Genomic DNA, 1,153,433 nt, shown 5'->3' with positions numbered 1-1,153,433 from the left:
AAGTAGCACAGGATCTACAATGGTGGGCTTGCAGACATCATATCCTCAGAGGAGAATCTCTTTGGCAGCCATGGCCGGAGATAACAGTAGTGACGGATGCCTCACTCACGGGGTGGGGAGGCCATATCAACGATCTGACAATCAGTGGATGTTGGTCTCCATCGGAGTCCAAACTACACATCAATCTTTTGGAGTTGAGGGCAATCAGACTAGCGCTGAAGGCCTTCCTGCCCTCTGTACGGGGGAAAGAATGTTCTGATAATGACGGACAACACAATGGCCATGTACTACCTCAGCAAGAGAGGAGGAGTGGGGTCACTGCCGCTGTGCAGAGAGGCGATGCAACTCTGGTTCTGGGCAATACAAGAAGGGATCTCTCTATCGGCAATTCATCTAGCCGGAGAGCAAAACACAACAGCGGACGCTCTGAGCAGGCAGAGCACAGTCTCTCATGAGTGGGAGATAGCTCAGGAAGTCATTCAAGAGATCTTTGCCCTTTGGGGGAACCCCTCAAGTGGATCTGTTCGCAACCGGGGCCAACCGGAAGTGCGAACTGTACTGCTCAAGGGAATTTCCCCCAAGAGATGCTCTAGGAAACGCGTTCGTGGTGGAATGGGAGTTTCCACTTCTGTATGCGTTTTCTCCAATCTCTGTGATCCCTCAAGTAATCGGGAGGTTGAGAAAGTTCGGGAAAACCATGATCCTAATTGCCCCGGATTGGGCCAGGAGAACGTGGTACCCGGACCTTCTGGACATGTCCATCTGCCCCCAATTACGTCTTCCAAGAAGAGAGGATCTTCTCTCGCGACAGGAAGGTCATGTTCTCCATCCGGAGGTCAACACACTCAACCTTCACGCATGGCTTCTGAAAGGCTGAGATACAAGGATTGGGATCTTCCGGATGTCGTGATGGAGATTTTGCTTTCGGCCAGAAGGACAGCAACCAAATCTCTGTATCGGTGTTGTTGGAACAAGTTCAGTAACTGGTGCAGAGAAAAGAATGTGGACCCATTTCAGTGTAATATCCCCACAATTTTATCTTTTCTGTTACATTTAGCCAATCTGAGGCTCCAGGTTGGGACGATAAAGGGATACTTAGCAGCGCTATCCATCTTTAAACGCTCTTCTGAAGAAGAATCTTACTTCAAAATACTCTTGACAGTTAAATTCCTAAAAGGTTTAAATAATGTTTTTCCTCAATACCTTTCCAGGTTCCAGTGTGGGATCTGAATTTGGTTCTAAAATTTCTCACATGTATTCCGTTTGAGCCTTTACATTCTTGTCCACTAAGGCTCCTTACTCTGAAAACAATACTCCTTGTAGCATTGACATCAGCCTGCAGGGTAAGTGAGTTGCAGGCGCTTTCGAGCGGTCCTCCTCACACCATCTTTTATAAGGATAGGGTTAAACCTTCTTTTTTGCCAAAAATTGTTTCGGATTTTCATCTGTCACAGAAAATAACTTTACCTACTTTTTACCTTCCTTGTGCAAGCAAGGAAGAGGAGCGGCTTCATAGACTAGATCCCAGGATAGCTCTTAGTTTGCCAATCTCTAAATTGGCAAAAATTCGTCAGTGTGATCAAATTTTCGTGGGATACACTGGGCGCAAACTGGTACTTCCGGTAACTAAACAAACATTATCCAGATGGATAATTTTAGCCATAACAGAATGTTACAGATTGGCTGGGAAAGAACCACCTGATGGACTGAGAGCTCATTCAACCAGGGGCATGGCAACTTCAACAGCACTAAAAAGGGGTGTCCCTGTACAAGATATTTGTTCAGCAGCCACATGGTCATCCATGCACACCTTTATAAAACATTATGCACTGGATTCGACTTCTTCTCAAGGAAGTCTGTTTGCTAAATCTGTACTCCATTCCCTACACAATTAAAAAAGATACTGTACTCCCACCTCCAATACAAAACTGCTTTGGGAGTCTATCTAAGATGAGGAATACGTGGGAGGACACAATCCATTCGAAAAACAAGTTACTTACCAACTGTAATGTTCTTTCGATTGAATGTTCCTCCCACATATTCCTCATCGACCCTCCCAACCAACCCCACAGTACAATTTACGTGAATTACACTCTAAACTCTTTTAAGGCATGGGTCAAAAAAGGCACGCCATTAACTAATTAAAATACATGGACTATAATATACGAAAAAAAAGAACTGAAGCCAACGGGCGCGCTCAAGGCTCTTATACAGTGGATGACGTTGGTGCTCGACGGATGCCGCCGAGGGACATCGATGTCACGGCCTCAAGTGGAGCTCCCTTTGCTGGAGAGAGAAAAAGTTTTCCAAGGCGAAACCTAAAGGTAAGGATATATCTAAAATGAGGAATACATGGGAGGAACATCCAATCGTAAGAACGTTACAGTTGGTAAGTAACTTGTTCTTCTCTGTAGTTAGCCAATGTGGTTCCAATGCACTCTCAGATGTAAAGTAATGGGCTGCCTTTTTTTAATAGAAATCTTCTGTGATACTTAACGAGATCCAGGTAGCCAAAACTACCCTCGCGAACACCATGCATCAGAATGCATCTTGGTGTTTTTCGGCTTTTTCTTTTCACCCCACAAGAAGATCTGAAAAATCTTGTCAATTTTCTTCAACAGCTTTTTCGAGAATTTCCTGCGAAGCGATTGAATGACATGAAGATCTTTAGGTAAAAGGGACATTTCAATGGCATTTATCTTTGCCCAAATCCCCAATGGATTCCCCGCGGCCCAGGTAAAATGGAAAGAAACGGGCAACTGTGAAAAAATAAATGCGCCCCTTTATTTATTTTTGTTTTTTGTTTGTTTGTGCTGTGGACTGGGCAGCCATGGTGGGGTACCGGCCCGAAAGGAGCGTCGGGCTGGAGACCCCTTTTGGAGCATTCCCAGGCTTTGCCAAGCTCGCCCACCTCTACGCTGTAGGTGAGTAAGCTCTACCTTAACAGTTCCAGATCTGTTTGTTTTTCTTCCTGCAGTGAGATGTCCTAGAAATCAATTCCCCTCGCATCACAGCTTTGCAATGATCACAAACCATCAAGATATTGGTTGTGCCCACAGTTTCTTTAAAGTAAACTTCAATGAATGTTCTTAAACCCAAAAACTACCCCAGTAGCTTGTAAACTGCCTGACCTTAGATGCCACTTAACAAAGTTGGACTCCCTACAGACCATTCCAACTGTAAGCCCATCAGTGCATGATCTAAGATCCCGCGTCCCCTAATATCCACACAAAGAACCTTGTCAATAAGCTTGTCTGATACCAACATATAAACAATCCTTGAATACGAGTCATGTACAGGGGAGTAGAATGTCAATTCCTTCCTTGCAAGGTCCGATTCACTCTGCAGGGCACACCCTGGATGCTCTGCTCTCCTCAGACCTCCCCCTCTCTAACCCTCTCACCACTCCTCTCTTGGGGTGACCACGTTCTCCTTTCCTCCCACCTCTCTCTCTACCCCTCAGGTCAAGCCGACCCCAGCACTAAGACCTACCTTCTTGGTCATCCGGCCCATGAAGTGTGCCGGTTGAGGCTTTCACTGCTTCTTTCTCTCCTCCTACGCCTTTGGCTGACACAGCCCTCTCTAACCTTCATCTCTCTATCTCTAACACTCTTGACGTCATTTCCCCTGTCATGAGGATCCCTTTGAAGCCCACATCCAAGTACATGCAACTCTTGGTACAATTCCGACCTCGCCGCACTTAAACACATGTGTAGGGTGGCTAAGAGGAAGTGGAGGGCATCAGGCGCACCCTCTGAGAAACTGGCCTGTCGCCTACTCCAAAGTACAGGCGCTCTGTCCTCTAAGAGACCCTACATTCAAGCCAGTTTCTCTGCAGCATCTAACAACTTGGCTGAACTTTTCAAAATCTGCAAGGAGATGGCCAATCCTGTTGCAGTCTATACCTCTCCTTTTCCCTCCCATACCCTCTGGACGGCCCTGGCTTCTCATTTCACCATTAAAACTCAGGACATCATGTCCGCTCTCTTCCTCTAGCTCCTCTTCCTTGTCCTCTAAAGAGAGTAGGAAAGTTGTGAAGGGTATATGTATTGATAATTTGCAGATGCATATTGCCCGAACTGTTGAACTTTGGTTGAAGGACATGGGACGTGAAAAGTGCTGTGATTTGCGCATTTGTCGTCGGCATGGAAACGGGCCATGAACAAAGCAAGGGCGGGCTCCTGCTCGCACGATAATTGGTTGAAGGAAGTGGGACGTGAGAATGTCATGACGGCTGTGCTCTGCGCCGCTATGGTAACAAGGACCATGAACAAGGTGGGCCTTCCACTCTCATTACGTTTTGGAGTTGAGGTTGCGGGGATCACTGCAGATTGTGCCACTGGGCTACTTGGAATGTGACTGGCTCATAAGGAATAGTAAATAATGTGGTGATGTTTGTTATAGTACATATGGACAGGCTCTAAGCATGAGAATGCTAAGGGCTAAAACTGTGTGGGGAACTTGATTGTTGACGTTTGGCAGACAGCATGTATATTAAGGATGGGCCATGGGTTTAGCAATGTGCTGCCATTATGTGGACTAAGTTCTGGAAAGTGGTTATAGACACGAGCGGTAATGTTGGTTCCCTTTATTTACTTTTTTAGATATTGGAGAGAAATTTCATGATGATGAGAGCACATAAGTGCATGAAAACACAAGGGAAATGTGCAATCGGCTGGAACAAATAAGGTAAAGGTGTGATTAGTAGTGCTGTTGTGGAAATGGGGTTCTCTGTAAGTTAGTGTAGTTAGAATATGGTAACTTGTTTTGTGTTTTTCCCATATAACATATAACACATATTAGAGAGTGAATGCAGATAGATCAAGAAATAGTAATGAACAGTTAGACTACAAAGTGCCAAGGAGTGGGTTGGGCACTTGTGTAGGCTTTTCGACAATGGGTGTAAGGCACAATACGTATTACATTGATGCGGACATGCACACGTTGCTTGGTTTTGGTGAACATATGGTATTGGTGACAGGTAAAGGGTTCTGGAGCCATATTGTGGACACATTTGTATAATAAAGCAAAGGCGTTAGGTGAAGGGTCTAGAAAGTGTAGGGGGACATACATTTATAACAGTGTATTATATGTCTCTTCTTCCTTTTTATAACCCGTGCTGAAATACGATAATGTATTGTTGTGGTGGAATCTGTATGCAAATTCGTTTGGTAATGTATGAATTTGATTTCTTTTGGTTACTGTAACTATAGTTAATATGTATTGGTATTGTATCCCTGAAGAAGACCTCATGGGAAGGCCGAAACACGTTTGGGCACACTACCGGCTTACTACCATTAAAATGCCCAATTGAACTTCTATCTGTTCTGTTAAAACTTGTATTAATAATTGTGGTGTACGTGCAAATTGTCTAAGACGCATACATGTTTTTCCTCCTCTATCAGCCCTGGGCTGTTGTAGGTGCCTTTCATCGTCTTACTACGTGTGAGAGAAAAAATAAAATGGCAGACACAACCCCTTGTTAGGGAAAGAGGCACTGAGACCCGGCTGCAAGAGTTCAAAGGATGGTTTTTTTCTCCAGCTAGGAAATAACCCAGAAAACTCTACCCCTCTCATTACATCATGCTCATATTTATATTAGTTAAAATAACTCTTAACAAAAAATGCTAAATGGACCCGATTGGCCAGACGGTGTGGTGGTGTGGGTAGCATCTCTTCCTCCTGGTTGGCTGAGTAGCTGACAGACGTCAAACATCTTGTGCTCCATGCAGGTCAGGGTCCGGTCACTGTGGTCACTACCTAAGCTGATATGTTACACACTAAATAACAAATTATTTAAAACATTTTATGCTACGTGTCACATTTCTACATAAGTCACACACAATGATTGTCAGTACAATTGGGTCATTCGTGGCTTTATTTGGAGGCCTTGACCTTATTGTGCATGTAGAAGAATCAGGCTGTGTTTCGCATATCTGCTGGGTTTCAAACTCATTAGTACAAGTAAAAACATATATAGTAGTAAAAATGCTTTAGGTTAGTATTGGGTGTGTTGGGTGGGTTTTGCAGCACAGGCGAGGGTCTGGCACTTGAAAAATACCTTAGAGGGGGGGTGCAGGGTCAGGATGGCAATAAATTGTTCTAATGGGGGTGGGTGGCTTGCACATTTATGAGGACGAATCGAGCAGAAAGTGCTTAGCTCATTCTGGTTCACATGCCGGTTCTCAGGCGAACAGTGATCTCAGAGGAAGAAAACTGTAGCATATTGATTGTTGCAACTTTCTCCGGCTTCAGCGTGAGAATGGAAGCGCAGAGCTTTCCTTCGCAGGGGGAGTGCAAGGGTGGGTCCAGCCTGCTGCCTGCGCGCCTTATGTGTGTGTCTGTCCTTGGCTGCTGTTGTGGAAGGGGAGCTGAGCATTGCTGTACTATCGCAGTGAGGCCTGTTTACCCAAGATGGAGTCGAAAGGGGGTACAAAAGATGGATGCCCCGTGCCCTGCTCAGTAGTCCCATCTATGTAGCAGTCAACCATGGTTAACTTCACATAAGGGCAAGGGGCAATCCCACTACTGGAGGCACGTGGTCCAAGCCTTGAAATGAGGAGCGTGCAACGCGAGGGGGCCTAAGGTAAGGACCCCTCGCTCCCATACATTCCCCCCTTTCGTTACATCTAAAGTAACAAACTACTTTATCTCGTTCTTTCCGTTCTCCCTTCGGTAGTGCTCAGCTTCAGCGACAGCCTCATCCCAAGCAGGTGTACCCTTTATTGGCATCCATGCTTTGCACACACTTCTTAAGCTGTTACCTCTTCTTGCGTATTCTTCTGGGGTGACCATTAAGTATATCCCACCATCCCCATCTAAATCTATCCATACCTCGTTATACCACAGCAAGTGTTTTGGTTCTCTAATGGTAGTGTAATGTGGATTATCAACCACATCCCCATACTGTCTATAGATGGCAGTCATCCTATACTGTGGTGTGGTGTATTCTCCGGTTTGTACTTGGGCATCTATCATGGTAGCCACAGTTGTCTGTCGGCCCACTGTTACCATCATTGCTGAATTAGCCATATTATTTTCACAGCATCTTAGTCCCAGTTGGCACACACAGAATATTAGGAGAAGAAAGACTATGATGGGAATGAGTATCTTTGCTGCGATGTTCACCCATGATGGTATCCAGCTGAACAGATCGTCGAACCACGTGTTGTCTACTCCACCTTCTGCTCTCATTCTTTCTCCTAAATTATGCACTGCTGTTATCACATGTGACAGTGTCCCGTTATCAGCATAGGAAGTTGGTACGAACGTGCAACACGCCCCCCCAATTTTTTTGCAAACACCACCGTCCATCGCCGTGATAAGATCTAAGACAGATCTGTTTTGCATCGTCATCAGGCGCAATGCTCAGAGCTCTATTTTTATGATGTTGAATCCTTCTTCAGTGTCGTTGGCCAGCTGGATGAGCTCCCAGCGTGTTATCTGCAGCCATTTCGCGTTTGCCCTTGCTTGAAAGCCTGGTGCTAGAAATGATGCAAAAAATGTTTCTGCAGATGAGAAAAGCTTGTACTGCTGCGGGATTTCAGCAAGGAGTTCTGACAATTTGGACGAAATATAATTGGATCTTTTGCTGCGTGACAACTTGGTTTTCAAAGTTTCTTCTGACAATAGTTCGTATGCTGGGGGCTCTGTGATTGTCGGGCGCTGTCGATGGTTCAGCCGATTGCCCTGCTGCCGATGTGTCAGTCGATTGGCCTGCTGTCGATGTTTCAGCCGAAGACCTTGCAGTAAACTGGACGTGGCTCTCTGTTATCACCATTAGTGCTGAGTGAAGTGTGGCTAGGGCACAAGTGCCCCTCCAGGATGCTGGGAGATGCAGGTAAGCTCGTTTGCCACAGATCCAGTATATGTCCATTAATGCAGCAGTGCCTTTCTTCATAACTGGCATTATTAAAGTCTTATTACACTGCCACACGGTTCCCATGTTCACCTTCCCTTCTCCATGGAAGCAAAGTTTGTGCGGTATTTCCTTTTGAATCTTTATGGGTCTCTCCAGGGGTGTGACCCATGTCAGCTTGGTGATATGCTGTGACCAGATGGGGATGCACGTTTCTTTTGCTCATTCGTATGTTTCATCTGGCAGCCCTCGAAGCCCCTCAGCTTTGCATTCAATCGTTTCATCATGCCACTTGTCATCTGCATATCTTGTCCCTTTTATAATGAAAAATGGCTCCTGGAGGCAGATTACTCCTTGTCGTCTGCTAGTGCAAGTTTGTTCGTTTTCCATAGTGACTGTGTGTGCTTGAAATGTCTTTTTTATTCTACACAGCATCAGATGAATCAAACATTGGGCCTCAGACAAGGGTACTTCCTGTGGGATTAACATTTTTGGGGTTCCAGTTGCGTGAGGAATAAGTGAGCACACGTAACAACTTTCATTACTTGCTTGCTTTGCTGCGGTGCTCATATCTGAATACCATTTGTTTGATTGGTCAGGGTGTTGGGGGTCCTCTATTTCATCTAACCCCAGGTTATGATAAATATTGTATCTGTTTTTTCCCACCCCCTTTTTCTCCTCCTTCTGTTTTTTAATTGGGTACCAACTCGTGGATATTGCAGCGGGAATATTCATGGTGACGTGTGTGTTCAGTAGTGGTTTCTGGTGCAGTGTGTGTACTCATGCTTGTATTTCTGGGATTAGTTAACCAATAGTAATCATCATTTACATTCCATCCAAGCTCTATTTCCTTAGCTCCAGTATTATTCAATAATGGAATAGCAGTTTTGTTTACGTGCAATTGTACAAGGGGCAACGTTCTATTTGTACTATTCAATTCAATGTTATAAGTGTCCTTCAAAATAGCCGTTGCTTCAGTCCATCTTAGTTTAGACCCTGGTTTTGTCATATCAGTTCTGCTCCCCCTTTGTTCATTTCATTTGCCACATATAACAACATTATACCAAATAAGATAAAACATCATTATTGCAAATAGTATGGCAGCATATTTTATAACGCATTCCAAATTATTTAATCTACTGGCCCTAGTGGCATCCCTATTTCTCCAGCATGGGGTCTGGCATGGATTCACATGCTCATGAATATTCCCCGTCGTCAGGCTGGGAATCCTCGGTAAAGAAAAAACCAGTATCAGTTTCGTTTCTGATCTGTCTTTCGTAGTAATAACCAATCACTGGTCTCTGCGTCATACTGACCACAGCCAATGACTGCCCTCTACCTAAGCACCGCCTCTGGCAGCCATCTTCAGATTTTTACCGCACGTTCATGTGTTGGGATCCTCGTGCTATTGCTCTCGAGCGTTAGTGCTTTTTTTCGCGCTTTTTCACAAAAAACTTCGATTCTTTCGGTCAAAAGAGCCTCAAGCTCCACCGATCCTACATCCGATCAACGGGGACCCGTGTCGGATTCATCTGTGCCCCTCAAGGGTGAAGATTTCGTCGAGCTACGCTTCGGAGGACTCCAGAAGCTTCTCAGGCCCGGTCTCGGAGATGGCCCAGGAGAAGGGAAGCTCGACGCCCGGAAAGCTGTTCAGGGCCTGCCCTGGATGCCAGCTGCAGAACGTCTTCAAGGAGGACGAACACTCTTTCTGCCTTTACTGCCTTCATGGGGACAAGACGCACGTGGAGAAGGACTGTGCGTTTTGCGGCAACATGTCGGAACGGACCATGAAGGACCGCCATCAACGTCTCGCCAGCTGGCTGGAGGGTAAGAGCCCGTCTGGCGAGAAGAAGAAGAAATCTGAGCGGTCTTCTAAGACCTTTGAGGGCGCCCCGGCGACGGGGGCCCAACATAAGGCCAAGCACCGCGAGTCCGCTGGCACCGGGAGCGCCGAACGGTCGGGCTCTACGGGCACCAGGCAGGGCGCACCCTCCCCGGCACCATCAACCACGAGCCAACGCTCTGGGTCGGGTAAGAGGAAGGCCGAGCACCCGGCGAAGCTCCTGGAGAGACCCCGGTCGAGCTCTAAGGCAGAGGAGGAGCGTGGCAGTGCCCCCTCCCTCAAGGATAAGGCGGTGAGCGCACCTAAGGTGGTGAAGGCCTTGATCCATTCGACCAAGCCCTCTATCGAAACGGTCGCGGCGGCCCTGGCCCAGCCTGTGGAGGCTGCACCAGTGGTGGCGGCCTCGGGGCCCAGAATCTCCCTGCCTCCTCGGAGGGAGTCTTCTTTCGTGCCCATCGATAGGACCCCCGTGAAACCCTCCGTGGGGAAGAAGGGGGGGCAGGGCGTCGTCGTAGATTCGGCCTCAACCTCAGAAGAGGAACTGATCGAGGTCTTAAGCCACGGCCTAGGCGTGGAACAAGACCAGCCCGTCGGAATGGGCCCCGACGCAGGTGACGACGACGACATCGTCGAGGATACCGACGGGGCCCCTGCTCGCCCGTCGGATTCCCCTCTGCCAGCGCCGCAAGACAACTCAGCGGCCATTTTGTTGGCTATACAGTCCTTATGCTCCGAGATAAGGACGAGACTTCCCCTACCGACGGAGGAACCTCTCCCGTCGGGGGATCCAGAACCGGGACCTTCTGGTGTTCCCCCTACCAAGAAAAGAAGGATCCATCCACCGCCTCCTTTTCAACCGTCGCGCCCCGTCCAGCCCTCCTCCCCGTCCACCCGAGGGGATGATACGGGGACTGACACGGCAGCGACGGGTACGGACGACGAGGCATACGACGAGGATTTTCCGTCGTCGCCTCCCACCAGGGCTTCTCCACCCGACGAGATTGGATCGTTCCACTCAATGATCGCCAGGGCATCCGAGCTTTTCCAACTCTGCCCTGAGGAGAAGAAAAAGGAAGGCTTCCTTTACCAACGGCGCGAGGCCAAGAGGAAGACGGTCCTCGCAGTGCCTCTGTTGGACGACATTTGGGATGAGGGCCTTTCCCTCCTCAAGAACCCTTCCACGACGCCAGCGAAAAGAGACCGGTACGAGAAAAAGTACCGGGTCCCGGACTCGGCCCCCCTATGCCTCCGGGCGCAGCCTACCCCGGACTCCGTCGTCTCCGCGGCAGCCAGGAAGAAAGCGGGGGGGGGTGCGGCCTCCACGTCGACTTCCCCGCCGGACGGCGAGGGAAAGAAATTGGATGCCATGGGACGCAGAGTCATCTCGTCGGCGGCGACGACGATTAAAGCGGCCAACGCCTTGGCTATCGTGGCCCGCTACGACAGGGAACTCTGGTACAAGATAGCTCCCCTGCTGGATTTTCTGCCGGACGACAAGAGGGCGGAGGCCCTTGAGATCCTGCAGGAAGGTGAGGTGGCCTCGGACCACGCCATCACCGTGGCGACGGACATCGCCGACACTGGGTTCCGCCAGATGGGCAACGGCGTTTGCCTTCGACGTCGCGGATGGCTCAAGGCTACGGACTTTCGGCAGGACGTCCAGACCAGGGTCCTGGACATGCCCTTCGACGGGAACAACCTGTTTGGGAAGACAGTGGACGATTCCCTTCAGGCCATCAAGGCGGATACTGAGACGGCCCGGGCCCTTGGAGTACTGCAGCAACGGCGGACGCCCTTTCGGAGCGGCGGAGGCAAGGGCGCCTCCAAAGGTTCCGGCGGCGGTTTCGCTTCCTACCGTCAAGCGGCCCGCTCGTCGTCGCAAGGGGCCTACAGAGGACGAGGCAAGTCTGGCGGACCCCGCCGTCGTCGCCAAGGAGGCCAAGGCGGCAAGGCCGCGTCCAAGCAGGATTGAACCGGCCGTGGGGTCGGGCCCCCACCGAAGCACCCCGGTGGGAGGCCGGCTGGCGGGCTTCGTCAGCGTGTGGGAGTCCATCTCCACCGACCGTTGGGTGCTGGACGCCCTGGCCCGGGGCCACGCGCTCGAGTTTCAAAGAAGGTGCCCGCGCGTCCCCCCCGTGGCCAGGAAAGAACTTCACGTCCCTCAACTTCTCCTGGAGGTAAAGGCGATGCTCAGAAAGGGCGCCATCGAACTCGTCCCAAAGAGGCTTCGGGGCTCCGGAGTCTACTCGCGTTACTTCCTCGTGAAGAAGAAGACGGGAGGATGGCGCCCCATCCTGGACCTGCGACGCCTGAACAAGTTCATCAAGGCGCAGAAGTTCCGGATGGTCACCCTCCAGCACGTCCTGGGTCAGCTGGAGGAAGGAGACTTCCTATCGTCGTTGGATTTGGAGGATGCCTACTTCCACATTCCCATCCTAAAGGGGCACCGAAAATTCCTCAGATTCGTGGTCCAAGGGCGTCATTACCAGTTCAAAGCCCTTCCCTTCGGACTACGGTCGGCACCCAGGGTTTTCACCAAGTGCCTCGCACCGGTGGCGGCGCAGCTGCGCCGCGAGGGGATTCACGTCTACCCCTACCTGGACGACTGGCTCATCCGCGCCAAGACGAGGGAGCTCGCCGTGGTCCACACGGCAAGGACCGTCCAACTCCTCACGGACCTGGGATTCTCCGTGAACTACGCCAAATCCCACCTGGTGCCCGCGCAAGTCGCACTGTTTCTGGGAGCGAGGCTCGACACAGTGTCCCTTCTGGCCTCCCCGTCGGAGGAGAGGACCAGGACCATCTTGGGCAAGGTGCAACGGATGTTGGTGGCCGACGCGGCCAAGGTGAGGTCCATCAAGTCCCTCCTCGGGATGATGTCTTCCTGCATCTACCTCATTCCCATGTGCAGGCTCCGGATGCGCCCGTTGCAAGAGTTCCTGGATGCGCGCTGGATCCAGACGACGGGCAGCTTCGAGGAAAGGATCAAGCTCGACGAGAGTTTCCGACGAGCGATACGGTGGTGGGGCACCCGCGCGCATCTGACGGCGGGCATGGACTTCCAGACCCCAGCCCACCAGGTGACTGTGACCACGGATGCCTCCCTAGAAGGGTGGGGAGCGCACACCGAAAATCTGCACGCAAGGGGACTCTGGCTCCCGACGGAGAAGTCCCTGCATATCAACGTCCTGGAGCTCCGTGCAGTGTTTTGGGCCCTCAGGTCCTTCCTTCCGTCCCTCAAGGGCAAGGTGGTGAGGATCTTCACCGACAACACCACCACTATGTTTTACATCAGGAAACAGGGCGGAACCAGGTCCCCAGCGCTGTCCAAGGAGGCGCAGGACCTGTGGCATTGGGCCGTCGCCCAAGGGATTCTTCTGGTGCCGTTTCATCTGGCAGGGATAAAAAACACCATCGCCGACTCACTCAGCAGGGAGCTGCGCTCGTGCCACGAGTGGGAACTACGGCAGGATCTGGTGGATCGCCTCTTCCGACGGTGGGGCACACCCCAGATCGACCTGTTCGCGACGGCGACGAACACCAAGTGCCGGAGGTTCGCCAGCAGGTTTCCCCAGACGAGGAGCATGGGCGATGCTTTCTCGTTCCCCTGGGAGGGCCTGTTCCTCTACGCGTTCCCTCCCTTGCCTCTGCTGATCCGGCTCGTCAACCAGCTCAAGAGGTCACGGTGCAGGATGATCCTCGTCGCACCTGCGTGGCCGAGGCAGATATGGTTCCCGGACCTTCTGGACTTGTCGGCGTCCCCGCCAATCAAGCTGCCGGCGGACGCGGATCTACTCTCCAGGGAAGGAGGCGCCATCCTCCACCACGACCCGAAGTCGCTGAACTTGCAGGCCTGGCTCCTGCAGCGCTAGAGTTTGGAGGATACGACATACCGGCCGATTGCAGAGAGGTTCTTGCAAAGGCCAGGGCGTCCTCGACTCTTAAATGCTACGGACACAAATGGAAGAGGTTCTCTGTCTGGTGCCACGCACAGAAGATTAACCCTCTACGGATTACGGCTCCCCAAGTACTGCCGTACCTGCTGACGCTGGCCAAAGCTGGTCTGGCACACGCGTCCATCAAGATTCATCTTGCTGCGATCTCCCGATACACCAGAACCACGGGGCGGACGTCCTTGTGGTCTCATCGTCTGGTGAAAGAGTTCATGAAGGGACTGTTCAGATCGTTCCCGCCGGTGAAGGCTCCGGCCCCGGCGTGGGAGCTCAACGTGGTGCTGACCAAGCTCATGGGACCTCCGTTCGAGCCTCTGCACTCGGCCCCGTTGAAGTTTCTATCGTGGAAAACAGCTTTTCTTGTGGCCATCACCTCCGCACGACGAGTGGGAGAGATCCAGGCCCTTTCCTGCAAGGCCCCGTACTTGACTTTCCACGACACGAGGGTAGTGCTCAGGACGCACCCCTCCTTCATGCCCAAGGTACCGTCGGACTTCCATCTCAACGAACCCTTGGTGTTACCTGTGTTCTTCCCGTCGCCTTCGTCGCCGGCTGAGAGGACTTTGCACTCGCTGGATGTAGCTAGAGCGCTGAAGTTCTACGTGGACCGCACGAAGGGTTTTCGGAAGACGTCACAACTCTTTGTGAACTTTGGACCTGTCAATCAGGGGAAGGCTCTCTCGAAGGCTTCCATCTCCAGATGGCTCTCCGGCTGTATCATGTGCTGTCACCGGTTGGCAAACCGACCGCTGCCTGGCCGTCCGAGAGCCCATTCCACCAGAGCGATCGCAGCTACCACGGCGTTCCTATCTGGTGTGCCCCTGCTGGACATATGCAGGGCTGCTACGTGGAGGTCGACGCACACCTTCACGAAATTCTACTGCGTCGACCGGGATTCCAGGGAGGAGTCCAGGGTCGGCCAAGCAGTGCTGCGCAACCTGTTCGCCTGAGGTGAGCCTGGTGAGGAGGTAAGATGCTTAATGTTGAGTTGATGTGATGCTTAATGTTGAGCCTTTGCCACCTCCCGTGGTTGTGCATGTGTGTACTGCTATGTATTCTTTATTCATGAGCATGTGAATCCATGCCAGACCCCATGCTGGAGAAGGAACAAGTTACTTACCTGTAACTGTTGTTCTCCAGCATGGGTCTGGCATGGATTCACATGCGAACCCTCCCGCCTACCCCTCTGCGGCTCTTCACTTGGTCATACTGCCACTTCACGTGCTTCCAAATCTGAAGATGGCTGCCAGAGGCGGTGCTTAGGTAGAGGGCAGTCATTGGCTGTGGTCAGTATGACGCAGAGACCAGTGATTGGTTATTACTACGAAAGACAGATCAGAAACGAAACTGATACTGGTTTTTTCTTTACCGAGGATTCCCAGCCTGACGACGGGGAATATTCATGAGCATGTGAATCCATGCCAGACCCATGCTGGAGAACAACAGTTACAGGTAAGTAACTTGTTCCTTCTATCTAATATTTCAGCTTGCTCAGCCATTTCGTCGCATTGGCTCATGTTGAACCTATGTGGGCGAGACAAATTCGTTAAGTCATATGAAAAGAAACATAATTGCAATTGTTCATTCTTTTTCATTTCTTTACTCGGGCATTTAACAATTTCTTTTCATTTCATCATGGAAATAATGAGGAAAAAATAGAAAAAAACAACACGATTTATATGAGAAGAAAAGAAAAAGAGAGAGAGAGAGGCAAAATATGTAAAACCTTTGCTTTTCCCCTATACTTTCCCTGTCTAAGTTGTAATTTTCATCATGTCAACCTGTGCCAGTGATGGCATCCACACAGTCGGTTTCATTTTGGGGAGGTGTAACACTGTGTGCCCTTCTCACATCTGAGAGGTGCACCCAGTAATTTAACCCTGTAACTTTACTGCAGTTGGGGTGCTGTACACCACTGTGTATGGACCATGAAATCTTGGTGAATTCCACCTTCTTACAAAATTTCTAACAAGAATCTGCTCCCCTGGCATTAAAGGCCCCTCCGGGCTGTCTGCTGTCGGCATGGAGGTGTCTGTTGCTACATCTTCAGTAAATGGTGAAACAATTTGTTTTGCTATGCTGCGTACTGCACGCGTTAGCTGTGTTAGGTATTCCTTAAACTCTGCTCCCAGCACTGTGGCAGCTCTGTGCGCATCAGACGCCCTCCTAACTGGGGAGAGCGGTGTGTGCATTTTCCTTCCCGTTACGATTTCGCGCGGGCTTAAATGATGATCCTTGCATGGTTGGTTTCTGAGTTGGAACAGTGCTAGGGGCAGACAATTTACCCAACGTGCTGCATAATTTCGATAAATTGCTTTTGAGCAGCCCATTGATCCTCTCCACAACTCCGTTGGCCATTGGATGATAAATCGAACATAGTTTGTGTTTCACCCCCAGAAGGGAGGTTACTTCTTTGAAGAGGTCATTCACAAAGTGCGTGCCGTTGTCTGAACGGATCACGTCACATATTCCCCACCGCGAGAATACTTCTCGCACAAGGAACTTGGCAGCACATTTTGCATCAGGATGGGGACAGGGGCCCGCTTCTACCCACCGTGAAAAAGGGCATAGCACCACAATCAAGTATCTTGCTCCATTACATCTTTCTCCCATATCGGCGTAATCGATATGTAGTTCTCTAAATGGACCTGTAGGGCGTGGCAAAGTGCCACGCAGGGTTCGTAATGTCATTCCTGAATTGTAAGTTTGGCATGTAGTACATTCAATCACAAATTTAGACAAATATTCGTGTAGATTAGGAACAAACCAATTCTCTTGAATATCTGAGGCAATGTGTTGTTTTGCAACGTGAGCTGGGAAATGCAGTTGTTGGAATGCTACTTCTAATAATTCTACGGGCATCACTACCTTGCCTGTCGTCTCCTGTCTCCAAATGAGATCTGTGGCTGATTGCTTACACCCTCGTTTGCCCCACAACTCCTGCTCTTCCGGTGGGGCCCTTCTCTGGAGTTCTATCAACTGTGCTATGGGCGTGTTATTGTATGCTCCTGCTGGTTGCTCTGCTGTGGTTGTTTTTACAATGTACTCTGATGTTGGTGTCTTATTGAAGTACGAGGCCTCCTTCGTTGCTGCGTCGGCTGCCGCATTCCCCAATGAGACGGCGTCTGTGTTATGGGTATGGGCTTGCCATTTAACCTTCGCTACTACCGATGGTTCTGCTAAAGCTTCTATTAGTTCATTTAGCAACGTGGCATGTTGTACAGGGGACCCATCTGCTCTTCTGAACCCTCTCCTTCGCCAACGTGATAGTCCTGAGTGAACTGTGGTGGTGACATAAGCTGAGTCTGAATATATTGTCACGGCACAATCTTTGGCTGTGTGTAACGCACTGATTAGTGCAGTCAGTTCGGCTGCTTGTGCAGAGTAGTGTGAGGGGAGGTGTTTTTGAACAATCACTTCGTATGTGTCTTCTTCCATGCGCACTACCGCCATCCCCACATGTTTCTCTCCTGTCTCTGAATTTATGGATGCTGACCCGTCTCTGAAATAAATTTCTCCTTCTGTAAGGGCGTTTTCGCTTGCTTTGGGAATGTCATCACCCTCTCCCTCATATGTGCTACAATCGTGTTCCTTTAAATCCTCAGTTGTGCATGGCTCTGTAATGAAGGTGGCTGGGTTCACTGTCTTGCATCTGACCACATGTACATCTGGACTTGATATTATTATTATTTCATAAGCAGAGGCTCTCTGTGTTGTGAGGGTAGATTTGGAACTTTCCAAGATAGCAAATAACGAGTGTTCCGCATATAGCGTCACTGAACATCCCATTACGATCGTGGCACTTTTCTCAATGGCGAAGGCTGCTGCAGCGAGGGCCTGTTCGCAAGCGAAATGTCCCTGCATTACTGGGTCTAATATTCCACTGTAGTATGCCAATGGTTTGTGGCCTAGTGATGTCTTACTGCTGTCATTAATGTTCCATTGCTGTGTGAAAACAGGAACAATTCCCTTTCATAAGCTGGATTTGCAATGACTGGGGCGTCTGAAATAAGGTCTTTTAATCGAGAGAATTGGGCAATTGTCTCCTGTGTCCATTTTATTGGGGCTCTGTTCTTTTGTGCTTCTTTCAGTGCTTGTAGCATTGGCCGTGTGTATGCTGCGTAATCGAGGATCCACGCTCGGCAATAGTTACATATGCAAAGAAATGTCTGCATGTCCTTCACTGTTTTTGGTATGATAATGTGTCGAATGGCTGCAGCTCTGTCTGGTAGTAATCTTTTTCCATCTTTAGATATTTGCTGGCCAAGGTACACAACGTCAGCAAGGCAGTATTGTAACATTCCTTTGTCCTCCTTGTATCCTTTGGCAGCCAATGTGTTAAGCAGTGTTGTTGAGTCTTCTCTACACTCTTCTTCTGTTTTGCTGCAGATGAGTAAATCGTCTACGTACTGTATAATGGTGCTCCCTACATCTATGTTGCCAATGTCTTCTCGTAGTACTCTGTTAAAAATGCTTGGGCTCTCGCAATACCCCTGTGGGAGTCTGCGATGTTCATATCTGTTGTTTCCTAATGTAAAAGCTGTAAGGTACTGCGACTCTGGTGCAAGTGGCACAGAGAAAAAGGCATTTTTCAGATCAATGACAGTGAAGCAAGTTGCCTCTTTTGGTATACTGCACAATATTGATGACGGGTTAGGCACTAAAGGGAACTCTTTTTGGATGACGTCATTGAGTGGGCGGAGGTCCTGGACCATTCTCCATGCCCCTCCTTTTGCTTTCTTAAAGGGATGGTCTACTAAAAATTTGTATTTAAAAAATAGATAGGCAACATAAAAAAGAAAATACTAGCATTCTCTGTTTTAAAACTTCCTATGTTGAATCTCGGTAAATGCTATTTATTTTTTTTTTTTAAAATAAGCACTAGCTGCGTTTTTTTTTTCTAAGTTTTCCGGGCTGGAGGAGCCCGGAAAACTTAGAAATAAAACCGCAGCTTTAAAAACGTATTTATGTTTGCGGTCGCTTTTGAAGCGACCGCAAACATAAATACGTTATTGTGTTGGAAAATGCTGCGGTTTTTCTTTCCAAGTTTCTCAGGCTCCTCCGGCTCGGAGGAGCCTGAGAAACTTGGAAAGAAAAACCGCAGCGTTTTCCAACACAACAGCGTGTGTTTCTGCCTGCTGTGGCTATTACTTTGGGTCTCCGGTGCTCCCAGGGGAAAATAAACATTTTTACTAGACCATCCCTTTAATTGGAAAAATCGCTGTGTTGCATGGGGAAGTTGATGGCACTAAGGTACCTTGGCTTAGGAGTGCATTCACTGTTTCTCTAATACCTTCCTCTGCTTCTTTGAATATGGGGTATTGTTTCACTCTTGGTGGGAGGGCACCTGGTTTCAGTTTTATTTTTATGGGAGTTACCTCGTGTAACAATCCTACATCGTGTGGTCCTGTAGTCCAAATTTCAGGTGTTACCCTGGCCATGTCTTCTTCAAATATTGTCAGTGGGGCCTTTATGTTAGCCGTGAGTGGGTTGTGTATTTCTCTGTATTGAATCATAATGTCACATGCTATGCTTATTTCCATTATTATTTCTCCATCCCCTTCGTAATCAGTAAACCATTCTTAATCAGTAATATCTTTTAGCATTATGTTTGGCTCTATACATAGCACACTTCTCCACTCGCGTCCTTGCGTGTCCAGGCCTATGACCACAATGCGTTTGTTGGAAACTTGAACTGCCTCAATGTCTATAGACATAATTGTGCCTGGTATTACATCTGTTGGTGTGATTGGGCGGAATATAAAGTCGGATGGTATTCTCCACTCTTTTTGTGTTATTTCAGGCACTACTCGGGCTAATACTTGTATTCCATAGACGAACATGTCAATGGGAATCCCTCTTACTGCAACTTCCTTTGTAATCGTGCTTATTATTAAGAGTGCCCCTACGGGGCATACCCCTGGCGTCGAGCACACTATTCCTCTTTCAGTAAAGGCTATGGTCATGTATAACTGAGCAAGTCTCGTCCCATCAAATTGATTGGCGCGTCTTTGTAATACAATAAGGGTGCACGCACTGTTTTTCCCCTCACTCTTACAACAAGATCTTTTGTATAAGGAACTTTTAAAATAGCCCCAGAGAACCCCTGTGTCTCCAAATTTCTTCCCGAGAGCTGAAACCGCCCTCATTTGCACTTTGTGTGGTGGATAGGACTGGACACGCAAGTGCTCCCTGTGGGCTGTCCTAGTCTTGGTATCTTTGCTGACCTGGCATTGACAAAAACGTTATCACCCACGACCGTTACGCTGCGAAATGGTGCAGGGGCACCGTTTGCAGCCGCTGCAAAAGGGTTATTGTTTATGTTCCCAACTGGGTTTTGTCTCACCATGGGCTGTAGTGCGTTTTGCTGTTGTAGCTGCTGCTGCTGTTGTGGGGCTGGCTGTCTCTGTTGCATTTGGGGGTCATAGCAGTATTGATCCTGTTGTCCTCTCCCTCCCCATTGGAGCTCCACAAGGGCTACCTGGGTGTGGGCAGCCCCACCCCTGTTCATTGTTCATGGGCTGCTGTTGTTGCTGTTGAAAATACCCTGATGGTCGCATTCTACAATCTCGTGAATAATGTCCCCATCTTCCACAATTCCAACATGACCCCTGTTGTCCTCCCCTTGGTCCTTGCCCACCATACCCTCTGTTTCCCATTCCTCCGTATCCTCCCCTTTGTCCGCGGTACCCACCTCTTCCTTGGGCCGGCCTGTTCTGCCACTGCGATCCTTGGCATGGCTGTTCCTCTCCGTTCCACTGTCCTTGGTCCTCTCCAACCCACTGCGCTGCTATCCCAACGGGCCTTCCTTCCGCGTTTTCCTCTCCTTCGTTTCCTCTGTCTGCTGTTGCACTGGCAGTAATGGCGGCGACCTTCACTAATTTCGTCTGTACTAATTTTGCTTCGTCAGCCAGCCTCTTTTGCGTGACCTCCTTTTCCTTCTCTTTCATCCTCCTCCAGTGGTGTACAATTATGCTCTGAATTTCAGGCCACCCTTTGGCTTCGATCCCAGCTATTTTGTCCAAGGCCTTCTGCACCTCTTTTGGCAACCCCTTTTTAATGATAAAATAGAATAAAGCTGTTGATTGATTCCATGCCGTACCAGTTTCGCTTCTCCATAAATCTTGCACTCGCAAAATGAATTGCGCAGGATCCTCGTTCTCCTCCATCGTGCACTGCATCACTGCATGTAAATCTGGAACATCTGGAAATGCATGCTGCAATGCATCCCACACTAGTGCTCGAACATTGTTAAATGGTGATCCATCGTGTCGGTCACAGCTCATCGTTACTCCCGGGAACCCTGCCATTTCCCAGATTGTGTCTGCTTGGTCCCCGATTGCTGAAACTAATAGACGTTTTACATCACCTATAGCTAACGGCACACCTGCCGTGTTCTTCTCAAATACATGTATCCACTTACCTGCCCCTCCCGTCAGCGGGGGAAGGAGTTTTAACAAGTTGGTTTTGTCCATTTGGGCCCACGGAATATAGTTTGGCCTACCTGCTCCTTTATGTATCAGTGGCATTTGGAGTTTGTTTCTTTCCCGTTCTGCTTGTCTTCCCTTTTTACGTTTTACTTACCAGTATGTTTCCTATCCTCCCTGTTAGTTGTCTTAATCTACCTTGCCATAATGGTGGCGATAGTGTGTCTGGGTAACAGCGGTTTGGTAGTGGGGACCCCTCTGCGGCAGCTGCCTCTTCGTATTCATCTAAATCTTCCCATATTTCTTCTATTTCTGACTCTAGCTCGTTATTATCCTCCCAATTTACCTTGGGTTCACTTCCTTGTCTTTCACCCTGATCTCCACTTTGTTGACTCTCCGGTGTATCTGATCGTATAATCCTCACTGGCTTGTTATTCAATTGGAACAGGAACTGTCCTGACTGCCACTCTTGTTCTCGTCTCTGCTGCGATGACGTCCCTTGCGATGCTATAGATTGTCCTGATACCGAGGCTACTGGGGTTGCATTGCTTGCTGTCCCTATCTGGGTGTGAGATCTGCCAGTGACAGCGGGGTACCTCCCCTCCCCCTGGCAGCATTTGCCCTTTGTCACATAAAGCTCTTAACCGTGTTATTTCCATTTGTGCGAGTGCTAGCTGACGGTTCAAATCACCTGTTAAACGTGCTATATCCACAGGAGGCGCGCTCGTGGGGCCATACAGGCCTCCTTTGTCATATGGTGGAGGTTCGGGAGCTGTTGCCCCGCCTTGGGCAGTGGGGCTGTGTGGTATATACAGGGGTTCACTAAACCCTACCGCTGGCCTAGTCATTAAGGGATAGATTTTTGTTACTTCGTTTTCGGTTGTAGTTGTTGAGCACTCCCCTTTTGGTGTCCTGCCTACTTCTTTGGGGTTTTTCTGATTTTCTATCATTCGGCTGGTACCTACCTCTGCTGTGGGGGCAACTTCCTCAAACATTCGCCATAAATGTAACACTTCTCTCTGATTCTGTAACTGTTTCCCTTTATATCGCGCTAACAAATGTGTTGATACTAGGTCCAACACTCTTTTGTCAAATGATCCTCCTTCTTGCCAAATTGGTGTGACCCCGTCTCCCTTTATCTCAGTGATCCACTGATCGTGATACTTCTGTATCCTGTCGCTATAAAGTGGAAGGTGCTGGCAAATATGTGCTAGTGGTGTTACTCCCCCCATGGCAATGTTTCTTTTCCTTTCTTGTGTATTCTAGTACCCTTGAATCTCTTCCCACCTGTAACTTAGTATGTCAGTTACAATATGTGGAAATAATACGTTCTTTATCAATGCTCACAATTACCATATGCCACATTAGCTTTCTGAGAGGTGTTACCTGGTCACCCCTCACAGTTTTTCTTCTGCTTTACCTTATATCAATCACAAATTACTTGTATTAAAATACTTTAGCGTATTCAACAAGACATATACATAAAAGCAGACCAACAAACATATAATCATGCAACATACACATGCACTTCCTGCGCGCGTTTGTTCTTTCCCTATTCCCGTTACTGTCCCTGTTTTTTCTTCTTCCCTATACTACCTACTATTTCGCATTCACTCCCCACCTCTTTCACCTTTATTATGTCTCAAGATTTCTTACTTCCACGGAAAAAGAATATTCTAAAAACTACTCCGAGCCTACACGAGACCCCTACTATTTTTCTCTTTATCTCTATTCTGCACCCGGTCGGGACAAATGCTACGCAGCGCCGCCTTCTACCCCCTACGGGCTAGGATACCACTTCTCTTCTTCTCACTTCTTACAACACCTAATGGCCATATAAAAGATAGATCAGAAAAGCCTCACCGTCGCTCACGCAGACCCTATTCTTAGCTACCTTCCCTTTGTTGCTAATTCCCTTCTTCCCGTATTTCCCCTTACCTTCCTTTGGGGTCTTTGCAACCGGAACTCCATGTGTTCAGTCAGGTACTCCGAGGGTCGCCGCTCACGGCCGGACCTCGCTCAGGTCCGTCCCCCAACCAAGCCGTGGCCTGCCTTGGCGAGCAGCTTTTTCGATCAGGTATTCGTCAACCGGGAACCCTTGACCCTTTCTTCTTGGTGTGCACAGTCTGGTCAACCGCAGAGGCGATGGTTCTGCTGGGGGGCGCCCTGGATCTCGCTGCCGGGCGGCGCAGGCCTCAAGGCACCTCTCTAAATCACGTTGCGGGGGTCACCAAAATGTAGGTGCCTTTCCCCGTCTTACTACGTGTGAGAGAAAAAATAAAATAGCAGACACAACCCCTTGTCGGGGAAAGAGGCACTGAGCCCCGGCTGCAAGAGTTCAAAGCATGGTTTATTTCTACAGCTAGGAAATAACCCAAAAACTCTAACCCTCTCATTACATCATGCTCATATTTATATTAGTTAAAATAACTAACAAAAAATGCTAAATGGACCCGATTGGCCAGACGGTGTGGTGCTGTAGGTGTGGGTAGCATCTCTTCCTCCTGGTTGGCTGAGTAGCTAACAGATGTCAAATATCTTGTGCTCCATGCAGGTCAGGGTCCGGTCACTGTGGTCACTACCTAAGCTAATATGTTACACACTAAATAACAAATTATTTAAAACATTTTATGCTACTTGTCACATTTCTACCTAAGTCACACACAATGATTATTGTCAGTACAATTGGGTCATTCATGGCTTTATTTGGAGGCCTTGACCTTATTGTGCATGTAGAAGAATCAGGCTGTATTTCGCATATCTGTTGGGTTTCAAACTCATTAGTACAAGTAAAAACATATATAGTAGTAAAAATGCTTAAGGTTAGTAGTGGGTGTGTTGGGTGGGTTTCGCAGCACAGGCGAGGGTCTGGCACTTGAAAAATACCTTACAGGGGGTGCAGGGTCAGGATGGCAATAAATTGTTCTAATGGGGGTGGGTGGCTTGCACATTTATGAGGACGAATCGAGCAGAAAGTGCTTAGCTCATTCTGGTTCACATGCCGGTTCTCAGGCGAACAGTGATCTCAGAGGAAGAAAACTGTAGCATATTGATTGTTGCAACTTTCTCTGGCTTCAGCGTGAGAATGGAAGCGCAGAGCTTTCCTTCGCAGGGGGAGTGCAAGGGTGGGGGCCAGCCAGCTGGCTGCGCGCCTTATGTGTGTGTCTCTGTCCTTGGCTGCTGTTGTGGAAGGGGAGCTGAGCATTGCTGTACTATCGCAGTGAGGCCTGTTTACCCAAGATGGAGTCGAAAGGGGGCACAAAATATGGATGCCCCATGTCCTGCTCAGTAGTCCCATCTATGTAGCAGTCAACCGTGGTTAACTTCACATAAGGGTAAGGGGCAATCCCGCTACTGGAGGCACGTGGTCCAAGCCTTGTACTGAGGAGCGTACGACGCGAGGGGGCCTTTGGACCCCTCGCTCCCATACACTGTCTTCGGCTGCTTTTCCTCCTCCTTTCCCCTGTTCACCCCAGACTATGTTTATAAACCAGTCGATCTATAAAAGTCTTGTCAAAGCAGGTTCTCCCCTGCTCATCCAGAACCATCAAGGACCACAATGACACCCTTGCTCCAGCCTTGGCTGATTTCTGTAATCACTCCTTTGCCACTGGAACCTTCCCCTCGCTCCTTAAGCACTTCCTTGTGCACCCCCTGCTAAAGAAGCCCTCTGCCAATCCTTCCTCTCCGGCTAATTATCGCCTGATCTCCATCACACCTTTCCTGGGCAAACTCCTGGAAAAGCTGGCCATCTCCCACCTTAATCTGCATACTGAATCTGTTGGTTATCTCCATGACCACCAGTCTGACCTCAGAGCTGCCAGAAGCACAGAAACTATCTGTTCACTTTTTTATATAGCGCTTTACACCCATGGGCCTCTAAGCGCTCACTGGACAAAAAGCATTAAAGTCAAGGCAGGCAAGTCATACAGAAAGGGCCAGGATAGAACTAATCTGGACCCGAGTCAAACAGATGTCCCAATTGTTTTTTTAATTGAACGGTTGACTCATTGCTTTTAAGGGCTAATGGCAGCTGGTTCCAGAGGAGGGGGCCCCAGGCATTAAAACGTGTATTGCCCAGTTTTTTCATCAGGACACAAGGTTGTTGTAAAATGTCTTTATTTGATCGAAGGGTACACCGAAAAGGTATTTTGGAGATTCTGGTTCAGGTAGTGGGGAGCTTTTCCTGTTAAGCAATGGTGAGTAATCATGATGCCTTTAAATCTTATTCTTTGCCTGACTGAGAGCCAATGCAATTTCCTACGGCGCTGGTAACATGGGTATGTCGGCTAATGCCACAAACGGCCCGAACTGCTCCATTCTAAATCACTTGGAGGCTTCTTATGTTTGCCTGAGATGAGCCAAACAGTAGCTTAGTGTTAATAATCGCAGCTGCGATCATGGCCCTGTTTGCCTATGAGAGATAAGGACGGAGTTGCCAAAGCAGGTGGGTATAATAAGAACATGAAGATTTAAGATGGAGCATGTGTTTTTCAAATGAAAGATGGGGGTCAAAATAGATCCCCATAGTTTTCACGTGTTCGGAGACCTTAATCAGGTTAAGTTCAAGCCTTTTGAGTTTGATTTGTGTGTTCAGAATGAGTAGCTCGGTTTTCTTATTGTTCAAAGCTAGGGAATTTCTAGCCATCCAAGATAGTATGCTGTTGAAGATCATGTTTATCATTCCAAGGTCTTTGCTGTAGTGGCCTGAAATTTCAATCACAATCTGGGTGTCGTCTGCATAGTTAGCAAAACGTACACCCGCAGAGGAGAGAAGGTCACACAGGGGTTTTATATAAACATTGAACAATAGCGGTGAGAGGCAGGATACTTGTGGGACCCCTGAAGTCAATGTTGCTTTGGAGGAATGTGTATTGTCCTTGGTTACATAGACATTACGGGGACCAAGGAAGGATCTAAGCCAATTGGCTGCAAGAGTTGAGCATCTGCCCACTTGTTTTAGTCTGTCGGCCAAGATGGTGTGATCTACAAGATCAAAAGTGTCCGACAGATTGAAGAGGAGCAGCAGAGCGTGCCCGCCTCTGTCAGTGATGTTTGACTTATGGTCTAAGAGGGCAGTTTTGGTTCCGTGACAGGCACGGAAACCAGACTGGGCAGTTGCGCAAATTTTGTTTTCCTGCACATAGCTTTGTTACTGGTTCGTTGCCAACTTGCCCAAGAAAAGGAACATTAGTTATTGGACAAATGTTACACTGGGTCGTTGACATCGAGAGTCTCTTTTTTTTTTTTTAAATAAGGGTGAGATCCAGGCTTCCTTAATGCTGTCGGGAAAATGGCCTTTAGAAAAGGAGCGATTGACACATAGTAATCCATGGCAGGAGTGCTCTCCTGAATACCTGTGAAGACTTGCTCTCTAATCTTGACTCTAACCTGCTTCTGTCCTCATTCTCCTCGATCTGTCTTCTACTTTTGACACAATCAACCATGCCATCCCGCACAATCGCCTCCGTGACAACCTGGGTATCACTGGTCAGGCCCTGGCCTGGTTGACCTCCTTTCTCACTGGCCGGCCCTCCCAGGTATAACTGGGATATTCCCTCTCTCTATCTCTCTACTCGTGGTGTTCCCCAGGGGTCTAACCACTCTCCCTGGCTCTTTAACCACTACCTGGCACCTCTTTCCCACCACTTCGCTAATTTCTGCTCCAATTTTCAATGTTATGCGGATGGCACTCGGCTCTCTTTCAGGCTCCCTTCAGCCACCTCTGCTTCTTCTCCCATATCAGACTGTCTGGCCGCAATTCAGGAATGGTGTGTCGCCAATGATCTCTGCCTTAATGCCAGTACAGCTCCGTTCCTCCTCATCCTTTCCTCTCTCTGACCTCCCACCCTGGGCCCTCTTCTTGCTCCTTCCTTTGAGGCTAAGAACCTTGGGGTCATCTTCGACACCACCCTCTCCTTCTCTCCTCACATCTCTGCTGTTTCTAAGAAGTCACACTATCAGCTGCACCTCCTGAGAGGTATTCTGCCTTTTCTCACTTCCCCCAGAAGCTGTCTCCCGAGCCCTGGTCCTCTCTAGGCCGGACTATTGCAACAGCCTCTTTCTAAATCTGCCTGTCTCTACGCTTCAAACTTTGCAAAGTATCCAGAACAGGACTGCAAGACTTGTCCTTGTCCTCAAGCCCACGATTCGTGTCTCTCCAGCTCTGAAATCTCTTCACTGGCTCCCTGTGGCTGCAAGGATCAAGTTCAAGACCCTTTGCATCGTCCGCAAGGCTTTCTGAGACCTGGGACTATGCTACCTCCAATTTTCTCTTCCTAAACATCTTCCTTCAAAAGCTCTCAGCTCATCCGCCTCCAACTCTGAGTGTTAAACGCTTCTCCAAGCAGAGAGTGAGGGGCAGATCTCTTTCCGTGACTGGGGCCTCTGAGAAACCGTAAGGTGTCTCCCTGGGGATCTGTCATCCAGGTGGCTGGGACACGGCCAGCGCTATTGGATACAGTTCCTGGGGGGTGGACCAGTGAGGGAGGATCACCTGGATGGGCGATCCTTGGGGGATCCTCTGGGAGTGGGAGTGGGACACAGACGGGTGAGACGCAGTATCCCCCTTCCTTCAATAACTCTACCCCATCCTACCACGTAGGACATTCGAAAACTGCCCCCACTTTCCTAACATGAACACCAGAGCTTTATACCTAACATACAAAAGTCAGGCAATTGACAAGAATCACGCACACCTGAAAGCCCTTTCCCTTCCCTACAGGGATAAAAGGTGGAGCAAGTGAGCACAGTAGGAGCAAGCAGACCGCACAATGAGACCGCTATCCAGACCCGGCAGTTCAAGAGGAGGAGAAAGGCGGCAAATATTGAGAGGCTGACGAGGAGAGACACGACTTGCCCTTTTCGACAAAACCCCACGAACCTTCCGCTGAAAGAAATGTAAGACCGAGGACAATAGCCCAAGTGTGCCGCAGCAGATGTCACGGTACACGGAGCGTATCGACGCCAATAAGCCAGAGCGAGGGAGACTCCTGCGTCTGTGGTACCGGCCTTGACTCCAATAAAGAGGACCACCGAGCAGTTCATCACAGCCAGTGAGTCGAGGGGAGAGCCAATAAGAAACAGGCTGTGGTGAATGAAAGTCACAAAGTGAGAGACGTTTAATGGAACTGTAACATTGTAAAGGGGAGACCAGCTGTAAAAGGGAACCGGTACCACGTCGGTGGTGTTCCGAAAAACCCTGGTCAATCCCCATCTGAGTGAAACTACAGATACCAGAAGGCCGTAGGAAAGCCGCCAATATAGGTCACAGTGGTCAAGCAAAATCCCTGTACAGTCGAAAGCCTTTGACCCAAGAACTATAATGAAAGTAAGGGAAGTGAATCCCATGAACATTGAAAGTATAAGTGAATGTGAACTTGGCAAGAGTGAACCCGGCCGAGGGATGTCCACTGGAACTGTGTAAAAAGATATTGATATTTGTGAAGGAAGGAAAAGCCATAGTAAACCCGGTGCAGGGAAGCTGAAAGCAGAGAGGTCTGCGCCCGGAAGAGGGGGAGCCAGGGGTTAATCCATCACATGAGAAATACATAAGACAGAACTTTGTTGGTTAGTTCTTTTCTTGGTAAACCTATAAGGCCCTCTGGGCCAGGAAACCACAACCACCGAAGGCTTCCATATTGAAAGGAACTGTTTTAGAATCCAAGCCCGGAAGAGGTAGATCCAAGGGGTGAAGAACCATCACTCTTGGTAAAACCAGCAAACTAACTTTCATTTTTGTTGAAGGAACTTTTGTTTTGCAATTTGAATAAGTCAGGCCCTCGAAGGCAAGAGACTTTCAAGGCAAACTAGACTTGGCCATCGAGGCTCCTGATGAATTGGAACAGAACTGTTGACTCGTGCTGAGGAAGCTCTGGTGTGTGCTGCGCTCCATAATTCCACCCTAGCCTGTGCTCCAAACGTGGGGGAGGCGTCCTGACTTATTTATTTTATTTATTTTACATTTTTAAAGCACTCACACAGCCCGCAGGCATTGAGGCGCTGTTACAGGAATAGTTTTTTTTTTTTTGTTCGTATTTATAACGTGCTTAAACACTCACAGGTTTCTAAGCGCGGACCTGGGAATCGAACCTGTGTTTCGTGTCGTCGTGCTTCCAAGTCACGCACGTTGCCGCTGAGCTATCCTCCTGGGATGATAATATTTGTGAACACTTTTTCTTGAGAACTATCCCACACCCTTTTGTATTAGTTGTAAGGTTTGGCAATAGGTTTCTTAGTATAGGCCCTTCTTATTTGACACAACATCACTAGGACTGTCTTATTTTCATTTGATGGTTGACGCTTGCTCTCATCTTAGATTTAGTTTAGTTTAGGCGTTTTTCCACTCTGCAATCTTTGTTTAATTAACACCCTTGAACTGCCACCATGACTTCCTTACACCTCCCTGCCGCTCTCAAACTTGAGCAGAACCACCTCTGATACCGGAAGCAACTCGCTTCCTTTTCGCTTCCACTTTCTCTCTTCCTCTCCCCTGCTGATGTCCCTGACTGCTCTGCGCACTGGTCACCTGGCCACCCACTGAACTCTGGCCCATGCTCCTGCATGTCCAGTTGCCCTCGCACTGCCTCCGGGCTTCCCTGCACTTAAGGGCCTGTATCTACAACCCTACAGTCTCTTCTCTGTACTTATGTGCCACCCTCCGGCAACACTTATTGAGCTACCTGCACTTCTCCCCTCCCTCTTCCCCGCACCTATGCAATCTGAATGACACATGGCCTAGTAAGATGGTTGGTTTGTCCTCCTTCTGTCCCCCTTCCTTGTCTTGTCGTGCCTAGAAACACTTGAGTACAGGTGTGTCATAATTGACTTGTATCATGAACGCTCCATATGTCCACCAGATAAAATCTCTGCAGGAAAAGACTAAACTCCTTGCTCACTCCCATATTTGTAAACCTGCACGCAGTGGAGTGATCTATTTATGATCAATCATGCAATTAAAATCCCCACCTGAATATCTCCCCACCCAGACCACATAATAAACATGTGACCACATCAAAGAAGGGTTTCCCTGGTGAACAAGGACCATATATACAACCTAATGTGAATATTCTACCGCCATGAAGCACATTGCAAAAATCATCTGTCCTTCTCCATCCATGGCCACTCTTTCAATCACTAAACGCATACCGTTCCTAAATAAAATAGACTCCCCTGGATTTTGAGGAATGTCAGACAATTTTTTCAAGTATCTTGAATTGGTTACTAAGCGTTTAGATTCGAGTAAGTGTGTTTCTTGTAGGAAAATGATATCAGCCCTTGCTCTCCATACTCTCGCTAGTACTTTTTTCCTTGATCTTGGACAATTCAGCCCTTTCACATTGCAAGTCACGAAAGACAATTCCCCTATCTCACAGTTAAATCAATATATGCATTTGTTTTACATTGACTAATAAAAAACATTGGTAGATATTTTAAAGGATCATCCTTTAAACCATCGGAAAACAAACATGAGAACTATAGGAACATATCGGGCCGTAATTCTAGAACTTGTGTCTTCGAGAACACACAGCACACACAATGGCACCCATGTAGAACAGGTAAGAGGACAAAACAAAAAATTATAAAGAGAACAAAGAACAAAAAGGAGACATGACAAGCTTTGTCCAAAAAAAAACACTGGCAAAGGCCAGACTGAATATGAATAGATAAATGTACAAAGCATACATCAATCCGAACCATAACCTGCCATTGACCAGTGCCCATTCATTCAACCATCATCACACAGTACTTTCCTCCCCACAAGTATTATAGTAACTTCTCATGACCAATACCTCCCATCACCCACCCAAATATAATAACAATCTCAATATCAGTCAACATTTCCCGGTATAAACAGTCACAATAATAGCATGCAAAAGCAAAAATGACATACTATGATTGCAAAATAAATTGCATGTCAAACAGTCCATGAAAAGTTCCAACCCAGACTAAAATATGACTGTTCCCACGAATAATAACAGCACTGAAAATGGGCTGTTATTGATAAAGTCTGTAAACATAGACCCAAGTTCCATTATTGGATCACAAGATATTCTTATGGACCCAACCATAGGTCAATGACATCAGTAGTATTCCCATCATCCGAGCACAGTTGTACCCAAAATACAAGAACACCACTCCAGATGAAACCACAATCAATATAAAAGGTATTGGGAACCCTCAATCCTATTGCTGACATGTAAAGCATCACATCCCCAAACGTCTATTACAATTCCCCCTTACCATCTGTTATTCATATAATCTACCAGACAGTAGATCTAACTTCCTAAAATATCTAGAACAGCTTTTGCATCCTTAAATTCATGTGTTTGTATATATAATAATGCATATAAGAACATTCCATTTAACTTGACCAAGCCCACTAGATATTTCTCTATACTGCATCAAGTATTCATAATAATTTATCTCTTCCTAAGTGCATGTTAACAAGAGCCTTCAAGAACTTTGAATAATGTATTGTACTTCTATGTCATTACATTTTATGCATTAATAACTAGAGCACACCTTTGTGCTTCAGGGTACTCGGTACTCCAGGTGTATAGTGTAGGCAGTTAAAGTAGGGTGCTAATTCTGCATTCATATTTCCTTCAGTGGTGACTTAAATCACATAAATGCAGCAAGTATGCACACAATGGGTTAACATGAACATCGCTGCATTTACAATTTTCATTCATGTCTGCAAGCTGTTTTCGTCGCACTATAATTATCTGCCTATATTCCATATTTAAAAATGCATTAGAATTAGATTTTCTATGGTTAACTGACGCTGTTGAGCAGTTAGATTGGCTGCACCTCAGTAGAAAGACGAAGGCACCGAAACGGTCAAATATTCGGTTCACGCAACCAGCAGTGTTATTGCAAGCCACCCGATCGTTACCTTTTAAATCTCTGTTCAGGCCTTCTTAAGCTCAATTTTCACCAGTTTAAACTGCTCACTGTCAGAGGGACTTACTTCCCGCTGTAACGCCGCTTTGATGCGGTCATTGATGCCATGACAGCTGATCCACCCACCGATGTGGACAATCAACCCTTACCGGGTCTTCTGCAACGTGCGCAAATCAGAACGTTGGAAGGTCCATTACTCTAATTGTGCTTTCTTCTTCGCTCATGCCGCAGCATGAAAATAAACTACTAAGGAGCTGTATTTAACGGTAACAATCACAGCAACATGAATAAAAGTCATATAACATATGAAGTAACCACAATGATGATGTATATGCATATTGAAGTGAAAAACCATGGTAAAACATAATTGTAAAACATCCTTTAGATCCAAAGAGAACAAGAGGAATCGTCTTTTTCTTTTTTCCAGTTGTGGTATTTCTCTGTGTTCTTCACTCCTCAATGGGATCTTGGTCTAGGTCAGTTAGAAAAGCTTCTACCCCACGATAATCATTAAATGAGTGGGCTTGGCCATCCAGATTTACTCTTAAAAATTGCTTGGTACACCTGTAGTATTTCAGGTTTTTGCTTCTTGCTTTGTCTTTGGCCAGAGCAAAGGCTCTTCTCTTCTCCAGGACATCTCTACTTAAGTCCCCAAAAATCATTGTTTTATTACCTCCGCAGGCAAGGTCCCCCAACTTGCGTGCCCTTTTAAAAATCATTTCCTTCACAGGAAATCTCAAACATTTCACCACAATGTGTTTTAGTCCTTGCCCCAGAGCTGGTTTAGGACCCAAGGATCTATGTGCTTTCTCCATTTCCAGGGGCACTTTTGGATCCAAGTTATTTATGTTGGACAAACCTTTCTCCCAAAAATCCATTGGACAACCCTTCTCAATTTCAGGAAATCCAGCGATGCAAACATTATTCCTGCTGAGCATTGTATTCATGCTCGGTCATCCTCCGGGTATCTTCATCCATTGAGCTAGTGATCCTCCACAGAGCTAATTTTAGTGGACAGTTCAACATATTTGTCTTCTGAAGCAAACAGCTTTGTCTTGATCTCTGCAATGTCAGAAGTCACCTTGGTCAGGAGTTCCAACAGCTTGTCTTCTCCCCTTTCATTGTCTTTCTTATCTTCATCACCCCCTTTCTGCCTCTTCGCTGGCCGGGTTGTTTCAGAAGGGCTGGAGTCAGACATTGTGTAAGGAGATGAGTATAGAGGGTACAGGAGCACAGCCTTCAGGCTGCCATCCCTGGAGCTGCTGGGTCTAGAATCCCCGTCCCTTCATCTTCTAAGGCCTGGAGAATTCTTCTACTGCCAAATGTTTTTCTAAATCAGGGTGCACCTGCTCTCGGGTTTAATAGAACCTCTGCTCTTAACTAAAAATCCGTTCAAGAATCCATTGTTGCATGCCCCTTCACCAAGATAGCCAAAATATTCCAAGGGGTTAATAACTTCATCCGATTTGAATGTGTCACTTTTGTACTTGTCCAGAGTATTTTTTATTTGCAGTAATTGCCAAACCAAAATGTTACCTAACATCTGTAGATTGTTGAATTGTTAGTGGCGATGACTTGCAGTCTGGATATTAGTACTGGGTCATCCATAAACAATAGGGTGCCTAATGGTTTGCCATCCAGTTGGGTTGTATTATCTTAACCATTCCATCGATCTTCAGAGAGGCAGCAGTGCAGCTTAGCACACGCACTTGTCGAACCCCAAACTCTGAAATTATTCAGTTGTTTCTCCATTTTTACCATACCTCACTTTTTACAGAATTTCCTTATTACAAGCTCTTATTTGCTTTCAATAGATAGCATGGGATTGGGAAATGGACAGGTGAAGTCTAGGGAAGTACTTATAAAGGCCTAGCCTAGGGTGTGAATGTACCATGCTCCACTGCCAAAATAAATGTAAGGACAATGTTCTTTATGCTGGTAAAACGTTTTGCTGGACCTGGCCCTGTTCGATGAGCTATCTGTAAAGAATGCAGAGGAGTAGGAACTATGGGTTAGGAGTATAAAAGTCTACATTGAGAATACATTTTCTTTCTGATCCCAGAACTGCCCTTTTGTTCTCCACGTGCAAACAATCTGATTCTCAAACACTAATTCTCATTTGCTTAGCTGGGGAATTAACAGCTGATTTGAAACTAAACTTAAACTCTAGTTTTTATTCTTCTGACCAAGTGTATGTGGGTTGGCTGAACTAACCGTGATTATGTTAGAGCACTTGTGGTTAATGATCTGGTGCCTGGTCACTTTCTTTCTGACCTGGCGCCGCAGTCCTTACTTTGCTCCCCTGATTCAGGTTCTCCTCCCTGCGCAAGTCGCAGAGTTACTCAGATTTGATAATGTCCTGAACAACTTTTCTTGGCGCCATCTTTTTGGATGATGCAGGGGTCAACAAGGTCACTTTTGGGCTTCTTGTACTGTTTGCAGCACAATCTGGTTTCCTTAGGTTGGCAGATGGACCTCTTTGAACAGTTTTTAAGTTCTACTCTCTGGTTTGGTCTCAAATTCTCAAAGCTAAACATAGGGCAGGGAGCATAGATCTCCCCCACTAAACACTTAATCTCCAGTATATCTCAGACCCCTCCAACAGCTTAGCATGCTACCGATCAAGATCATGAAAGAGCTATACACCTCTCTTCTATATTCCCAATGCTTGTTCCTCCTCGCTTTTCCTTCTGGTCTTTTCCTCACTCCACCACCAGCTGTATACGCGCAACCTTCTTCCTGGCCCGCCCTTTCTCCACTTGTTCCTAACCCTTTCCTCTTTCATGTTGCTCAAGCTCCTTTTTGTTTTTGGTTATCCTCCTCCCCTTCCTCAAATTCTAGATGTTCTTCTTATCTCCTTGCCTTCCTCTATCGCAATTGGTACCTTCTTGCTTTCCTCCCTCTGGATATTCGCCCTTCTACTATTTTTCATAGATGCCTCTCCGAACGCCCAAACTTCTTTTAGATGTTTCACCTCGTCCTTCCTTAGATGTTTGACCTTCTCCTCTCCTTCCTTTGTACACAAATATTTCACCTCTTCCTGTGTAAGGTGTAGCATGCTCCAATAGTTCCCTTGAAATATGGCTCACTGTCCACAAGGACCTGTTGTGCTCAGAGTCCCAGTGACCCTCCCTCAAGGAGAATCAATTCCACTGAACATAGTTCCTCTCCCTTCCTATTGGGCTTTGCATTTCCCTCTGTCTGCTTCAATAGCCAGTAAATGAAAACAGAGTACCCACTCTCCTCTCAACTTGGCCTTCTTGTTCTCTATATAATAGCTCCAGCTTGGGGAGTGTGGTTCCCTTACTTCAGGCTTGTCAATGGGCCATATTCTCATGTTCGTAATGGTGGCCACAGTATTCCACCACCCTTCCCACAGTCCCTGTTCGTAAGTTGTCTTTAGCCCTCCCCACCTTCAAGATCCAGGAAGATCTTCCACCTAGGATCTGGTCAGCAGACTGGAGAAGAGAGAACTTATCAGAATATTTCTCACCCTTGCATTTGTGGTGGGTAAGGCCGCATTGGCACCCAGAGGAAATGGAGCCCTGAAGTTTCTCTCTTGTCCCACCTCTTGTGACTTCATCACAACTTGCTAAAAAGTATATTGTAATTCTTTTTCTCCAGCATGGGGTCTGGCATGGATTCACATGCTCATGAATATTCCCCGTCGTCAGGCTGGGAATCCTCGGTAAAGAAAAAACCAGTATCAGTTTCGTTTCTGATCTGTCTTTCGTAGTAACAACCAATCACTGGTCTCTGCGTCATACTGACCACAGCCAATGACTGCCCTCTACCTAAGCACCGCCTTTGGCAGCCATCTTCAGATTTTTACCGCACGTTCATGTGTTGGGATCCTCGTGCTATTGCTCTCGAGCGTTAGTGCTATTTTTTCACGTTTTTTCTCAAAAACTTCGTTTTTTCGGTCAAAAGAGCCTCAAGCTCCACCGACTCACTATCCGATCAACGGGGACCCGTGTCGGATTCGTCTGCGCCCCTCAAGGGTGAAGATTCGTCGAGCTACGCTTTTGGAGGACTCCAGAAGTTTCTCAGGCCCGGTCATGGCCCAGGAGAAGGGAAGCTCGACGCCCGGAAAGCTGTTCAGGGTCTGCCCAGGATGCCAGCTGCAGAACGTCTTCAAGGAGGACGAACACTCCTTTTGTCTCTACTGCCTACATGAGGACAAGACGCACGTGGAGAAGGACTGTGCGTTTTGCGGCAACATGTCGGAGCGGACCATGAAGGACCGCCATCAACGTCTCGCCAACTGGCTAGAAGGGAAGAGCCCGTCCGGCGAGAAGAAGAAGAAGAAGAAATCTGAGCGGTCTTCTAAGTCCTTTGAGGACGCCCCGGCGACGGGGGTCCAACATAAGGCCAAGCACTGCGAGTCCGCTGGCACCGGGAGCGCCGAACGGTCTGGCTCTACGGGCGCCAGGCAGGGCGCACCCTCCCCAGCACCATCAACCACGAGCCAACGCTCTGGGTCGGGTAAGAGGAAGGCCGAGCACCCGGCGAAGCTCCTGGAGAGGCCCCGGTCGAGCTCGAAGGCCCCATCGGAGGGGGAGCGAGGCGGTGTCCCCCCCCTCAAGGATAAGGCGGTGAGCGCACCTAAGGTGGTGAAGGCCTTAATCCATCCGGCCAAGCCCTCTATCGAAACTGTCGCGGCGGCCCTGGCTCAGCCTGTGCAGGCTACACCAGTGGTGGCGACCTCGGGGCTCAGAGTCTCCCTGCCACCTCGGAGGGAGTCATCTTTTGTGCCCATCGATAGGACCCCCGTGAAATCCCCCGTGGGGAAGAAAAAGGGGGGGGCAGGGCGTCGTCGTAGATTCGGCCTCAACCTCGGAGGAGGAGCTGGTCGAAGTCTTAAGCCACGGCCACGGCGTGGAAGAAGACCGACCCGTCGGGATGGATCCCGACGCAGGTGACGACGACATCGTCGAGGGTACCGACGGGGCCCCTGATCGCCCGTCGGATTCCCCTCTGCCAGCGCCGCGAGACAACTCGGCGGCCATTTTGTTGGCTATACAGTCCTTATGCTCAGAGATCAGGACGAGACTACCGTTGCCGACGGAACCTCTCCCGTCGGGGGACCCAGAACCGGGACCTTCTGGTGTTCCCCCTACCAAGAAAAGAAGGATCCACCCTCCGCCTCTTTTTCAGCCGTCGCGCCCCTTCCAGCCCTCCTCCCCGTCCACCCGAGGGGATGATACGGGGACTGACACGGCAGCGACGGGTACGGACGACGAGGTATACGACGAGGATGTACCGTCGTCGCCTCCCACCAGGGCTTCTCCGCCCGACGAGATTGGATCGTTCCACTCCATGATCTCCAGGGCATCCGAGCTTTTTCAACTCTGCCCTGAGGAGAAGAAGGAAGGTTTCCTTTATCAGCGGCGCGAGGCCAAGAGGAAGATGGTCCTCTCAGTGCCTCTATTGGACGACATTTGGGATGAGGGCCTCACCCTCCTCAAGAACCCTTCCACGACGCCAGCTAGAAGAGACCGGTACGAGAAGAAGTACCGGGTCCCGGACACGGCCCCCCTGTGCCTCCGGGCGCAGCCTACCCCGGACTCCGTCGTCTCTGCGGCGGCCAGGAAGAAAGCGGGGGGGGGTGCGGCTCCACATCGACTTCCCCACCGGATGGTGAGGGAAAGAAATTGGACGCTATGGGACGCACAGTCATCTCGTCGGCAGCGACGACGATTAAAGCGGCCAACGCCTTGGCTATCGTGGCCCGCTACGACAGGGAGCTCTGGTACAAACTGGCTCCCCTGCTGGACTTCCTGCCGGACGACAAGAGGACAGAGGCCCTGGAGATCCTGCAGGAAGGTGAGGTGGCTTCGGACCACGCCATTACCGTTGCGACGGACATCGCCGACACTGGGTTCCGCCAGTTGGGCAACGGCGTTTGCCTTAGGCAGCGTGGATGGCTCAAGGCTACGGACTTCCGTCAAGACGTTCAGACCAGAGTCCTGGACATGCCCTTCGATGGGAACAACCTGTTTGGCAAAACAGTGGACGATTCCCTTCAGGCCATTAAAGCGGACACTGAGACGGCCCGGGCCCTGGGAGTTCTGCAGCAACGACGGACGCCCTTTCGGAGCAGCGGAGGCAAGGGCGCCTCCAAAGGTTCCGGTGGCGGTTTCTCCACCTACCGTCAAGCGGCCCGCTCGTCGTCTCAGGAGGCCTACAGAGGACGAGGCAAGTCTGGCGGACTCCACCGTCGTCGCCAAGGAGGTCAAGGCGGCAAAGCCTCGTCCAAGCAGGATTGAACCGACCGTGGGGTCGGGCCCCCACCGAAGCACCCCGGTGGGAGGCCGGCTGGCGAGCTTCGTCAGCGTGTGGGAGTCCATCTCCACCGACCGTTGGGTGCTGGACGCCTTGGCCCGGGGCCACGCGCTCGAGTTTCAAAGAAGGTGTCCACGCGTCCCCCCCGTGGCCAGGAAAGAACTTCACGTCCCTCAACTTCTCCTGGAGGTAAAGGCGATGCTCAGGAAGGGCGCCATCGAACTCGTCCCAAAGAGGCTTCGGGGCTCCGGAGTGTACTCGAGATACTTCCTCGTGAAGAAGAAGACGGGGGGATGGCGCCCCATCCTGGACCTGCGACGTCTGAACAAGTTCATCAAGGCGCAAAAGTTCCGGATGGTCACCCTCCAGCACGTCCTGGGTCAGCTGGAGGAAGGAGACTTCCTGTCGTCGTTGGATTTGGAGGATGCCTACTTCCATATTCCCATCCTAAAGGGGCACCGAAAATTCCTCAGGTTTGTGGTCCAAGGGCGTCATTACCAGTTCAAAGCCCTCCCCTTCGGTCTACGGTCGGCACCCAGGGTGTTCACCAAGTGCCTCGCACCGGTGGCGGCGCAGCTGCGCCGCGAGGGGATCCACGTCTACCCCTATCTGGACGACTGGCTCATCCGAGCCAAGACGAGGGAGCTCGCCGTGGTTCACACGGCAAGGACCGTCCAACTTCTCACGGACCTGGGATTCTCCGTGAACTACGCCAAATCCCACCTGGTACCCGCGCAAGACGCTCTGTTTCTGGGAGCGAGGCTCAACACAGTGTCCCTTCTGGCCTCCCCGTCGGAGGAGAGGACCAGGACCATCCTGGGCAAGGTGCAACGGATGTTGGTGGCCGACGCGGCCAAGGTGAGGTCCATCAAGTCCCTCCTCGGAATGATGTCTTCCTGCATCTACCTCATTCCCATGTGCAGGCTCCGGATGCGCCCGTTGCAGAAGTTCCTGGACGCGCGCTGGATCCAAACGACGGGCAACTTCGAGGAAAGGATCACACTCGACGAGAGTTTCCGACGAGCGATCCGGTGGTGGGGCACCCGCGCGCATCTGACGGCGGGCATGGACTTCCAGACCCCAGCACACCAGGAGACAGTGACCACGGATGCCTCCCTGGAAGGGTGGGGAGCGCACACCGAAAATCTGCACGCAAGGGGCCTTTGGCTCCCGACGGAGAAATCCTTACATATCAACGTCCTGGAGCTCCGTGCAGTGTTTTGGGCCCTCAGGTCCTTCCTTCCGTCCCTCAAGGGCAAGGTGGTGAGGATCTTCACCGACAACACCACCACCATGTTTTACATCAGAAAACAGGGCGGAACCAGGTCCCCAGCACTGTCCAAGGAGGCGCAGGACCTGTGGCATTGGGCAGTCGCCCAAGGGATGTTTCTGGTGCCGTTTCATCTGGCAGGGATAAAAAACACCATCACCGACTCACTCGGCAGGGAGCTGCGCTCGTGCCACGAGTGGGAACTATGGCAGGATCTAGTGGATCGCCTCTTCCGACGGTGGGGCACACCCCAGATCGACCTGTTCGCGACGGCGACGAACTCCAAGTGCCGGAGGTTCGCCAGCAGGTTTCCCCAGGCGAGGAGCATGGGCGATGCTTTCTCGTTCCCCTGGGAGGGCCTGTTCCTCTACGCGTTCCTTCCTTTGCCACTGCTAATCCGGCTCGTCAACCAGCTCAAGAGGTCACGGTGCAGGATGATCCTTGTCGCACCTGCGTGGCCGAGGCAGATATGGTTCCCGGACCTTCTGGACTTGTCAGCGTCCCCGCCAATCAAGCTGCCGGTGGACGCGGATCTGCTCTCCAGGGAAGGAGGCGCCATCCTCCACCACGACCCGAAATCGCTGAACTTGCAGGCCTGGCTCCTGCAGCGCTAGAGTTTGGAGGATACGACATACCGGCCGACTGCAGAGAGGTTCTTGCAAAGGCCAGGGCGTCCTCGACTCTTAAATGCTACGGACACAAATGGAAGAGGTTCTCTGTCTGGTGCCACGCACAGAAGATTAACCCTCTACGGATTACGGCTCCCCAAGTTCTGCCGTACCTGCTGACGCTGGCCAAAGCTGGACTGGCACACGCGTCCATCAAGATTCATCTGGCTGCGATCTCCCGATACACCAGGACCACGGGACGGACGTCCTTGTGGTCTCATCGTCTGGTGAAAGAGTTCATGAAGGGACTGTTCAGATCGTTCCCGCCGGTGAAGGCTCCGGCCCCGGCGTGGGAGCTCAACGTGGTGCTGACCAAGCTCATGGGACCTCCGTTCGAGCCTCTGCACTCGGCCCCGTTGAAGTTTCTGTCGTGGAAGACAGCGTTTCTTGTGGCCATCACCTCCGCACGACGGGTGGGAGAGATCCAGGCCCTTTCCTGCAAGGCCCCGTACTTGACTTTTCACGACACGAGGGTGGTGCTCAGGACGCACCCCTCCTTCATGCCCAAGGTACCGTCGGACTTCCATCTCAACGAACCCTTGGTGTTGCCTGTATTCTTCCCGTCGCCTTCGTCGCCGGCTGAGAGGACTTTGCACTCGCTGGATGTGGCTAGAGCGCTGAAGTTCTACGTGGACCGCACAAAGTGTTTTCGGAAGACGTCACAACTCTTTGTGAACTTTGGACCTGTCAATCAGGGGAAGGCTCTCTCGAAGGCTTCCATTTCCAGATGGCTCTCCGGCTGTATCATGTACTGTCATCGGTTGGCAAACCGACCGCTGCCCGGCCGTCCGAGAGCCCATTCCACCAGAGCGATCGCAGCTACCACGGCGTTCCTTTCTGGTGTGCCCCTGCTGGACATATGCAGGGCTGCTACGTGGAGGTCGACGCACACCTTCACGAAGTTCTACTGCGTCGATCGGGATTCCAGGGAGGAGTCCAGGGTCGGCCAAGCAGTGCTGCGCAACCTGTTCGCCTGAGGTGAGCCTGGTGAGGAGGTAAGATGCTTAATGTTGAGTTTGATGCAATGCTTAATGTTGAGCCTTTGCCACCTCCCGTGGTTGTGCATGTGTGTACTGCTATGTATTCTTTATTCATGAGCATATGAATCCATGCCAGACCCCATGCTGGAGAAGGAACAAGTTACTTACCTGTAACTGTTGTTCTCCAGCATGGGTCTGGCATGGATTCACATGCGAACCCTCCCGCCTACCCCTCTGCGGCTCTTCACTTGGTCATACTGCCACTTCACGTGCTTCCAAATCTGAAGATGGCTGCCAGAGGCGGTGCTTAGGTAGAGGGCAGTCATTGGCTGTGGTCAGTATGACGCAGAGACCAGTGATTGGTTGTTACTACGAAAGACAGATCAGAAACTAAACTGATACTGGTTTTTTCTTTACCGAGGATTCCCAGCCTGACGACGGGGAATATTCATGAGCATGTGAATCCATGCCAGACCCATGCTGGAGAACAACAGTTACAGGTAAGTAACTTGTTCCTCGTCTGCATGGTCCTTCGACTACGTTCTTCCTTGCTTGCTCAAACTTCTTTGTGGCCCTGGAAACAGGATAAGAAAAGTTATCTAGTGGCAATTAATTAACTAACTATGCTGGAGTTGAAAATCTGTACTTTATTGAAATGTCATAACGGGGACCCCAAAAATACACCTAGAAAATGATAGAGTTCAATGGCTAAATGAAAGTTAATGAAGATGGGGTATATGTAAAAAAATCAAAACCTTTTAGTTTGTTAGGTATCCGGTCATTGCATCTAAAACAAAGCATCGACAAACCATTCCATGGAAAAAGAAGCATTGGGAAAAAAACATTGACTGCATTTTTTTTCAATGGTGAAGGGTTTAGTAAAAATGTGTTTTAAACCATTAAAAAAGGTGGGTTGGAGGGAACCCCTACATCTCACATTACATTTTATTTTTTAAATGCATTCAACGATTTTTTTTTTTTTTTTTGTCTCTGCTTTGACCTGTCGATGCAATCACTAGGAACCGTTTGTTACATGTGTAGATTAAGGCACAAAAATAAATGTAAATGTTCCAATGAGAGTTGGAGTTACCCAAAACATCAAAAATCAAAATCATATGAACAGGGTTAACGAAAGACTTGACACTCAATTGTTTTGCAAACTGCATAACAATATGTAGTAGGCTTATTTACAGATAGATTCATAGAAAGAAACGGTTTTATTTTCATTATTTTAACTAATGACAATATTTTTAAGTCAAATTGATTAAAAATTATCCATGTATTTGTCTGGAATTGCCAACCCAGACAGACACCCTGTGCAAGTCTAATGCAAAACATTGACCAAACTGGATCTTCGTTTTAACACAATTGCAGAAAATCAGTCTGAGGTCGTAAGCCCCGAGAGGTATTGTAAGAACCTGAACGTATGGAGTGATGAAACGCCTGTATAAATGTCTCTGCTGGAAGGAAAAAAACGTGTAATACCCTGGGCCAACCAGTACATGTTGAAAAACGTGAATCTAAACTGATAAAAGGAGCAGAACGACTACTCCTAGGTGAGTAATATTTTTCATGCATATGGCATTGTTGTTCCCCCATGCCTTTCCCTTTCCTCCTTCCAATGCACTTGCGCGTTCTGAATGACACCTGGCCTATTAATATCGTTGTCTGTCTTCCTTTTATTCCCCCTCCCTTGCCTCGTCGTGCCTTGAAACACTTGTGTATAGGCGCGTTATAAATGCCATATCATATATTAATACTCCCATCTTATATAGGTGTAAAAATGTTGTGCATTTGTTGAATTTGGCTTAGTTTTGCTGCTTGCTAGTAGGTCTGACTGGACCAGTAGCTGTGATGGCAAGCATCAACAGAGACTTGACCGTCTGTTTTTTTTCCTTATTCTAGTCACATAAACCACGGGGCTAAAAAAGGCCTTGGGGAACTTTTGGAGTACACTGGAACACAACATAACTAAAAGCAACAGCACCAAGGTGTCGGTGTACAAAACAAAAGTACCAAGATAATTACATATCCTTAACTAAGTAGCACTTTATCTACCAAGTGAAGGTTTCCCTATTCTAGTAAAGTACAAGGCCATAGCTGTATCCCGCCTGAAGGTTTCCTCACATGGTCACTCAGGCACAGGTATTTATCGAAGGAATTACTGCAAAGCCCAAAATACTGAATCTTTTTTTCTTTTGCCCGATTGCACTGCACCTAGTAACCTCAAAAGCTCTACGCAAGTTACTACTACTTGGGGACCTCAACTTGGGATTCAATGACCCTTCGGATCAGTCTGCCTTAGCAACGGCAAACATCCTATCAGAATATGGCCTTACCCAAAGAAGCAAAACCCCCACCCACAACAAAGGGAGAATACTAGATTGTACTTCACCGCCAGCCTGGACTGATCACTACCTACTCTCATTTACGCTCTCCACCAACAACCGCCCCCCCTGCCCCTCCAATACATGCCCCTAGGGCTTCACCCACCTTAATTAGAAATAAAAAGAGCATTACAGTGGATAGACTCATCCCTTCTTTTCTCCCCACCCTTAACTCACTTCCTAACAGTTTTGACCCAGAAAGCATGGTCAATGAGTATAACAAAATGATGGCTTCCTCCTTAGATCAGATTGCCCCTCTCAAACTGAGACCAATCAATCAAAAAACCTAAACAAATGGTTTACACTATTCCTAAAAAATGTAAGGCAACAAAAAAACTGCGAGGCTGCATGTGAACTACTACCATTGGAAGCCAACAAACTAAAGCTTCCAAAACTCTCATCACTCTACAAAAAAGAAATCTGCCTTGCTAAACTGGAATCATAAGACACCTGTATCTCCCAAGCTAATTCCAATATGAAAGAATGATTTACTATTCTTAAAGAGCTATAGTCTCCCATTGCAATACCAGACACTTGCACCAAAGATAAAAAATGGTGCTCAGATATCCAACACGCACTAGCCAATACATTATCTGCATTACAAAATAAAATATCCCAAAAAAAAGCATCTTTGAATGTTCCACCCACACCTAAATTATCCGTGAACACAACTGAAAACCATCCCATCCGATTTAACTTCTCTAAAGTATCGATCATCGAGGTGGAAATAATGATTTTGTCTCTCAAACCAACCAATTGCCAGGGTGATCTCTGCCCGGAACAACTCATCAAGGATGCGGCTCGAGACATGTCACCTTTCATATCCAAGCTCATCAACGCGTCCTTTGCCACCTGCACCATCCCTACTAACCTCAAAGAATCGTAGGTACTCCCACTTTTAAAAAAGCCTACTCCAGAGCCCTTAAATCCCACCAACTATAGGCCAATCACAACAGTCCCTTTCCTTCTAAAAATAATAGATAAAGTGGCCTACATGCAAATTCAAAAATACTTGGAATTACACCACCTGTTAGGAGCCAGACAGTCAGGCTTCCGTCCACAACATGGAACGGAGACCGCCCTCATAAATCTCAAAACCCAAGTCGACGAGCTTAGAAACAATGGCAAATCAACTTTGCTGCTACTCCTGGACCACTCAGCTGCTTTTGATTTGGTGGATCATACGATCCTATGCAACCATCTCGACACAGAAGCACACTTCTCCAAAGATGCCATAACTTGGATTAGATCTTTCCTAAGCGGCAGAACAATGAGTCTTCTCACCCTCAGCAGTAGACCCCATACCTATCACCTGCGGGGTGCCACAGGGGTCCTGCGACTTGCCCACACTGTACAATATCTTAACTAAGCCCCTTTTCAATGATATGGACCATCTTGGTATCACCTACACTAAATATGCAGATGATACTCCGATCCTCCTCCCACTTACAGGGGATTACGACAAGGATTTGGCCTTGGTAAATAGAGTGTACGTCATCATCCAGGCATGGATGGCCATGCACGGTCTATGCCTGAATGATGATAAAACAGGACAACATCTTGGGTACCCTTACCAACCTAAAAAAATGAAGACCAGACTACGCCTCCTTCATAATTGACGGCAACCTCATTAAGGTAGCCCAGAAGGTAAAAACATTAGGTTTTTACCTCAACTCTACCTTATCCTTCTCTAAACAGGTCAACATGCTAGTGTCCTCCATGGCGTACACGTGCAAACTCATTAGAACCGGTAAGCCATTTCTCTTGAACAATAGCTGTACATCCTGGCCTGCGCCCTCATCTTGTCCCGTCTGGACTATTGTAACACCCTATACATAGGCTCTAACAAATCCATCATTACTAGACTCCAAACCCTACAAAACAATGCCCTTAGAGCGGCCTTAGGTATCTCCATAAGAGAGCACATCTCTCCACCCCTCTACCTCTCTGAGAGATTCCACAAACGGACATTCCCAAGACCAACTAGATCAGCAAACCTGGACTGCTTGGCCATCCCCAGATCCAAACGATCCACGATTGGTGGCAACAGCTTCCCTGTTAAAGCGGCCAACCTATGGAACTCCCTGCCTCCTTTCCTAAGAGTAGACCAGTCCTACCAGAATTTCAGATCCAATACTATCTCGTGGTTAAAATCCACTGACCACTAATCTGCACGACTGTATAGCCGAAATGCAACTCGTAATACCTACCTGCTAACCCCATGGTGGTAACTTCATTTCTATGTACAATACCTGTAATATCTGTATATCCTGCTTTGTAGATTAATGTATTGCATTGTATGACTCACTGTAACTAAGCTTTGCATATTCTTGTATCTGTTGTGCCCTGATACCTTTGGGTCTGGTGCGCATTACAAGTAATAAAACAAACAAACCTATATATGCAGGGGGAGCCCCCTGGAGCCCTCTATACCCCTCCATGTTTTGTATTAACGTTACCCATCCCCCCACGTATATATGCAGTGAAATGGGACTTCAAAAATATGTTCTTTTGGGCTTTGCAGTGATGGTCTGCGATATTTAACCGTGATACCAGTATTTTAAGTGCGGACGAAAACCTCTTGAAGATTGGTCTTGTATGGCCTGCCTGGTCTTTTGTGCCGCCTACTGGTTCCTGGGCTTAAGAACGATAAGTGGCGTTTTTCCTCTCTTCTCCCTCCCACTTAGCAGTCATTTGCTACCACAGGAGTAGTCTGTTAAAGGCACTCAATCCCCATGGATTAATCATCTCACTTGTGGGGCTGTGATTCTTGTCTCAGTAGATATGCCTCTTTCGAAGGGATTTTGTCTTCCGACGTATTCCTTATCTTGATAATAGATCACTTCCAGCTTGCTGGCCTCGGAAATTTTTTTCAGTAGAGGGCGCTGCGCGTCGACGTCCCTCGAATTGGTGTCCCTTGACAGCCTCCGTATCGGCGCCGATGTCATTGTGCGTATAAATAGACTTGCGCAGCGCCCGTTGCTCAGTTCCGTTTTTCCGCGCCTCGTGGGCCTCGGAATCGTGTTGCTCAGTTCTTTCTTCAAGTATTTCTTATTATTCCTCGAAGATATCTTCTTCATTCGATGGCTTCCTCTTCCGAACCGTGGACCCCACAGTCCGGCTTCAAAAAGTGTTGAGATTGTGGGAAGAAAATGTCGTTGACGGATCCTCACAGGATCTGTTTGTGGTGCCTGGGATCGGAGCATCACTGTTCGGAATACGAGGACTGTATGTCCTTGACGGCGAAAGCCTTGAAGGAGCATAAGGGGAAGCTAGAAAGAGGTAAGACTCTTAAAACTTCTACTTCTCCGAAAGTTTCCTCGGCAGAGTCGAGACATTTGTCTCCTCACCGTCACAAGAAACATTCTCGCTTAAGGTCTCGAAGCGGTTCCCATCAGTCTTCGAGATCTAAACATTCGAAAAAGAGGCATCTTAGATCTCCCTCTTCTTCGTATTCTTCTACTTCTCTGGAAAGGGTCACCTGCCCCACGAAACGCAGCTCTCCAGCTAAGAGGGAGGAATTCCGTAAAAAAATGCTTAGCGTCTTCGAGAAAGCAGCCTCGACCCCCTCGGAGACTGCTAGAGGTGATACCCTGGGTGAAAGACCCGAATAATCGAAACGCTGCGAGTCGTTGCACCCGGCGGAAGAAACTGCCCGAGAGCGTCATCAACCCTCGAGCAAAGGCAGTAAGACTGCGTCATCGACGCCGTCGTCGAAGGTTCCTTCGACTCATAAATCTGCGTCGACGCCTTTATCGAAGGGCCGGTCGACACACAAATCGGTCGAATCGACGCCGTCTTCGACGCCGATGTCGACACCGAGAAAGGACAGACCTACTGCTGTTACTACATCTCAGTCAGTAGACGTACCGAGGGCTTCCACCATTACCTCGAGGATGTCGTCGATAACCTCTACGACTCTGAGTAGGATTCCGATCCTCTCGAGTTCTTCGAGGCCTCTTCATACTTTTTGATGCCTTTTTCGATTTCATCGAAGCCTTTGACTTCCGCGTCGACAACTTTGACATTTTCTCAACCGGTGACTACAAGCTTGGCCCCTTCTGCTTTAGACATGGGTTTTAAACCATACCCAAGGTCAGATTATTTCAGAGCTTTGTCCTCTATATATGAGGAAGGGGAGGATTCTGACCATGAAAGACCCTTTGGGTTATAGAGGACCACTACACCTATACCAGAGGAATTTATCTCTGAAGAGAATAGATTGAAGGACCTTCAAGACTCTTTGCATGAGGCAAGTGGTTTAGATACTTCTCCAGAAGTAGAATTCGCTAAACCAGACCCAGGGGAACGTGCTGAGACCCCTTATGGGGTCTTAATGGCCAGAATAATAGAGTTCATGGGGTGGTCTACACCTTCACCTTCTTTTCAACAGGATGATCTTACGGACATTTTACTTAAAGGCCCACAGGAAGATCCTGTGGTTCCCTTTCATACTGCATTGCAGAGAAACATATCTGTCAACTAGGAAACCCCTGAGGTTATCCCGGCAGTTACGCTATATTTGGCAGATAGTTTTTTGTTAACTGCTTCTGACCCTGAATATTTGAGCAAACATCCAACCCCAGAGAGTTTGGTTGTACAAGCAGCAACTTCATCGAACAGTAGATCTGCATATCCTACTATTCCACAAAACGGGGATGATAAAAGGTTTGACGCTATGTCACAAAAGGTCTTCTCGGCATGTAGCATGGCACTTAAATCCATTAATGCTACTTGCACGCTCGCAAGATTCAGCCATACACTTTGGGAGTGTGCTTCATCTGCGGCTGACTGTCTCCTGGAAGGAGAGGAAAGGGAAGCATTGCTGAACATCATTAAAGATGGTAAAGACGCAATGTGTGAGTCCCTTCAAACTGGCATTGATTCTGCTGACAGTATCAGCAGGGGCATGGCGGCAAATACTACAATCCGCAGATTTGCGTGGTTGCGAAAGTCTGGTTTTGCTCCAGATGTACAGGCCAGACTTTTGAATATGCCCTTTACGGGTCTTTTCTTGGGTGGTAAGAATCCTTGAGAAGTTACAAACATCCAAGGCAGCAGCGAAATCTCTTGGAGCTGCAATCCGTCAAACTCTGTATCGCCCCTCAGGAACATCTTGGAGGGGTAGGTCCTTTCTCTTTTATTCCGCATTCGGAAAAGGCAGACGACAGCCAGCTCAAAGGGGCCAAAAACGATTCACCTGCGGTGGACGGGTTAAAAGTACAAAAGCTGCATCAGCAGCAGGTGCCTCCTTGCCCTCTGCATCTGCGTCAGCCGCCTCTAGACTTCTGAGGTCTCCCCTCACAAGACACCAGTAGGGGGCAGGTTAAATCAACATCTGACAGAATGGCAGGCTATTATGTCAGATGCTTGGGCATTGGAGACAGTTGCCCAAGGTTTATGCCTGCCTTTTCTACGCACCCCCTCAGAGTCATCCACCGGGGAACAACTCTTTGAAGTTTCCAGATCCGCTCCTTTCGCAGGAGATTCTAGACCTGCTAGAGAAAGGTGCCATAGAACCGGTACCTGTAGCGGAGAGGAAAAGGGTTGGTATTCCCCCTATTTTCCAGCAGAAGGCTGAGAAGGACGGAGGACTGAGACCCATTTTGGACTTACGAGAATTGAACAAATTCCTCAGGAAGGACAAGTTCAAGATGGTGACACTCTCTCAGATCCTTCAGGCCCTCCAGCTTCAGGACTGTCTGGTATCTCTAGACCCTCAGGATGTTTATTTCCATGTGCCAATCCATCTCAAACACAGGAAATACCTGAGGTTCGCAATTGGCGGCTCTCGTTATCAATTTCGAGTTCTGCCATTTGGGCTGACCTCCGCCCCCAGGGTCTTCACCAAGCTAATGTTGGTAGTGGCTGCATGTCTAAGGAGGGAAGGGATCCACGTCTACCCCTACCTAGACGATTGGTTGATCAGAGCAGTATCTTCGGAACAAGCTCAGATCCAACTAGATTATGTCTGCCACTTCCTTCACAAACTGGGCTTCTCCCTCAATTTAAAGAAGTCACAGATGATACCATCACAGAGACTCCAGTTTATCGGACCGGTCCTGGACACTTCCCTGGGGAAAGCCTCGCCACCAGAGGTGAGGGCTCAAGATATTCTGCAGATGGTCGCCAAGTTTCAAAATGCCCAACGTCTCCCAGCCTTTGACTTTTTGAGGTTGCTAGGCCTCATGGCATCCTGCATCTTCCTTGTGCCAGAGGCTCGCCTGAGAATGAGATCTCTGCAGTGGGCACTAAGAACTGTGGTCGCAAATCTCAGGAAGAATGACAGATCTCCTTCAGGTCCCGGACAAAGTGGCTTGAGACCTTCAGTGGTGGGCCTGTCGGGAGAACATTTTGAAAACTGCAACCATCGCCGGAGATAACAGTAGTCACTGATGCCTCACTGTGGGGAGCCCATGCCAACGACTTCACCATCAGCGGTCGTCGTTGGTCTCCATCGGAGTCCAGACTACATATCAATCTGTTGGAGCTGAGAGCTATCAGATTAGCGCTGAAGGCTTTTCTGCCATCTGTACAAGGGAAAAATGTCCTAATAATGACGGATAACACAGTGGCCATGCACTACCTCAACAAAAGAGGAGGCCTAGGATCACTGCCACTGTGCAGAGAGGCGATGCAGCTCTGGGTTTGGGCAATTCAAGAAGGAATCTCTCTATCAGCAGTTCACTTAGCCGGAGAGAAGAACTTGACAGCGGACGCTCTGAGCAGGCAGAGCAGTCTCCCATGAGTCGGAGATAACTCAGGAAGTCCTTCAAGAGATCTTCAACCTTTGGGGAACCCCTCAAGTGGATCTGTTTGCCACCAGAATCAACAGGAAGTGCGATCAGTTTTGTTCAAGGGAATTTTCCCCGAGAGGAGCTCTAGGGGACGCGTTTGTAATGGACTGGGAGTTTCCACTTCTGTATGCTTTTCCTCCAATCCCTGTCATTCCTCAGATGATCAGGAGGTTGAGAAGATTCCGGAAGACTATGATCTAATTGCCCCAGACTGGGCCAGGAAAACGTGGTACCCGGACTTTCTGGACATGTCCATCTGCCCTCCGATTCGTCTTCCACACAGGGAGGATCTTCTCTCGCAGAAGGGAGGTCAGGTTCTCCATCCAGACATCAGAACTCTCAACCTTCACGCTTGGTTTCTGAAAGGTTGAGATAAAAGGATTGAGACCTCCCAGATGACGTCATGGAGGTGTTGCTTTCGGCTAGAAGGCCAGCAACAAAGACTTTATACCGCTGCCGTTGGAACAAGTTTTGCAGCTGGTGTAGAGAAAAGAATATCGAACCATTTTCATGCGGTACACCAATGGTGTTATCTTTTTTGCTCTATTTAGCGAATTCAGGTCTTCAAGTTCGTACGATTAAGGGCTACCTCGCAGCGCTGTCGATCTTCAAGTGCACTGCGGAGGAGCCATCATATTTCAAATTACCCCTAGTAATCCAATTTCTGAAGGGGTTGACTAATGTCTATCCCCCAAAGCCTTTCCAAGTTCCCTTGTGGGACTTAAATCTAGTCTTAAATTTCCTGATGGTTACTCCCTTTGAACCACTCCATTCTTGTTCATTAAGATTTCTCACCCTTAAAACAGTCTTACTAGTGGCTTTGACATCTGCCAGAAGAGTGAGCGAATTACAAGCTCTATCTTGCAAACCTCATACCATTTTTCACAAAGACAAAGTTGTCCTACAAGTGAAGCCTAATTTCCTCCCAAAGGTAGTCTCTGAATTCCACATCACTCAGAAGATAACCTTACCTTCATTCTATCCTCCTCCCCATCCTGGGAAAGAGGAAGAGAGGCTACATAGGCTGGATCCAAGGCGAGCCTTGAGCTTTTATAATCAGCAGACTTGCTAGGATTAGGCAAGCAGACCAACTGTTTATAGGTTATGCAGGACACAAATTAGGATTGCCAATCACAAAACCAACCATTTCCAGATGGATTATTTTAGCCATTCTAGAATGCTCTAGCCTCTTCGGCCCTCCAAAGAGGGGTACCGATTCAAGACATATGTGCGGCTGCCACATTGTGGTCAGCACATACCTTTACAAAATTCTACAATCTGGATTCCTCCTCTAGCCAGGAGATAAGATTTGGCAAAGCTGTGTTACACTCTGTTTATTCTTACAGGGAAATATTCCAATTTTACTCCCACCTCCGTTTATACACCACAGCTATGGGAGTCTATCAAGATAAGGAATACGTCGGAGGACACAATCCCTTCGAAGAACAAGTTACTTCTTACCTTGTAATGTTCTTTCGATGGGATGTTCCTCCGACGTATTCCTCATCACCCCTCCCATCCATCCCTTCAGTAAAACTTCCCTTGTAGTTGCAGCTTACGCTCTTTCAAGGTCAATAACCAATTCATGCACAGCTACTCTTAAGCTTCAAAAAAGAACTGAGCAACGGACGCTGCGCGAGTCTATTTATATGCACGATGACGTCGGTGCTGATACGGAGGCTGTCGAGGGACACCAACTCGAGGGACGTTGACGCGCAGCGCCCTCTACTGAAAATTCTTTCCGAGGCCAGCAAGCTGGAAGTGATCTATTATCAAGATAAGGAATACGTCGGAGGAACATCTCATCGAAAGAACATTACAAGGTAACAAGTAACTTGTTCTTCTCCTTCATCTTGACTTCGGCTTAGACCACGGTTTGGGCTAATGCCCCAACAAGCTCTGGGCAAGATCTTAACCTTGCAGTACCCATGATGGATCAACTTCGATTAACTGGGTGGGTCTCTCGATTGCTTTCTCTCAATTCTCTCCCCTGTTCCCTTCTCCACTCTGTTTTTTGCTCTATGATACTGCTCCCTTTGGCGCGGTCCCACAGTATGGACTGGGGACCAGTTACCTGTGCCACCAGAAATAGACTGACAACTAAAAATGTGTTGAGGTTTTATATATAATTATGTTTAACTAAACCATAAAGTGTCGGGATATCTGTGGCCAAGCTAAATATATTTTGATGTCCAGGGTGTAAGATGCCTCCGAAGTGAAGGGTTAAAGAACGCTTCACCAGTCAGTCCCTGAAATTAGACTTTGGGGGATGGGGGGGAGGGCGTCTTTCTCAAGCAAAATAACCAAAAGTGTAGGAATTTCCCTCTTTACGCCAAAGGTTTGCTTCATAGCTTTTGTGCTGTTACAGTAGTCCAACAAATATTCAAAACTGGCTACCAAAATCCTAAAGTTGACCAAAAGACACGCCAGTGTCTGAATTTTTTTTTAAATGTTTTTTTTAAATTTTTTATAAAAGTATCTTGCATCAGGACTCTTAAGAAGTATGACTTTTCTCCTGCTGTTGCTGCTCCCTTAGGGAGTGTGGCCCTCTTGGTTTGTGTTTGGAAGGTCCACCCTTTTTCTTCTAGGGCTTTTGCTCTGCCTTGGTCAGGGTCTTGCACACAATCTGGTGTCATTGACCGTGGTGGTTATTGATGCATCCCTCTGGTACCTATCGCTACTCCAATATGGTACCCTTCCCTCTCTCTTCAAAATCTGTATCTTCCCTTTTCTTTTTTTTTATTGTTTGGCTGATGAATCAACCTTTCAATATACACAAAACAATAATATATAATACAATCAAAATACAAAAATAGAATTTGATCATATTAATAAAATAACCATTTAGATTATAAAAAAAGCACTAAAAAATCACACAAAATGAATCAAATTCACACCAGATAAGATTACATTTCGATTTCTGAGTTGTCCGACCCTAATTTATTTATTTATTTTTATTTTTTTTACATTTATATAGCGCACAGACAGGCCAGGGGCATTATGGCTCTGTTACTTGCAGCAAACTTAGTTACATATGCATAAGTTACAACATTGGAGCGCAGAGATGTAGTACATGTTATACATAAAAACGAGCATGGCTAGCAAATCCATCATGGCAGGGGTGTGGTGATCAGGCGAACAAGGTATTGAACTCGACCAACCTATACTTTGTAGGTATTGAATAGTGGCGATTCTAAGGGTTTATTGTGTAGCACCCATTATTTGCCAGAATTCTTCTGTTGTTGATAGTCTATTGTTGAACAGATGTCTAAAATATTTTATACGGATTTAGGCCAGAGCCGTAAAATTAGCAATATGATCTGTTAAGGTATCTGCCTGGTCAGGCAAATTACAAAACCTACATACATTTTCATGTTTTAGTAAAACTCCACGTCTGCATAAAATGTCTCTGGTTTGTCAGAGGTTGAGTCTAAATCTCATAAATAGATTCCTAAATTTTGCAGAAGTGTATTTAATTAAATATGACTCCATAGTTCTGAATTATTTAGAACCAAAGAAAGTTAAATGATTGCCCTTTTAGCACTGACATTGATTGAGAGTGTCAATCCAGTCCCACTGGTATAATTTCAGTTGTGCTCGTCTAGGATCATTGATCAACAATTCGATTGTAATATCAGCATTGACCAGTACATATAATGTAAAAATTCTCCATTTTAATATGAAACGGGTGTCATGCTTGCAATAAATGCAATGCTAAAATGTGAGATAAATCTTGGTGCTTGACTGATAAGAGACATTTCCTTAAAGAACACAATTTCCATGCATACATGTTAAATAGAGAAAGAGCTCCCTATTCAAAACGAATCAGAGACAGGTAATAAGCTGGGCAAGTTGAGCACAGAGCGCCAACATTTCCTCTCCAAGCGATCCCAGAATATTCGACCTCTTGGAGATCTAGTCTAAGAGCCATAAGTGATAATAGGGGTCACTTTTAAGGTGTAGAATGTCATTACGGATGAGAGAGTAAATTTACCATATTTGTACAATATAACTTTTCCTTGTGAAATCAAAGCACATAACTTGCTTTTGATGTTGATGATATACAAAGACTCATTTGGAGAGTCATTAATCACAACTCCCAAATACTTATATTCCGAAGTTGTTAGGATGAGCACCTTTTGAAACGTCCACACAAAATATTTGCACGGACAGCATTTTGCATTGCAACATTCCATGATCTGCGTTTTTTCTAGATTAATCAACATATGGTTCTCTATTGTATATACTGAAAGACTTTCAATGAGTCTTTGCAGACCTCCTTGCGTTTTGGATAGTAAAATGAGGTTGTCTGCATACAGTAACCATGCAATTTGTTGTAATCCTAGCTTAGGTGGATCAGAGTTGATGTTAGTAAATTTATTGCCCATGTCTAGAATAAATAGATTAAAAATTGTAGTTGCAAGTATGCAACCTTGCTTGAGGCCACGATGGGTTTTAAACTGAGATGTCATCTGACCATCAAAGGTGAGTCTGACTTGCATGGAAGTGTCAGAATGCAATAACGCAAGCACCTTGATTAAAGATATAGGACATCCTAATCTTATAAGTTTATTCAATATTAAAGCTCGGTCAAGGGAATCAGATGCCTCTCTAAAATCTACAAATTCTAAAAAATAGTGGCTGTTTTTGATATTGACATAGGGACTTAATAGCATTGAGCGAGGAGGGATTAATCATTGTTCCTTTTCCTGCCACAAAGCCAGTCTGAAATCTATCTTGCAATTTGTTTGACGACTCAATCCATTCTTGCAGATCTCTCAATATCAATCTCGCAAAGATTTTACCTGGAGAATCAAGAAGGGCGATCCGTCTTTAAGTAGACGGAATTTGTCTGTCGCCCTTCTTGAAAATTGGCACAATGATGGAATGGCGCCACAAGATTAGAATTTTTTGAGTATTAATGGTTTGCAAGAATAGGTGAGAAAGAATTGAGGCCCATAGTTCTGGCAATTGCTTCAACATTAAGTTCGAGAGACCGTCAGGTCGAGGTGCTCGCGAACGGCTAGATTTATTTATATAATATATCTTCAACAGAGAATTTAAAAAAACAGGCTTCAAGAGCTTGTAAATTAAACTGTATGAACGTGTCTGGTTTGGCGTATGATTTCGAAAAGTGCGCTATCCATTGGCTTTTTTAAACATCATTTATTTGCATTGAAATTTGGGAGTGTTAATTTCTTACTATATTTGTGAAGTATTTTTGGAGCCCATCGCCTTTAACATAGGCTCTCCATCTTTCTGATAGAGAGCTACTCGATGCGCTCTCTGCCAATTCCTATGTCTACTTTTAATGAATTTTAAGGTTACCCATCTGGACTCTGGGTAAAAGCAGGGCAGATCTTTTCTCGGATCTAAACCTAGATTTCTGTTTTTGTACAGCGAAATCAAATACGTGAGTGGGAGCATGCCTTTTCTTTTTTTATATTTGGTGGTGAATAGTTGTAACAGACTGCTGTTTTCAAAATCATCTTTGTAGCCGGAATTCTGGCATTTACTAATAGTATCTTTTAGAACAATTCTGACTTCTACAAGGTTATCTTCGGTCCAACGTAATCTGTTTTGACCATTACTAACCACCACATCTCTTTTGTATTTGGCATTGACATTTCCGTAGTGATTTCCCTGCACACTCCACTTTAGATGCAGTATCTCATGATCACTCTGGTCGGTCGAGTTCACCTTGAAGTGTGATTTTGATGAAAAATATTCATGATTTACATATATAAATCATGAATGTTGATTTATAGATACCATTATTAGATTCCTAGCCTTTACAAAACTGTTCCATCGTGTCAGGCGCAAATTATCACGACTACTGCAATCGCCAATACAATATAAATTTAAATCACCAGCCAGTATGATGTTAGCGTAGATGCGTGCTTTGATGATCTTCTGCCATAACGCCTCCAGTTCTTCAAAGAAGCTATCAGAGGAAATCGCGACTGGGTTCCAATAAATATTAATAATGGTGTATTTAATTTCATTTACAATGATTTGGATAAATTGCATATAAGAGTTGGGGAAAGGATTGATATTCAAGGATTATCTTGGTGCTATTTTTCAAGGCAATTATTAAACCTGACATAGGATGACCTTTTGTTGAACGTATTGCTGGGTTTAGAAGAATAAAAAGGTTATCCCAAGATGGTCTTTCTGATAGCCATGTCTCCTGTAATAGAATATCTTGTACTTCCAGATCATTAGAAATGGTTTTTAACAGGTGTTTATAACCTCTGGTGTTCCAGCTAACCAGTGACAGTGAACAGCTGGTTGAGCTGGAAGATAGTTATGTCTGTGAGCAGGAACATTTGCAAGGGAGGTGAGGTTGTAACATATTTTTTGGAGGAAAGTGAGGCCTCGCCACCAGCTCATGACTTATAGATGTTTTGGGAGGGTTCAATTTATTGGATCTTATATCATCAATTAGGAGTACAAAGCCTAAGTTTGCGCCAACCAAATGGTGTTTAAGATAACTCTAGAACATAACCAAATTCTGGTGATAAACAGATTGTCATCATAAATGAATTCAATCTGTTCAATATCTGTGGTTTCGATTATCTTCAAGGGATGGTATGTCTGCTAGAATGGCCAGGATACAACTTCTATTAAGATTGTATTTTGCATACAGAGACTACCTACATTTAATAATTAATGAATGCAGGTGGTGCCTTCGTGATGCCAATTTTGTTGCCAGTGGAAGAATATTAGTATGTTGAGAATTTGGCTTATGTAGAGGCTGGCAGCTAATGTCTTTTGTGTCTCTTATCGGTATTGTGTGAAATTTAGAAGCTGATCTTGCTTGAACAGGTACTTGTTGAACCTTAGGCTCATCAACATCAGTTTTATAAGTTTGCAATATCGCTTGCTGGTTGTTCATATATTGTTCCACTGCTTGTCTAATACAATGTTTAATCGGGAGTTGCATGGTTACTTGTTCAGCATGGTTTAGTACCTGCTTATTCAGAATGGGATTAAGCATAGTTTTATCGTTCTGCAACTCAGGCTGTATAGGATGTATTTCAACATCATGTGGAGCAGAGTTTGTTTTTTGGAAAATCGCTTTTGTCTTTAGTGCAGTGTTTGGATTAAGTGTTGAATCAAAGATAGCATCAATATGGGACACAGGAGGTTGCGTTCTTTGAGAACTCATGTAATTATCAACTTCGTTGCAGATTTCTGCCCATATAGCGGCCAAGCTGGCAGTTTCATCATTATATTAAACTGCCGAACTTTTCACATTTTCAGCAGCCTCAATCAATTCATCTAGAGGAGCATAGGGTTTTGGAGGATTATTTATAGCAGGTGTATATTTTTTCTGAACAGCTTCAGCTGCCAAGATAATTTGTTTTTTCAGCAGCGATAGCGCTTTAAAAAAAAATCTAGATACGGATTGAACTTTGTTTTGAGCAAGTTTACATTGTTTAGTCTTTTTTTTTTCCTGAGCCATACATTTATTAGTGACACGATTATTTTGAGATTTCTTAGAAAAAATAGTATAAGCTTGTTTTTGCTTGATGTCTAAATCGGCTGGAATCGTGTGATTAGAGGGCATTGGTGCCTGGGGTGTTACAGCATCATCTGTTTCTTTATTCAAAACACTAGCCTCTGCAGAGATGATTTGAGCAAAGAAAGGTGAAGTATTGGCTCTTTCATCAGTAATAATATCAGCTATATATGCGTCTTCTTAGTCTAAGGTTTATCATCACTCACCATATCATTGGCATATTTAAATTGTGTTCTGCATGAAGGGCAGACCTTTATTTGCCATTTATTTAATTTGTCAATCTGTTTATTTTGCAACTTGAGTTTCAGTTCTACACTTTAAAATAATGAACAGGGAAGAAATTGCAAGATTCATTGCATGTAAAGTAGTTTCAATTAGCACAGATGACGATCTTTAGTGGCATGTCTCGGGCACACGAGGCATTTGATATAGGTTGCCTCCGGGTCAAGCCACATAAAGAGGCCCCACCGGATACATTTTCTGAATGAATAATCGACACCTCAGGCGAGTGTAGAGTGGACTTCCTCATCACTTTAATCACACAAGGAAGAGTTGGAGTCCAATTCTCTAATTACCTGGGACTGCAATGTAATCTGTTTATTTGGCCCTGGAGTATCAGAGATGGGTACCTCTGAAGAACTAGCATGGACCGGGGTAAATCCAAATTTAAATTTGTTGCTCCTGCTTTTAGGCCTACAGCCAACAATTCGGATTTAAAAGCCTCCAACATGCTATCTCTAACTCCATTTTTATAACAGCTTTTCTGGTTTGCAAAGTAAGGGAGTTAACAATTTCTTATCAGTATTGTCTGAGACAGCGGCTGGATTTAAATGATTCTCTGCTCAGACTTCAAAGCATGCACCCGACACCTCGGACATAGGCTCAAAACGGAAAGGTTTGTCGTCTTTGTTATTTTTAAACCAAAATGGTTGAATATTTCCAGGACGTATCATATGTTTCACCGATTGATCTGTTCTGTGTTGGGTACGTCCTACAGAACGCCTTCGCGGCATGCTCCCCATCTGTTTACGTTTAGGGCAAGAGGACGCGGGAATTGTATATAAAATGGATTGCATACGTTACAGTATTCGAATGTTCAAATGTTTTATGCTTGTATAGGTTGTTAAAAGCTAACTCGTTCCAGCAACCGTGTGTACTAAGAAAATGAGCAGAGCAACTCGGACGTAAGATTAAGACTGGAAATGTAAAAACACTTGCATATAAATGCAATCTTCTACATAGACATTTCTATAACAGAAACTAATAAAACAATTTCAGAAGGCAAAAGGTGGCTGGGCTGTGGCTGCACCTTAAAAGCAGCTTATGAAGCGAGCTGTTCAAGAGCGTAAACCAAGGATTTGTAGATCAGCCCACACTGGGGGCGGGCTCGCAGCACCAAACGTCAACGCCCTCTGGCAAGGAAAAACGAAACGAACGTTAACTAATGCTAACACCGGTAAAACATAACAAAGTCCACAGACAATGAATGTAGTGTCAAACCACAAAGTTCACAATAGCTGCATGCAGCGTTTATTGTCCGGTATGGATGCCGGAGTCACTCGTACACGCGGTGAAGAACCAACCTTTTTAACAGCACCTTTTTAAAAGCAGCTTATGAAGCGAGCTGCAGAAGCGTGTAAACCAAGGATTTGTAGATCAGCCCACACTGGGGGCAGGCTCTCGGCACCAAACATCAACGCCCACAAAGTTCACAATAGCTACATGCGGCGTTTGTTGTCTGGTACGGATGCTGGAGTCACTCGTGCACGAGGAAACGAACCCGCCAGCTAACAGCACCTTTTAAAAGCCGCTCTACTGTTTTCACAGTAAACCTCAGGCTCAATTTTCCGCTCAAAACTCCTTTCTCCTTCATCAATAATATTTCTTTATTCTCCTTCTAAATTGGTGGTATTCTCACTCTGCTACCAGGTTATCTCTCCGCTGCTCTCTGTTGTTCCATTCTCTCCACTTCTTGAATGATACCCCTTGTTTCTCTCACCAAGCTAGACCTTTCTGTTTCACATTACGTTTACTTCACAGATGGTGAACCTTGTTTCCCCTCAGCAAGCTGGTACGCTTTCCTTCTAGGGAATTTCTCTATACAAACTGATTCGGCTAGAGTCGGACCTTTCTCCAATCTTGCCTTACACCAGTGCATCCTCTCTAGTGCTTGCTGTTGCACTTTCTAGGGAACCTTCTATAGTCCAGGTTTCCCGGCGACTGTTGCGTTCCAATATCCAGCTCTCCTACAGCTCGCTGGTGCTTGGTAAGGATAGCCTCCCTAATTACCTAAGTGCGTGCTGTGTCCTCAAGCGCCTCCGCAGTTAATCTCCCGGTGGGTTACGCCACTACCCCACCCCAGAGTAAATAATCACACTTGCAGGAGCATGATCGAGACGGTTCAGTCCAAGTAGTCTACTTCCCAAACTATCATAATCTTGTGAAAATAAAATCAATCCTTGTATATGAAACATAGAGCGAAATCCCTGCTTCAGCTGATTTTAGCCTTGCATGACGCCGCAAGCTTGCATTTCTGTACTATTCCCACAAAAGCTGTAATGTCGCGTTCAACGGTCTGGCTCTCCCTTCCTAACCTCCATCAAGTGAACAATAAGAATCTTCTCCCCAGATCAAAGAAAAGCGAGTATACACGCTGACTAGAAAATATTCCTTGCCCCAAAACTGACATGACAAGAGTTACATAGCTGCCTGACCAGTTGATTCTAGAATGGCTGCAGGTACACATGGGTTTATCAAAATTATAGGAATTATTTTAACATGGTGCAGCATTCATTGGCTCAACGCCTGCATTTCCCAGCAAAGATGAATGAAAAGCTGTTTTGAGTGCAAACTCTTTCTGTTGTCCTACTTAAAAAGCTGCAGTGTTCAGCATGATCAAATTGTTCTGACTACCTATTTGAAATGCTTATGCCTGATCTGTTTTTGAATCCCTGTTAAAATGTCCCAGCACATATGTAGTTAAAGTACCATGTTTCTACCAATCATGCACCTTGGTTTACATTGTTGACACTTGATGTCTTGCTGTTTGAGTTGTTGCAATGACAACTTTTTTAATGTATATCTTTTTTTCTTTGTAGGTGTGTACAGTATGTTGAAGGATCTCGCTGAAATCGTGTACTTTCTTCAGTGTTTTATTTACAAGTTTTATTTCCTCAGCATCAGAACCATCCTATTCATCAAAATTACATTGGCATTCTTACTACGATAAACCACTTCAATATGAAAGTAAATTAATTGCACTTTTTATAGATGTGAACGTGAACTTTAATGCGCTCATTCATGGCTGTGAACATTGTTAATTATAGGCCGATTACTCATTTGGTGATATTCAAGTTATTGACCTACATTGAGAGAATATCATAATTACCTTATTCCAGAAGACTAGAACATCGTGTCTTCCCTTGGAAACTGGTTTCACATGGTGGCTTAGATTTTACCATCTTTGTATCTAGCACCATTTGAAATCAGTGTTCTAGGAGCAAGAATGTCAGCATCCGCCCTGGTCCAGAAGATTCATGGAAAGCTGGCAGACAAAGGAAAAAGTGGTTGCTTAAGTAAATAACATTGTGAAACTGGTTGAAGTCGATGACTGATATGGAACATTTTCGTTTCAAATGTTTATTCTGTGTGTGAAGAACTCCCCTGGCAACCAAAGCAGCTTCGAAGTTATTGAGTATATTTGGAAAGTGCATAGATGCATTGACTTGCATTATCGCGTTAGCTAGAGGTAATGTTGTCATTTACTTCTGTTCTGTGTACCTAAAGCTGAGGAGAATTGATTCTGTTTCAGTTTAGTCTGCTGTGATTTCTTCAAATAAAACGGCAAAATGAATGCTTGTTGCCATTCTCCGGGCTGCTTAGTGGGCTAGGTGCTACAATGCTGTGTTACCAAAATATCAGATCTGCTGCTAGTTAGTTAAAATATGCACTCTTGTTTTGAAACTGTCTTGGCATGCTAAAGTTGCGGCTCAAAACGTACAAATAGTTTAACTACCAGTACCGAGTTTCAGAATTAAAAGAATGTAAGAATGTAAGGTGCTCTGCTGTAATGGTGACATGACTTTGAACTCTGTATAGATGTTCTTTAATCCTGATATTCCACAAGTTCAAGTGATGGGCAGTATGCCAAATGAAAATTAACCTCAGATTTGTATATCCTTGCATGGCAGACAGTGAGGGGTTACTTAAGAGACGGTCAAAATCTGGAGTTTTTACCACGGTAACATTTGGGGCCTGAAATGATTGCAGGGTGTTTTCTGTGCTTTAATTTTATACCACTTTTCTGGTTGTCGAATGCATACTTTCGTGAGTGAGGCTGTTGGAAAAAATAAATCCTAGCATTTACTATTAGCCAGTTAAGTCCTTTGGCAACTCTGGTGTCGCTCCCTTACACTATTGAAGGCCTTCACATCAGCATTGTTGGTCACTTTAGTTGTGTAGTTCGAAGGGATTGTGTCCTCCGACGTATTCCTTTTCTATGATATTTGTATCTCCAGCTTGCTGGCCTCGGAAATTTTTTTTCCCAGTAGAGGGCGCTGTGCGTCAACGTCCGTCGAGTAGGTGCTCCTCGACGACCACGGTATCGACGCCGAGGTCATCATGCCTATAAATGGCCACGCGCAGCGTCCGTTGCTCAGTTCCGTTTTTCCGCGCTTCGTGTGCCTCGGAATACCGTTGCTCAGTTCATCAGTCGATATATATTCATATTTCCTCGAGAAAACCGACTCGTACTCGATGGCTTCCTCCTCCGACCTGACGACTCCTCGGTCCGGTTTCAAAAAATGCCGAGACTGTGGGAAGAAAATGTCGTTGACGGATCCTCACAGGATCTGTTTGTGGTGTCGGGGAATCGAACACCAGTGTTCGGAGTGTGAGGAATGCCTATCCATGACGGCGAAAGCCTTGAAGGAGCGTAAGGGGAAGCTCGAGAGAGGTAAGTCAATTTTAACTTCCTCGAAAGTTTCCGTGGTAGAGTCGAGACATTCGTCTCCTCACCGTCGAAAGCATTCTCGGTCTAGGTCTCGAAGTGGCTCCCACCACTCGTCGAGGTCTAGACACTTGAAAAAAAGACGAAGAAGATCCCCTTTATCGTCGTCTTCTAGTTCCCCTGAAAGAGTAAATTGCCCAACAAAACACAGCTCTCAAGCTGAGTGGGAGGAATTCAGAAAAAAGATGCTAAGCGTCTTCGAGAAAGCGGCCTCGTCCCCCTCGAAGTCAGCTGAGGGTGATACCCCGGGTGAAAAGCCCAAAAAATCTAAACGCTGCGAGTCGAAGCACCCGGCGAAAGAGTCGACCCGAAAGCGCCATGAGCCATCGTGAAGTAAAGCATCTTCAACGCCATCGTCAAAAGCCCCTTCGAAACATTGATCGGCGCCATCGACGCCATTATCGAAGGGTTCTTTGACGCATCCGTCGATCGTGTCGACGCCGACATCGACGCCGATAAAAGAAAGACCCACGGCTACTCCACAGCCAACGGTTACACCGAGAGCCTCCGACACGACGTCGAGAACGTCGTCGACTTCCTCGAGCAGGATTCCAATCCTCTCGAGTTCTTCGAGGCCTCTTACAGTTTTCTCGGCGCCTTCGAGGATTTTTACGTTGGCGTCGACGACATCGACCTTTTCAAGGCCACTGATGATGGCTCCCTCTGCCTTAGAGATGGGTTTTATACCATTTCATAGACCAGAGCATCCCCCCTTAACTTCAATTTTTGAAGAAAGGGAAGATTCTGATCAAGAAAGGCCTTTTGGGCTGCAGAGGACCACATTACCTGAACCAGAGACTTTTGCCTCTGAGGAAAGAAGGTTAAAAGACCTTCAGGATGCATTACAGGAAGCAAGTGGCCTAGACACTTCCCCCAGAAGTGGAATTTGTCAAACCAGACCCAGGGGAACATGCTGATGCCCCTTATAGAACCCTAATGTCAAGAATTATGGAGTTCATGGGTTGGTCTGCGCCTTCACCTGTATTTCAACAGGATGACCTCACAGTTATTCTGGATAAAGGTCCACAGGAGGATCCTGTGGTTCCCTTTCATTCTGCTTTACAAAGAAAGATTTTAACTAACTGGGAAACTCCTGAAGTTGTCCCTGCGGTTAACAAGAAGTTGTCAGCGAAATATAGGGTATCTGCTGCTGACCCTGAATACCTATCTAAGCACCCTACTCCAGAGAGTCTTGTGGTCCAGGCTGCAACTTCATCAGGCAGTACTTCTGCTTACCCCACTGCTCCTCAGGATAGGGATGATAAAAAATATGATGCCATGGCTAAGAAAGTCTTCTCAGCCTGTAGCATGGCTTTAAAATCTATTAATGCAACTTGTACGCTCGCTAGGTTCAGCCACACTCTTTGGGAGTGTACTTCATCGGCGGCTGACTGCATACCGGAAGGAGAAGAAAGGGACGCATTTTTAAATATCATCAGAGATAGGAAAGATGCAATGTGTGAGTCCCTTCAAACTGGCATTGATTCTGCTGACAGTATCAGCAGGGCCATGGCGGCAAGTACCACAATCCGCAGGCATGCGTGATTGAGAAAGTCCGGCTTTGCTTCTGACGTGCAGGCCAGACTTTTAACTATGCCCTTTGACGGTTCTTCCCCATTTGGTAAAAAGGCGGATGACAGTTTGGAAAAACTACAAACATTTAAAGCAGCAGCTAAGTCACTAGGAGCTGCAATCCGACAAACTAATTTTCGTCCCTCAGGATCCTCTTGGAGAGGAAGGTCCTTTCGCTATTATTCCTCATATGGAAGAGGCAGAGGACGGACGACTCAAAGAGGCCAAGGAAAATGTACCCGTGGTGGACGGGGTAAAGGAAAGAAAGCCGCATCAGCATGAGCCGCTTTACCTTCGGCAACTGCATCAGCCGCTCCCAAACCACTCTGAGGTCTCCCATCACAAGACACCTGTAGGGGGCAGGTTAACTCACCATCTGATGGAATGGCAGGCTATTACGTCAGATGCTTGGGCATTGGAGACAGTTGCCCAAGGTTACTGCCTGCCTTTTCTACGCATCCCTCAGAGACATCCACCAGGGAACAGCTCTCTGAAAGTGCCGGATCTGCTCCTCTTGCAGGAAGTTGTAGACCTGCTAGAGAAAGGTGCCATAGAACCGGTACCTGTAGCGGACAGGAACAAGGGCTGGTACTCCCCCTACTTTCTCATACCAAAGAAAGACGGAGGACTGAGACCCATCCTGGACTTACGAGAATTGAACAAGTTCCTCAGGAAGGACAAGTTCAAGATGGTAACTCTCTCTCAGATCCTTCAGGCCCTCCAGCTTCAGGACTGGTTGGTATCTCTGGACCTTCGGGATGCTTATTTCCATGTGCCTATCCATCTCAAGCACAGGAGGTACCTGAGGTTCGCAATTGGCAACTCTCTATCAATTTCGAGTTCTGCCATTTGGGCTGACCTCCGCCCCGAGGGTCTTCACCAAGCTAATGTCGGTTGTGGCTGCAAGTCTAAGGAGGGAAGGGATTCACGTCTACCCCTACCTGGACGATTGGTTGATCAGAGCAGTTTCTTCGGAACAAGCTCGGATCCAACTAGATTATGTCTGCCACTCCCTTCACAGGCTGGGTGTCAGGAACCAGGAGTGGAAATGCTGGAGTCGATGGAAGTTCCGAAACCGAGGATCTTTCTAGTCCTCATCCAACATGGCGCTTTGCCTTGGGAGTTCCGATACCGAGGATCTTTCTAGTCCTCATCCAACATGGCGCAATGCCTTTAAAAGCAGGCTCCGCCCCCCTGCTCGGCGCGTTGTATCTGTTGCTGTTTCTTTCAACGCTCCGAGTGCTGTTTATTTGTATCGTCCTTCCGTGATTCAACTCCTTCTACAGCCCTCCCGTAGCGAGCCTGAACTACGCTCGTTTCCTTTCCTCTCTTACCTATCCATTCCGCCAGCAGTGTTGGTTCTACTTCCAACCTTTTGGACACAGTGCCTCTCCTTCGCACCGTGTTCTCTATTCCTTTTCGACTGCCTTTCGTCCACTACCATCTCGGCAGCTCCTTTCTTACTTGATTCTGTACCCCAGTCCTATGCTGTGTTTTGCTCGCCTCCGCGAGGTTTATCCATTTTACCATTGGATTGTAATTTCACCTATCTGGATCCACAACAAGAGCAGCTGTGCCATCTCTTCGAATCATCATCCAGATCATCTATGAACTAGGGTTTTTTCTGCCTCGTGCTTTTTCCCTAGATTGGAGGCTGGCCCCCTGGGGTTCCCCTAGGACAGGTCTTTGCCTCTGTCAAGGTGGCCTCCGGAGGGGCTAGACCTTACCTGCACGAAAAGAAGATTCGAGCACCCAAAGGTGCAAGGATAAAAGAAAGGAGACTCCAGAAGACTGAACCTGGCCGTCAAGAATCCACCTCAGGAGAGTCAGGTGAGGAGAAGGGGGAGGTAGACTTAGAACTTGACAGAATACAACGCCCGTGTAAAACCATGGCCTCCTTGGAACAATACCAAGAACTAGTGGCAGCTATGCAGAATCTAACTGCAGAAGTCCAAGCACTGAGAACTGAGAATATCGCCCTCCGACAACAGGTGGTCTTACACCGTGACGACCGCGGGGATCTACCCGCTATGCCCCTTTCTTTTGGCAAGTATGATGGTCACCCAGGGGGATTAAAGGACTTCCTCGACGCCTGCAATGTTTATTTTGCCTTTCGCACCCATACCTATGAATCCGCCAAGTCCAGAGTCGGATTTATTATTGCCAACCTCATTGGCAACGCACTGGCTTGGGCCACTCCCCTGGTAGCCAGAAATGATCCTTCCCTGAATGACTATGACCGTTTTGTGGAAACCTTTAGGGAAAGGTTCGACAGACCAGAAGTAGTCTACTCTTCCCTGGAAGCTATATTAGATGTCACACAAGGGAACACAGACGTCCAGACCTACATATCCCGCTTCCAGAGATTGGCGGCTAAGGCGGATTGGCCGGACTCTGCTCAACAAACAATATTCCGAAGAGGGCTACACGATGAAATCAAGGATGAGTTAGCTCGTGTAGCTCGACCCTTGTCCTGCCAAGGACTGATGACTCTATCTCTACAGATCGAATTCCGTCTATCAGAACGGAGACAAGAAAGAAGACGAATCAGAGGCACCCCTCAGACTATCGGTCTACCAGCTCCTTCTCCCACATCCAGGTCAAACCTCACTCCTGAAGAACCTATGCAAATAGGAGCCACCCGAGGACCTCTCACCCCTGAGGAACGCAAACGAAGAAGAGAAGCCGGATTGTGTATGTACTGCGGTTCCTCTAAACATTTACTAAGAAACTGTCCGGAAGTTCCTCCTAGGCGGAAGGAAAACTACAACCCTCGAGCTGTCGCAAGGGAAGTCTCGGGGGAATTGCTAAGTACCCTTGCAACTGCTCAAGACCCATGAATAACCCCGAGGAAAACAGTCTGATGGTGTTCCGTGTCAAGTTGTGGCTATCTGACTCGAGTCCCACTGAAGTTCTTGCCATGTTAGATTGTGGAGCAGCCGGAAACTTTATGGACTCCAATTGGGCTAAGGAACATCAGGTTTCCTCAAGACCAAAGACAACTCCCATACCTGTAGAAGGTGTGGATGGGAGGCCTTTATCTTCCGGACCTATTACTAAAGAGACTATACCTTTGAGGATGGAATTGAGCCACCATTCCGAATATTTGGTGTTCGATCAGATCCGAGCTGCGCACTTTCCAGTGGTCATTGGTATCCCTTGGTTAAGACGACACAATCCTCAGATCAACTGGAAGACCAATAGAGTGAGCTTTAATTCGCACTTTTGTAGGTCCACTTGTATGAACCAGTCAATCAGCTTAACTCACCAGGGCGGAAGGGCAGGTCCTGCTCTAAGTCCGGCTATCATCGCTTTGGTTCCAACACATTACCAAGAGTATTCGGAGGTGTTTTTAGACATCCAACCACGTGAGTTACCTCCTCACAGGGCAGAGGACTGTGGTATCGACCTACTTCCGGATGCCACAGTTCCGTTTGGACGGATGTATCCCTTGTCTCTCCCTGAAAGAAAGGCTCTACGGTATTACCTAGACTCCAATCTTCAGAACGGGCTTATTCAGGAGTCTAGATCCGCTTGTGGTGCCTCCTTATTCTTTATTCCAAAAAAGGATAGTGCAGAATTACGTCCCTGTATTGACTATAGAGGTTTGAATAAGGTGACAATTCGGGACAGGTATCCCATGCCTTTGATCAGAGATATTCTGGAGGCAGTACAGGGGGCTATTTACTTCACCAAACTGGATCTAAGGGGCGCTTACCACCTCCTAAGGATAAGAAGAGGGGACGAATGGAAGACGGCGTTCCGCACCCCATTTGGACTCTTCGAGTATCGGGTGATGCCATTCGGACTTGTCAATGCCCCAGCCATTTTTCAAAGATACATGGACAAGGTATTCACGGATATGTTGTTCGTATCTGTTGTAGTGTACTTGGACGACATCCTGGTATTCTCCCGGACATTAACCGAGCATAGGGTACTGGTTAAGAGAGTACTACAACGTCTTCGAGAACACAAGCTATTAGCTAAACCGGAGAAGTGCCAATTCGAAACCACCTCTGTATCCTACCTAGGATTCCTTTTGTCAGAAAGAGGCATAGAGATGGATCCAGGTAAGGTTAAAGCCATCAGGGAATGGAGAGAACCCAATACCGTCAAGGAGCTACAAAGCTTCTTAGGGTTAGCAAATTTTTACAGAAGGTTCATTCCCAACTTCTCCAACCTAGTGCTTCCTCTGACCTCCCTGCTAAAGAAGGGTGTCAAGTTTGTCTTCGGAGAGGAACAACAGAAGGCTATGCTAACCCTTAAGGAGTGTTTTTCTTCTGCTCCTGTTCTGGTACAACCAGACCAAACCAAACCTTTCATCTTAGAGACTGATGCGTCGATAGGAGCGATAGGTGCTATCCTATTGCAGAAGGCCGCGGATGAGTGTGAACATCCAGTGGCATACTATTCTAAGACCCTCACCAGCAGCGAACGCAATTACTCTGTTCTGGAAAGAGAGCTATTGGCCATCAAATTAGCCTGTCAAGAATGGCGTCATCTCCTACAGGGCGCTGCCCATTGTTTTGTCATCAGAACGGACCATCGTAACCTTCGGGTACTCCAACAAATGGAGTGTACCAATGCCCGACATGCCCGGTGGGCTTATTTTTTTTTGCAATTTGATTTTGTGATAACCTACATACCCGGCTCTGAAAACAAGAAGGCGGATGCATTGTCACGAAGCATAGGGGACAGCTCAGGGAATTACGAAGGGCATGACCGTATTTTCCCCGATCTTAAGGTTTTAGCAACTACTGTCTCCTTCCTCCAAGACCTGATACCTCAATATCAGGCTTGCACAGAACTCCCTTCTTCGGTCCGCTTACGTAGTGATGGGTTGTACTACCATGAAGACGCACTTTTCATTCCCACTAAAGAACTGCAGAAACTCATTCTTTCCTGGTGTCATGATTCTCCTTTGACAGGACATCCCGGAATCCGAAAGACCTATGAATTGCTGCAACGAGGTTTCTGGTGGCCAAGGGTAAGAAAGGATGTGCACCAGTATGTCACTTCATGCTCTATATGTGCTTCTAATAAATACCGCACTGGCAAACCACTCGGTCTCTTGCAGCAGCATTCCTTACCATCACGACCATGGGAACACGTGTCTACAGACTTCATTGTCGAACTCCCTCCTTCTAACAACATGACAGTAATAATGGTCACAATAGATTCCTTCAGCAAGCTGGCCCACTTTTCTGCATTCAGGCAGATACCATCCGCTTCTGAGACCGCTGAGGTCTTTCTTCGAGACATTGTCCGACTGCATGGATTACCCCGGACTATTGTATCGGACAGGGGATCTCAGTTTACGTCCAAATTTTGGACTTCTCTTTGTCAGACTTTAGGAATCCACCGCGCTCTTTCCTCGGGGTACCACCCTCAGAGTAACGGGCAGACAGAAAGGCTGAATGCCAGCCTAGAACAATACTTGCGGTGTTTCTGCAGTCCACAGCAGGAGAGGTGGTACCATTTCCTCTCGCAAGCAGAGTTTGCATACAATAACACTCTGCATACCTCTATCCAAATGAGCCCTTTTTTGTGCACGTATGGGTATCATCCTCAACATCTACCGGGTCTTAGTTCTCCAGCCACAAGGATCCCTGCCTTGGATGGTATCTTACAGGAAATACAGGAAATTCATGGTCTTGCCAAGAAGGCACACCAGGCCAGTCTACAGACTCAAAAGAGATGGGCAGATAAGAACCGGGGATCTAATCCCAACTGGGGTGTGGGTCAACTGGTTTGGTTGTCAACCAAATTCCTACCTAGATGGGTTCATGCTGGGAAGTTTTCCCCTAGATATCTTGGGCCATTTTCTATCCTTCAACAAATCAATCCGGTAGCCTACAGGCTCAGACTTCCGGACTACCTCAAGAGAGTTCATCCGGTTTTTCACATATCCTTACTTAAGGAGTATAAGGAAGATCCGTTCCTTAGACCCATCCACAAGGGTCGCGCCCAGGTACGAAGTATCCCGGAAGAATACGAAGTGGCTTACCTGGTGGATTCCAGATACCGCAAGGGCAGACTCCAATACCTGGTACACTGGAAGGGCTATCCAGTGGAAGAAAGGACCTGGGAACCAGTTAGCCACATCCACGCACCCAGACTTCTCAGGAAGTTCCATTATCTCCACCCGGGCAAGCCGGGGGGCTCCCCGAGAGGAAGGAGGTATACTGTCAGGAACCAGGAGTGGAAATGCTGGAGTCGATGGAAGTTCCGAAACCGAGGATCTTTCTAGTCCTCATCCAACATGGCGCTTTGCCTTGGGAGTTCCGATACCGAGGATCTTTCTAGTCCTCATCCAACATGGCGCAATGCCTTTAAAAGCAGGCTCCGCCCCCCTGCTCGGCGCGTTGTATCTGTTGCTGTTTCTTTCAACGCTCCGAGTGCTGTTTATTTGTATCGTCCTTCCGTGATTCAACTCCTTCTACAGCCCTCCCGTAGCGAGCCTGAACTACGCTCGTTTCCTTTCCTCTCTTACCTATCCATTCCGCCAGCAGTGTTGGTTCTACTTCCAACCTTTTGGACACAGTGCCTCTCCTTCGCACCGTGTTCTCTATTCCTTTTCGACTGCCTTTCGTCCACTACCATCTCGGCAGCTCCTTTCTTACTTGATTCTGTACCCCAGTCCTATGCTGTGTTTTGCTCGCCTCCGCGAGGTTTATCCATTTTACCATTGGATTGTAATTTCACCTATCTGGATCCACAACAAGAGCAGCTGTGCCATCTCTTCGAATCATCATCCAGATCATCTATGAACTAGGGTTTTTTCTGCCTCGTGCTTTTTCCCTAGATTGGAGGCTGGCCCCCTGGGGTTCCCCTAGGACAGGTCTTTGCCTCTGTCAAGGTGGCCTCCGGAGGGGCTAGACCTTACCTGCACGAAAAGAAGATTCGAGCACCCAAAGGTGCAAGGATAAAAGAAAGGAGACTCCAGAAGACTGAACCTGGCCGTCAAGAATCCACCTCAGGAGAGTCAGGTGAGGAGAAGGGGGAGGTAGACTTAGAACTTGACACTGGGCTTCTCCCTCAATTTAAAGAAGTCACAGATGATACCATCACAGAGACTCCAGTTCATTGGAGCAGTCCTGGACACGTCCCTGGGGAAAAGCCTCGCCACCGGAGGTGAGGGCTCAAGATATTCTGCAGATGGTCACCAGGTTTCAAAATGCCCAACGTCTCCCAGCCTATGACTTTTTGAGGTTGCTAGGCCTCATGGCATCCTGCATATTCCTTGTGCCAGAGGCTCGCCTGAGAATGAGATCCCTTCAGTGGGCACTGAGGACTCAGTGGTCACAATTCTCAGGGAGGATGACAGATCTCCTCTGGATTCCGGACAAGGTAGCCCACGACCTTCAATGGTGGGCCTCTCCAGAGAACATCTTGAAAGGAGAACTGTTTTGGCAACCATGGCCGGAGATAACGGTAGTCACAGACGCCTCACTCACGGGGTGGGGAGCCCATGCCAACGACTTGACCATCAGCGGTCGTTGGTCTCCATCGGAGTCCAGACTACACATCAACCTGTTGGAGCTGAGAGCCATCAGACTGGCACTGAAGGCTTTTCTGCCGTCTGTACGGGGGAGAAACGTCCTGATAATGACGGACAATACAGTGGCCATGCACTACCTCAACAAAAGAGGAAGCGTAGGGTCACTGCCACTGTGCAGAGAGGCGATACAGCTCTGGTTTTGAGCAATTCAGGAAGGAATCTCTCTATCGTCAATTCACCTAGCCGGAGAGAAGAACTTGACAGCGGACACTCTGAGCAGGCAGAACACAGTCTCCCACGAATGGGAGATAGCTCAGGAAGTCCTTCAAGAGATCTTCGCCCTTTGGGGAACCCCTCAAGTGGATCTGTTCACCACCAGTATCAACAGGAAGTGCAACAGATTTTGCTCAAGGGAATTTCCCCCGAGTGGAGCTCTAGGAGACGCGTTCGTAGTGGACTGGGAGTTCCCACTTCTGTACGCGTTTCCTCCGGTCCCTGTCATTCCTCAAATGATCAGGAGGTTGAGAAGGTTTCGGAAGACCATGATCCTAATTGCCCCGGATTGGGCCAGGAGAACGTGGTACCCGGACCTTCTGGACATGTCCATCTGTCCTCCAATTCGTCTACCGTACAGAGAGGATCTTCTCTCGCAGAAGGGAGGTCAGGTTCTCCATCCAGCCATCAAGACCCTCAACCTTCACGCTTGGTATCTGAAAGGTCGAGGTACAAGGATTGGGACCTTCCAGATGACGTCATGGAGGTGTTGCTTTCGGCCAGAAGACCAGCAACTAAGACTCTATACCGCTGCCGTTGGAATAAATTTTGCAGCTGGTGCAGAGAAAAGAATATCAAACCCTTTTCATGTGGTACACCTGCAGTGTTATCCTTCTTACTTTATTTGGCAAATTCGGGCCTTCAAATTGGCACTATTAAGGGCTATCTCGCAGCGCTATCTATCTTTAAGCGCACTGCAGAGGAGCCATCGTATTTCAAAATTCCATTGATAATACAATACCTGAAAGGTCTAACTAATGTTTACCCTCCAAGACCATTCCAAGTTCCCTTATGGGACTTAAATCTAGTTTTAAACTTCCTAAAGGGTGATCCTTTTGAACCACTCCACTCTTGTTCATTGAAGTTTCTCACCTTCAAAACTGTTTTATTGGTAGCATTAACATCTGCTAGAAGGGTTAGCGAGATACAAGCCCTGTCTTGTAAACCTTCTCATACAACTTTTCACAAGGACAAAGTAGTGCTACAGGTGAAGCCTAACTTCCTCCCAAAGGTAGTTTCGGAATTTCACATTACTCAGAAGATTACCTTCATTCTATCCTCCTCCCCATCCAGGGAAAGAGGAAGAGAGACTACACAGGCTGGACCCTAAGCGAGCCTTGAGTTTTTATATCAGTAGACTTGCTAAAATTAGACAAGCAGACCAACTCTTTGTAGGTTACGCAGGACATAAGTTAGGATTACCAATAACCAAACAAACCATCTCCAGATGGATTATTTTAGCCATTCTGGAATGCTACAAACTGGCAGGGAAAGAGCCCCCTCAAAATCTAAGGGCTCATTCGACCAGGGGTATCGCAGCATCCTCAGCTCTTCAAAGAGGGGTACCAATTAGAGACATATGTGCGGCTGCCACATGGTCGTCCGCACATACCTTTACCAAATTTTATAGCCTGGATTCCTCCTCTAGTCAAGAGACTAGATTTGGCAAAGCTGTGTTACACTCTGTTCATTCTTAAAGGGTAATATGGCATCTCTTACTCCCGCCTCCAATCACATACCACTGCTATGGGAGTCTATCATAGATAAGGAATACGTCGGAGGACACAATCCCTTCGAAGAACAAGTTACTTCTTACCTTGTAACGTTCTTTCGATGCGATGTTCCTCCGACGTATTCCTTATCGCCCCTCCCATCCATCCCCGCAGTAACATTTCCCTTGTGGTTGCAGCTTACGCTCCTTCAAGGGTAGTAACCATTCATACAATAACTACTTTACTCTACAAAACGGAACTGAGCAACGGACGCTGCACGTGGCCATTTATAGGCATGATGACTTCGGCGTCGATACGGTGGCCGTCGAGGAGCACCTACTCGACGGAAGTCGACGCACAGCGCCCTCTACTGGGAAAAAAAATTTCCGAGGCCAGCAAGCTGGAGATACAAATATCATAGATAAGGAATACGTCGGAGGAACATCCCATCGAAAGAACGTTACAAGGTAAGAAGTAACTTGTTCTTTGCTAGTTAAGACAAGGCAGTACATAACAGGAACTTGCCTTAGCACATTTTAAATTGAAAACCTGTTATGAATGTTTAAACTACAGTAGTTTAAAAGGGAGCCATTTGAAAAAAGGTGTTCCCACAAAACAGTGGGTGCAACGAGACCCGGTTTTGTCCCTCCTGCAATAACCACCACTCACTGCACCCGAGAACACTACTTTAGCGCTGCGTTAAATCACTTTTCTTTTGTACTGAGCATGGGGTGGTGCCTTATTAATGATTACGACCATACAAAGCTTATCTTTAGAAACAAAGGAAAGCAAATGGATATAGAAATATGCAGGTTGCACTGAATATTTATCCTTTCTTTGAATTTCTCCAATTCACTGGAAGTTCCTTTCTGCTCCCCATGCCCTGCTTTTGTCTGTATATTGATTCCTGTCTAGAAATCAGTAATAATTTCATAAATAGATATTCAAATACAATTTGAAATTTCACAAATCAAAAGCGGGCATATACACTGAACTGGTTATTTTGTACGATATACTTAAGCTATTTAATGTCAGTATAATGTTTGTATTTCTCCTTAAAAGAAAGCAAGTAACGTGTATCTGAAGGAGCCGTCTACCTTGTGATGTGAAGCACATGATCCATGTGGCTGAGAATAACGTATGACCTTAAAGGATCAACCACTTTCCCTTGCACATGCTTACCGATCTCTTTTGGTGTTCAGAGTCTCAAATGTTGTCTAGCACCATTTGAAATCGGTTATGATGTAAAGAAAAAGCAACTGAATTGGGCATCACTCGAACTTCCCATCCATCCCTCTGTTAGCTATTTGGATGATCATCAAGATGCAGTGTGTGAAGTACAATTGCAGCATTTGTAAGATCCAGGATTTGTTACGCTACGTACTGAAGTATAGTAAGAAAAAAAACATGTCATTCAGACCTACAATTTAAAACCGAGGCATATGACTCTCAAACCAGAATGTAAGTTTTATTGCTATGTATCGGAGGCATGTCAATCTATTTAAATGTGCATGCTTGACATAGGCTGCATCAAGTGTTTGCTCCCGAGTAGTACAAGTTGTTTACTTCCAAAGTAAATGGGTGTCGACTGGGGTGTTACCGTCACGCTAGCGCAACCCTATGTTTAAATTTACCCAAGATCCTGCATGCTTCAGTTCCTTGACTTTGCACATCATTTGATACTTACAGTCTACACCAATTGTCTACAGACTTCATCAGCCATGCAATACCATGCTGGACAGCGAATTCCAGTCACAAAAGCTGTCTGGCATAACAGTAGGGAGAGAAGGATGGGAGCCGAAATCTTTCCTAATACTGAAAATGCAGCCACACCCCACGCTCCTACATTTAAAAGCTGCTTTTGTTCCGTGTTTTCAAATAGAGAAAACTCCATTTTAATTGTACCCAGCCTGCAACTTAGTTTCTTAGAAGTACCTACGTAGGGTTTGTAATCCTTGCCTTTCAGGGGGCCACACAGATGACAAGTGTTCAATGTGTAAAAATTGTAAACTAAAGACGCTCAAGCAGCATCAAATAAAATGCTGGACAGACAACGCTTTGGAGGCAGCGACTGAACACTGACCTCTGCCTCTGAGAAGTTTACGCGGTTGAGGAACTGAAAACAAATGGACTGAGCTGACCCGTAGGAGCCTGGAAAGAAGGGGTTTCTATAGAGACGCTATCACTGTCGTCCCTATCTTCCAAGGGCCTGCTTATCGCTGGGTGATACTTACTCTAGTGATCATGTGACTTTTATACATGCCAAGCACAAGTGTTAGTAGAAGACCAAAGTGACGACCCACACACAAAGTGCTGAAACCTCAAACAATCGGACGCTGATGGGTGAATCTAATCCAAACCTGGTTCAAAATGTCTAAAGGCTCTTAAAAGCAATACAGGGCGCCTGGCTTAAATTCCTCCATAGAAACTCAGCCTTCCTTAAAACGCTCTTTCCTGTGGTACTCAAAAGAGAAAGATTGCTGCACGCTTTAAAGCCTGTGTACCCTGGGCAAAACACATACAAACTCAGTCACTTTGATTCTGAAAAAAACAGCCTGAGGGTACAAGCCAAACGTCATACTTTGCACTGAAAAGGAGCGCCTAGAATTTTCGTCCTCCAAGGATGAACAAGAAGAGCAGATCATTTTCTCACATGAAGAGGATACATTTATCCCTGCAGAGACACCTTCTATGCCTCTTAAATTGGTTTGGGGGAATTCAGCTTTTGTCTGTACAATGACATACATTGCAGATGTCTCGCAATTTAGCAAGGACTGATTCCTCAAGCACGCCTTCCTGCTCCAGGGCCTAGTGTCACCCTAGTGGAAGCCCTGGGGGGTGGTTTTCATCTATCCAGCTGACTTGAAAGAGAAGTGGAGGAAGGTGGAACACCCAGGGTTTGAAATTGCTGGGAGCTATTTAGTTCCTGGTCATAGCATAAGGGAGCCTGGTTGACCTGATGTTAACCGCTACCAGGAGCTACATTGGACTACCTATGCATCATTAAATGTGTCTTTGGCAATGTGTATAAATGAGCATTTGGACACATATAGAAGACATTTAAAGCATAACTATTCATAATTAGTTATAGTATTTGTCTTTTATCTGAGTTACTTTTGCAAAACACTGTATTGCAGCTCTTGGTTACCAAGAGGTAGATCCTGCATTCTGGGTGATGCCGAACACCAAGTTGCTGTTCTCAGCTCCTGCTAGTCAAATCCTTATTTCGATCCCTGGAACACCCCTAGCTGGTGATCCATCAGAATACCCCATGGACCCTCCAGACGATGTACAGTTGTACTTCCACTGATCAGCCTCACCCAAACTAATTCTTCAACAGGGCCAATGGGGTTATGCAGCCCTGCTTAGGCAACAGCCAGTCTTGGCCTGGAATCTGGTGAACACCAGCAACATCGAAGACCCCCTAGAACAAGGGTGCACAACATGCGGCCCTTCACATCATGGTTTATGGCCCTCTAGGCCAGAGGAGTTCAAGAATGAGGTGCAGCCCTTTTCTGGTCCTTTCCTCTCTAAAGGTCAGAGTAAAAACAAATAAAAGGCCAACACCTTCATCCTCATTAACATATATATCTATATATAGCAGAAACTTCTCTCGGCCTTCCGCAAAAAACTAAAAACCACATTGTTTAACACTGTCATCCCTCTAGTTGTCTACTCTCTTTTCCTCCTCTTCTGCAACTGCATTTCACCTCTTGTAACTAAGTAATGACTTCACTGTATGTACAATAAGTCATTTGCTACTTCTGTAACAAGCGCCACGATGCCCTCCGGGCTGCCTGTGCGCTAAACAAATGTGAATATATATATTTCTGATGTTTGTTAATCTGCTTAGAATCACATGCTGTGCATAGTCCGACATCCAGTGGTCACTGCAGAGTATTGCATTTTGTTTTTCGTAGTCGAAAAGGGACGTCGACAAGGCGTGTCTGAAACACTATCCCTATAGTGACGTGCGTTGTACCCACAATCCCTCACGCGTCGAGGTCCCTCAGATTGTTTTTTTCCGCCCAGCTACTGGTCGCCTTTACGCGGAGCTCCTCGAGAGACATTGCAGATTTCATCTCCTCGACCTTTGGTCGTTTTTCCTATTTAATATAGAACATATCAATCCCTCCCTCGACGCTGTTGTGAAGCTGTCTCCGCCGAGCAAGATCTTCGACGGAGGGGACGAGCGGAGGAGATCCTTCGGCATTGCCGAACACGTGGCCTGGCCTCGCAGGCCATATACAGTAGGGAGAGTGGGGGTCGTGGGACATCTCTGGTTCTTTTCTGAGAATGCCTTTCCTTTTCCCCTTCCTTTCCCTTGGGGTGGTTATCACGATTTATTACCTCGGCTATGGAGAGGACACCCTTTAGGTTTTGCCCGCTTTGCAAGGGCAAGTTTACTTGGAAGGACAAGCATTCACGGTGTAACCGCTGCTTGCCCCTCGATCACAAAGAGGAAGGTTGCACGGCTTGTCGGCTTCTTAAGCCAAAGACTCTAAAAGACCGTAGGGTCAAGAGGTGGGCGGCCTACGCTATGTCGAAGGCCGATGCTTCACCCACCGTTGCTACCACCGACAGTGACGAGGAACGTGATAACACGACCTCCGCTACGGAAGTCGAAAACCCCCCTAAAGAGCGCTCACGCGCTTCGTCTGTCCCCGGCCCCGACGGGCTCGGCTCACGTCCTGCTTATAGGGATGAACACCCCGGCGACATTGACGCACACAAGACCACACATAAGCACACAACCCATGGCTCTTCTTCGTCGAAGGCGAAGAGAGCATCAGCGCCCAAGGAGACGCAGGTTCCACCGGCGGCCTCCTCGCGACCAGCGACTGGGTTTTCGGCAAATAAGGGCGCCGCCCCCAAATCATCGGCCGGCGCGCATCAGCAGAAAGCGCATGCTGCCGTAGAGCGATCGACACCCGTAACGTCGAAACCACAGCCCTCCGCTGACAAACGAGTCGCTGAGAGCTTGGCGAGGATCGTGGTAGCCGACGCCCACAAGCGTACGCCGAAAGACACGTCGAGCGCTACGCAGAGGTCGAAAGACACGCCGAAAAAGCCCGAAGAAAGGCAGGGACTACCCCCTTCAGTCGAGGGGACCCCCAACACACCTGAAGGCTTTTCGGAGGGCGACGGGACACTTTCCTCGACGTTGTGGGAGAGGTCGAGCCGTTTTCAGATACAGGACACTAATTTTCCCCCGCTAGACCGCTCAGGGGTACCCCATGAAACCATAGAAAGGCTCCATCTCTGCATGGAAAGAATGGAGAGGTTTATGAATACCCAGAACCCTCCCACTCCCAAGAGAACAAGAGAAGGGCCTCAGGAGGACCCCAGGGCCAAAATTCCGAGACTAGTCAATCCCCACCAGGACACAGCCTCAGACTTCCATAGTGTGTATGACCTCACTGGGGAGGAACATTACTTTGAGGAGGAGGATGATTTTGTGGACGATGAAGAGGGACGGAACCAGGAGGAAGGTCTGGAAGACAGCCCAAACTTGGTAGGAGAAGGCTTCGGAGAAAATCCAGAAGAAGGACCTTCTCACCCCTGGCAATCCCCATTGGTATATTCCGACACTGATGTCCTGAACCTAAATCCTCCTGACAATTCACCTGTTAGAAACACGTCTCCCATTGACGATCAGCCCACATTCAATGCCCTGTTGTGCAGAGCAGCAGCACATTTCGAACTGGACACTGGGTAGCTCTCTCCTGAATTAGACTTTGTGGAAAGAGTAATTAAGGAGAAACCCCCGGTCAGTCAGACCATTCCCCTCCTCGCTTCGGTGAACAGAAGAATCATCCCTTCGCTGTCCACACCCGCACTAATCAGAGGGGTTAATCCTAGAATTAAAAAACTTTTCACTCCTTCACCCTCAAACCCGCTGTACATCAGGGGACATTCCATTCCGGATTCCCTGGTAGTAACCAATACAAGAAAGAGGGCAGGGGTACCACTTTCCACCAGTGAGGCACCACCTGACAAGGAGGGCAAGAGGTTATATGCCCTTGCAAAAAGAGTTACATCCTCGGCTGCCTTTTCGGCAAGAATTGCGAACAATAATTCTTTGCTCGCTAGCTATGCGGACGCGCAGTGGGCCAAACTGCGAAAAGACGCCGAAGAAGCGCCGGAACCACTACGTACACGCCTGCTAACAACTATTGGCGAAGGAACCCAGGTCAACCAGAGTATTGTAAAGAACTCTCTGGATGCTGCAGAAACAGCGGGACGTTCCCTGGTTCAGGGAATACTCCTAAAACGCCACGTATGGCTGCGCAACTCAGGGTTCAAACCGGAGACACAGGCGTCTTTAATAAATAATCCTGTTGGACTCAAACCTCTTCGGGAAAGCGGTGGATGAGGCTCTGGAGATGGCTAAAAAAGAGTTCGATACTATCAAAACTCTTGACCTAATCTCTAAGCCCTCTACCAGACGCGGCTATGGCAACAAACGCTTTTTTCGTGGCCAACGCCAACAACAAAACCAGCAGAACAGTACCCTGCCACCAATTTCCAGACCAATAGTGGGCAGTACAGCCAAAGAGGCCAGCGCCGGGGCAAAGGAAGAGGTCGGGGGTCCACCCCCAAAGGCTCTCAAGCCCCCAACAACACCAAGTGACGCGAAGATTCGCGTCCCCTCCCATGCAACACCGGTCGGGGGCCGGATAACATCCTTTCTTCCAGCATGGGAGGGTATAACGTCAGACCGCTGGGTACTTTCCACCGTAGCCCACGGATACTGCATCGAATTCAACAGTTCCCCAACATTCAAACCCCCGAGGGGACGACGCATGACACCGGAACATCGTGCCATCCTTCTCCAAGAAGTACAACAACTGCTGGAAAAAGAAGCCATAGAGGTCGTGCCTCTATCTCAGGTAACGGAAGGTATTTATTCAGTGTACTTCCTTGTACCCAAAAAGGATCTAACCATGCGCCCTGTATTAGATCTGCGCCCAGCGAACAATTTATCAAACCCCAAAAGTTTCGTATGGTGACCTTACAGGAAGTGATCCCACTGCTATCACAGGGAGATTACATGACAACATTGGACATGAAAGATGCATACTTTCATATTTTAATGTTGCCAGCGCACAGAAAATACCTCAGATTCATGATAGAGGGCAAACACTACCAGTTCAGAGTGCTACCCTTCGGCATAGCATCAGCACCAAGGGTATTCACGAAGGTGCTGGCAGTGGCAGCGGCCCACCTGCGCAGGTTGTCCATCCCAGTTTACCCTTACCTCGACGACTGGCTCATAACAGGGGATTCTTACGAAACATGCTTCTCCAATACCCAAAAGACTGTAGACCTTTTGTTCCAGTTGGGCTTCTCCATCAACGAAAAGAAGTCCAGCCTAGACCCCAGCCAAATCAAACAATTCCTAGGGGCTCTAATTCAAACAAAGGACGGCCTCGTCTTCCCCTCCAAAGAGAGGGTCCAAAACATGCTGTTTCAGATCCCTCAATATGTGACCGGTCGAGAGGTGACGGTACGCAAAGCAATGCGCTTGCTAGGCATGATGGCGTCGTGTATTTATTTGGTACCTCACGCGCGCCTGCGCATGCGCCCAATGCAAGAGTGGCTCAACAGCCAGTGGTGTCAGGCCAGCGGACTATGGGACGATCTTGTGGTGGTCCCGCAGGCCTTGGTTCTCTCGCTACGGTGGTGGACAAAGGAAAACCTGGGAAAAGGGAAACCCTTTGCCACACCCGTGGCGGAAGCCACTCTAACCACAGACGCATCCCTCACAGGATGGGGGGCTCACCTATCCCATCAGACTGCTCACGGAGTGTGGACTCCGAACGTAGCATCCAAACACATCAATCTTCTGGAGCTACTAGCGGTGTTCAAGGCGCTAAAAGCCTTCCAGGAACACCTACAAGGCAGGACAGTGATGGTCCTTACAGACAGCACCACAGCCATGTATTACATCAACAAGCAGGGGGGAACCCACTCTCCGGGACTGTCCAAACTGGCCCAAAATATATGGAAGTGGGCTCTCAAACAAGACATGTTCCTACTGTCACAACATGTACCAGGGGAACTCAATCTGCTGGCAGACAAACTCAGCAGAGATTTCCCCCTGCCCGAAGAGTACGAATGGCGACTGCACGAAGACATCGTCTTCTGGGTCTTCACACAATGGGGATTCCCAGAAATAGACCTGTTCGCAACCCTGGAGAACTCACAATGCCTAAGTTACGCCTCCAGGTACCCCCAGAACCAATCCAAGGGGAACGGTCTGTCGATACAATGGTCAGGGAAATTTATTTACGCTTTTCCCCCGACTCCCCTTCTCAACAAGGTGGTGCACAAGATGCACCAGGAACAAGTAACCATGATACTGGTGGCCCCAATGTGGGCCCGACAGCCATGGTTCGCTCACTTGATGGAGATGTCTCTATCTCCCCCAGTGAAACTCCCCTGCCCATACAACATGCTGTCACAAGACAATGGCAGGACCCTGCATCCATGCCCCCAGAACATGAACTTAGCAGCTTGGCTCCTGAGATCATAGAATTCGGACATCTACAGCTCCCACAGAGATGCATGGACATCCTCAAAGAAGCCAGAAAACCTAACACTCGCCACTGCTATTCTAGCAAATGGAAGAGGTTTGTCATCTGGTGCAGGGGTAAGAGCATCAACCCGATTGACTGCTCTCCCACACATATTGTTCTATACCTGACCCACCTATTGGATTCAGGTCTAGTGTTCAATTCCATTTAAGTCCACCTAGCGGCACTTTCTGCATACACCACTTCCCAACTCAAGGTGTTGTGGTGGAAGATCCCTGTTATAAAGGCCTTCATGGAGGGAGTAAAGAGAATACACCCCCCGATAGCTGACCCAGCTCCCGGATGGGACCTTAAATTGGTACTTACCAGACTCATGGGCTCACCATTCGAACCCATGCACAAAGCATCTCTTAAACACCTCACTATTAAGACTGCTTTTTTAATAGCTATCACCTCCATCAGGAGAGTAAGTGAACTTCAGGCTCTTTCTGTTCTAGACCCCTTCGTTACAGTTCACAGAGATAAGGTGGTTCTACGCACTCACCCAAGGTTTGCTCCAAAATTCATCTCAAAATTCCACGTTAACCAGTCTATAGAACTACCAGTGTTCTTTCAAAATCCTTTCAACTTGGGAGAAAGGACTCTGCACACACTAGATGTGCGCAGAGCGGTCATGTTCTACATGGAAAGAACCAGACCACTGAGGAAGACTAATCAGTTCTTCGTCTCGGTGGCAGCAGGAAGAGAAGGGGATGCAGTTTCTAAGTCCACTATTTCTAGATGGATTGTTCAATGCATCACTCTCTGCTATACTCTTGCTAAGAGAGAACTGCCCTTTAGGCCAAGAGCACATTCTACTCGAGGCACGGGGGCGTCCATAGCATTCATTGCAAATGTTCCCCTTGAGTCCATCTGCAAAGCGGCTACCTGGAGTTCTGTGCACACCTTTACAAAACACTACTGTCTTGATGCACACTCTAGATCTGACTCCCAGGTGGGACAGGCAGTATTAAGACATCTTTTCTCTACTGTTCCTTCTCATAACCCACCGCCAACTCCGGGTACTGCTCGCTAGTCTATGCACAGCATGTGATTCTAAGCAGATTAACAAACATCAGAAGACAATGCATTACTCACCGTAAAAGCATTTCTGATGGTTGTATCTGCTTAGATTCACATGCGCCCACCCTTCCTCCCCGCTCGGATGGAAGGAACATAGACTTCCTTTTATATCTCTCTTTTCTGTACTCACTCACGTCTAGAAGGCTCCCTCAGGGCAGAAAAATACAAACAGGGGGACCTTGACGCGTGAGGGATTGTGGGTACAACGCACGTCACTATAGGGATAGTGTTTCAGACACGCCTTGTCGACGTCCCTTTTCGACTACGAAAAACAAAATGCAATACTCCGCAGTGACCACTGGATGTCGGACTATGCACAGCATGTGAATCTAAGCAGATACAACCATCAGAAATACTTTTACGGTAAGTAATGCATTGTCATATATATATATATATACATATATATCTTCGTCACAAGAACAAAATCACCATACCAAGTGAAAAAAAATAAGTAGGCAAAAAGTAGTGAATGGCAAAAGGTTGCAAGCTTGACTGATGTAAATGTCTAACATCTTAAGTTGCAGTGACTTTTAAAAAAAAAAATGGGTCTAAAATCTTCTAAAGCACACAATACAATAGGGTTGAGCATTTGAAACTGTTTTTTTCTTTAGATTATTTATTTTATGATATTGTAGTTATAAAAGCATGACAGAGTTGACATGGAACATGGTATTGGATAAGTGGATCTGCAATGTAATGTATTTCTTTAAAAAGCCTACCAAAATAAAACCCAATCCAGTTGGACAAAAAGTACACCTCTCAGGCTTGGAGTTATTTTGTCAGCATACTTGTTTTGCTAACTACGGGCCTCAAGTCCTTTCCTCTAACAAAGATGTTTTCATTACGTTCCAATTCAACATTACAGGATTTTCTCAGAAAAATTAATTAAACAATAAAGTCGATAAGTACATTTAAGAATGCGCCCTTTCGAATGGATTGTGTCCTCCCACGTATTTCTCATCTTATGATAAATCGTTATCTCCAGCTTCGCTGCTTCGGAAAAAAAAATTCTCGGCAGAGGGCGCTGTGCTCGAGGTCGTGGTGTCGATTGTCCCTCGACGGACTCTGTATTCTGTCAACGTCACCGATGGTATAAATGGCTCGAGCCGCGCCGTTGCTTCAGTTCTGTTTTTCCGATCGCTTCGCTATCGAGAACGGCGCGCTTCAGATCTTCTGTGAAGAAAATGTCGTCTTCTTCGACTCCTTCGACACCCAAGACTGGGTTCAAGAAGTGTTTAGATTGTGGATTCAAAATGTCGATCACGGATCCCCACCAGGTTTGTCTCTGGTGTCTCGGTTCCAGTCACCGGTCTGACGACTGTGGTTCCTGCCAATCCGAGAAAGCGCTTTGTGAGAGAGGTAAACTGTTGGTGGGGAGGGAAGCCTCTAAGAAGGCTTCGTCCAAAAAACATAAAGCGACTGATTTGAAGGAATCGGATCGCCATAGGCATTCAAAGAGATCTCGATCTAGGAGTAGATCGAGATACTCTTCTTCCTCGTCCAAAAAAATGAAGAGGAGACCTAGATCTCACTCATCATCATCTTCCGAGTCGACTGAAGAAATTCGATGTCCGACAAAATCGGATTCTCCCAGAAAATGAGAAGAATTTCGTAAAAAGATGGAGGTATTCGCGAATGTGGCCCCGACCCCCTCGAATGAACCTCGGAAGAGCCATACCCCTAAGGTCGCTCCATTGGACGACAAAGGGAAGTCTAAGACTAACTTGGTAAAAAACGGTAGTGTCAAGGATACTCGAAAAAAACTCGAGTCGACGACAAGTCGTCGAGGACTCTTCGAGAGTCGAGCACCTCTCCGGTGCCATATAAAAAACATACGTCGATGAAGGTTTCGACGACTTCATCGGTGTCGACCGTTTCGCCATCGAAACCAAAAATAACCTCGACGCCTGTATCGAAGTCATCTTCGAAGTCATCGTAGATTCCTTCGACAACTTCGAAGGATTTTTCTATTCCTTTGACGCGTATAGTAGAGGAAGAAAGAAGATTTACTCCGTTGCCCAGGTCAGACTTTAAGTCCATGTCCTCAATTTATGAGGAATCTGGCTCGGAGGAAGAGGAAGTTACTCCCTTTGGAGTTTGATATGGCACGAAACAAGTTCCTTAGGAACTCATTGATCAAAAGTCCAAAATGAGAGACCTGAGTGACATTCTGCCAGTGGAATTGAAACCTCCCCAGAATTAGTTTGCCAGACCTGATCCTGCAGACTCAGGGTACAGGAGTCTTATGACCAGAGTAATTGAGTATATGGGTTGGGGTAACACTTCACCCGTTTTTGAACAAGATGACATGACGGATATAATTGTCAGAGGTCCTCAAAAAGATCCAGTTCTCCCCTTTCACAGGGCTCTTCAGAGGAGGGTGGAGAAAAATTGGGAAAAGCCTGACAGCATTGCTCCTGCAGATAGTAATTTCCCCAAGAAATACAGACCAGCTGATACAGATCCTCAATACTTAAACAGGCATCCGACTCCAGAAAGTCTAGTTATTCAGGCAGCATCCACATCAAAGCAAACTGCATATCCCACTATCCCTCCAGATAGAAAGGATAAAAAAGTTGATGCCTGGGCACGTAAAGTTTTCACTTCAGGCAGTATGGCCCTTAAATCGACAAATGTCACCTGTACCCAGGCCAGGTTTACCCTTACCCTGCGGGACTGTATTCGGCGGCGGCTGAGCATATTCTGGAAGGCGAGGAAAGGGAAGGCTTCCTGAATATAGTCAAAGACTGGAAGGAGGCAATGTGGGAATGTCTCCAGTCTGGACTGGATATTGCTGATAGTATCAGCAGATCCATGGCTGCAAGCATTGTGCTACGCAGATTTGCGTGGTTGAGGAAGTCTGGGTTTGCACCAGACGTGCAAGCCAGACTCCTCAACATGCCCTTTGATGGCACAAGGCTGTTTGGCAGTACGGCTGATGAAAGCCTAGAAAAACTTCAGACCTCGAAAGCGGCAGCTAAATCGCTTAGTGCCTCCATGGGCCAGCCTCTAAAACCCTATTCCGGCTCATCTTCCTGGAGGGGTCGTTCTTTTCGTTACTACTCCTCATTTGGTAGAGGAAGAGGACAGGCTTCTGAAAGGGGCAAAAGAAACTTCCCTCGTGGAGCACGAGTAAGAGGTGCAAAATCAGCCTCAGGAGCGGCATCTGTACCCTCAGCCACTCCCGCAGCCGCGTCCAAATCCCTCTGAGACCTTGTTGTACAAAACACCAGTGGGAGGCAGGATCTCTCAGCATATGAAGGAATGGCTAGGCATTACCTCAGATGCTTGGGCACTGGAAACAGTAGCTCAAGGTTATTGTCTCCCCTTCCAAAAAAGGCCTCAGAATCATCCAGCGGGAGCCAACTCCGTAAAAACTCCAGACCCGCTCCTGTTGCAGGAAATTTTAACCCTGCTAGAGAAAGGTGCCATAGAACAGGGACCTGTAGCGGAGAGGAACAGTGGTTGGTACTCGCCTTATTTTCTCATCCCAAAAAAGGACAGAGGACTGAGACCCATCTTGGACTTAAGAAACTTGAACAAGTTCCTCAGGAAGGACAAGTTCAAGATGGTGACTCTTTCTCAGACCCTTCAGGCTCTCCAACTCCAAGATTGGTTGGTATCATTGGACCTTCAGGATGCTTACTTTCATGTGCCAATCCATCCAAAGCACAGAAAGTACCTGAGGTTCGCGATTGGCAACTCTCATTATCAGTTTCTGCCATTCGGGTTGACCTCCGCCCCGAGGGTTTTCACCAAACTGTTGGCAGTTGTGGCAGCGAGTCTCAGGAGAGGGGGTATTCACATCAACCCCTACCTGGACGACTGGTTGATCAGAGCAAGTTCTCCAAAACAAGCTCAGGAACATCTTTCGATCACTTGCCACTTCCTTCACAAATTGGGCTTCTCACTCAATTTCAAGAAGTCTCATGATACCATCCCAAAAGCTCCAGTTTATAGGAGCAGTCTTGGATACTTCCTCGGGAAAAGCCTCGCCTCTCCACATCCAGCAGATGGTAATGACGTTCCAGAATGCCCAATGTCTACCGGCCTTCAATTTTCTCAGGTTGCTCGGCCTCATGGCATCCTGCATTTTCCTAGTACCAGAGGCCAGGTTGAGAATGAGATCCCTTCAATGGGCACTCAGAACTCAGTGGTCCCAGTTCTCAGGGAATATGTCGGATCTTCTGCAAGTCCCGAGCGCAGTTGCTCAGGATCTTCTATGGTGGGCTTGCAACGACAACATTCTCAAGGGAGAATCTTTTTGGCAACCATGGCCGGAGATGACAGTAGTGACGGACGCCTCACTCACTGGGTGGGGAGCACACACCAACGATCTGACAATCCGCGGACGTTGGTCTCCATCGGAGTCCAAACTACACATCAACCTTTTGGAGCTGAGGGTAATCAGACCAGCGCTGAAGGCCTTTCTGCCTTCTGTACAGGGAAAGAATGTCCTGATAATGACGGACAACACGGTGGCCATGTACTACCTCAACAAAAGAGGAGGAGTAGGGTCACTACCACTGTGCAGAGAGGCAATGCAGCTATGGTTCTGGGCAATACGAGAAGGAATCTCTCTATCAGCAATTCACCTAGCCGGAGAGAAGAACACTGCGGCAGACGCTCTGAGCAGGCAGAGCACGGTCTCTCATGAGTGGGAGCTGGCTCAGGAAGTCCTTCTGGATATCTTTGCCCTTTGGGGAACCCCTCAGGTGGATCTGTTCGCCACCGCGATCAACCGGAAGTGCGATCAGTATTGCTCAAGGGAATTTCCTCAAAGAGGAGCTCTGGGAGACGCATTCGTAGTGGAGTGGAAGTTTCCACTGCTGTACGCGTTTCCCCCAGTCCCCGTGATTCCTCAAGTAATCAGGAGGTTGAGAAAATTCAGGAAAACCATGATCCTAATTGCCCCGGATTGGGCCAGGAGGACATGGTACCCGGACCTTCTAGACATGTCCATCTGCCCTCCAATATGTCTTCCACAAAGAGGATCTTCTCTCGCAAGAGGAAGGTCGGGTTCTCCATCCAGAGGTCAAGACACTCAACCTTCACGCATGGTTTCTGAGAGGTTGAGATACAAGGATTGGGATCTTCCGGATGACGTAATGGAAGTCTTGCTTTCGGGCCAGTAGACCAGCAACAAAATCTCTGTACAGATGTCGCTGGAACAGGTTTAGTAACCGGTGCAAAGATAAGGATGTGGACCCTTTTCAATGTGGCACTCCAATGGTGCTCTCTTTTCTCTTACATCTAGCCAATCTGGGGCTACAGATAGGAACAATAAAAGGATACCTTGCTGCGCTGTCCATTTTCAAGCGCACCTCAGAAGAGGTTTCATATTTCAAAATACCATTAATCATTCAATTCTTAAAAGGGCTTACTAACGTTTACCCTCCAGTACCTTTTCATGTCCCAACTTGGGATTTAAATTTAGTACTAAAATATTTGACTTGCATACCTTTTGAGCCTCTGCACTCCTGTGCATTGAGGCTACTAACACTGAAGACTGTCCTTATTGTGGCCCTATCATCAGCCCGCAGAGTTAGTGAACTTCAGGCTCTCTCATGCAAACCACCATATACTGTTTTTTTATAAGGATAAGGTAGTCCTTAAGGTTAAACCTTCTTTTTTACCAAAGGTAGTTTCAGACTTCCATTTGTCACAAAAAATAATACTACCAACATTTTATCCTCCTCCTCATTTGGGCAAGGAAGAGGAGAGACTGCATAGACTAGATCCCAAGAGGGCTCTTAATTTTTACATCTCGAGGATGTCTAAATTACGACAAGATGACCAACTGTTTGTGGGTTATACTGGTCATAAACTGGGTTTATCAGTAACAAAACAGACCATATGCCGCTGGATCATTTTGGCCATAATTGAATGCTACATATTGGCGGGAAAAGATCCACCAGATGGGCTTCGAGCCCATTCTACAAGGGGAATGGCTACTTCTGCGGCTCTAAAGAGGGGACTTCCGGCAGCAGATAATTGTTCAGCTGCAACTTGGAAAACAATGCATACTTTTATCAAGCATTACTGCTTGGATACTGCCTCCTCCAATGAGGGGTTATTTGCCAAGGCAGTTCTGCATTCTGTCCATGAAAACTGTAATTAGTACTCCCAACTCCAAAATTGCCACTGCTATGGGAGTCTATCATAAGATGAGGAATACGTGGGAGGACACAATCCATTCGAAGAACAAGTTACTTACCAACTGTAACGTTCTTTTGACTGGATGTTCCTCCCACGTATTCCTCATCGACCCTCCCATCCTACCCTGCAGTACAGTTTACGTATTCTTACACTTTCCTCTCATGAAGAATGTATCTGTCATGGGGCATGCCTGGGTGTTCCTATATTTTCATCGAAAAAACAGAACTGAAGAAACGGGCGCGGCTCGAGCTATTTATACCATCGGTGATGTCGACAGAGTACGGAGTCTGTCGAGGGACAATCGACGCCACGACCTCGAGCACAGCGCCGTCTGCCGAGAATTTCTTTTCAGAAGCAGCGAAGCTAGAGATAATTATTTATCATAAGATGAGGAATACGTGGGAGGAACATCCAGTCGAAAGAAAGTTACAGTTGGTAAGTAACTTGTTCTTCTCTCACTTCATTTTGACATTTTTCTAGTGCAAAAAGTCTGCAGTACCCCTTAGACAGTTTGGCCCACCACAGAAGGCTTGCAAATTACATCTGGCCCTCCAACAGCGACAGTTGTGCATCCCTGCCCTAGAAGAACACAACATTGTGGCTTTTTGCGTTCCTTTACTAAACGGCCTAAATGACCAAATTGCCACTCCAGTTTCTTTTGAAAGCAGCCTACAAGAAAGCACTGAATGTGAGCATTGAGAAAATGTATTTGCCTGTGTCTGCAGATCACGGATACATCCAGGGCAAACGCACACTACTCTCGTGTCATAACAATGGCCGGAAAGAGGGGCGTAACATCACTCTCTTCTTCTAAACCCACCACCCGGGAGAGAGCAAAATGATGTATGCCTTATAACACAAGATGACAACTTCAACTTTCATCTATACGATATCGGGGGCAGATGCCACATCAATTGCTGACGGTAGGACAGGCGGGCACAGCGATCGATTGATGTCCTAATAAAAGAATTGCTAAATGTAGTCGAAACTGCAGGTCATCAGGATGCAGGAGCAGGTAAGATTCATGCATGGCTAAGGGGCACTGGGTTTTCAACTAGAAACACAAGCTTCTCTGAAAGACAAGCCTCTAGAAGATTCTTTACTATTAGAAAAACTGGATGATGCGCTCGAAAAAGCCAAGAAAGAACCCAATATCCTGAAGACGCAAGGCCAGATCTCTGGCAAGACTTATCCATTTGTGTCTGTTAACATTGGCTTTGCTAATGGGCACTGGTTTTCGTCCAGAAACACAGGCTGCTATAATAGACAAGCCTCTAGAGGACTCTTTCCTATTCATAAAGGCTGTGGATTGTGCGCTTGATAAAGCGCAGAAAGAATACCATATCCTAAAGAGGTCAGTTCAGATCTCCTTTCAGAAGATGTAATTTTCATAGTCAGGGTTTCACCTTCCGCTCCACAATCTTCCAGCAAACTGACTCTCCAATCTCGACCTCTCCCATAGTACGAAAAATAACAATTCGCGCATGCATCAAAGGAGATCACAACAGAGAAGTGGATACTAAGCGCAGTCCAAGTGAATAGAACTGATATCCATATAGTGCAGTCTACCACCTCGCTACAAAAAATGTGAAAATCATCACCCAGGACTTTTACAAGCAGAAATGAAGACTCTTGCAGAAATGAGCTTTTAAATGGTTTTTGTTTATTGCCCGTTTGCTTGTATCTCATGCTACATTATGTTATGATCTTATGACTGAGTACTCAACTGGTCTGTGTGACTGAAACATGGCTATGTGATTCATCGGCCCCCTCAGTTGTGCAAGCCTCGCCAGCTGTGCTTCTTCACAAGTTTTATATAGGATTACTCTTCTCCAGGCCTTTACTAGTACACCTGATCTCCTTGCTCCCCTCAAATCTTCCAAGCTTCATTCTCGTACCTCTGGGCCCTGGTTGAATGCCCATCTTGCTGAGCTACGGCTCTGTCAAAGACGGACTGAAAGGAAATGGCGGGTGGCCTGTCTGCTAAGGTTCTTTTGCGACAGGCTACTGTTACCTAACATAAGGCCATTTTTGAGACCGAAATGTGCTTTTTTACAAATCGTGTTCAAATTGCTTTAAATTAATCCAAGGAGCTATTTACTCGTGTGCGTTCACTCTCTTCTATTTCGACTCCTTCTCTGATGATTTCCACTTCACAGGTGCTTTGTGATTCACTGAAGACTTATTTTTTTAAAACATTTTTATAATTTGTGAGAATAGTTTATCCTCTGGTTCGAGGTCTGTTGATTCTCAGTCTAGCCCTTTGGCAACCACACTCACGGTCTACATTTCATCTTTTTGCTCCAGCTGATATTGTTGCTGAAACAAATAGAATTAAATCAGCTTCTCCTTTGAACCCTATCCCTCTTGTTGTTTTCAAGGAAATCATGCCTACACTTGCCTCTTTGGTTGCCCAGGTGGTTAACCATTCTTTTGCATCTGGTTTTATTCTTCCTTCCTTGAACCGTGCAGTGATGGTTCAACTTTTAATGAAACCTTCCTTGGATCCAGCACTCTCCATACATTTTCAACCCATTTCCCTCCTTCCTTTCCTAATTGAGCTTTCTGAATCTTTGGTCACTCCCCTGCTTAGGGTCTTTCTTGAAGAGTAGCCTTTTTTCACTCCTTTTCAATCAGGCTTTCGCCCAAGTTGTAGCACAAAACGTGTGCTAGTTTCAGTAGTGGATTATCTTGATCGGCTCTATGATCGGGATAGTGTCGGGGCACTGATTTCACTTGATCTATCGGCTGCGTTTGACACCATTGATCGTACTGCCTTGCTTGATCGTCTGGCTTTAGCAGGCCTGCTGGATTTTGCGCGGTCCTGGGTGAAATCTTTTTTGATCTGGCTCAATCTGTCTCTCCCTTTTTACCTTTTGCTCTTCTTCAGTCCCCCTTTACTTGTGGGGTCCCTCAAGGCTCAGCCCTGTCTCCTATCCTGTTCAATGTTTATATTCAGCCTTTGGCAAAGCTCATCCATTCCCACAGCTTCCTGTGTTATGCTGAAGGCACACACATTGTTGTTTGCTTAGAACTTTTACAACCTGACACTGCCTCTGGGTTGAGGCTCTGTTTGGAATCTGTGGCGAAATGGATGAGTGACAATTGGCTGAAGCTGAACGGTGATAAGACTTGAGGTACTGGTGGTTGGTCCACCTCCGGCTGCCTTTTTGGTCCCCTGAGCTGTTCCCTTTTCTGGCTGCCACTTTGTCTGCTGAAGCTCAAGTCAGTGTAGTTTTGTCATTCTGGCCGCTATAAACTGAAGATTCGTTGAAAAGTTCTTCCTTTTTTACCACCTCATTGCAGCACCTCTGCGCCACAATGCCATTCCTGTTTATCCTCTTCGAATGAATTGTGTCCTCCAACTTATTCCTCATTTTTGACATGTAATATCCAGCTTCAGATGCTTTGGAAAACGTTTTCGGGAGATGGTGCCATGCGTCGAGTCGATGTCCCTCGAAGGCCTCCATCGAGGAGGACGTCATCAGAGGTTATATGCAGCACGCACGATGCCCGTTGGCCTGAGTTCTTTTTTCCGCTACAGCGTTTGCTTCGTTAACGAAATTCAGCGCGCTGAATAGTTACTATATAACTTTGTGATAGTTATTCTTCGAATGTCTTCATCGCCAACTCCCAACAACAGTGAAGTCGGGCTTCAAAAAATGCCGGGACTGTGGGTCTAAGATGTCTCTTACTGACCTGCACTGTATCTGCTTGTGGTGCCTTGGGGAGGACCACGATACGTCGAGTTGTTCCAAGTGTCAGTCCATGACAGGAAAGGCCTCAAGGGAACAGAAGGGGAAACTCCAGGTAGGAAAAAGACCCAAAGCCCTGATCCCCTAAGCCTTCGACGGATAAGTCGAGAGGTGACTCTCCTCGGAGGTAGAATGCCAAGCGCTGTAGGTTTAGGAGTGGCTCGCACCAATCATCGTCGTCATCGAAAAAGTCGAAGAGGATGCACCGCAGGTCGCCTTAGTCGACTTCTTCGTCCAACGCCTCCCCCCGAAAGGGTAGCTTGCCATACACAAAAAACGACCCCAGCTGAATGGGAAGCATTCCGATCGGAAATGCTCAAAATATTAGAAAAACAAGTTTGTGCTCCATCCGTGCCTTTGAAGGAAGCCGGTAAAGATAAGTCTCGCCCAAAATTCCGACGTGCCCTCGAGCCCGGGAAACAGCCTGACAAACATTGGGAGCCCTCAAGGTCCAGTGATAAGCACAAGGAAAGATCAAGGTCTTCGGCACCAAAGAAACCTATAATGCCGGCGGTGCCATCGACGCCCTCGGTGCCAAGCCCTCAACGCCAATGTTGACATTGACGCCAGCTGCGTCACATACGCCGGCTGTCGCATCAAAGCCAAGCAACCCTCTTATTTCGGCGCCAACAAAGGCCTTGTCGTCATTGAGGCCTTTTTCTTCCAAACCTGACAAAATGTATGCTCCTCTGCCCAAGAAGGACTTTTTCAAGTCACTTGCTTCAATCTATGAGGATGAAGAACGCTCTGATGAGGAGGATGCTCCTTTTGGGTTGCAATATGGGACACCCAACGTGCCAGAGTGCTTTATATCAGAGGAGTCCAGAATGAAGGACTTGTATGACAATTTACAGTCTGCAAGTGGAGTTGATACTTCACCCAAACTGGAGTTTGGAAGACCTGAGAATGGCGAGCATGCTGACGCTTCGTACAGGTAACTCATGTCCATAGTTGTAGAGTACATGGGATGGAGTAAGCCACAACTCCCTTATGAACAAGATGATCTAACCGATATTTTGGTTAAGGGTCCTGAGACTCACCCTGTGTTGCCCTTCCATATGGCATTACAAAAAAAGGTGGCTAGAAACTGGGAAACTCCGAAGACCAATCCGGCACTAGAATCTGACAAAGAAATACTGCCCCTCCAGTAGTGACCCTGACTACTTGTCGAAACACCCCACTCCAGAGAGTCTAGTGGTAGGCGGCTACAGCTACTTCAAAACAGGCAGCGTACCCTACCATCCCTCCTGATAGGGATGACAAGCGTGTAGATGGATGGGCAAGAAAGGTATTTTCTGCAGGGAGCATGGCACTGAAATCTGCCAACTCCATTTGTGCCCTAGCAAAATGTTTGTATAATCTGTGGGATTGCATATCCATGGCGGCAGAGCACATTCCTGAAGGGGAAGAAAAGGGTGGCTTTCTAGCTATTAAGGACGGCATGGAAGCTAATTGTGAATCCCTGCAATCAGGACTGCATAATGCGGATGGCATCAGCAGATCCATGGCTACCAGCACTGTCATTCGCAGATTTGCGTGGTTGAGGAAGTCTGGTTGTGCACCGAATGTGCAGTCTAGACTTCTCAATATATCTTTTGACGGGTGTCATCTTTTTGGCAACAAGGCTGACGAGAGACTTGAGAAGTTGCAGACCTCGAAGGTGGCGGTAGCCAAATCTTTAGGCGCCGCTGTTGGGCAACCTCAGCCTTTTTGTCCCAGTGGATATCCTTGGAGGGGTAGATCTTTTTGCTGCTACTACTCAGTTGGAAGGGTGAGAGTAATGGCCGGTCAGATGCCAGAGAAGATTCCCTCATGGTGGATGAGGTATAGGTGCTAAGCCAGCTCAAGCATTAGCCTCCTTACCATCGGCCTCTGCAGCCACCGCCACAACACCACCCTGAGGTCTTGAATCACGGTTCACCAGTGGGGGGCAGACTGTCTCTGCATCTGGAAGAATGGCGAGACATTACTTGGGATGCATGGGCTTTGGAAACAGTAGCCCACGGTTACTGCCTTCGTTATGAAAAGACCTCAGAGCAATCCACCGGGGAACCACTCTTTGGTTCCGGGTCTGCTCCTTGTGCAGGAAGTGTTAACCCTGCTAGAGAAAAGTGCTATAGAACCGGTACCTGTATCGGAGAGAAACAAGGGATGGTACTCCCCATATTTTTTTATTCCCAAAAAAGGATGGAGGACTGAGACCCATCTTGGACTTGAGATACTTGAACAAGTTCCTGAGGAAGGACAAGTTCAAGATGGTCACACTTTCTCAGATCCTTCAGGCCCTCCAACTTCAGGATTGGTCGGTGTCATTGGACCTTCAGGATGCTTATTTTCATGTGCCAATTCATCTCAAGCACAGAAAATACCTGAGGTACGCAGTTGGCGGTTCTCATTATTATTTTCACCAAACTTAACGGTGGAGGTGGCAGCAAGTCAGGAGGGGGGGGATTCACACTTACCCTTACCTGGACGATTGGCTGATGGGGGCGCGTTCTCCCGAACAAGTCTTGGATCATCTCAGTTACCTACCCCTCTTCACAAATTGGGCTTCTGCCTCAATTACAAGAAGTCCCATAAAATACTGCAACAGCTCCAATACATCAGAGCTGTACTAGACACATCCTTGGGAAAGAGTTCACCACCCAAGGTGAGGGCTCAAGACATTCTTCAGATGGTTACCAGAGTCTTCCGACCTTAGATTTTTTGAGGTTGCTCGGCCCCATGGCATCCTTCATTTGTCTGGTACCAGAGGCCCGCCTGAGAATTAGATCCCTTCAGTGGGCTCTAAGAACACAATGGTCCCAGTTATCAGGAAAGACGGACCTACTTCAGATTCCAACTAGGGTCTCACAGGATCTTCTGTGGTGGGCCTGCGAGGAAAATATTCTGAAGGGAGAACCCTTTTGGCAACCATGGCCAGAGATAACTCTAGTGACAGACGCCTCCCTTACGGGGCGGGGAGTCCATGCCAACGACCTGACAAGTCAGTGGTCGCTGGTCTCCATTGGAGTCCAAACTACACATCAACCTTTTGGAGCTAAGGGTAATCAGACTAGCGCTGAAAGCCTTTCTGCCCTGTGTACAGGAAAATAATGTTCTGATAATGACTGACAACACCGTGGCCATGTACTACCTCAACAAGAGAGGAGGTGTCGGGTCACTACCACTGTGCAAAGAAGCAATGCAACTCTGGTACTGGGCAATTCAAGAAAGAATCTCTCCATCAGCAGTTTAGAGGAGAATGCGGCGGTGGATTCTCTGAGCACTAGGAGACGCATTTGTGGTGGACTGGGAGTTTCCACTCCTTTACGCGTTTCCTCCAGTCCCCGTCATTCCTCAAGTGATAAGAACGTTGAGAAAGTTCAAGAAACACATGATCCTAATGGGCCTGGATTGGGCCAGGAGAACGTGGTACCGGGACCTTCTGGACATGTCCATCTATCCTCCAGAAAGAGAGGACCTTTTCTCGCGAGGGGAGGGTCAGGTTCTCGATCCAGAGGTCAACACACTCAACCTTCACGCTTGGTTTCTGAAAGACTGAGCTATAAGGATTGGGACATCCCGGATGATGTTATGGAGGTTTTGCTTTCGCCAGAAAACTAGCAACAAAATCTTTGTACCGTTGCCATTGGAACAAGTTTTGCAATTGGTGCAAGGAAAATAATGTAGCTCCTTTTCTGTGTAAAACACCAGATGTTTTATTTTTTCTTCTATCCTTAGCCAATCTGGGGCTCCAGATTGGTACCATCAAAGGTTATTTGGTGGCGCTGTCCATTTTTAAGCTCTCGTCAGAGGAATGTTCTTATTTCTAAATCCCACTGGTGACTCAATTTCTGAAAGGGCTCAGTACCCTCCTTCTCCTTTCCAGGTTCTGGTTTGGGACCTAAATCTGGTTTCAAAGTTCCCAATGTGGGCCCTTTTTGAACCCTTACACACATGTCCTCTAAGGTTGTTAACCTTTAAAACCATCTTATTGATTGCTCTCACATAAGCCCGCCGAGTGAGCGAGTGCAGGCACTGTCAATAAAGCCACCCTTTACAGTCTTCCACAAGGACAATGTTGTCTTGAAGGTCAAAACTTCATTTTTGCTGAAAATCGTTTCAGATTTTCATTTGAGCCAAAACATTGTACTACCTTCCTTCTATCCTCCACCTCACCATGGTAAGGAGGAGGAAAGACTTCATAGGCTAGATCCTAGAAGAGCACTAAGCTTTTACATCTCGAATATCCAAAATACGGTTTGATGATCAACTATTCATAGGGTATACAGGACACAAACTAGGTCTGGGTGTTACCAAACAGACCTTATCTAGGTGGATAATTTTGGCAATTTCTGAGTGCTACAGACTAGCAGGGAAAGACCCTCCTGAAGTTTTGCAAGCTCATTCCACCAGGGGCATGGCCACTTCGATGGCCCTTCAAAGGGGGTGGGGGTGCCTATTAAGAACAGCTGTGATGCTGAAACGTGATCATCAATACACACGTTTATAAAGCATTATTCTCTTGATGCCTCCCATTCTCAAGAGGTTATGTTTGGCAAGGCAATTCTTTGCTCTGTCCTTGAGAGTCCTTAATACATATATATTTCTACACCCTCCTCCAATCATGGATACTGCTTTGGTTTGGGAGTCTGTCAAAGATGAGGAATACTTTGGAGTACATAATCCATTCAAAGAACAAGTTACTTACCCCATGGTAACGTTCTTTCGGCTGGATGTTCCTCAAACGTATTCCTCATCGCCCTCCCACATGCTATTGCAGCTTCCATTCCACCAAGGCTGAGTACTGTAATGCCCGTATCTATGGGCATCTTGGCTACACGAGGAGGGGGAAAAACAGAACGGAGGCCAACGGGTGCTGCGCGTGCTACATATAACCTCTGATGACATCACCCTCAACGGAGGCCTTTGAAGGACATTGAGCCGACACCATAGACGCATGGCATGCTCTGCCTAAAAAGTTTTCAGAAGCAGCTAAAGCTGGACTTTACATGTCAAAGCTGAGGAATACGTTGGAGGAACCTCCAGTTGAAAGAACGTTACCTGGGGTAAGTAACTTGTTTATCTAGTTCACTGGCTGATAATGGGAAAGTGTCTATAAAATACACAAGAACCAGTCAATATAAACCACAATCTAGGGTTCTCAATCAATAGAAAGTTTCCAGGAACAGTACTGGACACTCAAAGGGAAATGGCTTATCCATCTCCAGAAAGAGTGCAAGCAGAAATATCTTGTTACTCAGCAGGTCATTTGATATCTGTGAGAAAGGTCAAGAAAATTGTAGGAATTATGGCATTGTGCATGTTTATCATTCTACATGCTCGTCTCAAAATGCATCCAATACATCAGTGGCTGGTAGAAAATGGTCTCAAAAAGCAGGTGAGTGGGATGAACTAGTGGTAGCCTCACAAGAGGTGGTAAAAAGCCAACAATGGTGGTCAAAGAACCATATGTTGCAAGGAAGATATTTTGTAACTCCACCAGCACGGGTAACAATGGAACTGCAATGCCAACACCTCACTGTCCAGGGACAGTGGACAAGCAAAACACCACATACCTTAGTTTGGACTACTCGCAATCAAAATGTCTCTTTACAAAAACATCTTAACAGGAAAGTGCATCCTCATCAACACAAACTACAGCCATGTTTTGCATCAACAAAAAAGGCAGAGCCCACTCAAAAAAACATCTAGTCATTGGGGCAGCCAAAGAAACTTTACATTCAAGCATAGCATTTTCCAGGGAACACAATTGTTTGGGGGAAAGCTTGAGCAGAGTTCTGATATTAGAACACGAAAACTCAACACCAGTTTAATGTTTGCCTTTGATCATGCATGATTATTGTGACATTGATTTCTATGTTGTTCGAATTAATCTTTCCCTCGATCTGTTTTGGCTGGCTTTTAACTGATCAACAATTGTATTTGTAGAGCAGAAAAAGCACTTAAGTCTTGAAGAAGAGCCTAGCTAAAATTAGCAATGCTTGAAACACATGTTGGCTTAATTCTCTGTCTCAATTTGATTTGAAAAGAAAAAGACTTGCTACTTTGATTTTCAATTTGAATTAAAAAGAAAAAAGGGGGGCAAAAGACTAAAAGAAGGATAAACAAGGTGAGGTGTTTTTGTGGACCAAAGTTTGTCATTGTATTTTTTTTCAACACCAGTATACTTGGGGCCACCCACTAGAGGACCTTTTCACAATAACAGAAAACAAAAAATGCCCAAGCTTTGCATCCAGGTACGTACAACACGGGTCCTTGGGCAATGCAGTATGGATGAATCGGGCAGGGATATTTGCTTAAGCTTTTCCCACCCACACCACTGTTACAGAAAAGAGTCCCCAATCCACACCAAGAGCACCGATGCACCCACCTTATAAACATGGCTATATGTCCAGCAATCAAACTCCGGTCCCGCAATCTGTGCACTCAACCACCACAGAATATAAAGCCTTTGAATCCACAAACCACCAGTTTGCCTGTCTCCTGAGGCCATAGAATTCAGCCATTTACAGTTTTATTTTTTGCATTGATTTCAGTGTGCAAAACCCAGAGCATCTAGGCGCTATCTTACAAAAATTGCATGGTACATTTGGTGAAGTGCTAGAAAACGCATATCTGGTACAGAAAGAGTTGGTGTGGGGGCTACCTCAGCTGTGTAGAAAAAGCTTATGCTGAAACAGGTTGTTACAGACAAGGTAGGCTTCAGGTGCAGCGCACAGGCTACCATGCCAAAATAGGTAGTTGCATACAAGATAGGGCTCAGGTGCCATGTCAAAATAGTTAATTGCAGACACAATAGGGTTCAGGTGCAGTGCACAGTGTGCCAGGTCAAAAAGGTAGCTGCAGCCAAGAAATGGTCCACGTGCAGTGCACAGGCTGCCTGGTCGGGTCCGGTAGTAGACTGGATCTATAGTTTATCAAGATCCAAATCCATAATTGATGAAAAGCAGGCATGACAAATGGAGTACAAGTAGGCAAAATGTAAAGCACTTTGAAGAGCACATGAGAGATCATAAAAGTACACGCAGGTAAAGCCATGCCTCATGAAACAAGGGGCTACTTTGTTGTGCATGTGCAAGTGGACAGAGAATGTGCAAAGAAGTAAGCGAAAGGTGATGTGAAAACACTCAGACTTGGGTTGATGAACAGTGCAAGGCTCTGCTTGCAAGTGTCGCCTCCAAGCACGATTGGTGTGCAAGATGAAGTGGGCAGGCGGGGGAACAATCGACCGTAGGTATGGCAGTGACAATGAAAGTGGCCAGAGTGCTCCAATAAGGCTGGATATGTCTGTAAGTGGAAACGCACCAGGTGTACATAGGTGCTACTGCAGATCAGCATGCGCATTGTGGGGAGACGTGGATGGGAATAATATAGCTTTATAGACCTCGCCTGAGGACCGTAATGGGCGTTATGTTCTCTGGAGACCGAGTTGCGCTCTGGCCTTTAAAGAGGTATGCGAGCCCATAACGACGGTGTGGCCCGAGGGCAAGGTCAATAAAGCTATTGGAACCCATGGGCAAAGCGAAAGAAGTTAATTTAAAAATGTAATTTTTTTTATTGTTACATTGATTTTTGGGGAAATATTTAAGTTTAAAAAAAAACCATGAAAAATAGCATGATAAAAATATGTCATGCTTATTTTTAGTAAGCTATTCTTTTCACTAGCAAAACTATTAAACGAAAAAGGAAAGTGTTTGTAGGAAAATATAATTTTGACTTTGGCCACTAGATGGTGGTGAATCACTGTTGATGCACAACTTTCTGAGCTGAAGAAAGCAAAGGGCAAATTTGCGGGCCATAATGAAACTGCGAGCTATACCGGTTCTTATAGCCCGCAAATAGACCAATGGGAAAGGGATATTCACCGGCCAGGGTTCTAATATGCGGTAAACAATACAGCATTTACAGTGGTGATTCATCAATGAGGCACGATGAGCGGCACACGCCAGTGTTAGGCGGAAACCTGTGCAGTTCCCTCTGGGACTACTGCAAAAGATTTAGGACTACAGGTGTTTGGCAGTAAACCCACTTGGTAGCAGTCTGTACCACACAGATTCACTTGGTAGCTGTGGCTGAGCAGTCAGACTTCCCTCAAGAAGTTAGGCAGTATGTGGAGTATACAATATAGGGCAATTCTACACAGTAAGACAAGCAAACACGCAACAAGGCTTCGGTGTAAAGATATAAAGGTATTTATTTATAACGACACATCTATAGAAAACACTCTGGCACTATCACGGCAAACACTTCAATTACAATTACTCTACGAAGGAAACAGTTCAATCCCCCTAATAATAGTTCGACAAGTCTAGGTTCTACCAGCATCACTTATTTGCAGACAGAGGTGTATGCTTCAACCTAGATGACACTCTAGTATTCGTTAGGACGGGAGAGAAAAATAAGCAGGTTATGAAATCAACACAGTTCAATACTTCACGGGAAAATGCAAGGCAAGAAGACAAGAACCACGATAGATCATAAAGTTCAGAGGCCAGGCCCACTCGGAGAGAGGCAAGGCGATATGTCCCAAAAAGTCTCTTTGTGGAAATGCGGTTGAGTCTTTGTAGCAATTTGTTATCGGAAGATTGGACCAGTTCAGAACAACACGCCAAAGAAAGCTTGGAGGCAACCCAAAGGAAAGGTGAGGATTAAGACACCTCACTCGATCTGGCAGAAAGGGAAGCCAGGTGGACACGGTACCTTGTTTGTGGAGAGACAGCGCCGGCGGGGGCAGTAGTTCCTGGTGGTGGATGCACGTCGGGTCTTTGCCAAGAGTAGATGATCTCGTTGTCGAAGAAAAGTGAAGTCCGGTGCACCACCAGGGAAGAGACCAGCCGCGGAGTGCTCCGTCACAAGGCACCACCTTTTGATCGCGGTACAGGGGTAGTGGCTATCCGGTTGCCGAGGTGCTCTGCACGGGCAATTCGACCACTGCGCCCTGGGCGAAGAAAAAGCAAGGGGGACTGGTTGTTCCCACCAGTCAGGGGAAGAGACTCTCTGGCAGGGAGATCTCCTCTGTCGTCGGGAAGTGGTGAGTCGGTTCAGCAGGGCTCCGCCGGAGGTGTTGTCGTTGCAGGTCGGCTCAGCTTTACCCTCGTCGGATTCTTAGGTCCTGTGGCGACTTCTGAAGATCCAGTCCCAAAAGCCCTGCTTTTATGCAGAAAACCCCCATTCATTCAGCCTAGCTGTCAATCAACACACGCTAACCCCCTCCTACACCACTGTGGTAACCCAGACAGAATGGCACCATTTTGGAGGGTCTCTGTATAGAAGCCCGCCAAAAGTGGAACAGTGGAACAAAGGGCTCAACCTTTGGTTTAGGAGTCACAGAGACGAACACAGACGCCATTTTAAAAACCGAGTTCTGGCAGAAAATACCATCCGGTAAACTTATTTAAGATAAGTAAACTGATGGTATGTTAGAGATTAACGAGGAAAAGTATCAATCTCCAACAATGGGAAGAATCCCATAGGGTTATGTTCGGGGACGAACATAACAAGTAGTTTCCACTGCCACCAGCCAAAACTCGACGAGGGGGGGACGGGACAGTGCCCCCTCGAATAACAGACCTAGGAGTAATCGAATTACCTCTACTAGTACGTCCACAATAGGATGGTTTGTACTAGTTCTGTTAGTAAATGTAGGTCTAGTAAAGCCAATGGTGACTTTACATGCCCGGGGAGACAGTAGTCAGTCCCCGGGTATGGAGTCTATGGTGGGGATCCTCTAGGACGCCCCAGTGTTACGGCACGGAGGGTGCGGTGTAACACACATAGCAAAACATATGAGACCCTATGGAGTAAAAGACCCCATAGCCCATGGAACGCATTGACATTCAAAGGAATTACACACATTCATGTCCAAGAGTGGGAGAAAAAGAGTCTGAAACTCCAGAAATCCAGCAAAGCTGCTGGGGGACTCACTAGGTTAGGAAATTCAGCCTAAACAGAATTCTCCCTAACAGCCAGGAGGCCAAAATTGGGTAGGTTGCCAACAGATCAATATCGCAAACGTATTTCAAGCCCTATGCTGACTGGCAAAGCCTCATCTCGTGGCGGCAGTGAATTAGAGAGGTGACAAGTTGCAGGAGTGAAGGCGGTGCCGTGTTCGGATGGGAAACGTAGGCACAAATGCACAGACTGTGCAGGCGCAAAAAATCTGATGTAATTAAACTTCTTACCTTATGCAGTAACAGTTTGGATGGGGAAAAGACACAACTGAGGATGAAGCAGTCATAAGAGGGCAGGTAGGGTGTAACATCAAGGCGCCCTGGGTCTTTCACCTTTTTTGTTGGCCTTCGATGCTGGCTCTGCCATCTGGCTCGTTTCTGCTTCCCGCTATGAATCCTTCTGTGGCCAATAGCATGGAAAGGCAGGGAGAGGCAGGTATACCAGCGGAATGGGTGGAAGGGCAATGGCCGTGTTGGTGTGGAGATCCTGCTCACACACGCCCATGGAAGCGAATGCGGGCAGTGCATTGAAGGTGGTGAAGGCCCGCACTGCTTGCTCTGTAATTGGTGTTGGTGATACCTACACGATGCATGGACATCTTGTGTGAAGCATGAAAACCAACACCAGCTGGTATTTTTATAAATGGAAAAGGTTTGAAATCTGATGTAACCAGAAGCAAATAAGCCATATTAAATGTTCACCTCAAGATGTCACCTACCTATCTTCTTTATTCAGGTGTGGTATACAACTAACTCGGAGTACATCTGGGGCTATTAGCAGCATACACAATATAGGTCTGGCAGTGGAAAGCCCCACCAGTGAAAGCATTTAAGAAGGGACTCGAACACACACAAATATACCAGTGGTGCATCCTCCGTTAGCTTGGGTTCTTAATACAGTACTATTTAGATTAATGGGTCCTCGTTTTGAGTTTAGGAATAAAGCCCCCTTAATTGAACTTTCATGTGAGGTTGCTTTTGTCATTGCTGTCACCTACTGCAAAAGAATAAGTGATTTACAGGCATAGCCAGTTTCAGAACTTTTCGTCTCTATACACAAACCCAACGTAGTGAAATGGACACATCCAAGGTTCTTGCGGAAATACATATCCAAATTGCATATCAATCCATTGAATTGCCAGCTTTCTCCAGCATGGGGTCTGCCAATGATTCACATGCTCATGAATTTTCTCAGTCAGGCCAGGATTCTTCAGTTAAAAAGAAAGCAGTCTTGCTTTAAAAGCTTGAAAACTGCCTTTCTCCCATTAACCAATCACTGGAGGCTGGGTCATACTGCACAATCCAATGACAACTGTCTCCCTAAGCCCCACCCCCGATGGCCATCTTCAGATTTTTACTGCACGCTTCAGTGCAGGGAGTCCTCTCGAGTTGCTCTTTGAGCAATTTTCTTTCCTCTTTGAGAATTTATCTACGGATAAATTCAATTTTTGTCCAAACCTCTCTTGTTCGCTGACTGTTGGTCAGTTCTGGGAGTGGAGATCTGTTGCCGGTGAAGATCGACCGCTACGGCGTCGGATCTTCATTTTTCCAGTTCGGAAGGCCAAGTTGAGGACTATTTAGTGCCTCACCATGTTGGAAGAAGGCAAGAGTAGTCTGTTCAGGCACTGCTCCAGATGTGGCTTGAGGAACATCTACGTGGAAGACAGGCACACGAGGTGCCCTTATTGTCTCATCATAACGAGGACTGATGTGACATCTGCTGAGATTTCCCCGCCAAGACTAAGCAGCACCATTACCGCAGGTTGGTGGTGAGGCTGAAGGAAGAAAGGGCTCCAAGTGCCGGCCTCTGGTTGCGCACAGGCCTCCTCCAGCTCCGGATGACCTTCAGAGCATTTTCCCTTGGGGAGGAGGTTTTGATCCGCCGTGGATGTTCCTATACAGGATATCCAAAAGGCTAAGCGCCACGCTGCAAATCCGACACGGCCCTCGCTGCTTCGGGTCCCAGTTCGGAGCACACACTCTCCCATCCACAGGAAGCCTGCCGGTTGGTGGTGTGTCTTCAGAGAGACCGTCCCTGTCTTCCGAGCGTAGCCCTTTGTTGGATAGACCACAGAAGCATTCTCGTAACAATTGCACTCTAAGGTCTGCATCAACACCTACGTCTAGGACTTGGCCAGCGGCGAACCCGTTGGTGCCTCACAAGCAGAGGCCCCCGTCGGTGAGATCGCCGTCTACCACGGCGACCAGGACCCCGTCGACCGTTGCTGAAGCCCTATCGACGACCACGGCACAGTCCACAGCAAAATCATCATCTAGGGTTACACTGCTTCTTTGGCTCCCGACTACGGCCGCTCCAGCCACGACTGCATCGACCACAACTACCCAGTCTGTGAAGGCTCCAGTCATTTCCTCTTTCCCGAAGGAAGCAGGAAGACCAAGAGAACTGTTATCTTCGACCTAATTTCTCCCCAGACCTATGGTTGGTCTGAGGGAGGTGGCAAGGGATCTGGTCATGGCGATCTACATAAGCTTGGACAAGGAGTTAACGAACTCAAATGTAAAGGCAAATGGGAATCTGAACTAAACACGCACTTTGGAGACACGGAGTGGGAAACCATAACACAATACCATAAAAGAGTTTCCAGGAATGCCCGATTCCAGCTCATTCAATTCTATATCATCCACAGAGCCTACCTTACCCCAGCTGGCATCTCAAGATTCAGCGGCACCGGTGTAGTGACGTGCCCCAAATGCCAAGAACCCGCAGCCTCACTGACCCACATGTTCTGGGCCTGCCCGGCCATACAGGCCTTCTGGTCCCAAATTCAAGCTAGGGTAGCAGAAGAGGACATAACACTGGACGTGCAGTCCCCCAGGGCCTGCTTATTGGGCTCATACCCGCGAGGCAAAAAGAACAAGCCCCTCAACAGACTCAAGGATTTAATGTACATCCTGGCAAAAAGGCGTATCGCCATGGCCTGGAAGCGCCCCAGCGCCCCCAGACTCATAACATGGTGGGAGGACCTCCGTAGATGGACCGTGGCCTGGGAGCTGGCGCACCGACAACAAAAAATTGGCGACTCTGAGAACCTTTTACAATGGATAGCCCTTACAGCAGCTCTGTTCCGCCCTAAAGAGGACAGCTCCTCAGGCGAGGACCTGGACAGCCCAGGCTCACCTTAGCGCAAACAGTAGACCACCCAACGTCCCGGTCTGGGTTTGCATTGTGGGGGAAGGAAAGGGGGGGGAGTTACTATTGACACATAACCGATTACTATGTTGATGATGCTGGTTGTACTATATTTTGAAAAAACAATAAATATATTTAAAAAAAAAAAAAAAAAAGCTTGGACAAGGAGTTCTTGCAGGAAGGCTTCTGCTCAGACCGGGGAGGGGACAGCCGATCGGTGAGGAGGCCCACCATGTGTAACAGGACCAGCCATCGATCCCGGCAAGGCATGCAAGCCCTCCATCAGTGCCATCAAGGTACACTAGCCCTCTATCAATACCAGCACTGGTGGTCCCTCAACAGGGCCCAAGAGACATGTCCTTGGATATTCTGACTACGCTACACACTCTAGTTTCAGAAATACAGCAGCGGCTCCTGCCCTTGGTGGGGGGCACTCCCAAGCACAGCCCTCCAAAGCCACAGCACAGACACAACACTGTGGGTCTAAAGTGCCCTCCAACACAGAGGGGGCCAATACCGCCCCCTACTCCAGCTGTACCAGTGGTGGATCCACTCGTACAGACACTGGAACGGACACGGATACAGGCACCACGTAAACAGATGAGTTTGTGCCACCGGATGGTGGATCACTGGGTGCTGATGATCCTCCCAGGGCATCATCTCCTGATGAAGTGGGTTCCTTCCACTCTTTGCTTTCAAGGGGCATCCACCCTCTTCAACTTGGTGCCTGATGAAAAGGAGGAGTTTCTTTACCGGAGGTGCGCATTAGCCAGGGAGACCATGACGTCCATTCCTCTGCTGGACGAGGTTTGGGATGAAGGCGTGGCTCTCATAAAGACCCCAAGCTCTATACCAGCAAACCGGGACAGGCTTGAGAAGAAATACAGAGTGCCTGACACTACCCCTAAATGCCTCAGATCGCAGCCGGCTCCCAGACGTGGTCAGCATACATGTCCTCCAAATCCATGATTCCCCCTGACCAGGAGGGGTAAAAAGCTGGATGCAATGGGCAAGCGTATTGGCTATTCCGCTGCCTCAATGGTGGTGGCCGCCAATGCCGTGGCCTTCTTGGTTCATTTTAACAAGAAGTTGTGGTTCAAGCTCGGCCCAATCCTGGATTTCCTGCCTCATGACAAAAAGACCAAGGCCTTGGCTCTTTTTCAGGAAGGTGAGGTGGTCTCAGACCACGCCATCATGGTGGCTATGGAGGTTGCGGAGTCAAGTTTTTGCCATATGGGGAGCAAAGAGGCACTCGGACACCAGAGTTGGCTTAAAGCCACTTATTTTAGACCACACGTCCAAGCCAAGGTGGTGGATATGCCCTTTGATGGGGGTAATCTCTTCGGAGGGTGGCGGACAAAACGCTGCAGGCTATAAAGACGGACACTGAAGCAGCAAGATCACTGGGGACCTTGCAACAGCAATGGTCTTCATCCTTTCGGTCCTGTAGAGGGAAGTTCAACAGATCCCCTAAGGGCTATGCTTCCACCTCTTACCGTCAACCCTCCCGCTCCATGTCCCAAGAGACATAAGGGCTGGTCGCAGGCCTTCGGGGAGGGGTGCAGTGGCGATGGCATCGGCAAAGCAGGATGCAACCACCCAAGCAAGCCTTACCCAGTCCAGGGCCCACACCCTCACATCCTTGTGGGGGGTGGGGGTGTCTTAATGCGCTTCATCGGCGTGTGGAAGAACATCACCACAGACGAGTGGGTGCTGGACATACTTCGTCAGGGGCATATCCTGGAATTCAAGAACACGTGCCCTTGCATTCCCCCATGTGGCAAGAAAGGAGCTGCTCATGGCCTAGCTGCTTAGAGAAGTGCAGGCCATGTTAAGAAAAGGGGCAATATAGCCTGTCCTGGGGTGTACTTCAGATACTTTCTGGTCCGGAAGAAGTTAGGGGCGTGGCGACCCATCCTGGACTTGCGACGCTTCAACAAACACCTTAAGTTCCAAAAATTCAGGGTGGTCACATTGCAACAAGTGCTCGGCGAGCTGGAGGAAAGGATTTCCTTCAGACCTTGGACCTGGAGGATGCCTACTTCCATGTCCCCATACACCCAAAGCATCGAAACGTCTTGTGCTTTGTGGTTCTGGGACGTCACTGTAAGTACAAGTCTCTATCCTTTGGCTTCAAATTGATGCTAAGAGTGTTCACAAAGTTCCGAAAGGAAAAGGGGGTGCATCCCACCCGAACCCACAAGCAACCAAACAAGACTCAAGCATTCTGCACATGTGGGCATCGGATACCCCGATGAATACGAGGGGAAGGACACAGGAAGACACCACAACAGATATCCCTCCCAACACAAGTAATCAACCCCCGTCAAAAGACGACATGCATTCCTGGTTCGTGGAACTGCAGGACAAATTCATGTCGACCGTACATGACCAATTTGCCACACTGAGGAACGACATGAAGCAGGCGGTCCAAAAAATAGAAATAGACATAGCCAAATTGGAAGAGAGGACAGACACTTTGGAAAAAATTGTACAAAATGTGGAAGACGAAGCACTACAGACAAGCGAAACTCAAGAACAATTAGTACGATTAACCCACAACCTTGAAATCCAATGTGAAGACCTGGAAAATACGTCCTGCAGGTCTAATATCTGCATTAAAAATATGCCCGAGACAGTGTTGGACAGAGATCTCAAGAGTGCAGTACAGGAAGTGTTTAGAGACATAATTGACGCACAAGAAGCAGACGACATAGGAATAGACCGAGTGCATATAGTGGGTCCGAAACGCACATGAGCTCCTGGGGAGAGACCCCGAGATGTGCTAGTAGCCCTCTCCTCATACCCACAGAAAGAGAACATCTTAAGGAGAGCGAGGCAGCTAGACCAAATAAGGATGAACGGGGTGAACATCCAATTGTACCAAGACCTGGCAGCAGTGACACTTCTAAAGAGGAGAGAAATGGCCCCACTGATCAGGGAATTGGTCACAAAAGAGATCAGATACAAATGGACCTTCCTATTCGGCCTGCTATTCGAATGGGAGGGTAAGCAAAGGAGGGTGACAACCTTTGAAGAGGGACTCCACATAATGGACATACAACCAGAGGAAGCAGAAGGCAGGAGCACGAAGGCAAAGGGAGAAATACCAAAAAGATTGAGGGTGTGGGAGGAAGTTCGGCAGAGAAAGAGGCGAATTGGTAAAGGGGGCACCAAGCCGGCAACAGTGGAATAGAGGAAGCACCAAAGCATGGCGACGACAGGGAACAGCCACCACCCACTGATCCGGGAGAGATAATCTTGGAATACATGGAATGGGATCGGAGACGACTTCTCTCCGGCCCGGCTGGGGATCTGGAACGAACACTAAGGACGATGCGGGGTTTAGGACTCCCCGCAAAGCTCGACCCGAGTTCCCAGAGGGGAGGGAGCGATAGGCGCAACGCTGTAGCTACCATAGGGACCCAGGCCCTCCTCGGGATCAAAGTTGGGTTATGGTTGAAAGTTGGGGGGGAGGTAGGGAGTTTAGGGGAAGGGGCGGGAGGGTATTTCGGAAGAGGGAAGGGATCACAGCAATCGGGCTCAAAGGGTATTCAATCTGGGCTGGTAGACATGGGTAAGATTAGAATTCTAACATTAAATGTAAGGGGCCTGAACTCTCCCGTGAAGAGGAAAAAAATAGAGAACTTAATTAGAAGGGAGAAAGTGGACATCCTGCTGCTCCAGGAAACACACATTAAAGCTCCAGATAGGGGGAGGATATATCTTAGAGGGTTCAAGGTACTGGCACAATCAAATGCAGAGAGAAAAAGAGCAGGGGCAATGATAGCAATAAAGGGGGGAGTGGATGTAGCACTCTTAGACAAGCTGGCAGACAAGGAAGGGAGATTCGCATTTGTCAATATTAAGCTAGACAGCGCCAAGCTAACCCTAGCATCAATATATGTACCGAACACGTGCCAAGATGGTTTCCTGCGGGATACATTGGGGAGGCTGGAGGGGTTCGCAAAGGGAGAGATAATTCTGGGAGGCGATCTTAACATGGCATGACATCCGCAGTTGGACAGGAGTGCGGGGGGGGGCCTCACAACCAGGGTGCTCCTTCCAGCCACCTCAAACAAATAATGGATCAAATGGCACTCTGCGACGCATGGAGGGAGCTGAAGGGACAAAACAACAGCTTCACATACTACTCGCACGTACATAATACGATGTCGAGACTAGACTACTTCTGGGTGTCGGTAGGATTAATAGGCAAGGTCCAGGGTGTAGAACTAGGCCTCATTTCACTGTCGGATCACGCCCCGCTCTGGCTGGACATAATGACCCCAAGGAAAGCGGGTGGGCTTTGGCGCTGGAAGCTCCCACAAATTCTTCTTATGGACCCTGTGATGGGAGAGGCAATAAAGGACAAAATAACTGAATACTTTGAGCAAACGACACAGGGGATGTCCCAATGGGAACAGTATGAGAGGCATTCAAGGCGGTAATCGGGGGTCATATGATTGCCTTAAAGGCCTCCAAGGATAAACAGAGGTATAGTTGGGAAAGAGAACTTGAAAGGAAACTCACAGATATTTGTGAGGAATTTATGACACACCAGGAAACTCAAGAAGGCGCTTCAACACACGCAAGGACAACTAGAGCTCTTCCGGAACCAAAAGGCAGAGAAATCCCTCCTTTACCTCAAGCAAAGATACTACATAAAAGCCAACAAGGCGGACAAACTTCTAGCAAGGCAGCTATCAGCAAAACAAAAATCTATGACCATTCTAAACATCAAAAACACACAGGGAGAGACCCTTACATGCTCAAAGGATATCGGGGAGGCATTCAAAGTATTCTATCAAAAATTATATGCAACAGAGCACCCAAACGAGGATGATCAAGATGGTTTCTAGCAATCTCTCCCCATCCCAAAAATATCTGAGGAAGCCAAACTCACACTGGATAGCCAGATTACTGAGGAAGAAGTGAAGAAGGCAATAGCAGATCTCCCAAATAATAAAGCACTCTGCCCAGATGGCTTCACGGCCCAATTCTATAAAAAATATGTGGACATCCTCACCCCAATTCTGACTAGACTGCTAAACACCTTCAAAGAAAGCGGAAACGTAACCCCATCCATGAATGAAGCAAAAGTCCTGGTGTTCCATAAACCAGGTAAGGATCCCTCCCTCCCCGGCTCGTAAAGACCCATAGCATTGATAAACCTGGACTCTAAGATATACATGAGAATCCTGGCAGCTAGGCTCTCCCCACTGCTCCCCTCTCTAATTAACCCCGATCAATCAGGCTTTATCCCGGGCAGGCAAACCCACGATAATTTAAGAAGGCTAATCCATCTAATAGAAAAAACGGGCATCACGCACACGCCGGCAATATTACTGTCACTGGATGCCGAAAAGGCTTTTGACCGGGTGGAATGGTCTATACTATTTAAAACCCTGGAACATATGGGATTCGGGAACCACTACATAAACATGGTCAGGGCCAACTATAACTCCCCTTCGATAAGAATTGCAGTAAATGGGGAAATCACAGAAAAGGTATTGATCACTAGGGGAGCAAAACAAGGCTTCCCGCTATCCCCCCTTCTATAAGCTATCTTTCTGGAACCACTACTAATCAAAATAAGGGAAGATATCCATATCAAGGGGATTGAAATGGCAGGCAGACAGCACAAAGTAATCGCCTATGCCGATGACATGCTATTGGCACTCGTGGACCCGGGGAAGACCCTGCCATACACACTACAGGTGCTAGAGGCATTAGGGGAAATCTCAGGCCTAAAAATAAATAGGAACAAATCAGAGATCCTATATTTAGAAGGGGACAGACAGGCCCTGGAGAGGGAGGCGGGTCGGTTGGGCCTGAAAATAGCGGACGAAGGAATCAAATATTTGGGGATAACTCTTACATGCAGGGTGAGATATCTATACAAAGGGAACTACCGCCCCACTACTCGCCAGAGTAAAAAAAGACTTGGAAAGATGGTGCCCGCTAAAGATATCGTGGTGGGGAAGAATTCAATCTGTGAAAATGAACACTCTCCCCAAGCTGCTGTACTACTAAGACGCTCTCCCAATACTGGTCCCTAACTCGTTTTTTAAGGCTCTAAGACAATCTCAACATTTATCTGGAACAGGAAGCCCCCTAGTGTAGCAAGAACAGTCCTCACGACACATGTCAAGGAGGGGGGACTGTCGCTTCCTCACTTCAAAAATTACTACCAAGCGGCGCAATTGTGGGTGCTGAAAGAATGGCTGGGGGATGACCAACGTACGATCTGGGTAGCCCAAGACAGGGCGGTAGCGCGAACCCCACTAGAGGAGGTGTTATGGAAACTCAAACAACACAGACACCCAAATCTCCGCATTAGTGAAATCATGAAAGCCACCCTGAACGCCTGGGACGAGCACACTAGAAAAGGCACCATAACCACGGCGACCGCACCATTTACACCTATCTGCAGAAAACCCCAATTCCCACCTGGACAAGAGGAAGGAACCTTTGAGAAATGGGAAAACGCAGGGTGCAGGAAAATAGGGGAAATGTTTCATGACAAGGAAGTAAGAACATTCACAGAGTGCAAATTGAGGTGGAACCTCACAACAGCGGATAGATACAGATATGAACAACTAAGACACTGGTTATCAACACCAGAAATAGCTCAGGCGGCCACATGGGAACTGACCACCTTCGAAAACTACCTCCTAACTAATTCCAGTGACAAGAAGCTAGTCTTCTCTCTATACAACTTTATCAACACACAAGATGAGAGAATAAATTGGGCCTACATGAAACGATGGGAAAGAACACTGGGGGAAGAAATACCAAGACAACAGTGGCAGGCACTGTGGGCGGATATCCCTAAATCGGCACGAGCAGTGCAGACCAGGGAAATGTGGATTAAAGTAGTCACCCAATGGCATTACACACCAGAGAGGCTCAACAGCATGTATCCGCGCTCGACAGACCCCTGATGGAGGGGCTGCCCAGAAGCGGGCACCTGGAGGCATATATGGTGGGACTGTCAAGGGTCAAAGGATTCTGGAAAGAATTGATTTCGGAAATGAAAAAGATGTTTCCAGAGGCGGACCAAATGGGAGAGAAAGTGTGGTTGTGCGGATGGAAAGAACTAGCCAAGAGAAATAGCAAGGCGCAATGGCGCAGCTTCATGGGCCTGGTCATCGCGGCATGGGCAACAATCGCACAGAACTGGAAGAAGTACGACCCTCCACTAATATACACTTGGCTACAGAAGGTTTGGTCGCAAATGACCATGGAAAAGATCACGCACCACCTACAAGGCTCGAGCGGATCCTTCACGAAGGAATGGGGGGGAGGTCTTAAAATATCTCCAATCAGACTATATGGAACAATGGTGTCGGCACAATATTAGACTTACAGACATATTCTCCACATGATTAGTCCCGAGAACATATGGAACAATGAGTACTCTTCCGGAAGGGGGACGGGCAGAGGAGGGGGAGGGGGGACCGTTGGGGGTTGTTATGAAATTGCTTCATGTTTATACTGTAAATCAATAAAAACAAGTTAAAAAAAAAAGAAAGAGGATGCTTGAGAGATCATGGGTACCCATACACGTAGGACAGGGATAGTGTGATAGGTATGCTACTGTTGATGCCCCATTTTTTTAATTAAAAAAACAAGATGTAATACTCAGCACCAACCAATAGATGGTGCTCTATGCAAAGCATGTGATTCTTTAAGCAGGTACATGCCATAGAAATACTTACTGTGTGAGCATAGTTTGCCTATATAATCATCCTGTGACCTTTTTGTGCATACAGTGTTAAAATACAGAATTGATGTATAATATACATTGTTTAATGAACTAATCTTCACATACAATGAAAACTAGTCTAGATTTAATAAACTTTGTGACGCTGACCTGAATCCAGTTATGCTGGGTTTTTGTTTGATATGTGTTTCTCTACATTTTGCCGTGTTAGTTTTATTCTGCATCAGGCTAGCACTACATTTAAGTGTGCATTCAACTTTTTTTCAATTGAACAGATTTTGTATTTTGATGTTTGAATTCAAATTCAGAACAAAAAAGTAATGAGCTTTTAGAACCAATGTAGTTTGAAAAGTTAAGGTATACTTGTTAACCTAATATACCTCGCATGAATCATGCATATTTCATGACAACTTTGTTTCATTGACGATTCTCAGATGTTTTGCAATTGCTTTCTACTTCCTATTCTGAAGAAGGTTTGGTGCCCTCACCATGTAGTTGAACAGTTTATATCTTCGTTCTTTCTCCATGAATTCAAGATGAGTGCTGTAAATGTCCCAGCTGACATTTTTCCCCTTACAGCAAGTAGGTCAAGCTGGGCACGTGCAGACTTGTGCAAATATCAACAGTGTGACATTCGATAACATGAATGTGACAGTTTTCCTACACTATGAGATTTTTTAAATTTCTTTCTGTATTGGAACTCTTATTAAAATCTCTGCAGTGCCCTCCGGTAAGTCACAACGTGTACCACCTTTTACATTCAAAGATACAAACACTGTTGTTTAGCGCTCCAAAAAAAGGTTTTATTCTTTCTTATGCCTCCAAAGTGTGTTGTGCATCATTTTTCTTAAATTCAAACATTACTGAGAGCACCCGACATGTGTTTTCCCATGTTTTATCAATGGTTCCTCAGGAGGGTTAAACAATATGAACGTTTAATATTCTGCAAAATAAACAAAAACTCTCCATTAGTATGCTTATTCCTCTATTTCAAAGTGCAAAAAACTATAAACAAAATATCATTTACAAAATGTTTTTATTATCAAAGTTAGAAATCCGCTTGTTCTATTGCTGTATTGTTAGTAGATTTGCTGGAAACAATTACTTACTTTTCTTTAGTTTGTGACCATGATAATTTGGATTGTCTTTATACCAATTTACGTTTTGGTTATAACCATTATTCTTAATGTTAGAGATGAATCACCAATTTCATCTTTGGTTGTCTTTTTGGTACACAGTTCCTAGAGTAATTTAACAAAAATTAGCTCTTATGTCATGATCTTAGTCGATATATAGCTATGGGATTCCTATTCTCCCTATTTTCGTTTCCCTTACCTGGATTTCTCCATTCCTGCGTTCTAATTTCTTCTGATTACGTGTTTGGTTGCTCCCGCGGTTTGGAACTGCATAGCTTTGTTCCAAAATGGCCGACTTTTAGTTTGACATTGCAACGTGATGGCACGTGATCTCCACGTATGCGTCAGCACGTCGCAACCTCCATGTTGAATCCGGTTAAACCTCAAGATTCATTCCTACTGCAATTCAGAACAGAGGATTTGTTACTTTTACAGAAATTCATCAGCACCCTGTTTGTCACTTCACAAATTTTTATTTTTAAATTGTTATTTTTAAACTTACTTTATGAAAAAAACAATGTGTGATCCCAAATATTTTGCGATCTTAAAATGAAATTAATTATCCCTTACAAGAGAAATTAATATATGAAAAAGGAGACAAGTATTCATGCATAATTAATTACAAATGCTTAAGATTAGAACAAAAGCTTAGATGAAGTGACCTAGTTCATGAATTGAATTTAAATCTGATATACAACTGTCCATGAAATAAATCTAAGTGGCCTCTTTTTGCAGTAAAACATTTTCTCTATTGCCTCCTCTTTTTGGGTTTGTCACATGTTCTAAACAAATGGTGTGCTCTGAAAGGAATTGTTTGCTTAAGGGATAACGTTCATCTTTCTGTCGTATTGTTCTGATATGTTCTGCAATCCTGATTTTCAAGGGTTGGATGGTGCTTCCTATGTATATCTTGGAACATACACATTGAATTGCATAAATAACAAATTTGGTGTTAAAATTAATGAAGTCTTCAATAATATATTTTGTCGCATTAGGTTTAGTGAATTGTTTTAGACCATTTTTTGAATAAGGACACATGCTGCCGTTTCCACATCTATAATATCCTTTAAGCTTTTCTGTTTGCCAGAGTTGTTCCATGCCTCTGTTTGTTCTAGATTTTGAAAAATGAGAAGGGCAAAAAATATTTTTGAGGTTAGGTGCTCTCCGATAGGTGATGCATGGAGTGTTGGTGAGAAAAGGCATTACATCTTGATCCATTATTAATAAATTCCAATGCTTGTTTAGAATTGATCTTAAAGTGTTAGCTTCCGTGTTGTATGTTGTGATGAATCTGATTTTCGATAAAGTATCTTTCTCTTCTTCTTTCTTTTTCAAAGGTTTGTTTTGCAAAAGGTCTTCTCTAGTCCATTCTTTACTTTTGTTTTTTGCTTGATTAAGATGTTGATATTTGTACCCTCTCACTAAGAATTTTTCTTTGGCAAAGTTGAGATGTTTGTTCATCTCGTCCTCTTGGGTGCAGTTTCTTTTAATCCTTAAATACTCCCTGTATGGGATATTGTGTCTAATGTGCAGTGGATGGTAACTTGCTGCATGTAGGATGCTGTTTCCTGCAGTCGGTTTAATGTAAAGCGTTGAATGAATTTGATTATTGTAAATGTACAGTTCAAGATCTAAAAAGTGAATCCTCTCTACTTTCCTCTATGGTGAGTTTTAAATTGTATTGGTTGTTTTTTTAAAATATTGGTGATATTCTGTTAGAGATTTTCTGCTGCTTTTCCATATTATTAAAATATCATCAATAAACCTACTCCAGTAGATGATTTGGTTTTCTTCAGAAAAAGCTGGATGATACAACTTTGCGTACATGGCGGCAAATTTTGCCCCCATTGCAGTACCTTGTTTTTGCTGGTACAAGTTTTCATTAAAAAGAAAGATGTTATTATTTAAAGTGAAATTCAACATTTCGATGATCATTTCGTTTTGTTTTTGATACGAAATGGATTTAGTCCTTAGAAATACTTGAGTTGTTAACAAATCTGTACCACCTTTTACTCTATAATAAATACACTTTCCAAAAGAGGTCATTTTAGTTGCACTATTTTTGTGCCACATATGCAGAGGGGTACACTCCTGACTGCATTCTGGACCCCATGCTAGGAAGTAATGATTGGGACTTGGTTTAGCTTGCATCTTTATAGACCCTGTAGGTCACCTTCTTGCGTTCTACGCTTAGTGTCACGCCTTGCCCTGACACCCTTCAAGTTTAGGTACCTTTGTGAGATGTATCATAATCGATTAGGCCATTTGAATTCTTTTCAGTTTAAATGATAACATGATGTGCTTTGTGTGACCATATGATCCCACATTTACGTTCTCTGATCAACACCCAATTACGATGATGGGGCTATATCTCTCTTCCTGGGATTGGTCCTGGGATTGGTGCAGTTGCAAGGTGTCTCACTTACTGGTCTCCATGGATCTGTCATCCAGGTGGCCAGGACACAGCCATCACTATTGGATCCAGTTCCTGGCGGTGGACCAGTGTGGGAGGATCACCTGGATGAGGGGTCTTCGGGGAGTAAAGGTGGGACACCGAAGTTTGAGGCACGTTATTCACTTATGACATCTTTTCCCCATCCTGTTCAGTAGGATATTTAGAAACCATACCCCCCTTTCCAACACGAACACTTTCTCACACCATGATCCACCACTGGACTAATACCAGAGCCGTTTATCTGCCTTGTCCCAACACAAGGGTCAGGCAGACTCAGGCAATTGCCGATAACTACACACAGCTGACTGCCCTTTCCCACTGGGATAAAAGACGGAGCACAAGAGCACACTTTGAGCAAGACCAAACGCACGAGGAAGCAGCCATTCCAGGACAGCAGTTTAAACGGAAGAGAAAGACGGTGAGATCTGAAAGGACGTCAAGGAGGGAGTTGCCTTGGCCCTTTTCAACTCATACCCGCAAAGCCTCCAACAGAAACATAAGGCTGAGAATAACCGCTGGCGAATGGTGTGATAGATATCAGCGGTAAATGGAACCCTCCTGTACTGATAGCCAGGGAAGGGATACGTGGTTAACTTCACGGTTCCGTCCTGGACTTCAGCGGCAAAAGAAACACTGAGTTCAGCACAGCTGGTGAGTCAGAAGAACCTGATAGTGGGCTGGACTGTGTTAGACACAAGGTTGCAGTGGCAGCATTAAGAAGATTAAGATACAGACGGTTTTTGTGAACAGACTTGGTACCAGAGATAGAATGGTCCGGTGCCACGTAGCGCTCGTTCGGAGGTCTCTGGCTGGTAGCCCTCTCCTGAACAAAGAGACTGTGCTGAACTAAAAGTGTAAAGAAACTACAAGTACCAAGAGGCTATAGGTAAGGCCAGCGTGAGCGGTCATGGTGGTCATACAATTGTCAAGCCAAACCCCCTGTACAATCGAAAGTCCTTGACACATTGCAGAGGATTTTGACGAGTGTGAAATTTTGAAACAGGCGTTTGCGCCCAGCGAATGGGAACGCTGTGCAAACCGTGATTTTGCACTTGCTATAGGTTAACAGAGTGACCCAGCGAGATGTGATCGCCCTTCGGAAGTTTTTGTTTAAAACTGGCACGTGCTGTGGAAGGTCGGAGCCCAGATGAGGGGGACCTAACTAAAAGGTTGTTGTTTAAAAAGACATTGGGCCTCATTACTAGTCACCCGGTCCGGAAATAACAGTGGCGGTAAACCCGCCGCCACCGTTGTTTCCGGACTGGGTGATCTCGAGTTCTGCAGGTGGGAGGTGTCATTCCCGCCAGGTCTGACCTGGCGGGTTTAACACCACCCGCCTGCAGGCGGACTTGGAAACACCGGCACCATCTTAACACCGGCACCATCACAAGATGGTGCCGGTGTTTCCACTTCCCCATTCCCATGAAGTCCCATGGGACATCCACCTGAATGGGGATTTACCGAATTCCGCCTCCGGAATTCCCGGGGTTGTAATGCCCTGGTAATTCCAGGAATCACGGAGTCGGAATGGTAATACGAGTCCGGCGGTAACCTGCCGTTTTTTCCCGGCTCGGTTACTGACAGACTCGTAATGAGGCCCATTGAGACTTATAAATATTACAAGTAAAGAGATTGTGATTGAAAAGGCGATAGTGAACCCGACTGAGGGACGTCAAGAGAAAACTTGTGAAGAAACTACGTAAACAACAATGTGATGACAAGTATGAACCCGACTGAGGGATGTCCACAGTGAATTGTTGGTCTGAGCCCGATTGAGGGAGGCTAACGAGTGAGAGAAGGATCGGAGCCTGGCTGAGGGGGATAAAAGGGTAAAGGGTAATCCCCGGATGTGAAGGTTAACGGAAGGAACTTTTGTTTTGTTGTTTGTTTTTGCATATCAGGCACTCTGAAGCAAGAGACTTCGGGTGAGGAGAGACTTGGGTACAGAAGGCCCTGATTTAAAGAAAAGGAACTGTAAGCGTGTGCCACAGAAGCCCAGGAGTGTGCTGTGCTCAAGCGTCCTGCCTTTTCACGTGCTAAAAACGTGAGGAAGGGAGATCCCAGCCATAACATCCTGACTCATAATTTTGTGAACACTTCTCTCTTTTCTTGGGAACATTATGCCACACTATTTTGTAGCATAATGATAAGAATTGGCAATAGTTTTTATTTTTTTATTTTTTTAGCATGGGCCCTTTTTATTTGACTAGACTCCACTAGGACTGTATTATTATTATTATCTGATGGTCGTAGCTTGCTCCCATCTTAGATTTAGGCTTATCACACCAATTTTACAGTTTAATAAACACCCATGAACTGTGATCATTTGTGTCTGTATTCCTTTGATTTCATGCCGTTCTTTCATATAGCGTCAGAGATGGGATTTGATTCAACTGATAACAATTGAAACCCATGCTGATAATTGTTTTACCACCAGAAGGGAAAAATAGAATCGTTGAACTTCTTGACTCTGACCGTGTATTCACCCTTAAAGAGGTGTTGTTCTCCCAACTTCGGTTCCCGGTTGGTCAACAACATCAGTTCTTTAAGACTCAGTATTATAGGACACCTTCCATTCTCACATTGTAATATACAACAGTGGGATTGAATAATACTGAAAGTTCAACCGTCTTTACTTTTATTAGACCTATTGCTCTGAACCCCCCCCCCCCCAAACCTCCTTCGCAAAAAAATGTTTGGGTACCCAATTGTCATCCATTACTGGGTAGAGATTAACTTACCAAAGCCCATTCCTTCGGCAGACTCAGAATCTGAGGACTTCGAGACCTTATCCGGGGGAGTTGAGAGTTGTTTCTTTTCTGATTCAGTACCCTCCACTGAGGGAACCCATACACCCCGGAAGAAATGGCCCGACCTAGCCAATATCATCGCCCAGTTAGCGGCCCATCAGATGCAGGCCGAAGCTAGACTCCAAGAACGTTTAACAAAACCACAAGGGGTACTCCAGCCATATCTTGAAGGTGAAGATTTAGGACATTTTGTCTTGACCTTCGAACGCCTAGCTAACCAACTAGGATGGGAAGAGAACCTCAAAAGATGCTATTTGGGCCCTTTGTTGAACTACAAACCTCCTATCAACTACTTAATCTTGCACAGGGCACCACCTTTCTAAAGAGTGGCTGTTAAAAAGAGTGGGGCAAAACCTGCAATTTGTATCAGCAAAAGTTGAGAGCCATTAAATCCAGGAGGACCCCTCCCCCCCTTAGATATGGGTGCACGTGTCACAAACACTGTGGCCCTGTTGATCAATTACAAATCCTTAGAAGAACTGACAGAGATGTTAACCCTAGAACAATTCACTAATTCCTTACCCCCTTTTTGTTGTTGTTGCAGAAAGCCATTCTACAGTTAAATCGACTTACCTTAGATACAGTAATTGAGACTGCACAAAACCATTCAGATGCAGTTAAACAATTCCACTCAGCCGTTGTTGGGAGGAACAAAAGGATCATACACCTATGCACCAACCTCAACCTCAGGGATTAGATAAACAAGGGGCGCCGTATAGAACTAAAGAAGGGATGCCACAAGACAAAGTAGAAATCAGAAGAACTGATCCTAAAACCAAAGATGAAAGCAAATGGGAGGAAATAAAGGGAGCAGACTGCTTCCTCCTGTCTGTTTTTCTTGTAGAGAAACAAGACATGTAGCTAGGGACTGTACAAAGAATCTAAGGGACGAACCTATGGAAATAAGCTGTTTAATGGGCAGAACCTGAAGAAGAGTTGGAGACCTTTAGTATCTGTTAAGCTTCTACTGACTTTACATACGAAAAGGCCTGGGATGCAAGTAAGGGCCCTAATTGAATCAGGAAGTAAGCAAACTGCTAAATGGGCTGGTTTAGTTACAACAAAGGACCTGGAAAATACAGCCATAGTTAGGGTTGCATGTATATACGGGGACAATGAAGTGTACCCCAAAATACCGGTACACATTAATATCCGGGCTGAATCCTGTGAAATCTGGTCAGCCATAATTCCTGGACTCCCTAAAGAAGATATTCTGGGGCGGGATTTCCCTACCTTCTCTACTCTCTTAGAGGAAACTCCACCTCCATTTGGAGATTTTCAACCCCAGAGTTGTTGACAAACAGACTACTACTCCCAAAAGTCTCCAATATGAGACTGGGAAAACTCTGAGCCTAGGAGATCTGAAACAGCCGTTAAAAACCAATTCATAAGGAGGCCACCAGGGGACGCAGGCAAAATGGTTGCCTGAACGTCGTGCTTTGTTCCTGCACCTAGAGTTTTGGGGAGTTTGAGCAAAGAGTGAACCCCGAGACCTGTGGAAAAGGGGTCGCAGGGCCCAGGATTGAGGGGGGAATCACGCGCTCCATTTGCACGAGCTGGCACCCCTGGGAAGACAGGGAACGGAAAGGCAGAAGTGTGTGCTCCTGCACCAGAGGTCTCAACTGCGGTGGGATGAGTTAACGGCCACCGTGGCGAGACCCTGGTGTGCAGGAGCAGAGTGAAGCTGGCACCCCCCGCAACTACCAGGAGCGGAGCCGAGACATGAGACGTGAGAAGGAGAGGACGACTTGGGACAGTCGTCCCCAACAAATGCAGGGAGCCGGGGGACCAGCGAAGCCTCGAGGAGGAGCCGACCGATTAAGCCCCTAGAAGAGGAGAGTGCAGGGGGAAAGGAGCAAACTAGACCACAAGCCACCCCAACCCTCCCGAGGGGTTGCAGGAGCTCACTGACTGTGTGCAGGCAGCCCTCCCCTGGCCACAAAGGGAAGGGCGCTGCACCCAGCTTAGAACCCAAGGGTGAATGCGCATAACTGGGACGCCTTGAGAGACCTGGTTGGGCTGAGTGGAGTGCTGCAGACAGGCCAACCTGACAGGGGTAGCGCTCAGGAACACTACAGTGGAAAAGAGCTGAGGAGAGGGAGAAAAAATAAAACCCCACCCGAACTGCCCTTAAGGGGGCCACGGCAGGAGGAGACGAGGAGCTGGGTGCCTGCCGGGACTCATGCCCAAGGGCCTCTGCGGAGCACAATCCTCCCAGTGAGGGGGGTGAGGGGAGTGAAAGGAACCCTGAGACAGGAAGGGGGACCCGCGGAGGGTCTACAGAGACAAAGGCTGGTGACAAGGCCAAAAAGGAAGGTTGTGAGCACAACAAGTGACAGACGATAGAGTGCACTAGGAGGAGGAATCCCGCCAAGTGGTAAAGGGTTATGGGGCAGAGCACACCTGCGGAAGAGTGAGGAGTGGGACCCCAGGTGGGTGTCAGGACACAAAGGGGTGTGGGGCCAATGACCTGGAGAGAGAAGCTCTCCCAATATTAATATCACAGCCTTGTCAAAGTAGAAATGGAAAGTGCAAAGGAAGCTACGGGACCCCACCCCAGCTCTGCGAAGATGGGGCCCATAACGGGTGACATCTGGATGATCCTGGAAGAGATCCAGGGGATGAGAACAGAAATTCGAGCCAAGGTGGCTGGCTTTTCAGCAAAAGTGGACATGATGGAAGAAAGGCTCGAAGGGGTGGAGGCTAATCAGGGTTCCACAGGCATTCTCAAGGAGCAGATTCAGGTCAGATTTCGAGACATTGAGTGGCGGGAAATGGAGTTGGGCCTCAAAATGGATGACATTGAAAATAGGGAGGGAGAATCCCTGGCAGGACTCAAGAAGAAAATCCAGGAAATCATTGGGATGTTCTAAGGGTCAAAAGAAGGAACCCATGTGACCCTGGATAGAGTGCACCACGCAGGAGGAGGTAGTAGGGGGCCATGCTCGGTCCTGGTGAGGTTGCACTAATAGCGGGAGAGAGCAGACATCCTGGAGAAAGCCTAACAAATGGGAATCATTGACTATGAGGGCTCCAGAGTGGCCATATTCCAGGATCTCTCGGTGCAGACCATCTTGAGGTGAAAAAAGTGTGCCCCGCTCACAAAGTAGTTACAGGAGAAAGGAGTCCGGTACCGCTGGGGATACCCTGTTGTACTAATATTCGAATGGGAAGGCAAAAGATGTCACCTGGTGTCGGAAGAAGAAATCAAGAGAGCCACAGAGACTCTGGTGGGACCCCAGGGATGGGAGGCCACTCGGGAAGGAGAGGAAGGGATGTCGGAGAGGCGAGAGATCCATGGCCCGCACATGGAGCAAAGCTGTTGAAGAATGCAAGGGGCCAGGAAGATTCGGAAACTGAAAAATTCCTCTCCCAGAAGGGAAGTGAAATGAGGGACAAGGACCACCTGGCACATGGTTAAAGGGCTCTGAGGGGGCGAAGGGGCTTGATATTGAGTCCCCATGCACCCCGTACATAATCCCCCCGGGAGGGAAGTTTTACCCGGAGGGGGGAGGTTTGTGGAGCGAATTGGTTTTGGTTAACAAGGTTGGGGACACCCAGTGTTCGGGGATAGATTGGATAGGCTTATGGGCTTAAGTGGGGAGGGAGTAGATACGAAAGGGGTAAGTGGGTAGAAGCAGGGGGTACTATTTCTCTCACTGTTATGGTTTAAACAGGGGAGAGTTGGGTTGTAGAGCGATGGGGGGCACCAGGGGAGGGTAAGGTACAGGAAGAGATCAGGCTTAGAGGTGAGGAGAAATATGACAAACATTGGGATGAGGGCAGGGGACGGCATTCCCGGTGGTTCGGCAGGTGTGACCAAAATGTCTGGAACGCACGGTCGGACACCTCAATGTGGGGTTAAAGGGGGGGTGAGAGGGAGGGATGTTTCATGCAGCAGGTCTGGGGGGGGAGGATGTTGGGGTACCTCTTGAGTGACGTTCAAGGTGACAGGAGAAGGCTAAAGAAAGGTGATGGCTGAGATTTGCGTAGCCATGCTGAATATTAGAGGGCTAAATTCCCAAAACAAGAGATCCCTCACAAGCAATATGTTTTGCAAACAGCGTCTGGCGATCCTCTTCCGCCAAGAGACTCATTATAAAAAGGACCGGAATTAGCTTTACGGGGAAGGAAATTAATAAAAGCTTCTGGGCCTCACATGGACATCTCAAAAAGGAGGGAGTGGGTATTATATTGGGAACAGCCTTCAAGATGATGGAGATACAGGTTAAAAGGGGATTTGGGGCTGATTTCTGGGGAAAAAGGGGTTTCAGTGGGAAACGCAAATCACTCTGGCCACTTTATATGCCCCTAATGTGGGACAAATAGGTTTCCTGCGCCTGGTCATCATGTTCCTGGAGGGCTGGACAGAGGGAGCCATTGTACTGAGAGGGGACTTTAACCTGGTGGTGGATCCGACACTAGATTGGTGCTCGGCTAAGGACAAAGGCCCGAGAACGGTAAACTCAGAGAACACTGCTTTCCAACACCTCCTGGAGGACCACGATTGGGCTGACGTATGGCAGGGACACTTTCCGGGGTCTGGGGGGCTACATATTTTTTCCACCCCCGACCAGACGTATACAACGATAGACCTGCTCATGATCCCGCTGGATAGGAAGGCCGATATGAGGGTTCCTAGGGTTGAGGCTATAGTTGGTGGTAGTGGAGTGGAGGAGAGGATAAAGAGCCCTAAGTGGCAATTCTGCTGGCGATGCAACAGCACCTTACTGAGCAACAGGATCTTGCAGGGCTTTCTGGGGAAAGAGGTACAGGCATACATTGAGGCTAATAATAATAGGGAGACAAGTATGCCAATGGTCTGGGAAGCGGCCAAAGCTACATTTCATGGCCTCCTCATAGCTGAAGGAACACAGAAGAAGAGGGAGAGGGGACTGATTGAAGCTAGGATAAGGGGGAACTGAAAGTGCTGCGATCACAACTCTTAAGTGCAGGGGCCGATAAAGAAGTGCTCCTCGGAGAGATGAGAGACAAGAGGCAGGAGCTACACACGGCATTGATAGGGGAAGTGGTAAAGAAGTTGAGGTTCATGGAAATAAACTGTACTATGTAAGGGGTGCAGGGTGGAAAGGAGTGTAGCCGCAATACAGGGGGAAAATGGGAGCAGGGGGACCACAGGGGATGAGATTCCTTCCCGGTTCGCTGAATATTACCAAAAACCTACTCCAGAACAGTGGCGCCCCCGGGGAAAAACTGAGGGGGTTCTTAGCAGACCGTCGGCTCCCCAAGTTAACAGGGGTCGAGAGGGACGCCCTGGACGGGGAGCAGACACAGGAAGAGGTATTGTAGGCAATCCGCAGACAAAGATGGAGAATGCCCCAAGGGAAGACTGGTTCACAGCAGACGTATATAAGCAAGATCACTCCTACTCACTACACCGTTGGTGAAGTGGTTTAATTCAATAGTGGGGGAAGCCACGATCCCACTGACATTTCATTCTCCGGCTCTGTTTACGGTCATCCCGAAGCCAAAAATAGACCCGACCAGTTGTGCCTCCTATAGACTGATTTCACTGCTCAATGCTGATGGAAAAATCTTCGCCAGGATCTTCGCATCACCTTTGGAATCCTACCTCCCGCGACTCATTCACCCAGATCAGGCAGGCTTTGTGATGCACAGGCAGGGAGCCGACAACCTCCGCAAAACACTCCATGTTCTTAATGCCAGGGCGGTGAAGGAGGGGGGGTGCCTGTTTCTGGGCCTAGTTGCCGGAAGGCCTTTGATCAGGTGAGTTTGTCATTCATGGGGGAGGTCCTAGCAACCAGGGGAGTGGGCCAGAGGTGGATGGGATGGATGGCGGCCCTATACCTTGGCCGACAGTGAGGGTAGTGGTTAATGGAAGTATATTGCAGGCTTTCCCACTACAGCGATGCACACAGCAGGGATACCCCTTGTCCCTGCTATTATACGCACTGGTCATGGAGCCATGGGCAGAGGCGGTCCGGTAAGATAGCAGAATAAAGGGTGTCCAGATGGAGGATATGGAATGCAAGATCAGTCCCTGCAGATGATGCCCTGCTTTATATTACAGATCCGGAGCAATCGGTGCCCCCCATTTTGGAGAGTCTGGCACAATACGGGGAGCTCGCTGTCTTCAAAGTCAATCTGGAAAAGTCAGTAGCCTTTAAGGTGGGGAGGCTGTCAGAAGCGGAGGTGGACTACATTGGGAACCTACTGTTTTGGGCCAAGGAGGACTCATTTAGGTATTTGGGAATCCAGGTGACCAGGAATTGCACAGATCTCTTGCTTAGGAAATTCCTCCTGCTGTGGGCAACAGTAAGGAATGACATGGAAAGGTTGGCTAGACTGGGGCTCTCATTGATGGCGTGCCTGAATGCTATTAAAATGGTGGTTCTACCTAAATTCCTGTTTTTATTCCAGATGCTACCGGTCATGATCCTAAAATTTCTATGGGCGGGAGCGAAGCAGCGGGTGGCCGAAAGGTCATCAACCCTACCAAGGGAAGTGGGGGTTCCCAGACCTAGAAACTTAAAACAAAGCAGCCCAGCTCCAGGTTATGGTAGACCACCTGAACCTGCTTTCTGAAAAACAGTGGGTATCAATGGATAATGCGATACAGTTTCATTGGGAGAATGTATGTGGGTGCCCCCAAAGCCTGTATCCCGCGAAGAGTGTTGAATCACCCGGTGTTGGAAGTCCTGTGGGCCATGTGGAGGGAAGAGGGAGGGAGAACCAGGTGGCTTGCCTCCTGGCCTAACCCATTGAATTGCATATGCCCCCCCCTCTGAGGGACGAGATAGGGGAACCATTAGCGTTCCAACTCTAGTATGAGGGTGGACTCTCTAGAGGTGGACAAATGTGGGACAGGGGCACCTTTCTCCCATTGAATAGGTTGGAAGAGGCTCTGAATGAGGGGAAACAGTCACCCTTTCGATACCTGCAGTCCTAAAATACCTCTGGTGGGGGGAGAACTTGAAAAGAGAGTTGACAGACTTTGAACAGCTCCTGCTAACTGGGAGGGGTACCAAGGGACATATTGCGGGACTGTACAAGACAATTGTGTTGGCGCAACCAAAGAATCCACTCAAAGCTAGGGTCAAGTGGGGAGTGGACCAGGGGAAAGATATTGAGGATACATTGTGGACCCAGATCTGTAGAGGGGTGGTACGGTCAACAATCTCCCTGTAATTCAGGCACCAAGCAATAAAATTGATACACAGGTGGCACTACCCTCCGACCAGAATAGCACATATGCGCAATGGATATGACCCACGCTGCTCGAAGTGTGAACAGGGGAAGGTTGACTACATACACAAGTGGTGGGGTTGCCCCCGAGGACAGACATACTGGAGGGAGGTCCTCTCATGGATTAGGGGGTAGACTGAATCCACAGGGAACTTCCCAGTGGCTCCTTCTTTTTGGAGTATGGGTGGAGAGGGAGGAGGAAGTGGAAAGAGGACATATGTTGCAAATCATGTTGTTCTCTGCCAGATGTTGTCTTGCACAACTATGAAAGAATCCACACATGCCAAATTAAAAGGAATGGGTAGCAAAGATAAGAGCGATTTATGATATGGAATACCTTACTCATGTGCTGGATGAGTCCAGGTCGAACCTTGATGGCTTATGGCTTCACTTCTTTGAGAAATACGGGCACTAGGAGAGGGCACGATGGGGATTATACCAAGTCTGGCATGATCCTGGTAAGGTTAGGGGTGGGAGGGAATACATGAAACCCAATCTGGGGCCCTGAAACATTCTAGCGAAGCATCCATGCAGTCACATGGATGCTTCACTAGAATGTTTCAGGGCCCCAGTTCTATTAGACTGTGGAGTGCAGAATTAACAGGGGTCTGGTGGCCTGGGAACACTTCTTCTACGGAAAAGGGGGTTACCCCAAGACTTAACTCTGTGGAATCATTGACGACCTGCTACATGGAGGGAGAAGGAGGGGGTGGGAAATGGGGATGGGGTTAGGAAAGGTGGATGGGGGTTTGAATTCCAATTGTTGTTTGGATTGGAGGAGGAGGAGGTGTACTGACGTTTTGTAACAGTTATGTGAAAATTTGGAAGGAAAGGAACAAGTTACTTACCTGTAACTGTTGTTCTCCAGCATGGGTCTGGCATGGATTCACATGCTCATGAATTCCCCGTCGTCAGGCCGGGAATCCTCGGTATAGAAAAAAATCAGTATCAGTTTAGTTTCTGATCTGTGTTTCTTAGTAGTAACCAATCACTGGTCTCTGGGTCATACTGCCCCCAGCCAATGACTGCCCTCTCCCTAAGCCCCGCCTCTGGCAGCCATCCTCAGATTTGGTAGCACGTAAAGTGGAAGTATGACCAAGTGAAGAGCCGCAGAGGGGTAGGCGGGAGGGTTCGCATGTGAATCCATGCCAGACCCATGCTGGAGAACAACAGTTACAGGTAAGTAACTTGTTCCTTCTCCAGCATGGGGTCTGGCATGGATTCACATGCTCATGAATAAAGAATACATAGCAGTACACACATGCACAACCACAGGAGGTGGCAACAGGCTCAACATTAAGCAATACAACAACTCAACATTAAGCAACTCTTACCTCCTCACCAGGCTCACCTTAGGCGAACAGGTTGCGCAGCACTGCTTGGCCGACCCTGCACTCCTCCCTGGAGTCCCGATCGACGCAGTAGAATCTTGTGAAGGTGTGCGTCGACCTCCACGTCGCAGCCCTGCAGATGTCTAGCAGGGGCACACCAGACAGGAACGCCGTGGTAGCAGCGTTCGCTCTGGTCGAATGGGCTCTCGGACGGCCGGGCAGCGGTCGGTTTGCCAACCGGTGAACGTGCATGATGCAACCGGAGAGCCATCTGGAAATGGAAGTCTTTGAGAGAGCCTTCCCTTGATTCACAGTCCCAAAGTTCACAAACAACTGTGACGTCTTCCGAAAACTCTTTGTGCGGTCCACGTAGAACTTCAGCGCTCTAGCTACATCCAGCGAGTGCAAAGTCCTCTCGGCCGGCGACGAAGGCGACGGGAAGAAAACTGGCAACACCAAGGGCTCGTTGAGGTGGAAGTCCGACGGCACCTTGGGCATAAAGGAAGTGTGCGTCCTCAGCACCACCCTCGTGTCATGAAAAGTCAAGTATGGAGGCTTGCAAGATGGGGCCTGGATCTCTCCCACTCGTCGTGCGGAGGTGATGGCCACGAGGAAAGCTGTCTTCCATGACAGGAACTTCAGAGGCGCCGAATGCATAGGCTCGAATGGGGCCCCCATGAGCCTGGTCAGCACCACATTAAGCTCCCACGCTGGGGCAGGAGCCTTCACCGGCGGAAATGATCGGAATAGTCCCTTCATGAATTCTTTCACCAGACGATGAGATCACAAGGACGCCCGTCCCGCAGTCCTGGTATATCGGGAGATTGCAGCCAGATGTATTTTGATGGAGGCGTGAGCCATTCCAGCTTTGGCCAGCGACAGTAGGTACGGCAGTACTTGAGGGGCCGTAATCCGTAGAGGGTTAATCTTCTGTGCACGGCACCAGACAGAGAACCTCTTCCATTTATGTCCGTAGCACTTGCGAGTTGAGGACGCCCTGGCCTTTGCAAGAACCTCTCTGCAGTCGGCCGGGATGTCGTACCCTCCAAACTCTAGTGCTGCAGGAGCCAGGCCTGCAAGTTCAGCGACTCTGGGTTGTGGTGAAGAATGGCGCCTCCTTCTCTGGAGAGAAGGTCTGCGTCCGTCGGCAGCTTGACTGGTGTGGACGTTGACAAGTCCAGAAGGTCCGGGAACCAGATCTGTCTCGGCCACGCTGGTGCGACGAGGATCATCCTGCACCGGTACCTCTTGAGCCGGAGCAGCAACAGCAGCGGAGGGAATGCATAAAGAAATAGGCCGTCCCTGGGGAACGAGAAAGCATCGCCCATGCTCCTCGGCTGGGGAAACCTGCTGGCTAACCTCTGGCACTTGGAATTCGTCGCCATTGCGAAGAGATCGATTTGGGGTTCGCCCCATCGTCGGAAGAGTCGATCCACTTGATCCTGGCGTAGCTCCCACTCGTGGCAAGAGCGCAGCTCCATGCTGAGTGAGTCAGCGATTATGTTTTTTATCGCTGCCAGATGAAGAGGAGCCAGAAACATTCGTTGGGCAACGGCCCAATGCCACAGATCCTGGGCTTCCTTGGATAGGGCCGGGGACCTGGTCCCGCCCTGCTTCCGGATGTAGAACATCGTGGTGGTGTTGTCGGTGAAGATCCTCACCACATTGCCCTTGAGGGACGGAAGAAAAGACCTGAGGGCCCAGAACACTGCGCGGAGCTCCAAAATGTTGATGTGGAGTGACTTCTCCTCCGGGAGCCAAAGGCCTCTTGCGTGAAGATCTCCGGAGTGCGCTCCCCAACCTTCCAGGGAGGCGTCCGTCGTCACTGTCACCTGGTGAGCTGGGATCTGAAAGTCCGTGCCCGCCGCCAGATGGGAGCGGGTACCCCACCACCGGATCGCCTGACGGAACGTCTCGTTGAGAGGGATACTGTCCTCGAAACTGCCCGTTGACTGGACCCAGCGGGCGTCGAGGAACTCTTGTAAGGGGCGCATCCGAAAGCCTGCAAAGGCGCACCAGATAAATGCAGGAGGACATCATCCCGACGAGGGACTTGAAAGATCTTACCCTGGCCATGTCCGTGGCCAGCAGACGCTGCACCTTGCCCAGAATGGTCCTGGTCCCTTCCTCCGACGGCAAGGCCAGCCGCGCCACTGTGTCGAGCTTGGCTCCCAGAAACAAGGCGACTTGCGACGGAATCAGGTGGGAATTTGGAAAGTTGATGGAGAATCCAAGGTCCGTGAGCAGCTGGACGGTCTTCGCAGTGTGCTCCACGGCGAGTTCCCTCGTCCTTGCCCGGATGAGCCAGTCGTCCAGGTAGGGGTAGACGTGGATCCCCTGTAGGCGCAGCCGCGCCGCCACCGGTGCGAGGCACTTGGTTAACACCCTGGGTGCCGACTTCAATCCAAACGGGAGGGCCTTGAACTGGTAGTGCCGCCCTTGGACCACGAACCTGAGGAACTTTCGGTGTCTTTTTAGATTGGGGATGTGGAAGTACGCATCCTCCAAGTCCAACGACGACAGGAAATCGCCCTCCTCCGGCTGTCCCAGCACGTGCTGGAGGGTGACCATACGGAACTTCTGCGCCTTGTACTTGTTCAGTCGTCGTAGGTCCAGGATGGGGCGCCATCCTCCTGTCTTCTTTTTTACGAGGAAGTACCTTGAGTAAACTCCGGAGCCCCGAAGCTTCTTTGGGACGAGCTCGATGGCACCCTTCTTGAGCATCGCCCTTACTTCCAACAGTAGTTGAGGGACGTGATTTTCCTTCCTGGCCACGGGTGGAACCCGAGGGCACTTCTTCTGAAACTTGACGGTGTGCCCTTGGGCCAGGACGTCCAGCACCCAGCGGTCGCTGGAGATGGACTCCCACACGCTGACGAACCTCGCCAGCCGGCCTCCCTCCGGGGTGCTTCGGCGGGGGGTCGACCCCACGGTCGGTTCAATATTGTTTGGAGGCCGCCTTGCCTACTTGACCTCCCTATCGACGACGACGGGCACCACCTGACTTGCCGCGTCCCCTGTAGGCTTCCTGGGACGAAGATCTTGCCGCTTGGCGGTAAGTGGAGGAGCCACTGCCGGATCCCTTGGAGGCACCTTGTCTGCCTCCGGAGCTCCGAAAGGACGGCCGTCGTTGTTGGAGCACTCCCAGTGCCCGGGCAGTCTATGTGTCCATCTTGATGGCCTGAAGGGACTCATCAACCGCCTTCCCAAAAAGGTTGCTCCCGTCGAAGGGCATGTCCAAAACCTTGGTTTGTACGTCCTGGCGGAAATCTGTGGCCTTGAGCCATCCTCGTCGTCTCAAGCAAACGCTGTTGCCCAACTGACGGAAACCGGTGTCAGCGATGTCCGTTGCCACCGTGAAGGCGTGGTCCGAAGCAATCTCCCCCTCCTGTAGGATTTCAAGGGCCTCAGCCCTTTTGGCATCCGGAAGGAAGTCTAACAGAGGGGCGATTTTGAACCACAACTCCCTGTCGTAGCGGACTACGATAGCCAGGGCGTTGGCCGCCTTGATAGTCGTCGCTGCGGATGAGATGATCCGTCGTCCCATCGTGTCCAACTTCCTGCCCTCGCCGTCCGGCGGGGAAGTTGATGTCGAGGTCGATGCCCCCCCAAGCTTTCTTCTTTGCCGCCGCCGAGACGACCGAATCCGGGGTAGGTTGTGCCCGAAGGCACAAGGGGGCAGCGTCGGGGACCCGGTACTTCTTCTCGTACCGGTCCCTCTTTGCCGGCGCCGTGGCAGGGTTCTTGAGGATGGCGAGCCCCTCATCCCAGATGTCATCAAGAAACGGTACGGCGAGGACCGTCTTCCTTTTAGCCTCGCGCTGTTGGTAAAGGAACCCTTCTTTCTTCTTTTCTTCTGGGCAGAGCTGGAAGAGCTCGGATGCCCTGGAAATCATGGCATGAAAGGATCCGATCTCGTCGGGCAGGGACGCCAGAGCAGGGGGCGACGGGGGACACGTCCCGTCGTCGCCTCCGTCGTCATCTGTACCTGTTGTAGCCGTGTCCGTGCCTTTATCATACCCGTGGGTAGTAGACCGGGGGGAAAACAGAGCAGGCCGCAGAGGTGGGAGAGGTGACGTAGGATGCGTCCTCCTCCTCTTATGCAGTGGACTCTCCGAAGGTCCTGGCTCCGGTTCCCCCGTCGGGGGAAGGGGCAACCTTGTCCTTCTCTCCGAGCATAAGGACTGAATCGCTGACAAAATGGCCGCCGAAGTGTCCTGCGGCGCCGAAAACGACGGGCGCGAGGGCTCTTGAGGAGCCTTGTCGGCGACACCGTCGCTCTCGTCGTCGCCCTTGTCGGGATCCCTCCCGATGGGCTGGGCCTCTTCCACGACTTCGATGAGCTCTTCTTCAGAGGTCGTGTCCGTATCCACGATGGCCACCAGCCCCTCCCCCACCTTTTCCAACGAGGACTTCGTGGGGGTCTTCTTAATGGGCCTGAAAGACGACTCCCTCCACGGTGGCAGGGAGACTCTGGCTCCTGAGGGCGCCTCCACTGGTGTAGCCTCCACAGGCTGAGCCAGGGCCGCGGCGACATCCTCAATCGAGGTCTTAGCAGGGTGAATTAAGGCCATCGCCACCTTCTGGACGCCTGGGGCCTTCACCTTGGGGGGAGGGTCCCAGCCTCGCTCCCCCTCTGCCGGAATCTTTGAGATCGACCGGGGCCTCTCCAGAAGCTTCGCCGGGTTCTCGGACTTCCTCTTACCCGAGCCAGAGCGTTGGCTCATGGTTGATGGCGGCGGGGAGGGTGCGCCCTGCCTGGCAGCCAAGGAGCCCGACCGTTCGGCGCTCCCGGTGCCCCCGGACTCGCGGTGCTTAGACTTTTGTTGGGCCCCCGTCGCCGGGGTGCCCTCACAGGACTTAGAAGACCGCTCTGACTTCTTTTTCTTCTTCTCGCCTGACGGGCTCTTCCCTTCCAGCCAGTTGGCGAGACGGAGGTGGCGATCCTTCATGGTCCGCTCCGACATGTTCCCACAAAACACACAGTCCTTCTCTGTGTGCGTCTTGTCCTCATGGAGACAGTAGAGGCATAACAAATGCTCGTCCTCCTTGAAAACATTCTGAAGCTGGCATCCAGGGCAGGTCCTGAACAGCTTCCCGGGTGTCGAGCTTCCTTTCTCCTGTCTGGGGTAGGCCTTGGAACTTCTGGAATCCTCCAAAAGCGTAACTCAACGAAAACTTCACCCTTGAGGGGCGTAGAAAACCCCGAAACGGATCCCCGTTGATCGGATGTAGAAACGGTGGAGCTTGAGGCTCTATTTAACCGAAAAATGAGAAAAATCTCCTGAAAAAGCGCGAAAACGCAGCAAAAGCTCGAGAGCTACAGCACGAGGACTCCCAACACTTGAACGTGCGCTAAAAATCTGAGGATGGCTGCCAGAGGCGGGGCTTAGGGAGAGGGCAGTCATTGGCTGGGGGCAGTATGACCCAGAGACCAGTGATTGGTTACTACTATGAAAGACAGATCAGAAACGAAACTGATACTGATTTTTTCTATACCGAGGATTCCCGGCCTGACGATGGGGAATTCATGAGCATGTGAATCCATGCCAGACCCCATGCTGGAGAAAAAAACAATTCATAGGCTACTTTAGAGAGACCTGTAAAATCACTACACCTCTACCAACACCGGTCACGACAAATCAATGGTATATGCAAGAGTACTTGGACATCTCTCGTCCCTGTTCTCTTCCCGGGCCTAACAAAGTAGAACCTGGACAAAGAACAGGCCTATCCACCTCGGGTAGGGGAAGGGTATGTGAGAAACCTGAAGGTGTCTCACTTTCTGGTCACCCGGGATCTGTCATTCAGGTGGCCAGGACACGGCCATCGCTATTGGATCCCGTTCGTGGGGTTGGACCAGTGCGGGAGGATCACCTGGATGAGGGTTCTTTGGGGAGTGGAATTGGGACACCAAAGGTTGAGGCACGGTATCCCCTTCCTTATGACACATTTTCCCCATCCTGGCCAGTAGGATATTTAGAAACTCTAACCCACCCCCTTTTCCAACACAAACACTTTCTCACACCGTGAGCAACAACGGACTAATATCAGAGCCGTTTACCTGACATGTCCCAACACAAGGGTCAGGCAATTGCTGATAACTACACATACCTGACTGCCCTTTCCCTTCCCCACTAGGATAAAAGGCAGAGCACAAGAGCACACTTTAAGCAAGGCCAAACTCATGAGAAAGCAGCCATTCCAGGACGGCAGTTCAAATGGAGGAGAAAGGCGTTGACATCTGAAAGGACGTCCAGGAGGGAGTTTCCCTGGCCCTTTTCAACCCAGACCCGCGAAGACTTTGACAGAAATATAAGACCGGGAATCACAGATGGCGAATGGTGTGACGGATGTCAGCAGTACATGGAACCCTCCTGCACTGATAGCCATGGCAGGGAGACGCGTTGTAAAACCAGATATTATGGAGAAGCATTGTAGTGTTATCTTTAGAAATCCTTTACTAATCAAGTTACTCATTGTAGTGAATCATTAGTATTTCATGACCCATTAGGGATCCAGTTATCTATCATCATTCTGATTAGTAGTGATATTAGTTATCCATTATCCACATACATGTAGCCATTTGCATTTGCTAGAGAAAGAGGCCTGTTATATTCGAAGTGCCTTGTAGAGACATGTAGAGATATGTTATGTATTATGTATGCATTTAGAGACACGCATGAGTGTGCACTTAGAGTATGCATTGAGTCTGCATTATAGATAGCGCTTGGAATGAGTGAATGTGTTAGGCACTACATTCGAGAATACAAAGCATTATGCCTATGGATTTCTGAAGCCATTCCATTGAGACAGAAGAGAAGCGCCACTTGGTTCTGTGGGAAGTTGTTATGGTACACTGTGAAAGATTGGAATGCGTAAACAGTTTGGTTGTTCAGACACAGATAACGTGACTCTTGTCCGAGTAGAGACACGGAGAAGGAGGCTTTATCAGCCCTGGGCTGGTGCGCAGACAGAGAAGGTGGGGGCAGGGAGAATGAGTGAGGAGCCTTGCACACAGACACAGAGACGGAAAGAGGGATTTCATGAAGCTAAAAGTGGAGTGAATAGAGGAATAGGATGGTGTTTTGTAACGCAGACAGGAGAAGGCCATGGTATAGATATGATGTACAAATGTCACGATGACAGAACAAGCAGTAAGGAACAAGTTACTTACCTGTAACTGTTGTTCTCCAGCATGGGTCTGGCATGGATTCACATGCTCATGAATATTCCCCGTCGTCAGGCTGGGAATCCTCGGTAAAGAAAAAATCAGTATCAGTTTCGTTTCTGATCTGTCTTTCGTAGTAGTAACCAATCACTGATCTCTGCGTCATACTGACCACAGCCAATGACTGCCCTCTACCTAAGCCCCGCCTCTGGCAGCCATCTTCAGATTTAGTACCACGTGAAGTGGCAGTATGACCAAGTGAAGAGCCGCAGAGGGGTAGGCAGGAGGGTTCGCATGTGAATCCATGTCAGACCCATGCTGGAGAACAACAGTTACAGGTAAGTAACTTGTTCCTTCTCCAGCATGGGGTCTGGCATGGATTCACATGCTCATGAATAAAGAATACATAGCAGTACACACATGCACAACCATGGGAGGTGGCAAAGGCTCAACATTAAGCATTACATCAAACTCAACATTAAGCAATTCTTACCTCCTCACCAGGCTCACCTTAGGTGAACAGATTGCGCAGCACTGCTTGGCCGACCCTGGACTCCTCCCTGGAATCCCAATCGACGCAGTAGAATTTCGTGAAGTGTGCGTCGACCTCCACGTAGCAGCCCTGCAGATGTCCAGCAAGGGCACACCAGATAGGAACGCCGTGGTAGCTGCGATCTCTCTGGTGGAATGGGCTCTCGGACGGCCAGGCAGCGGTCGGTTTGCCAACCGATGACACTACATGATACAGCCGGAGAGCCATCTGGAAATGGAAGCCTTCGAGAGAGCCTTCCCCTGATTGACAGGTCCAAAGTTCACAAAGAGTTGTGACGTCTTCCGAAAACACTTTGTGCGGTCCACGTAGAACTTAAGCGCTCTAGCCACATCCAGCGAGTGCAAAGTCCTTTCAGCCGGCGACGAAGGCGATGGGAAGAAAACAGGCAACACCAAGGGTTCGTTGAGGTGGAAGTCCGATGGCACCTTGGGCATGAAGGAGGGGTGCGTCCTGAGCACTACCCTCGTGTCGTGAAAAGTCAAGTACGGGGCCTTGCAGGACAGGGCCTGGATCTCTCCCACCCGTCGTGCGGAGGTAATGGCCACAAGAAACGCTGTTTTCCACGACAAGAACTTCAACGGAGCCGAGTGCAGAGGCTCGAACGGAGGTCCCATGAGCTTGGTCAGCACCACGTTGAGCTCCCACGCTGGGGCCGGAGCCTTCACCGGCGGGAACGATCTGAACAGTCCCTTCATGAACTCTTTCACCAGACGATGAGACCACAAAGACGTCCGGCCCGTGGTTCTGGTGTATCGGGAGATCGCAGCAAGATGAATCTTGATGGACGCGTGCGCCAGTCCAGCCTTGGCCAGCGTCAGTAGGTACGGCAGTGCTTGGGGAGCCGTAATCCGTAGAGGGTTAATCTTCTGTGCGTGGCACCAGACAGAGAACCTCTTCCATTTGTGTCCGTAGCATTTAAGAGTTGAGGACGCCCTGGCCTTTGCAAGAACCTCTCTGCAGTCGGCCGGTATGTCGTATCCTCCAAACTCTAACGCTGCAGGAGCCAGGCCTGCAAGCTCAGCGACTTCGGGTCGTGATGGAGGATGGCGCCTCCTTCCCTGGAGAGAAGATCCGCGTCCACTGGCAGCTTGATTGACGGGGACGCTGACAAGTCCAGAAGGTCCGGGAACCATATCTGCCTCGGCCACGCAGGTGCGACGAGGATCATCCTGCACCATGACCTCTTGAGCTGGTTGATGAGCCGGATCAGCAATGGCAATGGAGGGAACGCGTATATAAACAGGCCCTCCCCTCGGCTGGGGAAACCTGCTGGCGAACCTCTGGCACTTGGAGTTCGTCGCCGTCGCGAACAGATCGATCGGGGGTGTGCCCCATCGTCGGAAGAGGCGGTCCACTAGATCCTGTCGTAGTTCCCACTCGTAGCACGAGCGTAGCTCTCTGCTGAGCGAGTCGGCGATGGTGTTTTTTATCCCTGCCAGATGAAACAACACCAGACACATCCCTTGGGCGACAGCCCAATGCCACAGATCCTGCGCCTCCTTGGATAGGGCTGGGGACCTGGTTCCGCCCTGTTTCCTGATGTAGAACATGGTGGTGGTGTTGTGGTGAAGATCCTCACCACCTTGCCCTTGAGGGACGGAAGAAAGGACCTGAGAGCCCAAAACACTGCACGGAGCTCCAGGACGTTGATATGGAGGGACTTCTCCGTCGGAAGCCAAAGGCCTCTCGCGTGCAGATTTTCGGTGTGCGCTCCCCACCCTTCCAGGGAGGCATCCGTGGTCACTGTCTCCTGGTGGCCGGGGTCTGGAAGTCCATGCCCGCCGTCAGATGCGCGCGGGTGCCCCACCACCGGATCGCTCGTCGGAAACTCTCGTCGAGTGTGATCCTCTCCTCGAAGCTGCCCGTCGTCTCGATCCAGCGCGCGTCCAGGAACTCCTGCAACGGGCGCATCCGGAGCCTGCACAGGCGGATGAGGTAAATGCAAGAAGACATCATTCCGAGGAGGGACTTGATGGACCTCACTCTGGCCGCGTCCGCCACCAGCATCCGCTGCACCTTGCCCAAGATGGCCCTTGTCCTTTCCTCCGTCTTGCGCGGGCACCAGGTGGGACTTGGCGTAGTTTATAGAGAATCCCAGGTCCGTGAGTAGTTGGACGGTCCTTGCCGTGTGCTCCACGGCGAGCTCCTTCGTCTTCGCTCGGATGAGCCAGTCGTCCAGGTAGGGGTAGACGTGGATCCCCTCTCGGCGCAGCTGCGCCGCCACCGGTGCGAGGCACTTGGTGAACACCCTGGGTGCCGACCTCAATCCGAAGGGAAGGGCTCTGAACTGGTAGTGACGCCCTTGGACCACGAACCTGAGAAACTTTCGGTGTCCCTTTAGGATGGGAATATGGAAGTAGGCATCCTCCAAATCCTCCAAATCCAAGGACGACAGGAAATCGCCCTCCAACAGCTGACCCAGGACGTGTTGGAGGGTGACCATCCGGAACTTCTGTGCCTTGATGAATTTGTTCAGTCGTCGTAGGTCCAGGATGGGACGCCGTCTTCTTCTTCACGAGGAAGTATCTTGAGTAAACTCCGCCGAAGCCTCTTTGGGACGAGCTCGATGGCGCCCTTCTTGAGCATCGCCTTTCCCTCCAAGAGAAGTTGAGGGACGTGATGTTCTTTCCTGGCCACAGGGGTGACGCGCGGGCACCTCTTTAGAAACTCGAGCGCGTGACCCTGAGCTAGAGCGTCCAGCACCCAACAGTCGGTGGAGATGGACTCCCACACGCTGACAAAGCTCGCCAGCCGGCCTCCCACCGGGGTGCTTTGGTGGGGGCCCGACCCCAGGGCCGGTTCAGTCCTGTTTAGACGAGGCTTTGCCGCCTTGTCCTCCTTGGCGACGACGGCGGGGTCTGCCTGACCTGCCTCGTCCCCTGTAAGCTTCCTGTGACGACGAACGGGCCGCTTGACGGTAGGTGGAAAATCTGCCGCTGGAACCTTTGGAGGCAGCCTGTTTGCCTCTGCCGTTCCGAAAGGGCGGCCGCCGTTGCTGGAGAACCCCAAGAGCCCGGGCCGTCTCCGTGTCCGCCTTGATGGCTTGAAGGGAATCGTCCACTGTTTTCCCAAACAGGTTGTTTCCGTCGAACGGCATGTCCAAGACTCTGGTCTGCAAGTCCTGACGGAAGTCAGTAGCCTTGAGCCATCCACGCCGCTTAAGGCACACGCCGTTGCCCAACTGGCGAAATCCAGTGTCAGCGATGTCCGTCGCAATCGTAATGGCGTGGTCCGACGCCACCTCCCCTTCCTGCAAGATCTCTAGGGCTTCCGCCCTCTTGTCGTCCGGTAGGAAGTCCAGCAGGGGGGCTAGTTTGTACCACAACTCCCTGTCGTAGCGTGATACGATAGCCAAGGCGTTGGCCGCCTTAATTGTCGTCGCTGCAGACGAGATGACTCTGCGTCCCATCATATCTAATTTCTTTCCCTCGCCGTCCGGCGGGGAGGTCGATGTAGAGGCCGTGCCCCCCCCGCTTTCTTCCTGGCCGCCGTGGAGACGACCGAGTCCGGGGTCGGCTGTGCCCGAAGGCACAAGGGGGCTGCGTCCGGGACCCGGTACTTCTTCTCGTACCGATCCCTTCTAGCCGGCGTCGTGGATGGGTTCTTGAGGAGGGCGAGGCCCTCATCCAAAATATCGTCCAGTAGAGGTACAGAGAGGACCGTCTTCCTCTTGGCCTCGCGCCATTGATAAAGGAAACCTTCCTTCTTCTTCTCTTCCGGGCAGAGCTGGAAAAGCTCGGATGCCCTGGCGATCATGGAGTGAAACGATCCAATCTCGTCGGGCGGAGAAGCCCGGGTGGGAGGTGACGACGGCAGATCCTGATCGTAAACCTCGTTGTCTGTACCCGTTGCGGCCGTGTCAGTCCCCGTATCATCCCCACGTGTCGTGGACGGGGAGGAGGGCTGAACAGGGCGCGATGGCTGAAAAGGAGGTGGAGGATGAATCCTTCTTCTCTTAGGGGGAGGGCTCCCAGAAGGGCCTGGCTCTGGGTCCCCCGTCGGGAGCTGTTCCTCCGCTGGTGGTAACGGCAGTCTCGTCCTTATCTCCGAGCATAAGGACTGTATAGCCAACAAAATGGCCGCCGAGTTGTCTTGCGGCACTGGTTGAGGGGAGTCCGACGGGCGGTCAGGAGCCCCGTCGGCACCCTCAACGTTATCGTTGTCTCCTACGTCGGGGTCCCTCCCGACTGGCTGGTCTTCTTCCACGCCACCACTGTGGCTTAAGACTTCGATCAGCTCTTCCTCAGAGGTTGAGGCCAAATCCACGACGACCTCCTGCCCCCCCTTTTTCTTCTCCGCCGGAGGTTTCACGGGGGTCCTGTCGATGGGCATAAAAGAGGACTCCCTCCGCGGTGGCAGGGAGACTCTGAGCCCCGAGGTCGCCACCACTGGTGTAGCCTCCACAGGCTGAGCCAGGGCCACCGCGACTGTCTCGATAGAGGCCTTGGCCGGATGGATTAAGGCTTTCACCACCTTAGGTGCGCTCACCGCCTTCTCCTTGGGGGGAGGGTCACTGCCTCGCTCCCCCTCCGATGGGGCCTTCGAGCTCGACCAGGGTCTCTCCAGGAGCTTCGCCGGGTGCTCGGCCTTCCTCTTACCCGAGCCAGAGCGTTGGCTCGTGGTTGATCGCGCCGGGGAGGATGCGCCCTGCCTGGCGCCCATAGAGCCCGACTGTTCGGCGCTCCCGGTGCCAGCGGACTCGCGGTGCTTGGCCTTCTGGTGGACCCCCGTCGCCGGGGCGCCCTCAAAGGTCTTAGAAGACCGCTCAGACTTCTTCTTCTTCTCGCCTGACGGGCTCTTCCCTACCAGCCAGTTGGCGAGACGTTGATGGCGGTCCTTCATGGTCCGCTCCGATATATTGCCGCAAAACACACAGTCTTTCTCCACGTGCGTCTTATCCTCATGTAGGCAGTAAAGACAAAGGGAGTGTTCGTCCTCCTTAAAGACATTCTGAAGCTGGCATCCAGGGCAGGCCCTGAACAGCTTTCCGGGCGTCGAGCTTCCCTTCTCCTGGGCCATGTCCGAGATGGGCCTGAGAAACTTCTAGAGTCCTCCAAAAGCGTGGCTCGACGAAATCTTCACCCTTGAGGGGCGTAGACGAATCCGACACGGGTCCCCGTTGATCGGATGAAGAAACGGTGGAGCTTGAGGCTCTTTTGACCGAAAAAAGAGAAATTTTTGGAGAAAAAATGTGAAAAATAGCACTAACGCTCGAGAGCAATAGCACGAGGATCCCAACACTTGAACGTGCGGTAAAAATCTGAAGATGGCTGCCAGAGGCGGGGCTTAGGTAGAGGGCAGTCATTGGCTGTGGTCAGTATGAGGCAGAGGTCAGTGATTGGTTACTACTACGAAAGACAGATCAGAAACGAAACTGATACTGATTTTTTCTTTACCGAGGATTCCCAGCCTGACGACGGGGAATATTCATGAGCATGTGAATCCATGCCAGACCCCATGCTGGAGAACTGGACATGCATCACAGACTTTCAGGCACTGTTCAGATGTAGAAATGCTGACAGAGGTATGAGTGAATGCTTAATGTAACTATAGAAAGTATGTACATCATTTGACACTATAAACTGAGCAGTAGGAGTGTATGCTGTCTCTGGGAGATCAAGAGACGTTTGGATGAATCTGAGATGGATGGAGCTGCTCTCCGAGAGATCGGGAGACGTTTGGTTGGCATGAGATCAAGGGAGATGGAGATGACTCAGAGGGAGACTGGCAGAGAGAGTTGGCAGGAAGACCAGACCACTGAGAGGCCATGGAGAGGCCCTGACTGACTGGCTGGTTGCATCGTTGGCTGGAGAAGAGAGACATTGCAAGAGGGGAGTATTGCTGATATGAGGCCTCTGAATAAGACACGTGCATGGGGAATTAGGCAGACACTCACACAGAGCTTTTGGGTTTGGACAAGGGGAAGACAGGGATTGTCTTAGATTGAGAATGCAAAGTGTGGTGTGAATTGGAGAGGAATGTTGAATGCTGACGCTTGCATTAGGCTACATTAGCATTATAGATCCAGCTAATTAGAGGCTTGCATTAGAAGCCTGTAAGGCTTACAGTTATTGCATTGCATTGTAGATGTGCACCAAGAGCATAAAAGGTGCAAATTCGAGATTTGTATTATAGTAGTGTTTGCATCATGCCTTACTGTTCATGAATAAATGTATTCTATTGTTATAATTGAAACTGTCATGAGCACTGCTCCAGAGAAGCCAAGTCAAGCCCAGCATCCCCGGAAGCAGGCTCACGACCCTCGTCCCCGGCTCCAGCAAACCCCTATTGGGGCCCTTTGGACCATGTCCTGGCGCCTCTGGTGCCAGGCTCATAAGGAACCTCAGTCGGGGCGCCGGGCTCATAATTCTTGCAAAGGTGCTTGGGTGGACCTACCTGTAGCAGACCATGCTGCATACTCACCTTTGCAAATGCTGGCAGGATGAAGTCCCCAGCCTTCTGCTGGGAGGAACTATTCCCTGAACTGGGACTACTTTCTGACCTGGGTGGGGCTGGTGCCACTCCTTAGCTCTGGAACACAGGAACTCTTTTACCTGGGCGAGGCTGAGGAACAAGACACCCAATCACTCCAACACAATTTAAACCACACCCGATTGGGAAAACGTGCTTCGCGTTATTCTGCATCTGCAGCAAGACGCTCACCGAGTCAGCTCCAGCATTCCAGTGACATCTCCAGCTTCAGCTCAGCAACCTGTGGAAGAAAGACACGAGAACTATACTTACCATCCAGGAATCCAGACACCGGCAGAACCTGCAAGCAAAAGAAACATAAGGTTAGCAAGTTGCAACACGTTCGCAGCCGCGCTCGCTTACCTGATCCATCTGTGCTTTGACGGATTCTTCGCGGCCTTCTCTTCAGCAGCCTAACGGCACCTGTAAAGACAAAGAACATTGTTAAGTAGGAATCGGGTGAAGGCGGCCGCATTTACTTTTCTTACCTGCTTTTGTGCGCGTATTACGATCTCTTCAACCGCAGCAGCCCGGCACCTGAAAACAAGAAAAGACATTATTTAAGTGCCATTAAAGACTGCAAGAAAACCTAAAACTTACGTGTTTCCCCACGTGCATCCGCGACTGGGAAAACGCCCGCAAGGTCTCGAAACCTGCAAATAAGAAAAGAACATTGTTAGAGGTGCTATAATAAGGTCACAGATCATAATACTCACGTGCTTCGCACGTGCAACGGCAACGGACGAACAACGCCCGCAACATCTCAAGACCTGAAAACAGAAAACAAGGGACATTATTGAGGTATCATTGAAATTCCCATACCTACGTACTACTGCACGTGTCACGCTCTCAGTGACCACGCCCTCAGCATCCAGGCACCTGAAAAAGACAATGCAAAGACTTCATTAAAGGTGCCCATCTCTTCAAGACTATAAACTCTTTATACCTACTGGCATCCACTCGTGCAGTAACGGCGGCATCACCTTTTGGCATCTCAGCACCTGTGCCACTTCTAAGGCCACAAAAGACTTTGAGGACCTCCAGTGACGTAACTGGAACCCACGCACCCCTGCATAAGTCGCAGGATGGAGAGCCCAGCATTTATACGCCTAAGGTGAGAGCTCACCAGGACATTGGACTTTCGGAGAGTTGGCGATTAGTGAGGAGGAAGTCCAGCCAAATGGTCATTAACCCTTTTTTCTTCCGCCTGCAGAAACCTTACCCTCCAAGCCAGACGGTCAATAAGAGGAAGCCCAGTCCAGAGAGTCATCCGAGCTCTACGCTTCTCAATTGAAGAGACTATAACAGTTCAGCCGGGACCAGCGCCTCCGTGGGAATCAGGTGAGCGTTACAGAACGCGAAGCCCTCCAATAACCTCCTATCCAGGCGCTATGGAAACTTCCGACAGTGATCAACTGGCCCAGTTACTAGGGGAATTAAGAGCTGAAGTACATGCTGCCCGCCAGGAAACGAATGCCCTGAGGAGGGAATTGATTATGTCCAAAGAACGAACTGATGACCTCGCCAGACAGTTATTACAAATACAAGCGGGGCAAACCCCTCTACCTAATTCAGGAGGGACCTATACCCCGGCGGCTTCAGCCAATCCTGTTCAAATCAATCTGCCCGGAAATGTGCCTTTGGCTCCGCCCGAACGCTTCTCTGGTGACCCTAAGAGGTTTGCGGTGTTCATAAATCAGTGCCGATTGCACTTTCTTTGTAGACCAGCTGCTTTTCCGACTGAGCAGACTAAAGTAGCCTTTGTGCTTTCGTATCTTAGCGGCAGCGCCGCTGATTGGCCGATCCCTCTGGTTACACAGGATGACCCGATTCTTCGCAATTTCCAGGCCTTCCAGGCCAATATGGAAAGACTTTTCGCAAGACATTCCCAGGGGCAGGCCCTGGACAACGAACTCCTTTCCCTACGGCAGGGCAATCAGGATCTTCTGGCTTATATTGCATCATTTAACAGACTAATCGTAGAAACCAGATGGCCTGAGGACAAGAGGATCACGCTTTTCCACAGGGGTTTGCGTGGTGAACTCAAAGACGTCCTAGCCCAGGTCGTGAATCCCCCTCAAGATTGTTCAGGGTACATTGATTTAGTGGTCCAATTGGATCACAGACTACAAAACAGAAAGGCAGACCGTTCCAGGTTCGAAACTCGAGTATTCTCTAAGCCACTAACTCACACCAAAGGAGTTGAAGCCATAGAACCTATGCAAATAGGGGTCGTAAAGGGTCCCCTAACCCAGAATGAACGCGACAGGAGACAACAATTGCAGCTATGTCTCTATTGTGGAAATTCAGGACATTTCCTCTGAGATTGCCCGGTGAAACCTCCGAAGAAGACAGTGGGAGCTTCTGATAAGAATTCCGAAAAGCCCGAGCCGGGAAACGACCTCGCCCGACAAGTGTAGAGGTCCGCTTGCCGAGCGTAAAAACCAGTTCTTTGACCTCGCACTTCATAATGTCAATGGTCCTCATAAATCCAGAACGACCGGATCGTTTGCATGCCATTAAAGCACACATTGATAGCGGAGCGATTGGAAATTATGTAGACCGCGAGATGGCTTCCAGGATGAACCTACCCCTTTGTCCTAAGGTAATTAAAGACGTCATTACCACAGTGGATGGTACGGAAATAGCCTCCGGACCGGTAACCCATACCACCACAGAAGTGACGTTATTAGGCCAAGATGGACATCAGGAGGTAATCGTGTTCGATGTGATCAAGGCCCCTCAGTTCCAAATAATTCTGGGGATCCCTTGGTTGGAGAAACACAATCCTCAAATTGATTGGCGAGCAAAGACGATACAGTTCCCAGAGTGTGCACCTACTTGTTATCCTCGACCCAGTATTGGCCTAGCGGTAGCAACATCCGAAGGACCGCAATTGCCTCCAGAGTATCAAGAATTCCAAGATGTCTTTCAGAAGGAACAGGCTAATACCCTGCCTCCCCACAGATCTTACGACTGTCAAATAGACCTGATACCCGGAGCCACTCCCCCTTGTAGTAGAATTTACGCCCTTACCGAGCCTGAAAATCTTCATTTGCGACAGTATCTGGACCAGTACCTGGCCAATGGATTTATCCGCCCATCAAAGTCTCCTGCATCCTCGGCTCTGTTCTTCGTACCTAAAAAAGAAGGTGACCTTAGAACCTGTATTGATTATCGTGCCCTGAACCAGATAACGGTAAAGAACAGATACCCCCTACCTCTGATTCCGGAACTCCTTGACCAAGTTAAGAACTCCTGCATTTATACAAAGCTAGATCTCCGGGGAGCCTACCACTTGGTACAGATTAAAGAAGGCGACGAATGGAAGAAGGCCTTTCGCACCAAGTATGGACTATTTGAATACCAAGTGATGCCCTTCGGACTATGCAATGCACCAGCCGCTTTTCAGTATTTTATGAATGATGTCCTCAGAGAACTCATAGATGTTTGTGTAGTCGTCTACATAGATGACATCCTTGTGTACTCATCTTCAGAAGCAGATCATCGGAAACATGTTAGAGCCGTCCTTGAAAAACTCTGCCAACATAAGCTTTTTGCTAAACTCGAAAAATGTGTTTTTCACGTCACGGAGGTCGAATTTCTAGGCTTTATTCTGACACCCAAAGGAGTCCACATGGACTCGAGAAAGGTGGACGCTATCATCAAGTGGCCATCACCTACTTCCGTGAAAGGTGTCCAAAGCATGTTAGGTTTCGCCAACTTTTACCGCAGATTTATTCCAGAGTTTTCACGAGTGGTGCAGCCCATCACCGCCCTCTTAAGAAAAAACAAACGTTTCGAGTGGTCAACAGAAGCAGAACAGGCCTTTCAAGAGCTAAAAGCCAAGTTCACCTCAGCACCCATACTGAAACACCCACGCCCAGACCTCCCTTACATCGTTGAGACCGACGCCTCCAGCTTAGCAATGGGGGCGGTTCTATCACAGAGAGATCCGGAAACTAACCAATTGCACCCCGTGGCATTCTGATCTCGCAAGTTCTCGGCGCCTGAAATTAACTACACCATCACATATAAAGAGCTTTTAGCAATTAAGTCCGCTTTCAAGGCCTGGCGGCACTATCTCCTTGGAGCCAAACACACTGTCACGGTAATCACCGATCATCGAAACCTACAATACCTGAAAACCGCCAAAGCTCAGTCCTCCAGACAGCTTCGCTGGGCACTTTTCTTTGCCGAATTTGACTTTGTTATTACTTATCGCCCCGGCAACAAAAATGGCAAAGCGGATGCCCTTTACCGGATTGGGATGGGAGATAATATTGTCAATCCTGAACCTGTGCCAATAATTCCAGAACAGAGAATCCTGGGCCTGATTTCTTCACAATCCATCGAAGATATCGAAGCAAAAGTTAAACAACTTGTGACCCCTTCGGACTTACAAAACTGGCAACTGAAGGGAAAGGACTTCATCATAAAAAAAGACCTGCCTTATTTTCAGGGACGACTATTCCTACCACATGCCGATTTACATAAACAGGTAATCTCTTGCTACCATGATTCCTTGATGGAGGGCCACCCAGGCATTGCCAAAACCTCGGAAAAAGTCAAGCAACACTTCTGGTGGCCGTCATGGAGAAAAGACATAAAGGAGTTTGTGATGTCCTGTGGTGTGTGTGCCCAAAACAAAGGTCAGAAGGAAAGACCAGCTGGTCTCCTGCATCCGCTAGACATCCCGCCACATCCCTGGCATACCCTCTCCATGGACTTCATCACCGATTTACCCTCCTGTTCCGGATACAACACTATTCTAGTAATTGTAGATTTGTTTTCTAAAATGGCCCACTTCGTTCCACTAAAGGGCTTACCTTCAGCTTCAGTTCTAGCACAGGAATTCCTTGAAAATATTGTAAGATTGCACGGCTTCCCTTCGGTTTTGATCTCAGATAGGGGGAGCCAGTTTATCTCTCACTTTTGGTGAAGTTGCTGTCATTTAGCTCAAATCGATGTGAGACTTTCAACCAGCCATCATCCCCAGACCGACGGACAAACTGAGAGGACAAACCAAACTCTGGAACAATATTTACGTTGTATGCTACAGCAGTCGGAAAGTAATTGGAAAGATATCCTTTGGATAGCCGAATATGCTTACAACAACTCGATCCATTCAGGAACCGGAAAAAAGTCCCTTTTACATTTTATATGGGATTCATCCTCGAACCTCCAATCTCGACCCGCCCCAAGATCTTGGAACGCCTGCCGTGGATCAACTTCACAATGCTATCACTCAAGCTTTCAAAGAAGCGACAATCCACCTACAACAGGCTAAAGGTACAAAAGGGGAGCAGACCAACACCGAAGAGACGCCCCTCAATACCAGGTTTGAGATCAAGTTTGGTTATCCACCAAACATTTATCACTTAAAGGACCTCACACCTTCAACCCAAAATATCTGGGACCATATCCAATTACAGCCATAATAAACCCAGTGGCTGTCAAATTGGGTTTGCCATCCCACATGAAAATACATCCGGTGTTTCACGTATCTCTACTAAAACCTATGCAACCTGGAACCAGACTGAATAAACCTCCAGCGCCTATTCAAGTAAATGGAGAACCTGAATTTGAGGTTAAAAACATCCTGGACTCCAAGATCATCAAGTCAAAATTATACTATCTGATCGACTGGAAGGGTTACGGACCTCAAGAACGATCATGGGAACCCTCTGACCACGTCCATGCTCCTCGTCTAGTCAGAAAATTCCACCGAACTTTTCCCAATAGGCCAAAACCTCCGGGGAAGACAAGTTTAGGAGGGGCCTTGAGGGGGGGTGCTGTCATGAGCACTGCTCCCGAGAAGCCAAGTCAAGCCCAGCATCCCCGGAAGCAGGCTCACGACCCTCGTCCCCGGCTCCAGCAAACCCCTATTGGGGCCCTTTGGACCATGTCCTGGCGCCTCTGGCGCCAGGCTCATAAGGAACCTCAGTCCCGGGGCCAGGGGCGCCGGGCTCATAATTCTTGCAAAGGTGCTTGGGTGGACCTACCTGTAGCAGACCATGCTGCATACTCACCTTTGCAAATGCTGGCAGGATGAAGTCCCCAGCCTTCTGCTGGGAGGAACTATTCCCTGAACTGGGACTACTTTCTTACCTGGGTGGGGCTGGTGCCACTCCTTAGCTCTGGAACACAGGAACTCTTTTACCTGGGCGAGGCTGAGGAAGAAGACACCCAATCACTCCAACACTATTTAAACCACACCCGATTGGGAAAACATGCTTCGCGTTATTCTGCATCTGCAGCAGGACGCTCACCAAGTCAGCTCCAGCATTCCAGTGACATCTCCAGCTTCAGCTCAGCAACCTGTGGAAGAAAGACACGAGAACTATACTTACCATCCAGGAATCCAGACACCGGCAGAACCTGCAAGCAAAAGAAACATAAGGTTAGCAAGTTACAACACGTTCGCAGCCGCGCTCGCTTACCTGATCCATCTATGCTTTCACGGATTCTTCGCGGCCTTCTCTTCAGCAGCCTAACGGCACCTGTAAAGACAAAGAACATTGTTAAGTAGGAATCGGGTGAAGGCGGCCGCATTTACTTTTCTTACCTGCTTTTGTGCGCGTATTACGATCTCTTCAAACGCAGCAGCCCGGCACCTGAAAACAAGAAAAGACATTATTTAAGTGTCATTAAAGGCTCCAAGAAAGCCTAACACTTATGTGTTTCCCCACGTGCATCCGCGACTGGGAAAACGCCCGCAAGGTCCCGACACCTGCAAATAAGAAAAGAACATTGTTAGAGGTGCTATAATAAGGTCACAGATCATAATACTCACGTGCTTCGCACGTACAACGGCAACGGACGAACAACGCCCGCAACATCTCAAGACCTGAAAACCGAAAACAAGGGACATTATTGAGGTGTCATTGAAATTGCCATACCTACGTACTACCGCACGTGTCGCGCTCTCAGTGACCACGCCCTCAGCATCCAGGCACCTGAAAAAGACAATGCAAAGACTTCATTAAAGGTGCCCATCTCTTCAAGACTATAAACTCTTCATACCTACTGGCATCCGCTCGTGCAGTAACGGCGGCATCACCTTTTGGCATCTCAGCACCTGTGCCACTTCTAAGGCCACAAAAGACTTTGCGGACCTCCAGTGACGTAACTGGAACCCACGCACCCCTGCATAAGTCGCAGGATGGAGAGCCCAGCATTTATACGCCTAAGGTGAGAGCTCACCAGGACATTGGACTTTCGGAGAGTTGGCAATTAGTGAGGAGGAAGTCCAGCCAAACGGTCATTAACCCTTTTTTCTTCCGCCTGCAGAAACCTTACCCTGCAAGCCAGACGGTCAATACGAGGAAGCCCAGTCCAGAGAATCATCCGAGCTCTACGCTTCTCAATTGAAGAGACTATAACAGTTCAGCCGGGACCAGCGCCTCCGTGGGAATCAGGTGAGCGTTACAGAAACTGACTTGTGTGTTTTCATTTTGTGTCCATTGTGTATTTTATCTTGTTTTGTGTCTATTCTTATGGTAAGAGCTTATGTTTGTGTGTCCATAGCATAGTAACTTAGCAGTAACACAGTGCACAAAAAGCCCTGAGATACAAGAGCAGAGGGGTGCATAGTGGTGCAAACCCCCGAAGTAGATTTGGAGACTAGCAAGTGGTAGCCCATAAGGGGCTAGGCCAAAGGTAATGTTGTTTTTCAGTATGACAGCGGTTACCATCGTGGTACCGTCCTTGACTCCAGCGGCAAAAGAAACACCAACGAGTTAAGCACAGCCAGTGAGTCAGAAGAACCTGATAGTGGGCCGGACTGTGTTAGACTCAAGTTTGCAGTGGCAACATTATGAATATTAAGATAGAGGGTTTTTGTGCTTGGTGCTTGTGCTGACCCGGTCCGACTCCCCTGCTTCCATGACACCCACTACACTGCATGGCACTTCCCCACAGGGGTGCCTGAAAGATCTGTGGCAGACGGTGCAGGGGAACCATCCTGGCGGATCTCCCTTGGCGGTGCTCCCGGGGCCCCAGCTGAGCCAACAGCATTTGGAACCCCAGGTGAGGCAGCCCTCGGCACGGCCACCCAGATGTAGAGGCCTGGTGCAGGAACTCCCCCCATCCCATTAACAACTCCCCCAACATCCTGGGAGGGCCCAGCCACACCAGAAAGGACACACGACCCAAAGACTTCTGGGGTCCCAAAAACATCAGCAACAACAGATACCTGCAAGGACTCAGATATCAACGACCAGGGAGGCGGCAACAGCAGAGGAGATAGATGTACAACTGACCCTAGCAGTGTTCAATCTTACAACCACAGAACTAACCCACAATGAAATATTACTCCTCAGTAAGGGTATGTCCTTCGTCCCCACCAGAAATACAGATTTTTACCAATTGGAACTAGAAATGCACAGGTTCTTCAGAAGCCTTAGATTAAAAATATTTTTCCGGGAGCAACAAGATGAAGAACCCATTGAAGATAACGGTCTCAGTTCCAAATCCACTTTTACACCAGAAACCCCAATGTCCAGTTTACCATGTCCTGGAGCCATGAAAAAATATATTTCCCGGACATGACCACATGGACTAATCACAATACCCTGCAGTGTAGAGTCTTTACGAAAAACACTGACCGCAACACACTACTGCACTACTTGAGCCATCACACAACCACCCTGAGAAACAACTTACCCTACGGCCAATATACACGAACATGACTGCTTTGACATAGTGGATTATCAAGAACATGCACTGAAACTGGATGAGAGGCTAAAAGCAAAAGGATACCCCAAACACGTCATCAGGAACGCACATAAGAGAGCCTGATGTACTACAAGAGAGGTTCTTTTCATAGCCAAAACCAGAAAACGTGCAGAGGAAAGACTTGTGTGTGCTCATACCAACAACCACCAAACCACCATGATTAGGCTACGATCAGGACATTTTGGCCCATGGTCCAGACAATACTTCCCAATGAACTGGTTTCTCTGATGGCATTAAAAGTAAAAAAATATCGCAGGGTATTTGAACAATTCATGTTTCCGTAGCCCAAATAGCAGAAATAACCTGTGGAACATGAGACCCACAATAATACATTTTCCGTGTGGCACATGTAGCGTTTGCAGATCATGATATGATATGGCATTTATAACGCGCCTATACACAAATGTTTCAAGGCGTGACGAGGCAAGGGTAGAGGAACAGAGGAAAGACAGAGACGACGATACTACTAGGCCAGGTGACATTGAGATTGTGCAAGTGCAGGGGAGCGTGACGAGGCAAGGGTAGGGGAACAGAGGAAAGACAGAGACGACGATCCTACTAGGCCAGGTGACATTGAGATTGTGCAAGTGCAGGGGAGGGGGAAGGGGAAAAGTGCAGGGGGAAAGGAGGAGGGGCAGTGCAGTACATAGGTTAACAGCTAAAATAAATAAAACAATAAATAAAATGTTCTGCCAAGCGTAAAGCTAAGTGCAGACATCAGGTGTCAAGTGCTGGTAGGGAGCAGTAGGGATACAGAAACAGCCCCTGAGTGCAAGGGTTGCCAGGGGGGCAGTGCAGGTGTGCAACTGGCGGGGAAGGGGACCTGGGCCCGAGATCAGATGGTAGCCAGGTAACCAGTGCAGATTCAATTTCAAACCAGGCGATCAGCAGAGGAGAGGAGGAGAGAAAACAGAAGCAAAGAGGTAGGTCTTGAGGTGCTTCCGGAGATGGTTCTCCTCAAGTTTCAGAGAGGCCGGTGGGCTGTTCCAGAGGGACGCCTCAGCCAAACAAAAGAGATCTAACACCAACTTGTTGCTTGGAGATGCAGCTGATCCTGAGGGAGTTGGAGGCGGATGAGGGAAGAGCTTGAGAAGGAAGATATTTAGGAAGAGAGAGTTGAGGGTATTGAGGCCCCAGGCGCCAGGTGTGGATAATGCAGAAGGTTTTGAACTTAATCCACGCAGCCACTGGGAGCCAGTGCAGAGATGTCAGTCCTGGAGAGATAAGACCCCTGGGCTTGAGGCCAAGGACCAGTCTCGCAGTCCTGTTCTGGATGAGATGCAGAGGGTGGAGAGTAGAAGCAGGCATATTTAGAAAGAGACTGTTGCAGTAGTCCATCCTATATAGATGCAGATCTCTAGAGACAGTGAGCTTTGGGGGGGAAGGACAGGAAAGGAAGAATACCTCTGAGGAGGTGCAGCTGGTAGTGTGACTTCTTCGAGACATCAAAGATGTGAGGAGAGAAGGAGAGTGTGGAGTCGAGGATGACCCCAAGGTTTTTTTTATTGATTTTTATTAATTTGTTTAGTTGAAAATACAACTTTTCAAATTATTTTATACATAAACTAAAATTTCCAAATTAATTGACATACTGACAAACATGTAGAAGTGAAAAGATAAAAAAAGGTAAATTCTCCATCTTTTTTTTTTTACATAAAAAGAAGAAGTATTCCACACTTCAGAGCATAAAAGACAACATGTTACAATCATATTACTAAGCTTCCATACACCATCTTAAAGCCCTTGAGCAACAGTTATCTCATTTAACATAAATTGGCAATTCCCTAAGCAATTCGCAGGTTTACCATTCGCATCTCAAATTTGGTAACACCATATCAAGTTATTGTACAATCGCTATTTGTACCGTTACTCTCTGATTTGAGAACAGTAGATACCATATTTGCTCTCGGTTTAAATGATTCTCGACAATAATTTTTTTTCCAAAACATTTTCTTTGTATATTGTTCAGGGCAATGCAATCAACTATAAGATGTTGCAGAGTTTCTCTTTGATTTACATTCAAGCAATAACGGCAATAGTTTTGGTTCGGGGAAATTAATTTCCTTCTGCACAATGGGGGTCATTACGACCAAGGCGTTAATAGCGCCATGGTTTATGCCGGAATCTGCCATAGTGAATGGCGGAATTACCGCCCCATTTCAAGGTTGGCGGGCGGTAATTCCCCATTCACCATTGGCCCTTCCCCATTCCCATTTTTGCCCCATATTGCTCAATGGGAATGGGGAAGGCAGTAATTACGGTACCGCAAATTGCGGTACCGTAATTACCTCCAAGGTCCCTTTGGTACCTTACCGGTACCGGTAATCCCTTACCGCCCGGGTCGTAATGAGGCCCAATATATCCCTAGTAGTCCACAAATTTTATCTGAACCTCAAGTATTTTCTGCAAAAGTCCTGCGACCGGCATTTTGTAAGATAGTCGGCCATTACCGCATATTTTTTGGTGCCAAACAAAAGTATATTAAAGTCCTTATGTGTAGCGCACTGCATTGCATTTCCCGACCAGTCATACTGAAACATTTTTGTCTTTGCTCGATCTGTGTTGGTTATGAGCAGATCAATAGTTACGGCTGCGTCTGCCAATGCATTTAAAACATGATTTCGCCACCTGTTCGGAAATGTATTCTTAGACATAAGTAAATTATGCGCTATGATTTTCAAAATGGACGTTTTTTTGTAACCCACCCAGTGTCTTACAAAGGAAAGCGCATTGCTACCTTGTCACTTGTGAGTATTAAGACAATAAGCCTAATTCATGTCGCAGTAAGGCTATAGGGGTACCATAAGGCAACTGTAAGGCCGATTTCCAATACTTGGACTCTATGATATCCCAAAACTTGCGCTCTTTAGGGAGTGTAGCTTCCACTCCATACAAAAGAATGGGTGTTACTTTCATTTTATAGAAAGCCACAATGTGTTTCAGAGAAAACTTTCCAAATCTTTTGATAAGTATCTTGGTTTGAGATGTTAATGATTGTAATTTATTTTTAGTTTCACAAGTAAACTGAATCACAGTTTTCTTGTGCCAAATTGTCACACCTAGACACTTACTGAGGAGTGATAAACGTTGGCAAGTTCGCACTGTTGTAAATACCATTTATGATTGTATTTTCTGGACTTCTGATTGTTATTACACACCACAATTTGCATTTTTGTCATATTAATGGCTAAGTTATTGTCCAATGCATATGAGCCTAATTATTCCAGCATGTTTTGGAGACCCCTAGGAGTTTGTGAGAGCAACACCAAATCGTCTGCGTATAATAAATACAGGATTTTTTGGGAGCCTATCCGCAGGGGTCAACAAGACAATTTGTTATTGTGTCACCTATGTCCAATATAAAAACAAATAAACAAAAGGGATGCTAAGGCACAGCCTTGCTTCAAACCTCTTTGAGTAATTATTAATGGAGACAGTTTACCATCAAGATTGATTCTCACTCGCATGGATGTGTTAGTATGGAGTAACACAATCAATGATAATAATGTATGGGGGAAGTTATGTTTTTGCAGCTTTGCAAACAATAGAGTCCTATTTATTGAATCAAAGGCAGCTTTGAAATCGATAGAACCCAAATATAGAGATTGTCCACACACCACTTGTTGCGATTGTATCATACTGAGGGCAAGTATGTTGTGAATTGTGCCCAGTCCTTTCACAAAACCGGATTGAAAAGGATCTTTCAATTGTCTTTCATCAGCCCACGCATTAAGTTCTCTAAGGATTATTAGACAAACATTTTTACATGGTGCGTCCAATAGAGAAATTGGCCGATAACTTACAGGGGATTGTCGGTCACCCTTTTTATAAATAGGGACTTTGATTGCTTGAGTCCGTGTTTTCGGCAATTTCTATTCCCGATTTATAGCAGAAAATATGTTGAACAATATGGAGGCCCGGAGCTCAGGATGTATTTTCATGGCATAACTTGAAAGGCCATCTGGGCCTACCGCTCTCGAGTTGCTAGCTGTTTTAATGAGTTGCAAGATCTCATTTTGATCCGGGTTAAGATAAAACCCAGCTGATATGTTCGGAGCATCTGAAATCATAGAGCCCGTAGGGGGTGAATATAGATGTTCAAAATATGAAATTCACTGATGTGTGTCAACTGAGGTGGTTAGCATGACTAATTGGTGAGCACCATTAGCTTGATTCAAGACAGCCCACATTTTGGAGATGTTTTTCACCGCCAATATCCTCAACATATTGGCTCCATCTCTCTGATAGAGCATTGATCTATGTCCTTTCATCCAATTTTTGGGAGTCCTTCGAGCTTTTTGAGTAAGAACCGCTCTGAGAGGAGGAGGAAGCCTTAAGAGCTTTCGCAGCTCGGCACGATATAACAATTTTCTTATATGTACCATGTTATCAAATGTATGCAGATGACTCTTATAGTTACCAGCTGATGTTTTAGACTGACTGAATGCTTGGATCATATCACTATAAATAATTCCCACATTTTCACATTGATGGTCATCTGTCCTGCTCGATTGGGTCATTAACTGCTTGAAATGAATTAAGGCATCCTCCGACCATCAGAGACGGTTTCTACCTGTATTTACTACCAAACAACTCTGCACGAGTAAACTCTTTGTGAAGTTTCTTTCCGATTGAACTTGCCATTCTGCACACAACATATTATGATCACTCACAGCAGTGGGGATGACATAAAATGTTTGCATCGCAGACCACAACGCAGAGTTTACATAAACATAATCGATTATTGATGAAGTGTTGCCTTTATGCCAAGTCGAGGCTGGGGGAATATCTGAGGCAAAGGCAACATTCAAAACATGTACATTTTTATGTTTCACTAAACAATTCCACCGCATGAGCCTCTCATTATAACGCTTACACATTTTCTCAAGACAATTTAAATTCAAATCACCAGCTAAAACAAAGTGCGTGATGCCCTGATCTTCAATCACCATGTCCAGCAGACTGTTCACGCCCTTAAAGAAACAGTCATCCGAGATTCCTGACATGTTCCAATATATGTTAAGAATTGCATACATATCACTCTGGAACATAACTTTGACCAGCAGCATAAAGTTATTTGGAGCGGCCCAAAACCTGGAAGACAATCCAGACCCTGTTCTTACGGCAATGAGGAGGCCCGAAGTTGTTCTTCCCATTGCAGATTTCGATGCCGGGTTCAGATGTACCTAGTGGTTGACCCAAATCGGGGGAAGCGTTAACCATGTCTCTTGTATGAGATCTAAATCGAATTTACTTATGTTACTTCAGTCATTATTTAAGAATTTAAGAGGTGTTTAAAACCTCTTGTGTTCCAACTCAAAAGAGTGATTGCACACTGGACAGTATGTAGAGCTAGTTAATTCTGCTTTTTTTTGGGCTTACAAGAGCACGTTTCAACCACTTGTCGTGAATTCATAACATCTCTGCTATCTAAGGATTTAATTTTTAATGTGTCTACTTGATCCATCTCCGAGTGTGGTACAACGCTTCCCCCAGCTTCGGTACTTAGCATGAATCCCAATTTATATAATGGACCCTTTGCTTGCCAAATCTGATTTTGGACTACTCTAGATTGCATCCATATTCTTACAGCATTTAGATTTTGCTTGTCTATAAATTCTACTAGAGCTAAATCAGCAGAAACAATGCCCTCTAACATCTGAATGTCCGAAAATATTGCCATCACCGCTCTTTGATTCAAATCGTTTTGGGTAGATGGAGAAGGTCTACACCTTAAAGTTAGAGAGCATAAGGCGGAGTGTTTACCCAGGCTCAAACTCTCCTTCTTCACCTGGTTATTTTTGGGAATTTCAGTCATGTCCCTCGTATCCTTGTGAGATCCAAAGGACTTTAGATTACCCAGGGCATATTCAATTAAGCGCAATACTGATTCTGAAAGGTCTGGCGGGGATGCAATGGAGTTGAGTCACCCCAGCTCGGCATGGGGGGCAGATCTAACGTTGGGGGAAGGCAATGGCTCAGGAGCTGAACTCTCTTTACATCCATCGTCACTTGCTCAAGCATAAGGGACCTGTTGTTTTACTGGTAGTGTTCCCAATTTGCAGGGACAAGAGATGGGCTCCTTACACTCAGGGAAGCTTCTATCCTGAGACTTAAAGGCTATATTTCCAACAGGTTCGGGATTGGCTAGTTTCTCACGTGCTCCTAAATGAGGAGGTACGTGGCCAGCCATATAAGCATCAACCGCCTTTCGAATTTCCGCTCTATGATTCACCTCATCAGTCACATACTCCCCCCCCCCAATGCTTTATCTGGACATGTTCCCTTATTACAAGGGACCGGGGCACTATTTGCCAAGGCAGTTTTAGCTGTCTTCGAATGCAAGATTTCTTTCACTAGATCGTCTGAAGGAGGGTAATTCAAAGTCTGGGCTGGCTAAAATCCTGCGAGACCATTTTTTCATCTTTGCTTGGGTCTGCAACATATATTTTTTCTTAATGGCGTGTGAAGCCATGACATTGTTTTTATTAGAAATTGTGATGGTTTTAAGAAAATGCTTTGTCGTTGCATTCCCGATGCGCTTGGCCGTGGGTTGATTTTTAGGAAGTTTTATTTCTTTTTTACCTACAGTCTTACCGGTTTGTTGATTTTTGAAAATCAATGAACCCTCCATATTCTTGTGCGTAACCTTGTCAGTTGAAGTAAATATTGTGTAAGTTCTTTTTTCCTGATTCAGCAAGTTAACTGGCTCAGCACACTGCAAGCTCGCATTCAGCACCACGGGTATGCTGGTGGGCTCTACTGTGCAATCATAAATGATTGAATTAATGCAAGGTAGAAACCCCACCATCACACTATTCTCAGTTGCCTGTGTGGGAGCACGAGAAAGTAAGCGCTGCGCGATCTCTGAATTTGTTTGACATGCTGTGGAGATCATAGAGACTTTGAGGGGAAGAGGTTGCTTGTTAGGCATAGAATGTTGCCTGTCCACCTTGGCCCCCAATTTTTGCAAAGCAAGATTTTTTTTAATGCCTCCCCCTGTGAAAGGAACCTTTGATCCAGTGAATGGTATATTTTACCCAATGTTTGAATAGCCAAATTCATGGCTTGTAATGTAACATCCAGCTGAGAATCAGGATTGCGAGTATGTAAGGAGGTGTTGGTGCTATGTGTGTTAGTACGTAAACTGCATGCCATAGAATGCATAGACATGGAGACAGACTCAATAGAGCTATGAGAGACCTCAGAAAACATTACAGGGGAACATGACAAGTTTTCTGATAGTCGCTTGTCCGAAAACACAGAGTCATTAGCATCTAAATCTATTACAGCAGCACCGCTTACAGGCTTCGAGGGACAGGGAACAGTCTGTAATTTTTTCAATGTAGCCGCCAAGCTATCTAATATGGCTGTATCTTTTATAGACAGATTGTTTTGGTGAGATTCGGGAGACCGCATTGGCACAATGCTATCCGCCATATTTAGAGCAACTGACAACTGTTGTGGGGAGTCACATGGAGGAATAGAACTCAGTGGCTTACCGCTGCCGACATCTTTTACATTTTGTGCTGGATCCGCCTCGATCGCTTCTTTTGCCCTGTGAGCTGAAAGAGTACCGTTACAAAACATGCGGATGTCCGCATTGGGAAGCACCCCCCTGTTACCTTTCCCTCTGACAGGCGTGGAGCATGCATAGCCAGATGAGCGTAAGTGACGAGCCATGCTCTCGCTCGATGTGAAAGGGGAGATTCTGGGAGGCATACCCATTTTCAGGGTTTGGACAACCATTACGCTGTGACTTCTTTACCCGCTTAATCGAGCTGAAGCAACCCGGAAGACCTTCTTCTTCTTCATAATTAACGAACGCGTGGGCGGACCCACGCAGGCGCTTCCCCATCCTAAAGGATGATGTGCACCACCTACACCAATCAACACACAGGCCACACCTCCACACAAACCATCCGCAACCCCACCGCAAACAACCACACCCCACCAATCCAACACCAGCCACCCGCAATCCCACCGCAAACAACCACACCCCACCAAACCACACCAACAGACACTACATCCCAAACTCACACCACCCAGGGAGCCCGGAGACCGACGCGCAGACCCGCGAGACCCCAGCCCGTACGCCTACACATGCGCTTCAGGCGAGGCACCGCACGCTGCCGCCAACCCACCGCGACTAACCCAAGCGACACCCACACACGAACCTCCAGCCACAAACAACTACTACCCCAAAACAACACCTGCCACCTGCAACCCTACCGCAAACCACCACACCCCACCAATCCAACACCAGCCACCCGCAATCCCACCGCAAACAACCACACCCCACCAATCCACACCAACAGACACTACACCCCAAACTCACACCACCCAGGAAGCCCGGAGACCGGTGCGCAGACCCGCGAGACCCCAGCCCGTACGCCTACACATGCGCTTCAGGCGAGGCACCGCGCGCTGCCGCCAACCCACCGCGACCAACCCGAGCGACACCCACATTACCACACGCACCACCAGCCACCCTACCACAAACCACACCCAGCCAATCCACACCAACAGCCACCCCACCACAAACAAACGCCCCCCACCAACTCACTCCCCGACCCCAGCTCCGCTACTCCTGCCACCACTAAACGCATCCGCCACCCGCGCAACACCCCTCAACAGCCCGACCACCGACCCGAAACACGCCGACCGCACTCCAACGTTCAAACCCCAAACCCCCGGGGGCCCGCACTCCGTCTGCCGCCTCCGAAACTCAAGGCCTCGAAGCGCCACGAACTGCGTGCGCCCCGCCCCCTCACTCAACTACTAGCACCCGTCCCGGCCGCAGTGTGCTGTCCGTTCAGTTAAAGCCCCCGGAAGACCTCGATGCCTCGCGCTGCGCCAACCTAGTGGGCGTGGCTTTGATGATGAAAACAAAGTGGAGCCAATATTTAGCTTGTAAGGCTTCACAAGGGCTCTAAATAAAATTAAATAAAAAGCAGTCAGTATAATTCTCCAACTGCTACAATAAATCAGTCAATTACAGTGAACAAGTCCATTTACCGTGAGTAATTCACAGCTTAACACAGAGAAGTCCCACAATGAAGAAGCAGCGTCTGAGGCAAAGGGGTACTTCTGGGTACTTCCGCTTGGTGCGCCCAAGGTTTTTAGCCTCACGAGTGGGAGCAGGAAGAGGGCCAAGAGAGGCCGGCCAGAGAGTGACAGGAAAGGAGGGGGCAGGTGTGCCGATGAGGAGAATCTCAGTGTTACTGGCATTAAGGCAGAGATCATTGGCGGCACAGCACTCCTGGATAGCAGACAGACAGTCAGAGATGAGAGAGGAGAAGAGGTGGTGGAAGGGAGCCTGAAAACGAGTTGAGTGTCATCCGCATAGCACTGGAAGTTGGGGCAGAGAGAGGCAATGCAGTGGGCAAGATGTGCCAGATATTGGTTGAACAGCCAGGGACAGAGGTTAGAGCCCTGGGGAACACCACAGGTAGAGATAGAGATAGAGGAGCGGAAGGACCTCAGTTGGTCCTCAGAGGGTCGATCAGAGAGGAAAGAGGTCAGCCAAGCCAGGGCCTGATCGGTGATACCCAGGTGATCACGGAGACAGTTGAGCAGGATGGCATGGTTGACCGTGTCAAAGCCAGAAGAAGGATCAAGTAAGATGAGGACACAGGGGGTGTTGGAATCGAGGGTGAAGAGCATGTCTTCACGGATTTTCAGGAGAGCAGTTTCCATGCTTCTGGCAGCTCAAAACCAGACTGATTGTCATGGAGACAACCAACAGATTCAGTGTGATGATTAAGCTGGGAGATGGCCAGATTTTCCAGGAGTTTGCCCAGGAAAGGAGTGATGGAGATTGGGCGATAGTTGGCCGGGCAGGACCGGTCGGCTGATGGTTTCTTAAGAAGAAGCTGCACAAGGTAGTGCTTCAGGGGGGAAGGGAAGACTCCAGTGGTGAAGGAGTGGTTGTAGAAGTCAGCCAGAGCAGGAGCAAGGGTGTCAATGTGGTCCTTGATGGTTTTGGAGGAACATGTGTGAAACTGTTTTGACAAAACTTTCATAGATTGGACTTGTCTAGAAACCTTGTCTGGGGAGAACAGGGGGAAAAGCAGAGAAGGAGGGAGGAGAGGCAGCCGAGGAAGAGCAGGGAGTAGAGGGAGGAGGGGGAGATGAAGAGAGAGAGGACAGGATGTCCTGGGTTTTAGAGATGAAATGAGAAGCCAGGGCCGTGTAGAGGGCCTGGGAGGGGACAAGAGAGGTAGTGACTGCAGCAGGATTGGCCAGCTCCATGCAGATTTTAAATAGTTTGGCCGAGCTGTCAGATGCCGGAGAGAAGCAGGCTTGGATGTGGGCTCTCTTCTTAGTGCGGACAGAGAGCTGGTATTGCCTTTGGAGCATGCGGCAGGCCAGTTTATCAGAAGATGTACTGGTAAGATGCAAAGCTTTGACATAAAAGGGAAAATGTGAAAGTTCAAACACTTTTCGAACTGCAAAACGGCCAATGTCATCTACTGTGTCCAATGCCCGTGCGGAATGCGATATATTGGTTAGACAGGCAGACCTCTCCACAAAAGGATTGTGGAGCACTCGTCCAAGATTAGGTGTAAAACATTTAGAGCGCCAATAGTCACCCACTTTATCAGGCACCAACACTCACATGAGGACATTCAGTGGTGGGTATTAGAAGCGATCACCAATACACCCAATATACAAGCCTCATTGGACCGTAAAGAAAGCTGGTGGATCCACACCATGAACACACAAAATGAGGGCCTTAATGAGGCACACATAATACTGTAACCACTAGACTGCCCTACAGCCAGGCTGCGCCCCGCCACACCACCAGGCACAGTGGCACTAGCAGGGCCTTGACATGCCCATATGTACAATATGGGGCAGGCACTTACAAAAACTCAATGTAGCAGCTTTATCCATATAAGAGCAACATTGATTACTCCGCGGAGGCTTGTCCTCCTTTCTATCACTCATTTTTCCCAACTCCACCTGTTATTCACTTCCGCCACCCTTCGAGTCACACATCCTCATGCATATGCACGGCTACACCCGCTCATAGGAGATTCCATTTATATGGACCACACTCTGCCCACATAGAGTATATATAGTCTGGGCGCAGGGTTACACCTTCGCGTGCCGGCGGCCAACCCCCCTCAGAGTTCCAAAGGTTCCACATTCTGCGAGGCGGATACAACCCCGGCTACTCTCATCTTGTACATTGTAATGCCAATCCCCACTTTTCCATCCAGCCTGGATCCATGCATCAGGTCATGTATTAACGCACCAAGCTCCATCCCTCCAGACCCGCTCTATTCTTTTTCCACATTGAGCAAGTTTAGATGGTCTTCTGAGTTGCCTAGCAAAATCTGCAGGTTCTACACTTTGCAGCCATAACTTCTGCATTCACAACAACATCACGTCAGGACGCTGTCCATACGCCCAACCAATCACAACAGCTCTTTCCCCACAGGCCCCCGTTACCAGGCCAACCGCCAATACACAAGATCCTTCTGCGCAAGCAGAGGCGCCCAACAGCTCCCCCACAGTCAGTGTCCTCTCAAGCCACGAGACACAGACCTAGACACAGCTTGCACCTTCAGTTAGGCGCGAACGGTAAGACTGCCTTTCATCATTCAGTCAGCCTCTGTCTGCCTCCGTTCTGGCACACTTTTAAGCGATGTCACGGTTTATTACATGGCACAAGCAAGTCCGGGATCTCCTTCCCCTACAATGAATGTGGCGCACAATAAAAATGCTTTCATTTTGTATTTATACTATGGATCCTTTTGAGAAGGCCTCCAACCTGTCTCGCACACACCTTTCACAAACACCTAGCAGGTGGTGTTTTTCTATGTGTTCTTGGGTTAATTTGTGTACGTAGGTTTCAAGTAGTTTTGCTGGGTAGGGAATGTTTGAAAAAAAGCCTGTAGTTGGAGAGGTCTTCTACGTCGCCACTTGGGTTTATTAAAAGTGGTTTGATATATGCTGATTTGAAGGTTCTTGGTACAGTTCCTGTTGCTAGTGAGAGATTTAGGTTTCGGTAGTATTCTGATGGCATTCCTTGCGTGAGGATTGATTTGTAGATGTCTGGGGCACGGGGGGGGCAGGGATCCATGGGTGATCCTGCTTTCATGCTGTGGTTTTCCAGCAAGATGAATGCCTCTGCTGATATTTCAGGAAAGTTTTGGCGTTTGTGCTGTGGCTCTGTGTTGGGTCTGGTTGGTTGAATGTTATGGTTGGTCTGTTTTGTATGTGTTGTCGGATGTTGATTTTTGTTCTTGAAGTGGTCTGCGTCGTTGCAAAGTTTCCCTAAGGAGTTTGGGGTGTTGTCGCAGCCTGGTGGGTTTCTCATTTCTTTAATGATGTTGAACATTTCTTTGTGTTGGTGGCATTGGTAATTCTGTCATGACTGAACTGGAAAGGACACTGACAGCCCCAGAACCGACAGGGAAGCTCCCGCAGTACCGGGACGGGTGACACCGTATAGACTGTCCCATGGAGACGGAGTCAACTACCCCAGCCAATCCCACCAACATCTTCACCGCCCCTTAGTTGCTACCACGCACCAAAGTATCAACTCATTGTCGAGACACTGGCAATCACCACACTAGCTTGGTGGTGGACATTGGCAAGTGCACTGGCCACAATAGTAGGAAGGGAGGACAGGTGGAGTTGTGATGGAGGCTGGCTGAGGTGGGGGCCAGATATGAAAGGGACCTTAATGCAAGATTGACCCAGATCAGGACAGAGGCACATCAGGAGAGACTACGCAAGCCCAGCGCCTCAACTCTGGACAGAGATGCCAACTGGCCAATTCCACTGGCAGTTTCCCCCTCTGCACGCACCTCTCGAGCTCCGAGCCGAACGCAACCGCGGGCCTACAGCACAACGGACCGCACAAACTTCACTATATTGCAACAATATAACAAAAAAACACACTTAGACTTCCACAGCAGCACACAACGACTACTGGACGCAGGCACCCCAGGCCCGGCCAGCGGACCTGCCGGCTGTGGCCGCCAGCGGCGCATCGCTGCTCTCTTGCACTTTTCTTGCTTCCTCCCACTAGCTCACCCTCCCTTCCTCTTTCAGAGCCGCCAGTGCACCAGGGGACCACTCTGTTGGTGATAGTGCGCGGTACAAATGTCCTTTAACATTAACATTACCCTGTGTCACAATGGACTAAGAACCAGGTTGGTGTGTATCAGTAAGATATTTATTAATTTATCATTTAATGTCAAACGAGAATCAACAAATTACAACAGCCACCAATGTGTGGCAACTCAAAATGCAAAGACTACTATAAAGAGACCAGGTTATGATATTCAGTTACCAATACTTCTTTTTTTAAAATGACAAATCAGCAGAAGAACAATTCAACACACAATGATAGCCCAAGAGTTAAGCACTCCCCCTGCGACACGCACCACCAAACTTCAATTGGATTTTATTCCTTTGAATGAAAGGCAGTGGCAGGGAGTAGGAATACAGGGGAAAAATCTGTTTTGGGGTGATGCCCAAAGAAACAATATGGTGAACCAGCAAAGAAGGGGAAAATTCGTTTGGCACAGCACAATGGAAGAAATGGGCTTTTAATTATTTCTCACAACTTCTATGGTAAAGAAATTGAAACACAGAGAACTGGCTTACTTATACTTAAAAAGACAGGCAGGGCTTTTAGAGAATACTTATCAACATGCAAGGAGAAAATCGGTTTTAGGATATGCAACACATGGACAATGGGAAAGAAATGCAAATGGAATTTGTTTTTATTGAGGCTGAAAATGACAGGTAGGCTCTGGGAAAGGGGGTAGCACACAAAAAGAAAATCGTTTTTTGGTAAGGATGAGCTCAATTTCAATAGGAAAGAAGATGCAAATAGAATTAGTTTTCACTGATGCTTAAAATGACAGGCAAGCTCTGGGAAATGCGGTAGCTCACAAAACCAAAATCGGTTTTGGGTTAGGGGACAGATGCAATGGGCAAATACAGTTGCAGATGGAAATTTGTTTAGCAGGACACAATTTAAACACAGGGACAAATTCATTTCTCAGATCACAATGGGTTTAATTCTTTTGGCCAGCACTTTATAACTATAACAATTCACAAGACACTGGGACGAGATGGTTGCTTTTGAATTCCAACCATGCAAATCCCGTGAAACAAATGGAGAAATTAATTGACTTACTTCGAAAAATATACTAAGGAATTACACAGACAAATTAGGGTTTTTCCAATGGGGATTTGCTAACATACATAGGCAAACAGGGGAGTTCTTCAATGGGGAGATGACTAAAATGCACAGGCAATTTGGGTTTTTCAATGGGGAATTTTCAATGGGGAATTTTCAATGGGGGTCAATATTGGATGCAATGCTACAAGAGTATAGGGCTTATGCAATCTATGGCTTGGGGTATATTTACTTACAGGAGAGGTCTGGACTGGATATCAGGTAGCGTCACAACACTGCAGTCAAGGATTCCCTCTTTCCTTCAAGGGGTCCCAAGGCATCTACTACACCTCCTGGCTCCACTGCAAGTTAGGCCTCACTCTGCTGGTATGGTTCTCCAGATGCGATGGCAGCCCACCTCAGGGGTTAGTTGGAAAAGTCCTGATTTGAGGCAGGGTGACTTAGTTATAGGGTAAATGACATCACGCAGAATGAATTGGTCAATGCTCCGGTACCCACTCCCACTTGTGGGCTGATAGGTCCAGAAAATGTAGAAGTGTTTTGGGACACCAGGGGAGGAGAAGACCAATCTATCATTTTCCTTCAACAGGGGGCTTGGTCTGGTTCAGGGACATAGAAACCTCACTGCATGACAAGTGCCCGCAATCTTCATATTTTGACACATGTGAAGACATTTTTTTTTAAACATGTTTTTATTGTTTTCTGGTACAAAAATAAACATCAACACAAATATTTCTCCCAACTCCCCCCCTCCCCCTCCCCCTCCCTGGAAGAGTTTGGGTCCTCATCGGTTTTTCACTTCTGGAAGTATTACGTGCTGTATATGTCTGATATTTTAATGTTGTGTGGGCACCATTGTTCCATTTAGTCTGATTTCAAATATTCCAGCACTAGTCCCCATTCCTTCATGAAGGAGTTGTTTTGGTCCTGGAGATGGTGCGTGATCTTTTCCATGGTCATTTGGGACCACACCTTTTGTAGCCAGGTGTATACCAGAGGCGGGTCTCGTTTCTTCCAGCTTTGAGCTATCGTTGCCCAATGCCGCGATAACTAGGCCCATGAAGCTCCTCCATTGTGCTTTGTGGAGTCTCTTGGCTTGTGGGTCTTTAAATCCGCACAACCACACTCTGTCCCCCATTTGGTCTGCCTCTGGGAATATTTTCATGATTTCCAATCGCACTTCCTTCCAGAAGCCCTTTACTCCCTGGCAGTCCCACCAGATATGCCTCCAGGTTCCTGCGTCCGGGCACCCCCTCCAGCAGCGATCCGACGTTGCCGGGTACACTGATTTGAGCCTCTCTGGGGTGTAGTGCCATTGGGTGATTATTTTCAGCCACATTTCTCTGGTTTGGACTGCCCGGGTGAGTTTTGGGGTGCCTGCCCAAAGTTCTTCCCATTGTTGCCTGGTTATTTCTTCCCCCAGCGTGGCTTCCCATCTCCTCATGTATGTCCATTTCATTTCTTCTCCTTGTGTGTTAATGAAGGTATAAAGGGTTTTTTGTCTCCTGGGTTAGATTTTATGTACTTTTCAAATGGTGTAAGGTCCCTTGTGGCCGCCAGGAAGACCTCTGGTGTACTTAGCCAGTGTTTTATTTGCTCGTATCTATAACGATTGGCTTCTGTTAGTTTCCACATAATTTTACATACCGCGAAAGTTTGTATTTCATTGTCCTGGATCATTTCACCAATTTTCCTGCATCCTGCTGTTTCCTATTTTTCAAAGCCGCCGAATTCCTGTCCCGGTGGGAACTGGGGGTTTAGGCAGATTGGCGTGAAGGGGGCCAGTGGGGTGGTCATGATAACCTTCCTGGTTTGGTCATCCCATGCGCTGAGGGTGGTTCTCATGACCTCACTAACTCGAAGGTTTAGGTGTTTGTGTTGTTTGTGTTCCCACAGTAGGTCCTCCAGGGGGGTCCTGGCGACCGCCCTGTCTTGTGTTACCCAGATCGTCTGTTGGTCCTCCCCCATCCATTCCTTGAGGATCCAGAGTTGGGCTGCCTGATAATATTTTTTAAAGTGTGGGAGGGACATTCCGCCTGCCTTGATTGGTGCTGTGAGAATGGCTCTGGAGACCCTCGGGGGTTTCCTGTTCCACACAAATTGCGATATGGCTTTGGAGAGTGCTTTGAAGAAGGAGTTAGGGACTGTTAGTCGGAGGGCATGAAATGGTAGAGCATCCTGGGGAGTATGTTCATTTTTACTGATTGAATTCTACCCCACCATGAGATCCTAAGCGGGCACCATCTTTCTAGATCCTGCCTGACACAAGCCAGGAGGTGTGTGTAGTTGTTCTTATAGATCTTGTCTACTCTGTGTGTGAGCGTCACCCCCAGGTATTTCATACCCTCCTCCACTGTTTTTAGACTTAGCCGGCCTGCCACTGTTTCTAATGTCTCCTTGTCTCCCGCAAGGAGCATGATCTCTGATTTATTCTTGTTAATCTTCAGGCCTGAGATCGCCCCAAATTCCTCCAGTATTTCTATGGTTCTTGTCAGAGAGTTCCCAGGGTCTTCCAGGGCCATAAACATGTCGTCTGCATATGCGATAACTTTATGTTGCCTGCCCGCCATCTCGATCCCCCTTACCCCCTCCGAATCCCTTATCTTGATTAGGAGAGGCTCCAAAAATATAGCATATAGCAGAGGTGATAGGGGGCATCCCTGTATGGTACCCCTTGAAATTTCCACCCTATCCGTGACTTCTCCGTTTACTGTTATTCTTATCGATGGGGAGTTGTAGTTGGCTTTAACCATATTTATGAATTGATCTCCGAACCCCATGTGCTTCAGCGTTTTAAAGAGGATGGACCATTCTACCTGATCAAAGGCCTTTTCTGCGTCTAGTGAGAGTAAGATTGCTGGTGTGTGGGTAATGCCTATTTTTTCTATAAGGTGAATGACTCTTCTTAAATTGTCGTGTGTTTGCCTACCTGGGATGAAGCCCGATTGGTCTGTTTTTATTAGGGTCGGGAGGAGGGGTGATATTCTGGCGGCCAGTAGCCTAGTATATATTTTGGCATCTAGGTTTATTAGGGCTATCGGGCGATATGAGCCCGGGAGAGTGGGGTCTTTACCTGTTTTGTGGAACACCAGGACTTTTGCTTCATTCAAGGATGAAGTTACGTTTCCACTGTCCTTGAATGTGTTTAGCAACCTTGTCAGGAATGGAACTAAAGTGTCCGCATATTTTTTGTAAAACTGGGCCGTGAAGCCATCCGGGCCTGGTGCTTTTGAGATTGGGAGGCCCGCTATTGCCCTGTGGACCTCTTCTTCTGTGATCCTCGATTCGAGAGCCTGTTTGTCCTCTTCTGCTATTGTCGGTATGGGAATAGATTGTAGGAACTTGTCTTGTTTCTCTTCGTCCGGGTGCTCCATTGCATATAGATCTTAGTAGAAAGCCTTAAAGGCCGCCCCTATGTCCTTTGTATTTGTATGAGGCTTTCCATGTGCATCTTTGACGTTCAGTATCGTCATTGCTTTCTGTTTTTCTCTAAGTTGTCTTGCTAGGTATTTGTCCGCTTTGTTGGCCTTGATATAGTATTGCTGTTTTAGATATAGTAGGGATCTCTCTGCTTTTTTTGTTGCGGAGCATCTCTAGTTGTCCATGCACATGTTTCATTGCTTTCTTGAGGGTTCTTGTGGGATGGACTGTTAGCTCCTCCTGTATGTCTGTTAGTTTCTTCTCGAGCGTTCTTTCCCATTCTTGATGCTGTTTGTCTTTGGCTGCCTTTAGTGCTATGACATGTCCCCGAGTTACAGCCTTAAAGGCTTCCCAAACTGATCCCAGTGGAACTTCTCCATTGTCATTTAGTTCAAAGTATTCCTTGATTTTGTCCCTTAGTTCCTCACCCAGCACCCGGTCCATTAGAATGTCAGACGGCAATCTCCATTTCCAGAGGCCTCTTCCCCTTCCGGGGGTCTGTACATCGAGCCATAGCGGGGCATGATCTGACAACGCTAACGCTCCCTTTTCGATATCCTGGATCCTCCCCACCAGTCCCACTGACACCCAGAAGTAGTCAATCCTCGACATCGTGTTATGCACGTGCAAGTAGTAGGTGAATCCAGCATCTTGGCCCTTTATTTCCCTCCAGGCATCTCGTAATGCCATGTGTTCCATCCTTAGCTTTAATTGTTTGGATGGAGTCCCATGTGCCTGCGTTCCCCGCGCACTCCTGTCTAGATGAGGTTGCCAGGCTAAGTCCAAGTCTCCTCCCAGCATTACCTCTCCCTTCGCAAATTCCTCTAGTTTCTAGTGTGTCCTGGAGAAATCCATCCTGCCCAGAGTTCGGCGAGTATATTGCCGCTAGGGTGAGCCTGTAGCCCTCTATAGAAATATTAACAAATGCAAACCTCCCTTCCCTGTCTACCCGAGTGTCTATGAGGTTTGCCACCAAACCCCCTTTCACTGCAATCATCACTCCTGCTTTTTTTCCCCTGCATTCGCCTGCGCCCAGATCGCATATCCCCTGAGGTGTACTTTCTTTCTATCCTGGGCCTTAATGTGTGTCTCCTGGAGGAGCAGAATGTCCGCCTTTTCCCTTCTTACCAGGGTCTCCCTTTTTTTCCTTTTCACCGGTGAATTCAGCTTCCTTACATTTTGTGAAAATATTCTGAGCTTCCCCATCCCTTCTACTCTGATGGTTCAGTTATCGTTCCCGTATACTGTGATCCCTTCCCTCTTCCGGATTGTCCCCCACCCTGCTTCCCCCCTCAACTTCCCAACCCCTCCCCCAACTATTAACATGAATTCAACTTCGATCCCGAGGAGGGCCCAGGCACCTATGGTTGCTAGGGCGTTGCGCCCATCGCTCCCTGCCCTCTCATAGCTTGGGATTAACTGTGCGGGGGGGGTCCGAAACCCTGCGTCATCCTCAGATCTAGGTTGCGTCCCTCCCGGCCCCCCGCCGGGCTTCATTCTACTTGGTAATCCGAAGTTCTTCTGGTTAATCTTCTTCCGCCCTCTCCCTTCAGGGAGGATGAGCTGACTGTCCTGGTTGATTATCTCTTATGGTCCCCTGTTGGCTTCCCTGCGTTCCCCCATCCACTTGGTTTCTTCTTTTGTCTCACTATTTCCCATCCTCTCAGACTTTTGTGAGTCTCACCTTTCGTCCTGACATCTCTTGCGTCCGTCTCCTCCATCTGCTTGTCCATTATATGGAAGCCTTCCTCGCAGGTGGTCACTCTTCTCTGCTTGCCCTCCCACTCGAATAGTAGGCCGAATGGGAACGTCCATTTGTATCTGATTTCTTTCGCCACCAATTCCCTCACCAGTGGGGCCATCTCCCTTCTTTTTAAGAGTGTTGCTGAGGCCATGTCTTGGTACAATTGTATTTCCACTCCATTCATCCTAATGTGATCTAGCTGCCTCGCTTTCCTTAGGATCAGTTCCTTCTGTGGGTAGGACGTGAGTGCTGCTAATACGTCCCTCTGTCTCTCCCCTGGTGCGCCAGTTCTTCTCGGACCCACCCTAATGGACTCTGTCTATCCCAATGTTCTCTGATTCTTGTGCTTCGATTATATCGCTGAACACCTCTTGTATCGCAGTCTTGAGGTCTTTGTCCGTCATCGATTCGGGCACATACTTAATGCGGTAGTTGGATCTGCGGGAACGGTTCTCCAGATCTTCGCATTGAATTTCCAGGTTATGAGTGAGCTGAATCAGGTGTTCTTGTGTTTCACTGTTCTGTTTCGCTTCCTCTTCTATGTTTTGTACTATCCTCTCTACGGTGTCCGTCCTTTCCTCCAGCTTGGCCACATCTATTTTAAAGTCTTGTATCGCCTGCTTCATCTCGTTCCTCATTGAGGCGAATTGGTCCTGGACTGTGGACATAAACTTGTCCTGGAGCTCCGTGAACCAGGCCCTCATATCGTCCTTTGTCGGGGGAAGAGCACTCTGGTTTGGGAGGTTCGTGTCGATAGAGGGTTCTTCTCCTGGCCTGTCTTTTGGGACTGGTGGAACGTCCGAGGACCACAATTGTAGCAAACTTGTGTCCTGTTTGTGGGATTGCGGTGTGGGTTGAGAGGGGCCCTCTTTCACCTTTGCTCATGACATCATCCTTGTTTGTGAGGGTGGCTGGTGGCAGTGGTGGAAGGGCTATGTTTGGTCCCCCACGAGTCTGCTGGACCTGTCCCTTTTTATCGTGCTCCTGCTACCGGGGGCTCTGTGGCCTTATACTGTGCGTGGGTCTTTTTGTATCAAGGGGAGTGTTGTTGCCACTCCTATGTCCTCCTTGGGTGTGGGGGTGCCCTGAGTTATACTGGGGTCTTATTCCCCCTCCTGTAGGTCCCCCATCTGCTTTATGTGCTTTATATTATTAGGCGGAGATGGGGGGGGCACTCCTCCGTTCTTGGGCCAGCGCCTTGCTTGATTACCCCCGCCTGTTCGTGGCCTTATGTGCCGGGGAGAATAAAAAGGGGGGGTGCTTCTGCGGGTGCGCTCACCTCTGTTTCCTGATCTCCTCTTCTGCGCCAGCGATGCCTGCCGTGCCATGTCCGCGAGTGCATGTATGGTGCCTCCTCCTCCTCTCGTCCTTCGCCCCCGAAGTGCCGGGCCCTGTTTGCCTTGCAGCTGCCGGCCCTCCTGCTTGTGGTGGTATCCACTTGTCGTGGGTCCGCTGCCCGTCTCCCCCTGTCTGCGCTGTGCCTCCCGCCTCTGGTGGTGTTCAGGTGCTCCTACGGCCGTTCTGCTACCAGCGCTGTACCTCCGTGTTGGTGCGCAATTTCTTCTTGGTGCCGAACCGGCTCCTGTTTCTCTTCTCCACTGAGTCGGCTGTAGGCGGTTCTCCCCCCGGGACCCCGCTCGGTCGAGGCTCTGCCACTGTGCGGTCTCCTCTGCTCGGCTGCCAAGGTCTCCCTCAGTGGGGGAGGGGCGGTCGCTTCAGCGCGGGGGTGTTGCCGGGGGAATCTCAGATCGCCACCTTGTCCCCTGTCTCTGGGGTGTTGCTGCGATGGGTCCTGTACATGATCCGTCGGAAATGCACGTTTGATGTGCTTTTTTGTTTAGGCCCGGCGGGAGCGCGATCTAAACGTGACTTCCACTGCCGGCGGCCATCTTGGACTCCCCCCGTGAAGACATTTGTTTACATAATATTTTACTGTAAGTCAACTGAACTTACTCAGGAATTTGTGTGTCATTCCTGTGCAGAGCTATGATTTTTCCTCATTTACTCCAGGATTATATCAGTAAAAAAGATGGCGCTCGGTGGGTGGAATATGAATCATATTCTGCATGCTTTATCAAATTTTCGCATCCCTGGTAAACACCATAAGGCCCCTATCTCATTTTCCTGAATAACTTCAGTGGTGTTTATCTTACAAAAATCTTTTTGGTATGCTCAGAAGAGTCTTGTTGACAGAAATCTCAAAACGACTATTGTGGGAAGAATATTGTGGATATTACACGATGAAAACCATAACTCCCATTTTATACAATGGACAGTTAAAACCACTCCTTTCCTGGCCCCACCCTTGCCATGTGCCTGTTCCTAGCTGTGACGTCAAGAGGGGTCATGTGTTGAGACTAGATTACACATTCCAAGAGCTAATGGGCAGCTAAGGCAAAGTTTATTGCGGCCTAAGTGACTTGGGTCATAAAAGCTGGGGAACATAGCTGCTTTTATCTTGCCCACCACGCAAATTTGATCTCTACAAGCATTTAAGTTTGTATTTTTAAAAGAAGCCCCCTTGTTTGAAGTTTGCAGGCTCCTCTTGCTTTCCAGGCCAACCAAGGGAGAGAATTCAGTTTCACATTGGAAGAACTAACAAGCCCCCACTTAGCCAGAATTATCTTTAACTCACATTTCACTTTACAATTAACTTTTTGGAAAGGCACACAATTTTTAACATGTAGGAGTGTCCGGCAAAGTTGTTCCATGTTTGCAGTGGTTACAGAAAACATCATAATTACATTTTTAAAGGCTTTGGTGCACATCTGTCTTTTCTGACTGTTACTATGGAGGCAAAATCGAAATGACATTGGGCCTCATTACGACCCAGGCGGTAAGTTACCGCCTGGGTCGTACCTTTACCACCATGGCGTAAACTATGTTTACGCCATGGTGGTTGGCGGACTTACCGCCCCATTCCGAGGTTGTCGGGGCGGTAAGTCCCCAATCCCCATTTACCCTTCCCCATTCCCATTTTTGCCCCATAGGGCATAATGGGAGTGGGGAAGGCGTTAATTACGCCACCGTAAATTACGGTGGCGTAATTAACAACATGGTCCCTTAGCGCCATGGATTTTAACACCTGCTAAAAGCAGGTGTTAAATCCGCCATGGCGCTAGGGGACCTCGGAATCAGGCGGTAAGGGTCGGCGCTGTTTACGCCGCCGTAAACCCCTCACCGCCTGGGTCCTAATGAGGCCCATTGTGTTGCTTTCAGCAGTGAAAAAGGCTTTCATTTTACTGCAGCAGTTCAACCCAGTTCAGCCTCCCATTATCCATTCTGTGCATGGTGGTTTCTTCTCTGAGGGGCTCATTATGGACACAAATCAAGTTCACATTTTAAAAGTCTTGCAGGCACTTTGATGAGCATTATTTTAATTTAGAGGGGAAAACAAATATTCATGCATTTGTTTCTTTCACAGTCAAATGCTTCCTTTTGCTGCGAAGGCTTGCACACAATCTTGGCATTTTCATTTAATATTCTGGGCACTGCTGTTTCTAAGAATGTGACTTCAGCTCTCCAAAGATTTGCCAGATCTTGCCATGTGTCTTTCCCTTATGCCAGGCAGTTAGCATCTTTAAATATCTTTACATCTTGAGGCCCAATTTCACTCCTTTTCGCTTTGATTTCATAGGCCTTAGGTTTCACATTAGTTCAGGGCAGGCCTTTCCTATTTTTGGGGAGCCCATCATAACTGTTTCCGGCCCTTAATTATGGCATCTAGGGTGATTTCAACCCACAGCGCGCGCTGCTCAAGTAAGAGATTCAATGTATATATTTTATTCCTCGTGTATCCCGCCTCCCCCCAGATTCCACGTGTGCATCCTCCATTATATGGTTCGCTGACTTATAGCGCAACCTACTTTCCATCAGCATCCAGTGCTCTTCACTTGAGGATGAGCTTTGAACACCCCACCTATCTGGTTAACTTCCTACAGCACCAGCCCACAGCCTGGCTAGAACACAAAGGAAGAGACCGCCATCTTGCGACAAACAAGCAATAGATCATCAATATCTCCACTTACCCAGAACGGGTAAGCATGTATTCCATCCTTTACACACTATCTTTCTGCATACAGGATGCCTGGCTTTTAGGGCATGGAGATAGCATTATAAACACGCCTGTCTGATAGATTCACGCCACAACCTTCCCCCCGCCCTTTGCCTTTCTCTTTTCTGTATATATACAGGACCTGTTGTAGTACTGTGCACCACCCACTGTACACAGATACCACTTGAGGCCCATTCAACCGCCTCTTCTGAAACTAATGTAGAGGTTAGTACAGTTTTTATCGTGACTGATGCCCCATGCCCTCTCCCCTCCCCCTTCTCCCCTTTTGGCTTTTCATTGCATTCCCCATACCTCAGCAAACATACTCATTTTAGTGTATGTTTGCCTGCAGGGTCCCCCTCAAAGAAATTGACTTGGGTCCAGAAGAAGGCCAGTCAAGCAAGAAACCATTGTTGAAACATCAAACCGGACAGACGGACTTGCAGACTGCCACCGTCGCATGGTGCCAGTGGCGGACATTAAACACTACCGTGCCACAAATAATGGAACTTCTTTCATTTTCTTTTTTTCTTGACGTAGATCTGCAATATGATTTAATCTGCTGTTGGGCTAGACAGACAGTGGTCCAAAGAACCACTTCCTGCATAGTCTCAACTATTTGAAAGATCCCACTAGTACCTAATATACAGTGTCCCTATTATAATGCTTTTTGATTTGTTCATCCATCTCTTTGTTCCACACTATATTTGTCGTTGCTATCAGCAACAACGTACACAGGAGGGAATGCCATTTACTGACACTTCTCCCCAACGACCATAGGTTCTCCACATATATGTGTTCTTGTCTTTTTTCTGTCTACATATTTTACTAGTTTGGAATATGTTAACAAATGCTGGTAGCCCACCTTTGTAAACCCTCTCATTAACTTCCTTCCTTCTCCTGCCTCTCCCCCTACTTCCCTCCCTTCTGCAACACCTCTGACTAAAGTGCCACACCCTTGTACTCTACCTCAGAAAACCTTCAAAGGCAGAGATCGTCTCCACCTGGCGACCCTCAACACCCACTCAGCCAACAAACAATCTGCTGACTTCTGCCTCCTTCTTGAAGACACTGACCTTGACATTCTCACACTTATTGTGACTTGGTTCAAAGCCAGCTCAGTCACTGCTTTTGACTCTCTATTAACTGATGGCTTTAAGATCATTTCTAAGCCTCGACCCCACTGTGCTGGCGTTGGAGTTGCCTTAATCTTCCCTGAGTGGGTTCCTTCTTTCATCTCCCGGGTCCAACTTGGGTCCTTCCTCTCCTCTATTTCTATCTCCACCTGTGGTGTTCCCCAGTGGTCTAACTTCTCTCCCTGGCTGTTCAACCAATACCTGGCACTTCTTGCCCACCGCATTGCCGCTCTCTGCCCCAACTTCCAGTGCTATGCAGCTGACACTCATTTTCAGGCTCCCTTCAGACACCTCTTCTCCCGCTCTCATCTCTGACTGTCTGTCCGCCATACAGGAATGGTGTGCCGGCAAAGATCTCTGCCTTAATGCCAGTAAGACTGAGATTCTCTTCATCGGCACACCTGCTCCCTCCTTTCCTGTCACTCTCTGGCCCGCCTCTCTTGTCCCTCTTCCTGTTCCCACCTGTGAGGCTAAAAACCTCAGTGTCATCTTCGACTCCACACTTTGCTTCTCTCCTCACATCTCTGACGTCTCTAAGAAGTCACACTACCAGTTGCACCTCCTCAGAGTTATTCTTCCTTTCTTCTCCTTCCCCAGAAGCTCACTGTCTCCAGAGCTCTGATTCTCTCTAGGCTGGGCTACTGTAACAGCCTCTTTCTAAATCTACCTGCCTCTACTCTCCGCCCTCTGCAACTCATCCAAAACAGGACTGCAAGACTTGTCCTTGGCCTCAAGCCCAGGGACCGTATCTCTCCAGGACTGAAATGTCTGCACTGGCTCCCAGTGGCAGCGAGGATTAAGTTAAAAACCCTCTACATTGTCCACAAGACCTTCTGGGTCCTGAGACCTCAATACCTTCAACTCTCTCTTCCTAAATACCTTCCCTCTTGAGCTCTATGCTCAACCGCCTCCAACTCCCTCAGGGTTAGCCGCTTCTCCAAGCAGCGAGTTGGTGGTAGATCTCTTTCTTCTGCTGGGGCCTCCCTCTGGAACAGCCTCCCTGCCTCTCTGAAACTTGAGGAAAACCATCTCTGGTTCCGTAAGCACCTCAAGACCTACTTGTTTGCTTCTGCTTTCTCTCCTCCTCTCCTCTGCTGCTCTCCTGGCTGAATTTGAAACTGCATTAGTTACCTGCCTACCCTCTGATCTCGGGCCCAGGTCCCCCTTCCCCCGCCAGTTGCACACCTGCACTGCCCCGATGGCAACCCTGCACTAGGGGACTGTTTGTGTATCCCAACAGGCCCTACAAGCAATTGACACCTGATGTCTGCACTTACCCTTGCACTTTCCACCAGCTGGCTGCACTTCTATTTATTGTCTTATTTATTTTACTGCTATCCTATGTACCCCACTGCCCCTCCCCTTCCCCCTGCACTTTTCCCCTTCCCTCCTCACCTGCACTTGCGCAATATCAATATCACCTGGCCTAGTAGGATCGTTGCTCTGTCTTCCCTCTGTTTCCCCTCCCTTGCCTCGTCGCGCCTTGAAACACTTGTGTATAGGCACGTTATAAATGCCTTATCATATCATATCATATCACCTTACCCACTCAGCTCTATCCGTCCTTTGAGAGCCTTGTATGCAAATTGGTTATCTCTCCCTCCTCCACCCTCACTAATGCTACCATTCACCGGCCTCCTGGTGTTACCTCTGTGTTTCTGGGCTGATTTCCGTTCCTCCTTACTCTGAACGACTTCCAACCTGCTACTCCAGGGTGACTTTAACATCCAATTGGACTCCAATGGCACAGCATCTACTCTCTTCATTGACCTCGGCACTTCTCTATCCCTCTCCATTCTCCCTTCTCGTCCAACCTACTCTGCCGGACACACTTTGGACGACCTCATCCGCACCGACCTTCCTCTCGCATCTCCTCTGGTCACCCCTCTCTCTTGGTCTAACCACTCTCTTCTCTCCTCCCACCTGGGTCTCTATGGCCTTGTGGCAACTCCTTCAAAAGCCCTGCCAACCTCGTACACGAACATCGGTCCAATGAAACGAGTGTCAGCTGCTGTCTTCACTTCCACCATTATCCCCCTTGCCCGCCCAACTCAGACTCTACCAATGACTCTGCTCTCAGCAACCTCCATCTGTCCATCACCAACACCCTTGACATTCTTGCCCCAGTCATGAGGATCCACCTGAAACCTACCTCTAAGCGTAACACTTGGTAAGACTCTGAACTTGCAGACCTGAAACGTAAGTGCAGAGCTGCAGAACGGAAGTGGCAAACCTCAGGTTCACCCTCTGACAAACTGGCCTGCCGCCTGCTCCAAAGGAATTACAGATTCTCTATCCGTGCTAAGAAAAGGGCCCACATTCAGGCACGGGTATCCGGCGCTTCTAACAACACGGCTGAACTTTTCAAAATCAGCAGGGAACTTGCCAACCCTTTCACAGTATCCTCCTAACCTATTCCTTCTCAGGCCCTCTACAATGCACTTGCCACCCACTTCACCACCAAAACTCAGGACATCCCGAACAGCCTTGTCATGCACGCTCTCAACCCATCCCTTACCCCCTTGCCTCCCTTGGCCACTCACCCTCCTCCTTTGCCCTTGTCTCACCGGAAGAAGTCACCAAAGTTGTCGACTCCATGAAGGTCTCTTCCAAACAGGTTGGCCCTTGCTCATCCAGAACCACCAAGGACAACATTTGCTCTCTCGCCCCTGCACTTGCTGATCTCTGTAATCACTCCTTTGCTGCTGGTTCTTTTCCATCTGCCCTCAAGCACTCCCTTGTGTGCCTTTGGATCCTGTGCAGCCTTTCCAAGGTCCACTAAATAGTTCACCTCACCCAGTGGCTCCACTATTAAGGGCCTGACAATTTCTCCCGTAAAGCTCTAGGCCTTATAGGGTTCATGATCAGGACTTTTTGGCCTGGGGTAAAGTTGATAAGTGAAGCCTTTTGGTCATACCAATATTTCACCAGAGCCTGACCAGCCTTCAACTTATCACTGGCCTGAGCCATCAGGAGGATCATTCTCTTCCTTAGTTCCAGCACACAGTCCACTACACTGGTAGTGATAGGGGGAGTAGGCATCTCCCACCCCTCCTTGACTTTAGCCAAGGGTCCCTTAACAGGGTGACTAAAAGAGGCTCAAAGGGGCTCAAGCCAACCCCTTCTTGAGGTACCTCTATGTAGGCAAAAAGTAAGCATGGCAGAAGGAGATCCCATTTCCTCCTTTGGGGTTCTTCCAGGGCCCCAATCATACTCTTGAGGGTTCTATTGAACCTAACTAAGCCATTGGTTTGTGGATGATAAGCTGAAGAAAACCTATAAGTGACCCCACACTCCTTCAACTTGGCTTGCATGTACTTGAACATAAGGTAGCTGCCCCTATCAGACTGTCACGCCCCTGCAGTATCACACAACTCCTTCCTAGCCATGGAAGCCAAATGCAGTTGACCCCTCCCACCTTGGTTGGCACGGGGGTCTTGATCCTGATATACACAGGTACCACGAGGCAGCCAAAGGGGGGAAGAGGGTTAAGAAGAGGTTGTGGATAGGTAGGGGGTGCTACGGTCACCGGGAAAAGGGTTAGGAATATTGCATGAGGATAAGTAAAGGGAACATAGGGAAAAAGGCATAGCATGTACATATACCTGAACCAACCTGTGCCTCTCAGAACTAAACCTCCTGAAGATCCTTCTTAATTAGGATTTCACCTGACTCCTGTTATGCCTAATACCACTTGAATTCAGCAACACACATAAGCACATGGAACATTATTGATGGCCATTAATAACGTATAGCAACAACACAAGATGTAATATGATGCAAAGCAGCCACAAACAATTTAGCAAGTCCCTGCGTTGCCTAACAATGTCTCTTTGCATTCACAGTTACGGAGCGCTCTCGCTCTGTGAGTTGTGACATGCCGTGCGCGTTTTTTATTAATCCCTGATCCAGAACAGACACATGTGTCTCTCCGCGAGCTGACTTTGGAACGTGAGAGAGCGTTTCATGCCCAAACGAAGAAACAGTGCATCCGCACCCAAACAATAATTGTATGCCCATTTGAAACTTGTAAAAACATAGGTACACTTAACTGATGCCTGGGGGGGGGGCTTACCAGCACCTCGCCAGGCAATTTAGTATCCAGCGTTGATGGCCTCACCAAGGCATGCGCGCTGTGACCTGAAAGGGTCTTCACCCCCCAGCACGGTCCGTCTGCACAGAAGCGTAAGCCGCTACAATCCCTCACGCGAGGGATAGAGCGCTGCTAAGTCACCGCCGGCCCAGTTCTGCAATTCTTCAACACCTTCATGAAAGCCTTCCTCCTCCGACCCGTGCCTGCATACCGCAATCACCAACAAGCAGCACGGGCCGGGGAGAGGCTTAAGAATCCTCATAATTGACACACCTGCTCCAATTGCCACAGGCTTCATGGGAAATGTAGTATTTTGCTGATTTTCCTTGTAGCAGCTCTCCTACGCTGCTTCCCTACGTGCACAGACCCTTTTTTCCTCACACAGACACAACTTCTTTAGGGAAGTCAACCCTAGTAAATATGCCAAGCAAAGCTTTAGCAACTGACTTGACAGTTACTGACTTTAATGGGATGGCCTCAGGATATCTGGTGGCTTGGTCGACCAGCACCAAGATAAACCTATTGCCTGAGGATGCCTGAGGGTCAAGGGGACCAACAATGTCAATCTCTACCCTCTCAAATGGTACCTCCACAACTAGGAGTGGTACTAATGGAGCCTGGATTGCTGTGCCACTTTTCCCAGATAACTGGCATGTGGCATAACTCATGCAGTGACTTTCTACCTGGACCCCTATCTTGGGCCAGTAGAAGTGCATGGCTATCCTTTGCTTGGTTCTCTTGATGCCAAGGTGACCTGCAAGGGGGGCTTCACGCACCAACTGGAAGAGGAAGGGTCTTATATGAAGGGGAACCACCAACCTCCTATGGTCTCCTTCTGTAGACTCCGTGGGCTCACTCTACAGAAGCCCACCTTCCCAACAGATCCTATGCTTCCCAAGAGGTTCACCCTCAAACCTGGAGCAGGCCTGTCTCCTTAGGCCTTCCAATGATGGGCACTCACGTTGGCCATTACTAAACTCAGTCCTATCAAGACCACCTTCAACCAATACACTTTGGAGTTCAGGATGGTCATGTGGGTTGAGAATTTTAGGCAACACCTCTTCCTTGTCAGGTTCTGGTGTTTGGCCAACTACCTCCACCTCAGTGGTAGGTGAGTTAGGGGGAATATTTTCTTTCCCTCTCCTATCTTTTTTGACTGCTTTAACCTTGGGTTTCCCCTTTGGCTTGGGCTGGGCCTTGTCCAAGGAAGCCCTGGTTTGTGACCTTGTGCATGGTCTCACTGCTGTGTCACCCACAAGATCTAAGTCTCTGAGATCATTCCCCAGCAGGACCTTTCCTGGGACTTGCCTCTGTATATTCACATGAATCCTGCCCATTGTACCATTGATCGATAGATTTCTCTCTTAGGTGAGTGCCATGATGCCTTCGGGTGAACATGCGCTTTATACATTTTAATAACATGACATACAGGCATTACTGGGAACTTGAGAAGGGACCATCAGCTAACTTGGTGGGCCTCAGGGGGGAGGCCTGGCAAGCTCTTCCTGGTTTACCAAAGTGGAATCCACCACAGTTCTGCTGGCCCCACTATACCTGAGGGCAGGAGTATCTACTACATTGATTAGCACACTGTCCTTAAAGTAGTGCTTGGTGTTATCCGGAATGCTAGCATAAGCCTCTGAGACTTTTGCCTCCCAGGAACCCAGGGAAACTAGGACTACCTCAGATTCTATCCCACCGAGGAAAGGGTCTTAGGAGAAGGATGCCCTTGTGATTTCTTCCTCCTCATAGGAGGGGAAGGGCAGACTCACAAGTTGACCCCAAGGTTTTGACCTTATATCTGGGGTCTCCCTTCACATGGTCACTCACTCCACAAGCCACACAAGATCCATTGGGTCTTGGGACATAGGGAGGCTTACTGTAACCAGAGTTCTGTCTGGGAGGATGACTCCGACTACCCTGAACATTCTCTTGGGACTTACCCTTGTTATTCATTTTGTGGCTCTTTTGGGAGGAAGTTTTATCAGATCTCCACCCTCTTTATCTTTGTGATTTTTCCCCTTCTCCTGCTCAGCAGGAGTAGTCTTGTCGTTATGGGACACACTGTGTGACACCCACAAATTGGCTGCACTTGCTAGCTTCTTAGGATCTATCCCCTTAGAATCAGCCAAGTTCTGTTTAATCTCAGGGGAACAAGATGCAAAAATATGTTCAAGTATGGCCAAACATATTATACCCTCAAAGGTGGTGACCTTATACCTTCAACCCAGCCAGTCGTTTTTTTCGAGTAATCAGTAACATAAGACCCCCACGTGTTACCTTCTTTCTTTTTGTACAACTTAAATCTCTTCAGGTATTGGGCATGTGTCTTGCCAAACTTTAAGATGAGAGTTTGCTTCAATCTTACAAAGTATTTTCTGTCAGCCTTTGACATTTCCATAATGGCACTGCAGCCAGAATGGGGTAGTCAACTGAGCAACCATGCAATGTTGTCAGCATCCACAACTTCTTATACTTCACAAGCATACTCAAATGCAGTTAACCAGTCCATGATGTCATTCTTTTCATCATACATAGTGAGCAGATCTTTAGGAAACCGTGGATGAGAGGAGGACCCAGACCCATTTCCAGATCCCTTGGAGGAGCCAGTTGTAGCCTGAATCCTGGCCGATTCCAACTGGCGATCCCTGTCCTTTTGTTTTTCTGCTTTCTCAATTCTCATCATTGCCACGTTGAACTCAAGGCTCTTGATTCTTGAATTCAAGCATGGATTCACTATCAGAGCCAACGGACAAAACGTGCAACACTTCATTATCCGTGTCTTCATATACTTCATGCATGATGGCAGCAACAGCCCTTCTAGAACTGTCAGTGAGAGCAGCCCCACCCCATTCTGCACTATCATCTGAAGTTATGGCATTGAGTTGATCCTTTTGCCAATCCATGATCCTTTGGATCATTTCAACCTTGGTACCTTCAGCTGATAAGCCTCTTTGGGTACACAACATTCTGAGTGTCTCTGATTTGGAAGCATTCAAGGTTATGTTAGTTATTGCTTCCAAATAGGATAGGTCGTTAGCTTTGCAGTTAAGTTCTTACTAAGGTCACTATGTGTCCTGGGTAAGTGTAACTCGGGTACCTTTACCAGTGTGCAACAATGGGTGCCTTCGATCCTATCCCACCGCTTCAACCAATTTGTTAAGATGGATTTCTAAACTCTGACCTGGTGGGAGGAGGTTCAAAAGTTCAGCCTAGTTTCCTGGAACAGGATAACCTTCTGGACAAGCCAGACCATTCAAGGTAGCATTGGTGGCAGTCAAGACTTGGTTTCGGGAGGGGTGAGGGTGATCGAAAGTCCACAATGAGCAAACAAACAGTAAACAGTGTTTTGTACTGTTTACAAACAGTAAACAACACCACAAATGACTCTGTCAGGTGCATATATCAAAAATACATATACATTTATGAAAGGCCTTTTAAGTCAAACACAAGATGAAAACACAGTAATATTAACGATTCTAACATAAACTTATACTAGGGAACATATATACAGTAACTGTTGTCCTAAAGCAATATTTAAACAAGTATGGATCCGCAACCTGTAACAGAAGAGGGTCAGACAGTGCAAATATACTTTAGACAATTCTTCAGCAACCCAAACCCCAGTTTAGGCAGTCCAATCCATAAAAGGTTTGGAGCCTTGTGCTCAAAATTACGTTTAGCGCAAAAGTGCTCGATTGTGCATTAAAGTACAAAACGGGTCTCTTTTAGGGGCTGTAGTGTCTCAGGAAGGGGTTGAGGTGATAAAGAATAGAGTTTCCCTATTCGAGGAGGGTCTCTATAAAAGGGCAGCGTGATTTCCAGGAATCAGGAATAGGATGGTAGCGCAAGCTACCCTTACAAAGGGGAGTGGCCCTTACGTGACACTCGTGTGTAGAATTCTATGGATGCGCCAGGGGCCACCGGTAAGTGTTGCAAGTACTCAACGTCCCTTGACGCAGCCGGGCCAAACTTTGCCTGTCAAGTCCAGTTTGCTCGCAGGTTCAAGTCCTGCAGTCGTGCGTCTCTCTGGCTTTCAGGGGCTGTGTTCCGGGCCTCAGTCTGTGGCGGGACAGTGGCCTTCTCTCCTCTTCTGGAGAAGAGATCGGGCCAATTTCACTGCAGGTCATCTTAGGGCACAGCAGCAAGGCACCCATGAAGCTCGTCACTACAGCGGGGCGACATGAGTACCGCGTAGGCTCGTGTTCAGGCGGACTCTCCTCATTCCTGACTTAGAAATGCTAGGTGTACAAAAGTCGGCGGGAGAGTGCCTTCTACCAACAGTTTACGGTTCCCAAAGTCTCAAGTCAAAACTCGAGATGGCGCTGGTTCCAAAGCAAAGGTTCCGTACGAGCTGGTCAGTTCACTGGGTGTCCAGGAACACTTCCGAAGGGGCTCGTTTGCAGGCTAAGCAGAAGGTGCTGAGAGTAGTTAGTCCCACTACTCCAACGGGTCGAAGCGCCCTTGCAGGCCTTTATTGATCGATGAGAAACAGGGTCTCCGATGGGACAACAGCAGGTTCTGGGTGCCAAACCCTCCAGAGGTTCCACGGATCTGTTTCTTTGGTTCAGGATACTTGGATCCTTTACTAAGTTTGGTGAGAACTCAGAGGATCGACCTGGAGTTCCTGGAGTGTAGAGTACCTTCTCTTATCCAAAGGCTGCTTCACACCAAAACGAAGGGCATCCAATGGGAGATCTGCTCACATTCAACCATCCCAGACGTGGACCAATCATGGACCACGGTGGTCCTAGTCATCCCAGCCCACCAGACATCCTGGCACCCAGGATGTGTATTGGAAGTAGACAGCCCCAGCCCACATCCTGGGCGCACACACAGAAGGCACACAAAAGCCTGCGAAAACCTCGGATTGCGCGGGAGCCTGCATGACCAAATAAGGAATTTCCTGGGTCTGGGGATGGCAAAGGGACAAAATGGCCAAAGGACAGAACAAAGGACTTTGTGGCATGGTCATTTTAGGCGCTAGCCACTGTCCTCAGCCAAATGCGGTAAACACGGTTTGGGCCATTGAAAAGAGTCAAAAATGCTTTAAAAGTAACAGCTGCCACCATCTCTGTCCTGGGCACACTTGTACATTCAACAAAAATCCTTTGAGGGTATCTAGGGCCTAAAAAATGAAAAAGACTCCCCAGCGCATTGTACTGGAAGGTACATTGTGCACTGATAAAAAGTTACCAAGAAATGGTAACACAGTGAAAGACTAAGGAAAACAAAGTCTCCTAGTACCTATAGTCTAAAGGGCATGTCAGTTTCCCGTTAACGAAATGAGCAAAAGCCCAGCTGAGTACAGCAGAAGGCTGGGCTCCACTGGTAAAAGTCAGTCTACGATGGTCAGATAAAAGCAAATATTTGGGGTGTTCAAAACAGGAGGGAAAATTACACATAAATGGAAATCTTTCCTAACACTCCCCCTCCTTAAAAAAACGTCAGCAGACCCTTCCTGTCCAGCCATTTATCTCCCCATTTCCATTACCTTCTTCCTGGGGAAACTGCTTGAGAAGTTGACCTTAACCCAACTTAACTTTCACAGTGAACTGTGGGTGGTCTCCACAACTATCAATCTGGATTCCGAGCATCCAGAGGCTGCTCTTCTGAACACCCATGAAGAACTGTTTGCAACCCTTGATTCCAACTCTCCTGCTGTCCCCATTGTTCTTGAGCCCTCCTCTGCATTTGACACGGTCAACCACTCCATCATCATAAAAAGGTTCCATAACACCCTTGGTATATCGGAGCAGGCACTGGACTGGCCAACCTCCTTCCTAACTGACTGCTCAACCCAAGTCACCCTGGGCGCCTTCTCCTCGCCTACTTGCTTCTCCACCTGTGGTGTCCCCCAGGGCTCTATTCTCTTGTCTTGGCTCTTTAACATCTACCTTGCTCTGCTGGCACGCCTCATCTCCTTCTCCCCCAACTTCCAGTGCTATGCTGATGACACACAACTCTTCTTCAAACTTCCTGCGGACGCCCTTGCACCTTCCATCATCCCGATTGCCTCTCTGCCATCCAGGCCTGGCGCACTTCCAATGATCTCAGCCTCAATGCTAGCAAAACGGAGATCCTTCCAATTGGGGCCCCTGCACCCTAACTCTTCCCTTCACTCTGGCCTTCTTCCATGGGCTCTCCCCCAGCTCCCTCTTCTGAAGCCACACATCTCAGTCATCTTCGACTACTCTCTCTCCTTCCTCCCTCACACTTTGGAAATTGCCAAGAAGTCCCACTTTCAGCTCTTCCTTCTCAAAGGAATTCTACCTTTTCTCACCTTCCCCCAGAGGCTCAGTGTTACATGGCTCTGGTTCTCTCTAGGCTTGACTATTGCAATAGCCTCCACTTGAATCTAGCCTCATCCCCTCTGCCACCCTTGCAGCTAATCCAGAATAGGGCAGCAAGACGTATCCTAGGTCTCAAGCTCAGGGACTGCATCTCTCCTGCCCTTGTGGGATATATTGACCCTCTTAACAGTATTTCCCCACATCACCAAGCTGCATGTGCGCAGAAACAGCAAAATGGCTGCTCTGGCTCCTGTGAGTGCTATGGCCTCAAAACTGCATTTTTGCAGCAACAAAAAGATGGCTGCACCTTCTTGCCAAGCACACAGGAGCAGGATGGAACAAGGAGACACAGTAAGGGAGCGTGCCAGTGTGTTCTTACCTGTACAAAAGAAATAGAGTGAAAAGGCTTCACTGCTTTGCTGAAAGCCCAAGATCTCTATTATAAAGGAAACTTTTCACCTTTAAAATAATGCCGCTGGCGCTATTTCCATCTGTTCTTCCTTAAATCAGTGTGATTAATAAGGCCCTGCCATGCCTAATATCTCATTGTGCCTCAGCAAAACCAGGCATGATTTCTGAATGACAGGCCCTGTCAAACCAACTCTGAGAGAAATCAAAAAGGAACTTCACTTTTACTCGCACAGGAAAACGCATTAATTTCTTTACAAATGTATCAAAGCTCAGTAGTTCAAAAGAGACTCTAGCTATCTGAGCCATGTCAGTTTCAATGCATCTGTGTTTCAAATAAACTACTGCCTAGAAGAAAATAACTATGGCTGCGAGGCAATATTGGGAAGTCAGATGGCAAAATCGAATTTGAAAGGAAATGCTAGCAGTTTTCAAAACATGTGCAAAAATGGGCTTTTGCAAAACTAAAGGAGAAAAATGCCGGTTTAAAAAGTTAACTGTTGAAGGAAAGCCTGCCATTACCTAGCAAGGGGTTTGTGGCTGGTGAAAATACAAACATGGGCTATTTTATTTGACAGGTTTGTTTTAATTCAGGACCAAATATCAGAAAATAAAGGTTTAAACCGCCTTTGCTGGATTTGCAAGCTGTAAAAAACAGGTAATTCCGGTTGGCAGAGTTAAAGCTTCCCCCTAGGAAGGGAGCCACACCATAAACTTCTAGGACAAGAAAGTGATAATTGCTAGCTTGAAAACTTTGAATGGACCAAGACAAAGAAAGTTCACATGCTCGTCAGACATTTGTCTCTGTTCCAGGCTGGGACAATAGAAGTCCTGGGACACTAATCTGTGAAATGGAGTGGGCCATAAAACCTTCAATCAAACTGGGAACCCCCACCCCACACAGGGCTGAAGTGACAGTTGGTGGCAGCTGAAGAAAAGAAAAAATGGGCCAGTGACAGACAAAGCACTGCCATTTGCTTTCAAAGACTATTTTAGAAATAAACTTTAAAGACTTTTTATCTCTGCAGCAAGAATTAGTAAAAATGTGAACATATTATAGTTTAATAAATATGATTTTATGGGCTTTCATTAAAGACATGGTAGAATTCACTGACACTTTGGGGACAGAAATGGCAAAGTATTGCGGATTACAAGAAAAGCATTAATGGGGGCGTGGCTTGGAGCGCCATCGATGTGGCTGCTCCCCTGAGGCCCGCCGTGCGAAGCCCGCCGCTTCTGGGCCCCTAATGCGGCTCCACACCTCGGTACCGGAGCCCAGCTGATCCCAAGGACGTCGGAGGACCTGGGGCCCATGCAGGCTGAGGCTGGGCCCGTGACGCCCGACGGGGACGAAGATATCCGCTCCGGCCCCCCGGGCCTTCCTTAGCGACGACTTCCCAAGATGGCGGCCGTGCTCGTCTCTCGGCCCGGGAGGGCGGGGAGTGCTTCCTGAGGCCGCATCCAGACGCGGCTCAGCTCTTTGAGCGCCCGGGCGGAGCGACACCAGACCCCCGGACTTCTCCTTCGGTGGTCTCCCCGGGGCAACCCTGGCGCCGCTGCGCCGCCCGCGGGGGGCCCCCGCTTCCCGCACTGCCGATCTGGACCTGCACGCGACCGCCTGACGAGGGACGGCGCGGACGGTGCCCATCAGGTAGGGGCTGCTGGGGGTGAGGACCCGGGCCACACGGGAGAAGCCCTCCGGACCTGCCGCGGCGCCTGGGGTGGGGGCCGCGCCATCACTACCCCCCCTCCTTCGCCCTCCGGCGGGCTCCTGCCTCCGCCCCTCGCTGCCCAGGACTCGGAGCTCCGGACACCATACGCCGCACTCCTGGGGCGCCCCGGCCCATATCATCATCTGGGGCCACCGCTCAGGCCCGTGACCTGGAGGTCCCCTCCCATTACCATCCCCACCAGGGAATCCAAGCCTTGGTTCAGGGAGGAGGAGCGGTCCAGGCCGGGCCACGGTGAGTGACCCACAGCTACGAGCTCGGAGAAGAGCCTGATCAGCGCTGCCCGCATTTCCATCCCGGGCTACCCCTGGCCCCCTTTGGCCTCAGAAGCGACCCGACGGCGTGTCTCCTGGGGCGCCCCGGCCCATTGCATCACCCGCTCTGCTCTCTCTGGTCTAGTCCTTAAGTGGGCGCACATCAGTCCACCTGCCCACTGGGACCTACGCCCCACACATATGCCTACCACCAAGATTTGAAGAGCTCACCCCTTTATCTGAAGCCACTGTGCACCGGCCTAGCTTGGAATCAGCATTCCCTTTCCTCAGTCAGAAGCCTTGACGCTCATCCACAGGGTGGGCCTTCCAATCCATCTCCCCACCACGATTCGCCAACATGTCGAGACAGTCGAAAGCTATTAAAAACGTGGACATTGCTACCATGCTCACCGCTCCTGACAGGGGAAAAAAACCGGACTCAGTTACTCCCACCCCAATGATCTCCCAGGAAGGGGGTGACACCCCAGCTACCAGAGGTGATCTACTGGCGTTTATGGCAGACATTAAAGCCGAGTTTCGGTCCTGCATGTCGGAACTCACCTCCAAATTGGAACAAACGGACCACAGGGTGACCGAGGTGGAGCAAAGACTGAGTGAGATCGAGGACCGCTCCCAAGACCAAACAGCTGCCATGGGAGATATTCAGCAAACAGTGAGAGCCCTCCAAGACAGGTGCGAGATCCTCGAATACAAACAAGAGGACCTGGAAAACAGAGCTCGTCGGAATAACCTCCGAATCCGGGGAGTTCCGTCCTCAGTCCCCGACCAAAATCTTGCAGGCTACATAGGAGACCTCTTCCAAATCCTCCTCCCACAACTAGATAAATCCCAACTGCTGTTGGATCGGACTCACAGACTGCGTCCGCGTCGGGGAGTAGATTCCGACCAGCCCCCGGATGTCATAACAAGAGTTCACTATTTCTCCACAAAAGAAGCTATCTCTGCTATCAGTCGGTCCGGAGATGATCTCTCCTTTCAAGGTCACCCTCTTCAAATTTATCAGGATCTCTCCCTCTCAACCCTTCAGAAGAGAAGGGCTCTCCGACCTTTAACCCTCTTCCTCCAAGAGCGGAAAGTCAAATACAGATGGCTCTTCCCCACAGCGCTGCAATTTTCTTATAATGGCTCCCTCCGGAGAATATCCCATTTGGATGATGCCGCTAAAATCATGCAGACATCCTCCGCCCCGGAGGGAACTATCGCCCCAGACTTGGAAGCCTCGGGGAGCCCTACGTCGGCCCTCCCTCCCCAACCCGGGCGTCCTCCATGGTCCAAGGCCTCCCGAAACAGGAGAAGATAACCCGAGCGGCCATAGATGTCCTCCGCTCCTCCGGCGTCCCGGACGCCCAACGCTCTTTCAGCTAAATTCAGAAACATTAACTCCGGCCCAACACAGTCCTACGTTCGCCCGGCGCGGCGGGCTTCCTTCACGGCCTATGCCCCCCTCCAAGGTCCGTTTCATTTTAGAGTCCTTGGATGCAAATGTTACTTTGCCAGTCACAATTGGCCCTGTTGGCCTGGGGTGGGGTTACATCCACAATGTTTCCCACCCCTCTAGTTAAAAAGTTGGCCTCCCGTTGGGGGCCCCTGTTAAAATTGCAAGTGCGGTACAGATCACTTCTACACCCTCTTCACGATGGCAGCTAATGGACAACCTGGAGTCCCCCCTCCATACCCCAAGCAAGGGATCTCTGGCTCCCCGATCCCGGAACACCAGACGCTGAGATGCCTTTCCTGGAATGTTAACGGACTCAACTCTCCCCCCAAGCGCAAATCGATTCTCCAGAAGCTACAAGATGAGGAGGCCGGTGTGGTGTTCCTTCAAGAGACTCATCTCCTCCCGGCAGACTTTGGCCGGCTCCGTTCTAGCATGTATCCACGCCAGTTCTTCGCCTCAGGGAACTCCAAAAGGGGGGGCACAGCAATTTTGTTTCGGAAGGACCTGCGCCCCCAGATTTTGGACTCCATGATGTGCCCGGAGGGCCGCTTCGTGGCCATCAAGTGCCTCCTGCTGGGGGACCTCTATACCTTGGTATCGGCATATGCACCCAACTCGGGACAGGCAACTTTCTATGATTCCCTGGGCTCCTCCCTCTTAAGTTTTGCGGAAGGCCAGACAATAATCGGAGGGGACTTCAATGGGGTTCCAGACCCCACTAAGGACAAATCCAACCCCCCTGCCCTTGGCGAGTTCGGTCAGGCCCTCAGTCTGCTGCGGCTCTTCAGAACCCTGGAGGTGGTGGACACATGGCGGGTGCTTCACCCCACCGAGAAAGACTACTCTTTCTTCTCGGGCGTTCACAGAACTTATTCCAGAATCGACCTCCTTCTATCTTCCCCCCAAACTCTCGCCCTCGCTAATGAGGTGTCGATAGGCCAGCGAATTTTATCGGACCATGCTCCGATAATAATGGAACTAAGCATTCAGAACACCCACGCCAAGGCGGCACGCAGATGGGCGCTCTATGACCCAATCCTCAATGATATGTCAATCAGAGACAATATAACCACCACCATCAAGAACTTCTTTGAGGAGAACCCAGCCGCAGACACCTCCCTAGCCAATAACTGGGATACAATGAAAGCTGTAGTTAGGGGATCCTTGATAGCTCAAGGCGTAGCTTACCATCGAAACCGGAAACAAGTCCGGCTATCCCTGGAAGAGGACTTGCGAGCAGCTGAGGAAGCCCAGAAAAAGAGGGGCTGGTCTCCTAAGATACAGAGAGCGCTTCGCTCGGCCAGGAAGAAACTGGAGGCCCACTATGCAGAACACACTGCGCAACTTTTGGCGAAGACCAAACAATTCTACTATGCTAAAAGTAACAAGGCCAACAAATTGCTGGTGGCCAAGCTGGCTAAAACAAGACGGACCAACACGATCATAGGGCTCCGGGACCCACAGGGGGTGATACATCACTCCGAACAGACGAAACTACAACTAGCCTCGGACCACTTAACCCAGGTCATGACAGCACCCCCCCGAGATCGGTCGAAGCAGGAGGCATACCTGCGGAACGCAGCCCTAACGCGTCTCCCGGACTCCACACGAGAGCAGTTGGAAGCCCCAATAACAGATGAAGAAGTTGACGGAGCCATCAAGGCCCTCAAATCGCGGGCCCCGGGCCCAGACGGATTCTCCCCGAGGTTCTATAAGATATTTAAGCTCCAGCTTATACCCCACATGGTGGCCCTTTTCAACTCCTTCCAGGTCTCGGGATCTGTAACCCCCACAATGCAAGAGTCGGTGACGGTCCTCCTTCCTAAGCCGGGGAAAGACCCGAGAGATCCGGCGTCATACAGACCCATCGCCTTATTGAACATCGACGCCAACTTGTAATCGAAGATTTTGGCTAACCGCCTGGCACTTATCCTCCCGGAAATAATCCACCCTGACCAAACAGGCTTCATCCTTCACCGAGCAGCAGGGGACAACATCCGGCGGACCCTGAACCTAGTGAACATCGCCCACTGCGACTCCCAGGGCCTTGCCTTAATGGCCCTGGACGCAACCAAAGCTTTTGACAGAGTCGATTGGTCCTACTTGGAATGCACCCTGGAAGCATTTGGGTTTGGCCCCACAGCCCGAGCCATGATCCTGGCGAACTACAAGCAGCCTAAAACTATCCTCAGGATCAATGGCGCCCACTCAGCCCCGATACCTCTGTCTTGTGGGACAAGGCAGGGCTGCCCGCTGTCACCCCTACTCTTCGCCCTCACAATGGAGCCCTTCGCCCAGAAGATCAGGCGGAATGAATCCATTAAGGGACTTCAGGTGGGCCCGTCCCACCACAAAATCGCTCTTTACGCGGACGATGTACTATTGACACTCACGGAAGCCAGTACCTCAGCGAAACACGCCCTGGCCGAAATAAAGGAATTGGGGGAGGTCACCGGCTTTACTGTCAACTTCGCCAAATCAGTGGCCCTAGGAATCGGCCTCCGCCCAGAGGAAAAGGAGGCGTTAACGGGTCTGTGCCCGATTGAATGGCGGGACCACTCGATCCCCTATCTAGGAGTTTTCATCCCAGCAAACCCAAAGGAGACCTATCAAGCGAACTTTCCCAAACTGATCAAGGAGCTGGAGGGAGACCTGAAGCGTTGGACCACGCAGGAGATCTCACTAATGGGCCGGATCACAGCTGTCAAAATGAACTTGCTCCCTAGGTTTCTCTATGCCTGCTCATCCCTATCGGTGCCCTTCCCGACCCAGACCCTCCACGACCTACAGAGGAAGATATCGAAATTCATATGGAAAGGCAAAAAGGCCAGGATCCCCCACAAGACCCTGATTGGTAACGCCAGGCTGGGAGGCCTGGGGGTCCCGGACCTGCAGGCCTATAGGGCAGCGGCGCAACTGTCACACCTACACGCCTGGCAGTCGAGCACAGCCCGCCCCAGATGGGTGGAACTGGAGCAAGCCCAGCTCCCGCTCCCCCTCCGGTTCCTCCCTCACATCCAACCCCCTCTCAGGGCGCGCTGGAAGGACATCCTACTGACAACAAAGCAGACCCTAAGCTCCTGGGACTGGGCTCTAAAGCAGAAAGGAATCCCGAGGGGCCGAGGCCCCCTTTCACCGATCTTTCACAATCCCGACTTCTCCCCGGGATCCCTCCCCCGCAACTTCCAGAATTGGATAGACGGGGGCCTTGAAACCCTGGGGCAGATGTACTCCGAAAACGGACCCCGGACCTTCGAACAGTGCAAGGAAACTTTTCGGCTTCAAGAGAGGGACAGGTTCACATACTGCCAGCTCCGCCACTGGTGTTCACACCCCCAGACCCTCCAGGCGGCAACCCGCCCCCCGACTCCACTGGAGCTAACCCTCGCGGATCTGCCGGCTAGAGGAAGAACTTCAGCCATATATAGATGCTTCTCGGGGGACTTTCTGGCGGCAAAAACTCGATCTATGGCTCAATGGGAGGCGGACCTAGGCCATCCGTTCGATGACCAAACCTGGGTAGACATATGGTCCCGCACCCACTCCTCCTCCACCTGCGTCACCAACAAAGAATGTGCATATAAACTTACCTTGCGCTGGTATTACCCCCCTCTCAGACTCCACCACATGAATCCGCAAATGGACCCCGCCTGCTGGAGAGGCTGCAGTCAACCAGGCTCTTACTTCCACATGTGGTGGACATGCCCCAAGATCCAGCAATTCTGGACCAGGTGTCTCTCAGTCATCGAGCAAGTCACCGGCTCCGCCCTCCCACTGGACCCTGAGACAGTCCTACTGGGGATCCCGGTCCCCGGAATCTACCCCCGCTCCGGCAACAGGGCTAAGCTCCTCACACAATGCCTCTTGGCGGGCAAGACAGTTCTGGCCCGTTTCTGGAAGTCGCAAGACGGCCCTTGCCTGGCCCACTGGTGGGGAAAATTGTGGGACATTTTAATAGCGGAAAAGGTCACCGCTGCGAGAGCGGGGACTCTGCACCGCTTCCAGAATGTATGGGCTCCAGTGCTGGACTATGATCAGCGATTTCCTGCAATGACGTTCAAGCCAATCAACGCCCGTTGGGCCCTGGGGGACCTGGAGAGTACACACCTGGCGGGGGTGATAGACTGAATCTCTGGCCCGGGAAAACCGGAATGATGGGGGAAAGGGACACAAAGCCAGAATCTTTTCTTTGCAATGTTATACTGCCACCCGATACTGTTTGTAACCTATACTGCCTTGCTATAAATAAACACATTTAAAAAAAAAAAAAGAAAAGCATTAATGTTGCAAATACAAATGTTTGTACATACATCCCTTATGATCATCCACATTCATGTATAAACATGGAATTTTAGGCTGAATATTTCACACTGAAAATGACCAAAAAAGTATAAAAGGACAAAACAATGTCTCACAGATTGCAGGATTGGAGGGCTGTGCGCTACATAAAATATGTAACCTGATTATGTTATTTATTAAGGTGCCACAACTGTACAAATGTATACATTCTAGTATGACAGATTGTTGGCAAAAAGGTCTGTGGGAAGTCTTTTTACATCATAAAATGCAACCTCCTGAACTGAGTCACATCCCAGGGGTGGCAACCAACATTGATTGTCCAATCCAGTTGTTTAAAGGCGGGCTTAGCTAAACCGGCCCAGCAATATAGTCTATGATGTCACTATGCAATATAAATAAGAGTCCCTGACAAGACTCTCGATATGCACTCTTTCTGACGTTCCGGCGCTGAGTTCCTGTTCCATCCATCCATATTCCAGATCCCAACTAAAAGTCCAAAGCATTGCTGAACCTACTCCAGGGCCCACTGCAAAACCTAAGCAGTGCTGATCCTATTCCCAGCAAGGCCTCAAATCTGAAAATCCTCTAATCTCCCATTAAAAAGGGGAAAGCTGTGGTGTTTTTGGGTAGCATCCTGATACCACTAACTGCATGCCAACCTGCCATCCAGCTGACCTTTAGTATCCACTGACCAGAATTTCCATTGAAGTCCAGTGCCATCCGGTGACCAGAACTGCCCAGCTATTTGCCAGGCGCGCTGCCGTGTAGTGACCAGAACCGTTGACGGTCCAAAAATCCCAAAACCAAAAAGTGGACTGTGAGTTTAATCTCCACCCCATAGAAACCCATAGCATATCTGGTCTTTGTCCTTATCCCACTCTCTAAGCCAACATATCCTTATCCTGGTAACTTGTGAAACTGTCAGAATTATCTGGGCAACCCTGCCCTTGATTTCTAGTGCTAGCGCCATCTCTTTAGTAATTTTGTCTTGTGTAATCCTAAACCATTAGTCCTATTTCGAGTGATTGGACTGGTTTCCACCAGGGTTGGGCGCTGGGGTGGCGGGGTTGAAGTCGCAAATCAACCCTGGCTCTTACTGTGTCCATCTTTGGTGGTCTAGCCTGAATACTCTAGTGTAAAGTAAAACTGTTCTTGGCATAACCGATTTCCTTTCCTATTTCACAGCTCCATTTTACACAAAGGGCACCTTTTTATATCTTGCCTAACTCATCCAGTTTACCAGATAGAGACTTAATTTCACTTCCATATTGTTCCTGTGAAATACCTCTATCCCCCAACCAAAAAACACCAAATCAGTGTATTTCACCCGTTTTTATTAATAACCGTTTGGGTAATTTCAGGCGGGAATAAGAGAAATCTGTTATAAACTTTCCACTCATTTTCAAACTGTATGCTTTTGGTAATCCATTCTTTGTGATTGTTAGTGTCTTTGCATTGTTGCTTTACTGGGGAATTATATTTGCTTGAAGGTTTTTAACACACATTCATTATTTATTTGTCCATTTCCGAGTGTAATTTCATAACATTGCAAGGACGTTGTCCGTTCCCCCTTTGTTCCCCTCCCTTGCCTTGTACGCCTTGAAACACTTGTGTATAGGCGCGTTATAAATGCCATATCATATCGTATCAAGACGTTTAAAATCCTTTTCTCCATCTTATTTGGGGAGGGAAGATTTGGATTCCGTTTCCTGTTTCTTATTCCTGATTACCTGCTGCTTCTGTTTATCCCCTGAGAATTGATCATTTGTGGGTTGAGGGAACATTGCAGGGGGAAATCCTAACTTGGTTGCCATCTTTCCTAAATCAAAAAGGGCTCCTTTTCCGCTGTGCTGTGTATATGTTCCACTAGAAGGTTAAACCCAGTGCATTGCTCACATTCTCATTGTAATTATCAACACATGGGTGATTGCTGCCCCATATTAAAAGGTGTATGATTTCTTTTGAATTTTAAAATAAATAAATATTGTATTTTACCAACCAGGCTGGTTCATGGTCCATTGTGACCCAGGTTTTTGAAAAGGGGATGGGATATGAGTGGTGTACCATCTCAATATCGAATCTACATATATAAAGAGATAAGCATTTTGGTTGTGCGCTGCATACTAGGCCGAGACCAAGGTGTGTGTCGCCTGATTGAAATCCTTAACACCTTACAAAGTCTGCACTGGCTCCCGGATGCTGCATGGATTACATTCAAATCCCTCTGTATCATCCACAAGGCTCTCTGGGGCCAGGTCCACACTATCTGCAACTCTTACTAAATATTCCCCCTCTAGACCTCTGCGCTCTTCTGGCACCAATTCCTTGTGTGTACAGCGGTTCGCTAAACAGAGGGCAGGGGCAGGTGGTCGATCGCTTTCCTCAGACGGCTCCCTTCTTTGGAACAGCCTCCCACTCGTCTTGAGCAGAACCTTCTTAAATTCGGGAAGAGCCTGAAGACCTTCCTCCTTACCTCTTCCTTCCCTCCCTCTCTTCTCTGCTAATCGCACAGTAGCTTGATTGGTGTGCGGGGCCCTTATCTATCCTCGGGGCACTGACCTCCCACATCGTATCATCCCAGCTGCTGTCTATCCTCAGCACTTGCCTCAGCTCACCCTCCACCCTTGGAGGCATGCACTTACCTTTCATTGCACTTCACCTGCACCACAGCACCTATCCCATTCCCTCTCCCTTCTATACTTGCACGTTCTGAACACTCACAAGGCATAGAAGGTTCATCTTGACCTCCCCATTGTTTTTTCTTATTTTTCTTATTTGTATGTATTATAATTTTACTTGTCTATCATCCCCTGTCCCCTCCTTGTTGCCCTGTGGGCACTTTGAAACAGTATTTGCTTCCTGTATAAGCACCTAACAAGCAAACAATAAATAAATTAAATAAGCCCTGCCACTATCTACTTTGCCTCCTGCAAAATTGTTTGCTCTGTAGGCCCCTGCAGCACTGGCTTTCTCGGAAAGCCAGCCAAGCTGTGTGACCTGCAACATCTTCAATTATCTGTAAAAGAGACTGGTCCCATACTGGGCGGGCCCTCTGGTACTCCTCTGCCTGTGTACACTTCCATTGCAGACACTGCCTTACTAGCTGATGCTTCCTCCCAAGACAGACAGAGACTCCTGGGCCCAATGAACAGAGGAGGACTTGCAGTCAACAGTGAGAACTTTTCACAATGTGTAGCAAATTATTTGGGCATCTCTGATGGAGAGGATCCACTTACAGAAACTGGGGTCCCTTCAGGCATAGGAAAAAGAATGCAGTACAGTAGTAAGACAGTGGTTAGTCAGGCCCTTGAGTAGTTCTTGTTCGCAAGCCAGGACTTGGTCTTGGCTCTAAAGGTGCAGAAGGATGATTCTGATCTGAGGTTCACAGGTATAGCATTCCATTGTTTGGCTGCTAGGACAGGGAAGCTGGAACCACCTGCTTTTATTTGGATGAAATTGAGGATGGATAGGCAGTGAGAGTACATCGTTCTGGTTCGTCTGGCTGATATGCGTTTGTTAAATTTATCTGCCAAGTACTTGGGGGCGTCATTCGAGAGGCATTTGTGAATGATGACAAGTGATCTGAGGGTGATTCTGTCTCGTACTGGGAGCCAGTGGGCATTTTGTCTGAAGCCGGAGATGTGGGAATGCCGCGGGATACTCAGAGCCGCTCTGAGGGCATTATTCTGCAGCACCTGAAGTTTGTTCAGGTTGTGCTCCGAAGTGCCAAGGAAGAGGGTGTTGCAGTAGTCGATTTATGAGAACACTAGCGCCCTGGCTAGGGTAATGCAGCTGATGGGCGAGACAAATGCCTTGCAGGCATTGATGAGCTTATTTGTGTAGGCCATGGAGGAGGCTATGGCGTTGACTTGTTTTTTGAGAGCGAGTGTGGAATCCAGGTAAACCCCAAGGGTTTTGATATCTTTGGCCACTGTGATTAAGTTACCATCTATGTTGATAGAGGCGTAACGGGGGTCAAGTTTGTTTAGACATGGTTGGGAGCCGACGAGCAGAAGCTCAGTTTTCTCGTCATTGAGGCATAGACCGTGTTCAGCCATCCACACTAGGATCTCCAGGTAGAGGTTGTTAATCCGTTTACAGTCCACTTCATAGCATCCTGATAGAGTGATGACAACCTGGGTATCGTCCGCATTGTTTGTGTATGTGACACAAGGTTATCAAGGCGGTCAAACAACAGCTTTATGAAGATATTGCATAAGGTTGGTGATACGCACAAACCTTGGGGGATGCCACAGTGGATAGGGATAGGGTGGGAGAAGCCCCCGGTGAGAAGACCCTGGTAGTTCGGTTGGCTAGAAAGGATTGGACCCATGCGGTTGCCTCTCGAGAGAATGCAGCTGATGCCGCCAGATGTTCCGTGAGGATCTGGTGGTCAACGAGGTCGAAGGCTGCCGAGAGGTCGAGCATCAGGAGCATGGCCAGTTTGCCCTTGTCCTTTGCCTCGTCCATCTGAATTTTTAAGTCCAGAAGGGCGGTGCCTTGGCCTAAAGCCAGATTGTCTGAGGCCCAGAAGGTTGTTTTCTTCCAGATGCTTCTGGATTTGCAAATAAGCCACTCTGTCTAAGATCTTTAGGATGTAGGGAACAGTAGTGATTGCCCTATAATTAGTGGGGTTATTAGGGTCTAGGTTAATTTTTTAGGAGGGGCATGACCCAAACCTCCTTGAGGCAGTTGGGAACTGAGCTGGTATTGAAGGAAGAGTTTATTAAAGTTGTTATGAAGGGGGCCAGGTCGTTGGCACCTTCCTGAATGATGGTAGCTGGGCAGAGAGCTCCTTGGCATCTGGAAGGCTTCAGGCCTTTGAGGATGCTTTCTACTTCTTTGGCAGAAACAGGGGTGAAGGAGAGGGGGGCAGGTAGGAGTATTATGAGTGGGGGTGGAGGAGAGTTTGCGTTTATGGCTAGACCAATCTTTTTCTGTTTGATTTTCGATTGGAGCATGGCAATTTTGTCTGCCAGAGCTTTTTGTATTCTCTCACACCAGTCTGCATCTTTTACACAGGTTTCTGTAGGTGTAGACGGAGATTCCAGTTCCGTGAGGATGCTGAAGAGCTCTTTTGTTCTCAATTTGGCATTGGAAATTCTATTGTCATAGGTCTCTTTTTTGGCCATGAGCATAGCTGTCTTGTAGGTGGAGGCAGCTGGAGTGAATAGGGCTTTGTTGGATGGGTTAGGCGTTTTTCTCCAGGCGGATTCCGCTGCCCGTTTGGCATTCCAAAGGATTTTGAGTTCAGCGGTGAACCATCTGTTAAGGTGGGCTGCCGGTTTAGCTTTGGTAAGTTTGATGGGCGCAATGTTTTCTACTGCTGTTTCAAAGGTTTTGTTATAGAGGTCGGCAAGTTTATCCGTATCAAGGTTGGAGTAGTTTGCTGGAGCGAGGATGTCGTGGATTAGTGGGCGCAGGCTTTGCAGTGTTATGTTACGGTTATTCCTGGAAAAGGTTTGCAGGATGGTGGCCGGTATGGTTTTGGGCTGCACATTCCCTTGGATAGAGAAGGAGATGACATGGTGGTTCAACCACGCAATAGGTTCATTTTTAAGGATGGAGGTGGCGCAGTTGTGGTCTGCCAGCCAATCCAGGGTTCTACCTTTATTATGTGCTGGGGCTGTAACCCTATGTTTGAAGCCAAGATGGGAGATGGTATTTTCCAGAGACATAGCATTGGTGTCGTTGGGATCACCGAGACCTAGGTTTAGATCCCCAAGTAGGATGATTTGTGATCCTATTTTGTTGTTGTTAGTGAGGTCAGATATATCTTCCTCAAATGTGGAAATGTGGCCTGGTGGTCTGTAGATGAGCTGCATAAGGATAGTTTGGGCTGCGGAGAGTTGGAGCTTAACTGACAGAAGTTCTGCGGACCGGATGCTACTCGATGGGGTTACTCTGAGACCTAGGGATGTTTTGGCAATGAAGGCTACTCCGCCTCCTTTGCCCCGATTCCCTATCGTTCCTTATTATTGAATAGCCATCTGGGATGGCAGGGGAGAGAGCTGGGCCTGCTGCCTGGTGCAGCCACGTTTCAGTTATAGCCAAGAAGTGAAGGTTGTTAGAGGAGATAAGGTCTGCAATGTCGAGCGCACGGGCGACCAGCGACCGAGCGTTGATGAGAGCGCCTGTAATCATGGGGCGTTCAGCCATGCTGATAGCGACCGAGCGTTGATGAGAGCGCCTGTAATCATGGGGCGTTCAGCCATGCTGATAGGAATTTTTGGGGTAATGTCTGAGTTGGGCGTAGGGTTAGCTAGTGGCTGGTTAGGAGAATAGTGAGGTGGGTATTTTTTGTTGGGTGTCCTATGAGGCGGGAACGGGGAGCTGAGTCTCAGGTTTCTGTTCTTCACTGGGCAAGTGCTACAGGGTGTAGGTGGTGCGGCAAATCCATTCTGAGGGGTTGAGCGGCTGGTTGTGCACATAGACCTGTTTAGGGTCTTCATGGCCCATCGTCGTGGTGAGGGTGATAGAAGGTTGTGATAGCGGTGGGACTTTGGGAAGAAAGTGGGAAGATGAGCTGGTATTAAGTAGAGGTAGTATAGTTGCCAGAGTTAGTGTGGATCTGTAGAAGGCTGCCATGAACGCACTGCATGTTTTTTGGAGATGATAGTGCACTCACGTACAGTGGACTAGTTAGCTCGGGTGTGGGCAGAGTCACTAGGGGTACTGTGGCGAGACCAATTTAGCACAATTCAAAATCAGTGGGCATATTCAGTAAAGGTGCATTAGGCTAGTCCCATTCAGTACATTACAGAGCAATTCAGTATGATATAGCGCAATGGGCAGATTCACTAGGGGTGCGTTGAGCTAGACCAGAATAGTGCAATCAGAATCAGTGGGCACATTCACTAAGAGGCGCAGTAGGCTAGTCAGAGAGGGACCAATATACTTTGAGATCGGTACAGGCGATCTCGTTCGTTTGAACTGACACATTAGGCTGGATTGGGACCCTAGTACAAATCTCAACAAAGATATGCGATATCTGACTTACAAGACTGTATAGTGAACAAAGGTCAGATGGTTGCCGACGAACTCTGTGATCAGCGCAGGATCTGGGAATGGACACTCTTCAGGTGCCGAAACTGCAAAGGGTTGAGTGGCCAACAAGTCGGGCATCAGTCAGTTAGGCAGCGCGTTGCGCCTTGCTGCTGCAACGCTGCAAGACAGGCAAAGGCAGGCGCCTGGTCCTTAGTGATGGTCCTTTGTGGGTGGGACCCGGCTCTCGCCTTCCAGTGCTACTGTGGCCCGGAAATAGGCGACGGGGCTCCAATCAGCTGCTGTAGCACTCGTTGCTAGGCAGCATGTACACAGATGTACGGCCGATAGAGCATCGCCATTTTGGGCTGCCTCGTGTCGAATCATAGCCCGTTATAGAGCTTAGGCCGAAATAATAATTGCTCGGATGGACAAACAGTCAAAACAAGAGCACAGCTCTTGTGCAATGGAGACTCTGTGCGCTGGGCAGCTTACCCCAACACGTTTGATGGTGCGGGAAGACGTAGCTGCTCATCTCTGTCATTGAAGCAGCGTGGGCTCCAGCCCTCTGTGGCTGCTGCGGCAGGCAGGACAGGCTGATGGTGAGTAGCTGACATATGTTGACTCTGGGGGGAAGAAGTTCATACAAGATGTGGTTGAAGATCCTGGATCTCTCTTTTGTAGGTTCTGAGCTCTTTCATACCAGCACACATGAAGTGCCATTAAAGAAAAAGATGTCAGCTCAGACTGTGAAGTCAACTGACAATTCTTGCAACGGCTTTCTGGAAGAGAAGCCGGGGACACTGGGTAGCTTCCCTGGGTTCCTGGACTGATACCCCAGCATCCCAGAGAAAAAACAGAGGACCCGTGTCAAGGTGTGTTTTTTGTTTTTGGCAAGACTCACTCATCTGCAATTGAAGACGAGTCTCAATGATAAGTGCAAACATGAGCCAACCGTAGCTTCTCTGTATCAGGGCCTAGCTCTGGGGAACCAAGAATTGTTACAGGCAAATCTAATTACCAGATATGATGCAAACCTTAACATTTTGTCCCTTCTACATGATCCACTGTGCTTTAAATGCCCGCTGGATGTGACCTTTAGTCTCCTTCATACACATTCCCAAACATTACAGAGCTAATGTCACATAGGTTGGTTTGCATGGCAAAAGTTGAACTCCAGATTCAAAAGTAGTTCCTGGTAGCTTTGAGAAGTTCAAATATAACTTTAGGGCCAGTCATATAGGTCGAGTGGATGGTACAAACAGCCAGAATCAGAATGTATGGTTCAAGTACTTTTATGCATACAAATGAGAACAAAGAGAAACAATAGTCTATTTATATGGTCTGCAGAAGAGGTTTCATACTGATAACGCCTCTCCTCCCAGTAGCTTTGCAGGCATCTCAGGAGCTCAAACACTCAGTGTCTCAATAGGTCCCACAAAAATTATGTGGGGGTTCCTAAACCTGACACCTTTACCCAGTCTGTTGTAGGTAATACTGTCCGTGTCCAACAGCAGCTGATTGGCCATTCCACCCTACTCTTATCTTCCTGTTAAGTCTATCTCTTCATCCGATGTCCTTCTCTTTAGACCTGAACTCTCCTCTTCATCACCATCTTGCCGTGTTGCTGTCATTATCCCAGTATTAACAGCACTTTGGTTTTGTGCTGTACTACGTTCTCATGCTTAGTACCACTGCCTTTTCCTTTACTCATACAGCACCTGCTGTTACTACTTCCTCCCCCCAGGACCTCTTATCACCCATTGCCATCTCATTCTTTATACGGCCTTCAACATCTCCTCTCCCTCCAGTAACCCCTTTGCCCTCCTGATTTCACCCTCAAACTTCTCTCAACTACATACTCCACACAAAAAAAACACACTAGCCGAGGAGACAGTTTTTTTTCCCTCCAAGCTCTGAGTTTGGTCCAACATTGGAGTGGGCAAAGAGGCTAGGAGTGCCTCATGCAAAAGGGTGCTGGACCTGAAAGAGTTATATGGGGGATCCACCAGGAACACCCTCAGGGTTCCCGCACTAAAGTAGGAGGCAGTCACAGGAGGACACCCACCAACACCAATCACCCCCACAGAGAAAGGGGGGTCACATCAGAACCACTTGAATACCTATCTTCCAAGTATTTTCACTTATGCAATGCACTTCAAACTCCTTAGCTGGAGCAAACACACCGCATAGACATTAGTGCCTTTCCATGTAAGGGAACAAAGCCGCAGCATCATGAATTCTCCTTCTAGTGTGGCAATGACATTCTTCCGCACTGAGACCAAAGTAAACATTTGAGCTTCTTAGTCACACTAATGCAGACTGCAGGAATCCTGAGGATACTAAGTTGCACTCAGCATGCGAGCAGCATGCATAAAATGTGTGTTGGTTGTGCAATGAACAAAATAAACAAACATTCTCCCACTACCAGCACAGAGATTAGAATGTTATGCCAAGTAATCTTCGCAAGGAAAGCTTTGCTTGCTTGCTTGCTTACTAAAAGGTGTTCTGACTTTAAATATGCATGCTGGGGAACCGAGGGACACAGTTCCAAGCAATTTCAGCAGGACTCTCAAGAGGAGGGAGGGAGACCTCTCGTAGGTCCAGGGCAGGTTTAAAATCCAGGATCATGCAAGCCTTGAAGAATGCTGAGGCCCACTCCCTTTTCAGCCCACCGGACCATAGACACATGGCCAATCACAGCCCGTTACACAGGTTCAGGTCATGCCACCAAGTACTATCCAAAGGTAGGAGATAGCCGATAGTAAAGCCAGCTTGCTCAGACCAAAAGTATGGTGTGCTTGAGAAGTCGCTGAAAGGAGGGTGTTTGGTTGGGATTGGCGGGGTGAGCTAGAGGTTTATTGAAGAGGATGTGAATGGAACCATGGAGGGTGGAAGTTACCATGGAGATTGTAAACATGTGGGGAAAGTTGGTGAGGAGGTTGGAGAGAAACTATTAGGGAGGGAAGGAGAGTTGTTAACATCTGCAGAGAGATGCTGAAGTGGTTAGAGGAACAGTTTTAAGATGCATTACCACCTGAAGAGAGTTTTGGAATGGAGGGGGGGTTATCTAGAAAGGGGGCCATGTAAGTTGGATGAGAGAGCTAATATCATTTTGGGAGGAGAATGAAGAAAAGATAGAGGGAACGCTAGATTTGCAAGGAACAAAGAGCTGGGATGAGAGCAAACATCCCTAATGGCCAAAGAGAGCAGGGAGATTCCAGCACGCCAAGTCAGACCTCAGAAGTGGGAGGAGGTATGAGATGTTGACATTCCGCAGAGAACTAGGAAGGCCTAGGTAGTGGTAGGAAGGAGAGAAGTGCCCTTTGGGCCAAGACAATAGAATAGTGAGTTGGTCAATGGACAGTCAACTCCCCAACCCTCTGAGGTCATTGGTCAATGGACATTCAAATCCTCAACCCTCTGAGGACAGATCATTGTTAAGAAACATATGCCTTGGCTGAAGTATCTGGCAAAGAACCCAAGTCTCTGCCAAGCCTTGGTGAGAGAGTGTGACCTGCCCATCCCACAGACCTTCTAGAAGTGTATTTGGGATCCCTGAAAAACCCTCAACCCTAGGAAAAAGACCAGGATGTTGCATTGGAGTGGGGCCTACTCGACACACTGTGGAAAGTAGTGTAGTTTGTGAGACACTTAGGGGCCGATTCATGGAACAAACGTGCGCCGAAAATCTACGCGCAAGTAGGCGCAAGCAGGCGCAAGCAGGCGCAAGCGGAAAAAAACAGGCGCACGCGCACGCGCGCGATTCATGGAAGTCCCTGCGCGTGTTCACCGCGCGATGTGCGCCAAACCCGTGCATGGCGCACAAGTCACTGCAACATCGCGAAAGGCGTGCGCGACGGTGCGCGACGCGCACAGTGAAAGCGCACAACCTCAGCGCACACAGCAGAAAGTGGGCGGGACATGGGGCGTAACGCGCGGAATGGGGAACAACACGCGAAAATAAGGGCGTAACTGGGGATGCACTGCACGGAAGCAGAGGTAACGCCCACACGCACACGAACCACACGTATTCATGGAATGGAATAGGGCAAACCCACGCACAGCCAAAGCCGCGCACAAGCTGAAACACGTCCGCCACACGAAGGCAGGCGGTAGAGTCCCAGCGCATCAAAAAAGTGGCGCCGCGGGAAGTAAAATACGCGATTGAGCGGGGTACGTGTATTCCGGGGGTGCGCGGGAAGTTACACACGCGAATGAGCGGGCTACGTGTATTCCGGGGGTGCGCGGGAAGTGACACACGCGATTGAGCGGGGTACGTGTATTTCGGGGGTGTGCGGGAAGTTCCACACGCGATTTGGCCGGGTACGTGGATATCAGGGGTGCGCGGGAAGTTCCACACGCGATTTGGCCGGGTACGTGGATTTCGGGGGTGCGCGGGAAGTTCCACACGCGATTTGGCCGGGTACGTGTATTTCGGGGGTGCGCGGGAAGTTCCACACGCGATTTGGCCGGGTACGTGGATATCAGGGGTGCGCGGGAAGTTCCACACGCGATTTGGCCGGGTACGTGGATTTCATGGGTGCGCAGGAAGTTCCACACGCGATTGAGCGGGGTACGTGTATTTCGGGGGTGCGCGGGAAGTTCCACACGCGATTTGGCCGGGTACGTGGATTTCAGGGGTGCGCGGGAAGTTCCACACGCGATTTGGCCGGGTACGTGGATATCAGGGGTGCGCGGGAAGTTCCACACGCGATTTGGCCGGGTACGTGGATTTCAGGGGTGCGCGGGAAGTTCCACACGCGATTGAGCGGGGTACGTGTATTTCGGGGGTGCGCGGGAAGTTCCACACGCGATTTGGCCGGGTACGTGGATATCAGGGGTGCGCGGGAAGTTCCACACGCGATTGAGCGGGGTACGTGTATTTCGGGGGTGCGCGGGAAGTTCCACACGCGATTTGGCCGGGTACGTGGATATCAGGGTGCGCGGGAAGTTCCACACGCGATTTGGCCGGGTACGTGGATTTCAGGGGTGCGCGGGAAGTTCCACACGCGATTGAGCGGGGTACGTGTATTTCGGGGGTGCGCGGGAAGTTCCACACGCGATTTGGCCGGGTACGTGGATTTCAGGGGTGCGCGGGAAGTTCCACACGCGATTGAGCGGGGTACGTGTATTTCGGGGGTGCGCGGGAAGTGACACACGCGATTTGGCCGGGTACGTGGATTTCAGGGGTGCGCGGGAAGTTCCACACGCGATTGAGCGGGGTACGTGTATTTCGGGGGTGCGCGGGAAGTTCCACACGCGATTTGGCCGGGTACGTGGATTTCAGTGGTGCGCGGGAAGTTCCACACGCGATTGAGCGGGGTACGTGTATTTCGGGGGTGCGCGGGAAGTGACACACGCGATTTGGCCGGGTACGTGGATTTCAGGGGTGCGCGGGAAGTTCCACACGCGATTGAGCGGGGTACGTGTATTTCGGGGGTGCGCGGGAAGTTCCACACGCGATTCGGCCTGGTACGTGGATATCAGGGGTGCGCGGGAAGTTCCACACGCGATTTGGCCGGGTACGTGGATATCAGGGGTGCGCGGGAAGTTCCACACGCGATTGAGCGGGGTATGTGTATTTCGGGGGTGCGCGGGAAGTTCCACACGCGATTTGGCCGGGTACGTGGATATCAGGGTGCGCGGGAAGTTCCACACGCGATTTGGCCGGGTACGTGGATTTCAGGGGTGCGCGGGAAGTTCCACACGCGATTGAGCGGGGTACGTGTATTTCGGGGGTGCGCGGGAAGTTCCACACGCGATTTGGCCGGGTACGTGGATTTCAGGGGTGCGCGGGAAGTTCCACACGCGATTGAGCGGGGTACGTGTATTTCGGGGGTGCGCGGGAAGTGACACACGCGATTTGGCCGGGTACGTGGATTTCAGGGGTGCGCGGGAAGTTCCACACGCGATTGAGCGGGGTACGTGTATTTCGGGGGTGCGCGGGAAGTTCCACACGCGATTTGGCCGGGTACGTGGATTTCAGGGGTGCGCGGGAAGTTCCACACGCGATTGAGCGGGGTACGTGTATTTCGGGGGTGCGCGGGAAGTGACACACGCGATTTGGCCGGGTACGTGGATTTCAGGGGTGCGCGGGAAGTTCCACACGCGATTGAGCGGGGTACGTGTATTTCGGGGGTGCGCGGGAAGTTCCACACGCGATTCGGCCTGGTACGTGGATATCAGGGGTGCGCGGGAAGTTCCACACGCGATTTGGCCGGGTACGTGGATTTCAGGGGTGCGCGGGAAGTTCCACACGCGATTTGGCCTGGTACGTGGATATCAGGGGTGCGCGGGAAGTTCCACACGCGATTTGGCCGGGTACGTGGATTTCAGGGGTGCGCGGGAAGTTCCACACGCGATTTGGCCGGGTACGTGGATTTCAGGGGTGCGCGGGAAGTTCCACACGCGATTGAGCGGGGTACGTGTATTTCGGGGGTGCGCGGGAAGTGACACACGCGATTTGGCCGGGTACGTGGATATCAGGGGTGCGCGGGAAGTTCCACACGCGATTGAGCGGGGTACGTGTATTTCGGGGGTGCGCGGGGAGCAGCACACCCTCTACAGTGTACCCTCTACACCCTCCACGGCCCCTGCAGGTGGCTCACACCACAGGGGCCTACCCAGCACATGTCCTGCAGGCACCCCATCCACCATGGCCATGCCCACCAGCCAACCCACATATCAACTAGCACTACTGCCCACCAACGCATGTCCCCCTGCACCCCCAGCCACCAGGGGCAGCCTCCAGCAGGCCCCCACCCATGTCTCCCCCCACCCCCCACCCCCCAGCAGTGCAGGGGCAGCCTCAAACAGGCCCCCACTCATGTCCCCCTGCACCCCCACCCCCTAGCATCCAGGGGCACCCTCCACCAGGCCCCCACTCATGTCTCCCCCCACCCCCACCCCCCAGCAGTGCAGGGGCAGCCTCAAACAGGCCCCCACTCATGTCTCCCACCACCCCCACCCCCCCAGCATCCAGGGGCACCCTCCACCAGGCCCCCACACATGTCTCCCACCACCCCCACCCCCCAGCCACCAGGGGCACCCTCCACCAGGCCCCCACTCATGTCTCCCCCCACCCCCACCCCCCAGCAGTGCAGGGGCAGCCTCAAACAGGCCCCCACTCATGTCCCCCTGCACCCCCACCCCCTAGCATCCAGGGGCACCCTCCACCAGGCCCCCACTCATGTCTCCCACCCCCCAGCACTGTGGGGCACCTGCCAGCAGGCCCCCACCCATGTCTCCCACCACCCCCACCCCCCCAGCATCCAGGGGCACCCTCCACCTGGCACCCACTCATGTCTCCCATCACCCCCACTCCCCAGCAGTGCAGGGCACCCTCCACCAGGCCCCCACTCATGTCTCCCACCACCCCCACCCCCCCAGCATCCAGGGGCACCCTCCACCAGGCCCCCACTCATGTCTCCCCCCACCCCCACCCCCCAGCAGTGCAGGGGCAGCCTCAAACAGGCCCCCACTCATGTCCCCCTGCACCCCCACCCCCTAGCATCCAGGGGCACCCTCCACCAGGCCCCCACTCATGTCTCCCACCCCCCAGCACTGTGGGGCACCTGCCAGCAGGCCCCCACCCATGTCCAACTCATGTTCCCCACCCAACATGTCATCACAGTCCAGATCCCTGGTCTCTATGGTCAGCCCCCAAATGCAAAACACCCACCCGAGTATTGCATCCACCCACTCATATTCTGCAATTACATCACAGAACACCAATTGCAAGTTCCAAAACAAACACATGTCCCTCACATACACCCAATGGGTGTCAGTGAATCTCAAAACACATAACATGAAATGCATGAAAACAATGAGACACCACACATTGAAGTGCAACAAATAAATAATGTATTAAAGGAAAGATGAATAGAAACAAAAATGAAGAAACTGAAATGTGAATGGAAAAAAATGAAAAGAAGCATGTCCGTCCAAAAAAAAGAAAAAATCAAAGAATATAGAAATCCAAAGTAATGTACTACAAAGTCAATGTCCACCAAACAAAATCCAATGTGAAAAAAAAACATAAGCCATTGATCCATGGATAATTCAAAAAAAAAAATATGTCCAAGTCCACAACTATGTACAAAGCAAGAAGCCAGGGTCCATCATCCCAACAAAATAAAGGAAACCTAACTAACTACACTAACTAATAAAAAAAACTATATACAAAAATGTGGCCAATGTCCAAAAGGTCCAAATGAAATAAAAACAAAAATGAAACTTAACACTACCTACATAACTATGTACAAGGGCAGCGGGCTAGTTCCACGGCTCACTTCTGGATGTGCCGGGCCAGGGCATCATCGAACTCCTCCTCTATGTCCCGGAGGCGGTCCACCTCCATGGCCCCGAGGGTCCGCAGGGCCGTCGACGTGTCCACCTCCAAAGCCCTGCGGATTGCCTCGAGGCACTCGACCCGCCTCAGGGCCCTCTGCATGGAGTTCTCCGCCCTGACCATTGAGAGCCGTGCCTCTTCCGCCCGCTGCCGCTCCGCATCTATGGCGTGGCCCAACCGCTGCCACACGGAAGACACTTTTTGTCCTGGGTCCTCCTGCCCTCCGGCCGATGCCTGCCCCTCCGATGTCGAAGGCCCCGAGCCTTCATGGCTCCCACCATGGAGCTGCTGCTGCTGTGCCTCTGCCCCTGCACTGCCTCCTGCTGCCTGCACATCCTCCGCCGGCTGGGGTGCAGTCGTTGACGTGGCCACCCCTGCTGGACGTCCGACTCCCGACTGTGGCAGGGATGCCTCCTCCACCAGCCTGGCCGCACCGTCAGAGGCAGCTCCACAGGGCACCCAGGTGACTGATGGGTGGGAAGATGGCACAGAGGACGACTGGCGCGTAGGGGGTCCAGCTGAGGAGGGGGTCGTGGCAAGCCCCATCAGACGGAGGAATCCGGCCTGGGTGACCTGTCCCAGCAGGCTGACGTGGTCAACGAGCCATTCGAGATGACCTGCAGTCTCTTCATGAAAAGACTGCAGGTCGCCTCGCATGGCCCGTTGACGCAACGCCACTCCAGCCAGGACAGGCTCAACCCGGGCCTGGATAGCCACGTCCGCAGGCAGGGGAAGGCCAGTTGACGTCAGCTCATCCCCTGCCTGAAAACTGGTCTGGACATGGGCATCCCTGCTGGTGCAAGATGATGCAGGGACAGGATCAGAGACAGGATTGCACACAGGCACCTCCGCGGCGGCCTGTGCTGCCTCCTGTCCCTGGTCCTGCACTGCACCACTAGCACCAGTGGGATCCCCACCCCCAGACCCCGTCTCCGGTGCTTGCACGGCCTCCTCCTCCACCAAACCCCCCACCAACCTGGATGACTCTGTGCCATCTTCCCCCGTTGGGCCCTGTGGGGTCCCAGCTGCCCCTTCTGCTGCCGAGGAGTCCAACTGCAACCTCCGCCTCTTGGACCTCCCCCCGGCAGCTGCGGCCTGGGACGCGGCACCGGACTCCTCACTCCCCGACGAGATGACAACCTGGGAGGGGAGCCGGGCCTTGCGTCTCCGGCTGGCGGTCGGATCCCCGCCGCTGTGCTCCACAGCACCTTCTCCGCCCTCTTCATCAGTTGACGCTGCAGACAGGGAGAAACAAAACACAGGCATCAGGGCACTGTACAATGTACACATACACACATGACAGTTGTACATGAGTGGCATTGGCAAACCTCTGACATGTCATCACAATCCCCAACACACATGTCATTACAACTTGCACACACGAGCCATACCACAGCCATGTTGCAACTGCCAACACCATCCATACACATACAACAGCATCAGCAGGCAAAGGTGAGCCAGACATCACATGCAACACAGGAAGTGCACCACACATGTACACACACCACCACACTTGCATGCATGTGTACACCTCTGCTAAGTGTCGCAGTGTTCAGACGGGCATCCATGTCACATCTGCCAATCAGGCTTCCACATACCGCTGTCACATGCATCCATGTTGCATCACTGTTGCACCCTTGTCAAATACACACACATGCACATGTACACAGCGCTGATACAATCAGCTGAAAACAACATACATGCGTGACATCACGGACATGTCTACTCACATACACATTCATACAGACTTGTGTGCCCACACAACTGCATTTGGCATGCAAGCCCACACACACAGGCACCATCCATGTCTCACACATTACAGCCCTCGCATGTGTCAGCCCCACGGCCCTGTACACCCGCACCCATATTCGACCCCATACAAACAGATGTGCAACCTGCACACTACTGAACAATCACCACACGCACTGCTCACAATCAGGATGCATGTACACTCACCGCTCGACTCCAGACGGGTCTGCCTCTCAAGGACCTGGACGTGGAGCGCTGGGGATATGTGTTCCAGGACCCTCATCTGTTCTTCCGACAAGTGGCCCCGGCGCCCCTTGGCATCCGCTGCCTTCAAGAGGCGCCGGGCCTTGGTCAGGGTCCTGGACCTGAAGTCCTCCCAGCGCTTCTTGACATGTTGGAAGTCGCGGACTGCCACCCCCTCCGCGTTGATGGCAGTCACGATGTCAGTCCAGATCCGAGTCCGTCCTTCCTTGTCGGCGCGGCAACTTCCGAAGAGGGCATCATACTGGCCCAGGACTTGCTCCACCAGGACACCAACTTCGGTGGCACTGAAGCTGGTGCCCCTCTGCCTCTCTGGCCGGGGGTTGTCAGTGGTCACAGATGGAGTTGGCCCCGACATGACAACCCCAGAGGCAGGAGTGGGTGGGCAACTGGGTCCTGGGGCTGGGCTGTGGAGCGATGGAATCCCAGTCGGGAGTCTTTGGTTCCAGCAGGGGTGGTCACACCAACAGCACCCCTGGCTGATGTGCAGGCAGCAAATGGCAGGGCACGTGGGCAGCAGGCAGTCAGGCAGCAGCAGATGGCAGGTGGGAGCGTGCTCGGGGCTCTGGGGGGCAGTAGTTCGGCCTTCTGGGCAGGAGCGTGGTCTTCCGTGTGCTTACGCGTGGCCAGCTTGATACGGAGTGATTAGGCACGTGAAAATTCTGCACGTCAGCGTGTAATTCGAGGAAAGGCCCTTAGCGCGTAAGCGCGTCTGCACGCATACGCATTTTCATTGGACCAAAGGCCCTCAGCGCGTGAGCGCGTCTGTGACGTGACGTGCGAGGGAGTATCCCTCATTGCACGTGATGACAGTACACACGTGGATCCCAACCAATCGCGTGTGAAAGTTCACGGGACCCCGAAACACACGTACCCCGGCCAATCGCGTGTGGAACTTCCCGCGCACCCCGAAACACGTACCCCGGCCAATCGCGTGTGGAACTTCCCGCGCACCCCGAAACACGTACCCCGGCCAATCGCGTGTGGAACTTCCCGCGCACCCCGAAACACGTACCCAGGCCAATCGCGTGTGGAAATACCCGCGCACCCCGAAACACACGTACCCAGGCCAATCGCGTGTGGAACTTCCCGCGCACCCCGAAACACACGTACCTAGGCCAATCGCGTGTGGAACTACCCGCGCACCCCGAAACACACGTACCCAGGCCAATCGCGTGTACGCCCGCTCCCCTCCGATCACACGCGATGACACCAGAATACGGGAAACCAACGATTCCGCCCACACGGAGGCGTCCCGCGCACAGCATAAAAGTGCGCGCAAACAACAAACGCGTAAATACAGCGACGATGAATGCCCCATTTGTTGCTGCAGTGATTGTGGGACACCGCAGGAGGAGGAGAATAGCCAGGCCACGCATTTTTGCACCACGGACAGGCCTTTTTGGGATGCCTGACGACCAGGTCTACGGCAGGTATAGGTTTCCACCCCATATCATCCTAGACCTGGTCAGGGAGTGGGAAGATGACCTCACATCCCCCACCCTTTGCTCCCAAGCATTGAGCCCCTTGGAGAAGCTGCTCAATGTCTTGCATTTCTTGGCCACTGGGTCGTTTCAGCGGACCACTGCCATAGTGGGGGGGGTCTCACAGGCCACGCAGTCACGCTGCCTACACCAGGTACTGGCAATCATGACAGCGCGCCCCTCAGTCCGCAGGCACATATACATGCCCAGAACACCCGCAGAAAGGCAGGCCGTTGTCCTGGATTTTTTCAGGGTGGCACACTTCCCCAAAGTGCTCGGTGCCATAGATTGCACCCATGTGGCCCTACGTCCACCTAGGGCCACTGAGCACATATACCGAAACCGCAAGCACTGGCATTCCATCAATGTACAGGTGGTATGCGATGCAAAGGGAATCATCACCTCTGTGTATGCAAACTACCCTGGCTCCACCCATGACAGTTTCATATACAGAATGTCCGCCCTGAGCCGGGCCCTGGAAGCTGGGCAGCATGGCGACACATGGCTCCTAGGTGAGTACAAATGCCCTTGCACATGCATGCAAGTCACACACAGACAAATATACCAACCCCAATAATCTGAACAATTATCACCTCCCCAGGGGACAGTGCCTACCCTCTGAGCAACCACATGATGACGCCAATCCGGAACCCCACCACACCACCCCAGGTAAGATACAACGCTGCCCATATTGCAACCAGGGGCATAGTGGAGCGCACATTCGGAGTGCTCAAGTCACGTTTCCGCTCCCTTGACCGCTCTGGTGGGCAACTACTCTATGCACCAGCAGTTGTGTGCAGGATCATTGTGGCAGCATGTGTCCTGCACAATGTTGCAACACGGCAGGGCGTCCCGGTGGACATGGTGGTGCCCCCACATCCCCAACCACAGGCACAGGCGCTGGCCATGGGAGGGGACAGGGCACGTGGCGAGGTAGCCCGGACCCAGCTTGTGGCCACATTTTTCACCTAAACTCCCACCCCTGCGGAGTGCACACAGGCCTGGCACATACCAGGTGACAATCGATGATGACAAAGTGACAGTCAACTGTCACAACCCTACCACCCTGAGATAGTTGCCATGGAAGTGCCACATCGTCTGCATCCCTAGCTACTTAAACACAAGCTATCCTGTGCAACCAAAATGCACACATATGACATGTGACATGACATGAGCCATACACAAGTATTACAAGGCACAATGAGGCAGGGGGGGGGGGGAACAAGGGAACACAGAGAATGGTACTACTAGGCCAGGTGTCATTGTGATTGTGCAAGTGCAGGGGTAGGGGGAAGGGAAAAGTGCAAGGGTGGGGGGGAGTCCAGTACAGGGGAAGTAGGCCAAACAATTATACATAGGTCGCCTGGTGGCAACTGCTAAGGTAAGTGCAGACGAGTGCTGGGAAGGGAGGGCTGTAGGGATAGAGAGACAGTACTGCAGTGCAGGGGTTGCCAGGGTGGCAGTGCAAGTGGACAGTGGCTGGCCCAGGGACCGAGGTTGGTGAGAGTGGCCCAGTTGCAGCTCATGTGCAGTTCCAGTGAATAATTCTGCAAGGGAGAGGCAGAGAGTAAGCAGAAGCAAAGAGGAAGGTCTTGAGGTGCTTCCTGAACTGGAGATGGTTCCCCTCAAGTTCAAGTCAGGAAGTCTGTTTGAGGGGGAGGGCCCTGCTGCGGAGAGAAACCTACCCCCAGCTAGTTGCTCTGAGAAGCGGATGACCTGGACATGCAAGGTGTGCATCACACACACCTGCAAAACAGGCCATGGCCATCACTGTCATGACAGTCAAACCCTCCCAAACATCAACATGACATGGCAAGCAATACCCATACACCCACCCAGTAACGATAAGGTACACATTTCCATGTCCTAAATGTACAGTGGCATCGGACAATGATGCCTGACCCGGAATCCGATGAAATGACAGACCAACAAAATGTCCCACCAAAAATTAGTCGATTCCAAATGCATTACAACAGTCGTAGACGTAACATCACAATGAATGCCTGGCTATATGCACATGATGCATTGCAAAATGAACACCGCAGCTCATGTGTGCAATGTCCTACTCCTGCATCACACTGCTCAGCGCACAGCACAGTGAACAGCCATTGTGTGTGATGCACACCCTGAGCATCACATCTAAGTGACAGACTACATCAAACATCAAATTAGGCATGTACTCGAACCATAATCGGTCACAGAACATGTGCTGGCGGGACACAGTGGCCACCAGAAGGCAAACAGTGTACACGTGGATATGCAAGGGTGGGAGTACATGGAGTGCATCCGAGTGCAAGTGTGTGGTTCTGCAAGGACATGCACTCCACATATGCATGTGCACTCAAGTGACCATCAGTGTTCCCTACACATCACATGTGAACATCCACCATGTGTACACCCCAGCATGTCAAACCACTACTATCCCCTCGCACCTGAAAGGAAAACACAACACATGAACAGGCATTGATCAGCAGAACACAACATGTACATAGGACAACAACATTACAATGTCAGAGTTCCCATCACACTGCAGGGCAACGCAACTATCAACAACAACCCCCCCCCCCTCGCAAATGACCATGACCCACTGAACAACTGCACCTGGGTCATGGAGCCTCCAACCCTCATTCCCACCTGGCCACAGGATCACCTTTACCCTTCGTGTCCATCTCCCACCTTGTGTGTAAAGAGATGCCTGAACCCTCAGAATCCACACTCATTTCCAAATTCACATAATCCAAGGCATGAAAAGGAACCCAAACACCCTCCAGTAGATGACTTGACATAGCAGTACGTCTCAAAGGCCAAGTACTACCACAATGATGCAACAACCAAGGTAGCACAGCAAAACAATGTCACGACTGGATGTGAGACATGTGTGGTACATGACATAGGATGATGCACCATGAATGGATGTGTACTGTCACAGATCCCCTGTACAGGCGCTGGAGTCTCATGAAACAACCACCCACACCATGTCCCGGGTGCCTGCAAGGTCAAACTCACACAGGCCCCTGAGATCCTGGTGGGGAAAGAGGTTCAGGGATATGCAGTCTGGACAGGTGTAGACACACTGGATGACTGGAATGCGTGGCAGGTGAGGGGAGCAGGAATGACACATGAAACCAGGGAATGCACGAAAATGTACAACCTGCATGAACACATGCACAATACAAACAAACTTGGACATCATTGTCATGGCCTTCTGTAGTCCAGGCTCAGGAGTGGTACGAACCAACCACCCCCTCTAGGGTTTTGGCGCCTGCAAGTTCGGGGCTTACACAGGCATCCGCAACCCCAGTGGGGAAAGAGGGTCAGGGAACATTGCTTGGATAGGCATAGGAAGCAGGAACACCGGGTAGAGGGTACAGGTTTCGAAATTGCATAGGATCAAGGGTGATTAGGGTAAAAAACATACCAAATAGGACCACACATACATCCATGCATCAGTACACTCCCCAGCAAGCCTATGCAGGGCAGTTTGTAAGAAAATACAACAAGACACTTAGCTCTGGTTTTGAGTGCTGGCCTCCTGCCTGCGCACTCTCAGGTCCAGTTACAGGAGCACTGCAATGCTGCAAAGAGAGACACAGTCAGCAACCAGTACATGCCAATTGCACAAAAACACAACACAAAACATGCCCCATAACAACATACACCTCTACAAACAGAAAATCTGTGCTCCATGCTTCGTACCCATATATAATATCAACCCTGTGACGGGTCATTCACAGTCAATGCAGTAAGTCAGCCGCTGGTGGGTGCGTGGCAAATGGAACACCAATGTGTCACAATGCACACAACATGCAATGTTCCCTGGGTAAGCAGACAGACCCATATGGCAAGCCATGACTACAGATCAAGTTGCGTACCACCATGACCAAAAGAAAGTTGCCAGTGCATTTATCATGAAGTACGTGGAATAGACATGCACTGCACCCGAGTATGTCCCTTGCTGTATGTCCCTGTGAGCTGCCCCTTTCCATGTCTTGGAAGGCTACATGGTTGATACAAGTGCCTCAATGAACCCTGGTGTACTGCAGGGTATGTGCCACTGCCCCCGCATGTGTCCCAGACAACCCTACTATCAACAGCCATCAGTCCACAAACACATCTGAGCTGCATTCTGTGCTTCAACACCAATATTTGTCTAAGCTCACCCTCAGTGCTGTGACTAAGCCTGCACGTGCAACTCGCCTGGTGCAAGCTTTGCTGTCTCGTGGCCCCCCTGTGATGCTCACCTTGCCTGGAGTTGCTTGGAACATGTCAGCAGTTCTAGGATGTGGGTCTGCAATCACTGTGGCTCTGCTTGTGCACACATGTGCATGTGGGCACCAACAAACGGGTCAGGAATTAGGTCGTCCAATGGGCCATGTCTGCTGGCAAAGGTGCTCTGATGCCTCATCCCCCTGCAGAAAGTGCATGAAACACATGATTAATGCATCAAAGTGATCTGTGTGTGTCTCATCAGGCATCTCATTACTTGACCATGTCAGAGAGTCACATCACAAATCACACCATCAGTCCGTCTTTCACCTCCAAAGTGTGGAACACTAACTACAGCATGATTTGCAACAAGCACGTGTACAGGAAAGATATGAAACATAATACACAATGCATAGCAATCAATGTCCACATTAATCATGACACGCCCCATCTAGCAAAAGCTGAACAGTGGACAATTACACCTAAATCATCCCCACTAGGGGTGTCAACACAAGTCAAAAAGCACCAGACATGCCACAGATATGACAGTCCAAAGCCCTTGTGTAAAATTCTGTTACACCGAACCATCCTTGCGAGCCCATGGATAAGGGAGGCAGGAGTGGCATATGTGAGTCAAGGAACCCAAGCAGCAAACACATACACAAGACAACCATGAAGGGCCCAGCTGGAACAGACAGTGGATGCCTTCAAAAACCACAAGGCACCGCACTGTCACATGTAAGCACAATAGACTACAAATTTTAAACTAACTCAACTATTAACTAATTACACTAACTAAGGAAAACCTACATTACCTATTTAAACTAACTATCAAACAGAAACTTAACTAACTAAACTAAATGAAAAATCAAAAATGGCCACATACGACCCGGGGGGGAGGGGAGGCACCCAGGAGGGGGGAGGTACAGGGTGCTGCTCAACATCCACATGCGATGATGCTGAGCCAAAAAAAAATACCTCCATGGGCTCAACGCCTTCACAGCACGACCTATGTGGGAGATAGATGGTCGTCCGAGTCTGGCTCATCCTGGAAAGGAGGACATGGCACAGTAGCCTGGCCACGCCTAGCCGCAGCTTGCCCCTCGTCGGCAGCAAGTCTGCCGGACAGGTGAGCCTGGTTCTGTGTGGCGATGTTACATAGGTCTGCATGCAGGACCTCACGTGATACACGTGCTTCCTCTTGCAAGGTAGCACGTGTAACACGGAGTTCCTCCTGCAAGGCCTGGCTGGACAACCGCTGCACCTCCCGGCAAGCCTGTAGCTCAGCCGAGATGGTGCGCTCAAGCTGTGCAAACCTCTCCTCTGCCCGCTGCCTCTGGGACATCATAAGGACACCCAGAGTGGATCTGAGGGAGGCATACTCCTCCCTCAGGGCATCCATGTGCGCCTCTGCGTGAGCAGCAATTGCTTGACGCAGAGACGACATTTCAGCCTGGCGTGCCCTGTCTGAGGCCGCCATGCCCAGCCTGAGCGAGCGGGCCGTGGACCGTGCCGCCTGCTGCTGGAGTAGCACCTGCCGAGCAGGGGGGAGCACAGATCGGGCCACACGCTCCATGCTGTCAGCGATGTTCTCCATTGCTGCCCCCTGACGTTCTGAATTGGCAGTCATGTCTTGCTCCCACTCAGTATACAGCGGTTGCGCGCGGCGACCGCGTTGCCGGGCTTGACCCCTGCGGGACCCAAGGACCGGGGGTCCTCGCTGTGTTGGCACCGCCTGCGGCTGCACGACTACATGCCCCCGTCGACGTGATGTCCCAGGCACATCAGTGACTGGTGTGGAGGGTGACCCTGCGTCCCGATCCACCACGGGCGGAGGAACCAAGACTGTCTGATCCCTCAGTGCAGGGGTCGCAGACAGAGGAGTGTCCACATCAGAATCACTCACCCCTGACACATGGACTTGATGGTCATCCAACTCAACATGGACGTCAGAGTCGTCATCAAGGCTGGACTCATAGACAGCCAGAGACAGGATGGACTGCAGCACTTGGGGGTTTTCGTGGCCTACCACCCCACGACCCCCACTAGTGCCGGGTTGATGTGGTCTTACCAACCCTGTGTCTGGCATGACAACACCATCCTCTGCATCCATTGCGTCATCACCTGAAAAATAGAGAGGAAAGGGTCAGTACACATGTCAGAAGCACACAACACACACACACACACCGACAGCAAAGGCATCTGGCAGACATGTGACACACAACATATGACCATGCATGCATGCTGGGTCTACTTAGAATAGCTTCTGTGATCAGACCTGTTGAAAGGTGGCAGTTTGCATGGAAGTGGGTCTATGCAGTGCAGAAAATGTGTACGCCACTCACTACCTACATGTACAAGCACTCCATGGTGTGTGCCAGGAAATGTGAAGGCAGTGCAATGTCAAAATCAGACATCACGTGCATTGTGTATTCAATGTGTACCATGTCTAGAAGGCAAGCACCCCTCCACCCCAGTACCAAAGCAGGGATGCCTAGCATGGTATCAAAAGGCTGAGCATACACCTGTGTATTGACAAGCAGTGTTGACTGGCATCAACAGCTTAATGTGATTTCAATTACAACACTGCAAATGATGCTGGGACAGTGGGCAGGACACATGATGGAAGATCCGGAGGCCGGCCACGTGTGTAGAAGACACGACAGGAGTTGGACAGAGTCATTGGCCATTGAACAGGCTGAGGCCTGTGAGCCACACAGATTGTCAGAGCCTAAACATGTGTGCAACGCAGGACTGAGCCACAGTTGACATGGGGAGGCCGATAATATGGCAGGCAATGTATGTAACCAAGGACTCATATTACAGTGATCATCCAGTCAAGGACACATAGGGGCATGTGTGCAATGCACATGGAGCATTAATGGGCACTCATGTCCCTGCGGGACATCTGAGCCATGCACAGTACAAGTGGGATGCCCTGCATCGAGTACTAAGGCTGTACCACACGGCATATGTCTGGCAGTTTCTAAGCTGGAAGTTAGCATCTACACAGGACACATGAACATGAAACTACACATTGGCAAGAATGTAGCAGACCAGTGCAAAGGTGGAACTGGGGTGCAGAGTGGCGGTGGAGGGGCAAGGGGGCATGGCCACATGGAGTCCCGCATGCAGGCAGAGGAGACATGCATGACGGTGGCATTGCATTACTTACACATCAGAACCATGTACAGGTCACATGTAGCAGCAATCATGCACAACACATCCCACATGTGAAACACACACGTCCTCAACAACTACGCATCAACACTCACTGGACTGGGCATCAAAGTCCAGCATCTCTCCCACACCTTCGACCAATTCTGGTGGTATGAACTCCGCAACGAGAGCCTCATGCGGAGTGAGTTCTTCCTCCTCTGGTGCAGGCCCACCGCCAGTCACCAGAGTCAAGTTGTAATTTGAGGCACGCTTGGCCTTAGTGCTGCGCTTGATGTCATTCCAGCGCTTTTTGCACTCCTGCGCCGTGCGCACCTCATGGCCGAATGAACTGACATGTTCCGCCACATGCTTCCAGTGGGTGTCACGTTGGGCAGCCGTAGTCTGACTATTGGCACCCACTAGCATGTCACGGCTGTGTCCCCGCACGTAGTCCACGAGAAAGTCCAGTTCCTGCTTACAGAAAGGCTTCTTCCTCGACGTGCAGGAGGTCGTGGCTGTGTGTGGGGTCCCAGCCTGTGCTGCAGATGCAACCTTCCTCCTCTTGGACTGTGGCGCAGACCCTGGCTGGCTAATGCCGCCCTGACCAGTATGGCCAGTGGGTTGGGTGGATTGAGCCGAGGGAGTGGCAGGTGGAGGGATGACCAAAGGCCTGACTTGTGTCAGTGGCAGCTGGGTGCCCACTAATGGACCCTGCGCAGCAACATCAGCTGTGGCAGGGTCATTGACCGCAACGGTCCTGGTTGGCAGACTCACAACCGGGGTGCTGTTGGGTGCATCTGCCCCTGCACTTGCCAACACCCGGCTGTTCGGGGCAGCAGATGACATGACTGCCCCAGGGACACGTGTCTTGGTCTGAGCAGCCCGGCCTGCCCCAATGGTTTCCCCCCTGGCCTGTTGGAGATCTACCAAGGGCTCTTCAAGTGCCAACGCAGCCTGCGCTGGCAGACCCTGAGCCTGGGTGGCGGTGTCCACAACTGCACCTGCAGCTACCGCTACCCTTGGGCCCGTGGCAGTCGATGTAACGGACTGCCGGGTCATACGGGTGCCAGTGCCAGATGCAGGAGCTGCATCCCCCTGAACCACAGGGGGTGGTGGCATGGCTGCACCGACACATGGCACAACATTGTGCTCAAGTGGCGCACCCCTGCCTCTTCCCCCTCTGTGGCTGCCCTGGACACCCTGGAGTCCCCCTACTCCCTGGTCACCACGGCCACGTCCCCGACCACGCCCGCCACGAGGAGGACGCCCAGCTGAGGCGCCCCTCACCTTTGGTAGCCTCCCTACCATGGCACAGATGTTATAGTGCTGGCACAGATGGAGTGGTGCCAATGGGAGGTGTACAGCACAATTGACCTGGGCAATTGGGGTGAAGGGGGTGGGAAGCAAGATGTTAACAGCCCCCCTGCACCTGCAAGGCTGTATGTGACCCCGGTGATGTGTTGACGGGTCACGCAACGCTCAGGCACCCCAAAACTGCAGTAAAACCGTGCACGCAACCCTGCAGCCTACGTGCGTGGATTAAACCTCCCGCAGTACGCGGTGGCACCCAGTAACACGTATAACGCGTACGCGTGGGACACGCAGGCTACGATGACATCGAAAATGGGTGCGATACACAGGGGCACCCGCAGTGGGAAAAGGAGCGTTTGCGACTCACCGTCTGACTAGCGCGATGCAGAAAAACACGCGTAGCCAATACCCCCGCCAAAAGAAGAGATACGTCCTTGAGAGCTGTGAAGTAGATGGCGCGCGAAACAACTGGAAGCAGCAACACACGTCGGTCTCCACGATAGGCACGTACAGCGAACTGCTGGGCCCGCTCACCTTTAACCCGTGCTGAGGGAAAACGCACGCGCGCGTCAAGTCACATGCGGACGTGCACTTTTTCACGTTTGATTACGCGCATTACACGCGGACGTGCAGTTTTTCACGCGCGCACGCTTATGCATGGGCCCTTTCCTCCTATTACACGCGGACGTGCAGTTTTTCACGCGCGCTTACGCGCATTACACGCAGCGTGCAGATTTTTCACGTGCCTACTCACTCCGTATGAAGCTGGCCACGCGAAAACGCACGGAAGACCACGCTCCTGCCCAGAAGGACACTTCACTGGCCCCCAGTGCCCCAAGCAGCCTCCCACATGCCATCTGCTGCTGCCTGCCTGCCTGCCTGCCTGCTGCCACCGTGCCCTGCCATTTGGTGCCTGCACATCAGCCATCTGCAGGGGTCCAGTTGCTGTGTCCACCCCTGCTGGTACAGAAGAGTCCCGACTCAAATGACATCGCTCCACAGCCCAGCCCCAGGACCCAGTTGGTCACCCACTCCTGCCCCTGGGGTTGCCATGTGGAGCACAACCACATCTGACACCAGTTGCAACCCCCGGCCAGAGGGGCAGAGGGGCACCAGCTTCACTGCCACCGAAGTTGGTGTCCTGGTGGAGCAAGTCCTGGGGCAGTATGATGCCCTCTTCGGATCGTCCCGCGCCAAGAGGGAAGGACGGGAGAGGACGCGGAGGGGGTGGCAACCCGCACCATCCAGAAGGTCAAGAAGCGCTGGGAGGACTTGAGGTCAAGGACCCTCATGAAGGCCCGGCGCCTTGTGGAGGGGGGCCGGGGCCGCATGAGTTCCATCCAGTTGAGGGTCCTGGAACGCATACACCCAGCGCTCCACGCCCAGGTCCTTGAGAGGGAGACCCGTCTGGAGTTGAGCGGTAAGTGGCCAAGCATTGCTGTGTGAGACAGGGCATGTTGCAGTGTGCTGGTTGTCTGATACCTGCCTGTATGTGTGACATAGGCCATGTACGCATGTATGTGTGCAGGGACATCATGGTAATGCATGTGCGACCTGTAATGTGTGAACCGCATGGTTGTTGCATGTGTTTGGATGTGACATGGGGAGCCCTGTGCAGATTGCACACATGACAGCATGGAAGTCTCTGTTCCTGGACATGGGTGGGGGCCTGGTGGAGGCTGCCCCTGGTGGCTGGGGGGTGGGGGTGCTGGGAGACATGGGTGGGGGCCTGGTGGAGGCTGCCCCTGGTGGCTGGGGGGGTGGGGGTGCTGGGAGACATGAGTCGGACATGGGTGGGGGCCTGGTGGAGGCTGCCCCTGGTGGCTGGGGGGTGGTGGTGCTGGGAGACATGGGTGGGGGCCTGGTGGAGGCTGCCCCTGGTGGCTGGGGGGTGGGGGTGCTGGGAGACATGGGTGGGGGCCTGGTGGAGGCTGCCCCTGGTGGCTGGGGGGTGGGTGTGCTGGGAGACATGGGTGGGGGCCTGGTGGAGGCTGCCCCTGGTGGCTGGGGGGTGGGTGTGCTGGGAGACATGGGTGGGGGCCTGGTGGAGGCTGCCCCTGGTGGCTGGGGGGTGGGGGTGCTGGGAGACATGGGTGGGGGCCTGGTGGAGGCTGCCCCTGGTGGCTGGGGGGTGGGGTGCTGGGAGACATGGGTGGGGGCCTGGTGGAGGCTGCCCCTGGTGGCTGGGGGGTGGTGGTGCTGGGAGACATGGGTGGGGGCCTGGTGGAGGATGCCCCTGGTGGCTGGGGGGGGGTGGTGCTGGGAGACATGGGTGGGGGCCTGGTGGAGGGTGCCCCTGGTGGCTGGGGGGTGGGGGTGCTGGGAGACATGGGTGGGGGCCTGGTGGAGGATGCCCCTGGTGGCTGGGGGGTGGGGGTGCTGGGAGACATGGGTGGGGGCCTGGTGGAGGCTGCCCCTGGTGGCTGGGGGGTGGGGGTGCTGGGAGACATGGGTGGGGGCCTGGTGGAGGCTGCCCCTGGTGGCTGGGGGGGTGGGGGTGCTGGGAGACATGAGTCGGACATGGGTGGGGGCCTGGTGGAGGCTGCCCCTGGTGGCTGGGGGGTGGGTGTGCTGGGAGACATGGGTGGGGGCCTGGTGGAGGCTGCCCCTGGTGGCTGGGGGGTGGGGGTGCTGGGAGACATGGGTGGGTGCCAGGTGGAGGGTGCCCCTGGTGGCTGGGGGGGTGGGGGTGCTGGGAGACATGAGTCGGACATGGGTGGGGGCCTGGTGGAGGCTGCCCCTGGTGGCTGGGGGGTGGTGGTGCTGGGAGACATGGGTGGGGGCCTGGTGGAGGCTGCCCCTGGTGGCTGGGGGGTGGGGGTGCTGGGAGACATGGGTGGGGGCCTGGTGGAGGCTGCCCCTGGTGGCTGGGGGGTGGGGGTGCTGGGAGACATGGGTGGGGGCCTGGTGGAGGCTGCCCCTGGTGGCTGGGGGGTGGGTGTGCTGGGAGACATGGGTGGGGGCCTGGTGGAGGCTGCCCCTGGTGGCTGGGGGGTGGGGGTGCTGGGAGACATGGGTGGGGGCCTGGTGGAGGCTGCCCCTGGTGGCTGGGGGGTGGGGGTGCTGGGAGACATGGGTGGGGGCCTGGTGGAGGCTGCCCCTGGTGGCTGGGGGGTGGTGGTGCTGGGAGACATGGGTGGGGGCCTGGTGGAGGATGCCCCTGGTGGCTGGGGGGGGGTGGTGCTGGGAGACATGGGTGGGGGCCTGGTGGAGGGTGCCCCTGGTGGCTGGGGGGTGGGGGTGCTGGGAGACATGGGTGGGGGCCTGGTGGAGGATGCCCCTGGTGGCTGGGGGGTGGGGGTGCTGGGAGACATGGGTGGGGGCCTGGTGGAGGCTGCCCCTGGTGGCTGGGGGGTGGGGGTGCTGGGAGACATGGGTGGGGGCCTGGTGGAGGCTGCCCCTGGTGGCTGGGGGGGTGGGGGTGCTGGGAGACATGAGTCGGACATGGGTGGGGGCCTGGTGGAGGCTGCCCCTGGTGGCTGGGGGGTGGGTGTGCTGGGAGACATGGGTGGGGGCCTGGTGGAGGCTGCCCCTGGTGGCTGGGGGGTGGGGGTGCTGGGAGACATGGGTGGGTGCCAGGTGGAGGGTGCCCCTGGTGGCTGGGGGGGTGGGGGTGCTGGGAGACATGAGTCGGACATGGGTGGGGGCCTGGTGGAGGCTGCCCCTGGTGGCTGGGGGGTGGTGGTGCTGGGAGACATGGGTGGGGGCCTGGTGGAGGCTGCCCCTGGTGGCTGGGGGGTGGGGGTGCTGGGAGACATGAGTCGGACATGGGTGGGGGCCTGGTGGAGGCTGCCCCTGGTGGCTGGGGGGTGGGTGTGCTGGGAGACATGGGTGGGGGCCTGGTGGAGGGTGCCCCTGGTGGCTGGGGGGGTGGGGGTGGTGGGAGACATGAGTCGGACATGGGTGGGGGCCTGGTGGAGGCTGCCCCTGGTGGCTGGGGGGTGGGTGTGCTGGGAGACATGGGTGGGGGCCTGGTGGAGGGTGCCCCTGGATGCTAGGGGGTGGGGGTGCAGGGGGACATGGGTGGGGGCCTGGTGGAGGCTGCCCCTGGTGGCTGGGGGGTGGGGGTGCTGGGAGACATGGGTGGGGGCCTGGTGGAGGCTGCCCCTGGTGGCTGGGGGGTGGGGGTGCTGGGAGACATGGGTGGGTGCCAGGTGGAGGGTGCCCCTGGATGCTAGGGGGTGGGGGTGCAGGGGGACATATGTGTGGGGGCCTGGTGGAGGCTGCCCCTGGTGGCTGGGGGGTGGGGGTGGTGGGAGACATGTGTGGGGGCCTGGTGGAGGCTGCCCCTGGTGGCTGGGGGGTGGTGGTGCTGGGAGACATGGGTGGGGGCCTGGTGGAGGATGCCCCTGGTGGCTGGGGGGTGGTGGTGCTGGGAGACATGGGTGGGGGCCTGGTGGAGGCTGCCCCTGGTGGCTGGGGGGTGGGGGTGCTGGGAGACATGGGTGGGGGCCTGGTGGAGGATGCCCCTGGTGGCTGGGGGGTGGTGGTGCTGGGAGACATGGGTGGGGGCCTGGTGGAGGCTGCCCCTGGTGGCTGGGGGGTGGGGGTGCTGGGAGACATGGGTGGGGGCCTGGTGGAGGCTGCCCCTGGTGGCTGGGGGGTGGTGGTGCTGGGAGACATGGGTGGGGGCCTGGTGGAGGATGCCCCTGGTGGCTGGGGGGGGGTGGTGCTGGGAGACATGGGTGGGGGCCTGGTGGAGGCTGCCCCTGGTGGCTGGGGGGTGGGGGTGCTGGGAGACATGGGTGGGGGCCTGGTGGAGGATGCCCCTGGTGGCTGGGGGGTGGGGGTGGTGGGAGACATGTGTGGGGGCCTGGTGGAGGCTGCCCCTGGTGGCTGGGGGGGGGTGGTGCTGGGAGACATGGGTGGGGGCCTGGTGGAGGATGCCCCTGGTGGCTGGGGGGTGGTGGTGCTGGGAGACATGGGTGGGGGCCTGGTGGAGGCTGCCCCTGGTGGCTGGGGGGTGGGGGTGCTGGGAGACATGGGTGGGGGCCTGGTGGAGGATGCCCCTGGTGGCTGGGGGGTGGTGGTGCTGGGAGACATGGGTGGGGGCCTGGTGGAGGCTGCCCCTGGTGGCTGGGGGGTGGGGGTGCTGGGAGACATGGGTGGGGGCCTGGTGGAGGCTGCCCCTGGTGGCTGGGGGGTGGTGGTGCTGGGAGACATGGGTGGGGGCCTGGTGGAGGATGCCCCTGGTGGCTGGGGGGGGGTGGTGCTGGGAGACATGGGTGGGGGCCTGGTGGAGGCTGCCCCTGGTGGCTGGGGGGTGGGGGTGCTGGGAGACATGGGTGGGGGCCTGGTGGAGGATGCCCCTGGTGGCTGGGGGGTGGTGGTGCTGGGAGACATGGGTGGGGGCCTGGTGGAGGCTGCCCCTGGTGGCTGGGGGGTGGGGGTGCTGGGAGACATGGGTGGGGGCCTGGTGGAGGCTGCCCCTGGTGGCTGGGGGGGTGGGGGTGCTGGGAGACATGAGTCGGACATGGGTGGGGGCCTGGTGGAGGCTGCCCCTGGTGGCTGGGTGTGCTGGGAGACATGGGTGGGGGCCTGGTGGAGGCTGCCCCTGGTGGCTGGGGGGTGGGGGTGCTGGGAGACATGGGTGGGTGCCAGGTGGAGGGTGCCCCTGGTGGCTGGGGGGGTGGGGGTGCTGGGAGACATGAGTCGGACATGGGTGGGGGCCTGGTGGAGGCTGCCCCTGGTGGCTGGGGGGTGGGTGTGCTGGGAGACATGGGTGGGGGCCTGGTGGAGGGTGCCCCTGGTGGCTGGGGGGGTGGGGGTGGTGGGAGACATGAGTCAGACATGGGTGGGGGCCTGGTGGAGGCTGCCCCTGGTGGCTGGGGGGTGGTGGTGCTGTGAGATGTGTGGGGGCCTGGTGGAGGCTGGCCCTGGTGGCTGGGGGGTGGGGGTGCTGGGAGACATGAGTCGGACATGGGTGGGGGCCTGGTGGAGGCTGCCCCTGGTGGCTGGGGGGTGGGGGTGCTGGGAGACATGAGTCGGACATGGGTGGGGGCCTGGTGGAGGCTGCCCCTGGTGGCTGGTGACTGGGGGTGGTGGGAGACATGGGTGGGGGCCTGGTGGAGGCTGCCCCTGCACTGCTGGGGGGTGGGGGTGCAGGGGGACATGAGTGGGGGCCTGCTGGGGGGTGGGGGTGCAAGGGGACATGTGGCTTGGCTGGGGGGCATGCCCATGGTGGATGGGCTGCCTGCGGGACATGACCAGGGGTGCAGGGTAGTCCCCTGTGGTGTGGGCTGCCTGCAGAGGTCGTGGAGGGGGTAGAGGGGAGACCTGGGAGGACCCACACTGGCAATTCACCTCTTCGACTTCCCGCACACCTACGTAATACACTGCCCCACTCGCACAGGCCCAATCGCGTGTAGAATTTCTCGCGCACCCCTGAAATCCACGTACCCAGGCCAATCGCGTGTAGATTTTCTCGCGCACCCCTGTAATACACGTACCCAGGCTAATCGCGTGTAGAATTTCTCGCGCACCCCTGAAATCCACGTACCCAGGCCAATCGCGTGTAGATTTTCTCGCGCACCCCTGTGATACACGTACCCAGGCTAATCGCGTGTAGAATTTCTCGCGCACCCCTGTGATACACGTACCCAGGCTAATCGCGTGTAGAATTTCTCGCGCACCCCTGAAATCCACGTACCCAGGCCAATCGCGTGTAGATTTTCTCGCGCACCCCTGAAATCCACGTACCCAGGCCAATCGCGTGTAGATTTTCTCGCGCACCCCTGTAATACACGTACCCAGGCTAATCGCGTGTAGAATTTCTCGCGCACTCCTGTAATACACGTACCAAGGCCAATCGCGTGTAGAATTTCTCGCGCACCCCTGAAATCCACGTACCCAGGCCAATCGCGTGTAGATTTTCTCGCGCACCCCTGTAATACACGTACCCAGGCTAATCGCGTGTAGAATTTCTAGCGCACCCCTGAAATCCACGTACCCAGGCCAATCGCGTGTAGATTTTCTCGCGCACCCCTGTAATACACGTACCCAGGCTAATCGCGTGTAGAATTTCTCGCGCACCCCTGAAATCCACGTACCCAGGCCAATCGCGTGTAGAATTTCTCGCGCACCCCTGAAATCCACGTACCCAGGCCAATCGCGTGTAGATTTTCTCGCGCACCCCTGAAATCCACGTACCCAGGCCAATCGCGTGTAGATTTTCTCGCGCACCCCTGTAATACACGTACCCAGGCTAATCGCGTGTAGAATTTCTCGCGCACCCCTGAAATCCACGTACCCAGGCCAATCGCGTGTAGATTTTCTCGCGCACCCCTGTAATACACGTACCCAGGCCTATCGCGTGTGGGGACTCCCGCACACCCCTGAAATACACGCTCCCCGCACTGCGTTTGCTGCTGCCCTTTGCGCTGGATTGGGGATTTTGATGGCTTTTTCCTGCGCAAGGGGCGTTCTTGGGGGCGTAACTGACGCTGCTGCAGGGTCGCTGCGCCACTCTGCGCCACGGCTGGTTGTGGATGTTGGAATCCATGAATACGCTGTGCGCCTGAATGTGTTTCGGCGCACGCGGCTGGCGCAGCCTACCGCACGCGCACACTGTGCGCCAGCCGCGTGCGCCACTTGTGCGCCGAATTCTATGAATTGGCCCCTTAGTGGCTACCTCTGTAACAAGGTCCATTCTCCAGAACAGACAAAATTAGGTAAGGACCCTAATCTCATCAACCTGGACACAGACCATAAAGCAAGTGATAGGTGTGGAAGGTAGGGGAACCGATTCGGACATGCAGGACGTAGAAGGCTTGGGTTCCAGCAGCAACATCAACCTACAGCATTTAGGCCTGATCAAACAGAAGAGGTTCTGCCGAGTACAATGTGGTAAACCAAAAGAGCTGACCCTTTGTCAGCTAAAAACTGGAGGAACCACCCCCAGAAACATGTTCTGCCTTTGATGATTCCCATTTTGAGTGTGAAGGAGTCCCCAGAATACAGATAAATCCAGTGTTGCAACCCGTATCCTGGGCTATGTACCTTAAATGCGATACTTTGATAGGTTGGTCTACAAACATAAGTCTCTTGATCAAACACAAGGATGAATTCTCGGACCACCAATGTCCCTACTACAGCAGTATGGCGAGGGAGAAGATCCTTGCAATTTGGATCACATGACTACACTATATTGTGCCGCTGCTGAGAAACTCCAGGAAGCCTATGAGATCTGAAATGCAGAAGTGTCGAAGAGTTCTACCAACAAAACCTATGAGAAGTGAAGCTAAAACAGGAAGAGGCACGTTGAGAGGTACCATACCGAATCAAGTTTCTAAAAGAGAAATTGTTAGACCAAAAATCTGTTGTAGATAAGAGGCTTTTGTTCAAAGAAACTACAAAGCGTGCTTTCACCCTAAGGTGCAACACCCTGTTCAACAACTAAACAAGGCAAATTTCGAAATTGCCATTCGCACAACCCGTGAAACAAAGAGGGCCCAGCAATGGAGAGTAATCACTGTGGGAGGACTGATCCAACGGATTCCAACTCCAACCGTCCAGAGAGAATTGAGTAAGGTTTCGATACTCTTGAAAAGAGCACCAGCCAAACTCTCCTCCTTGCTACCATTGTCATAGGCTTCCTATTCCACAGTGATATTGCACCATTTCACACTTCCTCCCAACTTTGAAGTCTGCCCTGGGCCCACCTGGCCTGCTGGAACTTCCGTAGTCTCTAGCGATTATGCGTGTCTTCTCTCCTCCCACCTTGTTATGATTTGCAACTCTCTCTTTTTCTAGTAGATTCTCTCAGTCCTCCCTCAGAGATGATATTGGCTCTTCTCCATCCTCCTTGACATCATCTTTACAGATAACTTGTCCTACAACCTCCCCAAAACCTCTCCCCAGATGGTAATACTTCTCCTCGATACCCTCCCAAAGGTGGCGAAACCCAGAAAACTCTGAAGACCCACCACAGCCCCTCAATCTGCTACAGCCATGCACAGAGCCACATCCATCAATTCAAGCTGCAAAAAACATGGCCTGGCAGACCAGGACAATCTAGCATTTGTTGCTATGCTTGCAGAAAATTGAGACACTGAACCTGTTCCTATCATACCCCTTCTAGATTCCATGAATATGAGTTATTGTTTCTCCGAGGAGACAGAGATTGATGAGCCAGAGGGGGAGATATGTTACAAAGTCCACTGCCTAGCCTTGGGAACAGTGGGGTTGTCGAAGGGGCCATAGAATGCCCTAAACTAGTAGATGCTGGGCCAGGAGGAGATATACAGGTGATCCTCTGACCACCCCGATTGAGTCCCTGCACTAAGGAGGCAGTCACAGGAGCACACCCACCAACAACAATAACCACTTGTGGAAAAAGGTTAAAGTCAGAACGCTTTGAGGATAACTATATTCCTAGTATTTGTATGTCCAATTCTCTAGCCAGACCCATACATCAAGTGTAGAAATAATGCCTTTCCTCTTAAGGGAACAAAGTTGCAACATTCTGAATAAACTGGTTGAGTGTGAAAATACATTTCAGTCTTCAGCCCTGCTACCGAAGGAAACATTTGAGAGCATGAGTCACTAGCGTAGACTGTGGAAAATCTGCAAATGTAAAGTTGATGCGACACTCAATCAGAATACAAGAAACTTTCCATGTAAGGGACAGCACAAACATATCCTATTCTCACACTGTTTACGGTGATGGTGAGGCTTTATTACCGTCTGGATACAGTGACCTGCAACATTTTTGAACTAATCCTATGGCCTCAAAGATACGTCATTAGATTGCAAACTCAAATTGATACTAATTCAAGGAATTGTAAGGTGTCGCCCTCCAGAGCAACTTATACTAAAGCCACCCTTTTCAGATATCCTATTCTCATGCTGACAGCACAAAGATTACAAAGTTACAATTTCCTTGCAACGAAAACACACTATATTCACACCAAACCTCTCTTGCTTACAGAAGGTGTTTCTGCCTTTTAGTTTATACAGTGTAGAAACCAAGGGACACAGTTCAATACAAGCAATGGCAACACAAATCCAAAGAGGATGGAAAAAGATCTGACATGTATCCACTGCATGTAAAAAAAAATCCAACATGGCAGCAGACCTTGACCCCGAAGCATCACCCAAACTGAGGAGAGACCCAACGATAAACACGAGCTTACTCAGTCCAAAAGTGTGGAGTGTTTGAGGAGGAGTATGGAGGAAGCTATTTGAAGGAGATTGGCAAGCTAGGGGCTTATAGTGAGAGCTGGCAGGCGAGTGCTGAATTTTAGAGGGGGTATGATACACTGAAAGAGAATAATTACCACATGGAGAGAAAGTTATTGAGGTTGGAGAGAGAATATTGAGGGTGCTGGAAGGAGAATTGTTCCATTCTGGAGAGTGTTGCTGAGGTGATTGGAGAGAGAGTATTGAGAAGTATTACCATCTGTGGAGAGTTATTGGGGAGGTTGGAGGGTGAGAGTTATCTGTAAAGGTGAGGTCAAGGAAGATGGACAAGAGCCAATATCATCTCTGGAGGAGGGCGGACGAAGCTGCTAGAGAAGGAGATAGTTACAAATTTTAAAAAGGCGTGGGGGGGGGTCAAACATCTCTAATAGCTACAGAGTAGGGAGGTTCCAGCGGGCCAGGGCATTCTTCAGAGATGAAAGGATGCGTGAGAATGAGGGATAGAGAGGCTACGAACGTGGTAGCAAGGAGTACAGTGTCCCTATAACCGGGAACTTAGACCGAGGTGGGCAGGAGACCTTTTGAGAGCAAACCTGTGTTAAGAAAGGGTTGTTTTGTCCTTGGTGGGCCCTTTCCATTAACTCCCTATTCATGGGTTGGGGATCACATTACACCTGCTACCCAAAGATCAAGGTTTTCCATTGAACACTGGAGAGGAGCTAGGACGAGACCAAATACAGGAATCAAAATAAGATTCGATGAGCAGGAGCTCAAAGCAGCGCTTGGATGTTGAGCATCACCCTGTAGGTAGGAGCTACCACAGGGGAACCTGGAGCTACCACAAGATGCTACTTTAACTGTTTGCTGAGTATGTATGATCCATTGTGTTTAAAAATGTATTAGATGTGTTCAAATTCTTCTTTATTAACATTTTCAAATGTCACATATGGATTATGTAAGGCACCAGTGGCCAGAGGAGCCAAACGTAGCTCCAGGTAGGTGTTGGTTTCAAGCTAACAAGGCTCGCCTAGGGTAGAGCAGGAGCTAAATAGCCCTGTAACTTTATGAGAGACCCTTTTTCTCATGATTCCTTACTTTAGAGATCATATTCTGTTTGCGTCTTTGGGACTATTTGGAGACACCTTTACTTTGCTGTACCTTTTGTGCCTCATTCTTTCACAATTGTCATGTTTTCACTCTCCAGGTGTGAGGTCATGAACACCTCACAAAACATGGACTCTGCTGAACTTAGCCTACCTTTAGGTAACTATTCCTAATGAGTTATCCTCTTCACTATCCCATCCCTGAACCTCATTACTTCATTTAATAAAACAATGGAGTTCACTCAAACAACTTGTCTTGTGTCCATACTCTGTGTACTACACGCAGCATTGATACATTTCTCCTTTGACTGAGAAATTGACTTTTTTAATGCTGGAAGATTCATAAGCACTCACTGCGAACATATAAAAACCTTAATCCTGAGTGGTTTTCTACTGTCAGCTGTCTAATATCTGCTGCAGCAAGAGTTTGAAATCCAACACAGGTGTACGGTTGTTGTCTGGGGTGGAAATCTGCAGGCTCCTTTTGACACAAATTCCCATTGGATTTTCCTTGCATCCTGTAGTCCTGCCATTGAGTGGATTAATCCTCATCAGGAGCTACAAATTAAACATGGTATGTTCAACATTGGCGTAATCTGCGACTGGGTATGTTTCAAGACTTCCATGCAGAAGCCATGACATACACAGACAATTTGAAATTTAAATTCATGCCAAATATTTAGAAAGGAGGTGCTGGTTATAATTTCAAAAGCCTTCATTAATTTTAAACCCTGGCTAAATAATTTCCACATTAACCTTCTAGGTAACTGAATCAAATATATTCCTAAGTACCGCTCCTTATGGCCATACCTTTGGAACAGTATCCGTAACGGAATGGGACGATACCATGTTTTTGGAGCACATACAAATCTGATCCTTTGGTTTTTATGCAAGGGCCGGGGGAATGGTGGCCTTCCTATGCCCCTGGCCTAGCCCGTGTCCTTTTCTCCACGTAGTTGAGATTGGCCAAGCATAGCATCTGCAGGATGTATTCCCATTTTTTTGTTTTTTTTTGCTCCATCCCCTGTTTCTGCAGTTTTATCCCACTACCCATTCCAGTTAAAAATATGATTTGCAGCGTGATCTTTTGTGTTGGTGTCATTGCAAGGCTTCAGATCCTCACACTCTTTTCCTTGAGTGTTTAGGGCCAGATAATAGTTTGAGCATGTGCTCCTAATGCGACACACTCTAAGCGTGCAAGTGACAACTGCATCATTGGGAAGACGCGTTTCTGCGTTCTCATAGGTGACAGAGGCAGACATTTCTCCCAGTTATTTGTCTGCACCCTTGGCAGAAGCAGGGCCATAATCTACTCCCATTGCTTCTCTGGGCAGGAATCTGTTTGCACAGACGACTGATTTGCTCAGACGAGAATGTCTTTGACGCAACTCTTCCTTTACCCCAACCTCCTCCCCCTCCATATTATGTTGATCCCTTGACGAGGGTGACAGTCATGGACATCAACTTTGGTGGGTTCCTGGGCTAGACTGGTGCAAGCTGTAAAACCAATCTCTCATCTGCAGTCTTGACAGTTATCCAGAGATTCCCTTTATGTTGAATTTCAGACACTAATGCATTTTGGCCCAGTGAAGGCATATTTGATGTATCTTTTAAGGCAGTTGCTCTCTCTGCCCAAAGATCCTGCTACACAGTCTGCTGCACCTCAGGCTCCAACTTAAGGGTCTGGCTAGCCGCAACCGGTTCCAACAGATCCTACACCTCAGACACCAGATCTAATGGACCCCTCTGGCAAACTCTAAAATGTGGACAACAACGATGCTCAGGAAGGAGACAAGGAAGCCAGTGATTGGCGCAAGCTTTCTACGATAGAACTATGAACGTAATGTGGATTCTACTAATCCTGCATTCAGAAATGCCATTAAGCGGAGACTGGCGTGTTAGCAGATGCTCTCTGTCGCTAATGGCCTATGAAAAGTAAGGAGTTCGTATTCAGAAATATGTTCTAGCAAAAGACAGAAAGCTTTGGGGAATGTCTGATTCTATGAGGCCCCTGAACAGGAAGATATAGGTAGGCTATAGATATCTCTTTTCAGAGGAAGTCCCCTTTAACACTTGCCCTCAGCGGTGGCGACGCTCTATTAAAAATCTTTGCCATCATCTTCTACAGCTTTGCAGATACTTTGCAAAGAAGACAGAGCCTCAGAGGTCATAGGAAAGAAGTTTTGGAAACTATGGAAATAATTGTCTGAATTCAAGCAGTTCATTCCATCTGACCAACTCGAAATGTTTAAGGGCGCTCTCACAGATGCGAGAGTTATAGCACACAACCTATTGAAGAGGGAAACACATGTACACACTCGCCGAGAGGCATCGCAATAGGTGCCAATGTATTTTGCCAGGCATGGCTCCACGCCACAAAACTCACCAAGGAGTTAGAAGACAAAGTACTCAACCTTGTGTATGATGTCACATACCCCTTTCATCATTCTACCATCAAAGAACTCTACAATTGAAAGATTATCACTTTTTTGGCTTAGTACTTGTTGTTGTTGGTAAAACCAAACACTTGCACAATCGGTAACAGCTCATAGAAAGGTCTTTCAATCGTGTTCCTTTGCAGGATTTGGCGTCTTCCAGTAAGGAAGTACATCAAGGCAGGGAGACCCCCCAACACCCATCCTTCACCTCAGCTGATAAATCCTTCAAGCAATGGTCGGGAGACTGCTGTCCCACCATGTTGAGGTTTGGAGGGTCATCACTGCAGACTCGTGCATTCTGACAGTCGAGAGCAAAGATTTTTACCTTTCTCTTCCCGGTTGCCCCTCCCAGCCTCATCTACAGCAGATGAGCCCCCTTCTTTTTTTGTAGGAAGACATTGGGAAATTAAAGCTATTTAGAGTTCCCAAGGCCAGGAGCAGCAAAGGTTTCTACACTTGCCTTTTTACAGTGCCGTAAGCAAACCAGGTTGACCTGTGCACTATTTTGTACCTTTCAGACTTCGATCTTTATTTAACCGTACAGATATTCAAGATCACATTGGCGTATATCTGATCAACCCTTCAGCAGGGAGACTAGATCTGTGAAATAGGTCCGAAGGATGCCAACCTCACAGCCTAATCTGGCCACCACATTGGAAGTTTCTGCAATTCTTTGTCGGGTACTCATTTGCAGTATCAACTTTTGCCTCTTTACCTGAATTCAGCCCCAAGGGTGTTCACAAAGATGGTGGCTGTTGCCGTTTTCCTCTGGCTACCTGAATGACTGGCTTGTGAGATCTCATTGCTCGCATCTGGCAGAATATCCGGTGCAGACCCTCCTATATTTGCCACATTATTTAGGCCTGTCTGGAAACTGGACAAAGACTTCTTTGACAGTCTCTCACGACCTGGACTTCATTGGCGTGCACTGCAATATTTCAGGCCAGAGTATTCCTCATCACTGAGAGATAAATTGGCATATTAGAGACATGTTCCCTATTCCTCAAGGCAAAGCTACTGAGTGCCTGATGCCTGCAGAGGTTGCTAGGCCTTGCGGCTTCATCTGTTCTCACGGGTGTATACGAATTGTTAGAGTCACAATTGTGCGAATAACAATTGACCTCTGCACAATTGACTGAATTTTGAAGGTCAATTGTGACATATATGCGGGGGGAAACCCCCCGCAACCCCCCACCCAATACAAAACCCCGATAACCCCACACCTAAACCGCTTGTGTATATATATATGTATAACCAACCCAATATGGTCAATTGTGCAAAGGTCAATTCGGACCCTTGTAATTCGGTCAATTGTGCATTCGAACAATTGTGTTTGAACAATTTGGGTAATACCGTTCTCACCGTACCCCTTCAAAGGCTGCAAATACAGAAGCCTCAGTTAGCACTGAGACATTCCTGGACCAGCAGACTCAACTAGTGGCTGTCACAAAGGTCATGCATTACGATCTTTTATGGTGGTCTGATCTCAATTCCTTTTGTGGGAACACCCTTCTCAGAACCACTTCTCCAAGCTACCATAACGACAGACTCTTCTCTCCTGGAGTGGGCCCATGGGACACCTTCAAGTTTTAATTCTATTTTCTTCACTATAAAGGAAGGCACACATCAAAATCTCGGAGCAAAATGCCACTTTCCAAGCCCTTAACACTTTTCAACCTGGTATTCTGAACAAAACAGTGCAGCTCTCCACAAACAATGCATTGTCACTGTTCTACATGAACAGACAGGGTGGCAAAAAACCATGGCACTCACTTTACTGGCGGGGGATATTTGGGAATGGCCCATCCTCAGAGTAATTTGACTTCTGGCAATCCATCTTGCGGGGAGTGATAACTCGCTAGCAGCAGATTCCCTGTCGGTTGATGAGGGACAACCAGGAATGGGAACTGAACATGTAGGTACCTCTTCTACAATTGGGAGGGTTCCCCCAAGTTGATCTATTTGCAACAGACAGAACAACAAATGTCCTCTCTACACCTCGAGGTAATGTCAGTTTAGGGGACACTTACAGATATCAGGGGACAGGATGAAGTCCTAGCGCTCTCTCCCCTCCCTCTGATCTGCCGGGCACTTCCGGAGTTTCAAAGATTGTCCGACTGCACCCTAATTTTTATAGCACCTTGGTAGCCAAAGAGGTTCTGGTTCTCCAATCTCATGAGCCGCCCTCCATTCGAATTCCTGGGCGGTTGTTTCAGGAGGAGAGTCAGACCCTACATCCCTAACCACGATCATGGAGCTTGGATGCGTAGTACCAGAGATCAGACCCCAAGGGTTTCTGGGCCTCTCAGATGAAAACATGCACATTATTCAGGCAGCCAGGAAGCCCGATATGTTTACATGAGTAAGTGACTGAGCTTCTGACACTGTAGCCTACACAGGATGAAGAAACCCTGCCATTGTCTCATGTTGATCCTCTAATTTATTTATCCTTTAGTGGCCTCAGGCATGCAAATATATCTCTACAGAACATGCCTGGTGGTACAGGGTGCATACTTGATTTCAGACAACCAATCCTTCTCCATTGCTTGTCCAGTGGTATATACCCTCCAATTAAAAGCTCCTCCGACCGAACCTAAATGAGTCTTGACAGCCAAATGTCATAAGCCAATAGGTATGGTTGATATTAAGTTAGTTTCCTGTCTGTGGGGGGGCTGTTCACGGTCTTTCACTTCGACAAGGTATTTCTACTTACCCATCCAACAGTTATGTGAAGATATCTGAATTTCACACTAACCAGGAGATATCCGTACCAGATTTTTTCCCTACCTCATCGCCGGCATCAAAGGCGGCTGTATCACCAAAACTGCCTGCTGCAGAGCCTCTCCATCCACCACAAGGCGTCAGGAGCAGCAGGACCATTGACTGCAATCAATGCTCTAGGTAAGCCCATTGGTACGACATCCATTCATTTTTTCGCGTCATTTTTTGCTGCAGATTTTGTACTGCAAAACAACCCATCGAAAAATATGGGGGTGGGTAGAGGGATATAAGGTTCTGGGTGTTTCGGGACTAGATTTCAAATCAGTGGGAAAGAATGGGCGGCAAAAAAATGGCACAAAAAAAACATGTGATGGAATGACATGGAACCAGCCCATTTGGGGCAGGTGCAGAACAGGGAGGTGCTTTCTACCCAAAATAAGCACTAAATGCTTTTTCGAGCAGATCCCATAATTTGTTTGCTTTAAGCAACTTGAGTGCTCTCAGGTACTTGGTTAGCCCACTTGGGCCATACTTCTTTTCAGGATGTTCCACCATTCCAAAATGGCTGACCCACACACGAGCACTGGAGTGCTTTGTGTTTCCAGAATGATGTTACTGTGATTGGCTGAAGCCCCATACATCAAAGCCAATCAGGGAGCCAGCATGCGAACGCTGGCCCCCGCCAAATGCCCACTCATAAGGCCTCTGTCCGGCACCCCTCCATGCTGCCGCAAATCCAATCCTCCCATCCAGCACTGCTCAAAGAATAAACAAACTGCCTTTCCTGCATTCAACACCTTGAACAATGTGCTAGCAGCCTGCCCCGGTAAGCACACCGAATCACCTGCCTTTGGCAAACACGCTCCACCGGCCTGCCTACCGACTGCCTCCCTGGCTCATAGCCTTACTACTAACTGTGCCCTCCTCCAACTTGCAATGGTTACTCACTGTACTACTCATTTCTAACCCGTTTCTGCTGCCTACCTGTGTCTAACATTTTTAATGCTGCTCTAGGGCTCTTGGCAAAGTCAAATCTAGGTGTGCTTTAAAATTGCTGCATCCTCCATTTCGTGCTATCGTAGTGCTTTCTGGCAAAGTCAAATCTAGGTGCGATTTTAAATTGTTGCATCCTCCATTGTGTGCTATTGTAGTGCTTTCTGGCATGGTCGAATCTAGATGTGCTTTTAAATTGCTGCATCGTCCATGTTGTGCTATTTTAGTGCTTTTTGGAAAAGTCAAATCTAGATGTGCTCTCTAAAATTACCAACTACCCGCCGGCTGGTAGGCTGCCTGGTGATTTTGTCTCGTGCCTTTGCAGTACCTACTCCTGTTCCTCCCCCCTCTCGACCCTCCTCTATGGCTCTCTCCCATCTACTGTAACTGCTATACTATCATCTATCCTCCGTCTCTCATTAAGCCTGGAAGGAAAAGGTTAAAAAAAAGATCTCCTCTCTTTTAATCCTGGATTAACTATCGGAGACACACGTTTCTCCGCTCTCCTGGCTTCCACCTCTAAACTCCTCCTTCTGGATGACTTCGACATCCACCTGGATTCTTCAATTACGGCCTCCACTCTCTTCCATGACCTCTGCACCTCTCAGAACCTCTATTCTACCCTCTGGTGCTCCCCACTTGGCTGGACACACTCTTGATGCCTTTGTCCATACTGATCACTTGCCCTTTACCGCGCTCACCTAGTATGACCACACACTTCTCTCCTCCCACCTGGGACCTCTCAGCCCTCTGACTGAACCTCCCCCAGCCTTGTTTGCGGTCATACGTCCTGATGAAATGAGTGTCAGTTGCTGGATTCGCTGCCACCTTCAACCCCCTCCAACTACTGATGCGACTATAGATTCTGCTCTCAACAATCGAGCTCTCACTATCACTAACACTCTTGATATTCTTGCCCCTGTCATGAGGATCTGACTGGAACCTGCCACCAAACATAACACTTGGTACAACTCTGATCTAGCAGCCCTGAAACGCAAGTGCAGAGCTGCTGAACGGAAGTGGCAGACCTTGAGCTCATCCTCTGATAAACTGGCCTGTTGCCTTCTCCAAAGGCAATATCGTCTCTCTAATCGCTCCAAGAAAAGGGCTTACATCCAGGCCCACCTCTCTGCAGCTTCTAACAACACGGCTGAACTCTTTAAAATCTGCAAGGAACTAGCCAATCCATCTGCAGCCTCTACCTCGCCTCTTTCCTCCCAGGCCCTCTGTACTGCACTGGCCACACACTTCACTGCTACAACTCAGGACATCGTGAATTCGCACTCTTCCCTCCGCTCCACCTACCCTCCCCAGTCACGTCAGACGAGGTCACTAGAGTTGTTTGCTCTATGAAGGTCTCTTCCAAACAGGTCTCCTCGTTCTTCCAGAACTATTAAGGACAATATTGGCTCCCTTGCCCCTGCACTCGCTGCCTTTTGCAACCACTCTTTTACCACTCGGTCTTTCCCCTCTTCCCTCAAGCACTCCCTTGTGCACCCCCTCCTGAAAAAGCCTTCTGCCAACCCTTCATGTCCGGGAGAAACTACCGCTCTCTCGCTCCCGTCCTTGGGAAACCCCTGGAGAAGTTGGTCTTCCCACCCAACTAACCCAGCATACTGAGCTTGTTGGTTGCCTGCATGACCATCAATATGGATTGCAAGCATGCATAGGCACGGAATCTGCTCTCCTGAACCACCGTGAAGAATTGCTCGCATCTCGATTCCAACTCACCTGCTGTTCTCATTCTACTGGATCTCTCCTCTGCTTTTGAAAGAGATAACCACTCCATCCTCATAAAACGGCTCCATGATACCCTCAGTATCTTGGACCGGGCACTGGACTGGCTGACGACCTTCCTCACAAACCATTCCTCCCAGGTTATCCTGGGCTCTTTCTCCTCACCCCCTCTACCTCCACTTGTGGCTCTATCCTTTCTCCTTGGCTCTTTAACATCTATCTCGACCCTCTTGCTCACCTTATCTTCACCTTCTCCCTGCACTTCCAGTTTTATGCAGATGGCACCCAACTCTTCTTCAGACTACCCTCTGCATATCTTCTCACCTCCTCTGTCATTCCAGACTGCCTGTCCGCCATCCAGTCTTGGTGTACCTCCAATGATCTCTGCCTCAATGCCAGCCAGAAAAACTGAGAGTCCTCCTATCGGGACTCCTGTTCCCTCTTTTCTCTCTTCCCTCTGGCCACTTTCGATGGGCTCTCCACCTCTACTTCCTCTGTAACCAGAAACCTGGGACTTATCTTCGACTCCTCGCTCTCTTTCCTTCCTCACATCTTGGACCTTCCCAAGAAGGCCCATTTCCAGCTCTATCTCCTCAGGGCCATCCTCCCTTTCCTTTTTCCAGAAGCTTAATGTCTCCAGTGCTCTGGTAGTCTCCAGGCTGGACTAGTGTAACTGGCTCTTCCTCAATCTACCTTATTTTCTTTCCACCTCCTCCAGCGAATCCAGAATAGGGCTGCAAGACTTTTCCTTGGCCTTAAGCCCAGGGACCGTATCCCTCCAGCCCTAAATTCTCTCCACTGGCTCCCGATTTCTGCAAGGATCAAATTTAAATCCCTCTGTATCATCCCTAAGGCTGTCTGGGGCCGGGGACCACGCTACCTGCTTCTTGCTCTCGCCAAACACTCCAGATCCCTCTGATCCTCTGGCTCCAACTCTCGTCAAATGTTTCTCTAAGCAGAGAGCGGGTGGCCGTTCCCTTTCCTAGGCTGGCTCCCTCCTCTGGAACAGCCTCTCCTTTCTCTCCGTTTTAAGCCAGATCTCCTCAAGTTCCGCAACCACCTCAAGAACTTCCTCTTCTCCTCCTCCTTCCCTCTCTCTCCTCCCTTGCTAAACCCCACAGTCTCTGTGATTGGTGGCCTGGGCCCTTCTTGGTCCTAGCCTTCTGTGTGATCATCCACCCTCCCATGCCCTTGCCTTTGGGCACCACTTGGCCTGTTGTCTCACAGGCCTGTACTTATTGTATTTGTAATTATTTTGTTTATATAGCGCTTTACTCCAAAACGCTGAACATTTTAACAACTTGATACATATAACAATATAACGGTAGAAGCAAATTACAATTATGAATCAGTCCAACAAAACAGTAAGAAGAGCAATTAAACTGAAGGGAACAGGGAGACTAGTGCAGTAGGACTGTGAGGGAGAGGGGGGGGCGAGGAGGAGAAGGAGGGAAAACAGAAGGGGAAAGGGTGAGAGTGGGGTGGTGGTGGAGGGGGGAAGATGATCAAGGGGAACATTATAAAGGAAGGAGGGGAAGGAAGAAGGGGGGAGGGGTTTCAAGGCGGGGAATGGAGAAGGAGAGATTTAAGGGAAGATTGGAATGAGGAGAAGATAGGAGTAGAGCGGATTGAGAGAGGTAAGGAGTTCCAGTGCAGGGGGGGCTAGGAACTGGAAGGAGCAGAAACGGGAGGGGCACAAGGGGACGGAGGAACAGTGAGAAGGAAGTGGTCAGCAGAACGAAGGGACCGGAGGGAGTGTAGAAAGAGAGGAGGGAGGAGAGGTAACGGGGATCAAGACCATGGAGCGATTTAAAGAGTAGGCAGAGAAAGTGAAATTTAAGTTGGGGGTGAAATAGACACGAGCCAAGGGAGGAAAGGGCAGCAGAGATGGAGTCACGGGAGATAAGGAGACAGAGGGTACAGACGGCAGAATGGTAGATAGATTTGAGGGGGGCGAGATGAGAAGTAGGTAGTCCAAAGAGTAAGGAGGAGCAGTAGAATAGGCGAGAGAAGATAAGGGAGGAGATTAAAAGTTTAGTAAGATGGAAAGTGAGAGAGGGGCGGACTTTGCGAATATTGAAGAGGTGGTAGCGACAGGCACGAGAAGTGAGAGAGATATGGTGGGAGAAAGAGAGAGAGGAGTCAAAGTGAATGCCTAGGCTGCGAGCACGGGCAGAGATAGGGAGATTAGTAGGAGGAAAGTGGAGGAAAGTGAATGAAAGGTGGAGGAGAGGGGGGAAGAGAGTTGGAGGGGAAGAATACGACTTCAGTCTTGTCAGTGTTGAGGGAGAGAAAGTGGGAAGACATCCAGTTCTTTATGGCAGTAAGACAGGAATAGAGTTTCAGGTGGAGGTCGGTAGAGAAGGAAAGGAAGAGCTGAGTATCGTCAGCATAGAAATGGTGGGAAATGCTGAACGAGGAGATAACAGAGGCAAGGAGGGAGGTGTAGAGTGAGAAAAGGTATGCCGTACTCCAGAGGCTGGGTTGGAGAGGACCGGCCTCCCCAGGAAACAGTAAAAGAGCAGGAGGAGAGGTAAGAGGATAGCAAGTTAAGAACAGAACCTTTGAATCCAAAGGAGGAAAGAGTGTTGAGAAGAAGGGGGTGATCAACAGTGTCGAAGGCAACAGATAGGTCAAGATGAATAATGACAGAGGATTGCTTAGAGTGTCGAGCGGAGAAGAGGGAGTTAAGGATGTAGGTAAGGGCAGTTTCAAGAGAGTGTTTAGGATGGAAGCCAGATTGAGAGGGGGGGTAGGAGAGAGAGACTGGTGACAAAGGATGAGAGCTGAGAGTAGGCGAGGCGCTCGAGAAGCTTAGAGAGGAATGGGAGAAGAGAGATAGGACGGAAGTTAGAGGTGAGAAGTGGATCAGCAGAAGGTTTCTTCAAAATCGGGATGATAGTGGCGTGCTTGAAAGCAGAGGGGAAGGTAGCCGAGGAAAGGCAGGTGTTGAAGAAGGAAGTTAAGTAGGGAATAAGAAGAGGGTAGATGTTACGGATAAGAAGGGAAAGGAGAGGGTCGGTTGGAGCAGACGTGGGGTGGGCTTTTGAGAGGAGGGTGGAGACGGCAGAAGGGGAGGCAGGATGAGGAGGAGGGGGGAGAACGAGAAGAGGGGAAATAAGAGGAGCAGTTGATTTTTTGCCGAAGGGCAAGAATCTTGGAGGAGACTTTAGCAAAGTCTGAGGGAGAAAGGGTAGAAGAGATAGAGGGATCAGGAGTAGGAGGGGAGAGAAGTCGAGAGAGAGTTTGGAAGATGCAGCGAGGGTGGGAGGCTTGGAAGTGGAGAAGGTTAGAGTAGTAGGAGCTTTTAGCCGAGGCAAGACAAGAGTCGTATAGAGAGTGGTAAGAGAAATAAGAGGTTTGGTTGGAAAGCGAAGGAGATTTGAGCCAGAGACTCTCAAGACGTCGGAGGAGACGCCGCATAGAGAGAAGTTGAGTAGAGAGCCACGGTTGAGAGGGTTTCCGGGTTGGACGGAAGGAGGAAAGGGGGTAAAGTAGATTGAGGGAGGAAGCGATAGAAGAGGAAAGAGTGGACAGTGTATCATTGGCTGACAGCAAAGAGAAATCTTGGAGAGGGGGGAGAGAAGAAAAGCATGTGTCGAGGAAGAGGGAGGGATCAAAGTTGCAAGGTCACGCTGTGAAAAGATGGAAGGAGAGGGCATAGTAGAGGGAGGATGTGGAATAGGAGTAAGGGAGAAGGAGAGTAAAGCATGATCGGAGAGATAGATAGGAAGAGTAGAGACAGGGGAAGAGGGGTAGGAAGAGTTGAAGATGAGGCCTAGAGTGGAGCTAGAAGAATGAGTAGGAGAAGAAGGAAGAGGGGAAAGGAGGTAGGAGTCAAGGATGGAGAAAAGGGGTGAGGAATGAGGGGGAGAAGGGAGGTGAAGATTAAAGTTGCTGAGTACAGTTAGAGGAGATGGGGAGGGAGAGATGAGTGAAAGGCGGTGATCGAGGTCTTCATAGAAGGAGGTAAGAGGGCCAGGGGGTCGATAGATGATTAGAAAGGAGATGGGGTGAGGAGAGGAGAAAGATTTGTAAAGAAATTCGAAGGAAGGAAAAGAAGAAAGAGATGGTGAGGAGGTAGAGGAGAGGTATTTAGGGTGGAAGAGGAGGCCAATACCTCCGCCACGGCCAGTAGCACGAGAGATATGGGAGAAGGAGGACGAGGAGGTGGTTAGAGAAGCGGGGACAGTAGTGTTGTGGCGGGGATCCAGGTTTCCGTTAGACATAGGAAATGAAGGTTGAGACGAAAGAACATGTCTAAAACAGCTGCGGTCTTGTTGCAGATGGATCTGGCGTTCCAGAGAGCAATGTTCATGAGGCTCGAGGGATGAGCAGTGGGGGGGGGTAAAGCAGAATAGGACGGTGAGAGAGGGTAGGTGTAGGACATGAAGTGTGGGGGAGGGGATTGAAGAGGGAACTGGGCATGAGGAGGAGGGAAAAGGAGAGTAGGAGAAAAAGGGGAAGTTGGGGTGAGGGAAAGAGGGGGCAAGGGAAGTGAGGGTGGTGATAAAGAGTTTTGACAGAGTGCATAACAGAGGGATCAGGAGAGACAAGGAGCTGAGATGATCCACCGCTGTTGAGTCTTATGTTGGTGAGAACAGGGACCAAAGTAGCAGATCCTAGCTGAGCCGCGCTGGTGTATGAGTGGGAGGAGGCTCAGCCGCAGAGGCAGTTTGGTAGGTAGTAGGCAGAGAGTCAGGGTGTGCAAGATCACGAGCAGGCAGCGAGAATTGGTTGAGCCCAAGCTGGGAAGGAGGTGGGAAGAGGCTCAGCTGCAGAGACTGTATGGCAGGTGGCAGGCAAGGAAGGGTAGGGCAAGAGCTGGAGTAGTTGCGCGTGCCAGGTTGAACCCGGTAGGATCGGGTAGAGGTCCGGCAGCAGGGTCTGTGTGCAAGGGGAAGGCAGGAGCTAGGCAGGGCAGGATTTGGGGCTGTGAATGTGGTTTTGAATGATCACGCTTTGATGAGGAAGCGGGAGGAGGCCCAGCAGCAGGGACTGTGCGGCAAGTGGATGGCAAGTGTTTGGCAAGTCGGCAGGTTGCCAACTGGTTGTAAGTGCCCAATGGTTGGCAAGGTTGGAAGGTGGTTGGCAAGGTCCTCATCAACGCGGCTGAACCCGCACCGATGAGGAAGTGGGAGGAGGCCCAGCAGCAGTATCAGTACGGCAGGTGGCAGGCACGGAGCCGGGCAGGGCCCGAACAGGAGCCCTTGGCCGAACCCACGCCAATGAGGAAGCGGGAGGAGGTCCAGCAGCTGTCCCAACTCAGGACCATAGTGGTGGAGAGGGTCGATGGGAGTCTTAGTCCGTGGAGGAGGGCAGGAAGCTTTACCGCAGACCCGCGCCGATGAGGAAGTGGGAGGAGGCCCAGCAGCAGTATCAGTACGGCGGGTGGCAGGCACGGAGTTGGGCAGGGCCCGAACAGGAGCCCTGGGCCGAACCCACGCCGATGAGGAAGCGGGAGGAGGTCCAGCAGCTGGCCCAACCCAGGACCAGGGTGGTGGAGAGGGTCGATGGGCGTCTCATTCTGTGGAGGAGGGCAGGAAGCTTTACCGCAGTCCAAAGCGCCGCCGGCATGGCTGTGGGCAGCGGCCCAGCCGAGGAGTCAAGACAGGAGTGGGGCACAAGAAGCAGCGGCTCCTGCCATTGCAAGTTGGAGGCCCTGCGCCGCAGAGGAGGGCCGGAAGACCCAGCCGTCAGGAGAGCATAAGCAGGCAGCTGAGCGGGAGGAGGCCGCACCGGGGGGCCAAGCTGGGAATAGCCGACGTGGGACCTGCAATGGCGCTGACGTGGGCAGAGGCTCTGTCGCAAGGCAGCCGAAGAGTAAAGACTGGACCGGGGTGTAGGATGCAGCAGCACCTGCCTTTGCCAGATGGAAGCTCCGAGCAATCAAGCCTGGACCGGGGTGAGGGAAGCAGTGGCTCCCGCCACAGAGAGATGGAAGCCCTGAGCAGCATTTTATGGGCTGGTGACCCCCTCTTCCATCTAGTGGTCACTACCTGGCACTTTCTGCTGCCTTTACAACTGGCTCTGGGCACTTCAACCCTCCTTGGAACCTCTTGCACTTACACCTTTCTCTGTCCCTCTCTGCACTTGCATGATCCAAATGTTCACAAGGCCTAGTAGGAACGCTATTATATTTGTATTTTACTCAGCACTGTTATCACATTCCATTGTCTTCATGCTCACTTGCTTCTTTCCCTTTGACCTGTGGGGGCTTTGAAATAAAATGTCTTGATGTATAACCACCTTACAAATGCCCAATAAAATAAAACATAAATAAACCCATCTTAAAAGCAGAATGAGTTCAACATTGCTTAAACGACAGGAGAGCTCTAAAATTCTACTTGGACAGATAACAGAGTTCAGTAACATCTCTTGCCTTTTTGTACTTTGTTTTTCATGGATGAAAAAAAGACTGAAGGGCAAAGCCTGTTGTGGGGCAAGGGATGGTGGGGCCAGAGCCCCCTTTGAGCTCGCCCTCGCCTAAAAATCAAAGAATTACTAGATTTTTGGTGCTACAAAAGAATGCTCCAGTCGCATCCCACAGGCCGAAATGTGTCAAAAGTATGGAGGAAAGCAAACTTTGGATGAGGAGTACAGTGGTCACTAGGGTGAGAAACATGACACACCAGTGTTTTGCATCTGTATCGACCAGTTTCAAAGGGCATGTTATCTTATTACACTACTTCACACATCACATTGATATTTGGCAAACGTTTAAGAAACAGATCTTGATTTAAGTTTAAAATATTTATTAAAACACATTCTAATTTTCTAAATCATGGGATGTTATTCACAGATCATAAGTTGTAATAGACTTTAGAACCTCCTCCCAGTCAACACCAGACTCGCCTGCTCACTTCATGAAGGGGCTCAAGACCCTCCTCTTTAAGGAATGGCTCCTCTATAACACTTAGGACACATCCCCTCCACTCCCCACCTTAATTGAGACTTGTACAATTTCTTGGCCGTTTCCTCCCCTTCACGATTATTACTCCCTCGCTATCAAATGGCCACCCTGCTCCCATTTGTTAGTTCTCTTCTCCGCTGTATTGATCTCTTGCTATCTGCTACCCTTGCCTTCTACTTACACTAGGACTTGTAAAATGCTCAGTTACTTCCTGAATTTAGGTCTGTGCTCAATAAATACCCTTATAAAAATAATTACTTGTGATGGTCTTTGGATATCCAATATGTTATGTTGTTCCTAGGTTCAAGAAACTATACTATTCAATGTGGGTTTAGAAATGGTCATCAATAGACTTTCATTTTCCTGATATTTTGTCAAAGATTTTTTTGTTTACTTTTTACTTGTGTTTTGGATACAAGCCAGCTGTTTCCTGACAATGCCGTAGTCATGTAATAAGTACTTTAATCATAATTCTACACATTATGTCGCAAATTCTCAGCTTCCCAACAGACTTTTGCTGTAACACAAATTGGGTTATTTATTTAAAAAAATATTTTATTCTTATTGCACATTTTACCAAAGGAGATGCTTTGCTTCCACATCAGAGGACATTTCCGTATTGATATCTGGTGACCAATGTATTAGAGTACAAACAAATCTTGACATTAATAGCTACTTGAATGATTTTTCCATATTCATGCAGGCTGCACCCAACTTAATCTCCAAAAGGACTCTATAGACCATTATGAACATCGCTCGAACCATCTTGGACTGTGGCCACATCAAAATTGTCTCTGCCTTAGAGTCAGAGACAAAAACCTGCTCATGGAACAGGAGGTGCACAACCATCTCCCCTGTAATGTGGAGACTATATGAAAACCCCCACCCTCGCCTTCCACAGTGTCATACTCTTCCCTGTACAGTTAAAGCGCCACAATAAAATATATTCTTTTACTTGTGCCAATGACATGGGATGAACCAATTACTGCAGATTACCCTTTAAATGAACAAGTTACTTACCTTATCTGGTAACGTTCTTTCGATGGGATGTTCCTCCGACGTATTCCACATCTATGACAGGTAATGACCATAGCTGTGCTGCTTCGGAATTTTTTTCGGCTTAGGCGTCCTGCATCGATGACGTCAATACGTTGTCCCTCGAGGTCCTCTGTCGAGGGTCGACGTCACCGGATGTTATATCTAGGACGCACGGCACCCGTAGCCTCAGTTGTAGTTTTTTCCCAGAACGTGTGGCACCAATCTCCTGCCAGTATGACTGCAGAAAGCCTTGTGGAAACGTAAGCTGCAATCGCATAAGACATTCTGTAGAGGGGCAGGCTGGAACGTTCGATGTGGAATACATCGGAGGAACATCCCATTGAAAGAACGTTACCAGATAAGGTAAGTAACTTGTTCTTCGAGGGGATTGTGTCCTCCAACGTATTCCACATCTATGACAGACTCCCAAAGCAGTACCAACGTATGGAGGTGGGAAAAAGAATTTCCAATTTCATCAATTTAGAATGCCCAATCAAATTGCTGAATAGAGGACTGCCTTACCAAAGGCCAAATCCTGCCCATGGATAGAGTCCAAGGAATAATGTCTCACAAACGTATGGACAAAGGCCCATGTGGCTGCTTCACAAATATTGCGAATCGGAACACCCCTCTGAAGGGCAGTGGAGGCAGCCATACCCCTAGTAGAGTGAGCCCATAAGCCTACTGGAGGGTCCTTTCCCGCCAAACGGTAACACTCAGAGATCGTCAAAATGATCCATGTGGACAAAGTCTGCTTGGAAACAGCCTGACCTAAACGTCTTCCAGCATAACGAACAAAGAGCTGATCGTCCACTCTGACCCGGGACATCTGTGAGCGATAGAAACTCAAAGCTCTCCTAGGATCTAACCTGTGGAGCCTCTCCTCTTCCTTATCAGGATGTGGAGGAGGATAAAACACCGAAAGAATTACCTTCTGGTTCAAATAGAATTCCGACACAACCTTCGGAAGAAAAGAAGGCTGCACCCTAAGGACAGCCCTGTCTTTATGGAACACAGTGAATGGTGGTTTGGCGGGAAGTGCCTGCAACTCACACTCACTCACTCTGCGTGCAGAAGTAACCACAACTAAAAATACAGTTTTAAAGGACAACAGTCGCAATGGACAAGAATGCAATGGCTCAAACGGAGCTCCCATTAGAAACTTTAAAAACAAATTCAAATTCCATCCCGGCACCTGGAAAGGCGACCGTGGAAACACATTAGTTAGCCCTTTTAGAAACTGAGAAATCAAGGGATCTTAAAATAAGAACATTCCTCAGACGAGCGCTTAAATATGGACATCGCCGCCAGGTAACCCTTAATGGTACCCACTTGCAGGCCCTTGTGCGCTAAAGAAAGCAAAAAAGACAAGACCAAAGGAATGGAACATTGGAAAGGATCCAAATTCTGTACCCTGCACCAGTCGCAGAACTTTCTCCAATGGCAACGGTACAGGGATTCCGTTGCGGGCCGCCTGGCCAAAAGCAACACCTCTATCACATCTTCAGGGAGGTCCCAATCCTTATAACGCAACCTTTCAGATACCAAGCATGAAGGCTGAGGGACTTGACCTCTGGATGGAGAACCCGAACCCCCACCCATGAGAGCAGATCATCTCGGTAGGGAAGACGGCGTGGAGGGCAGATGGACATGTCAAGAAGGTCCGGGTACCGCGCTCTCCTGGCCCATGCCGGAGCAATGAGGGTCATCTGGGAACCGAACCTCTGTAACCTCCGCAACACCTGCGGAATGCGGGGACAGGAGGAAACGCGTACAGCAGTGGGAAGGACCACTCCACTACGAACGCGTCCCCTAAGGCTCCTCTTGGAGGAAATTCCTGCAAGCAGAATCTTTCGCACTTCCGGTTAACACTGGTGGCGAAGAGATCCACCTGTGGGGTGCCCCAAAGGGCAAAGATCTCCAAAAGACCTTCCTGAGCCAGCTCCCACTCGTGTGAGACCGTGCTCTACCTGCTCAGAGCATCCGCCGCCACGTTTTCGTCTCTGGCCAGATGAACTGCCGCAATTGAAATTTCCTGCTGAATTGCCCAGAACCTGAGCTGCATCGCCTCCCTGCACAACGGGAGTGACCCTGCCCCCCCCCTTTTTTTTTGAGGTAGTGCATGGCCACTGTATTGTCTGTCATAATCATGACATTCTTCCCCCGCACAGATGGCAGAAAAGCCTTCAGGGCTAGCCTGACGGCCCTCAGCTCTAACAAATTGATGTGGAGTCTGGACTCTGACGGAGACCAATGGCTGCTGGCTGTCAACTCGTTGGCATGAGCTCCCCAACCCGTGAGGGATGCATCCATCCCGATCGCCACCTCCACCACAGAAGATCCTAGGCGACCGAGGGTGGAATCTGAACAGGATCCGACATCCTGCCGGAGAACTGCGACCACTGCATCTTGAGAGCCCACTGCAGAGATCTCATCCGCAGCCTAGCCTCTGGCACCAGGAAAATGCCGGATGCCATGAGGCCGAGCAATCGCAAGAACTCAAACGCCGGGAGACTCTGGGCATGTTGAAATTTGTCCACCATCTGCAGAATGTTATGAGCCATCACCTGGGGAGGAGAACACAACCCCAGGGAAGTTTCGAACACTGCTCCAATGTACTGGAACCGCTGGCTAGGTGTCAAATGGGACTTCTTTAAATTGAGGGAGAAGCCCAGCCTGTGAAGGGAGTGGAAGGTGATGGACAGGTGATCCAGGGCTTGCTCAGGAGAATGTGCCCTGAACAACCAATCGTCAGGGTAGGGGTAGACGTGAATCCCCCCTTTCCTGAGATACACTGCCAACACCACCATCAGCTTGGTGAAGACCCTCGGGGCGGAGGTCAATCCGAATGGCAGGACCCGAAACTGAAAATGCGAGTCGCCAACCGCGAACCTCAGGTACTTCCTGTGCTTTGGTTGAATCGGCACATTAAAGTAAGCCTCCTTGAGGTAGAGAGACACCAACCAATCCTGAAGTTGAAGGGCCTGGAGGACTTGAGAAAAAGTTACCATCTTGAACTTATCCTTCCTGAGGAGCTTGTTCAGCCAACGCAAGTCCATGATGGGTCTCAATCCCCCGTCATTTTTCGGGATAAAAAAATAAGGGGAATACCATCCCTTGTTCCTCTCTGCTACAAGCGCCAGTTCTATGGCGCCTTTCTCCAGCAGGGATAGGATTTCCTGCGCAAGAAGCGGATCTGGACTCTTCAAAGAGAGCTTCCCCGGTGGATTGTCGTGAGGCTTCTGCCGAAAGGGGAGACAGTAGCCGTGGGTTATGATCTCCAGAACCCACACATCTGAAGTAATGGCACGCCATTCTCCAAGATGCTGTGCAAGGCTGCCCCAAACCGGCGAACCATGGGACAAGGCCTCATGACTGAGCGGACGCGGCTGCGGCAGTGCCTGAGGGCAAAGAGGCAAATGCCCGAGCGGATTTGGCACCTCAAGTACCTTGCTTTCCACCTCTGGTACTCCTACGGTGGCCCCTTTGACTGGCAGCTCCTCTCGATCTACCAAAGGAAGAGAAGTACCGAAAGGAACCTCCCCTCCATTGCTGTCCCCTAGGACAGAAAGGCAGAGGTTGACGTACTGCAGCGCCCAAAGACTTTGCTGCAGCTTTGGAGGTCTGCAACCTCTCAAGGCTCTCGTCAGCCTTGCTGCCAAACAGATGGACACCATCAAAGGGCATGTTGAGAAACCGGGATTGCACATCAGGAGCAAACATCGACTTTCGCAACCACGCAAATCTGTATATCCCGGTGCTCACAGCCATGGACCGACTGACACAGTCTGCCGTGTCCAAACCCGACTGAACGGCTTCACACATGGCATCCTTGCCGTCCTGCACGAGGGCTATAAAACCATCCCGTTCCTCCCCTTCGGGAATATGCTCAGCAGCCAAGATGCACAATTCCACAGAGTGCGAGTGAATCTTGCCAAGGCACAAACGGAGATGGCTGCTTTCAAAGCCATACCCCCAGATGAAAATACCTTCTTCGCCCAACCATCAAAGCGCTTATGGTCCCTATCAGGAGGGATGGTAGGGTACGCAGCCTGCTTTGCGGGGGCCGTAGCCACCTGCACCACCAAACTCTCCGGAGTAGGGTGCGTTGACAAGTAGCAGGGGTCACCACTGGCTGAACAGTAGTTTTTCGGAAGCGACTTATTCACTGCCGGGAGACTCTCCGGAGCAGTCCAAGCAGCCCCCACCCTTCTTTGCAAAGCCATATGAAATGGAAACACCGGGTCAGTGGGTGGACCTTGGTCCAGGATACCTGTCAGATCATCCTGAAGAAAATCATCAGGTGGAGCAGACCACCCTAAGTATTCCGTCACCCTCGACATGAGGCTCCTATATGAGGATTCGGCATGCGTACCAGGCTCAGGCCCTCCAAAGTCCACCTCCGGAGAGGTATCAAGACCACTGGTGTCACATCAGACCCTTCTTCCACCTCCGCAATATCATCCAAAGGTTGGAATAAATCCAATCTGGGTGGAGGAACAGAGAAGGGCTCAAAAACAGGACTCACGGACTTACTGAGAGCCTTCCTCAGAGTTTCCACAGCCCTCCAGGGCACCTCTGGCAAATCCTCCACAAACGGCGTCGAGGGCGCTGATGCAATCGGCTTCGATGTTGACCAAGGCGCCGATGACTTCCACAACTTCTTTGAGGCTGAAGCCCTGAGAGTGTCCTTCGACGGCCTTGGCGCTGATGCCTTCTTGGAAGGCTTCACAGGTTCCGACGGCGTCGAGGACCGGGACCTGGATCTGGCACGGCTATGGCGATCAACCTTGTCCGATCGGGACCTCGATGGCTCCCGATGATCGCGCTGACTGCCCGAGCCCCAATGCGTGCGAGTAGTGGCCCTAGCCCGTTCCTTGCTGGCTTCCCTCGAAGGCACGGACAGAACATTGCCTTGCGATTCGAAAATCGCCATCATCTGCTGGCGGAATGCCTCCCATTCGGCCGGCGACGAATACTTGGTAGGACAAGTCAACAGCCTTCTGGCGGAGTCCTCCGACGATGACGGGGAAGGCGACCGATGCCGGCGCTTCCGCAAATGCCTAGAAGAGGCAGAGGAATGGCAGGAACCACTCAGAGAGCGAAACCCCCTGGACTTACGCCGACGCGGAGAGTCGCCCCTCGAGTCGTCGGTCGAAAGCCCAGCGGATTTCGACTTATGGGGCTTAGACACCCTACCTACCGTTAATTTCTTCTTACGTTCCCGCAAGGCTTTTGATGTCAAGGACTGGCATTCATCGCAGTCCCTGGCATGGCTTTCACCGAGGCACCAGAGGCAGACGTCGTGCAGGTCGATGATGGACATCTTCGAACTGCAGTCCCGACATTTTTTAAAGCCCGACTTCGGGGTAGAAGACGACGAAGACATCGCCTTCGAAGTAGAAGACTTTCGAAATATGAAAACCGAGCGCGCTGAAATTCCGAGCAAACATGTTTGCAGAAAAAACTGAACTGAGGCTACGGGCGCCGTGCGTTCTATATATAACATCCAGTGACATCGACACTCGACCGAGGCCCCCGAGGGCCAACGTATCGACATCATCGACGCAGGACGCCTACGGTGAAAACATTTCCAAAGCAGCACAGCTGTGGTCATTACCTGTCATAGATGTGGAATATGTCAGAGGACACAATCCCTTCGAAAGCTCTTATCTAGACAGTCTTATCCTCATAACTATACTGCTGCAATGCCCTTTATCCAGGGGAGAAAAATTACCTATCAACCTCCAAAAAACCCAACACTAAAAAGCAAGTCTCATCTCCGGTCTCTCTGCACTGATGGTGCTCTGCTGGCTACCTGTAAGGAGAAGGCCTCCATTTTAGAAACTGTGCATGACCCAAATTATATAGCAAGGTTCATCTTTGGTCTACATCCCCTCAACCGTATCACCTCGCACCAAAGGCCCCCCCGCTAGATACCTATAATGGGAATATCTCCATTTCAGCCCGTGTGCATAGCCCACAAGGTTTTGCCTGGCCACAGAACCTCTCCAAGATCTTCTAGCACAATATTGCAACAACACGTAATATTAGCTTAGAACAACATGCTTAACAATTACAAGGCTTCCAACACTAGTTTTGGATGCAGAAACCTCCAAACTCTGGAACCCCCCTACCTCCACCCTCAAGATTTGAGAAAGACAAACCTTGTTTATACTGTGTATGACCTAGAATGAGCAACAGCGTACTACTGGAGCCACATCTCAGTCATCAACCCTGAACCAAGTCAACCATGGAACTATGAATGGCCTCACCACCATGTCAAATGGTGGTCCTCCAGAAGACCTTTCAGTCAAATCATCACCATATATGAACTTTCCTGAAGACCCACATGCACCCCGGTCTCGTCATCAGAGCTGGCTGATGAAGCCCATCACTGAAGCCTTTTTATATTTGTTGACCTTTGACAATAAAAATAGGGATAAACATCACCCAGACCATGCCCACCAGATGCATTGTGGTGCTAATTATATCTACATGCATGACAGATGGTTGCTAACCATTACAGGCCTAGGATTTGAGTAAACATGTTCATTTAAAATATGTGTCTATAAATGTGGATTGCAGCTTTGTAAGAGGAACTGGCAGTAATAACCTTAAATTTCTATTGTGAGGCTGTTTGAGGTAGGACATGCTAGAATTATTTTTAACCAAATCACAGCAAAGCCAAGACACTAAGAGGTCACATCCTTTGTGAAGAGTAATCACCTCTAGCAATGGCTCTGGTATGGCGATGTTGCCATAACGCTGATGCTTAGAACAATTTTCTAGCTTTAATATAAAGACATTGTCCCAAAAAAATATTCCCACAGGGATGGAAGCTTCTGCCCTAAAAGCCTTATTGCTTTGTAAGTGACCACAGTCCTTGCATAAAACTAATAAATATTGTGTTTCATTCCCACCATTAAATGTAGTCGAGAATGTAACCCAAGTTAAATACACAAAAATGAGTAAAGACCATATTTGTCTTTAGCAAAATCAAAATGAATGACTAAATCATGCATATTTTAGGAGGAAAGCAGAGTGGTGTAATCCTTAATAAATCATCAGTGCTGGAAAGCTCACTTCTTGGCAGTCATATTCCATCGTCATGTGTTCATGTAGAGGCTGTAAGGTAGACTTTGTATTCATAAGCATATTCTAAAGTAAACACAGAATGTCTGGTACTCTCGGGTAGTCCCCTTTTATTCTTGTGCAATGCCAATGAAAGAATGACTCTTAGATATATGTTTTAATTTTGATGTAAATATGTTGTCATCACACAAACACTTCTTTACACATGTAGGCTTCAGTGCAAGAGACTACAGGGAAATTCTGACTGCAGGAGGTAACGGTAGCTAACAGGAACATATATTTGTACATACAACTGGTTAAACTGCAGAGAGGACCAGCTGTAAAGAAACAGTAGGTTCTCAGCGGAGATATAAGAAGGCTACCAAACACACCTTGAAGGACAGGCCAACATCCCAGCTAGACAATAGGGGTACTTTTCTTGTTATCATCCTTGTGAGCTGGATGACAAACGTTGGTCTGATGATATTGGCTGGATGCGTGCCAGAGGTCTTCATTCCGCTGGTCACCAATAAATCTTTTATGGTTGTGGACCTTATATGTAAGTGTACTTTACAGTTGTAGTGCTTCAATGTTGACCCTTCCTCTAGTGGGCACTAAACTTCCTTTTTTCTTTTAATGTTGCTCTCGTGGTACATGCATTAAAATTGACCAATTGGTCAGATAACAAACTAAGTGTACTGCCCAACGCCTTTGAAAGGTGCAGAGTGCAGTTGGTAGGACTTTCAAGTGCATCAATGAAAACGCCTACTCCACCCTCTTTTAGAGTTTGTGTATTTTTTGTGGAATACAGCCCTGAGGCTCTCATTCTCACAAAATGGGTGTATATATGGTGTGACGAAGCACACCAACTAGTTGACCTTTGGCATATGACAGGCTAGACACTTCATATTTCATCTCTTGGGAATCAGACATTTATCAACTTTGCACATGCTACAGGTTCCACCATTACATGTTCTTCATTTACAGGGCAACTGAGACATGGAGGCTGGATTTCTGACAATCCCACAGCATAGGATGTGACGGAAAGAAAAAAGAAAGTTTTCGCTTAAGGCACTGGATTTGAACACTTAGCCACACAAACTGCTCAAGTATGGAGAATTGAGTGCAGGCAAGAGAGCATGCAGTCCCTTTAACTAATATTGCTATGTGTGCCGCTGGCATTGATCAGTCAATTGTCCTTATTCTCGGGCACTTCATTTTCTTATCAATTGCTTGTCAATTGAAGGTACTCGCAACAAAGCAAGTGTTGGACATCTTATTTTCGTGCTGTGTCTTACTTTGTCTTCCTTGCAAGGTCAACATTTCCATGCTTTGCAGTGAGGCTCTTCAGAAGCATTTTATTTACAGTTAAATAACTTGAAGGATCACCACAGTGGTTCTTCGCAGGACGGTCAGCAAGTCTTTGAAAATGCATTCATTTTCATAATTGAAAATTTCTTAAATCCATTGGTGTCTTCAGTTTTCATCTACCGAAAAAAGTAGGGAGAACTGCTGCACGTTTTATTTTTTTTACTTTGGATCATTCTGTTACTTCCTGGAAGAAGAAAATACATGTTACAACTCTTTTGCTCACTTTTAGACAAAAGAAACTAAGGCAATTGAAAAATGGTGACTGCATATATAATTAGATTCACCTTAAACATTGCTCTGTGGAATCTGGACATAGTTGTTTAATAAAATTAAGATATCCGGGAGCCATAAACAGTACATTTCACAGCCCTAATAGGTAACAACTAATGAAAGAAGGGACTAGAACAATGTCCAAATATGAGTGGCTACAAATAGGGTACAGGTCAATACAGGAGGGTGAAAGAGACCGCCCCCAGGTTGCAAGTCATGGATGAAGGGCTGAATTCAAATTATATTTAAATCTCTGAATTGGCGGAAACATATTGAGCTGTGTCTTGAAGAGATTTCTGCACCACCTTAAATCACTTTGTTTGCGGATAGAATTGATTTGAGCCAGTTAAAACTACCTATTTGTTCGAATCAGGTTGACTAAATTTGAATCGAATTAAAGACCTAATCGCAGAATAAAATCAAGTAAAATAAAAATAAAATACAAAAATAAAAGTGAGTAAATTAAGTGAAAACATCAAAAGCTTGCTGGAACAAATCTATAGGCGTTCTTATCTATTTAAGCCCCTTGCTTTATCAGTTTTTCAATAATTTCACATTGTCTTCATACCATTTTGTGTTTCAGCTGCAAAGGGTTGGAGTCATTTTAGGCGATTGGCTGTGGCACTCCCAATGGATGTTAATGAGATTGCTCGGTAAGCAGGCTAACCCCCATGGCACAAGCAACCGCTCCAAGCAATCTCACAGCTGCTTGTGCCTGCCTAGCCATCGTCCCACCCTCTCCCTGCTTCCCACCCAACTTACAAGTAGGTGTTGTGGCACTTCAACCCTCTCCTTTCATGGGCAACCGGCTATCAAGAAAATGGAAGACCGGCTCTGCGCGGAGTCTCGCTTCCATTTGCATGGTAGCTATGTTGCATGAATGTTTCTTTGAAACAATGGATTGCATATGCTTGCCATGTCCTGTTTTGTCAAAGAAATGTATTGCTATTAGCATCTCGAGATATTGCCCATGGGTACTAATAGCCATAATCATGTGTTTCAAGGGGTAAAGGCCCTCCCGACCCGTATAGATTTAAACTGGATTCAAGCAAGATCCCTCATCCATAGAGTAAAGGGTAGGGCACAAGAAAGGGGAGTCCACCTGCGCACCGCAGTTTGTAATTCAAGAGATAATATGAAAGACATGCAACGAGTTGCATGGACAAGGGTGACACCACCCAGAGTGACTCTGAAATCGTAGCACACAGGTAGCCAATGCTAACTTGTGCTGGTCATAAAATAGTACAATGGATCAAAGTAAAAATTGGATAGAACATATAGTGCTGATGTGGATTTATTGTGTGTTCAGCAACATGTGTTTTGACCCTCACAGGGTCCTTATCAAGGCGAATAATAATAATATCCAAGGGGATGAGTTGTAGGGAAACAATGTATCTGGACTGTTGTCAGTGGGTGAATGCCGGAGAATGCAGAGACCTGATGGGTGCCAGCAGTGCAAGTAAGAGTAATCTGTCTGACCAAATGATCAATTGCAATAACAAAGCTGTTAGTCAGAGTGTGTAGTTGGGACCCTCAATGGGCTGGTGGGTCCAATATTTCAAGTCGGGTGACTCTGGGATATGCAGATAATTGCGGTGGTGTTCCGCGGACAACGGCGGGCAGAGTTATGCATCCACTTGCCTTTCTGCGACGTAAATCCACAAGTAGTCCTAGGACACTAGTTCTCCAGATCTTCAAATTGGTGCTAGATGTAGCGTAGGCTTTTTCAATCTAAAAGCTTTGAAAACGGTAATTCCTTTTTTACCCCTAAGACTTGGAGTCCCCTGGACAAATCCCGTTATGTTAATGTTAAAGGACATTTGTTGTGAATACTCGACTACTGCAATGCTACTCTTTTAGCTGAGCCCAAATATCACCTCAGGAGACTCCAAAATCTGCAAAACTCAGAAGCTCGGTTAGTTGCCGGCCTGCCTAAATATGCTCACATTTCCCTGGTATTGAACCAATTTCATTGGCTACTGATCGAGAGTGGGGTTAAGTTCAAGGCTTTGTGCCTTGTCCATCGAGCTGTATATGAGGGTGGGGCTTACAATCTCTGCAAGAAGATTGTTCCCTACAATCTGGCTAGAGATCTTCGTTCATCTAACCAACAGCTTTATGGTTCCATGGATTAAGAAGGCCACGGTTGGTGGAAGGGCCTTTTCTGTGGCGGGACCCTCCCTTTGGAATTCTCTCTCTGTGGCGATTAGACTACTGGATGACCATTTCCAATTTCAAAAAGCCCTCAAAACATTTCTCTACCCTAAATAGTTGGTACTGATTTCTTGATGTTGTTTTTCACCTACACTTGCCTTTCTGCCTCTTGAGGTCTTCCTCTCTCAGAGCCAAGATACCTTCTGGTGGTAGCGCACTATACAAAACAAGGAGGAATCGTGCAAAAATAGTCTCAACTTGTCCAGTCACCTTTGGCTACCTTTTTGTTTAGCGCAAAAGCAGTGTCCAAGACAGGTGATCAGTGTTCCTTGTTGTGACCAATTCCTTTTCCAGCTGTGCCTGTTCCTCATCGATTAGACTTGGTAATGCTAGGATGTTGTGGTTTTGATCTCAGTCTGCTGAGGAAAACCATGCTCAATAATCCAGCACATGAAAATCCCATCAGGATATTTCGCCGGCTATTGTTGCTGAAGACATTACCCATTTATCCTCCTCCGCAAGAAATAAAAGCTTGAAAACATTGTGGCTAAAAAGAGTATTCTGTACTGTGACAAAGCCTGCCTGGCTCTTAGCACAGAGGACAGGGTGTGTTGCCAAATGTTAGGTAATGCAGGGCCTGGGGCAGTGTGAAGATGATCCCAGGTCCAACCCAACCACCCAGGCAACATGGCATGGATTTGTCAACTAAGCTGGTACTGTCCCTTTAAGGAGACAACATACACTGAATGTATCAAGAGAGCATGACAAATTGTTGGCCAACCGCCCACCATCTTCAAAGTAAGACTGACGTAATGGTAAGATAAAGTGAAATCTTAATGCTATCCATGGAATTTTTTGGTTAAGCTTTGCTGCACCGAACACAGAGAGCAAGTGCTAACAAGCATGTTCATGCACTGGCTTTGCCTGACTTATTACAAAGCCACAATGTGCAGCACTTGGCTCATACGTGGCTGTCCATCCTTGTGCGCGGAACTTGGCAATGGTTTGAAATACAGAGTAAAGCAGGGGAAGAGCTCCCAGAGAAGTGGAAAATCTGCACACTGCTAAAGTGTCAAAGTGCAAAAAGGCGCACACCTGAACAAGGGCACTGCACAGTGGAGGGGCCAGGCTATTATAAAAGGAGAATCAATTGCTAGAATGGTGTAGGAGTTTGGGGAGAATAGAGGAGCAATGCAGGAGCATTTTGGAGATAGAATGATCTGAAGAAGATAGAGAGGCTGTAACGAGAAAGGCGGAGAATGGAGGAGCCCAGGTGAGAGGAGGGAGAAAAGACATGAGAAAGGACGGTGGAACGGAGGAGGATGAAAGTTGGGAGATGATGGTGGTGACTGCAGAGAAACTAACAACTGAGAAGGAGGATGAAACATAGGAGAACAATGAGAAGGTTACGAAAGAGCGGAAAGACCAAAGTGGAGGACAAGGTTGAGAGAAGGAAGCCGAGAAGTGAGGAATAAAAAGGATAGGAGGTAGAATGAAACCTCAAGAGAAACTAGGTGACTAGGGTGAGGGGTCAGAAATGTGAGGCGGACAACTTTGTGAAGGTTTTTCAAAAGATGCTATTTTATTAGCTCAAAAGGTCGGATAAACGCCTCACTATTCTTACCAGGATGAGGATTTCCCTGCCTAAAATAAACCACAGGAAACACTCTAACAAAGGATCTCTGTCCCTTAAACGTATACATCCAGGAACCCAATAAGGTAATACATGGCAGTTTATAGACAACAACAAAAAATAACAGTTACGTTCATAACATGACAACAGTCTGTCCTTATAATCTAGGTGAATTCTCCTTCCCCAGATTGAAGCAGGACTCTGTTCCAAGATTCTAAAAAGAAATTAGGAAATCCTGGTTTGTAACAAAGTTCTAACACAGTTCTTTGTGACCTCAACTTAACAACCAAATGTTCCAACACTCCAGTGGATCAACAAAGTTTCTTTCTCTTCCTCTTCTAATAGTAAGAGTCAAAGCAATGTTCTTCACATAAACAAAGAATATTTCCTTAGTTCATCGGTATTAACAAACTGTCTTTGTCGGGATGCTTTTTGCAACAACCTATTATTTCTGAAGATATATAACACTTCAGCAGCAGTTTTATACAGTTCTTGCTTCAGCAAGGAAGGTTTGTCAGGACAATGTGTTACAACACTTCATCAACTTCTACCTGGTTTACTTCCATGCCAGGCCTACTTCAATCACACCTTGGTTACTACTACACCAGCCCTACTACTTCAAAGTTAGCTGTTCGGGTATACTCCCCTGCCTGAACAGTAATTTACATACAACAAGTGCCTCTGTGGTTAAGATCAGCTTACAAAAGCTTTGCAGTGTTTGTTACTATACAAAAAAGCTTTAAGCAATTCTTCAGGGAAGGCAAAATTCACATTGGTGCTTTTTAGTACTATTTTGTACTTTCCAAAACCTCTACAATGTATGCTTCTCTCCTTCTGAACAACATTTTCCAGAAGGGTAGGCTTCTTGCCACTCTTGTTTCCCCACTGCTTTATTTACCAAACATAGACAAGGATATGGTTTTATTCTGCTTCTGACTTGGTTTTGGCAATGTGGGTTTATACCAGCTTTTGTCATGCACTTCTTAAAATATAGGCAATAAGCTGTACAACTTCTGGAACTTTCATTTGTCTCCTACTGACTTTGGCAATATCTGCTAGTTTTAAATTGCCTTGATTTTACTTTCTTTTTGGCTTAGGTAATGGTTGTCTGCATTAGGTTCTGGGGAGTATCGTGTTGCTGGTTTCTAAATAAAGTCACAAGCTTAAATACACTGGGCCTCATTAAGACCCTGGCGCTAAGGGGTTAACGGCGCTGTAAAAAGGCTGGAGTGCCGTTAACCCCTTAGCGCCTAATTACGAGGTCCCTTTGCGGCTCCCGATCTTAACAGCTGGTCTGGACCAGCCGTTAAAGTAGGGACCCACAAAGGGACCTTGAAGGTAATTACGGTACCGCAATGTGCGGTACCGTAATTACCGCCTTCCCCATTCCCATTGAGCCCTATGGGGCAAAAATGGGAATGGGGAAGGGCCAATGGTGCACGGGGAATTACCGCCCCACCAACCTTGGAATGGGGTGGTAATTCCCCATTGCACCATGGTGCTAATAGCGCCATTGGTTACCGCCGGTGTTGTAATGAGGGCCACAGTGTGATAAACCGGATGGTATTCTCCCACCGACTCCCTCAGGATCTTCCATTCAGGTGGCCAGGCAAGGGCCATCACTTTTGGATCACGACCCTGTGGGTGGACAAGCGAGGAAGGATCACCTGAGGGTCACGAGGGATTGGGAGTAGGCTACCTGAGGGTGAGACATGGTATTCCCCCAGTCCAAAAACCACCATACCTACTCTCCCTCATCCTTTATGGGGTGTTAGGGAGAATTCTCTGTTTAGGCTGAATTTCCCAACCTAGTGAGTCCCCCAGCAGCTTTGCTGGATTTCTGGAGTTTGTTTTTTCTCATCCTGCCAAGAGTGAGACTTTTTTCCTCCCACTCTTGGACATGATTTGTGGTATTTCTTTGAATGTTAATGTGTTCTATGGGCTGTGGGGTCTTTTACTCCATAGGGTCTCATGTGTTTTGCTATGTGTGTTACACAGCAACCTCTGTGCCGTAACACTGGGTTGTCCTAGGTGACCCCCACCATAGACTCCATACCCTGGGACTGACTACTGTCTCCAAGGGCATGTAAAGTCACCATTGGCCTTACTAGACCTAAATTTACTAACAGAACCAGTACAAACCATCCTATTGTGGACGTACTGGTAGGGTTAATTCGATTACCCCTGGGTCTGTTGTTCGAGGGGGCACTGTCCTGTCCCCCCTCGTCGAGTTTTGGCTTGTGGCAGTGGATACTACTTTTTATATTCGTCCGCGAGTATATTCCTAAGGGATTTTCCCATTGTTCGAGGCGAATACTTTTTCACGTTAGTCTCTAACATACCGCCGGTTTATTTGTCTTAAATAAATCCACCGGTTGGTATTTTCTGCCAGAACTCGGTTTTTTAAAATGTCGTATGTGTTCGCCTCTGTAACTCCGAACCAAAGGTTGAGCCCTTTGTTCCACTTTTGGCGGGCTTCTGCACAGAAGCCCTCCAGAGTGGTGCCATTCTGTCTGGGTACCACAGGGTGTGTGGGAGGGGATTTAGGCACCCTGGACTGAGTTGCCTTGCCAACTCAAGTTGCACTCTGGTGTGATTGGCCCAAGTGGTGAGCCGCCCCGCTCACCACTTAGCATGTTTGATTGACAGCTAGGCTGAATGAATGGGGGTTTTCTGCATAAAAGCAGGGCTTTTGGGACTGGAACTTCAGAAGTCGCCACAGGACCTAAGAATCCGACGAGGGTAAAGCTGAGCCGACCTACAACGACGACACCTCCGGTGGAGCCCTGCTGAACCGACTCACCACTTCCCAACAACAGAGGAGATCTCCCTGCTGGAGAGTCTTCTTCCCATGACTGGTGGGAACAACCAGTCCCTTGCTTTTTCTTCACTTCCAGGACGTCTAGTGGTCGAATTGCCCGTGCTGAGCACCCCGGCAACCGGATAGCCACTAACCACTGTACCGTGACCAAAAGGTGGTGCCTTGTGACGGAGCAGTCCGCGGCTGGTCTCTTTCCTGGTGGTGCAACGATCTTCAACTTTTCCTCGACGACGAGATCCTCTCATCTTCTGGCAAAGCCCCGACTTGCATCCACCACCAGGAACAACTGCCCCCGCCGGAGCTGTCTCTCCACTTTTAAGGTAGTGTCCGCCTGGCTTCCTTTGAAACGGTTAGCGTGAGGTGTCTAAATCCGTACCTTTCCCTTCGGTCGCCTCCAAACCTTCTTAACTTTTGTTCTAAAACTGGGCCGACCTTTCTGTGACATTTTGCTACAAAGACTTGAAGTGCATTTCCACTGTGGTATCTTTTGGAACATATCGCCTTGCCTCTCTCTCCGAGTGGGCCTGGCCTCTGAACTTTAACCTACAGCAGATCCTGCCTTACTTGCCTTGCATTTGTTTCGTAAAAGAGTTGGTACTGAGTTGGTTTCATACCCTGCCTTTTTCTCTCCCGTTCTTATGAATATTAGAGTGCCATCTAGGTGAAAGCACTCACCTCTGTCTGCAAATAAGTGGTGCCATTGAACCTAGACTTGTCGAAATATTGTAGGGGATTGATATATACTTATAGTAACTGTGATTGAAGTTGTTTGCCATATTAGTGCCAGTGTGTTTTTTTCGTAGATGTGTTTTTAAATAAATAATGATATATCTTTACACCCAAGCTCTGATCAGCGTCTGCTTGTTCTACTGTGTAAATTGCCCTATCTTGTATACTCCAAATACTGCCTAACTCGTCTTGAGAGAAGACTGACTGCTCAGCCACAGCTGCCAGGTAAATCTGGGTGGTGCAGACTGCTACCAATTGGGTTTACTGCTAACTCCTGTAGACTTAAACTTTTTGCAGTGGTCCCAGAGGGAACTGCACAGGTTTCTACCTAACATGGGGTATCTCCAGTCTCACCTCATCTCCCCCTCCCCAGTTCCACCAAACACTAAGATGAGGAAATAGTAAGGATTGCCCATAGGAATAACATGGGGAAAGTATGGGAAACCTAGCATAGAAAGAACTCAAGTTGTCCCACTAATAGAGCCAGGCAGGGTCAGGCATTCAACAGTTACCATTCACACCTGACTCCACTTGACTGGTCTTTTCACAATATAAGGTGTGGCCGGACACAGGTGTATGAGTGAGTAGGAGAGCCAGCAGGAAAAAGAGTTGGGAGGAGAGTGAAGCCGCTAGTATTATCCAGGACCAGAGACCGGGATGCCCTAGACGCTGAGGAACTGCCATGCAAAAGGGCAAATGCGTGGTGAGGGAGCCATGTCTCCAAGGAGCACAGAAGGGTCTGTACATGAGAGTCGAGAGACGTTCTGGTGCCCCACAGGACCGGTTTATGTGAATGCTCTTTCCACTGGGCAGTTGAGTCAGCCCAGGAGTGTCCAAGGGGCAGGTGGAGAGACCCTGACCTCAAAACAGAGCCGGAGTGAAACAGCGGTGCAGAAGTCAGCCTGGTGAGTCGGAAAGCTTTACTGAGCCGGGTTGTGAAGAGCGCGTTACAAGATAACGCCATAGAACGCATAAGGAAGTGGATCGCGTTTGAATGGCCGTTCATTGAAGCTGATGGGAAAATCTCAGACAAAGATACAAGTAACAGTGTAACTGATTAAGCGCGAGACTCCCGCGTGAGTGCTGGTCTATGAAACAAGAGGAATGAAAGGGGGCCAGAATCCCGTGGAGAAGGTGAAAGTGGCACAAAGGAAAGGGCAGTATAAAAGAATGTACAAATGACCAGAAGGGGGCCGGAAGGCTGTGCAAAAAGGTGCAAGAGGCACGAAAAGGAAAGGCCAATATAACAAGGGTGCAAGAGACCCAAAAAGAAAGAAACACGCATAACAGTGTGCAAAAGCATAAAAGAAGCATGCAAGGGGCACAAGCAAGCTAAGGAAGAAAGGTCAGTGCAAGTGTGCACGGAAAAGGTGAATAAACATAGGAAATTGGTGCAGGAAGCACCTGAAGTTATGAAGTGCATAAGGAAGTTAAAGTAACAAAGCAATAGTGGAAAACGGTCAAAGTGGTCATGCTGAGGAAAAGTAAAAAAGCCAAGCGTTTTTGAAAGCCTCTGATTCTACACAAGAGGATGATATGCAGGAAAAGATGGTACATGTAAAAAGGCACAACCTGACTAGATGCTTTGTGTTGTGAAAGCTGGAAGAGGCCTGAACTTGGGGAAGGACCCCTGTGGGGCCTATTGAAGAAACGGACTGTGTTTTGCATTTAAAGCTGAAAGTGAACCAGTTGAAGCTTGGGGAAGGGAATCCCAAGGAACTCAAAGACATTAGAAGTGTATGAATTCACCATAAGGGTCCTGTGGAGAAGGTCGTACGAACAGCCCTGGCGAGTGATCCCCTCTTTGTGACATTGACCAAATTGCACCTGGTGAGAAGACCACCTGAAACCACTATTTTTGTTGAACTACTATTTTCCTTTTCAAGAACCTCACTATCACATTTTTGTAGAGCCTGAGGGCAATCATAGGTTTAAACACAGGCAGACTTTTAACATCCGTCAAGGGAACCATCGTTTTAGAGTTAGTGCCAGCCAGGTATTACACCACCCCAGTAATCGCAGTAAATAAAGGTTTTTAAATGAATACTTTTGAGTCTGTGGGCCTCATTACGAGTCTGCCGGTCCAGGAACTACTGTACCGGTAAGCTTGCTGGTACCGTAGTTCGTGGACCGGCGGACTACGAGTTGTGCTTGCGGGTGCCTTTCTGCGCACACAGGCACCTGCAAGCACAACACGTCGGATGCACCGGCACCATTCACGAATAGTGCGGCTGCATCCGGCTTCCCCATTCCCATTGAGCCTTTTGGCTCGTTAGCAGCACGTAAGCAAAACAAAACCCGGGTGCCTAGTACAATATCAGACTACTATCCATTTTCCCCAATTAGTGTACCATCTCTCATCAGCCAAGCCTTCAACCAAGGCTTCTCCTTTGTACTTGCATATTGTTCTCTTCTCCGGAACGTTAAGAGAAGTTAAGGTACATCGTTATCTTCGCCTGAGGCTTATGAATAAGCCTTGTTTTCTGGTCTTGCATCACATGTCAGGAGACCACGATTTTGTCCATATTTAGCACTATTGGATTCAATTTTTCCTGGCTGTCATTATCCACTTCGGCCTCTGGAGACTCGGTTGCTCCATCTGTTATGCTTTTCGGGCATCTTTACTCGTCAACACTTGGCATCCACAAATGTTCTCTCATTTAATTAATCTAAGAGAAATATGTCCTGCGTATATCGCTTACCCTAGTTGACTTCCCTTGTGCCCTGCACTAGCTTCTCGCTGTGGCATCCTTGATCTCTACCCAACAGCTATTCTTTGTTTGTGCACAATTCTGTACTTCCAGCCTCTGTCAGGTCTAAAGCTCTGGCCTTTCTCCTTCAAGTGTTTTACTTACTATTATTGAAGCCAACATCCATCTTTTCAATATGGGTGCTTTACCTGTGGTATGTTTTCTACTGCAGCAAGCTTCTATGTGACTCGTCTACCTTGCGCTTCTGCGTATATACATTCACTTCTCATCTGGTTACTTATCTTCTTTACATATATACATGGTTTCTTCTCACTCGTACATAGGTTTACTTTGTTTGTTCAGTTACATCTTCTTTCTTTGTATTTTCTTATCTTTTCAATCCGTCATTGTCTCTTCTCCTTATGACATCACTTTGCTCTTGTCAGGTTTTCTTTGCAGCTCTTTGACATTCAGTGGTACCTGAAAATCTTGTGCTACCACTTCAGTGTGTGGGTACATTCGGTAAGGTTGTCCAAGTGCATATCGTCTCTCATACACTCGATGCAGTATTGGGATAAATGGTGTTATGCACAGTGCCTTTGGGTTCTTTATCCAGTATGACGGAGGTGAGGGGGCGGGTTCTTCTAGTGACGTATATGTCTGCTTCTCTACATTGCCCCCTCTGGGCGAGTCTTCAAATAGCTCTCTTCCGCAATTTTCTTCATCTTTCTACAGAAAGACATCTTTGGGATCCATATCTTAGTCAGCCCCCCCTCAGGTCACCTGCATTCGTGATGTGTTCATCCATACTCCAAGTCATATGGCAGCACTCCCCAGTCGGTTGACAGAATACCCAAGGCCTTACATAGTTCTAATGATCCTTTGGGTAGTAAAACTTTGTTCCTGGGGGTGCCAGAGGACCGTCTTTCAGGTGCTCACGGGTGGTATTTCGGTCTGTGTGTGTTCATCTGCCAAATCATTTACATCTATCATTATCTTCATTCCAATTGCTTTCTTGGCTGTCTTCTTGCACTGTCCTATGAATGTTCTTATAAGTCAGAATCCCAGCAAAACAAACGCTAGTATTGCTCGCAATAGTTTGAAGGCATTTGCCATCCAGGTTGGAACCCATGAAAACCGGGACGAATACCAATCATCTTCTTTGACCTTGTCTACTTCATCTACCATCTTCATATGTAAGGTTGACAGCATCTTTATGGCTTCTGTCAGGGTTCCATTTTCTTCAACCCCGGGCAGGTACCAATGTACACCAAGAAGGCCACATTCAAATGGATGGTGTCCTCCAACGTATTCCACATCTTTGACATGTAATGTCCACAGCAGTGCTGCTTTGGAAATTTGTCAGCAGAGGGCGCCCTGCGTCGATGGTGTTGGGTCGATGTCCTTCATAGGCCTCCGTCGAGGGTGATGTCATCGGAAGTTATAAGTAGGACGCACGGCACCCGTAGCCTCAGTTCCGTTTTTTCCACAAACGTGTTTGCTTCCAGAACTCGGGCTTTAAGAAGTGCAGGGACTGTAAGTCCAAGATGTCCATCATGGACCTGCACCGTATCTGCTTATGGTGTCTGGGCGAGAGCCACGACACCATAGACTGCTTGAAATGCCAGTCGCTGACTGCCAAGGCCTTGCGGCAGCGTAAGGGGAAGTTGCAAGTAGGTAAATCTACTGGTCTGTCCACCGAAGACTCGAGGGGTGACTCTCCCCGTCGGAGGGAGTCCAGGGGATCTCAGTGCCGGAGTGGTTTGTGCCACTCCTCCGCATTGAGGACTCTCCCAAAAGCGGCGTCACCGGTCGCCTTCCATGTCCTCGTCAGATGATGGCTCCGCAAGGAAAGTGGCTTGCCCCACTAAATCCTCGACCTCCGTAGGAGTGGGAGGCATTCAGGGAGAAAATGCCCCACCTGTGCCTTCGGTTGAAGCTGGCGGGGATCGGTCTCGGTCTGACGCTTGCGTGCCTTCGGGCCCGGGTGGTCGGCGAAATAAACATCGGGAACCGTCGAGGTCCCGTTCGCACAAGGCTCCGGGTGATCATCTGTGACGTGCCAGGTCCAGGTTGCGGTCTTTGTCCATGGCGAAATCTGGTAAGGTGTTGAGGAAGGCGTCGACGCAGTCAGCGACGGGCCCATCGAGTGCAGCTGTCGGGCCTTGCCCTCGATCAGGCCCTCTAAGATCTCGGCGCCATTGTCGACGTCGAAGCCGTTGGCGCCCTCGATGCCATAGGGGCCTACAGGTCTGAATCTGCCTGTGGAGGGCCCTAGAGCTGTGGATCCTCTGAGAAGGCTCTGTCCAAGTCTGAGGCCTGCTCTTGATTCCAGGTCCATTCCTGTTCCAAGGAAGGAGTTCTATCATTCTCTGCAAAATATCGATGAGGATGAAGACGGGTCTGATGTTGAGTTTGAGCCTTTTGACGCTCCGGGGGACACTCCTAAAGCTCCGGACATGGTCTTTTCGGAGGACAGTCAGTTGGAAGATCTGCGTCAGTCCTTACATGATGCCAGTGGCCTGGACACGTCTCCCGAGAATGAAGTTTGACAGGCCAGAGCCTTGGGCTCATGCTGAATCTCCTATAGGAGGTTGATGTCCAGGGTTACGGAGTACCTGGGGTGGTCTGGGCCTCCAGTTGAATTCGATCTGGATGACCCGACAGACATTTTAGATCAGGGTCCATCCACTGACCCAGTGCTGCCTTTTCACATGGCATTACAGAAGTGGGTGGCTACGGCTTAGACTGCCCCGGAGTCTCTTCCGACGGTCAACAAGTCATTGACTAAGAAATACCACCCATCTAGTAGCAACCTCAGCTACCTATTCACTCATCCCACTCCTGAGACTTTTGTGGTTTGGCGGCCACAGCCACCTCAAGGCAGGCGGCGTACCCTACCATCCCTCCAGATAGGGACGACAAGCGCTCCGATGGATGGGCACGCAAGGTATTCTCGGCTGGGAGTATGGCCCTTAAATCGGCCAACTCCACCTGTGCCTTGGGCAAGTTTTCGCATCCTCTGTGGAATTGCGTCTCTTTAGCGGCTGAGCATATTCCAGAGGGGGAAGAAAGGGATGGGTTCCTTGCTATTGTGCAGGATGGCAAGGATGCCATATGTAAATCCCTTCAGTCCGGGTTGGACACGGCAGATAGTGTTAGCCGGTCCATGTCTGCGAGCACAGTGATACGCAGGTTTGCGTGGTTGTGGAAGTCGGGGTTTGCACCGGACGAGCAGAACTGTCCTCTTAACATGCCCTTTGACAGCTCTCATTTGTTTGGCAGCAAGGCTGACAAGAGCCTTGAGAGATTGCAGACCTCCAAAGCAGCTGCTAAATCTTTGGGCGTAGCTGTGCGTCAACCTCTGCCTTTTCGTCCTAGTGGAGGGGTTAATTTCATTACTACTCCTCCTTTGTTAGAGCAAGGGGGGCAGCCGGTCAGAGGGGCTTCCGTAAGTGTCCACGCGGTGGACAGGGATGTGGTGCCAAAGCCGCTCAAGCAGCTGCCTCTTTGCCTTCAGGCGCTGCCGCAGCCGCTCCGAAACAGCTTTGAGGCCCGGACTCATTGTTCTCCTGTTGGGGGCAGACTGTCTCAGCATCTAGAAGAATGGCAAGCCATTACTTCAGATGCGTTGGTTATGGAAACGATTGCCCACGGCTACTTCCTAACTTTCCTAAATCTGCCTCAAGACAATCCACCGGGGAAACTCTCTTTGAAGATTCCGGATCCACTCCTTGTGCAGGAAATCTTGACCCTGCTGGAGAAAGGCGCTATAGAATTGGTGCCTGTGGCAGAGAGGAACAAGGGCTGGTATTCCCCATATTTTTGGATTCTCAAGAAAGAGGACTGAGACCCATCTTGGATTTGCGTCGCTTGAACAAGTTCCTCAGGAAGGACAAGTTCAAGATGGTCACTCTTTCTCAGTTCCTTCAGGCCCTTTGACTTCAGGATTGGTTGGTGTCATTGGACCTACAGGATGCTTATTTTCAAGTGCGGATCAATCCAAAGCACAGAAAATACCCGAGGGTTGCTGTTGGCAACTCGCACTTTCAGTTTCGGGTCCTGCCATTCGGGTTGACTTCCGCCCTTAGGGTCTTCACCAAGCTCATGGTGGTGGCGGCGTATCTCAGGAGACGGGGGGATTCACGTCTACCACTACCTGGAGGATTGGCTAATCAGGGCACGTTCTCCTGACCAGGCCTTGGATCATCTCTGCCTCACCTGCCACTCCCTTCACAAGCTGGGCTTCTCCTTCAATTTCAAGAAGTCGCACATGACACCTTCTCAACAGCTGCAGTACATCGGGGCTTTGTTGGACACGTCCTTGGGGAAGTGCTCGCCACTCAAGGTGACGGCTCATCACATTGTCTAGATGGTCAACAAATTTCAACATGCCCAGAGTCTCCCGGCTTTCGAATTCTTAAGGTTGCTAAGGCCTCATAGCATCCTGCATCTTTCTGGTGCCGGAGGCCAGACTGCGGATGAGATATCTTCAGTGGGCTCTCAGAACGCAGTGGTCTCAATTCTCAGGCAAGATGTCGGCTATCCTTCGGATCCTGCTCAAGGTCTCACAGGGCCTTCTGTGGTGGACTAGCGAAGGGAATCTGATGAAGGGAGAGCCGTTTTGGCAACCATGGCCGTAGGTGACGGTAGTGATGGATGCCTTCCTCACAGGATCGGGAGCTCACGCCAATGGGCTGACCGCCAGTGGCCATTCGTCTCCGTTGGAATCCAGACTTCACATACGTTTTTTTGGAGCGGAGGGCCATCAGGCTAGCCCTGAAGGCTTTTCTGCCGTCTGTGCGCAGGAAAAGTGTCCTGATCATGACGGACAACATGGTGGCCATGCATTACCTCAACAAGAAGGGGGGTGTAGGGTAGCTCCCTCTGTGCAGAGAGGCGATGCAGCTCTGGTTCTCGGCAATACAGCAGGGAATCTCGCTCTCTGCGGTTCATCTGGCCGTAGAGGAGAATTCAGTGGCAAACGCTCTGAGCAGGCAGAGCGCAGTCTCCCACGAGTGGGAGTTGGCTCAGGAAGTACTTCAGGAGATCTTCACCCTTTGGGGAACCTCTCAAGTGGATCTGTTCACGACCGGTGCCAACCGGAAGTGAGAGAGGTATTGCTCAAGGGAATTTCCCCCGAGAGGAGCTTTAAGGGACACATTTGTCATGGATTGGTTATTCCCACTTCTGTATGCATTTTCTCCAATCCCCGTCATTCCTCAGGTTCTAAGGAGGTTGCGGAAGTTCGGGTCATAGATGATCCTAATTGCTCCAGATTGGGCCAGGAGAGTGTGGTACCTGGACCTTCTAGAAATGCCCATGTGTCTTCCACGCCGTCTTCCCCGCAGAGAGGATCGCCTCTCGCGAGAGGGGGATCGGGTTCTCCATCCAGAGGTCAAGACTCTCAACCTTCACGCTTGGTTTTTGAAAGGTTGAGATATAAGGATTGGGACCTCCCGGATGACATGATGGAGGTGTTGCTTTCGGCCTGGCGTTGAGCAAAATCCCTGTACCTTTGCCGTAGGTTTTGTGACTGGTGCAGAGGACACAATGTCGATCCTCTTCAGTGTTCCATTCCGATGGTTCTTTCTTTCTTGCTTTCTTTGTCCCACAACGGTTTTCAAGTGGGTACCATTAAGAGTTACCTGGCCGCGCAGTCTTTTTTCAAGCGCTCGTCTGAAGAATGTTCTTATTTTAAGATTCCTTTGATTACCCAGTTCCTAAAAGAGCTCACAAATGTGTTCCCGCCGTCCCCTTTTCAGGTGCCAGTTTGGGATCTGAATCTAGTCTTGAAATTCTTGATGGGTGCTCCGTTTGAACCTTGGCACTCTTGTCCTTTGAGACTGTTGACCTTTAAGACTGTTTTCTTGATTGCGGTTACATCTGCTCGCGGAGTGAGCGAATTACAGGCCTTTTCGTCTAAGCCACCCTTTACTGTGTTCCATAGGGACAGGGTTGTACTGATAGTACGTCCTTCCTTCCTACCTAAGGTAGTGTCTGAGTTTCATTTGAGCCAGAAGGTGGTACGTCCTGCTTTCTATCCTCCTCCTCACCCTGGTAAGGCTCCATAGGTTAGACCCTAGGAGAGCTTTGAGCTTTTACATTTCTAGGATGTCCTGGGTCAGGGTGGACGACCAACTTTTTGTGGGATACACTGGACACTGATTGGGCCAGGCTGTTACCAAACAGACCTTGTCCAGGTGGATTATCCTCACCATTTCTGAATGTTACAGATTGGCTAGCAAGGACCCTGCGGAGGGTTTGCAAGCTCACACCACCAGGGGCGTAGCTACATCCACGGCCCTGCAACAGGGAGTTCCTGTTAAAAACATTTGTGATGCAGTGACGTGGTCTTCCATCCACACCTTTGTCAAGAATTACTACCTGGATACTTTCCATGGTCAAGATATGGCCTTTGGTAAAGCAGTGCTCTATTCTGCCATCTGATTGGGCATATCCAAATTATTCTCCCCCCTCCAATCACTAATACTGCTTTGAGATTCTGTCAAAGAAGTGGAATACGTTGGAGGACACAATCCATTCGAAGAACAAGTTACTTACCAGCTGGTAACCTTCTTTCGACTGGATGTTCCTCCAACGGATTCCACATTGCCCTCCCAGCCTACCCTGCTCAAGAATTTCCTATGCTGTTGCAGCTTACGTTCCCACAAGGCTATGTGCAGTCAAGGAGGCTTGGCGTGCGGTTATGGCACACGTTGTGAGGGGGAAAAAACATCAACAAAGGCTACAGGCGCCGTGCGACCTACTTATAAAATCCAATGACATCACCCTCGACGGAGGCCTTCGAGGGACATCGACGCAATGCCATCGACTAAGGGTGCCAAAACATTTCCAAAGCAGCACAGCTGTGGACATTACATGTTAAAGATGTGGAATACGCTGGAGGAACATCCAGTCGAAAGAATGTTACCAGTTGGTAAGTAACTTGTTCTTTGTGCAAACACGCCTCCTTCCATTGCTGTAATTAAGTCCAGGACATATCTGTTCTGGTGGCCGATTAACCTGATTGCCTTCAGTTCTTCTCTAATCGCATTGAACCCCTTTATTCTTGTGTTAATCATTTGTAACAGCTCCCTACGAGTAATCTGCAACCACTTGTCATTTACTGCAGTCGTAATTCCTGGCATGAATATAGCTGTGAATATCACTGCCATTCTGCTGAACAGTTTATGCTCATCTGGAATGCCATGATAGGCTTCTACTGATTTCGCCAAAATGTAATTCTCCCTCTTTCGTCAGATGAGGTTAAGCAATCTTCTCTTCCTGAGGCGTGCATCAATTTTCAGGAAATCTATGATCTATAAGTCGCTTTATGGCACCACGGGGCTGGTATACTTATCAGTACCAATGAACAAACTCCTCCCCATTCTGGTGGCAACTTCATATATGCTATTGATCCACAAGCCGAGTAGTGATCCATCAGAACCTCTGTTCCTCCATTCATGCTGGTATGTCAAAATCAGGACCACACACATTTTTCCACAACTTTTATCGTGTCATTATTTCTAAAGCATAGGGACGCATTCTTCAGGGGTATTATCCGCAATGGTCCACCTCATCGTCGAGCCAGGTTAACAACCTTGTGATCTTGGGCCATTGGTCCTTGCATTCTTTTTCTGCATTTATCACAACTGCTTCCCATTGTCCTACCAATGCCATTGCTTTATACACGACCGGCCCATCCCTCAGGAGTAAGGACTGTTAGTTTAATTCGTTGTTGACCTCTTCCTCAGCATTCCTTATCTTTGCATTGTAACATTTGGTTTTCCTCGACTCTGATTTCATTTATTCTAGGCTGCTTGTATTTTATTATTTGGTTCACTGTCTCTCTTTTTGCTCTTGACTTCTTATCTTGCACATAACTGTCTTAGCTCTGGGATGTCGCTTTATTCATACACACTATGGATGCTGTCTTTCCTTGGAATTGTCCTCTTGTTAGGCAAAGTGCAAGATGTGTCACACAGTGTGCCTTTTTTAATGGTACTGCTGTTGCTATGAATTTGGATGCTCCCAGAGGTATAAGGTATAAGGGAACATACATAGCATTTTTTGCCTGATGTTTTTCTCCCCACTTTCTTAATGTGCAGATACCATATGTTATTCTTTAAATGCACCAAATTATCAAGATATCAATTTATACCTTTGTAATCTTCCCCAACATCTCTTTTGGATCGGGCAATTTGTTTGGAAATATCAGGAAAAATAACACTTGTGCCCTTATCAGAAATGGAAAGAGGTCTCATTATCAGGCATTTAATTTGACTTGTAAAACAGAATGTCACGAAATGTATAAATCATAAGAAAGTAAAGACAATTTATAAGGCAAAATGAAGCTGTGAGAAGCAATGCCATAGTATCCAAATGCCACATGATCTCTCTTGGAGTAGATGGTGTTTTTTGTTAGTGTGCGTTTTATATAATGGAAAATTCCCATTTTTCTATTTTAATATTTTCACCTTTCAATTACTTTTGAAATTTGCAATTTTATTATAACAGGAATTGAATAATGATAGCTATAATAGCTCTGAGGAAAATGGGACTGTTTTAGGATTTCCAAAAAAGGCAATTACGTCCACCTTCCTTCGTACTAGAGCTTGTTATGTTCGAAGAATGTACACGAAAACAGCATACAGAAATGCGTGCAACATTTCAGGAAGCATAAAGTGTACTTGTGTAATTTCAGTCACTTAATCTATTTGTGGTTCAATTGAAAAAGCCTCCTTTTAGTTCAACTCAAAGAGCTCTGGAACTGCTGCAAGTCCATTCACTCCCTATTAGAGTTAAGAAGTGTCAATGTGGTCCAGACTGTTTTCTAATCCATTAATTCTTTGTCCTTTCCCTTGGCGTCCGATCTTGTCAGCATACACAGAACTTCCTCTCTTGCTTCACTGTCAGCGGGTGCTGAAGGAGGAAAGGCCTCTCCTTTGTAGAGCTTCATGTCACTCTTCTCCCTTGGATTTTAACAGTGTTGGGGGCAAACACCTCTACTAGTACGTTCCCTTAAACAGGGGTTTGTTCCAGGTTCTAACAAAGCTCTTTACAAGCACCTGGTTCCCTGGATACAAAGTAGGCTGTTTGAGTGTCTCAATAAAATCAGTTGGTTGGGTGTCTTCCTCAATCTTCTTCAGCCCTGCCGAACTGTTGAGAAATAAAAGGAACACTAGCGGTCATATTTGTTAAATAGCCATGCATGTCATCACCTAATGGCTTTGCTACACTGTTAGCATCAGTTTTTACTCTAGTGGGAGGAGCAAGGGGTACTCTCGTGCGACGTTCAGTCACCAACTCATGAGGAGTTAGGTGGTAATCTGAACCAGGGTGATTTCTCAGGGCAAACAAAGCACCCCTTCTTCAAAGTCATCCTTTTTTTCAAAAGTCTGCTTAATCTCTCACAGACACCATTGGTCTGTGGGTGATACACAGATAAAAAACCAGTGCTTTATGCCTAATAAAAGAACTATTTGTTCAACCAACTCATTTACAAAATGCGGGCCATTATCAGACCGCAGGACTTTGCACACACCCAAACACCTCACGCACAAGGAACTGGGCAGCGCATGTGGCATCAGGGTGCATGCATGGACCTGCCTCGATCAATCTGGAAAAGGGCGATACCACTACCAGCATGTACCTATATCCATTGCATACTTACAACATATCCACATAATCTATATGTAGATGCTGAAATGGGCCATTGGGTCTAGAGATTGCTCCACTCACTGTTCGCAAGGTGTGCCCTTATGTACATTTGTGGCCCAGAATGCAATTTACAATAAACTGTGCCACATGTTCTAATACACTTGGTGTGAACCAGTCTTCTGCAATTGTTGCAGCAAGACTATCTCTGTTGCAGCAAGACTATCTCTTCTGATATGCGTGCGGTAGTGAAGCTGCTCCAGTGCCACCTTCAATAATAATAGAGGCATAACTGGCTTTCCAGTGATGTCTTGTCTCCATAAAGCCTCAGTGAGGAATAAAGGACACCCATGTTTCCCCCATACTTCTTGCTCTTCCTGTGGAGCTCGACCTTACATCTCAATTAAATGTACAATGGATAACATATTAAAACCTTCCTGCATCAAAATGCATCGCTCTGATGCTTGCTTAACATCTTGTAATTCTAAATCAGACATTTTTGGGAACTAGGCTGCTCTTTTGGCCTCTATATCTGTGGCTTTGTTACCGCAAGAAATTAAATCTTCCCTTCTAGTATGGGCTGAGCATTTCACCACGGCGATAGCCAACGGAAGCTTCAGTACATTAATAAGCGTGTCCAACAGAGACGCACGTTGCACTGGGGTGTCGCCTGCTTGGAGGAAGCTCCTCATTTTCCAATGTGACAACTCTGCGTGCACGGTTGAATACACCGTGACTGCCTCATCTTCAAATCTCTGAAGCGCGGTGATGAGGGCCACCAATTCTGCAGCCTGCGCTGACCAATGTGAAGGCAGCCTCGCACTTGTCACTACTTCAAATTCACTATTCTTTTTTAATGTCACTACTGCTGTCTCAATATGCCTTTCACCGGCCGATTTATCCATTTTTGAAGAACCATCAATAAAGAGAACCCCCCCCACTCACCTTCAAGAGCATTTTCTCTAACGTAGGGAATGTCATCATAAAATGTACGTTCTGCAGTCATTTACATAGTCATCCTGTCCTAATTGTTCTGCAATAACTGTCGTCGGATTCACTATTCTACATCCAATAACTTTGATTGCTGGGTTTGAAATAATCAGTTTGCATCCATATTCTCTTTGTGTAGTCAATGTGCTTTGGGGTTTTTCTAAAATGGCAAATAGGGAGTGCCCAACAAATAATGTTATTAAACATCCCATTGTAATAGTGGTAGCTTTCTCAATCGTGAAAGCGGCACATGCTAGCACCTGTTCGCAAGGGTAATGTCCTTTGTTTAAAAAAAAAAATAATGATTAAGCATATTTTTAGTTTACAATTTCTTTTGAAAATCAGATTTGATTGAATATCGTATGTTATAACATCACAGAGCATACTAAAAGACGGAATAACAGAAAACCAATTATAACACGTCCCCCCTGACCCTCCCCCCTATCCCTCTCCCATCCCACCTCCAGTTCAAGTTCTCGTTTGCTGCTTGCATGACGGGTTCTTAAAGAGCATAGCAGTATTGTCTTGATGTGTCACTTAGCACGCCAAAGTCATAAGCCAAGTTTTGGAAAGTTCACAATGAAGTTAATGGGCAGCAGGCTATCGCCCTCGAGAGAAGAGCCCCCGGCCTGGGTGCCTCGCGTCAGGCGGGGCGTCCGTATTTATCAAAGAAGGGCAGCCATGTCTCTTCGACATCTGTCTTAGCCTCGTCAAGTAGATGTGTAAGGAATTCCATATCGTAAATGGCCGCACTTTAGTGACCCATGCTTTTCCCCCCGGCATTCCGGGGTTCTTCCATTTCTGTGCCAGACAGCACCTGGCCGCCACCAACATGACCTGTAACATATGGTCCTGGGTATCTTCCTGGCCATCTCCAGAGTCGATTCCGAAAAGGAGAAGCCAGGGGCAGGAAGATCGTTCAACCCCGTCAACCCCTTTGATCCAGGCTAATACCTCTCCCCAATACTTTTGGAGCACTGGGCACCCCCACCACATGTGAATATAATCCCCCCTCACTGTGCTGCACTTCCAGCAGTGTGGGTCGTATCCTGGCCTCATTCTAGCAATCCTCTGTGGGGGGTAGTGCCATCGATGCAAAACCTTGAGGGCCTGGTGGCGATATTGGAGTGAGGCCGTGTATCGGTTGGCCCGCCTGCACATTGCTGCCCATCTTTCATCGTCGATTTCCTCTCACAGGTCCCTTTCCCATTGCGTGCGTGCTGGGGGTGGGTCTCTTGTGGCTGAAAACATGAAGAGCTTGTAAAGGCGAGATATTATCCCCTTAGAGCCCCTGGCAGAGAGGAGGAGTTTCTCAAAATCCTTAAGGTCCCTCCTGAGGGTGTCCCCCCCACAATGGCTCAGTGAGAATTCCCTTGAGTTGGAGACAGCGGAAGGGGGACAGGGTACCTATTCCCAGGGCCGCCTCCAAATCTCTCAAGAGTAAGAACGTGCCCCCCACCCAGAGTTGGCCGGTCCTGTTTAGGCCGGCTTCAAACCACTTTTGGTATGCCGCTGGCTAGGCTATTTTAGCTAAGAAGGGGGTCCCAGATGCAGCTCAGTGGAGAGGGCCAGGTCGTGAGCCAACAATAGTAACCTCCCTCCCTCCACAGGTACCATAGTACTTTTAGGACTGGGTGGTTCAGGACACTTCTAGGGATGTTTTTCCTGGGGACCCAGAGCCATTCCTCTACTGTGACAGGTGCGAGAACCCTATTATCCATGGCCACCCATTGTTCTTCTGTACCTGGGGTGAAGTGGTCAATCAGGACCCTCAGCTGGGAGGCTCTGTGATATGTTTCCACGTCTGGGTATCCCACCCCGCCATCTTCCTTCGGCCTGGTCAATACCTCATAAGAGATCCTGTGTTTTTTTCACGACCAGAGGAAGTTGAGAAGGACTCGCTTTGTTTCCGTGACAAATGTTTTGGGGATCAGTACCGGAAGCATTTGGAAAAGGAATAGGAACTTGGGGAGAATAACCATTTTTATAAGATTAAGGCATGCCATCCAAGAGAGACCCGACCCTGCCCATCTTTCCGTGTCTTTTCTGATTGCAGACCAAAGGGGGGCGGGAGTTGGCCGAGTATAGGCCCTCGGGGTCACGTGTGACATGGACCCCCAGATACCGGAATCCCTCCTCCCGTAGAATAAAGGGGAGCCCACTCACATAGGTTACCTCTGGGTCCGGTAAGTTTCCCCCTATGAATGCCACCGATTTCTCGAGGTTGAGCTTGTACCCCGACAGTTCCCCGTAGCATCCTGGGGACTGCCTGGGACGCTTTGTAATGTAGAGCAGTTCGTCATCTGCGAAGAGGCAGATTTTACAATGTGTATCTCCTATCTGTACCCCCCAGCTGACCCTGTCGAAGGCTTTCTCTGCGCCAAGGGCCAGTAGGAGTGCACCCTCATCGCGAACCACCTTAAAGGTGAGCAGGTGGAGAGTCTTCCGCATGTTATCAGAGCCCTGTCTATTTAGGACGAATCCCGCTTGATCGGGGTGTATCAGGCGAGGGAGGCAGCGTTCCAATCTGGAGGCCAGGATTCTCGCAAAGATCTTGGCTACTAGGTTTAGGAGCAAGATAGGTCTATAGGATCCACATTCCATCTGATCTTTACCGGGTTTGGGTATCACAGTGATGATGGCCTGTAAGAAAGTTGGTGGGATTGAGTCTCGGTTTCTGATTTGATTATATAATTTGGCCAGTGGCTTTAGCAGGAAAGATTGGGTCTGCTTAAAGAAGTCGGCTGTATAGTGTTTCCCCCTGGGGCCTTTCAGGCTTTCAATCTCTTGATGGCGCCCTCCACCACCTCCTCCGATATCTCCCTCTCCAGGGCATCTAGCTCTGCTTCAGACAGCCAAGGCAGAGGGTGTTCTGCAAGGTAGGTACGGATGTCATCTAGTGATTCACCTGCCTGTCTGGAATAGAGTTTGCTATAGTAGTCGCAAAACATTCCGCTATTTCCTCCCTGCCTCCGTAGATCCCTCGCTCCCCGTCCTTGAGACGAGCAACTCCACTCTCAACCCTACAACCTCGGGCTCTTTGTGCTAGGAGGGTCCCAACCCTGTCTCCTCGTTCGTAGTACCTTTGCTTGGTGTATCGCATTTTCTTAATAACTTCCGCTATGAGGACCGTGTGAAGTTCTTGTCTTTTGCCCTGCATCTCCTCCAGGAGAGCCTCATGGTCTACCCCTGGTAGGCCGAGCCTGGCGCGCAGCCCGCCCAATTGCCCGCGGATCCTATTTTCAATTAGGCCCCTTTCTCGTGTGCGCCTTGAACCCTCTGCGATAAGGAGACCCCTGAAGGTGGCTTTTGCCTCCCACACCACGGACATATCAGTCTCGCCGTTGTCGTTTACCTCAAAGTAGGCCAACATTTCTTTCCTCATGAAATGCCAAAATACAGGGTCCCTGAGGAGTGTGTCATTGCATCGCCATCGGGAAGATCTTGGAGAGACGGGCAGAGACCAGTTGGCTATGAGTAGTTCATGGTCGGACCATGTTATGGCTTCTACCTTCGGTTGTTCCACCACCCCATTCCCCTCTTCGGAAATCAATAAGAGATCAATTCTGGTGTAGGTGCAGTGCGGGGGTGAGAAAAAGGTGTACCCGCCCTGGCCTGGATGTGTTTTGTGTCAAACGTCGACCCAATAGTGTTCCCTCAGAAGGGTTTGCATGGCCAGATTATCATTGGAAGTCCCCTTGGGTGCCCCCCCCTTTGCGGACCCCCGGTCTAGACGGGGATCCAATATCAGGTTAAAGTCCCCGCCCAGTATCATGGCCCCTTCTGCCCATTGGTAAGGAAACGCATTTGTCCCGAATTGGGTGCATATAAAGTGGCTAGGGTGATGAGTTCCCCCTCGTAGGTTCCCTTAATACCTAGGAATCAACCGCCAAAGCCCCTTTTGGTTTCTACTCCCGTGAGATTAAACGTCCTGCCCAGGAGAATGCCCACCGCTTCCTTTTTAGAGCTCCTGTGTGAGGCCCAGTAGTTACTACCGATCTCTTTCCCCTTTATTTTTGACTGCTTTCCTTGCCTGTAGTGTGTTTCCTGTAGGAAAAGGACTGTTAGGTATTGTTTGCGAAGCATATTACTCGTAAGGGACCTTTTGTTCTGGGAGTTGATGCCCTTGACGTTCAGCGTGCCTATCTTCCCCTCAATCATTGTCATCTTTCATATTGTGCTCTGTAGACGCTTTGAATGTCCGCTATTTAGAACCTGTTGCAAAACCAGTGTCCATGACTTGAGCTGGATTCTCCCTTCCCCCTTGACCCCTTCAGAAACTCTGGCCCCCCTCCCTCTCCCTTAGCCGTTTTGTAGGGCGTTCGCCGCCTGCTCCCCCGAGGGGGAGGGGGTTGAAGCGAGCAACGAACTGCCAGGGTCACTACCCCAGGCCCGGTAAACAGAATTTTTAGAATGACACCTTACATCATGCCTTTCTCCACTAAGTATCAGCCCTCCAGCGCTGGTGGTGGGGATCCTGCGGTGGTGCCCCCTCTCCCTTTTACCCTCCAACCTTGGCGTACGGTCGACCTCCCTCGTCCCTATTGGTGCATGTCACAACACGGGGTCACAGGCCGCCACCACCTCTCTAAGGAGAAACACCAAGTGTCACTCTATGGAACCAAAAAACAGCCTCAAAGTGGGCAACATTTCAACTCTGACCTAGGTCATTAGAACAAAGAACTTCCCGCACACTGTAGAAGAAACATGGTGTGCCCAGCGAGGGCCTCGGACCTACGAGGACTGCAAAAGGACATAGATCAAGCCATGGCATGGTGATTAAGCCTTGATTGCTGCGTGTGTGATCATGTAGGGGCCCCCCGATCCGTTGAGGGGGGTCTGGTTTTCCGGAATTTGCGTGAGCCTTTGACTTTTAGCTGGGCCCCGAGGGACACGACCGTGGTCCCTGTCAGTTCCATTTTGATCTCCAGATGATCCCGCGAGGTCACCCGTAAGGTCATCCGTAGCCCTTTGAATGTCTATTTCTGTGACTAGCTGGTATCTCTGGCCCTGCCATTCGAACGCCAGGTAGAATGGATGACCCCAGCGATATCGTACCCCCTTCTCTTGTAGCCATCTGGTGATAGTGCTGCATTTTTGGAGTGTGAGGGCAGAGAGGTCTTGATATAGTGTCACCCTGGAATTCCCGTGCTGAATGTCACGCAAAGGTTCTCGCCCTCTCCAACACCCTAGCTTTGTCTCTATAATAATGAAATCTTGCTAGGACCGAGCGTGGGCCCCTGCCACCGCCGCCGGCCCGGTGGACCCTGTCGAGCAGGAGAGTTTCGCCCGAGTCTGACCCCAGGACAATTCTGATGTCTTGGATTTTACTTTCCAGTCCCACCGGAGTCTCTCCTTCTGTCTCCTCAAGGCCGAAAATTCTCAAGTTGTTCCTCCTCCCCCAGTTTTCCATATCATCCACCTTGAGCCGGAGATCTTCTTCGCGGCGCTGCAGTTCTTTGAATCTGGTTTCCATTTGCGTTTCAAGGAGGTCCGTTGATGCCCGATTGCTCTCGACCCCTTCCATTCGGTCCTCTAGCGTAGACACCTTGGCTGTGAGGTCAGCCAGTTTGGCCCCCATGTCCGGCCTCATGCCCCTGATCTCCTCAAGGATTGTTTGAATTTTACATTGCACAGCGTTCATATCTGGGGGCTGTGCGGTGGTGGGGCCGGTCTCCATTTTGAGGTGTCCTGGGGTGAACTGATATTTCGCAAGAGTTTCTCTCCAGCTCATGGGGTGTCGATCGCCTTGAGTTACAGGGACCTCCTGGGGTATCTTCTAGGAGGGTCCTAGGGCCCTGTATCTCTAGCCCCGTTGTGCAGGCCAAGAGCTTGGGGTTGTTTTCAGGTGGTGGGGCTGTTTGCCAGTGTCTGGGTTCCGGTTTGTGAGGCACGCCTTTAATTTCACCAGGAATGCAATCTCTCTTGGCCTTGCCCTGGGTTGCTGGGGTTCCCTGGCTCACTCTGGCGGTCCTCCCGGAGGGGCCGGAGAGGCCTCGGTTGGCGGTTCCACATCCAGGGGCGGGCCCGGCCTGATGTGATGCCCTATGTCCCTTTGATATGGCGAGCCCCCAGTGTCAGTGTATTGGTTACAGGGAGGTGTTGATGGGGGTGAGGGTCTCAAGGGGGGTGGTGCTGTGTCTCACCCCTTTTCTCACCTGGGGCGGCCACTGGACGACAGTTGGGTGGGGCAGCGCCTACGGCGTGGAACAGGGTGTAGCTGGTGAGCAAGAGGCCCAATATGGCTCTGCAGCTCTGTATGGGTCTGAAGCCGCGGAGCCCAGCCAGGAAACTCCTTCACGTGGGACCCGCTCTGGCAACTGGGCAGGCTGAGAGGTGGGGGGGCCCAGGCGCGCTCCCGCGATGGCCCGAGCCTGCCCCAGTGTTTTCGCGGGTTCTTCTGCTCGCTGTTACTCCCCCCAGGGGTGTTATGCAGGGCGGGCCCCTGCTGTTCCTATGGTGACGTTGCACTACGAAGGTGCAGGTCACAGAAGTAGGGCCAAGGCACGCTCCCGCGTCGGCCCGGGCCAGATCTTGGCCGTGGTAGTGAAGTCGGTAGGGAGGCAGGGCTCCCCGAGTGCCATGAGTTGTGCTCTGCGCGGCGCTTCTCATCTCGGTACCCCTTATGATGGCGGCCGTGCGCCGCTCGTCTCCTGCGGTGTGGGGGTGGGTTGCTGGCCACCGGCAGGGATCTTCCAGAGGCCCGCCCGGCTCCGCGATGGTATGTCGGGCGTCGCTCGTTGTGCGATTGAGCGCGGGCAGGGAGCCCAGCTCCTCCTCCCTCAGCGCGGTTGAAAAGCTCACAGGTCCCGGCGCGGGGCTTCCACGAGGGTGCTTGGGGGAGGGGGAGGGCCGTGGTCCCCGAGTCGCTAGCGGGAGAACGGGGGCACCTCCAGAGTCCGGACAAACTTCCTCACGTTCCTCGACGGTTCCCCTTCTTAGATTCTGCTGGCAATTGGGGCTTATGGATATTTAAAGCATGTTTTTAGGCTTGTTTCCCGGGGCCATGCAGGGAGCTTGAAGTTCAGGCAGCCATCTTGCCTGCGCCCCCTGGTGGCCTCCAATTTACAATTTAAACTTTTTTATGCTGAACTGACATTCATTACAAATCCTCCTAATGTTAAAAATTCATTAAAAAAAAAAAAATGAAAGATAAAGTTTAATCAAGAAATAAAAGGACCCAATACCGGGGAAAGACGGCTGTCCAGGCTTAGTCATTGGGCCTCATTACACGGTAGGCGGGAAGGGTTTACCGGTACCGGTAAACCCTTACCGCCTTACTATGGGGATCCCTTTGCGGGACCCGACCTTAACGGCTGGTTCTACCAGCCGTTAAGGAACAGACCCGCAAAGGGACCTTGGTGCTAATTAAGGTACCGCAATTTGCGGTACCGTAATTAGCTCCTTCCCCATTCCCATTGAGCCCTATGGGGGCAAAAATGGGAATGGGGAAGTGCCTTGGTGAATGGGGAATAACCGCCCCCGCTCACCTTGGAGTAGGGCGGTAATTCCGCCATCCACCAAGGCGGACACAGTAAAATACCAGCGGCAACCATGGCGCTAATAGCGCCATAGTTACCGCCTACCGTGTAATGAGGCCCATTGTCTTTTTGTTCACTGACAAGGTGACTCTTTCCTTTATCTGTAGACTTTTCAAAACATTTCCTTTAGAAAAGCTAGCAATGCTAGTATCACAGTTATTCTCTTCCCTTGAATCAAGAGATCCCACTCTTCTTTGAGTGTCATCACAGGAAGTGCATCAAAAAAATGCCCCAAGTATTTCGATCTTAATTCATCCAAAGCCAGGCATTGTATCGTGAGGTGAAATAAGGTTTCAAATGGCTCAGAACAGAATCTACAAGTATAGTTGCTGTCGCTTGCAGGTTTATGTCTTTCAGATACTTCCTTTGTAAGACACAGGTTAAAGCGGAATCTCATTAGCTCATGTCTCAAAACTGGTGATGGAAATTTATTTAAGTAACTGGGAGTCACAACTCATCTTCTGACCTTTTGTCCCTCCAGTTTTTATATAGAGGGTCCGTTCCTCTGTAGTTATCCAATCTAAGTCAAATAGTATTTTTTTTAACATATCCTGGATTCACCAATAACATTTCTTCAGTGAGTGCGAGATTTTGCAGAATTTCAGCACATGTGCTTCTCAACTCAAAGTCACTATTTACCTTCAGAGCCTTTTTCAGCACCTCAAAGCCGCCGTCCCCGGGAGGACTTGAGCATTTCCGTAGGAGGGATAGTGTTTTCCACACCATAACTGCGTACAATAATGTTAAGCCCGACTCTCTCTGTATCACATCAACAGGGAGTGAGTTGGGCATGTTAAGTACTCGCTGCCAGAAGATATCCTCAACTTGTTGCCAGACTGACCCTGCAAGCAAGTGTTGCGTTTCAGCACAGTAATGTCCTTCCATTAACGGTCTAAAATCCCACTATAGTAGGCTAATGGTTTGTGTCCACGTCCTAATGTCCTTTTTTGTTTCAGTACTGCTGCCATCACTTCTCCATTGGAATGCGAGAATAAGTACAACTCTTCATTGTAATCTGGTATTCCTAGCACAGGGGCTGTGCAAATTGCCGTTTTTAATTCTCTAAACGCTCCAGTGATGTCATCTGTCCAAGTTATTTCACTTTTACCTGTCTGTGCTTCCTTGAGTCCTTTTAAAAGTGGTTGAATGTACATACTGTAATCATAAACCCAGGCCCAACAATAATTACATAAGCATAAGAACTGTTGCATTTCTCTTACTTTCTTGGGTTTTGTAGTTCTCATGATTGCCTTTGCTCTCTCAGGTGTTACATTTCTCACATCTTGAGAGATGAGCTGTCCCATGTACAGGACATATTCCTGACAATATTGTAGCTTTTCTTTCTACTTTGTATCCTTTTACAGCAAATATTGTCATTAGTTGAACTGAGTATTCCCTGCACCTTTCCTCTCTTTCACTGCAAACTAGTATGTCATCCACGTACTGAATTATCATGCTCTCAAGCTGTACATAGCCCAAGTCATCTGAAGGACTCTATTAATGATCGATGGGGACTCGCAGTACCCCGAGGCAATCGCAAGTGTTTTAGCTGCTAATTTCTATATGAAAAGAAGTCAAATCCTGGGAGTCTTCATGAAGGGTAATTGAAAAGATGGCATTTCTCAAATCTATGACTATAAAACAATTTCTTTAGCTGAGATGTTACATAATATTTTAACAGGGTTCGGAACCAGAGGAAACTGCTTCAGCAATATTGTTTAGGGGCCAAAGATGCTGAATAAATCTCCACCACCCTCCTGTTGATTTCTTCACGGGATACACAGCGGTGTTACATGGGGACTCAGATGGCACCAATATTCCCTGCTTTATTAAAGTGGAAATGGTCTCAAATATTCCTTCATCTGCTTCTCGGGACATAGGGTACTGTTTTGCACGTGGCAAGATTGCTCCCGCTTTAAGCTTGATCTTAACTGTTCCTACACCACTCAATAGACCCACATAATATGGACTATTTGTCCATAAGATGCTTGGCACAATGTCTAAATCTTCCTGGGGAAATTATTTCTTTTTTACCAATGCCATTCTCTGTGGTGGTTCTCTGTCCCAATTCTCATCCAATAAGTGAGACTTATAAAAAAAGTAGTAACTCATCGTCTGAATATTCATCTTTGAACAAGTCTTCATTTGTCAAATCTGTCAGTCTATTTCCTTCTTTAAGGGTTACTACTGTTCTCCATGCCCTTCCCTCATCTGTCCCATGAACAACCACCCTTTCTCGATTTACTGCTCCTGCCTCTAGCTCTATAGGAATTACCTGTCCTCCATCATTCATAGGTATCGCTGGTCTAAACAAAAATTCATCAAGTATTCTCAATATTTGCCCTGTCAGTCCAGGAAGCCATATCAACAAAATATTGACTCCATACAAACATATTTCTGGTTCTAAAGGGACCCCTCGTAATGCCTTCTGGCCTGTAAAAGCTAGTATACATTCTCTCACAGTCATATAATGGATCCCTGAGTCAAACACACTATCCCATTATCAGTAAAAGATATCGTCATGTTTAATTTTGTCATCAAGTCACGTCCTAATATGTTAACAGGTGCCTGCCGAGAATATAACAGTGGCATTGACATGTCATGGTCACCTGTAGAAAGTGGTAATTCGTCAGTAAAGGGAACCATACTTGTGGCCCCAGAAAATCCCTCTGCATTCATGGCGGACACAGGAACTCAGGAATGAGTTGCCCCCGGGTCCATGAGGAACTAAAATGTCTTGCCTCCTATCGTTACCCTGACCCTTGGTTCCTCTTGTGGGTCTGGTGTCACAGATGGTACTGAACACATCAAGTCGCTCTGTGGGCTGTCCTATTGTGGATATACATTAATCCCTGTACCCATGAAAGGATTCCCTCCCACTACTGTCACACTCCCTATCCTGGGTGTGGATGTCTGCGGGCTCCTGCATTAGCCTTCCATTGTGGTACCATTGCCTATTGCATCGGTGCATACTGTGGTTGCTGTGTCTGTACTTGTATCTGTATAGGTGCTTGCTGTGGTTGCCCTTGTGGCAACTATTTGCTGTGGGATCTGCAGCGTTTGCTGTGGTTGTGGCACACCTGTCTGATACTGTGTGTGATATTGGGCATAATATTCCTGTGGTTCTGTGTTGTACTGCATAGAATAGTCTACCCCCTTTCCCCCCTCTTGGAGCTTGCCAGTTCTGTTGCATGCCTCCTCCTTTGCTTCTACATCTTCGGGCTATATGACCTGCCCTCCCACAATTCCAGCATTCATGTGGATGTCCTCCATTAATTCTACCTCATCCTCAAAGTACCTTTCTCTGCCTCGTGGCCAAAATTGTACCCACTCTGGTCCATAGGATGCACTACATTGCTTTTCTGTACTGACTGTATATCTTGCGTAGCCACACCTTCACCACTTGTCAATACTGCTCCTTCTATAGCAAATGTTGGCAATTTCTTCTGAACTAACTTTGCTTCCTCCTGTTTTCTATTCTCAGCTTTCTTCTTGTTTTTCTATTGTAACAATCAACAATGGTATACAATAGTGAACTGAAACTCTGGCTATGGCTTTGCTTCCATCACCCTCCTGTTTTTTCATCTGTTATTGCACTGGCTCAGGCAGTCCTTGACAAAATATGATCCAATAATGCCACTGTTTTATCCCACGTTCTCGTCTCGGAACGCCAACGTTCCTGAATCTCCTGAATAAAAGCAACAGGACCTTCATACTCTCCTGTTTTCCTAGTTATAATGGAACCCATGTCGGATGTGTCTGAATACTGTATTCTAAGCGCTCTCCATATGTCTGCCCTGCAGTTATTAAATGGTGTTCCATCATGTGTTGCGTTTTGTGCCGTTACACTCGCATATACTGCTCATCTCAAATGTTATCAGCTCTCTCCCCTAGAATAGCTGTTATTAGGCCTTTTAGGTCACCGACTGCAAACGTCATTCCTGCTGCCATCCACTTTCCCGCACCCGCAGTTAAACTAGGTAATTTACATTTGAAATTGTTCTCATCCATTTGTGCCCATGAAATATATTTTTGTTGCCATGGAATTTATTTGTGGTCGTCTTCCCCCTTTCTCTAATAACAGGAATTGTGTAAATCCAGGTTCAAAATCATATCCACCTACACATTGCGTCTTCCATTTGGGGCTTGTTTCGCCCGTTCGTCTCTTTCCTGGCAGTAACCTTAGTCTGCTTACATAAGGCGGGACATAGCCCCTGCATGGCGCGACCGTGCTGGCCGTCGTCCAGAATATGGTGTCGGTTCTGGTGTTCTTTCTTTCAGGTGTGAGAAATCAGAGAGTGTCTCACCTGCAGTCCTCTGGGATCTCTCTTTCAGGTTGCCAGGGCACGGCCATCACCTTGGGATCCAGAACCTGGGGGTGGACCAGTGCGGGAGGATCACCTGGGTGAGGAGTCTTCGGGGAGTGGGGGTGAGGCAACCGATGGTGAGACACAGTATTCCCCCATTTTTTGTACATCCAACTTCTCCTATTTTGTAGGATACAATGTCCCAACCCCCCCTTTCTCGACAAACACAAGGCTGAGGAAGGTGGCGACTGAGAGTAACAAGACTAACTCTTATACATCGCACTGGACATGTCGCGCTAATCGGGTAAGGCAAAGTCAGGTACTTGACTTCAAGTGCATACACCTGATTACAATTAGCTCTCCTCACACGGAAAAAGCAGACCCTAGAGACACACTCTGAGTAAGGTGGAACATAAGGACAAGCAGAACTTCCGGGGCGCAGGCAAACCTATTGGAGCAGAGCGACGAACAGTAGGCCGGAAACCCCAAGAGTTCCCTATAGGAGGTTGTTGCCTCCACAAGGTCATGAAAGATACGTGGAGAAGGCCAGATCCCAATATCGACGACTGCATTGTGCTTTAACGACATCAGCGACCCTCCCGGGTGAACGGCAGAGTTGGGGAGGTGAGGCCAAGCGTGTGGTACTAACCTTGACTCAATTGGAAATCAGAAAAGCAAGTGAGAACCTCACACAGCCAGTGAGCTGGCAAGCGAACTGAGAGACTGGTGTGTGCTAAGAAAGATTGAAGTTTGCAACAATATATTGCAAGTGAAGGCTGCACGTGTGTGGATGAGACGTGAGGAAAGGCAGACCTGCGAATGAACTTTAAGTCCAGAACAGCTGTGGAATCAGCAATACTGAGTAACTGAGTGGTCTGGCGAAAGGGAGTAGCCCACTCGAAAGTCTTAGTGAAAGATGCATTGTTTGAGGCGATAAAAATAAATGAACTATAAAAGCGAAAGTGAACGAAGTTAACCCTGAGAAAGGGGGAGCGGAAAAATGGATCATTGAATTCTGAGTCAAACTGGTCCTGCATTGGTCTGAAAATGAAGCTCTGCACATTCCAAAGTCTTCGACATCCGAAAAGCGGTCTGTGCCCGATTGAGGGAGACCCCGAAGTGTAAAAAGCTTGTGGAAGGGAGCCCCGGCAAGTGTTGTTGAACAGCGAAAGGTCTGAGGCCGTCAGAGGGGGACCAACCTTGAACTGTGCAAGGTCTGTGCCCGGCAGAGGGGGACCGGTGTGAACTTTTTGTTTCTTATTTGGGAAAGACTGGAACAAGACCCTTTAACGTGGAAGGCCTGGCGGGCATCGAACTACGTTCCGAACTGTTTCAGTGTTAAAGCCCGAGACACAGTGCGTCCTCCTGCCTATAGAGACTGCCTTATTCCACGCTGTCTAAATGTGGGGAGGAGAGCGGATTCAGCCACATTTATTCTTTGTCGAACATCGAGTTTCTTTTTATATGTATACCTCAGTTACACATTTTTATGTACAAGAAATAGGGCAGGCATTAGGTTTTGTTAGCATAAGCCATTTTGATTTGACAGACACAACCAAGACTATTTTCTTTATTATTTGATGGTTGAGATGACTCACATAGTAGTTATAGGGCAAAGTAGGAGTTTTTCCAAACCCCACAAAGTTAATCAAGGTTTTTTACAAATTGTATCTTTGCGTCAGTGCCATACTTGTGATACCATGCCTCCCCTACACAGGTCTTCCAAATCAGACCATTTTACCCCTCACTCTATGTTCGGGTCTATCACAAAGCCGCATGCAACTTCCTTTCGCGCTTTATCATTCACTCCCTCTCTTTGTCTGACATCATTATACCTCAACTGATATGGCTGTTATCCCTTTCCTCATCGACAAGATCTAATCATCTTAGGGACAGCGTTCTATGTTCATCCCTTGATGTATTATCCAATCTATCTGCTGTTTCCTTTAGTGGAGACCCTGCGATGCTCCTGGTAGCTTTGTAACCACCCTTCACTCATTTTGTCTATATAGATCCCACATCCTTTTCCCTATGCCTTCTACCTCATGCTCATCGACCAATGTCTGTTATAGGCATCCATTGCAGCTCCCTGTGGGTCTGTTGGGTAATCTCTCTCTTTTTACAATTGCTCTCGTGCTTCAATGGGTGCCATACATCTGTTAACAATATGATCTATTTTGTCATCTTTTTGTCTCCTACTGCTTCTCATTTTCTCTTCCCTTCTCCTTATGTCTCTATTTTCTTCTTCCTCTCGCCTTCTTTGCAACCTACGGTCTTTCAATCTTTGGGCTTCTATTTCTTCATGTTTCGTCTCTTCTATTAGCTCTTATTCTTTCTTCTGTTCTTCATACCTTCTACGTTCTTCCTTTCTCTTCCTTGTATGCCCTTTCTCGTTCCTTTTCTCTTTCCTCTCTCTCTCTTCTGTCTCTAACATCCTCAATACCTTTCTCATCTAACTTCAATATTATCTGTCCTCCCATCCACCTTTTTTTTTACTATTGTCATTCCACTTGCTTTGTCTTTCTCTCTTTTTTGTCTTCTAGCTTCCTCTTCTATTTCTGTTGGTCCTTTCTCTCATCATGCGCTTTATGTTCGCTGCATGTGGACATATATTTACATTCTTTATTATTACTTTCTTCCATGCTGTCTTCGCTATTATAATCGGGAGGTGTGTATGTTGGATTGTTTGTCTGTCGGGCTATCATTTTTCAGAGGAGAAAGAGGAGCTGAGGGCATTATGTACCCCTCTTTATGCTGATTGAGCATCCAATCCTTGTCTGGCGGATCTTCTCTCTCACTCTGGTACATCTTCCATAGCTTTAAAAAAGCTAACATTTTCCTTAACTTCTTCCCTGTGTATGTAGCATGCAAGTATGTTGTCATGTTCGCAGTTCTTTTTTGATAGCAAACCTTCTTAGAGCCACGGCATGAGTGTTTTATTAGTTGTGCCCTGTGACAATGAGACCGACAGACAGTGGGCCTCATTACGAGGTTGGAGGTAGCCATGGTGCTAATAGCACCATGGCTACCCCCTTACCGCATTCCGGGTTCTCGAAATAGGGACTTACCGGGTCAGTCCAACCTTGGAGGACCCAGTAAGTCCCCATTCCGAGAACCATTCCCCATTTGAGCCCCCATAGGGCTCAATGGGAATGGGGATGGAGTTAATAACGGGCCCGCTAATAACGGGCCCATTCCCCATTCCCATTCGAGCCCCCATAGGGCTCAATGGGAAAGAGGATGGAGCTAATAACTGGCCCGTTAATAGCGGGCCCGTTATTAGCTCCCTGGTCCTTTAGCGGCTTCCGCTAAGGGTGCCTGGTAAAACCAGGTGCCCATTGCGGGACCCACTAAGGGACCTCGGAATATGGAGGTAAGGGATTACCGGCACCGGTAATCCCTTACCTCCAACCTCATAATGAGGCCCAGTGTCTTGAAGAAAGATATGCTGGGCCTCATTACACGGTAGGAGGTAATCATTGCGCTATTAGTGGCATGGCTACTCCCTTACCGCATACCGGGTCCGGGTAGGCGGTATGGGGACTTACCGGGTCATTTCGACCCTGGAGGACCCGGTAAGTCCCCATTCCAAATACCATTTCCCATTCCCACTTGAGACCCCATAGGGCTTAATGGGGATGGGGAAGGAGCTAATAATGGTACCGCAATTTGCGGTAGCGTTATTAGCTCTGAAGTCCCTCAGCGGGTCCCGTCCTGGACGGACTAGGCGTTAAGGACGGGACCCGCTGAGGGACCTCATAGTAGGGCGCTAAGGGATTACCGGCACAGTGACCTTACCAGTGCCAGTAATCCCTTAGCGCCTACCGTGTAATGAGGCCTGCTGTCTTTATTCGACTTATAAGTAATATAAAACAATATATAAAAATTGTTCACAGGAAGATTTTTCCTCTTCTTTTGTTTTTTATGCAGTGTTCTTTTCCTGGTGACCACCCAACTCCTTCATACATGTGGGTTTATATACACAGAGCTTAATTGGCCAATCAGAACACACTTCCTTCCCCAGGTTATAAAAACTCCTCCAAGCCCCGCCCCCTTCCTCTTGGGAGAATGGCGTCCTGTGTTGTTCCCCAGTTCCTGCCGCCACCATGGCCCTGGTTGGGACCCCGTTATACAGGTAAGTGAGATTGTGAGTATGCGGTTTTGTTTCTTTATGATTGCCGGCTTCGTGTTTTATTGTTCGGGAACGTTCCACGATGCTCCCGCTCCCAGGGATGTAATTACTGCCGAACGCCAGCGGGGCTGCCATCTCGCAGCAACTTGGCGCCTTGGCCATCCAGTCTCCTTGACGTAGGACAGTACACCCGCCTGAGGCCCCGGCCAGCCGCCGGCCTTCTCCACTGGTTCCTGCACTCAGGACACTCTTGGCCGCACTGCCAACCGACTCCTCCCTGTATGCCTGCACAGTTCGTTCACTTGATTTTTCCATGCATGTCAGTATATTGGGTTACGTTTCTCTTTTCGCGTCGCTGTCCCACCAGATGCCGAATTTGTGAAACTCTGTTTGCATTGGGTCATTTCTTGCTGTCTCTGTGCTGTTTGGGGTTGGGTTCTCTCGGGCCATTCCGTTCTGGCCCGAGAGTGGTACTTGGCTTTTTATGTTTTCCTCTGGACCGTTACATACACCTCCTGAAGCAAAGCATCGAGCCGTTCGGGCCAATCCAGACTCCTGGATAGATAATCTGGAATTATCTGAAATGCAGCAGGTTTGTGAATGGTTTGAAAACAGAACTCCTGTAATGTGAGGAACCACCTCAAAACTTGTTGGTTGGAATCCTTGTGTGTAGCCAACCACTGAAGAGGTGCGTGATCTGTGAACACTGTAAACCTTCGTCCAGCCAAGTAATATCTGAGGGTCTCAATTGCCCATTTGATTGCCACACTCTCTTTTTCAATGGTAGAGTATCCTACCTCATGGGGCAACAGTTTACGACTGATAAACGCCACAGGATGTAACTCTGTCTCACTACCTTGTGAGATTACAGCTCCCAAACCTAACCCTGATGCATCCGTTTGTAGAAAAAACTGTTCTTGAAAGTTCGGACATCCTGCAACCGGATGCGCCGATACGATGTTTTTAAGTTCAAGAAAGGCTCTCAATGCTTTTTCATCTTTTAGTAGGTCTCCCGTATAGGATGATTTGAGAGCTTCCGTTAAAGGACTGGCACTTGAAGAAAAGAGAGGTGTAAACCTGCGGTAGTAGCCGAAGAACCGCAAAAAGGCTCTCACTTGTATCTTGTTGCTGGGCATTGGTAGTTTCTCAATCGCCTCTATTTTGTCCAACTGGGGTTTAATAACCCCATTCCCGACTAAACAGCCTAGGTATCTGGTCTGATTGGCCGCCACTAGAGTTTTCTTGGGGTTTATTTTTAACCCTACTGATTGTAGGGTAGTGATTACTGCTGTGAGATGTTCCAGGTGCTCTTTCCAGGTTGTGCTTTATACAATTATGTCATCCAGGTAGGCAGAACTGTATTGATTGTGTGGTGCTAGTATTCGATTCATCAATGATTGAAATGTTGCAGGCGCCCCATGCAATCTGAACGTTAGCAGCGTAAATTGGTATAGTCCCGAAGGTGTCGCGAAAGCAGTTTTTATCTTATCCTCCGGTCTTAGGGGAATCTGACAGTACCCTTTCGTCAGGTCAATGGTGCTAATGACTCGTGCAGAACCCAATTGTTCAATGATTCATCTATGCGGGGCATGGGGTACGCTTGGTATGTTGAGATGGAATTCAACTTCCTGTAATCCATACAAAACCTTATACTGCCATCTGGTTTTGGGACCAGAACAATAGGAGAGAACCAGTGACCGCAGGAGGGTTCTATCACTCCTAGCCGCAGCATTTCCTCTCCTTCTGCCTGCACGGCCGTCCTTTTGGACTCAGGAAGGCGGTAGGGACGGATCCTTACTGTTTGTCCTGGTTCAGTCTCTATTTATGCTCTACCAAGTCAGTTCTTCCTGGATAGAAAGAGAATACATTCTTCAGATGACTGAGATGTTTTTCCATTTCTTTCCTCTCCTCTGTGGTGAGTTGTGAACCCCACTGAACAGTATTGAAAGCGGGTTCTTGTTTTCTATTGTGGCTACCTGGATAGCCTCTGTATCCCTGTGGGTTGTCTTCCACTCCTTGAGTAGATTTATATGGTAATTCTGGTGTTTCTATCTCCGATCCGGCTGTTCCACCATGTACTTCATCGGTCATAATACTGCAGTTATTTTATAGGGTCCTCTCCATTGAGCCAATCATTTTTTTTGGCTAGTGGGTAGCAATACCAGTACTTGATCCCCTATTTTGAAGTTTCATACTCTGGATTTCCTATTTCCTATTGTAGTATTTTTCTTGCGCCAACTGAGATCTTCCTAGATTTACTCTGGCCAACTCTCCGACAAGACAGACTAGTCTTTAGTTCTATCACATAATTTTTGAGGGTTGTGGTTTCCTCTTGCTCTTCCCATTAATTCTTGGCAATGTCTAAGACTGTTTTGGCCGGTGTCCAAACAATAACTCAAAAGGTGAGGACCCTGTTGAGGATTCCGGGGTATCCCTTAGTACCATGATTACCCATGGTACAGCTCTGCCCCAGTTTTTGCCCGTAGGGGCCGTTACTTTCTTGAGCATTAATTTGACGGTCTTGTTGTAGTGCTCTACCAGCCCATCTGTTTGGGGATGATAAATGGAAGTGCGTATCTGTTTGATTTGTAACTGCTGGCACACCCTGCGCATTACACCCAATACAAAATTCCGGCCTTGATCCGTTACTATCTCTGTCGGTATTCCAACCCTTGCAAAGAACGGCACCAGCTGGTTACATACTTGCATCGTAGTGATACCTCCCATGGCAAAGGCTTCCGGATACTTCGTGGCATAGTCTACTACCACTTGCAGATACTGGTGTCTGTGACTACTGGGCTCCAGAGGTCCCACCATATCCATTCCAATCCAAAAAAACGGCTCCTTTATTAATGGCATGGGTCTTAAAGGTGCGCAAAGTGGTTTAGTTGGGTTAGACTTCTGGCACGTTGAGCATTCATCACAATATTATGCCACTTCCCGGTATACCCCTGGCCAATAAAACCTCTTCAGAATTTTATCTAGGGTTTTTTCTCTGGCCATATGTCCTCCTGTCCGGTTATCATGGGCCAATTCAATTATGGATGATCTGAAACTGGTAGGTACTAGGAGTTGTTCTATCTCCTGTTCGTTCTGATTCTTGGTAACTCTGTACAGAAGGCCTCTCAGTGCTTTGAACCTAGGGTAGTTCGTTTGATTTTCGGTTTCCTTCATTGCTTGTTCCCTGACATTCCTTAAAGTTGGGTCTGTTAGGGTTTCGCTTCTAAAGGAGACCCTTTTTTCTTCTGGGATCCAGTCCACAAGACCACGGAATTTTTCCACCCACTTCTTTTTCTCATCCTGTACTTCGCTCCTAGTTTTCTTAAGTGACCTCCCACTATTCTCTATAATATCAGCGTGTGAAAAAGGAGCCATTTTTAACCACTCTCTCTCTAACACAGTATTTAAAGGTAGGTAGATCTGTTCCTATTAACACAGGGGCGGGTATATAAGGCATGATGGCTACCTCCATAGGTGTACTAACTCCGTTTACTTCTATAGTTACTTGTTCGGAAGGGTATGTTTTGGTATCCCCATGCACACATTTTACCAGAATTACTTGACCCCCCCTTTTCCCAGAAACACTTACTTCTGGTCTGATGGCTGTTTGTTCGCTTCCACTGTCGAGTAGACCTTGTCTGGGTACCCCATCGACTGGGACCTCCACCATGTAAGGCTGCCGTCTTCTTCGGAATTCACGATTTTGGAGGCAACCGATTTCCATCAGCTCGGCTCTTGTTTTTCTTGGGCAAAACCAGGCAATGTGGCCCCATTTCCCGCAATCAAAACATTGAGGCTGTCTGTTGGTGGTGGGCCATGTAACTCCTTTGGGTTCCATTCGGGGTGGTTTGGAGTCTACAGATCCGGTTGGTTTAGAAGGTAGGTTCTTGTTAATTTCCAGCGGAATTGTCCGTGTTACTCCTGCCTTTTGGAAAGCGGTAGCAATGTCTATTGCTTTGTTGAGGGTAGGTCTATGATGTTACCGGACCCATCTTTGCATTGCGCTTGGGAGTGCTTCTATGAACTGTTCTAGCTTCACCTTATCCAATATGTCCGGAATATTACAGTTGGCGGGCTTTAACAATTTTTCTGTTAAATCATGCACCCGGTAATATAGTTGCCTTGGGGTCCCTCCAAGTCGGGTTTTTCTGAGTTTCTGTCGATACACCTCCGCATCCACGCCCATCCTTTCCAGAATGGTTCTTTTTATGTCAGCATAGGTTGTTTCTCCATTGGGGTTTGCCGCCTGGTATGCCCCCTGCATAGAACCAGTCAATAATGGCGCTATAAAGTGGCCCCATTTTTCTTCTGGCCACTGTGAATTCCTGGCAACTCTTTCGAAGTTCGTAAAGAAATATCCTCGATCTCCACCCTGTTGGAATTTTAGCAGTCCATTTGAAGGGACAGGTGTTGTTCACCTATATGCAACCACTGCTTCTGTGACTTACTTTAGGGTGTCCTGGGTGGCAGCTTGCAGCTGTAGAGCTTGTTGTAGTGCTTGCCGATCTGCTTGGTCTTGGTGCTATGAACCTGCACCAATTGCTGAAGCTGCTGCTGTCCGTCTGCCAACGCCTTAATGATTGCCTCCATGACGTGTTTTAGATCCCACCACTGCCACCAAAATTCTGTGACAATGAGACAGACGATGTCTTGAAGAAAGAAATGCTGTCTTTATTCGACTTACAAGTAATATTAAAAAAAAAAAATCTTCACAGGAAGATTTTTCCTCTTCTTCTGTTTTTCATGCAGTGTTATTTTCATGGTTCTTTACAGGGGATGCAGTAAGGACCTCTGGATAATCTTCTCCATTTAGTCTTCATACGGCCATAAGCCTCCCGCAGCTCCTGTCTCCAAGTCTGCTCGGCTCTGCAACAAAACCGAGAGTGAACACCCAACTCCTTCATACCTGTGGGCTTATGTACACAGAGCTTAATTGGCCAATCAGAACCCACTTTCTTCCCCAGGTTATAAAAACTCCTCCAAGCCCCGCCCCCTTCCGCTTGGGAGAATGGCATCCTGTGTTGTTCCCCAGTTCCTGCCGGCACCATGGCCCTGGTTGGGTAAGTGTGATTGTGAGTATGCGGTGTTGTTTCTTTATGATTGCTCATAAACATACTTTGTGTTTTATTGTTCGGGAACATTCCACAAGGCCCCTACTCCCAGGGATGTAATTACTGCCGAACGCCAGCGCGGCTGCCGTCTCGCAGCAATGCGGCGCCTCGGCCATCCAGTCTCCTTGACCTAGGACCGTACACCCGCCAGAGGCCCCGTCCGGTCGCCAGCCTTCTCCACTGGTTCCTGCACTCAGGACGCTCTTGGCCGCACTGCCATCCGACTCCTCCCCGTATGCCCGCACAGTTCGTTCACTTGATTTTTCCATGCATGTCAGCATATTGGGTTCTGTTTCCCTTTTCGCGTCGCGGCCCCACCACAAGCCGAGTTTGTGAAACTCTGTTTGCTCTGGGTAATTTCTTGCTGTCTCTGTGTTGTTTGGGGTTGGGTTCTCTCGGGCCATTCCGTTCTGGCCTGAGAGTGGTACATGGCTTTTTATGTTTTCCTCTGGACCGTTACATGCCCATTCAGCGTGGTACTGTCTTTTTTTTGGGTGTGTACCTTGGTCTTAAATAGATGTAACTGAGAAGTGTCCCACATAATGACAAGTTGTTTTTGACTCGATCCTTACCGGGTTTTTAATTTATTTAACTAATCACACTTCAACAATCACTTTGGGCCAGCACCATCAATCGCTGCCTGTATATCAAAAATCTATTTTTTTCAAACAATTTCCAAATGTATACAACATCCATGTTATCTCCTTATTTATCACTATCTATGAATTTGTACTATCCTGTTATTGTTCTTAATAGTTTTAAGTTTCTTATTTTGTCCTATTTGTTTCTCAAATGCTACTCTCCTAGGTTTGGTTAGATTCCGCTTTCTTTAAACAATCCCCTAAGTTTGATTGATGCCAGTCGCTTGCTCTTTTGGTGGGGGTCTAATAATTTATCAGATTTTATTGCTATCTTTCTTATATTTTTTAAGCCTTCAACTTATTTTACCACCATTAATACAAAACTCGTCAATATTATTTGACGATACAATACATTGATATTTTTTCAATAAACCCCAATACTTGTGCACAGTTTTTCTACGATCGTCTTGTCTTATTCGCCTGATAAACGCATCTCTTCTCTATTTTACACTCCATTTTGGCGTGTCACGCACCCTTCCTTGGCTGTAGCCGCAGGAACCCCTTAAATAATACTCTTCTCCGGAGTTTGGTGCGGTCCCTTTTATTCTCTCCGAGGATAGGTATCGAGGTATCTCCCCTTCCCTAATAAATCCCATTACGTTCCCATTTCTGAGGAGGTGGGATGTGAGAAGGGCCATGAGCAAATAAATGTCTTAGAACCGCTTGTCCCACCTGAGTATCTGTCTTGGAATGGGTGTCAATGCAGTAGTGCCGAGTAAAGGTGTGAATAGCGCTCCAAGTAGCTGCTTTGCAAACGGTGTCAAGGGGTACATTTGCAATGAAAGCCAGGGTGGCCCCAACGCCTCTTGTAGAGTGGGCACTTGGCGTGAAAGGCAGAGTTTTTTTCAGAAAGGGAGTAACACAGCTGGATACAGTTAACAATCCACTAAGAGATGGCACCTTTAGAGACGCGATCTCCCTCTCTGCCTGTAGCTACGGAGACAGTTGGTCTGTTTTGCTTAGCGGTCTAGTTTTGTTTACATAGTATAGGACCGCCCTACGCACATCTAAGGTGCGTAGTTTCACTTCAGCCGAGCATTATGGGTCTTGGAAGAAAGCCGGAAGCTCGATGGACTGGGTCACGTGGAATTTAGAAATAAACTTGGGTGAGAACCTAGGGTGTGTACGTAAAACCAGTTTATCTTTATGAACCGTAAAGAAAGGGTCCTGAACTGACATAGCCTGAATTTCACTGACCCTTCTTATAGATGTAATAGCTACTAAGAAGGCCGTCTTATAACTCAGGTGTTTGAGACTGCTTTTATGCATGGGCTCGAATGGGGGGCCCATGAGTTTAGCTAGCACCACATTAAGGTCCCATCCTGGTGGTGGGTTTGAAACTGGAGGGTGAAGTCTCTTTACTCCTTCCATGAATGCTTTAACTACTGGTACTTTCCACCACAACACCTTGTTATGGGAGGTGGTGTATGCTGACAGAGCCGCCAGGTGTACCTTCAGTGAATTAAAAACCAACTCTGCGTCCAGCAGGTGGAGCATGTATGTGACAATTGTGGAAGGAGTGCAATCAACTGGGTTGATTTGCTTACTCTGGCACCAGATTACAAATCTTTTCCATTTGTCAAAGTAGCAGTGCCTCGTGTTTGGTTTCCTAGATTCTTTTAGGATGTCCATACATCTCTGCGGTAAATTGAGATGTCCAAATTCTATGACCCAGGAGCCATGCTGCCAGGTTCATTGAGTTGGGTTGAGGATGCACTTTCTGAGCTTGGTGCTGGGACAGTAGGTTGTACCAGCCCGGGAGTTTGATGGGTTTGCACACCGCTAGTCTGCGTAAGTGTGGGAACCACGGTTGTCTTGCCCACATGGGAGCAACTAGGACGAGCGTCATCGATTCTCTGTTCATCTTGTTGACCACCTTCCTGATGAGAGGAGTTGGTGGAAAAGTGTACGCAAACATCCCCGAGCAGTTCATCCACAGGGCGTTCCCCTGGGAGTCTGGTTGGGGGAACCTGGATGCAAATTCTGGGCACTGTCTGTTTTCGCTTGTGGCGAATAGGTCTATAGTGGGGAAACCCTACTGAGAGGAGATATCTTCTAAGACTTCTCTGTGTAGACACCATTTGTGTTCCTCTGGGAGGGGGTCTCTGCTGAAGGCGTCCGCCAGAGAATTGAGATCCCCTGGAACATGTTGAGATGACAGGAAGATGTTCCGTCTGAGTGCCCATATCCACATTTTCTGTGCAAGGCTGGACAGATTTGGCGAACGAGTCCCTCCCTGCTTTTTCAGGTAAAACATGGCTGTAGTGCTGTCCATCCGGATCTGCACTGACAGGTTCAACAGGTAGGGCTCGAACGCTTGAAGCGCTCTGAATACTGCCAGAAGCTCTAGCATGTTTATATGATTCTTGGCCACTGAGTGAGACCAGAGACCCTGAGCTGTGTGGTGGAGTTGGTGATCTCCCCACCCTGACAGGCATGCATCTGTAGTGACTACTGCGTGTATGTAGGGATTGTAAAAGGGTTTCCCTTTGGACAGATTCTCTCTTGTCCACCAGTGAAGGCTTTGTACTAGTGTTGGCGAAACGACCACTAGATCGTCCCACTGACCACTTGCCTGAGACCACTGTTTCGCCAACCATTCCTGCATGGGACGCATGCGCAGGCGCGCGTGGGGGACCAGGTAAATACATGACGCCATCATGCCCAGCAAACACATTGCTTTGCGTACCGTTATCTGGCGACCGGACTGATAATGCGGAATTTGCAGTAGTATATTCCGAATTCTTTCCTCTGAAGGAAAGGTCAACACCTCTTGAGTATCTAAGATTGCTCCTAGGAACTGTTTGGAGGTGCTTGGCACCAGGCTTGACTTTTTCTCGTTGATTGAGAAGCCTAACTCGTGGAGGAGGTCGATAGTCCTTTGAATGTTTGTCCTGCAAATTACTGGGGTTTCCCCCGTTATGAGCCAGTCGTCCAGATAAGGGTACACCGGGATTGCCTCCCTGCGTAGGTGTGCAGCTGCCACCGCCAGTACCTTGGTGAATACCCTTGGTGCTGAAGCTATCCCGAAGGGCAGTACCTTGAATTGGTAGTGTCGACTGTCCACCTTGAAGCGCAAGTACCTTCTGTGTGCTGGGAACATGGAAATATGAAAATAAGCATCTTTCATATCCAAGGTTGCCATGTAATCCCCCTTTTTTAAGAGGGGGATTACCTCTTGTAGCGTAGTCATACAAAACTTTTGGGGCTTGACATACTTGTTGGCAGACCGTAAGTCCAATACTGCGCGCATTGTCAAATCTTTCTTTGGCACAAGGAAGTAAGTTGAATAAATACCCTTGTTTACCTGGTGTCCCGGGACGAGTTCTATTGCGTCCTTTTCTAGCAGAATGGCGATCTTCTCGAGGAGAATCTTCTGATGTTCTAAAGAGTGTACTCTTTGTCGTGGAGGATGGTTCCGGGGACGCTGCAGTAGTTCTATACAGTACCCTGTGGATACTGTTGACAGCACCCATCTGTCTGATGTGATCCCTTCCCAAGCCTGGGTGAAGTTGGAAATGCGTCCCTCTACTGGGGTTGCGTGAGAAGGCACCCTGAACTGAGCGTCACTGCTTTGGTCGAGGCGTGCCGCCTCCCTTGCTGGGGCTGCCTCTGCCTTTACCACGACCTCTCCTATTACCCCTGCCGTAACCCTGGGTAGACTGTTGTCTGTTGTTGCACTGTGTACCCTGCCCCTGGGAATAGTTAGATCCTCTCTGGGAATTTTGGCCGCGTGGGCGACGAAAATTACTATTCCCTCTCTGGTTAGGGGTTTATTGGTTAACTGGCCAAGGGACTTGAGTGTCTCGTATTCATCCTTGGCATTCTTCAGTGCGTCTTCGACCGCCTTACCAAACAACAGATCGGCTTCCACCGGTTTGTCCAACAATGATGCCTGGGTTTCTGCCTTAAAACCAGACTGCCGTAACCACGCATGTCTCTTGATAACAGTGCCCTCTGCTATCAATCTGCCTGCGTTGTCCGCGGCGTCAAAGGTTGCTTTCAAAATGCAACCAGACACGGCTCTACCCTCTGTGGAAATCCGAGCTAACTGGCCCTTTAAAGGTTCAGGAGCAGAGACTATGAGTGCCGCGACTTCTTCCCACTGATGGCATTTGTAGCTGGCAAACAGGGTGGTGGAGTTTGCAATCCTTGCTTGATAGGCGGACGTTGAGGCTACTTTCCTGCCAAAACCATATAGTTTTTTGCTCTCCTTGTCGGGAGGAGCTTCGGACGATGACAAGGGTGTTCCAGCCCTCTTACGAGTGTTAATGACAACTAGGGAATCTGGCTTCAGATGTCCTCATATGTAGAGAGGGTCAGACTGGGGTGCCCTGAAAAGTTTTTCAACCCTGGGATTTGCTGCTCTGGTGAGGTTCGGGTTCACCAGGGACGGGTCTATTCTTCGCTGAATGGATTTAAGGATCGGGATGGTCTGGGCAACAGGCCTCCTTTCTCCCACTAACTCCTCTGCGAAGTCCCTCTCCTCCTGGACACCATGGGTGTCAATATGGAAATGTTCTGCTGCACGTGTGAGAACCTCGTTTAGGAGGGGTTGGTTATCGACAGGGGAGTCGGTAACCGGGGCTTTGTTTTCTACCGGGGAATCTACTCTGTAGGTTTCAGGGTCTTCCTCTTCCTCTTCTTGGTCCTCATCATCCCCATAGTATCCCATCCCGGTTTGCTCTTCTACCATGCCAAATTCTTGGTCCTCACCAAAGGAAGCCTCTCCTTGATACAGTGAGTATGGTCTTGAGTATGGTTGTACCTCGAAGGGGTCTGTAGACCTCATCAGTGTTTCAAACCGGGGCTTTTTACTCGGGGGGATAGGATCATTAGAGCCTGAGGGTATCGCCCCTTGTGGATCATACGAAAGGAAATGGTCTGGATTTTTATCGTAAAAATCAGCCAAAGAAGACATCCTTGACATGACCCTATCTATGGACCATTTTTTGGAACTGGGAATGACTCTCTCAGCAAGTCTCGGGGATTTATCTTGAGTAGATTTGCTGGTTTTAGACATATCAGCAGACCTGGTCTTGTCTGTCTGTTTAGGGGGAGTGGTGTGTTTCACAGGTGTGGAAGAGTGCAAAGGCTGCTTCTTCTGCTGTTTTCCCCCCTCCTCCTGAGTGGAAAAATGTTTTCCCTGTCCTTTTGGGGCTCCGGAGGTTTTCGACGCCTGGCGTCGAGGATCGGGGGTAGGGTCCCTGTCCTTCGAGCGTGGGGCCTCGCTGATTTTGTCTGCGGGCTCCGACTCCTGGAGCGCGGCCTGAGGGTGGAAGTCGTCTTCGTCCTCCGACGATCGAACTTCTGTTAGCCTAGGGAGCGAGGCACTCTTGGCAAGAGGAGTCATGCGGCGATCTCGATCGAAAACGGCCAGAGGACACTGAATCGGACCGTTCTGTTTGTGCCTCTTTCCGAGAACTCGACGTCGTCGAGTCTCGGTTGGACTTTGTGTGTTTAGTGTGTGTGGTGTGTGAAGCGCTTGTGTCGCCGGGGGTCTTCCCCATAGCTGCCCTGCCGGACGACCTTCCGAGGTCGGGGGCTTGCGCTCGGCTGTCTTTCGACGCCGTAATGCCCTCGCCGGCCGAAAGTACGGCGTTGCTGCCGTCGCTGAAGGCGCCCTCTGCTGCCATGGCCGCTTGCCTGGCATGGTGGGCCCAACGCTTCGTCGAACGGTCCTTAAGTGTCTTAGGTTTAAACCTACTATACGCTCTGCAGTTCGCTTCGGGGTGGTCCCTCGGCAAGCAGAGATTGCACGTGGCGTGCCTGTCGACCCAAGGGTATTTGCGATTGCACTTGGTGTAGAATTGAAAAGGGGTACCCTCCATACGCACTTTGAGGCAGCGGGCTGTTAAGTGTAGGAAATGTTTAAGGTGTACCTATACACCAAGAGTGTAGAGTATGTACAACCTCGCACTCTCCCTACTTGCAGGGCCGAGGCCAGAGGCCATCCAAGGCCCAGCCCGAGGCCAGAGGCCTTCCGAGGCCCAAATCCGTCGTGCAGCAGCCGACGGTCGATTTCTTCTCCAGCCGGCGTCGAGTGTCGAAGTTCGACGTTGGGATGGGGAAGGATGTAAATAAATTAATATTTTAGCAAAAGTATGGCTAAGGCCAGGGGACTCCGCAAAATGCTTCCGACCAGTATGGCGTAAAAAACAATCTGAGGATCCTAGACGCTTGAGGGATCTTGGGTACAGTGGACGTCACACTAGGGATAGTATTACTGGCACGCCCTGTGTTGACGCCCATTTTCGAGTTTCGAAAAACAAACTGTAATACTCCGCAGCTTCCACTAGATGTTGGCCTATGCACAGCATGTGATCTAAGCAGATTCCACAAGCCTCCAAAAATATATATATATATATATATATATATATATATATATATATATATATCCAAAAGAATCCCCGTACCGAGGTACAAGCAAAATGGATGGCACTCCAGGAAGAAGTTTGGATTTAAGCAGTCCTTTCCAAACACAGAGTCAGGAAACCAGGATGTTACAGGCACGAAATAAACTTTAATAATTATGATGTCCAGGACAGAGAAAGAGACACGAAAACAACAACGCGTTTCGCGGCAACAAACCGCTTATATATAGTCTCTCCCCCTTTTATTTGCCACTTTCGATGCTTCTTGTTAGAACCGTCACTCAGCTCGAGTACCTCAGCATCGACTCTTCCCCAATCGACCAGTTTCACTTATGTCTGCGGGTGGCACCTGTGAGGACCGGACAGGAATTTCTTCAAAGGGGCACCTGCCAACCGATTCTTTATGCACGTGTTAGGTTCTCTACTCTCCGCAGGAAGCTCCGCGATCTTCTGGCTAATGGTGAAAGTGAGTGCCTATATCTGTGCTCAGGTGACTGGATCTTGAACCATCCGCACAGCTACCAAATTGTGCAGTAGCACCAGGAGAGTTTAGGTTGTCCAGTTTGGGAGGTCTACTAGGGTTATATCGGCAGATTCTGTGAGTGTGGAAAAAAGTTCCCAATCACTGATGTATTAAGGACAAATATATCACTATTAAAGCAAAAGTTCTGGGGTTGACTCAGGTCATGAAGATTTACCAGTTCTGAGAAAATCTTACCTAACAAAGTTGATATGGCTTTGGGCTGTAGCATGTGTCCAATGGCCGTGGGCTGCATGGTGAAGGAAGTGAGCCTCCATCCAGCGAGTGCAGCGTCTGTCGTTCAGATCGCTTGTGCAACGCGGAAGGGTTTTCCTCTTAGCAGGTTGTCCCTGCACCACCAGCGAAAAACCTGTACCAGCGTTAGCAAAACGGTATGACGCCCTTTCATCGCAGGATGAAATTTCAATGTTTTTTTTTGCCGTGGTTATTTTAATGAAAAAACGCATTGAAATGTTTAGATGGGTGGTTAGAAAAGTATATTTATAGGGTGTGGGTGTTCGGGAATAGATTAAAAAAAAATTCTATGAGTTATTTCGTTAAAATATCAGTGGAAATAAAACAAGCGAAATTTCATCCTGCGATGAAATGACATAGAACCAGCGAAACAACCACTAGATCATCCCACTGACCGCTTGCCTGAGACCATTGTTTCGCTAACAATTCCTGCATTTTCAAAAAAGGTAGCAGGTGCCCATCTCCAGGAAGAACATGGCATGATAAGCTGTTCTGTGGTTTTTATGCACTTTGAGAGTTTGCAGCCATTACTTTTTGCTCACTGTACCTTTCACAGATGGGAAATATCCATTTGCCTACCATTCTTTGCCCCGCCCACATGGGCAGTCCAGCACCGAAATGCTATGGCAAGTCCCTTCAAAACAAGAGTACCAACAGCAACTCCATACACGTGTTTCAGCCTTGTTGGGCCACATCAGTGAGGTAGAGCAGTGCCTCTCTGAGCACAGTGAGCAGGGAGTCCACGTCTGGGTTCCCCCCAGGTAACTCAGGTTGACCAACCTCCTGCATTGGGCTCACGCGCAGGCGCGCGTGTGGAACTAAGTGAAGGCCATTATCCTCAGCAAGTGCACTGTTTTGCAGACAGTTATCTGGAGACAGTTTTTGCAGTGAGGTACTTGCAACAGCAGGTTTTGTACTCTCTCGTTTGATGGGAAAGCTAGCTCCTCTTGTCTTTTGAATAGCCTCTAAAAATAGATTGAAAAGAAGGTCTATTGTCTTTTGTTTATTTTGTTTGCAAATTTGAGGAGATTCCCCGATAATTAGCCAGTTGTCCAGATAAGAGTATACTGGGACTGACTTTCTGCGCAGGTGTGCTGACACTACTCAAGCACCTTTGTGAATACTCTTGGTGCTGAGGTGATGCTGAAGTGGAGTACTTTGAACTGGTAGTGAACTCTCGTATCTTGAAACACAGATATTTTCTGTGCGCAGGGAGCACTGAAATATAAAAGTATTAATCTTTCATATCCAATGTTGCCAGGTAGTCCCCCTGTTTGAGGAGGGGGTTTACTTCTTGGAGCGTGGTCAGGCAAAACTTTTGGGGTTTGACATATTTGTTTGCAGGGCACAGATCTAGTACTGGGCGCATGAAAATGTCTTTCTTTGGCACAAGGAAGTACGTTGAATAAATACTATGGTTTGCTGGGACGATCTTTAAGGTGTCCTTTTCCAGCAGTGCCTTTACTTCTTCCAATAGTATGCACTTTTCCTTTGGTGTAATTTTCCTCTGTCTTGGTGGGCATTTTTCTTGTAAAAGTTTGATACCATACTCGCCTGCCACAGTGGACAACACCCACTTGTCTGATGTTAAATCCTCCCATGCGTGGGTGAAGTTTGAAATTTGGCCTCCTACTGGAGTGGCATAGGTGGAGACCTGTAGTGGTGCGTCATTGTTTGGGAGGTGTGGAGCCTCCTCCAGGTGAGGTTCTGCCTCTTCATCTGGCCCTTTTATTTCCTCTTTGAAAACCGGAAGAGGAAGTTTGTCCTTGCGATGGGCCCCAAGATGAAGACTGCCCGCCCTGAGTATAGCCGCAAGAGTGTTGAGCACCCTGACCCCGAAACCTACTCAAGTTTGAGGTGCCCCGCTGTCCGTAGGGCTTGTTTGTCAACTGACCAAGGGATTTAAGAGTGTCATATTCCTCCTTAGCACACATGAGGGTGTCTTTGACAGTTTTACAGTACAGTACATTTGGCTCCACCGGCATGTTAAGGAGGGTGGCCTGAGTCTCTAACTTAAAACCAGACTGTCTGAGCCAGGTGTGGCGCTTAATGAGGGTGCCTTCTGCAATGATGCGTCCTGCATTATCTGCTGCATCAAGACTATTTTTGAGGATGCAGTTTGATACCTGCTTGCCCTCGAACAACTGCGACTTTAGGGGTTCTGGGACAGCTTCAATTTGACGTTCCAGGTCATCCCATTTGTGGCAGCCGTAACTAGCTAGAAGCATAGTGTTGTTCGCAATTCTGGCTTGGTAAGCTGCTGAGGAGGCTACTTTCCTCCCGAAAGTATAGCCTTTCTTGCTTTCCTTGTCTGGCGAGGTCTCATCCGATGCCAGGAGAGTACCTGCCCTCTTTCTGGTAGTGGTGACCACTAGTCAATAAGGTTTTAGCTGACCTCTAATATACATCGGGTCAGTGGTCGCTGGCCTGAATAGTTCCTCTATTCTGGGTTTAAATGCCCTTGTGAGACTAGGCGGAAGTAGGGAGGCTGTAAGTCTTTGAACAGACTGTAGAAGTGGAATAAACTGAGCGGCAGACTTTCTGTCTCCCAGAATGTCCTCCACAAAGTCCCTGTCGACTTGTGCCTCTTGAGTGTCAATGTTAAAATGTTGTGCAGCCTTCAGTAGCAGCGCATTATATTGTAGTTGGTTATCAACGAGAGAATCTGCTACCGGCTGGTCTTGGAAATCTGGCGACTGGATGATGTAGATATCTTCATAGTATGAACACTGACTATAAAGGTCCCCTTGATAGCCAGGATCTTGGGACACTGAGATCCTCATTGTACACGTGCTGACAGGAGTCTTGGTAGGTCGAGGCCTCGGGGCCTAGAGCAGAGGTGCTAGGCTGTGGCTCAAGACAAGGTTTATTGGCAGGGGGTTGTTGTGTTGAGGCTCTAGGCTGTGAGGCATCTGTAAGGGACACTAGTTCTTCTGGATGCCTGTCCATAAAGTTAACAAAACATGACATCCTTTTTAAAATGTTATTAAATTGTTCAGGAGTATAGTCACATGAAGATGGGAAGCCTGGCATGGTAGGGGTGGCTTGGGAGGGAGTTTGGTTCTTGTGGTACATAGCTCCTGAGAGTATATCTACAGGGGAGGAAAAAAGTATAGCCCGAGTGCTTTTGGAGGATAAAGGCGCAGAGGATTTTGACTTTTTGGTGACTTTGCCTTTAACAGTCTAGCACCTAGTTGGTTTTTGATTAATTCCTGCATTTTCAGCATTTGTTTGGAAGACGCTGATATGCCTTTTGCTGCCTGATGTTCGGCACGCAAAAGGTGGGCCTTTTTGTGCACGGTGCCCCAAATCAACCTTGGGGTCTGCTTTCGGAGGCCTGTGGTGAGGCGAAAGTGTACACAATGGCTCAGAGGACAGGGAAGAACCGGAGGCTTTTTCTGCTGGCACCGCGTGGGCCTCGATGCTCTGCGATTTTGTCGAAAGTCAGCCGAGGGGTATGTGCTTTGTGTTCTTGGACTTGTGTGTGCTATGGCCGCCGGGTGTCGTCTCAGTCACAGAGCCGACGGCCTGCTTATTGGAATCAGGGGCCCGCACATGGGGTTCCGACGAACCCCACTCGCCTTCGGCATCACTAAGGACCCCGTTACTGCCCTCGCTGTTGTCTTCCGTCACGTCGATGGAGGCCTTGGCCTGTATGGCGTGAGCGGCCCATCGTTTGGTGCGTCATGATCTTTTAGAGTCTTAGGTTGAAAAGGTTTGCAGGACTTGTAAAGTTTTTCGGGGTGATCCCTAGTGAGACAGTAATTGCACCCTCTGTGCGTGTCCTTTCATGGAAATTTTCAATGGCAAGTAGGGCAAAATTTATTGAAAGGGCAGTTTGGCGAGAAAAAGGGAAAGGGGATTGCAGAATATGTATTCTCTAAAGAGGTCAGTATGAAGAACCTCCCCCTTCTCTCACTACTGTAAAGGGCCAAAGCCCGAAGAGGCCCTTGAAGGCTGCATCTGGTCATCTATTTGTCCGTCGAAGGCTGCTGAGCAAAAGTGGACAATAAGGCAAGAAATAAAGGTCTACTAATAAACTTTCAACTAATCAGAGGCATAAGCCTGGAAAAGAATTCAGCAACTTGCGACAGGCCACTATGGCGGAAAGAAACAATCTGAGGGACCGACGCATGAAGGACCATGGGTACAGTACACGTCACATTAGGGATAGTATTACTAACACGCCTTGTCGACGTCCGTTTTCGTGTTTCGAAAACAAATCTTGTAATACTCTGCGACCACCACTAGATGTCGGACCATGCAGAGCATGTGATCTAAGCAGACCCACAAGCTCCAGAAATATGGTTTCTTCCCCCTCGTATATCTGTTTACTTTGTTTCATCAGTTACAGCTCCATTCTTTAATTATTTTCATATTGTTTAAATGTGTCATCGTCTCTTCTCCTTATGACATCACTTTGTTCTTGTCAGGTTTTCTTTACAGCTCGATATTCAGTGGTACCTCCAAGTCTCCTGCTACCACTTCAGTTCGTGGGTACATTCGGTAGGGTTGTCTGAGTGCATATCGTCTCTCATACACTCGATGCGGTATTGGGATACCTGGTGTCATGCACAGTGTCTTTGGGTTTGTCATCTAATATGACGGAGGTGAGGGGGCGGTTTCTTCTAGTGACGTGTACGTCTGCTTCTCTACAAGGGCATGCTTCCCTCTTTCACGCGTACTGCTGTGCGACCTCTGCAATGAACGCTTCTGGAGGCAAAGACCCTCTCAGGAATGGCTACTGCTAAACAATGGTCCCAGCGTCTTCTGCCTCCTCCAATCTCTGCTTCTTCTGCTCACACTACTCACTCTGCTCTCTAATAGCCTGCACCCAAGGGGGTCTTTTAAGCGTCCAAGTCTCTCTTAGGTGTGGGTCTTTTCCACTAAAAAGTGGACCAGTTCTACAGTTTTGTTCCTCTTTAGCCCTCTTCTTCGACCCAGTACTTCTGGAATTATGGGACTTGAAGTCCCTAATGAAAAAGTTTGTTTTTCCAACTTGATTTTTGGTCTCAAACTCATGTCTGTTCTCCATAATATTCTTTAAAGGAATATCATATGGATAAATCACAAACCTTGATTGCATAGAGGAATAAAGTTCTTTAAGGTTTGAATTGTTATTATTCACAGAAGACTTCCTTTCACTGTACCTATGGGAGTTAGGGGAGCTTTGAGCTTTATTTTAAGTCTCCTGGGTTTTAGAAGGGTTTTTATTTCTCTCAATGCCTAAGGATTTCTGATTGTTTTACCCACATTAAGATGTTCAACTTGTAGAACAAGAAGACTGACAAGCCATTACATACTTTGGTATTGAGGATATGTCATCCCTAGAGGTAGACAAATACTGCGTCTCTCCCCACAGAGTCCTCTCATTCCCCTTGGCCCTTTCTCCTCCCAGGTGATCCTCCCACAGAACACCAGCCCTAAGGTCAGGATCAGAAAGCATCTACCTTTCCCTGGCCACCTGGGAGGAGACTTTAGGTGGGGTCTTTGTCTCTGCAGGAATCATCACAAGAGATATACAGAGGGGGCTAGAGAAACATCGAAGGGCAGAGTGAAAAAGCTAAACGTCAGTCTAGGAAGGCTCAGGAAAAAGAGGGATGTGTCTGAAGGGACGTTACACTTGGCTGACTAGAGAAAGGGACGACGAAAAAGCACACAGGAGAGCTCAGGAGAAGAGAAAGAGGAGGGGGATCCAAGTGCTGGGTGGAGGTTAGGGGAAGTGAGGGATTCCACAGATATACAACTATAACTAATCGTAAAGAAGAAAGATATTAGGACCAGCTTGACTTGACATACGTAAAGACCTTAAGCTGGTGTCTATCTGTGTTGTTCCCACTTGGCTTTGTGACAGCACACCATAACACACTGCACAAAATGGTAATGCATAAGACAATACATGTATGTGGAGCTTGCACCTCTTCCAAAGGCTGAAAATATCTAATCTATTTCCTGGATTACTCAGTTTCATGAAATCATAGCTTCTAGCAAGTACTGCGTGGCTTTTGAAAACAGGTCCCTGTCTCCTATTTCAAAAAGTCTAGATGCTGAGTAAGATTCCATGCAAAAACCCACACATGCACCAGTCTTTCTCGTCCAGCCAGGACTGCAATGGGAAAGAGTACAGCATCATCGGATACACCCTGCTCTGAGCTAGACAAGCAGACTGAGTCTTGGGAAACAGATGATGAAAAATGTTCCACTGTGGTGGTTTAGCTTTCTGACAATTCATGTCCTCCTCACTGATGTCATGCTTTAGTTTCCACATTTGGCATGAGATGTAAAAAACATGCTGGAGTTCTGAAGGTGCAGAGAAGTAACATTTGGAAGGAAAGCTGCCCATCAACAGCTAAATATCAAAATGAAGATTCCCGATGAGGTGGCTCAAGAAATCAATGAAACAGGGATTTGGCTTGAAATATTAAGCATGGTCGAAAGCCACATCTCTGTATATGGTTCAGGACAGAGTGAATGACTGCCCATTTGCCAGACTTGCATTTTTCCAATACAACTGTTCAACTACCGTAGCAATGCAAGGTATGAGGAGCCACAGAGAAATCTCCAAGTCTTATTTTGAACACCTTCACAGAGCCATCATTTTAAGACCCCTTACATTTGGCACCCTTCTAAGTGATAACCTTCCATCCAGAAAAAATCCCAGTGTCTCCTTCTTCTAGGTTTATCGTTCCTGGGACAAAGGATGATTTCTATTTCTTCCGTTACTCTGGAGGTTCGCCAATCTGCTATAGCAAGAGACATAGTTTTGTTTTACCTGCCTATTAAGTTTTTGCTAGCAAAGGTATGTTTAATGCCTATCCCCGTCAGAACAGTTCACCAAGGAAAAAGTGAAAAATGTAAACACTTTCATTTCCTCCTTTTGTGCACTGCATTCACTCTGTTGAAAAATGAAGACGGTGGATACAAAACATACTATACCGCCTGTTAATCCAGTTGATTATTGAAAAACGAGTTGAAATTGTTTGCTTAATCCAGCAAATAACATTAAGTGGCAACACACTTTCAAAACAACTCCATTGGATACAGTTGAGTTTATTTCTCAGTAACCTTAATTCTTTTTACAGGGGAACAGTCTGGGAACAGTCTGCTTTTATTTCCCAAATAACTTTTATACAGACCTCATTTTCAGCAAAAACAAAAAGCTCACCGTACTGTAGCTACATTTGGAGTCTGTATGCTGGCCTGAATATACAAATTCATGAACATTTGTTTTTTCTAGCCCTGCTTTCTTTTCCTTTCGTTACGGAAGCCCTTCAGGAACAAGAGCATATTTGGGCTCCTGAGGTTCATTTCTTTTTGCAGTACTTCCTTCTCTGACCGCATCTTTACGTTTTATATTAGCAGGCCTGCTAAACTTATATGGAGGAGGGGGAGAGGAAAGAGACATTGATGACAGTCTTGCGACTGATGGGGAGTGAGGGCATAGGAATTTGGCCAAGAGATGAAGTTCAGACCGATTGGTGGCAGTATTGGGGGTGGGATATGGTTGGCAAGTAGGGTCTCTGTTTTGTAGCTGTGTAGCTTAGCCAGTTATCACACATCCAATAATTGATGATGGACAATTGGTTGAGTTGAATTCAAGGTCTTTGCTTCTTCTGAGCAAGGAAAGGGGGAAGAGTAAGGATTGACCTATGAGCCATTCTATTGTGTAGTCCCTCCACCTCACTTTGGTCCTTTATGGCCCCAACCAATGAGATGGCAGGGCTTAAGCTCTGCTCCCAGCAGCCATCTTCAGATTCTTCACCGCAGTCTAACTGACGTAGGGAATCCTCAAGCTCTCTGAGCTTTTCAATTCTTTTTCTACCTTTGTGTGGAATATATTTTCCAAATATATTCTACTTTGTTCCCCTGATCAGGGGCTTTGTTCACATATATTTTTGGGACAGATAACTTTTGTTTTTTGACCCAAAATCGTAGTGTAAACCTTCTCTTCAGTATGTCTGCATCTCAGTCTGTCAAGAAGCCTTACCTGTTCAGGGACTGCACGAGGTGGAAGAAGAAGTTAGTTTACATGAAAGACCCTTATGAACACTGCATTTACTGCTTGTATAGGCATGACATTCAGAAATGTGATATCTGCAAGTCTTTTTCCAATAAGACTCTTCAGGACAGGCACAGAAGACTTCTCTTACATCTGGAAGCCAGGGATCAGTCTTCGGACGAAGAGTCTGTCAGAACAGCTCCTGTCCACTCCAGCATTCCATCTGAGAGGCAAACTTCACAGAGAAGGGCCTCTTCGGTGGAAAGGAGTTCCTCTCCCATCGCTAAAAGTAAGAGGAAGCTGGAGGTAATACCTCCACTGGACTCCATGAGCCAGAAGAAGACACATTTGGCAGTAAAATCTACATCCAAAGGTAAGGAGGAATTTGCAAAAAACTGCGGGGGACCTTCGTCGACGGAGAAACCGTCCACGAGCGATGGGAAGGATAAAGGTCTGTCGTCAGCCAGACTGTCGACGAAAAACCTATCGACGACGAATATACATAAGACATCATCTACGACAAAGTCCTCGTCATCAGATTTATCGTCCACAAAACAGTCTTCGACAAAGGAAACACACCCTTTGTCCACGAGGCACTCGTCCACGAAACTCTCGTCCATGGAGCACTTGTCGACGGGACCCAAACCACATTCGTCGACGAAGATACCGTCTACAGGAAGCTCGTTGACAAAGATACCATCTACGGGAAGCTTGTCGACGAAGGTACCATCGACCAGAACACCGTCAAGGACACCGCAAGTTCCTGTATTTACAGGGCGACACCAGTCTCTGATGACAGTTTCCTTGAAGCTGCAGAGGCTGCTGAACCATTGATAGCGCAAGTATCTCCTTTGGGATACATGGCAGAGCTTCCTGATGTGACTCTCCAGGAGTTTTCAGATGCAGAAGTGGTGGGACAGCGACCTCGTCCTTCTCCTAAGCAACACAGTCCTCCTTGGCAGCCTTCTGCAGAGGAGGCCGCCTACCCTCATGATCCGATACTGATGTTGTCCATACAGAAGATCATGGATGAGTTCTACAAGCGCCAAAGGGAGCAGAGCAAGCTGTCTGCTTCGAAAGAGCCAGAAACCCATCAGAGAGATACTTGTCCGATTCCAAGTACTTCAAGAAGTTCACCTCACAGGAGTAGACCTCAAAAGAGAGCATGATCACCTGAGCCTGCTCGAAGATCTAGGAGCAGGACTCTCAGTGATTCACCTACAAGAGTCCCATCACCAACAACGTTGCATAGACCTCGATCTCCAGATAGGGATCCAACAATGGTGCCGTCCTCCATTTCAGTCTTGGACTGGTAGGAAGATCCTTTTAGAGAATTGTCCGGTCCAGAAGAAGGTGAGATTACACAGGAGCCTGACGCACCCAGTGAGTGGGATGAATACGTCAGCGAGAAGCCCAGAAAGAAAGATTCCCCAGGTGATGCTTCACTTCCAGACGATCCGGTTTCTTTCCACACCATAATAGGCGAGGCTGCAGAATTGTTCAAGATTCAGGTTACATCAGAAGAAAACAAATCAGTGCTTTATGAGCACAGGGACAAGCGCAGGAGAACTGTCACCACCATCGCTCTCCCCGACACCATCTGGGAGTCTGGATCCAAGATCTTATCTACACTCTTGTCTACCCCGGCTCTGGTGTCCAGACCAGAGAAGAAATATAAAGCGCCCGAGTTTGCGCCGCTTTGCTTGAGAGGTCATAAAAAAACAGACTCTCTTATCACAGTTGCGGCTAGAAAGAAGCTTGCCAATCCCACTTCGCCGCTGTCAGCACCACTGGACAAGGAGGGGAGTAAGATAGAAGCCATGGGCAGGAAGGTATCAGCTTCGGCGCCACTTACCATCAGAGCGGGTAATGCGATGGCCATGACTGCTAGATATGATCGCAAGCTTTGGCTACGCATGTCCAAATTGGCTAAGCAGTTACCACCAGAGCTTCAGGAAGAGGCTAGATCAACTCAGTGGTTGATGTGGCCGAATCAGGCTTCAGACAGATGGCCCATGGCACAGTACTCAGAAGGCAGGCCTGGATGAAGGCTACTAATTTCAGGCCTGAAGTCCAAGCGCAGATATTAGACATGCCCTTTGATGGACAAGAGCTCTTCGGGAAGAAAATAGACGACCACCTAAAGGGAATCAAATCAGACACGGACACGGCCCGAGCTATCAGTTCTTTAAAGGACAAGGATAAGGACCGTCTGTCTTTTCGCCCCTTTAGGGGTCCAGCTTCTAAATACAGAGGGTGCGGCTGCTCCTCTTATGGTCAGAAGGCGCAAGGTAGCACGTACCAAGAGAACAAGTATCAATCCTCCAACAGATACTCCCATAGAGGCAGGCGTGGCTCTGCCCAGGCGAAGTCACAAGGCAAACAAAACTGACTATCCGATTCTGCCCCCTCAACGTCTGTTAGGCGATCCTCTGCACACCAGAACACTGCTAACATCTCCACAACACCTTCCTCGGGTTCCCACACGACTCCCTCCAGGGTTCGAGACTCATGTGATTTGGTTTACCCAAAGGACCGAAAGTTCTGTACCAGATACAATTTACGGGCTCGGTTGCAGCCCTTCCTGCATTGGCAGTTGCCATGGAGAACCTACAGCAGAAGGGGCGGCGGAACACCTCCGCGTCGATCATTCATTTGCTCACGTGATTCAGAGCGGTGTTCCCCACGTGACCTTGGTGGACGTCACATGACCCCGAAGCGCACAGTATATAAAGCCTGATGCACGGAGCACTCATCGCTTCTCAGCTGTCTTCAGACCCTGTTTGGCGCTACGTTTGATAACACTACTGGTTTACCTTGATCTTGGAACTCTCACTTGGACTCACTTGGACTCCCTTGGATTATCCTTTTGTACCTTTGCTTGGAACTGCTTACCTATTGCTGAATCTCGACACGACCCCCACCCGTCTTCGGATCTTCCCTTGGTACTTTGTTGAACTTCTACGCCATTGCCCTTTTGGGAATTCAAGTTACGCCTTCAGCTCTACAGGTGGTTTATCCTGTACCCACGCTTGTCTGCGTTCCCTCTTGTTCTGGGGACCGCCTCTCATCTGAGTCTCGAACCTCCCTACTAGGTTTCCCGGGTTTTCCAAACACTGGATAGGTAAGACTATTCAGATCCTTTGGTTCTTGTGATATATATATATTGTATTTGCCTGGTACTTAACCTCGTTCTTTTTGCAGCAGCATCAGTGTTCCAGAGGTTCCGTGGATCCGGCAAGTAAGATCTCCCACCTGTGGCCCCAAAGGTCGCACAGCGGGTTTCTTTTGGTTCCCCTGTGCGTCACTTGGGGACGGAGGTCTCAACGGTCTACACGACACTCAAGTCAGAACAGACTGAGAAGCCTTATAGTCGTGTCAGATAATGTAGGGGTCCACGGAAGAACCCATAGCTGCTTTAGTTCAGGCAATTAGAGTATTAAGGGCAGATATGGCCGCCGCTAACACAGTGATTCACCAAAGGCTAGATTCCATACAGAGTGTCCAGCATTCCCTTCCTGCAGACTCTGAATTCGGGGATGCTGCCACTTCAACCACACCTCCTCCGTTGGCAAGTACCCCAGCTCCAACTCCGGTGGTCCTCCCAACCCCTTCTCCTTTGGCCGCTCCTGAACGTTATCAAGGCGACCCCAAGACGTTCAGGACCTTTACCAATCAGTGCAAGTTACACTTCCTGTGTAGACCTCTGGCAATTCCTAATTCCACTGCTAAAGCGGCCTTTGCCCTTTCCCACCTGGCCGGAACAGCTGCCGCTTGGGCTAATCCTTTACTGGAGAACAATAGCCCGGTTCTCTATGATTTTGATTTGTTCGTTTTAGAGATGTCTCGAGTCTTCGACACCCGACACAAGGCACAGTCTAGAGATCTGGAGTTGTTAGAGCTAACCCAGGGTAGAGGGACCTTGATAGATTACATCACCCGTCACCGAGACATCATGGCCAGAAAGCAAGCGGGCGGTCATATTCTATAGGGGGTTGAATAACTCAATGAAAGATGCCTTAGCAGTGATTCCTTCCGTGCCCACCCAGTATCAGGAACTAGTGGATCTTGCCCTGCAGGTAGATGCACAGCGATCAGAGCGCAGAGCTGAGTTGGGTCTTTCTCATCCTACAGTGGTCAGTAACCCTGCTTCCAGCACTGAGGAACCTATGCAACTGGGAGGTTTACGTAGCCCTATCACGACATCCGAGAGAGAACGTAGGAGGGTGGATAATGCATGCTTTTATTGTGGCACCACGGGACATTATGTTAAGGAATGTCCTCAACGTCCCAAGAAGTCCCAGGATTTTCGGACAGCTCGACCTTAGATCCGGAGACCAGGTCGAGTTTCCAGTCCTCATCTCCGGGTACCACTCTTGCTTTTGCTCGTGTCCAGCCCATCTTTGTACAGGCCACTCTTTGTCCCTCTACGGGTATCTCTCAAGCAGTCACGATCATCATTGACTCTGGTGCCACTGGGAACTACATAGACATAGCTTTAGCCCATTCTCTCAATCTACCTTTAGTGGTAAAAACCCGACCTGAACCGATTCAGGCCGTAGATGGCACTGCACTAGTCTCTGGTCCCGTTAGACACCAAACTGCTCCTCTATTATTGACCATACAAGACATTCACACAGAGACGCTAAGTTTTGACTTGATCACCACACCTCAATTTGGTATCATATTAGGAATACTATGGTTGCGTGAACACAATCCTCTGATTAATTGGCAAACAGGCACGGTGCTTTTTGAGTCGGATATCTGTCAGAACTATTGTCTCCCAACCCATCAAGAAACAGATACTCCTTCACGGGCCATGGGAGCTCTTGCTCAACTCACATTGAATGATGGTGGATCAGAGGTTGTGAATTCCCACACCGTCGGAGGGGTAGTTACCGGGATTCCTTCTGAGTACAAAGCATTTGAATCAGTTTTTGATCGCGGTTCTTCCGAGGTGCTTCCTCCACACAGACCATATGACTGCCCGATTGAACTAATCCCGGATTCTACCATTCCTTCGGGCAGGATTTATTCTCTGTCCCCCTCGGAAGAACAAGCTTTGAAACAGTATGTACAGAATGCCCTACGACTAGGACACATCCGCCCCTCTACTTCACCAGCTGCAAGTCCCATTTTGTTTGTACCTAAGAAAGAGGGGGACTTACGTCCGTGTGGATTACCAGCGTCTTAACGCCATCACGAAAAAGGATAGGTATCCAATTCCTTTGATCACCCCTCTTCTGGACCACTTATCCCATGCCTCTGTTTTCACCAAGCTGGATTTTCGCGGCGCATACAATCTAGTGCGCGTTCGCGAGGGCGATGAGTGGAAAACTGCCTTTTGCACCCGTTACGGCTTGTATGAATATCTAGTCATGCCCTTCGGTCTATGCAACGCCCCGGCAACATTCCAGCGTTTTATGAATGACATATTCAGGGACATTCTGGACCTATACATGGTTGTTTATTTGGACGACATCTTGATCTTTTCACGGAATCTTGATAACCATGTAAAGCATGTTCGGGAGGTCTTATCCCGTCTGAGGGAACATTCCCTATTTGCCAAACCCGAGAAATGTCAATTCCATAAAACGTCTGTTGAGTTTCTGGGCTTCCACATTACCCCTGGGGCTCTATCCATGAACGAATCCAAGGTTAAGGCAGTCCTAGATTGGCCAGTTCCTCAGACACTCAAGGCCGTGCAGGCCTTTTTGGGCTTCGCCAATTTTTACAGGTGCTTTATTTCGTCCTTTTCCACAATTGTCGCCCCACTTACGGCTCTGACCAGCCCTCAAGTACCCTATCGGTGGCAAAAGGAACATCAGGAATCTTTTGAGGATTTGAAAACCGCTTTCACCACCGCACCGATTCTCCAGCACCCCAATCCCGATCTTCCATTCATAGTCGAGGCGGATGCCTCTTCTTTTGCCCTCGGTGCGGTGTTGTCTCAGACGTGTCCTACGACAGGCAAGTTGCACCCGGTGGCATACCACTCCCGCAAGTTTTCAAATACTGAGACCCATTATACTGTAACGGAGAAGGAACTTCTGGCTGTCATGGACGTCTTTCGTGTCTGGCGCCATCACCTCCTGGGGGCTAAGCAGCCAATCACTGTCTACTCCGATCATCGGAATCTACAGGATCTGGCCTCCTTAAAGTGCATCAATAGCAGACAGGTCCGGTGGCATCTCTTCTTTTCCGCCTTTGATTTTCACATTACGCATTGTCCTGGAATCACTCGTGGAAAAGCGGACGCCTTACCACGCTCTCCGGGTGGAGTTGAGTTGCCAACCTTCCCCCGATACTGTTCTTGGTAAGATTCATGTGATTTGTCTCTGCACCCCCTCTCTGTCACTGTTAGATTCTGTGCGAGCATGGACCAGCAATCATTCCGACCAACTGCGGGATTGGGATCCCGTATATTGTGATGGTTTGCCTTTCGTGCACGATCGCCTGTTCCTTCCCACGCCTGACACCCGCAACCTGGCTCTTGAATGGTCCCATGATGCCCCCTTTAATGCCCATCCCGGCCAGGAGCGTACTATGGATCTCCTAAAGCGCTGGTGCTGGTGGCCCTCTATGAAGCGCGACGTGGAATGCTATGTCAACTCTTGCTCTGTTTGCGCTCAGGCCAAACATCGAAGAGGTCGTCCAATTGGCCTGCTGCCTCCGCTTCCGGTACCCCCAAGACCTTGGCATACACTGACGATGGATTTCGTGACCGATCTCCCCAAGGTACGGGGTTTTGACACCATCTGGGTGGTGGTGGACACATTCACAAAAATGGCTCGCTTTGTTCCTTGTAAGGGGATCCCTTCAGCCCCGGTCCTGGCTGAGTTGTTTTTTGAATCTGTGTTCATGTTGTTTGGGCTTCCTTCTGTCATTGTTTCCGATCGTGGGTCGCAGTTCACCTCTCGTTTTTGGAGATCCTTGACTAAACTACTTGGCATCGATACCAGGTATTCTTCGGCCTATCACCCTGAGACTGATGGGCAGACTGAAAGGACGAATCAATCTATGGAGCAGTATCTTCGGTGTCTTATCCTGCAGCAGCAGTCCTCCTGGTTGAGTGCTTTACGGCTTGCCGATTTCGCATACAATAACGCGGCTCACTCTGCTACAGGTTTTTCTCCTTTCTACGCCCTCTATGGCCAACACCCCAAGGTCTTGCCTGTCCCTGACGCCTCTGTCTCTTTGAATCCTGCGGCCACGGCCTGTCTTAGGGATCTGTCTGCTGTTCATGCTAGTACTTTGGTCCATCTTACGGAAGCAAAGGCCTCTATGAAGTCCCGTGTTGACAGCAAGCGCTTGGCTGCTCCTCCCCTTGCGGTGGGTTCCAGGGTGTGGTTGTCGTCCCGTCACCTTCGCCTGGTGGGTTGTCGGAAACTTCTGCCACGCTTTGTTGGCCCGTATGTGATCTCTCAGGTTGTGAATCCAGTGGCTTTTCGTCTGGTTCTCCCGAGTTCTTGGCGAATCCATCCTGTTTTTCATGTTTCTCTCCTCAAGCCATGTCCTGATTCTTCCCGCCTTCGGGCCCCAGCAGCCCCTGTGTCCCTGGCCTCCCCTGATGTTTTTGAAGTGTCAGCTATTTTGGGTTCCCGTTGGTTTAGGGGTGAGCTCCAGTATTTGGTGGATTGGAAGGTTTATGGACCGGAGGAGCGTTCTTGGGTTTCTGCCTTGGATCTTGACGCTCCTCGGTTGGTAGCCCAGTTCCATAGGGATCACCCGTGCTGCCCACGAGGTCGTGGGCCGTTTGGGGGGGGGGGGCTATGTTAGACTATCCTCTGCATACCAGAACACTGCTAACATCTCCACAACACCTTCCTCGGGTTCCCACACAACTCCCTCCAGGGTTCGAGACTCATGTGATTTGGTTTACCCAAAGGACCGAAAGTTCCGTGCCAGGTACAATTTACGGGCTCGGTTGCAGCCCTTCCTGCATTGGCAGTTGCCATGGAGAACATACAGCAGAAGGGGCAGCGGAACACCTCCGCGTCGATCATTCATTTGATCACGTGATTCAAAGCGGCGTTCCCCACATGACCTTGGTGGACATCACATGACCCCGAAGCGCACAGTATATAAAGCCTGATGCACGGAGCACTCATCGCTTCTCAGCTGTCTTCAGACCCTGCTTGGCGCTACGTTTGATAACACTACTGGTTTACCTTGATCTTGGAACTCTCACTTGGACTCCCTTGGATTATCCTTTTGTACCTTTGCTTGGAACTGCTTACCTATTGCTGAATCTCGACACGACCCCCACCTGTCTTCGGATCTTCCCTTGGTACTTTGTTGAACTTCTACGCCATTGTCCTTTTGGGAATTCAAGTTACACCTTCAGCTCTACAGGTGGCTTATCCTGTATCCACGCTTGTCTGCGTTCCCTCTTGTTCTGGGGACCGCCTCTCATCTGAGTCTCGAACCTCCCTACTAGGTTTCCCGGGTTTTCCAAACACCGGATAGGTAAGACTATTCAGATCCTTTGGTTCTTGTGATATATATATTGTATTTGCCTGGTACTTAACCTCATTCTTTTTGCAGCAGCATCGGTGTTCCAGAGGTTCCGTGGATCCGGGAAGTAAGATCTCCCACCTGTGGCCCCAAAGGTCGCACAGCGGGTTTCTTTTGGTTCCCCTGTGCGTCACTTGGGGACGGAGGTCTCAACGGTCTACACGACACTCAAGTCAGAACAACGTCACACCCCGGTGAGGGGAAGGGTAAGCCAGTTCTTCCAACACTGGCAGTCAAATACATCGGCCAAATGGGTGTTGCAGGTGATCAGAGAGGGTCACACCTTAGAATTTCTAGACCAACCTCATTCCCTGCCTCCATCTTCGCGCAGGGTGCACATGTTAAAACCGGTCATGTCCGAAGTTCAAAAATTGCTCCAGAAAGCAGCGGTAGAAGGGTTTTTACTCCCGCTTCTTCCTCATCAGAAAGAAAAACGGTCAATGGAGACCCATCTTGGACCTGAGGGTGATCAACAAATATATCAAACGGATAACATTCAAGATGGTGGCATTGCAAGGAATGCTTCCTTGGTTAAACAAGACGACTTCTTGGCAACTTTGGACTTGGAGGACGCTTACTTCCATATACCGATCTATCCAGCTCACAGACAGTTCCCTCAGGTTCATGGTGGGAGAGCTTCATTTTCAGTTGTGTGCTCCCATTTGGGCTGAAATCAGCACCAAGAGTATTCACAAAATGCTTGGCGCCAGTAGCTGCAAAGCTCAGGAGGACAGGAACGGAAGTCTTCCCATACTTGGACGACTGGTTGATAAAAGCATGTTCCGCCGCAAGGGCTCGCTCAGCAGTTTTAAGGATGATCAAGCTCCTAAAAGAGTTAGATTTCTCCAGAAATAACAAGAAGTCCTGCCCCATTCCCAGCAGGACAGCTCTCTTCCTGGGCGCCGAGTTTGATAACAGCATTCCCAGGGTGAGACCATCGGCAGAAAGGGTAGCAGCGATTCTACGCTCAACCTCGTGCTTCCTGGAGAAACAGACAACATTGGTACGTTTGTACAAATCCCTTCTGGGCATGATGTCCTCGTGCATATTCCTAATACCAAATTGTAGGCTTCGCATGAGACCGGTTCAGGAAGCCCTGGACCACCAATGGAAACAAGCTCTCGGAGGTTGGGAGGACGTCATCCAGATTCCATCGACGTTACACAAGACTCTTCAATGGTGGAATGTTCAGCTGAATCTTCAACAAGGGATGCCGTTTCAAGCACCGACATCGACCCTTCTGCTGAGGACGGACGTGTCATTATCAGACTGAGGCCCTCATCTGGCGGACCTCCAAACCAAGGGCACTTGGTTGGCGCAAGAGTCCCAACTCCACATCAATGTGTTAGAGCTCAGGGCCATAAGGTGGTAGCTGGACAGGTGCTCACAGTCCAGACAGACAACACGACCTCCATGCACTACACAAACAAGTAGGGAGGCACGAGGTCAGAGATCCTATTGCAAGAAGCCCAAAGGCTATGGGCATGGGCCTTGCACCACAGGGTGCAGATCAAAGCAGAACATCTTCCGGGAGTGGACAATGTTCTAGCGGACAAGCTAAGCAGGGAATACATGTCGTCGCACGAGTGGGATCTGGACGAAAACGAAATCCAGTGGATTTTTGCCTTATGGGGCCATCCGCAGATCGACCTCTTTGCCACCAAGGACAACAAGAAGTGCCGAAGGTTTGCCTCGAGGTACCTGGAGTATCAATCACTGGGAGACGCGTTCTCAGTGGCTTGGACACGAAGGTTCCTCTATGCCTTTTCACCCATTCCCCTCATTGCGAGGGTACTGCGTAGACTGGAGGAACAGAATTGTTCAATGATCCTAATTGCGCTGGATTGGGCGCGACAAGTCTGGTGCTCAACTCTGAAGCATTTCTCCCGACGGCCCCCGATTCGCCTCAAGGGGCATCAAAATCTGTTGACGCAACAGAACCGCAAGGTCCTCCACCACGACCGAGGAGCTTATCTCTCAAGGCATGGTTCCTTAGCAGCGCAAACGGATGAATCTTAAGCTACCATCGGAATGTTGGGATAGCATCAGGACCGCGAGAGCCCCGTCGACACGAGTCACCTACACCAGGAAGTGAACTCGATTTTGCAAGTGGTGCGAGAGAGCTGCCCTCGATCCTCTCACCGTTTCGGTGGACCAAGTTCTACCCTACTTATTGTACCTAGCTAACACAGGGCTTTCATTGTCTTCCATCAAGGTCCATCTGTCAGCCATAGCGGCGTACACAACAACTCCGGAGATGCAATCCTTGCTCTCTTTGCCGGCCGTTAAAGTCTTTCTGAAAGGGCTGATGCGTACTTATCTTCCTGCGCCCACGCCAGTTCCGAACTGGAGCCTGAATACTGTCTTGACAGCCCCCATGGAACCTCCCTTCGAACCCATACACAGATGAGACGTAAAGTTCTTGTCTTGGAAAACAGCCTTTTTGATAGCCATCACATCAGCCAGAAGGATCAGTGAGTTGCAAGCTTAGTCGTCTGAACCTCCGTTTACTTTGATACAGAATGACCTGGTCATCTTAAGGCCACATCCTAAGTTCCTTCCCAAGGTACTGTCGGAAATGACACTCACTGAACGCATTGTTTTGCCAACACTTTTCCAAAATCATACTTCTGAAGCAGAAAGAGCATTACACTCTCTGGACGTTGCAAGAGTTCTGAAGTTTTACTTGCAGAGAACCAAGGAGTTCCGCTCCTCAAACCGACTGTTCATTGCTTTCTCTGGCCGTACGAAGGGACAGCATATCTCTAAACAAGGTCTGGCACGCTGGGTGTCATCCTGTATCGCTCACTGCCATCAGATGAAAGGCGGCCCTCTAAGTAGACCACCATCAGCGCACTCCACCAGAGGGAGGGCGGCATCAACACCATTCCACGCAGGGGTGGCCTTGAAGGACATATGGAGAGCCGCCACGTGGAGCACTCTGCACACGTTCGCAAAACAGTACTGCCTGGCTAAAGATACCAACAATGAAACTGCAGTTGGACAGGCAGTGCTCCGCCATCTCTTTGCAGAAGGTAGGATCAGCCTCCTTTTCCCACCTTTCCCAAAGTAAGTAACCGTTGTTGCATGGTAAAGGTTTGATCAGGAATATGTTTTTTCTGTATTTATGCATATATGTATATGATGGTGGCATGTTATAACTGCTTGGTATTCTATTCAAGCATCTGAATCTATAAAAGATCCACTCCTGGAGAAGTCTTAGTTACTTACCTGTAACTGTATTTCTCCAGCATTGGTATCTTTCATAGATTCACATGCGCCCGCCTGCCTCCCCTGAGAGGCTGCTCCTATGTTCGGCATCCATCATACTGTAGTATCTACGGTTCAAAATCTGAAGATGGCTGCTGGGGGCGGAGCTTAAGCCCCGCCACCTCATTGGTTGGGGCCATAAAGGACCAAAGTGAGGTGGAGGGACTGCACAATAGAATGGCTCATAGGCCATAATGGGCTATGTACATGCATTGCTATGCAGCAATGTGTGTATATTAAAACATTTTTATAATTATCGTTTATCACTGAGGGTTCCCAGTTTGAGGACAGGGAATATTCAAGCATGTGAATCTATGAAAGATACCAATGCTGGAGAAATACAGTTACAGGTAAGTAACTAAGACTTTTTCGAAAAATCTGTAAGCAAGAAAGTGAGCGTAGCTGAATTGGAAGGTTGTTCCAAAGGTGTGGACCTAAAACGGAGACCAATTTGTTTGCCCATAGGAAGTTGAAGCCAGTTTGGCTGTTTTCCTCGAAGTTAGATTGCAGTTGTTGGTTGACTGTCCTTTCAAGGAGTTTGGCTGGTAGTTGTTTATTAGCAAGCGGTCCAGGGGTGCTTGTTAAAGGAGCGCACAGTTTTGAATACCAGTGAAGAATTGAGGAGATGTAAACCCTTTTGGAGGCAATTTCTTTGAATATGGAAATGTTTTTGACAGGGGACAAGTGGAGTTCCAGAAGTATTGGTGGGGGACATGTTGAGAAACTCAGGCTCGGACAGTGGGGTGAAGGAGAGGAGGTGGTGGTGTTGCGGGGGAGAATTGGTGTCGGCATGGGGGGCACAGAGAGCAGGCTTAGTGAGGGAGATGTTGGGGCAAATGGTAGACATGTTGATGATGGTGTTCAGTAATTTTTTTTTAAAGTTATTTTTATTGATTTTACAACAAGAAACATTCAAACTCCACCCCTACTCCCCTCCCACCCTCTCCCCTCTCCCACCGGGATGTAACTTCCTACTGCTCTGTACCCCGAGAGTCTCCGCTTCGGTTTAACTGAACATGTCCAGTATCTTTATTTTGTGTGGGCACCACTGCTCCATGTAGTTACTTTGTAAGTACTCCAAGGTCACTGCCCAATCCTCCCTAAATTTCAGATGGTTCCCTTGAAGATTGTAAGTTATGTGTTCCATCGTTACATGGGACCACACTCTTCTAATCCAATCTAGCGCCATTGGTGGATGTTTCTGCTTCCATTTTTGGGCTATTTCCATCCAGACCCCAATTAGTAGACCCGTAAAGTTTATTTTCTGGGTTTTGGTGAGGTTTCTGTCGTTCGGGTCCCAAATCCCACATAGCCACACCTCCTCTCCTGGATCCCCCATGTCAGGGAACGTTAACTTCATGTGCGCCTTAACGTCGCTCCAATATAGCTGTAAGTTGGGGCAGTCCCACCATATATGCCGCCAATTGCCTTCCCCCCGCAGTCCCTCCAACATGCATTGGAGACTCCCCTCTACATGGTGTGTAATCTATCTGGCGTGTAGTGCCATTGGAGGATGATTTTCATCCACATTTCTTTTGAGTGTATTGCTTTTGTTAATTTGGGTATTAGCTCCCACGTATATTCCCACCAGTCCCTGGGTATTGTTTTCCTTAAAGACTTTACCCATCTCTTAATGTATGAACATTGTATTTTTTCCTCGGGCGAATTTATAAATTTATATATGTTTGAGACCAGCTTCTTAGTTCCATCGTTTGTTATAATGTATTTTCAAATGGGGTTAAATCTCTCGCAGCCGCTTCTCTTATCCTGGGCGAGCCTAGCCAGTGATATAGTTGATCGTATCTGTATCTATCTGTGGGTTTAAGTTTCAGTAAAGTTTTACAGTCTTCAAATGTTCTTATCTGTCCTCCCTGGAACATATCCCCCACCATTCTACAGCCCGCTTCTTCCCATTTTAGGTATGCATTATTTTCTAGCCCGGGTGGGAATTTGGGATTTTTGAATAGGGGCATAAAGGGTGCTGGGTCTTTAGTTAGTATGCCTTGCTTTGTGGCTTTATCCCATATTTCTAGTGTGGTCTGCATTATTTCACTTATTCGTAAGTTGGGATGACTATATTTCCTCCCCGCCCATAGCAGATGCCTCGTGGGAGTGGTTGCTACAGCCCTATCCTGGGCTGCCCAAAGCTTTTGGGAGTGTTCTGGTATCCATTCTTTCAATATCCAGAGCTGGGCAGTCTCATAGTATTTTTTAAAATGTGGTAGTGCACATCCCCCATCTTTTCTAGACGCTGTGAGGACTGTGTTAGAAGCTCTCTGTGTTTTCCCCTGCCAAATATATCCTGTTACCGCTTTCGTTAGGGATTTGAAGAATTTCGGGAGAGGTGTTATTGGTAGGGCCTGAAACAGGTACGTGAGTTTTGGAAGAATGGTCATTTTGATTACTGTCATCCGCCCCCACCAAGTTATTCCTAACGGATTCCATTTCTCCAGGTGTCGTCTTATTTGTCGAAGCATCGAAGGGTAGTTTTGGGCGTATAGATGGTGTATTTTGTGTGATAGGTTAAGACCTAGGTATTTGACTCGCTATTGTGCAATTTTTAAATTAAGCTCCTCTGCGATTAATTGAATCTGCTCGGAGTCTCCCGCGAGAATCAATGTTTCTGATTTCTGCCTGTTAATCTTAAGGCCTGACAGACTGCCGAACGTTTCTATTTCCTGCATGAGACAAGGGAGGGAGTTCCCTGGGTCCCCAAGCATCACTGGCATCTCATTTGCATATGCAGCTATTTTATGTTCAGTACCTCCCATGTCTATGCCCTTTATTTCCCTATTGCTTCTAATCCTCGACAGTAGAGGCTCCAGAAAAAGTGCATACAGCAGGGGGGACAAGGGGCACCCTTGTTTCGTCCCCCTCTCAATTTGAATTTTCTCAGAGAGGGCTCCATTCATCATGTAATTGGCTTCGATCATTCTAATGAAGGGCTCCCCCATCCCCATTTTCCTCACTATATGGAAAAGGAAAGACCATTCGACATGGTCGAATGCCTTTTCCGCGTCCAAGGCCAATATTATCGCTGGGATTCGTGTTATACCTATTTTCTCCACAATGTGTAGGACTCTCCTAATATTGTCATGCGTTTGTCTACCGGGGTCAAAACCCGCCTGGTCCTGATGGATCAACCTCGGGATTATTTGCGTCGCGGCTATGATTTTAGTGTACAACTTCGCATCCAAATTTATCAGTGCTATCGGGCGATATGATGTTGGAAGTTCTCGGGTTTTTCCCTGTTTGTGTATCACCAGCATTTTTGCCTCATTCATCGATGGGGTGATATCATTTATATCTTTAAATGGATTAAAGAGATCCGTTAAGACCGGGGCCAATATATCGCTATATGTTTTATAAAATAGAGCAGTGTAGCCATCCGGGCCCGGTGCCTTATTCCTGGGTAGATCTTTAATTGCTTTGATGACTTTGTCTTGGGAAATGTTCTTATCTAACTTTTGTCACTCTGCTTCAGTAAGTGTCGGGAGCGTTACCCCACCTACATATGCCTTTTGGAGGGTGTCATCTGGATGATCCGACGAGTATAATTAACGATAAAAGTGCTCAAATATGGTCCCAATATCTGATGTTTGTGTTTTCCTGTTCCCTGTCCCGTCCAGCAGTGCCTTTACTGTCCTATCTTGAATTTTCCCCTTCAGCTCTCTGGCCAGGAGCTTGTCCGCTCTGTTGGCCTTTATGTAATACCAATGTTTCAATCTTATTCGATGTCTTTCTGCTTTCTTTGTGCGTATGGAATCTAATTGGCTTTGTACGTGTCTCAGTGTTCATTGGAGCTTCATTGTTGGGTTCTTAATAATTTCTGCGTGGATTTTGCTAATTTCTGCCTCCAACTCCCTTTCCCAGCAGAGGTTAAGCCTCTCCCTCTGGGCTTTTAGTGCAATTATATGACCCCTGGTGGCAGCTTTCAGGGCTTCCCATTGAGCTCCTATCGATATGTCTGGGAGGTTGTTATTTTTAAGGTATTCATTGAGTTGTTCACGAATGGTGTTTCCCATTTCTGGGTCTCGGACTATCTCCTCTGGGACACGCCATTTCCACAAGCCGGAGCGTCGTGCGGTAAGCGTTAGTTCCATCGAATGGGGGGCGTGATCAGAAAGTGATATAGCGCCAATTTATACTTTCTGTGTTTTTCCCAGAATGCCTGGTGTGGCCCATAAGTAGTCTATCCTCAACATTGTTTGGTGCACATGTGAGTAATAGGTGAAGCCTTGTTGAACAGTGTTTATATGCCTCCATGTGTCTGCAAGTGCTAGGTTAGACATTTTCTGTTTCAGGGCTTTTTTAGGGGGAGCATTGCCCTTGCTGTCTGGGGGCCGATCTGTCAAGATTAGGGTCCCACGCTATATTCAGATCTCCTCCTAGCACTATTTCCCCTGTGGCAAATCCTTCCAATCTTCCCAGTGTATCTTTAAGGAATCCCTCCTGGCCCGTTGTAGGTGCATATAGAGCGGCAAGCGTTAGGGGGTTCCCTTCAATTTTCGTGTTCACCAGCAAATACCTCCTGTTTGTCAGCCTCTATTTGGAGGATCTGTACCTGTAAGGAATCTTTGAAGGCTATTAAGACTCCTGCCTTTTTGTCTTGTGCGATTGCCTGTAATATCTGGTTATATCCCTTCAATCGGACTTTTGTCTTGTCGTGTGTTTTTATATGTGTTTCTTGAAGCATGATAATGTCATATCTATCCTGTTTTAGAAACTGTTCCACTTTTTTCCGTTTGACTGGAGAGTTAAGGCCCCGAATGTTATATGTTAAGATTTTAGTCCCCATCCCATTCTTGGATGCCAGTCCTTGGATGTACATCTCGGAGCGTACCTTGCGTATAGCGCTGATTCCCTGTGTACCCCCCCTCCCCTATGAGGCAACCCCCAACTTGCCCTGTTGCCCCCCCCCCCAAAACTGCACTGAGATGGGCTCTAGTTCCTAAGGTCGCTCAGGCGTTGGGCCGTACGCGCCATGCCCAACTGTTCTCAGGGATGATCTCCCACTCGTCACGCGGAAGTGATGGCCACAAGAAATGCTGTCTTCCACAATAGGAATTTCAGGGGTGCCGAATGCAAGGGCTCGAATGGCAGACCCATGAGCCTGGTCAGCACCACGTTGAGCTCCCACGCCGAGGCTGGAGCCTTGACCGGCGGGAACGAGCGGAACAGTCCTTTCATGAACTCCTTCACCAGGCGGTGGGACCACAACGATGACCGCCCCAGAGTTCTAGAGTAGCAGGAGATAGCCGCCAGAAGCATTTTGATGGAGACATGTGCCAGCCTGCCTTGGCCAGCGACAGCAAGTACGGCAGCACTTGAGGGGCCGTAATCCGTAGAGGGTTGATCTTCTGTGCGCAGCTCCAGACAGAGAACCTCTTCCACTTATGTCCGTAGCACTTAAGAGTCGCTGATGCTCTGGCCTTGGCCAGTACCTCCTTGCAGTACGCCAGGATATCGTAGCCTCTGAACTCTAGTGCTGCAGGAGCTAGGCCTGCAGGTTCAGGGATCCTGGGTCGTAATGCAGGATCGCGCCTCCCTCCCTGGCGAGAAGATCCGCGTCCGCCGGAAGCTTGACTGGAGGGGACGCTGACATGTCCAGAAGGTCCTGGAACCAGATCTGCCTTGGCCACGCCGCCTTGACAGCAGGGGGGGCGTCCAGGTTTTTAGATGTGTTTATAGAGGCCCCCTGGCTGCCGCCGCACAGATGGGATCTCCCCCAGTTGCCTGCCAAGCCTTGATGGGCACCTCTCCGCCCCTGCGGGCCCCGATGCCACTGGGGTATGTGTTGCAGGCCCGGGGGAGGGATACGTTCTCCCTATGTCCAAGGGTCGCGTACCTATTTTAAATATGCGGGTGGGGCCGATCCCCCGCAGATCCCGCTTGCCCCACCGCCTCGGTGCTTGCAGGTGCCGGCGTCCTCACTTGCTCCTCACTTGATCCCCTCCACTGCAGCCCCTCGTTCCACTCTCCTCCGCCGGCACTATTGAGAGGCGGGGCTGCTCCCGCTGCTGGGCTCATGCAGGGGGGGCAGGCCCACAGGTCGCTGCACGTCGCGCACCACAGGGGGAGGGTCGGCGTCCGTTCTCCGGGTCCCCCGGGCTCTCCTGGCTGCTATGGTGATTCTCTCCCCCGAGGTCGTCTCCAGCGCGGGGACTGCTCTGCAATCCCAACATCTTCTCAGGTCGACCTCCTCCCGTATTTCACCAGCTCCGGTTGCCGTTACACGAGTTTTCCGCTTTGTTGATGGGCTCTTTAGCGGTGCGGCCTGGATGGGGGACGGAGCAACGCTCAGACACGTCCTCCTTCCAGCGCCGCCATCTAAATTACTGAACACCAGTGACTCCAAAAGAAGGTGGCAAAGCAAGTTTGTGAGGGAGAAATTGGGTGTTCAGAAAAGAACTTCAGAAGAAGTGAGAACATCACCAATCAAGGAGGTGCAGAAAGCCTTCCTAGTTTTTCTTATGTGCTTTTTGTAGGCACCTAGATGGGAAAGAGAACAGGTTTTGCAGAGGGAATGTAGGAGTGGGCCAAGTTTGTTCCAAGGAGTGAAGATTTTGTTTTTGAAGTCTAGGATTTAAGCAGTAAAATATTTGAGGGTTTTTGTGGAGACATTAGACCTTTTAGGAGGGGGCATATGCAAGCAGAGTTGTAGTGAGGAGTTTGCTATGTGTGTACCGCACTAATCAGGACATGGATCAGGCGTTGCATCTGGGGTATAATTAGAAATGAGAGGAGTAAGGAAGCATTACATTCTTCCAGGTCTTTCATGTAATAAATGCAAGACAATGGTTTGCAGGAATATTTGCTATTGGGGTTGGAAGGCAAAGGGTTTGCCGAAATGGTCCAACTAGACAATAGGCTTGCGTGTTGAGCAGACTGCAGGGCTGCAAATGTTGGTAAACACCGGATATTGTGTCATCTTTTGAGCGAGTGGGCGGGCTAGAGCATTGCTGTTTGAGTCAAAGGGCATTCATGTTTTGGCTAAGGGAATTGGACTTGGAAAGGCTCAGGTTGTCAACCCAGACAGTGAAGTCACCAAGAAAGATTACATTTGAACCGGAGACCAGGGACCATGAGCTGGGTATCAGTTTCTGTGAACATGTTGTTGAAAGCAGAGTAAGAAGCGGAGGATGTTTGGTAAATGAGGAGCACATGGCAGTATGAAGATGTTGCCTAGACAGTATTGAATTGGTATATTTTAAGAGAGCAGGGAGCGAGAGGTTGATAGTAGTGGCATGGAGTGAAGCTTTGTGAATGAAGGCAAGATTGCTGCGCATGTCTCCACCTCGCCCCCTAGACTAGTTCCTCTGGAGAATAATTAAGTCAAGGGGTACATTCAGGGGTAGTGGGGTAGTGAGTCTCTGAGTCATGTTTCGTTTAGGCAGAGGATGTGTAGACTACTGTTTTGGCCAGGATCGGTGATGGCCCCAATCAGCGTTCTGTTGAAAAAGATGTGCGCAGGCTATTTCCGGAGGAAGATCAGGTTATGTGTGCATGGGAAGAACTGGTGGAGCTCAAACAGGGTGAGCTCAGCGCTGTTGGATATCACAGATTTCCAAGCTCATCATCTCCGGAGAGGGGGTGAAAGTAGAAGGAGAGAGACACGGGCCCAAGGAGACCAACATACATTTAGATGGCTGCCATGACAGAGCCTCCTTATTTCAAAATGGCAGATCCCACATTTAAGTCTCAGCAGTGAGAGCCATGTTCAGCAACAAGCAACACAGACATCAGAAGGTAAACATGGCCGAAAGAGAGACTTTTAGCCACCACCCAATCCTGGGTTGAATCCACTAATGGGGTTCAGGTGTTCCCCATCAAACCCTCAAATCCCTGTTCTAGCCAAGATAAATGTTGATAGCGAGGAGGTAAAGGGTGTGAGCAACGAGAGAAGAAGGAGGAGGAGGAAAGACCAGGGAAAGAACAGATTTCAAAGACAAGGAACAAGTTACTTACCTGTAACTGTTGTTCTCCAGCATGGGTCTGGCATGGATTCACATGCTCATGAATATTCCCCGTCGTCAGGCTGGGAATCCTCGGTAAAGAAAAAATTGGTTTCAGTTTTGTTGCTGAACTGTCTTTCTACTAATAACCAATTACTGGTCTCTGGGTCATACTGCCCCCAGCCAATGACTGCCCTCTACCTAGGCCCCTCCTCTGGCAGCCATTTTCAGATTTGGTAGCACGGAGAATGGCAGTAGGACCAAGAGAAGAGCTGCAGAGAGGTAGGAGGCAGGGTTCGCAAGTGAATCCATGGCAGACCCAAGCTGAAGAACGACAGTTACAGGTAAGTAACTTGTTCCTCCTCCAGCATGGGGTCTGGCATGGATTCACATGCCCATGAATACAAGAATACATAGCAGTACACAAATGCACAACCACGGGAGGTGGCAAGGCTCAACATTAAGCATTTCAACAACTCAACATTAAGCATCTTTTACCTCCTCACCAGGCTCACCTCCCTGGAATCCGGGTCGACGCAGTAGAATCTTGTGAAGGTGTGCGTCGACCTCCACGTAGCTGCCCTGCAGATGTCTAGCAGGGGCACACCAGACAGGAAAGCCATAGTTGCAGCGGTCGCTTTGGTCGAATGGGCTCTCTGACGGACGGGCAACGGTCGGTTTGCCAACCAGTGAGTGCATGATGCAGCCGGAGGGCCATCTAGAAATGGAAGCCTTGGAGATGGCCTTCCCTTGGTTCACAGCGCCAAAGTTAACCAACAGCTGTGATGTCTTCCAAAAACTCTTTGTGTGGTCCACGTAGAACTTCAGCGCTCTAGCCACATCCAGCGAGTGCAAAGTCCTCTCAGCCGGCGACAAAGGCGATGGGAAGAAAACAGGTAACACCAAGGACTCGTTGAGGTGGAAGTCCGACGGCACCTTGGACCTGAAGGAGGGGTGCATCCTCAGCACTACCCTCGTCTGTGGAATGTCAGGTACGGCGGTTTACTGGAGAGGGCCTGGATATCTCCCACTCGTCACGCGGAAGTGATGGCCACAAGAAATGCTGTCTTCCACAATAGGAATTTCAGGGGTGCCGAATGCAAGGGCTCGAATGGCAGACCCATGAGCCTGGTCAGCACCACGTTGAGCTCCCACGCCGAGGCTGGAGCCTTGACCGGCGGGAACGAGCGGAACAGTCCTTTCATGAACTCCTTCACCAGGCGGTGGGACCACAACGATGACCGCCCCAGAGTTCTAGTGTAGCAGGAGATAGCCGCCAGAAGCATTTTGATGGAGACATGTGCCAGCCTGCCTTGGCCAGCGACAGCAAGTACGGCAGCACTTGAGGGGCCGTAATCCGTAGAGGGTTGATCTTCTGTGCGCAGCACCAGACAGAGAACCTCTTCCACTTATGTCCGTAGCACTTAAGAGTCGCTGATGCTCTGGCCTTGGCCAGTACCTCCTTGCAGTACGCCAGGATATCGTAGCCTCTGAACTCTAGTGCTGCAGGAGCTAGGCCTGCAGGTTCAGGGATCCTGGGTCGTAATGCAGGATCGCGCCTCCCTCCCTGGCGAGAAGATCCGCGTCCGCCGGAAGCTTGACTGGAGGGGACGCTGACATGTCCAGAAGGTCCTGGAACCAGATCTGCCTTGGCCACGCCGGTGCAACGAGGATCATCCTGCACCCGGACCGTCTGAGATGACTGATGAGTCGCAGTAGAAGCGGCAACGGCGGTAATGAATAGAGGAACAGTCCGTCCCAGGGGAAGGAGAATGTGTCCCCCATGCTCCCCAGGTGGGGAAACCTGCTGTTGAAACTTCGGCACTTAGTGTTCGTCGACGTCGCAAACAGATCCTGCCGAAGCTCCCACTCGTGGCAAAAGCGCAGCTCCCTGCTGAGTGAGGCAGCAATGTGTTCTTCACTCCTGCGAGGTGAAAGGGTACCAGGAACATCCCCTGTGCGACGGCCCAACACCACAGATCCTGCACTTCCTTGGATAGAGCTGGAGATCTGGTGCCCCGATTCTTCCGGATGTAGAACATCGTGGTGGTGTTGTTGGTGAAGACCCATACAACCTTGCCCTTGAGGGACAGAAGGAAGGACCTGAGGTCCCAGAACATGGCCCAGAGCTCCAGGATGGACAGTCTTTGCGGTGTGGTCGACAGCGAGTTCCCTGGATTTCGCTTGGATGAGCCAATCGTCCAGATAGGGGTAGACGTGGATCCCCTGCAGGCGCAGCCACGCTGCCAGGCACTTGGTGAAGACCCTTGGCACCGACTTCAAACCGAAGGGCAGTGCCTTGGGCTGGTCGTGCCGCCCCTGGACCACGAAGCGTAGAAACCTTCAATGTCCATTGTATATGGGGATGTGGAAGTATGCATCCTCCAGGTCCAGCGACGACAGGAAGTCCCCTTCTTCCAGCTGCCCCAGCACATGCTGAAGGGTGACCATCCGGAATTTTGGGGATTTTATGTACCTGTTGAGGCGGTGGAGGTCCAGGATAGGCCACCAGCCTCCGGTCTTCTTTCGGACAAGGAAGTACCGTGAGTATACTCCGGAGCCTCTTCGGGACAAGTTCTATCATGCCCTTTGCCAGCATCGCCCGTACCTCCACAAGTAGTTTAAGGATGTGGTTTTCTTTCCTGGCCAACGGTGGAAAGTCTGATCACTTCCTTTGGAACTCCAGAGTGTGCCCGTGGGCCAGGGTATCCAGCACCCAACAGCCGGCGAAGATGGATTCCAACACGGTGACAAATTTCGGCATACGGTCTCCCACCGGGGTGATCGGGTGGGGGCCCAATGTCACGGCCGGTTCAGTCCTGCTTCGCCGAGGCCTTGCCCCCTTGGTGACGATGTCCACCGACCTTGTTGCGGCCTCTGTAGGCTTCTTGCGACGAGAAACGGGCCAGAAGGCGGTATGACGAAGAGCTGCTGCCGAATCCTTTGGAGGCACCTTGGGAATTGCCTGCGCAGGTCCGAAAGGACGGCTGTCGCTGATGTAGCGTGCCCAGGACACAGGCCGTCTCGGTGTCTACTTTGATGGCCTGCAGTGACCCGTCCACTGCCTTGCCGAACAGATTGCTCCCGTCAAAGGGCATGTCCAATACCCTGGTCTGCACATCCTGACGGAAGTCGGTGGCCCTGAGCTAACCGCGCCGGCGAAGGCAAATGCTGTTGCCCATCTGGTGAAATCCGGTGTCGGCGATGTCCATGGCTACCGTGATGGCATGATCCGAAGCGGCCTTGCCCTCTTGCAGGATTTCGAGGGCCTCTGCTCTCTTGTCGTCCAGGAGAAAGTCCAGGAGGGGGGTGATTTTGAACCAAAGCTCCCTATTGTAAATGGGCCACGATTGTGAGAGCATTGGCCGCCTTAATGGTTGTCGCTGCCGACGAGATGACCCGACGTCCCATGGCGTCCAACTTCTTCCCCTAGCCGTCATCTCTGCCGATTTCTTCTTGGCCGCCGCGGAGACTACCAAGTATGGAGACGGCTGCGCCCTGAGGCACATAGGGGCGGAATCTGGGACCCGGTACTACTTCTCGTACCGGTCTCTCTTCGCAGGGGCCGTGGACAGATTTTTCACAAGAGACAGTCCCTCGTCCCAGATGTCGTCCAACAGCGGGACTGAGAGCACGGTCTTCATCTTGGCCTCCCTTGGTTGATACAGGAATCCCTCCTTCTTCTGCTCTTCGGGGCATAGCTGGAAGAGCTTCGAGGCCCTGGCGATCATGATGTGAAACGAGCCAATTTCGTCAGGGGGTAGAGGGGTCAGCCCGGGGAGGGGGGCGATGGGAGATCTGTTCCGCCGCCGTCCATCCCAGTCTTTGCCTCATCCCTCGGAGGAGGGGATGGGGGAAAAGGATTGAAAGGTGGGGGAGGATGGACTCGCCTCCGCTTGCCTGGAGGGCTCCCTGACGGTCCAGGCTTAGCTGGATCGTCAGCCGGCAGTAAGGGCAGCCTTGTCGTTATCTCCATGCACAAGGTGCACATTGCCAGCCAGATGTCTTCCGACCTGTCGGGTGGTGTAGGCCTCGGTTGAGACGGGAGTGTCGGTCGAGGCTCCTCCAGTTTCTCCTCAACCTGCCGTTCCTCGTCGGCTCCACCCTCGCTCTCCACGTCCTCCTCGTCGGGATCCTTCCCGCAGGCCCTGGCCTCCTCGAACCTCTTGTCCAGGGCAGCCTTGATGAGAGACAGCTCGTCCTCGGGGGAGGTATCCGAGTCTGCTAGGACTACCTGCCCCCCCCCCTTCTTCTCGGTCTGGGGCTTCATGGGGGTCTTTTTGATCGTTTGGAAAGATGATTCCCTCCGGGATGGCAAGGAAACTTTGGCCTGGAGACCGTCTCTACTTGGGGTCGCCTCTGCGGGCTTCGCCAGGGACGCCACGACTCCCTCAATCGAGGCCTTAGCCGGGTGAATATGGGCCTTCACGACCTTAGGCGCATCAGAGGCCTTCACCGTGGGGGGAGGGTCACCGCTTCGCTCCCCCTTGGCTTTCTCTGCCGGGATCGACCGGGGCTTCTCCTGAAGCTTACCCGGGTTCTCCGACTTCCTTTTCACCGAGCCGGAGCATTGGCTCGTGGTTGACAGCGTGGGTGACATTGCGCCCGGCCTTGCAGCCGAGGAGCCCGAACCAACATCACTCCCGGTGCCCGCGGACTCGCGGTGCTTTGCCTTCTGTTGGGCCCCCGTCGCCGGAGCACCCACAAAGGTCTTAGAAAACCACTCAGACTTCTTCTTCTCACCTGTTGCCGGGCTCTTCGCATCCAGCCAGTTAGCGAGTCGTTTCCAACGGTCCTTCATGGTCCGGATTGGACATGTTCTTGCAGAACGCACAGTCCTCCTCCATGCGCGACTTGTCGGAGTGCAGGCAGTAGAGACACCAAGAGTGCTCATCCTCCTTGAAGACGTTCTGTAGTCCACATCCTGGGCATTTCCTGAACAGCTTGGATCCAACGGGCATCGAGTCTCCTTTGTCCTGGGCCATGTGCACGCAGGGTAGGCCTCAAAGATCTTCTGGAATCCTCCAAGAAGTGAGAATCGACAAAAAAAAAAAAAAATCAAAAAAAAATCGAGGGGCATAGAAAATTCCGAAACGGGTCCCTGTTAATCGAAAAATGAATCGGTGGAGCTTGAGGCTCAAATTTGACCGGAAATTGATAGTAAACTCTTTGAAAAAATGCAACACGCAGTAAAAGCTCGAGAGCTAAGCACGAGGACTCCCAACACTTGAACGTGCGGTAAAAATCTGAAGATGGCTTCCAGAGGAGGGGCTTAGGTAGAGGGTAGTCATTGGCTGGGGGCAGTATGATCTAGAGACCAGTGATTGGTTATTAGTAGAAAGACAGTTCAGAAACGAAACAAACTGATTTTTTCTTTACTGATGATTCCCAACCTGACGACGGGAAATATTCATGAGCATGTGGATCCATGGCAGACCCCATGCTGGAGAAAAGAGGAGAAGGGAGGAGGAAAGACCACAGAAAGAAAGTTGCACGAGGGAATGTGCAAAGAGGAGTAAGGGAGAAATATCAGGAAGAGGGTGGTGCTGGAGAATGGAATAAGGGAGTTGAAACAAGAGACCCTGCAAGAACCAGAGAGAAAGAAATTGAAAAACCCATCAAGGAATATAAACCAGATGGCACGTGGTGAATCAGAGCCAGAAGGGCTCATTGAAAACCCAAGCCTGGCAGGCTAATTATGAGGTTGTCCAACGAGAGGTGCAATCAGGAATGAATACATATAGCCTGAACCTGGAGGTCTCATTTTAAACCGAGTCAGGAACAAGCTGTGGTGGGTTCTTGAGATACCTGTGCCAGTGACTGCTCTAGGAAATCCCAAGAAGGCAGTATGCATCAAACCTTGTAAAAATGCCCTTGGGTGTTTGGTGGGTGGGGGCTGGGGAGGGGATGGCGAGAGAATAATGACTTCAGTCTGATAATCTACGCAGGATAAATGGGGAAAAAAATCAAATATCATCTGGATGTAAAGTGACCTGAACCAAGGGACAACGTCCGAAGAAACGTCTATGGAAGCGTTCCAGATCCTGTGATCCCACAAGAGCTGTGGGTGACATTGTACGATTATTTCCGGGCAACCTCATATTGACTACTAATAATTATAGCATTGGACACTTGGACTTAATACTAAGATCCAACTGTTGATTAAGGTTTGTTTCTCTCATCTGATTGGTTCCGTTTAGAGCTTATACTGTTATACAGGACCACCACATTGCTTTGGCGAGATCCATGCCCCAGCCCCTGTGTTTTACACTGAATAATATATGTTGTTTAAAATTGATTTGGTCCTTAGGTCATCTGTTGGTTCCTCTGCATGTGGCAAGTAAACGAGTTTTGTGGACCAACATAAAGGCAGTTGCAGAGTGTACGACAGGGTGGTGCAGAGTGGTGGTGCAGAGTGGTGTCGCAGAGTGGTGTCGCAGAGTGGTGTCGCAGAGTGGTGTCGCAGAGTGGACCAATTCCTTTGCGGCGGGCAGTGAGATTGATTTCCGTCCACCACAGCCCCAAAGAGCATGTACAATGGGAGGGCAACGGGAGACACATGATGGGTGCTGCAAACATAAATGTGCCTCTAGGAAATATATTTAATTGCAGCGTTAGGTAGTTCCTTCCCGTTGATAACGTTAGAGTACTAGAACAACAACAACATGGATCAAACATCGGCTTGACTCTTTCTCGTATGATTGTCACATTTTATTTAGGGTTATATGGGGTCCTCGAGCATAATGTGAAGGATAGTGTGGATGTTGGAATGTAAGGAGTTATTACAACTTCTCCTTAGGTTTAAATGACTACAGAGAAACACAGGTTTTTCCTGGTTCAACAGTCCCAAACATCTGTTACCCCTCCACGCAATATTTGGGGACTGCTTAATTCACACACAGTTTGGTGTGGCTAAGTGACCTCTGCACCTCTTGTCCAAATGTCCAATATTTTTGCCTTCTTTAGCGTTTTCTTGAAGCCCTCATCCAGGTGTCACCCATTGCCAAGATCCAAATCTCAGTGATCATAAGTACTTGAAAGCGCTACTCAGCCACCTGAGCACCTCACAAAAACCTTAAATATGAATACATTTTCAAGAAGAATCTGAAAAGATCAGAGAGAACAGCAAAGACCTTCTTAGGAAAAGCCAATAGCATTTTGCACCTTCCAGGTGCCCCCAGCGAGAATCCATATGAGAATTCTACAAAACTCCTTGTGGGCGAAAGGAAAACAAGTCTGGGGATTGGAATCAGAACATGCATGCCGGAAAGGTTGGTAAATTTCCTTAATTGTTGGGACTAAGCCACAATGTAATAAAAGGCATGGACTGCCAGGACAGGGGGAATATCTGCAATCCTTTGTGATCCAGTTTCCAAAAAAATATATCTGCATGAAAATGTTACAGCTCAGAGCATTCCAATACACATGTGCAATACGTAGCGGGCCCCACTGCTGCATGCTGCTGGCACGGTCATGCAAAGAGAAATGAAGGTGCACCTTGAGCCACAGAAAGTGCTAGCAATTAAGCAGTAAGAAGCCTTAAGCATAGATAAGGGAGCACCATGCAAATTCATATCCCTCATCTGTACTGAATTGATGGTATAGCATCTAAATTAAAGTCATACCACGTTTAAGGATCCTTCACGCATGTTCCAACTTGAGACTTCTGGGAGTTTGAGCAGCCATTTGGTAGGAAATTTAAAGGTTGCACGAAAGAGAAAAGGAGTATTTGTGAGGCTTCTGGGTAACAGTGATTACAAAAAAAAGCAGGAGGGCAAAAGGTGAACAGAAACCTTCCAGGTGGCAGTTCTTTGTAAATGTAAATAGTCCTGCTTTTTACATAAGCACTATAAAAGAGACAGAACTGGAGAGGTTAATTGCCATGCAAAGTGGAAAACCTTTGGCTAAGCATGTCCCCTTTAACTAGATGGGTCGTTTTTGCAAAATCTTTAATTCAGTTAATTAATTTTGCTGAGGGACGGCAAGTTGGAATCTTGCTGACACAATGTTTAAGATTTAAACATAGAAAGAACACACATACCCCCCTCAAAATGTGAACGCAGCACTAGCCATTGGCAAGTGATAATTGACTCTTTGCTAGTAAGAAATGGTGTGCTGTGTGCAAGTGGAGAATTAAGGTAGTGCGTGACTTTTTCAGCTTGGCTATAGCTTGCAAATTGAGAAACACACACACACACACACACACACACCCCCCCCCCCCCCGCCCCCACCCACCGACCTAGAGATATGTCTGGAGTATTGCATGACTTGTTTCAAAGTTCAAAAAGGGACAATGAATGGGCGTGTTTGTAATATTATCCCTAGTGTGACGCCAGTTGTACCCATGGTCCTTCATGCGTCGATTGTTTTGTTTCTGACATGAGGGAGCATGAAGTGTATTCGTGAGTACGGCAGGTGTAAGATGTCTATGTACCTTCAACTCCAAGAGGGGAGGAGGTTGTGGGCACATGTGAATCCAAGCAGATACAAGCATCAGAAATATGATTACAGTAAGTAAAGTATGCCTTCTGAGGCTTGTGGATCCTGCAATAAAAGCCAAAGTAGCTCTTGTGCCCCATGTTGAGTGTGCTCTGGGCTTGAAAGGCAAAGTTTGGCCTGAAAGAAAGTAGCAAATTTGAATGCATTTGACTATCCATTTTGAGATAGCTGACTTGGGAGACAGGATCCCCTTTTCTTCCAGTAGCTATGGACACAAAGAATTGATCAGTCTTGCTCACTGGCTTTGTCTTGTTAAGGTAATGCATTACAGCCACCCTAACATCGAATGTATGGAGGCTTCTTTCTGCTGAATTGGAAGGGGTTTGGAAGAAAGCTGGAAGTTCTATGGACGAGTTGACATGGCACTTCGAAATACATTGCGGCAAAAAACATAGGTGATTTCTTAGCATTACTTTGTCTTTATGCATGACAATAAAGGGATCTTGAACTGAGAGTGCTTGTAGTTCACTGACCCTTCTAATGGATGTAATGACAATGAGATAAGCAGTCTTGTAACTGAGGTGTTTACGACTGATTTTGTGCATCGGCTCAAATGGGGAACCTATGAGCTTTGCAAGTACAACATTTAAATCCCATCAGGGTGTTGGGTTAGAAATAGGTGGGTGTAATCTTTTAACCCCCTGCATGAATGCCTTTGCTACTAGCACGTATCACTAAGACACTTTCGTTTGAGAGGTGGTGTATGCAGGGAGTGCTGCTAAATGGACTCCAAGAGAGTTAAAGACAAAACCTGAATCTAACGGGTAAAGTAAGTAGAGAGCAATGTGTGAAGGAGATCAATCAATTGGGTTCATGTCTCGAGATTTGCACCAGAAAACAAACCATTTCCAGTTATTGTAGCAGCAATGTCTGGTGTTAGGTTTGCATGCCTCTTTAAGGATGTCCATACATCTTTGTGGTAAGTTTAAATTACCAAACTCTATGATTTCAGGAACCAAGATGCCAAGTTCAGTGTTTGCGAGCACAGATAATATGCTGTCCCCTGATGTTGGGACAGCATGTTCTATGGGTACAGAGGTTCACTGGTGAGGAAAGGAACATTGTGAGAATGTGCGAGGACTAGGGTTGATGTGCCCACATTGGAGCTATTAGAATGAGTTTGACTTACTTGTTCCTGGTGCAACTTGCGGATGATCTGTACCTGGATGCATAGTTTGGGCATTGTGCGTTGTGCTGGTTTGCAAATAGATCTATGTCTATTTGTCCCCAGTCAGTGAAGATGTGTAGAATGTCTTTATGCAGTTGCCATTCGTGTTCTGATGGAAGCTGCAAGTCTCTGCTTAACACATCGGCTAGGCAGTTGCGTTACCCACTAAACGGGTTGGGACAGTAGGAACATGTCGCGTTTTAATGCACAATTCCATATCTTATGTGCTTTTTTGGACAGAGCACGAGAATGTGTTCCCCTTTGCTTGTTTATGTAAAACATAGCTGTAGTGCTGTCTGTTAGGACTGTGACTGTTTTCCCCTGAAGTAAATGTTGAAAGGCTTGAAGCGCTTTGGACACTGCAAAACATAGCTGTAGTGCTGTCTGTTAGGACTAGGACTGTTTTCCCCTGAAGTAAATGTTGAAAGGCTTGAAGCCCTTTGTACACTGCTAACAATTCTAGAAGGTTGATGTGCGTCTTTGTTATTAATTGTGACCTTCTGCCGCGAGAAGTCTGATTGGAGATGTGCTTCCTGCCTTGACAGTGATGCGTCTGTGGTAAGAGTGGCTTCTATTCCGGGGGTGGTGAATGATTTTCCTTGCAGAAGGTTCTCCTTTGTATACCACTGCAGAGAAGGAACTAAGTTCTGCGTGCAAAATTACCGCTAGATCGTCCCACTGACCGGTTGCTTGTGAACATTGTTTCGCCAGGCACTCTTGCATATGACACATGCGCAGCCAGGTGTGAGGCACTAGGTAAATACAGGAAGCCATCATCCCTAGAAGGCGCATGGCTTTTCATACAGTTATCCGACGACCAGCTACATAATGTGAAATTTAGAATAACATATTTTGTACCCTCTTGGAGTGGAAGACTAAAGCATCTTTTGTTTGAATTTGAGCCCCTAGAAACTGTTTGTCTGATTTGGAACACGACTTATTTTTTCTTGTTGATTGAGAAGCCTAGAATGAAGAGTAGGTTGACTGTCTCTTGGTTGTTTTGCTGACATTTTTGAGGCTTCTCTCCTATAATTACCCAGTCGTCGAGATAAGGGTACACTGGAATAGACTGTCTGCGTAGGTGGTAGGCTGTCACGGCAGGACTTTGGTGAATACTATTGGCGCCGAGCATATGTCAAAGGGAAGCACCTTGACCTGGAAATGAGTCGTTCCAACTTTGAACATTAGATATTTCCTGTGCGCTGGCAACATTGAAATATTTAGGTATGCATCTTTCATATCCAATGTTGTCATGTAACCCCCCGGTGTTAAGAGCGGGATTACTTCCTGAAGAGTTGTCATTTGAAACTTTTGCAGTTTGACATATGTCTTTGCAGGACGTAGTTCTAACACAGGGCGCACAGTTAAATCCTTAATTTGAACAAGGAAGTATGTTGAATAAATACCCTTGTTTGCATCGGGACCAGTTCTATTGCTCCTTTTAGTAGAAGAGTTTGAATCTCATCTTGTAGAATTCGCTGGTGTTCTTGCAACATTTTATGTTGCTTTGGTGGATGGTAATGAGGTCTTTTGGGGAACTCTATGGAGTATCCCTTGGACATGGTGGAAGGAACAATTTACTTACCTGTAACTATTGTTCTCCAGTATGGGTCTGGCATGGATTCACATGATCAAGAATATTCCCAGTCGTCAGGCCGGGAATCCTCAGTAAAAGAAAAAACAAACAGTTTCACTTTCACTTAAAAACGGTATTTCACTGGCCTCTGGGTCATACTGCCCCCATCCAGTGACAGTCCTCTCCCTAAGCCCCTCCTCTGGCAATCATTCTCAGATCTGGTAAGCACATAAAGTGGCAGTATGATCAAGAAGAGCTGCAGCGGTGTCTGAGGGAGGGTTCACATGTGAATCCATGCCAGACCCATGCTGGAGAACAATAGTTACAGGTAAGTAACTTGTTCCTTCTCCAGCATGGGGTCTGGCATAGATTCACATGCTCATGAATAACATATATATAGCAGTACAACATTACACAACTACGGGAGGTGATAAAGCTCAACCGAAGCAATCAACTCTTTCCTCTGAAACAGATTCACCTCAAGCAAACAGGTTGCATAGCACTGCCTAGCCAACTCTGGACTCCTCCCTGGAATCCCTGTCGACTCAGTAGTATCTCGTGAAGGTGTGCGTTGACCTGCACGTAGCAGCCGTGCACATGTCCAGCAGGGGCACAGCAGACAGGCCATTGTCTCAGCGATCGATCTCGTGGAGTGGGCTCTCGGGACAGCCGGGCAGCGATCGGTTTGCCAAACGATGACAGTGCATGATGCTGCCAGAGAGCTACCTGGAGATAGAAGCCTTGGACAAGGCCTTCCCATGGTTCACAGGACCAAATTTCATGAACAGCAGAGAATCCTTCCGCAAACTCTGTGCATGTCACGTAGAACTTCAGGGCACGAACAACGTCCAGCGAGTGCAATGCGCTTTCAGCCAGTGACGAAGGCTTCGGGAAAAACACAGGTAACACCAAAGGCTTGTTGAGGTGGTATTCCGACGGAACCTTCGGCATGAAAGAGGGTGCGTCCGCAGCCCTACCCTGCAGGATATGGCCTGGATCTCACCCACTCTCCTGGCAGAGGTGAAGGCCACAAGAAAATCGGTTTTCCACAAGAGGAACTTGAGTGGGGCCTGATGTGTAGGCTTCGAAGGGAGCCCCCATGAGCCTCATCTGCGCCACTTTGAGTTTCCACGCCAGGGCAGGAGCCTTCATTGGCGGGCAAGATCAAAAAAGTCCATTGAGGAACTCCTTGATGAGTCGGTGATACCAAATAGAAGATCTTCCTGGAGACCTGGTGTAGCAGGAGATAGCCGCCAGATTTACCTTGACATAGGCATGCACCAGTCCGGCCTTCGCCAAGGATAGCAAGGATGGAAGGATCTGCGGGGCTGTGACCCTCAGAGGGATGATCTTCTGCGACCGGCACCACCTAGCGAAACGCTTCGACTTGTGACTGTAGCACTTCAAAGTTGACGATGCCCTGGCCTTGGCAAGGACCTCCCTACATTCCGCAGGCAACGCATATCCTCCAACCTCTAGGGCTGCAGGAGCCAAGCCCTCAGGTTCAGGGATCCTGGGTTGTGGAGAAGGATTGCGCCTCCTTCTCTGGCCAGATGATCCAGAACCACTGGCAGCTTGCCAGAGGCGACACAGACCGATTGATAAGGTCCGGGTACCAAATCAGCCTTGGCCACGCCGGGGTGATGAGTATCATCCTGCTTCGGCATTGTCCGAATGTGTTCATGAATCGTAGCAGGAGAGGCAACGGAGAAACTGCTGGCAAATCTCTAGAATTTGGAGTTCGCTGCCATCGCAAACAGATCAATCTAAGGCCTGCCCCACTTGATGAATATGCGGTCCACATGGTCCTGCTGAAGGTCCCACTCGTGACTCGAGCGCAACTCCCTGCTGAGGGAGTCGGCAATGGTGTTCTTGACTCCCGGAAGATTTCGATGGCGTTCTTGAGCCTCTAGAAGGATGCATTGTTCTTCCTTCGTGGTTGATTTTTGGCGTGGCGGGGTTTTCAGGGTCGCTGAAGTAACTACACACAATAACCGCCCGCTACAGTAGAAAGCACCCACTTGTCTGAGGTGATTCCCTCCTATGCGTGGGTGAAGTGTGTTATACGCCCTCATACTGGAGAGGCATGGGAGGGGACCTGAAGCTGGTGTTCACTGTTTAGGAGGCGCTGCTCCACCTCTGGAAGTGGAAGACCTTCCCCTGGCCACGAGATCTACGCTGGCCTCTTTGGAAACCTTGCAAGGCTTGTCCCTGATTATTTCCCTGGGACAATACCTGATTTTGGCCATAACCGAAACCCTGTTGCACATTTTGTCTGCGAAAACGACAAAAAATACTCTTCTTTGGCTGATTTTAATACATCCTCAGCGGCTTTCCCGAATAGGACAATGGATTCTATTGGCATGTTGAGGAGTGTTGCCTGCATTTCAAGTTTAAAACCAGATTGGCGAAGCCATGCATGTTGTTTAATGATAGTCCCTTCTGCAATGATCCTGCCTGTGCTTTCTGCAGCAGCTAAATTGCTCTTTAAGACTGCCTTGCCATCAGCCACTGCGACGGACAGTTGAGATTTCAGGGGTTCTGGAGCTGAAGCCATTAAGGTTGCAATTTCGTCCCACTTGTGGCAGTTGTAGCTTGCCAATAAAGTGGTATTGTTTGCAATCCCTGTTTGATAGGCAGCAGAAGTGATCACTTTTCTCCCTAGAGTGTAAAGCTTCTTGCTTTCTTTATCTAGGGTGCTTCGGGTGATGCTAGTGGTGTTCCTGCCTTCTTTCGGGTAGTGTCACTACTAACAAGTCTGGTTTAAGTTGACCCCTTATGTAAAGCGGATCTGTAGGAGCAGGGCGGAACATCTTTTCAATGCGTGGGTTCATAGCCCGCATTTGGCTTGGCGTTTCTAGTGATGGCTGTATTCTCCTTTGCATAGATTGGAGGAGGGGAATAAAATGGGTGGCAGTTTTTATATCCCCTAATATGTCCGCCACAAAATCTTTATCTAACTGTGTCTCATGGCTTGGATCTGAAAATGCTCTGCTGCTTTTAAGAGCATATCATTAAAATGGGGCCGATTGTCCACAGGTGAATCTTCCACTGGTGCATAAAGATAATCGGGAGAGGCTATGACGTAAACGTCCTTGTCATCTTCCTCATCGTAATATTGATTCCCCTCTCCCCCCTTAGGTATCCTGCTGTTCAATATCTGAATTGGGATCATATTGAGCAGGGTCTGCCTGGGGACTGACTAAGAGGGTGTTTGGGTGTTGCCTCTTTGCTGGGGGTTGAGAGGTGGATGCAGCATTAGTGGCTGGTGTATTCTGTAGGCTGTGTACTGCCTGTGGATTCTTTTCAAAGAAATCTGCCATGAAAGTCATTCTGCGCATTATCCTGTCAATGTCTTCACAGGACCATTGGGAGGAACTCAGTATAGTAGATGGAGTAGGTATAGAGATGGGAGTCTGTGGTATTTCCTGGGCAGGTTGCTTGTGTCTCATAGCACCTGCCAAGGTACCCTCCCCCTGGGATTCAACACCCTTTTCCTTGAGATGTGAACTACCCCTCTCCTTATGGGAATGGTGAGTTTTAAAGGATTGATAGCTCTTAGAGGAATGTTCTTTCGACGTTTTCTCTCGGAGCAGCGTCTTTGGGACAGGTTTCTGGACCAGTTGGGCTATCTTCATGGAACGGGTGCTTTTTGTCGATTTCGACGTTGGAGTATGATGTCGAATCTAGGCGGAAGAGCGATCCGAAGCTGTGCCCCCCGACGCTCGGCTTTCGGCCGTTATATTAGGCACATAGTCTGTGTTGCGTTTTTCGTGTGATTTTGAGGGCCTGTCGTGTGGCGATCGAGAGAGTGCCCAGAGGACAGGGAGCTTCTGGACCTACCCCTCTATGACGTGTGGACAAAGGTGTCCTCGACTTTCGGCCGCAGGGTATGTGCTTGGTGTGAGTTGCACTGTGTGTGTTTCTGCCACCTGGCGTCGTCCCTGTAACAGCGCTGCCAGCCTGTCTACTGGGGTCGGGGCTAGCACGTGGGAAATGATCGGTTCCCCATCGCTTACGTCGTCTGAAAAGACGGCGATGCTGCCATTGCTGGATGCACCCTCCACGTCCCGGGCGGCCTCGGCCTGCATGGCCTGGTGGGCCCAATGATTGGTCTTACGGCCCTTGAGCGTTTTCGTCTTCAAGAGTATACAAGCTAGAAAATGGCCCTCATCGTGGTCGCGTGCTAGACAGAGGTAGTACACCCGGTGCTTGTCTACCCAGGGGAACGTTTTATTGCAACTCGGGCAACATTTAAATGGGCTTTTTTCCATAATTAGATGGAAAGGGAGCAAGGTGAAAGTAAAGAGTGTAAAGGGGAATATGCATTCTCTTAGAGCCCTAAGAAATGTCCTCCCCCCCTCTCCCTACTGTGTGGGCCGAGGCCTGGTGCAGCCTTCCAAGGCTAAAAGGGTGTGTCAAATCAAGGCCTTTGTCTGACGTTTGTCCTTTCTACCGCCGTTGAAGATGTTGTCGAAGTCGGCGATTTAAAGGATAGAACGAGTAACTAACTCTAATTATTTTTCAATCAATGGCGTTAGCCGAAATAGGAACTCTGTGATTAAGCGTCCGTCAAAGATGGTGGAAAAAAACAATCTAAGGGACCTCGACACGTGCAGGACCATGGGTACAGTGGACGTCACACTAGGGATAGCATTACTGGCACACCCTGTCGACGTCCCCTTTCGAGTTTCAAAAACGACAACTGTAATATTCCGCTGCTTCCACTAGATGTCGGCCTAGCTAAACCCACACACACCCACACCTACACCTACACACACCTACACACACCTACACCCACACACACACACACCTACACACACACACACACACCTACACACACACACACACACACACACACACACACACACACACACACACACACACACACACACACACACACACACACACACACACACACACACACACACACACACACTCTACTTCAACTGCTCCCACTTGGGGGTGGAGGGGAGAGGGTAAAAGTAATTGACTTGAAACAGATGCAAGCACAGAAATACTATTGCTGGGTATGAAAGGAATGCTTTCTGAGACTTATGAATCTGTTTGTCTCACATTATTTTCAGACTATCGAGCGGTACCTGAAGATGGAGGCAAGACAGCTAAAGAAACAGTGGCAAATGTCTCAGTATAGCATGGCCCACCTGCAGATCTGCTCATGCTTCTATATCTGCATTATAGGGATTTTATGAAAGTATGTGCTGAGCTCCCTGTGACAGCTTTGTAAATTGCATCGTAAGGGATGTGTGCAATGAAAGCTAATGTAGCCAGAATATCCCTTGTAGAATTAACTTTAGGCGTGAATAGTAGTAGTCTTTCTGCTAGCAATCTAGAAACGCATACAATCCATTGTGCAATGCTAAGTGTAGTGATGGGACATCACTCCCGCCATGTTGCAAAAGACACAAATAACTGACCCGTCTTACATAGTGCCTTTGTTTTATCTAGACAGATGAAGAGATGGACAAAAAGAAAAGCAGCTCCCAGACCGCCCAATCACTGGCCATTCTTACGAAGCCAGCGGCCAAGAGTTTTGGTAAGGCTCGAACAGACAGGGGTCGAATGTTTGGCGGCTTCCAAGGTTTTCAGGACAGCAGAACCAGGCAACCAGACCCATCTCCCAGTCAGCAACGGCGGAAGCAGCATTATTCATCATATAAGGGGTACTTTCAGTCCCCCTCCCAGGCCCCAGCCTCAAAGCCAAAGAAACAATGACGAGTTGCATCAGATTCACAGCACCTCAGTGGGAGGCAGGTTAGCCCTCCACAATCAGTCCTGGTGGACTCTATTTGCGGACCCATGGGTGGTATCGGTAGGCTTCCATCTTCCCATTCTGTCCCACCCCCCCTTTCGCCTTACCCCCTTCAGATCGGGACACCATAACTCCTACCAGAGAAACGCTCACTTATCACGAGCGAGGCAGTGGAGGAAGTCCCAATCCTGCAACAGGGGTTGGGATTTTATTCCTGCATCTTCGCTATTCAAAAGAAGAACCAGACAGGCCTGCGAGTGGTCCCAGATCTATCCTTCTTAAACATGTACCTACCGTTGCAGAAGTTCAAAATGGTTACGCCAGTTCTGATAGCGGAGTCGCTGTGTGGGGGAGACTGGGCGTGCGCCCTGTATTGAAGGACGCTTACTTACATGTAAAGATTTGGCACCTTCATCGTTCGTTCGTTCGTTCGTTCGTTCGTCAGATTTCAGATAATGGAATTGCACTTTCAATACAAAGTATTACCCTTTGGCCTCAACTCTGCACCAAGGGTTTTCACAAGGATCATGAATGTGGTGGCTGCTCTACTCAGGGCAGACGCCCACCACTTTTATCCAGACCTTCAACGACTGGCTAGTCAGAGCAGCTGCCGAGCAGGTCAGGAGCACCACCTCCAAAATAATGAACACACTGTACAACCTGGGCTTCTAAATCAACTTCCAGAAGTCACACCTACAGCCTACACAGACCCTAGTGTTCTTAGATATGATAAATCATTTATAAAGTGCTTAATACCAGAGGTTTCTAAGCGCCGACCCGAGGATCGAACCAGTGTTGCTTCGTGTCGTCTTGCTTCCAAGGCGCGCACTGTGCCCCTGAGCTATCCTCCCAAGACTAGGACTCTTGTGGGACACGCAGAGACAGAGGATATTCCCCAGAAGGGAAAAAGTAGCGGCAATCACGGCAACGACAGGATATTCCTCAGAAGAAATGTAACCACAGCATGGGGGTATCAGCACCTGTTAGGGATAATGGCTGCGTGTCTCCTGGCGCTGCCTCACACCAGGCTCAAAATGAGGAGGCTGCAGCTAACCTCCACCAGGATCTTGGGGGAGGCAGGAAACCAACCTCATGGCAGGCAGACCGTTCAGGCAGCCCAAACCAGAATATACCATTACAACAGACTCCTGCCTCCAGGGGTGTGAAGCCACTCTGGGCAGCCGCATGGTGTATGGTCTTTGGTTAAAAAAGGAACGGCAGAATCATATCAACTAGCCGATAGCCATCTGGTTAGCGCTCTGGACTTTGCTTCCTATGATCAAGGATAGTGCGGTCTGTATTCAGACAGACAACTCCAATTGCATGCATTACTTCAGCAAACAGGGAGGCACCAGCCCCCCCACCAGCCCACTATGCATGCTTGCAATCAACATATGGGAATGAGCTATCAAACGGAACAAATGGATATCGGCAGTCCATCTCCCCAGGGTGTCGAACCTAGAGGCAGACAGACTCGGCAGGCTGGGCTCCGACAATTACAAGTGGCAGCTGAATAAGAATATGCTTCTGGACATCTTCAGCAGGTGGGGTCACCCTCACATAGATCCGTTTGCGACAGAGCACAACCGGACATGTCAGCAGTTTGCATCCTTGGGGGGCCAGGGCCAAGACTCAATAGGGGGCGCACTGCAGATACAGTGGGACGGAATGTGGGCTTACGCATTCCTCTGACCCCTCTCCTTCACAAGTTAATTCGCAAAATCAGAGAGACGTACCAACTGCGACTTATCATAATAGCACTGCAGTGGCCAGCTGGGCCTCGGTACTCGGACCTCCTGCAAATGTCGGATCAACCTCCGGTTCCCCTACCTGTCCGGATGGAACTGCTCCTGATCCAGAAGGGGTGAACAGTTGTTCACCTCTCCCTGGAGAGGTTAGCCCTAGCAGCCTGGTCCCTGAGCAGATCATGCTAAGGCAACTGAGTCGCCAGACAATCTGAAAATCATCCAAGGCGCTAGAAGCAGTGTTACGCACAGGCAATAAAAAAGCAAATGGACCAGATTCTGGTTTTGGGCCAGCGAGGCAATCCCCTATCGTGCACTCTAGATCAGGTGTTGTCATTCTCAGCGCACCTAGCTAAGTCAGGGGTCCAGGTGAATACATGTCAGACCTATCTGGCAGCCATTTGCGCCTACAGAAACTCAGACAGGAATTTGTTCTCTACTTCCAACCCAGTGGTGAAAATACATCAGTTGGGGCTGACAAGGAGTTACCCACCTGTATGGCGCCCACACCCAGTCTGGGACCTCAATATAGTCCTCTGCGCCTCCTAGCGCATAAGCCTTTGCAGCCCATGGCTGTCATAGATATAATTTATTTAAAAAAAATGTTATTTGGTGCATATAGTTAATACAAAACTTTTGCACATTCAATTAGTTACAGAATAAAATTCAAACATCATTCAATAATAAAAACGGTTTAAGAATGCTCATGTAAATTGGACTTTTGCTACTGACTTCAGTAAGTAAAATTAACAAATTAAATTTTAACATTAAGAGAAAAAAGTAGGAGAAAAAAATGTAGGAGAAAAAAAGACACCGCTCCTAGTGGGCCTCACTTCAGCACGCAGAATTAGCGAGATCCAGGCTCTAGTGGCTAAACAGCCGTACACAGCATTTCATTGAGACAAATTAGTGCTGCGCACTCATCGTACCTTTCTCCCAAAGGTGGTCTCATCAGTTCCACCTCAACGAGGAGCTAGTGCTCCCGTCTTCTTTCCTAATCCCACGAACAAAGCCGGAAAAGGTCCTCCACTGTCTTGACGTCAGAAGAGCATTGAAATTCTACCTGGATAGGACCAAGGATTTTGAAAAGTCTGACGCCCTGTTCGTCACCTTTGGAGGGTCGAAACCGGGTGGACAGGCCTCTAAGGCTTCAATAGCTAGATGGATGGTCTCGGCCTTTCAAGAAGCTTATAAAATGCAGTGTAAGGAGTTTCCAAAAGACATACACACAAACTCTGTCAGGGCCAAGGCAACAGCAGCTTACCAGAGACACGTACCATGGAAAGCCATTAGCAGGGCGGCCACATGGGCCACCCCATCAGCCTTCTGAAAGCATTACTGTTTGGATGCCAGTGCGCGGGCTGACACAGCCTTTGGCCCGGCTGTGCTGCGAAATCTCTTCGCCTCAACTTTAGGGCAACACTCCTCCCAGGGCTTCAATCTGTGGTAATCGCCCATACAGGATGGAGGATCCAAGTCCATAGTCCTCTTTCCTCCAAAAGTCCCACCATCCTTCCCCCTAAAAATAGCAGCGTCCATAGGTGATTTAATACAACTGACACTATAATTTTACAAGCTAGGGGATAGACTTGACTTTTGCGCATTTATGACGAATGCTAATTGATTAAGGTGGTTGATTGTTTATGTGTTTGGGGGACATTTTTTGACGATATTCCTTGTTATAACCAGTCATATAGAAAGGGCAAAGTAAACTTGTATCACCCTGATGGCGCAGTTGCGCTTCTACCGTACGTAACACATTTGTGAAAATGGGAAGCGCTAATACTACTCCAAAAGAAAAGGCCTCGAATTGAAAATGTTATTTGTCGGCGATACCCTGAGAACAAAGAAATAGTTAAGTATGTTATGATTCTTTCATGTATGGAGTCTTCATACAATCCCCTCATTTAAATAGTGGTATGGTCTCCTACGGGTGGTTATTCTGAACTTTTGAGGTTTGACAAACTTTTCGTTGGCTTTCGATCCAACTGGTCTCATGGTTAGATTTATTTTGGAATGAGAAAATAGACGGAGTACATTCCTGTGTTCCTCTCTTGACATGGTACCTCCTCAATAGCCCCCCTCCTCTTTCTTTAGAACAGTGTCCACTTCTGCCTGAAGGAGTTGGAGGTCTTCAGAGGTATATGGGCATAGGGGAGCAAGGGAACAGGTCTAGGAGCAGAGGAATCACAACTGCGAGTAACAATACTTACTTACTCCTATGTCCAGTGTTAACCTTTCCCCAAATTCACGGAACAGATCATCCAAGAATCACACTTGAATACGAGGACAGAAACTATGAAACACCCCAATTCAGCCAAGTAGGTTGTCAACATAGCCTGGCAGTCGATTGACGGATGATGGGGCTGAAGGTTTACTGTTGAGCACGCAAGCTCTTGACAACGCAACACATTGAACCGCAGCTAGCAGCTTGGCACAGAAAGACTGCTGGGAGGGAGGACCAGATTGTGACTCAGCCTTAATCTTGCCCTCTCCTGGCTAAGGTTCATAAGCTCGTGATGAAGAGCAAGGACTGCGGGTTAAGAGCTGCTTGCGGTTCACCGGGCCAACTAGCAATGCAAATCTGGCACTGCAGATTGCATTAAGAGAGCTGGAAGGAGGGGCAGATTCCCAGAAGATGGCAGCTGTGAGGGTGAAGTAGTAAGGCTCGGACACAAGCGTGGCATTGTTTTGGTTATAAACTTTTATTCCTAAAAATAAAGGGTTGGACAAAGGCCTTTTCTAACCCTAAAAATATGAGTGGTTTCACTGCCTCAAAGAAAACTAAGGAAAACTGTCAGACTGTCCAAATGAAAAATAGTCTGTCACTGTCGTGTCCCAAAAACCTACTTCTGACCCTAACACTATTAACTAATGACTAACGTGTAGGGACTCCAAAACTCCAAATAACCTAGTGGTGACAGTTCTTGCCACTTCAACGTTCTCAAAGTCCCAAGAGTTCAAAGGCAAACACATTTTCTGTTTCTTAAACGATATTCCACTGACCAAGGTGTGGGTCCTTCCCCTGGCTTCTAACTAGATCGGATTAGGAGTTTATCTTCTCCTTTTCAGTAAAGGATAGTCTTTCTACCCAAGTTTTCAGACCCTCTTATTCTCAGGCCTTCATATTGGTGCAGGTCTCAGACTCGCAAAGCTGAATCACAAAACCTTGCTTTATTCTCTTGATAAACATATACTTCCTTCTGGACAGTCTCCGTTTCTCGTAGGGTCCCAGACCCACTTACATGGTCCTCATGTGGGTGCAGGTCCCAGACTCGCAAGACTAACACCAGTTCTTGGTTTACTCTTCTGCCAAGTACATGTGTCACTTTAATATGGGTGAGGGTCCCAGACTCGCAATGCGGCAACAGCACAACTTGGTTTAAAATCCTGCCAATTATGTGTGCATTTTTCAAATGTCTTAATACTATTCTGGGTCCCAGATTCTTTTGTGGTTTTCAGAATTTGTCTCTTATATGGGTGCAGGTCTCAGAATTGTAATATGGGTTCACTACGGCTTGGTTCACTTCCTTCAGTTACTTTCAAGGTCCCAAACCCTCTCGTTCTCTGTTTCTCACTGGGGTGCGCGTCCCAGACTTGCACGCTGCTTTCAGCATCCCCAACCCAAATGCTTTTTACACTTCTCCCCCCAGACTTCCAGCCCTTCCTTGTATGCCCACGTATCTTTTCTCTTGGTTCGTGCCACCCGAGGAGCGGTACCCTCATGCAAGGTTCCGGCAGCACTTGGAGACTTGGTTTAGCTTTTGTCGCTTGGCTGCCTTTGGCGCCCTTCTCGGACGGGCTCTGCTCTGCGTTACAGCTCTCTGGTTCGGGGGAGGCCGGAAGGTTGATTCAGGTACTTGCACCCACGCTTCTTCCTGGAGTACCAGCTCCTGGAGTACCAGTGTACCTCTGTCTTCTGTGCGCGGTTTCTCCCCGTTTTCTACCGGTCTGGTCTGTGCGGTTCTTGCAGCTGCTCATCGGCTGGCAGCTGCTTTAGACTCTCCTCATTGGAAGGTGAGCTATCTCTCTGTGTCCCAGCCGAGAGGGATTTGATCTCCTGCACTTTCCTGTTGGGCTGTTCTGGACCAATCAAATATTGCAGAAGATTAGACCGTTCACTCCGGTTCTCTGGGGTGATCTGCATCCTCCTGGGCATCTTCTTCACAGTACTTGTGTAATCTTTATATTTACAAGCAATAGTTTGACTGACTGTACAACAAAGGAAGTTGGCTCTATCTGAAGATAAGAAAGAAGGGTTGGTCTTCGGTAAAGACGGGGTTTCAGATAAAGCAGGATTATACTGCATTCTCTGGGAAGGGTCGTCCCTAATCTCATAAGGGGCTTCCTCTCCCATGTAATCCCTCCCCCGGTGTACCACCCACAGGGGACCGAATTTACTGTGGAAGCACCACGCAGGCCCCATGGAAAAGGTCACCCCCTAGGGTAGAAGGGATGGCATCCTCAGATTTGTCACAAGGTGCTAAGTTAAAAGCTTGATTCGATCTGCATCCTTACGCTGATTCAATCAAATTGATGGGACTCAACAACGCCAAAAGACCCCCCCTCATATAATGGGAGCATAACAGGGGAAAGGGGAGTCAAGAGACGAGAGATTGGAGCCAAGAGCAGAGCATAAAAGAGCACGAAGGCGGACATCCGCTCTTGTGTCCAGCAAGATCCCGACAGGAGGACAATCAACTATGGAATAGAAATTTGGGAGACCAGCGATGCAGACTGCCCAGCGGAAGCTAGTAACAATAACAAATACAGGTTTTGTACATGCCTTCACATTTAATTGTGCATTGTTTCTAACATGCTCTCCCTCCGTTGTCAGATGTGTACATCATATTTACATGTCTTCCATATGTGCAATTATTAGCATTTCCTTGAAGCTTGACTTATTTTTTTCTATTGCATTACAGTATTTTACATGCTCTTGTTTTCACCATTTTTATTTAGCCTCTCTCGGGGAATATGGTCAAGACCAATTGAGGTTTTTCATTTGCAGTACTTCAGATAGATTGGGATAGCCTTGACGACTACATATACTAGCTTCTGAACATACTTCTACCGGTTCCACTTTTAAATTGAGATTCATTAAGGTACAGTGGAACTGCTGGTAAAGCCTACCTAAGTACACAGCAATGTCAGGAATAATAGGAAATTAACTTTACTTACCAGTGTTGATAATGGGCAACCTGCTGCGACAACTGAACAGGCTTTCCAACCTTTTCAAGGCTTAAACCATGACAGTTTGGATACATGCCAAGAGTGAAATCCTTTATGGGATGTGTCTCAACTGGCAACCTCACATTAGTTTAGGCATTCAAGTTCAGGATGAGGCTCCTACGTAATGAATGGACAATATGGTGGCATACCCCCACCAACCTAGGTTTACTCTATTTTTTTTTAATCAATCTATTTCATGCAGAGTTCTTTCGTCTAAAACGATTTAAATATGTTTACAAAACAAGTATAGATAACTGATTTGCTAAATAATCATTAAACATTTTCACTGGAGATAAAGTGTTTAAGTGGGTAAAAGAAAGAGGAAATATAAAAGCAAGTAGTTCTGGTTCAAAAAGAGTTTTAATTCGGATGAGAGTAACAGAAATTCATGAAGATACAGGAAGAAAATGTCAAAGCTTAGGTCATAGAGCCTGAATAGAAAGCATTGCGAAGAGGCAAAGGAAGACACTTAAGTCTACAGAGAGAATATTATGTGAAGAGTGATGTGTGAAAATAAGAGATGAAAGATGGGGAATGGTAAGAAAAAGGGGAAGTAATATTACAGCAAGAAAGGGGAAAACTGGCCCAAGGACAGGGCCCTGAGAAATTCCAGGAAGGGGCCTTTAGGGAAAATAAAGAACCATTCCAGATATAGAAAATCTGCAGAGAGAGACAGTATGCAACACACAAAAAGTGTTTCCTAACCAACGGCACAGAAGGACGCAGACAGAAAATGCATCACAGATCAAAACTGACTTCTAGACCTACATGAACCAACATGAAGAGTTTAGCATGCAACCTGATCTAAATACCCAAAAGAAAAGCAGTTTCAGAGCAATGAACCAAACGCAGTCCTGACTTATGATTTTACAAAGTCGGGAAACATAGGATAGAATTAATACGTTAGTTGAGAAGTTTTTACTCTTTCTAGAGATTTAAAGCAAAGGAACAGCAAATACATTGTGTGAAAACAGAACAGAAGCATGGATGATGACTGTAAAGGCTACTTCTAAAGGTGTTAAGAGGAAAAGTGTCAGAATGAAAAGATGAACTAAACAGGAGATAAAGAGTATCACACAAATAAGGGATAGTAAACGGAATGTGAGAGGACAGCAAAGTGTCCATTAGTAAAGATATAGTGTAATAACAGGAAATTAAGTGTCAGATTTCAGAATCCGAAATTTAACATAAGAGGTGAAAGGAATAGCTGCCATAAAGGTTCGACAGACAGAGACTGCTAGAAGTATTAAACAAGAGAGCCACACATTTTCCAAGGAAGAAAGTCATCAGCACTGAGCGCAGAAAGAGGAGAATAATCGACAGACACTTGAAGATTGAGTGTTTAGTAAAGGATGAAAGAAATACCCTTTAGTTTGACATATTGATAATGTACCTTAGACCTTTGGCGCGTGATTTACTTCCTTTAAACCAACTGTTTCATTGGGATCACCTTTCTCTTCATTCGTAGGATAGGTACTGAAGAAAACATACCAAATGAGTAAAGCAAAGAACAAAACAATGTGAATCACTAATTACACAAAAGGAAATAGGAGACCAACATGCTTAAACTACCAGCAACGCATAACATAAGCAGTGTTGCATAGCAATTTCCTGTGCAATTCTGTAGGTTTGCTTATTAAATTGGCACTTGTGTAGCAAAGCCAGCTATTTAAGTTACCCTCTTTAATGAAATCACAGCAAGCCCTGCATTCCTCTTGCCTTCAGGGATCTCTCCACCATCTTTTCTTTGTTCACTGCAACTTCAAATAGTCTAATGGAGAGATAATGCAGCAGTAATCCTCTCCTCCACTCTTAAGGTGCCAAAGGTCTGTGTGGGAGTGCTGGGCAAGACCATTTTTTTCGTTTTCAAATAAATGCAAACCAGAAGTAATTGGGATGATATTTGTATTAAGCTAACTATATCCTGTCTGGAAAAGACCAGTATTTGTTAAACTTATTTATTTGTAAAACACAGTCATGCAATTCCATTCCTAAAAATGTAAGTTGTTATATAATTAAAGCATTGCTACAGTAAATGCTGCATTGTCGGCATGCTTTACAGTAAAGATTAGGTTAGTGTATCTAAATCTCATAGTGTCAACAATATTTCATTTTGTTGGGGAAGATGCATCGTATTGACTAGTGAACACTTTTGAAAATGTACATGATCACACAGGCCAAATGCTATTGATGGCAAAACTAGTGCTGTAACCTGCTGGTTGCATTCACCTGTCCAACTGGTGCTCAACCATTGAGCTGATCCCAAACTCCTTGAGATTCTATCTTTATCACTCCTTTGCTTTATAGCAACTATCCTGAAAGTGAGATGGCCGCAAACTAAAATATTCCACCTAGTTTGCCCAGTTCTCTGCCTGCTATGACATCCGTCCTGCTTAGTCTCTTACTTTATTTCCTCTTACATAACGAATACACAAAGCTAACTAGATGTTTATGCAAAGTAGTGATAAATAGTTCACCCAGTCAGTACATCTATAGATCTACTGCACTACCATACCACTGTAGTTAACCTCCAGAGCTCGCTTTGCTCTTTGATTGCAATTGTAAAATATATTTGCACCTGCAGGAGAGAGTTGGCCAAACTGTTTTCAGAGCCTTTTCATGATATCTATTTATTTATTTGTGTCCATTCATGCAACTAATCTTTTACATTGTACAGGCACTCATCCAGGGCTAGCAGTCTTTTCACCCACTTGCATAGTGGAGCAGATTTTACAAAGGGCAAGTACAATTTTCAGGGGGTTTTGAACATTTACTTTGTTTGCAGTAAATGTCAAATATGTTTCACTGTGCATGGCTGGCCTCTGGGTGGCAGCAGTGCGTCAAACAAACTGGGCTTGTGGTGACATGCAACATTTTGCACAAAAAAGGCATTTAAATTTGTTGTCAACCGTTACCATGGGTTGAATGCATTTCTCTTAGGTCGAGTAGGTAAACTAAGACATTTGACCTGCAGGTCTAGTGGTATTTTAAAGAGTTTGCAAGAGCTGTTTCATCTGACTAATGTCTTACTTCTGCAGTGCACAAAACTACTGTATTGTTACTCGTTTTATGTCTTGGGATCAAATAACTTACTTGTTTTCACAGACGGGATTTTAGAAGTCTAAAAAGATATCGATTTGTATCGCGCTCATACACATGTGTTTCAGAGCGCAACGAGGCAAGGGAGGGGAACAAGGGAGAACAAAAACAACGATCGTACTAGGCCCAGTGACATCGCGAACGTGCAATTGCAGGGGAGAGGGAAGGGTGGAAGTGCAAAGGGGTAGGAGGGGAGTGCAAAGTGCTGTGCATAGGAATGAAAAACAACAAATGGTAGTGCAGCCAGGAAGTTGCAAGTGCTATGTTTAAGGCACAGACCGGGGGTGGCTGATAAGTGCAGGGAAAAGAGGGGACTGTAGGGTTACAAATACAGACCCAAAGTGCAAGGGTTGCAAAGAGGCAGTGTGGGTGCGTGGCAGGGTTGGAAGGACCTTAGGCCGTAATCAGAGGTTAACCAGTTGCATGATGACTAAGCAGAGCAGATCAGCAGGGGGGAGGAGGAGAGACGGCAGAAGCAAAGAGGAAGGTCTTGAGGTGCTTCCGGAACCAGAGTAGGTTTTCCTCAAGTTTCAGAGTGGCAGGGAGGCTGTTCCAGAGGGAGGCCCCAGCCTAAAACAGAGATCTACCCCCAGCACATTTCTTTGAGAAACGACTGGCCCTGAGGGGGGTGGAGGCGGAGGAGCGAAGAACTCGAGAGGGAAGGTATTTCCAGAGGGAGAGTTGAAGGTATTTTGGACCCAGGCCTGGGAAAGCCTTGTGGACAAAACTTTTTTGTTTAGATAAGTAGCCCCAATTACTGATTGCACATAGTGTTTATATACTGTTAATCTCTATTTGATAGTTGCCATCTCCGTCTGAACACAGTTGAGTCTGTTTGAAGCGCGTATGAAATTCAAAAATCGAAGAACATTTCGGAGTATCTTTAGGTGGAAGTGTCCAGATTGACAAACTGCATTAATCTGAGCAGCAGATGAGAACGAAGAACAAAGCTTCACCCCAAAGTCCTTCACAAGTGGGACTGGAGAACGGAAAAGACTGATCGACAGGGGGCAATACTCAGGAGTCCAAAGTAAGGTTGCAGGAGGAAGACCAACCACCATCGCCTCCGTTTTGTCACCATTCAGCCGGAGCCAATTATCACTTATTCAACATCCCACAGCCTCAAGGTAACTCTTCAACTGAGTAGCAGTATCATTGTTCGGAAGATCTAGGCAAACAATGATCTGGGTATCATTTGTATTGAGTTTATTTTTATTTGTATTGTGTGCCTAGCCCTGGGCGCATCTGAGCGCATTTCTTACAGTTACAATTTACAGGTAAGCCGGTCAAAATAGGGTTAATTACATACTAAAATAAACTTAACGTAATGTATATGTTCATGCAGGGTGACCTGAACATAAGAATAGCAGCAATGAATTTACAATGAGTAATGCAGTATGATTACAACCTATACAAAATTTACAATGGATTAAGCAGTATATTTGCTGTGAGATATGCCAAGGAATTGCACAGTGAAATGCAGATTAAGCGAAGAGTCAGTCGTTCCGAATGACTAGCCGTCCAGTAGCTAGCTAACAATGTTAGTTATTGTACACACTTTATCCTGCTCAAAGAGTCAAGTTTTGGTTTTTCTCTTGAAGGAGTGATAAGACGGTGCAGATCTAAGTAGGTTGGGAAGTGAGTTCCATAATTTGGCACCTAGGACTAGCAAGCCAGACCCACCTGCTTTGTGCAACTTGAATCTGGGCAGGGCCAGGGAGTGGGATTGGGGTGATATAAGAGAGCGGGTGGAAGTGTGTTATGTAAAGCGGTTGGCCAGGTATTCAGGGGCTTGGTTAGACTGACACTTATGTGTAAGTGTAAGGATCTTGAGGGGTATTCTTTGTGCAACAGGGAGCCAGTGAAGGCTACGACTGGTGTCAGAAATGTGTTGTTTTCTGGGAATATTGAGAGCCGCCCTGATGGTGTTATTCTGGGTTACCTGTAACTTGTTATGGTTCCTTTGACTCGTCCCTAAGTACAAGGCATTACAGTAATCAATTTTAGACAGAATAAGAGTTCTGGCGAGGATGATGCAGTTAGCCGCGGTGAGGAAGGGTTGCATGCTGTGATAAGTTTACATGCATGGGCTGAAGCAGAAACCACGGCATTGTTTGTCTTGTGAGGGACAAGGTGGAATCGAGGTATCTGCCTAAAGGTTTTGTGTCATTGGATACCTTGACAGTATTGCCATCAATAACAAATGATTTGAAGGCAGGGTCTAGTCTACTGAGTCTAAAGTGGGAGCCTAGGATAAGTAGCTCTGTCTTTTCATCATTAAGACAGAGCCCATGTTGTGCCATCCAGGCCTGAATGACTAGATAAACATCATTCAAGGCTTTGGAGTCTGTCACGTGGTCACAAGTGATAGGGATGAGTATTTGGGTGTCATCCGCGTAACTGATATAGATGACACCCAAATAATCAAGAATATCAAATAGTGGTTTTGTGAACACGTTATACAATGTAGGTGAGACACAGGACCCTTGCGGGACCCCACACGGGACAGGCGACGGTTCGGCTGCGGCAGAAGAAGAGAAAACCCTCATGGTTCTGTTAACCAGAAAGGATCTAATCCAGGAGGTAGCTACGTCAGAGATGTGGGCAGCAACTTTAAGATGGTGGCAGAGGATTTGATGGTTAACCATATCGAAAGCTGCCGAAAGGTCAAGCAGGAGTAAAAGGGCCAACTTGTCATTGTCTTTTAAGTCTTCAATTTGTGTCTTTAAGTCGATGAGGGCCGTTTCAGTTCTGTGCTGAGGCCGTAAACCAAGTTGTCTTAAGTCCAAGGAGTTTATTAGAGTCTAGATAATCCTGGATTTGTAAATAAGCAGCACAATCCTAAATTTTTAGTAGATAGGGCACTGTGGTGATGGGCCTGTGGTTGGACGGGTTGCTTGGATTTAGAGACCTATCCTTAAGATTATCAGGGACAATGCCTGATTTGAACGAGGCATTTATAAAGGAAGTGATAAAAGGGGCTAAGTCATGGGCAGCCTCGATGATAACAGGGGCTGGGCAGGCGTTGCCCTGGCAATTAGATGGTTCTAGTTTTTTGATGATATTTTCCACTTCCGTGATGAACAGAGATGAGAAGCTGAAAGGTTAAAGGAATGTGCACGCGGAGGTGTAATGTTGGTGGGGGTGTTCTGTTGCGAGTCCTTGAGTAGGCTGCATTTTTTTATCATTGATTTTAGTTTGTAAGGTAGAAGTAGTGCTCTTTGGATGTTCGTACACCAGGTGGGGTCGCTATTGACTGAGGGGCTATGGGAGATTCAAGTTCTTTAAGTATCTTGAATAGCTCTTTGGTATTGGATTCAGCCTGCAAGATGCGCTTATTGTAGGTGTCTTTTTTAGCTCAGAGTATTGCCTATTTGTAATTAGAGGAGGCTGTGATGAGAGTGATTTTATTAGCCTCAGAGGGAAGACTTTTCCAGCATGCCTCTGCATTTCTTTTAGTTTTGCGTAGTTCTCGCACGTGTGGTGTGAACCACGAATTGAGATGAGCACAGGGTTTAGATTTCCGTTGTTTCATTGGGGCTATAATGTTTAGTGATTTTAGGATGGTTTGGTTAAAGGTATCTACTAAGGCTGTGGGGTCGGTGCATGATACCGAAGAATTAAGAATGGGAAGGATAAGGGGGAGTAGTTTCTCTCTTGTAATGTCCTTCTTGTTTTAGTATTGATAGAGGGTGCAATGTTTTGTTTGGGGTAGTAGTGGTTGTTGGATTTAATGTTAAAGGTTATCTTGTGGTGATCTGACCAGACACAATGTGTGTTAGACACAATGTTGATGCTACAATTCAGGTCAGCAAGCCAATCAAGGGTTCTGCCTTTAATGTGAGTGGGTTCCTGGATGTGATGAGGAAATCCCAAGTCAGTTAGTGTGCTGGCGAGGTCAAGAGCTTTGAGGTCATTGGCGTCTTGGAAGCCAAGATTAAGGTCCCAGAGTATCATAATTTGTGAGTTAGTCTTGGTGTTTGCTACAAGGAGGGATGTGATATCGTCCGTGAAGTTGGAGATAGGACCTGACGGCCGATAGATGAGATGCATGGTAGCAGTTTGATTAGGTGATAGCAGCAATTTGACTGTTAGTAGCTCGGCCGAGAGAAGCTGCTGATTGGAGACAAGTCTGAGTTCAAGGGAGCTTTTGAAGATGAAGGCAACACCACCGCTTTTGGATTGTTTAGTGTTCCTGTCACATTTGATGATGGAGTAGTCATGAGGTATGGCCAAGGAAAGTGAGGTTTCTGTGATGGCTAGGAAATTAAGGTCCTGTGTTACAATGTAATCAGCTATAGATCGAGGGCTGAGAAGTGAGCTAGCATTAACAAGGGCTCCTTTAATCAAGGTATCTTTAGTGGTGAAATCACTGTTTGGATTCAAGGCGTCAATAGGATTGAGGGTAATGATGCCTAGGCAATCCGGATTTGTAGTAGGGTTACCAGGGAGAGCGTGTGAGTTGGAGTTGGTGGGATGGTAAGGACGTTGAGTTTTATATAACGAAATCTAGAACCCAAGCTGAGGTTCCTATGATGGAGAGCACAAGGTTGGTTACGAGTAGGTTTGGTAGCAAAGTGTTCCAACCATAATGCTGGGTCGTTCAGATATGGGTTGATGCAAGACAATGTCGGAGGTGTTGATGTTGTGAGTGCACGAGGCGTATGTGCCTGGGGAAGATGAGTAGAGGCTCAGTTGGGGTGGTGTGTTAGATCGGGAGGTGTAAGAGAGGCATGCAATGTTATGCTGTGTTTTCAGCATGCAGGGGGGCCTGAGGTGCGTGTGAAGGTTTACGGAGAACCTAGTAAATGAGATGTGGTGAGGTGCGTGAAGAGTATGCAATTAGGCAGGGAGATAGAGTACATAGTGAGACAGGAGCTGGAGGCTAATAGCAGGGTCTATGTACGGGGTTCTCAAGCAGTGACAAAGTTTAAGGGAGAAGGGGTGCGAGGAGGCCTGGTAAGCGGACTGAGAGTGAGGCAGCTGCATCGTGAGAATTTGTGTCAGCACATAGAAAGTGACAAACAGTTTTGCAATATGACACTAGGTTAGGTTAAAATGACATATATAGTAGTAGTGACCATGTGAAGTACAACAATATGACACTAGATAGGGTTACGACGACGTATATAGTAGTAGTGATCATGCAAATTATTGACAGCAGTTAGCTGGGAAGGGCTGAAGCGCTAAGAGTGGCATGGGCAGATCAGACTGTCTGTTGTCTTCTAAAGCATACATTACGTTGTGCATATGTCCACGTAATTACTCGAAAGTTCAGACTAGTGATAGTATAGGCCATGTGGAGTGTAGTTTGAACTCGAGGCGGGGCAATGAGGAATAAGTGTGATTATGTGGCAGTATAGTGGAGAGTTAACCAATGGTCGTAGCTGGACTAACGACAATAAGAGACCTATTGGATGACAATCACAGGTTATGTAGGTGGAAGCGAACAAAAGGATAGTGCAGACGAAGTGTACTAAGCGTGATATTTACTTGTGCTGAAGTGACAAGCTTTGGAGAACTGGTACAAATAAACATTAGATATGAGTGGCACTCAGTGCGTAAAGGCAGTAACAATGGGAGGAGCAGTAGAATCAGCGAGCGGTACAGATGCAAGATAGTTTACGAAGTGCAATCAATCAAAGAGTAGAGGCAGTAGTGGCACACAGCATGACAAAAATAATAAGCTGAATACATCAAAGAGTGTGTTGCATACAAGCAGGCAATATGGCATCTGTTTAGTACAATTATGAGACTACAGAGGCTGTGCTGACTATCGCTACAGCGCTGATCGTATCACTGTGGTGATGATAGTTAGGTGGCAGTAGCACTTGGTAATATAGTCGCTGTTGTGAAAGGCAGCAGAAAGGCAGCAGGTCACCAGTTAGGGAGGCAGTGCGTGCTATAGATGGGTGCTATAGATGGGTGTACCTCCGGTGGCTATAGTAGGTCCGCATGGCGCAGTTTCTTATGCGTCGTGATGCTAGTGTTGAACGGGCAGCGTTTCTGGCCCTAATGCCTGACAGGCCGTGACAGGCAAGGACAGGTGCTGGGCCTTGGACACGGGCCTTCGAAACCGAGGCCGGCTCGCACCTTCCGGTTTCAGGGATCCTGGAAAGTAGCCTGTAGCTGCCAATCGTGCAAGGAGGGGTTGCCTAGCAACCAATGACAAACTTTCAGGCCGCCATTTTGCGGGCGGCGGAACCTCAAGAAGGTAGCATGGTTTGGATGATAGGAATTGTGCAAATATCACGGAAAGCGCCCACAATGAAGATAATGCCCACGTTGGTAACTCGCAACACAGCAGGTCTTATCCTGGGCAGAGGTGCCGCGGCTGATATGCAAGTTGTAGGCAGATGAAGCCGCGCTCCTCCTGGAGCCGGCTGTTGCAGAGAGGAGGGCTCCTGCCCTACCTCGGCTGCTGCTGTGGAGAAGAGGGCCTGGCAATGACATGAGAGTAGGAGTAGCAGTTGAGGCCGTGGGAGTGGATAAGTTTGACCAATGGCTGAATGTAGATATTGAATGAAATCAGAAATAAGGCAGAGCCCTGAGACACTCCACATTTCAATGGGGCTGGAAAAGAATGGTATGGCGGCCAAGAGAGGGACCTGGTACGATCTGTCAGGAATGACTAAAACAAGGCCAGGACCGTCCCAGACATACCTGCCAATCGACTGAGGAGGGTGGTGTGGTCAATGGTGTCAAATGCAGCTGACAGATCTCAAAGAATCAGTGCACCAACACCACCCTGAACAGAAAGGCGAGCAAGGTCGTCAACCACGGATACCAAAACACTCTGTGCCGCGTCCTGGCCGGAAGCCCGACTGATAAGGATCAGCAAAGGAGATTTCTACAAAGAATTTACTAACCAAATGTCATGGTCTCTGCTTCCAAAAGGTCAGGGTTTTCCCAACTCCCTTGGAAGCAGATCCATAACCCAGGTTCCGAGTGCCAACCAGTCCCAATTGGGACCTTTTGGACCCAGTCCTGGCGCCAGTGGCACCAGGCTCATAAATATGCCCAGTCCCAGCGCTGGAAGCGCCGGGCTCATAATGCTTGGGTGGACTTACCTGCAGCAGACCATGCTGCTTACTTGCCTGCCAGTTGAGTCTCTGATCCTCTTCTGTTTGGAACTACTTTTCCTGTTGGGTGGGGCTGGAGCCACTCCCTAGATTCAGAACACTGGAACTCTTCTGGAAGGCAGGAACTCTTTTCTTACCAGGAACTCTTTTCTTACTTAGGCGTGGCTGTGGAAGAAGACACCTAAGCACTACAGGAGGCTATTTAAACCACACCCGGTGGATGAATCTTGCTTTGCGTTATTCTGCACCCTCTGCAGCAGAACGCTCATCGTGTCTTCTGCATCCGGTCCTGGGCCTAAGGAAAAAGGCTTACCATCCTGAATCCAGTCTTCAGCAACTCCTATAAAGACAAGAAAGAACAGGTTACCATTCCGGCATCTGAAAGGCCAAGGCTTACCTACTCTTCGTGCGCTCCAGAGGTCTTCACACTGCATTCCGGCATCTGAAAGACAAAAGCTTACCAACTCTTTGCACGCTCCGGAGGCCGTCGGCGCTGCATCCAGCATCTGAAAGACAAAACAAGGTGCGTTTAAAGACATTGGGGAACTTTAATACTCACGTGCCTTTCCACATCTAACCCAGTGGGTATCCCGGCACCCTGCAGCCGCTCCGAACTTGTACCTGCAAAATAAAAGACAGTTAGAGCGCATCGTGAAGCTGGCAACAAGCGCTTACTTACGTGCTTCCAGGCGCTTCTATTCATCACACGGGCTCCATCTTCAACTCACTTCAGCCCGTCATCCGCCATCGCCGGAACCCTGCAAAACAAGAGACATCATTATTAAAGACTTTAAAGACATTTGAGTTACTCGAAACTTACCGTTCGTGCAGTAAACGACGGACAGCAGTCCTCTGAAGTCAAGAGGCCTGCGCTACCTATCCAGTGAAGGAACTGGTTACAGCACCCTGCCCCGAGGCAGATGGAGAGCTCGGCATTCACTTACCTAAGGTGAGAGCGTTAACCTGTGGGGGTCTACAGGAGAGGAGAAGAGGAAAGAGATAGGGACACCCCAATAACCCCAGTTCATTAACCCCGTATTTTCTATCTGCAGACATCCTCTCTGCATGTCAGGCATACAGGGCACAGAGGTCCAGCCCAAAGAGCCAACCGGGTGCTGCACATCACCTTTGAAGATACGGTAGTCGCCCAGTCAAGACCGGCGCCTCTGCGAGAATCAGGTGAGCGTTACACCAAAGGAGTAATCATGGACTCATGGAGTTTCATAAGAATCGGCAACAGAGATATGGGCTGGAAGTTAGCAGGAACTAACGGATCCAACAAGGGCTTTTTTAGGAGTGGTATTACCAACACAATCTGAACCTTTGGCCGCAAGGTGGTGGGTGGAATCAGCCCTGTTGAACAAGGATGATTTACTGCCCGAGTAACTACAGAGGCAATATCCAGCATTATGATTTTAAGAATATCGACGGAAATGGCATCTGTAGGTGATGCGGATTTCAATCTATTAGTGGTCTCAACTATCTTCACAGGAGTAAAAAAGGAACACTTGGCCAAGAATGATCAGTAACAAAGCTGGCACTATCCACTGAGCAGCTACCAGTCTTTAGACCGGAGAGGGAGATCTTATTCTGAATGTCAATAATTTTCTGAGTGAAGAAGGCAGCCAAAAAGTCACAAAGAGCCTGCGTTGGAGAGGGTGATGTTTGAGCGGCTGAATATGATGGCGGAATCTGTCCCCATTGCAGTAGTTTGGCCTTCAGGCCCCATAATTTAGCTCAAACGTCAAGGGGGCCAACTGTGCTACCCGGACCACCAAGTACCGAAAATCCTGCACAGCCCACGTGAGGCCCGACTAGTCTGCCAGCCTTCTCGTGCCATCCGACAATGGAAAAATCTCAGACTTGTTATCGTTAAGGTGGAGGCCAGAGTCTCTGCAAAATCCTGCACCGCCCCCACTACCAGTGCCTAGTTAACCTCAGGGTTCCTGATTTACAACAGAATGTCATCGGTATATAATTATCTAATTTTGGATTTCCCTGCCTATCTTATGACTGCCCCACTAAGCTTATCACGGATGAGGTCCGCCAATGGTTCAATTATCAAGGCGAACAACAGGGGTGAAAGGTGACACCCTGTCTTGTTCCACCTTCTAGCCGCAGAATGAGGGACAGCATTCATTTGTATGCACAAGAGCAAACATGAGGAAAGTAATCTTTGGGACCACGTCCCAATTGGATAGCACTTGGAATAAAAAGGGCCGGAAAACCGTATTGAAGCCTTCTGCATATTCAGGGAGAACGCCACTTCCTGAGAGTCAGAGGGGAGCTGACCAAGCACATTATAAAAACACCTTTTATTAGATGCTGTAGAACAACCTGGAATAAAGCCGGATTGATCCGAGTACACCATGTGGGCCATTGAAGGGGCCAGCTGGGTCACAAGAACCATAGCAAAGATCTTAGCGTCAATGTTTATAAGTGACAAAGACCTGAATTATATGCACCCATCCTCCACCTTAGCTGGTTTCAGGAGCAGAATTCTGATTGCTCTGTACAGTGTTTCATGCAAGATCACTTTCAAGAGAGCCTCTTCCCCAACCAGTAACATATGGGGCTAGCTCCTCTTGGAATTCCTAATAGAATTCCCCACAAAACCCATCAGATCCCGGCGCTTTCCCGTTAGGGAGATCCATAATCGCTATTTTTATCTTCTCAGTTGTAATTGGGACCTCCAGTGGCCCCTCTGGATAATAAAGTTGTCAGGATCCTACCCAGATACTTCTCAATCTCGAAAATGGCGGCAGTGCCCTTCGGCAGGAAGAGGGTGGAATAAAACTGATAGAACACCTCATTGATGTTCCCGTATGTATGCCCTATTGACCCATTCTTCTTCTTGACGCATGAAATCATGAAAAGTGTGTGAGCCCCCTCTCAGTTCTAGCAACCTGAGGCAGCAGCCAGCCGGGCCTGTCCGCTTCCCTACAGCACCTAGACGCCATCGGTCTGTCCAGATATTGTACCTGCCTACTCGCGGCTTCCCGGAATGCAACTAGCTTGGTTTTGATTGTATATCTCAAGGCAGGAGAGGAGGTTTGTGCATACTGCTGCTGCAGCAAAGACGAAGAAGATTCACAGGTTTGTAACTCATTCCTAATACCTTTAAGTACCCCAAACTCAGTAGACATCGCTATTACCCAGGTGTACGCCTTAAAAGCCTGACAGAGTCATGGCCGAGGACACCAAGCCCACATTAGTCTTAAAATAATTTGCGATACGGTCATGCAGACTTAAGGGAAAAAACAGGGTCTTGCAGCCCTACGGGTGGCAGGACGCGTGTGCCATCTTATCTGCAGAGACAATAAAATGGGAGATTTATCTGACAGCGAGCGAGACAATATCTCACTGTCCTCGACCCCATTAAGCAGGAAGCTGGATATCAACCACAGAGCAATACGAGAATGCATGTCATGCACAGACCGATAGTACATGTGTAGTTTTACAAAGGTAGCGGGCGCCCCTCTCTCGCAAGAACAGACATGATAACCTGTTCAGTGGTTATTAACCACTTGAGAGTTCGCAGCCACTGCTTTTACTCACTGTGCCGTTCACAGATGGGAAATATCCATTTGCATATCAGTCTTTGTCCTGCCCAGGGGCAGTCCAGCACCGAAATACAATGGCAATTCCAATCTGAACGAGAGTACCACCAGCAACCCCATACACGTGTTTCACCCTTGTTGGGGATCATCAGTGAGGTGAAGCTGATGCCTCTCTAAGCACAGTGAGAGGGAGACCACGTCTGGTTGCCCCCAGGAGACCTAGGGTTACCAATCCCAGGTTCCTTATAAAATAGTTTTACAAAGGTAGCGGGCGCCCCTCTCTCGCAAGAACAGACATGATAACCTGTTCAGTGGTTATTAACCACTTGAGAGTTCGCAGCCACTGCTTTTACTCACTGTGCCGTTCACAGATGGGAAATATCCATTTGCATATCAGTCTTTGTCCTGCCCAGGGGCAGTCCAGCACCGAAATACAATGGCAATTCCAATCTGAACGAGAGTACCACCAGCAACCCCATACACGTGTTTCACCCTTGTTGGGGATCATCAGTGAGGTGAAGCTGATGCCTCTCTAAGCACAGTGAGAGGGAGACCACGTCTGGTTGCCCCCAGGAGACCTAGGGTTACCAATCCCAGGTTCCTTATAAAATAGTTTTACAAAGGTAGCGGGCGCCCCTCTCTCGCAAGAACAGACATGATAACCTGTTCAGTGGTTATTAACCACTTGAGAGTTCGCAGCCACTGCTTTTACTCACTGTGCCGTTCACAGATGGGAAATAACCATTTGCATATCAGTCTTTGTCCTGCCCAGGGGCAGTCCAGCACCGAAATACAATGGCAATTCCAATCTGAACGAGAGTACCACCAGCAACCCCATACACGTGTTTCACCCTTGTTGGGGATCATCAGTGAGGTGAAGCTGATGCCTCTCTAAGCACAGTGAGAGGGAGACCACGTCTGGTTGCCCCCAGGAGACCTAGGGTTACCAATCCCAGGTTCCTTATAAAATAGTTTTACAAAGGTAGCGGGCGCCCCTCTCTCGCAAGAACAGACATGATAACCTGTTCAGTGGTTATTAACCACTTGAGAGTTCGCAGCCACTGCTTTTACTCACTGTGCCGTTCACAGATGGGAAATATCCATTTGCATATCAGTCTTTGTCCTGCCCAGGGGCAGTCCAGCACCGAAATACAATGGCAATTCCAATCTGAACGAGAGTACCACCAGCAACCCCATACACGTGTTTCACCCTTGTTGGGGATCATCAGTGAGGTGAAGCTGATGCCTCTCTAAGCACAGTGAGAGGGAGACCACGTCTGGTTGCCCCCAGGAGACCTAGGGTTACCAATCCCAGGTTCCTTATAAAATAGTTTTACAAAGGTAGCGGGCGCCCCTCTCTCGCAAGAACAGACATGATAACCTGTTCAGTGGTTATTAACCACTTGAGAGTTCGCAGCCACTGCTTTTACTCACTGTGCCGTTCACAGATGGGAAATATCCATTTGCATATCAGTCTTTGTCCTGCCCAGGGGCAGTCCAGCACCGAAATACAATGGCAATTCCAATCTGAACGAGAGTACCACCAGCAACCCCACACACGTGTTTCACCCTTGTTGGGGATCATCAGTGAGGTGAAGCTGATGCCTCTCTAAGCACAGTGAGAGGGAGACCACGTCTGGTTGCCCCCAGGAGACCTAGGGTTACCAATCCCAGGTTCCTTATAAAATAGTTTTACAAAGGTAGCGGGCGCCCCTCTCTCGCAAGAACAGACATGATAACCTGTTCAGTGGTTATTAACCACTTGAGAGTTCGCAGCCACTGCTTTTACTCACTGTGCCGTTCACAGATGGGAAATATCCATTTGCATATCAGTCTTTGTCCTGCCCAGGGGCAGTCCAGCACCGAAATACAATGGCAATTCCAATCTGAACGAGAGTACCACCAGCAACCCCATACACGTGTTTCACCCTTGTTGGGGATCATCAGTGAGGTGAAGCTGATGCCTCTCTAAGCACAGTGAGAGGGAGACCACGTCTGGTTGCCCCCAGGAGACCTAGGGTTACCAATCCCAGGTTCCTTATAAAATAGTTTTACAAAGGTAGCGGGCGCCCCTCTCTCGCAAGAACATACATGATAACCTGTTCAGTGGTTATTAACCACTTGAGAGTCCACAGCCACTGCTTTTACTCACTGTGCCGTTCACAGATGGGAAATATCCATTTGCATATCAGTCTTTGTCCTGCCCAGGGGCAGTCCAGCACCGAAATACAATGGCAATTCCAATCTGAACGAGAGTACCACCAGCAACCCCATACACGTGTTTCACCCTTGTTGGGGATCATCAGTGAGGTGAAGCTGATGCCTCTCTAAGCACAGTGAGAGGGAGACCACGTCTGGTTGCCCCCAGGAGACCTCTGCGTGAGTTCACTGAGCGCCAGGCCTCTGCAAGGCTATATCGGCCACATTGACAAAAACAACCCAGGCGGGACTGGCGAGTGCCATAGGGGTATCTGAGGTGAGATCAAGCTCCATGCTCAATATTGTGTTGAGGTCCACGCCACAAATTATCTAGGGCAAAGGATACTTAGCAATGAGTCGGAAGATCCCCTCAAAGAAGTCGGGTTTGTCTAAATTAGGCCCGTAAATATTAACCAGTATGACTTTCCGCTTGCACAGCCTACCATGTACAATCACATATCTCCTGGACTCGCCTATTCTAGACTCCAAATGTACAAATGGCAGTGAGTGATGTACCAGTATCATAACACCTCTGGATTGTGCTCTGTATGCAGTGAGTGACGTACCACTATCCTAACACCTCTGGATTTTGCTCTGTACAAAGTAAAATATCTGTTCCCCCCCCACCCGTGCGCAAAGTCCTCCACCTGCATGCTCTGCATGTGAGTCACTTGCAAAAAGAAAATGTTGCCACCACACCTGTGTGCATATGACATATACAATTTATTTCCCAAAGCAATTTCTTTAGACCCAAAAAAAAGTGTGCCGCTCCTGTTGCACAGCGACCGTAAGGAACAAGTAACTTATCTGTAACCATTGTTCTTCAGCATGGGTTCGGCATGGATTCACATGCTTCTGAATATTAATGAATATTCCCCGTCAGGCTGGGAATCCTCAGTAAAGAAAAAACAGTTTCACTTTCACTTCCAAACTTTATTTCTCCTCTAAACCAATCATTGTACTCTGGCTCATACTGCCACAGCCAATGACAGTCCTCTCCCTAAGCCCCTCCTCTGGCAGCCATCTTCAGATCTGGAAAGCACGTAAAGTGGCAGTATGACCAAGAAGTGCTGCAGAGGGGCAGGAGGGAGGGTGCGCTTGTGAATCTATGCCAGACCCATGCTGAAGAACAATAGTTACAAGTCAGTAATGTGTTCCTTGTCCATTATGGGGTCTGGCATGGATTCAAATGTTCATGAATAAAGAGTACATAGCAGTACAACATTACATAACCACAGGAGGTGGCAAGGATCAACAGAAGCAATCACCCTTACCTCTGGAACAGACTCCATTCAACCAAACAGGTTGTGCAGCACTGCTTGGCCGACTCTGGACTCCTCCCTGGAATCCCTGTAGACGCAGTAGAATCTCATGAAGGTGTGCGTGTCCAGCAGTGGCACACCAGACAGGAATGCCGTTGTCGCAGCAATCGCTCTGGTGGTGTGGGCTCTGGTACTGCCGGGCAGCGGTCGGTTCGCCGACCGATGACAGTGCAAGATGCAGCCAGAGAGCCACCTGGAGATGGAAGCTTTCGTCAAAGCCTTCCCACGGTTCACAGGCCCAAAATTCACAAACAATTGAGACATCTTCCGAAAATCTTCGTCCGTGCCACCTAGAACTTCAGGGCACGAGCAACGTCTCGCTAGTGAAAGGCCCTTTCAGACGGTGACAAAGGCTTTGGAAAAAACACTGCAAACACCAAACGTTCGTTGAGGTGGTATTCCAACTGAACCTTCGGCATAAACGATGGGTGCATCCGCAGCACCACCCTTGACTCGTGGAAAGTCAGATAAGGCTGTTCGCAGGATAGGGCCTGGATCTCACCTACCCTCCTGGCAGAGGTGATGGCCACAAGGAAAGCTGTCTTCCACGAGATTAACTTAAGAGGGGCCTGATGCATAGGCTTGAAGGGGGCCCCCATGACCCTGGTCAGCACCATGTTGAGTTCCCACGCCGAAGCAGGAGCCTTCACAGGCGGGAAAGATCAAAACAGTCCTTTGTGGAACTCCTTGACGAGAATGTGGGACAAAAGAGAAGATCTTCCTGGAGACCTGGTGTAGCGGGAGATCGCCGCACGATGCACCTTGATAGAGGCGTGCGCCAGTCCCGCCTTGGCCAAGGACAAGTATGGAAGAATTTGCGGGCCCATCACCCTCAGAGGGGTGATCCTCTGTGACTGGCACCACGTAGTGAAACGCTCCCACTTGTGACCGTAGCACTAGTCGACAACGCTCTAACTCATACCCTCCAAACTCAAGGGCTGCAGGAGCCAAGCCCTCAGGTTCAGCGATCCTGGGTTGTGATGCAGGATTGCGTCTCCTTCTGTGGTGAGCAGATCCGCGACCACCAACAGCTTGTCTGGAGGCAACGATGACAGGCTCAGAAGGTGCGGGTGATAGATCTGCCTCAGCCACGCGGGGTGACGAGTCTCATCCTGCATCTGCACTGTTTCAGTTGATTGATGACTCGCAGTAGGAGAGGCAATCGAGGGAACACATACAGAAACAGGCCATCCCACGGGAAGGAGAACGCGTCCCCAATGCTTACGGGTTGGTGGAATCTGCTGGCAAACCTCTGGCATTTGGAGTTCGCCGCCGCCACAAATAGATTGATCTGGGGCCTGCCCCACTGAATGAAGATAAAGTACACCTGGTCCTGCTGAAGTTCCCATTTGTGGCAGGAGTGCAACTCCCTGATGAGGGAGTCGCGATGGTGTTCTTGACTCCCGCCAGGTGACAAGGGACATAGAACATCTCTAGCCTGACTGCCCAGAGCCACAAGTCCTGCGCCTCTCTAGAGAGAGCTGGGGACCAAGTCCCCCCCTGCTTCCTGGTGTAGAACACTGTGGTGGTGTTGTCTGTGGAGATCCGCACTACTTTGCCCTTCAGAGACGGAAAGAATGACTTGAGGACCCAGAACACTGCCCGCACCTGCAGGATATTGATGTGAAGATCCCTCTCCTCCGCCTGTTTCTTGGTTTCCTTGGGCGTAAGCTGGAAAAGCTTGGATGCTTTGGCGACCATGGAATGAAACGACCCCACCTCATCCGGTGGGGTCGCCCTCGGTTGCGGAGATCCGCCCGCCGTGACAATATCGTCGCCGTCCCCCGTCTCCGTGTCCGTCCCCGTATCTACCAGGGAAGAGGGCACCTGACGCAGATGTGGAGGTTGATACGGGGTGTCGGATGGCACTTCCTCTTCGGGGACCACAGGGACTGGGGCCAGAGCATCCTTTTCTGGATATCTGACACAAATGTGGGTAGGGTCGATAGAATGTCCAGGGATAAATCTCACGGCTGAGCTGGCGTGGTCAGAACACTAGGCCCTGCGCCGTCATTGCCTGCGCTGTCCTCCTCTGCATCCTTGTGCACCGTGTGCAGGAACTCCAGGTCCTCATTATGTATGGACAAAACTTCCATGGCCTGGGGCACGGCCTATAGCTGGCCTGGGACTTCATCGTCCCCCCGCCCCCTTTTGGCACCCTGAGGGATCGGGCCGACTCAGAGATGGCACCCTCTTCTCTGGCCTGTCAGCTGGCTTTGCCACTGCCCCCGCCGAGGCCGCCCGCTCGGAGGCAGGGACACCCGGGGCGCAGTAGGGGTTACCTTCACAGGGTCAGCCTCTTTGCCCTTCGAGAGCGCAGCCGCCACCAGCTAAATCGATGTCTCCTGCGCCGCCTGGGCCTTCTTCAGCAGGTAGGACGCCTTTTTCTTCTGTCTTCGGCTTCTCGGGTTTCTCCCGCAGTTTAGCCGGGTTGGACGATTTCCTCTTTCAGGAGTTCGATTGCTGGCTGGCGATGGGAGGCGGATGGTGACCCTGATGGAACCAGACTCACGGTGCTTGTCCTGGTCTTGGGCCCCCACGGATGAGGCGGCCTCACAGGACTTAGAAGCCCGCTCCTCGGACCGGTCGGTCCTGGGTGAGGCATGACCCTGCCTGGCACACGGGACAGAGGCCTTGGCGTTTAGCCACGCCACCAGTGTACTGTGTCGATCCTTCGTAGTGTTCTTGGAGACGCTGAGGCAGATCTCGCACTCTCCTTCTTTGTGGTCCGGTCGAAGACAGAGGCACTAAAGGTGTTTTTCCTCCACAAACAGGTTCCGTAGTGCAGATCTGGTGCAGAGCTTGAAGAGGGATCTTCCTTCCTTCTTCTCCTCCGTCATGGCTGGATGTGCGGAGTAATCCAATGGGCTTCTGGAAACTTCAAAGAAACTTCAACGATCCTTGCCCTTGAGGGGCACTGAAATTCACCAACAAACTGGTCCCCGCTGTCGACAAATGGAGAGAAAAGCACACAGGCTCTTTTTTGACAAAAATAGAAACATTTTCTGTCGAAAAATGAAAAAACTGTAGAAGTAGCTCACGGAGCAAAACAGAACGACTCCCAACACTTGAACGTGCAGTAAAAATCTGAAGACGGCTGCAAGAGGAGGGGCTTAGGGAGAGGACTGTCAATGGCTGAGGGCAGTATGGCCCAGAGAACAGTGATTGGTTTAGGGGATAAATATAGTGTGTAAGTGAAAGTGAAACTGTTTTTTCTTTTACCGAGGATTCCCGGCCTGACGAAAGGAAATATTCATGAACATGTGAGTACATGGCAGACCCCATGCTGGAGAAAATATGTGCACAATGTTGGATCGTAGTCTGAGTTCTAGTTTATCTCTGGCCACTCATAGTAAAGTCTCGATCAAAGTAGTTCATAATGCGTGCATGATCGGACAGGGATAATCCTCACGTTTAGACTTGACTTGTCTCATACCTCGGGTGAGTGCAGAGACTGCTGCTTGCAGCTCCGCAACTTTGCCTTCCATGGTGCTTATGCGGCCATCAGCGTCAGTGATTCCCTGAGTCGTCTTCTCAAGCTGGGCGTGCATGGATGACATACTGGCCGTGATATCATCCACCTCGACCTTCACTGATACTAAGCCCTGTTACATCATTTCCAGCATGCGTTGAAGGTCAATGGATGTGCCGGCCACCAGGGCCACAGAGGGCTCCAGATGCAGGGAGTCATCAGCAGAGCCTGCAGGTGGCCTCAAGGCTGGCCTTGTGAAACGGTCCATGCTGCTGGTTTTTTTGGATCCGGAAACTCTCGGTCATTCCAGCCACTGAACTCTCAAGGGACATCTCCCAGGCCAGGGAACCCTTACTCCTCTGACACAGCTCATCCTCAGATCAGGGTGCCCTTGCGCCTCCAACGCAGCAGCCCCAATGTCAGCAGTATAGAGCAGAACCCGGGACAGCACTGAAGTATGGCTTTGCGCCAGTACAGGTCGCTAGCTTCCCCACGGCCCACAATGTTTCCTTGGTGGGTCAGGAGAATGCCTTCCATCTCCTGACATTAGTTTCAGTCTCAAAAAACCCAAAACATCAAAGTTATAAACAATACTTTCACGGTATGCCAGGAGAATGCCTCCCTTTGCCTGGAGTTCGGTCTCAGTCTCAAAAAACCCAGGTAAATGACATCCTTCCTCAGGCCTGTTGGACCTTCCTCACTGTTTAAGTTACCAGGAGAATGACTCCCTTGCCCTGGTAATCATATAACAATCTCTTACAACCAAAGGCAATGTTAGGCAGAAACCTGTGCAGTTCCCTCTGGGACCACTGCAAAAAGTTTAAGACTACAGGAGTTAGCAGTAAACCCAATTGGTAGCAGTCTGCACCACCCAGAATTACCTGGTAGCTGTGGCTGAGCAGTCAGACTTCTCTCAAGACGAGTTAGGCAGTATATAGAGTATACAAGATAGGGCAATTTACACAGTAGAACAAGCAGACACTGATCAGAGCTTGGGTGTAAAGATATATAATTATTTATTTAAAAACACATCTATGAAAAACACACTGGCACTAATATGGCAAACAACTTCAATCACAGTTACTATAAGTATATATCAATCCCATAACAATATTACGGCAAGTCTAGGTTCAAAGACACCACTTATTTGCAGACAGAGGTGAGTGCTTTACCTAGATGGCACTCTAGTATTCGTTAGGAAGGGAGAGAAAAAGGCAGGCTATGAAACCAACTCAGTACCAACTCCTTTACGAAGCAAATGCAAGGCAAGCTAGGCAGGGTCTACTGTAGATCACAAAGTTCAGAGGCAGGCCCACTCGGAGAGAGGCAAGGCGGTATGTCCCGAAAATACCACAGTGGAAATGCACTTCAAGTCTTTGTAGCAAAATGTCACAGAAAGGTTGGACCAGTTTTAGAACAAAAGTTAAGAAGGTCTGGAGGCGACCCAGTGGAAAGGTAAGGATTTAAGACACCTCACGCTAACCGTGACAAGGGAAGCCAGGCGGACACAGTACCTTGAAAGTGGAGACACAGCTCCGGCGGGGGCAGTTGTTCCTGGTGGTGGATGCAAGTCGGGGCTTTGCCAGAAGAAGAGATGATCTCGTCGTAGAGGAAAGTTGAAGATCGTTGCACCACCAGGGAAGAGACCAGCGCGGAGTGCTCAGTCACAAGGCACCACCTTTTGGCCGCGATACAGTGGTTAGTGGCTATCCGGTTGCCGGGGTGCTCCGCACGGGCAATTCGACCACTAGACGTCCTGGAAGCAAAGAAAAAGCAAGGGACTGGTTATTCCCACCAGTCAAAGGGAAGAAGACTCTCCAGTAGGGAGATCTCCTCTGTCGTTGGGAATTGGTGAGTCCGTTCAGCAGGGCTCCACCGGTGGTGTCGTCGTTGCAGGTCGGCTCAGCTTCTCCCTCATCGGATTCTTAGGTCCTGTGGCGACTTCTGAAGTTCCAGTCCCCAAAGCCCTGCTTTTATGCTGAAAACCACCATTCATTCAGCCTAGCTGTCAATCAAACATGGTAAGTGGTGAGCGGGGCGGCTCACCACTTGGGCCAATCACACCAGAGTGCGACTTGAGTTGGCAAGGCAACTCAGTCCAGGGTGCCTAAACCCCCTCCCACACCCCCTGTGGTACCCAGACAGAATGGCACCACTCTGGAGGGCTTCTGTGCAGAAGCCCGCCAAAAGTGGAACAAAGGGCTCAACCTTTGGTTTGGAGTTACAGAGGCGAACACATACGCCATTTTACAAACCGAGTTCTGTCAGAAAATACCAACCGGTGAATTTATTTTAAATAAATAAACCGGCGGTATGTTAGAGACTAATGTGAAAAAGTATTAGCCTCGAACAATGGGAAAATCCCATAGAGAAATATTCGTTGTCGAATATAAAAAAGTAGTATCCACTGCCACCAGCCAAACCTCGACGAGGGGGAGCGGGACAGTGCCCCCTCGAACAACAGACCCAGGGGTAATCGAATTACCCCTACCAGTACGTCCACAATAGGATGGTTTGTACTGGTTCTGTTAGTAAATGTAGGTCTAGTAAAGCCAATGGTGACTTTACATGCTCTGGGAGACAGTAGTTAGTCCCAGGGTATGGAGTCTATGGTGGGGGTCACCTAGGACACCCCAGTGTTACGGCACGGAGGGTGCTGTGTAACACACAAAGCAAAACACATGAGACCTTATGGAGTAAAAGACCCCATAGCCCATAGAACACATTAACATTCAAAGAAATACCACAAATCATGTCCAAGAGTGGGAGAAAAAGAGTCTTACTCTTGGCAGGATGAAAAAAAAAAACTCCAGAAATCCAGCAAAGCTGCTGGGGATTCACTAGGTTAGGAAAATCAGCCTAAACAGAGAATATTCCCTAACAGGCAATGACTCCCTGCCCCAGGTCTTCTCCACATTACATTTCACACCTACAACACCCACATCTGAGTGTTGGTCGGGTCCGCGACCCTGGCTTCTCTTCTTCTTTGGCTTGGCGCACTTGGTTCACTTCCCTGCAAAGTACTACCACGAGGAAGAGGACTTGTATCTCTCTCTCGGTTGGGGTCCTCGACCCTGATTTTCTTCTTCTTCTTCTTTGATTTGTCCCACTTGGTTCACCTCCCTGCCAAGTACTGCCACGAAGAAGATGACTTGTCGCTCTCTTAGTTTGGGTCCTCGACCCTGGTTTTCTTCTTCTTCTTTGATTTGTCCCACTTGGTTCACCTCCCTGCCAATTACTGCCACGAAGAAGATGACTCATCACTCTCCTGTTTTGGGCGCTTGACCCTGGTTTCTCTGCCCTTCTCTTTATGTCCACCTGGCTGCCTTGCTTGGCAAGTAATGACACGAGGGGCATAGTACTGCTTGTTATAATCGTACAGGGTTTTTGACTCCTGTACCATCTAGCCCCTACCGGTCCTGGTGCCTCTCTCATTACCTTGTCTGTTCTCAGGATACGCGGGCGGTTCTTCCTGGGATCCCTCTCTTACTCTGTATATTGTGCAGGCATCTTTGTCTCGGTGCATTCACATCGCAGATCTCCTGTCCGGCACTTGGACCGATGGTATGGACACTGCTTCTTGCGTTCGCATCAGCGTCTGGCAGCCTTTGGTTACTGCCTGGACGCTGTTGGGCAAAGGAGTCCCATTGTCCTCTTGATCCAGGAGCGGACTGCTCTCGGCTCCGTCCTTGTCTTCTTCGCGTCTACTTCATGCTTCCCGGTTTCTCGTCCTGGTTGGCTGTGTCTACCTGATAGGTAGTCCTTCTTTGGTTTTTATATCATAGGAGGAACCACGCCTCTGCAGAAGTCTATTCCTCCTTGGTATTGCTCCTCGTTGTTCCTGTGTCCCATCTCATCCCAGTACTTGGATTACCTTTGTTTGTGATGTTCTTCTTCATCTCAGTACTTTCAAGATCCTTGAGGTAGTCATTTGCAGGATATTCTTATGTGGGAGATGTGCTCTCTCCTGGGAATATTTAATGCAGCTCTCAGTGCATTATTTTGGAGGATCTGAAGTTTCTTGAGTATAGCTTGGCTGGCACTAAGGTAGAGGCTATTGCAATAGTCAAGCTTCGATTGTATGAGGGCCCTAGCCAGAAAGAGGCAGCTGTTCATGCATAGAAAAGGTCTGCAGGCCCTAATTAGTTTTCCAGTGTAGGCGGTGGCTGAGGCGGTCATATTAACTTGTTTGGAGAGGTTGGTATTGGTGTCGAGGTAGAAGCCTAGGGTTTTCACATTTTTCACGACTGGGATGATGTTGCCATCTATGATAAAGTTGGAGTCAGTTCTGAAGTTATCATCTGGGCTGATTGGTATCTATACGTGAGGCGCATCAGTTGGGAACTGTGCCTGTGAACCCACCTGCAAGTAGGTTTGTATGTGTGAAGTGGGGTGGACTATGTTGAATGCAGTGTAGCAGTTGGAGGACCAAGCGATAGGGGTCCCCATTATCCATGATTTAAAGGGCAACTTCTATGGCCTGGATGATGTCAGTGTCTGTGTTGCGCCGGAGTCCAAATCCACATTGGTAGCCCTAGAGCAGGCTGAGTTGGTTGGCAAGGAACAAGTTACTTACCTGTAACTGTTGTTCTCCAGCATGGGTCTGGCATGGATTCACATGCTCATGAATATTCCCCGTCGTCAGGCTGGGAATCCTCGGTAAAGAAAAAATCAGTATCAGTTTCGTTTCTGATCTGTCTTTCGTAGTAGTAACCAATCACTGATCTCTGCGTCATACTGACCACAGCCAATGACTGCCCTCTACCTAAGCCCCGCCTCTGGCAGCCATCTTCAGATTTGGTAGCACGTGAAGTGGCAGTATGACCAAGTGAAGAGCCGCAGAGGGGTAGGCGGGAGGGTTCGCATGTGAATCCATGCCAGACCCATGCTGGAGAACAACAGTTACAGGTAAGTAACTTGTTCCTTCTCCAGCATGGGGTCTGGCATGGATTCACATGCTCATGAATAAAGAATACATAGCAGTACACACATGCACAACCACGGGAGGTGGCAAAGGCTCAACATCAAGCATTACATCAACTCAACATTAAGCAATTCTTACCTTCTCACCAGGCTCACCTTAGGTGAACAGGTTGCGCATCACTGCTTGGCCGACCCTGCACTCCTCCCTGGAATCCCGATCGACGCAGTACAATTTCGTGAAGGTGTGCGTCGACCTCCAGGTAGCAGCCCTGCAGATGTCCAGCGAGGGCACACCAGATAGGAACGCCGTGGTAGCTGCGATCGCTCTGGTGGGATGGGCTCTCGGACAGCCAGGCAGCGGTCGGTTTGCCAACCGATGACAGTACATGATACAGCCGGAGAGCCATCTGGAAATGGAGGCCTTTGAGAGAGCCTTCCCCTGATTGACAGGACCAAATTTCACAAAAAGTTGTGACGTCTTCCGAAAACACTTCGTGCGGTCCACGTAAAACTTCACCGCTCTAGCCACATCCAGCGAGTGCAAAGTCCTTTCGGCCGGCGACGAAGGCGACGGGAAGAAAACAGGCAACACCAAGGGTTCGTTGAGGTGGAAGTCCGACGGCACCTTGGGCATGAAGGAGGGGTGCGTCCTGAGCACTACCCTTGTGTCGTGAAAAGTCAAGTACGGGGGCTTGCAGGAAAGGGCCTGGATCTCTCCCACTCTTCGTGCGGAGGTGATGGCCACAAGAAACGCTGTTTTCCACGACAAGAACTTCAACAGAGCCGAGTGCAGAGGCTCGAACGTAGGTCCCATGAGCTTGGACAGCACCACGTTGAGCTCCCACACCGGGGCCGGAGGCTTCACCGGCGGGAACGATCTGAACAGTCCCTTCATGAATTCTTTCACCAGACGATGAGACCACAAAGACGTCCGCCCCGTGGTTCTGGTGTATCGGGAGATCGCAGCAAGATGAATCTTGATGGACGCGTGCGCCAGTCCAGCCTTGGCCAGCGTCAGAAGGTACGGCAGTACCTGGGGAGCCGTAATCCGTAGAGGGTTAATCTTCTGTGCGTGGCACCAGACAGAGAACCTCTTCCATTTGTGTCCATAGCATTTAAGAGTTGAGGACGCCCTGGCCTTTGCAAGAACCTCTCTGCAGTCGGCCGGTATGTCGTATCCTCCAAACTCTAACGCTGCAGGAGCCAGGCCTGCAAGTTCAGCGACTTCGGGTCGTGATGGAGGATGGCGCCTCCTTCCCTGGAGAGAAGATCCGCGTCCACTGGCAGCTTGATTGTTGGGGACGCTGACAAGTCCAGAGGGTCCGGGAACCATATCTGCCTCGGCCACGCAGGTGCGACGAGGATCATCCTGCACCGTGACCTCTTGAGCTGGTTGATGAGCCGGATCAGCAATGGCAATGGAGGGAACGCGTATAGAAACAGGCCCTCCCAGGGGAACGAGAAAGCATCGCCCATGCTCCTCGGCTGGGGAAACCTGCTGGCGAATCTCCGGCACTTGGAGTTCGTCGTCGTCGAGAACAGATCGATCTGGGGTGTGCCCCACCGTCGGAAGAGGCGGTCCACTAAATCCTGTCGTAGTTCCCACTCGTGGCACGAGCGCAGCTCTCTGCTGAGCGAGTCGGCGATGGTGTTTTTTATCCCTGCCAGATGAAACGGCACCAGAAACATCCCTTGGGCGATGGCCCAATGCCACAGATCCTGCGCCTCCTTGGACAGGGCTGGGGATCTGGTACAGCCCTCCTTCCTGATGTAGAACATGGTGGTGATGTTGTCGGGGAAGATCCTCACCACCTTGCCCTTGAGGGACGGAAGATAGGACCTGAGGGCCCAAAACACTGCACGGATCTCCAGGACGTTGATATGGAGGGACTTCTCCGTCGGAAGCCAAAGGCCTCTCGCATGCAGATTTTCGGTGTGCGCTCCCCACCCTTCCAGGGAGGCATACGTGGTCACTGTCTCCTGGTGGCCGGGGGTCTGGAAGTCCATGCCCACCGTCAGATGCGCGCGGGTGCCCTACCACCGGATTGCTCGTCGGAAACTCTCGTCGAGTGTGATCCTCTCCTTGAAGCTGCCCGTCGTCTGGATCCAGCGCGCGTCCAGGAACTCCTGCAACGGGCGCATCCGGAGCCTGCACAGGCAGATGAGATAAATGCAAGAAGACATCATTCCGAGGAGGGACTTGATGGACCTCACCCTGGCCGCGTCCGCAACCAGCATCCGCTGCACCTTGCCCAAGATGGCCCTCATCCTTTCCTCCGACGGAGAGGCCAGAAGCGACACTGTGTCGAGCTTCGCTCCCAGAAACAGTGTGTCTTGCGCGGGCACCAGGTGGGACTTGCCGTAGTTTAAGGAGAATCCCAGGTCCGTGAGCAGTTGGACGGTCCTTGCCGTGTGCTCCACGGCGAGCTCCTTCGTCTTTGCTCGGATGAGCCAGTCGTCCAGGTAGGGGTAGACGTGGATCCCCTCTCGGCGCAGCTGCGCCGCCACCGGTGCGAGGCACTTGGTGAACACCCTGGGTGCCGACCTCAATCCGAAGGGAAGGGCTCTGAACTGGTAGTGACGCCCTTGGACCACGAACCTGAGAAACTTTCGGTGTCCCTTTAGGATGGGAATATGGAAGTAGGCATCCTCCAAATCCAACGACGATAGGAAATCGCCCTCCTCCAGTTGACCCAGGACGTGTTGGAGGGTGACCATCCGGAACTTCTGTGCCTTGATGAATTTGTTCAGTCGTCATAGGTCCAGGATGGGACGCCATCCTCCCGTCTTCTTCTTCACGAGGAAGTATCTTGAGTAAACTCCGGAGCCCGAAGCCTCTTTGGGACGAGCTCGATGGCGCCCTTCTTGAGCATCGCCTTTACCTCCAAGAAAAGGTGAGGGACGTGATGTTCTTTCCTGGCCATAGGGGGGACGTGCGGGCACCTCTTTAGGAACTGGAGCGCGTGACCCTGAGCTAGGGCATCCAGCACCCAACGGTCGGTGGAGATGGACTCCCACACGCTGATGAAGCTCGCCAGCCTGCCTCCCACCGGGGTGCTTCGGTGGAGGCCCGACCCCACGGCCGGTTCAGTCCTGCTTCGACGAGGCTTTGCCGCCTTATCCTCCTTGGCGACGACGGCGGGGTCCGCCTGACTTGCCTCGTCCCCTGTAAGCTTCCTGTGACGACGAATGGGCCGCTTGACGGTAGGTGGAAAATCCGCTGCTGGAACCTTTGGAGGTACCCTGTTTGCCTCCGCCGCTCCGAAAGGGCGGCCGCCGTTGCCGGAGAACCCCAAGAGCCCGGGCCGTCTCCGTGTCTGCCTTGATGGCTTGAAGGGAATCGTCCACTGTCTTCCCAAACAGGTTGTTTCCGTCGAAAGGCATGTCCAAGGCTCTGGTCTGCACGTCCTGACGGAAGTCAGTAGCCTTGAGCCATCCACGCCGCCTAAGGCACACGCCGTTGCCCAACTGGCGAAATCCAGTGTCAGCGATGTCCGTCGCAATCGTGATGGCGTGGTCCGACGCCACCTCTCCTTCCTGCAAGATCTCTAGCGCATCCGCCCTCTTGTCGTCTGGTAGGAAGTCCAGCAGGGGGGCCAGTTTGTACCACAACTCCCTGCCGTAGCGGGCTACGATAGCCAAGGTGTTGGCCGCCTTAATCGTCGTCGCTGCCTACGAGATGACTCTACGTCCCATCGTGTCTAATTTCTTTCCCTCGCCGTCCGGCGGGGAGGTTGACATAGAGGCCGCGCCCCCCCCGCTTTCTTCCTGGCCGCCGCGGAGACGACCGAGTCCGGGGTCGGCTGTGCCCGAAGGCACAAGGGGGCCGCGTCCGGGACCCGGTACTTCTTCTCGTACCGATCCCTTCTAGCCGGCGTCGTGGATGGGTTCTTGAGGAGGGCGAGGCCCTCATCCCAAATGTCGTCTCGTAGAGGTACAGCGAGGACCGTCTTCCTCTTGGTCTCGCGCCGTTGATAAAGGAGGGCTCCCAGAAGGGCCTGGCTCCGGGTCCCCCGTCGGGAGCGGTTCCTCCGTTGGTGGTAACGGCAGTCTCGTCCTTATCTTCGAGCATAAGGACTGTATAGCCAACAAAATGGCCGCCGAGTTGTCTTGCGGCACTGGTTGAGGGAGATCCGACGGATGATCAGGAGCCCCGTCGGCATCCTCGACGCCCTCGTCGTCTTCCACGTCGGGGTCCCTCCCGACAGGATGGCCTTCTTCCACGCCAGAGCCGTGGCCTAAGACTTCGATCAGCTCCTCCTCAGAGGTTGAGGCCGAGTCCACGACGACCTCCTGCCCCCCCTTCTTCTCCGTCGGAGGTTTCACGGGGGTCCTGTCGATGGGCATGAAAGAGGACTCCCTCCGCGGTGGCAAGGAGATTTTGGGCCCCGGGGTCGCCACCACTGGTGTAGCCTCCACAGGCTGAGCCAGGGCCGTCGCGACTGTCTCGATAGAGGCCTTGGCCGGATGGATCAAGGCTTTCACCACCTTAGGTGCGCTCACCGCCTTCTCCTTGGGGGGAGGGTCACCACCTCGCTCCCCCTCCGATGGGGCCTTAGGGCACGACCGGGGTTTCTCCAGGAGTTTCGCCGGGTGCTCAGCCTTCCTCTTACCCGAGCCAGAGCGTTGGCTCGTGGTTGATGGCGCCGGGGAGGATGCGCCTTGCCTGGCGCCCGTAGAGCCCAACCTTTCGGCGCTCCCGGTGCCAGCGGACTTGCGGTGCTTGGCCTTCTGTTGGACCCCAGTCGCCGGGGCGTCCTCAAAAGGTCTTAGAAGACTGCTCGGACTTCTTCTTCTCGCCTGACGGGCTCTTTCCTTCCAGCCAGTTGGTGAGACGTTGATGGCGGTCCTTCATGGTCCGCTCCGACATATTGCCACAAAACGCACAGTCCTTCTCCACGTGCGTCTTGTCCTCATGTAGGCAGTAAAGGCAAAGGGAGTGTTCGTCCTCCTTGAAGACATTCTGAAGCTGGCATCCAGGGCAGACCCTGAACAGCTTTCCGGGCGTCGAGCTTCCCTTCTCCTGGGCCATGTCCGAGATGGGCCTGAGAAACTTCTGGAGTCCTCCCAAAGCGTGGCTCGACGAAATCTTCACCCTTGAGGGGCGTAGACGAATCCGACACGGGTCCCCGTTGATCGGATGAAGAAACGGTGGAGCTTGAGGCTCTTTGACCGAAAAAAGAGAAATTTTTCTGAGAAAAAACATGAAAAAAGCACTAACGCTCGAGAGCAATAGCACGAGGATCCCAACACTTGAACGTGCGGTAAAAATCTGAAGATGGCTGCCAGAGGCGGGGCTTAGGTAGAAGGCAGTCATTGGCTGTGGTCAGTATGACGCAGAGATCAGTGATTGGTTACTACTACGAAAGACAGATCAGAAACGAAACTGATACTGATTTTTTCTTTACCGAGGATTCCCAGCCGGACGATAGGGAATATTCATGAGCATGTGAATCCATGCCAGACCCCATGCTGGAGAAACTGCCATCTCAATGGTTTTCCCAAATAACAGAAAGCTGTTCATTGGCAGCAGTTAGCAAGGTGGTGTGGGCCTCAAGTGGGTCTGGGGAGTGGGCAGATTAATCCTGTTTTCAGGTGCTTGGGAAAACACTGTGGTGAACAAGAAGAACGAGACGGACTCGAGGTTAACATTACACGGGTCTTTATTTTAACTCAAAATAAAAAATGCCTATCTCTCCCTATTGCAATGAGGGATTTTTTCTGCCTACAAACTAAACTAAGGGTGCTCGTCAATTCTCAAAACCAAAAAGTAGTCCTCAGTCCAAATACTATTCACCATCTCGCCCTAGCACTTAAAAAAAAAAACATAAAAAATGAGCCAGAGCCGTAGCCTCACAGCACGTGCTTTGACTGGCCAGTGTTCGTTTTATCTTTCCCAAAGCACTGGTTGTAAGAGAAATTATAGTTCTTAATAGTTCACAAAAGAAAAGTTCAAGTCTCTCTTTAAATTCATCAGGAATAGTTCACAAAAGAAATATGTGCAAGCCTTCACACAAAAAACAAATGCCTCAAATTCTTGAAGGGGAGGGATTATACCCTTTGTCCGTTTCCACCAACTTGGACCTTTTCTTTCCCCTAATGTGCCTTGTATAGATTAATTGAACCCTGTAGGTTCCCTTCTTGTAACAATGGGCCTCATTATGGGTCTGGCGGTAAGCCTGCCGGTGATACCGGCGGCTTGCCGCAAGACCCGAAAAAAATTACTGCCGCCTGACTAACACCAGGGTATTACAACCCCGGTGGCCGGGAAGTCGGGCATCAGTAATTTTGTAAGTCCCCATTCCCATTCCCATTGAGTCCTGTAGGACTCAATGGGAATGGGGACCACAGAAGCACCGGTGCTTACATGAAACTCTGCAGATGGGTGCCGTTCCGCACGCAGGTCTGACCCAGGCGGGACGGCACCCACCCGCAGAGTTGTACTGCCGGTCCGGTAACAACGGTGCCGGTAGGTTTACCGGCACCGTTGTTACCGGACCAGCATTGTCATAATGAAGCCCAATGGCGCTAATCTCTTTAGAGCTCTCCATGTCCCTCTGGATCTTTGGATTACTTATTTCTCTCTCCATTTAACTCAACTCGCCTCCCTCCAACCTGGGCAACCCTTGCAACTTCTCTGCCTTCGGGTGTGCTCCAGCGAGATGGCGTCTCTAGCACATATATGTCTTTTCTCATTCTTCTGCTCGTCTTGGCAGTTTCGGTGATCCTCGCACTGAATACGGAGGACTCTTTCCACAGTTGTTGCCTGGTCTTGGTGTCAGTTTGCGGGCCCCGGACCCACCGCAGTTGCAGCCTGGTCACGCCACCAGGTAATATGGTCTGTCTCCTGCCCATCTCGGCAGTTTCTGTGTTCTCTGCACCAAGATCGAAGGAGTTGCTCCTCTGCTGTCCCCCTGGTCCTAGCGTTGGTCTGCTGGCTCCAGGCCCACCACAGCTGTAACTTGGTCACGCCACCCGGTAAGACAGTTCACCACCCCGGGCCAAGCCCGCCCACCCCCTGCCGGGTGCATTTATGCAATGTCATCTTCCTCCGTGCCAGGCTTCCGGTGTCTCGCTTTCCTCTCTTCAGGTCTTCATGCTACGGCTGCCTCTGTGGTGTAGGTGGCTCTGCCCTTCCAGGACGTTCTCATGACAGAGGCTCACCTTTGCGTAGGATTCTTTCTTTTCCATTCAAGGTTCCTCGTCTCTTTAATCTCGCCACCGTACTTCAAAGGGGCATGCTGTTTTTCGTCAGCTGCTGAGTTCAAGGGGATTCCAGCATTACCTTGAGCCTAAGATATGGAAGTAATGTCAATAGGGTTTGAATGCATAACAGAAGCAGCAGTCGTCTTTTCCACTTCTAAGTATGCAGAGAGAGTATTTTCAGGGAGGGTCTTGCTTAGCGGGTTAATTCCATGAAAATAGGTATCCTATGCTATCTTCTGTTATTGACTATCTTGTAGATTATGTTACTTTCCCTGTGTACAGCAGTCAGTCCTTCTCAAATGAAGGTCTAATATCTCCAGAGCCGTCAAGACCTTGATAATTCTGGACACCAATGGGCAGGCCCTTCTCAACAGCAGAGTTGTTGGTTATGGGCCAGCAGTGTTTGCATAGGATTTTAGAGGAGAGTGGTGGCATACTCGCCTTGGCTGCCAAGATTAAAAACAAACGACAGGGGACTTTTTGATCCCCTCCCAATGAGTTGTTTTTAAAGAGACGTAGGGCTTTAGAGTACCATTTTGCCCTTTTTCTGATCCCTTTCCTCCTCTCCAGAATGATCATGCTGTGGAAGGATGTGAGCTCATTGGAATTAGAGGTTCTGACTCTGGGGCCTGTGCTACAATCGTTCCAAACTAGCCCGATAATGGACCAGGAACACAAGGGGTCCTCCATAAACTACTTCTCAGACCTATACCCAGATCCCTCGGATACAAGAGTCCCATCACCCAGCCTAAGCTATGTGCCTTGATGCATCTTCTTAAGAGTCAAGTTGCTCCTCAGAATCTGTGTGCTCTAAGAAAGAGTGTTGCTCAAGCGAACATGCAAACAGTCAGAAGTCTTGCCGCATTCAGTAACCATATACTTCTATCGTAAGATGGTCTGTGGGAGTCGGCATTGATCTTCAAGACAGATTTAGTGAACTTTTCATGGATACTATCAAACAGTTTTTGCAGCACTGGTTGTGTTTTGGAATCCAGGTCCACATAATCAGCTAAAAAAGAATACCATTCTTTTCCCCATGCTATTGTGTTTATGAGCATATGGTGGTAGTCCTACTAATTATATAGCAACCTCATTAATGAAGTGGTTAAATACCAGTACAAATCTCTGACGAATGCCCTTGTGCAATCCTTATATTCCCTTTTTGAACTTGTTTTATGTCCCTTTTGGGGACTCTCTCAGATGTCTATGTTCTGCCCTCAAACTAGAACTTGGCCGCTACTCTTGCCCGTCCGACTTTAGGTTGTGATGATTTCGTAGCAGCAAGATGATTTTATGTGGATGCCTGGTGATCTGATCCGTTTTCCTGATCTCTGGGTGTGTTATATTTGATGTACACCTGATCAAACTTGCTTGTGAGCCACATGACATTTTTGTGTAAACATCCTAATCGCTTTGCTGCCATTTATTATCTTTCCCTCCCCGTGTTTCTGAATTCTGTAGCCTTGTTCGAAAAGTTAGACAACAGGCCATTGGTGGAAAGTGCTCAAATAATGGAAACTGGAAAAGCTTGTAACAGAAGCCAAGTAATTTGTGGGCCTAAGTAGACTGACATTAATTTGATATTGCTTTGTGGAAATGTATTGCATCCATATAGCACCAACTGCTTTGAGGAGCGACGTAGCACTGCATCATTAGCAACAAAGCGCCCATGATTCAAAGAAAATGTACATAGGTCCTAGAGCAGCAGGGTTGTGACAGAAAATAGCAAGGAAACAAAACAAGAAAGTAAAAAAATGATTTTCAAGTATGTAACTTCACTCACCCCCTATTCTTTAGGAAGAAGTACCAAATGGCAAACCCAGCAAGTCCAAGAGCACCAACAGAGCCAATAAAACAACCTAAAAAAAATAGAAAAATGTGCCGTCAGTTACTATAACTATTGCGGTCAATAGAAAACCAGATCAAGATGAGTAGTTTACTCATAAGACTAAGGAGCTCCAACACATTTAACTAAATCACTGTGCAGTATTTGGAAACTAACAGTAAAGATGCCAGGACTGAAGGCAGGAAATTTACCATGAACTACATTCACACCAAGGAATTACATCTTCTAATTAGCTGGTATTTTAAAAATCAATTGGTGGATTCCAAGACGGCCACGGAGCGTTGAACATCGCGGTCCCCGAGCTCCTGACCCGCATTGCTTTCCGGCAGTGAAAATAGCCCTCCTCGGCTACCAGACAGCAGTGATCACTCCAGGAGATTGGAGCGGTGAAATCATAGGGAGACGGAGCATGGAACTCAGCTAGACCGATCCGGAGACGTGATCAGCACTAAGCACCAGAGCGGGGCTCTGGAGACAGGGCGGCGCAGAGAGAGGAGAGGCCCTCTGGATCTGGACAGCCACCAGATCAAGTGGTAGCGGTGAGTCTCGGGTTGACATTGGAGGGACCCGCCACTGCCAGCGGAAGAGGAAAAGGAACTGGTCGTGCAGCTGGAGCCCTACGGGGGAGTTGCGAACTGTGTACCGGCCCAGAGGCCTGCGAGGTGCTCCCCCTCCCCCCGCTGACCCGCCACCTCACTTCATTAATGCGGAGAGGACCGGGGCGAGACCTGCCAGCCTCAGACAGACAAGGGGGCTGAACCAAGGGAGCGGGAAAGCTCTGGTGTCTCCGCAGATGTTGGACCCCCAGAAGCATCTCTATCAGTAACTGATAAGCGCCTGCCCCCACCGTGAATGCCAAGCTAGGCCCAGAGACAAGGACACCTGCCGCCTAGTGGAGCAGACCGGAGCGGAGCCCGCAGCACCCGCAAGCTGAGGAGGAAGACTCCTGCCTCCAAAGGGCACAGCGCCCACAAACAGTAGTATACACCCCAACCCGCTGCCTTTCACAGTCTTATGAGGCCCGGGCATAGGATACGAGGTTAGCAGGAACAGCCTGAAGAACAGAGTAGGACGCATGAGCCGGCACGGAGGGTGCCCAAACCCCATCCCACCTGACCAGGGGTCTGAGGAGACGCTTTCACCATAGTTAGGAGAAATGGACACCCTGAGGATCGGAGCGCCCACTTCCAAGGACGACCCATACGGACCAAGAGTCCACAAGGAGAGAGAGCCATTGGGCTGACCAGAGCTGCAACAACAGAGCGTGCCACTCAGTGCTGTACTCAAGGCAACAGGCGACGGCTCAATAGCCAGGAAAGGGGGAGAGAACAAGCTCCCCTCAAGGAGTTGCCAAGGAGAGTCATGATTCAGTGCAGGCCTGTCCGTGAGATAATCATTGCACTGTGTGCTCATTAGCATCGAAACTAGAGACACACTGGGCCTCATTACGAGGTTGGAGGTAGCCATGGTGCTATTAGCACCATGGCTACCCCCTTACCACATTCCGGGTCCGGGTTGTCGGGATAGGGACTTACCGGGTGATTCCAAACTTAGAGGACCCGGTAAGTCCCAATTCTGAAAACCATTCCCCATTCCCATTCGAGCCCCCATAGGGCTCAATGGGAATGGGGAAGGAGCTAATAACGGGCCCGCAAATAGCGGGCCCGTTATTAGCTCCATGGTCCCTTAGCGGCTCCCGCTAAGGGTGGCTAGTAAAACCAGCTGGCCTTAGTGGGACTCGCTAAGGGACCTCGGAATCCGGAGGTAAAGGGTTACCGGCACCGGCATCCTCACCGGTGCCGGTAACCCCTTACCTCCAACCGTGTAATGAGGCCCACTGTCTTTAATTAGGATAAAGGTGGGGCAAAACGGGATCGGGGGCCCCCAGAAGTGCCGGCCCAGCATCAAGTATTGAGGCACAATCCCCCTCCTCTCACCCGACCGGACATCAAGGTTGGGCGCAAACCAAGATCAACACGCAAGAAGGCCGATGGAAGGTCGGAGCATAGCAATGGTGAGAAATAGAATAAGGAACACGTTACTTACCTGTAACTGTTGTTCTCCAGTATGGGTTTGGCATGGATTCACATGATCATGAATATTCCCCATCGTCAGGCTGGGAATCCTCGGTAAAGAAAAAATCTGTTTCAGTTTTGTTTCTGAACTGTCTTTCTACTAATAACCAATCACTGGTCTCTGGGTCATACTGCCCCCAGCCAATCACTGCCCTCTACCTAAGTCCCTCCTCTGGCAGCCATCTTCATATTTGGTAGCACGTAAAGTGGCAGTAGGACCAAGAGAAGAGCCGCAGAGGGGTTGGAGGGAGGGTTTGCATGTGAATCCATGCCAGTCCCATGCTGGAGAACAACAGTTACAACTGTTCCTTCTCCAGCATGGGGTCTGGCATGGATTCACATGCTCATAAATACAAGAATACATAGCAGTACACACATGCACAACCATAGAGGTGGCAAGGCTCAACATTAAGCATATCAACAACTCAACATTAAGCATCTCTTACCTCCTCACCAGGCTCACCATCAAGCGAACAGGTTGCACAGCACTGCTTGGCCGACTCTGGATTCCTCCCTGGAATCCCGGTCGACGCAGTAGAATCTCGTGAAGGTGTGCGTCGACCTCTACGTAGCAGCCCTGTAGATGTCCAGCAGGGGCACCGTCCCCAGACAGGGACGCCGTGGTAGCAGCGATCGCTCTGGTTGAATGGGCTCTCGGACGGCCGGGCAATGGTCGGTTTTCCATTGTGGCATTATGCAGCCGGAGAGCCATCTGGAAATGGAAGCCTTCGAGAGGGCCTTCCCTTGGTTCACATGTCCAAAGTTCACAAACAGCTCTGATGTTTTCCGAAAACTCTTTATGCGGTTCACGTAGAACTTCAGCGCTCCAGCCACATCCAGCGAGTGCAAAGTCCTCTCAGCCGGCGATATAGGCGATGGGAATAAAACAGGTAACACCAAGGGCTCGTTGAGATGGAAGTCCGACGGCACCTTGGGCATGAAGGAGGGGTGCGTCCTCAGCACTACCCTCGTCTCGTGGAATGTCAGGTATGTAGCTTTACAGGAGTGGGCCTGGATCTTTCCCACTCGTCGTGCGGAGGTGATGGCCACAAGAAACGCTGTTTTCCACGACAGGAATTTCAACGGTGCCGAATGCAGAGGCTCGTATGGCGGGCCCATGAGTCTGTTCAGCACCACGTTAAGCTCCCACGCCGGGGCCGGGGCCTTCACCGGCGGGAATGAGCAGAGCAGTCCTTTCATGAACTCCTTCACAAGGCGGTGAGACCACAGCGACGACCGCCCCAGAGTTCTGGTGTAGCGGGAGATAGCCGCCAGATGGATCTTGATGGCGGCATGCTCCAGCCCCGCTTTGGCCAGCGATAGCAAGTACTGCAGCACTTGAGGGGCCGTAATCCGTAGGGGGTTGATCTTCTGTGCACGGCACCAGTCAGAGAACCTCTTCTATTTATGTCCGTAGCACTTAAGAGCCGAGGACGCCTTGGCCTTTGCAAGGACCTCCTTGCAATCCGCCGGGATATCGTAGCCTCCAAACTCTAGTGCTGCAGGAGCCAGGCCTGCAGGTTCAGCGATCCCGGGTCGTGATGTAGCATGGAGCCTCCTTCCCTGGCGAGAAGATCCGCGTCCGTCGGCAGTTTGAGTGGGGGGGATGCTTACAAGTCCAGAAGGTCCGGCAACCATGTCTGCCTCGGCCCTGCCGGTGCGACGAGGATCATCTTGCACCGGGACCGTTTGAGTTGACTGATGAGTCGCAGAAGCAACGGCAATGGTGGGAACGCATACAGGAACAGGCTGTCCCAGGGGAAGGAGAATGCATCGGCCATGCTCCCCGGCTGGGGATACCTGCTGATGAACTTCTGGAATTTGGCGTTTGTCGCATTCGCGAATAGGTCTATCTGGGGATTGCCCCATCGTCGGAATAGCAGATCCACTAAATCCTGTCAGAGTTCCCACTGGTGGCACGAGCGCAGCTCCCTGCTGAGTGAGTCGGCGACGGTGTTCTTTACTCCTGCCAGGTTGAAGGGTGCCAGGAACATCCCGTGGGCAACGGCCCAGTGCCACAGATCCTGCGCTTCCTTGGATAGGGCTGGGGATCTGGTGCCTCCTTTCTTCCAGATGTAGAACATTGTGGTGGTGTTGACGGTGAAGACCCTCACCACCTTGCCCTTGAGGGACAGGAGTAACGACCTGAGGGCCCAGAAGATGGCTCGGAGCTCCAGGATGTTGATGTGTAGTGACCTCTCCTCCGGGAGCCAAAGGCCTTTTGCGTGGAGATATCCGGTGTGTGCTCCCCATCCTTCCAGGGAGGTGTCTGTCGTCACCGTCTCCTGATGTGTCGGGGTCTGGAAGTCCATACCCGCCGCTAGATGCGCACGGTTGCCTCACCACCGGATTGCTTGGCGGGACGTCTCGTTGAGGGAGATCTTGTCTTCGAAGCTGCCCGCTGCTTGCATCCAACAGGCGTCGAGGAACTCCTGCAGTGGTCGCATCCGCAACCTGCATAGGCGCACAAGGTAGATGCACAATGACATCATACCTAGTAGGGACTTGATGGACCTCACCCTGGTCGTGTCCATGGTCAACATCCGCTGTACCTTGCCCAGGATGGCCTTCGTCCTTTCCTCCGACGGCAAAGCCAATCGCACCACTGTGTCGAGTCTGGTTCCCAGGAACAGGGCGTCTTGCGACAGTAGCAAGTGAGATTTCACAAAGTTGATCAAGAATCCCAGATCCGTGAGCAATTGGATGGTCTTCGATGTGTGTTCGACGGTGAGTTCCCTTGACTTTGCTTGACAATCATCCAGGAAGGGGTATACGTGGATCCCCTGCAGCCGCAAATGTGCCGCCGATAGTGCCAGGCACTTGGTGAAGATCCTGGGTGCCGACTTCAATCCGAAGGGCAGGGCCTTGAACTGGTAGTGTCGACCTTGGACCATGAATTGTAGGAACTTTTGATGTCCTTTGAGTATCGGGATGTGGAAGTAGGCGTCCTCCACGTCCAGCGACGATAGGAAGTCGCCCTCCTCCAGCTATCCCAGCACGTACTGCAGGGTGACCATTCCGGAATTTCTGGGACTTGATGTATTTTTTTAGACGATGAAGGTCCAGAATGGGTTGCCAACCGCCGGTCTTCTTTCGGACGAGGAAGTACCGCGAGTATACTCTGGAGCACCGGAGTCTCTTCGGGATGAGTTCTATCGCACCCTTTTTCAGCATTGCTCGTACCTCCAGAAGTAGCTGTGGCACGTGGTTTTCCTTCCTGGCCACAGGTGGTAGACGGGGACACTTTCTTTGGAATTCCAGAGTGTGCCCATGGGCCAGCGCGTCCAGCACCCAACGGTCGGTGGAGATGGACTCCCATGTGCTGACCAATTTCGCCAGCCGGCCTCCCACCGGGGTGCTTGGGTGGGGGTCCGACGTCACGGCCGGTTCAATCTTGTTTCGCCAAGGCCTTGCCACCTTGGCCTCCTTGGCAACGATGACGACATCTGGCCTTGCTGCGGCCTCTCTCGGCCTCTTGCGACGATGAGCAGGCCGCTTGGCGGTACGACGAGGATCTGCCACCAAATCCTTTGGAGGCACCTTGAGATTTGCCTCCGGAGGTCAGAAAGGACGGCCGTCGTTGATGGAGAGAACCCAATGCCGGGGCCATCTCGGTGTCCGCCTTGATGGCCTGCAGCGACTCGTCCACTGCCTTGCCGAACAGGTTGTTCCCATCAAAGAGCATGTCTAGTACCCTGGTCTGAACGTCTTGACGGAAATCGGTGGCCTTGAGCCAACCGCGTCAGCGAAGGCAAACGCTGTTGCCCATCTGTCGAAAACCAGTGTTGGGGATGTCCGTGGCCACCGTGATGGCGTGGTCCGACGCCACCTCGCCTTCCGGTAGGATTTCAAGGGCCTCCGCCCTCTTGTCATCTGACAGGAAATCCAGGAGGGAAGCAATCTTAAACCACAGCTCCCTGTCGTAGCGCGCCACGATCGCGAGTGCGTTGGCCGCTTTGATGGTCCTCGCCGCCAATGAGATCACTTGTCGTCCCATGGCGTCCAGCTTCTTCCCCTCACCGTCCGGTGGGGAAGTGGAAGTTGATCCCGTCGCCCCTGCCGATTTCTTCTGGGCCGCCGCGGAGACCACTGAATCCAGGGATGGCCGAGCTCTGAGGCACATCGGGGCGGAATCCGGGACCCAGTATTTCTTCTCATACTGGTCCCTCTTCGCAGGAGCTGTGTACGGGTTCTTGAGCAGCAACAGTCCTTCGTCCCAGATGTCGTCCAGTAACGGTACTGAGAGGACAGTCTTCCTCTTGGCCTCCCGCCGTTGGTAGAGGAAACCCTCCTTCTTCTGCTCTTCGGGACAAAGCTGGAAAGGTTCTGATGCCCTGGTGATCATGGCATGAAAGGAGCCAATTTCGTCGGGGGGGGGGGAGGGGGCGGGCAGGGGGTGACGGGAGATCTGTCCCGTCGTCACCACCGTTGTCGCCCGTCCCTGTCGTCGCCGTCTCCGTTCCCGTCTCATCTCTCAGTGTAGGGGAAGGAGGTGAAGGCTGGAAAGGAGGGGGGGAGTATGGATTCACCTTCTCTTGCTCGGTGGGCTTCCCGACGGTCCAGGGGCCGCTGGATCATCCGGTGGGGGTAAGGGCAACCTTGTCCTTATCTCCGTACACAGGATCTGGATAGCCATCGAGATTGCTCCTGAGTTGTCCTGTGGCATCAGCATCGGTTGCGACGGCTGGGGAGTGGGGTCCTACGTTTTCTCTACGCACGGCCTGCGGCTCCTTGTCGGCTCCACCGTTGCTCTCTACATCCGCCTCGTCGGGATCCCTCCCGTAGGACCGGACTTCCTCAAACCTCTTGTCCAGGATCTTTGCAACGCCAGCCAGCTCATCTTTGGAGGTGGTATCTGTGTCCGTAAAGGCTAGCGTGCCCTTCCCCCCATTTCTCCTCCCGGAGTTTCACGTAGGTCTTCTCGATGGGCTGAAAAGATGATTTCCTCCGGGGTGGCAGGGAAACTCTAGGCCCGGCAGTCATCTTCACTTGGGTAGCCTGCACAGGCTTCGCCAGGGCCGCCATGACTGCTTCGATCGAGGCCTTAGCCGGCTGAATCAGGGCCTTCGTGATCTTGGCCGTGCCTGAGGCCTTCACCTTGGGGGGAGGGTCGCTGCCTCGCTCCCCCTCAGCTGTCGCCGTCGGGATCGACCGGGGCTTCTCCCGAAGCTTAGCCGGGTTCTCCGACTTCCTCTTCACCGAGCCAGAGTGTTGGCTCGTGGTTGATGGCATCGGTGACATCGCGCCCTGCCTGACAGCCAAGGAGCCGGAACCATCGGCGCTCCCGAAGCCCGCGGACTCGCTGTGCTTTGCCTTGTGTCGGGCCCCCGTCGCCAGAGCGCCCTCAAAGGTCTTAGAAGATAGCTTTGACTTCTTCCTCTTCTCACCTGCTGCTGGGCTCTTCCCCTCCAGCCAGTCGGTGAGTCGAACACGATGATCCTTCATTGTCCGTTCGGACATGTTCTTACAAAACGCAGAGTCCTTCTCCACGTGCGATTTGTCATCGTGAAGGCAGTAGAGGCACCGGGAGTGCTCACCTTCCTTGAAGATATTCTGCAATCCGCATCCCAGGCAGCTCCTGAACAGCTTGGATCTAACAGGCGACGTGTTTCCTTTTTCCTGGGCCATGACCACGTGTGGTAGGACTCAAAGATCTTCCGGAATCCTCCAAGAAGTGAAAACTCGACGAAAATTCGCCCTTGAGGGGTGTAGAAAAATTCCGAAACGGGTCCCCGTTGATCAGAAGTAGAATCGGTGGAGGTTGAGGCTCGGTTGACCGAAAATATAAGAGTAAGCTCTTCGAAAAAACACAAAACGCAGTAAAAGCTCGAGAGCTAAGCACGAGGACTCCCAACACTTGAACGTGCGGTAAAAATCTGAAGATGGCTGCCGGAGCATGGGCTTGGGTAGAGGGCAGTCATTGGCTGGGGGCAGTATGACCCAGAGACCAGTGATTGGTTATTAGTAGAAAGACAGTTCAGAAACTAAACTGAAACTGATTTTTTCTTTACCAAGGATTCCCAGCCTGATGACGGGGAACATTCATGAGCATGTGAATCCATGCCAGACCCCATGCTGGAGAAAAGACTCTTCAGTGGCCTTAAAAAACACCAAGAAAGGGCTGGAGGGGGTCGCTTACAAGAATATGGGCCAAGGAGGCAGATCCCGAGGAAAACCAGCCCCCGTGTGACGGCTTAATGGAGCATGGATTGGACCCGAACCAAGACGTTCAGGATAGGCCAGTGCTGTACTCTACACAAGCAATGTATGGGGAACTGGTTCACAAGATCACAGCAGCAGGTCAGAGGCAGATGGACACGCTGAGGGAAGATCTGGCGGAGGGTATCAGAGAAATAAAGAGGGACATTAACAAAATAGAAGAAAGGGTGGATGTTAATGAGAGGGCCATTCAAGAACTCACCGAGGATGCAAGGAAGGCTGACACCCTCTTAGAGACCCTGGCGGTAGCAACCTAAATCTAGAGATACAAGCTGAAGTCCTAGATAACAGGTCTAGGAGGTCGAACATACGTGTCAAATCCCTACCGGAACAGGTACGAGATTCAGACCTATCTTATACTCTCAGATCCATATTGAGGGACCTCCTGGACTCGGATGCGGGGGCAGATCTGCAGTTTGATAGAATCCACAGGGTGGGACCACCCCGCCCGAGCTGGGGGCGAGACCCAGGGACGTCTTGGTGGCCTTTAACAACTTTGCGATGAAAGAAAAAGTCTTGAAGAGAGCTACGAAGAGCACATTACGTACAACGGGTCTGAGATTTTTTTGTACCAGGATTTGGCACAGATAACATTGATCAAGAGGAGGCGAATGGGCCCGGTTTTGGTACACTTGAGAGCCCAACAAGTTCGCTATAGATGGACTCATCCATTTGGACTGAGTTTTAGCTGGCAGGGGAAACAACATAAGATCAAGACTTGTGAGGAAGGGCTAGACCTGTTGCAACTGGAAGTGCAGACGCAGCGGAGCCCAGCAGTAACACCCTCGATGCCGCAACGCCAGAAAACCATGGGAATGGTCCACGGTGGGCTCTAAACGATCAAAGAAGGAGGAATCCCGCCCCATAAATGGAGTCACTCCAAAGAAAGCGGAGACGGAACAACAAAACAAGTTACTGGAGGACCCGACCAAGACCTGAAGTTCGGAGGGAAAGAAGCTGACTTTGAAATGCGAGTCCGGTGAGGGCACTCGCGATCTACGGTTAATAGCACCGCTTCAGGAAATTATGGGCACTAGGGAAGTCATCTGTCGGGGGGGGGTTGTGGGGGGTTTGAAACTTGGAATGGGATGGGGATATCCTGCATTAGGTTCTCCGGGGTATGACATGGAGCTCAGCTCTCATCACTATAGAACGAGAGGGGCTGAGGGCCAGCTGAGCTCACCCAGGGGGGGAGGGGAAGGGGGTCAGAAGGGGGGAAACACAGCAGGGTTAGGGGAGTTTGTTAAGGGGTTCCAGGAGATCAGGGTAGACTGAAATCTTTCCGGGGTTAGGGGTGAAGATAACCAAAGGTGCCAAGGAAGGAGGGTTGTTATTAAAAAGGTAGCTGGCGATGGCTGACGGAGAACGGTTGAAACTACTACTATCATTGAATGTCAACGGGCTGAACTCACCGGTCAAGAGGAAGAAGGTGGAGAGGTTTTTAAGAAGGGAACAGGCGCACATAGTGACGCTTCAGGAAACCCAGATGCAAACCAAAGACGCCCATAGAACAAAGGTATGGGGATTTTCCAGAGTCTTTCAAGTCACTCAATCCTGTAAGAAAGGGGGCGTATTGATAGCATTGAAAGTTGGGTTAGGCCTGACGATCAAAGCAGTGCAGAAGGACAAACAGGGGAGAGATCTGGCTGTGATATTAGAAGGAAGGGGGGAAATATGCACCATGGCGACAATATATGAACCAAACAATAGCCAAGACACCTTCATACAAAAATCCCTTACCAAGCAGGAAAGATTCGCCAGGGGACATATTATACTAACGGGCGATTTTAATTTGGCATGGGACCCGGCTAGAGATAGGAGTTCGCCAGGGAACCTTAAGAAGAAAATAAGAAGAAAATATATGATATAGGCATGGTAGATGCCTGGAGGGAGACACAGGGGAGCGTTGAGGGCTATACTTTTTATTCCCACGCACACAGGTCACACTCGCAAATTGACTACATGTGGGTATCTCGGCCTCTGCTAAGGTCGAATCAAGGACATGGCGTTAGGAGCTATGGCAATCTCGGACTACACCCCAATGACCCTGACCATCCTCAGGCCACGCGGCCCTCCGGGTCCCTGGAAGTGGCAGTAGCCGACTCCACTATTTAACGACGCAACACTCGCCAGAGAAATCGAGGGAGAGATTGAGGAGTTTGCTGCGCAGAACAACACCTGGGAAAATACCACCCCTCACATTTGGTGGGATGCTCTAAAGGCCACTGTAAAAGGGAAGATCATTACATTAAAGGCTAGAAGGAATAGAGAGCTAAAGAGGGAGCAAGAAATGCTAGAGAGCAGACTCAAAGAGATTATAGCGCGGATGGGCACAAAACCTACTGCAGCCACCAAAAGGGAGTATAGAGCAGTGAGAGGGAAATTAAATCTCAATCGGACTAGGGCGGCTGAGCGTTGCTTGTTACAGCTACGGCAGGGATACTATATCGAAGCTAATAAGTCTGGTCGTCTGTTGGCAAGATTGCTGAGGAAAGCAGAGAGGGATAAACACATTCCTAAAGGGGAAGGGGGCTGTATGTATACAAGAATGAGGATATAGAAAGAGAGTTCCGCCGCTATTATACTGCATTGTAATCTTCAGCTAAACCAGACCCAGCAGAGCAGGAGGCCTACTTGGCCAAGATAGAACTGCCAACACTCACTCAGGAGGAGAGAGAATATCTGGAAGGGGATATCACCAAGGATGAGGTAAGGAGGGCAATTTCCAAACTCCCAGCAAATAAGGCTCTGGGATCCAATGGTTTTGTTACAGAATTCTATAAGCTACATAAGGAGACGCTAATCCCCTTCCTTACAAAGCTGTATAATTATATTGGCTCCACTAAGGCCCTACCAAAATCAACGGAAGAGGCGAAGGTGGTACTCCTACATAAAGAGGGCAAATATCCAACAGAATGTGGTTTGTACCGCCCAATAGCGTTAATAAATGTAGATGCCAAAATTCATACCAAAATCTTAGCATCAAGGTTAGACACGATCATGCCCAGAATAATCAGACACGACCAAGCGGGCTTCATTAGAGGCAGGCAAACGGCGGACAATGTGAGGAGAACAGCCCATCTCCGGAAGAAGACAGAGATAAAGGGGATCCCGGCCCTCCTGCTGGCCATTGACGCCGAAAAAGCCTTCGATTGGGTGGAGTGGGGATTCCTCTTTGCGACAATGGTTAAGATGGGTCTTGGGCCCAACTTCCTAGATCGGGTCAGGGCCAATTACCAAAGTCCACTCCTTCGATTAGTGATAAACGGTCAAATCTCTGTGCCTGTTCCGGTTAAAAGAGGCATGAAACAAGGATGCCCGCTCTCCCCCCTCCTATATGCACTCCATCTAGAGCCATTTTTGGCAGCAATAAGATTGGTGGAAGATATTAAAGGCATTCCGATGGGGGGGCAGGTCCATAAGATACTCGCTTTTGCGGACAATATGTTGCTCACTGACCCACCCTGACACCTCTTCTGGCGGTGACTAGAGTACTCAGCTGTTTTGGACAGGTGGCAGGACTCGGAGTCAACCTAAGCAAGTCCGAGATACTTAGTCCCAGCATGCCCCAAAGCGCAGAGAGGTATATCAAGGGGACATACGCATATAAGTGGGCAGACACATCTATTAAATATTTGGGGATACACTTGGCTAAAACTGTGGGAGGGTTGTACCAGGCAAACTATCCGGCTCTATTGATGAAACTTAGAACAAACCTGGTCGACTGGGACCCGCTGTCTATCACTTAGCTAGGTTGCATTAATGTCCTAAAGATGGTGGTACTTCCACAGTTGCTGTATCACTATACGGCCTTACTGATAAACATCCCGCCTACCTTCTTTAGAGTGCTTCATAAAGCTACGGTCTGATTAGTTTGGAACCAGAAGCGCCGTAGAGTAGCCACCAAGCTTATGAGGTTGCCAACCTCTAGAGGAGGAATGGGGGAGCCAGATTTTAGAGCATATTATATCGCCGCCCAAATAAAAGTAGTTCGGGACTGGCTAAGGGGTGACGGGGAAGATATGGAGGTCAATGAATAGGGCAGTGGCTGGAGGTAGTTTAGAGGAAATGCCGTGGAAGCCAAAGCAGAATAGACCATCTCAAATGTACCATGGCAAAATTACTTTGACAGTTGGGGAGGCATGGACAATGCAGTGAAAAGATCACATATTACTTTTTTTCCCCTCCCTTTACACCGCCCTATTCGATAACCCGCAATTCACCCTGGGCTTGGGACAGCAGCTTTGATATGTATGAGGGGGATACAATTAAGGAATTTGAAAAGGATTTCGGCATTGGGGAGCGACATAGGTATAGCTACTATCAGCTGCTGCACTGGCTCGCACACCCGCTGATGTCTGCTTCACTAACTGCAAATAATTTCCTACAAAACCATGATCCCATGGGGAACAAAGGCTTAATTCACATTCCTTCAACAACACTGACATCTCTGGCCAACTTGCGTGGACTCCCGCTCCACCTCTGTGGCGCGCCATGACAATAAACTGTGGGTTAATAGCCTCATGCCAATCACCCTAACTTGAACTGGCAGGGATATGACAATGCTTTACTTACCGTAAAAGCATTTTGATGGTTGTATCTGCTTAGATTCACATGCTGTGCATAGTCCGACATCCAGTGGTCACTGCAGAGTATTGCATTTTGTTTTTCGTAGTCCAAAAGAGGACGTCGACAAGGCTTGTCTGTAACACTATCCCTATAGTAACGTGTATTGTACCCACAATCCCTCACGCGTCGAGGTCCCTCTGTTTGTATTTGTTCTGCCCTGAGGGAGCCTATTAGACGTGTGTGAGTACAGAAAAGAGAGAAAGGTAAGGATGTCTATGTTCCTTCCATCCGAGCGGGGAGGAAGGGTGGGCGCATGTGTCGCGCCTTGAAACACTTGTGTATAGGCGCGTTAAAAATGCCATATCATATCAATCTAAGCAGATACAACCATCAGAAATGCTTTTACGGTAAGTAATGCATTGCCTTCTGATGTTTGTTAATCTGCTTAGAATCACATGCTGTTTATAGACTAGCGAGCAGTACCCGGAGTTGGAGGTGGGTTGTGAGAAGGAACAGTAGAAAATAGATGTCTTAACACTGCTTGCCCCACCTGGGAATCAGATCTAGAGTGGGCATCTAGACAGTAGTGTTTTGTAAAGGCGTGTACGGAACTCCAGGTTGCCGCTTTGCAAATGGACTCCAGAGGGACATTTGCAATGAATGCTATGGAAGCCCCAGTGCCTCGAGTAGAATGTGCTCTTGGCTTGAAGGGTAGTTCTCTCTTAGCAAGAGTGTAACAGAGAGTGATGCATTGGACAATCCATCTAGATATAGTGGATTTTGAAACTGCATCTCCTTCTCTTCCTGCTGCCACCGAGACAAAAAACTGATTAGTCTTTCTAAGAGGTCTAGTTCTAGTGTATGCAGGCTCTTTTCTCCCTAACTTGAAGGGTTCTGAAAGAACATTGGTAGTTCTATTGATTGGTTGACATGGAATTTAGAAATGAATTTTGGTGCAAACCTAGGGTGTGTGCGTAGAACCACCTTATCCTTGTGAACTGTTACAAAGGGGTCTAGTATAGAGAGCACTTGTAGTTCACTCACTCTCCTAATGGAGGTGATAGCTATTAGGAAAGCAGTTTTAAGAGTGAGGTTAAGGGATGCTTTGTGCATGGGTTCGAAGGGTGAGCCCATAAGCCTGGTAAGTACCACATTTAGGTCCCATCCGGGAGCTGGGTTAGCTATAGGAGGGTGTATTCTCTTTACTCCCTCCATGAATGCCTTAATAACTGGGACTTTCCACCATGACACTTTGTGCTGAGAATTGGTATATGCGGAAAGTGCAGCTAGATGAACTTTAATGGAATTAAAGACCAGACCTGAGTCTAATAAGTGAGTCGGGTAAAGAACAATCTGTGTGGGAGAGTAGTCAACTGGGTTGATGTTCTTATCTCTACACCAGATGACAAATCTTTTCCATTTGCTGGAATAGCAGTAACGAGTGTTAGGTTTACTAGCCTCCTTAAGAATGTCCATGCATCTTTGAGGGAGTTGTAAATGTCCAAATTCTATGACCTCAGGAGCCAGGCTGCTAAATTCAGGGTCTGTGGGCATGGGTGTAGTGTTCTGCCCTTGTCCTGTGACAGCATGTTGTACGGGTAGGGAAGTTTCACTGGAGGAGATAGAGACATTTCCATCAAGTGAGCGAACCATGGCTGCCGGGCCCACATAGGGGCCACTAGTATCATGGTAACTGGTTCCTGGCGCCATCTTGTGCACCATCTTGTTGAGAAGGGGAGTCGGGGGGAAAAGCGTAAACACATTTCCCTCACCATGGTATCGATAGACCGTTCCCCTTGGATTGGTTCTGGGGGTACCTGGAGGCGTAATCTTGGCATTGGGAGTTCTCCAGAGTTGCGAACAGATCTATTTCTGGGAATCCCCATTGTGTGAAGATGTCGAAGACCATGTCTTCTTGTAACCGCCATTTGTGCTCTGCGGGCATAGGGAAGTCTCTGCTGAGTTCGTCGGCCAGCAGATTGAGTTCCCCTGGTACATGTTGTGACAACAGGAACATGTTGTGTTTGAGAGCCCACTTCCAGATGTTCTGGGACAGCTTGGACAGTCCTGGAGAGTGAGTGCCCCCTTGCTTGTTCAGATAGTACATGGATGTGGTGCTGTCTGTGAGGACCATCAGTGTCTTCCATTGCAGGTGTGCCTGGAAAGCCTTCAGTGCTTTGAAGACCGCTAGCAGTTCCAGCAAGTTTATGTGTTTGGACGCTACGCTCGGAGTCCAAACTCTGTGTGCAGTCTGATGGGATAGGTGAGCCTCCCATCCTGTGAGGGATGCGTCTGTGGTTAGAGTGGCCTCCACTGCGGGGGTGGCGAATGGTTTCCCTATTACAAGGTTTTCCTTCGACCACCACTGTAGCGAGAGAACCAAGGCATGCAAGACCACCACTAGATCGTCCCATTGTCCGCTGGCCTGACACCACTGGCTGTTGAGCCACTCTTGCATTGGGCACATGCGCAGTCGCGCGTGAGGTACCATATATATACATGACGCCATCATTCCTAGCAAACACATTGCTTTGCGCACCGTCACCTCTCGACCGGCCACATATTGAGGAAATCTGAAACAGCATATTTTGGACCCTCTCGTTGGAGGGGAAAACAAGGCTGTTCTTTGTTCGAATTAGAGCCCCTAGGAATAGTTAGATCTGGCTGGGGTCTAGGCTGGACTTCTTCTCGTTGATGGAGAAGCCCAGTTGGAACAAAGGTCTACAGTCTTTTGGGTATTTGAGAAGCATGTTTCGTAAGAATCCCCTGTTATGAGCCAATCGTCGAGGTAAGGGTATACTGGGATGGAGAACCTGCTCAGGTGGGCCGCTGCCACTACCAGTACTTTCGTGAATACCCTCGGCGCTGACGCTATGCCGAAGGGTAGCACTCTGAACTGGTAGTGTTTGCCCTTTATCATGAACCTGAGGTATTTTCTGTGTGCTGGCAACATTAAAATATGAAAGTATGCATCTTTCATGTCCAGTGTCGTCATGTAATCTCCCTGCGAAAGTAGGGGGATTACTTCCTGTAGGGTCACCATGCAACATTTTTGAGGTTTGACAAATTTGTTCGCTGGCCGCAGATCTAGTACAGGGTGCATGGTTAAGTCCTTTTTGGGTACAAGGAGGTACACTGAATAAATACCTTCCGTTACCTGTGATAGAGGCACAACCTCTATTGCTCCTTTCAGTAGCAGTAGTTCCACTTCTTGAAGAAGAATGGCGAGGTGTTCCGGTGACAGGCGTCGTCCCCTTGGGGGTCTGTACTTGGGGGACCGACTGAATTCTATACAGTACCCGTGGGCTATAGTTAACAATACCCATCGGTCTGATGTTATTCCCTCCAATGCTGATAGGAAAGATGTTAACTGGCCCCCGACTGGTGGTGCATGGGGTGGGACCCGGATCTTCGGGTCATTTGGTGTTGGTAGCAGGGGAACCTCTGGGAGTGGGGCCCGATCTCTGCCCTTGCCACGGCGCTGTCCTCTTTGCGTGTACTGGCCACTGGTTCCCTGAGTAGAGGACCAGTTGCCGGGAGTGTACTGCTGTTGTTGCTGCTGTTGTTAGCGTTGCCCTCGAAAAAAGCGTTTGTTGCCAAATCCTCACTTATTGGGAGGCCTTGAGATTTGGTCTAAGGTCTTGAAGGTGTCGAACTCTTTCTTTGCAGTCTCCAGTGCGTCGTCCAATGCCTTCCCATAGAGGTTCAACTCCTCTATTGGTTTGTTAATGAGTGACGCTTGTGTTTCTGGCTTAAAACCGGAATTGCGGAGCCAGACATGACGCATCAGAAGAATTCCCTGCACTAAGGAACGGCCAGCCGTTTCTGCAGCATCAAGAGTGTTTTTAATGATGCTCTGGTTAATAAGCGAGTTCTTAAGGGCTCAGGAACTTCCTTGAAGTCTTGCCGTAATTTTCCCCATTGGGCATCAGCATAACTTGCCAGTAGTGTATTATTATTGGCAATTCTGGTTGAAAAATCTGCCGAGGCTTTAATTCCTTTACCCAGGGCATAGAACTTCTTACCTTCCTTGTCTGGGGGTGCTTCGCTGGTTGACAGCGGAACCCCCGCTCTTTTCCTTGTGGTAGTTACCACCAAGGAATCCGGAATTGAGTGACCCCTAATGTATAATGGGTCTGACTGAGAGGGAGTAAACAATTTTTCAATTCTGGGATTGACCCCTCTTACCAGTGCATTTGTGGACAGCGATGGAGTAATTCGTCTCTTAACTGAGGTGAGGAGGGGAATGGTTTGACTAGTGGGAGGTTTTTCTTTAATGTTCTTTTCCACAAAATCAGTGTCAGGGTAATTTCGCAAGTTTTAATCTCAAAATGCGCTGCTGCCTTTCGAAGTAGCGCATTGAAGGTGGGTTGATCATCTATTGGTGATGGATTCCTGACTGGTGTGGTCTGAGGCGAGGGAAGGTCTAAGATGTCAGGGTCTGTAGACTCTGTTGGTGACTGCCAGGGCTGTGAGCCACCTTCATCTGGGTCTTCCTCCAAGCCCCCCCTCCATGTCAATGTTTTCCTCAAAACCTTCTTCGGTTCCTAGGTTTTGTTGGTCTTCACTATCTAAGAACTCATCTTCCTGGAAGTGGGAGTCTTCTTCAGTGAGGTCATAAGTATTCATGTCCTCTTGGAGGGGGTTAAATAATCTAGGATATTTAGCCCTAGGGCCCTCCTGAAGCGCCTCCCTTGGTCTCTTAGGTGTTTTATTTTCAGGAGTGGACATGAATCTGTCCAGCTTGTCCAATACATGACTGGAATCTCTCAACAGTCCAGTATGGTAAACCAGAACGGTCTAGAGGCGAAAAAGGAGGTCCCTCTGCCTCTATCCATCTATGTCTGTCCCATAACTCGAGGATAAGGTCCCTTCACCTTCTGAGAAACCTTCTCGCAGGCTAGGGCCTTCTTTCGAAGGCAGGAGCGGTCCCTGCCTTCCTTCCGGCATCCTCGGTGCTTCCCTGGCCTTGTGAGCGGTTTTCGGCGTGTCACTCGCCGTCTGTTTCTGGCCGTCCTTGGAAACTATACGTGCCAAGCTCTCGACGATTAGTTTCTCCGTCGAGGGTTCGTGTGGCATCGTGCTGGGCGGTGCTGAGTCTTGTTCGGCGACGATAGCACTTTTACGCGGCGCCTGATGTTTTGGTGGTAGCACCCTTGTCTGCGGGTAGCCCAGTCGCTAGTCGCGGTTGCGGGGTGGGCTTGCGACCCTTAAGCTCGGTGGAGGTCGCCGGTAGGCCTGGCGTCTCCGTTGGCGCTAGGGCTGTCTTCGTCTTCGACAAAGACGTGCCGTGGGTTGTGTGCTCATGTTTGTGTCTTCTGTGTTCGTCAGTGTCGCCGGGGTGTTCATCACCATAAGTAGGGCATGAGCCGAGCTTGTCGGGGCCGGGAATAGACGACGAGCAGCAGGAACGCTCCCTAGAGAGGTCTACAACCTTCGACGCGGAGGTCAAGTTATCACTACCCTCGTCACACTCGGCGACGGCGGGTGAGGAATCAGACCTAGACATAGCGTAGGCTGCCCACCTTTTGACCCTGCGGTCCTTTAAAGTCTTAAGCTTAAGAAGCTTACAGGCCGCACAGCCGTCCTCTTTGTGGTCGAGGGGCAAGCAAAGGTTACACCGTTTGTGCTTGTCTTTCCAAGTGAATTTTCCCTTGCAGCGCGGGCAAAATCTAAAGGGAGTCCTCTCCATAGCTGAGGAGATAGTTAAACGTGATAACGACCCCGAAGGAAAGGTAGTGTAAAGAGAAAGGCATTCTCAGAAAGAACAAGAAATGTCCCACGACCCCACTCTCCCTACTGTCTTAGGCCGGCGAGGCCAGGCCACGTGTTCGGCAGCGCCGAAGGATCTCCTCTGTCGAAGTTACAGCCGTCGAAGTTCTTATTCGGCTGTGTAACAGTTTCTCAGCTACAACGTCGAAGGAGTGTTCTAATGTATATGTTCTTAAATAACAACCAAAGGGTCGAGTAAATGTCTTTGCAATTTCTCTCGAGGAGCTCCGCGTAAAGGCGACCAATATCTGGGCGGAAAAAAACAATCTGAGGGACCTCGACGCGTGAGGGATTGTGGGTACAATGCACGTCACTATAGGGATAGTGTTTCAGACACGCCTTGTCGATGTCCCCTTTTCGACTACGAAAAACAAAATGCAATACTCCGCGGTGACCACTGGATGTCAGACTATGCACAGCATGTGATTCTAAGCAGATTAACAAACATGTTAATCATGATTTAGGTATCCCCACAAAAATGTAAATCCATGTACATTTCACACAATGTAATCAATGACTAACTAAATGCAACAAAATATGTTTTACCATTGATTATATGTAAATATGCATTTCCACTTTTTTCACCTACTGTTACTCACTCCCTCACCTTTCTCAATACATGCCACTTTAACTACAATGTGATATATATGTAAATTAACTACTGTGGCATTGTATTTTGAACCTCAGCCTTGATAAAGACCCTACGGGGTGGAAACACGTGTCGGCTGACCACCCTTTAGACTATGGGCCTCATCACGAGTCTGGCGGTAACCCTTAAATGCGGCAGTAGCGCTATTACCACTGCATTTAAGGGTCCGCCAGATCATGGCTTTGGTGGATTTGCCCCCCAGCTCTGAGCTGGGGGGAAATCCGCTGCAAAATTGCGATATTCGGCGGAATTACCACCGGCGGGAAATCCGCCGGCGGTAATAGCGCGTATTTTCCCCATTGGGCCCGATGGGGAATGAGGAATTCCCGAATGGGCCCAATGGGGAATGGGCAATAACCCATCCGCAAAAACCGGTGAAACCGGCGCTATTCGCGCGGGGGGGATTTAAATTGCAAGGTAACCAGGACTGTTAACCAGGACTGTCCACATTTTGCTTACCAAAGGTGTGGGTTCCTCTCGACCGACATGTGACCTTGCAGAGACATACCCCGATCATCAGAACAAATAAACAAGTGCAGCACGGGAGTGTTCATTTCTAGAGCCCAGCCCCCTCTTTTTCTCTACCCCCTGCATATATAGGAATGCGGACCAGCCTGCATGCCTAGGAGAGCCTGGTTAGCTTGAAATCAACAGCTACCAGGAGCTACTTTTGGGTCCCCAGGGCAACTGGTGCCCTAAAAACATACATATGTGACATACACTTGAGTATTTGCAAATGTCAATAAAGAAAAATAAGGCCATATGTAGTACACATTTAAACATAAAGGATCATACATAATGTGCAAAACGTTAAAGTTTGGCTCTGCTGTAGAAGTTAGATTGGCGATCGCTGTGTACTTGCTCATGCTTACCCAGCTGCAGCTCCTGACTACTGGGTGATGCCGAAACCCAGGAGCTGGTTTTAGTTCATAATTATGGAATCTAAATTCCGAACCGTGGCCTCCAGGCGCAGAGGACTGTGGCACACACTCCGCTGTGGCACTGATTATGCTGAGTATGAGGACTGGTTGCCAGATTTTTTAATTGCCCATCTTGACTGCTTTTTGTTGCTCAACACCTGCCAGAGCGACTAGGAAAACTGAACCCTTAAGGGAGTTGCTCGCCATCTTGAATTTCACACCCCTACACATGCTGATGCCAGTCCTCCCCTTTGCAGTTGCTGGTCGGTTGTGTCAGTGCTGCTGTTTCTGTCTCGAAAGTCTCTCTGCCAGTCTTTATGTCGCCAGAGGAAAGCAAATGGCTGCTTTATTCATGTAGCGGCTAACACTTGACAAGCAGATCCTGCAGCTTATCTTTTTTGAAAATGATGGAATTGACAAACGCTGGGCATGAGTGGTGTTGTATACAAGTTTGTTACATTCCACGCATCTGTTTTCCAAAGGGGGCACTGTAATTCTAACAAAGCGTGATGCAGAATGGAGTTTTTGGTCGAAAGGGGTTTTCACCATTGTTTTATTTGTAATGATGAGAGGCGATAGGGCAAAGAGGAAGGGACAGGGTGACAGGTGAACACCACAGATTACAAATGGTCTTGAAACTTTGGGGACTATGCCTCAGGGTAGATTTGGGCTGCACATGGCCTGGAAATGTAATGCAAAGGGTTCTATGTCTATGTGATCATTTTAGGCCACTCCAAAATAAGGGGTGGGATGTCGTCACAGGAGTGGGGCTACAAGAGCAGCCTTATTTTGGAGTGACCTCAAGCAACAAATAGAATAGAATTGCGTGGTCCACATAATAAAGCAGAGGATAGTGACATGAGGCATAAGGTTTAAGTTACTTACCTGTAACTATTGTTCTCCAGCATGGGTCAGCCATGGATTCACATGCTCATGAATATTCGCTGTCGACAGGCTGGGAATCCTCAGTATAAGGAAAGCAGTTTCACTTTCACTTTAAAACTGTATTTCTCCTCTAAACCAATCACTGTCCTCTGGGTCATACTGCCCCATCCAATGACAGTCCTCTAAGCTCCACCTCTGGTGGCCATCTCCAGATTTGGCAAGCACGTAAAGTGGCAGTATGAACCAAGAAGAGCCACATAGGGGAAGGGAGGTGGAATCGCATGTGAATCCATGCCAGACCCATGCTGGAGAAAAATAGTTACAGTTTAAGTAACTTAAATCTTCTTCAGCATGGGGTTTGGCATGGACTCACATTCTCATGAATAATAATTACAAAGCAGTACACATACAACCACGGGAGGTGGCAAGGCTCAACAGAAGCAACATTTACCTCTGGAACAGACTCACCTTAAACAAACAGGTTGTGTAGTACCGCTTGGCCGACTCAGGACTCCTCCCTGGACTCCCGGTCGAAGCAGTACAACCTCGTGAAGGTGTGTGTAGACCTCGATGTAGCAACCCTGAAGATGTCGAGCAGGGGCACACCAGAGAGAAAAGCCGTCATTGCTGCAACAGCTCTGGTGGAGTGGGCTCTCACCACCCCGGCAGTGGCCCGTTAGCCAGCTGTTGACAGTGCATGATGCAGCCGGAGAGCCACCTGGCGATGGAAGCCTTCGATAAAGCTTTTCCATTATTTACAGGTCCAAAGTTGATGAACAACTGAGAAGTCTTCAGAAAATGTTACATATGTGCCCCATAGAACTTTAAGGCAAGAGCAACGTCCAGCGAATGCAAGGCCCTCTCCGCTGGCGACGACGGATTCAATTAGAAGACAGGTAACACCAAAGGTTCGTTGAGGTGGAATTCTGACGGTGCCTTTGGCATAAAAGTGGGGGTGTGTATGCAGTACCACCCTTGAAGCGTGGAAAGACCAGCAAGGCTGTTTGCAAGACATAGCTTGGAAATCCCTGACCCACCTGGCTGAGGTGATAGCCACGAGGAAGGCCGTCTTCCATGAGAGAAACTTGAGCGGGGCTTGATGCATAGGCTCAAAGACAGCTCCCATGAGCTTAGTTAGGACTACATTGAGCTCCCAACCCGGAGCAGGAGCCTTCACCGGCGGAAAGTCCTGAATAGCCCCTTGAGGGACTCTTTGACGAGTCTGTGCAACAACAGAGGTGGTCTACCTGGAGATCTTGTGTAACGGATATAGCGGCGGGGTGCACCTCAATAGAGGCGTAAGCCAATCGCACCATTGGCCAAGGAAAGCGAGTATGGTAAAAGCTGCGTGGCTGTGAAACGCAGAGGGGTAATCTGAGCTCGGCACCACACAGAGAAGCACTTCCATTTATGACCATAGCACTTCAACGTTGACAAGGCTCTGGCCCTGGCCAGGATGTCCTTACATTCCACAGGTAAAGTATAAACTCCAAATGCTAGGGCTCCAGAAGCCATGACTTCAGGTTCAGCGACTCCGGGTAGTGGTGCAGAATCACCCCTCCCTCTCTAGTGAGAAGGTCCGGGAGCAGTGGCAGCCTGATGGATGGTACCACTGACAAGACCTGCAGGTCCAGGTACCAGATCTGTCGCGGCCACGATGGGGCGACGAGTAATATCCTGCAGTGGCACTGTCCAAGTATGTTGATCATGAGTGGAAACGGAGGAAAGCATACAGGAACAGTCCCTTCCACAGGAATGAGAATGTGTCCCTCATGCTTCGAGGCTGAGGCAACCTGCTGGTGAACTTCTGGCACTTGGATTTCGCCGCCGTCGCAAAGAGATCGATATGGGGTCGGCCCCATTTGTCAAACAGAAGGTCCACCTGGTCCTGTGGAAGCTCCCACTCATGGAAAGACTGCAGCTCCCTGCTGAGCGAGTCCGCAATGGTGTTTTTGACGCCCACAAGGTGAAAAGGAACGAGGAACATGTCCTGATGAATGGCCCAGCGCCACATATCCTGGGCCGCCTTGGAGAGGGACGGCAAGTGGGTCCCCCCTTTGTTTCCGGATGTAGAACATGGTGGTGGTGTTGTTGGTGAAGATCCTCATCACCTTGCCACTCAACGACAGCAGAAAAGACTTGAGGGCCCAGAATACGGCCCTAAGTTCCAGGACGTTGAAGTGGAGGCCCTTCTCTTCATGTTGCCAGAGCCCTCTGGCATGCAACCGTCCTGTGTGGGCTCCCTAGCCTTCTAGAGAGTCGTCTGTGGTGATTGTCTCCTGATAAGGCAGAACCTGAAAAGGCGTCCAGTGGATGAGATGCAGCCGTACACCCCACCACTGTATCGCCCAATGGAACTCCTCGTTGAGGGAGATCTTGTCCGCTTATGTCCAGTAACTCCTGGAGAGGCCTCATCTGAAGTCTGTAGTGGTGGACGAGGCTGATGGTGGAGGACATCATGCCCAGCAGCGACTTGATGGCCTGCACCGTTGTCGTTTGTGCCGATGACAAGTGCTGTACTTTCCCTTGTATGGCTGCCACCCTCTCCTCCGAAGGGATGACAAACACGCCACTGTGTTGAGCCAAGCACCCAGAATCAGCGCGTTCTGAGATGGCGTCAAGCAGGACTTTGGATAGTTTATGGAGAACCGCAACACCGGCAGCAGACGTACGGGTGCTTACAGTTTGCTCGCCAGAGGGTGAGAGCGGGATGGCACAAGCCAATCGTCCAGGTAAGAGTATACATGGATGCCCTGAAGACGAAGATGCGCTGCCACAGGGGCCAAACAAATTGTAATGACCCTCTGTTAGGCAAGATTGTATGCAATACCCTGTGGGAGACTGCACCAGCCTTGTCCTCTTGGCAATAGGTAACCCAATGATTGGTATAGGCCTGTACTACACAAGTTGGTAGAGTGACTGAGCAGCCAGGCTTATCTCAAGAGGGGTCAATGTGAGCTGTAGGGTTTCAACACAGAGTTTCACAGTGACAAGTACCCAAATAAAACTTATACTAAATCTTTGTTGATTAAAGAATTATTTATTTAACAGTCAGTTTGAATAAGCCTACTTTAGAAGGGAGCAAACATGTAACACACTTAAATATACTTCAAAAATTCACGCTCTCAGTTTCAGTAAATGAGTAGTTACCCATTTGGGATGGCACACAGACACTTCCTACACCCTCAGGTGACTTCAATAGTTAGGACACTGTGGGCATTGATATATCACTGGTAAATCTAGAGCAATACTTAGTTTGGTGTCAAAAGGAAAAGCTTAGGGGAAGAAACAATGGTGGACCAGTTTCTCAAAAAGGTAAGTACTTTTAAATCCCCCAATGCAATGTAGATTAACCCTTTCCCAGCTATACAAGTAAAGTGTGTATGACTTTTTGGAGGGAAAGATCAAAGCACACAGTCAGAGGTTAGAAGAGTCTTCAGAGAGCAGGGACAGCCAATGTGAATTGACCAAAGTCTAGAGGAGCTGAGGCACTTCTTGAAGGTAAGTAAAATGTCTTGCACAATGTTATAGAGAGCTTTGTAATAGAAGAAAACACTGATGGGCCACAAGCTGAAAGGCTTGTGAGGAGCAAAGCTGCAAGAAACTATGCAAAAGGCAGCCAATGCAAGTCTCGAATGAGAGCTAGCAAGCAACACAACAAGAGTTAAGTACCTCTTAGTTTACAGTACCTTACGTCTGACTAATTGGTCCCAGCTGGCTTCTGCTCGTCTTGTAGTATGGCAGATCCTGCTGTTCCTGGGCCTCAGTCGTGGGGACAAGAAGGACAGCGTCTGGGGACTCCTCCACTACGATTCGAACAGCAGCAATAAGCAAAGTTCAGATTAGCGGCACTTTGTGGTTTCAGCTACTCGGCAATAACACCACTGCAGTTCTCGAACACTTGGTAGACTTTCCTTGCTTCTGGGTCCAGCACTCTGTTGAGGTGGCTCAGGCTTAGTTAGTCCTGCTTCGAGGGAGTCTGGAGGATCTTCCTGGACCTCGGGTCCAACTTAAAAATGATGCACTCGATTCTGGTGTTCCTCTGACTGGCACTCGGTTCCTGCAGCAGCAAATGGAAGTACAGTCAGCAACGAGAAGATTTCCAGATGAGTTAGTCTTGGGGTCGATTGTCGATTTGTCCCACCAACCCAAGGGGAGAAGTCGTCCTCTGCAGGGCTTTTCTAGTTGAGGCGAATTCGGAGCTTCAGCACTGCAGCAGGGCTTCACCGGGCAAACCAACAGACCAGGAGTTGCAGCAAACTTCTCTTCCAAGTTCTTCTTCGGATTCCTTCGTCCAGTGGTCGACTCTGCCTTCCTTGCAAAAGACCTCACCTTTTATGCAAGTCTCTTCCATTCATTCACAGCCTGGCTGTCACTCACACAGCAGGGTGGCTGCCCTCCAAGGACAGCCAACCAATCAATCACCTTTGGGTGCACTCTTGTAACCAAGGGGATTAAGCACAGGGGGTTTTGGGAACCTCCATTGCTTCCTGCCTTGCCAGACACACTGGAGACAGAGGCAGGCTTCACCAGTGAATCCTGCCAAAAACAAAACGAACAAAGGGATCAAATCAGGTTTGGCGTGCAGATAAAATCTCAAGAAGGACCTTTCCAACAAGAAATGGCGAAAAAAGAAGACCAGGGCCATTTTGACAAAATGGGCACCCATGTGTGCACTACTGCAGCTGCAATTGCAGCCCACGGTAGAAACACTCAGTGGTAGTAAAAACTAAACCACTGCCACCAGCCATTAATTGTAGAAAGGGTAACATAAAATGTTACATGAGAAACTAGTCAAAGGGGATACTAAGTAACCCCTCCAGCACCCCATTGTAAAATAGTATGTGCGGGTCTAGAAAGTTACAAATGTAAGTAAAGTCAATTTCACTTCACTGCTATTGGAAACAGTAGTTTATCCAAGAGAAGGTATTTAAACCTTTGGGAAATCTAAAAGACTTTCCGGTGCCACTGCACTGAAGGTGCTATGTGTCACAATGCAAAAAGATGAGGCCTATGGAGTTTGTCAGACTCCAAAAACACAAAGTCTAAATCAAGTAAAAATACATGAGAGTCGCAAAAAGGTCTCACTCTCTTCAGGATAAAAATGAAAAGCCCTAAAGTCCAGCAAAAAAAATTGGGGTCTCTAAGGTAGAAAGGAATTAGCACATTTCTGAGAATTCTCCCCCACACCCTTGGAGCAGATTTTAGGCCAACGGCAGAGCCTTGAATTGGAAGTGCTGACCCTGAACCATGAATCATAGGAATTTGTTGTGTTTCTTGTGAATGGGGATGTGGCAGTAGGCGTCCTCCACATTCGACGACGTCAGAAAATCCCCTTCCTCCAACTGGCCGAGAACATGTTGTAACGTGACCATCTGGGTCTTTTGGGACTTTAGTACTTGCTGAGACGACGCAGATCCAGCATTGGTCTCCAACCCCCTTTTTACTTTCGAACCAGAAAGTATTTGGAATATACTCTAGAGCCCCTGAGTTGCTGGGGGATGGGTTCTATCGGCCCCTTCTGTAAAATGGCACGCACCTCTTGCAGGAGCTGTGGCCTGTGTTGTTCTTGTCGAGGCACCAGTGGACTATACGAGGACAGCTGCTTTGGAAATCCAAGCTCTGCCCCTGTTCGAGAGCGTCGAGCACCCATCTGTCGGTTGTGATCTTCCACGCACTGACAAACTTCGCCGGCCTCCCACTGGGGTGCATTAGCGGGGGCCCGAGGTCATAGCGGGTACAGGCACTGTGCTCCACTGCATTAAGAGCAACCCCTGTATGCTTCCTGAGTGGAGGAGCGTGAAGGCTGTCGGTATGGGTTAGTATAACCTTTGGAAGATATGCCGGGCTTTACTCTGGAAGAACAAAAGGACGACAGCGATGTTGTTGCAGGGTTCCAAGGGAGCACGTTGCCTCTGTGCCGGTCTTTATGGCTTGTAAAGACTCGCCAATGGCCTTGCCGTAGAGGTTTTAACCATCGAACAGCATATCCAGCACCTTAGCCTGAAAGTCCTGGCGGAAGTTTATGGCCTTCAACCATCCATGCCGACGAAGGGACACGCTGTTCCCCATCTGGCAGAAACCTGTGTCTGTGATGTTCACGGCACGGCCACTGTAATGGCGTGGTCCGAGGCCACCTCCCCCTCCTACAACAGTTCTAGTGTCTCGACAATCTTGTCCTCGGGAGGGAATTCTAGAATAGGTCACAGCTTGTACCATAGTTCCCGGTCATATTGGGACAAAAGGGCTAGGGCATTAGTCCCCTTGATGGTAGAGGCTGCCCTATAGATTATTCTCTTGACCGTTGCGTCCAGCTTCATACCCTCCTGATCCGGAGGTACCATGGCAGCAGACGATGGGTTCTCCGAGCACTTCCTGGCTGCAGCCAAGACCACTGAGTCGGGCGAAGGCTGAGATCTGAAGCATCTGGGAGCCAAATCCGGTAGCCTATACTTTTTCTCCTGTCTGTCATACTTGGATGGGGCCGAAATCGAGTTCATTAGCGCCAGGCCCGCCTCCCAGATATCATCTAGGAAAGGAATGCACATGATGGTCTTTCTTCTGGACTCGGGCGGCTGGTATAGGAACCCTTCTTTCTTAGTTTCCTCTTGAACCAAATGAAACAGGTCAAAGGCCCTGGATATCATGGAATGAAAGGATCCAACCATGTCCGTTGGGGAAACCGTATGGGGCTCGTCCGTGTGTTGAGTTTCCCCGTCAGCTGGCACATGATCGTCTTCCTCATCGCTGCCTGTAGCCGTGTTCGGAACCGTGGCTCCTGTGGAGTTAGGTTGCGACGCGGTGTCGTTGGGGTCAGGTGGCGTCGAGGACCAGCACCCCCCTTAGACTTTCTTTTCCTCAGAGGCTCCTCTGGTGGTGCAGGGGGCATCCACTGCTGGATCTATGTGACCAGTGTGTCAAGAGATGTTACAATATCCAGCAACAGGTTCCTCAGTTGGGGATGGGGGGGCGAAAGGTGCCAGCAGCGTAGGGTTTGGACTGACAACTCCTTTGCATGCGGGGACATGGGCTCACTGCCCTCAGATTCCCCTCCTTCGTGGTCTCTATAGTAGTCATCAGGCAATTCACTGTTGCAGTCGTTAGAGCTTGAATAAGTCTGCACTGGCTTTTCTGGAGCAGTATGTGTGTCCACATCCCATGGAGATTCCATCAGGGGTGCCTTGTCCTCCTCTCTTTCCTTCTCCAGAGAGCGTGCTGCCTTCGTTGCTGCCTCCGTAGCCTCAACACGCCTCAGGGGTAAGGACACACGTGGGGTGGCCGTCGTTGGCACCACCTTCACAGAAACGCTCTCCTTCAATGCTGTCGTAGTGGACATCATCGATTTTGTCGACTTTGTGTTCGTCAGGGCCGTCGGTTGACATAGAAGGCTGAGAGGTCTTAGTTGTGAAGGATCCTCCCTGGACTGCTCCCTCTCCGGTTTGTCTGCTGATCAACAGAGTTTGGATGGGGTTAGGGACTCTCTCTTGGAAGAGGACTCCTTCGTCAGCAGGCTCACTGTGGCGACTGATGGTGATGGCAATGGCGCTCTGCCCCAACTTTGGACCCGCATCAGCGGCGAACCCAGCGGTGCCAGCGTCGCAAAGCTTGGCCTTGTCTTGGACTCCTGCGGGTGGGGCATCCTCAAAGGACCTCGACCTCCTCCCGGAGGGAGTTCGCTCCTTCAACCGGCTGGTCCTGAGTGAGGCATGACCCTGCTCGAAGGCTGAGTCGGGGGCCTTGCTCGATTTGCTCAATTTGAGCCACGCTGCCAGCCTTCTCTAGCGATCTTTCTTGGTTTTGAGAAACCACAGCACACCTCACATCCCTCATTGTGGTCCGGATGCAGGTAATACAAGCATTTATGTCGTCGATCATGTACAAATACATTCCTCCTTAATCCAACACTTTGCGCAGACTTTGAAGAGGCTCCTGTCTTCCTTCTTCTCCTCGTACATGGTTGAAAAGGTGCATAATAGGCCCAAGGTCGGGCCTTCTTGAAACTTCGATGGACGATCTGACTGTGGAGGAAGATCTTTGCTGGCAGCAGATCCTTGCTGTCGGTAGCGGTCCGATGAAAAAACTCACAAAATGCACAAAAATAGTTCTGAGAGCAACGTGAGGACTCCCAACACTGAAGTGTGCTGTAAACATCTGAAGATGGCCACCAGGGGTGGAGCTTAGGGAGATGACTGTCATTGGATGGGGCAGAATGACCCAGGGGACAGTAATTGTTTTAGAGGAGAAATACAGTTTTAAAGTGATAGTGAAACTGTTCTTACTTATATCGAGAATTCCCAGCCTGACGACGGGGAATATTCACAAGCAAGTGCATCCATGCCAGACCCTGTGCTGGAGAACGGGCATAGGGTCTCTTGGAGAGAACCAGAACTTCCATTGTGGAGTTTTAAATTATATAGAGGCAATGAAAAAATGTTTCCCCAGCCTTCAAAAGGTAGGCTTTCCAAATATTCAGGCATCTGTAATAGTGGTTGTTACTGTGCCTCTTTTGGAGTGGTGCACAGAGAAACACAGAAAATAAGTACCACCTTAATCATTTCACTCCAATGTTCTCTGGGGTGCACTGCTCAAACATTAAAGGTATCTTCCAAATGTCTACATAGCATGCACAGCACGCCTTCACAGACCTCAAGAACGCAGAGTTTTCGCACAGCAAGCACACTTGATAAAACCACATGAACTTTAAAAATAGTTTTCTTTGCTCAACAACCCAGCGGAAAGCAAATACGGAGTCGCAAGTTTCTACAGTGGGACAAAGGCTGCATCAAAAAAGGAGCCTAAACTCCAAAATGGAGGTACAGCCATTTGAAAGCTTAGTACAGCTTTGAAGCCCCGATGATACAAAGGTGAAGCAATTAGGAAGAGACAATGCCAGACCCTCAACAATCTACAGGCGCACACCCTAATTGAAAGACCAAACCAAGGGAGGGGTCAAGGGCTCTAGTGTCACAGTCCGGAGAGAGGGTCGAGGTGGTGGGAGCTTGGAGTTCAGGAGCAGGAGCTAAAGCTGGAGTACAAGCACAATCCATGGAACAAAATCTGGAGTAGCTTTTGATGGGACTGGGAAAAAAGCAGCCCCAGAACTTGAAGAAAGACCTATACGTTTGGAAAAAAGAACAAGCCACTCTAAAAATAGAGGCAAATGGTTTGAGAGTGGTGGCCCAACATGGGGAAGATTATTCAGGAGTGACAATAAATATCTGGAGTGCACAGATGTTGATTATCAGGAAATGTAAAGGTTTGAACATCAGGAGGTGACAGAAGGTGATTATCATGCGTAGAACAGAGTACACTGAAGGGTGGTGCAATAAGTCATCCCGACCGATTGCAGTGAGACGTTTGGTAATCCTGGGATGCTGAGATGCTGAGGTGAAGGAAGAAATGGAGAAATATTTGAGTGTTATCAGCACAGAAGTAATAGTGAAAGCAAGGATGAGACTTTTATCTGAGGGCAAAGGTATAGAAGGAGAAGAACAGAGGCTCCAGGACTGATCCTTGGGCATGTTGACAGGCAAGAGGGTTCTGCGAGTTCCATTTGATGTTAAAGGGGCCACCTTCCAGTTATCAGGAAGAGAGAAGATTTGTGAAACCTAAGGGTGCGTTGGGTGAGGAGGAGAGAGGAGTGATAGACAGTGTTGAAAGCGTCAGAGCAGTCCAAGAGGGTGAATATAGAAGAGAGTTTAGAGCGGTAAGCTTTAAATAAAAGGGTGGAGACATGCACAAGGGCAGTCTTTGTGGAGTGCTTACTATGGAGGGAAGATTGAAGTGGATCTCCATGGCCATTATCAGAAAGGCACTTAGTAAGCTGATTAAACACCATCCACTTCAAGAACGTTGAATAATGAGATAGGAGAGAAAACCAGCTGATAATACTTAAGGGTGTTTGGCTCAGCGGGGCGCTCCTCCAAAAGTGGTAGGACAGTTGTACATTTCAAGGAGATAGGAAGGGAGTAGTTTCTTACCTGTAACTCCGATTCTCCAGGTTCGGTATCTTTCATGGATTCACATGCATTGAATATTTCCCGTCGTCAGACTGGGAATCCTCAGTAACTTTAATATAGCCACTTTCGTATGGAAAACGCAGACACTTTGAATGTCCTATCGACGTCTTTATTGGTGCCTTTGGCTGCACCAATAGGACTTTCAGTATACCTAGGCCTGCCCCTACAGCTTACCTCCAGATTTTAACCTCACCAAATGGGGGAAAACCCCAACATATATTTGAATGAAGGGGGGAGGCCGGAGCCCGAGTGGCCGTAGAGGACTGCATCTAGCACCCATCGGTCTGTTGTAATCAAATGCCACTCGTCAAAATATTGCGCCCCTCGCCCTCCAAGCCGACTGCCCTTGTGGCAGTCATTGTGGAGGCTTGGATTGCCGACCTCTCGCAGCAGAGGACGACAAACCCCTCTTCCGCTGGCCCGGATAATTTTTGGACCGCTGAGCCGACTGGTACGATCGACGAAAAGTCTGGGAGGAATAGCTGGAGTGACCGTAGTCCTTGTCGCGAGAATCGGCAAATCTGGTATTGCCCTAGGTCCCCCTCAAAGGAACGAAACAAACGCCTCCCCTGCAGCGTTGCCAGGGACCTTGTAGTATCTGAATACTCCTTCATATTCTTGAGAGCCTCATCAATCTTCTCCCCAAACAGCTCCCCCTCGCAAGGCATGTCCACCACTTTATGCTGCACCTCAGGTCGGAAATCGGTACATCGCAACCATGCCTACCATCAGAGGACAACGCCATTATTTATCTGCTTAAAGCCAGATTCAGTCAGTTCCACTGCAATATTAATGGAATGATTGGAGGCCTCCTCACCTTCACAAACCAGCAGCATTGCCTCCTTTCGCTGCTGTTAAGGTAGATGGTCCAGCAGCGGCGCCAACCTGTACCACATTTCCCTGTCGTAGCGCGCCATGATGGCCAATGCACTGGACGCCTTGATAGTTGTCACCCCCATCGTCAGCACCTTCTTGCTGAAAGCATCCAGCTTACGGTCCTCATTGTCCAGGGGAGTTGTGCACCTATGCAGCTACGCGCCTTGCGACTGGCAGCCGGAAACACCACCGATTCCGAAGTAGGTTGGGATGTAAGGCACCTCGGCGTGAACTCAGGAGCCTTCAACTTTTTCTCTAGGCGGCCCTTGACCGCAGGTTCCGCGAAAGGATGGCGCATCGTGCGCAGGGCTTTCTGCCAGATGTGGTCCAAGATGGGGATGGAGAAGACCGCCTTCCGCCTCTTCCCCATATGATTGAACAAAAAACACTTTTCGTTCCTCTTCCGGGGAGAGGCCAAACTCCTGGCAAGCCTTGGCCATCATGGCATGAAAAGCGCCCACATCGTCCGGTGGAAAAGGTTGTGTCGGGCTGATCGGGGGGTCTACCTCTGGGTCTGTACCCCAGGTATCTGCCCGCTTGGCGATGAGGAAACGGTCAAGAGCGTGTCTTGTGGAACGCTATTAGGTTCAGACTCCACCAGCTCCCCTTCTTCCGGGTCCCTCTGAAGAGGGGTGCATCCCCTAGGCGATGGAACAGGCAGCCGTACCGGGGCAGACTTCTGCAGCCTGGGAACCGCCGGTGGATCTTGCCCAAAGGGCCCCAACAGGGCTTGAGGCGCCGGGAGCCGGGCATCCAACTGTCCAAGTAGCAACTGCAGCAAAATCAGCACCTGCATGGAGAGAAAGGAGTGAGGGTTGACCAACGGATACTGAGCCTAACAGCCCCTATGCCAACCGACATGGATTCCACCACAGGTCAAACAGACCAAACACAGAGGGCTCCATGAACGGGTGGAGGCCAAGTCATAGGTCGAGGGATTCTGCTGGAGAATCTCCAACGGCGCAATGGGGCAAAGCCAGACCCAGACTGCAACGGCACCCTCTCCCGCCGCTCCTGAAAGCAACATGTCTCCATCGATCCCTAGCAGACCCGCAGAACTCAGTGGTGCCATGCCCACCGAAACAGCCATCGATGAGGCAATTGTGGATGCAGTAGCCGTCAGCAAGGCCCCAACCGGGGACAACATGCACAGGGTGGACGAAGGGATCATTGCCAGCAAGATGGTTGTCGATGTCGGGACAAAGGGCTCCTCCAGCAGCCTGGGTTTCGCCGGTGAAGATTGCTTCTTGGATGCCGAACTGGAAAGGCGTCTGGCCGATTCCTTGCTCGGCAGTGAATGACGCCTGGGACGACAAGGACGAATGCGACTTTGACTTCTCCTTGTCCGAAGACGAGGGCCTGTGCGAAGGAGCCGCAGGTCGATCTGGATGGTAATGTGTGCCTTTGACTTCTCAGCACACAGCGCAGGTGCGTCTGGATCGGGCCCTCCAGACCCCGAGCCTGACTTCACCGGCCTCTTCACCGCGACTCCCTGCATTTACCAAAATCTGAAGCCGGGGCAGACCCAGTATGCAGCTTTTTAGGCGGTGGCTCCGCAGACTATGCCCTCTGGTGTGAAGGAGACCTCTTCGCTGGAGACGAAGCAGACTTGCCGCCCCCCAGCCAAACCAACCTCCAAGCCCGGATAGGCCCCCTTGTTCAACCAGCAAATCAGCCTCCGGTTCTTGAGCGTCTTGTGGGAGAACCCCCGGCAAATCTCACAGAATGTTTGGGGTACAGGCAATACAGACATTCCGCATGGCCGTCCCCCTCGTAAAGATTCTTGAGGCCGCATGTCTGGCACGGCCGGAACAATGACTTCTTCGGTCCCACAGATGACATGATGGACCAAAACCGCACCGGAGCAGCGAAGCTGCGAAGCAACTACAAAGAGCAAAAACACAAGAGCGGACACGAGGTGATCTCAACAGTTTGGAGACGGTTGAAATCTGAAGGGAAGCCGCGGGGGCGGGCCTATTGATACTGAAAGTCCTATTGGTGCAGCAAAACGCACCAATAAAGACGTCGATAGGATACTCAAAGTGTCAGAGTTTTCCATAGGAAAAGAGCTATAATAAAGTTACAGAGGTTTCCCAGCCTGACGATGGGAAATATTCACAGCATGTGAGTCCATGGAAGATCCAATGCTGGAGAAAGAGTCCATCAGAGAGAACATTAAAAGATCTCACAGAGATGAGGGCTGGTGTTTGGGACTAGTCTTTGACAACTTGAGGAACAAATGGGTCGATATGAGCACAAGGTGGTTTGCCACCGAGAAGGATGGGTGCTAATTCAGTAAGATAGCAAAGGGAAATGTACTCATTCACTTTGAATCTTTTTTTCTCTCACAACCTCTGCAAGCCATAGCATTATGGCTGAAAATTACACTTTAAGTCATGATGATGATCAGACGAGAGCGATAATCCGTGGGCCCTCACATTTTGACCCCACAGGTCTAAACTCAACCTCGGTTAATTCTAATACTGGCAACAACTTGCTTAAACTAAAAAAGAAAAACCATTGTACCACACTTCATGGTCATTTCCTCAAAGGGTACCTTAAAAAGAACATTATACCGTCCGGACTTACTGTCCGGAACAAACTGTGCGTATTCTTAGAGGATCAAGAATATAAAACCAACTTTAGCTATATTGTTACCAAATGTAGCCGCGATTTGATGGTGCTTACCATCTCTACGGCCCAGCGGCTTGGAGATGTCCTGCAAAAAGAACTAGACACGGCGGAACAACTTTTCGTTAACGACACCACTACTGTAAACGCAAAAGAAAAATTGGCGGAGATCAACAAACAATTCCAAGAATTTACAGACACTACCTTGGCTAAAAAAACTAAATAATTGGCCAAAGATATCCAAGACTTCAAGGTTGAAGTAATTTATCCATATTTGGACCCCAACTATCCAGCAAATAGTGTTGGTCACAGACAGCAAACAGGTAATTCTCAACAACAACGCAGAGTCACCTTCTCAGGGAGTAGCAGTAACTCCTCAGGTAGAACAATTAATAATTCTGCCCCCCATACTATACCCCTTTTCGTGGTTATCCATTGCCTTTTTTAGGTTTAGGCCCATCTCGAGGCCCTGGACCCAGATGGTTCCCCCCCACCCCCCAGTTTCCACCATGGGGAGGCACCCAGAGGCGACCTCGCTACCTCAGGAGGAATAGCAGACCACAATGGAGTCGCTAGACCTCCCGATCTTCAACCTATCACAAACTCCCCTGTCTGCAACAGAAATGCAAGTCCTTGATAAAGGGTTGACGTTCATTCCTACTCACCCAACAGATTGGTTCACTGTACAGACAGAGATGAGAAGATTCTTTAGATCCATTAGGTTGAAAATGGTCTTTCAAGAAAGGGAATGCCCTGCAGATGGGGGATACACAGGGCTACGCCCACCATCTACATTTACCCCGGATGACAACACCATGCCCAAGGAACTGCTCACATTTGAAAAATGTGTACTTAATGACCTCAAATAGATGCAAACTAGGCGTACCTCGATGCGCTTCAACCTGAGGCAACAGGAAAGACAGGTGCTACAATCCTTAGCAAATAACTCACAGATTATTATCAAACCTGCTGACAAGGGCGGGGCATTGTAGTAATGAATCAGAAACAATACTACACTATGGTAATGGATCAACCTAATACACCTGGAAGTGTAACGCTCACCTGATTCCCGTAGAGGCGCCAGTCTTGACTGGGCGTATACCATATCTTCAAAGGTGATGTGTAACACACGGCTGGCTCTTTGGGCTGGTCCTCTGTGCACTGTATGTCTGACTCGAAGGGTAAGATGTCTGCAGATAGAAAATATGGGATTAAGGAACTGGGTTATTGAATGTCTCTCTCTTCTTCCCTTTCTCTTCTCCTGTAGAACCCCAAAGGTTAACGCTCTCACCTTAGGTAAGTGAACGCTGTGCTCTCCATCTGCCTCGGGGCAGGGTGCTGTAACCAGTTTCTTCACTGGATAAGGGGAGCAGGCCTCTTGACTTCAGAGGACTGCTGTCTGTGGTTTACTGCACGAACGGTGAGTTTCAAGTAATTCTAATGTCTTTAAAGTCTTTAGTAATGATGTTTCTTGTTTTGCAGGGTTTCGGCGATGGCGGATGACGGGCTGAAGTGAGTTGAAGATGGAGCCCGTGTGATGAATAGAAGCGCCTGGAAGTACGTAAGTAAGTGCGTGTTGCCTGCTTCACGATGCGCTCTAACTGTCTTTTTATTTTGCAGGTACAAGTTCGGAGCGGCTGCAGGGTGCCGGAATACCCACTGGGTTAGTTGTGGAAAGGAGTAATGGCACGTGAGTATTAAAGTTCCCCAATGTCTTTAAACGCACCTTGTTTTGTCTTTCAGATGCGGGATGCAGCGCCGAAGGCCTCCGAAGCGTGCAAAGAGTTGGTAAGCTTTTGTCTTTCAGATGCCGGAATGCAGTGTGAAGACCTCCGGAGCGCACGAAGAGTAGGTAAGCCTTTGTCTTTCAGATGCCGGAATGCAGCGCGAGGCGTTGGTGACAGCCGATGGACCAGGTCAGTGAAGAGCTGTCACTGAAGACCGTAATGCTAACCTGTTCTTTCTTGTCTTTATAGGTGTTGCTGAAGACTGGATTCAGGATGGTAAGCCTTTTTCCTTAGGCCCAGGATCAGGTGCAGAAGACACGATGAGCGTTCTGCTGCAGAGGATGCAGAATAACGCAAAGCAAGATTCATCCATCGGGTGTGGTTTAAATAGCCTCCTGTAGTGCTTAGGTGTCTCCTTCCACAGCCACGCCTAGGTAAGAAAAGAGTTCCTGCTTTCCAGAAGAGTTCCAGTGTTCTGAATCTAGGGAGTGGCTCCTGCCCCACCCAACAGGAAAAGTAGTTCCAAACAGAAGAGGATCAGAGGCTCAACTGGCAGGCAAGTAAGCAGCATGGTCTGCTGCAGGTAAGTCCACCCAAGCATTATGAGCCCGGCGCTTCCAGCGCTGGGACTGGGCATATTTATGAGCCTGGTGCCACTGGCGCCAGGACTGGGTCCAAAAGGTCCTAATTGGGACTGGTTGGCACTCGGAACCTGGGTTATGGATCTGCTTCCAAGGGAGTTGGGAAAACCCTGACCTTTTGGAAGCAGAGATCATGACATGACAGTACCCCCCCTCAAGGCCCCTCCCAAACCAGGCTTCTCCGGGGGTTTTGGCTTGTCAGGAAATGTTCGGTGAAATCTTTTGATTAGGCGAGGAGCGTGGACATATTCAGCAGGTTCCCAGGATCTCTCTTGGGGGCCGTAGCCTTTCCAGTCAATTAGGTAAAATAGTTTAGATTTGGAGATCTTGGAGTCCAGAATGCTTTTGACTTCAAACTCGAGTTCTCCATCAACTAGGATAGGTTTTGGAGATTTAGTTAGTTGGGTTTGAGGTTGCACGGGTTTTAATAGAGAGACGTGGAAGACCGGATGTATCTTCATGTGCGGGGGCAAGTCCAACTTGACCGCTACTGGGTTTACTATGGTAGTGATGGAATAGGGACCAAAGTATCTTGGGTTGAATGTGCGTGGCCCTTTTAGAGGTAGATATTTGGTGGATAACCAGGCTTGATCCCCTACTTGATATTGAGGGGCTTCCTTCCGATGTTGATCTGCTCCTTTCTTGTATTGTTCTTTAGCCCTTTGAAGGTGAGAAACAGCTTCCTTAAAGGCTTGGGCGATTGTAGAATGCAGGTAGTCTACTGCTGGTGTTTCAAGATCTTGGAGGGGATCCAACTCCGAGGTTCGAGGGTGACTGCCGTACAAAAGAAAAAACGGGGTTTTCCCAGTTCCCGAATGGACAGAGTTATTGTAGGCATATTCGGCTATCCAAAGGATGTCTTTCCAAGTTTTTTCAGTTTGTTGCAGCATGCAGCGTAAATACTGTTCCAGAGTTTGATTGGTCCTCTCGGTTTGTCCGTCGGTCTGAGGGTGGTGACTGGTCGATAGTCTCACATCAATTTGAGCTGACCGACAGCAACTTCGCCAAAAATGAGAAATAAATTGACTACCTCGATCCGAAATTAGAACCGAAGGAAAACCGTGCAGTCGGACGATGTTTTCGAGAAATTCTCGGGCCAGAGTTGCTGCGGTTGGCAAGCCTTTGAGCGGAATGAAATGCGCCATCTTGGAGAATAAGTCCACGATTACTAGAATCGTATTGTATCCGGAGCATGGAGGTAGATCGGTGATGAAGTCCATAGAAAGCGTATGCCAAGGGCGAGGTGGGATGTCAATAGGGCGTAAGAGGCCTGCTGGTCTTTCCTTTCGACTCTTGTTTTGGGCGCATACTCCAGAGGACATTATAAAGTCTCTGATATCTTTTTTCCAAGACGGCCACCAGAAGTAGCGCTTGATCTTTTCTGAGGTCTTGGCCATACCGGGATGTCCTTCCATTAAAGAATCGTGATAACAAGAGATTACTTTTTTCTGTAAATCTGTTCTGGGTAGGTATAATCGTTCTTGGAAATACAATAAGTTGTCCTTTACTGCAAAGTCCTTTCCCTGCAGATGCCAATTCTGTATGTCTGTTGGAGTTACAAGTTGCCTGGCTTTATCCTTAACTTCCTCTATGGATTCTGTGGCGATTACACCCAGAATTCTTTGTTCAGGAATGATTGGTACAGGTTTAGGGTTGATCAAGTGTTCTTCCACTCCCATCCGAGAAATGGCATCAGCTTTACCGTTCTTTGTACCAGGTCGATAGGTAATTATGAAGTCAAACTCGGCAAAGAATAATGCCCAACGGAGTTGTCTAGAGGATTGGGCTTTTGCGGTTTTCAAATATTGCAGGTTTCGGTGATCCGTAATCACAGTAACGGTGTGTCGGGCCCCCAGCAGATAATGCCGCCAAGCCTTAAAGGCAGACTTGATAGCCAGAAGTTCCTTGTCAGTAATCGTGTAATTGATTTCAGGAGGCGAGAATTTCCGGGACCAAAATGCCACGGGATGCAACTGATTGGTTACCGGGTCCTTTTGTGATAGAACTGCCCCCATGGCAAGGCTTGAAGCATCAGTTTCCACGATGTAGGGGAGTTCGGGGCGAGGGTGTTTTAAGATTGGTGCAGAGATAAATTTAGTCTTCAAATCCTGGAAAGCTTGTTCCGCCTCGGTAGACCATTCAAAACGTTTGTTTTTCTTTAACAAGGCAGTGATGGGCTGGACTATTCGAGCGAATTCGGGGATAAACCTGCAGTAAAAGTTAGCGAAGCCTAACATGCTTTGCACACCTTTTACGGAGGATGGTGATGGCCATTTGAGAACTGCATCGACCTTCTTTGAATACATACGCACTCCGCCAGGTGATAATATGAATCCCAAGAATTCAACTTCAGTCACGTTGAAAACACATTTTTCCAACTTAGCGAAAAGTTTGTGTTGACGCAATCTTTCGAGGACCATTTTCACGTGTTTCCGATGTTCAGATTCCGATGAAGAATAAACGAGGATGTCGTCAATGTAAACAACAACACACACATCTATGAGCTCTCTGAGGACATCGTTCATAAAATATTGAAAGGCGGCCGGGGCATTGCAAAGTCCGAAGGGCATGACCTGATATTCAAATAGCCCATACTTGGTGCGGAAGGCCGTCTTCCATTCATCGCCCTCTTTTACTCGTACCAAGTGGTAAGCTCCTCTAAGATCCAGCTTTGTATATATGCATGCTTTTCTGACTTGGTCCAGGAGTTCAGGGATCAAAGGTAACGGATATCTATTCTTAACGGTGATCTGGTTCAGGGAGCGATAATCTATACAAGTTCTAAGTTCTCCTTCCTTTTTTGGAACGAAGAACAAAGCTGAAGAAGCAGGGGACTTGGAAGGACGAATAAACCCATTTGCCAGGTATTGATCCAGGTATTGTCGAAGGTGAAGGTTCTCAGGCTCGGTGAGGGCATAAATCCTACTACAAGGAGGAGTAGATCCAGGTATCAGGTCTATCTGGCAGTCATAAGACCTATGAGGAGGTAGAGAGTTAGCCTGATCCTTCCGGAAAACATCTTGGTATTCTAGGTATTCGGGAGGTAACTGGGGAGTCTCTGAAGAAATTGCTGCCAGTGCAACACCAGGTGGAGGGTGACAGGTAGAGACACATTCTGGAAACTGGACCGTTCTTGCTCGCCAATCGATCAGAGGATTGTGTTTCTCTAACCAAGGTATTCCTAGAATAATCTGAAACTGAGGGGCCTTGATCACATCGAACACGATCTTCTCATGGTGTCCATCTTGACTTACTAGCTTCACCTCTTGAGTGGTATGCGTTACTGGCCCGGAGGCTATCTCCGTACCATCCACCGTAGTAATGACGTCCTTTACAGCCTTGGGACAAAGAGTTAGATTCATCCTCAAAACCATTTCATGATCCACATAATTGCCGATGGCACCGCTGTCGACGTAAGCTTCAATTGCATGTAATCGATCCGGATTATCAGGGCTAATGAGGACCATAGGTATCACGAAATGCGAGGTCACGGAACTGGTTTTCACGCTCGGCAAGAGGACCTCTATTCTTGTCGGGCGAGGTCGTTTCCCAGCGCCTGAGTTTGTAACTTTGGTAACTGCAGCTCCTACTGCCTTCTTGGCAGGTTTCACCGGACAGTCTCGAAGAAAGTGCCCTGAGTTTACGCAATAGAGGCATAATTGCAACTGTTTTCTCCTTTCCCGCTCCTTTTGTGTTAGAGGACCTTTCAGACCCCCTATTTGCATGGGTTCCCCGGAGTCTACTCCTTTGGAAGGAGTTGGCGGTTTGGAAAATACTCGAGCATCAAACTTGGAACGATCGGCCTTCCTGTTCTGCAGTCTGTGATCTATTTGAACGACTAAGTCTATATAGTCCGAACAATCTTGTGGGGGATTCACTACTTGGGCTAACACATCTTTGAGCTCTCCACGTAGACCTCTATAAAACAGCGTAATCCTTTTGTCCTCAGGCCATTGAGTTTCCACTATCAGTCTGTTGAAAGACGCAATATAAGCCAAAAGGTCTTGATTACCTTGTCGCAACGAAAGAAGCTCATTGTCCAAGGCCTGCCCCTGTGAATGTCTTGCGAACAGTTTTTCCATACTGAGCTGAAAAGCTTGAAAATCATGGAGGACCGGATCATCTTGATTTACTAGAGGGATCGACCAGTCTGCCGCATTGCCACTAAGGTACGAAAGCACGAAAGCTACTTTAGCTTGATCAGTTGGAAAGGCTGCTGGCCGGCATAAGAAATGCAACCGGCACTGATTGATAAATACTGCAAACCTCTTTGGGTCACCAGAAAATCGTTCAGGCGGAGCCAGAGGTACATTCCCAGGTAGGTTGATCTGCACTGGATTCATAGAGGATGTAGAAGGAAGATTTCCCCCAGATGCGGGTAACGGGGTCTGTCCGGCTTGTGACTGTAGCAATTGTCTAGCGAGATCATCTGTTCGCTCCTTGGAAATAATCAGTTCCCTTCTTAGAGCGTTCGTTTCCTGACGGGCTGCATGCACTTCTGCCCTTAGTTCCCCAAGTAACTGGGCTAGCTGGTCGGTATCCGAGGTTTCCATAGCGCCTGGACGGGAGTTTTGTGGTAGGCTTTGCGTTCTGTAACGCTCACCTGATTCCCGTAGAGGCGCCGGTCTTGACTGGGCGTATACCATATCTTCAAAGGTGATGTGTAACACACGGCTGGCTCTTTGGGCTGGTCCTCTGTGCACTGTATGTCTGACTCGAAGGGTAAGATGTCTGCAGATAGAAAATATGGGATTAAGGAACTGGGTTATTGAATGTCTCTCTCTTCTTCCCTTTCTCTTCTCCTGTAGAACCCCAAAGGTTAACGCTCTCACCTTAGGTAAGTGAACGCCGTGCTCTCCATCTGCCTCGGGGCAGGGTGCTGTAACCAGTTTCTTCACTGGATAAGGTGAGCAGGCCTCTTGACTTCAGAGGACTGCTGTCTGTGGTTTACTGCACGAACGGTGAGTTTCGAGTAATTCTAATGTCTTTAAAGTCTTTAGTAATGATGTTTCTTGTTTTGCAGGGTTTCGGCGATGGCGGATGACGGGCTGAAGTGAGTTGAAGATGGAGCCAGTGTGATGAATAGAAGCGCCTGGAAGCACGTAAGTAAGCGCTTGTTGCCTGCTTCACGATGCGCTCTAACTGTCTTTTTATTTTGCAGGTACAAGTTCGGAGCGGCTGCAGGGTGCCGGAATACCCACTGGGTTAGATGTGGAAAGGAGTAATGGCACGTGAGTATTAAAGTTCCCCAATGTCTTTAAACGCACCTTGTTTTGTCTTTCAGATGCGTGCAAAGAGTTGGTAAGCTTTTGTATTCAGATGCCGGAATGCAGTGTGAAGGCCTCCGGAGCGCACAAAGAGTAGGTAAGCCTTTGTCTTTCAGATGCCGGAATGCAGCGCGAGGCGTTGGTGACAGCCGATGGACCAGGTAAGTGAAGAGCTGTCACTGAAGACCGTAATGCTAACCTGTTCTTTCTTGTCTTTATAGGTGTTGCTGAAGACTGGATTCAGGATGGTAAGCCTTTTTCCTTAGGCCCAGGATCAGATGCAGAAGACACAATGAGCGTTCTGCTGCAGAGGATGCAGAATAACGCAAAGCAAGATTCATCCATCGGGTGTGGTTTAAATAGCCTCCTGTAGTGCTTAGGTGTCTCCTTCCACAGCCACGCCTAGGTAAGAAAAGAGTTCCTGCTTTCCAGAAGAGTTCCAGTGTTCTGAATCTAGGGAGTGGCTCCTGCCCCACCCAACAGGAAAAGTAGTTCCAAACAGAAGAGGATCAGAGGCTCAACTGGCAGGCAAGTAAGCAGCATGGTCTGCTGCAGGTAAATCCACCCAAGCATTATGAGCCCGGCGCTTCCAGCACTGGGACTGGGCATATTTATGAGCCTGGTGCCACTGGCGCCAGGACTGGGTCCAAAAGGTCCCAATTGGGACTGGTTGGCACTTGGAACCTGGGTTATGGATCTGCTTCCAAGGGAGTTGGGAAAACCCTGACCTTTTGGAAGCAGAGATCATGACAGGAAGCTACCACCCCCTTCGAAAAGATCCAATTAAAGAAATCCAGAGCTTGATCTCAGAGATCACAAACTATGCCCTTCAACATTCCTGGATCTCTAATAAAGAATATGAATTTCTAAATAAAACTCACAGTTCAACTACCAAATTTTATGCTATCCCCAAAATTCATAAGGATGCAACCAAACCACCGGGCAGACCCATCCTAGCAGGATGTGGCACTATCCTTGAGCCACTATGTCAATTTATTTATAAATACCTGCAACCTATTAGTCAGCAAACAGCTACATACTTAAGGGATAGCACCTCTGTGATCTCCATCTTTGAAGGTAAACCATTTGATCCCTCCACCGTTTTTTTGGTATCACTTGACATTGTAGCATTATATACCAAAATCCCTCGTGATGAAGCGATTGAATGCATTCGGTCCAGCCTGACACGGTCTTATGTGCCCGGCCAGGCACCAGTGGAATTTCTCATGGAATTAGTCTCACTATCCCTTACCAAGAATTATTTCAAATATCAAGATCAGTATTTTGAACAAACTCAAGGGACTGCTATTGGGGCGGCATTCACCCCCAGCTTGGCCATTACTTTTATGGCCATGTTTGAAGACAAATTCATCTTCTCAGATCTCAACCCGTATCATCAATATGTTGACAGTTGGCGCAGGTATATTGACGATACTATCTTCATATGGCACAGTACTGCAGACAATCTTAATAACTTCCTACTATGGCTTAATCAATGTCACAATACCATTAAATTCACAATGACTACGAGCAACACGCAGATATCTTTCCTGGATCTTCAGATTTGTTTTCAGGCTAATAAATTGGTCTGCTCATTATTCACCAAACCGACCGACCACAATACCTTATTGCACTTTGACAGTTTTCACCCACGCATTCAAAAAGAAAGCCTACCCTACTCTCAGTTTCTGAGACTTAGGAGGAATTGTACTCTATTATGACTTTGACTACCATGCCAAAATTTTGACGAACACATTTAAACGAGGGTATCCCAAAAGGCTAATTTCAGATTCATATAAACGAGCAAGATTGACCCCACGCGATACTCTTCTCCAACCTAAAAATCAATCAACTTAAGCAGGATAAATAAGTCTGTGCCCTCACTTACAGCCCCCATTCTTTTCCCATTAGGAAAAGTATCAAAAAGCATTGGTCGGTGATACAACTCTCACTACAAGATGAACCACTACCAATATTTGCCATGAAAAGGCAAAAAAACCTGAAAGACCAACTAGTTCATGCGTCTACTCCACCCAAATCATCAAGGTCAACAACAACTAGCAGGGACCTTCGGCCTCTCACAGGCCACTTTCCCTGTGGTTCTTGCTCAGTATGCAAATTTGCACTCAAAATCAAATCTTTTCCACTTAACGGTAGAAATTGGGATATACGTCATCACTCGAATTGTAAAACAGCTTGTGCCATATATTGTATCCAATGCCCTTGTGGCCTCAAATACATTGGTAAAACTACACGCCCTGTTCACATCCGCATCACAGATCATCGGTCCTGCATCAGATGCAAAGCTATTAATTCTCCTCTGGTCAGCCACTTCATGGAATATGGCCATTCCGCTGAGGATTTCCGTTGGTGGGTCATTGATGTGGTTAAGAACGCTGCCAATCCCCACCAAGCACTTGCCAGCAAGGAAGCACGCTGGATTTTTCTTTTGGATACGATTGTACATGGTTTAAATGAAGCATCTCTGTTTTGATAGAGCTACCCTTTGGCTCTATTCTGTCAAAACAGTTCCACAGGCAAACACAGATCTGTTCTTCAACTTTAATTCTATTGTATATTATCATAACTAATGTTCTCTGAACTACTAATGCCTTTATCTGTCTATGGTATTAGCAGTCCATTACCTTTTGCCTAAATATTTCTCTTTCTGTCTCCCAATGGACTACTGTCACACTTACTTTCCACTTTGAAATGTGCCCTCTCTTTTTTGCTTGCGAATACTTTTCGCATATACCAATAATTTTCTCTCTGCCTGTGTGCAGTCAGCTTTGGGGCACACCTTGCTACAACTGCTCCATAGGTTGACACAGATTTGCTTTTTATTTTTAACTCTGTACATTACAAGTAATTTACTTTGCACTACTGATGCTTCTATATGACTATGGGACTGGCAATCTATTTTTCTTTTGCACATATATAATTTTTTTCTTACAAGACTCCCATCATATTAACCCTCCATTTGGAAATAACCTTTCTTTTTAGCTCGCGTTCTATTTTCTATTTCGCAATAACTCGTAAGTCTTTCCTTTATTTCCATGCCCTTTCCAATGTACGCACTGGAAACCACGCCCCTCGCACCAGCCTCAGTTTTGTTTATCTCTGCTCCTCGCGGCAGATACTTCCAAACGTCCAGTCACAACCTAACGACACTCACACTGCCTGCCAGACATTTGCAGATACCAGGTGAGTACCTATAGCGGCGTGTTCCCTAGCACAGACAGTACTTCGCGCGAGGGCATTCCGCATTAAAGTAGACAAGCGGTTTTACCCACGCTTTTCTGTTATGCAGGTCAATCGATCGGTCTCCCTACTTAAACTGACATCTAGCTGTCATACTACGAGCCAGCTGCAGCCACGCTTGCTTTCAGAGGCTCTTTCGGAGTATACGACACGTAGCCTGCGGCGCATTTAAGCAGGTACACTCCGTTTGACTTACATGTATCTCTCTCTATTGCAGTAGGGCAAAATTGGTTAGGGAATTCACTAATATGGTTTTTATTTTTAATTTTTTCCCCACTAGATTTCCTTGCTCATTGGTGGATGCATTTTTGCCACATATGGTTTACCATTTGGAGGGATAATTAATTGCCCCTTCTCCTCTGGCAGTGACATGTCTGAATGTCTGAGATTCAAGGAGCCCTAGTGGCAGGTAGCAACACATCATCCAGCACTGGGGACCCACTCTCCTCCCATTGAATAATTGGCACCTTTCTCGTCTTTGCCACTCACTTTTCATAGGATAATCGGCACTCCTCGTGTTTCTGTATTTCGCTTTCTCTCCTCTCACATTGAATAACTTTACAATCACACTGCGTTGCTGTTCATTGCACGATCTTTGTTATTTAAATTCTTATCCCTCAGGCACTTATGGTCTTTCTTCCTGCACACAGATTAATTGATGTATGGTGAACTCCTTGGTTTTTCCCTACAGGAGGGGGTAATATCTGGCCATCTACACTCCACCCAATGTTCTTTCTTTCTTTTTAAGTACCATCCATGTTCAAATGTGTATGCAATATAAAATAGGTAGAACAACAGTACAACATTATAATCCCACGGCCTCATTTACTTTTCGATTTAACTTTTGTGCAATATCAAATCAAAGCTGTCTACTTGTTACTAAAGTCTGAATCAAGCAACCGAAATGTAGCTAGGGACAGGTAGTCACTCTTGAAAAAGCCTCACAGACTTGTATTATTTAGGCTATAACAAATGTAATTCATTCAGCTGGTTTGGCTTAATTTATTTTGAATCTCTTTCAACGGCATTGTTACATTTCTGTGAATCAATTGATACCAAATTTTGTTAATTGTTGTGTGTTGTCTCTTTGGAATTTATCAGCACATTTGGCTTTCCTTACATCTTCCTTTTCAGGATATCTATTTAGTAATTGCTGTTCTTTTCATTTCTACTGTACTATTGAAATAATATTCCAAAAACTATATATATATTAGGCTTTGATTTGTCTATTTTGTCAATTTCCATATTGTATAAGCAGAGCATGTTTGGTACTATATGCTGCTTCAAATTATGTGATTAATTCACCCTAGTAACCAGCTCGGTAAGTGCTGCTAGCTTATAAATTATTTGACTAATTGAATTTATGCACAGGAACACTTCAAGGTTCATTCTTAGTTTACTGCTCCATTTCCGTTCCCGCTGTACCGTGGAGTTCCTCTTTTGTGATCACTCTAAAACTAGAGGCAAATGGTTTGAGAGTGGTGGCCCAACATGGGGGAAGATTATTCAGGAGTGACAATGAATATCTGGAGTGCATAGACGTTGATTATCAGGAAACGCCACTCGTGAAAATATTGCGCCCCTCGCCCTCCAAGCCGACTGCCCTTGTGGCAGTCATTGTTGAGGCTTGGATTGCCGGCCTCTCGCAGCAGAGGACGACAAACCCCTCTTCCGCTGGCCCGGATAGTCTTTGGACCACTGAGCCGACAGGTAAGATCGACGAAATCCCTGGGAGGAATAGCTGGAGTGACCATAGCCCTTGTCGCGAGATCCGGCAAATCTGGCATTGCCCCAGGTCCCCCGAAAGGAACGAAACAAACGCCTCCCCTGCAGCGTTGCCAGGGACCTTGCAGTATCTGAATCATCCTTTATATTCTTGAAAGCCTCATCAATCTTCTCCCCAAACAGCTCCCCCTCGCAAGGCATGTCCACCACTTTATGCTGCACCTCAGGTCGGAATTCGGTACATTGCAACCATGCCTACCGTCGGAGGACAACGCCATTATTTATCTGCTTAAAGCCAGATTCAGTCAGTTCCACTGCAATATTAATGGAATGATTGGAGGCCTCCTCACCTTCACGAACCAGCAGCATTGCCTCCTTTCGCTGCTGCTCAGGTAGATGGTCCAGCAGCCGCGCCAACCTGTACCACATTTCCCTGTCGTAGTGCGCCATGCTGGCCAATGCATTGGAAGCCTTGATTGTTGTCACCCCCATCGTCAGCACCTTCTTGCTGAAAGCATCCAGTTTACGGTCCTCATTGTCCGGGGGAGTTGTGCACCTATGCGGCTACGTGCCTTGCGACTGGCAGCCGCCAACACCACCGATTCCGGAGTAGGCTGGGACGTAAGGCACCTTGGCGTGAACTTAGGAGCCTTCAACTTTTTCTCTAGGCGGCCCTTGACCGCAGGTTCCATGAAAGGATGGCGCATCATGCGCAGGCCTTCCTGCCAGACATGCTCCAAGATGGGGATGGAGAAGACCGCTTTCCACCTCTTCCAACACTTTTCGTTCCTCTTCCGGGGCAAGGCCAAACTCCTGGCAAGCCTTGGCCATCATGGCATGAAAAGTGCCAACATCGTCCGGTGGAGAAGGTTGCGCCGGGCTGATAGGGGGGTCTACCTCTGGGTCCGTACCCCAGGTATCTGCCCGCCTGAGCGATGAGGAAACCGTCAAGAGCGTGTCTTGTGGAACGCTATCAGGTTCAGAGTCCACCAGCTCCCCTTCTTCTGGGTCCCTGAAGAGGGGTGCATCCCCTAGGCGATGGAACAGGCAGCCGAACCGGGGCAGACTCCCGCGGCCTGGGAACCGCGAGTGGATCCTGCCCATAGGGCCCCACCAGGGCTTGAGGCGCCGGGAGCCGGGCATCCAACTGTCCAAGTAGCAACTGCAGCAAAGTCAGCACCTGCATGGAGAGAAAGGAGTGAGGGTTGACCAACTGATACTGGGGCTAACAGCTCCTAGGCCATCCGACCTGGATTCCACCACAGGTCAAACCGGCCACACACATAGGGCTCCATGAACATGTGGAGGTCAAGTCATAGGTCGAGGGATCCTGCTGAAGAATCTCCAACGGGCGCAGTGGGGCAAAGCCAGACCCAAACTGCCACGGCACCCTATTCCCCCCCCCCCAAAGCAATGGGCCTCCATCGGTCCCCAGCTGACCCGCAGAACTCAGTGGTGCCATGCCCACCGAAACAGCCATCGACGAGGCAATCGTGGATGCAGTAGCCGTCAGCAAGGCCCCAACCGGGGACAACATGCACAGGGTGGACGAAGGGATCATTGCCAGCAAGATGGTTGTAGATGTCGGGACAAAGGGCTCCTCCGGCAGCCTGAGTTTAGCCGGTGAAGATTACTTCTTGGACGCCGAACTGGAATGGCGTCTGGCCAATTCCTTGCTCGGCAGTGAATGACGCCTGTCCTTAGAAGACGACTTCTTCGTCGACAACGACGAATGCGACTTCGATTTCTCCTTGTCCGAAGACGAGGGCCTGTGCGAAAGAGCCGCAGGTCGATCTGGATGGTAATGCGTGCCTTTGACTTCTCAGCACACAGCGCAGGTGCGTCTGGATCAGGCCCTCCGGACCCCGAGCCTGACTTCACCGGGCTCTTCACTGGGCCTCCCTGCATTTACCAAAATCTGAAGCCGGGCCAGACCCAGTACGCAGGTTTTTAGGCGGTGGCTCCGCCGACTAAGCCCTCTGGCGCGAAGGAGACCTCTTCGCCGGAGACAAATCAAACTTGCCGCCCCCCAGCCAAACCAACCTCTAAGCCCAGATAGGCCCCCTTGTTCAACCAGCAAATCAGCCTCCGGTTCCGGTCCTTGAACGTCTTGTGGGAGAACCCCCTGGGCAAATCTCAAAGAATGGTTGGGGTACAGGCAATACAGACATTCCGCATGGCCGTCCCCCTCGTAAACGTTCTTGAGGCTGCATGTCTGGGACGGCCGGAACAACGACTTCTTCGGTCCCACAGATGACATGATGGACCAAAACTGCACTGGAGCAGCGAAGCTGCGTAGCAACTACAAAGAGCAAAAACACAAAAGCGGACACAAGGTGATCCCAACAGTTTGGAGACGGTTGAAATCTGAAGGGAAGCCGCGGGGGCGGGCCTAGTGATACTGAACGTCTTATTGGTGCAGCCAAACGCACCAATACAGACGTCGATAGGATACGCAAAGTGTCAGAGTTCTCCATAGGAAAAGAGTTATATTAAAGTTACTGAGGTTTCCCAGCCTGACGATGGGAAATATTCACAGCATGTGAATCCATGGAAGATCCAATGCTGGAGAAAGGGTCCATCAGAGAGAACATTAAAAGATCTCACAGAGATGAGGGCAGGTGTTTGGGACTAGCCTTTGACAACTGGAGGAACAAATGGGTCGATATGAGCACAAGGTGGTTTGCCAGCAAGAAGTATGGATGCTAATTCAGTAAGAGAGGAAAGGGAAAAGTAGTCGAGTAGAAGGTGTAGGGGAGAGGTGGTGGAAAGCTGGAGGTTAGGGAGGGTGATAGAGAGAGCAAGCTGTGACAGTGTCACTTTTTTCAATTTTAGAAGAAAAGTAGTGGGCAAGCTCATTAGCACAGAGGGAGAAAGCAACAGATATTGGCTTGGGAGGTGTGGGCAAGGTTTAGAGGGTAGATACATGTTTGTGCAGATGGAGATGTGGTTTTGCGAAATAGGAGGATCTGGCAGAGTCAGTGCAGAGGAAAGGGTAGCAAAGGAATTTTTGCAGGCTATGAGAATATCAGTAGTGTCAGATATGCACTACATCAATAGCCTAGTGAGTCAGGAATGTACATTGAGCTAGCCCCGACTTAGTCAGGGTATAGAGATTTGGATACTAACTCAGTTTTCTAACCAATATTAAGCCTACATACAAGTATACATGTAATGAACCGCACTTTGTATACCTGTGTTACAGTGTTTATATTGTTATGTTGATTGTATCATTATGAATACATGAATATGGACTTCTCCCCCAGTCTAATGTATGTTATATATTGTTCTACTAGTATATGTATGTAAGAAATCAATTATAAGCCACTTAGGAGTCTAATCGGTTTATTTCAGATCCGGATTCGCCCTGTTCAATTATATGATTATGTAGGCTATGAGTAGAGCCAGTGTCCAGGATTTGCACCAGAGTCGTAGTCATGGTGCATGTTTCTTCTCAGGGTCTGGCTGTCAGAAGTAATCCAGGGCTGGGAGTGGGAAGGCGTAATTGTAAAGGATACTGTTGGTCAAAGGAAGTCATAAGTGCATAGCGAAAGCCAGACAAAGCCCAGGAAACAGTGTGAATAGGTGAGAGACAGGATGGAGGTTCTCAAATGAAACGATAAGGTGGCAAGAGGGTTCTCTTGGTCATTGAAGGGTGGAAGGAGAAGTAGAGGCTGGAGGGACAAAGACATCAAAGTGAACAACGTAGAGATCAGAGGTAGAGTGGCCAAGAGAGGACAGAGGAATGTTGAGAAAGAGACAAGGTCAAGGGTGCTCCCATCAAAGTGGGTAGGCTTGTTATGGAGGGAGTAGAGGGCGTGGCAGAGGGAGTGAAGTTCAAGGCAAGCGACAGCAGAGGGCTTGGGAAGGTTAAAGTCCAGCAGAATGACAAGGTGGATGTTGGTGGAAAGTGACTCAAGGAGAAGGTGGTAGTCAGCGAAGAAAGAGTTTGGAGGACCAGGGGGTCAATAGAGAGCCAGAATCATGATAGGATTAGAATGGAGGAGTTAAATAGTAGCATATTTAAAAGAGGAGGAGGTGATGTTCGAGGGAGCAGAGGTGAGGGCCTTGTTGGTAAGGAATGCTACTCACCTGCCCTGCCCAACGGGTCAAGGAGTGTGGGCGAAGGTAGCAGAGTCAGTGTGCAAAGCTGCTAGCCTAGAAAATTCATGATGACAGATTGTGGTGTCTGTGATAGCAAGAAGTGACAGTGGAGGGCGATGAAAGTGGAAGTGGTTAATGATGTAGGAGGCATTGTTGAAGAGGGATTGCCCATTCTCACATTTGAATGGGGAGTCAGAGAACTGGAAGAGCAGCAGGTGACTGAGTAAAGTCAGGAAATAGCCAAGAAGAACAAGTTACTTACCAACTGTAACGTTCTTTCGATTGGATGTTCCTCCCACGTATTCCTCATCTTAGATATATCCTTACCTTCAGCTTTGATGCTTCGGAATTTTTTTCTCCCTCCACCAGAGGGCGCTCCACTCGAGGCGACGATGTCCCTCGGCGGCATCCGTCGAGTGTCGACGTCATCCGTAGTATAAATGCCTCGAGAGCGCCCGTTGGCCTCAGTTCTGTTTTTTCGTATCAGAGCCCATGTATTATAAACAAAGGCGTGCCTCTTATTGACCCAAGCCTTGAAAGAATTTAGAGTGTAAACCACGTAAACTGTACTGTGGGGTAGGATGGGAGGGTCGATGAGGAATACGTGGGAGAAACATCCAATCGAAAGAACGTTACAGTTGGTAAGTAACTTGTTCTTCGAATGGATTGTGTCCTCCCACGTATTCCTCATCTTAGATATACTCCCAAAGCAGTTTTGTATTGGAGGCGGGAGTACAGATGCCTTTTAGTCATGTACCGAATGTAGTACAGATTTGGCAAATAAACCTCCTTGAGATGTAGTTGAGTCCAAAGCATAATGTTTGATGGAAGTATGCATGGATGACCATGTAGTTGCTGCACAAATATCTTGCACAGGGACACCCATCTTAAGTGCTGTTGAAGTTGCTATGCCCCTAGTTGAATGGGCTCTTAAGCCCTCAGGGGGATCTTTTCCGGCTCGCCTATAACACTCTGTTATGGCTAAAATTATCCATCTTGATAATGTTTGTTTGGTTACGGCTAGTCCCAATTTACGGCCGGTGTATCCCACAAAATGTTGATCACACGGACGTATCTTTGACAATCTTGAGATGTAAAAGCTTAGAGCCCTTCTGGGATCAAGCCTATGCAGTCTTTCCTCTTCCTTACATGTGTGAGGAGGAGGGTAGAACGCAGGTAGAATTATTTTCTGTGACAGATGAAAGTCTGAAACTATTTTTGGCAGAAAAGATGGTTTAACTCGAAGGACAACTTTATCTTTACGAAAGATGGTGTGAGGAGGACCACTCGAAAGTGCCTGCAACTCACTTACTCTGCGGGCTGATGTCAATGCAAATAAAAGTATAGTTTTTAATGTAAGAAGCCTTAACGGACAAGAATGTAAAGGCTCAAAGGGTGCACATGTCAGAAATTTAAGTACCAAATTTAAATCCCACACAGGAACTTGAAAAGGTACTAGTGGAAAAACATTGTTTAAACCTTTTAGAAATTGTATTATTAAGGGTATCTTAAAATAAGATCTTTCTTCTGATGAGCGCTTGAAGATAGATAGCGCTGCTACATATCCTTTTATTGGCTTAACCTGGAGCACCAGATTAGCTAAATGTAATAGAAAAGATAATACCATTGCAATGTCACATTCAAAAGGATCCACATTCTTACCCTGCACCAGTTACTAAATGTATTCCAACGACACCGGTACAAAGATTTTGTTGCTGGCCTTCAGGCCGAAAACACCTCCATAACATCATCCGGAAGGTCCCAATCCTTGTATCTCAACCTCTCAGAACCCATGCGTGAAGGTTGAGTATGTTGACCTCTGGATGGAGAACGTAACCTCCCTCTTGCGAGAGAAGATCCTCTCTTTTTGGAAGACATATTGGAGGGCAGATGGACATGTCGAGAAGGTCCGGGTACCACGTTCTCCTGGCCCAATCCGGGGCAATTAGGATCATGGTTTTCCTGAACTTTCTCAACCTCCTGATTACCTGAGGGATCACAGGGACTGGAGGGAACGCATATAGAAGAGGAAATTCCCACTCTACTACAAATGCATCTCCTAGAGCTCCTCTCGGGGGAAATTCCCTTGAGCAGTACAGTTCGCACTTCCTGTTGACAATGGTCGCGAACAGATCCACTTGAGGGGTTCCCCAAAGGGCGAAGATCTCCAAAAGGACTTCCTGAGCTATCTCCCACTCGTGAGAGACTGTGCTCTGCCTGCTCAGAGCGTCCGCCGCTGTGTTTTGCTCTCCTGCTAGGTGAATGGCAGATAGAGAGATCCCTTCTTGTATTGCCCAGAACCAGAGCTGCATTGCCTCTCTGCACAGTGGCAGTGACCCTACTCCTCCTCTCTTTTTGAGGTAGTACACGGCCACTGTGTTGTCCGTCATGATCAGGACATCCTTTCCCCTAACAGAGGGCAGGAAGGCCTTCAGCGCTAGTCTGATCGCCCTCAGTTCCAAAAGGTTGATGTGTAGTCTGGACTCCGATGGAGACCAACGACCGCTGATTGTCAGATCGTTGGTGTGGGCTCCCCACCCCGTGAGTGAGGCGTCCGTCACTACAGTGATCTCCGGCCATGGCTGCCAAAAAGATTGTCCCTTAAGGATGTGTTCTTTGCAAACCCACCGTTTTAGGTCCTGAGCTACTCTGGTTGGAACTTGTAAGAGATCTGTCATTTCCCCTGAAAATTGGGACCATTGAGTCCTGAGGGCCCATTGAAGGGATCTCATCCTCAATCTGGCCTCTGGCACCAGAGAAATGCAGGATGCCATGAGGCCGAGCAACCTGAGAAAATCGAAGGCCGGTAGATACTGGGCATTCTGGAATTTTGTCACCATCTGCAGAATGTGGTGAGCTCTCTCTTCGGGTGGCAAGACTTTGCCCGAACGAGTATCCAAGACTGCTCCTATAAACTGGAGCTTCTGTGATGGTATCATGTTTGACTTTTTTAAATTCAGAGAAAACCCTAGTTTGTGAAGGAAGTGGCAAGTCTTGGATAGATGATCCTGGACTTGTTCTGGAGAACGTGCCCTGATCATCCAATCGTCCAAATAGGGGTAGACATGAATCCCCCCTCTTCTGAGACTCACTGCCACTACCGCCATCAACTTGGTGAAAACTCTTGGGGCGGAGGTCAACCTGAAAGGCAGAACTCGAAACTGATTGTGAGAGTTGCCAATCGCGAACCTCAGGTACTTTCTGTGCTTGAGATGGATTGGCACATGAAAGTAAGCATCCTGAAGGTCCAATGATGCCAACCAGTCTTGAAGTTGGAGAGCCTGAAGGATCTGAGAAAGAGTGACCATCTTGAACTTGTCCTTCCTGAGGAACTTGTTCAAGTTTCTCAAGTACAAGATGGGTCTCAGTCCTCCGTCCTTCTTTGGAATGAGGAAATATGGGGAATACCAACCCTTGTTCATCTCCGCTACAGGTACATGTTCTATTGCACCTTTCTGTAGCAGGGTTAAAACTTCCGGCAACAGGAGCGTGTCTGGATTTTTGGTAGAGTTGTATTCCGGTGGGTGATTCTGAGGTTTCTTTAGAAAAGGAAGGCAGTAACCTTGGGATACTGTTTGCAGTGCCCAAACATCTCAAGTAATGCCCCGCCATTCTTTCAGATGCTGTGAGATCCTGCCTCCCACTGGGGTTTTGTGAGTCAAAACCTCAGAGTGGTTTTGCGGCATCTCCAGCAGCAGCTGAAGGGACAGATGCTGCTGCTGGGGCAGATCTAGCACCTCTTCCTCGCCCCCGAGGAAATTTTCTTTGCCCCCTTTGATTAGCATGTCCCCTTCCTCTCCCAAATGAGGAGTAAAAACGAAAGGGACGACCCCTCCAGGAAGATGAGCCTGTGTAGGGGCGTTGCTGAGGTTGTCGTATAGCGGCACTAAGTGACTTTTCCGCTGCCTTGGAGGTCTGCAGCTTCTCCAAACTTTCATCCGCCTTGCTGCCAAACAACCTCGAGCCATCAAATGGTATGTTAAGGAGTCTAGATTGAACATCTGGTGCAAAACCTGACCTCCTTAGCCACGCAAATCTGCGTAGCACTACACTAGACGCCATGGACCTGCTGATACTGTCAGCAGTGTCCAAACCTGCTTGAAGGCATTCTCCCGAAGCCTCCTTACCATCCTTAATTATGCATAGGAAACCATCACGTTCCTCTCCTTACGGGATTGTGTTGAGCTGCCGCTGACATGCAGTCCCACAGAGTATAATTAAATCTAGCCAATGTACAAGATACATTGGTAGACTTCAGAGCCATGCTCCCTGATGTAAAGATCTTTTTCGACCAAGTATCTATTTTCTTGTCATCCCTATCAGGGGGAATAGTGGGGTATGCCGCATTTTTTGTTGATGTGGCTGCCTGAACTACCAGACTCTCAGGAGAAGGATGTTTACTCAAATACTCTGGGTCAGAGTTACAAGGTCTGTATTTTGCCACATATTTTTTATTTACTGCTGGACTAGATTCCGGTCTTTCACAAGCAGCATTTACTCTCCTTTGCAGGGCAATATGAAAAGGAAGTATGGGGTCTGGTTGAGGACCTCCTGACAAAATATCTGTCATGTCATCATCCTGGTATACAAGTGCATTATTACCCCACCTCATAAACTCTGTTACTCTATTCATGAGTTTTCTGTAACCCAGATCAGCATTTTCTGCTGGATCTGGTCTCTCAAATTCATATGCAGGAGATGTGTCTATTCTACTTGCAGACTGTAAACATTCATACAAATCCTGCATTTTTTATTGAGGATTTATTAATTCCTCTGGAACAACTCTTGTCCCATATTTTACACATGCTGATGTAACCTCAGGTTCATCTTGTTCTTCATATTCTTCATTTTCTTATGACATTTCTCCATATACAGATGACATAGTATGGAAAAAATCATGTCTGTTTACAGGGTGAAATATTTTTTCAGGAATATGTTTCAACCCTGGTGTCGACGTCGACAGAAGCGTCGATGGCGTCGAAGTCGTGGCCGTTACCTTTGATGTTGTCGAGGTATTCTTCGATGTTTTCGAAGGCACTAGAAATGGCGTCGAAGGAATCTTCGAGGCAGTCGATGTTGTCGAAGTAGTCTTCGAAACACGCTGTCGAAGAAATCTTCGAGGTAGTCGATAAAATATTCAACGTGACTTTTTTCTGTTGGGTCGTCGACCCTTTATACTCGACAGCCTTCGACAGAGGCTTCAAAGATGTTTTCATCGAAGACTTTAATGACTTATCGACGTCGAAAGTCTTTTTCCATAGAGTCTGTCTTTTTAGGTGTCTGCGAAGAGTCCCTAGAAGACACCCTTGACAATTTCTTGTCGGATTTCTTAGTTTTAGACCTTCCTCTGTCACTTTTGTGACTAGAGGTATGACCTTCAACAGACATTTTTGAGGGGGTCTGGGCCGCATTCTCAAAAATTTTCATCATGGACTCTCTAAATGCTTCCCACTTTTTAGGGGAGTCGTGTTTAGTTGGACAAGTAATAACTTCCTCCGAAGTCGAGGAAGAAGAAGAAGAGGGAGATCGGTGTCGTCTCTTTTTCGCCTTTTTGGACGAAGAAGAAGAGGACTTCCTTGATCTACTCCTCGATCGTGATTTTTTATGGTGTTTTGCCGAAGACTCAGCCGAGTCTTTCTTCCCTCTCGAAGAAAACTCCGAGGATTCCTCCCCCACCGCCAGTTTACCTCGTCTTTTTTTCAAGGCCTTGTGGGTCATGGATTGGCACGAACCGCAGTCATCGATCCGATGTTCGGACCCGAGACACCAGAGGCAGTTACAGTGAGGGTCGGTCAGCGACATTTTTCTGCCGCACCTTAGACACTTCTTAAACTCCGTTTTCGGAGTAGATGGGTTTGAGGAAGACGACATAATCGCTTAAGACTGAAAGGGCGTTTTATTTAGATCCGAAGCGAAGCCAACGGAAAAACGGAACTGAGGCCAACGGGTGCGCTTGAGGCATTTATACTACGGATGACGTCGACACTCGACGGATGCCGCCGAGGGACATCGACGCAGTCGCCTCGAGTGGAGCGCCCTCTGGTGGAGAGAGAAAACATTTCCAAAGCAGCAAAGCTGAAGGTAAGGATATATCTAAGATGAGGAAAACGTGAGAGGACACAATCCATTCAAAAGGAAGGATCTTGAGGAGACGGTGGAAGAAAAAGGAGAGGTCGGTGCAATGGTTGGGGAGGTCAGAAGCCAAGAAGGCAAAGCAACAAGGGCAATTAGGAAGCATCAAGAATGCTGTGTTAAGGGAAGGCAGGCAGACAACAAGGGAGGAGGTATGAGACTCAGACAGAGAGGACAGCGTATTGAGAACTCTAGCCGCAAATGGGATCTGGAATATAGCTGGAGCAGAGAGGGGCATGGAAACTCACCACTAGGTTAAAGACAGCTCCTGGCTCAAACTCTTTGATCTCCAGAAGTGCCAATACTACTTTTAGCTGCTGAAATTAACACAGACACCGGGATGAGGACCACCCTTCTACCTGGAGGCCAATACCCTACTAGATGGCCATGGGTCTGGGCCCGGTTAGCTGCACCTATGTAATGGACCCTGAAGGACTGATTATGCAAAAACTAGATGTGAAAGGTGGGATATTCAAAAGGGGCCAGGAGAACCGGCAATTAGTCAACACTTGGCTTATACTTTCATTTGTCTCAGAGGACTCCAGTTTGTTTGTTTCAAGTTGCTGTACTTTGGCCGATGAAAGAAAAAGACTGAAACCACATCTTCATTGTCCAGCCACTTGTATACCCTCCTTGGAAATGCATTGCATGCAACTTTAAACGAATTCTGAAGGCCCAGAAATGTAAAATCAGTCTGATGCACTGACAGGCAATCAGTGCCGTGCTCCCCAATACTGCTATATTAAGGGATTCATTCTAATGGCCCCTTTATCATGGTGCCCCTTATATTGGTGCTGATGGAGCATATGCCACAGGACAAGAGACTGTGAATATCACAGACACAGAAATAATCCAAGACGTCATACAATCACATTATTTCGGTACATTCACAGATTTTGGTGGTTCAAACGTCCGCTCTGGGTTTTAAGTTGTAGAGGCCCTATAACAAAGTGAACTAAATGTACAAAAATACACTTTTTCAGTTACTAACTATGAAATCAAATATCAAATAATGTATATTGTTTAGGTATTTAAAAAGGTACCTACCTACAACAGCACCAATTGACAAATCTTTGCAAGAAAAGAAACAAACAATGATTAGTACCCATACAAATAAAAGGAAAAACAGAAACACAGTTCAAAACCCATTTCAAGCAATTGTCTCTCAAAAGTAATTACATTGGACATTTGTTTATTGTGTTTAGTCAGAGGTAGGTCACAACAAAGCCACACGGCGTTTCTTAATGGCATATTATTGATAATGACGTTGTAAAAGAAAATAGGACAAACTACTATTGACATAGATATGAACTAGTTGCTCACTAGGATTGTGCGCTTATCTTAAAATATATTCATAAACAAGAAATGACACAGTAGTTCTTATATTCGGTAATTTGTTACTTGCGCTTGGTTAGCAGGCACGTTTCGACCATGGTTTGTTTTCAAGGCTTTCAATTGCACTTGTTATCCGTTGTGATTGTGATTGATGCCCTCCGGTTGATAATTTAAATGTCCACTTGAAAAAAAGGGTTGGGAAAGAATACATTTGCAAGAAATCAGAACCAAACCCCTTTTTTTCAAGTGGACATTTAAATTATGAACGGGGGAGGGGGCATCATTCACAATCTCCCCCTATCGCCAGATCTGGAAAGGAACTAAGAGTAGATAACAAGCGCAATTGTAAGCCATGAAAACAACTAGTAGTCAAAACACGTGTTGGCTAACGAAGCGCAACCAATAAATTACCAAAGAATTACTGTGACATTTCTTGGATATGAATAGATTTTAAGATAGGCGCACAAACTTAGTGAGAAACTAGTTCATATTTTCAAATTGTAGAGACAAGACGGAGAGCCTCTGCTCCATAAAGGTTTTGCAGCTATCAAACTTCAAAAATAACGAACGGTACCACTTATTTTATCCAAAGCGCGCCAACTATCCAGTTAAACCTCAACCTGCCTACTTATACTTCATTAATTGGTTAATATGCGAGAGATTATCACTCTAATGCGCCAACTCATTAGTCTGTTAAATAAAAAACGTGTTTACTCTTTATGGTGAGTCAAATCGAGTTTATTTCCATAATGTTATCTTCACACTGGTCAAGATTTGACTTTAAGTTCTAATTCCACAATACAATTTATAATGTTCAGTGTTCTTTTCACACTGGTCAAAGTTTGTCTTCAAATTCTATTTCCAGAATACAATACAATTTCAAAGTACAATTCTATTCATTTTATCACTTTCTCGACACGTGTTTCCCCATTGTCAATCCCAATGGTTCCTCAGGAGAAAAAAGAAGAAATAGTTTTGATCTGTAGACAAATAAGAAAAGTGGAAAAGAAGGTGGGGGGGAGCGAAGGAATCAAATGTAATTTTAATTTCCCCTTATGTTTTTGAAAATGGTTTGTTTAATTCATGAAAGTGTAACTGACTCACCCTTTTAGTTTGACTGATAATTCTTAAATTTCTTTTTCCATTATACTGATTCGACAAATTGTTGGTTTGTCTAATCTCTTCTCAAAGAAAAGAATCCTCAATTATGCTGTTAGAAAGTAAAAAAGAAGAAAAAAGAAGAAAAAGAAAACAAAAGGGAAGAGAAAAAGAAAAAGGAAAAGTTTGTTTAGGGAAAATTGCCTTCTTCTTTGGGTTGGAGAACAAATTATTGGGTTATTACAAATAGTATTAGTTATGGCATTGGTTTTGGCCTTACCTTTGTTTAATAGTGCTTTGTGTTCAAAAACAAAGTTTCTAGGCCTTGGTAAGCCTCTCCCTTGTCTTCGGCTGCTTTCGCATTGAAAACCTGCCGAAATACACTATTTATAGCGTACGATGACGTCATCACGCCACGCGTGCCGTTAAAATAGCATGAAGCGATGACGTCATCACGTCTGCACGTACCCAACGCTCCCGGCGGCCATTTTGGAGCGAGTAGCATGCTGTGAGAGCAAAAGCACCCCAGATAATATAATCTGTTTAATTCTTTTGGTGGTGATTAGTTGGTTTGAAAAGCTGGGGGTCACGTAACTATAATTCAAAATGATCCCTAAAATAAGATGATTGGCCTAAATTTGTAGCTTCCGATTGCTGTGTAAATCCTATAGTACTTAATGCTAAAAAAAAGAATTAATACAGAAATAAGGGCAAATAATATCTCAATGTATATTACATATTCGATCATATGCATTATCTTGCACATTTTTCTACAAATTATTAAACAAACAAAATTTTATAGCCAATTATACATTTCTGAATCACAATTTAATCCTGAGATACAAACATCCATTATGCAAATTCATTTACTTTCTTGTTTCCTTAATAGTTCCTCTTTGTCTCCTCCTCTTGGTGGGGAGGATATTTTCTCCAAGCCAAAGATTTTTAGCAATGCAATTTCAAATTCTGGATGCTCGTTGATAATGTGAACGGATAGGGGAGATCTAAGGTCTTTATGTTTGATTGCTCTAATGTGTTCAAAGATTCTCACTTTCAATTTTCTTATTGTGCTCCCTATGTAGATTTTTTTACAAATGCATTCGATTCCATATATCACAAAGGTTGAATTACAATTGATTTATTTTTTTCGTTTTACCATTTGGTAGATTAACTTCTTTCTTACCTTGTTGAATTAGAGGACGTAACTTGCAGTGTCCACATTTGTAAGTTCCCCTAATTGAGGTTTGGAAAAATGCTTTTTTGGTATTGGGGATCGGGCTGAAAAAACTTGGGCTAATCAAATTCCTGATTGTCGGTGCCCTTCGGAAACAAATGCTCGGTGAGATATCCAAATATTTTTGAAGACTCGGATCTGTGAGCAGAATGTTCTAATTTTCTGCTAGTATACGCTTGATTTTCTTAGCTTCAGTGCTATATGCTGTAATAAACTGAATCCTTGGTTCCAACAATATGATCTTAGGTTTGTCAATCAATAGGGATTCTCTTGGAATGTTATTGGCTTTTTTGATGGCAGTTTTGATATTGTCTGATCCATATCCTCTCTGTTTGAGTTTCAAAACTGTTTTTTTCAGGTTTTCTTGAAACGTAAATTGAGTGCTGCAATTTCTTTTAATCCTTAATACCTCCCCATAAGGAATATTGTAAATGGTATGTTTTGGGTGATGGGATGACGCATAGAGGAGACTGTTTCCAGCTGATGGTTTAGTATATAATTTGGATTGGATTTGATCATCTTCCACAAATAATTCTAGATCCAAAAACTCAATGCTTGTTGAACTGGCTGTTTTTGTAAATGATAAATTAAATGCATTGTTGTTCAAGTGAGTAACATAAATTTCTAATTCTTGAAGATCTCCTTCCCAAATCATCAAAATATCATTAATGAAACGTCCCCAGAAGCGTATGTTTTTTTTAAAAAACTGGGGTGTTTCCAAGCGTGTTGTATCTCAAAAAGTCCCATTAGCAGATTTGCATAGGATGGGGCAAATTTAGACCCCATGGCTGTCCCTTCCCTTGGAGTTGCTTGTACAGGGTATTGTTGAAGGTAAAAATGTTGTGAAAAAGACAAAAATGTAACATTTCAATGATCATTGAATTTTGCTGCGAGAAGGAGACTGATCTTGTTTTTAAGAAGTATAACGTGCTTTCCAGACCTTTATTATTTTTGATGCTGGTATATAGTTGAACAACATCCAATGTGACAAAAAGGTAGCTGTTAACACACTATATTTGGTTCAATTGTTGAATTATATGTTTTGAATCCTTTACAAAGGAGGAAAGGTTAGCTGTTAATGGTTGGAGATGAGTATCAATATATTATGATGTATTTTCTGTTAGTGAACCAATTCCATTTATAATTGGTCGCATAGCTGGAAAATCTTTATATGCTTTGTGCACTTTTGGCAAGAAGTACATTGTTCCAAGTATAGTGTTTTTGCAAAGTAAGCCATGATATTCTTTTTCAGTTAGAAGATTTTGATCAAACCATGTTTTGATTTTTTCATTCCATTCAAGCTCTAAATCCGGCAAAGGGTTACATGTTAATACTTCATAACAATCTTTCTTATTGAGATGTTTCAGTCCTTTTATATAGTCTGTTCTATTGAGTAGAACAATTTTGCCTCCTTTGTCCGCTGCTTTTGTTATCACTGATGTATCATCTGCCAGATTTCTGAAGGCTAATCGGTCCTCTTCAGTCAAGTTACTGTTCGTTTTTGTATAATTGTTAAGATAATCTTTCCGTAATTTATTGCTCTTTGCTTTCTGAAATGCTTCTATCACATTGTCTGATGAAAGAGTCGGGATAAATGTAGATTTTGGTTTAAGTTTTGTTTCCTCTGAAAGGTCTGTCAATATTCCTAATTCCTCCAGGAATACATCTTTCGTATAGAGTTGATCTTCCCCTATGTTTAACAAATCTAATGTGTCCTCCACCATTTTTTCGGTAAGTGTAGATGGGGTTAGCATCACTTCATGTTTTTTCTTCATTACCGTTTCCTCAAAGAATTTTTTTAATTTCAATTTCCTACAAAATCGAAAGAGATCAAGTTGAGTTTGAAAATAGTCTCCTTTATACGTAGGACAAAAGGACAATCCTTTACTAAGGGCTGTTGTTAATGCTGGTGTTACATTGTAATCTGAAAGGTTAATAATTAGATTTATCTTCTCCTCCCTTGTTTTTGTGCACTTGTTTCTACTCCTTGATTTGTTAGAGCGTGTTTTGCTTCCTCCTCTCTTGCCTCTAAGACGTTTGATTGTGAGGTACTTGGAGGTGGTTTTGGGTTTGGTGATGCTATGTGGGATTGATAGTTCTGGAGCTCTTCCTGTATCTTAAAACCTCTTCCAAAAAAGCACATTTCTTAGGCCTTGAATTTGGGTTAGTTTCCGAGGTTGATGCTGAACTGGGAGCTGGTACTGTTGTTAACGGCTCAACCTCAATTGTGTCTTTATCACTTGCACTTTCAATGTCTGAGGACGACGGTGTAGAAAAATTACTTTTTGCAGTTGTTTCTTTAACTTTATTTCCTTTTGTTTTGAATTGTTGTTTTAGGTTAGTATCATATTTCCTTTGAAACGTAAAAATTCTATTGTTTATGTAATCATCTTCATCCCTTATAAATGTTCTTTGTTTTTTAATTTTTAATTCTTTCTCATAATTAGCTGGAAAGTCATCCATAATTTGGTAATTTTTGAAAGTGATCTCTGGACATTCCAATGCTTTAATTGCCTCTTTAGTATCCTCTATGTCTTTCATGATTTTTTCATGTGTCTGTGCTGCTTGATTAATTAGTCTAATCATCATCTCTTTAGACGTATTGTTCAATAGGTTAACCCAATCTTCAAAGGCTAATGTTTGTCCTTCATCAAAGGGTGGAAAGATGCATATACGTAATCCTCTTGGGATACGATTGACTTCTAGATACATCTTAAGTGTTTTTATTTCCCACCATTTCTTTAACTCTTTTTTACTTAGATTTTCAAGCTGTTCAAAAAAATGCCTCAAGGAGTAGTTATTTCTTTGTGATGCACTAGATGCATTTGTCGATGTCTCAAAAACAATTCCTCTGCTTGTGCTTCTCTAATGTTAAAAGCTTCTTCCATATTGATTGGTTTATTGTTGTTGGTGTCTGCCTGGGAGGCTTATCAGAGAAAAAATTAGAAAATAATATTTTGTAAGCAAACTAAGCTCAACCTTGGGGACATCAATTGTTTAGTTGAAATGGTTGATTTTTATCAAAGGAAAAATCTTGAAGTCGTCAGCATGGGTCCCTCGCATATATTTGTGTGGCTACTTCACAAGTTAATTTCATTAATTGGTTAATATGCAAGAGATCATCACTCTAGTGCGCCAACTCAGTCTGTTAACTAGTCTGTTAAATAAAAAACTTGTTTACTCTTTATGGTGAGTCAAATTGAGTTTATTTCCATAATGTTATCTTCACACTGGTCAAGATTTGACTTTAAGTTCTAATTCCACAATAAAATTTATAATGTTCAGTGTTCTTTTCACACTGGTCAAAGTTTGTCTTCAAATTCTATTTCCAGAATACAATATAATTTCAAACTACAATTCTATTCATTTTATCACTTTCTCGACACGTGTTTCCCCATTGTCAATCCCAATGGTTCCTCAGGAGAAAAAAGAAGAAACATTTTTGATCTGTAGACAAAAAAGAAAAGAGGCAAAGAAGGGGGGAGCGAAGGACTCAATTGTAATTTTAATTTTCCCTTATGTTTTTGAAAATGGTTTGTTAATTCATGAAAGTGTAACTGACTCACCCTTTTAGTTTGACTGATAATTCTTAAATTTCTTTTTCCATTATACTGATTCGACAAATTGTTGTTTTGTCTAATCTCTTCTCAAAGAAAAGAATCCTCAATTATGCTGTTAGAAAGTAGAAAAGAAGAAAAAAGAAGAAAAAGAAAACAAAAGGGAAGAGAAAAAGAAAAAGGAAAAGTTTGTTTAGGGAAAATTGCCTTCTTCTTTGCGTTGGAGAACAAATTATTGGGTTATTACAAATAGTATTAGTTATGGCATTGGTTTTAGCCTTACCTTTGTTTAATACTGCTTTCTGTTCAAAAACTAAGTTTCTCGGACTTGGTTAGCCTCTCCCTTATCTTCGGCTGTTTTTGCATTGAAAACCTGCCGAAATACACTATTTATAGTGTGCGATGACGACATTACACCGCGCGTGCCGTTAAAATAGAGTGACGCGATGACGTCATCAGAACTGCACGTACCCAACGCTCCTGGCAGCCATTTTGGAGCGAGTAGGATGCCGTGAGAGCAAAAGCACCCCAGATAATATAATCTGTTTAATTCTTTTAGTGGTGATTGGTTGGTTTGAAAAGCTGGGGATCACGTAACTATAATTCAAAATGATCCCTGAAATAAGATGATTGGCCTAGATTTGTAGCTTCTGATTGCTGTGTAAATCCTATATTACTTAATGCTAAAAAAATAATAATTAGGTAATAAAAAATTAACAAGAGTTGAATAAAGTTATGAAGTTTACGAAGAAAGACAGAAATAAGGGCAAATAATATCTCAATGTATATTACATATTCGATCATATGCATTATCTTGCACATTTTTCTGCATATTATTAAACAAACAAACTTTTACAGCCAATTATACATTTCTGAATCACAATTTAATCCTGAGATACAAACATCCATTATTCAAATCCATTTACTTTCTTGTTTCCTTAATAGTTCCTCTTTGTCTCCTCCTCTTGGTGGGGAGGATATTTTCTCCAAGCCAAAGATTTTAGCGATGAAATTTCAAATTCTGGATGCTCGTTGATAATGTGAACGGATAGGGGAGATCTAAGGTCTTTATGTTTGATTGCTCTAATGTGTTCAACGATTCTCACTTTCAATTTTCTTATTATATTAAGATATTAAGACAAATAGACCATATCTATGTTATGTTAAAGGTTCTTATACCGCGCACTGTCGCCAACTGCATTTCTTAATTATTGTGTTTACTTGCGGGTTCTGGGGTTAGCTAATTTTTATTTATTTTAATACTTGATAGAGTGCCAAATGGCCTGCGGGCCTCACGGCACACATTAGGTTTCTCAGGTTTTTGACCACTTTGGATGGTATGGGTGCTGTTCCCAGTTCTGTTGGCCAAGGGATGTACTGGTTGCTTCCATGGATGTTGGATGTAATCATGATTTCCGCCTTGTCCGGGTTGATTGTGTGTTTATCCATTCTTAGTGTTCTTTAAAACAGTCTATTAGTGTAGTGCTCTATTGTTCTTCAGCGATTTTGTGGACGATTTGGGTATCATCTGCATAGTTGTAGCAAGTGAAGCCATGTCTTTTGATGAGGTTGATTAGTGGCGTCCTAAAGATGTTGAAGGGGTGTGGGGATAAAGAGGATCCTTGTGGAATTTCACAGGTGGTTCCACACAGTGCAGATTTCAATGGTTTTATCCATGTTGTTTCGGTTCTTTCAGGCAGAACATATTTAATTCAAAAGCAGCGCCCTTTCGGTGATCTCTATTTCTTCCAGTCTGTTGATAAGGATGTTATGGCTGACTTTGTTCAATGCTGCAGAGAGGTCGAGAAGTATCAGTGACAGGTTTGTGTTGGAGTATGCGTTGGTCTTTAGGTCGTCCCATATAGAGAAAAGTGTTGTCTCAGTCCCGCTCCTGGGTCTGAAGCCAACTCATGCCTGGTCCAATAGTTGTTTATTTTCTACACGTTCCAGTGTTTGTTCGTATACATAGGTCTCTAATCGTTTTTTTGCTGGATAGGGAATGTTTGAGATTGGTCTGTAGTTTGAGAGGTCGTCTGCCTCGCCTCCCTGTGGTGTCCTTGAGGAGAGGTTTGTTGTAGGCAGATTTGAATGCTTGCAGTTATTTCTCTGTTGAGAGTGATAGGTTGAAGAAGTTTAGGTAGCATTCCGATGGTGTGACCTGTGTAAGGATTGATTTATAGATGTCTGGTGGGCAGGGGTCTGTTGGGGAGCCTGCGTTGTTGCTTTTTTCACCAGGCTGAGATGTTTTTGTCTTGACATTTGAGTGAAGCTTTTCAGTTCTGTGGTCCCGGGTTGGGTAGGGATAGTTCACAGTCTGGTTGCTTGGTCTACTTTGAATGATTTCATTCTTAAAACGATCTGCAATATCATTGCATAATTTTTGAGAAGGCACCAGTGTGTTATTGCATCCTGGTGGATTTCGCATTTCTTTTACGATGTTGTATAGTTCTTTCTGAGTGTTGGTGGCTTTTGGGAACCGTCCTCATAGAATTTATTTTTGGTTTTAAGAGTTTCCTTTTTGTATGCTCGGATTTGTTTTTGAAAAATTATTTTGTCTTGGTCGTAGATTTTCTTCTGTTCTTTCTTTCGTGATGGGTTGAGGGGTTTTTCTGGAGAGTTCTGCCTTTTTACATAGGTCTGTTGCATCCAAGGTTGCCATCAATGGTTTTGATGATTCTAGTTCTTCCAAGTTACTGGTTGTGATCATATTCCAGTTTCTTGTCCAGATCGGCAAGTACTTTTGGGGCTGTTTGTATGTTTTTGCTGGTAGTTGGATCACAAACAGTATAATGAGGTGGTCACTCCATAGTATTTGTATTGGTGGCACAGATGAGATTCAATCTTTATTGGCGAAGATTCCGTCAAGAGTGTGTCTTGCCATGTGTTGCTCCTTTCACCATCTGTCGTAGTCTCATTGTCTCAAGATGCTTTGTGATTTCTGTGAATTTATGCTCTCTTCTTTGAACCGTATGTTGAAGTTCCTGAGGATGATCAGGTGGTCATGTTTGATGGCCAGGTTCATGACAGCTAATATGAAGGGGTCTATGAAGGTTGAGTCATAGGTCGGTGGTCTATAGAGGAGTATGAATGTGAGGTTTGTTTGGGGTCCGATGTCCGGTGAAGGACGAGGGATTTGTGCTTTGGGATGTTCAGTGGGTCCGTTGTTTTTATTTTTAGGTCTTCTTTGAGGCTACTGAAAGTGGTCATCCTCATTTTCCTTCTCTGTTTACCCATTTGCATTTGAAGTTGTTGGGCAGACAGCTTTATAGTGTGTAGTGTGACTTTGTAGTTGTCATCTAGCAAGGTTGTCTGTGATGAATAGTCGCAGAGTAGATCGTAGATCTCTGTTGCGTGTTTGGACAATGATTGCGTTGATTAGACTGAGGTGCATCTTTTTCTTTATGGTGTCCTATTTTGTTCTTGCTTTCGTCTTTGTGTGGTCTTGTTGGTGATTTTCCTCACTATCCACAGGATGTAGGTTGTGTTCTGTTAGGTCTGTTTCGTCACTGAGTAGGTTGGCTAGGTTTTGCGTTGGGTCCATGACTTTGTATCCTCTTCTGCATCTAGTTGGTGTTCCTGTAGGTCCCCCTTGGGTTTTAGTGATGTTTGGGGTGAAGCTGTCGGTTCCCCTGTCTTCTTCCGCATGTTTATGCCCTATTTCTGTGGGGTGCCGGTATCCTGCCAGTGTGTCACTTTACTGGTGGTCATATGCTGCTCTGGCGAGTGGCCCGTAGCGAGGTATGGTGTTAGGTATAATGATTTTTGTCTTGTTTTTAAGTGTGTTCTTTTTTTCTGTCAGGCTAATGGGTGTGTGCTCCGTTGCTGTGTTGGTATTTGATGGTGTGGTTCAATTTTGTTTATCCATTCTCCTATTTTGTCCCCTATATTTCTCTTGTGTCATCCTGTTATCTGGCGTTGCATATTCTGTTCTCTTAAGACTTATATTATTTTCAGAGTTTGTATTATTGTGTTTCGGTCGCAGGGGCTCTAACCCACCAACAATGCTTTTTTTTAATGCTTTTTAAACTTTCTTTATTAGCACACATAGAAGCACTTGTTACATTACATCAAAATAGTAGCAACAACGGAGGGGATACTACCGAGGGAACATGGCAATTACTGGGGATGGGTTTCGGAGGAATCATTGTTACTTGTCATAGTCCATAATAGGTATGGTCTCAGAGGGGACCATATGTCCCTGGTATGTGACTTGAGCGACTGCATACGTATCCATTGCTCTTCCTTGTCTTTTGCCCACACTACACCGTTCAGCCAATGGCCCCTATTGGGGGCCTGTGTGCATGTCCACTTTATGAGAATGCAACATTTTGCCAACAATAAGCACAACTTCACAAATGTATTTACCTGGCGAATGTGGGGGGTTCAAGGATAAGGAATAGGCATAGTAGCAGGGTGGATACAACAGGTTCACATAACATTGCACAAACATCAGCCCAAAAAGGGGTTAGCATGGGGCAGTCCCAAATCACGCGGAAGTACTTGGCATTTGGAAATCTAGTGTACAAGGGCATATCCCGGTCCCCTCAGTGGAGAATAGATGTAACCGGCTTGGGGTAGAATGGTACTGGTGCAACACCTTTAATTGAATCAAGCGGAATCGTGAGTTACACGACACTCTGGATGTCTGTGAACACATGTCACTCCAGAGGTCATCGCTGTCCTCTAGGCAGAAGTCTGACGCCCATTTATCACGTGACTTACGGAGAGGAGTGACAGAGCTGCCTTGGATCAGATGATAGAGAGATGACACTCAGCTGCGGGTGTCATGTGCAGACAGGACAAACCCAAGGACTGAGACGCCGTTGTGTTCCGCCGGGAAGGTACGACACAGATTCTTGCAAGCTTTACGTAGGCCGGCGCAGTGTAGCCATTGTGAGGACCTCCCGCACCTCAAGCCTGGTATCTCGGTTGCGTGGATGAAGCTAGCCCCTGGATATAGTGATCCCAACATATGGAAACCATGTTGTGTCCAGTTTTTCTGTGAGCCAGATTGTAAATGTGGAAACGAGGGAATGCAGTTCCATAGGGGAATGTTTTCGTGATAAGGGTTCGGGGCGCCCACCTCTGCCCATATTTTACGACATGCCAAAGCTGTGACAGCATCAGGGTCACATCTACAATTATCCGCAAATGCCATTGGGAACACGAACACCAATGATCGGAGGTGCCTGTGTCCAGCCGAGTGTTTCTCCAGTTGGACGTGAGGAGGAGGGAAGCCGTTTTCAAGCCAGTCACAAATTGTGCCTGTGCAGCTATCCAATAGTTACGGATGTTCGGCGCTGAGATCGCCCCTGTCTCGTGTGGCTGATTTAATGTGTCTCATTTAAGTCGCACTGCCCCAGAGATTTCAATGTTCAACTCTTGGAAGAAGATTCACCCAGGCCAAAGAGGTATGTTAAGAAAAAGATATAGGAGTTCAGGCAGTACAATCATTTTTGGCAAAGCTATTTTACCCGCAATCGAGATAGGCAAGTTTGACCATGATGTCAACTTGCCCTGCAGTTGGGACATGTATGCAGTGTAGTTGTAGTCATATAACATATGGACTATGGGGTCCACATAAGCCAAGCAAGTCTGGGGGATGGGGAGGAGTGGTTGCGTCTGTGAGGGCAAAAAGCTCTGACTTTGCACAGTTGACTCTGAGCCCCAAAACTTCCCCAAATTATAGGATGTCTTGCATTATGGGCCCGAGGTGCTCACCGCGGTTGTTAATATATAGCAGGGCATCGTCAGGTACAGAGAGATTATTTGTGGGTCTCCCGCTATTCTGATCCCTCTGTGGCTATGTCTGAGGCGAATGCGTCCGCCATTGGTTCTATAACAATGGCAAACATCACAGGGGAGAAAGGGCATCCTTGGCGAGTACCTTGCCAATGTCAAATTGCAAGGAGGCTATCCCATTCATGCTAACTCTGCCCACTGGAGCCGTGTAGAGAAGACGCAATGCTTTAAGGAACCCAGGACCAAACCCGCATTTCAGTAATACAGAATACATGAACTGCCAGGACACAGTCGAACGCCTTTTGACTTTCGAGTGTGGCTGCTACAGCCTGGACCCTAGGCTTAACGCATGCCAGTATATTAAATAGTCGCCTTAGGTTCAGTGCTGTGGACAGCCCGGGGATAAAACCTGATTGATCCGGATGAACTATGTATGGCATTGTTGGCATCAGTCATGTTGCCAAAATCTTTGCGAACACCTTAATGTTAGCATTGATCAGTGAAAGGGGGCTGTAAGGTCCGCTTTGGTTGGTTAGTTTATCTGGTTTCAGGAACACCATGATCACTGCTTTGTGCATGCTTTCGGGAAGGATCTGTGATCTGAGACTCCCGCCCCACCAGCACTAGCTTGGGGGCAACTGTTCCTTTATACCGCTTGTATAGTTTGACGGAGAGACCATCTGCACCCGGGATTTGCCAGTTGGCAAGTTGTCAATCGCTTGGGTGATATCGGACAGCGTAATGGGGAGCTCCAGCAGCTCTCTGGTCTCCTGTGAGAGCTGGCTAAGTGGAAGAGCGCACAGGAATGCATTGACAGTTTAATTTGTGCATGTGTCTTTATTGGAATAGAGGTCAGTATAAAATTGGGTGAAGACATTATTGATGGCGGCGGGTGTGTGGACTGTGTCACCAGATGTGTCAGTAATAAGGGGGGGATACACCTATTGCTGTTTTCTTTGTGCGCCATACTGGCTAGTAATTTACCCGGCCTGTCGCCCTCACTGTACTTCCTAGCCAACCGTGGGACGTCAAAGAACTTCACCTCTCTCTCTGCATGTGTTCGGAATGTGCCCAGGGCTTCCTTAATCTGAGCCAGGGTAGCAGTGGGAGGGCAGTCTTGAGGCCGTGCTCCAGCGCTTTCAGATCGTTTTCCCACTGTCCTATACTGCGCAGGATAATTTTTAGGACACTGAACTCGAAAGGCCATTGCAATCCCTCTGATGTATATTTTAAAGGCCTCCCAGACCACCGGAGGTCACCGATCCCACATTTTTCTAAAAAAAACTGTTGGATATTGTCATCCATGATGGCTGCAAACAGCGCATCCTGCAACGCCGGCAGTTTAAACCGCCAACTGTTACGGGGTCTGGAGAGTGATGGTACTGATAAGGTAACGCTAACAGGGGAATGGTTGGAGTAGGTACAGGGAAACATATGTGTATTTGAGACTCCTCCAAGTAATATGTCTGTTAAGAGCCAAATATCTATGCGGGAAGAAGAGTTGTGGACTTAAGAGTCAGAATGTAAAGTTCTCCAGATGTCCACTAGTCGCAGAGAGTGCATACCCTCTTTAATGACCCGAGCTCTTTGCTTGCGAGGATCTGGCCAGATTTGGGTCCAGGATAGTATTGAAGTCTCCCCCGCACATTATGGGGATCAGGGGGTATCAGGCTAGTTCCTCCATTACTTCAGTGTAAAATTGTGGGTCACCAATGTTTGGGCCATAGATATTCACAAGTAATATTTCCCTCCCTGCAATTAGACTATACACCAACACATATCTACCCAGTGAGTCAATTTTCATGTGTTTACATTGGAATGGGAGGGATTTGTGAACCAAAATCATTACCCCCCCGGGATTGTGAGGAGTAGGAGGTATAGTACAGATTACCACCCCAGCTTCAGGCAAACCCTTCGCATGTTCCGGAGAGGGCATGGGATTCCTGCAAGCACAATATGTGTAACGCTCACCTGAATCCCTCGGAGGCGCAGGTCTGGGCTGGGGGTTCTCGGAGTCTTCTAGGGTCACGCGCAGGCCTCGAATGCCACCCTGGAAAGGCCCTCTCCTCACTGAGATCTTGATCTGAAGGGTGAGGTGTCTGCAATTGTGAGAGCAAGGGGTTAATAATATATGTAAGCCTGACAGGCAAGCTGACTCCCCTTCCTGGTAATCCCCACGTAGTTCGTAGGCTAACTGTGCTCACCTTATATAGGTGAAAGCGGAGCTCTCCATCCTGCGTCTGTGCAGGGGCGCCGAAGCCAGTTACTTCACTGGTTGATTGTCCAGCCTCTTGGTTGCAGAGGATGAAGATTTGGAGCTAGGCCGTCGTTAGCATCACGAACGGCGGTTGCTTGAATGGAGAGCGATGGAAATGCGAAGGTATTGCAGGCAAGTAAGTAAGAAATGTCAATTCGAAGTTTAAAGCACTTAGTTATGTCTCTTTTCCTTTTTCAGGTTGCAGATGTCGAGGAATGCGCCGAGGAGTGAGAAAGATGAGAGCTGCCCAAAACACGTGCGTATGGATGGAGTTTTGTATTTCTTAATGATGTCCTTTTGTTTTGCAGATGCGAGTAGCAGCGTCGGCGGAGGCGAGAAGAATGCAGCGCAGGTAGGAAAAGGTTCACGACGGTTACTAACCAATGTCCTTGCTTCCACAGGGTGCCAAAAAATGGAGAGCTGCAGCCCGTGGCTTGAGATGCACCGATGGATTGGGTAAGTGCTGCGCTGGTTTTATCTCGTGCTAACCTGGTGTTCTTTTCCCTTCTCAGATGCTGCTGAAGACAAAGATGGTATTTCAGAAGGTAAGATTACGGATTTCTCTTCCCTAGATGCAGAAGTTGCAGATTCTCTGGAGCTGACACGGTGAGCGTCCTGCTGCTATTGCAGAATAACGCGAAGCACGTTGCTCTGATCGGGCGTGGTTTAAATAGCCTACTGGAGTGCTAGGTGTCTCCTTCCACAGCAGCCTCGCCCAGGAAAGAAGTCCCAGCTTCCAGAATAGTTCCAGTATCCAGTCCCAGGGAGTGGTGCTGGCCACACCCAGAAGGTAAAGTAGTTCCAGCCATGGATGGATGAGGATTTCATCCTGCAGGTGAGTGAGCAGCATGGTCTGCAGCAGGTAGGTCCACCCAAGCACCCTTCCTTGCATCATGAGCCCGGCACGTCCTGTGCCGGGACTGGGTCCCCTTATGAGCCTGGCGCCACTGGCGCCAGGACAAGGTCCATAAGGCCCCTATGGGAGCCGATGGGAGCCTGGAAATGAAGTTGTGACCCGGCTTCCGAGGCAGTTGGGCTAAACCTGACTCCTTGGAGGCTGCGGTCATGACAGCATCCCCCCTCAAGGCCCCTCCCAAGCTTGTCTTTTCCGGAGGTTTTGGTTTGTTGGGAAAAGCCCGATGAAATTTTCGGACTAGACGAGGTGCATGTACATATTCTGAGGGTTCCCAAGATCTCTCCTGGGGTCCATATCCCTTCCAATCAATCAGGTAGTATAGTTTTGATTTGGAAATTTTGGAGTCCAAGATGTCTCGAATTTCAAATTCGGATTCTCCATCAACTTGGATTGGCTCAGGAGGTTTAGTCAAACGGGTTCCGGGTTGCACAGGTTTCAGGAGAGAAACATGGAAGACAGGATGTATCTTCATTCGAGTAGGTAATTCTAGTTTGACAGCCACTGGGTTAATCACGGCCGTGATTGAGTAGGGCCCTAAGTATCTTGGGTTGAAGGTGCGTGGCCCTTTTAAAGATAAATGTTTAGTGGACAGCCAGACTTGATCTCCTTTTTGATATTGAGGAGCCTCTTTTCGATGTTGGTCTGCTCCTTTTTTGTATGACTCTTTAGCTCGTTGAAGATGAGCTGTGGCTTCTTTAAATGCTTGAGTTATTGTCGAATGCAGATGGTCAACAGCAGGTGTTCCGAGAGCTTGAGGTGGGTCCAGATTTGAGGTTCGAGGATGACTTCCATTCAGCAGGAAAAAAGGGGTTTTTCCCGTCCCAGAATGGATTGAATTATTGTAAGCGTATTCAGCAATCCAAAGGACATCCTTCCAAGTACCCTCAGATTGATGCAACATGCAGCGCAGATATTGTTCTAGAGTTTGGTTGGTTCTCTCAGTCTGCCCATCGGTTTGAGGATGATGGCTGGTGGAAAGTCGTACATCAATTTGTGCTAAACGACAACAACTCCGCCAAAAATGGGAAATAAATTGGCTCCCTCGGTCAGAGATTAGTACTGAAGGGAAACCGTGTAACCGGACAATGTTTTCAAGAAATTCTCGGGCTAGAATGGAAGCTGTAGGTAAACCCTTCAGTGGGATAAAATGAGCCATCTTTGAAAAAAGGTCTACGATCACTAGAATTGTGTTGTATCCGGAGCAAGGGGGTAAATCCGTGATAAAATCCATCGAGAGCGTGTGCCAAGGGCCTGGTGGAATGTCTATTGGACGTAATGATCCTGCTGGTTTTTCCTTCTGACTCTTGTTTTGTGCGCAGATACCACAAGAAGCCACAAACTCCTTAACGTCTTTCCTCCAAGATGGCCACCAAAAATGCCTTTTAATTTTCTCTGAGGTTTTGGCAACTCCAGGATGTCCTTCCATTAGAGAATCATGGTAGCAGGTGATGACCTGTTTTTGTAAGTCCGCGCAGGGTAAGAATAGTCTTCCTTGGAAATACAATAGGTTCTGATCTATTGTAAAGTCCTTTCCTTTCAATTGCCAATTCGATGAATCTTCGGGAGTTATGAGCTTATTGACCCTTGCTTTAATCTCTTCGAGGGATAATGTGTTGATTACTCCTAGTATCTTTTGTTCAGGAATTATTGGCACCGGCTCCGGATTAGCTGCAAGTTCGTCTACCCCTATCCGGGAAAGGGCGTCTGCTTTACCGTTCCTAACGCCTGGTCGAAATGTGATTACAAAATCGAATTCTGCGAAGAATAAAGCCCAGCGTAGTTGCCTCGAAGATTGAGCTTTAGCTGACTTCAGGTACTGGAGATTACGGTGATCCGTGATTACAGTTACTGTGTGCCGGGCTCCCAAAAGATAATGCCGCCAGGCCTTAAAGGCGGACTTAATTGCCAAGAGTTCTTTGTCCGTAATTGTGTAGTTGATTTCAGGAGCCGAAAATTTGCGAGACCAAAAGGCTACAGGGTGTAACTGGTGCGTTTCGGGGTCTCTTTGTGACAGCACCGCCCCCATTGCAAGACTGGAAGCGTCTGTCACAACGATGTAGGGAAGTTCTGGACGGGGATGCCTTAAGACTGGAGCAGAGATACATTTGGCTTTTAATTCTTGGAAGGCATGTTCGGCTTCTGGAGTCCACTCGAATCTTTTATTCTTTTTCAGAAGAGCCGTGATAGGTTGTACTACCCGAGAGAATTCAGGAATGAACCTTTGGTAAAAATTAGCGAAGCCCAGCATGCTCTGCACACCTTTAACGGAAGTTGGGGAAGGCCATTTGGTGATAGCATCCACTTTTCTTGAGTCCATGTGAACTCCGTTGGGTGATAAGATGAACCCTAAAAATTCCACTTCCTTCGCGTGAAAGGTGCACTTCTCCAGTTTAGCAAACAAGCGGTGTTGGCGAAGTCTCTGTAAAACCGCTGTGACGTGTCTACGATGATCAGTTTCTGAGGCTGAGTATACCAGGATGTCGTCAATATAAACGACTACGCACACATCAATAAGTTCTCTGAGGACATCATTCATGAAATACTGGAAAGCGGCCGGGGCGTTACATAGTCCGAAGGGCATTACTTGATACTCAAATAATCCATATTTAGTGCGAAAGGCCGTCTTCCACTCGTCGCCCTCCTTAATGCGTACCAAATGGTAAGCTCCTCTGAGGTCTAACTTTGTGTATATGCAGGCGCCTTTTACCTGGTCCAATAATTCAGGAATCAATGGCAACGGGTATCGGTTTTTTACTGTAATCTGGTTCAGGGCGCGATAATCGATACACGTTCTTAGGTCACCTTCCTTTTTCGGGACGAAGAACAAAGCTGAGGAAGCCGGGGATTTCGAGGGGCGGATGAATCCGTTAGCCAAGTACTGGTCCAAGTATTGCCTGAGATGGAGGTTTTCTGGTTCAGTGAGGGCATATATTCTGCTGCACGGAGGGGTGGACCCAGGTATCAGGTCTATCTGGCAGTCGTATGACCGATGCGGTGGCAGGGTGTTGGCTTGATCTTTCTGAAAGACGTCGCTGAACTCTTGATATTCCAGAGGTAATCGGGGGTCTTCGGAAGTGATGGCTGCTAGCTTGATTTCGGACTGAGGATAACAGGTTGAAGCGCATTCTGGAAACCGAATTACCTTGGCTCGCCAGTTTATCTGAGGATTGTGCTTTTCCAACCAAGGCATTCCCAGAATCACCTGAAACTGCGGCGCCTTGATTACATCAAACACGATCTTCTCCCGATGTCCGCCTTGACATAGCAACGTTACCTCCATGGTGGTATGAGAAACTGGTCCGGAAGCTATTTCAGTACCATCCACTGTAGTGATTACGTCCTTTACCATCTTGGGACATAGGGGAAGATCCATCCTGGTAGCCAAGTCGTGGTCCACATAATTACCGATTGCTCCGCTATCAATGTATACTTTGATAGCATGCATGCGATCTGGTCTATTGGGACTTATGAGGACCATAGGCATAACCAAATGCGAGGTCAAGGAACTGGTTTTAACGCTCGGCAAGCGGACCTCTACGCTTGTCGGGCGAGGTCGTTTCCCGATTCCAGTTTCTAAGCATTTTTATCAGAAGCTCCTACGGTCTTCTTGACCGGTTTCACTGAGCAATCACGAAGGAAATGTCCAGAATTCCCACAGTATAGGCACAGCTGTAATTGCCTTCTTCTTTCCCGTTCTTTCTGAGTTAATGGTCCTTTTACTACTCCTATTTGCATTGGTTCCACGGAGTCATTCCCTTTAGCGGAGCTCTGAGGTCTTGAAAGTACCCGGGTTTCAAATCTGGATCGATCGGACTTCCTGTTCTGTAGCCGATGATCTAATTGGACCACTAGGTCGATATAATCTGAACAGTCTTGCGGCGGATTAACCACCTGTGCTAAAACGTCTTTAAGTTCTCCACGTAGGCCTCTGTAGAAGAGCGTGATTCTCTTATCTTCAGGCCACCTGGTCTCAACCACCAGTCTATTAAAGGACGCTATGTAAGCCAGGAGATCCTGATTAACTTGTCTGAGTGACAGGAGTTCATTGTCCAAGGCCTGCCCCTGTGAATGTCTTGCGAACAACTTTTCCATACTGGTCTGAAAGTCTTGAAAGTGATAGAGGAGCGGGTCATCCTGTGTCACGAGAGGAATGGACCAATCTGCAGCACTACCGCTAAGATAGGAGAGTACAAACGCTACCTTGGCTTGGTCCGTTGGGAATGCGGCGGGTCTACACAGAAAGTGCAAGCGGCATTGATTGATGAATACTGCATATCGCTTTGGATCTCCGGAAAAACGTTCGGGCGGGGCCAAAGGCACATTCCCTGGCAGATTAATTTGCACCGGATTACTTGAAGTTGTAGGCGTGCCGCCCCCTCCATAGAGAGGCAGTGGCGTCTGTCCCGCTTGAGCCTGTAGCAACTGTCTGGCCAGATCATCAGTCCGTTCCTTGGCCATGATCAACTCCCTTCGTAAGGCGTTTGTTTCTTGGTGAGATGCGTGTACTTCTGCCCTTAGTTCCCCAAGCATTTGAGCCAGTTGATCTGTGTCCGAGGTTTCCATTGCGCCTGGGTGGGAATATTGCGGTAGGCTTCGCGTTCTGTAACGCTCACCTGAATCCCTCGGAGGCGCAGGTCTGGGCTGGGGGTTCTCGGAGTCTTCTAGGGTCACGCGCAGGCATCGAATGCCACCCTGGAAAGGCCCTCTCCTCACTGAGATCTTGATCTGAAGGGTGAGGTGTCTGCAATTGTGAGAGCAAGGGGTTAATAGGATATATAAGCCTGACAGGCAAGCTGACTCCCCTTCCTGGTAATCCCCACGTAGTTCGTAGGCTAACTGTGCTCACCTTATATAGGTGAAAGCGGAGCTCTCCATCCTGCGTCTGTGCAGGGGCGCCGAAGCCAGTTACTTCACTGGTTGATTGTCCAGCCTCTTGGTTGCAGAGGATGAAGATTTGGAGCTAGGCCGTCGTTAGCAGCACGAACGGCGGTTGCTTGAATGGAGAGCGATGGAAATGCGAAGGTATTGCAGGCAAGTAAGTAAGAAATGTCAATTCGAAGTTTAAAGCACTTCGTTATGTCTCTTTTCCTTTTTCAGGTTGCAGATGTCGAGGAATGCGCCGAGGAGTGAGAAAGATGAGAGCTGCCCAAAACACGTGCGTATGGATGGAGTTTTGTATTTCTTAATGATGTCCTTTTGTTTTGCAGATGCGAGTAGCAGCGTCGGCGGAGGCGAGAAGAATGCAGCGCAGGTAGGAAAAGGTTCACGACGGTTACTAACCAATGTCCTTGCTTCCACAGGGTGCCAAAAAATGGAGAGCTGCAGCCCGTGGCTTGAGATGCACCGATGGATTGGGTAAGTGCTGCGCTGGTTTTATCTCGTGCTAACCTGGTGTTCTTTTCCCTTCTCAGATGCTGCTGAAGACAAAGATGGTATTTCAGAAGGTAAGATTACGGATTTCTCTTCCCTAGATGCAGAAGTTGCAGATTCTCTCGAGCTGACACGGTGAGCGTCCTGCTGCTATTGCAGAATAACGCGAAGCACGTTGCTCTGATCGGGCGTGGTTTAAATAGCCTACTGGAGTGCTTAGGCGTCTCCTTCCACAGCAGCCTCGCCCAGGAAAGAAGTCCCAGCTTCCAGAATAGTTCCAGTATCCAGTCCCAGGGAGTGGTGCTGGCCACACCCAGAAGGTAAAGTAGTTCCAGCCATGGATGGATGAGGATTTCATCCTGCAGGTGAGTGAGCAGCATGGTCTGCAGCAGGTAGGTCCACCCAAGCACCCTTCCTTGCATCATGAGCCCGGCACGTCCTGTGCCGGGACTGGGTCCCCTTATGAGCCTGGCGCCACTGGCGCCAGGACAAGGTCCATAAGGCCCCTATGGGAGCCGATGGGAGCCTGGAAATGAAGTTGTGACCCGGCTTCCGAGGCAGTTGGGCTAAACCTGACTCCTTGGAGGCTGCGGTCATGACAATATGTTATCCTTGTGTCTCTCACAGTAGAGTTGTATTTTCCGGCGTTTAATTGGGTACCCCAATCCGCGGACTTTCCAGCTAAAGCAGGTTACGTCTCCCATTGTAACATAAGAATTGTGGTGTTCGTCTCACCCGGGTCACAGTGTAGGCCCCCCAACGTACCGCTGTGACCATCTGTGTCCACCCCCCCAGTTGCAAACATTGTGTGCTCCAAGTGCTTTTTAAACAACTTTAACTTCAACCCCCCCTCATTACACCCCCACCCTCACCACCACCCCCAACCGGGGCGATGCTTGCCCATAGAGAACCTATCCAACCAGAAACACAACATTGCTTGGGGTCGCCGCAGAATGGGTGCACCCCGGCCGTCAACAGGCTTGTCAACGAGAACAGGATTGTACTTTGTATACTTCATTGGTAGTTGTACCCCCGGAGAAGTACAGGCGGTGCACTCAGGATAAAAGTGAGGGAGGCCCCTTTTCTAAATTTCCATAGACCAGATCATGGTCTTCGCGGCATACATGATAAACTACCAAGCGTGTATGCTATATAAAACTGAAAGGGGCAGTGCAGTGCTTAATGAGTGACTAGGAGCTCTTAGGTTAGTCTGTATCACCTGGTGTCATTAGGGTTTCATCCAGGAACTTCATGGCTTCACTTGGCATTGTGAAAAAATAAGTTTTGTTATTCCATTTGATTCTCAGTTTGGCGGGGAACAGCATTGCACATTTCATATTGTTATCTCTCAGCCGCTTCTTCACAGCTAGGAATTTCCTCTCTTGCTGGATTGCCACAGAGAAATCAGGATAGACATGTATTTGTTGGGGTCCTAGCGTCAGTTCACCCTGTTCGTGGGCCACCCGGAGGATAACATCACAATCTCAATAATTCAGAATGTGTGAGATTACAGGGCGTGGCTCGGCCCCAGTTTTCAGTTTGGGGGCCAGAGACCATAGACCTATGAGCGGGTTTGATGGCAAATTGGGGGATAGTACCGGGTTCCCCGGTATTGGCAGTAAGGTGGTTTCTATCCACTGTTCCAAGGAGGATTCCGAGTTACTCACAGGGACTCTGACGATCCGAATATTGTTGCGACAGGATCTCGACTCCCGGTTGTTTTTCTTCTCTACCTGGAGCTCTCGCCTGGTTAGGGTTGCGAGTTCCCCTCTCATGATGGATAGGTCGTCCTCTATTGAGCTGACTCGCACTGCTGTGTCAGACAGACGATGACCTGTTTTGTCAATGCAGGATGTTATATAGTCTATAGTACTAGTCATGTCATCCAATTTATTATGCACTTTAGCGAATCCCTCTTGCATGCATGCCATCATGCGTTGAGTTTCTGAGGGTTCGGCTGTGGAGGGCTCTGTACTCATGCTGGAGGCGGCACTGTTGGTTGCTGGAGGATTGGGGATGGATTTAGTATACATGTTCAGGAAGCATGGTTTTTGGAGCTCCCTTTGGTCATCTTGCGTGGGCAGTCAGGGTTGCCAACGCAGTCGTCCAGCGCATCTGGTGCGATTATGTGACAACCAGCTCCCCCGCAACCAGCGCATTTCTGCAGGATGGAATGGTCACCATCCAGGTGCTTTACGCGGATCCCGTGTGGCAGTGCCATTCTAGTTTCACTCAGAAGCCAGTCATTGGATCCCCCAGTGGGTAGTGACCTAGTGTGGCCTTGACTCGCAGCAGGCAATGGAGAGCAAGCGTCCAACGCCAAGTGCAGATCGCAGTGTGGCGGAAATGCGTGCTGCGAGGCCAGTCCCAAGAAGGATCACTCTCCCAACACTGGCCCTGAGTGGCCAAAGGGTGTCCGCAGATGGGCACACTTATTCAACAACAGAAGATACTGCGTGGTGCAGGCTGGCAGAAGACAGTAAAGTATGGGGTGAGTAGATCATATACTCACAGTGCCCTGCCAAGCAGTAGTGGGTTCATCCGGCGCTTGCAGGATTGTTGGGGCGTCCCATGGCGCAGGCAGCGATGTGAAGGTCGATAGCACAAGGGAGGGTGGGGTGGCTGTTAGGGAGAATTCTCAGAAATGTGCTAATTCCCTCCACCTTGGAGACCCCAGAAACTTTTCTGGATTTTGAGAACTTGATTTTTTTTTTAACCTGCAGAGAGTGGGGCCCTTTGTCCCACTCTCTCATGTATTTTAATGTGATCTTGAACTCTGCGTTTCTTTTGGTTGTGGACTCTGACAAACTCCATAGGCATCATCTTTTACATTGTGTCACACAGCACCTTCAATGCAGTGACACAGGGAAGTTTTTCAGATTTCCCAAAGTTTTAAATACCTTCTCTTGGATAAACTACTGTTTCCAAGAGCAGTAAAGTGAAATTGACTTTACTTACAATTGTAACTTTCTAGACACACTGGGCCTCACCACGAGTTTGGCGGTAACCCTTAAATGCGGCGGTGGCGCTATTACCGCCACATTTAAGGGTCCGCCAAATCACGGCTTCGACTGATTTCCCCCCAGCTCTTAGGGAATGGGGAATTCCTGAATGGGCTCAATGGGGAATGGGCAATACCCGTCCCGCCAAACCCGTGATCCGGCGCTATTAGCGCCGGGGGTTTTGGCGGTAGGGCTATTAACGCTGGCGCTAATAGCGCCAGCGTTACTGCCCAACTCGTGATGAGGCCCACTATCTTACAATAGGTTGCTGGAGGGGCTACTTAGTATCCCCTTTGTCTAGCTTCTCATGTAACATTTTTATGTTACCCTTTTCCCACTGAATGGCTGGTCGCAGAGGTTTACTTTTAACTACCGTGGTGTGCATTTACTGCGGGCTGCGTTTGCAGCTGCAGTAAAGCACCCAACGGTGCCATTTTTGTCAAAAAGGCCGTGGTCTTCTTTTTTCACCATTTCTTTGTGGAAAGGTCCTTCTTGAGATATACTCTGCGCGCCAACCCAGGTTTGGTCCCTTTGTTCACTTTGCCTTTGGCAGGATTTAAGAATGAAGCCTGCCTCTGGCGCCAGGGTGTATGGGGTGGGCAGGAAGTGAGGGCGGTGCCCGTAACTCCCTGTGCTTAGTCTCGTAGGAGACCCAAATGCACTCTGTCATGATTGGCTGGCTGACTGTCCGGCAAGCACAGCCACCCTGCTGGGTGACTGACAGCTAGGCTGGAATGAATGGGAGAGAACTGAATAAAAGGCGAGGCTTTTGGCTTGGAAGGCAGAGTCGACCACTGGATGAAGGAACCGAAGAAGAACTTGAAGAGGACACCTGCTGCAACTCCTGGACTGCTGGGTTGCCCGGTGAAGCCCTGCTGATGTGCTGAAACTCCAAATTCGTATCGACAGAGAAGCCCCTGCAAGGACGACTTCTCCCCTTGAGTTGGTGGGACCAATCAACTCCAAAGTAAGCCACCTGGACATTCTCTTGGAGCTGGTTGCATTTCCACAGAGTTGCTGCTGGAAACCAAAATGCCAGAGAAAGGAACACTAGATTGTGTGTGTTGCTTTTAACTTGGCCAAGAGCTCCAGGAAGATCCTCTGGACTCACAGGAAGCAGGAATGACCGAGCCTGAGCCCCCTCAACAGAGTGCAGGACCCCAGAAGCAAGGAAAGTCCATCTAAACAGCCATAAACCTCAGTGTTGCTATTTGCGGTAGTCCCGAGGAGCTAAAACACCGAAGTGCCACTTGTTGGAAGGATTGCCGGTTGCGAGCGGTGACCGTCCCATTGCAGTGCAGTAGTCCCCAGAAGTCCTCCCTCTTGTCCCCACGACTGAGGGCCAGTGAGATCTACAGAGCTGCACAGGAACAGAGGTCATCTGCTGCACTTTTTCTTCAATAGATAGGTACTGTAAAGTCTGAGAGAACGTACCTCTCATTGTAGAGTTGCTTGCATCCTCTACTACTCATATCTAAACAGCTTGTGGCCCTACATTCGATTCTTCTTTTCTTCAAAGACTTCTGAAACATTGTGCAAATACTTTTCTACTTACCTACCTGAAGTGCTTCAGCCCATATAAGACTTTTGCCCATTGACCTTGGCTTAACCTGTTATACTGAATGACTCTGCTGAGGGATCCAAATGTATTTGCCTGCTTAAGAATTTTTGTTATCTCTTGTGTATTCTAATAACCTTTTCTTTCACCAACTTCTAAGAGTATTCTAAATGCAAACAGTAAGATATTAATGTCCCCAGCACCCTAGTTATTGAAGTCACCTGAGGGTGTAGGTGTGGACTGTGGGCCATCCCAAAGAACAAGTTACTGTCTTACCTGGTAACTTTCTTTCGATGGGATGATCCGACGACGTATTCCATATCTATGAAAGTAATCACCACAGCTGTGCTGCTTCAGAAAATCTTTCGGCGTCTGCGTCCTGCTGACGCCGAAAGATGATGTCGATACGCCACCCTCGAGGACCTCCTCTGACGGCCGACGTCACCAGATGTTATAAGTAGGACGCACAACGCCCGTAGCCTCAGTTGTAGTTTTTTCCCCAGAACGTGTCGTACCAGTCTTCTGCCTGTCTGACACACAAAGCCTTGCGGAAACGTAAGCTGCAATCGCTTAAGAAATTCTGTAGCGGGGAAGGGAGGGAGGGAGCGATATGGAATACGTCGTCGGACCATCCCATCGAAAGAACGTTACCAGGTAAGAGAGTAACTTGTTCTTCAAGGGGATTGGGTCCTCCGACGTATTCCATATCTATGACAGACTCCCAAAGCAGTACCAATGCAAGGAGGTGGGAAAAGAATTTAGAAAACAGAAATTTAGAATACCCAATCAAAGGACCGCCTTGCCAAAGGCCAGATCCTGCCCACGGATGGAATCGAGGCAGTAGTGACGTACAAAAGTATGTACCGAAGCCCAGGTGCCTGCATCACAGATGTTACGAATAAGAACACCCCTCTGTAGGGCAGTAGAGGCTGCCATACCCCTGGTAGAATGGGCCCGGTGGGTCCTTACCCGCCAAGCGGTAACACTCAGAGATAGCCAAAACAATCCAGTGAGACAAAGTCTGTTTCGTCACTGCTTGTCCCAAACGCTTTCCAGCGTAACCAATGAAGAGTTGATTGTCCACTCTGACCCGGAACATGCGTGAAATATAAAAGCTTAACGCTCTCCTAGGATCAAGCCTATGGAGCCTCTCCTCTTCCTTACCAAGATGTGGAGGAGGATAAAACGCCGGAAGAACAACCTTCTGGCCTAAATGAAATTCCAACACCACCTTCGGAAGAAAGGAAGGACGAACTCTAAGGATAACCCTGTCCTTATGAAACACTGTGAACGGAGGCTTAACTGAAAGTGCCTGTAACTCACTCACTCTGCGAGCGGAAGTGACCGCAACCAAAAATACAGTTTTAAGAGTCAACAGTCTCAAAGGGCGAGTCAACAGTCTCAAAGGGCATGAATGCAAAGGCTCAAACGGGGCACCCATCAGAAACCTGAGAACAAGGTTCAAATCCCAACCGGGCACCTGGAAAGGTGTCGGAGGGAACACATTAGTGAGCCCTTTCAGAAACTGAGAAATTAAAGGAACTTTAAAATAGGAACACTCTTCAGACGAGCGCTTAAATATGGACAGCGCCGCCAGGTAACCTTTAACGGTACCCACTTGGAAGCCCATGTGGGACAAAGAAAGAAAAAAAGACAGAACCATGGGAATGTCACATGCAAAAGGATACACATTCTTAACCCTGCACCAGTTGCAGAATTTACGGCAACGGTACAGGGACTTTGTTGCCGGCCGTCTGGCCGAGAGCACCACCCCCATCACGTCTTCAAGGAGGTCCCAATCCTTATACCTCAACCTTTCAGAAGCCAAGCGTGAAGGCTGAGGGATCTGACCTCTGGATGGGAGAACCCGACCCCTCCCGTGAGAGCAGATCGTCTCGGTAGGGAAGACGACGTGGAGGGCAGATGGACAAGTCGAGGTTACCACGTCCTCCGGGCCCATGCCGGAGCAATGAGGATCATCCGTGAACCGAACCGCTGCAGTACTTGCGGGATGATGGGGACTGGAGGATACGCATACAGCAGTGGGAATGACCATTCCACCACGAATGTGTCTCCTAAGGCTCCTTTTGGAGGAAATTCCTGCAAGCAGAACCTCTCGCACTTCCGGTTGGCACTGGAGGTGAATAAATCCACCTGAGGGGTCCTCCAAAGGGCAAATATCTCCAGGAGAATCTCCTGAGCCAACTCCCACTCGTGAGAGATCGCGCTCTGCCTGCTCAGAGCATCCGCCGTCTTCGGCCAGATGAACTGCCGAGATCGAAACTTCCTGTTGGATTGCCCAGAACCAGAGCTGCATCGCCTCCCTGCACAGAGGAAGTGACCCTACCACCCTTTTCTTTGAGGTAGTGCATGGCCACCGTGTTGTCCGTCAGGATCAGGACATTCTTTCCTCGCACAGTCGGCAGAAAAGCCTTGAGGGCTAGCCTGACGGCCCTCAGCTCCAACAGATTGATATGGAGTCTGGACTCCGACAGAGACCAACGACCGCTGACTGTCAACTCGTTGGCATGAGCTCCCCATCCCGTGAGGGATGCGTCCGTCACGATCGTCACCTCCGGCCAGGGTAGCCAAAATGGAGCCCCGCTCATCAGATTGCCTTCATCGGCCCATGACAGAAGGTCCTGGGCGACCGAGGATGGCACCTGAACAGGGTCCGACATCCTGCCGGAGGACCGAGACCACTGAAGCTTGAGTGCACATTGCAAAGATCTCATCCGCAACGTGGCCTCTGGCACCAGAAGAATGCAGGATGCCATGAGGCCGAGCAATATCAAGAACCCGAACGCTGGGAGACTCTGGGCAAGCTGAAACTTGTGCACCATCTGCTGAATGTGATGAGCCCTCACCTGGGGAGGAAAACACTGCCCCAGGGACGTGTCGAGCACTGCTCCAATGTACTGGAGCCTCTGAGTTGGTGTCAAATGGGGCTTCTTTAAGTTGAGGGAGAAGCCCAGCTTGTGGAGGGAGTGGCAGGTGACGGACAGATGATCCAGGACTAGCTCGGGAGAGCGCGCCCTGATCAACCAATCGTCCAGGTAGGGGTAGACGTGAATCCCCCCTTTCCTGAGATGCGCTGCCACTACTACCATGAGCTTGGTGAAGACCCTCGGGGCGGAGGTCAATCCGAACGGCAGGACCCGAAACTGAAAGTGCGAGTCTCCAACCGCAAACCTCAGGTACTTTTTGTGCTTTGGATGGATCGGCACATGAAAATAAGCATCCTTGAGGTCGAGAGACACCAACCAGTCCTGAAGTTGAAGGGCCTGGAGGACTTGAGAGAGAGTAACCATCTTGAACTTGTCCTTCCGGGCGAGTTTGTTCAAACCGCGCAAATCCATGATGAGTCTCAATCCCCCGTCTTTCTTGGAAATCAAAAAATAAGGGGAATACCATCCCATGTTCCTCTCCGCTACAGGCACCAGTTCTATGGCGCCTTTCTCCAGCAGGGATTGAATTTCCTGCGCAAGGAGCGGATCCGGACTCTTTAAAGAGAGATTCCCCGGTGGATTGTCGTGAGGCCTCTGCCGGAAAGGAAGACAGTAGCCGTGGGCTATGATCTCCAGAACCCACACATCTGAAGTAATGGCACACCACTCTACAAGATGCTGCGCCAGCCTTCCCCCAACCGGCGAACCGTGGGACATGGCCTCATGACTTAGCTGAAGCAGCTGCGGCGTTGCCTGAGGGCAAAGAGGCAACTGCCCGAGCGGCCTTGACACCTCGAGTACCCTGTTTTCCACCTCTGGCACTCCTATGGTGGCCCCTTTGACTGACAGCTCCTCTCGCTTTACCAAAGGATGAGTAATAACGAAAGGAACCTCCCCTCCATTGCTGTCCCCTAGGACGAAAAGGCAGAGGTTGTCGAACTGCAGCGCCCAACGACTTTGCTGCAGCTTTGGAGGTCTGCAACCTCTCAAGGCTCTCGTCAGCCTTGCTGCCAAAAAGATGTTCCCCGTCAAAGGGCATGTTGAGGAGCCAGGCTTGCATATCAGGAGCAAACCCCGACTTCCGCAACCATGCTAACCTGCGTATCATGGTGCTCGCCGCCATGGACCGGCTGATGCAATCTGCCATGTCCAAACCCGACTGAACGGCCTCACACATGGCATCCTTGCCATCCAGAACCATGGCCAGGAAACCGTCCCCTTCGGGAATATGTTCAGCTGCTAAGGAAACCCAGTTCCACAGAGTGTGAGTGAAACGTGACAAGGCACATAGGTAGTTGGCAGCCTGAAGCGCCACACCCCCTGCAGAAAACACTTTCTTCGCCCAGCCGTCAAAACGCTTGTCGTCCCCATCAGGAGGGATGGTACGATACGACGCCTGCTTTGCCGGGGCTGTAGCCACCTGCACCACCAAACTCTCCGGAGTGGGGTGCTTGGACAAGTAGCAGGGGTTGCTACTGGCTGGGCGGTATTTTCGTAGCAAAGACGTGCCCACTGCTGGGAGAATCTCCGGAGCAGTCCAAGCCGCCACCACCCTCCTCTATAGAGCCATATGGAACGGCAGTACCGGGTCAGTTGGTGGACCTAGGTCGAGCATATCCATAAGGTCATCCTGAAGAAACTCCCCTGGGGGAGCAGACCATCCCAGGTACTCTGTGACCCTAGACATAATGCGCCGGTACAAGGAGTCAGCATGAGTGCCAGGCTCAGGCCTACAAAACTCCACCTCCGGAGTGGTGTCCAGCCCACTGGCATCGTGCAGGGACTGCCGCAGGTCCTCAAATTGGCTATGGCCGGAGAGAATCTCGTCTGGCACCGTATCAGTCACCATGCCATCATCAGAGCCCTCATCGACCTCTGAAATAAACTCAAGATGGCGGTAAGAAGGCACAGAATGTGAACCAAAGTCATGCTTGACCTTGGCCAGAGCCTTTCTAGGGTGTTCCACCGAGCGCCAGGGTACCCCCGTCGACACAGCCCCGAAAGGCGTCGAGTAAATCGGCATTGATGGCGTCGACACAGGCCTCGAGGCCGGAGCCCTGAGCGTGTCCTTCGACAGCCTGGGCGCCGATGGCGGCGACGACTTCTTCGGAGGCGGGGCCTCGAAAGAGTCCATGGACAACCTTGGCGCCACCGGCGTCGACGTCTTCCTCAAAGACACCACAGGTTCACACGGTCTCGAGCGCGTCGAGGACCGGGACCGGGCATGACGAGAACGATTCCCCTTGTCCGAGGGGGACCTCTCCCGCGAATCGTGCTGACCACCCGAGCCTGAAGGCGTGCGAGCGGTGTCTCTCGACCGATCACGACAGACCCCACTCGGAGGCACGGACGGACCGGTGCCCTGTGATTCAAGAATCGCTAACATTTTCTTCCCGAAGGAAGCCCATTCCTCCGGCCTTGCATGCTTGGTGGGATAAGCGACCCGCCAACGGGCGGAGTCCTCGGATGAGGACGGGGAAGGCGACCGATGACGGCGCTTCCGGGAGTGCCTCAAAGAGGCAGAGGAGTGGCGAGACCGACTCCGGGACCGAGACCCACTGGTCTTCCGATGACGAAGCGGAGAGTTGCCCCTTGTATCGTCCGTCGAAAGCCCCGCAGACCTCGACTTCCATGGCTTGGACACCTTACCTACCGACAACCTCTTCTTCCGCTCCCGCAAGGCTTTGGACGTGAGCGACTGGCAGTCGACACAGTCATCCGTGTCATGGGCCTCCCCGAGGCACCAGAGGCAGGCGTTGTGCGAGTCCGTCACCGACATCTTGGAGCCACAATCCCCACACTTCTTAAAGCCGGGACGCGGGGTGGAAGACGAGGTAGACATCCTTCACTAAAAAGAAACTTCACAAAACGAACAGGTTCGAAGAACCGAGAAACAACAGAAACCCCAAAGAGTAGAGGCGCGCCGAGATTCCCGAAGCGAACACGTTCGCGGAAAAAATGGAACTGAGGCTATGTGCGTCGTGCGTCCTACTTATAACATCTGGTGACGTCGGCCGTCGGAGGAGGTCCTCGAGGTCGGCGTATTGACGTCATCGACGCAGACGCCGAAAAATTTTCCGAAGCAGCACAGCTGTGGTGATTACTGTCATAGATATGGAATACGTCGGAGGACCCACTCCCCTTGAAAGGGTCTTTACTGGTTTACAAAACTAAGAGAGTGTACAGTTTTTGAAGTGTATTTGTGTGCTGCTTTTATATTGCTCCCTTCTGAAGAAGGCTTATTCTAACTGGCTGATAAATGAATTAATTATTGTATATTCAAGAAACCTTGTGTGTAAGTGTTTATTTGAATACTTACCGAAGGTTACTTAGCCTAGGTCTCCTTTTTATTTGAATACTTGTCACTGTGAATATCTGTGTAACTCCCCTACAGCTCACATTGACCCCTCTTGAGATAAGCCTGGCTGCTCAACACGCTACCAACCTGTGTAGTACAAGCTTATACTGAAGGTTGGGTTCCTATTCCAGGAGGTCAGGGTTGTTATAGTGCACCCAAAGGGTACTGCATAGGGTGCCTGTGCCCCCTGTATGTTTCTGCACGTCTTGCAGCGGCCCCTCTCTCAGCAAGCACTTTGGGTGTGGCAAACAGTGGTGTATTGAGGTTTCACCCAGCACCCAATTCCTGTCGGTCCAAGGAACCAGGCCCCGGGCCGTCTGCAGGAGTGTCCGCTCACTGGTAGGCAGGGTCAAGCGGTCTCGCTTTGACAGCGATCTCACTTTGACGGCGGTGGGCCGTGTAATTATTTATGTGGCAATTCTGGATTGGCTGGGGTCATCATCCCTCACTCCCTGTCCGTGGCACCACAGCTCAGCTGTAGAGTGACAGCACTCCAGTCGTCGGACGCCTCCACAGTGTCTCTGTCCTCGAGACCCTCACCAAGGACTGTAAGATTGCCGGAGTGGGATCTGCAAACTGCCTGCGTTTTATGAGATGATCCGGTCGGGTAATGGTTAGGTAGGGTCAATGGCAAAGTATATTTCAGCCCTACGACAGCAATGGGTTCTGGAGCTCTAGTATAGAGCAGCCATTTTAAATGCTGGATAACAGTGCCCCCCTACAATGCTTTTTTCTGAGTTTTTGTTGGGCTGCTTGTTGTCTTTATTGTTTTAGTTTTAGGGTCCTCTTTTAGTAGCAGTTTTCTTGATGGCTTCTGTTGTCTGTATTGTGGGGTGGGGGGTGGGGGAGTGTGGCTCAGTCAGGGGCTGTAGGCTTTCAGGGGGAGATTCTCAGGTTCTACTGGGTGCTATGGCCGGTGATACTACCCGTATCGTGAGGGACAGAACCGCAGAAGATAGACTACTGGCACACATCGATCTGTTTGGTATTGTAGCGTTGCAGGAGACCTGGATGATGTTCCCCTGCAAGACAGATGGTCGTAGTACCTTGCAGGTTTTGGCAATAAAGGGTACCATTGGTATACCGTGCGGGGGACTGTTGGTTACTGTTCGACACCCATGACGACTAGTAGATATTCAATGGTCAAATACCACGATACAGGTGGTAATAATTTGCTGCAACTTGCAAGGACATGATAAACTCCTCTTAATTAATGTGTATGACCTTTCCAATGCAGTGGCCAGTAAATGTAATAGTGCAACGGTGAGATATATCCTGAAAAAGTCAAATTTCGATAACCTCCCTCCCCCATCTTATTTTTGGGAGACTTTATTGCAAGAATGAGCATAAACACTGGTTGCTCGTTGGTCCAGAGTGAGTCTTGTCCATATATTTCTGCCGACACTAATAAACAGGGCAGAAGTTGGATGAGGTTGTTTAAGCTGTTTAATAGAACTATGGTAAATGGTAATTGCGATGGTGTTGCTGCAAAAAGCACATACTCACATTGCTGGTAGGAGTGCCTACAACGTAGATTATGCATTTGTTAATGATGTGGGGCTTGGTATAGTGCAAGAAATGGCCATATTGCCACAAGAAAAAAGCAACCATCTCCCTGTTTGTGTGTTGTTGAATGCATGTGTGAGTGGTAGTCGTTTCAAATTGAACAGTGACATTTTTATAAATGCGGGTGCAAATCGAATATGCTGGAACCCTGTTAGTCTTGAGAAGGCGAGAGTTGTAGGCAAAAGGTTCTCCCTTGTTTTGTCAGGAGTGAAACTAATAATCTGGCGATGTTGGAGGATTTTACCAAAGTGATTGCGTCCATCAAAGAGGTCACACAGAAAAAACACAGATATAGGCAGCCGACTGAGCGCTGGAATATGGATCACAGTAGTAGTTGATAGTACGACTACATAATACAGGCTGAGTAAAAACCACTGAGGCAGGTTATTGCGCAGGCTTTGCGTAAAGCAGGCAGAGAGATGTTAATGGTCGACATCCCTAACACATTAAAGCCCTTAAAATTAAGTATCGTAGGTGGTTGAGAAGACATCACGCTAGGAGTAAGTGTGTGTTATGGATGTGCTTGGCTTATCATGCCTGGACTAAGAATAACGCAGGCATTTGGTCCATTGTGAGAGGGGCTGTTAAGAAAAATGTCCTCTTAATAGTGTTCCCGAAGAGAGCTGGTGTACTCAGGAATACACTGGGGGCTACGACACCCAGCAATGAGGTACATCCTCACATTACAAAAACAAAGAGGTGATGACTGGAAGGTTTAGAATTAATCTTAACCACTGGCATTGCTCTGGGCAACCCTCCAGACCATTGTTCTTCGCCTGCCAAGCCATTACAGAAGGGGAAAGGCCATATGCAAAACAGGCTTGGTCACACCCCAAAAGGGGCAGTCCAGCGCAAACTGCTAGGTCACATCCCTTCTGCACGAGACCACAAGCATCCCGAAACATGTTTCGGCCTTGTTGGGTCTCATCAGTGAGGAGCAGCTTGGCTCTTTAGGCCCACGTCTAGGCATACCCGTCCCACTTGGGGTGACAAGGCAAAAACAAAAAGGTGATGGCTGGAAGGTTTTGAATGAATCTTAACCACTGGCATTGCTCTGGGCAACCCTGCAGACCATCGTTCTTCGCCTGCCAGCCCATTACAGAAGGGGAAAGACCGTATGCAAATCAGGCTTGGTCCCACACCAAAAGGGGCAGTCCAGCCTGAACTGCTAGGTCACATCTCTTCTGCACGAGACCACAAGCATCCCCAAACATGTTTTGGCCTTGTTGGGCCTCATCAGCGAGGAGCAGCTTGGGTCTCTAGGTCGAGCAGGCACGGGTCCCACATCTGGGCATAACCCATCCCACTCGGGGTGACAAAGCAAAAACAAAGTGGTGATGGCTGGAAGGTTTAGAATGAATCTTAACTACTGGCATTGCTCTGGGCAACCCTCCAGACCATCGTTCTTCGCCTGCATGGGGTTGCTGTTGGTACTCTTGTTCAGAAGAGAATTGCCAGGCATTTCAGTGCTGGACTGCCCTTGGGCGAGGACAAAACTGATATGTAGTGGAAATGTGTCTCCTTTGAAAGGATGGTGAGCTAAAGTCTCTGGTTGAGAGACTAACCCGGGATATAGGCTGGTAGTAGAGAAACTCCCAGAACCCCCCCTTGTTTTTACATCATCACATTAACCAGAGGTGGGGCTGTAAATCTACGGTCACTGATATCACACAGATGATTGCTATTGTACCGACATCTCAGGAGTGTGCCCCAATAGTGCGTGCAATAGCCTTCTGAAGTTATCCCTGTGAATTTGGGCCAATGCATTACATCCGTTATTTGACTCGATTGGGACTCATGGTGAGGTACACTCTTCTTGGAAAGAGAGTACTATCCACCCAGACCACAAAAAAGTATTTTGAAAAATCCCTTCAAACTATTGGATGTTGGCCATGCTGGACATTCTGGCAAAATGCTTTGCAAGAGTACTACTGAATTAATTAAATCAGTGGATTGCTGAAAATGAGACCCCCCAATCAGACAGGCTTTCGAGCCAAATCTAGCTCCACACACAATCTCCTCACCTTGTCAACCACCATGGAATATGCCTAGTACAGACGCCAATTGCCAGTCTATGGAGCATTTATCGACTTCAGCGCAGCCTTCCACACAGTCATATGAATAGACTATGGAACAAACTTGTTTCATGGAACATACCTCATGGCCTGTAAAATATGATCAGGCAGCTACATACTGGCACAAAAGTTAGAATGGGGCTGGAAGGTGGGGAACTTGTGTCTGACCTTTTGTCTATGACACAAGGAGTTAAACAGGATTGCATCCTCGTTGTCACCTTGTTTAACTTGTACCTCGCTGATCTAGCTGAGACTTTAAATCTGGTTGAAACGTGCACAGTGAAAATTGGGGCACTTAAAATTGGATGATTTAGCAAAGCAGATGATCTTCTGCTCCTTGATTAGACTCCAAAGGCGCTTCAACTTAAGCTAGATGCCCTGGGCAAGTATGCCAGTGACAATGGCCTCCGCAATGACATTGAAAAAACCAAGATAGTGGCATTCCTGGGAAAAACAAAGAGTAAAATAACCTCTAAATCAACATGTAAGCTTGATGCAAAGGTCGCTGAATGCGTGGAGTGCTATAATTACTTGGGTGGCCTAATTGATAATTTGTTAAAATTGTAATTTCAACGGAAAGAAAATAAAGCTAACTGCGTGAGAATCACACACGCCTTGAGCCATTATATCGGTAGACAGGGTGGATGTTCTATTAAAACTATATTATTGTTATACACATCTAGAATTGTGCCCTGTATGATATATGGCGTGGAAGTGTGGCGAACTAAATTTAGATCTGAGCTAAATAAATTTGAAGCCAAAATCTTGCGATTGTTAATAAGAATGCCTAATTCACTGCCGATTGAATATGTCCTGCTGGAATTTGATATTATGAAAATAACTGGAGTAATTGATTATAAACTTGTCATGGGCAATGAGAAATTGAGGCACCTTGATAATGGAACAATCATGGTTGATGTAATGGAGGCACACTGGGCTAAACATGAGTATAAGAGCTTTGGTACTCTTGGCACCTTATGGTACAAACCTGACTCATTTGAACATGATAATATAGGCATCACACAGGCCAAGCTAAACAGTGTCCCTTTTATTGAATATTGGATGGGGCATAAAATCGGTCCGAAATATATTGAGGCCTATGCTAACAGTGCCATAATATGAAGCTATCTTTTGTTGTACACAGGTACTCGAAATAGAGGGAGTCAAAGTGGGCATACCGTGGCTAGAGCGATTATGTTGTTTGTGCAGCGAGACGATAATAGGGTCAGCAGAACATATCATGTGCTATTGCAGCAGTTTGAACAGTATCAGAGCAAAGTACATGAAAGCATACAGCAATGTGTTACATTGTGATGATGTGTCATCCTTGTGGATGCTGCTACTGGAAGAAAACAATCTTATTTTTCACATGATGACATTTTATGGTATATGTATGAATATTCGGGAAGAATTATCAGCATGGATCTTCTGACTTGTGTGTTGAGAGATCATGTTTGAAAGATGGAACTGTTGTATTATTTAGATGAATCAATTTTGTACTTAGGAAAGATATTTTAGGTTTTATATTTTTAGGAACTAGTATTCTTTTTTTCTTAAATATGTTATATATAAAGTCAAACATGGCTATTTGTATATAGAAAATGTTTTTAAATAAAAAGAAAGTTCCAAATGGGATAGGGCTCGATGGTGGTTCCTGAAGGCGCACTTTGGTGGCCTTCCCCTTTCGGCTGTCTGTGGAGACTGCCCTCCTCAGACTATTAGTCTGCTGGCAGTTTGCGGCTACCTTTCTATCCTTCTGTTAGATTCCCCAAGAAACCCCTACATTTGGAGCACAGCCGTGGCAGTGGGTTACCTAAAACTAGGGCCCGTTCTAGTGGGAAACATTTGTTCTAAAGCACTTTGACTTGGAACACAGCTGTTATGCAAGGGAAATCCCGGAACCGAAACCCAGCATTGGTGGGCGGAGCTCCAAGAACTGGAAAACAAAGCTAGAGGGAAAACACATAGAATTGGAAAAAACAGCAATTGGAAAAACAGTCAGAACTGGATGAGAGCAGCTAAGGGAAGAACGCCTAGATTTGAAACACAGGAGCGGCATTGAGACCCCTAGTACTGGCACATAGTGCAGGTGAAAAAAACACCTATATTTGAGACACAGCACTAAGTAGAAAACAGGAACGTTTGAGATACCTGGCAAGTGAAAAAAAACGCCAAGATTTGAGGTACAGAAGCAGGAAAAATACACTCAGATTTGGGATATCTGACAAGTGGGAAAAACGCCTACATTTGAGATAGAACAGCAAGAAGAAAACACTCAAATTTGGATACCTGGCAAGTTGAAAAAAACAAAAGAAAAACACCTACATTTGGGACACAGCAGCAAGTATGCATACAGTCAGATTTGTGACACCTGGTAAGTGGGCAAGATGCCTAAATTAGAGACAGAGCCATTAAGTGGAGAAACCACTGATTGTGAAATGACTTATTAGCTAGGTAACATGGGTGTGCTACGTTATGCATGGTGATAAGAGTGGTATGGTTCTTAATGGAGTACAGTAATGGCTGTACTCCGCACCCAGACCACACTTACCTTATCAGTTGCTGTTGGTTGACGGCTGACTTCACAGGTGAACATGGGTAAACATTGACTTGAGCTGCTTCTTTGGGAGCAGCTGCCCTTTGCCTTGGGGCCGTTAGCTGGAGGGGCTGCCCGGGCAGGGGGGCTGCTCCGGGAAGGTGTCTTAGAATAAGAGAGTGGGCCAATCACAGGGTGGTGGGAGGGCTGGGAGGCGGGCCGAGAGGGCAAAGAGGAAGCAGCTAGCAGAGGGGCTGCCGAGGATGCGAGATGGCGCAGGAGTGCACCAAAAATTACAATTTAAAACAAAATACACAATATCAAGGGCTGGTACCCAGAGGAAGGAGGCAACACTTACCTGAAGGCACTGTAAGCTAATTTGAGTGCAGGGGTCGATGTAAAGGGGCCTGGAGCCTGGCTCTAACTTGCCCAGGGAAACAGGCCAATCACAGGGTGGTGGGAGGGCAGGGATGAGGGCTGAGAGGGGGAAGGAGTATACTCTAAGGTATTTTGTGAAACCACCTTTATTTCAAGAAATAGTTTATTGAAATAAATTAAATTGACTGATGTTTAAAATTAAGGTTTATAAGATTGTTAAATAGGATTAGTAAATATCTCCTGAGTGGGTTTTGTAAATTTATTTTATTTGGTGGTGGCAAACTTCTGCATCTGTTAGAATCGTAAAATCGATCTTTTCAAAGTGTCTCAGGCTTGCTCTTCATCTGTTATACAGGTGCAGCATTGGAGGCCAATTAGCATTTAGCGTTGATATTGTTGTGTAGTTTCTCCATGTATTGCTTGATATTTGGATCTTTGTGTTTAGTATCACTTTTTCCCTCTTTTGTGTAACTTTAGTTAGGACTGCATTAAACATTTAATTGCCATCAAAGAAGGCCTTGTCTTTGTTATATGGAGAGCACTGTTACCTTCACAGTGCTTTTGGAAGGTATATCTAATTGCCACCCTTAGACTCTTGGGATAGGTTTCTCCAATGTATTTTGCTGCAATGAAGTTATATAGTTAATGGTTGAGCTCTGGAAGTCAATACTTTCTATATGTGCTACCTGGAGTAACTTGAAAGCTAAATACTCTAAAATCTAAAACTCTAAAGTGCTGTTTTGAGAATGTTTGTGTTTTTATATTTTTTCGTCAGAGTAGGTTGTTTAACTCTTGCTCTGTTAATGCTGCGAATCTGCTTTTCGCCATTGCCCTCATCATTGCCTGACAAAAGGCATCATTACGAGTGCAGTGGTGTAATAAATAAAGGTGGTAATGCAGTGGTAACAGAGTTATCACTGCATTACCACACCGCCGAACTAGAGGTTTGGATTAAGGCAGAGGAAACGCCTCCAGCAGAATCCTGAAGGCAATTCCTCCACCTTACTGACCAAATGAGTGGTATTACTGCTGGTGGTAATAGAGCCAAAATCCCTGTGGAGTCCTATACTCCAATTAATGAGGACTAACAACGCCTTCCCACCACTTGTAATACAGTGGTAATGCCGCTGGTGGTAATACTGCCAGACTAAGTGATGGCAACAATAATATCATTTGGTGGTATCTCAGTGGTATTACCGCTGAGATACCACCAAACTCGTAATGAGGCTGAAAGTGTCTTCTAAAATGGCTAAGGTGGCTTGTGTACTCGTTTTGCATCTCGTTAGGCATGCAGTACATGTTTATTTTGTCAGCTGAGGATTTCCATGTTGCATCGCATTGTGTGGGGGTAACGTAGCCGGGTTATTCAAGCAAACAGTGCAATTTATGGCTAGTAGTCACGATTTGCAGCATTATGTGCGAGCAACTTATCTAATGGCGGCTAATGTTTGAATTAAAGGGTATGAGGATACAGACCACATTGTATGATCGACTGGCACGCATAGTATTGCTTGCTCAAGCAGACAATATATGCTATTTTATTCAGTCATGTGATCTTGTTTTGACCAATCGGAGGGACTGAAAAAACAAGTGTTTCATTCACGAATATACTACATACTTTGTTTTCTTTCCCCCCAATCGGGACGCATTAACAGATTTTGAAAAAAACAAGGAAATAACGAGTTATCAAGGTCGAAAAGGCCTTCCTGATACTTACGACACTTTGGCTCAGAAGGGTACCAGGCTTTATCTTCACCACATGTTATCCGGCTTTCGCCCTCCAAGGAATAGAAACTGTCGCACTCTATGTCAATAGTGTCTTTATGCCCCAGTGTCGATACAGAAGTGGTTATTTTTCCATTTTTGAGCAATGGTATTTCACAAATTATCACTGCAGCTAGAACGACAAAAAACACATGGTAGCATGAACGTACGCATCATTTGCGGGGAAACAAGCAACATAATGCCTAAATGTGCACAAGATAACTGGTGTTAAGGAAGCAGCATGTGGTTATTACATACACTTGTGGTTATTGTAATCAGAGCAGCTCAACACCTTTATTTACAAGCATCAGGATAAGGTGGGATGCGCGCCTATATTGTCAGAGTCAACGTAAACACAATTCTACACAGTGTAATAATGCCAGTGTGCCCTGGCTCCGCTGCTTTCACCAGTTCCTCCCCACCCCCTTAGCGAGGGGGGCTCTCAGTATGGGCATGGCATCCCACTTAAAGCACTTGGTGTCAGGATTTGTTTACTCAAATAATGCAAAGGCCAATCTAAGCGATGGTTCCAGGGATATAGTACCCAGCTTGCTTCTTAAATTTAAGGGCTCAAGGATATAGCACACAGCTAGCTTCTTGGTTTCGCCTGCTAGCAAGTACTTTCACCTCTGGCTCAGATATTAATAAACTCTAGCCGCTTGCCACCCTAATTCCTCCGAACACAGTCCTACCATCACGTATTCCCTCACCTGTTGCTTAAGTGTAACGATCCTAGGAATAAATGTGATCATCTTCGAGCTGCAGGTCACACTCCTGGGGATCAACAGTAATACCTTGTAACACATTCCTATCAGCTAGGGCTTTTGCCAAGCTGCGATGTTCTCACCCTCAAGCGGGTGGCCTTCATGGTCTGGGCTCCTCTTTTTTTGCCTTTCGCTTCTACCAGTGTAATTGGCCTGACCCTCTTTCTCTGTTTATGTCATATGGAACAAGTTACTTACCTGTAACTGTTGTTCTCCAGCATGGGTCCGGCATGGATTCACATGCTCATGAATATTCCCCGTCATCAGGCTGGGAATCCTCAGTAAAGAAAAAACCAGTATCAGTTTCGTTTCTGATCTGTCTTTCGTAGTAATAACCAATCACTGGTCTCTGTGTCATACTGACCACAGCCAATGACTGCCCTCTACCTAAGCACCGCCTCTGGCAGCCATCTTCAGATTTGGAAGCACGTGAAGTGGCAGTATGACCAAGTGAAGAGCCGCAGAGGGGTAGGCGGGAGGGTTCGCATGTGAATCCATGCCAGACGCATGCTGGAGAACAACAGTTACAGGTAAGTAACTTGTTCCTTCTCCAGCATGGGGTCTGGCATGGATTCACATGCTCATGAATAAAGAATACATAGCAGTACACACATGCACAACCACGGGAGGTGGCAAAGGCTCAACATTAAGCATTGCATCAAACTCAACATTAAGCATCTTACCTCCTCACCAGGCTCACCTCAGGCGAACAGGTTACGCAGCACTGCTTGGCCGACCCTGGACTCCTCCCTGGAATCCCGATCGACGCAGTAGAACTTCGTGAAGGTGTGCGTCGACCTCCACGTAACAGCCCTGCATATGTCCAGCAGGGGCACACCAGAAAGGAACGCCGTGGTAGCTGCGATCGCTCTGGTGGAATGGGCTCTCGGACGGCCGGGCAGCGGTCGGTTTGCCAACCGATGACAGTACATGATACAGCCGGAGAGCCATCTGGAAATGGAAGCCTTCGAGAGCCTTCCCCTGATTGACAGGTCCAAAGTTCACAAAGAGTTGTGACGTCTTCCGAAAACACTTCGTGCGGTCCACGTAGAACTTCAGCGCTCTAGCCACATCCAGCGAGTGCAAAGTCCTCTCAGCCTGCGACGAAGGCGACGGGAAGAACACAGGTAACACCAAGGGTTCGTTGAGATGGAAGTCCGACGGTACCTTGGGCATGAAGGAGGGGTGCGTCCTGAGCACTACCCTTGTGTCGTGAAAAGTCAAGTACGGGGCCTTGCAGGAAAGGGCCTGGATCTCTCCCACCCGTCGTGCGGAGGTGATGGCCACAAGAAACGCTGTTTTCCACGACAGAAACTTCAACGGGGCCGAGTGCAGAGGCTCGAACGGAGGTCCCATGAGCTTGGTCAGCACCCCGTTGAGCTCCCACGCCGGGGCCGGAGCCTTCACCGGCGGGAACGATCTGAACAGTCCCTTCATGAACTCTTTCACCAGACGATGAGACCACAAGGACGTCCGTCCCGTGGTTCTGGTGTATCGGGAGATCGCAGCAAGATGAATCTTGATGGACGCGTGTGCCAGTCCAGCTTTGGCCAGCGTCAGTAGGTACGGCAGAACTTGGGGAGCCGTAATCCGTAGAGGGTTAATCTTTTGTGCGTGGCACCAGACAGAGAACCTCTTCCATTTGTGTCCGTAGCATTTAAGAGTCGAGGACGCCCTGGCCTTTGCAAGAACCTCTCTGCAGTCGGCCAGTATGTCGTATCCTCCAAACTCTAGCGCTGCAGGAGCCAGGCCTGCAAGTTCAGCGATTTCGGGTCGTGGTGGAGGATGGCGCCTCCTTCCCTGTAGAGCAGATCCGCGTCCACCGGCAGCTTGATTGGCGGGGACGCCGACAAGTCCAGAAGGTCCGGGAACCATATCTGCCTCGGCCACGCAGGTGCGACGAGGATCATCCTGCACCGTGACCTCTTGAGCTGGTTGACAAGCCGGATTAGCAGTGGCAAAGGAGGGAACGCGTAGAGGAACAGGCCCTCCCAGGGGAACGAGAAAGCATCGCCCATGCTCCTCGCCTGGGGAAACCTGCTGGCGAACCTCCGGCACTTGGAGTTCGTCGCCATCGCGAACAGGTCGATCTGGGGTGTGCCCCACCGTCGGAAGAGGCGCTCCACTAGATCCTGCCGTAGTTCCCACTCGTGGCACGAGCGCAGCTCCCTGCTGAGTGAGTCGGCGATGGTGTTTTGTATCCCTGCCAGATGAAACGGCACCAGAAACATCCCTTGGGCGACTGCCCAATGCCACAGGTCCTGCGCCTCCTTGGACAGTGCTGGGGACCTGGTTCCGCCCTGTTTTCTGATGTAAAACATGGTGGTGGTGTTGTCGGTGAAGATCCTCACCACCTTGCCCTTGAGGGACGGAAGGAAGGACCTGAGGGCCCAAAACACTGCACGGAGCTCCAGGACGTTGATATGTAAGGATCTCTCCGTCGGGAGCCAAAGGACCCTTGCGTGCAGATTTTCGGTGTGCGCTCCCCACCCTTCCAGGGAGGCATCCGTGGTCACTGTCTCCTGGTGGGCTGGGGTCTGGAAGTCCATGCCCGCCGTCAGATGCGCGCGGGTGCCCCACCACCGGATCGCTCGTCGGAAACTCTCGTCGAGTGTGATCCTTTCCTCGAAGTTGCCCGTAGTTTGGATCCAGCGCGCGTCCAGGAACTCCTGCAACGGGCGCATCCGGAGCCTGCACATGGGAATGAGGTAGATGCAGGAAGACCTCATTCCGAGGAGGGACTTGATGGACCTCACCTTGGCCGCGTCGGCCACCAACATCCGCTGCACCTTGCCCAGGATGGTCCTGGTCCTCTCCTCCGACGGGGAGGCTCGAAGGGACACTGTGTTGAGCCTCGCTCCCAGAAACAGAGTGTCTTGCGCGGGTACCAGGTGGGATTTGGCGTAGTTCACGGAGAATCCCAGGTCCGTGAGAAGTTGGACGGTCCTTGCCGTGTGGACCACGGCGAGCTGCCTTGTCTTGGCTCGGATGAGCCAGTCGTCCAGGTAGGGGTAGTAGTGGATCCCTTCGCGGCGCAGCTGAGCCGCCACCGGTGCGAGGCACTTGGTGAACACCCTGGGTGCCGACCGTAGACCGAAGGGGAGGGCTTTGAACTGGTAATGCCGCCCTTGGACCACAAACCTGAGGAATTTTCGGTGCCCCTTCAAGATGGGAATATGGAAGTAGGCATCCTCCAAATCCAACGACGACAGGAAGTCTCCTTCCTCCAGCTGACCCAGGACGTGCTGGAGGGTGACCATCCGGAACTTTTGCGCCTTGATGAACTTGTTCAGACGTCGCAGGTCCAGGATGGGGCGCCATCCCCCCGTCGTCTTCTTCACGAGGAAGTATCTCGAGTAGACTCCGGAGCCCCGAAGCCTCTTTGGGACGAGTTCGATGGCGCCCTTCTTGAGCATCGCCTTCACCTCCAGGAGAAGTTGAGGGACGTGAAGTTCTTTCCTGGCCACAGGGTGGACGCGCGGACACTTTCTTTGAAACTCGAGCGCGTGGCCCCGGGCCAAGGCGTCCAGCACCCAATGGTCGGTGGAGATGGACTCCCACATGCTGACGCAGCTCGCCAGCCGGCCTACCACCGGGGTGCCTCGGTGGGGGCCCGACCTCCCGGCCGGTTCAATCCTGCTTCGACGAGGCTTTAGCGCCTTGTCCTTGGCGACGACGGCGGGGTCCGCCAGGCTTGCCTCGTCCTCTGTAGGCCTCCTGAGATGACGAGCGGGCCGCTTGACGGTAGGAGGAGAAACCGCCGCCGGAACCTTTGGAGGCGCCCTTGCCTCCACTGCTCCGAAAGGGCGTCCGTCGTTGTTGCAGAACTCCAAGGGCCCGGGCCGTCTCGGTGTCCGCTTTAATGGCCTGAAGGGAATCGTCCACCGTTTTCCCAAACAGGTTGTTCCCATCAAAGGGCATGTCCAGGACTCTGACGTCTTGACGGAAATCCGTAGCCTTGAGCCATCCACGCCGCCGAAGGCAAACGCCGTTGCCCAACTGGCGGAACCCAGTGTCGGCGATGTCCGTCGCAACGGTAATGGCGTGGTCCGAAGCCACCTCACCTTCCTGCAGGATCTCCAGGGCCTCTGCCCTCTTGTCGTCCGGCAAGAAGTCCAGCAGGGGAGCCAGTTTGTACCAGAGCTCCCTGTCGTATCGGGCCACGATAGCCAAGGCGTTGGCAGCTTTAATCGTCGTCGCTGCAGATGAGATGACTCTGCGTCCCATAGCGTCCAATTTCTTTCCCTCGCCGTCCGGTGGGGAAGTCGATGTGGAGGCCGCACCCCCCCCCACTTTTTTCCTGGCCGCCGCGGAGACGACGGAGTCCAGGGTAGGCTGCGCCCGGAGGCACAGGGGGGCCGTGTCCGGGACCCGGTACTTTTTCTCGTACCGGTCTCTTCTCGCTGGCGTCGTGGACGGGTTCTTGAGGAGGGTGAGGCCCTCATCCCAAATGTCGTCCAATAGAGGCACCGCGAGGACCGTCTTCCTCTTGGCCTCGCGCCGCTGATAAAGGAAACCTTCCTTCTTCTCCTCAGGGTAGAGTTGGAAAAGCTCGGATGCCCTGGCGATCATTGAGTGGAACGATCCAATCTCGTCGGGCGGAGAAGCCCTGGTGGGAGGCGACGACGGTACATCCTCGTCGTATACCTCGTCGTCCGTACCCGTCGCTGCCGTGTCAGTCCCCGTATCATCCCCTCGGGTGGACGGGGAGGAGGGCTGGAAGGGGCGCGACGGCTGAAAAGGAGGTGGAGGGTGGATCCTTCTTTTCTTGGTAGGAGGAACACCAGAAGGTCCCGGTTCTGGGTCCCCCGACGGGAGAGGTTCCGTCGGCAACGGTAGTCTCGTCCTTATCTCAGAGCATAAGGACTGTATAGCCAACAAAATGGCCGCCGAGTTGTCTCGCGGCGCTGGCAGAGGGGAATCCGACGGGCGTCACCTGCGTCGGGATCCATCCCGACAGGCCGGTCTTCTTCCACGCCGAGGCTGTGGCTTAAGACCTCGACCAGCTCCTCCTCCGAGGTTGAGGCCGAATCTACGACGACGCCCTGCCCCCCCCTTTTTCTTCCCCACGGGGGATTTCACGGGGGTCCTATCGATGGGCACAAAAGAGGACTCCCTCCGAGGTGGCAGGGAGACTCTGAGCCCCGAGGTCGCCACCACTGGTGTAGCCTCCATAGGCTGAGCCAGGGCCGCCGCGACAGTTTCGATAGAGGGCTTGGCCGGATGGATTAAGGCCTTGACCACCTTAGGTGCGCTCACCGCCTTATCCTTGAGGGGGGACACTGCCTCGCTCCCCCTCCGCCTTCGAGCTCGACCGGGGCCTCTCCAGGAGCTTCGCCGGGTGCTCGGCCTTCCTCTTACCCGACCCAGAGCGTTGGCTCGTGGTTGATGGTGCCGGGGAGGGTGCGCCCTGCCTGGCGCCCGTAGAGCCCGACCGTTCGGCGCTCCCGGTGCCAGCGGACTCGCGGTGCTTGGCCTTATGTTGGACCCCCCTCGCCGGGGCGTCCTCAAAGGTCTTAGAAGACCGCTCGGATTTCTTCCTCTTCTTCTCGCCGGACGGGCTCTTCCCTTCTAGCCAGTTGGCGAGACGTTGATGGCGGTCCTTCATGGTCCGCTCCGACATGTTGCCGCAAAACGCACAGTTCTTCTCCACGTGCGTCTTGTCCTCATGTAGGCAGTAAAGACAAAAAGAGTGTTCGTCCTCTTTGAAGACGTTCTGCAGCTGGCATCCAGGGCAGACCCTGAACAGCTTTCCGGGCGTCGAGCTTCCCTTCTCCTGGGCCATGGCTGGGCCTGAGAAACTTCTGGAGTCCTCCAAAAGCGTAGCTCGACGAATCTTCACCCTTGAGGGGCGCAGACGAATCCGAAACGGGTCCCCGTTGATTGGATGGAGAGTCGGTGGAGCTTGAGGCTCTTTTGACCGAAAAAACGAAGTTTTTTGAGAAAAAACGTGAAAAAATAGCACAAACGCTCGAGAGCAATAGCACGAGGATCCCAACACATGAACGTGCGGTAAAAATCTGAAGATGGCTGCCAGAGGCGGTGCTTAGGTAGAGGGCAGTCATTGGCTGTGGTCAGTATGACGCAGAGACCAGTGATTGGTTATTACTACGAAAGACAGATCAGAAACGAAACTGATACTGGTTTTTTCTTTACCGAGGATTCCCAGCCTGACGACGGGGAATATTCATGAGCATGTGAATCCATGCCAGACCCCATGCTGGAGAAATATATAACCCTGAGCAAGCTAATAAAAATGTAATCCCCAGAAGACCGCTTTATGGGTGCTAGAGCTGCCCTCTGGCTACTCCTTCCTACCTTCTACCACCATGTCAGAACAGAAGCCCTCCCTATGTCCAGGGGAAGATAGCTCAGGGGCAACGCGCTTGTCTTGGAAGCAAGACGACGCAGAGCAACACAGGTTCGAATCCCGGGTCCACGCTTAGAAACATCTTCAGTATTAAGTGTGTTATAAGAGAACAATTATTATAATTATAATTATGCCTATGCAAGCAGCACTCGTACACCTGAGTAATCTGATCAACTAATGAAGTTATGGATTGCTATTTTTCTGGCTGCCTCCTGCAATTGTCTCATGATTTGCTGCATCCATATCCCTGTGCTTTCCCCATTTGTACTGTTTCCCCGCTTTGGTTCTTCAGCTAATCATACTTTGCTTCTGTTCTTTGATTGGTTTCAATTACGCACAGTCGGGTGGTGGCCAATAATTCTGTCTTTCATTCTGAACTCTCAAAGAAGTTCCCTGACTGCCACACGTCTCTGTGTCGGGAGCCAGAGTCACACATGGGAGTGCACAAGTCGTCTACGGCGGCTCCAGGGATGCCTGGTTCATGGGGAGCAAGAGGTCAGAGAGAACAAGTGTTGCTTTAGCTAACAAATGCGTTCTGACCTTTCTGCCGGATTCAATAACTCCACAACACTCTTCCCAGGGGCACAGCGGCTAATCACAGGAACTGTGGTTTTCCTAGCACCCATGTGGGGGCACAACAATATTTGTGTTTGGAAAATAGTGTGCATGGATTAAAGGACACACTCTCATGGCAGAGAGGTAAGCTTTGCAGCATCCACTTCAAATTTCAAGTTATGATGGGTTGGGACATAGGGAAGGGCTGTGGGTAATCATCTGTATGGGCATCACTGATTCCCCAAGTCACTTTATGCCCAAAAGGGGGTGAGGATGGGTCCCATAATGCGACTATCACTTTACTTGCATACATAAGTACGTATAAAGGAATAAGCCTCATAAACAACCTTTGCCCCCACATTCTAGGCTAGCAAGCCTATGTTGTAGAATTTTAACCTCTATCAGCCACAGCTTTGTGCAGTAGTCTATAAGCATCTCCTTCTAAGGGTGCTTCCGGGCAAAAAGAAGACGACAACGCCAGAATATCTTCCCCACTCCAGAGCCCAGCAGGCCTAGGAGAGGGACAAATTCCCGATACCACTGGGCTGCCAGTTGGCTCCTCCTGTTGTAGATGGTTAAACCTCTTCAGCTTGCAGCAGCTTAAATAGAAAGATTTGTTACTAGGTGAAAGTGGGCAAAATCAACGTACGCAGCACTGGGTCTTTAGTTATATGGTTTGTTTTAGGTTTTGATATTTGGATTAGCGCAAGTTCACGGGAGGGAGAAGTGTTGCCCACACGACTTGTATTAGTATGAAAGGGTTGGACCCTGTAATGCTTGCGCTTATAAGGAAGATTATGTTTTTCTAAAATGATTGTAGGCTGCCCATGTTTGATGGGTGACTGGCTTGCTGGTTGGACAATCCTGTTGGCAAAGTGGTGCCAGTTCCTTGGCTCAGTTGAGCCATTATTCAGAGACTAGCCGAGGAGAACAGCAGCTGAAAGACGCAGCAGCAAACCGGGGCCAACTTCTTTAGGATCGCCAAGCCACAGAAACCTGTGGCTCGCCACAAAACACTACAGTGTCCAACCCTTTCATAGATGGGATACTTTAAGAGTATACAAAGCAGGTAAAAACGGATGTAATTTTACAGCTGTTAGTGCCATCGGAGTAATACAAACCGGACCCCGTGAAAGAAGGCAATTATACAGGCATATATGTAGATCTCCATATCACAAACATTAAAGCAAATACTCCTGCTGTCAACACAGTACAATGAAATCAAACTATACAACATATATGCATGCACCTTGAAACGTCTTACCGGAGAGTGTCAAGCAAATGAGAGCATAATGTTAAATATCAATCTTTTGTCCAAAAAGCACATATATGATTGAGGTTTCCCAGGACAGTGTTCTTACCACACATATATCACATCATTAACATCAGTGATTACAACCTGATGTCAGTTTGAACAGAAAATCTGCACATTCCTTACAAATGGGAGTGACCTGCACGTACCACAGTAATGTTACTGTACAGGTAAGCTTAATCCATACAAAAAACAGAGACCCCAGGTAGAAAAGACAAACGGGTGCCCCTCGTATATACTTATCTGAAAACAAAACAACCTGTATGTCTGAGACAATCAATGCACTGTCTTTGTCAGTGTTGCATCAATTTATTCAATACATACAATTTGCCCAATGCCATATGTCTAATGCCTGCAAATGTAGCGGTAATAAAATCAATACTCTGACTGGCTAGTCTACATGGTTTACCTGTGTTTCCCTACTGGTAACTTCTAGGTGTTGTTCTCACCTAAACCTGCCTTCTCAGTCGTTCTCAAAGTCTTCATTACAAGCACCCTTGCTGGCTGTTACCGCATCCTTTTCTTCTGGACCACCTTCACCTGCGGGTGGCACTGTGCCTGCGTCCCCTCATATTGTCACTGATTCTTGGGGAAATCATTCTGCTTCTTCCCTCTGCTGTTACAACCAGTGTAGTGTCCCAACTAGTTCTAGGTGTCATCTCCTGCCTGTCCACCAACTTCTCCTTTATCTCTGGTGCATTAGTGTCACCTGGTCCCACCTCCTCAACACCAGACACAGGCCCTGATGTTCCCACATTCCCTTCAAGGGCATCATAATCTTTCAACACTACCTTCTACTCTGTAACTTAATCAGTCCTTGCCACCACCTTCTCTTGCAATGCTCACCCAGTCCTGGATGTTACCATCTCCATCACCTGAATAGCACCCAATTCTCATGAAGCTGCTTCCTCCCCGTTAGACCTTCAGCACCCTCAGTTACTATGTCCTTCTCCTAAACATTATTCTCTTACTCTTCACTTTCCAACTGTTCCCGAGTACCACTTCCACCACCTGATGTTACCACCCTTTCTTCAACATGACCTCAATTCTGTCCCGATATTGCCATCTGCTTCCTTCTCAGCACCACCTCCACTCTCCGGGTCCTGGCACATTAATTCTCTACACACCAGCCTTTGCTGCCCTCTATTCATAGTTCCCTCCAGTTTCCACTAATACCTCCCATCTCTCTACTCATCTCTTCTGAACAACATCTCCTAATTCCACCCTCCTAGTCCATCTGAGTATTTAAACACCTACTGCATGTATGTCTGGGCTTTTACAATAATATCTCTCCTCCCTCTGTCTCATAGTGATTGCATCTTGACTTCGTAACTGGAATGGTATTGGGTTCACCTGTGCTTACTTTGGCTTTAGAAGCTGGCCTAAGTCAATATCTAGACTTGCGCCCATCTTGAAACCCGTTTCCCCCTCTGTGTAAGCTTCAGTGTCTCTTGCGCGGGCTTTGGGAAATGTGATAATAATAATAACACTTCATTTACATAATAAGTATATCCATAAAAGCATAACAGCAGCAACATATTATACATCAACAAGCATTAACACTGTTAAAAACTGTATATCAATACAAAAATTCATCAGATCCAAATGCAGAAATTCATCACATTAAATAGCCAAAATCATATGTCCCTTACACAAATGCCAGACACAGTTAAGGAAATTAGACACTTTGAGTAAATCACATCCTGATCGGTTGATGTTCTAAAGAATACTAACACATCAAAGGATCATGATATCTTATGCCTGACAACGTGAGGTATATAAGAAACGTTTTCCTAAAGTTGGGATAAACAGGACAAAAAATAGAAAACAATCAATCATTTCGATTCCTCAAGTGCGCAAAGTGAAATTATTTAGTCTTGTCTGCTGTCATTTAGCCACATCACTTGCTAGTGACAAAATATCAAATCAGAACCATAGGTAAAGATCACCTTTTCTAGGACATGTAAGGAACAAGTTACTTACCTGTAATTATCGTTCTCCAGCATGGGTCTGGCATAAATTCACATGCTCATGAATATTCCCTGTCAGGTCGGGAATCCTTGCTAAAAGAAACACAATTTCACCTTCACTTACAAACTGTATTTCCCCTCTAAACCAATCACTGTCTTCTGGGTCATACTGTCCCCCAGTCAATGACAGCCTTCTCCCTAAGCCCCTTCTCTGGCAGCCATCTTCAGATTTAGTAAGCATGTAAAGTGGCAGTATGACCAAGAAGAGCTGCAGAGGGGTAGGAGGGAAAGTTTGCATGTGAACACATGCCAGACCCATGCTGAAGTACGACAGTTACAGCTAAGTAACTTGTTCCTTCTCCAGCATGGGGTCTGGCATGGATGCATGGATTCACATGCTTATGAATAAAGAATACATAGCAGTACACACATGCACAACCATGGGAGGTGGCAAGGCTCAACAGAAGCAATACTCTTACCTCAGGAACAGACTCACCTCAAGCGAAAGCACTGCTTGGCCGACTCAGGACTCCTCTCTGAGATCCCTGTTGACGCAGTACAACTTTGTGACGGTGTGCGTGGAACTCAATGTAGCAGCCCTGCAGATACCCAACAGGGGCATACCAGACACGAACGCCGTCGTCGCAGCGACCGCTCTGGTGGAGTGGGCTCTCGGACTGCCAGGCAGCGGTCAGTTCACTAACTAGTGCGTGATGCAGCCGTAGAGCCACCTTCAGATGGAAGCCTTGGACAAGGCCTTCCCATGGTTCACCGGACCAAAGTTCACAAACAGGTGAGACGTCTTCCAAAAACTCTCTGTGCGTGCCACGTAGAACTGCGAGTGCAAGGCCCTTTCAGCCGGTGACAAAGGCTATGGGAAAAACACAGGCAAAAACAAAAGCTTGTTGAGGTGGAATTCCGGCAGAACCTTAGAAATGAAAGAGGGGTGCGCCCACACCACCACTCTCGACTCGTGGAAAGTCAAATATGGCGGTTTGCAGGATAGAGCCTGGATCTCATCCACCCTCCTGGCAGAGGTGATAGCCACAAGGAAAGGCGTTTTCCACGAGAGGAACATGAGAGGGGCCTGTTGCATAGACTCAAAGGGGGGAGGGCCTCATCAGCACCATGGCAGGAGCTTTCACCAGCGGGAAAGATCGAAACAGTCCTTCGAGGAACTCCTTAACGAGATGGTGAGACCAAAGAGAGGATCGCCCTGAAGACCTGGTGTAGCGGGAGATAGCTGCCAGATGCACCTTGATAGAGGTGTGCGCTAGGCCGGCCTTGGGCAAGGATAACAAGTATGGAAGAATCTGCAGGGTGTGACTCTCAGATGGTTGGTCTTCTGTGGCCAGCACCACAAAGGCGAAACGCTTCCTCTTGTGACCGTAGCACTTCAAAGTCGACGATGCTCTGGCCTTGGCAAGGACCGCCCTGCAGTTCGCTGGCAATTTGTAGCCTCCAAACTCTAGGGCTGTAGGAGCCAAGCCCTCAGGTTCAGCGATCCTAGGTCGTCATGCAGGATTGCGCCTCCTTCTGTGGTGAGAAGATCCAGGACCACTGGCACTTTGACCAGGGCCGACGCTGACAGGCTGAGAAGAACAAGTTACTTCTTACCTTGTAACGTTCTTTCGACGGGATGTTCCTCCGGCGTATTCCTTATCTTTGATAATACGTTTCCAGCTTGCTGGCCTCGGAAATTTTTTCTGTAGCGGGCGCTGCGCGTCGACGTCTGCCGAGTCGATGTTCCTCGACGGCCACCGTATCGGCGCTGACGTCACCATGCCCATAAATAGCCACGCCCTGCGTCCGTTGCTCAGTTCTGTTTTGTAGCATATGAAAAGTCATGCCTGAATTGGTTATTGACCTTGAAGGAGCGTAAGCTGCAACCACAAGGGAAGTATCACTGCGGGGATGGCTGGGAGGGTCGATAAGGAATATGTCGGAGGAACATCCCGTCGAAAGAACGTTACAAGGTAAGAAGTAACTTGTTCTTCGAAGGGATGGTGTCCTCCGACGTAGTCCTTATCTTTGATAGATTCCCATAGCAGTGGCATGTAATTGGAGGTGGGAGTGATAATGTTATGTATCCCTTTAGGGATGGACCGAATGTAATACGGCCTTGCCAAATCTGGTCTCTTGACTAGTGGAGGAATCCAGATTGTAAAATTTTGTGAATGTATGTGTGGACGACCATGTGGCAGCCGCACATATGTCTCGGACTGGTGCCCCTCTTTGGAGAGCCGAAGAGGCTGCGATACCCCTGGTTGAATGAGCCCTGAGATTTTGGGGTGGCTCTTTCCCTGTCAGTTTGTAACATTCCAGAATGGCCAAAATAATCCACCTGGAGATGGTTTGTTTTGTTATGGGTAGTCCCAACTTGTGACCTGAATATCCTACAAACAGTTGGTCTGCTTGCCTGATCCTAGCCATTCTGCTGATGTAAAAGCTGAGAGCTTGCCTTGGGTCCAGCCTATGTAGCCTTTCTTCCTCTTTCCCCGGATGGGGAGGAGGGTAGAACGAAGGTAAGGTGATTTTCTGAGTAATATGAAATTCAGAAACCACCTTTGGGAGGAAATTAGGCTTCACCTGTAGGACAACTTTGTCCTTGTGGAAAATTGTATGTGGGGGTTTACAGGAGAGAGCTTGTAGCTCGCTCACCCTCCTAGCAGATGTTAGTGCTACCAATAGGACAGTTTTAAGCGTGAGAAATCTCAGCGAACAAGAGTGAATTGGTACGAATGGAGTGCCCATTAGGAAGTTTAAGACTAAATTTAAGTCCCATAAGGGAACCTGGAATGGTTTTGGAGGATAAACATTAGTTAATCCCTTGAGAAATTGTATCACTAGAGGAAGTTTGAAATACGATGGTTCATCCGCAGTGCGCTTGAAGATAGAAAGCGCTGCGAGATAGCCTTTTACAGTGCCAACTTGAAGGCCTGAGTTTGCCAAGTAGAGTAGAAACGATAACACCGTTGGTGTACCACATGAAAAAGGGTCGATATTCTCTTCCCTACACCAACTGCAAAATTTGTTCCAACGGCAGCGGTATAAAGACTTTGTTGCTGGCCTTCTGGCCGAAAGCAACACCTCCATGACGTCATCAGGGAGATCCCAATCCTTGTACCTCACCCTTTCAGAAGCCAAGCGTGAAGGTTGAGGGTTCTGGTGTCTGGATGGAGAACCTGACCTCCCTTCTGTGAGAGAAGATTCTCTTTTAGTGGAAGACGGATTGGAGGACAGATGGACATATCTAGAAGGTCCGGGTACCACGTTCTCCTGGCCCAATCCGGGGCAATTAGGATCATGGTTTTCCGGAATCTTCTCAACCTCCTGATCATTTGAGGAATAACAGGGACTGGTGGGAACGCGTAAAGGAGTGGAAACCCCCAGTCCACCAGGAATGCGTCTCCTAGAGCTCCTCGGGGGAAATTCCCTTGAACAGAAAAGATCGCACTTCCTGTTGGTGCTTGTGGTGAACAGATCCACCTGAGGGGTTCCCCAAAAGGCGAAGATCTCTTGAAGGACTTCCTGAGCTAGCTCCCACTCGTGGGAGACTGTGCTCTGCCTGCTCAGAGCGTCCGCTGTCAAGTTCTTCTCTCTGGCTAGGTGGGCTGCCGATAGAGAGATTCCTTCTTGGATTGCCCAAAACCAGAGCTGCATCGCCTCTCTGCACAGTGGCAGTGATCTTACGCCTCCTCTTTTGTTGAGGTAGTGCATGGCCACCATGGCCACCGTGTTGTCCGTCATTATCAGGACATTTCTCCCCTGTACTGATGGCAGGAAAGCTTTCAGCACTAGTCTGATCACTCTCAGCTCCAATAGGTTGATGTGTAGTCTGGACTGCGATGGAGACCAACGACCGCTGATAGTCAAGTCGTTGGCATGGGCTCCCCACCCCGTGAGTGAGGCGTCTGTGACTACTGTTATCTCCGGCCATGGTTGCCAAAACAGTTCTCCTTTCAAGATGTTCTCTGGATAGGCCCACCATTGAAGGTCGCGGGCTACCTTGTCCGGAATCCGGAGGAGATCTGTCATTCTCCCTGAGAATTGCGACCACTGACTTCTCAGTGCCCACTGAAGAGATCTCATTCTCAGGCGAGCCTCTGGCACAAGGAAGATGCAGGATGCCATGAGGCCTAGCAACCTCAAAATGTCAAAGGCTGGGAGACGTTGGGCATTTTGAAACTTGGTGACCATCTGTAGAATATCTTGAGCCCTCACCTCTGGTGGCGAGGCTTTTCCCAGGGAAGTGTCCAGGACCGCTCCAATGAACTGGAGTCTCTGTGATGGTATCATCTGTGACTTCTTTAAATTGAGGGAGAAGCCCAGTTTGTGAAGGAAGTGGCAGACATAATCTAGCTGGGCCTGGGCTTGTTTCTAAGATACAGCCCTGATCAGCCAATCGTCCAGGGAGGGGTAGACGTGGATCCCTTCCCTCCTTAGACTCGCCGCCACTACCGACATCAGCTTGGTGAAGACCCTCAGGGCGGAGGTCAGCCCAAATGGCAGAACTCGAAATTGATAATGAGAGTCGCCAATTGCGAACCCCAGGTATTTCCTGTGTTTGAGATGGATTGGCACATGGAAATAAGAATCCTGAAGGTCCAGAGATACCAGCCAGTCCTGGAGCTGGAGGGCCTGAAGGATCTGAGAGAGAGTTACCATCTTGAACTTGTCCTTCCTGAGGAACTTGTTCAATTCTCGTTAGTCCAGGAATGGTCTCAGTCCTCCGTCCTTCTTTGGTATGAGAAAGTAGGGGGGAGTACCAGCCCTTGTTCCTGTCCGCTAGAAATGGTAGGCAGTAACCCTGGGCAACTGTCTCCAATGCCCAAGCATCTGATGTTATAGCCTACCATTCCGTCAGATGGTGAGTTAACCTGCCCCCTACATGTGTATTGTGTGGAAAGACCTCAGAGTGGTTTGGGGGCGGCTGATGCAGATGCCGAGGGTAAAGAGGGTAAAGAGGCACCTGCTGCTGCTGCGGCCTTAGTACCTTTGACCCGTCCACCTCGGGTGGATCTCCTTTGGCCTCTTTGAGACGCCTTTCCTCTGCTTTTCCCGAATGCGGAATAATAGCAAAAGGACTTTCCTCTCCCAGAGGTTCCTGAGGGGCGAAAAGGTGTTTGGCGGATAGCAGCTCCTAAAGATTTTGCTGCTACTTTAGAAGTCTGCAACTTTTCCAGACTGTCATCAGCCTTTTTTCCAAATAGTGAAGAGCCGTCAAAGGGCATATTCAAAAGTCTGGCCTGTACATCTGGAGCAAAGCCAGACTTTCGCAACCACGCATGTCTGCGGATTGTTGTACTTGCCGCCATGGCCCTGCTGATACTGTCAGCGGAATTGATGCCAGTTTGAAGTGATTCGCACATGGCATCTTTGCCATCTTTAATAATGTTAAGGAAGGCTTCCTTTTCCTCTCCTTCGGGTATGCAGTCAGCGGCTGATGAAGCACACTCCCACCGTGTGTGACTGAACCTGGCGAGCGTACAGGTGGCGTTGATGGACTTCAACGCCATACTACAAGCAGAGAAGACTTTCTTCGCCATAGAATCGTACCTCTTGTCATCTCTATCCTGTGGGACAGTAGAGTAAGCGGTCCTACTGCTAGATGAAGTTGCCGCTTGAACCACCAGGCTCTCTGGAGTCGGGTGTTTTGATAAGTATTCAGGGTCAGCAGTCGCTACCCTATACTTGGCTGACAATCTTTTATTGACCGCAGGGATAACCTCAGGAGTTTCCAAATTAGATGTAATTTTCCTTTGTAAGGCTGCATGGAAGGGGACCACAGGGTCCTCCTGTGGACCTTTGTCTAATATGTCTGTTAAGTCATCCTGTTGAAAAACAGGCGAAGGCGCAGACCAACCCATAAATTCAATCATTCTTGCCATAAGGGTTCTAGAGGGTGTTTCGGCATGTTCCCCTGGGTCTGGCTTAACAAATTCCACTTCTGGGGAAGTGTCCAGCCCACTTGCCTCATGTAGTGACTCCTGTAGGTCCTTCAACCTTCTTTCCTCAGAGGTGAAATCCTCTGAAATAGGAAGTGTGGTCCTCTGTAGCCCAAATGTTCCCTGGTCAGAATCTTCCCCCTCTTCATAAATTGAAGACTATTCCAGGGTACCCTGACCTCTGAAATGGTGTAAAACCCATCTCTAAGGCAGAAGGAGCCAAACTCGTCATTATTAGGCGAGAAAAAGTCGATGTCGTCGACGCTGATGTGACCAGCTTTGAAGGCGCCGAGAACGGCGTCAAGAAAACTGGAAGAGATCTCGAAGAACTCGAGAGGATCGGGATCCTACTCGAGGACATCGACGACAATCTCGGCGTCGTGCCGGAGGCCCTTGGAATCATTGTTGGCTGTGGAGTAGCCTTGGTCTTCTCTTTCATCAGCGTCGACGATGGCGTCGAGTCGATCGACCGATGCGTCGAGGAACCCTTCGACAACGGCGTCGATGGCGCCGATCCATGTGTTGAAGCAATATTCGACGACGGCGTCGAAGATGGTGCCTTCTTACCCGATGGCTCGTGGCGCTCTCGGGTGGAATGTTTCGCCGGGTGTTGCGACTCGCAGCGTTTTGATTTTTTGGGTTTTTCACCCGGGTTATCACCCTCAGCTGTCTTCGAGGGGGTCGAGGCCGCTTTCTCGAAGACGCTTAACATTTTCTTTCTGAATTCCTCCCACTCAGCCTGAGAGCTGTGTTTTGTGGGACAGGAGACCCTTTCTGGGGAAACAGAAGACGACGAGGAAGGGGATCTTCAACGTCTCTTTTTTGAGTATCTTGATCTCGCCGAATGGTGGGAGCTACTTCGAGATCTAGAATGGGAATGTTTTCGATGGTGAGGAGACGAATGCCTCGACTCAGCCGAAGAAACCTTAGAGGAGGTTTTGACTGACTTACCTCTCTCGAGCTTCTCCTTGCGCTCCTTCAAGGCTTTCGCCGTCATGGACATGCAGTCCTCACACTCCGGACAATGGTGCTCGGCTCAATAAGCACCACAAGCAGATCCTGTGTGGATCCGTTATGGAACAAATTACTTACCTGTAACTGTTGTTCTCCAGGATGGGTCTGGCATGGATTCACATGCTCATGAATATTCCCCGTCGTCAGGCCGGGAATCCTCGGTATAGAAAAAATCAGTATCAGTTTCGTTTCTGATCGGTCTTTCTTAGTAGTAACCAATCACTGGTCTCTGGGTCATACTGCCCCCAACCAATGACTGCCCTCTCCCTAAGCCCCGCCCCTGGAAGCCAGCCTCAGATTTGGTAGCACGTAAAGTGGCAGTATGACCAAGTGAAGAGCCGCAGAGGGGTAGGCGGGAGGGTTCGGATGTGAATCCATGCCAGACCCATGCTGGAGAACAACAGTTACAGGTAAGTAACTTGTTCCTTCTCCAGCATGGGGTCTGGCATGGATTCACATGCTCATGAATATAAGAATACATAGCAGTACACACATGCACAACCACGGGAGGTGGCAAAAAGGCTCAATATCAAGCAATACAACAACTCAACATTAAACAACTCTTACCTCCTCACCAGGCTCACCTTAGGCGAACAGGTTGCGCAGCACTGCCTGGCCGTCTCTGGACTCCTCCCTGGAATCCTGGTCGACGCAGTAGAATCTCGTGAACGTGTGCGTCGACCTCCACGTAGCAGCCATGCAGATGTCGAGCAGGGGCACACCAGACAGGAACGCTGTGGTAGCAGCGATCGCCCTGGTTGAATGGGCTCTCGGACGGCCTGGCAACGGTCGGTTTGCCAACCGGTGACAGTGCATGATGCAGCCGGAGAGCCATCTGGAAATGGAAGTCTTCGAGAGAGCCTTCCCTTGATTCACAGGTCCAAAGTTCACAAACAGCTGTGATGTCTTCCGAAAACTCTTTGTGCGGTCCACGTAAAACTTCAGCGCTCTAGCTACATCTAGTGAGTGCAGAGTCCTCTCAGCCGGCGACGAAGGCGACGGGAAGAAAACTGGCAACACCAAGGGCTCGTTGAGGTGGAAGTCCGATGGCACCTTGGGCATGAAGGAGGGTGTGTCCTCAGCACCACCCTCGTGTCGTGAAAAGTCAAGTATGGAGGCTTGCAAGATAGGGCCTGGATCTCTCCCACTCGTCGTGCAGAGGTGATTGCCACGAGGAATGCTGTCTTCCACGACAGAAACTTCAACGGCACTGAATGCATAGGCTCGAAAGGGGCCCCCATGAGCCTAGTCAGCACCACGTTGAGCTCCCACGCCGGGGCACAGGCCTTCACCCGCGGGAACGATCGGAAGAGCCCTTTCATAAATTCCTTCACCAGCCGATGAGACCACAAGGACGCCCGTCCTGTAGTTCTGGTGTAACGTGAGACGGCAGCCAGATGCACCTTGATGGAAGCGTGAGATAGGCCAGCCTTGGCCAAGGACAGTAGGTACGGCAATACTTGAGGGGCCGTAATCCGCAGAGGGTTAATCTTCTGTGCACGGCACCAGACAGAGAACCTCTTCCATTTATGTCCGTAGCACTTGAGATTTGAGGATGCCCTGGCCTTTGCAAGAACCTCTCTGCAGTCGGCCGGGATGTTGTATCCTCCAAACTCTAGTGCTGCAGGAGCCAGGCCTGCAAGTTCAGGGACGCTGGTTCGTGACGAAGAATGGCGCCTCCCTCTCTGGAGTGAAGATCCGCGTCCTTCGCAGCTTGTCTGGTGTGGACGCTGACAAGTCCAGAAGGTCCGGGAACCAGATCTGTCTCGGCCACGCCAGTGCGACGAGATCATCCTGCACCGGGACCTCTTGAGCTGGTTGACGAGCCGGAGTAGCAACGGCAACGGCGGGAACGCATAAAGGAATAGGCCGTCCCAGGGGAACGAGAAAGCATCACCCATGCTCCTCGGATGGGGAAACCTGCTGGCGAACCTCCGGCACTTGGAGTTCGCCGCCGTCGCGAAGAGATCGATCTGGGGTTCGCCCCATCGTCGGAAGAGTCGATCCACTTGATCCTGGCGCAGTTCCCACTCATGGCACGAGCGCAGCTCTCTGCTGAGTGAGTCGGCAATGGTGTTTTTTATCCCTGCCAGATGAAAGGGTACCAGAAACATCCCCTGGGCAACGGCCCAATGCCACAGATCCTGGGCTTCCTTGGATAGGGCAGGGGATCTGGTTCCGCACTGCTTCCGAATGTAAAACATCATGGTGGTGTTGTCGGTGAAGATCCTCACCACCTTGCCCTTGAGGGACGGGAGGAAAGACCTGAGGGCCCGGAACACTGCACGGAGCTCCAAGATGTTGATGTGGAGTGTCTTCTCCTCAGGGAGCCAAAGGCCTCTTGCGTGGAGATCCCCGGTGCGCTCCCCAACATTCCAGGGAGGCATCCGTCGTCACCGACACCTGGTGGGCCGGGGCTAGGAAACCTGTTCCCGCCGTCAGATGAGAGCGGGAACCCCACCATCGTATCGCCTGACGGAATGCTTCGTTGAGCGGGATCCTGTCCTCGAAGCTGCCCGTCGACTGGATCCAGTGGGCATCGAGGAATTCTTGCAAGGGCCTCATCCGAAGTCTGCAGTGGCGCACGAGATAAATGCAGGAGGACATCATTCCGAGGAGGGACTTGATAGACCTCACTCTGGCCACGTCCGTGGCCAGCAGACGTTGCACCTTTCCCAGGATGGTCCTGATTCTTTCCTCCGACGGAGAGGCCAGTCGCGCCACTGTGTCGAGCTGTGCTCCCAGAAACAGGGCGACTTGCGACGGGACCAGGTGGGATTTTGGAAAGTTGATGGAGAATCCCAGGTCCGTGAGCAGCTGGACGGTCTTCGCAGTATGTTCTACAGCGAGCTCCCTTGTCCTTACCCGTATGAGCCAGCCGTCCAGGTAGGGGTAGACGTGGATCGCCTGTAGGCGCAGCCGCGCCGCCACCGGTGCTAGGCACTTGGTGAACACTCTGGGCGCCGATTTTAATCCGAACGGGAGGGCCTTGAACTGGTAGTGCCTCCCTTGGACCACGAATCTGAGGAACTTTCGGTGTCTCTTTAGAATCGGGATGTGAAAGTACGCATTCTCCAAGTCCAACGACGACAGGAAATCGCCCTCCTCCAGCTGTCCCAGCATGTACTGGAGGGTGACCATCCGGAACTTCTGTGCCTTGATGTACCTGTTCAGTCGTCGCAGGTCCAGGATGGGACGCCATCCTCCTGTCTTCTTCTTTACGAGGAAGTACCTTGAGTAAACTCTGGAGCCCCGAAGCCTCTTTGGAACAAGCTCGATGGCACCTTTTCTGAGCATCGCCCTTACTTCGACCAGCAGTTGAGGGACGTGATTTTCCTTCCTGGCCACGGAAGGAAAGCGGGGGCACTTCTTCTGGAACTCGAGGGCGTGCCCCAGGGCCAGGGCGTCCAGCACCCAACAGTCGGTGGAGATGGACTCCCACACGCCAACGAACTTCGTCAGCCGGCCTCCCACCGGGGTGCTTCTGCGGGGGCCCGACCCGATGCTCGGTTCAATCCTGCTTGGAGGCCGCCTTGCCTCCTTGACCACCTTGGCGACGACGGCGGGATCCACCCGACTTGCCGCGTCCCCTGTAGGCCTCCTGCGACGAAGATCTTGCTGCTTGACGGTACGTAGAGGAGCTACTGCCGGCTCCCTTGGAGGCACCCTGTCTGCCTCCGGAGCTCCGAAAGACTGGCCGTCGCTGTTGGAGCACACCCAGTGCACGGGCCGTCTCCGTGTCCGTCTTGATCGCCTGAAGGGACTCATCAACCGCCTTGCCAAACAGGTTGTTCCCATCGAAGGGCATGTCCAAAACCTTGGTCTGTACGTCCTGGCGGAAATCCGTCGCCTTGAGCCATCCTCGTCGTCTCAGGCAATCGCTGTTGCCCAACTGACGGAAACCGGTGTCGGCGATGTCCGTAGCCACCGTAATGGCGTGGTCCGAAGCAATCTCACCTTCCTGTAATATTTCCAGGGCCTCAGCCCTCTTGGCGTCCGGAAGGAAGTCCAACAGAGGGGCGATCTTCAACCACAACTCCCTGTCGTAGCGGGATACGATGGCCAGGGCGTTGGCCGCCTTGATGGTCGTCGCTGCAGATGAGATGACCCGTCGCCCCATCGCATCCAGCTTCCAACCCTCATCGTCCGGCGGGGAGGTTGAAGTCGAGGCCGATGCCCCCCCTGCTTTCTTCGTGGCCGCTGCTGAAACGACCAAATCCGGGGTAGGTTGCGCCCTAGGGCACAAGGGGGCAGCATCGGGGACCCGGTACTTCTTCTCATACCGGTCCCTCTTTGCAGGCGCTGTGGCAGGGTTCTTGAGGAGGGCGAGCCCCTCATCCCAGATGTCATCTAGAAGCGGTACGGCGAGGACCGTCTTCCTTTTAGCCTCACGCCGTTGGTAAAGGAACCCTTCCTTCTTCGGGGCAGAGCTGGAAGAGCTCGGATGCCCTGGAAATCATGGCATGGAAGGATCCAATCTCGTCGGGCGGGGACGCCCGGGCAGGGGGCGACGGGGGACATGTCCTGTCGTCACCTCCGTCGTCATCCGTACCTGTCATAGTCGTGTCCATGCCTGTATCATCCCCGTGGGTAGTTGACCGGGGGGAAGGCAGAGAAGGCGGGAGAGGTGGCCTAGGATGCGTCCTCCTCCTCCTAAGCGGTGGACTCTCTGAAGGTCCTGGCTCCGGTTCCCCCGTCGGGTCTGGCTCAGGTACCTCCGTCGGGGGAAGGGGCAACCTAGTCCTCATCTCCGAGCTGTAAGGACTGAATGGCTGACAAAATGGCCACGAGGTGTCCTGCGGCGCCGGAAACGACGGGAGAGAGGGCTCTTGAGGAGCCTCGTCTGCGACACCGTCGCTCTCGTCGTCGCCCTCGTCGGGATCCCTCCCGATGGGCTGGACCTCTTCCACGACTTGGATGAGCTCCTCTTCAGAGGTCGTGTCCGTATCCACGATGGCCACCAGCCCCTCCCCCACCCTTTCCAACGAGGACTTTGTGGGGGTCTTCTCGATGGGCCTGAAAGACGACTCCCTCCGCGGTGGCAGGGAGACTCTGGCTCCTGAGGGCGCCACCACTGGTGTAGCCTCCACAGGCTGAGCCAGGGCCGCGGCGACATCCTCAATCGAGGTCTTAGCAGGGTGAATTAAGGCCGACGTCACCTTCTGTACGCCTGGGGCCTTCACCTTGGGGGAGGGTCCGAGCCTCGCTCCTCCTCTGCTGGAATCTTCGAGATCGACCGGGGCCTCTCCAGAAGCTTCACCGGGTTCTCGGACTTCCTCTTACCCGAGCCAGAGCGTTGGCTCGTGGATGATGGCGCCGGGGAGGGTGTGCCCTGCCTGGCAGCCAAAGAGCCCGACCGTTCGGAGCTCCCGGTGCCCGCGGACCCGCAGTGCTTAGCCTTTTGTTGGGCCCCCATCGCTGGGGCACCCTCACAGGACTTAGAAGACCGCTCGGACTTCTTTTTCTTCTTCTCGTCTGACGGGCTCTTCCCTTCCAGCCAGTTGGCGAGATGGAGGTGGCGATCCTTCATGGTCCGCTCCGACATGTTCCCACAAAACGCGCAGTCCTTCTCCTTGTGCGTCTTGTCCTCATGGAGACAGTAGAGGCATAACGAATGCTCGTCCTCCTTGAAAACATTCTGAAGCTGGCATCCAGGGCAGGTCCTGAACAGCTTCCCGGGCGTCGAGCTTCCTTTCTCCTGGGCCATGACCGGGGTAGGCCTCGGAACTTCTGGAACCTCCAAAAGCGTAACTCGACGAAATCTTCACCCTTGAGGGGCGTAGAAACTCCGAAACGGATCCCTGTTGATCGGATGTAGACACGGTGGAGCTTGAGGCTCTATTTAACTGAAAAATGAGAAAATCTCCTGAAAAAAGCGCGAAAACGCAGCAAAAGCTCAAGAGCTACAGCACGAGGACTACCAACACTTGAACGTGCGGTAAAAATCTGAGGATGGCTGCCAGGGGCGGGGCCTAGGGAGAGGGCAGTCATTGGCTGGGGGCAGTATGACCCAGAGACCAGTGATTGGTTACTACTAAGAAAGACAGATCAGAAACAAAACTGATACTGATTTTTTCTATACCGAGGATTCCCGGCCTGACGACGGGGAATATTCATGAGCATGTGAATCCATGCCAGACCCCATACTGGAGAACGACATTTTTTACCGCAGTCTCGACATTTCTTGAAGTCGTTTCGCGGCGTCATCGGTTCTGATGAAGATGCCATCGAGAACTAGTAGGTATTTATTCGAGTAGATATAGGGTTATCCTGACTGAACTGAGCAACGACGTTCCGAGGCCCCACGAAGCGCGGAAAAGCGGAACTGAGCAACGGACGTAGCGCATGGCTATTTATTGGCATGGTGACGTCGGCACCGATATGGTGGCCGTCGAGGGACATCGACGCGCAGCGCCCTCTACAGAAAAAAATTCCGAGGCCAGCAAGCTGGAAACGTATTATCAAAGATAAGGAATACGTCAGAGGACACAATCCCTTCGAAAGACTGTGTACTAAATCTGCTTCAGCCAGGCCAGGGCGATGAGCATCATCCTGCATCGGAACTGTTTGAGTGTATTGATGACTTGCAGGAGGAGAGGCAATGGTTGGAAAGCGTACAGAAACAGGCCTTCCCACGGGAAGGAGAACACGTCCGCATGCTGCTCGGTTGGTGGAATCTGCTGGCAATCTTCTGGCATTTGGAGATTGCCGCCGGCGCAAACAGATCGAGCTAGGGCCTGCCCCACATTATGAAGTTTCGGTCCACCTGGTCCTGCCTGATGAAGTTCCCACTCGTGGCAGGAGCGCAACTCCCTGCTGAGGGAGTTGGCGATTGTGTTATTGACTCCTGTCAGGTGAAAGGAGACGAGGAACATCTCTTGTCCGACGGCCCAAGTCCTGCGCCTCTCTGGAGAGCGCTGGGGATCGAGTGCCCCCTGCTTCCTGATGTAGAACATTGTGGTGGTGTTGTGCGTAAAGGTCCTCACCACCTTGCCCTTCAAAGACGGAAGGAGTGGCTTGAGGGCCCCGAACACTGCTCGCAGCTACACGATATTGAAATGAAGATCCTTCTCCTCCGCCTGCCACAGGCCTCTGGCGTTTAGACGTCCGGTTTGGGCCCCCCAGCCTTCCAGGGAAGCGTCCATGTTGACCGTCTCCTGGTATCAGGGCTTTGAACACCTGTGCCCCTGGTGACGGAGTGAACGCCCCACCAATGTATCACCCGACGGAACTCCTCGTCGAGCGGGATGTTGTTCTGTGAAACTTCCAGACACCTGAATCCAGCGAGCGTCCAGGAACTCCGGAGGAGGTTGCATCCGTAACCTGCAGAGCTGGATAAGTTAGATGCAAGACGACATCATGACGGTCTTCAGTGACAACAGCCGTTATACTTTCCCCAGAATGGCAGCTACCCTCTCATCCGAGGGCGATGCTAGGCAGGAGACTGTATTGAGTCTGGCTCTTAGGAACAGCATGTTCTGCGATGGTCTCAAGCAGGACTTCGGATAACTGATGGAGAATCCCAGATCCGATAGCAGCTGGACGGTCGTCTGTGTGTCCGACGGCCAACTCTCGCGAGCTGGCCCGAATCATCCACCTACGGGTACACTTGTATCTTCCGTAGACACAGATGGGCGTCCACTGGAGCCAGGCACTTCATGAACACCCTGGGGGGCTGACATCAAGCTGAAGGGGAGGGCCTTGAACTCGTAGTGCAGGGACCTCGTAGTGCCGTCGCTGCACTACAAAGTGTAGGAACCTTTGATGCTTCTTGTGAATGGGGACGTGGAAGTAGGCATCCTCCAGGTCCAGTGACAGTTTCCTTCTTCCATTTGGCCGAGCATGTGCTGCAACATGACCATCCTGAATCTTTGGGACTTGAGGTACTTGTTGAGACGCTGCAAGTCTAGAATGGGCCGTCGGTCCCAGGTTTTCTTTTTGACTAAAAAGTATCTGGAGTAGAAACCGGAGCTCTGAAGTCGTCATGGAACTAGCTCCATCATCCCCTTTCGCAGTACGGCCTGTACCTCCTTCAAGAGTTGAGGGATGTGCTGCTCCTGCCGGGCCACGGGAGGGATCCTTGGATACCTGCGCTGAAACTCCAGTGTATGTCCGTGGCTGAGAGCGTCCAGCACACATCTGTCGGTGGAGATATACTCCCACCGGGGTGCATGAGTGGGTGCCTAACGTCCTGGCCGGTTCAGTCCTGTTTCGGTGCCAGAGTCCTGCCTTGAGGGCGACGGCGGCGCTGACCATCTCAAACTTAGGCCTTGTAACGGCCTCTGTAGGACTCCTGGATCGTGAACCTGGTTGGCTGGTGGTACGACTAGGAGAAACCTTTCGTCGATCTGCTCGACTTACCTCTGGAGGATTGGAAGGAAGAGCAGTGCTGGTGGAGCGTGCCCAGGGCACGGGCCGTCTCTGTATCCGCAGTGATGGCCTGCAGGGACCCGTCGACAAGTTCCCCACCTGCCGGATGCCTCTGTCGGCGATGTCCAGCGCCACTGTGATGGCATGGTCCTAAACCACCTCTCCCTCCTGGAAGAGGCTGATCGCCTCCATCCCATTGTCGCCTGGGAGATACTCCAGAATCGGGCCAGCTTGTACTACAGCTCCCAGTCGTACCTGGCTGGATCGCCGGTGCGTTGACTGCTTTGATGGTTGATGTTGCAGTGTAAATAACCTTCCTTCCCATGGTGTCCAACTTCTTCCCCTCGCTGTCTGGAGGGACTGAGGACAGCTAGGAAGGGTGTGACAATCTTTTCCTCGCGGTCGCCGAAACCACTGCGTCCGGCGATGGTTGCGACTGTAGGCACCTTGGTGCAGACTCCGGCACCCAGTACTTTTTCTCCAGCCTATCCCACTTGGCCGGGCCATGCAAGGGTTCTCAAGAGGGCCATGCCCTCCTCCCACACGTCACCCAGTAGGAGTACTGCCTTGTTGGTCTTCCTTTTGGCCTCGCGCCTCTGGTACAGGAAACCCTCCTTGGTCTCCTTGGGTGTAAGCTGGAAAAGCACTGAGGATTTGGCAACCATGAAATGGAATACCCCCACCTCATCTGGTGGGGACTCCCTCGGCTGCAGAAATCCGCCCACCGTGACGATATCGTCTATGTCGTTGTGGCCATGTTAACCGGGGGAGGGTGTCCGTCGCAGATGTGAAGCCTGAAACAGGGCCGTAGGATGACGCTTCCTCTTCTTAGATGGAGACTGATCAGCGGCCGCAGGATACGGGCCCTGCGGCATCCTTTTTTGGATTTCTGACACCAAAGTGTGCAAGGTCGAGAAGATGTCCATGGATACATCCTTCTGTGGAGTTGGCGTGATCGGAACCCTAGGCCCTGCGCCGTCGCTGCCACCGTCCTCCACATTCTCGTGGACCGTGTGTAGGGACCCAGGTCCTCATCTGTGGACGAAACTTCGATGGCTTAGGGCACGGCCTGGGACTTTTTCACCCCTCTCCCCTTTTTTTGCACCCTGAGGGGTCGGAGCTGGGCTCAGACGGTATCCTCTTCTCTAGCGTGCCACCAGGCTTTGCCACAGTCACAGTGGAGGCTTCTAGCCTCGGAGACAGGGACACCTGTGGTGCAGTAGGGGTTACCTTCGCGGGGTCTGCACCTTTCGCCTTCGTGAGAGCAGCCGCCACCAGCTCAATTGTCAACAAAGACATCTTCTGCGCTGTCTGGGCCTTCTTGGGCCAGACGGCCACCTTTTCCTCTGCCCTTGGCTTCTCTCGTAGCTTAGCCGGGTTGGCCGATTTCCTTTTTGAGGAGGAGCTCAGTAGCTGGCTGGCTATGGAGATGGATGGTGATGTTGATCGCGCCCTGCCCATTGCGGGATCCACTTGCACGGCGACCCCGATGGAACCGGATTTGCAGTGCTTGGCCCTGTCTTGGGGCCCCACGGATGGGGCGACCTCAAAAGGACCTAGAAGCCCACTCCTCGTACCGGCCGGTCCTGGGTGAGGCATGACCCTGCTCGGGCAGAGGCCTTGGCGTTTAGCCACGCTGCCAGTCTACTGTGTTGATCTTTCATCATTGTCTTGGAGAAGCTGAGGCAGATCTTGCACTCTCCTTCCTTCCTTCCTTCCTTGTTTGTTTGTTTATTGAATTTCTAATGCGCACCAGACCCCGAGGTAGCAGGGCGCAGAAACGATATGCAAAGCTTACAAGTTACATTATGGTGAACAAGATACATTAACACGTGAGATACAGAGTAGGCATGGCTCAGATTGTGCCCGTAATAGATTTAACAAAGATATTTACAATTTACATAATAATATACAGAGGTATGCAATGGTAAACATATAAAATAGATTTTTAAAAAAATGGTTATGTACATCATAATACACAGAGGTTTACACACAGGTGTGCTGAAGTGTCATGGTTAGTGTTGGGACTAGTCTTCGGTCAGATTAAGATGGTTAATGAGGTTCTTTCTGAAGAGTGGATAGGGTTCATCAGCTCTCAGCTGGTGTGGAAGTGAATTCCAAAGTTTAGCGGCCTTCACAGGGAAGCTGCTGCCGCCGATTTTGGAGGACTTGAATCTTGGTACCACCAGTCAGTTAGCGTTGACAGCTCTGGTGGGCCTACTGGAGGTTTTAATGGACACTTTGTTGATTAGGTAGCTAGTAGGGGCAGCATTGTGAAGTGCTTTGTGTGTCAAGGAAGCGATTTTTAATTGAATTTTGTTATGCGTAGAAAGCCACTTATACTGGCGTCTGATTGCAGTCATGTGCGCTCTTTGTCAATGCCTAGTGCAGCTCTAAGAGTGTTGTTTTGTAAAATTTCAAGTCTTTGGATAGTGGCTTTGTTAGCGCTACTGTATAGTGCATTACAGTAATCTAATCTGGACAGAATTTGTGCTCTGGCCAGTATGATACAGCTATCATTGGAAAGGAAAGGCTTGCCAGCTCTAATAAGCTTGCACGTGTAAGCTGTGGTAGAGGCTAGGGATTTCAATTGCTTGTTGAAGGACAAAGTGGCATCCAGGTAAAAGCCTAGAGTTTTCACCTCCTTAGAGACTGTGATGTTATTGCCATCAATGATGAAAGAAGAATATTCGTGACCTAGTTTGGATATGTTAGAAGGGGTGACAAGAATTATCAGCTCTGTCTTATCATCATTCAGGCATAAGCCATGTGTGGCCATCCATGCCTGAATGATGAGGTAGATCCTATTCACCAGTGCCAAGTCCTTGCCATGATTCCCGGAAAGTGGGACACGCAGGAGCCTTGAGGGACTCCACACAGGATCGCTGTAGGTTCGATCGCCGCTGATAGGGAGAATACTCTAATGGTTCTGTCGCTCAGGAAAGATTCTATCCATTTAATCGCATCTGAGGAGAAGTGGGCTTCTGAGTCAAGGTGTTTGCAGAGGACCTTGTGATCCACCAGATTGAATGCTGAGAGATCGAGTAACAGTAGTAGTGCTGTCCTCCCTTTGTCCTGGTGAAGACAGTAGAGGCATTGAAGGTGTTTGTCCTCTACAAACACGCACCGCAGCCTGCATCTGGTGCAGGGCCTGAGAAGGATCTTCTTTCCATCATGGCCAGAGGTGCGGAGTAGGCCTCAGGGCCTTCTGGAAACTTCAACGATCCTCGCCCTTGAGGGGCGCTGAAATTCACTGACAGATCTCTGCTGTCGGCAGATGGATAGAAGAGCACACAAGCTCTTTTTTGACAAAAATAGAAACATTTTCCATCAAAAAGAAAAATAATTTAGAAGTAGCTCACAGAGCAAAACTCGAGGACTCCCAACACTGAAACATGGTGTAATAATCTGAAGATGGCTTCCAGAGGAGGGGCTTAGGGAAAATACTGTCATTGGCTGGGGGCTGTATGACCCAGAGGACAGTGATTGGTTTAGAGGAGAAATACAGTTTGTAAGTGAAGGTGAAACTGCTTTTCTTTTACCAAGGAAACCTTATTATTTCATTATAGTGCATTTTGGTTACATACCAACCTCTCACACTGTGTAAACAATAAAATACAAATAGTCAATTATAATTCACTAGTTGCAAAAAATAATTTACAGATCATTAAAACATAAACAATAACAACTCTACATACTAATACTAAACATTTTCTTTTACGATGAGGGAATGTTGAATTAATACGCATTCTAATTCTTTCTAATCTCAGTGTTGGAAGAGGAAGCCTATTGGCCACAAATTCCCATATATGGTGTGCCGCTGATGCAATGACCAATGACTCTGCACCAGGCACACTACTTCAAAGTTGGTCAGATAGCAGCTGGCTAAATTTACGATATGCTTTCGCATACACACAAGTGAGCGCCTTGCATTGGGACAGCACATGTTGGGCGGATTACACTTATTTAAAACATTGGGGGTCATTACGAGATTCGCAGTAAAAAAAGTTTTTACCTGCATGGAGGCAATACCGGGTCCGGGTAACACTGACACCGCTAACAAAGGCTGATTACCCGTATGCGTGTACGTGCATAGCGGCATGACGGTATCGACAACTCTTCCGCCTCCGTCCACCACTAAATAACGGGGCCAGCATTACCCGGCACCCCTAAATACCGGAACCGGAAGTAACGTTGTTGCGCCGGAATGGGAAATGACACGGCGGCCATCTTGAAAAACACAATCCATTGCCATCCTCGAGATACAGGACCTGGAGCCTCACACCAACAGTCACATCAGCATCTACACCACCAGCACTATGCCAAAGGCCATAAAGAAAGGGGCATGCCGGCAGCGGAAGGAGCGGTTCTCCGAGGATGAACTTAACATATTGGCTGACACTCTGGCAGAGAATGCAGACCTGGTCTTTGCTTCAGACCTGAAGAGAGCTGCACAGCTCAAAAAGAAAGAGGTATGAGAGCTAGTGGCCCAGAAAGTCAGTGCGGTTGGCACCAACACCTGCACTGTAAAAGACATTAAAAAAAGCTGGGACGACCTGCGCCTCTGAGTGCGCAACATCTTGTCTGCGAACCGGAGCCAGGGTCTGACCACTGGCGGTGGATCCAACTCACCCATTAAATAAACTCACCCGCTGGGAAGAAATCTGCGCCAGCCCCATTGGAATGGAGTCCATAGAAGGAGTGGGAGATGTGGAACGTGGAGCGTCGTCATCGGCAGATGTAGGCGATTGTCCATAGAAAACACTGTAATGCAAAGTATGATGATGGTCCACCAATGTGACCGTGCCATGAGGCAATGCAAGGGCCATCACACACACCTGGACACATCCCTGCCTAGATGCCGTCCCCAGCACTGTTACATTCACATACATGCAGCATGCCAATGCCATACCTGAGACACACACCACAAACAATGAAACGGCATGTGTCACACTGCACGCAGTCCACAACACAAAGGCATGTCACAGCATACACCACCTCACACGTGTGAACTTAACGTATGCCTGAATAACCCCACCATATGGCAAGCAAACTGTATGCCACAACTGTAGGACAGCAAGTAATCAAATGTGTACAACTGCACTAATACCATTGTATGCATGATGCAAGTACAACCATCACTGATGCCGTCCCTCTTTCGGTCCCCCACAGGCCGTGATACCGACAGCAATGCAGAGGACTCTGTAGCACAGGCCACCACTCCATCGAAGAGGGCCAGGTCCAGGGAAGACACTAACAAGCCTTCCACGTCCAGGGGCACAGGCAAGGCTCATCAGCCACTGAGGGCAAAAGCAGCACAGGATGGCAGGGAACGGGGCATCAAAGGACAGCCACTACACCAACAGTTCCAACACCTGTGGAATCCCCTGCAGTTCAGCCAGTGGCAGATGAGACCCTGTCTGCAGCTAACAGCTCGGTAGGGGAGGTAGCTGCCAGTGAGCCACAGAGTGGCGATGAGGAACGTTCCCAAGGCAGGGTATGTGTCCCTGAGGACAACCGCTCACTGGAAGTAGGCGGCACACCCAGCCCCTCCCAAACACCCCAGTACACCCCAATCAGCACACCCGATGGCACCTTGCACGTCCAGTCTGGAAGAGAGGCAGAACCAGAGGCCTGGAGCCCCACGGAGGACCCACCTGATTTGGGCCCCTTGCCACACGTACCATCCACCTCCACAGGGGTCCGGGACGGGGCGTTTAGGATGACACAGATGGAGGCGTGGCAGCAGGAGCTGACCGGGCTTGTAAAACAATATGTCTCTGATGGTGACGTGACGAGGAAGGAGGCACAAGAGAACACTGCGGCCATGAAAGGGGCAATAAAGTCCAGCAACCTTAAAGATCTCTGAGGAGCTGTCGGCAGGATTGTGGATGCCTTGGAGGCTCATCGTCCTATCCCGACAGTAGACCATGCGCCCATGGGTCATCGTCAAGCTCCACAAAGACGAGCCCCCTATGCAGGTCTGTGCGCACCATGCGGCGCCCCAACATGCCGCCCCTGGAGTCCGACCCATAAGTAGCAGGGTCAGCCTGCATGTGCAGACTTAAGCAGACTCGAGTGCCATAACATTGCACACCATGTGTGGGGGAGTTGTGGGGGTTGGGGGGTGGAGGGGGTATGTGAGGGAATTGTGGGGGAGGGGGTATGTGGGGGAGTTGTGGGGGAGGTGGAGGGGAGGGGGTGTGTGTGAGGTGGAGGGTCTGAGCACTTTTTACTTATTTCCTGTTAAATACACCCGTTGTGTACCAAAAAAATCCCATGACTGGACATTTTATATTGTGTATGTGTGCTTTATTGGTTTACAGTGCATAGTGTCCATGTACCTCCACACCCAGTGCCCTGAGTCCCACATTCATGGTACCCTCTGCATCCATGTGTATTAGAAATATTGGCCTATAACAGACTGGTGCACAGCACGTCCCTCCTGTGCATCGCCACCTGGATGATGTGCAACCCCATCTTCTTCATCCTCACCTGGTGGTTGCTGTTCAATGTCAGGGGGCAGAGGCACGTTCCGTCGGATGCACATGTTGTGCAGCATGACACATGCCATGATGATCTTGGCCACCTTCTCATGCCTGTACAGGAGTGCCCCACCCGAACTGCTAAGGCAGCGAAAACGTGCCCTCAACAGGCCAAAGGTCTGCTCGATCCCCACACGGGTACGGGTATGGGCACGATTGTAGAACTCTTCGTGCCTGTTCTGCAGGTTCCAGACAGGGGTGAGGAGCCACGGCTTCAAGGGATAGCCACTATCACCTGCATGGGTTCAAAATAAGGTATGTGTAAGTCAATTCCTGAAGGACACCTGTACTTATCACACATGCCTGCAGATATTTGTTGTTCACATGCACATGTCCCTAGATGTATGCAAACATTTTACCTTGCCACTATGTGTGCTGTCCCATGGTCTAATGGTGTGGGTTGCGTCGTCCAGATGGTGCAGGGTGTCCACTTCCTTGCTGGTGTTCATGCATTGCGGATGCATACCGTTGTGTTTGGTGGCATAATGTGATGTGTAGTGATTAGTATGATTTTATTACTAGCAGCATTGGCACAAGTCTCTGCATGATTTCTCATTCAGCGCTTATTATTCCCATTGTGACATACAGCGCTACTGTGGTGGTGGCCCCATGACAAGCAGTGTATTCCCTTGGTGGGATTGATTTGTCCACACTCAAGGATGCTTGTCCTGTGTTGTGTTTTGCTGCAGACTTTTACATTGTGCATACTCACAGCATGTTGCTGGATTGTGTTACAGAGGGTGAGGTCTGATGATGTGCAGTGGACGTGTTGTGGGATGTGGGCTGGTTGAAAGTCAGGCATATTGTCATTGGTGTGCAGCTTCCGTCATTACTATGGGGTTTGGTTGTCATGTTCAGTTTGGGATGCTTGCGGCACAGCGTTTTGCAGTATGGACATTGTGGAGTCATCTCAACAATAACACCAGGGTGGTGGTGCATCTCTCTCCCCCCCCATTACACTGCCATGTGCCTGTCATGCAATTTACCAAGCAGCCAGGCATGTTGTCCTGCATGTCGCTCCATGTAGCGTGGTAGCCTGGAGTTCCGCAGGACCATTGAGTCATGAGTTGATCCGGGAAAAGGGGCACAACAATGTGTGATGATCTTGCTGGAGTCACATACCATCTGTACATTGATGGAGTGATATAGCTTACGATTGCGGTACACCACCTCCGTGGCATGCAGGACCACCAATTCCACATGGGTGCAGTCAAGGGCACCAATACAATTTGGCATGCTTGCCAGTGCATGGAAGCCAACTTTCTTGTCAAAGATCTCCTGGCCAGTCCGTGGTAGGGCTATGTAGTCGCTTGAGGGCTTCAGGAGGGCATCCAGCACTTGGTTCAGCATGCACGAAAATAAGGGTTGTGATATGCCATGTATGTGCCCCACTCTGTGCTGGTAGGTGCCTGTGGCCAGGAAGTGGAGCACAGACACTACCTTCAGTAGAGGGGGGATGGTGGTGCGTATTTCAATCAGATTGACAATGTCGTTGTGTATCATGTCCACAATGGTGGTGATGATGATGTCCCGGTCCAGGCGGTACAGGGTGTGGATCTGCTCAGCGGTTAGGTTGAATGGACTGGCTGATGCGAGGGATTGGGGGCGGTCTGTGTGGTACCACTGGCTGCACTGGTGGGGCTTGCTGGGCCTGCCTCACCCTCCTTATCCTCCTGTATCTCCTCTGTGGTGCCTGTTGTTGTTGCTGGTGTAGCAATGCAAGCATGTCCTCCAGCCCCAATATTGCAACTGCAAGTGGAATCATTTTGGTGTGGAAAGGGGTGTGGTGTGTGGGGGTGCTCCTTTTGTGCTGGGTCAGACTCCATTGCCTCCACCTGTGCTGATTGTGTGCACCTGTGGCAGTTGGGAACACTGTACATTGCTGTTAGCGGATGATTCGCGATGCTGGTGAGGCCGGCATCCCGGTATCCCTTATTACCGCCTTCATGATGCCGGTATTTGCATGTGCGCATGGCTTGTGATGTCCTCCTGTTAGCGCCATCCCGCTTCTGCTGGCCCGAAGGGCTGTGTGCCCGCGCGCATGCCGGTACGGGGGTGCACAGTGTCAGCGGTAGCGCTGATACCGGGTTGTTGACTCGTAATAGGCCGGAGCGGTATGCGGTGCCGGTATTCCCTTACCGGCATTGTTTTTCCATTACTGCGAATCTCATAATGACCCCCATAGTCTGAAAGTTCTGTTTTTGTATGGAAGACCCACCCAAGACCATGCTATTTCCAACACTGGCAGCGTCTGCAATCTTATGTATAGAATAAATCTAATGAGAGCAGGTACCCTAAATTTGATTAAATATGTCTTGGGAAGTCCCAACACAAAAGCCTGGTGTGTGTATTCCCCAAACATCTGCAAGGAGGCCAAATATGTCAATGCCTGATCTGCACGTAAACCAGCATAAATGTGCCTTGCAACCCTACAATGTCTTTATACATGAATAGTTTAAGGATTTTGGGCCCACATTTGATCCAAACAGTAGATGTACCATCTCTCAAAGGCTTCCTTAACCTTAGGGCTATCTTCGCCAGATAAATACATATTCTCATTAAACAAATATCCAAGTTCCAGTTCAAATAAAAATGACTTCATGAAAGAAATGAATTTCCACTATACATCTTCTGTTTGGTTACTCTTTTCCGATACAATCCTTTTATTAACCTAAATCTTCATTTGTGTTAATGGTGAGATGGTTAAACGCATGAGTAAACACACTGTTAAACCAAGGAAAGTAATATCTTCCAGTACAATTCGGGGCATGGGGTGGTTCGATAAAGAGTGTAGGGAGGAGACGGATCTTATACAATACAGATCCTGAGCCTCTAATCGATGTCCGTATGTTGAGATGGGACTATAAAACACTATTCTCAAATAGAAAAAAGGAGTTTGCAAATCAAAGATCGAACACACTTTACAATGCAGTGAAAAATAAAGATAGTGCTGCATTCTGGGGATTTGTGAATATATGGGCCACAAAGGGTAGGAATATTATTTATAGTAATGAGGTTATGGCCCTTGGGAACGTGCATACATAATGAATGGGAGATTACACCAAAATAATTCTGAGTCCAAAGAAGATGGCAAGTCACTGTTTTATTAACAATTATCTAAAACTGGGAGGTTACAACGAACATCAATGGACGTACGCTCAGTCTCTCAATGATCTCTACAAAAAATAAATTCTTATAATCAATGCGTCAGAGTGATGTTATACTACGTGGCAATAGTGAAAAACCTATCAATGGTCGGGATTAGTTAAGGGAAACATCTAGATATATACATATATGGGAGCTAGGATTGTTATTGGCTGTCCTTTTTCAGGTAGACAACTTATGCCTATCTCTTAAAACATGTAATTTCAAAAACATTAGATACACAGTTCCTCATTGGTCCTGCAAGCGATAAGGTCCTTCATTATACGGACTAATACAATTGGTTCACACGCTTGTGCCATGTCCGGAACATTCGGTTCATTAGGCAGCACGTAAGCCCAGACCCAGGTGCAGGGAGATAGGACATGAAGCTACCTCACTCCCTAATTAGCCTAGCATCTCTCATATCCATGCCTTCTGCCATGAAATTGTCTTTGTACTTGGCCTTGTAGAGTATTCTCTTCTTTGGGAATGCATGGGAGTGCGGGCACTCGCTATCGTGTCTGGGACTCCAAGTTATAGCTCTATTTCCATCCTTGGCTCACGTGACAGGAGACCACGATCTGATCCATTTTGCAGGTTTTAAATGTTCTAAATGAATTGAAACTTGGCATCCTCTGTGCTCTTTCTTGCACCTTAGCGTGAGAAGATCCATCCTCTACACACTTGTTCCTCTCCAGTGTAGATAGCTGGCCTCGATTTCTAGGATCTTGACTTTAGGCCAAGCAGCCACGCCACGCAGCTCCATATGAGCCTGAGATTCTGCTGCAACACAGCTCTCCATTCTCCCTTCATGGCTTCTGGCTTATTTATTTCATGATACCAATGTCCAGTTTCTGTACAATGGCGGCTACGCCTGCATTCTATTTACTACTTATAGCTAGCATCTATGATGACTTGATCTACCTTGCGTTTCAGCGTATGTACAGTTATTGCACTTCTGTTTTCTGCAGCACTTTATTAACGTGTAATCATCGTCTTTCCTCGTTGATAGTTCATTCGGTTATTTACGTCGTCATTTGACCTCTAGGACCCCTACATTGTCTCACTTCATTATCTCCAGACGTCGTGCACACTTTTTTATGAAGTCATCAGTTAATTTAATTCATTCTTTTTCATATTTCTTCAGGGAGTTCCTCAAGCAGGTTGTGTTCACTTCGGGGGTATATCCGATAGGGTTATCTCAATGGGTATCTTCTTCCAAATACTTTCTGCGGTATTGGTATGACTGCTGGTGTCAGGCAAGGCACAGTCTCATGTCTCCAATACAGGGGAGCGGGATCTCCTGCAGATGTATACAGCTGCTCCTCTGCAATATCATCACTCAGGAGGCAAGATTTCCTACTTCTATGCTGCTTAGAGATACGCAGGAGAACAAGGCTTGCATTTTACATGTCACTGTAAAGGAAGTTAATGAAACCATTAATAGCCAAAAAAGTGGCAAGGCTCCAGGACGTGATAAGATCCTCATTGACTTTTTAAAATCTGCGATAGATGTTTGGTCCTCGGCTTTGTGGCTGATTTTCATTACTGTGACAAGTTTAGTCACTTTTATGGACTACAGCTGAAATAGTCCCCTTGTTAAAAAAAAGTCAATATGATTATCTGGCCAATCATTAGACAATTTCCCTCTGAGATGCAACAGGGAACATTTTTGCAAAAGCAGAGGTACAACATCTAAGAAACTGGGCAGTAAGCGAGGATATCATCAGTCACCTTCAAGCTGGCTTTAAAGAAGGGCAAAGTACTGTAGACCAAAGTTGTTAGCCTTTTTATCACGTTACAAAAATATGTTGTTCTTAGAAAAGTAAACGTTTACGCTGTCTTTTTTTATTTAAAGACTGTTTTTAATGGGGTGGCAAGGGCCCAAATTTGGGAAATGTTATGTGAGTTGGGTATTCTTGTCTGATTAGAGCGATACAGTGCCTCTATAAGGAAAACAAGGAGTCTGTTCGCTAGAATCGGCTGGAGATAACACCACCTCCTTCCAGATTCCAAGGGGAGTCAGGCAAGGGTGCAACCTGGGCCCCACTTTCTTTAGTATTTGTTTCAACAAATGAGTGCAAATGCGGACTATAATAAATATGGATGCTGCAAAACTAGGGCCAGAGAAGATCCTTGTGCTGCTTTTTGAGGTTAACACAATTCTTACTTCCATGACACCAACACGGTTTAGGAAGCAGCTAGAAGTTTTCCATGCATACTCTCGCGACTTAGGAGTGGATGGCCAAACCATTGAAAATTTGCAAAATTGTATTTACCATGTCATACGTTTCATGGGAAACTGTAAATGTTCAAGCCACATGGAAAAAGCTGGCTTAACGCTTGAGCAATGCAACGCTCAGGTTCTATGCACAAATAGGAAAGGGGCTTTTACTCCAGCCTTAGACATAAATAACTCACAGGAGAAGGCTGCTGCGTTGTATTCTGCAGAGCTTTAGGGCAATCAGCAGCCCTTAAAATTGGCGGCGCAAGAGAAAGGTTTTCTAAAAGAGCTATATGTCCGCCTAAAAATACATCTAATCATATGCTTCATGCTGAATTAGAATTAAAGTGTGTTCAGGATGAAATATCTTTGAAGCCCATTTTTTACTGGTTATGTCTATGGGTTTCTCCTTATTTGATCAAGTACAGAGAAGCACTGGCTGACCGGTTATCGCAGGATGGCGGGATGTCGAGCCTGGGTTACAAGCATATTAAATCTGTGCCGACATGTATCGGACAATCATTTATGGACCATAGTAGCGTATGGACCAAAGTAGTGAGGATCAACGTTGGGGACAGAGTGATTGTATAAAAAAGCTTATGTAGATGTTATCAAAGTCAGAACCTTACCAATGGGTGAACGGTCATCCCCGACCCATACCTACTGCGATGAATCCCATGGATCCCTCACTAAACCCCTGCCTAAAGTCTCCTCCCAGGTGGCCAGGGAAAAGAGATCAAATCAACATACTAGAAAAGGTTAGGAAAACTAACTTTGTTGCCAGGGACTTGAAATCACATCATTCCTTCAGGACTGGGACAAGTAAGAGGGATGCAGAGGAATACTGCAGTAGGAACAGTCAGCTAATTAGTGTAGACGACTTACACCTGAGGGAGACTGAGACGCTTAAAAAGCCCCCTCAGGTGTAGGCAGTAGAGCAGCAGCAGGAGAGGAGAAAGCAGGACTGTGATTGAACACGGAAGTGAAGCAGGAGTCTAGAGAAGGCACCGGGACCACTGTGAAGCCAAAAGCGGTGGCAGGTCCTGTAAGGAACTCATGAGACAACAGTAAAGACAGACACAAGTGATCACAGTTCAAGGGTTTGTTTGTTTTTGCATTTATTTACAGCGCACATAACCCGTGGGTATCAAGGCGCTAGTTTCATTTTATAATGCACTCTTTTTTAAAAAAAAAATCTTTCAAACACGGGTCTGGGATTCGAACTATGTTTGCTAAGCATGGTCTTGCTTCCAAGACCCGCGCGTTGCCACAGAGCTATACTCCCGTCCCAAGTTTTTATTAAACTGTATAGTTAGGTTGGAAAAACGCCTAATCTAAATAAATGACTTTTCACCCCACGCAACCCCCTCTTCTGGGGTCAGATGCTTCTCGAATGTTTGCCTCCCTCCGTCAGGTTCACTACGGCTTTTCTTCCAAAACAATTTCACCTGTGGCATTCACAAGTCTTAATGTCTTTTTAAACAATCCACTGTGGACATCCCTCCGTCGGGTTCACTTCTGGCAACACAATGTTCACTGGGCATTATACTTCGCCCCTTTCTGTCAGCATCCCTCCGTTGGCAACCACACAGATCCTTCTCCTTTCTCACTTTGCAGGATTCGTCTCCCTTAGCTTTCCAATTGTTTGCCGGTCAAAGTCTTTTGACTATACAGGGGGTTTTGCTAGACTCCTGTATGACCACTTTGACCTTTTCCTTACGGCTCTACTACGGCCTTCTGGTTTCGGTAGTTAACATAGTAGGGGGAATTAACCAGAGTCTCCTGAGTGAGCACCCACGTGGTGCCAGACACCTCTGCAGCTGTTTTTACCCTGGAGAGTTAACAGTTCTTTAATTTCCCTTTAATTTTGCCATTTGTAACTTTCGGTCAACACAGTTCGGTTTCTTATCGGTTCTCCCCTCGACTCACCGGCTGTTATGAACCGCTTAGCTTTTCTTGTTTCTGGTGTCAAGGATGGTGCCACGGTAGTGAGCGTCTCTCCCTGTCCTGATTACCAGTGTAGGAGGTCTCCATGTACCGTTGACATCTGTTGCAACACACGCTGGCTATTGTTCGCGGTCTTAGTAATGCTTTCATAGAAGCTTTGCGGGCTGAGGTCAGAAAGGGCAAGGATGCTACTCTCCATGTCACTCCTTCGGTTCTCGCCACCTTTCCCCTCTTCTTGAACTGCTGTACCTTGATAGCTGTCTCCTTGTGTGGTCTGCCTTGCTCGTAGTGTGCTCTCATGCTCCACTTTTTACTCCTGTGGGGAAGGGAAAGGGCTATCAGGTGTCTGTGATGCTGGTCCATTGCCTGACTCTTTTGTTGGGACATGTCAGGTAAACGGCTCTGATGCTAGTCTGTTGTCTTTTGTAATGTGCAAAACTGTTCGTGTCAGAAAAGGAGGGGCGGGGGGATAAAGCTTCTGAGTATCCTACGTGGTAGGATGGGGAAAAGGTGTTACAAAAAGGGGGATACCGCGTCCCACCTGGTGTCCCACTTCTACTCCCTGTGGACCCCCCATTCTGGTGATCCTCCCTAGGAACTGGATCCAATAGCGATGGCCGTGTCCTGGCCACCTTGATGACAGATTCCCCCGGGTACTACTCTGGGAGACACCTTCAGGTGCCTCACAGTCCTGAGAGGGTCTTTTCCTCCAGTTATCCCTGTTGCAGAGGTCACGCAATGGGAAGCGTGAGAAAAGGATGCTTACCCATTGAAGGCTCATTGTGCAGAGGTCTCACAATGGGAACTAGAAGTAGCGAGGGAAGTATGCCCTCTTTAAAGGCTTCAGGTGGCTGGGGGCACATAAGTCTCTCCGAATCGTAGAAAGCTCCATTTCCCAGTGGCATGAGCAGACGAGGCTTTTTGCTCGATCGTATGGAGCCACAACGACAGAAGACCTGTGAACACCAAGCGAAGTGTGAGCGAGCGACTTTCCAGGTGAGTTTACAGCTTGCAAGTGACTCTGGAGCGCTCTGACGCTGTCTGCGTGTTCACGGCGTGCAATTTCACTTGCGTGTGAGTGAAAGAAGCAGTAACACTAATTTTGAATACCAACTATTCAAAAACAATGCAAGTTACACTTGTTAAAACAAAGTGACTATGCAAGCAAATGTGTTAGTTGGTGGAAGGCCCAAAAACCCAGATTCAAAACAAAAGCCTACGAGCAACACCCAAGCCAAGAATATTTAAAAACTCAGCAATATCAGTACAACAAACATTGCTCAAGGTGAGAGGGGAATATTGGAAAACTCAAAGGTTGTACAACTTGCTGTTCCCGTGTTGTGAAATACAGATCATCAGATGATATAAACACTCATTGCCAAAGCCAATACAGAAACAGAGTAAGACCATTTGCTGGTCACTATTTGGTTGTTGGTGTAGAGGGGAAAGAAAGGGGGCAAACAGGCTGCCCTTCTGAAGAAGATTATCCAGAGGGAGAGGAGCAATGTTGCAGAGGAATCCTAAAGAGCACTAATGCGATTCCTAGTTTCCCCAAAAAAGTCGTGATGCCAACGAAACCTTGCAACATTGTTGTTGCTCTAAGTTGGAAGTTACCACTGAAGCACACTTTGTTCTTTTGTGAAGTATTGAACGGGCAGGAGGGTATACCCATAGCAGAGTATATATACCTGTATGGCAAACTGCTAATGTAGAAGGACTGGCATGGGTACAAACCCGTAGTAATTGAGGAAAGTGCTGAACTGTGGTTCTAACAAAGACAATTCAATAAACCTGCTGTGGAGGAAGTTTGTGGCAAATCATCCAACAAAGACAATCATCGTTGTTTACTTGAAGAAGACAAACATGAAAACTGTTCTGACTCCAGGAGGAGCTGGAACGTACCATTTATTTTGGTACATTATTGAGACAACAGAACCTCTTGTTATCACGTTTAAATCCTCAAGAACTGTATTGGAACTTTGTGCAAACCAGAATTTCCTTATTTCTTCTGAACTGTGAAGCAAAACCTTGCTCAGATCTGGGCAAGGGGAATTCGCCCAGGTTATGAGAAGAGACGCTGGTCATATTGTGAATTTAACTGTATGTTATATATGTGTTGAATTGAACTGCCATGCATTTCCTTATTGCTTTATTGAATGTACAAATGTGAGGGACAGATGTCCTTTGGTTAGAGTGTTTCCTTTAGTTTATTTCAGGTAGGGAAATCTTTCTCAGGGTAGGGATAGATGTTCGTTCTTAGTAGAGTTCTTGACCTTTCCTCTGCCTTTAATACACTCCTTTTGTAATGGGGATAGTGAAGTGTTTATCCAACCTTTTTATTTAATAAAATGGTTAATTTTAAAACTCTACAAAGTTGCCTGCCTCACATTTCTGACCTCTTACACTACTGGGAACATAAACTGGGGTTCATGTGTGAGCAAAGATTGATGAGATGTGCCCCTCATACACACAATCATTATATATGAAATTCTGCTTCGGCCTGTTGCCTCTGGAACCTTTGCTAAAAAATGGAATACGTTGCTCCCAGACAGATGTCCAAGTTGTGCATTACAAGTGTTCAGAGCAGCCAGAGGTACGGAAACTGCACTCCTGAACACCTGCTCTCAAATCTCGATTCCAACTCGATTCCAACTCTCCTTTTGACCTTTCCTCTGCCTTTGATACAGTCAACCATGCCACCCTTATAAATCGGGCCCGTGATAGCCTTGGCATCACAGACATGGCACTAAACTGGTTGAGCTCCTTCCTCTCTGACCGACCATCCCAGGTTCAACTGGGCCCTTTTCTCTCCTCCATCACATTCTCCACCTTCAGCCTCCCTCATGGGTCTATCTCTCACTGTGGCTCTTCAACGCCTACCTTGCCCCTCAAGCCCATTTGATCTCTGCCTTTTCTCCTCACTTTGTGTTATAAGGGCGACAAACAGCTCCCCCTCAAGCTTCCCTCCACGGCCTCATCTTCTTCCTCTCATTCCTGACTGTCTGACTGCTATTCAGGCATGGTGTGCTACTAGTGATCTATGCCTTAATGCAAGTAAGACTGAGATCCTTCTCATTGGGACCCCAGCTCCCTCCTTCCCGCCTACTCTGGCTGCCATCGATGGGCCCCCTCCCCCCACTCTCTTATGAGGCATACAACCTTGATGCCATCTTCGACTCCTCTCTCTCTCTCTCTCTCTCTCTCTCTCTCTCTCTCTCTCTCTCTCTCCTTCTCTCCTCACAACACAGACCTTCCAAGAAGGCCCACTTTCAGCTGCACCTCCTCAGAGGCATTCCTCCTTTCCCCACCTTCCCCCAGAAATTCAACGTCTCCAGAGCTCTGGTCCTCTCGAGGCTGGGATACTGCAACAGCCTCTTCCTCAATCTGCCCTTCAACTTATTCCAGAATAGGACTGTAGGACTTATCGTTGGCCTCAAGCCCAAAGACTGCTTCTCCCTAGCTCTAAAATCTCTATACTGGCCCCAGGTTGCTGCAAGGATCAAGTTCAAGACCCTTTGCACCATTGACAAGGCTTTCTGGGGCCTGGGACCCCGCTATATCCAACTCTCCCCTCCCTAAATACCTTCCTGCTAGAGCCCACAGGTCTTCTAGCTGTAACTCTCTGCAGATCAGATGCTTTTCCAAGCAGATTGGGGGTAGATCTCTCTCTTCCGCAGCAGCCTCCCTCTGGAATGCCTCACTGCCCCTCTCAGACTTCAGCCGGATTCCCTTACATTCTGGAAGCTTCTTAAGGCCCCCCACCCCATCTGCCAATGTCCCGGTCTGGCGCTTGACTGGCGCCTGGGTCCTTCTGATTCTTACAAGGAACCAGGCCCTCCTCGCCCGGTCTACCCAGCACTTGTGTCTCCCCTGACACCCGTGCCCCCTTTACCTGCACTTGCCTTTCCGGACTCCCTCTAACTACACTAGCCCGGCTGGCTTGCACCCCTATTGAGCCCTTCCAGCCCACTCCTCACACTTTGTATGTGGATCTTCTTCCCCTCGCACACTCTGCATTCCCCTGGCTCTTGTCCACCTGGCCTCGCCTTGGCACTCACCTATCCCAGGGGCCCTCCTGCCCCCTTCATTCTCAGCTACCCCAGAATTGCAGGCTCTGCACTCTGACCTGCACCTCATTTCCCTCCTTGGTATTGGTGCATTCGGCTCTGACCGGCACTTACACCCCTCTACCCCACTTGTTGTTGCTGCACTTGCATGATCCAAATGACAAGACCTAGTAGGACCGTTTTTGTTATTCTTCATCCCTGTCGTCTTATTTTGTCTTGTTGTGCATTTAAAACACAGATACATTTGGAACTTGTTGAGTATTAAATCTCTATGTTCTGCTACTTAAGAGCAATTCTGTTGTGGATTGAGCTTAGGGAAAAAATTTAAAGATTGAGTTTTTAAGTATTCAGAGGAACTTTTGATTGCTGCTGCTTCACAAGACTTTGAGCCACTCCGAACTGCCTTTTAGCTAGTATTGTGTTTTGGACTTTAAAAGACTTGTGCCTAGAAACTACCTCTAGAACCTGAAGCTCTGCTAGTATAACATTAACTATTTTCCTTCCCAAAAGTCACTATCCTAATTGTGTATGCAGAGTAAATGTCTTTACTGTATTTCTAATAAGATTTGCGAGTGTGCCTTATTACTGATAATACGATAGAACTGTCATTACTCTTAAAGGCTGTAACAAACGTAACGGCGAGCAACTACAAACTAAGCAGTTGCCTTTGAAAAGTATCCAAAAGTATTCGAGTGTTTTCGTTCTATGTACTAAGTATTTAAAAGTGATTCTTGTGTAAATATAATACGACATACATTATTCACCGTGAACGTACTTCTGACGATTGTATCGGCTTAGATTCACATGCTGTGCATATAGTCTGACATCTAGTGGTAATTGCTGAGTATTACATCTTTGTTTCAAAGATCGAAAGGGATGTCGATATGGGCCTGACTGTAACACTATCCCTTACATAATGTGTATTGTAGCCAAATCCCTCACACGTTGAGGTCACTCCGATTGTTTTTTTCTGCCGTGAGGGAGCCTTATAGTCTGCGTGAGCAAGTACAGAAGAGAGACGATGTAAGAAGTCTATGTTCCTTCTACTCCACGAGGGGAGAAAGGGTGGGCGCATGCGAATCTAAATAGATACAATCATCAGAAATACAATTATGGTGAGTAATGTATGTCTTCTGATGCTTGTGGTTCTGCTTAGAATCACATGCTGTGCATAGACTAGCGAGCACTACCCAGAGATATGTGTGAAGGAACAGTAGCAAAGAGATGTCTTAGCATTGCTTGTCCCATCTGAGAAGCAGACCTAGAGTGTGTATCTAGGCTGTAGTGTTGTGTAAAGGTGTGTACAGAACAGCAGGTTGCTGCTTTGCAAATGGAATCTAGAGGAACATTTGCAATGAATGCTATTGTAGCCCCTGTGCACCGACCGAGTCAAGTGAGCTCTAGGCGTGAAGGGTAGATCTCTCTTGGCAAGAGTATAACACAGTATGATGCAGTTTACGATCCACTTGGAAATAGCTGACTTCAAGACAGGGTCCCCTTCTCTACCAGCTGCCATGGATACGAAGAACTGGTTTGTTTTTCTTAGTGGCTTTGTCTTCTCCAGATAGTAAATAACCGCTCTCCTCACATCTAGTGTGTGGAGGCTCCTTTCTGCCACATTAGTGGGGTTCTGGAAAAAGGTGGGCTGTTCTATGGACTGGTTTACATGGAACTATTAGATACATGTGGGCGCAAAGCGTGGGTGTTTGCGCAAAACCACCTTGTCTTTGTGAATCGTGACAAAGGGGTCCTGAACTGAAAGGGCCTGCAGTTCACTAACTCTCCTTATAGAGGTGATCGCCACTTGGAAGACGACTTGTAGACGAGTGCCTTAAGGCTAGTCTTGTGCAAAGGTTCAAAGGGAGGTCCCATTGGTCTGGTAAGAACAACATTCAGGTCCCATCCAGGGGCTGGGTTGGAGATAGGGGAATGAAGTCTCTTTACCCCCGCCATAAAGGCTTTAATCACAGGAATCTTCCACCACGAAACCCTGCTCTGGGACATAGTGTACGCCGAAAGAGCAGCTAAGTGGACCTTTAGGGAATTGTGAACCAGTCCTGAATCTAACAGGCGAGTACGGTGTAGGACAATATCTTTAGGAGAGCAATCAATAGGATTGATGCCCTTGGTATTACACCAGGTAACAAAGTGCTTCCACTTACTGGAGTAGCAATGTCTGTTGCTAGGTTTCTGTGCCTCTCTGAGTATGTCCATGCATCTCTGAGGGTGTTGAAGGTGTCTGAACTCTATGACTTCAGGAGCCAGGCTGCTAAATTGAGAGTTTGAGGGCATTGTTAGGCAAGATTGTATGCAGTACTCTTTGGGTGCACTACAACAACCCTGATCTCCTGGCAATAGGAACCCAACCTTTGGTATGAGTCTGTACTACACAGGTTGGTATCATGTTGAGCAGCCAGGCTTATCTCAAGAGGGGTCAATGTGAACTGTAGGGGAGTTACTCAGAGATTCACAGTGACAAGTATTCAAATAAACTCTTACACACAAGGTTTCTTGATTAAACAAGCACTCTGATGAGGTGGCTCAGGCTCGGTCAGTCCTGCTTCCTGGGAGTCCAGAGGATCTTCCTGGAGCTCTTGGCCAGCATAAAAACAACGCACACAATCTGGTGTTCCTCTCCCTGGCGTTTCAGTTCCAGCAGCAACTCTGGGGAAATTTAACCAGCTCAGAGAGGATGTCCAGGTGGCTTACTTTGGAGTTGATTGGTCCCACCAACTCAAGGGGAGAAGTCATCCTTGCAGGGGCTTTTCCGTCGATACGAATTTGGAGTTTCAGAACAGCAGCAGGGCTTCATCAGGCAAACCAACGGTCCAGGAGTTGCAGCAGGCGTCCTCTTCAAGTTCTTCTTTGGATGCCTTTATCCAGTGGTCGACTCTGCCTTTCAAGCCAAAAAGCTTCCCCTTTTATGCAGGTTTCTCCCATTCATTCCAACCTTGCTGTCAGTCACCCAGCAGGGTGGCTGACCTTGCCAGACAGTCAGCCGGCCAATCACCACAGAGTGCATTTGGGCCTCCTAGGAGACTAAGCACAGAGTGTTTCGGGCACCTCCCTCACTTCCTGCCACACCAGACACCGTGGAGCCAAGGCGGGCTTTACTCGTGAATCCCGCCAAAGGCAAAGCGCACAAAGGGACCAAGTCTGGTTTGGAGCGATGAGTAAATCTCAAGAAGGACATTTTCACAAAGAAAAGGCGAAAAAAGAAGAAGACCGGGGCCATTTTGACAAAAATTGCATGCTTCGGTGCTTTACTGCAGCTGCGAATGTAGCCCACGGTAAATGCACACCACGATAGTTAAAAGTAAACCACTGTGACCAGCCAGTCATCGAGAAAAGGGTAGCATAAAAATGTTACATGAAAAGCTAGACAAAAGGGGATACTAAGTAACCCCTACAGCACTCTATTGGAAGATGGTGTGTGCTGGGTCTAGAAAGTTACAAATGTAAGCAAAGGCAATTTCACTTTACTGCCCTTGGAAACAGTAGTTTATCCAAGAGAAGGTATTTAAACCTTTGGGTAATCTGGAAGACTTCCCTGTGCCACTGCACTGAAGGTGCTGTGTGACACAATGCACACAATGATGCCTATGGAGTTTGTCAGACTCCACAACCAAAAGAAACACAGAGTTAAAAATCACATTAAAAGACGGTGGAAAAAAGGTTCTCACTCTCTCCAGGAAAAAAAATCAAGTCCTCAAAATCCAGCAAGGTTGCTGGGGGTCTCTAAGGTTGGGAGGAATTAGCCCATTTCTGAGAATTCTCCCTAACAGGCATGTATGTAGTGTCCCTCCCTGATCTTGAGACAGCATGTTGTACGGGCACAGCAGCTTCCTGGGAGGGGAGACTGACATTGCCATGAGCTGGGAGAACCACGGTTGGTGGGCCCAGGATCATCGTGACTAGTTCCTGGTGCATCTTGCGCACTATTCTGTTGAGAAGGGGAATCGGGGGGGAGGGGGGGGGAGAGCGTAGGCAAATCTCCCTGACTATGTTATCCAGAGACTGTTCGCCTTGGAGCGGTTCTGTGGGTATCTGGAGGTGTAGTCTGGGCATTGAGTGTTTTCCAGGGTGGCGAATAAGTCGATCTCTAGAAAGCCCCATTCTGCAAAGACGTTGAGTGAAATGTCCTCTTGTAGCTGACACTCATGCTCTACGGGTGGGGGGAAGTCTCTGCTGAATACGTCTGCCAAAAGATTGAATTCCCCTGGAACATGTTGTGAGAAGAGGAATATATATTTGAGTGCCCACTTCCAGATGTTCTGGGACAGTCTGGATAGCCCTAGAGAGTGAGTGCCCCCTTGTTTGTTCAAGTAGTACATAGCCGTGGTACTATCTGTGAGGACTAGAACTGTTTTCCCTTGGAGGTATGTCTGGAAAGCCTTCAGGGCCTTGGATACTGCTAGTAGTTCCAACAGGTTGAAGTGATTGGACGCTACTGCTGGAGACCACAAGTCGTGCCCTGTCTGATGGAGGTGAGACCCCGATCCCGACAGAGATGTGTCTGTGGTGAGAGTGGCCTCTATTGTGGGGTGGTGAAGGCTTTCCCCTGCAAAAGGTTTTCCCTTGACCATCACTGCATAGACTGAACGAGGACTGCTGAGACAACCACTAGATCGTCCCACTGGGCGCTGGCCTGACACCATTGGCTCAAGAGCCACTCTTGCATGGGGTGCATGCGCAGGCGAGCGTGTGGAACAAGGTAGATGCAGGAGGCCGTCATCCCTAACAGTCGCATGGCTTTGCGTACGGTCACCTTGTGACTTGCTACATAGTGAGGGATCTGGAACAACATGTTTTGAACCCTCTAGTTGGTAGGAAAGACAAGCCCATCTTTAGTCCGAATTAGAGCCCCCAAAAACTGTTTGACTTGGCTGGGGATTAGACTAGACTTTTTCTCGTTGATAGAGAAACCTGGGTTGAAGAGGGGATCTACCGTCTTCTGGGTATTTGTTTGGCATGTTCCGTACGAATCCCCTGTTGTGAGCCAGTCATCTAGGTAAGGATAGACTGGGATGGACTGTCTGCGCAGGTGAGCAGCTACTACCCCCAGTACCTTCGTGAACACCTGTGGAACCGAGGCAATGCCGAAGGGGAGAACCTTGATCTGATAGTGGGTGTTTTCTATCATGAACCTGAGGTACTTTCTGTGCCCTGGCAACATTTAAATATGAAAGTATGCATCTCTCATATCCAATGTGGCTATGTAATCCCCCTGCAGGATGACTCCACCAAAACCTTAGGTGTGTCAGCGACTATGTTTTTTTGGGTGAACGCCCTTTCCAGAAGAATGGCCAGTTGCATGCCGAAAAGACTGTTGCATGGAGGGCGCCGGACTGCGAGGTTTGGAAGGCGCTGTCTAAGTTTTCAGCAGCACTGTTGGCATTGTGTGCTTCGACATCTCCATCTAGTAGGCCTTAGGGGTTGTGTATTTAGGTATTTGTGGTGCGTGTGTGCACTTGTCGCCAGGATGTGAACTCCCCATAACAGAGTCGGTGGCCTGTCTGTTGGGGCCGGGCATCTGGGAGCTTGAAGGTTCAGCCGAAAGGCTGATGGCTGCCAATTCAGAGCCATGGCTGCCGATTCCTCATCGTCCGAAGCGATGGTGCCAATGGGGGAATGGCTTTTGGCCTGCATAGCGTAGATATAATATACATTATATGATTTAGCATTTATAACGCAACTATAGACAGGTGTTTCAAGGTGCGAGGCGTAGGCCGCCCAACGTATAGTCCGGCCTGCCCTTCAACGATTTCGGTCAAAACAGCTTGCAGAACTTATGAGTGCTCATCGTGGTCTCGAGGCAGACACCGATTGCAACAGCGATGGGTGTCCTTCCACGGAAACTTGCCGTTACACGATGGGCAAAATTTAAAGGGCGTCCTCTCTATAGCAGAGAGTGATGGCAGCCAGACCAAATAGAGGAAGAGAAGGGAAAAGGAAATACATTCTTGAAGAAGAATAAACCCAGGGCCCCACTCTCCATGCAAGGGCCTGGCCAGAGAGGTGAGGCCACGTGGTCGACAGTCGTCAAGCAGTTCAACAGTCGCCGAGCAAATGTGGATGTCTTTGGCGTCAGGAAGCCCACGGGGCAGTCTTCGAAAGATTAGTCGGGAAACTAGACGACCATAGGTCGTGGGACAAAGTAAGCAATATTAACTCTTGTGAGCTCCGTATTAGGCAACCAACAAGGTTGGCGGAAAAAAACTATCTGAGGGACCTCGATGCGTGAGGGATTTGAGTACACTGCACATCACATTAGGGATAGTGTTACAGTCACGCCCATGTCGACATCCCCTTTCGATCTTCGGAAGAAAGATGCAGTACTCTGCGATTACTACTAGATGTCGGACTATATGCACAGCATGCGATTCTAAGCAGATCCACGAGCATCAGAAATATATATTTTAACATACATTTATCATTTGTCATTTTAAAATGCTTTATTCGGCTTAAACCATTTATGTATAAGAGTTTCTTTGAAATTGCATTACTAACTAGGTTTAGTGTACTTACTTACATGTCGCATCTTCCTCTTAAGATAAGCCTCTGCCAGACTATCAAGGTTCCAGCAATAGTACAGACTGAGACCAAGAGTTGGGGGAATCCACAAACCACTGTGTTAGCTTACTTAAGTCTTACCTCCAAGTGGGACTTTAGGAAAACTCCCCATACAGGTATTTACACACAAAACAGTGAAATGCCTGCTAGCACATCCCATCCCTTCTGACATCAATTCCACATCAGTCCCTCCAACGCACCACATACAGCCCTACAGTAAAAACCTGTGCCCATGCTCGATCTCATGGCAGGCCGCTCTAGTAGCAAACCAAGCAGGATACCTTCATCAGGGGCACTTCTCTGAATAAACACATCCCAAGGGTCCTGACAACAACACATCTAGAAAGAGATGTACGCAGAAAGAGACCTCTTCCAATATGCATTCATCAACACTCTAGGTTTGGCGCCCCTCCCACTCCTTCCAATAAATGTCCCCCAGCACCAAGAGGTTGTCAAAACAACAAAGGTTGTGCTATACAAGACAATATAACAATTAATCCCACAATTAACATCCTCAACTTGCCTATGATGCTTCTGTGATCCAACAACTTTAATCAGTGTAACCTCACACTTGTCCAAAACTGTGCCTAAACATTATCTAATTACTTAATGTTCTTACTTAATGCGGCAAAGCAGAACCCCCTTAACAAAAGCTCATTATTTTGCTGTATAAGAGTCAAAAAGCATTGCAGTTCAGAAATTCTGTACCTCTGATGCACATCGGAGTTGGACCACTCCAAGATCCATCAATTTTACAGTGAATTGATGGTGGTCCAGATAGGGTGAATCCAGAATTACAACGGTAAGTGACAGAAGATCCATATGTATAAGGGCCTCTGCTGCTGTGCGATCCATTAACTAATCCCGGAGGATTTCCACACGTCACAACTGAAGGCGGGAAAGACAAGCATGTCAGTGTAATAAACAAAGGGACTTTGAAAATTGCTATTTGAAGCGCTCGCCCAATGGTGTCAAAACCAGTCAGCAAAAATGCAGAAAGAAAGGCTGAAGGGTGCACCTAACACTGATTGCACCTTGGTGTCAAAACGTATAACCAGATAGTAAAAGACACTTGGTGGAGAATCCAGGGTGCCGACGATGACATAGCCGCTAACCAGAAAGTGAGAGACGCAAGGCTAAGAATGCAAATAGAATGAGAGCACCAACTGTGTCAAAACGAGTAACCAGAAAGGACGAGAAGCATGGTAGAGGCTCACGGGAGCCGACAAGGACAAAGCTATAAACCAAAATGTATTTAACACGAGACTGAAGAATGCAAGCAGATGGACGTTGCTGATCGTGACAAAACCTGGTACAATAAAGTACTAAAAGAAAAAGTTACAGAAAGCAAACACAAAGGACAACAACGATAGTGTCAAAAACAGCAACTACAAAGCGATATAAGCACATTCAGAGAGAAAATAGGTCAAACACCACGGATGGCATGATTTCAAGGAACTGAAAAGGGAATTTGAATATAAGAGAAGTAGAGATAATGTTGTGAGATGCCCCACCCTCAATCCTGTCCCTGGCCTATCAAGCCTGCTTGTTTGATTGCATAACACAACCCAGTCATCTCTATTTAGTCCCCAACTTGTTTTCGTTCTTAAACTATAATAATGTCCCTTCCTTTTTTATTTCTGTTACTGATACTTCCAACACAATATATGCACTAGATGGTAGCTACATACATTTCATTAACATGTTTGCACAGCAGTAGCACTGTACTTCACTCTTACGCCTGCAACCAATAAGTTTTATCTTGTGAAGCATTGCTCAAGAATCAAGTCCCCAAAAGTAGCTATAGCACAATGTATTTAAAATACCCTTTTCACATGCCCACTTTCGTTACGACGTTAAGTATTTGAGCCCCTGCGTTTTTCACCATCATGAGAGCTTCCCTGTGGACATCTCCTTATCTTTTGCAGGAGTAGCCCTTCCAAACTGTTCACAATACACTAGTGGAAGCTTCGGCAATGATGTATGCAAAAGTAAGATGACTTGTTCCACGTTCTCTGTACTTCTTGTGAGGAAGGCATGGTATCGAGCACAGGCACAATGGATGCAAGTTTCAAAAATCTTTATTTTTGAATTTGCTTGCAATGGTAGAATTCCTAAATGGCCCAAACTCTAAAATGGGAGTAATCTCAACCATTAAATAATAATAAATACGTCCAAGTCAGTCTGGTCAAAATAAAAAAGGCCTAGACTAAGAACACCTAACCTTGCCCTCCTTCTCTAGATAACAAATGTGCCAAGGGAATACAAAAAGGAAAATAAATTATAAGTTACTCAACGTAGTGACTAACGTACTCTTAGTTCATAGTCCCCTTTCCTCCATACTGCATGCGCGTCCCTCCTAGGGACATGAGACTGAACCCTTTACACCAGAAAAAATCTTCCCCTTTAAATTTAGAGGCGCAGAGGGGTGTGGCCCTGGGAGCATGAGCTCCCTTGACTCTGCCCACCGGCACCACTCCTCAGTCCCCATAGACGTATCGACAATATTACCATCGCCTAATGACGCCAGTTTTATTAGGGGGGAGGATGGTGGGACGTACGGAGGAGAGGGGACTATGGACTAAGAGTACGTTAGTCACTTTGGCAAGTAACGTATAATAACTTGTACATCCCATCCCCTTTCCTCCATACTGCATGGGCGATTACAACTGAATGTAGCCCCAGAGTGGAGAGGTGACCCTCCTTAAGAAAGCAAGCTCCTTAGTACTGCCTGCCCGAAAGCCGCATCTGACCTGGAGGCAGCATCCAAACAGAAGTGCTTGCAGAAAGCAGAGCGAGTGGCCGACGTGGCCGCCGTGCTGATGACCTACCAAGGGACGTGTCTCTGGAATGCGACCGTTGTGGCCTTGGCTCTGATAGCCTGGGCATGCATGCTAGCCGGAAGCGGCTTGTGCTGCCCCTCACATGCCTCCTTAATGGCTGCGACCATCCATCTTGCGAAGGAGGCCTTGGAGGCCTGATAACCTGGCCTTGACCCGCCGAAGGTGACAAATAGAGTGTACGACTTGCGGAAGTTCTTGGTCCTGTCAAGATAGAATTTCAGCACTTGCCTGACATCCAAACAATGCAGAACCCCCTGAGATTCGTCCTTGGGTTCTGCAAAGAAAGTCAGAAGTACTATTTCCTCGTTCTGGAGGAACGCTGAGACTACTTTGGGCGAGAATGTGGGGTGCGTTCGGAGGACCACCATCTCCCTATGAAAAGAAAAGTAGTGTATGGCTCAGAGGCCACTAGAGCTTGGATTTCGCTGATACGCCTCGCCAAAGTCAGGCCTACCAAAAGAGCTGTCTTGATGGTGACCAGCCTGATGTCCGCGGACACCATGGCTCAAAAGGTTTATGCGCCAAGGCGTCCAACACTATATTGAGGTCCCACACAGGGTGGGGCTTCTTAATGGGCCGGTAGAGTCTAGTGAGGTCCGTCAGATGTCATTTAACCACCAGATTGGCAGACGCGAAAACTTCCTCTTCCGAGTTCCGGTAGGCTCAGATGGCCTCTAGATAAGGTTGGCACGTGTCTATCTGCACTCCCAAATCCAAGTGTGCTAAGTGTGCTGAGAAAGAAAGCACATCATCCAGTGAGCAAGTGAGAGGATCGACCCTCCTAGCTTCCGCCAAGTGGCAAAACCTGATCCATTTGCTTTTGTACTGGTTCCTCGTGGCATCACTCCTAGCCCTCTGAATGATGTCTAGATTAGCCTGCGAGAGGCGCAGATGCTTCAGCGTGACCTGCTCAGGAACTTCGCTGCGAGGGCTAACTTCTGTGGGGCGTAGTGCATGACCGTGCCCCCCTGCTGCGATAGGAGATGAGCTGGGCCCTGTGGAAGGCGTATCGGAGGCTGGTCCGATAGGCCGAGTAGCTCCGAGAACCATGGCCTCGCAGGCCACCACGGAACTACCAGGATGATGCTCAGGTGACAGGACTCTCTTATCTTGCAGATCACCCTGTATACCAGTGGCGTGAGCGGGAAGGCATAGGCGTCCATGCTGGTCCACTGTACCTCCAGTACATCAACCAGAGAGCCTAGACCCTGTCCCTGCCAGGATGTAAACTGAGGGCACTTTCTGTTGAACCAGGTGGCAAAGAGGTCCACCAGTGGATGGCCCATATGCTGATGATCTCCTGAAGGACCTGCTTGTTCAGCTGCCACTCATAATTGTCCGCCCCAGTCTGCTGAGACTGTCCGCCTCCAGGTTCAACTCCCCCAGGCGGTGGATCGCTGTCAGTGGATGTCGTTCTGCAGGGCCCATTCCCAGATGCTGACCAACAGGGTGCATAATGGAGGGGACCTGGTGCCACCCTGCTTGTTGAAGTAGTACATGCTGGTGGAGTTGTCTGTCTGAATGATGATCGTTTTGCTGCTGATGAGCGGCAGGAAAGCATTGAGGGCCAGCCAGATGGCCTTTAGTTCCAGCCAAATGATATGGGCCTCCTTTTCTTGAAGGGACCAGACTCCGTGGATGCTGTGGTTATCCAGGGTCACTCCCCAGCCCTCCAAGGACAAATCCGTGGTGATGGTAACCTGAGGTGCTGGTTGTCGGAAAGGGCCTGCCCACCCTGAGGTTGCAGTCCATGCTCCACCAGATTAGGTCCTGGTGAAGGAAGGAAGGAATGCTGATAAGTTCTGCCTGCGAGCCTCGCTCCTGATTCCATGAGGCTGCGAAGTGCACCTATAATCTCCTCATTTTGAGTCTTGTGAAGGACACTGCCATACAACATGCTGCCATAATACCCAGTATGTGTTGGTAACAACAGGCTGAGGTCACCCCTCTGCTGAGAAAGTGACTCGTGGCCCTCTTAATGGCTGCAATCGTGTCCTCTGATGGAAAGACTCTCGGACCTCGTATCCCAGATGAGGCCCAGCAACGCTAGACTCTACATCGATTCCAGCTGAGACTTCTTGAGACTGATGGAGAATCCCAAGTCATGTAACGTGTCCATGAGGGAGGAGGCGGTGTGATGGACTGACAAGCCAGTCATCTAGTTATAGATAGACATGGTGACCTTGGGCCCTGAGAAGGGCTGCCACTGCATTCATAGGCCTGGCAAAGACCCTTGGTGCTGAATTAAGGCCAACAGGTAGAACTTTGTACGGGAGATGGAAGCCCATGATCCTGAACCTCAGTAAGGACCCATGGGGCTGCCAAATTGGGACGTGTAAATAAGCGTCCTTCAGATTCAGGGAGCAAATCCAGTCTCCCTTGCACAGTGTCTCTGCAATAAGTGCTGGGGTAACCATCTTGAACCTTTGAAGTGGGTGGGAAAGGTTCAGGGTGGAAAGGTCCAACACAACTCTCAGGCCAGCTTGGTTCTTCTTGTGTATGGCGAAAATCCTGGAGTAGAAGCCCCCTCCCCCCTGGGAGGCTGGGACTTCTTCCACTGCCTTCCTTTCTATGAGCGACCGTATCTCCGCCAACAGAGTTGCTGTCCCAAACTGTGGGAGTGGATGGGAGAAGAGGGAGGGACCGGTAGGCAGTAGCCCGTGGAAACTACTGATAGGATCCAGGAATCTGTGAACTTTGCGTGCCAATTGTGTGCGTGGAGAGCAAGCCTGCACCCCACCGGAGACACGTGGATCCGGAGGGGAGTGTCATCCCTTCTTTCCCTCTGAGGCCGAGACTGAGGAGGGGGCCTGAAAGAAGCCCTTATTCCCCACCTTGTGCTGCTTGTGGCGGTGTTGGCTCAGAGAGCGGTTGAGCTACCTGGACCATCGTTCTTGGAAGCCTGGGACCCGCTGATGGCCCGACCCTTGTCAGAACGCTGGTGCGTTTGACTGAAAGTCTTGGCCGTGGACTTTTTAATGATGGATAACTACTTCGCAGTCTGGGAACGTTTCTTCTTCTTATCCAATCCCTCATCTGAGGAGGAATGAAAGAGGTTGCTACCCTCAAAAGGAAAGTCCAATATGCATTCCTGTACATCCGGATTAAAGTTGGTTGGCTGGAGCCAGGCCGTCCTTCTCATATCCGTGGCAATGCAGATGGCACGGCTTGAGGTATCGATATGCGAGACTCTGGACTCCATAATGTGCTGAGCCACCATCTTCGTTTCAGCCAGCCCCGCCTTGAAACGTGCCTGAACGTGCACCGGAAGTTCCGGAAGGAAGTCTGCTATTTCCTGCCAAAGCCTCTGGTTAACGGCTGCAAGCATGGCATCCACATTTGCTTGACGAAGGTGCAGCGAGGCGCTGGAGTAGACCTTCTTTCCATACGCCTCCAAGATGTTATCCTCCTTGCCTAGCAGTGCCGAGGACGAAGTGGACGATAAGGATTGCGGCTTGGAGTATATGGAAGCCACTGCCATTACCGAGTGTGGGCCCGGGTTTGCAGACAACAAGAGTGTATCCCCCTCCAACTGCCTGTACTTGGCGTCGAGGCACCTGTTTGTGGGCTGCGCCGAGTGGTGTTTCAGCCACCCCTTTTTGGCAAAGGCAAAAACATCCTGCCATCGGAATCCCTATTCTAGCCGCGGGGCATAGAGTGAGTACTTCGGCCACGACCCCCGCCTCAGGTCGTTCATCCTCGGGTTGTGGAAGCCCCAAGTATTAAGCCAAACCTTGGCTGATGAGTGTGTGTCTGGGTCCTCCTCCTCATCGGCGTCCACCATGGTATCCAACTGGTCTGGAGCCGGTGGGGGAGTACTGGGAGCCGTTGGCTGAGGTGTGGAGGCCGATGTGGAGCGGCCTCAGCTGTAGGCCACAGGGGAGCTGGAATCAAAGGTGCCAGCGTGGGCAGCTGAGGCGGAGCCTCAGGCATCGGTTAATTAGGCGGAATGACTAGGGTACTGGCGGCAGGACTGGTGGAAGCATGTCCCCAATAACATTCCGAAGGATGCAGCTCATCTAAGTGGACCTCATCAGCGTGAGGAACTTCTCAAAAAACCTGTCTTCACAGGTTGGTGGGTTGGCAGGTGATATTGACGGAGTCGCGGCTGGCTGCTGGGGCCTTTGCATACTCTGCCTAGCTGGTTGCAGGGGGTACCTGCCTTGCAATGGCGAAGGATAAGCTGGTTGAGACCAGTCACACCTGGACACTCGATCTCCTACCTAGTCCCCAAAAGGGTTCAGTGTTTGACGAGCATCCATCTTGTCTAGCGCGGCGGCCATCTTGTTGAGCTGCATGCCAAGTGCCTGCGTCATGGTGCTTGGCTCGCTGGGACCAGCCTCTTTCAGGACTCTTGGAAATGAATTTTGAGGCCTACCCTGCACCTCAGGACTAGACCTGGTAGGCGCAGAGCCCTCGGCCGAAGTGCTGATAGTGCTGCGTACAGGCGCCCCCCCCAGACATTTGTCCGGTGTTAGGGCGTAGCCCCTCGGGTGGAAGCAAAGAAACTTGCGGTCCATCAGCGCTGTCTGCGGGAGGATCTACTGATCCTTCAGCCTGGTGGCCGGTAGCTGAATGAGCTTTGGTACCTGCGCAGGTGTGAGAACCTGAACAGTCCCTCCCACTCAGACGTTTCGTAGGAAAGGAATCGCCCTTGCGCAGTGCGATGGAAAAAAGCAGCCCTGCCTTGGGCCTTGACTTGTGCTTCACGAAGTTCTTCAAGTCCTGGCCATCGCCGAGTATGGGATTCCCCGGGACTAGGTTGTGAAACAACCTCTGTTTTTTCACAATCTCCTCATCTCTTTGTAATTCCTTCCTACCTTCACTTACTCTTTGGAAACACTGATATCACAAGTAACAATTGCAAGATCTCCCACCTGTATAGTAGCCTCCAAATAGGCTCTACGCAGCCCATATGACAGAGCAATCCCTGCACAGCTTTGTACAGTTCTGGATGGAAGGCTAGCTCCGTTGTTCATTCACTTTTCATGATTCTGCAAACCCTGCTTTATCTTTACACTTTCTTTTGTTCATAAACTATTCTACAGATCTTAGTGCCCAGAGTGGCCTCATACAGGTTACACAAAGACTGTAAGAATACAAGTTAAATTATAAACCAAGTAAAAGGTAGCACACACCTCAGTTTTTCAGTAATGCTGCAAAATTCCATTCTACATCTTATCTCCTTTTCTCCATAGTTATTACATGCCATGTCTGAGTAGATTCTGGACTACACGTATAAGGGACACAATAGTAAGCAGCGTGCTACCAAAACAACCCACTAACACAATCTGTATTATTTGATGCTCTTGCAAAACATATAAAAGTGTCATCCTCAACAATAGAGAGTGCTTTTAAGTTTGCCTATGTCTGAATTGAAAAACATAACAGTTCAGAAATTCCGTACCTCTTCTGCATGTTGGAGTGGGTCCACTCCAGGTTCCATCAATTTGACAATTAATTGATGGTGGTCCAGATAGCGTGTATCCAGAATTACAACGGTAAGTTACAGAATCTCGCTGCTGATAGGGACTCCTGCCGGTGTGTGTTCCATCAACTAAATCTGGAGGATTTCCACAGGTCACAACTGAAGGTGGGAAAGACAAACATTTCAGTGTGATCAAGAAAGGAAATCGGGAACTGGTATTTCCAATCGATCACCCAAGTCTGTCAAAATTGGTACCTAGGAAATGCTGAAAGCAAGACTGAGGCATGGTAAAAGATGGTATCAACCGTGTCAAAATCAGCTACCAGAAAACACTAATGGTAAAGCGTAACAATGGTCTCAAAAAGAGTAATGTAAAAGCAACCGTACAAATGACATAAGGTTTTCAGGATGTGCAAAAGGATTTGTAAATCAGGTGAACATAGACATTGTTGTTAAATATGCTCCCATGCCGTGCTGTGGAGAACGTGAGACAAATCAGACAAATCTACCATTGGCCTAGCCCCACCTTAGACAATCTCCTGGGGGCGGGGTGGATCACTATGCCCCCCCACCCTGCTCTTGTATCTCAGGGCCTCTGTGCACTGCACTGTGTTACTCCTAGATTACTACCATCTTACTCCAATGGACACATTAGGAACAAGTTACTTACCTGTAACTGTTGTTCTCCAGCATGGGTCTGGCATGGATTCACATGCTCATGAATATTCCCCGTCGTCAGGCTGGGAATCCTCGGTAAAGAAAAAACCAGTATCAGTTTCGTTTCTGATCTGTCTTTCGTAGTATTAACCAATCACTGGTCTCTGCGTCATACTGACCACAGCCAATGACTGCCCTCTACCTAAGCACCGCCTCTGGCAGCCATCTTCAGATTTGGAAGCACGTGAAGTGGCAGTATGACCAAGTGAAGAGCCGCAGAGGGGTAGGCGGGAGGGTTCGCATGTGAATCCATGCCAGACCCATGCTGGAGAACAACAGTTACAGGTAAGTAACTTGTTCCTTCTCCAGCATGGGGTCTGGCATGGATTCACATGCTCATGAATAAAGAATACATAGCAGTACACACATGCACAACCACGGGAGGTGGCAAAGGCTCAACATTAAGCATCACATCAAACTTAACATTAGCATCTTACCTCCTCACCAGGCTCACCTCAGGCGAACAGGTTGCGCAGCACTGCTTGGCCGACCCTGGACTCCTCCCTGGAATCCCGGTCGACGCAGTAGAATTTCGTGAAGGTGTGCGTCGACCTCCACGTAGCAGCCCTGCATATGTCCAGCAGGGGCACACCAGATAGGAACGCCGTGGTAGCTGCGATCGCTCTGGTGGAATGGGCTCTCGGACGGCCAGGCAGCGGTCGGTTTGCCAACCGGTGACAGTACATGATACAGCCGGAGAGCCATCTGGAGATGGAAGCCTTCGAGAGAGCCTTCCCCTGATTGACAGGTCCAAAGTTCACAAAGAGTTGTGACGTCTTCCGAAAACCCTTTGTGCGGTCCACGTAGAACTTCAGCGCTCTAGCTACATCCAGCGAGTGCAAAGTCCTCTCAGCCGGCGATGAAGGCGACGGGAAGAACACAGGTAACACCAAGGGTTCGTTGAGATGGAAGTCCGACGGTACCTTGGGCATGAAGGAGGGGTGCGTCCTGAGCACCACCCTCGTGTCGTGGAAAGTCAAGTACGGGGCCTTGCAGGAAAGGGCCTGGATCTCTCCCACTCGTCGTGCGGAGGTGATGGCCACAAGAAAAGCTGTTTTCCACGATAGAAACTTCAACGGGGCCGAGTGCAGAGGCTCGAACGGAGGTCCCATGAGCTTGGTCAGCACCACGTTGAGCTCCCACGCCGGGGCCGGAGCCTTCACCGGCGGGAACGATCTGAACAGTCCCTTCATGAACTCTTTCACCAGACGATGAGACCACAAGGACGTCCGCCCCGTGGTTCTGGTGTATCGGGAGATCGCAGCAAGATGAATCTTGATGGACGCGTGTGCCAGCCCAGCTTTGGCCAGCGTCAGCAGGTACGGCAGTACTTGGGGAGCCGTAATCCGTAGAGGGTTAATCTTCTGTGCGTGGCACCAGACAGAGAACCTCTTCCATTTGTGTCCGTAGCATTTAAGAGTCGAGGACGCCCTGGCCTTTGCAAGAACCTCTCTGCAGTCGGCCGGTATGTCGTATCCTCCAAACTCTAGCGCTGCAGGAGCCAGGCCTGCAAGTTCAGCGACTTCGGGTCGTGGTGGAGGATGGCGCCTCCTTCCCTGGAGAGTAGATCCGCGTCCGCCGGCAGCTTGATCGGCGGGGACGCTGACAAGTCCAGAAGGTCCGGGAACCATATCTGCCTCGGCCACGCAGGTGCGACGAGGATCATCCTGCACCGTGACCTCTTGAGCTGGTTGACGAGCCGGATTAGCAGAGGCAAGGGAGGGAACGCGTAGAGGAACAGGCCCTCCCAGGGGAACGAGAAAGCATCGCCCATGCTCCTCGTCTGGGGAAACCTGCTGGCGAACCTCCGGCACTTGGTGTTCGTCGCCGTCGCGAACAGGTCGATCTGGGGTGTGCCCCACCGTCGGAAGAGGCGATCCACCAGATCCTGCCGTAGTTCCCACTCGTGGCACGAGCGCAGCTCCCTGCTGAGTGAGTCGGCGATGGTGTTTTTTATCCCTGCCAGATGAAACGGCACCAGAAAAATCCCTTGGGCGACGGCCCAATGCCACAGATCCTGCGCCTCCTTGGACAGCGCTGGGGACCTGGTTCCGCCTTGTTTCCTGATGTAAAACATGGTGGTGGTGTTGTCGGTGAAGACCCTCACCACCTTGCCCTTGAGGGACGGAAGGAAGGACCTGAGGGCCCAAAACACTGCACGGAGCTCCAGGACGTTGATATGCAGGGACTTCTCCGTCGGGAGCCAGAGTCCCCTCGCGTGCAGATTTTCAGTGTGCGCTCCCCACCCTTCCAGGGAGGCATCCGTGGTCACAGTCTCTTGGTGGGCTGGGGTCTGGAAGTCCATGCCCGCCGTCAGATGCGCGCGGGTGCCCCACCACCGTATCGCTCGTCGGAAGGTCTCGTCGAGCTTGATCCTTTCCTCGAAGCTGCCCGTCGTCTGGATCCAGCGCGCATCCAGGAATTCTTGCAACGGGCGCATCCGGAGCCTGCACATGGGAATGAGGTAGATGCAGGAAGACATCATCCCGAGGAGGGACTTGATGGACCTCACTTTGGCCGCGTCGGCCACCAACATCCGTTGCACCTTGCCCAAGATGGTCCTGGTCCTCTCCTCCGACGGGGAGGCCAGAAGGGACACTGTGTCGAGCCTCGCTCCCAGAAACAGTGCGTCTTGCGCGGGCACCAGGTGGGATTTGGCGTAGTTCACGGAGAATGCCAGGTCCGTGAGGAGTTGGACGGTCCTTGCCGTGTGGACCACGGCGAGCTCCCTCGTCTTGGCGCGGATGAGCCAGTCGTCCAGGTAGGGGTAGACGTGGATCCCCTCGCGGCGCAGCTGTGCCGCCACCGGTGCGAGGCACTTGGTGAATACCCTGGGTGCCGACCGCAGTCCGAAGGGGAGGGCTTTGAACTGGTAATGACGCCCTTGGACCACGAACCTGAGGAATTTCCGGTGCCCCTTTAGGATGGGAATGTGGAAGTAGGCATCCTCCAAATCCAACGACGATAGGAAGTCCCCTTCCTCCAGCTGACCCAGGACGTGCTGGAGGGTGACCATCCGGAACTTCTGCGCCTTGATGAACTTGTTCAGACGCCGCAGGTCTAGGATGGGGCGCCATCCTCCCGTCTTCTTCTTCACGAGGAAGTATCTCGAGTAGACTCCGGAGCCCCGAAGCCTCTTTGGGACGAGTTCGATGGCGCCCTTCCTGAGCATTGCTTTTACCTCCAGAAGAAGTTGAGGGACGTGAAGTTCTTTTCTGGCCACGGGGGGGACGCGCGGGCACCTTCTCTGAAACTCGAGCGCGTGGCCCCGGGCCAGGGCGTCCAGCACCCAACGGTCGGTGGAGATGGACTCCCACACGCTGACGAAGCTCGCCAGCCGGCCTCCCACCGGGGTGCTTCGGTGGGGGCCCGACCCCACGGCCGGTTCAATCCTGCTTGGAAGTGGCCTTGCCGCCCTGACCTCCTTGGCGACGACGGCGGGGTCCGCTAGACTTGCCTCGTCCTCTGTAGGCCTCTTGCGACGACGAGCGGGCCGCTTGACGGTAGGAAGCGAAACCGCCGCCGGAACCTTTGGAGGCGCCCTTGCCTCCGCTGCTCCGAAAGGGCGTCCGTCGTTGCTGCAGAACTCCAAGGGCCCGGGCCGTCTCAGTATCCGCCTTGATGGCCTGCAGGGAATCGTCCACAGTCTTCCCAAACAGGTTGTTCCCGTCGAAGGGCATGTCCAGGACTCTGGTCTGGACGTCCTGCCGGAAATCCGTAGCTTTGAGCCATCCACGACGTCGAAGGCAAACGCCGTTGCCCAACTGGCGGAACCCAGTGTCGGCGATGTCCGTCGCCACGGTGATAGCGTGGTCGGAGGCCACCTCACCTTCCTGCAGGATCTCCAGGGCCTCCGCCCTCTTGTCGTCCGGCAGAAAATCCAGCAGGGGAGCTATCTTGTACCAGAGCTCCCTGTCGTAGCGAGCCACGATAGCCAAGGCGTTGGCCGCTTTAATCGTCGTCGCTGCCGACGAGATGACTACGTCCCATAGCATCTAGTTTCTTTCCCTCGCCGTCCGGCGGGGAAGTCGATGTGGAGGCCGCACCCCCCCCGCTTTCTTCCTGGCCGCCGCGGAGACGACGGAATCCGGGGTAGGCTGCGCCCGGAGGCACAGGGGGCCGTGTCCGGGACCCGGTACTTTTTCTCGTACCGGTCTCTTCTAGCTGGCGTCGTGGAAGGGTTCTTGAGGAGGGAAAGGCCCTCATCCCAAATGTCGTCCAGAAGAGGCACCGCGAGGACCGTCTTCCTCTTGGCCTCGCGCCGCTGATAAAGGAAGCCTTCCTTTTTCTTCTCCTCAGGGCAGAGTTGGAACAGCTCGGAAGCCCTGGAGATCATGGAGTGGAAAGATCCGATCTCGTCGGGCGGAGAAGCCCTGGTGGGAGGCGACGACGGAAAATCCTCGTCGTATGCCTCGTCGTCCGTACCCGTCGCTGCCGTGTCAGTCCCCGTATCATCCCCTCGGGTGGACGGGGAGGAGGGCTGAACGGGGCGCGACGGTTGAAAAGGAGGTGGTGGATGGATCCTTCTTATCTTGGTAGGGGGAACACCAGAAGGTCCCGGTTCTGGATCCCCCGACGGGAGAGGTTCCTCCGTCGGTAACGGTAGCCTCGTCCTTATCTCGGTGCATAAGGACTGAATGGCCAACAAAATGGCCGCCGAGTTGTCTTGCGGCGCTGGCAGAGGGGAATCCGACGGGCGAGCAGGGGCCCCGTCGGTATCCTCGACGATGTCGTCGTCGTCACCTGCGTCGGGTTCCATTCCGACGGGCTGGCTTTCTTCCACGCCTAGGCCGTGGCTTAAGACCTCGATAAGCTCCTCTTCTGAGGTTGAGGCCGAATCTGCGACGACGCCCTGCCCCCCCTTCTTCTTCCCCACGGGGGGTTTTACGGGGGTCCTCTCGATGGGCACGAAAGAAGACTCCCTCCGAGGAGGCAGGGAGATTCTGGGCCCTGAGGTCGCCACCACTGGTGTAGCCTCCACAGGCTGAGCCAGGGCCGCCGCGACCGTTTCGATAGAGGGCTTGGTCGGATGGATCAAGGCCTTCACCACCTTAGGTGCGCTCACCGCCTTATCCTTGAGGGAGGGGGCACTGCCACGCTCCTCCTCTGCCTTAGAGCTCGACCGGGGCCTCTCCAGGAGCTTCGCCGGGTGCTCGGCCTTCCTCTTACCCGACCCAGAGCATTGGCTCGTGGTTGATGGTGCCGGGGAGGGTGCGCCCTGCCTGACGCCCGTAGAGCCCGACCGTTCGGCGCTCCCGGTGCCAGCGGACTCGCGGTGCTTGGCCTTATGTTGGGCCCCCGTCGCCGGGGCGCCCTCAAAGGTCTTAGAAGACCGCTCGGATTTCTTTTTCTTCTCGCCAGACGGGCTCTTACCCTCCAGCCAGTTGGCGAGACGTTGATGACGGTCCTTCATGGTCCGTTCCGACATGTTGCCGCAAAACGCGCAGTCCTTCTCCACGTGCGTTTTGTCCTCATGAAGGCAGTAAAGGCAGAAAGAGTGTTCGTCCTCCTTAAAGACGTTCTGCAGCTGGCATCCAGGGCAGACCCTGAACAGCTTTCCGGGCGTCGAGCTTCCCTTCTCCTGGGCCATCTCCGAGACCGGGCCTGAGAAGCTTCTGGAGTCCTCCGAAGCGTAGCTCGACGAAATCTTCACCCTTGAGGGGCGCAGACGAATCCGACACGGGTCCCCGTTGATCGGATGTAGGATCGGTGGAGCTTGAGGCTCTTTTGACCGAAAATATCGAAGTTTTTGTGAAAAAGCGCGAAAAAATAGCACTAACGCTCGAGAGCAATAGCACGAGGATCCCAACACATGAACGTGCGGTAAAAATCTGAAGATGGCTGCCAGAGGCGGTGCTTAGGTAGAGGGCAGTCATTGGCTGTGGTCAGTATGACGCAGAGACCAGTGATTGGTTAATACTACGAAAGACAGATCAGAAACGAAACTGATACTGGTTTTTTCTTTACCGAGGATTCCCAGCCTGACGACGGGGAATATTCATGAGCATGTGAATCCATGCCAGACCCCATGCTGGAGAAACATAAGACACAAAGAAAACACATGAATTGATTTAACAATAGAAACACTTTTATTCATACATAGCAATGCATGATGCAAACACTGCTATATTGCAAATCTCGAATTTGCACCTTTTATGCTTTTGGTGCAAATCTACCATGCATGCAATAACTATCTAATAGCCACACCATTCCTCTCCATTCCACACCATACTTCATACTCTCTCTCTTAGACAAACCCTGTCTGATTACCCCATCTATAGCTCTGTGTGAGTGTCTGTTCTAATTCCCCATGCACGTGTCTTATTCAACGATACTCCCTTCTCCAGCTCACGCTGCCATTTTTGTCTCTTGAACTGCCTCAATGCCTCTGCCAAGCTCTCGAACTCTGCTCTCATCAGAATGCTTCCCCAAGCTTTCGAACTCCCAAAGCCATTGGATTCTGCTGCACCAAAAACACTTCTCCCTCAATGGCAACTTCCTTTCATTCGCCTCTCGATCTCATGCCAACCAAAACGTCTCTCTCCAAGTCATCTCCATCTACATCTAAAAACTACAATCTCCTCACTTCTGGTTATACTATTCAATGACGTACACATATCCATGGTTACACTCGTTCTCTCTAAGCTAAAATGCCTCTCTTTCTGTCTGTCAGCAATTCTAAATATGAGCAGCGCCTAAATGTCTGTGATGCATGTCTTGTACTTTTCAATCACTGCGTGTTCTGCCATCGTGACATTTTCTACATATCTATGCCATGGCCGCCTTCTGTCTGCCTGCGGTACACCATTTTACCATCTTTCTCCATTCAAATCCCTCTCTCCTTCTGCATGCAAAGCTCTCCCTCTCTCCATGGCGCTGCCTACCCACACCTTTTCTCTGTCTGCGAAGCACCAAGGAGATAAGGCACGATGCCTTCTCCCTCTCGGACAAAGGTCATGTTTTTTCTGCCTGCCAAACAAATTGTTTACGAATACTTTGTACAATAACTCATAACATTCTCTCCCGGAACAAACAGCTTCTGAATGGCTTCAGAGCCAGCTAAATGCACTGTCTAGCGTTTACTCTTTCTCTCGCAAACCCAAGCGCCATCTATAATGCAAACTTCATTGCATATTCTAAGTGCACAATCAATGCGTGTCTCTCTACAATGCATACATAATACATATCTCTACATATGTTTCTAAATATAACATGTGTCTACATGGCACTTCAAATATAACAGGCCTCATTCTATCAAATGCAAATGGCTACATATATTGATAATGGATAACTAATCACTACTGATCAGTACTAATCAGAATGATTGATGGATAACTAAATAGGATGCAATGATGGATAACTTATCCCTAAATGGGTAATGATTCTCTAACAATGGATAATGATTCCATAATAATGGGTAATGATTCCACAATGATAACAAACCAGGTTTCTCCATACTATCAGGTTTCACACTTATCAAGTCATTTCAGTGATTCCTGATCCAGTTCGACGTACACTTCCAATACACCATGCCTTTTAGATTTCTGTTACAAAAAACACCTTGCAACACGATATCCACTGATTCAGGTCTACATATGTTCAACAAGTCCTCTGTAAATGAGTGCCCTTGTACTTTACTCAAGAGGCTCCATCTCACACAGCTTAACTGTGAACAGCATCCTCCATGAATCTACTCACCCAATCTAAAATATCTATACCAATGTACTGCTCAGGATGTGGGCATCCACACACTTGTCCTAGCCCTCTGTGTTGTGCAGGATGTGGACCACCACATCATTTTACACCTGCTTTTAACTGCAGGTCCTGTATTTAAGCAGAGGATCTTTCCTGCAAGTTACAACGTGCTACTGTCAAGACTTGACATGTGCAGGTCCTTTTTGCCCCTTACCATCATGGCAGCATTCTACTGGGTGGTCCCAATCTTTAGTTTTTGCAGATATCGCTCCAGACCTGTTCGTGATATACCAGGTAAGCCCTCTGGACTCATGTATCCAAAGATTTTTTTAAAAATCTTTTTTATCCTGCTGGTTACAACTTCTATACATCCCCATATTTCCTTTGAATTGACAACTACCTTGGCAGACTGTATGGAACCTTTGACATCAATAAAAGACCATCAAAATATCCCCCTGTGCTCAAACTGTTCATTATGTTCGAACTACCACTGCACGACTGCATACAGTTTTGCAGCGGATGTTCGCTCCATTGTTCAATGCACTTTTCAAAGTTCTGCAAGGCACTCCTTATTCTTTCTATTCCCTCTGTAACATCAACAGTTATAAATATGCTAGAGCCCAGACAACATGAACGTATGAATAAAATGTAACATACATTGGCTAAGCCGGTCATTATGGCAGGAAACGTTGGAAAAGTACTACATCTATAAATCCCAAATCTCAGCTTCATCCTCATTAACATGAGCCTAAACTATCTTCCAACACTAACATAACCCTAAGATGAATGCTAAAACATCAGGTGATCATTAATCTTAGAAATAGGCCACTCAATTCCCTATCTGCTACCTTCCCAACCGCGTTTGACTTCCTTACTGTCCACTCTTGGCACCATTGGTAACCCAGAACTACCATTCTGGATTTTGTCCAGGGAAATAAATATATCTGAATCCTGGTTTACTCATTAAGACCAACGTGTCCTCATCATTTCACTAAGCATTATTTTCCTGACTGCATCACCCTTGTATGTAGTATCTATTCCCGCTTTTTCCATCCTCTCAGCGTCCCCTGGACTACTCCACTGACAGGAGATTGAGACACCCCTGGCGGAGGCACAGTACACAACCTCACGGACAAGGCCAAGTGCTTTGAAACCACTACAGTGTTGACTTGGCCCAGTACAAAAGCAGAGTAACAGAACAGAACAATAGGCACTGTATTCTTTTTTTGTTTTGTGTGTGTGGTGTATATATTTGGTGTGTGAGTGAATGTGTAGTGGGTACATATAGTGTGAGGGTATGTGTGTATTTGGTGACTGTAGGGACAGTGCGAGAGTGTAAGTGCGGTGAGAGAATGCATGTGTATTGTCAAATAGGCATGTGCTTTGAGTTTGTGTGCTTGCAATATGAAGCATCAGTTCCTTGTATACACAGTATTACTGCTTTGCCATGTTTCGTCTGTCACTGCTTTCATGGATGCATATGGATTTTGCCAATGTTCGCTCTCTCAACTCAAAGTTCCTTCATAGATTTAGAAAATACTGTTTTCCGAAAAAGTCCGGTTTCCATTTCTCATGGGGTCTTTAAATGGTTTCACAATTGCTCTTTAATATCTTCCCTTTAATTCGGTATTTAAAAAGTACTGGCTTTCATTTATATCGGTATTCAAAGAACAAATGTCCTCACAGGTTTGAGAGCCCTTCTACCATGCTTGGTGTACCCCTTTTCTAGGCTGAGTCACTGGGTTGTTGTGCACAGCGATGAAGCAAGGCTTCTGACCGTCACAATCCCCCTCTCTCATGCAATGCCTCACTCTTCCTCCAGAGCTGCTGTCTGTGGCTTTGCGTTTGCCACTGATGTGTCTCTCGCAGCTCGGGTTTCATTCCGGAGTGCTGCCTGGTCACAACTGCTTCCTCTCTGCATTCTGCCAAAGGCTTCCCTCAGCTGTGCTTCCCGCTGCATACGCTCTGAATCTGTTTAGTGGTCCTGTATGCTTCTTCTGGCAAGAGGCCCTCCAGTAAGGGTCTCCGCTCCACCAGCAGTCTGTGGACCTGCTTTAACAGCTGATGCCATCTTCTCTGTTCATATCAGTTTTAAACCCCCGCCATGCTGATTAGTCCGAAAAAGACTAGAGCGCTCACTACCTGTTTGGGAGTTCTGCATTGTTCTTGCTTGCCTCCTCCTCATCCCAGTACCTAACTGGTGTAGGTGATTGTGCAAGTTAATGGAAAAAGGAAGCATTGATCTTGCTTGCATCTTTCCTAGTCCCAGTACTTAACTGGTGGATGTTAGTAGGTGACCTACTGAGAAAATGGGGAAGGGAATGACAATAGCCTACAAAGGCTTGGGAAGGGGGAAGATTCATTATGAAGGGAAAAGGGGGATACCGCGTCTCACCTAAGGGTACTTCACCTACTCTCCCCAAGTCACCTCCCCCAGGTAGTCCTCCCATGCATATCCACACCCAGGGTCAGGATTTGGTAGCTTCGGCCACCTGGGTGGAGGCCTTGGCCAGGGAAAGGGGTGAGGATATCCTTAGATTCCTCACAAAGGACTGCAGATTTAAGTCTCTTCTGAGCATTTTGTGGTCACCTGCATGTTGACAAGATCTGTCTGCTTATTTTATTTCAATTTTCTTGTCTTGTGAGGTTACTATTGTGCAGTTTGGTTCGTTATTATGGTTGTACATTTTGCTCTGAAAAAGTGAATAAAAAAAACTGTTTAAAAAACAGTGTTTCAGATCTTTTGAGAGGATGCTGAATTTTAATCTTTGAACCCAAAAGTGGTTCTTGAATACAAAAGGGTCCCTGTGAATCTTGGAGTAAAATAAGTAGAATGGAATAAGGAAAAAGTGGGCTTAACCAAACTGTGTTGAGACGTGTGGATCCATGAACTATATGCCTTCCTTTCCACAGTCTAAGTTCTGGGACACCCTGGGCAGGGTCACAATGAACCACCTTTCGGACAATGCCAGGCGCTATAAGACTACTATGGTTCCAATGGGCGCCGTATAAATATTGGATTACATAAGATAACATATTAAACATGAGAGGGGAGCCCTCTACTGAGGACGAGCCATGGCTGAAATAGCCTGCTCTATGGAGTTTCTACCACTCAGGTGTCACACTCACCTGTGTCTCTGCAGGAGCGATAGACGAGTCTCCCTTGACCCAAAGTCTTCACTTCCCCTGTTTCACCCGGAGGAATACCTGGCAAATACAAGGTGTACACTCAGACCTGAATTCACCCGATTCGACTTGGCCCTTCCCTTCTCTTTACTGTGTGCTGTGATGCCCCCCTATGGGCTTACCCTGATCTTCATACGAATTAGCACATTTCAGGAAGCTTTTAACAAACTGGGGCTTTGCCTGGAGGAAATAGGCAGCTGGATGTCCAAGAAGTACTTGCAACTTAATGCTGCTAAAACTGAATTGATTCTATTTGGACCAAAACATCAGTTGTTAGCAGCTAAGAAGCTGCCTACTCCATCACTTTTGGGCAAGAGTTTAAAATTTGTATCCAAAGTAAAAAATGTGGGTTTTATGTGGCAAGAAGACCTGGGCTGTGAAGCTCAGGTGGGAGCTAAGACCAAAGCAGTACACTTCGTCCTCCGAATGCTACGTCAAGCACTTCCCTACATACCAACCAAAGATCACGCATCTGTGGTAGAAGCTCTTACCAGTGCCCACTTAGACTATTGCAATAGTCAATTGTTGGGTATTCCTACCAAACAGCTTCAGCGGCTTCAGCGGGCGCAAAATGCAGGCATCAGACTGATATTTAGGCTGAGGAAAACTGATCATGTTTCACCTTTTTGCCGAAAGTTGCACTGGCTATCAGTCGATGATCGCATCAAATTCAAGACAGCCTGTATTGTCTATAAATGTGTTAATGGCATTGCGCCCTTGTACTTACAAGAGCTAATAGAGCCATATTAACCCACGATAAAACTGCGATCTTGCGATAGACACCTCTTACCCATCCCTCATTCGGCCTTTAGAACCAGAGGTGACAGAAGATTCTCCGTCTTTGGTCCCAGGTTGTGGAATTCTTTGCCGCTATCACTAAGAACTATGAGCTCACTTCTTCAATTTCGCCAGGCACTGAAGACCTTCCTTTTTAGGTAGATGGTCCTATTTCATCTGGGATCCTTTTCTATTTTTGCATCTACCTTTAGTTGTGTCATCTGCGCCCATATACGGTTAATTTCGTTTGGTGCGCTTTACAAGTGTAAAAAATCAAATCAAAATCAAATCTTTAGTAGGGTGTGCACTCCATCCTGCATTTGCAGGGGCGCAATTAACTCATGTGATTGGTGCCAATGTCTGTAGGCTGAGTTCAGATGCCAAATGCTGTTTTATGCCTTCACAGCAAGGCCGAGAGTTCAAGGCGCCAGTTTCTTCACTGGCTAGAAAGTCCTTCCCACAAGTGAACGTTGCACAGAGAATGTTGAGTGTCCAAAATTGTCCGTATTGTCTTTGTTTGCCAGTATTTTTGTGGGTGAGTAGCGCTGCGTGTAGAAGCTAGCTCCTGGTAGGTTTGCGCAGCGCCTTCAATTCGAGCGCGCCTGGTAATGACTCTCCCTTTTACCTTGCAGGAGAAATTATGTGGTATTAGCGCCTCGAGTCTGGGTTCAGAGCTACTGGAGACTTGGTGGTTAGGTAAGTTTGCACGGAGGCTTTCGGTAAGTATGCACCACGTAGAGAGAGAGCGCAGTGAAATAAGTGTCAGTGTTATTGGAGCGAGCGCAATGAATAATGTCTCTTCTTTCTTACAGGGGTTTGTGCGCTTGTGCAACTAACCTTGTTTCCAGCGTCGCGGGAAGATTAGGTGAGTAGAGGTCCCCTCTTGACTGGCGATAGCTGCGGCGTGGGGTAAGAACCAGGTAAGCTGAAGCTCAATGGCCCAGAGCGGGTAAGCAGAAGTAGGATGATCCGGAGCAGGTAAGCAGAAGCAGGATGATCCGGGGCAGGTAAGCAGAAGCAGGATGATCCAGAGCAGGTAAGCAGAAACAGGATGATCAGGAGCAGGTAAGCAGATGCTGGCTGATCCAGAGCACGGCAGGTGTGTTGCTGATACAGCTCACAGTACGCAACACGAAGCGCTGGAAGAATCTTGGGGGTGGCTTATATAGCCAGCCACACCCCAACACTAGAGAGCTCATGAGTTATCATGCACTTCCTGTTTGGCAACAGGAAGTTACTACAAACACTAGGAAGGAATGAAAGGAGGGATGTGTTATGGGTTCTTTGTGTGCCTATGCCAGGCCTGCCAAGCCCCCACCCAGCTTGCACCAACTACCTGCCTGATACCCATGACATCAGGAGGTCTACAACCACATTGTAGGTCACTGCACCCTTGACAGAGGAGTAATATCCATTTGCTTACCAGTCTGATCCCACCCACAAGGGCAGTTCAGCAGTGGTAAAAAAACTATCAACAATGAAAAGCTAACTATAGCGCCTCAGTTTCAAGCCCTGGCTAGAAAAGATTTTTTCACAAAAAAACGTGTAAGTTACTTTGCCTAATACTCCACTTCTGATGACCCCCCATAAAATAATGGGGAAAAAAGGGATAATGGCTAGGCATGGGATCGGAAAGGAATGAGGGGCGGCAAAGGTTTGGAACTCTCTATTAACAAAAATCTGGAGAAACAAAATGAGAAATGGGGGGGCGGGGTTATTTTTCAGGGACATTGTGAAAATTACAATAATCAAAAAATAGCAAGGCACCCTAAAAACACATGGATGTCCCTTTCCAGGGGAGTACAGGCAGTAAGGTGCATTTTGTTGTATCTCAACTGAACTACGCCAACAGTATTTTTCTGGGACTTGCCAAATAGCTTGTGTATATCGTCTCCACACGGTGCAAAATTCTGCATCACACCTGCCTGTTCATCTGGGTTGCTCCGAATATGACTCCAGCTGCAGTCACTGGCAGCTAAATTGTCTTCAAATCCCTCTAAATGAAGCATAGAGTTTTTATGGATCAGGACTTCGTTTTTATTCAAGTCAAGTTCAGGAACCATCATCCTTGGCATGCCTTGAGGTACTCAAGGGATTCCTCCAGTCCTAAAATTCAATACACGTTGCTCTGGTGGTCGCACCATCTCGGTCCTCGCTGCAGGTTTGTTGAACTCTCAACCTTCACATCGCAGGGCTGCAGAGGCCAATCTCTCTCTCTCTCTCTCTCCCTCTGTCTCTCCCTCTCTCTCTCTCTCTCTCTCTCCCTCTCTCTCTCCCTCTCTCTCTCTCTCTCTCTCTCTCTCTCTCACACACACACATTTTTGCTGGACTTGTGTATTCTATCCTCGTGAGTTGAGTGAGAACCTTTTTCCCCACTCATCTGCTCTTTTACTCTTTCTATGGGAGTCATTTTGTGACTCTCCATACTTTATTTTTGGAATCATACTTTTCTATAACTTTTTGGGCATCTATATTTTACTATTGCAGTACGCAGCACTTTCTGTGCGGTGTTGCTGGGGCGTCCCTTGGGCTTCCCTTTTCATTTCATTTTGTTTTCCTTATGTGAACTTACTGTCCTCAAGGATGAAGGTATTTGTATCCTCTCTACATTTTATATTGTGAGATCAGCACACCCCACCTTATGTGGATTGATGAGGGGTTGCACGTTATCCCCTTTCTCACTGTCTTGTAACATTTCTGTTACAGTAACAAGCATACCTGAATGGCTAGTAGCAGTGAACAAGTTCTGCCTACTTTTGTTTGATTTTTACCCACAGGCTGTGTTCACAGCCGCTGTACCACACAGAAGGGTCACTAATGACCCAAAAAATATAAGTCACTCACCATAGTGACTAACGGACCTCTAGTCCATAGTCAGTGGTCGAAGTGTACGAAAAGAGGTAGTGGAACTATGTTACATACTGGCCTGCACCGCTCCCCACAGACCCCATCGCTGCGCTCCCTCCCATGCACAATCAAAACCCCAAAATTCATGTGTCTGCTCTTTAAGGAAACGTCCTGTGCAGTACACTAAAAGTGCAAGTTCCAACCTCTTCTTATACTTTTATTTTAAACGAAACCGTTCCGGAACGGTTTCTTTTTAAAATAAAAGTATATGAACGTATAAAACCTAATTAAAAGAAGTAGAGGAGCACCGCTCCCGACCGCTTCCGCCCACTTCGACCACTGTCCATAGTCCCCTTTCATCCATACTGTATGGGAGGTCCCTCAGATGGGAATGGAACATTTTTCACCAGAAAAATCCTCTTCCCCATTTAAGTTAGTTGCACGCGGGGCGCGGCCCCTGGAGCATGCAGTCCCTTGACTCCGCCCACCGGCGCCACACCCCTGTCCTCTTTTCTGCATCAACAGGAGCGGACCTCTTTCACCTGAGCTGTGGTTGAGGGCCTTTTTTCTTCATAATTCCATGCGTTGAGACCTCCCTGGGATATGTATCCCTTTATTCTAACTTAATTACTAACACTCTCTTTGTTTTAGAGATATAATAAAAATAAATACTCCATCCTCTGGTGCCCACCCCCCCTCCCGGGCACACGTCGACCGCGGCAGACTTTAGCAGGCGAGGTGCCTGGCCTGCGACAGATCCTTTCCCACGTCAGACCTGCACACGCTGTGCCTCCGATGCCTCGTGTAGATCACGGCTGGGATGGTTGCTCGGCCTGAAACGCATGTACTCCCCAATCACTAAACAACCGGGTTGGCCACGTGGAGAGAGGTGTTCTCCAGATCACCACCGGAGCACATCAAGGAGTGTATACGCAGAAAGACCAAACCGAAGGCAAGTATACTGTTAACCAAAACACCCTGCAAGGGCGACTCCTTTCCATGGAAGCAACCAAGTGGGAGGAGCCTATTAGGCCCTACTACCTGCAAGGGGACCGAGGCGCACCGAGCTACCGGCCAAGCGGCAGAGGGGTCCACGGATCCTCCCGATGCCATCGCTGAGGGGCCTGAGGGCTCTTGCACCAGCAAATCCCCCAAGTGGCTCTGCTCTTCTACCAGCCGCAAATATGACCGGGCGCCTACATGCAGTACTGAACGCACTGCCAGAGTCATATCCGAGGGCACACAGCCTCCCAGGTCCATGCCTGAGGTGCAGGGCAGGTCCGATCCTACGCACTCAAGCAAACAGGCAGAGACCAGGCCTGGTACAACAGTCGGCAAGCATCAAGCACGTGGTGAAGTACAGGACAGTACAAGCTCGTCCGGTGGCGCCCTCTTCCAGCGAACTTCAAAGGACTGATTTAACACCAGGGATGGAATGGTCTCTGTTGGTTACATGGTGCACCTCCTACCTGACAATATTGACCGAAGGGTGCTACACGGACACGGGCTACGCCCAGAGCAAGCAAGGTGCGGGGAATACTCAGCAGTACATGCAGGCACACGCAGCCACTGCTGCTGCCTATATATTGCCTGCCTAGTTCTGTTCTCTGCCTTTCCGGCCATTCCTGGACCATAATCCATCAGGAGCCATTCATTCAGGAGTTCCTTCTACTGACCTGGGGATTAGTGTAGACCTTCATCACCACAACTTAGTTTTTTTTGTACCCCTGTAAGGGGTTTTCCTGTTCTACCTGGCTCTATATCCCCTGGGCAGATCCAAAATCCCGGCTTCCAATTTAGGGACGCAGTGGCTGCCAAGAGGACAAGCGGTGTTACCAAGTGCTATGGTAAAACGCAATCTTGACATGGGAGTAAAGTGGACTCGCCAGATGGAATGTGGTATTTCAGCCAATCAAGGGACCCAAAACATCCTTATGACCCTAAGAACTATCCTTTCCCTACTATGCACACTATTTAATATCAACTGCAACTTATGTATATGCCCTTCACATGTCAACCTATGCCTATGATCCGATTTCTGTAACAGCTCCACGATGCCCTTGGGCTGCTGTGCGCTTTACAAATGAATAAAATAAAATAATAAATAAAATAAATAGTCTCATAAGTTGTACTTCTCTTACCAATCCCCTAAAAAGTACTGGGACAAGGACGAATAAGAGTCACCTCAATGAAGATCACGTTCCCAGTACTGTGACGAGGAAGAGGAGTGGTGGAGCAATGATGATCACTCCCCATAAGAACCGCAGTCAGCCATCTAGTCTTTCCCCAACTGAGATGAGAAAGAGGTGAGGAGTAAGGCTAATCATTCTCCAACAGAACCACTGTCAGCAGTCTAGTCCTTCCCCAAATCCTATTCACCAGAGGAAATCTAAAAATGAGGAAAGACTCAGGAAGTGAGAGGCACCCTTTCTGGAGGACCTGGCTGCAGAAATCCTGTGTTGCAGAGAGAAGAGCCTTAGACTGCTGTGCCAGAAGAAGTAAGGGGGAACCATTGCACCCAAACTGTTTATGGGGAGCTGAGAAGTGCTGGAGGGGCCAAGGGATCAAGTCTGCACTCTCCAGAAAGAAGGGAAACCCCTGGGCTTCAAGAGAGTGCCACAGCCCAAAAGACACTGCAGACTCCTGGGAGATTTTGTTTCCTCACCCAGCTGGGGTGAGACCCATTGACGCTTATGGTAAAGAGACTGTAGACTGCTGGTCGGAGCAGACTGCAGCTCTCTGTGTATCTGAAGAACTGAAAAGAGAACGTTGGAGCAACCGGCTCAAACAGCGAGTGGCAGAGGACGACGTAAAGAAGATTCCATGCGGGAAAGCCAGAAGCAAGCACAGTGCTCCCATTTGTTCACCGGTGGAAAAACGCAAGAAGAAGCTTACGGAGAGCTGAGAGTAGTGAAGAAGCCAAGCCAGAGCCACAGGAGATGTGAAATCAATGTGAAATCGAACAGCACGAAGGAGAGAGGATCCAGCAGTTGTCATCGGTGAGCTGCAAACAGACAGGAGATGCCACAAAGAGCCGGTGAGGTCACGCTGGGACGAAGGGATCACCGGGGTGCATCAGTGAACACACCATATGTTAAACATTGAACAATTCAAGTCAGATAAAGAGAGAAAATTGTTTCTTAATAATGAAACTAAGAAGTTAAAAGCACATTGGCCTCAGAAGGGAATCTTTAGCAACCAATGTAAATTAACCCACAATGCTAAGGCGGTGAATGATTGGAAGCGTGAGCTAAACACGAATGAGGCAATGTACTATGGACTAAAGGAATGAGCTAAAAGTGCTAAAGTTGTAAACTATCAAAGGTGGAGTTGCAGAGACAGACAACTACACAAAGTCCTGGCAGGAGAGTATACCAGGCAATTGCAAGTGTGTGAAAACAAGAAGCTCTGGCAGGAGAGTATACCAGGCAATCACAAGTGTGTGAATATAAGAATCCCTGGCAGGAGAGTACATCAGGCAATCACAAGCACGTGAATACAGGGAAACAGAGAAACCCTTGCATGAGAGTATTCCAGGTATCCTGACAACCTAAAGGCCAAAGATAAAAATATATGTGGCTTTGATAATGAACAAGAGAAAAAAACAAGCACTATTGATGTCAAGAAATTGTGAAGAAGAATCCAGGGGAAGGGAGACACCCTCTGGATTAGGGAGCCCTATTCTTGAGACTTTATGTGGAGTTTATTCCTTCTAGAACGCTTTTGAAACACTGAAGGCCAAAGACATTAACCTTTTCACCTTAATATTTAATATTTATTTCATTAGAATGTGAGTCAGAATAGTACTTTGGACACAGGACCATTTTGTTTTGGACATTGACACTGACAGATCCTTAGTTTGAGCTTTGGTAGGGAAACACCTCTAGTACAGGGACAGCAAGGCATTTCTCCACAGTCTTTTATTTGATCAATAAAAGTATTTAGCCAAAACCATGTCTAAATTGTGCCTGATTGTCATTCCTGACCCTTCACAGTGGCTTCAGGAAAAATGTACCTAAAGTATTTGTGGCGATCCTGTGTAGCTAGGGTGGTGATTCATGTGTTTGGGAGTTCGCCCATACCGTTCCCCCAGGCCTAACACTAAAACGTATACAGGAAGCCTTCTACGAAGTCCCTGAACCCTTTTACTAATTCTAAAGTTTGTTACTTACTTGTCCTATGAAGATATCCTCTGGAACTTTGATTTCCTACAATTGCCTGATCCAATTCTGCCTACTGTTGGCCACTGGGCCACTAGAGTACCCTTCTGCCTCGGAGAACACTCATGCCCTAGATGAACAAGTTACTTTCTTACCTGGTAACGTTCTTTCGATGGGATGGTCCGACGACGTATTCCATATCTATGACATGTAATCACCACAGCTGTGCTGCTTCGGAATCTTTTTTCGGCGTCTGCGTCCTGCGTCGATGACGTCGATGCGCCGTCGTCGAGGACCTCCTCCGACGTCCGACGTCATCCGATGTGATAAGTAGGACGCACGACGCCCGTAGCCTCAGTTGTAGTTTTTTCCCCCAGAACGTGTGACATAAGTCAACTGCCAGTCAGACACAAAGCCTTGCGGAACGTAAGCTGCAATCGCAAAAGAAATTCTGCAGCGGGGAAGGCAGGGCGGGAGCGATATGGAATACGTCGTCGGACCATCCCATCGAAAGAAAGTTACCAGGTAAGAAAGTAACTTGTTCTTCGAGGGGATTGGGTCCTCCGACTTATTCCATATCTATGACAGACTCCTAAAGCAGTACCAGAGCAAGGAGGAGGGAAAGAATTTAGAATCAAATTTAAGAATAGCCAATCAAATAGCAGAGCAAAGGACCGCCTTGCCAAAGGCCAGATCCTGCCCTCGGATGGAATCGGGGGAATAGTGACGTACAAATGTATGTACTGAAGCCCAGGTGGCTGCATCACAGATGTTGCGAATAGGAACACCCCTCTGCAGTGCAGTAGATGCAGCCACACCCCTGGTAGAATGGGCCCGCAAGCCAGCCGGTGGGTCCTTACCCGCCCAACGGTAACACTCCGAGATGGCTAAAATAATCCAGAGAGACAAAGTCTGTTTCGTCACAGCTTGCCCCAAACGCTTCCCAGCGTAACCAATAAAGAGTTATCGTCCACTCTGACCCGGGACATGCGTGAAACATAAAAGCTTAAAGCTCTCCTAGGATCAAGCCTATGGAGCCTCTCCTCTTCCTTACCAGGATGCGGAGGAGGATAGAATGCCGGAAGAACAACCTTCTGGGCCAAATGAAATTCCGACACTACCTTCGGAAGAAAAGAAGGACGAACACGAAGGACAACCCTGTCCTTGTGAAATACAGTGAAGGGAGGCTTAACTGAAAGTGCCTGTAACTCACTCACTCTGCGAGCGGAAGTAAACGCAACTAAAAACACAGTTTTCAGAGTTAACAGCCTCAAAGGGCAAGAATGTAAAGGCTCAAACGGAGCACCCATAAGAAACCTAAGAACAAGGTTTAAATCCCAACCAGGCACCAGGAAAGGTGACGGAGGGAACACATCAGTGAGCCCTTTCAGAAAATGTGAAATTAAAGGGATTTTAAAGTAAGAACACTCTTCAGACGAGCACTTAAAGACGGACAGCGCCGCCAGGTAACCTTTAATGGAGCCCACTTGCAAGCCCCTGTGGGCCAAAGAAAGTAAAAAGGACAGAACCATGGGGATGTCACATGCAAAAGGATCCACATTCTGAACTCTGCACCAGTTGCAGAACTTACACCAACGGCAACGGTACAAAGACTTTGTTGCTGGCCTCCGGGCCGAAAGCAACACCTCCATCACGTCTTCAGGGAGGTCCCAATCCTTATACCTCAACCTCTCAGAAGCCAAGCGTGAAGGTTGAGGGATCTGACCTCTGGATGGAGAACCTGACCCCCCTCCCGTGAGAGCAGATCGTCTCGGTAGGGAAGACGACGTGGAGGGCAGATGGACAAGTCGAGAAGGTCCGGGTACCACGTCCCCCGAGCCCACGCCGGAGCAATGAGGATCATCCGGGAACCGAACTTCCGTAACCTCCGCAGCACTTGCGGGATGACGGGGACTGGAGGAAACGCGTACAGCAGCGGGAATGACCACTCCACCACGAACGCGTCTCCTATGGCTCCTTTTGGAGGAAATTCCCGCGAGCAAAACCTTTCGCACTTCCGGTTGACACTGGAGGCGAAGAGATCCACTTGAGTGGACCCCCAAAGGGCGAAGATCTCCAGGAGAATCTCCTGAGCCAACTCCCACTCGTGAGAGATCGCGCTCTGCCTGCTCAGAGAGTCCTCCGTCACGTTTTCGGCTCCGGCCAGATGAACTGCCGAGATCGAAACTTCCTGCTGGATGGCCCAGAACTCGAGCTGCATCGCCTCTCTGCACAGAGGAAGTAACCCTGCCCCCCCCTTTTTGTTGAGGTAGTGCATGGCCACTGTGTTGTCCGTCAGGATCAGGACATTCTTCCCTCGCACAGACGGCAGAAAAGCCTTCAGGGCTAGCCTGACGGCCCTCAGCTCCAACAGATTGATATGGAGTCTGGACTCCGACGGAGACCAACGACCGCTGACTGTCAGCCCGTTGGCATGAGCTCCCCATCCCGTGAGGGATGCATCCGTCACGATCGTCACCTCCGGCCAGGGAAGCCAAAATGGAGCCCCCTTCATCAAGTTGCCTTCGACGGCCCACCACAGAAGGTCCCGGGCGACCGAGGACGGCACCTGAATCGAGTCCGACATCCTGCCGGAGGACTGCGACCATTGCGTCTTGAGTGCCCACTGCAAAGATCTCATCCGCAGGCAAGCCTCTGGCACCAGAAGAATGCAGGATGCCATGAGGCCGAGCAACCTCAAGAACTCGAACGCTGGGAGCGTCTGGGCATGCTGAAACTTGTGCACCATCTGCTGAATGTGAAGAGCCCTCACCTGGGGAGGAAAACACTGCCCCAGGGAAGTGTCGAGCACTGCTCCGATGTACTGGAGCCGCTGTGTTGGCGTCAAATGGGACTTCTTTAAATTGAGGGAGAAGCCCAGCCTGCGAAGGGAGCGACAGGTGACCGATAGATGATCCAGGACTTGCTCGGGAGTGCTCCCCCTGATCAACCAATCGTCCAGGTAGGGGTAGACGTGAATCCCCCCTTGCCTGACATGTGCTGCCACCACCACCATGAGCTTGGTGAAAACCCTCGGGGCGGAGGTCAATCCGAACGGCAGGACCCGAAACTGAAAGTGCGAGTCGCCAACCGAGAACCTCAGGTACTTCTTGTGCTTGGGATGGATCGGCACATGGAAGTAAGCATCCTTGAGGTCGAGTGACACCAACCAGTCCTGAAGCTGAAGGGCCTGGAGGACTTGAGAGAGAGTAACCGTCTTGAACTTGTCCTTCCTGAGGAGTTTGTTCAAACCGCGCAAGTCCATGATGGGTCTCAATCCCCCGTCTTTCTTGGAAATCAAAAAATAAGGGGAATACCATCCCTTGTTCCTCTCCGCTACAGGCACCAGTTCTATGGCGCCTTTCTCCAGCAGGGCTTGAATTTCCTGCGCAAGGAGCGGATCCGGACACCGCAAAGAGAGGTTCCCCGGTGGATTGTCGTGAGGCCTGTGCCGAAAGGGAAGACAGTAGCCGGGGGTTATGATCTCCAGAACCCACACATCTGAAGTAATGGCTTGCCACTCTACAAGATGCTGCGCCAGCCTTCCCCCAACCGGCGAACCATGGGACATGGCCTCATGACTGAGTGGGAGCGGCTGCGGCGTTACCTGAGGGCAAAGAGGCAACTGCCCGAGCGGCCTTGGCACCACGGGTACCCTGTCGTCCACCTCTGGTACCCCTGCGTTGGCCTCTTTGACTGCCAGGTCCTCTCGCTTTACTGAAGGACGAGTAATAGCGAAAGGAACCACCCCTCCACTGCTGTCCCCTAGGACGAAAAGGCAGAGGTTGGCGAACTGCAGCGCCCAACGACTTCGCTGCAGCTTTCGAGGTCTGCAACCTCTCAAGGCTCTCGTCAGCCTTGCTGCCAAAAAGGTGCTCACCTTCAAAGGGCATGTTGAGGAGCCGGGACTGCACATCCGGAGCAAACCCCGACTTCTGCAACCACGCAAACCTGCGTATCACGGTGCTCGCCGCCATGGACCCGACTGAACGGACTCACACATGGCATCCTTACCATCCTGGACCATAGCAAGGAAACCATCCCGTTCGTCCCCTTCGGGAATATGTTCAGCCGCTAACGCAACACAGTTCCACAGAGTGTGCGTGAAACGCGACAAGGCACAAATGGAGTTGGCCGCCTGAAGCGCCATACCACCAGAAGAAAACACTTTCTTCGCCCAGCCATCAAAACGTTTGTCGTCCCTATCAGGAGGGATGGTAGGGTACGACGCCTGCTTCGCCGGGGCCGTGGCCGCCTGCACCACCAAACTCTCCGGAGTGGGGTGCCTGGTCAAGTAGCAGGGGTCGCCACTGGCTGGACGGTATTTTCGCGACAAGGTTCTGCCCACCGCCGGGAGACTCTCCGGAGCAGTCCAAGCCGCCGCCACCCTTCTCTGTAAAGCCATATGGAACGGCAGAACCGGGTCAGTTGGGGGACCAACATCAAGGATGTCCGTCAGATCATCCTGCACAAACTCCCCTGGGGGAGCAGACCATCCCAAGTACTCAGAAACCCTAGCCATAAGGCGCCGGTACGAGGAATCAGCATGAGAGCCAGGCTCAGGCCTACAAAACTCCACCTCCGGAGAGGTGTCCAGTCCACTGGCATCATGCAGTGACTGTCTCAACTCGTCAAACTGACTATGGCCCGAGACAATTTCATCCGGAACCTGACGAGGAACCAGGCCATCAGAATCCTCATCCGCCTCTGAAATATAGTCCAGGTGGCGAAAAGAAGGCACCCTAGACTGCTTGCTCTTAATCAGAGCCTTCCTAGGGGGTCCACCCGTGCCACAGGGTACCTCCGACATGAAAGGCGTCGATGGCGTCGAGCGAATCGGCGCCAGCGTCGAGAGAACCGGCATCGGCGCCGAGAGGATCGGCGTCGAAGTCGAGGAAATCGGCGTCGACGTCAGATGCAGCGCCTCCAGAATCGGCGGCGTCGACACAGCCCTCGAGGCCGGAGCCCCGAGCGTGTCCCTCGACGACCCGAGCGTCGACGGCATCGACGACTTCCTCGGAGCCAGAGCCTCGAGAAAGCCTGTCGACGCCCTCGACGCCCCAGACGTCGATGCCTTCTTCGAAGGCCTCACAGGTGCACACGGTCTCGAACGCGTCGAGGACCGGGACCTGGAACGGGTACGTCGAGAACGAGTCCCCTTGTCCGAACGGGACCTCTCCCGTGACTCGTGCCGACCACTCTTGCGAGCGGTGTCTCTCGACCTCACACGACCGACCCCACTCGGGGGCGCAGACGGCTGAGTACCCTGCGACTCAAGAATCACCAGCATCTTCTTCCCGAAGGAAGCCCATTCCTCTGGCGTCGCACGGCTGGAGGGGTAAGCGATGTGCCGGGCAGAGTCCTCCGAAGAGGACCTGGAAGACGACCGGTGTCGGCGCTTCCGAGAATGCCTCGAAGAGGCTGAGGAGTGGCGAGACCGACTCCTAGAAGGAGACCCACGAGACTTCTGACGATGACACGGAGAGTCACCCCTCGAATCAACCGTCGAAAGCCCCGCAGACTTCGACTTCCGGGGCTTGGACACCCGACCTACCGACAACATCTTCTTACGGTCGCGTAAGGCTTTGGACGTGAGCGACTGGCAGTCGATACAGTCATCCGTGTCGTGGGCTTCCCCGAGGCACCAGTGCGAGTCCGTCACCGACATCTTGGACCCACACACCCCGCACTTCTTGAAACCCGGACGCGGGGTCGAAGACGAAGTAGAAGACATCTTCTGAAGGATTTTCACAAAACGAACAGGTTCGAAGAACCGAGAAAAACAGAACTCCAAAGAGTCGAGGCGTTTAAACCGAGAAACACGAAGCAACACGTTCGCGGAAAAAACGGAACTGAGGCTACGGGCGTCGTGCGTCCTACTTATCACATCGGATGACGTCGGAGGAGGTCCTCGACGACGGCGCATCGACGCAGGACGCAGACGCCGAAAAAAGTTTCCGAAGCAGCACAGCTGTGGTGATTACATGTCATAGATATGGAATACGTCCGAGGACCCAATCCCCTCGAATAGTGAAATACTGCTAAAAGCATAATGCCTCTGAGAAGGCACTCTTATAAAGTACTTACTTAATGTTGGTATTGTTACTGCATATTCCTGAAATACAATAATTTACATGTAAAGTTTTACAAAGTTATTACTTACCTTTTAAGTGCATATTGCCAATCTGAAAAGTAATTGCCAAGTGCTTGCTTACCTTTGAATTGTGTTCCACTATTCTAAAAAGTAATGTTGGGATAAATGCATATTCCTGAAATAGAATATGTTACATATATGGCAAAGTACTTAACTGTAAAGGGTAGTAGAGTAACTGTATTATTCCTTAGACAGAATAAGTTACATAAGGGGCCAGGTACTTAGTTGCACTATTAGTAGTATAACTGTAACGTCCCTGAAACTGAATAAGGGTAACTGTTTACTACAAATTCGGTTTTACTCATCTTGAATTGCATACTGCCATTCTAAAAGTATAATACTGATATTAACTTACCTTGAACTGCATACGGCTATTCTAGAAAGTCTTTTTTTGTGTTGGTTTTTATATTGTGTTTATGACTTATACTAGTACATACCTTTCTACAGAATTCTCTTAGCCTTTGTGTATATATAAAATAAACCATTATTTTTACATATATCAGTGTAGAAGTGTTTCCTTGGACCATATGTATGCTACAAGTTCTTTGTACCTTCTTACAGCCCTATCTCCCTCCTAAGATGAGCCTGGCTGCTCTGCAATGTTACCATTATACTGCGTGGCACAGACCTCTACTATGAGTTGGAGTTTATGTATTGCCCAAAGGATAGTCTTACACAGTCTTACTTAGGTGGACTTTGGAAAAACTGTCCCAACAGGTAGCACCTGGCACCAGTTGCTCATGCAATGATTAAGACAGGGAGGAGAGAAGGCTGCAGCAGTATTCCTTGAAACTGCCAGCATTCAGGAGCTTATTGACCACCTCTGCTGGGGTCTCCCCATTTTAATTGAAAAACAGAGCGATCTGCCCATGGAAAATTCGCTCAGTGAAGCCACTCCAAGGTGGCTATGCCTACACAGCATGAGTGCAGATGGGGTGGGAAAATGCCCAAAGCACTAAAGATACTGATCCTTCTGTGAATGCCATCCTCCCCACTTTCCACTCAAACCACTATTTTTGGTTTTCACTAGGTGGTGCCTACGTTTCACACGTGAAACAAAACTGAAAAGTAGCTTAAGTTAAAATACTCCTATATCCTTTCACCACATACGCATTAATCAATCGAGATTCCCAAAGCTAATGGTGGACCTATGGGAAGTAACTTGTTCTCACATCGCAGACATCCACAACCTTTCACCTGAGGTTGGCTGTGCTGCTCTGTTCCAACAACCTAAAACCAATCTGGACCCTATCACTCTTCACTAGGAGCATCATTACAAGTACAGCGGTGCGCTATGAAACAGCGGCAACGTGGCAGTAATTCTGTTACTACAGGTTCAGCAGTGAGGTGGGGAATGTTCTGCTGAAATCCCTAGGAGTCGTATGGACTCCAAAACATAGGGGCCTTATTCCATCTACCACCACTTGTAATCCCGGAGTAAATCCACGGGACCAACTGGCAAATCCGCATGGAGGTATTCTGGCAGATTTACCACTGAAATACCACCAATCTTGTAACGAGGCCCAAACGCAATCTGGATTTTTTAATGCTTAATCTTAACACAGAGAGACAAACAACCTCGACTAGGGGAAATGTATTGTTTGCTTTATCGCAAGTTGAAAAGTGTAACAGAAATGCTCATACCTTTGCTACATGTTGGGGTTGGTCCACTCCAGGATCCATCTGATTCACAGCGAACGGAGTCTGATCCAGAGAATGCAAATCCAGAATTACAGCTGTAAACTACATAATCTCCAGGCTTATATGTGCCTGTGCTGCTGTGTTTTCCATCAACAACTTCCGGAGGATCCCCACACGTCACGGCTGAGGGTGGACAAGTCAAGTGTTTCAGTGTAATGAACAAAACGTCGGACGTAGAAGCATTCAGCCTGCTACAGCTCATGCAATCATAGTGACGCCTCCTCAGCAAAAACAACAAAAATGCAAACATCCATTGATAAGCTACAACACTGAATGATCAGTGGGAGGGCCGAACATACACAATGAAACTTTACAGTGGTATACGTGCATACATATCTAAGTATTTTCTTAAGACAATCAGGTATAAAATAAGATGATCCAAACATCTGGTGAAAATTGTCCCTTTGCCTGATCAATTATAGACATAGCTGATAATATAGCATTATTGATATCATATATACACTTATTTCTACCTTGATTGCTGCTTTTCCCTAATGCAGGGAATCCCCTTCCCACCGTACACTCCATCTTTACTTCTGTACATGAAGTCTTTAATCTCCCCGTTTCTCCTTCTCTCACGGCTCTTCATTGGTTTCCTTTTCTTCTCCACTTCGATTTCGCCATCTTTTTATTGGTTGTAAATGTGTTTTTTGGCCAGCTCCTTCTTATTCATCTTCTCTTGTTTCTTCCCAAAAGCCATCCCTTTGCTCATCTTTTCATCACCATTTTTGCTGTTGCCCGTCCCCAAGTGCTCAATCTTATGTTCACTCTTTTTCTATTCTTGCACACAAATTATCTCCCTCATTCCTTACACTCAAATGCCATGCTTGCTGCTTTCCCATCTTTAGTTAAGACACATTGGGCCTCATTACGAGTCATGCCGGTAAGGGAAAAATGATGCCGGTATGTAAATACCGGCATCATTTAACGTTCCGTAGCATTCTGACCCGCAAACCCGGTATGAACGGCACCGTTATTTACGGTGCCGCTAATAGCGGCATAGGCGCGTATACGCGCCTCTTCAGGTAGTAAATACCGGCATGCCGGTGATAGGGGGTAATCACAACCCACGCAAACATGCAAATACCGGCATCGCGAACACGGTAACAACGGGCTGCATGATGCCGGAAAAACAGGCATCGCGGACCACCCGCAAACAGCAACCAAGATACAAGCACACCCACACACCACAACCCCCCCCCCACAGGTGTAGGCAATGCAGAGTGGGCCAGTACAAAAGGAGCACACCCACACACCACAACCCCCCCCCCCCCACAGGTGTAGGCAATGCAGAGTGGGCCAGTACAAAAGGAGCACACCCACACACCACACCCCTTCCTACACCAAAATGCTACCACTAGCATTTGCAATCATGGTACAGGAGGACATGCCTATACTGCTACAACTACAGCAACAATAACAACAACAACAGCAGCAAAAACAGGCAGCACAGAGGAGACGCCGGAGGAGAAGGAGGGTAAGACAGGCCCAGCAATTACCACCAGCGCAGCCACCAGCGCCTCGTAGGCAGCCACCAATCCCTCGCACCAGACCCATCCCATTCAACCTAACCCCTGAGCAGATCCACACCCTGTACCGGTTGGACCGTGACACCATCACCACCATAGTGGACATGATACAGAACGACATTGCCAGTCACATACAAATACGCACTGCCATCCCCCCACTACTGAAGGTGGTGTCTGTGCTACACTTCCTGGCCACAGGCACCTACCAACACACAGTGGGCCAGCTGCATGGCATTTCACAACCACTATTCTCACGCATGCTGAACCAAGTGCTGGATGCCCTCCTGAAGCACGCAAGCACCCACATATCCCTACCACGGACTGCCCAGGAGATAGCCGAAACCAAAGTAGGCTTCCATGCACTGGCAGGCATGCCCAATTGTGTCGGTGCCATCGACTGCACCCATGTGGAATTGGTAGTCCCCCATGCCACAGAGGCGGTGTACCGCAATCGCAAGCAATACCACTCAATCAATGTGCAAATGGTATGTGACTCCAGCAAGATCATCACTCATTGCTGCGCCCGATTTCCTGGATCCACACATGATGCCATGGTACTGCGCAACTCCACGCTACCCCGTCACATGGAGCGACATGCTGGACCACGTGCCTGGCTGCTCGGTGAGTTGCACAAGAGGCCCATGGCCATGCTGTGGGGTACTCATGTGTGCGGATGCAGAAGGGGGGGGGATAGTACACCTGGGTGGGAAAGGGGGGGGAATAGTACACCTGGGTGGGAAAGGGGGGGAATAGTACACCTGGGTGGGAAAGGAGGGGGGGATAGTACACCTGGGTGGCAATAGCCAGTGAGTGTAGAATGAATGCAGAGCTAAACACTCCTCACCTGACACAGCCAAACTGAAAATGACACATCACTGGGCCACATATCACAAATGATGCAAATGGGTGACAACAAGTAAGAGGCACAACCAGGCCACCATGGTGATGGCAAGCAATGCATGACTGAATAGGATGGCAACTGTGCCAATGCGGCCAGTGTGACCATGCATAGCAAACAGTATACTGCATGATTTGGAGGCTAAACATTGTCGCACTGCCACAGCACATCTGCCTCAGCATGCATGCTTACACCCTGCATCATCTATTCAACCCCATCCAGTGTTCCACACCTCTTTACAGTATACATTCCATATAGGTGACTATTTGGTACACGTACAGGGACATGTGCATGCTCACACCTAATAGCTGCTGCCATGACCGTGCTCCCTGAAGGTGTCAGTTCAGAGTGACACACACCTATTTGTATCTGCTTGCAGGTGATGGAGGATATCCCTTGAGGCCGTGGCTACTTACCCCTGTGCGGTACCCGCAGAACAGCCATGAAGAGGAGTACAATCGTGTGCACACTCGAACCCGTGTTGTGATTGAGCAGACCTTTGGCCTGTTGAAGCCGCGGTTCCGCTGCCTAAGCAGGTCTGGTGGGGCACTCCTGTATAGGCCTGAGAAGGTGGCAAAGATCACCATGGCCTGTGTCATGCTGCACAAAATGTGCGTCCGAAGGAATGTACCACTGCCACCTGACATTGACATGCATGGCCCGGGTGAGGATGAAGGGGATGGAGATGGAGGCGAAGGAGCCCCCCTGCCAGTACGTGATGCACGGGACGGCCATGCTGTACGCCAAGCACTAATTGACGAATACTTTTAAGACACAGGGACCATGAATGACTTTTGTCAGTCAGACACTGGGCCAATGTGAACATGCACAAAGGGAATGTTGTAGTTTGGACACTGAACACCGTAACACATTAAATGGATGCACACCAAAAATTACAATGTCCAGCCAGGTATTGTTCTCCAGAAAACTTGTGTATTATATGAAAGTGCAAAACTGTTCCCACTCCCCCCTCCCACAATCCCAAAACAAACTCCCTCACCCACCCCACAGATCCCAAATGTCCCCATGTGCGCAACAAACAGTGTTGCCTTCACCAATGTTACTCCTCACATTTTTTCCAATTTTCAGAAAGTCACTTTTTGGCGACTTTAGGGTCTGGGGATTCCATGGCCATGCACCGTGCCCTCCTGCGCGTTAAGCGCACAGGGCTAGATTGAACAGAGGTGGAAGGTGTTGACGTGGTGGATGTGTCAATTGTCAATCCCCTTGCAGACCCATAGTGTGGCTGCTGCACTTGCCTGATGTTGGCTAGTAGGGCCTCGGTCAGTGACCCCATGCACTGCCTGAATGCAGACGTGGACGCCTCCACGGCAGCTGTATTTGCAGCAATGGCCGTGGCTATGGCCTTCATGGCCTCATTACCGGCAACGATCTGTTGCATCATAATGTGCAGCATCTTGTCTTGGCGGGCCTCCACCCTTGCAAGACGGACCTCAAAGGTGGTTTCTGTCGCAGGTGTACTGGTGGCTGGTGGGGTGGTGGAAGGCAGGGTGGTGGAAGGCTGGGTGGTGGCAGGCACCTGCGTGGGGCCCTCGTCCTGGGCACTGTCGTCTGCGAAAATGCCGATGTCCGAATCTCCTAGGTCAGAGTCATGGAGACATGGGTCATCCAGGCTCTCTGTCTCCACAGGGGATGAAGGGGGGGCCAATGGGTGTTGGGCTAGGCAATCCCAAAGATTCTTCGGCCTCTTCGACCACCTCTGTGGACACGACGTCCGTGGTGGCCGGTGGTACAGCTGGCACTATCGCAGCAGGTGCACCCTGCAGAGATGATGCCTTGTGTGGCACACTGGGAGTGGTCGCAGGCACATTTTCAGAGGAGGGGGTTGTGGTGGCTCTGGTCCCCTTGCGTGCACTGGATGTGCTTGACCCCCTGTCCTGGGTTCCACCTTCCTCATCGGTGCCTGGGGGATAGAAGAGATGCAGGTCATCAGTGAGATTGCCAAATGGCAGCTGTGATTTGTTGCAGTGTAATATCTTGATACATTCAGGCATGATTTCATTTCTGTTGTGTGGCATTTGGTGTACTGAGGGGACATGTTGGCAATGATTGCATGGCTGGTGGCAATGGATTGTCTAGGTGGGGGGGACATGGGTATGGATGGGTCATGTTGCACCTCTGTTGGGTTTACATATTTCACACATGCATGTGGTGGTGCAGGGGGTGGCAATCAGTATTCTGTTGGTGAGTTGATGTTGCCTTGGGTAAAGGAATTGCCTTGCCTAATCGGACTCCCACCTCACTTGTGTCACATGTTTTGTTATTGGTGGATGTGATGGTTCACTCACCTTCCTCTGTTGTGGTAGCAGCCCCGAACTCCTGCTCTCCGATCCCCTCTATGGATTCTGGATCGATGAATCCACTTGCAATCTCCTCCCATGTGGTGAGCTTAACAGGGGAGTGTGTGCCACCGCCTGTCGCCATTGTGGCCCTCCGGTTCTCCGCAAGGATCTTACGGACATGGAGGCGGAGGTCGTCGCAGCGCTTTCTGCAATCCCGGACACTCCTTGGGGTGTACCCCACTGCTGTTACCCTCTGCGCAACCTCCTGCTACACCCGTTTTTTACGCGTTTGGGCCGCATGCTTCAGGTCCGTGCTTCGGATTATGTCAGCATGCTGTTGTAGGGTGTCCGCTAGCATGGTCAATTCTGCATCTGAAAGCGCTGCTTCCTCTTCCTTTATGAGCTTTTTCCAGTGGCCTTTGACATCCTGGTTGTGTTTTGGCACTGAACAACACGGGTGTAGTGGTAGTAATGGAGGATGGCAATGGATTGTGTTTTTAAAGATGGCCGCCAGCCCTTTTCCCGTTCCTGCGCGATGACGTAATTTCCGGGTCCGTTTTTTGCGAACACGGTAATAACATGACGGTATTACCGTGCCGGTATTTACGGGTTAGTGTGAGGCGGTAGCGCAATGGGCGGGCCCCGCGTTGCCGGTATAGGGGGCTTGGAGGCCCTTTACCGGCATGGCGGTATTGCCACTACCGGCATGGTGGAACACGCGTGCTCGCGCACTCGTGATGACCCGCAATTAGCGTGTTCATACGTGCACGGACACGCTCATTCCGGCATGGCGGTAATGAACCCGGTTTTACCGGGCAACTCGTAATGAGGCCCATTACGTTTAATCCTCTCCTTTTTTTGTACTTTTTGCTGAACGCAGTGCAGCATGTCAGTGAAACATCTTTATACATTTACATCAATACCAAACACTGTAAGGGTGCAGAAGAAGGAGGCTAACACGAAGGTGGCATGTTTGTGGTTAAAGAATTGTATTTAATAGACAAAAGAAGAAAACCTATCCACCCCTATTCCTATGAGGGGTTTCCCTGCCTCAACTAAAGAAATAAGGTGACCGTCAGGATATCTATCAACTCAAAAGCATCCACCGTCCTGTGTCAAGAAAACCTTACTTCTGTCCGTCACACTAGAAACTAAAGAATAAGGCAGTACTGTTCTGGTCCCAGGAGAATGACTGCATTCTCCAAGGTTATGGTTCCAGGTTTGTTGAAACAGTTCCCAAATCTTAGAACAGTCTGGTGTCTCACACGTTGTCATGGGGAATGGCTCCCTTCCCCTGATGGTAAAGTTCCAAACAATACTTTCTCACATGTCAGGGGGAATGGCTCCATTCCCCTGATGGTAAAGTTCCAAACAATACTCTTTTGGTGAGCTAGGAGAATGTCTCCCTTCTCTGGATGTCCGGTCTCAGGTAGCCCAGGGGGAATGACTCCCTTCCCAAGGCCTTTTTGGACCTTACTGCAGGTCAACGTGACCAAGAGAATGGCTACCTTCCTCATGTCTTCTATTCATTAGGCTTCACACCTAAATCACCCAGTTGTAAGTGTTAGGAGGGTCCACGACCCTGTCGTCTATTCTTTGATCTGGCCTACTTGGTTCCCTTCCCTGCCAAGTACTACCACAAGGAAGATGACTCGTATAAATGTCTTACTTTGGGTTGCAGGCTCTGGTTTCTCCTCTTCTTTGAGCTGGCCCACTTGGTTCACTTCCCTGCCAAGAACTGCCACAAGGAAGGGGTCCCTGACCCTCCTTTGGCTGTCAGTGGGCGTATCTGCACCACTGTCATCAGCGACTCGCCCTCTAAAGTTCTCTTCATGGTACTTGGGGTCCTCAACCCTTCCCTAGTGGGCAACTGGCTTCACTTCAACACTGTGGTGAGGAGGAGGAGAAGGTTTGTAGGTGTTTTGCCCTTGCCATGCCACCCAAGTGTTATGGTTGCAAAGGGGCCTACGGACAACTGCATGCAACCTCTTAGTGAGTCACCTGCATCCTTTCTGGGCATCGTGCCACCCTTTACCTTGTTGGGGTTTTCGCACATCGGCAGGGCTTCCTGGGATGGCAGGTGTTTGGTTTCTCTGGCGTTTTGATACCCTTGTGGCTGAGCGAAAGCGTTCCAAGCTGCTGTCTGCGATCCTTCCTCCTCTTGACACTGCTGTGAACAGGTCTGCTCCTCCAAACAACTCCCTCCATAGCACAAATCTTCCCCTTGATGGGGGAGGGGGAAAGCCATGGTTGTGGCTCTCCAATGTAAGGCATGATGGCCCTGCTGCTGCTACTGCCTTTGCCCGGGACTCCTGGAACAATGTTTAAAGATTAGTAAGGCAGGCGCTCTGTTACCAGTCATTGGCTTCTCCTCCAAACGCACGTTTTCATGACTCCATCACTCTTCAGGGAGGCTGAGTTTCTTTGTTTTTTCAGGCATGTCTGCATTTCTTTTTCAGGTGTGGCAAGTTAATTAGCTCTGAGGATTCTGGTACTTGTATTTTTCGCACTTGATTTTACTGGCAGGTGACTGGAAACAACTCCCTCCATAGCACAAACCATGGCTTCCCCCTCCCCCCATCAAGGGGAAGATTTGGAGGGAGTTGTTTCCAGTCACCTGCCAGTAAAATCAAGTACGAAAAATACAAGTACCAGAATCCTCAGAGCTAATTAACTTGCCACACCTGAAAAAGAAATGCAGACACGCCTGAAAAAACAAAGAAACTCAGCCTCCATGAAGATTGATGGAGTCATGAAAACATGCGTTTGGAGGAGAAGCTAATGACTGGTAACAGAGCGCCTGCCTTACTAATCTTTAAACATAAAACAATATGTGTGGGAGAGCAGTCAACGGGGTTGATGCTCCTTGAGTTACACCAGATGACGAACCGTTTCCACTTACTAGAGTAGCAGTAACGAGTGATCGGTTTCCTAGCCTCCCTGAGAATGTCCATGCATCTCTGAGGGAGCTGCAAATGTCCAAATTCTATGACCTCAGGAGCCAGGCTTCCAAGTTCAGGGTCTGTGGGCATGGGTGCAGCGTTCGTCCCCTGTGCTGTGACAACATGTTGTACGGGCAGGGTAGTTTCACTGGAGAAGACAGTGACATCTCCATCACATGAGCGAACCAGGGTTGGCGGGCCCACATGGGGGCCACCACTATCATGATAACTGGTTCCTGGTGCATCTTGTGCAATATCTTGTTGAGAAGGGGAGTGGGGGAAAAGCTTAGGCAAATTTCCCTGACCATGTTATCCAGAGGCTGTTCCCCTTGGAGCGGTTCTCGGGTTACCTGGAGGTGTAATCTTGGCATTGGGTGTTCTCCAGAGTTGCGAACAGGTCGATCTCTGGGAAGCCCCATTCTGCGAAAACAATGGAGACAATGTCTTTGTGTGTAATCGCCATTCGTACTCTGCTGGCAGAGGGAAGTCTCTGCTGAGTCCGTCTGACAGAAGATTGAGTTCCCCTGGTACATGTTGAGATAACAGGAACATGTTGTGCTTGAGAGCCCACTTCCAGATGTTCTGGGACAGCTTGAACAATCCTGGAGAGTGAGTGCCCCCTTGCTTGTTCAGGTAGTACATGGCCGTGGTGCTGTCTGTGAGGATCAGCACTGTCTTTCCTTGTAGGTGTGTCTGGAAAGCCTTCAGTGCTTTGAAGACCGCCAACAATTCCAGTAGGTTTATGTGTTTGGACGCCACACTTGGAGTCCAAACTCTGTGTGCAGTCTAATGGTATAGGTGAGCCCCCCATCCTGTGAGGGATGCGTCTGTGGTTAGAGTGGCGTCCACTGTGGGGGTAGCGAAGGATTTCCCCAACACAGGGTTTTCCCTCGACCACCACTGCAGCGAGAGAACCAAAGCTTGCGAGATAACCACTAGATCGTCCCATTATCCGCTGGCCTTATACCACTGTCTGTTGAGCCACTCTTGCATTGGTCGCAGGCGCACGCGATGGACCAAACAAATACATGACGCCATCATGCCTAGCAATCGCATGGCTTTGTGTACCGTCACCTCTCGACCGGCTACATATTGAGGAATCTGAAACAGCATGTTTTGGACCCTCTCATTGGAGGGGAAGACGAGGCCGTCCTTTGTTCGAATTAGAGCCCTAGGAATTACTTGGCTGGGGTCTAGACTGGACTTCTTCTCGTTGATGGGGAAGCCCAGGCGGAACAAGAGGTCTATAGTCTTTTGGGTATTTGAGAAGCATGTTTCGTAAGAATCCCCTGTTATAAACCAGTCGTCGAGGTAAGGATAGACCGGAATGGACAACCTGCGCAGGTGCCGCTGCCACTGCCAGTACTTTAGTGAATACTCTTGGCGCTGAGGCTATGCCGAAGTGTAGCACTTTGAACTGATAGTGTTTGCCTTCTATCATGAACCTGAGGTATTTCCTGTGCGCTGGAAAAATTGAAATATGAAAGTATGCATCTTTCATGTCTAGTGTTGCCATGTAATCCTCCCGTGTGATCAGGGGGATTACTTCCTGCAGAGTCACCATCCAAAACTTTAGAGGTTTTACAAATTTGTTCGCTGGACGCAGATCTAATACAGGGCGCATGATTAGATCCTTTTTGGGTACAAGGAAGTACACTGAAAAAATACCCTCCTTTACCTGTGACAGAGGCACGACCTCTATGGCTCCTTTTTGCAGCAGCGATTCCACTTCCTGAAGAAGGATGAGAAGGTGTTCTGGTGTGAGACGTCTTCCCTTTGGAGGTCTGAATGTTGGGGACTGGCTGAATTCGATACAGTAACCTGTGGACCTCTTCCCTTGCCACAACGTTGTCCTCTTTGAGCATACTGCGTGTTATAACCACTGGTTCCCTGAGGGGAGGACCAGTTGCTGGCTGAGGTGTATTGCTGTTGAGTTTGTCGTTGGCCATGAAAAAAGCGCCTATTGCCATATTCGCGCTTATTAGGGGGTCTCGTGATTTGGTCCAGGGTCTTTAATGTTTCGTGCTCCTTCTTAGCTGTTTCCAGTACGTCATCAACCGCCTTACCAAACAAGTTGGAATCCTCAAGGGGTTTGTTGATGAGGGACGCCTGTGTTTCTGGCTTGAAACCTGAGTTTCAGAGCCATAAATGTCTTTTAAGGAGTACGCCCTGGACTAAGGAACAGCCAGCCATTTCCGCAGCATCTAAAGTATTCTTGATGATGCTTTGGTTCACTTCAGTGCCTTCTGTGACGGTGGCCAATAAGCGGGTACGAAAGGGCTCAGGGACTTCTTGTAGACCTTCGCGCAATAGGCCGCATTGTGCATCAGCGTAACTAGTCAACAGAGTGGTATTGTTGGCAATACGTGTGGCGAAAGCTGCAGAGGATGTAATCCTTTTCTCTAAAGCATAGAGCTTTTTCCCCTCTTTATCGGGAGGTGACTCACTGGTGGACAGCGGAACCCCCGCCATCTTTCTCGTGGTGGTCACCACCAGAGAATCCGGAATGGAATGACCCCTAATATATAAGGGATCTGAGGGTGAGGGGCTAAAAAGCTTTTCGATCCGTGGGTTCACACCTCTAACTAAGGCAGGTGTAGATAAAGAGGGAACGAGGCGTCTCTTGATGGAGGCGAGGAGAGGTATGGCTTGGCTAGCAGGTGGCTTTTCTTTGATTATTCTTTCAACAAAATCGATCACTGGGGTAGCCTCCCCCGTATCGATTTGAAAGTGTGCTGCCGCCTTGCGTAGCATGGCATTAAATGTGGGTTGATCGTCCACAGGTGAAGGGTCTCTGACAGGCGTAGTCTGTGGAGATGCCAGATCCAAAGCATCAGGGTCCGTTGACGCCCCCGGGGACTGCCAAGTCTGTGGCTCGCACATGTCAGGGTCTTCTTCAAAGTCCCCTACAGGGTCTTGTATATCCTCAGTGTTTATGAATTCATCCTCTTCCTGAAAGTGGGGATCCTCTTCAGTGAGGTCATAAGTGTCTATCTCTTCCTCATGTGGGTCGAAAAGTCTACGGAATTTGGCTCTAGGGTCTTCAGGAAATACCTCCCCTGGCCTTTTAGGTGTAGTGTGTTCAGAGGTGGACACAAACCTATAAAGCCTGTTCATACAGGATTAAAATCTCTCCTTAGTCCAGTGGGCTGACCCAGAACGGTCTAGTGGTGGAAAGGATTGTTCCTCTGCCTCTAAGCGTCGACATCTGTCCCATAAAGTGGAGGAGATACCCCCGTCGCCCTCTGAGAAACCTTGCCATGGGCCCGATGGTGAGGAAGTACCTCTGGGTCTCTCTTTCGACCTAGGGGGAGGTTCCAGCGTACCTTCACTAGGTTTCGGCGTGTCCCTGACCTTTGGAGCGGGCTTCGGTGACTCCTTCACCAGCCGCTTCTGAGAGTCCTGGGAAACTATCCTGGCTAAGCTTTCCACAACCATCTTCTCAGTCTTGGGCTGGTCAGGAATAGTTTTCGGCGGAGCCGGAACCTTGCCGTCGACGGACGCCTTCTTCCAAGGCGTCTCGATGGATGCTGTTTTAGTGGTAGCGGCCCTAGTACTAGACGGCCCAGTCGCTAGGCGCACGTGCGGCTGCGGGGAGGGCTGCCAAAACTTACGACCGTAGGGAGGTGGAGGCAGCCGGCTGTGTCAGCGTCTCCGTTGCCGCTGAGGCCTTCTTCGATTTACTCGATGAATGGCCATCGGTTGTGTGCTTTGTGACTTGTTTATGTCCGTCAGCGTCGCCGGGGTGTACATCCCCAAAAGCAGGGCTGGAGCCGTGCCTGTCGTGGCCGGGAACAGATGCCACGGAGCGAGAGCGCTCCCCTGGGGGGTCAACAACCTCCATTACGGAAGTGGAGTTATCATTATCTTTCTCGTCATATGCGGCGGCCGCGGGCGAGGAATCAGCCTTCAACATCCCATACGCTGCCCACCTTTTGACCCTGCATTCCTTCACAGTTTTTGTTCGAAGGAGCTTACAGGCCGTGCAACCGGCCTCGTTGGGGTTGAGGGGTAAGCAGCGGTTGCACGGCTTGTGCTCGTCCTTCCACAGGAATTTGGCGTTACACCGTGGGCAGAATCTAAAAGGAGTCCTCTCCATAGCTGAGGACGTAATCAGTGATAACGACCCGGAAGGAAAGGGGGGATAAAAAGGAAAGGCATTCTAGAAGAAACAGAAATGTCCACTCTGACCCCCACTCTCCCTACTGTGTAGGCCGGCGAGGCCAGCCAGGTGTTCGGCAGCGCCGATGGGATCACCATCCGTCGAAAACCACTGCCGTCGAATATCTGGTCTCGGCGGGGAAGTGGAATGGCCATCGAAAGAGGGCTGGAGGTGATATGAGTTAACAATAATTAACAAAAACGACCAAGGGTCGAGTCAATGGCAATGTCTCTTACGAGCTCTGCTTAAGGTGACCAGTATTCTGGGTGGAAAAAAACAATCTGAGGGACCTCACCGCGTGAGGGATTTTGGGTACACTACACGTCACTATAGGGATAGTGTTACAGACACGCCTATGTAGACGTCCCCTTTTCGACTTTCGAAAAACAAGATGCAATACTCTGCAGTGACCACTGGATGTCAGACTATGCACAGCATGTGATTCTAAGCAGATTAGCAAACATCAGAAACTTTCCTGGCAGGTCTGGTATGTATTTCTTCAAGCATTTGACTAACAGTCTCTTTCAAATACTTGATTTGGCCTGGTTCACTCTTCTGTCAGGACTTACATGCAACTTTCTTTCTTCTTGCCCATGAAGTAATATTTGCCCAATATCAAATCGAAAACTCTTGTTCGCTTCGCTTTCTGTTCTTTCAATTACTTTGTTGCCTTTTATTTTACATACAGACCAGCAACCTGTTTGTGGTCTGTTTCAAAGCCCCTTTGAACCCTTTGAGGGCTTCACACTTGGTGTCTCTTTGGTTATTAGCATGGAGCAGTTTTCACCCTCAAGCAACCCGGTAACCTGTTCTCCTTCCCCGGGCTTACAGGATGCTTTAGTGTTCTCTGTTCTCTCTCCTTTCAGGTTGTCGGCCCAGAGTGCGGTCCGGTAGTTGCTGTTCCTTCGCCGTGCCTCATTCTGCGGTTCCCACTGCCACTCACTTTCATGCCGGCACGCCGCATGTCATTTGCTTTCCCCTCAGGACGTCAGGGTTTTCTCCAGCACCACTCAACCGGCATGTTGGGTTGCAGCATGCTGACCATCCAGCTTGCAGCGTCACCCGGCTAAGGCACTTTTCCTTCCCATTCCTGTTCTTCTCCTTCTCGTTCCCCTCTGTCAGCTGAGGTGAATTTAAACTTCCCGGCAAGGTGGACTAGACCATTGCATTGGCCTCTTGGTCTTATTCATCTACATTCCACCGGTCCTCTTCCTATTTCCAATACCCCCATATATATGGGATTGAAAAACAGTTCTGGGCATATTACTTTGGCAGGTATTATCAGTAAGGTTTATAGGTGACTCATCTGAGCTAGCGCAATAAGCCATAAAGGCCTTAGACATGGAGGGGATTGATTGATTGATAGTTTATTTGTATAGCGCCTATACACAATGTGTTTCAAAGCCCTTAAGGCAAGGGAGGGAACAAGGGAAAATACAATGACATTCTTACAAGGCCTTGAACAATAAGAATGTGAAATGTACTATGGTACTTGGCCTGGCGACATTTCTAGTAGAGCTGGAGATTTACAAGAGATGAGGGAGAGGGGGAGGAGAAAGAAGGAGAGGAACAAAGCAAGCAAGTATCGTACTAGGCCTGATGACATTTCAGATAGTGCTGGAAGGGGAAGAAGAAAACAAGTGAGGGAGGGGGAGGAGACAGTGTTGCTATCATATTAGGTCCAAGGACAATTCTGATAGAGTAAGTGCATAGAATAAAGTAAGGGGATGGTGGAGAGGAGAGAGAGTAAAAGGAAGAAAGGGAGAAGAGGAGAGAGAGTAAAACAGTGCAAAAGAGAGGAGAAGCAAGTGGGGAGAGTGAATACAGTTGCAGAAATTGGAAATAAACACAATGTTGCAAGAGAACAACAAATGCAAGCCAGGATTCAAGGTGAAGATAGGCACAGCATGATTCAGGGCCAACATGAGTAGGTGATGCAGGGGAACTCCAGCATGAGAATTGAGATGGGTGAAGCACCATGAGTCAAATGAGTCCACAAAAGTCAAATCCAAGCATTGGCAACAAGATGGTGATGGTAAAAACCATAATGTATCAAGACAAACTCCTGCAGTGGTTTGATGATATCCCTAAAAGGAAAAGGGGGTATGTGTTTTCATCTGACGATGCCATTCTATACTGCTGAGGGTCGCCTCCTCCCATGTGGTCCTCCCTCATATAGCCGCTCACCAGGGTCAGGATCAAGGCTACCGGCTGCCGTCCCCTGGCCACACGAGGAGACGTTACTCCCGGGAAGAAGTGAGACAACATCAGATTCATCATAGTACTTTCAAGGGTATCCAAGCATTGTTTCGAATATATAGTTTCGAATGCCAAAGTTTCGGAAAAAAATGCATCGAAAAAAATTTTTTTTTTTAGGTAAAGTTTTTTTTTACTATAATGGGTTTTAAGGGGTAAAAAAACAGGGGTTGGGGGGACCTCCCCCATTAAGAAAATAAAATAAAAAATGCATTTTTTCGATGCATTTTCTGTCGAAACTTTGGCATTCGAAACTTTGGCATTCAAAACAATCACTAAGAACCCTTTCAAGAACCGTGAGGTACTTTGCCTTATAACAGAACATAGGTCTACTGTCTACAAAGAGGTTAGCAGAGGAAGGCGAGGCTAGAGTATGTGGGGTGTGATGTTCTCATAAGGGCTGTACCCTTGATGGTCATCCTTACCCCCTTGTGCCCTACATGGTCATCCTTATTCCCAGAGGGGGGAGTCCCTCCCCATGAGGTCCTTCTGCATTATACCACCCCCAGGTGGACTAACATGTAGCAGCCTCACCCCTGTCTTCATGGGAAAGGGCTCCCCCTTGGGAGAAGTGACGACATCTAGTGAACTGTCACACACTCCAACACATAGGGCAAGTACCACATCCCTGCATTGGACAACTCAAAAACGTTTGTACTTTTTGCTTGCTAACATACTGTAAGACCATTTACATGATCATGTAGGGGATTTATATAGCGCACACCTAGTTAGAAAGCAGCAAAGCGCTACAGAGGTAAGGTAAACAGTATTCAATAACTTAAATGAAGCATTCTGTGCCGTCAGGCCGGGGAACAATTCATTCTCCACCAAAACCTATTGTTTAGCTGTACCTATAGGAAAATACATAATACAATTTACAGTGTAAACACAGGGAGAATGCAATAAAAACATTAAAGCTAGGAACAAATAGTTAAATACAAAGCAACCAAACAAATTAGGGTGCAGTATCAGTTATAATGCAGATATAAATGAATGCAACTACAGTTGCGCTTCTCCCAAACAATATTCACTAGCCGATATACCCAGCAGTTGCCCAGATTTTTTCCTTATAGGTACTATTTCTTAGAAATATGTTAAGGTAGCTTTACGCTTTTCGGAAAGGCTCCATACGAAAGGTGAAAAGAAAAATGCACTACATTGTTTGATTACTTAAAAAAAAAACTTATAAAGACTACACAACACAATATATTGTTCTTAAAAAGTAATTCTGAAATGTATACCTGTACGCGAGAACATGGAGATTTCTGAGCAGCATGATGGGTGACATGATGCCGACGGTGCCAACAACTATGGACCTAAAGTTCAATATTACTAAAGTACATGTTCATTGGAAGACTTGTTTATGAACAACATTTTTTGTTTCCCTTACCGATGAACACTGTCGCTTCAATTACGTTGGGCAGCAATTTTGTAATGCATAGCCTTGTGCCATTACACAGCCTAGGTGGAAGGAAATTGCGAAGCAGCATGATAGCCGACTCAACTTTCAGTGAAAGGTGATGTGGTGGCATTCCCATGGGGTGGCCGAGTGAGTTGAGGAATTGTGTTGGATAGTTTACGGCTTTGTCAGCATCCACCACAGTATTGACTGAGTTGTACTCAGTAACTGTGCCCAGAAGCATATCCCGAAGCTGATCGTAAGGCCTGGACCTCGAGTTTTGATCCTTGTGTTTGGACCGGTCCTTCTACTACCACATTGATGTTTTGCCGATTCCAGCCAACCGTCTCATGCGTAAAGGTGCTGAAATCTGGGGAAAGGGGTGCAGTGTCCAAATGTCATGCAGCCAGTAATGTCCGGAGGGGCCTAGCAGGTAACTATGCAACATATGGTATAGACTGGTGAAAATTGTGGCATTGGATAAGGAACAACGCTTTGTCAAAATCCCGCCACAAAACAAGCACATTTTCATTTCTAAATATATAGATAAGCAGTGGTATTGTTCGAACCATCAAAACATGCACAAAAATGAGCTAGATGAGCTATTAACCCAAGCTCTTCAGGACTCATCCATTTCCATTAATTTCTAGGGTGACTAGGAATATTGACACATTGAAATTCCTAAACTAAAGTGAGGAGGCGTTGCTGTCAATATTCTTGTAAATGAGCCAGAATAATGCCAGATGAGATGTTCTAGCATGTCAGGCTACTGCAAAGGCAAACCACATTCGTATTTTGGGAGTGATTTCACTGTGTCACCTACCAAACAAGTGGCAAGATTCACAACCTGTATGTTAAATACTCAAGGTTCGAAATTGCTGAGAGCTATTTTACTTCGAGTTAGCATTGCTTGACACCAACTACATTTGCTACAGGAGCTACATTTGGCTCCCGTAGCCAACTGGTGCTATGTAAAGATATCTATGTGACATTAAATCTATATGTTTGGGAATGTGCACAAATGAACATTAGGACACATCTAGAAGGGATTTAGAGCACAATTGGTCCTATATAATTGGTAATGTCAAGTTTTGCATCTGTGGGGAGTCAGAAGAAGGATATAGGCTCACTGGTGTCTAATATTTTATTAACATAAAAGGATAAAGCCTATCTTTCCCTATCACTATGGGTGCTCCCTGCCTATATTATTAACTATGGTGCTCGTCCGTCAGTCGTTAATGTTCAAAAGGAATAAGTCTTCTGACCAAAATTACCCTTTCTGACCCTACCAATATGAAAACTAACTTTGGTATGGAGAGCAGGTAATTCGCAAATAGTCTCTTGTGACTTCTTTGATCAAACTCTTCAGTTCCTTAATTGGGTTATTTAGCTTTCTCTTCTCTTGGGATTCTCTTAATAGTTCTCCTTTCGTGTCTGTGGTTCTCAGCGTACCCTTTTACTGTGCTTTGTTGGACTTTACTTGATATGTGGTTCAATTTGCTGTTCTCTCTGAGCTCTTTACCATATCTTACTTCCTCTTCAAGCTTATTTTAGTTTTGTACAAGATGTTGCATTATCTTCCACTTTTCCCAGGGTATTTGTATCCATTCTCCTCGTCTCTCATTATTCAATGGTTCTTTCCCCAAGATTACAACACTTGTGCTTCCATTGTTTCAAGTTCAACTCAGTTTCAGACTTCCTACTGGGACGAGTTAACTGTGCTCAAGGGACATAATGAATCCCTTGGGTCCTCCCGGGACTCCTGTTCCCTTCTGTACGGATGCAGGAGTATGAGTCCACCACACAGGTGGCATATTGGTTGGTATAAACGTTTGTTTACAACACCAAAAGGAAATGAAAAGCCTCTCTGGCCCTACTTGTTATGAGGGTGTACTAAAAATGCAAATGCAGCGCCAGTTAGGGGGGGCGAATTTATCAACTGCGAGAGTAAAGAAGGGGGCAGTGAAGGCAACTACACAGGAAAAGACACAGGTATTCCAAGCCACAGATTCCCCGTAAGGGCTTCACTAGGAACGGCAGGGTAACGATGCATTGGGCGTACATACAGCGCAAGAGAGCACCTTATCATTAGCCTTAGAAGGGGAAAGACAAAAATAGCATCATCACAAGCACACATGGTGGGAAATCCCTCGGGGTGGGCTGGGCAGGGGAAACCTCGATCTGAAGACCATGATCAGTATGCCAGGGATCTGCAAAAGGGGGCGGGGCTCACACTGCTTATCACAAACAACCGAAACTAGCTACAGCGGAGTGATGTAACTACGGGGCGTCAGCCAAACTTGCCACTGTACAAGGCAGTGGGGAAATGGCTCTGTACCAGTGTGCCAGTCACATGACCGCCGATGCCCTTTGGCAGGTGGCTGTCGTAAAGGAACACTGGACGGCTTGGCGTTCCGGGTAGAACAAATTAGACAGTAATTTCCTGAGCTCTGGGGAGGTGGACAGCCTTCACAGTATTCACCACAGAGTTTGCGAAGGTCATAATCAAGCATGTTTTGTGAGACTGTCCCCTTTGCCACCAGCTGCAGTGTGTCTCGTGGTCCGTTCTTAATAGTGCTGACCAATGGCAGTGTATTAAAGTTCCAGCGGTCAGCACAAATGTTACTTCATTAATAACGAGTTGTTCCGGGGTGGGTTGTGAATAAATGTGGTAATACTGGAAGTAGTGGAAGTAATGTGTTAGTAAACTGTTGAACTGTTTGCTCCAATGATGCTTGACTAATCAACGTATAACTCAGGGGAGGTGACAATCAATGGACCAATGAAATACCCGGCAAACATCTAAAAAAGTGAACTCTCTAAATTGCAAGTAGTTTGATGGATTTCCGACCATTGTATTTTCTGGTATAAAACTACTGTTTGTAGTCCATTCAAATGTTGGCCTTTCAACTGTTCTGTTTGATTCGTGCTTACCCACTTATAATAAACAGTGCTGCTTCTTTTGCACGGTGTGTGCTCCATTTTTGATTACGTGCTCTTTATGATCCATTTTGAGATCTCTCAGTCCTCCCCGGACCGCTGAGGGTATCCAGGCCGCCATCCCTGGGGGCACGGGGTCCAACAACTGCTGACCTGACTATCGCGCATCACAGAGGAGGGCCTGCATACGCCAAGTTCGCAAAGGTCTGCCTGGTCCTGAGCGCCGTCCCGTACTCAGTGGGAGCCTGTGCTGGAGGCTCAGTGCCCAGGGGACTCAAGAGGATCTACGACGCGAGTAGAACCGTGCAAGAGGACGCTGCATAGTGGTGCATGTCCACGGAGGGGGAGGGATAGATTTTAATGGTGTATAGGACGCATCCTTGGATGAGGGAGGACGATCGGCCATAGTAGTGTATATATTAGCGCATACCACCCAATATGGAGTGGACGCAGTGTGGGCATGCCTGTGGTAGAGTAGGAGAGGTGTAAAGTATGTGGCCAATTCTGTTAGACAGGAGCGTCGCGTAGTGCAGGCGACTGTATAGTTGCGTCATTGGTGGTATGAGTTGAGTTGATGCATAATTCTTTGTAGAGAGGGACACGCATGTGGTAGTTCGAGTCATCTAGTAGTGAGGGCTTGCGATGGACGTGTCAGAACCTGGAGGTACCTCATGTAAAATTGCAGACTTTGGCATTTTAACAGCAGGAGTGTGCCGGTGGTGCATGGATAGACACTGAGCACTCTTGCGCCAACATAGAGAAGGGTGAGCCCAAGTAGAGGGGGTACACACGGTAGAGGAGCGAAAAGAAAGGAAATAATGGTTTATATGGGCCACTTCCTATCCCACATGCAATCAAGATAATAGAGACAACGTTCTCGTACCTATTGACAAAATATAAAGGCTGGAAGCTAAAAAGCAGGCAAAACATATTGGGTCTTTGAAGTTATACGAGGGACAAAAGGGGAAAAATTGAAGATGGAAGAGGAAACAGTGAGAGGGAGTTGACTGCGCTTACCGTCCACGCCCTATGGGTTATATCCCAACTTGCGACCAGTCGCAGGGTACACTAATCCTCGGTGGGAAGCCTCAAAGACAGATCAGGGGAAAACAATAGGGGAAAAAGACAAAGAAGCCCAAAAGGAGGAGATGCACATGCGGGGTGAAAGAAAACATTTAGCAGACATTGAAAAGAATACGCACCAACAAGTGGATGCGTTATTTAGTGAAGCGGAACGGGTGATAGAGGAGTAAGTGAGGAGGAAGAGCAGGGGAGATAAGGGGGAATGGTTTTCGGAAGAAAACAATTTAAATTAAATTAGACAGTGAGGAAGAAAGGGAGAAAATGAAAAAAAGACGACGAAGGGGGCTAGGATGACGCAGCCTCAGACAAAGTGTTCTTAGGAGACGGATGGAGTGACGGGGACAGTGACCAATGGACAGCTGACAAACTAAGGAGAAGGGGAATGAAAGAGCGGACAGGACAGCAACGGCTGTGACAGGAATTGGTCCACTTCCTTACGTAGCAGGACAGGGAAGGTAAAAATGGGGTGAACACAAGCTTAACACAAGCTTCTAGAGAGGGAGGAATGGGACCAAAGACACAAGTAATGCCATTGCTGCAGCAAGGACGAGGGGGGAGGCCCATTATGTGCAATGGCAACTGATGGACCGGGACAATCTAATATGTAGACTGCGCTCCCTCGTAGCTGGAGCCAGTAAATCGATACAGGCGCTTGAAAAAAAGACAGCGGGTGTGACACTGGCCATAGGGGATATGAAAGGTTTATTCGCTGCAATCATAGGAGGACAGGCAAACAAAATATGGAACCAGGCCGGCTATAAATGGGTGAAGTGGAGCACCAATGCTCATGAAGGAGCTCCGTTTAACAATTGTTGGGCACATGTCTGGGAGGTTCTAAAAAGTATGTATCCAGACAGCTATGACCTGGGGACAGCTGACCCAGAGTAGATTCAAAAGCCATTGAGCCCTACTTAACAGTAGAATGACAAAGAAATCAGGACAATTTCTCAAAACTATATGATTGATTGGACTAAACGTTATGAGCGATTGACCAAGTAGTGACCGGATTTTGGTCACAGCGCATTGCTTTACTCATGCAATTCTGGCTCTGCAATTTGTTTGCTGATGTGCCAAAACAATGGGCCTCATCATGAGTTGGGCTGTATTCCCGGCTGTAATACCGCCGACTGTAATAGCCGTAGCACGGACCTGTCCGGCTGTATTACCGCCGGATCACGAGTTGGGTGTTAACGGTAAATCCTCATTCCCCATTGGGTCCATTGGATTCAATGGGGTATTTTCAGCGCTAATTATGCGGGCTAATACAGCCGGCGGTAATACAGCCGAAAACGGGGGATTTTCACCTCCAGAGAAAGGCTGGAGGTAAAACAGCCCATTTAGGGCCCAACTCGTGATAGGGCCAGCCCTTAAATGCGGCTGTAATACCGTTACCACCGCATTTAAGGGCTACAGCCCAACTCGTGATGAGGCCCAATGTCTGGCTCTAAATACTAACTGTACTTGTTTTAGACCTTTCCAATTTCCCTTTCGTTCCGTTTCCTTCTACTTCTGATTCTGACTTTAGGCTTCTTGATGTGCTATTGCTTATTTAACAATTGTTTGTATCCAGAAATTGTTTTTTTATCAGAATCTGTTTTAATTTTAAGTTTGTTAACTAAAGAAATTTAAAAAGATATATGAAATTCTTCTTTATATATACGCTGAGTGTCCAACAGAGTGTTTCTGCTCTTATATACTTGAGAGCTTCCATGAGGACATATTATGTGTCATTTAAAAGCACATAGTGATGTACCCCCGTTGGATAGAGAGCAATCACCAGGACACTAGACTAGTTAGTAAGTAGATGCACCTAGCCAGTAGTGATCCTTTTTCCAGCTACTATATACTCAGATAGCGCACAGTGACTTATTCCACTGTTAGGGCTTGCATTTTCTCCTGTTGGGACACACTTTCCTGTTTGATCAATTGGGGAAAAGCTATGACCTGGGGACAGTGATGGCTCATAAAATGAAAGGTGACAATGACCCAGCAGGATATATAAAGCGAGTTCAGGATTTATGGATCCAAGAGACACGAAGGTCCTGGGACGAATGCATATCATTGTTCTATCACAGATTGATAAAAGGACTGCCAACAGAAGTACAGGTTTCCTTGGACAAGATAGTGGGTATTGAAAGTAAGGGCCCAGACGAAAATACAAGCAACAATAGTACATTATTTTAAGAGGAAACAGGAAAGCAAGAGACAGGCAGCCGAGAATGTTGCGAAAGAAGAACACAAATTGGTCCTAAAGAAACTGGCCAAATACACTGCAGTGGCGCCGGCACCACAGGAAGGGGTTCCCGTAGGACAAACGTCACAAGTAGGGTACATGCATCCACAGTATATACCACAATGGAAATGCCACTACAGGGAAATTACATACAGGGAGATATTTTCGTATGGGAAGAGGGTTCCTACAACGAGGAAGTGGGGGGGGGGGGTAGAGTAACAGGGTACAGGACCATGCTACATTTACCAGAACATGGGACACATGGTGCGCACTTGTTCATACAACTTGCAACTTTCTGAATCACCTCTCTAATGTGAAACACTAACATGCTTCTCATAAAACATTACAGAACATTCTTACAGATGTTGTTATGCATTGTGTGCAGCTCAATTTACACGGACAAACTACAGTTAGTGCACAAAAATAAAATTAAACTCATTGGAATTCTCAGCCCCTCCAAACTGTGACTTGAGAGTCAAAGTGTAAAAAGGTGTACGACGCAGAATTAAGATTTAAATGTAAGTTTCAAGTATACTTGCCTTGAGGCATTATTAGTAACTGAAATTTTCTAAGCCTCATTGGAGGATCAAGAAGCTGTAGTCTCACAACGTAAAAGATACGATCACAAAGATAAACTGATCTATGTACTGGAAATACCTACGGACGCATGTTGGCAATGATGGATGCCACTGGTTATCTTCGCCACACTCAATGGTACTGTAACCATTCAATTGAAAGCCCCCTGTGCACTCAAAGGTAATAGCGTCTCTGTAACCATGATTCACTCCGAAGCCGGTGGTCCTCTGAGCATTGGCCACATCTGGGCTTTTGCAACGGATTTCTAAAAATGAAAGGGAGAGAATGAATTAAGATTATAGCCTATCCTTCCAGTGCTATGTTTAAATGCATATGCCATTTGCATTCCAAAACATGGTGTACACTAGCATGAGGTCTGTTATTATTCAGAAGCTTTACGAATCTCTACCCAGACAAAAGGAATATCTGGAAACACTTATCATCAAAGTGGCAATGGTAGTACAAGGCAATAAATATGTTTATTATTAATATTAATGTCTGCATTTTTTGGTATGTATACTTGAACCTAGCTAGCACATTTTAATCAGTTCACAATATCCCTAGTTAACAAATCCATGGCGATTTCCATCAACCCAACTTAATAAACCATTCACCATTTTACATTGTGCTCAGATGAACAAGTTACTTACCCATGGTAATGTTCTTTCGACTGGATGTTCCTCCCACGTATTCCTCATCTTTGATATACATATCGTCAGCTTTGCTGCTTCGGAAAAAATGTTTCCACACCAGAGGGCGCTGTGTTCGATGTCGTGGCGTCGATGTCCCTCGAGGGTCGCTGTAGAGTGTCGACGTCATCAGCAGTACAAATAGCTCGACCCGCACCCGTTGGCTTCAGTTCTGATTTTCGTTCCCATCAATCGAGGGATTGACCAGGCATACCCCAAGACCACAAGCTCTCAGAAAGCGCGGTGTGTAAAACATGTAAATTGTACAGCGGGGTAGGGTGGGAGGGGCGATGAGGAATACGCAGGAGGAACATCCAGTCGAAAGAATGTTACCAGGGGTAAGTAACTTGTTCTTCGAATGGATTGTGTCCTCCCACGTATTCCTGATCTTTGATAGACTCACAAAGCAGTGACAATTTGGACGAGGGAGTACCAATTAATTTAATCATGGACCATATGAAGAACGGCCTTTGCAAAAAGACCTCCTTGAGACGAGGTTGAGTGCAAACGGTAATGTTTTACAAATGTATGCATAGACGACCAGGTGGCCACTGCACAGTTATCATTTACCGGGACACCCCTTTGCAGAGCCGCAGAAGTTGCCATGCCCCTAGTCGAATGAGCCCTTAGCCCATCTGGAGGTTCTTTACCTGCAGTCTATAAAATTCTCCAATTGCTAAAATTATCCATCTGGATATAGTCTGTTTGGTTACTTCCAGGCCCAATTTGTGGCCGGTTTACCCAATGAAGAGTTCATCATCTTGTCGAAATTTAGTAAGTCTCGACATATGAAAGCTTAGAGCCCTTTTTGGGTCTAGCCTGTGAAACCTTTCTTCCTCCTTACCTGCATGAGGGGAGATGATACAAAGTTGGCAGTGTTATCTTTTGAGACAAATGGAAATCAGAGACTACCTTAGGCAGGAATGATGGTTTGACTTTGAGGATGACTTTATCCTTATGGAAAACAGTGTAAGTAGGCTTACAAGAAAGGGCCAGTAACGCACTCACCTCCAGGCTGCTGTTAGAGCCACTAGTAGGACTGTTTTTAATGTAAGGACCCTTAGAGGACATGAATGTAAGGGCTCGAATGGAAAGCATGTGGGAAATGTTAATACCAAATTTAAGTCCTTAACAGGCACATGAAATGGGACTGGAGGGTACACGTTAATGAGACCCTTTACAAATTGCACAATCAATGGTATCTTGAAATAAGATAATTCTTCAGAGGGGCGCTTAAAAATGGAAAGCGGAGCCAGGTATCCTTTTATCGTTCCAATCTGGAGCCCCAGATTGGCTAAATGCAACAGGAAAGAAAGCACCATAGGTGTGCCACATGGGAATGGATCCACATTCTTATCCTTCCACCAATTACTGAACTTATTCCAACAACACTGGTACAAGGATTTTGTTGCTGGCCTTCTGGCCGAAAGCAAAATCTCCATTATGTTTTCCGGGAGGTCTCAATCCTTATAGCTCAGCCTCTCAGAAACCATGCATGAAGACTGAGTGTCTTGACCTCTAGATGGAGAACCCGACCTTCCTCTTGCGAGAGAAGATCCTCTCTTTGTGGTATACGTATTGGAAGGCAAAGGGACATGTCCAGAAGTTCAGGGTAACATGTCCTCCTGGCCCAATCCGGGGCAATTAGGATCATGGTTTCCCTGAACTTTCTCAACCTCCTGATTACGTGAGGAATCACAGGGACTGGAGGAAACGCGTACAGGAGTGGAAATTCCCAGTCCACTACAAACGCGTCTCCTAGAGGTCCTCTTGGAGGAAGTTCCCTTGAGCAGAACTGATCGCACCTCCAGTTGACACTGGTCACGAAAAGATCCACTTAAGGGGTTCCCCAAAGGGTGAAGATCTCTTGAAGGACTTCATGAGCTAGTTCCCACTCGTGTGAGATTGTGCTCTGCATGCTCAGAGCATCCGCTGCCGTGTTCTGCTCTCCGGCTAGGTGAACTGCCGACAGAGAGATTCCTTCTTGTATTGCCCAGAACCAGAGCTGCATTGCGTCTCTGCACAGTGGTAGCGACCCTTCACCTCCTCTTTTGTTGAGGTAGTACATGGCCACTGTGTTGTACGTCATAATCAGGACATTCTTTCCCTGTACAGATGGCAGAAAGGCCTTCAGTGCTAGTTTGATTGCCCTGAGCTCCAAAAGGTTGATGTGTAGTTTGGACTCTGATGGAGACCAACGACCACTGCCAGTTCGTTGGTATGGGCTCCCCACCCGTGAGTGAGGCGTCCGTCACTACCGTATCTCCGGTCATGGTTGCCAAAAGGATTCTCCCTTGAGAATGTTGTCCTTGCAAGCCCGCCAAATTAGGTCTTGAGCAACTGTGCTCAGAACGTGCAGATGATCCGACATATTCCCTGAAAATTGGGACCACTGAGGTCTGAGAGCCCATTGACGGGATCTCATTCTCAATCGGGCCTCTGGTACCAGGAAAATGCAGGATACCATGAGACCGAGCAACCTCCAAAAATCTAAGGCCGGAAGATGTTGAGCATTCAGGAATTTTGCTACCATCTGCTTAATGTGTTGAGCTGTCACCTCGGGAGGCAAGCCTTTCCCTGCGGAAGTATCCAAGACCACTCCGATGAACTGGAGTCTTTGGAATGGTATCATATGGGACTTCTTGTAATTAAGGGAGAAGCCCAGTCGGTGTAGGGAGCGGCAGGTGATACTGAGATGTTCCTGGGCTTGCTCGGGTGAACGAGCCCTGATCAACCAGTCATCCAGGTAGGTGTAGACGTGAATCCCCCATCTCCCAAGACTTCCTGCCACTACCGCCATCAGCTTGGTGAAAACCCTCAGGCGGAGGTCACCCTGAATAGCAGAACTCGAAATTGATAGTGAGAACCGCTAACCGCGCACCTCAGGTACTTTCTGTGCTTGAGATGGATTGGCACATGAAAGTAAGCATCCTGAATGTCCAATGATACCAACCGGTCTTGGAGTTGGAGAGCCTGAAGGATCTGAGAAAGGGTTACCATCTTGAACTTGTCCTTCCTGAGGAATTTGTTCAAATTTCTTAAATCCAAGATGGGTCTCAATCCTCCGTCATTCTTGGGAATGAGAAAGTAGGGGGAATACCAACCCTTGTTCCTCTCCGCAACAGGTACATGTTCTATTGCACCTTTCTGTAGCAGGGTTAAAATGTCCTGCACAAGGAGCGGATCCAGAATTTTCACAGAGTTGTATCCCGGTGGATGGTCCAGAGGCCTTTTCTGAAAAGGAAGGCAGTAACCCAGGCCTACTGTTTCCAGTGCCCAAGCATCTGAAGTAATGCCTCGTCATTTGTACAGATGCTAAGAGATTCTGCCTCCCACCGGGGTCTTGTGGGCCAAGGCCTCAGAGTGGCTTAGGGGCGGCTGCAGCAGCGGCTGAGGGTACAGTTGCCGCTGCTGGGGCTGATCTAGCACACCTTCCTCGTCCACCACGAGGGAATCTTTTTTGTCCCCTTTGTCCAGCCTGTTCTCTTCCCCTTCCAAATGAGGAATAGAAGCAAAAAGGACGATCCCTCCAGGAGGATGAGCCTGAATAGGGTTGTTGTTGAGGTTGACGTATGAAGGCGCTAAGTGATTTAGCCGCCGCCTTTTAAGTCTGCAGCTTCTCCAGACTCTCATCCGCCTTGCTGCCGAACAACCTCAAGCCGTCAAAGGGCATATTGAGTAGTCTGCCCTGCACATTCGGTGCAAAGCCCGACTTCCTCAACCACGCAAACCTGCGTAGTACGGTGCTAGAAGCCATGGACGTGCTGATAATCTCAGCAGTGTCCAGTCTTGACTGGAGACACTGACCCATTGCCTCCTTTCCATCCGTGTTGAGCTGCCATGCTAACACAGTCCCACAGGGTGTAAGTAAATCTTGAAAGGGTACAAGTAACATTAGCCAACTTCAAGGCCATACTGCCCGAAGAGAAGATCTTACAAACCCAGGCATCAACCCTCTTGTCGTCCCTATCAGGGGGAATAGATGGGTAAGCAGACTGCCTGGTCGATGTGGCTGCCTGAACCACCAAGCTTTCAGGTGTAGGGTGCTTGGTCAAATAGTTCGGATTAATGACAGAAGGCCTATATTTTCTGGCAAAGTTCCTATTTACAGCAGGTCCAGATTCTGGAACGTCCCAGTTTGCGATGACCTTCCTCTGGAGGGCTGCACGAAACGGTAATACTGGGTCCTCCTGAGGGCCTTGATTCAGGATATCCATCATATCGTCTTGTTTATAGGTAGGATAATTCCTGCTCCAGCCCATGTACTCAATGACCCTATTCATGATATTCCTGTATGCAGAATCTGCATGTTCAGCTGCATCAGGTCTGCCCAATTCCAGCTCTGGTGAAGTGTCTATACCACTAGTTGACTGGAGGCAATCATAAAGATCAGTTATCTTGGATTCCTGATCAATAAGCTCCTCAGGAACATTTTGCATACAATAACGCAAACCATTGAGGCCATAGACTTGAAAAAGTATTTCGTTGGTATAGGTTTATAAGCCTTCTCTGGACTGGGCAGAGGCCTCAAAATGGTCGAAGTGACCGTCGAAGGCGCCGACGCTGGCTTCGACAATGGCGTTGATGGCGCTAATGGCATCGACGTTGGCTTCGACAATGGCGTTGATGATGATGTTGTCGTCAACGCTGGCTTCGACAATGGCGCCTTTGACAATGGTGTAGACGAAGGTTTCAACACTAACGCTGTTTTGCTCGGCGTTGCCTTTGATTTATGCATCGATAGGCTTGACTGTTGATTTGTTCTTTTTCAGAGATTCGGAGAAGGACTATGTTCTCAAGACGATACCCTTTGCAATTTCTCACCTGACCTAGAGTAACTCGCCGGTTTGACACTCGGCTTTGCCATGGTAGTCTTTGACCTCCCTCTGTCATCCGAAGGATCAACCGGGGCATGGTCTTTGCGTGACTCCTTCGGGGCCACTTTCTCGAATATATACACAACATTGAACTCTTGAAAGCCTCACATTTTCTGGGGGAGTCATTTTTGGTTGGGCACCTGATAACCTCGGGAGAGGAATCAGACGAAGAAGAAGAGGGAGACCTTTGGCGTCTCTTCTTCGCCTTCTTCGACGAAGAAGGCAAAGATTGTCTCGATCGACTTCTCGATCGCAACTTCGACTTTTTGTGCCGGGACGAGTCCCTAGACTCCTCAGACTTTTTATCCCTCTTCGAAGAGGCCTTCGAAGCCCTCTCCCTGCCGCCAGTTTACCCCGGCACTCCCTTACAACCTTTCCTGTAATGGCCTGACAGGCCCGGTACTCATCGAACCGGTGTTCGGATCCCAGGCACGACAGGCAGACGTGGTGGGAATCGGTAATAGACATCTTCGCCCTGCAGTGGCATTTTTTAAACCCAGTCTTTGGGGTCTAATGGTTGTTCTTGACGAAACTGAAGCGCGCCGTTCAACACTGGAAGCAAAGCTTTCGGAAAAACAGAACTGAAGCCAACGGGTGCAGCTCGAGCTATTTGTACTGCTGATGACGTCAACACTCTACAGAAACCCTCGAAGGACATCAAGGCTACGACATCGAGCACAGCGCCCTCTGGTGTGGAAAATGTTTTTCCGAAGCAGCAAAGCTGACGATACGTATATCAAAGATGAGGAATACATAGGAGGACACAATTAATTTGAAATAAAATTACTTTATGCTCATGAAGTAGATGATTGCTAGTTACACGTATGCCCAGTTGGCACATGGCAGATTTCCAGCATGCCAATTTAGCACTTGATTGTCAGTTTACATCGTGCCCACTTTGCACCTATTTTCAGTCTCCACTAGGTTTTCCAGCTCATATCCATTTTGCATTTTGTTCACTTAGCCATCATTGCCCAGCCTCAACTGCCTTCCCCCGGCACGTTTTACTTTCTGATGCATGTGAAGGAAAGGACGGGGGACATCGCCTTCCATGAACTTTTGAGATAGAATTCAATTCAGCAGTGTAAATGTAAACACAACTGGCATCTGCTTGAGGTTATAAAGAAGCAAACACGAGCTGGCAAGGAGGTTAGAAATAGTTTGGAAAGTTATAGGTCTGTGCCTTACATTAAGCAACAGTGATTCCAGTGAGGAGAAAAGGTTCCTGGCCGGAAGGAAGATTTTGGAGTTGGAGATATAGGTGAACTGACAGCATACGCTGAAGTTGTCTGGTAGAAAACTGCATAAGTCCTGCATTCAGGCCAGGTAAGCCTGGGGTTTCTCCGAGTTCCAGGAATGCTATATGAATGTCACTTGATTGTAGGCTGTCTGTTTACAACCATTGACCTCTGGCTACCAGTCACCCCCCTCAATTGCTTGATGCGCCCATCTCCACATCTTGCCACATGGGGCAAGCTTTACATTTTCTTCTGGGAGCAGATGGGTTTTACAGGATTCCAACCCAGCTAGTCCCACCGGGTTGAGAGGAGGAAGAACGGCTCAGAGTTCCCACTTCTACATTGAGGAAGCTGGAATCCTCATATCCTAACAGGGCTTCTCGTTAAGAGAGTGATCATGGGCAGGTTACGGCAGTCAAGCACTGTTTAACAGCTGTTTTTGACTTGGGCTGTGAATGGATCTGGTCACCCTGGTGAAGGCAAATGATTTGATAGTCTAGAAAATATTTATTATAACCCAACTTTGTCATATTTACATTTCCTTCTTCATGATCATCATTATCTCCAACAGCATCATCAGATCCTCCATCACCTCTTCACCAAACTCAAATGACAGCGAGTGACCAGATATACCACTCAAGTTCTTGGTTCCTTCATCCTAAAATGCAATTGTTTATTTAATAATTTCAGAGCAAATAAAATAATGCTGCTTGCAAAGTTACATATTTATTAAGAGTGCAATTATTGGAGGTTTTTTTTTTTGTTTCCAAAAACATGTTAGTCTCCTAGGTTGGTGTTAATTTGTTCTCACGTTCCTACCGCCATAATCTCAAGAATCCACACCTCAGCATTTCAGGTGCTTTTCAATGCTATAGTCAAAATAAGCTTTATTTCGGATGTAAAAATACCATTAAAGAAAGGTTTTACCATATAAATAACTGAAAATAAAAACAATGATCATAACACCACAATCATTAAAACAAATATATTTTAACATATTGTAATTTAAAACCACTCACAGATATTCGATTAAAAAAGTAAAGAAACATTGCAGAATGCATCATAAATGTTATCCTGTATGAAAAGGGCTACAACTTGCAAGTTCAAGAGTTCAACCATGGCCTGATACAAGTGTTTAGCTTTAACAGCGAGTGAGCATTTTCACTTCGAGGGAGGCACTTAAAAGTGTGCTCTGCTTGATTGATGCTTCACGAACAACACACAGGTCGCGGCCTCTTCAAGAATGTGGGGTCACAGTCCATAGATTATACTAATGACAAAGTAGCATCATGCCATTTTTTCAACTCTTTCTAGATGAGGGTCTTTCAAGCTCCTCTCAGAGACTGATCTTTGTGATCTCATCAATAAACCAAGCCTGAATCTTTCCAATATGTCAAATACAAAATAGGCAAGGAACCTTTATTGCTCCTTCTCAAGACACCTGCCCTTTTTGAGCCTGTCTTTAACCCTAACTCCTGAGCACCATTTGATGTCAAGGAAGCACTTGAGGATGTAGTGCTCAATGATGGGCACAGTTCATGTGGCAGGCCTTCGTACGTTAAATGTTCTGTTAAGAAGGATATTGTGAGGAAAAACGACTGACCCTGAGGGAGTTGGAGGTAGAGGAGCAAAGAGCTCGAGAGGGGAGGTATTTGCAGAGGGATAGCTGAAGGTATTTTGGACCCAGGCCCCAGAAAGCCTTGTGGACAATGCAGAGTTTTGAATTTAATCCTTGCATCCACTGGGAGCCAACGGAGAGATTTCAGAGCTGGAAACATACGATCCCAGGGCTTGAGGCCAAGGACAAGTCTTGCAATCCTGTTCTGGATTAGTTGCAGAGGGCGGAGAGTAGAGGCAGGTAGATTTAGAAAGAGGCTGTTACAATAGTCCAAGCTAGAGAGAACCAGAGCTTGGGATACCATGAGCTTCTGGGGGAAGGAGAGGAAAGGCAGAGTACCTCTGAGGAGGTTATGTTATGTTATTTTGCATTTATATAGCACCTTATATACCATTGGTATGGTCTGGAGGCGCTGGTAGGTTGAACGCCCTTGGGAACTCAAGTTCAAATCAGTAGAGAGCGTAGAGAGAGTCAAAAGGTGCATGTGAGCACCGGGTATGTGTGCAGCTTGTGCGATATCCGTGTAATAGCTGCTTCTTAGCGGTAGGTGTGGTGGTTGAGCGGTCAGGAGAATGTGTTAGTTCAGGCAGTTTTTATCCAGAACGGCTGCGGCTGCGTTAGGCCTGAGGAGAACGCCTGGCTGGGGGGTGTGAGACCAGCAGTGTCAACTTATAATGATGTGGGGTGAGCTGTGGATAGTATCTCTGTGTTCTAGTTGAGTGGTGATGTAAGGAGAGAGTAAGGATGGTGGAGTGATATGATGAGTTATATGCTCTTTCAAACGTTCTTTGCATTCTAAACCATACTATATACGTCGCGCAATATTTATGCGTTCCAGTCCGTACCGTGGACAGCTATCCATTCTATGCACCCCAGCCAGGTCCAAATACACTCTGGTCCGCCCTGCACGGTCTAGTCTGCTCCGCGCATGCGCTCTTGTCTGCCACACAACTGTCCACTTGTCCGCACCACGCATGCCCTCTTGTCTGCCTCACGCATGCACTTTGACTGCCCCAGGCATGCACTCCTGACTGCGTCATGCTCTACGCATTCAGTAGCTCAACGTACTCACCCATTCTACGCACTCATCAGTACTGGATACGTCAATGCTCGTTCGTTCTACGTGCTCGTTGGCTCTACGCGACTCGTCAGTTCACTCTGGGCACTTGATCGCTCCGGGTACTCATCCGCTTTATGCCCTCACGCGTGTTATGCATTTACCTGTTTTACGCACTTATCCCCTTTACGCACTCACCCCCTCTATGCACTCACCCCTTCTATGGACTCACCCGCTCCACGCACTTAACCGTTCCACGCACTCATCCTCTCTGCACTCATCCGTTTTAATCACTCACGCATCCAGCAGTAATATCTTGTTCTATATATTCATCTCTACACTCATCTGTCCTATACCTTCATTTACTCTGAGTATACATCCACTTCATATATTCATCCGTTCCATACGCCTATCCGCTCCATACTCCCCTCAGCTTCATACACCTAACCTATCCATACACCGATCTGCTGACTGCATACATCTAATCTCTCCATACACCGATCTGCTGGCTGCATACACCTAACCGCTCCATACACCCATCCGTTTCATGCATCCATCCGCTTATACACCCATCCGCTCCATACACCCATCCGCTCCATACACCGCACTCATCTGCTCCATGCACTCCTCCGCTCCATGCACTCCTCCGCTCCATGCACTCATCCGCTCCATACACCCATGAGTTCCATTCCACTGTCCGTTCCAAACACTCGTCCGCTCCATACACTCATCTGCTCCATACACTCATCCGTTCCATACACTCATCCACTCCCTAGACTCATCCACTCCCTACACTCATCCACTCCCTACACTCATCCACTCCCTACACTCATCCACTCCCTACACTCATCCATCATCCTGAGGAGGTGCAGTAGGAAATTTGACTTTTTAGAGACCTCAGAGATGTGGGCGGAGAAGGAAAGGGTGGAGTCAAAGATGACCCCGAGGTTCTTGGCCTCGCAGGTGGGGGTAGGAGGAGGGCCAAGGGAGGCCGGCCAGAGAGTGAGGGAAGAGGATGGTGAAGGTGTGCCGACGAGGAGGATCTCCATCTTGCTGGCATTCAGACAAAGATCATTGGTGGCACACCAATCTTGAATGGCAGTTAGGCAATCAGAGATGAGAGAGGGAGAGGAGGTGGCAGAGGGCAGCCTGAAAATGAGTTAAGTGTCGTCAGCGTAGCATGGGAGATTTGAACAGAAAATGGCAATGCAGTGGGCGAGAGTTGCCAGGTATTGGTTGAAAAGCCAGGGCGAGAGGTTAGACCCCTGGGGAACACCACAGGTATAGAGGAAGATAGATGAAAGGAAGGACCCAAGTTGGACCTGGAAGGGTCGATCTGAGAGGAAAGAGGTCAGCCAGGCCACAGCCTGATCAGTGATACCCAGGTTTTCACGGAAACGGTTGAGCAGGATGGTATGGTTGACCGTGTCGAAAGCAGAAGAGAGATCGAGGAGGATGAGGACAGAAAGAGTCAAGGTTGGAGAGCAGATCTTCACAGATGTTTAGGAGAGCAGTTCCTGTGCTTATGCCAGCTCTGAAGCCAGACTGGTGGTCATGGAGACAGCCAACAGAATTGGAATGAAGGTTAAACTGAGAGATGGCCAACTTTTCCAGGAGTTTGCCCAGAAAGGGAGTAATGGTACACGATACAGTGATTCCACTTTTGAAAAAATCTTCTTTGGATCCTTCGATTTTATGTAATTTTCATCCCAGTGCTCTCCTTCCTTTTATGAAGAAGGTTCTGAAATCAATGGTTTGCCCTCTTCTTTGCTCTTTCTTGGAATATGCCACTTTTTTCATCTTTCACAGTCGGGCTTTCGACCAGGCTGGGATGTCCGAAAGCGTGCTGGTTTCGGTACAGGACAATCTAGCCAGGGTGCATGATCAGGGCGATGTGGGAGCATTGGTTCTACTTGATCTCTCTGCCGCATTTGACACCATCGATCATGCTATCCTATTGGGTTGCTTGGCTGCAGCCTGCATTGCTGGGACAGTTTTGGCATGGTTCTCCCCTTTTCTTTCTGACCGTCAGCAAACTTTATCTCTTCCTCCTTTCCTCTCTTGGGGTAATTCTCTCTCAAATGTGGTGTCCCCCAAGGGTCTGTCATCACACTAACACCGTTTAACATCTACGTTCAGCCTCTGACCAAGCTCATTCTCTCCCACGGCTGTGTTTGCTATTCTTATTCAGTTGAATACCCAGATCCTGGTCTGCCTTGATCTCATAGTTGATGAGTCTGTGACCAGGTTTAGGGCCTGCCTTGAGACCATGGCAGAATGGATGGGCTCTAATTGGCTCAAGCTGAATGGTGAGAAGACTGAGGTGCTGTCATGATGCCTACCCCCAGGCATCCGGACCAAGCCCATCAGCCCCGGGAGCAGGCATCTAGACATTTAGTAAAACCTCAGCAGCCCCGGCTAGGGGCTATCTGGATTCAGTCCTGGCGCCTTAGTCGCCAGGCTCATAGTAGGAATCAGTCCTGGCGCCTAAGGAGCCAGGCTCATAGTCATTACTTACCTCAGGCAGACCATGCTGCAAATGACTCCAATCCAACATGAAGCCTGAAAGGGACTATTTTTCTACAGGGACTATTGTTTACTCGGTGTGGTTGTAGGGACTTCTTACCTGGGGCTACTTTTGAGGCTATTTAAACCACACCCGACCAGCAACACACGCTTCGCGTTATTCTGCATCCAGCAGCGTAACACTCACCGTGCCTGCAGCCTGCATCCAGTCTTCTGCCACGCCCGCCTCGAATCCGGAGCTCCTAAAACAAAGAGGAAAGAAAGGGACAAGGTTAGAAAACAACTTATTTCTATTCCACACCTGATTCTGGATCCATCTCATCTCCGGACCTGTAAAGAACATCATTTCTGCACGTGCCGCACCTCCAGCTGCAGCGCCGCGCCATACTCACCAGTCTTCACAGCATCCTTCGGGTCGGCGCTGCCTCCATCATTTCTTCGCCAAACTTCGGCATCTAGGAGACAAAAGAAAACCACAAGGCGAGCCGAGGGAACCAACAAATATAATTCTTACCACCATAGACTTACCTGATTTACCACCGGAGGCATCCTTTTGTGACTCTCCATATTTTCACGTGCCGCATCTGTAAAGAGAGACAAAGCAACACGTTTTCCTCGTGCAACATTTACCAGACAGCAACGGGTGACACAGACTCTTACCTGAGCGCCACCAGCTGCCACAAGAGCATCTTTTCACGAGCCAGCTGCAAGACAAGAAAGGAAGGGGGGAACAAGAGTGAACATCAGACATATTGAACTCTAATACTTACTGGTCCTCACCAGGAACCTCAGAGTCAATACTCTCCAGAACTCTCCCGAGCCTTCAAACCAGTGAAGTAACTGGAATCGACGTGCCCCTGCAAATCCACGCAGGATGGAGAGATCATCTTTCAAGAATATAAGGTGAGATTGCTGTGAGGGCATTTCGGAGGTGATTAGTTGGGGAGGACTGTGGGGGTGCCATCACTTGAATCCACAAGTGGCTAAATCCATCCCTCCACTTGCAGGAGAATATTTCTACGGGTTAAGCAGACAAGATTAGGAGGGCAGATCCAGTCAGTCATCGCTGCACTACGTATCACGTGGGTGGAGACCGCAGCTATCCGGGTCCGACCGACGCCCCTGTGGGAGCCAGGTGAGCGTAACAGGTGCTGGTGGTTGGCGCACCTTCTGCCTGAGGTACTGGTGGTGGGCCCTCCTTCTGCTTCTTCCTTCTGGACTGCTGCCTTTTGGCCTTCCTCCTTTGGCCCTCTGCCTACTCCCTCCACCACGGTTAAAGATCTTGGTGTGAAATTATCTGTGTCCCTGTCTATGGTGCCTCAGATTGGGGCTGTGTGCCAATGGGGCTATTTCCAGCTGAAACATCTTCGTATGGTCTTTCCCTTTATTGCAGCTGAGTTTCAAGCCCCTGTGACATGTGCACTGATAATCTCTTCGGTTGATTACTGGAATTCTTTTTGTTGGCACAACCTGCCTATCTTTTCCAACGACTCCAGGTCCGTCAGAACTCTACAGCCCATCTTGCCACATCTTACTCCCATTACACTCATATTTCATCCGTGCTTCGCCATCTTCACTGGCTGCCGGTTGCTCAGCGTACCAAATTCAAAGCTGTGCGGCTTGGTACACCGTGCCTATTATGCCAGGGGGCGGAATATCTCCAGGAGAAATTCCACCCTTATGTACCAGGCTGTGCACTTCGCACTGCTGATGCCTGTCTGCTACTAGTCCCTAGGTACAGACTTTGCCGAATTGGTGGCTGGGCTTTCTCAGTTGCAGCCTCCTTGCTGTGGAATTCTCTGCCCTTTAAGCTTTGCAATTTGCCTAATCACTTTCTTTTTCGCGCAAGCGTTGAAAACTCATTTTTTCTAAAAGCTCTCTGTCCCACAGTTCGGCTGAGTAGCACCAAGATGCCCCTGCGGCGAAGGTTACGCTCTACAAATAGATAAACAAAGGGCTAATGTCTTTCTTACCCACCACCTACCATGTCCCCAGTCTCATCAATGGGGCTAAGTGAGGAGGAGCTCAGGATCTACCATATAACTTCTCCAGGCCCATAATCCTCTAGCTTAGGAGGGTAGGCAGCCACCTTGAACATCCCAAAATGCACAGAAACAGACATGGGGGCTTCTTAACAACTTCATAGTATAAAATGAAGGCAAGCCATATGGTATTACACAAAATTAACATTTAACAAACATAAAGCAGCTGTTTAAGCTTTACAGTGTTTCTTTTAGTTCAACCTCATGCATTTCATGTGTAAATCTGCTGCACTGCTTTCTTTAGATTTCACCTCTTACCAGCAGCATCTAACTATTTGAAAGAGTTCTTCAGCACATGTCCTATTACAAAAAGGAAAGACTCAATCAAACGATCACTAGGAAAAAAACGAAACAGGTGCATCTAAATGGCTAATTTCAACAAAATACAGCAAGCTGCAGACAAACATAGCCCACATAACCATTCTAAATGCACAATGGACAGACTGTCAAACACACACGCTTCAAATAAGAAAGTGGTAAAACCTCAAGAAAGACTAAGGGCCTCATTACACGGTATGCGGTAAGGGTTTACCGGCACCGGTAAGGGCACTGGTACCGGTAAACCCTTACCGCCTTACTACGAGGTCCCTTTGCCGGACCCGACCTCAATGGCTGGTTTTACCAGCCGTTAAGGAACGGGCCCGCAAAGGGACCTTGGTGCTAATTACGGTACTGCAATTTGCGGTACCGTAATTACCTCCTTCCCCATTCGCATTGAGCCCTATGGGGGCAAAAATGGGAATGGGGAAGCGCCTTGGTGAATGGGGAATTACCGGCCCCGCTCACCTTGGAGTAGGCTGGTAATTCCGCCATCCACCAAGGCGGACACGGTAAAATACCGGCGGCGACCATGGCGCTAATAGCGCCATGGTTACCGCATACCGTGTAATGAGGCCCTAAGAGTAAAGTGAAATGAGATATGATAAATGTCATGTTATTTATAACGCGCTTAATACCCAGAAGATTCTAAGCGCAGACCTGGGGATTGAACATGTGGTGCTTCGTGTCGTCTTGCTTCCAAGGCAAGCACGTTGCTCCAGAGCTATCCTCCTGAGACAATGTGAAGTGATTTGGCAAGCTCACGCTTCACTAATCAAGAAAAGAGCACTGGTTTTACACTTAGATAGCAGATGCCTTAAGTAGGCCACACCTACCTGCTGCCCTAAATAAAGACAATACCAAATATTATAGACTGGAAAAAACAGTCTCAACATCTTAGATCACAGTTTTCAGTCTTTCCTAAATACAACCTGGGCTGCCTACAGCAGATTTAGCTGTGCACACCAATTTCTCTGTGGACTAGAAACCTACGGGTTGAGTAAAATGCTGGGTTCATGTCCTATGTGTAGGCATAAAGCTTAGTAAGTCCTAAGTATTTTGCTGGATATTGTGTGTGTTTTCAAGTTTGCTTGTGAAGCCTCCTGTGCACAGCAACCTACTCACTCCTATGCTTGATTTGACAAAAAAGAAATCAGTTGACTTGCATAATAAATTGTTCCCGAGCAACACGGTTGTTGAGGAACGAAATACGGTGGTTGAGGAACAACATACGGTCAACCATGGCATCCTGCTCAAACGCCTCTTTGGCAACCTGGGTATCACTGATAAGGTCCTGGCCTGGCTGACCTTTCTCACTGACCCAGCCAGGTCTAGCTGGGGTCTTTCCTCTCTTCTATCTCTCTTTCTTCCTTTAGTGTTCCCCAGTGGGCTAACCTCTCTCCCTGGCTGTTCAACCAATACCTGGCACCTCTTGCCCACCACATAGCTGCTCTATGCTTCAACTTTCAGAGCTATGCGGATGACACCCAACTCTCCTTCAGGGTCCCCTCGGCCGCCTCTACTCCTCTCTCATTCCTGACCGTCTGTCTGCTATTCAGGAGTGGTGTGCCACCAATGATCTCTGCCTTAATGCCAGTAAGACAGAGATCATCCTCATTGGAACACTAGCTCTCCTCTCTCACTCTGGCCACCCACTCCGGGTCCTCTTCCTACTCCTGTGAGGCTAGGAACCTTGGGGTCATCTTCGACTCCACCCTCTTCTCCCATCACATCTCTGATGTCTCTAAGTATTTAAACTAATCAACTGCACCTCCTCAGAGGTATTCTTCACTAACTCATTTTCCCCCAGAAACTCACTGTTTCTAGAGCTCTGGTCCTCTCAAGGCTGGACTATTGCAACAGCCTCTTTCTAAATCTTCCTGCCTCTGCTCTCTGTCCTCTACAACTAATCCAGAATAGGACTGGAAGACTGGTCCTTGGCCTCAAGCCTAGATATCGTATCTCTCCAGCTCTTAAATCTCTTCATTGGCTTCCAGTGGCAGCAAGTATCAATGTTACGCTCACCTGGTCTCTGCGGAGGCGTTGGGGCACGGTTGCAGCCCACCGGGGGCTGAGGTCGCTCAGGTCCGCCTTCGCCCTCTGCGCTTATGTGGCGACTGGTGGTAATAGATGATGCTGCTCGGGACTGCTCCTGCGTGGAGAATAGGAAGCGTGAGTATGCCAGCTTGTGCACCTGATCCCCTTCCAAACTCCTAATCCCAAAGCGTGGTACCAGTGGGATGCGCTGTCCCTGGAGGAAAGCTCACCTGTTGATTAGTTTTGTTTAGCACTCCGTCCTGCTGCTTCTGGCAGGGGCGCTTCTATGATCTGGACCGAGTTCCTTCACTGGTCCCTTGCATGTGGTAGTCGAGTCCTGCTGCGACTAAGCCACTATACTTCTGGTAAGTGTTCTGGTTTGCCTTTGTTTCCTCTTCTGTTTTTGTTGTCTTGGATTGCTGTCCCTTCCACTTTTGATGTTTGCTCTTTTGCTTTCTTCCCTTGAAGGTGAAGTTGCCGGCCCGGCAGAAGCTGCAGAGCTCGATGCGACAGCCGGAGGAAATGAGGAACGAAGCTGCAGAGGTACAGTAGCTGGTAAGTTGTTAACTAGGGGGCGCGCGGGATTCAAATGCGGCGCAGCCCTAGGACAGATGTTCTAACCTTGTCTTTCTTCTTCTTCACAGGGTCCGAGTTCGTGGATGCGGAGTGCAGTGCTGCAGCGGCGGGATCAAGATCACTGGATGTCAGGAGATGAGCCTGCAGATGAAGCGATGAAGCACCGGTTTCCTGGAGGCGAGTGTGCAGGAGAACGCCTGGTTTCAAAGGTAAGTAAACTGGTACAAGCGGCAGTGAGCATCACGTTGCACGCGAGTGCACAGTAACGCGAAGCACCGGCCTTAAGGATGGAGCAGCTTACATAGCTAAGCTTCTGAAGCTACGCCCCGGTTCAGCCTGCCTGCCACACCCGATGAGGCAGCACATGAGGACCAGGCCTATGGAGCCACACCCAATGAGTCAGCACATGAGGATGTTCTCTGGAATAAAGGCTTTCAGCTCCTGGAAAGTTCTTGTAAAATAAAAGCACTCCTGCACTGAAATAAAGTAAAAGCACTCCTGCACTGAAATAGAGTGTTCCTGCTCACATCTCTATATGAGGCTGGTGCCAAATGCGCCAGGACTGAGTCCAGCCGGGGCCCCTGTGTTTATAGGTCTTAAACAGACATACGTGAGTCAAGTGACCCATTGCCCCCATCACTAGATGGTGTGGTTTTGTGTTCTGGGGCCTGTGGCCATCACAATCAAGTTCAGGACCCTCTGCATTGTCCACAAGGCTTTCTGGGGCCTGGGACCACACTACCTCCAACTCTCTTCCCAAGTATCTCCCATCTCGAGCTCTCAGCTTATCCACCACCAACTCTCTGAGGGTCAGTACCTTTTCCAAGCAGAGAGTTGGGGGCAGATCTCTTTCTTTGGCTGGGGCTTCCCTCTGGAATAGCCTGCCCGCATCTCTCAAACTTGAGCAGAACCATCTCCGGCTCCGGAAGCAACTCAAGACCTTCCTGTTCGCTTCTGCTTTCTCTCTTCCTCTCCCCTGCTGATGACCTGTCTTTTCCACACACTGGTCACCTGGCCGCCCTCTGAACTTGGGCACAGGTGCCTGACTGTCCAGATGCACCTTGCACTGCCTCTTGGCTCCCCCAGCACTTGTGGTCTGTATCTGTAACCCTACAGTCCCCTCTCTCTGCACTTATGAGCCACCTGCTGGCTGCACTTCCCGATTACCTGCACTAAGCCACCTGCTACCTGCACTTTGATTACCTGCACTTCTCCCTACAACCCGCTACTCTTACACTTCTCCCCTTCCCCTCCCCTGCGCGTACGCAATCTTAATGACACATGGCCAAGTAAGATTGTTGCTTTGTCCTCCCCGTTTCCCCTCCTTGTCTTGTTGCGCCTAGAAATACTTGAGTACAGAACAAATAAACAGCGGGTTTCATACCTTTGCACGTAGGTGCAGAACTGCTCCAATCCCCACTCTCTGTGCAATAAATTGATGCGTTTCCAAGTAGTGAAAATGTTTTTGAGCTACAGCTGTAGGTTACGGCTGCTTGATATCGAAACTCTTCCTGGCCCATCTGGTTGTGCATTCCATTTTCTATATCTGGTGGTTTTGAACAGATCACATCTAAGAAGAAAAAGTTGAGAAGAATAGAAGTGAAAACACAAAATGTAACCAGGCAATAGTCTATTTCATAGCTGTTCACCGACAACCATGAATTATAACAGAATGACCGTCAATTTGACTTAAAAAAAAATAATCAGTCACTGAAACAGAGTTTTATTTCGGCATTAGCCATAAAAGCATAACAATCATCACCAATATCACATATAAAAATACAACTATCTGAAGTATCAATACAAGTCCCTAAGTTACTCTGTTAAAGATGTGGAGAAAAGAAGCAATAAATGACAATAATTCATCTCAAAGAGTAAGACATGCATTACTTACCGTTATAGCATTTCTGATGATTGTATCTGCTTAGATTCACATGCTGTGCATATGGTCCGACATCCAGTGGTAACCGCAGAGCATTGCATCTTGTCTTTCGGGGATCGAAAGGGGACGTCGGCATAGGAGTGTCTGTAAGACTATCCCTATCATGACGTGCAGTGTACCCAAAATCCCTCACGCGCCGAGGTCCCTCCGATTGTATTTTTTCTGCCATGAGGGAGCCCAAGGCTATTGTGATTGAGTATACAAAGAGAGAAAGTAGTAGTAAGACGTCTATGTTCCTTCCACCCCGAACGGGGAGGTAGGGAGGGCGAATGTGAATCTAAGCAGATACAATCATCAGAAATGCTATTACACTAAGTAATGCCCGTCTTCTGATGCTTGTTAATCTGCTTAGAATCACTTGCTGTGCATAGACTAGCGAGCAGTACCCGGAGTTGGAGGTGGGTTGCGAGAAGGAACAGTAGAGAAAGATGTCTTAGTACTGCTTGTCACACCTGAGAATCAGACCTAGAATGAGTGTCTAGGCAATAGTGTTTTGTAAAGATGTGTACAGAACTCCAGGTTGCCGCTTTGTAAATGGACTTGAGAGAAACATTTGCAATGGATGCGATGGAAGCCACAGTGCCCCAAGTAGAGTGTGCTCTAGGCTTGAAGGGCAGATCTCTCTTGGCAAGAGAGTAGCAGAGTATGATGCAACTGACAATCCACCTGGAGATGGTTGATTTAGAGACAGGGTGCCCTTCTCTACCAGCCGCCACTGAAACGAAAAACTGGTTTGTTTTCCTTACTGGTTTAGTTCTTTCCAGATAATACATGACTGCCCTATGCACATCAAGTGTATGTAGGCTTCTTTCTGCCACATTAGAGGGGTTCTGGAAGAATGTGGGTCTATTGATTGGTTTACATGGAACTTTGAAATGAATTTGGGCGCAAACCATGGGTGAGTGCGCAGAACCACCTTGTCTCTGAATTGAGACAAATGGGTCTAGAACTGAAAGGGCCTGTAGTTCACTAACTCTTCTTATTGAAGTGACTGCCACTACGAAGGCAGTCCAGTAAATGAGTGCTTTAAGGCTAGCCTTATGCATACGTTCAAAGGGGGATCCCATTAGTCTAGTTAATAGCACATTCAGGTCTCATCCGGGAGCTTGGTTTGAAATAGGGGGATGAAGTCCATTAACCCCTTGCATGAAAGCTTTCATTACTGGGATCTTCCACCACAACATCTTTCTCTGGGACGTGGTATAGGCTGAAAGTGCAGCTAAGCGGACCTTCAGGGAATTAAAAACCAGCCCCGAGTCCAGTAGGTGAGTCAGGTATAGTACAATATGTGTAGGTGAGCAGACCATGGGATTCATGCTCTTGGAATTGCACCAGATAAAGCTTTTCCACTTATTGGAGCAGAAATGTCTGGCGTTAGGCTTTCTTGCCTAAGTATGTCCATGCATCTCTGAGGAAGTTGGAAGTGCCCGAACTCTATGACTTCAGGAGCCAGGCCGCTAAGTTGAGAGTTTACGGGCATGGATGGAGTGTTCCCCCCTGTTCTGCGGATGTTGTATGGGCAAGGTAGTTTCATCGGAGGGGAGGTTGACATCTCCATCAGATGGAAGAACCATGGTTGGCTGGGCCACATAGGGGCCACCAGAATCATTGTGACTGGTTCCTGGTGTATCTTATGCACTATCTTGTTGAGTAGGGGCGTTGGGAGAAAAGCGTAAACAAATTTCCCTGACGTGTTATCCAGAGGCCGTTCCCCTTTGAGTGATTCTGATGGTACCTGGAAGCATAAACTGGGCATTGTGAGTTCTCCAGAGTTGCGAACGAGTCGATCTCTGGAAAGCCCCATTCTGCGAAAGCAGAGACAATGTCTTTGTGTAGTCGCCATTTGTACTCTGTGGGTAGTGGGAAGTCTCCGACAGAAGACTGAGACAGGAGGACCATCCAGAAAGCCCACTTCCATATGTTCTGGGACAGTTTGGATAACCCTGGTGAGTGTGTGCCCCCTTGCCTGTTCAAGTAATACATGGTTGTGGTACTGTCCATGATGACTAGTACTGTCTTCCACTGTAACTGTCTGAAAGGCCTTGAGAGCTTTGAACACTGCTAACAACTCCAACAGATTTATGTGGTTGGATGCTACTGCCGAGCACCAAAATCTGTGCGCCGTCTGATGAAGGAGGTGAGCCCCCCCACATCCCCTGAGATGCATCCGTAGTGAGAGTGGCTTCTACTGCGGGGGTGGTGAAATTGTTCCACTTCAAGAGGTTTTCCCTCGACCACCACTGCAGAGAGAGAACGAGGGCTGCCGAGATAACCACTAGATCGCCCCACTGTCCGCTGGCCTGACACCATTGGCTGTTGAGCCACTCTTGCATGGGGCGCATGCGCAAACGTACGTGTAGGACTAAGTAAATGAAGGAGGCCATCATTCCTAACAGTCGCATGGTCTTCCGTACAGTCACCTCTCGACTGCCTAAATATTGAGAGATCTGGAACACCATGTTTTGAACCCTCTCGCTGGAGGGGAAGACAAGACCGTCTTCTGTCCGAATTAGAGCCCCCAGGAATTTCTTGACTTGGCTGGGGTCTAGGCTGGACTTTTTCTAGTTTATTGAGAATCCTAGACTGAAGAGTAGATCTATCGTCTTCTGGGTGTTTGAAGGCATGTGCAGTACAAATCCCCTGTTATTAGCCAGTCGTTGAGGTAAGGGTAAACTGGGATGGATTGCCTGCGCAGGTGAGCCGCCGCTACTGCCAGCACTTTTGTAAATACCCTTGGGGCTGAGGCAATACCGAAGGGAAGGACCTTGAACTGATAGTGTTTGTTCTCTATCATGAACCTTAAGTATTTTCTGTGTGCTGTCAACATTGAAATATGAAAGTATGCATCTTTCATGTCCAATGTTGCCATGTAGTCCCCCTGTGTCAGTAGAGGGATTACCTCTTGCAATGTTATCATCCGAAACCTTTGTGGTTTGACAAATGTGTTCACTGGGCGAAAGTCTAGAACAGGCGCATGGTGAGATCCTTTTTGGGTACAAGGAAGAACACTGCATAAATACCCTCATTTACCTGTAGAACAGGGAAGACTTCAATCGCACCCTTTACTTGCAGTATCTCGACCTCTTGCAGTAGTATCTTCAGATGTTCTGGCGACAAACGCCTGGACTTTGGTGGTCGGTATCGAGGTGGTCGGCTGAACTCGATAGAGTAACCGTGGGTGACGGTCTTGAGCACCCACTGGTCGGTGATAATTCCCTCCCATACGTGGAAGAATGATGTTATCCATCCCCCGACCGGGGAGGCATGGGAGGGGACCCAAATTAGTAAGTAATTTCGGATTTGAGGATGGAGAGCCTTTAGGGGTGGTGCTTCTACCCCTTCCTTTGCCACTGCGCTGTCCTCTTGGCTGATATTGGTTTGAGGCAGCTGCCTCCTCACCTGAAGACCATGTGATTCCCATTCCAAACTGGTTGTGGGGGAAAGGTGGGAAAGATTGCCCACAATAGGAGTGGCGAGAGCTACCCCCTCACTGCTGATAGGGTCTCTCAGTTATCTGACTTCAGCATCTCACGTTCCTTCTTCGCAGTCTCTAGAGCCTCATCCACCGCCTTTCCAAACAGGTTAGATTCCTCTACCGGTTTGTTGATTAGGGACGCCTGTGCTTTCGGTTTGAATCCCAAATATTTTAACCATGCATGCCTTTTCAATAAGGTACCTTGGGCCAATGTCATACCTGCTGTCTCTGCAGCATCCAGGGTGTTTTTAAGAATGTTATGATTCACCTGCCTCCCCTCCGACACAACCGTCTGCAGACGTGATCGTCTTGGTTCTGGGACCTCTTGCAGGCCTTCCTGGAGTAGATTCCACTCAACATCGCTGTAACTAGCCAACACCGTGGGATTGTTGGCTATCCTGGTGGAATAGACTGCTGCAGTTGTAAAATGTTTCCCCAGGGCATACAACTTCCTTGTCCGGCGGTGACTCGCCCGTGGACAAAGGCAGAACCTGCCTTTTTCCTAGTCGTCGTTACCACTAGGGAATCTGGAGTGGCATGTCCCTGGATGTAGAGAGAGTCTGTAGGCGAGGGGCGAAAATGTTTCTCGACCCGTGGGTTAATTCCCTTGTCTGAGATGGCGTTAGCAAAGAAGCGGCGATACGCCGTTTGATGGAGTTAAACAGCGGTAACGCCTGGGTTGAGGGTGGTTTCCCCTTCAAAATATCTTCCACAAAATCGGTGTCCTGCACCGCTTGAGTGGTAATCTGAAAATGTTCTGCTGCTTTCTTTAGTATAGCACTGAATGCCATCTGGTCATCTATGGGAGATGCCTGTCTTATGGGAGGAGAAGCGGGAGGATCTATGCAGATTGCATCTGGATCCGGGGTAGTGGCCGTTGACCGCCACAGTGCATCGCCCACTGGCTGCTCATCCCCCACCAATCTGGGGCCTGGTCTGTAGGGTCCCCAAAAGGGTAATCTCCCTGCACATACGGGTCCAGAGGAATCCCCTCTGGTTCCGCCAGATCAAACACCTCCTCATGAAGAGGGCAGGAGGTCCTTTGAAACTTAGACACAGGATAGAGGTCTTCCTCACTGGGCCTTTTAGGCATGATGAACCTTTCTGAAAAGTCCACAAATTTCAAATATGTATTCATATACCCTCAAACCTGTCCCTTGTCCATACAGATGAACCAGAGGCGTCTGGAGGGGCGGGGGGGCTCTTCTTGGGGATCTGTGTTCTTAAGCCGTCGAGATTTATCTGACAGTCTTAGCCAGGGGCTGGGAACCATCAGAATACTCTTCCAGCGCTTCTCGACTTGTGGACGTGTCTCTCGACTTGTCCTTAAGCCTAGTTACCGTCGCAACTATGTTTTCCAGACTTTTGCGTATGGTCGGCGTGTCCGGGAGGGATTTCAACTGCCCTAGCGGCTTCGTAGTGGTTTTCGACGTCACCAAAACTTTATGCGTCGGCGCTAAGAGGCCTCTCAACACTATTATGGCTTTTGGTGCTGACGCCCTTATCACTTGAGTGCCCAGACGCATGCCGCCTAGACGGTTGCAGGGAGGGCGGCCGACCGAGTGGATTCCGAAGATATTGGCGTACTCGCTGGCATCTTTGGCCGTCCCATCAAGTCAGTCGAGGAGGCCCGGTGGGTTGTGTGCTTTCCTTTGTGTGAAGTGTCCTGTCGCCACCGGAGTGTACACTCCCCATAGCAGAACCAGTGGCCGGCCTACCGGGGACAGACGTTGCCGAGCGGGACTGCTCCGAAGATAGGTCAATGGCTTCCGTATCAGAGCCACGGCTGTCGCTCACTTCCTCGTCACTCTCGGCGCCTGTGGCGGCAGGGGAGCTACATTCGGCCTGCATCATGGTCTAGGCCACCCACTGTTTAAATTGCTGTTCTTTTATCGTTTTAGGACGTAAAAGCTTGCAAGACCAACAGGACTCCTCGTGGTGGTCTCGAGGTAGACACTTATTGCAGCTGCGGTGCGTGTCTTTCCAGGGGTACTTGCCCTTACAGGAAGGGCACAATTTAAAATGTGTCCTGTCCATAGCTCAGGTTTATAGTGACAGCAAAACCAGAAAGTAAGAGAGAGAAACAGCCCCGGAGCCCACTCCCCCTAGCCGTCGAAGTCTACAGTTGTCTTCCGCTGTCTACCGCCTTGGTTGGTAAGTAGTCATCGATGAAGGGGACATATATAAAACGACCGGAGGTAGTGGACAAAGATAAGTATTTCGCAATTTTTCCAGCTGCGCATAAGGCGACCAGCTAGACAGGCGAAAAAAACCAATCTGAGGGACCTCAACACGTAAGGGATTTTGGGTACACTACACGTCATGATAGGGATAGTGTTAGAGGCACGCCCATGTCGACGTCCCCTTTCGATCCTCGAAAGATAAGATGCAATACTCTGCGATTACCACTAGATGTCGGACTATATGCACAGCATGTGATTCTAAGCAGATTCACAAGCATCAGACCTGTAAATATGCAGTAACGCAAGGTAGAAAGACAATGTATAGAAGCTTGCTATAGAGGCATATATAACGTGGCAAAGACGGCCATATTAGGAAAATGGACGACAGCTCACGTTGAATTTAACTAAGCTACCTCAGAGACAGGCCGAGGCTGTAAGAATCAGGAGACGTGGAAAGAAATCCCTGTGAGCAGACCAAACGATGATTCAAGGTTGGCCCAAAGCGAAGATGCTATTTTGGATAATAAGCGCAAAGCACAAAGGGAGTACATGGATAAACTCTGAATGTGGTACACTCTTCAATAGATGAAGAAGATGAAAACGTCTGTTGGAGCCAAAGTGCTGGTCAATTAAAAGTGTATAAAGTTCATATGAAATAGAGTGAGCAAGTCTCTAGAGGCCAAGAGGAGCAACAGCATCCTGCATAATTAAATCAAATCGCTGTAAAACTAAGGATGAAATGACCATATTTGTGGTCTCTTTGCATGTGACTCAGAAGTCGAAAAACAAAGGCTATTCATTAGAGCTTTAAGCTAAAATAGTGGTGTGCTCGCACTCCCTTGAATGTTCCAGGACAGTGAGCAGCAACAAGGCCAACTACCAATGCAAGACTTTTGCTGATAGCCTGATGATGAGAGATGTTGGAGTAATTGGGAAAATGGGGAGTAGTCTGTCAGGATTAAAACACCTATGTTTCGTTTCACATACATGCTGCTAAAGAGCCAAAAGTCCAAGGCTGGGATAGAATGGCAACCAATCAGTGGGTTTGGGGGCCAACCTAACATACAATGTTGCAGGAGCCAACCCACTGATGTTTTGTCTGCTATAATCAATATTCCCCCTCCCTTGCCTCGTTGCGCCTTGAAACACTTGTGTATAGGCGCGCTATAAGTGCCATATCATATCATACTATATGTGTTTAGAGGTAGTTCAAGGTGTGCCCTGTAGACAAGGGGTAGCCAATGAAGTACTGATCCTTACATGTTCTATAAGTAGATATGTTCCCTTGACCAAACCCTTCCCTTGATAGGTTTTGTATTTTGCCACGTAGAATGACATCATAAATAATGCATATTGGGGTATAAGACCTCCATGTTACAAACTTGGTTGTGAGTGTGCAAGCATCAATCCGATGCCTGCCAATTGACCCTGCTTTATTTGAGACTAAAGTAGTACTTTGCCTTACTCTGAGTCTGTCTGATTTATTTGGTCTAACACCTATTATTGCAATTGCATCTAGCACAAAAGCAGCTTCAAGATGCTAGGGCACATAAGTAGTTAGAAACTGCATACTTCATTAGCTTGTTTGCAGAATTTCATAGCCTTGTGAACTGTACGAATTTCATTTCTTAAATATAGTCTCCTGTATTTCTTATGAGTTGTGCAAAACAGCATAAAAATATTCTTCAATTTCTGTTGCATTGCAGCCGGATAGACACTGGTTCCTTGAGTATTCAGTCCAGGACTTGGATTGATAAACTAAGGGTAAAATCCCAAACCTATGTTTAACAAAAAGTGAACGTGCAAACCTTGGTCTCACAACATCCAGGTTTTTTCTAAACCAAAATTGTTTTATGATCCCAGTACCTTAGTGTCAGTGCAGACAAAGCTCTACCTTAATATGAGTTCTTCTCAATGTAATGGTATCTCAAAGTTATATTGATGCTTAGTACCCGCTAATATTGTAAGCGCCTTACATCAAAGCTCAGTATGTCCTGGTGGCATAGCATCTGATGCAGGGAGTTTAATGCATCTGCGTCAGCACAGTGAGGTGCCACCATCTTCTGATAGGACATCCCTGAGCGCTTCCCTGTATGTTTGACAAGGGTTGGCGAACAGCAATATAACATTATTGTCCGGGTAATCTTTGCTAGGCCAAGGGCTTTTTTCAAAAAATATATTTGCATAGGTGACGTCCCCGGAGTTCTGCTCCATATAGGGCAGTCCGTTGTGCCTGAAGTTTATTGTTAAGGTTGGGATTAAAGCTTCACCAAAACGTTATTTTGAGAATCTACAAATTGCTACAAGTTGCATAACATTACATTGGATTTTTCAATATGGGATGACCATTTACCAGAATACATTAATCGAATAACTAAATAGTCATAGATATTGACTTGTTCAATAGCAGAGTCTTCAACATGTAAGGAAAGTTTAAACTTCTTTTTCCCGCAAGGCCTAATCACCATTTCTTCCGTTTTTGTATAGTAAATTACTAAGCCCATGTTCTTGCAAACGTTGGGAAATACATTAGGCTGCTGGTTCCGGCCAGGTGAGTTAGTAATACCAGGCGCAAATCATCAGCAAATAATACTGGTATTTGTCAATACCTTTTGTGGGGGCATCCGTTGGAGTCGATATCACAGATCAACAATCCACAGCTCTGCCGCACACCTTGGCCACCATATCACAACAGACTTGTTGTTTGTGTGTAATGGCAAAAGGGCTGTATATAATGGCAATGGTTTAGCTACATTCCATAGGGTTTCCCAGAGCTCAACCCGTGGGACTCCATCAAACGCATTTTGGCGATCAACAAACAGAACTTATAAATTAACCCTTCTAAGAATTACATATTTCTGTATAAGAAGAAACAATCTATACCCCTGGTCTATGGGGCTGCTACCTGCCCCATGTGTATTTAATCAAATTGTTCACTTTGATCGAGTTGCTAAAATGACCGAATGATACCTTACCATAGATTTTCCCAACCAAATTTGAAGCGGAAATGGCCCAAAAATTAATTGGCTCCTCCATTCATATTGGTTGGTACGATTTTGGCTCTTTTCCAAGATTTTGGTACAGTGCCCCTCTCCTTATTATAGCGTTAAATAATTCCACAAATACAGGCTCCGGTTGAAAGGTTTGCTTTTAAATAAGCATACAGGGATAGGATTGTGTCCCGGGGCTTTACTGCCATTTAGAGAAAGCACCTCACGTAATGTAAAAATCTGCGAATTTTGGGGTGTGCTCTGAGGTAATATCATATTACATGTTTTTGTCTCAAAGGATCTTGACCCACTATACAGATTTTTAAAATGTTCAAACAAAGTGAATTATTAATGAAAACTGAACACTGGGAAATGCTGAAGGCGATCCATGATAATACAGTGCTGCCCATTTGGAGAAGCCATAAGAAGGGATCTTCACAAATTGCAAACTATTTATACTGAAATGCACTGCACCCTGCTCTTATTCAAGCGCCCCGGACTATGAATCAGAAAGACTTGATCGATATACAGTAGGCATTTGTCATTAGTGGAATGTGACATCTCTACAAAGAATGCCATTTCCCATTCACATTTCATACTACATCTTGTGGCCATCAGGCAAGTGTGTTATTCTAGTCATTCACGCTTGACATTGAGAGCTGGCCTGCTAGTTGAAAGAAGAAGGTACTAGCTGTAGTAACAGTGCGCAGGGCCTCACTGCGTTTAGAAATACCAGCTGTTTCACTGCTCTGACCATTTTATAGGTTTTGGAAGTGAAACACAGAAAAAATGACTATTTTGTGGAGGCAATATCTCCTACACAGATGTAATAATGGTGGCAATATTAACACATGCAGGCATAACTGGTGAGATGGCACGGCTCTTAATCATGCGTTGTAAGGAAGGCATGGTAACAAGAATAGACAGACACAAGTGATCACGGTTCAAGGGTGTTTATTAAACTGTATAGGTAGGTTGGAAAAACGCCTAAACTAAACCTAAATCTAAGATGGGAGCAAGCTACGACCATCGAAGAATAATAAGGCAGTCCTAGTGGTGTCTTGTCAAATAAAAGGGCCTATACTAAGAAAAACCTATTGCAAATCCTTACAACTAATACAAAAAGAGTGTGGGATAGTGTTCACAAGAAAGAAAGAAGTGTTCATAAACAAAAAAGTCAAGATGTGGTAGCCTGGGGTCTCCCTTGGCCACATTTTGAGCATGGGACAAGACGGGACTCCTGAGCACAGCACACTCTTGAGCTTCCCCAGCACGAGACGACAGTTCCGTTTCTGGACCTTCGGTGGTTAAGTATCTTTTCTACAACAAAAAAAAAAGTCTCTTGCCTCCAAGGACCTGATGTGATCAAAAATAATTAACAAAAAGCTTTTTCCGTATGTACAGTCGGTGATGCTTATCCACCCCTGGATCCCCCTCTTCCGGGCTCAGACCATTCTCGAACGTCAGCGTCCCTCCGTCGGGTTCACTATGGCTTGTATGAAAAGATATTCTCTCCTTTCGTATTCAAAAATATTAATGTCTTTTTAAACAGTTGATTGTGGACATCACCCTGTCGGTTTCACTCTTTGTCCTCACAATGTTAATCGGCATCATGATTTGTTGCGTTCTTTAGGCATTCCTTTGTCGGGTTCACTCTTGCCAATCTTACAGTTCCTTTGCTTCCCTTGGTTTCTAATCGTGTGCTGGTCAAAGACTTTCGACTGTACAGAGGATTTAGGAAGACCCCTGTATCACCACTTCGACCTTTCTTTTGCGGCTCTCCTACACCCTTCTGGTTTCAGTAGTTTCAACAAACGTGGGATTTAACCAGTCTCTCGAGTGAGCACCCACGTTGTGCCGGACCCCTCTGCAGCTGGTTTTCTCTTAATATTAATAGTTCTTGGAACTTTCCTTAAACTGCGACGTTGCGACTTTCGTCCAACACAGTTCAGTTTCTTATCATCCTCCCCTCGACTCACCTACTGTGAGGAACCACTCAGCTTTTCTTATATCTGGTGTCAAGGCCGATACCATGGTAGCAGGTGTCTTTCTCTGTACCGCTTATCAGTGTAGGCATGCTCTGTGTACTGTTGACATCTGCTGCAACACACGCTGGCTATAGTTCAGGGTCTTACGATTCCTCGGAAAGGGCAAGGTAGCGTCTCTTCCTGCCATCCTTTCGGTTCTTGCTACTTTTCTCCTCCTCTTGAACTGTTATGCTTGGATAGCTGTTTTGTCATCTCGTCTGTCTTGCTCTCGTGTGCTCTTTTGCTCCACCTTTGGCCCTATGGGGAAGAGAAAGGGCTGTCAGGTGTGTGTGATTCTGTTCAATTGCCCCTCCTTTGCCTGACCCTCGTGTTGGGACACATCAGGTAGACGACTTTGGTGTTAGTCTGTCATCTTTCATGGTGTGTGCAAGTGTTTGTTTAGGAAAGGAGGGCATAGAGTGTTTGAGTATCCTACGTGGTAGGTTGGGGAAAAGGGGTTAGAAGTCGGGAGATACCGCCTCTCACCTGTTGGTGTCTCACTTCCACTCCCTGTGGACCCTCCCACCCCATCCAGTGATCCTCCTTCACTGGTCCACCTCCAGGAACTAGATCAAATGGAGATGGCCATGTCCTGGCCACCTGGATGACTGATTCCCGGGGACTAGTCAGGGATACACCTTCAGGTTGGAACGACGTCCTTTCATCGCCTGCTTTTACATTCCCAGGCTTTTAAACGTGCACATTCCATCAAATGTGCTCATCGTTTTTTTTAGGGGGGGGGGTGGGAAAGGGCAAATAAGGGTTTGGCCGGGTGGTCAATAGTAAAAAATAAGTGTGGGTGGGGGGCGACCCCCCCCAAAAAAATGGAAAAAAAAACAATGAGCACATTCAATGGAATGTGCACGTTTAAAAGCCTGGCGATGTAAAAGCAGGTAATGAAATGACATGGAGCACTTCAGGTTTCTCACAGCGGACCATTGCTATTACTGCATTATTACTACGTGCAGCAACGATAATGGAGACCGCCAAATTTGCAACTGGGCCCTTAGTCTTTCATTCCCCTTCTATTATACTCCACCCTTAAGGGAAAGGAGCCCAGCCTGTGACAAACCTGCAGCAGGAAAATAATGTCAGGGGTATACCATTGATGTCCTGCACCCACACACCCTTTTGTTTTGGCTTGGTTGCTTAAAGAATTTCCAAGATAGCAGTGGAAAGATCCAAAAGAAAACATACCAGGGACTATGGGGACGTGACTAACTAATGTGATGTAGGGAGGTTGTGCAGGAATTAGGAGTGAGCATGATAGCATGCAGACAGGGTACAAAGCAATATATGAAGTCTGCACGTCCCAAGTCAAGAGTACAGAGTTGCAGAGGCTCCATGGTTTTAAAACGTTCGCATTTCAATATCCAATAAGGAAGTTTGTTTAAAAAAGAAAAAAAAACGAGTGGCTTGTAACGTAGGAGGGACTGTGGAAGGAGGCCTAACAGAGAGATATCCAGAGCCAGTCATTCCCCTGAGGTGGATGGTGGCAGTTGAGAGGGACCCAATTCCTTACCCTCGACTAGCCACACCACTCTCTCCCCCGAGTGCCAGCATGCATCTCAGAAGTATACATGCCCCTCAAGCCAGGCTTCCAATACAAGGTGTTTGACAGTGTTTCTCTGTTTCTTTTAGAGAAACATCATCCATCCAAGAAAATGGAAATCTAGCGCCTTGCACACATGCCAAGAAAGCTTAAGTCAATCACCCACAACCCGCACCAGTGTATTTCGGTGACCAGCAGCAGGCAAAGGGACAACCGCAGAGAGGGAATGAAGCAGTAGAACTGCTACAAATCGGCGCCGCTGGACTCGCAATCACAACACACAGCGAGAGGCCAACAGAAAGAAATCAGGACGTCCATTCCCGGCAGGTAGAAGGACTGCACGATGCTACCGAGCAACAACAGCAGGCACATGCAAAGAAAGGTATATAAGGAGGCAACAGGAAGCCGGAAGTGTGGATTATTTGGGTGAGGTCAGAGGAGGAGGTGTACTACCAAATGACCAGCAGGAGGGAGAAGCAGTGGAGTGTAGCAGCATTTTCAGAAGCAGGTGAGGTATTTATTTATCGTTTGCTTGTTAGGTGCTTATACAATAAGAAAATACTGTTTCAAAGTGCCCACAGGGCAGGAGGGAGCAAGGGTGGGAAATACAAAAGCACAATATTTAAGAGCAGTGGGGGAAAAAGTGAGAGGGACGAACCTACCATGCCTTGTGAGAATTCAGAATGTGCAAGCACAGCAAGGAAGAGGGGGTAATCGCTGGGGAGTCCGAGCTCTTGGGTGAGCCACAGATGAAGTGCTTGTAATGTAGAGTGCTACACAGACTGGGGCAGCAGGAGGTGAAGTGTGAAACTCCAGAATGAAGGGTGTGCAGATGCAAGTGCTGTGTATAGACAGGAGCTGGGCAGAATTGGTGTGGGAGGTCAAGGCCTTGAAGATGCATAAGGGCCTAGGTCACTGATTCAGCAACTGTGGGATTAGCAGAGGTGAAAAAAGAAGGGAAGGAGGAGGAAAAGAGGAAAGTCTTAAGGAGCTTCTGGAATTCGAGAAGATCCGGCTGAAGGCGCAGGGGGACGGGGAGGCTATTCCACAGAAGGGAGCCTACTGAGGAAAGAACTACCACCTGCCCTCTGTTTAGCAAAATGCTTTACACATAAAGAGTTGGTGCCAGAGGAACGCAATGGTCTAGATGGAGAGTATTTAGTGAGATAAAGTTGAAGATAGTGTGCTCCCCGGGCCCAGACATCCTTGTGGATGATGCAGAGGGATTTGAAATTAATCAGTGCAGGAACCGGGAGCCAGTGAACCAGTGAAGACTTTTTAGTGCAGCAGAGATGCGGTCCCTGGGCTTAAGGCCAAGGATAAAATCTCGCTGCCCTAATAGCTGGAGGGGGGTCGCAGAATGGAAGATGGTAGATTCAGGAGAAGGCTATATCAATAGTCAAGCCTAGCGAGAACCAGGGCTCGGGTCACATTGAGCCTCTGATGGAAAGTGAGAAAAATGTAAAATTCCTTTGAGAAGGAAGAGCTGAAAGTAGGACTTCTTGGCAATGTCCTGAGTGTGGGGGAGGAAGGAGAGGGAGGAGTTGAAGAACACTCCAAGGTTTCTGGCTTCAGTTTAAGGCACAGGGGAGAGCCCAAGGAGGAAGGCCAGAGTGAGGGGAAGAAGGAGGAAGCAGTGGTCCTGATGGAAAGGACCTCAGTTCTATTGGCTACTGAGTGAAAGTGGTACTGCAGTTTGAGTGTTAGTGTGGCAAGTGTGATTATGAAAGATAGTGCAAGAAGTAAATGTGAAATGTGTGAGGTAAGAGATGAAATCAGTAAATATAGGTATCCAAGTAAACACTTCCACACTTAAAGTTATATAATACATTATTTATTTATGTATACACAAAGATATTTAAAGCAGTCTTTAAAAAGCAGTAACTAGCAGTAACATTAATCCCAAGTGTGGATTCAATTAGAAACATGAACAATAAAGCAGGTGAGTAATTCATTCATATGGTACACATTTTCCAGCATCCAGAGGTAATGTCATTTGAGGTCAGTAGAACACTTATTTTGTATCACTGTTGCAGTACTGAGTTATTAAGGCGGGAAAAGTTAGAGTTAGGCCAGAACAGACTGATATTCTATATTATCCCAACGGGATGTAGGCACTCTTATCCCATCATTAAATTGTTCAACAATTCAAACCTGTGAGGGAACAAGCACTGCCAAAGCCAAAAAGTTCAGGAGGTCGTCTTTAGGGAGCCAGGTCAGCCAAAGTCAATGGGCGAAGAAAGTTCTGATGGTCTTCTTTTTAGAAACATTTTCTTAAATAGTCAGTGTTCAAGAAGAAATTACAGCAACTCAAGAGGAGTCACCTTTAGAAAGCACAAGCTGAAAGGCCAGTGCAAGTGAGTTGAGGTCAACTCAGAGTAAGGTTAAATAGCAGTCTCGAAGGTAAGAAGCACCCCAAAAAGCAAAAGGATGTTATACCCCAAGCCCCACAGTACCTTTGAACTGACAAAGTTGTTCCAGCTTGATGCCTTCTGGATGCAATGCAGCAGACCCTTGACCTGGTCCTTGGTAGTGGTGAAGAAAGGGAGGACGTCTGGCAGGCTCCTGCAGCAGCACTCGAGAGAGAGAGCGGGGCTTGGAGGCATTGGATTTCCGTTGATTCAGCAGCTCTTTGTGGTTTTGGCGCCTTTTTCTCTGCACCAAAGAGGAACGAAAAGCTCTGGTTAGAAGTTCCTTGATCCCTCGGTCCTGGACTCTGGTGAGCAGACTCTGGACACAGATTTTCTGCTTCTGTATGGTCCTCTGGTTGCCCACAAAGTTTTGGCCGGATTCGCACTTCAGAAGACAATGCACTCACAGATGGTCGAGGTACCCAGTGTATTGGGATTCTACAGCGTTGGAAAGTCACAGCAAGTCGGGCATTGCGCCAAAATAGATTTTGTCTCGAGGCTAGTTGGTCCCACCTGCCTAAGAGGGGAAGTCGTCCCATACGGGTCTTCCCTTTTGATTTGAAAACGGTGTCAGCACAGCTGCAGGGCTTCACCCGGCACTTCATGGTCCAGCAGGGTGCTGCTGGCGTCTTCTCTAGTCTTCTACTTCGGATGTTGTCCTCCAGTGGTCGACTCTGCCTCTAGTCCCAAAAACCTCGCTTTTTATGCAAGTTCCCATTCATTCACAGCCCTAGGCTGTCAATCACATAGCAGATAGAAACTGGTTTCACTCAGGCACACCTAGAGACACCTAGAGACAAAGGGAAGTTTCACTTCATGCCTTTTCAGACATACTGGACCCTGGGCGGGCTTTAGGACTGAAGCCCATCAAAGGCAAAAAACACAAAGGACACAAACAACAGAGTAAAAGCCCAGAAGAAACTAACTGACAAGAAATGGTAAAAAAAGAAGACAGAGGCCATTTTGTGAAAATCGTCACCCTTGGGTGCTGACCTGCAGATACATGTCACCAGGTAGTAAAAAATAAAGTACTCCCACCAGCCATTCGAGTGAGTTAGTGTTACATGAGGAACGGGTGAAAGGAGTTACTATGCAACTCCCCAGCACGCCACACAGGGTGGTGTGTGCTGGACCCATAAATTAAAGTTAAGTAAGACAGGGGCCATCTTACTATTCTTGGGAAAAGCAGTTCACCCAAGAAAAGGTAGTTAAACCTGAAGAGAAGTCCAAAGGACTTCTCAGTGGCACTGCACAAAAGGTGCTTTGTGTCACAATGCAAAAGCACATGCCTATGGAGTTTACCAGACTCCATAAAACAGTACAGAAAATCATAGTCGGGAAAACAAATGAGTGAGTTACAAAAAGGTCCCACCCACTCAGGAGTAAATATGTAAAATCCCAGAGCCCAGCAAAAGAGCTGGGGGTCTCTAAGGTTAAAGGGAATAGGCACAGAAATGAAAATTCTTCCTAACAAATTGTATAGTACGTGATGAAAGAAGAGTGGTTGAGTAGTAGTTGGTCGGGTGGAGTAGTAGCCTGGTGGGTGAGTTATAGTGCGGAGGAGAGAGTAGCCCTGTGGATGAGAGACTAGTCATTAGGAGGATGTAGTAGTGTGGAGGAAGGAATAGAACCAGTGTGGAGGAGGGAGTGGTGGTCTGTAGGGGCATAGAGAGAGAGGAGTAACATCAAATGGTGAAGGTGAGTCCTAGAAGGAGTGGAAGACATAGGAGAGATAGAAGATTGATAGAAGTGAGAAGTGGGTAGAGAGAAGGAAGAGGAGGAGAGGAGACAGTGAGCATGATAGGAGGACTGAATCCAACAGTGTGTCTATAATGCAGAATTCCCAAATACTTCAACAATAACAACCAGATATAGTAGTCGCTGAGGGAGGTTAGCTAGAGCAGGGGTCTGCAGCCTGTGGCTCTTCAGTTGTTTTGGATTACGATTCCCATGATCATTTGTTATTGCTACGCTGAGTAGAGATGGTGGGAGTTGCAAGCCAACACATCTGGGGTGTCAAAGGTTGCAGACCGCTGAGCTAGAGAATGAACATCTGCCTTTAGGTCATTATCTCTAGTATAAGACAGAAATTAGACAGGGAGGGCCAAACTTCTGTATAAATGTAGAGGGAGGCATTGAAAAATAAGAAAAAAGAATGTAACAGCCCAACAGCCCACGGAAAGATCAATAAAAACCCTTGAACCACCTCAGAGAGCAGGAGTGATTCTTGTGACATCTTTGACACGTTTCTACAAAAGCCTTGCACTTTTCTGGAGCCTTTCTTTTGATGGTACCAACGTACAGATGCTCCTACTCGGGTGGGCATTCTTTTTCGCATCTGGGTGCTACATAGTGGAACGCCTTTTGCTCTTCACTCAGTAACTATTTCCTCTCGCACAACTTTACGGGAACATTTGAAATGTATTTTTTCAACAGCATCATCCAGTAGTGTGTTGTCTCCATACTTATGTAATGGATTCCAGATACTAGCACCAAGATGCCCGCATTGGATAAACGTTTGCGGTTTACACGTCACAAATAACATAACATTAACCTTGCTGGACAATTTTTTAGTGGGGCCATAATTCCTTCGCAGCCGCCATGCCAGCAGCTAATGTGGTGGGCCAACGCTGCCATCTCATAGGTCCTAGAGGTTATCACCACTATATGAATCCCATCCCACAGAGGAGTAGGGTACTTCCACGCTGCCACCCCTAGACTCCTAAAATGCTCTTCTTTTCCTGCACTGCAACACGCAACAATGCCGCTTAAATGGCAGAGGTGCGCTAAACAAAACTACTTTAAATTGCATAACAAAAGAAACTAAAAAGGGACATGGATAAAGAATTGATCACACAATATAAAAGAAACCTGAATGATCCAACATGCCTAGACTGCCGAGTTCCTGGATACAAACTACAACTCCTGTTTCATTAAAACATCTTGCATTTTACTTTGAAGGCCAGTCCTCCTTTTCTGTTGTTAGGGCCAATCGTCACAATAGAGGCATGCCAAACACCATCAAGTACCTACCGGTTAACAGATGGTAGAGGGATTTTCCATCTATGAAACCAATTCAGTAATTTCTATTGTGCAGATGAGCAAGAGAACATATTTTGTTGCGCACTGCAATATCAATTACCACTTAGTGGCCATATCAGTGTCCTTTACTGCCACTAAATGGAATACTCACCCTCGCATTGGGGAACAGCACCATTCCACCCATCTGCAGTACACGTTCTTTTCTTTCTTCCAACTATTCTGTACCTGATAGAATAAAATATAAAAATACATTTCTTTTTTTAAATAAAAGCAAAGTCCATATTTTCTTTCATTCAAAAAGTGTCACCTTAAACATATGGTGCTATACTCGCTAGTTTCCTGAAATATGCATATTCAAAATTATTGAAAGAATATTTTTAAAACCCATATTTTCTAAGTTTAAAAAAAATAACAATTAAATTATAAAAGGCAATTGTCAGTACTGTTCACTTTCAAATGAAGTAGTACATTTGTTATTGTTTTGAGTTACATTTTCACCCAATAGCCAAGACTGTCGGAAAGCAGGTCCGGCAGTTCTAGATAGACACAAATGTAAATTGTTGAAGCAGTTTGCACCTTCTTTATCTGAAATCGTTCAGATAATGGGACAATATGACGTACGTATTACAACGTGAATACCCTCACATGAATTCATTGGCTTTAAGGCATTATGGAACAATGCTCCGCTAAATTAATAAAAGAGATAAAATGAACTATATTTAGCAAATGTGTCGGTAATGGTGTCTGTGAAATTCTCCATGGCAGATACATGCCAGCTTTTAGGCCAAAACATATGTGAGAAGGGGGCTGCCTTCGATGTTATCTATGAGCAATGCCCAAGCGTGATGCTATTAGCATTTGATTAGGATCAGAGCATGCAAAGTCAGCTAAAGTAAATATTTCCTTATAATCCACATTGCCGAAGAGGACAACAAAGTTGCTCAAAGGCAGACGCAAGCCCACTACTTTATACATCTAAGTAATGATATGGCAGAAAAAGAGTTTTTTTTTCAGGCATTGCCATCATGAATGCGCCAAGGAGCCAACCACACCACATGCAGTCCAGCAAAGCGACGAAGACCTGGGATAAATCTTATGAAATCAGTTTGGAATAGGGTACCACCGGTAGATTACCGCATGCATATTTTCCATAATCTAGGTACAAATAGGTGATTTTGTTGATTAAAGGTTGAGTTGACCATCGCCTGAATTCCTCTTCCCAAGGCTTCATGTAATTTAACATATCTCCTGTAATGTCATTATTCATAGTTTTAAATATATTAGAGATTTTATGGACCGAAGAGTAAAAAGAGGTTTGCCTTTCAAAGGCTGTCAATTCTCTGCCACCAGACTTTAACCACTGTCTGAGAGACAAAATGACAGCTGTACATAAGTGAAACATTTTCCATTCCTGAAGGAAGAAGGACATCTAGCATTACTCTAATGACAGTGGGCACCTTCTTCATACAACTGGCTCAATGTATGAAGGCAGCCATCCCTCCATCCCTCCAGCCAGCAAAAGCCTCCTCTCCCATAACCGGTGAAAAAACATTGGTTCCCCAAGAATCAGAGTCAGAGCTGGGGGGACAGGTACAACATTTGAATTTTCAATTCAAACAACGTTATCCCCAAAAAAAAGGCTAGCGAAGGAGGAGGCCCTCAAAGATCTGCGACGAGAGAAATAAAATAATAAAATTAAATATTCTTTGTACTGAAATGAGAAGGAGGTTTATAAGATCACTGGCCCAACCTTGTAATAACCATAATCAACTATGTCTGTAGTAAGTATGATCAAGAGAATCTAATTAATCCTTATTTCCATGAAGAGCTAATGAAATCATGTATGGAAGTCAAGTGTAGGCAAGGAATATTGGTCTACCCTAAATGTCCACTCTTCTTCAAGGACAACATGTTTCCATTCTAATGGGCTTAGATACATAATGGGATAAAGGACAGACACAAGTTTGTTTATGCCACACTTGGATGTAGGAGAATATTTTTTTAACACAAGTTCAGAAGTGAGTCAGGGCCGGAGTCTTTTGGGATGAAGGAATACCTATCAACCTATCAAGCCAATTGTGACAAAGTCACTAAGTTCATAACAGTTTTTATTTTCATCTGTAAAATACTCCTGCAGCTCCGGCTGACACTGGTATCATGCATTAGACAGGGACATGATTAAGACAGGCTTTCTGATGCCCCATCTTCGGCCGGAAAAAATAGTGGGCTTGACTTTTTTGTGTTGTCTTTGGTGACAAAAGACAACACTGCTTGCACGGTTATTCAGAAGTACAGTGACAAAAAACAACAGTAGCTTACGGACTTGGACGATGAAGGAGAAAAAGTATTCTTATTGTGTGAATACGGTGTTGTGCACACATTGGGCAGTAGATATTTTTCTTTATGTGGGATACCAGAGAATAGTTGTGAAGTTACACAACATTCCACGGACTGTATTGTTAAACAACAAGACAGATTTGGAAAATGTAAATCGTGTCAGAATCTCCAAATTGAATGTGGCAGGGAGCCAGTGATACAAGAAGTGACGGAGATGGGAATGGCTGTCGAGTGAGAGATATGTGCGCAACGCTGTACACTGCTCCAATACGGCCTCTATACGTGTTACACAAGCTTTACATGTAGTTAGAAATGTTGATCAAGGAAGGGCAGGGATGCTTCAGGACAAACGAAGCGCTCTCAAGATGTTCACTAAGGTGAGAAACAGGTCAGCACAATAAGCAGAATTATTGAGATTGGTTGTGACTCTACTACATGCTGTAGAAATATCAAATACCCACGGATGCATTCATGTAATCATTGATTCAGACACATTTTCCTAGAATGTATACTCTATCTGATCTAGTAAAAAAAACGAACAAATGTAGGCCCAGAGACAGCAGCCCAGTGAAATTTGAGCAGTTATGGAGACAGATTGAAGCTTCAGACGAGGAAACTTTTGTGAAAGGCAACGCTAGAGCAGACACGTTATGCTGTTAGAGCAGCGAAGGAAGGTGTAGGGTTTGTGTTTGCCAATGAAAAAGTGAAGATATGCCTTGTTGTGGATTAGTAAGGAGATGCAGGAACAAGACCGTACTGTTAATGTTCAGGAATTGAGCAGATTGCAGGGGGAATACGAGCAATTACAGACTTTTTTGCGGTTAAATATAGTGGAGTCTACAGAGAGATATATGGTGGCCAGGATTGTGGCAGGAGTTTACTATGTCAGCCAATAGCACCTCTTTGCCATTCTTGGACTTGTTAATCAAGCATTCTGAGGGCCATATTATCGTCGATTTGTATCGAAAAGAAACTGATCGGAATACTATTTTAAGATTCGATAGTTTCCATCCTGAATCGTTGCGTAAGAGCATTCCCTATAGTCAGTTTCTTAGGGCTAGACGTAACTGTACCAAAGTTGAAGACTATAAGACCCAAGAGAATATTATCGAAGACAGATTGCAGCAGCGAGGTTACCCTAAACATTTACTTCGACAATCTCGAAAAAGAGCTAGATTTCAACATCGTGATATTCTCCTTGAGAAACACTCTCGGGAAGATATCACTAAGGAGCGGTTAGTTTGTGCCATGACTTTCAATACTTTTCACCATAAAATCAAACAAAGCATTATGAAGCATTGGCATCTGCTCCAACTAAATAATCCAGAACTTGCAAAACCTATTTTTGCATTTAAGAAAGGTAAGAACCTTAAAAGTTGGCTCACTAAAGCTGACAGGTCTAGCATTGGACCTAAATTGAACATGGTGACAGGACTGTGGGGCGTTAAGCCCATCCAAGGTCACTTTCCATGCGGTTTCTGTAACCAATGTGCTTCTTCGATCACCGGAACTTCTGTAGTGATTAATGGAAAGAATTGGAATCTTAACCATCATACTACATGTTACACTAAAAACGTTATTTACGTAATATTTTGTCCCTGTGCTCAAACGTATATTGGCAGAACATCCAGGCCCATTAAAACCAGAATTGGTGAACACAAATCTAAAATTCGAAACAAAATTGTGTCTGCCCCATTAGTTTCTCACTTTTTTGAAAATAACCATGATCCGAATAGTTTGAAATGGTGTGTGTTGGAAAAAGTCTATGGTACTGATGTTAATAACACAGCAGCTCGCTTGGCGCAAAGGGAGCAATGGTGGATGTACAACACCACTAGCTATGAAACAGGACTTAATCGCCAAGAAGAATGGCTCCATTGTATACCCTAACATAATCAAAAGATTTATTTATTAGAGCCCTGTTGGTGTTTCCCTGTTTTCTTTCGCTCATGATCATTCAACATATTCAAGCATGTAACACTTGCTGGCATGCATTCGTCTGCTTTTGCCTTTGCGAGTTGAATTTAGTCCCTTTTTAATATCGATGGGATTTAGGGCTCATACACGTAGTCCCATTTCTATTTTCATTCTCGCGTGTATTTATAAATATAGCCGCGGATGTAACATCTGATGGCGCGCCTTTATGTCGGTTGTTCAACATATTTAAGTATGCAACACTACTGGCTCACTTCAAGTATGCAACACTTGCTGGCATGCATTCGTCTGTTTTTGCCTTTGCGAGTTGAATTTAGTCCCTTTTTAGTATCGACGGGACACAGGGCTCATATACGTAGTCCCATTTCTATTTTCATTCTCGCGTGTATTTATAAACACAGTCGCGGATGTATCATCTGATGGCGTGCCCTTACGTCGGTTGTTTCTGAGACGATTCAGAAGGCAGTTCAAGGTGAGGACTCCGTTACTAATACACGGGTTAGAAGTGTGCGCACGCGAGGTTGGGAGTTGTTTATCACATTTCGTAAACATGGATATGGCTGTGCAAGTGGCTTTTGTTTTATCTAAGCAGCTATCCATTTTTTCCGATAACATCATCTCTAACATTCTAGTTTTTAGAGGTTTGAGGTTACCCATCTGATAGAACCTTTTTAATTTTGATGTATTCGGTTTTCAACTTAAAATGCACTTGCATTATGTGCATGTAATCATTTGCAAGCCACGTTGCCTGCACTACTAAAATGTAATTTCTTATGTCTTTCCTTTAGGGTTTTTTACCCAAGGTTTGTACCATTTGGCCTTTTCTTTTGGCACGACCTTACATCGTCCAAGGCCCTTACGTTTGGAATGTTTCCAGTTCCATCTATAATTTAGCCTATCGGTGACATGACCAGATTTTGAAACATTCAATACTCCAAGGTTAGTAACAGAAGGGAAACTTAGTGATCTACTCCCTGTGGAGACAGGGGATACTGTGTGTTAGTATTTGAAGTCTGAGATAATCCTGTGATATCTCACAAGCTTCATATTTTTGTCTTTCTAGATGTAAATTTATTTTCATCTTCAGTCCTGCTTGGGTGGCGGATTCGAAACAAATATAATTTTCGGCACCATATGTGGACTAACTTAGGTGAATATATATCTCCAGGTTTTCTTTTAATGGCTAGAGGTGGCGAATATTAGGAGGCGCTTTCATTTCATTTTTTATTCTAACATATGTTTTTGTGTTTTTTCTATTTGTTTGTTTTAATGTGTTTTTATTAAGGGTTAATGCTTCTAACAGATTTCAAGATCTACAATCAAGCCCTTTGAACCGTATAAAGTTTGACCTGTGAGAACTACTGTGTTATTGTCAAATGTTTAGCATTAGTATGGTCCAGGCTTATATTTGCATTATTTAGTGCGCCCTGAAGAAGGCGACTACTGGCTCACTTAATAGGTTTAATTTCGCCGAAACTGTAATGACATGATCATGTATGTACAGTAGGCACTTAGCACTTTTTTGCACTTAGCACTTTATTCCATTGGCAGCAATCTTCTTTTCAACAGCATCCTTATTATTCGAATGAAATTTAAAAATATGAGACAGTGATGCTTTACCTTGATTAATACTGGGTCATGAATTGTGGTAATTAAATTGCGATTGAATGGTTTAATGTATTAGATTTGACAAGTATTTTATACTAACATTAATTCATCTGTTTTATTGTCGTTATGTTGTTTATATATTATGCAATTTTACAATGGTTTGTGATGATTATTAAAATATGAAAATACGAATTTGTTATGATTGGGCCCCTTTTTCTTTTCCACCTCTATTCCTATAATTGGGTACTTAAATTAATATAGTACTCTTCCATGTGAACTTTTTTCCCCCCCTCGGGTTTTCAGGAGTTAGAAGACAACCTGCATGATTGTTTAACTTGCTTAAGAGGTTCCTGACGATTCTGGAACAAGAGTGGTGAGCTGTTGCAAAAAGAGGCCTCTACAGGACCCTGGGACATAATTCTGATTGACTATGTGGGCATGTTGTCATAAAGTAAAAGCAAGTATAACTATGGTGTTTGTAATTGTAGATATATTTAGTAAATGGCCTGAAGCATTCCCCTCAAGAAACAATGCATTTATTACATGCAAAATATTGAGATGCTGCATCTGCCATCCTCCTCCTTCTGCAGGGAAGGTAGAAAGGTTGAATGCTAAACTAAATAAAGGAATTTAGAACAGTATGGTCAGCTTGTGGTAAATTGGGATACCATGTGTTTAACAGCTGAGAATGCAGTGGCATACTAGGGCATGAATACGACACTATGAAGCTTTGTTTGGAACGACGATGACTGGCTGGTAAGGCCAACAAAGACCTATGAAGTTACATAAGACAAATCTCTAAAGCAGACCATGCATGTGAGGTATCAGCAGTGTGTACAAATATAAAGTGTCTAAGTAGAGGGAAAATAAGTGGAAAAAATAATAGAAAGGTACATTGAGGGTGAGGGCTGCAGGTTGGAGAGTATATGCTGTTTCCTGACCTGCACTACTGCTGGCCATATTAGTTTGTGATAAGTTATCTACCACTGTCTGATGCCGATACTGGAAATGAATGGCAGAAAAAGTAAGGGGGTAGAGGAGATGTTGACAAGGCGACGTTGAAAGCCAGAGAAGCTAGGAGCAAAGGGAGGGAGAGATTGGCTGAAGCCATTAAGCTATGTTAGAGTTAACATTGCTGTTTTTTCCAGAAGGATTAGCAGCATTAATGATATGGGTAGTCTTTGGGACAAAGAGGAAAAAATTAACCCCCCAGTTTCCAATAAAGGTATATTTTGTATATTGTGTCTTCAGTGTGTCTGGATGCAGATTTCAGTGTCAGGTGTGTATGTGCGAGTTTATAGAGTTGTGAGGGAACAAGAAGTACATTTTCTGTCGCAAGCAGCAGTGTGCAAAGAAACACAACGACCAACAGGTGTTCAACAAAGGAGCGTATTGCAGTTCATTTCATATCAAGTATCACTTGCTATTGGCCCTTGATACCAATGGATACTGTGGCTGTCTGAAAGAAGTAGCCAGACACATTAGGGAAATGTAACCTTTCTTTCATTAAATTATAAGCTAAAGGACTATATTTCATTATTACTAAAGGGATCACTCTGCCTTTCTAAATTATCTATAAGGAAGTCCAAAAGTAACTGTCCTCAGTCTTAAACCTAACTCTAGCTGATGCCATCATGAAAATGAATAACTGAAATGGGCCAAAAGAATATCTCTCTTCTCTTCGTCGTCTCTCCTTGCCTTTCTTCCAACGGCAGGCTCTAAAAGTTCAGGAAAGATCGGGATGTCGGTACCAATGATAACTTCCGCAGGGAGGCCGGGTACCACGGCAGTTCTCATTGTTGTAATTCGATCCAAGAATTTAAATCGCAAAAAACTTTGGGATAGGTTTCTGCATCTCTGTGGACACATGTGATCCTTACGGCTTGACTCTCCCAGGAGTTCTTCAGGATACATTTTCAGCTTGTACACCGTTTGTTTGCTTCCTGACTGGATAAGGGCTTTGGCCCAGACTCAGCTGACTTGGACAGGATTATGTGTCTGTAGCATTTGTGAGGTACAATATAATACCTCACACTTATATGGGTCGTCCTCTACTTCCCCTACGTCCCTGTCCCACTGTTCTGCTGCTAACCAGCCTACTTCCATCGGTTCCTCCGTAAGGTTTTCAGGCCAGAACAATGCAAGATGTCCTTTTTCTCCACAAGAGAAAAACAGTGGGAAACAAACCCTGTTTCCTCTCTCTCTGGGTTTGGCAGGTCTTAGTTACTGATAGTGATGGATTTCTTCTAGGAAGCTTCTGTACATTCTGTCTATTCTCCGGGCTTTTTCTTGGGGTAAGAACATGAGAGATGGTTTAAAGTCCCTTTTGGGTTCCATTAGTTGACTTGTACGTTTATGATATTTGGCAGCCTCTGTATGGGGTTGAGCTACCTGTACGGCAGTCTTCAAAGAGGGTTGTAATGGTGCTATTGAGACTGGAGTTGCTGTGGTCTTTTGGCAGATGTTACAAGCCAAAACGTAGTTCTGAACATCAGGGAAAACTCTGGGCCAGTAGAATCTGGGACTTACCACCCCTTGATGAGCGGTCGTCAGGTGAGAATGTACCAGCTGTAATACGATTTTTCGATGGCTCTGAGGAACCACTAACTGTTTGGGGTGAGCCATCTCTCTCAATATCTCCACGAAATAACAAACCTTTATATTTTTATGAAGAAAAAAGGTCCAGCCTGGCTGCGCCCAGTCTCTTCAGTGGTTACCCTAGATATGGGCCGGGTCCTTTCTATGGGCAAAAGTCAAATCGGGCTGTGGCGTGACCTCCTACACTGCTTCCCTGCTGACTTCTTGTATAGGGATGTCTGCCTCAAACTATCAAACAAAACATATCGGAGCATTTTATGGAAAAGGATTTAAGAAAGGAACCAAAAGTATACACACATGTACATATGAAGTAAATCAAAAAAACAAAAAGTAAATGTTGTGGCATGGATTACAGGAAGGGGAACAGAATCAAGGGTCCAGACAGAAAAAGGAGAGACACAGTACAAAATGAAAAATAATGGACATTAAGGCCCAAAGTCAACATAAATATCAAGTACATTACCAGAGTGGGTGAGGAATATGCGTTGTTGTGCGAGGAACAAGTTGTTGAAGAACAAAAAGATCATAAAGAGAATAGTCTTGCCTTGAGAAAGACCCAGTGTGGCTCGAAACACGTGTCGGCAGACTAGACTTGAAATATTCAATCAAGATATAATACATCTTTGGGAACACCAATGACTGTCTCTTCTGGTTTTTGTTAATTGTACCATTGTTCTTTAAACATTACATTTCCCCTAGAACCAATTCCATATTAGCAGCGCATCTCTCCTTTTTTGTGGGTTCACTTTTTCTCGAATAACCTGGTAGTAGGGCGAGGTACCTACTAGTCCCACTGTGGTGCGGCAGCTACTTCATTTGTTCCAAAAGGTTTCATTACTCACTATTTGCCCAAGCGCTACTGTCGCCTGGTTCACCTCGAACTTACTGTGTGTCTGCTTCTCCGAAAACCCTCGGGCCCCTTTCTGTCCCTCTTAATTCTTCCACCTCTTTGGGCACTGGAAACGAAGTGCGTTCTAGAATCCCTTGGCTATTTTCTCACCCGTCTTAACTGTGTGGGGATTATTTACATTGTTATGGATCAGGACTTTTATATCTCCCCTCAGGATCGATTATCCCCGCCATAATGTCTAAACCATATCTCCACGTTTGCCCTGATTTAGAGGTTAGCCTGATAATAGTACCTGGGTTCGAGGGAGGTCAAAGAGTGAGCTCCGTGGGTATCAACCGTCTCTCATTTGGATAAATTAAGATTTCCTCAGTGCTTTACATATCAAAGCCTAAGGATTCCTTGGTAGCCACATTAAGGAAATATTACATTTCTTTAATGACATTTTAAGTAAAAGGCCTAAAAGGAATCACTCTGCCTTTCCAAAATAACTAAAGATGCTGGTCTGCCGTCATGAAGTCCAAACTTAACGATCCCCAGTCTTAAATCTAACTCTAGCGGACGCCATCACTAACATGAATAACTCAAATGGGCCAAAAGAATGTCTCTCTTCTCTTGGTCGTCTCTCTCTTCTTGCCTTTCTTCCAACAGCTTTCTCTTTCAATCTGTATCTTATATCCTGTGGTTATTGATATTCAAGTGTCTCAGTTTAGAATATATTCTTCTTAAGTTATCTTTCCTGATAAGTCTCTTGAGACTTCCTTCACAAGCTTTTGTAGCTCTTCCCCAAATAGTTGCACGCTTTGACCTCTTAACAAGGTGCTGCCAATAAATTGCAATTGGAAGATAATCTGCGTTTCACTCTTCCTATGATGCATTCCTTCTTGACACTAAAAAGCACTATTTTTCAACTATCACATCACCCCCGTCACCCTTTCCAGATCATCAACAAGATGCTTGGTCCTCCTGCTTCTGATCCTTCTATGTCATCTTCTCTCTTTCTTCCTCTGACTTTGCTGACTTCTTTGTTTCCAAGGTCTCTCACCTGCGCTACTCGCTATCTCACTTACCTCCATAATCTTTTCTCTAACCTTGGGAAATGTATGAAAATCACCCTATCCATGGTGATAAGATATGGACATTTTGCTTCTTGGCCAGCTGTTTTTAAACATCTCTACATATGATACAACTAATAACTTGGCTTTTCAATGAAGACCGGCATTAGACTAGCCTGGAAACTATTCAATTGACACCAATACTAGATAAGCAACTCACATATGTGCTACAAACTCAACCCAATGTTTGCCACTATTTGAAATTATACAAGCATACCAGGACCCCAGTTCATACTTTTGGAAAAGTAAACCTATTAGGGCAGACGACATGAAACTGAGAGAAACCTGAATTATTAATCGTCCATCAAAGTGCACTACTCATCTCAAAAATCAATTTGTTCCCAAATGGTACCCACTGCTTTGCCACATCTACATATAGCCAATGTTTGTCTACAGCCTCTTCTCCAACCCCCCAGACACAGATTCCGCAGGGCTATGTCAGTTACCACATCGATACTATATGAGCTATAAGTAAGCATCGGTGGTGAACCCAGACCGAAAGGGCTTTAACCTGTCAGACCGTAGGCTCGTCCTTCCGGAAAAACATATTCCCAAATTCCATTGCATGAAGGCAGCCAGGAAAAGAATACTTCCGACACGCAACAATACCATAGAATTTGCATCATCCTCTCCCAATATCCCACAAAGAACCACCTCCCACTTTTATTACAGCCTCGCACTGGAAAGGCAACAATAGAAACGGTAGAAGGGTAATATACAAGACCACTTTGTAGTACATTACAATAAACTATAATAACAAAGTTCCAAAATACAGCCGAAGAGTAACCCTTGGTCGCTGGTAGCAGAAGGAAACACTTTAGGATGGAATGATTATAAAAATCAATGCAAGAAAGAAGCAAGCTAACATCACAAGGTCCCACCATTAGCAAGAACACCACAATGTTATTTTTCTCACCATCGGAGGGGGAGTTCTAAAAGGTACTTCAGTGTGTGCTTAGAGTGAAGGGGCATATTCATCACAATAATACATTTTCATAATGCATAAATCAAGCCAACTGGAGAACATGTTATTTGTGCTGACAGCAACTCACCCTGTATTGCAGAAGAATGTTGCAACTGCACCAAATTTGGTGTCCAAGTCACCATCGGCGGTTTCTTCCAGGTTAACGCCTCCGTTTAATGGTTCACCAGGACTGCGACAATCCTTTCCTAGAAACCGGAACAATGTGGGGGTTTAAGAATGGAAAACCCTGTTTCCCTGTGACTATTTATACAGCAACCATGACAGTCAGCATTAAGGTACATTCAAGTAGACATGTCTAATAAGACTGCAAACTTGCTTTCATCTCATGGTTTATTCTAGAACCCAGACAAAAAAACGATTATCTATTAACCCACCACATAGCCCGGGTTCATCAATAGTCACTAGTGCCACCGACTATCAACAGGAGCTTGGAACAAATGCTGCAACACGTTTCGAGGGAGAATCATATCTAATTACAGGATTCCCTGGAAGGCTTCCCAAAAATGGCAAACTCACATCATCTTTTTTTAATATGTGGGAGAGATTCATCTGTAAAGTAAGCACCACAGTGGAGACGCCTAGTAGGATATGGTGGATGAGGCCCATAGGCCCAGTGATCTTTGCTCTTCCTCAGCCCAGTCAGTACAATGGATGAAATACTATACCTTTATGAACAGCAAACACCATAATGTATGTCAGGATGCCCCACTTGGGATGAACTAAGAGCAGACAGCGGTGGATGGACAGTTCAACGGCTTTCATTGGAGCAACGTTAACAAAGCAGGAGGTTGAAAGAAAACAGGTAAGATGCCACTAAAAGCATGTCTCTCACGCTGGTTGCGATACCGTCCCACCTCCCTAAAGTTTCCAAACCCTTTCTTCTAACCTCGTTCCAAAAAAGCAAAAACGGAGCCAGTTGGACCGCCTGTTTGGACAGTTGGTAGTACTGTCGATGTGGGTAGGTCCAGGGGTTACCATCTCTACCCCTTAGTCCCTCACCTCTCTTCTGCGCTCAGATGCCTACATCCTCAAGACTTGGGGAAGTCACCTTGAGTATGTTTCCTCTTTCCTCATTGCATGGATCTTGATCCTCCTCCGGCCTCCACAGTCTGTTCTGGCCCATCCCATCCTCCTCATGTCTTCCTTATCCATTCTGGATACAGACTTGTATTTTCCCTTCTCATGCTGATGGTTATGCACCATCTCGACTTCACTTTGTGTTCCCATCTCCACCGTCACTACCACCAACTCCTCAGTTATCCCCTTGTCCTCTATTATCATCACCTACTCCACAGCTGCACCTGTATCCACCTCTGTTAGGGCCATCTCCACTACTTCTCCCAGCTACTCCATTGTTGCTACCATCACATTCTCTATCGTTACCACCTTCTGCACTGTTTCTACCATCTTCTTCTGCAACCACCACCTCCTCCACTTTAGATGAAGTCTTCTCTATTGGGAAGGCAGAGTCAAGAGATGGAGAGCCCAAATGTTACATTAATGTGGTTATACATTCTCTAGTACAACCTGTCCAAAGTTACACCACGGATCAGTGTTGGAAGGTGGCTCCGGGGTTTCAACCCCAACATATGTGAGGGGTCAGTAATTTGAGACTCTCGACTGTGCTTAGTTTTCTCAAGGTTCAAAATTTTACTTTTAAAAAAATTATAAAATAAACCCAAACTAAACCTACTATACCGGGGGATTCCCTGCCTAGTGTAAGAGCTAGGGAAAACCTTGTAGGATACACAAAACTAACCCTCACACTAAATAACAAACACTCAAAGCAATATGAAAACAACATAAATAAAAGGTTTACCAAACAACCAGTGTCTTGCAAGACTTCTACTTGTCCTGGGCAGATCTTGCACCCCCAGGAATGTCCCAAAGTCAGTTAGTTCCAAGGAAAAAGAAAGTCTTGAATTAAGTCTTGAAAAGTTCCAAAGAAACAAAAGTTCACACAAATAAAAATCCACTGATAATCGTTCCTTTGTTCGCTTGATGAAAAGATTCCCTTTCCAAGTTCGACAAAGAAAACAGAAGCACCAATGGGGTTTCTGGATGAACTCTTTCCAGGAAAGAATGGGTAAAGTTGAAGACAAAAGTACCAATTCTGTTTAACAACAATTCTTCTGCGAATAACGTATGCAGTGTCTTTTACAAAGTTTGTCAGGGTGCTTCTGCTTAGGGTTTGCTCCCTCTCCAGCAACTCTTTTACTAATGATACTGTGCGAGTAGGCTCCCCTGCCCCACAGTCTGCTTCTACTACACTCAACTGCTACAGTTCTGACAAAAGTGTTTTGACGACCACAGTTCTACTGCAAGTTTTAGGCAACTTCCACAAGACATCTTCGACCTCTACAGGTTGGCAAGGCACTGGTCTCTCTTGTGTGGCAAGAGAGGGCAGACTCTTTGCCTTTTCCTCAGTCTTGTAGCTACCACTAAATCTGTCTTTAGCTTCTAGACTATTTCTTCTCAACTTGAACAGTCTCAGCTTTACAGATTTTAAATGTAGTCTTTTTAACAAGTACCCAGCTCCCTTGCCCAACTTCATATACACCTTTTCCTCCAGTAGTTATCTCAAAGATGTAGTGCCACTCTTTCAGTATTGGATAACTTTGACACCCTTATACTAGAGGACTCTGGGTTAACAACAGCTTCAGAAGTGCAGTTCTTAAATGAGCTGGATTCGCTTTGATAGGGTTTGGTCTACTGACTTTGGTAATACTTGTTCTTTGTTCAGATTCAGCCACTTCTACAACTTGTACTTCAGTCTTCCGTATGTTACAAGATGTAAGTCTCTTAATGGAAACACAATTAGGAACATGCAATTTTGTTTTGATCTTCAACTGCCACTTAAAATAATTAGTGTTCCCACCTTTCGGTCAGCATTAAGCTTCCAAGGTACTGGGAAAAACACTGTTTCATGCATGACCTCTTCAGATGTTAAACTGTGCTTGTAACATTTCAGTAAAGTCAGTTCTGCTTCAGTAATTTACCGGAAACATTATCCTTGTTGATAGGAGCCACCCGAACACTCGGCAACACGTTACTTTTAACAATGATATATGATATGATATGATGGGTCATTTATAACGCCTTTAATACCCAGGGGTTTTTAGGCGCGGACCCGGGGATCGAACCTGCGTTGCTCCATGTCATCTTGCTTCCAAGGCAAGCACGTTGCAGTTGAGCTATCCTCACAATGGGGAAAAGTTCTAAGTTACTCACCGTAGTGACTAACGTACTCTTAGTCCATAGTCCCCTTTCCTCTATACTGTATGGGCGTCCCTTCCAAGGGACTGGAGACTGAACCTTCCTTTTTCAACAGTAAAAACCTTCCCCTTTAAATTTAGAGGCACGCAGGGGCGCGGCCCAGGGAGCATGCACTGCCCTGACTCCACCCTCCGGCGCCACAACTCAGTCCCCATTGACGTGTCGACAATAGATTTAACATTGCTAATGACACCAGTATTATTAGGGGGGAGGTTGGTGGGACGTATGGAGGAAAGGGGACTATGGACTAAACATACGTTAGTCACTACGGTGAGTAACTTATAATTACTCTTACGTTCCATCCCCTTTCCTCCATACTGTATGGGCGATTACAACTGATTGTAGCCCCAGGGCGGAGAGGAGACCCTCCTTAAGCAAATAGGTTCCTGAGAACCGCCTGTCCGAAAGCCGCATCAGATCTAGAGCCGGCATCCAAACAGTAATGCTTGCAGAAAGTCGAGGGAGAGGCCCAAGTGGCTGCCCTGCTTATGACTTGCCAAGGGACATGGCGCTGGAAGGCGATGGCCGTTGCCTTGGCCCCGACTGTGTGGTCATGCATGTTGGCCGGGAGCGGCTTGTGCTGGCTCTCGTACGCTTCCTTGATGGCAGAGACCATCCAGCGGGAAATGGAGGCCTTAGAGGCCTGATAGCCTGGCCTTGAGCCTCCGAACGTGACAAACAAAGCGTCCAACTTGCTGAAGCCCATGGTCCTGTTCAAGTAGAATTTTAGGGCACGCCTGACATCCAGGCAGTGCAGCACTCTCTGTGCTTCGTCCTTGGGATCGGGAAAGAACGTAGGAAGGACTATTTCTTCGTTCAAGTGAAACGCAGATGGAATCTTGAGCAGAAATGCCAGGTGCGTCCGCATGACTATCTTGTCCTTTTGAAAGGTGGTATATGGTTCAGAGGCAACCAGCGCCTGGATCTCGCTGACTCTGCGAGCCGAGGTAAGACCGACTAGCAAGGCTGTCTTGATGGTGACCAGCCTAATGTCCATGGATGCCATTGGCTCTAATGATTTGTACGCCAAGGCGCCCAAGACTATGGGCCTCATCACGACTTTGGCGGTAACCCTTAAATCCGGCGGTCGCGCTATTACCGCTAGATTTAAGGGTCTGCCAAATCAGGACTTCGGTGGATTTCGTCCCAGCTCTGAGCTGGGGGGAAATCCGCCGGAAATTCATGCTATTACCGCCAGCGGGAAATCCACCAGCGGTAAGAGCGCGAAAATTCCCCATTGAGCCCAATGGGGAATGGGGCATTCCCGAATGGGCTCAATGGGGATTAATATTACCGCCAAAATCGTGATCCGGCGCTATTAGCGCCGGGGAGTTCGGTGGTAGGGCTAATGTTACCGCCAAAGTTGTGATCAGGCCCTATGTTAAGGTCCCACACAGGGTGCGCTCTCTTGACGGGCGGATAGAGCCTAGCGAGACCAGTCAGATGTGGAGGAAGAAAAAATGGCTGAAAGGTATGTACAGCAGGTGTCCACCTGTACACCTGAATGAGCGAGGTGCTCCGAAAAGGAGAGCATGTCGTCCAAATTGCAGGCCAAGTGGTCAATTCCCTTGGAGTCTGCCCACTGGCAGAATATGGTCCATTTGCTTTTGTACTGGGCCCTGGTGGCTTTGCTCCTGCGGCCCTGTATGAGCTCCAGATTGGCCTGTGAGAGGCTAAGGTGCCGAAGCGTTACCTGCTCTGGTACCACGCTGTGAAGGCTAGTTTCCCTGGTGCGGGTGTATGATTCTGCCCCCCTGCTGCGCCAGAAGATGTGCTGGGCCCGTCGGAAGGAGTATCGGGGCTCCGAGAGGCTGAGTAGTTCCGAAAAACATGGCTTGGCCGGCCACCATGGAGCTATCAGAATGATGAGGAGTCGGTGAGATTCCTTGATCTTGCAAATTACCCTGTGGATCAGGGGAATAGGCGGAAAGGCGTAAGCCTTCATGCCGGTCCACTGGGGGTGAAATACGTCGTCCAGAGAGCCGGGGCCCTGACCCTGCCAGGATGCGGCCTGGGGACAGGTGGCAAAGAGATCCACTTGGGGATGCCCCCACCTGTTGAAGATCTCCTGAATAACTAGGTCGTTTAGCTGCCACACGTAATTGTCCGCTCCCAGCCTGCTGAGCCTGCCCGCCTCCAGGTTGGATTTCCCCAGGACGTGGACTGCGAGAGGTAAATGTTGTTTTCCAGGGCCCATTCCCACATGCTGATCGCCAGTCTGCACAGAGGAGGGGATCTGGTGCCTCCCTGCTCGTTGACGTAGTACATGCTGGTCGAGTTGTCTGTCTGGATGAGGACAACCTTTCCCTTGCGAAGTGGTAGGAATGCTCTGAGCGCTAGCCAGATGGCGGTCAGCTCCAACCAATTGATGTGGTATTCCTGCTCCTGTCGAGTCCAGGTGCCGTGGACCGAGAGATCGTCCAGGGTGGCTCCCCAGCCCTCGAGCGAGGAGACTGTGGTGATGGTGGCCTGCAGAGAGGGCGGCCGAAAGGGCTTGTCCATGGACCATCAAGTTAGGTCCGGGTGGAGAGATGGAGGAACGTTGATGATCTCGCATTGTGAGCCCCGCTCCTGATTCCATGAGGCCGCGAAGCGCAGCTGAATCCTTCTCATTCTTAGTCTCGTTAGCGGCACGACTAACAGGACTGCCACCAGTAGACCCAGGGGGTGTTGGTACCACCATGCCGAGGTCCCTTCTCTGCTGAGGAAGTGGGTGGTGGCCCTCTTGATGGCCGAGATTTTGTCCGTCGACGGGAAAACCCTCTCTGAGCATGTGTGCCAAATGAGTCCCAGGAATGTCAAGAGTCTGCGTAGGCTGCAGCTGTGACTTCTTGAGGTTGAAGCCCAGGTCATGCAGTGTGTTCATACGGGTATGGGAAGAGTGGCAAACCGATTCCGGAGATGTTGCCCTGACAAGCCAGTCGTCGAGGTATGGGTAGATGTGAATGCCCTGCGCTCTGAGGAGGGCTGCCACAGCGTTCATGGGTCTGTAAAGACCCCGGGGGCCGGGTTGAGGCCAAATGAAAGGACTTTGTATTGGAAATGGTAGCCCATGATCCTGAACTGTAGGAAAGAACGATGGAGCTGCCAAATCGGGACGTGTAGGTACGCGTCCTACAGGTCCAGGGAGCACTGCAGTCTCCCCTGCCCAATGTCTCCGCTATAAAAGCTGTCGTAACCATCTTCAATTTTTGCAGGGGTAGAGAGAGGTTGAGGGTGGAAAGGTCCAGCACCACTCTCAGGCCCGCCTGGTTCTTCTTCTGAATGGCAAAAATCCTGGAGTAGAAGCCAAAGCCTCGCTGGGAGGCTGGGACTTCCTCCACTGCCTGGCTCTCTACGAGCGACTGGATTTCCACCAAAAGAGTTGCGATCACAACCTGTGGGAGTGGAGGGGATGAGGGAGGAGAGGCTGAGATAGGAAGGCGGTACCCCGTGGATACTACGGAGAGGATCTAGGGGTCCACGAAATTCTGGTGCCAGAATTATGCATGGAGAGCAAGCCTGCGCCCCACTGGAGACAAGTGGACCCGAAGGGGCGTGTCATGCCTTCTTTCCCTTGGAGGCGGACTCTGAGGAGGGGGACTGGAAAAAGCCCTTACTCCCCCCTCTTTTTTGTAATTTGCACCGGTTCTGAGACGGCGGGTGGTCCGGCTGCCAGGATCTGAGTTCCTGGAAGCCACGGAACCCTCTAAATGTATGAGCCTTTTCGGAGCGTTGGTGATATTGGGTGTACGATTTGGCCATGGTCTTTGGAAGAATGGATAAAGACTTCGCCGTTTGTGAGCTGTTCTTCTTCTTGTTGGCCAGCTCTTCGTCCGTAAAGGAGTGGAAGAGGTCCCCCCCCCTCGAACGGTAGTTCTAGAATGCGCTCCTGGACATCCGGGTTGAATTTAGTTGCCCGGAGCCAGGCTGTTCTCCTTGTGTCCGTGGCAATGCAGATGGCATGGCCAGAGGTATCGATATGAGCCACTGTGGATTCCATGAGGTCATGCGCCAAAAGCTTGGCTTCCGCTAGCCCCTCCTTAAAGCGTGATTGGCACTGGGTGGGGAGTTCCGGGAGGAAGTCCACAATTTCCCATCATAACCGCTGGTTGGCGGCAGCCAGCATGGCATCTGCGTTGGCCTGACGCAGGTGCAAGGAGGCGTTGGAGTAGATCTTCTTGCTGTACGCCTCCACGATCTTCTCCTCCTTGCCTAGCAGTGTCGCAGAGGAGGAGGCTAAGGATGACTGAGGCTTGGAGTATAGTGACGCTGCAGCAATCACCGAGGAGTGTGGTAAGGATGGGTCGAGAGCAAGAGTGTATCCCCCTCCATCTGCCTGTACTTGGCGTCCAGGCGTCGATTGACCGGCTGGACCGAGTGGGGCTTGAGCCAACCATTCTTGGCAGGGAGACTACATCGGTTTGCAGTGGAATCCCTGTTTTGGCAGAGGGGCGTTTTGTGAGGACTTCAGCCAGAACCCTCTCTGCCGGCTGTTCGACCTCGGGTTGGGGGAGGCCCAGGTACTGCGCTAGGCCAGCAAGACGTTCATGGAAGGCCCTGGCTAAGGATGGCATGTCCGGATCCTCCTCCTTGTCCGTATCCTGCGGATCTGGAGGATCTTGTGGAGGAGTAGGAGTAGTAGATGGTGCCGGAGGCTGGGGTACAGAGGCCGCAGGCTGTTAAGGTGGCAGAGGTTGCGGAGTTGGCTGTGGAGCCGGAGAAGGCGGCTGCACCGGGGTCAGGGGGCCAGATGTAGGTGTCTGTGGTGCTGTTAGCATGGCGGGGAGAACTTCCCTGACTGTGTCTTTGATAACCCCCATCTGAGGAGACCTCATGAGGCTGAGGAATTTCTTGAAGAGCCCCTCCTCACTGGCCAAAGAGGTGGCAGGGGATATCCACAGGGTAACGGGGGACTGCTGGAGCCGCTGCGTACCCTGTCCACATGGACGCAAAGGAAAGTTGCCCAGCGCAAATGAAGGGTAGACTGTAGGCCATGTACCTGGTTGAGGCCAGTCCCCCCTTGACACTCGTTCTTCGCTGAATTCATGGAATGGCATTGGACGGGTGCCCCTTTCTGGTGCGGTGGCCATTTTGTCGAGCTGCCTGCCAAGTGCTTGCGACTAGTTACTCAGCCCGCTGGGCCCGGCCTCGTCCAAGACTCTTGCGTGCGGATCACAAGGCCTACCCTGCTCATCGGGCCTCAGCCCGGTAGGTGTGACACCCTCGACACGGGGTCGGTAGAGCTGCATTTAGGCGCCCCTCGGACATATTGCCGGAGTTAGGGCGTAGCCCCTCGGGCGTAGACCCGGTACAAGAACCTTGCAGTCCCTCAACACTGCGCTCGGGAGGATCCGAGGATCCCTCGACACGAAGGCCGGTAGCTGTAGCAGCCTCAGTGCACGTGTCGGTAGAAGGACCCGGCCGGACCCTCCTGCACGGGAGAGTCCCGGGAAGGAGTCTCTCTTGCTGGGTGCGCTGGAAAATATCGGCCCTACCTTTGGCCTGGATCGATGCTTCATGAAGTTCTTGAGATCCTCTGGAGGCGACCTCTGGAAGAGCTCCCTCCACCTGCCTAGTCTGTTCTTCAGCGCCTTCGAAGACAGCAAGTCAAATGCCGAACATGATTGCCAACCGTGGCCTGGGCCAAGGCAATGTAGGCAGAGGGTGTGGGGGTCTGAAGTTGGTAAGAGCCCTTTGCAAGATGGACACCTGCTGAACCCTGTAGAAGTCGACATGCGCCGGGGAGGAGCGTGACGCCTGAGGACTGAGTACCTGAATGATAGATAAGACAAAAAAGACAGGGAAGAAGTATCCTCGCGTGGAATTACATGGCCAAAGCAAAACCCAGGAGCACTAGTGAATTTGCCCTGTTCCCGTCGACGCAGAAAAGGGGACTGTGGTGTGGCACTGGAGGGCGGAGTCAGGGCAGCACATGCTCCCTGGGCCGCGCCCCCGCGCGCCTCTAAGTTTAAAGGGGAAGAAGGTTTTTTCTGGTGAAAAAGGTTCCATCTCCCGTCCCTTGGAAGGGACGCCCATACAGTATGGAGGAAATGCTTTCACTACACGCAGGTACTTCAGCTTTGTTAACATAAGCGCATATTACATTTCCCTTGTTAGAAAGGCTTCCCACTTCTGCAAACAACTTTTTTCTCACTTTGATGTGTATGCAAGTATGACTAAAGCTGGCTACAGTTACCAACAAGGTATTTGTTGATTTGAAGTACAGAGCTTCCTTTTTCAGACTCCATAATCACAATGACTGCAGGCTGCTTCTGCTTCCCGGCTTGATTTCTTCTACTGTTGCTGCTACAGGCACTCTTGGGACCCACACCCCTTTGATGCATGGGTGTCTACAATCGGCCCGATTAGGGAGAGCCTTCCACTCTCCAGCTTCACTCGGCTTACTTCTGCAAACAGGCCTTGGGAGGATGCACAACTTCAGCTCTGCATTCACAACAATTAGGCGCACTTGGGAAGACTGCCCGTTTCTTCCGGTCTCTTCCATGCTGCCACAGTCAAACAGGGTTTGTGAGCAAAGGACCAACTCGGAGCCTGCAGGTGAAATCTGCTCTTCCTCTGCTCCTGCATCCCTTCTGTGGTCATGCTTCCTTGTGAACTGCCAACTTTGTGCTCTGCTTCTTCTTCTACTGCCAACCTTCCTTCTACTGCTCCCCCCTGCTGCAGCTCTTTATGCCCCTCAGGTGGGTTAATGTCAGGCACTTAGAACTAATCGCCTGACCTTGCCAAACGCTATTAGGCTTGCCTGCCTGACCGTGGCTCCTGCATGCCTCTTCAGCCCTCTACTTCAGATTCCCTGAGGGATTCTGGGACATTCAGTGAACTTTAGGAACATTCCATTTCTTTACTTCTTTAAAATGGCAAAAGGCCATTAAAAGGGCAGGGTTATGGGGAAAGCTAAAAAGGGGTTCCTCCCAGTCTTCCCGGACAGAGTCTCCCCACTCCCCCCCGACCCCCATGTCATCCTCCCACAATCCCCATGACCAGGGTCGGGATCAGAGAGCACCTGCCTTCCCCTGGCCACATCAGAAGGGACCCAAACCAAGTTCCTGGGGAGAATTCCGTCAGACTATCCACGCATACCTATGTGCTGCTACAAGTTGTCTTGCACAACTTCAAGAAACATAAGTGTGTAGGTTATTTCTGCTCAAACTCCTCTGACCATACCAATGCCAGCCAAAAACAATGGGAGGGTGCAGGCACGGAGGACGAAAATGGGCACCTGCACACATAGAATAGGAATATTAGGAGAGGAACAGCCTGGTCGACACCTACATTTACTTTGGAAGTAAACAACTAGTAGATGGTGGAAAATGCATATTCTGTTGCTCTAAGCAGACTCGCAAGTCCCAGAAATGTTTATATATGGGATTTTTACAGCCCAAACCTAGCAAATTCCTACAGACAACACACCCACACCAGGGAGCAACTGAATTTGGGCATGGTGTTTTTATAATGGTTCTGTAGTACAAATAAATTAGTCTAGGAAAGGTATACTTATTAAATGCCAGAAACATATTTGGAGTTCATGGATTTGATCAACAAAGCAGTGCTTCAGGTTTATCAGAGGATTCCGACCTCAGTACTGCTCCCCTTGTTTATCAGAGGATTCCGACCTCAGTACTGCTCCCCATGTCCCCTCTCTTTCCTCTGGGTTATATCTGTGATCCTAATGGTCTTACATAACCAGGGCACTGCCTTTCAACCCTATCACACCCGGCACCCTTTAGGTTTAATTTTTAAAAGGAGCTACTTGTTGAGCAACCGAATCCTATGCAGGAAAACTGCTCACGGGACTTCCTCTATGTTAGGGAGAATTCTCTCTATAGGCTAATTTCCCAAACCTAGCGAGTCCCCCAGCAGCTTTGATGGATTTTTTGGGGTTTTATTGTTTCTCCTGCTAAGAGTGAGACTCTTTTTCTCCCACTCTTAGGCATGATTTGAGAATCTCCTTTGACTTTGTAATGTGTTTTATGGGCTATGGGGTCTTTTACTCCATAGGGCTTCATATGTTTTTGGTAAGTGTGTTACACAGCACCCTCAGTGCAGTAACACAGGGGTGTCATAGTGACCCCCAAACTTAGACTCCATACCCTGGGACTGACTACTGTCTCCCAGGGCATATAAAGTCACCATTGACTTTACTAGTCTTAAATTGTGAACAGAACCAGTACAAACCATCATATTGTGGAAGTACTGGTAGGGGTAATTCGATTGCCCATGGGTCTGTTTTTCAAGGGGGAACTATCCAGTCCCCCCTTGTCGAGGTTTCTGACTGTTGGCAGTGGTTACCACGCGAAATATTCCACAGAAATATTTCCTATGGGATTTTCCCATTCATTTTAAACGCACCACTTTTTTGGTGCAATGTTAAAGATATCGCCGGGTTATTTATTTAATATTTATTCCCCGGTTGGGTCTTTTTGCCAGTACTCGGTTTTAAAATGGCGTTTGAGTTCGCCTCTGTAACTCCAACCCAAGTCGAGCCCTTTGTTCCACTTTTGGCGGGCTTCTGCACAGAAGCCACCAAAAGTGGTGCCACTCTGTCTGGGTCTACAGGATGTGTGGGAGGGGGGAACAGGCACCCTGGACTGAGTTGCCTCGGCAACTCAAGTTGCACTCTTGTGTGATTGGCCCGGTGGTGAGCTGCCCGGCTCACCACTTAGCATGTTTGAGTGACAGCTAGGACTGATGAATGGGTTTTTTTTGCATAAAAGCAGGGCTTTGGGGACTGGAACTTCAGAAGTCGCCACAGGACCTAAAGAATCCGAAGAGGGAGAAGCTGAGCCGACCTGCAACGACGACACCACCGGTGGAGCCCTGCTGAACCGAACTCACCACTTCCCAACGACAGAGAAGATCTTCTTCCTGGAGAGTCTTCTTCCTTTGAGCTAGTGGGGTTAACCAGTTCGCCTTTTTTTCGCCTTCCTGGATCGTCTCGTCGTCGAATCGCCTGTGCCAAGCACCCTGGCGGCCGGATAGCCACGCTTCACCACTACAGCTAACAAAAGGGTAGTACCTTTTAACCGGGAAGCTCCGCGGCTGGTTTCTTCCCTGCCAGTGCAACGACCTCCAGCTTTCCTCCACGTCGAGATCCTTCCCCTGGACGAAGCACCGACTTGCACCCGCTGCCAGGAACAACTGCCCCCGCTGGAGCTTTCTCGCCATTTCAGGTACTGTGTCCCGCCTGGTCTCCCTTGCAACAGACTGTCCAAGGTGCCCCGTAAATCCTTGACTCTCTATCCTGGGGTGACCTCAGACCTGTTAACTAACTTTTCTGAACTGATCCAACTCCTTTTTGAACTATCTGCAAAGACTTTTAAAGTGTACTTCAACTGTGTGGTCTTGGGCACATTCCGCCTTGCTCTCTCCAAGAATGGGCCTGGCCTATGAACTTTTTTCTCCACAGTAGACCCTGCCTTTCTTGACTTGCTGTGGTTCTTTAAAAGTGTTGGTATTGTGTGTTTTCCTATTTCTGCCTTTTCTCTCCCTTTTTAAATCATTATTGGAGTGCCATCTATGGTTACGCGCTCACCTCTGTTTTGCTAAATAAGTGGTGTACTAACCTAGACTTGTCAAATAATTAATTAGGGAGGTGTATATATTTCTAGTGATTGTGTTTGAACTTGCTTGACATATTAGTGCCAGTGTATTTTTACAAGTGTGTTTTTAAATAAATAATTATATACTTTTATACCAAAGCTCTGGTCAGTGTTTGCTTGTGCTACTGTATTTTTGTACCTAATGTGTATACTCTACATTCTGCCTAACTCTTCTTGAGAGAAGTCTGACTGCTCAGCCACAGCTACCAGGTAAATCTGGGTGGTACAGACTTCTACCAATTGGGTTTACTGCTAACACCTGTAGTCTTAAACTTTTTGCAGTGGTCCCTAAGGGAACTGCACAGGTTTCTGCCTAACACTCTACCCCTTTCAGTTAAGACAAGGTGTAAGGGTGCAGTCGAAGGAGACTGACTCACGGGTGGCATGATTGACGACAGACGCTTATAATTCTTGAAAAGAAAGCAAAAAAGACTAACACCCTATTTCTAGGAGGGATTTCCCTGCCTCAACTAAAGACTAAAAAGGATCTGTCAGAATGTCTGTTTAACTAAATGTCCACTGTCCTGTGTCAAAATCCCTAATTCTGTCCCTCACACAAGTAACTAAAGTACATGAGGCAAAAGTGTTAATTACCCAGGAGAATGGCTCCCTTCTTCTGGGTTTGTGATCACAGTACACTTCAGGTAATTCAATAGTTCTCACCAGAGAGAATGACTCCCTTCCACTGGTGGAAAGTGTCCTCAAACAAAAAACAAGCCCAACAACCCTTCTCCTGGGTTGTTGATGCATCATGGGAAATGCATTCCTTCCTCTGACTGAAAGGTTCTTTCACCACTTTTTAGCCAAAGGCCAGCAGAATGACTCCATTCCCCTGGCTGGAAGTTTGTCCTTCCTTCCTCCACTTAATAACAGGAGGCAGGGGTGTCCAGCAACAGTTTCTTTCTGGCCCAGCGGGGCTACCATAGACCGAGGATCGGGCCCCAAGCCACGCCCCTTCCTACATTGGCAGCTGCATTACCCACCGTGGGACAACGGCGCAGGATGCCCAGCAATAAGACACTGAGGATCGGGCCGCAGGCGACGCCCCCTTCCTACATTGCCGGCTGCATTCTTCGCCAGGACCGAAGCCTGCCTGGGAAACAAGGGCACGGGTGCCCAGCAACAGTTTCTTTCTGGCCCAGAAGGGCTATCATACACCGAGGATCTGTCAGCAGGTCACGCCCCCTTCCTACATTGGCAGCTGCATTTCCCACCAGGGCCGAAGCACGCCGGGGAACAATGGCGCGGGATGCCCAGTAATAGTACACTGAGGATCAGGCCGCAGGCTAGGCCCCCTTCCTATATTGCCGGCTGCACTCCCCGCCAGGGCCGAAGCCCGCCGGGGACAAAGGGCGCGGGGTGCCCAGAAACAGTTTCTTTCTGGCCCAGGAGGGCTACCATACACCGAGGATCTGTCAGCAGGTCACGCCCCCTTCCTACATTGCCGGTTGTATTTCCTGCCAGAGCCGGAGCCCGCTTGGGACAAAGGGCGGGGGGTGCCCAGCAACAGTTTCTTTCAGGATTACCTTATACAGAGGATTGGGCCACAGGCCACACCCCCTTCCTACATTGCCAGCTGCATTCCCCACCAGGGCCGAAACCTGCCGGGGCACAAAGGGTGCCGGGTGCCCAGCAACCGTTTCTTTCTGGCCCAGGAGGGCTGCCATACAGAGAGGATCAGGCCGCTGTCCATGCCCCCTTCCTATATTGCCGGCTGCATTCCCGTCAGGCCCGAAGCCAGCCGGGGGACAAAGGGTGCAGGGTTTTGAGCTTGTAGGCGTGTTATGCGACTGCAGGGGCCCTTGTTATCTGTTATAACCCCTCCGCTCTGAAAGCTGAACCATTGCTCCAAGGCACCAAGCACAGGTGAAGACCACAAAAAGGGAGGGAAGGGCACTTATGAACAATTGCTCTGCCCTGCATGTTGATTCGATTATGCTTTTACATTTCCCTTTCCTCCATTTGCACCAATATGGCGATGGCAGGTGTGGCAACGGAGGTCATTGCTCCTTTTTCACCTCCATCTCCATCTCCACCGTTCCTGTCACTATCTCGAAGTGCGAAGTGGAGGCTAATGGACCGGCTCACTGTAGACTGATTTAAGTGGCAAAAACAACAGGACCCACAGCCCTGCCATGATAACAGGCAACGCTTACAATTTGATTAATGAAATCAATACTTTCTGGAAATCGCTCCGACCACTATAGGGAAAAATCCAGATGCCCCCACCACCGAAAGTAACTCCGATCACCAGAACAAAGGGAATGTCCAGACAGTAGCTCTACCCAGTATAGGGGATACCCGTCTGGCCCACAGTAGACAGTTCAGTGATAAGTGATGCCATCCCTTTGACCCTGCTGAGCAACACGGGTTCGCCCTGGATAAAGTTCCACTGGGGCCTTGTGAAACTACAACTTTGACACACACTGATACATATCAGCCCTCTTTTGCACCAACTTTTGGTCCCAAGCTTACGCCCTGGTCCCCAAAAATACACTGCAAGACTTTGGAAAATAGTTCTCAGGCTAAGTCCAATTCTGGCCCTGTCATTGACATTCCTGATATAAGTGCAATTCTCATAACAGAGGAACCGAAGGCAGCCTATGCTGTGACCTTAACATGCAGCCCTTTAGTAATGGGACCTCAGGAAAGGGGGTCTCCTGCACCAAGGATTACTCTTACATCATCACCGAAAGACATTGCTCGCCACGAAACCGAAGCAAGAGGCCTGCCTTTTGGGAAAGGACACTTGTTGAGTCTAATCTCCCCTTGTGTTGCCTCACTTGGAAAACCCTCTACCCCTGATTCAATCTTGGAGGAACTAACACAAGTCTGCCATTGTTCTTTGGTTCTTACCGAACTGGTGGCCTTAAAGAAACACTTACTGCTGATTCTAGATAATTGTAGAGGCACTGGAAGAGGCATTCAAGGGGAGCTCCAACCCAGCTATGAGGTTGATATAAGGGGACCTGAAATGGTAGCAAAGAGTCACTGTGAACGATCAAAGACAGAAATGATTCAGCTTGTCAAAAGTGGCCCCAGGATGCCCATAGAGGCAAAGCCTGTAAAGCAGACTAGGGGTTCCATATCCATTAACTATCAGGCTAAACCTGTCCAAACTTCCCAGTGGGAGGACCAAGGGGCAGTTAGCTATGGGGGTCAGCACTTTATGCCGGCGGGGGTAGGGGCGGGGGGGACAAGGAGGACCGATGAAGCAGGCCATTGTGTGACCAAAACCAGAGGCCCCAAACCCAAAAAAATACTCTTATGCCCCAGGATATGGAGTACGGCAATTTTAAGGAGCCACAAAGAATGGGTGTTGTATTTATGCACAGGGACCCCAAATGCCACTGTGACAAGCCCAGAGACACCCTTATAAACAAGTGTATTGTAAGGAATGCATGGTATCAAACAGTGAAGACAGACAAGTGATCACAGTTCAAGGGTGTTCATTGAACTTTCAAAATGGGTTAGAAAAACGCTGATCTAATCCTAAATATACAGCAAGCTTCGACCATCAAATAATAATAACGCAGTCCTAGTAGAATCTTGTCAAAATAAAAGGGCCTATACTAATAAACCTATTGCCAATCCTTACTTCGAAATACTAATGGAGTGGGAAACAAGGTTATGCAAAAGAAAAGTGTTCAAGAAATGACATGTAAGGATAGTTGAGCCGTTTGCTTCCCTTCCCCATGTCTTCAGCACAGGACAAGGCAGCATACTCGAGCTTAGCACACACTCTGGCTTCTCTAGCACGAGGATGTAGTTAAAAAATATCAGGACCTTCTGTGCCAAAGTCTCTTTGCCATTCAAAGTCTCTTATTACAGAGGGCCTGATGCGACAAACATTAACGTTCCTTTCTTCTCAGGATTTCCACATGTACAATTTCTCAAATGATTCACTGTTCACCCCGGGTTCCGCTCCGTTGGGCTCAGACCCACTTTGACAGCTCCTTTCTTCTCAATTGGCCTTCCTCGATCAGGTCTGGACCACTTTCTCTCATTTTCCAATCTTTCTGTTCTGTATCAAAAATCAAAGACTTTCGACTGTGTGGGCTTTTGCTTGATCTGTCGCAGGACCACTTTGATTCACAAACTCCTTTCAACTCCTTACAACTCTTTCACTTCTGCCACTTCTCGATTGGATACCTTACAGAGACCTTCGATTGAGCACTCAACTCAGTGCTGGACCACTATGTCAATGGTATCATATCTTCCTTTCCAAGTTCAATCATTCATCAGCAGTTTAGCTTTCCTCACGTCTTTCATCACACGCGTTTTAACAATGTTCGTTCAAGCGCACATTTTACAATGCTGCTGCTTGCAACTTTGGCTTCAACACAGACCAGTCTTGTATTGGTCTCTCCAACTCACCGGCAGTGTTGATTTTTTTTCGCTACTTTGATCTTGGAGCCAAGGATGGCACCACAGCAGCTGCTGCTACTCCCCAACTTCATTAGTCATGTAGGAGGAGCGCCGGAATCTCCGACACACAATGCAGGATTGTTCGAAATTGGTTTCGTGGCCTTACCCTGTCCATTCCGAGGTCTCATGAAAATAACGGTTTCCTGCTGGAAAGGTCAAGGGAATGTCCCACCTTGCAAACCCCTCGTACATCACTGTCTTTGGTCCCTCGTTCAGCTGCTGTCTTGGGACTGCTATTTCCTTGTGTGTTATGCCTTGCTCACAGTGTGTTTTCGTGCACTGCCTTTTATCCGTGTGAGGAAGTTTAATGGAAGTCAGGTGTATGTGATGGTCAGTAATTGCCTGACCTTTGTATTGGGACACATCAGTTATATTGCTCGGGTGTTAGTCTGTTTTCTCCCAGAGCGGGCTGTCTGTGTGAAAGTGTTTGTTTAGGAAAAAGGGGGGTGGGGGAGGGTAGAGTCCCTAAGTATCCTACCAGGTAGGATGGGGTAAAGGTGTTACAGGGAAGGTGAAACCGCGTATCACAATCCGGTGTCCCATTCCCACTCCCGAAGACTTCTCACCCAGATGACCCCCCGGCACTGCTCCATCCCCAGGACTGGATCCAAAAGCAATGGCAGTGTCCTGGCCACCTGGATGACAGGTCCATGGGCACTAGTGGGTGAGACACCTTCTGGTTTCTCACAGTATACACTGGCTGAGAACAGCGTATGGGGGTAGTTCTTTAATCAGGGAGGATCCTATGCTGCAGAACATTATCCTACAATGAGGGACGCTGCTATGAGCTTAGTCGCATAGAACTAAAGGACCAACGACTAGCCACAGGTTTCATAGGAATTGGTATGCGAAGGAACCCAACGATCAACAGTTTGACCATTAGCGCTTCTCCCATCAGGAAGGATGTTGATCAAGCAGGACTCACACTTTCACAGGGAATTGGACCCCAGTACTCAAAACTCTATGGTGCCAATTTAATCCCATTGGGGAAAACATGAGGGGCCTACAGTTCAAGGACTCGCTGGTCCGACTTCTCGGGGCAGTGCTACTGTTCCTCTCGGCAGCCAGAGCTGTGGATGTTTATCTCCTCTGGGGTTGGAAAGGGCTTGTTTCCCATTGCTGCTGGGGTCCTCTGGTCTCAGGATTCCCACTTCCCGCATCGTCTCCGCTCTGTTTGTTTATTTATTTGTATGGCGCACCCGACCCAGGGGTATCTGGGAGCCTTTGTAAGGTGAAATTACAGGAATGTTTTCGGCTTAGTTACACAATAGTTACAAGATGGAATAACAACAATAAAACAGGAATACAGTAAGAAATGCAAAGTCAACACACATAAAAGAGTGTATATACATATGTATATATGCCATATGTACCAGCCGGGCTCTCTCTTTCGGATGTCATTCTTCGGTTTTTAAAGTGTTCAAATGGTAATTTTCTCGCAGCAGACCAGACTGTTGCTCTCCGCTCTGGAGAGTTATTGTATGTCTGTCTGTATGCCTCTTCTTTGTAATAGAGGCCCTGCACCCCGTTCTGCTGGGATATTGAAAGAGATGATCAAATCTGGAATGAATGACCCTTGCCTCAACTTTTCTCACGGAACACATGAGATACAGGGATCAGAACATCCACACCTCATGCATTCAAATGGCACTGCACCAGCCTCTCTAGGCAATGAAAGCCGGTGCAGGCTAAGGGCACAGTGTTGTGCAACACAGGACCACAGGAGACGCTGGCAGTTTGATACGTAGCACGCTACACTACGTACCACGCATCGGACCCTTTAAGAACCGAGGATCAGACCCTCTGCGGCAAAGCCTGTGCATGCTAAGGGCGCAGTGTTGTGTGATGCAGGTGTTTGGCGACGAAGGGGCTGCAGCCCAGAATGCCAGTACGCTGCGCAGCCGTCAACTATCAGTCAACTATCAGTGACCGTACGGTAAGCAGGATCTGCGTGATTTTTCCATCACGCAAAAGTCTGACGGAAAAGTTTGCATGAGAAATGTACACACCTCAAAAGGTTTGTACATTTCCCATGCAAACATACACTGCAAACCACTACATACCCACGCCCCCACCCACGACACACCCACGACACCCCACCACCCACACCCCCAACATAACCAAACCCTACCTACCTTTTCTTCACGCTGTGTCCCTGCGGCGCAAGTTCACTTTCACTTCCGTGATCAGGAACCCCCACTCACTATACCACACAGTATAGTGAGCGGGGTGTTGCAGGGGTCACCCCCGCTTTTTTCTTTTTTTTTTCCTTTGTCGGGTGTGCAGTGGGGGTGTCCCACCCAACCCCTGCTCATTATACTGTATAGTATGGTGAGCGGGGTGTTGTGGGGGACACCCCTGTGGCCCCCGTAGTCTTTTTTCTTTTTACTTACCTAAAATGCATGCCACCAAAGGTTCAAACTTTTGGTGTTCGAACCTTTGGTGGTATGCATTTCTGGAGTTTTGGTAAAGTCTGACCTTTTTTCTCTGTCCTTTCGCACAGTTCCGGTAAGAAAGGTGCGGGCAGGGGGAAAGCAGCGATTACTGGTCTCTACTAAAATGTTCTGCCCTCGCTCGTACTTCCACTTAAACGCTTGTCTCAGCGTACACTGTCTCTGCGCTCCCATTTGGCCTCCTCTCTCATGGTCGCCTCACTTTGTGTTCCCTGCTGTTTCATTTGCATTTTACTCCCTCTAGGTGTGTTATTCTTGTGCTGGTACTTTCACTCTGCTTCTGTTGTCCTCCCCTAGGCCCCTTTTCCCTCTCAAGGGTCTGTATTTATTGTTGGTGCACCCACTAGCCCTTTCTCCCCCCTTCTAGGTGCCTGCTCTTCTGTGGACACTTGGGCTACTGGTGGTTGTTGTTCTCTTGTCCCCCTCCCTCTCTTGTGCTGCTGCTTCCAGTTGTCTGCCTCCTCTGCCCTTTCCCCTGCATGTTCATTCCCACCGTTGAGTCTATGTGCTTCCCTGTTGCATACTGTGCAACCCTATGTGTCGACCCCTCCCCCCGCTATGTCCCCACCAGGTGCATCCTGTGCGGCGTAGTTCTGTGCTGTGCTTCCTCTCCTCCCTCTCGCTTTTCCCTCTCCTTTCTACCTACACCCCTCTATGGTGCTCTTGGTCTCACCCATCTTCTCCAACTTCTTTTCTATCACCTATCTGATCACTCTCACAAAGTCTGGAAGAAGTTCAAGAAGGACATGCGGGTCTCCAATCCAGGCCCTCATCGCTGACACCCACGTCAATGCCTCCTCCAGACAGACTCTCACGACATCCTCTTTGTTGTTTCCTCTCCTGAACTATGGACTCTACATATGGTCGCTGTTCTCTCATTCTCTTTATCTCCCATTAAAGGTGGCACAAAATGGGAGGTCCTCTTGGCCTCCTTCCTGTCCTCCAAAACCATAATTAATGTCTTTCTAAATAGGACCGTCTTGGTCCAGGGCACTTAGCCCAACCTCCTCCTCCTGGACAGGCATCTCCCACGTCTTATCAAATTCATTCCTTCTCCTGCTACTCTATGTAACACCTCTCTGGCCCCTCAGCCACATTGCTCATCTACCTCTGTGGATCCTCTGCCACTCCCTTCCCACCTCTGCTGCCTCCTCTGTGGCTCTCCCCTCTGCTGTCATGATCTCTGCTTCCAAAAGGTCAGGGTTTTCCCAACTCCCTTGGAAGCAGATCCATAACCCAGGTTCCGAGTGCCAACCAGTCCCAATTGGGACCTTTTGGACCCAGTCCTGGCGCCAGTGGCACCAGGCTCATAAATATGCCCAGTCCCAGCGCTGGAAGCGCCGGGCTCATAATGCTTGGATGGACTTACCTGCAGCAGACCATGCTGCTTACTTGCCTGCCAGTTGAGCCTCTGATCCTCTTCTGTTTGGAACTACTTTTCCTGTTGGGTGGGGCAGGAGCCACTCCCTAGATTCAGAACACTGGAACTCTTCTGGAAAGCAGGAACTCTTTTCTTACCTAGGCGTGGCTGTGGAAGGAGACACCTAAGCACTACAGGAGGCTATTTAAACCACACCCGATGGATGAATCTTGCTTTGCGTTATTCTGCATCCTCTGCAGCAGAACGCTCATCGTGTCTTCTGCATCTGATCCTGGGCCTAAGGAAAAAGGCTTACCATCCTGAATCCAGTCTTCAGCAACACCTATAAAGACAAGAAAGAACAGGTTAGCATTACGGTCTTCAGTGACAGCTCTTCACTTACCTGGTCCATCGGCTGTCACCAACGCCTCGCGCTGCATTCCGGCATCTGAAAGACAAAGGCTTACCTACTCTTCGTGCGCTCCGGAGGTCTTCACACTGCATTCCGGCATCTGAAAGACAAAAGCTTACCAACTCTTTGCACGCATCTGAAAGACAAAACAAGGTGCGTTTAAAGACATTGGGGAACTTTAATACTCACGTGCCATTACTCCTTTCCACATCTAACCCAGTGGGTATTCCGGCACCCTGCAGCCGCTCCGAACTTGTACCTGCAAAATAAAAAGACAGTTAGAGCGCATCGTGAAGCAGGCAACAAGCGCTTACTTACGTGCTTCCAGGCGCTTCTATTCATCACACGGGCTCCATCTTCAACTCACTTCAGCCCATCATCCGCCATCGCCGGAACCCTGCAAAACAAGAAACATCATTACTGAAGACTTTAAAGACATTAGAATTACTCGAAACTTCCCGTTCGTGCAGTAAACGACGGACAGCAGTCCTCTGAAGTCAAGAGGCCTGCTCCCCTTATCCAGTGAAGAAACTGGTTACAGCACCCTGCCCCGAGGCAGATGGAGAGCACGGCGTTCACTTACCTAAGGTGAGAGCGTTAACCTTTGGGGTTCTACAGGAGAAGAGAAAGGGAAGAAGAGAGAGACATTCAATAACCCAGTTCCTTAATCCCATATTTTCTATCTGCAGACATCTTACCCTTCGAGTCAGACATACAGTGCACAGAGGTCCAGCCCAAAGAGCCAGCCGTGTGTTACACATCACCTTTGAAGATACGGTATACGCCCAGTCAAGACCGGCGCTTCTACGGGAATCAGGTGAGCGTTACATCTGCCTCCTCCCTGGGCCCTGCCACCTAGCACTACCTCTACCACCTCTCTGGCTCCTTTGCTACCTTCCTCTTCTACCGCTAGCCTCCTCTCTGGCACCCTCCTCTTCTCCTCTCTGGGACATCTGCCTCCTCCTTCTACCTCTGGCCTCTCTTTGTCAATCTGGAAAAGTGAATACCCTTCATTTGGATGACAGACGTATCTTGATGGCCGAAGGCCAACCGTCTTATGCACAGAATTATAGAAATACAGACTGCTATGCTTGACCAACAAGCAGCCATTTTAAACATAGCAAGAAACGCCATTTTGCTCGTTAACCATTGCTCATTGCTTTCTGTCTAAACTGCTTTGCAGCTTGCAATTCTTGCGAATTCTGCTTACTCTGCTCAACTGTTAACATTGTTGTCTGAATATGAAAAGGGCAAGGCCGCGGGACTGAGGAGATTGTTGAAACTCCTCATGAGCAGCCCAGAAAGGAATGCCCACGCTCCCTCTCTGTAGCCTTGAGGGAGAGCTGCAGGGCATTTAATCATTTCACAGCTGCCAGCCAGTCTCGTACTATAGTAGAATATGTTAGAATAAAGCAGCTAAAGGCTTAAATTATGCTCCTCTTACGGCCCCCCTTCACAAAACCCTTTAGAGCATGTCAGCTCCCAGGACACGAATAGCACATCATAGATAGCAAGGTTTGGAATGTGAATCTTCCCCCGTGTGCAGCTTGCTTCCAAGAACAGAAGCACCGTGCTCTGTTCAACAACTAAAAGATGCCTCCGCACTTTCTAAATTGCACATTGTTACTAGAATAGACATCGAAAGTGTCATAATTGTCATACTCGTCAGAAATGTCCATCATCATCCCGAGTTCAAAGAAACTCAATAAAAGGGGGGGTGTTAAACATGACATAGCTGGAAATGAAAGAACGCCCGGGTATGCTGTTGCTTGGGTGGAAGATGTGGCACAGAGTATGCCAACTGATAGAGAACCCGTGCCCGTGTTCCCCACAGGTGCCACTAGTCGCCTTAGCTGGGGGAGACAACCAACTCAGGATCATAATCAGGACCTATTGGGAATCGGTTGGGCTGGTCACATTGGGAGATGTATGGCAAGAAGGGATTATTAAAGATTTCGAAGAACTGGGAGAAGAGACAGGTTTGCATGGAGGCCAATATGTCACGTATCTTAGGCTAGTGCAGACTATTCGCAAAACCTGGCCAGAGACTCTACTGGCGGAGGAGCCAGATGTCCTAATGGGAACAATATATGACATATCAGAAGGAGGGCACGAGATCTCTAGACTGTATGAGATGGTGATGACCCAAGTGGGGAAGGATTTCACTCATTTGAGGCAGGACTGGGAAGCGGAGGTGGGAGCACAGATGACCGATGGAATGTGGGAACGTGCTATAGGATACCACAAGAAGGTGTCCAGAAACGCCAGATTGCAGCAGATACAGTTATACATAACGCATAGAGCCTATATGACCCCGAAGAGAATATCTAAGTTTGCAAACGCAGGAAGACAAGCATGCCCAAAATGCGATGAAGAAGATGCTGATATGACACACATGTTCTGGTCTTGCCCAGTGATTGAAGGTTTTTGGGGGGAAGTGGCACGGAAACTAGCGGATAAAGGGGTCACGCTAGATACGGCCTGGGCCTGCCTGTTGGGAGGGTTTCCCAGACCACGGAATACTAAACATCTTAGGAAACTGAGGGACCTGGCATATGTGCTTGCTAAAAGAAGGATTGCCATGGGCTGGAAGCAATGCCACAAGCCACGGGTTGAGGTATGGTGGCGGGACTTGCAAAAATGGGCGGAGGCTGAAACGGTGGTGTGGCAGGAGGCATGTAGCAAGTGCGGGGAAGAAGTGGGTAACCTGATGGCTTGGAGAATGTTAATAACAGGACTGTTTGGCACAGTAGTGGATTCTGCAGCTTCGGAAGGAAGCGATACCCAGCCACACGCAGCGGATACAGAACGAGAAACGCAAATAAGCTCTTGAAGGGGGGGGGGGGATTTGGGGAGCAGTAATGAGCGTTAATTGATGTTCACGAGTCTGTTGTAAATAATGCTGCAAGTTTGGTTTGTATTGTTTATTTGTTTTCAAAATAAAAATCTTTTTAAAAAAAAGAAAAACATGACATAGCTGATTGTATGATATGCATTTTGTATATATGTAACTGATGTACGTAATTCGCTCTCTTGCGTCCCTCGAGGTCTAGAAAATACATGTTGCGGGGCGTGAGACCACAGTTGGCCAATTGGGACTATTTTGCTTGCAATAAACCCTAGCATTGGGAATTTGAACCTCGTGTCTGGCGCATCTTTTCGTGTATGGTTATTGCCTTGTTTCCATATCGCGAGGGACCCCTACGGGCCCCTTTTACGATGGCACCCGAACAGGGACCCTCCCCCACTTGCCCCTTCGTATACGTTGTAACGGAGTAAAGGCGGAAGAACGGCGAGGATGGGACGATCGAGCCGGGATCAAGAGGTGTACGGGGCGCCCTGTAGAAGTGAGGAGAGATTCCTTCCGCAGATCTGCACACATCTATCTGATCCCTGATCGACGTACCGGGCCAGAGGGCAGAGGAGGCGAGGGTGTAACGCTCACCTGGTTCCCAACTCTGAAGATGGACAGGAAGGGCCCCTCTATTCTGGCTTCCCTGACTCGTTGGATACCCTCCTGTGCGTGAAAATGGAGTATTACCAACTGTGGAAAAATGCTCAAGCCTCCCACTCCCTTCCAACCCTCCACGATACCTCCTCCACGATTCCCCGTGAAGCCTCACCTTAGGGTTTGGAAGGATGAGCTCTCCATCCTGCTTCTGATGCAGGGGCGCGTTGAAACCCAGTTACTTCACTGGATTGAGGATTGATGGGAGTTCAGGTAAGCTTGACTGTTCAGGTAAGGCGCTGTAAAAGTTCTGTTCAAAAGTTCAAGCTTAATAATAATGTTCGTTGTCTAATTGCAGCAAGCGCTAATGCTTATGTCTTTTTCCCCTTAGGGGCCGGGGTTCGGAGTGCCGGAGATATGGCGCCGACCCGAAGTGAAACAGTTCTGGATGAGCGCTCAGGTAATGTCTTTGCATTCGCTCATTCAATGTCTTTGTCTTTTTTCCCCATAGGGGCCGGGGTCCGGAGATGCCAGGAAGCGGCAGGACCCGAAATGCAGTGGGAATAATCCAACAGGTAAGACTTAAAAGGAAACTGAGCTTTCCTTATTCCTTTTCTCCCTCTCACCTTTGTGCTTGTCTTTTTTCCTCTAGGCGCCGGGGCGTAGCTGAATCCGGAAGATCGCTGCTGAAGATGGAAGCGCCTTGCAAAGGTGAGTAAAATGCAGCGCTGCAGCGATCGAAACGAAATGCCTTTAAAATGATGTCTTCCTTTTCAGGGCCGTTGGAGAAATGACTCCGGGATGCAGATTTAGCAGGTAAGGGCTTTTCTTCTTTCCTATTCTCTTCCTTTCTCCCCTTGCAGGTGTTCCAGGGTGCTGGCAGGCGTGGCTGAAGTCAGGATGCAGGAGCTGACACGGTGAGCGTCCAGCTGCTAGGTGCAGAACAACGCGAAGCATGTGTGGCTGTTCGGGTGGGGTTTAAATAGCCTTGGAAGAAGTTCCTGGTATGTATCCTTCCACCAATCAGGTATGTATCCTTCCCCGACCACACCCGGGTGGTGAAGAAGTCCTACAGGTTAAGTAGTCCCATTCAGGCCTCAAGAGGGCCTGGATGAAGCAGCAAGGTCTGCATCAGGTAAGTGTGCACCCAAGCACTTAAACACATATCCTCTTCTTTGAGCCTGGCGCCTAAGGCGCCAGGACTGGGGTCCGCTATGAGCCTGGCGCCTAAGGCGCCAGGACGGAGTCCAAAGGGCCCCGACTTGGGCCCGCTGAGACTTCCCTGGGGAAAATGATGTCTGCCTCTGGGGTTGCTGGGCCCGGCCTGGCTCCTTAGAGGTAGGCATCATGACAGTACCCCCCCTCAAGGCCCCTCCCAAGGTCTTTTCCTCCGGGGGTTTTGGTTTGTGCGGGAATCTTCGATGGAATCTTTGAATTAATCGTGGTGCGTGAACATAGTTACTGGGTTCCCAAGATCTTTCCTGAGGTCCATATCCTTTCCAATCAACAAGATAGAAGAGTTTCGACTTAACTATCTTGGAATCTAAAATGTCTTTCACTTCGAATTCTAATTCTCCATCAATTTGGACAGGGCCTGGGGGCTCAGACAGTCTGGTTCCAGGTTGTACTGGTTTTAGAAGAGATGCGTGAAAAACGGGATGAATCCGCATGTTGGATGGTAAATCGAGTTTAAAGGCCACTGGGTTGATAATAGCTTTGATGGGGTAAGGCCCAATGAATCTTGGATTAAAAGTTCGCTGACCCTTAAGGGGTAGATGTTTAGTTGCTAGCCATACCTGATCTCCTACTTGGTAAGGAGGAGTTTTACTTCGGTGCAAATCAGCGTTTTCTTTATACTTTTTCTTGGCTTGCTGTAAGTGGGTTGTAGCTTCTTTGAAGGCTTGGGTTATTGTGGAATGTAGGTGATTTACTGCAGGCATCTCCAGGGTCAGAGGTGGATCTAGGTCAGAGGTCCGAGGATGGTGACCATACAGGGTATAAAAAGGAGTCTGTCCGGTTCCAGAATGCACTGAATTGTTGTATGCATATTCTGTAATCCAAAGGATGTCCTTCCAATTCAACTCGGATTGGTGTAACATGCACCGCAGATATTGCTCGAGAGTCTGATTGGTTCTCTCGGTTTGTCCGTCGGTCTGGGGGTGGTGGCTGGTGGATAACCGCACGTCTATTTGTGCTAGTTGGCAACATTTCTTCCAAAAGTGGGAGATAAATTGACTTCCACGGTCTGAGACTAATATGGAAGGGAAACCATGTAACCGCACTATATTTTCCATAAATTCCTTGGCCAAGGTGGAAGCTGACGGCAATCCTTTTAAAGGGATAAAATGGGCCATTTTGGAGAATAGATCAACTATTACGAGAATCGTGTTGTAACTACCACAAGGAGGCAGGTCAGTTATAAAGTCCATTGACAAGGTGTGCCAAGGTGCTGGTGGAATGTCCAAAGGTTGAAGTAGGCCGAGTGGCCTTTTCTTTTGACTCTTATTTTGGGCACAGATTCCGCAAGACAACACAAATGACTTTATGTCTTTTCTCCAAGAAGGCCACCAGAAGTGGCGTTTGATCTTTTCTTCTGTTTTCGCGATACCGGGGTGTCCTTCCATTAATGATTCATGATGACGGGTAATGACAAGTTCCTGCAATTCTTTACTTGGCAGAAATACCTGCTCTTGGAAGTAGCGTAAATCATCCTTAACGGTGTAGTGAGGACCCTTTTGACTCCATTCCAGTAAGGCAGAAGAGTCAAAAAGCTGTTTTACTTGAGCTTGGATGTCCTCAATGGTTTGCAATGAAGTCAAGCCCAGAATTCTTTGTTCCGGTATGATTGGCACAGGTTCTAAACTCGAATTGGGTTCTTCCATGCCTATCCGGGATAAGGCATCTGCCTTACCATTCTTGCAGCCAGGGCGATAGGTAATTACAAAATCAAATTCCGCAAAGAATAAAGCCCATCGGAGTTGTCGCGAAGATTGAGCTTTGGCCGTCTTTAAATACTGCAAATTTCTGTGGTCCGTAATTACGGTGATGGTGCGTCTTGCACCGAGAAGATAGTGACGCCAAGCCTTGAAAGTTGATTTAATAGCCAGTTGTTCTTTGTCGGTAATTGCGTAATTGAGTTCAGGTGGAGAGAATTTTCTGGACCAAAAGGCTACAGGGTGTAGTTGGTTAGTTTCTGGGTCTCTTTGCGACAGGACAGCTCCCATGGCCGAACTGGATGCATCGGTTTCCACGATGTAAGGGAGATCTGGGAGCGGGTGCTTCAATACAGGTGCAGAGGTGAATTTGGTTTTCAGGTCCTGAAAGGCTTGTTCAGCCTCAAGAGTCCATTCAAAGCGTTTATTTTTCTTTAGGAGAGCTGTGATGGGTTGAACAGTTCGAGAAAATTCCGGGATGAACCTTCGATAGAAATTGGCAAAGCCAAGCATGCTTTGCACTCCCTTCACAGAGCTAGGAGATAGCCATTTGAGAATGGCGTCCACTTTCCGCGAGTCCATTCGGATTCCTTGAGGTGTCAGGATGAATCCGAGAAACTCCACTTCTGTGGTATTAAAAAACGCATTTTTCGAGCCTGGCAAATAATTTGTGCTGGCGCAATTTCTCAAGAACTGCCCTAACATGGTTTCTGTGATCAGATTCTGAGGAGGAATACACCAGGATGTCGTCAATATAAACGATGACACAAACATCGATAAGTTCCCGAAGAACATCATTCATGAAGTACTGAAAGGCGGCAGGTGCGTTGCACAAACCGAAGGGCATTACTTGATATTCGAAAAGCCCAAATTTGGTGCGGAATGCAGTCTTCCACTCGTCGCCCTCTTTTATACGTACCAGGTGGTAAGCTCCTCGGAGATCTAGCTTGGTGTACACACGAGCATCTTTTACTTGGTCGATAAGCTCAGGTATCAGGGGCAAAGGGTAACGATTCTTAATCGTTATCTGATTTAGGGCGCGGTAGTCAATACAGGCCCTAAGGTCTCCTTCCTTTTTAGGTACGAAGAACAAAGCAGAAGAGACTGGTGACTTTGATGGGCGAATGAAACCATTGGCCAGGTATTGATCCAAATACTGGCGCAAATGCAGGTTCTCCGGTTCAGTAAGAGCATAAATCCTACTACAAGGTAGTTGTGCATTGGGTACCAGGTCGATTTGGCAATCGTAAGATCGATGGGGAGGTAAGGTGTTAGCCTGCTCTTTCTGAAAAACGTCTTGGAATTCTTGGTATTCAGATGGTAGCTGTACAGGGGTGGAAGTTACAGAGGCTAGACCCATAGCTGGATTCCTTGGGTAACAGGTTGGTTCACAATCAGGAAAAGTTATCTTCTTTGCTCGCCAGTCTATTCTCGGATTATGTGTTTCTAACCAAGGGATTCCAAGAAGTACTTGAAATTGTGGGGCCTTGATCACATCAAACACGATTGCTTCCCGATGTCCGTCCTGACCCACCAGAGTGATTTCAACTGTGGAATGCGTTACAGGCCCTGAGGCTATTTCGGTTCCATCAACTGTAGTAATTACATCTTGGGTTACTTTCGGGCGGAGAGGAAGCTTAATCCTGGAAGCCAATTCACGGTCTATGTAATTTCCAATAGCTCCACTGTCTATGTATGCTTTTATAGCATGCAACTGCTGAGGCTGTTTTGGGTTCACAAGCACCATTGGCATGACAAAATGCGAGGTCAAAGAGTTTGTTTTCAAGCTCGGCAAGCGGACCCCTACGCTTGTCGGGCTAGGTCGTTTCCCGAACCAGGTGTCAATAACTCGTTATCAGTGGCTCCAACCACCTTCTTGGGTGGTTTAACTGGACAACTTTGAAGAAAGTGACCGGAAGTTCCGCAATACAGACAAAGTTGCATTTGTCGCCTTCTCTCTCGTTCCTTCTGCGTTAATGGTCCTTTAACACTGCCAATTTGCATAGGTTCGGAAACGTCAGTACTCTTGGAGTTAACGTGGGTCTTGATAGGTACTCTGGTTTCATACTTGAGCCGATCTGCTTTTCTATTTTGAAGTCTGTGATCAAGTTGAACCACTAAGTCTATGTAGTCTGCGCAGGCCTGGGGTGGATCTACTATCTGAGCTATAACATCTTTAAGCTCTCCGCGCAGGCCTCGATGAAACAATGTGATCCTTTTATTTTCAGGCCATCCGGTTTCCACAACTAGTCTATTAAAGGTGGCGATATAGGACAAAAGATCCTGATTACCTTGTCGTAAGGATAGCAGTTCGTTGTCAAGGGCCTGTCCCTGCGAGTGTCGAGCGAACAATCTTTCCATGCTGGCCTGGAAGCCCTGGAAATCCCGGAGAATGGGATCATCCTGATTTACCAATGGAATAGACCAATCGGCAGCACAGCCACTGAGGTAAGAGAGTACAAAGGCTACTTTGGTTTGGTCGTTGGGGAAGGCCCCGGGCCTGCATAAAAAGTGTAAGCGTCATTGGTTCATAAAAACGGCATATTTCTTGGGATCCCCCGCAAAACGTTCCGGCGGGGCCAAAGGCATGTGTCCAGGTAGATTGATTTGTACCGGGTTATTCGAACCCATTGTTGTAGAAATATCTCCGGAAACAGGTAAAGGAGTGTGCTCTGCCTGGCCCTGCAATAACCTTTTGGCCAGATCATCAGTTCTTTCCTTGGATAGGATTAGTTCCCTTCTGAGAGCATTAGTCTCCTGGCGGGCTGAGTGCACTTCTGCCCGTAATTCCCCTAAAAGATGGGCCAGCTGATCTGTCTCGGAAGTCTCCATAGCGCCCAGGTGGGAAGGGAATAGTTTCTTACCTGTAACTCCATTTCTCCAGCATTGGTATCTTTCATGGATTCACATGATTAGAATATTCCCCGTCGTCAGGCTGGGAATCCCCGGTACATTATATATAGACCCTTTCCCGTAGGAAAACTTTCCACCTTGTTTTGTATCATGCGTGCCCGCACCGTCAGGACGTCATGATATAAATACAGGCCCCGCCCCCGAGCTCCCTCAGATTTCGGCCCCCAAAGTAGTGGGGGAACCGGTTTGCATGTTCAGGGGGAGGCAGGTGGGGAGGCAGGTGGGCGCATGTGAATCCATGAAAGATACCAATGCTGGAGAAATGGAGTTACAGGTAAGAAACTATTCCCTTCTCCAGCATTGGATCTTTCATGGATTCACATGATTAGAATAGATTACATAGCAGTACACCCCCAAGAGAGGAGGCGTGCATGCAAACCCATATACTTTCTTCGCAAAGCCCGTTCCCTATGATCATGTATACATTAGTAATCGTTAACATAGGAAAACGAACCACATACAGTCATAAATTCCACAGGATGCCACCCCTAGTCGGGGCTTACCTTATTGGAATAGGTGTCGGAGCACCGCCTGTCCCATCCTGGTATCTTCGGCATGTTGCTGCGACAGGCAGTAATGGCGGGTAAAGGTGTGTGTAGCCGCCCAGGTAGCCGCCATGCAGATGTCCCCCAGAGGGCCTCCGGCCCACAGTGCCGTCGACGATGCCGCTGCTCTAGTTGAATGAGCTCTTGGCCGTCGTAGAAGAGGCTTCCCTGCCCTGGAATGGCAGTACGAAATGGTAGATGACACCCATCTTGACAGTCCTTGCTTAGAAATGGCTTTTCCTCTAACACCCAAACCATAGGCCACGAACAGTTGTCTTGTTTCTCTGAATGGTTGCGTACGATGAAGATAAAACTTGAGCCCTTTTTACATCCAATGTGTGTAACGTGCGCTCCGCTACCGAGCATGGCTCCGGAAAGAACGTAGGCAACACGATAGAGGAGTGTTTATGGAACACCGAAGGAGCTTTCGGTATGAACTGTGGGTTAGTGGCAAGGGCTACCTTGTTCTTGAAAAATCGTAAGTACGGTGGGTCTACCATTAGAGCCTGAACTTCCGAAATACGTCGGGCTGAAGTGATGGCCACCAGGAAGGCCAATTTCCACGACAAAAACTTTAGAGACGATGACGACATTGGCTCAAAAGGAGGTTTCATAAGAGACGTTAGGACCAGATTGAGGCTCCACTCCGGTGGAAATTTCTTCTCTGGAGGGAAACTCCGAAAGAGGCCTTCAAGGAAGTGCTTAATCAGGCGGTCGCTGAACAATGGTGTCGAATGCCGTCGACGAGTAAACCTGGAAATGGCGGCCAGGTGTACCTTTATTGACGATACCGATAGGCCCTTTTGAGCTAAGAACAGCAAGTATGGCAGGAGCTGTTCCGGCTTAATCGATTGCGGGGCCAACCCTGGTTGATCCTCACACCACTGACAGAAACTTCTCCATTTGTACTTGTATGAGGCGTTTGTGGAAGGCGCTCTTGCCGCTTGCAGGATACGCCGACAGTCCTCCGGAATCGTTAGCTGACCGAATTCGGCGAAGTCAGGAGCCAGGCCGTCAACTTGAGGCTGTCCGGGTCGTGATGCCAAACTACACCCTCCTGTCGAGACAGAAGGTCGGGGGTCTTCTGGAATCTCATCGGTTCCGCCACAGCTAAGTGCAGCAGGTCTGAAAACCACACCTGTCTGGGCCAGTACGGGGCCACCAGAATTACTCGACATGGGTACCTGAGGATCCATTGCAACGTCCTCCGGACAAGGGGAAATGGAGGGAATGCGTACAGGAATTTGTTCGACCATGGGAAGGAGAACGCATCCCCCAGTGAGCCCTGCTGAGGCCATCTGCTTGCGTACTGATGGCATTTCCTGTTGTTCTTCGTCGCGAACAAATCTATGGAAGGATGTCCCCATTTCTTGAATACTTGCTGTAGTTGTTGGTCGTTCAGCACCCATTCGTGAACTTCGTTCATTTCTCTGCTGAGGGCATCGGCTTCCACATTTCTCACACCTGGTAGGTGGAACGCCAAGATTTGCATGTTGTGTTGTAGGGCCCAATGCCAGATTTTCTGTGCCTCCGTCGATAGGGACCTGGAACGTGTCCCTCCTTGTTTCCTCAAGTAGAACATTGTAGTGGTGTTGTCCGTCATGACACGCACCACCGAGTCCCTCAGTTGAGGAAGAAAAGATTTCAGAGCCCATCTCACTGCTCTCAGTTCTAGCCGGTTGATATGCAGGGAGGACTCCTGCAACGACCACTGGCCTTGTACCTGTAACGTATCCAGATGAGCTCCCCATCCGCTCAGCGATGCATCCGTCACCACCGTCTTCTGGAACTCCGGTTCCACCAGAGGCATTCCTTTCGTTAGATGAGTAGAAACTCTCCACCAACAGAGTGCTTGTACCAGTTGTTCGTCGATGATCAGTCTGTCGGACCAGCGACCTTGGCTCTGCGCCCAACGGTCCGCTAGAAATTCCTGGCAGGGCCTCATAAACAGACGGCAGTTGTTTATCAGCGGAATGCAGGATGACATGGTCCCTAGCAGGGACATGTATTTGCGCACCGACACCCTGGTACCGCATCTCCATTCCGATGCCTTGCTTTGTAGCTTCTGTATTCTTTCGCTGGATGGTCTTACCAGACTTGTGTGCGTATGAAACTCTGCTCCTAGAAAGACCAAGGTCCTCGAAGGCTCTACGGAGGACTTGCTGAAGTTTATCGCGAAGCCCAGTTCCTGTAAGAGGGACATCGTGGCCCCCAGACTTTTTCGTGTTTGTTCCCTGGACGAGCCTCTGACCAGCCAGTCGTCTAGATAGGGATAGACGTGGTGACCGTCCTTCCTTAAATGGGCCGCTATGGGGGCCAAGCACTTGGTGAACGTCCTGGGGGAGGACTTGAGACCGAACGGGAGGACCTTGAACTGAAAATGCTTTCGCCCGACGACGAACCTTAAATATCTCCTGTGTCGTGGGCGTATTGGGATGTGAAAATAGGCGTCTTGAAGGTCTAGTGACGACAGATAATCCATGGGTTGCACCGACCTGATAACCTCCTGGAGCTTTAGCATTTTGAACTTTAGGCTCTTTAGCCATTTGTTGAGTACCCTCAGGTCGAGAATGGGCCTCCATTTTCCATTTGGCTTCTTGACAACGAAGAACCGGGAATAAACTCCGTGTCCTTCCTGTGCCACAGGAACTCTCTCTACCGCTCCTTTTCGCAACATAAGCGCCGCCTCTTGTCGTAGGATTCGGAGGTGGGGCTGGGTCGAAAATACAGGAGGAAGACGTGGAGGCTTGTCTTTGAATTGTAGCGCATGGCCCATGCGAATCGTGTCTAGAACCCATCGATCTGTGGTGATGCATTTCCATTGGTCGAAGTGATGAGACTCGTCCCCCCAGGACGTTCCGAAGGCCGTCATTGGTTGCTGGTTTGCTTGTTCTTCGTCGACGAGGGACCTGAGCCTCGCCGCCTGGAAGCTTGATAGTCTCTGCGTCTACGTGCCGATTGGGACGCTCGTCTGAACCCTTGTGAAGAGTACGAGGGCCTGTTAAATCCCCGGTCCCTCGAGGCTCCAAAGCGGGAGTTTCCAGAAGCACTCCTAAAGGGGCGAAAAGAGCGAAAGTTTCTACCCGTTTGGAGGGCGCCGAGGGACCTAGCGGTATCCGTGTCTTCCTTCATCCCCTTCAACGCTTCGTCAACCTTTTCGCCAAACAGGTGTTCCCCTTCACATGGCATGTCAAGGACTTTGTACTGGACTTCAGGACGGAAAGTAGTACATTTGAGCCACGCTTGTCGACGAAGTACCACGCCATGGTTGATTTGTTTGAATCCAGACTCTGCTAGGTCAACTGCAATATTAATTGCGTGGTTCGAGGCCTCTTCGCCCTCCCGCAACAGTAACATGGCTGCTTTCCGGTGTTCGTCTGGCAGGTGTTCTAGGATAGGGGCTAGATTGTGCCACATTTCTCGCTAAGGAATTGGCTGCTCTTACCGTCGTCGCACCGACCGAGAGCACCTTTTTTCCAAAGGCGTCTTGCCTCCTAGCCTCGCTTTCTGGTGGAGTTGAACATTTTTGCTGTACCCTGGCCTTCCTAGCCGCTGCCGCCGACACCACCGAGTCAGACAGAGGTTGTGATGTTAGACATTTTGGAGTGGACTCCGGAGCTTTAAACTTTTTCTCAATCCGCCCCTTTATAGCTGGCTCCGAAAACGGATGGCGCCTCGTCTTGAGACCTTCCTGCCACACGTGGTCCAGAATTGGGATGGCAAATACCGATTTCCTCCTTTGACCCATATGGTCAAAAAGGAAGCAGTCTTTCTTCTGCTCCTCAGGAATCAAGCCGAACTCGGAACAAGCTTTTCCCATCATTGCATGGAAGGCTCCCACCTCATCCGGGGGGGATGGCTGTGACTGGCTCCTCATCGACTCTACCTCTACATCCGAATTCCATGTTGGGTCCCTCGAAGGTGACAGGGAGATGTCTGACCCTGAGTCACCCAGTATAGAATCGGACTCCGACAACTCACCCTCCTCCTGTGCTCAAGGACGATCTTTTACTGCCTGAGGAGTCGATGGGTTTCTAGTCGTCGAGCGAGCCGCACAAGTTTGCTCGTCGACAGGAGGTACAGAAAAAGGTGACGACGAAGTCCCAGGTTGAGGGATCTGCGTATCCAGCCGCTGCAGGAGCTTCTGAAGAGTATTAAGCACATCCAGAGACAAAACTGCCTGGGGGTTCAATAACGTTGATGATATAGGTACCATACCCCCACTCGCACTCGTCGTCGTCGACGTGGAAGGCCGTAAGCCTAAATCCGATGGCTGCAGAACCGTGCCACCTTCTCCTTCCACCGAGCAGGCCGTGTCTGGCTGCAGTAAGACCTCAGGGGGGATCGGGTCATAGACCTCTGGCAGCCAAGCCATAGACTGAGTCTCCGTCGACGAAGGAATCCCAACCCCTGCTGCCTGAACGGTAATAGGCATCGTCAATGACACCGAGGTCGACGAGCAAGTTGTCGTCGTCGAGCCCTTAGACTTCGTCGCCGATTTCGATGCCGACTTCCCGGCTGAAACATCTCGACTCACGGAAGACCTGGGACGGTCCCCTGAGGAGGATTTTGACAGCGCTTGCCTCTCCGTCTTAGATGAGGAGGAGGAGGAGGAGGAGGAGGGCTTTTTATGTGATGAGGAGGACCCAGCATGCTTCCCCTTATGCTTGTCCTCAGCGCGGTTTTCTGCTGGCCGTACCTTTTTTTTCGATGGAGGTTCCGACTTGCTCCTGGAGGCCGTGGAGCCAACTTCCGAAGCCGGGTAGGCACCCGCTCCGTCATTAAGCCAGTCGACCAGCCTTCTTTTACGGTCCTTAAGGGTTTTTTGGGAGAAACCCTGGCATATCTCACATGTATCCGCCGTGTGGTGCGGGTGGAGACAGTAGATACAATCCATGTGGGCATCTCCTTCATAAACTTTTTTGAGGCCACATGTCGCACAAGGGCGAAATAACGCTTTTCCAGACATATTCTCCAGAAATTGAACTTCGCCGAAGCGAAACAGAAAAAACAACCTAGTTTCCACTAGCAGTAATCACGAGGATCCCACTACTTTGAAAGACGGTTGAAATCTGAGGGAGCGCGGGGGCGGGGCCTGTATTTATATCATGACGTCCTGACGGTGCGGGCACGCATGATACAAAACAAGGTGGATAGGACGCATAAGCGTCGAAAAAGTTTTCCTACGGGAAAGGGTCTATATATAATGTACCGGGGATTCCCAGCCTGACGACGGGGAATATTCTAATCATGGGAATCCATGAAAGATCCAATGCTGGAGAAATTGTGGTAAGGCTTCGCGTTCTGTAACGCTCACCTGGTTCCCACGGAGGCGCGGCGTCGAAGGCGCAGAACTCTGAAGATGGACAGGAAGGGCCCCTCTATTCTGGCTTCCCTGGCTCGTTGGATACCCTCCTGTGCGTGAAAAGGGAGTATTACCAACTGTGGAACAATGCTCAAGCCTCCCACTCCCTTCCAACCCTCCACGATACCTCCTCCACGATTCCCCGTGAAGCCTCACCTTAGGGTTTGGAAGGATGAGCTCTCCATCCTGCTTCTGATGCAGGGGCGCGTTGAAACCCAGTTACTTCACTGGATTGAGGATTGATGGGAGTTCAGGTAAGCTTGACTGTTCAGGTAAGGCGCTGTAAAAGTTCTGTTCAAAAGTTCAAGCTTAATAATAATGTTCGTTGTCTAATTGCAGCAAGCGCTAATGTTTATGTCTTTTTCCCCTTAGGGGCCGGGGTTCGGAGTGCCGGAGATATGGCGCCGACCCGAAGTGAAACAGTTCTGGATGAGCGCTCAGGTAATGTCTTTGCATTCGCTCATTCAATGTCTTTGTCTTTTTTCCCCATAGGGGCCGGGGTCCGGAGATGCCAGGAAGCGGCAGGACCCGAAATGCAGTGGGAATAATCCAACAGGTAAGACTTAAAAGGAAACTGAGCTTTCCTTATTCCTTTTCTCCCTCTCACCTTTGTTCTTGTCTTTTTTCCTCTAGGCGCCGGGGCGTAGCTGAATCCGGAAGATCGCTGCTGAAGATGGAAGCGCCTTGCAAAGGTGAGTAAAATGCAGCGCTGCACCGATCGAAACGAAATGCCTTTAAAATGATGTCTTCCTTTTCAGGGCCGTTGGAGAAATGACTCCGAGATGCAGATTTAGCAGGTAAGGGCTTTTCTTCTCCTATTCTCTTCCTTTCTCCCCTTGCAGGTGTTCCAGGGTGCTGGCAGGCGTGGCTGAAGTCAGGATGCAGGAGCTGACACGGTGAGCGTCCAGCTGCTAGGTGCAGAACAAGGCGAAGCATGTGTGGCTGTTCGGGTGGGGTTTAAATAGCCTTGGAAGAAGTTCCTGGTATGTATCCTTCCACCAATCAGGTATGTATCCTTCCCCGACCACACCCGGGTGGTGAAGTAGTCCTACAGGTTAAGTAGTCCCATTCAGGCCTCAAGAGGGCCTGGATGAAGCAGCAAGGTCTGCATCAGGTAAGTGTGCACCCAAGCACTTAAACACATATCCTCTTCTATGAGCCTGGCGCCTAAGGCGCCAGGACTGGGGTCCGCTATGAGCCTGGCGCCTAAGGCGCCAGGACTGAGTCCAAAGGGCCCCGACTTGGGCCCGCTGAGACTTCCCTGGGGAAAATGATGTCTGCCTCTGGGGTTGCTGGCTCCTTAGAGGTAGGCATCATGACCGAGGGTCCCGAAACGAGGCAGAAGCCAGAGAAGCGCAGACACGACGTTGGGAGAGGTTGCGTCAGGAAACAGGCGACTTGTTTTATCAGGTGAGTCTTTCCCCGATTCAAACAAAACCCTGATTATTGGTAGAGTGTTGATTTTGCAAATTCAAACATCCAGAGTAAGTTTGGATAACCGAGGGGAAGGTTAAAAACATGCCTGGAGTACTATTCACTTTAGCAGGGCTTTTCCGCTGCGGTAGACAGTCCTTGGAAAATGGCCAAAGTGCACCGCCTGGGGGAACGCCGGCTTACGACATGTATGCAAAATATGGTGTGGGTGCGATAATGTTTTGTGAAATTTGGCATAGGCAAACTAGAAAGCAACAGGACCATCAGTGGCCGATTAATGGTAGCTTTGAGATTGCGAGGATAGATAACCTAGAAAGGGTGTTGATAAGGGAAAAAGCACGACCCGAGGCTTTTGAGACTATCAAAGATTGGAGGAGGGAAGCAATGCTCCGACTCAGGAGTAGAGAGAAGCATGCGCGTAGGCACAAATCGAAGCTTCAGGTAGCAGAAGAAAAGGAGGAGGAGGAGTGGACGGCAAGTCTAAGACGGGAAGGGAGACATGAGCAAATGAACATAGAAGGAATAAAACCGCAGCGGGAACTACACATAGCAGACGAATTAATGGAACATTTGTTAACCCATACGGGTCGAGGCCCAAAACCAGGATCGAAACCAAACATGCCAGTAGTGACTGCGCAGGCCCAACCAGTAGCTCTCATACCCCCTCCCGCAGCCCAAGCACTTCCCATCACGCAAGCATTAACCCGAGCCCCACCCACAGCTCGAGCCCTCCCACAAGCGCAGACCGCAGACGCGCAGTTTCCCAGCACCCAGGAAGGCCCTTCACAGATGCCACCGGTGTCACTTGTCCCATCCGCACCTCCCGCTCCAGAGACAGATTCAGCACCATCCGCCCCTCCCGAAGTCGAAATTGAGACCGGGGAGGCGAGAGGCGGGGCTGAAGGAACGGGATTTGGACGGGTAACTCGAAGCGCGATCAGCAAAGAAAGAAAGATTGAATTACAGCAAGAGGCAGAAATGTACATAGAAGGAAATGATGGGACGGCAGAATTGGCCTCATTATATGGGTACCGAAGAAGCAACGAGAGACATGTAGTGTTGGAATGCATGGGGTAATTTTTGGTGGGAGAATGGAAGAAGATACTTGGGAATTTACCGCCACCACGATTGTTAGATTTGAATAAGTTAGCAAGCAGTAAGCAAAGAGATGAAGATGTAAGAGAACATGTGTACAAACTCATTGAATTGAAAAATGAAATGGAAGATAGATATGCTGAAATGTTTGCTACACCTGAATATAGTTATGAGTGTATTAAAAAAGGTAGGAAGGAGGCGTCGAGGTTGTGTATGCAAAAATCATGGCCGACAGTTTTTCCAGGTGGTGCAAAGCATTTGCCGGCACCGGGACAAATAAGTGATAAACAAAGATTGCAGGCATGGGTGGGGGAAACAATGCGATGGATGTCGAACAAAAGAACGTCAATGAAGGGAGTAAGTGAGATGTGTAATGGGTACCCATTGGAGATGAGAAAAGAAGCGATGCGAACGATAGTAGGAGTGTTACTGCAGCAGGTAATTGGATACAATAGAGGTAGAGGAAATGCACAAGGCAGGAGAAATTTGAATAATATGCACGGGGTGTCATTGGGATTAAATCAATGTGCGTACTGTAAAGAGGAAGGACACTGGCAAGCGCAATGCCCGCACCTACAGAATAGAGGTGGGTTTGGCCAGAGAAGGCCTCATAGAGAACATCAGGGGTCGAATGGCCCAAGCAGAAATAGCATGCAGCAGCAACAGGGATATACCAATGGAGGTAATCAAAACCAATCCTATGGTCAAAACCAAGCTCAACAGAACCAGGCATTGAACCAAAGTTCTCCGAAACAAAATCAGGGCGGGCAGGGACCAACAGAGAAATGATCAGAGTGGAGGACACTGAGGGGGAAATGGGAATATTTTTGATACACAGCCAAACACGTATTACAGCAGCAGCGGTGACTACACATCGGACGATGTGTTATTTTCGCAATAGGACAGCCCACGGCAGGGGTCGGAGCCAATGTCTATTCCCGTGAATCAGAGAGGACCCTACGTAGAAATGAGAGTCGGGAATAAGGAGCACCGTTTCCTTGTAGATACAGGGGCACAGAAGTGTTCGATAGACCACCACTTGGTTCCGGAGATCCCACTGTCAGGGCAAAAGAATGTTTCTGTAGGGTTCGCAGGTACGCCAGTAATTAACCCCATGTCCGAAGCTGTCCCAATTACAATAGGACCATTTACGGAACAGTGTCCATTTCTTCTGACAGAAAATTGTGGGGAGAACTTGCTAGGATTAAACTTGTTGAGAAAATTGGGGGCAGTTATACATTGTACGGCAGATGGGGTGTTCCTCACGATTTGGCCTCACGATATACCGGTGACGGAATTTATGTCAGAAGCGTTACCAGAAGAGCTAAGTAGAGTACCAACCTGTCTGAAGGTGAGAAGGGATTAAAGAGTATTGTTACTGACCTGGTAAGATTGGGGGTGGTTGAAGAAATTGCAGGTAGCACGTGCAACAGCCCGATTCTTCCAGTTTGCAAGAAAGGAGGCAATGAAGTACCATATCGTTTCATAATTGATCTGCGCGCATTAAACAAAGTAGTAGACCCACAATTTCCTTTGGTCCCAGATGTCACAACAATACCGACAATGATACCGGCCACTGCAGAATACTTTAGTGTAGTTGATTTGAAGGACACGTTCTTTAGCATTCCAGTGGATAAAAGCAGTAGATATCTGTTCGCGTTCACTCTAGGAGGTCGATCATTCACATTCACACGCATTCCACCAGGATACACAGAAAGCCCGAGTATTTACAGCAGAGCGCTAAAAGAGCAGCTAGACATGTTAGAATTACCCAAAGGTTGCGTACTCTTGCAGTACATAGATGACTTGTTACTAGCTGCTGACACAAAAGAGATCTGCAAAGAAAGTACTATATTACTATTGACACACCTAGCGACCCATGGTCACAAGGCAAGTTTGAAGAAATTCCAGTATAATCAAAAGGAGGTGTCTTATTTGGGTTACCTACTTTCGAAAGAAGGGAGAAGATTAACACAGGAACGCATAGAAAGTATTTCTATTATGCCTATTCCAAAAACTCAAAAAGGAGTGAGAGCTGTAATAGGCATGGCCTCTTATTGTCGGCAGTGGATCAGTAATTTTGGTAAAAAGGATGCAGTGATGCCTTTACAGTGGGATGAGGAATGTCAGAAAGCGTTTGAGCAACTGAAAGCTGCATGGTGTGCTGCGCCAGTTTTAGGCACTCCCAACTATAAAAAGATCTTTAGACTATTTGTGAGCGAGAGTGAAGGATGTGCATTGGCGGTTTTGACACAGGAACAAGGTGGAAGAAATAGGCCGTGCGGCTATTATTCATCCGCGCTGGACCCTGTAGCGCGCGAACTACCATGATGTTTCCGATCTTTTGCAGCGGATGCTGCGTCAGTGAAACAAACGGAAGGAATGTTATTGGGGCATACTTTAATTCTGATGGTGACACATGCCATAGACGTTCTATTAAACAGAACACAGACGCAACACCTCACCTCTGCTAGACTAACAAGATATGAGCTCATCTTGTTTGCACCCCACATCCAAATTATGAGGTGTAGCGCATTGAATCCTGCAGAATTAATGCCACTGCCCATAGCAGAAATTGGTGACAACGGATTACCACCCCATGATTGTTTTATGGTCACTGAAGAAGAAACAAAGGGAAGAGTTGACTTGAGCGACATCCCACAAAAAGAGCCGGATGGGGAGTTGTTTTGTGACGGCTCTTGTTTTAAATTACCAGATGGCACGTCAACTGCCGCATATGCAATTACTACCCTAGAGAGTGTTGTGGAAAGTAAAAGAATTCCATATAATTCAGCACAAGCCGCAGAAATTATAGCCTTGACTAGAGCCTGTGAACTCTCTGAGAATTTGAATGTGAATATTTATACTGACAGCCAGTACGCCTTTGGCGTGGTTCATAACTTTGGCCGACTCTGGGCTGAGAGGGGCTTCTTGACATCACATGGGGCCAGGATTCAGCATGGCCCTTTGATTGTACGATTGTTGTCTGCACTCACGTTTCCAAAGTACTTAGCTATAGTAAAATGCGAGGCGCATAAAAAAGTAACATGTAAAGTGGGAGAGGGAAACGCATTTGCAGACAGGATTGCGAAACAAACAGCCACTGATTTGAGTACTAGAATGATGACAGTACAAACAGAGGAAGTACCTTGTATGATAGAGAATGGAGTTACCACAGTTAAAGAAATGCAGGCTGAGGCCACGACCAAAGAGATTCAGGGGTAGGCTGAGGGCTCTGCTGAGTTAGATTTGGAAGGATGTTGGGTGGACAAGGAAACAAAGAACTGGATGTTGCCAAACTGTTACGTGACTGCAATGGTTACGATGGCGCATAGCCCTACCCACATTTGCACAAAGAAAATGGTACAGCATTTATCCACAGTATGGAAAAATGAGCACATAAAAAAGAATGCAGAAAGGCTAGTGCAGAATTGTATTACGTGCCTGCAACACAATGGGCCTCATTACACAGTAGGCGGTAACCATGGCGCTATTAGCGCCATGGTTGCCGCCGGTATTTTACCGTGTCCGCCTTGGTGGATGGCGGAATTACCACCCTACTCCAAGGTGAGCGGGGGCGGTAATTCCCCATTCACCAAGGCTCTTCCCCATTCCCATTTTTGCCCCCATAGGGCATAATGGGAATGGGGAAGGTGCTAATTACGGTACCGCAAATTGCAGTATCGTAATTAGCTGCGAGGTCCCTTTGCGGCACCCTACTTTAACGGCTGGTAAAACCAGCCGTTAAAGTCGGGCCCCGCAAAGGAAACTCGTAGTAAGGCGGTAGGGGTTTACCGGTACCGGTGCCCTTACCGGTACCGGTAAACCCCTACCGCCTACCGTGTAATGAGGCCCAATGTAGGGAAGGGAACCGTGACTCCAGTAGGTAGTTTTGGCCCCTCTATGCCATTCGAGGTGATCCATTTTGATTTCATAGAAATGGAAAGGTGCCAGAACTACAAATATGTGTTAGTGGTGATTTGTGCATTTAGCAAGTGGGTGGAGGCATATCCTTTAAAAAACTGTACTGCCATGTCAACGGCAAAGGTAATGTTGAAGGAGTATTTCTCCCGGTTCGGGCTGCCCCGCGTCCTGTGGTCAGATAACGGCCCACACTTTGTGGGCGCAGTAGTACTACAGATCTGTGCAGGTCTGCAGATTGACAAGCGATTCCATAGCTCCAGGCATCCGAGTTCCGCCGGACTTGTTGAGAGACATAACGGTATCTTACAGTCAAAGATAGCTGGGAGCAAGTTGAGTTGGGTGGATGCATTACCCCTAGCGCTATTGTGCATGCGCACGTCTGTGCAGGCTAAAACTGGGCTCTCCCCCTATGAAATTATAATGGAGAGACCGGCAAATGTATGGTGCGCATCGCAGCCCAAAAGATTATGTGAGGTCGAGCATCCTGTGTTAAGCACGTCCTGTGGCCTTTTAATCCAGAAATTGCGTTTGATTTCTTCAGCAGGTGCAGGAGGCGTTACCAATGCGATACACCGGACCGGGGCACGCGCTGGAGCCTGGAAGCTGGGTCCTGATTAAGAACTTTGAGCGGAAGACAGCATTAGCACCCAGGTGGCGCGGCCCCTATCAAGTGTTGCTGGCGACGCAGACGCCATTCCAGTGGACGGTCGCAAGGCATGGATCCATGCGACACATGCCAAAAGATTCCCAGGACTGCTGACAACTTCAGACGACCAGAGAAAGGAAACTGTCTCAGAAAAGAAAGAAACTGTTGCCAGTCCACTGCCACAGCATCAGCTTGAGCGAGAAGTGAAACTCGAAACAGAGCCTGAGGAGGCTGCCAGGAAGGGGAAAGGGCGAAAAGTGCCCCAACGTTGCTCAGCAGAAACAACATCACTGCCGAGCGACACAAACTCTGCATTGCAAACACGAGCAGAAATAACGCGTGTACCCCTTTGGCGCCCGCCAGTTTCTGCAAACGCACCAGAGCCAAAGAAAGAAACTACATCATTGCCACGGCGCTCATCGCTACCCATCACTGCGCCGCAGGCTGACACTGAGCCTGATACTGGAAGTGCATCGGCACTATTTACAGATCACACAATACCAGGAGTGAAACGATATGATCTGCAGCTTCGACAGGCAAAGTGATCCATAGATCGTTGGTGCTTTTCTTTTGCCTTTGGTTCCACTCACGGACGGAGTAGGAACCAGGGGCGTAGAGGAGAGAAGTGTGAGAGTTGTGCAAGTCGGACAATTCAAGACTCACGGCTCCTCGGTGCGCTTATAATAAAGTACATGCGTCAGGAGCCAGAGCAGGACAAGCTGGACGCACATAAGTACTAAGGCTGATAGAGTACATGTGTCCTAAACCAGAGCGAGACAAGCTGGATGCACATAGTACTCTGTCAATAAAGAACTGTTCAGAAATCGTCTGAGCAGTGGGAGAAAGAACAACTAATCTTGCTCGGAGTGGATAAGTGACCTAGGATGTGGAAGGGGTGGCAGAATTGAACTGTGACATTTTCATTGCACTTTTGGCATCAAGAACGAGAGACATTTGTGACAAACTTTGCCAGCAAGAAGAAGGACGATGAAGAACAAATCAAGACCGGTTTCAGCCTCCTCCTGCACCCCTGCTGAAAAGATGATAGATTTAGAGACTGTAAATTTAGGGAAAAAGCATGGTAAAAGGAATAAGGTACTGATTTGTACATTGGTCCTGTGTTCTCTAAGTATGGTAGTACCAACAATAATAGCTATTACACTATGGTTCCTGGAGTCCGCGCACCCATTAAAAACACTTTTGCTAAAAACAGCTACTAAATGCCCGGTTGATGTAATCACTGGTACTTTGTCCCCAATGGAAAAAAGACAGAGAAGGATATGGCAACAATACATTGTTGCTCATCATGAACATGACCCATGCAGTTTTAAAGAAAAAAGATTGCTGGGTTTGTGCCCATTTACCACAGCACGGTGGGAAAGGGATAGGCTGGTATGTACAACCGTTATCATTGGTTTATTCATGTGAAGTATCGTTGAGTGCAATGTTCTTTGGGAAATGTAACAAGAGTAATACGGGTCAGCTAGATGAGACCAATATGAATGAATTTGAGGAAGTGATCATGAGACCTGTGGGTTGTTCCATATTCCACAAAGCTCGCGTGTTTTCACCAGAGCCCATGAGGGAAAATACACGAAAGACAACAAGACTAGATAGATTACATAGGCAGAATAGACCGACCCCGCCAGCAGAAGAAACATCAGTAATGACATTTCGAATGAGGGAAGAATGGAATAAAGATGCTGTGCCCCCTGCCTACACAGTGGATTACAGCCCCAAAACTGCTCCCCTATGTTTAAAGAAAAAAGGTTCCTATAAAGTAGGAACGTTTAGCAGCTGCCTGAACACAGTGGTTTTAAAGCACGAAATAGAACCCGAGTACGTAGGGGACCCTGTTTACTTTATATGTGGGGAAAAAGCATATCCATGGTTACCTAGGAACTGGGGAGGTACGCGTTACTTGGGTCTACTATTCCCAGGAGTGTTCCTCTTAGAAACTGCAGAAGTAGTGAGGCGGTTAAGAGGTAGAACCAGAAGGAGTAGCGAGGACGGAATGATAGCATTAGATGTAGCCAAATCTTTTATACCATTCTTGGCCCAAATAGAAAACTCCTATAACATAAGGAAACTGTCCAGAATACTAAAAAATAAAATAGATACAACAACGGATATCTTATACAACATGACGTTGGAAGAAAAAGGAATTAGGCTAATGGCACTACAAAACAGAATGGCTCTTGATATAATATTAGTTGATCGTGGGGGAGTTTGCAAACTCGTAAAAACTGCATGCTGTGTATTCATAGACGACTACTCCCCTACCATATTCAAAGCCATCAGGAAAATACATGTCCTTAGTTCCACACTCTCTACTGAAGAAGGGGGCTGGGGGATAGGATCCTTTTTTTGGGGACTATTGCGGTCCTGGGGATGGAAGCTAATTTCGATACTAGTGGTGGTACTTGGTATATTCATAACATGTTGCTGTTGCATACAATGCTTACCAATAGTTTGCACTGAAATAACTGAGGGATGTACTAAGGGATGTATGCACATGGTGTCGAGAGGAAAACAAACGCATGGCCGAAATAACAGAGACACTGATTAAACAAAAACAGTAAAACAATTCATGGCTATAGACATTTATGATGAAGATGATGCTTATGATAACATGAAAGGTTTAGGTATAGATACCCCAGACTTATCCTCATCAGAGGAGGATACAATAAATGAATAAGACGTTTGGCATACGGCCAAAAGGAGGGTTTGTCAATCTGGAAAAGTGAATACCCTTCATTTGGATGACAGACGTATCTTGATGGCCGAAGGCCAACCGTCTTATGCACAGAATTATAGAAATACAGACTGCTATGCTTGACCAACAAGCGGCCATTTTAAACATTGCAAAAATCGCCATTTTGCTTGTTAACCATTGCTCATTGCTTTCTGTCTAAACTGCTTTGCAGCTTGCAATGCTTGCGAATTCTACTTACTCTGCTCAACTGTTAACATTGTTGTCTGAATATGAAAAGGGCAAGGCCGCGGGACTGAGGAGTTCATTGAAACTCCTCATGAGCAGCCCAGAAAGGAATGCCCACGCTCCCTCTCTGTAGCCTTGAGCGAGAGCTGCAGGGCATTTAATCATTTCACAGCTGCCAGCCAGTCTCGTACTATGGTAGAATATGTTAGAATAAAGCAGCTAAAGGCTTGAATTATGCTCCTCTTACGGCCCCCCCTTCACAAAACCCTTTAGAGCGTGTCGGCTCCCAGGACACGAATAGCACCTCATAGATAGCAAGGTTTGGAATGTGACTCTTCCTCCTTGTGCAGCTTGCTTCCAAGAACAGAAGCACCGTGTTCTGTTCAACAACTAAAAGATGCCTCTGCACTTTCTAAATTCCACATTGTTACTAGAATAGACATCGAAAGTGTCATAATTGTCATGCTCATCGGAAATGTCCATCATCATCCCGAGTTCAAAGAAAATCAATAAAAGGGGGGGTGTTAAACATGACATAGCTGATAGTATGATATGCATTTTGTATATATGTAACAGATGTACGTATTTCGCTCTCTTGCGTCCCTCGAGGTCTAGAATATACACGTTGCGGGGCGTGAGACCACAGTTGGCCAATTGGGACTATTTTGCTTGCAATAAACCCTAGCATTGGGAATTTTAACCTCGTGTCTGGCGCATCTTTTCGTGTATGGTTATTGCCTTGTTTCCATATCGCGAGGGACGCCTAGGGCCCCCTCTGCCTCTTCCACTGGGTGTATCTCTCTCCTGTACCCCATCCCGGAAGTCTTTAAAAAGTAGCAACCTGGTCAACGCAGCTACTCTCAGTGCTTGCTCTGCTGTCAAATACTTCTCTGACATATGCACCTCCTCGAAAACCTTGATCTGGATGTTCTCACTCTCACTGAGACTTGGTTCCCGGCCAACTCAGTCACAAGTTTTGACACTCTCCTCACTGAGGGCTAGTATCCTCTCTGAACCCAGGACCAATCGGCCTGGAGATGGAGTGGCCCGGGTCTTTGCTGAGTGGGTCCCTGCATCTAACATTCCCACCCAGACTTACTACTCTTTTGAATGCCTGGTCTGCAGGCTCTCTATCTCTCCTGGCCTCTCTCTCACTCTGGCCACCATCTACAGGCCTCACCTGGCCAGGTCGCCCTCTTCCTCTCTGAATGGGTGAATCTCTCCTCCTCTCCTTGCCTCTACCACTAAGCTTCTCTTACTCTGGGATTTTAACATCCATCTGGACTCCACTGACCACTTTGGACTTTTTCACCAACCTTTGCGACTCTCTCTCCCTCTCTATTCTTTCCCTCTGGTCCGACACAGTGAGCCGGACACACCTTGGATGTTCTCATCTCCCCAGACATCCCCCTCTAACCCTCTTACTACTCCACTTTCTACTTTATTCTCATCTGAAACTGTCTGTCCCCCTGGCAAAACCAATCCCAGCACTGCCACCTTCCTTCACGGTCATTCGACCTATGAAGCAGGTGACTCCCACTCTGAAACAGCCCTCTCCAACCTTCATCTCTCTATCTGCAATGCTCTCTATATCCTTGCCCCTCTCATGAGGATTCGTCTGAAGCCTGCCTCCAAGTGCAATTCTTGGTATGACCCAGACCTGGCCGCTCTGAAACGCATGTGCAGAGAGGCCGAGCAGAAGTGGAGGGCTTCGGGCACATCCTCTGACAAACTGCCATGCCACCTGCTCCAAAGGCAATACAGACTCTCTGTCTTCTCCAACAAGAGCGACCACATTCAAGCCTGCATCTCTAAGGCCTTTTTCAAATCTGCAAGGAGCTGGCCAATCTGATTGCAGTCTCTACCTCTCCTGTTCCTTCCCAGGTCCTCTGTACAGCCCTGGCTTTTTATTTTATTTTTTATTTATTTAACATTTATAAAGCGCTCACACAGCCCGCAGGCATCGAGGCGCTGTTACAGGGATTGTTTGTTTTTTTCTTAGTTGCGTAATTGTGTTTTTTTTTGTCTTAGTTGCGTATTTATAACGCGCTTAAACACCCAGAGGTTTTTAAGCGCGGACCCGGGGATCGAACCTGTTGCTTCGTGTCGTCTTGCTTCCAAGACGCGCACGCTGCCGCTGAGCTATCCTCCCCGGGCTTCTCACCACAAACTCAGGACATCCTGTCCAAGCGATCCTCCTCTACTCCTCTCTCTCCCTCTACCTCCCTCAGGCCCCCCCCCCGGCCACCCTTCCCTTTCCTCTACTTCACCTCTCTCTCTCTCTCTCTCTCTCTCTTTCTCGCATTAACACTTGATGATGTTTCTAGACAAGTCCGATCTATGAAAGTGTCTTCCAAACAGGGGCTCCCATGCTCCTCCAGAACCATTAAGGACAACATTGTTTCACTCGCTCTAGCCTTGGCCGATTTCTGCAACATTACTTTGCCACTGGATCTTTCCCCCTCTCTTCTCAAGCACTCCCTTGTGCACCTGATCCTTCCTGCCCAGCCAACTATCGCCCGATCTCTATCACTCCTTTCCTGGGCAACCTCCTTGGGAAACTGGCCATCTCTCAGCTAAATCTCCACACTGAATCTGTTGGTTATCTCCATGACCATCAGTGTGGCTTCAGATTGACCTCTCCACTGCCTTTGACATGGTCAATCACTGCACCCTAATCAACCATCTCAGTGTGAACCTTGGCATCACTGGTCAGGCTCTGGCGTGGCTGACCACCTTCCTCTTGGACCGACACTCCCAGGTCCAACTTGGGCCCTTTCTCTACACCACCTCTCTTTCCACATGTGGTATTCCCCAGGGCTCTATCATCTCACCCTGGCTCTTCAATGTCTATCTGGCCCCTCTGATCTCTACTTTCTCCTCTAGCTTTCAGTGTTATTCGGATGACACACAGTTCTCTTTCAGGCTACCCTCAGCCTCCTCTCCCTCCTCGCTCATTCCCGACTGTCTATCCGCTATTCAGGGATGGTGCACCTCTAATGACCTCTGCCTTAATGCCAGAAAGATAAAGATTCTTCTCATCGGGACACCTGCACCCGCTTTTCCACGCTCCCTCTGGCTGCCCTCCTTGGGAACTCTCGCCTCAAATTTTGGGCTACTTCTAGCTGCACCTCTTCAGAGCTTTCCTTCCTTTTCTCACTTTCCCCCAGAAGCTCACTGTCTCCAGAGCTGTTTCTCTCCAGGCTGGACTACTGCAACAGCCTCTTTCTCAATTTTCCTAACTCTACTCTTTGCCCTCTTCAACTAATCCAGAACAGGAAGACTTATCCTTGGCCTCAAGCCCAAAGACCACATCTATTCGATTCTGAAATGTCTCCACTGGCTACCGGTGGATGCAAGGATCAAGTTCAAGACCCTCTGCATCCTCCACAAAGCTTTCTGGGGCTGTGGTCCTGTCTATATCCAACACTCATTTCCTAAATACCTTCCTTCTAGAGCCCTCCGTTCATCTATCTCAAACTCTCTGCTGGTTAGATGCTTCTCCAAACAGAGAGTGAAGGTGCCTCCCTCTGGAATGGTCGCAATGCCCCTCTCAGACTTCAGCCAGATCACCTGAGGTTCTGGAAGCTGTTCAAAGCCTTCCTCTTCTTGTACTCCTTCTCTCTCCCTCTCCCCTGCTAATCTACCTATCTGCTCGTCTTGACTGGTGGCGTGGTTGCCCTCAGTCACAGAGGGTACCACGCCACTCCTCCCCCCATCACCCTACACCCTTGACCAGTACCCCTGCACTGCCTTACCCAGCAATTCCGGTCTGGGACTGCAATCATGTAGTCCTCTGCGTCCTCACACTTACTAAAAAGCCCTGCTGCCCTTCCCCTTATACCGCTTCCCTGGACTTCTTCCCACACCCTCTACCCTGCACTTCTTGTTTCACTTGCACAATCTGAATGTCACAAGGCTTAGTAAGATCCTTTGTCTTGTCACTCCTCTGTCTCCCCTCCTGGTCTTGTGGCGCCTAGAAACACTTGTGTAAAGGAGAGTTATAAATGCCAAATCAAATCATATCATAGTACCTTCAGGTTCCCTGTAGTGCTCCACCTGATAGCAGTACATAGGTTTACTCTCTATAAAGAGGTTCTTCGAGGAAGGAGAAGTTATAGTGTGTGGGGGTGTGCTGATGTTACACAGGCTGCACCCTAGATTGTCGTACTCATCCATAGAGGGGAAGCCCCTTCCCATCTGATCCGCCCGCAGTATATCACCCTGAGGTGGACTATCGGCTAGCAGCCTCACCTGCCTGGCCTCATTGGAAGGAGCTCTGCCTCGGGGAGAAGTGACGACATCTAATGATTCGTCACACAAGGGCACAAGAGAGCTCTACGCAACTCTCTTAGCGGATTCCTGTTGGGCAAATCATTACAAATATCAACACCTATAAAAACGACTCCCTGGGTTTAGCGGCCTGCTCCACTACTCTCATTCATGCGCCCTTCACCTACCTTTCTCAGTCTGCATTTTATGTGCAAGACCAATGCTCAGGATAAGATTTTGAGGTGGGATTATTGTACTCCCTATTTTTAAACTTCGAGAGTAAATGCAATTTCAAGGAAGTTAAAGTAAGTTTTCTCCTTCGCAAGAGAGTCAAATGTTTGTGTCATCCAAACGACGCGTGCAAAAAGCTACTGTATGGAAATCATTCTCACATGATAGCGGTCCACACTGACAGAAAAGAAGGTTTTGCTCACAATAAATAGATAAGCACAGCATGCAAAAGCACCCTCTCACCAGTGGAAAAGATGAGAACTAACACTCTGAGCTTCCCTTGGATGTAATGAATCTCATGGTCAAATGATGGCTGGGCAGTTAACCTTGCACCCTTCAGAGGTCGGTAATTTATTGACTGAGGCAATAATAATCACAGTGCATAGAAGTTGAAGGAAGACTACATGAACCACTACATAAAGTTAAAAACCTGTCTGGATTACCTTTACTGGGACATATCTTGCTCAGTTTTATTCCTATTACAAATGTAACCGTCATTTTTGTTTGTTTTTTCACAGATCTTGCATAGGTCGGTGTGGAAATCAGGACAGTAGCCAAAGTGGAGCTTTGTAGACCTTTATTACACAATGTCTTAACCAAGGTAGTTGGACTCCAGGTTGACCCCACAGTTACTTCACTGTGAGGGAAAGGCACCAGGAATTCCTCTTCTCTTTAAGTTTCTCCTACTCTCACGGACCCGGATAGGCCCACCAGTTGCTCTCACTCTCCTCTCCTTCTCCCTGCAAAAAGCAACAAAAACGCCATTAGGCCAGTCCCTTTTATACCTGGTGTTTGGAGGGGAAAAAGGACCAATCGGGACTAACTTCCCTCCCCCCCTGTTCGATTGGTGGGGACTCTAGACACCCACCCTCTATAAAAAGCGCTGCCTCCTCCCCACCTCCTCCTTTAGTCTGGCTGCCTGGTTCTGGCTTCCCCTCCCTGTTGTCAGCCACTCCCCCTTCATTGGCTCCGCCCCCCCCAATATGGTGTCTCCCTCGAGGACTGCCTCCCGGAGGCCCGTCCTGACTGAGGCCCCATGCTGCTGTTTGGTGTCTGCCCTGCATTAGGTAAGGAGGGGGTTCTGGTTGATTCCCCCTTATGGGTTCTTACCCCTCTGTCTGGCGCACCTCCGACGCCGAGCGGTCGGCACGAGTCGGGCCCTCTAGTTCCCGAGCCTCGCCGCCGCTCGCCGCCGGAGGCCGCCGAAGTACACTCCGTTCGCGGGTCTCCCAGCCGCAGCGCCAGTGAACCCGGTCCTCGCGGGCACACGCGGCGCTGCGGCTGTGAGCACCCGCGGCGCCGCGGCTGTAATGCCGGCACTGTCGCGGGACGCCGACAAGGCTCTCCCGTCAACAGGGAGACCTTCCCGGCACCCGCCCCCAGGGCGCGCCCGCCCGCGGCATAGCGGGCTCCCTTGTCCGTGTGTCCCGCTCCAGCCTCACATCCTCACATACCCCCACCACAGATCCAGGCCGGTCGGGCCGGATCGGACTTCTGGATAATTAATCCGCCACCAGCTGAAAGCTGGCAGGTCTATGCAAGGTAACGAAGTCGAAGGGGTGAAGGGACAGGAACCATCGTAGAACTCGTTGGTTGGTGTCCTTGTGTCTCGCCAACCACTGTAGCGGTGCATGGTCGGTATATAACGTAAACTTCCTCCCCAGTAGGTAGTATTGCAAGGAATCCACCGCCCATTTAATGGCGAGACATTCCTTTTCGATAGTGGAATACGCCAACTCATGCGGAAGGAGCTTCCGACTGACAAAACAGATCGGTCGCAGGAACCCGTCTACCTCCTGCGTCAGGACCGCCCCCAACCCCATGCCAGAGGCATCCGTCTGCAGAAAAAAATGCTTCCGGAAGTCCGGGCATACCAACACCGGGTGGGATGATATACAGTGCTTCAGCCCCTCAACGGCCAGTATGGCTGCGTGATTGGTTGACAGGTCTGGGGAACCCCCGTTTTTCAACGCCTCGGTCAGTGGCGCAGCCAGGGAAGAAAAACCGGGAATGAAGCGTCTATAGTACCCTATAAACCCCAAGAAGGCCCCAATTTGTTTTCTGTTAGTTGGTACTGGGATCCCCTGAATAGCCTCGATTTTGGACACCTGTGGTCGAATCACGCCGCCACCGACTATATGTCCGAGGTACTTGGTTTCCTGGGTCCCTAGTACCGACTTCACTGGGTTGATGTGGAGTCCGGCCTGGGCCAGGGTGCCGACCACCTTGCGTAGATGGGTTAGATGGTCATTCCATGATGCGCTGTATATCACAATGTCGTCCAGGTAGGCCGCAGCGTATCGGTCGTGGGGCTGTAAGAGGACATCCATCAGTCTCTGAAAGGTGGCCGGAGCCCCATGCAACCCGAACGGTAGCACTTTATACTGAAAGAGTCCCTGGGGTGTAGCAAATGCGTTTTTTTCTTTGTCAGATTCCCGTAGTGGGATCTGCCAGTATCCCTTGGTGAGGTCCAAGGTACTGAGGTAACGGGCAGCACCCAGCCTTTCCAGCAGTTCATCCATCCTGGCCATGGGATAGGCTTCGTATTGGGATATCAGGTTGAGTTGCCTAAAGTCCATACAAAATCGTACAGCCCCGTCTGGCTTGGGTACGAGTACGATTGGAGAACACCACGCACTGGTTGAGGGTTCAATGATATCCAACCTAATCATCTCTTCGATTTCTTTCTTAATGATCAACCTTCGGGCCTCCGGGATCCTGTAGGGTCTCAGCCGGACTGTCTGTCTGTTTAGGGTTTCGATACGATGCTCCATTAGGTCGGTCCTTCCAGGTAAATGGGAGAAGGTGTTGCGGTATGGTTTGAGTGTCTCCCGTATCTCGTTCTTCATGTGTTCAGTGAGTGTTTCACCCCATTGCACCTCATCCAATTGGCCGGTTGCGTGTAACAACCCCGTATCTTGGGTGGCCAGAATATTGACCGGTGCAGGCTCGATCCATTTCTTTAGTAGGTTTATATGGTAAACCTTATATGATGGGCTTCGGTCAGGTTGGTGTATCCGGTAATTCACTGGTCCCACCACGTCCTTCACCACATTCACCACATAGGGACCTCTCCACCGAGCCAACATTTTGTTCGTACTGGTGGGTAGTAACACCAGTACCTTATCCCCTGGTTCTAGCTTTCTTAGGCGACAGCCCTTGTTGTATGTCTTCTCCTGTCGGTCTTGGGCTATACTCAGATGGGATTCCGCTAGTCCCCTTAAAGTAGATAGATGGTTCTTAAGGTCCTCAGCGTACTCGGTGAGGGATGTTTCCTTAGTGTTTTCCCAATCCTCTTTAACCAGATCTAGGATTGTTCTGGGCTGTCTTCCAAACAGCAGCTCGAATGGGGAGAATCCTGTTGAGGACTGGGGTGTGTCCCTTAATACCATTAGGATCAGGGGTATGACTCTATCCCAGTCCTTTCCCTCCGGGCCTGTTTCCCTCTTCATCATTTTCTTTATTGTTTGGTTGTACCTCTCCACTAACCCATCCGTTTGGGGGTGGTAGACTGAGGTACGCAGCCTTCTGATCTGTAGTCTTTCACAGACTTGTCGCATGACAGCTGACATGAAGTTCGTACCCTGATCGGTGAGGATTTCGGTGGGTAGGCCCACACGTGGGAAGTAGGGGATGAGCTGGTCACATATCTGGTTAGCCGACGTCCCCTTTAGGGGGAAGGCCTCAGGGTACCGGGTGGCATAGTCCACAATGACCAGCAGGTATCGATATCCACGACTGACTGGCTCTAGCGGGCCTACCAGATCTATGCCTATTCTTTGAAAGGGTATGGTGATCAAGGGCATCCGCTGCAGAGGCGCTTTGGCTGGCTTTTCCCCACTCGTCAACTGGCAGATTTTGCATTCCTTACAGAATTTCGCCACCTCCCCATAGACCCCCGGCCAGTAGAAACGTTTTAGAATGTTTTGCTGTGTCTTTAGGGAGGCCATGTGGCCGCCACAAGGGTGATTATGTGCCAACTGGAGGACAATGCCCCTGTGTGTTTTGGGCAGGAGTAGTTGTTCCCTCCGTGCACCTCCCTCTTCCGGGAAAACCCGATAGAGTAGGCCCTGTCTAGATGTAAAACCGGCTCCCTTGGTCAGGTCTGGGTCCCCATTAGTGATGGCCCTTTCGCGGGCCAAGGTTAAGGTAGGGTCCGTCAGGGTTTCTCCCCGGATGGAATCCTCATGGTCCTCTGGGTTCCAGGCTATCCGTTGGGTGGCATACATGGATGCGCACCGAGCAAGGCGAGCTTCCCTTCTTTTCATAGTGGGTCTCTCTCGTCCCTGGGTGTTCGGGGGGATGGGCTCCCTGGCAAAGGGTGCTTCTTCCCACCATCCCTGCTCTAGGGCTTTGATAGTCTGGTGGAAGTGGGGTAGATCGGTCCCAATCACCACTGGGGCGGGTAAGGAGGGGAGGACGGCAGCTTTCATTTCTGTAATATTAGGGCCCACTTCTACTGTTATGGATTTCATGGGGTAGGTCCTCACATCCCCATGTATACATCGAATGGGGATACTAACATTGGCGAGGTAAGGAGAATCACTTACGGTTGGTAGTACCGCCGTCTGTCGACTTCCACTGTCGAGTAGGGCCCTGGCTTGGTTCCCGTCTACCCGGACGTCCATCTCGTAGAGACCTTGGCACCTTGGTCGTTGCTCGGTCCTCATGAATCCGATCTCCATCGGCTCGGTGCCTCTCTTCCGGGGACAAAACCGGGCTATATGGCCCCACTCGCCACAGTCATAACATTGCGGTTGTCGATATCCCGTGGACAACTGGATAGATCGTGGGTCGGGACCGCTCCTTTTCTCCTCGGATCCAGAAGGGCGTCCTTCCGTTGCTCTCCATTTGGGAAGCCCTCCTCGCAGGCTCTTGGTTGGGAGGGGTTCCAACGGTGGCATCGGATTGCGAATGGGAGATCCGCCTCCAAGGGGTCTACCCGCTCCCCCTGCCTTTTGGTAGGCCGACGCTATGTCCACCGCCTCAGATAAGGTGGGCCTGTGATGTTGTCGGACCCATCTTTGCATCGGTGGGGGTAGGGCCTCAATGAACTGCTCGAGGGTGACTTTATCTAAGACATCTTGGAGGCCTGTTCCCGGTACTTGTAACCATTTCTCGGTGAGATCTTTAACCCGGTAGAAGAGTTGTCGGGGGTTCTCCCCCGGCTTGAGTTTAGTGTCGCGCAGCCTCATTCTGTAGGCCTCTTCGTCAAGTCCTAACCGGTCCAATACTGCCTTTTTGATTTCAGCGTAAGGCGTGGTTCTGTTTGGGTTAACGGCCTGGTAGGCACCTTGCATGATGCCGGACAAAAGGGGAGCAACATACTGGCCCCAGCGGTCCACCGGCCACTGAGCGTTTCGGGCGATTCTTTCGAAGGTGGTGAAAAAGAAAGCCGGGTCTTCGCCTTCCTTGAATTTTTGCAACACTGCGGAAGGGACCATGGGCAGGTTTCGGGTGCCGGTGACAGCATCCGTCAGGTGTTTTATCGTCTCTTGGTGTTTGTCCTGAGAAGTGGACTGCAGGGTACCTTGCAATTGTATTGCCTGCTGAAAGGCTTGGCGATCAGCGGCCGCCTGCTGGGCCTGCAGTTGGAAGAGCTGTTGTAACTGTTGTTGCCCTTCTGATAGTGTCTGTATTATTTTCTCCATCGCGTTCTATCTATCCTGCCGACTACGCCACTTGTGGAAATCAGGACAGTAGCCAAAGTGGAGCTTTGTAGACCTTTATTACACAATGTCTTAACCAAGGTAGTTGGACTCCAGGTTGACCCCACAGTTACTTCACTGTGAGGGAAAGGCACCAGGAATTCCTCTTCTCTTTAAGTTTCTCCTACTCTCACGGACCCGGATAGGCCCACCAGTTGCTCTCACTCTCCTCTCCTTCTCCCTGCAAAAAGCAACAAAAACGCCATTAGGCCAGTCCCTTTTATACCTGGTGTTTGGAGGGAAAAAGGACCAATCGGGACTAACTTCCCTCCCCCCCTGTTCGATTGGTGGGGACTCTAGACACCCACCCTCTATAAAAAGCGCTGCCTCCTCCCCACCTCCTCCTTTAGTCTGGCTGCCTGGTTCTGGCTTCCCCTCCCTGTTGTCAGCCACTCCCCCTTCATTGGCTCCGCCCCCCCAATATGGTGTCTCCCTCGAGGACTGCCTCCCGGAGGCCCGTCCTGACTGAGGCCCCATGCTGCTGTTTGGTGTCTGCCGTGCATTAGGTAAGGAGGGGGTTCTGGTTGATTCCCCCTTATGGGTTCTTACCCCTCTGTCTGGCGCACCTCCGACGCCGAGCGGTCGGCACGAGTCGGGCCCTCTAGTTCCCGAGCCTCGCCGCCGCTCGCCGCTGGAGGCCGCCGAAGTACACTCCGTTCGCGGGTCTCCCAGCCGCAGCGCCAGTGAACCCGGTCCTCGCGGGCACACGCGGCGCTGCGGCTGTGAGCACCCGCGGCGCCGCGGCTGTAATGCCGGCACTGTCGCGGGACGCCGACAAGGCTCTCCCGTCAACAGGGAGACCTTCCCGGCGCCCGCCCCCAGCGTCGCGCCCGCCCGCGGCATAGCGGGCTCCCCTGTCCGTGTGTCCTGCTCCAGCCTCACATCCTCACAGTCGGAGAGCCAGGGTTTGAATTGTAGTCTTGAAGTTCTGAAAGAGGCTGTAAAACCTGTGATTGGAGTAGTAGCAATCACTGAAACTTGAGCAAGGGCTCTCCTGCCGCAGACCATTTATAGTACCATTTACCACATTGGCTCCAAGTTAAGGTTGGTGGTAGTTTAAACTAGAAATTCCATACTCACCCGTGCCTCAGATAATATTATAATTAGAGTGTACGCTAAATTGTAAGAGTAAAAGTGATTTGACTGTAAAAGAGTGCAAAATGCATCCGACAGGCAACCACAACATTAATAAACTTGGAAAATGAATAGAACACATCAGAAAGAAAATAGTTGTGTAGCAACGATGTCTGGCTTCAAACTATATTTGTGGAAAGCCTTCTCCTACACACTAATGTGTAGGAACACACCATATAGATGTAGCCTGATGATAAATGCATGGAGTATTCACTAAAAAAAGTAATTTCTTTGTTACAAAGGATACTACCCAATTGTTAAATGTTTTCCATCGTATTACTGACAGGACCATACCTAACAAGCAAGCAAAATAAATATGCATGCATATTTCTCTCCATGAGCATCTAGACACAAAACACAGCAGAACTTAAACAAAGGGAACCATTTAACAACAAGCAAATAAAAATCTCGTTTTCAGACTGCTTCCCTATGGGCCTAAAATGTCATCCTTGCAGAGGACGATCAAGATGCTCTGGTTTCTGTCAAGTCACCTACCCTCTGCTCTCCAACAGTGCGTAAATAATATGCACATAAAGATAAACATGGTCGCATTTGCAAGATTTTAATGTGTAAAAAGGCCTGGTACGATACTTACCTGGAGGCCTATGTAAGACTAAAGACAGAAGTAGGGTGCAGTATATACACCATTTACATCTTCCTCTCTAGCTCCCTATCTATCCAACATGGTCTTCGATATGTCTTTGTATGTCGGTAAGTAGTTCGATCAACAAATTAAAATATCATCTATTCCTTTCCTGTGTGCGTTAACCAAGGCTTAACACGAGTCAAGACTCTCTGAAGTGAACGTGTTCTTTGTGTTTTGAAGCACATATTGTCAGTGTTCCCTGTCATTGTGTTTGGTTTTTCCCCCTCCCCTCTATTGTGGGTAGGGGGTGATGGAATACGAGGAAATGAGTGAGAGAGACTGTACCAGCACTCACCTGAAATAGGCCTGCACCTGCCTCTGCCCTCTCACCATCTCACAGAAAGCCCCAGCTTACCTCTCCAGTCAGAGATCCTCTCAGTTGTTGGCTGTAGTCACGGTCAGTAACCTGGCTACTTACTATTATCTACTCCCAAACAGTTGCCCTGGGGTTACCAGTCTCAAGCTAGAGTCAAAACACATTCACTGCACTCCAGGCCACACAATCGCTATGCAGTCAGGCAGGCAGCATATCATCACAGGCGAAACGGACGCAGTGAATCTTCAGACAGCCATATTCATCTATTTCATGGACAGAAAAATAGAAAACAGAATTCTGAGCAAAGAATGACAAGGTTCATGAAAGCTGCAGAACATTATAACCTTTGTTTACTATAATGCTGGGTTTGGTGTAATAACTAAATGGCCCCAACTCTAAAGGCATTGCTCCCTCAACTGATGTTTCTAAGGTCCATCTAAGTCTGAAAATCTAAAATCTGTCTGTGTCTAAACCTGTGCTTGCCCTCACTCTTTGACAAAATGTGGAAGGAAGTCTCTTAAAAAAAAATAGTGATTCAAAAAGAAATATAGACCAAGGCCGGTTTCAGGTGGTCTTCTCACCAGGTGTGTTTCTGTCAGCATCATCAAAGTTCAGCACAATCAAAAAGAGATTGTTCGTTAACTCTTCTCCAGAAAGTTCTTGCACTCTGTTCAAACAACTTCCAATGTCTTTAGCTCCTGGGGATTCCCTTCTCCAAGCTTAAATTCGTCCAAGTTTCAGACAAAAAAAAAATATAACAGTTCCTCTCCGGCTTCTCAGGGTTCCCTTCCCCAAGCGTATGCCTCTCTATTTCACCAAATAAGTATTCACCTTTGTTAGGCCTCTTAAGGTTCCCTTCCCCACGCTTAGGCCCCTGCAGTTCCAAACACAAGTTAAGTTTGAGAACCCAGGTCCTCTTAGGCATCTCAGGGTTCTCTTCCCCAAGCTGAGGGCCCTCTAATTTCAAACACAAAATTCAACTTGTCAGGATTTACCTTTAGCTTATATACAGTTAATTTCCCACACAACCTTCTCATGGGGTAAAATCACGCCACGTTCTTTGCTCCTCCTAAACGCGACCACTCTGATCTTTGGCCCCTCTCTGTACTTGCTTTTCTTCTATCCTTTCATCTTCAGGTGCTTCTTGCACCACTTTGCTGTGCACACTTGCAACCTTTTTTGCTTTCTCTTCTTTCACCTGATTGTGCCCCAGACTCATTCCTTGGATTCACTTTCACTCCACTGTGCCTCTTGGACATTTACTTCTTTACTTTCACCTACCCTTGCACCTGTCCTTTTCTTTAGCGTGCCTCGAACACTTATTACACTCCTCCGTTCTCACTTGCACCTTTACTTTACTTTCGGGTCACTTGCACCCTTCTTATTCACTTTCAAGCCTTTTGCTTTCTTTGTGCTCTCTTAGCACCTTTCTCTCGCTTTCTATTCACTTTCTGTTTCCTCTCTTGCTTTACGCTTCGTGCCACTTTGAAAAATCTGTCTTCCCCCTTCCCTCTCCCAAGTTTCTCTTGCTGACTTGTTTGAAACTCACCGGGTAGCGGTGTGCTGGCTGAGCGGTCTCTCCGGGCACATGGGATGGAGGTCAGGGTCTCACCACCTGCCCCTCATGCTCCCTTGGGACCGGCACACATCCCAAGGGAACAAGCACTTTTCTGAACACACCAGACACAGGCTGCCTCGATCCGGCTCCCTGGAGAGACGGCTCAATAGCTACACTGCAGCCCCTCACAAACAACGGGCCAGCGTCTCGGCCTGCCGCTCTCCTCCGGATCCTCCAGGCTGCTCTCCCTGCAGCTCCCTGCTCCCTGGCTTCCCGGCTCCAATCAGCATTCACAGCTCACTCCTTGAATTGTGCAAAACCACACCTTTTATACTAAAAACAGGAGTCGGGTGGGGTCAGGTGTGTGCCATCAGTGTTAAATGCCTGACCCTTCCTGACTCTTTTAATGGGACAATCTAATGGTAGTAGGTGGCAGTCTTCCCTCTGTTTCTCAAGGTGTTTCTTGCAGGTAATCCTCACTACTCTCGGTTGCCTCTTCTTCTCAGTATTAGTCGGGAAAGGGGAGAGGGAACTGAATTGGGATTGATGGTTAATTCTATTTACTAGAACACTATTAGGAGATCGACAGCAGAGATAAGAATATTCTCTAGCCTTGTTTTGATTTAATGAGATAGCTTCCCTTTGTGGTAGAGTATTCCAGCGCTCTGATGTTTTATTATACAAGCATGGGTCTTGATAGTATTCCCTGTGGTCTAGAGGGGTAACAGATTAATGGATATTAAGATCATGGCCCTGTCTTTGTTGTGGTTGATCTTTCTTCTGACCCGATCTCATGTACTTAACTCTTTTCCTCCTCTTACTAGGACCATGAACAAAGGGTTTTGAATTTGGAACAATGAGACTTGGATCAGGGAAAAGAGAGTCAGCATACCCCATAAAAGCTTCCGGGACTACTTATTGTCCCGTGGGTATACAGCGTTCCAGATGGGGTATTCCCATGATCACACTCCAGACTCGTTTACCTAGGTGATTCGCCCTTGCTCGTCCACCCCCCGGGGTCGGGATCCAAAAGCAATGGCCCTTCCCTGGCCAACTGAATAGAAGATCCCGCTGGAGTAGGTGGGAGAACACTGTCAGGTTTCTCACAACACCTTAATTGCAAATTAATAGTTTAGGGTTTTATGCAAAGTTGGATGCAGCCTAAGGTGGGTGTGTAAATGGACCCATCTAGCAGATCTTTTTTCAAAGCATGCACATCAAATAAAGACTACCTACCAAAAGCTAATGCAATTGTTTATACATTAAAACCAGACAGAAGACATTGTAAATGGACATTTTTCAGAACCTAAGAAATCAAATTAGTACTCCAAAAAACAAATGAAAAAGACATCTGTGCCACCAGCATGTGGCCAAAATAGGTGAATACTTACGTTCGCAGAACTCGGGGATTTGGGACCACTCTAATGTGTCCAAGCATGTTATCTTCCTAGTCTTCCCCGGTATAGGTGTATACCCCGGCCGACATCTATATGTCACGCTACTGCCAACTGGAAATACATTTTGGTTTATAAATTTGTCGTCGAGGTCACCAAAATCAAATTTTGTTGGAAGTTTGCAACTGACTGTAAAAAAAAGAAAAATATTTTTAAAAAAATACAAATTAGATAAAAGCATTTAAAAAGAAAATTGAAGTGGCCTAATTAACATGGTGCTTGAGGTTACTACTATACGCACACTACCCTGATCAACCATGCACTACTTTGCAGATACAAATATCGAACATCTAGATGGTCTCTAGATCATGCCACAATAATTTTATATTTATTTTATGTTGTGTACTGTGAAGGCATCATGAAGCAAGACACAGACAACAGATTCAAAGTTCAAAACCAAATGGTTTATTAAATCAAATATCAGGATGTTTGAAGACCTAACTTGCCCTATGCTAAGGTGGGATTTCCCTACCTGAACGAAACAAAGGAAAGTGAGTCAAAGAGTTAAAAGTCGGTCTGTGTCCAAAAACGGTCCTTGCCCTCACAACTAAAGCTAAACAATGTATAGGCATGTCAATAATCAAAGAAATGGTATCAAAACAAAGATCTGAGCCTCTTCCAGCGCTTAGCTTCCTTTTTAGCTCCCCTTCACCAAGTTCAACAAAGTTCCACACACTCTTGAGGTTCCCTTCCCCAAGTTCAAGGCAATACAGTTCAAAAGAAAGACTTCTTGAGGCTACATCCTCAAGACAACATTTGCAGTTCATCAAGTCTCATGGTTCCCTTCGTCAAGACTTCCACGTAGCAACTTACAATTGTTTCAGTCTCTCAATGTTCTACACAACTCCAGGTCAACTTGACCCTCCTTCTGAATTGTATCAACAGCTCACTTACAGGACCCCTTCTTGGTTTGTTTCACAATGTCTTTACTGTTCATTACTACTCGTCGCCTCTTCCTCATCCCAGTACTGTCATAGGTAAAGTGTGGGAAAATGAGGGAAGATGTTTTACAATAGCCTATAAAGGAAGAGGGAGGGTTAGCTTGGTTTTCAATAGAGAAAGGGGGATACTGTGTCTCGCCTGTGGGTACCCCACTCCCAATCCCCAAGGACCCTCCACCAAGGTGATCCTCCCTCTAAAGCGATGGCCAGACAAACCAAGCTCCAGGAACTAACAATTCATCAATATTCCTGCTCCTAGCCTACATTTCTCCATCCACATCTTACTTGAAATCCCCCCCAGATCAGTCTGGCACGCTTATGCACTAGATCAAGTATTTGAAGATGTTTTGTACTACAATTATCATAATCCCTCACTATTGGCTATGCTGACTTCAGCTAATGGGAGTTGTAGTTCAAAACATCTTCAGGGTGAAAGGAGTTAATCCACTCCCTGAGGCACTCTCGAATGTAACATGCTATCACTGGAGCTCCAAGCCATCTCTTCGCATTTACTCTTAGGAAAAAAACAGATTCACTTTTTTTTCCTACCATACTGGATTAAACTGTATGGTAACCCATGCAATGACACCAAAGACACTTAAATAAGGTTTCACATCCAACAGCTTTCTTTAGGTAGGGTAGGAGGAAACAGCTATAGGTCACAGTGGAATGCACTGCAAGTGATAAGGGATCATCCACGATAAATCAGAGGACGGGACAACAGGAAGTGGGGCTTTGTGTCCGGTTTTGTGCATTGAGAGTTTCTCTGTGTCCAAGAAGATAGTTAACCCAAGGCATACTTACACCAGTCTCTGTCTCCTCTGAAGACCACCTAATCTAGTATACAAAAGCGCCACCTTGAAATCTTCCCCTTGAGTTGTGCTGCGCTGTAGACTCTGGTCTTTTCTGTGGGGAAGCCAGCAGGGCGCCGCAAGGAAGGAAACACAATGAAACTCACCTGTGATAGAATAACCATACTGGGTGCATGCTGCGCTCTACAAATATATTTTAACAGAACATCAAAGTGATATAAGGCATTTGTGACTTACAAGGGAAAAACTGTCTATACAACATAACATGTGTTGCTAGCATTTTTTTAAAATGTTACTGTTTAAAGCACAAAACTAGCTTGAGAGCAGAAGAGCCCTGTACATGGTGTAGGTAGCCGGAGAATGAGGCACTGAAACTATGCATTGTCTATTTGTCAATTTCTTTCTGTGTTGTAGAGCTTTCCCTGGTTTTTACAGTGCTAAAAGTGGTTTCTGTTAGCAGGTCAACACTGTGCATTTCGGCCGTCTAGTCACCGGACTACGGTGTCACAGGTAAGCGGCCTTCATCAGGACGGAGCTGGATTGATAGTAAGCACAGACGAATGTGCGATGTGTCTAGAACAGGAGACAAACAAGGAGGGGTGACTTGTTATTTCCAAAAAGAACGTGTTGCTACGTTGTCGAAATAGTTTAGGATCAAATAAATCACAGGGCTACCTACCTGTCTTTGTAGGAGCCTGGTCCACTCTTGAGAGGGTTGAGACCAGCATGTGAAGTAAATTCAGTGTAGGTTGTCAGCAGAGCCCATCTAAATAAAAAGGCAGTGCTTGGTCCTCTCATCTAGTCACGGTAACGTGTGGCATCATCTTACCAGTCATGAGATTCAACTATTCACCAACATACCTGATGGGGTTCGGAATCTGTCAAATAGTGTCTAGTATCACACGTGCGTGGTCCATTTTCGGTACATGACCAGTTCACCTAGAAATGAATCACGAAAGCTATAACCCGAGGAAGCAATCCCTATTTTATTACTGCAAAAATTGCCAAAAATGCAAAAAGTAGCTGCATTGTATACACCCATGGCAAGTGAAATCATATCTGCTTGGGCACGCCATGGTGAGCTGGTAATACATCTAAGTTTGTGTGTAATACTCATTGTGTGCTAGCTCAGTATCGCAGTGCACACAAGTATAGGTATGGCCGTGTTTGTGTTCGCAGTGACTAGCAGGCAGGATGTGTTGAAACCCGCTCCCGTAAGGTGCGAAGATGGTGTCCATTCGAAACATGAGCAAGTGCTAGCTCTGTTTTCCAGGACGCCCGGGTATATGTTGGGTCATTTTCGCATTCACAGTAACTGACAGTGTGGATGCATTTAAACTAGTTCCCGGTGCACATAAGTATATATTGGGCCGTGCTTGCGTTCACGATGACTGCCACTGAGGATGCATTTAAACTGGCTCCTGTTAGGTGCGGAGATGGCATGCTTGCAAGCCAGGAGCGAGTGCTACCAGTTTGTACTACAGCAACGCAGTGGATCCCGGGGGACCCGTGGCGAGCCGGTAGCGTGCCCGTGGAAGTCTATAGTTAGGGGGGGGCAGATCAAAGTGCCATGCAGAAATACAACACGGCGGGAGCTGCTGAAAGCTTGTACTTCCAGTTTGTTCACTAGGTACCTACTGATTACGAGGTTGCCGGGCAACCGGGCCCAACACACATGGCCTAATATAAAGTCAGTTCAAATATGGCGGCCATCTTAAGCTGGTTAAACTAGCACCTAGATCTATGTTTTGCCCTGCTGTCTGGGTCTACTGGTGTGTGTACACCCTTTGTTCGTGGACATATTCTCGAAAAGTGATAAATGTATATATTGGCTCGGATGTCTAATTGTTCAGGATACATTTGTAGTTGCATCTGCATTTCCCAGTTGCCAGTCAGTTCGTTCTCTGACTCGGGTTTGTTCTTGGGCTCCAACACATTCATTCTGTTTCTTTCAGCTACTCCTTTTATACACTTGTGGAGTATGAACAGGCTTCAGGTGGTTAAAATCTTCGCCCAGTGCCTGACTTTGCCTGACCTTGTTAGTGGGACATTCATGAAAATAATAGAGTACCTCTGAATGTAGTTTGTTCGTTTTAATGGCACTGTGGTGTTTTGGAAAGGAAGAGTCAACTAGTGAAATGCTCCTCTTCCTCGTCTCATTCCTTTTGTCAAAGGAATGGGGAAAGTGGGTGTCTGGGGAACAGTAAGCTATATAGGCTGAGGGAATGTCAGGTAGGGGAGTGCTTGAAAAGGAAGGATACCATGTCTCACCCTTGGGTAATCGCCCCCCTAATCACAGAGGACCCTCTACCCAGGTGACCCTCTCTTGCTAGCCCGCCCCCAACGTCAGGATCCAAAAGCTTATGGCCCTCCCCAGGCCACCTATTTAGAGGATCCCCGAGAGTGGGAAGGGAAAAACCCTCAGAAGTACACAATGTAGAATCTTTAAAAGTAACTAAATAAGGTCCGAGTTTCCCTATAACTATGGGTGGTCTCTGCCTATCTTACCAACTAAGGCGCTTGTTTGTCAGTCGTAAATGTCCAAAGGAATACGTCTGCTGTCTGAAAACGACCCTAACTTACTGTTTCATTAGGAAAAGGCTAACTTAGGTCAGGAGAACGACTCAATTCTCCTGAGGGTACTTCTAGTACCAGTCTTTAATATACAATCCGTAAACAGTCTTCTGTGACCTTTCGTATCAGTCTCTTTAGCTCCCCAAAGGGGATCTTGAGTTTTCTCTCTTCACCTTGTATCTCCTTTGGCTGTCTCTCATTAGCTTTAGGATTGTGGTCATAGACCAGTGGTCAGAGGTCAGTGTGTCATTTTAAAGAGATATGGGGCCTCATCACAAGTTGGGGGGTGGCCCTTAAACGTGGCTACCGCTGCTATTACCGCCGCATTTAAGGTTTGGCCCAATCATGAGTTGGGCGAAAAGTCTGGAGCTTTTTGCTGGAGGTAAATCTCCAGCTTTCCGGCTGCATTTGGCGCTATTACCGCCAGCAGTAATAGCACCGAAAATCCCCAGAGTCCTCTGGACTCTTAAAGAAATGGGGAATTACAGCCTTAACACTAATCGTGAGCCAGCGCAAATTGCGCCGGACCGAGTAGCAGTAATGCTATTTGCATTGGCGGTATTACCGCCAGGATACCGTCAAGGCCGCGATTAGCCCCATTGTTTGGTTCGGTGTTCACACTTATGGTATCACAGTTCCACATATACAGGATTACTTGTATCTGGCTTGGGTATCTAGGCCCGCGACCATGATTTTCTTTCTCTTAACTACCTTATTGTTCTTGTAAAGGATAGCGAGTTACTTTCCCCTTCCCAGGGTACTTTCCCCCCACTGGTTCCCTCTCTCCTTGACCAGCTGTTCAACAACCTTTTATCTTGAGCCCCAATCTTTTTATATAGTTGGTTTCAAGATTAACGCTGTTTAATAATTTTGACTGTGATGAGTGTGAGGGGTCAGAAAAGTGAGGCAGACAACTTTGTGAAGATTTTTCAAAAGATGCCCTTGTATTAATTCAAAGAGTTGGATAACCGCCTCATTAGCTCTACCGTGACAAGAATTTCCCTGCCTAAAATAAACTAAAGTAACCACTCTAACAAAAGGTTTCGGTCCCTCACACTTCTACATACAACTCAACAAGGTAATATATGGCAATTCAAATAAACCAAATATAACAGTTATAACCTGATAACCGTCTCTCCTTATAATCTGGGGGAATTCTCCTTCCCCAGATAAAAGCAAGATTAGATTCAACAGTTGCAAAAGGATAAGGAAATCCTGTCTTGTAACAAAGTTCCACTTCAGTCCTTTTTGTTCCAAGTTGCCAATAAATGTTCCAACTTGAATTCAACCAACAGTTAAAACATTTTCAACAAGCTTTTCTTGTTTCCAAAGAGCTCAAATTAACTTTTTCGCATAAGCCAAGAATACTGCCATAGTTCATTAGGAACAACAAAAATGTCTGTCAGGATAATTCTGCAATAGTTCACACAACACTTGCTTCAGTGATAGTAATTTGTCAGGATGATTCTGTAACAGTTCACATAAACACTTTAGTGCTTCTGCCACTTCTTCAAGACTTAACCACACCACAGTACTTCAATTACTTCCACCTGGTTCACTCACCTGCCAGGCCAACCACTACAATGTCCTCTGCCCTGGTGTACTCTCCTGTCAGGACAGAATAAAACTACAACTATAAGTACTTCTGTGGTAAAGATTAGCATCCAACAAGTTAGTAATGTCTCTTGCTTCACAACATCTAGTTTAAAGTATTTCTCCTGGGAAAACAAGAAATACATTGGTGCTATTTGTTACACACTTGTGATTGCCACACGCAATGCAGGTTATGCTCCACTCCTCCTGAATATCTCCTGCCAGAAGGACAGCCCTCCTGCCACTCTTGTTTCCCAACTTTCGCATTAAACAGATGCTGGCATGGTTCTCTCGCTCACTCTTACACTTCTTTGGCAATGTGGGTTTGAGCCAGTTCCTCTTATGACCTCCTTTACATAGGGGCAATATGTTCTACAAACACTTGGATTCTTAATTGCCCCCTCTTGGCTTTGGCAATGTTTGTTATTTTTAACTTGCCTTGGAATGATTCTCTTTTGCTTTGGCAATAGTTATTTGTATTGGTTTCTGGGGTTATTACCCTCTCTTGTTGCTGGCCTTTACTCGACCCACATATATACAATCTCACCCTTCTGGTCTGATGGTTAAGTTCTTTTTCTGCCACCTGCTCCTTTTTGAGTCAGCTGGATTATCAAAAGAATGATTAGCCTGCTTTCTATCAGTTCAGTATTCAAAGAAATGTTTCTTTTACCATTTCACTTTGTTTATATTTTTTCTGTGCTTAAGGCACCCAGACTTGGCAAGCATGCTTTTACGGATCGCTCAGGTGTCACAATCTACTAGTAAACTCACCGGATCTGGATTGCGCGTCCCTTCACCTTGCTGCCTCCAGGTCCTCTGATTCTGCTTTCCTGCATGGCCTGGCAAACTCTCACTCTCTGCTTCCTGCGGGCCGCACCAGTTCATAAAGGAGCTCTCCTCGCTCCTACCGCTCTCTGGTCCTCTCCTACCACTGGAGCCCGGAGCCTGACTGACAACGGAGAAAGCTTTCAAATTGCGCGCTTCCCGCTGCGTGACCTCTGAAGCTGCGGTCCTCAGGGGAAAGCCATCAATCCCAATGCTTCCCACGGCGCAATCTCTGCAATCAAGGTCTCGGACAGAAGAGACCCTCCCAGGACCAGCATCCGTTCGACACACGATGGTGGTCCCAATGTCTCTGCTCTCCTTTAACTTCTGCTGCCACTGGAGGTGCCACAACTACTACACATCCTGCTACTGCTCTTCTCTATGGCCTGCACCGGAGGGAGCCTTTTATGCCTCCCAGTCTCTCAGGTGTGGGTCATTACAACTAATAAGCCGCAACTTGCAGTCTCGTGCCATTGCTGTCCTCTTCTTCGTCCAAGTACTTTGGCAATTGTGGGACTTGGAGTCCACAATGTCAACATCAGCTTTTCTCACAGCTTTCATTTTACAATAAGCCATTAGAATGGTGGGGTCTCGGGGGAGGTTATAAAAGGGTTTCCCATTCCTTCTGACCTGCTCCCCCCGCCTCCCCTATTTGATCCTCCCGCAGAACATCACCCCCAGGGTCAGGATCAGAAAGCATCTGCCTTGCCCATGCCACATGAGAAGGGTCCGAGGCCAGGTTTTCTGGGGGAATCATCTCTGATTCCTCACATGAGTTAACTGTGCCGTATAACGATTCCCTCGAATCTTCCTGTACTTTTTCCACCTTTCACAGGGTATTTTCATCCACTAGATATGATATAAGGCATTTATAAAGCGCCTATACACAAGTGTTTCAAGGCACGACGAGGCAAGGGAGGGGAACAAAGGGAGGACAGACAACAATCCTACTAGGCCAGGTGTCATTCAGATCGCGCAAGTGCGTGAGAAGGGGTCAGGCGAAGTGCAGTACATGGGAATAATAACAATAAGTAATGGCCAACAAGTGGCAAGTGCATGGGTAAGTGCAGAAATCAGGTGTCAGGCTGGTAGGGGGACCGTAGGGATACAGAAACATTCCCAAGTGCGGGGGTTGCCAGGTGGGCAGTGCAGGTGTGTGACTCTGGCGGGGGAGGGACCTGGGCCCGAGATCAGAGGGTGTCCAGGTAGCCAGTGCAGGTTCAGGTTACAGCCAGGAGGTTAGCAGAGGAGAGGAGGAGAAAAAGCAGAAGCAAAGAGAAAGGTTTTGAGCTGCTTCTGGAACCAGAGATGGTTCTCCTCAAGTTTAAGGGAGGAAGGGAAGCTGTTCCAGAGGGAGGCACCAGCCGAAGCAAGAGATCTACCACCAATTTGTTGCTTGGAGAAGTGACTGACCCTGAGGGAGTTGGGAGGCAGATGAGCGGAGAGCTAGAGAAGGAAGATATTTAGTTGAAGGTATTGCGGCCCCAAGCCACAGAAGGCCTTGTGGACGATGAAGAGGGTTTTGAACTTAATCCTCGCAGCCACTGGGAGCCAGTGCAGAGATTTAAGTCCTGGATATTTACGATTCCTGGGCTTGAGGCCAAGGACAAGTCTCGCAGTCCTGTTCTGGATAAGTTGAAGAGGGCGTAGAGTAGAAGCAGGCAGATTTAGGAAGAGGCTGTTGCAGTAGTCCAGCCTAGAGAGAAGCAGAGCTCTGGAGACAGTGAGCCTCTGGGGGAAGGAGATGAAAGGAAGAATACCTCTGAGGAGGTGCAGCTGGTAGTGTGACGTCTTAGAGATGTCAGAGATGTGAGGAGAAAAGGAGACTGTGGAGCCGTAGATGACCATGAGGTTTTTAGTCTTGCAGGTGGGAGCAGGAAGAGGGCCGAGTGAGGCCAGCCAAAGAGCTATAGGAAAGGAGGGAGCGGTGTGCCAATGAGGAGAATCTAAGTCTTACTGGCATTAAGGCAGAGGTCATTGGCGGTACACCACTCCTGGATAGCAGACAGACAGTCAGAGATGAGGGAAGTAGAGGAGGAGGCTGAGGGTAGCCTGAAAATGAGGTGGGTGTCGTCCGCATAGCACTGAAAGTTGGGGCAGAGTGGCAATGTGGTGGGCAAGGAGTGCCAGGTATTGGTTGAACAGCCAGGGGGAGAGGTTAGACCCCTGGGGGACACCACAGGTAGAGAAAAAGATAGCGGAAAGGAAGGAACCAAGTTCTCTCCCTCTCATTCACCAGTGAAGGCAAGTACTGAACGCTCACACCAGATAGAATAAACCCCACTAGAGAAGAAAGGCCCAAGTCGATCTTGTAAGGTTCACAAGTTTTAATTTCACACACAGATGAGAGCAATAGCAAAGAACTCTGCTGCTAAGAACGTTCTGCCAAAAAAGGGTACAAGCCGATGCTTAAGAGGAGATACATCGGCATAGTGACACAATACATACAGTAAAAACCCACGCAGCTGGTTGGTGTGCAACTATACAGGATCCCCCTGCCCCATAATGGATGCCAGGTCGTTGGTTCCAGCCCAGTCCGTCTGTCTTAGATCACGTGGGAGCCACGGAGATCATCATCTTCTCACCGACTAATGTCAAAGAACAAATTAACTACACTCCTAACACAATGCTACTTAATCATTATACTTTGCACCTGGCAGGCTTTAAGACCGACTCAAAAGGAGGTTTTGGGGCACTCTAACCTCCACATGCACATTTCACTCACTCCCTTCCGTGCCATCCGGCTCAAAGGTCTCCACCCTCGTTTTGAACTAGAATGTATCCCTCCCAGCACCTCGCAATATGAATCATACGATTGTCGCTCAAAGACGTGCAATGGGAGGGGACGCTAGTGAGCACAGCTAAGATGGCCACGAGCCTGTGAGCTCTTGGGGGACAACATACTATCCAGTCATCATCCTGCCCAGATTAATGCCACAGGAGCCGTGTGATCACTCCTGGAACTGTGCGAAGCTGCACTGCCCACATTGTGCCAACTTGGGGGTAAAACGGTGTACGGAAGCCTGAGAAACAGGCGCGAGCACGCTCACACGAATCAGAGTCAGTACCTCCCGCTTCGATCCCTCGGTCATAACGTACACACACCACAGAGGAAGAGGAACATTAAGTGTCTGCCAACCCCAGTACTGAAGGAAACCTATGGTGACTGTAGGATTCAGTGTCAGCTGGCGAGGAAGAACACCCCTGCGCCGAGGACAAGACATGTGAGAGGTAAAGTGACCGGGCTGGGAGGCACTCTCCTGGTGATCCCTCGATCCCCGAGCGGTTAGGCAGTGTCAGGGGAGATGTCTCGATCGGTTCCAGTGAGGGACAGTCTCAATAAGAAGTCGCGGAGCGGGCGCTGGGCCCCGCGCGCTGCATACACCTCAGAGGAGCCCAGCTCAAGCAACGTGCGCTACGTCGACCCCGTAGCGGAGACAGGCGTGGGGAGAGACACAGAGCGCCTCCTAAGCCTGGTGGGCCCAATTGCTCCCCCTTCCATGGTAACGCTCCAATTGAGCCAGGGGCAATGAAGCAAGGCATTAGGGATGGGCGCCAAACACCTCTTGGCACTAGACAGGAGATGCTGACCAGAGGCGCAGGGACGCTAGTGGCGACACTGTACAGCCCGGCCCCCTCCGCGCAATAGTGCTAGCCCCCAGGCCCCTGTCAAAATGTCCTGCCTGCAGGGATAGTGGACCACGCACTGAGAGACTGTGAGCTGCACTAGTGTGGCCATAGATCTGAAAACACCACAACACACAGGGGAGCGAATAGGTGATAAAATCGGGTAGGATGTCCAAACATCAGAAGCCGAGTAAGCAGCAAACCAAATTACATTTCGAGACCCTGGCTAAACCATCGACAAGTGGAGATTGCTCCATGTCGGAAACCCAACAATTGCCGTCGTGGACCAGGTTGGGGGGGGGGCCTTAACAAAATCAAATCAATACTGAGTCAAGTTCGAACAAGCATCCGATCATTGAATGGCAAAATGGATTCCCTGACCTGCAAAGTGGACCATATGCAAAGGCGGTTGGATAAACGCAGGGACTGCCTTGATGAGGTGGTGGGTAGAGGTTCCACGGTAGAAGATGAGTCCACTACAGCTCGGAGATACCTGGTCACGATTGAGAAAGCATTGAAGGAACTCCCAGATAAACAGGATGATTTAGAATTGCGTTCCCGACGCAATAACCTACGGATTGTGGGTGTTCCGGAGGCAGCAGAGCAGTGCAATATGAGACATGGTGGAGTCTCTGTTGAAAGAGGTACTGGAAGATGGCGAATTCTCTGCAGTGTTCATAGTGGAAAGGGCCTACCGGATCCCGAGCGGGAGAAGGCCCATCCCGGGAGCCCCTGCTCGTCTCTTGATTGCTAGGTTGCTGAACTATCAGGACAGGGACTTGGCTCTCCGCAAAGCCAGAGAAAAAGGGCCTTTCACATATCATGATGCACAGATACGGTTGCTTCCGGACTTCTCAGACAAGGTACAGTCCTCAAGAAAGACCTTCAGAGATATCAAGAAAAGACTTAGAGAAAGGGACATAAAAAAATACGCAATGTTATTCCCAGCGAAACTCAGAGTGGAACACTGAGGAAAAACCCTATTTTTCCATACCCCAGAGGAGGCAAACACATTTTTGGAGACTCTACCTAAGGCCCCCCGCAACAGAGGAAATAATGCTTGAGGAACCGCTTGCTGCAGGCACAAGGATTGTGGTAATGGCTGTTGCAAGGGGGAGAGCTCGATATGCTCTGGTGGACAGGGTATAGTCCAGATTGTAGTTTGCCCAGAAGGCTGGCCCTGGCTAGCCACCATGCCCAAGTTTAAGATTGAAGTTAGATTGGGGGGTCGGGGGGGGCACGGATTGGGCTTGCTGGAGTGGGAGTTTGGTTAAAGAGCTTATTGTTACAACTACACAGAAAAATCAAGACTCCCACTATAGAGACGAACAGAGAGATAGATGTCAGAGGGCCTTTTGTTGGGGGAAATGGTCAATATTGTGGCACATAAAAGATTTAGATATTGAATAAACAAGTTACTTAAATGCATTACCTAGAATATGAGGGTTTTGAACTGTCCTTCCAAGAGTCGTAAAGTACTGTTGTATATGCAGACACACCAAGTAGAGGTGGCGTTCCTACAAGAGAGACATTTGACACAAAACGGAGAATCGAAACTTGGGAAAAACTGCGGATGCAATCAATATTTCTCCTTCTATTCCTCATACTCAAGGGGAGTATGTGTCCTTATACACAGCTCAGTGGGGTTCCGACGGATCAGTGTGGTTAAAGATCAAGACAAAAGAGGCCATGTAGTCCACGGTACTATACAAGGGCGAGTTTACACACTGGTCAACTACTACGGCCCTAATCAGGACTCAACAGAGACCTTGGGCTGGATCCATTGACAGCTAGAGAGTCTATCTCCGGGTGAAATAACCTGGGCTGGGGATTTCAACACGGCCATGGAGCCCGACCAGAACCGCACTAATTCCCAAAACAACAGGTAAATTACAGGATATGTGCTGGGCCTGGGAATTGGTTGACGCTTGGAGATCCACACACCCTGGGGAAAAGGAGTACACGTTTACTCTTCCATTCACAACTCAGTGTCCAGGTTGGACTTCTTCTTAGTCTCCCACGAAATTATGGGGAAGGTACCCAAGGTGGCCATTTTAGCATGCACACTATCAGACCATGCCCTGGTACTGATTACAATTGAACTTACAGGCCAGGAGAGAGGGAGGCCCCCTTGGGTTTTCAAGAGCGAGGGATTAACAGATGGGGTGTTTTGCGAGCGGGTGACCCGAGCGATGACAGTTTTTTCCAAATAAACGTGGGGTTGGTGGAGTCATCAGTGGTACTGTGGGAGAGTTTTAAATTTGTGATTAGAGGAGAATGTATATCAAGAGAGACAGGGGTGCTGAAACAAATCCGAAGTGAGCTCACAGACACAGTGGCCCGCATCCGTAGCATGCAATTGGATACACCCATGCCCACGCTGGACGATCAGGGGAAATTAAAAACAGTTGCAATTATTTAATGAATTGGCACACAGGGAGGTGAAATTTCTCTGGGGGAAAAACGCAATACAACAATACAGAGAGGGACAACGCCCTGGTAGACTCCTGGCAAGGGCAGTTAGGTTGGAAAGATTGTGTAGCCAGGTATTAGCAATAAAAGACAGACAAGGTGAGCGAAAATATGCAGACAGGGAAATCACCCAAGCATTCTGTAAGTTTTATGAAAAATTATATTCCTCCAAATTGCAGAAATCACAACACGAGGTGCAAAACTACCTAGACAAGGTGGCCATTTACTGGTGTACAGAGGAAGAGAGATTGGTTGAGCCGTCCCGTGTCGTTGGAGGAGGTATTGATGGCTATTAAATCCGTACCGTCGGGGAAGACCCCATGGCCGGACGGATATACCGCTGAATTCTACAAACATTATGCGGGGAAACTGGCTCCTCACTTATTGCAGATGTATCATCAAAGGTTGCGAGACGTATGCGTACTGGACTCCTTAAGAGAAGTAGTGGTATTTTTGCAACCCGCCAAGGAGGCGGACGAATGCTCCCTCTTATCGACCCATCTCCCTTATTAACATTGACAACAAAATCCTGGCTAAGACACTAGCAACAAGCTTGGCACCACTGATGCATAGAATGGTTAAGGCTGACCAGTCTGGGTTTATACCGGGACTCTCCACCTTAATATGGTCTGCGTAGAATACTCAGGCTGATATCGGTGGTTGGGCAGAATGATCCGATCGCGGCGGCATTCCTGGATGCCACAAAGGCATTTGACTCAGTGGAATAGTTGTCCCTATTCAGAGTAGTATGGAAAATGGCGATGGGGAGAAGTTTGTCTCTCTAGTGTAGTTACTATACAGGCAACCATATGCTAAAATAAGAGTGAATGGGCTATTAACAGCCGGGATAGCGCTAGGAAGAGGCACTCGACAAGGATGCCCTCTCTCGCCGCTACTATTTGCATTAGCAATAAAGCCCCTGGCTGAAATGGTCAGGGAGCGCCATCTCCACAGAGGGATCCAGCTGCACAAACAGAGTGGTGATCTCACTATACACAGATGACATGGTCATCTTTGTCTCCAATCCCCAAAGAAATCTTGACCCGATTATGCGGGAAGTATCGGCATTCAGGGACCTCTCTGGCCTCAGAATTAATGCCACAAAATCAGTTCTGTTCCCGCTGACGGACAGCACTAAACGCTTCCCGGATGGGTGGGGGTTTCAATGGCATGAGGACAATACTCTGTATTTAGGGTAAGCATAGCTCAAGCCCCGGATGTCATATATATACACAACTACCAAAAGGTACTAGAGCAGGCCAAAACATTGGTGGGAAGGTGGAGTGTTTTGCCCTTCAATCTATATGGAAGAATCTCCATGGTCAAAATGGTGTTGTTACCTCGGTTTTTCTATGCGTTTCTTAATGTGCCACTCCCTCTTCCCAGAGAGTATTTTCGGGACTTGAAATCTACGATACTGCAATTTATATGGGCGGGGAAACAAGCCAGGATCTCTTGGGAAAAACTAACCGCACCAATGAATGAGGGGGTCTGGCACTACCAGATTTTGAAGTATATTACGATGTAGCCCAAGCTGGGTTTCTCCTTCATTGGTACGAGGAGCAAGCAGACAAGAGGCATGTAGAAACATGCATGCACCATTCCTCCTAAGATCAGTAATACTGACAGCACCTGACAGGTCCTCTAGAGCAAACAACATGGTAGAATTGACTTGCAGAGCGTGGACTCGCATTGAACATAAAACTAAAGGCAAAGTCTTATACTCCCCAGATCTGCAAGTCATCTATGTTCCTGGAATCCCACTAACCAGTGAAAAGTGCTATGGTGTCTTTGTGAAATGGCTGAGGGTGTCTTGCTTTCTAGAACTCCTCCCCAACGGCCAATTTATAACCATAGAAGAAATGAGGGAAAGGGCAGAGCACACGTCTCTGGACATATTTCCATACTTTCGACTTAGAAACTCTTTAAGGCAGGTATTCCCCGACATTGCCCGGGGAACCCGCTGTGGCATAGATATTCGACAGGATGCTTAAAAGTTATCACAAAGGCAAATGAGTCTCCATAATGTACGGAATATGTATTAAAGCCTGTGAGATAACAGGTACATCCTACCGAGAGAAATGGAAATTGGCACTGGGTCATGAAATTTCGGAGGAAGAGTGGGGTTACTGTTGTGAGGAGACCAGAAGGGTGGCGATTAATGCCAGATTCAAACTGATTCACTTTACATTTCTGCATCAGTTCTACTACACGCCAGTTCTATTACATACATTCTTCCTGGACACCTCAGAGAGCTGTGGGAGATGCAGAAGTACATGTGCTGGCTTTTTACATCTGGCATGGGGATGTCCAAAAATCCTGAATTTCTGGGAAGGCGTCTTTGAGATTTGCTATTGGCCAAAAGACGTGTGGCGTTGGTGTGGGGGAGAACCCAGGTGCCTAAACTGGATCAGTGGCAGGCAGATGCCCTATACTGCAATGACATAGAATCGGAGTATGGCAGACTCACAATATCCAGGGAGGTGTGGGTCCATATGTTTGCTACCTTATTAAACAATATCATCTGTGGCAATGAGCCCAGCCCCAGGTCCGATTCCTGTGAGGTCAGATACTACAGAGAAAGCACGAGAGGTGGGGGATACCTAAAAATGTGGGGACTGAAGACAGAAACATATATTTACTGATTCATACCAAAATGTATGTCATATGGCACTGGACTTGTCCCGACACCTTAAATGAGATTGCAAACAAGATGTAACAAGGGAAAATGTGTCTTGATTTAATGTGCAGTAGTTGTTGGTTGTGCATTGTTGGTTTTTGAATCTCTTCCTCCTATGGTTACTAACATCTACACAGAATGCACTAAACATCTATACAAAATGGCAGTCTTGCTTGCGCCTTGGGCTATACTATGAGGGTGAATTATATTGCGGTGGGGTCCTACGACCGTCCCCTCTCCCCCTGGCCCATCATAGTGCTTCGAATGCCTCTCACCTCACTCTAAAGCGCTTAGGGGGGGTGGGATGGGGTTGTTCCCTTCCCAATACCAGCTTTTCAACAACCTTTTCTCTTGAGTCACAATCTTTGTAGCTACTTAATCTCCAGGTTAACTCGGTTTCACAACTTTTACTGTGACGAGTTAACTTTGTGGTGTAACGATTCCCTTGAGTCTTAGTGTACATCCTGTTCTCCCCGTTACCTTTGTTCTTGAAGGAGAATTTTATTGGAAGGCTTCTTTCTCAGGAGCTCGCTCTCAGCTTCTGAACCACAGAGACTGTCGCCTTTTCGGGCATCCGTCTCTTCGCTTTCTCTCGTTCTCTCTTGGTGCTCGACTGCACGCCCAGACACAGTGTGCTCCCCTGTTGCTAGCGGTATCAGCAACTTTCCGCGGAACAGCTGTCCACCACAAATTTGCCTCCGTGGTCTCACCACCACCTTCTCCTGGGCTCCTGCCTGCCGCTTTTTCGACTTTCATGATCTCTGCAGCTCTGGCATCCCATGTAGCAATTGCGAGCAAGTTTGAAACTCGCAGGTTTCCTGGTCCTCGTCCTTCCCAGGTAATACGCAGATTAGGGCCTCACCCAGCTTGCGTATGCGATCGTCGCTCTCTCTTGCTTCTCGCTCACCTCTCTCTATTTGTACACTCCTTAACGTACTTGTCCTAGTAGATTGGCCGTTCTGATTTAAAGGGACATAATCATTTTTCATAAGATAGTGGCATCCATTAGGAGTTCCTTTGTCCCAGTCTTGACACTTAATGTCTTCTGGTATTTTAAAAGATTCCATATAGGCCATAGTATGGCCAGCTTGCGGGAGTTTCTCATGGGAACGGGAAGCCTTGTCCCAAAAGGGGGAGTCTCGCCCAGTGAGGTCCCACTTGCCTCTACCCCCAGAGTGGGTGTTGCAGAGCGGGCTCACCTCCTTAGCCTCACAGGAAGGGCCAAAGAGAAGAGACAAATTCCTTTGATTCGTCACAGTCCTCTCTTTGCAGACGAGCTGTGATTCAAGCCGGTTGGTCAATTTGCTGCGTGAGGAGCATGAACCACCATATATGTGGAGCTTAGCTACCCGTCACTGCTTTCTAGATTATACAAGCAGTGTTGAACAGTATCCTGAATTGGAGAGGAAGCCTATGTAGTTCATGTAGGACATGGGAGATTCTGTAAAATTCCTGTCCACCCGTAATAATACGTGCTGCAGCATGATGGGCTGCTTTTAGGGAAGCCAAGTGAGCAGCTGGAAGCCACGTCTGAGGGCATTTCCCCCCATCAATGTGCAAGACCACAAGGTACTCTTTAGGGTATCAGGGAATAGTTACATTTAAAATTACAATTAAGGGGACCTGGACATGTAAGGAGGGCACTGGGCTGTTATCCGGAGGGATACTGGGCTGGATGTGTTCATTGGGGGAGGAGGGGTGTAGCTCATGTAGTGTGATAAAGGTGCCTCTTGGAGAGGAATATCCCAATTTATTTTCTGAATTGCGGATGTGCGAGGGAGGATCACTTGGGAGGAGGTGGCTTGGGGAGTGGGGTTGAGGCACCCTTGAGTGAGACACACAACCCCCATGTTCCCTTTCATCAGGAACCAGATGTCCCCCGGGCTTTTATGAGTATTTCCAATCCCATCCCTATGGTGTTAGAAAACCCTCTCCTAATATATACCACTACGGTACTGAGACGAGGAAGAGACCACCAAGGAACACACATCCATTCTTTATTAGTTCGAACACACACAAACACCACTCTGGGGCGAGGATAAACATTAATTGTCTCGTACTGAAGCCAACACGGCGGTTTAAGTAGCCCCGCTCAGGTGAGGTTAATAGAGAGAATGGGAGAGAGAGCGGAAACTCCTATGGAATGCTTGCAGATGGAGGACGGAGGAAGAAGCAGGGAGACGCGTGTTCAAGGCGCCGTGGAGCTGCACAGTCTTTATAGCTGAAGCAGACTGTGGCTGGCATTGTCGGAAGGTCTGCGGTGGCAAGAGCAGGCTGCCGACCTGACTCCCTCCTCCAACAGCCTGAGGTGTTGGAGACCCGAGAAGAGGGGCCTGCCGAGCCGGGAACAACAGCTGCGAAAAACCGACCAGAGCAGAGAAGGGCACAAGTAGACAGTGTAACCGGTGAGTCAAGTGAGGCTGAGTGACTCAAACGCTGTGGTGCGAGCCGCATGCTGAAGGAAGGTCGGAACCCTTGCAAGTAAGCCAGCAGAGGCTATGTGATTTCTGCTTTAGAAAGGTAAAACACAGATGCTGGATGCCTATGATGTTGTGAAGGTTAATGAACTTTGTGAAAATAGCGATTAACGAATACCGAAATGTAAAGCAATTGAAAAAGCTGCAGAAGGGCCAAAATCAGTAAAGTTGAAAGTGAATGAGAAACCAGTGAACAAGGGTGCACATTCCCAGCAGGAGAGAGAACTGGGAATTTGCCATCATATTTTTTAAAACATGAAAGAAAAGCATTCTGAATACTGAATCAAAGGAAAGTGATACTGAGTGAATGCCACATGCATGGAAAGCAGAGGAAAAGGTTCCCTGATTCAAAGGAACAGTGAATCAGATAAACTGAAGAAAGAAAGCATTGGTAATAAATATGATGAACTATGAAGTGTTGGATAAATTGAACAAAGCAAGCATTGGTAATGAATATGATGAACTGTGAAGTGTTGAAGTTAAGAAAAAGCAAGCACTGTCTAAAGCCATAAGGAAAAGAGGAATTGTACAAGTTGTGGCAAACTATGAAAAGGTTGTGGTACTTCAACAAGTGAATAGTGTCAAGACAAGTATTGGAAAAGTCTGACAGGATATAAGTCTGATACCACTGTTGAGCTGAAGCAGTGGTGCTGCAAGTGTGGAACAGAAGCCAATCAGGTATGTCGGTTGCGTGACCTGTAATGGGTGTACCGTGTGGTCCGATAACTGCGCCTAGAGCGAATACACCTCACTCAGGAGAAGCCACTTGAAACATTTATGAGTTTATGGTTGAAGATACAGAAATGCCTTTATATAGTGAACTTAAAAGAGTTGAACTTTATGATTTTGATGAAAAGCCAAAAACCTTAAAGCTGGGAAGAACCTCAAGGAATTGTGTTGTTGCGAAAACAGTGAGAGTCTTGAAAGCTTGGGGAAGGGATCCCCTTTTGATTTATATTGAAGTATTTGGAATCCTGGGGAAGACAGAGTGCCTTTCCGACCAAGAGCTGGAAGAAGCTCTGAACTTTTGACATCCCTACCACAGTTTGAACAAATAGATGTGAGGGCAAGTATAGGTTTTGGACACAGACAATTCACTTTGGACTTCCTGACACAGACTACCCTTAGTTTTATTTAGGTAGGGAAATCCCACCTTAGCATAGGGGAAGGTAGGCCTTATCCTCACCTCACTGTGATTTTAATAAAGGTTTATAACCCAATCTTTACTCTGTTGTCTGTGTCTACTTCCTGATGCCTTCGCATGTTTATGGGTATGAGGTTTTATGGTCTGGGGCAAAGAATGCTTGTTTCCTGGATTTATTTTTTTATTTTTCATTATACGTCTGGTTTATCACAAACCTTTCATATTTTCCACATGTTAAAGTTCATCATTTTCTAGATATTTCTTTTTTGCATTTCTCGTGCTCCAGTCCGACTCCTGGTGATACGATGACTTCCAGAGATGATTAATATTATGGCAGGTGTGGTGGGCCAGAAGGACACAGACTCACAACTTGCATTTCTCTGGTTATTCTTTATTCATGAGCAAAGAGAAAGTGCCTAGCTCACCCTAATCTATGGGTTTTCCCTACCTAAAACAAACTAACTCGGGAGCTTGTCAGTCGTCTGCGAGTCCAAATGGAAGATCTGTCCTCTGTGCAAACTGATTAGACCTTACCCTGCCACTAAGGCACAGAGAATGACTCCCTTCTCCGGTGTACTGATTTCTCAATAAGTTCACTTCAATAAAGTAGTCGTAGATAGTTCTTAGTGACTACTTTTACTAAGTAATTTCATTCAGATATTGGGATCTTCAACTTTTCTCTCCCCTTCTTATTCTGCTCTCTTATGAATTTATCTGTTTTGTATTTTCCTTTCTCTTGAAGCTCTTCTGCTTTTTGCTGTTTAATCACAGTTGCAACGTTCTCTTTATTTAATGTCCTATCTTCTTCTTGATTGTGGCAAACTTCACTGTTCCAATGACAATTCTCACTGTGTTCCAACACTTGGGTCTTACTGGCACGAGTAGGACTGCTCCAGCAATGATTCTTACTCTCTTTCAAATCTTGTTCTTTACTGGGACAGGAACCAGAGCACCAGTAATAATTCTCTCTCTCTTTCAATGCTTGTCCTTTACTGCAACGAGTAGGACTACGAGTATTCAAATAATGATACTTTGATTCTTCCTTTCTTTAAATACTTCTTTACTGGGAGGAGTATGAATACTCCTGTGATGAATGTCATGCTCTTTCAATACTCCTTTACAGCGACAAGTATGAGTACCACTGCAATGATTCTCACTCTGTTTCAATACTCTGTCACTACTGGGACGAATATGAGTGTTCGAATAATGATTCTTACTTTCAATACTCAATCACTACTGGGGCGAGTATGATTGTTCCAATAATTATTTTCACTTTTATTCCATACTCGGTCATTATTGGAACGAGTATGAGCGTTCCAAAAATTGTTTCTCACTTTTCTTCGGTACCTTCGATATGTGGTTCTCACTGAGACGAGCATGAATATTCCCTTCTTTATTCTCGGCTTCCCCACTGGGTATACCGCTTTCCCCATTACCTTTCTCTTGCAGGGGTAGCGTCACCAGGCCTATGTTCAGGACGTGATGCTACTCTGGGACTGGCTTTCCTGCTGCTCCTTTGGTACACACACTCCTCTGTACCCTCAGACGAATGGTCTCGGTGTGTTTCCTGGACTCCCAAGTCCAGCGACTCTCAGTCACGCCACCACTTCTTAGATGACTGCAGTTAGGGTTCTGCAGTCTTTCGGCTTGGGGGGATTTGGGGGGTCCAGCACTGTATCTGTTGACAAAGGATTGGTAATATTTAAAAAGTGTATAGAGGCACATGACATGCGGTCAAGCATGGGACCAGTCGCCTGGGGAAAGCGCTGGGTGGCAGGCTCAGACCGCACTGAAAAACTTTCCCGTATTCCATTGTGAAACCTGAAGTGAGTTGTACTCACCCTCTATTGCTGAGAGTCTGATGCTAGATTGGATACTGGGTGTTTTGCTCTGTCGCTGTTTGCGGCTCGTGTCCAGTGGAACAGACGGGAGTCGCTAAGAGATTCTATGTGTCAGCGTACAAGAAAGGCACAAGGTTAACTAGTGAAACACCGCTCATCAGCGATAATAGCAATGCATAAATTGGAATGTGCGGGTTGGTGGGGCTTACCGATGTGGGTGCTGTGGTCAGAGACCAGACGGGTTTGTGCGGGCCGCTGTCTGTCCGCATAGAAGCAGCGAGTCGGTTGCAGTGCAACTGGAGCGCTGGCGCTCTTGATAGAAATGGTTCCTGGAGCTGAATGGCAAGTCGCAGCGCGCCATCTTGTAAGTGTCAATGGACTGTGTGGCAGGACAGAGTCCATCAAGCATTAATTAAAATGACCCTGTCACTGGGAGAGAGAAATGAATTTCTAAGCTTTACATGGCTAAGATGTACCGTAGTGAGTAGATCACTTGAATATTGGGTGACAGTCCTAGAGTTGAAATAGGTAATTGCCTTATCTAGTCTTCTGCAGATTACAGTGGAATACAGAAGAGTGTATGGCAGGTGGATACAATGTCTGGTTATCAACAGGTTACAGTGACATGCCCTGAGTGGAAGTTAGCTGTGTTATTACAGATAGTAACTTAGATCTCAATCTAAATTCATTCCATGTGGGAACATTGAATCAGGCTGATCGATCCAGTGGGTCTCCCTTTGTTGCATGAGTCTATTTAAATTCCCACCCCTTCTGGGCAGGCATACATGTTCCAAAATGATCAATTGTATTTGTGCAATCGTATGCCTTGCTTGATTGAAATGCTGCGCAACTGGAGATCTGTCAGATGTTAATCTGATGTTGGATTTATGTTCCACCCACCATGTTTTGGCTTTCCTGGTAGTCATGTACACGTAATATATTCCACAAGGGCATTTTATGCCAAAAATGACATTTTCTGTGTCGCAAGTGGAGGTATGGTGTAAAGCGATGCTGTAACGTTTGCAGGGAAGGGTAATGCAGTTGCCTTTGATGACGTTATGTCAAATGGTGCAATTATTGCAAGGCATGGTACCCTTGAAGTCTTGTTTCTTCACTTTTTTTAGACACAAGGTCAGCTTTGTTGAGATAGTCCCGTATGGATTTGCTTTTGCTATGGGAAAATAGTGGTGGTTTGAAGAACAGTCTAGCTAGAATAGGATCAAGTGATAGAGTTCCAAATTCTTTCTGATGGTTTTTTCGATTTGTCCACTTTGTTGCGAATATGTGGTAACACAGACTAGATCGCTGTTGGTGGTACGTTCCTTTGGTTTAAGAGCTTCCAGTCTTCTAGTGTTCATGACTTTTGCTGCACTGGCCTGCACAGACTCAAGGTTATAGCCTCGTTTGGGGAATTTCTCTGCGAGTTGTTCAGCTTCATTGGAATAATCTTGATCTTCCGAAATAATGCGTCTGTATCTAAGAAATTGACAGAGGAATATGGTTCTTCTGGGATGAAAACAACATGTGGCATGCAATATACTATTCCTGTCTGAGCAGCCAGGTTTATCTTAGGATGGAGAGAGGGCTGTAGGAAAGCACATTGAACTTGTAGTACACCAAGGATACAATAGACAATCAGGAGTATTATACAAAATAAAGGTTTATTATAAATACATATATAGGCCAAGTTAGGTCTTGGGGTAAGTACTAGTCGGTCATAAACACTTTTATAAAAACACACACACCACTATGCTTGAAGGAACACAGGCCAAATCATATAACCTTATTTGGAACACTTAAAGGAAGTTCGAGGGAAGTCACACCAATAACTTTTAGATTACATACAGTAATTCAAGGGTAGTAGACCCTAACAGTTGTCCCTTGACGCTCAGCAAGAAATAACATAGTAATAATAACTGGACCATATACTTTGCAGAATAGTGACACACCTATTCTAGGAACAGTAAAAACCTATAACTTATTTTGGGATAACACAGTTATACTCAAGGTAAGGAAACCTGTTTGTGTAATCTTCAATTACAGTCGCTTTTCAGTACACAGACTAAGGAAAGCAATAACTTTGTAACTTATTTTTGGAAAGCACACAGCTAACACAAGGTAAGTGAAACCTCTATACTTTTGTAAGGAACTACCAGCAACCTAAAAGGTAAGCATAACCTAGGCAGTCGTATTCTGTACAGGCTGACAGCAAGTCAGGGGAAGCCAGTCCCAATTGGGGGGGACACAAACAATTATCGTAAGAGGAATAATACAGCGAAACCAACAACATTACTTTTGGGAAGAGGGGAACCCAATTCACAGACGAGTAACTTAACCTTCAGTCTACTTTCAGTTATAATAGCAAGACAGTTTCTAAAGAAAGCAAGACTTAGAGATTACTTATTTAAGAAGGCACAGAGCTTATTCAAGGTAAGTAAATCCTATATATACTGTTCAGCATTGCAGAACATAGCTTAGGTAAGTAATACAGTTTTGTAACTATTCATTCAGATTTTAAAGTTAAAGTTACCAACTAAATTTGTTACAAGTAAGTATACCTTTCAACACCTGTTCTACTTTAAAAGGCAGACCTATTAACTTATCCAGCCTTTCACCGTTCTAGTATATGAGTTCTGAAGGAAGGCATGCATCAAACAAAGGAAGGCATGTATCAAACAGTGAAGACAGACACACGTGATCACTGTTGAAGGGTGTTTAGTGAACTTCAATGGGTTGGATGAATGCCTATATAAACCTAAATCTAAAGGTTGGGAGCAAGCTACGACCATCAAATAATAATAAAGCAGTCCTAGTGGAGACTTTGTCAAGATAAAAGGGCCTATATTAATAACCCTATTGCCAATCCTTATTTCTAAACACAAATGGTGTGGGACATCAATGTATGCAAAAAGAAAAGTGTTCAAGAAATGATATGTCAGGATAGTTGAGCAGTTGGTTTCCCTTCCCCACGTTTTCAGCACGCAACAAGGCGGCACGCTCGAGCTTCGCACACACTCTGGCTTCTCTGACACAAGAACATAGTGCAAAGCATAGGTATCGGGGCCTTCTGTGGCAAAGTCTTTTTCCAAATAACAGTCTGCTATTGTAGAGGGCCTGACGTAACAAAACAAGCACCAAAGTTCCTTTCTTGTTAGGATTTTCACATTCACAAGTTCTCGGGTTCACTGTTCACCTTGGATCTCCTACCTTCAGGTTCAGACTCCCTTCAGCATAATGTTCACAATTGATCTCCCTTGTTCGGGTTTGGACCTCTGTATCAAAAATAGAAGACTTTCGATTGTGCAATGGATTTTGCTTAAACCGTTGCAGGACCACTTTGATTAATTTAATTCCTCATTCTCGTTCGTTTACTTTCGCTTCTGCCACTTCTTGACGGGATATCTCACACAGAGCTTCGATTGAGCACACTCGCGGTGCCAGACCCCTCTGTTACTGGTATTGCATCTTTCTTCGTTCAAGTTCAAACATCCATCATCAATTGAGCTTTTCTCGCGTCTTTCATTAAACTTGTTACCAATTTTCGTTCTTGCGCTCTTTATACAATGTTGCTGCTTGCAACCTTGACTTCAACACAGACCGGTCTTGCATCGGTCTTCCCAACTCACCGGCTGTGTTGATTTCTTTGGCGCTACTTTGATCTTGGAGCCAAGGACGGTACCACGGCTGCTGCTGCTCCTCCCAGACTAGTCAGCCATGCAGGAGGGCCCTCGTATCTGACACAGAATGCAGGATTCTTCAGTCTGGTTTCTACACTTTTTAATCTGAAGGATTTAGAAAAATCACGGTTTCTTGCCGGAAAGGTCAAGGGTATCTCCCTCCTTGCGCACCCTTGTAGGTTTGCTGTCTTTCTCCCCTCAAATAGCTGTCATCTGGAAAACGCTATTCCTTTGTGTGCTTTGCCTCGCTCGGAGTGTGCTCTCGTGCTCCGCCTTTTATCCGTGTGGGAATGTTTAATGGAAGGCAGGTGTGAGTGGTTGCCAGTAATTGCCTGAACATAGTAGTGGGACATGTCAGGCACAATGCTCGGGTGAGAGTGTTATCTCCCAGAGTGGACTGTCCGTGTGAAAGTGTTAGTAAAGGAAAAGGGGAGGAGGGGTAAAGATCGCAAGTACCTTACAAGGTAGGATGGGGTAAATCTGTTACGGGGAAGGGGATACTGCGTCTCGCCATCAGGTGTCCCACGCCCACAAGACCCTCACACCGGTGATCCTCCCCACTGGTCCATGGCCGTGCTCTGGCCACCTGAGAGAGATCCCCCCGGGGACTAGCAGGTGAGACACCTTCTGGTTTCTCAAAGTTCTCTCAAAGGCAGAAGAGGGGCTCTAGGAGCCAGCAGTAGGCAGGGTCAGATAAGGCTCAGTTGCAGGTAAAGTCAGAGTTCCAGAGGAAGACTAGGAAAAACAAGTAAGTAGTTCACTTTAAAAGTTAGTTGAGGGTCCAAGGGCTTCACAGAAGACACCCTAGGAGGATTCCAGCATTGGGCCTGGGTGAACTGGATGGGTGGCCTCCCCAGCACAGCAGCACCTCAAGGATACACAAGAATCACCCAGGCTTAGGGTAAGTAAATACCCAAGCCAGCAAAGTACCTTACCAGTGAAGAAGAGTTCCTTTGCCAAGAAAATTGAAGACAAGACTCTGGAAGGGCTTTTGCTGCAGGAATCATGGGGAAGGCTCTAAACAAGATGTTCTTTATATGGACTACTCAGCAAACAAGAAGAGGATGCCAAAGGAGGGGCTCAAGATCTGCAGCCAAAAACCCAGGAACTGCATTCCTGTCAGGAGGACAGAGGACAGGACCCTGGATGGGCTTATCTCAACAGGGATCCACACAGAAGGATTCCGGCAAGGGTTTTGTCGCAGCTGGAGGTGGCTCTGTGGATTTGGTGCCTTTTCAGGAGCACAGTAGAAGACAGAATATCACTGTTCGGATTCTCGTCGTTTGCAAGGTCCAGCACTCTGGTGAGGGGACTTTTCAGAATTGAATCGTGCCTCTGGAGATCCAGCAGGGTGCCCACGAAGTTTCAGCGGGATTTGGAAGATGTTCACCGCCAGATGGGTCGAGGGCACAGTGTATAAGGGCACTGCAGCCCCTCAAGGCCTGGGCACGATGTGGGATGGCTCAAAATGCAGGTCCTCTTGACTCTAGTGGGTCTCACTGGGCTCTGGGTCGGCGTTTTCGGAGTCCCCTGGTTGATTGGAAGGAAGGGCTCCAGCAGACTCTGGTTACACAGCAGGCTCTCTGGTCGCTGGAAATTGTCTCAGCTGCGGTTTCTTCATCTTCCTCTTCGGTTTTGGTTCCAGTGGTCGATTACCTCTTCAGCTTCCAGGATCAGACTTTTATGTAAGAACCCAGCCATGCAACATTCAAACTTGGGGGGTTGGCAGTCCTTTCAGGACAGCCAGCCTTCTAGTTTGAACTGGATTCTCGCATTCAGGCTGGAAGACGAAGGGCTGCAGAGTTTTGGACTTCTCCCTCGCTTCCTGCCTTCACAGACACTCTGAAGCCGGGGCGACTCACGCCGAAGATAAAGTTAACACAAAGGAATTTCTCACCCTGGATGTCAGGGAAAGGAACAAGAAAGGACAAGAAATGCGAAAATGGCAAAAAAAAAGGAGACAGGGGCCATTTTGGTAAAATGGGCACCCATGGGTACCTTTACCGGGGCTGTGCAAACAGCCTGCAGTAAAGGTACACCGAATTAATAAAAAGGTTCACTGCCATAGCCATTAAAATTAAGTTTGTCCTTGTAACATAAATGTTACTTTTAAAATGAGAAAGGTGATACTCAGTATCTCCCCAGCACTCCAGATAAGGTGGCGGGCGCTGGTCTAACTTGACAAAATGTAAAAGGGATCCAAAACACCGTTCTACCTTTGGGAACTGTAGTTCTCACAAGGTTAGCCAGAGAAACTTAAAAGGGGAGCAACCCAACAACAATAGGCACTTATTGCCAAAAAGTTGTCAAAGAGGATACTTTTAAAAGACACTATGGCGAGTCTTCAAAAGGACACCCATAAAAAAAAGAGTAAAAGCTCTGTGAGTGTGGAAAAAGGTGCCCACTCACTGAGGTATAGGGAAAAATAATCTACTAGTTCAGCAAAAGTTTCTGGGGTTGACGCAGGTCAGGAAGATTTATAATTGATATGAAAATCTTACCCAACACATCCTTTGATATTCATGATGCTGCCGGGGGGCGAACCCAGGGCACCGCCAAAGTCTTTATTTTCTCTGATCTGCTTGCAATCTGCATTACTGCTGTGATGTTCTTCATCCCAGTACCATAGAAGTATTGCTTTGCAGGTTTATTTAAGGGTTCTACGTGACGATAACATATCAGCCTGCACTTCATATTTTCCTGCAGCAGATGTTATTGTTGATGATTTATAGTTAAGGGTGTTCAGGAGTGTCTCGTTGGAACGGAAGTCCTTGTCCCCAAGGGAGAGGGGGGGGCAAGTACCTACCCAGAGGGAGTATATTGCGCGATGGACTCACCTCCATAGCATCACATGAAAAGGCTCCGGCTGGGAAGAAGTGACTGAATACCGTGATTCCTCACACAGGTAAGAGAGCATGTATATTGACAGCTTTGTATGTGATGCAGCCTGCGATAAGTGTGCTCAGGAGTAACCAATGAAGTTCGATATGTTTGGGCACCATATGGTTGCACTTACAAAGCTCAGGCAGCAGCGTGAAAGGCACTTCTCATAGATGGTATGGCAGTGGTGGTTAGGCGGGTGAGCAAGGCATTTCCTCCAAAATGGTGATATTCCGACCAAAGGCTTGAAGCAGATCAACCGAACACATGGTGTTAAAGTATGGTTTCAACTCTTCTGGGATGCAGGGCCCTGCACATTCTTAGGGATATAGTGCCTAGGCCACTCTACAGGGACATAGTGCCAAACTCACTATTCATTGCTAAAGTGGCCACCTCAAAGTTCAGGGTTATAGTGCCCTGCACACTCTTCAGGCATACAGTGCCCTACCCATTCTTCAAGGACATACCTCCCAGCAAATTAGCTCATTCCTCAGGGATATAGTGGCCAGCTCACTCATCAAGCGGATGGTGACCAGCTCACCCCTGTGGCATCCCTCCAGCATACAGTGACCAGCTCACTCCTCAGGGATATCCTCAGGGATGTAGTGATCAACTTACTCGGTACGAGTTTCCGGCCTTGCTGGCATGCTTAAGTGTGGTCTATTCTCTGTCCCAGCTGCTGTAGGTCCCGGATGGTAGAACAAGTTACTTACCATATCTGGTAACGTTCTTTCGATGGGATGTTCCTCCAACGTATTCCACATCTATGACAGGTAATGTCCACAGCTGCGCTGCTTTGGAAAATATTTTCGGCTGTGGGCGCCTGCGTTGATGGCGTCAATCCGTTGTCCCTCGAGGGCCTCAGTCGAGGGTCGATATCACCGGATGTTATATAGGACGCACGGCGCCCGTAACCTCAGTTATAGTTTTTTTCCCAGAACGTATGGCACCAATCTCCTGCCAGTATGACTGCAGAAAGCCTTGCGGAAACGTAAGCTGCAATCACATAAGAAATTCAGTAGAGGGGCAGGCTGAGAGGGCGATGTGGAATACGTCGGAGGAACATCCCATCAAAAGAACGTTACCAGATATGGCAAGTAACTTGTTCTTCGAGGGGATTGTGTCCTCTGACGTATTCCACATCCATGACAGATTCCCAAAGCAGTACCAACTTATGGAGGTGGGAAAAGAATTTACAATTTAGAATTTTATAATGCCCAATCAAATTGCTGAATAAAGGACTGCCTTACCAAAGGCCAAATCCTGCCCATGGATGGAGTCCAATGAATAGTGTCTCACAAACGTATGCACAGAGGCCCATGTGGCTGCTTCGCAAATAGTGCGAATCGGAACACCCCTCTGTAGAGCAGTGGAAGCAGCCACACCCCTAGTAGAGTGAGCCCGTAAGTCTTCTGGAGGGACCTTTCCCGCCAAACGGGAAGAGATTGTCAAAATGATCCATCTGGACAAGGTCTGTTTCGAAACAGCCTGGCCCAAGCGCCTTCCAGCATAACCAACAAAGAGCTGATTGTCCACTCTGACCCGGGACAACCGTGAGAGAAAGAAACTGAAAGCTCTTCTCTGATCCAACCCATGGAGCCTCTCCTCTTCCTTACCAGGATGTGGAGGAGGATAAAATGCCAGAAGAATCACCTTCTGGACCAATAGAATTCTGACACAACCTTCGGAAGAAAAGAAAGCCGCACCCGCAGGACAACCCTGTCCTTATGAAACACAGTAAAGGGAGGCTTGGCGGAAAGTGCCTGCAACTCATTCACTCTGCGTGCGGAAGTAACCGCAACTAAAAACACAGTTTTAAAGGACAACAGTCTTAACGGACAAGAATGTAAGGGCTCAAACGGAGCTCCCATTAGGAACTTTAAAACCAAATTCAAATCCCATCCCCGCACCTGGAAAGGCGACGGTGGAAACACATTAGTCAGCCTTTTTAGAAACTGAGAAATCAAAGGAATCTTAAAATAAGAACATTCCTCAGACAAGCGCTTAAATATGGACAGCATCGCCAGGTAACTCTTAATGGTACCCACTTGCAGGTCCTTGTGGACTAAACAAAGCAAAAAAGACAAAACCTTAGGAATGGAACATTGGAAAGGATCTACATTCTGTCCCCTGCACCAATCACAGAACTTTCACCAACGGCAACGATACAGGGATTTCGTTGCGTGCCTTCTGGCCGAAAGCAACACCTCCATCATGTCTTCGGGGAGGTCCCAATCCTTATACCTCAACCTTTCAGATATCAAGCATGATGGCTGAGAGACTTGACCTCTGGGTGGAGAACCGACCCCCCTCCCGTGAGAGCACATTGTCTCGATAGGGAAGATGGCTTGGAGGGCAGATGGACATGTCTAGAAGGTCCGGGTACCACGCTCTCCTGGCCCATGCCGGAGCAATGAGGACCATTCGGGAACCGAACCTCCGTAACCTCCGCAACACTTGCGAAATGACGGGGACTGGAGGAAACGCGTACAGCAGTGGGAAGGACCACTCCACTACGAACGCGTCCCCTAAGGCTCACCTTGGAGGAAATTCCCGCGAGCAGAATCTTTCGCACTTCCGGTTGACACTGGTGGCGAAGAGATCCACTTGTGGGGTTCCCCAAAGGGCAAAGATCTCCAAAAGAACTTCCTGAGCCAGCTCCCACTCGTGAGAGACCGTGCTCTGCCTGCTCAGAGCGTCCGCCGCCGCGTTTTCATCTCCGGCCAGATGAGCTGCTGAGATCGAAATTTCCTGCTGGATGGCCCAGAACCAGAGCTGCATCGCCTCCCTGCACAGCGGGAGTGACCCTGGCCCCCCTTTTTTGTTGAGGTAGTGCATGGCCACTGTATTGTCCGTCATAATCAGGACATTCTTCCCCTGCACAGACGGCAGAAAAGTCTTCAGGGCTAGCCTGACGGCCCTCAGCTCTAACAGATTGATGTGGAGTCTGGACTCCGAAGGAGACCAACGTCCGGTGGCTGTCAACTTGTTGGCATGAACTCCCCAACCTGTAAGGGATGCGTCTGTCACGATCGTCACCTCTGGCCATGGCTGCCAAAATGGTGCTCCCTTCATCAGATTGCCTTTGTCGGCCCACCATAGAAGATCTTGGGCGACCGAGGTCAGAATCTGAACGGGATCCGACATTGTGCTGGAGAACTGCGACCACTGCATCTTGAGAGCCCACTGCAGAGATCTCATCCGCAGCCTGGCTTCTGGCACCAGGAAAATGCAGGATGCCATGAGGCCGAGCAACCTCAGGAATTCGAACGCCGGGAGACTCTGGGCACGTTGAAACTTGTCCACCATCTGCAGAATGTGATGAGCCCTCCCCTAGGGAGGCGAACACTGCCCCAGGGATGTGTCAAGCACCGCTCTGATGTACTGGAGCCGCTGGGTAGGTGTCAAACGGGACTTCTTTAAATTGAGGGAGAAGCCCAGCTTGTGAAGGGAGTGGCAGGTAACAGACAGATGATGCAGGGCTTGCTCCGGAGAGCGCAACCTGATCAACCAATCGTCCAGGTAGGGGTAGACGTGAATCTCCCCTTTCCTGAGATACGCTGCCACCACCACCATCAGCTTGGTGAAGACCCTCGGGGCGGAGGTCAATCCGAACGGCAGGACCCAAAACTGAAAGTGCGAGTCGCCAACCGCGAACCTCAGGTACTTCCTGTGCTTGGGATGAATCGGCACATGAAAGTAAGCATCCTTGAGGTCTAGAGACACCAACCAATCCTGAAGTTGAAGGGCTTGGAGGACTTGAGAAAGAGTTACCATCTTGAACTTGTCCTTCCTGAGGAGCTTGTTCAACTAATGCAAGTCCCTGATGGGTCTCAATCCCCCGTCTTTTTTCGGGATCAAAAAATAAGGGGAATACCATCCCTTGTTCCTCTACTCTACAGGCACCAGTTCTATGGCGCCTTCCTCCAGCAGGTATAGGATTTCCTGTGCAAGGAGTTGATCCGGACGCTTCAAAGAGAGCTTCCCCGGTGGATTGTCGTGAGGCCTTTGCCGGAACGGAAGACAGTAGCCGTGAGTTATGATCTCCAGAACCTACACATCTGAAGTAATGGCCCGCCATTCACCAAGATGCTGCACAAGTCTGACCCCAACCGGCAAACCACGGGACATGGCCTCATGACTGAGCGGACGCGGCTGCAACAGTGCTTGAGGGCAAAGAGGCAACTGCTCAAGCGGCTTTGGCACCCCGAGTACCTTGCTTTCCACCTCTGGTACTCCTACGGTGGCCCCTTTGACTGGCAGCTCCTTTCGATCTACCAAAGGAAGAGTAGTACCGAAAGGATCCTCCCCTCCATTGCTGTCACCTAGGACGAACAGGCGGAGGTTGACGAACTGCAGCGCTCAAAGTCTCTGCTGCAGCTTTGGAGGTCTGCAACCTCTCAAGGCTCTTGTCAGCCTTGCTGCTAAACAGATGAACCCCATGAAAGGGCATGTTCAGAAGACGGGATTGCACATCAGGAGCAAACCCCGACTTACGCAACCACGCAAACCTGCGTATCACGGTGCTCGCAGCCATGGACCGGCTGACACAGTCTGCCGTGTCCAAACCCGACTGAACGGCCTCACACATGGCATCCTTGCCGTCTTGCACGAGGGCTAGGAAACCATCCCATTCCTCCCCTTCGAGGATATGCTCAGCCGCCAAAGACGCACAGTTCCAGAGAGTGTGAGTGAATCTCGCCAAGGCGCAGGTGGAGTTGACAGACTTCAATGCCATACCCCCAGCTAAAAATACCTTCCTTGCCCAACCATCAAAGCAATTATTGTCCCCATCAGGAAGGATGGTAGGGTACGCAGCCTGCTCTGAGGAGGCTGTAGCCGCCTGCATCATCAAACTCTCCGGAGTTGGTGCGTCGATAAGTAGCAGGGGTCATCACTGGATGGGCGGTATTTTTTCGGAAGCGACTTATTAACTGCCAGTAGACTCTGCGGAGCAGTCCAAGCCGCCGCCACCCTCCTTTGCAAAGCCATGTGAAACGGCAACACCGGGTCTGTTGGTGGATCTTGGTCCAGGATGTCTGTCAAATCATCCTGAGTAAAATCAACTGGTGGAGCCAACCACCCCAAGTATTCGGTCACCCTTGACATGAGACGCCAATAGGAGGAATCTGCATGTGCCCCAGGCTCAGGTCGGCCAAACTCCACCTTCGGAGAGGTGTCCAGGCCACTAGCGTCAGGCAATGACTGACGAAGATCCTCCATCTGACTAAGCCCCGACAAAAGATCATTAGGGACCTCAGGAGGCACAAACATCTCCTTATCACACAGTTCCTCAACCTCTGAAATGTCTTGCAAAGGCTGGAAAAAGTCCAATCTAGGAGTAGGAAAAGAATAGGGCTCAAAAACAGGCAAATCCTCCACAAACGGCGTTGACATCGAGCAAGGCGCCAACGGCATTGGCAACTTCTTCGAGGACGGAGCCCCGAGAGTGTCCCTCGACGGACACGGCGCCGATGGCATTGACGCCTTCTTCGAAGGCTTCACAGGCTCCGACAGTCTCGATGGCGTCGAGGACCGGGACCTGGATCTGGCATGTCAACGCCTGGATCTGGCATGGCGATCTCCCTTCTCCGAACGGGACCTCGACGGCTCTCGATGATCGCGCCGACCGCCCGAGCCTGAAGACGTGTGAGTGGTGGACCGAGCCCGTTCCTTACCGGCTTCTTTCGAAGGCGTGGACGAAACTGTGCCTTGCGATTCGAAAATCGCTAACATCTGCCGGCAGAATGATTCCCATTCGGCTGGCGACGAAGACTTGGTGGGACAAGTCAACCGTCTGGCGGAGTCCTCCTCCGATGGGGAAGGCGACCGGTGACGGCGCTTCCTAGAATGCCTCAAGGAGGCAGAGAAATTGCGGGAACCACTCCTAGACTGAGAACCCCTGGATTTACGCCGACGCGGAGAGTCGCCCCTCGAGTCATCGGTCGAAAGCCCAGCGGATTTCGATTTAAGGGGCTTAGACATCCTACCTACCTTCAATTTCTTCTTACGTTCCCGCAAGGCCTTAGACCTCAGGGACTGGCACTCCTTGCAGTCGTCGGTGGCATGGCTTTCACTGAGGCACCATAGGCAGATTTCGTGCGGGTCTGATGGACATCTTCGAACTGCAGTCCCGACATTTTTTAAAGCCCGACTTCGGGGTAGTAGAAGAAGACGAAGACATTGCTTTTGAAGAGCAGAATCGAGCGCGCCGAGATTCCAAAGCAAACACGTTGCGGAAAAAATGGAACCGAGGCTACGGGTGCCATGCGTCCTATATATAACATCCGGTGACGTCGACCCTCGACGGAGGCCCTCGAGGGACAACGGATCAACGCCATTGACGCAGGCGCCCTCTGCCAAAAGTTTTCCGAAGCAGCACAGCTGTGGACATTACCCGTCAAAGATGTGGAATACGTCGGAGGACACAATCCCCTCAAATTCTTGCCTTACTGATAGCTCCTTGAGCCCCGACCGATTGCTACTCTGCATCACAGCCCCCTCCCTTATATATTGACCTCCCACTTCAAGGGCCAAACTCTCACGGCCCTGCATTGTAGGTGTGTTTGAGGGAGAAGGCAAAAATATGTGTAAACATACTCACATTTTTTAAATGGGAAACAAATACCAAAAAAGTAATGGGTGGACCATTTTGGGTAAATCTGAACCACTGCGCTGGGCAACCTTCCATACTGCTGTTATTTAGCCTGTCTGAGCCACTTGTAAAGGGGTCCAGCCATGAAGGAGCCATCCCAGTGGTGTTGGGCATGTTAAAGTAATTGACTTTTCATCAGTGCCACCAAGAATCAAAGTCTTTCCTCTGGACCGAATCAATATATAGGGGCCACCACAATCTTCAGGGTTATGGGGCCCAGGCCACTCTTTAGGCCAAGCTCACTCTTCAGGGATGTAATGCCCACCTCACTCTTCAGGGACCTAGGGTCCTGCCAACTCACCAGACAACTTATTTCACAGGCATATACTACCCAGCCAACTCCACAGGCATATAGTACCCAACTAATTTCACAGGCTCATCTCTCAAATTCCTCACCTGCGGATGAGTTGTCGTCCATCTTAGATGTCTTGCCTTTCTCCTTTTTATTTTGTCTTGCCCCGGCATCATTCCTTGGAGAGATAGGGCCTGCCCTCTCCAGCCGCCACCTTGACCTCCTATACGGAAGAAGGCAGTAGCGGTCCGGAAGGACAGGTCCAGTTGTTCTAGGGAAAAGCCCCAAGGCACAGAAAGCCTTGCAGGATTGGTGTCTTGACTGTCGTGGTGCTGTATCCCAAGGAATCCGATATACTCAAAAGGTACCTTTGGCAAGTAATAGGGACTGGCAAGTCAGATGATAACCAAACAAAAAGGATAGCGCGCACAGTGGAGGTGGGTGCCCACACAGTCAGCAGAGAGGAAAGTTGCCTGTCACAGTGAGAAGAATTGCACCCTGGAGGTTGCCGTGCTGCGAAAGGGTGCATCCCGCTGGGATGGTTAGCGGAGGATGGCAGAGTAGGAGGAGTAACCAGGCAGAGAAACATAGCAAGAAACAGTGTGCGCCCGCGAGCAGAGAAAGCGCCCACGGCAAGGAAGCAAAAACAAGGAAGGACCGAAGCCCAGACGAAATAGAGGCACATAGAAAGCTTATGGAGAGTAAGGCAGCAAAAGCCGAAAGCACAGGAAGCAAGGGCTTATCGTCTTACCAGTGGCGAGGAGCAGAGTGGGTTGCAACGCACCCGTCTCCGGGTACGAGGCGCCTATGAGCTTTCCCTTGCTGCAGGCAGTGGCCATCTTGGGAAAACACTAGACGGTTACCTGAAAAGCGTAACGGCACAATCTTGCATCCACGTCTGGAAAACTTTCCAAACAGCCTAGGACTGCGGCGCCAGCGCTACCACAGGGACCATCTCTGGGTTGTGACAATATGGTACCCAGCTCACTCCTCAGGGATTTAGTCTAACAGCTCACTCGAAAGCAGTCAAGATCTTTAAAGGGTCTCCTTCACCTATACAATCTGCCATGCTTAAATGTGGTCTATACTCTGTTCTAGATGCAGCTGGTCCTCGTGGTGTTAATACGTTAATGATAGTGCCCATAGTTGTTTTCCAGCTAGTGTTGAACATGAGTCAAGTTACCTACGGAATTTCCCATAATGTCGTTCAGTTTCCCTTGCCCGTTAACGCATGCAGAACCTACCGGCCTGAGGCAATGGACAAACCATAAGGAAAATTCTTATAACAGTAACAAGCAATGTTTTTTATGGACTCTGAATTAGTTCTTGGGGTATGTCTCTACTCTCTCATCCTGTCCAATAAAATAATGTGGGGGACAGTGTAAAAGGCTGCAAAAGGTTCAAGGGAAATAACTATTGTGGCCTCCACAAAACAGCATGAGTGGTCTGCTGCTTATAATTGCCAGTGCCTTCACTACCTTCTCATCTGTCTGAAGTGAAACTGGTGGTCTTAGTGAAGACAGGGGTCATGAAGCTGCCTGGTAAATTCTCCGTCTCCATTTTTGTTGGGTGTACAGGAGGTTTGAACTAGATTGTAGTAGTTAAGTTACTTAAGATCAGCAGAAGGTGCTGTTCGGAAAAAAGTGAGAACTCATATGGCCAGCATCAAACAAGCATGGGGACTCACTCAAAATTCTGTTTTATTGTGGGTGGAGATTAGGTACAATTCAATCATGCAACTACCTAGCACACATTTGAAAGTGATCTGGCAGCCTTGATTTTGCCTGTTAACCTCACCACCCAGTCTACAGCCATGAATTAAACAATCAATAAAAAGGACACCTGCAAGGGTGGGAGGACGGTGGTTATGTGGACGGACGTGTTGTTTCTGGATGCTAGCAATGTCCTGCTAGATTTGCACCATTTAAAATCAGTCTGTGATTGGGTTATCGCAGATTTAGTGATCAGGCGAGGGTGGTTTCTCATTGCTTCTGCTGAATATCTCATACATCTGGTGTGTTGCTTAAGCGATTGAACTTGCGAAAAATGTTGGTCTTCTAAAAATAGCTTTTTGTGTATTCTGTACAAGATCTCCCCTCTCTAGAGAGGGCTAACTTAACTGACTTTACAGATTCTAGTTTACCCTTTGTGGGTTGGCGAAAGATAAATTGTACTTTTTTTTGCAGTTTTGCTTCTTTCGGTTTCAAGAATAATTGTTATGTTGAGGTCAGCAGTTCAAAGCTAATCAGCATTTGGAACAAAAATCGTGGTACTACAATTCAATTGATGCTCATGTTTAGCTTAGTTTATTCATCCATCATGGGTCTGCAACCTGCAGGTCTACAGATGTTTTGGACTAGGGCTTCCATGATCCCCACCCTTGATTTTACTGGACAGAGCACATGGGAGTTGTAGTCCAAAACATCTGTGTAAGGCAAATGTTGCATACCTCTGATCCATCTGTACAGCGTGAGGCTTTAATAAGTCTTACACTGAATACACATGTTTGACTGTAAGAGGGAGCCTATTCAGGACTAATCATGGTGCACTGACATGGAAATCTGAGGGTTTTCTCACTTCCACTGCCCCAGGATCCTCTTGTCAGGTGGCCTGGGAAAGGCCATCGCACTTGGATCCTGACCCTGGGGGTGGAGAAGTGAGTGCGATATCACCTGGGTGGAGGGTCATTGGGGATCAACCTAACCGTGCCCCGACCTTTATGGGTTACTATAAAGATGGGTTACTATAAAGCAGTTCCCCCTCGTTTGCCCATATTTGACATCAGAGTACTGGGATAAGGAAGAGTTATCAACACTACACCTTCATTTCACCACTTTGGTACTGCGACGAGGAAGATGCCTCGAGAGTACTGTGAGGGTCAGGCACGGCCCTTTAACTATCGTCAGCCAAGTCTAATTAGGCATCCACACCTGCAGCATGTCAAAGGGCTGCAGGTGTTTAAAGGGAGAACAGTAGAGCAGAGAAGAGAGAAACAGGGAGGCCTGTGTAGGAGAGACCAGTGGGCCTTTCTCTTTAGGAGGCAGCCGTGGTGGGACCTGAAGAGGAGCCAGGACGCCGGCCGACATCCCAGATGAAGGGGGAGCATGCGTGACAGAGATTGAGTAGATGCGGCTGCGAACAAGCAAGAAGGAGAGAGGACGCAGTCCGTGTCCACCCAGAAGGAACACATTTGCTGGCGTATGCAGATGGTCAAGCAGCGTGCGAGCGGGGCTCGCCGAGGTTGAATTGCCGCTCTGGGAAGTCAAAGGAAGCAGCAAGAGCTGCCGGAGCCAGACGATGAAGACCGGTGAGTGCTGGGAAAGCCACTCCGATGCCAGGGCACTGCAGGCTGGCTGCACATGAATAATGAAGTGCTGTATGAATCAAACTTCAAATCGCGATGAGATATGTAAATATATTAAATACCAAACTGAATGGAAAGCGCAAAACTATACATATTGAATACCGAACGGAGGTTCAAAATAGCACTAAAGTCTGCATATTGAATACTGAACTGAATAAAAATTGAAAAGGGTGCCAAAACTACGCATACTGAATACCGAATTGATTGAAAACCTGAAATTAAAACATGTTGAATACTGACCTGAAATACAACTTTACAGGCAAAGCAAATAACTAATGAAAGTTAAACAGGGAAATGCCCATATAGAAGTCCAGAGGCCAATAGAGATTAGCCAAGTGAAGGTGAACGTGTACACAGGGGCGAACGCTGAAGAATCTGTGTGGACTGAGGAACCTAGGGGGTCCTAGTTGCACGACCTGTCATGGGTGGACCGTGTGGTCTAACAACTGCACCTAGACCAGTGAGCCCTATACCGTGAAAGATAAAGACATTGTGAAACCAACCAAGGAGAAGCATTTCAGGTGAGCTGGAGGCGCACACCCGAAGGATGGTCAGGTTGACCCAGAGCTCAACATTGAAGGATTGAAGCACACATTAGTTCTTAGTGCTACGTTGAAGTCTTGGGGAAGGGAACCCTGAGACTTGATGAACTACAAATACTGTGTTGAGGACAGGGCCTCAAGGCCCCTTTTGTTTCAACTGTGTTACTTTGAACTTGGGGAATGGAACACTGAGGAGTTTGTGAAACTATTTGAACTTGAACAAAGAAAATCTTTAAACTTTTTGTGGAACTTTCTTGAACTTGGGGAAGGGGAACTGAAGAGGAAGTTAAGAGCTGGAACACAATTCCTTTGATTATTGACATCCCTACACGTGGTTTAGCTTTAGTTGTGAGGGCAAGTATAGGTTTTGGACACAGACAGATGTAAGTTGAACTCTTTGATTAAGACTTTCCTTAATTTCGCTCAGGTAAGACATTCGATTTAATAAACCATTTTATTGTGAACTTTGAATCTGTTGTCTGTGTCTTGTTTCATGATGCCTTCGCAGTAGCCAGTTAATTATCATCATCAGCACTTTGAAATTTCATTATATTGGGATTGGTGCATATATTTCCAAATAGGTTTTTGCAGAGGAAGTCAATAAGGGTTAATAAAGGCCCCTTTGAGTAGAGATTCCATGTGTTGGATTCCAGTGTTTGGTGCAAAAAAAAAAATAGCTGCAGCACCTTGCATGTTTTAGCTATAACTAAATCATATATTGGCAATGTAGTTGTTAAAACATAACCCAAAGATCATCAGTAAAACACCCGATCTTTGGCCATGGGGATCTTTTCGATGTAGAGACATTATGTAAATTCCCCTGTGACTATTTCCTTAGGTCCACGCCATCACAAAGGCTTACAACCATATAAGCTACTTACGTTCACAGAATTCTTGAATATCTGACCACGATGAGTCTTCAGTACATGTTATTGTATCAGGCTTTCCAGGCGAGGGAACATATCCTTGAGATTCATTGCATACATATGTCACTCTGTCCCCAACAGCGTAGGTTGCGTCTGGACGCTCGTCTTTTATGGAAGCATTGCTTAACTCTTTTGGGCGGCCACAATCGCCTATTAAAAATTAAAAAAAACACAAACTTAAATCTTACAATGTACTTCTGAATTAATTAACATGGAATATAAAGCAGAAAATGGCTTAACAAATAAATCTAAAACGTGCAGCCAATTACTACAATTAAGATCAGCCTGGACCATACTCTTTTTACTTCATGTTGTTAACCTTTTCCTATGCATACATGTGTATTGCTGTCACAAAGAAAGGTATTTATAGAGCGTTGTGCCTCATCTGGTGAAATCATGGGCGTATTATGAGAAAATGATTGGAACAAATACAAAAAAAAGAGGTCTAATTAACATCTGCTCTAAACTAATCCCTCCAGATTAAGTATTATTGACCCCCATCTTGAAAAGTACACCAACATCTGATGTTATAATGATTCTTAACTAGCCACAACTCTTTACGCATTTCCTGCGATTATTACCACTGAATAACATGGACATTTTCTGGGCAATTGTTACTGGTTTTTGACAATTTCATTTATAACCAATAATGAACTCAAAATCTACCTTTCACTTATCTAAATCGATTCTCATACTCATGAGAACAGAATATTGCCAGTAAACGATGATAGTTCGATCATAAATGTATCTGATAAGTCCAGTAAATGTATACTTTATAGTATTGTGACCAAGCAATCTCCCAATGGCAAACTGAAATCTATGTAAAACAAGCCGTCAACAAAGACTTTGAGCCCAAGCTGTGCGCATAGTGCCAGTTTCTTAATAAATTTTAAGGTACAGCCCCAATGGTGTAAATCGAACCACAAACAGGGCCATGGGACCATACCAAATGCCTTTCAGCCCCAGGATTCTTCAGCCCTTGGTCCTTTATTCTAGTGTGCCAAGTCTGTTTCAATAGTAATATCCGAATGCTTAACAAAACCCCTACAAAAAGTAGAATAGCGTAAATACAATGGGCCAATAATGTGGGTAATATTTTTGAATTCATATTCAGGGTGCAACATGTGCACACAGCACTAGCTATTGCCTAGTGATATTTGACTCTTGGTGAGTAAGAAATGGCGTGGTGTCTGCTTGTACAGAATTGAAATGGCAAGGGACTTTTATATGGCTGGCCAGTAGCGCAAAACTCGAATTTATGCCGCTTGCATATTGCACAATTAGTCGACCCACAATCATTAGTCCAGCATTCCAAATCACTGGTTTACTGCAGAGGCAAATATTTCAAGATGCAAGCTACTAGACAGGCATGAAAAGTACTTCTCCCTGCAAGATATCCATATAAATGCAGCACACCAATTGTTACTCACCAAGCGACAATGATGTATGATATGGCATTTATAAACGCGCCTATACACAAGTGTTTCAATTATCACTAGCCAATGGTGAGTGTCGAGTGAAAATTGAGGCCTGGTTTTCTACCAATTTTAATGATAGGTTTGTTCAATAAATGTATGTATTTGCATATTGGGAGATAAACTTTGCTCTCTGGTAGGCCAATCAAACCTGAAGTATGAATGGTGTCGCTCCTTTAAACCTTTAAAAATATGCATTTCCAACTTTATAGCTACAGACCTCTGACCCTGAAATTGATACTGCATAGAGCTTGTTAGATGTCCAAGGAGACTGTCCCAAGTCGTCCTGAGTGACGATTGGGAGAACAGTGCTTCCCGCGTCAATGCCCATGGCTAAGGAAAATGAACACTCACTATCCGTATACGGATACCTCAGACTCTGAAGAGGAACTTGACATACTCCTGTAAGCAGCGGTTTGGGCTTCACTTCTGAAATGCTACAAAAGAATGAGTGCAGACAATCAATTTCTCATTCAAGATCAAAAAGCACGCTGGATACTGATTAAGCTCATTTTATGTTATTGTGATTCATCCCACGCACCACTGCCATTTCCATGGTTTCCAGGTACCCAGGCGATCTGAAAAGGAAGGGGGTTGGGATGGGTTAGTTAGTGGAATTTAGGGGGAAACGGTTGCTGTGTCCTGGTTTGTTTATAGTTGATCGACGACGTGTGGCATTTGATGCGTGGTTGTATATGCGTCTGGGGTGTTGTGGAGAGTCAGTAGAGGGCTTGTAGTTTTGGGTGCTTTTGTTTTTGGTCACTGAGGTGCAGAGGAGTTGCTGGGGGGGTTAAGGGGGTTATAGCCCCTGGTCTTTCGGTTGTAGCCCCGGATAGAATCTCGGGAGCTACAACCAAAAGTCTAGCTAGCCCCCAGTCCGGACAGTTCCGACATTAGCGTAGCCCTGGGTCATTTCCAGACTTAGCAACGCCCCTGCTGAGGTGTGTGTCTTGTTTCGTCAGTGTTGGAGGGTGGCTATGCAGAGTATTAGAGAGTTGTTAGTAGGTGCTCTTTTTTGCGCATCAGTGCACAGCAGGATTCAGCACAATGGCAAAATAAGGAGTGCAACAAGATTCAGTACAATATCAAACTTAAGTGAGCAGCATGATTCAACCTAATGGCAAACTTCAGAGTGCAGCAGGGTTCGACACAAAAGTAGACTTTAGAGCACAGCGGGGTGCAACCGCAATTTCATTTCATCATTTGGATAGCGCCTTTTACCATGGGTATGGTTCCAACGCGCTCTAGGTTGAATGCAATCGGAGCGACTGAAGTCTGAAGTATTGGAAAGTTAGGAGGTGTTAGTATGCATGTGTGCATAATGGCCATTAAAGGTTTCGAGGGCTTGGCCGGGTCCCTGCTAGCCGTCTATGTCTAATTGGCATGTGTATGGGCGGAGAGAGGTACACTAGGAACATTTGCAATGCCAAAATAAGGAGCGCAACAAGATTGAATGCAATGTTAAACTTCAGTATGCTATTCTTAACCGTTTAGCTAAATTCAGGGGTATCCACTAAAAATGTAGCCAACAGAAATGTAACCAGTGAAAAAGGCATGCTGAAAATACATCTGCAGTGAAAAAGTTGCCAAGTAAAAAGTAGTCATAAAATGCAGCTGAAAGTAGCGAACAATGTAGTGCTGCTAGGGTAATTGGTAGGGTTAAGGAGGGTTTAGTGGGCTTGTGATTGCCTAGGTTAGGGTTAGAATAGGGGCGAGGGTAAGGATAGGTGTTAGCAGAAAGATCGGGGGTAGGATTAGAATGAATATGTTGGCGTTTTGTTCGTTCTTAGGGGTGTTAGGGTGTGGGTTTCCGTAAAGAGATACAGAGGTTAGAAAGGGCTGGTGACGTTTGCGTAGAATAGCGGTTAGGAAAAACATAGGTTAGTATTACAGCAAAGGTTTGGGTTAGGGCAAGGGCTATGTAATTTGTGGCGAGCTGGTCATAGGCTTGGGGATAGGTTCACTGTTCATTTTCTATTTATTTTGCGTTTAGTAATATGCAAATAAAATGCTTTAATAAAATGCTTTAGTGCACAGAAGGGTTAGTGTTCTGTGAGAGTTCAGGGTAGGATAATGGTTGTAATTAGAGTTAGGGGAAGATTGAGGAACGGACTTACAGTGACTGTGGAGGTTTCGTTAGAGGTTTCGGTCATATTTAGGGTTACATCCTTGTACTATTGTGTATTTCAAAATTGCTTTAACCTTATTACTGGCAGCATTTTCACATTTTGCTTTTGCTTTTATTGAACGACTACATTTTATAAAAACGACTTTTTGCTGACTACATTTTCACAAGACTACATTTTCCTGGGGACATTTTCACGTAGAACTAATTCACAACAGTGGCTATGGTTTATTTATTTTTTGCAAGCTGTTATCATTGTTGTTTGATTACTACGGTTCAACATGGCATGGATATGACTTACACATGTACTCGGTGAAGTATTAAAGTCGCCATGCCAATTCCAATCACATTCCTCATTACTCAACCCACCCCGCTCTCCAACTCCTTTGCTACTCTCATATGCCCTCAGCACACCACCCACCGCAGTCCAACATTCTGTGGAGTATCTGGAACAATACAGAATCCCCCCGGTTTGATTCTCTGGCCCCCTACCTTGTGTACATTTCACGGTTTCCTATCATTCCCATTCCACTTTTTTCATGGTGGTTTTAAATCAGGTGTAGATGTCAGCTATTTCAGAATCTGTCCCCAGTCCATCCCTGTAGCCTCTTCTTCCTCCATCTCCCCCTCTTTTCATAGTACTACTGTCATCTCAGTGAAGCCCCCTTTGTACATGCCGAACCCACGCCTGTATTGCAGGGCCCGTGGGACTCTTCCATGATATAGCAATTCGTCTCTTAGACGAAATCAATAAGAACTGCGTCATTTTCCCCTTTGTCTCGCCCTCTTTCTCCCCACCGGGATGAGCCCTAAGTAACCCATAGATGGGGTGCGACGGTAAGCTCCATGTACCAGCAATTTGACCCTAGCTACCACTCCATTCCAAATGATGGCATTTAGTCTGCACATGGTCATGTAAACTCTATGCAAGAAATAAAATGTAATCAAGCAGCACCTCGCGTTGCTTGACACTTACTTGACCTGTTTCCATTTCGTATCCATGTGATTTCTGGCATCTCTTGCCCTAGGTCCCTCTCCCACTTGACCTTGACCCCCAGGTCCGTTTGTGGTACACCCTCCAGGAACCCCCTACATAGTCGTTTGATGGCACCCCTCCCCCACCCAGTCAGCAATGAGTGCAACCCTGGGTCTGTTTCTGGTTCCTCCGGAATCTCTCCCCATATTTCTGCCATCCTCTTTACCACCCGTGCATATATCAAGAAAAAAACCTCAGCATGCCGGATTGATTTCCCCACTGTTCAAATGAGAGCAATTTGCCTCCTTCAAAGAAGTCCCCCATCTTGTGGCATCCGTCACTGCGCAATTAACATCTTGAAGAATACTTTCTTAATCATAGGCAGGATATTTACAAAGTAGTAGAGTAAGCAGGAGAGAACCACCATTTTGCACAAGGCTAACCTCCCCATCAGGAATAGTGGCAATGTTTTCCAGAAATTAATTGAGTCTCCAACGATGCCAGCGCTCTGCCTGAATTATATTCAGGCGTGTCCTCTACGTCATGGAATATCTGTATCCCTGTACAGCGAAAGGATTTGAGTTACCACTTAATTGCCCAATCTAGCAGAGTCTCCCTCCCTATGTTTCTCAAAGATGCCAGAGATTGTAATATCCAAGAAATTAATTTTAGACTCGTTATGGCTCCCTGTGAATTTTAAATATGACTTCTGGTCATTAAACCAAGAGAAGAATGTTTTGAAACTCTTTACATCTCTGTTCGCCCTTCAAGTGTGTGATTTGGCCTTACCTACCAGGGTCGGCCCTTTTGTTTAGCCCTGGTGTCCCTTTATATCGCATATATTCTCAGAAGTCCATCTAATTTCAATACAGTGCCTGTACCTAAACATGCACATACATTTAATACAAAAGGTCCACCTAAATTCAATGAAGTGGCTATACACTTTTGCATGCATCTACATTCAGTAGAGTGGCTGTTCTTAAGAATACAGCTAGGTTTTACCTGGAAGTAGCTGAAGACAACCTTTGAGGCCTGGCTGGGAGCGCTTAGGGCGAACAGGCAAACAGGCGACAGAGGTGCCCTAGGGAGTGCCCTTTGCCTCTTTGCCTTGGCCATTAGCCTGCTGCCCAGGCAAGGCTGCCATGGGGGCATCTGTGATAAGGCACTCAGAGAGGGTCAGTTGATCCAGTTCCAGCAACAAAACACTGGGTACATGGGGGGCGGGGGAGCAGAGGGAGGGAGCGAGGGAGGGCTGAGGGCATGTGAGAAGGAAATGGAGGCTTCCATGCTCCCACCACTCACCAGGTCACAAAGGAGGCCTGCAGCTGGAACACCACAAGAGCAGTGGGGAGAGCTAGTTTTGCCTTATCCCGGCATGCAGCGTTAATATAGCAAATTTAACCTGAAATAAAGCTTGTCCGCTGGAGGTGTGGTCAGGCAAATGCTGATTCTGTAGGCCTTTTGTTGAACTGTAAAACAATTACAGGGAGGTACGAATAAAGCTACAATTGTTTTGAAATTTATATTTTCATTCCGACCACCCCATCTAATGATCTCAAATCTCTCGTTTGCCCTTGATGGAAATAGAGTCGATGTGGTCAATTAAAAATGCTTTTGAGATTGTCAAACATGTTACATTGAAAAAACAAAAATTCTTACAACATGATATGATAGTTTATTTATACAGCGCCTATGCACAATGTGTTTCAAAGCGCTTCAAGGCAAGAGAGGGAACAAGGGAAAATACAATGACATTCTTACAGGCCATGAACAGTAAGGATGTGAAATTAACTATTGTACTCGGCCTGACGACATTTCACATAGTGCAAGAGCTAAGGCATAGATAAGGAAGGGAGGGGGAGAGCGGCAAGGAAATGGAAACAGACAGGCGACTACCATACTAGGCCTGACGACATTTCTGGTAAAGCCAGAGAAAAACAAAAAGGTGAGGGATAGGGGTGCGGAAAGGGAGGGGAGGAACAAAACAAGCAACTATCGTACTAGGCCTGACGACTTTTCAGATAGTACTGGAGGGGTGGGGGGGACAAGTATGGGGGTGGGGGAGGAGACAGACAAGGTTGCTATTATACTAGGTCCAGGGCCAATTCTGATAGAGTGAGTTCATAGAAGAAAGTAAGGGGAGGAGATAGGAAAAGGGAGAGGAGGAGAGAACAGAGAGTAAGCAGTCAAAAAAAGACATGAGAACAGAAGGTTGGATCCAAGGCTTAGCCTCCCAGTCTAAATTGGATGCAGACTCGGGGACGAGATGCAAAGGTTTAAAAAAAATATGGAACAAATATTTAGATTCATATGAAGTCTGGACCAGCAATTTGTATTGTGGCGACCCAGAAGAAGGACTCGGACTACAGTACGTTATGATTCAATTGCGTTTATTTAAATAAAGAAAATGCCTATCTGGCACTACTGCTATGAGGGAAGTTCCCTGGCTTATAAATGAAAAACTAAGGGTGTTCATCAAAGCCCCAAAAGAAATAGTCCGGAGTACAAATCCCAGGTAACTAAATGGTCCTACCGCTTTAGAAAACCTAATTAAAGAGGAGGCTGGTGCAATAGACTCTATCCCTGGCTTCTGCCTGGCCCAATCACTTGGCAGGACTTTCAGTGAATTTTAAATGTTCATCATCCAGGTTTCCTTTTTACACAGTTCTCCTTATTAACTCTACCGGGGTCTTGGACTCCTCAAACTCGTATGGCCGTCAGACTGGCAAGCTTCCTCTCAATCAACTCAATAGGGCATCTGCCTGCCCAGGTTTATCAGGCTCCCGTAACCTTCTGTGGCTTTCTCAGCCTTGGTTCAAAGTGTTAGTATCTCTTCAAATCTGATTTGTAGGAGAGCTTGCTCGATCTGGTTTCGCAGGCTTCTGTAACCGGGTCAGTTTTCCCAGCCTTGCTTTAAAGTGTCTGTACCTCCCTGCAATCTATTCTCAGAGTCAGTTGCTGGGCCCAAGGCCGACTATGCCTTCCTCGTCGTTGCGCCACCAGAGGAAACGGGTGCTTCTCCATCTCTGTTTCTTCTCCTACCGGGGCTTATAGGTCAGTCGGGAAAGCCAGCCTCTCACTCTACACACTTCCGCTAAGCGGTCTAGCATGGCTCTGCCCCTCCTGGATGACGATCCATCAGAGGCTCGCCTCTGCGCAGGGATCTTCCTCCTCCCTGCATAGCGTTCATGCGAGAACCAGCATTACAAACAGCCAAAAGATTTGAAGAAATGTTACTGTTTGCTGTTTTTAAAACAGAAGTAACAACAGTCTTTCCATTCCCCGTCTAGGCGGATAAGGTGTTGTGGACTCGAGAGTTCCTTGCCGGAATGGAAGTCCTTGTCCCCAAGAGAGAAGACATTCCCAGTCACATCCCACTTGCCCACACCCCTAGGGAGGGTCTTGCTGAGAGGGCTCACCTCCATACCTTCAAAGGGGCTGCTCCCCTTGGGGAGAAGGGGCAAATCGTCCAGATTTGTAAAAGAATGTTTATATGTACTGTGACAAATCTGTGGATGTCGTCCCTTCTCCCGTAGTGGGGGGTGGGACCTTTCCCATGGGGCCAGGGCGGTGCATCCACAGTACAATTGTGCACCAAGGGAGGATCACATGGGGAAGGATGCCCCTTATTGGATTTGAAATGACCATTCTCAGAGAACGTGGTATATCCCACTTCAATACACCCAAGCCCTTCTCCATTGCCAAATCCTCCTTCCCCCCCTCTTTAGATAGAGCCAATGTGTTCTGTTGTCAAGTTAGTCAACCTAATATACTTGAAAGGACTAAAACACCAGAGACCACAAAGTATGCTACATATGGCTCTATTTCAAGTACTGTGAAGTAGAGTTTGACGATAACTCTGGAGAACCAGAGTGAACGGTCTAGCCTCTCAGGATATGTGATTGGCTCAAAGCAATTCAACAATTCAGCGAGGGAGTTCAAAGGCAGCTCAGCTGAGACGCTGAGGGAGAACTGACTTCCGAGGAGGAACTGCAAGAGCCGTGTACTAGACAAGCAGACGTGAGCTGAAAGGGACGCCATGAACGGAGAAGGAGGACCCGAACGTGGTCCAGAATGGAAGGACTACTCGCGTTGCAGCCGAGTCGAACCTCTGGGCACCTGTCATGATTCCTGCCCCTCAAGTCCCCAGCCCTCCAAGATGTCAGGCTGGAGCCAGGCCACGATCACCTACATGGCCCTCAAGAGCCTCTCCATCCCTCCAAAGACCCACTTGGAGTCAGACTTGGCGCTTGTGGCACCAGACTCACTCACTCCCATAGGATAACATTGGGGATTAGGCTTGTAGTGCATTGATGGGGACAAGATGGATGTCCCCACATATTTTGGTTCCCAGAACTGCATGTGCAGTCTAGTCGTTTGGGTGTGGTTCAGCCCAGAGACACCTGGGATACCCAGAGACTATTTAAGCCACGCCCAGGCTGAGAAACATGCTTTGCGTTTTCTGCACCTGCAGCGTGACACTCGCTGTGTTCGGATCGGTCTCCAGTAGGCCTGCATCTTTCTTCTGCGCTCAGCTCCTGCAAGAACAACAACACTGTTAGGAACAGACTTACCTTGCGGCGCTTCTGCCCATCATTCATCGCTCCTTCTGTTCTGCGGGCATCTTCGGCGTTGTCATTCCCATCCCGGCATGCCGCTTCCTTACGAAAAGGGAAAAGAACAGAAAAAAGGCATTAGTAAGCATTCTGCAAATCTTCGCTTATTTTTAAATGCTGTACAAGCTTCAAACGCTTAGCTGAATCCCAGCCACTCTGGGGGAACTCAGTCTCCGGAACTTCTCATCCATCTGCAAGAGGGAAAAGACACTCCAGGTTAGCGTGGAAACATCTAGAGGCGCCGCATATCGCGCTTACTCACCGCATTTGTTCTTCATAACCGGCATCCACGCTGAAAACGTTGCGGAACCTAAAAGACAAAGAAAAAGAACTCAGTTCAATACAAATATGAAAGGGGTGCATCGCGCATTGCACTCTCACTCACCTTCAGCGCTACTCATCTCAGCAGCACGCCGCCATCCCCGGACGCCGGCCATCATCTAAGGAAGGAAAGGAACAAAGTTAGAGAACTGTTCAAAAGACTCATTATACTTACCTGTCGGACTCTTGCCAGTGAAGTAACTAGGCAGCAACGAGCCTGCATCAATCAACGCGCCCCTGCGCTGAAAGCAGGACAGAGAGCACACTATCCAAGAAAACAAGGTGAGCTGTGGATCAAAGGGAAGGGTTGGACCCCAGGTAAGAAGGGGTCCAAGCACACAGAGACAATAGGGAGTTAAACTCTACCAATCCTGTGTTTCAGGCCCAGTCTCCAGTCGAATAGTCTCCAGGGAAGAGTTTAAGGTCGTAAGAGGTCAGAACAGGCTGAGTGACGTCCCCGTGGATACCGGGTGAGCGTTACAGAACGCAAAGCCTCACATCAAAATCCACCTGGGCATCATGGAAATGTCAGAAAACGACCAGTTAGCCCACATGTTGGGGCAGCTACGTTCCGAAGTACATGCAGCCAGGCAGGAGACCAAAACCCTGAGGAGAGAGCTGATAGTAGCCAAAGAACGCACTGATGATTTAAGCCGGCAACTTCTCCAGTCCCAAGCAGGGCATGCACCACTGCCGGGAAACGTGCCCTCGATGCCAGCGCCATCAGCCAATCCCGTTCAGATAACCCTTCGTGGGGCAGTTACCTTGGCCCCGCCCGAGCGATTTACGGGGGATCCCAAGAGGTTTGCAACGTTCATGAACCAGTGCTGCCTACCCGAGTGATAGCGCTGCGGACCGGTCCGTACCCTTTGTGGCCCAAGACGATCGTTTGCTGCATGACTTCAGCGGCTTTCAGCAGGAGATGGAAAAGCTGTTCTCCCGTCGTACTCATGGGCAGGCATTAGACAACGAACTTCTGTCCCTACGCCAAGGGAATCAAGACCTATTTACATACATAGCCACGTTCAATAGACTCGTAATTGAAGCAGAATGACCAGTGGAGAGGAGAACCACGTTATTTCATTAGGGGTTGCGGGGGGAGCTCAAGGATGTTCTCGCACAAGTAAAACACCCCGAAAGACTGCACAGAATTAAGTGACCATGTTGTTCAACTGGATCATAGGTTGCAGGACCAAAGAGCAGATCGTACCAGACCGGACCCTCGCCCTATGTATGTGCGTTCAAAGGACAATACTGCCCGAACAACGGAAAGTTCAGGAGAACCAATGCAAATCGGGGGGGGGGGGGTCAGACCCCCTTGACTAAAGCGGAAAGGGATAAAAGGAGACAGCAGCAGTTATGTCTGTACTGTGGAAGGTCAGGTCATTTCCTTAAAGAATGCCCTGTGAAGCCACTGAGGAGGACGGTAGGGGCCACGGACAAGGAAGATACCATCAAGGAATCGGAAAACTCCCCAGCCCGCAAATGTAGGGGTCCACTTGTTGAGCGAAGAAAGTGAACTACAGATCTCCCATGTGAACTACAGACCTCCCATTTTGCACTATCTGTGGTCTTGATCAATCACCATCAACCATCTCGGATGCACGCAGTAAGAGCGTACGTAGACAGTGGAGCCGTTGGGAATTACATCGACCAGGATCTTGCGGCAAAGATGAGGCTTCCGTTATGCCCTAAATCAACCACTGACACTGTTACCACTGTCAATGACACGGAAATAGCTTCTGGTCCAGTATCCCAATGCACTGGAGCTTTAACCCTTCTGTACCAGGATGGACACCAAGAATCTATCGTTTTCGACCTCATTAAGGCACCACAGTTCCAGTTGATTTTGGGAATGCCATGGTTGGTAGCTCACAATCCTCGAATCAATTGGCAAGAAAAAGAATTGGCCTTTACCGAGACTTGCACCCACACATGTTATCGCCAAGAGAAACAGCCAATAGACACCAGAATCTCCACGCTTGCGACTGTGGCAATCGGCACCCTACCAAGTGAATACCAGGACTTTCAAGATGTCTTTCAGAAAGAACAGGCTAATACCCTGCCACCGCATAGACCATACGATTGCCAAATCGACCTGATACCCGGCGCACAAATCCCTTGTGGGCAAATTTACGCACTCACGGAACCAGAAAACCAGCACCTGAAGGCCTATCTTGACCAATTCCTGGCCAACGGGTTCATCCGTCCCTCGAAGTCTCCAGCAGCCAGTCCTCTATTCTTCGTACCAAAAAAGGAGGGGGGACTTGAGAACGTGCATCGACTATCGCGCACTGAACCAGATTACCGTAAAAAAAACGCTACCCCCGCCACTGATCCCTGAATTGCTTGATCAAGTCAAAGATGCCCAAATCTACACAAAACTAGACCTAAGGGGGGCATATCACCTTGTTCGCGTAAAACAGGGGGGACGAATGTAAAACTGCTTTTCGCACCAAATACGGCTTGTACGAATATCAAGTGATGCCCTTTGGCCTTTGCAACGCGCCTGCTGCATTTCAATACTTCATGAACGATGGCCTACGGGAATTGATTGATGTCTGTGCTCTAGTGTACATCGACGATATCCTAGTATAATCCGCATCAAAGCAGGACCACGTTGAACACGTCCGATCCGTATTGGAGAAACTCCGTCAACACCAGCTCTACGCCAAGCTCGAAAAGTGCTCATTCCACGTCTCCGAGGTGGAATTCCTGGGCTTTATTCTCAGCCCGAATGGAATCTGAATGGATGTACACAAGGTAGATGCTATCCTGAACTGGCCATCCCCAAATTCATTCAAGGGGGTTCAAAGTATGCTGGGTTTTGCAAACTTCTACCGCCGGTTAATCCCAGGATTTTCGCAAATCGTGCATCCCATCACGCAGTGTTCCAGATAAGATTTTGAGGTGGGAGTATTTTATGCATGCTTTTTCAAATTAGAGAAAATGCAATATCAAGAGAGTAAAAATGTGTTTTCTCCTCTACAAGTGAGCAAAACGTATCCAACACATACCGTCAAATAGTATATTTTAAAGCGCAATATGTAGAGAGGTGATGGAAGTCTTTCTTGAAAGTAACAGCTTTAAAGTTTTACTGCGTTTGTTCCAAGTACATTTTTCTGAACAAATACAGTAAAACGTTAACACTGCCAGCTTTGGGGAAAGGCTTCCCCCGCCTCTCTGCCTAACAAAATGCAAGTGCGCACATCCAGGGGTGCACCTAGGCTAAAATTTAGGCAGGGCTAACCCTTCAAATGTTGGGAGGGGCACCAACTTCAGAGACGGTGGAGAAGTGGCAAACCTACTTGTGTAGGGGCATCTAACTACATTACTCATTGAAATGAGACTATTCCAGTGCAGCGTCAATGTTACAGAGGAGGGGGTCAGGGGGAGAGGCTGCAAAAAGACGGGCGACTACAATTTACTATGCCTGACGGCAATTGGGGTAGTGCCGGAGATTACAGAAGGGAGGCAAGGCGGTGAAGGGAGGGGCGGAGAGACGAGGGTGGGAGGAGAGGGGAAAGGATGCAAGGCAGGAAGGGGGTGAGGGGGAAAGGGAAACATCACGGAGGGCAGGGGGGGTGAGAGGTGGACTTTAAGAGAAAAGGGGGGAAGGGGAGAGGAGGGGACTGTAAGAAGGGAAGGGTGGAGAGGAGGGTGCCCTGAGTGAAAAAGGGGCCAGAGGGGGCACACAGACACACTAGGGGGGCAGTAGGGGCAGACAGGCTCACCGGGGGAGCAGAGGGGGCACACAGACACACCCGGGGGGCAGAGGGGGAACACAGACACACTCGGGGGCAGAGGGGGAACACAGACACACTCGGGGGGCAGAGGGGGACCACAGACACACTGGGGGGACAGTGGGGGCACACAGACGCACTGGGGGGGCAGAGGGGGCACACTGACACATTTGGGGCCAGAGGGGGAACACAGACATACTGGGGGGGCAGTGGGGGCACACAGGCACACTAGGGGGCAGAGGGGGCACACAGCCACAATTCGAGGGCAGAGGGGGAACACAGACTCATTCGAGGGGCAGTGGGGGCACACAGGCACACTGGGGGGCAGAGGGGGCACACAGGCACACTGGGGGGCAGAGGAGAACACAGACACAATCGAGGGGCAGTGCGGGCACACAGGCACACTAGGGGGGCAGAGGGGCACACAAGACAATTCGGGGTCAGAGGGGGAACACAAACACATTCGAGGGGCAGTGGGGCACACAGGCACACTAGGGGGCAGAGGGGGCGCACAGGCACATTCGAGGGGCAGTAGGGGCACACAGACACTTACGGGGGGCAGTAAGGCACACACACTTACGGGGGCAGAGGGGGAGCACAGACACATTCGAGGGGCAGTGGGGGTACACAGGCACATTCAAGGGGCAGTGGGGGCCCACAGACACTTACGGGGGTAGAGGGGGAACACACAGACGCATTTGAGGGGCAGAGGGGGAACACAGACGTATTCGAGGGGCAGAGGGGGCACACAGGCACACTGGGGGCACAGGGGACACACAGGCTCACTGGGGGTCAGTGGGGGCACACAGACACATTCAGGGGCAGAGGGGGAACACAGACACATTCGAGGGGCAGAGGGGGCACACAGACACACTGGGGGGCAGAGGGGGTACACAGGCACACTGGGGGCAGCGGGGGCACACAGACACATTCAGGGGCAGAGGGGGAACACAGACACATTCGAGGGGCAGAGGGGGCACACAGACACACTGGGGGGCAGAGGAGGTACACAGGCACACTGGGGGGCAGCGGGGGCACACAGACACATTCAGGGGCAGAGGGGGAACACAGACACATTCAGGGGCAGAGGGGGAACACAGACACATTCAAGGGGCAGTGGGAGCACACAGGCACATTCAAGGGGCAGTGGGGGCACACAGGCACATTCGAGGGGCAGAGGGGGAACACAGACACATTCGAGGGGCAGAGGGGGAACACATGCATTTGAGGGGCAGAGGGCGCACATGGGCACACTGGGGGGCAGTGGGGGCGCACAGACACATTCAGGGGCAGAGGGAGAACACTGACACATTCGAGGGGCAGTGGGGGCACACAGACACATTCGAGGGGCAGTGAGGGCACACAGACACTTACGGGGGCAGTGGGGGCACACAGCCACTTACGGGGGCAGAGGGGGTACACAGACACATTCGAGGGGCAGTGGGGGCACACAGACACACTTAACGGGGGCAGAGGGGGAACACAAACATTTGAGGGGCAGAGGGGGGCACACAGACACACTGGGGGGCAGAGGGAGCACACAGGCACACTGGGGGGCAGTGGGGGCGCACAGACACATTCAGGGGCAGAGGGAGAACACAGACATTCGAGGGGCAGTGGGGGAACAGACACATTCGAGGGGCAGTGGGGGCACACGGGCACTTATGGCGGGTAGTGGGGGCACAGACACTTACGGGGGCAGAGGGAGAACACAGATACATTCGAGGGGCAGTGGGGGCACACACACACTATGGGGGCAGAGGGGGAACACAGACACATTCGAGGGGCAGTGGGAGCACACAGGCACATTCGAGGGGCAGAGGGGGAACACAGATGCATTCAGGGGCATAGGGGAACACAGATGCATTTGAGGGGAAGAGGGCGCACACAGTAACACTGGGGGGCAGAGGGAGCACACAGGCACACTGGGGGGCAGTGGGGGCGCACAGACACATTCAGGGGCAGAGGGAGAACACAGACACATTCGAGGGGCAATGGGGGCACACGGGCACACCCGAGGGGCAGTGGGGGCACACAGGCACATTCGAGGGGCAGTGGGGGCACACAGGCACATTCGAGGGGCAGTGGGGGCACACTGGCACATCCGAGGGGCAGTGGGGGCACACAGGCACATTCGAGGGGCAGTGAGGGCACACAGACACTTACGGGGGGCAGTGGAGGCACACAGACACTTACGGGGGCAGAGGGGGAACACAGACGACATTCGAGGGGCAGTGGGGGCACACAGGCACTTACGGGGCGGCAAAGCGGCGTACCTTGGTGGACAGGGGTAGAGAGGGCCAGGAGTGTCTGAGTGGGCCTTGTGAGGAGGGCAGGCCAAGCCTGCCGGCCTCCTCATTGGCCCAGTTGTAAGAGGCCATGCCCAATCACAGGCACCCAGCGTTGAAAACAAAAGCACACCAGCGCTGATGGAAGGAAACTGCCATCTTGGAATGGTCATGCCTCGTGGGGTCAGTGAGGCCAGCACACAAAAAAGCACATCAGCAGACACACGACTCTGCCAAAATTCTCAAAAAGTACACAATCATAACACGAAGCAGATGCCACACCTCAGAGTTCAATTTAGCCAGAGTCACAAAGTCAACTGTGGCACCATCGTGCACCGGAACATAGAGCCCAGGAGGGGGCTTACCTACAGATGTTAATGCAGGGCCCCAGGATGTGAAGAGGAACGCATTGTTCCAGCTGCTCTGGTCGCTGTAGAAGGAGGAAATGAAAGCTAGCATTTGCTAAATATGTGTTCCAGCGCCATCTACTGGAATGAAAGAATAGGGGAATTCTCAACAAAGTACTGTGGCCAGCCTGCGTAAATGGTACGAAAATAAAAATAAAATGTGGCGTATTTACATTATTTTAATGCGTAAAAAGCACCATACGCTCCTTATCTGGAGGGCTGCGATCACGTCATTAATAAGGAAAAGCAACAAAAAGTTCCAGTGGACAACAGAATCCGAGGAGGCTTTCCAGGAACTCAAAGCAAGATTCACATCTGCCCCAATCTTACACCACCCTCGCCCTGATCTCCCATACCTGGTGGAAACGGACGACTCAAGCATGGCTATGGGAGCCGTCCTCTCACAAAAGGACCCCGAAACGGGCCAGTTACACCCTGTTGCCTTCTGGTCGCGTAAATTCACACCCCCTGAACTCAATTACGCTATCACAGACAAAGAACTCCTGGCCATTAAGTCAGCCTTTAAGGCATGGCGGCACTACCTCTTGGGGGCCAGACACACAATCACCGTGATAACTGACCACCGGAACCTCCAGTACCTAAAAACGTCAAAGGCCCAATCCTCACGACAACTACGTTGGGCTCTTTATTTTGCTGAATAGGACTACGTGATTACATTTCGACCAGGGGTGAAAAACAGGAAGGCCGATGCCCTTTCCTGTATGGGGGTGGAAGAGCAAGGGTATCAGACCCCTGACCCAATAGCAATCATCCCGAGTGACATGCTCCTAGGAATCACAGCAACCATAACTCAGAAAGAATTACATGAAGAAATCCAAAACCTGATGAGTCTGGAGCAATTACAAGCGTGGAGTGCACAAGGAGAACATTACATGATAAAAGATCAGTTGCCCTACTTCAGGAATCGTTTATTCTTACCAAACCAAGAACTACGAGAACAAGTCATGTCCGGTTATCATGATTCCTTGATCGAGGGCCACCCCGGAATCGCTAAAACCCTAGCCAAGGTAAAACGAAATTATTGGTGGCCCACGTGGCGTAAAGACATTATCCAATTCATCCTATCTTGTGAAGTGTGTGCTCAAAACAAGCCATCCAAGCAGAAACCGGCTGGGCTATTACAACCATTGGAAATCCCACCAGCACCCTGGCACACGTTGTCCCTCGATTTTATTACTGATTTACCACCCAGTCAAGGGTTTAACACGATTCTTGTGGTCGTGGACCTATTTTCAAAAATGGCACATTTCATTCCTCTTAAGGGGCTCACAAATGCTTCCACTCTGGCAAAGGTATTTCTTGAAGGCATCGTACGGCTCCATGGGTTTCCTTCAGTTTTGGTCTCAGACCGAGGTACTCAATTCGTATCTAACTTCTGGAGAAAATGCTGCTCTATGGCCCAGATCGACATCCGGCAATCCACCAGTCACCATCCCCAAACGGATGGTCAAACTGAGAGGACAAATCAGACGCTCGAGCAGTATCTGCGTTGCATGTTACACCAAGCTGAAGGAAGCTGGTTCGCCCTATTATGGATAGCTGAATATGCTTCTAATAATTCCCTACACAGCAGCACTGGGCAGACACCCTTTTATACCATGTATGGCAGGCACCCATGTACTTCTGAGTCGGACATTCCTACAACCCTGGAAATGCCAGCAGTCAAAACCTTGCACACGACCATTTCTCAAACCTTTAAAAGGGCAGCTGAACACCTACTTCAAGTTAAGAATCGCCAAAAGAAGTTTGCTGATCAACACCGAGCAAAGGCCCCCAATTACCAAGTGGGAGACAAAGTCTAGCTGGCGTCTAAACACGTGTCCATTAAAGGAACCCAAACTTTCCGTCCAAGATACCTGGGTCCATTCACCGTCACCTCCGTGATAAATCCTGTGGCGGTCAGACTAGCTTTGCCATCAAACATGCAGATTCATCCTGTGTTCCACGTGTCTCTCCTTAAACCTGTTCAACCTGGGACCCGGGTAGCAACGCCACCGCAGCCAGTAGTAGTCGCCGGGGAGCCAGAATTAGAAGTCAAGGACATCCTCGATTCAAAGTACGTCAGATCCAAATTATAATACTTAGTAGACTGGAAGGGGTATGGTCCACAAGACAGGACATGGGAGCCTTGTGAGTACATCCATGCACCTTGCTTGCTTAGACGATTTCATCAAAACCATCCAACCAAACCAGGACCAGACAGAAGAGCCAACTTGAGAGGGGCCTTGGGGGGGGGGGGGTGCTGTCATGATTCCTGCCCCTCATGTCCCCAGCCCTTCAAGAGGTCAGGCTGGAGCCAGGCCACGATCACCTACATGGCCCTCAAGGGCCTCTCCATCCCTCCAAAACCCACTTGGAGTCAGACTTGGCGTTTGTGGCACCAGACTCACTCACTCCCATAGGATAACATTGGGAATGGACTTGTAGTGCATTGATGGGGAAAAGATGGATGTCCCCACATATTTTGGTTCCCAGAACTGCATGTGCAGTCTAGTCTTTTGGGTGTGGTTCAGCCCAGAGACACCTGGGATACCCAGAGACTATTTAAGCCACGCCCATGCTGAGAAACATGCTTTGCGTTTTCTGCACTTGCAGCGTGACACTCACCGTGTTTGGATTGGTCTCCAGTAGGCCTGCATCTTTCTTCTGCGCTCAGCTCCTGCAAGAACAAGAACACCGTTAGGAACAGCCTTACCTTGCGGCACTTCTGCCCATCATTCATCGCTCCTTCTGTTCTGCGGGGCATCTTCGGCGGTGTCATTCCCATTCCGGCACGCTGCTTCCTAAGGAAAAGGGAAAAGAACAGAAAAAAGGCATTAGTAAGCATTCTGCAAATCTTCAATTACATTTAAATACTGTACGAGCTTCAAACGCTTACCTGAATCCCAGCCACTCTGGGGGAACTCTGTCTCCGGAACTTCTCATCCATCTGCAAGAGGGAAAAGACACTCCAGGTTAGTGTGGAAACATCTAGAGGCGCTGCATACCGCGCTTACTCACCTCACCGCATTTGTTCTTCATAACCGGCATCCACGCTGAAAACGTCGCGGCACCTAAAAGAGACATAAAAAGAACTCAGTTCAATACAAATACGAAAAGGGGTGCATCGCGCATCGCATTCTCACTCACCTTCAGCGCTACTCATTTCAGCAGCACGCCGCCATCCTCGGACACCGGCCATCATCTGAGGAAGGAAAGGAATGAAGTTAGAGAACTGTTCAAAAGACTCATTATAATTACCTGTCGGACTCTTGCCAGTGAAGTAACTAGGCAGCAACGAGCCTGCATCAATCAACGCGCCCCTGCGCTGAAAGCAGGACGGAGAGCACACTATCCAAGAAAACAAGGTGAGCTGTGGATCAAAGGGAAGGGTTGGACCCCGGGGAAGAAGGGGTTCAAGCACACAGAGACAATAGGGAGTTAAACTCTACCAATCCTGTGTTTCAGGCCCAGTCTCCAGTCGAATAGCCTCCAGGGAAGAGTTCGAGGTCGTAAGAGGTCAGAACAGGCTGAGTGACGTTCCCGTAGATACCAGGTGAGCGTTACAGCACCACAGGCCCAGGCAGAGCACCCGAGAGAGAGAGGACACGCAGCCGGGAAGAGTCAGATGTCTGCAGAGCTGCTGCAGACCCTGCTGGTTACCCGAACACTACCGGAGTCTCGGGAAGTGACGCAGCTGCTTAGGAAATGCTGGTACTTGCATGGAAGAGACAAACAGCAGATAAAACTTGCCAGTCTGGGACCCGCACACATATGAGAGAAAAAAACTTGGTAATTAAGAATAAGAGGGTCTGGGAACATGTGAGAGTAAGGGAAACAGTCCATGAGAGGACAGTGGCTTGGCAGGAGAGTAAACAAAGCCGTTCAAAATATTGCGAGGCTGGGACTGTGAAAAACCTGAAGGAATCTTCACACCTACTCCCCTTGGATACTCTTCTCCGGTGGCCAGGGAAAGGCAATGGCTTATGGATCCTGACCCTAGGGGTGGAGATGCAAGGGAGGATCACCAGATTAGAGGGTCCTTGGGAATTGGCCAGAGGATGTCTTTGGGCGAGGCATGGTATCTCCTCTCTCTTTTCCTTATGATATTAAATCCCACCCTCCTCCTACAATCATTTCCCCTCAGTGATACCACTCTGGTACCAGGACAAGGAAGAGGCTACTAGGACTTGTACACACTAACATGCAGGCACAGCATCTGCAGCCTTCACATGGGCTATGTCCAGTAGGCTTTGTCAATCGCCACTGTTCTGTTATGGTAGTTTGTGTCTTGTACCTTGTCAGGCTACTTCCTGGCACTGGGTGAGGAAGAAGCCTGGAAACTATTGTAAGGGTCAGGCATGTCCAGAAAACACCAGTAATTGTGGTCAGGAAATTGGACTTGAGGGATCGTACCTCCAACATGTTAATAGGTCACAGGTGCATAAAAGGTGGAGATGCCCGCAAGGAAGGGGAAACCAGCAGGAGAGACGCCGGGCTGGGAGACACGAGCCTCCAGAGCGGATCATTCCTGCACAGAAGGGGGCCGTCGAGGAGGGTCCTGCCTGGAAGCCAGGACGCCAGCTGCTGCCAAGGAGGGACAGCGACACTGGGCCCGAGCGGGCCATGAGAGGGTCAAAGCTGCCAGCGTCCCCTCTGCCTGGTACCCACAGCTGGAGCTGTGGGGGTACAGATAATTTCTAAGTGCTGCAGTCTACCGGTAGCATCTGCGAGTGAGGAGCGGAGCTACCGGCAAACCACAGAGATTCACAGAAGGCAAGTGCTGCTCGTGGAGCTAGAGAAGTATGCGTGGAGCTGAGAACGAAGAGAGAGAATGCCCAGAGGAGCCACTGAGGACCTGTGAGTGAATCAGAGGAAACACTCATACCGGGGCGCTCCTGGGGCTACCACAGGGCATATGGTGCTGCCGGATGAACGGAAATATGTGTGCAAGTAACAGTAAACCCAAACTCAAGGGTTTTTTAATACTACAAGCAAACGCTGAACTATAAGTAAAGGAAACCTATGCAAGCATTATTGAATACCAAACGAAAGGAAAGCTTTAATAAACTGATGAATGAAATGAAAGCATGTGTGAAATTAACACTTAAAAGACAAAGAATGAACTGTTATGAACAAAGTGAAAAGCAAGTGATGAGCACTTATGATGATTGTGAAAGCAAGGGGGTGGAAGAGCGTGAGGACCACGGAGTGAGTTGTGCGGAAGAACACACTATGGCAAAGCCAAAGGAATGTCAAGGAGAAGCCAAAGGGAATTTGAACCAAAGCCCAGGTGCAGTGAGAAAGACACCTTTGTGGGCAAGAGAACCTAGGGTTATCGGTTGAGTGACTGTAATGAGTGGACTGTGCGGTCTGACAACTGGGCCTAGACGGTCTAGAAAAGCCAAGGCAAGTAAAGATAAAGAATCTCCACCTGTGAATTAGATTGTTGAAGTGAATGTGGAAAATAGCAAGCTATATAAACGTATTGAAGAGAAACTTACTGAAGAAACAGAAGGATTGTAAAGTTAACCTGGAACTGGTTGTGAGAAGTAAGAGACTTGAAATTATTGTGTGTTGGCAAACTGAAAGAGTTGATGTCTTGGGGAAGGGAAACCCGAGACATTGTGAACTGTGTTGTCGCCTTGGACAAGGGAACCCTAAGGCCCTTTTTGGAAGTGTGTTGTTTCCTTGGGGGAAGCAAACCCAGAGATCTTATTGGAACGGCTTTGAACTTGGGGAAGGGGAGCTGGAAAGTAAACCTAGAGCTGGAAGAAGCTCAGAACTTTATTCGGAACATTTCTTTTGTTGCCGACATCCCTACACATTGTTTAGCTTTAGTTGTGGGGGCAAGTATAGGTTTTGGACACAGACAGACTTTTAACTTATTGACTCAGACTATCCTTAGTTTCTTTAGGTAGGGAGATCCCCACCTTAGCATAGGGCCAGTTAGGCCTTACGCCATTCTGACATTGAAGTTAATACAAATATTTTGCTTGAATCTGGACTCTGTTGACTGTGCCTTGCTTCATGATGCATCACAGAACCCACGCCTAAATGAGAGTTTGCGATTAAGTGGGTCAAGAACCCTAGAAGTGAAAAAGAAGAATTAAAAAGGAATCCTAAGCTTAGTATGGATGTGTGCCAAGTTGGTGGGATAAAGAACTGTGAATCTAAGAAACATATTCTTGTGAACTACCCAGAAAACTACTAACAAAATACAGGGCACAGGAGCCAAAAAGGAGGGGAAATTAAAAGAAAGAGCCTAGGGTAAAGGAGCACAACCCTAGACTTGGACTCTTACAGTTGTGAACAGTGTTTATTTCATCGGTTTTTATTACCCGAGAAACTGGGAACTTGTCTGTTGGTTGGAGATACCATGAACACTTTACTTTGGGAAGAGATCATCCTTGCACAGTTCATTTAAGTTATCAGTGTTAGGGACAGAGGTAGGCTTTTGAAACAAAGCAGAGACCACATTTTTTGAGTTTGGACATCCAATTTCACTCGTTTTCTTTGAGATAGGGAAACCCCTCTTAGTTTAAGGGATAGAGAGGCATTTTTCCAACCCTTTCTTGATCAATAAAGGTTTCTGCCCAGAAATATGCCACCATTGTGCCTGAGCCTTACTTCTGCACCCTCACATAACGTAGGTTTCTTGCACAGTGCCTACTCTTGCATGCGTGCCATTTCAAACGGCTATGGCAAGAAGAGAAACAAAAGAGCAGGGGTGAGTTTTGATGAGAATCAGGGGCGGTGGTAACAAAAAGAAACTGGGTTCGATATTGCTGTGAAGGTCAGTGAACGCTGTGAGATATGGACAAGGACAAAGGTCTCAGGAATGCCATCCTCTCACTCTTCCCTAACAGTAGGCATGGAAAGACCGCAGAGATCAGGGGCATTGCCTGGTGTACAGCCCTTCATTTTGGCAGGGGATGAGGGTCCTGGGATGCCACGTAACTTATCGGGGCAACAAGGTCACCCTCCCCTGTGCATTAGGACACAGACCATGACACACTCAGGGCACAGGGCAGCCAGGTATAAGCAACAGAACCCACATCCTGGCCTAGCTTTAGCACAGCAACAGGGCTGCCTTCTAGTCCTTGGCCCAATATCCTTTGTGAACATGTGCAGTATTTAGTGTCTCTTTTTGTGTAAGCCTGTGTTTCCTTACGGTTGGTTAGCTAGATTACTATCGTAACTATCTCTTGCTTGCACGTGTTTACAAATCAATAACATACTGCGCAATAAACTAGAACCACAATTATTTGAAATCTTCACTTCTTTTCAAATTGTAGAACCTGCTGTCCCTTGAATCTATCCGGAATTATATTATGGGTCACGGGATGAGAAGAAAAATATGTACAGCAGGCCACAAAATGAGCTCTTGACAATAGTTATGACGAGTGATATTCGCTGTTGTCGAGTAGGAAATGGGGGGGTTTGTGTGTGCGTGTGTGTATCTGCGCCTGTGCGCATGTGCACGTAGAACTACCATTCATACGGGTGGAAGAGTGACCTTTATGCATGGCCAGTATACATTATTTATCACGCAGGTGCACAGCAATGTTGTTACTCGAGCCAAAAATTTTCCTAGCATTCTCCAGGTAGCGCATCGGGCTAGCTTTTACTTTTCAATAATTACTTATAGTGGTTTGTCCTGTGCTACATACAAACTATGTGCTGCCTCCTAGATCTCGCAATATAATTGTTTGGTTCAATGACCTATTCTGGATTAAGAAATTTGACAGCTTTCTTCTTTGTTTTATCTTCCCCTCTTTCACAGAGTATGGAATAGAACATGTCTGTCAAAGTCCTGCACAAATCAAGCCAACCCATTTTGGAATTCTACTAGATCCAAGAAGGTTTCCATCTTTCTTGTTTTGATCAACTTAGTTTTGTCATATCAATATTTGACACAGGACACAAACATTCTCAGTTGCATGCTTCTTGCTAGGCATTAAAGTGCTCTACATGCCTACAGCATAGCAATTCTTACTTTCTGAGACTGAATGATCACTCTTTGATGGTTAATGGGGAGTACACATTTTATGGCCAGTTTACGGATATTGCCCTGCTTAAACTGGCCAAATTGATTTAGCGACAGTTTCAAAATATGTGTCCATTCTAGTTTGGTAACTGAGCGTGCTTTTTGACATATCTTGACAGCTATTATCACACAGCATATGCTTTTATCTCAAATGTTTTTATTTTGTATATCGTCATTTGCTGTTTCGATGCCTGAAATGTACCCTCAAGACATAAATGTACCTTTTATGGAATTCTCATTTCCATGCTTCTTGCCAGGCATTAAAGTGCTCCACATGTCTACAGCATACCAATTCTTACTTTCTAAGACTGAATGATCACTCTTTGATGGTTAATGCGGAGTACACATTTTATGGCCAGTTTACGGATATTGCCATGCTTAAACTGGGCAAATTGATTTAGCGACAGTTTCAAAATATGTGTCCATTCTAGTTTGGTAACTGAGCGTGATTTTTGACATATCTTAACAGCTATTATCACACAGCATATGCTTTTATCTCAAATGTTTTTATTTTGTATAGCACCATTTGCTGTTTCGATGCCTGAAATGTAACCTCAAGACATAAATGTACCTTTTATGGAAGCTTAGAAAGCTTCAAAATATATAACAATTCACAAACATGCAATTATATTCCTCACAGTCTTTGCTTTTTCCTAAGAATGCAATTAAATGATGTTTCCTTAATCAATGACTTAACCATCTCAGGAAGTGTTCTTATTGACATTATAAAGTAGGGTAAGGATACAAGATAATGGGTGCATGATCGATAAACAGCAGGGTTCTACAGATATCGCTGAGTCTTTACTTGATGGTTTTCATTTCTATAAAATGGCTCAGCTCAGCTAGCAACTATGCCAATGGAAGAAAAAGTCAATTCTCTCACTATGGGGAGAAAGTTACAAAAACAATTCTTAGAGCTTTTGCTCTTTGGCTTACCCATTTCTTTTAGCCTTTTCCTTCTAAATTGTAGATGTAAGCCTGTCTCCATTAACACATTAAAATGCACACCCAAACTAATCGAACCTGAGTGATTATACTGTATTAGTACACAGTGGAACTCAACCAATGAATGATCTTCATTTGGGACAATAATAATTAGACTAAGTAATATACCCAACATGTCACTGTCGTTCTCATTGCCCATTGGCACATGTTATCATTAGAACGATGTGCAATCTCAATTCCTGATGTTTTAATTTAGCTTAATAGCAGGGATGTGGGAGCCTCATGAAGGAGGGGATTGGGTTTTTGGCTTGGCACTGGCTAAGGTGCCCTAGGGTGAGGTGGCGGACCAGTTTACAGTACTTTGCAGTGTGGTTGTTGGAACAGTTATATGGGGTTTATCCTGTCAAGGGTGGCCATGGACCACTCTCAGCCTCGGGTAGGTGGGCGACCATGGCAATCCCAAAAACAGATCTACACAAGAGATGTTGTGAGGGAGTTAAGAAGAACCCCTGTCTTAGCTTCGAGGAACTGTGTGGAGCCACACATGTAGATTGGTGATTCTGTCTCTGTCCCGATACCCATCAGCCTCGGTCCACACAAGGTCTCCTTCTACTCTCTCACAGGATTCCTGAGAATCTACAACAACAAAGATGCACCATACTCTTCAGACCCCTGGGATGGATAATGGTTCATGGGAAACCACACCATCTGGAGAAAAACTACAATTACCAAAATGCACCTGCACCAAGCGGACAATACCCAGCCTGGAATGGATGCATGCCTTTACTTCTTCTACATTCACTTTGTAACATTTACTTCTTCAATCTTTCACTTTTTCTAACCCTCACTTCATCATTAGAGGGGGTGATCCCCTGTAACACTGCTTCTTTTCTAACTCCTATTCTCCTCATATGCCCCCTTAACCCAAACCCTAATCTTACAGCTATCCTTACATATCCACTGCAACCTTGACAATATGAAGATAAAGTAAATGTGTGAAGAAGTGAATGTAGAAGATGTTTTAGGGGAGGTAAAGGGGGGGTACCCCCTAAAACAACAGATGGGTTACCCAAAAAATGGAAATGGACTAGGATTCCTCATTCAGCAGCTGAATGGGAGACCAAACCCCTTGCTCCCACAAACCCCAGACTTGGGGAGCCGTGTGGCAGAAACATCAGTTTTGGAACCCACAGAAATGTGTCAAGCACCAAGGGAGACCAGGGAACCCTCACCCAAAATCTCTCTAGGCTGTACTTACATGTTTCATGAAGGGATCAGAGAACAAATGACCACGTAGAAAACAGAGGCTGAAAGGGGGCAGGGCTAAAAGGTCCTTGTAAACACTTCGAGGGGAACTCCCGTCCACAAGGAGCAGCTGACTCGGGTAACTAGTGAGGTGTACGGGTGAGGTCAAAGTATGTGAAGGAGGACCAAAAAAAGAATAAAAAAAAAGAGAAGTCCCTCCTCACGAATACTAAGGAGTTCTTTGAGCTCAATGATAACAAGAAGGTTGGAGAGGAAGGAGTGTGGGAAGCCTTTAAGGCGACAATTCGAGGGGTCTTCATTGTGTTGGGGACTGCAAGAAAGCGAATCAAGGTCAGGGAGGAGAAGACCCTCAGAGATAGAATAAAAAAGATCCAGCCGGGGGGGGGGGGGGCAAGCTCTGTTGCCAATTGTTTCCAGGTAAATGGGCTGAACTGCAACAACTTAAGGTGAAGTTAGACACCCTTATGGTCGGGCAAACAGAGAGAACTTTGTCTCTCCTCAAGCAACGATATATGGAGAAGGGGGAGAAGGCTGCTAAAATTCTGGCGTGCAGACTACGCGAGCTGAAGAGCAGTAGATGAGTGGACACAGTGCGTCTCCCGGGGGGTGAGAGATGCCTCAATGACCTAGGGATAACAGAGCGATTTCGATTATTCTACAAACTCCTCTATGCATCAGAATGCTGTGGAAGGGGTCCGGAGGCTGAGAAGTTTCTTGACTCTCTGCCGATCCCTTGTCTTCCTCCAGAGAAGGCGGGCCTTCTAGAGAGGCCCATCATGCCCCAGGAGATAGGGGATACTATAGGCTCCATGAAGGGGGGTACTACTCCCGGTGACAATGGCTTCACAGTCTCTTTTTACAAGTCATTTGGCTCCACTGTGGCTCCATTCTTGGCCAGATTATTCAATGGTGTCCTAGACTCAGAGAGTCTTCCCCAGTCCATGTTATCTGCCCGAATAGTTGTCATTCCAAAAGAGGGGAAGGATCCGTTGAATTGCCAATCGCATCACCCCATTTCGTTATTAAACACTGATGTGAAGATTTTGGCAAAGCTACTTGCAAACAGGTTAGCACAATTTCTCCCCTTGCTCGTCCATGGTGACCAAGTTGGGTTTATCCCTGGGAGGCAGGGCTCTGATAAAGTTAGGAAGACCCTTTATTTGATGTTTGAAGCGAGTAGGAACAACACCCAGGCGTACCTTTTATCGTTGGACTCTGAAAAGGCCATCGACCGTGTAGAGTGGCCCTACGTGGGCACAGTCTTGCAGAAGATGGGTTTTGGGGAGAGATTCCGTGGGTGGGTGTCTGCTTTGTATAATGGTCCGTCAGCCAGGGTGGCAGTTAATGAGGTAGTTTCCGCCCCGTTTTCTCTTTTTCGCGGTACCTGCCAAGGATGCCGCTGGTCTCCTCTCTTATATGCTCTTGCAATGGAGCTGCTTGCTATAGCCATTAGGCAGGACCAGGGGATCTCTGGGATCAGGTGTGGAGATCTGGAGTTTAAGTTATCATTGTTTGCGGATGACATCCTGGTGTATATAACCAATCTGAGTCAGTCTCTTTCGAATCTCTTGAGCCTGATCCAATCCTTTGGAGCATTCTCCGGCCTGAAAATAAATCAGTCGCAATCTTCTCTCATGCCAATGGGGAGGGGGACGGGCTGGTTGAGGGTAAAGAGTTTGTTGGGGGTATCAAGGTTGAGCGTGTGGCTACTCCATATTTGGGAGTTCTGATCCAGAGGGACCTGGGAGACCTCTTTGAACTTAACTTCTCCCCCACTCTTGCCAAGATTCGTTTGGATCTTCAGCGTTGGGGCCCGTTGACGCTGTCTTGGTTTGGACGCATGGTATCCCTAAAAATGAATATCCTGCCTCGCCGTCTGTACCTTTTTTCCGCCCTCCCTATCATAGTGTCAGACTAATTTTTTCAAGTCTCTGCAATCTATGGCGATGCGTTTTGTATGGATAGGGAAAAAGCCAACAGTTACATTTGCCACCCTGACTCTTCAGAAGGCCCATGGGGGCTTTGGGCTCCCAGGCTTTCACCAGTATTATAAGGCTTTGCAGCCTAGGGTCATGCTAGAGCACATAAAGGATGAAATGTGTACATACTGGTCTTATATAGAAGACATTCACACACACCCTAAGAAAGTGAGAGATCTCCTGTGGGCTCCATCCAAGGATATCACGGCTGGGGTCAGAAATCATCCAACTTTGGCGGTTTTGTGGTCCCTGTGGAGGCAGGACAAATCCAATGCCCCCCTTTCTTCTTGGCCTTCTCCTCTGTCTTCCTTATGGGGCCCCCCTCTGGATCTGGGGAAGAGAGGCTTCAGAGATACCCAGAGTTGGTCCGATATGGGTTTGGAGCAAGCCGCCCAGCTATTCATTAGAGGATAGTAGGGGGGAACGTCCGATGCCCATCTTTGACTTTCTTCGAATAAAGGGACTCCTGACTAGTCCTAAGTGGGGTGCTAACTTGTCTCGTCCTCTCAAACCCCTGGAGAAACTCTTAGTTGAGGCAACTTCGAGAAGAGGATTCCTTTCAAAGCTATACAAGATCTTAATCACAGCCCAGCTTGAGGGTAGACAGGGGTTTAAGCAGTTTTGGGAGGAGAAGTGGGGAGAGACCTTGGAGGAGAACACCTGGTCTAGGCTCTTTAGTGGGCTCCTACCGGGTTCCCTATATACGGCGGCCATGGAGCATAATTTTAAAATTATCCATGCATGTCATCTCCCCCCGGAGAGATTATCTAAAATGTATCACGGCACTTCACCCCTTTGCCCCCGGGAGTGTGGCCAAAGGGGTTCCTGGTTTCATTTGTGGTGGGAATGTCCTTCTATTCTGATCTTTTGGTTGGAACTACTGAGCTGGATTAAAGACATAGTGGGTCTCTCTCTCCCCTTGAGTGCTATTGACCTCCTGTTTGGGTTCCCCTCTCCTGCCTCAGAGTCAATTGCTTATCCCAGGGTGGTTCAGGCTATGCTGAGGGCGGGGAGGCTGGCCCTGGCCCAGAAATGGAGAAGCAAATTTGTTCCATCCAGAGCAGAATGGCTGGCTAGGTTGTGTGTTATTTTTACTTATGAGAAGTTGACAGTTCTAGTGCACAACTCAATGGACACCTTCTTGAGTGACTGGACACTGGTGCTCTTGCATGAAGATTGTGGTACAATGAGACTTTGAGGCTCTCTGCCCAGTAGCGCCCTCTCTAGCGCCTTCAGGATATGTTATCCCTGACTGCTTGAGCCGTTTTATCATTAATGAACGCCAAGTGTCAGCCTATTCGCTCTGTGAGGCCCAATAGTTATCTTCCCTTGAATCTCCAATGCCCATTTGGGCCCGGTTAATTATGTGCGGGTAGTGGAGTAGGAAGGGGGATGGGAGGGTTTGTGGTTGTGAGCATTCACAGATTGTGTTGTTTTGTTTAAGTAAAATGTTTAATAAAATCTAAGTGGAAAAAAAAGAGACGTTCAGAGCAGTTGGATGAGACTTGGTGGAAACTGTGGAGTATTTGCAGAGTAAAGGTAAGGTCTTGGGGTTTGGGGGTACCAATTGTATGCTAGTGGAAGAGGGGAGACTAGGAGAAGGAGTGTGTAGATGGGAGTGAGAATAATAGGAGTGTGGAGAGAGAAAGGATATAGGCGTAGGGGGGGAAGAAAATGTTGCAATATGGTAATCAGAAGGAAAAGGGTGCACCGACAATCGGGCTACAATGCTAGGTTACCCAGGAAGTCATTGTGGGCATCAGAGAGCTACAGCGCTGCAGTAAGACCTGTTGGGGTAGGTAGGCTGGGCGAGGGAGGTGGGAGACCCTGAAAGGTTGGGGGAAATGTTCACATGGACCCACCTAGATTATGAGCAAAGCTGCCTGTATTTAACAAAACTAATATTTATTATAAAAACTGAAAACATATTGCATTTGTCTTACAACTCGTACCTTGTCGCAATGTGTTTTTGCAACATAGTTTTATGTACATGGCGCCCAGAAATCGTGTTCCAAATGTGTTTTTAATTGCATTCTTATAGTTTCTCTCTTTTAGTACCAAGTATGGGACTGTGCATTTATCCGAGCAGTGTTTAACCATAAAGGGCTATGTTGCACATTTTGAGCTGCAACGATAAGGCGTTGCAAGGTTTTTACTGGTATTCAGGTGTTTAAGTCTGACACTGAAGAGATGCGTGTGAAGTATGTGGATGGGAAAGTACTCAGAAGAACAGGGGCTAAGGAGATTTGTGTCACTTCAAAGACATTCCTGACGGTGGGAAAGCCACGTAAATAATGAACTTGGCCTTTGTGCTCGCTCAAGAAATCCTACACAAAGTCGTCTGGTAGGAGGGAGGGAGGGTTATATTCCAGTGTTTGCTTTAAGCTTTTAGGTGCTCAATAAGCTCCACGTATGGCCACCGAGGACTGGTTATTAAATATAAACCCTTCAAGAATGTCTTTGCTTGATTTTGATGTGATAGGCTGAAGCGCAGAAGGCCAAGTAGAGAGTCACTCATCAGAAAAGGCTATGATTCATGTACGAAGGGTAGTACTGTATTCAGAGAAACTAAAGGATCCAACATAATTTATTAGATTACTTTAGCTCTGCTGCGTCCCCACAAACAAATCAACATACCGGAGACTGTCGCGTTGTGCAACCTGGTGTACGTCTGTTCTTCAGGGGCACAGCCTGGTGGGAAGCCTGAGGAGGGGGCCGGTTGAGGTAAGTGGTGGGGCACAGGATGAGTGAGTGCAGTGGCGAAACACACACTAGCTACCTGTGGGTGTTGAAGGGATTCATTGCAGTGCAGCCTTCTGATCATGACCAGACTACATAGATGCCAAGCTTTTACGTTCAAGGTGCCGGAAAGGAAACCAATCGACCATGAGGGGTGAAGGGATTTTATTCAATGTAGTCGTATAATATGGGTCAAATTGTTTTATCTGAGCACTTGCATTCGAAACCACTGGGAAGAAAGGGGAGCAATCTTCAAAGAGATGTTGGGGTTCAATGTAAAGCCAAGTTGTAGTCTTGGGCAAACATTACAGTCTTTTCTCTTATGCTCCATTCATAAGGAGGGAAGCAATGATCAGTGCAGTTGGCACTGGAGCATCATGACATTCTTTACAGTGTAGTCTTGTGATGATGGACAAACAATATTTATCAATCTTATGCTTGAACCCTGGGGAGGCATTTATTGGTGTTCAGGCTTATGATCTTGAGCAAACCGTGCATTTGTGGCCCATCGATAGGAAGGTAGAGCTGGAACCACATGGAGGTGGAGAGATTCTGGGTAGTAAAGCCATGTGATTGCGATACAAGCATAGGGTGTAAAGCAACAAACTTGAGCAATCAGGACCGGAAGTGGAGTCTCCCATTTGTGGCAGGACAGAAGAAGGTCCAGACTCTTGAGGGCATTTCAACAATGGGTTTATTAAAGAATAAGGCCTAACTTTCCCTATTTCTATAGGATGTTCTCTGCCTAATAACTGAAAAAAGGTGCTCGTCAGTCATCTGTTCATTTCCCAAAGAATCTGTCCACAGTCCAAAACTAAGCCTACCTGACCCTACCACTAGGGCTCCCTTCTCCTGGGCTTTGCGTCTTGCAACAAACCTCTTGTTGGTTCTTCTTAATAAGGGATTTTTAAAATATTCTTTTGTGACTTCTTTAATCAGTTTGTGTAACTCTTTCAGGATTTTATAATACTTTTGTTCCTTCTCAAAAGCTAATCTCTTTGACCTAAAATGTCTATCTTAATCCTATGTAAGGGTGCAGAAGTATGAGGCTGAAACACAGGTGTCACGGTTGTTGGCATAAACATTTATCATCTGAAAATCAAAGAGAAAACCCAGCTCTCCCTATTCTAAGAATGTCATGACCCATAGAACTTGCCCCTTCTGGACTTCCTGGTCCTTATCGCGACGGGGGTTGTATTCCTTGTTACTCCCAACATGGCCGTGCCAAGTGACTTGCCTCGCACCAGCCTTCACGTCGCACACGGCACGTTCTATAAATTGGCCCCGCGCGTCTCAATGCTATCATTAGGTAGTGACTTGACATGTGTGTGCTGTTCGGTTAATCCACTATTCCTAGTTTCCTGGTTGCTTCTTCCTTCCTTTCACCCCTTTAATTCTGCTCCCGAAATCCTCATCCCTAGCGACCGCTACCTTTTTCCTGGACATCCTGGAATTGCGACCTTCCCTGAACTCTGAACGCGCTCTGCAGCCGGACGAGACTCGAGCGAGCCTATACAAGACCCGATCCGTCCACAAGAGGAATCCTCCCGCGGAACAGAGCAAGAAGCGATCCCAGGTGAGACGAGGGGAGATTTACGACAAAGAAGGGTTTCACTGCCTCAACTAAAACACTAAGGATTCGGTCAAGATGTCCATGAAATCAAAAGTCCACCGTCCTATGTCAAAACCTTACTTCTACCATTTACAGCTGTAAACAAACTAAAGAGGTAGTGGATCCTCTTGGTCCAGAAGAATTACTCCCTTCTTCTAGACAACGACTCCCAGTTCCACTTATTACTACGATCTTTGCATGAGGTGATTGCTCCTTTCCCCAGGTCGCAATCCCTTTTCAAGGTTCCTGCAAAGTTCCAAGTTGAAATGCAAAACAGCAGCAAAGTTCTCAGTTCGGATTCAAAAAGGTAAATGTTCCAGTCCAAACTTCAACATTCCCAATTATCCCTAGTTATTTCTTCACTATGGGCTTCCTGGAGAATGCCTCCCTTCTCCAGGTATCCTGCTCTCACTGTTTTCACAATGCCAAGGGAATGACTCCCTTCTCCTTGCCTAGCCTTCTCTCAGGCCTTCTTTGAGTTCACAACACCAGGATAATGTCTCCCTTCCCCAGGCCTTTTTCTCGGGCTTACTTTGTACTTCACAATACCAGAGGGAGTGTCTTCCTTCCCTGGCCTCTTTACAATTTCAACACAGTTCACAACGACAGGGGGATTGACTCCCTTCTCCTGGCGTCTTTACAATTTCAACACAGGGAATGACTCCCTTCCCTTGGTCTTTCTCATACTTTTTTTTTACAGTTCACAGAGCCAGTGGAAAGGACTCCTTTGCCCTGGCTTAGACTAACCTGCCAAGTATGGTCAGCTTTCTTTAGCTTTGATCTTCTCTTCAGTCTTTTCCAATATGACTGTGATGAGGAAGATGTATTCCACCTTCCCCTTAGTTTTATCTCAATTCGGGGCAGGTTCTCTCAACCAACCCTTTCTTGTCCTCTCTTATTTCTGGGTCCAGACTGAGGTTGGCAGCTTTCTGTGGCCCCTTCGTACTTGCCACAATTCTTCCGGGTCTCCAACACCTTTCCGGCAACCCATGAACCTTTTTGCATGGTGCGCAAGGGTTGCGGTTTCTTATGGGCATCTGCTACCAGCCGCCGGGTCCCTGTGCCTTTCCCGGACCTCTGCTATGCTGTGCCAGCTCTGCAGCCTCCGACTTCTTCCTGGTTGTGCGGTTCTCTTTCCTGGCACCTCCCAGGCTTTAGGAACGACTGGAGCTTCCGTCCACCAGACTGCCATGCTGTCCCTCGTTCTTGGACCGGCTTTGGACCTCTCAGCTCCATCTCCTGCGTCCCAGTTGGCTTCCTCTTCCTTCTGCTGCACTACGTTTGCTCGTGCGGCTCCTCCAGTGAGTGCTAGACAAGTTGATAAGTCCCTCTTTGGTTTTTATTGGAAAAGTCCACAAAAAGCTAGACTGCTCCATCATATTCTGGTTGGTGTTAGTCATTGTTCTGCGCCTCCTCCTCGTCCCAGTGCTTGTCCATGATGGTCTATGAGAGTTGTCTCTATTCTCCCTTGTCTTAGTACTAATAAGAGTGGTAGACTGACAAAATACATTGGGGTAGATGAAAAGGAACTTGGGTCTAATGGAGGATTATAAGAGTTTGGGTGTGGGTCAAAATACTGCGTTCTCCCACTGTGTCCTTCCTGTATCCCAGAGGTGGAATCCCTCCCGCTGAGTACCACCCCCAGGGGACTATCAGGTAGCAGCCTCACCACAAGGGTCTCCCCTTCGGGGAGAAGGGACGACCCCGTAGGATTTGTCACACTTAACTTTAGTAGCTTCTTTATCTTTCAACTAGTTACATTCTATTTCCACTTAGGTTCTACTCCTTTCTTTGCAGATAAAAAAAATTGTAAAAAAATAAAAAGGGCTTTTCTGGGGTTAAGGAGATCTAGTCTCTCCAATTCTACCTCTTTGGATTCTTTTCTCTTCTACTTGCTTCATATTATTCCTTTCTCTATATCGTCTCTGTTCTTCTCTGCCCTTTTACAATAAAGGGGTATGTTTCACTGTTCTCACTGTAGTAATATCCAGCTTTTAAATCTCTCTATTTACATTCTCTTTTCTTCGTCTTTTGTCATAATATGCTTTCTCTCTCTAGTCTCTGTCTTTGGACATATAGGTCACTACGCCTTTGTCCCCAGGCGCTTCTCCTGTAGTATTAGTTTCTGTCTTAATTTGTATGGCCTTCAGGTTTCCCTCATTGTCATCATTCCATTCTCTTACCTTTCATGTTATACTTTCATTAGCTTGACTAGGAAGAGTATGAGCAGTCACATAGCGATCCCCAGGTCTCCCCTTCTCCCCATTACCTGGTCTTCTCTGAGATAACGTCATTGGGTCTCGGTTAGCTCAGGGTTTGTTCCGTTCTTCCCTTGCTAAACTTGTCTGGCTACTTCAAAGTTCCGTACTCTCCTTCTGGATGGACGTCTGGCTCTTCGGGTATCGGGACGCTATGCGCCATTAACCGCATAGTGGTTTCAGTGTAGTTTTGTAGACTGCCGGTCCACCACGAGATTTCTGTGGTTGCGCCACCTCCATCGGTGTCTGCTCCTTCCGGCTTACATCCAGCGGTCTGCTTTCGGTATGCAATAGTTTCCAAATTTGCAGGATTCCTCAGTCTCACGGTCTACTCCCCTCTCAGGTACTATGTCGTTGTGTGTGGCTTTTTTTTCTCTCCCTCTGTCTCTCGCACTTCCTCTCCCATCCCCCTCCTCCCAGTTAAATGGAGATTTCCATTTAAAGTGATATGCTCGGTTTCTTTTTGCTAATAACATATTGTCGTTCCCTCTTCATACAAGTCTCTGTATGGTATATTCTTTAGTGTGTTTGGTATTCCCAAGGAGGCTATTTAGGGATAGCCTTTATGGAGTTCCTAGCAGGAATGGGAGGCTTTGCAGCCAAAGGGGGAGTCTCTCTTGGTGAGGTCCCACTTGCCTTCACCCCATGGAGGGTGATGTGGAGCAGGCTCCCCTCGCCACGCCAGGCTCAAGGGGGGTGGGGGGACTCCCCTTTGGGCCAAAGGGACGAATTCCCTTGATTCGTCACACGTTACAGTGCAGTCTCTCACCTTTTCTTTCTTTCACTTTTCTTTACCTCCCTCTCTTTGTTCTCTTTCCATCTTTCTTTGTTTTATTTCATTCCTTTCGCTCAACTATTTGAGGCATTCTTTTCTAGTTTGCCTCTTATGTTTTCTTTAATTGCACCCATCCATTTATTATTGCTCTTTTTTCTCACTTTTTCTGCCTTTTAGTTTTTCATTCTTGTTCTCACTTTCATGCGTTTGTTCCTTTCTTCTTGCAACTGATAAACAGCACCAGCTCCACCACGTTCAACTTTCCATCCGTTATGGTCATCAGTGCAATCATCTGGTGGACGATGCAAAGACAAGATGATAAATCGATGTGAAATCTTCGCTAATCTTGCTTACGAAACCTACGTCCTGTGTCTAAACATTATGATCTGAACGATCACGTATCAGACCTTATTACTAATGGTAGCAAACTATTTGCACTCTTCTAAACCGGAATATGAGGACGGCCTTTCTCTGAAGGAAAGCTAATAAGTAGGACCCTCCATATTAGTTCTTATGCCTTCTTTCAGTCACAATCATTGGCCGGACATACGTCGTCTCTATAGGTTGTGGTAGGTCCCCAGCTAAAACCAGCATATACCTCCTGTCGATGGACAGTACATGCTGAAGCATCACTGTTATTTGAGAAAAGCTCAATATTCACCTATGTGTTTTGCGTTGACCACAAACAAAGAAGCTTATAAAGTAATTGAATGCTAGAGTATTTTATTTAAAGCCCTTCGTCATCACAATGGAAAAGCCAATGAACAAAATCTTCATCTGGCTCACAAGACGATGCGAGAGCAAACATTTACATAGCACACACCACAAAGTAAATATCCTGTAATGCATAAATGAGAGAAAGCAGGAATAGGAACTAATAGGAAAATATTTTGTTACAGTGTTAACTGTTGCCCTATGTAATAGGCTCACTTCAGAGGGAAAACTTGCACCGGTTTAGTTATTACAGGTTGGAGAAGTACAAAGACTTTGCTGTCAGTAATGGAAAGGGCTGAAACCTGCTTGCTTTGATTCATGATATTTAGTGCTGGAAGAAAGGAATGGCATTTTCGCTTAATTATTTAGTGTGTCAAAATGCATATGGTAAGTGGAGGTAAGGTACATATAGAGATGGGGATATTAAAAGGGGATGGAACATGTGAACAATTCGACAAATATGCATTCAGCAAAAAATGAGCGGGAAAGGTTCATAGAACAATTAATTACTATTATATTGAACTAGATGTGAGCAATCGATTATTTTTGTGGCCCGAAACTACTGAGAGCATTTAGCTTCTGTTGGTAGCCTAAAAGTGCATGGATAGATGGACACCAACGCCTACTAGGAGCTACTGTAACTCCCCAGGCTACCTGGTGCTATACAAACATACAGCACCCTTTACCTGGTGACACATACAGGAATACGAGGCCCCTTTTATGCAGCCGCCCCCAGCCCAGCACGAGTGAATTTAAAAATTGAAGAAAATCGGCGGATTTATTTATTTAATTTCCGCGATACGAATGCTGCAAGATTGCACCCTGCGCCCTGCCACAGAAAGGTGCTGGCCCCCTCTGCAGCCACCAGATGCTATCTGGCCTTTGTCTGAAGCACGAGGCTGTTAGCCACTCCAAGATGGCCGCCTCGAGTGCTTCCACCTCTTCACCCTGTGGAAACAGCACCTACAAGCCCTGATTGGCTCCCTCCCCAGCCAAGAGGCCAATCAGGACACCGAGTAGGCGTGAGCCGGCCTCCGTGGGAAGGCACTGTGGAAAGGCTCAGGTCCTGACTGAGCTGACCGAGCTGCAGGCTGCCCCAAAACACTTAGCCCTATCACCACTAGTACTGCCCACCACCCTACTTGCCCTAGCGCCCTTGGCACTTGAACCCGCCCAGAGCCTGGACCTCACCATTAAAGCACAACAGACTATATCGGTGTTCCGACGCTGCACTCTACTCCAGAGAGGTAATTCACATGTGACCACTGAGCACCCACAATGTGTAACTGTGAAACCACTTGCAGTAATATTTGATCACTGCTCCCAAGACTGCCACATGCTACCTATACCCAGTCATATGCTGTCTCAACTGTGAGCTATATTTCTGTATTGCCCTACTGGTGCACACACATTTATTCATTTGAATGTGCACCACCACTACAAGCTGCATCTAGCCTGCCATTATACTGTGTTTTTCTAATTGCTCAGCCTATCACTACACTGCATCTTGATATTGTATCCAGCCTAAACCTACACCATGCCTTGATAGTTGCATCTAGCCTGCCACTATATTGTGTTTTGTAGCTGCTTTAGCCTGTGACTACACCCTGCCTTGATGGTTGCATCTAGCCTGCCACTATATTGTGCTTGTAAGCTGCTTTAGCCTGTCACTATACTGTGCCCTGATAGTTGCATCTAGCCTAAATCTACTTTGTATCTTGATAGTTGCACTAGACTGTTATTATACTATGACATGATAGTCGCACCTGGCCTATTAGGACATTGCTGTCTGAATTGCTTTCATTACCAGGTGATCATCCAATGCATTGTGCACTGTACCCACCAATAGCTCTACAGCTACCAACGTCTACTGTGTCACCCCTGGGCCCCTGTGTTCTCAGCCTACCCAGCTATACGCTATAGTATAAGGTATAACACCCTATACGTCAGCAGAATGCTTATTGGCACGACCCTATCAACATACGCCCCACTGTTGCTCCTACAGCTAATACTGGTAACTATGGACCAATTTAAATATGTACCCTGCCCTACTATCCATAGAAACGCTAGGCTTCGCGCGAGACTTTCCACCCTCTACGAACCGCAAGCACCTAGCAACGTCTACTCGAACCATCGTACCATTCCCAAAAACCAGACTAGGAACTTAATGCATCCCAAACCACAACTACCTGCTAGCACTTTAACGAAAGAACCCACCCCAGCTACCTCTGACATCAACTGTCTGCCTAAAACAACTTCCATAACAGGAGCACTGATCAATGCAAGATCAGTCGTGGCCCACGCCACTGAAATAGCCGACCTCCTTACATTAGATAACTTCGACCTCCTAGCAGTCACAGAAACCTGGCTACATGACGCAGCAGGTCCAGCCCTCTCCCTAGCAATACCCAAGGAGTATCAATTACTAAGACTAGACCGCCAGAACGCCAGAGGTGGCGGCTTAGCCATCATCTCCAAATCCAACTTAAATGTAAGATTAACACCACCGCCCACCCTAAAATCCTGCGAACTCCTGACCGCTAAGTTACCAATATCCCCAGGCCAAACCCTAACTATCTATCTCATTTATAGGACACCATGGCCCCTAGGCCTATTTGAAGAGGAATTATCCAGCCTCTTAGCGGGCAACACAAAAAAAGTCATCCGAGACAATGATCCTTGGTGATCTTAACTTAGGTCTTAATGACCCAGATGACAAACAAGCGCAAGCTATTGCCACCATGCTTGAGGGACACGGACTCACCCAAAAAGTTCTCACCCCCACCCATGACAAAGGGAGAATACTAGACTGGGTAGCCACCTCCAACTGCCCTACTACTATCACTAAAATTACACCCCAGCCGTGGACGGACCACTTCCTCATTAACTTCCACCTAACATTCAACAAGATGCTCAGGACTGAAAAAATAAATGGCACCATCGGTGCTCACTAGAGCCAAAAAAAATACCGCACTTGACAATATCTTACCCCTAACTCCTACCAACCATCAATGCCCTGCCAACAGATTCTGACCCAGATACCATGGTCAAAATATACAACACCATGGCCATAGCCATGGAAACCGTTGCCCCATTGAAGAATTGTAAAAGTAAACAACAATCCCACCTCAATACTTGGTTCACTCCCCAGCTAAAAGAACTAAGATTGGAAAAAAGGAAGCTTGAAACTGTATGGCGTCACACCCCCACAGCTGAAAACAAACTTCAAACGATGAGCTACCAACTACAAGAAAACTATCATTCAAGCTAAAAAAGACGTCTACAACGACAGAATCTCCAATGCATGCTCTAATACAAAGGAATTATTTGCAATCCTGCGAGAACTTGAATCTCCCATACCACCACCCGATAATGTACCCAAAGACAAGCAATGGTTTACCAATATCCAAAACGCCCTCACAAATAAAGTGAAAACTCTACAATCCAAATTGCCCTAAAAAAAGCCTTGCTCCCTATAAGCGAAACCCCCAGTACGCCCACACCTACGACTACTCCCAATCCTAGCTTAACACCTTTCAAATTTGCTAAAATCTCTACTCACGAAACTGAAAAAATCATTGCCTCGCTTAAACCGTCAAACTGCAAAGGTCCCATATAATTAAGAATTCCGCCAGAGACCTAGCCCCGTTCGTTACCAAACTTATCAACGCCTCCTTCTCATCTAACACAGTCCCAAGCAGTTTAAAAGAGTCCTGGGTTCTCCCCCCTGCTAAAAAAACAAACCCTGAACCACTCCGTCCCCACCAACTATAGGCCCATCACCACGGTCCCCTTCCTCCTGAAGATAATTGACAGAGTGGCCTATCTTCAAATTCAAAAATACCTGGAGACTAACCAACTCCTTGGCACTCGTCAATCTGGCTTCAGACCTCAGCACGGCACCGAGACCGCACTTATAGATCTCAAAGCCCAAACTGACGAACTCAACGACAAACGAAACACAGCTATGCTACTCCTCCTTGATCTGTCTGCGGCCTTTGACCTAGTGGACCACACAGTACTCTGCCAACACCTAGCGTCAGCCGCCCACTTCTCAAGTGAAGCTATAGCCTGGGTTCAATCCTTTCTCGACAATAGAAGTATGCAAGTCTTCTCCACCTTAGACTCTGCAGACCCTATCCAGACAACATGCAGTGTCCCCCAGGGCTCCTGTGTCTCGCCAACGATGTACAATATCTTTACTAAACCTCTATTCGACAAATTGGACAGACTGGGCGTCACCTACACAAATTATGCAGACGACACCCAGATCCTCATCCCCCTTTCGGGCAATTTCGCTACGGATACAGCTTTAGTAAATAAAATGTACACCTTCATTCAGGCATGGATGGCAACCCATGGCCTCTGCCTGAATGACGAAAAAACAGAGATCTTCATTCTGGGCTCACCTAACAACTTTAAAAAACTCGATTCCAACTACAGCTCCTTCAATATCGACGGCAACATAATCCCCGTTGCCAAAGAGGTGAAGACCCTTGGTTTCTACTTGGACTCGACCTTATCCTTAAAGAAACAAGTGAACTCCCTGGCCTCATCCACGGCCTACACTGGCAAACTCATTAAAGCATGCAGACCCTTCCTCTCACCAGCTAGTTGCATTATCCTAGCCAATGCACTGATCCTCTCAAAACTGGATTACTGCAACGCACTATATGCAGGCGCTAACAATCAACATCATCAATAAACTCCAAACCCTGCAAAACAACGTGCTCAGAATGGCCTTGAACCTCCCAGTCAGAGAGCACATTTCAAATGCGCGTAGAAACTACAACTGGCTAAAAATCAGCGATAGGATCACCTTCAAAATTGTCACACTAACATTTAAATGCCTGAACAACGCTGCCCCCCATACCTCAGGGACAGAATAATAAGAAAAACCTCTTCACGACCAACCAGAACAGCCAACTCTTTCTGCCTCCAAACCCCAAGATTCCGACTACAAAAGACAGGAGGCATTAGCTTCCCCGTGCAAGCAGCTCAGTACTGGAATGCCCTACCAGTTGAACTAACACGGGATTAGTCCTACAACAGCTTCAGGCAGCATACCCGCACCTGGCTCCGTCCCAATGACCTTTAAAACCTGAGACTTTGTGCATTGTGTATTGATACCACACGCTCCCACCCACTCTATCATGTAAATGGACATACTGCATCTCCTGCTTATAATATGTACCTAAATGTAAAGTAAAGAATTATATAATGTAATTACTGTATATAACATATAATACCAACATAACCTGTAACCAAGTTCTAAGTATGCTTGTTATTCTGCGCGCCCAGCTACCCAAGGGTTTTCTGGCCCCCTTTAAATAAAATAAACAAACAAACCTAAATGACATGAACTCTGTGTGCGTTTGGGAATATGTATAAAAGAGAATTAGGCAGCATCTAAATGAGATTTCAACTTTGATGGGCGATATGTATTGTGAGACACCGGAGGGCTTTCTCACTTATGGACCCCGAGGAGTCTTTGTTGAGGTGGCCAGGGCACGCCATCGCCTTTGGAACGAGGGGTGGACCAGTGCAAGAGGATCACCTGAGCAGGAGGTCCTTGGGGACAGTTGGAGGAATGCCCTTGGGAGAATTGTGATATTCCCCCCTTTCTAACAAACCCCTACCCAACACTTCCTCCACCTTTATAGGTTAGTATGAATCCTGTCCCATTGGCCCATCCACAATTCAAACAGGTACTAACATTAAAAGGAGGCGTAGGAGAAGAAATATATCCCTATCCGACATCCCCACAGTTACTATGGGGCATTATCATCTAAACCCCAGTCACCACCAACCACACATCTACCCCCTTCACCCTGACAAACACTTACAGAAGTTTCCCTCCATCATTAGGGAATTCTACAACTCCCATTCTTCCTCCCCATTGCCTTCTTTCAAAACCACTGGGACAAAGAAGAGGAGCAGAGCTATGAAGATTTCCATAGGAACCAAAGTACCATGGATTCCTATGGGCAGTCTCCATCTTGTCCCATTAACTAGGACAGGCAGGGTCAGGCCTCCCTTTTCAACCACCCACACCTGACTCCAATTAACACTTTGAGTGAGCCGGGTGTGCAGTGTGAAAGAACCTTGGAGAGTCTGGAAGGGATCTGAGGGCTAAAACACTGATCCTGTGTTGTTGAAGGGCTGCGGTAGCGCTGATGAGCTGTGCCTTCCATGAACCAGAGATTGCAGATCATATCCTGCTGGCTCTGTCCACAGAAGTACTTGTTTCCCCAAGGCATATGAAAGGAAACCCAGGTACCCGAGGGGCAGGTGGGAAGACCCTAACCTCGACCCAGAGAGCTCCAGAGAAGTTGCTCGGCAGAGCCGCGCTAACCGTGTGAGCCCAATGGCAAGAGAGAGGAAATCCTGGTGAGCGTGTGTGGCTGGAGCAGGAACCTGAGCATTAAATTTGAGAAAGAAAACAGGAAATCAAAAGGCCCAGGGGCCTTGAAGTTCTTTCTGAAATGGAGTGAAATTGAACTGTAAAATAAAGCAACAGAGTGGACCAGCGAAAAACGAAAGTAGGCCCATTTGGAAGACTCTGGGCACTGTGTTTAGGCTCGAGCCCGAACGAGGGAAGCCTAAAGGAACTGAGCTGTGATAACCTTCTGGGAACCAAATGGGTCAGAGTCTGAACAAGGGAGACCCAGAAATTTTGTTTGAAAGGTGTCCGAACCCGAACAAGGGAGACCCAGAATTGTTGTTTAAAGAGAGACAATCTTTTGTTAAAGCCAAGGTTAAAGAGAGCCTGAGAAGATTGTGCGAACTGTTGAGTCTTGACAAATATTTGAACAGTGTAAAAGCCTACGAGTACCATAAGGCATAGCAAACGCTAAATAATAAAGCTAGGGGAAGGGAACCCCGAGAAAGTAAAGTGAAACGGTTTGAGCCCGAAGGAGAGGAACCAAGGAAAGAAATTGAAAGCAAGAGGCTGCTGCCTGGTTGAGGGGATTATAGAGACTTAAAATGCATGTTCCTTTGGAACTTTTGTGTTTGTACTGAAAAGCTTGGAACTTTTTTGTTGGTGCTACAAAACGCAGGGGATTGACCTGGAGTTGAGCAAAAGGGAGACCCGAGAGGTCAAAAACCCGAACTTTGAGACGGAGTACGCGAATGCCGAGCAGGCTCTGGAGCGCCGAGCGAGGTACCCCAGGTGCACTTGCATAGCAGAGTGTGCCCATACGTCAAGTGCTCCACTTCACTCACGTGTTATAGAACGTGGACAAGAATCGTTTTTTGCCATTCTGTCATCCTTTTGTTTCCCACTGATTTTCCGTTTGCATTACATTTCCATATTTCACTTGTATCAGGGTAGGCAATAAGTTTTCTAGTTTAATAGTTTTTCTTTTGGACTAACAGCGTACTAGGACTGTTTTCATTTTATTTAGATGGTAGAATGTGCTCCCATCTTCAGTGTTAGGGCAAGACAGGAGTTCTTCCAACCCCCTTTTGAAGTAAATAAAACTGGTGATTTGTATCTTTTGTGTCCTCGTCCTTCTTGTGATAACATGTCTGCCTCACAGTATATAAAGCACGTAAAGTTACAGTTTTCATCTCGTAGGAAGTTAGGTTTGTGGCACGTTATGAATCTGTGGTCTGCAACCTTCGGATCTACAGACGGTTTGGGGACTGCCAATGCAGTCAGCCCTCACCTGAATTTGCTCCTGCTCACGGGGTGATGCCCGGTACGCTGCGCTGCTATCAGCTCCTATCTGTGTTACATTAAGAGCTGGTGTTAGCACAGAATGGAGTTTCCAAAAAGCACAGCGGTGGAGTCCAAACGGGTGGTGACAAAAGACTGAGTGACGATTTAGATATTTGATGCAATAACCGGTGGCATGGTCAACAGTGCAAATACAAGGAAAAATATCTCAATCACTGCCCTTAACAGGATGAGGTTCTTAGTCAGCGGTTGCGTGGAGGCACTGCTCATATGTGGTAAGGTCTATTGCACAAACACAACAAAGCAGATTGTCACCGGAGCAACTGCAAACAGAAGAACATTATGATTCCTTTGTTTTTGATGTCAATCGTTTGGTGAGGTCTGAACATTTTATGCACTGGTTTAACTTATGTGGGAATTCCCAAAATGTTGCTTGACAAATGAAGCAGTGTTTTAAAGAGCAAGGCGAGCAGGAAGTCAAGTGTAGCAAAGGCAGTTCTGGGGCAGCCAGCAATGCAATCAGACACCAAGAAACATTCTAGCGATGGCGTGGCCATGGAGCTTTGCCGGTGAGTGAGGTACCGTCAAAGCGCCCACACTGTGGGGCCAACAGCCTCTAGCCACTGCGTCTCTACTGCTTGAGCAAACTAGCAGCAAGATCAGTGGTAGCAGTGTGTCACAAAGTAGTGGAACTGTGACTCCAGCGGGGGGATGGGGTAGGCGGGAGGGAACAAGGTGCTGCACATATTTCAAGGGGTTGTGGATAAGTCTGGTTGACAGCCAAGTGGGTGGAAGAGGCAAAGGAAGGTGGTTCACTTGATTGTTTTTCACAAATTTCTCTTAGTTGGTCAGCTGAACATTTATATATGGCCTTTGTGAAAACGATCACCTCTGCTCGCTCATGCTAACTCTGCTGGACCCATGCTTAACACTTATCTGAAGAGCAGCTGCTTCAACCGGGGCCCGGCACTAGAAAATATATGCCGTCATGATTAGAAATTGGGAATTTATCACAAATCCTAGATCCCAAGACTGAGCAGCTCATCTCTTCTGGTCTGAAAGAGTCTGAAGGATAAATCGTCCACGGGAGGCTCCTGCCACAACTGCATCCTTGTCCAGTGGCATGAAGGGTCAAGGGCCATGTTATCCCTTTCCCCCCACCCCCATGGTAAAATAAAATCCTGTGTAAATGACCTCGACTTTTATCAGCTGTAGCATGTAAGCATTTAACCTGAGACAACTACTCGACAGGATTTCCAAATATCAGGGGGTGATGAGGTGTCAGAAAAGATCATTTCGGACCTCCTCCATCTTCCAATAGTTAAGATGAAGCCCGATGTGAATTTACGGTGAATCGGATTTCAATTTAGCAGTAACTGCTATAGGGTGGGAAAATTAATAGGTAGGCTTTAACTTCATAGAACGTGTGCCCTTGAAGGGTGCGTATTGTGATGTTGAGGAACCAAAAAGGTTTTGAGTGGCGCATGATGAATGGCCCTGAAAAAAGGGCGATTATAGGAACACAGAGTTTTGGCTTTTTTGGACTTAAATGTTGTCACCACATGAGTCTTGAAGCTTTGTGAAAATGCAATTTTTTAAAATATTTCTTTAGTGAATGTCAAAAACTCACACAAGAAATATGAGGAAGCAATGTAAATAAATGCATCACAAAATAAACTGGCCAGGCTCAAGAGAGCAACAGTAGTTTGCTTTCAAGGGCAAAGCTGGAGACTGTACACGGAGCAAGAGAAGCAAGAGCGTGAATACATGTACTTGCGTTTCAAGGATTCTGATTAAAACGACTGTTTGCTTCAGACACGAGAGGTCTCCGAGAGGGAGACAGAAATACACCTGTGCGAGTTCCTGGGAACTAGAATGCCAGGAATGGGCGACTGGCAGCCGGCCATGCATACCGCAGCTGGTCCTGGTAGAACCAGCCCCACTGCTGCACAATGGAGCAACGTGTGCAGGCATTGGATGGAGCTTAAAGGTGTAATCAGGTGCCCACAAAGACCCGTTTCCTGGGGCGGGCTGCTGCCTGGGGAGCACACCTAAATAGCTGGAGGCCAGGGGGAGGTGCAGGAAGGGGCCCACCCAGACTACTGCCTCTGAGCTTGCCTTTGGTAAAAAGTTAAGCATCCCTTTGTTGCAAATAAAGGAATGCATACTGCGAACACAGCCTCCGGGATGCTCTGGAGACCCACACCCTGTGCCTCTTGCCCTTTGTGTTGACTGAGCCTTTAAAGTGGGTGCGATCTATAAATGAATCTATAAGTACCGGCTCATGGAATGAGCCTTTGTTTTTGCACAGTATGTGCTTAACATTTCAATCTCAAGAACTCAACATGGAGCATAAGGCAAGCACAAAGGATCAGTTAGTTGACCAAACCTACGCATTCTTCCAAGAGAATTAACGTGACACACTGAAAAAGTTTTAAACTATGTTCTTTATTTTCATGTCTTTTTATTTGACACACCAAACATTTCATTTTGTTGGTATATTACTTGTAGTTACATATGGCGCATGCCTGGGAAGGTTTACTGTCATTTTATTCTAGTGGCTGCTTTGGGACATCGACCAAATGCATCCGCTCAGCATCAAAGCTATTTTCATTGTATTAACAAGCCAATCACTGCCTAGCGAGCACACCGGGTGGCTCCTCAATGTGACTTGGCACCTTGATTAGAAAAGCAGGGCTCATTGTGTGTCACCATGCAGACAGGAGTGAATGGCAAATCAATGCAGTGATGTGTGCAGCAATTATTTGCCCAAGTCACCACACTGTTGGTGAATAGTGTCTATGTGGTGGTTGTCTATTACGTAACTGCACATATGCATGTTTTTGTATGATGTGTCCCGTATCCACACTATAGCACATTGGAAGGTTTTGTGTATTGTGATGAATCCTGTGGAGTCATCACTGATCCCCAGCCTAACATCTCCTCCCAGTGCCCAGGGGACGACAGTCCCTACCTGATCCCGACCATAGGGGTGGTATTGCGAGGGAGGATCACCTGGGAGGAGATGGCTGTCGGGGAGATTTGGTGATCCCATCAGGCGATACGCAGTATTCCTCCCTTTCTAATGAAGAGGACCCTATAATTCCTGAATTTGTGATGGCTTGCTGTCACTTCAAAAATCTTTCTCATTCTACGACTCAAAAACATCTTGCAAAACACAACACCATCTATACTTCATCTACACATAATGCTAATTTAACAACTCCCGTTTATGATATTTTTGATCCAAACAAAGATCCAAGCCAATACAACTTTAACAGAGCTAAAATTCATGTGGACTTCAACTCCCACAAAGCCTCAAGTACTGAGACACGGAAGAGGAGGAAGGCGTCAATTCGGAATGAAGGAAAACCCAAGCCAAACATGTGGACTAGTTGTCATAAGTAAAATCAGCTGCGCAAGACATATAAACCTGGGGAATGCCTTCCATTGACAGGCGGAGACGAGAGATGCAGAGCAGTACTGAAGGCACACGCAAACGTACGGTAACAGACCGCATTAGGCGAGGCAGACCCTTCCACTTTGGTGCAGACTTCAGGCCGAAGGGCAGCGTCTTGAACTGGTAGTGATTCCCCAGAACCATGAAGCAAAGTACATTTTGATGTTTTGGGTGATTGGGGATGTGAAAGTAGGTAGCTTCCAGATCGAGAGTCGTCATGTAGTCCGCTTCCTCCAGTTGGCCAAGCACTTGCTGCAAATGACTATCCTGAACTTTTGGGACATTAGGTATTTGTTGAGGCATTGTAAATCCATGATTGGTCACCACCCATCCCACCCGGCCACCCCCGACTTCTTTTGGACTACAAATTATCTGCAGTATGCTCAGGAGCCCCGGAGTCACAGCGGGACGGGTTCTATTGCGCCCTTTGCTAGCATGGGTTGTACTTCCTGGAGTTGCTGAGCAGTGTGTTGTTCCTTTCTTGTTACAGGTGGAATACGAGGGCATTTGCGTTCGAATTCCAGCATGAGCCCCTTTTGCAGAATGTCCAGCACCCATTCGTCTGTGGTGATGTTTTTCCAAGCATCGACGAAATTTAGGGTGGGGAAGTGGAAGCCCCGGCCAAGTCAGGCCTGCTTGGTTGCTTGCGGCTTTCGCTGCGGGCGCCGACGGCAGCAACAGCTTCGACTGAAAGACTGGGACTGACCTCTGTATGATTCCTGCGCCGTGGGGCGGGAAGGCTGATGGTAGAAGTGGAGGCATATCCCTTGGAAAATCTTCCAAGCGTACTCCCGGAGGACCGAAAGGAAGAGGAGCGGCGCGGCTGCAGGGTTCCTAGGGCCCTTGCTGTCTGTGTCAGTTTTGATGGCTTGCGTTTCATCCACCACCTTTCCAAAGAGATTAGCGCCGGTCGAAAGGCATGTCCACTACTTTGGCCTGAACATCCAGCCTAAAATTGGTAGCCTTCAGCCAACCTTGACGGCTGAGGGCTATGCCGATTCCCATTTGGCGGAAGCCAGAATCTGCGACATCCATAGCCACAGTGATGGCATGATCGGAGGCCACCTCCACCTCAGGAAATAGTGCTAGCGCTTACGTCCTCTTGTTGTCCAGCAAGAATGTTAGGAGTGGGCCCACAACTCCCTATCATACTGGGCCAGGATGGCTAGATCATTGGCAGCCTTGATGGTTGACGTTGCAGTATATATGATGCGCTTTCCTGACGCATCCAGCTTCTTCCCCTCTTGGTCCGGCGGGACCATAGACTTGGAGGATGGATTCGCCGACTGTTTGCTCGCTGCAGCCAAAAACACTGAATCCGGGGATGGATGCGAGCGGAGACATTTGGGGGCTGAGTCCGGCACCATGTATTTTTTCTCCAACCTTTCCTGCATAGCTGATGCACAGCTGGGGGACTTCATTAGGGTCAGGCCCTCTTCCCCCAGAAACGGGACAGATAACATTGTCTTCCTGGTTGAAGTACGTCTCTGGTAAAGGAAAACCTCCTTTCTCTTCTCATCTGGTACCAGATAAATAAGGCAGATGCCCTCGCTATCATTGAAAGAAATGACCCAAAGTCATCTGGGGATGAAGTTCTGGGGGTCTCTCCGCACATACCCACTCCCCGTCGGCTGCGACAGAGTCATCAAAGTCATCCGTGTCTGTTGTGCCAATGTCCGTGTTTGTTACCTATCAGTGTGCGGCACATCGCCTGGCGGTGTTTGAACAGGCGGTGGTGTCAGTGGTCGCCTCGGGGTAGCCGAGCGATACCTGTGTGGAGGCCTTGGAGGGCTGAACCTACGGCCGCTCCTTCACGGGCCCGCTATGGCTGGTAGCTGCTGCTGTATCTCTGAGACCAGGGAACTGAGCACTGTGAAGATCTCCTGGGACATATCTCTTGAAACCTGCGAAGGAGCCTCTGGGCCCGCAGGCGGAATGCTGGTGTGCCTCAACGGGCTTGTATGCCTTGGCGAATCCACACCTATAGGGCTGTAGCCACCTGCATCAAAGCACTCATGCCGTGGGTCGTTGGAGCTAGTATAAATGACCAAAGGACCAATTGATCTCTCTGCGTACTGGTCTCCTGGTCTAGCCACTTCCCTTAGGGCTACAGACATGACTGGCGCCTTAATTGACAGGGTAGTGGCAGTCGAAGACATAGACGTGGGTCTTGGTAGCAGCAAAACCCTTGCCGCAGGTTTTGCCAGTGGCTTTTCTTTGCACGCCGACAAGATGGCCGTTGACAAAGCAGCCGCTGACGAGGTGGCCGTTGACGCCTTTAACGAAGATGAGCCCACTGCAGCCGATGCCTAAGTAACGATGGTCTGGTCAACCTAGTAGTGGCCATAGACGGTCTTGTAGTCTTTGACGAAGCCGTAGAAGTGGGCGTCGCCGAGGGCTTGGAAGAGGTTTCCTTTCGGGAGTGCTTCTTCGGTTTCTCCTTTGATGAACTACTATGCTTCGAGGACTTTGTGCCAGAAACCGGCAAGCTCATCGTAGACGGGCAAGGTGACGGAGAGTGTGTGCGCCCTGTACTAGGACCCGCATTAGTGGCGTCCCTAGCCAGACCAACTGCATGATGCTTGGTTTTACGGGAGCCCTCCAGGAGTACCTCCTCGGTCGATTTGGATCTCTTACCAAGTGGGGAGCGTTCTGGAGAGCGGCCCGAATTGGGCTTCACCTGAGCATGCCCGGAGGCCACATCAGGGCCCACATCCACTTTCAACCACGCCACCAACTTAGTAGCGGTCCCTCTTGCTTTTGGCCGAAAAACTTTGGCAGATGTCGCATCGGTCCACTTCATGGTCGGGATACAGACAGTAGAGACATCTAGTGTGCTTGTCCTCCACATAGATGTTTCGCAAGCCGAACCAGGAGCAGAGCCTGAAGAGACTTCTCCTGCTCTCCCTCCAACATGGCGAGGCGTGAAGAACCCCTGGGTAGGCCTTTCCACTTGACACTTTGTGTAAACTTCAAAACTTAACTGGTAATGGAGACACATTACCGGAGCCGGCTAGTCGTCAGCAGTCTTTGAATTTACGCCTCCAAAAAACTAAATTTTCTGTCAAAAATGTAATTTTATCAAAAAAAGCTTGGAGAGCAAAACTCGAAACATGTGATGGCCGCCAGGGGTGGGACTCAGGGAGACAACGGTCATTGGATGGGTGCAGTGTGACCCTGTCCTCAGTGATTGGATATCAGGCGTAAGGCAGTATTCAAGCTTTTAAAGCAATAATGCTTTTCTTTTCTGACGACGGGGAATATTCATGAGAATGTGAATCCATGCCAGAGCCCATGCTGGAGAAACACAAGCCTCCTGAAGTGTGTATAATTCATGACAAAAGGACACCCCAGAACCAGTTATTTTAATAGTGCTATCAACTGGCATTCAGTCCACTTCTAAGCACCACAATTTTGACTCTTATTGGAAACAAAGCCCAAGGAAGTGAATTTATGATTAGGGTATTTATTGGGCAAGCAACTAGCTTCGGGTTGCAACAGAGCGCTTTACAAGTCATAGGGGGCAGTACACAGTGAGAGAAGCAGAGATACAAAAGAGCAGTCAGCTAGAAACGGGGAGGGGGGCATTTTGGCAGCCAGGAATCTTCAGGCAATATGGGTAGGAGAAGGGTGGAGCAGATCGTCCAGTCTCGGGTCTGCTGGGGAGTGCAGCCATTTGCCCAGGATCACACAATCTGGGCAAGTGAAAAGCTTGCCTCCGGAATCTGTAGTCAGCCGCTAATCTACAGCTCACCCCTAATAGAGCATTACAGCCGCTATAACTACTCATTCCTTGCAATTGTATACAGGCAAAAAAGCGAGCATTAACAGGTTTCAAAATTGCTGGGAGCTATTTCTCTCCTGCTTGTAGATTAGAAGAGCCTGGATAGCTTCTCACCAACCACTGCGAGGAGATACTTTCCAGTGCCCAGGCTAACTCGTGCTATAGAAACAGATCTACGTGCCATGCCTCAGTCTTTGGGAGGGCGTTGTGAATGTAAACCAGAATGGGTCATATAGAATAGACATAAATGTACAGTTTGCCTCCCATGTGGAAGTTAAGATTTGCAACTCGATGTGTACTTGCTCCCCCATGTCCCAGAGGTAGTTTCTCCTTACTGGGGGGATGCCAGAATCCTAAGAGCTGCTTTATGCTTCTGCGCAACAAATCCTTATTTCGATCTCCAATGATAGTATAGCTCCAAATTTTGACAGCTATAGAAAGCAATTCACAGGCGGATAAAGTAATTTTTGCCAAGATCACACAATGGGGTCAAGTGGAGAAGCCATGATTAGAAACCAGGTCTTCTAGTCCTATAAGAAAGTAGCTTCAGACTAGGCCACGCCCCCTTCCTGAAACAAGTTAATTTTAGCTTCGAAATGAAAGTAACTTTTGAGCAGTGGACTTCTGCAAAGTGCCCTTCATAGAAGGCAAATTACCGGATTCAAAACAACCTTCCCAAGCACGGTTTGCAGAGCAGAGCGAGCTAACAATTAACCAAATGCCCACACACAGCACATCTCGGGGTGCCATTGTCGTTGAAACATTAACTAATAGGCTCTTGGTTCAAATGAAAATGTAATAAATTGTCAAAGCAATTCAATTCTTGGCAGTGAAACGCTTTTCGAACGATACACAAATTGAGCCCTTTTTCCATTTGACTGACAGAGGCATTGAGAAAGAGACAGAGAGAGAGACCAGCAGGTTTGTAACATCAGAAATCAGGCTCTTGTGTGTGGCTTCTAGAGGAAGGCCATTAGCTCTACTTCCGCTGCCTAAATGCTGTATTCCCCCTTCCTCTGTAAGCCATAATCCACTGCTAAGATGCCACTGCAGGGACCTTGGGAGAGGGGACAGAATTGTCTCTGGCATACATGTTTTTTGGTCCTTTTTGGGTTGCTGTGGGGAGAGGAACATTGTTATTCTTTATGTCATATATAGACGCCCTCGTGCTTCCACTCTACACCCCCTGCAATCCTGCTCTACAGGGACAGCGCAGAGGGGGGAGGGGGTGAAAAAGCGATACGCAGGCAACCACAACATACCATTTTAGATGGGTAGCTTTCAATTATCGGTGTATTCCCCCTGAGGGTTCAGAGTGACATCCGATGGCAAGGAGAGCGATCCCTTTGCTGGAAAACATCCATCCCTTTGCTGGAAAACATCCATGTTCCCTGTGGATTTCCACCTATATGCCTTAGATCAGTGGTCTGCAAACTTGGGGGCTGGATCCTGGGGGGGGGCGAAAGATGTCCACGGGGGGAGACAGACTTCAATAGGGGGCAACCCCTTAAAGTGGGGGCCCAGAAACAATATTGCAGGGGAGGATCGGTAAGAAAAGGTGTGAATATCACTGCCTTAGATGCAAGAGAGGCGCATGATAAGGGTAGCCGCTGGGTTGCGAGGCATCGATTGAAAGTTGTTGTTGATAGAAGTCTGTTAAGAGCACTAGACCTCGAGGGTGGTCTTAAGGCTGCAATATTTTAGTATTGAGTGAAGGTTGAGAGGGGTGGGTGAAGGGACGAGGCTTAGAGTCAGGCACAAAACGACAGAGACGAGGGTACACAAATGGACAGGGCATCCCCACGAATAGAAGTAGAGATGTTTGGGTCACCTGATTCACAGTAACCAAAGATTTCAAGAGGATTAGGGATAAATGTATTTAGATGTCATCCTAATTCGCACCTATTAATATTAAGCAACGAGGAGCTAGCGGTGCAATCCTTTCGCTAACGGGAGGAAAAAAGGAGGTTATTCTGACAATATGATATGTTTGTGCAGCGTGCTGGCCCCCATGTCCATATTTATCCATTGTGGTATCGGGATGGGAGGGCAAGTGTTTTCCGCTACAGTTGGTTGGTTGTAGAGGCAAGTCTTGAGTGGTTTCCTAAAGGTCAGGAGGTTTACTTCCAGGTGGAGATGTTTAGGGTTTCATGCCTGAAAGGAGAACGAAGTTAGGGACTAGGACTCGTGCCGCGCTACTGGACCTTCTGGAGTGGAGACCCATTCTATGCTATGAGTGATCGGTGATGGCCAAGGTCTTGAAATGATTCCACTTCGGCAAGCAGCCAGTCGAGGATACGTATGGCTGGCGTGATATGTTCGAAATGCTTCATTCTGAGAAGTAGTCCTGCTGCTGTCCTTTGGCCATTTGACGTTTTCTCGTTAAATCAACCAAGAGTTCAAAATAGAGGCTGTTTGCATGCTCTAGTTGAGATAGCATGAGACAAATGATGGCCATGGTTCTGTGGGTGAATTTAAGTACGATCTATGTAGTGTAATTAGCTGGGAGAAGCGGCTTCTGACGCTGGGTCTGATCTGCGGGTCAAGTGTGAAGGCGCTGTCCATTGGTGGCTCCGAGATTCCTTAGCTTAGTAGATGGCTCTGGCTGCGGGGCCCAAGGGATTGTGGCGGCCTTGGATGCTGTTGGATTGCAGTGCATCAGTTCTCTTTTGGTAGGGTTGTGCCACTGTCGTCCATGCATCCACATGTGCAAGCAGTGTTCCACATAAGATTTCGAAGTGGACTACTTGACTACCTATTTTTTAAAGTTGGGAGTAAAATTATGTTTTAGGGAGTTAAAATGTAAGTCAAATTCCCAATGAGAGTATTTTATAAGGGAGTGAAAAAATGTTTGAACTAGAAAACGGAAAGGTTTAATGATTAATGTTTTCGTGGCACCTAGTTATTTATGCATTTTAGAAGATACAGGTTTGCGTCTTCAGATCAGGCAGCCATAAATAGTCGTTTCTTCCAGTGCTACTACTTGCACCACTGGTCCAAACATATCCATGGAGCTGTGTGGGTGGAAGCAGGGTAACAGGGTTCTATGCGTCTGTTTCCTATTGTTTTGTTGGGGGTATCTGTACGCCCTATTTTAATTTTTTGGGCGTATTTGCCTATTTTTAGGGAGAAGAGGCCGATGCACCCCTTGTCTGTAGGGCTGTTTGCGAGGCATGTTTTATGTTTTAATATCTGGAGCATTTGTTGACGGATTGCGCCTAAGTTTATAGATAGGGGATGTCCGATCAGTAGACGACGTCTAGTAGGGGTGTCATCTAGATGTTGAATAGAAGAGGTGAGAGGTTGGATCCCTGTGGTACTCTGCAGGTTAGTGAACGAGGCTTGGATTTGTAAGGGCCCACGATGGTGGTTTTGGTTCTACCCAGGAGGAAGGAGGCGATGCAGAGTACAGATGTTTCTTTAATGACATCTTCCAGTCGTTTTTAATTTAGCATTTTAACTCTCCAAAGCAGGGTACAGTTATAGCTGTTGCACTCGCATTATAGGAGTGCAATCTAGGATACAAACATGGCGAGTGGCATCTCAGGTCAGTTCTCACTTTTTTTCCATGCATGCTGGAACTTGTAGTTTCGTCCTCACAACGATTATGAGTTTAGGAATGCTAGACCAAAAGAAAAAAAAAACACACACACACACAAAAAAAGACTATAACTAAATGAAACAGATTGGTTTAACTGGTCATGAAGGACAGGGATGGACATTTCTGGGAACTATTTAGCTCTTGCTCCTAGCCCAGGAGAGCCTGGTTAGCTTAAAACTAATAGATACCAGGAGCTACTTTTGGCCCGTCTACCAGCTGGTGCCTTATAAACATGTACACGTGACATTGACTGAGTATTGGAGTATGTTAATAAAGAAGAATTAGGATACAGCTAATATACATTTAAACATAATGGATCACACATAATGGGCAAAAAGTGAAGTAGAATTTTCTGGCAGCTCCTGGTTCCCCTGCGGTAGCTTCTGCCTACAGTGTGATGCCTGAAAGCGAGCAGCTTACTTTAGCTTCTGCTCATCTAATCTTAATTTCGAACCCTGCAGGATATGGGCTAGTGGATATGGGCAGCAATTCATCGAGGCAATGGTATCCACAGGAGGGAAACATGCCGTGCGGAGAGGTTTCCCATGGAGCCGGTTTCTTGGCTGTTGAAAGAGCATCAGGACGCCTGAACAAACCCTTCCCATGCGACAATGGCTAACGTGGAGAGTCAGCAGGTTCCCTGGACTCCACGAATACTGTTTATTTCTTGTTCCTACTGTACAATACCAGGTTTCCGTTGGCCGCCCACACATCTACGTCTGACACACTGTTGACTTCCTAAGACAGGAAGAACCTTCTCCAGATGGGATCGGGGCTATGCTGGAGATTTTCTGATCCATGAATGAATGCTTCCACTAGCTGGTGATTTAAGCAACTCAAGGCGCTAGTAACAGTCAGGACCAGCTAGGAGCACAGGTAGAAAAAAGCTGCCGTTTGTCTTTGAGCTTACAATAGGGCATGCTCTGTGAAGCGATATAAGGCGAATATTGAACTTACAAGTGACAAAAGAAACTACAAGTACCAGCAGACACTGGGAAAGAGCGTGAAAGTCAAAGTGGTCAGGTATGGTTGAAATCAAATGCCATGCCGTTTCGAAAAGATTTTGACAATATAAACCTGGAGAAGGAAAAGCCCAAGGTGAAAGGTAAGAGAAGTGTATTTTGACAAGTAAAGTGAACTTTTGTTTCACGGGCAGAGGAGGCCACTGTTTTGACGAGAGATGTTTTGTTGAGAGTCCTTTGTGTTTCTAAGACTTTACCAGATTGGTGTGAGGCTAGCTGAACCAGTGAACTTTCCCAACAAGCCAGAGTGTGTCTTGCTACAGGAAGCTGGATGGGCCTATCTCTGATATCCTAGAGATTCACTTTGGTCAGGTTGAAATCGTGGGAAAGGGGGCTGACCTTTCCACGAATATTGGCCATCATAATTCTTCTGTTGAACACTTGCCATCCTGATTCTTTTGTTGAACACTCCACACCTTTCATTTGTAATACATTTCCCTTGCACCTTTCGTATTAGGCTTAGGGCAGGCATTAGGTTCATAGCTTTTCCTTTTAACTAGACTAACTAGGACTGTTTGTTTTGTTTATGATTTGGATTACTCCCAATTTAGATTCAGGGCAAGATAGGAAGTCTCTAACCCTTTTTGGACACAAATAAAGGTTTCGATACTTGCACACCTGTGGTTGAGTCTAACCTTTGATACCATGCCTTCCTCACAATACCCAGGAGCTGCTTTTAGCTCCTGCTTATCCAATCTTAATTTCGACCCCTGTACAGAGGTCTTTGATGTGGCCAAAGGAGCAAGACAGGGCTGTGTCCTTGCTACACTACCGTTTTGTACATATATTAAAATAATAGTAGATTTAACTTTTAATTGCTTGGATCAGCCTATATTAGGGAATGAGTTCCTCCATTGTTTTTTGCAGATGTTGCAGTTACTCTGGCCACTTCCCCCATGGGCCTAAAGACATTAATGAATAGTTTTGTGGCGAGCACTACAAAGACAAAATATATGGTGTTCATGCCAACACTTTGTAACGCTCAGAAAATGTATGTTACTGTGAACGATAATATCTTGGAGCAAGTAGAATACTACGACTATTTGGGAGCAAGATTCTCCGAGAGTCGACAATCGTCTACTCAGTTGTGTAAAGCCTGTGCCGCCCTAGAGAAACATGGCAGCCGGTGAAAAGCTTTCATAAAAGGCCATTGTGGGGGAGCTAGCTCACCGGTTCTAGAGATTTATAGATCGCAAGCCAAGGCCTCAGCTACTTATGGAGCAGATATTAATTTAACAAAACCTGCTATTATTCCCAAATAACTCTCCAAATGCATTTGTAAGCTTAAGAGACCAACCTCCTCCCAATTGGTGACACAATAGAGTTAAGACCACTCCTGTTTTGGATGAGAATATTGACATCGCCGGGACTTGTAAGGAAGTATTATTGTATGCAATTAGTCTGGAATGAGGAAGGTCAGTGCCATCGGTGAGGCATGTGAAACCCCTCCTTGGGAATTGGAATTGAGCAATTTCTGGCTAACCCCAGCATCTATTAATGGCACTAGTATTGGTATATGGTAAATGTGCTACTCTGATGCGATCTAAGCGACGGCTGGTAGAATCGTGCAATGGCCTAAGATTTGGCCTGGAGTACTTGGCGATTAAAATAACTTTTGGCTTTGAAAAGTACTTCGATATCATTCAACCATCTGTTGCGACATCTCTGTATATGAAATCAACTGCCAATATCCTTCCAGTGGCAAGCTACACTAAAACTCAAATAGCTGCTCAGCTTTTGGCTGTGCAACTGAAACGCCGGAGCATTTTTTACTCTCATTCTGGTCCATAAGGTATTGCGATGCAAGTACCTAAAACCATTATTTCATTTAGCTGTTATATGCCATTTAGCCGATGCATCTATATACTGTAGGACTACAAATGAACTGAATGCAGTCGATTTCACTGCCAAATGTATACATAGGGCAGGGCTGTGTAGAGCACGTTTTATTAATGAGGAGCATATTTAATTGATTACGTGATGTTTCAGCAGGCTCTTTTAGTTTGGGTTGTTTGGACTTTTATATTCTGAATACTGTATGTTCCAGTTTTAATGGATATGTATCTTTAAAATGTTATGAATTTGGGAATAATTGTTGTTTATATGATATTGATGCCTATGACCGATGCAGAATAAAGACTTGATGATGAGAAAAAAAGCTTAGGACAGGAAGGCGACAGAGATGGTTTTGTGGGTTGGAAATGTTTTTGTGGCTTTATTGAACTGACACAAGGACAGACCTGAGAGACACAGTGTATAAACAGCAAACTTGCACCTCGTGTTGCTGAGACAGAAACTGATTCAGTAATGGCGAAGATTAGGCAAGGAGGAGGAGGCTGCCCAGAGCATTGCCGTGCTTAGGATTCATTTAAGCCAGGCCATCCAAAACGTTGAGGGTCTCGTCAGTCTCTGTAACTTAAGGATGTGTTTAATGTTAGGTTGGGTTACTATGCTTTGTTTTGTGCCAAATCACAAGGTTGTGTCCAGACATTGGCCCTCGTTGGCTTTGACCAAGCTGCACTTCTTGGATGAGGTTCAATAAGGGGGAAACATGCCTGGCAATGTTCACATTACTGTGAAGAGGGCACATGGCTTGGCAGTTCGAGCTGGACTGCTGGGAAAGAAATTACTGTGCGAGATACTGAGTATTTTGGTGTGTATTTATATTTATTAAAAGGGACAGTGTGTTTCCAACCAGAAACATACAACACAACCAGGAGTGTATAAACAATCCTGAATTACGTGAATGAATGATCAGGAGTGATTAATAGAGTGATGTACAGAAATATAGTGAAGCTAAATCCGGCACAGGACAAGACACGTGACATCCAGTAGCCTAAAAGGACTACGAATGTACACAGACTAAAGTGAAGTAGGGATATAGCACCGTGGCAGGTAGGGTAGGGATCGGTGCTCACACTACGCATATGAGGTGACATTTCAGTGTAGATATGAAGGAGTTGGCGATAGTATTGTTTCTGACCTGGCGGGAAGTGCATTTCAGGGGTGGGGAACAGCAAGGGAGAAGGAGCTAAAGTGAAGAGAATGTGCAGGAACATTAAGGATGGTGTTAGGCTGGCTAGGCAGGGGGCAAAGCAAACCAATGCAAGGACTTGAAGAAAGCAGAAGGAATGTCATTCAGGATTTCTTGTTGAGAGTTATACAGTATGAAGGCAGTAATGGGAAGTGGAAGAAGAGGATTTAGGTTGTTTGAAACTAGTGTACGAATTTGCGGCGGAATTGACCGTAGTCAATTTCGCTGCAAACCTTTTTACACTTCTGCCAAACAAACCCGAATGTGCCTTAAACCCCGCCCCCCCATTTACCTGCTTGCTCGCCGCCTCTTCCCCTGCACTCTTGCAATGTCAGGTCAAAACCAACGCCGCAGGTTATTTTTTTTTTGGGACCCTGCATTCAATGTTGCGGAAGCGGGTGACACCCCCGCAACCCTCCCCAAGGGCAAGAATACTGAACATGGAGAGCGGGGTCACCCCCGCAACACCTGCTCCAGATGTTCGGTATTTCTTTTAAAATCGATCGAATGGTACTGGCCGAAATCGGTCAAATGTACCATTCGTTCGATTTCAAACCATCAAATTGGGTAATTCCGAAGAAGAGTGTGGGAGATAATAGAGGGCACAGGAAAGTGTGGGGCAAGGGTGGTCGAGCTCCACTGTATGTGTGGGTGTTTGGATGGCTAGCATGTGGAAATGTGCATGTTGAGCCTGCTGTGGAGGGTGGGGCTATATGGGTGTAAGAGAGGCGCCTGCAACCTTTGGCTCGCCAGGTGTTTTGGACTACAACTCCCATCAGCCCTAGCCAGCGCAATCAATAGGGAGGGTTCATGAGTTACATGTTGCAGCACCTCAGTGTAGGATATAGGGGTGGGAGGGATACATGAGCAATACAATGTCTGAGCTGTCGGATTGGTAAATATTGTACATCCTACTAAAGAGCATTATGTTGGCCTTTATTGATAATCCAGTTTAAGATTCATTATGGTTCATCCCGTACCAAATGATTGTTATAGCAAACCTCGGCTTCCTGGTCATTAGTGAAATTGCATCGCTCTGCCAGGATTGCTAATGTCTTGCCTGTAGTCCTTATTGCCGATCTCGTGCCTGCTGATGAACAATGCCAATTCCAATTCTGCATGACTCAATCCTTCCACTTTTGCAAGCACTGTCTGATGTAGTTATTGCTCTGTAAGGTGCATTGATGAGTGCCTTACTGGTGAATGTGCTTGAAATGCATACTGTGGGTCCCAATTTAAGGTACTTTTATTGGAGAACCCCCCCCCCCCCCGCAATGCCTTCTTGTTTAGTAACCCTTTACTCTACCTCAATGTCGGAAACATTTGACATGATTCAAGGGCTGTGGGAAATGTTTTGGTTTTGTTTAAAGATGTTGCAAGGCTGGACCAAACTTTGGCTAGGCAGGCACCTGTGGAGTCTGGCTTCAATCTATGCTTTGAGGTAGAAGATGTGGCGGGGGTAGCAAGAATGCTAATTAGAGGATAGAGGGGTCAATGTTGAGATTAGCAGAGGAAAGTGAGGAGAAGAGGCAGACCAGGTCGAGAGACTTACCTTCGCAGTGATTAAGTAAACTGTGAGAGGTGGTTACTTAGGGGGCGAAGAGGAGCTGGTCTACTTCAAGTTGACAGTTGAAGGAGATATTGGGGGTGAAGACGCCCAGGAGCACAACAGAGTCAAGGGGAGGTCAAGGTCAGAGAAAGGGTTGAGTAGATCAGGAGGCTAGTGAGGGGGGTTTGTACTCGTAGGAGAGCAGTAGAAAGGCAGAGGAGAAAGGAGGCAAAAGTATGGATCATTAAGCCAGGCCGTCCTAGTACTACTTTTATGGATGAGCAGGAGTGCAGTAAGGTTGCAGAGTTAGCGTGGAGGACAGCAGGGGTAGCAGAGACTTGAGGGGTGATCCAGGTTTCAGAAATACCCATGATTGTACCATAGTGGCAGGGTGGGGGGCTTGTGAGCATCCAAATGATTGTTAAGAAATTAGATTTTTTTCCGATAGGTTGGGCTTTCCATAGTCTGAATGTAAGAGCCGTGGGTAGAGAGGAGGGAGGGTTGACGGAGAGACTGGGCGGTGTGAAGTTGAGGTTCGGTTGTGTTAGTCAGCCAGCTGTCCTTTTTCGGGGATTGGGTGGCCAAAGGGCTGTGGCGTAAAGAGCAGTGAGTGGAATATACAAGAGGGATGAAGAGGGAATGGAAGGGGTGAAAAAGCGGTAGGGCGAGGGAGCATTAACAGCAGGGAGAGTAAAGGATGCATTGTACTGGGATCGGGCTGAAAGGGAGTAGTGTGAGGTAGGGCATGATGTGGGACAGCACACGGCTACGAATGACTAGGATTAGAGTAGATAATGCGCTGCAGAGCCAACAACAACCAAAATGATGAAAAGTAAGATAGAGTAACAGAGTATTAGTCCGTGTGAGTGAGATGGTGTTATGAATGACAGGGACGAGCGTAGGCTTGAGGGTGTGAGAGAAAGTCCATTTTGAGTTTGGGCAAGATGTGTTTTGGAAAGGATGAGGGACTTCTATACAGGGCAGACAACAAAAGGGAAATGTACCAAGCAAGTTATGCTGTTGCACAGAGATGCTCACCTTCCATGACGCTCTGGAACCTGTGTATATGGTAGACCCCACCACTTGGTAATCAACCTACAGAAGACCTACATCTAAGTAAGGCCTATGCTCACATTGGCACGGAGGCTGGGCTCTGTAAGACTGTTATCGCGTTCCACTCAGGAGATGCAAGGAACCCAATACCAGCATCCCAACCCACATGAACTGGTCCCTGCATACACTACCCAACTCACAGCCTACCTTAGTGCACTCTAGCTGCAGCACCGGCTCGAGGCACACCTGTGACACTTATTTGCTTGTCACAACATGCAGGGCGGCAATACAAATCCACAGCACCATTTGCCCAGACTCTGGTCAATCGAATACCTGAGAGGTGCAGCGACTGCACTATAGGACATAGGCACACAGCACTGATAGGTCACGCAAACGACAGCTATAAAATTGCTGTGCCATTAACCAATAAGTAACTGCTGACTGTGCCAATGGCCCTCTGGCTCATTTGCCCCCAGGATGGATGAGTGATCTTGCTTTACCACCACGGATATATCTATGCTGGTTGCAAGAGCCCCTGCAAAGCCGTTTCCATGATGTGTCAATGATGGGCGCCCTTCCAAAGTTTAATTGCACACAATCACACAGGTGCCATCAATTGCCCTAAAGATAACGTGTGGTCCACATAGGTAAGAGGTTGGCAATCTGGAAACAAACAGTTCTTCCAACTGAATTTATTCATTAGTGAAATTCACAACCCCGGAAGACATTTCAGAAATATATTACAAATAAGTTCCTTAAAATCAATAATGGACGCTGACCTGAGGCCCTCTGGTCATGGCACCCCCCAAACCCCAACCCAGCCCCTGGCTCACCACACCATCTCTGATATGAAAAGGTAGCTGTATTATTTTGTTTGCCTTTCCCTAAAACTCCCCAGTTTGATGATTTGCTGTTTTTGATTTGATCAGATCTGAAGGAAAGGCTGGCAGCCGTCACCAAGGTGGCATGGTGGTATGCCCCTGGCAGAGACTTTCAGCAGGAACAGGGCATCCCGACACACAGTATTCTCTGCGCTTGGAAAGGTTGAACATTTGGTTGCCAACGGAGACATGTTGTGCTCAACCAACCATTTCAGCTATTAAATTACTGTACCCAGCCCGACTCTCACTTTCACGTGACCACAATTTTACAACCTCCCCTTTCCCTCCACCTATCGCCCTGAAATACGCCCATGTTACCCTAATGCTGCTCTTCCCAGAATCTGTTTATAGAAGGTAATACAGCATAAAGTATGAAACTCCAGAATGGCTTTGTCTTGGATATTACGATTGCCTTGAATCTGCTGTTCAAAATAATTAATCCCAAAAATAAAAATCAGACAGACAGGGGTATAACCAGGTCAGTTATGCCCCATGGCCTTCGTTAGTGCCAGAGCATTACCAGACCCAGTAATGTCCACACTTGGAGGGGTTTATTGCTCTTAGCATCCCGGCATGTTATATCGGGATGCTGATAGTTTGAAACAGTGACCTAGACGTGGTCCCTTCTCCCTTTCAATGGAGGCCATTGACACAAAGGGGATACGCTGGGCACAGCAAGGGTTCCTAGCGCCACAAAGGGATAAGGGAGTGGCAGGTAAGTAGGGCAGTGGCAGGGGATGTGGAAATTGGGGGTGGAGGGGATGGGCACGGGTGAGCACAGTGCACACTTACCTGCTGTCCCGGCAGGGAAGATGACGGCCACCCGCTTCTGTGGTGGCTCAGAACGGGGGATGTACCATGAGGTCAAGATCCCTTACAGAGCTCCCTGATTGGCTGGCAGGTAGCCAGAGCCTCCTCCAGGGTGCTAATAAAAATAACATCCGTAGGCGGCTGGAGAACGCCACCCTGGCCCATCGTTAAGGCAGAGAAATTTCCTTCATTGCCTGGTGCATTGAATCCATTGTGTGCTTCCCAGTGAAGCGGACCACCCCAGCTGTAAGAGTCACTTACCCACCACGTTCAATCCCCTAACTAGTAGGAGACAGTCTTCCTTTTTCCAGCCACTAATATATTTGCATCAGTGGTACACGAGAACAACACCACAGGAAGGAGCTAAAATAAAATCACTGCTTTGATGTCGAGAGGAACTCTAGGTAAAAATATATATATTTTAATTTACATGAATTACTAGGTGCAACACATTCCGCAATACCACCTTGCATTGGGAATGGGAATAGAGGATTTACTCCCTAGAAATCATGTTGTTCTCAATGTAAAAAGAATAGGGAGTTAAATACTCCAAAATGTGATCTGTGCCTGAGTCTATAAATATATCCATTCAAAATAGTATAAAATTGTTATTTTTATCCAAAGGCTTACCTTATGTAGTTGCCCTATGTTATATGTGGTTCGAGCACATGGCAACTCTTGTTTAAATGTGCGCTGTCTTCATCTGCCACCGCCTCGACCACTTTGAAGTGAAGCATAGCCCACTGTGAGGGGTCAGCAACGAGAGGTGGACACAGAGTTGAAGTGTTCTCAATATTCGCCATTTTAATTAAAATAAACAGGGTTTGGAAAAAGACCCATCTTGCCCTAACCAAAGGAGAATGTCCCTACAAATGAAAACAAAACTAAAGTAAGTGGACCTTGTGTCCAAAATGCATCTGGCCCTCGCACCAACATTCAAAATCAAAAGGTACAATATAATTTCTATAGTCACTTCATCCAAGTTGTGCAAAACATTATATACAAAACCCTTGTCTTCAGGATTGCATTTCCCTTGCCCTGAACGGTTTCAGGAAAAAGGCATTTGAAATACTCTGTTTCACCAAAGTTCCATTAAGGCTAATAAGAAGGTCTCTTTCCTGGGTATTCTTCCTTAAGATGACAAGACAACTGTCCTTTTTAAAATATGGTTTGAAATATATTGGGAAAACAGTCTTTTGTTGGCCAAAGGAAATATTTTCTGTTTTAACAAAGGCTTCTTAAAATAAAAGTTACTTTTCAACAAAACCTTGAATTTCCTTTTGAACACAACATTCAATTTCCTGGTATTCATCTCTGCCAGGAATATCCCCTTTGGCACACACAGATCCCCATGGGTACTCTCCTGCCATGTATCTCTTTCCCAGGAAGGTTCAACTGAAAACTCTGGATATCCTGGTTTACTCTCCTGCCAGGAATATCCCCCTTTTGACTCACACAGATCTGCTGGTGTACTATCCTGCCAAGTGTCAAAAAGTTTTCACTACCTGATGCTCTTATCAGGTCTCTCTGCAACATTCACTTTTCTCGTAAATGTTTTCTCAATTGCAACCCTGAGGAGCACAAACTTGTTGACTTCCGTTAACACTTGCACCAATTTCCCCCCATACCGACATCCCATATATGAGGGTTTTGGTTCAAGCTTCTTCCGTCAACCTCTGTGACAGGCATGGTATCAAGAGAGACACAGACTCAAAAGGGTTTGTTTGAAAACCATTATTTACTAAGTTCCCTGGGTTGGTGTAATGCCTGCCTGGCTCCAACTCTAAAGGAGCAATTCCCTTAACTGATGTTACTGATGGCCGTCGTTGTCCAATAGTCTAAAATAAAGGTAGGTCTGTGTCTAATCCTATGCTTGACCTCACTCTGTAAAAAAATGTGATAGGAAAGTATTTTAAAAAGGAAATAGCGGTTCAACAAAAGTGGGAAACCAAAGTTGGTTTCAGGTGGTCTTCTCACCAGATGCTGTTTGGTTAATGTCACACAAATTAGTTCAATCAACAAGGCTGTTCGTAAAAACCTTCTCCACAGGGCCATTGTAGTTATTCAAACTACCTTCAGTGTCTTTGAGTTCCTTGGGGGTTCCCTTCCCCAAGCTTCAGCTTATTCAAGTTTCAAAACACCATGGAAAAACATGTAACACTGTTCCTTTTGTAAGCCTCTCGGGGTTCCCTTCCCCACGCCTCAATCCTTTCAACACTATAAAGAGAGTTAACAAGTCTTAAACTTAGTTTGGCCTCTTAGGGTTCCCTTTCCCAAGCTTAGGCCTCTTCCAGCTGTCAAACACAAAACATACCACAGTTCCTTCTTGATGTCACAGGGTGCCTTTCACCAGGTTTACGCCCCTCTAATTCAAAACACAAATTCAGCTGGTCAGGATGTACATTTTCCTTATTGACAATATTTTCCATACACCATACTTTAATGGGGTAAAATTAGAGTCTTTTGAAAATGCCAGGCTCTTTGATTTTATTGAGCGCGACCACTCTGACCGTTAGCCCCTCTATGGGTCTCATCACGAGTTGAGCGGTATCCCGGCAGTATTCCCGCCGGGATACCGCCCGTGCTAAAAGCGTTACGGCCAAACCCCCAGCGCTATTAGCGCCGAACCACAAATCGGCAGAACAGGAATTCCACATTCCCCATTGGTCACATTCGGGAATTCCCCATTCCCCATTGAGCCCAATGGGGAATTTTCGGCACGACTACCGCCGGCGGTATTACTGCGCATTAATTGCACTGAAAATCGGTAAATTCGCAGCGGATTTACCCCCAGCTCAGAGCTGGGGGAAAATCCTGCCAAACCTGTGATTTGGCAGACTCTTAAATGCAGCGGTAATAGCAGCGGTAATAGCGTTACCGCCAAACTCGTGATGATCCCTTCTAGGTTTTCTTCCTTTCACTTCAGATGCTTCCTGCATCCCTTTACTTCTTCTTTCCTCTCTGTGCACACTTGCACTTTTTATTTCTGCTTTTCTTGTTGTGCCCCTGGTACCTGTCCTTTACTCTTGTGCTACCTTGCACCCTCGTTTCTGTTTCCTTTTTTATAGTGCCACTGGCACCTTTCCTTGACTCTTCTTCTGCCCCTCTCTTCTCCCGTTACGGTTCACTCGCACCCTTGTGCTTTTCTCGACTTTCTCGCCTGTGAGAAACCGAAGGGTGTCTCACCACTTAGTCCTGTGGGATCTGTCATCCAGGTGGCCAGGACACGGCCATTGCTTTTGGATTCAGTCCCTGGGGATGGACGAATGTGGGAGGATCACCTGTGGAGACGAAGGGGCGCCATTATTGTGCCACCATGTTTTTGCATGGAATGCTTTTGCCGGTCTAGCCTTTCTCAAAATGGCGGCCGCAGCTTCACCATTTATTCCAACTGTGGCTTCCACGCGGTGCGTTGTAACCCTGTGCCTTTCTCCTTTAGGGTAAAACGCTGAACTCCAGCTCGCTCTCTTGCAAACTTCCTTTGCCTCTGCAGTTTTCGCTGCACGATCCTGCCTCATTCCTTGTTCCTCTCTGCCCCCTCGTTTTCCATTCTTACTGGCTGCCCCCTGCTGTGTTATTGTTGCTGGTCTCACTCTGCTTGCTGTTTGTTTTCGTTTTTGGTCCTGTTCAGTTGTCCAGCCCTTACTTGGAATCCTCCTGTCTGTTCCTGCTGTACCTTTCCCCTCATCTAAATATCCTCTCTGGATTCCTCATTTAGTTATGGCTTACACAGTACTGCCCTTGCAATATCCACACCAGCTTACATCTACTTGATCTACCTCGGGAGGTTTACCCTTTACCATCCCATCCCTTTTCTGGTCTACCATTCTTACTGGAATATCTGCGACTGTGTCGTCCAAGAAGAAAAACATTGGACCATGAAAAACATTGGACGAAAGAGTTTTGTACGCTTTGAGCTTTTTCCCTTCAATTGGCATTTTCGGGAGGGAGTCTCGTGCCGTTGCTGGGTGGTCAGCTGGCATAGTGGCTTCTCCCCGAGAACGACCCTACCTCTACGAGGACAGATGTTCATCAAGAAAGAAAGCAACACCAACACCAAAGGAAGAATCACCTAGTCCCTCCAGCTGTGAAGACTCAGGTGAGGAAGACACTTCTATTGCTATCAGAGATTCGAGTGAAGGCTAAGCGGCAAAAGAGGGAGTTTCCGAGATACAGAAAGCGACTCAAGGATAAGCTACTGCAGAGTCGTCCGGCAACTGGGGTGCCCAGTCAAAGGTCTCTGATGGGGCGTCTTTCAGTAAAAGCGATAGTGCAGAACTGAATGAGCTAAAATCAAAGTGGTCATGCAAAGGTCACAGCAAAACCCCTTTGCACAATCGAAAGGCTTTGAACTTGTTGATCATTAAGATGTTGTTGACCATTATGCCCGATCGTGGGGAGCCTTTACTTGTGAGACATTTATGAGAAAGTACATGGAGTGAGCCCAGCTGAGGGAAGTCCAAGTCAAAAGGGAAAGAGTAAGGTCTGAGCCTGGCGGTTTGAAATGTTAAAGCATGTGAACTGTTCAGCAGGCTATTTCCCAGTGGAGAGATTCTTGATCAACATTGACAGACTTTGTTTGGGAAGATCCTGCCTTGCATAAAAGGACTGCTTCCATGTGCCTCGAGCTTCGAGGGTACTCCAAGGTCGACTCCTGTTCCACCTTGCCCCGTGCTGAAACGTGGGGAAGGGGAAGCTACTGTTCAGCAGTACCGAACTACCGAACCCCATGAACCTTTTCCTTTTTGCTATACACTGTTTTTGTTATACACGTCATCATCGCACACCCTTTTGTTATATAGAGTAAGGTTTGGCAATAGCTTTTTTCAGTATAGGCCATCTTTGTTTTAACACGACATGACTAGGAAAGCGTTTTCTTTATTTTGATGGTCATAGCTTTCTCCCATCATTAGGAATTAGGTATAGAATAGGTGTTTTCCAACCTATGCAAAGTTCAATAAAAACCATCGAACTACATTCCTTGAGTCTGTCGTGCTTCTGATACCATGTCTTCCTTAGAGTCCGCTCCGATCTGTCTTTTGCTCGTTTCTGCTTTGTTCTGTCACTTTGATACGTTCTGCTTCACTTTGCTTTCAGCTGCGCTTTTAGCCTTTACACATGCTTTCAGCTGTGCCTTCCAACTTTTATACTTCAGCTTCACTCTTGCTTTCAGCTTTTACACTTTCCTGTCCTTGTAATACTGTGTCGCTTTTACTGTACGTGCCTTTCTCCCACTCCACTCTCATCCAAACGCACGCTCCAGAGTTTATCTCACATTCTCCACGAAACTTACCGGGCAGAGTCGCTTTGAGAGGAGGTTCCTCCAGGAAATGCAGGGTTGAGGTCAGTGTCTCACTACCTGCCCCTCAGACACGCTTGGGGTCTGCACAGGCCCCCAGGGAACAAGCACTCTCCTGAACCTGGCTGGCAGAATGCAGAATTGTACAACTTCTGTCTCTTTGCTTCCCTTACAATGTCTCTTGGCTTATGGCAATGCGGGTTCCATGTTTCCCCGAACTGACATCTCTTATCAGAAGAATAAGCCCTCTTGGTCCCCTCTTTAATTTAATTCTATTTGGTCGGAATTCAAACCTTTTATTTAAGTGCACGCACCTGTCGGAACGCCCTGGGGTCCCCACTATCAAAGGGCCAACTCACCGGTATCTTCGACTCGTGGCTTGGTGTAGCGGTAGTGTTTTACTTCAGGTCTGACTTCCACAGCTTGTCAAACCCATTTGCAGGTACTCTGCCGGTTTTGTGGTCCCTCGCCGATATGGGTGCTGCTTTCAAACTTGGCAGCGTCGTGGACAACCTGTCTGCAGTTGCCAACACATTTGCTGCCCATCTCTGGAGCCTGTTAACCTTCTTCCGGTCTCCTGCCACTCCAGTACGCTTGGGTGCAAATGGCAGTCCGGCAGCACCCCTCCCCTTCAGCCTGGTGTACTCCTGCATGTCTGCCACTCTCCACGGATCTGCTTCCTGCTCTGCGTATTCTGCAAACTGATCTCACTTCCCATTCACTTTCTCCTTCTCTTGTTCGCAGGTGTTTTCCCAATTTAAATATCCCGCGCAGTTGAATGAATCGACAACAACTAGACCTCATGTTACTATTAGCATTACTCTTGATCTTTATTGACTCTTTATCCCTCTTCTTCGTCCCAATAATTAACGCTTTCTGGGAATTGAAGTCCAAAGGATTACCATAGTGTTTTGAATTCTGCTGTTGCATATTTCTATCTACACACAACAATGATCATCAACATTAGATGTCAAATGAGTTTTGAAGGGGTTAACTACATGTGAAGGATGAATAAAGTTGTGCTTAAGATGTTTGACAGCAGTATGTTTTAAGACCTCACAATTAAAAGTGTTCTGAATAATGACAGCAGGCCATTAAAAATTCTGGGATTAGGGTTTCTTCTTCACAGGCAAGGGAAGAATACTGCGTCTCCCCTTTCAGAGTCATCACCTCCCTGACAGCTATCTCCTCCCATGTGATCCACCCTCAGAAGAACCACCCGCAGGGTCAGGATCAGGTATCAGCTGCCTTCCCCTGGTCACATGGGAGGAGACTTTAGGCTGGGGATCAGTGTAAATCCGCAGGATTCATCACAACGCTGCTTCTAAAATGGATGCGCCTCAGGCTAGCTATGGGAATTATCCATTCAGGATTTACATCTGATGCGCTGTATCTGCCTTTTCCTGGCTAAAGGTCATTCATTTTACTTTTTTCACCCAATAAACTCCCATTACTTTCCATGTGTAGTAGTCCTTGGTTACAGATTTAATATGCATACCATTATTTTTTGCTGCAAAATATTCTGGCACACCACAGAGATTGTTGCTTCCTGGGGACATCGACAAGCCTTTTTGAATACCAGCCAATTTACATGCCAGGTGCATGCACTGGGCCTCCAACATACACTCGTATATCAGACCTGTGCCCATCAGAAAGAGCGTTAATTCAAGAACAAAACAGAAGACTCCAAATGCCTCAAAAGTAACACCGGTCCATTTGCAGCAGGGCAGGGTTCGAAACTGAGGGAAGCTGGAACCTATTAAGCTCCTGGTATATTTTAATTTATGCATCTGTGTAACGCCCAAACCCAAAAAGTATCACAGCGCTTGTACTTAGTATGAAGGTATGCTGAAAGAACAAGTCAAAACAGAGGTACAGGTTAGTTACATTTGTTGATCAATCAGGTTTTCCGGAGTTTTCTGAAGACGAGGTGTGAAGGTTCATTCCCGATGTGGGTGGGGAGCGAGTTCCACAGGGTAGGCGCTGTGATGCAGAAGCTGGAACCTCCAGCTCGTTTTAGGTTAAATCTGGGTGTTTGAAGGGTGAAGCTGGAAGAAGAGCGGAGAGGGTGCACAGCAGTTTTAGCTGAGATGTGCTGGGTGAGGTAGGAGGGGGCGTTCTTATGAAAACAGCGGTGAGTGATCACTAAAGTTTTAAATTCAATCCTCACTTTGATACGTGGCCAGTTGGCCTTCGTCTCATGGCAGAGATGTGGTCCGAGTATTTTAGGCCCAGTGCTGCTTTTAGGGTACGATTTTCATTCATCGCCCTTTTTTTTTTCGCGCCACTTATTGCCGAAAAATGTTTGCTGAAACAAATCTTCGAAAAATATGGGGTCGGGGGTATAAGGGTTAGAGTGGGGTGGTGTATAGGTAATAAATAACAGGGGAGGGGGATTGGAGGGGAACCCCCCAAATAAAAAAATAATTGAAGATTTTTTTCGGCAAAATATTGTCGACAAAAAGTGCAGCGAAAATAAAACGGGTGATGAATGAACATAGCACCGCTCTTAGAGCCTTGTTTTGTAAACATTGTAGCTTGGCGAGGTTCATTGAAGAAGTGTCTGTGAAAAGCAGATTGCAGAAGTCCAGTTTGCTGCATTTGATAGCTCGTGCGAGAGTCGGGCAGTTGGAGGGAGAAAGGAATTTTCTGCTCAGGGCGATGAGTTTAGCCATGTAGGCTGTAGCGGAAGCCAGTGCATTTACTTGGCGGTACATGTTAAGTTCAGCATCAATGTAGACCCTGAGCAGCTTAACATATTGGGAGACCTGGATGGTGGTGCCCTCAATGCAGAAAGAGGAGTAGGAGGGTTCCAGTGAGCTTAGGCGTTGTGGGAGCCCACAATGAGAAGTTAGGTTTTCTCGTCACTGATGCATAAGTTGTGGGAGGCCATCCAGTTCTGAATGATGCTATTAGACCCGATTGATAGTTTCGACATCCTGGGCATAGTTCCCTGAGATAGGGAGAAGGACTTGGGTGTTATTGGCAAAGTTGTTGTAAGGAATGCCAAGGACATCAAGGTGGCAAAAAGGAGCTTGGTGTAGCTGTTATATAGGGCAGGGGAGATGCAACAACCTGTGAGTGACACAGGACAGGTATGGGATCTGCATGGCATCTCCAAAAAAAAACCCTGGAGGTGCTGTCACTCAAAAAGGATTTGATCCATGGCACTGCCTCATGGGAAAAGTAGAAGTTTGATAAGAGTATTAGCAGAGGATATCGTGATCGGCAAGGTCAAAAGCTGCTGAAAGGTCGAGGAGGAGCAGGTTGGCGATGTTGCCTGAATCGCCGAGGCTGTCAAGTTGGATTCAAGTTGAATTTTGAGACCAAGGAGGGCTGTTTCTGTGCAGTGCTTGGGACGGAAACCAGATTGCCTGGAGCCAAGTAGGTGGTGTTGTTCGATATAGGTTTGGATCTGGGAATAGGCTGTACGGTCCAGAATTTTAAGGAGGAAGGGTACTGTAGTAATGGGTCGGTAGTTAGTGGGGACGGAGGGATCCGGGAGGGTTACTTGTTCAGAGGGGAAACCGAGGCTACTTTGACTCCAACACTGTCCCTACATGTCTCAAAGGGGATGTTTGACGAAGTCAATTATGGTATGTGCGAGAGTGGCTGCACACAATTGGACTATATGGGTTTAAGATGTTGGATAGTTTGGAAGATTTCTTCCGTAGTGACTGAGGGGAAGTTGAATTGGGGAGGAGATGGAGATGGGCTTGAGGTGGTGAAGATCTCGAGGCGGTAGGTTTGGCCGAGAGCTCAAGTTTTTTTTTGCTGAGATTGTGTCTCCGAGTTTGTCAATTTTGCTAGAGAGGGCTGATTGGATGGTCGAGCACCATGATTTGTCAATGTTGACCAGGTAGTTGGTAAGGAGGGTTGTTTCCAACTCTTTCCGGATGGCAGAGTTGAAGGCGTCTAAATTTGAGGTGTTCGGGGCTTTTTTCCAAGTGTGTTCCTGAGCTTGTTTGAGTCGGCGGAGTAAGATCAGTTCTTCAGTGAACCAGGTGTTCACATATCTGCCTGGCTTGGGGGTTTTAGATTTCAAACTCTATAAGAGAGTGGTCAGACTGGGGTACAGGGCTGATAATGACGGTGGTATGGAGTGTGAGATGTGTTGGGCGAAGTTCATGGCAGTGAGTGTATTAGTGATATCCTTTGCTCTGGAGTCTGAGGCGTCTTTAAAACCTAGGTTGAAATCGCCTTAAAGTAGGAACTTAGTGGTCGATTGGATGAAGGGGAGAGGAATAGAGAAAGTCCAGATCTGGCTAGTTCTGAAAGTTGGGCTGGCGGTAAATGAGTAGCATATTATTTATTTATTTGCATTTTTAAAGCGCTCACACACCGCAGGGGCATCGAGGCGCTGTTACAGAATTTACTTTTTGTTGTTGTTTTAGTTGCATATTTATAACACGCTTAAATCCCGGGGATCGAACCTGTGTTGCTTCGTGTTGTCTTGCTTCCAGGGCGAGCATGTCGCCACTGAGCTATCCTCCCGGGGTGAATGGTTGATTATGGGTTAAGAAGTACTTTAGTAAGTAGCATTTTGTAACCTGGCTGTGTGGGGGTAGGGATCACTCCAATAGCAAGCGAGGTTCTAACGATGAGGGCTACACCGCCTCCTGGTTTGTCAGATCAATTGGTTCTAAAGATCGAGTAGCCTGGTAAAATGCAGAGTGAGAGGGCCAGTCCTGCTGCGCTGTGGCGTCAAGACTCGGTAACCGCCAGGAGATCAAAGTTGCATTCGATGATAAGGTTGTGGAAGTGGTTGGCATGGGCGTACAAGGAGTAAGCGTTGATCAGGGCACCTTTGTATGCTGTTGTCAATGTCCCTCTTATGGGGGCTGGGAGGCTGAGGGGGTCAGGCAAGCCTGGTTGGTTCGAAATCAACAGCTACCAGAAGCTACAATTTCCCAGCTTTGTACACACCTTCTTGGTTCCAGTAGCTACCCTGAAGCTCTATTGCCACACTTCCAAATTCGGATAACAATGTCCCACTTGTATCACAGGACACTGGACCTTTAACAACTTCGCCTGTTAGGTGAATTGATTTAAACATGATTTTCTTCACTTTAGAAAGGGTTTGCCTCTTGGCTTGGGTAATATTATTGTTCTTATTAATACAACTTCTGCGTTTAAAGAATATTTGTTCTTCACTTTAGAAAGGGTTTGCCTCTTGGCTTTGGTAATATTGTTGTTCTTATTAATACAACAACTTCTGCATTTAAAGAATATTTGTTCTTAGTGTTACAAGGTTCAGTCTTCAAGGTTTAGGCATATGTGACCACTCTTTAAGGTAGATCTTCAACCTTAAGTATCTGCAAGGGTTTGTATTCCCACGTATTAACACAGAGAGATTTTCTACTACGGTTGGGAATCACAATGCGTCATACGCAACCTTCCATTGATGCCGTAAGATCTTTCAACAAGTATGAAAGTCAGCTTCAGAGTTTTCAGAGTACTTTAGAAAGCGCTCTCCTTTTTATTGGAGACATGCGACCACTCCGTCAACATTTAAAACTTCACAATAGGAAATGAAAGGCTTTTCTTCAGACGCAAGCACTATAACTTTTACTAGAAGTGCGCGTGATTCATTTCCATTGTAAAGAATAGCTTTCACAATGACAACAGTTTGTACTCGATTCTACTCTTATGGAAGCCCCTATAGAGCTGGTGACAGTTACCGGCAAGGGTTTATGAGTGAACCTGAACGCCAAGCTTCACTCACAGGCTCCAGGAACACTGCGGTTGCGGGCTGCTTCAATTTACCGACCCCTTCCTCTTCCACTAAGGCTCTATGCACACTTGGGACCCAGACCCCTCTACAGCATGGGTGTCACCGGTCCGGCCACGCCAACTGGGAGTCTTCTTCGCGCCTCTGTCCCTCGCCCTCGGCTTGCTTCTTGCAATGAGCCTCTGGCTTCAGCACAGTCACAGCTCTTCAATTACAGCCACTAGGCACACCTGGGAAGACCTTGACTCAGCACGTCTCTCCCAGTGCAGCCACGGCAAGGCAGGGTTTGTGAATACCGGACCCTCTCAGAACTTGCAGGTGAAATCTGGTCTCCCCACATCCCGGCGTTGTTTAAGTGATCACACTTCCTCATGAACTGCCTGACTTGTGCTCTTCTCCTACTACTACTGTCAGCCTTCCAGCTCCTACTCCAGCTCCTTCTCTCTCCCCCCTCCTTCTGCAGCCTTTTATGCCCCTTAGGTGGGGCAATTGATTTCAAGTGCAGGCCATTACTGTTAATTGCCTGACCCTGGCAAAGGCTGTTAGGCCGGATTGCCTGTCCTCCACTTCTACATGCCTCTTAAACCCTCCTCTTCTTCTCAGTCCCGATAGGATTCTGGGACATGTAGTTCACTTTATCAAAGTTATATTTTTCCACTTCTTTTATATTTGTAAGGGTAGATTTAATACCCTTAGTATTTTCAACAGAGAGGGCGGCTAGTTTTAACTCTATGAGAGGAAGATGTGCTAGAGAGGGCAACACATTTACTATTCCTTGTAGTGCACCCTTGATATTGACCTTTGCTTTCAGGGACCATTAAGGATTCTTTCTTTTAGTACAATAGGTTTGGGTGTTCCAACTTTAGGGTTTACCACCTTAGTTTTAGCAGAAGGTTGAGAGATATTAAAATGAAAATAAGCCATAACATCTTCTGGCATAGTGGTAAGAATATCCCCTTCAGATGAAAAATAATGAGTCTAGTCCCACTGAATCTCTTCACTACCCTGGACCCTGTCTCCACCGAGGTGATCCTCCCGCAGTACACCACACCCAAAGTTGGGATCAGAAAGCGTCAGCCCCCCAGACCACCTGACTAGACAGGGTTTTAGTGAGGGATCTGCGGGATTCTTCACAATACCCAGGAGCAGCTTTTAACTGCTGCTTGTCAAGAACCCATTGCGGCCAGACCATAAGCACACCAGTAGTGCCCCTCATTTACAGGGAGACTTTCCCTAAGACCACTGGGCTGGGTGCTCAGATGAAAAGCAGGAGTCAATTGAATGTGCTATAGGGAGACAAGAGACAACAAGTAATGGGAATCATTTTAAGGAGATGCAAACAGTTTGCAATAAATGTGGCCCATCTCTCTCCTGTCCCCCAAATACCTCACCTACCTGAGCATGATGTTGCTGTGTTGTTAAACCTACAAAACACCTGACAAAAAAACAAACTCCTACCATTAGTTGTTAAAGTCCAGAGATCGGGTAACCGCCCAACGTTTGTGGCTAAAAAGAACCCAATAATGTCCATAGGGTGCAGGGACCTGACCCGGACAGAACGAGGATGCACAGCTAAAGGGAGTTAATCCTGAAAACAAGGTCCAAAAGGTCACAACAGTTCAGGGCCAAATCGCAGGTAATCCGGGTAATCCATACAGCAAGAGCGAAAGTAGAGTTCCAGGAAGGTAAACAAATCCAAGGCTTCACAACAGGGCTGGGGCAATATGTAGGTAATCCAAAAAGCAAGAAACCATAAGATGACATCAAGTACCAGTAAAACAAGCAGAGATCGTACTCAACAGGCAGACAAGGGCTAGGCAATGGCAATCCATGGACAGAAACAAGGTTGGCATTAAAAGAGGACCAGATTTCAGAGAGGAACGGGTAACAGAAATTGAGCGTAGCTACTTACGAAGCAGATGAACTGTTCAGAAGCACCAACACCCGCTCTTCCATCTCCTTTATTGATAGAGTGGTTGCAGAGACGATCTTCGGGGTCGCGTCCCGGGCAGCATATGTGATGTGTGCACACACTGAGATTCATAGGAATCGTAGTTCGTTAATTCATTCAAGAGTATCGAGGGACTGAAGGGAGACAGGACGTCGACAAGGTCTGGAAACCTGCTGTGCTAATCACCATGGGACATGCCATGTCCTGGCGTGTCCAAAGTGACACTGAGGGCCATTCCTGACACTGCTAATCAAATCCATATTTCGATCCCTGAGCCTGCCACCTCTGACACAGAGTCAGCCTAGGGGTCTACCACGAGATATCCGGCCTCCTTCTATATCATGGAATCCTCCCAGGCACCTCTCCTACATTCAATTACAGTGCTTTGTCAAAGGCAAAAGTTACCACTGGCCGCGTCTACTGTGCATGTCGGGTCAAGAAACAAACACATAGAAGAGGACTGCCTTACATTCAGGAAACAGCAAAAGATATGCCTTTCAATTACCTGATTTGGGTAAACTGCAATGGACCGAGGGTAACACAGCAGAGAAGCTTCCCGATCCAGTTGCTTTACTTCTAAATCTGCCAATCAAAAACCATATGTAGTAGTCTGCTGGTCAGAATGCATACTGTTAGACTGTTGGAATACATTGCATGGGTGGAATGTTCTGCGTGCCTGGCTTTGAGTGTTCCGCCTACTGGCAGTTAAAAGGAGATGGCCGGGGTGCTGGACACCAGTGGTATAATGTCCTATACTTGGTGTTATCTTGTACACTGGAAAGAAAGCACTTACTCAACTCGGGACTCTCCTGGCACTTATTCACTCGGAGAACCCCGTTACTTCACTGGCGATGATATGGTCTTAGCTGGAGAGAGGAGAAAGCTTTAAGGGGGAGCAACCGTGAGGACCATCGCTGTCCCCCCCAAGAAGATCCATCCGCATCCCATGTGGGCCAGCAGTGGTAAGTGGAGCAAGTGGAGCCTGTCCAGGTCGTGCGTGTGCTTTTGGTAGCGGAGGTCCGCGGGAGAAGCCAGGTTCTACTCCCATTCCCAGGGAAGTACAACGGTGGGCGCAGGGAACTACGGTGGTGGCCGGTGAGCCCTCTCCCCGCTATGTAGTGGTTAGATCCAGCTTGGATGAGCATATAGAAGCAGGTGGCCGAGCCCGTGGTTCGTGGGTCTGGCGGACTGAGTGGAGGCTGCTGTTGAGACACAAGTCAAGACGATCCCCCAACAGCAGGACTCTGCTGGCAGTGGGAAGAGGTTTGAGGGGGGCAGTTTCCGGCAGGGATTGTGCAGTGTTGGCAGTCTGTCGGGCGGTGCAAGCACAGGATTGTGATCCGTTTGATGGTGGGGTCAGCCTGTGTGCCGGGCAGTGCAGGCATGGTGATGGTCGGCAGACCCTGGTGTGTGGGGGTGGGCTTTTGGCCCTTGTGGAGGTCGGGAGCTCTTCCTTTTTCGGGAGCCCACACATCTCTTTTTACATCATTCCCTATGGACCAATGGCCTGGTGCATTTTTCGCCCAGGTGTGCCGGCATTCCATGGACTACAGGGAGGCCATTGCCCTAATACCGCTGAGATTTGGTTTGGAGCTGAGGTTTGGTTCGGAACCGAGAACGTAGGCAGACATGTAATATCTGCCGGTTTGGGCATGCCGGTGGGGTGCTGCCATTGAGAGGCGCATCAGATGACCATGCAGCTGTGCATTTCAGTATGGCTGCCAGGAGGACATTCGGGGAGGTGCTCGTTGGACCGGTGGTGGTTTGTGCAGTGAAGTCTGCAGGTCAAGGAGAAAGAGGGCAAATAGCTGCGGGAGCATTTGGGTCAGAATAACCGACTTGTGTTGTATGTGTCTGGAAAACCAGTGTGTTCATTGTGTCATTTGTGCTTCGTGTTTGTGGTCTCACTTTAGTGGTGGACAGATTTGTTTTTCTCCAGGGGTGGTGGGGGGCTGTTAGTTATACGTGTCAGTGTGTGTGAGGTGTTAGGGTTGATAGGAACCTGGGGGATCCACTGCTTTTTGCGAGATTGTTCTTTTTGGGACACTTTGGACCTGTGTTTTTCCCCTTTGGACATTTTCCTGACTTTGGGATTTGGACTGCATTTTTGAGTGTGAGTTTTCTTTTTTCCCAAATCCATCAGGGTTCGGACTGGGGGGCGTTTTTAGACATGTGGTAGGAGGTTTTCATTGTTTGTTTTGGGGAACATGGGTCTGTTTTTATCCTGATCTTTTGGTTGGACAATGGGGTGGGGAGGGCGGGTTACCTGAGTTAAGGGGTTACGTATGTTGAGCCTCATTTGTTCTGTGTGGTGTTTCGTGGTATGGTGAGGTGCTTCAGGGGGAGTTTTGGGGGGGTGTTGCAAGGGTATGTGGGAGCGTGGTGCAGTGTAGTGATGTGCTCTTACTTCGGTTGTGTTGGGCAGAGTGGTACTGCAGGCGTTAGGGTGCAACTAGGCGCTGCAGGGAGTCATGATATGGTGTTTTCACCACCCGGTATGTTGTGCAGTGAGGTGCTGCATGGATTAGGGTGCCGTTGGTGCTGCAGGGAGTCATGGTGTTTATCCACCACCTGGTATCAGTAACTGGGTGCAGTTGTGTTCTGCATGGTGTCACTTTTATTTGGACAGTTTCTGCGCATGCTAGTGATTTAGGAATCTCTTGGATGGGGTTATTTTCTGGTATGTGGTGGAGTTTTCTTCAGGTCATTGGGCTGCAGTTATGTGTGCGTGGCTGGGTTTAGTACTCAAATGTGTCATGTTTTTACCGCTGGACAGGTTGCTGTCTTTTTTTGCAGTTTTTTGAGGGTTCCATCCTTTTCTGGAAGTCTTTCACTAGTGTGGTTGCATCTTTAACATCTGTGGGTAGACAATCTCATATTGTCCATTAATGGTTTTTCCCAGTTGGTAGTTCTGCCTACTTGGAGGTTGTTCGTTGCCAGTTCGGTTCGTCACTGTTTTTACCTTTCTTGTGACCTTCCTGGTTCGAGTGTGTTCTTCATGGCTGTGCTGAAGTTTAGTTTGCGGAGTAGAGTCTTCTGAGTATTTTATGGCTTTATGTGATGTCCGGCTGGATTTGGGGACGTGTAGTTTTGCTCACAGTAGAGCATTCGGTTGTGCTCAGGAGTGGCAGATTTGAAGCTTCAAGAGTGGCAGTCTCAAGCGCAGGGCCGTTCTATTACTTGGTGGTCTGGCGTCTTAGGTTGTTTGTGGCAGCAATACAATAGATGGGTGTCCCCTACTTTGCTGGCAAGAAGGGGATGCAACTAGCAATAATAAACAAAGGTCAAGCCAACGGGTTTGAAAATAAGTTCACTTGAAAGGACACAGTCCCATCAACAATGTAGGAACAGGGACCACCAGTCAATACCGCAGATCACCCCATACAGACCAGAACGAAAACTTTAATAAACTAGATTTTTTATTATTTAGTCGAATTCATTAAGAAGTTATTAAATAGTTTAAAGTTCACACAGAAATATAACATACAACGATATAACATTAATAAAGTGCAATGTGTGAAAAAAGCGCTAGTCACAAGAGGAGGCTGCAAACAGTTCACTGCCAGTTAACAGTACAGAGGGAAAATCGCAATAGTCCCTAATGTAGATGTTCAGTTGCCAGGCCAACAGACTCCATCAGGAGAAAGCAATCTCTCGAGAAGGAGAAGCCAGGTCAACTGGACAAATCTAAATGTAGAAAATTAATTCATAAGCTGATTAGATCAACCTATCACATAAGCAGGAAGAGAAAGGACAAGTATTTTGAACCCGAATAGGGCAGTCCAATGATGTGTTAGCACTGCAGAACCTTACAATCCTAAAACCATACACTAAAAATCTGACATAGGATGCTATATGTCAACTACTAAAGTGGCATGCATAAATTCACACAAATACATATAAACAATGTAGTAAGCATGACACCACTGAAAGAGTAGTCTCAAGCGCAGGGCCGTTCTGTTACTTGGTGGTCTGGCGTGTTAGGTTGTTTGTGTTCAGGGAGGGACAAAGGTTGTGCTCAGGCATGGCAGGTCTGAGACCCTGGGGTGGAAGCCCGGGGCAAAATGAGTGTTTCTTTGCTTGCTTATTTTATCTGGTCGCATAGCTGTGGCAGTTGTGGTCTTTGTCCTTTCGTCAATTCGGCAGTCGGCATGCTGTCATTTTTGTTGTGTGTTAATTAGATTGTGCAGGAGGGACCAGGTTGGAGTTTCAGTTCATGGTGGTCTGCACGGGTTTGTGGAGTTTGCCTAGGGAACACTGCAGGTTGCTAAGATATATTTTGCGTTGGGGTTTCCTGTTCTACTTAGTGCCATGGATTGTTCTGGGATTTTACATAGCGCCTGACATCTGGGTAAGTATTCTCTCATAGTCTGCTGCCCCTCTCCCCCCGACTCAATCTCCTCTTATTTTGTATTTATTTTTTAACTTTAATTGCGCTCTCCTCGAGCTGGTTTCCCCTCCCAACCCCATTCCCCACCAGCTTCCTGGATTCAGCTCCCCTGCCTCCCAGCACGCTCCTCGGCCCACGATTGGTCTGCGAGACCAACTGTGGAACTCTGCTGCGGCCGATGCCCTCGTAGCAAGCCCACGCCATTTCCATAGCACCTGCCATCAGTTTAAGGGTCCTTTCATAACATACGCCTGCCCCCCCCAACTTAATCTGGCCTTATTTCTTTTTTATTTTTAACTTTAATCGCGCTCTCCTAGCGCTGGTTTCCCCTCCCAGCCCCATTCGCCACCAGCTTCCTGGATTTGGCTCCCCACCTCCGAGCCTGCCGCAACGCACAAATGGTCTGTGAGACTGGTCATTAAGATGACCACCCATGGCAGCCTTTAGCTAAGGGCCACCAGGCAAAGGGCAGCTCCTAAAGAAACAGCTCCACTCTGTGTTTGCCCGTGTTCACCTGGGAAGCCTGCCACAGTCAACCAGCAGCGACAGACAAAGTAAGTGTGGTGTGGATAGAAAGTACATCCATTACTGTACTCCAGTAAATCCCCACCACTCCTATTACCTATTATTATCTATTATCCAGCCTAATTACGTAAAGTAGTATTCTGGCATTCAGTCTTGAGTGTGTAAATTACCTATACTGTAGATGGAGCCTAAATGATGTATGGTAGCCATATTTCACATCCAAATACTGTTGGAATAGCCTTCATACTGCCTGCTGCGCTCTGAGATATAACTGCGCTGCACCCTATAGTTGTCCATTGTGTTCCGCACCATAACTACTTTGTGTTGAACGTTGCCATGCCCTATAACAGCCTTCATGGGGCGATACAGACGGGAAGCACAACCATTGCTGAGCTCCAGAAGCCCAGTCGTTCTTACACTACTACTGCTATGTAAATGATGCTAACATAGATAGCCTCTGTGCTGATTTGTGCTACCCTCCATAGTCAGCCATTGTGATAAACTTCATAGTTAGACATTGTACTGAATTATGGAAGGAAATGTGTTGCACATACATGTATACTTGAGAGCAGACGTCATGCAGGATTGAGATGTATTTTGCAAGAAATAATGGGGTTGCGCCCAGATGTATTTTGGGGTAGGATATGTGTTGCATTAGACATTTCGGGAAGAATAGCAATGTGTCGCACATTGATAGAATTGTAAAGATCTGCCATGTGTCACTTTAGATAGAATAGTGAAGATTAGCCATGCATCACATTTAGACAGAGTTGTGGAAATTAGACTGCATCACATTTAGATAGAATTGTGTAAATTAACCATCCGTCACATTTAGATAGAATTGTAAAGGTTAGAGAGTACCCAATGTACTAACCACACCTCTCCTACTACACACTTTCTTTGAATATACACACCCACCGGCTAACAAAAATACCCACAAAACACACACCCAACATAACTAACACTCGAAAAACAACAACCACCCCAGCCACTGGAACCTACCTCTATGGACACAACAAGCCAGTGCGCACAACCATCACCTTAATACCAGCCAATTTATCACACAAAACACATACCAAACATAACCGGCATTCACACACAACAAACAACCCAGGAATCACCCTTACGGATACGCAAGCCAGTGCACTCAACCACAACCTTAAATAACAGCCAATTCACACATAAAACCCTCAAATACACACCAAACATAACAAACATTTACTTACAACAAACATCCCAGCCATTGGGCCTCACCCTTACTGATACAATAAGCCGGAGCATGCAATCTACCCATCTGCAACCCAACACACAAAGACAGCATTTTCTCCTGGTTTGGGACATATCCTATCCCTTATCCCTCATTAACCAACCCTATCCCCTTTTTTGCAGAGGCCTGTGAGCACCTGGAGACTGCCCCTGGGTGGTAGCGGTGCGCAGTATAAGTCAGCATAACATGTATACTGGTGCAATGTACTTGCCATTTTTGGAGATATACGGAGGGTGAGGTGTAGTAGTCTGCTGGTCAGACAGAGTGCATGCTCTTAGAATGTTGGAATGCATTGCATGAGTGGAATGTTCGGCGTACCTGGTTCTGAGTGTTCCGCTAACTGGCAGTTGGAAAAAGGTAGGTTGGGGGGGGGGCGGCTTCACCATATTACAAGGATTATTGATCTACTGAACCTTTCAGCTCATGGAATTACAACCCATGTGCGCATTTTGACGGGAACTTCATCGCCTCCTACATTCGAGTCGTAACAAGGAAGACAGCTCTGCTGAACCTCCTTGGTAATCATGCCCCACATGCCTGTGTTTTGTCTGGAAGTTTATCTCCTTTCTTACCACACTGCAATTCACACTACAACCACAGCAACCAAGGAAGGACCCTAGCCCTGTAAGTGGTCCATCCTCGTTCCACTACAATTCCCCCTCACAAACCACCTGACTGCTAAAATCATTCACCTTATACAACACTCAGTCCCCATCCAACGACCTGCATTAAATAGCACACTAAACACAGACGCCAACTCCCTCCAGCTGCAACCAATACCCACATGCCCATTGCAGCTTTCTCAAGCCTGGGGAGTACCAACGTCTCTACCCCACACCCTAGACACAGAGAATCACTACCAACACACAGGTAACAGGTACTCTCATCAATACTACAAGTTACTGCCTGTGCCTTTCCTTCTAAACATCCAACCTTTCTTGATGTTTTTAATAAGAGCCACACACAGCAAGGCCAAGGTTAGTGGCAAGAGAGTGCACAACTTACTTTACTTTCTCAGCGTCCCCACAACGCCTTGGTAACTCTCCCTCAATAATGCTGAATGTGCACAATTAAATCAAATTGATCAGGAAAGGAAAACTGGATGGAATATTTAAGGACAGTTGCCACCCGATACAAAATAAAAGGGGGGCAGTTAAAGATCGGATGACACAGCAACATCAAAGATAAGCTCCATCTGAGCATAGGTAACGCACCACTTTGGTGGACTTCTGCTGCACGTACGGCTTTCCATCCACACACTATAGAAAGCATCTATAACTACCACAAGTTTGGTCTAGCTGGACACATAACGGCTTCACCCTTACACCAGACTTGCCTCAACACCTCTGCCATTAGAATTCAGCTGCAACGTACGACAAATTTCAGTCTAGCTGGGCACATCTTGAGTCTCCTGCACTAGTGTACTCTCATTACCTCTCTCAGCACCAATGCACGTGCCTGACCTCTTGTGTTGCTTACTTCAGCCTAGCCAGCCCACCTCATTTCTGATCTTGGCCAAATGCACACATGTGCACTTTAAGCCTCTTCTTAGAATGTTCCCATAACTGCACTTCGGTCACCGAGGGCGTTCCTACCACAAATCACTTTGAGGCCATACAAATGGGAAAAGGCACTATATAAATCACTACTACCCTTTGCCAAGTCATAATCTTACAGTGCGACAAAATCAATGTAAACACAGGCGGAGATAAATGTAGGCACATCGAGTTCTTCTTACTTGTAATACCGGTTAAACTTCAGGGACCGAAATCGCTTGGAGCTATTTAGGTCTTGGATTGTAGCCTAGAAGAGACTGCATTGCTGATCCACAAAAGCTGCCAGGAGCTACTTTGGACTCGACAGCTGATGACATACAAACTTAACTAGATTAAAATATTTCCGTCTATGCTTGGCAATGTGTGTAAGCGTACTTTAGGACACCTCGAAAAGACATTGCTAGCACAATCGACTAGTTATAATAGACAAGTTATAGTTTGCTTCGGATGCGTTAATTGCATTTGTGGCATGCTCGGTACTAGCTCATCGTTCCCCACACACAACGCTCGATTTCTGGGTGCTGGCCGATACACAGGAGCTATGTTTATCTCCTACTCATCAAATCCTTACTTCGATACCTCGATGTTATCAACAGAAGGCTGTGGGTGGGATCCAGAATGAAAAAGTAAGGCACGAAAGCCAAGAAAAAAGGACAACTGGGAGTTAATGTGGTTTCAAAGTCTATGCACCGGTCTATCTTCTTTTTTAACAATGTTCTTATTTAGTCTATGGAGGATTTCTGCCACGTTCAGTCATTACTTACCTGTGGGTCACAGGAACATCGTGCGGCACCGCCGCTTGATCACAGGCGGTTGGCAGCTTTATCCACGGTGGCGCTGGCAGACACTTTCCACTTTACCATTCTGTGGAAGACCGCGGGAGGCACTGCGATCGGTAGGGACGTCATCTGGTGCTACCATGCAACGTGCCTATGTCACGGTGTTGCATTCTAGTTTCGGGCCACGTGACGTTGATACACAGCAACAGCTTCCCATCTCTGGGCAAAGATCCACGCCGGAACCATCTAGTTTCTGCTATTTAAGGCCGGCAGAATCCAGGGTCTATACGTCAACGTTCTTGTTTTCCTAGCGTTCATCTTGCTCTGACCTTCGCTGCTTGCTCCCTGCTCTTAGCCTTTGGAGTGGCTCCGTATTGTCTCTGTCCTTCTGCCCTTTCCTCTTTTTTCCTCTACCTGATATTGTCTGCTCTTTGAATTGTTCATTCCCCTGCCTTGGCATTGTGCTATCTCTACCATCGTCAAAAGGGTGCTCCCTATTGCGCTTTGTTGCTGTTACATACCACCTCCCGGTTCAGTGATTTCCACTGCCACCACACCTTGTTGATTCCGGGAGGTGAGCCTGTGGTATTGTGGAACCGGTCCCTAGCCCCGCCTGAGGCTGCAGTTGCTTAGGACGGAAGGGGACCGAGTCTCCTGCCTGCACTGACCACAGCATCCTGGACGTCCAGCGAGCCGGTGCCTCCAAGAAGATTGACATGTCATCTTGTACCTACAACCAACGCTCTGTTAAGCAACGACCCAGTGGCCAAGCACTTGACAATTTCGAGATCCTACAGGTGTCTCAGTGATCAGAGGTCGCAAATGCTTCTAGACTGACTCCACTCCATGAGCCAACACATGAGGAGGGTAGTTCCTTTTCTACACGAAGCAAATGTTACTGTGACCATGGCTATATATAAAAATCTTAAATCAACCTTGCTTCAACACACAATTGCCTTCAATAAAACAAATGTTCAATGATTACAACATACATCAATCATTTCCAGCAACAAAACAGACTGCACGCAGCAGCTATAATCAAGTGGACAAAATACATAATTAAACAAAAGATGAACTGTTTTGGCTAGGTTACCCTACACACCATAGTTACTGATTGCCTAGCCAGCAAAATGTTTTAAACTATGATTCCCATGATTCTTCACCCCTCACTATGCTGGCTACGGATCATGGGAGTTAAAGTTCAAAACATTTGGAAGCATACAGTCAGTAACCAAGCTATAAATCATAGGACCTGACTAACATGAAAGTGAGCCATGTCAGGTATCCTCACTGCCCGCCACACTAACGAGATACCCATCGACAATGTACAATTTTTTCATAATACTAATCCAATGAAGCGATCCCTGAACTGCTGACTTGGACAGTAACTCACAATATAGGGAACATGATCTCCATACCCTGGGTGATCAAGATTAAGAAGTTCATCCCAAAAAAAAAACATGCATCCTATCTATGTAATGCATTGCTCTAGGATATGGGTCTGCAACCTTTGCCTCTCCAGATGTTTTGAACTACAACTCCCATCAGCCTGAGCAAGCATAGTCGATGAGGAGGGACCATAGGAGTTGAAGTCTCTGCCACCTCTCTGGCACCTTCCGCTGCTTCTTTGGCCGCTATGCCGCCTCCTTCCTCCGCCACCTCTCTGGCACTCTCTTCTTACTCTCTATCTACCCGGACATCTCTTCCTTCCTGCTCTGCCCACCCTCAGGCACTTTCAACACATCTGCAGGGTGTATCTCTTGCCTGTATCCCTCCACGAAAGTCTTTCAAAGGGAGCAACCTGTTCCACATCGCTACCCTCAACTCTGGCTTCTCTATCAAACATTCCTCTGACATCTGTCATCTCCTGGAAGATCTTGATTTGGACGTACTCAGTCTTACCGAGACTTGGTTCACAGCCAACTCTGTCACATGTTTTGACACTCTCCTTCCTGATGACTACAAGTTCCTCTCGGCACCCAGAACCAACCGTCCCGGCAGGGGTGCAGCCGTGATCTTCCTGGAGTGGATCTCTGCTTCAGTTATTCCAACGCAGGACTATTCCTCCTTTGAATGCCTGGTCTGCAGGCGCTCTACCTCTCCCGGCCTCTCTCTCACTGTGGCCACTATCTACAGGCCTGCTGGCCAGGTCGCCCTCTTCCTGTCTGAGTGGGCTGACCTCTCCTCCTCTGAGAACTGAACATCCACCTGGATGCTACTAGCCCCTCTGCGTAGTCTCAATCTAAATATAGATCTCTCCTCTCCTCTACTCCTCTCCCCCCGCCCCTCTGGCACCCGACTCACTCTGCAGGGCACACCCTGGATGTTCTGATCCCCACAGACCTCCCCCCTCTCACCACTCCTCTTTCTTGGAGTGACCACTTGCTCCTTTCTTCCAACCTCTCTCTCTCAGCCCCACAGGCTAAGCCGACCCCAGAACTGCCACCTACCTTCACGGTCATCCGGCCAATTAAGAGTGTGTCAGTTGAGGTTTTCGCCCCTACCTTCTATCCTCCTCCTACACCTTTTGCTGATTCACACTCTGTCACAGCCCTTTCCAACCTTCATCCCTCTATCTCTAACACTCTCGATGTCCTTGCCCTAGTCAGGAGTATCCGCGTGAAGCCTACAACCAAGAGCAATTCTTGGTACAATTCCGACCTCGCTACCCTTAAACGCAAGTGTGGGGCGGCTGAGTGGAAGTGGAGAGCATCAGGTGCACCCTCTGGCAAACTGGCCTTCCGCCGGCTCCAAAGGCAGTACCGACTCTTTGTCCTCTCTAAGAAGAGAGCCTACATCCAAGCCTGCGTTTCTGCGGCATCTAACAACTAGGCCAAACTTTTCAAAATCTACAATGAGCTGGCCAATCCTGCTGCAGTCTCTACCTCTCCTGTTCCCTGCTAGGCCCTTTGCACGGCCCAGACTTCTCATTTCACCTCTAAAACTCAGGACATCCTATTCACTCTCCCTTCTTTTACCCCCTTGTCCTCCTCCTCGACCACCCCCTGCCCGTCTGCGGCTGCTCCTCCTCCTCCTCCTCCTCCTCCTCCTCCCCCTTTCTCCTCCTTGCCCCTGTTTAACCCTGACGAGGTTTCTAAACAAGTCCAATCTATGAAAGTTTCATCAAAGCAGGTTCTGCAATCATTCCTTTGCCACTGTAACCTTACCGTCCCAATTAATCACTCCCTCCTAAAGAAGTCCTCTGTTGATCCTTGCTCTCCTGCTATCGCCCCATCTCCATCACTCCTTTGCTAACTCTTGGAAAAGCTGGCCCTCTCCCAGTGTAATCTTCATGCTGAACCTGATGGTTGTCTCTACGACCACCAATCTGGCTTCAGAGCTGCCAGAAGCACGAAAACTGCTCTCCTGAACACCTGTGAATACTTGCTCTCTAATCTTGACTCTAATATTCCTTCTGTCCTCATTCTCCACAATCTATCCTCTGCTTTTGACAGTCAACCATGCCATCCTGCTCAACCGCCTCCATGACAACCTGGGTATCACTGGTCAGGCCCTGGCCTGGTTGACATCCTTTCTCACCGACCGACCCTCCCAGGTCCAACTACGGTCTTTCTGCTTTTCTATCTCTCGCTCTACTTCGGGTGTTCCCCAGGGGTCTAACCTATCTCCCTGGCTTTTTAACTACTACCTGGCACCTCTTGCACACTGCATCGCTACATTCTGCTCTAACTTTCAGCGGATGACACCCAGCTCTCCATCAGGCTCACCTCCGCTCCTTCTCTCACACCAGATTGTCTGGCTGCAATTCAGGAATGGTGTGCTGCCAACGAGCTCTGCCTTAATGCCAGTAAGATGCAGATCCTCCTCATCGGGACACCTGTTCCCTCCTTTCGTCTCTCTCTCTGGCTGCCCACCCTGGGCCCTCTTCCTATTCCTTCCTGTGAGGCCAAGAACCTTGGTGTCATCTTCGACTCTACCCTCTCCTCTCCTCACATCTCTAATATCTCTAAGATGTCACACTATCAGCTGCACCTCCTCAGAGGTATTCTGCCTTTTCTCACTTTCCCCCAGAAGCTCACGGTCTATAGAGCCCTAGTCCTCTCTAGGCTGGACTACTGCAACAGCCTCATTCTAAATCGGCCTGTCTCCACTCTTCGACCTTTACAACTTATCCAGATCAAGACTGCAAGACTTGTCCTTGGCCTCAAGTGCAGGGATCGTATCTCTCCAGCTCTGAAATCTCTTCACTGGCTCCTGTGTCTACAAGGATCATGTTCAAGACCCTTGCATCATCCACAAGGCTTTCTGGGGCCATGGACCGCCCTGCTTCCAACTTTCTCTGTCTAAACATCTTCCTTCTCAAGCTCTCCACTCATCCACCTCCAACTCTCTGATGGTCAGTCACTTCTCCAAGCAGAGAGTAGGGGCAGATTTCTTTCCTCAGCTGGGGCCTCCCTCAGGAACAGCCCTCCTGCCTCTCTCAAACTTTATCAGAACCATCTCTGGGTCCAGAAGCAACTGAAAGCCTTCCTTTTCGCTTCCGCTTTCTCTCTTCCTCTCCCTTGCTGATGTCCCAGACTGCTCCGTGCACTGGTTGCCTGGCCTCCCACTGAACTCGGACCCAGGCTCCTGTATGTCCAGTTTCGCTTGCACTGCCTCTGGGCTCCGCCAACACTTAAGGGCCTGTATCTGTAACTCTAGTCCCTTCTCTCTCTCTGCGCTTATGAGCCAACCTCCATCTGCACACATTGAATAACTGCATTTCTTCCTCCCTGGCATTTATTGAGCTACCTGCACTCCCCCCTCTGCACTTGCGCGATCTGAATGACACAAGACCTAGTAAAATCGTTGTTTTGTCGTCCTTCCGTTTCCCCCTCCTTGTCTTATCGCGCCTAGAAACACTTGTGTACAGACGCGTTATTAATGACATATCATATCAAGTCCAAAGCTTATGGAGGGCCTCAGGTTGCATATCCCTGCTCTTGAGGTCAATACAGCTCCCACAATCAGTCTGGCATCTCTTTCTGTACCACACCCGCTTCACAGAGGAGCCAGTTGCCTCTTATAAAACAAGGATTGTCTTACTAGTAACAATAGCCCCACACATATTAACCGTTCTTTTCTATTTTGTTTTATTTACAGAACCCCTCTTTTTACTGGGAAATGACGCAGGCTAAAACTCATGATCTCACCCATTCTTCAAACCGAGTGGAGGGCTGGCCTACCCTGCATCCTTTTCCTCTACCTGCTCATTATTCATCCCCACTTTCCCACCCTTACCCGCCCCCACTCGCCTATTTGACCCTCCCCTCTTTCCCACCCTCTCCACCTTTCCCGGTCCACTTACCTTTTGTTCTTCGGCCTAGTCATTGCTCCGCTCCCACCAACATGGCCGCCAGTAAAAATGAGACGGTACAACTGCTAGATAGATCCCATTTTCTTTTGTTTCCCCCTGCACCATTTCACAAGTTAAAAGAAAATGCTCTTAGCAACCCTGTGATTGGTCCCGGGGTGCTCATGGCAAATAATGAGCCCTCTGTCTGGCATCATGGCCGATGGTGGTGCCAGGGCCCGGCCTTAAAGCCCTCGCTTTGCCCAGACCGATATTGTGGGCCCCAGTCCATAACCAGCTGATGAGGCCCACAGGAGGGGGTATTACTTCTCAATTAAAACCAAAAGGGATGTCTTCTTGTGGGCCGGAGACAGCAACTGCTTGTGGAAATCCATTCTGGACTTCGTCCATTAATTAACCAACAGGGATGCCTTCTCGTGGGCCGGAGACTGCAACTGCTGGTGGAAATCCATTCTGGACTTCGTCCATTAATTAACAAACAGGGATGTCTTCTCGTGGGCCGGAGACTGCAACTGCTGGTGGAAATCCATTCTGGACTTCGTCCATTAATTAACCAACAGGGATGTCTTCTCGTGGGCCGGTGTGGTTTATGTGGCTGTGAAAGCTGTGTCTCCCCTTTCTCTTTTCTTCCCTCCACACTCTCCTCACCTGAGTCCTCAGAGTCACCTGTGTTCTGTAGATTTCGCCGGCTCAGGTAATCCCGTTCTTTTTTAGGTAGCACTTGCCTGTCTTGGTGAGAAGCCACAGTGACCGCTGACTGGACAGCCGTCCTGGGACCCCTTGACCGGGAACAGGCCGGACAAAAAGGGAAAAACCCACAAGTGGGAAAAAACCCTTAGGAAGTTCTGGTAAAGAGGTGTGGGACGATCGAACTGGAAGCTGATGCGTGATCCACTGGTTAGAACTCAGGAGGGATATCCAATGCTCCAAAGAATGGTGGAAGGAACCAGGCCAAGGATAAGTTGGGAGCGGTGAGAGAAAGAGAAAAGACAGAAGAGAAAACTGATGGACAGAGAAAAAAGGAAAACTGGAGAGCCGCGAGAGAAAAGAGCGGCAAAGCGAAAGGATAAAAATAGCACGCCCGCCGCCGGAGCGGCGAGTCTAGAAAGAGAAAAAACGAAGAAGAGCCGAAGGATCGGCAAGTACAAAATGCTGCAAAAAGCAAAAAACTGCCGCTGTAATCAAACAGCAAAATAGGTAAGAAGAAAAGAACTCCTATACCAAAAATGAGGAGTGAGCAAGCAAAGGAGACCCGCTGCAAGTCGAGGCTAGCAGAGGGCAACGCTGGAGAGCGCAAAAACCAGAGCCGCTGGAGTGAGAGCCAGCAACGGTTGAAACGCAGCGACTGTCGGGCTTGGATGACAGATAAACTGCCGGCAGTGCTGTGATTGGTGGTGGTAGGTACTAGATACAAAGAAAGGACTAAATAGCTCTACCTGCCGGAGAGCCTCCAACGTGGAAGGAGCCACCACCCGCGGTAGCGGTTGCGGATGACAGTATGACCCCCTCCCCACCTAACCGCCCCAGGCTTCCCCGGATAGCGGCGGTGAAAAGTAGTCAATAACCTTGGTGCATGAACCTGAGAAGCCGGTTCCCATGAGTCCTCCGACTCCGGGTATCCCTTCCAGGACAGAAGGTACTCAAGACGTCCACGATAATACCTGGAATCACGGATCTTAGATACCTCATATTCCTCAGGCTCCGAGGACTGTGCTAGTATAGATCTGGGGATGGTTCTCTGGTGAAGATTGGGATGGTAAGGTTTGAGAAGAGAGGAATGAAAGACCGGGTGAATGCGGTGAAGAGAGGAAGGAAGCCGAAGGCGGAAAGCTACAGGATTCACTTTAGAGAGAATAGTGAAAGGTCCCAGAAAACGAGGAGACAGTTTAGAAGGCCTTGTCCATCTAGGTAGAAACTTGGTGGATAACCACACCTGATCCCCTGGCTTCCAAACAGGACATTCTTTCCGATGTTGATCGGCACTGGATTTCGTCCGTCTTCTGCTAATCTCTAAACTCCGCATAGCAGAGGTTTGGGCCTCCTTGATATTTCCTAATACCTCTTCCACCGTAGGGGAGTTAGTATAACTGGGAACCTCCGGAAATACGGCACGAGGGTGAACCCCGTAAGTGCAGTAGAAAGGAGAGAGTTCTGTCGAGGAATGTCTAGTATTGTTGTATGAGAATTCCGCTGTGGGAAGCAGCGATACCCAGTTGTCCTGATGTTGAGAAATATAACACCTTAAGTATTGTTCCAGCGTTGCATTAAGGCGTTCCGTCTGACCATTGGTCTCTGGGTGAAAACCTGAAGACAGAGCTCTTTCAATGCCCAAACGGTGGCAGAAGGCGGTCCAAAACTTTGAGATATACTGACTTCCCCGATCCGAGATTATCTTATCGGGAAGACCATGTAGCTTGAATATATCTCGAGAGAAAACCTCCGCCATCTTAGCAGCAGTGGGCAGACCCGGAAGGGGAGAAAAATGAGCCAACTTTGAAAAAGCGTCTACTGTGACCATGATGCAGGTACAGGATTCCGAAACCGGCAAATCAACTATGAAATCGGTTGATATAAGACCCCAAGGGCGCGTTGGAAGTTCGACCTGAGTGAGCAGACCCAATGGTTTTCGTAGGCGGTACTTGGCTCTGGCACAAATTGGACAAGTGTTGACATACTCGTATGTCTCCTTTCTAGCATTTGGCCAAAGAAATGTTCTAGAGAGACGTTCCAAAGTACTATCAGGTCCTCTATGGCCGGCCGAGCGAGAGTCGTGACTCCACTTTAGAATTCTTGAACGAAGAGGACCCGTGGGGATGTACAATTTCTGTTTGTAGAATAACCAGTCACCTCTTTGTTGAAAAGGAGAGGTGTTACGTAGGGGTAGTTGAAGTTTTTCCTGAGTGAGGGCAGTCTTCACTTCTTTGAGGAAAGAACCAACAAAGGCCAGAATTTGGTTGCGTTTGAACATGGATTCCCTCTTTACTTCCAGGTGTTCCTTGGTAGAGTCTTTGCGGGATAAGGCATCCGCCAGACTGTTCTGGGATCCCGGGATATACGAGACTTGGAATTCAAACTGTGCGAAGTGATGTGCCCACCTGGCCTGTCTGGAATTTGAACATTCCAATTCTTGTAATACCTTGAGGTTCTTATGATCGGTCCCAATCAGAAAAGGATGTCTGGCTCCTAGCAGGAGATGGCGCCACTCTTCGCAGGCTAGTTTCATGGCCAGAAGTTCTTTCTCCAGTACCGAATAGTTGAGCTGGCTGGGAGAAAGGGTCTTTGACATGTAGGCTATGGGGTGTTCCGCTCCTTGGATAAGCTGGAGAAGCACCGCTCCTACAGCTACCGCAGACGCGTCCGTTTCCAGAACAAAAGGTTTTGATTGATCCGGATGCTGGAGAATGGGAGCAGTACAGAACAATCTTTTGAGAAAATTGAAGCTTTTCTCTGCTTCCTCAGACCAAAAAAAAGGAATAGCCTCCTTCTTGAGTAAGCGCGTAATCGGGTATACTACCTCTGAAAAGTCTGAAATGAATCTGCGGTAGTAGTTGGCTAATCCTAGGAATCTCTGGACTTCTCGGACTGAAGTAGGAGCTGGCCAATCCAGAATCGCATCCACCTTGGTTTGGTCCATGGCCACCCCTTCCTCTGAAAGAATGAATCTGAGATAGTGAACTGAGGATACTGCAAATTTACACTTCCCGCTCTTGACTAGCAACTGATTTTTCTGAAGGCGAGACAGTACTTGTGTGACATGTTGAACGTGTTCCTCCTGGGTAGGGGAGAAAACCAGAATGTCATCGAGGTAGATGATGACTGAGACTGACAGCAGATCAGAGAATAGCCTGTCCATGAACCTTTGGAATATAGCCGGTGCATTCACTAGGCCGAACGGCATTACTCTGTACTCAAACAAACCGAATGGAGTTCGAAAAGCCGTCTTCCATTCGTCCCCCTCGGTGATGCGAAGCAAATGATACGCATTTCGGAGATCCAATTTTGTAAAAATTCGAGCCCCTTGTACTGCCTCAATAATGTCGGTTATGAGTGGCATGGGATACCGGTCACGGATTGTAACCTTATTGAGGCCCCGGTAATCGATACAGGGTCGAAGATCAGTCGAGTCTTTTTTCTTAATGAAGAACAGGGAGGCGCCAGCAGGCGACTTCGAAGGTCTAATAAGACCGTTCTCCAAGTTGGTATCTAGATAGACTCTTAATGCCTTCTTCTCGGCCTGAGAGAGAGAGAACATGCGCCCAAATGGTACCAGTGCATTAGGTTCGAGATCGATTGCACAGTCTTCTGGTCTATGGGGAGGTAGCTGAGCGTGAAGGTTCTCTTGGAATACCCCGAAATATCTTGCACAGAAACTAGGAAGCGCGTGAATACCTATATGATCCTTGGAGAGAACTCTGATAGACTGTTGATCCGCCCTGGTATCGGGAGGAAAACAGTGTACCGAACAGTACATAGAGCAAAAGCTTAGTCGATTTTCCGTCCAGTCGATATACGGATTATGCCTGCGCAGCCAGGGAATGCCTAAGATTATGGGGAAATGTGCGGCTCTAATGATGTCGAACTGCAGGTTTTCTGTGTGTTGGTTGATGACCATGGAGAGTTGTTCAGTGGTATGAGTGATTAATCCGGACGACAAAGGTGTACCGTCCACTCCTTCTACCTTCTGACCCACCTTCCGTACTATCCGTGTGAGCCCCATCTTGTCTGCCCACAGAGTGTCCACGAAGTTTCCGGCCGCTCCACAATCCAATAAGGCTAATGTTTCTACCAGTCTTCCATTCAAATTCAAGGTAACAGATAGTACCATCAGTCTGGAATCCTTTTGGGATTCTGACGCCGATACCGAAAGTGTGACATAGGGACGCTGAAAAAGATCTGAATACCCCCGGCTGCCCGTCCCTATTGGCGCCGAGGGTAATCGTTTCCCACCTTCTTCTCCGGTACTTCAGAGCAATCCTTCAGTACATGTTGATCGGAACCACAATAGGCGCACAACCCATTTTCTCTTCTTCGCCTTCTCTCCGCTGACGATAGAGGTGCTCTGGTAGCTCCGATCTGCATCGGTTCTTCGCTTTGAGTAGAGGTGAATCGTCCAGAAGGAGAGTGTGAAGGAGGGTTCATGAGATTTCCTGGTCCTCTTTGTTTCCTGCGTTCTGTCCTTCTCTCTTGGAGACGGTATTCAATGTGGAGCGCGGCAGCAAGTAAGTCTGGAAATGTGGGAGAGTGTGGAGATCTGGCTAACTCATCTTTGATCTCCTCTCTCAACCCTCTTCGGAATACAGCGTATTGTGCTTGTTCGGACCATCCTGCTCCTGCCGCCAGTGTCTTAAAAGAGGAAATATATGACAGCACATCCAGTGCACCCTGTCGTGCATCCAGCAGGTCCTCACCTGCAGTAAAAGATAGTTCAGGTCGCTCGAAAGTCTGTTTCAGTAGGTTCTGGAAACCTGTGCAATCCTGTAGAATGGCATTGCTGCTCGTAACTAGCGGAGTAGCCCAGGCTAAAGCATTCCCTGTCATATTGGAGATCATGAAACCTACTCTGGCTTGATCTGTAGAGAAGGTGTGTGGTCTGAAAGTAAAATATACATTGCAGGCTTCCAGGAATTCCTTCACCCTTTTAGGTGAGCCATCAAATCTTCCTGACGAAAGAGTCATAGGAGGCAATTCCGGAGGATGTGAGGGTTCCCGGACCGCTACCATTTGCTTTAGAAGGGCATTCTCCGACTTTACCCCCTGTAATTCCAGTGACATGGCCTGAAAAGCCTTCCATAATTCTTGGACTTGTTATTCGGCAGACATCTTGGTCCTTATTGGCGTTTCAATCTGTGATTTATGTGGCTGTGAAAGCTGTGTCTCCCCTTTCTCTTTTCTTCCCTCCACACTCTCCTCACCTGAGTCCTCAGAGTCACCTGTGTTCTGTAGATTTCGCCGGCTCAGGTAATCCCGTTCTTTTTTAGGTAGCACTTGCCTGTCTCGGTGAGAAGCCACAGTGACCGCTGACTGGACAGCCGTCCTGGGACCCCTTGACCGGGAACAGGCCGGACAAAAAGGGAAAAACCCACAAGTGGGAAAAAACCCTTAGGAAGTTCTGGTAAAGAGGTGTGGGACGATCGAACTGGAAGCTGATGCGTGATCCACTGGTTAGAACTCAGGAGGGATATCCAATGCTCCAAAGAATGGTGGAAGGAACCAGGCCAAGGATAAGTTGGGAGCGGTGAGAGAAAGAGAAAAGACAGAAGAGAAAACTGATGGACAGAGAAAAAAGGAAAACTGGAGAGCCGCGAGAGAAAAGAGCGGCAAAGCGAAAGGATAAAAATAGCACGCCCACCGCCGGAGCGGCGAGTCTAGAAAGAGAAAAAACGAAGAAGAGCCGAAGGATCGGCAAGTACAAAATGCTGCAAAAAGCAAAAAACTGCCGCTGTAATCAAACAGCAAAATAGGTAAGAAGAAAAGAACTCCTATACCAAAAATGAGGAGTGAGCAAGCAAAGGAGACCCGCTGCAAGTCGAGGCTAGCAGAGGGCAACGCTGGAGAGCGCAAAAACCAGAGCCGCTGGAGTGAGAGCCAGCAACGGTTGAAACGCAGCGACTGTCGGGCTTGGATGACAGATAAACTGCCGGCAGTGCTGTGATTGGTGGTGGTAGGTACTAGATACAAAGAAAGGACTAAATAGCTCTACCTGCCGGAGAGCCTCCAACGTGGAAGGAGCCGCCACCCGCGGTAGCGGTTGCGGATGACAGCCGGAGACTGCAACTGCTGGTGGAAATCCATTCAAGACTTCGTCCATTAATTAACCAACAGGGATGTCTTCTCGTGGGCCCGAGACTGCAACTGCTGGTGGAAATCCATTCTGGACTTCGTCCATTAATTAACCAACAGGGATGTCTTCTCGTGGGTCGGAGACTGCAACTGCTGGTGGAAATCCATTCAAGACTTTGTCCATTAATTAACCAACAGGGATGTCTTCTCGTGGGCCGGAGACTGCAACTGCTGGTGGAAATCCATTCTGGACTTCGTCCATTAATTACGTCCAAAAAGCCAATCCGTACCATCCCCGTGCAAACCACACTTTCACACAAGCCCTGACCCATATTTCACAACCCCTCAGCAACAATGGTGGGTTGAAGAGTAAGAAATGGAGGGCTCCTACCCTGATAGTGCAATAGCCTGACCTAGGGGGCAGATGCAGCGACAGCCACCCTGCGCATGGGTGTCCAAATGAAAGGTAATGGATTCTGGAAGCATAGGGACCGGGTGCATCTAGGTTTCCAGGGCACCACTTTGTCTTTGTGAGTCTGAGCTTTTCTTCTACTAACACTGGCGCTTAAGTGCAAATTGGCCCATTGAAGTCAACGGGCACTACACCTTCCGGAAGGCAGAAGTTTGTTAAATGAGCACCCACGATTGAGAAAAAATGTTGACCAAGTGAAGGAAGTCAACTGGTCACATTTGCCCGCAATATTAAATTAAGCGCAAAATGATTTTATAGTGTAAATAAGTCCTTCCTGTTCCTAAGGAGAGCAACTTTAATAAACCTCCAAAACAGCCGTCGTGTTGCGACCCACACTACTGTCCACCTAGCAATTCTGGCAAATTAGAAGATGCATGTTCATGTACCGACCAGTCAGTGGCCCACGTGAGCTCTTTCCGGGTGGCCTGCCCGGCTGGCACCAGCGATCCCAACGCATCTTATGTTGAGAGCATTTGCCTCTTCTTAGGGGTAAAAATGGTTGGTACGCTGCTGCCCTCAGGGTTGCGTAGACTGCCCCCAACATCACTTCCAGGAGGCTACCCCTCATGAAAGGACCTGGTTTGGTAGAGGCCCAAGTTACAGCTACACGGTGGCCGAACAGACTGCAGACAGCCCACAGACCACCGTCCATGCAAACTCAATCACAAGATTGGGCGTGCCACCTGAACGTTTGTGGTGCTTAGTGACAGGCTGCGTGGCAATCAATCGCATTAAAGGGGGCTGGGGGCATTACTTGGTTGTCAATTGACAACCAGGGCATTGCAACATCAGAGGAGCCAATAGGTTCTGCATTATGACGTGTATGATTATTTAGGGACGGGCAGGCGCTATTGGAGGGCAGCTGTCCAATTGCAATGTAGCACCACAGCGCCAAAACAGTCCCTGAATTCAAGCGACGTTTATAAATAAAAAAGAACACACATTAAATAAATACATCAGCAAGTACTCTTCACTCCGGAGGGAGGGGGGGAAACAAAGCGTCCAGGTTACAGACAAGCTGGCCCTAGAAGGGGCACACGCTGCAGCCCAGGTCTTACTCAATGGACATAAACCTGTGAAGGGAGTTTCCACTGAACCTACCAGCCTCCTTCCTTCCCCAGGCCTCCTATATGCCGAGGGAGGGGGCAAACCTACATGTTCATGATTTGCATCTAAAGAGGTGTGCACAGGTATGTCCCGAGGGCACCAACCCACCACGAACAGCGCCATAGCCTCGGGACCTCCGGGCGCTACACAAACCAAGCGCATCAATAGGTGGCGGTTCCAGCTCATTGTTCATGCGAGTAAGGCCCCGTCCAAATAACAGCTCTTCATTCGACCCTAGGCCAGCTCATTATTAACACTGTACACTCCATAAATCAGCACATTCTTAGTCTAGCAGACCAGAGCATGATTAACATTTCATCTCATTGTGCCCTTCCTACGCCCCAAGCACGGTCCGAGCAACATTCCTAGACCCTGCAAACTTTATATACCAGCCCATTAACAGATTCCCATGCCAGCTCATTCTTAACATAGCATCATAGTGTGCACTTCATCCATCAACTCACATACACACTAACATAACGTTATGCACATGACACTTCCGTTCATTGCATTCCAGGCTAGCTCATTAATAAAGCACACCGTCGCAAACGTTGTCATTTTTAGAGCCCATTCCAGGGTAATGCTGACAGTGCATCTCATTGTAAAATGCTCACATCAGCTCATTATGAGGCTTGAAAATGAGCTCAGCCATTGCACCAGTTCCTGCACACTTCCCATCTCCGCTCAGTGTATGGCTCCCCCACCAGCTCATTAACTTTGCATAGGATTCTCCACGTCATGACCTGGCATATCACTGCAAACTTGAGCACAATGATATTCATCGCATTGTACACACGTCTACACTTCCTTAATCAGCTCAACATAGGAACTCGATACCAGCTCATTAATTTTGCATATCATTGTCCACGTCACATATCAGCTCATTATTAACTTTGCATAGCACTGTAAACATCGTGCATCAGCGCATTATTGGCCCACACACCCGCTCAATAACATTGCAGCTCATTGTTCACTTCCTACAACAGCTCATTACTAACCGTACATATCACTGTAACCTTCATATAATGTGCATTATTAGCCCCATATCTCAACACGGATCAAACGCATGTAACGAAGACATTGTGATATATAAACATCACATATCCCCCATTATTAACCTCGCATAAAGGTCCACCTCACAGACAGGAGCACTGATCCACGTTACTTGAGTGTTTGCTCAGCGCTGGTCCTACCCAGAGGGTCGCAGAGAGCCTTACATGGTATGGTGCACATGGCGAGAGGTGAGACAGAAGTCACAACATGTTTCCGGGCTCAAAATCTGCACTAGCCATTGGCTGCCGATAACGGGCTCTTGGCGAGGAGGAAATGGCCGGCAGCGTGCACGTGGAGGTCGGAGGGGGCAAGGGGACTGTGTATGCCTGGCTAGTACCTTGGCTCCGCTATCCCTGCACATTCCAGCATTATAGCATCAGCTCACACTCAGTATCTGCACAGCTGTAACTTCAATGTCTTGCAGACGTTTAATCTGGTCAATAGGAGACCACGAGGTGCGACCAAACACGAGGCTGGGATGGGGGGCCCACACAACACGGTCCAGGAACGGCCGAAGGTGTGTAGTGGCTTGGGAGGAAATTGGGGTGGTGGGGGGGAGAGGTCAAGTTGAAGCACCTGCGAGCTTTGTTGGTTAGAATTTAGAGGTAAAGGGATGCAGGGAGGGGGTTCCTGGCTGCAGATTATCCCAAGACATGTTTTCTGGCCGCTGCACAGAACACACATTCAGCCCAGTGGGAGCAGAAACACAACCCGTCCTTTGAGAAGCTATTGAGCTCTCATGTCATTAAGCGGCTAATGTAGTCAGCAGCAAGTGAAAAGGATAACGAAGTTATAGGTACGCTGCTGGATACTGCAAGGCCTGTGGCAGGTGTTGGCCTGAGGGTGCCATCAAAGGCGCCCTGTAATATGAGCGGTGCTACGCGCACATTTAACGTAATGAATGAACAGGTTATGTAGCGTGGTGTTAAAACTGTCAATGTGGGGGCAGCAGCTTGGGGCCCTCTATGAGGATCGCTGCCCATTTAAACGGAAAAGGTGAGAGGTGGCACGGTGCCGAACACTGGTCACCGCACCCAGTGCGAGGGCATCTTTACCATCTGGTCCCTTAACCCGCCCGTCTCGGGACTTTAACATGGCATGCAAGGCCATTGCGATAAAAGAAAGAAAGCGCTGGTCAACAATGGTGGTATGCCAAGAATGCACACCAGAAGTACAGAGCATGGTCTAAAGACGGTCTAGTGGGCCAGGCTGCCTCTCCGACCCAGGGGACCAGATCTGTAATCCTGGCATCCTCCAGTGAATGCATGGTGTGACCTCAGGCACATTTGCTCATCGACTAAATGTAATAATTCTGCACTTTGTGTTTGTATCCCACTTCTCGCAATAGGCTGTGTCCCCTCTTAGATGTGGCCACAGGGCTCTCAAGTTACCGAAGACACCAAAGTCTGGAGTGCATCACAGAAAACAATATTTCATGAGCCTCTGATTAGAGCCTAACGTTATTCGGGTATCAGTGGCCCAATAAAGAACCACAGGAGACACATATCAGGGCTGATAATGCAACAGATTTATACAAATGAAGCACAAATGTCCACTTGTGCCAACATCCTTCTTTCCATTCTGGTTATTACAAGGTTATTTCTCTAAAGTAAAAAAAAAGAAATGAAAGACTCACCATAAACAGCAGCTATGCAGGCAGCAAGCCAAACCAAGCGGGCCAGGACCACCGTGCGCCCCCTTTCCCTGCCTCCGGATCGCGAAGCGCCCATCGTTCCTTGCAGGTCTCCAAGCTTCTCCAAGACAACGAGGTTGTGGGAGGGTGGCACGGTTTAGTCCTCCAACGCTGTTCTTTCTCCGCGGACGCCGGATGCCCCCTCCGCCCAGTGAGTCACCACAGCAGCTAGAGTGAGCAATGGAGAAAGAGGCATGAAAAGGGGGCACGCCACCTGCCTTTGGACTGATAACTGCAAAGTGGGCACCGGCGAGGGCGCCCTGGAGTCAACACCCACCCAGTACGGGAAGGCCCTTATCTCTGGGCGCGCTGCCACGGAGGGAGGGAGGGAGGGCGGGCCTGGCAGACCTTCCCATCTACAGTGGGCCTGTGCCAACATACATCACCCGGGGGCCCGGGAATATGGGGCCTCTCCTGTATTCCCAAGCGTGCTGTGCTGCTTCGCTTCCAACTGTCTACCTTCTTTTTTGTTTTTAGTTAACTACAGTTTTTGTAACCAGGACATTAAGAGAATATAAAACGGTCACCACATTCGCCCATTCATCAGCAGCTGCGGGTGAGGGGGTAATGTACTGTGCTCGCTTTGTTTATTTTGAAGTCAACCTAAAAGAGATGATTTAGGAGTCCCAGCTGGGGCGGAAAGGGTGTAGCCGGGGAGCAGATGGAAGCATTCAAGGCCGCACCCAGCTACCACAGACAGTCACCCCCGCACCGCCCATCCCTCAATCCCCCCCAACGTCGGTGCTTCGGGTGCGCGCTATGCCAGAACCGCGAAACTGGGGCACATAAACAGAACCCCAGCCCAGTCCGGAAGCGATTCAAGTGAAGAGTCACAAAGGGCTTGGTGGCCCAAGCGAAGTTTAACGCTATCTACACGAACTCAACCCTAACTGGTGATGGGAGGAGCCAATTCAGAAATTGACGTAGGAAAGTTTTGGGTTTTTTTTGGTAACCAACCCTATTTTCACCATGCGCCTGATTTATACTTGAGTTCTCAAAATGGTATTGCAGGTGTGTGAGGCAAAAAGAGGCAACGACCCCAACCTCTTAGTGTAATCAAGTAAACAAGACTGGCCACACATTAACACTTTGCGCCACACTTGGTAGGTGTATAGAAATCTTTTTTAGTTTTTGTTATGGTCATTTAAAACATAGTGAGTGAAAACGTGTTGAAACACGTGTTATCTAAGAGGGCACTGTTTTGTTTTCACTCACTTGTTCACTTCAGAAACTGGGCAAGTCAACTCTGCAGGCTCCACCCCCTCTGTTCAATGGGACCCATGCAAACGCAATATGCCAGTGAGAATAACTAAGTGATTGGATTTAAAGATAACATAGAGGGAAACCAGGATGTTAATGTTAAAGGATATTTATACCGCGCACTATCAGCACCGGAGTGGTCCCCTGGCGATGTTAACCATTCTATAGTTTAGGCACTTGAACACATACCTTCCAAGCGCCACTTGGCAAAAATGTAGGCACACAGTCATTGAAACCAAGAACTGAGCAGTATAGCAGAAAGTGTCAGAATTGTACAAGCTTTCCTGCGCGGGTTCCACATCCCTGCCGTCAGTCCAGGGTTTAGTCCCAGCAGAATCTCCTACGGTGCTGCCCTCGCCTCTTCCCCGAAGACCTGGGCCTGTGCCTCTTGCACCTCCCTCCAGAAGGGCTCAAAATTGGGACATCTCCACCAAATGTGAGACCAGGAGCCGACCTCCCCGCAAGTCTCGGATTCTCCAGAGAAGATCCGGTGAAGTTTGCACGGAGTGGAATGCCCAACGGAATAATATTGTGCACCAAATCTCCTGCAACCGTCTTGGGAATGCGTCTCCAAATCTTCATCCACCCTTCCTTAGGTATCTCCCTCCCGAGAGTCCCCTCCCGTTGTCGCATATAGGGCCAAGATCTATGGCCTGTTGGCTCATTCAACGACTTGCACAGTTGGCATACGGCCACCGCTTTGACCTCAGCTCAAGAGCCAGTGTCTTGACTTGGAAATATCTCACCCTTTCGTTCTGACCCCCCCCGCCCCCCAAGGGTCGTTTACAATCTACAAATAAACGAATTTCGGCCCCCTGAAAAATAGCCCTAATCATATAGCATCCGCCCGAATGCCATTTGCGGAAGGCCCCTCGCTCCTTTCCCGGAGAGAAATCTGGGTTGTTAAAAATGGGAGTGAAGGGGGAGGGGAAAGAGGCGATGCCATATTTCCTAGAAAGGTTATCCTAATGTGTCCGCTATCAATTTCGTTATTGTACTTGGATACTTGTGCTGTGACCTAGCCGAGCGTGGTGAAAAGGTCCTGTTTCACCACTGCCTGGTCCATACCCACCCACAGTCCCTCCCCGCCCCAAATCCATTACCTGACTATTCAAATCTGTGCTGCCTCATAGTACAATTGCCGGTCAGGTAACCCCAAACCTCCTACTTTTTGCACTGCTACTTATTGAGAATGGATAATCCTGGGTTTCTTGCCCTCCCGAAGAAAGTAACCCATAACTTTACACAATTCTTTGAAAAAGCACTTTGGAACCAAAACCAGGAGAGCCTGGAATAGACCGAGGTGCCGGGGAAGGACAACCATTTTGACCACAGCCAGCTTGCCCAACCAAGAAACCTTGAGTGTGCTCCATTTACGGAGGTCAGACTTAACAGCCACCAACATCTGGGGAAAGTTGCCCCTGTACCAGCCAGCTAATGTCAGGGTTATAAACACCCACAGGGATCTGATTCCTTTCGGACTCCAATTAAAAGGCGAAGACGCCATCAGGACGGCCACGTCTTTTCCCCCACCCTAAGATTAAGCAGTTCGGATTTAGCTAAGTGGATTTTCAGGCCCAAAACTGTCCCATACTCCACCAACGCCCTCGCGCTCCCCTCCAGAGATGGCCCGGGGTTTGCTAACGTGAGCAGCATGTCGTCTGCAAACGCAGCTACTGTATGTCGTCTTCCCCCGAATGGGATGCCCTGTATCTCGTCTGATTCTCTGAGGGTCTGGAGCAGAGGCTGGTAGGCTTTGCATATAATAGAGGGGCGAGAGGACACCCCTGCTTTCTGACCCTACTCAGCAAGAATGCCCCCGAGAGGGAGCTGTTAATGGGAAGGCATGCTGTGGGGTATTAATAGTTAGCGCTGACCAATGAATTCGGTGCCCAGGCTCATTTTTCCCCCATCACCTTGATTAAGAAAGACCACTCAACCCGGTCAAAGGCCTTCTCCGCATCAAGGGAAAGTAGGACAGTCGGGGTAGAGGTTTTATGTACTTTTTCCACCAGATGAGCTATGCGCCTAATTATCAAACGTCTGGCGGCCCTTTGGGTGTGGAGTCAGGGTCCTTGTGAAAGTTTTGTAAAATGTTGTGGTAAAGCCGTCTGGACCTGGGACTTATTACAGGGCAGTTTTTTTATCACCTCCCTGACCTGCTCCTCTGACATCTCTCACCTCAATCCCTCCCTAGACCCAGGATCCACCATGGGCAGGTTGCTCTTGTTCAGGAATTCCCCCTGAAAGCTATTGCTGGGATTCTGAGAAGAATAGAGGTCTGCATAATATTGTACAGCATTTCTTTGTATATCTGCGGTGCAGGAGCGGCCTTGCCCCTGGGAGTAGGTTACTCTAGCAATCATTTTGGAACTAGCCGCCCCCCTTAGGAGCTTCGCTAATAGTCTGTCCGCCTTATTAGCTTGTGCATAGTAACGCTGCCGGACAAAAAAAAAGGGACCTCTCAGCCTTCCTTGTCCTTAGGGCGTTTAACTGTCTCAATGCCCGTCTGTACTCTTGGTGTGCCTTCCTAGGAGGAGCCATTATATTACTCCTTCTGAGCTCTTCTATTTGGGCTACCAGCTGGGATTCAAAGAGATTCAGTCGCCTGTCTCTTGCTGCCTTGGCCACAATGAATTCCCCTGATTGTTGCCTTTAAAGCGTCCCAATGTATACTCGCCCCTGTATCCTCTGCTCTATTCAATTCGAAGTATCAAGTCATCTTAGCGTCTATGTCTTACCTGATGGCGGGATCCAGAAGCAGTTCTCCTGGAGCCTTCCACCCCATAACCCCCTCCAGCCTCTGTGTAAGGGAAGGTCTACTGTGATCCCTACGTGATCAGCATTCGCAATGGGCCCGTCTCAATACCTCTGATTTCTCCCAGCAGTGGGAACCATGCACGTTGGAAAAAAATGTGAATCCGTCCTCGTCTCCTCGCACACCTCTCCACATGTCCCAAAGGCCCAAGGCATCGAATCTGCACCTTAAAGATGCAGAGGCCACTCCGCTCTTATTAGGAGATTCCCCATTGCTTCTGTCCAAGTTCCGTGACCACGCTAAGTTGAAGTCTCCCATCAATATAATATGTCCTTGCACAAACCCTTCCAGCATTGCTAGTAGTTCTCGTAAGAATGCTCCCTGGGCCGCATTAGGGGCGTAAACTGAGATTATTGTGTAACACGTCCCTTCCATCTCCCCTGTTATCATGATATACCTGCCCCCTTTGAATACATTATCCTTATATCCTCACCATCTTTAAGTGCAAGCTCCACCGCTCTCGTTTTGAATCCTGTTGAAGCCCCTCATACAGAGCCTTACCTGGCTCCTTCCCAGAAGATGGGTCTCTTGAGTGGCCAGGATGTCCGGGCCCATTGCCCTAGTGAATTGTTCCAATTTCTTCCTCACATTATGAATCGCCCATTTGAAGGTGGTCAATGTCAATTGTTACGCCTTTGCACCCCCGTTCCACCTATCCCTGGCAGGGTGCAGTTTTCCTGATCCCTCCCTGTCTCGCTGCCTCTCACCCCCTGTTGCCCCTGCTCTTCAAGTGCCCATTGTTGCGGACCTCGCTCTAACCAAAGTACCCCCAGCCCTCCCTTGCCCCAGACCCCAACTCCTGAGCCCCCCATGTTACCTACCTCCCTCCCTCGTCCCGGCCCCCAGCTTAGGGATTCGCAACACCCCATCTCTGACCCCCCCTCCTACCCCCCATCTCCCCTTAATTCACCTCGGGCTTGCTTGCCCTTACCGACATCCAGATGAATTGCTCCCCGGGCCCCCATTGCCTTGTGTCATGTGTCTAGTTCCCACCACCACCACCTTTTAATGAAAATATGTTTTCGACAGCCTTCTCTGATGTTTAGCCTTCGTTGGGGCTCCCCCCAGATGCCAGGTCCCCGCAGCCTTGGGTTGAGGCCCTCGCAAAAGGGCCCTTCTTCTGCGACAGTCCCCAGCCATTAACCAATCCCAGGGCCAAGGCTGTGCGACCATCCGCTACCACACGCTTGTCCTCCTGTAAGTCCTATTTCAGTTCCAGTTGTAGCAGGGCTGCTCCCTCTCGGGGAGACGTTATGAGCTTCTGGCTGCCCTCCCAGTCAAACTATTTATTTAAAGACTTGTACCACGCAAACTACGGCCAGAAGGCGCCTAGGCACTGAGGAAGTGGCAGTGAATTCCAGAATCTGGGTGCCAAAACTTAAAACACCAGACCCCCAAGCCGGGCACGCTGAAACCGTGGGCCTTTCAAAAGCAGGTGGGATGCAGATAGTAAATGTCTGTTAGGGCAGTAACGTTGAATCTTCTTCTTGAGGTATTCAGGACCAGCATTATGAATAGCTCAATGAGTGACGCAGAGTGTCTTAAACTCTATCCTTGATGCCACTGGGAGCCAGTGAAGATATCGTAAGAGCTCTGAAGACTGGGTCATCCAGGGCGCCCCCAGTGCCAGTCTGGCTGCTGAATTTTGAAGCACCTGCATCTGCTGGATTTGATATTTAGGTTGCCCCAGATAAATACCATTGCAGTAATCCAAGGACTCCATGATAGTGGAGGTAACCACCGTAGTCTGACATGCAGGGGGGGGGGGGGTGGGGAGCATAGGGAGAATTTTCCGCAGTATTTGGAGCTTCCCAAACCCTGTACTACATATTGACGAGATTGGTGCTTCTCGTGAGCCATTAGGGAGTAGCTTCACCCCTAAACCCTCAACAGATGAACAGGCAGCATGGCAAAGACCCAAAGAGTCAGGCCAGTACTGGGCATTCGAGAGCTTGTCTGCACTATGTGAACCAAATACCACAATCTTGGTTTTGCTGCCATTTAGTTTTAACCAATACCCTGCGATCCATTTACAGATTTTGTCCCAACAGTCCCAAAATTTACTGGGAGGATCAAATAGAGGGGAGTCCAGTCTAAACACTAACTGAGTGTTGTCAGCATAGGTGTAAAGAAAGGACTCCTCACTCAGCAATGAGAAATTGCAAGAAGTCGGACATACAGATTGAAGAGAAAGTGAGAGAGGGCCAAGTCTTGGAGAACCCCACAGGTCAACCCTAAAGTGGGCGAAAAACAGTCCTGAAAGGAGATAGTCTGAGACCTGCCCTCAAGGAATTATCTACAACAAGCCAGCGGGGAGCCTACCACCCCTGCTTGCTCCGGTTGAGTTAGTAGAATATCATGATCATGTATCGAAAGCCGCAGAGAGATCATGGAGAATTATAACTCCAGACTCTCTGCGGTCTGCAAGAAGAGCTAAGTCGTCCAGTAATGAAATCATAACAGATTCTGTTCCCATAGTGGGGCGGAAACCAGACTGGAATGGGTGTAGGCGGACGTTGGCTTCCAAGACTCTCAAAAACTGAGGAGAGATAACTGCCTCCATCAGTTTCATGATACCAGGAAGGAGGGAGATGGAGCGATAATTAGCAACATCCAGGGGGTCTGAATTAGCTTTCTTCAGGAGGGGGCGAACAGCAGCATTCAAAGAGGCAGGAATAGTCCACGTAGTGAAAGAATACTAAAAGGGCCTTAGTGAACAGAAAGATCACCCATTGCGGGAGACCTTTTAAGATCCAAGGAGGAACTGCGTCGTGGGGTGAGGCCGATTTAAGGCTGTATAATGCTCGCATTACAACTTCATCGTCCACAGGTTCAAGATAAAAATTGCTTGGCTGGGATCAGGACCACCCAGTCAGCAGATTGGCCATCCACAATTATTTAGCGGATATCGCACATTTTTTCTAAGAAAGAAGTGCCAATTGCATTACACTGTGACTGATCATCGGGTAATTTAGCCTGCTTCCTAGAAGAGGGAGCAGATAGTTCCTTTGCCACCAAAAACACTTCCCTGGAGGAACAGGGCGCATCAGTTATTTGATTGGCATAATATTTGGCTTTTTCAGCAACAAATCATTTAGTGATAGCAGGAGTCTGCAAGCTTATAAGAGGCACGATCTTTCTCGAAGTAGTTACAGTGCCACTTTCTTTCCAAATGCTTGTTCCTGTTCTCGAAGGTCAGAGGTAAACCACGCAGCGTGAGTTTGGATATGCCAAAATGAGTTTTCAAGGGGGCCAGGTCATCTGCCACCTTTACGAGGGATTTCAGAAGAGAGGTATAGGGGTCAACTCCCTCACCACTATATTCGTCGCTGGCTTCAAACTACCGGTCAGTAAAATCCAACAGATCATCTTGTGCCAGGCCCTGTGAGACTGTAGACCATGAGAAACCTTCAAAGCTGGAACAATAGCCCCAAGGGGAAGGTCCATTTGTATCTAATGCCTCATCAGGCCAGTTCTCGGACCACCGGCCCCATCCGCCTTCGCTTGAGTAGTGTGCTCCCCGCCAGGTCTGGATATAGATGGATGAGGGTGCCCCAGTAGGACAGCGGTTCTTTCGCTCTAGCTGCTTGGAGCACAACTTCTTTTTGGCCATATCTTGTGAACGCAGCCAGGACATTCCAGGGCCTGCCTCTGGGACCTCCCAGAATCTTGCCCTTTCTGTGGACGCGATCTAGGCCCACCTCTCGGGATTGTGTCCCCGAAAATATATGCAAAGATCTTCTGGATCTGACCCTTGAGCTCCTTGTCTGAAACTGTCTTCGGCAGGTCCTTGTTTTGATTGTTTATCCTCCTAAACATGTTCTCCAGGTCTTCCATCTGTAGCTCCAGGTTGTGCGTGGCCACACTCAGTCTTTCAATTGCCTCGCTGTGCTCATTTGCATCCGATTTCACCTTTTGGAGGCCCATTTCAAGGATGGTAGTTTGTTCCCCCAGCTGACCCACCTCTTGCCTCATTTCAGACAACGATGTGTTAAGGTCTGACCTCATTACTTCAAATTGCTCTTGAAAGGCTTTGTCAGAGTGGATTGCAAGTTCATCATGTCGCTGTGTAGGTCTTGTATCGATAGGGGTTCCCCCATCTTCTCTGGTAACCCCAACTCTGCCAAGCAGGTCCCCGTTTTAGGCGTTGCGCGCACTTCTCCCAGACCCCATATAGTGGGGAGGGTGCCCACTCGTTACGCCCTGGCAGGGGCCGGGGGGGGGATGCCTTCGCACTGTTTTTGCTCGGGCCTCAGACATTCAGTCCTCTACTTCACAGCCCGGGTCCCCTCCAAGTTCCCAAGGCGACGAGTAGCCCCCCTTCTGGATGCACTCTGGGGCCCCACTGCACTGCGTGATGCCCTGTGCCTTCGAGTCAGACCCTCTTTTCTCACCGGAGAGACAGTCCCAGGGCCCTACACAGTCACTCCAATGTTGGCAAAAGTGCTAATGGAGGGTCACTGGGGTGGGGCGGATGCCATTGCCAAACAGCGTTCTCAGGGCCACCACTTCTCCTATCAGTGGAGTACCCTGCAGGCTCCACAGGATGGGCACCGGCGCCCATACCCCCCCCTGTTGTCTGTATCTTCTTTGTGGAGAGGGGTCCTCCTCGCCCAATCTCACTTTGCTTGCTGGGGAGCAGGGGGCAGCCACCAGACCTGCTCAGACCTCCAAAAGCGGATGGAACCAGCCATCACAACCTTATCTACGGGATCCACTTGACCTGCTGAGTGCTCCAAAGATTGATGAAACGAGACATTGCAGCCATAAATAAGCCTGCTCTACAGAAACTACCTGTTGTCACGTGCGCCACATCACAGCGGGCATGAACTGGGACACCTGCTGACAGTCTCTACCAACAGGCCAATGTTTGAATGGGCAGCCAGTCTGATCTTGCACTCGTTTGAGCAGGTTTGATGCATGCATACATCCAATTTCCTGAAGCTCTGAGAAGTCATTAGTTTTTTTGTGTGCACTATAAACAATTCACTGACAAAAAAAAGGTAAACTTCTCAATACACAAAATTGTCATAGGCGCCTAGATTATGCAAAATGCTGTTTAATTTAAATCACGTGTGGAGAGTGTTGTCAGGGTACTCGCTCGTGCAGGAAATGAGCCGGAACAAAGGGGAGCGGTGCTCAGGCAAAAATGTCTTGCCAGAGCCCCGCCCTCCAGACCCAGGCGGTCCCAGACACGACTCTCGCAGATCCTGTGCCTCATGGAGCAGACCACTTTCAGAAGACTCGGGATCATGCCCAGTCGTCTGAAAGCAGTCTGTTCGTTGCCTTTTTCATTTCACCTGCCCTGTCTTAAAAGTCGCATTTAGCCTGTCTAGTGTACTATATTTCATCTGCCATGGTGGACAACCAATTCTGATTGTGCTTTGTGGCTGTTTGTGCCCCCACAAAGCGCACCTCCCTCTGCCCCCCCTCCTCCAAGTGCATTAGGGCTTCAGCCTGGCAAGTGTCTTCCCCCCCTTCTTCTGCCTACCATGTCGCTATCTATCTCTCCTATCCTCTCCAACTGCTTCACGCTCATCTATCCTTCTCCTATCACTAAATCTGGCCGGAAGAAACTTAAGAAGGACACCCTGAGCTCCAACCCAGTCCTTCCTATTGCAGACACCTATATCAAGGCTTCTGCCAGAGAGACTGTCACTGACATCCTCTTCTTCGCAAATTCACCTGACCTTTGGACTCGCTACATGGTCAGTTTTTTCTCTCCTATCGCCTCTTCTCCCATTAACGGTGGCACTCGCTGGGAGGTCCTCCTTGACCTCTTCACCATTTCCAGAGTCATTATTAATGTCTATTTCAATGGAACCATCATGGTTTAGGGTCCTCAACCCAACCTTCTTCTCTTTGACAGGCTCCTCCCTCGCCTCTCTAATCTTACCTCCCCCCTCTGGCCAGGCTCACTTGCCCACTGTGCCTTCCTTCTCTAGGCAGGCCCCCTAGCCCTAAACACCTTCCGTCTACTCTGTTCAGATGCCTGGGCCTTGCCCTTCTGTCCCGGCACCCTTGTCGACCTTGACTCCTCCTCCATCTTGAAACACTTGTGTATAGGCGCGTTACAAATGCCATATCATATCATATCCACTACTATCCCTCTGGGCCTCTTGCCACCCTCGGGTGGGACCACTGTCCCATGCGCCCCCCACCCCGGCTTAAGACCTTTAAGGATGGTGAGCTACTCCACATTGCCACCCTTAACACTCGCTCTGCTGGAAAACACTCAACTGATATCTGCAACCTCCTCGAACTCATGAATCTTGATGTGCTCGTCATCACTGAAACACTGTCACAAGCTTTGACACACTCCTCTCAGAAGGCTACAAAATCCTCTCTGCACCCAGGCTGAAGAAGGCAGGTGGTGGAGTAGCACGGCTCTTCCCTGAATGGATACCTGTGTCTATTATCCCTATTCAGACCTGCTCCTCTTTCGAATGCCTAGTCTGCAGGCTCTCACTCTCTCCTAAATGTTCTCTCCTCATGGCCACCGTCTATCGGCCTCCTGGACAGCTCACTCTCTTCCTCTCGGAAGGGCCGACCTAGCCTCTTCTCTACTCTCCTCTTCCTCCTCTCAACTCCTCCTGTTGGGTGACCTCAACATCCACCTTGACTCTCCAGACTTGTCTGGACCGTTCCGAAACCTATGTGACTCTCTCTCCCTCTCTATTCTAACTTCTGGCTCCACTCATACCACAGGCCACACGTTGGATGCTCTCATCTCCACTGACATCCCACTCTCTATACCTCTCACTACCCCTCTCTCTCTTGGACTGACCACTCTCTTCTATCCACTCACCTGAATCTCTCCTCTAACAGTAATTCACCCGGCACAGCCTCTCGGCTTCAAGATCACCAGACCGATGAAAAAAGTGACAGTGGCTGCCTTTGCCTCCACCTACTCTCCTCCTCCCTTTCCTGCGTCTGACTCCTACCCTGACACAGCCCTCTCTGCCCGTAATCTCTCTATCTCCAACACTCTGGATATTCTTTCCCCTGTCATGAGGGTCCGACTGAAGTCTTCCAGAAAGTACAACTCTTGGTACGACTCCGACCTGGCTGCCCTTAAACGCAAGTGCAGGGCAGCTGAGCGGAAATGGAATTTGTCTAATGGACCATCCGACAAACTGGCCTGCTGCCTCCTTCAAAGGCAATATCGACTCTGCATCCACTCCAAGAAAAGTCTTTATTCAAGCCCACATCTCTGTGGCATTAAACAACATGGCAGAACTTTTCAAAGTCTGCAAGGAACTGGCCAATCCTGCAGCAGCCTCCTCCTCTGTCACTCCCACCCAGGACCTCTGCTCGGCCCTCGCAGCACACTTCACCACAAAAACCTAAGACATCCTCCATCCTTCCTTCCCCCCACACCACAGCACATACCAGCACCTGTGCCTCCCTTGGCCCCACCTCCACTTCCACTCTCCTCTCGCTCTCCCGTCACACCTGATGAGGTCACCAGACAAGTCCGGTCTATGAAGGCCTCATCCAAGCAAGTAGAACCCTGCGCATCCAAAACCATCAAGGAACACATTGATTCCCTCGCACCAGCCTTAGCTGACCTTTGCAACCTCTCCTTTTCCACTGGAGTTTTCCCAACTGCTCTCAAGCACTCCTTTGTGCACCCTCTTCTCAAGAAACCCTCTGCTGACCCTTCCATTCCATCTAACTACCGCCCAATCTCTAGCACTCCTTTCCTGGGAAACCTCCTGGAGAAGCTGGCTATCTCTCAGCTAAACCTCCACACAGAATAAATCCATCGTTTCCACGACCATCAGTCCGGCTTTAGAGCATCCAGAGGCACAGAAACTGCTCTTCTGAACACCCGTTAAGACCTGCTGTCAACACTAAAACTCCCTCTGTCCTCATTCTCCGTGATCTCTCCTCCGCCTTTGACATGGTTAACCACAACCTCCTGATCTCACGGCTTTGTGACACCATGGGAATCACAGGTCAGGCTCTGGCTTGGTTAACCTTTTTTCTCTCTGACTGCCCATCCCAGGTCGAACTTGGTGCCTTTCTCTTGACTGTCACCCTCTCAAGCTGCGGCGTTCCCCAGGGTTCTAACCTTTCCCCCTGGTTCTTCAATGTCTACATGGCTGCCCTGGCACGTGTGATTGCCACTTTCACCTCTAATGTCCAGTGTTATGCAGATGACACGCAACTATCCTTCAGGCTCCCCTCAACCGCCTCCTCCTCCTCCTCCTCACTCATACCAGAGTGTCTGTCCGCTATTGAATCATGGTGTGCTGCAAACAACCTTTGTCTCAATGCCAGTAAGACTGAGATTGTTTGCATTGGGACACCGGCTCCTGCTTACCCCCTCTCACTCTGGCCGGCCTCCCTTGGCCCTGCACCTACCCCCACCTGCGAGGCCAAAAACCTCAGGGTCATTTTCTACTCCACTCTCTCCTTCTCCTCTCACATTTCTGACATTTCAAAAAAATCAAACCATCAACTACACCTCCTTAGAGGTACTCTACCTTTTCTCACTTTCCCTCAGCGGCTCACTGTCTCCAGAGCCCTAGTTCTCTCCAGACCCGACTATTGCAACAGCCTCTTCCTCAACCTCCCTGCTTCCACTCTGCGCCCTCTGCAACTCATGCAGAACAGAATCGCAAGACTTACCCTTGGCCTCAAGCCCAGGGACCGCATCTCTCCGGCGCTGAAATCCCTTCATTGGCTCCCTGTGGCTGCAAGGATCAAATTTAAGACCCTCTGCATTGTCCACAAGGCTTTCAGGGGCCTGGGACCTACTTACCTTCAATGTTGCCTTTCTAAACGCTGTCCCTCTCGACCCCTCCACTCATCTTCCTCCAACCTTCTGCGAGTGAACCGGTTTTCCAAGCAGAGATTTCCTTTCCTCAGCAGGTGCCTCCCTCTGGAACAGCCTCCCTTGCGCCCTCCGTCTTGAGCCTGAAATTCTCAAGTTCTGGAAACTCCTCCAAACCTTCCTCTTCTCCTCTTCCTTCTCACCCACCCAACCCTGCTAACCTAGCACCCTGCCCTTCCTTCTCTCCCTCCTTCCACACAGCTTATTGACTGGCCGCCTGGTGTACCTCACAGTCTTACAGGTCCCAGACAGCCCTGCCAGTCCTTCTGCACTTGCTGCAAGGTCCTGCACCTCACTGCTCTTGAAATAAACCTTGAGAGCTTCTCTCCACACTTCACCAGTCTCTACTGACTGGCGCACTTGGTCCCCTGCCCCTTCCTTGCCCTCCCGCACTTGCAGAATCTGTATACAGCCCTCCCTGATGATCGTTCTGTCTGTTCTCCCTTGTCTTCACCCCTTTATGTGCACTTGAAAAAACAACAGAATCGTCGGCAGGCCTATTTAGTGTATCTAAACTGTTAAATATGTCATATTCCCTTAATCTGCCTGTGCAGACCGTTATCGTCTTAGAAATTCAAGGGCTCTGAGCGACTGTTTTTCCCACGTGTTCCTTCCCTACTTGAGCTTTAAACATTACCATACCATACCACATTCTTATTCTGTGCCTCATCGAGCAGACCACTTTCTTCTGATAGCAGTCTGCTCGTTACGAGCGTTCAGAACACACACACAGAAACTGCCAAAGCCACACATACACTTTCTGCAGCTGTTCAAACATGTATATGTCCTGCATTTTACTGACATCTCTTTATTACGGTGAATATTGTTTGTTTGTTTATTTATTTATTTGTAGGGCGCACCGAACCCAGAGGTAACTGGGCACAAAAGATGCACAAGGATACTTATATTGTGACCAATCAAAACTGAAGAGTCCATTATTTGCTTAAAAGCTTTTCTGGATTGCAAGATGGCCACCTGAGAGTGAAGTCGTACTTCCCTGTGCTCCCTGCCAGCATCATCAAAGGTGAAAATAAGCAAGCTGGACAAATGAAACCTTGAAGGCACTAAACCCCCTCGACAGAGTTACCAGAAGGCCAACCGCACAAAGAAGAAAGGTTTCGGCATTCCCTTTTTCCACGCCTTACTAGGTGCAGTGGACCAGGAAGAGGGCACTTTGAGCCCGGCAATGTTGGGGAGCCGGGACCTCCGATGAGCGGAGGAGCCGTTCGGAGTGGCCGAGACGCAGTGTCTTGAGCCCTAGCCCGGTAGGAGCGCTTCCCTGGAGGAGAGAGCCTGGTGTGGTTGACAGGGCAGCTTTATAAGAAACAGCAGAAGCGGATCGGGAGTGAGCAGTGTCTTGGAAGATGAGCCGCGTCTGCGTTACCCCGGGGGAGAGAGGCAAAGATACGGCAGCCTAAGGGCATTGGGAGAGAATGGAAACAGGAGCAGCGCTGGGAGTAAAGCGAGCGCCGGGCCCAATAATTTACCTAAGAGATCCTGCAGTGAAAAGGAGGCCCGAAGGGGTTCTGTTCAAGGGAGTGGATCAGCCTAAAATGCCCTTGAGGGCAGGCAAGATAAGCCAGTAAACAGCTGGCAGGAAACCCAGGTATCCCTGTTTCCCCCTTGGGATAATAGACAAAGCAGAAGATTCCGATCAATATTCCCCCAAGTGGCAAGTTCCATCAAGGGAAACCCAAGAAAGCAGTGCCCATTAATCGTTTCCCCGACGGTATAGCGCCACAAAAGCTGCATTTGGGAGGTAGGCTCTACAACCTGGATACACAGAAGCTGCCAGGCACAAATAAGGATACTTAGTGGAAAGTACACTGGGGGGGTTGTGCTAGTCAAGAGGCAAATCGTTGAAGCAGAGGCACATTAGAAGATCCAAAAGTACAGTACAGTACATTTCAATTCCAACAGCAACTTGACAGGGCTGTGCGCATCCCCTTTGGTCAGAGCCACAAGGCCAGCCTAATGCAATAGAAACAGTTTTGGGTCCGCAGTACACAAGTCGTGCCTACAGAGTGCTCCTCATCATACTCAGATGCCAAGACCCAAAGGGAAACAGACTCCAGCACTACAGGGAGCCAATAAAGCTACGAAAAAGGGCCAACTGGAACGGTGCTGGCAACAGAACCCAGCGGGCACCTCAGCTAGCGAGACAGGAAAACAACACGAAGGAGGCGAGGATCCCCAGGAGAGCAGAGATATGCACTCAGTAAGGAGGACCTGCAGGATTGCCTCAAGGGAATGAAGGAAAGGATGGCGGCATCTTTCCTGGAGCAAATGGTGAATTTAAAAGAACTAAAGTACCCTGAAAGAGGTTAGGAAAGAGATCAACACCCTGGGTAACAGGGTAGGGTATGATATGATATGAAATAATATGGCATTTATAACACGCCTACACACAAGTGTTTCATTACTGAGCAGGGTCTGTCCAAGGATTTCAATGATGTTAGGCAGAACTCAGATTTGTTAGAACAAATCGCCACGGCAACGCATAACTTGAAAATGCAGGCGGAAGACTTCGAAAATCGATCCAGAAGATTGAATATAAGAATCCAAGGCTTGGCAGAGACAAACATGGACGCAGACCTAAAATGAAGAGTGCAACAATGCTATGCCACCCTCACGATGTAATCCACCACAGAGGACATTAGAATTGACCGCATCCATAGGGTGGGACCTAGAAGGCCTGGACCGGGAGATAGACCAAGAGATGTGTTGGCAGCACTGGCATCCTACGACGAGAAAGAAAAAACCTCTGAGCAGCTAGGGGATGGACGTCTATCACAATAAATGGACCACAAGTCCTACTGTTCCAGGACCTGGCTGCAACCACATTACAGAAAAGGAGAGCAATGGGCCCTGTGACGAAGGCACAAATAGACCAAAAAAAAAAAACATAATGGACATTTCCCTTCGGCTTACTCTTTTCTTGGGAAAGAAAGCAACAGAGGGCCAATAGATGCACCAAACGCCTATCAATCATGGCAATGGAGGATGCAGAGGCTGACCCCAATGAGAATAGGCGGACTGGTCCATTGCACATGGGAGAAGAGGAGACAAACTAAAAGGCCCTCTTACGAAACGGAGAGGGGACGAACATCGATAAGGAGCAAATACGCAGGGACCCAGGGGGAAAGCTTCTTGGTTCACATCTAAAGTACATAAAGGCAAGCAAGGGGTGGTGGAATACGAATGGAGGGAGGGGGAATGGAAGAGGTGGACCAGGGGATTTAATAGATGCTGGGCGGGGTAGCGATCAGGGGACCACTTGGAATCCATAGAAGGTTACTATAACCTTAGGTTTTCCATTTCAACGTGGGCCAGTTCCCAAGTCTTTTGGGTTGTATCACAGGATTATGTGCCTAGACTGGGAGTGGGAAGGGTGGGAGGGGTTGAGGTTGCTAGGGGTAGGGATGGAGATGGGGGAATAGGGAAACACAGTGTCCATCATCATCGAGACAGCAGGTGAAGTGAATACAAATGGTGTAAAAGAGAATACACAGACTTGGAGACAATGTCATTAAAAACACTTATAACATACAGGGCCTGAACTCCCAAATAAAAGGTAAATAATTGGGGGCAAAAATCAGCAGGGGCTGCAGACATAATATTGCTTCAGGAGACGCACATTAAAAAGGGAGTCAGCCACAGACTATGATTGCACCAGTTTTCACACATTATCCAAGCAAATGCAAAAAACAAAACAGCAGGAGTTTTGGTAGGCATGAGAAATTAATTTGGAGCCAAGGTACTCCGAACTCAAACTGACCCAAATGGAAGATACTTGTTCCTCCAAATTCTTCTTCAGAATAGGGTGTTACCAGTAGGAACCATATACACTCCCAATATGGGACAAGACGCCTTTATATATAATGCTTTAGGGAAGCTGCAAAGCTTTGCGGATGGGGAGATACTCCTGGCAGGGGACTTTAACCTAGCCTGGGACCCAGGGATAGATAGGAGTGGCCAAGCTACCATTAGGGGATATGCCCTATCCATTTCAGTCCGGGAGAAGCTCGCAGGAATGGCGCTAAAAGACCTTTGGCGTACTAAAAAAGGGAACGAGGCAGGCCATACATGTTTCTCTCATGTCCATCGCTCCTTCTCCAGGATAGATTATGCATGGGGAATTCTGGGGGTACTGGGGTCACTGATGGAGATAGAGGTAGATCCAATTTCCTTGTCCAACCATGCTCCCATAAGGGTTCACTTAAGTGGAATGAAACAGCGTAGCTCTGTATGGTCCTAGAAGATGCAGAGGGAACTTCTATTTGACATAACAACACAAGAAACACTCAAAGATAAAATCAAAACATATTTTGAAATAACACACTGGGAGTATTACTGGACAATGTGTGGGACTCATTCAAGGTAGTGCTCAGGGGGGGAAATAATTTCTCTTAATGCTCAAAGTTTAAAAGAGAAGGACAGGCTAGGAAAGGCCATCAAGGCTAAACTGAGAGAAGCCATTTAGCAGTAAAGAAGAACAAGGAGAATTATAAAAGGTTAAAAGAGAGAGACAATTAGAACTATTAAGGATAGGCGGGGCACAGAAGGCATCACTCAATCCTAAACAGCGATACTATGTCAAAGCAAACAAAGCAGATAAAATGCTAGCGAGACTCCTGAAACAACATAGTGGAGAGCGCAACATAGACGGGATTAAGCAAGGAGATGGTACAGTGTCTACTACAGTGTCTACAGTCTCAGAGGACATCATAAACTCATTTTTGACCTATTATAAACAGCTCTATTCCTCAGAACGACCTGAACAACAATTGATACAGGACTACCTAGATAAGGTACAGATCCCTAAGGTGACCCAGGATAACAGGGACTCGCTAGATAATAAGGCTTCTCCCTAACAATAAAGCGCTTGGCCCGGATGGATACCCGTCGGATTTGTACAAATTGCTACGCAAAGGCATTACGCCCTTCCTAACAAGATTATTTTATTCATTTCGCCACGAGGAGAGAATAACCCGCTCTATGTCGGAGGCGAAAGTGGTTCTCTTCGGGAAACCAAATAAAAATCTAATAAGCTGTAGCTTATATAGGCCTATCGCATTGCTAAATATTGATGCTAAAATATACACAGGGATCCTGGCAGACAGACTAAAGGGTGTACTGCCAGTCGTCATAGGATTAGACCAATCAGGCTTTATTACTGGGAGACAGACTTGGGATAATACAAGAAAGGTCATACATCATAGAGAAGTTAAAAATAAAAAGGATCCCGGGGATGCTGATATCTCTCGATGCCGAAAAGGCCTTCGATAGGGTAGACTGGCCATATCTTTTCTTGGTAATGAACCATATGGAGTTCGGACCACACTACATTCGGATGGTAGAAGCTAACTATAAAAATCCTTTGATGCGGTTATCAATTAACGGGCAACAATACAGATAGGAGACAACCCTGCCTGATCTCCCCACTTATATGCAATCTATTTAGAACCACTGTTGGTGTCAATCAGATCAAACCAAAATATAAAAGAAGTGCCGTTCGGTGGGGAAATACATAAGATGGCAGCATATGCGGGTGACATGTTGAGGACACTGGTGGAACCAGAAACTTGGATCCCAGCACTGGTGGCAATAGTCGGGGAACAAGAAAAATTATTGGGCCTCAAAATAAATCTGGCTAAGTCAGAAATACTAGAAATGGGTAAAACAAAGGAACGAGCCACTGTCTTGCACAGCTGCTCTCCCTTTCGACCCGCCAGGGCCAGCATCGCGTACCTAGGGGTAAAACTAACCAGCAAAATGTCGACTTAATATAAGACTAATTGCCCGGATTTGATAAAGAAAGCTCAAGAAGACTTTGAGATGGACTCTCCCTCATCTCATGGTTGGGTCGAATAACAACAGTCAAAATGGTGACTCTCCCCAGACTCCTATATAAGTTCCAAACTGTTCCGATCCCTGTCCCACAGAAAAGTTTTAAAATGATGAACACAATGATAACCAAATTCATATGGCAAAATAAACACCCCAGGCTAGACTTACTGATAACACATAAGGGGGACTGGGTCTCACAAATTTAAATAAATACTATGAAGCTGCCCAGCTGAGAGTAGTGCGGGAATGGTTTTCGGAAAGAAAGGAAAGGGTCTGGGCTTGAATGGATAGAGCAGTAGCGGGATCCCCACTGGCCGGATTATTATGGCTACCAGGGAAAGGTAGGCCCCAGAGCGCCAGACGTAGTGTGGTACTCTGTACGACGTGTAATATTTCGGATAGGTTCTAAAGAGGGGCTGTCATCTCGCCCCTCCCCATTCACCCCCATGTTCTGGAATCCCAGTTTCTCCCCGGGTATGGAAAAGGGCAGATGTAATCAATGGTGGAGGCAAGGGTGCTTGAAGATAGGAAATATGGTGTGGGATGGAGAAAAAGCAACGTTTGAAGAATACAAGACTCATATAGGGTTAAAGGAAACAGACAGATATGAATACATCCAGCCGAGGCACTGGCTGATGCAGTCAGAGATACTCAACACAGCGACCAGACAATTGACAAAATTCGAAACATATATAACCACACAGTACAAGAGTAAAGAGTAAAATGCCCTCAACATGATTATAAAAAGATTTTTCAAAAGATTTTCTCAAGACATGTTTAACATTTAAAATTGTGGACATTATGTTGTTCCAATTATGCGCTTTTCTTTTATACAAATGGCTAGGATTAGGTTCTATATAGAGATACTGTGTTGTGCAATCTGGCCGGGGACCATGCCCCTTGGCCCTGCCCCTACTTCCCAAAGCCCCGTCCCTCCAAAGAAGTGACTGTTCCCCCAATAAATGTTTTCCATTTCCAGCACTGGGTACTCCTGTGTCCATTCCCTTCCCCAGCGCTTCGGTTACACGGGCTGCCTGAAGCGTTGGTGTGGCTGTGGCTAGTCAGAGGTGGGCCCCAGCGCCCTTTCTGGAGACTGCCGGGGCTCAGCCCCGGCTAACCACAGCCCACTTAAAGCTCTGCATAATGCTGATGATAAACAGTGCCCCAGTAACGTAACAACCTCGCCATTACCTTTGTAACACATTTCTTTTATCTGCAGCACTTTACGTATGCATAAATGTTTAAGCAATTGGCCGTGATGGGCCATTTCCAACTGAAAGACCCCACAAATTTCTAGTAACATACCAAATCTGCTTCCAAGACAATTAAAGTAACACAACATAAATTGATGAGTAAATTAACATATAGTAAATACAGTATGTGAATTATTGAACATATACAGAATATGTGAAATGAACAGGACACAGGGATCCGATTGTTTATAAACAAGCATACTAACAAACAATCAAACCTACTTGCTTATTGGAAGCAGCTTAAGCCTGGCCAGTTCCTCTAACAACCAAACATAGCAGGGTTATCGGCGGGATCAACTGCTTCCCAACAACCAATCAATGAAGGACCACCTGTCACCCAAGAACTGCAGAACCTATGCAACGCTTGTTTTATAAAGACTTCACGGAGCAACTCTGAGATCCACCTGTATCCCACCATCTAACAAATTTCAAAAATCACCACTCAAAGGGCCTGGGTACTGAAAGGTGCATCAGTGTACACACAGAACATATAGTTCAGGAAACAAGTTTGCCTTTTTTTCCGAACTGTGGCAAGATCAAGAAAAACGCTGTGCCTTGGCTTTTTGGAACACGCCCAAAAATGTGATCAGTGTGGCCGTGAAACCTTACACACAATGCTTAGCTCAACAGACTCTACACGTGTGTGCCTTGACATGTCACGATATTATTGAAGGCAGGTACCTTTCGATAGAAGGCTGAGGCAGGTGCAACATGCCCCCCCTACGACATCAGCATATGGATTTGTCCCGCGTTTAGGAGACATTGGCAGGCCACACTGCACAACGGGCTCGTTTGGCACCTTGCAAATAACCACTAGCAAGGCCATCTCCTGTCGGTGCCACAGCTCCTCCAGGCTCTCTTCCAACAACTTCCTGGCTGAAGGAATTGCCATACACCATTCTACAAGATGCCACATTCACTATTAAGGCATCCAGCAACCACAACGACTTTTACCAAAAATGACCTCTAAATTGAGAATTTACACTTCCCATGATGAACGCAACGATGGATGAAGCACACTTCACCTTTAATGTGTTCTTAAACAAAAAAGCATGCTCCCAAAAATGCAAAGATGGCCACCACCACTTCTACTGACTCTCTGGCCCCCAGAGCAACCACTGTGCTCCTGCTTCCATGAACCTCGATTGGCCATAAACCATCCTATCTATCCGGTACATTGTGCAGGAGCCGACAGGCCCTGCCGGGAAGGCGCACTCGCAAGGCCATCTCCGGTCAGGGCCTGGTGGCCTGGCTGCAGCTCCATATCCGCTGCTCCCTCCAGCTACCGCGTGATGGCCAGAAAGGTGCCCATCACCTGGGTAAGTCCCCACTATTGTGTCCCGCTCCCCTGACCCGCCCTCATGGCCACTCCAAAGGGCTATCCTGAGCCTTTGCAATACTTCGACAACCCCTCCAGGGAGCACCCTGCATCCCCCACAGTACTCCACACGTCCAACCCTAAGTTCCCTCCCCTCCGAAACCATGGACCAGCTCCCCAATGCCCCCATCACCACCTGTGAGGCCCCGCTTTGCCATCACCCTGTCTCCACGTCCGGTAGCCCCTCTCACACCTCCGCCGCCTTCCACGACTCCACAGGGATCACTGCCTCTCCTGCTGAACCCCAAACCCCCTCCGACAATCACCCTCACCCACAGCCTCTTTTTTCCAGCCACCATGCCAGAAAGCCAAATCTACCTGCTGCTAGCCCTGTCCACGTCTCCGCCCATTCTTATACCTGTTCCTCGACCTTCGAGCTGCACACACCACAGGTTGTCCCCTATACTGCCCATGAAGTATTATGTGCCAAAACTCCCCTGCACTGCCTCCTTGAGGTGCCTAAACCCGATGCCCTGTTCATCCCGCTTTCACCTTCTGAGCCTAACCTTGTTCTCTTGCCCACACTTTAACCTGTCTCTGCCCAAGATGGAACATGACTTGTTGCCTCTAATGGCGGATTTCCATTTGAACCATCTCATGCCTATGATTGCGCCTGGCCTACTGCCTTTGATTTTCAATTTGCATGAAACCACTGTATGCCTAAAGTTGCTCCTGTTTCTGCCATTGACCATATGTATTTCAATCATACCACATCAATGATTATTCTTGATGGTTTTCCCATAACTAAATGTGATGCATTTCAACCATCTTATGCCTAAGCCTGATCCTGCGCTACTGCCTCTAATAGTTGTCCTGCACTCATTTTGGCTTTAACATAATGCCATTACTGAACTGTCACCCTCTTGTGCCACTATGCCCACCACGCTAGCTCTGCCACAAAGGGATGCCAGCAGCTCACCCACTACTGCTACCCTGCCTCCTTCGCTTCCTGTTTCTCAAGATGCTGCTATCTCTACATGTGCCATTCCACCCTCGCCCAGCCATCCATATTTGCCCGGAACCATAACTACTGCCGCCCACCACTCATTGCAACTCCCCCTCAGAATCACATCTCCCTAATGCCCTGTCATTCGGATCTCAACCACATCCTCAGAACCAACCATCCACCCTCCCGGACACCCCCTTGTCGTTCCCACCACGCACCACACTTCTTCCCCCGCCTTCTGCCCCATCATCCCACAAGCACACTCTATCCCCCACCATGGACTCCCCTTCCTGGATTACTAGCCCTAATATCTGCATTATGACTGAGACCACAACCCTGCTCTGGTGCTGCTAGATTACACAGGCTTCGCTCCCGCATCTGGGCCCTTAACCCCCAGTTACCTACAACCACCCCAGGATGCATGTCACCCACGACTAAAGCCACTTTGATCAGTACCGCCAACTCGGGCACCCCCCACTGAAAACCAGCCACTTGGCCTGCACAGGGACTGCCAGACAGGAGCACCTCCACACCCGCACTTATGCCCCCAAATTACTCTGCTGTTCTGATGCTGAACATAATGCTCCAACCACCAGGCCCACTTCCCACCCCTCCATGCAGAAAACCACCCACCTGGCCTGAACAGGCACCGCCAGACGGGAGCACATCCACACCTGCGCTTATGCCCCCAAATTAGTCCTCCATTCTAATTCTGAACACACTGCTCAAACCACCAGGTCTTCCCATCCCTCCACACAGCCATGCCCTTGCAATGCCACCCTCACCCCACCTGCCACCTCCATCACTTCCCAGCCTTAACAACTCGCTTGTGCCCTACCCAACGCACGCTCCATTTGCGCACACATCCCTGACATGCATGACCTCATACTAGACAACAACCTTGATTTACTTGCTGTCACTGAAACATGGCTGCATAAGGCAGCCAGCCCCTCCCTATCTGTCGCCCTCCCCAATGGCTATTCTGTTCTTACATCGGACAGAGACACCCACCCAGGAGTAGGAATCGCGATTATCTTCAAATCTTCACTCCCCCATTAGAACCTCCCACCAGCGGGTGGCTATGAAATTTTAATAGCCAAAATTGAATTCAATCCCCAGACCACCCTTCACATACTACTCCTCTACCGCCAACCCAATAACCTCAGCACCCTGGATGCTGACATCCCCATGCTCATCGCGCCTATCCTGAAACCCAACACCAAACTTTTGCTCCTAGGTGACTTCAACCTCGTAGTCAATTACCCCACTGAACTGACGTCTACTGCCCTTACTACATCCCTGTTTGAGATGAAATTCACTCAAGCTGTGTCCGCCCCCACGCACTCCGAAAGCCGGATCCTTGATTGGATTCCAAATGTCAACACTCCCATCGAGGTCATCTCCATCGACCCTGTGCTCTGCACTGACCATTCTGTCATCTTCTTTAGCATGACCCTCGCGTCCACCCCTAATACTAAAACCGCCAAGCCATCCACTGTAAGACACACCCGCATATTGACTAAGGGATTACTGGAGCCAACCATTCTTGCCTCCCTTGAATCGCACCCAATAGCTCTGACCCCAAAACCATCCTGAACACCTACAACTCCGCTCTCCTTAGTGCATTAGACGTGCATGCCCTCTCAAAACCACGACACGCAAAAAAAAGCAATCACCACAACTGGTTCACTGACAAACTTACCTCCCTCTGCAAACTCAAATGTGCCCAGGAACATCTTTGGAAAAAACAACCTTCCCCCTGCAACAAAGATGCCTTTAGCACCATTGCCAAAGCCTACACATCAGCAATCATCACCACCAAAGCCAGCATTTACAATACCAGGATAAATGATGCATGCTCGAACACCAGAGAGCTCTTCAAAATTCTTAAAGATCTAGAAGCCCCAGCACCCCCATGACAAGCTTCCCCGAAGACAAAGCCTGGTGCTCCCTTGTACAATTAGCCCTAGCGAACAAAACCCACAATCTCAAATACAAAACAATCCTCAAAAAAGCTTGGCTCCCGAACCCTGGCCTCCCCTCCCATCAGTCTGTCACAGCCCCCGCCGCCCCCCCTTTCCACTTCACCACAGTTTCTCCAGTTGATGTGCTCACCACCCTCCAACGCCTCAAAGCTTCCAACTACTCAGGCGCAATCTGCCCGGCCCACTTCATTAAGATGTGTACAGACACCCTCACCCCAACCATTGCAAAATTCATCAACGCTTCCTTCACTGCCCGCTCAGTGCCTAATTCAATCAAAGAAGCCTGAGTCACGCCTCTCCTGAAAAAAACCCTCCCTTGACCCCACCCTCCCAAACTACTGCCCTATCACGACAGTGCCCCACCTCCTGAAAATCCTCAACCGTACTGCCCATTCCCAACTACAAACCCACCTTGAAGCCCACAACCTACTCAGTAGTCGCCAATCCGGATTCAGGCCCTGGCACAGCACTGAATCGGCCCCCTTGACCTTAAGATTCAACTGGATCAAAGTTGAGACGCTGGGGATCTCGCCACCCTGCTCCTACTTGACCTTTCGGCAGCCTTTGATCTGGTCGATCATGACATTTTATGTCACCACCTGACCGCAAGCTTCAACCTATCCATAGATGCGGCTAGTTGGATCAAATCCTTCCTGAGCAAACAATCCTTCAGGGTCTTCGCTGGTCATCAAGCAGCCGATCCCGTCTCGTATGGGGTTACTCAAGGGTCATGTCTAACTGTACAATATGTACACCAAAACTCTGATCACTTGGACAGCCGAAACATAACTTATACAAACTTTGCCGATGACACGCAGGTCCTCCTGAAGCTCACCGGGAACAACGAACTGGACTTTGTCAATATTAATCGCATCTACAGCATCATTCAGGCATGGATGGCAAATAATCTCTGCCTGAATGATGACAAAACGGAACTGCTCATTGTAGGATCTCTGCTCTGACTAAAAGACCTTGACCCCACTATTGCCTCCTTCTGTATTGACGGGAATATCATCCCTGTATCGACCCACGTCAAAACTTTGGGAGCCTATCTCGATTCTAAGCTTAACAAACACAAACATGTCAAGGCTATCTATCACCTTCTCCGCAGCTTACTCACTAAACTAATGAACCTTTCCAGAAAATTCCTAACAATTGCCTTACGCTGGCAAGGGCCATTATTGGCAGCAAATTAAGACTGTTGTAATGCCATCCTCGTTGGAACCTCCACCAAAAACATCAACAAACTACAGCTGATCCAAAATAACACCCTGCGGGCTGTGCGGGGGCTGTAACGATCCAATCACATCTCCCTAGTAAGGCGCAAATTAAGTTCAAAATCCTTAACATCACCAAAGATGCCTTCATAACACTGCCCCACCTATCTCACGTGTCGCATCGGTAAAAAGCCCAACCTCTGCATCCCGCGAGCCGCCTCTTCCACCTCCCTAATCACCCCGAGATTCAACAGAAAAAAAAACGGTGAAGCTTGTTTCACTGTCATCGCCCCCCCCACACCCTCAAGATCCAAGACGAACCCTCCTATCTGATCTTCTGCAAAAAAGTTAAAACAGCATTGTTCAACAAATATGCCTAATGACCTCTCCCTAACCGGACTTATCTGCCTGCAATAAAAAAATCTCTTCTGTGACCTAGGTGTTCCTGGCCAAAGTGTATAATGTTGTCTGTCATGATCTGTGACCAGAATGTAACCTCACGGTCACAACACCTGTAATGTATTTTGTCCTTCTGTAACCATAATCTAACCACATTGGCACATTTGCATTGATTCTATTGTACCCTCTACTAGTGCTGTGATAACTCTGGGTGTGGGCGCTATAAACAAATAAAATAAAGAAAAACATGTGGGGTGACTTTGCTTGATTAGATGTGTGGTCATCATGTACATACCTTTGCTGGCATGCTCACTTAATGCCTGTTGGACCACCAAAGCTGTAGTTGATAGGGCAGGTGCGTTCAAAGCAGGCTGCACGTGGATCACTCAGATAATATGAGCATCACCCAAATGGTATCTGGATCGCAAATGTGGGTGAGAAGATCTGGTGTGCAAATGATCAAGATGAAGCGTGGATCACATAAGTAGTATGTGGATAAGCCAAGTCACAAGTGGACCATGCAAGATTTTCAGTGCTGTGATTTCCTTCCTTGCATGGGAATGCTGGGGGGCTGGTTTATAGGTATCCTGTAGATCGGGCTGTAGTATATGGGGTTGGCTGAGGTCCCATGTAAAGGGTCAGCTGGGATCTTTGGTTATGGGGATTAGTAGGTCGCTAGTTTCTTTATATCCTAGGGGTCTGGTTTGTTTCAGTGTGAAGGATCCCCTGGGACCCCAGTTTATTCTGATTCGCTAGATCCCAATGTCTTGAGAGCCAAGAGACCTGGTTTGCTGGGGTCTTGTAGCCCAGGTGTGTTGAGCCTCTGGGTATATGGTTTGTTGGGGCTCTTGAAGTTGGTTTGTTGGGATCCTTTGTTGTGATCTGCCGGGATCTAGTAAGTCTGCTCCAGTGGGATCCTTGTGTTATGCTATGTTATGTTACTTTGCATTTATATAGCGCCTTATGTACCATTGGTATGGTCTGAAGGCGCTGGTAGGTTGGACGCCCTCGCGAACCGAAGTTCAAGTCAGTGGAGAGAGTAGAGAGAGTGAAAGGTGCTTGTGTGCACCGGATATGTGTGCAGCTGGTGTGGCATTCGTGTAATAGCTGCTTCATAGCGGTAGGTGTGGTGGTTGAGAGATCAGGAGTATGTGTTCGTTCTGGCAGGTTTTATCCAGACCGGTTCTGGCTGTGTTAGACCTGAGGAGAACGCCTGGCTGGGGGGTGTGAAACCAGCAGTGATTAGTTAGAGTGATGTGGAGTATGAGGCAGATGTTGGTATGAGAACAGCTATACCGAATGGTGTCATAGTATCTCTGTGTTCTAGTTGAATGGTGGTGTAAAGAGGAGAGTAAGCATGGTGATGTGATAAGATGGTTTACATGATCTTCCAAGCGTTACATGCATTCCAAACCATTCATGTATGTCGCATACTTCTAAGCGCTCCAGTCCGCTCCATGCGCTCCCAGCCCGCTCCACGCGCTCCACTCCAAACCGTTCCACGCACTCCAAACCACTCCGAACCGTTACAGGCACTCTGAACCGTTACAGGCACTCCGAACCGTTACAGGCACTCCGAACCGTTACAGGCACTCCGAACCGTTACAGGCACTCGGATCTGTTCATGTAATCCACTCATTTCCGTACACTCGTCCGCTCTGCACACTCGTCCACTCTGCACACTCTTACGCTCTGCACACTCTTACGCCAAGATACGGGTTGCCGGGGAATTTGTGGATCTGGTTTGCTAACATCCAGGGGCAGTGCTTTTTAAGTGGCCCGAGCCAGCCGGGGCCAGGCCCGGGAAGTCTCCGAAATGTGGGGCTGAACCAGAGCCCTGCCGGGACCCCCAGTCCCACCAGAACATTGGCGGGACACGTTATTCCAAAGCGGCTGCAACTGAAACCGGAGATGCGCCCGGCATTAAATCAGGCAAGCTGAGAGAAGTGCTAGCCAGCCACAGCGTTGCTGTGACTGGCTGGCACATCCATCAGTCACTGTAAATTCCTCTGGTGACCCCTCACGCGAGGGATCACCAGAGGACGTTACTGTCCCTTTGTTTCTTCACCCTCCGTTCCCAGGTCACTGAGGCGCCTTTAACCCTGGGCGGACCTGGGGACTGCTAGAGATATTTTGAGGTTTATAGAAGATGGCTTGAAAAGTACACAATTCAAGGCATTTTTAATAAAGCTTTGCCGACGTCAGAGCTTTATAAAGGATGGCTTGAATTGTGTACTTTTCAAGCCTTCTTTTATAAACATAGAAATGTTTTAAAAAGATGGCTTGAAAAGTACCCAAGCCAAAAGGTATGTACACAAACATATAAATGTTATGTTTGTGTACTTTTCAAGCCATCTTTTATAAACAGAAATATGTAACATATGTCTATAAAAAGATGGCTCCCAAAGTACACAAACCATAGTAAGGTACGCATATAAATATATGAATGCTTACATGCATTTATATATATTTGTTTGTGTACCTATTTAAGCCACGCCCCCATTTCTTACCCCACTTAAAGCCCAGTCCAGGGGTCTCGTGGTGGGATCCTGGTGTATTGCCTTACCGAGATCTCGGTGCGCTGGGCTTTGTCTGGTCTATGTTGTATTGAAATCCTTGTGGGCCGAGTCATGAGGATCTGGTGCTCAGACTGTGAAGAGTTAGGATCCTGGGGATCTGGGTGCTGGGATCCGGGTGGTTTTGACCTCCAGGAAGGCTCACACAGCCTGGCCTGAAGTGCGCAAGCTGGGAGAGGGTAGGAAATAAACTGTCAAGCTGCGGCCGCCTCTGCAGGGGGGGACACGCCCACCCCGAGCCAGTGAGGAAGGAAGCAGGCATGGGAGCTCACAGTGAGAGCCTCCACCCTGACCACCCGACAGGGAAGACAGACTCGAGCAGAGGCTCTCTGCGCAAGGAAGAAAGACTACATCACACAGCGACCACGCCCATAGCTGCCGACAGAGAAGGGAAGGGTCTAGATCCCATCCGAGAAACGGACCATAGCAACGGCCCGCCCACTCACGTGACTTTTGGCGTCATCCTTGTGATTTCCGGACTAGCAATGAAGCGGTTCCAGGGCAATGTCATTGAACGGCAACCGGGGAGCTCTGGCTGCAAGAGCAGCAGCACCCCGTGTGCTCCTGGCTGGCTGAGAATACAATTAGCATTTTCTTCGGGATACCTTGAACGTTCCTGCAAAACTCCAGATTTAGACAGGAGAACGGAAAATTACATTTACATACATGCCAACATTCTGTGACCAAAAATCTGTAGGAATCTTAAAGTTTCAAAAATAGTCAGGCGAGGAGGTAATGATAGGAATAGGGCGCGTCAGCAGCCCATTGTCATTGAATGAGCCCGCTGCCGCGCGTGCATTCAATGACAATGAGGCGCCTGCCACGCCTTCTGCCATCACGCCAGCTCGGGGGAGTCCTTGAAAGACTCACCGGAGTTGACGTGGTGGGGGGCTAATGGCGCCTTTTGTGAAAGGCACTCGCGGCGGAGGGGCGCCCTTAGCCCACCGCCGTGGGCGCCTTTTACATCAAAGGCCTGCATGCTGCGCCTTCTCCCGCTACGCCAGCTCGGGGAAGTCCTTGAAAGACTCCCCCGAGCTGGTGTGGTGGGGGGCTAATGGCGCCTTTGGCCAAAAGGCACCCGCGGTGGAAGGGCGCTTTTAGCCCACCGCCGTGGGTGCCTTTGACATTAAAAGCCTGCATACTGCGCCTTCTCCCGCTACGCCAGCTCGGGGATGTCCTTGAAAGACTCTCCCGAGTTGGCGTGGTGGGGGGCTAATGGCGCCTTTTGCCAAAGGCACCCACGGCGTAGGGGCGCTTTTAGCCCACCGCCGTGGGTGCCTTTGACATTAACAGCCTGCATGCCGTGCCTTCTCCCGCTACGTCAGCTCGGGGAAGTCCTTGAAAGACTCCCCCGAGTTGGCGTGGTGGGGGGCTAATGGCGCCTTTTGCCAAAGGCACCTGCGGCGGAGGGGCGCTTTTAGCCCACCGCCGTGGGTGCCTTTGACATTAAAAGCCTGCATGCCGGGCATTCCCCCGGTACGCCAGCTCGGGGGAGCCCTTGAAAGACTCCCCCGAGCTGGCGTGGGCAAAAAAAAAAAAATGTAAAAAAAAAAAATAATTTTTTTTTTTACCAAAAAAATCGGTATTTGGTGTCAAAAAATCGGTAGGCGATAGGACTGCTTAAAAAGCGGTATCCTACCGCCTAAATCGGTAGGGTTGGCAAGTATGCATTTACTTTAAAAATCATGTTCAGCTATTCAACGTGAAAGGTATGGGGTGGGGGTTAAGAAAAGGGACAGTGGATGGTGGTGTTTAACTAATCACAGGGGGGCTAATCGAGTCACTTAATGTTTCATGAGGGTGTGTTTAAGATGGGTGGTTTTAGAGGGGATCGGCTGGGGCTATCTGCGTGTGGTTTGGGAGTGGCACATGGGCATCTTGGTGTGGGTCTGCAAGGGGGCAGGGGCATCTTGCTATGTGGAGGGAGGATGGGGCATTATGGTATCTTGCTATGTGGAGGGAGGGATGGGTCATCTTGTGGGGTCTGAATGGGTGGATAGGGGCACACTGGTGTGGGTCTGGAGGGATGGGGCACATTGGTGTGGGTTGGGAGGGTTAGGGACACAGTGCTGTGGGTCTGGAGGGAGAGAGAGGGACACAGTGGAGTGGGTCTGGAGGGAGGGATAGGGACACTGGTGTGGGTCTGGGGGGAGAGATGGGGCACAGGGTCTGGAGGGTGGTATGGGTCAAGTGGCACAGCGAGTAGAGCGCTCGCTTTGACATCCGTGCAGAGCCTGCTAACGCAGGTTCGAATCCCGGCAGGGCCAAACTCAGCCTTTCATCCTTCCGAGGTCGATAAATGAGCACCACACACCGTGGGTAATAATAAGCAGCGCTCAGATACCTGAGGGTTCGTAGCGCTATATAAGTGCCAAATTATTATCTAGGTGTGGGGTGTGATGGGGCACCTTGGTGTGGCTCTGGAGGGGGGGGGGACTGGGGCACATTGCTGTGGGTTTGATGGGAGGGATGGGGGACATTGTGGGTCTGGGGGAGGGATGGTTCATCTAGGTGTGGGTCTGGAGGGCGGGATGGGGCATCTTGCTGTGTGGATGGAGGGATGGTGGGACGTGCAATGGATGGGGGCACGTTGGTATTGGGCATCCTGGTGTGGGTGGGATAGGGACATCTTGGTGTGGCTCTGGAGGGAGTGGATGGAGTCACATTGATGTTGGTTTGATGGGAGGGACGGGGAACATTGGTGTGGGTCTGTGGGGAGGGATGGGACATCCTGGTTTGCATTGGATGGGTACAATGGTGTGGGTTCAGAGAGAGGTGATGGGGCACATTGGTTTGGGTTTGATGGGGGGACGGGTGCATTGTTCTGGGGAGGGATGGGGCATATTGGTGTGGGTCTGGGTGGGATGGGGCATATTGGTGTGGGTCTGGAGGGAGGGATGGATCATCTGATGGGGCATATTGGTGTGCCTCTGGGGGGAGGCATTTTGTTGGGGTCTAATGGATTGGGGCACATTGGTGTCGTCTGAAACAGGTATGGGGCATCTGTTTGGTGGGATGGGGCATATTGGTGTGGGTCTGGAGGGACGGAGGGTTGGGTCTGCAATGGATGGGGCACATTGGTTTTGGTCTGCAGAGAGGGAGGGCCATCCTGGTTTGGGTTGGATGGGGACATCAGTGTGGCTCTGGAGGGAGGGCATGGGGGCACATAGGTGTGGGTTTGATGGAAGGGACAGGCACGTTGATCTGGGGGAGGGATGCAGGCATATTGGTGTGGGTCTGGAGGGAGTGGATGGTGGCACATTGGTGTTGGTTTGATGGGAGGGATGGGCCACATTTGAGTGGGTCTGTGGAGGGAAAGGGGACATCGGTGTGGGTCTGCAGAGGGGGAGGGGGCATTCTGGTTTGCTTTGGATGGGGACATCGGTGTGGATCTGGAGGGAGTGGATGGAGGCACATTGGTGTCGGTTTGATGGGAGGGATGGGGCACATTGGTGTGGGTCTGGGGAGGGACGGGGCACATTGGTGTGGGTCTGCAGAGAGGAATGTGGCATTCTGGTTTGGTTGGATGGGGACATCGGTGTGGGTCTGGAGTGAGGGGATGGGGCACATTGGTCTGGGGATGGATGGGGCACATTGGTCTGGGTCTGGAGCGAGGGGATGGGGCACATCAGTGTGGGTTTGATGGGAGGGACAGGCACATTGGTCTGGGGGAGGGATGGGGGCACATTGGTGTGGGTCTGGAGAGAGGGATGGGGCATCTTGTGGTCTGCAATGGATGGGGCACATTTGTGTCAGTCTGAAACGGGTATGGAGCATCTGTTGGTCTGGAGGGTGGGATGGGGCCTATTGGTGTGGGTTTGGAGGGATGGCGGCATCTTGTTGGGGTCTGCAATGGATGGGGCACATTTGTGTCAGTCTGAAACAGGTATGGGGCATCTGTTGGTCTGGAGGGTGGGATGGGGCATATTGGTGTGGGTCTGGAGGGATGGTGGCATCTTGGGGTCTGCAATGGATCGGGCACATTGGTGTTGGTCTGCAGAGGGGGAGGGGCATCCTGGTTTGGGTTGGATGGGGGCATCAGTGTGGGTCTAGAGGGAGGGGATGGGGAACATTGTGGGTCTGGGGAGGGATGTGGGCATATTGGTGTGGGTCTGGAGGGAGGGATGGTGGCATCTTGGTGTGGCTCTGGCAGGAGTGAATGGAGGCACATTGGTGTCGGTTTGATGGGAGGGATGGGGCTCATTGATGTGGGTCTGGTGAGGGACAGGGCACATTGTGGGTCTGCAGGTAGGGATGGGGAATCCTGGTTTGGGTTGGATGGGGACATCCGCGTGGGTCAGGAGGGAGGGAGGGGATGGGGCACATTGTTGTGGGTTTGATAGGGGGCATTAGTCTGTCTGGGGGAGGGATGGTTCATCTAGGTGTGGCTCTGGATGGCGGCATCTTGCTGTCGGGATGGTGGGATCTTGGTGGGGTCTGCAATAGATGGGGACACTTTGGTCTCGATCTGGAACAGGTATGGGGCATCTGTTCTGGGGGGGGTGGAATAGGGCATCCTGGTGTGGGTGGGATGGCGACATCTGTGTGCATCTGGAGGGTGGGATGGGGACAGCTTGGTGTGGGTCTGGGGAGGGATGGGGCAAATGGGTGTGGGTCTGGAGGGAGAGATGGGGCACAGTGGGTCTGGAGGGTGGGATAGGGCATCTTGGTGTGGCTCTGGAGGGAGGGGATGGGGCACATTGGTGTGGGTTTGGTGGGAGGGTTGGCGTACATTGGTGTAGGTCTGAGGGGTGGCATGGGTCATCTAGGTGTGGGTTTGGAGGGTGGTATGGTGCATCTTGGTGTGGCACTGGCGGGAGGGGATGGGGGCACATTGCTGTGGGTTTTATGGGAGGGATGGGGGACATTGTGGTGCCAGGGATCTGGGATTGCCTTCCACCGGAGGGAGGCTTGCGACCCAGCAGATGGACGGGGACACCTGGCAGTGTTGGGTTAACCTGCTGGGGATGTCCCCAAACACACCGGAGATGGAGCCCCGCATGGCCCCCTCTCCTCACAGAGCCGGGATCACACACTCCTCTCTGACTCACCAGTGGGCAGGCATTGGTGGGCACACCCTGAACAGCAGGGAAGGCGAGAGTGGGGGCTGCCAGGAGCATAGGGAAACCTGATTGTTCTTGAGGGGCGCCTCCCCAGGCAGACAGGGGACCGGCATGCCAGGCGCAAGCCCTGGGCCCTGGCACATCAGGCTTACTCGACAGGCGTCAAGGTTCCAGCTGCCCACAACTGTGGGCAAGCGATGGCCAGGCCTGCTAGTGCAGCTGGTGACCTTCCCTCTTGCCCAGGTTTCTGGAGCACAGCCCTGTGTGGCCAGGCTGGGGTTTGAAGACTCTAGCTGTCCCACCCGACCCTGTGCCCGTATTGTCTCTGGCCGGCCTTGCTGTCAGTCACCCCCTCCACCGTCTCCCTGAAAGGGGAGTAGAGGGGGTCGGGGAAGGATGAGTGGATTGGGTCTGCGGTGGAGCGGCCTGCCTCCATCCCCCTGGGAAGCACCGTGCTGCTGCAGGCGGTGGGCAGGCTTCCCGGGCTGAGCGTCTGGATCTCTTTTTTTTCTTTCTTTATTTTTTTTAAACCACAATTGTCTCGGCCAAGCTAAACTAGCCGCTGGGCTGTCTCGCCACAGGCGGCGCTGCGCCTCCCCCGGCTTCTACTGCACTGAGTCAGGCCGATGTCTGTAACAAAAAAAAAGTTGCCGGTGGATCACTCGGCTCGCGCATCGATGAAGAAGGCTGCGAAAATTAGTGTGAATTGCAGGACACCTTGATCAACACTTCGAACGCACCTTGCGGCCCCGAGTTCCTCCCGGGGCTACGCCTGTCTGACAGTCGCTTGTACATAAATTGCCCTGGGGTTCCCTCCCAGGGGCGTGACTGGGGCTGTTGCAGGGACCCTGTTCCCTTCATCTCCCCCTAAGGTCAGACCCCGATCAGCAACATTGCATGATCCCTGGACCTGGCGCGCAGGCTCATTGCCAGTACGTCCTGGCCTCCCCAGTTTCTCCACCTCATGCAGGTTTAGGGAGGGCCGGGTGTCCGGCACACCCTGGATGTGGTGGTGGTGGCAGCGGGCCTTAAAGCCTGGCGCACCTCACCCTACCCCGGGGCACCTGGCCTTGCTGCGTGTAGCTGTTTGTGGTGTCACACGGGTGCTGGCGCAGGATGGCCATGGAGCACGGGCCTCGCAACCATGTGGGCTTCGGCCGCAGATCGGGACAGCAACACACTTGACTACGCCAGAGGCACAGGTTTGGGGGAACCCCCCCCCCTTACGGACCCGAGGCCAGCAGCCATGGGCTTTGTGCTCCCCCGACTACGGCCTCAGATCAGACGTGGTGACACGCTGAATTTAAGCATATTTCTATCGGAGGAAAATAAACTGACCAGGATTCCCTCAGTAAAAGCCAGTGAAAAGGGAAGAGCCCAGCGCTGAATCCCCGTTCAGCGGCATGCATGGGAAATGTGGCGTACAGATGACCGACTCCCCGGCGTCGCTCAGGGGGCTCAATTCGACGGTGTTAGGTCGGTAGTGGTCTCTGGCACGCCGGAATTAGGTCTTCTTGGATTCAGGTTGCTTGGGAATGCAGCCCAAAGCATGTGGTAAACTTCATCTTGGGCTAAATCCGAGTGCGAGACAGATGGCCAACAAGCACCGTAAGGGAAAGTTGAAAAGAACTTTGAAGAGAGAGTTCAAGAGGGCGTGAAACCGGTGAGAGGTAAACTGGTGGGGTCCGTGCAGTCCGCCCGCAGGATTCAACGCAGTGGGTAGGTCAGTCGCCTGGAACAGTGGATGCCCTTGCGGGACTGCGGGCCGGGCACACACGGACATCGCAAGGTGCATTTCCTCTGTGACGGTGCACTGCGACCAGCTGGGAAGGGGGCAGGTGGCTCTTCACTCTGGCAGAGTGTTACAGCTCCCTGACAGCAGTTTTGCTGTGTCTGCAAGGCCTAGGGAGATTGACCGTGCCCCTCTTGGGGGTCGTCGGGAGACCGGGCTCCTGATGTGACTGCCCTCAGTGCGCCCAAACCACGTCTTGTCGCTGGACAGGGAGGTCCACAAAGAGCGCCAGGGTTCTGAGGTGATGTCGGTTACCCATCCGTCCTGTCTTGAAACGCGGACCAAGGAGTCTTGAATAGGTGTGCAAGTCGGATGGCCGAACTAAACCCTGTGGTGCAATGAAGGTGAGGGCCAGCGTGCACCGATTGGGGTGGGATCCCATGGCGGTGGGCACACCACCAACCCGTCTCGCCTGCTCAGGGAGGTGGTGCATAAGCATGTGTTATAAAACCCGAAAGATGGGGAGCTAGGCCTGGGCAGGGCAAAACCAGAGGAAACGCTGGTGGAGGTCCATAGCGGTCCTGATGTGCAAATCGGTCATCCGACCTGGGTATAGGGGCGAAAGATTAATCAAACCATCTAGTAGCTGGTTCCCTCCGAAGTTTTCCTCAGGATAGCTGGCGCACGGAAACCCCAGTTTTATCTGGTAAAGTGAATGATTGGAGGTCTTGGGGACGAATTGATCTCAACCTATTCTCAAACTTTAAATTGGTAAGAAGCCTGGCTCGCTGGCGTAGAACCGGACATCGAATGCAAGTGCCCAGGTGGGCCACTTTTGGTAAGCAGAACTGATGCTGTGGGATGAACGAACGCTGGGTTAAGGTGCTGGATTAAGGCGCCCGATGCAGACCTCATCAGACCCCAGAAAAGGTGTTGGTTGATATAGACAGTCATGGAAGTCGGAATCCGCTAAGGAGTGTGTAACAACTCACCTTCTGAATCAACTGGCCCTGAAAACGGATGCCGCTGGAGCGTCTTGCCCATACCCGGCTGGCGCTGAGAGCCGAGGGGGCTAAGCCGCGACAAGTAGGAGGTCAGAAGCCTGGGGGGAGTGCCCGGGTGGAGGCATTGCAGGTGCAGATCTTGGTGGTAGTAGCAAATATTGAAACGAGAACTTGGAAGACCGAAGTGGAGAAGGGTTCCATGTGAACAACAGTTGAACATGGGTCAGTCGGTCCTAAGAAATGGTTGAGCGCCGTTCGGAAGGGACGGGCGATGGCCTCCGTTGCCCACAGCCGGATGAAAGGGAGTCTGGTTCAGATGCCTGAATGCAGAGTGGCGGAGACGGACACCCTTGCGGCTTCCAGTGCGTTAACGCAAACAATCCCAGAGAAGCTGGCGGGATCCCCAGGGGGAGTTCCGTTTTCTTAGTGAAGTACTGGGCACCCTGGAATGGGGTCGCCCTGAGAGAGGGGCCAGAGCCTCGGAAAGCATTGCCGTTCCGGCGGTGTCCGGTGAGCTCTCGCTGGTCCTGGAAAATCCAGGGGAGATGGTGTAAATCTTGCACCGAGCCATACCCATATCCGCAGCAGTTCTCCAAGGTGAACAGTCTCTGGCATGTTGGAACAATGTAGGTAAAGGAAGTTGGCAAGTCGGTTCCGTAACTTCGGGTCAGTTGGGCTGGGGTACGAAGCTGGGCTGGCTGCGTGTTGCAACTGGACGAGGTGTCTCCTTCCCGGGGCAGAGCTGACTCTGCATGTGAGTCAGGCTCTTCCTATGGATCGCCCCAGCTGCGGTGGTCACCTCTCTCTGTTCCCCTACCGGGGTTCGGGCCAGTGTTCTGCCTCTACTGACGCCTAGCAGCTGACTTAGAACTGATGCGGACCAGGGAAATCTGACTTAAATTGAAACAAAGGATCGTGTTAGGCCCGCGGTGGGTGTTGCCACAATTTATGCCCAGTGCTCTGAATGTCAAAGCGAAGACATTCAATGAGGTGCGGGTAAACGGCGAGAGTAACTATGACTCTCTTAAGGTAGCCAAATGCCTCGTCATCGAGTTTGTGACGCGCATTAATGGATGAACAAGATTCCCACTGTCCCTACCTGCTATCCAGCGAAACCACAACCAAGGGAATGGGCTTGGCAGAATCAGCAGGGGGCAGAATACCCAGTTGATATTCACTCTTGTCTGACTGGCACTGTGAAGAGACATGAGGTGTAGGATAAGTGGGAGGCCCTCTGGCCACTAGTGAAATACCACTAATTGCTTTTTCACTTACCTGGTGGGGGGGGGCCCTGTCCGACTCTCGCTGCTGGCTCCAAGCGCCCGCAACCAGCTTCAGGGATAGTGGCAGGGTGGGAGTTTGACTGGGACAGTACACCTGGCAAACCATAACGCAGGTGTCCTAAGGCGAGGACAGAAATCTCCCACGGAGCAAAAGAGCAAACGCTTGATCTCGATTTTCAGTATGAATACAGACCGTGAAAGCGGGGCCTCAGGATCCTTCTGACTTTTTGGGTTTCAAGCAGGAGGTGTCTGAAAAGCTACCAGAGGGATAACTGGCTTGTGGCGGACAAGTTTCATAGTGACATCGCTTTTTGATCCTTCGATGTCGGCTCTTCCTATCATTGTGAAGCAGAATTCACCAAGTGTTGGATTGTTCACCCACTAATAGGGAACATTATCTGGATTTAGACAGCCATGAGACAGGTTAGTTTTACCCTTCTGATGATGTGTTGTTGCAGTAGTAATCATGCTTGGTATGAGAGGAACCGCAGGTTTAGACAATTGGTGTATGTGCTTGGCTGAAGAGCCAATGGGCCGGAGCTACCATCTGTGGGATTATGACTGAATGCCTCGAAGTCAGAATTCCCCCCCCCCCTAATCCATAATGGTACTGCAGCGCTGTGGAGCTTCGGTTGGCCTAGGATAACAGGCCTCTGGGCCGTTAAATAGAGCCGCTCGTCTCGGGACTTAAGTGTGAACAGAAGGGGGCCACCTCTTTCGCCCGTAGTGCACCGCAAATTTGTGGGGAACCTGGTGCTAAATCATGCATGGACTACCTGATTCTGCGTCAGGCTTTCCTAAGTAGCAGAGCAGCTACCTCGCTGTGATCTATTGGAAGTGTTGCTCTGAGCCAAGCTTTTGTCAAAAGGGACTATGGTGGTGCCGCAAGGGCTTTCTCCCACTGTGCCGTAGGGTGCACAGGAACCTCCCACCCACCCTGGGTGCACAGCCGTACCAGGTACACTTCAGAAAAGTGTCCAGTGTTTCTGAGTTCCTTCCACTCTAATCAAATTTTTAATTTTAGGCAGTGTGAGTTGCTTTTCATGTTATTTTAACTCTGTCCTGTAAATCCATATTTCGAGTGACATTTTTAACTTGGAAATGTTCTTTCTGAGATCTTTAGTTGTCTATAGTTTACCCGTACTTGTTCACACTACAGCACCATTATGCAAAGCAAATCATTTATAGATCGATAATTGCGTCACAAACCTCCGGCACTGTGTATCAGCGTGCCCCTGTTGAAGGTGTGAAGTTGTGATATCTGTTGATCCCTTACAGGAAATAGACAAAAGATTGTGAACATTTGCAATAATAAAGTTGACTTTTTCTGTTATCAAATTCTGCCAGCTTTTCATCATGTGCAGTTATAAGAACAGTCCCCCCCCCCCCGCTCCCCCTCATACCCCCCGGTAAAGCATGGATCCACCTACTAGATCTCTGGTTTTAAAAAAGGCACTTGCCAAATATACAGTGTCATGTATCCAGTCTACACATGTATATGTATTATTTGTTGCTTTACAGTGTTAGCCCATGTCATAATAAAAACACTTCCATTACCCAATTGTCTGTTTCTTTAAGCTAATGTGTTATTCTTTTTTTTAACCCCTTAACTGCCAATGGTTCCTTGTTCTCCCCCCCCCCGCCCTTTTTCTGTGGTTTTTGTATGTCACTATTCAATCCCTTTTAACTTTTTTGTTACATGTGATATCCCGGCCCCCATTCTTCACACATGTAGGCGGTCACACCGCCACCAAGGAATCATAGTTTGTGAATGGGGGTTAGAGAAAATAACCAGAAAGGGAGCACATTTTGTGTTTTTTCAGAAAATGCCAATAAAATGATGTACAGAGAAGCGTGTGGTTTTTTTCCTTGTAAGAGCTAGGAACAAATGGTTTGGTGTGTTGAATTTGCCATTTTACAGGCTTTCAAGAACCGGCTGAGTGGACATTATGATAAGGTTACCATCAGTTTTGTGAGAGGTAGGCGATGTTCCCCTTCCCACCCCCCTGCAATAGGACATACGTGAATGGAAGAGGGTAGGAAAGCTGAATGGGAAGACACAGGCATACATTTCTGAAAAGTAGACAAAATTCAAAGTTTAGGAAAGGGTGGTTTGTGCAGGTCAGGCAACTATGTAGGGAAAATGCCCATAGCTTGAGGTAAAATGACAGATAAAAAAGGTATGTGCTGGACATGGTTGGACCTGTAATGTAATGGCTTCTGTGAATATTGATAAAAGCAATGCCCCGCTACATTCCCCCGACTCACACATATTTTTGTATTGTTTCACAAAACATTACCACAAGCCAAAAATGGAGCCATGGTACACAGGATTTTTATGCTGACAGCCTAAACAGGTGTACTTAGCATGTGTAAGTAAGGAAAATGAATGTGGTGAGGAATGGCAGGAATACAATTTTTGAAAGAGCACAGGCAAACCATTTGAAGGGTAGGTGACTTGTGCAGGTTACAAAAGTGTACAGTGCCTAAAGCAGGTCACATTTAGGAAATTAAAGGGTTGTGTAACAAAGTGCAGTAGCAAATGTATGAAAACTAAGGGAAAACAATAAATGTCCTACAGTCCCACAGGTGTCCCAATGAAAATGGTACCTCACATGGGGTACACCTACCTGGGCGCAAAGGGAAAAGGCTAAACCACTGGTAACTCCAAGTGTTTCGGCAGAGTGGATTTTGCAGGAATTTGCTCTTGTGGACAAACTACAGATTTGGGCCTGCAGTGTCGCCACCAAGGAGAACAGGGAACCCCATGCATTTCCAAAAAGAAGACACCCGTGGGATTCTACAGAGGTCTTGTGCGAATTGCCCCAGAATTTATTACCCACAAGCCATGGCAAAGTCCAACATTTAGGGAGGGAAAAACACGGTTTTCAGACATTTCACCCCTGGAAACTACTGAAACATGCCGCCAACAACACATGTCCTACATTCCCACAGGTGTCCAGATGGAACCGTGTGTGGATGCACCTACCTGGGCGAAAAAGAAAAGGTGTCGACCGTCCCCAAGTCCAACGGCAGTCCCAGGGAACTTCAGGATGGTCGGGGGTGATGTCCATGGCCTTGGACGACTCTACCATGTGGTTCCACCATCCCCAAGCGCAGCAGCACTCCCAGGGAGCCCTGGCAGGGTCCCCAACTTTTCCTGGAGGGAGAAGCTGTAACGCAGGCCAGCCAGAGCTCCAGCACGGTTGAGAGTGCTGTCCCCGGCCTTGGGCATTTGTTTCCCATGTGAGCCTACGGTCCCAAAGCACAGCTGCTTTCCCAGGGAGACCCGGCAGATTCCCCGTCATTTTCCAGAGGGAGAAATTGTAACGCAGGGCAGCCAGAGCTCCAGGAAGGTGGGGGGTGTGATGTCCCGGGCCTTGGGTGGCTGTCTGCCATATGGGTTGACAATCCCCAAGCCCAGCGGCAGTTCCAGGGAGCCCCGGCAGAATCCTTGTCCTTTCCCAGAGGGAAAAGCTGTAACACAGGACAACCAGAGCTCCAGGATGGCCGGAGGTGGTACCTCAGGCACCTGTCTCCCATGTGGGTTGACCATCCCCTGTCTCCCATGTGGGTTGACCATCCCCAAGTCCAGCTGCAGTTCTGGGGCACCCTGGCAGGGTCCCCATTCCTCCTCGGAGGTGAAATCTGTAACAGCACAGCCAGAGGTGCAGCCTGGGCTTGCAGGCAGTCAACCCACATGGGAGACAGCCGCTCCCAGGGAAACGCCAATGTTCTGCTGGCATAGGGGGGCAATTTGTGGCCTGACCCTGCTTTTGTGTCCCAGTCCACTAAAACACCTCCTGACTGTCCACACAACCAACAATCCAGTCCCACCCAGCCCACTGACAATGGACCCTGACCGTAGAGTAAAAAAACTACTCACATAACGTTGCAGCTCCTTGTGTAAAAAAACCTGTACACAAAACATTAATTACCTATGGTCAGCCCAGCAAAAACAAATCGTAACTCGCGCTCCGATCACTGCCTTCCTTTCAAGCCATCCCTGGTGGTCTAGTGACCCTCACCCGCCAGTAAAACACTGCCAATCTGCCTGCAGGGAGGTCTAAAATACATGCCACATCCATTTGGGGTGGGGACTCCACCCTTTTATATCAAAAACATCCCTGGTGGTCTAGTGGCCCCCATACCACAGTAAATACACATTTGCCCCTTCCTTGGGGCAGTTTGTACTAGCAATCTGCCCACTGGGAGGGCTACATGAGATGCCCCCCCCCATCGATTTGGGGTGAGGGGGAGAGAGCCACCCCCTTTATAATACAAACACCAGTGCTGTTTTAGTGTGCCCCCCACCAAAAACATGTTTTGTTTTGCCCATTCCCAAAAATGGCTGCAGCAGTGGAATTTACTTTGTTTCACCTCGGTGTGAAACTGATGGAAATCCAACCACAGGGCCGTGAGGAGGAAGCTACTCCTCACATAGCCCGGGGGTGGGATTTTAGTTTTGAGTTAGCGGTGCTTTGCAGCGATCACACAAACAGCAGTGCCAAAAAGGACGAGCTATCTCATCCTTGGCATTGCAAATGTAATGTTTTTTTTTTTTAATATCACATTTTATTGGTTTTAAAACATACAACCACTGGTCCTGTGCAGGCCAGACGTAATAACAACAACAATGTTAGCTGGATACGCACTCAAATAGATCACATACAATGTATATCTTGTAGCAGAATCTCAACTGCAATGTCCACATCCTACATCCTATGGTGTTATGGTATCAGAAGTTCAAAGGTTCACACCGTGTCTTCCCAACGTTGCCAAATCTTGTCTGCTTTTTCGGGGCATCCTCTGGCTCTATATACTCTCCTTTCAATGGCGATGCAAATTTGTACATCTGTAATCCACTGGCTTACTTCCGGCGACTCCGCTGCTCCCCACAGCCGCGCTGTTTCTTTTAACTACCTCTGTTGCAGTCATGAAGTAGAGCTTTTCGTATCTTGACAAGTCTATCTCGCTGTCTACTCCCAGTAACAGTAGTTTGGGGTCTCTGGGGATCGTCTGGTTCAGGACCCTTGTCAGGATATCGCAGCATTGCTGCCAATAATGGCTAATATCTGGGCACTCCCATAGTATGTGAAAGAAGGTTCCCTCCTCCCCCATGCAGCGTAGACAGTTAGGTTCTGCTATTTTACCCCAGCGTTGCAGGGCTACCCTTGGGTAATAGATTCTATGCAATATCTTCTGTTGCACTAGGTGTAGTCTAGTCAATATGGCTACTTCGCGGGGGTACATTAGGACCTGAACCCAGTCCTCCGACATGATCTCCCCCACATCAGTTTCATTCCTAGGGGTACAATCGGACATGTCAGAAAGGGTAGGGAGATTTTGTTGTAGTGCGTGCCGGAGCTGTGTGTAGTGGTACCTTTCTGCCTCGGGGAGGTTAAAGGTCGAAGTTAGATCATCAAAGGGTCTAATAGCTCCTTCTACTATGATGTGTCCCACTTTTTCTATGTCATGTCTCACCCATACTGCCCATTTCGGCAATTTAGTCACTTCGGGAGATTCCTATTGTTCCATAGCGGTTGTAGTGGTGTGACTTTGTCCCCCCAACCTATAAAAGCGTGTGACTCTGCCCAGATGCGAGACGTCTGCGATATCATATCTCAAGGAGTTGATCTGGGTGCCGCTGCATATAGCTCTATGGGAGGTGATGCACGCACGTTTGGTAGTGTGGCTTCAGCATGTAATGCGTCGTTTATCACCGACATCTGGCTGGCCCAGTAGTATGTCTGTAGCCTTGGCAGACCAATATCGACCTTTGCAATGTTTGGTTAGTGATTCTCGGATGGCCACCGCCCCATAGGAGTTTCCTAAGTATACAGTCTATTCTTTGGAATGTCTTCATTGGTATGTGTAATGGGGCATTCTGAAGTATGTACAGGTAGCGGGGAAGTGTTAACATTTTAAAAAGTGCAGCCCATTCCAAGAGGGTCAGGGGCAGAGACATCCAGTGCTGCGCATCCCCTGTGAATCGTTCTGTGATGGGTTGTAAATTATTGAGTGTGTAGTCATTGAGATTCCTTGTGATCCGGATGCCGAAATATTGAAAGTGGTCAGAGGCAATTCTATATGGTTAGGGCTCAGGGGCCTCAATACCTAATTGGTTTAATGCAAATAGTGTGAATTTGGACCAATTCACCTTTAGGCCACTAAAGGTTCCATACTTTTGTAACAGCTGTGTCATGACTGGGCATGTCGTCTTGGGGTCGCGCAGGTATATCAATAGGTCGTCTGCATACAGTGAGACTCTGTCCTCCCATCCTGGCCCTCCCGGGATGCCCTTCCATGTACATGTATCCCTCAGCAGCTGGGCCAATGGCTCCATGGGCAGTGCAAAGAGGAGGGCTGATAGGGGGCAGCCCTGCCACGTCCCTTTTCCCAGGAATAAGAATCGTGACGTCCAGCCGTTTACTCTGACTTCGGCCATCAGTGCGTTGTACAGCAGTTGGACCCAGGATAGAAATCGCTCGCCGAACCCCATTTTACGCATGATCCCCCAGAGTGCCTCCCAATGGATTGAATCAAACGCCTTTTCGAAGTCTATTGCGAGTACTCCCAAAGGGATACTCAGGGTCTGGGCGCGTTCAATGGCTAGATGTATTCTCCGTATGTTCATTCTTGTGGATCTACCGTGCATGAAGCTGCATTGGTTTGAGTGAATTAAGGATATTATGACCTGTTGTAGCCGTGTTGCTAGCAGTTTGGCCAATATCTTCGCCTCGCTGGTGATGAGGGATATTGGTCTATATGAGCTACATTTATCTGGGGGTTTGTCTGCTTTGCTTCGGGCATGTTGGTACATTTTAAGTAGGTGGGGGGGGGCAGCTCATTACCACCTATCTTTTTCCAGGTCTCTATGGGAAAGCCATTCGGGCCAGGTGTCTTTCTGGATTGGAGCTGCATCATGGCTGCTATTATCTCTTCTTCCGTGATTTCTGTTTCTAGGCTAGCAACTTGCACGGTGTTCAGGGAGGGAAGGGTGATCTCTTCCATTATGGAGGCTCTGGGGAAAGCTTCAGGTGCCTTATATAGCCCTTCATAGTATCTTGCAAACTCTTCTGCTATATCTGCGTCCATCAGACGCGGTTCCGCATTTTGGGGCGTGATTGCTCTTACTTGATTGTGTCCCTCATCTCTACGCTTGAGTCAGGCTTGCATCTTCCCCGCTTTGTTACCTGTTTCATAAATTCTGGCTCTCATTGCCCCATGTGCCTGTTTTGCGTTATCTACTGCAGTGTTTTGTAGCTTTTTTTGGGCTAGGACCAAAGCTCTGTATCGGGGCAATCCTGGATTAGGTGTGTCTCTTCTGCCTGCTTAACGTTTGCCTCTGACTCTGTAACGCTCACCTGACTCCCACGGAGGCGCTGGCCTGGTTCGCGCTGCTGTGACCTCTTCTAAGGTGATGCGCAGGGTTCGGAAGACGGACTGGACCGGGCCCCCAAATCTAGCTTGTCTGGCTCGCAGAAGTATCCTTCTGTAGGCGAAAATAGGGGATTAACTGTCTGCGGGGTAATGCAATCGGCCTCCCACTTTCCCCTCTCACCCTCCTCGAAACCCTTCTGTGATTCCTCGTAGCGTCTCACCTTAGGGTCTGGAAGGACGAGCTCTCCATCCTGCTTCTGATGCAGGGGCGCGTTGGTATCCAGTTACTTCACTGGATTTTTCGGATTGGTGAGAACCAAACTTGCTTGGCTTCCTGGTAAGTTTTTTGATAAGAGGTTCCCCTTGTGTCCATGCATTAATGTACTAATGCTAGTGTCTTTTTCACCATAGGGGCCGGGGTACGGAATGCCGGGGAACAGGCACCGACCCGAGATGAGAGGTGAAATCCTTGTAGAAATCAGGTAAGTCTTTAATGAGCGTTTTTTGGTAATGTCTTTTCATTCGCTCATTAACGCTGATGTCTCTTTTTCCCCTTAGGGGCCGGGGTCCGAAAATACCAGGATGCGGCGCGGACCCGAAATGAAGAGGGAATGAATCAACAGGTAAGTCTTAACATGGAGATTTAGCTTTCCTTATTCCCTTCTCTCTCTCACCTTTTGTTCTGGTCTTTTTCTCTCTAGGCGCTGGGACGTGACTGCGAATCCGGATGATCGCTGCTGAACATGGAGGCGCCCTGTAAAGGTGAGTGGAATGCGGCGCTGCAGGGATCGACGCGATGAGCTTTTAAAGAAAAGTCTTCCTTTTCAAGATTGTCGGTGAGATGTCTCCGGGATGCGGATTTAGCAGGTAAGGACTTTTCCTTCTTCTGTTCTCTTCTTCTCTTCCTTTGCAGGTGATCCAGGATGCTGGCAGGCGTGGCAGAAGTCAGGATGCAGGAGCAGACACGGTGAGCGTCCAGCTGCTAGATGCAGAACAACGCGAAGCACGTGTGGCTGTTCGGGTGGGGTTTAAATAGCCTTGGAAGAAGTTCCAGGTATGTATCCTTCCTCCAATCAGGTATGTATCCTTCCCCGACCACGCCCGGATGGTAAATGAGTCCCACAGGTAAAGTAGTTCCTTTCAGGCCTCAAGGAGGCTGGGATCCTGCAGCATGGTCTGCATCAGGTAAGTGCACCCAATCACTCCCATAATGAGCCTGGCGCCTATGGCGCCAGGAGGACTGATGTCTTTTATGAGTCTGGCGCCACAGGCGCCAGGACACTGACCAAAGGGCCCCTTTATGGGGTTGCTGGGTCCTTCCTTGGGGACTAGATGTCCGCTTTTGGGGACGCAGGGCTTGAACCGGCTCCCCGGGAGCGGGCATCGTGACAGCACTCCCCCCCAAGGCCCCTCCCAAGGTTGTTCCCTCGGGGGGTTTTGGTTTGTCTGGGAAGAGTCGGTGGAATTTCCTGACTAATCGAGGTACATGCACATGGTCACTGGGTTCCCACGACCTCTCCTGAGGTCCGTACCCCTTCCAATCAATTAGGTAGAACAGTTTTGACCTAAACATTTTTGAGTCTAAGATGTTCTTCATTTCGAATTCGGGCTCCCAATCTATTAGAATAGGTTCTGGAGGTTTGAGTAGTCGGGTTCCGGGTACCACTGGTTTCAGAAGTGACACATGAAAAACAGGGTGAAATCGCATACTAGCTGGTAAATCAAGTTTAACAGCCACTGGGTGAATTATTGCCGTAATAGAATAAGGTCCCAGATATTTTGGGTTAAAAGTTCGAGGCCCTTTGAGTGGTAAATGTCTGGTAGCTAACCACACTTGATCCCCAATCTGATACGGAGGTGCTTCACTCCGATGTAGATCAGCATTCTCCTTGTATTTTCTCTTGGCTTGTTGTAAATGCGTAGTTGCCTCTTTGAAGGCTTGGGTAATTGTAGAATGCAGATGTTCTACTGCAGGCATTCCGAGGTTCTGAGGTGAGTCAAGGTTTGAGGTTCGAGGGTGATGCCCAAACAAAGTATAAAAAGGACTGTGGCCATTTCCAATGTGTACCGAATTATTATATGCGTATTCGGCTATCCAAAGAATGTCTTTCCAGTTGCTTTCAGATTGCTGTAACATACACCGTAAGTACTGCTCAAGGGTCTGATTTGTCCTCTCGCTCTGACCATCGGTCTGAGGGTGGTGACTGGTCGATAATCTTACGTCGATCTGCGCCATTTGACAACATTTGCGCCAGAAGTGGGAAATGAATTGGCTTCCCCGGTCAGAGATTAGTATAGATGGGAATCCATGTAGCCGAACAATATTTTCGAGGAATTCTTTGGCTAGGACAGAAGCTGAAGGTAAACCTTTCAAAGGAATAAAGTGGGCCATTTTGGAAAACAAATCCACAATTACCAAAATAGTATTGTACCACGAACAAGGAGGCAGGTCCGTAATAAAATCCATTGATAGGGTGTGCCAGGGTGCTGGCGGTATGTCTAGAGGTTGAAGGAGACTGGCTGGTCTTTTCTTTTGACTTTTATTTTGGGCGCAAATACCACAGGACATCACAAAAGATAAGAGGGCCACCAAAATTGTCGTTTCACCTTTTCCTCTGTCTTGGCAATACCGGGGTGTCCCTCTATTAATGTATCATGATAACCGGAAATAACTAGTTCGTGTAATTCCTTATGTGGCAGGAATAAGCATCCTTGGAAATAAGGTAAACCATTATCTATGGTAAAGTCTGATCCCTTTTGTATCCAACCCTGTAAGGTTGTAGGGTCCAGGAGTTGTTTCACTCTGGCTTGAATGTCTTCAAGCGTCTGTAACAAAGTCATGCCTAGAATCCTCTGTTCGGGAATTATTGGTACTGGTTCTGAGTTTGTATCAGATTCTCCCATTCCAATTCGGGATAAGGCGTCTGCTTTGCCATTCTTGCAGCCAGGTCGATAGGTAATCACGAAATCAAATTCAGCGAAAAACAAAGCCCATCGGAGCTGCCGTGATGACTGAGCCTTGGCGTTTTTCAAATACTGTAAATTCCGGTGATCAGTGATCACTGTGATGGTATGTCGAGCGCCAAGCAGATAATGCCGCCAGGCTTTAAAAGCGGACTTAATGGCTAACAGTTCTTTGTCCGTGATTGCATAATTAACCTCGGGTGCCGAGAATTTTCTGGACCAAAATGCTACGGGATGCAGTTGGTTGGTTTCGGGATCTCGTTGGGACAGGACTGCTCCCATGGCTAGGCTGGTTGCGTCAGTCTCGACGACATAAGGGAGATCTGGATGCTGGTGTTTCAATATAGGTGCGGAGGTAAATTTAGCTTTTAAATCCTGAAAGGCCTGCTCGGCTTCTTCAGACCATTCAAAACGTTTATTTTTCCTCAAGAGTGCAGTAATGGGTTGTACCACGCGTGAAAATTCCGGGATAAACCTGCGATAGAAATTGGCAAAGCCGAGCATGCTTTAAACCCCTTTTACACAGCTAGGTGATGGCCATTTGAAGATGGCATCCACTTTTCTTGAGTCCATTCAGACTCCTTTGGGTGTCAGGATGAAACCTAGAAACTCGACTTCTGTGGTATGGAAAACACATTTCTCCAATTTAGCAAATAGTTTGTGTTGGCGCAGTTTTTCAAGTACTGCCCTGACGTGTTTTCTGTGATCAGATTCCGAAGAGGAGTACACCAGAATGTCATCGATATATATGACAACACAAACATCGATGAGTTCCCGAAGGACATCATTCATTAAGTATTGGAAGGCAGCCAGCGCGTTACACAATCCGAAAGGCATCACCTGGTACTCGAATAATCCGTATTTAGTACGGAAGGCAGTTTTCCATTTGTCGCCTTCTTTAACTCGTACCAGATGATAAGGCCCCCGGAGATCTAACTTGGTGTATATGCAAGGGTCCTTCACCTGGTCAAGGAGTTCAGGGATCAGAGGCAGAGGATAACGGTTTTTAACCGTTATCTGGTTCAATGCGCGGTAATCGATACAAGTTCTAAGGTCGCCTTCTTTTTTGGGCACGAAGAACAAAGCCGAGGATGCCGGGGACTTTGACGGGCGAATAAAACCATTAGCTAGGTATTGATCCAAATATTGTCTCAAATGCAAATTCTCAGGTTCGGTAAGGGCATAAATCCTGCTACAAGGGGGTTGTGCACCGGGCACCAGATCGATTTGGCAATCGTACGATCTGTGAGGAGGTAACGTGTTGGCCTGTTCCTTTTGGAAGACGTCCTGAAAGTCTTGGTATTCTGGAGGTAGTTGCATGGAGGCAGAGGTTACAGATGCCAGATTAATCTTCAGGTTTTCTGGGTAGCAGGTTTGTGTACAATCCAGGAAGATTATTCTCTTAGCTCGCCAATCAATTCGAGGATTATGTGTCTCTAACCAAGGGATTCCAAGAATAACCTGAAACTGTGGAGCCTTGATTACATCAAACACAACACCCTCCCGATGGCCGTCGGGACCAATAAGAGTCACCTCAGTAGTGGAATGTGTTACCGGTCCAGAGGCAATTTCAGTTCCATCGACTGTGGTGATGACATCTTTGCTGGTTTTAGGACGGAGAGGGAGGTTAATCCTAGAGACCAATTCACGATCCACATAGTTTCCAATAGCCCCACTATCGATGTATGCCTTTATTGCATGCAACCGCTTAGGCTGTTCTGGATCTACGAGAACCATTGGCCAATGAAATGAGAGGTCTGAGAGTTAGTTTTCAAGCTCGGCAAGCGGACCCCTACACTTGTCGGGCGGAGTCGTTTCCCGAAACAGAGTCTTCATGGTTTTTATCAGCGGCTCCTACCGCCTTTCGGGGCGGTTTTGCCGGGCAATCTCATAGAAAGTGTCCAGAATTCCCACAATAAAGACATAATTTTAACTGCCGCCTCCTTTCACGTTCCTTTTGAGTTAAGGGTCCTTTATCCCCTCCAATTTGCATAGGCTCAGAGATATCAGCTCCATTGGGATTAGCATGGGTCTTGACCAACACCCGGGTCTCAAACCTAGACCGATCTGCTTTTCTGTTTTGAAGTCTGTGATCCAATTGGACCACTAAGTCTATATACTCTGTGCATTCTTGGGGCGGATTTACAACTTGGGCCAAGACATCTTTAAGTTCTCCGCGTAGGCCTCGATAAAACAATGTGACTCTTTTATCCTCTGGCCATCCCGTTTCCACAATTAGTCTATTAAAGGTTGCAATATAGGATAGGAGGTCCTGATTGCCCTGTTGCAGGGATAGAAGTTCGTCATCCAGGGCCTGCCCCTGAGAGTGTCGAGCAAATAACCTTTCCATGCTTGCTTGAAACCTTTGAAAATCACGGAGAATCGGGTCATCTTGAGTAACCAGTGGAACTGACCAATCGGCAGCGCAGCCGCTGAGATATGACAATACAAAGGCTACCTTGGTCTGATCATTAGGGAAGGCCCCAGGTCTGCATAGGAAGTGCAAACGACACTGATTCATGAATACGGCGAATCGTTTGGGGTCCCCAGCAGAGCGTTCGGGTGGGACCAGGGGCATGTTTCCAGGTAGATTAATCTGCACAGGGTTACTGGAAACCACAGGAGCGGGGTTCCCTCCGGAACCGGGTAGAGGAGTTTGCCCAGCTTGACCTTGCAAAAGCTGTCTGGCCAGGTCATCAGTTCTTTCCTTTGATATTATTAATTCCCTCCTGAGGGCATTAGTCTCTTGACGAGCGGCATGTACTTCGGCCCGTAATTCCCCCAGTAATTGGGCCAACTGATCAGTCTCAGAACTTTCCATAGCGCATGGGTGGGAATTTGTAGGAAGGCTTCGCGTTCTGTAACGCTCACCTGACTCCCACGGAGGTGCTGGCCTGGTTCGCGCTGCTGTGACCTCTTCTAAGGTGATGCGCAGGGTTCGGAAGACGGACTGGACCGGGCCCCCAAATCTGGCTTGTCTGGCTCGCAGAAGTATCCTTCTGTAGGCGAAAATAGGGGATTAACTGTCTGCGGGGTAATGCAATCGGCCTCCCACTTTCCCCTCTCACCCTCCTCGAAACCCTTCTGTGATTCCTCGTAGCGTCTCACCTTAGGGTCTGGAAGGACGAGCTCTCCATCCTGCTTCTGATGCAGGGGCGCGTTGGTATCGAGTTACTTCACTGGGTTTTTCGGATTGATGAGAACCAAACTTGCTTGGCTTCCTGGTAAGTTTTTTGATAAGAGGTTCCCCTTGTGTCCATGCATTAATGTACTAATGCTAGTGTCTTTTTCCCCATAGGGGCTGGGGTACGGAATGCCGGGGAACAGGCACCGACCCGAGATGAGAGGTGAAATCCTTGTAGAAATCAGGTAAGTCTTTAATGAGCATTTTTTGGTAATGTCTTTTCATTCGCTCATTAACGCTGATGTCTCTTTTTCCCCGTAGGGGCCGGTGTCCGGAAATGCCAGGATGCGGCGCGGACCCGAAATGAAGAGGGAATGAATCAACAGGTAAGTCTTAACATGGAGATTTAGCTTTCCTTATTCCCTTCTCTCTCTCACCTTTTGTTCTGGTCTTTTTCTCCCTAGGGGCTGGGGCGTGACTGCGAATCCGGATGATCGCTGCTGAACATGGAGGCGCCCTGTAAAGGTGAGTGGAATGCGGCGCTGCAGCGATCGACGCGATGAGCTTTTAAAGAAAAGTCTTCCTTTTCAGGATTGTCGGTGAGATGTCTCCGGGATGCGGATTTAGCAGGTAAGGACTTTTCCTTCTTCTGTTCTCTTCTTCTCTTCCTTTGCAGGTGATCCAGGATGCTGGCAGGCGTGGCAGAAGTCAGGATGCAGGAGCAGACACGGTGAGCGTCCAGCTGCTAGATGCAGAACAACACGAAGCACGTGTGGCTGTTCGGGTGGGGTTTAAATAGCCTTGGAAGAAGTTCCAGGTATGTATCCTTCCTCCAATCAGGTATGTATCCTTCCCTGACCACGCCCGGATGGTAAATTAGTTCCACAGGTAAAGTAGTTCCTTTCAGGCCTCAAGGAGGCCGGGATCCTGCAGCATGGTCTGCATCAGGTAAGTGCACCCAAGCACTCCCATAATGAGCCTGGCGCCTATGGCGCCAGGACTGATGTCTTTTATGAGCCTGGCGCCATAGGCGCCAGGACACTGTCCAAAGGGCCCCTATATGGGGTTGCTGGGTTCTTCCTTGGGGACTGGATGTCCGCTTTCGGGGACGCAGGGCTTGAACCGGCTCCCCGGGAGCGGGCATCGTGACAGCCTCCCTTAGTGATTCTACGTGTGCTTTCCTTTGTGCTGCAGTCCATGAGATGATCTCCCCTCGAATCACAGGTTTGTAGGCTTCCCATAGTGTAATAGGACGGTCTACCGACCCTTCATTTAGTTCAAAGTATGTTGTGCTGGTGTTTTGTAAACGTTCTATCAGCTCCGGGGAAGCTAGGTGGTAACTATTCAGTCTCCATACCAGTGGCGGGGTTGGTTTACACGTCGTGATTGACATGAGTAGGGGGAGTGATCCGAAATGCCTCTTGGGAGATACTCTGCTTGTGTCGCTGTGTGTATTATTGATACTGGTACAAAGAAGTAGTCTAAGCGTGACAATGTCATGATGCATACTCCCGGAGAGCCAGTCCAAGAACGGCAGCCCCGGAAGCACGCATCAGGTACCCAAGGGAAGGTCCAGCAACCCCAAATAGGGGCCCTTTGGACACAGTCCTGGCGCCGTAGGCGCCAGGCTCATTATGGACATCAGTCCTGGCGCCATAGGCGCCAGGCTCATAAAGGGAGTGCTTTTGGTGGACTTACCTGATGCAGACCATGCTGCCAGATCCAGACCTCTTTGAGTCCTGAAAGGAACTACTTTACCTGTGGGACTATTTTGCCACTTGGGCGTGGTCAGGGAAGGATACATACCTAATTGGGGAAGGATGCATACCTGGGACTTCTTTGGAGGCTATTTAAGCCACGCCCAGACAGCAGCTCACGCTTCGCGTTGCTCTGCTCCTAGCAGCTGGACGCTCACTGTGTCTGCTCCTGCATCCTGACACCAGCCACGCCTGCTTCAGTCCTGGAACACCTAAAAGGAAGAAGAGAGGAAGAGAAGGTGAAAAAAGGACATTACCTGATATTGCATGGGATCCGGAGCCAACACGCCGACGATCCTAAAGGAAAAGACATTATTTTTGGATTCCTCGCGTTGCTCGTTGCAGCGCTGCGCTCAACTCACCTGTCCACAAGGAATTCCGTACTCCTACGACCATCCGCACGTTCCGCTGCATTCCAGCACCTAGGTAGGAAAAGAGAAGAACAAAAGGTGAGCCAGAGAAAACATTGGGAAAAAACTGATTTGCCAGAAGGCTTACCTGGCGATTGATGGGGGAGAATCCTTCCTCATCTCGGGTCGGCACGCCTTTTGGCAGTACCGCGCCCCAGCCCCTATGGGGAAAAAAGAACACACGCATTAGTGGGTGAACATACAGACATTAGAAAAACTACCCCAACATAAGCTCACCTGAATTATCCACAGCGAATTGTCTTCTCTACATGGAATCTTGGCTCTGCACCTGTGCTAAAAGACTAAAAGCAGTCCATTGAAAATAAAGGCCAAAAAGGAAGGAAGAACAACCCTTGAACTTGATAAGTCATATACTTACGAAAACGCCTTATTCATCCAAAAAACCAGTGAAGCAACTGGACCTGAATGCCCGTCCGATAACCAGTGAAGTAACTGGATTCTACTGCACCCCTGCACCAGAAGCAGGATGGAGAGCTCGTCATTTCAAATCTTAAGGTGAGAATTAACAGTAAGGTTCAGAGGTGGTTTGAAGAGAGAGTAAAAGGGGAAAGGAGGGGTTCGACTCGTCACTCCGCAGGTGATTAAAATCCTTTTCCCCATCTACAGAAAGATCTTCCTACGCATCAGACAGGCGAGGTTTGGGGGTCCGGCCCAGTCGGTGTTCCGAGTCCTGCGCACCCCCCTGAAGAGGCCGCAGCAGCCCAGGCCTGGTCAGCGTCTCCGTGGGAGTCAGGTGAGCGTTACAGAACGCGAAGACTTCCTACAATTTCCCACCCGGACGCTATGGAGACTTCCGAAACCGATCAGCTGGCCCACCTATTGGGGGAATTACGGGCCGAAGTGCATTCCGCACGTCAGGAGACAAACGCTCTCAGGAGGGAACTAATTGTATCTAAGGAACGAACTGATGACCTTGCCAGGCAGTTGTTGCAAGGTCAAGCTGGACAAACTCCTCTACCAGGTTCGGGGGGTATTCCCGCCCCAATGGTTTCAAGCAACCCTGTGCAAATTAATCTACCGGGAAATATGCCATTGGCCCCACCTGAACGTTTTGCGGGGGACCGCAGAAGATTTGCTGTATTCATGAATCAATGCCGATTACACTTCCTTTGCAGTACGGGGGCCTTTCCTAACGACCAAACCAAAGTAGCCTTCGTATTATCATATCTTAGCGGCTGCGCTGCAGATTGGTCGGTTCCACTTGTCACTCAAGACGACCCGATACTCCGAGACTTTCAAGGTTTTCAGACACGCATGGAAAGATTATTTGCTCGGCACTCTCAGGGATAGGCCCTGGACAACGAACTTCTGTCCTTACGACAAGGTAACCAGGATCTATTAGCCTATATCGCAACCTTCAATAGGTTGATAGTGGAGACTGGGTGGCCAGAGGATAAGAGAATCACGTTATTTCATCGAGGTCTACGTGGGGAACTTAAAGATGTTCTAGCCCAAGTTGTAAATCCGCCCCAAGACTGTATGGAATATATAGACTTAGTGGTCCAATTAGACCATAGGCTTCAAAATAGAAAAGCAGATCAGTCCAAGTTTGAGACTCGCGTGTTAGTCAAGACCCACGTTAAGCCCAAGAATGCCGATGTTACCGAACCTATGCAAATTGGAGGGGTTAAAGGACCGTTATCTCAAAAGGAACGTGAAAGAAGACGACAGATGCAATTGTGTCTTTATTGTGGGGCTTCTGGACACTTTTTACGAGATTGCCCGGTGAAACCACCCAAGAAAACGGTAGGAGCCGCGGATAAGAATCATAAGGAACCGGATTTGGGAAAAGACCACGCCCGACAAGCGTAGAGGTCCACTTGTCGAGCCTGAAAACTGACTCTCAGACCTCGCACTTCATCATGCCAATGATCCTTGTGAATCCGGAACAGCCTGCACAGTTGCATGCTATAAAGGCATACATCGACAGTGGAGCTATTGGGAACTATGTGGATCATGAATTGGTTTCTAGGATCAACCTCCCTCTTCGTCCAAAAACCACTAAAGAAGTCATCACCACAGTCAATGGATCCGAAATTGCCTCTGGGCCAGTAACACATTCCACTGCAGAGGTGACACTAGTAGGTCAGGACGGGCATCGGGAGGCTGTTGTGTTTGACGTAATCAAGGCCCCGCAGTTTCAAGTAATTCTAGGAATCCCTTAGTTAGAAACACACAATCCTCGAATTGATTGGCGAGCGAAGAGGATAACCTTTCCTGATTGCGCACAAACCTGTTATCCAAAGATAGGCCTGGCTACAGTAACCCCTGTCACTTTACAGCTACCGCCGGAGTACATGGAGTTTCAAGACGTCTTCCAGAAGGAACAGGCCAACACGCTACCCCCTCACAGGTCATACGATTGCCAAATTGATCTGATGCCGGGTGCGCAACCCCCGTGTAGCAGAATTTATGCTCTTACGGAACCTGAAAATCTTCATTTGCGACAATATTTAGATCAGTACCCAGCCAATGGTTTCATTCGCCCGTCAAAGTCTCCTGCATCCTCGGCCCTGTTCTTCGTGCCAAAAAAAGAAGGCGACCTCAGAACTTGTATCGACTATCGCGCATTGAACCAGATAACTGTCAAAAACCATTACCCTCTGCCCCTGATCCCCGAACTTCTTGACCAAGTAAAGGAGGCCTGCATATACACCAAGTTAGATCTCCGGGGGGCTTACCATCTGGTGCGAATAAAAGAAGGCGATGAACGGAAGACCGCCTTCCGTACCAAATATGGACTATTTGAGTACCAAGTAATGCCTTTTGGATTGTGCAACGCCCCTGCTGCCTTCCAAAACTTCATGAACGATGTCCTTCGAGAACTCCTAGATGTTTGTGTCGTCGTATATATCGATGACATTCTGATATACTCCTCTTCGGAATCTGAACATATAAGGCATGTTAAGGCAGTTCTCGAAAAACTGCGCCAACACAAACTATTTGCGAAAATTGAAAAGTGTGTTTTCCATACCACAGAAGTCGAGTTTCTTGGTTTCATCCTGACACCTAAAGGAGTCCGAATGGATTCACGAAAAGTGGATGCCATCCTCCAATGGCCATCGCCTAGCTCTGTGAAAGGCGTACAAAGCATGCTTGGCTTTGCCAACTTTTACCGCTGATTTATCCCGGAATTTTCACGGATTGTTCAACCCATCACTGCACTCTTGAAGAAAAATAAACGCTTCGAATGGTCTGGGGAAGCCGAACAGGCTTTTCAGGAGCTGAAAGCCAAATTTACCTCCGCACCAGTACTGAAACACCCGCGCCCGGATCTTCCATACATACTTGAGACTGACGCATCCAGTTTAGCCATGGGAGCTGTTCTGTCTCAAAGAGATCCCGAATCTAATCAACTACACCCCGTATCCTTTTGGTCCAGAAAATTCTCAGCACCTGAAGTTAACTATGCAATCACCGATAAGGAGTTATTGGCCATTAAATCTGCTTTTAAGGCTTGGAGGCACTATCTTCTTGGCGCTAGACATACCATCACGGTGATCACAGACCACCGGAACTTGCAATATTTGAAAACTGCCAAAGCTCAGTCATCACGTCAGCTCCGATGGGCTTTGTTCTTTGCTGAATCCGATTTTGTAATCACCTATCGTCCTGGCAGCAAGAACGGTAAAGCTGATGCCCTTTCCCGAATAGGAATGGGTGAAATAGATACAAGCGCAGAACCAGTACCAATAATTCCCGAACAAAAAATTCTGGGTATGATTACCTTACAAACTCTGGAGGACATTCAAACTAGAGTTAAGCAACTCCTGGACCCTACAGCCTTGCAAGATTGGATTTTAAAGGGATCTAACTTTACTGTTAAGGATGACCTACCTTACTTTCAAGGGTGCCTATTTTTACCACACAAAGAACTACAAGAACTAGTTATTTCTCGTTATCATGATACCCTGATAGAAGGACACCCAGGGATTGCCAAAACGGAAGAAAAGGTAAAACGACAATTCTGGTGGCCCTCTTGGCGAAAGGACATTAAATCTTTTGTGATGTCATGTGGTATTTACGCCCAAAACAAAGGACAAAAGAGGAGACCAGCTGGTCTTCTTCAACCCTTAGACATTCCACCAGCACCTTGGCACACCTTGTCACTGGATTTTATTACGGACCTGCCTCCTTGCTGTGGATATAACTCTATCCTTGTTATAGTGGATTTATTTTCTAAAATGGCCCACTTCATTCCATTAAAAGGCTTGCCTTCAGCTTCAGTCCTAGCTAAGGAATTTCTGGAAAACATTGTTCGCTTACATGGATTCCCATCCATACTAGTCTCTGACCGAGGAAGCCAATTCATTTCCCATTTTTGGAGAAAGTGCTGTCAGCTGGCACAGATTGACGTAAGATTGTCGACCAGTCACGATCCTCAGACCGATGGTCAAACTGAGAGAACAAATCAGACCCTTGAACAATATCGACGGTGTATGTTGCATCAATCCGAAAGTAATTGGAAAGATATCCTTTGGATTGCTGAATACGCATACAATAATTCGATACACTCGGGAACTGGACAAAGCCCTTTTTATACCATATATGGACATCATCCTCGGACCTCAGACCTTGATTCACCTCAAAGCCTCGAAATGCCCGCCGTAAACCATCTACATTCTACAATAACTCAAGCCTTCAAGGAAGCAACTGCGCATTTACTGCAAGCCAAGAGAAAGTACAAGCAGAATGCTGATCTACATCGAAGTGAAGCACCTCAATACCAAGTAGGAGACCAAGTATGGTTAGCTACCAGACACTTATCGCTCAAGGGACCTCGAACTTTTAACCCAAGATATGTGGGGCCCTACTCAGTTACGGCCATCATCAACCCGGTGGCCGTCAAACTCGACCTACCAGCTAATATGCGTATTCATCCTGTTTTTCATGTATCCCTTTTGAAACAGGTGCAACCTGGAACTCGACTAATCAAGCCACCAGAACCTATCCGAATAAATGGAGAACCCGAGTTTGAGGTGAAGAACATTTTGGATTCCAAGGTGTCAAAGTCCAAATTGTACTATTTAATAGATTGGAAAGGATACGGGCCTCAAGAAAGATCCTGGGAGCCTAGTGACCATGTGCACGCACCTCGGTTAGTCAAAAGGTTCCACCGGAATTTCCCAAACAAACCGAGACCCTCGGAGAGAACGATCTTGGGAGGGGCCTTGGGGGGGAGTGCTGTCATGATGCATACTCCGGAGAGCCAGTCCAAGACCGGCAGCCCCGGAAGCACACATCAGGTACCCAAGGGAAGGTCCAGCAACCCCAAATAGGGGCCCTTTGGACACAGTCCTGGTGCCTTTGCCGCCAGGCTCATTTTGGACATCAGTCCTGGCGCCGTAGGCGCCCGGCTCATAAAGGGAGTGCTTTTGGTGGACTTACCTGATGCAGACCATGCTGCCAGATCCAGACCTCTTTGAGGCCTGAAAGGAATTACTTTACCTGAGGGACTATTTTGCCACTCGGGCGTGGTCAGGGAAGGATACATACCTGATTGGGGAAGGATACATACCTGGGACTTCTTTGGAACTATTTAAGCCACGCCCAGACAGCAGCTCACGCTTCGCGTTGCTCTGCTCCTAGCAGCTGGACGCTCACCGTGTCTGCTCCTGCATCCTGACTCCAGCCACGCCTGCTTCAGTCCTGGAACACCTAAAAGGAAGAAGAGAGGAAGAGAAGGTGAATAAAGGACATTACCTGATGTTGCATGGGATCCGGAGCCAACACGCCGACGATCCTAAAGGAAAAGACATTATTTTTGAATTCCTCACGTTGCTCGTTGCAGCGCTGCGCTCAACTCACCTGTCCACAAGGAATTCCGTACTCCTACGACCATCTGCACGTTCTGCTGCATTCCAGCACCTAGGATGGAAAAGAGAAGAACAAAAGGTGAGCCAGAGAAAACATTGGGAAAAACTGATTTGCCAAAAGGCTTACCTGGCGATTGGTGGGGGAGAATCCTTCCTCATCTCGGGTTGGCACGCCTTTTGGCAGTACCGCGCCCCGGCCCCTATGCGGAAAAAAGAACACGCGCATTAGTGGGTGAACATACAGACATTAGAAAAACCACCCCAACATAAGCTCACCTGAATTATCCACAGCGAATTGTCTTCTCTGCGTGGAATCTTCGCTCTGCACCTGCGCTAAAAGACTAAAAGCAGTCCATTGAAAATATAGGCCAAAAAGGAAGGAAGAACAACCCTTGAACTTGATAAGTCATATACTTATGAAAGCGCCTTATTCATCCAAAAAACCAGTGAAGCAACTGGACCTGAATGCCCGTCCGATAACCAGTGAAGTAACTGGATTCTACCGCACCCCTGCACCAGAAGCAGGATGGAGAGCTCGTCATTTCAAATCTTAAGGTGAGAATTAACAGGAAGGTTCAGAGGTGGTTTGAAGAGAGAGTAAAAGGGGAAAGGAAGGGTTCGACTCGTCACTCCACAGGTGATTAAAATCCTTGTCCCCATCTACAGAAAGATCTTCCTGCGCATCAGACAGGCGAGGTTTGGGGGCCCGGCCCAGTCGGTGTTCCGAGTCCTGCGCATCACCTTAGAAGAGGCCGCAGCAGCCCAGGCCTGGTCAGCGTCTCCGTGGGAGTCAGGTGAGCGTTACAGACAATGATGCATTTACCCCAGAGTGATAGGAGTATTCCTTTTTCCCAGGGTGCAGGTCGCGCCATACGTCTCTGATACCAAATGCTTCCACAAATGTGGCTAAATTAGTTCGGCGGTTGGGGTCCCTACTGCGTAGGTGTGTGCGATTTTGTGTATGTCCATAACGTCGTTGAAGTCTCCCCCCAGGACCAGGATATCTGAGGTGTCATAGACCAGCATGGGCGTAATGTCTTCTATTAGCGTGGCCTGCTGTCTGGGCGGGGCATAGACCGCCAACAGGGAGATTGTTTTATTCCAGAGCGTACCTGTGACATACGTGAATCTGCCCCCAGTGTCCTGTGTTGCTTTCGTAAGGGTAAAAGGCAATTTTTTATGTATTAATATCATTACTCCTCTGGCTCCCATCATGAAGCCTGCCTGTATTGCTGTGCGATAGTTGGAACGCTTGAATAGCGCATTGGTTGTTCCTGCTAGATGAGTTTCAGTTAGGAAGACTATGTCTGGGCCATGCCTATTCAGGAACTGTCATACTAGTCGTCTCTTCAGGCTGTTTCCTAGGCCATTCACATTCCAGGTAATGTGCTTTAAAGCTTGGGTCTTAGTGTCTTGCAGGGCCATTTAAGCACTCATGACTGTGGACAACAGTGGCGCCCCCCGGGGGGGAAGCATTGCTTTCATTCGTCTTGTAGCAAGAAATGATGGTCAGTGTTTGACTAACACCTGTTTCTCGTAGGTTTCGGTGTGCTATTGAGTTTCTCCATCCTCTGAACATATACCCAACTCCTCCCTCCCCATACTTCGTCCCCAACTGAAGCATCTGTCGCCCCATTGTAACTCAAACGCAAGTTAAACAAAAACGAATCACTCGCAAATACTCATGCAATAAGTTCCTGTCAGTTATGCTCCCCCAATCTGTAGTTGGGACGACGTATGCCGACAGGGTCTGTGGTTGGGGGGCGTATATTGCGACATATCGCAGGGCTGTCAGACGCCATGTTAGGTAGGTATTTCAGCTTCTGGTTGGTGTGTCCACGGGATGAGCTTGCCATAAATATTCTTGTCCTCTTGCCCAGCGCTTGCTCTTATTCGTCACCCTCTGGCGGCATTTCCTCTTCTTGTTGTTGTTGAGGTGGCTCGTCTGGTGGCCTATTTGGCCGAGGCCTATTACTTCGATTTTCCTGCCTTCTCCCTGGGCCCCAATCTCCTCCCAGGTTCCGTTCCGCCCAGTTCCATGCCTCCCTTGGGTCCGTAAAATGCACTGTCGTACCATTGTGGTAGATTTTCATCTGTGCTGGAAATAATAGGCCATATTTCACATTCAACGTCGCTTTTTGTACTTCTTTAGTGAAGTCGGGGAAGAATGCTATCTTAGAGCCGTTGTATGTTATCACGCCTTTTGTTCTGGCCATTTGGAGCACTGCGTCACGGTCCCTGTAATTCAGGATTTTGGCGATCACTGTTCATGGTGGTGCCCCGGGGATCGGTCTGCCTGTCGGTATTCTATGGGCGTGTTCAATGGAAAAGAATTTTGACAAGGATTTTGGAGCAAATAGATCAGCAAGCCACTGTTCTAGAAAAAGCTCCATATTGCCCCCTCCGTTTTTTCCGGCAGACCGAGAATCCGGATGTTGTTTCTTCTCGATCGACCTTCTCCCTCTTCCACCCGCTCTTCCAGTGCTTTGATGCGTTCCATTGCACTGTTCATTTGTTGACTCATGCCTCGTAACCCATCTTCTGCCACTGATATGCGAGTCCCGATCGGGATGATAGTTTCTGGAGGTCATGACGCAGCAGGGACACCTCTGTGCTAATGCTGTCCATTTTCACCTCCATAGATGCTCGCGAGCTGGAGATGTCATTCATCACATCCGAGATATGTTTTCTACGGGTTCTTGCAGGCCGTCAGATTTATTTTGGTCCGCTGGGGGCGTCAGGGCCAGTGTTGTGTATTGCTTCATTGTGCTCTTGGTAACTGCTTTCTTGGTCTTCTCCTTGCCCATCTCGGAGACTGTTTTCTGGACACTTTATTCCTCTTATGAGTGACAATTGGTGGAGTGGATTTGGCTTTGCAGTTGGATCTCACCTTGTTCTATAGTGCCCACAACCCAGGCGGTAGCTTCGTGGCTTCTTTATGCCTTATGGCCGTACTGTGGCGTGGGCTTCTGTTTCCGGTGGTTTGGCCACTCCTGCCGCTTATATGTGCTGTATGTGTGCAGGCTATTCGTTGTTTAGTTGTCTTTGCAAGTTCAGTGTCACTTCACCGGCACCCAGCTCAGTTCGCTCACTATTTTATGGACACCCCTGGTCACGGGTTGTGGGTTTATGTTTATGCTTGACACAGCAGCTCCAATTGTTCATCGGGGTCGGTCTATGTCTATTTTCACATTAAAAACGTTGCAAGTATGTGCCCTCTTTCCTCCCCTCCCTACTGTTTCAGCCCGTTGGGAGCACTAAACATGGCACAAGGGATCCTCTCGAACACCAGGATAGCCTTGCGTGTTGCAGTTTGTGGCGTGCTTCGCAGCACCGAGATGAGCTGGAGAAGGGCGTATGTCGTGTCTCTCGGGAGGGGGGTCCCAGACCGGTGAGGTCTGATCTTCAGGGATCCCGCCTGCCACACGGGCTTCTCACACTATGAGCTGGGCCGGCTATTTCCCGCCTCCCTCTCTCCTTACCGCCATTATGAATCCTGGATATGCAGTGGAGGGCTGCGGATCACCCACCAATACGGTGGGGTACAGCGGGCGCTCTACGTAGCACGGAGCGCCCGCGACCTCTACACAGCCCATCTTTACCGGACTGGAGCTCCGGGTAGCATGACGCCGGTTCCGTTAGGGCAGTCCTCCTTCTGGGAGATGTCACCTTTCACTTTATTCAATGCGTGGCAGCGGGGGATGCTGGAGGGCGCTTCTTTCAGTTCCTCAGGCGTGTGTGGCTTGGTTGCTTCCCGCCAGTGTTATGACATTGTTTTAGGGCAGGAAATATTGGGGTTGAGGGGACACACCATTTCTCTCAGCACCCCCTCTTCTGCTGGGGGCACAGGCAGAGAGCGTTTTGTGCGCTCCAGTTCCGGCAGAGGGGGCCAGATTAGGGCCTGTATCAGGCGTGTGTCGCATCTGTGTCCTTTATTCACTACAGCACGGACCGTTCAGTGCACATTGCACCAACCACGATAATGTTAACGAGTTCCGATGGCAGGGACTCACTCGCTGCTTCCCTTTAGTTGGCTACGTTCGAGCTTCTCATGTCACACATGTTTGCGTATCTTGCTGCAACGTGGGTGTTCAGCTGTGTTGGCCGCAGTGCTATGGCCGCGCGGAGGCAGGCCCACCCCTCTACCTGCTGTGTCTCCGCTGGCTGGTCTTGGCGTCGGTTCCTGTGTTTTCGTGCTGTGGGGATGGCGGACTAGGCTGTCCGGTCCCGCACTGATGGTGGTCCACGAGTCTCAATCCTTCATTGTCTGTTTAACCCCAGCGGCTCCCAGGGGTGTATCCACACGCGTTGCAGTGCGCATAGCCGACCGGTCTTCGGTTTGCTCGGGTTTCAGGTGGTCTGGGGTTGGTGTCTGGGCGGATGAGGCACTGCGCCCCTTCGCACTGGCGGGAAGTCTCTTCCGACGCCACAAACCAGGACCCGTCCTGCACTCACGGTAGTCCGCGATTCTCGGTTCCTCTGTGACCGCAGGTCTGGGTCAGGGGCGAGCAGCGCTCCCTCGCGCTGCACGGCCACAGCAGGGCGTTCGTTGGAGAGGCGCATCCGCTGCGGTACCCGCATCCTAGACAACCGAAATTCCCAAAAATATTAATGGCACTAAAAATGCATCCTACACCCCTGAAAGTTCAGAAAATGTTGGCAGCCCAAAAAAGGCCTTAAAATGCATCTTAGGCCTGCAAAAATCTAGAAATCTTTGGAGGCCCAAAAAAGGGGTTTACAGGCATCCTAGACCCCCTAAAGTCCAGAAAATGTTGGTGGCCCAAAAACAGTGTCAGAGAGCTCTGAAAGTCCCAAAAACAGTTGCAGCCTGAAAGGGGCATTATTAACCTGCATCCTAGACCACTGAAATTCGCAAAAATATTTTTGGCACGACAAATGCGTCCTACACCCCTGAAAGTTCAGAAAATGTTGGCAGCCCAAAAAAGGCCTTAAAATGCATCTTAGGCCTGCAAAAATCTAGAAATCTTTGGAGGCCCAAAAAAGGGGTTTACAGGCATCCTAGACCCCCTAAAGTCCAGAAAATGTTGGTTGCCCAAAAACTGTGTCAGAGACCTCTGAATGTCCCAAAAACAATTGCAGCCTGAAAGCGACATTAACCTGCATCCTAGACCACTGAAATTCCCAAAAATAATTTTGGTACAAATAATGCATCCTACACCCCTAAAAGATCAGAAAATGTTGGCAGCCCAAAAAAGCCCTTAAAATGCATCTTAGGCCTGCAAAAATCTTGAAAACTTCGGAGGCTCAAAAAAGGGGTTTACAAGCATCCTAGACCCCCTAAAGTCCAAAAATTGTTGGTGGCCTAAAAACTGTGCCAGAGACCTCTGATTGTCCGAAAAACATTTGCAGCCTGAAAGGGGCATTAACCCGCATCCTAGTCCACTGAAATCCCCAAAAATATTTTTGGCACTAAAAATGCATCCTACACCCCTGAAAGTTCAGAAAATGTTGGCAGCCCAAGAAAGGGCTTAAAATGCATTTTAGGCCTGCAAAAATGTAGAAAACTTTGGATGCCCAAAAAAGGGGTTTACAGGCATCCAACCCCCTAAAATCCAAAAATTGTTGGTGGCCGAAAAACGGTGTCAGAGACCTCTGAATGTCCCAAAAACATTTGCAGCCTGAAAGGGACATTAACCTGCATCCTAGACCACTGAAATTCCCAAAAATAATTTTGGTACAAATAATGCATCCTACACCCCTGAAAGATCAGAAAATGTTGGCAGCCCAAAAAAGCCCTTAAAATGCATCTTAGGCCTGCAAAAATCTTGAAAACTTTGGAGGCCCAAAAAAGGGGTTTACAGGCATCCTAGACCCCCTAAAGTCCAAAAATTGTTGGTGGCCTAAAAACTGTGCCAGAGACCTCTGAATGTCCCAAAGATATTTGCAGCCTGAAAGGGGCATTAACCCGCATCCTAGACCACTGAAATTCCCAAAAATATTAATGGCCCGAAAAATGCATCCTACACCCAGAAAGTTCAGAAAATGTTGGCAGCCCAAAAAAGGCCTTAAAAATGCATCTTAGGCCTGCAAAAATGCAGAAAACTTTGGAGGCCCAAAAAAGGGGTTTACATGCATCCTAGACCCCCTAAAGTCCAGAAAATGTTGGTGGCCCAAAAACAGTGTCAGAGAGCTATGAAAGTCCCAAAAACAGTTGCAGCCTGAAAGGGGGATTAACCCACATCCTAGACCACTGAAATTCCCAACAATAATTTTGGTATGAAAAATGCATCCTACACCCCTGAAAGATCAGAAAATGTTGGCAGCCCGGGGGGCGCTGTTGCGTGCAATGAAAATGGCCGCCTAGAGTCAGAGCTCCGTCCCAGCGAATATCCTAATAAAAATATCCTAATCCGGAGCACCCCGCGGACCGGTAAAAAAAAGCGGAGAGTGCAGCTGAAGATCCTTGCTATCGGCAGAAGAAATCCTGGAGAGAAAGGGTTACGTGGAAAGGAGACACAGCGAACTGAATCTCGAGTGGCGGAGGGAGGTGATGCGAGCCGCATCCCAGAACCACGTGAAACCAAGAAATAACCACAGACACTCTTGCCAACAGACCATAGAGATCTAGCGGCCTAACATAAGTGGACTAGCGGAGTTGGATACATCCCCGTGAACGAGGAGGCAGCCGATCAGGCATCACTATTCAGTGCAACAATCCTGCGGCAAAAGGGGGAAACAAGGAGGTTTGAAGCAGATAAGAGAAGGTGAGCAGCGGAGGAAACTCCCGGCACTACAATTTACACAGCGCCTGACCAGCCCGGACCGTGCCCGCCACGCAGACCAATTAAGGAAGGCCCTGAACCGTGTCAGCGTCTCCTCCTCCAGGAATCTGTAAATCTCCAGCGGAAGGAGCAGAACGGCCGCAGCAAGGTAAGGGTGCCAAGCGAACACACAGCAACGAGACGGCTGCCCACCTCTAATCTAGATCTGGTACAGCGGGTTAACTGCGGGGATCCTCTCGCGTCCCTCCCCACACCACCCCCTGAAAAACAGACTAACATTGTGTTTGAATTATAAGGCAACGCACATATGGGGGTGAAGGTAGAATGCCCTTGCGGTGCGACACGGCTGCCCACAACTGGAGGGCAACAAGGGTATCCCATAGTCTGCAATAATAAACTTAAAATCCTAGAAGGCAAAAAAAAAGGCAAAACTCTCAAAAATATGTGGAAGAACACAACAAACTCACAAATAAGCGTAACGCAGATCCCCTTTCCCCCCTGTAAGAAGACACGTGAGGTGAAGGGGGTAAATAACCCTAAATATAAGCACCCTACCTCTGGGGGCAAGAATAATCAACAAGCAGCGCAAAGTAATATCTAAACAAAACCCGAAACACATGAAGCTTGATGAACGCTAGGACTGAAGCTGTCGTACACCATAACCATCGAGAGATCACAACCTTCACCTAGCAGAACACGCAAACCTGAACGCAGCACGAACAGACTATACGTTGCTTTGGAAAAAAGACAAGCCAGCAAGCACATAAATCGTGGATATTCAGACCAAGGTGAAGAGTATAATACTTGGATAAAATAAGATTAAGATAAAGGTAGTGCCACAACTGGGAGAAGACGGACTAAAAGGCACACTGCACAATCCCCTAACATAACTAAAGGTTGCACTCTGAAAAACCAAAAAACAACTCTGAGAAGCGAATTAACCCTTCGCACCGGAAACCTGGGTCTCTGTGCAGAACAACATATGCTATAAACACAATGGGGGCGGAGAATATGCTAAAAACCACTGGAGACTCCTGAGCAACACACTGGGGATAAAGCACATAAGGATAGCACGAATGCCCGACAAAATGTCATAAGGAGCAGGAGCCAGGAAAAAGGGCCAATGGACTCATTTACTAACAGCCAAATGACAGACTCTGGGCCAGAAACGTCGGCTACCTCCAATACCCGAAATGAAGCCGAAAGCGAAGACAGAGTTGACAGGCTCACTACGATTGTCCAAAACGGATTCCTTGCGATAAACGTGAAATTAGATGACATTGTTTCAACTGTCGGATCATTGAAGGCAAGGGTAGACAAAGAGAGTTCCAGAATCACAGAAGCCGAAGGCAGAATTAGCACCAACGAAGACACTATTGCTAACCATGATCGAGACATAACACAATTGAAAAACGACTTTCTCAAAATACAAACCAAGTGTGAAGATCTTGAATCTTGCTGTAGGCGTAACAACATCAGGATTGTTGGTGTATCTGAAAAATTGCGTAAAGGAGCAATGGAACAGCAAGTTGAAGCCCTCCTGCGGACCCTCTTTGGGCCCGAAACTTTCTCCGAACATTTCCTAGTTGAGAGAGCACACCGCACACTTGCTCCAATGTCGAAACACGGGGCACCACCCCGTACGATCGTAGCGCGCCTCCTCAATTACAGAGACAGAGATATGATCCTTAAGAAGGCCCGGGAGCAAGGCACACTGCCTTACGAAGAAAATCATATTCGCATATACCCGGACTTTTCGGCAGGAGTCCAGGCCAACCGCCGATCCTATGAGCCAGTGAAAAGGCTGCTGAGAGCACGAGAGGTCCAATATGCATTAATATTTCCCGCTAAAATGCGAATCCAGCACGGGGGAAGAGCACATTTCTTTGAGAGCCCGACAGCTGCAACGGCCTATATAGAAGCTCACATACCTCTACCCCCGGCAGGCTGTGGCCCGGATCAAAATGGCAGACCTCCCCCTGAGGCGAACTGACACTACCCAAATACTGGATGAATCGAAGCAAACACCATCTACAAAGATGAAACAGAATAAAACAGTAATAAGCGGAGGTGCACCACAAGCAAATGAGGATGCCGGGCCGCGAGCCTGGAGCTGGCAGCCATACAGCGACAGCATGGCAACCCCAGGAGATCTCCAAAAGTTTGTAAGGTTCAATCATCAAGTTGGGGCAGATGATGGGGTGGTGGGCGGGAGGGGTGGGGAGAGGACAGACTAAAGGTTGAACTGTTGAAGAGTTGTAAAAGTTGTTTTGTTAATGGTCTAACAGAGAATTGCACTATGAATACTAAACGATACTTGCACCGTAACACAATGATGAACAGATACAATGACTGGGAATGCTAACGGGGACAGCGGGATGAAAATTAAACTACTGTCATGGAATGTTAGAGGCCTGAACAATCCCTCAAAAAACAGAAAAATCGGAACATATATTAACAGACACTCACCCCATATAGCTATGCTCCAAGAAACACATACACAGGGCCCCAGCAACGCAAAGTTACTCTCCGCATGGGGTAAGCAGATATATAACACAGAATACTCCACCCAGGTGCGAGGAGTCATAACAGTCCTGCATCCATCGTTGGGATTCCAGACCAAAGGACATAAAATCAACCCCCCAGGGAAGATATGTAGTAGTTTGGGGAGAAATGGCAGAAAAATTAATTGTTTTAGTTAACACATATGGTCCAAATATAGATGACCCAGATTTTTACCTCAATATACTGGAATTACTGGCAACACTGGACACCTCCAGCATAATATGGGGTGGAGACTTCAACCTGGTACTAGATCTAGATCTGGATAGGTCGTCCAAGGTCAGACGGACGCAATCCAAAGCATCCATTCTATTAGACCAGATCATACCGCAACTGACACTGAGGGATGCCTGGAGGGCACTACATCCATGCACGAAGGAATATACATATTATTCGAGTGTTCACGACTCAGAATCTCAAATCGACTATTGGTTGATGTCTGAAGACATGCTGAGTATGCTTGAAAATTGCGAGATACACCCTCGAACAATGTCAGACCACTCCCCAGTATCCCTAGACCTAATATTTGGAAATGTCCCAAAACCACAAAAAAGATGGAGAATGCCCACAAATATACTTAAAGATCCAAATGTTACAGAAGCATTACATATAGAAATGGAAGAATTTTTTAATAACAATGTGGGGACAGTAGACAGATACTCTACAATATGGGAGACTTTTAAGGACTGAGTAAGGAGGACACTGATTTCCAAATCTACAGGACTGTTGAGATCAGTGAGGCGTGAATTAACCGAAACTGATACACAACTCCGTCAGTTGCAAAATTCTTATAGTGAAACCCCGAACACAGACACACTAGCAGAAATAAATCATCTCCTAAAAGAATTTCAACAAACTGGCCACGAGAGAAGTACAATACATAGCAGCCCCAACCAGGGCGCGCAGACACGGGGAAGGGAACAAAGCGGGTAGAGCTCTGGCCAACATCATCAGAGCAGACCGCCAACACACTCCAATAACAAGCATTCAAGACACAGAGGGAGGGGTGGTCACTGGGGGCCGAGCCATAAATCACAAGTTCCTGAAATTCTACCAGAAACTATATTCGAATAACGACAAAAAAACGGTACCAGAAATACAAACATACCTAGACGGCCTGGAATTCCCGACCCTCCCACTAGAAGCTAAAATGGCACTTGAAAGCCCTATTACCGAGGAAGAACTCACAGAAGCCATAAAAACATTACACTATGGAAAGGCCCCGGGATCCGATGGGTTGGAGGTGGAATTATATAAAGAATTCGGAAAAGAACTGGTCCCAAATATGCTAAAGGTATGGGAAGAAGCATTGGAATTCAATGAGCTTCCCGAGTCTATGAGAGAAGCGATAATAACAGTACTGCCGAAACCCCGCCGCCCTCCACAGGACATGTCATCGTACAGAGCGCTATCACTGATAAACGTTGACGCCAATGTTTTCGCCAAGGTCCTGGCAAACAGGCTGTTACCGAACATGCCGTCTCTGATCCATACAGATCAGAACGGATTCATTCCTACAAGATCCACTGCACTGAATTTACGCAGACTGTTCGCAATAATGGCACAGATAGACCCGCAGGCGCAGGCTGTGGCGATATCCCTAGACGCCGAGAAGGCATTCGACTCAGTGTCCTCGGTGTATCTCCTTGAAGTACTTGGTAGGTTTGGAATGGGCCCCAATTTCATCAGATATGTTAAATTATTGTACCAAAAAACTGGGGCAAGAGTTCTCATGAACAATACGATCTTTGACCTATTCACACTGGGGAGAGGTACCAGACAGGGCTGCCCATTCTCACAAATAGTATTTGCATTAACAATCGAACCTATGGCTATAACGGTCAGACTAAAACATGGTAATAGAGGAATAAGAATGTCAGGCCCGCCACAGCCAATCTCGCTATATGCGGACGATACAGTACTGTACATCTGGGACCCGGACACCTACCTGGCACCCCTAATGCAAGACATATACAAATTCACCGACTAGTCGGGTTATAAAATAAATAATGGAAAACCGGAAATATTACCGCTGACATCGCATACCATATGCCCACTGTCAACTGAAAATCTCAAATGGGCAACCAGACACATACGATACTTAGGCATAATGATATCCTGTGACAAACAAACACTGTATACTGAGAATTATGAACTAATAATACAGACACTGAAAGTAAAGTTTCAAACATGGGCCAAGCTTCCTATATCTCTGAATGACCGGGTTGCTATCCTTAAAATGGTGGTCCTCCCCAAGTTACTTTATCTGTTTGTTAATGTACCAATCTGGCCAGGTAGAACCTTCTTTGAAAAAATAAGAACAATGGCTGTATCCTTTGTGTAGGACGGGAAAACCCCCAGAATGAAATGGGAAAAGCTTACTGAACCTTATTGTACTGGAGGGCTAGCGGCACCCGACTTCGAATTATACTACCTTGCGGCGCAAGCGCAATTTGCGAAACACTGGTATGACCTTGAGGACCGATCACCCCATATATGTCTCGAGAAGTTTGCTGCACATCCCATAGACCTCTGCTCTATTATATTCTATCCCCAATACAAAGACTCCTGCCCCTAGGATCCAGTGGGAACCACAGTGCGCACATGGACGGCACTGTATAAAAAACAGAAAATAGAAACTCCATATGACCCGGATGTTCCATTGTGGAAATACCCCGGTATACTGCCCACACTGGACAAAACAATACAAAGACACTGGGACCCGAGCAAAGAAATTTGAATGCGAGACTGTTCTCGAACGGGAAATTTGCAACCTGGGAGGAATTTGGGGAGGCAATAGGATGGGGCCCACTGAAAACGCTTGAATATCATAGGATGAAATCGGCATTTAGCACACGCTGGCCACTTTTTCCAGATGAACCACCATCACACCCATGTATGCAAGCTACCCCATCAGGTGCGGGGTTGGGAGTTACCAAACTATACCCACTAGTACAGACATACACCCCCACTATGAATCATATCAAAGCCAAATGGGAGGAAGACCTAAATTTGAGTATCCCGGATGAAAGATGGAACAAATACTGTATGCTTACAAAATCGGTAACTATGAACGCGGGCCTTCGACTTGTCCTGTTCAAGATCCTAAATAGGCTACACTATACCCCGCAAAGATGGCTAAGTTCTCTGCGGCCCACTCCGGGGAATGCCCTAAATGTAAAACAAGTCAGGCAGGATCATACCACATGTACTGGGAATGCCCCCTAATTGTTGCATTTTGGGAGGAAGTAGCGGAAATACTTGAAGATATCACGCAGATCCCAGCAACCATGGCTCCGCAGAAATATCTATTCGGAGACATAGGCAAACAAAATGAAAAGACCAGGAGATTATTCAATGCCTCATGTGCTGTAGCCAAAAGATGCATATTGAAATGCTGGACAAACACTTTTGCACCCAAAATCGAAAACACTTTCTTCGTGATTTGGCTTATGTAAATGAATGTGAATAACAGTACACAATGACTGTGACACCGAGCTGCCGCCCAAAGGACATATGGGCCCCGTTCAGGATGTACCTTTGTGAAATGGCCTCAGATGAGGAAACTCCTACGTAATGGAATTGTAAACGATGAAATATGTATCCAATAATGTGTATTATATGTATCAATGTATGCAATGAGTTGAATCTGTAATGACCTTCAATAAAAAAGAGTTTAAAAAAAAAAAAGAAAATGTTGGCAGCCCAAAAAAGGCCTTAAAATGCATCTTAGGCCTGCAAAAATCTTGAAAACTTTGGAGGCCCAAAAAGGGGGTTTACAGGCATCCTAGACTCCCTAAAGTCCAGAAAATGTGGTGGCCCAGAAACAGTGTCAGAGAGCTCTGAAAGTCCCAAAAACAGTTGCAGCAAGCCTGAAAGGGGCATTAACCTGCATCCTAGACCACTGAAATTCCCAAAAATATTGTTGGCACGAAAAATGCATCCTACACCCCTGAAAGTTCAGAAAATGTTGGCAGCCCAAGAAAGGCCTTAAAATGCATCTTAGGCCTGCAAAAATGTAGAAAACTTTGGAGGCCCAAAAAAGGGGTTTACAGGCATCCTAGACCCCCTAAAGTCCAGAAAATGTTGGTGGCCCCAAAACTGCTAGAGAGTTCTGAATGTCCCAAAAACATTTGCAGCCTGAAAGGGGCATTAACCTGCATCCTAGACCACTGAAATTCCCAAAAATATCTTTGGCACGAAAAATGCATCCTACACCCCTGAAAGTTCAGAAAATGTTGGCAGCCCAAAAAAGGCCTTAAAATGCATCTTAGGCCTGCAAAAATGTAGACAACTTTGAAGGGCCAAAAAAGGGGTTAACAGGCATCCTAGACCACCTAAAGTCCAGAAAATGTTGGTGGCCCAGAAACAGCGTCAGAGAGCTCTGAAAGTCCCAAAAACAGTTGCAGCCTGAAAGGGGCATTAACCTGCATCCTAGACCACTGAAATTCCCAAAAATATTAATGGCCCGAAAAATGCATCCTACACCCCTGAAAGTTCAGAAAATGTTGGCAGCCCAAAAAAGGCCTTAAAATGCATCTTAGGCTGCAAAAATGTAGAAAACTTTGGAGGCCCAAAAAAGAGGTTTACAGGCATCCTAGACCCCTTAAAGTCCAGAAAATGTTGGTGGCCCAAAAACAGTGTCAGAGAGCTCTGAAAGTCCCAAAAACAGTTGCAGCCTGAAAGGGGCATTAACCTGCATCCTAGACCACTGAAATTCCCAAAAATATTTTTGGCATGAAAAATGCATCCTACACCCCTGAAAGTTCAGAAAATGTTGGCAGCCCAAAAAAGGCCTTAAAATGCATCTTAGGCCTGCAATAATGTAGAAAACCTTGGAGGCCCAAAAAAGGGATTTACAGGCATACTAGACCCCCTAAAGTCCAGAAAATGTTGGTGGCCCAAAAACAGTGTCAGAGAGCTCTGAAAGTCCCAAAAACAGTTGCAGCCTGAAAGGGGCATTAACCTGCATCCTAGACCACTGAAATTCCCAAAAATAATTTTGGCACAAATAATGCATCCTACACCCCTGAAAGATCAGAAAATGTTGGCAGCCCAAAAAAGGCCTTAAAATGCATCTTAGGCCTGCAAAAATATTGAAAACTTTAGAGGCCCAAAAAAGGGGTTTACAGGCATCCTAGACCCCCTAAAGTCCAAAAATTGTTGGTGGCCTAAAAACTGTGCCAGAGACCTCTGAATGTCCCAAAGATATCTGCAGCCTGAAAGGGGCATTAACCCCCATCCTAGACCACTGAAATTCCCAAAAATATTAATGGCCCGAAAAATGCATCCTACACCCCTGAAAGTTCAGAAAATGTTGGCAGCCCAAAAAAGGCCTTAAAATGCATCTTAGGCCTACAAAAATGTGGCAAACCTTGAAGGGCCAAAAAAGGGCTTTACAGGCATCCTAGACCCCCTAAAGTCCAGAAAATGTTGATGGCCCAGAAACAGTGTCAGAGAGCTCTGAAAGTCCCAAAAACAGTTGCAGCCTGAAAGGGGCATTAACCTGCATCCTAGACCACTGAAATTCCCAAAAATATTTTTGCCATGAAAAATGCATCCTACACCCCTGAAACTTCAGAAATTGTTGGCAGCCCAAAAAAGGCCTCAAAATGCATCTTAGGCCTGCAAAAATGTATAAAACTTTGGAGGCCCAAAAAAGGTGTTTACAGGCATCCTAGACCCCCTAAAGTCCAGAAAATGTTGGTGGCCCAAAAACTGCCAGAGAGCTCTGAATGTCCCAAAGATATTTGCAGCCTGAAAGGGGCATTAACCCACATCCTACACCACTGAAATTCCCAAAAATAATTTTGGCACAAATAATGCATCCTACACACCTGAAAGATCAGAAAATGTTGGCAGCCCAAAAAAAGCCTTAACATGCATCTTAGGCCTGCAAAAATGAAGAAACCTTTGGAGGCCCAAAAAAGAGGTTTACAGGCATCCTAGACCCCCTAAATTCCAAAATTTGTTGGTTGCCTAACACATGTACCAGAGACCTCTGAATGTCCCAAATATATTTGCAGCCTGAAAGGGGCTTTAACCCGCATCCTAGACCACTGAAATTCCCAAAAATATTAATGGCCTAAAAAATGCATCCTACACCCCTGAAAGTTCAGAAAATGTTGGCAGCCCAAAAAAGGCCTCAAAATGCATCTTAGGCCTGCAAAAATGAAGAAAGCTTTGAGGCCCAAAAAAGGGGTTTACAGGCATCCTAGACCCCACAAAGTCCAAAAATTGTTGGTGGCCTAAAAACTGTGCCAGAGACCTCTGAATGTCCCAAAGATATTTGCAGCCTGAAAGGGGCATTAACCCACATCCTAGACCACTAAAACCTACACCCCTGAAAGATCAGAAAATGTTGGCAGCCCAAAAAAGGCCTTAAAATGCATTTCAGGCCTGCAAAAATGTAGAAAAGTTTTGGAGGCCCAAAAAAGGGGTTTACAGGCATACTAGACCCCCTAAAGTCCAGAAAATGTTGGTTGCCCAAAATCTGTCAGAGAGCTCTGAATGTCTCAAATACATTTGCAGCCTAAAAGAGGCATTAACCCGCATCCTAGACCACTAAAACCTACACCCCTGAAAGATCAGAAAATGTTGGCAGCCCAAAAAAGGCCTTAAAATGCATCTTAGGCTTGCAAAAATGTAGAAAACTTTGGAGGCCCAAAAAAGGGGTTTACAGGCATACTAGACCCACTAAAGTCCAGAAAATGATGGTGGCCCAAAAACTAGGCCAGAGAGCTCTCAATGTCCCAAAAACATTTGCAGCCTAAAAGAGGCATTAACCCGCATCCTAGACCACTAAAACCTACACCCCTGAAAGTTCAGAATATTTTAGCAGCCCAAAAAAGGCCTTAAAATGCATCTTAGGCCTGCAAAAATGTTGAAAACTTTGGAGGCCCAAAAAAGGCGTGTACAGGCATACTAGACCCCTTAAAGTCCGGAAAATGTTGGCTGCCCAAAAACTGTGTCAGAGAACTCTGAATGTCTCAAAAACATTTGCAGCCTGAAAGAGGCATTAACCCGCATCCTAGACCACTAAAATTCCCAAAAGTAATTTTGGCACAAATAATGCATCCTACACCCCTGAAAGATGAGAAAATGTTGGCAGCCCAAAAAAGGCCTTAAAATGCATCTTAGGCCTGCAAAAATGAAGAAAACTTTGGAGGCCCAAAAAAGGGGTTTACAGGCATCCTAGACCCCCTAAAGTCCAAAAATTGTTGGTGGCCTAAAAACTGTGTCAGAGAGCTCTGAATGTCTCAAATACATTTGCAGCCTAAAAGAGGCATTAACCCGCATCCTAGACCACTAAAACCTACACACCTGAAAGATCAGAACATGTTGGCAGGCCAAAAAAGGCCTTAAAATGCATCTTAGGCCTGCAAAAATGTAGAAAACTTTGGAGGCCCAAAAAAGGGGTTTACAGGCATACTAGACCCCCTAAAGTCCAGAAAATGTTGGTGGCCCAAAAACTGGGCCAGAGAGCTCTGAATGTCCCAAAAACATTTGCAGCGTGAAAGGGGCATTAACCCGCATCCTAGACCACAGAAATTTCCCAAAATATTAATGGCCAGAAAAATGCATCCTACACCCCTGAAAGTTCAGAATATGTTAGCAGTCCAAAAAAGGCCATTAAATGCATCTTAGGCCTGCATAAATGTTGAAAACTTTGGAGGCTCAAAAAAGGGGTTTACAGGCATCCTAGACCCCCTAAAGTCCAAAGAATGTTGGTGGCCTAAAAACGGTGTCATAGAGCTCTGAATATCCCAAAAATATTTGCAGCCTGAAAGGGGCATTAACTTACATCCTAGACCACTGAAATTCCCAAAAATATTAATGCCCCGAAAAATGCATCCTACACCCCTGAAAGTTCAGAAAATATTGGCAGCCCAAAAAAGGCCTTAAAATGCACCTTAGGCCTGCAATATTGTAGAAAAGTTTTGGAGGCCCAAAAAAGGGGTTACAGGCATACTAGACCCCCTAAAGTCCAGAAAATGTTGGTTGCCCAAAAACTGTGTCAGAGAGCTCTGAATGTCTCAAAAACATTTGCAGTCTAAAAGAGGCATTAACCCGCATCCTAGACCACTAAACCCTACACCCCTGAAAGATCAGAAAATGTTGGCAGCCCAAAAAAGGCCTTAAAATGCATCTTAGGCCTGCAAAAATGTAGAAAACTTTGGAGGCCCAAAAAAGGGGTTTACAGGCATACTAGACCACCTAAAGTCCAGAAAATGTTGGTGGCCCAAAAACTAGGCCAGAGAGCTCTGAATGTCCCAAAAACATTTGCAGCCTGAAAGGGGCATTAGCCCGCATCCTAGACCACTGAAATTTCCAAAAATATGAATGGCCCGAAAAATGCATCGTACACCGCTGAAAGTTCAGAAAATGTTGGCAGCCCAAAAAAGGCCTTAAAATGCATCTTAGGCCTGCAAAAATGTAGAAACCTTTGGAGGCCCAAAAAAGGGGTTTACAGGCATACTAGACCCCCTAAAGTCCAGAAAATATTGGTGGCCCGAAAACTGCCAGAAAGCTCTGAATGTCCCAAAAACATTTGCAGCCTGAAAGGGGCAGTAACCCGCATCCTAGACCACTGAATATCCCAACAATATTTTTTACATGAAAAATGCATCCTACACTTCTGAAAGTTCAGAATATGTTAGCAGCCCAAAAAGGCCTTAGAATGCATGTTAGGCCTGCAAAAATGTAGAAAAATTTTGGAGGCCCAAAAAAGGGGTTACAGGCATACTAGACCCCCTAAAGTCCAGAAAATGTTGGTTGCCCAAAAACTGTGTCAGAGTGCTCTGAATGTCTCAAAAACATTTGCAGCCTAAAAGAGGCATTAACCCGCATCCTAGACCACTGAATTTCCCAACAATATTTTTTACATGAAAAATGCATCCTACACCCCTGAAAGTTCAGAAAATGTTGGCAGCCCAAAAAAGGCCTTAAAATGCATCTTAGGCCTGCAAAAATGTAGAAAACTTTGGAGGGCCAAAAAAGGGGTTTACAGGCATCCTAGACCCCCTAAAGTCCAGAAAATGTTGGTGGCCCAAAAACAGTGTCAGAGAGCTCTGAAAGTCCCAAAAACAGTTGCAGCCTGAAAGGGGTATTATTAACCTGCATCCTAGATCACTGAAATTCGCAAAAATATTTTTGGCACGAAAAATGCGTCCTACACCCCTGAAAGTTCAGAAATTGTTGGCAGCCCAAAAAAGGCCTTAAAATGCATCTTAGGCCTGCACAAATGTAGAAAACTTTGGAGGCCTAAAAAAGGGGTTTACAGGCATCCAAGACCCCCTAAAGTCCAGAAAATGTTGGTGGCCCAAAAACAGTGTCAGAGAGCTCTGAAAGTCCCAAAAACAGTTGCAGCCTGAAAGGGGCATTAACCTGCATCCTAGACCACTGAAATTCGCAAAAATATTTTTGGAACGAAAAATGCCTCCTACACCCCAGAAAGTTCAGAAATTGTTGGCAGCTCGAAAAAGGCCTTAAAATGCATCTTAGGCCTGCAAAAATCTTGGAAACTTTGGAGGCCCAAAAAAGGGGTTTATAGGCATCCTAGACCCCCTAAAGTCCAAAAATTGTTGGTTGCCCAAAAACAGTGTCAGAGAGCTCTCAAAGTTCCAAAAACTGTTGCAGCCTGAAAGGGGCATTAACCTGCATCCTAGACCACTGAAATTCCCAAAAATATTTTTGGCATGAAAAATGCATCCTACACCCCTGAAAGTTCAGAAAATGTTGGCAGCCCAAAAACTGTGTCAGAGAGCTCTGAATGTCCCAAAAACATTTGCAGCCTGAACGGGGCATTAACCCGCATCCTAGACCACTGAAATTTCCAAAAATATTAATGGCCCGAAAAATGCATGCTACACCGCTGAAAGTTCAGAAAATGTTGGCAGCCCAAAAAAGGCCTTAAAATGCATCTTAGGCCTGCATAAATGTTTAAAACCTTGGAGGCCCAAAAAAGGGGTGTACAGGCATACAAGACCCCTTAAAGTCCAGAAAATGTTGGTTGCCCAAAAACTAGGCCAGAGAACTCTCAATGTCCCAAAAACATTTGCAGCCTAAAGAGGCAAGAACCCGCATCCTAGACCACTAAAACCTACACCCCTGAAAGATCAGAAAATGTTGGCAGCCCAAAAAAGGCCTTAACATGCATCTTAGGCCAGCAAAAATGCAGAAAACTTTGGAGGCCCAAAAAAAGGGGTTTACAGGCATACTATACCCCCTAAAGTCCAGAAAATGTTGGTGGCCCAAAAACGAGGCCAGAGAGCTCTCAATGTCCCAAAAACATTTGCAGCCTGAAAGGGACATTAACCCGCATCCTAGACCACTGAAATTTCCAAAAATATTAATGGCCCGAAAAATGCATCCTACACCCCTGAAAGTTCAGAATATGTTAGCAGCCCAAAAAAGGCGTTTAAATGCATCTTAGGCCTTCATAAATTTTGAAAACTTTGGAAGCCCAAAAAAGCGGTGTACAGGCATACCAGACCCCCTAAAGTCCGGAAAATGTTGGCTGCCCAAAAACTTTGTCAGAGTGTTCTGAATCTCTCAAAAACATTTGGAGCCTGAAAGAGGCATTAACCCGCATCCTAGACCACTAAAATTCCCCCAAAAAATTTTGGCACAAATAATGCATCCTACACCCCTGAAAGATCAAAAAATGTTGGCAGCCCAATAAAGGCCTTAAAATGCATTTTCCGCATGCAAAAATCTTGAAATCTTTGGAGTCCCAAAAAAGGGGTTTACAGGCATCCTAGACCCCCTAAAATCCAAAAATTGTTGGTGGCCTAAAAACTGTGCCAGATACCTCTGAATGTCCCAAAGATACTTGGAGCCTGAAAGGGGCATTTACCCGCATCCTAGACCACTGAAATTCCCCAAAATATTTTTGGCATGAAAAATGCATCCTACACGCCTGAAAGTTCAGAAAATGTTGACAGCCCAAAAAAGGCCTTAAAATGCATCTTAGGCCTCAAAAATGTAGAAAATTTTTGGAGGCCCAAAAAAGGGGTTTACAGGCATCCTAGACCCCCTAAAGTCCAGAAAATGTTGGTGGCCCAAAAACTAGGGCAGAGAGCTCTGAATGTCCCAGAAACATTTGCATCCTGAAAGGGGCATTAGCCTGCATCCTAGACAACTGAAATCTCCAAAAATATTAATGGCCCGAAAAATGCATCGTACACCGCTGAAAGTTCAGAAAATGTTGGCAGCCCAAAAAAGGCCTTAAAATGCACGTTAGGCCTGCAAAAATGTTGAAAACTTTGGAGGCCCAAAAATGGGTTTACAAACACCTAGACATCCCTAAAGTCCAGAAAATGTAGGTGGCCCGAAAACTGCCAGAGAGCTCTGAATGTCCCAAAAACATTTGCAGCCTAAAAGAGGCATTAACCCGCATCCTAGACCACTACAATCCCCACAAATAATTTTGACACAAATAATGCATCGGACACCCCTGAAAGTTCACAAATGTTGGCAGCTCAAAAAAGGCCTTAAAATGCATCTTAGGCCTGCAAATATCTTGAAACTTTGGAGGCCCAAAAAAGGGGTTTAAAGGCATCCTGGACCCCCTAAAGTCCAAAGAAAGTTGGTGGCCTCAAAACTTTGTCATAGAGCTCTGAATGTCCCAAAAATATTTGCAGCCTGAAAGGGGCATTAACCTGCATCCTAGACCACTGAAATTCCCAAAAATATGAATGGGCCGAAAAATGGATCCTACACACCGGAAAGTTCAGAAAATGTTGGCAGCCCAAAAAAGGCCTTAAAATGCATCTTAGGCCTGCAAAAATGTAGAAAACTTTGGTGGCCCAAAAAAGGGGTTTACAGGCATCCTAGACCCCCTAAATTCCAAAAATTGTTGGTGGCCTAAAAACTGTGCCAGAGACCTCTGAATGTCCCAAAGATATTTGGAGCCTGAAAGGGGCATTAACCTGCATCCTAGACCACTGAAATTCCCAAAAATATTAATGCCCCGAAAAATGCATCCTACACCCCTAAAAGTTCAGAAAATGTTGGCAGCCCAAAAAAGGCCTTAAAATGCACCTTAGGCCTGCAATATTGTAGAAAAATTTTGGAGGCCCAAAAAAGGGGTTTACAGGCATCCTAGACCCCCTAAAGTCCAAAAATTGTTGGTTGCCCAAAAACAGTGTCAGAGAGCTCTCAAAGTTCCAAAAACTGTTGCAGCCTGAAAGGGGCATTAACCTGCATCCTAGACCACTGAAATTCCCAAAAATATTTTTGGCATGAAAAATGCATCCTACACCCCTGAAAGTTCAGAAAATGTTGGCAGCCCAAAAACTGTGTCAGAGAGCTCTGAATGTCCCAAAAACATTTGCAGCCTGAACGGGGCATTAACCTGCATCCTAGACCACTGAAATTTCCAAAAATATTAATGGCCTGAAAAATGCATGCTACACCGCTGAAAGTTCAGAAAATGTTGGCAGCCCAAAAAAGGCCTTAAAATGCATCTTAGGCCTGCATAAATGTTTAAAACCTTGGAGGCCCAAAAAAGGGGTGTACAGGCATACAAGACCCCTTAAAGTCCGGAAAATGTTGGCTGCCCAAAAACTGTGTCAGAGAACTCTGAATGTCTCAAAAACATTTGCAGCCTAAAAGAGGCATTAACCCGCATCCTAGACCACTACAATCCCCACAAATAATTTTGACACAAATAATGCATCGGACACCCCTGAAAGTTCACAAATGTTGGCAGCTCAAAAAAGGCCTTAAAATGCATCTTAGGCCTGCAAATATCTTGAAACTTTGGAGGCCCAAAAAAGGGGTTTAAAGGCATCCTGGACCCCCTAAAGTCCAAAGAAAGTTGGTGGCCTCAAAACTTTGTCATAGAGCTCTGAATGACCCAAAAATATTTGCAGCCTGAAAGGGGCATTAACCTGCATCCTAGACCACTGAAATTCCCAAAAATATGAATGGGCCGAAAAATGGATCCTACACACCGGAAAGTTCAGAAAATGTTGGCAGCCCAAAAAAGGCCTTAAAATGCATCTTAGGCCTGCAAAAATGTAGAAAACTTTGGTGGCCCAAAAAAGGGGTTTACAGGCATCCTAGACCCCCTAAATTCCAAAAATTGTTGGTGGCCTAAAAACTGTGCCAGAGACCTCTGAATGTCCCAAAGATATTTGGAGCCTGAAAGGGGCATTAACCTGCATCCTAGACCACTGAAATTCCCAAAAATATTAATGCCCCGAAAAATGCATCCTACACCCCTAAAAGTTCAGAAAATGTTGGCAGCCGAAAAAAGGCCTTAAAATGCACCTTAGGCCTGCAATATTGTAGAAAAGTTTTGGAGGCCCAAAAAAGGGGTTTACAGGCATACAAGACCCCTTAAAATCCGGAAAATGTTGGCTGCCCAAAAACTGTGTCAGAGAACTCTGAATGTCTCAAAAACATTTGCAGCCTGTAAGAGGCATTAACCCGCATCCTAGACCACTAAAATTCCCAAAAATAATTTTGGCACAAATAATGCATCCTACACCCCTGAAAGATCAGAAAATGTTGGCAGCCCAGAAAAAGGCCCTAAAATGCATCTTAGGCCTGCAAAAAATGAAGAAAAGTTTTGGAGGCCCAAAAAAGGGGTTTACAGGCATACTAGACCCCCTAAAGTCCGGAAAATGTTGGCTGCCCAAAAACTTTGTCAGAGTGTTCTGAATCTCTCAAAAACATTTGGAGCCTGAAAGAGGCATTAACCCGCATCCTAGACCACTAAAATTCCCCAAAATCTTTTTGCCACAAATAATGCATCCTACACCCCTGAAAGATCAAAAAATGTTGGCAGCCCAATAAAGGCCTTAAAATGCATTTTCCGCATGCAAAAATCTTGAAATCTTTGGAGTCCCAAAAAAGGGGTTTACAGGCATCCTAGACCCCCTAAAATCCAAAAATTGTTGGTGGCCTAAAAACTGTGCCAGATACATCTGAATGTCCCAAAGATACTTGGAGCCTAAAAGGGGCATTTACCCGCATCCTAGACCACTGAAATTCCCCAAAATATTTTTGGCATGAAAAATGCATCCTACACGCCTGAAAGTTCAGAAAATGTTGACAGCCCAAAAAAGGCCTTAAAATGCATCTTAGGCCTGCAAAAATGTAGAAAATTTTTGGAGGCCCAAAAAAGGGGTTTACAGGCATCCTAGACCCCCTAAAGTCCAGCAAATGTTGGTGGCCCAAAAACTAGGCCATAGAGCTCTGAATGTCCCAGAAACATTTGCATCCTGAAAGGGGCATTAGCCTGCATCCTAGACCACTGAAATTTCCAAAAATATTAATGGCCCGAAAAATGCATCGTACACCGCTGAAAGTTCAGAAAATGTTGGCAGCCCAAAAAAGGCCTTAAAATGCACCTTAGGCCTGCAAAAATGTTGAAAACTTTGGAGGCCCAAAAATGGGTTTACAAACACCTAGACCTCCCTAAAGTCCAGAAAATGTAGGTGGCCCGAAAACTGCCAGAGAGCTCTGAATGTCCCAAAAACATTTGCAGCCTAAAAGAGGCATTAACCCGCATCCTAGAACACTACAATCCCCACAAATAATTTTGGCACAAATAATGCATCGGACACCCCTGAAAGTTCACAAATGTTGGCAGCTCAAAAAAGGCCTTAAAATGCATCTTAGGCCTGCAAATATCTTGAAACTTTGGAGGCCCAAAAAAGGGGTTTAAAGGCATCCTGGACCCCCTAAAGTCCAAAGAAAGTTGGTGGCCTCAAAACTTTGTCATAGAGCTCTGAATGTCCCAAAAATATTTGCAGCCTGAAAGGGGCATTAACCTGCATCCTAGACCACTGAAATTCCCAAAAATATGAATGGGCCGAAAAATGGATCCTACACACCGGAAAGTTCAGAAAATGTTGGCAGCCCAAAAAAGGCCTTAAAATGCATCTTAGGCCTGCAAAAATGTAGAAAACTTTGGTGGCCCAAAAAAAGGGGTTTACAGGCATCCTAGACCCCCTAAATTCCAAAAATTGTTGGTGGCCTAAAAACTGTGCCAGAGAGCTCTGAATGTCTCAAAAACATTTGCAGTCTAAAAGAGGCATTAACCCGCATCCTAGACCACTAAACCCTACACCGCTGAAAGATCAGAAAATGTTGGCAGCCCAAAAAAGGCCTTAAAATGCATCTTAGGCCTGCAAAAATGTAGAAAACTTTGGAGGCCCAAAAAAGGGGTTTACAGGCATACTAGACCCCCTAAAGTCCAGAAAATGTTGGTGGCCCAAAAACTAGGCCAGACAGCTCTGAATGTCCCAGAAATATTTGCAGCCTGAAAGGGGCATTAGCCCTTATCCTAGACCACTGAAATTTCCAAAAATATTAATGGCCCGAAAAATGCATCGTACACCGCTGAAAGTTCAGAAAATGTTGGCAGCCCAAAAAAGGCCTTAAAATGCACCTTAGGCCTGCAAAAATGTCGAAAACTTTGGAGGCCCAAAAATGGGTTTACAGACACCTAGACCTCCCTAAAGTCCAGAAAATGTAGGTGGCCCGAAAACTGCCAGAGAGCTCTGAATGTCCCAAAAACATTTGCAGCCTAAAAGAGGCATTAACCCCCATCCTAGACCACTACAATCCCCACAAATAATTTTGGCACAAATAATGCATCCGACACCCCTGAAAGTTCACAAATGTTGGCAGCTCAAAAAAGGCCTTAAAATGCATCTTAGGCCTGCAAATATCTTGAAACTTTGGAGGCCCAAAAAAGGGGTTTAAAGGCATCCTGGACCCCCTAAAGTCCAAAGAATGTTGGTGGCCTCAAAACTTTGTAATAGAGCTCTGAATGTCCCAAAAATATTTGCAGCCTGAAAGGGGCATTAACTTGCATCCTAGACCACTGAAATTCCCAAAAATATGAATGGCCCGAAAAATGGATCCTACACACCGGAAAGTTCAGAAAATGTTGGCAGCCCAAAAAAGGCCTTAAAATGCATCTTAGGCCTGCAAAAATGTAGAAAACTTTGGAGGCCCAAAAAAGGGGTTTACAGGCATCCTAGACCCCCTAAAGTCCAGAAAATGTTGGTTCCCCAAGAACTGTGTCAGAGAGCACGGGAAGTCCCAAAAACAGTTGCAGTCCGAAAGGGGCATTAACCCGCTTCCTAGACCACTGAAATTTTCAAAAATATTAATGGCCCGGAAAATGCATCCTACACCCCTGAAAGTTCAGAAAATTTTGGCAGCCCAAAAAAGGCTTTAAAATGCATCTTACGCATGCAAAAATGTAGAAAACTTTGGAGGCCCAAAAAAGGGGTTTACAGGCATCCTGGACCCCCTAAAGTCCAGAAAATGTTGGTGGCCCAAGAACTGTGTCAGAGAGCACTGGAAGTCCCAAAAACAGTTGCAGCCCGAAAGGGGCACTAACCCGCATCCTAAACCACTGAAATTTCCAAAAATATTAATGGCCAGAAAAATGCATCCTACACCCCTGAAAGTTCAGAAAATGTTGGCAGCCCAAAAAAGGCCTTAAAATGTATCTTAGGCCTGCAAAAATGTAGAAAACTTTGGAGGCCCAAAAAAGGGGTTTACAGGCATCCTAGACCCCCCAAAGTCCAAAAATTGTTGGTGGCCTAAAAACGGTGTCATAGAGCTCTGAAAAAAACGGTGTCATAGAGCTCTGAATATCCCAAAGATATTTGTAGCCTGAAATGGGCATTAACCCGCATCCTAGACCACTGAAATTCCCAAAAATACTTTTGGCATGAAAAATGCATCCTACACCCCTGAAAGTTCAGAAAATGTTGGCAGCCCAAAAAAGGCCTTAAATGCATTTTAGGCCTGCAAAAATGTAGAAAACTTTGGAGGCCCAAAAAAGGGTTTTACAGGCATCCTAGACCCCCTAAATTCCAAAAATTGTTGGTGGCCTAAAACTGTGTCAGAGAGCTCTGAATGTCTAAAAAACATTTGCAGCCTAAAAGAGGCATTAACTCGCATCCTAGACCACTAAACCCTACACCCCTGAAAGATCAGAAAATGTTGGCAGCCCAAAGAAAGGCCTTAAAATGCATCTTAGGCCTGCAAAAAAGTAGAAAACTTTGGAGGCCCAAAAAAGGGGTTTACAGGCATACTAGACCCCCTAAAGTCCAGAAAATGTTGGTGGCCCAAAAACTAGGCCAGAGAGCTCTGAATGTCCCAAAAACATTTGCAGCCTGAAAGGGGCATTAACCCGCATCCTAGACCACTGAAATTCCCAAAAATATTAATGCCCCGAAAAATGCATCCTACACCCCTGAAAGTTCAGAAAATGTTGGCAGCCCAAAAAAGGCCTTAAAATGCATCTTAAGCCTGCAATATTGGAGAAAAGTTTTGGAGGCCCAAAAAAGGGGTTTACAGGCATACTAGACCCCCTAAAGTCCAGAAAATGTTGGTTGCCCAAAAACTGTGTCAGAGAACTCTGAATGTCTCAAAAACATTTGCAGCCTAAAAGAGGCATTAACCCGCATCCTAGAACACTACAATCCCCACAAATAATTTTGGCACAAATAATGCATCGGACACCCCTGAAAGTTCACAAATGTTGGCAGCTCAAAAAAGGCCTTAAAATGCATCTTAGGCCTGCAAATATCTTGAAACTTTGGAGGCCCAAAAAAGGGGTTTAAAGGCATCCTGGACCCCCTAAAGTCCAAAGAAAGTTGGTGGCCTCAAAACTTTGTCATAGAGCTCTGAATGTCCCAAAAATATTTGCAGCCTGAAAGGGGCATTAACCTGCATCCTAGACCACTGAAATTCCCAAAAATATGAATGGGCCGAAAAATGGATCCTACACACCGGAAAGTTCAGAAAATGTTGGCAGCCCAAAAAAGGCCTTAAAATGCATCTTAGGCCTGCAAAAATGTAGAAAACTTTGGTGGCCCAAAAAAAGGGGTTTACAGGCATCCTAGACCCCCTAAATTCCAAAAATTGTTGGTGGCCTAAAAACTGTGCCAGAGAGCTCTGAATGTCTCAAAAACATTTGCAGTCTAAAAGAGGCATTAACCCGCATCCTAGACCACTAAACCCTACACCGCTGAAAGATCAGAAAATGTTGGCAGCCCAAAAAAGGCCTTAAAATGCATCTTAGGCCTGCAAAAATGTAGAAAACTTTGGTGGCCCAAAAAAAGGGGTTTACAGGCATCCTAGACCCCCTAAATTCCAAAAATTGTTGGTTGCCCAAAAACTGTGTCAGAGAGCTCTGAATGTCTCAATAACATTTGCAACCTAAAAGAGGCATTAACCCGCATCGTGGACCACTGAATTTCCCAACAATATTTTTTACATGAAAAATGCATCCTACACCCCTGAACGTTCAGAAAACGTTGGCAGCCCAAAAAAGGCCTTAAAATGCATCTTAGGCCTGCAAATATCTTGAAACTTTGGAGGCCCAAAAAAAGGGGTTTAAAGGCATCCTAGACCCCCTAAAGTCCAGAAAATGTAGGTGGCCCGAAAACTGCCAGAGAGCTCTGAATGTCCCAAAAACATTTGCAGCCTAAAAGAGGCATTAACCCGCATCCTAGACCACTACAATCCCCACAAATAATTTTGGCACAAATAATGCATCCGACACCCCTGAAAGTTCACAAAAGTTGACAGCTCAAAAAAGGCCTTAAAATGCATCTTAGGCCTGCAAATATCTTGAAACTTTGGAGGCCCAAAAAAGGGGTTTAAAGGCATCCTAGACCCCCTAAAGTCCAGAAAATGTTGGTTGCCCAAAAACAGTGTCAGAGAGCTCTCAAAGTCCCAAAAACAGTTGCAGCCTGAAAGAGGCATTAACCCGCATCCCAGACCACTGAAATTTCCAAAAATATTAATGGCCTGAAAAATGCATCCTACACCCCTGAAAGTTCAGAAAATGTTGGCAGCCCAAAAAAGGCCTTAAAATGCATCTTAGGCCTGCAAAAATGTAGAAAACTTTGGAAGCCCAAAAAAGGGGTTTACAGGCATCCTAGACCCCCTAAAGTCCAGAAAATGTTGGTTGCCCAAAAACTGTGTCAGAGAGCTCTGAATGTCTCAAAAACATTTGCAGCCTAAAAGAGGCATTAACCCGCATCCTAGACCACTAAACCCTACACCCCTGAAAGATCAGAAAATGTTGGCAGCCCAAAAAAGGCCTTAAAATGCATGTTAGGCCTGCAAAAATGTAGAAAACTTTGGAGGCCCAAAAAAGGGGTTTACAGGCATACTAGACCCCCTAAAGTCCAGAAAATGTTGGTGGCCCAAAAACTAGGCCATAGAGCTCTGAATGTCCCAAAAACATTTGCAGCCGAAAGGGGCATTAACCCGCATACTAGACCACTGAAATTTCCAAAAATATTAATGGCCCGAAAAATACATCCTACATGCCTGAAAGTTCAGAAAATGTTGACAGCCCAAAAAAGGCCTTAAAATGCATCTTAGGCCTGCAAAAATGTAGAAAAAATTTGGAGGCCCAAAAAAGGGGTTTGCAGGCATCCTAGACCCCCTAAAGTCCAGAAAATGTTGGTGGCCCAAAAACTAATGCAGAGAGCTCTGAATGTCAGAAACATTTGCAGCCTGAAAGGGGCATTAGCCCGCACCCTAGACCACTGAAATTTCCAAAAAATTTAATGGCCCGAAAAATGCATCGTACACCGCTGAAAGTTCAGAAAATGTTGGCAGCCCAAAAAAGGCCTTAAAATGCATCTTAGGCCTGCAAAAATGTAGAAAACTTTGGAGGCCCAAAAAAGGGGTTTACAGGCATACTAGACCCCCTAAAGTCCAGAAAATGTTGGTTGCCCAAAAACTGCCAGAGAGCTCTGAATGTCCCAAAAACATTTGCAGACTGAAAGGGGCATTAACCCGCATCCTAGACCACTGAATTTCCCAACAATATTTTTTACACGAAAAATGCATCCTACACTTCTGAAAGTTCAGAATATGTTAGCAGCCCAAAAAGGCCTTAAATTGCATCTTAGGACTGCAAAAATGTAGAAAAAATTTGGAGGCCCAAAAAAGGGGTTTACAGGCATCCTAGACCCCCTAAAGTCCAAAAATTGTTGGTGGCCTAAAAACTGTGCCAGATACCTCTGAATGCCCCAAGATACTTGGAGCCTGAAAGGAGCATTAACCCGCATCCTAGACCACTGAAATTCCCAAAAATATTTTTAGCATGAAAAATGCATCCTACACCCCTGAAAGTTCAGAAAATGTTGGCAGCCCAAAAAAGGCCTTAAAATGCATCTTAGGCCTGCAAATATCTTGAAACTTTGGAGGCCCAAAAAAAGGGGTTTAAAGGCATCCTAGACCCCCTAAAGTCCAGAAAATGTTGGTTGCCCAAAAACAGTGTCAGAGAGCTCTGAATGTCCCAAAAACATTTGCAGCCTAAAAGAGGCATTAACCCGCATCCTAGACCACTACAATCCCCACAAATAATTTTGGCACAAATAATGCATCCGACACCCCTGAAAGTTCACAAAAGTTGACAGCTCAAAAAAGGCCTTAAAATGCATCTTAGGCCTGCAAATATCTTGAAACTTTGGAGGCCCAAAAAAGGGGTTTAAAGGCATCCTAGACCCCCTAAAGTCCAGAAAATGTTGGTTGCCCAAAAACAGTGTCAGAGAGCTCTCAAAGTCCCAAAAACAGTTGCAGCCTGAAAGAGGCATTAACCCGCATCCCAGACCACTGAAATTTCCAAAAATATTAATGGCCTGAAAAATGCATCCTACACCCCTGAAAGTTCAGAAAATGTTGGCAGCCCAAAAAAGGCCTTAAAATGCATCTTAGGCCTGCAAAAATGTAGAAAACTTTGGAAGCCCAAAAAAGGGGTTTACAGGCATCCTAGACCCCCTAAAGTCCAGAAAATGTTGGTTGCCCAAAAACTGTGTCAGAGAGCTCTGAATGTCTCAAAAACATTTGCAGCCTAAAAGAGGCATTAACCCGCATCCTAGACCACTAAACCCTACACCCCTGAAAGATCAGAAAATGTTGGCAGCCCAAAAAAGGCCTTAAAATGCATCTTAGGCCTGCAAAAATGTAGAAAACTTTGGAGGCCCAAAAAAGGGGTTTACAGGCATACTAGACCCCCTAAAGTCCAGAAAATGTTGGTTGCCCAAAAACTGTGTCAGAGAGCTCTGAATGTCTCAAAAACATTTGCAGCCTAAAAGAGGCATTAACCCGCATCCTAGACCACTGAATTTCCCAACAATATTTTTTACATGAAAAATGCATCCTACACTTCTGAAAGTTCAGAATATGTTAGCAGCCCAAAAAGGCCTTAGAATGCATCTTAGGCCTGCAAAAATGTAGAAAACTTTGGAGGCCCAAAAAAGGGGTTTACAGGCATCCTAGACCCCCTAAAGACAGAAAATGTTGGTGGCCCAAAAACAGTGTCAGAGAGCTCTGAAAGTCCCAAAAACAGTTCCAGCCTGAAAGGGGCATTAACCCGCATCCTAGACCACTGAAATTTCCAAAAATATTAATGGCCTGAAAAATGCATCCTACACCCCTGAAAGTTCAGAAAATGTTGGCAGCCCAAAAAAGGCCTTAAAATGCATCTTAGGCCTGCATAAATGTTGAAAACTTTGGAGGCTCAAAAAAGGGGTGTACAGGCTTACTAGACCCCTTAAAGTCCGGGAAATGTTGGCTGCCCAAAAACTGTGTCAGAGAGCTCTGATTGTCCCAAAAACATTTGCAGCCTGAAAGAGGCATTAACCCGCATCATAGACCACTAAAGTTCCCAAAAATAATGTTGCCACAAATAATGCATCCTACACCCCTGAAAGATGAGAAAATGTTGGCAGCCCAAAAAAGGCCTTAAAATGCATCTTAGGCCTGCAAAAATAAAGAAACCTTTGGAGGCCCAAAAAGAGTTTTACCAGCATACCAGACCCCCTAAAGTCCAGAAAATGTTGGTTGCCCAAAAACTGTGTGAGAGCTCTGAATGTCTCAAAAACATTTGCAGCCTAAAAGAGGCATTAACCCACATCCTAGACCACTGAATTTCCTAACAATATTTTTTACATGAAAAATGCATCCTACACTTCTGAAAGTTCAGAATATGTTAGCAGCCCAAAAAGGCCTTAGAATGCATCTTAGGCCTGCAAAAAATGTAGAAAACTTTGGAGGCCCAAAAAAGGGGTTTACAGGCATCCTAGACCCCTAAAGTCCAAAAATTGTTGGTGGCCTAAAAACTGTGCCAGATACCTCTGAATGTCCCAAAGATACTTGGAGCCTGAAAGGGGCATTAACCCGCATCCTAGACCACTGAAATTCCCAAAAATATTTTTAGCATGAAAAATGCATCCTACACCCCTGAAAGTTCAGAAAATGTTGGCAGCCCAAAAAAGGCCTTAAAATGCATCTTAGGCCTGCAAATATCTTGAAACTTTGGAGGCCCAAAAAAGGGGTTTAAAGGCATCCTAGACCCCCTAAAGTCCAGAAAATGTAGGTGGCCCGAAAACTGCCAGAGAGCTCTGAATGTCCCAAAAACATTTGCAGCCTAAAAGAGGCATTAACCCGCATCCTAGACCACTACAATTCCCACAAATAATTTTGGCACAAATAATGCATCCGACACCCCTGAAAGTTCACAAATGTTGGCAGCTCAAAAAAGGCCTTAAAATGCATCTTAGGCCTGCAAATATCTTGAAACTTTGGAGGCCCAAAAAAGGGGTTTAAAGGCATCCTAGACCCCCTAAAGTCCAGAAAATGTTGGTTGCCCAAAAACAGTGTCAGAGAGCTCTCAAAGTCCCAAAAACAGTTGCAGCCTGAAAGGGGCATTAACCTGCATCCTAGACCACTGAAATTCCCAAAAATATTTTTGGCATGAAAAATGCATCCTACACCCCTGAAAGTTCAGAAAATGTTGGCAGCCCAAAAAAGGCCTTAAAATGCATCTTAGGCCTGCATAAATGTTGAAAACTTTGGAGGCCCAAAAAAGGGGTGTACAGGCATACTAGACCCCTTAAAGTCCGGAAAATGTTGGCTGCCCAAAAACAGTGTCAGAGAACTCTGAATGTCTCAAAAACATTTGCAGCCTGTAAGAGGCATTAACCCGCATCCTAGACCACTGACATTTCCAAAAATATTAATGGCCCGAAAAATGCATCCTACACGCCTGAAAGTTCAGAAAATGTTGTCAGCCCAAAAAAGGCCTTAAAATGCATCTTAGGCCTGCAAAAATGTAGAAAAATTTTGGAGGCCCAAAAAAAGGGTTTACAAGCATCCTAGACCCCCTAAAGTCCAGAAAATGTTGGTGGCCCAAAAACTAGGGCAGAGAGCTGTGAATGTCCCAGAAACATTTGCAGTCTGAAAGGGGCATTAGCCCGCATCCTAGACCACTGAAATTTCCAAAAATATTAATGGCCCGAAAAAAATGCATCGTACACCGCTGAAAGTTCAGAAAATGTTGGCAGCCCAAAAAAGGCCTTAAAATGCATCTTAGGCCTGCAAAAATGTTGAAAACTTTGGAGGCCCAAAAATGGGTTTACAGACACCTATACCTCCCTAAAGTCCAGAAAATATTGGTTGCCCGAAAACTGCCAGAGAGCTCTGAATGTCCCGAAAACATTTGCAGCCTGAAAGGGGCATTAATCCGCATCCTAGACTACTGAATTTCCCAACAATATTTTTTACATGAAAAATGCATCCTACACTTCTGAAAGTTCAGAATATGTTAGCAGCCCAAAAAGGCCTTAGAATGCATCTTAGGCCTGCAAAAATGTAGAAAGATTTTGGAGGCCCAAAAAAGGGGTTACAGGCATACTAGACCCCCTAAAGTCCAGAAAATGTTGGTTGCCCAAAAACTGTGTCAGAGAGCTCTGAATGTCTCAAAAACATTTGCAGCCTAAAAGAGGCATTAACCCGCATCCTAGACCACTGAATTTCCCAACAATATTTTTTACATGAAAAATGCATCCTACACTTCTGAAAGTTCAGAATATGTTAGCAGCCCAAAAAGGCCTTAGAATGCATCTTAGGCCTGCAAAAATGTAGAAAACTTTGGAGGCCCAAAAAAGGGGTTTACAGGCATCCTAGACCCCCTAAAGACAGAAAATGTTGGTGGCCCAAAAACAGTGTCAGAGAGCTCTGAAAGTCCCAAAAACAGTTCCAGCCTGAAAGGGGCATTAACCCGCATCCTAGACCACTGAAATTTCCAAATATATTAATGGCCTGAAAAATGCATCCTACACCCCTGAAAGTTCAGAAATTGTTGGCAGCCCAAAAAAGGCCTTAAAATGCATCTTAGGCCTGCAAAAATCTAGAAAACTTTGGAGGCCCAAAAAAGGGGTTTACAGGCATCCAAGACCCCCTAAAGTCCAGAAAATGTTGGTGGCCCAAAAACAGTGTCAGAGAGCTCTGAAAGTCCCAAAAACAGTTGCAGCCTGAAAGGGGCATTAACCTGCATCCTACACCACTGAAATTCGCAAAAATATTTTTGCCACGAAAAATGCCTCCTACACCCCTGAAAGTTCAGAAATTGTTGGCAGCTCGAAAAAGACCTTAAAATGCATCTTAGGCCTGCAAAAATGTATAAAACTTTGGAGGCCCAAAAAAGGGGTCTACAGGCATCCTAGACCCCCTAAAGTCCAGAAAATGTTGGTGGCCCAAAAACTGCCAGAGAGCTCTGACTGAATGTCCCAAAGATATTTGCAGCCTGAAAGGGGCATTAACCCGCATCCTAGACCACTGAAATTCCCAAAAATAATAATGGCACGAAAAATGTATCCTACACCCCTGAAAGTTCCGAAAATGTTGGCAGCCCAAAAAAGGCCTTAACATGCACCTTAGGCCTGCAAAAATGAAGAAAACTTTGGAGGCCCAAAAATGGGTTTACAGACACCTATACCTCCCTAAAGTCCAGAAAATATTGGTTGCCCGAAAACTGCCAGAGAGCTCTGAATGTCCCGAAAACATTTGCAGCCTGAAAGGGGCATTAATCCGCATCCTAGACCACTGAATTTCCCAACAATATTTTTTAAATGAAAAATGCATCCTACACTTCTGAAAGTTCAGAATATGTTAGCAGCCCAAAAAGGCCTTAGAATGCATCTTAGGCCTGCAAAAATGTAGAAAGATTTTGGAGGCCCAAAAAAGGGGTTACAGGCATACTAGACCCCCTAAAGTCCAGAAAATGTTGGTTGCCCAAAAACTGTGTCAGAGAGCTCTGAATGTCTCAAAAACATTTGCAGCCTAAAAGAGGCATTAACCCGCATCCTAGACCACAGAAATTTCCAAAAATATTAATGGCCTGAAAAATGCATCCTACACCCCTGAAAGTTCAGAATATGTTAGCAGCCCAAAAAAGGCCATTAAATGCATCTTAGGCCTGCATAAATGTTGAAAACTTCGGAGGCTCAAAAAAGGGGTGTACAGGCTTACTAGACCCCTTAAAGTCCGGGAAATGTTGGCTGCCCAAAAACTGTGTCAGAGAGCTCTGATTGTCTCAAAAACATTTGCAGCCTGAAAGAGGCCTTAACCCGCATCATAGACCACTAAAGTTCCCAAAAATAATTTTGCCACAAATAATGCATCCTACACCCCTGAAAGATGAGAAAATGTTGGCAGCCCAAAAAAGGCCTTAAAATGCATCTTAGGCCTGCAAAAATGAAGAAAACTTTGGAGGCCAAAAAAAGAGTTTTACCAGCATCCTAGACCCCCTAAAGTCCAGAAAATGTTGGTGGCCTAAAAACAGTGTCAGGGAGCTCTGAAAGTCCCAAAAACAGTTGCAGCTTGAAAGGGGCATTAACCTGCATCGTAGACCACTGAAATTCCCAAAAATAATTTTGGCACAAATAATGCATCCTACACCCCTGAAAGATCAAAAAATGTTGGCAGCCCAATAAAGGCCTTAAAATGCATTTTCCGCATTCAAAAATCTTGAAATCTTTGGAGTCCCAAAAAAGGGGTTTACAGGCATCCTAGACCCCTAAAGTCCAAAAATTGTTGGTGGCCTAAAAACTGTGCCAGATACCTCTGAATGTCCCAAAGATACTTGGAGCCTGAAAGGGGCATTAACCCGCATCCTAGACCACTGAAATTCCCAAAAATATTTTTAGCATGAAAAATGCATCCTACACCCCTGAAAGTTCAGAAAATGTTGGCAGCCCAAAAAAGGCCTTAAAATGCATCTTAGGCCTGCAAATATCTTGAAACTTTGGAGGCCCAAAAAAGGGGTTTAAAGGCATCCTAGACCCCCTAAAGTCCAGAAAATGTAGGTGGCCCGAAAACTGCCAGAGAGCTCTGAATGTCCCAAAAACATTTGCAGCCTAAAAGAGGCATTAACCCGCATCCTAGACCACTACAATTCCCACAAATAATTTTGGCACAAATAATGCATCCGACACCCCTGAAAGTTCACAAATGTTGGCAGCTCAAAAAAGGCCTTAAAATGCATCTTAGGCCTGCAAATATCCTGAAACTTTGGAGGCCAAAAAAAGGGGTTTAAAGGCATCCTAGACCCCCTAAAGTCCAGAAAATGTTGGTTGCCCAAAAACAGTGTCAGAGAGCTCTCAAAGTCCCAAAAACAGTTGCAGCCTGAAAGAGGCATTAACCTGCATCCTAGACCACTGAAATTCCCAAAAATATTTTTGGCATGAAAAATGCATCCTACACCCCTGAAAGTTCAGAAAATGTTGGCAGCCCAAAAAAGGCCTTAAAATGCGTCTTAGGCCTGCATAAATGTTGAAAACTTTGGAGGCCCAAAAAAGGGGTGTACAGGCATACTAGACCCCTTAAAGTCCGGAAAATGTTGGCTGCCCAAAAACAGTGTCAGAGAACTCTGAATGTCTCAAAAACATTTGCAGCCTGTAAGAGGCATTAACCCGCATCCTAGACCACTGACATTTCCAAAAATATTAATGGCCCGAAAAATGCATCCTACACGCCTGAAAGTTCAGAAAATGTTGGCAGCCCAAAAAAGGCCTTAAAATGCATCTTAGGCCTGCAAAAATGTAGAAAAATTTTGGAGGCCCAAAAAAAGGGTTTACAAGCATCCTAGACCCCCTAAAGTCCAGAAAATGTTGGTGGCCCAAAAACTAGGGCAGAGAGCTGTGAATGTCCCAGAAACATTTGCAGCCTGAACGGGGCATTAGCCCGCATCCTAGACCACTGAAATTTCCAAAAATATTAATGGCCCGAAAAATGCATCGTACACCGCTGAAAGTTCAGAAAATGTTGGCAGCCCAAAAAAGGCCTTAAAATGCATCTTAGGCCTGCAAAAATGTTGAAAACTTTGGAGGCCCAAAAATGGGTTTACAGACACCTATACCTCCCTAAAGTCCAGAAAATATTGGTTGCCCGAAAACTGCCAGAGCTCTGAATGTCCCGAAAACATTTGCAGCCTGAAAGGGGCATTAATCCGCATCCTAGACGAATGAATTTCCCAACAATATTTTTTAAATGAAAAATGCATCCTACACTTCTGAAAGTTCAGAATATGTTAGCAGCCCAAAAAGGCCTTAGAATGCATCTTAGGCCTGCAAAAATGTAGAAAACTTTGGAGGCCCAAAAAAGGGGTTTACAGGCATCCTAGACCCCCTAAAGTCCAGAAAATGTTGGTGGCCCAAAAACAGTGTCAGAGAGCTCTGAAAGTCCCAAAAACAGTTCCAGCCTGAAAGGGGCATTAACCCGCATCCTAGACCACTGAAATTTCCAAAAATATTAATGGCCTGAAAAATGCATCCTACACCCCTGAAAGTTCAGAAAATGTTGGCAGCCCAAAAAAGGCCTTAAAATGCATCTTAGGCCTGCAAAAATCTAGAAATCTTTGGAGGCCCAAAAAAGGGGTTTACAGGCATCCTAGACCCCCTAAAGTCCAGAAAATGTTGGTGGCCCAAAAACAGTGTCAGAGAGCTCTGAAAGTCCCAAAAACAGTTGCAGCCTGAAAGGGGCATTATTAACCTGCATCCTAGACCACTGAAATTCGCAAAAATATTTTTGCCACGAAAAATGCGTCCTACACCCTTGAAAGTTCAGAAATTGTTGGCAGCCCAAAAAAGGCCTTAAAATGCATCTTAGGCCTGCAAAAATGTAGAAAACTTTGGAGGCCTAAAAAAGGGGTTTACAGGCATCCAAGACCCCCTAAAGTCCAGAAAATGTTGGTGGCCCAAAAACAGTGTCAGAGAGCTCTGAAAGTCCCAAAAACAGTTGCAGCCTGAAAGGGGCATTAACCTGCATCCTACACCACTGAAATTCGCAAAAATATTTTTGGAACGAAAAATGCCTCCTACACCCCTGAAAGTTCAGAAATTGTTGGCAGCTCGAAAAAGGCCTTAAAATGCATCTTAGGCCTGCAAAAATGTATAAAACTTTGGAGGCCCAAAAAAGGGGTCTACAGGCATCCTAGACCCCCTAAAGTCCAGAAAATGTTGGTGGCCCAAAAACTGCCAGAGAGCTCTGACTGAATGTCCCAAAGATATTTGCAGCCTGAAAGGGGCATTAACCCGCATCCTAGACCACTGAAATTCCCAAAAATAATAATGGCACGAAAAATGCATCCTACACCCCTGAAAGTTCCGAAAATGTTGGCAGCCCAAAAAAGGCCTTAACATGCACCTTAGGCCTGCAAAAATGAAGAAAACTTTGGAGGCCCAAAAATGGGTTTACAGACACCTATACCTCCCTAAAGTCCAGAAAATATTGGTTGCCCGAAAACTGCCAGAGAGCTCTGAATGTCCCGAAAACATTTGCAGCCTGAAAGGGGCATTAATCCGCATCCTAGACCACTGAATTTCCCAACAATGTTTTTTAAATGAAAAATGCATCCTACACTTCTGAAAGTTCAGAATATGTTAGCAGCCCAAAAAGGCCTTAGAATGCATCTTAGGCCTGCAAAAATGTAGAAAGATTTTGGAGGCCCAAAAAAGGGGTTACAGGCATACTAGACCCCCTAAAGTCCAGAAAATGTTGGTTGCCCAAAAACTGTGTCAGAGAGCTCTGAATGTCTCAAAAACATTTGCAGCCTAAAAGAGGCATTAACCCGCATCCTAGACCACTGAATTTCCCAACAATATTTTTTACATGAAAAATGCATCCTACACTTCTGAAAGTTCAGAATATGTTAGCAGCCCAAAAAGGCCATTAAATGCATCTTAGGCCTGCATAAATGTTGAAAACTTTGGACGCTCAAAAAAGGGATGTAAGGCTTACTAGACCCCTTAAAGTCCGGGAAATGTTGGCTGCCCAAAAACTGTGTCAGAGAGCTCTGATTGTCTCAAAAACATTTGCAGCCTGAAAGAGGCATTAACCCGCATCATAGACCACTAAAGTTCCCAAAAATAATTTTGCCACAAATAATGCATCCTACACCCCTGAAAGATGAGAAAATGTTGGCAGCCCAAAAAAGGCCTTAAAATGCATCTTAGGCCTGCAAAAATGAAGAAAACTTTGGAGGCCCAAAAAAGAGTTTTACTAGCATCCTAGACCCCCTAAAGTCCAGAAAATGTTGGTGGCCTAAAAACAGTGTCAGGGAGCTCTGAAAGTCCCAAAAACAGTTGCAGCTTGAAAGGGGCATTAACCTGCATCCTAGACCACTGAAATTCCCAAAAATAATTTTGGCACAAATAATGCATCCTACACCCCTGAAAGATCAAAAAATGTTGGCAGCCCAATAAAGGCCTTAAAATGCATTTTCCGCATTCAAAAATCTTGAAATCTTTGGAGTCCCAAAAAAGGGGTTTACAGGCATCCTAGACCCCTAAAGTCCAAAAATTGTTGGTGGCCTAAAAACTGTGCCAGATACCTCTGAATGTCCCAAAGATACTTGGAGCCTGAAAGGGGCATTAACCCGCATCCTAGACCACTGAAATTCCCAAAAATATTTTTAGCATGAAAAATGCATCCTACACCCCTGAAAGTTTAGAAAATGTTGGCAGCCCAAAAAAGGCCTTAAAATGCATCTTAGGCCTGCAAATATCTTGAAACTTTGGAGGCCCAAAAAAGGGGTTTAAAGGCATCCTAGACCCCCTAAAGTCCAGAAAATGTTGGTTGCCCAAAAACAGTGTCAGAGAGCTCTCAAAGTCCCAAAAACAGTTGCAGCCTGAAAGGGGCATTAACCTGCATCCTAGACCACTGAAATTCCCAAAAATATTTTTGGCATGAATAATGCATCCTACACCCCTGAAAGTTCAGAAAATGTTGGCAGCCCAAAAAAGGCCTTAAAATGCGTCTTAGGCCTGCATAAATGTTGAAAACTTTGGAGGCCCAAAAAAGGGGTGTACAGGCATACTAGACCCCTTAAAGTCCGGAAAATGTTGGCTTCCCAAAAACAGTGTCAGAGAACTCTGAATGTCTCAAAAACATTTGCAGCCTGTAAGAGGCATTAACCCGCATCCTAGACCACTGACATTTCCAAAAATATTAATGGCCCGAAAAATGCATCCTACACGCCTGAAAGTTCAGAAAATGTTGACAGCCCAAAAAAGGCCTTAAAATGCATCTTAGGCCTGCAAAAATGTAGAAAAATTTTGGAGGCCCAAAAAAAGGGTTTACAAGCATCCTAGACCCCCTAAAGTCCAGAAAATGTTGGTGGCCCAAAAACTAGGGCAGAGAGCTGTGAATGTCCCAGAAACATTTGCAGCCTGAAAGGGGCATTAGCCCGCATCCTAGACCACTGAAATTTCCAAAAATATTAATGGCCCGAAAAATGCATCGTACACCGCTGAAAGTTCAGAAAATGTTGGCAGCCCAAAAAAGGCCTTAAAATGCATCTTAGGCCTGCAAAAATGTTGAAAACTTTGGAGGCCCAAAAATGGGTTTACAGACACCTATACCTCCCTAAAGTCCAGAAAATATTGGTTGCCCGAAAACTGCCAGAGAGCTCTGAATGTCCCGAAAACATTTGCAGCCTGAAAGGGGCATTAATCCGCATCCTAGACCACTGAAATTCCCAACAATATTTTTTACATGAAAAATGCATCCTACACTTCTGAAAGTTCAGAATATGTTAGCAGCCCAAAAAGGCCTTAGAATGCATCTTAGGCCTGCAAAAATGTAGAAAACTTTGGAGGCCCAAAAAAGGGGTTTACAGGCATCCTAGACCCCCTAAAGTCCAGAAAATGTTGGTGGCCCAAAAACAGTGTCAGAGAGCTCTGAAAGTCCCAAAAACAGTTCCAGCCTGAAAGGGGCATTAACCCGCATCCTAGACCACTGAAATTTCCAAAAATATTAATGGCCTGAAAAATGCATCCTACACCCCTGAAAGTTCAGAAAATGTTGGCAGCCCAAAAAAGGCCTTAAAATGCATCTTAGGCCTGCAAAAATCTAGAAATCTTTGGAGGCCCAAAAAAGGGGTTTACAGGCATCCTAGACCCCCTAAAGTCCAGAAAATGTTGGTGGCCCAAAAACAGTGTCAGAGAGCTCTGAAAGTCCCAAAAACAGTTGCAGCCTGAAAGGGGCATTATTAACCTGCATCCTAGACCACTGAAATTCGCAAAAATATTTTTGGCACGAAAAATGCGTCCTACACCCCTGAAAGTTCAGAAATTGTTGGCAGCCCAAAAAAGGCCTTAAAATGCATCTTAGGCCTGCAAAAATGTAGAAAACTTTGGAGGCCTAAAAAAGGGGTTTACAGGCATCCAGGACCCCCTAAAGTCCAGAAAATGTTGGTGGCCCAAAAACAGTGTCAGAGAGCTCTGAAAGTCCCAAAAACAGTTGCAGCCTGAAAGGGGCATTAACCTGCATCCTACACCACTGAAATTCGCAAAAATATTTTTGGAACGAAAAATGCCTCCTACACCCCTGAAAGTTCAGAAATTGTTGGCAGCTCGAAAAAGGCCTTAAAATGCATCTTAGGCCTGCAAAAATGTATAAAACTTTGGAGGCCCAAAAAAGGGGTCTACAGGCATCCTAGACCCCCTAAAGTCCAGAAAATGTTGGTGGCCCAAAAACTGCCAGAGAGCTCTGACTGAATGTCCCAAAGATATTTGCAGCCTGAAAGGGGCATTAACCCGCATCCTAGACCACTGAAATTCCCAAAAATAATAATGGCACGAAAAATGCATCCTACACCCCTGAAAGTTCCGAAAATGTTGGCAGCCCAAAAAAGGCCTTAACATGCACCTTAGGCCTGCAAAAATGAAGAAAACTTTGGAGGCCCAAAAATGGGTTTACAGACACCTATACCTCCCTAAAGTCCAGAAAATATTGGTTGCCCGAAAACTGCCAGAGAGCTCTGAATGTCTCAAAAACATTTGCAGCCTAAAAGAGGCATTAACCCGCATCCTAGACCACTGAAATTCCCAAAAATATTTTTGGCATGAAAAATGCATCCTACACCCCTGAAAGTTCAGAAAATGTTGGCAGCCCAAAAAAGGCCTTAAATGCATTTTAGGCCTGCAAAAATGTAGAAAACTTTGGAGGCCCAAAAAAGGGTTTTACAGGCATCCTAGACCCCCTAAATTCCAAAAATTGTTGGTGGCCTAAAAACTGTGTCAGAGAGCTCTGAATGTCTCAAAAACATTTGCAGCCTAAAAGAGGCATTAACTCGCATCCTAGACCACTAAACCCTACACCCCTGAAAGATCAGAAAATGTTGGCAGCCCAAAAAAGGCCTTAAAATGCATCTTAGGCCTGCAAAAATGTAGAAAACTTTGGAGGCCCAAAAAAGGGGTTTACAGGCATACTAGACCCCCTAAAGTCCAGAAAATGTTGGTGGCCCAAAAACTAGGCCAGAGAGCTCTGAATGTCCCAAAAACATTTGCAGCCTGAATGGGGCATTAACCCGCATCCTAGACCACTGAAATTCCCAAAAATATTAATGCCCCGAAAAATGCATCCTACACCCCTGAAAGTTCAGAAAATGTTGGCAGCCCAAAAAAGGCCTTAAAATGCATCTTAGGCCTGCAATATTGGAGAAAAGTTTTGGAGGCCCAAAAAAGGGGTTTACAGGCATACTAGACCCCCTAAAGTCCAGAAAATGTTGGTTGCCCAAAAACTGTGTCAGAGAGCTCTGAATGTCTCAAAAACATTTGCAGCCTAAAAGAGACATTAACCCGCATCCTAGACCACTAAACCCTACACCGCTGAAATATCAGAAAATGTTGGCATCCCAAAAAAGGCCTTAAAATGCATCTTAGGCCTGCAAAAATGTAGAAAACTTTGGAGGCCCAAAAAAGGGGTTTACAGGCATCCTAGACCCCCTAAAGTCCAGAAAATGTTGGTGGCCCAAAAACTAGGCCAGAGAGCTCTGAATGTCCCAAAAACATTTGCAGCCTGAAAGGGGCATTAACCCGCATACTAGACCACTGAAATTTCCAAAAATATTAATGGCCCGAAAAATGCATCCTACATGCCTGAAAGTTCAGAAAATGTTGACAGCCCAAAAAAGGCCTTAAAATGCATCTTAGGCCTGCAAAAATGTATAAAACCTTGGAGGCCCAAAAAAGGGGTCTACAGGCATCCTAGACCCCCTAAAGTCCAGAAAATGTTGGTGGCCCAAAAACTGCCAGAGAAATCTGACTGAATGTCCCAAAGATATTTGCAGCCTGAAAGGGGCATTAACCCGCATCCTAGACCACTGAAATTCCCAAAAATAATAATGGCACGAAAAATGCATCCTACACCCCTGAAAGTTCCGAAAATGTTGGCAGCCCAAAAAAGGCCTTAACATGCACCTTAGGCCTGCAAAAATGAAGAAAACTTTGGAGGCCCAAAAAAGGGGTTTACAGGCATCCAAGACCCCCTAAAGTCCAGAAAATGTTGGTGGCCCAAAAACAGTGTCAGAGAGCTCTGAAAGCCCCAAAAACAGTTGCAGCCTGAAAGGGGCATTAACCTGCATCCTAGACCACTGAAATTCACAAAAATATTTTTGGAACGAAAAATGCCTCCTACACCCCTGAAAGTTCAGAAATTGTTGGCAGCTCGAAAAAGGCCTTAAAATGTATCTTAGGCCTGCAAAAATGTATAAAACTTTGGAGGCCCAAAAAAGGGGTTTACAGGCATCCTAGACCCCCTAAATTCCAAAAATTGTTGGTGGCCTCAAAACTGTGCTAGAGAGCTCTGAATGTCTCAAAAACATTTGCAGCCTAAAAGAGGCATTAACCCGCATCCTAGACCACAGAAATTTCCAAAAATATTAATGGCCTGAAAAATGCATCCTACACCCCTGAAAGTTCAGAATATGTTAGCAGCCCAAAAAAAGGCCATTAAATGCATCTTAGGCCTGCATAAATGTTGAAAACTTTGGAGGCTCAAAAAAGGGGTGTACAGGCTTACTAGACCCCTTAAAGTCCGGGAAATGTTGGCTGCCCAAAAACTGTGTCAGAGAGCTCTGATTGTCCCAAAAACATTTGCAGCCTGAAAGAGGCATTAACCCGCATCATAGACCACTAAAGTTCCCAAAAATAATGTTGCCACAAATAATGCATCCTACACCCCTGAAAGATGAGAAAATGTTGGCAGCCCAAAAAAGGCCTTAAAATGCATCTTAGGCCTGCAAAAATGAAGAAACCTTTGGAGGCCCAAAAAAGAGTTTTACCAGCATACCAGACCCCCTAAAGTCCAGAAAATGTTGGTTGCCCAAAAACTGTGTGAGAGCTCTGAATGTCTCAAAAACATTTGCAGCCTAAAAGAGGCATTAACCCACATCCTAGACCACTGAATTTCCTAACAATATTTTTTACATGAAAAATGCATCCTACACTTCTGAAAGTTCAGAATATGTTAGCAGCCCAAAAAGGCCTTAGAATGCATCTTAGGCCTGCAAAAAATGTAGAAAACTTTGGAGGCCCAAAAAAGGGGTTTACAGGCATCCTAGACCCCTAAAGTCCAAAAATTGTTGGTGGCCTAAAAACTGTGCCAGATACCTCTGAATGTCCCAAAGATACTTGGAGCCTGAAAGGGGCATTAACCCGCATCCTAGACCACTGAAATTCCCAAAAATATTTTTAGCATGAAAAATGCATCCTACACCCCTGAAAGTTCAGAAAATGTTGGCAGCCCAAAAAAGGCCTTAAAATGCATCTTAGGCCTGCAAAAATGAAGAAACCTTTGGAGGCCCAAAAAAGAGTTTTACCAGCATACCAGACCCCCTAAAGTCCAGAAAATGTTGGTTGCCCAAAAACTGTGTGAGAGCTCTGAATGTCTCAAAAACATTTGCAGCCTAAAAGAGGCATTAACCCACATCCTAGACCACTGAATTTCCTAACAATATTTTTTACATGAAAAATGCATCCTACACTTCTGAAAGTTCAGAATATGTTAGCAGCCCAAAAAGGCCTTAGAATGCATCTTAGGCCTGCAAAAAATGTAGAAAACTTTGGAGGCCCAAAAAAGGGGTTTACAGGCATCCTAGACCCCTAAAGTCCAAAAATTGTTGGTGGCCTAAAAACTGTGCCAGATACCTCTGAATGTCCCAAAGATACTTGGAGCCTGAAAGGGGCATTAACCCGCATCCTAGACCACTGAAATTCCCAAAAATATTTTTAGCATGAAAAATGCATCCTACACCCCTGAAAGTTCAGAAAATGTTGGCAGCCCAAAAAAGGCCTTAAAATGCATCTTAGGCCTGCAAATATCTTGAAACTTTGGAGGCCCAAAAAAGGGGTTTAAAGGCATCCTAGACCCCCTAAAGTCCAGAAAATGTAGGTGGCCCGAAAACTGCCAGAGAGCTCTGAATGTCCCAAAAACATTTGCAGCCTAAAAGAGGCATTAACCCGCATCCTAGACCACTACAATTCCCACAAATAATTTTGGCACAAATAATGCATCCGACACCCCTGAAAGTTCACAAATGTTGGCAGCTCAAAAAAGGCCTTAAAATGCATCTTAGGCCTGCAAATATCTTGAAACTTTGGAGGCCCAAAAAAGGGGTTTAAAGGCATCCTAGACCCCCTAAAGTCCAGAAAATGTTGGTTGCCCAAAAACAGTGTCAGAGAGCTCTCAAAGTCCCAAAAACAGTTGCAGCCTGAAAGGGGCATTAACCTGCATCCTAGACCACTGAAATTCCCAAAAATATTTTTGGCATGAAAAATGCATCCTACACCCCTGAAAGTTCAGAAAATGTTGGCAGCCCAAAAAAGGCCTTAAAATGCATCTTAGGCCTGCATAAATGTTGAAAACTTTGGAGGCCCAAAAAAGGGGTGTACAGGCATACTAGACCCCTTAAAGTCCGGAAAATGTTGGCTGCCCAAAAACAGTGTCAGAGAACTCTGAATGTCTCAAAAACATTTGCAGCCTGTAAGAGGCATTAACCCGCATCCTAGACCACTGACATTTCCAAAAATATTAATGGCCCGAAAAATGCATCCTACACGCCTGAAAGTTCAGAAAATGTTGACAGCCCAAAAAAGGCCTTAAAATGCATCTTAGGCCTGCAAAAATGTAGAAAAATTTTGGAGGCCCAAAAAAAGGGTTTACAAGCATCCTAGACCCCCTAAAGTCCAGAAAATGTTGGTGGCCCAAAAACTAGGGCAGAGAGCTGTGAATGTCCCAGAAACATTTGCAGTCTGAAAGGGGCATTAGCCCGCATCCTAGACCACTGAAATTTCCAAAAATATTAATGGCCCGAAAAAAATGCATCGTACACCGCTGAAAGTTCAGAAAATGTTGGCAGCCCAAAAAAGGCCTTAAAATGCATCTTAGGCCTGCAAAAATGTTGAAAACTTTGGAGGCCCAAAAATGGGTTTACAGACACCTATACCTCCCTAAAGTCCAGAAAATATTGGTTGCCCGAAAACTGCCAGAGAGCTCTGAATGTCCCGAAAACATTTGCAGCCTGAAAGGGGCATTAATCCGCATCCTAGACCACTGAATTTCCCAACAATATTTTTTACATGAAAAATGCATCCTACACTTCTGAAAAATCAGAATATGTTAGCAGCCCAAAAAGGCCTTAGAATGCATCTTAGGCCTGCAAAAATGTAGAAAGATTTTGGAGGCCCAAAAAAGGGGTTACAGGCATACTAGACCCCCTAAAGTCCAGAAAATGTTGGTTGCCCAAAAACTGTGTCAGAGAGCTCTGAATGTCTCAAAAACATTTGCAGCCTAAAAGAGGCATTAACCCGCATCCTAGACCACTGAATTTCCCAACAATATTTTTTACATGAAAAATGCATCCTACACTTCTGAAAGTTCAGAATATGTTAGCAGCCCAAAAAGGCCTTAGAATGCATCTTAGGCCTGCAAAAATGTAGAAAACTTTGGAGGCCCAAAAAAGGGGTTTACAGGCATCCTAGACCCCCTAAAGACAGAAAATGTTGGTGGCCCAAAAACAGTGTCAGAGAGCTCTGAAAGTCCCAAAAACAGTTCCAGCCTGAAAGGGGCATTAACCCGCATCCTAGACCACTGAAATTTCCAAAAATATTAATGGCCTGAAAAATGCCTCCTACACCCCTGAAAGTTCAGAAATTGTTGGCAGCTCGAAAAAGGCCTTAAAATGCATCTTAGGCCTGCAAAAATGTATAAAACTTTGGAGGCCCAAAAAAGGGGTCTACAGGCATCCTAGACCCCCTAAAGTCCAGAAAATGTTGGTGGCCCAAAAACTGCCAGAGAGCTCTGACTGAATGTCCCAAAGATATTTGCAGCCTGAAAGGGGCATTAACCCGCATCCTAGACCACTGAAATTCCCAAAAATTATAATGGCACGAAAAATGCATCCTACACCCCTGAAAGTTCCGAAAATGTTGGCAGCCCAAAAAAGGCCTTAACATGCACCTTAGGCCTGCAAAAATGAAGAAAACTTTGGAGGCCCAAAAATGGGTTTACAGACACCTATACCTCCCTAAAGTCCAGAAAATATTGGTTGCCCGAAAACTGCCAGAGAGCTCTGAATGTCCCGAAAACATTTGCAGCCTGAAAGGGGCATTAATCCGCATCCTAGACCACTGAATTTCCCAACAATATTTTTTAAATGAAAAATGCATCCTACACTTCTGAAAGTTCAGAATATGTTAGCAGCCCAAAAAGGCCTTAGAATGCATCTTAGGCCTGCAAAAATGTAGAAAGATTTTGGAGGCCCAAAAAAGGGGTTACAGGCATACTAGACCCCCTAAAGTCCAGAAAATGTTGGTTGCCCAAAAACTGTGTCAGAGAGCTCTGAATGTCTCAAAAACATTTGCAGCCTAAAAGAGGCATTAACCCGCATCCTAGACCACAGAAATTTCCAAAAATATTAATGGCCTGAAAAATGCATCCTACACCCCTGAAAGTTCAGAATATGTTAGCAGCCCAAAAAAGGCCATTAAATGCATCTTAGGCCTGCATAAATGTTGAAAACTTTGGAGGCTCAAAAAAGGGGTGTACAGGCTTACTAGACCCCTTAAAGTCCGGGAAATGTTGGCTGCCCAAAAACTGTGTCAGAGAGCTCTGATTGTCTCAAAAACATTTGCAGCCTGAAAGAGGCATTAACCGCATCATAGACCACTAAAGTTCCCAAAAATAATTTTGCCACAAATAATGCATCCTACACCCCTGAAAGATGAGAAAATGTTGGCAGCCCAAAAAAGGCCTTAAAATGCATCTTAGGCCTGCAAAAATGAAGAAAACTTTGGAGGCCAAAAAAAGAGTTTTACCAGCATCCTAGACCCCCTAAAGTCCAGAAAATGTTGGTGGCCTAAAAACAGTGTCAGGGAGCTCTGAAAGTCCCAAAAACAGTTGCAGCTTGAAAGGGGCATTAACCTGCATCGTAGACCACTGAAATTCCCAAAAATAATTTTGGCACAAATAATGCATCCTACACCCCTGAAAGATCAAAAAATGTTGGCAGCCCAATAAAGGCCTTAAAATGCATTTTCCGCATTCAAAAATCTTGAAATCTTTGGAGTCCCAAAAAAGGGGTTTACAGGCATCCTAGACCCCTAAAGTCCAAAAATTGTTGGTGGCCTAAAAACTGTGCCAGATACCTCTGAATGTCCCAAAGATACTTGGAGCCAGAAAGGGGCATTAACCCGCATCCTAGACCACTGAAATTCCCAAAAATATTTTTAGCATGAAAAATGCATCCTACACCCCTGAAAGTTCAGAAAATGTTGGCAGCCCAAAAAAGGCCTTAAAATGCATCTTAGGCCTGCAAATATCTTGAAACTTTGGAGGCCCAAAAAAGGGGTTTAAAGGCATCCTAGACCTCCTAAAGTCCAGAAAATGTAGGTGGCCCGAAAACTGCCAGAGAGCTCTGAATGTCCCAAAAACATTTGCAGCCTAAAAGAGGCATTAACCCGCATCCTAGACCACTACAATTCCCACAAATAATTTTGGCACAAATAATGCATCCGACACCCCTGAAAGTTCACAAATGTTGGCAGCTCAAAAAAGGCCTTAAAATGCATCTTAGGCCTGCAAATATCCTGAAACTTTGGAGGCCCAAAAAAGGGGTTTAAAGGCATCCTAGACCCCCTAAAGTCCAGAAAATGTTGGTTGCCCAAAAACAGTGTCAGAGAGCTCTCAAAGTCCCAAAAACAGTTGCAGCCTGAAAGAGGCATTAACCTGCATCCTAGACCACTGAAATTCCCAAAAATATTTTTGGCATGAAAAATGCATCCTACACCCCTGAAAGTTCAGAAAATGTTGGCAGCCCAAAAAAGGCCTTAAAATGCGTCTTAGGCCTGCATAAATGTTGAAAACTTTGGAGGCCCAAAAAAGGGGTGTACAGGCATACTAGACCCCTTAAAGTCCGGAAAATGTTGGCTGCCCAAAAACAGTGTCAGAGAACTCTGAATGTCTCAAAAACATTTGCAGCCTGTAAGAGGCATTAACCCGCATCCTAGACCACTGACATTTCCAAAAATATTAATGGCCCGAAAAATGCATCCTACACGCCTGAAAGTTCAGAAAATGTTGGCAGCCCAAAAAAGGCCTTAAAATGCATCTTAGGCCTGCAAAAATGTAGAAAAATTTTGGAGGCCCAAAAAAAGGGTTTACAAGCATCCTAGACCCCCTAAAGTCCAGAAAATGTTGGTGGCCCAAAAACTAGGGCAGAGAGCTGTGAATGTCCCAGAAACATTTGCAGCCTGAAAGGGGCATTAGCCCGCATCCTAGACCACTGAAATTTCCAAAAATATTAATGGCCCGAAAAATGCATCGTACACCGCTGAAAGTTCAGAAAATGTTGGCAGCCCAAAAAAGGCCTTAAAATGCATCTTAGGCCTGCAAAAATGTTGAAAACTTTGGAGACCCAAAAATGGGTTTACAGACACCTATACCTCCCTAAAGTCCAGAAAATATTGGTTGCCCGAAAACTGCCAGAGCTCTGAATGTCCCGAAAACATTTGCAGCCTGAAAGGGGCATTAATCCGCATCCTAGACGAATGAATTTCCCAACAATATTTTTTACATGAAAAATGCATCCTACACTTCTGAAAGTTCAGAATATGTTAGCAACCCAAAAAGGCCTTAGAATGCATCTTAGGCCTGCAAAAATGTATAAAGATTTTGGAGGCCCAAAAAAGGGGTTACAGGCATACTAGACCCCCTAAAGTCCAGAAAATGTTGGTTGCCCAAAAACTGTGTCAGAGAGCTCTGAATGTCTCAAAAACATTTGCAGCCTAAAAGAGGCATTAACCCGCATCCTAGACCACTGAATTTCCCAACAATATTTTTTACATGAAAAATGCATCCTACACTTCTGAAAGTTCAGAATATGTTAGCAGCCCAAAAAGGCCTTAGAATGCATCTTAGGCCTGCAAAAATGTAGAAAACTTTGGAGGCCCAAAAAAGGGGTTTACAGGCATCCTAGACCCCCTAAAGACAGAAAATGTTGGTGGCCCAAAAACAGTGTCAGAGAGCTCTGAAAGTCCCAAAAACAGTTCCAGCCTGAAAGGGGCATTAACCCGCATCCTAGACCACTGAAATTTCCAAAAATATTAATGGCCTGAAAAATGCATCCTACACCCCTGAAAGTTCAGAAAATGTTGGCAGCCCAAAAAAGGCCTTAAAATGCATCTTAGGCCTGCAAAAATGTAGAAAAATTTTGGAGGCCCAAAAAAAGGGTTTACAAGCATCCTAGACCCCCTAAAGTCCAGAAAATGTTGGTGGCCCAAAAACTAGGGCAGAGAGCTGTGAATGTCCCAGAAACATTTGCAGCCTGAAAGGGGCATTAGCCCGCATCCTAGACCACTGAAATTTCCAAAAATATTAATGGCCCGAAAAATGCATCGTACACCGCTGAAAGTTCAGAAAATGTTGGCAGCCCAAAAAAGGCCTTAAAATGCATCTTAGGCCTGCAAAAATGTTGAAAACTTTGGAGACCCAAAAATGGGTTTACAGACACCTATACCTCCCTAAAGTCCAGAAAATATTGGTTGCCCGAAAACTGCCAGAGCTCTGAATGTCCCGAAAACATTTGCAGCCTGAAAGGGGCATTAATCCGCATCCTAGACGAATGAATTTCCCAACAATATTTTTTACATGAAAAATGCGTCCTACACTTCTGAAAGTTCAGAATATGTTAGCAGCCCAAAAAGGCCTTAGAATGCATCTTAGGCCTGCAAAAATGTAGAAAACTTTGGAGGCCCAAAAAAGGGGTTTACAGGCATCCTAGACCCCCTAAAGTCCAGAAAATGTTGGTGGCCCAAAAACAGTGTCAGAGAGCTCTGAAAGTCCCAAAAACAGTTCCAGCCTGAAAGGGGCATTAACCCGCATCCTAGACCACTGAAATTTCCAAAAATATTAATGGCCTGAAAAATGCATCCTACACCCCTGAAAGTTCAGAAAATGTTGGCAGCCCAAAAAAGGCCTTAAAATGCATCTTAGGCCTGCAAAAATCTAGAAATCTTTGGAGGCCCAAAAAAGGGGTTTACAGGCATCCTAGACCCCCTAAAGTCCAGAAAATGTTGGTGGCCCAAAAACAGTGTCAGAGAGCTCTGAAAGTCCCAAAAACAGTTGCAGCCTGAAAGGGGCATTATTAACCTGCATCCTAGACCACTGAAATTCGCAAAAATATTTTTGCCACAAAAAATGCGTCCTACACCCTTGAAATTACAGAAATTGTTGGCAGCCCAAAAAAGGCCTTAAAATGCATCTTAGGCCTGCAAAAATGTAGAAAACTTTGGAGGCCTAAAAAAGGGGTTTACAGGCATCCAAGACCCCCTAAAGTCCAGAAAATGTTGGTGGCCCAAAAACAGTGTCAGAGAGCTCTGAAAGTCCCAAAAACAGTTGCAGCCTGAAAGGGGCATTAACCTGCATCCTACACCACTGAAATTCGCAAAAATATTTTTGGAACGAAAAATGCCTCCTACACCCCTGAAAGTTCAGAAATTGTTGGCAGCTCGAAAAAGGCCTTAAAATGCATCTTAGGCCTGCAAAAATGTATAAAACTTTGGAGGCCCAAAAAAGGGGTCTACAGGCATCCTAGACCCCCTAAAGTCCAGAAAATGTTGGTGGCCCAAAAACTGCCAGAGAGCTCTGACTGAATGTCCCAAAGATATTTGCAGCCTGAAAGGGGCATTAACCCGCATCCTAGACCACTGAAATTCCCAAAAATAATAATCGCACGAAAAATGCATCCTACACCCCTGAAAGTTCCGAAAATGTTGGCAGCCCAAAAAAGGCCTTAACATGCACCTAACGCCTGCAAAAATGAAGAAAACTTTGGAGGCCCAAAAATGGGTTTACAGACACCTATACCTCCCTAAAGTCCAGAAAATATTGGTTGCCCGAAAACTGCCAGAGAGCTCTGAATGTCCCGAAAACATTTGCAGCCTGAAAGGGGCATTAATCCGCATCCTAGTCCACTGAATTTCCCAACAATGTTTTTTAAATGAAAAATGCATCCTACACTTCTGAAAGTTCAGAATATGTTAGCAGCCCAAAAAGGCCTTAGAATGCATCTTAGGCCTGCAAAAATGTAGAAAGATTTTGGAGGCCCAAAAAAGGGGTTACAGGCATACTAGACCCCCTAAAGTCCAGAAAATGTTGGTTGCCCAAAAACTGTGTCAGAGAGCTCTGAATGTCTCAAAAACATTTGCAGCCTAAAAGAGGCATTAACCCGCATCCTAGACCACTGAATTTCCCAACAATATTTTTTACATGAAAAATGCATCCTACACTTCTAAAAGTTCAGAATATGTTAGCAGCCCGAAAAGGCCATTAAATGCATCTTAGGCCTGCATAAATGTTGAAAACTTTGGACGCTCAAAAAAGGGGTGTACAGGCTTACTAGACCCCTTAAAGTCCGGGAAATGTTGGCTGCCCAAAAACTGTGTCAGAGAGCTCTGATTGTCTCAAAAACATTTGCAGCCTGAAAGAGGCATTAACCCGCATCATAGACCACTAAAGTTCCCAAAAATAATTTTGCCACAAATAATGCATCCTACACCCCTGAAAGATGAGAAAATGTTGGCAGCCCAAAAAAGGCCTTAAAATGCATCTTAGGCCTGCAAAAATGAAGAAAACTTTGGAGGCCCAAAAAAGAGTTTTACCAGCATCCTAGACCCCCTAAAGTCCAGAAAATGTTGGTGGCCTAAAGACAGTGTCAGGGAGCTCTGAAAGTCCCAAAAACAGTTGCAGCTTGAAAGGGGCATTAACCTGCACCCTAGACCACTGAAATTCCCAAAAATAATTTTGGCACAAATAATGCATCCTACACCCCTGAAAGATCAAAAAATGTTGGCAGCCCAATAAAGGCCTTAAAATGCATTTTCCGCATTCAAAAATCTTGAAATCTTTGGAGTCCCAAAAAAGGGGTTTACAGGCATCCTAGACCCCTAAAGTCCAAAAATTGTTGGTGGCCTAAAAACTGTGCCAGATACCTCTGAATGTCCCAAAGATACTTGGAGCCTGAAAGGGGCATTAACCCGCATCCTAGACCACTGAAATTCCCAAAAATATTTTTAGCATGAAAAATGCATCCTACACCCCTGAAAGTTTAGAAAATGTTGGCAGCCCAAAAAAGGCCTTAAAATGCATCTTAGGCCTGCAAATATCTTGAAACTTTGGAGGCCCAAAAAAGGGGTTTAAAGGCATCCTAGACCCCCTAAAGTCCAGAAAATGTTGGCTGCCCAAAAACAGTGTCAGAGAACTCTGAATGTCTCAAAAACATTTGCAGCCTGTAAGAGGCATTAACCCGCATCCTAGACCACTGACATTTCCAAAAATATTAATGGCCCGAAAAATGCATCCTACACGCCTGAAAGTTCAGAAAATGTTGACAGCCCAAAAAAGGCCTTAAAATGCATCTTAGGCCTGCAAAAATGTAGAAAAATTTTGGAGGCCCAAAAAAAGGGTTTACAAGCATCCTAGACCCCCTAAAGTCCAGAAAATGTTGGTGGCCCAAAAACTAGGGCAGAGAGCTGTGAATGTCCCAGAAACATTTGCAGCCTGAAAGGGGCATTAGCCCGCATCCTAGAACACTGAAATTTCCAAAAATATTAATGGCCCGAAAAATGCATCGTACACCGCTGAAAGTTCAGAAAATGTTGGCAGCCCAAAAAAGGCCTTAAAATGCATCTTAGGCCTGCAAAAATGTTGAAAACTTTGGAGGCCCAAAAATGGGTTTACAGACACCTATACCTCCCTAAAGTCCAGAAAATATTGGTTGCCCGAAAACTGCCAGAGAGCTCTGAATGTCCCGAAAACATTTGCAGCCTGAAAGGGGCATTAATCCGCATCCTAGACCACTGAAATTCCCAACAATATTTTTTACATGAAAAATGCATCCTACACTTCTGAAAGTTCAGAATATGTTAGCAGCCCAAAAAGGCCTTAGAATGCATCTTAGGCCTGCAAAAATGTAGAAAACTTTGGAGGCCCAAAAAAGGGGTTTACAGGCATCCTAGACCCCCTAAAGTCCAGAAAATGTTGGTGGCCCAAAAACAGTGTCAGAGAGCTCTGAAAGTCCCAAAAACAGTTCCAGCCTGAAAGGGGCATTAACCCGCATCCTAGACCACTGAAATTTCCAAAAATATTAATGGCCTGAAAAATGCATCCTACACCCCTGAAAGTTCAGAAAATGTTGGCAGCCCAAAAAAGGCCTTAAAATGCATCTTAGGCCTGCAAAAATCTAGAAATCTTTGGAGGCCCAAAAAAGGGGTTTACAGGCATCCTAGACCCCCTAAAGTCCAGAAAATGTTGGTGGCCCAAAAACAGTGTCAGAGAGCTCTGAAAGTCCCAAAAACAGTTGCAGCCTGAAAGGGGCATTATTAACCTGCATCCTAGACCACTGAAATTCGCAAAAATATTTTTGGCACGAAAAATGCGTCCTACACCCCTGAAAGTTCAGAAATTGTTGGCAGCCCAAAAAAGGCCTTAAAATGCATCTTAGGCCTGCAAAAATGTATAAAACTTTGGAGGCCCAAAAAAGGCATCCTAGACCCCCTAAAGTCCAGAAAATGTTGGTGGCCCAAAAACTGCCAGAGAGCTCTGACTGAATGTCCCAAAGATATTTGCAGCCTGAAAGGGGCATTAACCCGCATCCTAGACCACTGAAATTCCCAAAAATAATAATGGCACGAAAAATGCATCCTACACCCCTGAAAGTTCCGAAAATGTTGGCAGCCCAAAAAAGGCCTTAACATGCACCTTAGGCCTGCAAAAATGAAGAAAACTTTGGAGGCCCAAAAATGGGTTTACAGACACCTATACCTCCCTAAAGTCCAGAAAATATTGGTTGCCCGAAAACTGCCAGAGAGCTCTGAATGTCCCGAAAACATTTGCAGCCTGAAAGGGGCATTAATCCGCATCCTAGACCACTGAATTTCCCAACAATATTTTTTAAATGAAAAATGCATCCTACACCCCTGAAAGTTTAGAAAATGTTGGCAGCCCAAAAAAGGCCTTAAAATGCATCTTAGGCCTGCAAATATCTTGAAACTTTGGAGGCCCAAAAAAGGGGTTTAAAGGCATCCTAGACCCCCTAAAGTCCAGAAAATGTTGGCTGCCCAAAAACAGTGTCAGAGAACTCTGAATGTCTCAAAAACATTTGCAGCCTGTAAGAGGCATTAACCCGCATCCTAGACCACTGACATTTCCAAAAATATTAATGGCCCGAAAAATGCATCCTACACGCCTGAAAGTTCAGAAAATGTTGACAGCCCAAAAAAGGCCTTAAAATGCATCTTAGGCCTGCAAAAATGTAGAAAAATTTTGGAGGCCCAAAAAAAGGGTTTACAAGCATCCTAGACCCCCTAAAGTCCAGAAAATGTTGGTGGCCCAAAAACTAGGGCAGAGAGCTGTGAATGTCCCAGAAACATTTGCAGCCTGAAAGGGGCATTAGCCCGCATCCTAGAACACTGAAATTTCCAAAAATATTAATGGCCCGAAAAATGCATCGTACACCGCTGAAAGTTCAGAAAATGTTGGCAGCCCAAAAAAGGCCTTAAAATGCATCTTAGGCCTGCAAAAATGTTGAAAACTTTGGAGGCCCAAAAATGGGTTTACAGACACCTATACCTCCCTAAAGTCCAGAAAATATTGGTTGCCCGAAAACTGCCAGAGAGCTCTGAATGTCCCGAAAACATTTGCAGCCTGAAAGGGGCATTAATCCGCATCCTAGACCACTGAAATTCCCAACAATATTTTTTACATGAAAAATGCATCCTACACTTCTGAAAGTTCAGAATATGTTAGCAGCCCAAAAAGGCCTTAGAATGCATCTTAGGCCTGCAAAAATGTAGAAAACTTTGGAGGCCCAAAAAAGGGGTTTACAGGCATCCTAGACCCCCTAAAGTCCAGAAAATGTTGGTGGCCCAAAAACAGTGTCAGAGAGCTCTGAAAGTCCCAAAAACAGTTCCAGCCTGAAAGGGGCATTAACCCGCATCCTAGACCACTGAAATTTCCAAAAATATTAATGGCCTGAAAAATGCATCCTACACCCCTGAAAGTTCAGAAAATGTTGGCAGCCCAAAAAAGGCCTTAAAATGCATCTTAGGCCTGCAAAAATCTAGAAATCTTTGGAGGCCCAAAAAAGGGGTTTACAGGCATCCTAGACCCCCTAAAGTCCAGAAAATGTTGGTGGCCCAAAAACAGTGTCAGAGAGCTCTGAAAGTCCCAAAAACAGTTGCAGCCTGAAAGGGGCATTATTAACCTGCATCCTAGACCACTGAAATTCGCAAAAATATTTTTGGCACGAAAAATGCGTCCTACACCCCTGAAAGTTCAGAAATTGTTGGCAGCCCAAAAAAGGCCTTAAAATGCATCTTAGGCCTGCAAAAATGTATAAAACTTTGGAGGCCCAAAAAAGGCATCCTAGACCCCCTAAAGTCCAGAAAATGTTGGTGGCCCAAAAACTGCCAGAGAGCTCTGACTGAATGTCCCAAAGATATTTGCAGCCTGAAAGGGGCATTAACCCGCATCCTAGACCACTGAAATTCCCAAAAATAATAATGGCACGAAAAATGCATCCTACACCCCTGAAAGTTCCGAAAATGTTGGCAGCCCAAAAAAGGCCTTAACATGCACCTTAGGCCTGCAAAAATGAAGAAAACTTTGGAGGCCCAAAAATGGGTTTACAGACACCTATACCTCCCTAAAGTCCAGAAAATATTGGTTGCCCGAAAACTGCCAGAGAGCTCTGAATGTCCCGAAAACATTTGCAGCCTGAAAGGGGCATTAATCCGCATCCTAGACCACTGAATTTCCCAACAATATTTTTTAAATGAAAAATGCATCCTACACTTCTGAAAGTTCAGAATATGTTAGCAGCCCAAAAAGGCCTTAGAATGCATCTTAGGCCTGCAAAAATGTAGAAAGATTTTGGAGGCCCAAAAAAGGGGTTACAGGCATACTAGACCCCCTAAAGTCCAGAAAATGTTGGTTGCCCAAAAACTGTGTCAGAGAGCTCTGAATGTCTCAAAAACATTTGCAGCCTAAAAGAGGCATTAACCCGCATCCTAGACCACTGAAATTCCCAAAAATATTTTTGGCATGAAAAATGCATCCTACACCCCTGAAAGTTCAGAAAATGTTGGCAGCCCAAAAAAGGCCTTAAATGCATTTTAGGCCTGCAAAAATGTAGAAAACTTTGGAGGCCCAAAAAAGGGTTTTACAGGCATCCTAGACCCCCTAAATTCCAAAAATTGTTGGTGGCCTAAAAACTGTGTCAGAGAGCTCTGAATGTCTCAAAAACATTTGCAGCCTAAAAGAGGCATTAACTCGCATCCTAGACCACTAAACCCTACACCCCTGAAAGATCAGAAAATGTTGGCAGCCCAAAAAAGGCCTTAAAATGCATCTTAGGCCTGCAAAAATGTAGAAAACTTTGGAGGCCCAAAAAAGGGGTTTACAGGCATACTAGACCCCCTAAAGTCCAGAAAATGTTGGTGGCCCAAAAACTAGGCCAGAGAGCTCTGAATGTCCCAAAAACATTTGCAGCCTGAATGGGGCATTAACCCGCATCCTAGACCACTGAAATTCCCAAAAATATTAATGCCCCGAAAAATGCATCCTACACCCCTGAAAGTTCAGAAAATGTTGGCAGCCCAAAAAAGGCCTTAAAATGCATCTTAGGCCTGCAATATTGGAGAAAAGTTTTGGAGGCCCAAAAAAGGGGTTTACAGGCATACTAGACCCCCTAAAGTCCAGAAAATGTTGGTTGCCCAAAAACTGTGTCAGAGAGCTCTGAATGTCTCAAAAACATTTGCAGCCTAAAAGAGACATTAACCCGCATCCTAGACCACTAAACCCTACACCGCTGAAATATCAGAAAATGTTGGCATCCCAAAAAAGGCCTTAAAATGCATCTTAGGCCTGCAAAAATGTAGAAAACTTTGGAGGCCCAAAAAAGGGGTTTACAGGCATCCTAGACCCCCTAAAGTCCAGAAAATGTTGGTGGCCCAAAAACTAGGCCAGAGAGCTCTGAATGTCCCAAAAACATTTGCAGCCTGAAAGGGGCATTAACCCGCATACTAGACCACTGAAATTTCCAAAAATATTAATGGCCCGAAAAATGCATCCTACACGCCTGAAAGTTCAGAAAATGTTGACAGCCCAAAAAAGGCCTTAAAATGCATCTTAGGCCTGCAAAAATGTATAAAACTTTGGAGGCCCAAAAAAGGGGTTTACAGGCATCCAAGACCCCCTAAAGTCCAGAAAATGTTGGTGGCCCAAAAACAGTGTCAGAGAGCTCTGAAAGCCCCAAAAACAGTTGCAGCCTGAAAGGGGCATTAACCTGCATCCTAGACCACTGAAATTCGCAAAAATATTTTTGGAACGAAAAATGCCTCCTACACCCCTGAAAGTTCAGAAATTGTTGGCAGCTCGAAAAAGGCCTTAAAATGTATCTTAGGCCTGCAAAAATGTATAAAACTTTGGAGGCCCAAAAAAGGGGTTTACAGGCATCCTAGACCCCCTAAATTCCAAAAATTGTTGGTGGCCTCAAAACTGTGCTAGAGAGCTCTGAATGTCTCAAAAACATTTGCAGCCTAAAAGAGGCATTAACCCGCATCCTAGACCACAGAAATTTCCAAAAATATTAATGGCCTGAAAAATGCATCCTACACCCCTGAAAGTTCAGAATATGTTAGCAGCCCAAAAAAAGGCCATTAAATGCATCTTAGGCCTGCATAAATGTTGAAAACTTTGGAGGCTCAAAAAAGGGGTGTACAGGCTTACTAGACCCCTTAAAGTCCGGGAAATGTTGGCTGCCCAAAAACTGTGTCAGAGAGCTCTGATTGTCCCAAAAACATTTGCAGCCTGAAAGAGGCATTAACCCGCATCATAGACCACTAAAGTTCCCAAAAATAATGTTGCCACAAATAATGCATCCTACACCCCTGAAAGATGAGAAAATGTTGGCAGCCCAAAAAAGGCCTTAAAATGCATCTTAGGCCTGCAAAAACGAAGAAACCTTTGGAGGCCCAAAAAAGAGTTTTACCAGCATACCAGACCCCCTAAAGTCCAAAAATTGTTGGTGGCCTAAAAACTGTGCCAGATACCTCTGAATGTCCCAAAGATACTTGGAGCCTGAAAGGGGCATTAACCCGCATCCTAGACCACTGAAATTCCCAAAAATATTTTTAGCATGAAAAATGCATCCTACACCCCTGAAAGTTCAGAAAATGTTGGCAGCCCAAAAAAGGCCTTAAAATGCATCTTAGGCCTGCAAATATCTTGAAACTTTGGAGGCCCAAAAAAGGGGTTTAAAGGCATCCTAGACCCCCTAAAGTCCAGAAAATGTAGGTGGCCCGAAAACTGCCAGAGAGCTCTGAATGTCCCAAAAACATTTGCAGCCTAAAAGAGGCATTAACCCGCATCCTAGACCACTACAATTCCCACAAATAATTTTGGCACAAATAATGCATCCGACACCCCTGAAAGTTCACAAATGTTGGCAGCTCAAAAAAGGCCTTAAAATGCATCTTAGGCCTGCAAATATCTTGAAACTTTGGAGGCCCAAAAAAGGGGTTTAAAGGCATCCTAGACCCCCTAAAGTCCAGAAAATGTTGGTTGCCCAAAAACAGTGTCAGAGAGCTCTCAAAGTCCCAAAAACAGTTGCAGCCTGAAAGGGGCATTAACCTGCATCCTAGACCACTGAAATTCCCAAAAATATTTTTGGCATGAAAAATGCATCCTACACCCTTGAAAGTTCAGAAAATGTTGGCAGCCCAAAAAAGGCCTTAGAATGCATCTTAGGCCTGCAAAAATGTAGAAAGATTTTGGAGGCCCAAAAAAGGGGTTACAGGCATACTAGACCCCCTAAAGTCCAGAAAATGTTGGTGGCCCAAAAACAGTGTCAGAGAGCTCTGAAAGTCCCAAAAACAGTTCCAGCCTGAAAGGGGCATTAACCCGCATCCTAGACCACTGAAATTTCCAAAAATATTAATGGCCTGAAAAATGCATCCTACACCCCTGAAAGTTCAGAAAATGTTGGCAGCCCAAAAAAGGCCTTAAAATGCATCTTAGGCCTGCAAAAATCTAGAAAACTTTGGAGGCCCAAAAAAGGGGTTTACAGGCATCCTAGACCCCCTAAAGTCCAGAAAATGTTGGTGGCCCAAAAACAGTGTCAGAGAGCTCTGAAAGTCCCAAAAACAGTTGCAGCCTGAAAGGGGCATTAACCTGCATCCTACACCACTGAAATTCGCAAAAATATTTTTGGAACGAAAAATGCCTCCTACACCCCTGAAAGTTCAGAAATTGTTGGCAGCTCGAAAAAGGCCTTAAAATGCATCTTAGGCCTGCAAAAATGTATAAAACTTTGGAGGCCCAAAAAAGGGGGTCTACAGGCATCCTAGACCCCCTAAAGTCCAGAAAATGTTGGTGGCCCAAAAACTGCCAGAGAGCTCTGACTGAATGTCCCAAAGATATTTGCAGCCTGAAAGGGGCATTAACCCGCATCCTAGACCACTGAAATTCCCAAAAATAATAATGGCACGAAAAATGCATCCTACACCCCTGAAAGTTCCGAAAATGTTGGCAGCCCAAAAAAGGCCTTAACATGCACCTTAGGCCTGCAAAAATGAAGAAAACTTTGGAGGCCAAAAAATGGGTTTACAGACACCTATACCTCCCTAAAGTCCAGAAAATATTGGTTGCCCGAAAACTGCCAGAGAGCTCTGAATGTCCCGAAAACATTTGCAGCCTGAAAGGGGCATTAATCCGCATCCTAGACCACTGAATTTCCCAACAATATTTTTTAAATGAAAAATGCATCCTACACTTCTGAAAGTTCAGAATATGTTAGCAGCCCAAAAAGGCCTTAGAATGCATCTTAGGCCTGCAAAAATGTAGAAAGATTTTGGAGGCCCAAAAAAGGGGTTACAGGCATACTAGACCCCCTAAAGTCCAGAAAATGTTGGTTGCCCAAAAACTGTGTCAGAGAGCTCTGAATGTCTCAAAAACATTTGCAGCCTAAAAGAGGCATTAACCCGCATCCTAGACCACAGAAATTTCCAAAAATATTAATGGCCTGAAAAATGCATCCTACACCCCTGAAAGTTCAGAATATGTTAGCAGCCCAAAAAAGGCCATTAAATGCATCTTAGGCCTGCATAAATGTTGAAAACTTTGGAGGCTCAAAAAAGGGGTGTACAGGCTTACTAGACCCCTTAAAGTCCGGGAAATGTTGGCTGCCCAAAAACTGTGTCAGAGAGCTCTGATTGTCTCAAAAACATTTGCAGCCTGAAAGAGGCATTAACCCGCATCATAGACCACTAAAGTTCCCAAAAATAATTTTGCCACAAATAATGCATCCTACACCCCTGAAAGATGAGAAAATGTTGGCAGCCCAAAAAAGGCCTTAAAATGCATCTTAGGCCTGCAAAAATGAAGAAAACTTTGGAGGCCAAAAAAAGAGTTTTACCAGCATCCTAGACCCCCTAAAGTCCAGAAAATGTTGGTGGCCTAAAAACAGTGTCAGGGAGCTCTGAAAGTCCCAAAAACAGTTGCAGCTTGAAAGGGGCATTAACCTGCATCGTAGACCACTGAAATTCCCAAAAATAATTTTGGCACAAATAATGCATCCTACACCCCTGAAAGATCAAAAAATGTTGGCAGCCCAATAAAGGCCTTAAAATGCATTTTCCGCATTCAAAAATCTTGAAATCTTTGGAGTCCCAAAAAAGGGGTTTACAGGCATCCTAGACCCCTAAAGTCCAAAAATTGTTGGTGGCCTAAAAACTGTGCCAGATACCTCTGAATGTCCCAAAGATACTTGGAGCCTGAAAGGGGCATTAACCCGCATCCTAGACCACTGAAATTCCCAAAAATATTTTTAGCATGAAAAATGCATCCTACACCCCTGAAAGTTCAGAAAATGTTGGCAGCCCAAAAAAGGCCTTAAAATGCATCTTAGGCCTGCAAATATCTTGAAACTTTGGAGGCCCAAAAAAGGGGTTTAAAGGCATCCTAGACCTCCTAAAGTCCAGAAAATGTAGGTGGCCCGAAAACTGCCAGAGAGCTCTGAATGTCCCAAAAACATTTGCAGCCTAAAAGAGGCATTAACCCGCATCCTAGACCACTACAATTCCCACAAATAATTTTGGCACAAATAATGCATCCGACACCCCTGAAAGTTCACAAATGTTGGCAGCTCAAAAAAGGCCTTAAAATGCATCTTAGGCCTGCAAATATCCTGAAACTTTGGAGGCCCAAAAAAGGGGTTTAAAGGCATCCTAGACCCCCTAAAGTCCAGAAAATGTTGGTTGCCCAAAAACAGTGTCAGAGAGCTCTCAAAGTCCCAAAAACAGTTGCAGCCTGAAAGAGGCATTAACCTGCATCCTAGACCACTGAAATTCCCAAAAATATTTTTGGCATGAAAAATGCATCCTACACCCCTGAAAGTTCAGAAAATGTTGGCAGCCCAAAAAAGGCCTTAAAATGCGTCTTAGGCCTGCATAAATGTTGAAAACTTTGGAGGCCCAAAAAAGGGGTGTACAGGCATACTAGACCCCTTAAAGTCCGGAAAATGTTGGCTGCCCAAAAACAGTGTCAGAGAACTCTGAATGTCTCAAAAACATTTGCAGCCTGTAAGAGGCATTAACCTGCATCCTAGACCACTGACATTTCCAAAAATATTAATGGCCCGAAAAATGCATCCTACACGCCTGAAAGTTCAGAAAATGTTGGCAGCCCAAAAAAGGCCTTAAAATGCATCTTAGGCCTGCAAAAATGTAGAAAAATTTTGGAGGCCCAAAAAAAGGGTTTACAAGCATCCTAGACCCCCTAAAGTCCAGAAAATGTTGGTGGCCCAAAAACTAGGGCAGAGAGCTGTGAATGTCCCAGAAACATTTGCAGCCTGAAAGGGGCATTAGCCCGCATCCTAGACCACTGAAATTTCCAAAAATATTAATGGCCCGAAAAATGCATCGTACACCGCTGAAAGTTCAGAAAATGTTGGCAGCCCAAAAAAGGCCTTAAAATGCATCTTAGGCCTGCAAAAATGTTGAAAACTTTGGAGACCCAAAAATGGGTTTACAGACACCTATACCTCCCTAAAGTCCAGAAAATATTGGTTGCCCGAAAACTGCCAGAGCTCTGAATGTCCCGAAAACATTTGCAGCCTGAAAGGGGCATTAATCCGCATCCTAGACGAATGAATTTCCCAACAATATTTTTTACATGAAAAATGCATCCTACACCCCTGAAAGTTCAGAAAATGTTGGCAGCCCAAAAAAGGCCTTAAAATGCGTCTTAGGCCTGCATAAATGTTGAAAACTTTGGAGGCCCAAAAAAGGGGTGTACAGGCATACTAGACCCCTTAAAGTCCGGAAAATGTTGGCTGCCCAAAAACAGTGTCAGAGAACTCTGAATGTCTCAAAAACATTTGCAGCCTGTAAGAGGCATTAACCCGCATCCTAGACCACTGACATTTCCAAAAATATTAATGGCCCGAAAAATGCATCCTACACGCCTGAAAGTTCAGAAAATGTTGACAGCCCAAAAAAGGCCTTAAAATGCATCTTAGGCAAATTTTGGAGGCCCAAAAAAAGGGTTTACAAGCATCCTAGACCCCCTAAAGTCCAGAAAATGTTGGTGGCCCAAAAACTAGGGCAGAGAGCTGTGAATGTCCCAGAAACATTTGCAGCCTGAAAGGGGCATTAGCCCGCATCCTAGAACACTGAAATTTCCAAAAATATTAATGGCCCGAAAAATGCATCGTACACCGCTGAAAGTTCAGAAAATGTTGGCAGCCCAAAAAAGGCCTTAAAATGCATCTTAGGCCTGCAAAAATGTTGAAAACTTTGGAGGCCCAAAAATGGGTTTACAGACACCTATACCTCCCTAAAGTCCAGAAAATATTGGTTGCCCGAAAACTGCCAGAGAGCTCTGAATGTCCCGAAAACATTTGCAGCCTGAAAGGGGCATTAATCCGCATCCTAGACCACTGAAATTCCCAACAATATTTTTTACATGAAAAATGCATCCTACACTTCTGAAAGTTCAGAATATGTTAGCAGCCCAAAAAGGCCTTAGAATGCATCTTAGGCCTGCAAAAATGTAGAAAACTTTGGAGGCCCAAAAAAGGGGTTTACAGGCATCCTAGACCCCCTAAAGTCCAGAAAATGTTGGTGGCCCAAAAACAGTGTCAGAGAGCTCTGAAAGTCCCAAAAACAGTTCCAGCCTGAAAGGGGCATTAACCCGCATCCTAGACCACTGAAATTTCCAAAAATATTAATGGCCTGAAAAATGCATCCTACACCCCTGAAAGTTCAGAAAATGTTGGCAGCCCAAAAAAGGCCTTAAAATGCATCTTAGGCCTGCAAAAATCTAGAAATCTTTGGAGGCCCAAAAAAGGGGTTTACAGGCATCCTAGACCCCCTAAAGTCCAGAAAATGTTGGTGGCCCAAAAACAGTGTCAGAGAGCTCTGAAAGTCCCAAAAACAGTTGCAGCCTGAAAGGGGCATTATTAACCTGCATCCTAGACCACTGAAATTCGCAAAAATATTTTTGGCACGAAAAATGCGTCCTACACCCCTGAAAGTTCAGAAATTGTTGGCAGCCCAAAAAAGGCCTTAAAATGCATCTTAGGCCTGCAAAAATGTAGAAAACTTTGGAGGCCTAAAAAAGGGGTTTACAGGCATCCAAGACCCCCTAAAGTCCAGAAAATGTTGGTGGCCCAAAAACAGTGTCAGAGAGCTCTGAAAGTCCCAAAAACAGTTGCAGCCTGAAAGGGGCATTAACCTGCATCCTACACCACTGAAATTCGCAAAAATATTTTTGGAACGAAAAATGCCTCCTACACCCCTGAAAGTTCAGAAATTGTTGGCAGCTCGAAAAAGGCCTTAAAATGCATCTTAGGCCTGCAAAAATGTATAAAACTTTGGAGGCCCAAAAAAGGCATCCTAGACCCCCTAAAGTCCAGAAAATGTTGGTGGCCCAAAAACTGCCAGAGAGCTCTGACTGAATGTCCCAAAGATATTTGCAGCCTGAAAGGGGCATTAACCCGCATCCTAGACCACTGAAATTCCCAAAAATTATAATGGCACGAAAAATGCATCCTACACCCCTGAAAGTTCCGAAAATGTTGGCAGCCCAAAAAAGGCCTTAACACTCACCTTAGGCCTGCAAAAATGAAGAAAACTTTGGAGGCCCAAAAATGGGTTTACAGACACCTATACCTCCCTAAAGTCCAGAAAATATTGGTTGCCCGAAAACTGCCAGAGAGCTCTGAATGTCCCGAAAACATTTGCAGCCTGAAAGGGGCATTAATCCGCATCCTAGACCACTGAATTTCCCAACAATATTTTTTAAATGAAAAATGCATCCTACACTTCTGAAAGTTCAGAATATGTTAGCAGCCCAAAAAGGCCTTAGAATGCATCTTAGGCCTGCAAAAATGTAGAAAGATTTTGGAGGCCCAAAAAAGGGGTTACAGGCATACTAGACCCCCTAAAGTCCAGAAAATGTTGGTTGCCCAAAAACTGTGTCAGAGAGCTCTGAATGTCTCAAAAACATTTGCAGCCTAAAAGAGGCATTAACCCGCATCCTAGACCACTGAAATTCCCAAAAATATTTTTGGCATGAAAAATGCATCCTACACCCCTGAAAGTTCAGAAAATGTTGGCAGCCCAAAAAAGGCCTTAAATGCATTTTAGGCCTGCAAAAATGTAGAAAACTTTGGAGGCCCAAAAAAGGGTTTTACAGGCATCCTAGACCCCCTAAATTCCAAAAATTGTTGGTGGCCTAAAAACTGTGTCAGAGAGCTCTGAATGTCTCAAAAACATTTGCAGCCTAAAAGAGGCATTAACTCGCATCCTAGACCACTAAACCCTACACCCCTGAAAGATCAGAAAATGTTGGCAGCCCAAAAAAGGGGTTTACAGGCATACTAGACCCCCTAAAGTCCAGAAAATGTTGGTGGCCCAAAAACTAGGCCAGAGAGCTCTGAATGTCCCAAAAACATTTGCAGCCTGAATGGGGCATTAACCCGCATCCTAGACCACTGAAATTCCCAAAAATATTAATGCCCCGAAAAATGCATCCTACACCCCTGAAAGTTCAGAAAATGTTGGCAGCCCAAAAAAAGGCCTTAAAATGCATCTTAGGCCTGCAATATTGGAGAAAAGTTTTGGAGGCCCAAAAAAGGGGTTTACAGGCATACTAGACCCCCTAAAGTCCAGAAAATGTTGGTTGCCCAAAAACTGTGTCAGAGAGCTCTGAATGTCTCAAAAACATTTGCAGCCTAAAAGAGACATTAACCCGCATCCTAGACCACTAAACCCTACACCGCTGAAATATCAGAAAATGTTGGCATCCCAAAAAAGGCCTTAAAATGCATCTTAGGCCTGCAAAAATGTAGAAAACTTTGGAGGCCCAAAAAAGGGGTTTACAGGCATCCTAGACCCCCTAAAGTCCAGAAAATGTTGGTGGCCCAAAAACTAGGCCAGAGAGCTCTGAATGTCCCAAAAACATTTGCAGCCTGAAAGGGGCATTAACCCGCATACTAGACCACTGAAATTTCCAAAAATATTAATGGCCCGAAAAATGCATCCTACACGCCTGAAAGTTCAGAAAATGTTGACAGCCCAAAAAAGGCCTTAAAATGCATCTTAGGCCTGCAAAAATGTATAAAACTTTGGAGGCCCAAAAAAGGGGTTTACAGGCATCCAAGACCCCCTAAAGTCCAGAAAATGTTGGTGGCCCAAAAACAGTGTCAGAGAGCTCTGAAAGCCCCAAAAACAGTTGCAGCCTGAAAGGGGCATTAACCTGCATCCTAGACCACTGAAATTCGCAAAAATATTTTTGGAACGAAAAATGCCTCCTACACCCCTGAAAGTTCAGAAATTGTTGGCAGCTCGAAAAAGGCCTTAAAATGTATCTTAGGCCTGCAAAAATGTATAAAACTTTGGAGGCCCAAAAAAGGGGTTTACAGGCATCCTAGACCCCCTAAATTCCAAAAATTGTTGGTGGCCTCAAAACTGTGCTAGAGAGCTCTGAATGTCTCAAAAACATTTGCAGCCTAAAAGAGGCATTAACCCGCATCCTAGACCACAGAAATTTCCAAAAATATTAATGGCCTGAAAAATGCATCCTACACCCCTGAAAGTTCAGAATATGTTAGCAGCCCAAAAAAAGGCCATTAAATGCATCTTAGGCCTGCATAAATGTTGAAAACTTTGGAGGCTCAAAAAAGGGGTGTACAGGCTTACTAGACCCCTTAAAGTCCGGGAAATGTTGGCTGCCCAAAAACTGTGTCAGAGAGCTCTGATTGTCCCAAAAACATTTGCAGCCTGAAAGAGGCATTAACCCGCATCATAGACCACTAAAGTTCCCAAAAATAATGTTGCCACAAATAATGCATCCTACACCCCTGAAAGATGAGAAAATGTTGGCAGCCCAAAAAAGGCCTTAAAATGCATCTTAGGCCTGCAAAAATGAAGAAACCTTTGGAGGCCCAAAAAAGAGTTTTACCAGCATACCAGACCCCCTAAAGTCCAAAAATTGTTGGTGGCCTAAAAACTGTGCCAGATACCTCTGAATGTCCCAAAGATACTTGGAGCCTGAAAGGGGCATTAACCCGCATCCTAGACCACTGAAATTCCCAAAAATATTTTTAGCATGAAAAATGCATCCTACACCCCTGAAAGTTCAGAAAATGTTGGCAGCCCAAAAAAGGCCTTAAAATGCATCTTAGGCCTGCAAATATCTTGAAACTTTGGAGGCCCAAAAAAGGGGTTTAAAGGCATCCTAGACCCCCTAAAGTCCAGAAAATGTAGGTGGCCCGAAAACTGCCAGAGAGCTCTGAATGTCCCAAAAACATTTGCAGCCTAAAAGAGGCATTAACCCGCATCCTAGACCACTACAATTCCCACAAATAATTTTGGCACAAATAATGCATCCGACACCCCTGAAAGTTCACAAATGTTGGCAGCTCAAAAAAGGCCTTAAAATGCATCTTAGGCCTGCAAATATCTTGAAATTTGGAGGCCCAAAAAAGGGGTTTAAAGGCATCCTAGACCCCCTAAAGTCCAGAAAATGTTGGTTGCCCAAAAACAGTGTCAGAGAGCTCTCAAAGTCCCAAAAACAGTTGCAGCCTGAAAGGGGCATTAACCTGCATCCTAGACCACTGAAATTCCCAAAAATATTTTTGGCATGAAAAATGCATCCTACACCCTTGAAAGTTCAGAAAATGTTGGCAGCCCAAAAAAGGCCTTAAAATGCATCTTAGGCCTGCATAAATGTTGAAAACTTTGGAGGCCCAAAAAAGGGGTGCACAGGCATACTAGACCCCTTAAAGTCCGGAAAATGTTGGCTGCCCAAAAACAGTGTCAGAGAACTCTGAATGTCTCAAAAACATTTGCAGCCTGTAAGAGGCATTAACCCGCATCCTAGACCACTGACATTTCCAAAAATATTAATGGCCCGAAAAATGCATCCTACACGCCTGAAAGTTCAGAAAATGTTGACAGCCCAAAAAAGGCCTTAAAATGCATCTTAGGCCTGCAAAAATGTAGAAAAATTTTGGAGGCCCAAAAAAAGGGTTTACAAGCATCCTAGACCCCCTAAAGTCCAGAAAATGTTGGTGGCCCAAAAACTAGGGCAGAGAGCTGTGAATGTCCCAGAAACATTTGCAGTCTGAAAGGGGCATTAGCCCGCATCCTAGACCACTGAAATTTCCAAAAATATTAATGGCCCGAAAAAAATGCATCGTACACCGCTGAAAGTTCAGAAAATGTTGGCAGCCCAAAAAAGGCCTTAAAATGCATCTTAGGCCTGCAAAAATGTTGAAAACTTTGGAGGCCCAAAAATGGGTTTACAGACACCTATACCTCCCTAAAGTCCAGAAAATATTGGTTGCCCGAAAACTGCCAGAGAGCTCTGAATGTCCCGAAAACATTTGCAGGCTGAAAGGGGCATTAATCCGCATCCTAGACCACTGAATTTCCCAACAATATTTTTTACATGAAAAATGCATCCTACACTTCTGAAAGTTCAGAATATGTTAGCAGCCCAAAAAGGCCTTAGAATGCATCTTAGGCCTGCAAAAATGTAGAAAGATTTTGGAGGCCCAAAAAAGGGGTTACAGGCATACTAGACCCCCTAAAGTCCAGAAAATGTTGGTTGCCCAAAAACTGTGTCAGAGAGCTCTGAATGTCTCAAAAACATTTGCAGCCTAAAAGAGGCATTAACCCGCATCCTAGACCACTGAATTTCCCAACAATATTTTTTACATGAAAAATGCATCCTACACTTCTGAAAGTTCAGAATATGTTAGCAGCCCAAAAAGGCCTTAGAATGCATCTTAGGCCTGCAAAAATGTAGAAAACTTTGGAGGCCCAAAAAAGGGGTTTACAGGCATCCTAGACCCCCTAAAGACAGAAAATGTTGGTGGCCCAAAAACAGTGTCAGAGAGCTCTGAAAGTCCCAAAAACAGTTCCAGCCTGAAAGGGGCATTAACCCGCATCCTAGACCACTGAAATTTCCAAAAATATTAATGGCCTGAAAAATGCATCCTACACCCCTGAAAGTTCAGAAAATGTTGGCAGCCCAAAAAAGGCCTTAAAATGCATCTTAGGCCTGCAAAAATCTAGAAAACTTTGGAGGCCCAAAAAAGGGGTTTACAGGCATCCTAGACCCCCTAAAGTCCAGAAAATGTTGGTGGCCCAAAAACAGTGTCAGAGAGCTCTGAAAGTCCCAAAAACAGTTGCAGCCTGAAAGGGGCATTAACCTGCATCCTACACCACTGAAATTCGCAAAAATATTTTTGGAACGAAAAATGCCTCCTACACCCCTGAAAGTTCAGAAATTGTTGGCAGCTCGAAAAAGGCCTTAAAATGCATCTTAGGCCTGCAAAAATGTATAAAACTTTGGAGGCCCAAAAAAGGGGTCTACAGGCATCCTAGACCCCCTAAAGTCCAGAAAATGTTGGTGGCCCAAAAACTGCCAGAGAGCTCTGACTGAATGTCCCAAAGATATTTGCAGCCTGAAAGGGGCATTAACCCGCATCCTAGACCACTGAAATTCCCAAAAATAATAATGGCACGAAAAATGCATCCTACACCCCTGAAAGTTCCGAAAATGTTGGCAGCCCAAAAAAGGCCTTAACATGCACCTTAGGCCTGCAAAAATGAAGAAAACTTTGGAGGCCCAAAAATGGGTTTACAGACACCTATACCTCCCTAAAGTCCAGAAAATATTGGTTGCCCGAAAACTGCCAGAGAGCTCTGAATGTCCCGAAAACATTTGCAGCCTGAAAGGGGCATTAATCCGAATCCTAGACCACTGAATTTCCCAACAATATTTTTTAAATGAAAAATGCATCCTACACTTCTGAAAGTTCAGAATATGTTAGCAGCCCAAAAAGGCCTTAGAATGCATCTTAGGCCTGCAAAAATGTAGAAAGATTTTGGAGGCCCAAAAAAGGGGTTACAGGCATACTAGACCCCCTAAAGTCCAGAAAATGTTGGTTGCCCAAAAACTGTGTCAGAGAGCTCTGAATGTCTCAAAAACATTTGCAGCCTAAAAGAGGCATTAACCCGCATCCTAGACCACAGAAATTTCCAAAAATATTAATGGCCTGAAAAATGCATCCTACACCCCTGAAAGTTCAGAATATGTTAGCAGCCCAAAAAAGGCCATTAAATGCATCTTAGGCCTGCATAAATGTTGAAAACTTTGGAGGCTCAAAAAAGGGGTGTACAGGCTTACTAGACCCCTTAAAGTCCGGGAAATGTTGGCTGCCCAAAAACTGTGTCAGAGAGCTCTGATTGTCTCAAAAACATTTGCAGCCTGAAAGAGGCATTAACCCGCATCATAGACCACTAAAGTTCCCAAAAATAATTTTGCCACAAATAATGCATCCTACACCCCTGAAAGATGAGAAAATGTTGGCAGCCCAAAAAAGGCCTTAAAATGCATCTTAGGCCTGCAAAAATGAAGAAAACTTTGGAGGCCAAAAAAAGAGTTTTACCAGCATCCTAGACCCCCTAAAGTCCAGAAAATGTTGGTGGCCTAAAAACAGTGTCAGGGAGCTCTGAAAGTCCCAAAAACAGTTGCAGCTTGAAAGGGGCATTAACCTGCATCGTAGACCACTGAAATTCCCAAAAATAATTTTGGCCCAAATAATGCATCCTACACCCCTGAAAGATCAAAAAATGTTGGCAGCCCAATAAAGGCCTTAAAATGCATTTTCCGCATTCAAAAATCTTGAAATCTTTGGAGTCCCAAAAAAGGGGTTTACAGGCATCCTAGACCCCTAAAGTCCAAAAATTGTTGGTGGCCTAAAAACTGTGCCAGATACCTCTGAATGTCCCAAAGATACTTGGAGCCTGAAAGGGGCATTAACCCGCATCCTAGACCACTGAAATTCCCAAAAATATTTTTAGCATGAAAAATGCATCCTACACCCCTGAAAGTTCAGAAAATGTTGGCAGCCCAAAAAAGGCCTTAAAATGCGTCTTAGGCCTGCATAAATGTTGAAAACTTTGGAGGCCCAAAAAAGGGGTGTACAGGCATACTAGACCCCTTAAAGTCCGGAAAATGTTGGCTGCCCAAAAACAGTGTCAGAGAACTCTGAATGTCTCAAAAACATTTGCAGCCTGTAAGAGGCATTAACCCGCATCCTAGACCACTGACATTTCCAAAAATATTAATGGCCCGAAAAATGCATCCTACACGCCTGAAAGTTCAGAAAATGTTGGCAGCCCAAAAAAGGCCTTAAAATGCATCTTAGGCCTGCAAAAATGTAGAAAAATTTTGGAGGCCCAAAAAAAGGGTTTACAAGCATCCTAGACCCCCTAAAGTCCAGAAAATGTTGGTGGCCCAAAAACTAGGGCAGAGAGCTGTGAATGTCCCAGAAACATTTGCAGCCTGAAAGGGGCATTAGCCCGCATCCTAGACCACTGAAATTTCCAAAAATATTAATGGCCCGAAAAATGCATCGTACACCGCTGAAAGTTCAGAAAATGTTGGCAGCCCAAAAAAGGCCTTAAAATGCATCTTAGGCCTGCAAAAATGTTGAAAACTTTGGAGGCCCAAAAATCGGTTTACAGACACCTATACCTCCCTAAAGTCCAGAAAATATTGGTTGCCCGAAAACTGCCAGAGAGCTCTGAATGTCCCGAAAACATTTGCAGCCTGAAAGGGGCATTAATCCGCATCCTAGACCACTGAAATTCCCAACAATATTTTTTACATGAAAAATGCATCCTACACTTCTGAAAGTTCAGAATATGTTAGCAGCCCAAAAAGGCATTAGAATGCATCTTAGGCCTGCAAAAATGTAGAAAACATTGGAGGCCCAAAAAAGGGGTTTACAGGCATCCTAGACCCCCTAAAGTCCAGAAAATGTTGGTGGCCCAAAAACAGTGTCAGAGAGCTCTGAAAGTCCCAAAAACAGTTCCAGCCTGAAAGGGGCATTAACCCGCATCCTAGACCACTGAAATTTCCAAAAATATTAATGGCCTGAAAAATGCATCCTACACCCCTGAAAGTTCAGAAAATGTTGGCAGCCCAAAAAAGGCCTTAAAATGCATCTTAGGCCTGCAAAAATCTAGAAATCTTTGGAGGCCCAAAAAAGGGGTTTACAGGCATCCTAGACCCCCTAAAGTCCAGAAAATGTTGGTGGCCCAAAAACAGTGTCAGAGAGCTCTGAAAGTCCCAAAAACAGTTGCAGCCTGAAAGGGGCATTATTAACCTGCATCCTAGACCACTGAAATTCGCAAAAATATTTTTGGCACGAAAAATGCGTCCTACACCCCTGAAAGTTCAGAAATTGTTGGCAGCCCAAAAAAGGCCTTAAAATGCATCTTAGGCCTGCAAAAATGTAGAAAACTTTGGAGGCCTAAAAAAGGGGTTTACAGGCATCCAAGACCCCCTAAAGTCCAGAAAATGTTGGTGGCCCAAAAACAGTGTCAGAGAGCTCTGAAAGTCCCAAAAACAGTTGCAGCCTGAAAGGGGCATTAACCTGCATCCTACACCACTGAAATTCCCAAAAATAATAATGGCAAGAAAAATGCATCCTACACCCCTGAAAGTTCCGAAAATGTTGGCAGCCCAACAAAGGCCTTAACATGCACCTTAGGCCTGTAAAAATGAAGAAAACTTTGGAGGCCACCTCCCTAAAGTCCAGAAAATATTGGTTGCCCGAAAACTGCCAGAGAGCTCTGAATGTCCCGAAAACATTTGCAGCCTGAAAGGGGCATTAATCCGCATCCTAGACCACTGAATTTCCCAACAATATTTTTTAAATGAAAAATGCATCCTACACTTCTGAAAGTTCAGAATATGTTAGCAGCCCAAAAAGGCCTTAGAATGCATCTTAGGCCTGCAAAAATGTAGAAAGATTTTGGAGGCCCAAAAAAGGGGTTACAGGCATACTAGACCCCCTAAAGTCCAGAAAATGTTGGTTGCCCAAAAACTGTGTCAGAGAGCTCTGAATGTCTCAAAAACATTTGCAGCCTAAAAGAGGCATTAACCCGCATCCTAGACCACTGAAATTCCCAAAAATATTTTTGGCATGAAAAATGCATCCTACACCCCTGAAAGTTCAGAAAATGTTGGCAGCCCAAAAAAGGCCTTAAATGCATTTTAGGCCTGCAAAAATGTAGAAAACTTTGGAGGCCCAAAAAAGGGTTTTACAGGCATCCTAGACCCCCTAAATTCCAAAAATTGTTGGTGGCCTAAAAACTGTGTCAGAGAGCTCTGAATGTCTCAAAAACATTTGCAGCCTAAAAGAGGCATTAACTCGCATCCTAGACCACTAAACCCTACACCCCTGAAAGATCAGAAAATGTTGGCAGCCCAAAAAAGGCCTTAAAATGCATCTTAGGCCTGCAAAAATGTAGAAAACTTTGGAGGCCCAAAAAAGGGGTTTACAGGCATACTAGACCCCCTAAAGTCCAGAAAATGTTGGTGGCCCAAAAACTAGGCCAGAGAGCTCTGAATGTCCCAAAAACATTTGCAGCCTGAATGGGGCATTAACCCGCATCCTAGACCACTGAAATTCCCAAAAATATTAATGCCCCGAAAAATGCATCCTACACCCCTGAAAGTTCAGAAAATGTTGGCAGCCCAAAAAAGGCCTTAAAATGCATCTTAGGCCTGCAATATTGGAGAAAAGTTTTGGAGGCCCAAAAAAGGGGTTTACAGGCATACTAGACCCCCTAAAGTCCAGAAAATGTTGGTTGCCCAAAAACTGTGTCAGAGAGCTCTGAATGTCTCAAAAACATTTGCAGCCTAAAAGAGACATTAACCCGCATCCTAGACCACTAAACCCTACACCGCTGAAATATCAGAAAATGTTGGCATCCCAAAAAAGGCCTTAAAATGCATCTTAGGCCTGCAAAAATGTAGAAAACTTTGGAGGCCCAAAAAAGGGGTTTAAAGGCATCCTAGACCCCCTAAAGTCCAGAAAATGTTGGTTGCCCAAAAACAGTGTCAGAGAGCTCTCAAAGTCCCAAAAACAGTTGCAGCCTGAAAGGGGCATTAACCTGCATCCTAGACCACTGAAATTCCCAAAAATATTTTTGGCATGAAAAATGCATCCTACACCCTTGAAAGTTCAGAAAATGTTGGCAGCCCAAAAAAGGCCTTAGAATGCATCTTAGGCCTGCAAAAATGTAGAAAGATTTTGGAGGCCCAAAAAAGGGGTTACAGGCATACTAGACCCCCTAAAGTCCAGAAAATGTTGGTTGCCCAAAAACTGTGTCAGAGAGCTCTGAATGTCTCAAAAACATTTGCAGCCTAAAAGAGGCATTAACCCGCATCCTAGACCACTGAATTTCCCAACAATATTTTTTACATGAAAAATGCATCCTACACTTCTGAAAGTTCAGAATATGTTAGCAGCCCAAAAAGGCCTTAGAATGCATCTTAGGCCTGCAAAAATGTAGAAAACTTTGGAGGCCCAAAAAAGGGGTTTACAGGCATCCTAGACCCCCTAAAGACAGAAAATGTTGGTGGCCCAAAAACAGTGTCAGAGAGCTCTGAAAGTCCCAAAAACAGTTCCAGCCTGAAAGGGGCATTAACCCGCATCCTAGACCACTGAAATTTCCAAAAATATTAATGGCCTGAAAAATGCATCCTACACCCCTGAAAGTTCAGAAAATGTTGGCAGCCCAAAAAAGGCCTTAAAATGCATCTTAGGCCTGCAAAAATCTAGAAAACTTTGGAGGCCCAAAAAAGGGGTTTACAGGCATCCTAGACCCCCTAAAGTCCAGAAAATGTTGGTGGCCCAAAAACAGTGTCAGAGAGCTCTGAAAGTCCCAAAAACAGTTGCAGCCTGAAAGGGGCATTAACCTGCATCCTACACCACTGAAATTCGCAAAAATATTTTTGGAACGAAAAATGCCTCCTACACCCCTGAAAGTTCAGAAATTGTTGGCAGCTCGAAAAAGGCCTTAAAATGCATCTTAGGCCTGCAAAAATGTATAAAACTTTGGAGGCCCAAAAAAGGGGTCTACAGGCATCCTAGACCCCCTAAAGTCCAGAAAATGTTGGTGGCCCAAAAACTGCCAGAGAGCTCTGACTGAATGTCCCAAAGATATTTGCAGCCTGAAAGGGGCATTAACCCGCATCCTAGACCACTGAAATTCCCAAAAATAATAATGGCACGAAAAATGCATCCTACACCCCTGAAAGTTCCGAAAATGTTGGCAGCCCAAAAAAGGCCTTAACATGCACCTTAGGCCTGCAAAAATGAAGAAAACTTTGGAGGCCAAAAAATGGGTTTACAGACACCTATACCTCCCTAAAGTCCAGAAAATATTGGTTGCCCGAAAACTGCCAGAGAGCTCTGAATGTCCCGAAAACATTTGCAGCCTGAAAGGGGCATTAATCCGCATCCTAGACCACTGAATTTCCCAACAATATTTTTTAAATGAAAAATGCATCCTACACTTCTGAAAGTTCAGAATATGTTAGCAGCCCAAAAAGGCCTTAGAATGCATCTTAGGCCTGCAAAAATGTAGAAAGATTTTGGAGGCCCAAAAAAGGGGTTACAGGCATACTAGACCCCCTAAAGTCCAGAAAATGTTGGTTGCCCAAAAACTGTGTCAGAGAGCTCTGAATGTCTCAAAAACATTTGCAGCCTAAAAGAGGCATTAACCCGCATCCTAGACCACAGAAATTTCCAAAAATATTAATGGCCTGAAAAATGCATCCTACACCCCTGAAAGTTCAGAATATGTTAGCAGCCCAAAAAAGGCCATTAAATGCATCTTAGGCCTGCATAAATGTTGAAAACTTTGGAGGCTCAAAAAAGGGGTGTACAGGCTTACTAGACCCCTTAAAGTCCGGGAAATGTTGGCTGTCCAAAAACTGTGTCAGAGAGCTCTGATTGTCTCAAAAACATTTGCAGCCTGAAAGAGGCATTAACCCGCATCATAGACCACTAAAGTTCCCAAAAATAATTTTGCCACAAATAATGCATCCTACACCCCTGAAAGATGAGAAAATGTTGGCAGCCCAAAAAAGGCCTTAAAATGCATCTTAGGCCTGCAAAAATGAAGAAAACTTTGGAGGCCAAAAAAAGAGTTTTACCAGCATCCTAGACCCCCTAAAGTCCAGAAAATGTTGGTGGCCTAAAAACAGTGTCAGGGAGCTCTGAAAGTCCCAAAAACAGTTGCAGCTTGAAAGGGGCATTAACCTGCATCGTAGACCACTGAAATTCCCAAAAATAATTTTGGCACAAATAATGCATCCTACACCCCTGAAAGATCAAAAAATGTTGGCGGCCCAATAAAGGCCTTAAAATGCATTTTCCGCATTCAAAAATCTTGAAATCTTTGGAGTCCCAAAAAAGGGGTTTACAGGCATCCTAGACCCCTAAAGTCCAAAAATTGTTGGTGGCCTAAAAACTGTGCCAGATACCTCTGAATGTCCCAAAGATACTTGGAGCCTGAAAGGGGCATTAACCCGCATCCTAGACCACTGAAATTCCCAAAAATATTTTTAGCATGAAAAATGCATCCTACACCCCTGAAAGTTCAGAAAATGTTGGCAGCCCAAAAAAGGCCTTAAAATGCATCTTAGGCCTGCAAATATCTTGAAACTTTGGAGGCCCAAAAAAGGGGTTTAAAGGCATCCTAGACCTCCTAAAGTCCAGAAAATGTAGGTGGCCCGAAAACTGCCAGAGAGCTCTGAATGTCCCAAAAACATTTGCAGCCTAAAAGAGGCATTAACCCGCATCCTAGACCACTACAATTCCCACAAATAATTTTGGCACAAATAATGCATCCGACACCCCTGAAAGTTCACAAATGTTGGCAGCTCAAAAAAGGCCTTAAAATGCATCTTAGGCCTGCAAATATCCTGAAACTTTGGAGGCCCAAAAAAGGGGTTTAAAGGCATCCTAGACCCCCTAAAGTCCAGAAAATGTTGGTTGCCCAAAAACAGTGTCAGAGAGCTCTCAAAGTCCCAAAAACAGTTGCAGCCTGAAAGAGGCATTAACCTGCATCCTAGACCACTGAAATTCCCAAAAATATTTTTGGCATGAAAAATGCATCCTACACCCCTGAAAGTTCAGAAAATGTTGGCAGCCCAAAAAAGGCCTTAAAATGCGTCTTAGGCCTGCATAAATGTTGAAAACTTTGGAGGCCCAAAAAAGGGGTGTACAGGCATACTAGACCCCTTAAAGTCCGGAAAATGTTGGCTGCCCAAAAACAGTGTCAGAGAACTCTGAATGTCTCAAAAACATTTGCAGCCTGTAAGAGGCATTAACCTGCATCCTAGACCACTGACATTTCCAAAAATATTAATGGCCCGAAAAATGCATCCTACACGCCTGAAAGTTCAGAAAATGTTGGCAGCCCAAAAAAGGCCTTAAAATGCATCTTAGGCCTGCAAAAATGTAGAAAAATTTTGGAGGCCCAAAAAAAGGGTTTACAAGCATCCTAGACCCCCTAAAGTCCAGAAAATGTTGGTGGCCCAAAAACTAGGGCAGAGAGCTGTGAATGTCCCAGAAACATTTGCAGCCTGAAAGGGGCATTAGCCCGCATCCTAGACCACTGAAATTTCCAAAAATATTAATGGCCCGAAAAATGCATCGTACACCGCTGAAAGTTCAGAAAATGTTGGCAGCCCAAAAAAGGCCTTAAAATGCATCTTAGGCCTGCAAAAATGTTGAAAACTTTGGAGGCCCAAAAATGGGTTTACAGACACCTATACCTCCCTAAAGTCCAGAAAATATTGGTTGCCCGAAAACTGCCAGAGCTCTGAATGTCCCGAAAACATTTGCAGCCTGAAAGGGGCATTAATCCGCATCCTAGACGAATGAATTTCCCAACAATATTTTTTACATGAAAAATGCATCCTACACCCCTGAAAGTTCAGAAAATGTTGGCAGCCCAAAAAAGGCCTTAAAATGCGTCTTAGGCCTGCATAAATGTTGAAAACTTTGGAGGCCCAAAAAAGGGGTGTACAGGCATACTAGACCCCTTAAAGTCCGGAAAATGTTGGCTGCCCAAAAACAGTGTCAGAGAACTCTGAATGTCTCAAAAACATTTGCAGCCTGTAAGAGGCATTAACCCGCATCCTAGACCACTGACATTTCCAAAAATATTAATGGCCCGAAAAATGCATCCTACACGCCTGAAAGTTCAGAAAATGTTGACAGCCCAAAAAAGGCCTTAAAATGCATCTTAGGCAAATTTTGGAGGCCCAAAAAAGGGTTTACAAGCATCCTAGACCCCCTAAAGTCCAGAAAATGTTGGTGGCCCAAAAACTAGGGCAGAGAGCTGTGAATGTCCCAGAAACATTTGCAGCCTGAAAGGGGCATTAGCCCGCATCCTAGACCACTGAAATTTCCAAAAATATTAATGGCCTGAAAAATGCATCCTACACCCCTGAAAGTTCAGAAAATGTTAGCAGCCCAAAAAGGCCTTAGAATGCATCTTAGGCCTGCAAAAATGTAGAAAACTTTGGAGGCCCAAAAAAGGGGTTTACAGGCATCCTAGACCCCCTAAAGTCCAGAAAATGTTGGTGGCCCAAAAACAGTGTCAGAGAGCTCTGAAAGTCCCAAAAACAGTTCCAGCCTGAAAGGGGCATTAACCCGCATCCTAGACCACTGAAATTTCCAAAAATATTAATGGCCTGAAAAATGCATCCTACACCCCTGAAAGTTCAGAAAATGTTGGCAGCCCAAAAAAGGCCTTAAAATGCATCTTAGGCCTGCAAAAATCTAGAAATCTTTGGAGGCCCAAAAAAGGGGTTTACAGGCATCCTAGACCCCCTAAAGTCCAGAAAATGTTGGTGGCCCAAAAACAGTGTCAGAGAGCTCTGAAAGTCCCAAAAACAGTTCCAGCCTGAAAGGGGCATTAACCCGCATCCTAGACCACTGAAATTTCCAAAAATATTAATGGCCTGAAAAATGCATCCTACACCCCTGAAAGTTCAGAAAATGTTGGCAGCCCAAAAAAGGCCTTAAAATGCATCTTAGGCCTGCAAAAATCTAGAAATCTTTGGAGGCCCAAAAATGGGTTTACAGACACCTATACCTCCCTAAAGTCCAGAAAATATTGGTTGCCCGAAAACTGCCAGAGCTCTGAATGTCCCGAAAACATTTGCAGCCTGAAAGGGGCATTAATCCGCATCCTAGACGAATGAATTTCCCAACAATATTTTTTACATGAAAAATGCATCCTACACCCCTGAAAGTTCAGAAAATGTTGGCAGCCCAAAAAAGGCCTTAAAATGCGTCTTAGGCCTGCATAAATGTTGAAAACTTTGGAGGCCCAAAAAAGGGGTGTACAGGCATACTAGACCCCTTAAAGTCCGGAAAATGTTGGCTGCCCAAAAACAGTGTCAGAGAACTCTGAATGTCTCAAAAACATTTGCAGCCTGTAAGAGGCATTAACCCGCATCCTAGACCACTGACATTTCCAAAAATATTAATGGCCCGAAAAATGCATCCTACACGCCTGAAAGTTCAGAAAATGTTGACAGCCCAAAAAAGGCCTTAAAATGCATCTTAGGCAAATTTTGGAGGCCCAAAAAAAGGGTTTACAAGCATCCTAGACCCCCTAAAGTCCAGAAAATGTTGGTGGCCCAAAAACTAGGGCAGAGAGCTGTGAATGTCCCAGAAACATTTGCAGCCTGAAAGGGGCATTAGCCCGCATCCTAGACCACTGAAATTTCCAAAAATATTAATGGCCTGAAAAATGCATCCTACACCCCTGAAAGTTCAGAAAATGTTAGCAGCCCAAAAAGGCCTTAGAATGCATCTTAGGCCTGCAAAAATGTAGAAAACTTTGGAGGCCCAAAAAAGGGGTTTACAGGCATCCTAGACCCCCTAAAGTCCAGAAAATGTTGGTGGCCCAAAAACAGTGTCAGAGAGCTCTGAAAGTCCCAAAAACAGTTCCAGCCTGAAAGGGGCATTAACCCGCATCCTAGACCACTGAAATTTCCAAAAATATTAATGGCCTGAAAAATGCATCCTACACCCCTGAAAGTTCAGAAAATGTTGGCAGCCCAAAAAAGGCCTTAAAATGCATCTTAGGCCTGCAAAAATCTAGAAATCTTTGGAGGCCCAAAAAAGGGGTTTACAGGCATCCTAGACCCCCTAAAGTCCAGAAAATGTTGGTGGCCCAAAAACAGTGTCAGAGAGCTCTGAAAGTCCCAAAAACAGTTGCAGCCTGAAAGGGGCATTATTAACCTGCATCCTAGACCACTGAAATTCGCAAAAATATTTTTGGCACGAAAAATGCGTCCTACACCCCTGAAAGTTCAGAAATTGTTGGCAGCCCAAAAAAGGCCTTAAAATGCATCTTAGGCCTGCAAAAATGTAGAAAACTTTGGAGGCCTAAAAAAGGGGTTTACAGGCATCCAAGACCCCCTAAAGTCCAGAAAATGTTGGTGGCCCAAAAACAGTGTCAGAGAGCTCTGAAAGTCCCAAAAACAGTTGCAGCCTGAAAGGGGCATTAACCTGCATCCTACACCACTGAAATTCGCAAAAATATTTTTGGAACGAAAAATGCCTCCTACACCCCTGAAAGTTCAGAAATTGTTGGCAGCTCGAAAAAGGCCTTAAAATGCATCTTAGGCCTGCAAAAATGTATAAAACTTTGGAGGCCCAAAAAAGGCATCCTAGACCCCCTAAAGTCCAGAAAATGTTGGTGGCCCAAAAACTGCCAGAGAGCTCTGACTGAATGTCCCAAAGATATTTGCAGCCTGAAAGGGCATTAACCCGCATCCTAGACCACTGAAATTCCCAAAAATTATAATGGCACGAAAAATGCATCCTACACCCCTGAAAGTTCCGAAAATGTTGGCAGCCCAAAAAAGGCCTTAACACTCACCTTAGGCCTGCAAAAATGAAGAAAACTTTGGAGGCCCAAAAATGGGTTTACAGACACCTATACCTCCCTAAAGTCCAGAAAATATTGGTTGCCCGAAAACTGCCAGAGAGCTCTGAATGTCCCGAAAACATTTGCAGCCTGAAAGGGGCATTAATCCGCATCCTAGACCACTGAATTTCCCAACAATATTTTTTAAATGAAAAATGCATCCTACACTTCTGAAAGTTCAGAATATGTTAGCAGCCCAAAAAGGCCTTAGAATGCATCTTAGGCCTGCAAAAATGTAGAAAGATTTTGGAGGCCCAAAAAAGGGGTTACAGGCATACTAGACCCCCTAAAGTCCAGAAAATGTTGGTTGCCCAAAAACTGTGTCAGAGAGCTCTGAATGTCTCAAAAACATTTGCAGCCTAAAAGAGGCATTAACCCGCATCCTAGACCACTGAAATTCCCAAAAATATTTTTGGCATGAAAAATGCATCCTACACCCCTGAAAGTTCAGAAAATGTTGGCAGCCCAAAAAAGGCCTTAAATGCATTTTAGGCCTGCAAAAATGTAGAAAACTTTGGAGGCCCAAAAAAGGGTTTTACAGGCATCCTAGACCCCCTAAATTCCAAAAATTGTTGGTGGCCTAAAAACTGTGTCAGAGAGCTCTGAATGTCTCAAAAACATTTGCAGCCTAAAAGAGGCATTAACTCGCATCCTAGACCACTAAACCCTACACCCCTGAAAGATCAGAAAATGTTGGCAGCCCAAAAAAGGCCTTAAAATGCATCTTAGGCCTGCAAAAATGTAGAAAACTTTGGAGGCCCAAAAAAGGGGTTTACAGGCATACTAGACCCCCTAAAGTCCAGAAAATGTTGGTGGCCCAAAAACTAGGCCAGAGAGCTCTGAATGTCCCAAAAACATTTGCAGCCTGAATGGGGCATTAACCCGCATCCTAGACCACTGAAATTCCCAAAAATATTAATGCCCCGAAAAATGCATCCTACACCCCTGAAAGTTCAGAAAATGTTGGCAGCCCAAAAAAAGGCCTTAAAATGCATCTTAGGCCTGCAATATTGGAGAAAAGTTTTGGAGGCCCAAAAAAGGGGTTTACAGGCATACTAGACCCCCTAAAGTCCAGAAAATGTTGGTTGCCCAAAAACTGTGTCAGAGAGCTCTGAATGTCTCAAAAACATTTGCAGCCTAAAAGAGACATTAACCCGCATCCTAGACCACTAAACCCTACACCGCTGAAATATCAGAAAATGTTGGCATCCCAAAAAAGGCCTTAAAATGCATCTTAGGCCTGCAAAAATGTAGAAAACTTTGGAGGCCCAAAAAAGGGGTTTACAGGCATCCTAGACCCCCTAAAGTCCAGAAAATGTTGGTGGCCCAAAAACTAGGGCAGAGAGCTGTGAATGTCCCAGAAACATTTGCAGCCTGAAAGGGGCATTAGCCCGCATCCTAGACCACTGAAATTTCCAAAAATATTAATGGCCCGAAAAATGCATCGTACACCGCTGAAAGTTCAGAAAATGTTGGCAGCCCAAAAAAGGCCTTAAAATGCATCTTAGGCCTGCAAAAATGTTGAAAACTTTGGAGGCCCAAAAATCGGTTTACAGACACCTATACCTCCCTAAAGTCCAGAAAATATTGGTTGCCCGAAAACTGCCAGAGAGCTCTGAATGTCCCGAAAACATTTGCAGCCTGAAAGGGGCATTAATCCGCATCCTAGACCACTGAAATTCCCAACAATATTTTTTACATGAAAAATGCATCCTACACTTCTGAAAGTTCAGAATATGTTAGCAGCCCAAAAAGGCATTAGAATGCATCTTAGGCCTGCAAAAATGTAGAAAACATTGGAGGCCCAAAAAAGGGGTTTACAGGCATCCTAGACCCCCTAAAGTCCAGAAAATGTTGGTGGCCCAAAAACAGTGTCAGAGAGCTCTGAAAGTCCCAAAAACAGTTCCAGCCTGAAAGGGGCATTAACCCGCATCCTAGACCACTGAAATTTCCAAAAATATTAATGGCCTGAAAAATGCATCCTACACCCCTGAAAGTTCAGAAAATGTTGGCAGCCCAAAAAAGGCCTTAAAATGCATCTTAGGCCTGCAAAAATCTAGAAATCTTTGGAGGCCCAAAAAAGGGGTTTACAGGCATCCTAGACCCCCTAAAGTCCAGAAAATGTTGGTGGCCCAAAAACAGTGTCAGAGAGCTCTGAAAGTCCCAAAAACAGTTGCAGCCTGAAAGGGGCATTATTAACCTGCATCCTAGACCACTGAAATTCGCAAAAATATTTTTGGCACGAAAAATGCGTCCTACACCCCTGAAAGTTCAGAAATTGTTGGCAGCCCAAAAAAGGCCTTAAAATGCATCTTAGGCCTGCAAAAATGTAGAAAACTTTGGAGGCCTAAAAAAGGGGTTTACAGGCATCCAAGACCCCCTAAAGTCCAGAAAATGTTGGTGGCCCAAAAACAGTGTCAGAGAGCTCTGAAAGTCCCAAAAACAGTTGCAGCCTGAAAGGGGCATTAACCTGCATCCTACACCACTGAAATTCCCAAAAATAATAATGGCAAGAAAAATGCATCCTACACCCCTGAAAGTTCCGAAAATGTTGGCAGCCCAACAAAGGCCTTAACATGCACCTTAGGCCTGTAAAAATGAAGAAAACTTTGGAGGCCACCTCCCTAAAGTCCAGAAAATATTGGTTGCCCGAAAACTGCCAGAGAGCTCTGAATGTCCCGAAAACATTTGCAGCCTGAAAGGGGCATTAATCCGCATCCTAGACCACTGAATTTCCCAACAATATTTTTTAAATGAAAAATGCATCCTACACTTCTGAAAGTTCAGAATATGTTAGCAGCCCAAAAAGGCCTTAGAATGCATCTTAGGCCTGCAAAAATGTAGAAAGATTTTGGAGGCCCAAAAAAGGGGTTACAGGCATACTAGACCCCCTAAAGTCCAGAAAATGTTGGTTGCCCAAAAACTGTGTCAGAGAGCTCTGAATGTCTCAAAAACATTTGCAGCCTAAAAGAGGCATTAACCCACATCCTAGACCACTGAAATTCCCAAAAATATTTTTGGCATGAAAAATGCATCCTACACCCCTGAAAGTTCAGAAAATGTTGGCAGCCCAAAAAAGGCCTTAAATGCATTTTAGGCCTGCAAAAATGTAGAAAACTTTGGAGGCCCAAAAAAGGGTTTTACAGGCATCCTAGACCCCCTAAATTCCAAAAATTGTTGGTGGCCTAAAAACTGTGTCAGAGAGCTCTGAATGTCTCAAAAACATTTGCAGCCTAAAAGAGGCATTAACTCGCATCCTAGACCACTAAACCCTACACCCCTGAAAGATCAGAAAATGTTGGCAGCCCAAAAAAGGCCTTAAAATGCATCTTAGGCCTGCAAAAATGTAGAAAACTTTGGAGGCCCAAAAAAGGGGTTTACAGGCATACTAGACCCCCTAAAGTCCAGAAAATGTTGGTGGCCCAAAAACTAGGCCAGAGAGCTCTGAATGTCCCAAAAACATTTGCAGCCTGAATGGGGCATTAACCCGCATCCTAGACCACTGAAATTCCCAAAAATATTAATGCCCCGAAAAATGCATCCTACACCCCTGAAAGTTCAGAAAATGTTGGCAGCCCAAAAAAGGCCTTAAAATGCATCTTAGGCCTGCAATATTGGAGAAAGGTTTTGGAGGCCCAAAAAAGGGGTTTACAGGCATACTAGACCCCCTAAAGTCCAGAAAATGTTGGTTGCCCAAAAACTGTGTCAGAGAGCTCTGAATGTCTCAAAAACATTTGCAGCCTAAAAGAGACATTAACCCGCATCCTAGACCACTAAACCCTACACCGCTGAAATATCAGAAAATGTTGGCATCCCAAAAAAGGCCTTAAAATGCATCTTAGGCCTGCAAAAATGTAGAAAACTTTGGAGGCCCAAAAAAGGGGTTTAAAGGCATCCTAGACCCCCTAAAGTCCAGAAAATGTTGGTTGCCCAAAAACAGTGTCAGAGAGCTCTCAAAGTCCCAAAAACAGTTGCAGCCTGAAAGGGGCATTAACCTGCATCCTAGACCACTGAAATTCCCAAAAATATTTTTGGCATGAAAAATGCATCCTACACCCTTGAAAGTTCAGAAAATGTTGGCAGCCCAAAAAAGGCCTTAGAATGCATCTTAGGCCTGCAAAAATGTAGAAAGATTTTGGAGGCCCAAAAAAGGGGTTACAGGCATACTAGACCCCCTAAAGTCCAGAAAATGTTGGTTGCCCAAAAACTGTGTCAGAGAGCTCTGAATGTCTCAAAAACATTTGCAGCCTAAAAGAGGCATTAACCCGCATCCTAGACCACTGAATTTCCCAACAATATTTTTTACATGAAAAATGCATCCTACACTTCTGAAAGTTCAGAATATGTTAGCAGCCCAAAAAGGCCTTAGAATGCATCTTAGGCCTGCAAAAATGTAGAAAACTTTGGAGGCCCAAAAAAGGGGTTTACAGGCATCCTAGACCCCCTAAAGACAGAAAATGTTGGTGGCCCAAAAACAGTGTCAGAGAGCTCTGAAAGTCCCAAAAACAGTTCCAGCCTGAAAGGGGCATTAACCCGCATCCTAGACCACTGAAATTTCCAAAAATATTAATGGCCTGAAAAATGCATCCTACACCCCTGAAAGTTCAGAAAATGTTGGCAGCCCAAAAAAGGCCTTAAAATGCATCTTAGGCCTGCAAAAATCTAGAAAACTTTGGAGGCCCAAAAAAGGGGTTTACAGGCATCCTAGACCCCCTAAAGTCCAGAAAATGTTGGTGGCCCAAAAACAGTGTCAGAGAGCTCTGAAAGTCCCAAAAACAGTTGCAGCCTGAAAGGGGCATTAACCTGCATCCTACACCACTGAAATTCGCAAAAATATTTTTGGAACGAAAAATGCCTCCTACACCCCTGAAAGTTCAGAAATTGTTGGCAGCTCGAAAAAGGCCTTAAAATGCATCTTAGGCCTGCAAAAATGTATAAAACTTTGGAGGCCCAAAAAAGGGGTCTACAGGCATCCTAGACCCCCTAAAGTCCAGAAAATGTTGGTGGCCCAAAAACTGCCAGAGAGCTCTGACTGAATGTCCCAAAGATATTTGCAGCCTGAAAGGGGCATTAACCCGCATCCTAGACCACTGAAATTCCCAAAAATAATAATGGCACGAAAAATGCATCCTACACCCCTGAAAGTTCCGAAAATGTTGGCAGCCCAAAAAAGGCCTTAACATGCACCTTAGGCCTGCAAAAATGAAGAAAACTTTGGAGGCCAAAAAATGGGTTTACAGACACCTATACCTCCCTAAAGTCCAGAAAATATTGGTTGCCCGAAAACTGCCAGAGAGCTCTGAATGTCCCGAAAACATTTGCAGCCTGAAAGGGGCATTAATCCGCATCCTAGACCACTGAATTTCCCAACAATATTTTTTAAATGAAAAATGCATCCTACACTTCTGAAAGTTCAGAATATGTTAGCAGCCCAAAAAGGCCTTAGAATGCATCTTAGGCCTGCAAAAATGTAGAAAGGTTTTGGAGGCCCAAAAAAGGGGTTACAGGCATACTAGACCCCCTAAAGTCCAGAAAATGTTGGTTGCCCAAAAACTGTGTCAGAGAGCTCTGAATGTCTCAAAAACATTTGCAGCCTAAAAGAGGCATTAACCCGCATCCTAGACCACAGAAATTTCCAAAAATATTAATGGCCTGAAAAATGCATCCTACACCCCTGAAAGTTCAGAATATGTTAGCAGCCCAAAAAAGGCCATTAAATGCATCTTAGGCCTGCATAAATGTTGAAAACTTTGGAGGCTCAAAAAAGGGGTGTACAGGCTTACTAGACCCCTTAAAGTCCGGGAAATGTTGGCTGCCCAAAAACTGTGTCAGAGAGCTCTGATTGTCTCAAAAACATTTGCAGCCTGAAAGAGGCATTAACCCGCATCATAGACCACTAAAGTTCCCAAAAATAATTTTGCCACAAATAATGCATCCTACACCCCTGAAAGATGAGAAAATGTTGGCAGCCCAAAAAAGGCCTTAAAATGCATCTTAGGCCTGCAAAAATGAAGAAAACTTTGGAGGCCAAAAAAAGAGTTTTACCAGCATCCTAGACCCCCTAAAGTCCAGAAAATGTTGGTGGCCTAAAAACAGTGTCAGGGAGCTCTGAAAGTCCCAAAAACAGTTGCAGCTTGAAAGGGGCATTAACCTGCATCGTAGACCACTGAAATTCCCAAAAATAATTTTGGCACAAATAATGCATCCTACACCCCTGAAAGATCAAAAAATGTTGGCGGCCCAATAAAGGCCTTAAAATGCATTTTCCGCATTCAAAAATCTTGAAATCTTTGGAGTCCCAAAAAAGGGGTTTACAGGCATCCTAGACCCCTAAAGTCCAAAAATTGTTGGTGGCCTAAAAACTGTGCCAGATACCTCTGAATGTCCCAAAGATACTTGGAGCCTGAAAGGGGCATTAACCCGCATCCTAGACCACTGAAATTCCCAAAAATATTTTTAGCATGAAAAATGCATCCTACACCCCTGAAAGTTCAGAAAATGTTGGCAGCCCAAAAAAGGCCTTAAAATGCATCTTAGGCCTGCAAATATCTTGAAACTTTGGAGGCCCAAAAAAGGGGTTTAAAGGCATCCTAGACCTCCTAAAGTCCAGAAAATGTAGGTGGCCCGAAAACTGCCAGAGAGCTCTGAATGTCCCAAAAACATTTGCAGCCTAAAAGAGGCATTAACCCGCATCCTAGACCACTACAATTCCCACAAATAATTTTGGCACAAATAATGCATCCGACACCCCTGAAAGTTCACAAATGTTGGCAGCTCAAAAAAGGCCTTAAAATGCATCTTAGGCCTGCAAATATCCTGAAACTTTGGAGGCCCAAAAAAGGGGTTTAAAGGCATCCTAGACCCCCTAAAGTCCAGAAAATGTTGGTTGCCCAAAAACAGTGTCAGAGAGCTCTCAAAGTCCCAAAAACAGTTGCAGCCTGAAAGAGGCATTAACCTGCATCCTAGACCACTGAAATTCCCAAAAATATTTTTGGCATGAAAAATGCATCCTACACCCCTGAAAGTTCAGAAAATGTTGGCAGCCCAAAAAAGGCCTTAAAATGCGTCTTAGGCCTGCATAAAAGTTGAAAACTTTGGAGGCCCAAAAAAGGGGTGTACAGGCATACTAGACCCCTTAAAGTCCGGAAAATGTTGGCTGCCCAAAAACAGTGTCAGAGAACTCTGAATGTCTCAAAAACATTTGCAGCCTGTAAGAGGCATTAACCTGCATCCTAGACCACTGACATTTCCAAAAATATTAATGGCCCGAAAAATGCATCCTACACGCCTGAAAGTTCAGAAAATGTTGGCAGCCCAAAAAAGGCCTTAAAATGCATCTTAGGCCTGCAAAAATGTAGAAAAATTTTGGAGGCCCAAAAAAAGGGTTTACAAGCATCCTAGACCCCCTAAAGTCCAGAAAATGTTGGTGGCCCAAAAACTAGGGCAGAGAGCTGTGAATGTCCCAGAAACATTTGCAGCCTGAAAGGGGCATTAGCCCGCATCCTAGACCACTGAAATTTCCAAAAATATTAATGGCCCGAAAAATGCATCGTACACCGCTGAAAGTTCAGAAAATGTTGGCAGCCCAAAAAAGGCCTTAAAATGCATCTTAGGCCTGCAAAAATGTTGAAAACTTTGGAGGCCCAAAAATGGGTTTACAGACACCTATACCTCCCTAAAGTCCAGAAAATATTGGTTGCCCGAAAACTGCCAGAGCTCTGAATGTCCCGAAAACATTTGCAGCCTGAAAGGGGCATTAATCCGCATCCTAGACGAATGAATTTCCCAACAATATTTTTTACATGAAAAATGCATCCTACACCCCTGAAAGTTCAGAAAATGTTGGCAGCCCAAAAAAGGCCTTAAAATGCGTCTTAGGCCTGCATAAATGTTGAAAACTTTGGAGGCCCAAAAAAGGGGTGTACAGGCATACTAGACCCCTTAAAGTCCGGAAAATGTTGGCTGCCCAAAAACAGTGTCAGAGAACTCTGAATGTCTCAAAAACATTTGCAGCCTGTAAGAGGCATTAACCCGCATCCTAGACCACTGACATTTCCAAAAATATTAATGGCCCGAAAAATGCATCCTACACGCCTGAAAGTTCAGAAAATGTTGACAGCCCAAAAAAGGCCTTAAAATGCATCTTAGGCAAATTTTGGAGGCCCAAAAAAAGGGTTTACAAGCATCCTAGACCCCCTAAAGTCCAGAAAATGTTGGTGGCCCAAAAACTAGGGCAGAGAGCTGTGAATGTCCCAGAAACATTTGCAGCCTGAAAGGGGCATTAGCCCGCATCCTAGACCACTGAAATTTCCAAAAATATTAATGGCCTGAAAAATGCATCCTACACCCCTGAAAGTTCAGAAAATGTTAGCAGCCCAAAAAGGCCTTAGAATGCATCTTAGGCCTGCAAAAATGTAGAAAACTTTGGAGGCCCAAAAAAGGGGTTTACAGGCATCCTAGACCCCCTAAAGTCCAGAAAATGTTGGTGGCCCAAAAACAGTGTCAGAGAGCTCTGAAAGTCCCAAAAACAGTTCCAGCCTGAAAGGGGCATTAACCCGCATCCTAGACCACTGAAATTTCCAAAAATATTAATGGCCTGAAAAATGCATCCTACACCCCTGAAAGTTCAGAAAATGTTGGCAGCCCAAAAAAGGCCTTAAAATGCATCTTAGGCCTGCAAAAATCTAGAAATCTTTGGAGGCCCAAAAAAGGGGTTTACAGGCATCCTAGACCCCCTAAAGTCCAGAAAATGTTGGTGGCCCAAAAACAGTGTCAGAGAGCTCTGAAAGTCCCAAAAACAGTTGCAGCCTGAAAGGGGCATTATTAACCTGCATCCTAGACCACTGAAATTCGCAAAAATATTTTTGGCACGAAAAATGCGTCCTACACCCCTGAAAGTTCAGAAATTGTTGGCAGCCCAAAAAAGGCCTTAAAATGCATCTTAGGCCTGCAAAAATGTAGAAAACTTTGGAGGCCTAAAAAAGGGGTTTACAGGCATCCAAGACCCCCTAAAGTCCAGAAAATGTTGGTGGCCCAAAAACAGTGTCAGAGAGCTCTGAAAGTCCCAAAAACAGTTGCAGCCTGAAAGGGGCATTAACCTGCATCCTACACCACTGAAATTCGCAAAAATATTTTTGGAACGAAAAATGCCTCCTACACCCCTGAAAGTTCAGAAATTGTTGGCAGCTCGAAAAAGGCCTTAAAATGCATCTTAGGCCTGCAAAAATGTATAAAACTTTGGAGGCCCAAAAAAGGCATCCTAGACCCCCTAAAGTCCAGAAAATGTTGGTGGCCCAAAAACTGCCAGAGAGCTCTGACTGAATGTCCCAAAGATATTTGCAGCCTGAAAGGGGCATTAACCCGCATCCTAGACCACTGAAATTCCCAAAAATTATAATGGCACGAAAAATGCATCCTACACCCCTGAAAGTTCCGAAAATGTTGGCAGCCCAAAAAAGGCCTTAACACTCACCTTAGGCCTGCAAAAATGAAGAAAACTTTGGAGGCCCAAAAATGGGTTTACAGACACCTATACCTCCCTAAAGTCCAGAAAATATTGGTTGCCCGAAAACTGCCAGAGAGCTCTGAATGTCCCGAAAACATTTGCAGCCTGAAAGGGGCATTAATCCGCATCCTAGACCACTGAATTTCCCAACAATATTTTTTAAATGAAAAATGCATCCTACACTTCTGAAAGTTCAGAATATGTTAGCAGCCCAAAAAGGCCTTAGAATGCATCTTAGGCCTGCAAAAATGTAGAAAGATTTTGGAGGCCCAAAAAAGGGGTTACAGGCATACTAGACCCCCTAAAGTCCAGAAAATGTTGGTTGCCCAAAAACTGTGTCAGAGAGCTCTGAATGTCTCAAAAACATTTGCAGCCTAAAAGAGGCATTAACCCGCATCCTAGACCACTGAAATTCCCAAAAATATTTTTGGCATGAAAAATGCATCCTACACCCCTGAAAGTTCAGAAAATGTTGGCAGCCCAAAAAAGGCCTTAAATGCATTTTAGGCCTGCAAAAATGTAGAAAACTTTGGAGGCCCAAAAAAGGGTTTTACAGGCATCCTAGACCCCCTAAATTCCAAAAATTGTTGGTGGCCTAAAAACTGTGTCAGAGAGCTCTGAATGTCTCAAAAACATTTGCAGCCTAAAAGAGGCATTAACTCGCATCCTAGACCACTAAACCCTACACCCCTGAAAGATCAGAAAATGTTGGCAGCCCAAAAAAGGCCTTAAAATGCATCTTAGGCCTGCAAAAATGTAGAAAACTTTGGAGGCCCAAAAAAGGGGTTTACAGGCATACTAGACCCCCTAAAGTCCAGAAAATGTTGGTGGCCCAAAAACTAGGCCAGAGAGCTCTGAATGTCCCAAAAACATTTGCAGCCTGAATGGGGCATTAACCCGCATCCTAGACCACTGAAATTCCCAAAAATATTAATGCCCCGAAAAATGCATCCTACACCCCTGAAAGTTCAGAAAATGTTGGCAGCCCAAAAAAAGGCCTTAAAATGCATCTTAGGCCTGCAATATTGGAGAAAAGTTTTGGAGGCCCAAAAAAGGGGTTTACAGGCATACTAGACCCCCTAAAGTCCAGAAAATGTTGGTTGCCCAAAAACTGTGTCAGAGAGCTCTGAATGTCTCAAAAACATTTGCAGCCTAAAAGAGACATTAACCCGCATCCTAGACCACTAAACCCTACACCGCTGAAATATCAGAAAATGTTGGCATCCCAAAAAAGGCCTTAAAATGCATCTTAGGCCTGCAAAAATGTAGAAAACTTTGGAGGCCCAAAAAAGGGGTTTACAGGCATCCTAGACCCCCTAAAGTCCAGAAAATGTTGGTGGCCCAAAAACTAGGCCAGAGAGCTCTGAATGTCCCAAAAACATTTGCAGCCTGAAAGGGGCATTAACCCGCATACTAGACCACTGAAATTTCCAAAAATATTAATGGCCCGAAAAATGCATCCTACACGCCTGAAAGTTCAGAAAATGTTGACAGCCCAAAAAAGGCCTTAAAATGCATCTTAGGCCTGCAAAAATGTATAAAACTTTGGAGGCCCAAAAAAGGGGTTTACAGGCATCCAAGACCCCCTAAAGTCCAGAAAATGTTGGTGGCCCAAAAACAGTGTCAGAGAGCTCTGAAAGCCCCAAAAACAGTTGCAGCCTGAAAGGGGCATTAACCTGCATCCTAGACCACTGAAATTCGCAAAAATATTTTTGGAACGAAAAATGCCTCCTACACCCCTGAAAGTTCAGAAATTGTTGGCAGCTCGAAAAAGGCCTTAAAATGTATCTTAGGCCTGCAAAAATGTATAAAACTTTGGAGGCCCAAAAAAGGGGTTTACAGGCATCCTAGACCCCCTAAATTCCAAAAATTGTTGGTGGCCTCAAAACTGTGCTAGAGAGCTCTGAATGTCTCAAAAACATTTGCAGCCTAAAAGAGGCATTAACCCGCATCCTAGACCACAGAAATTTCCAAAAATATTAATGGCCTGAAAAATGCATCCTACACCCCTGAAAGTTCAGAATATGTTAGCAGCCCAAAAAAAGGCCATTAAATGCATCTTAGGCCTGCATAAATGTTGAAAACTTTGGAGGCTCAAAAAAGGGGTGTACAGGCTTACTAGACCCCTTAAAGTCCGGGAAATGTTGGCTGCCCAAAAACTGTGTCAGAGAGCTCTGATTGTCCCAAAAACATTTGCAGCCTGAAAGAGGCATTAACCCGCATCATAGACCACTAAAGTTCCCAAAAATAATGTTGCCACAAATAATGCATCCTACACCCCTGAAAGATGAGAAAATGTTGGCAGCCCAAAAAAGGCCTTAAAATGCATCTTAGGCCTGCAAAAATGAAGAAACCTTTGGAGGCCCAAAAAAGAGTTTTACCAGCATACCAGACCCCCTAAAGTCCAAAAATTGTTGGTGGCCTAAAAACTGTGCCAGATACCTCTGAATGTCCCAAAGATACTTGGAGCCTGAAAGGGGCATTAACCCGCATCCTAGACCACTGAAATTCCCAAAAATATTTTTAGCATGAAAAATGCATCCTACACCCCTGAAAGTTCAGAAAATGTTGGCAGCCCAAAAAAGGCCTTAAAATGCATCTTAGGCCTGCAAATATCTTGAAACTTTGGAGGCCCAAAAAAGGGGTTTAAAGGCATCCTAGACCCCCTAAAGTCCAGAAAATGTAGGTGGCCCGAAAACTGCCAGAGAGCTCTGAATGTCCCAAAAACATTTGCAGCCTAAAAGAGGCATTAACCCGCATCCTAGACCACTACAATTCCCACAAATAATTTTGGCACAAATAATGCATCCGACACCCCTGAAAGTTCACAAATGTTGGCAGCTCAAAAAAGGCCTTAAAATGCATCTTAGGCCTGCAAATATCTTGAAACTTTGGAGGCCCAAAAAAGGGGTTTAAAGGCATCCTAGACCCCCTAAAGTCCAGAAAATGTTGGTTGCCCAAAAACAGTGTCAGAGAGCTCTCAAAGTCCCAAAAACAGTTGCAGCCTGAAAGGGGCATTAACCTGCATCCTAGACCACTGAAATTCCCAAAAATATTTTTGGCATGAAAAATGCATCCTACACCCTTGAAAGTTCAGAAAATGTTGGCAGCCCAAAAAAGGCCTTAAAATGCATCTTAGGCCTGCATAAATGTTGAAAACTTTGGAGGCCCAAAAAAGGGGTGTACAGGCATACTAGACCCCTTAAAGTCCGGAAAATGTTGGCTGCCCAAAAACAGTGTCAGAGAACTCTGAATGTCTCAAAAACATTTGCAGCCTGTAAGAGGCATTAACCCGCATCCTAGACCACTGACATTTCCAAAAATATTAATGGCCCGAAAAATGCATCCTACACGCCTGAAAGTTCAGAAAATGTTGACAGCCCAAAAAAGGCCTTAAAATGCATCTTAGGCCTGCAAAAATGTAGAAAAATTTTGGAGGCCCAAAAATAGGGTTTACAAGCATCCTAGACCCCCTAAAGTCCAGAAAATGTTGGTGGCCCAAAAACTAGGGCAGAGAGCTGTGAATGTCCCAGAAACATTTGCAGTCTGAAAGGGGCATTAGCCCGCATCCTAGACCACTGAAATTTCCAAAAATATTAATGGCCCGAAAAAAATGCATCGTACACCGCTGAAAGTTCAGAAAATGTTGGCAGCCCAAAAAAGGCCTTAAAATGCATCTTAGGCCTGCAAAAATGTTGAAAACTTTGGAGGCCCAAAAATGGGTTTACAGACACCTATACCTCCCTAAAGTCCAGAAAATATTGGTTGCCCGAAAACTGCCAGAGAGCTCTGAATGTCCCGAAAACATTTGCAGGCTGAAAGGGGCATTAATCCGCATCCTAGACCACTGAATTTCCCAACAATATTTTTTACATGAAAAATGCATCCTACACTTCTGAAAGTTCAGAATATGTTAGCAGCCCAAAAAGGCCTTAGAATGCATCTTAGGCCTGCAAAAATGTAGAAAGATTTTGGAGGCCCAAAAAAGGGGTTACAGGCATACTAGACCCCCTAAAGTCCAGAAAATGTTGGTTGCCCAAAAACTGTGTCAGAGAGCTCTGAATGTCTCAAAAACATTTGCAGCCTAAAAGAGGCATTAACCCGCATCCTAGACCACTGAATTTCCCAACAATATTTTTTACATGAAAAATGCATCCTACACTTCTGAAAGTTCAGAATATGTTAGCAGCCCAAAAAGGCCTTAGAATGCATCTTAGGCCTGCAAAAATGTAGAAAACTTTGGAGGCCCAAAAAAGGGGTTTACAGGCATCCTAGACCCCCTAAAGACAGAAAATGTTGGTGGCCCAAAAACAGTGTCAGAGAGCTCTGAAAGTCCCAAAAACAGTTCCAGCCTGAAAGGGGCATTAACCCGCATCCTAGACCACTGAAATTTCCAAAAATATTAATGGCCTGAAAAATGCATCCTACACCCCTGAAAGTTCAGAAAATGTTGGCAGCCCAAAAAAGGCCTTAAAATGCATCTTAGGCCTGCAAAAATCTAGAAAACTTTGGAGGCCCAAAAAAGGGGTTTACAGGCATCCTAGACCCCCTAAAGTCCAGAAAATGTTGGTGGCCCAAAAACAGTGTCAGAGAGCTCTGAAAGTCCCAAAAACAGTTGCAGCCTGAAAGGGGCATTAACCTGCATCCTACACCACTGAAATTCGCAAAAATATTTTTGGAACGAAAAATGCCTCCTACACCCCTGAAAGTTCAGAAATTGTTGGCAGCTCGAAAAAGGCCTTAAAATGCATCTTAGGCCTGCAAAAATGTATAAAACTTTGGAGGCCCAAAAAAGGGGTCTACAGGCATCCTAGACCCCCTAAAGTCCAGAAAATGTTGGTGGCCCAAAAACTGCCAGAGAGCTCTGACTGAATGTCCCAAAGATATTTGCAGCCTGAAAGGGGCATTAACCCGCATCCTAGACCACTGAAATTCCCAAAAATAATAATGGCACGAAAAATGCATCCTACACCCCTGAAAGTTCAGAAAATGTTGGCAGCCCAAAAAAGGCCTTAAAATGCATCTTAGGCCTGCAAAAATCTAGAAAACTTTGGAGGCCCAAAAAAGGGGTTTACAGGCATCCTAGACCCCCTAAAGTCCAGAAAATGTTGGTGGCCCAAAAACAGTGTCAGAGAGCTCTGAAAGTCCCAAAAACAGTTGCAGCCTGAAAGGGGCATTAACCTGCATCCTACACCACTGAAATTCGCAAAAATATTTTTGGAACGAAAAATGCCTCCTACACCCCTGAAAGTTCAGAAATTGTTGGCAGCTCGAAAAAGGCCTTAAAATGCATCTTAGGCCTGCAAAAATGTATAAAACTTTGGAGGCCCAAAAAAGGGGTCTACAGGCATCCTAGACCCCCTAAAGTCCAGAAAATGTTGGTGGCCCAAAAACTGCCAGAGAGCTCTGACTGAATGTCCCAAAGATATTTGCAGCCTGAAAGGGGCATTAACCCGCATCCTAGACCACTGAAATTCCCAAAAATAATAATGGCACGAAAAATGCATCCTACACCCCTGAAAGTTCCGAAAATGTTGGCAGCCCAAAAAAGGCCTTAACATGCACCTTAGGCCTGCAAAAATGAAGAAAACTTTGGAGGCCCAAAAATGGGTTTACAGACACCTATACCTCCCTAAAGTCCAGAAAATATTGGTTGCCCGAAAACTGCCAGAGAGCTCTGAATGTCCCGAAAACATTTGCAGCCTGAAAGGGGCATTAATCCGAATCCTAGACCACTGAATTTCCCAACAATATTTTTTAAATGAAAAATGCATCCTACACTTCTGAAAGTTCAGAATATGTTAGCAGCCCAAAAAGGCCTTAGAATGCATCTTAGGCCTGCAAAAATGTAGAAAGATTTTGGAGGCCCAAAAAAGGGGTTACAGGCATACTAGACCCCCTAAAGTCCAGAAAATGTTGGTTGCCCAAAAACTGTGTCAGAGAGCTCTGAATGTCTCAAAAACATTTGCAGCCTAAAAGAGGCATTAACCCGCATCCTAGACCACAGAAATTTCCAAAAATATTAATGGCCTGAAAAATGCATCCTACACCCCTGAAAGTTCAGAATATGTTAGCAGCCCAAAAAAGGCCATTAAATGCATCTTAGGCCTGCATAAATGTTGAAAACTTTGGAGGCTCAAAAAAGGGGTGTACAGGCTTACTAGACCCCTTAAAGTCCGGGAAATGTTGGCTGCCCAAAAACTGTGTCAGAGAGCTCTGATTGTCTCAAAAACATTTGCAGCCTGAAAGAGGCATTAACCCGCATCATAGACCACTAAAGTTCCCAAAAATAATTTTGCCACAAATAATGCATCCTACACCCCTGAAAGATGAGAAAATGTTGGCAGCCCAAAAAAGGCCTTAAAATGCATCTTAGGCCTGCAAAAATGAAGAAAACTTTGGAGGCCAAAAAAAGAGTTTTACCAGCATCCTAGACCCCCTAAAGTCCAGAAAATGTTGGTGGCCTAAAAACAGTGTCAGGGAGCTCTGAAAGTCCCAAAAACAGTTGCAGCTTGAAAGGGGCATTAACCTGCATCGTAGACCACTGAAATTCCCAAAAATAATTTTGGCCCAAATAATGCATCCTACACCCCTGAAAGATCAAAAAATGTTGGCAGCCCAATAAAGGCCTTAAAATGCATTTTCCGCATTCAAAAATCTTGAAATCTTTGGAGTCCCAAAAAAGGGGTTTACAGGCATCCTAGACCCCTAAAGTCCAAAAATTGTTGGTGGCCTAAAAACTGTGCCAGATACCTCTGAATGTCCCAAAGATACTTGGAGCCTGAAAGGGGCATTAACCCGCATCCTAGACCACTGAAATTCCCAAAAATATTTTTAGCATGAAAAATGCATCCTACACCCCTGAAAGTTCAGAAAATGTTGGCAGCCCAAAAAAGGCCTTAAAATGCGTCTTAGGCCTGCATAAATGTTGAAAACTTTGGAGGCCCAAAAAAGGGGTGTACAGGCATACTAGACCCCTTAAAGTCCGGAAAATGTTGGCTGCCCAAAAACAGTGTCAGAGAACTCTGAATGTCTCAAAAACATTTGCAGCCTGTAAGAGGCATTAACCCGCATCCTAGACCACTGACATTTCCAAAAATATTAATGGCCCGAAAAATGCATCCTACACGCCTGAAAGTTCAGAAAATGTTGGCAGCCCAAAAAAGGCCTTAAAATGCATCTTAGGCCTGCAAAAATGTAGAAAAATTTTGGAGGCCCAAAAAAAGGGTTTACAAGCATCCTAGACCCCCTAAAGTCCAGAAAATGTTGGTGGCCCAAAAACTAGGGCAGAGAGCTGTGAATGTCCCAGAAACATTTGCAGCCTGAAAGGGGCATTAGCCCGCATCCTAGACCACTGAAATTTCCAAAAATATTAATGGCCCGAAAAATGCATCGTACACCGCTGAAAGTTCAGAAAATGTTGGCAGCCCAAAAAAGGCCTTAAAATGCATCTTAGGCCTGCAAAAATGTTGAAAACTTTGGAGGCCCAAAAATCGGTTTACAGACACCTATACCTCCCTAAAGTCCAGAAAATATTGGTTGCCCGAAAACTGCCAGAGAGCTCTGAATGTCCCGAAAACATTTGCAGCCTGAAAGGGGCATTAATCCGCATCCTAGACCACTGAAATTCCCAACAATATTTTTTACATGAAAAATGCATCCTACACTTCTGAAAGTTCAGAATATGTTAGCAGCCCAAAAAGGCATTAGAATGCATCTTAGGCCTGCAAAAATGTAGAAAACATTGGAGGCCCAAAAAAGGGGTTTACAGGCATCCTAGACCCCCTAAAGTCCAGAAAATGTTGGTGGCCCAAAAACAGTGTCAGAGAGCTCTGAAAGTCCCAAAAACAGTTCCAGCCTGAAAGGGGCATTAACCCGCATCCTAGACCACTGAAATTTCCAAAAATATTAATGGCCTGAAAAATGCATCCTACACCCCTGAAAGTTCAGAAAATGTTGGCAGCCCAAAAAAGGCCTTAAAATGCATCTTAGGCCTGCAAAAATCTAGAAATCTTTGGAGGCCCAAAAAAGGGGTTTACAGGCATCCTAGACCCCCTAAAGTCCAGAAAATGTTGGTGGCCCAAAAACAGTGTCAGAGAGCTCTGAAAGTCCCAAAAACAGTTGCAGCCTGAAAGGGGCATTATTAACCTGCATCCTAGACCACTGAAATTCGCAAAAATATTTTTGGCACGAAAAATGCGTCCTACACCCCTGAAAGTTCAGAAATTGTTGGCAGCCCAAAAAAGGCCTTAAAATGCATCTTAGGCCTGCAAAAATGTAGAAAACTTTGGAGGCCTAAAAAAGGGGTTTACAGGCATCCAAGACCCCCTAAAGTCCAGAAAATGTTGGTGGCCCAAAAACAGTGTCAGAGAGCTCTGAAAGTCCCAAAAACAGTTGCAGCCTGAAAGGGGCATTAACCTGCATCCTACACCACTGAAATTCCCAAAAATAATAATGGCAAGAAAAATGCATCCTACACCCCTGAAAGTTCCGAAAATGTTGGCAGCCCAACAAAGGCCTTAACATGCACCTTAGGCCTGTAAAAATGAAGAAAACTTTGGAGGCCACCTCCCTAAAGTCCAGAAAATATTGGTTGCCCGAAAACTGCCAGAGAGCTCTGAATGTCCCGAAAACATTTGCAGCCTGAAAGGGGCATTAATCCGCATCCTAGACCACTGAATTTCCCAACAATATTTTTTAAATGAAAAATGCATCCTACACTTCTGAAAGTTCAGAATATGTTAGCAGCCCAAAAAGGCCTTAGAATGCATCTTAGGCCTGCAAAAATGTAGAAAGATTTTGGAGGCCCAAAAAAGGGGTTACAGGCATACTAGACCCCCTAAAGTCCAGAAAATGTTGGTTGCCCAAAAACTGTGTCAGAGAGCTCTGAATGTCTCAAAAACATTTGCAGCCTAAAAGAGGCATTAACCCGCATCCTAGACCACTGAAATTCCCAAAAATATTTTTGGCATGAAAAATGCATCCTACACCCCTGAAAGTTCAGAAAATGTTGGCAGCCCAAAAAAGGCCTTAAATGCATTTTAGGCCTGCAAAAATGTAGAAAACTTTGGAGGCCCAAAAAAGGGTTTTACAGGCATCCTAGACCCCCTAAATTCCAAAAATTGTTGGTGGCCTAAAAACTGTGTCAGAGAGCTCTGAATGTCTCAAAAACATTTGCAGCCTAAAAGAGGCATTAACTCGCATCCTAGACCACTAAACCCTACACCCCTGAAAGATCAGAAAATGTTGGCAGCCCAAAAAAGGCCTTAAAATGCATCTTAGGCCTGCAAAAATGTAGAAAACTTTGGAGGCCCAAAAAAGGGGTTTACAGGCATACTAGACCCCCTAAAGTCCAGAAAATGTTGGTGGCCCAAAAACTAGGCCAGAGAGCTCTGAATGTCCCAAAAACATTTGCAGCCTGAATGGGGCATTAACCCGCATCCTAGACCACTGAAATTCCCAAAAATATTAATGCCCCGAAAAATGCATCCTACACCCCTGAAAGTTCAGAAAATGTTGGCAGCCCAAAAAAGGCCTTAAAATGCATCTTAGGCCTGCAATATTGGAGAAAAGTTTTGGAGGCCCAAAAAAGGGGTTTACAGGCATACTAGACCCCCTAAAGTCCAGAAAATGTTGGTTGCCCAAAAACTGTGTCAGAGAACTCTGAATGTCTCAAAAACATTTGCAGCCTAAAAGAGACATTAACCCGCATCCTAGACCACTAAACCCTACACCGCTGAAATATCAGAAAATGTTGGCATCCCAAAAAAGGCCTTAAAATGCATCTTAGGCCTGCAAAAATGTAGAAAACTTTGGAGGCCCAAAAAAGGGGTTTACAGGCATCCTAGACCCCCTAAAGTCCAGAAAATGTTGGTGGCCCAAAAACTAGGCCAGAGAGCTCTGAATGTCCCAAAAACATTTGCAGCCTGAAAGGGGCATTAACCCGCATACTAGACCACTGAAATTTCCAAAAATATTAATGGCCCGAAAAATGCATCCTACACGCCTGAAAGTTCAGAAAATGTTGACAGCCCAAAAAAGGCCTTAAAATGCATCTTAGGCCTGCAAAATGTATAAAACCTTGGAGGCCCAAAAAAGGGGTCTACAGGCATCCTAGACCACCTAAAGTCCAGAAAATGTTGGTGGCCCAAAAACTGCCAGAGAAATCTGACTGAATGTCCCAAAGATATTTGCAGCCTGAAAGGGGCATTAACCCGCATCCTAGACCACTGAAATTCCCAAAAATAATAATGGCACGAAAAATGCATCCTACACCCCTGAAAGTTCCGAAAATGTTGGCAGCCCAAAAAAGGCCTTAACATGCACCTTAGGCCTGCAAAAATGAAGAAAACTTTGGAGGCCCAAAAAAGGGGTTTACAGGCATCCAAGACCCCCTAAAGTCCAGAAAATGTTGGTGGCCCAAAAACAGTGTCAGAGAGCTCTGAAAGCCCCAAAAACAGTTGCAGCCTGAAAGGGGCATTAACCTGCATCCTAGACCACTGAAATTCGCAAAAATATTTTTGGAACGAAAAATGCCTCCTACACCCCTGAAAGTTCAGAAATTGTTGGCAGCTCGAAAAAGGCCTTAAAATGTATCTTAGGCCTGCAAAAATGTATAAAACTTTGGAGGCCCAAAAAAGGGGTTTACAGGCATCCTAGACCCCCTAAATTCCAAAAATTGTTGGTGGCCTCAAAACTGTGCTAGAGAGCTCTGAATGTCTCAAAAACATTTGCAGCCTAAAAGAGGCATTAACCCGCATCCTAGACCACAGAAATTTCCAAAAATATTAATGGCCTGAAAAATGCATCCTACACCCCTGAAAGTTCAGAATATGTTAGCAGCCCAAAAAAAGGCCATTAAATGCATCTTAGGCCTGCATAAATGTTGAAAACTTTGGAGGCTCAAAAAAGGGGTGTACAGGCTTACTAGACCCCTTAAAGTCCGGGAAATGTTGGCTGCCCAAAAACTGTGTCAGAGAGCTCTGATTGTCCCAAAAACATTTGCAGCCTGAAAGAGGCATTAACCCGCATCATAGACCACTAAAGTTCCCAAAAATAATGTTGCCACAAATAATGCATCCTACACCCCTGAAAGATGAGAAAATGTTGGCAGCCCAAAAAAGGCCTTAAAATGCATCTTAGGCCTGCAAAAATGAAGAAACCTTTGGAGGCCCAAAAAAGAGTTTTACCAGCATACCAGACCCCCTAAAGTCCAGAAAATGTTGGTTGCCCAAAAACTGTGTGAGAGCTCTGAATGTCTCAAAAACATTTGCAGCCTAAAAGAGGCATTAACCCACACCCTAGACCACTGAATTTCCTAACAATATTTTTTACATGAAAAATGCATCCTACACTTCTGAAAGTTCAGAATATGTTAGCAGCCCAAAAAGGCCTTAGAATGCATCTTAGGCCTGCAAAAAATGTAGAAAACTTTGGAGGCCCAAAAAAGGGGTTTACAGGCATCCTAGACCCCTAAAGTCCAAAAATTGTTGGTGGCCTAAAAACTGTGCCAGATACCTCTGAATGTCCCAAAGATACTTGGAGCCTGAAAGGGGCATTAACCCGCATCCTAGACCACTGAAATTCCCAAAAATATTTTTAGCATGAAAAATGCATCCTACACCCCTGAAAGTTCAGAAAATGTTGGCAGCCCAAAAAAGGCCTTAAAATGCATCTTAGGCCTGCATAAATGTTGAAAACTTTGGAGGCCCAAAAAAGGGGTTTAAAGGCATCCTAGACCCCCTAAAGTCCAGAAAATGTAGGTGGCCTGAAAACTGCCAGAGAGCTCTGAATGTCCCAAAAACATTTGCAGCCTAAAAGAGGCATTAACCCGCATCCTAGACCACTACAATTCCCACAAATAATTTTGGCACAAATAATGCATCCGACACCCCTGAAAGTTCACAAATGTTGGCAGCTCAAAAAAGGCCTTAAAATGCATCTTAGGCCTGCAAATATCTTGAAACTTTGGAGGCCCAAAAAAGGGGTTTAAAGGCATCCTAGACCCCCTAAAGTCCAGAAAATGTTGGTTGCCCAAAAACAGTGTCAGAGAGCTCTCAAAGTCCCAAAAACAGTTGCAGCCTGAAAGGGGCATTAACCTGCATCCTAGACCACTGAAATTCCCAAAAATATTTTTGGCATGAAAAATGCATCCTACACCCCTGAAAGTTCAGAAAATGTTGGCAGCCCAAAAAAGGCCTTAAAATCCATCTTAGGCCTGCATAAATGTTGAAAACTTTGGAGGCCCAAAAAAGGGGTGTACAGGCATACTAGACCCCTTAAAGTCCGGAAAATGTTGGCTGCCCAAAAACAGTGTCAGAGAACTCTGAATGTCTCAAAAACATTTGCAGCCTGTAAGAGGCATTAACCCGCATCCTAGACCACTGACATTTCCAAAAATATTAATGGCCCGAAAAATGCATCCTACACGCCTGAAAGTTCAGAAAATGTTGACAGCCCAAAAAAGGCCTTAAAATGCATCTTAGGCCTGCAAAAATGTAGAAAAATTTTGGAGGCCCAAAAAAAGGGTTTACAAGCATCCTAGACCCCCTAAAGTCCAGAAAATGTTGGTGGCCCAAAAACTAGGGCAGAGAGCTGTGAATGTCCCAGAAACATTTGCAGTCTGAAAGGGGCATTAGCCCGCATCCTAGACCACTGAAATTTCCAAAAATATTAATGGCCCGAAAAAAATGCATCGTACACCGCTGAAAGTTCAGAAAATGTTGGCAGCCCAAAAAAGGCCTTAAAATGCATCTTAGGCCTGCAAAAATGTTGAAAACTTTGGAGGCCCAAAAATGGGTTTACAGACACCTATACCTCCCTAAAGTCCAGAAAATATTGGTTGCCCGAAAACTGCCAGAGAGCTCTGAATGTCCCGAAAACATTTGCAGGCTGAAAGGGGCATTAATCCGCATCCTAGACCACTGAATTTCCCAACAATATTTTTTACATGAAAAATGCATCCTACACTTCTGAAAGTTCAGAATATGTTAGCAGCCCAAAAAGGCCTTAGAATGCATCTTAGGCCTGCAAAAATGTAGAAAGATTTTGGAGGCCCAAAAAAGGGGTTACAGGCATACTAGACCCCCTAAAGTCCAGAAAATGTTGGTTGCCCAAAAACTGTGTCAGAGAGCTCTGAATGTCTCAAAAACATTTGCAGCCTAAAAGAGGCATTAACCCGCATCCTAGACCACTGAATTTCCCAACAATATTTTTTACATGAAAAATGCATCCTACACTTCTGAAAGTTCAGAATATGTTAGCAGCCCAAAAAGGCCTTAGAATGCATCTTAGGCCTGCAAAAATGTAGAAAACTTTGGAGGCCCAAAAAAGGGGTTTACAGGCATCCTAGACCCCCTAAAGACAGAAAATGTTGGTGGCCCAAAAACAGTGTCAGAGAGCTCTGAAAGTCCCAAAAACAGTTCCAGCCTGAAAGGGGCATTAACCCGCATCCTAGACCACTGAAATGTCCAAAAATATTAATGGCCTGAAAAATGCATCCTACACCCCTGAAAGTTCAGAAAATGTTGGCAGCCCAAAAAAGGCCTTAAAATGCATCTTAGGCCTGCAAAAATCTAGAAAACTTTGGAGGCCCAAAAAAGGGGTTTACAGGCATACTAGACCCCCTAAAGTCCAGAAAATGTTGGTGGCCCAAAAACAGTGTCAGAGAGCTCTGAAAGTCCCAAAAACAGTTGCAGCCTGAAAGGGGCATTAACCTGCATCCTACACCACTGAAATTCGCAAAAATATTTTTGGAACGAAAAATGCCTCCTACACCCCTGAAAGTTCAGAAATTGTTGGCAGCTCGGAAAAGGCCTTAAAATGCATCTTAGGCCTGCAAAAATGTATAAAACTTTGGAGGCCCAAAAAAGGGGTCTACAGGCATCCTAGACCCCCTAAAGTCCAGAAAATGTTGGTGGCCCAAAAACTGCCAGAGAGCTCTGACTGAATGTCCCAAAGATATTTGCAGCCTGAAAGGGGCATTAACCCGCATCCTAGACCACTGAAATTCCCAAAAATAATAATGGCACGAAAAATGCATCCTACACCCCTGAAAGTTCCGAAAATGTTGGCAGCCCAAAAAAGGCCTTAACATGCACCTTAGGCCTGCAAAAATGAAGAAAACTTTGGAGGCCCAAAAATGGGTTTACAGACACCTATACCTCCCTAAAGTCCAGAAAATATTGGTTGCCCGAAAACTGCCAGAGAGCTCTGAATGTCCCGAAAACATTTGCAGCCTGAAAGGGGCATTAATCCGCATCCTAGACCACTGAATTTCCCAACAATATTTTTTAAATGAAAAATGCATCCTACACTTCTGAAAGTTCAGAATATGTTAGCAGCCCAAAAAGGCCTTAGAATGCATCTTAGGCCTGCAAAAATGTAGACAGATTTTGGAGGCCCAAAAAAGGGGTTACAGGCATACTAGACCCCCTAAAGTCCAGAAAATGTTGGTTGCCCAAAAACTGTGTCAGAGAGCTCTGAATGTCTCAAAAACATTTGCAGCCTAAAAGAGGCATTAACCCGCATCCTAGACCACAGAAATTTCCAAAAATATTAATGGCCTGAAAAATGCATCCTACACCCCTGAAAGTTCAGAATATGTTAGCAGCCCAAAAAAGGCCATTAAATGCATCTTAGGCCTGCATAAATGTTGAAAACTTTGGAGGCTCAAAAAAGGGGTGTACAGGCTTACTAGACCCCTTAAAGTCCGGGAAATGTTGGCTGCCCAAAAACTGTGTCAGAGAGCTCTGATTGTCTCAAAAACATTTGCAGCCTGAAAGAGGCATTAACCCGCATCATAGACCACTAAAGTTCCCAAAAATAATTTTGCCACAAATAATGCATCCTACACCCCTGAAAGATGAGAAAATGTTGGCAGCCCAAAAAAGGCCTTAAAATGCATCTTAGGCCTGCAAAAATGAAGAAAACTTTGGAGGCCAAAAAAAGAGTTTTACCAGCATCCTAGACCCCCTAAAGTCCAGAAAATGTTGGTGGCCTAAAAACAGTGTCAGGGAGCTCTGAAAGTCCCAAAAACAGTTGCAGCTTGAAAGGGGCATTAACCTGCATCGTAGACCACTGAAATTCCCAAAAATAATTTTGGCACAAATAATGCATCCTACACCCCTGAAAGATCAAAAAATGTTGGCAGCCCAATAAAGGCCTTAAAATGCATTTTCCGCATTCAAAAATCTTGAAATCTTTGGAGTCCCAAAAAAGGGGTTTACAGGCATCCTAGACCCCTAAAGTCCAAAAATTATTGGTGGCCTAAAAACTGTGCCAGATACCTCTGAATGTCCCAAAGATACTTGGAGCCTGAAAGGGGCATTAACCCGCATCCTAGACCACTGAAATTCCCAAAAATATTTTTAGCATGAAAAATGCATCCTACACCCCTGAAAGTTCAGAAAATTTTGGCAGCCCAAAAAAGGCCTTAAAATGCATCTTAGGCCTGCAAAAATGTAGAAAAATTTTGGAGGCCCAAAAAAAGGGTTTACAAGCATCCTAGACCCCCTAAAGTCCAGAAAATGTTGGTGGCCCAAAAACTAGGGCAGAGAGCTGTGAATGTCCCAGAAACATTTGCAGCCTGAAAGGGGCATTAGCCCGCATCCTAGACCACTGAAATTTCCAAAAATATTAATGGCCCGAAAAATGCATCGTACACCGCTGAAAGTTCAGAAAATGTTGTCAGCCCAAAAAAGGCCTTAAAATGCATCTTAGGCCTGCAAAAATGTTGAAAACTTTGGAGGCCCAAAAATGGGTTTACAGACACCTATACCTCCCTAAAGTCCAGAAAATATTGGTTGCCCGAAAACTGCCAGAGAGCTCTGAATGTCCCGAAAACATTTGCAGCCTGAAAGGGGCATTAATCCGCATCCTAGACCACTGAAATTCCCAACAATATTTTTTACATGAAAAATGCATCCTACACTTCTGAAAGTTCAGAATATGTTAGCAGCCCAAAAAGGCCTTAGAATGCATCTTAGGCCTGCAAAAATGTAGAAAACTTTGGAGGCCCAAAAAAGGGGTTTACAGGCATCCTAGACCCCCTAAAGTCCAGAAAATGTTGGTGGCCCAAAAACAGTGTCAGAGAGCTCTGAAAGTCCCAAAAACAGTTGCAGCCTGAAAGGGGCATTAACCTGCATCCTACACCACTGAAATTCGCAAAAATATTTTTGGAACGAAAAATGCCTCCTACACCCCTGAAAGTTCAGAAATTGTTGGCAGCTCGGAAAAGGCCTTAAAATGCATCTTAGGCCTGCAAAAATGTATAAAACTTTGGAGGCCCAAAAAAGGGGTCTACAGGCATCCTAGACCCCCTAAAGTCCAGAAAATGTTGGTGGCCCAAAAACTGCCAGAGAGCTCTGACTGAATGTCCCAAAGATATTTGCAGCCTGAAAGGGGCATTAACCCGCATCCTAGACCACTGAAATTCCCAAAAATAATAATGGCACGAAAAATGCATCCTACACCCCTGAAAGTTCCGAAAATGTTGGCAGCCCAAAAAAGGCCTTAACATGCACCTTAGGCCTGCAAAAATGAAGAAAACTTTGGAGGCCCAAAAATGGGTTTACAGACACCTATACCTCCCTAAAGTCCAGAAAATATTGGTTGCCCGAAAACTGCCAGAGAGCTCTGAATGTCCCGAAAACATTTGCAGCCTGAAAGGGGCATTAATCCGCATCCTAGACCACTGAATTTCCCAACAATATTTTTTAAATGAAAAATGCATCCTACACTTCTGAAAGTTCAGAATATGTTAGCAGCCCAAAAAGGCCTTAGAATGCATCTTAGGCCTGCAAAAATGTAGACAGATTTTGGAGGCCCAAAAAAGGGGTTACAGGTATACTAGACCCCCTAAAGTCCAGAAAATGTTGGTTGCCCAAAAACTGTGTCAGAGAGCTCTGAATGTCTCAAAAACATTTGCAGCCTAAAAGAGGCATTAACCCGCATCCTAGACCACAGAAATTTCCAAAAATATTAATGGCCTGAAAAATGCATCCTACACCCCTGAAAGTTCAGAATATGTTAGCAGCCCAAAAAAGGCCATTAAATGCATCTTAGGCCTGCATAAATGTTGAAAACTTTGGAGGCTCAAAAAAGGGGTGTCCAGGCTTACTAGACCCCTTAAAGTCCGGGAAATGTTGGCTGCCCAAAAACTGTGTCAGAGAGCTCTGATTGTCTCAAAAACATTTGCAGCCTGAAAGAGGCATTAACCCGCATCATAGACCACTAAAGTTCCCAAAAATAATTTTGCCACAAATAATGCATCCTACACCCCTGAAAGATGAGAAAATGTTGGCAGCCCAAAAAAGGCCTTAAAATGCATCTTAGGCCTGCAAAAATGAAGAAAACTTTGGAGGCCAAAAAAAGAGTTTTACCAGCATCCTAGACCCCCTAAAGTCCAGAAAATGTTGGTGGCCTAAAAACAGTGTCAGGGAGCTCTGAAAGTCCCAAAAACAGTTGCAGCTTGAAAGGGGCATTAACCTGCATCGTAGACCACTGAAATTCCCAAAAATAATTTTGGCACAAATAATGCATCCTACACCCCTGAAAGATCAAAAAATGTTGGCAGCCCAATAAAGGCCTTAAAATGCATTTTCCGCATTCAAAAATCTTGAAATCTTTGGAGTCCCAAAAAAGGGGTTTACAGGCATCCTAGACCCCTAAAGTCCAAAAATTGTTGGTGGCCTAAAAACTGTGCCAGATACCTCTGAATGTCCCAAAGATACTTGGAGCCTGAAAGGGGCATTAACCCGCATCCTAGACCACTGAAATTCCCAAAAATATTTTTAGCATGAAAAATGCATCCTACACCCCTGAAAGTTCAGAAAATGTTGGCAGCCCAAAAAAGGCCTTAAAATGCATCTTAGGCCTGCAAAAATGTAGAAAAATTTTGGAGGCCCAAAAAAAGGGTTTACAAGCATCCTAGACCCCCTAAAGTCCAGAAAATGTTGGTGGCCCAAAAACTAGGGCAGAGAGCTGTGAATGTCCCAGAAACATTTGCAGCCTGAAAGGGGCATTAATCCGCATCCTAGACCACTGAAATTCCCAACAATATTTTTTACATGAAAAATGCATCCTACACTTCTGAAAGTTCAGAATATGTTAGCAGCCCAAAAAGGCCTTAGAATGCATCTTAGGCCTGCAAAAATGTAGAAAACTTTGGAGGCCCAAAAAAGGGGTTTACAGGCATCCTAGACCCCCTAAAGTCCAGAAAATGTTGGTGGCCCAAAAACAGTGTCAGAGAGCTCTGAAAGTCCCAAAAACAGTTCCAGCCTGAAAGGGGCATTAACCCGCATCCTAGACCACTGAAATTTCCAAAAATATTAATGGCCTGAAAAATGCATCCTACACCCCTGAAAGTTCAGAAAATGTTGGCAGCCCAAAAAAGGCCTTAAAATGCATCTTAGGCCTGCAAAAATCTAGAAATCTTTGGAGGCCCAAAAAAGGGGTTTACAGGCATCCTAGACCCCCTAAAGTCCAGAAAATGTTGGTGGCCCAAAAACAGTGTCAGAGAGCTCTGAAAGTCCCAAAAACAGTTGCAGCCTGAAAGGGGCATTATTAACCTGCATCCTAGACCACTGAAATTCGCAAAAATATTTTTGGCACGAAAAATGCGTCCTACACCCCTGAAAGTTCAGAAATTGTTGGCAGCCCAAAAAAGGCCTTAAAATGCATCTTAGGCCTGCAAAAATGTAGAAAACTTTGGAGGCCTAAAAAAGGGGTTTACAGGCATCCAAGACCCCCTAAAGTCCAGAAAATGTTGGTGGCCCAAAAACAGTGTCAGAGAGCTCTGAAAGTCCCAAAAACAGTTGCAGCCTGAAAGGGGCATTAACCTGCATCCTACACCACTGAAATTCGCAAAAATATTTTTGGAACGAAAAATGCCTCCTACACCCCTGAAAGTTCAGAAATTGTTGGCAGCTCGAAAAAGGCCTTAAAATGCATCTTAGGCCTGCAAAAATGTATAAAACTTTGGAGGCCCAAAAAAGGGGTCTACAGGCATCCTAGACCCCCTAAAGTCCAGAAAATGTTGGTGGCCCAAAAACTGCCAGAGAGCTCTGACTGAATGTCCCAAAGATATTTGCAGCCTGAAATGGGCATTAACCCGCATCCTAGACCACTGAAATTCCCAAAAATAATAATGGCACGAAAAATGCATCCTACACCCCTGAAAGTTCCGAAAATGTTGGCAGCCCAAAAAAGGCCTTAACATGCACCTTAGGCCTGCAAAAATGAAGAAAACTTTGGAGGCCCAAAAATGGGTTTACAGACACCTATACCTCCCTAAAGTCCAGAAAATATTGGTTGCCCGAAAACTGCCAGAGAGCTCTGAATGTCCCGAAAACATTTGCAGCCTGAAAGGGGCATTAATCCGCATCCTAGACCACTGAATTTCCCAACAATATTTTTTAAATGAAAAATGCATCCTACACTTCTGAAAGTTCAGAATATGTTAGCAGCCCAAAAAGGCCTTAGAATGCATCTTAGGCCTGCAAAAATGTAGAAAGATTTTGGAGGCCCAAAAAAGGGGTTACAGGCATACTAGACCCCCTAAAGTCCAGAAAATGTTGGTTGCCCAAAAACTGTGTCAGAGAGCTCTGAATGTCTCAAAAACATTTGCAGCCTAAAAGAGGCATTAACTCGCATCCTAGACCACTAAACCCTACACCCCTGAAAGATCAGAAAATGTTGGCAGCCCAAAAAAGGCCTTAAAATGCATCTTAGGCCTGCAATATTGGAGAAAAGTTTTGGAGGCCCAAAAAAGGGGTTTACAGGCATACTAGACCCCCTAAAGTCCAGAAAATGTTGGTTGCCCAAAAACTGTGTCAGAGAGCTCTGAATGTCTCAAAAACATTTGCAGCCTAAAAGAGACATTAACCCGCATCCTAGACCACTAAACCCTACACCGCTGAAATATCAGAAAATGTTGGCATCCCAAAAAAGGCCTTAAAATGCATCTTAGGCCTGCAAAAATGTAGAAAACTTTGGAGGCCCAAAAAAGGGGTTTACAGGCATCCTAGACCCCCTAAAGTCCAGAAAATGTTGGTGGCCCAAAAACTAGGCCAGAGAGCTCTGAATGTCCCAAAAACATTTGCAGCCTGAATGGGGCATTAACCCGCATCCTAGACCACTGAAATTTCCAAAAATATTAATGGCCCGAAAAATGCATCCTACACGCCTGAAAGTTCAGAAAATGTTGACAGCCCAAAAAAGGCCTTAAAATGCATCTTAGGCCTGCAAAAATGTATAAAACCTTGGAGGCCCAAAAAAGGGGTCTACAGGCATCCTATACCCCCTAAAGTCCAGAAAATGTTGGTGGCCCAAAAACTGCCAGAGAAATCTGACTGAATGTCCCAAAGATATTTGCAGCCTGAAAGGGGCATTAACCCGCATCCTAGACCACTGAAATTCCCAAAAATAATAATGGCACGAAAAATGCATCCTACACCCCTGAAAGTTCCGAAAATGTTGGCAGCCCAAAAAAGGCCTTAACATGCACCTTAGGCCTGCAAAAATGAAGAAAACTTTGGAGGCCCAAAAAAGGGGTTTACAGGCATCCAAGACCCCCTAAAGTCCAGAAAATGTTGGTGGCCCAAAAACAGTGTCAGAGAGCTCTGAAAGTCCCAAAAACAGTTGCAGCCTGAAAGGGGCATTAACCTGCATCCTACACCACTGAAATTCGCAAAAATATTTTTGGAACGAAAAATGCCTCCTACACCCCTGAAAGTTCAGAAATTGTTGGCAGCTCGAAAAAGGCCTTAAAATGCATCTTAGGCCTGCAAAAATGTATAAAACTTTGGAGGCCCAAAAAAGGGGTCTACAGGCATCCTAGACCCCCTAAAGTCCAGAAAATGTTGGTGGCCCAAAAACTGCCAGAGAGCTCTGACTGAATGTCCCAAAGATATTTGCAGCCTGAAAGGGGCATTAACCCGCATCCTAGACCACTGAAATTCCCAAAAATAATAATGGCACGAAAAATGCATCCTACACCCCTGAAAGTTCCGAAAATGTTGGCAGCCCAAAAAAGGCCTTAACATGCACCTTAGGCCTGCAAAAATGAAGAAAACTTTGGAGGCCCAAAAATGGGTTTACAGACACCTATACCTCCCTAAAGTCCAGAAAATATTGGTTGCCCGAAAACTGCCAGAGAGCTCTGAATGTCCCGAAAACATTTGCAGCCTGAAAGGGGCATTAATCCGCATCCTAGACCACTGAATTTCCCAACAATATTTTTTAAATGAAAAATGCATCCTACACTTCTGAAAGTTCAGAATATGTTAGCAGCCCAAAAAGGCCTTAGAATGCATCTTAGGCCTGCAAAAATGTAGAAAGATTTTGGAGGCCCAAAAAAGGGTTTTACAGGCATCCTAGACCCCCTAAATTCCAAAAATTGTTGGTGGCCTAAAAACTGTGTCAGAGAGCTCTGAATGTCTCAAAAACATTTGCAGCCTAAAAGAGGCATTAACTCGCATCCTAGACCACTAAACCCTACACCCCTGAAAGATCAGAAAATGTTGGCAGCCCAAAAAAGGCCTTAAAATGCATCTTAGGCCTGCAAATATCTTGAAACTTTGGAGGCCCAAAAAAGGGGTTTAAAGGCATCCTAGACCCCCTAAAGTCCAGAAAATGTAGGTGGCCCGAAAACTGCCAGAGAGCTCTGAATGTCCCAAAAACATTTGCAGCCTAAAAGAGGCATTAACCCGCATCCTAGACCACTACAATTCCCACAAATAATTTTGGCACAAATAATGCATCCGACACCCCTGAAAGTTCACAAATGTTGGCAGCCCAAAAAAGGCCTTAAAATGCATCTTAGGCCTGCAAATATCTTGAAACTTTGGAGGCCCAAAAAAGGGGTTTAAAAGCATCCTAGACCCCCTAAAGTCCAGAAAATGTTGGTTGCCCAAAAACAGTGTCAGAGAGCTCTCAAAGTCCCAACAACAGTTGCAGCCTGAAAGGGGCATTAACCTGCATCCTAGACCACTGAAATTCCCAAAAATATTTTTGGCATGAAAAATGCATCCTACACCCCTGAAAGTTCAGAAAATGTTGGCAGCCCAAAAAAGGCCTTAAAATGCGTCTTAGGCCTGCATAAATGTTGAAAACTTTGGAGGCCCAAAAAAGGGGTGTACAGGCATACTAGACCACTTAAAGTCCGGAAAATGTTGGCTGCCCAAAAACAGTGTCAGAGAACTCTGAATGTCTCAAAAACATTTGCAGCCTGTAAGAGGCATTAACCCGCATCCTAGACCACTGACATTTCCAAAAATATTAATGGCCCGAAAAATGCATCCTACACGCCTGAAAGTTCAGAAAATGTTGACAGCCCAAAAAAGGCCTTAAAATGCATCTTAGGCCTGCAAAAATGTAGAAAAATTTTGGAGGCCCAAAAAAAGGGTTTACAAGCATCCTAGACCCCCTAAAGTCCAGAAAATGTTGGTGGCCCAAAAACTAGGGCAGAGAGCTGTGAATGTCCCAGAAACATTTGCAGCCTGAAAGGGGCATTAACCCGCATCCTAGACCACTGACATTTCCAAAAATATTAATGGCCCGAAAAATGCATCGTACACCGCTGAAAGTTCAGAAAATGTTGGCAGCCCAAAAAAGGCCTTAAAATGCATCTTAGGCCTGCAAAAATGTTGAAAACTTTGGAGGCCCAAAAATGGGTTTACAGACACCTATACCTCCCTAAAGTCCAGAAAATATTGGTTGCCCGAAAACTGCCAGAGAGCTCTGAATGTCCCGAAAACATTTGCAGCCTGAAAGGGGCATTAATCCGCATCCTAGACCACTGAAATTCCCAACAATATTTTTTACATGAAAAATGCATCCTACACTTCTGAAAGTTCAGAATATGTTAGCAGCCCAAAAAGGCCTTAGAATGCATCTTAGGCCTGCAAAAATGTAGAAAACTTTGGAGGCCCAAAAAAGGGGTTTACAGGCATCCTAGACCCCCTAAAGTCCAGAAAATGTTGGTGGCCCAAAAACAGTGTCAGAGAGCTCTGAAAGTCCCAAAAACAGTTCCAGCCTGAAAGGGGCATTAACCCGCATCCTAGACCACTGAAATTTCCAAAAATATTAATGGCCTGAAAAATGCATCCTACACCCCTGAAAGTTCAGAAAATGTTGGCAGCCCAAAAAAGGCCTTAAAATGCATCTTAGGCCTGCAAAAATCTAGAAATCTTTGGAGGCCCAAAAAAGGGGTTTACAGGCATCCTAGACCCCCTAAAGTCCAGAAAATGTTGGTGGCCCAAAAACAGTGTCAGAGAGCTCTGAAAGTCCCAAAAACAGTTGCAGCCTGAAAGGGGCATTATTAACCTGCATCCTAGACCACTGAAATTCGCAAAAATATTTTTGGCACGACAAATGCGTCCTACACCCCTGAAAGTTCCGAAAATGTTGGCAGCCCAAAAAAGGCCTTAACATGCACCTTAGGCCTGCAAAAATGAAGAAAACTTTGGAGGCCCAAAAATGGGTTTACAGACACCTATACCTCCCTAAAGTCCAGAAAATATTGGTTGCCCGAAAACTGCCAGAGAGCTCTGAATGTCCCGAAAACATTTGCAGCCTGAAAGGGGCATTAATCCGCATCCTAGACCACTGAATTTCCCAACAATATTTTTTAAATGAAAAATGCATCCTACACTTCTGAAAGTTCAGAATATGTTAGCAGCCCAAAAAGGCCTTAGAATGCATCTCAGGCCTGCAAAAATGTAGAAAGATTTTGGAGGCCCAAAAAGGGGGTTACAGGCATACTAGACCCCCTAAAGTCCAGAAAATGTTGGTTGCCCAAAAACTGTGTCAGAGAGCTCTGAATGTCTCAAAAACATTTGCAGCCTAAAAGAGGCATTAACCCGCATCCTAGACCACTGAAATTCCCAAAAATATTTTTGGCATGAAAAATGCATCCTACACCCCTGAAAGTTCAGAAAATGTTGGCAGCCCAAAAAAGGCCTTAAATGCATTTTAGGCCTGCAAAAATGTAGAAAACTTTGGAGGCCCAAAAAAGGGTTTTACAGGCATCCTAGACCCCCTAAATTCCAAAAAATGTTGGTGGCCTAAAAACTGTGTCAGAGAGCTCTGAATGTCTCAAAAACATTTGCAGCCTAAAAGAGGCATTAACTCGCATCCTAGACCACTAAACCCTACACCCCTGAAAGATCAGAAAATGTTGGCAGCCCAAAAAAGGCCTTAAAATGCATCTTAGGCCTGCAAAAATGTAGAAAACTTTGGAGGCCCAAAAAAGGGGTTTACAGGCATACTAGACCCCCTAAAGTCCAGAAAATGTTGGTGGCCCAAAAACTAGGCCAGAGAGCTCTGAATGTCCCAAAAACATTTGCAGCCTGAATGGGGCATTAACCCGCATCCTAGACCACTGAAATTCCCAAAAATATTAATGCCCCGAAAAATGCATCCTACACCCCTGAAAGTTCAGAAAATGTTGGCAGCCCAAAAAAGGCCTTAAAATGCATCTTAGGCCTGCAATATTGGAGAAAAGTTTTGGAGGCCCAAAAAAGGGGTTTACAGGCATACTAGACCCCCTAAAGTCCAGAAAATGTTGGTTGCCCAAAAACTGTGTCAGAGAGCTCTGAATGTCTCAAAAACATTTGCAGCCTAAAAGAGACATTAACCCGCATCCTAGACCACTAAACCCTACACCGCTGAAATATCAGAAAATGTTGGCATCCCAAAAAAGGCCTTAAAATGCATCTTAGGCCTGCAAAAATGTAGAAAACTTTGGAGGCCCAAAAAAGGGGTTTTCAGGCATCCTAGACCCCCTAAAGTCCAGAAAATGTTGGTGGCCCAAAAACTAGGCCAGAGAGCTCTGAATGTCCCAAAAACATTTGCAGCCTGAAAGGGGCATTAACCCGCATACTAGACCACTGAAATTTCCAAAAATATTAATGGCCCGAAAAATGCATCCTACACGCCTGAAAGTTCAGAAAATGTTGACAGCCCAAAAAAGGCCTTAAAATGCATCTTAGGCCTGCAAAAATGTATAAAACCTTGGAGGCCCAAAAAAGGGGTCTACAGGCATCCTAGACCCCCTAAAGTCCAGAAAATGTTGGTGGCCCAAAAACTGCCAGAGAAATCTGACTGAATGTCCCAAAGATATTTGCAGCCTGAAAGGGGCATTAACCCGCATCCTAGACCACTGAAATTCCCAAAAATAATAATGGCACGAAAAATGCATCCTACACCCCTGAAAGTTCCGAAAATGTTGGCAGCCCAAAAAAGGCCTTAACATGCACCTTAGGCCTGCAAAAATGTAGAAAACTTTGGAGGCCCAAAAAAGGGGTTTACAGGCATACTAGACCCCCTAAAGTCCAGAAAATGTTGGTGGCCCAAAAACTAGGCCAGAGAGCTCTGAATGTCCCAAAAACATTTGCAGCCTGAATGGGGCATTAACCCGCATCCTAGACCACTGAAATTCCCAAAAATATTAATGCCCCGAAAAATGCATCCTACACCCCTGAAAGTTCAGAAAATGTTGGCAGCCCAAAAAAGGCCTTAAAATGCATCTTAGGCCTGCAATATTGGAGAAAAGTTTTGGAGGCTCAAAAAAGGGGTTTACAGGCATACTAGACACCCTAAAGTCCAGAAAATGTTGGTTGCCCAAAAACTGTGTCAGAGAGCTCTGAATGTCTCAAAAACATTTGCAGCCTAAAAGAGACATTAACCCGCATCCTAGACCACTAAACCCTACACCGCTGAAATATCAGAAAATGTTGGCAGCCCAAAAAAGGCCTTAAAATGCATCTTAGGCCTGCAAAAATGTTGAAAACTTTGGAGGCCCAAAAATGGGTTTACAGACACCTATACCTCCCTAAAGTCCAGAAAATATTGGTTGCCCGAAAACTGCCAGAGAGCTCTGAATGTCCCGAAAACATTTGCAGCCTGAAAGGGGCATTAATCCGCATCCTAGACCACTGAATTTCCCAACAATATTTTTTACATGAAAAATGCATCCTACACTTCTGAAAGTTCAGAATATGTTAGCAGCCCAAAAGGGCCTTAGAATGCATCTTAGGCCTGCAAAAATGTAGAAAGATTTTGGAGGCCCAAAAAAGGGGTTACAGGCATACTAGACCCCCTAAAGTCCAGAAAATGTTGGTTGCCCAAAAACTGTGTCAGAGAGCTCTGAATGTCTCAAAAACATTTGCAGCCTAAAAGAGGCATTAACCCGCATCCTAGACCACTGAATTTCCCAACAATATTTTTTACATGAAAAATGCATCCTACACTTCTGAAAGTTCAGAATATGTTAGCAGCCCAAAAAGGCCTTAGAATGCATCTTAGGCCTGCAAAAATGTAGAAAACTTTGGAGGCCCAAAAAAGGGGTTTACAGGCATCCTAGACCCCCTAAAGACAGAAAATGTTGGTGGCCCAAAAACAGTGTCAGAGAGCTCTGAAAGTCCCAAAAACAGTTCCAGCCTGAAAGGGGCATTAACCCGCATCCTAGACCACTGAAATTTCCAAAAATATTAATGGCCTGAAAAATGCATCCTACACCCCTGAAAGTTCAGAAAATGTTGGCAGCCCAAAAAAGGCCTTAAAATGCATCTTAGGCCTGCAAAAATCTAGAAAACTTTGGAGGCCCAAAAAAGGGGTTTACAGGCATCCTAGACCCCCTAAAGTCCAGAAAATGTTGGTGGCCCAAAAACAGTGTCAGAGAGCTCTGAAAGTCCCAAAAACAGTTGCAGCCTGAAAGGGGCATTAATCCGCATCCTAGACCACTGAAATTCGCAAAAATATTTTTGGAACGAAAAATGCCTCCTACACCCCTGAAAGTTCAGAAATTGTTGGCAGCTCGAAAAAGGCCTTAAAATGCATCTTAGGCCTGCAAAAATGTATAAAACTTTGGAGGCCCAAAAAAGGGGTCTACAGGCATCCTAGACCCCCTAAAGTCCAGAAAATGTTGGTGGCCCAAAAACTGCCAGAGAGCTCTGACTGAATGTCCCAAAGATATTTGCAGCCTGAAAGGGGCATTAACCCGCATCCTAGACCACTGAAATTCCCAAAAATAATAATGGCACGAAAAATGCATCCTACACCCCTGAAAGTTCCGAAAATGTTGGCAGCCCAAAAAAGGCCTTAACATGCACCTTAGGCCTGCAAAAATGAAGAAAACTTTGGAGGCCCAAAAATGGGTTTACAGGCATACTAGACCCCCTAAAGTCCAGAAAATATTGGTTGCCTGAAAACTGCCAGAGAGCTCTGAATGTCCCGAAAACATTTGCAGCCTGAAAGGGGCATTAATCCGCATCCTAGACCACTGAATTTCCCAACAATATTTTTTAAATGAAAAATGCATCCTACACTTCTGAAAGTTCAGAATATGTTAGCAGCCCAAAAAGGCCTTAGAATGCATCTTAGGCCTGCAAAACTGTAGAAAGATTTTGGAGGCCCAAAAAAGGGGTTACAGGCATACTAGACCCCCTAAAGTCCAGAAAATGTTAGTTGCCCAAAAACTGTGTCAGAGAGCTCTGAATGTCTCAAAAACATTTGCAGCCTAAAAGAGGCATTAACCCGCATCCTAGACCACAGAAATTTCCAAAAATATTAATGGCCTGAAAAATGCATCCTACACCCCTGAAAGTTCAGAATATGTTAGCAGCCCAAAAAAGGCCATTAAATGCATCTTAGGCCTGCATAAATGTTGAAAACTTTGGAGGCTCAAAAAAGGGGTGTACAGGCTTACTAGACCCCTTAAAGTCCGGGAAATGTTGGCTGCCCAAAAACTGTGTCAGAGAGCTCTGATTGTCTCAAAAACATTTGCAGCCTGAAAGAGGCATTAACCCGCATCATAGACCACTAAAGTTCCCAAAAATAATTTTGCCACAAATAATGCATCCTACACCCCTGAAAGATGAGAAAATGTTGGCAGCCCAAAAAAGGCCTTAAAATGCATCTTAGGCCTGCAAAAATGAAGAAAACTTTGGAGGCCAAAAAAAGAGTTTTACCAGCATCCTAGACCCCCTAAAGTCCAGAAAATGTTGGTGGCCTAAAAACAGTGTCAGGGAGCTCTGAAAGTCCCAAAAACAGTTGCAGCTTGAAAGGGGCATTAACCTGCATCGTAGACCACTGAAATTCCCAAAAATAATTTTGGCACAAATAATGCATCCTACACCCCTGAAAGATCAAAAAATGTTGGCAGCCCAATAAAGGCCTTAAAATGCATTTTCCGCATTCAAAAATCTTGAAATCTTTGGAGTCCCAAAAAAGGGGTTACAGGCATCCTAGACCCCTAAAGTCCAAAAATTGTTGGTGGCCTAAAAACTGTGCCAGATACCTCTGAATGTCCCAAAGATACTTGGAGCCTGAAAGGGGCATTAACCCGCATCCTAGACCACTGAAATTCCCAAAAATATTTTTAGCATGAAAAATGCATCCTACACCCCTGAAAGTTCAGAAAATGTTGGCAGCCCAAAAAAGGCCTTAAAATGCATCTTAGGCCTGCAAATATCTTGAAACTTTGGAGGCCCAAAAAAGGGGTTTAAAGGCATCCTAGACCCCCTAAAGTCCAGAAAATGTAGGTGGCCCGAAAACTGCCAGAGAGCTCTGAATGTCCCAAAAACATTTGCAGCCTAAAAGAGGCATTAACCCGCATCCTAGACCACTACAATTCCCACAAATAATTTTGGCACAAATAATGCATCCGACACCCCTGAAAGTTCACAAATGTTGGCAGCTCAAAAAAGGCCTTAAAATGCATCTTAGGCCTGCAAATATCCTGAAACCTTGGAGGCCCAAAAAAGGGGTTTAAAGGCATCCTAGACCCCCTAAAGTCCAGAAAATGTTGGTTGCCCAAAAACAGTGTCAGAGAGCTCTCAAAGTCCCAAAAACAGTTGCAGCCTGAAAGAGGCATTAACCTGCATCCTAGACCACTGAAATTCCCAAAAATATTTTTGGCATGAAAAATGCATCCTACACCCCTGAAAGTTCAGAAAATGTTGGCAGCCCAAAAAAGGCCTTAAAATGCGTCTTAGGCCTGCATAAATGTTGAAAACTTTGGAGGCCCAAAAAAGGGGTGTACAGGCATACTAGACCCCTTAAAGTCCGGAAAATGTTGGCTGCCCAAAAACAGTGTCAGAGAACTCTGAATGTCTCAAAAACATTTGCAGCCTGTAAGAGGCATTAACCCGCATCCTAGACCACTGACATTTCCAAAAATATTAATGGCCCGAAAAATGCATCCTACACGCCTGAAAGTTCAGAAAATGTTGGCAGCCCAAAAAAGGCCTTAAAATGCATCTTAGGCCTGCAAAAATGTAGAAAAATTTTGGAGGCCCAAAAAAAGGGTTTACAAGCATCCTAGACCCCCTAAAGTCCAGAAAATGTTGGTGGCCCAAAAACTAGGGCAGAGAGCTGTGAATGTCCCAGAAACATTTGCAGCCTGAAAGGGGCATTAGCCCGCATCCTAGACCACTGAAATTTCCAAAAATATTAATGGCCCGAAAAATGCATCGTACACCGCTGAAAGTTCAGAAAATGTTGGCAGCCCAAAAAAGGCCTTAAAATGCATCTTAGGCCTGCAAAAATGTTGAAAACTTTGGAGACCCAAAAATGGGTTTACAGACACCTATACCTCCCTAAAGTCCAGAAAATATTGGTTGCCCGAAAACTGCCAGAGCTCTGAATGTCCCGAAAACATTTGCAGCCTGAAAGGGGCATTAATCCGCATCCTAGACGAATGAATTTCCCAACAATATTTTTTACATGAAAAATGCATCCTACACTTCTGAAAGTTCAGAATATGTTAGCAGCCCAAAAAGGCCTTAGAATGCATCTTAGGCCTGCAAAAATGTAGAAAACTTTGGAGGCCCAAAAAAGGGGTTTACAGGCATCCTAGACCCCCTAAAGTCCAGAAAATGTTGGTGGCCCAAAAACAGTGTCAGAGAGCTCTGAAAGTCCCAAAAACAGTTCCAGCCTGAAAGGGGCATTAACCCGCATCCTAGACCACTGAAATTTCCAAAAATATTAATGGCCTGAAAAATGCATCCTACACCCCTGAAAGTTCAGAAAATGTTGGCAGCCCAAAAAAGGCCTTAAAATGCATCTTAGGCCTGCAAAAATCTAGAAATCTTTGGAGGCCCAAAAAAGGGGTTTACAGGCATCCTAGACCCCCTAAAGTCCAGAAAATGTTGGTGGCCCAAAAACAGTGTCAGAGAGCTCTGAAAGTCCCAAAAACAGTTGCAGCCTGAAAGGGGCATTATTAACCTGCATCCTAGACCACTGAAATTCGCAAAAATATTTTTGCCACGAAAAATGCGTCCTACACCCTTGAAAGTTCAGAAATTGTTGGCAGCCCAAAAAAGGCCTTAAAATGCATCTTAGGCCTGCAAAAATGTAGAAAACTTTGGAGGCCTAAAAAAGGGGTTTACAGGCATCCAAGACCCCCTAAAGTCCAGAAAATGTTGGTGGCCCAAAAACAGTGTCAGAGAGCTCTGAAAGTCCCAAAAACAGTTGCAGCCTGAAAGGGGCATTAACCTGCATCCTACACCACTGAAATTCGCAAAAATATTTTTGGAATGAAAAATGCCTCCTACACCCCTGAAAGTTCAGAAATTGTTGGCAGCTCGAAAAAGGCCTTAAAATGCATCTTAGGCCTGCAAAAATGTATAAAACTTTGGAGGCCCAAAAAAGGGGTCTACAGGCATCCTAGACCCCCTAAAGTCCAGAAAATGTTGGTGGCCCAAAAACTGCCAGAGAGCTCTGACTGAATGTCCCAAAGATATTTGCAGCCTGAAAGGGGCATTAACCCGCATCCTAGACCACTGAAATTCCCAAAAATAATAATCGCACGAAAAATGCATCCTACACCCCTGAAAGTTCAGAATATGTTAGCAGCCCAAAAAGGCCTTAGAATGCATCTTAGGCCTGCAAAAATGTAGAAAGATTTTGGAGGCCCAAAAAAGGGGTTACAGGCATACTAGACCCCCTAAAGTCCAGAAAATGTTGGTTGCCCAAAAACTGTGTCAGAGAGCTCTGAATGTCTCAAAAACATTTGCAGCCTAAAAGAGGCATTAACCCGCATCCTAGACCACTGAATTTCCCAACAATATTTTTTACATGAAAAATGCATCCTACACTTCTGAAAGTTCAGAATATGTTAGCAGCCCAAAAAGGCCATTAAATGCATCTTAGGCCTGCATAAATGTTGAAAACTTTGGACGCTCAAAAAAGGGGTGTACAGGCTTACTAGACCCCTTAAAGTCCGGGAAATGTTGGCTGCCCAAAAACTGTGTCAGAGAGCTCTGATTGTCTCAAAAACATTTGCAGCCTGAAAGAGGCATTAACCCGCATCATAGACCACTAAAGTTCCCAAAAATAATTTTGCCACAAATAATGCATCCTACACCCCTGAAAGATGAGAAAATGTTGGCAGCCCAAAAAAGGCCTTAAAATGCATCTTAGGCCTGCAAAAATGAAGAAAACTTTGGAGGCCCAAAAAAGAGTTTTACCAGCATCCTAGACCCCCTAAAGTCCAGAAAATGTTGGTGGCCTAAAAACAGTGTCAGGGAGCTCTGAAAGTCCCAAAAACAGTTGCAGCTTGAAAGGGGCATTAACCTGCATCCTAGACCACTGAAATTCCCAAAAATAATTTTGGCACAAATAATGCATCCTACACCCCTGAAAGATCAAAAAATGTTGGCAGCCCAATAAAGGCCTTAAAATGCATTTTCGGGGTCGGCCACCAGGGGGCGCGCGGATGAGTCGCCTCTCCGTGTGAGCGCTCTACACAGGGTCCGGAAAGTGGCAGTGAGCCCCCACTTCGAGACCCCCCCCAGAGCTGATTTTTGACCAAGAGACGTGGGAAGGTGTCCCCCCCACCTGAGAGAAAACCCGGAGAAAATCGGAAGCGGCATCGTGGTGAAATTAACGCCGGCGCTTTGAGGCCTTCGGCGCGGCGTGAGTTCCGCGGAACTCCCAACCCGGGCCTGCGTATACGCGGGAAGTGCCGCCCTCTGAGTCTGATCCGGCGCACTTCTCGGTCCTCCGCGTGGAACCGGCTGCGCACCTCTGCCAAGGGCGGTTGATACCCCCACCGCGACACGGTAGGCGGACCCCTCACCCCCCCTGCAAAGCTCAGGAGGCCCTGGTGGCTTGGTCCTTCACGTCCCCCGCGTTGGCGGGTGCTAACGTCGCTTCACGACCCGGATGCTGTGGGAGGCCTCCCTTTATGGACCCTAAAACCAGGCTAGCGAAATATACGTTTTCACCAATTGCCAGATCCCCAGGGCCCTCCTTGATTTCTATAATGTCGACTGCAGGATCCGAGGCCACCGCGACCAAGGCGGATGTTGCTGATTTGCTTGCCGAAATGAGGGGCATGCGAGCAGATATTGGCAATAGGATAGACAAGATCACGCAGAGGATCGACAAAATGGACGATAGGCTCGAACAGGTTGAGCACAACCAAACATCTCTGAATGTGCTGGAAGCACAGATGGATCACCGAATCGCAGATATATCGGACAGAGAGAATGAACTGCGCCTTAAGGTCGATGACCTCGAGAACAGGGAGCGCCGGAACAATATCCGAATATTTGGTCTTCCTGAGAAAGAGGGCGAAACCGAACTGGACCTGAAGCAATCGTTGCATGCCATCCTGAAGCTCCTATACAACGATGACTCAATTGACGCGCCTAAAATTGACCGCATCCATAGGGCCGGAGGTAGACCGGGGGCCCCGAGATCGGTCCTGGCCCGATTCCATAACTATGCGGACAGAGCGCGAATCTTGGACAAGGCCAGAAGCGCCCCACAGCTGTCCTTGGAGAACTCCGTCATTTCACTTTTTCAGGATTTGTCATCCCTCACGTTGGCGATGAGGAAAAAGTGCTCTCCGATCACGAAAATGTTGAAAGACAAGGGCGTCAGGTATCGCTGGGGGTATCCATTTTCCCTCACTTTCGAATGGGAAGGCTCGACAATGAGACTTGTCTCGGAGAAAGACATTGCTGACTGTACGACGGATCTGCTGGGTGCGCCGGAGGGTGCTCCCTCTCATGAGGATCAAGGATCATCTGGTGGTGAATGGAAAGTCAAGGCTTCGCGGCGAAGAAGGATTCCAGGCTCTAGAAAATACAGAAAAATGAACACCTCCCAAGATATGGAACATTGACAGGGTGCCTGAGGTACTTTGACATACTATTTGGTTAGAGGTAAACTGGGAAAATTACTCCACCACGGAGGTTACGAACTCTCATGTGCGAGTCGACCTCCCTATATGTGACTGACTGTGAAAGGTCGCCTCCTCCAAGTGTGAGGTATTGTTAGCTCGATGTCTCGCAGATGTTAGAAACGTGATAAGGCATAATATCTCTGCTCCGCTAGCTCCTGGGGGAGGGTAAATGTCTCTGTTACTGAATTATTGTTATCGTTAAGTGCACACAAAAGTTGGGGGCTCACTGATATATATTATCCTATTATGATAGGACCGCCTGTTTTGCGGTCTTCACGGGTGGTCCGAGTTCGGCTGGGTGATGTCAACCTGGGCGAATCGGGCGCCGAATGTGTTGGGGACGGGGAGGGGGGTGGGGGAGGGGGTGGTTGGGGAACACACTTCTCACACTGATTTTGACACGACGTACACGCAGACACACCTTGCGCACACCGAGGCCCACGATATGCTCCAGACGAGTTGGTCGTCGGTCTCCATGGGATTCTCTGGGAACCAATCCCATCACGACGACCCATGCATAGCGATGGCCGACAGGAAATGTGCCGTGGCACAGAGGGAATGGCCGCCCACGATCAACAATTACACTCAAGATGGCACTCACACCCCGTAGGGACACATTACGCATTTGCACACTCAACGTCAAAGGCTTGAACTCTCCCACAAAACGGTCGATGGTGGCCAGGGAATTTAGAAGGTCGAATGTAGACATCTTGTTCCTTCAAGAAACGAGATATCGGAAGGGAGAGGAGAAAGCCATCCCATCACGTGATATCGGGCTCACCTACTGGAGCTCGGGTATACTCAAAAAGGCAGGGGTGGGAATTCTGGTTCGTAAATGCCTCCGAATGACAACCCTTGACATATGGACGGACAATGAGGGGAGGGCGATCACGGTTGTGGGCAATATAAGGGGCACGACGATTACTCTGGCCACACTCTATGCACCCAATCAAGGGCAAAATCGCTTTCTCCATAGAATCTCTGAAAAAGTCTTCAATATGGCTAAGGGATACACGGTCCTGGGCGGAGACTTTAACATATGGATGGATAGCTCTATTGACAGACAGACCAGGGCTGATGCTTTAGACCCTCCCAACACTCGAACTGAGGCTGAAATTAAGTCTACCCTTGATCTTTATGGCCTTGTAGACAGCTGGCGACATCTACACCCGTCGGAAAAAGGCTTTACCTTTCACTCCCTCCCCCACGACACACTCACACGCATCGATTATATCTTTCTCTCTAACGATCTTCTACGTGTACTGCAAGCTGCCACTATATACCCCTCCGCTTGGTCAGACCACGACATGGTCACAGTTGACATATCCTGGGGTGAGCTGTCGCCGCGCAACACAAAATGGAGGTGTAATGACTCCCTCTGGGCCGACCCGGTCTTTAGAGAGACCTTTGAGATAGAGATTGAGCAATTCTTTCCGACTAATGATACTGGGGAAGTAGGGAAGGTAGCTGTATGGGAAGCAGCCAAGGCTACTTGGAGGGGTATCCTTATAGGGGAGGGGGCCCGAAAGAAAAGGGAACGTACAATATTAGAAAGGGGCATCAGGGAGAAGCTTGCTGTGGCACAGAATCTGGCGCAGACCACCCCGGCTGATAGACCAAAGTACTTAGCTGAAACTAAGCAACTTAGAGAAGAATTGAGGATTCTTATTGCTGGCAAAACGGCCCAGACCTTGCAATACCTTAAACAGAAATACTATGAGAAGGGGGACAAGGCAGATGCTCTCTTGGCGGCCCGCCTCCGTGCGCAGAGAGCAGAGAGATGGGTCGACCAAATTGAGAGGAATGATGGCACCCTGATAGATACAACGGTCACATCCCCGAAGGACATACAGGAGGCATTTGCCTACTTCTATGAGGACCTATATATGTGTGACCCCCCTCCCCCTGTGGGGAGCGTGGATGCATATCTTGTGGGGGCGTGTCTCCCCGCCCTCACGGGCGCGGAGGCCGAATCTCTAGACGCTCCGGTCACTGGGGAAGAGGTGGAAAGTGCCATCAAGAGGCTGAAAATAGGGAAGGCCCCGGGGGAAGATGGATTTACACCGGGTTTCTATAAAGCATTCTCCACCCTCCTTGCACCCTTCCTAGCATCCTTGTTTAATCACATTCTTGACACTGGGCAGGCCCCTCCGTCCTTTTCTCGGGCCCTATTGGCTGTAATTCCCAAGGAAGGCCGAGACCCTAAACACTGTAGCTCTTATCGGCCCATCTCACTTCTTAACATCGACGCCAAGGTGTATGCTAGGGTCATCGCGGCTCGGCTCGAAACATATCTCCCTAGACTGGTGCACTCTGACCAGGTTGGCTTTGTTCTAGGCAGGCAGGGCGCAGATACCATGCGAAAAACACTCCACTTATTATACGAGGCACAGGGAATGGAGGGGGACCCATTGCTCTTATCACTTGATGCTGAGAAAGCTTTTGATAGGGTGTCCTGGGACTTTCTAGAAAGAGTATTGGTCTCATATGGGTTGGGATCCAGACTCTGCCGTGCCATTAGAGCATTGTATGCCTCCCCTACGACATCGGTGGCGGTGAATGGGGGATACTCACGTTGGTTCCCCCTTGAAAGAGGTACGAGACAAGGCTGTCCACTGTCGGCGATATTGTTCGTCATGTCCCTTGAACCGCTGGCGCAGAAACTAAGAAATGACGGTAGAGTCAAGGGCATCACGGTGGGAGAAAGAGAGTACAAACTGGGGCTATATGCGGATGACATCTTGCTTCATTTGACCGACCCCTTGGCCTCAATCCCAGCTGCGCTTGAAATAATTGAGGAATACGGCGCGCTGGCCGGCCTAAAAATCAATACGGAGAAATCAGTCCTCCTCCCGATTGATAAGAGTAGAGATTCTGAGATCGCACGCTTTGCCCCGTTGGGAGTCCAAGTCAGCCTCACTACCCTCCGTTACTTGGGCGTTAATGTTACCCGTGACTTCGATTCCCTATATGGTGCTAACTTCCCCCCACTGCTACTTGCCTTACAGAAAGATAGCCAACGGTGGTCTAAACTCACAATCTCCTGGATGGGTCGTTTAAATGCCATAAAGATGGTCTTTCTCCCCAAGATATTATATTTGTTCCAGATGCTCCCCGTTAGGTTGCCCCCGGAATATTTCGTAGATGTGCGAAAAATGTTTTTGTCCTTCTTGTGGCAGGGCCAAAGACCCAGAATCCCAAGACCCTTACTCCAGCTCCGCAAAGACAACGCGGGAGTAGGCCTCCCGGACATGGAAACATACTACAGGGCGGCGCAACTTAGAGTCCTTGTCCCACACTTTAGGCAACGCTCGGAACCCCAGTGGATAGCCTTAGATAATTACCACCTTCGTCCCTTTATTGTGCCTGAATGGTTATGGGTCCCCAGATCCCAGTTACGTGAAAGTGTTAGATCTCACCCTATCCTAGGTACATTATGGGCTATTTGGAGACCAGGCAAGAAAATGGTTGGAGTCACGACGTGGCCATCCCCCCTGGGTCACCTTTGGTCTCCAGGGATCCGTGACGCCATACCGGAACCGGGAAGCTACGAAACATGGTACCAGGCGGGGCTGGAAAGAGCAGGCCAATTATGGCGTGGGGGAACCTTCGTAACTATACAAGAGCTCCAGGAAGCGCTTGGCATAGGAGCACTCTCGGTCTTCCTCTATCTGAGACTCAAAGGGGTGATGACAAGGCCTGTATGGAAAGACCAGCTGCAGAGGGACCTTACCCCTTTTGAGGCGATCCTTGATCGATGTACAGGCTCCAGTGGTCTGATCAGTGCTATGTATTCGGCCATGATCGAGACTGACATCTCCCCTTCTTTGGTGCTCAAGGGCAGATGGGAGGCGGATATGGGCAGACAGATCTCCGAAAAGCTGTGGCTACACATCTGCAGACGCACTGCGAAGTCCTCAATATCCTGCCAATACAAATTGCATGCTATAAAACTTTTGTATAGATGGCAGTATGACCCGATCAGGCTCGCCAAAATGTACCAAGGTGTTAGTCCATACTGTTGGAGGGGTTGTGGGGAGCGGGCTGGCTACTGGCATATGTGGTGGGGGTGTACCATGGTCCAGACTTACTGGTCGGAGGTTCTTAGCTGGATCAGGGACCTGGATGATGAAGAGAGGGTGAAGCAACCAATGTTTGTCCTCTTCGGTCTGATCGAAACAGGAGACGACGTTGTGAAAGCGCCTAGGATGGTACAGGGCCTCCTGATGGCTGCGCGAGCTTGCCTCACCATGGTTTGGAAGCGGCCCAAGCTCCCTAGTAAAACCGAATGGCTTGGGGTGGCACAGAATCTCTACAGAATGGACTGCCTGACCGCTACGTTACGCGGAGATCGTACTAATGTTGAAAGTGCCTGGTCTGAGTTTAGAGCCAAGCATGCCCCGTAAAGACAAAGTGTGCAATACATTGTTGTGATTTGTGCCAATAATAGTAACAAATGAAGATTTTTGTTGTGGCGGCTCTCTGAGTTGCGTTATGTGTAATGGTCGGTCATCATACTCATATTCGAAGTTCTCTGGTGTTGTCTCGCTGTGCAAGGAGGTTTCCCAACCATTTATTTGGAGATATTAGAGAAGGGGGGGGAGGGGGGAGGGGGAGGGGTGCGACTGGGCGTTGTTGTTCTTGTTCACTATACTGTTCACTTTTCAGGAAATACTGTACAGGATTTATGTTGATGATACTTCTCTCTTGTGCTCTTTCTACTTATACACTGAAATTTCTTCATCGCAATGTAAGTGAATGTTCAACTTGTATAAACTCAATAAACTTTGAATTTAAAAAAAAAAAAATGCATTTTCCGCATTCAAAAATCTTGAAATCTTTGGAGTCCCAAAAAAGGGGTTTACAGGCATCCTAGACCCCTAAAGTCCAAAAATTGTTGGTGGCCTAAAAACTGTGCCAGATACCTCTGAATGTCCCAAAGATACTTGGAGCCTGAAAGGGGCATTAACCCGCATCCTAGACCACTGAAATTCCCAAAAATATTAATGGCACGAAAAATGCATCCTACACCCCTGAAAGTTCCGAAAATGTTGGCAGCCCAAAAAAGGCCTTAACATGCACCTTAGGCCTGCAAAAATGAAGAAAACTTTGGAGGCCCAAAAAAGGGGTTTACAGGCATCCAAGACCCCCTAAAGTCCAGAAAATGTTGGTGGCCCAAAAACAGTGTCAGAGAGCTCTGAAAGCCCCAAAAACAGTTGCAGCCTGAAAGGGGCATTAACCTGCATCCTAGACCACTGAAATTCGCAAAAATATTTTTGGAACGAAAAATGCCTCCTACACCCCTGAAAGTTCAGAAATTGTTGGCAGCTCGAAAAAGGCCTTAAAATGTATCTTAGGCCTGCAAAAATGTATAAAACTTTGGAGGCCCAAAAAAGGGGTTTACAGGCATCCTAGACCCCCTAAATTCCAAAAATTGTTGGTGGCCTCAAAACTGTGCTAGAGAGCTCTGAATGTCTCAAAAACATTTGCAGCCTAAAAGAGGCATTAACCCGCATCCTAGACCACAGAAATTTCCAAAAATATTAATGGCCTGAAAAATGCATCCTACACCCCTGAAAGTTCAGAATATGTTAGCAGCCCAAAAAAAGGCCATTAAATGCATCCTAGGCCTGCATAAATGTTGAAAACTTTGGAGGCTCAAAAAAGGGGTGTACAGGCTTACTAGACCCCTTAAAGTCCGGGAAATGTTGGCTGCCCAAAAACTGTGTCAGAGAGCTCTGATTGTCCCAAAAACATTTGCAGCCTGAAAGAGGCATTAACCCGCATCATAGACCACTAAAGTTCCCAAAAATAATGTTGCCACAAATAATGCATCCTACACCCCTGAAAGATGAGAAAATGTTGGCAGCCCAAAAAAGGCCTTAAAATGCATCTTAGGCCTGCAAAAATGAAGAAACCTTTGGAGGCCCAAAAAAGAGTTTTACCAGCATACCAGACCCCCTAAAGTCCAGAAAATGTTGGTTGCCCAAAAACTGTGTGAGAGCTCTGAATGTCTCAAAAACATTTGCAGCCTAAAAGAGGCATTAACCCACATCCTAGACCACTGAATTTCCTAACAATATTTTTTACATGAAAAATGCATCCTACACTTCTGAAAGTTCAGAATATGTTAGCAGCCCAAAAAGGCCTTAGAATGCATCTTAGGCCTGCAAAAAATGTAGAAAACTTTGGAGGCCCAAAAAAGGGGTTTACAGGCATCCTAGACCCCTAAAGTCCAAAAATTGTTGGTGGCCTAAAAACTGTGCCAGATACCTCTGAATGTCCCAAAGATACTTGGAGCCTGAAAGGGGCATTAACCCGCATCCTAGACCACTGAAATTCCCAAAAATATTTTTAGCATGAAAAATGCATCCTACACCCCTGAAAGTTCAGAAAATGTTGGCAGCCCAAAAAAGGCCTTAAAATGCATCTTAGGCCTGCAAATATCTTGAAACTTTGGAGGCCCAAAAAAGGGGTTTAAAGGCATCCTAGACCCCCTAAAGTCCAGAAAATGTAGGTGGCCCGAAAACTGCCAGAGAGCTCTGAATGTCCCAAAAACATTTGCAGCCTAAAAGAGGCATTAACCCGCATCCTAGACCACTACAATTCCCACAAATAATTTTGGCACAAATAATGCATCCGACACCCCTGAAAGTTCACAAATGTTGGCAGCTCAAAAAAGGCCTTAAAATGCATCTTAGGCCTGCAAATATCTTGAAACTTTGGAGGCCCAAAAAAGGGGTTTAAAGGCATCCTAGACCCCCTAAAGTCCAGAAAATGTTGGTTGCCCAAAAACAGTGTCAGAGAGCTCTCAAAGTCCCAAAAACAGTTGCAGCCTGAAAGGGGCATTAACCTGCATCCTAGACCACTGAAATTCCCAAAAATATTTTTGGCATGAAAAATGCATCCTACACCCCTGAAAGTTCAGAAAATGTTGGCAGCCCAAAAAAGGCCTTAAAATGCATCTTAGGCCTGCATAAATGTTGAAAACTTTGGAGGCCCAAAAAAGGGGTGTACAGGCATACTAGACCCCTTAAAGTCCGCAAAATGTTGGCTGCCCAAAAACAGTGTCAGAGAACTCTGAATGTCTCAAAAACATTTGCAGCCTGTAAGAGGCATTAACCCGCATCCTAGACCACTGACATTTCCAAAAATATTAATGGCCCGAAAAATGCATCCTACACGCCTGAAAGTTCAGAAAATGTTGACAGCCCAAAAAAGGCCTTAAAATGCATCTTAGGCCTGCAAAAATGTAGAAAAATTTTGGAGGCCCAAAAAAAGGGTTTACAAGCATCCTAGACCCCCTAAAGTCCAGAAAATGTTGGTGGCCCAAAAACTAGGGCAGAGAGCTGTGAATGTCCCAGAAACATTTGCAGTCTGAAAGGGGCATTAGCCCGCATCCTAGACCACTGAAATTTCCAAAAATATTAATGGCCCGAAAAAAATGCATCGTACACCGCTGAAAGTTCAGAAAATGTTGGCAGCCCAAAAAAGGCCTTAAAAAATGCATCTTAGGCCTGCAAAAATGTTGAAAACTTTGGAGGCCCAAAAATGGGTTTACAGACACCTATACCTCCCTAAAGTCCAGAAAATATTGGTTGCCCGAAAACTGCCAGAGAGCTCTGAATGTCCCGAAAACATTTGCAGCCTGAAAGGGGCATTAATCCGCATCCTAGACCACTGAATTTCCCAACAATATTTTTTACATGAAAAATGCATCCCACCACTTCTGAAAGTTCAGAATATGTTAGCAGCCCAAAAAGGCCTTAGAATGCATCTTAGGCCTGCAAAAATGTAGAAAGATTTTGGAGGCCCAAAAAAGGGGTTACAGGCATACTAGACCCCCTAAAGTCCAGAAAATGTTGGTTGCCCAAAAACTGTGTCAGAGAGCTCTGAATGTCTCAAAAACATTTGCAGCCTAAAAGAGGCATTAACCCGCATCCTAGACCACTGAATTTCCCAACAATATTTTTTACATGAAAAATGCATCCTACACTTCTGAAAGTTCAGAATATGTTAGCAGCCCAAAAAGGCCTTAGAATGCATCTTAGGCCTGCAAAAATGTAGAAAACTTTGGAGGCCCAAAAAAGGGGTTTACAGGCATCCTAGACCCCCTAAAGACAGAAAATGTTGGTGGCCCAAAAACAGTGTCAGAGAGCTCTGAAAGTCCAAAAAACAGTTCCAGCCTGAAAGGGGCATTAACCCGCATCCTAGACCACTGAAATTTCCAAAAATATTAATGGCCTGAAAAATGCATCCTACACCCCTGAAAGTTCAGAAAATGTTGGCAGCCCAAAAAAGGCCTTAAAATGCATCTTAGGCCTGCAAAAATCTAGAAAATTTTGGAGGCCCAAAAAAGGGGTTTACAGGCATCCTAGACCCCCTAAAGTCCAGAAAATGTTGGTGGCCCAAAAACAGTGTCAGAGAGCTCTGAAAGTCCCAAAAACAGTTGCAGCCTGAAAGGGGCATTAACCTGCATCCTACACCACTGAAATTCGCAAAAATATTTTTGGAACGAAAAATGCCTCCTACACCCCTGAAAGTTCAGAAATTGTTGGCAGCTCGAAAAAGGCCTTAAAATGCATCTTAGGCCTGCAAAAATGTATAAAACTTTGGAGGCCCAAAAAAGGGGTCTACAGGCATCCTAGACCCCCTAAAGTCCAGAAAATGTTGGTGGCCCAAAAACTGCCAGAGAGCTCTGACTGAATGTCCCAAAGATATTTGCAGCCTGAAAGGGGCATTAACCCGCATCCTAGACCACTGAAATTCCCAACAATAATAATGGCACGAAAAATGCATCCTACACCCCTGAAAGTTCCGAAAATGTTGGCAGCCCAAAAAAGGCCTTAAAATGCATCTTAGGCCTGCAAAAATCTAGAAAACTTTGGAGGCCCAAAAAAGGGGTTTACAGGCATCCTAGACCCCCTAAAGTCCAGAAAATGTTGGTGGCCCAAAAACAGTGTCAGAGAGCTCTGAAAGTCCCAAAAACAGTTGCAGCCTGAAAGGGGCATTAACCTGCATCCTACACCACTGAAATTCGCAAAAATATTTTTGGAACGAAAAATGCCTCCTACACCCCTGAAAGTTCAGAAATTGTTGGCAGCTCGAAAAAGGCCTTAAAATGCACCTTAGGCCTGCAAAAATGGGTTTACAGACACCTATACCTCCCTAAAGTCCAGAAAATATTGGTTGCCCGAAAACTGCCAGAGAGCTCTGAATGTCCCGAAAACATTTGCAGCCTGAAAGGGGCATTAATCCGCATCCTAGACCACTGAATTTCCCAACAATATTTTTTAAATGAAAAATGCATCCTACACTTCTGAAAGTTCAGAATATGTTAGCAGCCCAAAAAGGCCTTAGAATGCATCTTAGGCCTGCAAAAATGTAGAAAGATTTTGGAGGCCCAAAAAAGGGGTTACAGGCATACTAGACCCCCTAAAGTCCAGAAAATGTTGGTTGCCCAAAAACTGTGTCAGAGAGCTCTGAATGTCTCAAAAACATTTGCAGCCTAAAAGAGGCATTAACCCGCATCCTAGACCACAGAAATTTCCAAAAATATTAATGGCCTGAAAAATGCATCCTACACCCCTGAAAGTTCAGAATATGTTAGCAGCCCAAAAAAGGCCATTAAATGCATCTTAGGCCTGCATAAATGTTGAAAACTTTGGAGGCTCAAAAAAGGGGTGTACAGGCTTACTAGACCCCTTAAAGTCCGGGAAATGTTGGCTGCCCAAAAACTGTTTCAGAGAGCTCTGATTGTCTCAAAAACATTTGCAGCCTGAAAGAGGCATTAACCCGCATCATAGACCACTAAAGTTCCCAAAAATAATTTTGCCACAAATAATGCATCCTACACCCCTGAAAGATGAGAAAATGTTGTCAGCCCAAAAAAGGCCTTAAAATGCATCTTAGGCCTGCAAAAATGAAGAAAACTTTGGAGGCCAAAAAAAGAGTTTTACCAGCATCCTAGACCCCCTAAAGTCCAGAAAATGTTGGTGGCCTAAAAACAGTGTCAGGGAGCTCTGAAAGTCCCAAAAACAGTTGCAGCTTGAAAGGGGCATTAACCTGCATCGTAGACCACTGAAATTCCCAAAAATAATTTTGGCACAAATAATGCATCCTACACCCCTGAAAGATCAAAAAATGTTGGCAGCCCAATAAAGGCCTTAAAATGCATTTTCCGCATTCAAAAATCTTGAAATCTTTGGAGTCCCAAAAAAGGGGTTACAGGCATCCTAGACCCCTAAAGTCCAAAAATTGTTGGTGGCCTAAAAACTGTGCCAGATACCTCTGAATGTCCCAAAGATACTTGGAGCCTGAAAGGGGCATTAACCCGCATCCTAGACCACTGAAATTCCCAAAAATATTTTTAGCATGAAAAATGCATCCTACACCCCTGAAAGTTCAGAAAATGTTGGCAGCCCAAAAAAGGCCTTAAAATGCATCTTAGGCCTGCAAATATCTTGAAACTTTGGAGGCCCAAAAAAGGGGTTTAAAGGCATCCTAGACCCCCTAAAGTCCAGAAAATGTAGGTGGCCCGAAAACTGCCAGAGAGCTCTGAATGTCCCAAAAACATTTGCAGCCTAAAAGAGGCATTAACCCGCATCCTAGACCACTACAATTCCCACAAATAATTTTGGCACAAATAATGCATCCGACACCCCTGAAAGTTCACAAATGTTGGCAGCTCAAAAAAGGCCTTAAAATGCATCTTAGGCCTGCAAATATCCTGAAACTTTGGAGGCCCAAAAAAGGGGTTTAAAGGCATCCTAGACCCCCTAAAGTCCAGAAAATGTTGGTTGCCCAAAAACAGTGTCAGAGAGCTCTCAAAGTCCCAAAAACAGTTGCAGCCTGAAAGAGGCATTAACCTGCATCCTAGACCACTGAAATTCCCAAAAATATTTTTGGCATGAAAAATGCATCCTACACCCCTGAAAGTTCAGAAAATGTTGGCAGCCCAAAAAAGGCCTTAAAATGCGTCTTAGGCCTGCATAAATGTTGAAAACTTTGGAGGCCCAAAAAAGGGGTGTACAGCATACTAGACCCCTTAAAGTCCGGAAAATGTTGGCTGCCCAAAAACAGTGTCAGAGAACTCTGAATGTCTCAAAAACATTTGCAGCCTGTAAGAGGCATTAACCCGCATCCTAGACCACTGACATTTCCAAAAATATTAATGGCCCGAAAAATGCATCCTACACGCCTGAAAGTTCAGAAAATGTTGGCAGCCCAAAAAAGGCCTTAAAATGCATCTTAGGCTTGCAAAAATGTAGAAAAATTTTGGAGGCCCAAAAAAAGGGTTTACAAGCATCCTAGACCCCCTAAAGTCCAGAAAATGTTGGTGGCCCAAAAACTAGGGCAGAGAGCTGTGAATGTCCCAGAAACATTTGCAGCCTGAAAGGGGCATTAGCCCGCATCCTAGACCACTGAAATTTCCAAAAATATTAATGGCCCGAAAAATGCATCGTACACCGCTGAAAGTTCAGAAAATGTTGGCAGCCCAAAAAAGGCCTTAAAATGCATCTTAGGCCTGCAAAAATGTTGAAAACTTTGGAGACCCAAAAATGGGTTTACAGACACCTATACCTCCCTAAAGTCCAGAAAATATTGGTTGCCCGAAAACTGCCAGAGCTCTGAATGTCCCGAAAACATTTGCAGCCTGAAAGGGGCATTCATCCGCATCCTAGACGAATGAATTTCCCAACAATATTTTTTACATGAAAAATGCATCCTACACTTCTGAAAGTTCAGAATATGTTAGCAGCCCAAAAAGGCCTTAGAATGCATCTTAGGCCTGCAAAAATGTAGAAAGATTTTGGAGGCCCAAAAAAGGGGTTACAGGCATACTAGACCCCCTAAAGTCCAGAAAATGTTGGTTGCCCAAAAACTGTGTCAGAGAGCTCTGAATGTCTCAAAAACATTTGCAGCCTAAAAGAGGCATTAACCCGCATCCTAGACCACTGAATTTCCCAACAATATTTTTTACATGAAAAATGCATCCTACACTTCTGAAAGTTCAGAATATGTTAGCAGCCCAAAAAGGCCATTAAATGCATCTTAGGCCTGCATAAATGTTGAAAACTTTGGACGCTCAAAAAAGGGGTGTACAGGCTTACTAGACCCCTTAAAGTCCGGGAAATGTTGGCTGCCCAAAAACTGTGTCAGAGAGCTCTGATTGTCTCAAAAACATTTGCAGCCTGAAAGAGGCATTAACCCGCATCATAGACCACTAAAGTTCCCAAAAATAATTTTGCCACAAATAATGCATCCTACACCCCTGAAAGATGAGAAAATGTTGGCAGCCCAAAAAAGGCCTTAAAATGCATCTTAGGCCTGCAAAAATGAAGAAAACTTTGGAGGCCCAAAAAAGAGTTTTACCAGCATCCTAGACCCCCTAAAGTCCAGAAAATGTTGGTGGCCTAAAAACAGTGTCAGGGAGCTCTGAAAGTCCCAAAAACAGTTGCAGCTTGAAAGGGGCATTAACCTGCATCCTAGACCACTGAAATTCCCAAAAATAATTTTGGCACAAATAATGCATCCTACACCCCTGAAAGATCAAAAAATGTTGGCAGCCCAATAAAGGCCTTAAAATGCATTTTCCGCATTCAAAAATCTTGAAATCTTTGGAGTCCCAAAAAAGGGGTTTACAGGCATCCTAGACCCCTAAAGTCCAAAAATTGTTGGTGGCCTAAAAACTGTGCCAGATACCTCTGAATGTCCCAAAGATACTTGGAGCCTGAAAGGGGCATTAACCCGCATCCTAGACCACTGAAATTCCCAAAAATAATAATGGCACGAAAAATGCATCCTACACCCCTGAAAGTTCCGAAAATGTTGGCAGCCCAAAAAAGGCCTTAACATGCACCTTAGGCCTGCAAAAATGAAGAAAACTTTGGAGGCCCAAAAAAGGGGTTTACAGGCATCCAAGACCCCCTAAAGTCCAGAAAATGTTGGTGGCCCAAAAACAGTGTCAGAGAGCTCTGAAAGCCCCAAAAACAGTTGCAGCCTGAAAGGGGCATTAACCTGCATCCTAGACCACTGAAATTCGCAAAAATATTTTTGGAACGAAAAATGCCTCCTACACCCCTGAAAGTTCAGAAATTGTTGGCAGCTCGAAAAAGGCCTTAAAATGTATCTTAGGCCTGCAAAAATGTATAAAACTTTGGAGGCCCAAAAAAGGGGTTTACAGGCATCCTAGACCCCCTAAATTCCAAAAATTGTTGGTGGCCTCAAAACTGTGCTAGAGAGCTCTGAATGTCTCAAAAACATTTGCAGCCTAAAAGAGGCATTAACCCGCATCCTAGACCACAGAAATTTCCAAAAATATTAATGGCCTGAAAAATGCATCCTACACCCCTGAAAGTTCAGAATATGTTAGCAGCCCAAAAAAAGGCCATTAAATGCATCTTAGGCCTGCATAAATGTTGAAAACTTTGGAGGCTCAAAAAAGGGGTGTACAGGCTTACTAGACCCCTTAAAGTCCGGGAAATGTTGGCTGCCCAAAAACTGTGTCAGAGAGCTCTGATTGTCCCAAAAACATTTGCAGCCTGAAAGAGGCATTAACCCGCATCATAGACCACTAAAGTTCCCAAAAATAATGTTGCCACAAATAATGCATCCTACACCCCTGAAAGATGAGAAAATGTTGGCAGCCCAAAAAAGGCCTTAAAATGCATCTTAGGCCTGCAAAAATGAAGAAACCTTTGGAGGCCCAAAAAAGAGTTTTACCAGCATACCAGACCCCCTAAAGTCCAGAAAATGTTGGTTGCCCAAAAACTGTGTGAGAGCTCTGAATGTCTCAAAAACATTTGCAGCCTAAAAGAGGCATTAACCCACATCCTAGACCACTGAATTTCCTAACAATATTTCTTACATGAAAAATGCATCCTACACTTCTGAAAGTTCAGAATATGTTAGCAGGCCAAAAAGGCCTTAGAATGCATCTTAGGCCTGCAAAAAATGTAGAAAACTTTGGAGGCCCAAAAAAGGGGTTTACAGGCATCCTAGACCCCTAAAGTCCAAAAATTGTTGGTGGCCTAAAAACTGTGCCAGATACCTCTGAATGTCCCAAAGATACTTGGAGCCTGAAAGGGGCATTAACCCGCATCCTAGACCACTGAAATTCCCAAAAATATTTTTAGCATGAAAAATGCATCCTACACCCCTGAAAGTTCAGAAAATGTTGGCAGCCCAAAAAAGGCCTTAAAATGCATCTTAGGCCTGCAAATATCTTGAAACTTTGGAGGCCCAAAAAAGGGGTTTAAAGGCATCCTAGACCCCCTAAAGTCCAGAAAATGTAGGTGGCCCGAAAACTGCCAGAGAGCTCTGAATGTCCCAAAAACATTTGCAGCCTAAAAGAGGCATTAACCCGCATCCTAGACCACTACAATTCCCACAAATAATTTTGGCACAAATAATGCATCCGACACCCCTGAAAGTTCACAAATGTTGGCAGCTCAAAAAAGGCCTTAAAATGCATCTTAGGCCTGCAAATATCTTGAAACTTTGGAGGCCCAAAAAAGGGGTTTAAAGGCATCCTAGACCCCCTAAAGTCCAGAAAATGTTGGTTGCCCAAAAACAGTGTCAGAGAGCTCTCAAAGTCCCAAAAACAGTTGCAGCCTGAAAGGGGCATTAACCTGCATCCTAGACCACTGAAATTCCCAAAAATATTTTTGGCATGAAAAATGCATCCTACACCCCTGAAAGTTCAGAAAATGTTGGCAGCCCAAAAAAGGCCTTAAAATGCATCTTAGGCCTGCATAAATGTTGAAAACTTTGGAGGCCCAAAAAAGGGGTGTACAGGCATACTAGACCCCTTAAAGTCCGCAAAATGTTGGCTGCCCAAAAACAGTGTCAGAGAACTCTGAATGTCTCAAAAACATTTGCAGCCTGTAAGAGGCATTAACCCGCATCCTAGACCACTGACATTTCCAAAAATATTAATGGCCCGAAAAATGCATCCTACACGCCTGAAAGTTCAGAAAATGTTGACAGCCCAAAAAAGGCCTTAAAATGCATCTTAGGCCTGCAAAAATGTAGAAAAATTTTGGAGGCCCAAAAAAAGGGTTTACAAGCATCCTAGACCCCCTAAAGTCCAGAAAATGTTGGTGGCCCAAAAACTAGGGCAGAGAGCTGTGAATGTCCCAGAAACATTTGCAGTCTGAAAGGGGCATTAGCCCGCATCCTAGACCACTGAAATTTCCAAAAATATTAATGGCCCGAAAAAAATGCATCGTACACCGCTGAAAGTTCAGAAAATGTTGGCAGCCCAAAAAAGGCCTTAAAAAATGCATCTTAGGCCTGCAAAATGTTGAAAACTTTGGAGGCCCAAAAATGGGTTTACAGACACCTATACCTCCCTAAAGTCCAGAAAATATTGGTTGCCCGAAAACTGCCAGAGAGCTCTGAATGTCCCGAAAACATTTGCAGCCTGAAAGGGGCATTAATCCGCATCCTAGACCACTGAATTTCCCAACAATATTTTTTACATGAAAAATGCATCCCACCACTTCTGAAAGTTCAGAATATGTTAGCAGCCCAAAAAGGCCTTAGAATGCATCTTAGGCCTGCAAAAATGTAGAAAGATTTTGGAGGCCCAAAAAAGGGGTTACAGGCATACTAGACCCCCTAAAGTCCAGAAAATGTTGGTTGCCCAAAAACTGTGTCAGAGAGCTCTGAATGTCTCAAAAACATTTGCAGCCTAAAAGAGGCATTAACCCGCATCCTAGACCACTGAATTTCCCAACAATATTTTTTACATGAAAAATGCATCCTACACTTCTGAAAGTTCAGAATATGTTAGCAGCCCAAAAAGGCCTTAGAATGCATCTTAGGCCTGCAAAAATGTAGAAAACTTTGGAGGCCCAAAAAAGGGGTTTACAGGCATCCTAGACCCCCTAAAGACAGAAAATGTTGGTGGCCCAAAAACAGTGTCAGAGAGCTCTGAAAGTCCCAAAAACAGTTCCAGCCTGAAAGGGGCATTAACCCGCATCCTAGACCACTGAAATTTCCAAAAATATTAATGGCCTGAAAAATGCATCCTACACCCCTGAAAGTTCAGAAAATGTTGGCAGCCCAAAAAAGGCCTTAAAATGCATCTTAGGCCTGCAAAAATCTAGAAAACTTTGGAGGCCCAAAAAAGGGGTTTACAGGCATCCTAGACCCCCTAAAGTCCAGAAAATGTTGGTGGCCCAAAAACAGTGTCAGAGAGCTCTGAAAGTCCCAAAAACAGTTGCAGCCTGAAAGGGGCATTAACCTGCATCCTACACCACTGAAATTCGCAAAAATATTTTTGGAACGAAAAATGCCTCCTACACCCCTGAAAGTTCAGAAATTGTTGGCAGCTCGAAAAAGGCCTTAAAATGCATCTTAGGCCTGCAAAAATGTATAAAACTTTGGAGGCCCAAAAAAGGGGTCTACAGGCATCCTAGACCCCCTAAAGTCCAGAAAATGTTGGTGGCCCAAAAACTGCCAGAGAGCTCTGACTGAATGTCCCAAAGATATTTGCAGCCTGAAAGGGGCATTAACCCGCATCCTAGACCACTGAAATTCCCAAAAATAATAATGGCACGAAAAATGCATCCTACACCCCTGAAAGTTCCGAAAATGTTGGCAGCCCAAAAAAGGCCTTAAAATGCATCTTAGGCCTGCAAAAATCTAGAAAACTTTGGAGGCCCAAAAAAGGGGTTTACAGGCATCCTAGACCCCCTAAAGTCCAGAAAATGTTGGTGGCCCAAAAACAGTGTCAGAGAGCTCTGAAAGTCCCAAAAACAGTTGCAGCCTGAAAGGGGCATTAACCTGCATCCTACACCACTGAAATTCGCAAAAATATTTTTGGATCGAAAAATGCCTCCTACACCCCTGAAAGTTCAGAAATTGTTGGCAGCTCGAAAAAGGCCTTAAAATGCACCTTAGGCCTGCACAAATGGGTTTACAGACACCTATACCTCCCTAAAGTCCAGAAAATATTGGTTGCCCGAAAACTGCCAGAGAGCTCTGAATGTCCCGAAAACATTTGCAGCCTGAAAGGGGCATTAATCCGCATCCTAGACCACTGAATTTCCCAACAATATTTTTTAAATGAAAAATGCATCCTACACTTCTGAAAGTTCAGAATATGTTAGCAGCCCAAAAAGGCCTTAGAATGCATCTTAGGCCTGCAAAAATGTAGAAAGATTTTGGAGGCCCAAAAAAGGGGTTACAGGCATACTAGACCCCCTAAAGTCCAGAAAATGTTGGTTGCCCAAAAACTGTGTCAGAGAGCTCTGAATGTCTCAAAAACATTTGCAGCCTAAAAGAGGCATTAACCCGCATCCTAGACCACAGAAATTTCCAAAAATATTAATGGCCTGAAAAATGCATCCTACACCCCTGAAAGTTCAGAATATGTTAGCAGCCCAAAAAAGGCCATTAAATGCATCTTAGGCCTGCATAAATGTTGAAAACTTTGGAGGCTCAAAAAAGGGGTGTACAGGCTTACTAGACCCCTTAAAGTCCGGGAAATGTTGGCTGCCCAAAAACTGTTTCAGAGAGCTCTGATTGTCTCAAAAACATTTGCAGCCTGAAAGAGGCATTAACCCGCATCATAGACCACTAAAGTTCCCAAAAATAATTTTGCCACAAATAATGCATCCTACACCCCTGAAAGATGAGAAAATGTTGTCAGCCCAAAAAAGGCCTTAAAATGCATCTTAGGCCTGCAAAAATGAAGAAAACTTTGGAGGCCAAAAAAAGAGTTTTACCAGCATCCTAGACCCCCTAAAGTCCAGAAAATGTTGGTGGCCTAAAAACAGTGTCAGGGAGCTCTGAAAGTCCCAAAAACAGTTGCAGCTTGAAAGGGGCATTAACCTGCATCGTAGACCACTGAAATTCCCAAAAATAATTTTGGCACAAATAATGCATCCTACACCCCTGAAAGATCAAAAAATGTTGGCAGCCCAATAAAGGCCTTAAAATGCATTTTCCGCATTCAAAAATCTTGAAATCTTTGGAGTCCCAAAAAAGGGGTTACAGGCATCCTAGACCCCTAAAGTCCAAAAATTGTTGGTGGCCTAAAAACTGTGCCAGATACCTCTGAATGTCCCAAAGATACTTGGAGCCTGAAAGGGGCATTAACCCGCATCCTAGACCACTGAAATTCCCAAAAATATTTTTAGCATGAAAAATGCATCCTACACCCCTGAAAGTTCAGAAAATGTTGGCAGCCCAAAAAAGGCCTTAAAATGCATCTTAGGCCTGCAAATATCTTGAAACTTTGGAGGCCCAAAAAAGGGGTTTAAAGGCATCCTAGACCCCCTAAAGTCCAGAAAATGTAGGTGGCCCGAAAACTGCCAGAGAGCTCTGAATGTCCCAAAAACATTTGCAGCCTAAAAGAGGCATTAACCCGCATCCTAGACCACTACAATTCCCACAAATAATTTTGGCACAAATAATGCATCCGACACCCCTGAAAGTTCACAAATGTTGGCAGCTCAAAAAAGGCCTTAAAATGCATCTTAGGCCTGCAAATATCCTGAAACTTTGGAGGCCCAAAAAAGGGGTTTAAAGGCATCCTAGACCCCCTAAAGTCCAGAAAATGTTGGTTGCCCAAAAACAGTGTCAGAGAGCTCTCAAAGTCCCAAAAACAGTTGCAGCCTGAAAGAGGCATTAACCTGCATCCTAGACCACTGAAATTCCCAAAAATATTTTTGGCATGAAAAATGCATCCTACACCCCTGAAAGTTCAGAAAATGTTGGCAGCCCAAAAAAGGCCTTAAAATGCGTCTTAGGCCTGCATAAATGTTGAAAACTTTGGAGGCCCAAAAAAGGGGTGTACAGGCATACTAGACCCCTTAAAGTCCGGAAAATGTTGGCTGCCCAAAAACAGTGTCAGAGAACTCTGAATGTCTCAAAAACATTTGCAGCCTGTAAGAGGCATTAACCCGCATCCTAGACCACTGACATTTCCAAAAATATTAATGGCCCGAAAAATGCATCCTACACGCCTGAAAGTTCAGAAAATGTTGGCAGCCCAAAAAAGGCCTTAAAATGCATCTTAGGCCTGCAAAAATGTAGAAAAATTTTGGAGGCCCAAAAAAAGGGTTTACAAGCATCCTAGACCCCCTAAAGTCCAGAAAATGTTGGTGGCCCAAAAACTAGGGCAGAGAGCTGTGAATGTCCCAGAAACATTTGCAGCCTGAAAGGGGCATTAGCCCGCATCCTAGACCACTGAAATTTCCAAAAATATTAATGGCCCGAAAAATGCATCGTACACCGCTGAAAGTTCAGAAAATGTTGGCAGCCCAAAAAAGGCCTTAAAATGCATCTTAGGCCTGCAAAAATGTTGAAAACTTTGGAGACCCAAAAATGGGTTTACAGACACCTATACCTCCCTAAAGTCCAGAAAATATTGGTTGCCCGAAAACTGCCAGAGCTCTGAATGTCCCGAAAACATTTGCAGCCTGAAAGGGGCATTAATCCGCATCCTAGACGAATGAATTTCCCAACAATATTTTTTACATGAAAAATGCATCCTACACTTCTGAAAGTTCAGAATATGTTAGCAGCCCAAAAAGGCCTTAGAATGCATCTTAGGCCTGCAAAAATGTAGAAAACTTTGGAGGCCCAAAAAAGGGGTTTACAGGCATCCTAGACCCCCTAAAGTCCAGAAAATGTTGGTGGCCCAAAAACAGTGTCAGAGAGCTCTGAAAGTCCCAAAAACAGTTCCAGCCTGAAAGGGGCATTAACCCGCATCCTAGACCACTCAAATTTCCAAAAATATTAATGGCCTGAAAAATGCATCCTACACCCCTGAAAGTTCAGAAAATGTTGGCAGCCCAAAAAAGGCCTTAAAATGCATTTTAGGCCTGCAAAAATCTAGAAATCTTTGGAGGCCCAAAAAAGGGGTTTACAGGCATCCTAGACCCCCTAAAGTCCAGAAAATGTTGGTGGCCCAAAAACAGTGTCAGAGAGCTCTGAAAGTCCCAAAAACAGTTGCAGCCTGAAAGGGGCATTATTAACCTGCATCCTAGACCACTGAAATTCGCAAAAATATTTTTGCCACGAAAAATGCGTCCTACACCCTTGAAAGTTCAGAAATTGTTGGCAGCCCAAAAAAGGCCTTAAAATGCATCTTAGGCCTGCAAAAATGTAGAAAACTTTGGAGGCCTAAAAAAGGGGTTTACAGGCATCCAAGACCCCCTAAAGTCCAGAAAATGTTGGTGGCCCAAAAACAGTGTCAGAGAGCTCTGAAAGTCCCAAAAACAGTTGCAGCCTGAAAGGGGCATTAACCTGCATCCTACACCACTGAAATTCCCAAAAATATTTTTGGCATGAAAAATGCATCCTACACCCCTGAAAGTTCAGAAAATGTTGGCAGCCCAAAAAAGGCCTTAAAATGCGTCTTAGGCCTGCAAAAATGTAGAAAACTTTGGAGGCCCAAAAAAGGGGTGTACAGGCATCCTAGACCCCCTAAATTCCAAAAATTGTTGGTGGCCTAAAAACTGTGTCAGAGAGCTCTGAATGTCTCAAAAACATTTGCAGCCTAAAAGAGGCATTAACTCGCATCCTAGACCACTAAACCCTACACCCCTGAAAGATCAGAAAATGTTGGCAGCCCAAAAAAGGCCTTAAAATGCATCTTAGACCTGCAAAAATGTAGAAAATTTTGGAGGCCCAAAAAAGGGGTTTACAGGCATACTAGACCCCCTAAAGTCCAGAAAATGTTGGTGGCCCAAAAACTAGGCCAGAGAGCTCTGAATGTCCCAAAAACATTTGCAGCCTGAATGGGGCATTAACCCGCATCCTAGACCACTGAAATTCCCAAAAATATTAATGCCCCGAAAAATGCATCCTACACCCCTGAAAGTTCAGAAAATGTTGGCAGCCCAAAAAAGGCCTTAAAATGCATCTTAGGCCTGCAATATTGGAGAAAAGTTTTGGAGGCCCAAAAAAGGGGTTTACAGGCATACTAGACCCCCTAAAGTCCAGAAAATGTTGGTTGCCCAAAAACTGTGTCAGAGAGCTCTGAATGTCTCAAAAACATTTGCAGCCTAAAAGAGACATTAACCCGCATCCTAGACCACTAAACCCTACACCCCTGAAAGTTCAGAAAATGTTGGCAGCCCAAAAAAGGCCTTAAAATGCATCTTAGGCCTGCAAAAATGTAGAAAACTTTGGAGGCCCAAAAAAGGGGTTTACAGGCATCCTAGACCCCCTAAAGTCCAGAAAATGTTGGTGGCCCAAAAACTAGGCCAGAGAGCTCTGAATGTCCCAAAAGCATTTGCAGCCTGAAAGGGGCATTAACCCGCATACTAGACCACTGAAATTTCCAAAAATATTAATGGCCCGAAAAATGCATCCTACACGCCTGAAAGTTCAGAAAATGTTGACAGCCCAAAAAAGGCCTTAAAATGCATCTTAGGCCTGCAAAAATCTAGAAATCTTTGGAGGCCCAAAAAAGGGGTTTACAGGCATCCTAGACCCCCTAAAGTCCAGAAAATGTTGGTGGCCCAAAAACAGTGTCAGAGAGCTCTGAAAGTCCCAAAAACAGTTCCAGCCTGAAAGGGGCATTAACCCGCATCCTAGACCACTGAAATTTCCAAAAATATTAATGGCCTGAAAAATGCATCCTACACCCCTGAAAGTTCAGAAAATGTTGGCAGCCCAAAAAAGGCCTTAAAATGCATCTTAGGCCTGCAAAAATCTAGAAATCTTTGGAGGCCCAAAAAAGGGGTTTACAGGCATCCTAGACCCCCTAAAGTCCAGAAAATGTTGGTGGCCCAAAAACAGTGTCAGAGAGCTCTGAAAGTCCCAAAAACAGTTGCAGCCTGAAAGGGGCATTAACCTGCATCCTACACCACTGAAATTCGCAAAAATATTTTTGGAACGAAAAATGCCTCCTACACCCCTGAAAGTTCAGAAATTGTTGGCAGCTCGAAAAAGGCCTTAAAATGCATCTTAGGACTGCAAAAATGTATAAAACTTTGGAGGCCCAAAAAAGGGGTCTACAGGCATCCTAGACCCCCTAAAGTCCAGAAAATGTTGGTGGCCCAAAAACTGCCAGAGAGCTCTGACTGAATGTCCCAAAGATATTTGCAGCCTGAAAGGGGCATTAACCCGCATCCTAGACCACTGAAATTCCCAAAAATAATAATGGCACGAAAAATGCATCCTACACCCCTGAAAGTTCCGAAAATGTTGGCAGCCCAAAAAAGGCCTTAACATGCACCTTAGGCCTGCAAAAATGAAGAAAACTTTGGAGGCCCAAAAATGGGTTTACAGACACCTATACCTCCCCAAAGTCCAGAAAATATTGGTTGCCCGAAAACTGCCAGAGAGCTCTGAATGTCCCGAAAACATTTGCAGCCTGAAAGGGGCATTAATCCGCATCCTAGACCACTGAATTTCCCAACAATATTTTTTACATGAAAAATGCATCCTACACTTCTGAAAGTTCAGAATATGTTAGCAGCCCAAAAAGGCCTTAGAATGCATCTTAGGCCTGCAAAAATGTAGAAAGATTTTGGAGGCCCAAAAAAGGGGTTACAGGCATACTAGACCCCCTAAAGTCCAGAAAATGTTGGTTGCCCAAAAACTGTGTCAGAGAGCTCTGAATGTCTCAAAAACATTTGCAGCCTAAAAGAGGCATTAACCCGCATCCTAGACCACTGAATTTCCCAACAATATTTTTTACATGAAAAATGCATCCTACACTTCTGAAAGTTCAGAATATGTTAGCAGCCCAAAAAGGCCTTAGAATGCATCTTAGGCCTGCAAAAATGTAGAAAACTTTGGAGGCCCAAAAAAGGGGTTTACAGGCATCCTAGACCCCCTAAAGTCCAGAAAATGTTGGTGGCCCAAAAACAGTGTCAGAGAGCTCTGAAAGTCCCAAAAACAGTTCCAGCCTGAAAGGGGCATTAACCCGCATCCTAGACCACTGAAATTTCCAAAAATATTAATGGCCTGAAAAATGCATCCTACACCCCTGAAAGTTCAGAAAATGTTGGCAGCCCAAAAAAGGCCTTAAAATGCATCTTAGGCCTGCAAAAATCTAGAAATCTTTGGAGGCCCAAAAAAGGGGTTTACAGGCATCCTAGACCCCCTAAAGTCCAGAAAATGTTGGTGGCCCAAAAACAGTGTCAGAGAGCTCTGAAAGTCCCAAAAACAGTTGCAGCCTGAAAGGGGCATTAACCTGCATCCTACACCACTGAAATTCGCAAAAATATTTTTGGAACGAAAAATGCCTCCTACACCCCTGAAAGTTCAGAAATTGTTGGCAGCTCGAAAAAGGCCTTAAAATGCATCTTAGGCCTGCAAAAATGTATAAAACTTTGGAGGCCCAAAAAAGGGGTCTACAGGCATCCTAGACCCCCTAAAGTCCAGAAAATGTTGGTGGCCCAAAAACTGCCAGAGAGCTCTGACTGAATGTCCCAAAGATATTTGCAGCCTGAAAGGGGCATTAACCCGCATCCTAGACCACTGAAATTCCCAAAAATATTTTTAGCATGAAAAATGCATCCTACACCCCTGAAAGTTCAGAAAATGTTGGCAGCCCAAAAAAGGCCTTAAAATGCATCTTAGGCCTGCAAATATCTTGAAACTTTGGAGGCCCAAAAAAGGGGTTTAAAGGCATCCTAGACCCCCTAAAGTCCAGAAAATGTAGGTGGCCCGAAAACTGCCAGAGAGCTCTGAATGTCCCAAAAACATTTGCAGCCTAAAAGAGGCATTAACCCGCATCCTAGACCACTACAATTCCCACAAATAATTTTGGCACAAATAATGCATCCGACACCCCTGAAAGTTCACAAATGTTGGCAGCTCAAAAAAGGCCTTAAAATGCATCTTAGGCCTGCAAATATCCTGAAACTTTGGAGGCCCAAAAAAGGGGTTTAAAGGCATCCTAGACCCCCTAAAGTCCAGAAAATGTTGGTTGCCCAAAAACAGTGTCAGAGAGCTCTCAAAGTCCCAAAAACAGTTGCAGCCTGAAAGAGGCATTAACCTGCATCCTAGACCACTGAAATTCCCAAAAATATTTTTGGCATGAAAAATGCATCCTACACCCCTGAAAGTTCAGAAAATGTTGGCAGCCCAAAAAAGGCCTTAAAATGCGTCTTAGGCCTGCATAAATGTTGAAAACTTTGGAGGCCCAAAAAAGGGGTGTACAGGCATACTAGACCCCTTAAAGTCCGGAAAATGTTGGCTGCCCAAAAACAGTGTCAGAGAACTCTGAATGTCTCAAAAACATTTGCAGCCTGTAAGAGGCATTAACCCGCATCCTAGACCACTGACATTTCCAAAAATATTAATGGCCCGAAAAATGCATCCTACACGCCTGAAAGTTCAGAAAATGTTGGCAGCCCAAAAAAGGCCTTAAAATGCATCTTAGGCCTGCAAAAATGTAGAAAAATTTTGGAGGCCCAAAAAAAGGGTTTACAAGCATCCTAGACCCCCTAAAGTCCAGAAAATGTTGGTGGCCCAAAAACTAGGGCAGAGAGCTGTGAATGTCCCAGAAACATTTGCAGCCTGAAAGGGGCATTAGCCCGCATCCTAGACCACTGAAATTTCCAAAAATATTAATAGCCCGAAAAATGCATCGTACACCGCTGAAAGTTCAGAAAATGTTGGCAGCCCAAAAAAGGCCTTAAAATGCATCTTAGGCCTGCAAAAATGTTGAAAACTTTGGAGACCCAAAAATGGGTTTACAGACACCTATACCTCCCTAAAGTCCAGAAAATATTGGTTGCCCGAAAACTGCCAGAGCTCTGAATGTCCCGAAAACATTTGCAGCCTGAAAGGGGCATTAATCCGCATCCTAGACGAATGAATTTCCCAACAATATTTTTTACATGAAAAATGCATCCTACACTTCTGAAAGTTCAGAATATGTTAGCAGCCCAAAAAGGCCTTAGAATGCATCTTAGGCCTGCAAAAATGTAGAAAACTTTGGAGGCCCAAAAAAGGGGTTTACAGGCATCCTAGACCCCCTAAAGTCCAGAAAATGTTGGTGGCCCAAAAACAGTGTCAGAGAGCTCTGAAAGTCCCAAAAACAGTTCCAGCCTGAAAGGGGCATTAACCCGCATCCTAGACCACTCAAATTTCCAAAAATATTAATGGCCTGAAAAATGCATCCTACACCCCTGAAAGTTCAGAAAATGTTGGCAGCCCAAAAAAGGCCTTAAAATGCATTTTAGGCCTGCAAAAATCTAGAAATCTTTGGAGGCCCAAAAAAGGGGTTTACAGGCATCCTAGACCCCCTAAAGTCCAGAAAATGTTGGTGGCCCAAAAACAGTGTCAGAGAGCTCTGAAAGTCCCAAAAACAGTTGCAGCCTGAAAGGGGCATTATTAACCTGCATCCTAGACCACTGAAATTCGCAAAAATATTTTTGCCACGAAAAATGCGTCCTACACCCTTGAAAGTTCAGAAATTGTTGGCAGCCCAAAAAAGGCCTTAAAATGCATCTTAGGCCTGCAAAAATGTAGAAAACTTTGGAGGCCTAAAAAAGGGGTTTACAGGCATCCAAGACCCCCTAAAGTCCAGAAAATGTTGGTGGCCCAAAAACAGTGTCAGAGAGCTCTGAAAGTCCCAAAAACAGTTGCAGCCTGAAAGGGGCATTAACCTGCATCCTACACCACTGAAATTCGCAAAAATATTTTTGGAACGAAAAATGCCTCCTACACCCCTGAAAGTTCAGAAATTGTTGGCAGCTCGAAAAAGGCCTTAAAATGCATCTTAGGCCTGCAAAAATGTATAAAACTTTGGAGGCCCAAAAAAGGGGTCTACAGGCATCCTAGACCCCCTAAAGTCCAGAAAATGTTGGTGGCCCAAAAACTGCCAGAGAGCTCTGACTGAATGTCCCAAAGATATTTGCAGCCTGAAAGGGGCATTAACCCGCATCCTAGACCACTGAAATTCCCAAAAATAATAATCGCACGAAAAATGCATCCTACACCCCTGAAAGTTCCGAAAATGTTGGCAGCCCAAAAAAGGCCTTAACATGCACCTTAGGCCTGCAAAAATGAAGAAAACTTTGGAGGCCCAAAAATGGGTTTACAGACACCTATACCTCCCTAAAGTCCAGAAAATATTGGTTGCCCGAAAACTGCCAGAGAGCTCTGAATGTCCCGAAAACATTTGCAGCCTGAAAGGGGCATTAATCCGCATCCTAGACCACTGAATTTCCCAACAATGTTTTTTAAATGAAAAATGCATCCTACACTTCTGAAAGTTCAGAATATGTTAGCAGCCCAAAAAGGCCATTAAATGCATCTTAGGCCTGCATAAATGTTGAAAACTTTGGACGCTCAAAAAAGGGGTGTACAGGCTTACTAGACCCCTTAAAGTCCGGGAAATGTTGGCTGCCCAAAAACTGTGTCAGAGAGCTCTGATTGTCTCAAAAACATTTGCAGCCTGAAAGAGGCATTAACCCGCATCATAGACCACTAAAGTTCCCAAAAATAATTTTGCCACAAATAATGCATCCTACACCCCTGAAAGATGAGAAAATGTTGGCAGCCCAAAAAAGGCCTTAAAATGCATCTTAGGCCTGCAAAAATGAAGAAAACTTTGGAGGCCCAAAAAAGAGTTTTACCAGCATCCTAGACCCCCTAAAGTCCAGAAAATGTTTGTGGCCTAAAAACAGTGTCAGGGAGCTCTGAAAGTCCCAAAAACAGTTGCAGCTTGAAAGGGGCATTAACCTGCATCCTAGACCACTGAAATTCCCAAAAATAATTTTGGCACAAATAATGCATCCTACACCCCTGAAAGATCAAAAAATGTTGGCAGCCCAATAAAGGCCTTAAAATGCATTTTCCGCATTCAAAAATCTTGAAATCTTTGGAGTGCCAAAAAAGGGGTTTACAGGCATCCTAGACCCCTAAAGTCCAAAAATTGTTGGTGGCCTAAAAACTGTGCCAGATACCTCTGAATGTCCCAAAGATACTTGGAGCCTGAAAGGGGCATTAACCCGCATCCTAGACCACTGAAATTCCCAAAAATATTTGTAGCATGAAAAATGCATCCTACACCCCTGAAAGTTTAGAAAATGTTGGCAGCCCAAAAAAGGCCTTAAAATGCATCTTAGGCCTGCAAATATCTTGAAACTTTGGAGGCCCAAAAAAGGGGTTTAAAGGCATCCTAGACCCCCTAAAGTCCAGAAAATGTTGGTTGCCCAAAAACAGTGTCAGAGAGCTCTCAAAGTCCCAAAAACAGTTGCAGCCTGAAAGGGGCATTAACCTGCATCCTAGACCACTGAAATTCCCAAAAATATTTTTGGCATGAAAAATGCATCCTACACCCCTGAAAGTTCAGAAAATGTTGGCAGCCCAAAAAAGGCCTTAAAATGCGTCTTAGGCCTGCAAAAATGTAGAAAACTTTGGAGGCCCAAAAAAGGGGTGTACAGGCATCCTAGACCCCCTAAATTCCAAAAATTGTTGGTGGCCTAAAAACTGTGTCAGAGAGCTCTGAATGTCTCAAAAACATTTGCAGCCTAAAAGAGGCATTAACTCGCATCCTAGACCACTAAACCCTACACCCCTGAAAGATCAGAAAATGTTGGCAGCCCAAAAAAGGCCTTAAAATGCATCTTAGACCTGCAAAAATGTAGAAAATTTTGGAGGCCCAAAAAAGGGGTTTACAGGCATACTAGACCCCCTAAAGTCCAGAAAATGTTGGTGGCCCAAAAACTAGGCCAGAGAGCTCTGAATGTCCCAAAAACATTTGCAGCCTGAATGGGGCATTAACCCGCATCCTAGACCACTGAAATTCCCAAAAATATTAATGCCCCGAAAAATGCATCCTACACCCCTGAAAGTTCAGAAAATGTTGGCAGCCCAAAAAAGGCCTTAAAATGCATCTTAGGCCTGCAATATTGGAGAAAAGTTTTGGAGGCCCAAAAAAGGGGTTTACAGGCATACTAGACCCCCTAAAGTCCAGAAAATGTTGGTTGCCCAAAAACTGTGTCAGAGAGCTCTGAATGTCTCAAAAACATTTGCAGCCTAAAAGAGACATTAACCCGCATCCTAGACCACTAAACCCTACACCCCTGAAAGTTCAGAAAATGTTGGCAGCCCAAAAAAGGCCTTAAAATGCATCTTAGGCCTGCAAAAATGTAGAAAACTTTGGAGGCCCAAAAAAGGGGTTTACAGGCATCCTAGACCCCCTAAAGTCCAGAAAATGTTGGTGGCCCAAAAACTAGGCCAGAGAGCTCTGAATGTCCCAAAAGCATTTGCAGCCTGAAAGGGGCATTAACCCGCATACTAGACCACTGAAATTTCCAAAAATATTAATGGCCCGAAAAATGCATCCTACACGCCTGAAAGTTCAGAAAATGTTGACAGCCCAAAAAAGGCCTTAAAATGCATCTTAGGCCTGCAAAAATCTAGAAATCTTTGGAGGCCCAAAAAAGGGGTTTACAGGCATCCTAGACCCCCTAAAGTCCAGAAAATGTTGGTGGCCCAAAAACAGTGTCAGAGAGCTCTGAAAGTCCCAAAAACAGTTCCAGCCTGAAAGGGGCATTAACCCGCATCCTAGACCACTGAAATTTCCAAAAATATTAATGGCCTGAAAAATGCATCCTACACCCCTGAAAGTTCAGAAAATGTTGGCAGCCCAAAAAAGGCCTTAAAATGCATCTTAGGCCTGCAAAAATCTAGAAATCTTTGGAGGCCCAAAAAAGGGGTTTACAGGCATCCTAGACCCCCTAAAGTCCAGAAAATGTTGGTGGCCCAAAAACAGTGTCAGAGAGCTCTGAAAGTCCCAAAAACAGTTGCAGCCTGAAAGGGGCATTAACCTGCATCCTACACCACTGAAATTCGCAAAAATATTTTTGGAACGAAAAATGCCTCCTACACCCCTGAAAGTTCAGAAATTGTTGGCAGCTCGAAAAAGGCCTTAAAATGCATCTTAGGACTGCAAAAATGTATAAAACTTTGGAGGCCCAAAAAAGGGGTCTACAGGCATCCTAGACCCCCTAAAGTCCAGAAAATGTTGGTGGCCCAAAAACTGCCAGAGAGCTCTGACTGAATGTCCCAAAGATATTTGCAGCCTGAAAGGGGCATTAACCCGCATCCTAGACCACTGAAATTCCCAAAAATAATAATGGCACGAAAAATGCATCCTACACCCCTGAAAGTTCCGAAAATGTTGGCAGCCCAAAAAAGGCCTTAACATGCACCTTAGGCCTGCAAAAATGAAGAAAACTTTGGAGGCCCAAAAATGGGTTTACAGACACCTATACCTCCCCAAAGTCCAGAAAATATTGGTTGCCCGAAAACTGCCAGAGAGCTCTGAATGTCCCGAAAACATTTGCAGCCTGAAAGGGGCATTAATCCGCATCCTAGACCACTGAATTTCCCAACAATATTTTTTACATGAAAAATGCATCCTACACTTCTGAAAGTTCAGAATATGTTAGCAGCCCAAAAAGGCCTTAGAATGCATCTTAGGCCTGCAAAAATGTAGAAAGATTTTGGAGGCCCAAAAAAGGGGTTACAGGCATACTAGACCCCCTAAAGTCCAGAAAATGTTGGTTGCCCAAAAACTGTGTCAGAGAGCTCTGAATGTCTCAAAAACATTTGCAGCCTAAAAGAGGCATTAACCCGCATCCTAGACCACTGAATTTCCCAACAATATTTTTTACATGAAAAATGCATCCTACACTTCTGAAAGTTCAGAATATGTTAGCAGCCCAAAAAGGCCTTAGAATGCATCTTAGGCCTGCAAAAATGTAGAAAACTTTGGAGGCCCAAAAAAGGGGTTTACAGGCATCCTAGACCCCCTAAAGTCCAGAAAATGTTGGTGGCCCAAAAACAGTGTCAGAGAGCTCTGAAAGTCCCAAAAACAGTTCCAGCCTGAAAGGGGCATTAACCCGCATCCTAGACCACTGAAATTTCCAAAAATATTAATGGCCTGAAAAATGCATCCTACACCCCTGAAAGTTCAGAAAATGTTGGCAGCCCAAAAAAGGCCTTAAAATGCATCTTAGGCCTGCAAAAATCTAGAAATCTTTGGAGGCCCAAAAAAGGGGTTTACAGGCATCCTAGACCCCCTAAAGTCCAGAAAATGTTGGTGGCCCAAAAACAGTGTCAGAGAGCTCTGAAAGTCCCAAAAACAGTTGCAGCCTGAAAGGGGCATTAACCTGCATCCTACACCACTGAAATTCGCAAAAATATTTTTGGAACGAAAAATGCCTCCTACACCCCTGAAAGTTCAGAAATTGTTGGCAGCTCGAAAAAGGCCTTAAAATGCATCTTAGGCCTGCAAAAATGTATAAAACTTTGGAGGCCCAAAAAAGGGGTCTACAGGCATCCTAGACCCCCTAAAGTCCAGAAAATGTTGGTGGCCCAAAAACTGCCAGAGAGCTCTGACTGAATGTCCCAAAGATATTTGCAGCCTGAAAGGGGCATTAACCCGCATCCTAGACCACTGAAATTCCCAAAAATAATAATGGCACGAAAAATGCATCCTACACCCCTGAAAGTTCCGAAAATGTTGGCAGCCCAAAAAAGGCCTTAACATGCACCTTAGGCCTGCAAAAATGAAGAAAACTTTGGAGGCCCAAAAATGGGTTTACAGACACCTATACCTCCCTAAAGTCCAGAAAATATTGGTTGCCCGAAAACTGCCAGAGAGCTCTGAATGTCCCGAAAACATTTGCAGCCTGAAAGGGGCATTAACCCGCATCCTAGACCACTGAAATTCCCAAAAATATTTTTAGCATGAAAAATGCATCCTACACCCCTGAAAGTTCAGAAAATGTTGGCAGCCCAAAAAAGGCCTTAAAATGCATCTTAGGCCTGCAAATATCTTGAAACTTTGGAGGCCCAAAAAAGGGGTTTAAAGGCATACTAGACCCCCTAAAGTCCAGAAAATGTAGGTGGCCCGAAAACTGCCAGAGAGCTCTGAATGTCCCAAAAACATTTGCAGCCTAAAAGAGGCATTAACCCGCATCCTAGACCACTACAATCCCCACAAATAATTTTGGCACAAATAATGCATCCGACACCCCTGAAAGTTCACAAATGTTGGCAGCTCAAAAAAGGCCTTAAAATGCATCTTAGGCCTGCAAATATCTTGAAACTTTGGAGGCCCAAAAAAGGGGTTTAAAGGCATCCTAGACCCCCTAAAGTCCAGAAAATGTTGGTTGCCCAGAAACAGTGTCAGAGAGCTCTCAAAGTCCCAAAAACATTTGCAGCCTGTAAGAGGCATTAACCCGCATCCTAGACCACTGACATTTCCAAAAATATTAATGGCCCGAAAAATGCATCCTACACGCCTGAAAGTTCAGAAAATGTTGGCAGCCCAAAAAAGGCCTTAAAATGCATCTTAGGCCTGCAAAAATGTAGAAAAATTTTGGAGGCCCAAAAAAAGGGTTTACAAGCATCCTAGACCCCCTAAAGTCCAGAAAATGTTGGTGGCCCAAAAACTAGGGCAGAGAGCTGTGAATGTCCCAGAAACATTTGCAGCCTGAAAGGGGCATTAGCCCGCATCCTAGACCACTGAAATTTCCAAAAATATTAATGGCCCGAAAAATGCATCGTACACCGCTGAAAGTTCAGAAAATGTTGGCAGCCCAAAAAAGGCCTTAAAATGCATCTTAGGCCTGCAAAAATGTTGAAAACTTTGGAGACCCAAAAATGGGTTTACAGACACCTATACCTCCCTAAAGTCCAGAAAATATTGGTTGCCCGAAAACTGCCAGAGCTCTGAATGTCCCGAAAACATTTGCAGCCTGAAAGGGGCATTAATCCGCATCCTAGACGAATGAATTTCCCAACAATATTTTTTACATGAAAAATGCATCCTACACTTCTGAAAGTTCAGAATATGTTAGCAGCCCAAAAAGGCCTTAGAATGCATCTTAGGCCTGCAAAAATGTAGAAAACTTTGGAGGCCCAAAAAAGGGGTTTACAGGCATCCTAGACCCCCTAAAGTCCAGAAAATGTTGGTGGCCCAAAAACAGTGTCAGAGAGCTCTGAAAGTCCCAAAAACAGTTCCAGCCTGAAAGGGGCATTAACCCGCATCCTAGACCACTCAAATTTCCAAAAATATTAATGGCCTGAAAAATGCATCCTACACCCCTGAAAGTTCAGAAAATGTTGGCAGCCCAAAAAAGGCCTTAAAATGCATTTTAGGCCTGCAAAAATCTAGAAATCTTTGGAGGCCCAAAAAAGGGGTTTACAGGCATCCTAGACCCCCTAAAGTCCAGAAAATGTTGGTGGCCCAAAAACAGTGTCAGAGAGCTCTGAAAGTCCCAAAAACAGTTGCAGCCTGAAAGGGGCATTATTAACCTGCATCCTAGACCACTGAAATTCGCAAAAATATTTTTGCCACGAAAAATGCGTCCTACACCCTTGAAAGTTCAGAAATTGTTGGCAGCCCAAAAAAGGCCTTAAAATGCATCTTAGGCCTGCAAAAATGTAGAAAACTTTGGAGGCCTAAAAAAGGGGTTTACAGGCATCCAAGACCCCCTAAAGTCCAGAAAATGTTGGTGGCCCAAAAACAGTGTCAGAGAGCTCTGAAAGTCCCAAAAACAGTTGCAGCCTGAAAGGGGCATTAACCTGCATCCTACACCACTGAAATTCGCAAAAATATTTTTGGAACGAAAAATGCCTCCTACACCCCTGAAAGTTCAGAAATTGTTGGCAGCTCGAAAAAGGCCTTAAAATGCATCTTAGGCCTGCAAAAATGTATAAAACTTTGGAGGCCCAAAAAAGGGGTCTACAGGCATCCTAGACCCCCTAAAGTCCAGAAAATGTTGGTGGCCCAAAAACTGCCAGAGAGCTCTGACTGAATGTCCCAAAGATATTTGCAGCCTGAAAGGGGCATTAACCCGCATCCTAGACCACTGAAATTCCCAAAAATAATAATCGCACGAAAAATGCATCCTACACCCCTGAAAGTTCCGAAAATGTTGGCAGCCCAAAAAAGGCCTTAACATGCACCTTAGGCCTGCAAAAATGAAGAAAACTTTGGAGGCCCAAAAATGGGTTTACAGACACCTATACCTCCCTAAAGTCCAGAAAATATTGGTTGCCCGAAAACTGCCAGAGAGCTCTGAATGTCCCGAAAACATTTGCAGCCTGAAAGGGGCATTAATCCGCATCCTAGACCACTGAATTTCCCAACAATGTTTTTTAAATGAAAAATGCATCCTACACTTCTGAAAGTTCAGAATATGTTAGCAGCCCAAAAAGGCCATTAAATGCATCTTAGGCCTGCATAAATGTTGAAAACTTTGGACGCTCAAAAAAGGGGTGTACAGGCTTACTAGACCCCTTAAAGTCCGGGAAATGTTGGCTGCCCAAAAACTGTGTCAGAGAGCTCTGATTGTCTCAAAAACATTTGCAGCCTGAAAGAGGCATTAACCCGCATCATAGACCACTAAAGTTCCCAAAAATAATTTTGCCACAAATAATGCATCCTACACCCCTGAAAGATGAGAAAATGTTGGCAGCCCAAAAAAGGCCTTAAAATGCATCTTAGGCCTGCAAAAATGAAGAAAACTTTGGAGGCCCAAAAAAGAGTTTTACCAGCATCCTAGACCCCCTAAAGTCCAGAAAATGTTTGTGGCCTAAAAACAGTGTCAGGGAGCTCTGAAAGTCCCAAAAACAGTTGCAGCTTGAAAGGGGCATTAACCTGCATCCTAGACCACTGAAATTCCCAAAAATAATTTTGGCACAAATAATGCATCCTACACCCCTGAAAGATCAAAAAATGTTGGCAGCCCAATAAAGGCCTTAAAATGCATTTTCCGCATTCAAAAATCTTGAAATCTTTGGAGTGCCAAAAAAGGGGTTTACAGGCATCCTAGACCCCTAAAGTCCAAAAATTGTTGGTGGCCTAAAAACTGTGCCAGATACCTCTGAATGTCCCAAAGATACTTGGAGCCTGAAAGGGGCATTAACCCGCATCCTAGACCACTGAAATTCCCAAAAATATTTGTAGCATGAAAAATGCATCCTACACCCCTGAAAGTTTAGAAAATGTTGGCAGCCCAAAAAAGGCCTTAAAATGCATCTTAGGCCTGCAAATATCTTGAAACTTTGGAGGCCCAAAAAAGGGGTTTAAAGGCATCCTAGACCCCCTAAAGTCCAGAAAATGTTGGTTGCCCAAAAACAGTGTCAGAGAGCTCTCAAAGTCCCAAAAACAGTTGCAGCCTGAAAGGGGCATTAACCTGCATCCTAGACCACTGAAATTCCCAAAAATATTTTTGGCATGAAAAATGCATCCTACACCCCTGAAAGTTCAGAAAATGTTGGCAGCCCAAAAAAGGCCTTAAAATGCGTCTTAGGCCTGCAAAAATGTAGAAAACTTTGGAGGCCCAAAAAAGGGGTGTACAGGCATCCTAGACCCCCTAAATTCCAAAAATTGTTGGTGGCCTAAAAACTGTGTCAGAGAGCTCTGAATGTCTCAAAAACATTTGCAGCCTAAAAGAGGCATTAACTCGCATCCTAGACCACTAAACCCTACACCCCTGAAAGATCAGAAAATGTTGGCAGCCCAAAAAAGGCCTTAAAATGCATCTTAGACCTGCAAAAATGTAGAAAATTTTGGAGGCCCAAAAAAGGGGTTTACAGGCATACTAGACCCCCTAAAGTCCAGAAAATGTTGGTGGCCCAAAAACTAGGCCAGAGAGCTCTGAATGTCCCAAAAACATTTGCAGCCTGAATGGGGCATTAACCCGCATCCTAGACCACTGAAATTCCCAAAAATATTAATGCCCCGAAAAATGCATCCTACACCCCTGAAAGTTCAGAAAATGTTGGCAGCCCAAAAAAGGCCTTAAAATGCATCTTAGGCCTGCAATATTGGAGAAAAGTTTTGGAGGCCCAAAAAAGGGGTTTACAGGCATACTAGACCCCCTAAAGTCCAGAAAATGTTGGTTGCCCAAAAACTGTGTCAGAGAGCTCTGAATGTCTCAAAAACATTTGCAGCCTAAAAGAGACATTAACCCGCATCCTAGACCACTAAACCCTACACCCCTGAAAGTTCAGAAAATGTTGGCAGCCCAAAAAAGGCCTTAAAATGCATCTTAGGCCTGCAAAAATGTAGAAAACTTTGGAGGCCCAAAAAAGGGGTTTACAGGCATCCTAGACCCCCTAAAGTCCAGAAAATGTTGGTGGCCCAAAAACTAGGCCAGAGAGCTCTGAATGTCCCAAAAGCATTTGCAGCCTGAAAGGGGCATTAACCCGCATACTAGACCACTGAAATTTCCAAAAATATTAATGGCCCGAAAAATGCATCCTACACGCCTGAAAGTTCAGAAAATGTTGACAGCCCAAAAAAGGCCTTAAAATGCATCTTAGGCCTGCAAAAATCTAGAAATCTTTGGAGGCCCAAAAAAGGGGTTTACAGGCATCCTAGACCCCCTAAAGTCCAGAAAATGTTGGTGGCCCAAAAACAGTGTCAGAGAGCTCTGAAAGTCCCAAAAACAGTTCCAGCCTGAAAGGGGCATTAACCCGCATCCTAGACCACTGAAATTTCCAAAAATATTAATGGCCTGAAAAATGCATCCTACACCCCTGAAAGTTCAGAAAATGTTGGCAGCCCAAAAAAGGCCTTAAAATGCATCTTAGGCCTGCAAAAATCTAGAAATCTTTGGAGGCCCAAAAAAGGGGTTTACAGGCATCCTAGACCCCCTAAAGTCCAGAAAATGTTGGTGGCCCAAAAACAGTGTCAGAGAGCTCTGAAAGTCCCAAAAACAGTTGCAGCCTGAAAGGGGCATTAACCTGCATCCTACACCACTGAAATTCGCAAAAATATTTTTGGAACGAAAAATGCCTCCTACACCCCTGAAAGTTCAGAAATTGTTGGCAGCTCGAAAAAGGCCTTAAAATGCATCTTAGGACTGCAAAAATGTATAAAACTTTGGAGGCCCAAAAAAGGGGTCTACAGGCATCCTAGACCCCCTAAAGTCCAGAAAATGTTGGTGGCCCAAAAACTGCCAGAGAGCTCTGACTGAATGTCCCAAAGATATTTGCAGCCTGAAAGGGGCATTAACCCGCATCCTAGACCACTGAAATTCCCAAAAATAATAATGGCACGAAAAATGCATCCTACACCCCTGAAAGTTCCGAAAATGTTGGCAGCCCAAAAAAGGCCTTAACATGCACCTTAGGCCTGCAAAAATGAAGAAAACTTTGGAGGCCCAAAAATGGGTTTACAGACACCTATACCTCCCCAAAGTCCAGAAAATATTGGTTGCCCGAAAACTGCCAGAGAGCTCTGAATGTCCCGAAAACATTTGCAGCCTGAAAGGGGCATTAATCCGCATCCTAGACCACTGAATTTCCCAACAATATTTTTTACATGAAAAATGCATCCTACACTTCTGAAAGTTCAGAATATGTTAGCAGCCCAAAAAGGCCTTAGAATGCATCTTAGGCCTGCAAAAATGTAGAAAGATTTTGGAGGCCCAAAAAAGGGGTTACAGGCATACTAGACCCCCTAAAGTCCAGAAAATGTTGGTTGCCCAAAAACTGTGTCAGAGAGCTCTGAATGTCTCAAAAACATTTGCAGCCTAAAAGAGGCATTAACCCGCATCCTAGACCACTGAATTTCCCAACAATATTTTTTACATGAAAAATGCATCCTACACTTCTGAAAGTTCAGAATATGTTAGCAGCCCAAAAAGGCCTTAGAATGCATCTTAGGCCTGCAAAAATGTAGAAAACTTTGGAGGCCCAAAAAAGGGGTTTACAGGCATCCTAGACCCCCTAAAGTCCAGAAAATGTTGGTGGCCCAAAAACAGTGTCAGAGAGCTCTGAAAGTCCCAAAAACAGTTCCAGCCTGAAAGGGGCATTAACCCGCATCCTAGACCACTGAAATTTCCAAAAATATTAATGGCCTGAAAAATGCATCCTACACCCCTGAAAGTTCAGAAAATGTTGGCAGCCCAAAAAAGGCCTTAAAATGCATCTTAGGCCTGCAAAAATCTAGAAATCTTTGGAGGCCCAAAAAAGGGGTTTACAGGCATCCTAGACCCCCTAAAGTCCAGAAAATGTTGGTGGCCCAAAAACAGTGTCAGAGAGCTCTGAAAGTCCCAAAAACAGTTGCAGCCTGAAAGGGGCATTAACCTGCATCCTACACCACTGAAATTCGCAAAAATATTTTTGGAACGAAAAATGCCTCCTACACCCCTGAAAGTTCAGAAATTGTTGGCAGCTCGAAAAAGGCCTTAAAATGCATCTTAGGCCTGCAAAAATGTATAAAACTTTGGAGGCCCAAAAAAGGGGTCTACAGGCATCCTAGACCCCCTAAAGTCCAGAAAATGTTGGTGGCCCAAAAACTGCCAGAGAGCTCTGACTGAATGTCCCAAAGATATTTGCAGCCTGAAAGGGGCATTAACCCGCATCCTAGACCACTGAAATTCCCAAAAATAATAATGGCACGAAAAATGCATCCTACACCCCTGAAAGTTCCGAAAATGTTGGCAGCCCAAAAAAGGCCTTAACATGCACCTTAGGCCTGCAAAAATGAAGAAAACTTTGGAGGCCCAAAAATGGGTTTACAGACACCTATACCTCCCTAAAGTCCAGAAAATATTGGTTGCCCGAAAACTGCCAGAGAGCTCTGAATGTCCCGAAAACATTTGCAGCCTGAAAGGGGCATTAACCCGCATCCTAGACCACTGAAATTCCCAAAAATATTTTTAGCATGAAAAATGCATCCTACACCCCTGAAAGTTCAGAAAATGTTGGCAGCCCAAAAAAGGCCTTAAAATGCATCTTAGGCCTGCAAATATCTTGAAACTTTGGAGGCCCAAAAAAGGGGTTTAAAGGCATACTAGACCCCCTAAAGTCCAGAAAATGTAGGTGGCCCGAAAACTGCCAGAGAGCTCTGAATGTCCCAAAAACATTTGCAGCCTAAAAGAGGCATTAACCCGCATCCTAGACCACTACAATCCCCACAAATAATTTTGGCACAAATAATGCATCCGACACCCCTGAAAGTTCACAAATGTTGGCAGCTCAAAAAAGGCCTTAAAATGCATCTTAGGCCTGCAAATATCTTGAAACTTTGGAGGCCCAAAAAAGGGGTTTAAAGGCATCCTAGACCCCCTAAAGTCCAGAAAATGTTGGTTGCCCAGAAACAGTGTCAGAGAGCTCTCAAAGTCCCAAAAACATTTGCAGCCTGTAAGAGGCATTAACCCGCATCCTAGACCACTGACATTTCCAAAAATATTAATGGCCCGAAAAATGCATCCTACACGCCTGAAAGTTCAGAAAATGTTGGCAGCCCAAAAAAGGCCTTAAAATGCATCTTAGGCCTGCAAAAATGTAGAAAAATTTTGGAGGCCCAAAAAAAGGGTTTACAAGCATCCTAGACCCCCTAAAGTCCAGAAAATGTTGGTGGCCCAAAAACTAGGGCAGAGAGCTGTGAATGTCCCAGAAACATTTGCAGCCTGAAAGGGGCATTAGCCCGCATCCTAGACCACTGAAATTTCCAAAAATATTAATGGCCCGAAAAATGCATCGTACACCGCTGAAAGTTCAGAAAATGTTGGCAGCCCAAAAAAGGCCTTAAAATGCATCTTAGGCCTGCAAAAATGTTGAAAACTTTGGAGACCCAAAAATGGGTTTACAGACACCTATACCTCCCTAAAGTCCAGAAAATATTGGTTGCCCGAAAACTGCCAGAGCTCTGAATGTCCCGAAAACATTTGCAGCCTGAAAGGGGCATTAATCCGCATCCTAGACGAATGAATTTCCCAACAATATTTTTTACATGAAAAATGCATCCTACACTTCTGAAAGTTCAGAATATGTTAGCAGCCCAAAAAGGCCTTAGAATGCATCTTAGGCCTGCAAAAATGTAGAAAACTTTGGAGGCCCAAAAAAGGGGTTTACAGGCATCCTAGACCCCCTAAAGTCCAGAAAATGTTGGTGGCCCAAAAACAGTGTCAGAGAGCTCTGAAAGTCCCAAAAACAGTTCCAGCCTGAAAGGGGCATTAACCCGCATCCTAGACCACTCAAATTTCCAAAAATATTAATGGCCTGAAAAATGCATCCTACACCCCTGAAAGTTCAGAAAATGTTGGCAGCCCAAAAAAGGCCTTAAAATGCATTTTAGGCCTGCAAAAATCTAGAAATCTTTGGAGGCCCAAAAAAGGGGTTTACAGGCATCCTAGACCCCCTAAAGTCCAGAAAATGTTGGTGGCCCAAAAACAGTGTCAGAGAGCTCTGAAAGTCCCAAAAACAGTTGCAGCCTGAAAGGGGCATTATTAACCTGCATCCTAGACCACTGAAATTCGCAAAAATATTTTTGCCACGAAAAATGCGTCCTACACCCTTGAAAGTTCAGAAATTGTTGGCAGCCCAAAAAAGGCCTTAAAATGCATCTTAGGCCTGCAAAAATGTAGAAAACTTTGGAGGCCTAAAAAAGGGGTTTACAGGCATCCAAGACCCCCTAAAGTCCAGAAAATGTTGGTGGCCCAAAAACAGTGTCAGAGAGCTCTGAAAGTCCCAAAAACAGTTGCAGCCTGAAAGGGGCATTAACCTGCATCCTACACCACTGAAATTCGCAAAAATATTTTTGGAACGAAAAATGCCTCCTACACCCCTGAAAGTTCAGAAATTGTTGGCAGCTCGAAAAAGGCCTTAAAATGCATCTTAGGCCTGCAAAAATGTATAAAACTTTGGAGGCCCAAAAAAGGGGTCTACAGGCATCCTAGACCCCCTAAAGTCCAGAAAATGTTGGTGGCCCAAAAACTGCCAGAGAGCTCTGACTGAATGTCCCAAAGATATTTGCAGCCTGAAAGGGGCATTAACCCGCATCCTAGACCACTGAAATTCCCAAAAATAATAATCGCACGAAAAATGCATCCTACACCCCTGAAAGTTCCGAAAATGTTGGCAGCCCAAAAAAGGCCTTAACATGCACCTTAGGCCTGCAAAAATGAAGAAAACTTTGGAGGCCCAAAAATGGGTTTACAGACACCTATACCTCCCTAAAGTCCAGAAAATATTGGTTGCCCGAAAACTGCCAGAGAGCTCTGAATGTCCCGAAAACATTTGCAGCCTGAAAGGGGCATTAATCCGCATCCTAGACCACTGAATTTCCCAACAATGTTTTTTAAATGAAAAATGCATCCTACACTTCTGAAAGTTCAGAATATGTTAGCAGCCCAAAAAGGCCATTAAATGCATCTTAGGCCTGCATAAATGTTGAAAACTTTGGACGCTCAAAAAAGGGGTGTACAGGCTTACTAGACCCCTTAAAGTCCGGGAAATGTTGGCTGCCCAAAAACTGTGTCAGAGAGCTCTGATTGTCTCAAAAACATTTGCAGCCTGAAAGAGGCATTAACCCGCATCATAGACCACTAAAGTTCCCAAAAATAATTTTGCCACAAATAATGCATCCTACACCCCTGAAAGATGAGAAAATGTTGGCAGCCCAAAAAAGGCCTTAAAATGCATCTTAGGCCTGCAAAAATGAAGAAAACTTTGGAGGCCCAAAAAAGAGTTTTACCAGCATCCTAGACCCCCTAAAGTCCAGAAAATGTTTGTGGCCTAAAAACAGTGTCAGGGAGCTCTGAAAGTCCCAAAAACAGTTGCAGCTTGAAAGGGGCATTAACCTGCATCCTAGACCACTGAAATTCCCAAAAATAATTTTGGCACAAATAATGCATCCTACACCCCTGAAAGATCAAAAAATGTTGGCAGCCCAATAAAGGCCTTAAAATGCATTTTCCGCATTCAAAAATCTTGAAATCTTTGGAGTGCCAAAAAAGGGGTTTACAGGCATCCTAGACCCCTAAAGTCCAAAAATTGTTGGTGGCCTAAAAACTGTGCCAGATACCTCTGAATGTCCCAAAGATACTTGGAGCCTGAAAGGGGCATTAACCCGCATCCTAGACCACTGAAATTCCCAAAAATATTTGTAGCATGAAAAATGCATCCTACACCCCTGAAAGTTTAGAAAATGTTGGCAGCCCAAAAAAGGCCTTAAAATGCATCTTAGGCCTGCAAATATCTTGAAACTTTGGAGGCCCAAAAAAGGGGTTTAAAGGCATCCTAGACCCCCTAAAGTCCAGAAAATGTTGGTTGCCCAAAAACAGTGTCAGAGAGCTCTCAAAGTCCCAAAAACAGTTGCAGCCTGAAAGGGGCATTAACCTGCATCCTAGACCACTGAAATTCCCAAAAATATTTTTGGCATGAAAAATGCATCCTACACCCCTGAAAGTTCAGAAAATGTTGGCAGCCCAAAAAAGGCCTTAAAATGCGTCTTAGGCCTGCAAAAATGTAGAAAACTTTGGAGGCCCAAAAAAGGGGTGTACAGGCATCCTAGACCCCCTAAATTCCAAAAATTGTTGGTGGCCTAAAAACTGTGTCAGAGAGCTCTGAATGTCTCAAAAACATTTGCAGCCTAAAAGAGGCATTAACTCGCATCCTAGACCACTAAACCCTACACCCCTGAAAGATCAGAAAATGTTGGCAGCCCAAAAAAGGCCTTAAAATGCATCTTAGACCTGCAAAAATGTAGAAAATTTTGGAGGCCCAAAAAAGGGGTTTACAGGCATACTAGACCCCCTAAAGTCCAGAAAATGTTGGTGGCCCAAAAACTAGGCCAGAGAGCTCTGAATGTCCCAAAAACATTTGCAGCCTGAATGGGGCATTAACCCGCATCCTAGACCACTGAAATTCCCAAAAATATTAATGCCCCGAAAAATGCATCCTACACCCCTGAAAGTTCAGAAAATGTTGGCAGCCCAAAAAAGGCCTTAAAATGCATCTTAGGCCTGCAATATTGGAGAAAAGTTTTGGAGGCCCAAAAAAGGGGTTTACAGGCATACTAGACCCCCTAAAGTCCAGAAAATGTTGGTTGCCCAAAAACTGTGTCAGAGAGCTCTGAATGTCTCAAAAACATTTGCAGCCTAAAAGAGACATTAACCCGCATCCTAGACCACTAAACCCTACACCCCTGAAAGTTCAGAAAATGTTGGCAGCCCAAAAAAGGCCTTAAAATGCATCTTAGGCCTGCAAAAATGTAGAAAACTTTGGAGGCCCAAAAAAGGGGTTTACAGGCATCCTAGACCCCCTAAAGTCCAGAAAATGTTGGTGGCCCAAAAACTAGGCCAGAGAGCTCTGAATGTCCCAAAAGCATTTGCAGCCTGAAAGGGGCATTAACCCGCATACTAGACCACTGAAATTTCCAAAAATATTAATGGCCCGAAAAATGCATCCTACACGCCTGAAAGTTCAGAAAATGTTGACAGCCCAAAAAAGGCCTTAAAATGCATCTTAGGCCTGCAAAAATCTAGAAATCTTTGGAGGCCCAAAAAAGGGGTTTACAGGCATCCTAGACCCCCTAAAGTCCAGAAAATGTTGGTGGCCCAAAAACAGTGTCAGAGAGCTCTGAAAGTCCCAAAAACAGTTCCAGCCTGAAAGGGGCATTAACCCGCATCCTAGACCACTGAAATTTCCAAAAATATTAATGGCCTGAAAAATGCATCCTACACCCCTGAAAGTTCAGAAAATGTTGGCAGCCCAAAAAAGGCCTTAAAATGCATCTTAGGCCTGCAAAAATCTAGAAATCTTTGGAGGCCCAAAAAAGGGGTTTACAGGCATCCTAGACCCCCTAAAGTCCAGAAAATGTTGGTGGCCCAAAAACAGTGTCAGAGAGCTCTGAAAGTCCCAAAAACAGTTGCAGCCTGAAAGGGGCATTAACCTGCATCCTACACCACTGAAATTCGCAAAAATATTTTTGGAACGAAAAATGCCTCCTACACCCCTGAAAGTTCAGAAATTGTTGGCAGCTCGAAAAAGGCCTTAAAATGCATCTTAGGACTGCAAAAATGTATAAAACTTTGGAGGCCCAAAAAAGGGGTCTACAGGCATCCTAGACCCCCTAAAGTCCAGAAAATGTTGGTGGCCCAAAAACTGCCAGAGAGCTCTGACTGAATGTCCCAAAGATATTTGCAGCCTGAAAGGGGCATTAACCCGCATCCTAGACCACTGAAATTCCCAAAAATAATAATGGCACGAAAAATGCATCCTACACCCCTGAAAGTTCCGAAAATGTTGGCAGCCCAAAAAAGGCCTTAACATGCACCTTAGGCCTGCAAAAATGAAGAAAACTTTGGAGGCCCAAAAATGGGTTTACAGACACCTATACCTCCCCAAAGTCCAGAAAATATTGGTTGCCCGAAAACTGCCAGAGAGCTCTGAATGTCCCGAAAACATTTGCAGCCTGAAAGGGGCATTAATCCGCATCCTAGACCACTGAATTTCCCAACAATATTTTTTACATGAAAAATGCATCCTACACTTCTGAAAGTTCAGAATATGTTAGCAGCCCAAAAAGGCCTTAGAATGCATCTTAGGCCTGCAAAAATGTAGAAAGATTTTGGAGGCCCAAAAAAGGGGTTACAGGCATACTAGACCCCCTAAAGTCCAGAAAATGTTGGTTGCCCAAAAACTGTGTCAGAGAGCTCTGAATGTCTCAAAAACATTTGCAGCCTAAAAGAGGCATTAACCCGCATCCTAGACCACTGAATTTCCCAACAATATTTTTTACATGAAAAATGCATCCTACACTTCTGAAAGTTCAGAATATGTTAGCAGCCCAAAAAGGCCTTAGAATGCATCTTAGGCCTGCAAAAATGTAGAAAACTTTGGAGGCCCAAAAAAGGGGTTTACAGGCATCCTAGACCCCCTAAAGTCCAGAAAATGTTGGTGGCCCAAAAACAGTGTCAGAGAGCTCTGAAAGTCCCAAAAACAGTTCCAGCCTGAAAGGGGCATTAACCCGCATCCTAGACCACTGAAATTTCCAAAAATATTAATGGCCTGAAAAATGCATCCTACACCCCTGAAAGTTCAGAAAATGTTGGCAGCCCAAAAAAGGCCTTAAAATGCATCTTAGGCCTGCAAAAATCTAGAAATCTTTGGAGGCCCAAAAAAGGGGTTTACAGGCATCCTAGACCCCCTAAAGTCCAGAAAATGTTGGTGGCCCAAAAACAGTGTCAGAGAGCTCTGAAAGTCCCAAAAACAGTTGCAGCCTGAAAGGGGCATTAACCTGCATCCTACACCACTGAAATTCGCAAAAATATTTTTGGAACGAAAAATGCCTCCTACACCCCTGAAAGTTCAGAAATTGTTGGCAGCTCGAAAAAGGCCTTAAAATGCATCTTAGGCCTGCAAAAATGTATAAAACTTTGGAGGCCCAAAAAAGGGGTCTACAGGCATCCTAGACCCCCTAAAGTCCAGAAAATGTTGGTGGCCCAAAAACTGCCAGAGAGCTCTGACTGAATGTCCCAAAGATATTTGCAGCCTGAAAGGGGCATTAACCCGCATCCTAGACCACTGAAATTCCCAAAAATAATAATGGCACGAAAAATGCATCCTACACCCCTGAAAGTTCCGAAAATGTTGGCAGCCCAAAAAAGGCCTTAACATGCACCTTAGGCCTGCAAAAATGAAGAAAACTTTGGAGGCCCAAAAATGGGTTTACAGACACCTATACCTCCCTAAAGTCCAGAAAATATTGGTTGCCCGAAAACTGCCAGAGAGCTCTGAATGTCCCGAAAACATTTGCAGCCTGAAAGGGGCATTAACCCGCATCCTAGACCACTGAAATTCCCAAAAATATTTTTAGCATGAAAAATGCATCCTACACCCCTGAAAGTTCAGAAAATGTTGGCAGCCCAAAAAAGGCCTTAAAATGCATCTTAGGCCTGCAAATATCTTGAAACTTTGGAGGCCCAAAAAAGGGGTTTAAAGGCATACTAGACCCCCTAAAGTCCAGAAAATGTAGGTGGCCCGAAAACTGCCAGAGAGCTCTGAATGTCCCAAAAACATTTGCAGCCTAAAAGAGGCATTAACCCGCATCCTAGACCACTACAATCCCCACAAATAATTTTGGCACAAATAATGCATCCGACACCCCTGAAAGTTCACAAATGTTGGCAGCTCAAAAAAGGCCTTAAAATGCATCTTAGGCCTGCAAATATCTTGAAACTTTGGAGGCCCAAAAAAGGGGTTTAAAGGCATCCTAGACCCCCTAAAGTCCAGAAAATGTTGGTTGCCCAGAAACAGTGTCAGAGAGCTCTCAAAGTCCCAAAAACAGTTGCAGCCTGAAAGAGGCATTAACCCGCATCCTAGACCACTGAAATTCGCAAAAATATTTTTGGAACGAAAAATGCCTCCTACACCCCTGAAAGTTCAGAAATTGTTGGCAGCCCAATAAAGGCCTTAAAATGCATTTTCCGCATTCAAAAATCTTGAAATCTTTGGAGTCCCAAAAAAGGGGTTTACAGGCATCCAAGACCCCTAAAGTCCAAAAATTGTTGGTGGCCTAAAAACTGTGCCAGATACCTCTGAATGCCCCCAAGATACTTGGAGCCTGAAAGGGGCATTAACCCGCATCCTAGACCACTGAAATTCCCAAAAATAATAATCGCACGAAAAATGCATCCTACACCCCTGAAAGTTCCGAAAATGTTGGCAGCCCAAAAAAGGCCTTAACATGCACCTTAGGCCTGCAAAAATGAAGAAAACTTTGGAGGCTCAAAAAAGGGGTTTACAGGCATCCAAGACCCCCTAAAGTCCAGAAAATGTTGGTGGCCCAAAAACAGTGTCAGAGAGCTCTGAAAGCCCCAAAAACAGTTGCAGCCTGAAAGGGGCATTAACCTGCATCCTAGACCACTGAAATTCGCAAAAATATTTTTGGAACGAAAAATGCCTCCTACACCCCTGAAAGTTCAGAAATTGTTGGCAGCTCGAAAAAGGCCTTAAAATGCATCTTAGGCCTGCAAAAATGTATAAAACTTTGGAGGCCCAAAAAAGGGGTTTACAGGCATCCTAGACCCCCTAAATTCCAAAAATTGTTGGTGGCCTCAAAACTGTGCTAGAGACCTCTGAATGTCCCAAAGATATTTGGAGCCTGAAAGGGGCATTAACCCGCATCCTAAACCACTGAAATTCCCAAAAATATTAATGCCCGAAAAATGAATCCTACACCCCTGAAAGTTCAGAAAATGTTGGCAGCCCAAAAAAGGGCTTAAAATGCATCTTAGGCCTGCAATATTGTAGAAAATTTTTGGAGGCCCAAAAAAGGGGTTTACAGGCATACTAGACCCCCTAAAGTCCAGAAAATGTTGGTTGCCCAAAAACTGTGTCAGAGAGCTCTGAATGTCTCAAAAACATTTGCAGCCTAAAAGAGGCATTAACCCGCATCCTAGACCACAGAAATTTCCAAAAATATTAATGCCCCGAAAAATGCATCCTACACCCCTGAAAGATGAGAAAATGTTGGCAGCCCAAAAAAGGCCTTAAAATGCATCTTAGGCCTGCAAAAATGAAGAAAACTTTGGAGGCCCAAAAAAGAGTTTTACCAGCATCCTAGACCCCCTAAAGTCCAGAAAATGTTGGTGGCCTAAAAACAGTGTCAGGGAGCTCTGAAAGTCCCAAAAACAGTTGCAGCTTGAAAGGGGCATTAACCTGCATCCTAGACCACTGAAAATCCCAAAAATAATTTTGGCACAAATAATGCATCCTACACCCCTGAAAGATCAAAAAATGTTGGCAGCCCAATAAAGGCCTTAAAATGCATTTCCCGCATTCAAAAATCTTGAAATCTTTGGAGTCCCAAAAAAAGGGGTTTACAGGCATCCTAGACCCCTTAAAGTCCGGAAAATGTTGGCTGCCCAAAAACTGTGTCAGAGAATTCTGAATGTCTCAAAAACATTTGCAGCCTGAAAGAGGCATTAACCCGCATCCTAGACCACTGAAATTTCCAAAAATATTAATGGCCTGAAAAATGCATCCTACACCCCTGAAAGTTCAGAAAATGTTGGCAGCCCAAAAAAGGCCTTACAATGCATCTTAGGCCTGCAAAAATGTAGAAAACTTTGGAGGCCCAAAAAAGGGGTTTACAGGCATCCTAGACCCCCTAAAGTCCAGAAAATGTTGGTGGCCCAAAAACTGTGCCAGAGACCTCTGAATGTCACAAAGATAATTGGAGCCTGAAAGGGGCATTAACCTGCATCCTAGACCACTGAAATTCGCAAAAATATTTTTGGAACGAAAAATGCCTCCTACACCCCTGAAAGTTCAGAAATTGTTGGCAGCCCAATAAAGGCCTTAAAATGCATTTTCCGCATTCAAAAATCTTGAAATCTTTGGAGTCCCAAAAAAGGGGTTTACAGGCATCCTAGACCCCTAAAGTCCAAAAATTGTTGGTGGCCTAAAAACTGTGCCAGATACCTCTGAATGCCCCAAGATACTTGGAGCCTGAAAGGGGCATTAACCCGCATCCTAGACCACTGAAATTCCCAAAAATATTTTTAGCATGAAAAATGCATCCTACACCCCTGAAAGTTCAGAAAATGTTGGCAGCCCAAAAAAGGCCTTAAAATGCATCTTAGGCCTGCAAAAATGTAGAAAACTTTGGAAGCCCAAAAAAGGGGTTTACAGGCATCCTAGACCCCCTAAAGTCCAGAAAATGTTGGTTGCCCAAAAACTGTGTCAGAGAGCTCTGAATGTCTCAAAAACATTTGCAGCCTAAAAGGGGCATTAACCCACATCCTAGACCACTAAACCCTACACCCCTGAAAGATCAGAAAATGTTGGCAGCCCAAAAAAGGCCTTAAAATGCATCTTAGGCCTGCAAAAATGTAGAAAACTTTGGAGGCCCAAAAAACGGGTTTACAGGCATACTAGACCCCTTAAAGTCTGGGAAATGTTGGCTGCCCAAAAACTGTGTCAGAGAGCTCTGATTGTCTCAAAAACATTTGCAGCCTGAAAGAGGCATTAACCCACATCCTAGACCACTAAACCCTACACCCCTGAAAGATCAGAAAATGTTGGCAGCCCAAAAAAGGCCTTAAAATGCATCTTAGGCCTGCAAAAATGTAGAAAACTTTGGAGGCCCAAAAAATGGGTTTACAGGCATACTAGACCCCCTAAAGTCCAGAAAATGTTGGTGACCCAAAAACAGTGTCAGAGAGCTCTGAAAGTCCCAAAAACAGTTCCAGCCTGAAAGGGGCATTAACCCGCATCCTAGACCACTGAAATTTCCAAAAATATTAATGGCCTGAAAAATGCATCCTACACCCCTGAAAGTTCAGAAAATGTTGGCAGCCCAAAAAAGGCCTTAAAATGCATCATAGGCCTGCAAAAATCTAGAAAACTTTGGAGGCCCAAAAAAGGGGTTTACAGGCATCCTAGACCCCCTAAAGTCCAGAAAATGTTGGTGGCCCAAAAACAGTGTCAGAGAGCTCTGAAAGTCCCAAAAACAGTTGCAGCCTGAAAGGGGCATTATTAACCTGCATCCTAGACCACTGAAATTCGCAAAAATATTTTTGGCACGAAAAATGCGTCCTACACCCCTGAAAGTTCAGAAATTGTTGGCAGCCCAAAAAAGGCCTTAAAATGCATCTTAGGCCTGCAAAAATGTAGAAAACTTTGGAGGCCTAAAAAAGGGGTTTACAGGCATCCAAGACCCCCTAAAGTCCTGAAAATGTTGGTGGCCCAAAAACAGTGTCAGAGAGCTCTGAAAGTCCCAAAAACAGTTGCAGCCTGAAAGGGGCATTAACCTGCATCCTACACCACTGAAATTCGCAAAAATATTTTTGGAACGAAAAATGCCACCTACACCCCTGAAAGTTCAGAAATTGTTGGCAGCTCGAAAAAGGCCTTAAAATGCATCTTAGGCCTGCAAAAATGTATAAAACTTTGGAGGCCCAAAAAAGGGGTCTACAGGCATCCTAGACCCCCTAAAGTCCAGAAAATGTTGGTGGCCCAAAAACTGCCAGAGAGCTCTGACTGAATGTCCCAAAGATATTTGCAGCCTGAAAGGGGCATTAACCCGCATCCTAGACCACTGAAATTCCCAAAAATAATAATCGCACGAAAAATGCATCCTACACCCCTGAAAGTTCCGAAAATGTTGGCAGCCCAAAAAAGGCCTTAACATGCACCTTAGGCCTGCAAAAATGAAGAAAACTTTGGAGGCTCAAAAAAGGGGTTTACAGGCATCCAAGACCCCCTAAAGTCCAGAAAATGTTGGTGGCCCAAAAACAGTGTCAGAGAGCTCTGAAAGCCCCAAAAACAGTTGCAGCCTGAAAGGGGCATTAACCTGCATCCTAGACCACTGAAATACGCAAAAATATTTTTGGAACGAAAAATGCCTCCTACACCCCTGAAAGTTCAGAAATTGTTGGCAGCTCGAAAAAGGCCTTAAAATGCATCTTAGGCCTGCAAAAATGTATAAAACTTTGGAGGCCCAAAAAAGGGGTTTACAGGCATCCTAGACCCCCTAAATTCCAAAAATTGTTGGTGGCCTCAAAACTGTGCTAGAGACCTCTGAATGTCCCAAAGATATTTGGAGCCTGAAAGGGGCATTAACCCGCATCCTAAACCACTGAAATTCCCAAAAATATTAATGCCCGAAAAATGCATCCTACACCCCTGAAAGTTCAGAAAATGTTGGCAGCCCAAAAAAGGGCTTAAAATGCATCTTAGGCCTGCAATATTGTAGAAAATTTTTGGAGGCCCAAAAAAGGGGTTTACAGGCATACTAGACCCCCTAAAGTCCAGAAAATGTTGGTTGCCCAAAAACTGTGTCAGAGAGCTCTGAATGTCTCAAAAACATTTGCAGCCTAAAAGAGGCATTAACCCGCATCCTAGACCACAGAAATTTCCAAAAATATTAATGCCCCGAAAAATGCATCCTACACCCCTGAAAGATGAGAAAATGTTGGCAGCCCAAAAAAGGCCTTAAAATGCATCTTAGGCATGCACAAATGAAGAAAACTTTGGAGGCCCAAAAAAGAGTTTTACCAGCATCCTAGACCCCCTAAAGTCCAGAAAATGTTGGTGGCCTAAAAACAGTGTCAGGGAGCTCTGAAAGTCCCAAAAACAGTTGCAGCTTGAAAGGGGCATTAACCTGCATCCTAGACCACTGAAAATCCCAAAAATAATTTTGGCACAAATAATGCATCCTACACCCCTGAAAGATCAAAAAATGTTGGCAGCCCAATAAAGGCCTTAAAATGCATTTCCCGCATTCAAAAATCTTGAAATCTTTGGAGTCCCAAAAAAGGGGTTTACAGGCATCCTAGACCCCTTAAAGTCCGGAAAATGTTGGCTGCCCAAAAACTGTGTCAGAGAATTCTGAATGTCTCAAAAACATTTGCAGCCTGAAAGAGGCATTAACCCGCATCCTAGACCACTGAAATTTCCAAAAATATTAATGGCCTGAAAAATGCATCCTACACCCCTGAAAGTTCAGAAAATGTTGGCAGACCAAAAAAGGCCTTACAATGCATCTTAGGCCTGCAAAAATGTAGAAAACTTTGGAGGCCCAAAAAAGGGGTTTACAGGCATCCTAGACCCCCTAAAGTCCAGAAAATGTTGGTGGCCCAAAAACTGTGCCAGAGACCTCTGAATGTCACAAAGATAATTGGAGCCTGAAAGGGGCATTAACCTGCATCCGAGACCACTGAAATTCGCAAAAATATTTTTGGAACGAAAAATGCCTCCTACACCCCTGAAAGTTCAGAAATTGTTGGCAGCCCAATAAAGGCCTTAAAATGCATTTTCCGCATTCAAAAATCTTGAAATCTTTGGAGTCCCAAAAAAGGGGTTTACAGGCATCCTAGACCCCTAAAGTCCAAAAATTGTTGGTGGCCTAAAAACTGTGCCAGATACCTCTGAATGCCCCAAGATACTTGGAGCCTGAAAGGGGCATTAACCCGCATCCTAGACCACTGAAATTCCCAAAAATATTTTTAGCATGAAAAATGCATCCTACACCCCTGAAAGTTCAGAAAATGTTGGAAGCCCAAAAAAGGCCTTAAAATGCATCTTAGGCCTGCAAATATCTTGAAACTTTGGAGGCCCAAAAAAAGGGGTTTAAAGGCATCCTAGACCCCCTAAAGTCCAGAAAATTTAGGTGGCCCCGAAAACTGCCAGAGAGCTCTGAATGTCCCAAAAACATTTGCAGCCTAAAAGAGGCATTAACCCGCATCCTAGACCACTACAATCCCCACAAATAATTTTGGCACAAATAATGCATCCGACACCCCTGAAAGTTCACAAAAGTTGACAGCTCAAAAAAGGCCTTAAAATGCATCTTAGGCCTGCAAATATCTTGAAACTTTGGAGGCCCAAAAAAGGGGTTTAAAGGCATCCTAGACCCCCTAAAGTCCAGAAAATGTTGGTTGCCCAAAAACAGTGTCAGAGAGCTCTCAAAGTCCCAAAAACAGTTGCAGCCTGAAAGAGGCATTAACCCGCATCCCAGACCACTGAAATTTCCAAAAATATTAATGGCCTGAAAAATGCATCCTACACCCCTGAAAGTTCAGAAAATGTTGGCAGCCCAAAAAAGGCCTTAAAATGCATCTTAGGCCTGCAAAAATGTAGAAAACTTTGGAAGCCCAAAAAAGGGGTTTACAGGCATCCTAGACCCCCTAAAGTCCAGAAAATGTTGGTTGCCCAAAAACTGTGTCAGAGAGCTCTGAATGTCTCAAAAACATTTGCAGCCTAAAAGGGGCATTAACCCACATCCTAGACCACTAAACCCTACACCCCTGAAAGATCAGAAAATGTTGGCAGCCCAAAAAAGGCCTTAAAATGCATCTTAGGCCTGCAAAAATGTAGAAAACTTTGGAGGCCCAAAAAACGGGTTTACAGGCATACTAGACCCCTTAAAGTCTGGGAAATGTTGGCTGCCCAAAAACTGTGTCAGAGAGCTCTGATTGTCTCAAAAACATTTGCAGCCTGAAAGAGGCATTAACCCACATCCTAGACCACTAAACCCTACACCCCTGAAAGATCAGAAAATGTTGGCAGCCCAAAAAAGGCCTTAAAATGCATCTTAGGCCTGCAAAAATGTAGAAAACTTTGGAGGCCCAAAAAATGGGTTTACAGGCATCCTAGACCCCCTAAAGTCCAGAAAATGTTGGTGGCCCAAAAACAGTGTCAGAGAGCTCTGAAAGTCCCAAAAACAGTTGCAGCCTGAAAGGGGCATTATTAACCTGCATCCTAGACCACTGAAATTCGCAAAAATATTTTTGGCACGAAAAATGCGTCCTACACCCCTGAAAGTTCAGAAATTGTTGGCAGCCCAAAAAAGGCCTTAAAATGCATCTTAGGCCTGCAAAAATGTAGAAAACTTTGGAGGCCTAAAAAAGGGGTTTACAGGCATCCAAGACGCCCTAAAGTCCTGAAAATGTTGGTGGCCCAAAAACAGTGTCAGAGAGCTCTGAAAGTCCCAAAAACAGTTGCAGCCTGAAAGGGGCATTAACCTGCATCCTACACCACTGAAATTCGCAAAAATATTTTTGGAACGAAAAATGCCACCTACACCCCTGAAAGTTCAGAAATTGTTGGCAGCTCGAAAAAGGCCTTAAAATGCATCTTAGGCCTGCAAAAATGTATAAAACTTTGGAGGCCCAAAAAAGGGGTCTACAGGCATCCTAGACCCCCTAAAGTCCAGAAAATGTTGGTGGCCCAAAAACTGCCAGAGAGCTCTGACTGAATGTCCCAAAGATATTTGCAGCCTGAAAGGGGCATTAACCCGCATCCTAGACCACTGAAATTCCCAAAAATAATAATCGCACGAAAAATGCATCCTACACCCCTGAAAGTTCCGAAAATGTTGGCAGCCCAAAAAAGGCCTTAACATGCACCTTAGGCCTGCAAAAATGAAGAAAACTTTGGAGGCTCAAAAAAGGGGTTTACAGGCATCCAAGACCCCCTAAAGTCCAGAAAATGTTGGTGGCCCAAAAACAGTGTCAGAGAGCTCTGAAAGCCCCAAAAACAGTTGCAGCCTGAAAGGGGCATTAACCTGCATCCTAGACCACTGAAATACGCAAAAATATTTTTGGAACGAAAAATGCCTCCTACACCCCTGAAAGTTCAGAAATTGTTGGCAGCTCGAAAAAGGCCTTAAAATGCATCTTAGGCCTGCAAAAATGTATAAAACTTTGGAGGCCCAAAAAAGGGGTTTACAGGCATCCTAGACCCCCTAAATTCCAAAAATTGTTGGTGGCCTCAAAACTGTGCTAGAGACCTCTGAATGTCCCAAAGATATTTGGAGCCTGAAAGGGGCATTAACCCGCATCCTAAACCACTGAAATTCCCAAAAATATTAATGCCCGAAAAATGCATCCTACACCCCTGAAAGTTCAGAAAATGTTGGCAGCCCAAAAAAGGGCTTAAAATGCATCTTAGGCCTGCAATATTGTAGAAACTTTTTGGAGGCCCAAAAAAGGGGTTTACAGGCATACTAGACCCCCTAAAGTCCAGAAAATGTTGGTTGCCCAAAAACTGTGTCAGAGAGCTCTGAATGTCTCAAAAACATTTGCAGCCTAAAAGAGGCATTAACCCGCATCCTAGACCACAGAAATTTCCAAAAATATTAATGCCCCGAAAAATGCATCCTACACCCCTGAAAGATGAGAAAATGTTGGCAGCCCAAAAAAGGCCTTAAAATGCATCTTAGGCATGCAAAAATGAAGAAAACTTTGGAGGCCCAAAAAAGAGTTTTACCAGCATCCTAGACCCCCTAAAGTCCAGAAAATGTTGGTGGCCTAAAAACAGTGTCAGGGAGCTCTGAAAGTCCCAAAAACAGTTGCAGCTTGAAAGGGGCATTAACCTGCATCCTAGACCACTGAAAATCCCAAAAATAATTTTGGCACAAATAATGCATCCTACACCCCTGAAAGATCAAAAAATGTTGGCAGCCCAATAAAGGCCTTAAAATGCATTTCCCGCATTCAAAAATCTTGAAATCTTTGGAGTCCCAAAAAAGGGGTTTACAGGCATCCTAGACCCCTTAAAGTCCGGAAAATGTTGGCTGCCCAAAAACTGTGTCAGAGAATTCTGAATGTCTCAAAAACATTTGCAGCCTGAAAGAGGCATTAACCCGCATCCTAGACCACTGAAATTTCCAAAAATATTAATGGCCTGAAAAATGCATCCTACACCCCTGAAAGTTCAGAAAATGTTGGCAGACCAAAAAAGGCCTTACAATGCATCTTAGGCCTGCAAAAATGTAGAAAACTTTGGAGGCCCAAAAAAGGGGTTTACAGGCATCCTAGACCCCCTAAAGTCCAGAAAATGTTGGTGGCCCAAAAACTGTGCCAGAGACCTCTGAATGTCACAAAGATAATTGGAGCCTGAAAGGGGCATTAACCTGCATCCTAGACCACTGAAATTCGCAAAAATATTTTTGGAACGAAAAATGCCTCCTACACCCCTGAAAGTTCAGAAATTGTTGGCAGCCCAATAAAGGCCTTAAAATGCATTTTCCGCATTCAAAAATCTTGAAATCTTTGGAGTCCCAAAAAAGGGGTTTACAGGCATCCTAGACCCCTAAAGTCCAAAAATTGTTGGTGGCCTAAAAACTGTGCCAGATACCTCTGAATGCCCCAAGATACTTGGAGCCTGAAAGGGGCATTAACCCGCATCCTAGACCACTGAAATTCCCAAAAATATTTTTAGCATGAAAAATGCATCCTACACCCCTGAAAGTTCAGAAAATGTTGGAAGCCCAAAAAAGGCCTTAAAATGCATCTTAGGCCTGCAAATATCTTGAAACTTTGGAGGCCCAAAAAAAGGGGTTTAAAGGCATCCTAGACCCCCTAAAGTCCAGAAAATTTAGGTGGCCCCGAAAACTGCCAGAGAGCTCTGAATGTCCCAAAAACATTTGCAGCCTAAAAGAGGCATTAACCCGCATCCTAGACCACTACAATCCCCACAAATAATTTTGGCACAAATAATGCATCCGACACCCCTGAAAGTTCACAAAAGTTGACAGCTCAAAAAAGGCCTTAAAATGCATCTTAGGCCTGCAAATATCTTGAAACTTTGGAGGCCCAAAAAAGGGGTTTAAAGGCATCCTAGACCCCCTAAAGTCCAGAAAATGTTGGTTGCCCAAAAACAGTGTCAGAGAGCTCTCAAAGTCCCAAAAACAGTTGCAGCCTGAAAGAGGCATTAACCCGCATCCCAGACCACTGAAATTTCCAAAAATATTAATGGCCTGAAAAATGCATCCTACACCCCTGAAAGTTCAGAAAATGTTGGCAGCCCAAAAAAGGCCTTAAAATGCATCTTAGGCCTGCAAAAATGTAGAAAACTTTGGAAGCCCAAAAAAGGGGTTTACAGGCATCCTAGACCCCCTAAAGTCCAGAAAATGTTGGTTGTCCAAAAACTGTGTCAGAGAGCTCTGAATGTCTCAAAAACATTTGCAGCCTAAAAGGGGCATTAACCCACATCCTAGACCACTAAACCCTACACCCCTGAAAGATCAGAAAATGTTGGCAGCCCAAAAAAGGCCTTAAAATGCATCTTAGGCCTGCAAAAATGTAGAAAACTTTGGAGGCCCAAAAAACGGGTTTACAGGCATACTAGACCCCTTAAAGTCTGGGAAATGTTGGCTGCCCAAAAACTGTGTCAGAGAGCTCTGATTGTCTCAAAAACATTTGCAGCCTGAAAGAGGCATTAACCCACATCCTAGACCACTAAACCCTACACCCCTGAAAGATCAGAAAATGTTGGCAGCCCAAAAAAGGCCTTAAAATGCATCTTAGGCCTGCAAAAATGTAGAAAACTTTGGAGGCCCAAAAAATGGGTTTACAGGCATACTAGACCCCCTAAAGTCCAGAAAATGTTGGTTGCCCAAAAACTGTGTCAGAGAGCTCTGAATGTCTCAAAAACATTTGCAGCCTAAAAGAGGCATTAACCCGCATCCTAGACCACTGAATTTCCCAACAATATTTTTTACATGAAAAATGCATCCTACACTTCTGAAAGTTCAGAATATGTTAGCAGCCCAAAAAGGCCTTAGAATGCATCTTAGGCCTGCAAAAATGTAGAAAACTTTGGAGGCCCAAAAAAGGGGTTTACAGGCATCCTAGACCCCCTAAAGTCCAGAAAATGTTGGTGACGCAAAAACAGTGTCAGAGAGCTCTGAAAGTCCCAAAAACAGATCCAGCCTGAAAGGGGCATTAACCCGCATCCTAGACCACTGAAATTTCCAAAAATATTAATGGCCTGAAAAATGCATCCTACACCCCTGAAAGTTCAGAAAATGTTGGCAGCCCAAAAAAGGCCTTAAAATGCATCATAGGCATGCAAAAATCTAGAAAACTTTGGAGGCCCAAAAAAGGGGTTTACAGGCATCCTAGACCCCCTAAAGTCCAGAAAATGTTGGTGGCCCAAAAACTGTGTCAGAGAGCTCTGAAAGTCCCAAAAACAGTTGCAGCCTGAAAGGGGCATTATTAACCTGCATCCTAGACCACTGAAATTCTCAAAAATATTTTTGGCACGAAAAATGCGTCCTACACCCCTGAAAGTTCAGAAATTGTTGGCAGCCCAAAAAAGGCCTTAAAATGCATCTTAGGCCTGCAAAAATGTAGAAAACTTTGGAGGCCTAAAAAAGGGGTTTACAGGCATCCAAGACCCCCTAAAGTCCTGAAAATGTTGGTGGCCCAAAAACAGTGTCAGAGAGCTCTGAAAGTCCCAAAAACAGTTGCAGCCTGAAAGGGGCATTAACCTGCATCCTACACCACTGAAATTCGCAAAAATATTTTTGGAACGAAAAATGCCACCTACACCCCTGAAAGTTCAGAAATTGTTGGCAGCTCGAAAAAGGCCTTAAAATGCATCTTAGGCCTGCAAAAATGTATAAAACTTTGGAGGCCCAAAAAAGGGGTCTACAGGCATCCTAGACCCCCTAAAGTCCAGAAAATGTTGGTGGCCCAAAAACTGCCAGAGAGCTCTGACTGAATGTCCCAAAGATATTTGCAGCCTGAAAGGGGCATTAACCCGCATCCTAGACCACTGAAATTCCCAAAAATAATAATCGCACGAAAAATGCATCCTACACCCCTGAAAGTTCCGAAAATGTTGGCAGCCCAAAAAAGGCCTTAACATGCACCTTAGGCCTGCAAAAATGAAGAAAACTTTGGAGGCTCAAAAAAGGGGTTTACAGGCATCCAAGACCCCCTAAAGTCCAGAAAATGTTGGTGGCCCAAAAACAGTGTCAGAGAGCTCTGAAAGCCCCAAAAACAGTTGCAGCCTGAAAGGGGCATTAACCTGCATCCTAGACCACTGAAATTCGCAAAAATATTTTTGGAACGAAAAATGCCTCCTACACCCCTGAAAGTTCAGAAATTGTTGGCAGCTCGAAAAAGGCCTTAAAATGCATCTTAGGCCTGCAAAAATGTATAAAACTTTGGAGGCCCAAAAAAGGGGTTTACAGGCATCCTAGACCCCCTAAATTCCAAAAATTGTTGGTGGCCTCAAAACTGTGCTAGAGACCTCTGAATGTCCCAAAGATATTTGGAGCCTGAAAGGGGCATTAACCCGCATCCTAAACCACTGAAATTCCCAAAAATATTAATGCCCGAAAAATGCATCCTACACCCCTGAAAGTTCAGAAAATGTTGGCAGCCCAAAAAAGGGCTTAAAATGCATCTTAGGCCTGCAATATTGTAGAAAATTTTTGGAGGCCCAAAAAAGGGGTTTACAGGCATACTAGACCCCCTAAAGTCCAGAAAATGTTGGTTGCCCAAAAACTGTGTCAGAGAGCTCTGAATGTCTCAAAAACATTTGCAGCCTAAAAGAGGCATTAACCCGCATCCTAGACCACAGAAATTTCCAAAAATATTAATGCCCCGAAAAATGCATCCTACACCCCTGAAAGATGAGAAAATGTTGGCAGCCCAAAAAAGGCCTTAAAATGCATCTTAGGCCTGCAAAAATGAAGAAAACTTTGGAGGCCCAAAAAAGAGTTTTACCAGCATCCTAGACCCCCTAAAGTCCAGAAAATGTTGGTGGCCTAAAAACAGTGTCAGGGAGCTCTGAAAGTCCCAAAAACAGTTGCAGCTTGAAAGGGGCATTAACCTGCATCCTAGACCACTGAAAATCCCAAAAATAATTTTGGCACAAATAATGCATCCTACACCCCTGAAAGATCAAAAAATGTTGGCAGCCCAATAAAGGCCTTAAAATGCATTTCCCGCATTCAAAAATCTTGAAATCTTTGGAGTCCCAAAAAAGGGGTTTACAGGCATCCTAGACCCCTTAAAGTCCGGAAAATGTTGGCTGCCCAAAAACTGTGTCAGAGAATTCTGAATGTCTCAAAAACATTTGCAGCCTGAAAGAGGCATTAACCCGCATCCTAGACCACTGAAATTTCCAAAAATATTAATGGCCTGAAAAATGCATCCTACACCCCTGAAAGTTCAGAAAATGTTGGCAGCCCAAAAAAGGCCTTACAATGCATCTTAGGCCTGCAAAAATGTAGAAAACTTTGGAGGCCCAAAAAAGGGGTTTACAGGCATCCTAGACCCCCTAAAGTCCAGAAAATGTTGGTGGCCCAAAAACTGTGCCAGAGACCTCTGAATGTCACAAAGATAATTGGAGCCTGAAAGGGGCATTAACCTGCATCCTAGACCACTGAAATTCGCAAAAATATTTTTGGAACGAAAAATGCCTCCTACACCCCTGAAAGTTCAGAAATTGTTGGCAGCCCAATAAAGGCCTTAAAATGCATTTTCCGCATTCAAAAATCTTGAAATCTTTGGAGTCCCAAAAAAGGGGTTTACAGGCATCCTAGACCCCTAAAGTCCAAAAATTGTTGGTGGCCTAAAAACTGTGCCAGATACCTCTGAATGCCCCAAGATACTTGGAGCCTGAAAGACGCATTAACCCGCATCCTAGACCACTGAAATTCCCAAAAATATTTTTAGCATGAAAAATGCATCCTACACCCCTGAAAGTTCAGAAAATGTTGGCAGCCCAAAAAAGGCCTTAAAATGCATCTTAGGCCTGCAAATATCTTGAAACTTTGGAGGCCCAAAAAAAGGGGTTTAAAGGCATCCTAGACCCCCTAAAGTCCAGAAAATGTAGGTGGCCCGAAAACTGCCAGAGAGCTCTGAATGTCCCAAAAACATTTGCAGCCTAAAAGAGGCATTAACCCGCATCCTAGACCACTACAATCCCCACAAATAATTTTGGCACAAATAATGCATCCGACACCCCTGAAAGTTCACAAAAGTTGACAGCTCAAAAAAGGCCTTAAAATGCATCTTAGGCCTGCAAATATCTTGAAACTTTGGAGGCCCAAAAAAGGGGTTTAAAGGCATCCTAGACCCCCTAAAGTCCAGAAAATGTTGGTTGCCCAAAAACAGTGTCAGAGAGCTCTCAAAGTCCCAAAAACAGTTGCAGCCTGAAAGAGGCATTAACCCGCATCCTAGACCACTGAAATTCCCAAAAATATTAATGCCCCGAAAAATGCATCCTACACCCCTGAAAGTTCAGAATATGTTAGCAGCCCAAAAAGTCCTTAAAATGCATCTTAGGCCTGCAAAAATGTAGAAAAATTTTGAAGGCCCAAAAAAGGGGTTACAGGCATACTAGACCCCCTAAAGTCCAGAAAATGTTGGTTGCCCAAAAACTGTGTCAGAGAGCTCTGAATGTCTCAATAACATTTGCAGCCTAAAAGAGGCATTAACCTGCATCCTAGACCACTGAATTTCCCAACAATATTTTTTACATGAAAAATTGTTCTGACTTGAGTGTCGTGTAGACCGATGAGACCTCCGTCCCCAAGTGACGCACAGGGGAACGAAATAGAAACCCACTGTGCGACCCTCGAGGCCACAGGTGAGAGATGTCTTCCCAGATCCACGGAGCCTCTGGAACAACGATGCTGCTGTCAAGAAGGAAGGAGGTTAAGCACCAGGCAATCACAATACAGGCAGGTAAACAAAAGAATCTAAAGTGTCTTACCTATCTGGTGTAAGGGAGACCCAGGTAACCTAGTAGGGAGGTTCGAGGCTCATTAGATGCGGCGGTCCCTGGAATTGTAGAACCGCAGGTTAGTGTGGATGAAGGGTAGCCACCTGTGGGAGTCAAGGCTTGACTTGAATCCCCCGTAGGGAGAAGGCGTAGAAGATCAGCAGGGTACCAAGGGATGATCCAAAGACAAGTCAAGGTGCAGTCCAAATATCCGGCAACAGGTAAACAGTTCCAAGCAAAAGTACCAAGGGGTGTCCGAGGGAGTCCGAGATAGAGTTCCGTGATCAAGGTAACAAAGAGCAAGATGTAACGCCAAACAGTGTCCGAAGCCAGCTGAGAAGCAATGAGCGTTCTGTCTCTCAGACCTTTATACTAATCGCCCCTGGGTCACGTGACTTCTCTGGATCATGTGACGTTCACCAAGATCACACGGGGAACGCCATAGCGTATCACGTGACCGGCGTGGAGACGTAAGGCCGCCCTTTCTGCTATACGTTCTCCAAGGCAGTTGCCAATGCAGAAAGGGTTGCAATCGAGCCCGTACAACGGTACGGAGTCTTCGGTTCTGTGGCTTCACCGAATCACTTGAGCCTCGAAGCTTGGGAGGAGATGTTGGGGGAATGTGAGCAGTGTTCTGATGTGTCGTGGCCTGGTGTGCAGAGGATCGCCTAACAAAAATGCATCCTACACCCCTGAAAGTTCAGAAAATGTTGGCAGCCCAAAAAAGGCCTTAAAATGCATCTTAGGCCTGCAAAAATGTAGAAAACTTTGGAGGCTCAAAAAAGGGGTTTACATGCATCCTAGACCCCCTAAAGTCCAGAAAATGTTGGTCGCCCAAAAACAGTGTCAGAGAGCTCTGAAAGTCCCAAAAACAGTTGCAGCCTGAAAGGGGCATTAACCCACATCCTAGACCACTGAAATTTCCAAAAATATTAATGGCCTGAAAAATGCATCCTACACCCCTGAAAGTTCAGAAAATGTTGGCAGCCCAAAAAAGGCCTTAAAATGCATCTTAGGCCTGCAAAAATGTAGAAAACTTTGGAGGCCCAAAAAAGGGGTTTACAGGCATCCTAGACCCCCTAAAGTCCAGAAAATGTTGGTAGCCCAAAAACAGTGTCAGAGAGCTCTGAAAGTCCCAAAAACAGTTGCAGCCTGAAAGGGGCATTAACCTGCATCCTAGACCACTGAAATTCGCAAAAATGTTTTTGGCACAAAAAATGCGTCCTACACCCCTGAAAGTTCAGAAATTGTTGGCAGCCCAAAAAAGGCCTTAAAATGCATCTTAGGCCTGCAAAAATGTATAAAACTTTGGAGGCCCAAAAAAGGGGTTTACAGTCATCCTAGAGCCCCTAAATTCCAGAAAATGTTGGTGGCCTAAAAACTGTGCCAGAGACCTCTGAATGTCACAAAGATAATTGGAGCCTGAAAGGGGCATTAACCCTCATCCTAGACCACTGAAATTCCCAAAAATATTAATGCCCGAAAAATGCATCCTACACCCCTGAAAGTTCAGAAAATGTTGACAGCCCAAAACAGGCCTTAAAATGCATCTTAGGCCTGCAATATTGTAGAAAAGTTTTGGAGGCCCAAAAAAGGGGTTTACAGGCATACTAGACCCCCTAAAGTCCAGAAAATGTTGGTGGCCCAAAAACTAGGCCAGAGAGCTCTGAATGTCCCAAAAACATTTGCAGCCTAAAAGAGGCATTAACCCGCATCCTAGACCACTAAACTCTACACCCCTGAAAGATCAGAAAATGTTGGCAGCCCAAAAAAGGCCTTAAAATGCATCTTAGGCCTGCAAAAATGTAGAAAACTTTGGAGGCCCAAAAAAGGGGTTTACAGGCATACTAGACCCCCTAAAGTCCAGAAAATGTTGGTGGCCCAAAAACTAGGCCAGAGAGCTCTGAATGTCCCAAAAACATTTGCAGCCTGAAAGGGGCATTAACCCGCATACTAGACCACTGAAACTTCCAAAAATATTAATGGCCCGAAAAATGCATCCTACACGCCTGAAAGTTCAGAAAATGTTGACAGCCCAAAAAAGGCCTTAAAATGCATCTTAGGCCTGCAAAAATGTAGAAAAATTTTGGAGGCCCAAAAAAGGGGTTTACAGGCATCCTAGACCCCCTAAAGTCCAGAAAATGTTGGTGGCCCAAAAACTAGGGCAGAGAGCTCTGAATGTCCCAGAAACATTTGCAGCCTGAAAGGGGCATTAGCCCGCATCCTAGACCACTGAAATTTCCAAAAATATTAATGGCCCGAAAAATGCATCATACACCGCTGAAAGTTCAGAAAATGTTGGCAGCCCAAAAAAGGCCTTAAAATGCATCTTAGGCCTGCAAAAATGTTGAAAACTTTGGAGGCCCAAAAAAGGGGTGTACAGGCTTACTAGACCCCTTAAAGTCTGGGAAATGTTGGCTGCCCAAAAACTGTGTCAGAGAGCTCTGATTGTCTCAAAAACATTTGCAGCCTGAAAGAGGCATTAACCCGCATCATAGACCACTAAAATTCCCAAAAATAATTTTGCCACAAATAATGCATCCTACACCCCTGAAAGTTCAGAAAATGTTGGCAGCCCAAAAAAGGCCTTAAAATGCATCTTAGGCCTGCAAAAATCTTGAAAACTTTGGAGGCCCAAAAAAGGGGTTTACAGGCATCCTAGATCCCCTAAAGTCCAAAGAATGTTGGTGGTCTAAAAACGGTGTCATAGAGCTCTGAATATACCAAAAATATTTGCAGCCTGAAAGGGGCATTAACCTGCATCCTAGACCACTGAAATTCCCAAAAATATGAATGGCCCGAAAAATGGATCCTACACACCGGAAAGTTCTGAAAATGTTGACAGCCCAAAAAAGGCCTTAAAATGCATCTTGGGCCTGCATAAATGTTGAAAACTTTGGAGGCCCAAAAAAGGGGTGTACAGGCATACTAGACCCCCTAAAGTCCAGAAAATGTTGGTGGCCCAAAAAAAGTGTCAGAAAGCTCTGAAAGTCCAAAAAACAGTTGCAGCCTGAAAGGGGCATTAACCTGCATCCTAGACCACTACAATCCCCACAAATAATTTTGGCACAAATAATGCATCCTACACCCCTGAAAGTTCAGAAAATTTTATCAGCCCAAAAAAGGCTTTAAAATGCATCTTACGCATGCAAAAATCTTGAAAACTTTGGAGGCCCAAAAAAGGGGTTTACAGGCATCCTAGATCCCCTAAAGTCCAAAGAATGTTGGTGGTCTAAAAACGGTGTCATAGAGCTCTGAATATACCAAAAATATTTGCAGCCTGAAAGGGGCATTAACCTGCATCCTAGACCACTGAAATTCCCAAAAATATGAATGGCCCGAAAAATGGATCCTACACCCCTGAAAGTTCAGAAAATGTTGGCAGCCCAAAAAAGGCCTTAAAATGCACCTTAGGCCTGCAAAAATGTTGAAAACTTTGGAGGCCCAAAAATGGGTTTACAGACACCTAGACCTCCCTAAAGTCCAGAAAATGTTGGTGGCCTGAAAACTGCCAGAGAGCTCTGAATGTCCCAAAAACATTTGCAGCCTAAAAGAGGCATTAACCCGCATCCTAGACCACTACAATCCCCACAAATAATTTTGGCACAAATAATGCATCCTACACCCCTGAAAGTTCAGAAAAATTTATCAGCCCAAAAAAGGCTTTAAAATGCATCTTACGCATGCAAAAATGTAGAAAACTTTGGAGGCCCAAAAAAGGGGTTTACAGGCATCCTAGACCCCCTAAAGTCCAGAAAATGTTGGTGGCCCAAAAACAGTGTCAGAGAGCTCTGAAAGTCCCAAAAACAGTTGCAGCCTGAAAGGGGCATTAACCTGCTTCCTAGACCACTGAAATTCCCAAAAATACTTTTGGCATGAAAAATGCATCCTACACCCCTGAAAGTTCAGAAAATGTTGGCAGCCCAAAAAAGGCCTTGAAAGCATTTTAGGCCTGCAAAAATGTAGAAAACTTTGGAGGCCCAAAAAAGGGGTTTACAGGCATCCTAGACCCCCCTAAATTCCAAAAATTGTTGGTGGCCTAAAAACTGTGCCAGAGACCTCTGAATGTCCCAAAGATATTTGGAGCCTGAAAGGGGCATTAACCTGCATCCTAGACCACTGAAATTCCCAAAAATATTAATGCCCCGAAAAATGCATCCTACACCCCTGAAAGTTCAGAAAATGTTGGCAGCCCAAAAAAGGCCTTAAAATGCACCTTAGGCCTGCAATATTGTAGAAAAGTTTTGGAGGCCCAAAAAGGGGTTTACAGGCATACTAGACCCCCTAAAGTCCAGAAAATGTTGGTTGCCAAAAAACTGTGTCAGAAAGCTCTGAATGTCTCAAAAACATTTGCAGTCTAAAAGAGGCATTAACCCGCATCCTAGACCACTAAACCCTACACCCCTGAAAGATCAGAAAATGTTGGCAGCCCAAAAAAGGCCTTAAAATGCATCTTAGGCCTGCAAAAATGTAGAAAACTTTGGAGGCTCAAAAAAGGGGTTTACAGGCATACTAGACCCCCTAAAGTCCAGAAAATGTTGGTGGCCCAAAAACTAGGCCAGAGAGCTCTGAATGTCCCAAAACCATTTGCAGCCTGAAAGGGGCATTAACCCGCATACTAGACCACTGACATTTCCAAAAATATTAATGGCCCGAAAAATGCATCCTACACGCCTGAAAGTTCAGAAAATGTTGACAGCCCAAAAAAGGCCTTAAAATGCATCTTAGGCCTGCATAAATGTAGAAAAATTTTGGAGGCCCAAAAAAAGGGTTTACAGGCATCCTAGACCCCCTAAAGTCCAGAAAATGTTGGTGGCCCAAAAACTAGGGCAGAGAGCTGTGAATGTCCCAGAAACATTTGCAGCCTGAAAGGGGCATTAGCCCGCATCCTAGACCACTGAAATTTCCAAAAATATTAATGGCCCGAAAAATGCATCGTACACCGCTGAAAGTTCAGAAAATGTTGGCAGCCCAAAAAAGGCCTTAAAATGCACCTTAGGCCTGCAAAAATGTCGAAAACTTTGGAGGCCCAAAAATGGGTTTACAGACACCTAGACCTCCCTAAAGTCCAGAAAATGTAGGTGGCCCGAAAACTGCCAGAGAGCTCTGAATGTCCCAAAAACATTTGCAGCCTGAAAGAGGCATTAACCCGCATCCTAGACCACTACAATCCCCACAAATAATTTTGGCACAAATAATGCATCTGACACCTTCTGAAAGTTCACAAATGTTGGCAGCTCAAAAAAGGCCTTAAAGTGCATCTTAGGCCTGCAAATATCTTGAAACTTTGGAGGCCCAAAAAAGGGGTTTAAAGGCATCCTAGACCCCCTAAAGTCCAGAAAATGTTGGTTGCCCAAAACAGTGTCAGAGAGCTCTCAAAGTCCCGAAAACAGCTGCAGCCTGAAAGGGGCATTACCCTGCATCCTAGACCACTGAAATTCCCAAAAATATTAATGGCCTGAAAAATGCATCCTACACCCCTGAAAGTTCAGAATATGTTAGCAGCCCAAAAAGGCGTTTAAATGCATCTTAGGCCTTCATAAATGTTGAAAACTTTCGAGGCCCAAAAAAGGGGTGTACAGGCATACTAGACCCCCTAAAGTCCGGAAAATGTTGGCTTCCCAAAAACTGTGTCAGAGTGCTCTGAATCTCTCAAAAACATTTGGAGCCTGAAAGAGGCATTAACCCGCATCCTAGACCACTAAAATTCCCAAAAATAATTTTGGCACAAATAATGCATCCTACACCCCTGAAAGATCAAAAAATGTTGGCAGCCCAATAAAGGCCTTAAAATGCATTTTCCGCATGCAAAAATCTTGAAATCTTTGGAGTCCCAAAAAAGGGGTTTACAGGCATCCTAGACCCCCTAAAGTCCAAAAATGTTTGGTGGCCTAAAAACTGTGCCAGATACCTCTGAATGTCCCAAAGATACTTGGAGCCTGAAAGGGGCATTTACCCGCATCCTAGACCACTGAAATTTCCAAAAATATTTTTGGCATGAAAAATGCATCCTACACGCCTGAAAGTTCAGAAAATGTTGACAGCCCAAATAAGGCCTTAAAATGCACCTTAGGCCTGCAAAAATGTTGAAAACTTTGGAGGCCCAAAAATGGTTTAACAGACACCTAGACCTCCCTAAAGTCCAGAAAATGTAGGTGGCCCGAAAACTGCCAGAGAGCTCTGAATGTCCCAAAAACATTTGCAGCCTAAAAGAGGCATTAACCCGCATCCTAGACCACTACAATCCCCACAAATAATTTTGGCACAAATAATGCATCCGACACCCCTGAAAGTTCACAAATGTTGGCAGCTCAACAAAGGCCTTAAAATGCATCTTAGGTCCTGCAAATATCTTGAAACTTTGGAGGCCCAAAAAAGGGGTTTAAAGGCATCCTGGACCCTCTAAAGTCCAAAGAATGTTGGTGGCCTCAAAACTTTGTAATAGAGCTCTGAATGTCCCAAAAATATTAGCAGCCTGAAAGGGGCATTAACTTGCATCCTAGACCACTGAAATTCCCAAAAATATGAATAGGCCGAAAAATGGATCCTACACACCGGAAAGTTCAGAAAATGTTGGCAGCCCAAAAAAGGCCTTAAAATGCATCTTAGGCCTGCAAAAATGTAGAAAACTTTGGAGGCCCAAAAAAGGGGTTTACAGGCATCCTAGACCCCCTAAAGTCCAGAAAATGTTGGTGGCCCAAGAACTGTGTCAGAGAGCACTGGAAGTCCCAAAAACAGTTGCAGCCCGAAAGGGGCATTAACCCGCTTCCTAGACCACTGAAATTTCCAAAAATATTAATGGCCCGAAAAATGCATCCTACACCCCTGAAAGTTCAGAAAATGTTGGCAGCCCAAAAAAGGCCTTAAAATGCATCTTAGGCCTGCAAAAATGTAGAAAACTTTGGAGGCCCAAAAAAGGGGTTTACAGGCATCCTAGATCCCCTAAAGTCCAAAGAATGTTGGTGGTCTAAAAACGGTGTCATAGAGCTCTGAATATACCAAAAATATTTGCAGCCTGAAAGGGGCATTAACCTGCATCCTAGACCACTGAAATTCCCAAAAATATGAATGGCCCGAAAAATGGATCCTACACACCGGAAAGTTCTGAAAATGTTGACAGCCCAAAAAAGGCCTTAAAATGCATCTTGGGCCTGCATAAATGTTGAAAACTTTGGAGGCCCAAAAAAGGGGTGTACAGGCATACTAGACCCCCTAAAGTCCAGAAAATGTTGGTGGCCCAAAAAAAGTGTCAGAAAGCTCTGAAAGTCCAAAAAACAGTTGCAGCCTGAAAGGGGCATTAACCTGCATCCTAGACCACTGAAATTCCCAAAAATATTTTTGGCATGAAAAATGCATCCTACACCCCTGAAAGTTCAGAAAATGTTGGCAGCCCAAAAAAGGCCTTAAAATGCACCTTAGGCCTGCAAAAATGTTGAAAACTTTGGAGGCCCAAAAATGGGTTTACAGACACCTAGACCTCCCTAAAGTCCAGAAAATGTTGGTGGCCCGAAAACTGCCAGCGAGCTCTGAATGTCCCAAAAACATTTGCAGCCTAAAAGAGGCATTAACCCGCATCCTAGACCACTACAATCCCCACAAATAATTTTGGCACAAATAATGCATCCGACACCCCTGAAAGTTCACAAATGTTGGCAGCTCAAAAAAGGCCTTAAAATGCATCTTAGGCCTGCAAAAATGTAGAAAACTTTGGAGGCCCAAAAAAGGGGTTTACAGGCATCCTAGACCCCCTAAATTCCAAAAATTGTTGGTGGCCTAAAAACTGTGCCAGAGAGCTCTGGATGTCCCAAAGATATTTGAAGCCTGAAAGGGGCATTAACCTGCATCCTAGACCACTGAAATTCCCAAAAATATTAATGCCCTGAAAAATGCATCCTACACCCCTGAAAGTTCAGAAAATGTTGGCAGCCCAAAAAAGGCCTTAAAATGCAGCTTAGGCCTGCAATATTGTAGAAAAGTTTTGGAGGCCCAAAAAGGGGTTTACAGGCATACTAGACCCCCTAAAGTCCAGAAAATGTTGGTTGCCCAAAAACTGTGTCAGAGAGCTCTGACTGTCTCAAAAACATTTGCAGTCTAAAAGAGGCATTAACCCGCATCCTAGACCACTACAATCCCCACAAATAATTTTGGCACAAATAATGCATCCGACACCCCTGAAAGTTCACAAATGTTGGCAGCTCAAAAAAGGCCTTAAAATGCATCTTAGGCCTGCAAAAATGTAGAAAACTTTGGAGGCCCAAAAAAGGGGTTTACAGGCATCCTAGACCCCCTAAATTCCAAAAATTGTTGGTGGCCTAAAAACTGTGCCAGAGACCTCTGGATGTCCCAAAGATATTTGAAGCCTGAAAGGGGCATTAACCTGCATCCTAGACCACTGAAATTCCCAAAAATATTAATGCCCTGAAAAATGCATCCTACACCCCTGAAAGTTCAGAAAATGTTGGCAGCCCAAAAAAGGCCTTAAAATGCAGCTTAGGCCTGCAATATTGTAGAAAAGTTTTGGAGGCCCAAAAAGGGGTTTACAGGCATACTAGACCCCCTAAAGTCCAGAAAATGTTGGTTGCCCAAAAACTGTGTCAGAGAGCTCTGACTGTCTCAAAAACATTTGCAGTCTAAAAGAGGCATTAACCCGCATCCTAGACCACTAAACCCTACACCCCTGAAAGATCAGAAAATGTTGGCAGCCCAAAAAAGGCCTTAAAATGCATCTTAGGCCTGCAAAAATGTAGAAAACTTTGGAGGCCCAAAAAAGGGGTTTACAGGCATACTAGACCCCCTAAAGTCCAGAAAATGTTGGTGGCCCAAAAACTAGGCCAGAGAGCTCTGAATGTCCCAAAAACATTTGCAGCCTGAAAGGGGCATTAACCCGCATACTAGACCACTGACATTTCCAAAAATATTAATGGCCCGAAAAATGCATCCTACACGCCTGAAAGTTCAGAAAATGTTGACAGCCCAAAAAAGGCCTTAAAATGCATCTTGGCCTGCAAAAATGTAGAAACATTTTGGAGGCCCAAAAAAAGGGTTTACAGGCATCCTAGACCCCCTAAAGTCCAGAAAATGTTGGTGGCCCAAAAACTAGGGCAGAGAGCTGTGAATGTCCCAGAAACATTTGCAGCCTGAAAGGGGCATTAGCCCGCATCCTAGACCACTGAAATTTCCAAAAATATTAATGGCCCGAAAAATGCATCGTACACCGCTGAAAGTTCAGAAAATGTTGGCAGCCCAAAAAAGGCCTTAAAATGCACCTTAGGCCTGCAAAAATGTCGAAAACTTTGGAGGCCCAAAAATGGGTTTACAGACACCTAGACCTCCCTAAAGTCCAGAAAATGTAGGTGGCCCGAAAACTGCCAGAGAGCTCTGAATGTCCCAAAAACATTTGCAGCCTAAAAGAGGCATTAACCCGCATCCTAGACCACTACAATCCCCACAAATAATTTTGGCAAAAATAATGCATCCGACACCCCTGAAAGTTCACAAATGTTGGCAGCTCAAAATAGGCCTTAAAATGCATCTTAGGCCTGCAAATATCTTGAAACTTTGGAGGCCCAAAAAAGGGGTTTAAAGGCATCCTGGACCCCCTAAAGTCCAAAGAAAGTTGGTGGCCTCAAAACTTTGTCATAGAGCTCTGAATGTCCCAAAAACAGTTGCAGCCCGAAAGGGGCATTAACCCGCTTCCTAGACCACTGAAATTTCCAAAAATATTAATGGCCCGAAAAATGCATCTTACACCCCTGAAAGTTCAGAAAATTTTATCAGCCCAAAAAAGGCTTTAAAATGCATCTTACGCATGCAAAAATGTAGAAAACTTTGGAGGCCCAAAAAAGGGGTTTACAGGCATCCTAGACCCCCTAAAGTCCAGAAAATGTTGGTGGCCCAGAAACAGTGTCAGAGAGCTCTGAAAGTCCCAAAAACAGTTGCAGCCTGAAAGGGGCATTAACCTGCTTCCTAGATCACTGAAATTCCCAAAAATACTTTTGGCATGAAAAATGCATCCTACACCCCTGAAAGTTCAGAAAATGTTGGCAGCCCAAAAAAGGCCTTGAATGCATCTTAGGCCTGCAAAAATGTAGAAAACTTTGGAGGCCCAAAAAAGGGGTTTACAGGCATCCTAGACCCCCCTAAATTCCAAAAATTGTTGGTGGCCTAAAAACTGTGCCAGAGACCTCTGAATGTCCCAAAGATATTTGGAGCCTGAAAGGGGCATTAACCTGCATCCTAGACCACTGAAATTCCCAAAAATATGAATGCCCCGAAAAATGCATCCTACACCCCTGAAAGTTCAGAAAATGTTGGCAGCCCAAAAAAGGCCTTAGAATGCACCTTAGGCCTGCAATATTGTAGAAAAGTTTTGGAGGCCCAAAAAGGGGTTTACAGGCATACTAGACCCCCTAAAGTCCAGAAAATGTTGGTTGCCAAAAAACTGTGTCAGAAAGCTCTGAATGTCTCAAAAACATTTGCAGTCTAAAAGAGGCATTCACCCGCATCCTAGACCACTAAACCCTACACCCCTGAAAGATCAGAAAATGTTGGCAGCCCAAAAAAGGCCTTAAAATGCATCTTAGGCCTGCAAAAATGTAGAAAACTTTGGAGGCCCAAAAAAGGGGTTTACAGGCATACTAGACCCCCTAAAGTCCAGAAAATGTTGGTGGCCCAAAAACTAGGCCAGAGAGCTCTGAATGTCCCAAAACCATTTGCAGCCTGAAAGGGGCATTAACCCGCATACTAGACCACTGACATTTCCAAAAATATTAATGGCCCGAAAAATGCATCCTACACGCCTGAAAGTTCAGAAAATGTTGACAGCCCAAAAAAGGCCTTAAAATGCATCTTAGGCCTGCAAACATGTAGAAAAATTTTGGAGGCCCAAAAAAAGGGTTTACAGGCATCCTAGACCCCCTAAAGTCCAGAAAATGTTGGTGGCCCAAAAACTAGGGCAGAGAGCTGTGAATGTCCCAGAAACATTTGCAGCCTGAAAGGGGCATTAGCCCGCATCCTAGACCACTGAAATTTCCAAAAATATTAATGGCCCGAAAAATGCATCGTACACCGCTGAAAGTTCAGAAAATGTTGGCAGCCCAAAAAAGGCCTTAAAATGCACCTTAGGCCTGCAAAAATGTCGAAAACTTTGGAGGCCCAAAAATGGGTTTACAGACACCTAGACCTCCCTAAAGTCCAGAAAATGTAGGTGGCCCGAAAACTGCCAGAGAGCTCTGAATGTCCCAAAAACATTTGCAGCCTGAAAGAGGCATTAACCCGCATCCTAGACCACTACAATCCCCACAAATAATTTTGGCACAAATAATGCATCTGACACCCCTGAAAGTTCACAAATGTTGGCAGCTCAAAAAAGGCCTTAAAATGCATCTTAGGCCTGCAAATATCTTGAAACTTTGGAGGCCCAAAAAAGGGGTTTAAAGGCATCCTAGACCCCCTAAAGTCCAGAAAATATTGGTTGCCCAAAACAGTGTCAGAGAGCTCTCAAAGTCCCGAAAACAGCTGCAGCCTGAAAGGGGCATTACCCTGCATCCTAGACCACTGAAATTCCCAAAAATATTAATGGCCTGAAAAATGCATCCTACACCCCTGAAAGTTCAGAATATGTTAGCAGCCCAAAAAGGCGTTTAAATGCATCTTAGGCCTTCATAAATGTTGAAAACTTTGGAGGCCCAAAAAAGGGGTGTACAGGCATACTAGACCCCCTAAAGTCCGGAAAATGTTGGCTTCCCAAAAACTGTGTCAGAGTGCTCTGAATCTCTCAAAAACATTTGGAGCCTGAAAGAGGCATTAACCCGCATCCTAGACCACTAAAATTCCCAAAAATAATTTTGGCACAAATAATGCATCCTACACCCCTGAAAGATCAAAAAATGTTGGCAGCCCAATAAAGGCCTTAAAATGCATTTTCCGCATGCAAAAATCTTGAAATCTTTGGAGTCCCAAAAAGGGGGTTTACAGGCATCCTAGACCCCCTAAAGTCCAAAAATGATTGGTGGCCTAAAAACTGTGCCAGATACCTCTGAATGTCCCAAAGATACTTGGAGCCTGAAAGGGGCATTTACCCGCATCCTAGACCACTGAAATTTCCAAAAATATTTTTGGCATGAAAAATGCATCCTACACGCCTGAAAGTTCAGAAAATGTTGACAGCCCAAATAAGGCCTTAAAATGCACCTTAGGCCTGCAAAAATGTTGAAAACTTTGGAGGCCCAAAAATGGTTTAACAGACACCTAGACCTCCCTAAAGTCCAGAAAATGTAGGTGGCCCGAAAACTGCCAGAGAGCTCTGAATGTCCCAAAAACATTTGCAGCCTAAAAGAGGCATTAACCCGCATCCTAGACCACTACAATCCCCACAAATAATTTTGGCACAAATAATGCATCCGACACCCCTGAAAGTTCACAAATGTTGGCAGCTCAACAAAGGCCTTAAAATGCATCTTAGGTCCTGCAAATATCTTGAAACTTTGGAGGCCCAAAAAAGGGGTTTAAAGGCATCCTGGACCCTCTAAAGTCCAAAGAATGTTGGTGGCCTCAAAACTTTGTAATAGAGCTCTGAATGTCCCAAAAATATTAGCAGCCTGAAAGGGGCATTAACTTGCATCCTAGACCACTGAAATTCCCAAAAATATGAATGGGCCGAAAAATGGATCCTACACACCGGAAAGTTCAGAAAATGTTGGCAGCCCAAAAAAGGCCTTAAAATGCATCTTAGGCCTGCAAAAATGTAGAAAACTTTGGAGGCCCAAAAAAGGGGTTTACAGGCATCCTAGACCCCCTAAAGTCCAGAAAATGTTGGTGGCCCAAGAACTGTGTCAGAGAGCACTGGAAGTCCCAAAAACAGTTGCAGCCCGAAAGGGGCATTAACCCGCTTCCTAGACCACTGAAATTTCCAAAAATATTAATGGCCCGAAAAATGCATCCTACACCCCTGAAAGTTCAGAAAATGTTGGCAGCCCAAAAAAGGCCTTAAAATGCATCTTAGGCCTGCAAAAATGTAGAAAACTTTGGAGGCCCAAAAAAGGGGTTTACAGGCATCCTAGATCCCCTAAAGTCCAAAGAATGTTGGTGGTCTAAAAACGGTGTCATAGAGCTCTGAATATACCAAAAATATTTGCAGCCTGAAAGGGGCATTAACCTGCATCCTAGACCACTGAAATTCCCAAAAATATGAATGGCCCGAAAAATGGATCCTACACACCGGAAAGTTCTGAAAATGTTGACAGCCCAAAAAAGGCCTTAAAATGCATCTTGGGCCAGCATAAATGTTGAAAACTTTGGAGGCCCAAAAAAGGGGTGTACAGGCATACTAGACCCCCTAAAGTCCAGAAAATGTTGGTGGCCCAAAAAAAGTGTCAGAAAGCTCTGAAAGTCCAAAAAACAGTTGCAGCCTGAAAGGGGCATTAACCTGCATCCTAGACCACTGAAATTCCCAAAAATATTTTTGGCATGAAAAATGCATCCTACACCCCTGAAAGTTCAGAAAATGTTGGCAGCCCAAAAAAGGCCTTAAAATGCACCTTAGGCTTGCAAAAATGTTGAAAACTTTGGAGGCCCAAAAAAGGGGTTTACAGGCACCTAGACCTCCCTAAAGTCCAGAAAATGTTGGTGGCCCGAAAACTGCCAGAGAGCTCTGAATGTCCCAAAAACATTTGCAGCCTAAAAGAGGCATTAACCCGCATCCTAGACCACTACAATCCCCACAAATAATTTTGGCACAAATAATGCATCCGACACCCCTGAAAGTTCACAAATGTTGGCAGCTCAAAAAAGGCCTTAAAATGCATCTTAGGCCTGCAAAAATGTAGAAAACTTTGGAGGCCCAAAAAAGGGGTTTACAGGCATCCTAGACCCCCTAAATTCCAAAAATTGTTTGTGGCCTAAAAACTGTGCCAGAGACCTCTGGATGTCTCAAAGATATTTGAAGCCTGAAAGGGGCATTAACCTGCATCCTAGACCACTGAAATTCCCAAAAATATTAATGCCCTGAAAAATGCATCCTACACCCCTGAAAGTTCAGAAAATGTTGGCAGCCCAAAAAAGGCCTTAAAATGCAGCTTAGGCCTGCAATATTGTAGAAAAGTTTTGGAGGCCCAAAAAGGGGTTTACAGGCATACTAGACCCCCTAAAGTCCAGAAAATGTTGGTTGCCCAAAAACTGTGTCAGAGAGCTCTGACTGTCTCAAAAACATTTGCAGTCTAAAAGAGGCATTAACCCGCATCCTAGACCACTAAACCCTACACCCCTGAAAGATCAGAAAATGTTGGCAGCCCAAAAAAGGCCTTAAAATGCATCTTAGGCCTGCAAAAATGTAGAAAACTTTGGAGGCCCAAAAAAGGGGTTTACAGGCATACTAGACCCCCTAAAGTCCAGAAAATGTTGGTGGCCCAAAAACTAGGCCAGAGAGCTCTGAATGTCCCAAAAACATTTGCAGCCTGAAAGGGGCATTAACCCGCATACTAGACCACTGACATTTCCAAAAATATTAATGGCCCGAAAAATGCATCCTACACGCCTGAAAGTTCAGAAAATGTTGACAGCCCAAAAAAGGCCTTAAAATGCACCTTAGGCCTGCAAAAATGTCGAAAACTTTGGAGGCCCAAAAATGGGTTTACAGACACCTAGACCTCCCTAAAGTCCAGAAAATGTAGGTGGCCCGAAAACTGCCAGAGAGCTCTGAATGTCCCAAAAACATTTGCAGCCTAAAAGAGGCATTAACCCGCATCCTAGACCACTACAATCCCCACAAATAATTTTGGCAAAAATAATGCATCCGACACCCCTGAAAGTTCACAAATGTTGGCAGCTCAAAATAGGCCTTAAAATGCATCTTAGGCCTGCAAATATCTTGAAACTTTGGAGGCCCAAAAAAGGGGTTTAAAGGCATCCTAGACCCCCTAAAGTCCAAAGAAAGTTGGTGGCCTCAAAACTTTGTCATAGAGCTCTGAATGTCCCAAAAACAGTTGCAGCCCGAAAGGGGCATTAACCCGCTTCCCTAGACCACTGAAATTTCCAAAAATATTAATGGCCCGAAAAATGCATCCTACACCCCTGAAAGTTCAGAAAATTTTATCAGCCCAAAAAAGGCTTTAAAATGCATCTTACGCATGCAAAAATGTAGAAAACTTTGGAGGCCCAAAAAAGGGGTTTACAGGCATCCTAGACCCCCCTAAATTCCAAAAATTGTTGGTGGCCTAAAAACTGTGCCAGAGACCTCTGAATGTCCCAAAGATATTTGGAGCCTGAAAGGGGCATTAACCTGCATCCTAGACCACTGAAATTCCCAAAAATATTAATGCCCCGAAAAATGCATCCTACACCCCTGAAAGTTCAGAAAATGTTGGCAGCCCAAAAAAGGCCTTAAAATGCACCTTAGGCCTGCAATATTGTAGAAAAGTTTTGGAGGCCCAAAAAGGGGTTTACAGGCATACTAGACCCCCTAAAGTCCAGAAAATGTTGGTTGCCAAAACACTGTGTCAGAAAGCTCTGAATGTCTCAAAAACATTTGCAGTCTAAAAGAGGCATTAACCCGCATCCTAGACCACTAAACCCTACACCCCTGAAAGATCAGAAAATGTTGGCAGCCCAAAAAAGGCCTTAAAATGCATCTTAGGCCTGCAAAAATGTAGAAAACTTTGGAGGCCCAAAAAAGGGGTTTACAGGCATACTAGACCCCCTAAAGTCCAGAAAATGTTGGTGGCCCAAAAACTAGGCCAGAGAGCTCTGAATGTCCCAAAACCATTTGCAGCCTGAAAGGGGCATTAGCCCGCATCCTAGACCACTGAAATTTCCAAAAATATTAATGGCCCGAAAAATGCATCGTACACCGCTGAAAGTTCAGAAAATGTTGACAGCCCAAAAAAGGCCTTAAAATGCACCTTAGGCCTGCAAAAATGTCGAAAACTTTGGAGGCCCAAAAATGGGTTTACAGACACCTAGACCTCCCTAAAGTCCAGAAAATGTAGGTGGCCCGAAAACTGCCAGAGAGCTCTGAATGTCCCAAAAACATTTGCAGCCTGAAAGAGGCATTAACCCGCATCCTAGACCACTACAATCCCCACAAATAATTTTGGCACAAATAATGCATCTGACACCCCTGAAAGTTCAAAAATGTTGGCAGCTCAAAAAAGGCCTTAAAATGCATCTTAGGCCTGCAAATATCTTGAAACTTTGGAGGCCCAAAAAAGGGGTTTAAAGGCATCCTAGACCCCCTAAAGTCCAGAAAATGTTGGTTGCCCAAAACAGTGTCAGAGAGCTCTCAAAGTCCCGAAAACAGCTGCAGCCTGAAAGGGGCATTACCCTGCATCCTAGACCACTGAAATTCCCAAAAATATTAATGGCCTGAAAAATGCATCCTACACCCCTGAAAGTTCAGAATATGTTAGCAGCCCAAAAAGGCGTTTAAATGCATCTTAGGCCTTCATAAATGTTGAAAACTTTGGAGGCCCAAAAAAGGGGTGTACAGGCATACTAGACCCCCTAAAGTCCGGAAAATGTTGGCTTCCCAAAAACTGTGTCAGAGTGCTCTGAATCTCTCAAAAACATTTGGAGCCTGAAAGAGGCATTAACCCGCATCCTAGACCACTAAAATTCCCAAAAATAATTTTGGCACAAATAATGCATCCTACACCCCTGAAAGATCAAAAAATGTTGGCAGCCCAATAAAGGCCTTAAAATGCATTTTCCGCATGCAAAAATCTTGAAATCTTTGGAGTCCCAAAAAAGGGGTTTACAGGCATCCTAGACCCCCTAAAGTCCAAAAATGTTTGGTGGCCTAAAAACTGTGCCAGATACCTCTGAATGTCCCAAAGATACTTGGAGCCTGAAAGGGGCATTTACCCGCATCCTAGACCACTGAAATTTCCAAAAATATTTTTGGCATGAAAAATGCATCCTACACGCCTGAAAGTTCAGAAAATGTTGACAGCCCAAATAAGGCCTTAAAATGCACCTTAGGCCTGCAAAAATGTTGAAAACTTTGGAGGCCCAAAAATGGTTTAACAGACACCTAGACCTCCCTAAAGTCCAGAAAATGTAGGTGGCCCGAAAACTGCCAGAGAGCTCTGAATGTCCCAAAAACATTTGCAGCCTAAAAGAGGCATTAACCCGCATCCTAGACCACTACAATCCCCACAAATAATTTTGGCACAAATAATGCATCCGACACCCCTGAAAGTTCACAAATGTTGGCAGCTCAACAAAGGCCTTAAAATGCATCTTAGGTCCTGCAAATATCTTGAAACTTTGGAGGCCCAAAAAAGGGGTTTAAAGGCATCCTGGACCCTCTAAAGTCCAAAGAATGTTGGTGGCCTCAAAACTTTGTAATAGAGCTCTGAATGTCCCAAAAATATTAGCAGCCTGAAAGGGGCATTAACTTGCATCCTAGACCACTGAAATTCCCAAAAATATGAATGGGCCGAAAAATGGATCCTACACACCGGAAAGTTCAGAAAATGTTGGCAGCCCAAAAAAGGCCTTAAAATGCATCTTAGGCCTGCAAAATTGTAGAAAACTTTGGAGGCCCAAAAAAGGGGTTTACAGGCATACTAGACCCCCTAAAGTCCAGAAAATGTTGGTGGCCCGAAAACTGCCAGAGAGCTCTGAATGTCCCAAAAACATTTGCAGCCTGAAAGGGGCATTAACCCGCATCCTAGACCACTGAATTTCCCAACAATATTTTTTACACGAAAAATGCATCCTACACTTCTGAAAGTTCAGAATATGTTAGCAGCCCAAAAAGGCCTTAAAATGCATCTTAGGCCTGCAAAAATGTAGAAAAATTTTGGAGGCCCAAAAAAGGGGTTACAGGCATACTAGACCCCCTAAAGTCCAGAAAATGTTGGTTGCCCAAAAACTGTGTCGGAGAGCTCTGAATGTCTCAATAACATTTGCAACCTAAAAGAGGCATTAACCCGCATCGTGGACCACTGAATTTCCCAACAATATTTTTTACATGAAAAATGCATCCTACACCCCTGAAAGTTCAGAAAATGTTGACAGCCCAAAAAAGGCCTTAAAATGCATCTTAGGCCTGCAAATATCTTGAAACTTTGGAGGCCCAAAAAAGGGCTTTAAAGGCATCCTAGACCCCCTAAAGTCCAGGAAATGTTGGTGGCCCTAGAACTGTGTCAGAGAGCACTGGAAGTCCCAAAAACAGTTGCAGCCCGAAAGGGGCATTAACCCGCATCCTAGACCACTGAAATTTCCAAAAATATTTTTGGCACGCAAAATGCATCCTACACCCCTGAAAGTTCAGAAAATGTTGGCAACCCAAAAAAGGCCTTAAAATGCATCTAAGGCCTGCAAAAATGTAGAAAACTTTGGAGGCCCAAAAAAGGGGTTTACAGGCATCCTAGACCCCCTAAAGTCCAGAAAATGTTGGTGGCCCAAAAACAGTGTCAGAGAGCTCTGAATGTCTCAAATACATTTGTAGCCTAAAAGAGGCATTAACCCGCATCCTAGACCACTAAAACCTACACCCCTGAAAGATCAGAAAATGTTGGCAGCCCAAAAAAGGCCTTAACATGCACCTTAGGCCTGCACAAATGAAGAAAACATTGGAGGCCCAAAAAGGGGGTTTACAGGCATCCAAGACCCCCTAAAGTCCAGAAAATGTTGGTGGCCCAAAAACAGTGTCAGAGAGCTCTGAAAGCCCCAAAAACAGTTGCAGCCTGAAAGGGGCATTAACCTGCATCCTAGACCACTGAAATTCGCAAAAATATTTTTGGAACGAAAAATGCCTCCTACACCCCTGAAAGTTCAGAAATTGTTGGCAGCTCGAAAAAGGCCTTAAAATGCATCTTAGGCCTGCAAAAATGTATAAAACTTTGGAGGCCCAAAAAAGGGGTTTACAGGCATCCTAGACCCCCTAAATTCCAAAAATTGTTGGTGGCCTCAAAACTGTGCTAGACTTCTGAATGTCCCAAAGATATTTGGAGCCTGAAGGGGGCATTAAACCACATCCTAAACCACTGAAATTCCCAAAAATATTAATGCCCGAAAAATGCATCCTACACCCCTGAAAGTTCAGAAAATGTTGGCAGCCCAAAAAAGGCCTTAAATGCATTTTAGGCCTGCAAAAATGTAGAAAACTTTGGAGGCCCAAAAAAGGGGTTTACAGGCATCCTAGACCCCCTAAATTCCAAAAATTGTTGGTGGCCTAAAAACTGTGCCAGAGACCTCTGAATGTCACAAAGATATTTGGAGCCTGAAAGGGGCATTAACCCGCATCCTAGACCACTGAAATTCCCAAAAATATTAATGCCCCGAAAAATGCATCGTACACCCCTGAAAGTTCAGAATATGTTAGCAGCTCAAAAAGTCCTTAAAATGCATCTTAGGCCTGCAATATTGGAGAAAAGTTTTGGAGGCCCAAAAAAGGGGTTTACAGGCATACTAGACCCCCTAAAGTCCAGAAAATGTTGGTTGCCCAAAAACTGTGTCAGAGAGCTCTGAATGTCTCAAAAACATTTGCAGCCTAAAAGAGGCATTAACCCGCATCCTAGACCACTAAACCCTACACCCCTGAAAGATCAGAAAATGTTGGCAGCCCAAAAAAGGCCTTAAAATGCATCTTAGGCCTGCAAAAATGTAGAAAACTTTGGAGGCCCAAAAAAGGGGTTTACAGGCATACTAGACCCCCTAAAGTCCAGAACATGTTGGTGGCCCAAAAACTAATGCAGAGAGCTCTGAATGTCCCAGAAACATTCGCAGCCTGAAAGGGGCATTAACCCGCATCCTAGACCACTGAATTTCCCAACAATATTTTTTACACGAAAAATGCATCCTACACTTCTGAAAGTTCAGAATATGTTAGCAGCCCAAAAAGGCCTTAAAATGCATCTTAGGCCTGCAAAAATGTAGAAAAATTTTGGAGGCCCAAAAAAGGGGTTACAGGCATACTAGACCCCCTAAAGTCCAGAAAATGTTGGTTGCCCAAAAACTGTGTCAGAGAGCTCTGAATGTCTCAATAACATTTGCAGCCTAAAAGAGGCATTAACCCGCATCGTGGACCACTGAATTTCCCAACAATATTTTTTACATGAAAAATGCATCCTACACCCCTGAAAGTTCAGAAAATGTTGGCAGCCCAAAAAAGGCCTTAAAATGCATCTTAGGCCTGCAAAAATGTAGAAAACTTTGGAGGCCCAAAAAAGGGTTTACAGGCATCCTAGACCCCCTAAAGTCCAGAAAATGTTGGTGGCCCAAAGACAGTGTCAGAGAGCTCTGAATGTCTCAAATACATTTGAAGCCTAAAAGAGGCATTAACCCGCATCCTAGACCACTAAAACCTACACCCCTGAAAGATCAGAAAATGTTGGCAGCCCAAAAAAGGCCTTAAAATGCATCTTAGGCCTGCAAAAATGTAGAAAACTTTGGAGGCCCAAAAAAGGGGTTTACAGGCATACTAGACCCCCTAAAGTCCAGAAAATGTTGGCAGCCCAAAAACTGCCAGAGAGCTCTGAATGTCCCGAAAACATTTGCAGCCTGAAAGGGGCATTAATCCGCATCCTAGACCACTGAATTTCCCAACAATATTTTTTACATGAAAAATGCATCCTACACTTCTGAAAGTTCAGAATATGTTAGCAGCCCAAAAAGGCCTTAGAATGCATCTTAGGCCTGCAAAAATGTTGAAAACTTTGGAGGCCCAAAAATGGGTTTACAGACACCTATACCTCCCTAAAGTCCAGAAAATATTGGTGGCCCGAAAACTGCCAGAGAGCTCTGAATGTCCCGAAAACATTTGCAGCCTGAAAGGGGCATTAATCCGCATCCTAGACCACAGAAATTTCCAAAAATATTAATGGCCCGAAAAATGCATCCTACACCCCTGAAAGTTCAGAATATGTTAGCAGCCCAGAAAAGGCCATTAAATGCATCTTAGGCCTGCAAAAATGTTGAAAACTTTGGAGGCCCAAAAATGGGTTTACAGACACCTATACCTCCCTAAAGCCCAGAAAATATTGGTGGCCCGAAAACTGCCAGAGAGCTCTGAATGTCCCGAAAACATTTGCAGCCTGAAAGGGGCATTAATCCGCATCCTAGACCACTGAATTTCCCAACAATATTTTTTACATGAAAAATGCATCCTACACTTCTGAAAGTTCAGAATATGTTAGCAGCCCAAAAAGGCCTTAGAATGCATCTTAGGCCTGCAAAAATGTAGAAAGATTTTGGAGGCCCAAAAAAGGGGTTACAGGCATACTAGACCCCCTAAAGTCCAGAAAATGTTGGTTGCCCAAAAACTGTGTCAGAGAGCTCTGAATGTCTCAAAAACATTTGCAGCCTAAAAGAGGCATTAACCCGCATCCTAGACCACTGAATTTCCCAACAATATTTTTTACATGAAAAATGCATCCTACACCCCTGAAAGTTCAGAAAATGTTGGCAGCCCAAAAAAGGCCTTAAAATGCATCTTAGGCCTGCAAAAATGTAGAAAACTTTGGAGGCCCAAAAAAGGGGTTTACAGGCATCCTAGACCCCCTAAAGTCCAGAAAATGTTGGTGGCCCAAAAACAGTGTCAGAGAGCTCTGAAAGTCCCAAAAACAGTTCCAGCCTGAAAGGGGCATTAACCCGCATCCTAGACCACTGAAATATCCAAAAATATTAATGGCCTGAAAAATGCATCCTACACCCCTGAAAGTTCAGAAAATGTTGGCAGCCCAAAAAAGGCCTTAAAATGCATCTTAGGCCTGCAAAAATCTAGAAAACTTTGGAGGCCCAAAAAAGGGGTTTACAGGCATCCTAGACCCCCTAAAGTCCAGAAAATGTTGGTGGCCCAAAAACAGTGTCAGAGAGCTCTGAAAGTCCCAAAAACAGTTGCAGCCTGAAAGGGGCATTAACCCGCATCCTAGACCACTGAAATTCCCCAAAATAATAATGGCACGAAAAATGCATCCTACACCCCTGAAAGTTCCGAAAATGTTGGCAGCCCAAAAAAGGCCTTAACATGCACCTTAGGCCTGCACAAATGAAGAAAACTTTGGAGGCCCAAAAAAGGGGTCTACAGGCATCCTAGACCCCCTAAAGTCCAGAAAATGTTGGTTGCCCAAAAACTGTGTCAGAGAGCTCTGAATGTCTCAAAAACATTTGCAGCCTAAAAGAGGCATTAACCCGCATCCTAGACCACATTTCCAAAAATATTAATGGCCTGAAAAATGCATCCTACACCCCTGAAAGTTCAGAATATGTTAGCAGCCCAAAAAAGGCCATTAAATGCATCTTAGGCCTGCATAAATGTTGCAAACCTTGGAGGCTCAAAAAAGGGGTGTACAGGCTTACTAGACCCCTTAAAGTCTGGGAAATGTTGGCTGCCCAAAAACTGTGTCAGAGAGCTCTGATTGTCTCAAAAACATTTGCAGCCTGAAAGAGGCATTAACCCGCATCCTAGGCCACTAAAATTCCCAAAAATAATTTTGCCACAAATAATGTATCCTACACCCCTGAAAGTTCAGAATATGTTAGCAGCCCAAAAAGTCCTTAAAATGCATCATAGGCCTGCAATATTGGAGATAAGTTTTGGCGGCCCAAAAAAGGGGTTTACAGGCATACTAGACCCCCTAAAGTCCAGAAAATGTTGGTTGCCCAAAAACTGTGTCAGAGAGCTCTGAATGTCTCAAAAACATTTGCAGCCTAAAAGAGGCATTAACCCGCATCCTAAACCACTAAACCCTACACCCCTGAAAGATCAGAAAATGTTGGCAGCCCAAAAAAGGCCTTAAAATGCATCTTAGGCCTGCAAAAATGTAGAAAACTTTGGAGGCCCAAAAAAGGGGTTTACAGGCATACTAGACCCCCTAAAGTCCAGAAAATGTTGGTGGCCCAAAAACTAGGCCAGAGAGCTCTGAATGTCCCAAAAACATTTGCAGCCTGAAAGGGGCATTAACCCACATACTAGACCACTGAAATTTCCAAAAATATGAATGGCCCGAAAAATGCATCCTACACGCCTGAAAGTTCAGAAAATGTTGACAGCCCAAAAAAGGCCTTAAAATGCATTTTAGGCCTGCAAAAATGTAGAAAAATTTTGGAGGCCCAAAAAAGGGGTTTACAGGCATCCTAGACCCCCTAAAGTCCAGAAAATGTTGGTGGCCCAAAAACTAATGCAGAGAGCTCTGAATGTCCCAGAAACATTTGCAGCCTGAAAGGGGCATTAGCCCGCACCCTAGACCACTGAAATTTCCCAAAAATGTAATGGCCCGAAAAATGCATCGTACACCGCTGAAAGTTCAGAAAATGTTGGCAGCCCAAAAAAGGCCTTAAAATGCATCTTAGGCCTGCAAAAATGTAGAAAACTTTGGAGGCCCAAAAAAGGGGTTTACAGGAATACTAGACCCCCTAAAGTACAGAAAATGTTGGTGGCCCGAAAACTGCTAGAGAGCTCTGAATGTCCCAAAAACAGTTGCAGCCTGAAAGGGGCATTAACCCGCATCCTAGACCACTGAATTTCCCAACAATATTTTTTACACGAAAAATGCATCCTACACTTCTGAAAGTTCAGAATATGTTAGCAGTCCAAAAAGGCCTTAAAATGCATCTTAGGCCTGCAAAAATGTAGAAAAATTTTGGAGGCCCAAAAAAGGGGTTACAGGCATACTAGACCCCCTAAAGTCCAGAAAATGTTGGTTGCCCAAAAACTGTGTCAGAGAGCTCTGAATTTCTCAATAACATTTGCAACCTAAAAGAGGCATTAACCCGCATCGTGGACCACTGAATTTCCCAACAATATTTTTTACATGAAAAATGCATCCTACACCCCTGAAAGTTCAGAAAATGTTGGCAGCCCAAAAAAGGCCTTAAAATGCATCTTAGGCCTGCAAATATCTTGAAACTTTGGAGGCCCAAAAACGGGCGTTAAAGGCATCCTAGACCCCCTAAAGTCCAGGAAATGTTGGTGGCCCTAGAACTGTGTCAGAGAGCACTGGAAGTCCCAAAAACAGTTGCAGCCCGAAATTAGCATTAACCCGCATCCTAGACCACTGAAATTTCCAAAAATATTTTTGGCACGCAAAATGCATCCTACACCCCTGAAAGTTCAGAAAATGTTGGCAGCCCAAAAAAGGCCTTAAAATGCATCTTAGGCCTGCAAAAATGCAGAAAACTTTGGAGGCCCAAAAAAGGGGTTTACAGGCATCCTAGACCCCCTAAAGTCCAGAAAATGTTGGTGGCCCAAAAACAGTGTCAGAGAGCTCTGAATGTCTCAAATACATTTGAAGCCTAAAAGAGGCATTAACCCGCATCCTAGACCACTAAAACCTACACCCCTGAAAGATCAGAAAATGTTGGCAGTCCAAAAAAAGTCCAAAAATTGTTGGGTGCCCAAAAACAGTGTCAGAGAGCTCTGAATGTCTCAAAAACATTTGCAGCCTGTAAGAGGCATTTACCCGCATCCTAGACCACTGACATTTCCAAAAATATTAATGGCCCGAAAAATGCATCCTACACGCCTGAAAGTTCAGAAAATGTTGACAGCCCAAAAAAGGCCTTAAAATGCATCTTAGGCCTGCAAAAATGTAGAAAAATTTTGGAGGGCCAAAAAAAGGGTTTACAGGCATCCTAGACCCCCTAAAGTCCAGAAAATGTTGGTGGCCCAAAAACTAGGGCAGAGAGCTGTGAATGTCCCAGAAACATTTGCAGCCTGAAAGGGGCATTAGTCCGCATCCTAGACCACTGAAATTTCCAAAAATATTAATGGCCCGAAAAATGCATCGTACACCGCTGAAAGTTCAGAAAATGTTGGCAGCCCAAAAAAGGCCTTAAAATGCATCCTAGGCCTGCAAAAATGTAGAAAACTTTGGAGGCCCAAAAAAGGGGTTTACAGGCATACTAGACCCCCTAAAGTCCAGAAAATGTTGGTGGCCCGAAAACTGCCAGAGAGCTCTGAATGTCCCAAAAACATTTGCAGCCTGAAAGGGGCATTAACCCGCATCCTAGACCACTGAATTTCCCAACAATATTTTTTACACGAAAAATGCATCCTACACTTCTGAAAGTTCAGAATATGTTAGCAGCCCAAAAAGGCCTTAAAATGCATCTTAGGCCTGCAAAAATGTAGAAAAATTTTGGAGGCCCAAAAAAGGGGTTACAGGCATACTAGACCCCCTAAAGTCCAGAAAATGTTGGTTGCCCAAAAACTGTGTCGGAGAGCTCTGAATGTCTCAATAACATTTGCAACCTAAAAGAGGCATTAACCCGCATCGTGGACCACTGAATTTCCCAACAATATTTTTTACATGAAAAATGCATCCTACACCCCTGAAAGTTCAGAAAATGTTGACAGCCCAAAAAAGGCCTTAAAATGCATCTTAGGCCTGCAAATATCTTGAAACTTTGGAGGCCCAAAAAAGGGCTTTAAAGGCATCCTAGACCCCCTAAAGTCCAGGAAATGTTGGTGGCCCTAGAACTGTGTCAGAGAGCACTGGAAGTCCCAAAAACAGTTGCAGCCCGAAAGGGGCATTAACCCGCATCCTAGACCACTGAAATTTCCAAAAATATTTTTGGCACGCAAAATGCATCCTACACCCCTGAAAGTTCAGAAAATGTTGGCAACCCAAAAAAGGCCTTAAAATGCATCTAAGGCCTGCAAAAATGTAGAAAACTTTGGAGGCCCAAAAAAGGGGTTTACAGGCATCCTAGACCCCCTAAAGTCCAGAAAATGTTGGCAGCCCAAAAAAGGCCTTAAATGCATTTTAGGCCTGCAAAAATGTAGAAAACTTTGGAGGCCCAAAAAAGGGGTTTACAGGCATCCTAGAGCCCCTAAATTCCAAAAATTGTTGGTGGCCTAAAAACTGTGCCAGAGACCTCTGAATGTCACAAAGATATTTGGAGCCTGAAAGGGGCATTAACCCGCATCCTAGACCACTGAAATTCCCAAAAATATTAATGCCCCGAAAAATGCATCGTACACCCCTGAAAGTTCAGAATATGTTAGCAGCCCAAAAAGTCCTTAAAATGCATCTTAGGCCTGCAATATTGGAGAAAAGTTTTGGAGGCCCAAAAAAGGGGTTTACAGGCATACTAGACCCCCTAAAGTCCAGAAAATGTTGGTTGCCCAAAAACTGTGTCAGAGAGCTCTGAATGTCTCAAAAACATTTGCAGCCTAAAAGAGGCATTAACCCGCATCCTAGACCACTAAACCCTACACCCCTGAAAGATCAGAAAATGTTGGCAGCCCAAAAAAGGCCTTAAAATGCATCTTAGGCCTGCAAAAATGTAGAAAACTTTGGAGGCCCAAAAAAGGGGTTTACAGGCATACTAGACCCCCTAAAGTCCAGAAAATGTTGGTGGCCCAAAAACTAATGCAGAGAGCTCTGAATGTCCCAGAAACATTCGCAGCCTGAAAGGGGCATTAACCCGCATCCTAGACCACTGAATTTCCCAACAATATTTTTTACACGAAAAATGCATCCTACACTTCTGAAAGTTCAGAATATGTTAGCAGCCCAAAAAGGCCTTAAAATGCATCTTAGGCCTGCAAAAATGTAGAAAAATTTTGGAGGCCCAAAAAAGGGGTTACAGGCATACTAGACCCCCTAAAGTCCAGAAAATGTTGGTTGCCCAAAAGCTGTGTCAGAGAGCTCTGAATGTCTCAATAACATTTGCAGCCTAAAAGAGGCATTAACCCGCATCGTGGACCACTGAATTTCCCAACAATATTTTTTACATGAAAAATGCATCCTACACCCCTGAAAGTTCAGAAAATGTTGGCAGCCCAAAAAAGGCCTTAAAATGCATCTTAGGCCTGCAAATATCTTGAAACTTTGGAGGACCAAAAAAGGGCGTTAAAGGCATCCTAGACCCCCTAAAGTCCAGGAAATGTTGGTGGCCCTAGAACTGTGTCAGAGAGCACTGGAAGTCCCAAAAACAGTTGCAGCCCGAAAGGGGCATTAACCCGCATCCTAGACCACTGAAATTTCCAAAAATATTTTTGGCACGCAAAATGCATCCTACACCCCTGAAAGTTCAGAAAATGTTGGCAGCCCAAAAAAGGCCTTAAAATGCATCTTAGGCCTGCAAAAATGTAGAAAACTTTGGAGGCCCAAAAAAGGGTTTACAGGCATCCTAGACCCCCTAAAGTCCAGAAAATGTTGGTGGCCCAAAGACAGTGTCAGAGAGCTCTGAATGTCTCAAATACATTTGAAGCCTAAAAGAGGCATTAACCCGCATCCTAGACCACTAAAACCTACACCCCTGAAAGATCAGAAAATGTTGGCAGCCCAAAAAAGGCCTTAAAATGCATCTTAGGCCTGCAAAAATGTAGAAAACTTTGGAGGCCCAAAAAAGGGGTTTACAGGCATACTAGACCCCCTAAAGTCCAGAAAATGTTGGCAGCCCAAAAACTGCCAGAGAGCTCTGAATGTCCCGAAAACATTTGCAGCCTGAAAGGGGCATTAATCCGCATCCTAGACCACTGAATTTCCCAACAATATTTTTTACATGAAAAATGCATCCTACACTTCTGAAAGTTCAGAATATGTTAGCAGCCCAAAAAGGCCTTAGAATGCATCTTAGGCCTGCAAAAATGTTGAAAACTTTGGAGGCCCAAAAATGGGTTTACAGACACCTATACCTCCCTAAAGTCCAGAAAATATTGGTGGCCCGAAAACTGCCAGAGAGCTCTGAATGTCCCGAAAACATTTGCAGCCTGAAAGGGGCATTAATCCGCATCCTAGACCACAGAAATTTCCAAAAATATTAATGGCCCGAAAAATGCATCCTACACCCCTGAAAGTTCAGAATATGTTAGCAGCCCAAAAAAGGCCATTAAATGCATCTTAGGCCTGCAAAAATGTTGAAAACTTTGGAGGCCCAAAAATGGGTTTACAGACACCTATACCTCCCTAAAGTCCAGAAAATATTGGTGGCCCGAAAACTGCCAGAGAGCTCTGAATGTCCCGAAAACATTTGCAGCCTGAAAGGGGCATTAATCCGCATCCTAGACCACTGAATTTCCCAACAATATTTTTTACATGAAAAATGCATCCTACACTTCTGAAAGTTCAGAATATGTTAGCAGCCCAAAAAGGCCTTAGAATGCATCTTAGGCCTGCAAAAATGTAGAAAGATTTTGGAGGCCCAAAAAAGGGGTTACAGGCATACTAGACCCCCTATAGTCCAGAAAATGTTGGTTGCCCAAAAACTGTGTCAGAGAGCTCTGAATGTCTCAAAAACATTTGCAGCCTAAAAGAGGCATTAACCCGCATCCTAGACCACTGAATTTCCCAACAATATTTTTTACATGAAAAATGCATCCTACACCCCTGAAAGTTCAGAAAATGTTGGCAGCCCAAAAAAGGCCTTAAAATGCATCTTAGGCCTGCAAAAATGTAGAAAACTTTGGAGGCCCAAAGAAGGGGTTTACAGGCATCCTAGACCCCCTAAAGTCCAGAAAATGTTGGTGGCCCAAAAACAGTGTCAGAGAGCTCTGAAAGTCCCAAAAACAGTTCCAGCCTGAAAGGGGCATTAACCCGCATCCTAGACCACTGAAATATCCAAAAATATTAATGGCCTGAAAAATGCATCCTACACCCCTGAAAGTTCAGAAAATGTTGGCAGCCCAAAAAAGGCCTTAAAATGCATCTTAGGCCTGCAAAAATCTAGAAAACTTTGGAGGCCCAAAAAAGGGGTTTACAGGCATCCTAGACCCCCTAAAGTCCAGAAAATGTTGGTGGCCCAAAAACAGTGTCAGAGAGCTCTGAAAGTCCAAAAAACAGTTGCAGCCTGAAAGGGGCATTAACCCGCATCCTAGACCACTGAAATTCCCCAAAATAATAATGGCACGAAAAATGCATCCTACACCCCTGAAAGTTCCGAAAATGTTGGCAGCCCAAAAAAGGCCTTAACATGCACCTTAGGCCTGCACAAATGAAGAAAACTTTGGAGGCCCAAAAAAGGGGTCTACAGGCATCCTAGACCCCCTAAAGTCCAGAAAATGTTGGTTGCCCAAAAACTGTGTCAGAGAGCTCTGAATGTCTCAAAAACATTTGCAGCCTAAAAGAGGCATTAACCCGCATCCTAGACCACATTTCCAAAAATATTAATGGCCTGAAAAATGCATCCTACACCCCTGAAAGTTCAGAATATGTTAGCAGCCCAAAAAAGGCCATTAAATGCATCTTAGGCCTGCATAAATGTTGCAAACTTTGGAGGCTCAAAAAAGGGGTGTACAGGCTTACTAGACCCCTTAAAGTCTGGGAAATGTTGGCTGCCCAAAAACTGTGTCAGAGAAATCTGATTGTCTCAAAAACATTTGCAGCCTGAAAGAGGCATTAACCCGCATCCTAGGCCACTAAAATTCCCAAAAATAATTTTGCCACAAATAATGCATCCTACACCCCTGAAAGTTCAGAATATGTTAGCAGCCCAAAAAGTCCTTAAAATGCATCATAGGCCTGCAATATTGGAGATAAGTTTTGGTGGCCCAAAAAAGGGGTTTACAGGCATACTAGACCCCCTAAAGTCCAGAAAATGTTGGTTGCCCAAAAACTGTGTCAGAGAGCTCTGAATGTCTCAAAAACATTTGCAGCCTAAAAGAGGCATTAACCCGCATCCTAAACCACTAAACCCTACACCCCTGAAAGATCAGAAAATGTTGGCAGCCCAAAAAAGGCCTTAAAATGCATCTTAGGCCTGCAAAAATGTAGAAAACTTTGGAGGCCCAAAAAAGGGGTTTACAGGCATACTAGACCCCCTAAAGTCCAGAAAATGTTGGTGGCCCAAAAACTAGGCCAGAGAGCTCTGAATGTCCCAAAAACATTTGCAGCCTGAAAGGGGCATTAACCCACATACTAGACCACTGAAATTTCCAAAAATATGAATGGCCCGAAAAATGCATCCTACACGCCTGAAAGTTCAGAAAATGTTGACAGCCCAAAAAAGGCCTTAAAATGCATCTTAGGCCTGCAAAAATGTAGAAAAATTTTGGAGGCCCAAAAAAGGGGTTTACAGGCATCCTAGACCCCCTAAAGTCCAGAAAATGTTGGTGGCCCAAAAACTAATGCAGAGAGCTCTGAATGTCCCAGAAACATTTGCAGCCTGAAAGGGGCATTAGCCCGCACCCTAGACCACTGAAATTTCCCAAAAGTTTAATGGCCCGAAAAATGCATCGTACACCGCTGAAAGTTCAGAAAATGTTGGCAGCCCAAAAAAGGCCTTAAAATGCATCTTAGGCCTGCAAAAATGTAGAAAACTTTGGAGGCCCAAAAAAGGGGTTTACAGGAATACTAGACCCCCTAAAGTACAGAAAATGTTGGTGGCCCGAAAACTGCTAGAGAGCTCTGAATGTCCTAAAAACATTTGCAGCCTGAAAGGGGCATTAACCCGCATCCTAGACCACTGAATTTCCCAACAATATTTTTTACACGAAAAATGCATCCTACACTTCTGAAAGTTTAGAATATGTTAGCAGTCCAAAAAGGCCTTAAAATGCATCTTAGGCCTGCAAAAATGTAGAAAAATTTTGGAGGCCCAAAAAAGGGGTTACAGGCATACTAGACCCCCTAAAGTCCAGAAAATGTTGGTTGCCCAAAAACTGTGTCAGAGAGCTCTGAATGTCTCAATAACATTTGCAACCTAAAAGAGGCATTAACCCGCATCATGGACCACTGAATTTCCCAACAATATTTTTTACATGAAAAATGCATCCTACACCCCTGAAAGTTCAGAAAATGTTGGCAGCCCAAAAAAGGCCTTAAAATGCATCTTAGGCCTGCAAATATCTTGAAACTTTGGAGGCCCAAAAACGGGCGTTAAAGGCATCCTAGACCCCCTAAAGTCCAGGAAATGTTGGTGGCCCTAGAACTGTGTCAGAGAGCACTGGAAGTCCCAAAAACAGTTGCAGCCCGAAAGGAGCATTAACCCGCATCCTAGACCACTGAAATTTCCAAAAATATTTTTGGCACGCAAAATGCATCCTACACCCCTGAAAGTTCAGAAAATGTTGGCAGCCCAAAAAAGGCCTTAAAATGCATCTTAGGCCTGCAAAAATGTAGAAAACTTTGGAGGCCCAAAAAAGGGGTTTACAGGCATCCTAGACCCCCTAAAGTCCAGAAAATGTTGGTGGCCCAAAAACAGTGTCAGAGAGCTCTGAATGTCTCAAATACATTTGAAGCCTAAAAGAGGCATTAACCCGCATCCTAGACCACTAAAACCTACACCCCTGAAAGATCAGAAAATGTTGGCAGTCCAAAAAAAGTCCAAAAATTGTTGGGTGCCCAAAAACAGTGTCAGAGAGCTCTGAATGTCTCAAAAACATTTGCAGCCTGTAAGAGGCATTAACCCGCATCCTAGACCACTGACATTTCCAAAAATATTAATGGCCCGAAAAATGCATCCTACACGCCTGAAAGTTCAGAAAATGTTGACAGCCCAAAAAAGGCCTTAAAATGCATCTTAGGCCTGCAAAAATGTAGAAAAATTTTGGAGGCCCAAAAAAAGGGTTTACAGACATCCTAGACCCCCTAAAGTCCAGAAAATGTTGGTGGCCCAAAAACTAGGGCAGAGAGCTGTGAATGTCCCAGAAACATTTGCAGCCTGAAAGGGGCATTAGTCCGCATCCTAGACCACTGAAATTTCCAAAAATATTAATGGCCCGAAAAATGCATCGTACACCGCTGAAAGTTCAGAAAATGTTGGCAGCCCAAAAAAGGCCTTAAAATGCATCTTAGGCCTGCAAATATCTTGAAACTTTGGAGGCCCAAAAAAAGGGGTTTAAAGGCATCCTGGACCCCCTAAAGTCCAAAGAATGTTGGTGGCCTCAAAACTTTGTCATAGAGCTCTGAATGTCCCAAAAATATTTGCAGCCTGAAAGGGGCATTAACTTGCATCCTAGACCACTGAAATTCCCAAAAATATGAATGGGCCGAAATATGGATCCTACACACCGGAAAGTTCAGAAAATGTTGGCAGCCCAAAAAAGGCCTTAAAATGCATCTTAGGCCTGCAAAAATGTAGAAAACTTTGGAGGCCCAAAAAAGGGGTTTACAGGCATCCTAGACCCCCTAAAGTCCAGAAAATGTTGGTGGCCCAAGAACTGTGTCAGAGAGCACTGGAAGTCCCAAAAACAGTTGCAGCCCGAAAGGGGCATTAACCCGCTTCCTAGACCACTGAAATTTCCAAAAATATTAATGGCCCGAAAAATGCATCCTACACCCCTGAAAGTTCAGAAAATTTTGGCAGCCCAAAAAAGGCTTTAAAATGCATCTTACGCATGCAAAAATGTAGAAAACTTTGGAGGCCCAAAAAAGGGGTTTACAGGCATCCTAGACCATCTAAAGTCCAGAAAATGTTGGTGGCCCAAGAACTGTGTCAGAGAGCACTGGAAGTCCCAAAGATATTTGCAGCCTGAAATGGGCATTAACCCGCATCCTAGACCACTGAAATTCCCAAAAATACTTTTGGCATGAAAAATGCATCCTACACCCCTGAAAGTTCAGAAAATGTTGGCAGCCCAAAAAAGGCCTTAAAATGCATCTTAGGCCTGCAAAAATGTAGAAACATTTTGGAGGCCCAAAAAAAGGGTTTACAGGCATCCTAACCCCCTAAAGTACAGAAAATGTTGGTGGCCCAAAAACTAGGGCAGAGAGCTGTGAATGTCCCAGAAACATTTGCAGCCTGAAAGGGGCATTAGCCCGCATCCTAGACCACTGAAATTTCCAAAAATATTAATGGCCCGAAAAATGCATCGTACACCGCTGAAAGTTCAGAAAATGTTGGCAGCCCAAAAAAGGCCTTAAAATGCATCTTAGGCCTGCAAAAATGTTGAAAACTTTGGAGGCCCAAAAATGGGTTTACAGACACCTATACCTCCCTAAAGTCCAGAAAATATTGGTTGCCCGAAAACTGCCAGAGAGCTCTGAATGTCCCGAAAACATTTGCAGCCTGAAAGGGGCATTATTAACCTGCATCCTAGACCACTGAAATTCGCAAAAATATTTTTGGCACGAAAAATGCGTCCTACACCCCTGAAAGTTCAGAAATTGTTGGCAGCCCAAAAAAGGCCTTAAAATGCATCTTAGGCCTGCAAAAATGTAGAAAACTTTGGAGGCCTAAAAAAGGGGTTTACAGGCATCCAAGACCCCCTAAAGTCCAGAAAATGTTGGTGGCCCAAAAACTGCCAGAGAGCTCTGACTGAATGTCCCAAAGAAATGTGCAGCCTGAAAGGGGCATTAACCCGCATCCTAGACCACTGAAATTCCCAAAAATAATAATGGCACGAAAAATGCATCCTACACCCCTGAAAGTTCCGAAAATGTTGGCAGCCCAAAAAAGGCCTTAACATGCACCTTAGGCCTGCAAAAATGAAGAAAACTTTGGAGGCCCAAAAATGGGTTTACAGACACCTATACCTCCCGAAAGTCCAGAAAATATTGGTTGCCCGAAAACTGCCAGAGAGCTCTGAATGTCCCGAAAACATTTGCAGCCTGAAAGGGGCATTAATCCGCATCCTAGACCACTGAATTTCCCAACAATATTTTTTACATGAAAAATGCATCCTACACTTCTGAAAGTTCAGAATATGTTAGCAGCCCAAAAAGGCCTTAGAATGCATCTTAGGCCTGCAAAAATGTAGAAAGATTTTGGAGGCCCAAAAAAGGGGTTACAGGCATACTAGACCCCCTAAAGTCCAGAAAATGTTGGTTGCCCAAAAAATGTGTCAGAGAGCTCTGAATGTCTCAAAAACATTTGGAGCCTAAAAGAGGCATTAACCCGCATCCTAGACCACTGAATTTCCCGACAATATTTTTTACATGAAAAATGCATCCTACACTTCTGAAAGTTCAGAATATGTTAGCAGCCCAAAAAGGCCTTAGAATGCATCTTAGGCCTGCAAAAATGTAGAAAACTTTGGAGGCCCAAAAAAGGGGTTTACAGGCATCCTAGACCCCCTAAAGTCCAGAAAATGTTGGTGGCCCAAAAACAGTGTCAGAGAGCTCTGAAAGTCCCAAAAACAGTTCCAGCCTGAAAGGGGCATTAACCCGCATCCTAGACCACTGAAATTTCCAAAAATATTTTTGGAACGAAAAATGCCTCCTACACACCTGAAAGTTCAGAAATTGTTGGCAGCTCGAAAAAGGCCTTAAAATGCATCTTAGGCCTGCAAAAATGTATAAAACTTTGGAGGCCCAAAAAAGGGGTCTACAGGCATCCTAGACCCCCTAAAGTCCAGAAAATGTTGGTGGCCCAAAAACTGCCAGAGAGCTCTGACTGAATGTCCCAAAGATATTTGCAGCCTGAAAGGGGCATTAACCCGCATCCTAGACCACTGAAATTCCCAAAAATAATAATGGCACGAAAAATGCATCCTACACCCCTGAAAGTTCCGAAAATGTTGGCAGCCCAAAAAAGGCCTTAACATGCACCTTAGGCCTGCAAAAATGAAGAAAACTTTGGAGGCACAAAAAAGGGGTTTACAGGCATCCAAGACCCCCTAAAGTCCAGAAAATGTTGGTTGCCCAAAAACTGTGTCAGAGAGCTCTGAATGTCTCAAAAACATTTGCAGCCTAAAAGAGGCATTAACCCGCATCCTAGACCACAGAAATTTCCAAAAATATTAATGGCCTGAAAAATGCATCCTACACCCCTGAAAGTTCAGAATATGTTGGCAGCCCAAAAAAGGCCATTAAATGCATCTTAGGCCTGCATAAATGTTGAAAACTTTGGAGGCTCAAAAAAGGGGTGTACAGGCTTACTAGACCCCTTAAAGTCTGGGAAATGTTGGCTGCCCAAAAACTGTGTCAGAGAGCTCTGATTGTCTCAAAAACATTTGCAGCCTGAAAGAGGCATTAACCCGCATCCTAGACCACTAAAATTCCCAAAAATAATTTTGCCACAAATAATGCATCCTACACCCCTGAAAGATGAGAAAATGTTGGCAGCCCAAAAAAGGCCTTAAAATGCATCTTAGGCCTGCAAAAATGTAGAAAACTTTGGAGGCCCCAAAAAAGGGGTTTACAGGCATCCTAGACCCCCTAAAGTCCAGAAATTGTTGGTGGCCCAAAAACTGTGCCAGAGACCTCTGAATGTCACAAAGATAATTGGAGCCTGAAAGGGGCATTAACCTGCATCCTAGACCACTGAAATTCGCAAAAATATTTTTGGAACGGAAAATGCCTCCTACAACCCTGAAAGTTCAGAAATTGTTGGCAGCCCAATAAAGGCCTTAAAATGCATTTTCCGCATTCAAAAATCTTGAAATCTTTGGAGTCCCAAAAAAGGGGTTTACAGGCATCCTAGACCCCTAAAGTCCAAAAATTGTTGGGGCCTAAAAACTGTGCCAGATACCTCTGAATGTCCCAAAGATACTTGGAGCCTGAAAGGGGCATTAACCCGCATCCTAGACCACTGAAATTCCCAAAAATATTTTTAGCATGAAAAATGCATCCTACACCCCTGAAAGTTCAGAAAATGTTGGCAGCCCAAAAAAGGCCTTAAAATGCATCTTAGGCCTGCAAATATCTTGAAACTTTGGAGGCCCAAAAAAGGGGTTTAAGGGCATCCTAGACCCCCTAAAGTCCAGAAAATGTAGGTGGCCCAAAAACTGCCAGAGAGCTCTGAATGTCCCAAAAACATTTGCAGCCTAAAAGAGGCATTAACCCGCATCCTAGACCACTACAATCCCCACAAATAATTTTGGCACAAATAATGCATCCGACACCCCTGAAAGTTCACAAAAGTTGGCAGCTCAAAAAAGGCCTTAAAATGCATCTTAGGCCTGCAAATATCTTGAAGCTTTGGAGGCCCAAAAAAGGGGTGTACAGGCATACTAGACCCCTTAAAGTCCGGAAAATGTTGGCTGCCCAAAAACTGTGTCAGAGAATTCTGAATGTCTCAAAAACATTTGCAGCCTGAAAGAGGCATTAACCCGCATCCTAGACCACTGAAATTTCCAATAATATTAATGGCCTGAAAAATGCATCCTACACCCCTGAAAGTTCAGAAAATGTTGGCAGCCCAAAAAAGGCCTTAAAATGCATCTTAGGCCTGCAAAAATGTAGAAAACTTTGGAGGCCCAAAAAAGGGTTTACAGGCATCCTAGACCCCCTAAAGTCCAGAAAATGTTGGTGGCCCAAAAACTGCCAGAGAGCTCTGACTGAATGTCCCAAAGATATTTGCAGCCTGAAAGGGGCATTAACCCGCATCCTAGACCACTGAAATTCCCAAAAATAATAATGGCACGAAAAATGCATCCTACTCCCCTGAAAGTTCCGAAAATGTTGGCAGCCCAAAAAAGGCCTTAAAATGCATCTTAGGCCTGCAAAAATGTAGAAAGATTTTGGAGGCCCAAAAATGGGTTTACAGACACCTATACCTCCCTAAAGTCCAGAAAATATTGGTTGCCCGAAAACTGCCAGAGAGCTCTGAATGTCCCGAAACCATTTGCAGCCTGAAAGGGGCATTAATCCGCATCCTAGACCACTGAATTTCCCAACAATATTTTTTACATGAAAAATGCATCCTACACTTCTGAAAGTTCAGAATATGTTAGCAGCCCAAAAAGGCCTTAGAATGCATCTTAGGCCTGCAAAAATGTAGAAAGATTTTGGAGGCCCAAAAAAGGGGTTACAGGCATACTAGACCCCCCAAAGTCCAGAAAATGTTGGTTGCCCAAAAACTGTGTCAGAGAGCTCTGAATGTCTCAAAATCATTTGCAGCCTAAAAGAGGCATTAACCCGCATCCTAGACCACTGAATTTCCCAACAATATTTTTTACATGAAAAATGCATCCTACACTTCTGAAAGTTCAGAATATGTTAGCAGCCCAAAAAGGCCTTAGAATGCATCTTAGGCCTGCAAAAATGTAGAAAGATTTTGGAGGCCCAAAAAAGGGGTTACAGGCATACTAGACCCCCTAAAGTCCAGAAAATGTTGGTGGCCCAAAAACAGTGTCAGAGAGCTCTGAAAGTCCCAAAAACAGTTCCAGCCTGAAAGGGGCATTAACCCGCATCCTAGACCACTGAAATTTCCAAAAATATTAATGGCCTGAAAAATGCATCCTACACCCCTGAAAGTTCAGAAAATGTTGGCAGCCCAAAAAAGGGCTTAAAATGCATCTTAGGCCTGCAAAAATCTAGAAAACTTTGGAGGCCCAAAAAAGGGGTTTACAGGCATCCTAGACCCCCTAAAGTCCAGAAAATGTTGGTGGCCCAAAAACAGTGTCAGAGAGCTCTGAAAGTCCCAAAAACAGTTGCAGCCTGAAAGGGGCATTATTAACCTGCATCCTAGACCACTGAAATTCGCAAAAATATTTTTGGCACGAAAAATGCGTCCTACACCCCTGAAAGTTCAGAAATTGTTGGCAGCACAAAAAAGGCCTTAATATGCATCTTAGGCCTGCAAAAATGTAGAAAACTTTGGAGGCCTAAAAAAGGGGTTTACAGGCATCCAAGACCCCCTAAAGTCCAGAAAATGTTGGTGGCCCAAAAACAGTGTCAGAGAGCTCTGAAAGTCCCAAAAACAGTTGCAGCCTGAAACGGGCATTAACCTGCATCCTACACCACTGAAATACGAAAAAATATTTTTGGAACGAAAAATGCCTCCTACACCCCTGAAAGTTCAGAAATTGTTGGCAGCTCGAAAAAGGCCTTAAAAGGCATCTTAGGCCTGCAAAAATGTATAAAACTTTGGAGGCCCAAAAAAGGGGTCTACAGGCATCCTAGACCCCCTAAAGTCCAGAAAATGTTGGTGGCCCAAAAACTGCCAGAGAGCTCTGACTGAATGTCCCAAAGAAATTTGCAGCCTGAAAGGGGCATTAACCCGCATCCTAGACCACTGAAATTCCCCAAAATAATAATGGCACGAAAAATGCATCCTACACCCCTGAAAGTTCCGAAAATGTTGGCAGCCCAAAAAAGGCCTTAACATGCACCTTAGGCCTGCAAAAATGAAGAAAACTTTGGAGGCCCAAAAATGGGTTTACAGGCATCCAAGACCCCCTAAAGTCCAGAAAATGTTGGTTGCCCAAAAACTGTGTCAGAGAGCTCTGAATGTCTCAAAAACATTTGCAGCCTAAAAGAGGCATTAACCCGCATCCTAGACCACAGAAATTTCCAAAAATATTAATGGCCTGAAAAATGCATCCTACACCCCTGAAAGTTCAGAATATGTTGGCAGCCCAAAAAAGGCCATTAAATGCATCTTAGGCCTGCATAAATGTTGAAAACTTTGGAGGCTCAAAAAAGGGGTGTACAGGCTTACTAGACCCCTTAAAGTCTGGGAAATGTTGGCTGCCCAAAAACTGTGTCAGAGAGCTCTGATTGTCTCAAAAACATTTGCAGCCTGAAAGAGGCATTAACCCGCATCCTAGACCACTAAAATTCCCAAAAATAATTTTGCCACAAATAATGCATCCTACACCCCTGAAAGATGAGAAAATGTTGGCAGCCCAAAAAAGGCCTTAAAATGCATCTTAGGCCTGCAAAAATGTAGAAAACTTTGGAGGCCCCAAAAAAGGGGTTTACAGGCATCCTAGACCCCCTAAAGTCCAGAAATTGTTGGTGGCCCAAAAACTGTGCCAGAGACCTCTGAATGTCACAAAGATAATTGGAGCCTGAAAGGGGCATTAACCTGCATCCTAGACCACTGAAATTCGCAAAAATATTTTTGGAACGGAAAATGCCTCCTACACCCCTGAAAGTTCAGAAATTGTTGGCAGCCCAATAACGGCCTTAAAATGCATTTTCCGCATTCAAAAATCTTGAAATCTTTGGAGTCCCAAAAAAGGGGTTTACAGGCATCCTAGACCCCTAAAGTCCAAAAATTGTTGGGGCCTAAAAACTGTGCCAGATACCTCTGAATGTCCCAAAGATACTTGGAGCCTGAAAGGGGCATTAACCCGCATCCTAGACCACTGAAATTCCCCCCAATATTTTTAGCATGAAAAATGCATCCTACACCCCTGAAAGTTCAGAAAATGTTGGCAGCCCAAAAAAGGCCTTAAAATGCATCTTAGGCCTGCAAATATCTTGAAACTTTGGAGGCCCAAAAAAGGGGTTTAAGGGCATCCTAGACCCCCTAAAGTCCAGAAAATGTAGGTAGCCCAAAAACTGCCAGAGAGCTCTGAATGTCCCAAAAACATTTGCAGCCTAAAAGAGGCATTAACCCGCATCCTAGACCACTACAATCCCCACAAATAATTTTGGCACAAATAATGCATCCGACACCCCTGAAAGTTCACAAAAGTTGGCAGCTCAAAAAAGGCCTTAAAATGCATCTTAGGCCTGCAAATATCTTGAAGCTTTGGAGGCCCAAAAAAGGGGTGTACAGGCATACTAGACCCCTTAAAGTCCGGAAAATGTTGGCTGCCCAAAAACTGTGTCAGAGAATTCTGAATGTCTCAAAAACATTTGCAGCCTGAAAGAGGCATTAACCCGCATCCTAGACCACTGAAATTTCCAATAATATTAATGGCCTGAAAAATGCATCCTACACCCCTGAAAGTTCAGAAAATGTTGGCAGCCCAAAAAAGGCCTTAAAATGCATCTTAGGCCTGCAAAAATGTAGAAAACTTTGGAGGCCCAAAAAAGGGGTTTACAGGCATCCTAGACCCCCTAAAGTCCAGAAAATGTTGGTGGCCCAAAAACTGCCAGAGAGCTCTGACTGAATGTCCCAAAGATATTTGCAGCCTGAAAGGGGCATTATCTCCGCATCCTAGACCACTGAAATTCCCAAAAATAATAATGGCACGAAAAATGCATCCTACACCCCTGAAAGTTCCGAAAATGTTGGCAGCCCAAAAAAGGCCTTAAAATGCATCTTAGGCCTGCAAAAATGTAGAAAACTTTGGAGGCCCAAAAAAGGGGTTTACAGGCATCCTAGACCCCCTTAATTCCAAAAATTGTTGGTGGCCTCAAAACTGTGCTAGAGACCTCTGAATGTCCCAAAGATATTTGGAGCCTGAAAGGGGCATTAACCCGCATCCTAAACCACTGAAATTCCCAAAAATATGAATGCCCGAAAAATGCATCCTACACCCCTGAAAGTTCAGAAAATGTTGGCAGCCCAAAAAAGGCCTTAAAATGCATCTTAGGCCTGCAATATTGTAGAAAAGTTTTGGAGGCCCAAAAAAGGGGTTTACAGGCATACTAGACCCCCTAAAGTCCAGAAAATGTTGGTTGCCAAAAAACTGTGTCAGAGAGCTCTGAATGTCTCAAAAACATTTGCAGCCTAAAAGAGGCATTAACCCACATCCTAGACCACTAAACCCTACACCCCTGAAAGATCAGAAAACGTTGGCAGCCCAAAAAAGGCCTTAAAATGCATCTTAGGCCTGCAAAAATGTAGAAAACTTTGGAGGCCCAAAAAACAGGTTTACAGGCATACTAGACCCCCTAAAGTCCAGAAAATGTTGGTGGCCCAAAAACTAGGCCAGAGAGCTCTGAATGTCCCAAAAACATTTGCAGCCTGAAAGGGGCATTAGCCCACATCCTAGACCACAGAAATTTCCAAAAATATTAATGGCCTGTAAAATGCATCCTACACCCCTGAAAGTTCAGAATATGTTAGCAGCCCAAAAAAGGCATTAAATGCATCTTAGGCCTGCATAAATGTTGCAAACTTTGGAGGCTCAAAAAAGGGGTGTACAGGCCTACTAGACCCCTTAAAGTCCGGGAAATGTTGGCTGCCCAAAAACTGTGTCAGAGAGCTCTGATTGTCTCAAAAACATTTGCAGCCTGAAAGAGGCATTAACCCGCATCCTAGACCACTAAAATTCCCAAAAATAATTTTGCCACAAATAATGCATCCTACACCCCTGAAAGATGAGAAAATGTTGGCAGCCCAAAAAAGGCCTTAAATGCATTTTAGGCCTGCAAAAATGTAGAAAACTTTGGAGGCCCAAAAAAGGGGTTTACAGGCATCCTAGACCCCCTAAATTCCCAAAATTGTTGGTGGCCTAAAAACTGTGCCAGAGACCTCTGAATGTCACAAAGATATTTGGAGCCTGAAAGGGGCATTAACCCGCATCCTAGACCACTGAAATTCCCAAAAATATTAATGCCCCGAAAAATGCATCCTATACCCCTGAAAGTTCAGAATATGTTAGCAGCCCAAAAAGTCCTTAAAATGCATCTTAGGCCTGCAAAAATGTAGAAAAATTTTGGAGGCCCAAAAAAGGGGTTACAGGCATACTAGACCCCCTAAAGTCCAGAAAATGTTGGTTGCCCAAAAACTGTGTCAGAGAGCTCTGAATGTCTCAACAACATTTGCAGCCTAAAAGAGGCATTAACCCGCATCCTAGACCACTGAATTTCCCAACAATATCTTTTACATGAAAAATGCATCCTACACCCCTGAAAGTTCAGAAAATGTTGGCACCCCAAAAAAGGCCTTAAAACGCATCTTAGGCCTGCAAATATCTTGAAACTTTGGAGGCCCAAAAAAGGGGGTTAAATGCATCGTAGACCCCCTAAAGTCCAGAAAATGTTGGTGGCCCTAGAACTGTGTCAGAGAGCACTGGAAGTCCCAAAAACAGTTGCAGCCCGAAAGGGGCATTAACCCGCATCCTAGACCACTGAAATTTCCAAAAATATTTTTGGCACGCAAAATGCATCCTACACCCCTGAAAGTTCAGAAAATGTTGACAGCCCAAAACCGGCCTTAAAATGCATCTTAGGCCTGCAATATTGTAGAAAAGTTTTGGAGGCCCAAAAAAGGGGTTTACAGGCATACTACACCCCCTAAAGTCCAGAAAATGTTGGTGGCCCAAAAACTAGTCCAGAGAGCTCTGAATGTCCCAAAAACATTTGCAGCCTAAAAGAGGCATTAACCCGCATCCTAGACCACTAAACTCTACACCCCTGAAAGATCAGAAAATGTTGACAGCCCAAAAAAGGCCTTAAAATGCATCTAAGGCCTGCAAAAATGTAGAAAAATTTTGGAGGCCCAAAAAAGGGGTTTACAGGCATCCTAGACCCCCTAAAGTCCAGAAAATGTTGGTGGCCCAAAAACTAGGGCAGAGAGCTCTGAATGTCCCAGAAACATTTGCAGCCTGAAAGGGGCATTAGCCCGCATCCTAGACCACTGAAATTTCCAAAAATATTAATGGCCCAAAAAATGCATCGTACACCGCTGAAAGTTCAGAAAATGTTGGCAGCCCAAAAAAGGCCTTAAAATGCATTTTAGGCCTGCAAAAATGTTGAAAACTTTGGAGGCTCAAAAAAGGGGTGTACAGGCTTACTAGACCCCTTAAAGTCTGGGAAATGTTGGCTGCCCAAAAACTGTGTCAGAGAGCTCTGATTGTCTCAAAAACATTTGCAGCCTGAAAGAGGCATTAACCCGCATCCTAGACCACTAAAATTCCCAAAAATAATTTTGCCACAAATAATGCATCCTACACCCCTGAAAGATGAGAAAATGTTGGCAGCCCAAAAAAGGCCTTAAATGCATTTTAGGCCTGCAAAAATGTAGAAAACTTTGGAGGCCCAAAAAAGGGGGTTAAATGCATCGTAGACCCCCTAAAGTCCAGAAAATGTTGGTGGCCCTAGAACTGTGTCAGAGAGCACTGGAAGTCGCAAAAACAGTTGCAGCCCGAAAGGGGCATTAACCCGCATCCTAGACCACTGAAATTTCCAAAAATATTTTTGGCACGCAAAATGCATCCTACACCCCTGAAAGTTCAGAAAATGTTGACAGCCCAAAACCGGCCTTAAAATGCATCTTAGGCCTGCAAAAATGTAGAAAACTTTGGAGGCCCAAAAAAGGGGTTTACAGGCATCCTAAACCCCCTAAAGTCCAGAAAATGTTGGTAGCCCAAAAACAGTGTCAGAGAGCTCTGAAAGTCCCAAAAACAGTTGCAGCCTGAAAGGGGCACTAACCTGCATCCTAGACCACTGAAATTCGCAAAAATATTTTTGGCACAAAAAATGCGTCCTACACCCCTGAAAGTTCAGAAATTGTTGGCAGCCCAAAAAATGCCTTAAAATGCATCTTAGGCCTGCAGAAATGTATAAAACTTTGGAGGCCCAAAAAAGGGGTTTACAGTCATCCTAGAGCCCCTAAATTCCAGAAAATGTTGGTGGCCTAAAAACTGTGCCAGAGACCTCTGAATGTCACAAAGATAATTGGAGCCTGAAAGGGGCATTAACCCGCATCCTAGACCACTGAAATTCCCAAAAATATTAATGCCCGAAAAATGCATCCTACACCCCTGAAAGTTCAGAAAATGTTGACAGCCCAAAACAGGCCTTAAAATGCATCTTAGGCCTGCAATATTGTAGAAAAGTTTTGGAGGCCCAAAAAAGGGGTTTACAGGCATACTAGACCCCCTAAAGTCCAGAAAATGTTGGTGGCCCAAAAACTAGTCCAGAGAGATCTGAATGTCCCAAAAACATTTGCAGCCTAAAAGAGGCATTAACCCGCATCCTAGACCACTAAACTCTACACCCCTGAAAGATCAGAAAATGTTGGCAGCCCAAAAAAGGCCTTAAAATGCATCTTAGGCCTGCAAAAATGTAGAAATCTTTGGAGGCCCAAAAAAGGGGTTTACAGGCATACTAGACCCCCTAAAGTCCAGAAAATGTTGGTGGCCCAAAAACTAGGCCAGAGAGCTCTGAATGTCCCAAAAACATTTGCAGCCTGAAAGGGGCATTAACCCGCATACTAGACCACTGAAATTTCCAAAAATATTAATGGCCCGAAAAATGCATCCTACACGCCTGAAAGTTCAGAAAATGTTGACAGCCCAAAAAAGGCCTTAAAATGCATCTTAGGCCGGCAAAAATGTAGAAAAATTTTGGAGGCCCAAAAAAGGGGTGTACAGGCTTACTAGACCCCTTAAAGTCTGGGAAATGTTGGCTGCCCAAAAACTGTGTCAGAGAGCTCTGATTGTCTCAAAAACATTTGCAGCCTGAAAGAGGCATTAACCCGCATCATAGACCACTAAAATTCCCAAAAATAATTTTGCCACAAATAATGCATCCTACACCCCTGAAAGTTCAGAAAATGTTGGCAGCCCAAAAAAGGCCTTAAAATGCATCTTAGGCCTGCAAAAATCTTGAAAACTTTGGAGGCCCAAAAAAGGGGTTTACAGGCATCCTAGATCCCCTAAAGTCCAAAGAATGTTGGTGGTCTAAAAACGGTGTCATAGAGCTCTGAATATACCAAAAATATTTGCAGCCTGAAAGGGGCATTAACTTGCATCCTAGACCACTGAAATTCCCAAAAATATGAATGGCCCGAAAAATGGATCCTACACACCGGAAAGTTCTGAAAATGTTGACAGCCCAAAAAAGGCCTTAAAATGCATCTTGGGCCTGCATAAATGTTGAAAACTTTGGAGGCCCAAAAAAGGGGTGTACAGGCATACTAGACCCCCTAAAGTCCAGAAAATGTTGGTGGCCCAAAAACAGTGTCAGAAAGCTCTGAAAGTCCAAAAAACAGTTGCAGCCTGAAAGGGGCATTAACCTGCATCCTAGACCACTGAAATTCCCAAAAATATTTTTGGCATGAAAAATGCATCCTACACCCCTGAAAGTTCAGAAAATGTTGGCAGCCCAAAAAAGGCCTTAAAATGCATCTTAGGCCTGCATAAATGTTGAAAACTTTGGAGGCCCAAAAAAGGGGTGCACAGGCATACTAGACCCCTTAAAGTCCGGAAAATGTTGCCTGCCCAAAAACTGTGTCAGAGAACTCTGAATGTCTCAAAAACATTTCCAGCCTGAAAGAGGCATTAACCCGCATCCTAGACCACTAAACCCTACACCCCTGAAAGATCAGAAAATGTTGGCAGCCCAAAAAAGGCCTTAAAATGCACCTTAGGCCTGCAAAAATGTAGAAAACTTTGGAGGCCCAAAAAAGGGGTTTACAGGCGTACTAGACCTCCCTAAAGTCCAGAAAATGTTGGTGGCCCGAAAACTGCCAGAGAGCTCTGAATGTCCCAAAAACATTTGCAGCCTGAAAGGGGCATTAACACGCATCCTAGACCACTGAATTTCCCAACAATATTTTTTACATGAAAAATGCATCCTACACCCCTGAAAGTTCAGAAAATGTTGGCAGCCCAAAAAAGGCCTTAAAATGCATCTTAGGCCTGCAAATATCTTGAAACTCTGGAGGCCCAAAAAAGGGGGTTAAAGGCATCCTAGACCCCCTAAAGTCCAGAAAATGTTGGTGGCCCTAGAACTGTGTCAGAGAGCACTGGAAGTCCCAAAAACAGTTGCAGCCGAAAGGGGCATTAACCCGCATCCTAGACCACTGAAATTTCCAAAAATATTTTTGGCACGCAAAATGCATCCTACACCCCTGAAAGTTCAGAAAATGTTGGCAGCCCAAAAAAGGCCTTAAAATGCATCTTGGGCCTGCAAAAATGTAGAAAACCTTGGAGGCCCAAAAAAGGGGTTTACAGGCATCCTAGACCCTCTAAGGACCAAAAAATGTTGGTGGCCCAAAAACAGTGTCAGAGAGCTCTGAAAGTCCCAAAAACAGTTGCAGCCTGAAAGGGGCATTAACCCGCATCCTAGACCACTAAAATTTCCAAAAATATTAATGGCCTGAAAAATGCATCTACACCCCTGAAAGTTCAGAAAATGTTGGCAGCCCAAAAAAGGCCTTAAAATGCATCTTAGGCCTGCAAAAATGTAGAAAACCTTGGAGGCCCAAAAAAGGGGTTTACAGGCATCCTAGACCCCCTAAAGTCCAGAAAATGTTGGTTGCCCAAAAACAGTGTCAGAGAGCTCTCAAAGTCCCAAAAACAGTTGCAGCCTGAAAGGGGCATTAACCTGCATACTAGACCACTGAAATTCCCAAAAATACTTTTGGCATGAAAAATGCATCCTACACCCCTGAAGGTTCAGAAAATGTTGGCAGCCCAAAAAAGGCCTTAAATGCATTTTAGGCCTGCAAAAATGTAGAAAACCTTGGAGGCCCAAAAAAGGGGTTTACAGGCATCCTAGACCCCCTAAATTCCAAAAAGTTTTGATGGCCTAAAAACTGTGCCAGAGACCTCTGAATGTCCCAAAGATATTTGGAGCCTGAAAGGGGCATTAACCCGCATCCTAGACCACTGAAATTCCCAAAAATATTAATGCCCCGAAAAATGCATCCTACACCCCTGAAAGTTCAGAAAATGTTGGCAGCCCAAAAAAGGCCTTAACATGCATCTTAGGCCTGGAAAAATGAAGAAAACTTTGGAGGGCCAAAAAAGAGGTTTACAGGCATCCTAGACCCCCTAAAGTCCAGAAAATGTTGGTGGCCCAAAAACTGTGTCAGAGAGCTCCGAAAGTCCCAAAAACAGTTGCAGCCTGAAAGGGGCATTAACCCGCATCCTAGACCACTAAACCCTACACCCCTGAAAGATCAGAAAATGTTGGCAGCCCAAAAAAAGGCCGTAAAATGTATCTTAGGCCTGCAAAAATGTAGAAAACTTTGGAGGCCCAAAAAAGGGGTTTACAGGCATCTTAAACCCCCTAAAGTCCAGAAAATGTTGGTAGCCCAAAAACAGTGTCAGAGAGCTCTGAAAGTCCCAAAAACAGTTGCAGCCTGAAAGGGGCACTAACCTGCATCCTAGACCACTGAAATTCGCAAAAATATTTTTGGCACAAAAAATGCGTCCTACACCCCTGAAAGTTCAGAAATTGTTGGCAGCCCAAAAAAGGCCTTAAAATGCATCTTAGGCCTGCAAAAATGTATAAAACTTTGGAGGCCCAAAAAAGGGGTTTACAGTCATCCTAGAGCCCCTAGATTCCAGAAAATGTTGGTGGCCTAAAAACTGTGCCAGAGACCTCTGAATGTCACAAAGATAATTGGAGCCTGAAAGGGGCATTAACCCGCATCCTAGACCACTGAAATTCCCAAAAATATTAATGCCCGAAAAATGCATCCTACACCCCTGAAAGTTCAGAAAATGTTGACAGCCCAAAACAGGCCTTAAAATGCATCTTAGGCCTGCAATATTGTAGAAAAGTTTTGGAGGCCCAAAAAAGGGGTTTACAGGCATACTAGACCCCCTAAAGTCCAGAAAATGTTGGTGGCCCAAAAACTAGTCCAGAGAGATCTGAATGTCCCAAAAACATTTGCAGCCTAAAAGAGGCATTAACCCGCATCCTAGACCACTAAACTCTACACCCCTGAAAGATCAGAAAATGTTGGCAGCCCAAAAAAGGCCTTAAACTGCATCTTAGGCCTGCAAAAATGTAGAAAACTTTGGAGGCCCAAAAAAGGGTTTTACAGGCATACTAGACCCCCTAAAGTCCAGAAAATGTTGGTGGCCCAAAAACTAGGCCAGAGAGCTCTGAATGTCCCAAAAACATTTGCAGCCTGAAAGGGGCATTAACCCGCATACTAGACCACTGAAATTTCCAAAAATATTAATGGCCCGAAAAATGTATCCTACACGCCTGAAAGTTCAGAAAATGTTGACAGCCCAAAAAAGGCCTTAAAATGCATCTTAGGCCGGCAAAAATGTAGAAAAATTTTGGAGGCCCAAAAAAGGGGTGTACAGGCTTACTAGACCCCTTAAAGTCTGGGAAATGTTGGCTGCCCAAAAACTGTGTCAGAGAGCTCTGATTGTCTCAAAAACATTTGCAGCCTGAAAGAGGCATTAACCCGCATCATAGACCACTCAAATTCCCAAAAATAATTTTGCCACAAATAATGCATCCTACACCCCTGAAAGTTCAGAAAATGTTGGCAGCCCAAAAAAGGCCTTAAAATGCATCTTAGGCCTGCAAAAATCTTGAAAACTTTGGAGGCCCAAAAAAGGGGTTTACAGGCATCCTAGATCCCCTAAAGTCCAAAGAATGTTGGTGGTCTAAAAACGGTGTCATAGAGCTCTGAATATACCAAAAATATTTGCAGCCTGAAAGGGGCATTAACTTGCATCCTAGACCACTGAAATTCCCAAAAATATGAATGGCCCGAAAAATGGATCCTACACACCGGAAAGTTCTGAAAATGTTGACAGCCCAAAAAAGGCCTTAAAATGCATCTTGGGCCTGCATAAATGTTGAAAACTTTGGAGGCCCAAAAAAGGGGTGTACAGGCATACTAGACCCCCTAAAGACCAGAAAATGTTGGTTGCCCAAAAACTGTGTCAGAGAGCTCTGAATGTCTCAAAAACATTTGCAGCCTAAAAGAGGCATTAACCCGCATCCTAGACCACTAAAACCTACACCCCTGAAAGATCAGAAAATGTTGGCAGCCCAAAAAAGGCCTTAAAATGCATCTTAGGCCTGCAAAAATGTAGAAAACTTTGGAGGCCCAAAAAGGGGTTTACAGGCATACTAGACCCCCTAAAGTCCAGAAAATGTTGGTGGCCCAAAAACAGTGTCAGAAAGCTCTGAAAGTCCAAAAAACAGTTGCAGCCTGAAAGGGGCATTAACCTGCATCCTAGACCACTGAAATTCCCAAAAATATTTTTGGCATGAAAAATGCATCCTACACCCCTGAAAGTTCAGAAAATGTTGGCAGCCCAAAAAAAGGCCGTAAAATGTATCTTAGGCCTGCATAAATGTTGAAAACTTTGGAGGCCCAAAAAAGGGGTGCACAGGCATACTAGACCCCTTAAAGTCCGGAAAATGTTGCCTGCCCAAAAACTGTGTCAGAGAACTCTGAATGTCTCAAAAACATTTCCAGCCTGAAAGAGGCATTAACCCGCATCCTAGACCACTAAACCCTACACCCCTGAAAGATCAGAAAATGTTGGCAGCCCAAAAAAGGCCTTAAAATGCACCTTAGGCCTGCAAAAATGTAGAAAACTTTGGAGGCCCAAAAAAGGGGTTTACAGGCGTACTAGACCTCCCTAAAGTCCAGAAAATGTTGGTGGCCCGAAAACTGCCAGAGAGCTCTGAATGTCCCAAAAACATTTGCAGCCTGAAAGGGGCATTAACACGCATCCTAGACCACTGAATTTCCCAACAATATTTTTTACATGAAAAATGCATCCTACACCCCTGAAAGTTCAGAAAATGTTGGCAGCCCAAAAAAGGCCTTAAAATGCATCTTAGGCCTGCAAATATCTTGAAACTCTGGAGGCCCAAAAAAGGGGGTTAAAGGCATCCTAGACCCCCTAAAGTCCAGAAAATGTTGGTGGCCCTAGAACTGTGTCAGAGAGCACTGGAAGTCCCAAAAACAGTTGCAGCCGAAAGGGGCATTAACCCGCATCCTAGACCACTGAAATTTCCAAAAATATTTTTGGCACGCAAAATGCATCCTACACCCCTGAAAGTTCAGAAAATGTTGGCAGCCCAAAAAAGGCCTTAAAATGCATCTTGGGCCTGCAAAAATGTAGAAAACCTTGGAGGCCCAAAAAAGGGGTTTACAGGCATCCTAGACCCTCTAAGGACCAAAAAATGTTGGTGGCCCAAAAACAGTGTCAGAGAGCTCTGAAAGTCCCAAAAACAGTTGCAGCCTGAAAGGGGCATTAACCCGCATCCTAGACCACTAAAATTTCCAAAAATATTAATGGCCTGAAAAATGCATCTACACCCCTGAAAGTTCAGAAAATGTTGGCAGCCCAAAAAAGGCCTTAAAATGCATCTTAGGCCTGCAAAAATGTAGAAAACCTTGGAGGCCCAAAAAAGGGGTTTACAGGCATCCTAGACCCCCTAAAGTCCAGAAAATGTTGGTTGCCCAAAAACAGTGTCAGAGAGCTCTCAAAGTCCCAAAAACAGTTGCAGCCTGAAAGGGGCATTAACCTGCATACTAGACCACTGAAATTCCCAAAAATACTTTTGGCATGAAAAATGCATCCTACACCCCTGAAGGTTCAGAAAATGTTGGCAGCCCAAAAAAGGCCTTAAATGCATTTTAGGCCTGCAAAAATGTAGAAAACCTTGGCGGCCCAAAAAAGGGGTTTACAGGCATCCTAGACCCCCTAAATTCCAAAAAGTTTTGGTGGCCTAAAAACTGTGCCAGAGACCTCTGAATGTCCCAAAGATATTTGGAGCCTGAAAGGGGCATTAACCCGCATCCTAGACCACTGAAATTCCCAAAAATATTAATGCCCCGAAAAATGCATCCTACACCCCTGAAAGTTCAGAAAATGTTGGCAGCCCAAAAAAGGCCTTAACATGCATCTTAGGCCTGGAAAAATGAAGAAAACTTTGGAGGGCCAAAAAAGAGGTTTACAGGCATCCTAGACCCCCTAAAGTCCAGAAAATGTTGGTGGCCCAAAAACTGTGTCAGAGAGCTCCGAAAGTCCCAAAAACAGTTGCAGCCTGAAAGGGGCATTAACCCGCATCCTAGACCACTAAACCCTACACCCCTGAAAGATCAGAAAATGTTGGCAGCCCAAAAAAAGGCCGTAAAATGTATCTTAGGCCTGCAAAAATGTAGAAAACTTTGGAGGCCCAAAAAAGGGGTTTACAGGCATACTAGACCCCTAAAGTCCAGAAAATGTTGGTGGCCCAAGAACTAGGCCAGAGAGCTCTGAATGTCCCAAAAACATTTGCAGCCTGAAAGGGCCATTAACCCGCATCCTAGACCACTGAAATTTCCCAAAATATTAATGGCCCGAAAAATGCATCCTACACCCCTGAAAGTTCAGAATATGTTAGCAGCCCAAAAAAGGCCTTAAAATGCATTTTACGCCTGCAAGATCTTGAAATCTTTGGAGTCCCAAAAAAAGGGGTTTACAGGCATCATAGACCCCCTAAAGTCCAAAAATTGTTGGTGGCCTAAAAACTGTGCCAGATACCTCTGAATGTCCCAAAGATACTTGCAGCCTGAAAGGGCCATTAACCCGCATCCTAGACCACTGAAATTCCCAAAAATATTTTTGGCATGAAAAATGCATCATACACCCCTGAAAGTTCAGAAAATGTTGGCAGCCCAAAAAAGGCCTTAAAATGCATCTTAGGCCTGCAAAATTGTAGAAATCTTTGGAGGCCCAAAAAGAGGTTTATAGGCATCCTAGACCCCCTAAAGTCCAAAAATTGTTGGTGGTCTAAAAACTGTGCCAGAGACCTCTGAATGTCCCAAAGATATTTGCAGGACGAAAGGGGCATTACCCCGCATCCTAGACCACTGAAATTCCCAAAAATATTAATGGCACGAAAAATGCATCCTACACCCCTGAAATTTCAGAAAATGTTGGCAGCCCAAAAAAGGCCTTAAAATGCATCTTAGGCCTGCAAATATCTTGAAACTTTGGAGGCCCAAAAAAGGGGTTTACAGGCATCCTAGACCCCCTAAATTCCAAAAATTGTTGGTGGCCTGAAAACTGTGCCAGAGACCTCTGAATGTCCCAAAGATATTTGGAGCCTGAAAGGGGCATTAACCCGCATCCTAGACCACTGAAATTCCCAAAAATATTAATGCCCCGAAAAATGCATCCTACACCCCTGAAAGTTCAGAAAATGTTGACAGCCCAAAAAAGGCCTTAAAATGCATCTTAGGCCTGCAAAAATGTAGAAAACTTTGGAGGCCCAAAAATGGGTTTACAGACACCTAGACCTCCCTAAAGTCCAGAAAATGTTGGTGGCCCAAAAACAGTGTCAGAGAGCTCTGAAAATCCCAAAAACAGTTGCAGCCTGAAAGGGGCATTAACCTGCATCCTAGACCACTGAAATTCGCAAACATATTTTTGGCACGAAAAATGCATCCTACACTCCTGAAAGTTCAGAAAATGTTGGCAGCCCAAAAAAGGCCTTAAAATGCTTCTTAGGCCTGCAATATTGTAGAAAAGTTTTGGAGGCCCAAAAAAGGGGTTTACAGGCATACTAGACCCCCTAAAGTCCAGAAAATGTTGGTTGCCCAAAAACTGTGTCAGAGAGCTCTGAATGTATCAAAAACATTTGCAGCCTAAAAGAGGCATTAACCCGCATCCTAGACCACTAAACCCTACACCCCTGAAAGATCAGAAAATATTGGCAGACCAAAAAAGGCCTTAAAATGCATCTTAGGCCTGCAAAAATGTAGAAAAATTTTGGAGGCCCAAAAAAGGGGTTTACAGGCATCCTAGACCCCCTAAAGTCCAGAAAATGTTGGTGGCCCAAAAACTAGGCCAGAGAGCTCTGAATGTCTCAAAAACATTTGCAGCCTAAAAGAGGCATTAACCCGCATCCTAGACCACTAAACCCTACACCCCTGAAAGATCAGAAAATGTTGGCAGCCCAAAAAAGGCCTTAAAATGCATCTTAGGCCTGCAAAAATGTAGAAAACTTTGGAGGCCCAAAAAAGGGGTTTACAGGCATACTAGACCCCCTTCCAGAAAATGTTGGTGGCCCAAAAACTAGGCCAGAGAGCTCTGAATGTCCCAAAAACATTTGCAGCCTGAAAGGGGCATTAACCCGCATACTAGACCACTGAAATTTCCAAAAATATTAATGGCCCGAAAAATGCATCCTACACGCCTGAAAGTTCAGAAAATGTTGACAGCCCAAAAAAGGCCTTAAAATGGATCTTAGGCCTGCAAAAATGTAGAAAAATTTTGGAGGCCCAAAAAAGGGGTTTACAGGCATCCTAGACCCCCTGAAGTCCAGAAAATGTTGGTGGCCCAAAAACTAGGGCAGAGAGCTCTGAATGTCCCAGAAACATTTGCAGCCTGAAAGGGGAATTAGCCCGCATCCTAGACCACTGAAATTTCCAAAAATATTAATGGCCCAAAAAATGCATCGTACACCGCTGAAAGTTCAGAAAATGTTGGCAGCCCAAAAAAGGCCTTAAAATGCATCTTAGGCCTGCAAAAATGTTGAAAACTTTGGAGGCCCAAAAAAGGGGTGTACAGGCTTACTAGACCCCTTAAAGTCTGGGAAATGGTGGCTGCCCAAAAACTGTGTCAGAGAGCTCTGATTGTCTCAAAAACATTTGCAGCCTGAAAGAGGCATTAACCCGCATCCTAGACCACTAAAATTCCCAAAAATAATTTTGCCACAAATAATGCATCCTACACCCCTGAAAGATGAGAAAATGTTGGCAGCCCAAAAAAGGCCTTAAATGCATTTTAGGCCTGCAAAAATGTAGAAAACTTTGGAGGCCCAAAAAAGGGGTTTACAGGCATCCTAGACCCCCTAAAGTCCAGAAAATGTTGGTAGCCCAAAAACAGTGTCAGAGAGCTCTGAAAGTCCCAAAAACAGTTGCAGCCTGAAAGGGGCACTAACCTGCATCCTAGACCACTGAAATTCGCGAAAATGTTTTTGGCACAAAAAATGCGTCCTACACCCCTGAAAGTTCAGAAATTGTTGGCAGCCCAAAAAAGGCCTTAAAATGCATCTTAGGCCTGCAAAAATGTATAAAACTTTGGAGGCCCAAAAAAGGGGTTTACAGTCATCCTAGAGCCCCTAAATTCCAGAAAATGTTGGTGGCATAAAAACTGTGCCAGAGACCTCTGAATGTCACAAAGATAATTGGAGCCTGAAAGGGGCATTAACCCGCATCCTAGACCACTGAAATTCCCAAAAATATTAATGCCCGAAAAATGCATCCTACACCCCTGAAAGTTCAGAAAATGTTGACAGCCCAAAACAGGCCTTAAAATGCATTTTAGGCCTGTAATATTGTAGAAAAGTTTTGGAGGCCCAAAAAAGGGGTTTACAGGCATACTAGACCCCCTAAAGTCCAGAAAATGTTGGTGGCCCAAAAACTAGTCCAGAGAGCTCTGAATGTCCCAAAAACATTTGCAGCCTAAAAGAGGCATTAACCCGCATCCTAGACCACTGAAATTACCAAAAATAATAATGGCCCGAAAAATGCATCCTACACCCCTGAAAATTCCGAAAATGTTGGCAGCCCAAAAAAGGCCTTAAATTCATTTTAGGCCTGCAAAAATGTAGAAAACTTTGGAGGCCCAAAAATGGGTTTACAGACACCTAGACCTCCCTAAAGTCCAGAAAATGTTGGTGGCCCAAAAACAGTGTCAGAGAGCTCTGAAAATCCCAAAAACAGTTGCAGCCTGAAAGGGGCATTAACCTGCATCCTAGACCACTGAAATTCGCAAACATATTTTTGGCACGAAAAATGCATCCTACACTCCTGAAAGTTCAGAAAATGTTGGCAGCCCAAAAAAGGCCTTACAATGCTTCTTAGGCCTGCAATATTGTAGAAAAGTTTTGGAGGCCCAAAAAAGGGGTTTACAGGCATACTAGACCCCCTAAAGTCCAGAAAATGTTGGTTGCCCAAAAACTGTGTCAGAGAGCTCTGAATGTATCAAAAACATTTGCAGCCTAAAAGAGGCATTAACCCGCATCCTAGACCACTAAACCCTACACCCCTGAAAGATCAGAAAATATTGGCAGACCAAAAAAGGCCTTAAAATGCATCTTAGGCCTGCAAAAATGTAGAAAACTTTGGAGGCCCAAAACAGGGGTTTACAGGCATACTAGACCCCCTAAAGTCCAGAAAATGTTGGTGGCCCAAAAACTAGGCCAGAGAGCTCTGAATGTCTCAAAAACATTTGCAGCCTAAAAGAGGCATTAACCCGCATCCTAGACCACTAAACTCTACACCCCTGAAAGATCAGAAAATGTTGGCAGCCCAAAAAAGGCCTTAAAATGCATCTTAGGCCTGCAAAAATGTAGAAAACTTTGGAGGCCCAAAAAAGGGGTTTACAGGCATACTAGACCCCCTAAAGTCCAGAAAATGTTGGTGGCCCAAAAACTAGGCCAGAGAGCTCTGAATGTCCCAAAAACATTTGCAGCCTGAAAGGGGCATTAACCCGCATACTAGACCACTGAAATTTCCAAAAATATTAATGGCCCGAAAAATGCATCCTACACGCCTGAAAGTTCAGAAAATGTTGACAGCCCAAAAAAGGCCTTAAAATGCATCTTAGGCCTGCAAAAATGTAGAAAACTTTTGGAGGCCCAAAAAAGGGGTTTACAGGCATCCTAGACCCCCTAAAGTCCAGAAAATGTTGGTGGCCCAAAAACTAGGGCAGAGAGCTCTGAATGTCCCAGAAACATTTGCAGCCTGAAAGGGGCATTAGCCCGCATCCTAGACCACTGAAATTTCCAAAAATATTAATGGCCCAAAAAATGCATCGTACACCGCTGAAAGTTCAGAAAATGTTGGCAGCCCAAAAAAGGCCTTAAAATGCATCTTAGGCCTGCATAAATGTTGAAAACTTTGGAGGCCCAAAAAAGGGGTGCACAAGCATACTAGACCCCTTAAAGTCCGGAAAATGTTGCCTGCCCAAAAACTGTGTCAGAGAACTCTGAATGTCTGAAAAACATTTCCAGCCTGAAAGAGGCATTAACCCGCATCCTAGACCACTAAACCCTACACCCCTGAAAGATCAGAAAATGTTGGCAGCCCAAAAAAGGCCTTAAAATGCACCTTAGGCCTGCAAAAATGTAGAAAACGTTGGAGGCCCAAAAAAGGGGTTTACAGGCGTACTAGACCTCCCTAAAGTCCAGAAAATGTTGGTGGCCCGAAAACTGCCAGAGAGCTCTGAATGTCCCAAAAACATTTGCAGCCTGAAAGGGGCATTAACACGCATCCTAGACCACTGAATTTCCCAACAATATTTTTTACATGAAAAATGCATCCTACACCCCTGAAAGTTCAGAAAATGTTGGCAGCCCAAAAAAGGCCTTAAAATGCATCTTAGGCCTGCAAATATCTTGAAACTCTGGAGGCCCAAAAAAGGGGGTTAAAGGCATCCTAGACCCCCTAAAGTCCAGAAAATGTTGGTGGCCCTAGAACTGTGTCAGAGAGCACTGGAAGTCCCAAAAACAGTTGCAGCCGAAAGGGGCATTAACCCGCATCCTAGACCACTGAAATTTCCAAAAATATTTTTGGCACGCAAAATGCATCCTACACCCCTGAAAGTTCACAAAATGTTGGCAGCCCAAAAAAGGCCTTAAAATGCATCTTGGGCCTGCAAAAATGTAGAAAACCTTGGAGGCCCAAAAAAGGGGTTTACAGGCATCCTAGACCCCCTAAGGTCCAAAAAATGTTGGTGGCCCTAGAACTGTGTCAGAGAGCACTGGAAGTCCCAAAAACAGTTGCAGCCGAAAGGGGCATTAACCCGCATCCTAGACCACTGAAATTTCCAAAAATATTTTTGGCACGCAAAATGCATCCTACACCCCTGAAAGTTCAGAAAATGTTGGCAGCCCAAAAAAGGCCTTAAAATGCATCTTAGGCCTGCAAAAATGTAGAAAACTTTGGAGGCCCAAAAAAGGGGTTTACAGGCATCCTAGACCCCCTAAAGTCCAGAAAATGTTGGTGGCCCAAAAACTAGGCCAGAGAGCTCTGAATGTCTCAAAAACATTTGCAGCCTAAAAGAGGCATTAACCCGCATCCTAGACCACTAAACTCTACACCCCTGAAAGATCAGAAAATGTTGGCAGCCCAAAAAAGGCCTTAAAATGCATCTTAGGCCTGCAAAAATGTAGAAAACTTTGGAGGCCCAAAAAAGGGGTTTACAGGCATACTAGACCCCCTAAAGTCCAGAAAATGTTGGTGGCCCAAAAACTAGGCCAGAGAGCTCTGAATGTCCCAAAAACATTTGCAGCCTGAAAGGGGCATTAACCCGCATACTAGACCACTGAAATTTCCAAAAATATTAATGGCCCGAAAAATGCATCCTACACGCCTGAAAGTTCAGAAAATGTTGACAGCCCAAAAAAGGCCTTAAAATGCATCTTAGGCCTGCAAAAATGTAGAAAAATTTTGGAGGCCCAAAAAAGGGGTTTACAGGCATCCTAGACCCCCTAAAGTCCAGAAAATGTTGGTGGCCCAAAAACTAGGGCAGAGAGCTCTGAATGTCCCAGAAACATTTGCAGCCTGAAAGGGGCATTAGCCCGCATCCTAGACCACTGAAATTTCCAAAAATATTAATGGCCCAAAAAATGCATCGTACACCGCTGAAAGTTCAGAAAATGTTGGCAGCCCAAAAAAGGCCTTAAAATGCATCTTAGGCCTGCAAAAATGTTGAAAACTTTGGAGGCCCAAAAAAGGGGTGTACAGGCTTACTAGACCCCTTAAAGTCTGGGAAATGTTGGCTGCCCAAAAACTGTGTCAGAGAGCTCTGATTGTCTCAAAAACATTTGCAGCCTGAAAGAGGCATTAACCCGCATCATAGACCACTAAAATTCCCAAAAATAATTTTGCCACAAATAATGCATCCTACACCCCTGAAAGTTCAGAAAATGTTGGCAGCCCAAAAAAGGCCTTAAAATGCATCTTAGGCCTGCAAAAATCTTGAAAACTTTGGAGGCCCAAAAAAGGGGTTTACAGGCATCCTAGATCCCCTAAAGTCCAAAGAATGTTGGTGGTCTAAAAACGGTGTCATAGAGCTCTGAATATACCAAAAATATTTGCAGCCTGAAAGGGGCATTAACTTGCATCCTAGACCACTGAAATTCCCAAAAATATGAATGGCCCGAAAAATGGATCCTACACACCGGAAAGTTATGAAAATGTTGACAGCCCAAAAAAGGCCTTAAAATGCATCTTGGGCCTGCATAAATCTTGAAAACTTTGGAGGCCCAAAAAAGGGGTGCACAGGCATACTAGACCCCCTAAAGTCCAGAAAATGTTGGTGGCCCAAAAACTAGTCCAGAGAGCTCTGAATGTCCCAAAAACATTTGCAGCCTAAAAGAGGCATTAACCCGCATCCTAGACCACTAAACTCTACACCCCTGAAAGATCAGAAAATGTTGGCAGCCAAAAAAAGGCCTTAAAATGCATCTTAGGCCTGCAAAATGTAGAAAACTTTGGAGGCCCAAAAAAGGGGTTTACAGGCATACTAGACCCCCTAAAGTCCAGAAAATGTTGGTGGCCCAAAAACTAGGCCAGAGAGCTCTGAATGTCCCAAAAACATTTGCAGCCTGAAAGGGGCATTAACCCGCATACTAGACCACTGAAATTTCCAAAAATATTAATGGCCCGAAAAATGCATCCTACACGCCTGAAAGTTCAGAAAATGTTGACAGCCCAAAAAAGGCCTTAAAATGCATCTTAGGCCTGCAAAAATGTAGAAAAATTTTGGAGGCCCAAAAAAGGGGTTTACAGGCATCCTAGACCCCCTAAAGTCCAGAAAATGTTGGTGGCCCAAAAACTAGGGCAGAGAGCTCTGAATGTCCCAGAAACATTTGCAGCCTGAAAGGGGCATTAGCCCGCATCCTAGACCACTGAAATTTCCAAAAATATTAATGGCCCAAAAAATGCATCGTACACCGCTGAAAGTTCAGAAAATGTTGGCAGCCCAAAAAAGGCCTTAAAATGCATCTTAGGCCTGCAAAAATGTTGAAAACTTTGGAGGCCCAAAAAAGGGGTGTACAGGCTTACTAGATCCCTTAAAGTCTGGGAAATGTTGGCTGCCCAAAAACTGTGTCAGAGAGCTCTGATTGTCTCAAAAACATTTGCAGCCTGAAAGAGGCATTAACCCGCATCATAGACCACTAAAATTCCCAAAAATAATTTTGCCACAAATAATGCATCCTACACCCCTGAAAGTTCAGAAAATGTTGGCAGCCCAAAAAAGGCCTTAAAATGCATCTTAGGCCTGCAAAAATCTTGAAAACTTTGGAGGCCCAAAAAAGGGGTTTACAGGCATCCTAGATCCCCTAAAGTCCAAAGAATGTTGGTGGTCTAAAAACGGTGTCATAGAGCTCTGAATATACCAAAAATATTTGCAGCCTGAAAGGGGCATTAACTTGCATCCTAGACCACTGAAATTCCCAAAAATATGAATGGCCCGAAAAATGGATCCTACACACCGGAAAGTTCTGAAAATGTTGACAGCCCAAAAAAGGCCTTAAAATGCATCTTGGGCCTGCATAAATCTTGAAAACTTTGGAGGCCCAAAAAAGGGGTGCACAGGCATACTAGACCCCCTAAAGTCCAGAAAATGTTGGTGGCCCAAAAACAGTGTCAGAAAGCTCTGAAAGTCCAAAAAACAGTTGCAGCCTGAAAGGGGCATTAACCTGCATCCTAGACCACTGAAATTCCCAAAAATATTTT

General features: G+C 47.5%; 1 protein-coding gene and 2 pseudogenes across 12 annotated transcripts; 2 read left to right on the top strand and 1 right to left on the bottom strand.

The window, feature by feature from the left end:
* Positions 1-256,885: 256,885 nt before the first annotated feature.
* LOC138520856 (complement decay-accelerating factor-like) lies at positions 256,886-880,579 on the bottom strand. 12 transcript variants are annotated; one of them, XM_069633257.1, is made up of 16 exons: positions 851,683-851,907; positions 750,611-750,805; positions 711,271-711,462; positions 649,307-649,424; positions 637,966-638,039; positions 619,577-619,762; positions 601,300-601,479; positions 578,837-579,016; positions 551,636-551,815; positions 544,094-544,273; positions 492,536-492,715; positions 452,936-452,959; positions 394,354-394,429; positions 361,101-361,183; positions 343,340-343,380; positions 258,294-258,329 (listed from the first exon to the last, which is right to left on the bottom strand). In XM_069633257.1, the coding sequence occupies exons 1-14, from the start codon at positions 851,774-851,776 to the stop codon at positions 361,102-361,104; spliced, it is 1,941 nt and encodes a 646-aa protein (XP_069489358.1). In that variant the 5' UTR covers positions 851,777-851,907; the 3' UTR covers positions 258,294-258,329; positions 343,340-343,380; position 361,101. The 12 variants fall into 12 exon arrangements, with proteins under 12 accessions (XP_069489360.1, XP_069489364.1, XP_069489366.1 ...); XM_069633259.1 differs by lacking the exons at positions 343,340-343,380; positions 361,101-361,183 and adding an exon at positions 880,254-880,579 and having other exon boundaries at positions 256,886-258,329; XM_069633256.1 differs by lacking the exon at positions 343,340-343,380.
* Positions 880,580-885,968: 5,389 nt separating this feature from the next.
* Positions 885,969-886,112, top strand: LOC138522202 (5.8S ribosomal RNA; annotated as a pseudogene).
* A 484-nt stretch (positions 886,113-886,596) lies between these two features.
* LOC138522189 (28S ribosomal RNA) lies at positions 886,597-890,207 on the top strand (annotated as a pseudogene).
* Positions 890,208-1,153,433: the final 263,226 nt, after the last annotated feature.

This window comes from Ambystoma mexicanum, chromosome 13 (genome assembly GCF_040938575.1).
Source record: "Ambystoma mexicanum isolate Mex_15411 chromosome 13, UKY_AmexF1_1, whole genome shotgun sequence".
Classification (NCBI taxonomy): domain Eukaryota; kingdom Metazoa; phylum Chordata; class Amphibia; order Caudata; family Ambystomatidae; genus Ambystoma; species Ambystoma mexicanum.
This window is presented reverse-complemented; position numbering and strand designations above follow the sequence as displayed.

Bases quoted from the DNA above. Each gene is read 5' to 3' on its own strand.
- LOC138520856 (XM_069633257.1), bottom strand. From the start codon at position 851,776: ATGGGCGCTTCGCGATCCGGAGGCAGGGAAAGGGGGCGCACGGTGGTC. The intron at 601,480-619,576 runs GTATGAAACCCG...TTTCATTTTTAG, and splicing joins TTCTGCACCTACGTGCAAAG to AAATCCGTTGCAAAAGCCCA. The intron at 394,430-452,935 runs GTAGGTACCTTT...TATTTTTTTTAG, and splicing joins GTCAATTGGTGCTGTTGTAG to GTTGTTTTATTGGCTCTGTT.